Below are 1,013,579 nucleotides of genomic sequence, written 5' to 3' on the forward strand. Positions count from 1 at the left end.
TCCATTCAAATAAAGTTCAAATTGCTTCATGTTTTATTTAATCTTAAAAAAATAAATACATATGCCTAGTTGTATGAAACCACTATATATGGTACTCTCTCTATATAAATTATTATGACTTTATCAAAGAACTTTTTAAAATGCAGATAATAAATCAACAGGCATCCAGCAGTCAAACCCTCTGATGACAGTTGATGACTCTGTCATCAGCAACTACTAGATTTTACATGAGACTCTACATGAAAGCCAGCTAAGCTACATTGATTTGACTGGGCCTGAGTGCTCCACTGTGAGGCAAGCTCTAATGGGATCTTAGTATTACCCTTCAGACTGAGGCTGTAACTGGACCAGATTTCATCTCAATTTTGTTGTCCACAGTAAGGCTTTCCAGCTCTTTTGACTGTTTAGCTGCGTTAGATGCTACACCCTTTGGTATCTCCATGTAAGTGCCAGAACAGCATGTGGAGATGTGCAGGATATTTAATACATGGATATTTCCTTCCCTGTACATCTGGATTTATTTTTTTTATTTTAATTGTTTAATACTTTTGTTTACTTCTGCCAATTACTGACCACAGATCAGTGTGTTTTATCTGATAGCATTAGTTTGTAGCAAGGGAGTTGGTTATGTCACATTCAAACAGAGACATATTTGTCCTTCACATGGTAAATGCCTCCTGGCATTAGCAACATGTCCCACATTGTCCTACACAAACATACTCTTCCCACAATTAGTTTGCTGACATCTGGTCACCCTATGCATAGTCGTCCCCAAAGAGAAACCCTTTTCAGAAAGCATGAAATGAAAGTCCTCCACAAGTTAATATCTATAATGCCAAAGATGGCTACAAAGGCTGGGATTGCTACAAATGGTTTATTATTTCAAGTGAAAATCATTATTTCTAACCTTGATAGCATCGTGGCTGCATTCCCTACATTCACTGCAATGCATTTGATGAATACCAGTTCTCTTCAAATGTTCTGGGTGACCCCAAACCTTTAAGTTGAAATGTACATGTACATATGTCATTTATACTGTAAACAAAATAATAATAATAACAATAATAATAATAATAACAACAACAACAACAACAATAATAATAATAATAATAATAATAATAATAATAATAATAATAATAATAATAATTATATATATATATATATATATTAGGGGTGGGACTCGATTAAAAAAAATAATCGAATTAATTACAAGCTTTGTAATTAATTAATCGAAATAATCGCATTTTAATCGCATTTCAATATTTAACATGATAAATATTAATTTAAGTTTAGTTGATGAATAAATCAATATACATAAGCTTAAACTTCAAAATGTAGTTTATTTTCCCACCAGTCTACTACACAAACCAATGAAGGGTGGAAGTGCTCCTGTGATAAGCAAACTCCTGAAATTAAAGTTAAGCATCGTAACTGGATAGTTTTATTCAACATTAATGTCTCACTTGTTATAATGGAAATTAATCATTCTCTCAGCTGTATTCCTTGATGTTGAAATGTGTTATGCTTGTTTTAACAGCTTATTTTGAATTAAAGACTTAAAATTAAACCACAAAAAGGAGAAAAAGTTCGTTCTCCGTTTAACCAGCTGCTTTTACACAGCTGTGCTTCGCACTCACGGTTGCTAGGCGACATGAGCTACGCAGAGGTGACGACAGCTGATATGAAGGCTAGCTGCTCACTTCCGGCCTTTGTGGGCTGCGAAAGACGTGGGCCGGGTCCTTAGCAGGATGCGGCCCCTAATTTGGACATTGTGCGTTGATATAATCTGTATGCCGGGAACTCGCGCACTGAGAAACGTTCCACGGTGTAAAGTGCGATTAAAATGCGTTAAAATTTTTAACGCGTTAATTTCCCTGTAATTAATTAATCGAAATTAACGCGTTAAAGTCCCACCCCTAATATATATATATATATATATATATATATATATATAGTTGTACATAGTGCTCCTGAACATTTTACACCACATGTAACATGTGCTGTATAATTAAAAAAAATATATTTGACTAATGTTTTCCCTATTACTTAAAGAACTGTAGTTGTGTAAATTTATAGAATTTCTGATCCTTTCGGTGCAAATACTGAGTGAAAATGCAGAGTTATACTAAGCTTTCTGGGAAATTACAGAGTGACATGTTAACTGTTGCCTCTTAGGCAGGCATTTCTGATAGAGTCCCTGAAGTATCAAAACGATTATGAGAGCCATGGGCTGCCACTGGAAACAAACTCACTGACACGCTGATAAAATCCTTGCCCCGTGTTTATATGCCATTTTGCAAAGAAATCAGAAAAGGTAATCATGTATGGAAGCTGAGGTTAAGAAGCAATGTAACAGTCTATTAAGTTTAATATAGATATGTAGAATGAAGCATATGTAGGGAGGACATTAGCATAAATCTTGGTTACACACGAATGGTGCAGTGCACGCTATTCTCCCTGCAGTCGGGTCTAATGACAAATACTGTGAATGAGCCATGCCAGCCTGCTGACTGCTCACTTGAGCTCTCAATTAGCTCCCCAGTCTTATATACCAGTCTATTCAAAGTTGCAGCAATATTCAGAGTTTTTAAAATGACTGTAACTAAAATTATTTAAACAACACTGATGAATAACTTTTCAATACTACTTTAAATAATCTTTACAAAAGGCTCCTGTTAAAAATAGTTTCCTGGTCTTTAACTATAAACATTAAGAAATGTTGGCCCAAAGCTTTTAATTTATATTTTTTTGGTGGAAGCTGTTATTCAGTGACAAATAATTATTATGTACATGCGCTTGTTCAAGGATGCACCAAATTTCTCACTTCCACAGGTCTGAAAAAAATTGCAGAGTGGCAAAATTTTAATTGTCTTTATCATTAAACAGATTTTTTCTTTTTTTTTTCTTGCTTGGCAAATGATGCTCCTTTTCATGAGCGATGCATATCAAGCACAGAAATGCTAAAAAATACAAACATTTAGCTCAGTAAAATAATGCTCATGTGCACACACAAGCATATTTGCTTCATAGAAGTTCCACCTAAATGCAAAAGACTGTAATGCTAATGTCCAAGCTATATTATGTCATCAGTTTCATATGGTTTTGATATGGTAACATGGTAACACGGTAACTTGATAAAAAAATGTAGCAATATGTTATCAGATAATATCTAATATTTAAATATCCAAGAAAAAAAAGTTCTTTTTTTTTTTTGGTCATAAATGAGTTGAGGGGGAAAAAAGTGTAATAAGGAGTAATGAAGCTGTTTTCATTCATAAGAAACTCCATAATATAGCTTGTCACCATGACTTTTTGTTTTTTTTTTTTTATCCTGGTTTATTCTGCCCCCCAAACATAACATTATCCTTTTTCTGTTTCTTTGACACAGTAATTATAAATCATCTTTTCTCAGTGTCAACATTAACAACCAATGGCAAACTGCTTTAACTGTTATTGTAAAAGTGATGTATCACACAATAGAAACCACATATTCAAGCAAGGTGGTGCTTAGTATGGTGCCCTCAGGGGCTAATTGGATTGGTGTTTAGCAAGACCTGCAGATGAAGCACAGATTACCTTCATGCATAAAACTGTCTTTGTTTTTCTCTGTTGTCTTGTCTCTCCCTTCCTTCCTTGGCTGCTTTTCCCACTGCCTCCCCCATCTGCACAGGCCATCGAAGGAGTCATGTAAGCATACCTTTGTCCCTGCATGGGAGGAAGAAGAAATGATCTGGTATTAAATTTCAATAACACGTTTTCCCAGGTCCTCCAGAGTACAAGCAATCAAGGGTTAAATTGGATCTGTAACGTATGCTCGGTGACCCACAAATCGCTTACCCATCAAACAGACTCATTACGAGCCGGCAAGCAGATGAGTGTTTGTGAGCCTTGCCTCTGAGCGGTGGGGATTGTGTGTATTACCGCTAACACGGCTGAGGTATTTAAATTTTGATTTTTTCGTAATGGGTTTTGACATGTTTCATTTCCTCTGGGGGAAGCGCTCAAGACCTCCGAAAGTAAATGTTGCTAAAAAGTCATCAAGGCAGAATATTAAAATGCCATCAAATAAGAATTTCACTAATGCGATGGGGCTTGGGCTTCAGGTACGCAGGGCCGGGGTCAGAGGGGCTTGGTTCTGGGAGAAACACTATTTGTTCCCCTTGGCTGCTTTCTTTCCCTCTTAAATAAATTATTAAACTACTTCACCCCCCCCTCCTCCCTCCCTACCTCCTTCTCCTTCTCAGGCCGTCCACCTCTTGTGCCTCATAGCTTAGCCCTTGCTTTTGAATTGAAAGGCCAGCAAGAGGAGGAACTGTTAGAGTACCAAAATAGAACACCTTTGGTTAAAATGAGATTAGCTGAATATATTTACATTTTCACAGGGCCCAGCATTCAGTCATTGTTGCTCTAATGTCATGCATTAAAAAACAGCAATAATACAGATTGATAGTATTAGTCAACATTGTGTTGTACATCTTATAGTTTTGGAAATGGAGATCCATGGACATGAGTCTCTGTATAACTAGCTCTCTGTTTTGACTGTTATTGCCAAGGTTTAATCCATTGCATCACTGGTGGTTTTTGTATTCCATGGGTACTCCTTTTGAGGCCATTACCAAGCTGACAACCCACCAGCTGTCACTAATTGCACACTAATGGGGTTTGGTGGTCTGATGGTTTGTCTGTGAGGGGCGTTCCAGTTCGACACGGAGGTCCTTCTGACTTGCCAAATCAAAGGGGACACATTTAAAAAAGCATGTCATGTTATTCTGTTATATTACCTCTAACTGCACCTCTACAATAACGACTAATTTACAGGGCAATAAACTTGGAAACAAAGATTTCTTGTGTGTATAATTAATCATGGATTATTTCATATTCACCTGACATCACCTTGTATTGTTTAAAAAATGGGAAAGATTGCTTTGTTGGAGGCAACAGCCATTATCATGATATTTTCTATTCCTTGTCATTGAAATCTTTGCAGGAGACAAGAAGGGCTCGTCTCTACCCTCCGTGTCAGCCAGCCCGCTAATAGATGTGAGAAGGTCATCTGGCATTAGTGGCAGAAGTACGTTAGCATTTGTGCTGAGCGTCTCTTGCCAGACTGTGTGCATGTTTGAAGGCGCTTGGACAAGCAGGCCCTTTCATGGTGATGAATGGCTTTTTTCAAGCGTTCTGCTCCCTAGTTATGAGAAGGTGACCTGGTCATTGGACGACTTTATGAAGCTATAAAAAATGTATGTCAGTCTGCAGTCTCTAATGCCATCCCTAAACGGGAGAAGGGGGTGCAGGGGTAGCTGGAATGGTAAAAAGGCCATTTACCGTCACTCTAAATAGCTCTCTGACTGCCCTTCTCCACTTATCTGACAATGTCCTTGTCGTCAAGACAATTTTTTATTCTCTTTTTTATTTTTCCCCATTTTTTATAGGTTACATTTGAATCAAGCCTAGACAAGCCAGCATTTCCACCCAGTATTTTACAGTTCAATAAGTCAACCAAGTTGTAATTAACGTGTTCATATAGCAATCTCAGGTAATGTAGTGTGTTCCCCAAATTATGGCTTATGTACTTTATTAAACTTTATCCTACTGACATTAAGCAATATATTATTTATCTGTATTGTGTAAAGCTGCACAAGGGGTCCCAAGGGTGCATAATGCAGCTTAACCAGTAATTCACACTAGTTTGGTTACTCATACATGAGTCGCATTTTTTTCCCCAGTCCACATGTGACATGGTTGGATGCCATTAATCACAAATGTCTCCTGTTTTAATAAATATGCAAATTTATATTAGTCAAATGGTGTTACAGCTTTTGTGTCATTAATAAATAATGAGCTTCTTTATTGGATAGCTAAGGTATCTATACACAAATTCTTTACAAGGATGCGCACCAAGTGACTATTTCAGTTTTACATTAAAGGTTATGCTGCACACATGCGAGGACATCTTGAGTTTTATGAAAGCTAAGCACTAAGCTTAACCTTGTTCATAGACAGCATTTACTGCTGACAGAGCCCTTAGTCTGAATTTAGCATTTAGTAAAAAGTAATTATGAGTAGTATTTGGTGTATAATATATATTTTCTCCACCCATCCATTCTCTTCCACTTATCCAATTCGAGGTCGGGGGTGGGGGAATTCTAATCCAGCTGCCATAGGGTACACCTTGGACAGGTTACTAAAATGTCGCAGGAATGATACAGAGAGACAGACAACCATTCGTACTTACCTATGGGCACTTTAGATCATCATCAGCATTGTTTGCACATCAATTAACCTAACCTCACTAACTGCACGTTTTTGGACTGTGGGAGGGAGCACCTGGAGAGAAACATGCAACCTCCTCACAGAAAGGCCCTGGCCAGATGGTGGATTCAAACCCAAGACCTTCTTGCTATGAGGCAACGGTGCTAACCACCACACAACCTATATATTTTCTATGTCACACAAATAAAAATAATTGCAGATAATACAGCTGATCTTATGTATATTGTACAGTGATGTTGGTGCCCCTGGTGAGAGTAATGCGCTCACATTATGTCTCAATTTGTTGTCAGAGAATCTTATCATATCCTGCCTCTTACAGCACTTTTTTCAATAAAATTAAATTACTATTAGTTTACTTCACAGAATTGCAGCTACTGGTGTATTGAGATAGCTAAGTATTTAAGTGGGTCCTCTGGTATCCAATTATAACAGAATCCAAGAAGATTAAAAATAAAAGAATGTTTCCATTATCAGAGTAGAGAGGCTAAAGTGAGATGTGGGGGGCTGAACTGCCTGACTCTGTCTCTTGGTGAGCAATCAATCATGGGCCTCTCTGCAGTCTCTTTGATCTGAAAACAGCTGTAATCTGTGGTCATTGTTGCTGGAGTAGATTGTTTGCCAAACTATTACCATAACTGTCAGCCCAAATCAGAGAAATAATCTCATGGTTCTGGACAGATGTGGTTCCTCTGCATTATTGATATGGTCATCTGAGAGAGAGGTGGAATTATAAAACATAGTTCTATTTACAAAGGGAGATTGGCTTGGTCCTTGAGAGTGAGTGAGTGGGACAGGCACCTCTAGAAAGTGAGATATAGCCAAGTTCAGGAGCGAAAAAACAAATTTCCTAGCTCTTTTAGGGTCAGCTCACCCCATGGGTCTACTTCCTCTAAAAATGAGTCACCAGAATACACAATGGACTGATTTCTGAGAAACGCTTATGCCCATACGCCTGTATAAGGACATTAAAATATGTATGTATATATAAATATATATATATATTTTTTGTTACTTTGTTGCTTTATATAAGGTTTCATGACCCTTGTGACAAGTCAGGGCATGTATTTACTCAAGCATTCATTGTTTAGCATAAGCGTTTACCTCCATTTGGTTTGCGTATGCAGGCATTTTTGTCTATCTAAATGCAATTCAGGACTGTGACAAAGAAAAAAAAAAGACAGCCTTTGGCACAACATTGAATGTTTCCATTAGAGCACATGGCTGTGCCTCGTGGAAAGGTTGTGAACCTGAGCAAGCAATGCATCTTTATTTAGCAGCCCTGCAAACTCAGTGAGGAAGGCTAAGTTTCAGTAAGTTAATGTGTCCAATGATAAAAATCCCACTTCTTTAAATTGCAGTGCCTTAAATAAGGTAAACAGAAGGACAAGTGGGGTTGTTTGTGTCAGCAGTCACACACAAAATTCCCTAAGTTGGATGGGTGTCTACTACATGCAAAGTGATAGAAAGAAATCAAAACAAAAATGTTATTGTGTACATCTCCAATGTATTGTATTTCCTGTGATTTTAACCTATGCACAATGCAAACAACTCTGAATGAAAAAAAGAAAAAAGCACAGAGAAAGTAACGTGAAACAATGATATGCTCGCGTTAACATGGGTGGTAACGTGATTTTTTTTATGCTGAAGCCAAATTACAAAATCATCCTTGCCACTTGCCAGACTTTCCTTTGTGGAAACATGTGGCCCTTGTTGGCAAAGGGCAAAATTTGGCAGGATCCCGAGAAAACGATTACAAGTACTGGCATATGGAAGAACAAATAGTTCCTCATTCAGTGCATCAGGTCTGTGCCATCTTCATGGACTAAAAAAGAGACATGATGGATGCCTAGCAGTGCACACTGGGCTGGGGCCAGGTACTGTTGATGTGCAGCAAGAGTACAGTATGACCCTTCTGTCTGTAGTAAAAGCAAACAAAACCTACTTACTGCATACTTACATTGTCTTCGAGGATTATTTAAAAAAAAAAATCTTCATTCAAGATTATAGTAAAAAAAAAAATTCTAAAAAAAGGTCGTGTTTTTTTCAAATTGCTAAATTGAACAGTGTACATTATAGGTGCCCCACAGAAAACAGGTTTGAAAACCAACCTACAGTAACCATTTGCAATATTACTACTGAGCAGTGGGAACCTTCTTGTAATAATATCAAATCAGTGTTTCATGTCTATGTTGTAGCAAGACTTACATTATTTTGATAGTAATATGGTATAATATAATTACAATCCTAAAACATCCTGGTCAGTATACAGAAACATAAAACACGGGCATATATCAGACATATAACATCATTAAAAGTGACTGTGCTACTGCTTTATTTCTGTGTACGTACAGCGATTAGGTTATGATGGGTCAACTACTATTTCGTGCCCTTAGAATTATAAGTTTCTATCTGCATTCTAACCCAGAGATATTAAATAATAGACCCTTATAATACCAAGTTAAAGCTTGATTTTGCAGATAGAACCTTTTTGTTTTGTGAATAAAATGGCCAAAGTTGTATATAATTTAAAAAAAAATCTCTTACATATTGTTGATTAGCAGTCAATGAACAAGAATATGACAATAAGTCAACTTTGTCAAAAATGTCAGATAGCACCTTATAATTCTAAGGGGACAATGTTGCAAACCCTGATTAGGTTTTTAAAAATATCACACCTCCTGCCATCAGACCTTTTTGCCACTGTGTAAAAACGCAAAGCTGCACTCAGAAACAGTTTCAGTCAGTGTTGTGTTTGAGTTTGCATTTCATTATGAACTAAGTGTTGATATTGCACCTTAGAAAAATTAAGATTATATACAGGAACACCATTTTCCAATTTTTGCTGTGGTTAACATTTACACATTTTATTACTTATCTTTAATTGCCAACTACAGTTTGTACAGCTGAGAAATGAAGCAACTAAAAGACCTAACTCATCATTATTATTAGTCTTCCCCATTGTGGACTGGAGGAATACCACACTGTAAGGTCAGCTTCTGTCTAAATAGATGTTCATGTTCATATGCAAAAGTTTACATACATCCATGTAGCATTTATTTATAATTCATCCAAAACAAAGAAAAATAGTTTGTATCTGGCCCTGCTTTCCTAAAAAAATCAGTCTTCAGCGTGGAATCATCCTTATTATCCTTGCTGCTGTTATTTATTTCTTCATCGCTGCAAAAAATATAATCACCAGTCAGTGACAGAGGTACTGTGACCTCCTTCGATCCATAAATTACACCTGTTAGTTAACTCCCCCGTCATTTGTGAGTATACTCGGGCTTAAAGGTTAACAAAAGAGAAACAGGGCAAGCTCTGCTGCTGCTACAACAGATCAATGTCAAGTAAATAACCTTTTCTACCTTATTTCCTGACTCATATTGATCTGTCTCTCCTTTCTCTGTCTCCCTTCTGCACCCTGTTCCTTCACACGCCACCTCAGACTCCCCTTCATGTCTTTTACACCCTTTCATATTTTAAGAGTTTAATATGTTTTTACACTGAAAAGCAGCACTTTGTCAGCTTTGTCTTCTTCCAAATACTCTTTTGGACACAAAGAATAGAGCTCTCGTGCTGCTTTTGTTCTGTGGTAGGGAGTGGTTTAAAAGAGTAGCTATCTTTATTTTGATTCTATTTTATCAATTAGTAATTTTTTTATTTTATTTTATGTTTTGAGTAGAATGGTTCGTAAAATTTCAAGAGGCCTGTCCAGAAATAAAAACATGCAGCATTTAAGAATTTATTCAAATTTATATTTTACACACAGTGTGTCAGCATATACATGTTTGGATATGTGATTTTTTCACTGGCACCTTACAGCCATAAAATAGCCACATATTTATAATTTGGTTATAGGGCATATTTTTTTCACCAAATTAATAGTTAAAATTGTAAGCTGTAAGCCGATGCTTTTGGGTTCGAGCATTTATTCTGTTTATTTGTTGTTCAAACTGATTAAAAAGCTACATTTGGAATCAAGGAATACTTTCAGAAAAGAACCAAAGAGACATAGCTGATTGCAGCTTTTCAAATGGGAAAGATTTGCAGCTTTAGAGTAAATTAAAAACCTTTGGATTTTTCACCAAATATTATTGAACCAGTGCCATTATTAGGATCCCATTGTTATTTGGGCAAACAGCAGCTGAGTCAGGAGTGGTGTGTAGTTTAAGGATTAGCAAGACTAGAAGCCTAAAACCGCTCTAGCTGACAGCGGTGTTCATTACACCTCGCAAAACAAAAGTGTTCGACTGAATGGCGTACTGACAATTTTGCTGTTCTTAGCGCTAAGCTTTGCTAAAAAGAAAAGGTCATAGGGTCATCAAAATGAAATGAGTTAGTCCTTGTGGGATCATATATTAGCTTCAAATGTCTCCCACCGTGGTCAGTTTTTCCAAGTGCATCAAAAACCTGTGTTCACATTACAATAATACATTTCTTCTGCAAAAGACTCCAGATATGTATTATCCACCTTCTTGAGACCATGAACATAAGGCAAATTCATGTGAGATTTTACTTTCATATTTGAGTGTTGGTAAAGAGAATTTTTTTTTCAATATTCATTCCAAATTAGACTGACATATTCTAACTCCATGTTGAAATGACTTTCTACGGCCACTAGCAGTGCAACAATATGTAGTTAAACAGTTGTCCAGTTTAGTGGTTTTTCACTGTACCACCACCATTTTTATTGCCATTCTTTACTGTAAAAAATTTAGAAATTAATATGTCACCTTGCCAGGTAAATGTGATTGGACAACTTTTATGCTGCAGCTAACATTATTATATATATATATATATATATATATATATATATATATATCTCTCTCTCTCTCTCTCTCTCTCTATCTCTCTCTCTCTGTCTCTCTCCTGCCCCCCCCCCCTTTCGTGTTTTTTCCCTTGTCTTCCCCCCCTTTCTTTACATGTCCACTATTGGTTATCCCAGTGATGCTCTCCCCTCCCCTCAGCTGTACTTGTAAACACAGTTACGTACAACTTCACGCCATTGATTTTTGTTTTTTACCATGCAGCGGCAGGGGAACAAGAAAGTGCTGAGGCAGGCTGAACAACAGCATGCATGTCCATGCACTTGTGCTACAAGAACTCTTGGTAGCCATTTGTTCTCAAATGGGTGACTTTGTTGTTCAGATCACTGAGTCTATTTTGGAGCTGTGTAGACAATGCTACTGTTAATCATATCTTTCTTTCTTAGGAATAAAAGCAGAATATGGATTCAGTCTTTACAAATTCAAATATTTATCAGATATAACTGAAAAAAAAAAAAAAACTCCTAGTAGTTACTCAGAAGATTTAGCATAAAGGACCAAAAATAAAGAGCACCTGCTAGTGTCACACAAGGAACAGCGTATTACTGCTTTTGAGTTGTTTAAAATTACTTTAGTGATGCTATGTGATCCTTGTGACATAATATATCACAAAGACCACCAGTGTTGCCATTCTTTACAGTGAAACGTAAGATGCCTCTGTTATTCTGCAATGCTCAAGATCTGCTATCAAAACATATCAGTGACTATGACTCAGTAGTGTTTGAAAATGTCTAGATAGGAACTTTTTTTTACATAAAATTTTTGGTATGCATATTTCCTAAGAATTTCTTGAGTAGGAAAATCATGTTTATGTGAGCTTTTTAAACTTAGACTCATGCATGTCTAGATGCTATAGCAGTTCTCTTTCCAGAAGATTATTTGTTCTCCAAAAAACAACCAAACAAAAAAGGCATAGTTTTTAACAGGCAGTTTCTCCCTTTATGTTTCAGAAACATGTTGGTTTACTGTACAGGGGCATGGGCAAAAAGCACTACTGAAATATAAAGGATAGCAAGTGTTCATTTATCTAAACTGTAATCTCCTAATCAGAAAATGCATCTGTGAGGAATTTCAATATTTGGATATTCTGATCTAAAAGAATTACTCAACTTCATTATATTCTTTAAAGATTTCTTGATTTATATCAAAGTTGTTTACATTTTTAATGTAGCTATATACTTTTATATTGATATTGCTTAGCATCATACAGGAATATTCATATTTTATTTCCCTATACAAGTTCCAAAAAAAAAAGCACCTCAAATGATAGCATTCATAACAATTTTTCAACACAACTGTTTTGGCAAATCTGACCATATTGTAGAACTCCATTTATTGATACTCATTTTGCAGTGTTTCATACACTTGGCGAAGTATTTGTTGTTCACCAGTTTCAGCTGAAGAAGCTCTCTGCTAAGTGAAACCAGGCCCTCGGGTTTAAAAAAAAAAAAAGATTTAAAAAGAAAAAGAAGTTCTCTGTGGTCCAAGGTCAGTGACCTGCTCTGTAGCTGTCTCTATTCCACCTCAGGGCACCTGCTAATGTCAGCCCTCTTTTATATTCCCCAAATCGTGGCTTGCCACTGGTTATTTTCAGCCGCGATAAGTGATCCCAGTGACCCCAGAGGTCTGACACATTGCTTTTTTTTAGCTAGAAGTCAAATGCCATAGCATTGCCTCCGGATCAAAGCCTTCAAAGTCAAACTCTACTTAGGCATCCATTGAAATAAGAGCTCCAAGCCCAGTTAAGTGTGCAGAGCCAGACCAAGCTCATGGCTTGACTTTCACTCACGCTACAGCCAAGTGGTGGGCAATAATATGCACATGTGCATACACAGATTTTCTTTTTCCTGCATTTTTTTTTCTTTTTAATACCCACTCAGTCTTTTGCACTGGCTACAGACTGGTGAAAAATTAAAGGACAAACCTGAACCCATGACCCCACGGTGAGGGGTCTAGTGGCTCTGATACACTGTTGGGTGCATTTTCACTTATTGTTTGGGTCAAATTGTTCCTTTAGAGCCAAGGGTCACTGTAAATCAATTTGAAAATACTTTCAGTGATCACCTTTATCCCATGACAGAACACTGATGTCCTTTATGCAAGTGGTCCCTGAACCTATCAGCTAGCCTGCTGACTTGGCTACTGGAGGCAACTGCCAAATTTTAGAGACGTTTGGTATAGCCAGTGAGTGTCCAATCTAGGATTTTTTTAATATCCATCCGTCATTGTTCACAAATGCAGATAAATTTAAAATAAAGCTAACAAAAAGCTAAACCATCACCAAATGAAAGTCTGTTGTTACAATACATCCAAATGCCATCCACCATTTGCTTCCACAGAGACTCTTTACCTGCGTGGAACCAAAACCTGCTCAAATATGAGTGATCAAAAGCTCTAGAACCAAAGCAACTGCTAACAAAAACCAGAATGCCTCCAGCACACATCTTGCCCATTGCCTATAAATTCTACATATTTAAATAGAGAATCATCTTATAAAGACTACATTCAGGTTGAAAGTGCCCCCATCCACACTGCATGAGATCATTAAATGATTTGATGATGACCTTCTGTTGTGGGCTTCACACTCACCAGACCTCAAACCAACAGAAAACCTGTGGTAGATTTTGCACCAGAGTGTTCCAATAGCACTCTCCACCACCCTCATAACGCCAAATAAGGAACTACCTTATGGTGCTTTATAGTAGATTTAAAATAAAAGTAAAGACAATTTTAGAAAAAAAGCCAAAGTGCATTGAGGCTATTCTGGCTGGTTGTCAAGTAACTTACTGAGACACTTTTGTTGCTTTGTCCTTCTTTGGTATCATTTAAAATTTTTTTTTTTATGTTGAAACTGTTAACATTCAACCCGATATATTTAATTTGAAGTTCCTGATGTTTCTAACCTGGTGTTCTGATGTTTTAATATTCTGATACTGCAACAAAGGTTTTTCTTCATACTTAAATAGACAATTGTTATAAATTACGGAAAGCAGCGGAGATAGATATTGTAAGCTAGTCTGTTCCTTCCATTCTCTCATCTAATACCAGTCATGTCCACTTCCTTTTCCTGTTCCCGACATTACTGCGCAACCCTTCCACAACCTGACAGGAAGCGGAGTCTGGCCTCTCAACAGATAATGTGACGCACACGTGTGCTAGCGGAAGATGTGGCCATGAGCCACAAAGGTCCACTCTGGGTCCCAGATTATGATAACACCAGGAAGCGCAGAAAGGAAGAGGTGTCTGCAGGAAGTTGGGAGGCCTGCAAAGGCCTTAGAGAGAATTATGGTTATCTTTCTGAGATGCCTGGGTGTCAGCTTGACTCGAGCATGATGATCATGGAAAACGGGTGACACATTGTTTTTAATGGTGCAGTTTTGTGTGGAAGTGTGTGGAGGTGGGGATGCTGGTTCAGGGTTGCTGCTTCTTTTTACTGTTTTTTTTTTTTTTTTTAAATTCTAAAACATAACCCTTTTTATTAATTGCTGACATAAAATGCATAAAGCAGAGACAACATAAAGTGAGCCACTTGTAGTGCAATAATACTGAAGAAAATTCTGTCCTTAAAAGCATATTCTCGGTGGAGGAAGCTCAAAATAAATGTTAGGGTTGGATAGTCCAGATGGTCTTTAAGAGCGTATTCCCCCGCCATAAGCACTCTTGATTTATGAGATTCTCTAATGGTATCTCTGTTCAGATCTGGCTTTCTTTCACCCCGCTCTCCTCTGAAGCTTTAGACTCATCAGGTTCTCTCAGCCCTGTCGTTAATCCTGAAGTACAAAGGAAGGTATGGCTGTAGAAAATTGGGGATTTTTCCTCCTCCCTTTTTTTTTTTTCTATACACAGACTCCTGCTGTCTGATGAATGATAAACTGATGAGCTGACTTAATCCAGGAGAACTGCCCCCTGCCGCTTCACTTTACATTCCCCAAACATATGTAGTCCTGGTGGAAATTTGCCATGAAATTGGGAGGTGGTTGTGAAGAATTCCTCACATGGCTATGAGCGTGTACACTTGACCCTCCGGCCTGCAAGTGACATTTGTAGTTTTTGTTATGGTGTGAGAGTGTGTCGGCAACTGAAGCATTAATTAAGGTTTCTTATTGTTTTGAGGCCCTCATATCACTTAGATAAGGTTAGAAAAAAAGGTTTTGCCTTGCTTGGACACTGAAAGTTGCCTTCAAGTACAAGAAATGACATGCTGAAACTGCCATCTCTCTGTTCTTAACCATAGTGCTTTTCTTACCTAGGCTTACCTACAAACTCTCCTGTTTTGCAGGCTATAACCACCTTCAACCTGTTGCTTCTACCACTAAATCATAAATATACGATAACACTGTAGGAATGGATCAAAATGTTGCTTCATTGCAGTATATCTCAGACAGCAAATACAGTACCCCCTAAAATGCTTCAGTAAGAAATTCACGTATAAATATGCAAGTTGTTCAACACAAGGTTGCATTGTCACAGCCTGGACACATCAACATTTATACATAAAAAAAACTGTATATAATAAACTAAATGTGAGCAGAGAGTATAGCCCTGTACACTTCAGAATTCATCCTGCTGCTTCCGTCAGGAATCACATCATCAGTCAATATTAGTGTCCTGGTTCCACTGGCAGCCATACCATGCCCACACCATAAACATTACTTCCAATGTTCATAATCATGAGCTGTTTCTCTCCTTTTCAATATTTTTTTTTCTTTCCATTATTCTCGTACGAGCTAATCTTGGTTTCAGCTGTCCAAAGCATTTTTTCCAGAACTGTGCCGGCTCTCTTAGATGTTTTCTAATGTGGGCTTCCTGTTTGTGAGTGTAACCAGTGGTTTGCACCTTATTGTATACCTTCTGTATGTATCTTCATGAAAGTACCTCTTGATTGTAAACTTTGACAATGATATGCCCAGCTCCTCAAGAGTTTTCTTGACTTGGTTAGATGCTGTGAAGGTATTTTTATAACCATGGAAATAATTCTGTCATCATGCACTTCAGTTGTCTTCTGTGGCCTTTCAGGCCTTTTGGTGTTGCTCAGCTGGACAGTGCATTATTCTTTTTTTTAAACAATGGACCTGATTGCTGATTTGGCCACTCGTAAAGTTTTTTTTTTTTTTTTTTGCCATCTAGGTTTATTTTGTTTTGTCAGCCTGATGATGACCTCCCCCACTTGTATCTACACCTCTTTGGGCATATTTAAAATGACAATGGAAAGCTGTAAAAGACAAATTGACAACTTTGAAATCAACTTCAGAGTTTATGTGTGCTTCATATGTCAGGAAATAACAATGGAACAGGCCTCACATAGTCATGAAACTGCTTGGCAATCAGTTGTCCACTTAGTTTTGAGCCTCTGAAAATGGGGCACTGTCTATAAAAATGGGTGTAATTTCTAAACAGTCAGTGAAATTATTTTGTAAAACCCACTGAATGAAAGCCGAAAGTCTGCCCTTTAAATTAGTTGTTTGATTTAAAATCAACTGTGGTGGTGTACAGAGGCAAAACCTTTGGACAAAGTTGTGTCTTTGTCCAACAATTATGTCCTACCTGTGTAACTTGGAGAAACAAAATAATATAAACACATGTGATATACAGTATACTAATCTCTGTGTACAGCTTCCCAGAGTGTCTAATCCTTGGGCGCTGATATTTTTGGGGGAAAAAAATTCCCTCTTATCTTCAGGATTGTGTGTTCACAGTACAGAAACCCTCTAAAGTGTGGCATCACTTAGCATTTCAGTCTTCCTGTGGTCTCAGCACCAGCATAGAACTTTAGCCCCTGGCGGTACAGATGACAGTTTATTATGATCTCTCTGACAGGGTTTGCACGCTTGGGGACTAGGAGCTCATACTCTCATGAACAACCATACTTCTGCATCGCCTGTCATTCATGCATGCTTTTCTCCCTCAAATATAGCTCACTCTTCATGTAATTCTCAAAGAAAGGAAATACTGTTCCCTTTTGGTCCTCTGTCTTCCTCTTGATGCAATCTTCTTAGACAAAACAACACTCACACAGGTTTGTTGTATAATGTCATTTAGAGCTTGGTGGAGCTTTTGTCTCTCTTAGTCACTGTTGCGTATTTTGCAAACTAATGTTTCACAAATAAGATTCTAATAAAAAGACACACTGAAGATTATTAAGCTTCCAGCCATTTTTGTACAGTTGAGAAAAGTATTGTGTTTGTTCCTTAATACATATTCCTTTGTGTGTCTGCTCATTGCCCTCTACACAACAGTTCAAAATAGACTGAAGAATTCCAGAGTGTTTGTAGATCATCAGTTAACACACTGACTTAACCTAGAGAGGTCATGGTGTTGTAGGGTCAGCCGAATATTACTGCTCTGTAATTATGGAGATAGTTCACTGCCTTTGTCTGCCTTTCCTCCATTTTTTTTCTTTTTACAATAACAGACCTTTGAAACCATTGTGGAACTACTGTGTTTAAAATCATGTCTAATTTGATTCAATGCAAGATACACGCCTAACTACAGAACCAAAAAGAAGCACCCCAGTCCAATATGCCACTGGAGTCACTGGAACATGAAACTAGAGCTAATAATACAAGGGGGATAAAATGGATTAATCCCAGCACCGTTAACTTTTACAACTTTTTTCCAGTAACAGATGAAGGGCATGCATTAGCATGATTGGCAGTTTGGTTTGATGGTTTTCTGACAACAGTTAGTTCAGTTCATTACTGTGAAAAAGCAACTGACAGTTCAAAAATATCAATGAGAGATATACAGAGCGTAACAAATTTATTAGACCACACAGTGTAAGGTTTATTCAACAGCTGCCCTAAATTAACGGTATTGGTAATTACCAAAATCATTTTTCTTATCTTTGTGTAATGGTTAATCCACCAGTATGAGCAAGGTCTTTAATTGAAATTATTTTTTAATGCTAAAATATGATCATTGCTGTTGTCCACAAATTTCCATGTACTATCTTATAGAAAAGACTTGTAAAGCACATTATTGTTTTTAGATCAAGGTGCCAAATTACAGTTTTTTTTGCATTCCTGAACAGAAAAAATTACTTTTAGTGGTTAAATGCAAATATGCAAAAAACAGCAATCTCTGAGGTAGTGACCTATACATAGAAAACTGCAAATTTTGACAAAGATGTGGATTGTGCAAGCAGGTTTGCTTGTTTTTTCTTTTTTCTTTTTTTGGTTTGTTTCTTTGTTGGTTTGCTTTTTGTGAATTCACCACATCACTGACAATGCTCACTTCCCCATGTGTAACATAACAAGCTGCCCCTGAGATAGTGGTACAGGGTGTCATCGCTGCACCCTGGGCTGAGCGTTGCCCAGGATGATTGTGAATGATTAAACAAGATACAAACATGATACAAACAAGCTACAGAACCATTATGGACACCAAGACCACAGACAGACACAGTGCTATGGAAACAGATTTTTCTTTATGAGACTACACTAAATGTGGCCGATGTCTATTCAACACGAATGGGTATCAGCTCAAAAAACTTTTTTTTTAAGTAGAATCCTCAGAATTCTCACTATTCGATATTGATCCTTGGTGTCACGATTCTTGATAAATTTAAGAAATACGCTATTTATTCCGGTGTGCCAGCCCGTGCCTACCTTTTGCCCTTCTGAGCTGCCAAAGAAATCCAACTGAAAGTTAAGAAACCTAGAATAAACCATTTGTCTTAAGTGACGTATAGAAATTCACTTAAAGGCCAATTTATAAACACTATAGGAGTTATTTTCTCCTACCACCCAGTGTTTGTTTTTTTACACACTCTAAAGTGTGTTGGACAGCAAGACCCGGTCATTAGTTCTTGGTTAAATGTTCTGTTCAACTCAGTGTGGTTAATATGTCAGTAATGGGGTACAAAGTATTCACAAAATAGTTCACTTCACTCACTCTCGCAGAGCTACTTATTAAACTGCCGCATTAAAAATGTGCCCAAACACTTTCCAGTTTGAAAATGAACTACAAGGTAAGTCCAATATCTGTGCTCTGGACAATGTTCGGGTTGAGAGAATTCCAGTTTCTTTTCATTTTCAGCTCATTATATCTCATAGTTTTTTCAGTTAGTACTAGAGGAGAAACAATATTGGAAGCATCATTACTTGCAGAACTTTGCAATGGTCAACTGTCAGATAGCTTGAATAAAAAGAAAACCTTCCAGATTAGGATTCAGGATGACTGAGCTCGACAACCATTTACTAATACTGCTGACATAAGACTTTAATACTTATGCCATAAAATTGTTATGTCCCCCATGTTCAGAATTTCTGAATGTACTCTTATTACCCATAATATTTTAAACTGCAGTTTATTGCATTATAGATGGGATTATTTCACTGCACTATGTCTCTAGCACAGTCTGTAGTGCTCATGTTCTGCATGACTGAAGTTCATATCAGTCTTTACTGACCGTGATGTCACATTGTGTTACTCACAAAAAGATTTTACACTACTGCATGTGTCAAGAAGAGAGAGTGCTGATTTTTTTTTTTCTGGAAGAAAACAATGGAAAAGGACATATTGTTTGTTTGTGATACCATTGATTTTTTTTTTTTTATTAAAATAATAAAAAATAATAAAAGTATTTCTACAGCCCCCTACACAGAGGGGTCCTCATCACAAAAACAAACAAACAAACAACAACAAAAAAAAAACAATTCTGCACAACACCTATTAGTCTACACCACAGGTGCAGTGCACAAGACAAGGAACCCATAAAGATGCTAAATTGCACTTTTATTTAGTGAGCAGATTCTAGTGGTCTGTCACCTTTTGCTCCTCTATCTCTCTAACATCCTTTGGGGTTTTGTTCACCTTTCATACTTTGCTGTCATTGTCTTGATGTTTTTGTCAGCTTGAGCCTGGAGGGCATCAGAGCAGCAGGTTTGTCCTGAGCCTCTCAGCTCTGAGCTTTTCATTACAACGGTATCTGGCTCACTATTTCAGGCAGGGAGACACAGAGACTAGCATGGAGGCAGAAATGGTTGTAAAAGTCAGTACTGGTAACCTTGTCCGCCCATGGTCATGGGTCATTTGGCAAGTGCACGTTGGAATTTGCCTCAGTAGGAAACCCCTTTCCAAGGGTAGTAGAGTGAATGAGAGGAGCTGGGCAGGGAGAGACACAGAGGTGAAAGAGAGAGACAAAGCATACTGTCAAAACAATGTTACAAAGGAAACTGTCTGAAGGGTTTGTATGTTTTAAAGATTTTGATGGTATATCCCCATGCTGACATCTATACTCTTGTTTTTACTGACACTGCCGGTTTGTGCCTAGAAAAGAAATCAAACACCAATGTATGAAGCTGAAGCCACTAGATGAGTAGTCAGTTTTTTGACAACTATTTTCGTAGCTGATCAATGATGCACTATTCAAACAGAAACGTCATGATTACTGGTTCCTGCTGCTCAGATGTGAGGATTTTAAATCTTTATCAGACGTGCTTGATGGTGACTTGAACATGTTTGAGTTATGGGGTATTGGTAAGACAAAAAGAAGCAATAGATGTCCACAGTAGCTCTGGGTTGTAAATTGTAATTTCCATTTCCCTACAATAGCATTAGTTACAGCTGTTTACTGCATTATTGTTTTGCTTATTTTGATGTTGCATACTTTTTTTTTTCTTTTTTGTGATTCTTGTTATCTACACAATTGAAAAGACAGCAAGAGTATCTTTGAAAACTCTTGCTGTAACTTTAACATTCTTAAATTCATCTAAAATGTTTAAAACTTATTACAGACAAGATACTGTAAAGTTATGTAAGATCCTCAGCTCATGGAACTTGGAGACAGACAATAGCTTTTTGTATTTACTCTCATTTCCTTCCCTAATTGAGTCACAGACTAAAGTGAAGCAACACAAAGGATTTTTTGTTAGAAACACCTATCCAAACAGATTGTGCAAGGGCATGCTGGAGCAATTAATAACTCTCTGAGGCCAGCTAGTTGTGGACTCCAAGTGTAGTCAGTTTGAGCCAGGAGGTCACTCTAGCCTGAAACACCTAATACATTTTTGATTAATGTGGACTGTAATTACAAACATATTTTTGTTATTTCACCTCTCAGAAGAAAGTTAAATCAATCACGTTCATGTCTGGAAATAGTCAAATATGAAATTGTGTGTGCAATCGTATGCGTCTCATTTCAACAATTAGACATAAATACATACAAAATCATATATCCTTTATAGCCAGAAATAAGCAGAGTATTAGAGGCTTATATTATGTTACATTAACCTTGTCACCAGAAAATATAATGTTCCAAACTCCCCAGTGTCAACAACTAATGTAAGTGAAAGAATCCCACTCAGTTATTCAGTCCCATATGAGCATACTTAAAGACATCTCCTCTGACACATTCATGAGAAATGGCAGTTCTGTTGGCAGGTAGCTTGATTAACTGCTGCAGTCCTGAATGTGTTATGAAATGATATAGTTTTCCTTTCTACAGAGTTGATCTGTTGGTTCTGTAGGTGTTAGTTATTTCCCTATGTTTTCTACAGCTTCTACCCATTAACACGTAACACTTAGGAGATCGCCCGGTAAATGATCGACTCACATGACAGTTATGGGTCTCTGGCTGCAGATGACGGGGTGCTTTAAAGGTGCAGTAAATTATTTTGAAAGTAAAAGCAAAGCCGGGCGGGTGCAGGGAGTAAGCATGCCATTAACATTCTCTCTATTAGGATATACACACCACACATTTCATTTAGTTGACATTTGTGTAGGCTTCTACAATTAAGGTAATATGAGGCTTTGCACCACGCATTGCAACTCATGCTTGCAGGAGCTATTTGAGGGCTTGAAAACAAGGTTTAAAATGGTTAATTGGAGCACTGAGGGTTTTATTGAGGAGCTGTCTTTTGTTGCATGCTTTCCCAACCCTTTGACCCACAGGCATACACCTGGTATTGGGTCAAGTTACAGCCAGGCTCCAAGGCTTGCAGGTCAAGACCTAGTGCGTCACAGACCTCTAATCCCTTGCATGGCAACATATTTGACTGAAGGGCTAGAACTACACACTCCCAGACTTAAGTCTTGAAAAAGTACAGTACTCTCTAGTTTGCTCTCTTGCCCCTTTTCCTGTCTCTTCTTACGCTCTTTCCACAAAGTGATGATTTAACACTTAAAGGATGCTAAAGAGGTTTTGTGGAGTCTTAACCTGCTCTGATTTATGAGCTTACTGAATTATGAAAAGCACTTTTTGTCTTTACATGGGCCTGTGTATGTGTGGGCTTGTATAGTATATGTGTGTAGCTGTGTGGGAAGCAGAGGGAGCGAGAGGAGAGAGAGTTTATCCATGCTCCCCCCCTCCCCCCCCCACCCCCACCCCCACCCACACACACACACACTTTCTGAAGTTCTGACAGAAAGATAAATTTTAATTTTTCAACTTCAAGGTTTAACGCTCATGGATTAGAAAGTAGCTTACGGGACAATATCGTAACACTTTGACTGTGATATCAAATGTTTTAATTGAGCAGGTTATGTTATGCTATTTGAAGAATTTATTTTTTATTTTTTATTCAGTGAAGTGATTGAATACAGCACAATATTTTCTGGCTGCCAGGAGAGGTGAATGAAAGGCTGCAGAGCTGGCACATTATGTGAAAATGCACTCCTACCAAGTTTGTATTTTGACCTGAGGGTGCATACTAATTACACCACAGATTATTCTCCCAGGCAGTGCAGTGATAAGCACACCAGGGGGAGCAGTTATACTGTTATTTTGAACTAGAATCAGGGAAAAGAGAGGCTTGGAGTTCCCATCTTAGATGCTTTCACATGCAATAGAATAGATATTTCTTGCATGATTACATAAATAAGCACATTTCTACTGGAGACCTGTTTCACAGTCTGCCCAATTGCCCTGCCTCAAGTGGCCCCCGCTGCTCCTGGTTCAGAGGATTTCAGAGCATAATCCTGCCTGACTCTTGAACAACATGCACGTTCATACACTCTCCCAGCTTGCACTGTTATGAAACTGTGCTCCGTGTTTATGGCTACAATCAAAAATGATGGCGATATACTCGTGGGACATACACAATGCAAAGAAGTTCATTTACCTCCCTTTTATGTTGGTTAATTCTGCTTCTATGTACAAAATAATTAGTAAGCTGCCATGCATAATATGCTCTTTCTACTACAGATGTAGTGTTGACTGGTTGTAAATATTTTTATTCCACTTTTTAGCAGTCTTTGCTAGCGGCTGGATACCCTTATGCTGTTTATTACAGTCAGATTACTCAGCACTTCTGCGCTGCCTGTCAAGAAAAAGAAAGAAGCATAATGAGTTAAGCTACAGTGTGTGTTCACCTCCCCGCATCAGCAGTCCTTAACAGTTTCAGTAACACAAGTCAGTGTGCAGAGTTGATTTGTGTGTGACAAGAACAGCCACCACAATGACAACAACAGTAACAAGACAAAACACAACATGAACTACAAAACATTTCACACACTGGTAATATGTCGAGACAGGCATTTATGCCAGTGGTTAAAGATGCAAAGTCTCATGCTATGTTTAACACACATAGTGCTTTACTGTATATTAATATTTGATTGATATTTTTGTAACCAGTACAATATAATTTCTATTTATTCCTTCTAGTTTCTTTTAAGCACGGCACCTTCATCACAATGAAAAAAAAAAAAGTAGCCTCAAGTAGATTCAATTTCTTCTATATTTAATGTGACACACTATACAGTCTGTTGTGTTACTGTGCTGTCAAAAAAAAAAAAATACAAATTCCAACGGTGTTATAACATACTTAGACACATGGTAATGTGGAAGTTTGAGTTGCAGCACATGGTCAGTACAAACACCTTCAGGCACCCATCTCACAGCAGGAAGCCACAAAATACAACATCCTGAGTCAAATAACAGTTAAGACAATTTCACCAGTAATAAAGAAAAAATTGCTTAATTTGCACTGCAGCATTCTGTATTCATGTTTTTGTATTGTACTCTACCAAACGTCACATAGAATAATAATCTCATTTTAACACAATTTTAACAAGAAAAAAAAAATCATTTGTTAAAACCCCACTGCTTGTGTGTGTGTGTGTGTGTGTGTGTGTTTATGTAAGTGCATGTGTGGCTTTTGGGGGCCAAGTCCTCCCTCTTCTTTTTTCAGGATCAGGTAAATGGCTCTATTACCACACTTCTTTAAGTTGGTTATTGCTCCATATAACTGACATACGGCACAGCCTCCATTTTTGTCCCAGACAGTTATGGGTCTGTGGTGATCATGTGAGGAATTTCTCTGGTGCCCTTGGTTTAATAGGATGTGTGTCTTACATCTCTGATAAATACACCCATTTGAGGAAAGTAGCTGGGAACGTTAGCAGCCTATACCATTTTATCCTGGTCCTTTTAGCGTGCAATATAACAACTACACAGAGATCTCTGTACAAGTGTTTTAGGACATGACAACAGAACTACCATTTGTACCTCTGGCAGATGCTTTATCTGACTCAGTTATCAGGGAGAAGATAGCATTTTAGCATCACTTGTAAGGCAGAAATGCTGAGAGGCTGTAACAAGCCAGAGACACGCTGCCCTTTTTCAAAAGTGATTGCTGAACTCTGACTTTCAGATTCCTTCTCCTCACCCCTGACTTCCTGTCTTAACACAGCAGAGGACTCTGCTGAAAGTCTCATTGCCATTCCTCTGCTCTTGGCCTTTCCCTTCCTGCGGGAATTACCCTGAGTTGTGTTGCAGTGAAGCAACTGTTTATTAAGTTTCCACTCTGTTAATTTTCCACTTTGTTGTGCTTCTCTAAACCTCAGACACTCAGGCGAACCATGTCAGTTTCCTCCCCGGACTCAGTGACATGAAATACGTTATGGGCATTAGGAGGGTTTTACAGTTGAAAGCTGTTTGCTGTAGTGTTGCATATGTTAATGTGATTAGGAATACACATTTTTAGAATAGCCTCGTACCTGACCTGGTGGTTTCTGAAGTGTAAATTAAGTTTATGCCTAGAATTTCAGCTTTCCTTGTCTGTGTATATTTGTGTTTTTTTTTTTTTTTTTTTTTTTTTTTTTTTTTTTGCAGTTTCACTTCCTGGACATGCTTTTGATTACAAGAAAGCTATTTATTGCCTGCAACCTTATTGAATAGTTAGGAACACCACGTATTTTTCCCCTGTCTCAATGTAAATTTTATAGAAAATATAGAAAATTTCATGAGAGTAGTTTTACAGACCAAAAGAGATCAGTCTACTCAGTGTCATTTATATGAACATCAGGTAAATGATATGGCATGAAATATTTTAAAATGAGAATCTTCGCCAAAGATATCATTTTGTGTGTGCAGAGTGTATGCAAGTTTTTCATATATCAATTAAGGTGCTGTTATACACTTTGACATGTTAACTCATTTTAACTCGAAGGTAAATTTAAATAGCCATGTTCAAAAGATGTGTTTTTCATGTGAACAGAATTAGATTCTCCACATTACTAACAAATATATAAAATATTAAAATTACATGAACTAGGATATTCAATTAATATCTTTTTAATAACAAAAGAAGAAAACTGCAGCGATTATGTGAAAAAGAGAAGTATGAAGCATAATTTTATCTCACATTATTTGCTGATGTGGTTGTTTCTTTTTTCCTTTTATACTTATTGTTGCAGCACATGCAGGTCCACACACATACAAACATACTGGAAAAACAAAACAAAAAAACCCTGTGATTTAAAAATGCCTGTGAACATTTCTAAGGATGGAGGTGGGGCACCAAGCCATTTACACTTCTAATTTAAGGGTTCTTTATTCCCAAATGTTAAATACTAATGATTAGCCCCCATTTTGAGCTCAACCCCCACTGGAGGCCTGTTCAGGATCTCCACTGAGGCATTTGTGTGTGTCTACCCTGCTCCTTTCTTCTACTTTTAGCCACACAGGCTCAACTTCACAGGACAGTCGACAGCCCGTGGACAGCAGATGAAAAACTAAGGCAGCATATCCTGCGCCTGTTAAGTCCTCAACTAATTAGCAAAAATGGTGTCCTTTCTTTTCTTTTTAAGCATTTAGTCTCGGGGGGTGGTAGAGAGAGAATAAGACAGAGAGGAGGAGACGGCGGAAGGGGGGAGATAGGGAGTGCGGGAGAAAAGAGAGATGGAGCAATGCTGAGAGCAAGGCTGGAGCGAGGGAGTGACTGAGAAGGAGGAGAGGCATCTGAGCTCTCAGCTGGGCTGTTTTGAAAACACACTCTTGAAAGCCTCTCGGTTAATTCATGGCTTTTGTTTTTAGATCTTTTGTGTTTGCCAGTTTGACCATATAACATCATACATCTGGTCTATAGATTTTTGGGGGCTTTCTCGCTCAGGGACCCATAGTGTCCCCCTGGGCTCAGATTCGAGTGGTCGTGTAACATAAAAGCACCTCAAGTGTGGGCTGAGGGAGAAACATAGAAATGGGGATAGATGGCAGGGATGCATGCTGAACGTCAAGGGATAAGAGGTGAAAATGGTTTTACTCTCCTCCTCTTTGGTTTGTTGTTGTCTTAGACTATCTGGTGAGGTATTGCATGTGACTGTTTGGAAAAGCAACTCACCATTTATAAACATTTCTGTCAGTATTTGAAGAAGCGGTGTTTTAAATGTTAACTTTAGCATGTACTTTAGCATGTAAAGAATTACAAAACTTAATATTTTATGTTAAATCAAATATTTTTGGTTTGATAATAGTAACCAGATTCTGTGCCAACCAATCCGTGCTGAAAAACCATATTTCAACTTTGATTAGTGGCAATACAAATATAAAACTGCATTTTTCATTAATTGCAATCTTTTTCATAATGTTATCCTACACTGTCTTTCTTAGGGCTTTTTCTCTTGTTGCCATATAATTCAAAGTACTCGAAAATAGGAGAGTACAAAGACATTACGCAGCACGGTGCACAGTGGTTAGCACTGTTGCCTCACAGCAAGAAGGTCTTGGGTTTCGGGACTACTGTATTTGGGGATTTGGGGCCTTTCTGTGTGGAGTTTGCATGTTCTTCCCTTGTCTGCGTGGGTTTTCTACAGGTACTCAGGCTTTTGCCCACAGTCCAAAGACATGCAGTTTTTGGGATTAGGTTAATTGGTGATTCTAAATTGCCCATAGGTGTGAATGTGCCTCTCACCCTATGGCAGCTGGGATAGCCCCAATTAGGAAAAGAATTGCAGTGTGGATGTCAGTGAAATACAGCGACTTGCAGTAATGGAAAGCACCTACCAATGGGAGCAAATGATACTACTGATGGACATATTACAGGATGTTAAATGTACAAGGCAGTTGCCTATTCAAACAACACATTAATAACATAACATTATGCTACTTTGTCTGATGCCACCTGCATCATGCTATCACATACAAGGTGTGGTTTGGCAGAGGGACCTGATGTTCCAGCTGTGGCAATATTGGCTGGCAAGAGATAATATTCCCATTTTAGAGACCTACAAGGTCCACATAAGAGGTGGCAGGATGTCGGTGGAGTAACTCACTGTTTTTCACCAAGGAGACTGTAATTTGCATCCTGTGGGACCTTTGTGTTCTGTGTTTTGTGCTTGGCTTTTGATTTCTTGTTCCTTTTTACTTTTGTTTTCACTTGATGGTTAGGTTTAGGAATAAACTGCTTTGTTAGATTTAGGAAGAAAAATAGTGGTTAGGGCAAAATATCAGCGGTTCACTGCTGTAATCCTAAATGTTGAAAATGACAAGTTACAACTAAGATACCTGTCTCACTAATAAAGGGATCCAGTGTGTTAGGATGCATTGCCAGGGTACACCTTGTTTGCAAAAAAGCCACACTAGTGGTTTTGACACACGGCCATATTCTGAAATATCAGTAGCTGAAATTTCAGGTTACCTCCCATCTCTGCAACGTGATGGGATGTAGTCTTCATGCAAAGCGATGAAACTCGCTGTATGATGTTTTTCGAAGAAACTACTTCAGACTAGATTCTGCAAAATATAAAATGTATTCAGAAAGCCTCTAAACCCAAAGAGAGCTCCTAAGTTGAGAAACTGTTAAGATTAGTGAGGAGGACTTTTAGGAATCTTAAGAATTTCTTGAGGTAGAAAATGGGAGAACAGCATTAAGGTTGGAGAAATGGCAGTGAGTTAATCAAATTCTACAGATAAGATCTTGCATTGATTATGTTAGTTGTGATTCTCAAAACAAATTCACTTAAATCTCCCATCCAACGCCATGATACTGTACGGTAATTCCATCACTATGACTTCTAGCAATTTTAAAAGGAAAAAAACTGCAGCAGTGATGACTTGTGTCTGTAGAATGTTGCATATGTAGAAAACAATTTTGTTTTGCAGCATTTTATTTTATTACAGAAACTGTTGCCATGCCATCTTTCACTTTAAGTCAATAAATATAACAACTATTAGCAGGTTAGTAAGGTGCAGCAAAGGCAGGCCTATGTTTTCAACATCTTCACACTGTTAAATGTTGACAGTTGACAGTGACAGCTGAAGTGATTAACATTGATTAGCTCACTGCAATGCAATGTTCTGCTGAGAAACCTTGGGTTTTGGGATTTGTGTAAATGTTACTTTGACATGTGCCACCCACCTAAACATTGTTGCAGACCAAGCACCTCGAGTGGCAACAGTCCTCCCTGACAGTAGCACCCGCACCTAGAACAGCGTCAGATCAGCCATTAGTGGAATGCACCTGAACAAGCCCAATCTATGGAGACAACATGCCACCACTGGCAGGACCAACATGAGCAGTGCTTACATTTTTTTTTAACAGAGATGGACACTACAAAATTAGTGTTTATAACGACACATTGATAAGATTAGGCCTATCAGTTTTGGTATCCATTGTATGCCAGAGTCAAACAGGAGTACAAAGCAATAAATTATTTTGGGTGGGGCATGTCACTTCTTCAGTCAGATCGACCTCTTGTACATCAAAGTGGCAGTGGCAAAAAAAAAAAAAAAGTTCAGTTTTCATTGGGACTTAACTTCACATTGGGACATCATTAACCAAAGAATGATGTGAAAGCAGCCACATCCATCTTTTATAAGTAGTCTGTGGCCATACCTAGAAATAAGGTCAACGACAGTTCCTGAATGAGGGAAAGTTTCAGTCTCTTCCTTTCCTTGAATTACTATGAAGGTTTCCTATATTTTCCTTGAATCACTCGGTAGAAATGAGACATTTTTACTGACTTATGAACTTTCTGAGCATATTCTTAGAATTTTACAGAATTGTACCATAAACACACATGATTAATGCATTTGATTGGCCAGCACAGCATGCTGCTGAAGCCCTACTGCTTTGGCATCTCCACTGTGCTGATCACTGATGTCAAAACACATTAATTTCAGTATAGTTGTAGTTAATATCAATATATTTTTGCTTTATGCAAGAGGGAAGATTATAACATATTTCCTACCCATGAAATGCAGAGTACAGATGTGAGTTATTCACATTTTTACCACTGTCACTGTACAACCCCTGAGTTGATTCCTGAGTTGATATTATGAATGTATATATTAGTATTTTGTTCTGCTTTGCCAGGCACTTACGTACGTACTTTTTTTTGCCAAGTTTAATATCCCATAACCTTCAGAAAAATAAGTGGAATTACGCAGTCTTTATTATGACTCAGAAGCTGACCTGATTGGTATTCAGAACAGAAACTACACATTACATGAGCATGCCATATCATAATAGATTACACTGCTTTATGACATAATAACAGCTACATTTTAATACATGAATCCAGACCACCTTCTGCACACTTCCTGGACAGTTAGCGGAGCACTTTGTTTAACATCTGTTTCAGCTCCGCTGCCACAAGGACAGATATCGAAAAAACTTTCCTTTTTGTATCAGAGTTAGGTTTTGATTCTATTTTATTGAGGTTCTTTTGTGTTATTTCATACCTTTCTTTACTATTTTTGCTTTGTGATTATTTATGTTAGTGTATTTATTTCATCTTTTTTTTTTTCTTTTTCTTTTTTTTACTTTGTCAGGATAATGCTGTATTGTGCAAGACCAATGGACCTTAATATGTGTGTCTAGTATATCCTGTATGTTTTGTGGAGTCTCTAAATGGATGTTTTCTTATATATAAAATTGGTTTGTAGGAATTCATAGTAAGCTGTAACTTTTCACGATATGGTCTTCATATTGCCCAGAGCCAAGTATATAAGGGTTAGTGGACTACACCCAATAAATCAATATGAGATATAATAAGCAAAAAAAAAAAGAAAAATGGTGTCTGTATTTGCATGATACATGGACTGCATAGACAGGCACACGAGCTATACTAGCATGTACACATATGTACATGTGGATGTACATATATATGAAGATACAAAAAGATCACTGCCCCCACCCCAACAATGGGAGGAAAGGAAAGAAGAAATCCCAAACATATCCTTGGGTTATAAATTAGGAGCTGTCAGTATTACAATGTATATTAATAGTCACACCTCTTTTTAATGAGTTTGGCATTGGCAGCTGAGAGGAAATACAAGTCATCATAGCACAGCTCATGCGCACCCCGATGAAAGAACCTATAATAAATCTTGTGAGAGCAGGGCTCACCATAAATATGTATCGCATAAGGCATCTGTTTTACATTCTGCATATAAATCAGCCAGAGTGCTGAATAGCAATGAATCAGACACTCGACGGTTGATTTGATAACAAATCGACTCTGAACTTGGGAGGGGAGAATTTAAAGCCTTCAACAAAAGTGGGGAGTGGTGGGGTCAGTTAAGACCTGTGATGCTCTGACACGTGTCTCTTCTAACAGATAATGCTACAGTTTTTCCCCCGGGTCAGGTGTGGGACTAATCTTCTTTGAGTTATCTTTTTGTACACCATACGCTTTGACATGTCACAAACGATGGCAGTACCTGCACCTGAAGCGGTCACAGCGTGAGGCTAAGGCATAGCTACTGTATAAAGGACATTGCCAGTGATTCTGTTGTCATAAAGGAAACCACGTAGAACAGTGCTGTCATACTGCCAGTTTTACTTCATCATCATCATGATCAAAAATGTTTATAATATTGTTGTAATATTAACAGAAAAGCTGAAAAAGAAAGAATGACCAAATTTGAGCACAATGGTGCAATGGTTAGCACCATCACCTCACAGGAAGAAGGTCCTGGCTTTGTATTCACCACCCAGCAGGGGCCTTTCTGTTTGGACTTGCATGTTTTCCCTGTGTCTTCAGCTTCCTTCCACAGCCCAGAGACGTGCATGTTAGGTTAACTCTCGATTCTAGATTGGCCGTAGATGTGAATTTGGGCATGGATGGTTGTCTGTCTTTTTGTGTGTTAGCCCTATGACCAGGGCTGTAACTGGGGTATAGAAATTATGAGGTCCAGAATCATGTATCATTTAAGGTGGAGCACTTAGAGCTTTGGTCTTAGAATTGCAATACAATCAAAACCAGAAATTCTGAAGACTATAAAAGACTTCATTTTGTACAGCTTCCCTCTTTTGCAGGATGAACTGTGTACAGAAATATGGAAATTGTGTGTTGTGTGTATAAAACAAATTTTCCTTCATTTGAAATTAAAACAGCACAAGAGAAAAAGTTACTTACTTGATGCTCTGGCCATTCCTCAACCCCATCAGAGGCACTTTATGGTGGACCGTAACGTCATAGAATTCCTGTCTTTCCAAAATAAAAGCCATTGAGAGAAAAAAAAAATTATACTGAATTCCAGACCTCAGTGACCTCATGACTGGTGATGACCATGCCAGTGACAGTTTGATGACTTGGCCATTGTGTATCCAGCTCTTTACTTTATCTCAGCACTGTGGACCAGTGGTTAGACCTGTTGCCTCACAGCGAGAGAGTCATGGAATCAGACCCAGGTCGGACCCATCTGTGTGCAGTTTGTATGTTCTTGTGTTTGTGTAGCTTTTCTGTGGGAAGCTTTCTCCTGCCTAGTAGCGTTAACAGGCCAAGTTAATGGTGGCTGTGTCAGCCCAGGACACTATTGAAAAGAGATTCTTAATCTCAAGAGTTCCATTCCCTGTTTAATTAACGATTAAAAAACAGTGCATTGTAAGAAATCTAAGTCTTATGCTTTCCTGCATGCACACAAACAGTGTCTGTAGATAATGTTACAGTTATTGTAGCTTTAGGGAGGAAGTTACAACCTTTATCAAGTTCTAAACATGACAAGATCAATAAAATGCTGTTGCTTTTGATGCCTGTGGGAGTATCAGTTTAACTTCAGTGTTGACATAGATAGGACAAGGTCACTGAAAAATCATGAAGGCATGAAAATTAAAGCCTTTTCTTTCTTTTCCCCTTCTCTTTACTTTTAGACCAGTACTTAATTTATAAGAGATATAGTTGCCTGTCAAATATACATAGCTACATACAAAATAAAAATACAGCATGTTTAAATTTTTGAGAGCAGAAAAATCCCGGTTGAATTATGTGATGGTACATCTGTTACAAATTTGCCTACAGAACAAACCTACAGCACCATTAACATTTCTGTATTACAATCTCTCTTCTGTGTGCATTAGTGCTAAAATATCTGTGTGAGGCTTTTTTTTTTTTTACCTACTTTTTGGTCTACCTCTGCACAATGCAATGCAATGCAAAAAAATCTTAAGTGCAAGAAAAATAACAATAATGTATGTTGTGTGTATTTACAGTAGACAGTATATACGTACACAATGGGGCACTGGGTTGGGGGAGACTGTAAAATATACTTAACAATGAAGCTGGCTGATTCAGAAAAAGAAGACATAACCATCAACAGAGCCAAATGGGAGCGCTCTCCACAAACATACAAATTATCTTGTGATAGCAGCTGGGGTCTAACATCTGCCTTGGAAATCAAATATCCAGGGAGCAGATGTTCATACAACCAATGGTGTTATTTTCTGTTCTTTCAATTGCCCTTGGCTGTAGGGGCAGTGCTCAAACAAAGGTGTGTCACTTGCTTAACTTGGTCCAAAAACTATGCTGGGCATTCCCTTAGTTCATTTTTTAAAAAGAAAGTATTTATAAAAGTTAATCACTTAGGAACTTTTATGTACAAAATGTAGAAAATGCATTTAGACACTATGTTTGGACAGCTGATATATCATTGCATCAACAAGTCAGACCTCCCAGAGGCCTGTGGATGCGGTATCTCCAAAGACAGGATGCCAGAAGGAACGTTAAAGGGAAAAGAATCAGAAGCCAAAGCAAGCTATCTGGAGAGCGTACACCTCAGCATGTTCTTTTCCCTTGTTGTTCAGAACAAGCAGATGGTTTGCCGTAAAATTCAACAGTCTCCTCTTGCTCCAGGGGTATGAAGACAATTGGGAGTCAGTTTCTCCTGATAAGAATGAGACAAATTTACTATCTGCTTTGCTGACATTTGAAGGCTGCAGACCACTTTAAGTTTTGCATTTTCACTTTTGCTATTTTACATATTGGTGATGTTCTATGCAATAATTACAGAGGAAGTACTTGATTACCAAAAGACTACCAGAAATGTGCACTGTTTGTCATCTACTCATTTCAGTATTAAATATTGTGCAGAAGTGGGCTGCTCAGAGAATTGTTACTTGGCTCTGCAGCTCTGTGTAGGTTTTTTTTTTTTAGCTTTTAAGCTCATCGTTATTGTGTATTGTCCCCACAGATATCATATAATGTCCCTTCACTCTCAAATGAGCCTCCACCAGCAGTAAGCAGACCGTCCTCAGGTAAACTCATTCTGTGCTACATGTTAAAAATCAAGCAACAGACAGGTAACTCAATAGTGACTGTAAATATGACAGTAATAATTCTGCTGTATTATGCTGTTAATGTACAGTATAAATAAGAAAAAGTGGACATTGCCACCCTGACATCACCCATTGGTCCATGAAATGCATTTTGTATGCCTCAACTTAGGAATTTTCCTGCCCTCATCTTTCTTTTTTTGAAGCCTAAGTGACCATATTTGGATGAGAGAGTAGAACTGGAGAATAGCAAAGGGTAGAGCAGACAGATCAGACATCATTGTAAGGTAGCCTTGTCTATCTATCATCTTTACTCTAAATGGCCTAATAATTTACTAAAGGGACTACACTGTTTTGAATATCTGAAACTATCAATTGGTGCCATAGCATTTTAAGTAAATGTTACTGAGATAATGTGGCCTGGACTCCATGAACGGGTAAATGTAAGCAAGGCCAACCAAAGATCACTTAGAGGTGGACATTCACTAAAGATCTGAACCATTGCTGGCATCACTTAGGATGATGCTGAACTAGCTGTGAATGACTAAGTCACTGGAGATTATTAGCTACCCTATGTACACTAGGCAACTTCCACTTACTTAATACAGCCTCTTGTGTCAGGGTTGTTTGGATTAAAGCTTGTTTTTGGGTCCTGATGTCACCTACTTTAGTGGCCAAACTTAAACTGGTATAATTGATGACTTTTTGAAAACATTATGCCTTTTTCAGGTTCTTTTCTTTCTTTTTAATATCTGTCTTAATCGTCACAAAAACTGGCACAGAAGAACTTCAAGCCAAGCCTCATATATGTTATGAGGATTTTGACTTTCATCACAGTCATCAGAGTGAGTCCATCCAACAGGAAGTCAGGTCATAGCTCATTAACTCTTTGATTGCTCAAAACTTGGTGGACCTACTTGAAGGAAGCACAGAATATGCAACACGGGCAAGCAAGTGAGATAATATCTCAGCACCTGACCTACGTAATGAAACCAAAGTTGGCAAATGGACTTGTTACCCCCTTCTGAAGTTTTTCCCCAAAAAATGCATTCTTTGATCACTGGGAGAAACTCCAAAAAGCAAAAAACACATTTTTCCTAGCATTGCTCATAACCACCCTTTTAAGACGATCAAATCAAGTTGCCATGGCGACAGCCCTGCTGAACTACTCGGCCACTTCATCCCATCTTACTTCTCTATATGAGAATGATCTGTGCACTAAAAAAAAATATCTCTCATTCAAAAAAAAAAAAAAACAGGACAGGACAGGAAAAAGCATTAGATATGATTTCTGTTCTATACAGACATAGTTATGACAAACAAAAAAGATTGAGGAAGAGACTGGCTCTTAAGTTTTTTCTTGCAGCTTGATTCACACCTGCACACCCTCTGTGGCAGCGTGTTCTGCAAGGGTCGTCTGTTGCACGGCGGGAGTATTTGGGGATGATTAATTGCTCTGTCTTGTCAATGGTGTGCTCAAAACAGCGGGATCCTCTGCATATGTAAATACAAGCAGTCTCAGCACAGCAATCTAGAGCAGGATTAACACAGGTATGCTTCAAAACGCAGACCTACTCACCAATCTTTTCTGCTTGTCTCTGCTATCCAACCTGTGTTGGAGGAACAAAACATCCATTTCTCTTCTGATCCAAGAAAAATACACATTGGTTGTAACAAAACTGGTAAAATACAGGAAAGATGTAATGAATTTGTCTTGCATTTTGTTAGTAAACGCTGAATTATTGTTGTAATGGGTTAATGTTATGGGTTAATGACACACAAATAGCATTTTTTAACCATTTCCTCAATGTGAATATAGTGAATATATGCTATACAACTCGTTTATTTTGTTGTTTCATTACACAATATTTGGTGAAATGAAGTCCTGTATTGCTAAAGAGACTAAAATAGAGAAATTCACTCAAAACAAGCCAGTCATAAAAGGCTTCATGACATCTTTGATAATTAAGTGTCTATCAAGTGTCTTACACACCCAGCAACACCACCTTTTTTTCTCCTCAGTATGTTTCATCCCTTAATATCATTGGCTATTACATGTGAACTCACTGCCTCATGGCAGGTAAGGAATTTATTGGCGCTCCATTATTACGGGATGGCAGAGAAAGAAGTGCAAATCGCTACGGTTTTCTGAAGATGTTATGACCTCCTCCCAGATTATGCCTTCTGACAGGTTTGTCATCCCTGTGCACTGATGTGCTCTATAGAGTGCTCTGATATCATTAGCTTCATTGCTTCTAATGTGTCCGAACCCCTCAGCAGGAGGACAGGTCATATATTGTGGACAAAAGCCAAAAGCAAGATTATTGAATGAATGCATTCTTACTGGGTAAAATCAGCCTGATCAGAAGTAGACATAATATGAACCCAAAACATTTTTGTAGCCAGTTTAGTTGGTGATCTATCATTTTAGATGATAAAATTTTAAGCACAAAAAAATATATCATTCTATTTCATTGGCAATACTAAGTAATATACTTTTATTGCAGGCTGTGTCGTAGCAGAGGGGTAAGCTCATAGCTCCCTTAAAGGATTAACAACAGTCCTGCAAAAGCAAAGTGTCTCTTTTGCAGAGGCCATCGAGGTCAGGCAGCAACAATAATAGGAGTGGTGGGACGTGAAGGACACCCCTGACTTTTAGATTATGAGTCTTTGGAGCATGGACAAGTTGTTCTATATCAGAAATGCACATAAAGCAAGATACAGCTTTGCACAAGTGAAATTACTTAAAATTGCTTTGAGAAAATGTAAAGAACTGGGAATCCCTTGCAGTTTGTTGACTATCTATCTATCTATCTATCTATCTATCTATCTATCTATCTATCTATCTATCTATCTATCTATCTATCTATCTATCTATCTATCTATCTATCTATCTATCTATCTATCTATCTATCTATCTATCTACATATTAATTTATTTGCTTGTTTTTCTTAATTCCACTACCTAAAGGGGCATGTAACTTATTTTTAGTCAAAATCTTTTCATTCTAAAATTGGGCGACCTGAAAATCCTGGTTCCACAGACAATGCGTCTCTGTTGCTGGAAGGCACATTCATGTCATCTGGCCTGTATTAGCGTCCACATGTAGGCAAAAATCTCTGAAATCAGTCATTTGAAAAATCATTCACTTTGTTTTATCTCAGTGTTTTAGTGGCCCTAAACAATGCCTAATATAGTCAATGAATTACATTCTGTTTTTATTTTTATTTTTTTTTGGGGGGGGGGGGGGGGGGGGGGGGGGGGGGGGGGGGGGGGGGCGTAGAAGAAAAGTTTTTTTTCTATAAAGTGTACTCAATGCTGTTGACGCTATCATGTTGCACTCTAGGTCCAGTCGGTTTGGTTGGTGGAAAGACTCTAATCCACTGAAGCTAGGGGGAAAAGAAAAAAAAAAAACACAAAAAACAGCTGAAATTTGGTGTGGGGATTTACACCAATTGAGGAAATTCCTATTTTTCTGCGACCAACAAGTGCTGCAGGGCAAAGAAAGGTTGTATATTTTTGTTAGGATGGAGAGGGGAGTGAATATTGCTGAACGAGCGTCGCTCACATTCAGATACAGACAAAAGGTGGAAATGAAATAACTTCCTTTCTTCACAAAAACACAGCAGCTCTTGACAGAATAATAGCAGCTGAGTAGATGGAGAAGGTCTGGTACTACAAGGTTTCAAACACAGGAAACTGTTATGTTGCCTGCCTGCTTATTAAAAGTGAACAGACACACTTAAAACAAAAATCATCGTTACATGCAAGCGGTTCGAATCACTGATGAGATCTTACCTTACATTTACTGCTATGTCTTCTGCTGATCATGACATATGACATACATTTATTTCTTTGAACATTTTCAAAGCTGAGACAGTACTAATAACTGCATTCAATGAAAGCCTTAGAAAGAGCTGAAGTCTATGTGTGCCACAGTACTGTGTGTTATGTTTTGTTGAACTGTAAAAGTCAAGAGCATGGAAACGCTCCACTTAAAATACATCAGCAATCTGTACTTGAAGAACTTCTTTCAGTTTTGGGTCTCAAACTTTAATAATCCAACTTTTCAAATTAAAGCTAAATGCAAAAAGATCTTTCAGTAATGATTTTTATTTGGTAAATTCTTTTTTCTCAAAGACCTCTCATACAGTTCAGAGACCTGTCTGAGGTGCAGAAACAAAGAATTCTGTGCTGGTTTGAGTGAACTCAGCTCAGTAATAAATAAATGAATACATCAGTCTATCGGTTCTTTATTTTTTCTTTATGCAACATCATTTGATGGAAATGAAAATTATCAATCTACAGAGGGCCGAATTTAAAGACACCCCGAAAATTAAAGTGAAAAAATTATGTGGCAGGCTAGTCCATTTAAACAAAATTTTATTGCACTAACTCAAAATGGTACTCAGTAGTTTCTATGACTCTTACGTGATTGTATGCATTCCTGACAACACCAGGGCATGGTAAATAATGAGACTCCTAACAAGATGATGGATGGTGTCTTGGGGGATCTCCTCCCAGGTCTGGAATAGGGCATAGCTGCGCTCCTGGACAGTCTGAGGTGCAACGTGGTGTGTTGGATGGACTGAAAAATGTCCTAAAAGTGTTCTATTGGATTTAGGTCACATGAGTGTGTGGGCTGGTCAATGGTATCAGTTCCTTCATCCTCCAGGAACATACTCTCACCACATGAGGCTGGGAATTGTCATGCACAAGGAGGAACCCAGAAGCCACTGCACCAGTGTATGGTCTGACAGTGGGTCCAAGGATTTCATTCCAATACATTATGACAGTCAGGGCGCCATTGCCTAGCTGGTATATATCTGTACATCTCTCCATAGAGATGACTCCCCAGACCATCACTGACCCACCACCAAACCGGTCAAGCTGAACAATGTTAAAGGCTGCATAACATTCTTCATGGCTTCTTCAGACCCTTTCACATATGTCACATGGGCTTAGTGTGAACCTGCTCTCATCTGTAAAAATCACCAATGGTGCCTGCCAATTCTGGTATTCTATGGCAAATGCCAATTGGACTCCATGGTGCCAGGCAGTGAGCATAGAGCCCATTAGAGAATATCTGGCCCTCAGGCCTCCCTCATGAAGTCTGTTTCTGATTGTTTGGTCAGAGACATTTACACCAGTGGCCATTTTGCAGGGCTCTGGCAGTGCTCATCTTGTTCCTTCTTGCACAAAGGAGTAGATACTGGTCCTTCTACAGTTCTGTCCAGCTCTCCTAGAGTAGCCACCTTTCTCCTGAAATCTCCTCTATACTCTTGAGACTTTGCTGGGAGACACAGCAAAGCTTCTGTCAATGGCACTTATAGATGTGCCATCCTGGAGGAGCTGGAATACCTGTGCAACCTCTGTAGAGTCCAGGTATCAGTGCATGCTACCAGTAGTGACACTGACCCAAGCCAAATCCAAAACTAATGAAAAAACAGTCAAAAAAGATGAGGAGGGAAATAAATGTCAGTGGATTACACCTATAAAACCATTCCCGTTTTGGGGGTTGTCTCATTGTTGTCTCTCTAGTACACCTGTTGTTAATTTCATTAACATCAAAGCAGCGGAAACTGATTAACAACTGCCTCTGCTACTTAACTGACCAGATCAATATCCCAGAAGTTTAATTGACTTGATGCTATAATCTGATTAAAAGTGTTCCTTCTGTTTTTTTGAGCCATGTATGTGTAATAGTTCATACAAACTAGTAAAAGAAAAAACAAACAAACAAACAAACAAGCAAACAAACAAGAAAACAGACTAGAGTTGTTTTTAAATTAGTTAGTGGTTTTCAGCTAAGAGTATGAAGACAATCTGACTGACAGAATACCAATTTCGGGAAGAGTCTATAAATTTAACTGGAATAAACAGGGTCACTGCATATATTTGATTAAGCTTATTTAAATATTACTTTATTTGTAAAAATGTTACAGAGACATTGGAATATTCTCTTTAAATCTACCTTTATACACTCACACCAGTGACTGTTTGATTTTTGTCATATTTCAAGCTGTGTTGTGACTCTTTCATAGACGGTAGTTTGTAGGTCATTCATGATGAAAACTGTAAGACCCCATTCTGTGTTGCTAGACCTCTTGACTATTTAAAAGTTATGTCCAATCAAGCAAATGATTCCTCTCATGCAATATGGTAATGAGTGTGTGTGTGTGTGTGTGTGTGTGTGTCTGTGTCTGTGTGTGAGTGAGTGAATGTGCAACAAACATGCGTGTGTTCAGGAGGGGTTGGGGGTGTTAATATATTATATTAGTGTAGTAAAAGCTAATTACCATATGTTTGTGAGTCCTATAAGTTGATGTACTTGATGTTTATAACTTTGATTAATAAAATGTCTCCACTCAATTACTTGAGACTCTGTTCTCTTAGCAGATCAACATTTGGCCTGCTTGACTTGCTTTCAATCTGAAAAATCTGCCAGTGGTAGTAGTGTCTCTTAAAGGTGCAAAGAAAGCAAACCTTTTAAACAAAGCTAAGATTCTGAATAAAGAGACAATGGATGTTGCGTACGGCATTTAAGAGTTTGTTACTATGGCCCTGAGAGGTCAAATGGACTACATTGTAAGAAAACACCAACAAATAGAAAAATGCTGCAAAGCACACAAAACATAACAGAAATGAAAACACAATGGGAGCAGGAAAAAAATCAAACAAATTCTCACAACACAACAGAAGTTGTTTGGGGAGACATTAACACGATGGAAAAGCTGTGGAAGTGACAGAAACCAAAATATGCAAAGGAATGCACTCAGACAAGCTTAAAAGAAGCAAACCTTTCATTGGTGTTGTGAGAAAGAAAAGATGCATGGTAATATGTATTTTGATCGCATTAATTCAATTCAATTCAATTTTATTTATATAGTGCCAAATTACAACAAACAGTCACTTCCAGGTGCTTTATGTTATAAGTTAAAGACACTACAATAGTTACAAAGACAACGCAACAATCTAAACAACCCCCACGAGCAAGCACTTGGTGACAGTGGGAAGGAAAAACTCTGTTAACAGGAAGAAACCTCCAGCAGAACCAGGTTCTGCATAACAGCATTTGACTACTTTTTAATGAAGAGTTTACATGTGCTCTCCTTTGGATCAGAGTTCTTCCATTGATCCTTCACTTGGGAAACTTAACTGCTTTTAAACCATTTGCCAATTTTGGCCAGATGCAACAATTCAGTTCAGTTCAGGTTTATTTATATAATGCCAAATCACAACAACAGCTGCTTCAAGGCACCTTACACTGTAAGGAAAAGACACTACAGTATTTGGAAGAAAACATTTTGTTATGGTGGGAAGGAAAAAGAAACCTCCAGCAGAACCGATCTCAGAGCGACCCTGTTGGGGGGGTGGCAGGAAAGAGAAAGAAGAAAGAGAAAAGAAAAAGTGACCATGGGAAGACAGGACAAAACACAGACTAGGGGAGAGAGAAGATAAAAAATTTTATGAATGTTGCAGTGGTACATAAACATGGAGAATTAAAAGAGGTGAGTGGAGAAGACGTGCTCAGTGTATCACAGTGTATCACATAAAGTCCCACAGCAATCTTAGCCCATCCATCCATCCATCCATCCATCCATCCATCCATCCATCCGTCCATTTCCTTCTGCTTATCCGGGGCTGGATCACCGTGGTAGAAGCCTAAGTAGAGAAACCCAGACCTCCCTCTCCCCAGCCACCTCCTCCATGCTTTCTCAGGCCTGCCAAAAGATATAATCTCTACATCATGTTCTGGGTCTTCCCCGGGCCCTCCTCTTGGTAGGACATGCCTGCCAATACCCCACTCATGAGGCACCAAGGAGGCATCCTAGTCAGATGCCTGAACCACCTCAACTGGTTCCTTTTGATGTGGAGGAGTAGCAGTCAAATGCCTTCTCCAAATAAAAAAAAAAAAAAAAAACACATGTTGACTGGATGGGCAAACTCCCAAGCACACTTGAATATCCTTGAGAGTATAAAAAGCTGGTCCAGCGTTCTGCAACCAGGCCACGATCTTCTTCTTGAATTCAAGGTTTGACTAACCAACAAACTCTCTGAGGAGGCTGAGGAGTGTGATCCCCTGATAGCTGAAGCACACCCTCCGGTCCCCCTTCTTGAAGACAGAAACCCCCCCTGTCACGATGAGGGGCTGTGTGCGGAGGGAGAGGACCCAAGTGCAGGACATACGCAGACGTAAAGTAAAAACGACTTTATTTCAAAAATACAAAAATCTAAATCTCCACCAGGGCAGGAACAAACTAGAAGCCTGGGAGAAACCAAAAACCAAAAACCAAAACACACAGCTAGGAGGGGAACACTAGGGGGAAACAATGACGACGACGCAACAATGAACAAAGGAAGACTCAGGGCTTAAATACACACAAGGGGATTAGGGCAAGTGGAAACAACTGGGGAAGACAGGTGAACCAAATGAACCTAATGACAAAGGGGAAGCAAAACTAAACACCAAACATAGGGAACACGAGACTGTCTAAATAAAACAGGAACTGACTACACATAACAGACGTAGACCTAACACTGAAAACTTGACAAAGAGAACATGCACAAAACAACAAGGGAAACTAAACCTCATACTCAAACAATATAACTATAAGAAACATAACCTAAAAAGTATAACAAAGAAAGCTACACAAAAGAAACTCAAAACACTGGGCCACCGGTCCAGGACCATGACACCCCCAGTCTGTCAGTCCTGTGGAACCGCTCCAGATCTCAATGCGACGTGATGGGCAAGCCACCCCCTCATCCCCAGACTCTACTTCGTCTACAGAAGGCATGTTAGTGGGATTAAGCGGTCCTCGATTTATTCCTTCCACTGCCTGGCTATATCCCACTTTATACACCGTGTGAGTGGGGCACCGTTTTCCCCTCCTGAGTTGCCTGATGGTTTGCCAGAATCGAGTCTTTTTTTCATGGCCTCACCGAACTCGTCCCACAGACATGTTTTTACTTTAGCCACCACCTACGCCACGTTCCATAATAGTCCAGCCTCGGAGTAATAAATTCGTTTTTCAGCATCACTCTGTGACAGGATTTTTGTAATTTTAGAAATATTGCACATATTAAAAACAAAACAAAACAAAAAAAAAACCAAGTCATACATTATTTTTTTAATGGACACAGTGAAGATCAAATCAAATCAAGATCAAAAATAACTACCAGGGTACTTGCTGTGTTATTGGAGGCCAAGGTAATACCATCCAGAAGAATTATGTGCTTAGAGACCATGGTTCTAATATTTTTAGGGCCGAATATAATCTCAGTTTTGTCTGAATTTAAGAGATGAAAATAATGGGATATCCATTTATGCCTATAGTTTAACTAATTGGTTTGTATCATCTGGTGTCATGGATAGATAAAGCCGGGTATCATCTGCATAGCAATGAAAATGTATGCAGTGTTTTCTATATTATTATTATTATTATTATTATTATTATTATTATTATTATTATTATTATATATTGCATGTATAATGCAAAAAGTATTAGTTCCAGCATAGAACCCTGTCAAACTCTGTAGCTAACTTTCATGTGTGAAGAAGACTCCAATTTACATGCATAATTTGGAATCTGGAGCTACAATTCAAACCACATTTCCTTTAATACCAGGCGTGTGTTATAATCTCTGTAGTAAAATATTGTGATCAACAATATTGAATGCTGCACTGAGGTCTAACACGACAAGCACAGAGGTGAGTCTACTATCATAAGAAGACAATTAATAACCTTCACTGGTGCTGGTTCAGGGCTATTATGAATTCTGAAACCTGATATTTGTAAAGAAATTCATGAAGTCATTGCTAGTTAAAGATAAAGGAATATTTGGCTCAATCGAGCTCTGACTCTTTGTCAGACTGGTTATAGTTCTGAAAGTAAATCTTGGGTTCTTCCTGTTTTCCTCTATCAATGATGAATAGTAACATATTATGCTCATCAGCTGATTTATGTTTGTTGGCATTGTTAATAGCAGCTTTACAGTATTTCCTGGCAGAAAGTGGGTGTAAAAGCAGAGTACAGGTTTCTGGTATAACTTTACATACATCCAATGTGCATCAGGGAAAGAAACTGCAGCAACATTAGTAATATAAAGAACAAGTTTATTGTCAGCTTGTGGCCTTTGTCAGAGTTATTCCATCAAAAAATTGGTGCACGTTAGATTTTGTTCCATAAGTTTCCTGAGTATGCTTGCGTGCCTTAAGCAAGGAGGGTGAGAACCACTGATAAGGTACAAATTCATCATTCTGAAAGCAATGTATTTATAAAAAAAACCCTCAAAGTGCATTCAATAGTGTATTTCTTTTTTTTTATTTTAGTCTAAACTAAACTAACATAAACACTACTTTTTCACTTGGCATAGCAGATAATGATAATCGCCTCTGATGTTGATACTTGACCTGTACAGGTTATCATGTCTGTATACCTGGTTTCCCTCTTCCCCTGAATCAATTGTCTTTTAATCTCTTGCTCTAGGTTACAATTGTGAGAAAATTTAGCTACAGCAGAGTTAGTCCTTTAATGGCTTGACCTTGAGTGGCTTTTTCTCATGCAGACAAAAGCGTAGTAAGGAAATCGAAGAGGAGTGCATGCTGAGAACTCTCTGGTGCAGTGCCTTGTAAAAAGCCACACTTCCACTGTTTTCCATTTGTGGAATTTATGGAATAAAGTCTGGATAGCTGTCAAATTACATATTTGTTTTCTACAGCAATTTAATAATGCATTAGTAATACCAATAAAATTGTGCAAGTAAATGCATTTAGGCTTTATAGCCATGTCTTTATATAGTATCAATTAAGTACATCCCAGCTTACTCTCCCTTGCTTATATATATTTATATTGATGCTGTTTGTTCTGTTCTCTGTCAAGATGATACCACACTGCTTCAATAATGAGATCAGTTTGGGGAGGCCAATCCATGATTTATAGCAGGGATCCTCAAATCCTGGCCTCAAGGTCCGGTGTCCTGCAGGTTTTAAATGTGTTCCTGATCCAACACACCTGAATCAAATGGCTGAATTACCTCCTCAGTATGCAGTCAAGTTCTCCAGAGTCCTAATGACTTCTATATTTGACTCAGGTGTGTTGAAGAAGAGACACATCTAAAAGGTGGCCTGGATTTGAGGATCCCTGATTTATAGTATTCCATTGTGTGTTAAGGGGGCAGATCTCTCGGGTTCTTTGCCTGGTCTTTGTTGGATTTTTTTCTATTTCTTAAGCACATGACTTTCAGATACTGTTCATCTGCTTTAGTTTCTTAGGCCTGTCACTTCTCTTGTCGTTCACTTGTCCAGTTTCCTCAAATATTTTAAGGACACAGTGCACACCATGCCAAGATATGTCAAGGTTTTGGTTAAGAGCTCTTTGGGAATCATGTTCTTGGTGCAAAAATACTATTTTATGCTTGTCAAACTGTATTGTCTTTGGCATTTTTTATAGATTCAACTAAATTCAATTCAATTCAATTTTATTTATTTAGCGCCAAATCACAACAAACATTCGCCTCAAGGCGCTTTGTATTGTGGGTAAAGACCCTACAATAATACAGAGAAAACCCAACAGTCAAAACGACCCCCTATGAGCAAGCACTTGGCGACAGTGGGAAGGAAAAACTCCCTTTTAGCAGGAAGAAACCTCCAGCAGAACCAGGCTCAGGGAGGGGCAGTCATCTGCCGCAACCGGTTGGGCTGAGGGGAGGGAAAAAAAAGACATGCTGTGGAAGAGAGCCAGATATTAATAACAATTAATGATTAAATGCAGAGTGGAGTATAAACAAAGTAAATAAGGTGAATGAAAAGAAACAGTGCATTATGGGAACCCCCCAGCAGCCTAGGCCTATAGCAGCATAACTAAGGGCTGGTTCAGGGTCATCTGATCCAGCCTTAACTGTAAGCTTGCTCAAAAAGAAAAGTCTTAAGCCTAATCTTAAAAATAGAGAGGGTGTCTGTCTCCCGAATCCAAGCTGGGAGCTGCTTCCACAGAAGAGGGGCCTGAAAGCTGAAGGCTCTGCCTCCCATTCTACTCTTAAATATCCTAGGAACCACAAGTAAGCCAGCAGTCTAAGAGCTCTCTCTTTCTAGTCCCTGTCAGTACTCTAGCTGCAGCACTTTGGATCAGCTGAAGGCTTCTCAGGGAGCTTTTAGGACAGCCTGATAATAATGAATTACAATAGTCCAGCCTAGAAGTAATAAATGCATGAATTAGCTTTTCAGCATCAGTCTGAGAAAGGTTGTTTCTAATTTTAGAAATATTGGACAGATGCAAAAAAACAGTCCCATATATTTGTTTAATATGTGCATTGAAGGACAAATCCTGCTCAAAAATGACTCCAAGATTTCTCACAGTGTTACTGGACGTCAAAGTAATGCCATCTAGAGTAAGTATCTGGTTTGACACCATGTTTCAAGTACAAGAATTACAGTTTTATCTGAATTTAGAAGCAGGAAATCAGAGGTCATCCAGGCCTTAATGTCTTTAAGACATTCCTGCAGTTTAATTACCGTATTTTCCGGAGTATAAGTCGCACTTTTTTTCATAGTTTGGCTGGGGGTGCGACCTATACTCCGGAGCGACGTATATGTGACATTTATAACACATGAACCAAAATACTCCAGCCACTTGACATCTCCGTGAACTGCAGCTTTAAGGCAGTCTTGCGTAACCTGTGGGCGCAGTGGATGATGGATGGAGAGCACAGCTTAACGGCAACTGGGAGAATGCGCCACCCAACTTTCCTGGAAGTCATTGGATGGATCAAGAAAACATGGGCTTCAGTGACAAACCATCCTGTTGGGATTCAGAAAGGCTGGAATAATTGGAACTGCAGCTGACGACGAGTCTGACTAACGCGACACAGAAGAGGAAGCGGCGCTTCGTCTACGGAGTGTACGGAGTTGTTTAGAAGTGACACCGAGGATGAAGAATTCAATGGATTGATGGTTTGGTTAACTTGTTAGTATGTTCTTTATGCTATGGTTATCTGAATAACTTAATGTTACGTTAACATACTGTAGCGATTCTCTTAGTTAGAGAGCGTGTTGATGTTGTGGGATTTCGGACTGTTCGGGAGGTTCGTGAAGGCAGCATGGAGAGAGAGAAAAAGACCGAGAGCTTGCCTGTGTGTGTGTTGCTGTTCCGCTGTTGTAGTTGTGGTTGGTGTGGCTGTGGCCTACAGCAGCCGTTTTTCTGTTAATAAAGACGACCTTTGTTGTGAATATCGCCGACTTTGGAAGTGTGTTTACAACGTTACAATACCGAACACGTGTTCGTTGTGCGTCATGTAGCTGAATTTGCTACGTTAGCATAACGTAGGTGTAACCGTGTTCGTCCTGTTCTTTAATCCATTATTATTTTAAATTGCCGTTCAAGATGGAATTTCTGCTCTGAGTCTCGGCTTCTATCAACCCCCCCCCCCCCCCCCCCCAAAAAAAGTGCTACTTATAGTCCAGTGCGACCTATATATGTTTTTTCTTCTTTATTATGCATTTTTTGGCTGGTGCGACCTATACTCCGGAGCGACGTATAGTCCGAAAAATACGGTAATTGATGTGCGTCATCTGGCTTCATTGATAGGTAAAGCTGAGTATCATCTGCATAACAATGAAAATTGATGCAGTGCTTTCTAATAATTCTGCCTAAGGGAAGCATGTATAATGTAAATAGAATTGGTCCTAGAATGGAACCCTGTGGAACTCCATAATTAACCTTAGTGTGTGAAGAAGACTCCCCAGTTACATGAACAAATTGGAGTCTATTAGATAAATACGATTCAAACCACTGCAGTGCAGTAGCTTTACTACCTATGGCATGCTCTAATCTCTGTAATAAAATGTTATGGTCAACAGTATCAAAAGCTGCACTGAAGACCAACAGGACAAGGACAGAGATGAGTCCACTGTCAGAAGCTGTAAGAAGATCATTTGTAACCTTCACTAATGCTGTTTCTGTACTGTGATGAGTTCTGAAACCTGACTGAAACTCTTCAAATAAACCGTTCCTCTGCAGATGATCAGTTAGCTGTTTTTCAGCGTTGATCCAATGGTGTACACGATAGCATTGTTTTTATCAGAATTGTTTTGTAAAAAAATGGGAGGAAAAAAAGATGTACTTTTGCATTATGCGGGTAGTAACAAAGTGCCTAAAGATACAAAATTGGTTCTTTGCTAAGTTGTCTTTTATATGTAGACACAACATTGGTTCATCTTATGAGTTAGGTTTTCTGTGCTTGAATGATCCATAGGAGAATGTCCAGTGGCAAAAAAATAAATAAATAAAATAAAAAATAAATCTCTACAAATGGTCAGCTAAAAGGACTGGACTGAAATGAGTAAAAAAATCAGCCAGTGTCCAAAGAAAAAAATTGACTCCTTGGAAGTAAAATATAAAGAAATAGAAATGAAGTAATTCAAGACTTTTGTACAGTACTGTATCGCCATCTCCCCTCACTTTTATACAGAGGAAGGACAAGTGAGAAAAAGAGAGATTATTACTGTCCCAGTCTCCTACATTAGGGATTTCAGGGCTAGAAGCAGTAAAAGCCAATAGTGGTAATCTATCATTTGCAGAAAGCTGATGTTGGACATGTGTTTACTCATTGAATCTGAACATTTACTGTAGACAACCAAACAACGGTTGCAAATAGCACATCATCACAATGACCTGGGCTAATTGATTTATTGTGAACAAAACTACTTAGTTCTTAGGTAGCTTATAGGAAGACGCCACTCAGTATCAGTGTTCTAGTGTCAAAGATTCATCCCCTTAAAGCCTGAAAGTTGAAAATGGAAGGCAAACAATTACAGACGATACTGTGGATGTTCTTTATCAAGCTAAGAAATAACTGTTGTACATTCCCTTAACATAAGAGTTTACCTCCAAAATGGACATAAAGTTATGTTATACCATATTGTTTTGTGCTCTGACACCTCTTTCAGCGGGACAATATTGCTGTTCGTGATATAACAATGTATGTTGTGGCTGGCCTAATGGAGAACTGCCATACAGATTTAAGCTGTCTTTAACTGCCTATTTTCAGTGTTGATCCAATGGTGTACACGGTAGCATTGTTTTTATCAGTATTGTTTTGTCCACTGATTAATATGTAAGAAATTGTATCCTCTTTCTAGCCTCAAATGTGATGAAAGAAAACGCTTGGTCTTTTTTTCCCTCCTCCTCCTCTCTCGCGCTCTCTTTGTAGTTTAACTTAATTTATAATATTAACAAGTACCCTACTTTAGTCATAGAATAATAAAGCAATATGAGCTAAATTCATGAATTCAGCTACCTTCAAAACTCTGTGTCTCAGATGAGATAATGAGATTGAGGACAGGGGTGGTTGTTGCACTTACAAATATAATGGGAAGACATGACGTGGTCAAAAAGTCATTGACATTGACATACGCAGTAGTAATTAACCTGAATGTGAAACTAAAAAATGTTATCAACGCTAATTTAACATATTATTTTTGTTCTGTGGTAGCACTGATGCTCTGTGATGTTTATTCCTCAAAGGCAGATAATTAGTTCTCATAGAGACTTTTGACTCAGCGAGCTCCCTGCCTTAACTGATTGACATCATGGCCACATAACTGATCTTTCAGCTTCATTTAATATAACTGGGCTGTCTATTTCTTTTGACTTGAGGGTGAATCAGGAGTAGCGGTGTAGTCCTCTTACTGTGATATTAATCAAATAGACATTGTCGCTCTTCTTTTTTTTTTTTTTTCCATTTTAAACACAGATATATAATTTTAATGAAATCTTTTTTGATGTTTCTGAGTGATAAATTATGAACTGGTTGACGTGTTTCACCCTGAGGGGAGATGTTTTTCACCATTTAGACACTATTTACAGCAATTTTGTTAGTTACTTATTGTGAATATAATATCATTTATTCCAGGAATTTAAGGAGACATCATGGGTGGAATACATTTGTACCACTAAGGCCATAGACTTTAAACCTAACCTGAACTCAAATTACCATAATCTGTATATTAAGAAAGAAAAAAAAACATTCTTTTTGCATAACTAAAGAGTTAGGAGTTAAGCTGAATTTCAGTTGTTATGAGACTTGAATGAATGTTTAGCATCTGGATTTACCCTTCCCCACTCATCTTTATTTTTTTGTCTGCTCTCACTGAGACAAATCCCCATACCTAGCCCAGTGCTTTTATTAAATTCGCCTCAATAAAAAAGCTCAGACAGGATTTATTAGGTACTCAGCATGGACGTTTAGTATTTCCCTCCGTTATTAACTGAAAATCAATAGAAAGCAAAGAAAATGGAAGTCATACAAGTGTTGTCGCCTTTATATTATGTCGGCTGTCGGGTTAGATTCATGACGGAGCTCCAGCGTCTGCAAGGTGGATTTTCTGCTTACATTGCAAGACCTAAAGTGGAAGTTATTCATTATAGTAAGCCAGCGGTCAGATACATTTCCAGGCCCTTTCACACATCTGTCTTGGTAAGACTCTTATAGAGTGAGAAAGGATACTGATATACCCCGATAGAGATGTCAGATGCAACACACAGCTTGCTGGATTTATGGTTATTTTCTTGTGAAGACCTTTTTTAACACCATCATAGAGCCTGTACCCTTGGAATGTAAACTGGAATAGCATTACGCTTAACCTTGTTCCCACTCCAATACATATCTTTCATTATTTCATCTTTCAATTCATTTTATAACTTCTGCAGTTGCCAGTTGCACCTTGCAAAGAGGGGCTACCTACAATGACAATAGCTCTTTTACCTTATGCCATTCAGTTATGAGGTTTAGCAAATGAGCCTTTGCTGGTGTGTTTGAATTCTTAGACAACATCAAAAACGTCAACATAAAAGAAATTATGCTTACAGAAGCTCCATGCTGTCTTATATCTTGAGGAATGTCTTAATAGATTTATTGAAGCATATTTTGCACTGGCAAAGGTTTGAGCTACTATACACATTCAAGTTCAAAAGAGTAAAGGTGGCATACACTTAATATGCTATAAAATAACAGTCATTCACTATGCCTGCATGCCGTGGCTGAACTGCAAAGCAATTCCATCATGAGGAAAAGTGGCTTTGTCCACATATTAGTCTTTTCTTTCACAAAAGGCCAGAAAAAATGTGGGAATAAAGAGCTTATCCACCTCACTAATTTAATTACTCTTAGGACCTCCATGACAGTAATGTAAATATTCCATCATGAGGACCCGAGATACACAGAGTAATTACTTAAGGCTTTCCTTCACATCTCTCAAGACTTTTTTTATTACCCAAAAGCTTTTTAACATTAGCACTCTCTTCCTGACAAATTAAATGAAATTTCATTACTCTAGCCATCCTAATGGCATGAAACTATCAGCTGTTGTATGCCTGGTCTCTCTTCCCTGGCTGCCCCACCAGATTAATCAAATAGTCAGCTTCAGAGTCAAACTGAGGGGAGCATCGATCCGCAAGTCTGTGTTTGTCTACGGCTCATTCGTGTTGCTGATCTGAACCTTGAGTGAGAGGCTTGCATATTGATCTCCATATGTTAAACATGTACAGTCTATCACAAAACCATTACTCAGAGCAGAGGCAAATGGCTCTTTCTGCAAATAATAGACTACATAGAAGCTGCATGTTTGAGATTGATCAAAATATAATAAATAGTGTTAATATAAATTTAATGTGCTTCAATTATTCTTGTTTAAACACAAATTGTATCTAATTAACAATGGAGTGTGTTTTATTTATTTATTTAATATAGCCCTCTTAATTCAAAATCTGCTTTATGTGGTACTAAATAATATGGAGGGGCATACATCCATCACCTATTATAGACCTTATATTTAACACCTTCGTTTTTGTAAGGGTTAAGCTGCTTGGCCTTTGATCTCTCAGGGGTAAGGTCTTGGCAAAGTGCCCCTCCACCACCTGAAGCCCTTAAGGGACTTTCAATTCAATTGCTGGCTAAGAGTGGATGCAGATCTCAAGGTTACACCTGAGTGTTCAAGGGCAGGTCCAAGTGTAATCGGCACTTAGATCATAGATTAATCTTATTTGCTATCTATTAGGCTTGATTCTTGCTTCCTTCTCTCCCCACCCAAAGCCAGGATTACTGTGATAGTTTAAGATAATGGATTCTTATGGAAGAGGAGGTCAAGAACCATTCTTGTTTCAGAACCTGCAGATAATATGATTAATCTAAAAGCCTCTTTCAAAAGGGGTCCCACCTTCAAAGGCCTAATTGGCAAAGAGGTATAGAATAATTCTCAGATGTTGGCTCTTAGGTGTTTTATTAATAACAATTTTATTCTCTCACCAAGCGTAGGTGATTGGAAATAAAATTTGTATCTACTTTAGTCTCTAATTCACAAAAAGAAACAGATCAGTTGTATTTTTTCATCAACCAAATCAGCAGGGCTTTACAGATGGCTTTTATTAAATATGATTTTGGTAATCTCATTCCCTAGTGGTCAACCTTTTGGTTCTTACGCATGTATTTGATTGATATATAATGTATTACATTGACGTTGATGACACTGTTTTGTATGGGATAATTGACATTTCCTTAATACAAATAAGCTAGACATTTTAGTGAGATGAACACTGATTACTACTTTTAAGCCATTTACAAAATGCTCTATTAACATTTAAAAGCAAATGAAAATGTAGCATCATTGTCCATGCATTACACAAAAGGTTACATAGAAAAATATATTGATTTCACTAAGTACAATCTCATTTTGATTCAAAATCTAGCCTGTTTTGATTTCTGTGGTGGCCACTAGCTAAATAGATAACAGATAAACTGATAAAATATATCCAAATGTGGCAGCCTCCCCGATAACCTCTGAAGACACGTTGGTTATCTTGTTCAGTCATCGCCAACTGAATATTTATCACAAAGAGCAGACTTGTGTTCCCCCCTGCATGTTTACCAGTTTATACAAGTTAGAGGTCTTTTTCTCAACAAATATCAACAAATATATGTTAAAGCATTTTGGTCTATTGAACGCTGTTCTTTTGGGGGGATTGGGGGTAACGATTCTACTATTCAGTTTACTAGCCAAACGTATTCTATGCTGATGCTGACACTTTCTTATTGTTGTGGTATAAGGTAGAGTTTATATGACACCTTCACCTACACATTAGAGCATGCAGCTCTGGATAGAGTCTATACTGCAGTGAGTTCAGCAGCACATGTGTCAAATAGCTTCTGGGATATGAAACAGTGATAGGCTTAAAGTGTTTACCCTAATAACTCATAATTCAGTCATACCTTTAAAAACACTTTTTAAGCATTCAAGAATGAATATAAATAAGTGAAAAAGATTTTAAGAAACTGAAAGAGAGATGAAGATGATGATTTTTCCACTCAACATGTGTACATTTTGGGGCAGAAAAATCAGAAATCACTTACATTTCAAAATACTATCTGGTTGTTTGTTCTCATGAAACAGGGACATAACCTTTACAAAGATATGCTGAGGCCTGACTTCCTTTCTCACCTAATACTGTTGCAATGCTGCACTCATTAAAACTTGTCTGTCAACCTGCTGTCTCACAAACAGCCCACCCCCCCCCCTTTTTTTTAAAAAACATTTCCCATTGCCAGCATTGTCATTAGAATTAGAACATCTTTAAATGACTGCCAGTGCAATTAATAATTTATTTAATCATTATAATTGTTCACAATTTGTGAGAGTGAAACAGTATGCTGTATTATTTCATTAGTGATCCATCAGTCGTGAAAAAGAATGACACTCAAAAATACTGAGCTGCTGTACTGTTTATTTTATAGATTCCACATGGTGTAGTGTCCTATGTTTTCCTGTTTCTCAGCTTATTGCAGCATTTACAAACTAATGAAAACACAAAAGAACAAAAAAATTACACACCTGGGTTTGTACAACAATTTCTCCTCCAATAGAGGCTTAAGACATTAAAGTGCTAATGAACGCAAAGAAAAAAACATAAGACACATTTTTAAAGTTGCCTGCACAGAAGGTGATGTTCGTGTGTAGAACAAAACCAAGACCTGACCTGCTTTACATCAGGGGTGGGTGGGTGGTTCATAGAGGCAGTGGAGGCGGCTACTCCTCTAAATTTTGAGGGAGATCAAAATATACATAAACAAAAGAAGATCAAATTAAATCATTACCAGGTCGCAGTATTATTTTTTGTTTTTCTTGGAAAGATTCTATTATTTGAATTGTAAATCTAAATGTCTCATTGCCAATATCTGAAGGTAAGAGAGGATAGGGCATTCTGTGGGGGATTACTTTTAAATGACACTGTAGCATGCTACTGGCATTAGCCAATACAACTCTTAACTGCACTGGCTAATGATGAGAATGTACTGGATCTGGGGGTTGTGGCCTCACTGCCTCAGTTGTCCTAATTGGACAGAGAACTGCAGCACAGGCTATAGCAGAGAGAATATTTTTCATTGTGCTGATACAGTATGTCACAGACGGAACATCACCTGGCCTTATAGGTTCCAAAGAAGAGAGAGTTTTTACTTCTGTTCTGCTCTTAGAACATTAGAAACATGACTCACCACAGCTATGATGATAATGTCTGAATATGTAAAGTTATTTTAACTGTCTCACAGATAGAACAACTCATTAACACCATTTTAAAACATTTTAGGTAATGCGAAGGGTTTCGAACTTATGCTTGGGAGTTGCGTATGTGTATGTCCACAGAACAACGTGTCAACTTTATTAATTATTCATAATTGTCATTTAATCACAACAGAGACAGGATCAGTCAGGAGTACCATAGACAGCTAAGGTGTCACGTACAGTATCACAGTGTTTTCAGTTTTTAAAAAAAAAAATTTTTCAAAACAGTGGCCATCTTCAGATTGAGGGTTTGCTAGAGTTTATTAACATCAAATATAAATTTGTTGTTTTATGTTCAATTCAAAGTTAATATTGCCATAGTGTTTATTATGTCACATGTGACCCGATCTGGCAAAAGGACTCGGAAGTCGCAGGGTTAATTCTTAGGCAAATAACATGAATCAGCGCTGTATTGAGGGTCATTTCCAGGTTCACAGGTTGTTCTTAGTAGCAAGGGAGAGACTGCTTACATGTTTTGAGTGCTATTATCGGCTAGCAGTGATATCATCATCAAAATTATATTGCATATCTAATATGCATGTCTAATATGCAAAGTAAGTGGGATTTGGCAGTTGGGGGAACTGTGAGATTGGGTGTAGAGGTGCAGTGTGGGGAAAATTTGAATTTCTTCAGTTACATTTTATTTATGTAGTGCCAAATCACAAGGAACAGTTGCCTTAAGTTGCATTATGTTGTAAGTTAGAGATACAGTAATTACATTAAAAACCCAATAGTTGAAACGACCCCCTATGACCAAGCACTTGGTGACAGTAGGAAGGAAAAACATTTTAACAGGAAGAAACCTCCAGCAGAACCAGGCTCAGGGAGGGGCAGTCATCTGCCGCGACGGGTTGGGGCTGAAGAGAGGGAGACGGGACACAAGACATGTTGTGGAAAAGAGCCAGAGGTTAATAATAACTAATTATTAAATGCAGAGTGGTGTATGAACAGAGTAAAAAGAGGTGAATGAAAAGAACTACTCAGTGCATTATGGGAACCCCCAGCAGCCTAGACATACAGCAGCATAGTGTAACTAAAGGATGGTTCAGGGTCATCTGATCCACCTGATCCAGCTCTAACTATACGCATGATCAAAACGGTAAGTTTTAAACCTAATCCTAAAAATATAAAAATATAAAATTCTAAATTAAATTAAATTCTGGATTTAACAGGGAACCAATGAAGAGAAGCCAATATGGGAGAAATATGCTCTCTCTTTCTAGTCCCTGTTAGTACTCTCACTGCAGCATTTTGGATCAGCTGAAGGCTTTTCAAGGAACTTTTAGGACAGCCTGATAATAATGAATTACAATAGTCCAGCCTAGAAGTAATAGACAAAATTACTATGTTACAGCAGCAAGAAAATAGTACAATCTACAATAAATAACAAGTGAGGGTAGATGTACCACAGGCACAGAATGCAAAACTATGCATGTACAACAGTGATAAAAAATAAATAAAATAAAATAAATAAATGTAGGTAAAGAAGAGTAATAGTAAGACTGACATTGTGTATTAATAATTTGCATTAATAAATAATGTGTACACTAGGAATCTGAATATGTACACTAGGAATCTGAAAGACAGCTGCAAGAAGATATAATACAGAAATATGTGTGTGGGATCTTATATCCTGACAGGTGTGTTCACCTGTCACAGAAAGAAGAGTTATAATACAGTTTTATAGAGAATGGTAGGAATGATTTCCTGAAGCATTCTTTATGGCAGTGGGGTTGAATCAGTCTGAGAGAGAACGCGCTCTGCTGCCTCAGTAGTGTGGAGTGGAGTGGGTGAAATGGGTTGTCCATGATGGAGAGCAGTTTGTTCAGTGACCTCCTGTCCTTCACTGACTCAAACGCCTGCAAATTCTGACCAATGATGGTCTCTGGCACTGATTCTGCCCACAGCCAGTAGACAACAACAAAGTAAATGGCACTTGCTATCACAGACTGGTAGAAGAGCTTCAACATCTTGCTGCACACATTAAAGGATCTGAGTTTCCTTAGAAAGTCGAGTCTACTCATCCCCTTCCTATACACAGCATCATGGTTGGTCCTCCAGTCCAGTTTGCCATTCATGTGAGCATCCAGGTACCTGTAGCTGTCCACTGTTTCCACTTCTTCTCCTATGACGTTACTGGGCTTAGTCGCAGTTTTATTCCTCTGGAAGTCAACCACCATCTCTTTTGTCTTGCTGACATTCAGAAGTGATTTCTGCTGGAGCACTCCACAAAGCTCCTCCCCAGCTCCCTGTGCTCTGACTCCTTAATACACCCAACCACTGCAGTGTCATCAGAGAACTTCTGCAGGTGGCATGTTTCACTGTTGTACTGGAAATCTGATGTGTACAAGGTAAACAGGAATGGAGATAGGACTGTCCGCTGTGGTGCCCCAGTATTGCTAACCACTACATCACACAGGGTAAGCCCCCAGCTGTACAAACTTAGGCCTCTCTGGCAGATAGTCAGAAATCCAGGAGACAGCAGAAGTGGTGATGCCCATCCTGAGCAGCTTCTCACCTCAGGTGCCGTTTACACGAAGCCGTTTTCACTGGAAACGGTGTTGTTTTGATGCGTTTCAGCCTTTCGTTTACACGATGGCGTTTCAGAAACGATCCGCGTTTACACGAGGACATGTGAAACGATGAAAACGATGTAGTTCTCATGCCAGGCCACAAGTTGGCGTTGGTTTTCTCTTTGCAAAGTTTGTTTATGCAAGACGCGCATGCGTGGAGTGACACAGTAGGTAGTGCGGCAAATTGTTCATTACTTACAAAACGGCCAATGTGAGAGGTTTTGTGTGGACCGATGATGAGGTTGGATCGCTGCTGCACACAACGCTGAATTACAAAACGGTAAAAACACAGGAAAAGCATAAGAAGCACTCGTGAATCCGCGAGTACTGTTTATCAGTTTGTGCGTGCGCGAAAAACTGTGGCCGTCGCAACCATAGTGCGCATGTGCGAGTCGAGCGTTTTCAAATCATCCCGGTTTCAAGTGTTTACACGAAAACGCAAGCCGGTGCGTTTCTGAAACGCTCCACTCTGGACCCCGTTTCTGAAACACATCGTTTTCACTCTGTTGTCGTGTAAACGCAAGGCCGAAACGCATCAAAACGACACCGTTTCAAAATGAAAACGGTCTCGTGTAAACGGCACATGAGCAGAGGTGGTTGGATGGTATTAAAGGCACTGGCAAATTCAAAAAACCTGATTCTCACCATGCCACCAGTACCATCCAGGTGAGAGTGAGCACTCTGCAACAGGTAAGTAACTGCATCATCCACCCCCACACGAGGCTGGTAAGCAAACTGAAGAGGGTCTAGAGCATGTTTTACCTGGAAGTTAAGCCAGGCCAGAACCAGTCTCTCCATTACCTTCATTAAAGGGCATGTTTATCTGAATGACCAGAGCTGCTGTTCGCTTTCTTTCTGAATTATTTTATTTTTTTATGTTTAAGCTGGTATAAATATGTCTTGGGTAGGCCAGTGTCAGCCAGTATTATTCATATTACTGGTCGTATTCCATATATCAGTCAGCCTTGGTTGACTTAACTGACAAACATCTATTAATTCAATACTCGTAGAAGGGCAGAACCTGTAAGGACACTCATGGTTGTCATTTTGATCAAACTAATTCATGTTTTTTTTTTTTTTTTTTATTATTCATTCTACAGTAAGTCTAATAAGACATCCTGCACTCAATAGCAACAACTGTCAGAAAATTCATGACATAGTATTACTCATACAAGCCCCTTGGAAACATAATTTAATAATTTTTAATAAAAACAAAACTATTTGTTTTCTTTTTACTTCTGCAGAATTGTTCACCAGATATTTTTCCTCCTTAGCTGCTCTCATCGACTGTAATTTTCCTCCATATAAGGTTTATATTTTGTGGCGCATAATCATTGCATCAAAATGAAGTAGAATATGCTAATGACTCTAATTGGACTACTAATAGAGAGTGTTTCCCCAGCTTTAAGCTTTTGGGGGGTCTGTGTAATCAGTGTAGACAGTCGTTAAGGGAATGGAGAGGCAACTAGCAATGTCAGGAGAGGGCCCAGGCGGTTCCGGCTGACACTACCCCAATCTTCCAGGACCCATTAAATGGCAGTTTCAACACATTACCAACCATAACATCCTTGAATATCACTGATTTTATTTGCAGTATCAAACATTTCATTTCACGCACCATTAATGGAAAAGTGCTGAGGTTCTAATGCTGCCAAACATTTAGTAACTACCTGGACTCAGAGAACCAATTAACTCCAGTGACAACATGGCCAATTAAACACACAAATAGGTGAGTCCAGCACTGGTTACTGCCCTACTAATTTACTTTTGAATAAACCCAAGCAAAAATAGAAAGTCAGTCATGGAATGACCAGTTAAAGCAGAAGGAATAATATGCGATTGAAAGGCTGAAATGAAGATAATGTACAGCACCTAAAATTTAATAGATACAGTATAGGGAAAAACATAATTATACAAATAAAAATAACAGGAATAGAAAAAAAAATTAACAGGGTAAGAATGAGTAGGTTATCTTTAATTCAATTTGATATGAGTAAATAAACTCCTATTTAAGTGGAACTAGTTGGAAACAGTGATGAAACACACGGGACAGAAGAATAAGATTACAGGTGAGATGGTGTGGTGTTTCACTATAATATAATGAGCCAACTGAATAAACTGTTAATTTATGAACACATCTGTTTGTTATTTGAATATCTATTGCAGTCCTCACATTAGCATTCAATATACATTTTATCATCAGGTGTACATTGTGTGTGTGTTGCCCTTTAATTATCTCTTTCATTGCCAGTTTTCTATCCCACAACCTATAGGTGATATAAGCCGAGATTTGTTGCTCATGTGTTCATACCAGAGTAACCTTACAACCTCATCTAAACTAGGTAATATTTTTTGTATTGATTTTCCACCTTTCTTGCAGTGATGCTTTCATTGGAAGCCAAAACATGTCAATACACACCTGACAAACTCATATCACAGAGGGAAGCAAAGAAAGGATAAGTTGTGGATGTTATTTATGTGAGGTATGTCATATCATAGCTTGATAATAGGCTACCAAAGCCATTTCATCTGTATGGGTTAGTGTAGTGTGAAGACAACCTCAGTTCATACTGACTCAGTTGCCTTTGGGGTTAAGCTCATTAGCAGCATTACAGAATCACTGCTGCATGGGATTTCTTTGAAATTTTATTTAAAACACAATATAATAATATACTGCATTGCAATATTCATGATGAAATATTCTTTAATTAAATTCAACATTTTTGTTGTTTTATTTTTAGAGCATGTTAAACTGACAAAGAGCAAACTCTAAGCAGAATACTGACAAAGTAACACAATACCTGCACACATGTTAGTGGTTTCCAACATATCCAGCAGATACTGAGCCAGTACAGCTTTTACTCTCCCTTTATCTTGTTTTTTGGCTCATTTACATCTAAATATCTGATTTTAAAGCAGCTAATATATGCTAACTTTACCTTATTATGGGGTTTATGCTGAATCAAGGCAGTTGAAGAAAACTGCAGAGTAGGGTTATACATTTCTGTGCAGTGAATTCTTTCATATGAGAGAAGTGTACTTTTGTAGCTAATGGTTCAGTCACAGAGTAAAAAATAAGAGTAAAAACAAGATGGCAGCTTCCTTGCAACTTGAAAAAAATCAGATGTTGCCTGGTGATTGCTTGGGATTTTTTTGCATTCAGCAACCGATTGCAAGTAGTTGCAGAGGTCAACTGGTCACCCAGAGGTTGAGGATGTTGGACACTTTTGATTGCAAGGCAATTACACAGGTGGCCTGGTGGAAGGCAAACTGTCTCCTAAGAAATGCAGTGTGACTCACACTGACTGCCATCACTCTTAGACAGATTGGCAAACGTTTGCATATAATTGCTAACACAATGTAAATTTTTGTGCATGTAGATGGCAACAGATTTGCAACAGATGCCAACAGATTTGTGATTTTCACAGATTTAACAGTTAATTGACCTATTATCACAAACAGATTCCATTTAATTGACAACTTGGCCCGATTCAATTGCAAATTGATAGCAGACTGATATGAATATGATATTTATTATTGCCATTTTGTTGCCATCTTTATATACCAAAGCTGCTTTGAAGACAGCAACTGACTACAAGTGGCCACAGACCTGTTTCCTGTCTTTGAAGTAACCATTTCACAGGCAACAAAACTTGCATTGTATATGGATGCAGTAATTTTGATTGTGCCATGGTCTCCAACCACTGTTTTCCCTTAGTGTGACTGTAGCATAAGATACTGTTATTCTTCACTTAAGCTCCTTTGTCAGGCAAGCTATAAACAAGCCATAAACAGCCCTAGAGGGTCTTCTGTCATTAAGACCTAATCATTATCACTTTGCACGTTCTTTGGACATTAATATAAAAAAAAAAAAACAAGAAAAAAGAAAGACAGTGGTATTAATCAGTTTAATCAATGACAACTGTATGATGCTAATAAGGAATGTAATCATATTACAGATAAAATAAAACACAGCCCAAAAATAGAGGCATGCAAGGCTCTAAGAACTCCCTGGTCATTTGTGAATGCATTCATGCAGTACTGGGAGTGCTCCAGCTGTCTGTGAGTAGACAGTATTATTACAGAATTGTTCATAATACCACAAATGGTTTCTTTAGACCTACACTGTTCAAAAGTCATTAAGTTTCTATGTATTAGTTGGTACCTATCAAGATGCAGCTAAGATTGCCATCTCTTGTTAATGTTAACTTTTACAGTTGCCCAAACTAAATTTTTGTTATTACTGCAGTTACCTTAGTCTAATGTTTTCTGGACATATTAATCACTGCTGTGTGGTATTACCAAATTCCTCTGTATTTTGTTAACGACTCTCATTCAGTGACTGATTTATCCAAAAATCACAATCTTACACATGTATAGTGGTGTGTTAAGAGTGGTAGTGCAGCTGAATTGCTGTATTGTAGGGACAGATCAGGACTGTACCTGATAATGATTAGAAAAGACAAAGCAATGAGATCTTTGGCTGCATATTTCAGAGCATATTGTACAAGGAGCTTATGGGTCAAATCACCCTTCACCAAGCCTGGCCTAGATTTGTTCTGTGTTTTTGGATAAAATTTACCTTATTGGTTTATTTATTGATTTTTATTTGGCGATTGAGCCTGGATTATATTGGAAAATGTGCTTTCATCCTGTTATGCATGCTTGAAATGCATGATAAACACTGGGATGTGCATCATTTACCCTTGAACAGTTTCTCTGTTCCTGTGATTCTCTGCTCATTCAGTTAATTAGATCTACAATTATCTGTACAATGGCAGCATATTGTTATTCTGAATACTGTGAAATGCACGTTGTGTGGACAAGTGAAATGTTCGGATTGCAAAAACACTTCAGTGTGTGTAACACTGATGAGAAGTGCTCATGATGATGACAGCCTCACAGTTAGACAGACCCTCTTCACAGACCACAACAGTGTGACATGAAGTATGTTTCTCTGTGCTTGTCACTGAAACTCACGTATGGCAATTTAAGAAATCACCCCCCACTCCCAAAAATAAATAAATGAATAAAAATAAATAAAAAATCGAAATTTTTTTTCCTGCTTGGTTATGAAAAATGTGCAAATAGCTGATTGAAACAATTTTTTCAAATACATGACAGCCCTGTATCAGGTGCTTCAGCCTCTCCTTGTTTACCGCTGCTTGTTTTACTGGTGTTCTGCAGATGTACAATCAGTGAACTATATTCATGACAACCACTATTTCATGTCTTCTCTTTCCCAAAACAGCAATACATCATGTCATGTGGAGAGAAATTAACAGGCACACAGTTGCCATAACATCATATGTGCTATATGGATTATATGTTTCTTTTGTTTTCGCATATTGGTCAAAATTTTTCCCGTGCTTGAATTCAAAGCTATTTTTGGTGCAAAAACTTAAACATTCCCATTCCCATGATAAATGACAACTTGTAGCAATCATACCTTTTAAAGACTATTTCTCTGCACCACCCAACACTCTCCCCTTCTGTCTCTTTACACACAGTTTTCATTCTACTCTTCACCTAGACATCTAGTAGTATTACTGTTTCTGTTTAGGAGCCACAGGGTAGCCAAAAGCCAGGTAACTTGGATTTGACTGGTGTTTTCTCTTGTCCCATGGGACATACGATACAAATCAAGTTGCTTTGACCCCACTGTCCTTTCCACACTCCTAGTCCCCTAAAGGCAGTACAGTGGTATGGGATCCTTTCTTCCCTTTATTTATTTTCCCCCTTGTATGGCTTCTGTTAAAGGCACAAGGTACATACATTTCCTTGGGTAAACCACTCGACATTTAGGCCTAATGTCAGCTCACATTTTGATTTTAAAAAGTGTTTGCCTATCCTGATAGCTCAATAATCAGATGGATAGGTTCTTGGGTTGAATCTCCATATTAATAAACACATATTTTTGATATATAACCAGAAATATTTTTTCCAAGGCTTTTCTCTTTAACAGTCTTTTAAAGGAATAGTTACTGTCTTGAGCTTAGATAATACCTGTACACCATTTAAGGTGAGTGACTTATAAGTGTACCCAAATTCCTCAGCAATCTAGTAGCTTTCTCACAGTTATGTTTGGTTTAATCTCATCACAGCAGCTGAATCTCTTTTCGATGCCATGCTGGCCTTTCTATGTCTTAATGAAATCAGTCTTGACTTAAAGAAACAAATAAGCACATTTTCACTCTGTGTTTGACAGCAGATCATGCCAGTAACCTATGACATTAATTTTCTATCCAAACATATATTCATAGGTGGCACCCTGTCTTTTCTTGATGGAAAGTGTCACAGGTGTTGGACTCTGATTAAAAATATGATAATGTCAGTATCCTTCTTCAAAAGTCCTTTTACAATGCAATGAAATGGAAAAATAGAATCCTAACAGAATCAAAAATCTTTACGAGCTATTTTATGAGCCTATTTCAGTCAAATGCAATTATCTTCTCACTATTAACCCTCTGTATGTCACATATATTATGTATTTTATTATATATGAAGTTGTTTATGATATTCATTTACAGCTTAAGGTTATAACAATATGAAATGTGATCAAAATTGGTAAAAGATATTTGGCTCAAAAAATGTATGTGTACAGAGACACACAAACACACAAACGAACATACATATATCCCCACAGTGTTACACCACCTGCACGAACCTGCCGTGTTGATACACAACAAGATGGAGCCAGCCTTTCATGGATCACTCGGTGTGGTCTTCTGCTGCTGTAGTCAATCTGCTTCAAGGTTCAACATGGTTTGCAATCTGAGGCACTATACTGCAAACTTTCCTGTTCATATCACCGGATATTTTTTTTTTTGGGACCATTTTCAGTACCCCTGGAAATGGTTGTGTGAGAAAATCTCAGTAGATCAGCAGTTTCTGAAATACTCAGACCAACCTGTCTGGCACTGACCACTATGCCAATTCAAAGTGAGTTAAATCACCTTTCTTTCCCATTTTGATGCTCAGTTTGAACTTCAGCAGGTCATCTTGACCACATCTGCATCCTGAAATTGAGTTGCTGCCATATGATTGACTACGCACCTGAAAAGGTGTACCTTACAAAGTGGCCAGTGAGTGGATTTTGCCACTTTGTTTGTCAGTCCAGTGGGTGGAACACAACAACCTAATTTCTTTCAGATGTGTTCCCTTAGTGTGGCCCAACATACTGACGCCTTTGTTTTATTGTGATTATTGATCTTAATCTAATCAGAATGAGTGACACCTTTTTCCTCCTTAAAATTTTTTACTTAAAATCCTTGGTGGGCAACACAGTTCTGTTAAAACAGCTGTGTTTTTGTGCAGTGGTGAATGTGCCCCACTGCACTGCTTGGCCCCCTCATCATTGCTGCACTCATTTGTATTTTTTTAAATGTAACAATATTTTTTTTCTTTCCCAACATATAGACAGTCATTTTTTTTCCATTGATTTCTGTACTACAAGTAAAGTATTGCAGTGGCTTAAAACTTGCTTTAAGTATCTAATCTATCATCTTGATCATAATTTTTATTAATGCCAAAATTACATAATAGTAATATAGTAGTTCACTTGGTTAATTAATAATTTTCTACCTGGAAGCAATTCGTTACTCCTTTTGTAAGTTTAGAGCATGTTTTTGAGCTTTCTGTTTATAAAAGGGGGATTAATCATTGTTCTCAGTGAGATGCCTCTTTAGACCAAATAAGGTAAGTTAGGAGCTGCAACAGGATATATGCCTTTCTAAACAGATATATTATCTATAAAAGTGTGTTTTGGGTATATTCAGTGGAGTAGATCTGCTTACCTTTTAATTGTCAGAGCTGTCTACATGAACACCAATTACCCCTTATTTGTAAATTGGAGCTGCTTAGTGCAGGACTGAAGCTGCTCCACTGCTGTCAATCATTCTGTAGCTCATTGATAGCAATTGAAAACTGCTGAAATACAGATAACATCTGGGCCTAAGTACAACTCAGTGTCTCAAGTAATTCTTGAATGTGAACTTTTGGTTCATTAAAATTTTTACCAAAATATAGTTTTTCGGTAGAACAAACACTGACTTCCAGGTCCTCCTCCTTTCCTCACCATTAGGTTGATGGCCATTAATTAAGGCATGAGCCTGCATGAAAAAGTTGTGGTGTATTGCAATTTAATTTTTCTACAGTCTACGCAAAATTTTTGTGAGTTCTGAATGTTAATGTATAGGAAATTTTAGCTGCACATAGTTCGATGCATTATGGAAGTAGTTAAAGCTGCTTCTCTATTTCCAGTGAGTTAAGGAACAGAGAAAATAGAATAGCATACATGAAATATCACACAGATAATTATAATATCTGCCCAAAATCATTGTGTTGAGGAAACAGTATTCAGGTTGGACACCTGATTCTTGTCAGACGAGGTGAACACGAGGCAGTACAGCCCTTTACCCCACCCTCCACCACCATCCTTATCAGCACATTTCCTACAAAGGGTTAATTCAATCATGTCAAGGTTCTCTGCTCTGTTGCTTGCCTCTGCCATCATACTTTAGGCGCAGTGGAGCGTCTCTTCATTGATGGCACCTTTGGCTTCACAATAGAAGCTAATTTGTTAGAATCTTTCACAGGTCAGAGGCTGCTTAAAGGCGAGGAGGGCGCCTTGGCCACCGGAAAAATAAAGCCATCCACTGAGTTGGAGGGGGCAAATTAAATGCCTGGTCATTTTATGATGGTAGACATACAAAACATAAATATCCATTTCCTTTACTTCAATACAGTCCATGAGATCTTGCAAGCCATCCCAGTTAACACAGGTTAATAGATTGATTCCAGTGACATGGATCATAATGAACAGTAAATTGTTTTATCTCTTAAGTCTTATTTGGTCAGCCAGGAAAACATATGAGGTAATATGGCTGAGGCTAAATGGAGCGTATAATAGATCTCTCACTAAGGCATAAGGATAGGTTGATGGCAGGGCTATGATTAATGAAAATAATAATGCTCTTGAAATTGAAATTTTTCTCTCTCTTTTTTGGCCTTTTCAACTCTTTCCTGCTATGGTCATGCACAGAGTGACTGATGTGGGGTTGCTATTGTCTTTATTTATGTTTATTAGGTCATTTTCACAGAAAAGTCTGGCCATGATAAAGACTCCAGCTTACTGTGAACTCTTAACAGCCAGATATATGAGGCTCTAACAGGGTGGACTTTTTAATAATTCAGTTTCCATGTTAAAGTACTGGCAGAAAGTTAATGATGAGGCTACTTTTTTTTAATATGTTGCACAACACTGATAAAGCTGACATTGCACTTATTTTACACAGTATATTAAAAAAAAGAAACAGAATTCACTCTTTCCTCTCAGTTTTTCAATCTTACCTTGCATTTACTCATTTAAAGACATCCGTTCAGTACTACAGCTCCTGCTACCTTCTATTCACCAGAGGCAAAAAAAAAAAAAAAACAACAAAAAAACTTGCAAAAAATCAATGACTTTTAATTCTGCACTATTGATATGCTTAGATAATGCAGCAATTGAACTGTGCCTCTGCCAGTGGTGATGAGGAGCAGTAGATGAAGAGTAATTGGGCCCTGACCCTTGTGTGCCTTGGCCACCATATCACCCAAGCTTTCCCCAGCACATTCTCTTCTACAAGCAGGAGGGCTCATTTTGCAAACCCTCAGTGGTGGCAAGGTGATAAATTACAGTTCTTAACTATCATTGATTACTCAGTGTTTCTCCACTTTCTGTGACAACTGTTCAGTCACTCTGAATGGCTCTTAATGGCACATTAGAGAGAAGAAAGCATATAGTTTCCCTAGCATTGATTAAACTTGCTTGTTGCTTAATAAAGACAAACTGACACGCTGGAAGCCTGTGACCAAGTTAAGACATAAGACCCATATCATGTACAGCAATGGGATAACACTTGGGCTGCCCCCCAAAAGTCGAAGCATCAGTCAAAGATCCCTGATTGAGCATTTGTTTGTCCATTTGACAGCATGCGCTGTGCTTATTGTTAACTGATGAAAGAAGAAGACAGAAGACTGAGGGGCAGTGATTCTCTTGTTTCCAGCTAAGACTTTACCTTTAAGGAACATGGCCTTGTGGGTAATTTGTGTGTGACATAGGTCCCATATTGTGAAGGGTGAAGGTTACTAGTTAATACACCAGGTTGAAAATAGAGCAGCTATTTGAATAATAACCATGGCAAACTACTTGAAGCCAGCTTCTGGGGCTGAAAAATGAAGCCAACACAGAGGTCCCTGGTACAAAAAGCTGTTTTCCTATCTATGGAGAGTTTCCACTACTTCATAAAAACTGTATGGTGGGTGATTTTCTTAACTCTTCTGTTTGGATATTGTCAAGGCCTAAGTGAGGTGTGTGGTCTTTGACTACTGTTGATAGCCAGTGCCAAGTGGAGGATTTTTAATGGGCTTATCTGACAAATAATATGATCTGCTGTGTGTTACATCCCATACAAGAAGTTTGTGCAACAGATTTGGTAAGTAAACTTCTGATATTTTAATAGTCTGTTACTTAGTAGATGCATATGACTTTCAGTTGGATGTGGTTTACTAATCAAGCTTGATAGTGACAGCTCACTCCAAATTAGAAAAAAAAACAAAAAACAAAGTGGCTTCAAAATGCATTATTTTGGTTGACAGACAGTTGCCAAGTTTCCCAAGGTCAGAGAAGCTGCAAAAAAAATACAAGAGCTACAACTCTACAGGCCTCAGTTAGGATGTTCAATGTCAGAAACTGCAAGAGAAGAACAATGTCCTTCTGACAGACAAAACCAAAGTGGAGAAGTCTGGTCATAATTCACAGTGCCACATTTGGTGAAAACCAAACACAGTATATTTGCACAAACAACCTACACCAGTACATAAAAAACAGCAGTGGAGGGGTGAAAATTTGGGCTTGTTTCATATAACCTGGGCATCTTTCAGTTACTGAGTCAACCATGAATTCCACTGTATATCAAAGTATTTGAGAGTCAAATGCAAGGCCATCTATCAATTGGGTCATGCAAAAGGACAATGATTCCAACCATAGCAGCAAATCTGCAACTATATTTTACAACTACTACAGTTGTATCTATATTTTTATGTCCTCCAAGCTTGGGTCCTCTACCAGAGGCCTGGGAGCTTAAGAGCCCTAGGCAGTATCTTAGCTGTTCCTAGGACTGTGCTCTTCTGGACAGAGATCTCGGATATCATTCCTGGAATCTGCTGGAGCCACTCTCCCAGTTGGGGGTCACTGACCCGAGTGTTCCACTGGGACCATGGTTACCTTCACCTTCCGCATCCTCTCTAGCTCTTCTCTCAGCCCTTGATGTTTATCAAGCTTCTTGTGTTCCTTCATCTTGATGTTATCTGCTTGTCCACCACTACTATGTCCAGTTGGTTAGCCATCACCAGTTTGTCTGTCTGTATCTGGAAGTCCCACAAAACCTTAGTTCAGCCATTCTCTACCACCTATGATAGAGAATGGCTTCCAGGTCATACTCAGCACAGATGTTCCTGTATACTATGCCAGCCACTTGGTTATGGTGTTCTATGTATGCCCTGCCTGCTAGCATCTTGCACCCTGCTGTTATGTGCTGGATTGTCTCAGGGGTATGCACAGCCTGCTCCTGGGGTCTTGCCTTGTGTGTTAGACCCCAGCCTCTATCGATCTTGTGCTTAGAGCTTGTTCCTGTGCTGCCTCTGTGCTATCTTTCAGTCCAGCTTTGTCCAGCCATTGGTAGGATTTTTCAATATCAGCCACTTCTTCTATCTGCCAGTGGTACATGCCATGCAGAGGCCTGTCCTTCCATGATGGCTCCTGTTCTTTCCCCTCTTCTTCCTCAGGTTTCTGCTGCCTGAGGTACTCACTAAGCACATGATCATTTGTGGCCATCTTCCTGATGTACTCATGGATCTTTGTTTTATCCACAATAGTGGTTCTGACATTCACTAGTCCTCAGCCTCTTTCCTTCTGCTTAGTGTACAATCTTAGGGTGTTGGATTTGGGGTGAAACCCTCAATGCATGCTAAAGAGCTTTCTTATCTTGAAGTCAGTGGCTTGTATCTCCTCCCTTGGCCAGCTTATTATCCCAGCAGGGTATCTGATGACTGGCAGGGCATAGGTGTTGATTGCCTATTCAACTGACTCCTCAGGACTTGCCTTACTCTTTGGAGGTACTTAGCGGTTGTAGCTTTCCTAGCGGCCTCTTCTGCTACTTTCCCACCGCCGAGGACCCGGTTCGCGTGCCAGTGCTCGTGCTGTTCCTATGAACCGGCGAAACACTTAAGAACGGGCCCCCGTTCCCACCGCGTTTCTGTGAACTGCTTCTTTACGTATGAGTGTGGGCGGGTCCTCGTCTGGACACGGAAGCCGAAGCGCACAAACGTGGGAGAACACGCTCCCCTTTGTTGTGCTGCAAATACGTTTTACGGTCCAAACCAAACTACTGCAGCATCTGTGTGCAGCACAGAGGTAAACACAGACAGCAATTAGAGCAAGACAACAAGTACGCACTTTATGTCCTTTTATCTGTGATATGAACTGTTACAAAGCAGCAAGTTCAGCCTTAGAGCCCAACCTAATTCACAGCCGTGAAAATTGCTTCTCTTTTCTCATGTAATACACATGTATTATGGTAGAAAACTTGATGTTGAGACGGCCGAGTCCCGCCCTTCTGCTGCTTTCGTCATGCGTTCGTGGTTCGAGACCAGCTAGCTTGCGGGGCCGGAATTGAACCCGTTTTTCAGCCTGTGGGATTCCAAGCTACTTGTAGCTGTCCTCAATGTCTGTTATCTTCTGGTAGTGCAATCCCCTCAGTTCTGACTACCTTCCCTCTCTTTGTCACCATTTGACTACACTTCTCCACTCCGAATGACAGTCTAGTGTCATTGCTGTAGATCCTAGTGGTGTGGATCAGTGAATCAATACCTTGTACACTCTTGGCATACAGCATGTAGTGAAGGTGGCTGAGGGTTACTCCATTCCATAGTCAGTATCCATAGCCAGTCTTGTTAATGATCTGGCTGAGGGGGTTCAGGCCTATGCAGAACCGCAGTGGGGACAGAGGATTTCTTTGGTAAATCCCGCACTTGATGGTAACTTGTGCAATTGGCTCGAAATTGGCCTCTGGTGTTTTTCACAGCTCCATTGAGGTCTTGATGAAGGCTCTTGGAGTCCTGTTGATCTTGTACAGGTCTAGGTATTCCAGGATCCATGTGTGAGGCATCAAGTCATGGGCTTTCTTGTAATCAATCCAGACAGTGTACAGGTTGGTCAGTCTGGTCTTACAGTCTCGAGTGTCTGTTCTATCTACCAGTAGCTGGTGTTTTGCTCCGCTGGTATCTCTGCCAATTCCTTTCTGCACCCTGCTCATGTATTGAGCCATGTGCCTACTCAGCTTAGCTGCTGTGATGTCTGGCAGGAATTTCCATGTTGTACTTGATCCTTCAGGATCAGGACTGTCCGTCCTTAAGTCAGCCATTCCGGGTTTGTCTTAACCATTAGAAACTGGTTCATTTGTGCTGCCAGGCACTGATGGTGTGCAGTCAACTTCTTTAGCCAGTAGGTGTGTTTCATGTCAGCGTCTGGTGCTGTCCAATTCTTCATACTTGAGACTCTTTCCTGGATATCTGCCACTATGATGGTTACTGGAGCCTGTTCAGGGAGGTTGCTGTGGTTTGCTCTTAGATCCACTAGCTACTGAGCATTGGTGTTGTATGTTGCATCATTCTCCCATATGCTCTTCCTGTATTGCTCCATTTCCAGCCTTGTTGGGGGGCTGTTCTTATATTGTTCTCCTGCCACTGAGACTACCCCTTGGATGGTTCAGTTGAGAAGATCTGGTTTATTCTCCTGGCTTCTATCTCTCTGGTATACCTCTTCAGGCTGTTACTCAAGGCTGTGAGTCGCTTGGCAGTTTCTAAGGTCTCAGATATGGGCATCTTGCTGTACTTCTTGGGCACCCCTTCCTTCATCACACCTTTCTGCAGCTCTGATAGCTGGCTAACTTCCCTCTGTGATGCCTTGATCTTAGCCTCTAGTTGTCTTTTCCACCGAGGGTTCTGCTCCTTGTGACTGTTCATCTTATAGCCAAGCATCTCAAGTAAATTGAATTGAACTGAATTGAAGTGTAGCTTATCAAATACTGTACCAAGACTTTATTCAGAAGGTCATACCTTGCCTGTCTATAGGCAGATCGTGCACCTCTTATCAAGGAAATTAAATAGTTTAATTTAATTTAATTTCTAATCAGCAACATTTCCTGCTCCTTTGAATTATCTGAAATAACAGTTAAAAGAATTCTTATTTGTTTTAACTGCACAGGGTTTATGAAAAGTATATTTTAAATGATATAACATTGAAATGTTACTCTTGTCTTTGGCTTGCAGGAATGGCACAAGGCTTTAAAAGAACAGCATGAATGAGTAAAGCTGCATCTGTCTCTAATGTGAAGACATCTATGATAAAACAATCTCAAGATCCTGTGGTGAGATAACGACAAGAGCCCGAGGTCTACATACCTAAATCCAAGCTAAGAAGATAGACTGTGAGGGCTTTTGCTAGCAGAGATAGGCTTTACCATTGTGACATTCTTCATGCTGGCAGATGTGATGCTAAAATGGCTTGTAAGTGGTTCGCTGTATTCCCAAGCACAACAAGCTGAAAAACTAACAAAACCAAATCATCATCCCTGTAAAGCCCCACTGAAGACAGACATTAGCGCTTGAAACTGTAAAAACATTGTTGTTTCAAAGCACTAAATAAGATAAGGCGCACAAGAAGTTAAGAGAAAGAACTGTGTCAACATTATATAAATGTATCCACAGCTAAGGGTAGGACCTCCCGTGATGGATGAATGCTTATTGACCTAACGGGTGTGACGGTAGTGACTTCCTGTTGGGCTTATGAGGTTTCCACATCCTCTGAGATGAATTTGTACTAGACCGACTGAAAGAAAACAAGATAGTAATCCTTGGCTTAGACTATTAGACAAAGGGAAGGACAGTGTTCATCTATTTCTGGTGTATTTTCTTTTTATTTAGTCACAGCTTTTACAAATCTAAGTAATGTTTTCAGTAACCATGTCATCTATGAGATAAAAAGTTTGTATATTAGAATTATGCCTAGGAAATATAACCTAAATAGAAAGCCATATTGAATATGAGTATTTCAGTCACTCATCTGTCTCTCAGATTAAGCAAACAGGCATGCTGTGTGTTTATTTCTGAAAAGGCAAGAAAACCAGGTTTGACTTTTTTGTCAGCTTGTGACCCACTGCTCATCAGACTGACCCAGTCCATCAACAAAATGTCACCAAAGACAAATAAAAAAACAAAAGCAATGAACCCTCATTTGAATAAGGATAATATCATAATAGTGGAAGGCTGAGTAGTCTATAAGATTCTGTTGGAGAGATTTCTATTGTATCTGAACCTGATGTCAAAATGCCATGAGAGGTGTCCCCCTGCCAGGTCAGTATGCTTCTGAGGTCGGGGCTTTTGCCCTGGCCTGGGCTGCAGGCCACACTGATTCTAGAGTGGGCCTGGCAATGCTGTCAACTGCACATCATGTGAAACTGCAGAGCTGAACCAGTATAACAGGGTTAAACTGATTAGCAATGCACTTGTGTTCAGTGGGTCACAGTTTGAAGAACAAAAGTGACATTAAAGGATCTATATTTCTCTCTTGGTTCCCTAATGCCATCACATCTCTTATCATACAAAAGTCTGCTCGGCACCCCTGACAGATAGGTGCCATTTTTCTATTCAGTTTAGCCTTTTCTTTCCCTTCTCTGTGAATATCACAAATCCCCTGCACCCTGAGCCCAGTCCTCAAATTCTTAACCTCATGTCTTCCCCCTGTCAATACATGGACTCTTCTTTTCACTTTTAACTCTCGCTTTTTGGCTTGTACTCAAACTTCTGCTCTGTCTTTCAGTTTCCTTCTCACTTTCACCCACACTCATCCCTGGGAAATGTAGATCTTTTCCTGACAAGTTCCTCGAGAAGCAAAGCCTCTGGAGATCATCAGCAGAGCTCTGCCAAAAAAATGCGTGGGAATAGCCGGGATGGGAAGGGGAAGGGACTTTTAATTGTTTTTCTTTTTTTTTCTTCTTCTTCTTCTTCTTCTTTTGGAATTAGTCACTGGGAAAAAAAAATCTGTGATTGTTCTTTATTTACTTTACAGTGAGTAAGGATTCAAACTGTGGGTGGCAGTGACTGCTTAAATGGGAGACTCAATAAAATAATATTCAAGGTAACTCTAGCACTAATGTTTGGAAATTTTCTCCATGTGATACAAATTGTGCATATTAATTCTGTTTTGTATGATATAAATCAAGTGACTTTGAAGAGTGAAAATTATGTACGGCCTTGTTTATGCACTCAGTAACCTCCCGGTATCAACAGCTGGAATAACAAGTGCTGTATTTTCATGTTCATTAAGAGCTCACTCAGATGATTTCCTGACTGGAGGCATTTGGAAGTTCAGCTCTGGGGGTTGAGGGCAGAAAGTACTAAAAAAAGGAGCACATGCATTATAAACCAGGATGCCAAATTTTTTATCCAGATAAGAATAAAATATTATCTATTATTCTCTACAGCGCATTGAAGTCAGTGTTTGTAGACAATATAGTATTTAATATAACATTCATATTAAATTGCAAAGTAAGTGGTCAGTGAACTAATTTTAATTAGATTAGTGCATGTATTTTAATCTGCTCTTGTCTACTGTGCTGGTTTTGGTTCATTTTAGTTAAATGTTAACTCCTATAATGTCTAGGGGTGAAGAACTGATGCATATCTGCAAAGAAAAGACTGCACACTATCGACATGATTAGTGCTTACAAAACTGGAGGAAGCTGGGGTCACGTGGTGAAATCGAGACCAAAAGAAAATGTATGTCTTAGCTAAATTTGTTTGTGGGCTGAAAATAAAATGTGGATTTGAGCCTTTGTTGCTTCAATGGCATCACTTGGGTTACACAAAAATAAAAACTATTAATTATAGTCAGACTTTAAGTTTAGAAATTGGGCTTGTTTGTGAAGAAATCACAAATGCTGTTTCTCTCTGATAGAAGATGATCTCAAATCTGCAAAGACTTTGTAAATTGTTTGCTGAGCTGTTGCACAATGTCAGTTACCATCTTTCTCTCATTGATGGACATAAGAATGCTTCCATTGTTCAGGCACAATAAGCCTCCATTCTTAAAGCAGATAAGCATAACAAAGTAAAAGTAGGGGGCCGTCAAACATCCAATACTAGAAGTGTCCAAGTGACACTATTTGCATATTAGCCATTCTCATACAGGGGACAGCTGAATAAGTTGTAGTGATTAAAGTAGCTTCTGACAGTTACTTGCATTTACCCTTTTGTGATGCTGTATTATTCCCAATTAAAATAATAATAATAAAATAATAATAGTAATGGAACTGCTTAGCAATGGAAGCAAGAATTGAAATGTTTGGACTGAAGTGTTCATCTACTTATTTTGCAATGAAGTATAAATTACCACGTCAGGATTTGCTCCTTGTTGGTAGAGCTCTACGTTTCCATCAGGACTATTTATGTTTCAATAAATCACAAGCAAATCAGGGAGGTGCAACATTTGCCTCATTAGTTACTCACTTTATTGTCTTACATTGCATGAGGAGTTGCAATTGGCTGGATTGGGTATTCTATTACTGAAACGCTACAGGGGGCTGATTACCAAACAGTACTCCAAAACTAACAGTGGCTAATGTAAAACAAAGTAAGTGATGTAAACCACACAACTAGATATCCTTACAGTATTTTCATTTATACATGGAGGAGGACTGGGGTGGGATGGGGTGGAGTCCACATGTGGATGGTGGCATGCTGCAGGCTGCAGACGTCTAAACTAGTGCCTGGGATATGAATTGCTGCTCCACAGGAAGCAGGCCGGCTGGTTTGTTTAGCTGGATGTGATTTCGAGTGGCAGGAGGGGGTGTTGCCTGATCATATGAAACACAATGGGGCATACTTTCTGAACACGACCATTAGGCAATAATGACGTGGCTCAAGTCCAAGCCATTGCTGTCCGTGTCTGCAGATTAAGATATGCCCCTCCATGTATTAATCAAATAGTGGCCTCTGTGTGAGGGCAGTACATGTTTCTGAAGATATTTTTCTTGCTTTTAACCAGAGAGGAAAATTTTGCAACTGAAAGACATTAGCAGCAAATTGTTCCTGTTAATGATTACCTTGGTTCAGGTTTGTTTTCCCCTTTTATTTTACCATTAAAAAGAAGTCCTGATTCATTTTTGCTGAAGCAACCACTGCCCTCAGCCTAACTTGTACCATAATAATGTCCCTCGTGTGCAGTCCTATAAACATTTTACTAAATACTCTATTAACATATTGAACAAACAGAAAAAAAGACAAAGAAACCCAGGAGTATCCTATTGCAGGAAATAACTAGTCTCATTTCTCTGTAACTGATTCCAGGAAAGGAGTTACATGAGAGAAAGAAGTCAAGCAGTGGGATTTAGAACACTGAACAAAGATGGATTCTTCCAATTCTAATTGGAGAACAGTTGATTTAATTGGTATCCATTGGCTGACAAAAGAAAGCAAGAGTAGTGGGCAGGAAGGATGCCTCTGGGGCCGATGTGAACATGAAGTGGCTCTGCTCAACGCTCAGGGACGGATCACTTCCAAAGACAAACCGTGGGAGCTGGCAGGACAGATTGCAGTGGGAGGGAAGGAGGGACAGAGGGAGGTGGGGGGGGCCAAATTCATGGTAGAGTGAGGAGCTTTCAATGGAGAGGCATCTTTATTTGGAGAGGGAGGCATTTTAGACACAAAACTGAACTCCCACTATGGGTAGTAATGTGTAATGTGACACTCATCCTGAGATGAGAGAAGTGGATGTGGTTCAGGGGGTCTTGTAAATGCAGGCTTTGGTGACAGACACATCTTTTTTTTTTTTTTAATTCTGTTTATTAGATTTTATAACAAATTACAGAAAACCAGAAGACATCAGGATTCAAGAGATAACAAATATATGAAAAGACAGTCATCTGTGACCAAAACCCCTACTCATCCCCTCCTCACCATATCACCAGGAGAAAGCTGAGGTGACAGACATATCTAAATTACAGAGACCAAAACAAACTGTTTGATTCTCACACTTCACAAAGAACATGAAAATATTTGTATCACAAATTAATTTGATATAGATAAAAGAATGTAAATGATTTCTAAAAGTTTAGATTAAATCCTGTAGCCTTGTGGTGTTCAAATTAAATCCATCAATAACATCATATTTCTGGAATGTTTGAAGGTCAGTCAATAATAATCTCTTTACAGATGTTGTAATGGCAGTCATTATAGGATAGGGTTGGCCTTCACAATAACCTATCAGAAACGAGGTTTTGTTTTTATGTCAAGAGCTAATCATTAAGCTCTCTTTCTTTGTGTGTGAGCTTGTGTTGTCTGGAGAGAGAGAGAGAGGAGGGAAAAAAAAAAAAAGAAGTCCGAGGTGTGTTGTACTGTAGCTTGCACAGAGCAGAGGGGGAACCCAGGTGTTGGAGTGTTTTTACTGCCTCTGTAGAGAGGAAGGGTGGGAGAGCAAGGGCAGATGACCTGGAGGGGGTTCAGAGGCAGGGGCTGTGCTTAGGAGACCTTCACAGCCTGCCTCAGGGGGATACAGCCACTGCTTATCTCTTCCTACACTTTTACTTCTTTTTTATCCTCTTCCACAGTACTGCTTTCATTTCCCTTTCCTCTCAGTTTAGGAGGACGGGTACACCGGCATTATTTCCTACCAACGCCAGCCATTGTATTATCTGCTGACAAGCATTTTTGTAAGGGTGGAAATGCTCCTTTCTTCTCTTCTGCAGCAAATATTTGAACCTGGCTTGATTATAAATCTAGTTGTGAAGTACTCCGGGATTAGCATGTCTTTAATCATTTATTGAGCATTGGCCAATTTGGAGCACAATACACACTATACACACAGAGACAAGACACCTCTACAAAGACATAGTATATCATGATGACATTAATGGTTCTATACAAGACTTCTTTTCTTGTATTTAGTTTGAAAGCCTGGTTACAGTGGCCCTTTCCCCGTTGTGACTACAGTATGTTTTAATCCTCCTACAGTATATGACAGGCTTGCCCTCACCTTGCCCAGCACTTAAAGAAGCAATCTTTCAAAAAGTCCCCTTAAAGCCTATGTGAATGTGCGTCCGTTCAGAGGAGAGTGCAGTATGCTGATGGAGAATGGGCCCATTCCTGATGTAAATGAAGAGATGCATATCAGTGTTAATCCATTGCTTTGTAGTCACGGCCATACCCAAAGTCTGTCTAATTTCCCTCACACTCCCTTTTGCAGCCAGAAGTGTATCGATCGGCAGTAATTGAAGTGTACTTGATAATCCGTAAGGCAACAGGGGAGAGGGAGACCCTCAACTCTCACATCGATGCACACAGAATGGGGCTGTGGGGTTGTGTGTATTTGAGTGTGAGTGTGTGGTGCAAGGGGGGCTCTCTAATGTATGGGCGGGTAAGGCAACACCCCCCTCACGGCTTCTTCTCAGCTGATTAAACTCATTGAGAGCCAGACAAGTGGAACAAATAGATATAAAGGTTTGCCTGGCAGCTTACAGCCATTCAGATTTCTTCATTGAAACGGCAAGCACCACATCTACATGGCCTGCTTTATGCTAACATTAAGGCAACTGGAAGAGCCTGTTTTTGAATGAACCCTACATTACGGACCGCACTCACTAAGACATCTCAGGTGGAACTTTAAGAACATGAATAGACACATTTACTTTTTGGGCCAATTAAAAGCGTAGAACACAATCAACTATAATGTTGATGATTTCTCTTTTAAAAGAACAACAGGCTGGAAGCACAGTTTATCTACTGCAGCATTAGCCAGTAAGCTTTTCTCTTAGAATCTTGATTTGTTTTAACTGGACCAGATCAACACTGCTGATTTCAATTGGTGGCTTTTTGCAATCACTTGGCAAGACTATTAGGGAAAAAAGATGTATGTATATCTTGCTTAACCATCACAAAATTTGTTGACCTTACAATGTATCGTGTTATTTATCGTGCTTATTTGAATACTTGAAGTGTTCCTTGAAAGGACAAGTATGCAAGATAGATTGTTTTTATATGTTATGAAACATTTAAAGAAATTATAAAATCAAGACAAGAAACAATGTTTTCTTGTAATGTTCAGAAAAATTTTGAAAGGTAGATTCAGGCCCATTTTGTTTTAAAGTTCCGATCTAACTTGTCATATTAAGCTTTTGAAAGAAGTGCAAATATAACCATGAAACTATGCAATTTTTCACTATGCATAATTGTGTGGCTTAAATCCACACATATGATGCAAAAATGTTAATGCTTTGAAATAAGATTATTTTCATTCGGAGATGCAAGTTTAACAGAACTCAAGCAGCCCTTGACACCAAGAAAAACAGTCCCAGCATCTCAAGTCTGAGACTGAGGGGTGATTATGGTCTCTGTGTGGCTGGGAAATGCTAGATGGCTGGTGGCACAATAAAGGCATGTAGATTAAAGATGATTAAGAAAATGTGTCATCTGTAATGTATGAGATGATTCTGAGATATTGAGGTTGTTATATTTTTACAGTGATGATTATGACTGGATGTCTGGTTGCATAATGATGGTTTTCCTCTCTATAATTACCTAATTGAGGCTACAGGAAAATACAGTATATGTGGAAAAATGCTAGGTTTACAGAGAGTTTGATATACAGTTCCTAAAGAAGTGCACTAATTGTATCCTAAAAATTATGCAAAATAGCACATATTGATTGCTTTGAGCCTGGTGTTGGGGTGAGGTAAAAGAAAAAGGCTGGAGCTTTCTTTTTCAAGCTTGTTTATGACTTGTCTGAGGCACCTGTTCAGTCCCACAAGAATGTTTCCCATAATGGCTCTGCTATTTAGTTTTCAGAATTTGTTACCATTTTATTTTATTTATGGGACAGAAAATACCCATTGGAATCATAAAACAGAAATAAAGAATACTGAACTAGTCTCATGATAAAAAAATATAATTGTAATCCCCCAATCATCTATTTAATATCATTTAAAAATTGCAAGATACAGACTTACTTGTAACTAAGTCTGCATGAAAATGTAAATTGTCAGTTACATTCTATCTTTAGCATTATAGTAATGATTCTTTTGTGTTTGACAGTCATAGTTCGGACATTAAGTATTAATGAAAGAATGTATCTAGACCTAACCTTTCTGAGGCTAGGGTTATACTTTCTCCATTTGTATGCAATGGTCCACTAGGGTCCGAGTGACTTGAATTCCTCACCAGAGGGTATACACGAGGCTCTGTGCAATGTCCTTGTACCTCTAATTTACTTTTGACCTGCCAGACTTGTGTGTGGCCCACTACACTGCATACGCACAATTGTGCATACGCCAGAACACCAAAATGGTCATGGACTTTGAAGAGAGGCTGCTATCCATATCTGTACAATTAATCTTTAAAATCATATAAAATGATAATTAAATGTGCAACAATTGGGGAACAGAATTAGGTCAGACTTGGGGAAAAGGACAACTCATCTTCCTATAGTCACTAATGCACCATTCATGCTCTCAATGCGCGCTCCCAGTGAGCTAGAAAAAGTAGTAAGATAATAACAACTACATTGTCTATAGTGTCCTCACCTGTCTGTGGCCTTTGTGTGTGTCTGCAAGGAAGTAAAATCCGGGCCGAATCCTTTACAACCCAAACCCTCACACAACGAACCTGCATGACATACACACACCTGCATGCACACATGCACATACACACAGAGGGAGAGGAAGAGAAATGTTTCACCGAGTGTCTCACCCTGCAGAGAAAATAAGAAATAACCATAACTCCTTCCACTGCCAACCTGCCCTGCATGACCCCTGTTTTAAGTGGGTAGCAGGTAATTGCTGAGGCGGTGTTACCCATCAGCCTACAAGTCCATGTGTGCCTTATGTGTCATCTCTATTTATTATATTCTGCACGCTCCCTGGGCCTTGGTAATCAATTTCACAAGGATACAGGGCTGATATCAGCTGCCGTGCACATTATGAGGCGAGCCCTCCTCTTATCAAGTGCAGAATTGCCGGCTAGAGGTCATGAACAGATAAACAGGGATGTAACACAACTCCCCCACTCACCTGCCCCCCAGTGAACACGAAGGTGGGAAGGTGATGTTGTGAGGGGGGTACAAAGAACAAAACACCCAGCAAGGAAGAGGTTGTGACCCTTGTAAGGTGCCTCTTGTTACGCCCGACCTTCAGAATTTCATCATCAGTGCTTCTGTCTGCTTAATAATTCGGAAGCTCCCGTCTCATCTCTCTCTTGAGTCAGCGTATGTGGGTGTGTGCATGTTTGTGTGCGGTAGGGTTATGAAGCCCGCAGACACCCTCTCTCTGATTATCTCCAAGCACTCTTTCCAGACCTTTATAGACCAACCACAACTCCATCAATCGTTTGCCCTGCCGTCTTACTCTTCAGCCTGACCCATGTCCCACCTCACCACTGCTGGGCTAATATTATCTAAAGCTGAGCCTGTAGTGGTATGCACCAAAAAAATAAATAATAATAATACTCCCAAAACTTTGGGATTTAAAATATACAGATGCTCACAAGGCAAGGAATCAGATGCAGTCAAATGGAATTTAGTGTTGCGTTAAGTTCTTTATCTTTCATCAAGTCAAACTGGCTGTTGAAAAATTAGGCAGCCACAGTTGGTGAGAGAATTAAGAATCTATGTTTAAACATGCTTTCAGCTCTAAAGGAGAGATGTCAGACTAAGAAATTGTTTATAGAGATCATTTGTGGTCAGTGGACAAGTCGTGCAGCAGTAGAAATGTCATGCAGTTGCATCAGCCTTAGTAAACATTAATTATGAGTCCATCTTTGTTTACTCATCCCCACACCCCACACTGGCAGCTGTGCGTATTTGCCAAGAGGATTGGATCTCCATGTCACTATTTTGGTCATATGCCTTTACTATCGACCTTGTGCATTTGAAAAAAAAAAGATGTTATTATTAATCGCTAAACGGGTCAGCACTGTGATTGAGGACTGACATAGTAAGTAAGGGAAACTTGATCCAAAAATATTTTATTGTTCACTCTTGTGTTTTCCATAACAAAGTTGCACTCTGGTCACCTGCCTTTTGTTGTAGACATGTGTCTGGTTCCCTCAACCTGCCCCCGCTGCACAGCTGACCTTGTGCAGCCTTTCCAGGCCAAAGACTTGATGAGTGTTTTTTTTAGCCCATCCCCCAACATCCCTCGGCATGTGCGCTGCACATCCGCTCTGTCATTAAACCCTCCACCCGTGGCTTTAGGACCCAACCATATGGTGCAGCTAGTGGAGTGTTGCAAGAAAGGCTTGGCTTTGGTCATAATCTGATGAATCTTCCACAGAAAAGAGGTTTTCTATGATGACATCACAACCAATCGCCTGGATAGCTATCTGTCCTGCAGAGAGTGTGTGTGTGTGTGTGTGTGTGTGTGTGATGTGGTGTGTGTGTGCGTGCGTGTCAAAATGTTTATGCACATGTGTGCATCTTGCATACTATGTGTGCTGTGCACTTTCACCACAAAAAGTGTGATGAGTGACAGAATTGTTCAAGTTACAACGAATATATATATATATATATATATATATTTGTTGTAACTTTAAAGACTTCAAAACATACTAGATAGTTTAAGAGTTCTGGTACCTTGTGGAAGATGAAAGGTTGCCCTTGGAGTCGATAGAGGCATGTTCAATAGTAGCACGAACAATAGTTGCCAGTTTCACAGTTAAGACATGACCAGTTGTCTGGCAACATGTTTAGTATGCAGAAAGCAGAGCGTTTCACACACAAAGATGGAAGCGATTTTCTGTGGTTCACACAATCCAAAACAAGCTATCAATTCCTTGACATAAGAGTGAATGGATATCGCTGATGTTCAGGCGATGTTATCGGCGCGCACATACTAAATCCATGAGGGAAGGAAGACAGTGAGGTTTCTGCTCGTCTAGCCTTAGAGAAAACTGTGTAAATGAAAATCGTGCTTGTTATCAAGTTATATATCAGGAATGTGTATATGTGTCTGAAACAGGGAGGAAAAGTGAGAGGTGTTTGTTATATAATGCTTCTAGTTTGGGGAAGGTCACATAGTGACAACCCTAAACTGACAGATGTGCATGTTGGAAAAAAAAAAAAGCCTGCTCAAATTTAGTAAATCTGGTATTTTATAGGCCATAGTCCTGTGTTATCCAGTTGATGCCAGGTCATGTCAGTTATTATCTGGGCGGTGTTTTCTCGTTATTATTACTGTTTATAGCGACCTACTGACCCAAAAAGGCAGAAAACCAAATGTGGTCACAAAGCATAAGCTCATTTCCCCTCGGAAATTTGAATGAGTGTAATATCAGAGGAAGCTTAAGGACAGAAAAATGTTCCCTCGTAATTTGAAAGTGTACAATTAATCCGAATTCCATCATGCTGAAATATTAAGCTATGAAAATATATGTGGTTCACCATTTCCTAAGCATTGCTAATGATTTCGTGTGTTGTAGTTTCAAGGCTGTCTCTCACAAAGTTCACAGAGTCCATCCACACATTAAAAAAAAAAAAAAAATACTAGCATTTAGTCTAATAGGCCTAGAGACCTCTTGGCTTTCTCATTTAGCTGTTTTGTGTATGTCAAAGTAAGGGGCAAAGGGGTAACATGGGGCCTTAAGCAGTAATTTCACCAGCCTGAAGTGTAATGCAGATGGGAATTATTAATTTGTATCTGCTTTGCTTCACTTCTACCACTTACTGAAGAGGGGAAAAGTGTCATTCTATTCAATTTTTTGTGTTTTTGAAGTCTCTGGTCTCAAGCAAAGCCTGGTCCAGGGTCGTGAGTGTTAAATGTCAAGCCTTGTAGTGAGCTGTCAAAGAACAGAATAGGGCTGGGATGATTGATGACTGGAGAGTCTGAAACCAAAACCTCCCAATTGCAAATGCTACCTTGCGTCAGTCTTCTTACCCCCCGTTTTCTCACTCCTAATAGTTGCTCACTACAGGGCCAGGTCAGCTCCCACATGCACACACAGTCACATAGCAAAAGTATCGTCTCTGTACACAGCCAGGAATTGCTTTGTAAGTATGCGGGTACGTCTCTTGCCAAGTCTCTAAATGTTTAATCTCGCAAAAGAAAAGTAAACCATAGTTTTCCTTTCGGCAGGTTTTCTTTTTTTTTTTTTTTTTTTAACTCAGACTGTGACATTTGTAGCAATGGGAAGTTGGCAGAATTCAGAGGTATGGGAAGTAAGTTAGACAAAAACTGAATGTACTGGAGAACTGTGATGACAAGATTATTAATGGCTCAGGCCGCACCATATTTAGCCCCATGCATATTCAGTGGAACCATACAGCTGGGCTTCTGGCTGTGAAAAGTTTTCTGATGTCTGCTATAGGTCAAACAGTCTACACTTGGAACATCTCTCACTCTCCTTCTAGTTAACTGCACAGTGATATACATGCTGCAGATAAGCCAAATTAGCACACATTTAAGATAATAAGAATCTAACTTGTTACTATGATTAATATAACAAATTATTCTCCTAATGTGTCATTTAAATTGAAATTATATTTAAATACCCATTCGCGGGATCTTAGAGAGCTCAATAAAATGAAATCTAATCAAATAGAAAGACAAATCATGTGCTTAAATGTCGATCATTGCCTGAGGATGCTCATATGTTCAGTGTAATTATTGTATATTGATAGCCCATGGAATCTAATCCAAATATTTATGCCTGCTAGTGTGTGACAGCTTTAACAAGGAGCAGTTCTGATGAAGATATCTCCCTGAACACAGAAATGATCAAAGGCTGTCATAGCATTACAATAGTTCCATTTGTCTGCTTTGGCAGGGACATACATCCTGCTTACCGGATGGTTAATCAGAGACTCTCTCTATCATCTTCATCAGGATTGCCTGTGGTTTCGGACAATGTGTAAAAAATGCTCACATTTCTTAATCTGCCACTCTCCCACTGCCACTCACTTGTCCCCCAGATGCTATCTCTTCTCAAAGCGCTGCCTATTATTTAGCACATCAACAAATTATCTTTTTCCAAACCTCAGCACACTAATTACAACAAGCTTTCTTCTTCTTTTTTTTTTTTTCTTTGGGGGGGGGGGGGGGGGGGGGGGGGGGGTGGGGGGGGGGGGGGGGGGGGGGGGGGGGGTGGGGGGGGGGGGGGGGGGGGTTTTTTTATTTTTTTTTTTTGTCTTTTTTTTTTTTTTGTGTGGGGGGTGGTTCTAACCAATGCTTCTGATGTGGTCACTTGTTTTGTCTCATCTGCTGCTCCTACAAACCTGCCAGTCTGAAGTCCCCTATTATAGCAAGCATCATTTCACTCACCTGAAGCACAGAGCAAAGAGGCTGTGAAATCACAGCATCAGAAGAGCTCAGCACCTGCCAGTCTGACCCGCAGTGACAGGCCACGCTCCTCTTGCCCACATTAATAACACAGATAAACATAAAGCTAAATACCAGGCCATGCTCTGTTAACTTTTATGTGGTTAAGAATGATTGGCTTTTTGCTTCACTACACCGGAGGGATCAAAGTACCCTGGAAGGATATCAGAGCGTTAGTCTCCCAGTAGAAATCCAGCTCTGTTCCTTTTACCTTCCATGCATATATAATTGTCAGTGTTCCAGCTCAGCACTGCCTACAACCTCTGTGGACATGTCACACACAATATTGTGTGATATGTACTTAGCTAGCTTGGCAGGGCTCTGCAGTGGGACTGTTTGACTAAGCATGCAGCACATATATAAATGAGTTCTAGGTGTAGAACTACTATAGCTTTGCAATATATAATCAATACTTGCCCTTTTAATGACAAATGCTGCAATAACTTTTCACAGCAGCTGAGCTAGATTTGAAATAACTCTCTTATATTATTGTGCAGTTATTGAATCTTTCATATTATTTCAGTCTCCCATATGATTAAATCATTTATATATTTTGTTTTCAAAATTACAATTGTTTTGTAGAAAGTTAAACTCTTCGCTCTTTAATATTAATTACATTTTGGTTGAAAACATAATTCAATAATAAGTGTTTTGGTATCATCTCAGATTTTTGTCTGTTCAGTTAATGCAGCATGATTTTTTTTTTTTTTTACTAATAGCTCCACCAAATAACCATATTTCACAGCTTGACATTTAAAAGGGTGGAATTGGAGGTCGTTAAGAGGCAGGGGATGCGGGCAGACGTCTGCAGCTGTTTGTTTACCATACCGCTCATTGGTGTCGGACTTCCTGACATTCTTGTACCTTATCTTCAGTATTCTGAAGTCTGCAAACTGGTGCCAGTGAACATGGGGGATGTGTGTGGGGTCTGCTTCCGTGGCACTGCATTGCACTCGCAAAGGGAATGAATCCAAAAGAGCCAGGCTTGTGCTTTTGAGGAGTCAGGGTCAGGAAAGGTTAACCCATGTGATCTGGCAGGGCTAGGAGAAATCTGACTTGAGTTTGGAGCAGAGGTGCTGCAGAGGGCAGTGCAGGCCGGAACAGGTTCAGCCCTCGCTTGCTTATCTCTGGGCCCCACTGTCGACAAAACTCCCTTGGTCAAAGAGTGCTGAGAGTGGTGTAAAAAACGTGTTTACATTTCGAAGAGGTCAAGGACTTGAGGACAGATAGCTATTAACAGCATAATTCCACAGTCATTCAGAAGGCTGCATGGATGCTGCAGTCCGAGCAAATTCAGTGAAGCCGAGCTACAGAGAAGATCTATTAAAAAGTGAAACTTAGACAAAAAGCAATTTAAATGCCAGATTATGAGCAACAGAAATGCACAATATATTTTGATAGTGGGAGCATGCTCTTTCAATGTCTGTGAAGTGTGCTTAGGCTGCTGGTACTCATGTATACTTTTTTTAATGTCAGCTCATTATTTGACTTTTTTATATAGGTATAGACATTAAACATGTGTGTGTAGTATGGTCATCTTAAGGTATTCTTCTTATTTCACATGTAAATGAAGATTCATTACACAAGCCTGAATAAACAGTTGCCAAAATCAAAATCAACAAAGCTACCTCACCTATAGATCGACTGATCGGCAATGAGGTTGTCAGTTACTATGATCAATATTGCCAAACTTTTTTGAAGTCTTTGTCTTAAGTTCCTGAGATCCTGCGTCCTCACATGGGGACAATAAAGGCTTTTCTTCACATTCTGCTCACTATTGTTAAACAATGGTGTCTTTATTGTGTCATGCTTTATATATGATTTAAAAAAAAGCTGTATTTAACAACTATATAATGAAGTAATGACAGACCTATATGGGAATCATCCCAAATAAGTAGAAAAAGTTAAAAATGCATCCAAAACAAGAGCTCTGGTCTCAGGAGGATATTCACGACCTCTGATTAGAGGCTTATTGCTGTATTTCTGTGCAGGTAACATCAGTCACAGGTTGTCTGCCCTCCTGTAGTGAATCGCATCGCTGTAACAAATTCACCAAGGAATTTAACAGGAGTCAAGGGAGGAAACTGTCATTTCTTCAGATCTTTTTTTTTTTTTTTTTTTTTAATAATAACCTGCGGGATTAGAGCACAGTAAAACTGCAGTAGATGTCAGCGAGAACTAACATTATTTCACAGTGTTTCCAGTGGCTGACAGCTAGGACTGACATCTTGCCTAAAGATTTGGTGACCTCCATTCTTGCCCAAACCTGTCTAAACATACTATCTTCACATTGTTTCAGGGGTTAGCAATGTGAAGCAGCTGTTTCCCTGTATATGTGTTCAGTCTGAGCTTCTCCCTACAATAACCCCCACTCCCCTTTTTCCTCACTCTTTCTCCCTCTTACACACACACACACACACACACACACACACACACACACACACACACACACACACACACACACACACACACACACGAACACATGCACACTTCCTCTTTTCAATCAGAAGGCTTTGTTTGCTGACGTATGGCCACTAGAGAAAAATTGTTTCAGTCAGCTGTAATTATGGCCTGATATTTGAAGAGTCTTGATAAATATAAAAGAGTAAAATGTAGACATTGGGAACTGATATTTTAAGATAAATCCCATATTTTAAAAGATAGTTATGGTTTATATATCAATTTACTATATCAAAATATAACCATATAGTTATGGATGTAACAATAACTATAATAATACCTCTTATAGTGGATAAGTAATCCCATCTTTTTTCAAGAAGTCCCGTATGTTTTTATTCTAAATATGTTTAACATATGTGCAAAATTGTGTTTCACACAGTGTGGATTTTCTTTTCTGTCACAATCCAGCATGAATTCATATTAAATGTGACTGCATCCATCAGCACCTCTCTGGCAGCGCAGTTGTCTGGCTCTCGATATTTAATCTATTAAAGTGCACCCTTGCCTTTTTCTTCCCTGACATTGAGAATCTGAAACTGGCTTTGAGCGGACATCATGTTTGAGCATCAGACTTCCACTGACACGGGCATATTCATATAATCTTGTCTTATTGATGGCATGACTTTACAGTTATTGAGCTGTTGTTGCTATTTGGTTGCAGTCATATTTTTTTAATCTCTTTCTACTAAAATAACACTGGTGCTGTTGACTATTGTGAGGTACCAGTGAGAGGTACCAGATGATAAGCTTATATGCATTGCAAACAGTAATCAAAGTAGAGAAAAAATGGCTGTCAATATTCTGCAAATGTTTGCCAAGACAATCATGTATTGTATTTTATCAGTTATATTGTTAAAATAGTTGCTGATCCATTGGTGGTAAATGCAGTCAGAAAATCACATAGTTCTCACATGGATTCATACCACTGTAGATGATCAAGCTAATATTAATAATAATAGAATACTTCTCCTGTAGCTAGGGCATATTATACAACACACGGTGAGCTTGTACTGAACTCAGAAAAAGATTATTTTCTGTTATTCAAAGTGATTAATGTGAGAACATCTGGCTTCCTCAGAAACACCTTGTGTTATCTCATAATAATGATATTGTAATGGTGATGATGATGACTTTTTATCACCAAATTTCTAAAAAAGAAAGAAAAAAAAAACCTTTTTCCAGATTGTCTCTTTAGTAACCGGTTAATCTATAATTGCAAAACAGGAAAAGTGAAACTGAAAACTCTCCTGATTCCTCTTTGCCTTATGCTACTTTTGAACTCTTTCTGTCTTGAGTAAGAAGGAACAACTGCAAGTGACGTGATTAGCCTCAGCAATGCTGTAACAAGAAGTGAAAAGAAAGCGGCAGTAGCTGGTACTTTAAAGTGTCAGAGTCTTTGTAGCAATGACTAGTTTATGATGCTGATGTCAAGCATCACACTCAATGAGGCCTTTGTCCTAGGCTGAGACCAGGGCAGTGGGAAAACTGCCCACTCTTAGTCGGCAGGCCCATCCATCTTTCCATGAGGCCTTGCCGTCCCCTTTGCACCAAAACTCTTGTGTATTAAAGATCTCTTGGGTTAATGCGCTGGAAAATTGGCTTGCATTTTTATTGGTGGAGTCCAGCTAAATGGAAGAAAAACAACTCATGGAGGGTAGAAAAGGACGAGAAAAATATCTAGAGGTATCATTGTAGAGGGCAGGCCCTCAAGACTTGTTTCCTGTGACTTCGATAAAAGAGAACCTTGTGTCTGACATGCCAGAGATCATATTGTACTCGAGCTGAGTATAGCTCCATCCATTTATCATTACCGTCATAACCAGGGTTGTTACTGCTGAAGTATTGACCTGGGCCCAGTGTCTGTAATAGGTCATTAGAGATAAATCTGAAGAGAACACCAGTGATGACAGAAACTGTACAAGAACTGTACCACCCACTTCCAAATACTGAGATCCTGTGTATAATGTAAACAAAACATTTTATTTAATTGAAAGGCAATCAAAAGTTTGGACACAGTGTATATATTATATATATATTATATATATATATATGTGTGTGTGTGTGTGTGTGTGTGTGGTGTTGTAAATTTAATGCCAGCACATGGTGGGAGACTGGATAACACAAGTCTGGAAAATCTGTGTAATCTTAAATCATCTGTAGAACATTTGACAACTATTATCTATTAGGTTATTTTCATAGTATGACTGGGTAACAAAAGAGCATTGCAAAAAGGCTTTGTCTTTCAAAACTAAAGTAGTGGTTCACCGCTTACTGATGTGCAGAAATCTTTGTATGCAAAACACAAAGACCCTCATACAGACACAATTCCACAGTGGAAATCAGTGAATAGGCTCAGGACCACTTTCAAAAGCCATTCACAGTTAACAGTGTTTCACTGCATCCACAAATGCAAGTTAAAACTTAATGATGCAAAGAAATACTGTCCTGTGGTTTGATGAATGAAAATTTCATAATCTTCCTGGAAATCATATATGTGTCGCCCTCGAGGATAAAAACGATTGGGACCATTCAAGCAGTTATCAGCACACGAAAACCAGTGGCGCAATAGTTCATAAGGCACTTGCACACTTGTGAAGGCATTAATAATGCTGAATGATGTATGCAGGTTTTGAAGCGGCATATGCTGCATCCAGCAAAAGTCTTTTTGGTCTGGTCTTTCTGCTCTTAGTGAGCACTTGAAGCACTTTTACACTTTTTTATGTATTCACACAGCACTTTATACACTTAAAGTACTTTGTTCTGTTATCACACACTCACGTGCCAATGGGTGCATCCGGGGGGGGGGGGTGTTCAGCATCTTGTCCAAGGACATGCAGACCGGGGCTGGGAATTGAACCACTGACAACCTGCTCGACCTCCTGAGCACTGGCTGTATTTTTTTAAGAGAAGGCTTTGCTTATTTCAGCAAGACAATACCCAACAACATTCTGCACATATTCAAACTTCATGGCTCAGAAGAACAGGCAAAGTGTTAATCTTGTCTTCTTGTCACCCACTGGAAATATTGGGTGCATTATGAAATGAAAAGCACAATAAAAGTGGACTGCAACTGTTGCACAGCTGAAATCCTTTATTAAGAATGGGGGAAAAAAATGGTTCTTTTCAAAAAACTTACAGCAATTGATTGCTGTCATTTTTAATTGATTACAGAGATGCAACAAAAATGACAACTTTTGTTCTAACCTTATCAAATTCCACACAAATTAAAAACAGACACAATTCCAAAGTGTATATATACATGTATATATATAAATATATATATATATATATATATATATATATATATATAATTTTTTTTTTGGGGGGGGGGGGGGCAACCCAATAACGTTTTCTCTTATAACATCTTTTTTACCCTAGTAACAAGTTTACCTCTGTGGGTTTTACTGACACATCCAGGCTGCCTGTGTCACCCACTCATTCTTTTTGATGACAGAGCTTAAGTTAAACCTCAGCATGGAACACATCAGTGCGATCAATGAGTGTGGAGTGACTGACCTACTGGACACGTTTATGGGTGTGGGAGGCTAATTAGGAACCACTTCCCAGGCTTGGAAAGACAAGCCCTCAGAACAGCTGCTGGTCAGCACTGGACTCCTGTTCCTGGGTCAAGTAGGTGGCAGCTCATCACGGACAGTGACACAGCTATAGGTCTAGAGAGGCCAATTTACTTAATGGCTAGCCTTGGGGCTGGGGACTCCTAGTATTTCTTTTACTTGGACACTTGTAGATGACAGTGCAGGAGCCAAAATGATCCATTTTATCACAGCTGGTCTCTTAGGGGAAGCATGACCAGAGCCAGTAGTGGAGGATCTTTTGTCTTTAAAAATAAATTTAATGAAGTTGTCTATTTAAAGGTGGTAAGTTATTCAGCAATTGTTTACTTTCATTTAATGATCATTAACCATTTTAATGTATAAATGCACTTCAATAATCCAAGGTAAAATGTATTTTAAACACGATCACTGACATCAGCAATAATAACTTTAGCATTTCTTTTTCCAGATTACATCCCTAGGGGTCAAAATACTTTAGTCCACACAGATGTTACAGTAACACAGGCAGGAAATCATGCCTAAACATCACCTTTGACCCCACATGTCAGCTGATCTACCATCACCTCTTTTGAAATAGACTCTCAACTTCTATAAATTACCAGATTTTCCCACCAAGTCCCTCCATTCATTTTGTCTGGCTCCAGTCATTTTCTGCTACAGACCCTGCGGTCAACTAATAGTGATTGCACAGTTGCTGAAAATCTGTCCCCTTGGGTTCACAGAGGTCAGAGGGCTCACACCAGGGTCAGAGCCTGTCTTTATGTCTCGTCCCACCAAAGGCTTTGTGATGAATAGAGAGCCCCAGGAAACAAAAGCTTTCAGCAAAGACAAGCAACTTTGCTCAATACATCAGCACCTCCACTCACTGCTGCCTCCCTGGTAAAAATACACTTTCTAACTGAGATAATATGAGATTGAGGAGGAGCAAAATCCACAGAGACATTTAAAGCAAGCAAAGATGAAAAGTGGAGACTGAAGAAAATGGATCATTTGATATTCAGTCCACATTTGGCATTGAAACAGTGAGAAAATAAAATGCAGGCCTGCAACAGAAATTGCTCTGAACATATAAAACTTCAAGCTTGCAGATGTAGAGGTGCACTTTATCATTTCCATAACCACCTTTTGTGCATTAACTTATCATTCCAGCTAAATAAAAGATGGACTGTTTTCCCATGTTGGAAAGAAAAGTTTCCTTATGGAGCCATATTTCCCACAGCTCCATAAGGAAACTAAGAAGCTAAGGTAACTATGCCTCTAAAACACCTTTTCTTTGTCAGCTTGTTTACCCTATGTTTCCATTTGACCCCTGTAAACTGAATCAGCCAACTAATAACCAAGCTGGTTTCAAAGCTTCTGCTTTGTTCCATTCTCCTCTTATAATGTGTTGCAGATTCCAGAGGTTGAAACTGGCAGCAAGATTTTAAGCAAATGGCATCTGGTTAAAGGTCAGATTTTGGGTGGGGGTGGGGAGGTGGGGTAGGTGAAAGGTTGAATAACTCAGAGGAAGGTAGTGGCCAAACCTTTTGGGAGATGTTTTAGACCTTGTTCCAGGCAAGTACCACAGCTGCCTTATCTTAAATAAAAAACATTTTGTACTATAATTGTTAAAAGCAACTTCAAATGCTATCACTGTCAGAACCTTTAGTATTTAAATAGCTGCTTGAAATATTTATTAGTAAAATATTTGTTCAGTTGAGTTGAGATGTTTTTATGGGCTATGGATGACTACAGATATATGGGCTTACGTCGTGTTAGTTTACAGTTATTACCCACTTTTTAACAATAAGTGCCGGTTAAAGTTTGCAGAAAGTATCCCAGCCTCGAGTTCAAACTGCAGGTGTGTAAAATGGAACATGCACTTTTCTTCTAAATTAGGCATTGAAGGGCTTGGAGAGAGCAGTAGGGAAATTAGTGGAATAACTGGTTGATTCTAACCAGATGATTGCTTCAGTTGGACACCAGAGAGTTTTCATTAGGTCTCTAATTTACAAGCCTCCCTCTGCATTCCAGCACATGGATCAACTGCCCCAGGTCTTAAAGACCTCCTGTAGCCTTTGGCCCTTGCAAAACTTTGTTGCCGGAGCAATGGACTCTGAAATGTACAAATTGCATCACAGCCAAGTTAAACTAAAGTTTGAAAAGAATCTGCATTTTAATATTATCTTCATTTAGCTGTAATATGCATAATGAATGTTGTCAGCTAGTAAAGACATCGTCATCAGTCAACTCTGCATGTAACCATTATAAACTACAGTATATAAGGCAAAGTCATTAAACCTCTGCTTTTGGACTTTACTGCAGAGGTCTCTTTTTAAAAACAAGAAACAAAACTAAAACAAAACTTTGACCCTTTTGATCACTTGTTCTTCTTGTTTTTACATAAATCTAAGCATCTTTGTGTCTTTTATCCAAATAATCCTGACTTAAAAAAACAAGGTGTAGATCATAATTGATAAAACCTTTATGATAACCTCTCAGTGCAATGCAGAGCCCACACCTGCCACCAATGTACTGTACATTACATATGTTATATTTATTTATAGACTGAAATATGTGTACCCACTGTCAGCTTTTTCCAAGGGCACACACACTATTCCTCTAACTTGAGCATCACCCTGGGTCGCTCTAATAGCTGATGACATATAAGCCTTCAGCTGCTGTTCAGGATGTTTTTCCCCTTAAAAGTTCACTTTGATAAATGAACCTGAGAATGTACCCCACTGACACTGTGGTGCAGGCCTGAGCTTTACAGTGGGATCTTGTACAAAAACAAATTATATGAATTTCAAATTCATCCTAAGCAACTCTTTAAAATAAACGACCATTTTTCCTGCAATTATGGTGTTTGTAAACACTGGGATGGATGCAGACAGACCATGTGCTTGCGTTAATGATGTTGTAGGAAGGGAGGGAACGCTATGGGAGGCCCCATGCTGCTGCTTAACTCTCTCTTAGCTGGCAGGTCATGTGTGATTAAGAGGTTTGTGTTACCTGGAGCCCTGCTGAGGAACTTTTCCCTGGAGGGAAGTTTGTCCCATCCACGTAATCCGAAGAGGCCACGAGTGAATATAGCACCATTTACCAGTAGTTTTATCACTCTTTTCCTCGGGGGAGCTCTCTCAGGCATCATATTCAATTTAGTAACCAGACAGGAGCTTACTCACCATTGCAGATTGAATATTAGTTTGACTTTTATTGTTTGTTTGAAGCAATAGCCACTAATGCTTTGTGTTGTTACAAGCACACATTTTGCTGACATGAAAAATTATAGTTGCATTTAAATCAACACAGTATGAAGAACTGTAAAATATCTTCATCCAGAAAGAATTTAATTAATTAGAATGTAAACACACACAAAGACTGTACATGTTCAGTAATTACTATGTCAATGATCATCTATAACCCTGCCAATGGGCCTCAAATGAACATCCAGAAATGCTTGCCCTCTGTTTTTTATTGACCAAGGATAATAAATAGTCTTCAAATTGTCCCTGAAATTGTGTCCAACAGTGATTACAGCTGGCATCATGCTGTGTCTGTGTGCAGTGGAGCAGGGGTGGAGATGAGCGGGGGTGACGGAGGGGGATAGAGCTGTGACAGTAGTGGGTCAGGAGGTGGCATGCAGGACAAAGGAAAAGTATCAGAGAGAGAGACATATAAGCATGACCACGCTCCTGTCCTGGTTTGTAAAGTACTGAATGAGAGGACGATGCCATGTTAGAGGTGATGTTTGATAGCTGAAGAAATAGAGCAACAACAGTCCCACCACCAAAATCTGCAACAACAGCAATGAAACCCACCGTTGCTTTCAGACTTGTTGCTGTAACCATTTGTTAGTACGTTTTGCAAGCGCAGCCGTAAAACAAGCATGTGTTTCCAATCATAGCAAGCTGAGCACACATAATAAAGGGCACAGACTTTTGTATTATTAATGTTTGTTATATACCTAGGCTTGTATTTAAGTGATCTGAAATCTATTGAAATACATGTCCTCACTTAACTTCACTGATAAAGTGAATCATGTTCAAGAAAGAAGATCACCTGTAGAAACCCAACTAAACAGTTGTTAATGTGTTTGTAAGCACACTGGTAAAATGGACAGATTTTTCCACTCGCACTCCCCTCACAGTGAGGGGAACAGTGAGGCCAATCCCTTTATTTTTGCTGTAGATTGAAAACATTTGGATTTGACATAAAAATAAATAAATAAATCTAAAAAAAAAAAGGTCAACATCTCAACTTTTATTTCCTGGTATTTACATCTGGATCTGATACACAGTTCAGAAGACAGCACCTTTTGTCTGAAGCCACCCATTTTTCTTGTGAGCAACAGTATTGGCACAAATAAACTTAAAATAGATTAAAGTGAATAAGACTTAATATGTGGTTGCAAATCCTTTGCCTGCAATAACTGCATCAAGCCTTTTATGTAGACTTTAGAGTTCATTGTACTGCTGCTATCATGCAAGACATCATCAGTGAAGATTAATGAGCCCAACCCGAAGAAGTCATGCAAGCCCAAGCCACCACATTACCGCCACTGTGTTTCACAGACGAGTTTGGGAACATGAGCAGATCCTTTCTTTCTCCAAACGTTAGCCTTTCCATCACCTTGGTAAAGGTTCATCTTTGTCTCATTAGTCTATAAAACTTTGTCCCAGATTTTTTGAGGCTTGTCTCTGTACTTCTTGGCACATTCCAACCTGGCCTTCCTATGCTTCTGGAGGTTGGTGCTGATGTCACTAACAGTTGTTTACGAGCATTCTTTCAGCACTTACAATGTTTCTGTCATCTGCTGTTGTTTTCTACCTGTTCACCAACTGTTACTTAGTACACAAGTGATGACTTTCCCCTCAGCCCCAACTGGTCCCTCCCTGAGCCTGGTTCTGCTTCCTGTCCAAAGGGAGTTTTTCCTTCCCACTGTCACCAAATGCTTGCTTGACTGCTGGGTTTTCTCTGTAATTATTGTAGGGTCTTTACCTTACAATGTAAAGCGCATTGAGGCAACTGCTTGTTGTGATTTGGCACCATATAAATAAAACTGAATTACGGGCAAAATTGAATTGAATTTCTTCTTCCAAACAGTTGTACTGGCTATGGCCAGTGTTTGTGCAATGGCTCTGATTGATTTTCCATCTTCTCTCAGCTTCACAATTGCTTGTTTTTCACACATAGACAGCTTTCTCTGGTTTTCATGTTGGTTACGCCTCTAACTATAAATGCACAGTCTGCACAAGCAAAACCCAAATCTGAAAATGAGCGTAGACCTTCAGCGCCTATTATTGCTTGAATAATCAATGTAGCAGGACACACCTGGGCAACAAAATACACCTGTCAGTCACATGTTCCAAGCCTCACAAGAAAAATGGGTGGCTTCAGACAAAAGGCGCTATCTTCTGAACTGTGTATCAGATCCAGATGTAAATACCTGGAAATAACAGCTGAGAAAAGTGGCCTAACTGTTTCAGTACTTTTGGAGGGGAGTGTAAATCCATCTGACAAATACAAAACGATATTAAAAAAAAAAAAAAAAACTGTTAAAAATAATGTATGAATATGTAGGTTTTTTTTGTAATTAAAGAGAGTGCCTTTAAAATCCAGTACCATCACATGCTTGACTTAACTTCATTAAATTTATGGTTTCCAATTAGCATACACTTATTAACTGTACACACACTTATTTCTCATTTTTTCTTTTAAAGTCATGCATTTGTAGCTTTCTCTCTCTCTTTTTTTTTTTTTTTTGTAGGTTTAATGCTGAGTAATGAATTAGTTCAGTTTAACAATGTCAAGGGAATAAAATTTAATGAACTCCAGACCTCCTCTGTTAATACTAAAGTTGTTGTTGTTCACATAGAGAGGACAGAGGAGACAACTGATATTGTCAGCATGTTGAGTCCTTGCAGTGTTTTGAGTGGGAGAGGGAGAACCAGGGGAGCCCCAAACAGGACAGGGCGGCGAGTTCCGCCAGCTGCACCCTGTCTTTGAGGAGGGGATGAAGAGCTTCTCATTGAGGTTGGCAAACGCTGGCTCGTAAACTTTCCCCTGTCTCTCCCTTTGATTTTCCTTGGACATCTGCCTGGCCCTCCCATCAGGAATGTGCAGCAGCTGTTTGCTGCAAGTGTCTTCGCCGTGTGAACTCGGGTTTGTGCACGGGTCCGGGCTTAATGAATTGAGCCAATTCAAACTGGGTCGCTTGGGACACATGGGCCTGGTGCATAACTCTGCTCCTGGGATGACAAGCAAGCTCAGAGAAGGAGGCTGGGAAATGTATATTATGGAGGTTAACCATTTGCCCTCATACTGTAATTGGCTTAGATTGTCTAGCAACCGGATTTGCAAGGGCAGAACCTGCACCATTCTGCAGTGCAAAAGTTCAGCTGCAGTCGGCAAGATTGTGTGATCTTCGTGTGTGTGTGTGTGTGTGTGTGTGTGTGTGTGTGTGTGTGTGTGTGTGTTGTGTGTGTGAGAGAGTGAGAGAGTGAGAGTGAAAGTGAGTGAGAGCGAGAGGGAGAGGGAGAGACAGACAATGTGTAAACATAAGTCAAACTCATGGACAAACAGCAGATATGTAGTAACACATCAAAATGTGAGACTGATTCAGGTTGTTTGACACTGTGCTGTAGAAATACCTACAGCAATAAAAACAGTGACAACAAGACAATGTAATTTTTAAAGGCTACAACTACGCGATTGTATCAATGTGTAATCCAGCGAAGCATTATAAGTGATTTATTATGAGTCAGTTATTATCGATGGCCACAGATGCATGTTTTTTTTTTTTCTTTTTTTCTGCAAACCAATGAACTTTGCGCAGGATTACGTTCCACCTTGCAAAAAGAAATTCCCCTATTTTTTTTCCGAGCCGTAGAAGGGTCCAGACTTTACTCACAGTCTTCTTTAGACTTTGAACCAAGCGAGACAAGAGGATTACTGATAATGTGGACAGCCTTCATTCAAAAAGAACTGGCAAACATGACTGAGCTGACTGATTGGGAGAAGAATCCGATGCTGCTTGTTTGTTTGAAGGATAAGATTAAGGAAAGTGAGAACACAAAATTCAGTGAGATAAATACCACTCAGACCTGTTTGTCAAGCCCATGAGGCCCGGTCTTCAGAACTAGTTGCACCATTTGCCATATTGTAACTATAAAAGCCTTTTCTTAACATTAGCTAAAAACTCTGCTGCCAGCTTGTTTTAAAAAACAAACAAAGAAAACATGTAGTTTACATTTCCTCAAAAAAAAGTCTGAATAATGATGAGCTCTCTATGTTTATTTGTTTTTAGTCTTGCCATTATGTGTTTAGTTTTTTTTTTTTTTCTTGTGTATTTCTGTGTGACTGCCCTCACGGCACAGTGAGGGGAACTCTATGAGCCATGATGAGTTGTTTAAAATCTAATCAAAAACTAACAAGTCCCTGGTTATTTGTTTCTGCCTCAATACTTGAGAGTTCCCAGATGTTGTGGAAGGTGGGGAGTCGATTGTTTATACAGCGGCGAATCTCTTCCAAACACACACATTCTATCAGCCTTCATGGCTATCTATCAAGGGAGGCACAAGTTACAGTTTTTCTGGAGTCAGGCAGGCACAAAAGCCCTTCAGCAGCAAATTACAACTCCCACCCCACCTGCTGAAGCCAGCGTGCTGGCGGCGCAATGTTCAGACGGTAACCTGCCTCCGATCGATCGGTTGTTGTTGCAGCTGTGCTCTGGTTGATGGTTTATTTAAGCGGCTCCACATGCTTGTTGAGGGGAAGGCAGCTGAATACATAAAACAGCTCTCAGAACCACTTTGTGGTCCAGCTAAGAGTAAATGGAATAATAAAAACCAAATGGTTTCATCCCGTGTTGTAGGCTCATAAATCCAGGAAGTTGCTTCTTACCTTTATGATCTAACACGTGTAACATGTTAGTTTTTTTGTGGGATGGGCACTGGGATGACTTAAAAGTAGTAAGCTATTTGAACAACCTAATATAGATTTAGATAATAATTGCTGTTTCATCTGTCTCAGCATGCAGTGCATTACATTTAAACAGAGAATCCAAACTAATATGTATCAGCTACGAAAGCTTAAAAATAATGTACAATTTTAGCAAACATTACACTCCTGATATAAGCAGTCTGTATGTAGTTTTTTTTTTTACTTCTATAAAAAATAATTATTACAATAACAAACAGGTCAAAAGAGAACTTTAGTGGAGATATCTGTGTTCAGCCAGAGTAATTTAAGTCCTCTGTTTAGTCAGCTAGACTTCAAGGTCAAGCCTTGACTCGCTTCAGAGAGGTCAGTGACATCTCCTGTCCATTCACACTGTTTCCTTCCCTTCAGCCAGAGGGGAGGATGTATCCCTAACTTCCTGCTGCCATACACACAGACAGGAAATTAGTAATTTGCTGTGCTATGCCTGACATTTCAAATGTTCAAAGTTACATGCTGCAGGACTGTAAGTGTTTCTCAGCTTTACTGCTGATTGTCTATACAGAGTATATTTTTTTTTTGTCTTCATTTCCCAAAGCATAACTAATGAGAAAATCCAAATAAAAGGAGAATTTTTTAGTTACACTGCTGATCATTAGAGATCAATGGAACTTAAAAAAAATCTTTCCAATATCATGGTGTAAAATACAATTAAACCAACAAAAACTGATATTGCAGATACAATTGATGTGAAGTATTGATGCAGTACTAATCAACCTGCCAAAGGCTTTGTCCACAGTAGATAGCATTCTGTTCCTACCAATGTAAACACATCTGTCTCATTAGGCCCATCATCTGGATATCAGCTAATCAGCAGAGATTAGTTTATTTGTCTTTTTTTACACATATTTGGGAGTAAAACTTTGTGTTACTTGAAAACAATAGTGTTGCAAGATTAGAAGAGTTACAGTATACCAGTTATGGTAGGGTTTGGATTTTTTTTATTTATTTCTTTTAACGTAGCATAACCAACTGTTCTTGCTTTTATAAGACATGGATGGACAGAAGACAACCTGAGCTGAATCCTTAGTTCACAACAGGAGAAAGCTCTGGTGAAAAGAAATGGGATAACTGGGAAAAGTTGAGAGTAAAAAAAGTTCGAGTACAGTGCTGTAAAGTAACTCTGCTATAAATCTCCAAAAAGGCATTGCTGTAAAAACACTGTGAGGAGTGAAGAGGCTCGAGGGTGCTTGGGGATTATTTTTTTTTTCCCTTTTGACTTACCAAACTGACCAGAAAACTTTTCATTTGTCATGAAATGTTGAAATATGTAAAACTCCAGAAACCTGTTGTAAATTGTTCCGATAACTACTGTAAATAAATTGAGACCACACAGGAAAATCTAATTTATTTTTTATGGACCCTTAAATTAAATAAAACCACACCGCATGCTTGTTCATCTCATTCTAAAAGGTACAATCCACAATTTTAGTAAAGCATTTCACTGATCAGAATCGGTTATGTATTTAATTCCTCAAACCTTTTGTCTTTCATGTAAGGTATTGTGTGAGAGGCAGCTTTATTGTGACTATAAGGAAGATTTAAAGCTTTAAGTAAATGCCATTTATTCTGTGACATTTGACATCTGCTTTTACATGTGTGTACTTGTGGTTAATTACGGTGAAATGTAGTTTGAAAGCAGGTCATGATTTTACCTTGAAGTAAGTATGAAATACTGTGCATTTTTAAAAAAAAAAAAAAAAAAGTGGTAAAATTGCAAAGTGCTGCCAGTTCCACAATCATGTGGCTATGAGGGCTTTAATACCATTTGTTGTCACATGTCAAGCAGCGCCAGTTCACTCTCGAGGCCTTTGGAAACAACAAAGGTGATGCTCAGAAAAAGCCAGCCTCTCTGATATTGTGGATATTTCTGTAAACTCCCAGGGGTCCAGACTTGTCCTAGAAATGGCTGAGGACTGAAAAATGTGGTCGGAGCAATACTGTTTATGCAGAGCACAAGCTCATTTTTAGGGGAGAGGGAATGTTCGGAAAACCGTTTGGCCCTCTTACTTCAAGATATTTTGGCTCATGCTTCCCTGAGAATGACCTGAAAAACAGTAACCTAGATTCTCATATCCAATTAAAACAATTTGAGAAAACAAGCCCAAGAAAATGATAGCTGCCGTCATGTTTCAACTATGAATCATGCTACATACATGTTTATTTACTTGTTAAAATTTGGATTAAACTCAAACATGCGCAGAGTACATTCAAGTACTTTTGTTCTTTTAGTGCATGTTTTTTTTACATTTCTTTTTTTAAGTTGAAAGTGCATTACACTGTGATAAATCACAGACTGGTCCATTATAAAATGTCCATAAAGTTGAGTTATAAGATCATTAGCTGTAACATAACGTAAGGAATATATCTCAGAAGAACTTTCAACCCATCATTCCCTGTTCAGGTTCACAGAGAAAGTGCTCCATGGAGGCTCACATATAAAAACAAGCCTGACTTCCTCTTTTCAAAAGGTTTTTATCATGTTGTCTTCATAATGTTGAAAAGGTTTTTATCATGTTGTCTTCATAATTGAAATGCCATTTTGTTATCACGCATGTCCCTGTACATGTTCAAATCAAACATTGTTTTACTGCAAAGTATAAAGGCAAATCATTTTCAATATATCATTAAGGTAATCAGAAGAGAAGGTCTGTGTTGTTTATAGTATATGCATTTGATATTTGCACATGTTTCATTTTCTGATGCATGATAAATCTTCAGCATCTGGCACAGAGTCTACTAACACATCTGGCATTGGGAAACATTCTTAAACAGCAAGTAACCAGTAATTAAACTTATAAAGACGGTGTAATCACCTGTTCAGCTCTTTGAGGAATTCCTTGCAGTGCCCCTGAGAAAACTTGGGCCATCATGTATAGGATTGGTAGTTTTTGTTCCCTCTACCTGAACAAACAGCAGATTTCTATTTGTGACAGGTTATCTAATTATCCAAGCTATTTATGGTGCACTAACCATCTGCTACTGATTCCTTCATTAGCTTGAAGACAATAACAATGACTGGGGCCTTGTTGGAGAGAGCCATACTTTTGCTGAGGTTGGGCACTTGTCATCAGAAATTATTTATTAAAAGTCAGAAAGCACTATTAAAATGGAATGAAATCACTTTGTTGCTAAAATCTTTTTAGTGAGACAGATGCCCCATTTAAGGATCTCACTTCTATCCTTTACAGAGTGACCCAGATGCTTTAAGATAGGGTCCTAAATGAGACTCTTAGATATAGTAGGATATAGGTGTACCTTGCTTTGCATAGCAACCTTGAACATGGTGCTGTAAAATTAATAATTTGTATTAATTGACTGTTTAAATGACCAGTTAACAACTGGCTAAATCTAAATTTCCTGTTGCTGTATATATATTGCAAACACTGTATCAAAATTAAGTCTCATGTACTCTGGACATCACATGCTTCAAGAGCTCATTTGCAGAAGTTTGAATTGGAAAAGAAAAAGTGGTCACGAAATGAAAATTTGGGAATACGTTATTTGCACATAATTGATAAGGTTGGATGCCAGTTTTTGATTGGCACTGGCAACTGGCACAGGAACAACACACCTTATGTCTTTTAAATGCAAGGTTTTGAGGAAGGACCATAATCCCTTATTCAAATGAGAACCAACATGTACAATGCAAAAATATCCCAAAAGTCAGAGAAACAACAGCAACAGTTAATTGGTTTTATTAAGCATTTTTGAATAGTATTTGCAGAAGACAGAAACAAAAACATAATTTGCTGGATACTGTATGGCAAAAATTGTTGAGAGGCAGGTTGGAGTGGATTATTGCAAGTACCAAGTGCATAACTTTGACCTTTGAGGGTGTAGTTTGCCTCTTCCTGCTAGCCATATGATTTTTTATTCAGTGCGCAATCAATATACAGCATTTCTATATGTTTGCCTGTTTGTCCTTGTATATGTGGAAGAACTTTCCTGACCTTTGCTTATACGTATGCTATACAGTAGTCACAGCTTTGGCCTGCACTACCAATAACTCATTTGCATGTCATACTGAGAGACAAACAACACAGGCCTCTGACTGTGTCCAAATATGATCTGCTCAATTATCTTGACATGTTTAAGACCAAATATAAACAGGCCACAAATATCAGAAGAGGTCACACTGACACTACAGTAAGTACATTGTTACTCAAATGGAAATTCAAAAGGACACTCATGAAATCACTGGAAAACATGACCACCCATCAAACACTGATATGAACGCTCCTGTCAGCTCTCTTTAATGTTTGAGTGCTGTATGCTTTTGAAAAGCCCTTCACCATTTTTAATTTAGTCTGCAATGAAGAATGTTTGACAGTTGTTTTTGTGATTCTTACTGGATATAAACAGCATGTTTGGTCTTTTTCCCAGAGAGGCTATTAGCCATAATTTTACTGTCCTCTCTGGGTGTTATTGTCAGTATTCACATTTGATTAAATCCCTGTGGCATAACTGACCAGTGCCATTGATTTGCTATCCTCCTTGTTGCATTGACTTGCCAGGCCACAAGAGGCTTTTTGAAGGCTGCTGATCCCCAATATATATTTGTAACACATTTGTTTTAATTAAGTGTTCACACAGCATGGAAATTGGATACTTGACTAAATGACTGGAACCAACAGTAATACGACTAATTGCGGTTACTGTTGCAGCCATTGTGCCTCACAGATCAATATTTAGAGTAGCTTTGTATTGAATTCTTAAAAGTAAAAAGAGTGATCAAATAACGTGGTGAAAATTAGTGGTGCATTGTTTTCCACAGTAACATGTAAGGAGACTTGTAAGAACTTTTTAATGCTTTCTTTTTTTTTACTGAGGTAAAATGAGTCTTTGTGCACTTTTACAGTTTGAATGAAACTAAAAACATATAAAAATGCTTTTTGTCTCACAAAAGCATATATATAGTCTAACAAACACTGCAGTTTTAGATGTCTTGTAGTCAAGCCAAAAGCATGTGCACAGTCCAAAGCAGTGTTTTTAAACTACAAAACCAAATGAAATAAAACACTCAAAGGATTAGAACAATTTAGAAAGCAGACCCCCTTCTTTTCTATTGTGCCTCTACCATGCTGTGGCTATTTCTCTATGCCCAGCATGGGCTCCACTTTGTGGCTTTTAATAACCTACCCCTTCAAGCTTCTACCCCCTGAGACACATTTTTCCCTACTTTATTTGTGCCGCTCTGTTTCTACCTACCAGCAGCTGCAGCGAGGAGCAAGCAGTAGAGGCAGCAGCAGCAAATTTCTTCCAGTTGCTCAACACGCTAATACTCCCCTTTTCTTTGCAGCTCAAGCATTATATTGCACTTTCATTGACTGGGAGGTGTTGTGTTGCAGTGGAATCAATAGCTGAGGGGATCCCAGCCCAACGATTAGCTTGTCAGTCAGGCCTCTGTGGTTGAAAGGAGGGGAGGCCGCGTAAATCCCAGAATACCAGGGGCCACCAGCATGGAAAAGCTGGAATGCTGGGAGCCGCCGATGGTGCTGCACCACCTGTTGTAAGAGGCAACATGTGCTGAGTGTATTAACCTTTCTGCTACTGTGGTTTAACTGCTTACTGCTTCCACTGGCCCCTTTGTACAGTGCTGAAGCCTTTAACCACAGCATAAGAAATGCTGCTGTTATCTAATCAAATTAGCTTGAACTGTTTTCTTACAAACTGTGAGCTCGTGTTTGGGTTAATGGGAAATACATTTGAACACTCTATCTACAGATGGGTGGAAAATGAAAGTAAAAACCTGAATCCTTAATCCATGCAGCAAAGGGATTCAGTGGCTCCGTTATGCTGCGGAAGGTGTTAGTGGCTCAACACCTTAGTAATGTACTTTACAATGGGTTTTTCTCTAGTTTGTCACACATCTGAGTTTTTATACAACAACTTTTTGGTTGATTCTTGATTCATAGTCAGCTGATGCAGGATCTGGAAAATGAAGAATGTTTGTGGTTTTGGATACATAGTAGCAAAGATCTCAAGTGTTTGTGTTCAGTGGAGAGGTCAGTGGAAAGGGAATTTGAGATTTCCATAAAACATTCTCAGCCAGCAAATTCTAGTGAACACAAAACTCCGCCTGCTGCTGTGAAAGTGCTTTCCAGTGTAAGCATTCAGTCAAATCCAGGTTAAGGGTATGTCAAAATGATGCAACACTAATGCAATACTAACACAAGTAGGTAGTTTGTTAATAGCTTATATTTCCATATTCTGGCTAAAAAATGAGTGTTAGCATCTCTTCTTCGTGTATTCCATGAATCAAATACCGTATCATTCCCCAGGGTCACTACCACTGACAGTAGGCAATGATTCATTTTTCATTTCCTCAAGCACTGGCACAAAGCAGTTGTAAACTGTTTGTTTATGAGTCACATTTAGAGAAAATTTAGACAAAGTAAATCTTTGACCTTTTTAGAATTATTGGGCTTTGGTCCCAGGGGTTGCCACACAGTTCACCATCAATAGAATGCTATATGATAATAACAGAAGGCAACATACTGTTTTGTGATGCTCCTTTAGTGATTATTCCCCATACATTTTCCTGTGACCTTTTACTATCATATCCTTACCCATGATTTAATCTGAAACCTGGCAATGATTATGAGTGCAACTGTACATCTACTATTCTATGGCTATTTTTACAGAACCTGCTTTTTAGTGTTTATCTTAAAAAATATTTGATTTTGTGCTCGATCCAACATGGGTTATGTCATTGTTTAAATAGTATAAACACTTTCAATATTTACAGTGTGTTATATATGCAGCCAACGGTGATCAAAATCCTGACTGCAGAGAGTGCAATCAAATAACTTTGTTTTTAAATGAGGAAAGACCAAGTGTAGCTACTTGCTACCTGAGAGCACCAGAAAGTATATAAAACTGTGGCGTACACTAATGTGCACTTTTCTCAACCCTGCCTCTCACCAAGTATCAGCTGGTTAACCACAACCCAGCTGTAAAAATATTGAGAGGATGGATGGATGGATGGATGGATGGATGGATGGATGGATGGATGGATGGATGGATGGATGGATGGATGGATGGATGGATGGATCTTTCTTTCTTCATACTAGTCAAAAGCCAACTTAAACTTGTGTCTTGAAGAGTAAGTGTTCACCAGAGGTCCCCCCATGAGAAACCTGTATCACTGACATGTAACGCCAGAAGAGAAGTTAAGAGCAGTCTATAACTGTTTGTCTTAAAGAGGATGTGAAGGGATAAGGGTCACTGCAAGAGGACTGAGGCCCCATTAGCAGTGTTTAACATACTCCTGTTAACTTAACTTCTAGCTTAAAGAGCAATTTTCTGTTGAGCTTACTGACTTTTGGCTTTTGAGCATGCTAAAACATGATTCATGTCTTCTTATGTGCTTACTGTATGGATGAAGAAGGATGAGGGCAGGACATTTTATTTTATTTTTATTTATTTATTTTTTTTTGTTGGGGGGGTTCCACACCTCCAAAAAAAAATACTTTTGCATGAAATGATCCAATAATGGGATTGAGGCCCTGACCCTACCACAACATACAACATACTGTATAGCAGAAGGCAGCATTGACTCTGGTCAGTTGATTTTTATTTTTTGCCACTTTCAGTTTAAACTTTACAGATTTTTGACAGCATGAAAAGTTTTTTTTCGTAGACAAAGACTCAAGCAAACGATGAAGAACATGTGCTGTACTTCACATCCTTCTGTTAAGGGTGTAATAAACGTGTATTTATCCCTAACAGATGCTTCTGTTTTGTATACCTCGTGATCTGGTTACTTTCAAAACAGTATTTTTTTTATCATGTAAACTCACATCCATAGTATTATTAGCCTTCAAAATTGGGCACACGCTGTGAATTTTGTTCACCTTGCACAATGTGTTAATTAATGCTACATACTTTAACCGACTTCTCTATTGTTAAGTCCAGTTTGGTAAATCTGCACCCATTTTGAGTGTGCAATATACTCCAGTGAATGGTATCCAGTTACTAATTTGTTTTTGTTTACACAGTGAAATTTAAATTATTACTTTTCAGACAATTTTAGCCAGCACTTTAATATGATCCTCTCTTTAGTCAAAGAAAAAAGTGTTTTAGGTCATTAGCAAAATATCATTTATTGAGTATTTCCTCAATTAAGAAAGTTATATTTATTATGCTACCCACTGAACCAAAAAAGCTATATCACAAAATGTCATACATATTTAAAGAGAGGAAGAGGTGGGTTTTTTTTTGTTTCTTCCTCCATTTTGAAATGCAGGATATATTTAGAGCTTAGATGAAATCATACAGTGTGTGTCTAACTCACTTAAGCTTTATGCTGTTTAATCCTTATAATTATGAGTTGTTTTCTGTGGCACACACCGAGAGTGTTAATGTGTGTCTGTGAGAGAGCGAGACACAGAGGCAGATAAAGAGAGGGAAAGTCTTTGTAAAGAATTTGGCAAGCTCAATAAAATCCCTCAAGAGTCCTTACCAAAGGATCTGGGAGAATGTTCTAAGTTCCAAGGAGAAAGACCCCTCAAGAGTGAAAACACACTAGCGTTAAGTTATTAGCTCCACTTTGAGCTGTGTATGTGAAACAAGCTCTCACAAGAGCTGGTGAGAATCCCTCAACTCACATTACTCCTCCCCCTGGCTTTGTCTCTTTTTCAGAATCAGACTAGGAGGGTTATTCTCTCCATGTGGATAGGTCCTCGGGCCCAATTATCTGGCTACAATGCTCAATTAGCCATAATCCCTCTTTTGAGGTGATAATAAAGGGGTTTAAGTTTTTCCTTCTAGAAAAAGAGCCACATTTAGTGAGATGAAATATGAAATACATAATTCTTATATTTTAATAAAAGGTTTTTTTTTTTGTTTTGTTTAGTTAGAGATTCTTGCTTATATGGGGTTTTAAGATTATAATTGCTGCCCAGTAAATAAAATTTGACTAATACAGCAAATTCTTATGCATTAGGATTGTTCTCCTAACCTTTGGCCAAATGGAGTAGTTTAGGTAAGTGTCACCATGAGCAAGGTCATATTCTGTCACCAGGTGCTCAATTAAAAAGAGCATTATCCTTGTTTACAAAATACAAGAGCAATACAGAGTGGGGCAGTAAATTTATTGTCATTAAACAGTAGGAGGCCGCTTTCTCTTGGCTGCTTGCCTATGAGCCACATGAGCTGGGCTGGTTAGCACACACACACACACGCGTGCGCACACATGTACACACTGCATTTAAGCCAACACAAGGACTACATCTGGGGCACCCCTCTTCCACGGCCAACTAATGACAAATGTTTTTGCTTTACTTTGGCTTGCATCTTAACAAATGAGTTCAAGCATTCTTGAAAAGCAGATTTAGGAGCAAGAGGTGCCAGAAGTAGGGGAAAATGTCTGCCTCAGCTTTATGATGTGGTAACTAAAGGCACTGGATAAGGTGACTGCAAACTAAGCCTAGACATAAAAAAGTGAAACTCTGGCACCCAAAATGTCACTGTGCTGCTCCTTACGAGGCTACCACTCAGCCCTGCTTTGTTTACTTACGTGCCAGAAAGTACACACGAGAAAAGCCTCTTTTCGAGGTAGAGCAGTCTTGACTCTTAATTTTTACAAGTTGCTTTAGAGGGTATTTGGCAGGAGACACAACCTGCACAGGGCTTTAGATTTCCAAAAAAAAAAGGGGGGGGTATTTGAATTGTATGTGAAATAGACCAGACTATCAAGAAAGGTGTTGGGCCTGGCATCCAGAACAGTTCCTTTTTGTAACCAAATGAATAAAAAATTTAAATGAAATATTAAAAAAAAGAGAGAGTTTAGTGTTCAAGCAGATCTGGATATGCTGATAGTTAACATAGTTGTTTTTTTCGTTGTTTTTTTTGCTGTTTCCTTCCCCGAAACCCACCAAACAATAATCTACTCAGTATCCAAGGAGAATGAGCACTCCTGATCCCTACCCCTGCTTTTCTGTAACAATACCTGATTTCATGCCAAATTTGATACCAAGTGTTACTCCTAAGCTCTGTCACAGGTTCCTGCCAATCTAGGTATTACAGCTGTCTCTGTTATTCTTGGAGGAGTGGCTCTCAGTTAACCTCAAATCAAGGGCTGTAATTTGTGGTTGATGGCACACTTTGAGATCTGTCTGATCTTTGTGCCTCAGGCTTCGAGGCACAGGACTTGATTAGAGACAGTTACATGTGGGAACTACTGCGCTAACCACAACTCGGAGCGATAGTTCAGCCACATGCATGTCACATGTCTTTTGCGAAGATATATTGAGGTGAGATTTGCAGTTAAAAAAAAAAAAAAAAGGCAGTATCTTTGTAGTTACAGCTACAAAGGTAAGATTGTCTCATTTGGCTTTGTCTTGCTCTTCTTTTCAGGATTTTGGAGCTGAGATTTAAAGATTCAAATCCTTTTCAAATCAGTTTTTAGGAACCAATGAATTTATATATATATATATATATAATATCGTTTTCTCATTATACAGTCACAAGCTCTTAAAGTTAAATTAAAAATAATTAATCTGTAAAATCTCATCGAACTTTATAGCTCTGAAATAAGAACTTAATTTTTTCAATTTCTGAACACAGCTAGAAAAGTTTTTTTTTTTTTTTTTTTATTAATAATCCTACAACTCAGCATTCCTGGATGATTACAACAATTTTTTTCATTAACGCTTGCTCTGTCTGTCACACATACACACACGCATACACGCACACACATACAGATTCAAACAACTTCATTTTGGGGTCATGGCCATTGCTGCACCACCACCCACCCCCTCACCCCACCCCGCACTTCACACTGCACAGGAATAGATGCTGAAAGGGTGAAAAGAAAGAGTTAGGCACAAGGAGAATAAAACACAGCCACACCTTTCAGCGCCTGTGCTCTTGAGGAATTGATGAGCGACAAAAGCAGTGAACAACTATTTACGCTGTAGCAGAGCCATGGCGTTGCCTATGGATTCATTATCCTCTTTGCCCCCCTCTTTGGTCCCCACCAGCTCTCTCTCTATTTCTCTCTTTCTTTCTCTCTCTCTCTCTCTAACGCCCTCAAACGCCTCACTCTTTGCCTTCTTTCTTTCTTTGCTGTCTATAAGAGGTTTTTAAGCCTGGCCAGTGTTTGTAATTAGCTCCCAATGCTGGAATGGAACATGTTGAGGTGGGTGTTAATGGGCTGGCCAGGCCCTTACTCGCACAGCAGGCTGAGAGCAGAAACAGAAAACACTCTTTGTTCCTTGGATAGGGAGAAGACAAAACGTGAGCATTAAACGTGTGTTGAAGGACCTCTGGAAAATATTAACTGGCATTCATATTTAAAAGAACACTTGGACCTAAGCACAAGGCCCTATAATGACTGTCACTTCTCTATATGTGCTCAGCTGGAAACTCTTTGGCAACTCACAACTTCAAGACTCATTATTCTTCTTTTGAAATATCTTCCAAGAGTTCACATAGTATTGTTTTAAAAATGTTGTTTTTTATGCTGTTTTCATTTATTTGAAATTGGTTACTGCTGTGCAAATTTTTCAAAATGTAAATATGAAACAGATCATATATATCAGCAACAGAACAATTGAAAAACACTCTTAACGTAGATGGGACAACAACGCGTTGCTGTACAGTCGCTTTCAAAGGAGAGCAAGCAAAAGTTGTATCTTTGTGTGTTCAGTCTTTCAGGTCAGAGTTCAAATGCACTGGGAAAGCAGTGGGCGTTTATTCTGAAATCTTTCAAGATCTTCCCTTTTCCCTTTTTTTTTTCTGGCATCTCCACTTTAAGCTGTGTGGTTGCTGGAGCAAGCCATTACTGTGTCAAAGTTCTTGTTCTTCTCTGGCCTGGAAGCATAGTGAAACAGCTTGTTTTCATTTCGGTAGGGGAAAGGCAGGACTGTGTTTCAAGTCCCCTGCTCCTCCAGATGCGCCTTGATCAAGGGAAGTTGACTATGTGCTTTGTGTTCTTTAAGACACTAATGTGATTATGTCACATATTTTCAGCTGATTCCCATTGCTATTAGTCTTGGTGTGGGTCTGCATTTCAATGGACTCTATCAAGATGGGAGTAGGAGGGATTTTTCTTTCAGCAAAGTCTGATTCCTAGCCAACCAGAGAACACTGGGGAATGTGTGTGTGTGTGTGTGTGTGTGTGTGTGTGTGTGTGTGTGTGTGTGTGTGTGTGTGTGTGTGTGTGTGTGTGTGTGTTGTGTGTGGTGTGTGTGTAAATCTCTTCTTGTGCAGTATAGTATAATAAGGATAATATTTAAGTTCTTCCAATACACTCTAGTAATTCACTTGGCTTTCTTGCAAAAGTGAATACGTTACCGTTTCATTTCTTTCCTTCTTGTGAGGAATGTTTCATTGTCTTTAGTTGTTGTTTGGTTTGTCACATTATTGGTGAGAACCACATGATGTGTTATTTTGGGCTTATTGTCTTTACACTACATACACCCATAATCATCTTGTCTATCTTACACAACTGAAAAAGCCAAGAAGAAGCAGCATTTACGACACAAAAACTTAAATAAATAGGAAATTTCAGTTGAAGTGACGCAACGGATTTCTTTCAGAGACAAAGTAAATTCTCTTTTATTGTCTAAACTAACTTTGTTAAAGCATCTACCAAATAAAAACACAAAACAAAATGTAAAGAGATTCCAAATGGCTGGGACCAAGACCTACAAAGCTGAAGTAAATGGTTAAAATGTTTATAACAAACAGATGTGTCTGCTAAGGGGGGGTCACTGTCTCCAACAGGAGTCACTTTACTTTGTGGGCAGCTTGAAAACATGTAAAAAATTTTACTAGGGTGGGTCTGGGTCAGAAGGCACAACACTTTCTTACAACACTATGGCTCATCAGTCTGAGACTATAGAGTCAAAAGGGGGTTTCTGCAAACAGCAGATAGGGTAAGCAGCCAGTATGTGCCTCTGCTTCTTGTAAACTGTCCATTAACATGTCTGCATGCTGCTAAAGAGCCCGCCTTATGGCAGTGGGTGGGAACATCCCAGCTAACATTACATTTATCAGCTCATCCACTTTCTGTATGTCAGGATGACTGCATATTATCTAGAGTAGCAGCATAGCTATGTTGCAGTGCTAGATTAGAAGCCAGCTGGGAAGACAGCTCCATCATCTGCGAATCCAAATGGTGGACCCCACTTTCCTTTAAGCTGCCAGCCTGGGTAAAAACAGGATTATGCCTCCTGCTCACTGCCTGGGTCTAGATTTGGTCTCTGATGGCTGCCAAACAATTTTGTGACAGGCCACCTCTATGCTTTAAACCTAAAATTGGGAATAGGGCCTTTAACCACAAGTTTTATCCCCGCTTATTACACAAAGAGATCTCCCAGAGTCAGCTTAGACACTGTAGCTACTCTGGCTACTAGAGCCACAAGGTGGGGGGCGGGAAGTGGCAGGAAATTGGAGCTTCAAATCTAATGCAATACTATGATGCATGCAGCATGGGACAGTTAGAGCCCCACTTGGCCATATTTTCATTACAGTAAAGCTCCATGGACAGCATCATACTCAACACTGAAGCACTGCCATAGAGAATCAACTGTCTCACCAAGCTCAGGTAGGAATAGCAGGGTTTTGCGCACTCCCCTGATTGAGCTATTATTTGCAACATTGATATTAGCGGTTGATTGACAGCCATTATTGATAATTCACTCTTATTCTGAACTGTTTAAAAAAAATAAACAGTGATTTTTCACCAAACACAAAATTCTACAGTGATTTTTGTTAACTGGGTTGCACTAACTTGATGCAATCATTCAACATTTCAATTTAAATGTTTTTACTTTTTTGTTCTAAATGGCCTGTTAACACAGTGTAACTAAAGTAACTAATGTTAGCCCATCTGTGAACCAGCAGTGTTTCAACTAAGCTTGCATTAACTACCACTGAGGTACTAAAAATAACACCCACACTTCCTGCCCGGAGGATTCTGAAATCAGCCGTAAGCTGTAAGCATACCACCTCCAGGGTTCACCAATGCCATGAATGTATGGATGTCTGTGATACTTAAACATTAATTAATAGTGTTTGGATTGATTAAAAAGTAGAGTTCATAAATCGTTTTTCACAGAATGAGGCATGTATGAAGTAAAGCAGATGGATGGGTGCCTGCATTTAATTGATTGTCCACTCCTTTGATATATTTATTTTTTATCAACCATACTTATGCTTCTAGCTAAGTAGACCCAGGGGTTCCTTCCTGAAACATGATCATGATCAGGGGTATTAACCAATAGCAGTTGTTTTTTTGTTTGTTTGTTTGTTTTTTGTTTAGTTTTTGTCTTTTTGTTTTTTGTGCATGGTGATTGGTCTATTTTATTCCAGCAAAAGCAAAATAACTTCTGAGCTATAAACCAAGTAATTATCGAGTATAACACCTGAATCTATTTTATGCTTCTGTCTGTAGGTTCAAGGTCGAGAAGGCGACAAATTTGATTTTTACCTTTCAAGAGCTCTTTGTCTCTTTTCAAAAATAAGAACCTACTTTGACCTCAACCAGCTGACTCTGTGTGTTTCATCAACATTCATGTTCATGGTCTGTTTAATCAACAGACCATGAACATGACTCAGTATGTCAATCAAATATTCAAGGTTTTAATCAGATGAGGAGTTTTAAAAATATGGGATGGTTGAGTTATGTCTTTATGCATGCTAACACATTTCAAGAAAAAAAAAAACGCAGATTAACCCTTATGTCGCCATTTTTTTTTTTTCTATATTTAATGTTCCTGGCTCCTCTGAATTGTGATTGTGTCTTGATAGAGACACAAGATGCTAAATCTAAAACAGAAGAAATTTGTTTGCAGTAAGCTGTTTTTGTTTCTTTCTCTATTTTTATGTGAGCATTTGAAGATCAGTTTGGGAAAAAAAAAAAAAAAAGATCATCTCAAGTTCATCTACAACATTGCAATGTCAGCAGATGTGATATCAATTAAAATGCTTCTCAGGGAAGATCCCTTAAAAAATCTATATTTAATTCTGTTGTTGTGTACACACAGGAGAACTCCCACTCTTTCTGTACAGTATTAACAAAAATTGTTCAGTTGGTATTTATTTTAGTGTTAATGAAAGCAAGATAACATTTGAGGTTGGAAGATGCACTGATTGTTTTTTTAAAATGCAAAACTTTCAGTGATAACAGTGGAAAAAGTGTTAGCATACTGCTGCTCACTTAAACTGTTTGCACCTGGGAGAGAAATGAATTATCGAGAAAGAAATCATACGTACCTTTGTGCGCTGCTCCTTCATTTACCAGTTTTCTAAGCAGTAACACCAGAAAAAAAAAAAAGAAGACTTGAGATAGGTGAGTGTTGTACATTCCTATAAATGTTAGGCATTTTATTATGAAGACTGATATTATGGACAGCAATAATCTTTTAAGCTATAAATGATGTTTTGCATTAGTTTGAGTCAACGTTTGCTTACTTAAATTAGCTTTTTTTTTAACAAGCAAAAAAATGAAAGCATACAGCAGTATATGCACTTAGTTTCTGACGTTTGCATTGCCTCAAACTGGATAATCCGGCTGTCAACAGTTTGTACAACGCAAGAGCCACTGTCTGGGTTCATCATTGTTTGGAACAGATTAGCAGAGGGTAGTGGATCTCATATGGCCTGGTCAGAGGCCATCAATGAAGGGCTTAACGGATTAATGTAGCCTCCCGCTCTCACTCATTCTCTCCAATATTCAATCAAATTCTGTGCTGTGTGAACTCATACAGTGCACTTTGTACAAACATGTCATATCACTGTAGTTTAACAATACACAGCTATTTGTTGAACTCTGTTCAAGCACATATTTTATATTTCTGCCAGATGGCTTGCTTAAGGATTTTCCTGACTCCTGTTTAGCACTCAGACATACCAGTACTACAGCATTTGTTGAAGTACTGTGTAAAGCTATCTGTGGCAACTGAGTCATGATGTAGTAGTGTCCATGTGCTTGAGGAGAATGGGTCAAAGGCTAAATCCCTGCTTAAAGACACCGTAGTGAGCCTTTTCTATCAACAGACAGGCCATTTCAGTATGTGTTGGATAAGATGTAATTTCCCATCTGCTTTATGGCTATTTCTGATCCCTGGGCTCTTGTCAGCAAACTCCTCAGGACAGATATCATCAGTAATATAAGGAGGACTCTGGCAATACTTAGGGCCTTAAAAGGCCCTTCACTTCCCTCAGTCATGTGGTTGGCTTAAGGGGTTTGAGAGTGCAGGTCACAAGTAAACGTTTCACAAACACTATCAAATAGCACAGATTTAAGTGGCTTAGGACAGTTTTTTCCTTCACAGAATGTTGTTGTTGTTAGTGTGTGTGTGTATGTGTGTGTGTGTGTGTGTGTGTGTTGCTGGCTGGAGCTGGCAGGTGGTGGTTCAGCTAAACTCTTGTGAAACTGAAATCTATTATTGAATTTAGTTAATTTACTCAGGGAATTATATGAGAAATATTATGTAATTAGTCAACTTCAGCTCAGAGAATGTGTAAATATTGTGCTCTTGTGAATAATACATTATATTCTTTAGCAGCTTTAGCTGCAGAGTTTACAAAGTGCAACTCTATTTTCGCAAATTTCTGTAATTTGTTTTCCTGAGTGGGTATGGGAGTTTCACTGCTTTCATTAGGTTCTGGCAATAGGAACCACTTTTGCTGATATCTTGGTCAAATATTACTATTGTGTGAGAAAATGTGAGTGGATCTATAGGCAGCAATCACTAGTAAGTTTTTGTTCAGGAAAATATTTGGGTGTTCAAGTGAGAATGAAAAAAAGGTGATGCAAAGTTCAGAACACAGATTTAGGCTGTCCATATTTAAAAGTATGGACATGAAAACAGTGTATGTGATATAATATCTGATGAAAGAGTCATAAAAATGCATAATCTAATGGTTGTGTGGTTCTGTAACAACAAAAACAACAGTACAGATTGATTAGTAATGGAAACAGAAAGCAAGGCACTTAGCATAGAGAGCTACGGACTAGGAATGTTTACATAAGTACAAAAAATAAACAAAAATAGCAAGCCCAGTGGTTTGGCCAAAAGCACCAAGGTTGGCTCTTGACTCCAGTAAATCTTTGCAACAAGCTGAGCCACTTTCTTCCCTCTTGTGATCTCATCCTTGGGATTGGTTACAGAGTCAATAAAGTGCCAGGCTACAGGGTCAGATACTTTTTATATCTTTGCAACTCTGACCCCCCCCCCTCTAAATTCAGAGGCTGACTGGAGCCAGTTACTGTCTGTCCTGTACACCACCAGGTTCAAAAGCAATTGTGCTCCCCTCAGAGCTTTGCACAGTTCCCACCAGGGGATTGAGAGTTGCTTATTGGGTGCAACTGATGATCTACCTCCTCGGTGAAGGAAGCTAGGTGGGCTTGCCCTTCACCTTCATCAGTGCACACCTCTGTAGTCCTATCTCTGGCAGTGAAGCTGTCATCTAAGTGAACTAGAGTACTCTGCTCTCTGACCAAAACTCTGCAGGCCATTGATAATGGAAATATTGCTATGGTGCCTTAGTTCCCTGAACTTCTCTTCCCACTTCCTTGTTATAAAGAGGAGCACCTGATGTTCATAGATTGTGGGTTTGTCATGTTTTGTCACAAGAAACAAAGATTCCAGCAGATGGACGAGTTGAAATATGTTACCTGAATCACAGAAGGACTCCCAGCAGGCAAACTAACAATGAAACAATGTAAGAATATCCAACTCGCTTTTCTGTGGACATACACATTGTTCGTCAGATGTAACCAAGGTCAGAGGTAAGTGAGCTCCTGCTGTCTTCTGTACAGTATTTACACTGCTGTGCTTGCAGACACAAGAGGTGTGGACACACTTAACTCACAGACCATGACTTTTCTTTTTTTTTAACAAATACAGTAAACACATGGTTTCTGTGCTCCTTGCTTAACGCTAACCTTAGCATGCTAACAATATAGATGTTTAGCAGGTGTAATATTCACTATTCTTACCATCCTGTTTTAGCATGCTAACGTTTTTCAATTCTCAATGAACACAAAGAATAACTGGCTCATTAAAGTTCTAATAAGTTTTTAAGACAGTAGAATCCATGATTGGAATTCAGAAGAATCCATCATATTTACTGTATACATAATATGATACGTAATGGGCAGGTGACAGAGCTGAGTTAGAACTGTATATTCTTACAAGTAAGTCAGTACAATCCGCTGACTTAGCATGTACTGTATAGAGTAGGTAATCAGGTAATGGAGACACCATAAACAGGAATGATTTTTTCAGATTGCATGGTCAAAAGGCAACTACAAGCTGGTCATAAATGATAGTGAGCAAAAATGCTCATTAGAGGGAAATTTTAGTGAAACACTAGTTCACCGTTCAGCAAAGCTCTGCTGTAAAATGGAATTCCCTTTTTTCTGTCTCATTATAGGCAAACAGAATCTTGGCATGTGAAATGAGTTATGAACACACTCTTGAGAGGAATACAAAACAGCATGTGCCTTAGTCTGGCCAGGAGTGCTGTAGTTATAATATAAAACATTTACTTGGCTCCACTGCATCATCCAAGCACATGTTAGTGGGGCTGCCAAATGCCAAATTTGAGTTGAAATAATTGTCAGACAAGTTGATAACATATGCTTAAATCCCATGTAATTTTGAGGTATATGCTGTTAGAGAGAGGTGATTTAATTTTCTCTAGACTAATTTATGTTACTCATATTCTTACCACATAATACTTCTGAACTTAGGCTGTCAGGGATGACATATTTCCTCTAAATGAGCTGTTGCTGATTGTTTCACAAGCTGAGAGATCACAGTTTACAAAAGGAAAACAACTGTCTAATACTTTTTCTACCAGCATCTTTAAGATAAGTTGCATTCCTTTTCTTTGCACTCCTAATTCTTCTATCCTTCATTTACCACCCCTGGACTACTGTTTTATCCTCCACTCCCACCACAGTACCACTGAGATATGCCTTTGTGACCCAACCACCAACCACACTCTTTTAAAAATCCAGCTGTTTCCCCTTTGCCACTTTAACTCCCTCTACTTCATTCATGAGTCTGTATTCTCCTCGCTTTGAGAAAACTGTTTGTGGGTGGATAGTATTTAAGACAATGAATTGTTTTCTCAGACTCACTCAATGCACAGGACCCATATCCAGCTGTGTTTCCTCAAGCATGATACACTTCACTTGTTTAACAAGGTCATTAGTTAGTCAACACTTCTTGGGCTGCCTGGCAAGGAATTAGTGATGACAGTCTCTCCTTCATGCTCCCTCCCACACTGCCAGAGCCTCCCACCCTGAGTTTTCTCAGTCCTCTGTCTCCTCTGTTCATGGGAAAGTCCCAGTCCTGGTAGTGTTATGACCAGGGTGAATGATTATGAAGGAACAGAAAAATTTTGTTGCAGTGTTTCATATTCACATAACTCAGACGGAGTTTCCTAACTGAAATCTCTAAATTGGCTATCATTCTTTGCTGTTCGCTGAAGATGCAACTACAAATGTACGTATTTATTTTCATTTTCAGATAACATTGTAATACTCCTTCCTGAAAAACATTGCCATTCCACTGCAGTTCTCACCCACTGTTTTTCCAAAGTGTTGCTTATGGCAGGAAAATTCTGATCAGGATTTGGAAATATAATAAACTGCTCAAACCCCTGTCAAGCACACTTTTGTTTTACAGTCTGTTCTGTGGACATGAAAATCAGATGTGGAGTGCTGTGATCCCAGAAGGGGAGTGTCCTTCCTTGTGGCATTGAGACAACCCAGGACTCCATAGATCAAACATGGCCTGCCTAAAATAAGCCATGTGTAGGTGACCCCCCTCCAACATTTATTTTAGCATGCAAAGCTTAGGACTTGCTATTATCAAATGACTTCCAATTTCTCGAGTCGATCATTTCATTTAAATGCACTGTGATAAATGTTGAAACCTACCAGGAGCTGTTGTCACTTGGTAACAGTTGTTTGACTTCATTAGAGTTGCACAAAGTAAATCTAGTCCTCTCTGAGTGTCGTTTGATGAAGTAATATGATACAGACTACTGTATAGCTGCTAGGAAGAAAAATATCCACTCTCTGTCTCCCTTTCTCCCACACGCGAACACACGTCACATGTACATGCACTGCACACATTTTATTTAAAGTCACTGAAGCTCAGTACGCAGCAGTGTTTCTCCTTGGAGTTTCATTTCAGGAATGCAAATGCCTTGGGCCCAGACACTCTGTGATTTATCTCCTCATTTATCTTTCCACACATCTGCCTGTGCCCTTGTGTCTGCCTGTTGCTCATTCCTCCTTTCTTTCAGCCAGTGTGTCTCCCATGGGACCTGGGACTCCCCCACTTGCCCTGCTCTGCCCCTCACACACATGCACGCTCGTGTGCATATATATATGTATTATACATATACACACACACACACATATATATATATATATATATATATATATATACACACACACACACACACACACACACACACACACACACACACACACACACACACACACACACAAGTACATGCAGCATGAGAATATTCAACTGCACTCACTGTTGCATTGCTTGATGCTCCTCTCACCTTGCTGCTGTCAGCTTTACAGGGGCCCCAATAATCCAGTCTGTTCACGGCCAAGCACAGAGGTCTCTGCACTTAGAGCATCAACAATCTGCACGCTGTCTCTGTTGGATTCAGAACACTGTGGTGGTGCATTACTGGAAGCCATAGAAAGTGACCTGATACCCACACTTGCTTTCTGTCAACAAAGATTACACTCAGACGAGCGCAGTGGGAATCCCGGGCAGACCAACCTGCTGCTTTATGTCTCGTGTGGACAAATAGAGAATGTGCAGGACAAGTTGGAGCTTTGTTTTTCTTGTCAGAAACAGGTATGAATAACAGCAGGGCCTGCCACAACACCCCTGAGTGTTTCATATCTTCACAGCATTGCCATAAAATAAACACCAGTAGTGCAATTGTACTATGTTTCTTGACATGTCTTGCTGGTCATTCAGACGTCCCCTGTCCTCTTGTGCTATGCCCTACACCTTCCTCCAAAAGTGCCCTACATCCTACCTCGATTTCACATTTCCTCGTGCAAGTCTGTCTCGGGCCCTGCAGAAAAACCACCTCCTGGTGTGAGGTCAGGTGTTATTTATCACAGCCGTCTGTGCAGGGAGTTGACATTCGCACAGGCGTTCTGGTCTGCCATTGTAATTGACTCTCCTTGTCTTCTCGAGGACACCAACAGATATAACTATGTCAGTACACCTTTCAGCTATATATTACCCATCTCACTGAGGAAGACAACTGGTGAGTTATCATTCTGCATCAGCTAAACACAAGATGGACAACGCCGCTGGTCACAGGAAAATGGCAGGATTTCACAAAGCCAATATAATTCTCAGCCAGATCTTTCTTTCTTTCTTTCTTTCTTTCTTTCTTTCTTTCTTTCTTTCTTTCTTTCTTTCTTTATTTCTTTCTTTCTTTCTTTCTTTCTTTCTTTCTTTCTTTCCATACACTTGCTTCTCAAATTGTCAGGTACTGTAAGTACAGACACGATACGGACCAACTTCTCCGATAGGGCTAAAACTTGTGAGCCAAAGGGGACAAGCACATTTCTGAGGTCATCGTTAAGTAAACACTTATTAATGGTTACCTCCACGACAATCTGATAAACAGGTCACGGTAATGATTAAGCCAAGGTTGGCAAGGTTATAGGCCATGTGTACACAAAAGCATGTTCAAAAAGCAGGTTCAAACAGGTGCTAAGGAGTAAATGTAATTGTTTTAGGACAGTGATCTTTGACCTGGTATGTGTGAATGCACTTAAAAAACCTCTGAATCACTTTTGTCAACCAGCAGAAGCACACAGATGCCTGATGAAAACTACATTACACCCCTGAGACATAAATAGTTGAAAACTATCCAAATTGTTATGCAGGTATTGTATAGTTAGGTGCTGACTGAGGGAAATGAAAAGAGAAAAGGAGAAGCATAAAAAAAAAAAAAACATTCAACCTCACTTAAGTTCACAGGGTCATTTCCAGCTCAGGGATTAAGTAAACTAAACAAAACTACACAAGCTGCAACTTATCAGACTGCTTGCATGCCAGGACTTTATTTTATCTCCCCCTCATGTTTGTGAGTGCGACAGAGAGGGCTCACAGTCCTCAGCAGCCTCAAACATGGGAAAGACCTTCAGTCTGCAAAGATTTCTGTTCTTTTCAAATAAAAAAAATAATAATAAATATGATAACTTTGGATTAAATAGATTGTGGCAAAACTGCACAAGTCAGAGCAGTGGCAAGAATTTTTTTTTTTACTTAATCAGTGATTAATTATCTACTTGATTGTGTTGAACTCCACTTGGTTATTCAGTTTGAAAATCAGTAACAGTGAACAGCTTTGGTCATGCAGGAAATGGCTCTTTAATTCTCTTTCTCAACAGAACATCATTGAAGCTTTCATGAGGATTATTTTGTTTATTTTGATGAAATGCAGAAAACTATTTTTATTGCTTTCTCACATCCCTCAGCTAACCAAGAGCAGCAGAGTACTTGTGGAGAACTTATTTTCCCGTGAATCACTTCATCATGTGATCACGCAAATCCGCCAGGGCACATGAAACATGTATCCTGAATATTTTGCAGCTTTTTAAAATACAGAAAGTCAGTGGTTGTTTGACCTTTAGACTTCTTCTTGACATGTTTATTTATGAAATCCTTTGACTCCTTTGAAATTTCTCAGTAAGCACTGGTTCCAGAACAACTTTTCAAACTTCATAATGGTGGTTGCTGAATAAAATGTTTCGAGGAGTAGTTTAAATTATCTATCATAAATAAATAATCTAGCATGTATTTTTTTTTAAAAAAAAGATAATATAGTACTGCATAATTGATGGAATACAGTTCCAGGAATCTGTGGTTTGTTTTGATATATTTGCCCTTGGATTATCATTTTATGTTATTCTTATAACAACTGTGAAAATGTAACTTTGACAACTATGGAAAATTGTGCATGCATTTTTAGATAGGCAATGAAACAACATAAATTCAATAACTTTTAACTATGTTATACTTTGTGACTCTTTATGCATAATTGGGTGACATTAAGGAATGTAAGTATCTGTCATCGACGCATTTCTCTAGTTCTCACACAATTTCCAAAATAGCTCATCCAAAACCAAATGTTGTAGATAAGGAATTGCTCACTTCTTCGACTCTAACATAAGGCCTGACTGGGAACAAAATTACCAGATTGGAAATTATGTGTAAAAACAAGGGAAGTAAACTTGTTTAAGCAAGTAAGTTGTAATCAAATGTTCCTCAGTTCTTAAACCCCGTAATCTTGGCAGGAGATATTTATTTGTACATTCTTAACTTGTGAAGATTAATGTTTTAAAGTTTTACAAATGCTTCTTATGGTCATATTTAACAATTCATATGTCACAATATCCAGATAATATGGATCTGTGACTTGTCTTGAGTTCTTAATTAATGCATAAAAAAAGATTTTGATTAGTACAGGATCCTTATAGTATGTGATCTGTTGTACATCTGAGCTGATATGTATGCTTTGTTTCAAGGTTTACACAGTGTCAAAATCACAGGCAAAAGCCAAAATAGCTCAGATGAAATGAAGTTGCCAAAAACCCTGGCATAAATTACATAAGTGAAAGACTATTCTGAGTCAGTATCACCTCAAGAAAAACTTCAGCGCTAAAAAGGGAGGGGAAAAAAAAAAGAAAGGTCATCTGGTTTCCATTAAGAAGATAAAATGGTTCACTCTGAGCCTTTTACTGGCTGCTTTGTTACTGGGAGGCGTCCACATTGCTCTCTCCATCATCATCCAGTTGACACAACATTAAAGGCTTCAAACAGCCGCACAGGGTTCCTTAATCAAAAACTAATTGTAATAGATATTGAGGAGTGCTAACACTCTGACCGCTTGGCTGGTATCAGTGGTCCAAGGCTGGAGATACTATTAAACACAACAAAGGCATGATAGCTGAGACAGGGCAATGCAAGTGTGAAATACAACATGTGGCTGAAAAGGCACAGATACACTGATACTATAAAGCACTGGTCTAAGGCGAGCCTGTCAGGTCTGGTTATTTAGAAACAAAACAATGGATCTGGAAAATTCCTGAAAGTGGATACAGCAGAGAGATTTAAAATCACTAACAGCTAAGGAAAGGATAGTGTGGCATGGTGCCATGCTTAGAAAATTAGGAACATGTCAGACCTGATGACATTTTGACTGTGCTTGTGTGTTTTGTGTGTGTGTGTGTGTGTGTGGGGTGTGGGTGACACAATATTTAATTTAGCAGATTAATTCTCATTAATTAGATTAGCTATTATCATTACCAATAACTCATCAAAGGCCTTTATTCCTATATATTAACCTTTCAGACACTCTCCCACTTAGCATATTAAACATTAGAGTCCAAACTCATGAACAAGGTGAGTGGAGCTTCTGTCTCAGAATGATACATGGTGCAGTAGTCATCTTCTTGGATCGGCAACACATAGACTTGTCTCTTTCATCATGCCAGTCCTTTTGACAAGTCTCATTCTTTTTCTGTTGGTGAAGAAGGTGTTTGATAAACCTGTCCTGAAATGAATCTTAACAGACCTATAGAGGTCAGCAGTGTAACAATGGACAGAGTGCAAACAGAACCAACTTTTTAAAGCCATCAAAACTGCTTTCTGGGGGTTTAGAAAGTGGTCTGAAATTAGCTCTATATTATCTGTCTACCTATCTATTGTCCTGGATGGTTTCACACCTGACGAGATACAATCAGTGCTTGTTTTTGTGTGGTACTTGCGCATATAGCATGTCTGACTCTCATGCAGGTGACGAAAGTTTGAGTATGAGACATGAACTCAAACACCTGCAAATCATGTTCACCTTTTCACCTCATTATTCACCACATTATTCCCTAAATTTAATTGAACTGTAATCATGCCATAATAAGGATTTAAATACCATAACCATCATTTTTTTCCTTAAATCTAAACTTGACTGTCGTGAAAAGAAACATTGGAAGTAAACTAAGAAAACCAAAAACTGTATCAATCTTATTCTGAAGCCTCACAGAGTTGTGGATCCTAACACAGTATTGATGACTTGATGTAAAATTAAAGTAACAGTTTCACTGTGACTGTGTGTGAATACTTTTTAGGGAACATATATGCACAGGCACACTTATAGATCCTACACAGGTGTGTGTGTGTGTGTGTGTGTGTGTGTGTGTGTGTGTGTGTGTGTGTGTGTGTGTGTGTGTGTGTGTGTGTGTGTGTGTGTGTGTGTGTGTGTGTGTCAGTTTTACTCCTCCTCTGTTGGTAATAGAGTGAAGGATATTCAAACTCTATGTTGTATGTCACTTTGGCTTTAGCAGAGTCAGTTTTCTCTGACCATAAATGTATGCCTATGCACGGTAATTGTGTGGAAAATGCATGCAGCCTCCACCTAGCATAACCACCCCTGCTGCACTCCCCTGTGGATAACAAATGGCCCTTTTCTCTGGGAATTGAGGCTAAACGATGGTTTCACTTAGAGAGCAAAGTGACTGTCCATCTTCATAACAGTGCTCTCCATCAGAGAGCAATGAATCCCATCCCGTCCCACTGGCTCTGATTAAACACAGGCAATGGATATCCCCTTTATGAAGGCCTCCAAAGCTGGCCCTCATGTCAGCCTTGCACCTGCAACTATCAGCTTCTCCTTCTTTAAAAAGAAAAAGCCCCACACATCTGGGCAGGGGAGGAGTGTACTTCCCCAGCAGGCCTGTTCAACAGAGACTGTTTGAAAGTGACACACCTTAGCTTGATTTGAATTACCTAAGGCATTTCTTATTGGTGGGGTCACATGGAAAGCCATAAAGGTCACAAAGTTCACTGGCTGAGGGACTTTCACTTGTGTTTGCGCTTCGAGCGCTTCCCCCGGTCTGTTTTTTTCCTAATTTCTGTTCAATAATATTATGTTATAGCAGTACTCTGTCTCATTCAAATAAAGTTATAATGTGTAATTGCTCTCATGTTTGAATGTTTTCACTGGGAAAAAAAAATGGTTCTTGATGTCTTGCTGTAGCCATGAGCTGTAATTACTTCTTATAGAGATCTAAGGCTCTTTGCTATTAGGCAGCTGAATAACTCATTCTGCCCAAAAGGTGTTAATATTTTCAGTCATATGCATTTTGAATTCAAGTGTAGCATCTTGAAAACTGTGGGGAGAAATCTACAATAAAGTGTACATACATGCATATTTCTGTAGACACTTTACTGTGTGAGAGTTGCACACAGTGCAATAAATGCCACCACTGGCTCATATAGTCTGTCCATGGTGGGAAGCTGTCACATCGAATCTTGTGTTCGACCCCTCGCCACTTACGCCTTCCAAGGTATTCAGTATGTCACGGGAGAGCAACATCTTGAAGTTATTTAGGCTTATTGTGGAGAGAAAACATTCAGTTTTACTTGGAGATCCAGAAAACTGGAGGTGAAACAGCTTCCAGCATTTGATTAGTCTCGCCATTGTCAGGTTGACCTTTAGTTACAGGTTACAGTGTTAAAACACTTGTGCATCAAGTATGACTTACTAATAGCACATACTGTACGTGATGAGAATCACTTGATGTGATGAGCACATTTAAGAGAGTCACAGTAGATCGTGGATTCCTCAGCCACGGACACAGTGCAGAAGACAAGCAAGTTTGGATTATTTATTTATTCTGTTGGGGGGGGTGTGGAGCTGGAAAGCTCATGAAAGCTTTTACTTGACCAGGTGGGGACAAAGAATTCAAAGTAAATGGTTGAATCTAGAACAAAAGTGCTTGTGTGTGTGTCTCTGTGAGAAACCAGAATGCACACAGAGGTATTCTATTGTTCATACATTAGCTAATGCCATTATCTTGTCTGTGAAGTCAAAAGAGCTAATCTCATGTTATAGGATTTGCAGCCACCTAGACTGATCTCATTGGGTAAACGTTTGGCACAGTGACAAAAGAACAGGATGAACATCCAAGTTCAGTAAGTAGAATCCATAAACCAGCAGCAACCTGACCCTGTGACTGGTAGGAGTGGAGCCAATGCAGATATGGCCAGCTTTTGCTTTACACTTCACGCTGGAGCTTGAACTGGGAAAACTTTGACACAAGTGCTTTAATTTGATTGTTTGTTTGTCTTCCTGGGCTTTGTGGGCGTGCTTGTTGGGACACATTTGATATGCTTGATAAAAATGTGACATCATAATTTGAACATCATTCGCTGTTATCCAGAGGTTAAATATAAATTTCAAAGCCAACTCTTTGCAATGGGAAAAAAGTCTTATCTGAGAATAGCTGCCAAATGGGTCCAGACACCAGGCTCATAAATTATAAGGAGCTAGATGGATCGTACAAATTGAAAGCTGTATGAAATGATCTCAAACCCTTCGGAGCAGTGCTAGACTTGAGTTTGGCAAAGTATTATCAGTACTTGAGCTCATATTGATGACTTCTTTCATGGCCTGATGTCATTTCCAGCAGTGACCATGATCAATACATTCGATTAAAAAGCTGTGATGTGGTCTTGTTAATTTAGTGCGCTGTATTAATATGTGCACTGAAATCAAATTCAGTCAAGTTAATTCTGCTTATATAGTCCCATTTCAAAAGTCCAGAAAAATGTCTTCAAGTTACCTTAGACATACCCTCTCCTCTAAAAGCCTTGATTTTTTTTAATGAGAGGGAAGCAAAACAGGAAAAAAAATTCAGGAAAATCAGTTGAGGAGGCTGATATTCAGTGTAGTTATTACATAAAACCAAACCCAAACAAAAAAGTTATAATACCCTATTCTTGCTAACTAAAAAAAGAGAGCTCTTAATGGAGTGTATCTAATATTCAGAGCATTTAATAGTAGTAAACAGAGCACATCTTTAAATACTAATAATATTAGCTATCAAGGTTATGTGACCCTTCCATTTCACACTTGTCCCTTTCTCACCTTTCAAAACTGTGGGAAAGTGAGGTCATAATAGTTGAGAATACTTCTTTAAACGAGTCTTCAGATGTGTATCTTTCTTGGCAATCCTTAGGTGCATCCAGCTATTATGTTGATCTGTCCCCAGAGCTTCTTTTGAATTCATTATTCCTACAATGCCCATTTGCCATATTTGTTAACATGCTGGGTCACCTGTCTCACAGCTGCCCATGTTGACTAGATCTGCCTTTTCATCAATGAGAGCTACCTGCCATAATGACCCTGTAATAAAGTGTCATTATCTATCCACCCAGTCTAGTGTAGCATGCACAAAGCCACTGGAGGAATCCAGGCCCTGTCTAATTCATTTCTGCTGGGTATAAATGTCAGCGTCCTTTTGTGAGGATTACAGACATTCCCACATTAGGGCCGGACTGATTGTTCTATATGGAACGGTGGGAGTGGAATAGAGCGTTTGATTTCAGATAATGTAGTACGAGACAAATGTCACTGGACCGGATAGGTTTTTTGTCTAAACCTGGCTGCAGAATTGAATCTGAGACTATGACTGTGTCAGGGAGAGCTTGAAGAGATGAGAATGGCAGTGGTGTGGATTACACAGTCTGTTATTACAATTTGTCAGGTTTTATGATGTCAGTGATGGCTGGAATTTATCTCTTCAACCTTTTATATTCCACCTCATTGTGACATCCAAAGCCATCTGAGATACTAATTTGTATGTCATTAGTTGTGTTGAGAGGCCCTGTGTAATCAGAGAGTTTGATCACAAAAAGTTGGTTTTTAGCATAAAACCACTGGAGTGGCGTTTTAATTTTTTGTCTTTGAAGCTGTCATTTTGAAACTTGCCAATACGATACAGTATGATTTACACAAAACTTTTTTTTTTAATTCTTGAAGTTTACATCATTGCCTTACAGTTTAGATCATTGCTTTACAGAACATGTTTAATATCTTGTTCAGTAATTGCTATATTGATTGCTAATGTCATCATGATTCAGTAGAGAAGCAGTCATGTGGCAGCTTCAACAATTCAAGGGCCTCTTTGTCCATTCATCAGCACCCCTGATTGGGCCCATGTCATGGTTAGCTGCAGGCCCACCAGATAAAGATCAGTGGATGATTGGGCACACACATTCTTAACATGGCTGACCCGTGACATCTCAGGGGCAGGCAGGGAGCCTGTCATTATATGTACAATGCAGCGCTTTCTTCCCTCTTATCTTTGCTGATGACATTGAGAGTTTTTGTATTAACTCATTAATGAAAAGACTCATCATTAAAGGCATCACGGGGCATGGTGCGGCGGTGGTGACACTGCACTGCCACTGCCAGCAGGAATGTGTCCGAGACTCTACAGTAGCATGCTGACAGCATGAGAACTTCTTGTGCTTTTGTTGTAGATGTAAAGCTATAATATCAAGTTTCCTTTGTTGCCTTCACTACAGCCTACACTTGCCTGCACTACATTTAAATGATGTATTTAACATGATATGTTGCACCTCAGTCCCCCTTTCTGATAAGGAACCTTTCATAACATGTTTAGAAATAGCAGGTAATTGTTTTCTCACTGTTGTTTAATAATTCATTCAACAGCGTCTGTTGTAAGACAATGAGAGCAATGTTTGGGTTGCCAGGCTGGGGAAAAAGTTTGCAGAGTCAGTTTTGGATTTATAACTGTAGCCTGAATATTTTACTAAACTTTGTGAAGGTATTCTTTTATGAATTGGGTAAATATTGACTAGCAGGATTTTTTCACAACCTCGCAACACCAAACTTCTAATAATTCTTATCCTTATAACTTTATAAGCAGTTGTTATTAATGTCATTAATAAAAATACAAATAATTTATAAATATTTCCTTATTATAAAGTGGTACCAAGATTTTGTTTAATGTATCCAAATTTCCCCAAACTATAAATCTGACATTCGACATCTCTGATATTCATGTGCATCGGTGTCCACTTTATGCACTGACTGCACCTTGGTGTGTGTGTGTGTGTGTGTGTGTGTGTGTGTGTGTGGTGAGCAGTTGTGCTTATGTGCAGCTCATGTGTTAATGCTGTTGTTTCCACAGATCAGTCACAGCAGCATTTTCTCTGTTGTTTATGATTATGTCACCACAATTACAACAGAGAAAGGGGGGCAGAAATAAAGTGTCTGTGAAAGATTGATAGCTTTGGTCTTTAGTTCAATTGTAAATTAGAATAGCAAGTCCCTCTGGGATACAAGGGCTCTATTTATGATTAAGAAAGAGCTTCCATAATAGAGTGGTGGTTGAAAAGTTTGCTCCTGCTCACAAACAGGCAATTAGCTTGATGAAACAATCCTTACTTTTTTTTTCTTTCTTTTTTTTTCACAGCCTGGCTATGTGAACCTATATTATCATGGGCAGCCTTATAGTTTATGGTATTATTTTCACCTTTCACTGCAAACAATATGGTATTTAAATAAACTGGCATTTTTCTTGTACACTACTGTTTCATCACTACAGATGAATATGGGAAAAGCAAGTTCAGAAGCAAAGCGAGGTGTTTATATCATGTGTATCATGTGATAAAGGTGACAAATATCACACCATAGTTTTAATACTGGCTGAGAATCTGCAAAGAGAGTGTAAATAACATGGGTGGAGGCATATATATATATATATATATATATATTTTTTTTTTTTTTTTTTTTTTTTTTTTTTTAAACTTGTAGTATATACAGTGGATATACCGGATGGAGAGTTTCTCCACAAAAATTAACTGATGTGTTAATTGTCTATACCTGTTTCTATGAAGACCAAAGAAATTTTGCTTTTGTGATGAGCTCTCTTAAGTGATACAAACGTAAGCCAATGTACAGAATGATTTCATTTTGCTTTGGAGTTTTTCTTTTAAAGGATCTAATCCTTGCATTGTGGGCTCATTGCCATGCCAGTTATTCAACCTGACTGTACAGATTTGTCCCCTACTGTATGTTTCCTGGAAGAGATCAGTCACACTCTTTTTTTTAACAAGCTAAGCTTTACTACTGTTTCATTCATGCAGGGAAATCTGGATCAAAAAAGGAGCCAAGAGTTAGTATTAGTTAACACTGCAGAGCACACTGTCTGAGAAGCTATAAATCCTCTGTGTAAAAGATTATTACTAAAACCATTATAGTTAATGGCATTATTGCTAAAAAGACTGCACAGGAGACTGCAAACTGTTGAAGCATCAGAATATCCCTGATTGTGTTGCAGCGAGTGAACAAGTAAATATGAGAGGCAGTATGTGCCAAAGGGCACATAGCAAGCATTATGAGATGTACAATTGTCTGTTGGGGGGGGTTTATCTGTTAAGGATTGGATAAAAAAACAAGCATATAAAACCATGCTTCATAGTAGACACCTGTTCAAAAAGTGAATGAAGGTAAGTTATTGTGTTAATTGAATGCTGCTGCAAGCTTGTTCAATTGAAGAAACATTTTTCAAAAATAAGTTATTATACTAACCAAGGCCAAACAGCCAGGAAGACTGTTACTGCAAGGCACAGGGCTAAAGCGCTAATGTAGAGTACCAAGCTGAACTGCCATTAACTACACAATATAGAGAAACTATTATGGTTGCCTCGTCTTTTCATCTGCTTCGCTAATGAGGTAAATCCACGTAAAATTCAAAAATTCCTCGTGAAATCACAGAAGCTGGAGCATTTTTTTTTGGTAACATGACAAATAGACTTCAAAGATTAAATTTTAAGCTGTGAGATGACAAAATTGTAGATTTAAAAAAAAAAGAAGGGTGCAGTTCAGTATTGTGATGATTTTCTACTGCTAACTACAGATGTAAGTTACCACCTCAGTACCAGTACAGCACTGCCCTAAGCCTTTCTTTACTCAATTAGTAATTTAATGGGCACCGAGGTTTTTGTTGTTGGCTGTAAGACATACTTTTTTTTTCCTGCTGATACTTCTCCTTTGCAAACCAGATGAGGCTTCTCCACTTCACACAACACAAGATGTGTGGCCACCGTTTTTTTGTTTTTTTGCTTTTTTTTTTGGGGGGGGGTTGACAATTTTGCCTGAGGACACGTACTCCTGTGCCAGCTGTTGTCATGGAAATTACACCAGTTTATAGCATTTGTTTTTGGTATAAAGACAGTGGTGATCATGCAGTAGCTCTAGTCTTTTTGGTATTTACACTTAGCTAATAAGTTCATTTTTGCTCTCTGTTTGCTTTAATGCCTCCCAGTTTCTGTGTGCCAGATGTTATGGCTGCACAGACTTCCTCTGCAGCCACCATTGTTGTTTACAGCTCTGTTACGCCTGTCGATTGATCCACAAACAGATATATCTCTGACTGTGATTCACCAAAGCTGATTAAGTCACAAGTGTTTTGTGTGGGCTCACCAGCAACCTGGTTTTCAGAGCAGCCTTTTATGTGTGTAATTTTTTTTCCTGTACCTGTTGAATATTAAATTCCTTGTAGTCACGTTACATGTCAGACTGTAAAATACACTGAGGTCTTATTGTCATATATCTGTGCTGGATACTTGTTTATTTGTTGTTGTTGTTTTTGTCCCTGCAACAAAATACATCATTGCTTCAATGTAAGATTGTCAAATAAGCTGTGAATGTATAAAGTATAAAGATGCAGTAATACTGTGTGAATAAACTCTAAATAATAAAACACAGGACTGTCTTAGCCTAAGGATATGAAATAATCAATGTTTCACAGTGGCATTTATCTAAATGATTCTCTCATAAATCATTATAATTTAGAGGGATGCTGCTGAAGCAACGCTATTGTCTGTGGTGCAGCTTAATTTGAGGGTCTGATAATTAGGGTAGCCTAGATACCATGATATAACCAATAGCTGTCGTGGTAAAAAAAAAAAAAATATTATTATCTTACATTTTTCTAAAAGATACAACTGTGAGACTGAGGGATGTAACAGAGGGCGCTGTCATGTATCAGCATCAGGTGTTTAATTTTGTCACACTAAAACATGCCAGGAAGCAATGATGGTTACACCTCCTGTGCATGTTCTTATACTTTTACGTACAAAAGAACAGATTAGTCAGTGACAATAAAAAACAGAAGCTATAAAGCTCTAATCTGTGATATCGTCTAAAATTTTGAGCATTTATGTTGAAGTTTGCTTAATATTACAGTGGTGTGCCATTTTGTTTTTACAATTCACATTTAGAAGATGTAACTTTACCTTTGGACAATCATCCAAAAGGTAATGGTACATCTGAATACCGTATGTAGCATAACATACTGCATACTGTATTTATTTACTCTTACTGACTTTTTTTGACTTCTGGTCTGGTGATATGTTCAACCCCAACCCCCTTTCCACAGTGGATAAGAAAAATATAATTGCTACATAGTCAGCTGTTTAAAACTTTTGCATTAATGATTAGCTGATCGTACATATTTGAGACCACAATAAGGCATGACTTTTTTTTTTTTACCTCTGGCCGCTGTCAATGTCCATAACTCCCTTCTCAATCTATCGTAAGTAAAACAAGTCTAACATTCCACTCTGACGACATTGTGCAGTAAGTGTTGAGGCTCATGTTCTAAAATAAAGCTAAAAGAAACTCCTGTATTTCCTCCTATAAAGATAAAGTAACTGAGGTAAATAAGTAAATGTGTAATTTTTTTTACCCCTGAGATCATCAAAATTTCTTCTTTTTATGCCAAACTATTACTGATGCGGAGGTCTTTCCATTCACATTCCATCTTGCTTTTATTCCCTCTCTCAGTTTGCATAGACCATTGGTCAAATGTGGATCAAATGTGACTTTGAAAAAAATGAAATTGCATTATTTGCTATTATACAACATATTCTGTTAACAAATGCTGCATAAGTGTCTCTGGAGATATAGTAAAAATGGCCAGTATTCATGTTCTGCTGGTTTTGGTCATAGTTACAGTATTAACATCTGCAGTGCTTTCACAGTGACATGCATTTTTATGACAGAACATTTAATGTGGATTGATTTCTCAGCCTGCGTTCCTTGGGTTCACATGTGGTCCAATTTATGTTGCGGTGCTTTAGCTTAAGTGTGACCGTATTAAACTCACTTGAGTCACACAAATCTCACAACTGTCAAATTCTTCTAAATCCTGAAACCTGAAGGTAAAACAACAGGGGCTATTGTATAATTAAAAGTTTCCTTAATTTTTACATGACCCATAATCATTAAATTCCAAGAGAATCCAGTGTTCTATGTAGATGTGTATAGGATATTCTAATTTTTAACATTAACACCAGAGGAATACCATTCAAATATAAAATGAGTAGGATTTTATGATGTATAATTTCAGTGAGCGGCATTAGCAGCTTAAAAGCTCCTCAAAATCAAACATTACAACACTACAAAATTAGTGGAGTCAAACACTGAAAAAGGAATAACCTTATATATTTAAAGCAAATTACAGTAAAACCGGAAAAACTCATTCTTAAAATGTAAAATGTATAGAGAAAAGCAGTCAAAACACAGCTCATATCTTAAAACTTTATTAGTGGCAAACGTAACACTGCAAATTGATATTGTACACAGTGCTATTTAATTAGCTACTTGAGTAACACATGAAACATTAAAGCGTAACTGGTTATCTCATAACTGTATTTACTATATGTCACATAAAAACTGTGTATTTCCAAAATGTCCATGAGCTTCAAGCAAGAATCAGCTATATTTCTGGCGGTCTCACAAATGCGAGACCTCATGCTACAAACAATTAAGTCATTTAGTAAAGAAGAGACATATGAAAATCATTAAACCTGGAGATACAAGGCTTTTACAACAGTGGCACTTTGAAATGAGTGGCTAAACTAATAATGGCTGATTATCATTGCTGAAAGTAAGCTGCTGTTATAGCTATAAATGACTGTAAATGACCTTTGAGAACATAAACAACACACTTTAACACTGAATAGCTGTAATCGTAAGCTGAAGCCGAAGTAAGCCTCCACTACATCCGTTTGTGTAGTTTTTACATATCCCCCGGTGCTACCACATTACACCTTGAGTTACAGTAATTCAATACACTGTCTGCTGCCTTTGGGGCCACATGTGAGCCACGTCTGGCTCAAGACTGAATGCTGCCACGGCTTTCTCTCTTCTGTCTTCTCCCAAACTTTTTCTCTCTGAGTGCATGAAGAAAAAAAAAAAAGAGTGTGAAGCAAGTGGACTGCCCACTCTTCTCTTTTAAAAAGAAAAGTAAGGGGCTCAAAGAGACGCATATCACAAGTGCCTGGTACAACTGCAGTGTTGTACTGATGGTCACTGTGCAGCTCCACTGGGACAGATGGGATTTAAGCTGCTTTGCCGATGGGCACTTCAGCAGCAGTTTCTGGGGGTTAGAGAGCACTTATCACACAATTCCCCTACCCAGACTTTCCCAGCGAGTCCTTAGAGTTAGACCATTGACCCTCTGGTCATTGCTGCTACAATACTGCTGCCTGAAGTAATCATCATGCATGCTCCATCTATGCAGTCTTTAGCAGCCAAAACAACATGTCGCTTATACCACTCATCTTTCTCTCTCTACAGTTTTGATCACTTTAAACCTAACAGCAATGATTCAAACCAAAAGCATTTACAAATACATTAAGAGCACGCTGGCAGTCAGCCTAAAGAATTCATTGAGACAAATTGATCCCTATCTGTTTAAACTGGCACTATAATCTGTCATTGGCAAATTGAACATAGTGAGCTATCTGGGATCTATTGCCTTTTTAGATAGTGGCCCTTGGGGCAAGCAGACAGAGAGAAAGTGATCCACACCGCTGAACGAACTCTATGTAAGGTTTTCAGTTGAAACATGCATGTCTGCTTATACGAACACGCTTTAAAATACACCTTTTTCCTCACACTCCACAAAGCTACATGCGTTTATACAACCTGGGCGCGTATGCCGTCAGATTGCTTGCACACACACCACATTTACAATAAAGGACTGCTAGTGGAGGTAGTAGAATGCAATTTCTTGTAATGGTGTGTTATTTACATCAGAAAGACAAACATGATAAACATAAACAGAAGGATCGGTCATAATTTTGTCATTAAACGATGTAAAATCCCTGTTTCAGAGCAATGTAACCAATAAGAAAGTTAAATAAAAATAGAGAACAGTGTAAGTTTTGTCAGGATGAAAGTCATTGTAAAAATAAAATGAAAAAGGCTTTCGATGTTGATGCAGTGATTAAGTTTATCATTTAAACCTTAAAATACCCCTACATTATATTATTTTGTATATTATGTCTTTTTGTTCATCTTTCATCCTGTAATGAGTTAAAAAAAAACAAAAAAAGAGAATATTTGGTCTAGTTTTTTCCCCTCCCTATAATATTGCGAAGAAGAACCGCTATAAAGAGACAAGATATAAACCCTTTATTGAAGGTAAAAGGAGGTAAAAGGTACTGATTGATATTATCCAATGCAACAGATGAAAGAGCCATGAAATATGGGGCACATCCACTATCAATCACATGAAGGGCGAACAATTTCTGGGTGTTAAAGGGTTTTTTGATACTGATAGTGTGTTCAACTTGTTAAATTTTGTATCTGCTCCCTTTAACAGGAAAATAATCAGATAATAAGTGATTGCACTTCTTAGCTTATAATAAGTTGATTTAAATTATGTCAGTTGGCAAAAATGACCAATATTTTTCTCTTCAGTGTTTTTTTTTTTTTTTTTAAGTGGGACAGTTTAGTTTCTGTCCTGATTCCACAGTCATCTAATTCAATCAGACTCGAAGTTGATTAGCCTGGTTAACCTTTGCTCCTGCTCGGGTCTGGAAGGGTTAATCAGGCCGGGAACTTGGAGACCTCCGGGTCAGCATCCCTCTATCTGCATGAAGGACTTGGTGGTGGAAGAAGATTAAAGTCAACTTTTTCCAGTTTAGACTTTTAGCAGAAGTGTGAGAGGGCTCTTTGGCCGTCAGCAGAGCAATTGCCTTTTTATATTCCTAATCTCGGTGCGTTTTTAAACGCATATTTGCGGGAATTAAATTATTTTAACTGAATTCAGTTGTTTACTATTTGTCTAAAATGCGCTTTTTTTTTCTTTTTTCTTTTTTTTTGCTGAATATAAACTCACCGGAGCGCACTTGCCAGTTTAACCTGATACAGGAGGGAAAGATTTTCCTTTGCACGCCCGTAAATCTCAAAAATTGTCTATCTCGCTATCGATTAATTTAACTGCAATCATTCCAATCAGCACATCTCCACTCCCGTGTTCCAGAGAGTGTGCTTTGTTTTACTAACAATAATAAAGTGATTTAGTCCTTTCTCCCTGCCAGAGCATGGGAAATCGTTAAAGATCCAGCTATTTGTCTGTGATCAGTAAATATTTAGTGCCGGCGACATCCTCTGTCTCCTTTTAATCGATACTGATCCCGTTGGGCAGCGCAATTGTTATGTGCATGCAGGCTTGCTGAGCATATAGTGCTTTTATCCTCTGCTTGAAAGGAGAACCAGTACAAATCACACAGGAAACTTTTAAATCCGGGAATTAAGAAAAAACTGCAGCACAGGAGTTTGGGGCGGGTGGTGGGGGGAGGGGGTAATAGTAAATCAGTTGTGCTGGTGTTAAAAATGGTGCGCAAATTTCTATATTGACTTACGCGTGGTTAATTGGGCTGTCATAATTTCATATATAGGCCTTCTCACTCTCTGCATAATGCATACTTGCTAGAGGAGTATCTGTTAAAAGATTAATTATTCTCTTATGTCATTATTGATTCTAGCAACACCTCATAATAATAATAATAATAATTCATGCATTGACATTTTGAAGGATATAGTTAGATGTAAGTATTTATACAAAATTACATTTTTAGTTTTTAATAAGAGCTGAGCTCATATTGCATCTTTGCATGCTGTAGCCATATATTTTCTAATATGCGGAATCTCATGAAGCTTGCTTGCCATACTTAAAGACAGGTGTCTGTTCTGACTTCACCCCCTCCCTCTCTCCTCAGTAGCCCACACAAAGCAGCGGCGTACGAGCGCGTTTTGGCCATATTACTGTAGGAGAGAAAAGGCGCACAGGATCTCTCTGCTTGCTGTAAAGCTTACTTATCATTTCCAGAGGCAGTCAAATGATATTCTGCTCGGACGACACGCCAACTTATATTTCCAATCTCTCGCTTAACAACACATGACGTGAATCAGTTGTTTGTTTTGGCTCTCCAAAGTTTTTGCATGATCAGACATTGCAATTTTCCAATAAACAGCGTGCTTTTTGTGTTTGATCCCGTCTGTTGGAGAGGAAGCTTTGCCAGTTTCATTCTGAGCACTGTGTCGAAAAAGAGAAGACTAAATATATTCTGAATAAGAGAGAAGATGCATCCCGCTACGGACGAATCAGCAACATATGCATTTGGTAGGTTTGTTACTATAAGAATACAGCCTCCAGCCTCACTATCACTATCGAATAACTTTATGAATGGGTGTTTGCAAACTAGTTGGGCTTGATGCGATTCATCATATAAATTAACGCTGTGATAATAGGTGGAGATGACTGACGGCGTCGTCCGTAGTCGATGCGCATTGTAGAAACAGCGTATATGTACGTATTGGTCTGTCTGCAGCACACGTCTTTTATTTCAAGAGATCACCCTGCGCGTCTATTTAATATGATATTTATTTCCGAGCAGAGGAATAAAGCATCGCAACATTGCTGATTTATCATAATAAAGTATACAAATTGCATACTTACCATTTGAAGCAAAACTAGTTCCTCGGTAAGTCATTACCTTGCGGAGCATTTTATTTACAGACTTTCCATGTTCACTGGATCTGTAAATAAAACCGACAAAATAGTAATGCAGACAAAATATAATCGGCTAATTTGTTTTAGAATAAAGACACAATTGGTCTATATACCACCGCTGGGACTGCCTGAAGTGGCAAAAAGTAAATCCAACTTTGGCAACTCTCAAAGGTTTGCCGTCCAAGTCATGTAAAACAGAATTTAAACAAACAGTCATCAGTTTAAAATGGTGCTCGTTAGTTTGGTCGATGCGAGAGAGCAGACTGAATCAGTTTCCGTGTCCGACGGCTCCTCTAAATTGAATCTTGTTTGAAGCAAAAAAAAATCATACGCTAGGGGGCACCCATATACTGTAATAGATCCTGGGACAATGCATGCTGCTGCTGCTGCTGCTGCTCTCTACAGGCTAACACACTGACCGGGCTGTAGGTTCATCAAGAGGGCTCTGTGAAGTTTTACCTGCAGTTCAAGTTTGATAGCCTTAGGCCATGGAAAAAGTAAATCAGCCCTGTTTAAATACATAGATATTATTATTATTATTATTATTATTATTATTATTATTATTATTATTATTATTATTATTATTATTATTATGCTGGAACAAACCAATCCTCTCTTATTACAAACACGGCATGATTTACTTTGTTTCTTATCATGATGAACTGAAGATATTTATTTATTTTGGTGAGCAAAATCCGACAAGTATTAAAGTATCGTTTTGTCTTGTGTGTCAATAAGGGACTCTACTTTCACCCCAGCCTTAAAGTGAAGGGCATGGCCTTTGACCTCGAGTGACATTTTAATTGTAGTTCCCATTTAAAGCTATAGTCATTTCAAGCTCTGTCCACATACAGACAAAGCTCTGTCTTTGGAGAAATCATGATTTGGACCTTCTGACCACGCGGATGATTAATATTTGTAGGTAGTAGGATTTGTAGACAACAGCGAGTGCGAGAGGATTTCAGTACGCGATCATAATGATTTCATGAGAGAGGTGGATTGTGATGAGTAGCACCTGGTGCGGTTAGAAACACTAATGTGTATTATCAACTAGTTCAAAAATACACGAGCTGATTCAAAAAATGAAAATTAAAGAAATGCAGGTGGCGTTTTCTTCTTTCCTTGTTCATATAGGAGCGACCTTATTCGTTGTCTGGTTTTGCAGTGTACACGGGAAGAGAAATTGAAGCCTACACTTGTTTTATGTACAGTTATCATGAATAATCGTCAATATGTTCGGTCTGTATTTGTCACACAGTCCGAAAACCTTTTTTGTTTCTTTTCTGTTTTTCATTCAGAAGTGTAGTCTGTCTTTATAACCACATACCTAAAGGATCAAGATTGTAATGAACACAGATCATGCCATCTGTGTCTCAGGGATAAAATCTTCTTGTATGTTACGGCTTGTTATAGGGTTACAGGATATACTGTAGCGCGACATGTATATATATATATATATATATATATATATATATATATATATATATATATATATATATATATATATATTCCCCTTGAAATTACTAAAGCTTTACCAGGCTGCATGTGAGTATACCTTATAGTCTGGGTGATTTGAGTGACTATCAGTGAATACTCTTTCCGAAAAGCGTCTCTTTTTAGGACCAAGCGGCCCTCTCGACCTCCATGCTGGCTCTGGCAAGGTACCAAGTAGCACAAGTGCCGACTAGCCAATGGGGTTCAGGGGGAGGTCCCTGAGCTCTGACCAGTCAAACACACTCTCCTTCCTTATATGGCAGCAGATCTCCATGGTAACGTGTGCTAAGTTGCAGCAGTCGTGTCAAAGTTCACTATATAGAGAGCTCAGTGAGCTGATCAGAGAGAAAGCATTCTGCCAGCCCGGCTCCTACCAATCGCAAATCACTTCCTAACCTCCGCCTTTTTAACATATTTGATCACTTTGATTCTCTACTCCTTTTCCTATTATTTTTCAGTGCTCGGAGGAGGTTTGTAGGTTGTGATCTTTGTTTTTTTGTTTTAGTGCTTTCGCTTTTTGGGGGAGAGTTGTCTTCATATTCCAAGCTCTCAAAACATTGGCTTCAGCTGCGCGCTTGCTGGCGCTACCTCACAAGGAGAAAAGGAAGAAGACGCAGTTTTTTTTTACCCAGTTGGTGATTTTCTCCAAGACTTGTGCTGGAACTTGATAGTAGCTGCTACAGTGTGCTCACTAATTGTTTTATGCTGCTGCGGGCACGGTCTTATCAGCCTGCTCCATCATCCACTGAATAGTCCATGCTACCTCGGTTGGTTATTTTTGAGTATTTAACCCACCTTTCCCATTGATGGGTGTACTGGATGGCTGACTGTAAGCGCCCCTGGACTTGGCCTTTAAGCGCAAGGCAGCGACTCAGCTCGCCATCGCATCAGTTTTGAAAACGTGCTTCGCAACGTCTCCAACAGCAATAAATCGACAGTTTTCGGGAGATTCAGACTGGATTCAGCGTAGGCTAGATCTGACATTTTGTGTGTCCGACTGTTAATCACAGTTTACCGCGTTTCCTTGAGACATTATTCACCGCGACACCAAAACGGCAGACAAAAAGTTTCTTTACGTTGACTGATAGATATGGCAATGGTAGTGTGGAGAGGCTCCCAGGACGATGTGGCTGACACCCAAGGCACCCTTTCCTCGCAAACCCAAGGAGGACTATCTCTTCCCACACCTCAAGCAGGCCAGTTGAATCTGACAGCCTCTCAGGTCGCCCCTCCGACCCCTCAGACTCCGGTCCAAGGACCCCCGAACAACACACAGTCCACGCCGACGAACCAGACGTCGCAGCAGTCGGAGAAACAGCCACAGCACATTGAATGTGTGGTCTGTGGGGATAAATCTAGCGGTAAACACTATGGCCAGTTTACTTGCGAGGGGTGCAAGAGCTTCTTCAAACGGAGCGTACGACGGAACCTCACTTACACATGCCGTGCCAACAGGAATTGTCCAATCGACCAACACCACCGCAATCAGTGTCAGTACTGCCGCCTCAAAAAATGCCTTAAAGTCGGCATGAGACGGGAAGGTATTGGGATTTTTTGTTCTCTTATCCATGTGTGTGTTTGTGCGTTTGTAGGTTTTAGACATCAAACCATATTATGTCGCCCCCACGGCATGTTCCCTCTCCCGACTATTCCCTCCAAGGTTGTGCGGCTGGAGCACGCAATGAAGCCGCTCTCTGCTGTGGTCGAGACGGGGCTCTCCGGATCTTCCTTTCAGCCATGCATTACAGTGTCTAGCGCCAGTGCGTTACAGCTCTGCATTTTACAAATATGATCCTACCCACGGCCAAACTAAGGCTGTCGAATTTGTATTTAGATACGCTTATTGCTCTAGAGATACATCTGTACTGAATTTATGATACAATAGCCCTCTGCGCTATTATGGCGAGTGGCGAATTAAGAGATAGCGTGTTCTGGCTACATCTCCACATCTTGCCGCTTGCCTTGTTCTCTGTGTCTTAAGCTGGACATTAGCTTGACACTGTGCATAAAAAACACCTCCGCATAACCCCGAGAATTTATTTAGAATTTTCGTCTAAAATAGGCCTGCATGTATGTGGTAAAACGAGATGAATTGCTAAGTAGGTTAAGGGTTAAACATGCAAGGTCTCCCTTGCCCTCTTTGTGTTCCTTCACAGCCAGCTCATGTTGCTGTTGCTGAATAACATTTTAAAGCTAGACATGTGCGAGGCTTCTGTTAATTGGGTTTAAAGCGCATCTCTGTTTTTTCAGTATATGATTTCTCAATCTAAAGCCTTATTATTATCAAGGCAGAGTGTTTTTTTTTTAAAAAAAAAAAGAAAACTCCTATGCTATAATGTGTATGTGTGTATGTTTTGATCTTGTACAGGCTAGTAAACATTGACAGCCTTGCATTCAGATTTCAGTTTTCTGCACTTTTAAATTTTATACTGTATAACAGACACCTTGATTATCAAAATCACTGTAATAATTTGTAGAATTCAGGCTTCAATATCTGCAGTTTCTCTTTTTACTGCAGCCGTGCAAAGGGGACGGGTGCCACCCACACAGCCACACCACGGCCAGTTCGCCTTGACAAATGGAGACCCACTCCACTGCCATTCCTACTTATCCGGATATATCTCTCTTCTGTTGAGAGCGGAGCCCTACCCGACGTCCCGGTATGGCAGTCAGTGCATGCAACCCAACAACATAATGGGTATCGAGAACATTTGTGAACTAGCAGCCAGGATGCTCTTCAGTGCCGTGGAGTGGGCCAGGAATATTCCCTTCTTTCCAGACCTTCAGATCACAGACCAGGTGGCTCTGCTGAGGTTGACGTGGAGTGAGTTATTTGTGCTCAACGCCGCGCAGTGCTCCATGCCCCTGCATGTGGCTCCACTCCTAGCGGCGGCTGGCCTTCACGCCTCCCCCATGTCTGCGGACAGAGTGGTGGCCTTTATGGACCACATTAGGATCTTCCAAGAACAAGTGGAAAAGCTCAAAGCTTTGCACGTTGACTCTGCTGAATATAGCTGCTTAAAGGCAATTGTGCTCTTCACTACAGGTAAGACAATAGACTGCACACTCAAGTTCAGTGTGTGTGAATGTCACTAACCTGCACACTGACATCAGCTAAATCAACGCTGACCTAAATATATCAGCACTGGCCAGAGGCTGTTGCTTGTATTAAATGAACGTTGTACTTAAATGTTCACCTATGCTGCCTTCATGGCCAAGGGCTTTTAGACAGGCCTTAGGCTACTCAATTATATAATCACTTGATTAATCAACTGATCTATCAGACACATACGCAAGGATAAAATGAAAATTGTGTGTGTGTTTTGTTTTTTTTAATGAACAGCGAAGGAGAGGAAAGTGCACCCAGCAAAAAAAAAAAGAAAAAAAAAAAAAAAAGGCTCGAGTTAAATAAAACTGATAACTCCGCAATAATTGCTTCAGGCATCATAAATCTAGATATTAGAACACTTTTGGAGACACAAATAGCCTGCAGCTGAATTTCTACACTTGGGCTTTTTCAGCCATTTATCATTGTGTGTATACCCCACGTCTTGTTTGTAGGAAATGACAGATATAAATGATGTCAGGCTACGAGGGGGAGGGGAATAGAAAAAGAAAGACAAGCCTAATGTCCCATTTGCACACAGTAAAAGCAATGCCCAGGTTTCAACGCTTCCTTGTCATTTAGGGGACATACATGTGCTGCAGAAAGCTTGTAGAACCCATGGACACCCTGTATTTGCAAATATAAGAGTGTCTAACAGTATTGTGTGAAACTGAACAGTGACAGGAGGGGCGGCTTTAATTTTTATTTGCAGAAATATTCTCTCCGCCTTGTAAGATTCAAGGCGTCTCTGGACTCGCTCCAGAACTGGGTCATGACCTAAACTTCCCGGCTATTTAGTTACATTAGCTAGACCGTTAAATATTTTATTAAAAATAATAATCAAATAAAATAAAGAAGAGATTTGCAAGGTTTCACCGACGAGTGAATGCATGCCTTGATAATGATACCATACCTGCAAGCCATCAGCCTTTGCACTTCATTTACCTGTCGCAATCTTCAAGTGTTCTCATGGTGGCTTGTTGGTCCTTTCTGAAATAAAATCCCATTTCAGGTCGTTGAATTTTATTATCAAGCCTTTGTATGTCTACGATGACTTAATTTGTCTCCTCCATACCTGAGTCCCGAAGGCTTAAACATGAGCTGTGTGTTGTAGCCTGAATGACACGCCTTTGCTACTTTGGTGGTTTGGTTGTTGTCATGCATCAACTTTACAAACTTACCCAATGTGCGTACAAGCGTTTTTGGCACATTATCAGCTGCCGCCCACATGCAGCAGCATAGATAGTGATTCTGCGTCTCCGATGGTATAGTATGACGGCAGCTCCGTAGGCTATGGGCCCTTTTTTTCCCGAGCTAAATCTCTGCTCACTAAAGGTCAGTAGGTCTCCCTGTCTTTCCCTCTCTCCCTCCTCCCCTCTCTCCCTCGCACTGCCTCTTACTGTGAAAGATACAGGCCCATTTGAAACACACTCTTTAACTATGAATATGCTTAATTATTTAGTTCATTTTTAAGTGGTTTTATCGGGAATTATAACCGAGTTAATACTAGCGATGAAAGGAGGAACACAGAATTAAGATGGCGAGGAAGCAAAGCTCTCATTTTTATCTGCCCCTTTAAGATGGCAAGTTTTTTTTTCCTTCATAAATTAAACAAAGACATAGAAATATGAAATGCAATAGTAAAAACAATATAAACTGGCATAAGTGTGGAAGCATATTTTTGGTTAATGGTGTGCTATTAATTTGTCTAGCGTAATGCTATGGTGATTAAATTATTCTCATACAATAATTTATTTAATATAATCGATATTTATGAAATAAAGCCTTGAGACCATTCAACTACACTTTTACATTTAGTGTTGAGAACAATTTCTTCAAATAATTGAATTTTAAAAAATTATGACAGGCTATCAATTTTCGCTGTGGCATATCACCACTGTGGGAAAAAGCTCCTAGTGTGAGAAACACTTTAGGTTACACTTTATTAATGTTTATTTGCTTTCCCCCCCTCTCAGATGCTTGTGGCCTCTCAGATGTGGCCCATGTGGAAAGTTTGCAGGAGAAGTCCCAGTGCGCCCTGGAGGAATATGTCCGGAGCCAGTATCCCAACCAGCCAACACGGTTTGGGAAGTTGTTACTCCGCTTGCCTTCCCTCCGCACAGTCTCTTCCTCGGTCATAGAACAATTATTTTTCGTCCGATTGGTAGGTAAAACCCCAATTGAAACTCTCATCAGGGATATGTTGCTTTCGGGGAGCAGTTTTAACTGGCCTTACATGCCAATTCAGTAAACCAAGACGGAGACGAATAAACAAAAGGTGGGGTTGGGGGGCTACGAGACTACAATGATTATAGCTGCTTTTGTGGAAGGAATAAAAAACCAACCGGCTGTTACACGGGGCTGGCTTTCATGAAGAAAGACATTGACGTAAATGACTGTGAATTACCCCCTACTCCAAAAAAAAAAAAAAAAAAAAAAAAAATTAAAAAAAAATTGAGACATCCACTGAACTTTCAAAATGGCAGATACAAGCTCCCACTGTTCATGCAGAACAACCTGCTTCGATCCTTTTTTTTAATGAAAGAAGAAAATGAGGAAAAAAAATGAAAAGGGATTCTGTTGATCCTCATAAGGAAATTTTAAGTATTAAGTGCATTTAAAAATGAAAATTTGGGTAAAAAGAGAAACTGGAGAAAGGGAAAATAGGAAACGTGAATTTTCTTTTCTCAAATGACTTGTCCTGTGTCCATGTATAGCTGTGTTTTGTACTTTCTTTGTTCCTCCTTTCTGGTTCCAAACCGGCCTATGTGATTTCTGTAGTACAGGTGGTGTTATTTTCTAAGACAATGGTTTATTTTGAAAAGGTGAAATAATGTTAAAAAAAGGAAAAAAAAGTTCTAAAAAAGAATTAAAACCACAGCAATAGGAGAATAGGCTTATGATCTAGGCTTAATGCTGCAAGCGCACTTATATTGTTAGAATGACCAATCTGAATAAAGGGAGTTTTTCTTCTTTTTTTCTTTTTCTTTTCTTTTCTTTTTTTTTTTTTTTTTGGAGTTCATGTTAAACTTTATGACCCAGCGGAAACACTTCGCTCTTTAATACTATGAAGTTACAGGATCCACTTTTGTTTTCCACTCCTGCTTTTAACTAAAGCTGCATAAGCTCTCTTAAATTTTAAATTAATTAGTTTGACGCTGACAGATATGAGGGCTTTACACGATTTTAATTATTTGGCAAATAACCTTCCCAATTTCATTCTGCTCTTAATATTTGGCTTCAGTCCCCCAATTGGATACACTTAAAAAAAAAAAAAAAGAAAGAAATTTCTACAAGTTGCCTAGACCTGCTGTTATAAAAGGTATGTGAGCTAGATTGCTCTAAATGCGGTACATGCGCATTTAAGGGTTTTTGTAGAAGCTCAGAACTGCACTGAAAGCATAGCTGACTTGCTAAGGGAAAAAAAAAGAGTTGGAGAGGTCAAGGGTCATAAAAGTTTGAAGCCTAGCCAGAGTAGTGTTTAATAGCAGTATTATTACAGCGTCCCTGAAAATGTCACCCTTTATTCACTTCAAGCATTAAGTGCCTGACAAGCATGATGTGATTTCTTATCAAAACGTTGTTAAAGTAGGCCTACAACATTTTGGGGGAACACAATTAGTTATGAAACTTCAGTCATGTATTTCACTTGAAAAACTGATTAGAGGCAGTATTCTTGTAAATATAGGTCAATTCATTTGAACGAGTTTTTCCTTCATACAAAGTATATGTGATTAAGAAAAATCTGTGGTTGCCATTTTTTTTTCTTCTCGGTAATACGACGTCTTCAAAATTGAGTGGCAGACTTAGCTAGTAGCACTGAAAGTTATGTTTTTAATGTATATACATATTACTACAAATGTTTTCTTTTTCATGTATATTTAGACTGTGAATGCATGGCCACAGGTCGCTAACCTATTTTATCTTTGATATATAAATGTAAATGTTTTCTCTCTCTTTCTTTCTCTCTTTTTTTTTTAATTTTAATTTTTATTTTGACTGTATAGATATAATCTGTGCATTCAGTACACTAGCCCTTGTATTTAAAGAAACAGAAAAAGAAAAAAGAAAAGAAACGACGTTCATTATTAGGCTACAGACTTAAACAGGGTGAGCAGGTTTGAAAAAAAAAAAAGGAGCTGATATTTTAACTTTAGTGTTATGGCTCCTTTTGGTCTCTGACAGGTGCCGTGGTGTGGGTGCGTGCGTGTGTGCGAGAATGCGCGCGTGTGTGCGTGCGTGCGTGTGTGTGCGCGCTTGGAAGCTAGCAATTTTGTCCTTGTTTTGAGGCTTTTCTTCAACACACACAAAAAAACACCATGTTGTGGTTGAATTAAAAGGGATCACTGATTGAACACTGATCTTTGGCTGTTCGTAGCCACATATGGACCAGAGAATGATACATGATTGTAATTATGAACAGTTTAAACTGACCCACGTTTTTATATAAATATATAAAAATATATGACTGCAGGGTATTGATAACGTATAGATACTTTTTTTATCATTATTATTATTATTATTATTATTATTATTATTATTATTATTAATTGCAAGTGATATATGTGAGTGTGTGTGAAAGTTTATAGTTGAACACAATTCTTGTTTGTTTGTGTTAGCTTATTGTAAACAAGCATTCTGCTGTAAATTTGTTCTTGGTATTAAATTATAATTTATGAATTTGAAAACACCAGTTTTTCATGGTTTCTTTTTTGAACCTCCCAAACTTTATGTGTGAACTTGTCCTTGTATGGGTGTGCGTGCGTGTGGTGTGTGTGGTCGGTTGGAGGGGGTGGTGGTGGGGACTGGAGTCAATTTGCTGTAGCAGGATGTTGCCCTTTTGCCCTTTGAAAGTGATTAATGAATTACAAAATAATTAATCAATCAGGCAACAGGCCCGCTCAGTGCACCCCCCCCCTTTTTTTTTTCCCGAGGTTTTATTTCCTAAATACCGATCTCTAATTTACTAAACTGTTTGGAAAATTATGGATTCAAGGTTGCTGTCTGTGAAACCCCAGAAATAGGATACCACTTGTAATAAGGCGCAGTGCCTCAACAGATAATAACATTTCATAACAGCAGCCCTCCCTCACTCGGGACAGCGACCATATAGTGCAGGAAATACCAAGCCCTGCCTTCCTATCGCTTTATTTGCGGAATAAAGTTTCACCTTTGTACTCTCACATAAATATTAATGGGCGGAATTTATACGGTAGCCTGTACATCATGACTAGTATCAAAATAATAAGTGTATTGAAAGGAAAACGCTTTAAATGATTTCATGAATATAGAAATGTTTTCTATAACTGGTCGTCCTTTAGGTTATTATGGGCTACTTTTTTATTTGAAACCGATTCACTGAGCTTCATCAACACTACTGGAACTTTCTGAACTATATGCAGTATAATGCATATCATCATTATTATTGTTGTTATATGTGTGAGAAACTCAAGAAGTGGATGCAAAGGTTTTCAGTGCCAGCTATTTACACGCGCGCTACTGTGACGCTGAAAACGTTTGTCCTATCATTATTATTAGTATTGGCTTAGTTGGAAGTTAGGCCTGAAGTAGAATTAGCCTTGTTGTGCAGAGGCTTTATCAGGATCGCTATGAAAGCCAGCTTTACCACATTTTTTCCCCTGCCGCTGCTGCTGGTGTGCGTGCGTGTGTGTGTGTGTGTGTGTGTGTGCGAGTGCGACTGTGTGGTTATGTTGCTGTTTATAATGAAGAAAATGATGATTATAATGTGGTGCTGATGGTCTTTTATCACTGGCTTCTTGTTGAAAGCGCTATTTATCCATACAGTGGTGCCTTCCCCTGTTTGTCCAACCAAACTGTCCCTGAGGTATAGCCCACACTGAGGCCAAACTAAGCCCATATTGATAATTAAAGGTGGACATCTCGCTACATGCAATCAGCAGTTAATTGGACAGAGTGTTTAAAGTAGAGCACTCCCAGCCACTCCAAAAAGAAAAAGAAAAAAAAAAAAAGAGAGAAAAAGAGAAAGAAAAAACTTTCACCATTCAAAGTATTAGCAGGGGGCGAACCCTTTGAGGGATGCAGGATTCACCCACATATGTCAAGTAAAGCTTTAGAGTGGGTTTTGATGGGTTGGATTTCGACATTGACCGGACTGATTTTAGCTGACAAAATTTTATGATTTATTAGATTTATGCTGGACTCCGTAATGTGCACTACTATTCATTTATTAGCAGAAGAAAAAAAAAAACTAACGAGGTGTAACTTGCTGAGACGTCACTTTTATTTATGTCTGCGTGACGTGACAACTTTTTGACACCCGAGCTGGTTTGCCTTTAAGCAAAAGTTTAAAAAAAAAAAAAAAGGACAGAAAGAAAGAAATCCTACAGACTGCGGAGGATGCTGCGGGGCTGTTGCATGTATACAGAGTCTTCACTGCTTGGTTAGTTTGTTGGGGTTTTACACACAAGCTTAGAACTTATTTAGGGCTCACGGGCTATTAGTGGAGCTATTTGTTTAATAAGATAAGGATATGGTTTGCATTCCCTTGCTTTTCCGCTGTTTCACACGCAAACACACCAGTACATGTCTGCGCAGTTAAGCCACAAATGCACATATGCACATTATTTACACCTTGGCACTATCACTATGACAAATTATCCCATACAGCATGCGCTTTATTGCATATAGGTTCAGGCATCGCAGCTCATTTACAATGCAGCCTACAAGTCAAAGGCTTAGCAAGTTGGGGCACCTGCTCCTTATGTTAACGCACGGGCTTAAAAAAAAAAAAAAAAAAAAGGAAAAAAGGAGGGGATGATGATTATCATCATCCTAATTATTATTATTATTACAGACTGACTATAAAGTGGTGATAAAAGCTGCATCCAAGAGTGTTAGTTTTTTTTTTTTTCATTCTGTAATTGTCCTTATTTAAAATGTTTTGTTTTATTTTGTGATCATTTCTCCACCTTGTCTCTTGCCATTAAAATAAATTGCCTTTCACTTCTCCTTAGAGCAAAAGCCTTCCCTGCACTCTGTCCATAAATGTAAGAAAATTGTGCCATCTACCCGCTGTCCCTGGAACTGTAGCTTCCCAAGACCTCGGAGACCTCAGCTCACTTGAACACAAACGGAAAAGCGGTCAGTGCTGCACATGCAGGCGCCTCCTCGCGCGTCCATGACAGCAGCTGCCGGCTGCTATTAGGCTGTAACTTTACAAGTAATGTGTGTTTTAAGCACCTGTCATCCACTCTGTATCCCACTGCGTGTGTCTGTGTGAATGGAGAAGATAGCATACGGCCACTAGGCATCTCTGTGCCGGACAGTCCAAACTCACATGATCATGAGTGGGGTTAAAACACAATCTATTTGGGGGTTTGGTTTGAATGGTTTGAAGGTAAAATAACGTGGTGGTGGATAAGTTGGTTTTTGTTTAGTTTTTTCGAAAATTGTTGCTCATAAAATGAGACCCACGGCTGTAATTTACGCCTGTAAAGAAACTCATGCTGCTGACAACATCAGCGCGTTTTGTTACCAGTTATTTAGTCTGTATGGAACATATTATAGAACATACAGAACACATCAAACTGGACAACTTTTGCCCTCCCGAGTTTATTTAGCTTATGAAAATTTCTTTGCAGCACGCCGTGAAAACTAGTCATCATATTATCTGTTTTTTAAGTAAAAATATTATAGCACCGTGTTGGTTCTACTTAAGCAGAGCGGTTCCTTTCATGGTGTTTTCATATGTGCTTAGACCGAAAAGAGAAAGCAAGGGAACCGGCGGAAAGAATGGCCAGGCAACACCACCAAGACAAAGTTCACTTGGGAAAAAAAGAGAGAGTGAGAAGGGAAAAAAACTGCTAGACTTTCAAAAGGGGTGCAGCGCTTTGTTGCCGTTAAATAGGGGAGGTAAAGACAATTGCAGCTGATGTAGTCCAGGAGTATGAATATACCCCGTGCTGAATTTACGCCCATTTTGAGAAGGCTATTTGAGTTTTCTTTTAGCCCAAACGAGCTCACAGCTAGCTCATCTCAATGCCAATGAAACATTCCCTGCGGTAGTTTGAATATTTGCATGCCAAATGGATGCAAGCTGATATTTGGCCATTGAGTTTAGCATGGAGCCCGTTTACAATATTAAAATGTATTTACGACAGAGAGAGAACAAAACTTTTTTTTTTTTTTTTTTTTTTTTTTTAGAGAGGCAGGCCAGTGGGTTTGTATCACAATACCGTGTAGCCGATACTACAAAGCAGGGAGACGGCACCTTTTAAAAGCGCACGTTGTAATTTGTCTTAATATACACGATCACACACAGAGGGGAGGACTAAGAAGAGCGGTGAGCCAGAGGGATGATTTGAAGAGACCGCAAACACTCTGCTGGATATTAGACAGCCTCCTCAGCCTCCCCAAACCCTAACGCATTACTTCATCAGGGGTACTTCATAGGTATTGATCGATATGGGCCTACATCTTGCATTGATTTGTTACTTGGGGTACGTAGATACTTTATTAAGATTCCCATTAGGTGCACCGCAGCGGTTGTCAGTCTTCCAGGGGTCGCAGCATTAATGTTACAGACTCGTCACTCTGAAGTAGTTTGGCCCGGGATCCTGAATGTGCCCACAGCCCACATGTTAACTTAGGGTTCACGTGCGTGCGTTTGGAGGTTCCCGACCGTGCGCGTGCTTGTGTGTGTTTCTACAAAGTGGCTGATTAGGTCAACGTAACTGGCAATGTCAGGTAACCAGGTCTGTTGACTTAAACCGCATTCCTTATTGCGCTCACACTGCTTGAGCGCGCGTGCGATTTAAGCCAAAAGATGATGATGAGGAAGATGATGAGGATTGCTCCGGTGATTACGGTGTATGGAAGACGCTGAATGTAAAATTTGGCATAAATTTCTCAGATAGAAGCTAAGTGTTTAATCAGTTCTGCATTAATTTGACGGACAGGCCTGCCACGTCTTGCTTGTGTCACTCCACGCACAGCTCTGCCTTACCCGTCGGTGTTGGGGATGTTTTCTGTTTTCCTCCCGGTAAACCCCCTTACCAGAGAACACAGTGTCTGTGTGTGTGTGTGTGTGTGTGTGTGTGTGTGTGTGTGTGTGTGTGTGTGTGTGTGTGTGTGTGTGTGTGTGAGCGTCTACCCCTCTGTGTGTGGGTGCGTGTGTTTGCCGAAACTTCAAACGCGCACTTGGCAAAGCTCTCTCAAACTGTGAAATTAATTTGGCGTAATTCTGGTCGATGCTGGTGGTAGACTGAAGGTGCTTTAACAATAAATCTCACACCCTGGGCGTTATCTCTTGTCCAGCCTTCATCCTCATCATCGTCATCATTATCACTGTTATTATCATCACCATTTCCACCACCAACACAGTGATCAGCAGCCTACACGTTCACAAATTCCACAGGTGAAAAATAAGCCAAACAAAATCCTCCAAAAATGTAAATTTACGGACTCACCTCTACTGTAGAAATCCTTGAGAACTTCTAACTTCAGTAACGCGAATTCTCCTCTTTTCTACTGTTTTAAGCAAAAACAGACTAGTAAAAATTCTTTATTTTTTGAATTGTCTTTTTCTTTCCTTGTCAAGGCTATAGGTTGCTCTGCTCCTCTGTGCAAACAGCCACACGAAACCGTTCATTTAAAGTGCATTTTTCTGTAGGACGGACTTTCTTGCGCACTTAAACTTGTATTTAAACAAACACATAAAAATTACAAATGAAATAATAGAATAAACACAAAGCTCTATAAGGCCAAACATTTGCTCATATAATACACAGAATGTCCCGCAGCGTTATTCAGCAGCATTTATTTGACCTGTGGGCCAAAATAGCGGGAAATGTTGGAAGCTTTCTTATTCAGGGCTTGCTTAAAACACAAAAGAAACAAACAAAACAAAAACAATATAGAAAATAAACAAATCTAAAATAAATGGATAAACAAATAAATAAATAAATAATTTTATATTTACGTCCACATACTGATTGTTTGCTCGGAATCTGTAGATCTTCGGGAATGCTGGACTTTGTGACTCCTTCCTTTTTATCATATATATATATATATATATATATATATATATATATATATATATATATATATATATATATATATATATATATACGTGTGTGTTCGTGTGTGTAGCTCTTCCCTTTATTCTCGAGATACCCAAAAAATGTGATATAAACAGAATACGTGTATGAACAAGTCTTCTCTTGCTGTAAGGTTCGGGCTCTTTCGCTACCAATTCATGGGCTCCCACACCTTTTCATGTCAAGAACACCCGACGCAGTTACGACTTACAGCCCCCGGATCCCCGCTTGATAAGATGTTGTCACGGGGACCCACGTCTGACATTTTCTGAGGCTTGATAGGATTTTTTTTTTACACAGTCTCCATGTGCTGCAGACTGGCAGATAGCAGCAGGGAAGCTGAAATCCAGGATCAACATCCACGCAGGATGTATACATACATCCTGTAAATGTGCAACTAGAAGCTGAACGTGACTCACCAGAGAAATTAAATTATTTCTCTGATTTCCGCGGACCCCATTTTATCTCCCTCAGCGAACCAGTATAGCTCCCGGGACCTCAGTTTGGGAACCAGTGTATATGTCAGACTGTGATCATTTTGTTGAATTAGATTACAGTGCAATGACAGCACTTCTCAGATTGCTGAGGACGCCTTCACCCCCCCACCCACCCCCACCCCCCTTCGGTGACCCCCGCCGGTCCCGGGACGCGCTCCGGGACCCCCTGCACTAATGAACAGCGATAACAGTATAACTGGTGGCCGCCAAAAGACAGCAGCATGCAGGCTGTTGTCATAGCTGGCTATGCACACAGCATCGTCAACCTTATGAGAGGACAAATCTTCACCGAGGGTCTCCGCAGAAGGGGGAAAAATGTAAAGGAATATCTGGCTGCAACAGCGAGATGGCGCTATTCTGCATGTTTAACAGCTGCGCTCCAGTGCTCCTGCCTGTGAAATGTTACGGGTCTACCTGGACACCTTTGATTTTTCTGCAAAACACGCTGATTAAAACTAAATAGAAATATTATAAACCGCTGTTGGACAGGTTAAGCTGGGAATTCCACATGTTTTGTTCACATTTACACTGAAATTGTGCAGAGACTGATGAAGAAAAATACTTCTCACCAATTGAATGTCTAATTTTAAAAAAGGGGAAAAAAATGTTTTATATAGGGAATATAATGCATACCAAATATTACCACATACAGTTTTGTCATTAAAAAACAAAAAGAAAAAGAGATTAGGTTCTCATAGTGTTGCTCTGTGAACTGAAAAGACTTCATACCTACAGGCTCCAAAGCCGTTATTATCGGTGATATTTCGATATTTCGTTTTTGTTTTTGACATCAATTTTATTTTTATATTTAATATGTATTATTAATTATGTGTCTCGTCAATCGAACATTGTTTTGCACGTCAAATAGACCTGCTTTTAAGTGCATAGAACACATTTAATGATCCCTGAAAATAATATTTCCCAATATATTATCAATACCTGACCTTTTATCCCCACACTAGATTTTCATGTTTTTACACCTTTTTTCAGTTGGAACTTAAGACGCGCTCCAGGCCTGCTGGCACCGCTCTCTTATATCTCGCTCTGTCGTTCATTTGCTTTTAAATTTTAATCGCATTTCTATGAGAAAATCTTGATTATGATTTTATTGTAATTCTGATTGGGTTTTTTCCGAAGGGGGGTGCTGGCACCGGCCTGTAAACGACGGGCATTCCCTGATAGAGCAACGTGTAAAATAATACCGTTATAATTAATTCGTAATAGTGATTTAATTTCTATTCTAATGTATCCATTATAGTTTAATCACTGAAAATAAGATCGAGTTATTCAGATGTATTTTCGGTTTCATCTTTCCTTTTTATTGCAGCTTTTACTCCTCTGCACTTCAGTTTTATAAAATTTTGTGTTTTAGCTTCTTCCTTTTAAATTTTTTTTAATTTATTTAATTATACTTGAAAATCGTGAATTGGTTCATTAACGTGATAACGGTAAACTCAACTTAAATGTCAACACACTGACATGAAAGATAGTGAAACAAATGCCCCTTGCAGCCTCGAGCCGTCTTAATAATGAATAACAGTATTAGGTCTAAGTTCTGCAGCCACTGTCTTGTATATACGCAGACGATTTGTGTGTAATTGACTTCAAATTAGATACAGTTAACAGAAATCGTGCGATGAACTTCTTCAAGTCCTTTAAAAAAATCGTTTTTTTCTGAATATAAGTTCCACATTGAAGGCGATATCCAAAGGACTTAAATTGAGTCATTTCTGATGCTCACGTTGTGAACTCAGCTCCCTGAAGCTTTGGCCAGTCCTCTGAACTCTACAACTATATGTAAACAAGGTGTCAGTTTGGGAATAATCTTCTCTCCTTTTTATTGGACTGAAAATTCAATCTCCCAAGCTTAGATTAGGCAGTTTTTTTCCCCTCTCACTCTCACTCTCTTCTTCTTCTTCTTCTGCTTCTTCTTCTTTTCGTCCCTTGTCATTGGTGGGGCTGGACTTTGGTGGACAATAATGCGGGAATTGTTGATGCTTTGTGACCCATAAAATTTGAGGGTGGCTATTCTGGCTTTGGTATGTAATTATGCAAAACACTTTGCATAAAGACTTGCTATCCGATCTAATGATAGAGCCTGCAGTCTCATTTCCAGCGAGGGAGACACCAGCAAACCCTGCACTTCGAGTGACGGTGGAAAAGCTGCCATAATAAAACCAAGACAAGTGCACATAAGAACACATGTTATTGTTCAGGTAATTTTGTTTTGGTATGGATATTTATAATCTACCAAAATAGAAGACTGTATTTCAATGCAACTGCCACTTACAGCATGTGTTTCTTTCACATTTTTCACTTTTTAATCATGTTATTTGGCTTTTGTTTCTTTTTTCATACTGTTGTGTGTGTGTGTGTGTGTGTGTGTGTGTTTTAATGGAACTGGGGGATATTTTTGTGTGAAATTTTTTGCTTTTGACTTTAAAATGATTTTAAAAGAGAGAATAAAGAAAAGCAAACAAGTCAAAGCCTTTACAGAATGTGGCAGCACTGAAGAGCAGGTTCGTTGTGGTATTAAGGAAACATCTTTCATGGGGTCTGGGAAAAACATAAATACACTTATGTTTATAGAATCTGTATTTCTATAAACAAATCATGGCAACAGTTATTCACTTTGTTGGAACAAGAACCAATTTTGAAGATTTTTTTCCCCAATAAATGTGATAAAAATATAATATACATGCATATACTTTTTTTGTCTGAATTTTTTTAGTCTGTTTATTAAAAGACTGCAGACTGCCTGCCTTTGAGGTGTGCAGTATATGGGATATTCTGTGTGTATGCACATAATAAACACTTGTGCTGCCTGACAGAGGTGTGAATCTGAGAGCTTTTCTACCAAATGAAGTGCCAGCAGAGAGAGAAATAAAGAGATCTGCAGCTGTCAGGGGTCAGTCAGGCAGAGATTGCTTCTAGAGATCTTTTGAAAAAATCACACGTTTGAAGGCTTAGTACTTTGCTGTCTTCGCATTTCAAGCTCAGATCAGTGGAATCAGAAAAAAAAGGAAGAACATGGGTTGGAGAATTCTGATGTTGGGATGGACATCGGGCGAGTGCTTTTTTGGAAGGCAGGAGACAAGCCTTTTACCTGATCCTTTAGAGAGAAGAGGAGAACCCACATTTTTTTTTCTTTTTTGTTCTAACATTAAGACATGCATTACTCAGTTAAAGCAACAGCGTCTCTAATGTCTCTCTCTCTCTCTCTGTGTGTGTGTGTGTGTGTGTGTAAAGGAAATGTACAAAACGTGCTCTACACACTCCTCTAATTTGCTGTGTGTGTGTCGACAAAGAAGGAGTGACGGCAAACAACTCTGAACTCTGAAGTGTTTTATGATTCACTCACATATTCAGTTTGTTGCTGCTGGAGAACCTTTATAGTTAAAATGTGGAGCCCCTCTTTCAATGTAGATGTTTTTTGGCACTGTTCAGGAACAAGAAACCAAATAAATTATACTAAGATTGTTTCACACATCATTATTCATTATTTCAAGGATATAACTTGCCATATTTACTGTTACTTTGTTGTGCTTTTAAGCAACTTTTCTAATGCCTGAGCCAAACAGGAGCTTTTTTTTTTTTTTTTGCTTTTCCCTGGCTGATATTTTGTAGCGATCACTTACTAATTTTAGGTCTTTCTTGAATGATCAAACATTTTATTTTTCAACAAGATTTCAGACGATTCCACAGACACTGAGGCGGTACGGCCACACAAAACACATTTTGAAGAGAAGAAGTTAAGCACTTGAGGAAAGAAGGTGAGTTTTTATGATATTAAGAAGTCATAAAAACAGAAAATGACAATTTTACATTTATTTGTTAATTTCTGACATGCGTAGGAAACAGTGGGGGTGCAGCAATGGCTCAACAACTGCGAAGCCAAGAAAGTGTAACTGAATACATACAATTTAATTTAAGGACTGCGAGGTCCATGTTCTAAATAAGATTTAAAAGAAGATATGTGAAAAGGTTATTGATTATAAATTTTAACCTACTTATATCAGCAGTTATCTTTTCATATAAGTCACTTACACCTCTCTCCGCCTCTCATAAGCACACACACATACACACAAAGCGTGCTCTGCATCAGTGTGCTCCTGAGCAAACCCCCAGCAGGCAGTTGTAGTAAATTTTTTGCCAAAGTGTTGAGTCAAGCTATTTCAGCCAATCACTGCTCTCACTACAAAATACAGCAGTGTGAATTTTCTTGTCACTTCAGATTCCTGCACAGAACCATGTTCTTAAATAAGGGCAAAGCTTTGATTTAAAACATAACCTCTGACATCCCATTAAAAAATGCTGACTTTTTATATGGTTTTGTTTAGAGTCCACATTTAGAAAAACTCTAAACTAGCATGATTTGATTTCTCTCTTTCAAGGGTTCTGGTTTCTTCCTCTATATGATACAATGCTAATATTATGCTTAATGCTAGCATAAAAAAAAAAAAATCTGACAAATATGCCAACATGTTCTTTAAACACATAATAAACTCACCATCACAATCTTTAAATTCCTTACATAGCAGAGAAGACAAGATTTAGCACTTTGATTCTTATATGGTATGACACTGCTCCCTAAGCAAGGACTAACATTATTTGACGGCGAAGTTTTAAGTGTATTTTGAGGCTGGTAAAGCACTTTTTTTTTTTTCGCTCTCTTTTTTTGACACAGAATAAAGTAATTCTGTTTAAAGACGAAATAAGAGAGAAGGGAACCAGAGGGAAACTGCTATAACAAAAGAGAAAAGGAACAAAGTTCAAGTAAGCACATTATGACTGATTATTTGATTAATAATCTTCTTGACTTTGAGTCTTTCAGACACAAGAGTTTAAAAACTCTTCTTGAAGAAGATTTTCCCTTGAAGTCCTCACATTTTCAATCACGAGTGAGTTCTGGAGGAACATGTCTGTCATAATGTGAACTCTAACTCCTAACTGTGTTTTGTAACCACTTCTTTATATATATATATATATATATATATATATATGCCATGTGATTTCTTTTGCCTACTTCTTGAGGGAGGCAAAATATGCAAATCCCATCAGATTTATACCACTCGGCGCCTTTCAGTTGTATGTGCTTCTGCTGTGGTGTATTATTATTTTCAAGGGTTCTCAGCAGGACATAAAAGGATCATAAGTTTTTCTTCCACCTGACAAAAATATTTCCTTCTCCCTCTGTTTCAAAGATGGACCCAAGTAAATGTGATAATGACGTGATTTATTATCATCTGAATGGGTGACAGTGAGCTGATTGCTTTCGACGGAGCTTCATGCAATGCTGCATATGGAACAAAATATAAATTGACGGGGAATGATTCCAATGAAGTAAAAAGTCTTTCATGTGACAGCATAGAATGCTCATTAAATCATTTGCAAAACAGTGGATACAAACATTTTTATTCAGCGACCAAAGGAACAGCCCTCTGAAAGTGGGCTGAAACTGGAAATGAGAGCAGAGTCCTGCTGTCTGACAGAAAAGCCCTTCAGTGAACCCTGAAGTTTGCTTTTCTCACACATAGTATTCCTGAAGTTTTTTTTTTTTTTAACTAACAATCACTTTCTAATTAATAAGTTTTGTTAAATTAATCTCTAATGCGATTTTTCATTCATGTGCACGTTCTATTTGAACAGTTGTCATGGTAGTGCTTCTTTTTCCTCTTTCTTGAAAGCTGTCCCGGATTGGGATCCAGTGGTTTTGACTAAAAGACCTCTGATTGGCCTGGTGTTAAAGAGCTCTGATCTGGGCCATGACAGCTTAGTCCAATCAGCCTGTTCAACATGCTGGTTTGACTGTCACTTTCAATTTTCACATGACCCCCTGGTCCTAGAATGGGGGATAAGTGGCAGAAAGTACGACTGAAAGCTCATATTATTGGTCTGACAGCTTCACTCATCTGAAAGTAATGCAAAACGCAGTTCATATTTATTCTCTGACCTTATGCTCAAACAGGGAATCTGTATACTACTGTATCTGCATGTTGGATATTGAGACAGAGGATAAAATGGCAAAAAAAAAAAAAAAAAAAATGTCAAAATGCATATTATTTCCCGACTAACTATCCTGCGAAAAGAACATGATAGCACTTGTGGTTTTGCTAAAACAAAACAAGAAGGGTACCTCTTGGGCTAAAGAGCAGAACTGCATGTTTATACTTCATGTATTAGGAGAACAGCAGGTGCATGAGTCCATATTAGTCCATATCCCCCCCCTCACTTAACACAATGGAAACAAAAAACATGAAAAACACACTGTCTGCTGCTGCACGTTCACGGCTGATAATATTCTCAATATTCTTCCTGAAATGTTTTTATCTGAGCTATATTTATGCTCATGTAGGTCATAATAGAAGAGCGCTATCAGTGTTGCTGGATGTGGTCATTATCAGACATGGTGCTAGACAGAAGGGAGGGGTTCATTGTTCACTGTGTGCTGCCTGCCCAATGACTGAATAAGGTGTGTTCATTGTTCATTCTCTCTGTGCGATAGCCACAGGCTCCAGTTTTACTCCACTGTTGTTACTGTGCTTAACTATCACACAGCAAATAATCTGGTGACTATAAAATACTATAATTTTTTTTTTTTAAAGGAGAAGTAAATGACATCACCTCCCACCGTGAAAACATTCACAATATTTTGTCATTTACTGAAAGGCTGTAAATGAATGATGGTGTTTGGTTTAAAAACATGCTCCGTTATCAAACTGAGGGCACTATGCATATCAAATATTTCCCTGAAGAAAGAAACATTAAAGGTGCACATCGAAGGTGTCTTTCCTCTTTTTTGTACACTAGTGTCATCTTATTTTGTGGTATCTCTTGTCATAACTCCAGCAGTAAACATGTAGAGTTGGGTGGTGTAGCAGTAAAGGTTGTTGTCTTTTCTGTATAATCCTCACTTCTTGTCCCCTGCCTGCCCTCCTAATCCCTTGGCATGTGCTGGTGACATCACATGGCTACTGGCTCCAAATTCCCCCTGCAACTGTCATTAACTCTGTGAACAAATGAATAATGACTGGGAGACTTGCTGGCTCCCACCACTGACCTTGGGTATTATTAGAGTGACCTCTCTTTGGCTTGACCAAAAAAAAAAAAAAAAAAAAACCTTTTTGATATCATTGCTGGAAGTACACTAGGAATGATGGCCTATCTGCCAGGGGGGGTGGGGGTGCAGTCAACAACCACCACTGTCGTGTAAACCTATACTTTCCTCCCACTGCTGTTTCATGAATACTTAATTAGAGCGCACGGCCTGAAATACCCGACTTGCAAGTTGTCTGACCTCTCTTTACCAACAATGCACAATATTTGGGTTTAGCTGGGTGACATGGTCAGATGACATGTTTCACTGTAAAGGAGGGCCTTTTGGGAATCTTGTGGCAGTTAGCTGTGTGATATCATCTGTGCAGACAGTCAGGTGTGGCTGTGGGTGGAAGCATCTCCATATGTCACAGAGCTGGTTCTCATAAGAACATGCTGGAAATCGCATGCTGATAATGATCACAGCCTGCAGAGAGATGAGTGAGGTTTTATTGTCAGCTGTAGTGGTGTAAAGTAACTCAGCGCGTTTAGTCAGTTGCTGTATTTGAGTATTGTACTTGAGTATTTTACTTGCTACTGTACAGTTTATTTTTATAGCTATAGATTAAGATTTGACATAGAAATGTTGCATTTTTATAGCTTTAATGAATGAAAAATTAAAAGAAACATAATGTTATCACTTGCTTCAACTTTTCCTTTGTTTATTGTGTCTTTTGTCTCTGTTTTTGGCCAAATATATTACACTTGAAATGCCAGTGTAAAGAGGGGGAGCGATGTTTAGTAACCATAGCTGTACAAAAGCATAAAAAATTAAAATAACTTTATTATTAATGAATTAACATGGAATTATTACTATTTTTACATGTCAGTTACTGTGAAAACCAAAATGCCTTGGCAACTCTAGTGTCAGTGTATGACAATGTTATTATTTTGTTTGGTAACAGTAAAAGGCAGTTTCCTGCATAAGGAGTACTTTTACTTCATGAACATTTAGATATTAATACTTTCATGTTCTTCTTCACTGTATGTACAATACTTAGGTACATGAAAGCAGTACTTCCATTCCATACTACTTTACACTTATTATTATTAGATATAGTATATATTATTACACTTATATTATTTGCTTTACAGATTTGGATATTATGTATGCAGCAGTTCATATTTTCAGGATCATAGATTAAAATACCCAAGAAAAAAAAATGCACCCACCTGTAATAATGTTATAATGATACTGCATACAGTAATAAAACATTGTAGGGGGCTTCTTTATTATTATTGTTGTTATTATTATTTCATTCATTTTTTTTATTTAAGTGAATAGAGACTGGAAGGCTTTGAAGTAGCTTTACACAGACAAATTTGCTTAACACCATCCATCCACTTTCTTCCGCTTAGAATAACTGTGTTTTAAGGCAGAATGCGAACTCATCTAATAAGCTCATCTACATCTTAAAGCCAACTTCATCCTAATCAAGCACTGAGATCCGCAAATGAAAGAATAAATGGATGAAATGAAGCTGGCATGTTGTTAATCTTAGCGGTAGTAATGGAGAAGGAGTCCCTATATGGACAATGACAAATACATATAGAAGCTGTAGCTATTTAGGGTTCGCACAGAACGAATAAATACCTGAGATGAAAGGTAGACACAGAGACTGGCTGATGTAATCAGTGCTGCCACAACGAGGGCTCTCCATCATTGCAATCTGTAGATTGCAATAAAAGTTCCCAGAATTGCACTGAGCAACCCAATCTAAACCAATGGACAATCACAGCCTCTGATCTCAGTCCCAATTGAGACATATCCCAGCTGAATGTCCCAGAAATTAGACCTACTTGGTGTGTTCATGATCCCGAGATGGACAGATAGAGCAGGTGTTTTCCTCTCTCTCTCTCTTTCACACACACACACACACACACACACACACACACACGGGCGCGCGCGCGTCAGTCGCTAAGCTTCAGAAAGGGTTCGTTATTTACATCACTTTATGTTGGTACAATTTTTCACGGCACTGCAAAAGCCAGAAGGGCCAAAGTGAATCGCAATTAAAGGGTGACAATTAGTCGTTTGGTTATGCTGAAGTCACTAAAGCCGTACGACAGAGCAGCACGACCTCTGGCAGCGGAAAACAGCAGAGTGGGGAATGAAGGGGCGAGAGAGAGGAGAGCCCCGCTTGTTCACTTGGGATGCTGATGTTGTCGACTACAGAGCGTCAAAGCACTGAGCTCATGACACACAGTGCTGGTTACCAAAAAAAAAAAAAAAACGTGCCCCATGAGTTTTGTGACCGACACTCCAAATTATTATTTTTTAAAGACTTTTAAAGCACGTTCTGTCGATTTTTCATCGTGTGATATATATACGAATAATCCAAATATACAAAACAATCTGAAAGATTAAATGCGTTTAGACAAAGCAGCATTTATTTCTCTGTTTTCAACAATCCCTCATCTAGCTCTCAGTACTTATTTACTTGATAATTTAATTTTGGATGCGTCACGTTTAGCGCTATGATGAGCTTGAGCACAAGATCACATAAACAATTTACGCAGGTTTATCAACTCCATGTAATAAATAATTCTTCACGTTTAAAAATATGCAGACTAAATTTAATAATAATAATAATAATAAAAATAATACAATTGATCTAGTTTTACATTTTTATTTATTTTTTTTTTTACATAAGATAACTGAAAATGGCCGGGAGCTGAAATAATTCCCAGCGCACAGAGATATTTCCTCAGGCGGTTCTTCCACGGAGCCAGATTCTGTCTGGAAACGAGTCTTGAAACGCGGCGTACTTGGAAGCAGAAAACAGCAGGTTTAATGTCCGCCCAGCACCTGTCATGACTTGGATGTTGTTGACGAGCAGGAGGTGGAACAAGAAGAAGATCTGAGTGACAAAAAAAAAAAAAAAAAAAAAAGGGACGAGGAGGCTGTGAAAGAGTGAGAGATAAATGTGTATGAATCCGACCTTTCACAGAAAGTTTAAATGTGCTGGGCCAAGACCACATGTGACCAAGGTGGCCGAGATGATAGAAATCATCATCAGAGCGGTAATTATAGTATAGTTTATGGCTGGCTGCCTTTGCCAAAAACAGTAATTGGAGCACACCTCTTCTTTTAAACGGAGAAAGCGTTCAGCTTGGAGGATGGAGGCAGTTGTGAAAGCAATGACGGATACTATTGTCCAAAATTTGACCCTCTATTAACATCTCTTGGCAGAATCTGGATTCTGTCACCATGGAAGAAGACAAAAGTCATTTTCTCAACATACCAAATCCCCTCTTTTTAAATGCCTCCCCCACCAATAAACTGGTGGAGGCCAGCCCAGAAGCTCTTCCTTTAACACACTCCACGCTACCACCTCTCCATCCTCCCCTTTGTTTTGCAGGTGTCTCCAATTACCTGCTAATTTGCCACTAATCTTGGCACAATTCTTAATAAACATGTTTATCCCCCCTATAAAACAAAAGTTGCTGAAAATCTGAGTGCACACATAGCACTGACATTCTCCTCCGCCTTGTCATTAAACAATGTGGCGATTTATTAATTTCAGTCTAAAACTATTGCAGCCCAAGAGGGAAGTGAAGAGTGTCGGTGTTAGAGATAGATGCAGGTTGTCGGGTGGCATTTCATTATGAATTTCCTTGGTGAAAGATGAGTGCCAGGGAGCAGTCAATTCAACACAGGCACGAAGAGAGAAAGAGTGTTGCTAAGAGACAGGGATGCTGCACAACTTCCATCAGGAGCTTGACTCTGACCTTATATGCAAATTAGCTTCTGCCAAATCTTTTGTGTGAAAGCAACCGCGGTGTCACAGCTACCTGGCCTAAAAATGCTTTAATATCTAGACTCCTCTTAGAATGCAAAATGCACTTTGGAAAGTGGAGCAGTGCAACAAATAAAGACCCAGGCACACTTGTTGGGGTTTTAATGGGGTCTAAATGAAGTGTACAAAAGAAGGCTGAGGGCTGCTATGAACCTTTACTTGAATTGCTCTGTGTAGAATCAAAGGGTTTCTTCCCCTTAGAAATAATGCTTTGGGAAGGGATATTCAAGAGCGAACATGTTTTCCAAAATTGCCTAGTGTATTAAATTTCAACTACATCTACTTTATATTAAATGTAATGTACCTTCCTTTAAACATTTATTTACTTTTCTGCCTAAATCTACTTGATGAACCAGGAGATGTTGCAGGTGGTGTCTTGCAGCCACATGGATTATTCACACGTGACACACCAATAAAGCACAGTTTTCTTGACCTGTAAGTCATTTAACACAAGAATGATAATGATGCTTTGGGGGGTGGGCGGGGCGGGGGTGGTGGTGGTGGTGGCTGGTGAGGGCGAATAGGTTGTGACCTGCAAAAAGGGGCTGTATCAGGTTGGAGCATTTTATCTGAAGTGGACACTGATAATGGCCTTTTAGACATGCCAGGTTTGATCTTTCACCACTCAGAAGAGAGAGTTAATCAATAATCGGAGTGAGCAGTGATATGAGGTTACTGTATGAGCAGCTAGTAAGCAGACAACAGCATCTGCACATGGCTTAATTGGTTGGACATTTAATGGGGTCGACGTGAGAAAGAAATAAAGATTCACTTATCAATAGGAAAATGTTTTGGGGGTTACGTCGTGCAGCGTTTCCATTGCACATTAATTATACGTTATAATGTTTGGTCTTTATGCGCAGAATAAACACATTTGGAAATTCAGAAATTATGATCACAGCCAGCTCTTCACAGATTAACTTGTGGGAGCAATAAACACAACTTCAAGGCACAAGCATAAAATAGCCATTTTAATCAAAGCTAAGTGAAATATAGATCCTCTCCTCCTGGGGTTCTTCACATTATGCAGAGATACAGACAGAAAGAGAGTGGGAGGGAGAGAGAGTAGGGAAAAAAAGAGAGGAAACGGAGAGAGAGAGAAAGTCCAATACACTACTGTGTTCAAAGCCAACCTTGTCAATAGTACTCACAGTGGGCTAGGGGAGTGTAATAGCACTTCCCTGATTCTACATTGATATCATATAATCCAGTGTGCCCTGTTTCAGTATCATATTTATCTAACCTGCTGGGGGACAGGGTAAGGGGGACAGTGTCCCTGCTGCTAGGAGCAGACACATTACACACTGCCTCGTGTATTCTTATTGATTACTCCCAACCCACAGCCCAGGGACCATAATTTAACTCAGCAGGCACTACAGTTAATACTGGAATTCAAACATTCCATCTACACTTCAAGAGACAAAAACAATTGACACTTTAAAAATGTGCAGGGCCTCTCTAAATGGGATCTGAAGGGAATGGATCTCCATTTTCTGGTCTGTTTTTTTTTTCTTCCTCTATCCTACTTCAGTCTCCTGCCTGCGGAGCTACCATATTGTTTCTGAGAAAAACTGTGGGTAAAGAGGTTTAAATGAATTGCAGTGAGTCAAGGAATCTGGTAATCAAGGACATAAAAAGATAGATACATTCTTTTTTTTCTTTTTTTTTACAAAAATGCTCTTTTAACACGTCAAATATGTGGAAACGCTGAAAAACACATTGATAATAAAAGGCAAAAGAACCCACTTTCCAACTTTAATTAAAAAAAAAAAAAATCTAATTTCTCCATAAAAGTTTAAACATTGACACATAAGACAGGAGCTGCATAACATAAAAAACTATTAACGTGTATTTTGTGTAAAGGTGGTGTGCCTCGCTCAGGTGATCACAGGTACCAGCAGTGGCAGGAAAACAAAGACATCTAGTTCAGTACTTCCAAATTAAGAGTGTCTGAAATGTAAGCAAGACCACAAAATTGAAGTTAGAATAATATCCTCCTGTGAAAAAAGCAAGTAAAAGCAAGAGACCAGAAATGAACATCTCACAACTTGCGCAGGATCCTTTCTGTGAAAAGCTGATGCCATGATGACTGAGCTGGTTAAAGTGGCATCCACTGACACTAATGAACAGCGGGGAACATCGAGACATAAAGCTGGTCAGTTTCAGTTGGGGAGATGTAGACTAAATTTATGCTGTGGCAATTTTTATAGCATACCAGTAAAAGACTGAGCCAGGAATGAACACCATTCCCTCATTTGCTGTTTTGCTGATGGTGGCGGAGAGAAATTCCTAACTCGCTGCTCCTATAGGTGTTCAGTTAAGTTGCGATCTGGTCACTATGAAGGCCATATGAGTCACATCATTTTCATACTCATCAAACCATTCAGTGACCCCAAATGCCCCATGGATGGGTGCATTGTTATACCAGAAGACACCCGTCCCCGTCATGATAGAAATGTTTCATCATAGCGTAAAGGCGATCACTCAGGACACCTTTGTATTGATTTCCAGTGACCGCCCTTTCTACGGGGGCAAGTGGACCAAAATCATGCCAGCAAAAGGCCCCCAGCAGCATATCAGAGCCACCAGATCTCCTCAGTGTAGGGGGTCAACGGTTTAGACGTATGAAAAATTATTTGTTGTCCTTTTTTACCATCTATTGAAACCAACTAATAAGAAAAAAAGCGCAACAAAAAGAACTTTACAGAATTATTGGTAATCCTGTAATAAAGCTTATCCCATCAATAACAATTTAATAAATGAATTTACAAATTCAGAAAAAACCCACATTTTTTCAAACTGAGGTCTCATGTTGATTCAGAAAACGATCAAGCCTTAGAAACAGACAAATCTAACATAGACTCTGACACACTTTTTTTTTAAAGCTAAAATGAGCATCACAGGGGATTAATATGCATTAATTAAATTGACTCTGTTTCCTTTAATGAGAGGGAAAGGATTTGATGTTAATGCTGTTGATCTCACAGAGGCTTCAATCCACCTAATTAACCAGTATTTCTGTAACACAGTGAAATAATCAATAATAAAAAAAAGAAATTTCATCACTACCATGGATACAGATACCTGAAACACATGAAATGCTACCTCACCTTGTCAAAAATAGGCTTTTCAATTTGGAAACGTTTCTTTAATTTCTTTTCTATTCTTTTTTTTTCTGGTGGAATAATTAAAATGACTGCTTTATCTCAGGTTTTAGTCATAGTGTGGCAGCACTCACTGTTGCATCTGTGTGCTGTGCTGAGATAGAGAGTCTGTGGAGGGCCAGGGAGCAGACTCCAGAGATCCATCCATCTCAATCTGAGGCTACAGCTGACACCTTACAAAGAGGTACAATTAATAAGGGCATTATCCAGCAGTAGGCAACAATAGAGTCCTAACGCAGAGACACCAACCTCAGGAGGCCCATGGAGGAGAGAAAGGGAGAGTGTGTGTTTATGGGTGGGGGAAGGGAAAGCCAAAGTGCTTCAAAATGGGATGCATTACAAGCGATGTCTTCAGAACCTGAATTACAATCTATTAAAACTGAGCTTTATGATGGATGGTACAGGCGATTTTGTGTGCTAAATGGGTCACATTAATTTTACAGCTCTAAAATTTTTAATTTATATGATGAAAATAATTTATATTTTCAACACGTCAAGTTGCTTAAGCTGCCAAATTTCAGATCGGCAGAGCTGAATCTAAGAAAACCCCAAAACAAAAGAGAAACAACTTAAAAAAAAATATTGATTGCTGTTTAATTTATGAAATAATCATAAGAAGGAAATCTGAGATATCAAATGCACCATAACAGATAATGGAGCTCTCATGAAAGTGTCCTGTTAGTGCAGGTTGAGTGCAGCTCTGTGGTTCACAGGGGAGAGGGCGGGGACACCGCTGCACTGACATTTACAGCAATCCAGGAGTTGTTTGTGGTCATTGGACTGGAGACAAACGCTGAACCCCAAAGGTCAGAGGTTGGGGCTAAATTTCATCCACCGTGGAGGTCCCACTGTTGGAAAAGACAAACAGAGAAAACAGCTAAGGTGTGAAGTGTTCCTAGTGTCAGAGGAAATCAATCAGTCATCATGTATAAACACATAAAAGGAATACCAAAGGAATACACACCTGCCTAAATGTTGGTACGGAAAAGTGTTTCGTGTTGTAAAAAAGAACAATAAACACATGCAGATCAATACAAAATAAACTGACAAGTGAAATTATATTCTGAGAGCGTATTCTTAAATAACTCTTAAGGCTGTTCCAGTTTTTAAAAGGAGTCAAGAGTTCCCCATAGTGATCTTTTTATATTTTCCTGCTCATTCCATGGGGAAAGGATGAGCTTGGTTATGGATTAACGCTGTGATCAATAACAAGATAGGAGCCCGGCTCTCTAAGCTCAAGAAAATTAATTCGAAATGCAGTCAAACTCTTATCGACCCACAGCCAGGGGTTGCTTTCATTGCAGGTAGTTGATAATCCACCAATATTGTGATGAGCAGCTAATCTCTCATTTGAAATATGACCTCCACTGCACATAATAAAAGTTAAGACTGGCCATCCATTTGTTGTCTGTATAGCACGGTCCCCTGGCTTTTTGTCAGCACTGAGATTTTGTGATATATTCCAGCAGTTTGAGTTAATCTTCACTTCAGAGTTTGAGTCAATTAAACAACTTAAAATATCTTGATTAGTAGTTGCTCTGAATTAATTATATGTAAATGGTGTATAACGCTTTGTGAAAATTATTTCAACATGTATGAGTTCTTTCTTGACATAATAAAAATCATTACTCGGAAGCTTTAAAAAGCTTTAAATAAAAGCTTGGCATGAGGACATGCTTATGAAAAAGATCGTGTAAACTTTTTCATTCTTTTCCTTTTTAATTAAAAAGGACCAAACAAATGAAGGGTTTGCTAAACATTCAGCATTAGAGGTCTGAAAACATCTCCCACAAATATTAAATAAGAAACAAATTTAATCAACGCTCATAAATGTAACATTTACACGTTTAAATTCTCTCTAAACATTTCATAAAGGCAGTGCAAATCCTCAATTTGTAATAATGTCCTAAATTTCATCAAACATCAATTTACTGGAGTGGCAAAAATGTGCAGGCAGAAAAGAAATCCGTCTGGTTTTCCAGTTTTACTTCAAATTCCGATTTTCTTTCATTGTCTCTGGGAAACAACAGGAATAGCGGAAAATGGTGATGAAGATGAAGGATATTTAAATGTTGTGTTAATTATTATGCATCAAAGACAACTAATATTCAGTCTTCCTTTTCAATCAACTAATCAAAAGTTATCCCTCCATGACACAGGGCAGCACTTGTGATGTATCTTGGTCACCTCCAGCCAACATTATGCGCAAACCTTAATCAGTGAAGAGCCTGAGGAAAAGTGGCGTTATGCAAGTTTCAAATCAGAAGCAAAACAAAGCAGGTTAATTGATGATCAACATAGTCTGACTTTAATGAGGCCACGTTGCCCATGGCCAGGCCCAGTCCAGGGTATACGGGACTTTCTCTTGACTGCTCCACTTTCTTTGATCTTGTTTGCTTTTTCCACTGCTGGGACTGTCATTGTTGGTTTTAATTACTTCACCACCAAATGGTACAGATAAAAGATAGGTGTCTGTAATTAATAAAATTTCCATAAATTTGAATCACTAACCAGTCTCATTAGCTTCTGCCTTTTGTTTTGACTGAAGTTCTCATGTCATCTTTTTCCAGCTCTAACTATACAGAATAATATTACTTAGTCCAGGAAATCACTTGATATGCACCATATTTTCTGATAATCAAATTCACTGTAGGTAATTAAATGCAGCACATACTGTAGTCCTCCTCCAATGATTGAGGTCAACCTGAAGGAAATGGCAATTGTTGTATTAAACCAATATAACACTCAAAAGTCTTTTCAATTAGTCATTTCTGAGGAACAATGGATCTTGATTTTATTCAAGCTCAAAAACATAATCAAATTGTTGAAGAACTCATCTTTGATCATGTGTAATCAGGATCAGGGCTGTGCGATGCATCTCTGGGCCACAAACTAAATGAGTTGCAATGCTGCTGGCACTTACTGTTTTGGATGGCACTCAGCTTGGCAGTCACAGAGCTGCAGTGTATTCACATGATAAAAAAAGCACAGTTACACAGAGGGGCATTTTGAGGGGAAAACACCTGTTGTTTTGATGACTTTGAATATGTTTGCATTCTGATCGGATATGTGTTTTTAATGCAATTTTCTTTTTCTTTTTTCTTTTACACAACTTTAACAACAATCCCTCTGCAAAACAAAACAAAACAAAACAAAAAACTTTATCCTTGAAGAGTTTAACAAGTTTGAAACAATTTTGAAGGTAAAAATGTGAATACATGCATCATTTTTCAGGCTCGCACCATTAAAACAGACTTTATATTCAGTCATTCGGTCCATATTAATAATTCATTGCATTACACTATAAAAGCATCTGTATTTTAAATATAATAAAGACATCCTTCCATCAACATACTTTCTCTGTTTACCCGCAGAGTAAAAATAAAGATATTCTCAATTATAGCACACCAGGTCAGACACAGGGAAGCAAGTCTTTGTTGCTTTGTGACAGTGCTCTATAATCTTGTAGAGAACAGCCTATCATTACCAGGCAGTGTGGTAATAGACTGACATGGATGCTATGGGGAGCAATTGATTCCACACATCAATCAGTAGGGAAACTCGCCTTAACGATTGCAGAGAAGTGGCTTGTTTGTCCTCAACATCACGATAAATGCTAACACGAAGCGGTTCACAATACCTGCAGCTGAAAGAAGGGGTAGTTACTCATCATCAGAAATTCATTAGTCTTCCTCTACTTTTCCCACGTCTTTCTTCTGATATTTCCAAGCAACGTTTAATACCTGCAAATGTGACAAAATGCTAAAAAGTGACTGCCAGCAACAAAGGAGTGACCTCAATTTTAATTTTAGGCCATTAATCATTCATATCAATATTTTTTTAAAAGCCTACAACACTGAATTTAGTAATCCTTGCTAGTAAATTTCATTTCGAGTGTATTATTGATGATAAAAGAAACTACTGAAGAGATTTTATTTGCTGAAATTATTATTTTTTTTATGTTGAATTTTATTATTATTTTATTATTAACCACAGATTTCTTTTTTTAGACCTCACATGATTTTCCCTTTTTTTTTTTCTACAAATAAACAAAAGTGTTGCTTCTTTTATTTAAAAGAAAAAAAAAATCTTTATGCCTTTATCGGTGGCAGTTAGTATAAAAGTCACAGCCAGATGAAGAATATAGTATCTTCTACTCTAAAAGAGAAGGGTCCCACCTGATTAGGAAGGGCAGGGGAAAGACTTTGGCAGGCCAATGGGAGAGGTCAAGGATAGACCAACCAGCTTCACTCCCCCACCACATCATTTTTGTATGACAGCACCACCCTAAGGTTGAAGTTCACCGAGACTTTTCATGAACAGAGCGCTTAACGTCAAACACAAGATTAAAGCGGGGGTGTCGCATCTTGGCAGGACCAAATGAAAATATCAACTGCTAAGCCCCCCTCTGAAAAGCCAAGGGACAGGTATCTAATATTAGAGAGTAAGCCTAGTTAGCAAAGGCGGCCTGCTGCTTTCCACATTCTCAGTGGTGGTCAAAAGGCCAGCCTGGCTTTGGAATTGCTTTATTGGTGAAATATATTACAGTAGAGGCCTGCAGAACTACCTTATTAAGAAGGCAGAGAAGAGATGCCCTTGTGACATACAACAGGAACTGAGGACATTTCCATATTACAAGTTAAGAAAAAAAATTTGCACAGAAAAAAAAAAAAAAAAAAACCCAAAACAAACCGACTCTGCAGTCCATAATTTAGAAAAAATTCAAATATGACCAAGAAGGATTATTTCACTAAAATACAAACAGTCTGAAACCTCAAAATAAGAGTCTGACATCAAATACTGGAAAAAAAAAATTAAATAAGCCACTAAGTATAATAACATTACACTCTAAATTTAACATTTTTAAATGTTAATGTTTCATGAAATTGCTGCGAGTGTGCTGTGAAGCTCAATTTTTAGAAAACATTTTAAAGTGGAAACTCATATTGCATATTCAGGGTTTGAAGGAACACGTTTTAGTGAGAAGCCATTTTGCTGTACACAAATGACTTGTTTTCTTCCCTCACAGAGTAGCAACAGAAGCTGGTGCTTCAGCTCTTTAAGTGGCTTGGAAGCATAAAAGAGGCTTATCTGCCCCTCTCATTTCTTCTGCCACACAATCAGATGACCTGAGGAGATCTAAAGAGAAACAAAGCCAGTCAACAGTCTATCTATCTATCTATCTATCTATCTATCTATCTATCTATCTATCTATCTATCTATCTATCTATCTATCTATCTATCTATCTATCTATAGACAGACTGATTTGTAAATAAGAATATTTTCAAAATATCAAAAAGTTTCAATTTCTTTTTGGATTTCATTTCAAAGAACAAAAGTGTCAAAAAGAAACCTCACACTGATATAATGATAAGGCAAAGATCATGACCAAAGTTCACCCATCCTGGAGTGAAGGCATACATAAATACATAGAAGTCTGACAACTTTGTACCTGTGTGACGATAATGGTAGAAATAAATTCACTTATATTTAAATATATGAATTATTTAATTTACACTCTAACACCACATCTTTGCTATTAAAAGTACTTATTACTACTCTTATTTTGGTACTTCCGATAAACACATTGTAAAAAATGGATGGCTAGATGAGATTAAAGAAAATAACATTAGTTTTAAATGAAATTTAGAAAAAAATGTGTCCCTAATACCAATCCTTCTTTTTTGACATTGTAGGTAAATAAATAGCTTAAAGATATTTTTCTCCATATGATCCTTGCCAACGCCTATTTTTTTTCTTTCTGTAACATAGCACTATTAATAATCAGAAACTCTAGTAAGACATGAAGCTGATCTCGAGGCTTTTCTATAATCCCTCCCCTGGAAGTGGTCTTTACTGGAAGGCTAGTTTGTGATGGGCTCACCCAGCAGCACAATGTTGCATTGGGATACAGCATTCAGCTTAAGCCAACTTATCAACTACATTCAAAGCACATCCATTGAGCTATGTGGGGAGACTTTTTGCCGATCTATTAAAAATACTCTTATCTGTATTTAGCATATGCTGTGTATGTCAGTGCTGGCAGCTTTAGACGGATTTACACTCAAAACACCTCAAGGTATTCTTGAGCTGAAACTACTGATAACATTCTGAAAGTTCTGCAGACAAGCAGGTTTTACAAATAGATAAATTCATTCAGCACACTGGTATATCATATATTTACTTATTGTTATTTTTTTTTTTTGTTGCATAGTAACTGTTTTTAAATACCATTTTGCCCTTTATTTCTGCAGTGTTTGTTTTTCCTTTTTTCCCCCCTTCCACCTGCATATAAATAAAAGCTGCTTTAAATATTTAGTCATTGCTTGATCACACAAATAACACAACTTACAAAGTAAGCAGAACATGGAAGGTACTTTTTGTGAGACATTATTTATTTATTTTTTTGCTGTTGATGAGGAGAAATAACAGTTGACTAAATATATTTTTAAAGTTTATCTTTATTTTGTTGTGTGAAGTGAGTCAAGAGGAAAATTGTTTCTTGTAGAGAAAACAAACAGTCACACAAGGCGGTCAGTATAAAAGAATTGCTGTTGCTAGTTAACAAGAACTTTTTGGAATCCAGCAGCAAATAATGTGGAAATAATCCACGCATCAGGCTTTCAGTGCATTTCAGTGGGAAGTCCTTCAGAGGAAACGCTGGGGCTGCAGAAAGCCTCACATTCTCTCTTTCTTTCACTTTTCTTTCTTTGCAACAGACAAGGCTTATTTGTTCTGCGGGATAATTACTATTAGACATAGGCAAGCTCATGTTTACTTTAACTAAGATGTAATTACGGCAAAAATTTGCTGAAATTTTGAAAATACACAAACTGATTTAGGGGTTTGTCGAGTAGTAAGAAGAAAAAGAGCAGGGAATTCTCCAAATCTAAACATATGGGAGGAGAGTGTATTTATTTACAGAATTATCATGGCTTAACTTGCTGTTATGATATTTCTACATACATTTTTATTGCTCTGAAATATGTTTAAAATCTTTATATATGTATATATATCTATATGTATATCTATCTATCTATCTATATATATATATTTTTTTTTTTTTCAATTGCAAGCAAACCTTTATTTAACTCTGCTCTCTGGGCAGCAGAGGTTTGGCCTTTGAAGCGATTGAGAAAGAGCACCGTTATTCATGCTGCATTCAGTGCTGAGAACTGAGACTCCAAAAACAGCAGTATCCTCTCATACCTGTTGAGAACACTTTCATCCTTAATGGGCTCATTAGCCACATTGTTAATTGAGTGCTATTCAGGCCAACATCAAAGCTAATAATAATTGTTTACTTACTTACTTACTTCACGAAAATGGACCCAACTGTAGCATAATGCTGCTCTCTTGGAGGCTATATGTTCATAAAGGGACATATATTTATGAATAAACTAAAAAAAAAAAACACTCATCATTTAAAGTCTCACTTCACACTTCACAGACACACAGAGTGCTGAGTCTTTTGTGGAGGTTTTATACAACAAAGCAACTAAAAGAAAAGAAAGAAAAACTTGTCACGCACGAAAAAAGTGCATTTAAAATTTACAGCTTTTGCATTTGAAACTCATCATTGCTTTAAACGTTTTTAATAGTTCCTTTAAAAAAAAAAAAAAAAAAAATATATATATAAATATATATATATATATATGTGTATTTTTTATATAAAAAAAAAACCCAGAAGGCATTATTCTTATGAAAAAAAATAATGATACAAAGAAAAAATGCTTGTTCAGTGCAATTTTACAGCAACACTGGTACTAACAATATTATAACGACTACAAATAATAATTATTTTTTATTTATATATAAAAACATATATTTTATTTTCTAGTTCTTGTCCTGTAAGTTTTCTCCTCCCACACGCTGATGCCATATTAGTGGATAATGGGATCTGAAAATGGAAGCTAACTCATTGGAATTAAATTTATCAGCATGTGCTCAGAGGTAATAAGCTGTCAGTTATAAAATGAAGATTTGTATTTAGATATATGATAGGAAGAAAAATGAATAGGCAAAATAAATGAAGCTGCTTTACAACTAAATTACTTATTTGGAGCCAACAGACCACGAAGAGAATTATGATGATGACAATGATTATTGCAGATAATATTTTCCCTATGGAGGTGAAGATAGCAAATATGAAAAAAAAAAAGAAAAATGTCATGCAGGTCCACAAAGAGTTAACAGGAGGGAATGTTTGCAGAAATGTTTTGATAGATGGGACCAAACCTCGAGGCATTATCAAACATTATAATGGAGGGAATCTAATTAGTACTAAGAAGGGATGTTGCTGTTCAAAAACAGACTTGCTAAAGTGCTGACTGACTCACAAACTGTTAATGTTTATATACAGAGATATAATAAGCAGCAAACATCACTAATTTTAAAGATTCTGACAATCACACATAGTGCTAATTACATACATTTGTGGAAATGCTTGTAAAACAGCCTCACTTTAAATACGATTACAGCCCAGTGGGGAGGCTGAATATCCATTTCAAACTGAAATTTTCATCATAGCAGGATTTCTATTTTTAAAAGGCTGAGCTGATGAAAGCTGGTCTAAGCTACACCTAGGCTTGGGGCTAAGGCAGCTGCATTTCAATTGATTAGGTAGCCATGCATGATGAAAGTTTTAATAAATGACACCATAGTCAAAACATTTCAAAGAAAACAATCCCTGCTGTATGCCAGCATACTGCAAACATGCCAGAAACCACATGAGAGAATTAGATGAGAGGAAAATGAACACAACTGGGTAACACATAGGCAAATTCAAACACACTGAATTTAACAATATATGACAGTAAGTGTCTTATTATTGCTTATTTTTGTCTACTTCCCCACAAACTAATTTGTAGTTTGTGTAAGCTGTCATTTTGTTATTTTTAAGTGACTTGACAGCTGTGAATTGTTATTATTTACCTGTTTCATGCATTAAAGAAACTATTTTTACAGGAACAAAGACTTTTGGGGAATTATAGGTAAGATTTATAAATATGTTTATGAAAAGAAACAAGCAACTTGGCTGAGGTTTTCAAATTTCTCTACAAAAACAAAATGTGCTGGAAGCTATAGAATTTAAAATGTTCACTGCTTTGACAACAGAAATACCTTTTTGTGTGTGTGTGTGTGTGTGTGTAGCCATGGTGCAAAGTTGATACTATCTGAAAGCTGCTGTAGGTTTTAATATATATATATCACTTACTGAGAGAGAAAGATGTGATAGATATGTTTTTTCATCTGAGCAGCTTGGTGAAAACAAGCAAGGAAAAGTGTATTAAAAATGCCGTGTCTATAGGGCTCATGTCTGGTGTCTGTCAAATCATTAAAAAGGAGAGACACTGTTATCGAATGCTTGGGATCAGCAATAGTGGTGGCACATCACTGAGATGAGGTATGTCTTCCATGGGGGCAACTTGAGGGCCTTTTGTGAATTTATAGAGTACGATAAAATCAGCTTCATATTTCTCTGCGAAATCGGCTGATGAAAGAAGCCTGGGAGAGAATTACATGGCAAGAGTCACCAGACTCATAGGCTTTATGGGCTGGGAATTGAAAAGGTAATGAGAAAAGCCATGCTGCAGTTTGGCTGTGTTTAATAAGTCATCATGCCTCTATCTATTGTTAGTCGCACGGACCCCACCAAGATTGTGTTTTCACCATACTTAATACTCTGCAGCAGGCTAGAGTATAGCAGGCATTTCAATGGATATAATACATCCAGCGCAGCGGAGCAGGCTAGCAGCTTATAGCACAGACACCATTACACAGAGTCGTGTGATAACAGTGAACAAAGAACAAAGTCTAAAAAATGAGACTGTTCTCCAGTTGCGTCTCTTCTTGAAGAATATGTGATTGCAATTAAGATAGATAGCTTTACAAAAAAAAAAAAAGAGCCAATTCTGGGATGGGCTAATTATATGCAGAACTTACAAGTATAATTCTCCCTTTCTGCACAGTGCAGTTTGTGTCTGTGCATGTGTGCAAACACACAGAATTCGGGCTGCAGTTGACAGCAAGATAAAGAGTGACGTAAACGCTGTCCTCAGGATCCTGTGGATGATACTTGGCAGATGTATTTTTCTCCTTTTTAAAATTTGATCATCTCATAACTCATCAAACAAATTTTCACCATCCCAGTGATCTCTTTTATTCTCCTCACAGATTTTCTGTCTCTTAGTAAACTCGGCACACAGGAGGAAAAAAAGAAAAGAAAAAAAAAAAAAAAGCAGCCTGAAGGAAAATGAATTTAAATGTGAGCTGATGATGAATGGATGAACTGATTTTCTGGCAAGAATTAAAGCTTTGTAACGACACTTGACACAGACTAGATAAAAGGAAGAGTAAGACTGAAAAAAAAAATGATAGGACTACTTTTTACAGTTTGTGTAATTACTGTATGACATATAATGGGCCATATTTTCCATTTTGACAGCACACTCTACAACCATCTTTTGTCTTTATGTCACTGCCTCTGGGCATGCATGAAAACAAGGCTATTACTACACTCAAACCTGGCCAGACTGTTTGTTGTACAGTTGTAAACTGCCATTTACTTACATGAGCGGACTTGTTTTAAGAGACAGGCTTGTCATATACTCTGATCAACGCGAGTCAGTGTGAGAGATTTGCAGAGTTTTTAACATGGAAATTGACTTTGAACCCCATCTGCACAGGTCGGCACATCTTTGGGCAACGCTCAGCTACTGCTGACAGGGAAAATGAACCATCAATTCCTTATAATGTGGCCTGACTATTATCCTACTTACCCCCCTGCAAATTTAAACTTCGCAAATTTGTGCACCCTGTAAAATCTGTAAACTCAGAGACAGGGAAGGTATTATGCCTTTTTTTTTTTTTTCTTTCCTTTTTTTAAAAAAATAAAATAAAATTGAAGCACCATCAACACTGCAATTCCAAACTGCAATAATCTCATCAACTAACCACTTTTAGAAAAGTGTCTGGTGGTTTTACTAACACACTTGAACACATTTTTCCAGTATATGAAATTCCATCATATCTGTCTGGAAAGAATGCACCTCTACATCTGAGATAAACTATTTGAGATAATTAAAGGTTTTTTTTATATATATAGGTTGAGTTCAAGGTTCAACACATAAGTTTAACATAAAATTCTGGCACTATGAAATGATTAAAAGCATCCTACCTGTGTAGAAATGTTGATTTCAGACCCCCAAATCAAATGAAAACCAGAGGAAATAATAATAAAGGTTTATATATTAGGTTCTTAACAAGTGAAATGGGACTCTGACTGTGACATGTGATACAAACCAGAGCAAAGTTTGAATGAAGCGTGTTCAGCAACTTTGGGAAGGGATCTGTCAACGGCCAATCTGAGATGTCTTTATTTGACACGATTGGTTTTGTTAGGTCTCTTGCGCCAGTCCAGCCTGCCGGTGTCCCTTTCACCCCTAAAAGCAGCTGGGCCCTGACCCCTGCAGCACTGGCCCTCAAAGCCGAGCTCTTTTCAGCTCGGGCATATAGGGAACCTCCCCATTCCCTCCCACAAGCAACATCCCATTCAGCTGCAGAGATAACTTTATTCATCTTGTGCATCATTGTATCCAGTTGAATGCAGATACTATGCAGACACTTGAGTGAATTGAACTAGCAAGCGTGCATGTGTTAAGGACAGGAAAGAAGGGGAGGTGTTATGTCTTAATTTCTTCATTTTGACAGAAAATTCATGCGTGGGTTCACTTTGAAAAGCCACCTTCAGTCGTTTCATTTTAGTGTGAGTGCTTGAAGCATACCTGAGGTATCAAATTTTTAGGAAGATGTGTTAAGATGACATTTTAGCTGTTAAAATATGCAATCATGCCAAGAAATTTAAATACATTTTGGCAGTTACACCAACGTCTGCAGATGATTTCTCTCTGTTACTGGTGCTAATTTACATAAAAGTGCTAAACAGCTATTTTTTCTCTCTTTTTTTAAATTAGTAAACTCTGGACGGACAGCTGGCAGGGACAGTTGAGCTTATGTTCACCTGCCTTACACCAAAACAGCACCAGGACCACCCTGCTTTTCTCTCATCATTCATATTCAAGCCAGGGCCTCTTGACAAGTCTGCTGATCTCACTCAATGTTTTGTGATTTGGACAATACGTTTTTCACTGTGTGGGCAAAAATGCTGAGGCCATCACACTTCTTGAAGCCAATCTTGTGAGACTCAACTGAGGCAGAAGGTCTCAATTCTTCCTCCTCTGTGAGAGTTATCTCTGTCTAACGCTGTGGTCAGATAGAGCATGGGATTCTCTGCTTCCATACTAATGTAGTCATAAAACAATTTACGTATAGCTCCTGTCATTGAACCTAAAGGTTCTGAGAAACAACCAACTTTAAAAATTTTCATTTAAGCAAGATGTTAATAGTTTTGTTTGTTTTGTTTTTAATAGAATTTCATAGAATTTCAGCAAAAGGTCTAAATACATAATCTCCCCTGTAAAGTTTTACATAATTCTATAATAGAAATTGGTAATAAAATACAGCATTGAGTGAACAATTATTTAAAAAATGGAACACTTGGGTGCCCAAATGGACAGCCATTTCACCTTATAGTATAAGATATTAGACATAGTCTTTCAAATGCTTAATCACTTGTTTACATTTTAAGTCAACAAATATAAATGTAATACTAATAATAAAAACTTCTGCCCCAAACTTCAAACTTTCTGCACCACTTTCAATCTGTGATGTAAAAAGTTTAGTGACACTCAAAAAATATGATTCTCCATAAAAAGCGTGAATATTTGTGATGTAGCCAGTGGTAAAAATCCTTTTGGGGATTTCGATATCTAAAAGAGAGAGGTTTATACATTAGCGCTGTAGTTGCAAAACACTGTTGATATTCAAATGATTATTGTGCAAAATCTGGGATAAGCTTCTGTGTGAGAGCTCTTCTAAGTGCCTACAACTATTGCTAATTCCCCTCACCATTGTGGGCCGGACAAAGGCCTTAATCCCATTTCACTTTTGCAGAAGGCTGGGGCTATTTTCCCTCTCATAAACCAACAACACTCCCCCAAGCCAGAGCTGAGAGGTTCTGAGAAAGGGGCCAGTGTGTGCATACTTCAAGGCTTTTTTGTCCAGCTTGGCTAGTGCTCTGCATAAACTTTTAAGTGGTCCCAGTAGGCCTCAAACACCTTTTGGCAGAAAAAATAAGCTACCACAAACTGTAAAAAGGAAACCAAACACTCTCTTAACCTGGACAATACAAAAGAAAATATATGAAGTCTTTTATAACTCAGATTGGGTCTGGGCTGCAAAGAGTTAACACGCTTTTTTTCAGGCACTATAGTAAAGGAACTTTCATTCTTCTGAAAGCAGCTCTCTTTCTCTGCATTGTAAATCCTTTAATACATTATTTATAACATGGTGGTCCACTATCAAAGAAATTGGAGTAGAACAGGATTCAGTTCTTGTACTTTGTAGTATAGCTTTAGTTCGCAGTGGAAAATAAATCCACTTCTCTGACTTTGACATAATATTTTCTCTTTGTTACTGAACCTTTAATTCTACCTTTTAAATTGATGATTTAATTAAACAGAGACGCTTTAAGGGATTTTTTTCCATTTAGTTATAATTTCATCACAGAACCTAACTGCAAATATGAAAAAAAAAATCAAGAAATATAATAACTTTGATTTTTATAGAACTCTGCAGTATGTCATTTACATTGATGTCACATTTAATGAATAATACCTCTGATTACGGAAACAGATTTTAAATCTAACACATATGAAAAGATAACATTTAAAAGCTGTACGTTTTCTATTTAATCACATTTTTAAAAAAACTATAATAGGGGCAGAACATGTGCAAGTATGAGTTCTTGAATATATGCACGATTGGCAAAGCTCCCTGGAACTGAGAGTAATGCCACTAGCCCAGTTGTTTAGTAAGTAAGTGATAGCTTTATTCAGCTGCTGTGTCATGCAGTGCATGTGAACCAGCATGCAGACCAGCATGTGGCCTGTGTTGGCTCATGTTAGGTGTGTAGTTGGAGGGTTTACTCGCACTTAAAAAGGAGGGGCAGAGCAAATACAAATCAGCCAGGAATTTTCTTCGACAGCCAGACAAACCATTCTCCTTTAATCTTAATCAATTAGACACCCATGAAGTGCAAACAAATCACAAACCTGTCAGCGTACACAATACAGTGTAAAGAATCTGCAAATTACATGCAGTGTAGACAAGCTGTACCCCTTCCTACAAAGCTGCTGGGTTGAGTTCCCTAAAAAGCTTCACATCACCCAGCTTATATTTGTGCCATTGACTTACAGTATAATAAAGAGGCTCTCTTTGCTAAGATGCCCACTGGAGTCCAGAACTGTTAGCTTAATATCCACTGGGATCCACTGGGGTGAGTGTAGCCTTTCACATACAATACTCAGTCCTGAAAAGTGATACGTCTTTGCTTGATGTTAATGGTTTATAACATCCCATGATAGCTAAATTTATCTCTGGAAAACCTGGCCTAATGATATTTCCCTTGCTCAAGTTGACAGAGAAAAAATCCATGGTTAAAATATTATTGAATTTTCACACCTGCATACAGGGAGTCATGTATCACATTGTATCAACTCTTATCTGCACAAAAGTCCACCTGAGAGTTTTCTTACTGCTTGGGGGGGGGTGGAGTGTTGGGGGTCAGGAAAACCCACCTAACCTTTTTTTTTTTTTTTTTTTGAGTAACATTTACATTGGTTGACAAATAAACAGAAACAAAAAGCTTGTACATTTGTCAAAGCCATATATAAGATAATATCCTTTCCTTAATTTAAGTGTTAATTAAAATAATTTAGCTTATGACATGTTAATTGTACCCTTGTTGGATTAAAAAATGTGAAAAACTGGTTGTTAGAATCACAATATATAGTATAGTGATAAGCAACATTGTTGCTTATTAATATATTGACTTAATTTCAAGGACTAGCTGTTGCATTGATATCCTAACATGACAAACTGCTGCTCAAAACATACCACCAGTAAACTGTGAGCATTTAAAGAGGAAGATGACTACTGGTAACATGAGAAAAATCAAATTCAAAACTAGTATATTGTGTTTCAAATGTCACTAAGTGTAAATTGTACATTAAATTCTTAATTCCACCCTCTATGCAGGCAATTTTGGTGGGTTGCTGAGAGGGAATAGTTTGTTAACCTCTACCACATGTTTTAACTGACTAACATTATCCATGCAGTTATTTTTCGAGCTCTTCCTCTCCATAGCCTAAACCAAGTAGCTTCAGTTGTCTAAACCTAACCAAACCTTAACCATACTGTACTTGTCATGAGCAGATGTTGTAGGAATAATCAAGTGGAAAATGTTGGCAGTAAATGCTCAAAAATGTTGTCACAAGTGTAATCTGGGTTTCCTAGAAATCATCCAATATCAGCGGCCTGTCTGGTGAGTGGGTTGTGTAAAAATGATCTTTGCAACCAACATGTTGTGAGTTTCCCCACAGTAAATGTCCTGGCAGCAGGATCTGGCAGCAGAATCATTTACAGGGTGTCCTGATTCAGTTACTAATATCCATTCAGATGAATGCTGTCTGTGGTTGCAAAATCAAATCTAACCCATTTATCCAGCTTTGAATGCAATGATTACAGAATCCACTCACATACTTAAAAAGACTGCACGTATGCTTTTGGTGGACTTTGCATTTAACCACTTTTGATTCTGTTCTGGCTACAGGTCTTTCTTCAAGGAGTTTCAAAGTGCATTTTGGCACCTGTCATAAAAATGTGAAATTAGAAAAAAATTTGCTTTTAATATCAGTTTCTTGCTTATAATAGCTTCTTTAGAATGATACATTCTCTGAAGTAAAAAAGAAATATAAATTTAGAAAGCAAAAATAATTTTTTCAAAACCTGTTCAGAACCTGTAAAAGTTGTGTTACAGTAACACAATAATATTTGCTTAAGATTTGTTAGACTTAAGACTTATCTACCCAATGCTCTAGACTGTATTATGCACTGTAATGCTAAAAATGAGTACTTGTTTATGTACAAAAAATTATTCTTGCAAAGTTATAATTAATGTGCATATTTTGTAAAATAAAAAAGGAAAAAAATTCTTTAATACAACTTGCAACTTTTCTCCAAAGTATGATCTACATTATTACTTAAAAGCTTACTTACCATCCTTTGAATCCGGTATCACTTATTTTTCAGTAATTTCAAGTAAACATTATTTTTGTTGGATATATATGATGAAAGTAACTAGGGTCAATAACTGAAAAATAACTGAACATGCAGTAAACACCAGCCAGTTCAAAGTAATCTCTCCAGCATGTCCTGGGTCTGCCCCAGGGCCTCTTCCCTGTAGGTCATAATCAAAACACCTCTTTTAGGCCTGAATTCTGCTTCTGTGTTTGGTCTTTGCAGGGCCTACATACATACGTAACTGGAAATGCCCTCTGCGGTAACCTACAACATAACCTGATGCGCACCTCTCGAGAAATGTAACTACATGTTGGGTCAACGTAGCCCGCAAGGATTGTAATTAGCATGTGGGGTTCAAAGGGGATTTATGTAGCTGCAAAGACTTGATGCAGAAGTCTAAACCAGGCCTTAGGCAGCACCCTGGAGCCATTCTGGTCAGATGCCCAACTCATCTTGCTCTGTTCATTGAAGAAGACACCCTGAAAGACCAAGCTCCTCACCTTATCTCTAAGGCTGATTCCAGACAATTTGAAGGAAACTCATTTCTAGTGCTTGTATCCACAGTCTCATTCTTTCAGTCACTATTCACAGGTCTTGACCTTAGGTGAGGGTAGGAACAAAGATCAAGCTGTAAATTATGCTCAACTCCCTCTTCACCACGACTGACCGGTACACCACCTCACTTGTGAACAAGAGCTTGAGATGCTTGAAATCCTCCACTTATGGCAGCAACTCATGCCTGATACTCCACCCTTTTCCACCTGAGAACCATGGCCTCAGATTTGGAGGTGCTTATTCTCAGCTCAGCACACTCTGCAGCAAACCACTCCAGTGCAATATGGAGGTCAATGCCTCATGGAACCAAGAGAACCACATCATCTGCAAAAAAACACAGATACAGTCCTGAGTCCATTGAATCTAACACACTCCCTTGGCTGCAGAGGCGATTGCTCTAAGACTGCAAGGGAAGCTCAGCTTCCCCTGAAATGTCAAAAAATAAGTGATCAAACATATACTGTTGTGTGTACATGTCATTGACTAAATGTGCGCTACAACGCGCTCAACTTTTGTTCAGTATCAGCTTCTTATCACTGGTAACGACGTGGCTTTCCTCTCACTCATTCCCGCAGCTTCCCAGTGCTTTAAACAGTGTGGACGCTGAGCGTCTACAGAGTTCAATAGCGAACCAAACAGTGCAGCGAAACGAGACGAGTCATTGGATAAATGCTGGGCTTTGTCGCGCCCATCGGACGCTCAGCGTCTCTGGGGGTCTATGGGGCAGTGGGCTGGCCTCGGCTGGCCCGGACGCTCAGCTTCTGCATGATGATTGGATGATCTGTCTGAGGCTGAATCCCTTTTTGATTGACAGCGAAATGAGCGAATCAGCGATCTTTTGGTGTAAACATCCGTGGGAGCATTTTTAAATTTTCATTCTGTTCTGAGTTGAACCGGAGACTTTGGAGACTGACTTCTATCACTCTTTCTGACTTCTATCGCAGTTTCTGTCCAGCGGGTGCTGCTGTATAAATAAATCGACACATTTTATGATGTAGGCCGAAATTGAGCTTCCCCTCCTTGAAAGACCAGCATCCGCCACTGCTTGGCTGTGCTTAGAAATTCTTTACATAAAGTTATGAACAGACTCTTTGACAAATGGCAGCTCTGGCAGAGACTAACACCCACCAGGAAAGAGTCTGACTTATTCCTGGCAATGTGAACTAAGTTCTCACTATAATTGCACAGGGACTGTACTAAACCCAACTGAAGCTTAATACACACTACAGGCAGTTATAGTACAAAAATTTGTACTGCTATGCTATGCTCAGGGCATGCTAGCTATGATAGGACAAGCAAACAGTTGCTATCTTCATGTCTGTATTTTGGGAGCAAAGATAACACCTTTTTCAAGTAGATTTTCCAGGAAGCATTGGACAGTCACAGGTGGAGTTTTGCTCACTCCTAGGAGGATCCCTGCTGCTTAGAAATTAGCAATCAAAACTGTGGACATACCCACCCAGGTGAGTCCAGAGTCAAGATGTTCTTGACTTGCCAAGTAAGGGAAATCTTGTGGAGATATTTATCTGTTCTAAAAGACTGTCCAGGACGTCTGTGCTATAGGTTTGTTGAAGTTCTAGTATTTTATTTATTTTTAACTAAAAAATAAATTAATAAAATGGAAAAAAAAAGATGGCAATAGTAATTATGCTTAAATTAAAATGTGAAAACAGAATGTCAAATCAATAAGTACTGGTAACTACATCCATTTATATAAACACAGTCATCTGACAACAAGGAGTCTGTCCAAGAATGCATTTGCATGCATTGTATTTGCTTTTTCCAGACCTCAACACCAGAGTTCCTCAAAGTGGAAGGCGTACAGACAAGGGTGGCAGCTCCTATTTATTTATTTATTTTTTACAAAGGAGACTGGCAGGTATATCCTGCATGATCTTTGTGAATTTGGAGAAGGCTTATGACTGGGTCCAAAAGGGGCACCTGCCGAGTGGGCTGTGAGAAATTTGGGTTCCAGGTGTTGGACTCTGCCAGGAATGCACCTTGTTTTCAATTCTGTTTGTGACTTTAACCTTATAACCCCAAAGGTGTTGGCCATGGCACAATGTACTTCAAAAGTGCCGCCGTTCGTGGACTTCCGGCAACAAATACCAGAATACCCCTAGATTGGCTGTGAAGTGCAATTTCTGGGCTTTCAGGAACCATTTGAATTTTTCCGATAGGAGAAACAGTCACAGAGTTACGGTAAAAAGCCAGCTGTTCAAAGTTCCTTCCAACTTGGCGGTGATATGCTACGTCTTAACCAGCTGTCCGCGGCTTGTAAGGGCTTCAACAGCAATTGCCTGGAATTAAAGGGTTAATGTACAGGATCTCTAGATATAGCCAGGATAAAGAGGATGTTCATTTTGGGAACCTCAGAATAGCATCCCTGTTTTTTGCAGATGATGTGGTTCTGTCATCTTTATTGCACTTTATCGCATGACTACAATAAAGTGGTTTGTGGCCGAGTGTGAAACAGCTAGGATGAGAGTCAGCACCTCCAAGTCTGAGGCCATAGTTCAGTGGAATGAATGCTCCCTCTGGGTTTGGGGAAAGAGGCTGCCCCAAGTGAGGGAGTCCAAGTATCCTGGAATCTTATTCATGAGTAATGAGAAGGTATAGTTGTACCAGTGGATTAGTGCAGCATCAACAGTAATGCAGTGTATTGCATCATACCCTCACCTATGATTATGAGACCTGAGTAACAACTGAAAGAGTAAGGCTGTGAATACAAGTGGCCAAAATGAGATTCTTCTGTAGGGTGGCTGGCTCAGCATTAGAGACAGGGTAGTGATCTTGGACATCCGAAGGGCTCTTGGAGTAGAGTCTTTGCCATTTCAAAAGGAGCCAGATGAGGTGGTTAGGGCGTCTGGTAAGGATGCCTCCTGGGTACCTCCCTGTGGAGGTTTTGTCTATAGATCCAACTGGGAAGAGACTCCATTGTAGACCCATGACCCATTGGAGAAATTATGTATCTCACCTAGCCTGGAAAAGCCTTGGGATCTGCAAGGAGGAACTGGAAAGTGTTTCTGGGGAGAAGGACATCTGGAACATCGTGCGTCGCCTGCTACCACTGTAACCCAACTTTGGATAAAGTGGCATATTATGGAAACAGAGGAAAGTTTCCTATGTCATGGATGTAAAGAACTGTGTATGAGCAATATTATTTAAAAACAAAAATGTGAACAGAAAAATGCTGAGAGACTTATTTTTAATCAACTGTCAGCAAAGCACTGACCATTTAAAACAGAATTGCAGGAAACTGGTGGTCCAGCTGCAGCCAGTGCTAGGAATTGAATGCCACTGACCTCTGGATTACTGAAGTCACTCTCCAGACATTGAAAAGTGGTCACTGTTAACTATGGTACCCATATACACTATATTGCCCAAAGCATTCACTGGTTTACCTTCACATGCATATGAACTTCAGTGACATCCCACTCTTAATCTATAGAGTTTAATATGATGTTGCTCACTCTTTGCAGCTATAACAGCTTCAACTCTGGGAAGACTTTGCACAAAATTTGGGAGTGTGTTTATGGGAAATTTTGACCTTTCTTCCATAAGTGCATTTGCGAGGTCAGGCACTGATGTTAGATGAAAACCCCTGGCTTCCAGTCTCTGCTCTAATTCATCCCAAAGGTGTTCTGTCGGGTTGAGGTCAGGACTGAGGTCAGGACTCTTTGCAGCCCAGTCAAGTTCTTCTACATCAAACTCACTCATCCATCCATTGCTCATATGGCCCTTGCTCTGTGCACTGGTGTGCAGTCATGTTGGAAAGTACAGTGGCCATTCCTAAACTGTTCCCACAAAGTTGGGAGCATAAAACTATCCAAAGTGTATGCTGAAGTGTTAAGAGTTCCTTTCAATTGAATTAAGTGTCAATCAGAGTGCCAGACGAAGTAGCATGATTTGTCACCGCACAGAACACATCTCCACTGTTTCCAGTTTCCAGTGGCACCGTGCTTTACACCACTGCATCCGATGCTTTGCATTGCACTGGGTGATGTCAGAATTGGATGCAGCTGCTCGGTCATGGAAACCCATTCCATGAAGCTCTCAGAAGGCCACGTGAAGTTTGGAGCACTGTAGCAACTGACTCTGCAGAATGTTGGTGACCTCTTTGCACTATGCACCTCGCCATCTGGTGACCATACTCTATGATTTTATGTGGCCTACCACTTAGTGGCTGAGTTGCTGTCATTCCCATCACTTCCACTTTGTTATAATACCACTGACAGCTGACAGTGAAACATTTAATAGCAAAACAATGGCATCCTATCATGGCATCATGCTGGAATTCACCAAGATCCTGAGAGCGACCCATTCTTTCACAAATGTTTGTCAAAGCAGTCTGGATGCCAAGGTTTTATACACCTGTGGCAATGGGAATGATTGGAACACCTGAATTCAATAATTTAGATGGGTAACTGAGTACTTTTGACAATATAGTGTACTTTGTATATAAAACATGATATTTATAATAGTGTTGGTCAGTGATATGCTGTTAATAACTTCCAGACAAGAGCTAAGTCTCACTTTAAACATTTATTAAGATCAGTTCTAAAGTACTAAATAAAAAGATCAAACTTTTTATTAAGATCAGTTCATTATTGATTTTGTTCATTTTATGGAACACAAATCACACCAAAATTCAAAGTTATGAATTGAAATCACAGGCTGGTCCAACTCGCTTATATCTTTTCTTTTCTTTATCTTCAAAGATTGGTGGGGCAAGTAGTCTAGCAACATCTGTTATCATCAGTGGTCATATGCAGCCTCACTAACCATTTTCATTTTTCCTTTCTTGCCAAAATGCATTTACGACACAGAAGGCCAAACATGCAGTGGCTAAACTGTATACTGTTCTTTCTTTAAGTGGATGACTTATGTGTATGATTTGTTATTATTTAGTTGGATTCAACTGATTAAAGGCTTAAGTGAATCAATTTTGTTCTACAGTGTTTTGCTCAACAAATAGCACAAATATGTTCCATGATACAGTAAACTATTGAAAGCTTTGAGTAACATTTTTAAAGAAGTGAACATAACATGAGGTGACAAATAACTTGTGACTGGTGGAAATTACTCACATTGTAGTTATGAACATATTAAAATGCTTTTAACTTGTGAAAGCAATCCACATCCACTCAACACTCAAATACTGGCAGATAATTAATGAAAAGACAAAACAGACAAAAGTTCAGTTATCCCCACAAGGTGACATTGCACATCAAAAACAGAGCGTCTGGAAACTCACATCACTAAAATCAACTGTGTAACTAGGAGATTCTGTTAGTGACAAAGGTTTGGGGTGTCAAATGACACCTTTAATGGTTTTCAGTAAAGATGTCAGCACATTGATTCACAAGTTTAAAAAAAAAAATGCAATTTTAACTATGGCATCTCCAAAATTACTGTAAGCTACTGTAAGGCGCTACTTTTGTAAAAGTCACAGCTTGTAAAGCCTGTTAAAATACTTTCTGCACTTGAATTTCATCTGCTATTCTTGCAGATAACTTTGTAGGGTCTCACAGCATTACTACACAAATTTTTACGGATGTCTGTTTTTAGTTTCAGCTTCTTGACTGACTGATAACTTAACTGACAAGGCCTTTCCTTGATTTTTTGGCATCAGTTAGCTTCATTTTCGGCTCAATCGTTTAGAGGAACAGAATGGTTGTTGAGTGTTACCACAACATTTGAGTAGTACTTTAGAGTACAATTCATGAGTTCTAGAATTTTTGGTAATTTTTCAACTAGCTAGTATGTCTGTCGCTGTATGTATCAATGCGGTAACATGTGGTCTTGGTGACACAATGTAACAAGAACTGCCACAGTGCAAGATGCAATCATGAAACTTGAGTGTACCAATTGTGATCCAACAAGTTTGCAATTTTTACTGCTGTGCATGATAGCCACAACAAGATGGTGTGGGGATCTGTGTGCAAGAGGCACCAGTGGAAACTTTGTAAGTCAGGATTCTGCGTAGTGGGGGTGCAATCAAGATCAGAACCTGTGCCAAGGTCTGGGAGGATCTCAGTCAGCAGGCCCTAAGTGATCTTCATGTCTAGGATAATCATTGGTGATGTGAATTGGGGCTGTAGCTACTAACCCAAACAGCAGTTTTTGTGGTGGAAGAGCTGACAGTCTACAACACTGAAAGGGTATGTCAGGTCAGGAGCGGAGCTAGGAGAGAGCCCATTCGCTGTCATTCATTGGGGTTGTGCGCTGTAAATTTGTCCCCTACTCTGTCAAGTTCTACTTTAACGTCCCCTGAGGTGCCTGAGAAGGAACATGACCTACACTGCAGTGCAGTGGCAGTGGCTTCCCACTTACCCTAAATGCCTGCTCAGCTCCAGGAACAGGATATCATGGGTTTTTAAATGCAGCACATTTTATATGCCATGTGTAGAAATTTTAAGCATTCTGTATGTCATTTTATGATGTTTAATAACGTGAAAAACAAAGAATGTGTAGTCATACAGTGCAAAATATGTTAGCATTTTATCTGTACCCCAGCTTATCACCCGAAGCCGCCTCCTAAAATGTCTTCCTCTTCCCCAGAATGAAATTCAAGTTGAAGGGTTGCTGTTTTTGACAGAGCCAGTCCAGCACATTTTGCAGATGGTGTTTGATACACTTTCTAAAAGGAACTTTCCAGGGAGAGTTCCAAGCTTGGCAGGAGTGCTGGGAATGCTATATCAGTGCACAACTTTACTACTTCATTGGGTTAGTAGTCAAATTTAAATCAGGTACATTTTTTTGACTTTCTTAAACTAAATCTCTGAACTTGTTGATTGCATCATGAAACCAGTGTTAATTTCGTTGATGAAATATTTTCGTCATAGTTTTCGCCAACGACCCTTTATTCCATGACGAAAACGAGACGATAACTAAATTAAAACCACCTGAAAGGATAAAAACGATAATGAAATTAACTGACACTTTCGTCTTGACAAAAGTGTTAATTAATTTCGCAAGAAGATTAATTTAGACTTTCGGAAATGATTTCGTCTTGACGAATCGTCATTGTTTTTATCCTTTTAGGTGGTTTTAATTTAGTAATCGCCTCGTTTTTGTTGTGAAAAAAAGGGTCGTTGACGAAAACTATGACGAAAATATTTCGTCAACGAAATTAACATTGCATGAAACCAACATAGAGGTTATCTCAAGACGTTTTCATGAAGTGAAAAGTAACATCCAAACAATGTTTTAACCCTTTCAGTCTTGTTACAGGAATGAAAACAAATCCTCTGCCCACATAATAGTTTTAGGTAGGAGATGTCAGAAAATGAATATTACAGTACAGTAAATAACTACAGAAAGTGATGTACACAATTGTGCCCAAGGGTTAAAAAAATATTTTTAACATTTGTCTTTTATATTTAATTTAAAATATAGAAAATGTGATCATTTGTATAAAGCAAACCCTGTCTTTTGCATAAAACTATATTTGCCTTTGGAAATGCAAATAAAGCATAAAAATACAAATGTTTCTATTTCACATTTATTTATATTATATATTAAAAAGTTCAACTTTTTTTACCTGAAATACTGAAAGTACTGCATTCATGGTTTTAACATCGTTAGTACTTCGGGTAGATAATACTATGTATTATAAAATAAACTTAATGTAAGGAAATTTGTGTTTGGTCAAATATTACCTTGTCTTAACAATGCTTCTTGGCAATAGATCTTATGCTGTTGGAAACCCCCCATTTTTTGTTTTTTAAATTTCCTCTTAGATGGTACCACATTTGTAAGGAAAATGCATTTGTGGGTCAAGCAGCAGAGTTTAGTATGTGGGTTACACCCAAGAAATACTTGCCAAATCTTCTCTGCCAAACAACTCATTCTGCTATTGACTCTTGTTTGGTGTCATTTATTGGATTGGATGATTGAAGCTTGAAGAAATAAAAACATATTGGCAATTTAACAATTTATTCATTTAACAAACAGGTGCCTCAGTATCATGTGGAAGAACCATACGCAGCCACAATAGCCTGGAACCTCCTCCTCATGCTACTTTAATTCGGTCAATGTGGTTGTGTTGGTCACCCTAGCATGGACAGCACGCCCTCTACACGCTACACCTCGACAAAGATTTATCAGAATTCATTAAAAACTTTTTGAGCTATTGTGTTTACAGACAGAACAACACTCATGCACGCACACATGCATGTATGCATGCAAATGCTACCAAAAGGCAAAGGTAATGAGATAAAAGCCTAAAGAGTAAGTTGCACTGGCGTCTTTAAAACTATGGGGTGATTCAAATGAGCAGTATGTCACCACCTTGTCTTCAACAAGTCAGTCTTCATCTTCTTTTCCTTTCCTCCTTTTTCCTGCTATATTTAGGAACCCCTCCCAACAACTCAACTTAAGGAGACACTCTCAGTAACACGCACGAGACAAAGCAAGAGGGTGTAGTCATCCTGTGTAGACAGCAATAGTACTTAAAGAGAGGCTACTTTTGGAAAGCGATGATAAGATCTTGTGGTGTAGTAGTTACTACTTAGATAAGGATAAGAAGCTTAAAAAGTAGCAGACAAGACACAAACAGTAAGTAGACCATGAGTGCCCTTACTACTACCTGAAGTCCACTCTTCTTTTTGTACTTTTGTTTTGCCCTTAGAAATGTTGGCTGTAGCTGTATTTGTTAGCGCTTAACTACATTTAATTTCTGTTTTCTACCAATACTGCAAATGGTGTCATGCAATTTCATCTGGAAATGGCACAAGGCCAAGAAACTCAACCACTGAACTCTACTTATTTTGTAGAGTATTTATTTATACAAAAAAAAAAAAATGCACATTTAGAAATGTGCAGACATTCACTATGATTTCCTGTAAATATCTCTGAGGCATATTGTAGATATAGTGCAATATGCTAATCATATAATCTATGTCTATAAATAGATTATGTTTTTATCTTTTTTTTTTTTTTAGAGATTGAGGCAGTAGCAAAACAGATATATAAAATAAATCAATCTTTGTCTTAAATAATATTGCATAATTGTTTCAGAATTGTGTTCCAATACTAAAGAAGCATTTAGTCCCAGTTGCTTTTTGGTTTTATTAAGGTCTTAGTTGTAACAACCAGGTGATCATTAAATAAAATCTCTTATCAGGCGCTCACTTGTAGAGGAATTAAGCAGTACTTCGGTAAAGAACATTTTCACCTCAGAGTTTAATTAATATTAAAGAAGTGGCAAAACAATAGCCCCACTGCATTTGAAATCTTAACCCCAGGTCCCCTCATTTGGAGCGCCTAGCATATCTCCATGCTGCACCAGTCTAATCTATGGCATGTCAGCGTGACCAGGTGAAAAGTGGCGTTAATTCTATATTGGAGCTGGGCATGTGTTGAGAGCAGCAGAGACAGGTAGAGCATGCCATGGGAGCCAGCGTGTGACCTGACAGGGATTGGTAGGCAGAGTGTTAATTGGATAGGTGCGCCAGCCCATTTGTGTTGGCCATCCCATTGCAGAAGACACTGTACCTAGTTCTTGACTCCCAAGACAAGCTGTTGTTCTCTTCTTAGGCATGCTGTGAATATAGCCAATGAAATTATTTGTTTCATGACTGTCATGTGAGTTTGCTCCAAGACAAGGGGATGGGAAAGACAATACATCACTCAGTAGAACCTGAGAACTGGAATTATTTGGTAAGAGTGTGCGTGTGCAATTATTCCTGTACAGAAGTAAGAAGTAAATTATAGAAGCATTTAAAAAGTGCTGGCTTTGTCTTCTGTACACAAGTTTGTGAGACTATAGTCAACAACATTTGTGAGACACTAATTTCTAATTAGTTGGTCAATAAATGTATTTGTGCTGTCAGTAATTAGAACCTTATTAGATCTGAAGGTAATCAGCGAAAATGGGAAGATATATTGCAGTGCCCTTCAGCTGTTTTGCAATCATGATTCACTTATGTACTAGACAAAAGCCTCGCTACTTTGCCAGTTGTTAACAGCAAGTTGTATTATATTTGACAATGCAATAAAAAATATGTGGTGTTTTAACATAAGCTCATGAAATAACTGATGTTAGCTCTTTTTTAAAATTACTATGCTTTTCATGCTAAAAACCAATAGCAGCAGGAAAGAAACACATGACGTGATTAAGCAGTACTCAGGCTTACAGAAGTTCAGCAAAACATTTGCTATGTATTTTTGTCTTTTTATATTTTGTTTGGCATATTTTATCTTGAGAGAAAATGTTAAAAAGAATGTCTACATCACTTTCTTCATATATGCGCTAAACTGCTTTGTAATAAACAGGAATATATACTGGAAATGAGAGTGGTTTAGTCTATTCAAGATACTTTTTGTTTGTAATCACTCTGTTTGATGTTGTTTTCTGATGATTAGGCTATTGGCCTTGATGTAAATAAATAAGTAAATAAGTACTTGACAACTTGTCATCATTACTCAAATCCTCTATACTCTAGCATGGCATGAAGCTGAGCTAAATTACAAAAGTGTCCCTATCACAACTTAACAATTGGCTTATGCTTGACACCAAAGACCAGCAATTACATTTTCTTTCATTTTCTGATACAGCAGTATTCCATAAGATGGGTAAATGCCTGCAAAAGTTGATTCCAAATCCTGCTCTCTGTAGTGCACAGTGAAACTACTACAACTAAAAGTATGATGTCCATTAGAGTCACAGACATTGGGATATACTGCTTGTGACAACCAGATGCTGAAAAGCTCTTTGTACTAGAATACTAAGTATTTTGTCAGCTATGCTTGGGAAATGATTTAGTACTTTTCTTTAAAGCCCTTATTTTCCCATTTAAAAAAAAAAGAAAAGAAAAATAAGATGCAAAACACAAGAGGTGAAACAAATGTTTGATCCTCAATTTTGTTTTGTACATCAATAAACAAACACTGGTTAACATGCCAAAAACACGCCTGAGTTATCACAGTAAATAGTTGTGGACTGTATATTTGTTCATCATGATTAATGTTGACTGATTCCTAAATTTCTACGAAATTATGCATGGAAATTAAACTGGATTTAAAATAAAAATTTTAAATTAATTTGGAATTTAAATTGCACCTTTTTGCTAGCTAGCATGTGTACAATTAGGTAAACAAAACAAAATCAAGTCTTATTTATTGTTCAGATATCTGCAGCCCCTGGTTGCAGAAACAAACTTGTTGATGATGAAGCAGTGGCTCAAAAAAGAGGCTCAACCTTTTCCATTGATTTACAACTTCCTCAACATTCAGGAAACACCAAAGAAATACATTAAAATAACTTAAGCAATACTTCATTCATGTAGTTGTATAGCATTAAATACTTTAGTATTGTGACTAAGAAATATATGAACTAGATAGGAACAAATTGTAGATCATACTTAAACAAAAAATGAGCAGTTGCAAAAAGAAACATTTGCAAAGAATTTTTTTTTTTTTTTTAACATCAGAAACTAACTGCATTGCGTTTTTGGTTTGTCAGTGCAACTGCGAGATTTCACATTGCGATGCTGTATGAATCAGTGCCTTCAGTCTGCTTTTATTTGAATATGAATGCTTCTAATACAGCAAAGGGTATACACAACCCTCAATTTAACCTTAGCCATTGTGTTCGATGCAGACAGGCCTTACTATTGTTAAAGATGCTGCATCTTATTTTTTTTTTAATAAGGAAAAGGATTAAATTAAAACCCATGCAATCCAAATGAAATAGGGATTTTTGGATGCATTCATACAAAATGTGTCTGGAAAAGATAATTCCACTTAATGGAAGCATTTAAAGAAGTTGGCATGCCTCTGCTGAAACTTGGATTGTATTGTGTGTCTGGTTTTTTTTTCCTTTCTTTGTGCTGTCCTAAATTATATTAAGGGCAAAAACTCAACATTAACATAAATGTTTACTATGATTTCTGCTTTGTTATTATTAATTATTTTTATTAGTATTACAATAAGTATTATATGGTATTAGTACATTCTTTGTCACTTATACATCTTTTTATTTATCTTGTTTAGGGCTTTTCTTTACTATCCCCTGTCACTATATAGATTTAGCTCACTCTGCGATAGGGGTTGGTGTTAACTGTCAGATTTCCTGGTGATATCTCAATTAAGAAGAAGAAAAAAAAAAAGAAGGAAAGTCTATTGTTTGGTGGGGGCTGAGCGGATATTTCCATGCTGCAGGCTTTAAAATGGGAACAAGAATGTGTTCGGTCAGCTTGAACAGCGCAGGATGATTTTGGGGAGGACTCCTCCTTTGTGGCACATGCTGCATAGACATAATGAATTATATTATAATTACAAAGCACAGTCTGTAGAAGTGGACAATATAGATATTTGGCCAGGGGGTGGAGTGTGCTGCTCCATAGAGACTGAGCCACTCCAGACTGCATTTCTATTCAGATCACTTTAACTTAGACAAATCTCAATATCAATGAATGGGGCTTTGTTCAGGAAATAAAAACATTTGAACAAGGACGCCTCATCTTCTCATACACTGGTGGGATGTGAATAATTTTAAACATCTCTGAAACAAAAAAAAAACACAAAATCTTTAAAATACTCACTTTGTCTTTACATATAAATAATCCTGAATGACACACAGAAATACAAACATATATAGCACTCATTTAATAAATAAAGGTTAGCAGGAACATCAGAGAAGATTAGTTTGTATGGTTTGATGGTGAAGGTACTATATATTGTGGAGAAACTGGGCAAAGCAGAGCAAGTAGAAAAGCAGAGGGGAGGAAAGCTGGCAGTGACTGAGAAGATGAGGATTTGACGGCAAGGTGACAAAGAGTTCAAACAAAATGAGGCTTGTAGATTAGCAGCACTCCCCTCAGTGACAGGTGTCATCTCTTGGGGCAGTCTGTCACTCTGCCTGCTGCCACTTTTTATATAATATCAGGAGGGAGAGAAGGAAAGAGAGGAGGAGAGGCAACAACACTTGCACCTCAAAAGGCATGGCCTAGCCTGCTCTACCTGCCAGTAACCAAGATTAAAGTCTAAGTGGCAAAGGGAGAGAGTAATGAAATGAACAAAATAAGCAAATGTTTATTTACCCCACTGCTGATTTTGCTTTAATGATTTCATCATGAAAAGCCTCTGAAACCTGTCACTGAAAGTCCATGTGAAACAGTCACATCTATCTATCTATATCTATATCTATGTATATATATATATTTTTTTTTTTCTTTTTTCTTTCAGAAAACATATTCACATCCTGTTTTTATTCATGAATGCTTTCTAAACACACAGCAACATTAAACTGTATACTAAATATAACATACTTCCACTGCCAAAGAGAGAGGGGTTGAGGGCAGTACTTACCAGTAAATATTTACTACCACCCAGAACAGCAACACAGGGAGAGAGTGCGAAACACAGAGAGACAGAGTATTGTTCTTTTGTAAAGAGTCAGTTGAGTTTCGCCCAAACCCTTAACAAGTCTGTCATACAGGAAGGTATTAACTAAAGCTCAGAGGGAGCCAGCTCTCGTCATCCTGGTGACATGTAGACTGAGACCTGCTGCTCTCTGCCCAGGACTCCAGCCATCTGCTCCACAGATTGCACTGAAACACACACAGCAAGTGCTGCTGCCTCCCCTCTGGGTGAGAGAGTCACCAGAGGGTCAGCTACTTCTCCAGGACTTTCTCCCTCATATGTTTTGACTGCTCTTACGCGCATATGTTGATTAGAGTCATCGAGCAGCCTCAGTAATAATAGAATCTGTGTGACTGACAAACTGAAAATCTACAGTAAGTCTAGCAGGCAGCGACGTTACACAAAAAGAGGAAATGAGAAAAGGGGAAAAAAAGCAGGAGACATATTCTGATGTTTGTTTTTGACAGATGAGGGATGCCCCCTATTGACTTTGTCAGGAAGGATAGAAACAGGGGTAGAGAGAGTAAAACCAGCGAGCAGCAGTGACTGCAAAATGTGAAAAGAAAACAAGAAATAGAGAGCAGGAAAAGGGCCCTTAAGATATCATGTATGGACAAAGGAAAGACTAAGACGACCAATATACATTAAGGTTTTAAAATATTCATTACATAGGGCTGGAAGGGATAGAAGGTTATGTGAGTATTTGGCACCCTCCCAAATGGAAAATTCTCTCAGAATAACAATCATCAGTTTATATAGAATCATACGTATAATGAAAATAAAGACGAGCGATTGCTGGTTATAGCGACACAGAGCAATTTTCTAAAGCCTTGAGAAAAGACTCAACAATAAGTTTATCAAACCAGTAATTATGACTTTTAAGGCACAACATAAACCTTGAAAAAATGTTAAACTCATATTCTGAAGTCCCCCCTTTTTCTTTTTTTTTTTTGGATTCTCTGTTTTATGTTTAGCTTAAATTAATTTCCTGATACAATAATTTCACACACTTGCAGCATGACGGCATCTGTGCCCTGTGCATTGAAAAACAAGTCAATGCCTCACAGTGCCTCTCTGGTCTGTGAACCGGTGTCCGTTGGGGAAATCGACCACCCTGGGCACAGTTGTGCTGGAGTGAGTAATGAGGCAAGCTTTCCATGATGGCTGATACAGCCTCCCATTAACAGCCATGCTTCAGGGTATTCTCTGTCTCTGTGTTGTGGAATGGAAATGAGATCTGATAGAACCATGTATAATTTGTTGTCACATCAAAGTGACACTTATTAGCTTTATTTCCTTATCATTGTTACATCTACAGTACCTCTGGGTAAATATTTCTGAAGAGCAGACTGCTGCTAGCTTGCTTTTGTTACGTGCTGTTATGTGCCTCTAAGTATAGCACTAGTCACTAACTTTCATTGAGTAGATCTTTAACAGCTGATTGTAGAAATGTTTGTCTTCCATTGATGTGCTTTCAAATTGGATACAATGAACAATGGACTTTAGACCACAAATAGATTTTCTGAAAGCGTACATCCACTTCTGCTGGATCTTAAGGAATAGTTTGGGCATCTCTTTTCTTATGGGAGAGAAAACACTGATGTCAGTTTCATTATTCCCATGCATGTCATTTCATTCCATCGCCAAGGTTGATAATCTTATTAGCAACATCATTGTACAGTATATAAAAGCAATTTTTTTTTTGCTGCCTTTTTTAAATATATATTTTATTCATCATCCATCACTCTCACACAGACACACAAATTGGAAAACACACACACACACACACACACACACACACACACACACACACACACACACACACACACACACACACACACACACACACACACACACACACACACAATTTTCCATTAATCTCCCAGCCATCCTGAAGTGGATTATTTTGAATTCACCCAACATCCCTCTTCATATCTTTGTGACTTTGAATTGGGATATTGCTGGATCGACCACTATCAGAGGAGAATTATTTCCCCCAAGTCCAACAGAGAGCTGAGCATTGAAGGGCCATATTTTAACCATTGCATCTATAGTTCCACAGCATTATAACTCATGAGTGGCACCTCATTTCACACAGCCTAATGGCTTGACACAGAGCACACTGGGGATCCAGGCAGGGGAGCTTCCCCTCATTTTTTGGTCCAAGTTTTATGAGAGACAAGGATTAGGGTTGATTGAAAGTCAGAGTGAGCTGTATAGGACTGCACTGCTAGCAGGCTTTTCATAAAAAATTTGCTTCACTGATGATTGAATTATTTAATTTCTCTCTGAATTATGTTTCAAACAAATTCTACAGGCTCAACTTGCTGTTCGGAAAAAACAAAAAAAAAACTAGCAGGTCAAAGATGAGTTCAGGTGTGTGTCCCTCCCTCCCTCCAAAGGAAAAAAAAAAAAAAATATGATGCAGCAGCCTTGAGATATTTAACTGATTTAGATAGAGAAACGCAAACACTGAGGCACAGTCTACTCTTCAGTGAACTTATCTTACACGCCTGGATGTGACAGACAGTGTAGCCCTCCAGCTTAGTTGTCATACACCGGCAACCAGTCAGAGCTCGTCAGGTTGGATGATTGTATAATTGTGTTGTGACACCTTGAACCCGCCAGTGGTATATAACCATGTTAATTTTCTGATAGCACACCGTGGGCCGGTAAAAATCAGAGTTATGATGGGTGTAATTTGTGCCTCCAATGGCAGACTGAAAGGAGCGGGTCATCAGCAGGATAAATACAAATTAAAATTGATGCAGGTCTCATTTCTGCTTGACCAGTTTGTGTTGGGAGGCTGCAGAGAGCTAGGAATGGTGCACTTGCCATTTGTGCCATTTGGTCTTCCATTTCAATTCAGGGCCTGAAGGCAAAAAATAAAATGTACCTGCCTAAAAGATGTGCTGCAGCATCACAGACGTGATAATAAAACTCCGAAGGCTGGAAATATGGCAGATTTCAGATCTCACAAGCTTGAGTTTTACAAGGAGTTATAAAACATATTAAGTTTCTAATAAAAAGGAGAAAAAACAGAAACAGAGACATAAATATGCTGGATATTTTTTTCACTACGAATAGAGAGACTGGACATTGTTCACTTTAACTAAACGGCTAATGAGCTGCAAAACAATCAAGACGTGATGACTTTGTTTTGATTCCCGCGTTAGCTGTTTGCCCTGAGTGAACGTGCGCCTGAGCACGTGTGCGTACAGGTGTATGTGTGTAATATGTCCAGCAAAAGCAAAGTGGCATCCTCCTGAACTCCTGTCACAGCTTCTCTGACTGAGAGTTCAAGAGCTCTTCATTACAGTCTCTGCGCATCTGAGAGAAAGAGAAACAATGCTCAGAGCCCACTGCACATAACCTTTCCATTCAATCAGCAGTTCAAACTGTGTCCCGCAACTGCAAATCATTCTGTTTCTACCGAGTCAAGTGTAGCACTGAGTCAAAATGCCTCCCATCAAAACTGGATAAAAATATCTTTGTATTGTGTTGCCCGACATGCAGAAACCTATAGCACAATTCTGATCTACTGTGCATGGTTCTATCAGAATAACCTTTATCAACACTACACTCAGATATCCATGTGATTGGGTATATGTGATCATAAGGAAATGTAGAAACTAATCATCATATTTAAAACCATACCTATGCATTAGCCATCACCAGCTGTGGAATATGTATATTTATGAAAACAAGCGGTGAAACTACCCTGACAGTACAACGCCAACGTCAAACAAAGGCTCGTCAGTAATGTTTTATACAAATCCACTGATATAATAATTATACTATCCCCAGTCCTTAGTGGAGGTTGATTGTTCTTGCTGTGAGCTAACACACTTAATTGTAGTATGCAAATGAGAGCAATTACAAAGCTTTTAGGTGAAGAGATGACAGCTGAGGTTGGTTTTATTGGGGGCCTCACCCAAACAGTTGTCATGGAAACTACATAGAATAACTGTCAAATGGATATAATCTCATGATATGTCCAGAAATTGCCTCCTCTCTACTTTGTGTTCATGAACCGCTCCATATGAAAGGGAGATTCTTTGATTACTGAACAAATTGTCAATTTGTGTTGTGCAAAGGAAAAGAGGGCTCATTTGAGAAAAAGAAAATGCTGGATTGGGTTCAATTTCCAAACTGACGCTTCATAAAAATGTAAAATATGCTCACACACAGTCCAAAACGCTTTGAGGTTTTGTCTAGTGTCAGTAATTAGTCACATGTATCAAAAAGTAATTCCTGAAAATTATATTTACAGTCATCATTCACCACATATATCAGTTCATACTGTGAAGTGTGTAGCTTGAACAAACAGGCCTTCACTTAACATCTGTAAGCAACAGAGCATATATATATATATGCTATTGATTTGTGATAATTATATTTACTGTAGATCAATCAGACTTACAGTCCACACTCAAGCAAAATTGAACAGGATTTATTCAGGCAAGTACTTATTGTCAGTGGAACCGCCCAGAGTCACCTTTTCATACATGACATGCCTAATAATGGCACTGATTATTATCATTGTCTGTGATACGAAATAAGATGCTACCTTTCCAGTTAAAATTATCGTTGAAATTATCATTAAAATTAAAATTGTCATTATCTCACAATATCTAATTATTTAAAGCATGCACATCATACTGTTTGATAAAGTTGTGCATATTTTTAAATCTGTACTTTTAATTGTAATTTTTTATTTTTTATTTTTGCAGGCCTGAATGAGGCATTTACTGTTCCTTCATTGTTTATCACGTGTCACAATCACTCCTGCTATCATGCAAAGTTGTGGTCAAAATTTGATCACATTTTCTGTTACAAACTATGCTAGTACAACTGCTCTTGTGGAGGCTTTCATGAATTAAATATGAGTTGTGCCTGAGAATGAGATGTTATAGAGGTAAATGACAAAAGGCAGCCCGTAATTGAGGTGGTGGCAACACAGGCCCGCTGAACTAATCCCTGACTCAGTCATGTGACTGGGTGTTCACCAATAGTGGGAGTTCTTTTCACCACAAAGCCAAGGCAGCTGGGAAAATTGATTTCTCATCTGAGCTGTATTTGATAGCTTTCGAAATCAAAAATTGAAATGAACTAACCTACGCCCCATCATTACAAAAGAGCAAATTAAACTGTGCCACGGTGGTTCCTTCCGAGCACTAGAAGCCTGTGAAGGGGACAAATTTAAAGATCCAAGCTCTTCTCGGCCCTTGACTTTGTCTTGTGTCGTGTCCAGCAGCGTATTGAAAACAACAACAACAAAATAATTGTATTTTCCTTCTGTTTTTTTTAAGTAGTTAACAATGACACATTTTGAAAATATAATTCCCAAAACACTATATTAATAATTTGCTTGAGTGTAAAGAATTAGCATTTAATTAAAATAAAATATTGCTTTGTAGTTTGATTTTAATACGCCCGTTTGATTAAAACATCTGCAAAAATTAATAATGTTTCCAAAAGTAGGTTGCAAAATAGCAGAATAATCAAGAATGCCTTTGCATAAATTTATCAATAAAGTCTATATAAATTACAAACTAATTTGGAATTAAATATAGACACTTGTTTATTTGCCAAGCTGTAATGAGTGTCTCGGTTACTGTTATTATTACAACAATGTAAACAACAATTTAGCAAGCATCTAGGAGTAGTATTGCTTTGTGAAAGTGAGTGAAAGTGGACAAGATGCGACGTGAAACAAAGTAGCGGGGTGTGTTGACAAGCGACATGCTGAAACAGATGTTCCTGCAGGTGGACGTGAAGATCAATAGGCGGTGGAGAGCAGCTAGATAGTTACCTGAGCTGCTGGAACTTGTAGCAGATGTTAAACAGACTGATGCCCTGGAAGGCTGATCAATGGACAGGAGGCAGATGGAGGAGAACATGGAGGAGTGCTGGGAGGCGCTGCTAGTAGAGAGGAACATAAAATAATAGAGGAGTCACATTTGATATGCAGATGGGCGCCTGTCCACAACATTAACCCATCAACGCAAAAATAATAAGCTTCAACTTTGGGGGAAACTTCAACTTCATCCAAAACTCTCCCTCCAATCGGCTCCTGTGTCATGCTAATTACTGGCAAATTTACCTCTTCAAAGTCAGAATCCTGATAAAGTGATTATTTGTCCCATATAATAATTCTAACCATGTAGGTTAGGGCAGGATGATGACCAATGTCGGACGTGAGAAATGAGATTCAGCAGTTTTGCTGGACTAAAAACTTGCCTAATTAGAAGTAGTGAGAGACAGTGTCAGGCTGCAGTCAAACAGACTTTCACCTTTACCTCCCATTAGTCAATTAAATACACAATGAAAATCCTAAAGTAACTTGTGGCCATCACTAGTGTGTATAACTACCACATTATCCATCTTATTTTTTTTCTACTTGTTTTTTCATATTTGCTAAATTAAAGTGGAACATATTTTTCAGCGATTTTATAAACACAGGAAACAAGAAACAGAATTCAAACTCGTCATTTGACAGCTTGGACAAATCACATCATTCACATTGAATTTATGACAAGGTTTTTTTTTTTTCCTGCAGTGGAACATTACTTTCTCTCGGCTTTGATCACAAAAATTCAAGTCAAGCTACTAACAAGTGCAGCGTCTTTCCGAGCTCTTTCCTCCAGCACTGTACACCTGTGTGAGCACTTACACAGACCCACAAAAACACATGCTTACTGTACACACACAGAAGACACACACACACACACACACACACACAGATCTTCTGACATCCAGTGTCCCAGTGGCCTTGCTGTCCGAGAAGCAACTTGAACTAGGCGATAACCTGATAGACTTTATCTTGTCTTTCCTGGATTTCAGTGAAGCCTGAAGAAGACACTTCAACTGCGCAGCATCCCCCCAGAGTCTTAACCTTCCCCTCATCTCTCCTCGCCGGCACCGGTGCCTGAGAGCTGTCAGCGGCCTGTTGCTTATTGATGTTTCTGCATGTTTTATGTCTTTCTGCGATATGACGGCCCTGACACAGTGCTGATTTCAATCAGCTTGCCACATACCGCAGAGAGTGACAGCTAGGGAAAGTAAGAAGGACAAAAAAAAGAAAGGAAAAAAAAAAAAAGAATTGGTAGGGATGTCATTGGCTTAGATCAGCTCCGGCCTTGTCTCTGACCGAGGATTCTCCTCCCTTCTAATGAAAATGTTTCATTCACATCTCACATCTCATCCCTCCCTTGCTGATGAATTCAATAGGAGAAAAAAGAGGAACGAATAGTGAGGGAAAGAAATTCAGCTTTTGTCAGATGGAGGAGGCAAGAAGAGAGGATGACCCCTGAGCCAAAGGTTTTGACACTGCATCAATCCCTTTAGGGGTGAGGCCTGCTGGACTAGCTCTGGCTGAAGATTACTTCAGCACATCTGAGGGATGGCTGCTCTATCTATTTCACACATTCTATGCAGAAGAGAGCCTTGTATACTTTGGATCCTGAGCTGCCCTGTAAATTAGGTCTGAGATCATTCCGTGGAATGAAGGGAGCTATCCAAGGCAATTCAACTCCAAACCATTGACAGAGAGCTTACCGAATCCCTGAAAAAAAGGAGACACACATCTACTCCCTCTTTCCCTTTATGATACCAAACAGAACGTACCGTGGGTAATCCCAATAAGGCTCTTTACTTGCAAATTCAAGTATATGCACACATGTACCGATAAGACGCTCCCACACTGCTTTCTCACATACGTGGTATTGAAAAGCATGTCAATTCTATTCAGCTATTTGGTGCTTTGTGCCAAAGTGAAGCAATATATTTGATTTATTAGATGGTGCAAAGCTAAAATATAAAATATTGTAAATTGTCATTAGGATTTTACATAGAAAAGGAAAATATTTTTGGCATGAGTTACTAGTTTTAACATTGTAGTGTTATGCATTATAATACATTTTTTTCTTTGTTCACAGAGACACACACACTCAATTATATATATATATATATATATATATATATATATATATATATATATATATATATATATATATATATATATATATATATATATATATATATTAATATATATATATATATTACAATTAAATGTACTGTGTTTAATAATGATGTGTTTTCCTATGTGCATTTCTGCCTAAATTTTAATCTAATCTTAAAGAAGAAACAAAAATCTCAAAAATCTCACAGTCTTTTCAAGCTTATCTTCGTCTCAATCAGATAAAGCACAATTTATGCACTTCTGTTTTCACTGAGAGATATCAAATTAATAGCCGCAGTCCAGGTGCTTTAAGCATGCAGCGATATTTCACATTCAGTTTTTGTATAGAACACAATTACTGCGGCCATAATGAGATTCAAAACAAAGACTAAATTAGCTGTCATTAAATTATTTCAATTTCCTTACTCTAATAGAAGATTGTGACAGGTGTCATAGTTGCCGTTATGTTTGGCATCGCAACATGTTATAACGGATAATTGATCCATCAAAAAACATCAAGCCAAAGCAATAACTGGCTTGAGACTGGCGTACTGAACATGCAGAAAATCGAATTTAACCCCATGTTGACTAAGACACTCCCTTGCTCTGTCGATCAAGCATGTCTCTCCTTGACAGCTCTGTTCGCATGTTGTTAAATAATCTAAAGGGAAAAAAGAAACATGAAAGAAAAAGCAGTCTCAGAGGAGCTGTCACAGAGAAAGGAAAATGCCATGGGGGGTGAGGAATGCCTTCAGTCGCACAGCTTTTCACATTTTAATTTCAGTCTGCGGGACTGACTCATGGTAGCGCCTGAGTGAGTGGGTCCTGGGAGTCAGGGCTCACACTGACCCCAGAGCATAGACTAGCCCAGAGAGATGTCAGCTGAGAGCTCCTGAGGATCACCAGGCTGCCAAGCGCTTTGAAAGCTGCTGCCAATTCAGCCTAAGTTTCAGCTGAATGGTCGCTACAGAGAAGGGGAGCGACAGCAATAAAAACAGGTTGCAAAAGGAAGAGAATTTGCTTTCAAAATGTATTTGGCCTTTGACCTTGCATCCAACCCTGTGGCCTGTGTCTTTGAAGCTGAGCATATTTTTTGAGAGACACTGAAAGAGGGGAGGGTTTTAGGGGTGGACTTGGGGCCTGTCAGTATAAATATATTAATAATCTGACAGCTTCATCTGCTTTTGAGGGTTAGACTTGACAGCTCCACAATGGCCCGCGCTGTAGTCCTTCTCGTACATGTCTAGCTTTCCTGTCTGAACAACACAGAGAGTTTATTAAGACATCACACTCCTGTGAAGTATTGATTTTACACCGGTCTCTGTCACTTACTGTATTAGACAATGCAGAAGCTCCAAAATAAGCTATGACAGCTGCATGTAACCTGCTGAATATGTTTGCGAGAACTGCTCAGTTCAGGCAAAATTGCACTTTAGTTTGTTGTACATCTTTAATCTAATATCTCCTGGCCAAGTTCCGTGATCAAACATAAACACACAACAGAAAAATGCTTTGATTTTCTTTTTAAAGGGAATTACAATTTTTTTTTGACAGTGACATAAAAAAAAAGGAGAAATGCATTAGAGGGGAAAAAAAAAATGTTGCAATTAAGTTTCTGCATTTCAGGAAAAGGAGCAATTGCTATGTTGAACAAAGGAGGGGGATGTGCATCTGCCTGTGGAAATGTGCCCCGCCTCTCAGACAGTGGGTCTGTCCGTAGAGAGACAGAGGGAGAGAGGGGTCAGGGGGAGCACAGGTAATTGAGGTGTCCCCTCCCCTCCCCTTTTTTCAGGGTTTCTCACCCCATCCTTTCACCCCCCACCCTATCCACACAGCGGGCACAATTACGTTCCCCATCACCCCACCAGCTGGCCCCCGTGATCCCACACTTCTTACTAAACGCGACTCCATTGGCCCTTTCCCTCTTAACCTCTCAGCACCCGCTCCAGGGGAATGGTAAGGCTGCACACAAAACTGGGAAAAACTCGGACACTTCTACTACTTTTAACACTTAAAAAAAAAAAAAGAAAAAGAAAAATGTGGAGAAGTTGAGTTAACTGGAGGTTGTGCATTGAGAATTGAATGAGGTTTATGACAAGTGTGCAGAGACTGACATCTCAGTCTACAGTCTGCAGCTCTGAAGAATAATTTAACTGCTTGAGTGACTGGATTGAAATTAAGTGCCAATATGACACTGTAAGACATTACTGTATAGGTATAAGAACACTGCCGATGTTGTGATATTTATTTTGCATTTTAAATGAGAACAACATTCATACAGATTTGAATAAAACTCATCAATTCCACTTTCAATGAGGAATAGCCTGTCCAACATCAAGTATGTTAACAATTTTAATCAAACTGTAATAGCTATCAACATGAATGTTAATTGAGTGGCTTGAAATAGATTTCAACATCCGAGTGTCAGTCTGATCATATTTCTCGAACACGCTCTGAGTGTCTCTTGATAGACAGTGTTTTCACTCCATCCCTTCACATTAATGAGTGGGAAGTCTCTCCTGTGCATTATTACCTGAAATAATACCATATGGTAATATGTAAACAACATCTGCATATTCATGTCATAACTTCATCTGTTTAATTAGTTCCAGCAAAGCAGTTTACCCTCCGAGGCCCTCCCTGTCAGAGCAGTGATGGTAGAGCCGTGCCCCGCTGTCGGTCCTGACAGTCCTCCATTGTTCAGTTGATGCTGGTGCCCTGTCTGTTTAATGCCAGGTGCATCTTTACAGGCCACAGATCAGGTGAAGAGAGTTAGGGAGCTTCATTCACTCTGATGCCAAACCTGACACATCCCTCTTTAGCGTGGCGACCTACCAGTTATTTGAGGACGTTCTTTTACTTGTGAGCACAGTTTGGTTAAAAGCCAAACTTTCGTGAAAAGACACAATATCTGATATGCATTGCCCACTGCAAGAATGCTGTCATCAACGTGGCAATATGTGCGGTTAAGCGCATCTGTTGTCACTCTAAATTAGAGCATTGTTAAACAGAATGTGATATACAGAGCTCAGGTCAATCACATGCATAAAATTATACCAGATACTGTTTTTTTTTTTTTTGTTTTGTGTTTTATTTTTTTTTCAATTTACACCCTGGCAAAGATCTGACCTATAGAAAACTGCCGAGAAATGTAATTCACGCAGACATATGCCTCATGAATAGGTGGTCTTTGGTATGTAACACTGCTTCACAGTGTTTGTAGGCATGTTTCATTTGGCAATCACTATTTTTGTATGTAATGAAAACCACGTCAGTGCCAAAAAAACTCACAATATTTTGAAATATGCTTCCTTCCTTTCAATGAAATATCCCCCACACAAATAAATAATAAGAAAAAAAAAATGCAGAGCAATGTGGTATGAAAAGCTTGAGTGGGTATTCTCTAATTAAATTCTCCTTCATCAGGCGCTCGTTTGTGCACAAGCATTAATACTTTTGACCCCATGTAGCCTGAACACTAACATGCCTGAGGAAGGAAAAAGAGGAGGGAAATGAAAGCGAAAAACATGAGGGAATATCTTATTAGGGAAGTCAGGCATGTTTTGGCCCTCGTTTCTTGATGGCTGCTCTTGGTGTCGCGACCTACTGGCGTCTAGCTAATACGGCAGTGTACGCCATGCCATTGTTCTCAATCAATAACTAATTATCAAAGTACTGGCTCCGACTTGTATTGTCCTCTTTGCTTGGAGCCCCTTGTTGCGGACTGAAAGACAGAAAGGGGAAAAAAGGGGAAAGGAGGGTGGCTTTTGGCTGCACAGTGATGCTGCCGCCACAACATCCTCGCATGCCTTTCAAGATATACTGTGCTGTCAGTTTGAATTACCATTCCCTACTAATTGATATGAATTCGAACAGAAGAATTATTGTTGCTGCTGAATGTCATAATGATATCCTCAAAGTAATCATGTGAGACAAAAAGAGAACAGCACAAAACACACAAGCAGACCAAATATGAAAAGACAAATTAAGCTGACTCCTGCTAGGGACTTTGCAAACGAGGCTTTAGACAATGGAGAAAGAAAATTAGACTGCTACCAATCTGTATGTTTCATTATTTCAATCTTGTTTGCAACTATGAACCATGATTTACACTAACCAGAATGGATTCCTTTTTCCAGAAATACTACATGGAGTTGTGCTTTATTTGTGAGCCGTATCTTAACTATCAACAGGTTCAAATGCAGCACCCTCACCACTGATACAATGTCCTTTTATCACCTTGTCATTGTTAGCTATTTTTTACAAATGAGCTGACAGAAATAGAGGAACTCTGTAATTTGTAGTTGGCAACATAGAGCGGATTGTGTGGTGGTGCCTGCTTGTCTCTGAGCTTCCTATTAGAGTAGATGTCCTGTCATCCCACGTGGCAGCACAGTTCACTTCTCTGCAGCACTGTTGGTCCTACTGGCACCAGGTCTGGGGGGCTGAAGCCCCCAGGAACCCAAGAGGCGGCTGGTGCCCCAGTGGCGGGCAGGGGTCAGCTCAGTAAAAGTGCCACCCTCAGGACAGTGAGTCTAATCCCACAGCAAGAGCATGGCAGCTGTAACAGCCCATCCGTTCAGCCTGTGTAATGATATCACTTGCACTGGATCTGATGTCTGACCTCATTACCAGAGTTTAATTGTGTTGCTCACAGAGTTTCAGTTCTTCCTTTCTCTGCCCTCTTTTTGTTTTGGACAGCTCCCCGAAATAATTTTTGTGTTGCTTACAAAATAAAATGACTGTTTAGGCTGTTGACCACAAAAAAAAAAAACAAAAAAACAAAAAAACAAAGAAAACTACACATAAAATATTCTTAAAAGACTATAATCAGCTATAAGAATATTGTAAAAAAATTATATATATATATATATATATATATATATATATATATATATATATATATATATATATATATATATATATATATATATAACAAAATCTAACAAAATTAGAATAAATATAGTAAGTTTTTTACATATTTAAAAATTTTTTTTACAATATATAAATTTTTAATTTAACAAACACAGTTACTCTAGCACCATTTTAATTTAAAACATCACTAATTTAAACATTCTTTGCATTGCTTATTATTTTGTTTTTGTTTTTTTTAAGATGACAGGTGGTTATTGATTGGGTAATAATATCAAATGTATTAAAGCATCAGTTCATTAACACCTTTTTAAATATACCTGGTCCTTATCACATTGTGTTTATTACAGATGAGTGTGAAAAAGCTTCACCGCATATGTGAATGCCATTGCTGTTGTTCACACTTTTAATTAGGAAATTTGTTTTTATCACTACACAGCTACAGGCAATGTTTTAAAAAGTGAAAATTTTACGTGTATATTTTTATATTGAGGTTTTAACTATTCTGATTGATGTTAACCTACATGTTCTGGATAACTCCTGGGGACCCAGCATTATATCTCAGGGGAAATATTTCTTTTCTATCCCTGTTGGCTGTTTTGATGCATAAATCCAGAAAAAAAACACCCCTGACCCAACTTGTTATGAGCCATCCAACCTGAGAGCTAGCCATAACCTGCCCTCATCCATGAAGGAAATAACTCTCTTTCATGCCATGATACCACATGAAATATGAATAATGAAAACAGACAGAGTTGCGGTGTTAATAGGAAGTGTAACTGTGTCTTTGAGTTGCAGATAGTGGCTCTGTTGCTTTTCTATCAGCATCTTTTTCCCTCCCACACAGCTCAAGAGGTAGTGTCATCTTAGTTTCCTTCTCAGTGTCCAAACTGCAGCCCTCCATAACCCGTACACCACTAGGAAGCTACCACTAGGTCATGGGGAACGGGCCACCACTGTTAACAGGGTTGCTCTCTGAAAACATCACAACACAAGTAAACAGGGCACTCCATTGTGTATTAAGTGCAGTGAAAGTTTGACTAAAAGAATCATGATGGGTAAAGGTTACAGGCAGAAGCTATGTTTGTGCAAACAGCAGTGTGTGTACAGGGGCAATGCAAAAGTTGCTGTGCTGTATTGAAAATGTCTCATTACTCCCCTTCCCATTTTCCTAGGTTCATATAGTGTAGCTATGTGCCCTTGAAAACAGTCCCCAATTAATTCTTTGCAATGTGCATGGGGATAGATTTTCCCAATATTCTCATCATGAAAGAGCAATTATAATTCCATGATTCATATGCACAATCCATTTGAAACAGCTAGCTTGCCCATTGTCAGTTGTCAGAGAAGAGGATAAACCATGAAAAGGCCTAATCCTACTATGGGCAGCAGGCTTTAATGAGCAGCCTGTCTCAGGCAGAGCCATGTGATACCCTGGCTGGGGCCAGACCAGTGCAACGTGGAGGTCAGCTCCTAATGGAGGGCTCCGTGGCTTCCCCTCTGAAGAAGGGTGGAGCCCACTTATGTTGACCTGTTAAGTCAAGTTGCTCTCCTCTGACCTACCAAAAGATGCCTGGATGTGGGAGATTGTCAGTGAAGCTACAGCGCAAACAGCCATGCTGCATGCAGGCAGTGAGGTTCATAGAAATGAAAGAAGAGAAAGAAAATGCCAACTCAGAACAGGAGACTGGAGCCTGTGAAAGATGTAAATTCAAAGCAAAAGCAGTAGAACTTTAACCTATGGGCTATTATGTGGCAAGTGAAATAGAGCTGCCGCTTGGAATTAAGGGACAATAGGGAGTTCAGGCCAGGGGCATTTAACCAATGGACATCTAGTGTATCAGATCCCAATCTTAATGACATCAGTGACCGAAGCTTTGCAGAAACTCTGATCTCTGGTGGCATAAAGAAAGGGTCATGGCCAGAGGGGATTAGAGAAATATATGGAAAAACTGAAAAAAAAATGTAAAAAGAAAGGATAATGAAAAGAGGTTATGAAAAACCGGAGGAATATTATTGCTGGACTTCTCTGAGATGCAGAGGGGAAGAAAAAGCTGTGCAAATAGTCATGGGGATTGCAAAGTCAATAATACGTGCAATCTTCACAGGCAGAAAGCTATAATCAACAAGAATCCATATTGAGGGTGAATGCCAGAGTTTTTCAAAATGTCAGTGGAGTGTGTTTGCAGAAGGGCAGGAATGACAGATGAAGAGCAGGGAGGTGAGTGGCAGGGACACAAGGACAGGCAGACTCTGTGCTGATGAGGTCCTGGACACAGAGACCAGGCAAAGTGCATCACCAGGCCAACAGAGCATTCTGCCTCAGCCTGCTCCCTACGGAAAAAGCCAAGAGGAGTCAGCAGTGCTACTGGTATCTAATGGGAACCATCCACTTAAAATTCACAGGTTAACAAGACAGTAGGCACCCTGGATTGCAAAAATGGCAGCAGGAGTGATTTGTGGAAACACTTTAAATTGACAATTTTAGCAATGATAAAATTACTTTTTCATTCTTAGTGCAGTCCTATAAAACACAATGCTTTGTAATACCAGGGAAAACACAGCAACTGAAAACTGAGTGATTGCAGAGGATGTGCAGTTTTTGTGAACATAAGCACTTAAAGTTGAGTCATTTTATGGATATAGATATTTTCCATTTTCAACTCTGGCAAAAATGCAGTGAAATAGGGTGGCCATTTTTTCTTTTCGATTTCTGTCTCGCAAATCCTTTTCAAACGCAATTCCCATTCTTCTTTTGAGGTCTTTTGAGTCATTATAAATGTTTTCTCTCTCCCTCCATTTCTATCTGTCTGTCTCCCTCTCTCCCTCTCCCTAGCTTTAGTTTTCTTGAATAAAATAAGTGCAGATTTGCTGGAAATCAGTGGCTTTTGTGTGTGGCTGCAGGAGCATGGTGAAATGTTTGGACACTAATACCCATTCATTTCGGTAGCGCCATAAATAAAAGCTGCCAGCTATGCGGCTGCCGTGAAGTGGTATTCTTTGGTGCCCAGCGGGATGTCCTGTTCACATTAGCACAGCAGGGAAAACTGGCCGGAACAGCCAGACAACTAAATCAAGACATTGTCAACTTCTGACAAAATTGCTATGGGGGGAGAACCAGTTTTAAGAGTGGTTGTGCATGTCTGGTTGTATGCATGTTGCAATGTATGTGTGTGTGTCTGTGTGTTTTCAAGACACAGAGAAAAACAGAGAGGGAGCGCAAAAGAATGAAAGAACAGGAGAGGCACGGGGGAGAGACGGCTTTTCGAAATTTAGTATATCCTGAAAAATAATTCCTGACTGAGCAACACCATGGTGCTGACATGAATGAGGACGTGTCGCTAAAATGGAGATGACAAGGCTTAGCTTTAGAAATAAAACCTAAACCTCCACAAACACTCATCTCCTGTTGTGTTTTTTTTTTTTTTCTTAATCCACAGAAGAGCATTTGTCAGTATCAGTTTTTCAATGTGGCTGAATGTTGTGCAAACCATCAACTTGTGATTGTGATATAACAGAAACTACTACAGAAAAAAAAAACAAAAAAACATGTGCAATGTGTTCTCACTACTGAGTTTGAATAAAGAAAGAGGGTTTTGAATTCTCCGTCTGTGCATGCAAACTTTAATAATCAAAAGTCAGAGGGCCAGGTTGGGGCAAACAGCACACATGTAGCAGAATGTCATAAAGCACGCTCCTTTAAGCAGTCCCAGCCCTGGGCTAGATTTGTAGGTGGTCGATTGCCTAGTCTTCACAGAGGTTAACTCTTTGGGTGTGCTAAAAGCTGCAGGTTTGAAATTGAGTCCTATCATCAGCGGAGGCCTTAGTGCCAACAAGACTCAGATAATGGCAACTTTGACCTCAGTTAAGTACAAGCACAGCAAGAGCGCTTGGATGTGCTGCCCAAAACATTGTACAGGGAGAAGAGAAATACTGCGCCAGGGCCACAGCTGGGACATACCATGCCCGTGGGCCTGCCATTTTGATTAGGGGTAAGTAAGCCTTTTAACGTGGTTAGATTGAAAAGAAAAAAAAAAAAAGACAGGGTGGAGTTTCTATTCATATCCTTTTTCCTTTTAAAGCCTGGTTGACAACACAGTGCTTCAACACTTCCCTAAAATGGTGAAATGAACCATTGCTCTGCATGTCAGGGGCCTTATGTGTACTCCACATTATTATTAGGAAAAGAATGAAATGAGGTTTGGCAGTGCCACCATGAGGTTATGGCTGGATTTTGTGTATCTCGAGGCAACCTGGAGCCCATCCAGACTGCCCCTCTTTTGGAGTTCTGTGAACTGGAGATGAGAGGAGTGCTCCCTCTTCCTGCAGGCTCTAAGTTAGAGTCCTTGCTATAGGGTTCAGTGGACCTTGAGAAAACACCACTGAATCCGTCACCATCATCTCTCCTGGGACAAAGCTGGCTGGCCACTTCTGAAGCTCCAGTGACCCAAGGCTTGAACCCTGCTGCTCTCCATTCCCTGCCTTACGCAGCCACTGGGAATCTATGACCTCAAGTTCATCGGGAATCACACACTTGCGTGGCAGCTTCAAAAGCAATGACTGGCTCTGTCATGTTTTTTAAACTGTGCTGTGCCCTCCACGGGCTCTGTGCAAATTCTCAAAACAAAATATTGATAAGTGCATTTTCTCTGTTTAACAATTGTTCATTTTCAAGGAAACAGAGCTATTGTCCAAGGAGCGACTTGTTTTTAAATATTATGGAATCTCCACATCAAAAACATATCTTGGCAAATAAAAACAGTTATGATATTGTAATAGCTTTCTTACAGCATGCGAGCCCAGATGGCTCTTAATTGGTTGGCAAAGGGAGCAAGAGGTCTTTTTTTGAGGGATGAGTGTGTGATTGTTGCTGCTGAATTGTCGCTGTGAAAGGCTGGCTGCGTGATGTGGAGATGGAACAGTGTGAGCAGAGGTCACACAAAGGAGCCACCAACCTTGCACGTGGGGGATAGCTGGGGGTGTATAAGTGTGTGACAGTTGGGGGAGGAAAATGAAAGACAACTTAAGACAGAAAAGTGTAGACATGTAAGATGGGAAGATATACGGAAAATCTACTCAGATGACTCAAGTCATCAAGACTTTTTTCAATGACACGTCCATCATACTATAACGCTGCTCAGGCATGATGTATTTACCTGTTCATTTCATCCGGGAGAATGTGCCTGAAATAAAAAAAAAAAGAAAAAAATTTCTTCATGCAATTCACTTTGGTTGATAAGATAGCATACCTGTTTCAAAAAATAGTTAAGTGCTATGATTTGCAAACCATTTAAAGCTGATATTCAACTGAAAATGAAGAAAGAAAGATATATACTTAAATTTGATGCCAAAAGCGCATTTAAAAAAATGGTGCAAAGAGATCAAAACAGGTCAAAAAGTAAATAATAATAATAAAAATACACCAGGTAGAATATCTTACAAGTAATTAGGTTAACTGGCAACAGGTCAATGCAACAGTCGTATCTAAAAAGAGCATACAAGAAAGGCGTCTTTTAGAAGTAAAGAGGAGAAGGTGGTTTCCACTCTGTGAAAAAGTATGTGGGCAATAGTTCAACCACATAATTCAGAGAAGTCACTGAATTAAAAAAAAGTCCAGAGAAATATCTGCACACAATGGACAAAATCAAAAGCCAGTAATAAATGGCAGTGATCTTGAGGGCCTCAGTTGGCACTGACTTAAAAAACACATACGATTCATTACAGGAAATCTCTGCAGAAACATTTCCACAAATCGCTGCCAGTGAACGCAGTTTGTCTCATCATCCACAAAGCAAGCTAGAACACTACCAAGGAGGAAAAAAAAAAAAAAAAGCATAAACAAATTCATTACCACTGCTCTTTTATCTGGGCTCAAGTTCATTTTACATGTGGAAAAATGGCTGACCAACCAAAATCTAAAATAATTTTTGGAACTCATGGACTCTGTGTCCTCTGTGCTAAAGCTATCTGTGAAGGCACCATTACAGCTAAATGATATAGACAGATTTTTGAGCAACATATCTGACATTTAGACGGTCTTTTTCCAAGAACATTTTGTTTCTCTTAGCAGTAAGATGCCAAAATACATTCTGCAAGCATTAAACCTGCAATGAGACAATTATTAATATATTCGCTACAGCTTACAGTACATACCTAGCATAGCACAAAAGTCTCCGGTGTAATTAAAATTCCTCTTTAAAAGCATTCAGACTTTCCAGTATTTTCTAAAAAATATTAAGAGGAATGGATAGTGGCTCAGCAAAAAAGACTTTGTACTGAAAAAAACTTTATCCTTTGTTTTGTTTTGTTTTTCCCACTGTGCCAAAACAAAGAAAGTAATGTATATATTATACATGATTTTGCATACTTTTACAGACAGTCCTGCTGCCTAGGGTAATCAAAGAACTTCTCCTACTTCATACATTCTTGCATTATTAAATTCATTCCTCGTAGATAAAATACATTTGCCTGAGCCGTCTTTGCTTAAATAAAATACTGCTAGGTCTTAAGGCTCTGAGAGACGAGACATAACCATGAAAGATAAAGACCTAACACTTGTGCAACACCTTCCAGCAGGATGTCTTTATGAGCAAGGGGCAAAATTAAACTGTGTCAAAATGGCAGGCCACGGAAGAGGTTGCTGCAGACATCAAATCAACAGCAGTCCAATACAGGATCCCATTATCAATGACACTATATGGTTGCCCCCAGCCAAAAGTCTCCTACACTGAAGAAGTTAAGGTGTTGCTTGATTCATTAGTGCCTGTGTCTGAGCTGAGGTGATGGCTCCCTCATTGTCCTGAGAGGGGTGAAAACTGGAATGTCTTTTCTTCCTGTCAGCACTGTGTCACTTTAATTTCTTTTTCTGACGCCCAGTCTTGACACCTGGAAAGGTTTGACCGAGCATGGTAGCAAGGGATCATAGGAGACTCCTATTTAAAGGGAGTGGTTGACACTGTTGACATTTCATTCTTGTTCTTCCTTGCCGCCTCACCTTTTCTTGTAAGAATAGAGAAATGCATTGCGTGAAAGGTAGATAAGTTGTTCATTGTTTGAAAGCCCAGATAATGATCAGTCATAACTCAGATGTTCTTTAAAAATTTGGCCAGACACCGACACTATCATCTGCATGTTTGAAAATGATCACAGATGGCCAGGGGAGGGATTTTAGATATTAAAATAACTGCAGCAATTTAAATTAAAGATGCAATCTCATCCACAGTATTATTAACACAACTCATAAGGAGACTTCAGACAATCTAACTGATTGAAATATACTACATTTCAACTGAACAAAATTGTTAAAGGAATGATTGCGATGCCCATTATTGTCTGGTATTTTTTGTGTTGAAGTATTTACAGTATGAAGTCACCCATAATACACTGTTAGAATATAATAGCTCTCGATGGATACACAGTGCTAATAATGTAATGTGCCCCTCCCTGAGGGAGCTGATCTCCTCATCTGGGTCATGGTGAGTATTAAAAGGGTTAAGGGTGCACAGTAAATTTATTGTGGGTCTACCAGTACCAATGGGCTAGAGCACTAATGGATGACCTTGGGGTTTGGCTGTTCCAGACTTGAGGAGATCATGTCTCACCACCACCCTACCACCAGGGTGACCCTGGTCCTCTCTGCCCCTGGCCTCAACCTTTAACTCACTGATCTTTGACCAAATTATTAAGCAGACACCTGCTTTCCGGTGTATGGTCAGAGTGGGGGAAGAACTCATTCTGGGTACTCTAATTTGATGTAGATGTGTGGTGCGACAGTATAAATCTCCCTAAAGATAATCCCATCTGTTAGACTTCCCTGCAGTGTGACTTCCACTGATGCCTGTGGACAGTGTAATCATTTTACTATTTACACCGGTTAATATCACTTAAAATATTAATTAGCCCTCATAATCTGTTTTAAATCTAGCATTGTTGTTGGAAATCATGAAAACACTATTGATTTAAAGCCATATTATCACAAAACAATACTGCATATAATTTATCAAGACAACTTCCAGAGTGACAGGACAAGTATTTGGGGAGATAAACACGGCTCCTACTGTAGTTGGCTCCAGTAAAATGACTTCATATTCACATGATATATGTACAAATGGACAACAACTTCAAGGTTTGCTTCCCAGAATGGATTTTTTTCTGAAGTTATTTAATCAATGCTCTTTAAGGTAAGCTAAAGATATAATTTGCATATTAAAAAAAATATTAAAACATTTAAAAACATTTTAAAAAAACATAATTGGCATTATTAATATTTCATTTCATTACAAATATTTATTTCTATGGCCAGCAAACTAACACGGTTACATATCAGTACTACACATGCACACACATTATGCCTGAAAGTGGAGGACGGACAGAATATTTTGTGAATAAATCAACTATAGAATATTGTTCTCTGTCAAGGGCACAGAGGTACGGGGACCAGCCCCAAAGACTGCTATGGACCTGTGGGACTAGTATGTGTCAAATATGAGGGGGAAAAAAGAAAAGAAAAAAATGCTGCCATTAAGGTATAGCTTGGAAATGACTCTGACCTGGGTCTGCCATCTTGCATTGTCCCACCATCTGCACAAATGTGAACTTTGCCTTTAAATCCTGGCTTCTCAATTAACATGTCCAGCTGGGTGGAGAATTCCGTCAGCTCCCTAATATCATTACTGCCACACCAGACTGTGATATAAATATTAAAAAAGTGCCCAGAGCTCTTTGCTTGCTATGCGAGAGCTTCTGCTTTTTTGGGTTATAATGAAGTGCAGCCACGCAGCAGGGTAACTGTAGAATGCATGGTCTTATTAGGGCTTCTGTAGACCGTAAGATAGAACGTATAATGTCTTAGACTATCTTTCTTTGTTCTTACTCTACTCTCTACTCACAGGGTATCTTAGACACAAGGCAACACCTACATGGCAAAATAACACATCCTACAATCCTCTAAAATGGTAGAGACTCAAGCCTCTTTGAGATATTTCAGTGGTCACAAAGAGCGTTTGAAAGCATCAAGTCTTCTTCCAAAATGCAAGCTGTGTGGTCTTTGTGATAGCCCCATTACACCATGAAGGACTCTTACTTTAGGCTGTATATCTGTGTGTCTCTGTCTGTGTTTTCTTGTATGGGTAACTGTACTTTCTAGGAAAAAAAGATCTTAAGAGGAAGTCTTTGGATGTAGGACACTGGCGCTGTAGCGGTTAATCTTCCCCCACGGCTTTACAGACGGCTGTGGATTTAGGAGTTGGCATCATAACTGACCAGTGCTGTTTGATTAGATAACAGGGGATCTACTGCAGGCATCAATGGTCCACTGTGCTGAAATGAAACAGTGTGCCCATTCGCCCGTTCCTGCTTAGAACACGATGGGGGTAATTCTTCAGCAGTCTGATGCCACAAGCTGCCAAACAGCGTCCACCACAGCGAAACCACGATCATGGTGATACTATGGATAACACCGCCTTGTACCAGATGTTGGGAATTGGCTGTCACCGTAGCTGTTATGGGTTGTGCCCTGCAGCTCTCCTTGAGACTCACTGTGCAGGACTGCGGGTGTTGATGAGTTGCCAAAAGAGGCATGAAAAGATACTTAGGTTTAACAGAAAGGGTAACTATACTGAAACGACTCAGCCTGAATTCTGCAGTGACCATGTTTTTAAGGCAGTCACAGTGTGACCAAAGACACAGAGCGGTACATATGCTATGTGACGACATAAAAACTATTTTGTCTGCATTTGAAACTAAATCCTGCTTCTAATAGATGTGGACTCAATATTAGACAATGTGAATTCATATTTGTTGTGGTGCAAATGCTGCAAATACATTTCTATGTATTTGAGGTTTATAAACACTCTGTGTTTATAAACCTCAATGCATTTATTCATAAGTTATTATTAATCTCTGGCTCTCATCCACAGCATGTCTTTAGTGCTGTCTCTCTCCCTTCACCCCCAAGTGGTCGCAGAAGACAATTGCCCCTCCCTGAGCCTGGTTCTGCTGAAGGTTTCTTCCTGTTAAAAGGGAGTTTTTCCTTCCCTCTGTTGCCAAGTGCTTCCTCATACAGTCATTTTAATTGCTTGGTTTTCTCTGGAATTATTGTAAGGTCTTTACCTTACAATAGCCTTGAGACAACTGTTGTGATTTGGTGCTATATAAATAAAATTGAATTTATTTGAATTCCATTATCTCTCAAAAATGGTGTAGATAAACCCGAAGGGCATAACATTTCTGTTGTATGTTTTATGTTTTCGCCATTGTAATTGTTATTGGGAAAAAAAAAAATCTTATCTTATGGACCGAAATAAACTCTTTGTATTAGTAAGTGAGAAGAATTTCATCCTGCTAGAAATAGAAATTTTTATGATGATTCAAATGATTTAAATTGTATGTATTATGTGCAAGCTATACTGTTTAAATGCAACTAATGCATGGGATACATTTGATTGCATTGATATTTTTTATTTAATCAAAGTTCTCCTTATGCTTTAAGGCCAGCAGCAGGACTGACTGGTTAAGCTCAGCCCTTCCTGTGCTGTGGCAGAGGGCCTTTGTCCCCTAAAACTAAATATACTCTGAGTGCATGTGGGTGGATGTCACTTCAGATACAGATGCATTTGGGGTCTGCAAGGGGGGAAATAATGTGCAACAATGATATCTTTGATCATTGCTAGAACTCCCCAACACAGGAACTGTGTCGAGTGTGGTTATCATCAGCCCATTTCTATTCCCCCAGCACAAATCATTTCATGGCTCCTTCATCCCATGTGCCAGAACTGGGTTTCAAAAGCAATTTCAGCTGAAAAATAAGGTGCTTTTCTTCAATTTTCAAGCCATTTGTATCAGGGTTAGTGTTGTTTACCTAGCTAGTACACTGGTATTTACATACCTCTTTAAAGAAAAAAATAGCCTGGTATGATTTATGGACTGCAGCAAGAGCACAATTTTCTGTCGTACACCTAATCTGAGAGGGTATGGAGAAAGGTCACATTGGCCATACAAATACCATGGCCCTTCCACAGAGAGTGGGTGGATATTCATTCTTTTTAAAAAAAAATGTCAGTTAGGTCTGATTTATGATATGCAGAGCATACCAGGCTCCACAACACCTTTGGTTTCAGCCTTACGTCCAGGTCGATGCGATATAGAGAATAAGAAAATTGAATAATTTGTCCTAAACTACTGTCTTTGATAACACGTTGGGTATACAGTACATCTAACAATAATGTAGCATTTCTTGCCTCCTGTTTTCCTTGTGATTTTTCTTTTTCTTTGTATTGCAATGAAAATAAGACTACCAAAAGCAGTAAATGGCACCGTTATAATTACAAAGAACTAAACAAAATGAGAAACAAAGAGAGATGCTGTCAGGTGTTAGGATCAATGCCATGTTTCAGAGCTGTAACCTTTACCCTCCCCCTTGACTTCTGTGTGATATGATACCATGAGACTGATAGAGGTAGAAAATACATTTTCACGTACTTAGCGAACATGATACCACTGTGAGGGCTTCTTTTTTCCCCCTAATTTCCCAAACACATCCTCCCTTTATCTTGTCTAGTGTGAATTTGATCTGGATAACAGAAAAGAATAAACCCTTTCAATCTCTCTTGTGATTTATCAAAAAGTATTTTTTTTTACAAAAATGAAATTCTGCATTGAGTGATGTCTGCTGCATTTAATCCTTTAAAGTATCCATTAAAACCTGACACTGTCAGGTGTATCTTCATTAATATTAATATGAACTTTGTATGCAATGGTATAGCATGGCAGGGATGACTGTTTTGTCTGGAGAGAATAACAGGAGGATTCCCACAAAGGTCAGCCAATTCACAGAAATGCTGAAATACTAAGCAAAATAATAAAGGGCATCGCAATCAACATATCATTCTGGGACAAGCCAGTGAGTTGAAATGACTACACCCAAAGCAAATGTATGGCTGACAGTTGAGGTGCATTTCAGGCTGCTGCAAGTGCTTGCTGGGAAAAGAGACAAGAAGAATAACTGCTGTGCAGTTGGGTGGGAGGGTGAGATCACTTGTTCCACTATGAAACATGCTGAATTTTTGTGCCACATGTGCCTGTGGGTTTATAGAACTACTATGTCCCCATGACACATTTTTCTGGGCCCAAATGGATCTATGTAATATAAAAAAGGAAAAGTATAGAGTGTCAGTTTTGAGATTCCATTTCATGTTCTGCATTATACGCTCATTATTTACAGTGTGCTCCCTTCTTGCATGGATAGACCAATTTAAGGGGAAGCAGAGGATCAAGTTCAGTCCTAATGACAACCTTTCACTGACCTCTCCAGAGAAAACAAATGGAGCCCCAAGGTGATGTTTCAATATCACTAACTACTTGGGTGTCCTAGGGAAAAGAACAGATGTAGCCCTGAGGATGAGGAAGGGGTGAGGTGCAGGTCAAGGTCACCATACGCCAAGGTTAGGGTCAGATAAGCATGGCTGGCTTGGGGTCTTCACATGCCCACAGGCCATAAAAGGGAGGCGTGGACAAAGACTCAAGAGCTATGGATCAAGTGTTATTCCACTGAGGGCCGGAGGGGTGGGTGAGGGCAGAAGAACTGTGGTTCAGCTCGGTCATATGCGAGGATGATACAGTTGCACTGTCTCTTTCTCGCCTGCTTTGGACCGTTGCTGGGAAGCACTTGCTAAACTACAGCCTGGGAAAAAAAAATGACAGAGCTCTGCATGACCAATGCAAATGAGTGATATGAAGTTTTGTGATAACTATTTTAGCATATTATAAAATTAGACTAGACTTCTGCCTGATGTTTTGATGCGATTTTCAGTGAAACAATTTTATGTAAGGTAAGAAAGTTCCTAATTAAGACATCTCTAGTAGGACTTCAAAAGAAAATGCAACAAAACCGACTGCATAACTTACAATGCAAATTTATATGTATGTATACTCTCTTGCAACCACAACGAAATTATCTCTAATTGGAAAAATCTAAATGAATTACTTCAGGTTATTTGTTAAGACTATGAAATGTCAGACTATGCCATTAGTTGCAGTGGGAGATCCCATGGTATTTAGACGGAATAAATTAGCTCTAGCACATTTATTTTGACTTAATTAATAAGATAACCTAAGTGATTTATTTGATTCCCCAGACTGTATGGCACAATAATAACCTACAGTACGAGGTAAATTTGCTAAATGTGTTCAACTAGAGAAGGACAACAGGAACAGAGTGAGACTGCAATTACCGTCATGTTCATGGGGAGGAGGATGCTAATAGGAAGATTTTCTGCTCCAGATCAGATCAAATGAAACTGTATCCTGGTGGGTTGTGCTTTCTTTAATTAGAAGTGCAAGTAGTTTGATAAACTCTTAAAGATTGTGGTTCCTCTGGTTGTCAGCTAATTATATGCCTGCTCATTCTGCTGCAACACTATGCAGTTCATATCTCTTTTCCATATGTTATAATACGATGCAATAACAATAGTGTGCAGTGTAGTTATAATATGAATAAAGACGTTCAATCTTAATTTATCAGAAATAATTCAAATAAGAACTCATAAGTAATGAAGAGTGCTGATCATCTATTCATTTATTATTCAGTTTTCAGGTGAAAAACAAGGTCTGACCTTTCGTATAATGAAGAGATTAAACAGGAGGAAACTAAACAACAATGACACGCAAACGCTTTTGGAAAAGTTTAAGACATTTCAGATGAAAGAGAACTGTTATACTTTTGCATCATTAGCTATGCAAAGAAAACAATGCTTTTTAAAAATAATGAAGGCTGTTATTATTCAGTAATACATAAATACTTCTCTTGATGCTGTCGCTGCACAAAAAATTGGAGAATTTTCCTCTGAAAATGAGAACCTGAGTAGATAGTATGTCATCAAAACAGTAAGTGTGGTGATTTTTAACAAGTATGTTTTCTCTGTTTGTTTTCTAAGAAATATAAGTATTATCTAAGTATGATGGGAATTTGAGAAAGTAAACTGAAAGACAGGCTGACTGTTACAGATGACAGTACAGGCCATCGAATAAATAACAAAGGTAAACCTGAGTTTCACAAGGCTCTCACAGAGAAGGGATTCTCTCTCTAAATGACCGTAATTTGAAATCTTTTTTAATACTAAAAGGTATTTACACATTATCTGTTCTTTCAAATGCTTGACTTATTTCTTTTCAAAAGTAGCGCTACTTCTTTTTTTAACCAAATGTTATATCTATATTATATCTAAAAGTTGTGTTAGCTGCTTTTAGCATACATACAGAAAAGTAGTCTGATACTGTAAATACCAGAGAAAGAGTAAGTAAATTTTATTGATGGCAAATGTAATGTCAAAATATTAGACACCTATATAAATTATAATCAAAATTAAGGTGGATTAAGCCATACTTTCAGCTGATTACCTTTATTAACTGGACTGGATGACAGTTTGCCATGGTGCAAAGAGCCACTGTATTACTGAGATACCATCATATATACAACATGTTAAGTAAAGGTGGTGTTACTCAGCTCATTATTGTTTTCTCATACTGTATGTGCTTTGTCAGTGTTGTATATGCCTTCTTTATTATAGGCTGGTGTTAATGAGAGCATCAGAAAAGTTTTGACAGTGAGTATATTAACGTCAAGCATGTCAACCAACTGCCGTCGCACAATGTGATAGCCCAGTGTTGGCTAAGTTAGTCGACATATAGCCTGCATAACAAGGACTCAAGTAGAAATAAGAAAAAGATGACACCATGAGAGAGAGAGAGGAGAGAGAGAGAGAGAGAGAGAGAGAGAGAGAGAGGAGAGAGAGGAGAGAGAGAGAGGAGAGAGAGGAGAGGAGAGAGGAGTGAGAGAGAGAGAGAGAGAGAGAGAGAAGAGGAGAGAGAGAAGAGAGAGAGAGAGAGAGAGAGATGGACTTAACAGGGAGAAAAAGCAATGACTCCACAAAGGTCACTCCTTTTTTGTAGTCAATAATTGACATTTAAACACACATTTCAAACGTCACTGATAAAATTACGCAAGATAATGGAGAGCGAGCTGCTTACACTGGCATGCAATTATAACCATAATGAGATGCAAAAATGCTAATGTCTTTGTGCATGCTACAGCTTCCTTTTGTGGGGTGCTGCGGCGTCTGTGGTGGATGATAGATGCCACACTGGTGGTGGTAGACAGAATGGTGACATGTGGGAGTGGGAGCAAGCAGAGAACAGAACTGGGGCAAATATGCCACACACCCTCACAAGAGTAAATCCCACACCCGCCCTTGCTAATGCTTCCCTGAATGTTCTCCAGATCCATACAGTTAATTAACTGTTTCAGCTATTTTTCTGTTAATGGGGAAAAAAGGTTATGGGTGTTTTGAAATGCGAGAATATTGATATCAACTTTATGTTAGATGTAAGAGTGAAATAAACATTCTTATGGCATTATATAAACATCAACTGGAGATAAAGTACATATTCTTAATCTTTAGCCCACATTTTTGTCCCAAAAAATGAAACCTTTAATTGCCGTCTCTGGTCAAAATATCTAGTTTAATGAACACATGAACATATAAATTCCAGCTGAGCTTTTTTCCTATTTCAGGTCACCGTATGGACAGCTGAACACGCTGTAGATTTTTTAACATGTTTTTTAAAGTTTCAAATGTCAAAATTTGTATTGCTTCTCCACTACAAACTTATGAGCCTCATTCAGATGCAGCAATTGAGATCATTATATAGTCTAAATAAAACATACCAATGCCTGGACACTTTGCTCATGGATAGCTTTAAATAAATTGTGAATACTATGTAAAGTCAGTAAATACTAAGCACATATTCCTGTAAGCTACCTCCCTCATTTTAAGGTTCATCCTTTCCAGACCTATCGCCCACCCCTCTGCCTCTGGAGGCTGATAAGAATGGGACACAAAACATGCTAGCAGTCATGCTGTTTGTTAGAAGCAATTAATTTCTCCAAGGCCTTCATTCCATTCAGGGTAAGCTTTTGTGCTCTAAATCCTACTATTCTGAGCTTCTCTTGTGCCACGTAGGAGGGTATGAGAGAGTGGAGGATCGGAAAAGAGAGGGAGAGCCCGAGACAGAAGCTTTGGATGACAGATTATCTTGGGCCAGTTAAGCATGTAATTGCTCAAATGAGTTAAAATCCCTTCAAATATCTGTCTCTGCACCTCATCACACCACTTCATACACTCAAATATTTGACAATTCACAAAGATAAACCTAAAAGGAGTCTTCAAAAGCCAGTTGCCAAGATATTTTTCAGCTAAAGGAATATTATTCAATAGATGTGTTGGGAATAGAAAAAAGACTGTCATGCAGTCTTTCAAATTTGACTGACTTTCCACAAACTTTATTTCTCTGGGCTAACCAGTGCAAAACAGTGAAAGACCTTCTATCACCTTATACAGCAATGTCAAGATTGGAATGGAGCTTTGCCATCAGTGATACTATGCCATCTCTGAACAATAATATTAAAGATCAAGTGGCAGACTGGATGTATCTTACATGAAAAGACAGAGGGATTGTTATACAGAGTAGCACACATTTAGATCTGGAGAATGTGGTGCTTCTTCTTGCCAAGCCTTTTTCACATGGCTACTGAAGCTCCCTCTAGGGCATGGATGTGAACTGGACTGTTCTCTTGTGCTTTCTTTTATTTTTTTTAAAATTTAATCATTAGTCTAAAAGCAGCTTAACAAAAAGTTTCTGCATCATTTCACATTATACACATTAAAAAGGTACAGTACTGTCTACAGGATTTAAATGCAATTTGACAGTATTGACTTGCAATTACTTGTTATTTTGCTATAAAAAAAATAAAGGTGTATCTGATTATTATATCGAGTATTCAATTTTATTTATGTTTGGGGTAAAACAAAGACTGTTTTTGTGTGCATAATGGAAAAATAAATGTAATGAGCATGATGGGTTAGGGAAAGATGGAGACTTTTTGCCAGGTGTATTTGGCCCTTGCCAAATGCCACCCTCAGAGCAGAGAGGGTGTCCTGCATTGCTTCCCCGAATGAATGCTAATGAGGGCGTGTGTGTATGTCTGAATGTTATTCACACCACATCAAACTGGGCCTGCAAAGAGGTGCAAAACTGGAGCTGGCAGCCTCCCAAACCAAAACAACCTGGAAGAATGTCAGACATTACATGTGCCTAGGATATAGTACATGCATGGATTATTGTAGAGAAAGACATTATAAAGCCTATATTAACAGAGGCTCAGCTGTCATAAAAAAGGTGGCGCTGTCTCCAGGAAAACTGTTAATGTTCATAGAAAGCCTAGCCTATACTTTGCAAAGCTAAATATCACCCAAAATACTAAATGAAAATATGAAAATGTAGTCCAAATTAAAGTATTAATTAGGATTTCCACAAAAGAATTAAAACCCAGTCAAATGTGTCATGGTTTTGATATGCATTCAACATTAAGAGTTTCAATAAAACTTTTACCATGCACAATGCAGAAGAATCAAAGTTAGATTGTGAAACCAATTACAATCATTCAGGATGGTCTAGTTTGCTAAGGTGAGACACCCTCTGGATTGGCTTTCACATTTGCTGAGAGCTGATGGGCAGACAAGGTCACTGGATGTACAAGCTCTCATTTAAAACATAGACACGAGAGCAGAACTGGGGTTAGTTGGGTCTATCAGAGCTGTCAATCAATTAATGACAATTATTGAGCAAGGACGCCTGTGGGAGGTGGGAGAGGGAATGAGTATGACCATGGGGGAACAGCACGGGGAAAGGGACGAATTATGGAGATTGGAAAATAATGACCGAAACTGAATGATATTACCAGCCCACACATGCAGATCGCTTACTTCTCCAACAAGTGGAAAGTGTATCAACTGAGCACCATGACAAGGATTTGGACCTTCTTTTACTAATCAAACTGCCAGAGATGAAGATATTCAATTACATTTTAGAATTCCTAAAAGAATCTGTGATTTTATGAGCCTAACTTAATTATGTGTGTCAAAAGAAGATATGTATTATTTCATTTGAAAAAAAATAAAAGTGGATTAGGAATATGGCTGTTTTCACTACGCATACAGGAAGCTAACAAACCAGTGTATAAAATCAGAGATAAACTTACATGTCCCACACTAGGAAGGGGCTGGTGCCACTGTTGTGCTCATACAAATGAGTACAGGACAGAGTCATGCTCAGTCTAAACTGAGAGAGAAAAAGGAGGGAGGGAAAGCATTTTGTAATTCTCCAGCTGGCAGGCTTTAATTTTCCACCATTCTAATTAAAATGCAAATTAAATTTATAATTAGCAACCACAGTATCCGAGAAACCACCTTGTGTGCAGCCCAAACATATGGGGCAACCAGCGGTGGGCAGCACTATCTCTAGGAGACAACAGAGGTGGGTGGCAGGACCAGGGAGTATTTGTTGAGGACGAAACTACTGATCACGGGCTCGGCTGATGACACAAGAGTGGTGCAGTGTTATAACCTGCTCCTCTCAGCTGGGAGCCCTCTAAGCTCTTCAAGTACAGTGAGGCAGGGGAGCACAACCCAGTTTACTCTGCTGTCACTGCCCATGTCACAGGTCATTGCATGTGTCACCTCAACTAGGCACAAGTGCAATGACCAGCACTGCTGGGATCAGCTCCTCTGAATCGAAAGGTGTCTGACCAAAATTAACCTTTGCTGACTCTCAGATAATTAATTTTTCAGTGATGGCAACTCTTTGTAAACACAACACCCTGACATTTTTTTTTTTACACAGTATTGCTCAGCCACTGTAACTTTACTCAGTGCAGCGGTTGTTCTAGAAATATGGTACAAAAATCATATCAGCCTTACTATTTGTTATTACAGTGTGAGATGGTTTTAAAAAAATATATACACCATACATTACAAGATGGCAAAGAGTAAACTACATGTAGAAATGTAAAACCCCCTTTTTGACAGATTTCTTTGATCTTGATGAAAACAAAGAAGTTTCTTAACAATTATCAGGAGCAGAAAGTACAATGGGGACAAAAGTGTAAAAAAAATGTCACTGACTGTCTTTTGTCATCCTAGTTAAGTTAAGGCCAGGTCACTGTGGGTCAAAGTAATGCTTTCTAAGAGGTGCCTTGCTTTTCTCCTGACACAGCTGAAACAGTACCATCAATCATCCATCAGTTGTCACAGCCTGAAGCTAAGGTCAAAAGAAATCCATGTCAACACAAAAGGCCATATCTTACCATGCGCTTTTGCTCAGCTGGACAGTCTGCTGGTGACACTATGTCAAGAGACTGCTATCCTACTCTATAGTCCTTCTCTGTGACTGACTTAGTCAATGAGAAGGTTTCATATGACCTCTTCAACACCCCTATCCCTTTTGTCACCTGAGTTGGACCACCAACTTCCATTACGCAGTTAAGTGTCTTGACTGCAAGACAGATTTATCTAGGAAGCTGTCAGCTGAGTTAACTCGCAAAGCTTTGGGTAGACAATTGGACTTGGCCCTGTGTCACGAATGACACTGTTCTCTCTTACACGCTGCTCTGTAAATGACACTTTTTGCTGTGCGGAGTCAAGCATTAGCACAATGTCATCTGTAATCTCGCGCTGTGGGAGCCATTAAGAGATGCAATGCTGATATCTATGTATATATCCCTGAGGTCCTTGTTTTAAAGGCACCAAAACAACCTAGTGCAGATTCTTCTGGTGAATTTTCAGCGTTCTATATTTTAGACTTTCCTAGTGGGATACAAAATCTGGACCAAACATGTGCTAAGTTGATAGTCAGAGCACTGGATAAGCATTTTAATTCACCACATTGTGGGGACATGACATATCTTCATGTGTCTGACTGGGCTGACAAGATTGACACAAAGGAAACCTTTCTGTGAAAATATCCCAACTGCAGTGGTAGACAAAAAAGTCAAAATGATATATGGCTTAACCAAATTGACAGTCACTGTTGGACAAAACATAGTTTCTAAATATATTCCTCCATTGTTTTCTCTTCTTTAAGAAATGTTCTTGCTAGCTGTTTAGTTGTGCCACCTGTTGTCTTGTTAATCATGCTGTGAAGATACTCATAAATCATAACATTCTTCAATTAATCAAACTGTCAGCCTCTAGGTGAGGGGTCATGCATGGAAGAGACAGAGGTCATCGGTGCGGTGTGAAAGGGTCATGGTTGTGTGGCATCTCTTATTCTTGGGAAGTGTCAGTAGAGGAGCCAGCGGAACAAAGGAGAAATCAAAGTCCAAGGGACACGAGAAAAGGGAGTGGGGGAAGCGGCAGGGGAACCCAACCACGTCCAGAGAAAAGAACCGGGGAGCAAAACATAAAGCCAGTCAAATTGACCTGTCATTACATCAAGAGAGCCGTGCCAAGCCGCTACATTATCACGCTCGCCATACCCTTTTAGATGACAGAGTTCCTGCAACTTACCAGGTTCCTCCAGCACTCTATTTGCATAATTAACAAGTCATTCATGTGTCATTCATGTGACTTCTATTCATTTGTAAGCGACTTCAGATTAAATAGCATGCTCTGCATCTGGTAATTTCAACCGAGTGTCACGATTATTACTTTAAAAAACATAAATTAGTCTATATTAGTCAAACAGCTCTTTCACTGGTGTGTATTTCCATTTCAGGATAAAGGATTAAAACACATGCAGACAACTGCTCATAACCTTGTATTCTTTGGTTATTTGCATTTCTGTTTCTGGGAGGTGTATCTTTGGAAATACCTTTATACAAACATGGGAATTCCTGATGAATGTGGTGGTATGGTGGCTTTCAAAATGCCCACTGGCAGAAGGGGCACTGTCACATATAGAAATTTATGGTTATGGAGAGCAGAGTTAAGGAAGATTGTGTGGATGTGACCTCTCGCTGGTACACAATGGTGGACAAAGTACTCGGATCTGTTTTTTTTAAACACCAATATGACACAGAAATAACTAAAAGATATTGCATTCACGCTGGTACTTAAAGTTAGGAAAGGTGCACATTATGGAAGTGCAATGAGTGTCAGCTTAATATTTCTGATATGATGGCTGACATGGAGCTATTTTAACTACTTTATCTAACATACGATGGAGCTCACCTGACATTTTGCATAAAAAACCCTGGAAGTAACCTGTACCTACAGTTATAAAATAAATGCAGCGTAGTAAAAAGTACAATATTTAGCTCCTGCTGATCGCTTTCCTTGACTTTTTTATTTCATTTTATAGAACACGTGTGTTAGGTTCAAGTCCAGGAATTATGCTGCATGATTTACAAGAGCTATTTTGTTTCAAGGATATCCCTATAATACAGTCTTGCCATACATCTTACAGTCAACTATAGTGCTTTACCTATTTCACATTGCTGTAGGCCATTACGGAAAAAGCTCCAACAAGGCACATGAAGCATAGTACATGCAGGTTTGAGGTCTATAAATAAGCAAAGTGTTATACAACAGTTGCATTTATTTCTGTTTGAATTGCAAGTACAGCACTACCTTTGGTCAGCAATAGTGCATTCATTTATACACAGTAAATCTGAATGATTATTTCCAAGCAGGAAAACAATTAGCAGAACAAACGTGCCCTCTTCCCAAGTCTCTCGCTCATAAAGGTGAATGAAAAGCTAAATTTATTCTGACTGGAAATTATTCTTAACATTACTTTCTCACAATTGTCGCCATTTAATTTTAATAAAAGCATGCCATTTGCAGATACATGCCAATCTTTTCTTGTGGTACACATCTTAAAGCACAGAACAAGTACTTTAACCTAACACCATTTAGCACATGAGGTCACTCATTGCTGATAATTACAACATCTGTAATTTCCTGTCTCGATGTGCTATACATCAAGCTTGAACTTTACAGAGCTTGACGTGTCAATCTGCTCTATGTATTTCCCTTTGCATTAGTGAATTTGAATGACATTAAGTCTCAAAAATGTTGCTACCAGCCTGTACTGCCCACTCATCCACCGCCTTAGAATTTTCTCTTGATTTTAGTCATCGATTACTAAGTGGAAGCCTACTGCAAGTATACTCGGCATATTTTAAAAAATCTTTAATGAGTTCATGTTACCACTTAAGTCAATTACTGCTCTTTTTTCTTTTTTTTAATGGGAAGAATTGTGTCACAATTTGAGCAAGCCACAATTCCCAAAATGCTTATGCTCTGATTTGTGATTTATGTAAAAAATGCTTCTTTTTCACCTCAAAAATAACTCATTTAAATGTTTCAGATCAGCACTCCTGTGCAATTTGCAAGGGAAAAAAAAGTTATATAGTGCTCTATACATTCAAGCAATGCACAACATTTATGCACTATTGCCAATTGTGCTTTTTTAACCGTTTGATTAAATGCTTTAATCAATCACGATCCCAGCCTCTGTATTAATCACTTCATCAAGCAGTTGATGCATTAGGTTTTTAATGGACTCCATTTATTTTGATTTCTGCTCTCTTCATCTTATCGAAAGGGCACTCCCAATCTGGACAGATAAAAACGGGGGATGTTAGAATGGCTGCCTATAGCTGCAAGAGCTCAGACAAGCCAGTCTCTTAACTTCATTACAATCACTCTGTTCGGGTTTAACCAATTTATTAGTGGCAATATGCGTCCTGAGCAATGGCTAGGTAAACCACATAGCTTAGCTTAGATAAACAGGAACCCATTCATTTGTCTCCTCACCTGACACCATGGTGATGTATGATCCTAATAAGATTAATATCCCCTGGATTTATCCCTCTTAGTGCCTCTGGGCATCCTTTAATGTTCCTCCTAAATTATCTAAGATGGGCTTTTTTTTTAACTTCTATGTTGAGAGAATTGACACTAGAAATATAACTGTTTGGGTAAATACTTCAATTCATGCTGATTGTAACACTTCAGATATAAATGATGGCGCTAACAACAGTTTATCACACAGAGACAAGGTAGTCTATTCTTACACTTGAGCTGTGAATGAACATTCTTCCCTCCAGTGGAAGAGCTGCAAACAAATTTCTAAAACAGAACCTTCTCTCGCAATTACATTTCAAGTTTCTGTTGTATTCAATAACGCATTAAAGTAGTCATTGAACCATCGTGTTCTGGTCAGAAATGACCACAATTAGCAAACAATCCATCTCCTTTTAAGCCCCCTCCCAGCCAACCCCGCCATCACCCAACCACTGCTGCCTTTAGTTTGGATTCACGCACAGACTTTCTGTCTCATCCATATCTCCCCCCTGTCTGCCCTTCAGCTTCTCCTCTTCTCTCCATTGTGCGCTAAAAAGCTATTGTCTGCATCACCTGAAACTCTGTTCGCTGTTACGAGGCAGCGGTGAAAAACATGAGAGTGCACAGGTTTGGAACGCTGAATAGAAAATTGTACTTAAGTGGTCTTCTCTTGCCCATCACCTCTAGCCTCTACCCTCCTCCACATGAGAAGGGCTGCTGGGGTGGGCTGGAAGGGGAAGCCAGCAGGGCAATAGCAAACTTGAAAGCAGCCAACATTTGCAGCACTCTTGAAAACAAGCATTTCACACCTGAAGCCTTTCATGCAGGGCCTCGAGGCATCCCCTTCAAGGCATTTAATTGGCTATTGCTTCAGAGCTTGTTCAGTGTGCCCATTATGGGGAGGCGACAGGCAGCCAAGTATGTCGAATGAAAAGGGTCCTTCTCCCAGATGGGCCTAGCGGTATTAAAAACTACCCGATCACTTCTTGTTGACTGGCAGAGGTAATTCAGATGTATGCATATCTACAAATACATACAATGAAAAGAGTAGACTGGATAATAATAAAAAAAAAAAAAAGACTGGCCTTCATGATTCCTTCTAAATGCAGTCACAAAGACTGTAAGATGCAGAGATCATGCCATGATGCTGATGAACATATGATATAAAGGACTGCACGTATAACAGATAACAGATGGTGACACGACACCAACTTTAGTTCTACCGTTTATCAATAATGACATTTGAACCAACTGTGAAACATTTTCTTGGTTACTGTAAACTGGTTAAAAAATGTAAAAAAAAAAAAAAAATTACCCTGCAGCATGCCTCTACACATCAGACACTTTGATCATTTAAAGTTCCAGTTGAAAAGAAGATATTTGTGGCTCCTCTAAACATATATTTCATGCTTTAATCTCAGCCCTGGGACACAAAGCTCTAGGATATATAATGTTCCACTTTTGTTTGGCAGTTCTAACTTAAAAATATAGTCTTCTTCATTCCTTGTGCCATCTGCCATCTGAAGTTTCACCCATATCAGCCTGAGGCATTGGAGCCCTCCGTGGAAATGTTTTTGAGGGCACCCTGACTCCCCACGGATGGACAGCCTTGGGGGAACCAGATAAAGTAGGTGTTTAGTCTCTGGGCTGCTGATGAGGAAGGGATTGGCTTTTAGCTAGGTTGGGGCTCATGGGAAATCTGGCGTGCAAACTAATTACGTTGTGCTGCCAAACTGCCTGTGATTACAAAATGGAGAGGCGGCGAAGGTGGAGCTTAGACTTTATCAATTGCCCTACTATTTCTTTTTAAAAGAAAACAGCTAAAGCTAATGAGATTATTTAACAAGATGTTTTGTGGAATCATTTGTTTTCTTTTTAAAATATAACAATTGTAACAGATACATGAAAAGATGTTCAATAAATGAATGAATGAATGAATGACAATAAAACTACTCCAGTGTCAAAATCTTTGGACGTGAAAGTTGTATAATCTGAAAAATCTGAATTCTCAGGATGGTTCAGTACCGGCAAATATCTAATTACTTCTTCCATGTTTCCCCACCTGCCAGTCACACTTTTGGAGAAAGCCACTTAAAAACAGGTTAGCTCACAAATTATCTGCTATATTTGTATTAACGCCTCAGCTGGTGGCATAGACAGCCCCCGAAGATATGCACCAGGCAAATCATTAAAGGTACTAGTTCACCTCCCTCATCATGGACCAAACCGAAATTCAAGCTCAGTATCTGAGCTCAGCAGACCTCTAATCAGTAAGTTACGTTAAACTGAAGTTTTTGTTGCTGAAATATTTGTCAACTTCTTACAGAAGTAAGCAAACAATATGCAGTAAGGTTCAATATGCAGCACTTGCCATGCTCTAAGAAACTGCCACATGGGAATGCTCACTGCAGTGTATAGGTAGATGCTAATTTGGGAAACATTAGGCATCAAAACCATGTCAAAGTATAGATTTTATTTTATTTTTTACAGTGTGTGTGTGTGTACACCTTTCATACTATGGATAAAAAAAGCTAAAATCCCTGTGTTGTCAGTTGGAAGGTTGCAATAAAACAAAGCAAGTTTGCCTATAATGGCAAATAAATCTTCCGTGCTCCTGCCATTATTTTTATTACATTATGTTTCATTACATATGAATGTGCTTAGCAGATGTCTCAAAGCATTGTGACTTACATAACTTATATTCTAGCTCATAACCCACTTATACAGTGGGACATGTCACCAGCTCAGATAAAGAACATTTGTCAAGGATGGAAAGACAGCACACGTTGAAGCAATAACATCCTTCACGTTTTCTCACCCCCCCCCCCCCCCCCCCCCCACTCACTCACTTGCTCGCCATTTTCCCTCCGACAAAGGATTTGGCATCTTGTGGGTTAAAATAAAAAGGTTGATTTTATAAGAGAACAGTAGGCACAGTCATGGATCTAATCATTTGGGGGTGGTGGGGGGGGGGTGGTACGGAGGTAACATCAGTCAGTGACATGGAGCAACATGATATCAGACGCAGAATAGATCACTGTCTGTGTGGTATACATAGCACCACTCTTCCTGAGACCTCATCCTTCAAAGGGGCAAACTGGTTGTGGTTAGGGAACTGAACTTGGGACAAGAGGGCTACAGGTTCAATATCTCCAGTCAGACACTGAGCAAGATACTTAACCTGAGCTGCCTCAATGAACAGCCCGACTAATAAATAGATGGCATATAAAATGTCAGCACAGCACTGACAGATAGTAGCACTGCAATAATAACAACAATACAGAGGTCCTATACAGGAGAAAAATTTTCCTTAAACACAGCAATAGGCACTGGTATTAATAAAAGCATTTTATTATTTGGCAATTTAGTGTTTTATCTTTAATTGTATGTTAAGTTTTATATTTCACCATTAATCTTAATTAGTTTTATTTGTAAACAGACTTTGATCAGATTTTTTATGTTATTTTATTTGTGATATTTTGGGGTGCCTGTCTTATATGATTCTGTGAAGCACTCTGAGTTGTCTTTAAAAAGTACTCTATAAATGCACTGAATCATTTTCAGCTATTGCTATTATCATGCAAACTACCTGCCTGATGGTTAAAGTCTTAAGTAAGGTGTAGTCTCTTTTCTAACACGGCTCTCAAGTATCTGTCCAATGCTCACAGAGCAAGGTAGAAAAATCAATAAACCAACAGGACAGCTAGTCTCAGAGGAATTCACTTTGGATTAAGAATAGAGGAAAAAAAGAGAACAGAATGCAGTACTGAAATTGCATTATGACATTATCAAAATCCTCATTGATTACTGATGTGTGAAAATAAAAGGTAATCCTACAAGTAGTAATTGAAACGAAATCCAGAAGCTCACTGTTCGACTGGGAATGATAGCCAATGACATGACATTAAGCAACGTGAGACAAGGGGCAGTGGTTTAAGTGATCTGGCAGGCAGTACGATGCCCTCCTGTCAGGATCGATCAGTCCTGCTGAAATTTAGAGCAACACTCTAAATTGGTCTTAATGGTGTGTTTCATCCTCCAGTCTCCTCCACACATTGACTAGGAGCCAGTGTCCTTCATCACGCCAGGTTCCTGCCCTCCCTTTCAATCTGGGCATACCACTGATCTCTGCTCTCTGTGGAGAAGGAGCAAATCAGGCCCAGAGCACCCACAGCATCGTGTGGCTTACATCCCACCTCCAATAGTCAGGGAGTTTCCCCTTTCAAGGCAATAAGAAAAAAGAAAAAAAGGCTTCAAAACAAACCCCAAGCCCCTACCGGGTGCCAAGCAATTTTCTGATCTGATCAAAATCCACTTCTTGAGTATGTGAATTATCAAATGGCAGAAAACAGCATATACAGACTCACCAGTGTGAACTAACTGCATGGTATAGGGGGTGGCTTCTGCCTCAGCCTTTATGGGGCAGACCCATTAAGGGGCACAAGAAAAAAGAAAACAGAAAAAACCCTCTATGCCCCTTTTTCCACTCTCTCGGAAAGTAATCTGCTTACATCATTAGGCTAAGCTTGCTGAAACAAATTACCAGATGTTGTGTTCTTTTTTCCTCTCGTCTTTTTGTCAGCATTTAAAATACTCTCCTCTGTTTTTCCTCACTAGCGCCCCCACCTCTCCAACACCTCTACACAATAAGGCCATTTGCAAATAACAACAATTGGAAAAAGAAAAGTCCCTCCCGCTATTCACAACCCCTATCTGGTTCTGTTCACGTTCTTCCATTTTCGGGCGATCCAGTCATGTAGCGGCTAATGACCTGAGAGCAGTGAAGAAGAAGAATGAACCGCAGCAACTGAGGTCCCCACCCGCAGTTGCACTTGGTAGGATTTTGAGGGTCTAGTTTAGCTTATCACATTAAAACCCATTCAGAGATAAAGACATGTCCCAGTACTTATTATAACTGTGTAGCATGCTGAGCGTGCAAACACATATTTCAATCCGCTTTTCTTTTAGATATTTCTAAGAGCAAATGTAACATTAACTCCAAAGTCAATAGAGAAGAATTAGGCTATGTGTACAATGCCCTTGAAACATTTTAAATTACAGTTTTGAAGGCTTCTTATAATTTTGTAAATTATATATATATATATATATATATATATATATATATATATATATATATATATATATATATATATATATATATATATATATGATTACAATTTGGGCTAAACATTCTAAATATTATTTTCATAAAAATATATCTAGCTTTCTTAATTATTCAATAATTTAAAAAAGCATTATTAATATTATTTTTATTATTGCTATTATTATTATTATTATTACTATTATTACTGTGTTATTATTGTTGTTATATGGACATCAAGATTAGAATGTTCTGCTTAGATTTAATTTGGTATTACTTCACATCTTTCTGCAATTCCTAAATTTAATTTAAGCTTGTTATTTAGTCTAAACATCTGCCTTTTCAGGGCGCTGGCAATGATAGTAAACTGGAAAATTCAGTGTCGCCAATACAACCTCGCCTTAGATTGACCGCGTCAGACTTTTAGAGAAAACAGTGCGCAACAAAGCAGACATACTGTCCATCTGGCCCTGACATTATTTTCTTGACACATAAAAGAATACATAAACAGATATATAGTTTAAAATCAAATTGCTTGTGTATTTACCTCTTATCAACAGCCAGGCAGCAATTGTGATTCATAGCAGTCATTTAAGTGATAATGCACTCATTCACTACACTAACAAACACATAGCTCCTGCTTATCAGTGTGTCAGCGTCGTTGTAATGCTAGTCGCCAAACAGGAGGCAGAAAACTCAAGATGGCGTTGATTGATAAATTGACAGGTTAATTTTCGGAGGGATAATGAGACCCTGAAAGGTGGTTGAGAGAAGTCTCGGGCCCTTTGCTCTACCTTGCATGCAGTGCCATCTATCTATTAATGCTAGAACCGCAACTGAGAGCAGGTGTCTCAGGCCCTGCCAAATCTGGGTATCTTCTGGGTTAAATGCTTTATATCTTAATTTTTCTTTTTATAAACACTCAGGGAAAAATAGGAGTAATTTCACATCAAATTAGGACATATTTCAACTGCGGCGTTTAAATATTTAAAAAGTTTATACTATTATGTATAAGACTTCAAACATTTCAACATTTCAACATCTGATTCTGCATACAAGTATAATCCAAAACTAATCTGTATTTTCTCTACAGCTGATTTTGTTATTAAACCTAATTTTAGAAAAAAGCTCTTTTGTGAGTTTTACATGTTTCAAACACTTGCAAAACAGAAGTTGTTTTTTGTTGTTGTTGTTGTTTTTCATTAATCCATAGCTGATCATTTCTGGAGCTATTTTGTGACATATATTGGACAATAACATACATTATGATTTTGGAAAATACTCTTTTTTTACAATTGCAATTAGCAACATTGTGAATAGTTCTGAAGAAATAACTAGACAGTCCAACTTGGAGCTTAATTAGAGGGCAAACTGTTAGAGCAGTAGCGAAGGTTTAACTAGAGGTTAGAAAGGTTTCTATATCTTATACACATTACTACCGCTTGTCACTGCAGTGTCCAACTCAGCAAGCACTCTAATTAAGTCTTCACCAAAGTTACACTGTAGCTGCTCCCCATGAATCAGCACACAATGTAATGCAAATCAAATGGCACTATTTTACTATGAGCCCTAATGCTCATTAATTCTATCTTGTCTGATGTACTTATTTGTCAATTTGCGTGCATCTTTATTTAATAAAGTGGAGATGTGTGGAAGCAATTTCATATTGTGAGATTAGGAAAATCATTTACCAACATGTCAGGATGACAGTGACAGGAAAGAATTACTAAACATGTACCAAAAGAAAAAATGCATAAAAATTACAAATCCTTGATAAAATGTATAAAACAGCTTGGTTAACTTCAAATAAATAGTCACTATGGTGGCTAAATATAATTATTTGTTCATTGTTTCTATAGTGTCATATAAGAAGAAAGGAATATGGCTTTTTTTATTGCTTCTTCTCTGTACTAGGGTTCAAGGGACCTCTTTTCTCTTTTTTTAGATATGCCTTGTATGGATCTTCTGGAAACACATTCTCCTTGCCAATAGCAAAAACTTTAAAATTTGTCATCCATAAATTAATCTAAAAAGATAACTCTTTCACCTTTCAAACGACACAAATGAGGTGATTTACTATCTGCATGACATACTGCATTATGACAAATCTTTCCTACCAAAATATGATGTTTCCTATTTTTTTTTCTTCCCAAAATAAATGTTATGTTCTGTCCTCAAAATGCACATGTGAGGAAGAACAATTCATAAAGCACAGTAACAAAGTCTTGGTCTCTGTGTGAGTGGCCGGGTAAACCATCTGCGTTTAGTGCACGGTTTGATGATGTGGCCACAGCCATTAAAGAGGACATCACTCTGTGCTGCAGTATTCAATAGATATAAGCATAATACCTATTCCTAAATAACAATAATGACAATATGAAAATAAATATATTGTCCTAACTCAGTTATACTGCAGACTTGTTACATTAAAGCATGAAAAAATGATGGTGCTATACTCTCATGAAAACTCACACTCACAAATTTGTAATGCATGGGTCAATGCAATAACGCCAAAAAAAGTATGAAAAGCTCCAAACGAACTGCAGAACAATTAAAAAAAATCTGGTATGCACGTCTACAATACAGTTCCACAACCATTTTCTTAATGCGCGTTTTTTTTCTTGTATCATTGAAATCGAGCGCAATTGTGATGAAAAGAATTATGGCTTAGGGACTCATTGTATTGCTGTAAATGCTGTTGATTACCAATAACCACATGGTCACAACTAAGGGTGCCTCACTCCGCCCATTCATTTGAACAGTGTTCTGAGCTCTGACAGACACCGCAAGAACGAAAGGAAGGGTGCAGAGGACACATCTTGGGGGATTCACCCCATCTGAGACTCCAAAGCGCCCAACAGCTTGATCCTGTGTCACTCTGAGGGCACGGCTTGGCTCTCCCTTGATTTGCTTTTGAAATCTAAACGTTTAATTGTGGTCAATGAAAAGGGTTCAAGCAAATGAATGGTTGAAGAATATGAGCGGAGGGAGGGGCTATTTCTGAGTGTCAGGCTGTAAAATGAGTATACATAAAAAGCAGGAGGGAGAGAAAAAAAAATCAAGAGGGAATAATGAAATTAGGGATGGGGCGCGAGAAAAAGAGAAAGCAAGGGCTGGAGAACTTGAGGCACTGACCCCTATCGTTCATGGTGAAAAGCAAGAGATTAGAAAGTGTTTCATGCTAATTTCCATGGAGATTTCTGTAATTTCTCAAAAATTACTTCTTCCTGCTTTGATTTGTCCATACTGCCGGGCCCCCTGCTAGCGGTGTCGGGGTGGTCTACTCTATCATGACTCTGCTCTCGTGGGCCCCTCGATGGCCCCTCGCTGCGGCCAGCCGTCTTGAGATTACTGAAGCAGCATTGACGTCTCTATCAGCTCACGCCACTGTCATGCCCTCTCCCAACCCCCCACCATCAACCGATCCCTTTCCCTCAGCCTCGCTTCCTTCTGCCCACCCACAACCAACCTGCCCTTAGTGCAAACTCTCACAGATCTGTCAGATGATGGCTTCATTGGTTCGCACGGCTCTCTGCAAACTCATACCGGGCTTTTTACACTCCCTCTTCCCTTCCTCTCAACCCTCCAAGAAACCTGCACCTCAAGAAACCCCCCCCCCTCCCATTGTACACTGTTTCACCTATTGCTATCCCTCAGCCTTCTTTCTCTCTGCCTCATCCTGGTTTATGCTTCTGTCTGCCACATCAAAGGAGAACCAGGGGTCACAGAGCCACAGGCATGGAATATAAATGCAGCCAACTGCGTGGCAGTATGGGAAATCAATCCTCTAAAGATAGCTCCATACACTTCATGAACCCATCATCAGTCTCTGATACATATAGTAACATATAGGAATTTGTGTGGCCTTTTGTGCACTGTATACCGCACAGTATGTGTGTCTTAAAACACCTACTGCTTGCTGTTATGTACTGTTTCGGCTCATATTTTCTGGAAAACTTTAGTTTTCTTTATTTTTAACATAACCTACAATATGCAATGCAATATATAATGAAGTATATGAATGAATTTCAAGTAAAAATATTTCCCTTAAAAATGTGTTTATGAGGTGCTGATACAATTTGCAGATTTTACATTCACTGCTAACACAAGTTTGAATCTTCCTTTGTACGAGTCTGCATGTGTGAGGGGGTTGGTGAAGAAAAAAATGGCCAAGAATAACATGGCAGCAGAAATATGTAAACAACTTTAGTTGGAGGCCCTGAGCTGGAGATTCAAGCCAGCATTCACAGGTAATGTTTTCTGCAATACCAGATATTTGTTTTAAGCACCCGTGATGCAGTCGGGCTGTCTAGTGGGTGATGGTAAGATATCTGGCTGAACGATAAAAAAAAAAAAAAAAAAAAAAAACATGACACAGAGGAGCGGCAACATCATTGTTATGAATTCAAAGAGTCTTGAGGGATGAATGGGAAAACTAGTATGATTGCCAGACGCTGAGGACTGCAGCAGGGTTGGATGGCTCCGTGTGGGGGTGACTGGCTCTGGTTGCTTAGCATTAGTATTAGATAAACACTCTGTCGGAAGATGTCAACGTCTCCATTAATGCCAGAGCTGCCACACAGGCTGTGCTTGAGTGACACAGTGTTTTGTGGACTGTGACAGGGGTTGTAAAAGCGAACTCTCTCTGGCTACATCTTCGAGCCTGGTGGAGCCAAATCTCGGCGACATCTGGGAGCGCAAAAGGCGCTACACTTTCGACACTCTGAGTAAACCATATTTTTGTCCTCTCATTCTCACCTAGGGAAGAGCACTAGGAAAACCATTACAATTAAATGAGAGTGAAATAACAACTGCAAAGTCTTTTTAACTGCAATGGCAAATATGAATGTTTATTTAGTTCTGTTTTAATATTTCTATTTTGAATTTGAGGCTTATTCTGCATTATAAGTCAGAGAGAAAACGGCTTAAAAACAAACTTTGCTCACTTATCACTCTGTACGAACCACAAACAGATTAGCCTCATGTGGACGTGTGGCTACCCCAAAAGGCTTTTCCAAAGTCTTTACAAACCACAATATGGAAGCTGTGTATTCAGCACAAGTCTAATGCACTTAAAGCCTGCCACAAGTACACATATTCACCCACACAATGCACAGGATATGGGTTTTTCCATGCTTTCACAAAGTGGGCCAAGGCATTTTCCAGTTAGTAATTATACACACGCACAACACTATTCCAGTCAAAAATATTGCATGATTTTTGCTGTAAAAGTTGTAAAACTAACGAGGAGCAGCTTTACTTACACAAACAAAAAAATTAGGAGAGCCATAAAACATACAATTTTTTTTTACAACTGCGCATAGAGCAGGCATCCAAATGACCGTACGAGTATGAACACGCAAGTCAGTGTGAAAGTATTCAGCCAAAGACTCCAACGGATTCTCTTAACATCACAAACACAAAAGAAGTTACTGTGACAAAAAAGTGGAAGCAAAACAATATGAACCAAATGTAAGTTGGATGTCACGTTCATAGTATATTTCATAGTTTTCTCCAATGTATTTAGCAACTGGATGAATATGTTGAGCCTCACAAACAGTATGGCGAGTTAAACTGCCTTGAGCTCAATAATTCTGGCCATGTAGGCGCTGCTGAGTTGTTCTGCAGGCTGGAGGGCTGGACAGTGTAGCGTACTCTTCCCCCTAATGCCCTGTCCATTGATCTTTCCCGTAAATACAGCTCCCCACAGAAACCCACACAATCTGTGCAGAGGAGTGCTCCTAGGCACCCCCCACTTCAAAAGGTGCATATTTACTCTTAGAAATTTAGAGAAAGTGCAGCTGTGGATGCATCCTCCAACCTCAATCAATGATAGGGCTGGTCCTCCTGACCCCCCCCACCCCCACCCCCCGCTGGCTAATAAAGTGCTTCTTAGGCTTGGTGGTTTCCCTGGAAGCCTTATGGGGTTGGTTCAAACTAGCACTTAGGTTTGTTTCCATCGTCTCTTCTCGAAAATTGATTTTTAGAGAAATACTTATCTTGTTGCTCAACAAAGTTCCAGAGTGAATTAATGCAGACAGTTTTTTTTTTCCCTGTCCCCAATTTATTTTTCTTTCAATTTAATAACTGAATTAAACAAATAAGTATATGAGACATTTCTCCAGGGCCAAATTGCAGAAGAAAGTTGGACTGCACGACGCTTTGAAAACACTCATGTCATTCTAATGCAATCTACACTTTTTTAAGAGCAGAAAACTTGAAACACTTTGGATGTGGATCAAAAAGTACTTTTGGTTTTCTTAAGGAACCTGTCACACTACGCTCAAACACATCTATAGTGTCCTGAAAATAATCCTTGAACAAAATTCCTTAATGTTTTAATTATATATATTTAAAAAATGAGAATAGATTTTTCAAGCGTCTTTAATTAGCATTTTTCAGAGTCCACATGCATTATGTGGACTTAACATGTCCTGTTTTTCTGTCTTTGACAAAGATATTTCATGCTGGGATGCACATTATCATAATTGTCATTTCCAGTCTTCAAACACAAATGTGTATTAAGACAGTGGCTAAAATAGGCCTTCTGCTGAAAATCAGACAATCAAAATCTTTTGTAATTAGCAAAGCAATATTATAATTACCAATGATTCAAGCTACTCCATGCTGCTTCTGCCCCCCAACCTTCTGCAACAATTAGAAAAATATATGTCAGCTGTGATTTTTTTTTTCCCTTTATTTCACTTAAATGTGAGACTCCAAAGTGGCGCAGTGGGGGATTTATTCAAAAACAATGACATTTACAACTCTTCTTTGGAAGAACTGCATTTATTCTCCACTCAGCAGGAAAGCCAAAGTTTTAAGTGACGGGACTAAAGGTCTAAAGCATTTTGCATATCTGCACAACACCCCAAAAACTCACTGACAATGTAGCATTCATTGTGTAGAAATTATAATTGTTAAAGTTTAAAAAAAAAAAAAAAAAAGTAAAGGTTTACATGAGAAATAATTTCTCCTAAATTTGAATTTGTGACTGCATTTGTATGATGAGCTGCAGTAGCCTGAAAAAATGGTGACCTTATGACTACACTGTCTGACATTCATCATTTGATCATCACCCTGTAGGTAAATGCCTGCCTAACCCAGCTTTTCTTTATGGTGTTGATTGCATTCTTCAAGTCTGCCACAACAGTGTTAGCTCTGAAAAAAGTGAAAAAAAAAAACTTGTTTCAATGTCATTAATCCTAACTTGTTTGGACTACTCACATTGACTCTCCCACACATCTTTTTTTCCTCCCTTTTTTTTTTTCTCTGTCTGCACATACTCCTGCTCTCACTCTCTCTGCCTCGCTAACATGTTGACAGCAGTTTGTTAGTAGGTATCAGTTTTCAGCGAGCAGGCTGAGAGGGAGAGAGGGATGTGGTAATCATCTCTATCTCCGGCTGCTTGGCAGCGTTCCCCTCGGCATGCTGGCAGACACTTGCCATTGAGCGGCTGTCAGGCAGAAAGGGTGTGGGATGTGGGCTCAAGCTACACAGGTCACGGTCATTTCTTTCCAAAAGCCACTGAAGCTAAAACCTTAAGTGGCATTTGAGCTACCTGCACTGTCAGTTCTGACACTCGCAACACTAACAAGGAGACCACCGGTAGAGAGTCAAACTCGATTATGCCTCCCTGGTGGTTTTCCTTAATATAGCTAAGCTACTGCCAGACTTGTTTTCCTAACAGAACAACATTAAGGGGTTGTTCTGCAGCTGTGTGAGGTATAATTTATCGCTTCATCTAAAAAGCATAACAAATAGATCTTTCCCATGAATTAAAATAACTGGTATGAAAAAAGTATGTAAACTCTCTATATAAATATGTAATGAAAAAAAGTAATTTTACATTTTTATATATTCTCTAATTGCTAAATTTTTAGTTGTTAAATTTCTCCTTTCTACCTAGTTAGCAATTTGGGTTGATTTTGTATTTATTTTAAGGGACAGCTTCAGTTTATGTAGTTACCTTCAACGCATGGCTTTTGAATTCAGCTGCATGTAGTGCATAATTAAAGTAAAAAGCAGTGGACTGTTTCATTGCCAGAGTAATAAAAAGTAAAATAAAAAATGATTTTCAATTACGCTTCAAAAATCTATCTTTTGTTCCTTCAGGATCCACTTTTCATACACAACAGAATTATGCTCATTTTCCTCCCTGTAATAGTTACTCTGCTTTAATTCAAGACGGTCTTTAGGTCACAAACCCAAGCTCCATATTTTTAGGCTGAATTATTTGGAAGCATTACTAATCAGCAAAAGAACCCCCTTCAAGTTCCACAGAAAGGTTAAAACTTTAAACAAAACTGCGTGGAAAAGTATCCTGACTTCCACAGCAGCAAAATGAATTGTGCTTGACAAGTTGCAGTCTCTAAGAACCTGAACCTGTGATCTTTAGAGTGATACCCTCAAGTTCATAGCAACAAATACCCTCAATCACTCAGGGAGAGCCTAAGTCTCTCTGTTGGCCAATTACTGCTTTTCAAAAGCCTGCGGCACCCAGGAAACTTTGACTCCTGGAAATAAAGACCAATCTGAGAGAGAAACATTGCAGCTATTAAAATCTTTATAATTCTGTAAATCACAAGTGATTTGTTTTGCCCCATGGCTTGTTCCGATACATCCTTGCTGCTATTGCAAAGGGCATGGGGTGACTGCAATTGAGGAGAGCAAGCTTATTTTTACAACTAAGCTTAGAAAAAAAGCATGCCTTTTTTCTTTTTCTTTTGGAGAGCAGAAGGCAAAGATCTCCTCTGTGTCATAATTGCCTGAAGTTAGAGAGTAAAGGCTCTGGACTCCTGATGTTAGTGTGGGCCTTTCATCAGGGGGGTTGGAGTCAGAGGTGCTTTAAAAAGATCAGGCACTCTGGAGAATCAGACTGTGTTTTTATTTATGTAATAAAGGCATTTTAAAGAGAGAAAGAGAGAAATTATCATCACTTATCTGTCGATGCCTTATCCCGGAGTGGTGCTGTCATTGTTTAGGATACTGTTTTTGTTGATGATTAAGGATCCCATTATTCAAAGCAGATTTACATTTTCTCAATTATTTCATTTGTGAACTTCAATATTAAGCATGCTATACTGATTAATTTTGAGGATGGATTCTGAAATTAGCCTGCTTATTCAAACAAAGTGGAAGCCAAAAGTGGTAGAGAGGATCATGCAATTATGAGTAAAATCACTCCAATTAAACAGTGCCATGTTAACTTTTAGAGAGCGCACACTCGACATAATATAATTACAAATTGGGATGGAAAAATGGAAAAGAAAACACCAACATTATGGAATGAAGCATTTACAGTTGATGGATTCTCAAAAGGCTCTTCTATCCTCTGGTGCTCTGGGTTAAGAATGGCACTCCTCTGCTGCTGCAACGCTCTCCCTCCCAACCGCCACACTCCCCATTCAGCAGCGCAAGGCCCCTCTGGTACTAGACAAGGGCCCTGACTGAGGACGCTTTGATACTTCAGCCTTTAATCACCAGAGTATCCTTATAGCACCAAGCTGATGGAAGAATGGGTCATAGGAAGGATGTCCCAACCATAAATCAGACTACAGGGGTGACAGCACACAAAATAGGTGAATTGTCCTTGGGTTCCCAATGCTGGCGGCATCCCTTGTGTCCCCAAGTCACACAACCCTTTTTATTATTTGGGAGCAAGTCAAACGGATGCCCTACCAGCCAGTCTGCCCTCCCCCTTGTGTTTTCCCCCTAGTCTTCGAGGCTGGACCCTGCTATGAACTGTTTCCAGAGTCAGTTACTGGTGTAATTGAAAGTGCTTTGTCATCGCTTTGAGCCAAACACTGATGGATGTGAAGTTGAATGAGGTTTGGGTTTTAGTTATACGAGTGAGCCTGTGTAAGATTTATCACCAAAGGCTTAAGAGGCTACAAGGGACCATTAAAGCACCACCACCATCTACATCACAGTGAACTGTTCATTATTATTCATTAAAACAGAATACCTTTAATATGTCTGGTTTCCCATGTGGAAATAAATACACACATACATGCTGGAGAACAGAAAATACTCAGCTGCCCAGGTTTTACAGTAAACTAAGACTGCTGCGTTTCAATAGAGATTTTAAAAAGTGATGGTAAAATATTATAAAAAAAAATATCCTTGGAATTTATAAACATTGAAACCAAATCAAAGTAAAAAAAAAAAAAACACTTTTTTTTGTCTTCATGTATTAATCATTGTCCTTATTTTTGCACTTTTAAAACTCAGAATAGAGAACTGAATAATACATATTTTCTTAAATTAGACTGTTTAATAATACACTTAAAATATACATCTGCTAAACCCACCAGTGGTTTTCATATCTTTTCGTAATTAGGCTGGCCTATGGAAAACCTATGAAACCATTTAATTTCAATTCTGAGTCGACATCCACATGCAAAGCGTGGGAGGTGTGCTAGTTCTCATTGTCTCCCACTTATTATAGGCTGCCCCCAGCTGCCTGGGCTGTGAGGGCCTGGATTCTGGCTCACATCCAGCATTGCTCTGATCTGGGCCTCTTTGTGATTTGAGGAGTATAGAGCTTTGCTGGGCTGCTGTCCTAGAGCCATGTTGGAATGCAAGAGCAGTGTTGGAGGTGCAGAGGGAAGTGACCTCACTGTGTGATGCGAGCAAGAGTATGGGGCAAAAGTTACACATTGAGGTTGGTTGGATTATAAATAAAGTAGTGTGTGGATTCTGTGCTGCAGCCGGGAAACAGGAAAGGTGAATACAAGTGCTCACAGCACAGTTGTAAATGGTGCCCTAGCCGAACATTGGCTCAAGGCTGCCTAGACAGCATGGCCAAATAAAGTAGATTTCATAAAATGATATTGTTATATTTAAGGTTTTTGCTTTTCAATTGTTTATGTATGAGTTTTCTAAGTGCTCTATTGTAGGATTGTGTTTGTGATCATTACTGTCTGCTATCTCAAACATTATTCCTTATTTCTTAGCAATGGTTACACTAGTAAGAAACTGGATGTTTATTTTTCTATGTTGTTCTTGTGCTGATGAGCCTGTGAGTTCACGTTCATGGCGTTTGCATCTTTTCTTTTTTGCATTTAAAAATAATGTTTAAAAATACAATATTGATTTAAAACATATGCAAAACATAAATTACTGAATGCAATTATTAGGCTTTTTTTTTTTTTTATTAAATGTGTTAATGTGCCTACTTTGTACAAGACTAATCATGCAAACTGCTGACTACATGTTAGGCGATACTCATGACTGACCTCTGAGGGGCCTGTGTTCACATGGGCCACCTTGTGGAGCTGAAGAGGAGCAAAGCGAAACAAAAGACCAAGACCCTGCCAAAGGCATAAATACCTGGGAGGAGAGACAAAGACAGCTTCACTTCAACAGGATTCACAGTGTCCAGGATAAACAGTGCATACCTGCATGAATGCACCACCAGTGAGTGAAACTTAACATGACCCTCAGGACATCCCAGTGCAGTTTAAAATGTAAATGGGATGCTTTTGTACTTGTGTGCTTGTTTTGGACCATTTGTATAAGCTTATCAGCACCAGATGGATTCTTTTTCCTGCGTTTTTAGTTGCACTGATGGCTTAAAATTTTCTATCTTAGAAACAAAATGAAACATACTCACACTTGCAATGTAGACACTTAAAAAGTGCAATTTTCTAAATTAAGTATTTTATAATGCTAAGTGTAGACAAATCTTGTAAGAAGTAATCAATAGATATGCGGTTGCTTCTGGAAAAATTAGCATGGTAAATGAACATTAACTCGCAGATGGCTGGATATGGGGCATCGCTGGTGCTCCAAACAAACAATTGATTAACTTGTAAAATCCCATTGCCCAGCTGTTATTCAGGCTGTTTATCATAAATAAAAGAGGGGGAGTTGAGAAAAGATCCAGATGCTTTGATTGTAGCAGAAAGGCAATCTGTCATTGTTCTCAACTAACACTGATGGATGCTGCTTTAAATGGGCATTGGTTTTACTTAAACATGACAAAGTGAGGGATGACACGCCATTGGTCAAAAAGGTCTGGAGGTCCAGCAACGCCTCAGTGGTTCCTTTTTTTTCAGCCAAGACAACCTCTTGTTCATGTATCAGCTGCCAATGAAGGGAAGATGTTGTTAGGAAAGGCATTCAAGTTTGTTTGTTTTGCTGTGTGTTCATGCTGATGTTGAGAAATGGAAAAATGATCACAACAGCCTACAGAAAGAGGGCAACCAGTACCAGTCCATGAGCTACTTTCTTTTACTCATTCTCAGATATTTACATATTTTTATAAAGGAGCTGTGACTCCATTTTGGCTACTCTTGCTCACATTTAACAAATAAGAACTCACAATGTCCGACAAGACCCTTTAATCAGAGATGTTGACTTTGGTAAAATTACAACTCATTACAAAGTTATTACTGACTGTCAAACCCGCTGCATATTGTAAACATTCCTATGCATTCTAACTTGTGTATATTTAACAAATAAAGATAAAACCATAGAAAAATATGCAGAATCATTCAGCAATAGAGTATTATTCACTGTGTTTTTGAAAATACTCATATAAAGTGGCAGAAAAACAAATGAAAGTCTGGAGATCAGGTAAAACCATTAAATGCAGACATATAAGTTTAGTCAAATAGCATGTCTTAAAAATGTGAAAAACTTGGTGTGCTTTTAAATATTGCTGTCAATGGACAGATGTACCTCAACCTGACTTCAGTGTGATGTCAGATGGTAAATGGTCCAGTAAAACCTGCTTTTCACTGGTATATAAAATGCATACGAGCTGGTCTGCCAGCTGTAGAAGATCACATACAGGTTTTCAGTACAGGGTGACATCAGAGAATTGGAAGGAAAGACAAGCCTCTCTTTGCATGGTAAACTTGGATATTAGACTTTAGAAGTCATCCAGTTTCCCAGATGCAGGGAGGTGAAGGAGGCCGACAAAGCAAGCCTCTGGGACAGTTTAAGTACAGACTTCTGCACAACTAATCATCCACTGTCAAATATGTCTGAGATACCATTCACACTGACGTTTTTAGGTCAACCGTTCACATTGGATGTAATTTTAATATGATCTGGTATTTATATGCACCAATACATTTCATAACAATAGCGTGACATGCGCAAAAGTGATAAACATGTAATGCAGTTGTCTTCCTCAATGCTTATTTCATCTCTTCAGCACATGTTTGATCAGCTCCTCAAAGATGGATATCTATCATCATTTCAGTGCAGTATCTGCGTTGCTCTTAATTCTTTAACAGGTTGTATTACAAAGAAGCTCTCTGCAGAGGACTAGAAGGGTGTAAGCAAGATTAATTATTTAAGGAGGTAAGTAGAGTCTAGCAGAGTTTTCAGTGTTACTCTCTTTTAACCTGGATAGTAATTTATGAGGAACATGTACACTACTGTGAAAAAATCTTGAGTCAATCCTCATTTTTGACAGAATCTCCACTATGTTTTACAGATGCCTGTGGACACTCACTGTTGTATGCCTCTCCTGTCCTCCTTCATAAAAAAGTAAACCAAAAATTTCACATTTAGATTATGAGTCTATAAAACCTGTTGCCACCCATTTTCAGTCCAGTGCTTGTGTAATATGGCATACCTAAGCCTTTTCTCCCTGTTTCGCTTCCATAAGAATGGAACTGAGACCATATCTGGTGAGGCTTCACCAAATAAGAGATGGATCAACTGAAGGCCCAGATGCATCTCTCAGGTCCTGTGTCAGGTCTTTGTTGGATTTTTTTCCTGTTTCTTAAGAACATGATTTTCAGATGCTGTTCATCTGCTGAAGATAATTTTTAGGTGTGCCAGTTCTTTTGTTCTCCACTTGTCCAGTTTCCTCAAATTGTTAAAGGACACACTGCACACCATGCTGTGATATGCCTAGTTTTCAGCTAATGCAGTTCTTTGGGAATAACCTTGTTGGTGCAAAAATATTATTTTGTGCCTGCCAAACTCCGTTATCTTTGGTATTTTTCATAGATTCAAGAATTCAAGAAATAGAAAGAAATTATATGTTTTTGTGGCAGGCTGCTAGTAACAAAGAGCTTAAAGATACAATTTAAAATTGGCTCTTTGCTAAGTTGTCTGTTATGTGTCGACACCACATATATTTGTCCGTTAAGTGAGGTGCCTTTTTTTTAATAACTGAATGACTCTTCTTAAATGGCTTAATAAACAAAAAGCATTCCTCTGAAAGTGGTCATACTACAAGGACTGAGCTGAAAATGAGTGAAAAAGCCTTCAAAAAGCCACAGAAAAAATGCACAAGACCACTGCAAGATGTCACAAGAAAGTCTGGATACTTGGAAGCAAAATATAAAGAAATGAGGGGTGACTCAAGACTTTTGCACAGTTCTGTTCCTTTTCCCAGTGCAAGTCATTTTCAGTTTATCTGGAATTGACATATTTTCACTCATTCTTTTCCCAACTACATGCTCCAATAGCGGTCTAGGCTGTCTGCTAAAGGTTCCATGTGAAACAGGTTACACAACATATCAGACACACTAATACCACTGAGAGGAAGTCTTGTTACCATAGAACAAACTGTCTGCACTACATTGTCACAGGAATTTCCATGCTTTCAGTTGCTGATACCAAAAAATGCAAAAAGAATATGTTTTAGTCTTCTATGTCAGCACACGCAAAGCTTGAAGCAGAAAGCCTGGGTTAAAAAAAAAAAAAAAAGCTTATCGCCACCACTGTGATGTCCATTATCTGTGATGTCCCTAACATGGTAATGCAATTCTTCTTCTTCAAATAGTTAGGTTCCAGGTAAATGTAGCCACTGGCATTTGACAACTTTAATTTAACATTTAAATTACATTTAAAAAGCATCACTTTCCAAAAGGAAAACAATAAATTATATCAATTAGGTTTTTCATCAACTGTAACCTTAGCTTCCCATGTTGGAAAATCCAAACCTGATATGTCATTTTTTTTGTTAAAACCCTATGGGGTCACTATTCCAAAGAAAATGCCCCATTTTATAAATCACGTGACAGTAATAAAGTAAGTAAGTGATACAGGTTTCATATTTTTTTCCTAGAAACTTCATTATGTAATGTCAAAAAAAAGAAAAAATGCATAACTATTATCTGAAAATTTTTGAAGCAAACAGCTCAGAGTTTCAATTAGTACACAGGCACAAGCAAGAGATTCTGGCTGATGGACACCAACTTGAAGTTACTTTGGAACTCAATACTAAAAACTTGGAGAATGGTAGTTTGGGATCATGCAAATATTTTAAGAGCAGCAACACCATATTGATACTATCACACTGCCTTTATAGGCAGCAAACTGTAGTTTATGCTTACTACTACTACTACTACTACTACTACTAGTACTACTACTACTACTACTACCCGAGATTGTTATTCTGTTATAATTTGCGAATTCTTTTTGTGTTTTCAACTGTATTCAACATTAAATGTTAAAAATAAATGTTTTAATCCTTGTATGTGTACATAATGCTGAATAAGTGAAAACAAGCTCAGCTGTGTTCAATGGAAAATCGGCCTTAACTGGAGAATCTGCTTTGTATCTCAAAGCAACTGGATAGCTAGACTTAGCTAAATATAATGACAATGTTAAAGACAATCTGTCAACAAACAAAAACTAAGACTGAGTATGGTTCATACGTAAAGTAAAAGAGAGTTCTACAGTAAGAGGCAACCATTAAGTATGTGCAGAGCAAAAAAAACAATTATTGTCTTGGGGTTGTACACTTTCTCAGTTGTCTTCTCTAGATATATAGCAGTTTACTGCTATAATGTGTATCTATATACATACTGCATCTGTATATAAATAAATATATATATATACAGTGGCTTGCAAAAGTATTCATACCCCTTGAACTTTTCCATATTTTGTCACATTACAACCACAAACATAAATATATTTCACTGGAATTTAATGTGAAATACCAACACAAAGTGGTATACAATTGTGAAGTGGAACAAAAATTATACATGATTCAAAACATTTCTTACAAATAAAAAACTGAAAAGTGCGGTGTGCAAAAGTATTCAGCCCCCTTTTCTCTGAGTGCAACCAGTTGCATTCAGAAGTTGCCTGATGACTGCTAATGACTAAAAAGAGTCCACCTGTGTGTGTCTAATCTCAGTACAAATACAGCTGCTCTGTGACGGCCTCAGAGGTTGGTTAAGAGAATATTGGGGAGTAAACAGCATCATGAAGTCCAAAGAACACACCAGACAGGTCAGGAATAAGGTTGTGGAGAAGTTTAAAGCAGGCTTTGGTTATAAAAAGATTTCCCAAGCTTTGAACATCTCACGGAGCACTGTTCAATCCATTATCCGGAAATGGAAAGAGTATGGTACAACTGTAAACCTACCAAGACAAGGCCGTCCACCTAAACTTACAGGCCGAACAAGGAGAGCACTGATCAGAGATGCAGCCAAGAGGCCCATGGTGACTCTGGACCAAATGCAGAGATCCACAGGTCAGGTGGGGGAATCTGTCCACAGGACAACTATTAGTCGTGCACTGCACAAATGTGGTCTTTATGGAAGGGTGGCAAGAAGAAAGCCATTGTTAAAAGAAAACCATAAAAAGTCCCGTTTGTAGTTTGCCAGAAGCCATGTTGGGGACACAGCAAACATGCGGAACAAGGTGCTTTGGTCAGATGAGACCAAAATTGAACTTTTTGGCCAAAATGCAGAATGCTATGTGTGGCGGAGAATTAACACTGCACATCACTCTGAACACACCATCCCCACTGTCAAATATGGTGGTGGCAGCATCATGCTCTGGGGCTGCTTCTCTTCAGCAGGGACAGGGAAGTTGGTCAGAGTTGATGGAAAGATGGATGGAGCCAAATACAGGGCAACCTTGGAAGAAAACCTATTGGAGTCTGAAAAAGACTTGAGACTGGGGCGGAGGTTCACCTTCCAGCAGGACAACGACCGTAAACATAAAGCCAGGGCTACAATGGAATGGTTTCAAACCAAACATATTCATGTGTTAGAACGGCCAATGACAATAGACAACATTCTATGTAGTATGTAAAGAAACAAAAAAAATTCTAAAATAGTTCATGTGTTCAAGATCTGTACAATCACTACATCCAACCAAATGTGAAAGGTGTTACAGACTCTGCTTCTGAGAACCCTTTTTTGGGGGTGACCTCTGACCTTTTGGATAGAGCACATCATCATTTTCATTTATCATTCTTTATTTTTTCTATTAGAAAAATTGTGATGAAATTCCAATTCACTCATCCATGAGCCTAAGTGGACATTTGTAGCCAAATTTAAAGAGATTCTCTCATTCCGAGCATTCCTGAGATATTGCACTCACTAGAATGGGACAGACAGTCCAAAATCATAATGCTTCTGGCCTTAGCAGTCACCAGTGAAGGGGTAGGGATGGAATAGGTGGAAATCAAGATTCAATTCTAGCTAAAAACCATTACCAAATTGTGTCTAAATTCTTTAATGAATGCTGAATTGTTCTTCTAACAGTTGTGCATTGGAGCTTTTGCAAATCTAAATAAATTGCATGCATTTTTTCTGTTTCTACAGTGTTCGGATTTCAGAAAATGAAACAGTCATGCTGACACTGAAAATGTGTAGACTTATTTTAAGAAAATCGATAAAGAACTGGACCCATAACCAAAATCAAAGGCACTGGCATCAATAATATGCCATAATAATATGTTATCAATCAATATGGGCAGGCATAACAAACTATTACCTAAAAAAAACTAATAATGAAGGGACCCATCAAATTAGATGATGATTTTCTGTGGGTTATTTTCACATCATATCAATTTAATTTGATTTAAGTTTACTGTTTACATGGAAAACATCAAAACAAAGGGGAACCTATGATTTGAAAGACAAAATTTGGCATTGCATTTCAAAATGATGTTTCTTGCTACACAAAAGTGCAGGACACACGAAAGTGTCCAAAAATGCTCTTCTAGGGAACAAATTTAAAAAAAAAAAAAAAAAAAAAAAAAAGAAATCAAAATCAATCAAAATCTAATTATGACCTGTCAAAGAATTTACAGATTTATTAATGTTCCTTTCATGAGAGCCCAGTTGCTGCGATGTGTAGCGTTTGAAAGCTTTTGTAGGTTTTCTTTGGAAGCGCCAGTTTCTCCTGCCACTGAATAACATGGCTAGTTAATGCTGCCATCAACTGAACATTTTATGATTAAACATTGTCCCAAATCTTTTGACAAGTATTTATAGACCAGTTTGTAATAACGTCTGATGGAGTTTGTGTGATTGATGTTGAATCTGAAAAAAAAAATGCATTTAATGGCATCCAAGGGAAGACAAAGAACAAAAATGATACTGTATATAGGGATAAAATTTGTATAATTATTTACTTTTATGTATTTCCTTTGGGCTTTTACATGTTAAATTTAAAATGTGTAAAATCTTCCAGGAAGAAATAACACAATAAAATATAGCTACTTATTGTAAGAAAATGTCCTGTTACAGACAGGTTTTAAATGTGGTGATCCAATATGATTCCAGTCAGTGAGACAGTATGTCAGATCAGCATGTTTTTTGTGATGTTGCTTTTACTTCTCTAATGTGAATCCATGCGGCCAGACTGCTCGCAGACTTGGCCACTGGCTGAAGCCAATTTTCTGAGTTAGGCAGCAGAACACAAGACTCCCCACTTGGAAAAAAAGAGAAAAAAAACAGTGGAGGAGTTTTAGCAGTCAGCCCTCAGACAGGAAGACTCTAGAGGAAACACCAGAAAGCCATTAACTAACCACAGAATTATGGTGATCTATTTGCTGGAATGGGCTACAGACAGCTAATGAACAAGCCTCAGCCCCCCCCCCCCCCCCCCCCCCCCCCCCCCCACACACACACACACACACACAGCCATCACACACACACATACACACACTGCATATACACACTGAGAAGCAATGCTGAGAGAGCTCTTACTTGTACAAAACAGCATGACAGATCAATGCCTGATTCCTAAATCAAGGGAAAAGGTTATTTTCTGTCTCACTGGGATTCCACTTACTATCCCCCTATATCTAAGACACTCCCATACCCATTTAAACCAAACAAGTCCACCCCCAAACAACACACGCACACACACATCTCCTAATTAAGAGCGAGGCGGTGCAGCTTTTTTGTGTCTGTGGTTATGCTTGCAATGTTAGTGTCTGGAGTGTGAAAACAGATCTGATGGACTGGTGCCCTCAGTTCTCCCTGATCAGGCTCCAGCAGGTATCCCCCATGATTGACAGCTCACAGGTCATCCGCCCATCTCTCAGTCTGTTAGAGGGTGGGCGGTAAAGAGATTTGGAATGCCTGGGACCCTGATTGCTTTATTGCTCGCCTGTCAGAACCATTGTACAGCTCTGTATTATTAGGGCTTGCCATCTCTCACCGTCTGGTAGGTGTCGCGTCTCAGCTCTGCATAAAGAATCACCACTCCATTCAAAACCCTCTTTCTTTTTGGCTGAAAGGAAGAAAGCACAGATTTTTCCACAGAATCTCCTGTACTGGTTTGTCAGATAATACAACACAAGTGTCTCCAGGGAATGGTTTGGATGGCGCCGCTTTACACTCAAATGAAGAAGATTTGAGATTCCATTTGGCAATAATTTATCACAGTGATACCAGCAATAGTCTATAACACTACACTGAAATTACTCTGATGTTCCTGATTATGTATCTAATCATGCTGAATTTTTTACTACTGGCGTGTGCACATCCCTGACACAGAAGATAGCAAGTTTCAGCTTTTGTGATGTTTTATTCTATAAGCTCCCCAAAAAACGCTCCAAAAATATTTTTCTTAAACAGACTTGCAAAAGTTTAAAAAAAAGACAAGTATTGCACAACAAGGCTCATTTTATAGGCAAAAAGCTGTATTTGGTCATTTTAGCTATTTTTAAATAAATAATAGCTAAAATTACCAAATCCAGCTTTTTAAATATGAATGTAAAGAATTTGCATTTTTAAATTTCATTTTAATTAGCATATTATTGCGTTATCTGACCAAAAAAAAGAATTCTAGAAAATGGTGATTGACATTTTTCACTATTTTTTTCACTTTTTAACCAGTGAATCAACAAGATGATCAGATTTTGAATCAATAATGAAGATGAAGCTCTATTTCCATTAAGAAACATCAATTAATCTTGCACATTTTGAGACTGCCCTAGTATTTTGATGATAATAGTGCGCAGATTTTACACAATAAAAATGTTGCAGACTTAAGGGTTGGGGTATGTCCAGTCACTCTGCTGGAATCTGTATAATATTGCAATTTAAATACAAATAATATGCTCCCATTCTTGATTTTTCCACGCAAATATTTCATTTTAATTCACCAAAAATGTAAGTTTAATAAAAGTTGAAAAAATAAAATAATGGTGTCTAAAAATCTATCCTATTTCTTTGATATACAAAGATAACACGGGGAAAGGAACTGCAGTAAAAAGTATACTTCACTAGTTTTGATTCCCATTGGAACAAAGAGCCTCCTCCAAATCTACAATGGCCCAGTGAACAATGTCTCTATACAAATCCCTAGCTGATTTTTTTTTTTTTTTTCACGTTATTCCCCAGGCCGTGATGACAGACTGGCAGGTTGTTGAAGGTCATCAAAGCTATGCCTCCTGGCCCCCCAAAGCCCAGGTGATGGCCAGGCTACATCCCCAAGTGATCTTGCTGCTCCAGGCCACAGCAGAGACAAGCCCACTGGGGTGCCACGTCACTGTTTCCATGGAGATGAGGCGACAGGCTGGCCGCAGCGCAGGCTCACACCTTTATGGTCAGCGACTCAGCGTCTCTGAGGAGACTTCCCTGTCTAACAGCAGTTGCACACAAGTTGCGGTTGCCCCCACTCCCACCCCAAACCCATTCATTCTCTCTTTTTGTTGTCTTCTTTAAAGCCAGTGCATGCACAACATGGGACACCCCTCCTCTAACAGTCCAACCCTCCTTGCCCTGGCAGTGCTACCCTTGTGAGGCCTGCTGGGAACAGTGGTGAGATGTTAGATTAGACCTGCAAGTCTGGGCAGGGCCTAAGAGGGGATGCAACGTGAAGGGACTGCCCATTCTGTCTATGGCTCATGCTCGATTATGGTTTTATATGGGGGTGTGAAAATATCATTCCCCAGTGCTGTCTCCTTTAAGAGCCTCTCACAATTGGCTGCTGACGAAAACTGGCTTGACTAGCTCAGTTCAGTATCCCTGTTGATCTATGTTATCACGTCTCATTACGCCGACTATATCTGACAGACAGTTGAATAGCAGATGCATACTTTCAAATCTATCCATCACTGACAAGCAGCTTTCATGCCAGTGATCATATTGATTTTTAAAGCGAGACTGTTCTTCATTGTGTATGTGTGTCCTAATCTGAGAAATGAATGATAACCTCTTCATCACTCTACCCCCTGAGTGTTCTTACTGGAAGCCATATTGATTTTGTTAGTCTGAGAGTCCTTGCATTGCATGGCCTTTACCTCAGGGACAAATCTAATTGTTTATCTCTGGACAGACTTCTGCCTTTACTCCCTTCTGTCTCATTATGTGCCAAGATTTGTCAAGTCAAGTCTCTCCACACTCTCAAATCGCGCTTTACAACATGTCGTTCGGCAGAACACTACAGATGGCTTACTTATCAACAGACCCTCCCACATGGAATGCCACAAACATGACAGCACAACACACTTGCAAAAATATACACAAACTGACATACAATGTAATCACACTCTGGAGACGTGATTACACATACTGACACACAAAACATGAGTCACATTTTTTTAAGAAACACTGATTTTTTTTAGAACATTGTGTAAGCTTTCTTGAGAAAATTGTAGAGAATTATTCATAGTTTGAGATACACTGAACAATAATTGTATTAATAGTTCTGAATCTTTATTTTATCTTGAATTTCCTCATTTCTAATGAATCTTTTCAGAGGTGGCTTATAGCATAATAAACCACTAATCAAAATATAAAGCTTCAATAACTTATTTGCAAATGGTATTTTTACCAGTTGGGTCAGGTCAGTGAAAAAAATCTGAATTACTACAGCATTCCTCTGCTTTAATATAGCAAACACAGCCCTTTGCAAATCAAGTTCTTTTTCAAAGGAGTGTAAGTCAGTGCATTATGCCTGACTACTTCAGGTACACTTACAAATGAATGAATGAATCACCAAAACTACCGATTTGAAAATCTGAATTCTGCTCAATATATTCACTGTAAAATTCCTGTCAACGATGTGTATGAGTTACCTAGAACAAGAGAATTACAAATGTCTACTACTACTGCGCCAAAACCATTGCTAGAGTCAGCACAGTGCCTACAGAAGGTGGATTTCACCACTTGACTGGACATTTAGATAATGCATTCTCATCAAAACAATCATGTACAAAATGTAAATAGTGAGCAGGTGAAGAAAATAGTTTTGGTTTCTATATATACAGTATAATTAAAAAATATATATAGATCAATAATCTTTATTTGGTTACTTCAATTTGCAACTTCAACTGAAACAACTGAAACTGAAACTTTATCTAGCTCAAAGTCCCAAAATCATGCAAAATTTTAAGATTCTAGTTGGTTTTACAACACTCTCCAAAATCAGCCACCCTAACACTTCCATAAGAACTATAACATGGTAGGTTAATCAAATTTGATAAGGGTTAATATCTTAAGATGAGTGACTATACTGCTTCATTTTATCTTGTGGTTAAGCTGCCAACGGTTAAAAGCCTCATTGCATAGAAAGACAATAATTCATTACAACTGTCAAATCTTGAATCTGTACCATTAACAAACCAACTTGAATGAATATTAAGACACAACATTTTTGTAAATATAAAGACTTTTCTCTCTGATGACCTTTCTCACCAGCTCTCCAAACTCTTTTAGGCCATTGGAAGCCCTTGGTCAGGTTTTATCAGTGAGTTAACTCCAACGAAGTAGGCTAGATCAATAAGCCCACTCTCAGAAAGGAGCCAGAGCAGAGAGTTAGAGGCGCGGGGGAGAGAGATAGATGCAAGAGGCAGGGAGCAATCAGAGAGCTATGGATGTGTGCCTTCAGGAGTGGATCGATGCACTGACAGGAGCCCTGCTTTGTTCTCGCACAGTGCTCAGATGTTAGGCATGCTTAACATGATTGCTTAAAGGTTTTTGTTTGCTTACTTGTGTTTTTGTTTGTCATTTGTCTACTTATAGTATATCCTGCTGTCCCTTTTGCAAGGCAGACATGTCGTTAGGCTTGTTCTCTCATGTCTCATTGTTTTGTTTTGTTTTTCACAAAGTACCTCAAAATATGATTTTTCAGCAGGGGGTTTTACAAGCATTTTAGTCTTTTACATTTCTTCAAATTTCTACAAATCTTTTGACATGCTTAACAGCAAGTCTGCAAGTAAGAAATAAATTCTAAACATTCTAAATATGCTTCTGAATTTACAAATATAGTACAGAAGCACATAATTAGACAAAATGTTGACATCCATAATTCTTAACTATGAGAACTATTTCCATTTGGCAAATCCGTCATTGACAATCTTTGTCATTTCTCTAGATTGAAGGAATTTTTTTATTAGTACTAAATTGCATTTTTTTATCCTTACACCACATGGTCACCCAAAGCAGACTGATCATTTTGTCATGCTAAATGCTTTGCCAAGAATTACTTCTAACAAAAACTTGGGTGTGCCTGCTTCGTCACAGAAAGGTGTTAACCGCAAAGGACAAGTAGGTGTCAATAGATCTGCTCTCAGAGCCCACGGGCCGTTGAAACGCATGAGCTCTTTTCCAAGGCTTAATAAGATAGCACAGATGTGCCCTTGTCTCAGCACAGCCCTACGTCTCATTGTACTTTGGCCTTCCAACCCTGCCATTGCAAGACCTCTATAGCACTGGCTGCATGAGAGGGTCTCATTAGGACAGACAAACGAAAACCGAGGGTCAAGGTATATAAAGGTAGCCACAGTTAAGGATCCTGCCTCTAAGATTAGATGGACGCTTCACCACGTCCTAGGGCCACCCTGCAGACCTCTGGCCCTCCCAATCATGACCTCCAATATCCACTATTATTTGATGAAGCAGAGCTTGATAATTATTTTGCGTGGATGAAGAAGAGGGCACAATGTGAAAGGAGTGTCTCATTCTAAAGGGAAGGATAGTAGGGGATGACAGAAAAAAAAAACTAACAAAAAAAAAAAAGATCAAAAGCAGGCCTTTCGCTTTTCATGCCTCAGAGGCTCCAAAGAGGATAAAGAACAATTGGGTCCTGGGTATCCTGTCCTCTCTGGCAATTAGACTCAGCTGATGAAGTGAAAGGGATGAATGGCAGGGTTCAAGGCCTTCTCTAGGATTCACACAACAGGATGTGTTTTTACCTTCTTCTCCTTTATCTTCAGCTCCCTTTAGAGTGGCAGAAATGCAGCTGAAATATTTCTAGATGAAGACAATGTAATTCAAGGTGCTAAATCTTAATCATAGGGACTGTTGAGACTGAAGAGGTGTGAGAGGAGTGAAAGGGCCAAGAGAGATGTAATCGTATGTTCATATGGACATTTTTTTAAGTGCACAAAGATCATCCTCTGTAGCAGCGAACAAAAAGAAATCTGCACAATGAACAATTATTGTGTTTTTATTTTGCTTCGGTATAATGGTGAAGTGAGAGGAGCCATGAGTTCCAAAAAATATTTTGACTGAAATGCTAAAGCTTTTAATCACAAGGAAGGGTTACAGGAACTGTGGAGTTTGTATTGTTGTGTCCCATGTGGGCATGTCAGTGCACCTTATAAACTGTTGTGCCTAATGTGTCGTGCTAAATTCTTCATGTAGGTTCCATCATGTTTACAGTTTAGTTTCTTATGGTGTGCTGTATTTACATTCCGATTAGATTAGTGAAGCTGTGACACTATGAGTGCAGTGGGTTGCTTGATTGATGATACAAACTGCTAAAAGACGATTGAAACTTCAAGTTTGGCATTTTGGCCATCACCTTCTTGGTCTTTGAAGCCGGATGTGATGAGTAGGAATGGGACCATAATTTACATATTCACATAATTTATATATTCGCATATTCACATATTGCCATGTATTAAAGAATACCTATCTACACAGTCTGACTTTTGGACTTTAGAACTCATCCCTGCCTTTTATATGCTTTCCATACACAGATTTTAATGACAAGCCCTGTGTTAGCATACACACCTCTGCTCATCGTTAAAATCCAGAGTTATGCCAAGAAGTCCCCTCGCTGATTTTTATCAAGACTCAGTCATCACCATAAGAAGGCTTTGTAGCAGCCTAGGACTACTGGTAATATAAGAAACACTCAGTTGCTATTAGAAAATGTGAGCGAATGTAACATGTCTCTAGCACTTTTGGAAAAAACACAGTATGTTCCCATTTTTAGTGAGTTGTGAATTTTAAAAATTAATTGAATATAGACAATGTTACTAGATGACACACTAAAAAAATGACCAGAGAAATGCTAAATTTGAAGTTGATTTGCAAATAAAAAACTGCTAAACAAACGCCTTCATAAAAAATATTATATTGTTAATAAAACAATATGAAATTCAAATTTTAAATTAGAGAAAGAATCGCTTGGAAAAAAAAGTACTAACATCTAGGCTGCTGAGAGGGAAAACAACATTATACACTGCATCCAGAAACAAAAGTAAATTCTAAATTTACAAATCACTTTGGAAAAAATCAATCAGCTTGATTTAAAACACTAGGTCCCATTCATATCTTATAGTATATTCTATGAATATGTAGTGGAACCTTTCAAAAGGTCCATGTCAGTTTCTTGACAGTGATAAAGAAATTATATATTAGACTTATGTACCATGTTGTCATTAAAATCCAAGCAAAGTTCTCTGATGTGTAGTAGAAGGTTTAAACCTGATATACAATGTATGCCAAATGATAAATTTTGTGTTAATATAGGGCAAAATTGTATTAGTGAATCTGTTTTCAATATACTGAACATTTTGGTTGTGGAGATAGAAGATGAAATGGGAAGTATGCAAGTAAACACTCTATGTGATTTGGCTAAGGGCAAAGTTCTAGTGCTACTGAAACAGTTTCAGAGGAAAGTAAGTGAAATTAAGAAAAAAAAAATCTGCACCATGTGTTAAGATGCTACTTGGAGGATCCTCGGCAGATAGTCATGCCCCGTGATATTTATATGCTATATTTTCCACAAACCCACACTGGTACTTTAATCTAAATACATAAACTTACAAACTACTTGCTTCCATTAACTTGTCATAGATTCCATTGGAAATTCCTTACAGTGCCCACGCCAGTAAATGGGCCCCCGTCTCTTTAACTATACTGCTACACTGCACTAAAACCTTAAGATGATTAGTGATATTCTTAAAACCTAGCCCACTGATAATGTGTTTAAAGAAGCGATACGGCTTTTCCAAGCTTTGAGTTCAAAGTCTGAGAAGCATGGGGTCAGAGTGCCAATGGGCTAAACAAAGAGTAGCCAAAATGGGCTTTGGGGGATTTGAAACTCAGGCCCCTGAACCCCTTTGATCAAAACATAGCTACAGCTATAGACATACTAAGTATCAAGTGCTTGGGACGATGCTGCTGCCAAAGAATCATGAGTTTGGCTTGTTGAATAAAATGGTACAAAGTATATGTTGGATATGTATATTATTATAACAGGAAGTTAAGAAGTACGAAAATACTATTTCTATATGTAGGGCTCTAGGTAGATTTTCAAACTAGGTTCTATTCTGCCATTTCTATATTGAGTCCAGAGTACCAAAGCTGCTGTATTTTAAAACAGGAAAGATGCGAGGGATGCCATGTAGCGTAGTATATTTGTTTAGATGTTTTATATTTCACTTTTATTATCAGTCATCATTTTCAGCTCAAAAGTCATTTCAAAATTCTATATAAAACTAATTATATATAAAGATTAATCAGGTGGTAAACACATTTTTATTCTCCACCTGCTTAAAGGGTGGTATGAGCTAACTCACAAATATTCAACAGGCTAATTAGTTCTACTTTGACTCTCGGTGAATGCCAGTGTACTTAATGAAATAAACAAGAATAAAAATGATTGAAACTCAAACTTGGAACAGATTTTCCCATCTTAAAAAGCCCTGACCAATTAAGCAGGCATGTTTCCTTCTTATTCTGATATTAAATCAATTACACTCAAGAGAATGTGGCTGTGTCACTTATCATGAAACTGTCAATAAGGCTAACAATATAACATTAACCAATGTGCAGTGAAATTGATGTCTTTTTCCTTCATTTAAGGAAAAGAATGTCATGATGGAAATGTATCCTGCATGTAAGATACCTTAAGCTGTTAAATGAAAAAAGAGCATATAATGTCAAATTACATGTAATAAAAAAAAAAAAAAAAGAAAAGTTAATTTTGTGTGATTATTAGCATCCTTTAGTGCAACACCTCTGGGCATCAACAACAACTGATTAGTGCAGGAGACAGCCATATTGGCAAATGGAATATATGATGGAGAAGATAATTGAATTGCGAGAATTTCAATTAGCCTATGTAAGTCTTTGGATATTTCCTCATGGCACTGGTGGTTAGCTCAAATTTAAACAGTTATCACAGTGTTTCCAGCCCATTACAAGTGCTTTCAAAAGGTCCACAGTGAATAATGCAGTTTCTAGTACTTTGAGATAAAACGTGCACTACTCCAACTTAAGAGCATACAACTGCAGTATATGCCACAACATATGTTGTCCATCTGAGCATGCAAAGTAGCAGTTATGGTTGATTATACCCAGACCACTGTACAGTATGTACAAATTTTATCAAAAAGATTCAAATCATTCAACAAATGAATCTTTGTCTTATTTTTTTTTCTATTCTAGCTAAGGATTACATCAAATTACAAGGACTCTGACTGGCATGTAACTCTATATAGCAATGATATCAAAGTGGTTTTCATGAACTTCAGTACTTACCTTAAATGCCATTTACAGTTTATTCTGCCTTTTTGACCGTGTTGCTATCAAGTACCTCCAGCAATGCTCAGGTTGAAAAATTCAGAAAGGCTAAGACGAAACAACCAATTTTGTTTTTCCCTAACAAACGGTGCAAAACCAGAAGTTCAATTTAGTATAAGAAAAAGAAAGCAACATAGTTAGCATAATGGTGCTGTTAAACTCATCTGTTTTTGGCACTATAACTTGAAAATAATTTAATTAACTAATCATGGCCATGTCATAAGAAAAAAACGCATTTCATTTTGTATTAATATCCATGAAACTCAAACATAAGCAAGGTTACCCTAAGTATAAAACAATGGGAAATGGTTTTAAAGATTATGATGAATATCATTAAACTTGACATCCTGGGTTTAAGTCAGACTTGGACAAGGTTAGTGCTTTCTAAACAGAAATCTTCACTGTTTCATTTTTGGAAGCTGACTCATACAATACAATATAGCCAAATAAAAGTATAGTGACAGTAAAAAAAAAAAAAAAAAAGACAAATTTACTACTATATTTTTTTCTATCTGACAACCCAAGCCTCCCACTGTCTGTACTAATAGATTATTTTTCAGCATGAAAGATATCTTCCTTAATATACATAATGAACAAAATTTCATTCTATTATTTCATCTATTAGCACTGGCTGATGCCTCCTGATGACACAAATAGATGGGATGCACAAAAATGTAATAGGCATCTTGTTTTAATTGTTCACATTTTCTCTCTTTCTTTTTTTTTAAGGTGACAGGGCCATTACTCCAAAGTCACTACTTATCAGCAGTATCACTGAGGATTAATGGTTTCACTTCTGCTTGTAAGAAATGTTTAAGTTGTCCTGATTATCAGTGCAAGAAAAAGAATAATGGTTATTTGTCATTGTGTTAAGCAGTGGGAGAGACTAATCTAACAAAACACTGAGTTAAGAACACCATTAACCCTTTCTGGTGAAGCTGAGTGGGATGCGAGTTGGACTGTGCCCAGCAGTGAAGCCCTACATCTAAAATAAATGCTTGTCTTCATGAGAGCTGTGTCAGTCTGATTCAGAGCTGCATTATCCATGAACAGCTTGTGCTATAGTGTAACACTCTCTACATTATTCACTTTATTTTGGTGTATGATCAGACTTTGCTTGGGTAAGAGACACGGACCCACAGGTAAACAGAGGGAAAAGGTTTCTTCTTTGCATATTGCATAAGAAGAAATTATCGACAGTTTAAAAATATATATAGTAGCACAATAAATAAAATAAAGCTTTTCAAGTCCCTTAAAGTTAATAGCAGCCATACAAAAACAAAAAAGAAAAGTTCAAAATGTTACACTAAATATTACATTACTAACTCCATTGCCCAGCACAAAATAAATATGACAATAAGTGAAAGATGACATAATGGTAAATGTTTAGAAATTTCATTTAGATTGGGACTTATAGTTTGTTTGCACCAAGAACAATTACCACCGCAAGTAGCTGGCATACTACCCATTTAACACATTTGTCTCGTAAAGGATTTTTTTTTTCCCAGTGGTAGAGTCCCTGAAGCTTTTGTACTGGTGGTGCTGCTCCAGTAATCGCCTACATTATTTTCCTTGTCTGTCACCTTTATAGTATCTATTAGCCACTCTCTACTATCTGTTTGTGGGGCATTTTCTCTTCCTTTTTCCCATGAATGTTTTATATATTGGAGGGAGAATGATTGTTCTTTGCAATGAGGCCAGCGCGTGGCCTCAGTAAGACAAATTGCTCCAGAACGTCTAAATGGCAGTCAATGATAACTCATTGTAAGGAGAGTAAGTGACTTCCAATGGAGTGGATAGGGGACAGAGAATAATGGCAGAGCACAGGTGAAAAATAGATGTTTGGCTCAGTGTAATTACTCCATTAGGGGGCTCTCTGTTAATCTACCAAGCCACAGCAAGTGTTTTTACAGCGATGAGGAGGTGACAGGCGAAAATGACTGCAACTGGACAGAGAGGAGCCGCACTACCTCCCCAGTCACAACACACTCTATGAAGTGTTTACTAATGGACAAATGTACTCTCAGTCTGTGCTCGATGCAGCATGCCATATCAGCTACTCCAGTCAGAAGTTCATATGGTGATAGATGTATTGACGAAGTTCCTCATTGAGCTGACATATTAATTACCTGCAGTATGGTCCCATGCATGCCGAGTGCTTTAGCCTTCACTGTCTCAATTTTTGTGCTGAAGAATGGATCAGCTGTGAGCCTGTTAAATATGAAAATCTGGGTTAGAACAAAAAAAGGTACAAAGGAAAAACCCACCCGCTGGAAATCAACACCCCCATTCTGCTGATTTTCCAGACAAACATAATGATAACAATTTTTTGACCATTTGGTGTCTGCTGCTTCCGCCTGTGGCAATCTAGACAAAAGAATCCTGGGGAAAAAAAAAAATGGTCCAATATGGTCTTAAGAGTTTATTCTGACCATGCAATCTGTTTTCTTAAGTCAACTTTTAAAACACTGCTACGAGCAGTGCCCGCAGCATTATCAGTGAAGCTCAGATTGACCTGGTATTCACCTTTATACCACTTCCCATCTGTTTAGGTTCCACCCTAGAATTCATCCCAGTTGGCTGTAGGCCCACTTTGCATTGGGCTTTCTCAGTGAACCCCTGAACAAAACCCTGTAGGAGCTAGATTTTCTGTTCGGCCTATTTCAGAGAGAATTCAGCTTGAATCCCAGTATTTCAGCACCTGACTTTTTCCAAGTTGTTTCCAATGTGAAGCATAAAGAAGCAAGTAAACAATTTAGTCTTGTTGTAGCGCAACTTTAAATTTGACTTAAATCGGTCCAATATTCCTGCCCATCAACAGCAGTTACTATGAGTTTACAAACCCGTAGGAAGGCGAACAATGCATAGCGAGGAAAACACCCCAAAACGAGCTGGCTACATTTGCCGATGGCAGGTTTATTCGAATTTCTTTAAATGCATCTACTTTCATTCAACTTACATTAGAGGCTACATCCTTGGTTAGAGCTGTTGCCCCTCACTGCGGCTCATTAGAAGGGAATGACCTTCAACTTGATGAGAAAAAATAAAATAAAATAAAGCTATCAGCAGGCAGGAATGGCTCAAAACACACACAAAGGCACCAATACAAGGCGTCCAGCTGGACAATTTTCTCTGCCCCAAAAGCTACAGGTTGCGGTTAGGGGACTTCAAATGGTAAGGACAGTGAGAGGTGCCATTATCACTCAGTGATGAAAACGAGCACGGTGACCCGATTAAAGCGAGAATTTCTGGGTCATGGTCTTGTTTTTCAATGCTTAATTTGTCTATCGATAGTGACACGGTCCGTGGCTTGCACCTACCTGTAATATTATCTTTCTAAAAGTCGTGGTTCAGACAGGGCCCTTGTCACTGTAACCCAACACGGAGTGAGTGAGCGGATTAGCCCGCAGCGTGTAGCAGGGGGGGAAATGCAGGCTGCCTGGCTCTGCTGTAGAAGTTGCGGGCTGCGGCGCCACTCAGTGGACGCTCCGGTTTCAAGAGCTCCAGCTTCACCGTGGGGTCTCAGTCACTGCAGCCTGCTGTGCATGAACGATGCAAAGTACTTCTCAAGTTTTTAAAGTGTTAATTAAAAGTGCATCGTTTGTAGTACAATGTGGATGATGATAGATAGATAGATAGATAGATAGATAGATAGATAGATAGATAGATAGATAGATAGATAGATAGATAGATAGATAGATAGATAGATAGATAGATAGATAGATAGATAGATAGATAGATAGATAGATAGGCTTTGCAAAACCGTGGTCAATGTTGCTAATGAATACAAGTGATCCCAACTGGATCTACATACATATACATGAATGACATATGTGTGCCAAATTCAAGCACTGCTTTTTGTCTTACATTATATTGTATTCCATAGAACAAGAGTATTGGGAATACCATGGACCTACACTTTAGCCTTCACCTGAGCCGAAACTGGGTGGCTTGTTTAGGTGGCCTTTGGTGTATGGCAACAAATAACAGTTCACAGTGTCTGTGGTCTAGCCTTCTCAGGGCTTCCTTTGCATCAGACACACTCTCCTTCATCTCATGCTAATGTAGTGCAAAAAAGATATCCAGCTTTAAAGACATGGCAGTCAGTTTAAAAAAAGGCTGTGCTTAGTGTTTGAAGTCATAAATGTGACAGAAGACTTCAAGAGAAAAGACCCAAGACTGGCAGTCTAAAGATGAGTGAGAGGCGGACGGGGAACATGTTTTTTTTCCATCCAGAGGGATATTCTGTGGCCAAGCTTGATTATTAGAGATGAAGGACAAGCTGAGAGGATGTGGGATTGTTAAATTCTTGAATCCTTTCACTAAAGCCCCCTCCTATAACATTCTTATGCACTCCATTTCTGTGCATTTATGGCACACCCTTGATTTTGCTCCCTTTTCTTTTTAAGGCCGAATGAAATTCAGATTCCTTGATGATATGCAAAAAGCAGAAGAGAAATATGGAAATATAATTTGAGGCTCCACTGTATGAAAACTTGGGCCTCTGAAAAAAAATAAAACTGTGATGTACATTTACACTGTTTATATTCAAAAACCAAATAAAACTGCTACAACATAACTGAATTTCCAGTGTTGGCAAGAAATTATAGGCTCATCCCCCCAATAATTAATCACTACACTGTATATGTTGAGAGCACTTCAGCTATCTATGGCGTTATGTGAAACCCTGGCTGTGGATTCAAAACCTCCTTTCCCCTTTCTGTGAGAGGCTGTGCTTCATTTGATGCCCTGTCCATTATTGCCAGCATATTTGAAAAGTGCTAAGCCTTGAAACGAGTCCCATATTATTTCAGGCCGGACTGAATATTTCACGGCAGGAGGCAGAAAATGAGACCTTCCCTCAAGAGACTGCCTGCAGTGCATTCTACTTGGTGCAGCAATCGGAAGGTCTCATACTGTGCAAAACACACTTGAACAAACAATTATATATTTATCCACCACACTTGTGAGATTTTTATTTCTTTATTTTTTTATCCACTTGGTTGTACAGAAAATTGTGTGTGTGTGTGTGTGTATGTGTGTGTGTGTGTGTGGGGGGGGGGGGGGGGGGGGGGGGGGGGCTGTATATATGGAGTTTCCTTTAGTTTTGTGCTTGCAGCAATTCGTATCAGCACCCACACCAGGGACAGTGAGTATTCACCGACCCATAACACAAGGTGTTTTATCACCACCTCAGGAGCAGAAGCACATTCTAGGCAAAGAAGAGCTCCCTTTGCGTTACATCCAGAGTAAACAGCAGCAGGCTGAAAAAAAAAAAAAAAAAGGAAGCTAACCAGATTGATACCCGAATCACCTCTTCCTTCTTTAAATCATATCCAGGTCTTGTGAGATTAATCTGTCTTCTGGCGCATGTTTGTGTAACAGACTCTACTGTTGGCAGTTGTCTCTTAAAAATGCTGTCTTTTGACTGATTCACAAGAGTTAGATAGCACCATAGCACTCTGAATTGCTTGCTGACAGAATATTCATGAGTTAGGAGTGGCACAATGAGGAAAGTTCCTGAGAAAGCTGTAACACTTACTAGTAAAAAGGAACTCAAGAACATATGTAGGTGTGTTATAGTCACCCACTCAATTTGCCCTCTGCACATTTATACATTATTAGTGTTTGAGTCATTTCTAGATTATTCTACTTGGCAAGCACCAATAATGCGCTATATGTAGATACGCATTAGGGCATTATGGTTAAAGAACAAAAAAAAAAATAAAAAAGCAGTTTCTGTGGAAATGATGATGTGTTCTTCTATCTGGTAAAAAATATTTTCCCCATTGGCATTTGATTTTATCATCTACCGTCAAATTATAAAATTGTGGTCACCCACAAATGACATCTATTCAAATTTAAAGTTGACATATAAAATATGCTTCAATTTTATAGCATAATACTGAACAAGCTGCTCAATTTGCACCTAAAAGTAGATTTGCTACAGGAAAAAAGTCAGACAACAAAGCTTTGCTTAATCATTGAAACTTCAGCTGGCAGTGACCTTTGGGAAGGATCCATATCTCTGTTCCTGGAAGAAATGATGTGAATGGCAAGCAGTTGTGTCCTTTGTGTTTTGGGAAGATATTGAATGTTTGAAGTGTTAACCCTGACACTGCGCCTTTGGGGCGAGCAGGCGAAGGAAACATGTCACACAATAGGATGGGACTTGGATCTTTGCTTCCCCTTCCCTAACCTCTGACCATTACTGGGTTTAAGGGTTGCTGCAACCTCAGCTCCTTAGGGGCAGTGTCTGCCTGGATCATAATCAACCCAATGTGTAGAAATAGTATTACTTGGCTAATAATTTGTTCTCATATAAAATATTATGACTGGTGTTTTAATTATTTCTTTTTGTCCAAAATATTTACATCTATCATAAATTCTATATGTTGGTGTGATGTGAGGTTTTGGATAAAGTATTTTATGTTACCATTGTTATTTAATGTGATTTGTGTGCTTATTGCTGTTAACAAAGCACTGAATGGTTGTATAATTATTTATACAAACCTGTAAGACTGCAACATTACAGTTTCGATCTCCTAAGGCTTTTTTGTTCAGGCTATTTATATCCTCATGGTGGCTTCAAATGTCTTGGCTATTTATTAGGTATTTGCTGTCATGGTAATGACCTTTGCTAATGAATCTTTGAATTTTGGTTGACAATGTTTTTGTGTGATCTCTGCATGTTATATGCCTCCAGTAGCTTCGCTGACATAATCCACTGGGGCCACACATAAAACAGTGTGCCATCTGCACCTGGAGCATGGCTATCAGCTTTTTTCCCCCCCCTCACACTGCCTTTGCTTGAGCTTTCTCCTGCCTGTGTGTAGCCTGACCCTGCTCTTCCCATTCCAGGCTACAGAAGCCAAACCAAAGGCAGCTTTCAAGGGGGACTGTCTGCTCAAATCAAGTCAGAGGCCTTTTTAGAATTGGTTCAGAGATCATAGCAAGTAGAAGTCAGGGAAGAGGATGACCCTCTCCTCGAGGCTTGATCGGATCTTGGCCCAGTCAAACCCAGCAGGGCTCAGTCTCTGGACAGCTTCGTCTCTGCAGGCTTTGACTCTGTGATAGTGCGAATGAAAGAGGGCACCAAGAGAGCAGCAGTTCTGATGTGTCAGGCTCAATGTCCTGGCCGTCTCGCAGAGCAAAGTGGGCAAAGCAAAGAACACAGCCAGCAGGCACGGGGCCAGAAGAAGACCCCTATATTGTGTGACATGTCATCTAATGGCTGTCTTTCTGTTTTAAATCTATGCATCTGAGATAAGTTGGGACCAGTGATAAAGGTCATAATGTACAAGACAAATAAGTAAATGTAAGAAGGCTATTTAACAGCCCAAACAAGCATAATGTTTAATATTTAATAGTCAAAAATTAACAATAAAATTCCACATTGTTAACAGATAGAAATATGATTACTTTCCCTTGTTAATATCTATTAGCAACTGTTAATTTTTCATAAAAAATCCATCATCTTCATCAGTAATTTGATTGTTTTTATAGTCTACATAATGCCTGCTGTTCTGCAACACCTTCTTAGATGAAAAAGTAAATTCTGAGATTTTTTTTTTTTTTTCTGCAGTCACTTGCTTGGTTTATTGTAGAACAACAAAGTCAGATGTCAGAAAACGTTTGAATTCTGCTCACTGTAAACACGGCTACACATTGGGATGGAGAGAGATAGTTGTGTCTTGTTGACACAGGATTATTCACCCTGTGTTTCTGACCCTTCTCTACTTGACTTGGGCTCCCCTCACTCCCACCTCCACAGATCTCAGCATTCATTAAGATTACGTATTTACTTTAAGCCTGCCGCCTCTTTGCATAATGGCAAGCAGGTTCCCTGGCTGGCACAGTGTGTTTCAAGTGCTTGGTGAGGATACGACTGAATTTTAAACACGATGTGTCTTGCTTCGAAGTTGACCTTGCACAAAAAGCCCAGTGATCTCATTCTTCGCTTCAGTTGAAAGCTGCTGATTCTCTCTGTTACAGTGTTGCTCCTGTAAGAAAGGAACCCTGTATGGCCCGCATATCACTGCAGGCTACTTCTGCATACTCCCTCCACTTTCTCTTTTCAGCAAAATGGGAGGGCAGGGAAAATGGCTCAATTCATAATTCTTTGATATGGAAATCTAGGTTAATTTCTCCCTCCAAAGGGAGTAATTTACCAACAGAGAATAATGTCCAGCTAAATGCAGGAAAGGAGATCAGCCATTTTAAACTTCAGCAGGGAACAACTTATCTGAAGTTATTATTGTACAAAGATTAAAAACACGATAAAGCTATCATTTACATTTGGAGCCTGATGATCATGTATCTCGCAGCATATAGTGTTAGACGTCATGGTTGCTTGTGTCAACCACAGTCATTTCCCACAAGGCGATGGCAGTAAGAGGATACCCAGCTCCCACTAGATGTAACTTTATCTCAGACTTACTTAAGGTCAGTGAACTTTTAGGTCAGCAGAGGTCACAGAGGAAACCCCTATACACTCAGTACACACGATTCTGTCCAAATGGATTATTGAGCTTCGGTGTAGCCCTTAACAGTTTGACTTATCTATGACAACAGAGAGGAAATGCAGCCTATGACACAAAAGTTGGCAACTGTTTGTATGTATTTTTAGACTATCTTTACTGGCAACCTGTCCGGGGTGCACCACACCTCTACATGAGTAACAACAAGTCGGAAGCGGTTAAGGAAATTGTATGTATGTATGGATATAACATCCTTACTGAGAGACATTTCATTTTACATTTGTGTTGTCCAGCCAAAGCCTCAGTAATGAGGATAAGACTTTTATGAGGAGCTCTTCAAGCTCCTATCGTCACACTGGTGCCATTTCATCCATAGCTTTATGTGACTGAAAGCATTTATTATACTGACACCAAACAGTTACTTTGATACTGTGCCTGTCAGTCAGAGGCATTGCCAAGCTGTCCTGTGCGACTTGGGGTTATGAAGGTTAATATTGGCTAGTACTCAAAATTCAAATCATGACAGGATGGGTTCATTGATGAATGACTGATAGTTGACCCCATATTTCACTTGTCACTGTGTCCACTAAAGCCTTCTCGGACAAGGTTTGTCAGAAGAGGCTTGCAGCTTAACCCTCAGTTGTCTTCGTCTTTCTTCACCCTCCACAGCTGATGACTCAGTTACTTATCATGACTCACCATCAGATCTGATTAAAACTGGATTTTCTCTACATCGCTCCAGAACTCAGGGACTTTTGTTAAAGCATATGTAAGTGTATGTCTGTGTGCTTTAAAAAAAGGGTATTGTTTATACAAATACAGCATTATATGCAATCATATAAGCCCACACATTTTCACTCAATAATTAAGCAAGACAAACAATGAGAGCAATTGAAAGGCTCAATAATCCAATCAAACCTTTGTCTGTTGTTTCAGTATCTTTTTTTAAATTTAAGATACTAACAATTTTGAATAAGTGTTAAGCTATTCTTTACTTGTGCACATAAAATACTTTTACTTTGCACGAGCATATCCAAATTTAAGATTGTTTAACTGTTAATTATGACATTTATAAATTCAGTGTTTTATTGGTTCTTTATAGCACCTGTAACCTGTTGAGTTATCAACAATGGAATGCCGTTTTATTTATGAACCCAGAGTACATTACCATCCAAAGCTGCTCTCTCCCCCTATTTGAGGCTTCTGGGTCACTCTTGTCTCTCTGTTTGCATTATTTGTTTCAGCTGTTTTAGCAAATCAACTCTGAAACTCTATCCTACAGAGGAAAGTTTGTTTTCTGTCATGAGGGTTGTACTATGAAGACAGAGCAACAGATTAGTGAGGTGGATTGAGCCATTGTTTACAACATCAAAAAGGTAGTTTTTATTTCAGGTTATGCACATGCTCACATAAAAGGAGGCATTTGATGCATCAGTTGACGACTCTTCACAAAATGGACCAATCACATACCACCCACGTCTGACAGGAGGAACGGGTCTTCTGGCGACATGAAAACAATAAAAAACAGCAAGAAAAGTGCCACTGCAAGCACGTAGCTATGCCTTAAAAAAATGCTAAAAATTATATAAATTCATATATTTATTCTGTCACACGACATAAACATAATACTAACAATTTCTGTAATAAATATTTTCTGTAATAAATAACAGACTAATCAGTGTTCTAATCTGTGCTGTTTTATCTGTAGTATCAGCACTATAACACAGCAATTCAGGACCAAGCTTTAAAAAAAACATTGTTATGCATCTTCTGCATCACCAGCATTTAAATTCATCTGGCACAGTCTGTGTTACTGTAACTATAGGGTGCTGCATTGCTTCATTATGTGGTACTACAAATGTATAGCTCAGCATATGTGAAATGGATTCCCTGAGCTCAGTTACTGTATCATACTTATAGCTTGTTAACAGGAAAAAAAATCTGTCACAAATGTGGGCCTTACAGACAGTTTTAACTACAACACTGAGCATAACCTGCTCCAGACTAGATCATGTGTTCAGCATAAATGGCTATAGTGATCAAGATTAAATGCCTGATGTTGTCATTGGAATTTCCATGCATTCAATTGGAGATTTAAAAAATCAATGAATGCTTTTGTATAAGATGGTTTTCTGCCAAATCTGTCTTACAATCCAACTTATCATAGATTTTATTTATTTTTGTTTCCCAAATTGCAGCAAAAGTCTTGCATTTTACTTAACCTTTTTTTTTTTTTTAAACTTTCCATATGTCTCCATGACTGCTTCCTCTTGACTGAAGAATGCAGCACACAATTAGTCCATTTTGTGTGGAAGATGAGTCAAATGATGCGTCAAATGCCTGCTTTTATGGGAGCACACACAGAGCTTGAGGAAGAAAGCCTGGGTCAGCAAAGAAAGTTGATAATCACTGTTTTGATATCTCTGTTTTAAGTTTTGTCAAGACAGTTTGGACAAGAAAAACCTAGCTATGTTGAGCTTTTTTTGTGGTACACCCCTCAGATGTTGAATACACTGAAGCCCGTACCACCTAATTGCTAAATACATATTTCCTACAGGATAGTGGTCTCCAAACACAACATTAAAAGGACAGTAAATATTAAATTCCACTAAAATGAATTCATTTGTGACTAGAAATCAAATAGAAAAATCAAAAGTAATGTTGACTCATACCTACAGGATGTGCAAATAGTAACTGTTTATAAGACAAGCTTACCAAATCAACAACATTTGTGATATGTCAATGTCACAGTCAGATGTTTCAAACTGATAAAATCTGTATTTAAAAACACCAAAATTGAAACTATTGGTATGATGTCTTGTGTCCACATAATGACCTATGGAGAAAGACACTTTTAGGCTACAATATGCGCATTACCTTTTTACTGTCAAATGCTATATATGCCATATGGTTTTAAAATAGTAATTTCATCTGGCCATGGTTGGCCCATTGCTTTTCAGAAGTCTTGCATTGGGTTGTGCTCTTTCTGAATTTCAGCTGGGGGGCACATTGGTGAAACCTTGTGATGATGAGGGCAATACATCAGTCAGAAGCACTTTAAGTCATAGCATTGCTAAATGAAAGGAAAGACTTACATCAGCTGCAGTTCAACAGTCATGGAGTCAAAGGACAAAGGGTAAAAAACACAGTCTAATCTGAAAAGGTCAACTCAATCAAGCTTAATCGGATATACAGGTGCTTATGTAGAAATGTTATTTTTACTTCAACTCCAAAAGACAAAAACATGACTTGCAAAGTTCTTCATTGCGTCTCCCGACTTTGATTAAGTCAAATGAACCTACAAAATGAGCAGTTATGAAGAAGTATTTACTTGCCTCAAAGTCTTTCAAAACATGAATTTTATTCCTTAAACGTTGTTTGGAAAACTGTGTTTTGTTTTACTTTATAATTATTTAATTTCCAACAAATAATATTCAATAATACAGGTTGGTGTGAAAAACTGCAAACGTTACTCCAAATGTTTCTCACATTTGGACCTAAGTTATGGCTTAAAATAAATAGATAATAATAATTGAAATTACCATGGTAACCTGAATCCACCACAGTGAATTTCATAATTTTAAGCAAAACCTCATTCCTTTACCGGGGCCTACTGGAGCAGGCAGGATGCCCCTGTTAGGTCTCCCTCCTGCCTAGACTCGGCTCATCTGCACCGTACAGCCATTAACCACCATTACCGGGCAGGGCCATTTCATGGTCAAAGAGCATTTTAGTGTTTGCTCTCCCTGGGGCAACAAAATCATCCATGTGAGTTTCAGTCCTGCTTGGCTACATATGCTATGTTTTCCATCTACCCTTTTTTTAAGGTTTTTTTCCTCCCAATTAATATCTCCCTGTTATGCACTTTGACTCAGCAAGTGTGACTTGGCATAGACTGAACTGTGTGAATTTTATGGACAATAATAATTGTATTGGACATACTCAACGCCTCGTGCAGTAATGAATGGGACCATGACTTAAGATAGAAAACATTCAGAGAATTTTCTTTAAACCTTGCCACCAAAGAAAGAAAACCTTTACTGTATCGTTCTATGCGCAGAGACAAATGTGTTGTAGTGTTTCAAAATAAAATCAAGCAGTATCCATTGATCCATTATTAACTATATTTTTATGATTATTGGCTGAGACCACTAATTGGCTGAAACCACTAATGGGGCTCTACAGACTTACTCCTCTTTGCATCATAGCATATTAAAATTGTCAGGCTCTCAGTGTCAGGATGAACCTTTTCAACCCTGTTCAACTTTTTATCCACTATGTATTCAGCAATGGGTGGAGCGATAGCTCATTAGAGGGCTGTGATTGCTGAGTTAGAACGTTAGAAGGTTACTCTCTGCAAAATGCCTGACTGTCAGGATTTGAGGGTTGGCTAATTTAAAACAGTAACAAACAGTGTTTTGGATGCCAAAGCCCCATCGTGGCCCAGTCCTTGTTGCTAATGTCTCTTGCAAGTCATCCAAATTAAATGACAAAATACACAGATTGTGTGTGCCCTCCTGGACACCACACAGAAGCATTTTCTCAGACCTGTTGGCAGGACAACATAATCTGCCTGCGCTTTTCAAAGCAGTTACAAATGATTGTCACAAAACAGATGAGGCAACATCATCATTTAGGTTTAGCCAGGTTTATGTACACAGCATTGCAGTTTGGGTTTAAATGAAAGCTTTGTTAAAGTTAGGGGAGCTTCTTTAGCATGATAACAACTGATCATTTAAAATGTGGGGAAAATTGTGGTCATGTTTTATAATATGCCAACAATTAGTTAGAAACATGTTAAATTTCAGCATATTCACCCATCCATTCAGAGAGTCATTTAATGCAGACACCTGACTTGTGCTTTTTTATCTAATCATATTTACTATAAACCAGGCATGCAATTCACTTTGTGTAACAGTCCCTCTGTGCAGCCAAGCTGGTCACTGGACTCTTTAGACCTCAGTAGCTCAGCCAAGGATTTCCCAAATACAGAACATTTTAACTTAGCTAGGGCAGAGGAAGAGCACCAGGGGGAAGACATGTCTCAGTTGGCCTCATTCTTAACTGAGACAGTGGAGGACTAAGGAGCTCTTCAGTCCCATGGGTGTCTGTCCTACTGACAGAAATTGGCTAGGTAGCCAAGTACGTTTGACTTCTACTGTGTCTAGACCACAGACTGCATGTATAAGATGGGCATAGCTTTGGGGTGTTAAAGGTGCTTTAAACTTACTTTGTAAGCATCATGTGTGACTCTTCAGGTTGCAAAAAGAATTCCAAGGGTAGAGGTCTTTTGGAAAATGACCCTACTCCTATTGAAGTTGTGTCCTTAATTTGCATTTTTAAGTTTCATTCAGTATGAAATGATTTTGTAAGTTAAGCTACCAGATAGAGAAAAACAGACAGTAAAGAAGGGTATGCTTCAGGGTGTGACTGCTTTGAGGCTGACAAGTCACTGCTCTATGAGTGTGCAGTGTGTGTGTGTGTATGTGTGTGTGTGTGTGTGTGTGGGTGGGGGGGGTTGTTAAAAAGCCTTGATCATAGTAGCCAAAATACTTGAGTCTAAATACTTCAAAACAGTACTGTACAAGCCAGTGGATGATGTCATTGTGGTTACATACAGTACCAATCAAAACTGTGGACACACTCACCAATTTATATGAATTGGTGAGTGTGTCCAAACTTTTGACATCTTTAATAGTATGTATAGTATATAATAAACACCATAAAGAATTCCCTCAGAGGGTTTGTTCATCTGTCTTCAATGCAGCTTTGAGGAGTCAAGGAGACAATCCGCGTGCGCCCCATCCTCCACGTACCAAATCTTAACATAAATCAATTCAAGCTGTCCATCACGCTCAGTGACAACACAACTCTTACATCCATCCCGACTGGTGGTGGTCGTGTTTCAGCATATTTAAAACCACGACCTATCCCAGTATAATGAGTTGAAATTTTGAGTACAGATGTAATTAGCATTATCAGTCATTTTGTTTAGTGAGCAGATTCACACCACAGTCTACTGTATGCTGTGAATATGATGATCCACAATGTAAAGGATTCTATTGTGTAAAATAATGATTCTGAGCTCTGGCAGTCAGAATTGTTGTGGTCTGGACAAACTTATGAGTGATTATTTAGTGCTAGAAACTAATTGATACAAAATACATCTGCAAATAAATATCTAATGTAGCACTCAGTCTATGTTTACTCTACCTTGACAACACATGATTCCAAATGTTGCATTTCAATCTACCTGAGTTGAGACTCAAACATCTGTATTCCATCAGAAAAGAAGTAATCAACGTTGACATCAAGCTGGTCCATAAAGTTTGCAATCTGGCTCAATGTTGGTATGACTGTAAAGAAGCTTTTTTATTAAGAAATTATGATATGTAGTTATCTAGAGCAGTGGAACATAGTATGCAGCTGTTGCTGGCAGACCCCACTTAAAAGGGGTAGGCACGGACTGTTGCTACCATCTGGCTATTTATTACCCATGAATATGAGGTGATCTAAAATGTAAACATTAAGATTCATCCATACCTCAACTAAAAAACTACAATATACTCGACACTTTAAAGGCATATTCTAATTTTTGAGGCACATATTTGTTGAATAGAGTTCAACAAGTTTTCCAGACAGTCACTGAGATGACACATATGTGCAGAGAAAGCCTTTTCGCCTTGTGCTTCAAAAGAAACTTGCTGATTGACATTGGCAAAACACAACAACAGCACCGGGCAATTCTTGGGATGAAAACGAGAGACACCACCCACTGTCATGTTGTACAGCAGCTCAATAGTCCACCGAGCACTGACAGTCACTACAGCTGTACATTTTACGCTACCTGAAGCCCAATAATTAGCATTGCTTTTTGAGGAAAAAAAACAAACAGAACTTACACCCCAAGATTTGTATAAACAACTATGCACACACATAAACATTCAACCGTACATGCACATCAGTTACGTGCGCTCAACACATTCAGTGAAACTCCTGCTTAACTTAATTGTTCCTTTTTTTTTTTTTTTTTTTGCAAATTGCAGCTCAGGGTGAAATTATTTGTGTTGTTAGTTTTTTGTATTAATTTGTGTCAGTGTTACACTTGTCAGCTTGAAGTTGACAAGAGAGCCATATTCTTGTTGTACAGTGGGAATCCAAACATGCTGGTTCTGCCTCATGGCGCTGGTGGATGACACTCAGGGAGAGATCATCTTGCTCAGTAGGCAGTTTCCTCTCAGTTGAACTAGACAGCTGTTTGTTTCTCAAAACTTGGCTATTTGACATATGTTGTATCCATGTTGTCAAAAATCACTCCAATAACAAATTAGTTTCCCCAAACTGCAAACTACTCTTGTAAAATACTGTTTTTTTTTGTACTTTAATTAATATTTTGAACCACTAAAAGGGTATTATTAATACCTGCATGTGTTTTCTTTCAGTTAGAATGACTTTATTATAACATATTTAATGTACATTTTCAGCATTTAACCAGTTTAGAAAATTATATGGTGCATAGGGTATTGCTGGAGGAAAAGGCTGCCTGTTTTGTGTATTTTGTCCTAGAGGCATACATCGCAGGACAAATCAGCAGGTCTCAGGACAAACCATTCTGTCACAAGAGATGGAGAGCCTGGCCAACTGTGTTGACTGATTGTTAGCATTAGTGGCTGTGAGTGTGATTAATATCCCTTCCCCTCACATAGCTCTCTAGAAAAAGAGAGGTGTAGCTTAAAACTGAAAAGGGGAGGCCACATTGCACATTTTTAAAGAAGATAATGCATAACCTGAGTGTGGCCGGCTGTATATAGCAGGATGGATGGCTCTCAGAGTCCAGGTGCTGTTGCATTAATTCCTCCACCCTAAATCAGAGGGAGGATGTGCTGGCCTAATGAGCTTGTTGTGTGGGATGCTGTGCGTGCTGCTGAGATGCTGTTAGAACACACTGTGCTCCAGCTTAGTGAATTTGAGGCAACCATAATTGCTCTGTTGTGAAGGGGATCTTCTTCTTCTGCATCTGAAGCAGCCCCTTAGCACCTGCCTGTTTGCCTGGGCCTCCTGTCTGCCGCGGTCATGGCACTCCCTTCGCTTCTGCACACTGGGACTTTGGCACTCACCAGTCAATTTGGCTGTAATTTGAGAAGATTAGGTCCCCATACAGTTAAGTCAAACATTGCATCATTGGCTTTCTGTTGTGAAGCAAAAAAAGTTCTTGCTCTGCTCTGCCGCTGTTGACAAAAGCCTGTGAACACCTGGGCATGTGAACATGTAGTTTCCTCAGTGGAAAGGTATGTACTGTAAAAGCAAGTGTACCCCTTGGTTTATGTTAGATAAGTATTTCACATGAAGGAGTGCATACAATACTTGCACTGTAATTAGTAAACAGTACCTGTAGAAGAAAAAATAGGCTTCCTTCTATTTTTAAAGCATTCATCACCTCAGTAGCTTCTGGGACTCATTGGCTTTGCATGATTGTTATGCATTAGGATTTGAAAACCCAGTCAAGAATTGTCATAATGATTTGTCAGCTGCTGATGATTCAGAGCTGCTGAATTGTTTTACTCTTCAAACCACCACAGCCATAGCCTCCTGTTAGCATCTGACAGAGGATCAGAAAATTAAGCCAGTTGACTTTTACAAAGCAGATTCTTCTACCACGTAGTTTCCATTACCAATCTGTGGAAGTAAAGACGTGTTCTAAAAGAGAAGAAAACTTTTACATAAAACTTCACATCTGCAGAACAGACAGCCCCAAACACACTGTAACACTGTGTAGCAGTGGTGTATAAATAGGGTCTGCATTAAAGAGTTATTAGGAAAAATTACCTTCAACCTCATTTTAAGCCAGACTCTCAAGTCAACAACATGTGGGTTTGGAAACAAGGGCTGTGGACAGCGTTTGATGGAAAGAAAAGATTGCAAACTCTCCATTGTGGTGGTCAAAATATTCAGTGGCACAGAAAACTGCAAAGGGAAGAACAGAGTCCATTAGATGAAGAAACATCAGGACAGATAACTTAAAACTTAAAGTGATCTGTAGGGGAGGGTAGGTGAGTACTAAGCCCATGAAACCCTTTTCAGGTGCAACAATTACTGTTTACTCCATGATTTAAAAAAATAAATAAATAAATAAAACCAATTTGTACGTATATATATGAAAAATAACTTATTATTTATGTGTGTTTGTTGCCAATGGTGATGTTTACTTTTTTCAATGCAAAAATGTCTAAAACAGATTTTTCCCATGAATGCCTGAACCTTTGAATACTGAGGTCAAAATTTGTGGTATTGAAATGATGCTTTTAGAGCAATCTTTAAAAGGTGCCCACATTCTTGTCTTTCTACTTCTAAGTGTTTTTTCTTTTTCTTTTCTTTTCACAGTAAGTAAGATGCTGTTTAGAATACTAAAGCAAAAAACATACATCATGTCCCGTCAGGCTCTCATTGAGTTGTAGACATGACATGATAAAATGCCACCTTCAGTTTTCCATTTTTGTACATGTGTGAAGGCCATGAGAAGGCTAAGCTATTAACCACGCTGCTCATTCAACATCTGCATGAGGTTCATCTGTGCAGCAGAGAGCCATGGCTGTGGCACTCCCTCTGTGCCCCTATGGAAAAAGAGGGCTGCCAGAATGAGGAATGATGGCTAAGGCCCTGATTATTAGGATTAATTGTCTCTTAGTCATGCATTGGAGCAGGAGTGCCAGGGTAAAAGCAAGGTGGAAATAAAGAGGGCCAGCCAGCAGTCGTCATGTTTTCTTTACAAGCACCTTTCACATAACAGTTCCTCTCAGGTACTTCACTCTATCAACACCATTTAGACTGGTGATAAGCATGAAGTCATAATAAAATGTGAAATGCTTTTGAATGGAGGTTTTTCTGCTTATAAACTGTGCAGGAAAAAAAAAAAAACTTGTTTTAAATAAAGTACTGCTCTGGTAATAATACCGGTGCTGTGTAGACTATGAAAACACACCTGCCAGGTTAGAGGTTTCTTACACAATCTGCTTCGCATTCATTTTGGCCCTAGAAATCTTAAGTATTGATCTTTGACATACTCTCTGTTAGCATGTTTATAGATTTTACCAGGGGGGAAAAAAATGTTTTATTATTTTATTTTTATTTATTTATTTGCCAAAAAAAGTAAGACAGAAAGTCTGGTGCATGTTTGCAATTCTGTCAGTATTTAAAGAGTTTAGATACAGATATTTTTAACTAAGACTTTGGTCAAAATTTTGGTGAGAATGGTCACATTATTTTCAGAATACCAGATCTGACATAGTTATAAAAGACAGATCCCTCTAATTAATTTTTTTTTTTCATACTTGGCTCTAAATCCTCAAACTCTTTGGAAATGTTTTTGCTCTTTAGCTTAAGGTTAAATACTGAAATTCTTCCTGCTTCCTTTTTAAAACAGACAAAACCCTGAAGTTGCTTCTCGTCCTCAAAGTGAACTAGAAAAGATTTTCTGGAAAGTTACAAATAGTTTCCTTTTGACCAACAAAACATCCAAACAGCTGTCACTTGCCGGCGTATTCATTCATCATTATTAGATAATAAGTGGGGAATAGCCCCTGAAAACCTCTATTACCTTTATGTACTCTACAGAAGTGTGCCACAGATAACAGATGAGGCTGGACTTGATGTAAAATTAAATTACTTGTTTCATATTGGGCGCAATTAACGGGCTTTAGTAGCAGTGAGGCTCAGTGCATTTAGAGATGTGTCCTATCAACTCATCCTGCGGATTAACCTATCTACTTTGCATTGGCCTCTGACTGCATGCAAGCAATGCTAATCTGTGCACAGCCAGACAAGCTCCCTTCAATAACTTTCAAAAACTTCTGCATTGATGATGGAATATCTGTCAGCTGGATGTCATTAATTTTGCACATGATTAAGTGTGCATTTAGGACACTTGTCAAGTGGATGTTTTGAGCTGTAGCAGCTTTGAGCACGTGCAACATATTTTTTGCAGTCTTACGGCGCCTCTGTCTTGGCCACTGCCTCGTGTAGCAAAACCGAGGCGGGTTAAAGTAATTATAAAGTCAAAAATATTAAATTGTTCATAAGTGAATCTGCATTAGTGTATCAGTAAGAATCCCGTCATTCCCTAAGATTTATTATAATTAAGTATCACAGTTTTAACTATTACTCATTCTCTTCATGGTTTATATTTCAGCTCTTACAAATGCTCTGGCTCAGAAAGTCAATACATTTTTATTTATTTATTTGCTTTTGTATAACCACATTTCTTCTGTATGTCTTAAAGTACCACTTGCTTCCCTGTGGCCTTGACTGTGACAGCACAGCACCTGAATAAAAGTCATGGGAGAAATGCCTTTGAAATTTTGTATAGCCTTCGGTAAAAACACGGAACAACAATTCAGATGTACAGTACAGCACAATGGAGGCACTCAACATGAACTAATCAGTGTTTAGGGAATATGTAAGTCTCTTTGACTTTCATGCAGTCAAGGGAGAAAAAGAGTCTCCAAGTTGTTTGTCATCTAAATAAATCTTCCCTGCAGCATTTCTTCAGACTTCCAATAATAGTGACTGGTTCAAATGCCAAATTATGCTTTGCTCTGACATATTGCCCACACCATGTGGTATATGTGCTTGTGTATATGTTTCTGTGTGTATGTGTGTCACACTGATTGTGTCTGTAAGAGTCTGTGTGTATGTGTGCCCGCTGTTTGTATGCATTACTGTATGTGTTAGTGGAGGTGGCTGGTGGCGGTGTACCAACTAGTCACGGACCTGGAGGATTAGATTTACCATTTCAAAGATGCCTGTGTTTCTAAAGTTTACACACATACATGCGCACACACGCACACACTCTCATACAATCACCCACCCACACACTGCTTCCCCAGCTTGTCAACGTGCAACGTGGGCTGTGGAGGCTTGTGCGAACAGATGGGAGGAACCAGCATAAAATAAAGTTAAACTAGAACAGAATGACTATGCAAGTGGCGTGGCCGCCCTTTGTTTGCAAGGAAGGTGATCCTCAGCAGCTGGGGATGATGGAACGCATGATTAAAATTACCAGAGGGAATGATTAATATCTCCTTAAAGCACACACTTCCAGCATATCAATCATCTCATTACACTGGAAATGTTAATTGTGTGAGGGGAGGGTTGGGGCCCCTGAACCATGAAAAAGTAGCCCACCCCTCGACATGTTTACTTACACAACAGAACGGACCTAACAACTCCATGTGTTCTGTACTGTGTTTGGAGAGTTTCGACTGTAACCACTAAAGCAGGTCCCACTCAGCAGGGGACACTGTACTTAACAGTAGCTGGACTCTTTACTTACTGGCAAAACTTTGTTTAGGAGCCATCAGAAGGTGTATGCTGACACAGGAGCGGTACTATATGATGCCAAACAATACTAAATTCACTTTTTCTTTTATCTTTTTTTGTTGGGGAGGTGGGGGGGGGGGGGTATTTAAAGATGTACAGTGTGAGCTGTAGTAGTTCAGCACATTCAGCTCTCACCCCTGTGCACACTCGTGTTAATAACACTCATGGAAATGGTTGAGTGTCATGTGTTAGTGGGATATTTTGTTATATTCCAGAACTCATAAATGACAAGGTCATAAAGTGTTGGGCTATTTAATTGAATTGAGATTAATTTCCTCATAGCCTAGATTTCCTGTAAGATTTGTATACTTAAAGGACGCAGGCTTCAACTTTTATGGGGCAACACAGAAACAATGAGCAAGCAGGGTGTGCAGAAAGTAAATGGACAGAGTTCTTTTTTTTTAAAGTTCTAAAAGATCATGAAAAAAGGAAACTAAAGCTGCATACATTTTGAGAGGAGGAGAGGAGGAAGAGGTCCCAGTGCCTATGGTGGCCCAGATTGCCCTTGCCTTGCCTTCCTTTCCCCTAGTTGCCAGCGTGTCCTACTCTTTGCCCTCTCTGCTCCGCTGCGCTCGCTCCCGTTCCCCCTCCCACCTTTCCCTGCGTGCCTACGCTGCCTGAGCCAGCTGCTCCCACTTCATCTTCAGCAGCGTCACCAGGCGGGGTATTAATCATGTTTTTCGAGGGGGACACTCTGCTATTTATCTCTCTGACACTTCCAGCATTCAGAGGCCCATTGCTGGGCACAGCCCATTGAGTAGTAAGATTACACATTACATCGCTCCATTGCTTCTCCCTGCCCTCTCCATTGACTAGCTGTTCAACGGTGGCATCAAGCTTGCACGATCGGACATAATTTATGCCCTACATGAATAAAAACACTATCCTGTGTCTACATTTTCACCTTCTATACTTCACTTTTGCAAACGTGCATGTATACGTGAAATAGCAATCTTCTATTGATTTCCACTTATAAGAAACACAGGACCAATATTATGAAGAACAGCAGAACTGTAAAACCAATTTAATGTGTAACCTATTTGCAGTGAGGGTACAAATCTGAGGAAAGGTTAATGATTAAGCCTGTTTTCTTTATATTTGACAAATGTTTAAATAGGATACAAAAGGGTGTTTACCGTACAAGAGGGTGTTTGCTGATCTGGTTTTCAAATAGACAGTCAGAGGAAATGTTTTATCAGTGAAGTCTAATTTCCAATGCTGACCCTTTGCTTTTTCAGTCACCCCGCACACTGAGGTACTTCTGCAAGAACTCCAGTGTAGTTAGTGCCATAGATTCAAATCGCAATCCAATCTTCATGCTTTTGAGTAGACAATGAGATGCGGGAATGAATGCACCACTCCTCTGATATTTGGTTCAGTTTCAGTTTGTTAAATGTATGAGAATCCTCAGGCTATAGTAATCTGCTACCTCTTCCCGTCGGAACTTTCCAAAACAACTGAATTAAAGTAAGAATGAAAAAGGTGTCTTAGAGAAACAGGAAGCAGTTATGTTGGCTGATGGCCAGTCTAATGGGCTGATGGGAACGCTGAATGAATGAGTGATTCTCCAGGGATCCCCTCAGCTTTTGGTGGAGTTCTGAATTGAGAGTGTCAGCTAACTCCTCCTCTGTTGAAAATGGAGGCTAAAAGTGCATTGAAATCCTGCCAAATAGTAAATCAAATATGTGTTCAAAAAGGAAGTGAACATTTTTAGAACAGTAGAGTTAAGTACACCCTCAACCCCGTCCTCCCTCTCTCTCTCGTTCTCTCGCTTTCTCCCTCTCTCTTTCACTCACCATTTTTCATGCACATATTGAAAGAATTTGTGTTGAGGTCTAGATAATAATAATAAGTGCTGTTGCAGAGAGCAGCCTAATGCGGAGAAGAAGGGAACCAACTCAGGGTGTTGCTACCACAGCCTTTGATTTATGCATTCCTACACAGAAGTTCGGAGGGCAGCAGGAGGTTTTAAATAGCTTGTTTGCTATTTCTTTAACCTGACTCCCATTCTTCCAAGGTGAGGAGGAATTTAAAATATAATCCTAATCCTTCTGTCAGCTGAATGATATGAGCTTAATTATTTCAGAGGCAGCAGAGATGTGACCCACATGTCATAACACTAATATGCTTTTTTATTTAGCACGTCTGACTCAAAGGCCCCGGTCTCTTCGGCATCCAAAACAACTGTCAGACAATATTTAGTTAAAGTTATGATAAGTTATAGACAGTGGTGTGAATTTAAGGTTACAGTCTGGTCACAACACTTTCTAATAAAGCTATTAATTAGACCAAAAATGCTTGATTTCACTGGAACTGCTGCACTTCAGTTTTACAGAGTTCATGTTTGACTTGTGCTTGACTGAGTAATTGCACAGTTTTCTGACATGAAGCTAACACGTTAACCAGCCGGTCTTATTTAACCCTCTGTCAGGGTATCTCTTTCAGTCCATAAAAGAAATTTAGCATGGTTTTTAGTTCTTTGACAGAAGCTAGTGGTCCGCACATTTGATGACTCCACTTACTTTATGGTTAGCGACAGAGAACTCACTGAGTCACTGGATTTGACCAGATTATTAATCGTTTTCTTTCATATTCTCTACAAATGCAAGACTTTAATCACAAATACTTTATTTGCTTGCATTACTTTACTTGAATGCAGTATATTTTGTTTATTTAGATGTAATAAAGCAGAGCTGACTTTCTAATTAAAAAAACACAAAATAATGAAACAAATTAATGGTATTTATCTCATGTTGCTACCACACATCTTATACATTCAGAAGTATTCACTGGAAAATATGTTGGATAATTTAATATATATTAAATTTAATATACACTTAGTATCTATTTTATCAGGTACACCTTGCTAGTACCTGGTTGGACCCCCTTTTTGCCTTCAGAATTCCAGTATTGACATGATAACATCACACATTTGCTGCAGATTTGTCTGCTGTACATCCGTGATGCGACTCTTGCAAGCCACCACATGCCAAAGGTGCTTTATTGGATTGAGATCTGGTGACTCTGAAGGCCATCTGAGCACAGTGAATTCATTGACATGTTCAAGAATCCAGTTTGAGATGATCTGAGCTTTGTGATATGGCACATTATCCTGCGGGAAGCAGCCATCAGAAGATGGGCACACTGTGGTCATAAAGGGATGGACATGGACAGCAGCAATACTCATTTAGGCTGTGGCATTTAAACAATGGTCAAGTGGTGCTAAGCGGCCCAAAGTGTACCAAGAAAATATTCCCCATGTCATTACACCATCACCACTACCATCCTGAACTGCTGATATAATGCAGGATGGATCCATGTTTTCATGTTGTCTATGTCAAAATAACCTACCAACAGAAATCAAGACTCACCAGACCAGGCAACATTTTTTTCAATCTTCTATTGCCCAATTTTGGTGAGTGTGTGTAAATTGTAGCCTCAGTTTTGTGATCTTTTGCTGCTGTATCCCATCTGCTTCAAAATTCAATGTGTTGTGCATTGAGAGATGTACTTCTGCATACCTTGGTTATAACGAGTGGTTATTTGAATTACGGTTGCCTTCCTATCAGTTCAAAGCAGTCTGGCCATTCTCCTCTGACCTCTGACATCAACAAGACATTTTCCCACAGAGAATTACAGCTCACTGTAAGCCCTAGAGATGGTTGTGTGGGAAAATCCCAGTAGATCAACAGTTTCAGAAATACTCAGACCAGCCCATCTGGCACCAACACCCATGCCACGTATAAACCACCTTTCTTCTCTATTCTGATGCTCAGTTTTAACTTAATCAGCTCATCGTGACCATGTCTACTTGCTTGAATGCACTGAGTTGCTGCCATGCGATAGGTTGATGTGGTTGATATTTGCGTTAATGAGTAAGTAATGAAATGGCCATTAAGTGTACATAGGCTATGTATACAACTGAATGCATATGATCTGAATTACTGTAACATAAAAAAAAAGATCACTTCAGTCATTTAAGATAAATTTACACTATTTGTTCATTTTTAATTTATCTTTGTATTTTTCACAAAAACTATGTCACTCATAAAGCATTGTTAGCTGTTACATTGTTCCTTCTATGCTTTGTCTAAATGTAGGACACTGAAAAGTGATCCTTAGTACAAGACAAAAACATATTTGAGCAAAAAACTCACTTCCACGCCTCAGATGTTTTATCACCCCATCCAAGTCTGTGGTGCTCAAACTCCAAGCTGCTGTTAATATGAGACAGGAAATGGCACCAACCAGGCGTAATGGCTAATGTCTATCTACTCTGTCTGTAAGTGGTTCTCCACAGAGCTACAAGGAGTGGGAGTTAGTACAGGGAAGCGAGGGGAGCTGTTGGTTGAGGTGTGCTGTAGGGGGGGCAGAAACACTTAATAAAGTGTTGATATATGACATCTTAAAGCTAAATATATGTAAAGATCAAGGGAAGGGGTAGTCAGATTTCCATTAGTCTTCATGTTTCTGTGAGAGTGAGCATGTACATTCTTATGTCTTTGTCTGTGTCCGAGTGCCTGTGTGTGGTATCCGCTCACCTGGTATTTCAGTTCTACCTGTCATGTAATAATATAAGGCGAGGGTTTTAAAATGTTAACCATCAGTCAGTATGTCACTGGTTCTAAGACTGTTGGCTTCTGTATAGAGGATGACTCTCAGATGAAAGCCCTGGACTCCCCTCAAAAACCTTGGAAATGGAGCACAGTATATAGCTAGCACTGATAACAAGAATTTGGCTTCAAACAGGGAGAACATCAAATAACAGTGTGTGTGTGTGTGTGTGTGTGTGTGTGTGTGTGTGTGTGTGTGTGTGTGTGTGTGTGTGTGTGTCTGTGTGTGTGTGTGTGTGCGTGTGCGTGTGATGTCTGCCAGACGTGTTCTTGTGCATGCAGGTGTGTGACAACACGCTTGTAACTCTATATGTGCTGTACATTTCTGTGTTTTTCTCCACAATTATGGTACACTTGAGTGGGTGTGTGTACCCGTGTGCGCATGGGTGCATGTGCACGTGTATGTGTGTGTGTGTGTGTGTGTGTGTGTGTGTTTGTAGCAAAACCCTCCCATTTTAGCTCTAATGACACAGTATGCTGTGGCTGAGGCCACAAGATTTGGACATATGTTCACCTTTCTTTTGATGAACAGAAATTGAGACTAGAAGAAAGGGGACAACATTTGGACCGGAGATCCACCAAAGGGAGCAAGATGAAAAGGGAAAGACTAGATGGCTAGTGAAACCCTGTCAAGACCAGCAGAGTGGCCCATTCATCTGCTCTAATTCAGGGCATTAGTGCCTCACAGGATCAACATTGTCAAAGCCACAAACAAGAATTGTTACAGACTTCACTGCTGTAGTTTCTTTTATGTGTCTCGCAGCATTCTTTTATGCAGCAAATTTCATAACAGTGTGTGATAGTAGGGTCATTGCGGTGGCATCAAAGCAAAGAGCAACACAGAAAAATGATACGGCACTATTTTAGTATACACATTTTACACTGATATTCTAATATGTGTTTTCCAGCATGCTGAGAAATTGTCATGCACACATGCTATGACCTTAAGAGCAACATGAGTAATAATAAAGGGTTATCATGATTTATGACCCTATCTGCCACTGATTCCTAGAGGATTGTTGATATTCTATCTCCAAATTTTGTATTGATTCTGATCGGACTGCGTAAAGTTGTGGCATGACCTTTCTTTACAATTCCCTTGCTTGGGTCTCTTTCAGCATCTGTGTCTCCCAGCACTAAAAAGGCTCATTAAGGGTTTTGCAGGTGCCTTTATTGCTATGTCCCATCTTTGGACCTATGATTGATTGTTGGTATACAGTGAAATTGGAAATGTTCTCTGCTGTGATTGTTTTGTTAAACACCCGCACAGTATTTATTATAAAGGTCACATCACCTTGGTTTCCTCATCTAAGAATATATGACACCAATCTACCACAGAAACAGTTTTATTTAGACATACAGGCAGGTGACAAATTAAAGGAAAACACGAACCTTTGACCTCCTGCAGTGGGGATTCTGGTGGCTCTGTTAATTTCAGGGGGCATTTTGCCTTGGCCTTGTCCTCTTAAATGTAGGGATCACTGCAAAAAACAAAACAAAACAACAAAACCAAGAAAAATCAAAGTTGTGCTATCACACAGAGACTTCATGTTGGTCTTTCCTTTAATTTGTCACCTATCAGTACCTTCACATGTTGCTGCTACCATCAGACACTTTATTTACTGTGTTATAATTTGCAGTACTCAGCTTAAAAAAAAAAGTCAGTGTATCTTTTTGTTTCCATCAGCACTGATATTCAGATGTCTGTCTCTATCAATAGCTTAATGTCATTTCACTTTGTAATCAGCACACTAAATCTAATTAAGCTGTCGTATTTCATATTTTGCATATCCTTTTTAATAATGCCATCATTTGATTATTTGTCTTTTATAGTCAAATTTGTATGGGTAGGCTCAGGAGCAGATCATCAGCGATAGGAAATGTGTGTCACAGCTTATAAGCATTCAGCAGGAGTTCTGTGAAAGCTCTGTGAACAATTTATGTTCTCATTTCTATGGTCAGACCTTCAGAGTGTTGTTTTTGATCAGATATCTATCTAAATCACAACACTTGTTTGGCAGTACTTAACAAGAACAAGTTTGAAAATGTAAGAATGAAACAGTCATGTTCAAATATGAAAAAAAAACGTAAGACATTGGTTTTAGGTTTAAGAGTAATAGTGGAATATAAGCTTAAACCACTTCCTTACAGGATTCTATGAGCCCCTAATTAATTAAATTATTAAAAGTAAGTACATCTGCTGTAGTAATCAGTGTAATTGAAGCGTTGTATGCTTAATGAGTTGTTCATTGAGGCTTCTGAAATAGAATTTTGTATTTTTATAGTTGTATCTTTAATTGGTTTCCGCTTACCTTAATTATACCAAAATGAGATTTAAAATATCCATCGTTATATTCTGATAGGTTCAAACAATTCTATCTCATTTATTATGTATTGACTAAATTAAAGTGTGATGCCCCACTTGTCTCTCATTTCGTTGCAGTAAACAATTCATTTTTACGTTGCACAGATTTTCAGCTTTCTAAGTAACTTTTTTTTTTTTCTTTTAAAATATATTTAAGTACTGTAGCATTCGTGGTACAGATTGAAGGCTATTCATTTGAACTTCACAGTTGAAACAGGACATATGCAAAAAGAGGAAACTCATCGATCCTTTAATGCCGCCCCGAAGGGTCCGCTGGGTGGGGCAGAATAAAGAATTCCTTAAACTGTGCAATTGCCAATAATGAGCTATCATTACTCAAATTACAGCAAGCACTGATTGGATTTAAAGTAATGAAGAAAACAACACGATCAATCATCATCAAGGCCTGGTGTTGTCATGTCAGTGCTTGGGCCTTGCCGCTGCGAGTGTGCTCTACAGAGGCCAGGATGGGGCCATGTCCTTGGGGCAACCATCCATCCTCCAACATCAACATCTCAGAAGCAGCAGCACCTGAAGTATTAGCTTTGATTTGAAAATACTTCCATGACCCTCAATGAATAATAAAATCAGAACTGCATCAACCAGATGATAGGACAGATGTTTTTATCAGAATATAATTGCTGGTACACTATATGATTATATTGGTGTATATCCAGTGTATGCTCATTATCCACGGAGACTGCTGGCCAGATGCTGACTTTTGTCTGTCTTTTGGCTTTCATTTCCACCATGAAATTTGTGAAGAACTGAATATAATAGTTACTTTTCATAATCTCTGTGATAGCTGGCTTGTCAAGCACCCACACTCTCTATTATCATTTTAATACCCTGCATGGACTTATTCTGCCAAGGTGCTGACAGAATGATTTCTGAGAGTAAGACATCTTATGGAAAGGAAAATAGTTTTCCCCCGGTTCACCACAGATAGCTGAGTTAAGATAAGAAGGAACAAATCTAAGTCGGAGGAATATGCAAATGGTGAAGAAAAACTCCAGGCAGCACGGAGCATTATTTGTCTAATAATCATATTGCTATTATTCTTTGCAACAGTAAAAATAGTCAGCCCATTCAATACATCAAAGCACTGTAGTAAGTCTTCAGTACTGTATGCAGTTTATTGTCATTCTGTGTGTGCACTCTGTCAACTCATCTTCTCCCACTTATTTGCCATTCAACAGTTCAACCAGCCAGCCTGCCCTCAATCTCAAGCAGGAGATGCAGGAGGCACAGAGCAAAGTTTTATTGCTGATCCAATCCCTGTTTAGATTCAGCGTGCATGAAAGCTCCTAAAGTTGCCTACCATCAATAATGAGGTCTCATTTACACAAATTACTCCGAACGCTGATTAGGTATTATCTAACAGCAAGGGCCACCTCGATCAATCATCATCAGCCTGTGTAGCGTCAATGGACATCGAAAGGTTAACCCAGATCTTGGAGGCCCTGCCAGTGTCAGCAGAATCAGAGTGGGAGGCCTCTATGCTGTCGATAGAGCAGCGAGACAATTAGGTAATGATTAAAATAACGGCACCTGGGACTCAATAAGAAAATGAGCCATCCCGGCATAATTTGAGAATGATTTGTTTACAAATCCATATAGCTGTAGAAGAAAGTCACTGACGTGCAATGTATTAAATGTACTAAGTCCTTTCTCTCCCACTGCAAACTTTCTTAAGCAGTGGATGGACCACTGTGACACGGTTAATAAAGGTAAAACCAGCTAAAGAGACAAATAACCTACATGTATAAGCACATTTTTGTTGTTTGCCACCTACATAGCCTATTAGTAAAACCCATTACCCATGGAAGAGAATCATGGCCTCAGACTTGCTGATACCGCCCTTCATCCTGACTAAGTTACCCTCAAATGCAATGTTTTTGCAAACAGTGGACCTCACTGTTCTATGATGTCAAAGGATGGCATATATAAGGATGGTCAGACCTTTTTACAGAAGAAATTTAAGCACATTACAATAGCAAGAGCCCAGGTGTACAAATTAGTTGGGCTATATGATGACCTAATTTCATCTAACTGCTTCAGTTTTATATTCTTGGTCATGTGCACGATAGTTCACCATCACATGCCTCTTTGAATCAAGCCTATAAAAATGTTCAAGTAGATCCTTTATTTAGTGTCACGGCGAGTTAAGAGGACAAATGAAAGACACTAAAGCTTGAAGCAACAAATGTCTTCTAGGGATGTACAATGTATTTACATATTCTTAGAACTTCAGTGAAAACCATTAAAACCGTTAATGCTAGATGTAGCATGCTGTGGCACATTAGATGGACAGGACTGCCTCATTAAATGTAATTTACTCATCTTTTTACTTGTTGTACTTAAAAATTTTAGCTGGAAAACTAAACTGTTCGGTGTAGATGCATACTTACTGTAAGTACTTTCTTAAAAACACATGACAAAGGTCAGACAAGAATCCCAAAAGTTTAAATAAAGTTTGAGGGGATTTAAAGGGCCCACTCATTGCTGCAGGGCTTACGCTCATACAATCCATAAAGTGATATGAGTATGTTAGTTGACAGTGACTCTTTTAAAGTTGTGGTTTTCAGAGAAAAAAAAATGCAGTATGCTATGATTATGATAATTACAAATTCTGCCTTGACAGAATGCATATGTGAGATGGAAGTTAACAGTTTTAAGAAAAGCTCTTTTCCTCATAGACTGTGAATGCTGGAACAGAAAGATTTAAAACAGTAGTGTCAGGATGAATGTGTGGTTGACAGTAAGGATGGATCAACTGCTTGTGATCTAGGAATATGCATTAAAAATGTCAGTTAGACTTTCAACACTGGGAAATTTGCATTCCAAGCACCCGAGATTATTCACGCACAAAATAGCCCGTATATAGACCACGGGCATAATTTCTGCTCATACGCAAGCTTCGAAGCATTACCGTATCCTCTCAAGCCGTGTTGACCTGGCTTGTGCACTTCAGCTGAGCAGGAGCCACAGCTACATTCAGACCTTTGGTGACACTCTTTTCTGTGCTGAGATATCTGCTCCTCCACATGAAAATAACCCCCCTCAAGGCACAAGTGAAAACATAGTAGGTACTGTACACATGAAGGCTAATTGACCTCCAAGGTAGTGGCATTATATCTGTGGTTGATTCTCTTCATTATTGAGCAATTTCCTCTTGACATTTGCTCAAGAGATTCAGTCTTCTCACTGTGAATATAGTTGGGCACCACATCATGGACTCTGAATAAATGCTTACTTTAAGACAGCAACTGTTTTAACAAAGGTGTTGGGTATTTATACTGCATATGCACATGTTCTTAGTATTGTTAGTAGTGATCGCTCCTTGTGACAGAAGACGAGGAAGAACAGCTTTGTCAAGTATACTGCAGCGTTCTGATTTGAATAATGAAATTAAATCTCACATTTCTGCCTTTGTTCCACATTATTTGAATAGAATTAGTCTGGAAGAGAAAATGATGGTAATAATTGGAATAATTTAACCTCTAATTTTAGGAGTATTTGTACTGCATTTCAAAGGAACAGATGGCAAATGAGAGAAATTATCACGGGAGTGGTACCTTGAATAAAAAAAATATTATTCAACTCGTTTATATACTACAGTGTATACATAATATAGTAATATTTTACAAACATTGTGAACTGGTTGATAAATGTCTGGATTCTGTGTTTGCATGATTTATTTTCAGCAAATATCGCGTGTTTTTCTGGAAATATTACTGTGTTTAACATTATCTGCACAAGCACTGTAGGATTTATGATGACACAAAGCCAAAATCTAATACCAGATAACTCATCACATACTTCTTATTCAGCATCACTTGGAAGCTACCTCAAGCCAAATATTTGCTCTTTGAAAAACCTTGTTACCCAAATCAGCTGGTGGCCCTCAGTATACGTCCATCCCATAAGGAGTGAGTGCCAGAACATGCTGTGTGCATCCACTAATACAAATGAACTTTTTCAGATAGGTCCAACACTTACGGCAGTGAACAAACACTGCAGCCTCTTTGTGTAATGGGTAGCAGTGGGGCACAGCAAAGAAATGATGAGACATGAAGGGCCATTGCTTCTGAATAGAGGTGAGTGCTGTCGGGCTGTTCGGATTAACACATGTCCCCCACAGCCGAGTCACATGCGTTCGCTGCTCTCCACCAAACAAGCAGGGTTACAAGTGTTATTACTCTCACCTTTCAGAGGGGGTTTTGGATAGAGAGATCATTAAATTAACCGCAGGGCACTGCATTTGTGACCAGAAGTGCATAAGCCACTCAAGGGTGGTGGCCTACACTCTGTGTTTTTTGAGATGCATGTATAGCTGTCCTCAGAGAGCAGGTATGACACTGAGGTGAGTCTGGGTCTGTAATGTGTTAGCCTTTTGATCATTATGGGCTTAACACAGTACATCTTCATTATTGAGCCTATTTTCAGTGAATTCACTTAGCTGAACATTATTTTTCTGTGACCCAGTTCAATATCTGCTACTTCACATTGACTTGACTGGGAGCTCTTTCCTCTTAGAGGATGGTGAAAGGTAATGAACGAGTGCCTCAAAGAATTTTTCAGCCATCACTCCATAGCCTTTCAAAGACGAGGTGATTGACAACATCCTATCAGTGTAAGTGTGTGGTGTATTATCATAGTTGTCCATCCTGTCTAACAGGAGAGGATGTCCCTGTCTTCAGACGATGCTTTTTCTGAAGTGGTTCTGCCCGATCATTGTCAATAAATAAATCTGATAATTGTCAGTGCAGACAGCTGTTTGTGACAGCTTTGTTGTCTTGACTCACTGCATCCTGTCATTCTCACAGAGAGAAAAGTGAGTTTTATATACTCTGACTGCCATCAGGGGAGCAGAGACATTTGCACATGAATCAATTGTCAGCATCACTGTACTCTGACAACTCGGTGACAGCTCAAATATACTCAATGTTGTTGTGCACATTTTCTAGGTGGCATCCAAAGTTTGTGCAGATATTTTTCTCAGTCATGTGATTCAAGGAATCTGGAATATCAAGGTTATATCTATCATTATAAAAACAGAAGTGCAGAAATCTTCAGAATTATGGACTCGAGCAGAACAGGAAGGTAGATGAAACATCTTTTTTTTTTTTTTTTAAATATCTTCTCTTTCAACAGCTACTTGAAAGTGAGCCTCTCCGATTATGATTGTGGCTCTTGTTGCTCAAGATAACTGCTTGACATTTGCTAAATCAGTCAGTGTCAGTCTTGCATACTCAATTTCCCTCCACTTGAAAGCTCTCTCCAACTTTGGCATTTTGCAATGCACTGTCACTCAAACAGAATTTGCTATGTGTATTGATAAACAAAAAGTCTGACAGCACAGCAAACAAAAACCTGCTTTTTTTTTTTATTACAGAAATAACTCACAGTGGCTTCCACTGGACCTATAAACTGATAGGTGTAGCAAAGTGTAGTAAAAGCTTCAACATATAGCATTTTAGATCCAGCTTGCAATAATGTACCTCTGACCAGGGTGAAATAGGCTTTAAAAGGGATCTTACTGTGAGGATGACAGCTGTGGAAATCCTCCCTTATTCAGTATTTTTATCTCCTGCCTTGCAATAAGTTAGGAGATGGGAGTTCAGCATCTTAGCAATGCCACACAGGAGGGTGATGGGGAACTGTACATTTTATGTGCTGTAGGGACAGAACTAGTGACCACAATGCAACAGGATTGATTATTGTAACATTCGAAGCTCAGTCCAAAGTAGGCATCAAAACTCATGAGTTAATATGTTTAGGAAAATGAGGATGACCTCATGTTAACAACAAGGCACTTACACTAGTAGACCATGGCACATTGATCCACGTTGGTGAGAGGAACACTCTCCAGCTGCACTTCATCCTGGACATTTCTTAAATGTTTTGCCAGTGTCAGTGCACTCTGAGTGCTCCCAGTGAAAAGATAATCACTGCGATCAGTGTTCTTTAAGGCTTGACCAGCCACAATAATCAGTTCACATCAACGATTGTGCACTCACTTGTGCCTAATGGCTCTTAAGTTCCCCTGCCCTACAGCTCTTCTGCACCCTCTGACTCACAGCCTACAAGCTACAGGGTTGATCAATTGAAACAACTTGAACATTTAAAGGTCCGTCAATAAACAGTCCCGTGTGACGCAACGCTATCTGTGGATGTGTGTGGATTTGGCTCATGTACAGAGTCACTTGTATCCAGTCAATGCAGTGTTAATGTCATAAACAAAGCTAATTATAAGGTACCACATTAGCAACCACATTGCATTCTGAGCCTGCAATATGTAGGATGTAAAAGCATCACATTATTGTAGTTTCTATAGCTGTGAAAAATTATAAATGAGTAATTAAAACATGTCGCTTTAGTAGAAATTGTGTTAATGTGGTTTTTTTGTTTGTTTGTTTGTTTTGCTGGCATGTATAGTATTCCCACTGATAAATACAACAACTTGAAAGGTAAATATAATGGCTCATGGTTACAGGGGGTGTAATAATGTAATCCAATAACCTACATAGGTAATATGTGTCAAAAAATGTACCAATGTGACCTCATTTATAAAGGACAAAGAGAAAGAAAAGAATGTATGTACAGTAGTACTATAATGATGCCATGGTGAGTTATAGTATATTTCTATGCACATTCTATGGTTAAAAACCTGAGACAACAAATTCTAAACAAATGGTTGAAAATCTGAAAAGTCTATAAATAGCACCGCGTTAGAGTTCAGGAAAAAATAAATAAATTTTGCATTTGCATGAGGAGCACAAGCTGTAGTCACCTCTCTGTTGTTACAGATGAGATTGAAGTTGATGCTATAAATGGGCTGGGTAACTCCCTTAAGGGAGCCTCAGTTGACATGTGTTACTAAATCTTATGCAGTTGCCATCTGCTGCTGTGTTAACTGTTGGGAATGTTGACCTCTGCAGACACTGAAGTCATCCAAAACTCATCACATCTGGAAATGCAGACAGACCTTAAACTTAAAAACCTTTGTTGTATCTGTTAATGTATAATTAGCCAGAAAAAACAAAAAACAAAAAGGCAGCTTATACACATTTTTGTAATGAAAAGCCAAAGTTATTTGCAAGAAACTCTTGACATACTTTTTCAGATTGCGTATATAAGTTATATGTTTACTTTGCTGAGTGGCCAAAAGTAGAAGTGTTGGACTGAATGTGGTGAATAAGTCCAGACTGTATAACGGACACTATGGAGTTGGATGTGGGTGTATACACTTGCCTGGAGCATAGGGTCATGGCATAAACGTACCAGGCTCCCTCTTCTTACCAGTGAGTGACAGGAAGAGGCAGTGTGTTGTTGCCTTTCACGTGGGAATCACAGCTTGCAGCAATATTGAAACAAAAACATCTGCAAGACTTTGTGGGAAAATTCAATTGTGAGTTTTTGGTCCCTTAATGTTTCTCTTAAAGTAAACTGCTGCCCAAAGTTTATTAGTTCAGATAACATTTTTGTCCAAAGAAAGGAGCAGCTGTGTTTTCAGACCCGCCCACAAGGTCACTCAATAGACAAGGACTAAAAATAATTCCTTCTAAAATTTTTTGATGCAGTAATTGTTGTAGTTTCAGATACCGAGATGGTTCTCATTTCATTTGTGGTTATTTATTATCAAAAATACGAGTCTCTTTTTACCCAGAAGAATGTTTAACTATCGAAGCTAATTTACTGAGCGGGTTCTTGATTTATTCTCACTACTGGATAGGACAGAAACAGCATTTTAGTAGTGGCATTTGGCCAAAAGGAATGCTTCAAAGTACAATCTTCTTTGCAATGTTTGACAGTGAAGGCATCAGTAGTGTCAGAGTAGCTGCTTTGCCGTCTTGAACCGATGTGCAGCGCTAATCAGTTTGTGAGCATTTGGAACTTCTCCTGACTACTGAGCCATACAATCTGCACACCTCAAAGACACCTTTCCTATGGAACAGCAGGGGGCTGCTCGCTTTACAGTTTGTAAGTTCTTCACTGAGTCTTGTGTAGAAGTTTGCAGGCTTATTACTCAAGGGGGGGTCTTCACTGTTTTCCTTGCATGTCCCATGGGTGTCTTTTTCAGCTGTAATGAGGCCTCCTGGACCAGAAAGCTCTCTTTAAAACAGGGAGTAATGAGTCCTTGTTGGCAGAGAGAATGGGGATTTGCACTACTCGGTGGAAAGGGAAGGTCACTGAGAGGAGTTTTATTTTGGGAAACTGTCTTGTTTCTGAACCAAACAAAGCTTAAAGGGAAACACTACAAAGTCCTAGTCCAGAAATTGAGTATCGTGGTCTAAAAGCAATTCAACACCTGCAAAGTTCTAACATAGAACTGACAGCTTGTGTCCCATATCCTTGCCCCGAATGGCAAGAATTATTATAGCTGGCAATATCATTTATCAGTAGCATTTTCATACAGAGCACTGCATATTACAAACAGATACATTAAACTAGATATTGGTAACTGACTGACTACTTAGAGACCAATGTTGCATACTGTTATATATATGGTTTCATACATGTTACTACGGAGCTTTTATTATTAACTCTTCCATAAGGAACATTTCTACTGTGGTGCAGCTCAAAAGTGATATAATTTCATTCAAAATGGTAAACTTTTTGGCTTATAGCTCATGAAAAGCAAAAAAACAGGATCTCAAATGATTAGAATATTTCATTTCATGTTTGGTAAATTAGTATTAAAATAGTATGTATATTGTTTATCTCTCAGTCTATATCAATGCACACAACCACAATCATAGTGAAGTCTGCTGCTTTGACAGTTGTCCAGATGACTTTCATCAACACCTCAGTGAGGAAATAAATAAGCCCCAGAAGGTCAGCATTGAAAAAGCTGTTTTGTTGCACAGTTTTGTATTGAAGCATATTAATCAAAAGTTGGCTAGAAGAGAAATGTGTGGTAAGAAATGGTGTATGAGCAACAGGGATGACCAAAGCCTTGAGAGGATTGTCAAGAAAAGTCAAGTCAAGAACTTGGGAGATTTTCACAAGGAGTGGACTGATGCTGGCATCTCTGCATCAAGAGCCTCCACACACAGACATATTTAGGGGGCTGTACATTCCTAATTCCAAGCCAGTCTTCACTGGGCTAATGAGAAAAAGAACTGGACTCTTGTTCAGTGGCCCAAAGTCCTCTTTTCAAATAAATGTAAATTTTGCATATTAATCAAAAATCAAGGTCCCAGAGTCAGGAGAAAGACTGGAGAGGCACAAGGTTCAAGGTGTTAGAAGTCCAGTGTTTCTGGAGTCTGTGATGATTTGGCATGCCATGTCATTTGTTGGTGTTGTTGGTGGTTGATCTACTATTTTTTATCCAAAGTCAACACAGCTGTCTATCAGGAGATCTTAGATCATGCTGTCAAGCTTCACAGAGATCCTAATTTCCTTTTGCAGCCAAACTCACCTGCCCAGCATGCAAAAACTACTACCAAATGCTTTACTGAAAATGTTATTACTGTGGTTCACTGGCCAGCCAACTCACCTGACCTGAACCCCCATAGACCCCCATAGAGAATCTGTTGAGTATTGTCAAGAGGAAGATGAGAAACAGAATTTCTGTATTATAAAGCCTTTTTTAATTGACCTTAGGATAGTTTGAGACACCTGATTTCTGATTTTCACGAGTTATGAGCAATAATATCTCTTGATCACATTGATTATACTAGATTATAATATTGTTATAATATTTCTATTTTCATTTTAGAGAGTTTGATTTTCTGTTACATGGCACTGAACAGGAGTGGCCCTCCAATCTCATTGTACATCCTGTATAATGACAATAAAGGCATTCTATTCTATTCTATTCTATTCTATAATGATAAAAACTGAAACAAAAAAAAAATGAAAAAAAAGAAACTTTTTCACAATATTCAATTTTTGGGGGCTACGCTAATATTTATGCATTTTCAGCTCAGTTGAGATGTGAATCTACATAAAATTATTAAAATATTTTTATTAAAATATTTTAAAATATTTTTAGATTTTTAAAAAAAATTCATACTGACTTTGCAAGCATGGCCATAAACAGTGAATACATCAAATATCAGTTATTACAGTTGTCAATAATTCACTTCCTTTGCGAGACCAACCCATGCTAACGTTAACCTGAAAATGGGTTCTCGGCCTACATCGACCTACAGTAGGGAAAATTGAGTGCAGCACCTGTGGACCCGGGGTGGGGTAGAGAGGCCAGCCAGCTTGCAACTGCCTCACGTCATCCTTCTGCACCAGTAATAGCAGTCGAACAGCCTGCCACCATGACACATCCACGCATAATTGGCCCTGACAAGAGGGCAAATCATCAACACAGTGCTGATAAGCATTACAGCCAGATGACAGCGTACAGAAGTGTATTAGCAACAGTGTGACATATCATATTACCACCATGAATACAATAAAGGAGATAGTAAAGACTATGGCAGCTTCAGTGACCATCTCTTTCTTAATTCTTCTATGGGGCTAATGCACCCCATTTTCTGTGTCTAATTTTTTTTTTCACATGGCAGACACTTTTGACACAGAGAATGCATGTTACCAATCAGGTGATGTTGTAGATATGCACTTCAAGCCGCACAGGAACCATAGTCTAGGATTGATTTAATAATTAATTTTAAAGAAATGAAGCCTTTCACAACTTGTTATAAATGCGAGTATGTACTGCAAGTGTTGAAGGATGCAAACAGATGGCGCAAGTTCCAAATCTGTATGAAAACATGAGTTCTTCGCTCCGATTACCAGGGTGCAGGAAAGGCTTAGGCTCCAAAAGAAATAGGTTTTTACGAGTTGTTGTATCACTCGCTTTAAATGTACTTACTTTGATTAGAGCTTTTATGACAGACTTGGGAAGCTGATTTCTGACATGCAGACAGTGGAAAATCCATTTCCCTTAATTGTTTTACCACTCGTATAAAAGGCAGTGCCATGTGTAACAGGAGCCTTCAGATACTGGGACAGGTCTTGAACCTGATAACTTGTACATGTTTTATAGCTGTTACATTATAAATTATTTCCACAGACTCAGGCCTTGAGGGATCATATTCTCTCAGCTTCAGTTACTGGTAACATCTTTTAATGATATTAACAAATTTGCCGCTCTAGTGTTTCAGCTTTATCTAGGAAATCTTAAACGGCTCCATGGTAAATACTTGGTTATGATATTATCAGGCACAGCCCATTGTGTGCTGGGTGGATCATATGGCTATTAAAAGTGGGCCGGCAGTGGTAATAACTAAGCTCATAAAGGCCTGTGTTGCTGCCTAACGGCCTGTCTGCATTTCCTGTTATAGCAGTGAGACATTGGCTGGAAAAGCAGAAAAGAATGGCCATTTTAATGGTCGTCGAGGCAGATTTTACACAATGTTTTTTATGGCTTCTCATTGACCTTGTTTTTGAATTATTCTCCCATATATGATAAAGATAAGAAATCTATTTTTGATAGCGTATTGCATTTTCTACACAGCCTCAACAGTGTCATAGCTAGAGAAAAACATGCCCAAACGCACTTGCTTTAGGGTATGCATTTCCTTTAGCCTTTAAACCTATAGATCCCTTCAGCAAATTAAGTTCATCTGTTATTGGCTGTGTATTTACCTTGCCATATCCTCTTTGTAGAACATCTGTCAAACTGTGGCGTTATTTTCAGGGGGTAAAGCATTTTTATGGGCTAATACTACAAATCAAACCAAAGTGAATGTGTTACACGTTCGTTTAATCTAATAAAGTCCTAGCATTGGTTTTATCAAAAATATTATCTTGCATACGAAACACAAAAACAAAAAACTATTGGTGTGATAAGACGATGGTAAATGAAAAGTTTTTTCCCACAGTTCATTTAATTTAGTTACAGATGCTATATTTAAATTTATTTGACATTGCAATGTGAAAAAAATAAAAATTTAGATCATTCTTATCTGTTTTCCATCTGATATAGATGAAAATGTGCATGAAATAATAACCTGCCAGATATCATCCTAAGCTATGAAGCCTTACTCTACCTCTGTGGCCACACAAGACATGACAACTTTTAATCTCAGCATGGAACTATGCCAAAGCCCATTTTATCCCTAAGACAGGGAGAGGGATTTGCTTCCACTAATGGAGTTCAAAGATTGCAGCATGTCAGATAAGGAGTCATGGGAAGTGAGTGACAGTGCTGGATATGAAGTGAGGAAAGGTTTGAGCATAGCTATGTGAGTACTAGTGTGTTGTTTAAAAGGATTTTTGCTCCATCGCTCGTCAGCCACTGTCACTCGCTCTCTCTCTTTTTCTTTTGCAACAATTCTTACTTCTAACTGACAAACTGAGGAGAATGAGGAAATGTTGCACCAAAGAATCTCTGAATCAGAGTTAGAGGGGCACAGGCAGCATCAAACCAGACAGCTATTTATAGGAGATGACAGTTTGCAAATATCTCAATCTGGGGAAAGGCACTCGGGGTGACAATGAGGAGTGCCATGAAATTGGAGGAGTCAGCAGCCAGCATTTATTTCATCAGGCTTTTTCCAATGAGGTGCAATTGCCTGACAGCATGAGGTTATTGGTGGATATGTCATAAGGCCCTACAAAACCATTCTGCATGGATATGTTTTTATAAGAAACATATAATTCAAAGAGACAAAGAAAAGGGAGAGCAAATAAGAAACTTTCACTTTGGGGGAAAACACACACACTCACACACACACACACACACACACATTATATATATATATATATATATATATATATATATATATATATATATATATAAGTTAATTTTACAGCTCTGGAATTAATTATTTGCTGCTTTACATGCAGTTTGATGGGGTTTCATATCAGTTTGGTCTCTTTGTTGTCCAGTATACACTATATGTTAACTTGCTGTAGTGACAAGAAGTTGTTGTCTTTGTTCTAAATAAATATTATGCTCATAAGTATATTTGACATTGACTGTAAATATCTTTAAGCTGTATTATGGTTGCTTCTTGAATCACAGTGTGTTTTCTGTTTTTGCGTGTGTACAGAAATCAATGCATGGAGATAGGGAGGATGTTAAATTTTGCTTCTTTGGTGAGTCTGAGCAACCAATATGAAGTAGCTAATAATATAAATAATATTGATAATTACCATTGCTTTTGAATAAGTGTGAAAGCAATATGATAACTTTTTCATTTTAGTGAATATTTACCTATTCAGGAACTGAGCACATTTTTGCTGTGCCCAGCAAAAACATGAATAACTTAAGTTAACTTGAAGTCCAAAATCTGGTCTTATAGAATTTGCATATGAAACTGAATTATGCTAACCATTAAACCACTGTTTTATGTGACTGCACAGTTCCACTTACATGCAAAACTTTGAAATGTGGTGTAGTAATAATTGCATTTATCTTAGCTACTGTTTACTCGACATACAACCATCTTCAAATTCCACTGCATCCTCGGAGTGAGGCAGGAATCAGTCGTACTTTTTGGATCAAAGTTGTGCCACAGCCAATGACTTCCATGAGGTACTGGATTAGAGGAGATGGTAAAACAGTTTGCCATCAGGTATGTGCAGCTGGGTATTACAGCTGTACAAACAATATTAAACAAACAGGGAAAGTATTTTCTAAAGGAAGCCAGTAATTCACCCAAAAATCAAGGGTAAGGTGGGGATGAAGGCACAAAAACTAAACTGCTTGCAACTGAAGCCCCATCCTGTGACCCAAATGATTTCCAGCATGCTTTCATAATTTTAAGCACAGCCATTTGGTGCTTTGGACTATATTCAAGTGACTCTCCCAAAAGTAAATATGAACTAAAAGCCACCTTCAAAATGTAATCATGTTAAGTGCAGGCATATGTTGAATCACCAGCCTATGCTATGTAAATTGTCATTTCAGTCAACTCTGACCTTTAAATGAGGCCTGGAACCAACTGATTTCATCAGCAACAGCTGCATTTTTTCATGACTCCTAAAATGCTTGCATTCCTAAGAAGATCAAATTTCTGTCCACTTACACAAGTCAAGGCCTTTCTTATTACTTTTAGTTTCAACTGGTGTTGTGTTGACCCGAATTTTATTGAGCATGGCAGTGTGGCGCGATGCACACGCACGTTAAGACGTCTGATGTCATGGTGCTCGACAGCATTTGGGTTTCAGCTGCGATTACAATAACTATGGGTAACCCCACAAAAGACAACTTTAGGATCTGCACCAGTGCCAGTGAATGTAACCTATTAAATGTGACCCATCTGCATTTATAGACTTTATTCTCACAGGTCTGCGTTTCCCAGTCCTCTTCTCAACCTACTTATTTGAGGTGAAAACAGAAGTAAAGATAACCTTGCACAGACAAAAAGTCACAGTATAGTTATGTGCATGGCAAAATAGCACAACTTTACATTTGTACAATAAACTAAAAAATTTTGGATTTGTTTTCAAAACAAATTGCAGTTTTTCCAAGTTGGAACAATTGCATCTTCCTTTAATAATTCTAGTGTTATGTGGTTTAATGTGCTTCATTCTATAATTGAAAAGCATAGTGATACCATGACAGCTGAAAATGATGACAGAATGCATAAATAATGGATGCATGCTAATCAAAACGTGGCTTCAAGCTTTATGTGTTTTCTTTACTCAAATCAAAAGTAAGCTTTTTAATCTATTCATGTCACAGATGCAGTTTAAAGTGAGGTCAAACATGTAGTCCTGTACATGTTTTCCAGACAGTGAGAGAAAAGCTAATGTAAAACATACCATTGAGGAGGGGCTGTTTGTGAGGTGATACTTTTTAATTGCTTCAGACAAATTTGTTTTGAGCCAAGCGTCAAATTCAGAACATTAAAGCAGATTTCAGCGAATGAGCACGTAAAAGGCGTGTCCTTGGGGAGCACTGCGATGTGCTGGTAATGAGTGGAGGTAATGAAAGACTTCACATAGACAGATGTATCCATTTAAAATAGTAATAACTACAGTTAACATGGCAAAGTGCAAATTACACATAACTTTCACTAAAGCACATGTTTATTCAGACTCTGCAGGGACATGCCATTTTTACTGTGTCCCTGGGATGGTGAGGGAGCTCCTGATGACGCTCATTGCCCCTCAAACAAGGTCAAAACTGTGATAGAGCTAGTATGACTGAAGCACTACTGGGTACTGTACCTCTGAGACCAGAACAGGCTCACTGCATCAAGCACAATAAATAAGCTGTTGTGTAGCAAATGTGCATGAAGATAAAATTCATTTTGTGATTATTTTAGACATAGTCACTCTGTAAGTGACTTAATAGAACTTTATCACTGTCCACTGAAGAGGTATTTTATTAATTTAATAAATTTAATTGCAGTGAAAGATCCTTTCTATGCAAAGCTATAAGACGACAAACAAAAGGACAGAGCATGTATGACCTAGAAAGGATGCTTGTCCATCCATATGGATGGGGGATCTTTGGAGTGACATGGCAAATGACACTTTATAGAGCTGTGTCACTCAACAGGCTGCATGTACATGCTGGTTTGGAGGCTATGCTTAAACCCTTCACCTTGTGTCCGTTGTTTCAGGTACGGCCTGTTAGAGGTCAATAGACTGAAATGACAGAGCTGAACACTTATTCTTTCTGCACTGATGGAGAGCAGAGAGCAAGTTAAAGACAATACCGTTGTTCGACAGCAACGGGCTCCTTACCCGAGAAATCATTTGTGCCATTTAATTCCCCTGGCACTGTGTCACGGAGGTGCTTCCATGACAGCTATGTGTTTTTTAAGCCTTTGTTGTGGAGTCACGTGAAGTGATGGATGGTGCACTATTGAATGAAGATCAACCTCTTCCTGTGCATGGAAAGGTGTCTGCATTATGTGTGTTTGTGCGCTCAGCAGTGCCACTTCTGCCTTGTCTTCTCCTGGAGGGTCCCGCCATTTATCCTGATTTAGTCTGGAGTGGTAACATCAGTACTACCCCTTTGTGTTGGACAGAGACTGATATTCAGCCTCTTAAAGCATGAGCTATTGCTCCAAATCTGTGGTGTAAAACTCTGAAGAATGGTGTTTGTTTAAAACTCCAAAGAGTGGAGTGGCATGTGCGTGTGTGTGTGTGTGTGTGTGTGCATGTGTGTGGTGGGGGTGTGTACACATGAGCGTCTTTGTGAAAACTGTTCACAGTCAGTATGCACAGAGCTTGCCTGTGCCAAAGCAGTGCTTCCCACGCAGCTAATGGTGGGGATGTGGAAATGACTGGCTGGGCATGGTGGTGGAGGCTGGGGATGTGTTAATTGAAAGTTAGGATCACTTTGTGGCCATTACAAGGAAACCTGAGACATGTTAACGCAACAGAGTTAGGCAGCACCTGCTGTCGCTAGCTAATTGTGTTGGGTTTGGTCATGTCTGTCAAGAGCGGGTTCTCATCACATTCTGCTTCCAGTTACAGCTGTATTACTGCCAGAGTTGACATTACGGAAGCAACCACAGGGGAAATGGAGCCAACCTGCAACCTCACTGGAATGGCTTGGGCTGATGGATCCTCAAAAGCCAATATAATCTCAGCCGTGTTATTCGTTGTCATTTGCCATTTAATTGCTTTTTATTAATGTGTTTTAGATTGTGTTTATTCAGTCTAAGGTAGGTGCATAGTATTGCTTTTTTTTTAAAGCAGACTTTAACATAATCATTAAAATGAGTCTTTTTTTCTCAGATTTGTTGTATTAATTGACTGAAAGGGTGTCTGGTAGGCTAAGAAAAAAAAAAATGAGCTGTGTCTTTCCAATTCATCCTCACTTACATATGCATCAGTCACAGACCAGGGTGCTGTGCAGATGACTCGCTGAGGAGGCATACTGTGCTTTTGAGGACCTGCTAGGGGCAGCAATGTATAATCTGATTTAGACTAGAGCAACCTCCTATTTATTTTTAATTGTCCCACTTTAGCATTTAAGAGCTATTGATCCCCGGAAAAGCATTAAGTGACAGAATCACTATTACTGTTAGTGCTCCCTGCTTGGGGAAGGCACATCAAAGGACATTTTAATGTCACTGACTTTCTGAGGGAATTTGAAGCCTGGTTTTGAACGGTCCAGCCTATGAACGGAAAGGACACACAATAGACAAATGCAGAAACAAATGTGAGGGCAATTTGCAGCTAATCAAAGAAAAGCTGGGAATTGATTTCACTGGGTGAATGTTTGTAGAACATGGATTTCATAAAACAGCAGCCTTTAATAGATAGATAGATAGATAGATAGATAGATAGATAGATAGATAGATAGATAGATAGATAGATAGATAGATAGATAGATAGATAGATAGATAGATAGACTTGTTACATTGACTCCACTCACAAAATGTACCCTTTTCAAGTGAGACCTACCCCCCCTCTTCTGCCACCATCCCCAGATGTTTTGATTAGCAGCAACTCGTATGCTGGTCAGATCTCGGGATTAATGATGGATAATTTGCCTAAGGTTGGCATAGCACACCGCCACGCTGCCAGCCTTTGGATGCCATATGGGCAGAAGCAGCTGTTTTCATTACTCTCCCTTGCCCAGATGTGTCAAACAGGATGCCGACTTCAATCCGCAGTCTTGCTGGCACTTGGTGGGGGGTGCTTTCTACTAGCTTGGCAGCTAATTACTTTAATGTAGCCGAGTACAGAGTCCCTGCATGTTTTTTAAAGGCCTTTTATAAACAGCTGAATGCCAGCTGTCACCTCTGTGCACAATGAGGGAAGATGGATAGGTAGAAGCTGAGTGTATGATGAGGTTGGCTGCGGGCACAGACCCAGCCCAGCCCAGGGGCAGAGCAGTCCTGCTCACGAACAATAGGAAGGTCATCCCAAATACATGCCAGTGAGCCACGTGGCCACAGCGCCACAGTGATACCTCACACTTTACTAAACTGCACTTTCAGATCTGACCTTGCCCATGCCATTCATGTCTCTGCTTTTGCCCTCTCTCCACCCAAAAAAAAGCCACTGCGTTGAATGAAATGAATGTGAATGTGGTAATCTGAGCCGTGAAGGTACAGTGCCAAGTCACAGCAAAGACCACACACAGGATAAGCTGGCACAGGAGCAGAGAACGGCAAGTGAAAACAGAAAGGAGGATGCTGCCAGAATGTCAGCTGGGTCTTTACATGAGATTGCACACACCATGGAACATGTGTTCAATGTGTCCCATTTCCTGCTGAGCAGCTCTGTTTTATTGTTCAGTGATAAATCCTGAGATTTGTCACAACTGCCACATTTTTCATTGTTCAGACTTCTATGCCACTGCTGTCTTCAAACTGTGTGCAGTGTGCTTTAAAGTGATTGACACCAGTCAGATAAAACCTTCCTTTTATTCTGATGCATTGACACATGTCAAACTACCTGAATAGTACAAATAATAGCTCCATGCAGTCAGTCAGTTTCATCACTGCGGCAGCACAGGGCATCAATAAGTTTTCATTATGTTGAGATGCCATGTCTATATTATGACTTAAACAGTGCCCAGCAGCAAGTGCTGAGTGTTGACATCATGAAAGGGTCAACGGCGCCTGTCTATGGCTTTGATATTTCCGTCAATAAGACTTCATGTTTCCACACCTGTATGTCCTCTCTCCTGTAATGATCAACAAGGGGTTGCCATCAGTCAATAGAGCATTATAGTTTCTTCCCAGGGCAAGAGATGATGAAAGCATTATCTTCATCCAGCGCCTCCAGTCATCAAGGTGCTGTAACACGTCCAATGACCCAATGTTTTTAATGTATTGTTTTTTTTTTTTGCTTTTTGCTTTTCCTTGAGAAAGGTTCAATTCAAACATTTGAAATTTGAGGCATCGTTCGTCTTATTGACAGGCCTAAGAACGTGAGTGATGTGGGGATAGTAACAGCAGTAGTGCTTCCTTGCAGCTTGATCCAGCAAAGTCACAAGGGTGTTGTTTTGTTGTTGTTGTTTTTGTTAAGTATTGATCTTAATGTTGTGCTTCATGTTCAGCTTCCATTGGGGAAAAGATGAGTAAAGAGTGCATTTAGTAAATCAAAAGATCTCTTTTTTAAGCAAGGGTATCAAAATCCTTTCTTCTCCTTTTCCCTTTCTTTGTATTTTGAGTGTCATTTTGTTCAAATTATTGACACTGCCTTAGGGAAGGTAATGCCGAACCTTTAAACTGTTATTATCGTGTATACAAGTGCTGCTTTAAATCCTGAGTGTAGTTCATAATTCAAAGTGGTGTTTGTTCATCGTGGCTCCTTCTACACTTTACCGTGTAGTGTGCATCCCCTTCACAGCACTTTTATAGTCATACTCACTTTTGGGCCTCAGCCTCTTCTCCCATAGGAGCCTATTATCCTTCTTAACATATGCAAAAGCTTGCTGGATTGTGCATCACACTCACTTAGGGACTTGACACACTCGTATTATGAGGCTCATAGTTTGTGCAGGCTGCTCAGCATTATTGCAGGGGTGCTTCTCATTTAGAAAGCTCTCCTCATTCTGAGGGCTTTCACAAAGAAAGTCATTATAAGTTTTGAGCGAACATGAAGGGTCATACATCACAGAGAGGACATTATTATATCTTGGTATGAGTTTGAGCATCCTGTAAAATTTACAGCTTAATGACAAGATCGGACACTGGATATATCTATTAATTTTTATTCCTTTTCCATTGTTTATCCATTTTTCCAGTTCAAAGGTATAAAGTATAACCTTGCATTCTTTTTTTCTAGGATTGAAAATTTTTGGTATTTTATTCACCTACAGACCACTGCATTCTTTTTTTGGAGAAGCAGAATGTTGTAAATATTTTAATTAGATTTGAGGACACAGGAAAAACTAGCAGTTTTTCTCATCATCACATCTGTTCTAAAAGCATACACTCAATAGAGACGGGGGCACCTCAGCAACGCTTTGATTTCAGCTATGAAATTTTAATTTGAAAAAAGAAAGGAGGGAACATATTGCTTTCATTCAAATCTAACTTTGTTCCCTCAAACTGGAAGATTGGATTTTCTTAATTAAATTATCCCCCTTGTTCACATACTCAAGGGGGCCATTGGCTCAAGGCAGTGAGAAAAATGTGTCTGGATTTTGGATGCATGGCTGGCATAATGCTGGTTTGTGAAGAGAATGAAATGTTTTGTTCTGCTTGGACTCCTTTTTTCCATTCCATTTGGACTCCTTTTTTCTAACTGGCCGTCCCTGCTTTCTTCTGTGCTCCTCTGTGTTGTGCCAGCATCAGCCCTGAGCCTCTCACCGAGAGAACGCTTGATGTGTCCCCACTGTGCCGCCGCCCCCCTGTGCCCTGATTGGTGGATAGCAGGCGGGGCTGGCGGGGCAATGTGGGAGTGGATGGGGGATGAAAGCAAGCGGGGCAGCGAGGGGGCACCTGCACACAGAGCCTTGCCTGTGTGTCTGCTACATCTTCAACTGCTTCCCTTGACCGCAGTCTGAACTCCCGTGTCAGCGACCATCACACGGTCGCTATGACCTCCCTCTCCCTTTCTCTCCCTCTCTCCCTCCCTCTCTCGATGTATTTCCTCTCTCTCTCCCTCCATATCCTCCTCTTTTCTTTTCCTCCCTTTTGTCTGTCTCTATATAAATGTGTTATGAGAGAGTAGCAGATGACAGGTGAATCTTTCTGGGTGTGGAGTATTAATCAGAATGTGAATCAAATGAAATTCCTTCTCTATTCAGACTGATTTACCAAAGCAGGAATAAATTCTCACTTTAGAAAGCACGAGGTATAGCTTTAATACTTCAGTGTGGTCTTAATAATACTGACTGGAGATTTTAATAAATGTGACAAAAATACAAAATACAAAAAAAAAAAGCTTCTCTGCTAATCACTCAGTGTGAAGTGAATGAACAATATCCAGCTACATCTGTCAACTCTAAAGCAGCTCCCTGAGTCTCTGTTCTTTGGCAATATGATTAACCATAAAACGGTACATTATGTAATTTCTATTTATGCCTTTTAGAGCTGCCAGAAGGTCAGAGCAAAAGGATGGCCCTCGCCCCACCACCCTTTTTTTTTTCTTTTTTTTTTTTTTAAACTTTTATTGAGACGTCTCAGCAATAAGGGTACTGTTTCACCACAGCTGTATGCCAAGGCTGGTCAGTGAGAAACAATGAGTGTCTCTGTGCCATCACATTTCAGGCCTTGCTGTATGTAGAAGAACAGAGGTTACAGTTCATGGCTGAAACACGGTTAGCGTATATTACTGATTAAAACATATTTACATATTGTTTTGTTTTCGTGTGTTCGTAGCATGATGTTCAATTTTCAAATCAGAGTAACAGCAATGTCTGTTTTGTTAGAGTAACAACATGATTAAAATACAACTTCATCACACAGTGTGCAGTTGCTTTCATCAAGGTTGAATCTGCGTTTGAGAAACCGTGTAAGGTGATGTAACGCTGGGCTGGGTGTTACTGTTGTAAAGCAGACATGCGACTTGGGTTCCCCTTCACTGTGTTCTTCTAAATGTTCTTACCATTTAGAAGAACACAACAATTAGCACAAAGCTTTTATTTATAGCAACATCTTTGACCCAGAAGGTCAAAGCTTAAAATAATATTCCTTTCAGTAAGTGTGATGATAATTGACTTCAGGTTTGTGTCCACATGTATGGTGTAAAATTTGGTGTGTGCTGTTTTAAGGGGTGAAGGTATTCATTCCTCTTCACTTGCAGGCCCAGTTGCGACCCCCTCTTATGCTGCAGATGTATAGTCATGTCCGCACTGTTAGGAAACACTATATGATTAAGGTCCATCCTCTTTTTAGAGCTGTTTGCTGTACAGGGATCTTAGCTGACCCTGTGTAAATGTAGTTGTTGCAGAGGCCACCTGCTTATAAATGAGGGTCAAGGTTCAGGTGTTAGAGGTCACATGAGTTGGCCCTCTCTGTGCATAAGGGCACCTTAGTGGCTGCCATCGCTTCGACCCCCAAATGCTGAACGTGCATTTGATTGTGTTAGGACCAATAACGCATAGAGCTCCAAGGGAACAGAGAGGTCACCTCTGGGCCCATTGAGATGTGAAAGGTGACAGGCACCAGGATCTAAGCCAATAGAACTCAAAGAGCATCTGTCAGATGTCGCAGACAGAAGTGTTTGCTCAGCAGATATGCAGCTTTCTTTTAAAGAGACACTTTGTGGATGGAGTATGTTCTTTAATGTTATATGATCAGTTGGAGTGCCTAAAAATTTATTTTTTTGTGAGGCTAATTATTTGAAAGTGATAAAACAGCATCCTCCAATCAATCTTCCATCGATTTTTTTTTTTTTTTTTTGCCCTGTTTTCACTCACGTAGAAGACTAAGAGAAATTCCACGGGATTGTTAAAGAAGTGTAAAATACTTTCAAGGCTGCCTATGCTCAAGAATTTCAGAGCTAAGCATCACAACGTACAGCACTTAGGCCAAATCCCAAAGGCCGTGACTGGCGCAGCATGTCCCACATTAGCTCAACCACAGCTCGCTGAAATGGACTCGCCTGAGTGGAATGAAACCCTTAAGGCACCATGCACACCACGCCAGCGGCTTTATCAGACAAAGATCAATGGACGGCAGCATTCACTCTGAGCACCCAAGCTGCAAGGACAAATACAGTATCTTGGGGGGCTGTGAGAGTCATTGATAGGCTTAGGCTGTGTATGTGTATGTCTCACCCCCTTTAATCAGGTTTCCCAACAGCAAACACTGGGCGTCAAGTGATGCGTTTCAGGCAGTGAGGCCTTCAGGCTGGACAAAAGGTGGAAGAAGCTGTTGGGACTCAGGGCCCAGCCCTCTCATTCGGTGAATGTCTCTCAGTTTTCCAGTGGCGCTCAAAAGGCCTTTGCCCTTCCAGCTGTAAAATTGGCAGACAGGGAGCCTCTAAAATCACCTACTACCTGCGAGTCACACAAAACTACAGCATTTACTCGGAAGGAGCTAACCAGGCTGCAGCACAGCCCAAATCAAGCTCATTTTGCACATTTTTATGTAGGACAGTAGTAAAAGTAAAAAAATGTTGTGTTGTGTTGTATTCTGTTTTTGCCACAACAAAATGATTTAAAATGAAATATGGCATGTTTAAACAAACCTTATTACATTACTGAAAGAGTTTCGTACTGTACTTCATTGTTAGAGCCAAATGGGGGGGGGACTTTACAATTTTACAGATATTATATATATATATATATATATATATATAATATATATATATATATATATATATATATATATGATATATATATATAGATATAAGTGATATATATAGTAATATATATATATATATATATATATATATATATGCATTATCAATCTCAACCTACTGCTGAAATATCCTACAAGAAAATAGTATTACATGTTTCTGAATGATACATGTGATACCATGAATGTGTATAGAGCCCTTTTGATTTTTAAGCAATTGTGCTTACACTCACTTTAATGCTTTATGCTCACTTTAATTCTAGAACATTGATTCTGCATGGTGATCCTCATGTTTGTCCCCCTATAAATTAGAGCACTAAGTGAAAGAGCTGGAGGTCTGTGTTCATCATTATTGCATCACAAGCTGGTGAACTGAACAAGATGGGAGCCACAAGCCCCTCAGTAAGAATATCATTTATTTATGAAGTGGCCCGTGACTTAAGAGGCCTCATGGATCTTATGAGGGATTTATAGTGCATAGCATCAAATGCTGATGTGCATTTAAACAAAGTAACAGAGGTCACCATTACCAAGCTGGTTATAGAGGCTTCAGAAATCCTTCTAGGTTCTCTGTGTTAATAAGTAACACAAATTTTAAGCATATGTATCAACATAAATTCAAAAACTTTAACAACACTTCAAACCGGAGCTTGAAAAGTTATTTAGAACTACAAGGGGGGGAAAAAAAGCTTTTCCTGTGCTAATGCTAAGATATTGCTCATGAACAGTTCTGATGCATTTTACAGTAATTACAGGGTCCTACATAACAACAATCTTCTTTACAAAAATTAAAAATTACATCAAATACTATTTGGCAGTTTAACTGCTAATGATTGCTTTAGCCTGTGTTGGTGACTCTGTGCTTCTGTCTGCAGGAATCACATCATCTGTGGCAACATAGATCTAATGCTTTTGTATCTCAAAGAATCTTAGTACCTGAGCAAAAAACTGTAAATATGTGTTCACCTTTTTGCCCTTTCTATATCAGATATTGATCAAAACACATATCAAAGCAGCTTTTTAAACTGATAATATGAAGAAAAATTACAGAAAGTCTAAACTAATTATAATAGTCTGTAGTCTTTCCCAACCTTTTTGCAAATTTCTGAAATTGGCTAACGACAAGGTTACAACATGGGGCACTAGGACACTTTGAAGGAAGGCAGTAAAGGATATGTGCAGTTGACATAGCTCGAGTCTGGCCATGTTGTTTACATGATTCATAGACTTGCTGCTCATCACGGCCTGTGGCACTCTGTCAGGAAAGGAGAGAAAGGATTGTAACTTTGGCCCTATTGTTTAACAGCTCCACAAGACGGAGGGACACAGAAATTATTCTGAAGAGCAGGAGGCACACGGTTGGAAAATGACCTTTAACTGCACTTCCTTAGCTGAATCTCATCCAATTAGAGCACTGTTATTTTCCCTAATAGCAGCTGATGAGGCAGGGCGTATGAGTGAGCACGCCCGACCGGCGTTGCTATGCAGCGAGATGGCTGCTTAGCACCAGAGGAGCGCTAGGGAATAGTGAGCAGAGAGCTTTAATTGGATAGGGTTAGAATCCTGCAGGCTCCAGGGTCGTGGGTCACCAGGAGCTCGTCTCACACTGAATATGAAGAATCAGAAGTAAATTGCTTACATCTGCTTGCCAGTGGCTGTGAAGGCTGTGATGGCTCCCAGAGGTGTGCACTATCTAACACAAGCAGTGGATGGGGGCCTTGGCGCAAAGAAGGCTTGTAATTGGAGTAATTCTGCATTAATAGATGTTTAAAAATCCTCCAAGCAGCTGGTTTGAAAAGCAATGCTTTCATGAAATGCAGCAGGATCAGGAGAGGCGTTTCTACTTTTTCTTCTTCTTCTTTTTTTTTTTTTAATCTTCTATTTTAAATGTCTGCACTACAGTGAAAACCCCACAGTCATCTATGAGTGCTCTGGTTCCCCAGTGAAGGCAGTGGTGGACAGGGGAGCAGATAAATAAGGTAAACAAAAGTGCCATGTGAAAATTACTATCCATCAACATTGTCCACAGGCTGGAATGAAAGGAAATAGCATGTAATATTACTGTCCAATGAATAATACCATATCAGGTCAAAGCTTCAGATGCCATATTGCATTTTTCCATGTTCCCATCTATGGATTCTATACCAGCGACTGGTTTGTTTGTCTTGTGTCTGCTGTGTTTGCTTCTGAGCTATTTCTCGGCTATTTCCATGCCTTCAAATATTTATTATGATTTTTTCTCTTGTCAGTGTGACACTGTCTAGTTGTTCATGTTACTCATCACAGTCCCTTACTTTGGGACTGTGTCCAACAGAAAATGGGACAGGCTGTGAATTATCACAAATGCTCTGGCAAATGACACTTCATTGGAAGGTCTTTGTCACCAATTATGTGTCCTATTAAGAAACAGTCAATCAGTCAATGTGCAAATAGCTAACCCTCCAAGGGCTCAGCTATTGACAGGATGCTGTCAATAGTCCATCTGATATGATTAGCTGTGGAAGAACTGTTGTGCTCACTATAGAGGCTTGAAAAGCCTGCTGTATGTTTGGAGGCTAACATCTACTCTCCCTAGTTTATTGACCAACAATTATTTTAATGAGCCTTTTTAATGGAAATGTATTATTCACAGAAAAGGAAGCTGAGCCGCTTGCTGTGTGTGTTTGAACCTTTTTGATTACAAGGTCTTTGGTACATCAAGCATAGGTCATTCCTTTTCTTAGCAAAATAAAGTTTCCATTTCACAGCAAGAGCTGCACATATTTGTGTTATGTAACGCAAATGAGCCACTTTCCTCTTGTCTTGTGGCCTCCAGCATATTAAGCAGCGGGCTACATTTTGACTTAACCAAAACGCAAATTGGATGTCTGGCAGACTAATTTGATTTCCCAAAAACCCTGAAACTGAAACCCTGTTAGTTACCTCAAATGATGGACACTAATATTGTGTTTTCAGCATGTAACTGCAGCTCGGCATGGTGTCCCATCCCAATCAAAACAGTTGCTTCCCAAATGTTATTACATTATGTTGCCATTTTCAGATAAATGACTGTAAAACGGCTCTGCATCACCATTGATGTCCATGCACAAACACATTAGATTTACTGGCTTACTCTGGTTTCATAGAGTCTCAATGTCTCATTTTAGTAAACTTATATACTTGAGATAATGTGCTACTGAACATTACCATGAGTGAAAAACAGCTCTTAACTACATACAGTACTAGCATGGAGGTAAACATTTTTTGATATCTAAAGCCTGGATGCAAAATCCCCGAATCCCCTTCCTACTACAGTCAAGCTAAGTTAATTTTTCAGTGTTTCAGTGGCATCATGCTGCTCTGAAAGCTGTCGCCAGACATGCAGAAATAAGAAGAAAACAAGCATAGCTGTTTCATATGGGTGCTGGGAGATGTTGACTGCTGCTTTCAGACACTCTTCTTGTCAAACACTGACTGGATTGTCAGTTAGCAAATTATAAAATGAATGACAATTCGGTGACAATACCCAGTCAGCTGGTTGCAGTAGTATTCACATTTAGACACAGCCTGATGGATAATCAAACATGAAGCAGAACGTGGCCACAGAGCACACGCTAATACACTGATGCCTCACATAGTTATTCCTTGCCATACAATGCATGTGATTTGCCTCAGCTATTGCCATTACGTAGATAAGTGCATCTTTTCAACCCCCCCCCCCCCCCCCCCCCTTCCCCGACACACACACACACACACACACAGGCACACAGGAGACTCTTTATGTTCAGGATAGATCAGACTGGCAGTGAGAGAGCTAAGGACCTGATAGTCCTCAACTATCCACCATAATTACCATGACAGACTCACTTAAGCTTCTCCTCCATCTAGCACTGTTACCGGCACACATTTCAGAATTCTTGCTCTGCATAATGGTCATAAACCTCTAGAAAAAAAAAAGTAGAGAGGTTATTGCATCTATAGCTTAGAGCTAATCATTTTTTTTTTTAAAAAGAAATATCACAGGAACAGGTGGACTGCATATTTCCCATTGGGATGTTGTTTAAAGACTGACAGGGATTAGATTAATTAGTTACAGAGTGTATAAGGAGTCAAGCATGTTGTATTTTTCCTTTTTACTGACTGCTTGCACAGAAGCAGATTTTAGAAATTTTACCAACTGGGAAACTAACTTCAAAATAAACCTTTTACAAAATCACCATCCTTAGGAGAATTTTGAAATTTTCTCTTTGCTCGTCTTTATTTTTAGATCTAATTTTCCTCATCAAGAAGAAGATTCAAATTATGCGATTGCTTTGATTTCTTTCTCTCTTTCTCTTTCTCTTTTTTTTTTTTGGCACATTTGAATAATAATTCCTTGTTTCTGACTGATTTGTGAGGAGTGGAGAATAAACAGATAATCATTAAAAGCAGAGCAGTCTTCTGTTCACAAATCAGTTGTGGGTATTCCAGCTGAGGTAGCTCAATAAGATTCCCTTAAACATTGGCCCATGGTAATGGGAATATCTGAGGGTCAATCGGGGTTAGGCAGTCTTCCTCAACAGGAAATGAGCTTTTGGTGGGCTGTGTTCCCAAGGTAATGAGCAATGTGTATGTGTTTAATCTTAGCTAATATTGTTTAATAACTGGATAAATTATTAAAAACAATCAGATGGTAACATTCCAAAGACCACCAGTAGAACTTGATTTTTGGGGGGTTAATTTACCACTTTTAACAGAGCAGTGCAGCTTCATTTTCCAAGTATTTTCAGCATGTTAACTTCCTTCACTGTCTGAATGTGAATCTTTGCAGCTAAATGTGGAGAGTGTTGGGGTACACACTAGCTGTAAACTACAGTTTCTTTGGTCAAGTCATGACTCTGCCTAACTACACTACCTTTACAATTTTTTTTTTTAACTCTTTGCACATTCATTTTACTCCCACCAGTGAGCCATCAAATTTTTGTTCTTTTCATCTGCTGTAAAGTCATTGTTGCCTCAAATCTGCAGCAGTGATGGGGTTATGTAAATCACGTCCTAATATGCAAATTAATTCATGAATGCTCCATATTGTATAACCACATGCATCTGGCATGATTGGGCAATGTGGGACAAATAGTCCTTAGCCAAGGCATTTTGCTACTCAGCAAAAGCTAATGTTGAGGTTGGACTCGTGTTCACAATTACCATGATAAAGGTCAGCAGGCAGAGGAAGAATAAACTGTGGAAAGAGAAACTTCTGTGCCCTATATGAATACAATACATACTTAGTCCTGAAATCGCAGAACAAATGCATCAAATAAATACTTTATTCATGTGGAGCTAATTTCACCCCTCCATTTTGATCACGTCATTCCCCCTGGAAAATTGCAATTAAGTTTGGAGAGATAAAACATGCCAACTACTCTGCATTTCAAGGCTTGATTGGCCTATCAGCTAGTCAGTATGCTGCCATGGTTTTCATCACTGTTAATTGATCCTTTCTTTAATTAATCTGGAAAGGAAAGCCCATATCTCTATCCTGTCTGATCGTCCCCTCTGTCTGTCATAACACAATAAAGGCCCTATCCTACTGCTAGTAACTCTGCCTTAGCTTCTCCCTCTGGCTCTCGGCCAAATGGACTATTTATGGTGCACCTATCTAACGACAAGCCTGCTGTATGGAGTTCAATGGCTGGGTTCATTAACAGTGTTTTACCCAGCTATGTCTAATTTGCATGCAGTGACACCTTGCTTTTAATATAGATGTGAAGGTTAGCGGTAGGCCACGCCACTTTCTCAACTACCGATAGTGTAAATGTTGTTCTTCCAGCTCCTTGTACCCCCACTGTCACTAACATTGCCACATTTCCCTTCTGATTCAATTATACTCTATCAGTTTTTGGTATGCTTTTTTTTCCTTTGCTTGCATTTCTCACATATGTTACCATGCATTATGCTAGCACACCCAACTATCATATCAAATTAAAATCAAGGCTTTTTTCCCGCCCTTTAAAAAAAAAAAAATCAGTAAAGTAACGCATGTTCCCAACATTTTCATGAGGTAAACCATTTGAAATAAGTATGATCAAATATTTCTTTCTTTTTTAAAATCTATTTTTTTTAAAAGTCATCCTTCAAATTTGCCCAGAAGTCTTTGTTTGGGCACCATGGGTGTGGTCTTCATCCAGGAGGATACCTCAAGACTTTTTGAAAAATACTTTCTTTGTCCATGGGAAAGTCTTTGCCCTCTCTTTTGTGTATTTTAACAGTTGGCCTGTGATTCTGACAGCTCTACCTGCTGTAATGGTTGCCTCTAGGAAGTGTGAAACAAGGTCTTAACACTTGGCTTTTCACTATGAATGTGTGGTTCTTTCTGTGCTCACAGTTAAAGTTACAATTGGACCATAAAGCGTTTTTCCCCAAACAGACTGTAAAGAGGAATGGATGGGAGGCAGCTGAGAAATGAACATGTGAGTATCTGTTTCTGTCTAATTAAATCCACAGAACAGCCTCAAGCCTTCCTCTGCCAAGACTGGATTCAGACAACTTGAGGATACTGTAGCTGCCTTCTGTGGTAGCACACTGCCACCTATTGTTCAAGGCACTCCTCTCTGCCTCTGAAACCTTTGTCTGCCTCCCTCTCTTGATGTGCTGAAAAGACAAGTAGGTGGTAACAGATAACTGATGATAGTGACATCAGTCATCTGCCGGCAATAAAACACTCTTTTAAGATCACATATCTCTTTTGAAGGCTTCTTTATTACTATTTGTAACACATAGGCTACCCCTAATGGCACAAATCATCAGAGCAGGAGAGTAATGCAACCCCAGCTCTTATGTGTTATCATTGTGAAATGTGTTTCTTAGTGCGGGATTCTGCAAAGGCCCATTTGTTGTTGTTGCTCTCGAGAACAAAGCAAAAGAAGAAGTGGCAGCTGGAGGAGCAATTTTTGTCCATCAAGGGCTATTGAGAGTTCAATTATTTATCTTGTGAAGTGTTCCAAGGATGTGGTCAGCTCATCAGGGTTATAATGCATGGAGTGAGAGGACATGTGCATGGAGCATAGGGAGAAGGATGTTGTTGTAGTCTGAAAAAAGTCAGCTAAAGCTTGTTTCCAGATACCAGCACTCCCACGCTCTCTGCAGCTAATGAGGAAGTCTTTAGAAACGGACATCGTTCACATCTCTTCTGGTGAGGAGGACAAAACTCGCGATGTCAAACACCTGACAAACTTAACCTGACAATAACCAGCAGGGACAACAAAGAATTAATTCATTTCTTGTTTAATAATATTTCTTTGCTGAAGTGCACAAAGTAAAACACCATGTCAAACCTTCTAGTTAAACACTGCAACAGTTTTGTTCTTGAGAAAGCTAGGAGTCCTGATGACATTCAAAATGAAAGACAAACAGCAAATATATTTGTAGTTCTCCATGTAAAAGCTTGTAAAATAATTTATTTAGTATTAGAAACTAAAATATATTAATCTTTATTTGGTTTATTATTAATTAATGCTCAGCTGCCAGTATCAGGGGAGTTTCCTCACGTCCAAAGTAGATCTATGAATGGAACCACCATACTTTATTTAGACCTTTATTTAGTGTCACATGTATGATATGTATAAAAAAAAAATAATATATATATGATAAATAGACTACAGTTACATAGCATTTTTTGATCTTACTGACTACTATATGCCACCTTTACCTGTACATTCATGCAGGACTTTCACTGTCAAATGAACTCCAATGACATAAGGAAAGTTTTAGGGGTTCTGTATTTTGCCTCCAGGTGCATGTGGACTGGAAGAGCTCAGGATCCAATCAACAACCTTCTGGTTAGTGGACAACCAGTTCTAATTCCTGAGCCACATTGCATGCAATACTATTAATAAGAGTAAGTAAGAAAAACACATATTCCCGTGAACTGCCTCGCATAATGCTCTAATTTTCGACAGTAGTTTGGGGAATAGTGGATGGCTGGACAATGTGGACACAGCACAGCAGAAAATTCCTTCAAGTAGCCCCTTACAGGCCATCTGCACAAGATCCTCTGGACATTACTATAGGAGACCAAAGGGTTTTAAACCAGCCAACAAATACTCCCATTCACTGGAAAGCAGGGCTTTGGCCCTGCTTAACCCAAGGTAAGCAGAGTGGCAGAGGAAAGTGCTGTACTGATTAGAGGAAAATTTATCATCTGCATTTTAAGCCAAGAAGCCTTGGGCCATAATTTTTCCAGCAAGGATGCATAACAACTGTTAATGCAGAGCATGGCAGCAGAAAATGTATTACATGCATAAACAACATGAAAGTCCTGGATGACTTCATGGATTATTTTAGGGTCCATACTGCTACACAGCAGGTAGAAAATATATAATACATAGTACAAAAATATATACAATGTTTAAACAGAACACACAGTTGCACCAGATCTTTGGACATTTGCATCATTTGATCCTTTTTGTGAAATATCAGAACTTAAGTGGCAACTTTAAAAAAAAATCCAAATCTAACTTGAATGCATTTGAAGAAAGACAAAGCAGACGTGCGATCCAATAAATCTCCAGCAACTGTTAAAACTGTGCTCAAGGAGAGATCCATCACCAGTTTATTCAAAAAGATGAACCACTTTCAGCATTCCTGCTAATGTCCATCCATTTCTCCTAGTCAAATGGACTCTGGAGAAGTGACTGATTTTACACTGAACTCAATAATCCACAGCCTGTGCAGTGCAAGTCGGGGAGTTCCACTGTGCGCATGTTAACACCATTAAATCACCTCAAATGTCTACATGATTCAATTTTTTTCACAGTGGCCGAGAACCGAATTGAATTTCTCCAAAGTGGCTGTCCATTTCCTGTCTCTGTGTGACGAGTGGCTATCGTTGGTGGGGAATGCAGAACCATTCTCCCATTTGCTTAACTTCCAGATCACATTTTTGTACAGAGTGTGTTGCTACCCATATTTCAAAAAGAAAAAGAAAAAAAAAAGTTAAATGAGAATGAGAGAATGAGTCAAACACAGTTTAAACGCAGTGACTTTAAGCTTAAATTCAATAATGTTTTTTTTTTTTTTCTAATCAACTGTGTGAGGTTATGTGAGATAGATAGGGTTATTCTTTGTTGTGTGTGTAAAGCTGTATCCACAGTAAACCATATTCAGTGTCTAAATTTTGGCATTGCAGCCTGATGAGACCCTGGCCTTGTACAAGCCTGTCACTGGCATTCTATAGCACAGCAGCTCTTAGTGGCCGCGACTCCATGACCTGCTTTCCCGCTCATCATGAATAGCTGCTGGCACCTCTCTCCAGCCTGTCTACTAGATGAGGAGCAAGTTTAAAGAGATACACCATTTTTTCAGTACCATTACATTTTTGCCTTGATTATGTTATTATACTATATGCTGTGTCCACATGGTTCTGCACAGTTTGACAATGCCCTCCAGGTCAGGTATAAGAATAACAAAAAGGAGTCTCCTTCTGTGTTCCTCAAGACTCTTTGTACTACTCTCCATGTAAATGCTCAGCTGCAAGGAGCAACATTACTTGGCGCTCTCTCTTAATGGGTAAAGGCTTGGAAAATAAAAGAAATGTGCTGTTATATGACATCATTGTTTCCAGCTGGATTTACGAAGACATGAAAATTTTACGCCACAGATTGGAATTCTGTTATAACAATTTTCTCTAAAGAATATGAGCTGTCTAATCAATTCTAAGACAGAAACCTTTCACTATGAGTGCAGCTGTGGATGGGCTGAGAAAGACAATGTTCACGTAGGCTGGGGAACACTGATTCCCTCTGACAGACTGGGCCTGTTTGCTACCTGCCTAATCCTCAGCATTTTAAAACAGTGTTTGGAATAAACGGACTAAAGGGAATAGAGTACCTAAGAGCTCAAGAAATTGAGAGCTCCACAGGCTTGATTGGCAGGTCTTGTCAGTGAGTGTCTTCCTGTAAGAGGCACCTGCCTCTGCTCTAGTGGGATCCCTGCTCTAAAGTGAAGCGCAAAGGCATTGTCTTAATTATTCCCCAACCCCACGCCCCCACACCAACGCATCTCAACAAGAAGAGGGGAAAAAAAAAAAAAAAAAAACACAATTAACGGTAAGCATTTAGAGGAGAGAGATTATTTACTGGGGCCCATCTAGTGGAGGCAGACGCTCAGTGGTCCTGAGAGACAAACATGTCCATCAGCCTGGGGAAGCCTTGCAATCCAATTAAAGTAGAAGTCTTTCAGGCGGTCAGTGATGACTGATGGTGTTCATCATCCACCGATGACATTGCTTGAATAATTTTTCATTTTAGTCTGTTATTGGTAAAACATTTCTTTTCCTAATAATAAATGCAAACTATTCAGCAACACGAGATGTTTGTATCAAGAACAGAAGCACAGCCCCCAGCAGACCACAACACATAGATCAAACTCACTTATTCATAAAGTGTTGCACAAATAGTTATCTTTGGAGCCCAACAGACTGGAGTCAGAAGGAAGGTATCTCCAGTCATTAGCCATCTATATGGAAAAATGAACAAGTGTCAGGGTTAGTACAATGAGCAAGGGAATTCTTATAAAGACAACAAAAGGATTGCAAGCGTGTGACAGCAGGAAGATTCCTGTGCGCAGTATAGTATGTGTACTTCACTCCAGACCCTCCAGGCTGAGGAAGAAAAGAGAGGGGGGGGGGGGATTGGTGCAATTCAAAGACCATGACTTTACTTGGAGAGGCAAACCAAATGAGAGTCTGGGCCTTGGGTCCCCAGGTCAGCTAGCAGGTGGGAATGAGGTGAACCAGAGCAGGAAAAAAAACAGGATGGCAGAGCAGGGACATCACATCTGGGGTGAATTAGGAAAATAATACGGCGGGCCCAGGAAAGTGTTTGAGGATCGGGGAGGCAGATCTCCTTTCCTTAAGAACAGCAGGTTAGTATGTCAGCGGGGAGTCCAGATGAGAACGATTAGAGGTGGCCTTTGAGGAGCAGGTGCCTCTTCTACCTCTGCTGCTTAGCACTGAATGGGCAGTCATTAATCTTACATTGTCATAACGCATTTAAGCAGATGATACTTTATGAGCTTGTCAAATTCCACCTTGTATGTGGTTTGTTTTAAATGCATAATTTTTTATGCATGGACCATTACGGAGCAGCGCTTCGTTGCTATCAACAAGCTCTGGAATTAAAACTAGAATCTTCTGCTGCGGTGTAATGGAAGAAAGAAGAAAACGGGGCACCTTAATCATTCTAAGTGGATTACCTCACCTAACATTACATCATAGCTGATTTTGTGAACACATTATTTGACAATATCACAATTTAAAATCAAGTGCTAACAGATTCACTGCTGCATGACCAGTTGCTGCCAACTGCTGTATTAAAATGGAGATACAGCCACTGGCAAAATCCTGTAAGAAGCCAAGAGTAACAACAGTGTCTCCTTAATAGTCTCATAATTTCCCCTATGGCTCTATCATACTCACTGTCTCACTCTGCTCCACCACCCCGCCTGCTCTGTATACCAGGGAGAGACACATTTGAGAATTGATTCAGCGCTACATTAAGTAATCTAGTAATCATTTACAGCACCAGTTTGTTTTTTGGTTTTGGTTTGCTTTTTGTATTTGTTTTTCGAGAAACAGAAGCATATTAAACAGGCACTGATGTCACTATGAGGAGAATGGAGTGGTTTGGGTGCAAAGCGAGCGCTATCTGACTTGGACGGCCCACGTTCGGGTTTTGCTCTCGGTTACAACCTCAAGCTGTACAATGAAGTGGAAGAGTTTCTTTTTCATGGTACAATTTCCACCCCATTTCTTTGCATTTCATTGTTATCCCAATCTCCAAAACAATTCAGTCATGCGGCTCTATGCAAAAGAGCAAAGCCTGCATCTGCTCACAGGCAAGTGGAAAGAGCAGCTGTAGACCGCAGCGTGAGAACGACAGTGTGGCTGTGTTTGTCAACATGAAAGGCTCCAGACAAAAAAATACCTGTTTTACAGTTTTAGATCAGCAGAGGGATATTACTTTGTTATTCATTTCATGATTGTGGGCATTTTTTTTTTTTGTACATTCATGCCCGGTTAAGCATTGTGATAGTGATATGAGTAGTGATGTTGGGCGCCGGATTAGCAGGTTGTCATAGTTTGCCATAAAACATTTTTTTGTTTCTCTTTCTTCAAAAAGGGATTTTAAAACGCACCTTTCTGTAGTGCTCATGAAACCTGAACTGCTTTAATAGGAGTTCTATGGTCTGTAGCTGTGAGCGATCTGAAACGTGGACAAAGACAGGGAGATGGAAAAGAAATCTAAGCCAGAGGCGGTCTAGTTTGAACAGCTTTGCAGACTCGCCTCAAGTACACCGGGCAGATTTTGGGGTGTAAAAGAATGAAAGTGGTTACGCTCACCTTGCAATGGCTTTCTGTTAAAAAAAAAAAGAGAGAGAGAGAGAAAAAAAGGTTGTGTGTTTTTGCAGAAAAATTAAGCAAGTTGTTGTTATTCTACTGGAAGCAGTTGTTAGCAAAATATTTTTACAACACAGAAACACAAAGAGAATAATAAAGGCAAATTATGAATAAACAGTACTTTCAACCATAATTGAAATACTGTAATACCATTCATATTTGGAAAGCAGCCCACAGTTATTGTTATTGTTGTTGATGTTGTTCAGAACCTTTTTCACAGAAGAAAAGAAAAGAAGTTTTAAAAGCAGTTTTTCATCCGCTTCGGCTTCAACTTTTTGCCTCACTGAAGTGCAGGCTCCTCTTGGCGAGTAGGTTTCAGATGGAGGTGTGGGTGGCTGCAGATCAGTAATGATTTACAAATAATAAGTGGTGGAATGAACAAATCAATAAATCAGTAGATCTCTGGATATTTGTGAGGCAACCTTATTTTTATATTTATCTGGGTCTTTTATTTGTTTTCAGCTCTCCAAGGCAGGAGCAGGAATCCCAAATTATCCAGGGGGTTAGGGGGCGCAGTGCCCCTGAGCCCCGAGCCCCATAGCAGAGGTAACGTATTCAATGGCCTGGGGCGAGTGGAGGAGAGGAGCGGCCCTGCTGCATACTGATGGCAGGGAGAGAAGCCAGTAATTGGAGCTGCAGAGGAGAGGGAGAGGGGGGCAAGCACTGGGAGATGATGGCTTTGTTTTCTCTCTTCCTGTCTGTGCTGCTCAAACTCCTCCTCCCAGACCTCGCTCTCCCTCACTCTCACTAAGTAGAGATATGGAGAAATTGAATAGAGATACTTGCTAATTGGTCTCTTGCTGCTTGCTTAAAGGACCATAGACATTCTTTTCATTTGCCTATTGAAACTAATAAACTACATCTGTCTCTCTGTGTGTGTGTGTGTGTGTGTGTGTGTGTGTGTGTGTGTGTGTGTGTGTGTGTGTGTGTGTGTGTGTGTGTGTGTGTGTGTGTGTGTGTGTGTGGTTATTCAAGGATTACATGAAGCACTGTGTTGTTCTAACAGAGAAAAGAAGAAAATGTGAGGCATTGCCAATACAGTAGATTTAAGAATGGTTGTTATTGTTATTAAGACTGAAAGGAGAAGCTGAGCTCACCAAAATGAGTATGTTCTATAAAAAAAAAAAACTGAGACCAACCTGTAATACCCTATCAAAGCTTGACGAGATCATTTACTGCTTTATTTCACTCTCCTGCCGTAAAACATATGCATTACGTTCATGAAAGCCAATTTAAACCCTGTGCTGCCTGATATGATGTAAATTGGTAAATACTATCCTAATCAGAGCACATCACAGTTAATTAAGAAAATTACTTTGACAAACGGTTTGAGGCTGGTGTAGGAGCTCAAGCCAGCATTGCAATCAGGCTTATTCCTTATGGTGGTGCTCCCTCATGTGGGTAGGGAACAGTGAGAGTGCTGTTACATACATTGTCGAACATCGCTATCAAATGGGCCGGGAGAGAAGCGAATGCTTTTGGCACGGTAATTCCCACAGCACCGTCTGTTGACTTTGTGAAATTATACGATATATACAGGCAAATGAGCTAAAAAAAAACAAAAAAAAAAAACTGAACAAACAAAACAAAAGAAACCTGGAGAAGAAGGTTGTTGTGGTGGCATGTTCGAGTCGGCCCTGCTGACCAGTTGGCTCTTAACAGGTTGAAGCCCACAGGTCACAAGAAGGACATGAGCAAGCGGAGCTCTCATTTCCTGTCAAAGCAGTGCAGACAGATCCTTTCCAAGGCATCAGTCGCAGGCTAATTGGGCCCCGGTGGGTGACACTGCAGCATCATAAATAAAACAAACACAGTTGTGGTGTTTCTGCCACTGGACTCTTTAAACCTTCATCACAGAATAAGCGGTTCTGATGAAACACCCAGCCTAATTACTCTGGTACAGGGCTGTTATCTTTTCTGCCTCATGTAATTGATCCTCTTTTTTTTTTTTCCTGAATGCATTTATGTTTTTAATCAGAAATGAGAGCATGCATTGCCTGAGAGCTTGAAGACATTGTAGGAGCCGATAATTAGCTGCTGTGGTTAATGGGCCTAACTGTGCTTGTGTGCTACATGACTCTATGGTGTCATAATGTGGCAGAGCTTGGAGGAGACAGTGCTCAGGGGTGATGCACGTGTGATTAGTCTCCTCACTTCACCAAAGCCCTCTTCACACCTTCACTTTGCAGTCAGCACCACGAACCTCTGGTGTAGAAAATTACATATCTTTAACTGCACTCACTAATCAAATCTGCTCTGTGCGAACCTCTGACTGATCCATGACCAGAGTTGGGTTTTAATAGTTTTTTTTAAATTCTCTGAAAAGGGACTAAAATACTTAAACACACAAGTATTGTACTTTCAAAGTGTTAGGACTAAGTACAGCAGAATGTAATGTGGTCCCTTTAATATGTGTGCTGCGTTTATGTGTTTGTATGGCAGCATGTGTGCTAATTTAGATAAATATACAACTTGCCCTGGGCCATGAATTATAAAGCAGGCTAATATTGATACACTTTGAATCTCTTGCTTCTTTTAAATTCACATTGAATCAAAATACATCAGCTCTCCACCTGGCATGTTGTGTATTGTTCATTCTGCTGGGCATCCCAACGATTTCACTTTGTTATTCAGCCAGTGGCTCCTTCCTTGGGACCGTATATCCATATTCATTCCAAACCTATAGGATGTGTCAAATAGAGGTGTCCTAATTGTGTCCTTGATGAAAGGCTATTCATATTGAACATTTTCACATTCACCCATGTGCCAGCACTGAGGAAATGTGTTTTCCCCTTCTTTCACCGAGACAAAAAGCAGATCTGTTCATATCTCTAATGATACCTGATTCCCCAGGGGTTAGCGGCGAGACTAGCGGTGGCTTGAGCAGATTCATCAAACAAAATATGGTGCTTTTTCCTCAGGAGGCTGAGAGTCACATTGCGTTATATCACTGTTAATTAGAATGAAATATGCAGTTCAATTATTCTTTGTATTGTTTCCTGACGCATGGGCTCGTGCTAACTATAGAGCACTGATGTAACACCAAATGTTAGAAAGCTTAACACATATTTCTGCTCTTTTTTTTTTTTTTTTAAAAACTGCAGTGCTGATTTATTTTTTCCTCTCGCACACTTCCATTCCATTTTTCAACATAACAAAGTGACCCCATAACTATTCCAAGCAGTGACTATAAAAACAAAGCGTTTCATGGTGTGAAAATTCTTCTGGTTCTCATAAGCAGTGCTGTCATGATACTGGCAGCAATTGGCCTGATTGGCCGGGTGGCCGGGTGGCCCATTTGACATTGTTTTTGAGGCAGGCAGTATCTGTCCTGTGACCAGTGTCAGTATAGCACAACCTCTGATCCAAGAACAGCAACTGTCAGGCCCGCACCTGTACCGCACTGAGACCTCGTGTCCCCCTCCACGTCCACAACGCAAGGTTGTGCTTAGACATGCTTTGCATCTCATCGGCACTCATTGGCCCGAGCAATACTCTCGAGACTGGCCATGATCCCAGCTGTTGTCTTCATTTTAATGCACTCTGAATAATATTAAAGCAGAATCAGTTGAATTTATTAATGCAGTTTGCCCCTTAGAGAGATGCTTTTAAAGGCCAATGATTTAATTTCAGCTCTTAAAGGCCATCTTCAGTTCTTGATGCTATAAAGAATTATAGCTTTTGCCATCTCTTAACACCAGTGTGTACTGTGGGCCACAAAATGAATTATTAGTAAACTGGAGCTAGTGCAAACAGCTACTATTACGCGACCATTTTTCTCTCTGTTGTTATCTCACTTACATTCCCGCCCCTATTCCCAGAGACAACATCAGTCCTGGTTGCTATAATTTATGTCTTTCATCAGGAGAGACTAAAGAAATGTGCCAGCTAGTTAAAGCACAATCTGGAAGAAGACAGCTCAAGGTGGCTGCAGCATCATTTTAAAAACTCCCAATGCAGCCTCGTGTAAACTGCTAATATGTAAAGGGCAAAACAATTGCTAACTGTAGCTACCTCAGTATGTTCTGTATTTTTTTTTTTTTACAACAGATCTGATGCACAACAGGTCGTATTCCATTTGGTGTATTGGCGTGTTCTGTTTAGAGGCAAACCGTAACCTCTGCCTCAATAATTTAGGCCAGTTGGGAATTGCAGAGGAACCACTGGTCTCCACTGATGACCTGCTTCTCCGGTGGTACAAAGAGACCAAATCACACACGAACAAGAGCTTTAACACATGTAAGTCAACTAAGGGTGGTGGTTTTGTTAGTTTTTCCTCCTATGTGCGTTATGTCTGTCAGAGAGCAGGTCAGAGAACCTTAACAGCATGGTAACAATAACAATTACTAAGGATTTGTTGAGAACACTGGCTTATTTAAATAGGTTTTTTTTTTTTTTTGTTTTTTTTGTTTGTTGTTTTTCTGTCTTTTCTTTTTTTTTTTTTTTTGTTTGCTATGCATCTCCTTGTAAAGCAACACAGAACTGCGACAAAGGGTGCACTGTTCTCTCTCCCTCTCTGCACTTGGTAGTTTGACGCCCGCTCCAGGGCTGAACATCAGAGGAGCGGCTGCTGAAAAAACAGGTTGTATGGGTCCTTGCACACAGCCTGCCTGTGGTGCTGCCTGAAGGACTGCCATGGAAACAAGGAGTGTGACAGGCTCTGGGGGGATCCGCCACAGCTGCAGGCACTTCCTTTTTGACAGCCTGATGAAGACATCACTGCCACACCATGCACAACAACAACAACTACTGGAGAAAGAATATGATCAGACAATGTTAACTGCTGTGTGGCTGAAATGTTCATTAGCAGGCTTGTAAAACATCCAGGGATTTTCCCCACCGCATTCAGGGACCATATTGCACAGTGACTTCCTCTGCAAATATCTGCAACTGTCCCAGGAGAAAATATACTGATAAATAATTCCTTAAATATGATTACAACACTTTGAAGAGGGGCTTATGTGTGTTTGCGTGTGCGTACCATATGTGCGTATAAGTAGATAGCGTAAGTGTGCACCGGTGCATGCAAAGTAGAATCAACAACTGTTGAAACCCTGTCAGACTGTTCTGTATGATCCATTGAATATGAATGATACAGGGTACATCCAAGTCCACAACCTCAGTGCCACAGATTCAAAGATTTGACAGCTTGGAGACAGGCAACCATAGTCCCATAGGACCTCCCACAATGTCACTGGAAAAATGTATCTTGATAATTGTATAGTTATATATATGTCACATGACACATCATTTCAACTAATTGTTATTTACCAAAGTGATTATGTTAGATAAATTGTTCTGTATTTGGTCCTGTGTCTGCCAGGTTATTATTTTCACTTGTTGTGTCAGATATTTAGATGAAATCTGGTTGTTTGCTGTAATGTCTCTTAAAAGTACCCTGGGAGTGTTGCTTAATTGGTTTCACCTCTTGGGGACATTTCATCGGGTTTTGCATTGGATCTGCTTGTACCCCACACACACCTCCCTGCAATGCCCTCCTCAGCAGCAACCACCCCCCCCCCCCCCCCCCCCCCCCCCCCCAAGCCCCAATGGAGCCAAGAATGTAGGAGGGTTTCAGCCAGTGTGTGGGATTTAGCTCGTCAGAAGCTCAGGGTCACCTCCACACCCTCTCACTTTGAAATGGACCCCTGGTGGCAGCTCCTGGGAGAGCCCAGTGATGTCTCTATCAGCCTGTCAAAAGAGATAGCCCGGGGCTCCACCAGGTCCCCCTGAGCCAATCAAACTCTTCACAAAGCACAGATGGATGCTCTTTCACCAGTGTGCTACTCCTGAGGAGGGGGGCACCGAGCTCAGTCCCCCGATCAGTTAGAACAAACTCCCATTGCTGGAGTCCATTCCTCAGTTCAACTCAACTTCAATTACAACTATGTATATTTTAAAGAGAGAGTACCTGCCATTTATCTAAAGGCACAAGTGGGTAAAGGAGGAAACACATACTACTGCTACTAGTAGTTTTAATTGCCTCTTATGTATGCTAGGTCATATATTGTACAGTATGTAATACAGTTTTGAAGGACTTTTCTTCTCTGTCACTCTGTGGTACATTTATGTGAGCAACATGAATAGTAACAAATGGCTGTTTCTTGCATTGTTTTGCAACATCAAAAATGATCAAAAAAGCCAATCAATCACTTTGTGTATCTAAACTTAATACGCACGGGAACACTGATATGGTATCTCTCTTGACTTTGAAAAACTATTGCGGGAATACAGATGGAAAAACAGAGCACGTGTGAGTGTGTGTAACCATTAGATAGGCCAGGTGATTTTAGTGGAAATATAAAGCACTAAGTGCTGGGGATGGAGAGAGTACTCTCTGTGAGATGAGCTCTTTCTCTCTCATCTGGACCCTGTTATTGTGAGAAGGCAACAAAGCAATACATTAGGAAGCACACTGGAGCCACACAGCTTTGATGTGAGCTTGGTAACCAAGGCGCAGCAGTGGCCGGTGTGTGAGCTCCGTTTCAATGGCTGTGTTGTGTAATCAGATGTGTTTACTGTGTATTCAAGTAAAGAAGTGGTGTAATCCATCCTCACAAGAGTGCAGTTATTGAAAAAAACAGGCAAAAAAAAACAAGAACTCAAACTGATCAAGATTCTTTATTCAGGATTCTTGCAAACTCTCTATTTGATGATGCTGGCATGGTGTGAAGGAATAAATCTTTCACATGAATTTAACATGCAACACGAAAAATTTACTGAAAACAAGTGAGCTGGAAATAATGCACATACACTACATGACTATGTATTTGTTTCCAAGATAAATTTAGGAAGGCTGAGCTTATATGTAGCAAATCTGTATCACAAAAAAACAAAAAACAATCAGAACTCTGTCCTTAATATTTTTAAATATAAAACAAAAGTTATTATTTCACTGTGATTATTTTTAAAATATATATGACCTTTAATTATACTAACACATAAAATTAAATAAAAAACATTGCAATGGTTTGTTAAGCTTGTATTTTCTTTTCCTTAAGGCAAATTTCTCAGTTTCACCAAAGAAAAAAAAAAAAAAAAACAAGACAAGGTCTTAGGCAGGCCAGTCCCGATGCTTTTCATTCCTTTTCTAAATTATATCCAAAGATGAAGGCTGAGCCTTGCAATGCTCTCTTTTCTTTACCTCCAAGCTTGTGATTGACAGCGCCATGTGCTGCCCTCCTAGCGGCTGCAGTTCACAGCCCCTGTCAGGGGGGTGGCAAACACACAAGCCAGAGAGCGACTAGCTGCCCCTCAGCAGCAGGGAGCAGAGTTAGGGTGGTACAGTGGGGTGCACAGGGTCAGGGGCTCTGCTGGCACTGGAGCATTGTTGTCAGGTGGATTGCATCATACCACATTTAGAAAGAGAGCAGCCTTTCATCCAGCGTGTCCGCGGAGCTTACCTTTTCCTCCGCGGCTGGTTCTGGCTGGTGGGCGCTCTCAGTGCACTGTACTGCACCTGTAAAAACAAACAGGAGTTTGGTCAGAGGCAGGTAATCCGAGCTCAGTGGAGCGCACGGTAATGGCTCCCCTGAGGAGGGCTGGTGCAGGGGAAAGCGAGGCAGGCTCGGCTGTAATGAATCATTTTTTAAACACGGGAGCAGAGGGGATTAATCACAGGGAGGAAGGATTTGAAGAGTCAAGGGTTCTCTACCAGTGTACGCCCCCCTCATTCTGCACCACAATCACAATATTAGAAACAGACATCAACTGCTGAGATGACCTGCCAGCCAGGCCAGTGAGGGAGTTGCAAACTGCATAATCACTCACTGTAAGTTATGTCCCCTAAAGAAAACTTTGTTAGTGTTTAGTGTTGTTTAAGCTGAGAGCTACCAACACAAGTTGATGTATGAGTTTCTTTATGACTTTGCAGACCTTGGTGTGACTTTAATATCTCCAGGCTAAAACTGGGCCTGAAATGTGATATTTGAACTTAAGACCTTACTCTTTCCACTAGATACATATGTAGACTTAAACTCAAGAAACACAACTCATGTTACACATTTTTTCTTCCGCAAATTCCCACATGTTCAAATGCATTGGCAAAAATAAGAATCATGTTTATTTTGACACTAATTTACGGTATATTAATTTTTTTTTCTTTCAAAATTACCACCAAAATCGCCATCATATTCCAAAGAGGACTGATCATAGGGTAAGCTGAAAAGACAAGTTGGAATTTGAAAACTTGCTTTGAAGCTTGCTCGCTGAGCTCAAACAATACGGTGAATCTGTTGAATAAAGGTAAGAACTCTATGCTAATTAGCTGGTCTCCATTATTAGAATGGGAGATGGAATGTGGGAACAAAGTGACTGCCTCCTGCATCAGAACATGAAACTGTCCTCAGAACTGACAGATGCTTCTTATTTCAAGACAGACACAGTGTTGTCAGAAGTCCCCGTTTGAGGCAGACTTTGTAGATGTGCACAAGCTCTAATTGCCAAGTCACATTTGCAAGAAAGACAGGAGTCAATTTTCCTCCTTTGTGGTGTTTTGTGTCCACACCTATCTGAGGATTGAAGTTCTAAGTCAACAAAAACAAAATATGTGGTTTATTGTTTTTGGGTCTCCTGTGTATATGATGTTAAGGTTATTTTTCACAGCACATAATGAAACGTACTTATGATTAATCTTAAGAGTGTTTTGTTTCTTTTTTTTATGACTGGAGCTATTTTCAAGATGTAGTTCCTCTTTTAATCCAGGCTAAAAAAAAAAAAAAAAAAAAAAGTATTGTTTCCATGGGATTTGAAAATGAGTCAGTTTCAAAGCTCAAATAGTGTATCCCAATGGGGGAAAAGACTACAAAGGATTCTGAATCAAAATGTATTCACCACCTTGTTTTGCCAACTCAGTCAGCCAAATCTCAAACAACACAGGCTCCTTCCAACATCACAGAGAAGTCAGCAATGGCTTGCTGCAGAAGGACATCAAGGGTGCAGCTGAGAAACAGACTAGGGTGAGAGTGTCTTGCCAGATCCAGACTGTCAGGATTTCTCACTGCATTCTGTCTGGTGAGTTACCTGCGAGATAAAGGCATTGTGTGGCACTTCATTTCCTGGCTAAGCAAAATTCTCAGTCAGAGAGCGGCGAGCACCCAGCACCACTTATAACACCCTGACAGCTCCTCTCAGCTCTGTGATGTAAATGCAAATGACATATCAGCCACGGCTAATATGTAATCACATATGGCACCCAGCAAGACGACTGGGGCTCACAACCACATTAATTGACTCTACCACCCTGAAGTGACTGAGGCCACATCAGAGTTTCTCTGCTGACACAACAGCCAGACACGTCAGGAGCCCTCTGCCGGCATGCAGCCAATCACCAGCTTTTATGTCACAGCGCTTCAATCAACCACACAAAATTGCTAATAATGGACAAGGCCTCAGCAATATGGCTGAGGAGAGATCTGAGCATCTCCTTATTCAGGCACTACAGTGGCTACATGGAGTTGCACTGAGAAATAATTGAGCCAGGCTTGCTTTAAAGGCGAGAGTCCATTAATAATCAAACAAAGCCAGAGGATATATCTCTGCAACACTTGGGAATTCTAGTACAGCAAATAATGCAGACATCTTTAGGGAATTCCCTCCAAATATGTATGTAAAATTAAACCTTACCTTTTGCACATCTGAAGGCACCCTCTTGAGGAAATCCAGTATTTCATTGTGGTCAATAGTATATGGGTTGCGCAGCTTCTTGGTAAATTTGTTAATGCCTGTGAAAACAAGAACACATTATTAAATAAAGATGTCATATAGGACAGTAGTTTACATAGTTTTATGCAGTTTTGTATAATACAATAATAAAAACTGTTGTGCAACCCTATTAATATTTCCCCCACCTTGTTTCAGTAACACATTATGCGATGCTATTTTAATAGATCCCTTTCAACCAAAATTCATTTCATCCAGGACAAAAAAAGTGAAGACAAGTAAAGATACAACATGATCAATTTGTTAACTGGGGACACTAACAAGGACCATTGTTAATAAAGGCCAATTATTACATTATTACATCATAAAACCACTGTTGCCCAGATTGTAATGTTTTATATACAATATTAGGTTGTGTTGTTGCCGTAAGTATTGTGGTGATTTTCTTTTTCTCATTTATCAATTCTATCTTTCTCATATCCAGTCCAGTTTATTTACGGTGCAGTCAGCAGTGACTTTTTTGTTCAGAAATGTGTTTGAATATGATTGATGAAATCAGCTGCACAAGTAAGTACTCATTTTCAGGTGCAATGAAAAAGTCTAGAGACTCCGCCTCTAAAAACCCAAACCACAGCTCATTTAAATGTAGAGCTTTCTCCTTCAAGGTTCTCTTCTTTTTCACCTCAGAGCAGACTGGTGCTACTTTCAGATAGCTGCCTGGAAGTCCTTTTCTGACCTCTGACCATATTTGCTATGTGTGCTGCATCCCCTACATCACATCAGCCAAACGGTGAGCATAGCGGGTGGTGTGCAAAGGTTTTTAGTACACTCTAAGGGCTAGTTTGAAGACACAAGCCACTTTTCAGATTCTTAGCACTGAATGGTCCCCCTCATAAATCTTAGGACGTTATAGAAGAACTCTCAGAAACAAATGACAAGCATGTTCCTGGCTGACTTGATGTGATGCCATTGTGACTGGGCACTGTGGACTTTTCCAGAAAAGATGAAAATGGTCTATGGGCTACAGCATGAAACCCAACTCAACAACAGTGTTAATCCATGACAATTAAGTCAGGTGAATTAGATTTAGAAGTTGTTGTTTGTTCTCTGTGCAAGTCTGTGATGGCTTCACATATGTGCATGTCAGAACAGCATGTCCAGGAAGTAAACTGTAAATAGCAGGAAGTGTCAAAATTTTGTGTGAAGTGTTAAAGTTTTTTTTTTTTTTAATCACACTCGCAGGGTGACATATGACGCATTAATAAGCCACTTACAAATTATTATAGAGATCTGCTATAAGTTTAAAATAACTAGTCAAGTGAGGTTTATATATGCTTTATAAACCCTTTACTAATCAGTTGTAAAGTTTTATAAACATTTCTTGCAACATCACAATAAAGATGGTTTATTAACAATTAGCAAAGTAATAACTTCTAGTTTTATTATGTTTGTAAGTCATTTGAAAACAATTTTATATTTCACAAATTAAAGATTGAGAAACAATCTCAGCATTACTAATAATTAGAAAACAATCTCAGCGAACCTCAGTTAACAGTAAAATAACTCAATTAAAACCTACAAATGTATCATTCATTAATAGTTATACAGTGTTAGCTGTTGCTTTAATTCAAACTATAGACACACAGTTATAACAACTTTTTTTCCCACTTTTGTTTGCTTCAATCTGATCATTTTGTGCACATCTATATTTACTTTGCACATGGTTCCATACCACAGAGAAAGAAAAATCTCTGGGGTCTTGTAATGGGACCATTATATTCACAGCTCAGTACTGCCTTTACCTCAGCATGCAGACAAAGAACCTAAGGACTTAAATATGTGCAAGAAACTTGAAAGGCTTGCCTTGCAACCACAGAGATGGGGGTTAACTGGGGAGGCAGAGGAGTGTCTCAGACTGTGTGTTTTTTGTTTGATATGGTGGTTTTTTGGTATTGATTGTGTTGAAGGCAGTGTGGAAGTACAGTGGTTGTGGGCTTACAGCTGGAGGAGGATAGCCTGTTAAGGGCAGCATATCTCCCTGACCACTGAGATGACGGTCTATTCTCTATGACTACCGCAGATAATGAGAGGCTAGACCAGGAGCCTACAGACTGCCCAAGGACATCATGTATTATATACAGCTTGCTACTCTACCTCTGCTTTGTTTTCACACAAACCCTTGGTCAAGCCTCTGCTGGGCTCTGCTACATCAGCCCACACTGGGCAGAGCAAACCTCTGCAGCTGTCTGATCTCTGTGCATTTGCAGAGGTGTTAGGATGGCAGAGTTCTTAAATTAGTGTACTTCATTAAATCATAGATATGCAGTTAGGAAGACTGAATAAAAGTTATGTTGGCAAAGATGATATAGGCGTTCATTTTTTTATACTATTAGTATGAATGTTTTGGGCTATATATACAGATGGATCATGCAAGAAACAGTATTAAGTTCATCTATACACATGATACTTACCCCATATCAGTACAATGTATCGCAGTGGGATAAAATACAATAGTGCTGCTGCCACAAAGAGCACCAAGCAGGCCAAGAATGACAAGAACGGGACAGACCAGTTGAATATGCTGTAAAAAGAATAACTGTTAAGTTATATTTCTTTTTTTTTTTTAAATTGTAATTCAAATGTAATATTTATAATAAAATCCAGATATTTGGCAGGTTAAATATTAAATAGTCATATTACTTCTTAATTCGCTCTCCAATGTTTGCAATCTCCCCCAACACGTTCTGGACAGCCAGTACTACTTCCTGCACCATATGTATCTTATCCATAAAGCCCTTTTTTCCAGGTTCCTAAAATGAAACAAAAAAAATGCACAGACACTGATGAGGTGCACGGTATGTCAATTGTTGGGCAGAGTAGACAAAGACCAGTTTATCTCTGCTGTGCTATTATGTGTGATTTATCTATTGAATGGCCCGTAATGAGCAAACACTGTACATCTTCAGACTATGCTTTTGAAGATGAGACAGACTCAGCCATCCACATAACAGCTTCAGAGCACTGAGAGATTTCAGCTTTTGTCCGCCATACACAATGGAGCTGTTGCACAAGTGCAGCACAATCAAGACTCTCTGGTAGATGAAAAGTACAGAAAATGGCCATCTGCAATCAGGCAGACTAGACGACCTAGACAAGAAGTGCAGGGGCCTCACAACTTAGGAGAGATTTCATTCCAGGAACCTGCACGAGGCAGGTTTGAACACATTTTTGCAAGCCAGACCCAGCTTTCCAGCCTATCTTAACATTCTCTCTGTATGAAAAAAAAAACAAAAAAACACTTCCACCTGCTTAGAACACCACACACGAATATTATCATAACCATCGCTACACATAGCGTATTATTTGCTTTTATGCACTGAGATAATAAACAAGCTGGGAAAGCAATAAGTCAGTATGAGAGACGGTTGGACTGTTTGTCTTGAAATGAAGCAAATATGATTGCATCAAACTTGGAAATAATGGCAACTGTGAAGCCTTCCAGGGCAGAGGAGTAGACTAGAGATAACACGGGTAAAACAAGCTAAAGAGGGCTGAGAAGCCTCACATCAAAAGGAGGAAATAATGACAGGAATGATGACAGAGAGAAGTGTGTGGGAGAGGGGAGTGAGAAGGGGGATGAGAGTGTTGGGGGGAGGGTGCTCTAATGGACCCTAACAGGAGGCTTGAGGATGTCTATATGTTTGTGTTACAAGTCAGCTGAAGCCACAGCCTGTGTGCATTGACAGGGCGCAGACAGAATGCCTTTATCAGAGCTTCATGAGGCAGCCCCTGGGAACACACTGTCTGCCAGCACAGAGAGACTCCCCACTGCTGGGCCCACTCTCCTCCACGAAAGGCGCAGGAAGAGAGCAATTCCCACACTAGCAGAGCCTCCCCCACTGGGCTCCGATCTGGACAGACACTGAAGGCTTAGCACTGTCCAAAAAAGGAAAAACTATCACAAATATGCTTTCTGTGAGATTAACATCTCACGGTCTCATTACGGGGAAAGACGACTATCTGTGTACATGCATCATTTTACTCTACACTCCACTGCAGGAGGCGGCCAAGGGAACCAGAGGAAACCATCCTGTGTGTCTTTTACTCCACATCAGGTGTTAGTTGAGCTAGCTGGGGAGGCTTTCAAGTTTATTTTGAAAGCGCGGAACATCGTCAGAGTTTGCTCAGAGCCATTACGATCTGTGTTGGTAAGCTCCTGCTCTACCTAGACAGCCACACATCTAATGATAGCTCGTTTGATACAGAGCCTCATCAGTTAGGCATTCCTTTTCTTATCTCCATTTAAACTTCTTTAAGCTGCTCAATTACCTGATTTAGAATTCAAATAAATTATGAGATACTGTATGAGGCATTATTTGACTACAATGGATACACATGCATGGTAAATCTAGTCTGAAGTACAGCTCCCAAAAGAAAAAAAGAGAGAAAACCATATTGGCTTTCATTTCTAAAAGGAAAAAACAGACAAATAGATACACTCTGAAGTATGCATCAAGAGGCAGTGATTATCATTATTCATCTGCTTTAAGATTTCTGAAATCCTCCATCTCCTTAGCGACCAAAACTGAAGTCCTTCCTACATTAATCATGTGATGATATTCTTTGTTCATTTCTCTTTTAAGCATGTACTTGAGTGCAGAGAAAACACAAATAAATAAAAGATCTCCCTCTTAAATGGGAAAGGATGGGTGAACTGGGAATGGACTAAACAAGCCCTAAATGTCTGCTGATTAGAAAACCTGAGTGAAATCATATTCTCATTTCAGATAAAATTGTAAAAGCTTCCTTTTAAGGTGCAGTAATGGAGAACCAATTTGATCTCCCACACAAAGGTAAACATACTCTCACAGCATGTGTGGTTATCAAAAGCTGAAAAAAAAAAAAAAAAAAGCTCATTTCGAATCATTTTAATTAGAATAAACGGTGCCAAATTTGAATTCTCAGACTGAATCTCTTTTCTTTTTTTTTTCCTGACATGGATACAAAATCTCTCTAAACAAAAAACACCTGTGCTCCTGAAACAAGCTAACAAACAATTTGCTGAGATAAGGTTTTTAATGTGTTGTTGGGTCCACATGCAGTACGCAGTGCACATCACAGATCACGACATGGGCAGTCTGTCTGACTGCTGTGCTCAAGGAGACCCAGCGGTGAATGTGGACTATCGGGTGAGTGATGGAGTAACCCCGCAGCCCAGTCTAGCACCCCACAACCACCTCTTCACCCTTCCCCCTAACTCCCCATGGGCTGGGCTCTGTGAGCAAGTCAACCGCAGACCCGGGGGGGTGTAAAGGCTGTTTCATCTTCCCTGTTCGTTTCTGTTGGAGATCTATGGACTTGTTTTGCCTTTCTGTTTCTTTATGTTATGATTAAATATTGTCTATCTGCTCAATTGATACCTAAGGCCAAAGGGAAGTCACTTTGGCCGCACATAATTTGTAAGCCATCTCCTTCCCTGAGGACAGATTTGTTCACAGGCAGAGAATCTGTTCTGTATTATCCTGCTGTAACGCTGCCGTGCCTTTCTTCTCTGTTTAACGTCATGCCTTCACATTCTTGCCGCTCTGACTGAGGTTTACATATTTCCTTCCTCAAGGGGGGAAAAAAAAAAGGGGGGGGATAAAAACATATTTGAGTGGTAATCATAACCTTCTCAGAGGGAAAAGAGACTGTGGGGAAAAAGTAGAGCTTTGAAGTCATCAAATTTAACACTGATCACTCTTTAACCCCAAATATTTTTAAAGAAGACTTTGATAGGGTGTGTAAAGCTACACTGCTTGATCTAACTGCACGATATCGCATTCGAGTGACAGCAAGACCATAACAAGACTTTCAAATAAGCCACTTTAAATTAAAGCTGACAGCTTAAAACAAACATGGGTGACTGCTTAATTAGTAAATGAAAGGAGATATTTCATTTCCTCTGAGTGTGAAAGGGCTTAGAAGGCTCGTGGAAAACCTTTCAAAAAGCTTTAAGAGGCGAAGGCTGAGTTTGCAAACACATGGTGTCTATAGAGAATCATGAACCAAAGCCATTTTTCATGAAAAAAAAAAAAATGAAATATTTCTCACTTATATATTGAACTTTCAAGGTGAAAGCAAAACTGATTTTTCTGACCTTGTAATGTAGTAATGATTTTGTAAATTCAGCATGTTAAGGTAATCACTCCCAGTTTGATGCTGGCAGAACCACCGGATTCTCTGTGTCACTCCTGTTGTTTAAGCCCCAGTTTGCCTTGTTTGCAGCTACGATAGGAAGTGTGGTTTTCCACTTTGTATGTGCAGACATATCATGCGAGTTTCATCTGTGAATTAGCCCGTCCTTTCAGACAGGATTTGGAGGATGTGCCTGTGTTTTTAAACAAAGCTGGCTTTTTTGTAGCCCCTGGTCATCACAACAGAATATATTGAGCGCATTATGGATATGAATCCCGGGCCTAGACAGGCAGCACAAGGGTCATTGCTTGGAGGCTTTGCGTTAGTTCCACACTTCATTGCCATAAAGCAATAATACACATCCCTGTTAACTTTTTTCCTTCTGTACAAAAAAACCAGCGGGTTGAGCATAATTGAATATTATGTGCTGTGGGAAGTATAATTTTCAGGCTACTTAAAGATTTCCTGTTGTTCTGTTTTTCAAGAGACACTAGAGATGTAATAACAAAGATTATTATTATGATTTCTCACAAAGAAACAAGTCAAATAAGTGATAACCTTTGGGGTAAGTTTGTTACTGTATCCTGAGCTGATCTAGTTCTAAAAGATCACCCTCCGTGTAACTTTTCCCTTTAGAAAAGGATGTTACAAGAAAAATCTACTGATCTTTTTTTTTTTTTTTCTTTTCCGGAAAAGCTGATTCAAAATCTATCTAATGATGCAGTTTGGATTTGTAGATTTTCAAAGTGCTGCAGAATGTCTGTGCAGTGCATTCAGGATTGATACTGAACACCCAGAGGAACAGAACAAAGAGCGTCACGCTACAACTGCTTCACAGATTTCTGAACACATGAAAATACGGACAAGCGCTTCAGAGAACTAACTGTCATTGTGACTATGCTAAAAAGCTGACTAGGACCTGTGTGTCTTTTTTTTTTTTTTTTTTTTTTTTTTGCTGGAATATTTTCTGAGAAGAAATTTGTAAAGGAATTACAGCTATTTGGTGAGCCAGGTTTGTCTCTGCCACAAGCATGCACACATCACCGCGTTTGAGTTAACCTTAGTTATTCAGAAAGAAATATTTAAAGTATTTTTCTCAAGCCATCACATAACCACAGTTAAAACCAGTATTAAAATAAGTATTTACATTCACAGTGAAACTGAGAAGAGATAATGCTCAACCAAAACATGTTATCCCTTAGAATGCAAGAAGGAGACAAGATAAAATACCTTCTCGTCTTCCTCCTCGTCGTCACCTATGGTCATGCTCACCTAAGAGAAAATAAAGGGTAGAGGGTGAGTTCCAACGAATGGGACATGTGGGCACTGGAGCATTTTTAACAAACACCTAGTAATGAAATTTTCTTTGAGTACATTCACCCCTATTGGGAGAGGCTTGTTTCCATAGAGACTGCATCACAGGGGTGACCTCACACAAAGCAGAGGTGAAAAAGGGCCTTCCTCACAAGAGCACTGTCACACCAAAGCAATCTCTTTTCTTCACAACATAAGCACACAGAAAAACAGAAAGAGGAAAGAAAAAAAAAAAACACATTTAATTTGGATGTTGTTGCCTAGATCACTTTATATCAAGTCATCCCTGACCCCTCTGTGGTGCACACTGTGGCATTGCCTGGGCATAGAGTTGTGTCATTGCCGGCCAGAGGCTCACATGGGGGGGTGACAGAGGCTCCACACTGGATATGAGGTTGATCCTGGGCTTTAACATTGCCCAGGGATGGCATCTTGAGCCAGCAGCCATAAACACAATGACTGGGACAGAGCGTTTTGCTTTGGGGAGGGTGTGTGAGGAGGCCAGGCCCCTGGCTGGCCAGTGAGAAAGCTTACAACACAGTGAAATTGGGGGGCAGTCAGAAGTGTGAACAGCATTAACCTTCACAAGCATGTGTAGGGTGAGCATAATTTCCATAACAGTAGATAGAGAGGAGATAACGCTGTAGAAAGACCTATGGTCTTGCAGCCGCTGATGTGGAGAAACAATATCAACAGACCATAAGTTACACAGCATGTTCATAGTAATTTTACTTAAGTGGCTTATTAATGTTTGATGTTTTATTAGGTATTTGGAGACATGCAGAAATTAGTCTTACCAGCTATGAGCCACATACAGATGCAAGCTGCCACTACTGAGTGTAGTGTGGGGTTTATTTTTTGGAACAGCTCAAAAAGTGAAAGAGCAATGATTTACAGTACACTGCTATAAAACTGCATATTTGCCCCATATGTACCAAAAGGAATTCATTCCATTCTGCTTAAACCAGAATTTAGTTAAAGGGACAATTCACCCCAAAATCAAATTTACATAATCTTCTCTGACCTGTAGTACATTTTTACTCATCTAGATTATTTTTGTGATATTCAGTCTTAGAGATGTCTGCCTTCTCCTGAGTATAATGGAACCAGATGGCACTTACAGTATCTCAAGTTGCTAAAATAAAATAAAATAAAACAAAGAACTAAGCAGAAATGTGTCTTTCCACATATCAAGACCTGGTTACACACACACACAAAAAAAAATCCACAAACCTTGTTCCTAGCTTAATGAAGAACTATTTTTCTCTCTTACCAAACTACACACACCAACCATATCGCTCTGCATGAGAAAGTCCATCTACTCCTGGCGAGTTGCTTGTGCTGGTGACAGAATGACAGGATGTAAACACATGCAGTGTCCCCTCCCATCACATGTAATTTTAGCCTTAGCTGTTTGATTCATTTGGTTGGCAGATGTAGATAGTTGACAGAATATAGGTCCCACTTTAAACCTGCTTACAACAAGGTTTGTGAATCTTCTTTGAGTAACCGGGTCACACATTTTGTGGTGCCTTGAGCATCACATGCTAAAAAGAACAACAGATTATCTCCAAAATGTGGTAATTCACACCTAAACAATCTACACTGGTGAGCAGCATCACAGGACAGGGAGAAAAATAACATGTGACTTTGAGCGGAACTGTCTATTTAACTAAGGTAAAGTTGTTGCACTGTGAAAGCATGCATTTGATGATGTGTATGGATAACTACTGAAGTTGGGAGTCCTCATCACTCACCAAGTCTTGGCTGTTGTTGGCCTTTCCTGTTGTGAGCTGGAAGTAGTTCCAGCCTATGAGGAGAAGCAGGAAGAGGGGAAGCATGAAGAGCTCCCAGTGCCACACTGTCACAAGGAAGATCTGAGGAGACAGAACATGACAGCATAACGCAAAGCACATCACACTGCAGCACCCTCGCCCAGCTTTGAAATCTCAGCAAACCTTTTCACAAAACAAAATATATAATGGATTTAATCATGTCCTAAATTTCATGAAGACAACTACAGTACTAAGCTTCTAAGAGTTACAGCCAGTGGCAACAGATTTTACTCCTGGCAGTTTGAAAGCAATAGACATTCAACTTTTAATATCGTGAAATCCTATTTGCAGTATACACACAAATAGCACTGTGCTGGCAGAGTGCCTTACTGCTGAACAGAAAGTCTGACATGGATAGGCATGATATGCTGCCTTTTAACATGCACATCAAATCCTCTTAGATTCAGAGACAGGAATGCTTTCTGACGAAGCACATATGGCAGCTAGAGAAGCATTTGCAACATTTACCCCCTCCGTGGCAATGATACTGAGAAAAGCCAAGACCCCTGGTAGAAATAAGATGGATCACACTGAATGAGTAATCCCTCATAATTCTGTAAAGGAGTGGTGCTAAGCACGTTGCACAACACCCACTGCATTTCACAGCAGAGCACTAATTGGACGGCTGCATTTAAACCCATTTAGTGACAGCCTAATGAGTCTGCCTCCAACTGAAATGATCGGGAATGTGTGAGAAGGATCACACCAGCAGGTTGACACGGATGAAATAAAAATGTCCCCCACACACTATATTAGATGTCCTAAAATCTAATATAGTGTGAATAAGTGTCAATGCACCCAGCATATGGTCCACTTTTATTTACCACAGACATCTTGCATGCTATAAATTTTCTCTATTTTATATGCATTTTCTGTAATTAATGCATCCTTTGCAAAAGTTACATTAGTTCTACTTTCACATCCATTTCCAACATGGACTATACTGCAACTGCAATGTTGAACCCACATGATGGTCACAGCATGCAGTCTAGGCTCAAAGAGCTGGAGGCTGCTTAGAGTATGAACAATATGTTCGAGTTAAGCTCGAGACAGGATGTGAAGCACTGAGGCCTTCAGGCCCCAATAGCAGGCCTGTAAACAGCAGACTGCTCCTGTCATAGCAACTATGCAGAGTCTGTGCAAGTTGCTCTGGGGGCCGCTCTACCTATTGCCACACCAGGCCTAGGTTCAAACAGCCACCAGGGAAACGTGTACCATGACTAATGCCGCCAACACTGTGGCCCAAGAGCCCTAGGCTTCACTACTGTACTGCTTATTATCCCACTATGCAACCTGGGAGGGGTGGGTGGGCCAAAGTACCATGCAAGCAGTAAGATGACCAAGATGCAAGAAAATGGAACAATATAAGTGATATGTTATTGTTGCAACTCATTTGAATTACATACACAGACACAAACTAGAGCTGGTAAGTGATAAAGAAAAAAAGGTAAACAATGAATATGCATGATGCGCAGATATAGCTGCAGTACATTTCCTCTCTGTTATGAATAACTTACGTCATATGTTGTCACCTCAGTTCCCATGAGGCAATCTAAAGCGAAGCTCCCCTCACCCCAGAGGAATTCTGCTGGCTGGTGGACAGGTAGCTTGTCATATTCCCAGTATTTTCATTTAAAAAAAGGAAAAAGAAAAAAAAGGGGTGGGGGGTGCGCCTGGAAACTGACACAAGCCCAGCAGGAATGTTGAACCTCCTTGCCCTCCCTGCAAAAGCTTCTACATTAACCACTAAAGTCTAATTGCTTGGTCTCTGTCTTCCTGTGCAAGTCAACAGAGGGAGCCAATTCATTTCCACCCAGGGAGCCAGCAGAGAGAATCTGTCACAGGTATTCATAATCGCCCACTAATGCAAATTTCTTCTCACAGCGTTCTGGCTCAGTGGACAAGATAAAAGCCTACAGAAATACAATGCCTTGTGTCTAAACTGAGTGCTTAAATGAGGGTATAAACCAAAACTGTCAGAAATATCTTCTCAATTCCTCCCTCATGGTATGTCAACCCATGTGTTCAGGATTTACATGCTTTTTTAACACTAATATAAACGATGGAGAGAAACATCTGGGAGAGGCGCTCAGATTCCTTCACTCAGGTGCACAGACTGAGACTTTGCCGTCAGATATTCTGCAGTAATGAGAGGAGGCAGGAGTATTCCTTCCCCTTGTCTCCTCGCATTCTACAGAGTTTCTGTGAAATGGAGACAGAGCTAATTCCCCACTAAGTGGTTTATGTTTTATTAGCAAGCAGCTGAGTGATTAAAGGACATGTTGGACAAAGTGCAGCCTTTCAAAAGTAAGTGTAAATTTGTAGGAAAATAATCCCTTTTTTAATTGCATTCAACTCAATTTCAAAACCCAACTGTATATTTTATCATCTTTTTGTCAACATGGCATTGTTAATATGTTGCAAAAATACTTAAACAATGATTTATTTCTACAGAAAAGGACACAAAGCTACAAATGAAAGCAATAGCGGTAATAATTAATGATATACCTGGGCATTTTGGTTTACCCACAGCAGAATTGGATAACGAGCGACTTGTAATTGAACAAGTGTTGGTATGTATGTCTGGAAGGAGTGCCTCTAATGTAGGAAGCCTCCCTTGACAAACACCATTTAGCTGAAAAATGTCTGTATGATTATGCGTATGGTGCCTAGGGAGAAGAAAAAGAATGAATTAATAAAACTATTAGCACATGGTGGAGTAGATGATGGAGATGCACTCTCCTTAGCCACCTGTAAGCGTTCGGAGAAGGGGGCAACCCTGGGAAGAGCAATTCTGCCAGGGTTAAGAACAGCCTGACAGATTTGTTTTATAGTGCCATTAATATGATTCCACTAAATGCATTCTGCGCCTTCTCATGCAGATCCCCTGGCCAGCAGAATCCAGCACCTAATAATAAAGCACTCAGCGATTAAAAGTGTGAATAAAATAACTTAAAGCTGAGCAAGCATGGTAGCTTCCACCACCCACATGCTCCCTGGAGAGGGAGAAGGGACTGTAGCAGGAACAAAGGGACAAAGACACCTTCTATATAAGTTTACTACCGCTCTGTAAATTGATTAACAGGGGGTAGCCCGATCTACCAACCTAAACCACTGACTGGCAGATAATACTGCCAGACTGCCAGGCTGCCAAATGCTTTCTTCATACATTACACCATACAACAGATTATAAATATAGGCATGACATCAGTATAAGATGAATAAAACTGTTGCTAATCCAAATAAGTGTAATGTCATAGGACAAGGGCCTATACAAAATCATTATTGGTCCTGTTTAAGCTAAAAAATGAAAAACTAAAAAAACTAAAAACTTTCAGATATTTTTTTTTCCCAATGTGGTACATTTCAAAAAATACCCTTATTTTTAAACTATGCACCAATCAAAACCACGAAAGATATCATCTTGGCTCTATCTTCACTATTTCTCTTCAGTTGCACTCCACTTGGAAAGCTAAACAAAGCGAGAAGCCAGCATTATGAGGGTCAGTCATGGGGGCTGTGGACGGATGCCAGATTACGTGAACATACACTGAAAGAGTTTAAGACCGACTATAGGCTGCAGGGTTTGTGTCTGCATTTGTGTGGTAGTCTGTGTGTGTGTGTGTGTGTGTGTGTGTGTGTGTGTGTGGTGTGTGTGTGTGTGTGTTGTGTGTGTGTGTGTGGTGTGTGTGGTCCGCGCGCGCCGCCCCGGCTCGCCTTCGTTGTGTGGCTTCCCCCGCCCCCTCTCGGTGCTGCCCCTCCCCTTCCCTCTTCTTTCCCTCTCTTCCTCTTCCCTCGGACAAAGATTTTCCTTTCTGAGTGGAACTGAGGGCAGTAAAAAAAAGAATCTGAATTACTTAAATTAAAGTAAAAAAAACAAACAAACAAATGAAAGATTAATAATGAATCAAAGATGTAAGTATCAACTCAGCTCACGCAAGTCTGTCTTTTTTTTTGTTTTCAGCTGAGCTGAAACAGAGTCTGGATGAGAGGGCTTATGTGGGGGACAGGAGCGGCAGGCTTTAAAGTAGCTGTAAACGCAGAGCAATGAGACATGTAATTTGTGTTGAGCTCGGGCCAGTGTGGGGACAGGCTTTCAGGGGGTGTCGGAGGCAGAGGAAGCACAGATAAGATTTCTCTTCAGGGCAGGTAGAGTGTGTGGGCAGCCATAGTGCTCTGAGCTAACGCCGAATAAATATTTCACATACCCTAAGCTCAAGTCTTATCGACTGAGGGGAGAGAAAGAGAGAGACAGTGAGAGGAAAAGGGGGTAAAAGAGAGAGGGCTACCTTTGAAAGAGGGAGCGATACAGTGGGAAAGAAAAATCACGTCATTCTCAAGGAGAGAGAAATTAGTTGTGGCAGTTATGAAATGTGACACAATTAATCACTCAAGTTATGAATAAGGATATACCAACATCATTTTATGTAGCAAAAGAAACACAGCAGGGTGAGCGGGTTTGCATTTTGTTCAAAATTATTATAGATTTTTCTTCAGGATAGTGTATTAATAGTATTAAAAAAAAACAAAAGTACCAATTTTAATGACAAATATATAGGTAAATAAAAACAATAAATTCTCAGGCTCAAAACCTGTAAGAGACCATAACATTGGCCTTATATAGTGTTACTGACGTCAAATCAGTGTTCACTACTATTTCAAAGTTGTAAAAGAAAGGTTAACGTTGGCAAAATGATAAGCTTGTAAGTACACCTGCATGGCACAGTGATAGCTCTTTATCAAAGCACTTATGAAAAGCAGTTATGCAAGGCAAGGCATTAGCATTTGCGCACAGGGAGATCTCTGGCCGTTGTCTCCCTGCCTGTCTGACACATGCCAGGGCCAGAGTAGTGCCAGTACAGGCTGGAGCGGGGCAGTCAGTGGGGGCCCTGTGGTGCCTGTCAGTGGTGGCTACACTGACCCCGCACTCCGGCACTGGCCACTAGTGTTTAATCCGTGTCGGGAGCGTTAACACTGAGCGACCTCCTGGGTGACAGATCTGCCATGCGAGCCTTCTCCCCTGAGGAGGTTGGGGGGGGAGTGGTATGGACTCTTTCTCCCTGTCAGTTCAGCTCACGTCGGGGCCAAGACCGGCTCCGAAACAGCCACACAGGTCGCTACCTCAGCTGCACAGAGAGAGGTGTCCTCTGTGAGCGGGAAGGTGGCGATGATACTGCACGGACAACGGGGTCAAATGCAGAGCATTCTTCAACTAGGCTGAAAACATGCATAATATAAAACAACAAAGCGCAACAGATGCACTGATAAAATCTCGTCCGCTCATAAGTCAGTAACTACTTATTAAAACGTAAGAGTTAATTTATGCTGTTTTACAATGGAAAATTATAATCGTGAGCAATAGTTTAAATTAATTCACGTGTACACAACTTTGTGTGTCCTAAAACATAAAACATCAAGAATTTCACAGCCCTAATGACGTGAACATTAGCACAGAAAGCTTATTAATCCCACAAATAAAGTGACATGTTCCAAGGTTACACGCTGAATTCAGCCAGCCTCAAGAGCTGTCAGCAGAAACACTGCTATCTGAGGGCAGATAAATAATAATAGTGTGTTAAATCAGGAGGCACTGCTGAGCAGTTTGCAAGTAGTCACAGACTATCATTTAATAATTAATAGATCTCAGACTAAAACACCATGAACACACACCGCCATCACTGCCATCAATTTATTTTTTTTTTTCCTTTCTAGACACATTCCCACTGCACAGCCTGTGAGAACTCCCACAGCCATGGAGATGGAGAGTGTAACCCTCATGAGACTGAAAAAACCCACTCCTTTAAGGCCTCCAACTTTTTCAAACAGAGAGAAAACAGATGTAAAGCAGAAACAAGGAGACAATTCACAGGCACACACGGCCCTCTTGCTTTTCTCACAAAAAGCGGAGACACACTGCAATGCAGTAAACCACAAAAGAGCACATCCAAGACTCACAAAGCATCTCATATTCAGGGACGGTGTTAACAAGAACAATTATGACAACTCTGATTATGGCCTTCATCTTGGCCAGCCTGGTGTTCTGGTTAATGGCTCTGACTGCTGTTGCTCTACACAGGTGGTCTCCTGAGACCTCTGGAGCCAGATCTGACCCTGTCCTGCCCTCATCTGGGACGACGATGATTCTATCAGCCCGCAAAAAAGCACCCGTTGCAGCTGCCAAGTGTGTTTACAGCTGCACCGCATCAAACATTCATCAAATGCCATCTTTACAGTGTGTGATGTGAGGCAATCAGCATTTCACAGGCTGTCAAATGATGTCTAAAGCAGTTGTTACCTGGCAATGCGGAAAAGAAAATGGTTCAAATACTCACGCAAGGTTTACAGGTTTCTTTATAGTCTAAGTCCTGACAGATGAGGTACCTCGTATGTTAAAATATTAATTCTACTTAAATACTTAAAACGGTCTAATGACAGCAAAGCTCCAAATAAGCTTTCAAGTGTAAATGATCCTTTTTTTTCTTTTTTTTTCTTTTTTTTTTATACCTTTCAACAGTTTCATCTAAATCAAAATTGTTCTCAACTTTAAACTCCAGATTAATTTTGCTGGTTAATACATGTTCATTTACTTCTTGTTATTTATAAATGTATTTATTTTGCAGAAGAAACTTGTGTCTTTTGGTTTAATGCACAGAATGGAGGATTTCACTCCAAGTTGTTCCCACGAATGGCTCCTGTTGGGAAAAGTTAGTGATCTGAGCTCTCCGGTGCCTCCGTTGATGTTTCTAGCAGTGCTGTAGCTCCATCTACAGGTGGTATCCTTGCGTGCAGCAAAGAACTCTGGGTGACCCCTCTCGAGTCACTGCTGATGTATAGCACATTCATCTCGCTCAGTCTTAGTGAAAAGCACATCTAAAGGCACTTATTTTATGAAGATTTTAGCTGTCAAATTTTCCTCTCTCTCAGAGAAAGGAACATGCTGTTGTCAAAAGCCCAGATCCTCAGCTCATTACTGTAGCATAACAAGAAGAAGGGGAAAAAATCCAAATTTCATGTTTGTATTTCCACTTACTGATGAGAATGTTTATGAGGATTTGCCAAAACTTTGTTTAAATCACGACAAAAATTTTTTTCCCCTTTTTTCTTGTTTTTCTTTCCTTCTTTTTTTTTTTTTTTTTAAATTACATTACCTAATTAGAGACACTATTTTAAAACTGCAACCCATTGGTAGAAAGCTGAAGGTAACTTCAAACGGTGTGTACTCTGCTGATGAGTTTGCACAGTCAAAACACGCAACCTCCTGCATTCACAAACTGTAACAATGCTGCAAGTCTTTCCATTCCTTACAGTCGCCTCTCATGCAAAAACACTTGTTAGTAGCCCAAGCAAATAAGTCAAATGTGCACCATATATATATATATATATATATATATATATATATATATATATATATATATATATATATATAATCTATATATATATATATATATATATATATAAATCAACTCAGTTATTCTTTCCACTCGTTTAATGTGAACTAGAGCAGTGATCTCTCATGCAAATTTGAATACCTTGCACACCCTAGACCAACAAACCTCTTCATAATGCAGATATAAAATCTACATAAACAGGATAGCAGCGTAGACTACGTGCTGTGTAGAGGTCAGAAATTGGCCTGTGGGACTGAGTGATTATAATGGCTTAAGTATTCCTGGTAAAGCACTACGTGAGCATCCCGCAGTCCCAGTAAAAAACCACAGCTGTGGTAATGCATTACAGGATGTATATAGTGTAAAAGGGTAGGACTGGTCTGCCTGCAATGATAAATAATGTATTGTAATGTATATTATAGCTAGACCCACCGCTGCAGTGTTTCCAACTGCTATACCCTGAGAAGCCTTGCTCTGCCTGCCACTGTGGAAAAGAGCAGACACTAGTGGTATAATTATGCACATCTGAGAGGCAAGCAGAGGCCATCTGTCAATGTCTGAATCAGTTACCTTATTACCACTGCCTAAAGATATAAAGATAGGAGTGGGAGCTGCTTTCATTAAGCACATGGTGGCATGCTGCTTTAGACAGCTCCAAAACAGTAACTTAATTGGAAACGATGACTTGGAGGAGGGGAAGTGACTGTACGGTGGACGCCCTTGGAGTGGGCAGGGGCACAAGACAGGGATGGTGGCATGGCACCAGGCTTGTAATGACAGTCAGTCAAGACCTTGTGGTTGGCCTCATTGACAGTGAGGCAGTATCAGAAAGAGTTTTTTCCTGTTGCAGTATTACATGTGATTTGCATGTTTCACTGTGCTTGTTGAGGCTGTAATAAATCACTGAAAAAAAAAGAGCTTTTCACTCGCTGTTACTCTCGGTCTGCTGATGAGTGGGTGATGAATAACAATGCCAGTTTCCCTCTCTTTGGGCAATTCTCACTGTGCACCTTTGACACTTAGACTATTTGAAGCACACCTCTTCACGGGCACAGGCGTACTCTGACTACTCCGTTACTGTCTGCTTTTAAACATATCAACCAGCATGCTGGTATTAGTGTCTGAAAACACAACAGTTGTTTCAAATAAAAGGATAAGCTGTTATATTCGATGTTGCAAGAATTATCATTTTCACTGACAGCAAACGGATTATACACAGCTGACCAAAAAAAAAAGAAAAAGGGAAGCGCTACACTGCTGCAACAATGACAATCACCACGAGAAAAGTGAACGCGAGTCGTCTTCCACAATTCTAAAATCTGCTGAACTCTTAAACAGCAGGTGTAGTAGAAGTGGAAATGAAAGATTAGAGTGTACCACCTCACACTCCCATTGCCTGCGGAGGATCTAATTATAGGTGGAAGAAGATGCCCCCATCCCGCTGACCTGTCACCTGTCAGCCTGCCTATCCTCCTGCTCTCCTGCCCATATCCATGCCTGTCTGTCTGCCTCCAAGTCTCTCACTATCTTGCCCGCACTCTTACTGAACTGTTTTCTTCTTCTTTCTGTGCTCCAACTTTCTTTCCCAGATAGTAGCCTGCCTCCCACTCTCCTTATACAATTGCCTGCATTGTTCTCTGCCTTCCTGTCTGTGTGTCCGCCTGTCTGTCTGTGTGCTGTGCTGTTCTAAAGGCTGTGATACACTGAGCCTGGCCATTGCCTGGGGGGATTTGCACCTCAGGATCAGTGAGAAGGGCTTATAGAATACACCAGGTATGAATTGCATGTCATCCTGAGACAGAGCAGACAGAAGAAAGGCAGTGAAAGGAGAGTTCTTCACACACCCTGTCTGTGACCGCTTCCTCACCCTGACACAGCGCTGGCAGGGCTTTCATGGTAAGTGTGCACTCTTAATCATGACATTACATGTGCTGTACTGCAGGGGATTCACTGGGTGCTTTAAGATTATTTAAGCTTAGGACCTAAGATCACATACCCTCATTAAAAACAGCTAAACAGAGACATTTAAACAAGGTTCAAATCTCAGAGGCAGACTGTCACTACTCCACCCAAGGAAGCTGAGACTGTGATCCTCCTTACACCATCCCCAGGGTTAGGAGGCTTTACCGAGAAGTCAGATGTACAAACGCCCAAACCCCACACCTTCAAATACACTCTAATGTCATCAGAACTGAAGGAAAGCCAAGTGGGGTTTGATTTAAAGGATAAATCACATCCATCACATACACATGGGATAAAAACAGAAGGCAGTCATTGTTTTTTCATGGGAAAAAGACCAGCAGGGAGAGAAAATGGCTAAACCAAAGATTCTCTTCAACATCTAATTCACATAAAATGAAAGAGTTAAAACTGGGCTGCAGTGAAATGGGACAAAACTTGTTCGCCCCTAGGCTTAAAGAGAGTTCATTAACATGAAGCAATGACTTACCAGAAAGGCTATTAGACTCCGTTGCGTGCTCTCCCACTGAAAACAGCTTTTAATGTACTGTAACGTGGACAGAACTGCTGTGCTGATTTTGCGGACCCGATATATACTCTGGGCAAGAACCTAATGGGAAATAATTGGAAGAAAACAAGAGTTAGTATCATTTGATACTGGATGAAATGTTGATGGCTTTGCAATGAGGTTGAATTGGCTTTACAATCCCTTACTTGCCACTATGAAGCTAGACCCAATAAAACTAATTAGGTTAATTAGAACAATCTAAACTCTGACCATGTGTAGATTTTTAGCGGTCACTTTATTAGTGAGTTGCGATGGGAACCTTATGGTAAGTTTTTAAGTTCCTTCTGCAACACTCTGCTAAAACCATCAACCGAGATCACCTTTTTGTTGAACTTCAGGTTTTCCTCCGTTAATTTTGCCTCCTTTGGCTGGAAGCATTTGACACCAGCTCCTATCTGAGGCAAACAAAGAAACCAAATGAATGCTGCAAGACTTTATTCACAGTATATAGTGAATATACTGCAGCCTATTATCAACATTAACAATCTTGACCACATTCGGTTTGATCTTTACTTTGTTGTAGATAATCTCCAGCTCGAGTGTGATGGTTCCTTTAGCTGCACTTCCCAATTTTTCTTTCTTCAGTAGCAGGGTGATCTGCTGGCCATTTTTAACCTTTTAGAAATTCAAAATGCACACATAGATACATATATAAAAGACTGATTTGCAGCTTGTATGCCTGACATTAATTGTTAAGACATTTATCAACTCATCACACTTACAGTAAGTAAAGGAATGACCACCTTCCCCAAAAAGTTTGGGGTTTTGTCTCCATTTTCATCAAAGACAGTCAACTCTACCACTTCGGTGATGTCCTTAATTGGGCTGCAAATGAGTAATGCAAATGTTATTAGTGTCAAAGTATAAATTACAAAATAAATAAGATGATTTGCTTCTTTTTTTCCCCACTTGTCTTACTTACAATGTAAAGGCTTTGCTCCACTCTGGATTAACAGTCTTATGGACTGTGTGAGTTTGAAGTTTACAGTTCCCCAGCTCAACGACACACAGGGGGTTGCTTTTTCCTGCAAAAAGGCAAAGATGTGTTATTATTTAATATAAAGAAATGGCTTTGAAAATAGAAAAGATGAAAAGGAATAGCTTAATACCATTAAGGTCTGTTGCGGGGAGATCATTTGCCTTGATTACGCTGACCTGAAGGAGGCCAATATCTCTCATACAGTTGTGAGAGTTTTTTAAACTCTGAAAAAGATTACATTTAAAAATATTACACAAACAAAGATGGCATAATTATTAAATGTAGTACTGCTCTACATATAACAGAATTATATTAATCTTAGAAAAAGCTATTCCATATTATATTTGAATTTGTTACTGAATCACTGGGTGTAAAGTTCATGACTACTATCTTGCTGTTTCACATAAAAAAATGATGTTCCTACAAAATGAAAAACATACAAATTTCTCCACCACTGCGTCTTTCTCATCATTTTTTTTAAAGTAGCGCCATCAATGTCAGTGATGGAAACTCCCCAGCAGGATCTCAGGGTAATCAGAAACACCACCCTGCCTTTTCCTGGGTTCAGCATCTGACTGTAGAATTGCCCCTCATTAAGAGGAAGTCTCGATACGTCGACCTCAAGCCTGACACACAAAAGGAGAATCGCTCAATTGAAACAACTTGTAAGGTGTGTAAGTTCCTGAGAGGAGCCGGTGTGAACAAATTTAACTTTACAAACCAGGGAATACTCACATCCCCCATGATTCTTCACTCTTCCTCCCTTTCTTTGAGCACATCTCCACCTGTAGAGGTTCCTGGTTATCTTCAAACTGATTGAAGTCAAACTGCTCTCTCCACTGGGGATTTTCCTGAATGCAAAGGTTCTAAGGGCAGAAAAGATGCGGCTTCAGCACATACAGTAACGCACACACACACACAAACACTTTGACGCAATGTCAGGTTTAATGCATTATCAGACTGAGCAGCTCCTGCATGACAGGTGGATTAAGTCTTCACTCAGTACTACCAGAAAGAGGCAGGAGAGGAGAAAGAGAGGTATGTTGTGCGTATGTGTATCTATTTGTGTGTGCTTGTATGTGTACACCTCAGTAGCCACTGTGGGATTGTAAACACTGACAGCTTCCAATTAGAATCAGCTTTGTTCAACAAACAAACAAGCAGAGAGGAAAGCAGAGAGGTTTACAAAGAAATGACACGACAACATGAGACAAGTGCACCATAGAATCATCGGGGGGGAGGCCAACAAGTACAGGTAGATGAACAGGGCATGCTGGGTATGCAAATGAAGGCAATGAAGCCCGGCACTCGAAGCACAGTTAGAAGTGAGTGGCAGCCTTGCCCAGTCTAATGAGCTGCCTCTGCCATGGCCCAGTGAGCCAAGGTGGAGGTGAGTCACTGGCAGGCGCCTGCTGGGAGAGAAAAGCGGGGAAGTAAGAGATAGGGGCTAGGAAGAAAGTTAAAGTCTAAAGAGCAGATATTAAAAAGACAGAGGAGCATGAGTAAAGGGAGTATAGGAGAACTGCAAAAGAAGAAAGACTTTTAATAAGAGCGGTCCAACCTTGCTTTTGTACTTCTGATCACCAAGGCGAAAGCGGACGTAAATGTCACCATGGCCCTGCCGTGGCATGTTCTGTCCCTCCACCAAGGTGACACCCAGCACTCCAGTCCACATCTGGTTCTTCAGCTGATTCTTCTGTGTTTCAGAGCGCTGAGCTGGTGTGGCCTGGTTTTGCAGCGGGTCAAAGATGCACACAGACAGTTACATCTTTTTTTTAACGTAACATGCATGCAAGCTTTTTGAGCTCCCTTCCTTTTACCTGCTCCCGCCTCACCCTGGCATCTCATCATGTTTGCTGAGTGCATGAAACTAGGACAAAGGTTTACATTATACAGTGCATCTCTGTTGGTGCACATTAGCACATCTCTACTGACAGGCAAACCACACCATGGCGGCTCCTGGAAAGAGAGGAAGAGAGGGACGTCAGCGAGCAGCCAGATGTCCCTGGCTGTGACAGTCCCACTCATCACTGGCTTCCAGACTGAGTGTGGGGAGGCAGGACACTTGGCATACTGCACCAGAGACAGCAGGCAGCAGTGAGTAATGATGCAAACCACACAGCTCTCTCATCAGCAAATTATGCATACATGCAGCATGTATGGCCAGCATCAGAGTTTGCTGCATGTTAGCAAATTTATCCAGTTTTAATACAACCAGCAAAGAAACAAATGTTTTCTGCCAAGGTGAAGCTATAAAACTGACCAGGGCATCGTGCTTTCGAGAACTCTTCGAGAGCAGCAAATAATCCACTTCTCCTGCCGTGTGTCACAGAGCAAGTGTGTGAGAGAGAGAAAGAGAGACCTTGATATGTTTCCATGTTAGAGTTCCCGTGAGGCTGTGCGGTGATAGGCCAGGGCTGTAAAAACAAACAGCACAGAGGTTGTGTAGGGCTGACTGTAATTAAAGCGAAGGAGCGTAATCTGCTCTGGCTTCTTTGATTGCCCAGCTCCTTCGGCTGCCCCAGCGACGCTGCTTCAAACAGCCCCACTGCAACTCCCCTGCCACTCCGGCCCCTCCTCATAGCTACAGGGTCGCAACCCACATTGCCACCCAATCCGGAGGGGATCAAAGCACATCTCAGGGACCTGAATTAACATGGAATACCACAGGCACAGCCCTATAAATATCAGCCCCTTCAAAAGAAGAGGAACAGAGGGAGTGGAGGAGCGATATAAAACAGGCCTCAGCCAAGTCATCCCAAGTGTTTATCTTGGACACATTTCTATCTCAGCGGCCAATAAAACAATTCCACTTAACTGTAAGTGGCCCCTAAAGAGAATCTATTCCTGGTCTTAAAAGGGCTGTGCGATTGCTTCCATATGGTGGGACAGCATGGGGACAAGCATGATGAGCTCAGACCCAGGTCCATTTGGCTGGTATCTCAGCACTGTCCATCCACAGCTGTGATATTACATCCTAACATCTGGGTTATTGCCCGCTATGCCTGGGAATTATCAGCCTTGCCGATCTTAGTCATCCCACACTGGCAGCATGCCTCCAACAGCCAAGCCCCCCCCTTCCGCTTCTCCCATACGCCCCCTCCTGTTTGAAACACTGTCACACAGCAGACTTTTACTTAGGCACTTGCAATTCCCTGTCTCTGTCGTGGTAACACAGAGGGAGAAAACGATGTTCTGACAGAGGGGGAGTAGAGCTGCAAGAGCTGGGTATTCAGCACTTCCAGGATAGGTGTTAAATGCAATAAGATATTGTACGTTTGTCAAAAATGAAATGGGGGGAAAAAATGTCATTGTTACATTGTTAAATTAGCACTGTGATTTAGGCAGCAGAACATCGCGCAAAGTCCCACCACACATTTCCGTCTCCCTTTGAGTATATTTAACCATCTGTAGTGGATAACCTACAATGTGTATGAAAATGGCATTCATTCCTTTGTCATCTAATTTCAAATTGAGACTGCCTACTGGACCATCAAGAGACTGAACAGTGGCAGATGTAGTGACAGCATAGGTGTGAAAATAAACCCAATCGCTGCAGTGTGAGTCCCAAACAGCAACCCTCCTATTTCACTCTGAATCTAATTACTGCTGCAATATATTGAAAACCACTTGAGAGGAAGACGGAACTTTGTTTACCACAAAACCAAATACTGCTCTATAATACTCATCAAAAGGCTCTTTCATGACAGCATATTCAGCGAATATTATTACTTCGGTTTTGATCAGAATGTGATATTGTATCATACTTTCCTTACACAAAATGATTCCACTGAATATGGTATGCATTGCTAAAAAGGTTAACTATAAACCAGAAAAGAAATAGGCTGTGCTGATAACAAGGTTACACACAAAAGCCTGAGCTCTGAATATATGCCTTGTTCTTTGTTGCACCATTGTGTAGTGAGCTACTGCCCCCTAGTGAGTTAGATCAGCCTAACCATAAGCGCTAATGAGGAAATAAAAAAAGATGATGGATACAGCTACAAATTCAAGCTTAAAGGCAAATGTGGAAATTTTAAAATCCATACCTTATTCTTTTTGTTTCCAAATCTCTAGAAATGGGGAAAAAAAAAATTGCATGAATCATTTTGCACACATGAATTTTGTACACGCACTCACACAAACAGTCGTCACATCTAAAATATGCTTACCGGGCCCTTTTTTATGGTGGCATCTCTATACATTAGGCAGACGTCAACAATGATGACTCCCATGTCATCTTCTTTACTTTTTGGATCTTCAAGACACAACTCCATTTCTTGGGTTCTGTGAGGAGAAGGGCAAGAAGCTTCAAACTGAAGACCACCTGTGCATAATATAATGTCTAAAATATAAAATATATATATGTTGCTCACTTGTTCAATTCTAGATCTTTCACAGAAATAAAGCTGGAGCCCATGAAATCATCAGAGGTCCGATTTTTATCATAGACCTGCAACATTATTACACAAATTGCATAAAATAAATTAAACATCTCGTGGCCTTGCATTTAAACTGAAATTGCGTGTTCTGGCACAAGACCGGTGTTGCTTGAAAATGCCCTACCCGAACTTCCACGTTGTGCTCTCTGTCTCGTAATGGGTGAGAGAAGGACTCGTTCCAGTGTGGATTCAGGTTTTTATAAACCACTTTGCTTTTATAGAACTGCTTCCCTTCAAGCTTGAACTTCACATAAGGATCACTGGTGCCTAAATTAAACACAATGAAGAACAAATCAGCAAGCTAGTATTGTGTAACACAAGTGGGGGGCCATCTTAAATGTTAAATTATTAATAACTGCAATGGTACAAATGCTGATTCCACAACAGCACACAGAGGAACTGGAAATACTAAATGAAAACTAAATTATGTTAGCGTCTTGTCGCTTTATTCATGTACACTGTGCATGAAAACGCACATTCATATATACACCCTTCCCCCATGCTGGTTGTGCGAGAGACTGAAATATGTATGGAGGAGTTGCACCCCACACATGGCAAAAACAGAAGAATGTAGCTGTTTAATTGTCACAGGGTAGAAACACTCGCCAGCATGAGGCTACCAGAAACCAAAATCTAGAAGCAACCAGTGTTAATCCTCCAAGCTTGTTAAGAAAGTCTGTCTGTGAGTGGGGTGGGGGTATGGGACTTCTTTGTTTCTGCAATTGCATGCAGATTGGCCAAAAAATGAAAGCCAGCCCCATGCCTTCATTTGTATAGGGGAATAAAGGGGTGCTTGAGAGAGCCTGCAGGGAGGCTTGAATCACATGACAAAGGCCCTGTGGGGATGGGCTGTCAGGCCTGTCAGCTCCCTACTCCAAATGAACATCTCGCAAAGGCAGGCAGGACCCACAGCAGCTCCACCCTGCCAGCCTGTGACAGGGAAACCTCCAGGCAGCTTGACAGGAGGAGAATGTGGCAGCTAGCAAGGAGAAAAGCTCTGGCATGACTGAGAATGGTGACGATGGAAATTAATGGGAAAAAAAAAAAGGGGGAGAACAAAAAACAAGGAACGGGGGCTGGTGATGTGGGTCCTTTCAGAATATGTAATGACAATGTATGCCATTGGTAAGCTTTTGGCACTGTGTTGATTGTTGGGCAAACAGTTAGAGAGATAGGAGGCGTGTGAGGATTGCATCATCATGGTGCCAGCTCGTCAGGGAAAGTAAGGTCTCAACTAGCTTGAAAGCCTTAAGAACCTTGTGCCACAAAACGAAATCATTTGAAGAAGAAACTTCCACCGTATCGCTTTTAGATGATTCCCCCAAAGTAAGGGAGGCACAGCAAAGTTTAGGATTGGGTGAAAAGAAAAGCCCAGAGGTGTCAATTTTTTTCCAAATCTAAAATACAAAAACAAGGAAAAGAAAAGAAAAGAAAAAAAGCCCAGAATATCTCTTTAAATTTGAATTCTTGATCAGGCCTCACAATTTTTTTCATATGGTGTAATTCAACTTATGACCACTTGGGGGTGATAATTTCCCATTGACCGAGGCCTCAGGGGAAAGGAAACGGAATCTTTTCTCTCTCAGAGATTAATACCTGATTCAAGGTTATAAGGATTCTGAATGAAAATAAAACAACTTTCAAATTGGTTGTATACATGACTGTGACAATTAATAAATGCAACCAAAACACGGCTCTGCCATTTTAGGATGTTTACTAAAACTATTAAACCAAAAGACACCAATAAAATAATTAAAGAGAAAGGCAGCTTTGACTTAAAATGTTTAGATTACTGAGAATTTGAGAGGTAAGGAAAATCTATGGACAACAGCTGTTTATATAAGCTGCAATACCAGTAGTTCCATGTGTAACTGAATGTTCTTCTTCATATTATCAGTCTTTTGTCAGACCCGTTTGACTGCATACTTGCTGGTTTGTGCTTGTCCGTGCATAACTTCACAAGATGTCAATCTCACCAGTAAATAAGAGCTTGAACTGAACTGAAGGATAGCGCACTTTCCATCCACGTCACAATAAAAGATCTATAAGCAGTTCATGTGGATTCAACATTTTATCAAAGATTTCCTGTTTAGCTGCAGCTACAAGAACAGGATTTGATGTTAGCTTATTCAAATTTCTAAGATCTAGGTGAGGCCTTTAACTTAATTTCACAGGTTGTAAAAGGTCAGGACCTTATTTTATGGATCACCTGTGGGTTTCTGACCTACCTGAGCGCTTGTCTCTGATGACCAGACTTGTACCCCGCTTTAGGTTGATGTTCAAGAGGTACCTCTGGAATGGGCCGGGTGCAGAAGCATCCTGTGGAGAATCATCTACATTTATATGCATTTGTCATACCAGATTTTTGTTTACTTAAACAAAGACAACTCAATGAGTACTTACAGAAGGATTTTCATCATAGAAGTTGCCTGATTCACTGGCCATCTAAGTGTATACATATAAAAAAAAATGTGGCATTTGATAAAACATAATGAAAACTGCACATTCAATCATTTCTAGGAGATAACCTGTTACTTCTCCAGGCTCTCTGATATATGAGCAGGGAACTGGATTCGTTTCCTTGTCTGTGTCAATTGTTGTGGTAAAAGGAAATCACTGATGTGACGTACAAATCCATAAAAATCCAAAACACTACCTACAGACTTCAAGTAGCAGCAAGGATCCTCAGACCAAACATATGCCTAAATACATAATAATAAAAATAATACTGACCTCTCCAGTTTCTTCCTCCTCCTCTTCCTCCTCCTCCTCTTCCTCCCCCTGGGTTTCCTGTAGCAGACCTACATCTATCTCTTGCATCAGCAGAGGAGTATCGGGGTATCTGTCCCATTCATCTGCATCTGTTGTCCAGGGCATTTTGACTTTCTCCTCACTAGGAGTGTCACAAGCTGAGTCCAGAGAGTTGCCTTCTCCACTCTCCATAGTGTCCATCATCATCCAACCTTTGGAAGCATTTTGTCTGATTGCTGGTGGAGTTTCTTTTTCAGATGATGTCTTTTTCTGCTCTAATGATATCTTTTGCCTGTAAGGGTTCGTTTGCTCCCCCAGAGAGTGTGCTCTTGCCAGTGCTGCAGCAACACTGTGTGAACGCCCTCTCTCTGCTGGGGCATCTTCACTAAGAAGATTCCCTCTCTCTGGAAGGTCTGGGCTTGGTGAAAGGTCTTGTGCACTCTCATACACATGCTTTGTTGTAGGGGTTGGTTCCAAAGCAAACTTTAATAAACCCCCTTTGCCTTTTTTGTCTACCTTAGCATACATATCTTGTAAGTTCTGTTTGTTCTCTAAAGCTGAATTATTCATGTCCCTAATTTCTTCATAAACAATCCGTGTCTCCGCTGGTTCATTTGCTCTGTTCAAAACTGGATTTGGAAGAAATCTGAGTTTAGTTTCTGGAGCTCGATCACTTAGTATGTCTGTAAAAAAATGCCCATCAAAGTTTGAACTTGCAATGGAATCAGTATCACTCAGACCGGGCGAGATGCCAGTGGCAGCAGGCGGCAAGGCACTCTCAGCGAAAGATGCTTCACCTGGCTCACATAGGTTGGGTACTGAAATACTTCGTCGATTGGCCAAATTCCTCCCCAGCTTCTTAGGGGTTTTCTTTATTCTGGGAAGCTTCAGAAGCCTGAAATGCTTTTTCTTGGTGTCCATTTTGAGTGAAACCCTTCAAATTAAAATAATCAACAACAGTGAAATGGAGTTACTTTGCTGCGCATGTTTGCTGGCCTAAAGCATTTCTGCAGAAGCTACATGATGACAAAAACTACATTTGAGCTGGCGTGAAACACACTGGCATTTTTAAGGGCAACATTCAAAAAGATTTTACTATATACACACCACCAGGTCCCAGCTCTACTGAACAGCCATCTGATTTAGTGTAGCAGCTTTCTGTATAACTGAATAATCTTACCATTGGTGTTGAAATTAAATTTAAAAAAATAACTTGACACACAATATTCTGAATGAAACTGGATTTTCCCAGACTAATTCAGACAAAGAAGAAACTGTGCCATACCTGTTCAGTCAACTTCTGTTTTGAAGCCAGGCAAACTTACACACTGAGTTAGTTTCCACCGAGAGCAGATGAAAAATGTGCGACAGACAAGTCAGCTGCCCCAACTATGACGAAAAAGAGTAAGTATTTAAGGCAACACATCATTCAAGGTCCCAGAAACGTGATTGGTGGAGAACCCAAACTAGATAAAACTAGCCATACCAGTCAAACGAGGTGAGTTTCAGTGACTATGGGAATGCCTTTCAACTATTAAGACCTACCCAAGTTGTCTGCGATGGATGGAGCCACACACACAGTACAGTGCGACTCCAGTTGTGTGAGCTCAGGAAAAAAATCTGACAACAAATATGGAGTAAATTAAGACAATGTAGCGAGAGATTAAACTGACACTGGAGCACTGAAACTATAAAACAGTTGCTCACAGTACAGCAGCCTGTTTTGCCAGTCTGTTGATTGTTGATTTGTATATTTGGCAGTTTATTTGCATTTGTATGTTTCATGACTTGCATTCTCTAACATGGGTTCTATTATAGGTCCAAGTATTTGAAAATATACTTAATGCCTTAATCTAGCCTAATTATACAATACAACTGTCTTTCTTATGTGTCCAAAACAGTCCCAAAAATGCTGCTGATGGATTCTGCAACATGGCTGAGGCATATGAAATGTCAGGGAGGATCTGGCACTCAGTAGCTGCTTCACCACACCAAACTCCATTACTTTCATACACCCCCATATTTGTTTACAGTAGAATGCGGTTTAGCCTAAGCTAGTTAAAAAGGAGCATTTGTGTTTACAAAGTATAAACTATAGCTTTCTGTCTACAGATAGACGCTAATGCAACAGACACATTGGTGTTCCCTCTCTCTCTCTCTCTCCTTGTCTGAGCCTAACAGTTGAGACTATATGACAACAGATGTGTTTGAGTCTGGACTGTCTTGTTCAATATTTGCTGATGTCTTTAGGAGATCAAGCCCACATGAAAGGCCCTCTACTTGGCTTCCTGTTGAAAGGCAGGGCTGGGCATCAGAACAGGGCAAGCCCCTATGGCAGGTGGCCTGTCGCCCTCCTTCTCACACAACTCAAACAACCCAAAACCCTGCTTGGTTACTCTACCCATGCACAGTGGACATCTTCCAGCCTAAATCACAGCTGGTCTCAGGAAGGAAAGCCAAGAACATGCACTTGGGGACAAATCTACTGAGTTATGCACATACAAGCCTACAAACTGAATGCAGCCATTAATGAGCGAGCCTGTGGACTGCAGCTGACCTAAAACCTCCATTTGTCTCTGCATTTTATGTTTGATAAATGTAGTTTAAGTTTTTATTTGTATGTAAAAGAAGCAATAATGTACTGGAGAACTTGTCCAAAATACCCAAGTAATGTTAAGACTAAAATAAAACTAAGGCAAATGTACCCATAGTAACTGACCTAGCTGCTAGCGGTTAGGTTTAACTATCTGACGCTCAACTGTATTACAACAGGCCCAAAAGTTACTTGGATTATTGACAAGCTTTAAGAGATATGCTCAAAATGCATGCACCACCATGATGTTTGCATAGCATGTTGAGATAAAGGCTGCAATATGTCAGTAACTCCTTCACAGGTCAGAACAGCAATCTTGTTCAGCTGGATACCAAAGAGGTCATGAATGGAAGAGCAACAAAACAACTACAATGATTATTGGTTGGCTTGAACATTTGGCAGAGAGTGCATTTTAGTTTATCTGAAAATGAAGATATTAGGGATTATTTTTTTGCTTGTTTTTTGTTTGTTTCTTTTGTTTTGTTTTTTTTCTTTTCTTTTGCTAGACATGAAATCTGGACATCGAAGAGCTGAGTTAATGAATGAAGGCAGACCTGTTTGTTTGTCTAGGAACTGGTTGCCCCTTTAGATTATCACAATTCAGGGTTGATGCAAAGAAAATCAAGATGGTAACATGATTTTTCCATATTCTTGTGCAACATTTGGTGTACAAGGTGCCCCAAATTTTGAGAATTGGCTCCAAAAAAAATTTTTTAAAAATCAAAAAAATCTTACCTGATTTCTCCCTTTTAGGGTCAGTCTCTGGGGCATTTTCAGAGGTCAGTTATCAGATTGCTCCCAGAGCACTTGCACTCTGCATATTACTGTTTCACTTTTGACCCAAATCTTGTGCAGAGAGAGATAGCAGCTAGCTTTCTTTTTCCAACTGACTGAATTTTGTGTGCAGGAGTTATGAGAGTTGGGTCTCCAGATATTTTCAGCAGATTTACATTTCAGGTCATCCATTTATCCAGTTCAGAGTCCAGGTGGTGCTGGGCATGTCAACAGTTTATCACACAACCATTCACGCTCACATCACCAGCACCAGTTCCCACAAAAAAAGTCACCAAGAGAAGCTTTTATGTGCTGTTGAGTCATAATATCTTGGAGCTAAACACAGAATTTAGCCTAGACATTATTATACCCTAATCAGACCAATACTATGCAGGTACTCCTACTAAACTATAGCCTACTGAAGATTCAAAACAATATTTGCTTTGCTGAAATATTTGTATTGATAAGTTATTGGTCTTTATATAATTTTGACATACCTGTTAAGAACCCACGGTGACACCGGTGTCACAGTTTCGCATGTCAAGGAAATTTCCTTTAATAAGTTCGTAGTTTAAAAGTTTTTTGATATTCTGTATAAATTTTCCTCAAAAGAGAAATGTGTGTGGGCTCTAAAAGCACTACAAAAACAAGCCAACAGAAAAACAATGTTGAGATTTTTATTTTTATGTATATCTTTGTATAATGAAACCTGTCCAGCATGGTAACCCAGGTCCAGTCCCCAGCGCTGAAAATGGAGTCAAGTCAGAAAGTGTCAAAAGCTGCAGTTCCTCTAGGTCAGGGGTCCTCAAATCCAGGCCTCGAGGTCCGGTGTCCTGCAGGTTTTAGATGTGTCCCTGATCCAACACACCTGAATCAAATGGCTGAATTACCTCCTCAGTATGCAGTCAAGTTCTCCAGAGTCCTGCTAACGACTTCTGAAGCAGAGACACATCTAAAACCTCCAGGACACCGGACCTCGAGGCCTGGATTTGAGGATCCCTGCTCTAGGTGCTACTGTACTTGAGGCTGGTTCCAGAAAGGATTCAGTCCTTGCAGACTATCATATTAAAATGCCCAACTGTACAAGATTAAAAAGCATATTTACAGCCTGGTACCAAAAAAAGAAAAAAAAGGGTTTGGCCTCTATGGATCATTTTCTCCTATAAAACAGCTCTGAGTGGGGAGAATATTGCATGATTGAGTTAGGGGCGTGACCACATTGATTGACAGGTGCCATACCCTGTTATATTAGGCCTCACGTCCAATACTGAGTCATGTGCGCGCGCGTGTGTGTGTGTGTGCGTTGTTGTAGCCTTTCTAACTGACTAATGTTTTGACTTTCTGTGTGGTACAGACAGTGCCAGAAGTGTATGCTTCAGTTCTGGTGATTGGAATTCTAGTTTCATTAATCTTATTTTTAGCACTAATTAGACTATTTGTGTCTCTCTGTTTTGCGCCCATACAGTTTATGAATGCAACTTGCTAACCAATCTAGATAGCCTAGCTGAGAAATTAGCACTCTACCCTCTCATCTATAAAAGATCATTTCTGGCTTCAAAAAAAACCAACATGACAGTGACCAAAATAGTAACACAGAGGCTTAAAAATACAGAGTGCAAAACCAGTGGATGACATCATGGTGGCTATGTCTTTTATACTTTTAAAATGTATTAAGCAATTAATTTAACAAGCATTTGTGTTTTTTGACATGTCCCACATTTCTGTGATAACAGCTCACCTGGTTCTGTTTCTAATTCTGCCTTGATGGTATTATTCACAGATGGGACTTTACTGTATTTTGCAATGCATTATTTAAATGTTGCTTTTCACAGTATAATGCCTCAGATTACCCTACAATGTTTGGACTGTAGTGAAGTCTACCCCCACACCCCAAATACACACACATCCCACCTTCCCTACTCAAACTTTAAATACACCCATTTTTGTTTACCTGTGCTTTTAGGAAGTGCAGCATTTTGCCGTTTCCCTCCCAGGTAATCCAAATGTCTGCTTTGAGATTACAGTGTAGCAACACATCTGTAGATAAATGGATGATACACCACCACCTTCCATTCACATTTCCTGTGAATGTCAAGTTTAATTCAGATACAGAAAGATTTGGCCCACATGTTTAAAATCCACCAGGTAACAGTGAGACCTGCCATCCCCATGAGGACAAAACTTTATTCTATACTTCGAGCATTGGAGAGTAAAGCAGTAAATGTTCAGCCCGATGGCAATTTTTCAAAACAATACTCTGATACAGAAGTGGTGCGCTGAACTGTGTTCCCAGTGTTCCTGCTCATCCAGCATGAAGCTTCCTCCACAGATCCATTGGCATCTTTACAGGCTACACTGGCATGACCTAATAAACTCTGTGTCTGCGCTTAATGCAGGCTCATTTCTACACCAGTCTGAAGTTATGTCTCTACTCAAACCAAAAATGGTCATCACAGGAGTGAATGTTTCTCTGTGGAGGACTGCGTCCCCGCACAGTCGTCATACCTGTTTCCAAGGAGACGTTTGTCTCAGGACTCGAATTTCATGTTCAAAGTGTGAAAAACCACAAGATTCAAAGGTCTGTCTTTCACTGATACAAGTAATATCAGTCAATTCTACACTACCTGCATGTTTTTGCTTGTTTGTTTGTTTTTTAACCTAAATAATGGGACTTTAGTCAATGGCTGGGCAATAAAATGCTAATGCTAGAACTGCACTTAATATATTGTTGGGCAGATAATTACTTTTGAGCTTCGGCTTTTACTCTTACTTTACCTCACCAAGTAACCAGTACCTGAAGTTAGCAGATGAATGTGGTAAAAAGTACAATATTGCCTTCTGAATAGACCTTCCCACTAATAGACACTTTGACTTGCCATAACAGGAAAGGCATAGGTGTATTAAAAATGTCTGCATTCCATTTATGGGATGTTCTGCTATTGTGTATGCTGGTACTGTGTCACAGTTTTCTGGGACAGTGAATGGAAGTGAGTCACAAGTTATTAACATCACTAACACTACCTGTGCTTTTTTCATGCTGTCAAAATGCCTGCTGCCAGGAAGAAAGGTCTATTGCAGAAACACTTGCAATCCAAAACAGGAGGGCCACAAATTAAACTTGCTGCAGTGAGCGTTTTCATGTAACCCTCTTTCCAAGCAAGCTGAGATGCTGTTTATATAAAGGTATGCCAGAAGCAGACATTTCAAAGTATCTGATGTCAAAAAAGTCTTTTCAAAGGGGAGTATTGTATATTTTGTCTTACTACATTCATACATACAGTCAGGTGAAAAAGAACATTTTCACAGGACTCTATGCGTTCCTGTAAAAAAAGTCCATCCTTATTGCTTCGGTGAGAATTAAGAGGGTAAGTTGCAGCCAGGTGCTGCTAATCAAATGCAATTGGTTAACTGGGGATCAGCGACCGCTATAAAAGCAGAGTTTTGGGCAGTTTTCTGGTCTGGAGCATTCACGTGTGTGTTAACACAATGCTACTACTCTCCTCGAATGGAGGTCCCAGCAAATTCACCCCAAAGTCAGACATTGCAGTGTTGAGAGAACTTGCAAAAACTTGCAAAAAAAAAAACCCAAGGGCTAAACTTCAGACTCTACTGGCTTCAGTTAGCATGTTAAATATTAAAGTTCATGGCAGTACAATTAGAAAAATACTGAATACATGTTGCTTGTCTGGAAGGGTTGCCAGGAGAAACCCTCTTCATGGCAGCATGACTTAGATTTGCAAAATGCATATGAACAAAGCACAAGGCTTCTGGATCAATGACCTTTGGACAGATGAGACCAAAGTGGAGACGTTTGATCATGATGCACAGCACCGCATTTGGTGAAAACCAAACTCAGCATATCAGCACAAACACTTTGTACCAACTGTCAAACATGGTGGTGGAGGAGTGATGATTTGGGCTTCTTTTGTAGCCACGTGACCCGGGAACCTTGCAGTCATTGAGTTGACCATGAACTCTTCTGCTAAAGTTTGCTAAAGCTAAGATACAGCTAAAGTTTGGCTGAAACTGGTTCCTGCAACAGGACAATGATTCCAAGCACAACATTAAATCAACAACAGAACGGCTGAAAAGAAAAAGAATCAAAGTGCTGCAATAGCCCAGTCAAAGTCCAGACCTCAAAGCGATTGAAATGCTGTGGCAGGACCATAAAAGGGCTGTGCATAAACAAATGCCCGCAAACCTCAATGAACTGAAGCAATGCTGAAAAAAAAAATTCCAAAATTCCTCCATGATGTGAGACACTGAGCCACACAGGAAACAATTACTTCAACTTAATGCTGTGAAAGGTGTTTCTACAAGTTTCTGAATCATGGGGGTGTGGATAGTTTTCCCCAGGACTATACATGTGTGTGTGTGTGCATGTGTGTGCACCTCTTTGATGTAAAGATGGGGAGTGGTTTACTACTTTATGAAAATTTGCAACTAGTTAAAAAACAACATAATACATCAGTTCATTAATATATTATTTTAAGAATCCAGATAAACATCTGTAAGCAAGGAACAACACTGAAAATGTTGAACTGACAACAATTCATATTTCACTAACTCACTTTTTTTGGATGCAGCAGCGTTTCTGGAGCCCATCTATGTATAAAATAGTATATATAAAGTCTGTCATTTGTAAATCGGCAGACAGTACAGCAAAAACTACTCTTGATCATCCATGCACTTATACTAGCCTTAAATTTTCTAGCCTTTCTAGTTTCTAGAACTTCTGTTAATATATAATCAAGCAATCTATTGATTTTCTTTTTCCTTACTTTCTGATGTGGCCATTTACTCTTATATTCATATATTTTATTGATGGTTCTCACATTGTCTCTCATCTCCCCTCTTTCACATGTACATTCATACAGTAGACATGAAGTTAATATAGAGCTCTTGATCAGATGCTTTAATAATGCTTAGTGACAGTAAATCAAGAGAGACTGAATAAATTGATCTTGCTTTGTACTACAGTCCCTGCTTTACCAACCGGCCAGCAAACAATTGACTAACTTATTTATTGTACTGCAGTGCCTCCTGCAGGCAATGCTATGCAAATACGCTGTTCTCTGCTGATGTCTGTAAAAAGGGTTCTACTATGTCGTTTGCAGCTGCGCTAACGATACTGTTCTTGTATTAACTTGACAGCATTTAGAGATTCTTCATTGAAACAGATGGAACTGACTGATCATCTTTCACTGTAGTAAATATTGACGCCAACACAGATTCAACATATAAAGTAAAAGCTGTGTAGAGGGTAATGCATAGGTACAATATTACTTTAATATTACACATGGTCTTTCTTTAAGTTTAATTGATTTTTTCCCAGTGTGGTAGCATTATTTTTTCATTGGAAATAATTATAATCACTACATCTGGTATTACATTTTTAAATACACATTTTGAAAATCCAAATGTAAACATTTCTTGGATAAATTCAGGGGATTTTCAGGTTTTTAGCAGTGGTTTGCTGCCAGCTTGGATCAAAATGACAATGGGAGTGGCCCCAGTGCACCGACTAAATTTAGTACACTGATGTAAAAAAATAAAAAATAAAAAAGTATTTTGAAGCATCATTCAAAGATAAATAGACAGTGAGATCAGACTGAGCATACACTGAGGTGTTTAATAAAGTTGACAGTTTCTACTGTTTGGGACTTCACAGGAGAACAAATTCTATGAAAGAGTTGTTTACTTCATTTTATACAGAATAAGAGAGATAACCTAAATTACACATTAAAAGCCAATATTTGTACTTTTGTGAAGAATACAAATTTTGTACAACATCTAGCATAGTATCTTAATTGTTTAATAAAAAGTTCACTTGAATATTTATGATGAAAATAAAGTAACAACATTGAAGGGAAATAAAATGTCGATTAACTTCAAATCTATTTTGATTCTGAAACAAATAATGTCATTATTGGCAACAAAGTCCAGCTTGTGCCGCCAAACGGTCTGAGCATTCAAACCGAAAACAGCTTCTTTAGTTAAGTGAACTATCAACTACAAACACTTACCAAACACGTAGTTCTGTTTATAAAAGCAGTGAAGCAAAGCAGTGTACTCTTGCACAGCAAAGTGAAGAAAGTCCTCGACAGAGGTTCATTGATTACCCTTTCCTTTCACATTCATCAGTTGTGCACAACTTGGACATAGACCAAAAGAGCAGTGTTAACCACAGAGCATTCACCATGCGTTTTCTTGTGTGCGTCCTATCTGAGAAGAGGCAGGTCTGGTCATGTTTGAGTGATATCTGCATTGTCTATGTCTAACTGAGAGAACGTAAAAGTGGTGTCATTTCTCTTTGGGATAAGGCATTTTCCTAACTGTGCATATAGACAGAGCAACTACAAAATTCCCTGATATGTTATCGAGTGCTAAAATATGTGCTCAACTTCGAGGTGATGCTGCCAAGACGGGCAGTTTTCATTGTAGTCTTTTATTATTGCTATTCTCACCTGCTGTGTTAAACTACATTACATTATGGATTACTATACACCATGTAAGTATGTCTTCCAATATATAAGAACATGTGGAAATTGACATAGGGTATCCAAATAAATAATTTAATGAAATGAATTATACTTAACTCCAGTAACTCCCTTCTGTGACACTTTAAGAGGCTAACAGTCTTTGACACTCATCCTCCTAATGCAGACTAAACATGACCTGTAATGACATCATATTCTGTACGTTTCATGTGAATCGGGGGTTAACTGCATAGATCATTACAGACGTGAGCAACCATGGAGCTGTTGATGGGGGCAGCATAGGTCAGAAACCTCAGAAACACACACAAGAAAAGCCACGGTGAATACAGAGCAACACCTGTCTTGTACAGCAAACTTCTCATACAAATGTGTGCCTTTCAGCAGTGAGATTGAAGTCAGTCAGTGTGTCTTATTATGATTTAGCTGCTGAATGATTTGTTTCCATGAGGATGAAGAAGAAACCAGGTCACAGCCCCTCCCCTTCCCCCTGCACCTTCAGCTTCAGACTTTCACCTTTCCTCTGGCTGCACTACACTTACTAATGGGGAATGGCGATAAGATGACGTCTCTGGAGCCGTTTAATGAAGCGCATGGGTGTTTTTTTGTACGCAATTATGACCGACATTTCAAATAGACTTACATATTTACAACTACGTGTTGGAACAGGCATGATTGGTTTTGTATGAAGGTCAGCAGCCACTTTTACCATGTCTATGCATTTTGCTTTAATTGCATGAACCAATAGCACAATAGTGGAAATGGCTTGAGAGATGGCATGCCTTTCAGTCGAGCTCCACGCAATAACAATAGATTATTCCTCGGTGTGGGGCCTGGACCTTGGATTTGAATGGTGGCAGTGTATTCAGCAGCTGCTAACACAGGCCAGCACAATAGGTGAGAAGAAATCCTATTTCCCCTAGCCTTGTGATTATCCTTAAGAAATATGAAAATAGTGGAACTTCAACCTCACAGCATTGTTATTACAATGTCATCAGGACAAACAATCACCACTAAACCACTAAAAAGAGAGACAAAACAAATTGACCATCTGGAACTAAACACACGGGAGTTCATGTTGGCGATTCAGTTTCGAAGAGACTAACATAATAGTAAATATTGACCAGTGAATGATCTACTTTTTTTTTTTTTTTAGGGTGTACTCTTGTAAACTTGGCTGTAAACCACAAAAATATACTTTCCTTGAAAACGGTGATCATACAGTACATTCAGTATGTACTCACACCCTGGTAATATATATTAAAGTTGCTATTTACACAACAAAAGACAATGTTTGGCTCAAATTTTCAATTACACAAACAGAACAGCAAATGTTCATGGCTTTAGATATCGATTCAAGATCCGGTTTACATGACTTTAAACTATAATAAAAGCACAAAAAATAATAACTATGATGAAAGAAATGGTGCATTTGAGTGAATTGTTAGAGAAATCATTGCAACTGTACAAAACAACACAAAAGAATAGCTTTGGCTTATATTACTGATGAACTGTTACACAAACGTGAACATGCTGACTTTCTCACCAGCTCAACTGGGCATAATCTTAATTGCACATTTACATACCCTAAAATTTTAAATTATAAAATGAATAGTTATTGTCATTATTGCAATAAATTCTGCTGCTATCTCGTTTTTACCTCCAACATTAATGTTTCATGTATTCGCTAAAGTAGTCTCAACTGTTGATTTACTGTGTGATCAAAATTCCTCTATAACATCAATAAAAAGGACCAGTGTGTTGGATTTATGGGGATCTATTGGCAGAAATGTATTAAAGCATTCATAAATGTGTTTGAATTGGTGTATAATTCATTATACACTAGAATTAGCCTTTCAGTTGTACATCAGGACTGGATCTTCTTTCATGGAGTCTGTCATGTTTGCCAAACATGGACAAAACTTTCACACGTCTGCATTGATGGGATGGATCTGTTTGCAACTAAACTCTACACAATCCCACACACTGGTCCTTTAACTTCATGTGTGCCTGATCAACCAAGTCAATAAATTAGAAGAGGCCACTTAATATAAAGAACTTGTGTGGTTACAGCATGATTTTAAAGACAGTTCTCGCAGTGAGCATCATATGCATGGGTCCTCAGCCTGAAAGCAACACAACTTTCTTTGATTGTTTGCAACTTGCAAGCACAACAGCAAAACAGCAACTACATGTAAGTGTCTGACTAGACCAGTGACTAAAGTAATCTACCGCCTATGGTTTAACAATTTTCTTTGAACTTCTTTCTTCTGCAGCGTCTCCTGAATTGCACCAAGTACCTGATACCACCTGCTTGTGCATATAATTCAGTCCACCTTGCTGAGTTTTTAATCTTATTGTATCAGTCTGAGAATTAACTTTAGATATGTCCTGACATGTCGTATTACATTACATCACATCTCAGTCATACAAACTGAAGTGGAGTTGAATAATAGCATGACAATGATAGCTGTAAGGACCCTTGCTCTCTCTCTCTCTCTCTCTCTCTCTCTCTCTCTCTCTCTTATCTCCATGTCTAACCCTCCCTCTCTCTGACCGGCTGGTGACTGGAGGCTTGATCAGGGCTCTTTATGTCACCCATGTGTCCATGCGCAAGCGCTTGACCGACGGGCTCTCCCTGTCCTCTGAGCCAGCAGGAGGTCTGCCCAGCCCCAGCGGGGAGTGGAAGTCTGGCCGGTGGTCCTCACGATCACTGCCATCATATGAGCTACAGGACGAGCTCAGGCTGTCGGCAGGTGAACGTCCCAGAACTTCCTGTCGGCTGGACCCTTGCTGCGGCTGCTGTGGGGGGAACCCAGATGGGGTGACACGCTCCCGTGGTGGTGAGATAGGCTCAGACTTGATGTTTATGCTCTGGCTGGTGCTGATAGATAGGTTGGAACCCTGAGGTAGGTGACCTCCACCACTGCAGCAAAGATAAGCAGGACATTTTGTTGTTGGTCAAAAACAATGAGAACAAATATGAATTGCAATAATGTGAAAAGCCAGGACTGTAGATGTGTGATTCAGTATGATATCACAGAGCACAGTGGGTGTTGCTTTTATGTGAGGGCGTCTGGAGAGTGTGCTTTTGTTTGTAAGTGTGTTACTCACACCAAAGAATTAAGAGCTGCTTGGCCCAGTTGATGCTGTTGCCATGCCGACATGGAGCCCAGTGAGAGCCCAGGAGAGCTGAAGCCCTGCAGGGAAGAGATCTCTGCACTGCTCAGGGAGTACTCTGTAAAAACAAACGCAACCACACACACTGAGAACTCACTCACATTTCAGTTACAACACTATGTGCCACTGAGAAAAGAGCAGGAACCAACAGCGTGTTGTGCAAATAATCTCGGCCAAAAAGGTTGTTATCAGTCTGGGGGGTAGAGCGAGTCCAGACTCACCAGCAGGATTGTAGGAGGTGGTCATGCCTGAGTAGACCAGGCCCTGTGGGGGTAAGCTGGGGGTGGTGACAGACACTACTGGAGTAGCCAGCGGCTGGGTGGACTGGGAACTGCTTATCCTCTGAGTGTTCTGCAAAAAAACAAAAACAACAAAGAAAATACATTAGCTCAAAATATGGCACTCTGAAAATATCACACTTGGATGCTAAACAATGCAAGTACTATCATTTAAAACACTTCATTTAGAGCAGTGTTACTCAACTTACAGGCTGCATGCCAAATCAGCCATATAATGCCAGGGGCCGGCCTCACTAAATAAGGCTGATGAGTTTTCATCTCTGCTAATGTTTTCAAAATGTAACCAAAAATTTTTAAGTTAAATGAAGCCACAGTTACTGAATGAAGCACAATCCTTTCTTTAATGTAATTAATGAGTCAGCTAATCTAAAAAAAGAGCCAAACAAATAATTTCAAAAGGTAGGTGAGCTTTGGGCCTTTTAATATTTATTATTTTATCTGATAAATATTGCAGGTTCAATCATTTTGCTCAAGTAGATCTTGGGCAAAGATGAGGATCAATTTAAAGGCCACAAAAGACTATTTTTTTCAAAGTGTTCTATATACTGTACTATACTGTGAGGTTGTCAGGAATGTGCACATAACATTAAAAGCTGCCACAAGGTGGTGGTGTAGCTTCATGGCTGTAAATATTGAGCGCTTTCTTGTTCACTGTATGGCTTAAAAAGATTGCCAAAATAGATTAAAAAAAGGACACAAACAGTGAAGTGATATCTTCATATACAGTAGATATACAGAAGAAACTAGAGATAACCTTGGAAAAAATTTAAGTGGAGTTGGAAAGCTGACATCAGTGCAGAATTGCTGATATCCGATTATTACCACAACAAATACAATTTGTTACAGTGTTATTAATGAGTTTAAATTAGGGGCACCCTTTTTAGGCGAGCCCACATCAACAGCGTCCTTCTCAAGCACATTCAGGATACATTAAACAGACATTAAAGTGAGTCTAGAGATCAGTTTTTATACCCAAACAACTCCAAACCGAGAAGATGCAAGAGGATAATACAAATGACACGCTTCAGTTCTTGGAGTGACATACAGCAGAGCTCCAGTAGTTTTTAGTGCAGTGACTGGCATGCAGTCTGCAAAAGCACAGCCTGGTGTGGTCATGCAGTAAAACTCTTCTGTGCGTTACAGATCCACTAATGAAACACAGCAAAAGTTTAGAACAATACTACAAAAATCCCCGATGGTTAACGTAACAAACATATGTGCAGCTGCCAGCAGCTACGTTTGAAGCAGTATTGCATCACGAGCTACAGTTGATGGCTTCCTCGCATTGTTCCAACACTCTCGAGCCAGATGACTTCACCGAGTATCTCACAGAGTGATATCATTTAAGATGATGTAATCCTCTCTGGCTTAAAAAAAATATAAATGATTTATTATTTGCTCATCACTCTTCGAGTTGTAAAACGTAAAACTATGGGTAATTTTTTTTTTAAAATTAAGCATTGATTTGCTCTCTTTCCCCCTCTCTCTCTCTCTCTCTCTCCCCCTCTCTCTCCCTCACACACACAAACACACACACACACGTTCACACAGAAACTCTGGTGGTATATGACTAACACTGACGTGTTGGGAATAGAGGAGCCAATTTAACAGGCCGAGGCAATTTTCACAGGCCAAACCCAAAGCATGCAGTGATAATGTTTTTGTGGGTTCTTTTTTTCTTTCTTTTTTTCTAATTTCTTGTTTCTTATCACTGGGAGATCTGAGAGCCAGTCTCCAGTGTGCGCAGTGCCTTCAGTCTAGCATCAGTGATCACCGGAAGCGTGTTCACATTTCAGCCATTTGCTCAGGCATTTCTCGAAACTCACCAAATCCATTTCCTCCTCCTCAGACTGCCCTCAACAGAAGAAAAGAAGAGAGTTACAGAAAAGCAGTAGAGCGGCTGTAAATCGCTCAGGGGAAAAGGTGACAGCTATGGGACTTCACAGTAAAACAGACAATAAACATAAAACTGCTGACGACCTCAGCAATCATTCGTAAATCTCACTTTCTTTGCACAAAGCATTTAGATTTGTTTTTTTTTTGTTTTGTTTTGTTTTTAAATTTGCTGCAAATTAATCGGGTCAATCTTTGAACGAAGTGTGAATACGAAACACTTAACCTATAGTTTGTTCCAATCTTGTAAATAATGAAGAAGAAGCAGTCAGACTTGGACAAACATCATTGAAGCTAAAAACTAACTTAGACAAATTAGAGTTGACAAACAATTTGATTGTGAATGTGACACTTAGATCAAATCATAATCAACAGAAATTCCAAATAAAAATTTCTTCACTGGTACCAACAATGGCTGCGTGGTACTGTGCACTTAAAATCCCCCCTGTGCTGGAAGGAAGAGCGAGAAGCCCATTTTCTATCTTTACTGTGCTGTGGGACATACTGTGTCCACGCCGGGGCTCTTAATACCCACACTCAATCAATAGCGGTAGGAAGACACGACAAGGGCGACAAGATATTATCTGGCTCACACCCTGGGCCCCTGATTAAGTCTTCATCTACACTCTGTCACACTGAGATGTGATTAATTTAATACCATTATGGCCTAATGACAGGCTGTCTGCAGACCTGCCACAGCCCACGCCCTCAACAGCCTCTACCAGTCGGAAATGCTTCGTAGGCTCAGACAGAACAGAACCGACCTCCCACCCTGCGCCTAAGCTGTTTCAGACCTCTTGCAACATAACCTGTCCTACTCCTACGTATTCCACATGTAGACACAGTATCACACAGTTGTTTAAACACTGCTCCAGGCCAGCTGAGGCTCAGCAAAGGAGGAGCAGCCACAGTAACCAGAGGTTTATTTACAAAACACATCGTTTTGCTGGAAAGGCTCCTGTTACTGACACCACAAACAACACACAGAGGTGAATCTGTGTATTTGCTGGCCACTGCCTTTAAATCCCCCACTTGCAGTTTTTTGAATGTTGATTTATGACTTGGAGGGTCTGCTCAAGCCTCGGGTGTCTGCTATGGTCAGGGCACCCTGCAACTTTAGTATTTTTTTAAGCCTCAGATTAAATGTGAATAAATGAGGGAGGCTGCGGATTCTTGGTTTCGGTCCACATTTAAATTGAGGTGAACGCAGCTCGGATGAAACCTGCACACTACCACTACCACACTGAGCCCCAGCTTCTCAGATAAATAAAGTCCTTAGTGAGGTGGAAACCTAAGTTGAACACCACGTTACATTTTGTGATAACATCAAAAACATGTTTAGGCAAAATCCGGGCAAAATGTTCTGCTGTGAAAGTCTTGATAAAGACACCAAACAAAGCTCGGCTCTGCCCTGCAGCAGAGATATTTAAAGGTTCTTCAGCTGGTGATACTCGTGTGCAGTGGTGTGCTCTGTACTCACCAGTGGGGGCATCATCCCTTTGCTTGATGGAGGGATAACAACCCTCAGGTCTGGCTTGCGGCTTCCCATTCCCATGTTCCCTCCAGGGGGTGGCGGAGACTTGGTGGGCATGACTTTACCCAGGCCATTGCCACTGGGTGTGCTGAGGAGGCCCGGAGAGCCCCTGGAGTTAACAAAACCATTTCCTGCAGATGTACACAGCAACAGAAACACATCATCAAACCATGCACTGTGACTGACAACACTCCCAGTCATCAACCAAACCTCTTGCACTGTGTTGTTTTCCAGCTTGCTGCAGCATGCAGCGTTAAGTGTTTCCAACCCTCTGGGAAGTTTTAATAGACTGGGATAATTATCCTGCACATTTACAAAAATAAAATGTCCATTTCAAAATTGATGAGCCCTTTATTTTTACTGTGAATGATTACATCAAAGCCAATTCTTTGCATCTTGGGACGAGGAGCAGTTCACTGACAAATGTACTGTGACTGCTTAAAAGAAATAGCTGAGGCCATTACAATTGAATAAGAACAATAAAATGTTGTTCTTTGTTGTTTTTCACTGTGCACACAAACAGCAGCAATGTGCTAGACTCTCCCCACCACATTCACACCTAGGCATGATCATTAGTCATTTCCTTTTCTAAAGAACAATCCAACTTATTTTAGGAACTTATTTTCTTGAGTCCCAACAACTTATTTTAGGAACTCCCGCTCCCTCTTCGCTCTGGACAACAATCTCTTGAAAAGGATGAATATATTCACTGGGTGTGGACAGATTAACAAATATTAAATGTAAATGTTATCAACAATTGTTAAGGCATCTGTTTAATCAGATAAAAACATTAAAAAAATAACTTTTTTCCTTGTTTTAAGAAATGAGTTTTTGGTAGCTTGTCAATCAAAATAAATCATTCCAAAATAAAACTGAAACCTTCACAAATTTCCTAGATCATCATAAGCCATCTGTCTCTATTAAGTATTTTTCTAAAAAAAAAAAAAATAATAATACATGTTTCATACAAAGATGTGTTCTTCCCATTTCTGTCGAGCTACAGTACCTTATTTTGAACTGCAAGACACTGTATGACTCATGTGCACAAGATCTGCAGTGAGATTCTGCCGATTCCACACAAAAGCGCTCTGATAAAAACAGAGCGCTGGATTCTTATGAAAACAATAACCAAACAAAAGTAATATTTCAAGTGCACTCGAAGCTTAACCTAGATTTATTTTACATAAGTCTGAATAAAAACAACGCTTAAAGCAAAACACACGCAGAAATCCTGAAAACAACGGGGAAGAAAGAATTAATGGTATCTAGCACTGCATCAACAGATCAGTAACACTTCAACAAGTTGCTGATTTCGCTATTGTGTTCAGTTTATCCCAGTGAAACACAAAGTGTGTGTTCAACGAGTAGGCTCTTGCATAGGAACATAATGGAACAATAGTCCGTCTGAGCACAGATAAGGGCAGCAACAATTCAAGGTCAAATAAACAGTTATGAAGTGCACAATAGTATCTCACCACTGAATCAACAGTACAGTATATGCAAGCAGCTACTGCCATCAGCTCTGGCTTTGATCATACAAGACTATGCTGCTGCAAGACAACACTGTTTACAGAATTAGCAGATTAAATGTCCAAAGCCCTAAAAATAGCAAGCCTGATTACAAGCATGGAAGGAGTCATTCAGTGGGAATAAGGGGTAAGTGTAAATAGAATTTCATGCAAAGGAATGGATTTCAATTTGGCAATTTGGCAAATAGACATTTCTGATAGCGATCAATAAGCTTTTGCCCCGACAGAAGTCTGCATCCTAAAGCTGAGAAAAACAACACAGCAGCAACGACAAAGGCCTTTTTCACTACAGAGATTTGTCTTGTAGCATTTGAGGGCAACCTTCGCAGCCAAAATTGGCTGACATAACACTGTTTTCTAATAATGCTTTGTAATAAAATATCTAAATGTAATCTTTGTTATTGTTTAGTTTGATTTAATTCTCATATCATCTCAAAAATATGACTTAAAACACAAGATTAAAAGTATATACATCTTCTGGTAATGCATTTATTATTAAATGATGTGCCTCAGTTTAACATAAAATAACATATTTTAACACAAAATTGAATAAACTGTGCACCAAAAAATATGACATACCACATGCCTGGAGTTTATTCTTAAGTAAATAGCTAACTTATAGTGAATGTTTCATATATGAACAGGCCTTTTTCTGTGCCCCATTGACACTATTACTAACTAGTCTGGTTACCCTCTTTTATAGGTGTTACCTGTAAATGTGGGCAAACCGATGTCATGAAAGGTGTGTACTGAATTTTTTGTGGGTCAAATTGCCCTCCGTGCTTAATATTCTCATTACGTCTTTGTTGTGCTGACTTTATTTTGTTCACCGGCTTTTCTCTGTAAAAAAAAATAAATAAATAAACTTCTGGCACGCTTCTGCTTTGCTAAAACTCTAAGAAGGGTCATTCAGAGATGTAAACTTGATGTTTGTTTCATACTTGCATGCTATTTAATATACAACCTGTATATACTTAGCACGTGTAGCTATACTAGCACTGAGGTTCTGTTAGTGGCAATGCTGGTTTATTTATCAGTGGAAAATCTCCACAGCTGTTGGAAGGATGAATTCACTTCATTTATAGTAGCAAACTACCTAGTTTGGTCAGTCTGTGGTACGCTGTGCGTGTGTCCATTTCACAGCTTCACACACACACCCCCCAAAAAAAGCAAAGGAAAGGAGAAATTATCACGAAACCCTTCTCACACTGAAATGAAATGAGTGCACATACCGTACACAACATGAGCCGTCAGCTTGACGAACAGCCAATGCCACTACCAGTGCTTTTGTTCTAGTTTCTTTATTATATTTTTGTTGTTATATATTTCCTCTTTTTGCAAGGGAAACAAATAAGCCTTCATTAATTAAAAACAACCAGTTTAAAAGTGTTTAAAAATATATGCAGGGCAAAACAGACAGATGGTAGGTGATCTTTTTTACTAATAGGCTGAGGTAGTCTTTAAAAAGAAGCGCCTACATGATCTTACATTTCTTCTCTCTGAATTTCTTGCCTGATTTGCTTATCTGTGTAATGTGAGTTTGATTATAATTTCAGCTGTCTGATGACAAGCAAACGAAATAAGCCTTGAAAATAAATATAAAGACGGAAACACACGTCTGAACAAACACACCACAAAGTTCATTCTGATCCAAGATAATAGGCACAAGTTAAGACCAAGCCTTCAGCGGGGGGGTATGTCACTGGGCCTTTCTGCCCTCATTCTATATTCAGACTTTTCTAACAGATTGGTTGTGCCAGTAAATCCTCTCTGACTGAAACCTGTGCACGTTGAAAGCTGTTCGGTTTTTGTTCATTGTTCTGAATTATTAAAATGGCCTGGTAAGGGGCATTACATAAAGCCCTGTGTTTACAAGTTACACATTCAATTTTCATTTTAAGTTTGGGGAGAGAAAACACTGTGACTTATTGTGTCCAACATCCCACATGCGCCAGGCTCAAGCAAAGAGGGAAAAAAAAAAATGTCCTGATGAATGAGAAGAAATGATAGAAGTGAATCAAGGGCCTCCAAATGCAGTCTTCCAATAATAGCTAGATGCCATGTAGCCTACGGTCCTTTTGTTGTGTCTCAGCAAACTAATTTGAGACAGGATGTTCCAAGTGCAGCTGGTAAGACTGAAGTCAGATGGAATAACTGTTCACGCCCCATACCATTTTACTAAAAATTGTAGACTGCAGAAAATCGTAAACATGCATTTGAGAGTGGAAAGAATCCCTCATCATACAGCAATTACTGACAATACATCACAATCAAGTAACCTAAGATTAATAAAGTAAAGTAAAACTACAACAAACAGAAATAACTTTCTGAAAATAAACTTCATGCAACTCCAGCACCATTGAGTCCATTACTTGATGAGATCTGCTGAGCATGCAAACATACTTTGTAAAATGTGTTTCAAGAGCTTGTAATCATCCAATATTAATGAACGTATACAGCTTACAGCCATACTGCATACCAGAGAGCCCTCTCTTAAATCTTTCGTTTTCACCACAACTTTCTCACCAGTCAAGAACTAGAGCTTGTAATTAGGTGTTACTGCAAGAGTTGTTGCAAGAAGCGATGCACTGTCACTCACTGGAGTATACACACTGCCCAATGACATAAAATGAGGCTTAAAGATAAGTAGTTTGGTGTGTGGAGGTGTATTAGCTTGCAAGTCATTATCTGAATGAGAAACTAGACAAGAACAACAGATGGCTTATTTCAGAGAGAACAACTGACGTTTATCTGCCAGAAAATGTTGCCAGTAATGTTCATTGTGGCATCGTGCATGTACATACAGTACGTGTGCCTGTAAGACAGGAAATTGTCCATCACACATCCAGTAGTTGAATGGAATAAAAAGTTTCTTCCTCCAAGTTTGCTTAACTCAAAAAAAAAAAAGGTTCTGTACTTTACAGTACTTGACAGTATTAAACAGGAGAGAAGATATCACAAGATATCACACATCTTCCATCTGGCCACTTTGAAAGGCCTCTACTGTGGTCATTGCGGCTACTTGGGAAAATCATAAGTATTTCAGGAATGGTCATCTGACATCAGGGCTGGAGAAGTTAGTCCTCCTTGTATCCTATGCTCTTCTACACACTTGGTGCAAACAACAGCTGCAGCATGCTCACACAGTGCCAAATGCTGACGCCCCCTGGCAGAGGCTCCTGACTTTACCCTGACCTGGTGCCACACCCAAACTTAAAACTAACCAAGCACTCTTTTTAAAATGCTGACTGGAAGCCAATCAGTTAAACCTTGCAACCAAAGCCCAATCAAAAATCCCTTAAAGCTTGTATTCTTATGTTCTTCAGATTGTTATTATCTTTGACTGTCATACAGTTTCACAACAGCATTTTGGTAGACATACTATATGGAGCACAACAAACTAAGGAAAGGGTTAAATTACACCTGCCTCCACGTCTCACACAGCACATTTCAGCCATGACAGGCTGTCCGGTCATTGTGTACTGAGGACTTAGTGGGATGACATGGCCTGAATACCTACAGGGTTATGCTGGTCTAGGCATCTTACAGACCCTCTCCAGCCTTATAAGGGCTGCCAGAGTAGTCAGGGGGAACAGATGCACCTGTCAATAGACGTGAGGGAAACAGGAGAAGGGGGAACTACATAGAGGTGACAAGTTTAAAGGAAACACTGCGTTTATTTACCTGCCGATGTCAGCTGGACAGCTAATTGACCTGCTTGGTTATCATTTTCAAGCACAAACAACACACAGTGTGAATACTGTGGAGTCATTTTCCATCTTTCAAACATGCATTTAACAAGCATATTATGCATGCTCTCAGTTAAGAGGACACGTGCGCCCTTTGCATGCAATGGAAAGACAGTCAGACCAATCAGTCAATGATAGTGACGACTGTCTTGAGCCAATCACAAATAGATATGCTACTATCCAGCTCATTTACTAAGCAGGAAGCCTGTTGGGCAGAGCTACAGAGAGCTAATGAATCTCTCCAGGAGGACTTACCCGCTGGGCTGGAGCCCGCACCACTTGGCACTGAAAGGTCTGTGGTATCCAGCATGCCACCTAATAAGATGCACAGAGTGATATGATTAACCATCTGCATCTTTCTGCAAGCTAGCAGAGCATGTGATGGAGATGCCAGACCAGACATGAAAATGTCATGTAGCTCTATCTTCACAGTGCACGAAAGAGTAGAATGTGCTCTGCCAGCGTCCTCGTGGTGAGGGAATTTTCAATATGTGATTAAATAGAGCAACTCATTTGTTTTCAGCATGTTTATAAAGTCGGAGATGGTGAATGCAACATTCCACTATGAGAATGCACCTTCAGCAAGCGGTTACTTATTCTGTATTTGAGCATCTTGGAATTATGTTCCACACACACTTTTAATCACTTAGGTCAAAGGGTAAAATGCCAGCATGCCACCAGAACCCGAACATGCCTTTAGATTTTGAAATTCAATAAGAATCATCAAAAATAAGAAAAACAATAGAAACTTTGCACCAACTAATCACAAGAGATTAGTTATTTTGAAGAACAACCATTTAGTAAACCCTATGAATAGGTAGATGTAACTGCTGATATGTGGTTAAATGTGAATGAGGCATTTCACACCTCGCTGCATGTACTTCCATTATAGGCAGTGTAGATAAAGCTTGCGAAAACCATCTGAACTGACTTAGTCACACCAGTCATCCAAGTACCAGCGTCACTGACGTCATTTTTCCACAATGCAGACACAGTAAAAGGTGTAATGATAAGAATCTTAAGACTATGTGAGAAAGTATAGCACACAAACATCAGATAAAAGGTGTTTGATGACAACTTGGCATTAGGTCACTTACACTGGAGACCATTTTGGCCAAAAAGTTTAAAACTGTTTGTGACAGAGACTGCTCAAAGGTTTCCTGCAGATAATGAGATGAGACAAACCTTTTTCCAAATAAGAAGCTAGAGAGCTAACACCTAGTCGGACTCTGTCAAATTTTCATTTCTATCTACTCACACCTCACAATAACTTTTTAAGACATGGAATACGTAACATTACTGGCTTCATCAATCTGTCGAGTGCCTGCCTTCTGTCATTCAGATACAGGTCATATTTATCGCTTTTCTGTATCCTTGAGGTTTCGGCGGCACTGGAGCTGGTGTGGTGGTGGATCTGGGTGGCAGGGTAAAAAGAGACATCCAGTTCAAAACTTCTCCGAGTCTCCCATATTTCCATCCGTGTGTGCCTCATTCCTGCCTCTCATATTCCCTTGCCTCTCTATGCACCCTGTCCTCATATTCCCCCCTTCTCCTGCATTGTGCAGCCTCTCATTCACTTAAGTCTCTGTTACTCAAAAACATGTGCAGGTCCTCACAAGTCTGCTAATACCAGATTTTTTTTCCCTCTGCTGTTTCTGTTGCAGGTGGGTCTTAATAGTGATCATGCCAATCCCATAATGTTACCATGTGCATTTATGTGCTTTGGTGAAAATGATACGTAAATGTTGCTGGGTGTAACCAGATACGATTAACATCGTGAGTTTCGAAGAAAAGTGATCAGCATGTCCATTATACATAAAGTCAACCTGTTTTGATGATGTCCAATTAATTTGCGTGTCCATTTTACACCACTTTTTTTTTTTTGACTTGGACACTTGAGAGAACTTGTTACCCATCATTTCCAGCTGTTATGCTAAGCTGGGTTAAGTGATTAAGTGACAAATGATCTTTTCAACTAATTCTGATAAGTCAATAACAACTTCCAAAAATGTTGAGCTTCTCTTTTCAAACTATTGCACATAAAACTCATTTCTGATTTTGGGGAGACCCATTCAAGTAACGAAAAAAAATGCTAATGAACTGTCTTAACTACCATTAATACTTCATCCACTACTTTAAAAGAAAAAAAAATCATGCAAGATTGTTGTCCACTGACCTGCACTGCCTGCACTGGTGGGCCTCTGGGATCCTCCACCAGAGCCAACATTCCTATGCAGAGAGGCCTGTGGAGGGGACAGCATCCCACTCTCACTCAGAGAAGCGGTGGCGGCTGCCAAGCCCTGGCTGCCCAGAGTCCCTCCTGCCTGGTACATGGCATTAGGATTGGATACAGGCACTGCCACATGCATGGAGAAGTTCTGCTGAGGCAATGCTGTGGGCTAGAAGAGGGAGACAAACACAAATATTTACACAGATTACACTAAAAATCCAAGCTCTGATGAGTCTGATGAGTCACTGGTTGTCATGGCATCATTAACAGTGAGCTCCACTTGAAGGTTAGCTTTAATAAACAAATTCACAAAATAGGCAGGCAGGCCAGATTGAAGTACTGCAAAAAAAAAAGAGATCTACTACATTGTAAGCTTGATTTTCCTTATATGCTTTACAGTATACACAAAATAATATTTATATAGCAATTTATATTATTTTAATAAACATTCACAACCATCAAAAAAATTTATTAACATTATACATACAGAATACACACAAATCTTCAAGTAGTACCACAAGATACAAAAATAATAACTCACATGAACCAAAATACAAAAACATGCCATCAGGTGATCACTGTGGCATTGCAGCAGTCAGCACTAGACACATACTTTTGCCTTTTGAAACACAATTGTGTAATGTGTTTCTCTGCAAAACAGAGTGGTGGTGGGAACTTACAACCCCGACAACTACAAGAATCACAACTCATTTGCATTTACCCACAAAGTGCTGACTGCGCAAAGCGTTAAGTGAGAATGACAGGTGGCAGTGAGAACATTTCATTATAGCATTATCCAGTGAGCCAGTTGGGTGTTATCATTAGTTTGTTAATGGCAAAGTGATGCTCTTCATGTCAGGAACATAGAGAAAACAACCGCTTCTTAGTAAGCACTATGTTCTTGCACAAGTATAATATTGTCACGCATGATAAGATCACAAAAGATCTGTGATATTTTGAAAGACAGAGCCAGTGTGGTACTTGAAAAGGTGAATGGGAAGCTGGAAATATTAGTGGAGTGTAACTGGAAGGACATCATTTGAATAAAAGAATGAAAGTACTGGATTATGAAAAATCCTATGGAGATAAAAAAGTTTTTTTTTTTTTTAATTTTGCCAAATCAGGTTTGAGATGGCAAAAAAAAACAAAACAAAAAAGACACCCTTAAATTAAAGGATCTGTAACTGTTTACAATAAACACTCACATTACTTTTAGAGTATTTACTGTAAATCCATTGTGTTTAAATATTGAGTGCAGTTTGATTTGTGACAACATGACCATGATACTAGGGTGTAATCTTTCTAGCAGAACCATGTAACATTTCATCTGTAAATGAAATGTGATCTTATCAGGGTGCGCCAAAGTATCAGCTGAAAAAACAACTCAACGCAAGAAACAAATGCACACCCTGTAGAGGGGGCATTAATCTTTAGTGTAGGTCTGAAAGAAGTTAACAGAGGTTTTTGGAGGGACAACAAAAAGAGGAAAGAGTTAAATGGAAAAAAAAAAAAAAAAGAGCCAAAAATCCGTTGTGCCACAAAGCCAAGCAAGAACATTGCATTTACAGTACTTACGATTTTATGATTTCTCATCATATTATCAAACTCCTCATTAATTTTTTTATACTTTTCTTCTGTGTGAGGAGTGAGGACATATGAGGCATCGGGGTCCGGGCTATCACAACCTCTGTGTTCTTTCTTGTTTAGCGCCTGTAGTGAACATCAACATAAAGACAGGAATCAACACAAAACAGCAGGGGACAAAGGAAGTACTTACACCACAGCGCTTGTATATTAAATCACTGTCTTCGCTTAGTTTGCCGAAATGGTCATCCATGAGGGGGCTGTGCCCAAAACAGTCATCAGGATCAGGACTAGCACAGTCATTATGGCCTTTGTTTCTCAATTTCTGAAATGAAATTGCACAGTTGAAAAGAAACAATGTACAAGAAGTGGCTCTGTGTTTTTGCTGCTTGTCATCTATTATATACAGTATCAGAAGTGTAGTTTTGTCTTTTTTTTAACCACTGCACATCAGGAGGGATCTGATCTGTCGCAAAATAATTCTGTAGCATAACAGACACAGTTAGTCATAAATATATGTCTTCAATGACGAGAAAAACAACAGGTCTGTAACAGATGGTATGGCCCCCATACAACATCACTGCGTCAGTCTAGGATCAAATGAAAAGACAGAAAACACCATAGACTGTATTTATAAAAAACCAAATGTGATGTCACCCATTGGTTTGTGAACTCTCATTTTGAAGCCTCAGGCTGAGCATTTTGGCCACTGCCATCTTACAGAGAGGTGAATATGGCTAATAAAGCGTCACGTGTCATAAAGTAACCATTCCCAAAAGCATACCCTGCTTTATTGTCTATTGTACTCTAACTAGAATTTATGAAATAAACCATCACATTATGGTAAATAAGGCCTGAATCTAGTGATCGAGACCATAAACACTCAGGAAAAGCGCTTACTAAGGAAATAAATAAAGTGAGCAGTAGGATAACTTAATAACAGACTTCATTGCAATAAGATTTTTTTTTTTTTTTTGCAACCAGATGAGTCACCCCCTGCTTGCTATTAGAAAGAACAAAGGTTTAAAGCACTATCACGGCCATTTTTTATATATAGTGTACAGCAAACACTGAGCTAGTCCAATTTTGGAAAAACTGTGTTATGTTCCTCAAGATGCCTGAAATAATCTCCCTGCCAAATACCTTGATAAATTCTATGCAAGGGTAGGTCATAATAGACTTACTCCGGTACGGTCTAACTAGCTGGTTTGGAAATCTAACAGTCAAATCCAAAACGCAAATCCATAATCTAATAAGAACAGCGGGCAAAATTCTGGGTCACCCCCCCCCCAACCTTCAGGAACTCTTTGACCGAGCACTTATTGCACAGGCAAATAGCATCTTGACTGATAGCTCCCATGTTCTGCACACAGAGTATGTGCTGCTGAATTCAGGTAGGAGGTACAGGGTTCCTCTATGTAAATACAACAGGTACAAACATTCATTTATACCCCTATCAATTAAGGCAATCAATGAGCTAACATGATGAAGAAGTACACATAGCAAATTGTATAGGTTCTTAAATTGTATATTGATTAAAATGTATATTGGTTTTATATTTACAGTTCTATTTTTTCTATGTAAATTATTCTGTTTTTTGTATTTATCAGATTGAGTGGTTGGTTTTGTTCTGTTGTGCAGGGGTACCCTCTTCTTCTTCTTTTTAAACCAAGATAAATTTCTCCCAAGGGAGACAAATGAAGAATTTTGACTTTGACTTTTCTGTTTTCTGTACTTTGCATTAAGGTAAATTTTCATAAATGTACCTGAAACCTTTGAAAAGTACTGTACTTTAAACCAAATTACATTTGAAAATATCATCTACTGTACCATTTTGGTTTTTGGTTTGTTTGGTTTTTTTGGGGGGGGGGGGGGGGGGGTTCCTTTTGTCAGTAAAACAATTAGAACACTTACAAACACAGTGAGATAAGATGTAGAAGATTAGACTCTGGAACAAGGATAAACTGAAAAAGTCACTTTGTATCCCTTTCATCCATCACCAGAGAAGCTCCCTTTTCCTTTCTTTCTCTCTTCTTCATGATCTCACCCCTTCTATTCATCCCTGTCCTCACATCCTACTCTGTGCATGTTCATATTTTTCATTATATTTCAGCTAGGGTGAGCCACGCATCTAGCAGAATGCCCTGCACAAAACAACTCTACAGCAGAGTACATCCAGTCTGCAAATTAGTATGGTTGGCACTTGTGTACTCTTATTAAAGTTAATGCATGTGGAGAATAAAATGGATTATCAAAATCTGGTTAAATGTGCTTATTTAACCATGTAACTGAGAAATTATAGCTACATAAGATGGTCTGTTGTGATGTTATAAAGAGCCTATTCTAACTTTAGGGGGAAGAAACATACAACTAAATAAATAAATGCAACACTGCTCTATTGCTCACTTTCATACAGGCTATTCTCTGCTCCTCATTACAGCTCTGAAAAGCAGTGTTAACAAGACTTGCTGACAGCATGTGACAGTTTGTGATATCTAGGCAGTGTACATCAAAACATGATTTATGTGTGGCTCTCAAGACTCCTCTATCAGGCTGCTGCAGGTCCACAGCAGCACCCTGCCCTGTCTTGGAGACCTCGTGTCTACAGGAAGGTCACTGACTCCTGTGGATGTAGGGGTCAGAGTGCACACCAGAGGAGAGGAATCTACACACACTAATGAGACCTTACTCTCTGTTTCTGGTCTTCATCACCCAGCAAAGTGGAAAATGTGTGCCTGTGTGTGTGAGAGAGAGACAGAGAAAAACAGAAACTATGTGAGTAGGAGTGTGTGGTGCATATGTGCAATGTCTGTACGTTGTGTGTGTATATGTGGTGAGGGGATGGGGGGAGGGGGGGTTTCTACAGCTGCTACATCCTCTGACAGCGATGTGACAGCACGTTTAGGTCTGTGCAGACAATGTGGCTAACCCAGCACTGCTCACCACAACCTCAGTGTAAGTCACATTTCCTAAAACCTGGGCTGTATGAGACTCCTGCATAATGTAATTTGTCATTAAAACTAGACAATTTTAAACCCCCAACTCTCCCTCTATTTTCACGTGTCGACAATTCAGGTACATTTTATTTTTGAGGAATGTATATTTTAAAACGAAAGAACAACGTTAATGTGCAATGTGCGATGAGAAACATGATGCTGTGCATAGTTGAGACAGAAACAAGGAAGTTCAGAAAAAACACCCACATCTCTTCAAACGTTAAGTGTCCACAATGCCCAAAGGAGTGCAAGAGAGAGAAGTTCTCTGGATAATGAATGACCAGTACTATACCACAGATGCATTACTGTTTGGTGTGGTACAGAGTGGAGGCATTCTTCTCATTCTAAGAAAACGCCTTGCTGGTTCATTTCCTGTTTACTGAACGAACCCCCTTTAGTTAGTGTCCTGAAAGGCCTGTGTTTACTGGGGTTAAGCTATGCACTTTCTCCACCAACGAGCCAAAGATCTGATCTCAACCTGCTAATTTAAGTTCCAACCTGCTCATTATGGGAATATCTTGGTCAGATTGGTCGGGCATGGCTGTGCGAGATGGGCAGGGTTGCTCCACTTTCACAACAAGCCTGGCCAGCCTTCAGTACACCACACCCACTGGGCCCAAGCCATTTCGGGAGGGGTAGTAGAAGCATAGTGGGCGAGCAGGAACCAAAGAGCAGTCAAGGGCAGGCTGAGATCTGTTCTATGATACATGAAACAAGTCACTACAGTACATATTATCTTCAAAAATATGCATTGGAAGGTGTTGTGTTGTGCAAGAGTTAATCTCTGCAGTGTTCTACTCAATGCAACATTGAAGACCAAGGAAAGCATGGCTGTAATTCTTCTTTTAAATTACTTGGCATGTTTTGGGTGCCCCCCCACAGACACTGCCTACAGCTCCCAGTAAATGGATCACTAAATGAGCACATGGCCAAACAGGTGCCCCTCTTCCAAACACCTGTCAAGACCTGGCTCCCCATGCCAGCCAATCAGAGGCAGACCCACAGAGACATAGCCATAGCAGGGACTACATGTATCCCTGAAGGCCACCCAACCACAAACCACCACACACTGCTCCAGACACTACAGAGTTCTGACATGGAAAGGGAGAAATGCATGATTAGGAAGGATAAAAAGCAGCTTTCTTTTCTTTTTTTGCATTATGAACAGTTTGTTCAAAGCAGCTTTAAAATGTCTCTCAAATGTTGAATAAAGCTGTGGGGTTTGTACTTTTTGGAAAGTTGGCTAGACGTGAATACAACTGAGGCTGAGATTTTCAGTAGCATGTCTGATGAAAGATATGGGCTGTTTGTTGCGGGAGAAGGTTACAAAGGGTATAGACAAGGGAACTTGTGTAATCTATTCACGAGGCCCTGAGAGCCTCACAAAGATGAGTGGGAACAAGGCCAGCTGCTATTTTCTCACAGTGGTCCAAACCTGTATTGATAGAAATTTGGCTCCTAAAATAAAAATGAGGCTGAGTGGCTGATGACAAAATCTACTGGGCCCTATTGTCTGAATGTGCATCTATAGTTAAGTGTGTCCATCAGTTTGCTTTTGTGATACTTCTCTTAAAAATATTTTCCATTGCAGGAGGCCTTGAAGCTTCCTTGTCCTGAAGAAAACATTTATCCATCATTTCCATCTGAGCCCTGACTATTAACCTAGCTGTTACCATGGGAAGCATTCAGCACAGTAATTGCCTCCTTAGGTCGGCAGTATATGTTCAGTGCAGGAAGCAGCAGAACGGTGAGAGCTCATCTTGCATTCCAGTTTGATCTGATATCAATATAAATTCTGTTTTTAATGTGATTCTGCACAATGACATGGACTGGTACTAAAATATATGAACTTTGGACAGTTTATGTGTGTCACTGGGAATGACAACTCATCATTTTTACATCACTGTGCTCAATTCTGGCCCTTCGGTCTACTTTTTAGCAGGATATTCACATTCAATGGGTTAAAAATAAAACCCAAACTATTGCATAAGCCACCTACATCACCTGTTTCTTGAGAAGTACTTTTAGTGAAATGGGTCCAAGCAATTTACTCTGCTGCTGTGAGTCTTGGAAAACCATTTCTTTCTGATGTTCTCCTTCTCTTGTGTCAAGAGAGCTTTCTGCACTTAACTTATTCATGTACTGTACTCTACTGTACATGAATAGAAGGGAGGGTGAAAGGAGAAAGATAGTGGTTAGGTATAAAAGCTAAACTTCAAAAATGTGGGGGAGATGGCTGAAAGGAGGGCATGAAGAGGCTGTTTCTGCAGTCTCTTCTATTGTGCCTGAATCACAGCAAAAGGCTATACTTAAAGTAGCTTTCACTATTGGAAGAGCACCACCTGACCTATGACTGGTTTACCACAGCTCCAATTCAGACCCCTCTGTGGAAAGACAGTCTGTAGTGTTATAAACTGGAGTAGATCATGAATGTTTAATCCATGTGGTGTTTGTTCAAGCCTCCCCTAAAGTGCACAGAAGCTATATTTTAACGGGTTGTTGTGCCTGCGGCCTCCCCTCACCTCATTCGAGCCTGGACTCTTTGCCCCTCTTGCCCTGCAGTGTTGTGAATTAGCCTTTGTGCCTACCGCTACACTAAGCAAGGTAGCGTGCTAATCCTCATGACATCACTATTGTGTCCAGGCCGTTCCATCTAATGTGCTTATCAAAGGGCTTCTTTGAGTGTGAACATACTAGGAAATCAGCATGGGGAGGTGGCTGATAGGAAGGCTTTTATCTACTGAGGGATATTTCTGCTCTTATATAACATCTTAACACTCTTTCAGTACCACCATGTTCCCTTTCCTCTGTGGTGCTGTAGTCTTCACTTGAGGGGAATAAAAGCGTCTATAGGTTGGTCTTTACACACCGTTTGCCAGTGTCCAGCACTGGGTTACTAGGAATCCATCTTTCTCCATTTCCTACCACATACTGTGAGACTAGAGCAAGGAGATTTTAGATAAGGAGATCTCTGTAATTCCCAGACATATCTTGTTTAATCTCATGACCATTACTCATTACAGAGTACAGTGATATCAGGATATGAGACTGGATTCATGTCCTTCCTTTAGCACAGTCCATTGTCTAGTTACTCGGACAGGAAGCAGGAGCAGGAGGGGGCAACTTGACATTACATTTTGACATTGTTCTCTTGCAGCTGTTAGAAAAACAACATAAATAGTGAGATTCAATCCCACCTGAAGCTACAGTGACAATGGAAGACAACAATGAACTAAGGCATTAAAGTCAGCGGACCATAAATTTAAAGTGGCTATATTTGCTAAATAAAAATGTGACAGGTAGACATGAGGCAAATCTGATATTTTATATCATATACTGCAAATGATTACCTGTGTTTGGTTGGCTAGATTCCCAATTTAATATAGCCCATTGATTTTACTGAATGAGGAGTAATTGCTGTGCAGTGAGCAGTCCCTTCAAAGCTTTCTGCTCTGAGACTGTGGTGAATGACTGATGTGACAAAGCCATTAGCTGCCACAGTCAGAGAGAACAGTCTCAATCAGCGGACTGCATATTCTCAGTGTAGACAAGAGGGAATTAAACTACAAATTGAGGATAAAGGCAAACCAATGTCATCATTATCTACGGATTAAAAAGAATGAGAACAAGCACCCCGTGCCCACGTGAAAGTGGTGGCACACATAAAAACTAATAAAACTCTAACAAACAGAAAATCCTTCAAACCATTTTACTCTCAGTCTCTTCATCTCCCTCTTTCTCTGGTCATTGAGTGGATCATTAGCTGTCAGAGCCATTGAAACCATACCCCCAACCCTGAACTCCCATTCCTGCTCGCCTCTAAAATATTCATAAGGACAATTAGGAGTTCCGATAAGGCGAGTACGAAGGGCTGGGGGGCGTGCGGCAAAGAGGGCAGGATGTGCCAGCAGGACGTCTGTTCTGCAACACTCTATACCCAGACCACAGACCTGTCCTCATCAATCTGAGATACAGCAGCCTCCCTCTTTGCTCCCAGTCAGACCAGGCAGTCGGGGGGGGGGGGAGGTGGCACAGTGCCCGCTAACCCCTAGCACCCCCCCCCCCCCAACCCCCCCAATCCCAGCAGGCTGGCTCTGTCCTCGCCCCTGGGCAGGAGGGGTTGGCCGCACAGCATGCACAATAGGAGGAGGGGGGCACAAGGGCAAGCTGATTGTTGCACAAACTAACTCACAGAAGCTGCTGTGAACAAAAGCAAGGTCACTGAAGAACATAGTCAGTGGACTCATGGCTTGTGGTTCTACTAATCTTTAGCATAACTAGCATTGCTGTTGATCTGTAACTAGATCAAACCAAATTAGGTCAGCTTAGTGTATGACCCATTTCATGTGGTTCCTACCACAGTTTATGACAGGTGTGTGGTTTGAGCCCAGTTTGAGGCGATATGCATAATATGCTGTTATATGCAATATGCAATATGCAATAATGTCATATCGTTACCACAAATTTTATAAGAAACAATTTAAGCGTAAAAAAAAGAAAAGAAAAAGGTCCACTTTCCTGCTGGTCAGAAATGACTAAATAACCTGTATGCTAGGTAGGAGCAGTTTTTCAGGGCATTTAAAAAATAGATGAAAATAAAATTTTTAGGCACTTTGTCATAAACAGCCTGTTGCAAAAACACATAATTTATTCTCATTACTTTAGTTCAAGCTAAAAAAAACATTACCAAAGATAACAGCTTGACAGGCATAAAATTGTATTTTTGCACCAACATGGTGATTCTCAAAGAGCTATTATCCAAAAACCTGGCATATCTTCTCAGCATGATGTGCCCTTAAAAAAATCTGAGGAAACTGGACATGTGAAGGACAAAAGTAGAAGTGGCAGGCCTAGAAACCTATCCACTGTAGATGAAGTGTATCTGAAATTGCCTGATCTTGCCTTATATACAATGTATGCTTAAAGCTTTCAATAAACTGTGCACCTACTTCCCATTTTCCTAACAAAACATAAAGAAATTAGTGATGACTCAATACTTTTGCACAGTTCAATTAAAAAAAAAAAACTTTTACAAGAACAATATATTAATTAGTTTAAAATATAACTCTCTCCTTAGTAAATAACTAAAGTGTGCTCAGTTATCTATTTTAAACCTTTGAGTACTAGTAAGCTCACTGGAAAAGTGTCACTGGAAAGTAGTCTTTCAAAGATACCATGTCTTGTGGTCTTTGTTGTTATATTTTTTTTTCATTAGCTGCTCACTAAAAGACCCTCCATTTGAAATGAGACATATGCGACGTAGTTGAGGGTGGAAAAAGGGCTCTGACGTCAATGAAGCACGACATGTGCCAAAAGCAAAAATCTCTTAGCAGTAACCTGGTAACAGGAATCACATACACACACAGCCGAGTCATAATAAAACAACGAGATGTAGTACATGATGGACTTAAAATACACAGAAAAACAGTGCTTGATTATTGAGTTAAGCCATTCAGCAATTCAAAAGGTAACTATAGCCCCATAAGACAAAATCCCACATACAGAAAGGGATACTGCTGATTATTTCAATAATCAAACTACATTTCAAGGTGCCATCGGGTAACAATTAAAGGTAACAATTAGCTCCACAGCAGAGCACACATTACCCCCACATCTATAGCTATAACATATATCTGCATGAACATTACAACATCTGTTTCATTACACTCAGAAAACTACAAAAGAAGACTGCTGACCTTTTTTCACTAAAAGCCCAGAGGAAAAGGAGTCCTTGTCCTATAAAAAGGGGCACTTTTGAAACACAGCATGTTGCTCGCAACAGAACCATTAATACTGCTCGCTGTGGCAAAAGAAGGCCTTTCAGAAAACTTTCATCAAAGTTCTCCATGAGAGATAATGAAGACATAAAATGGAATACGAGAAGTAATTATTAAAAATGAAACTTTACTTTTTCACTTTGTCTCACATTAAATATTTCTCTACTCTAAACATAAGACTGACTGAAACTATACAATTGAAACCCCGTGTTACAACTATAAAAGTAACACAGAAGTATTCTAGCCGTCAAAAATAACTCATCTGTTTTTAGTATGAAATGTTTTATTTTTATCTCATCCCACTGCACTAATCCGAAAATAGCGGCTTATGTTGTATGAACAGTCAGTATGTCTGTATGTCTGTTCTGACAGGCAACAAAAGTTGACTGCAGAGCTGACCTGACCTGAAATACCAAAGGTTAAATGCCTGCTCTCAGGTACAAAAAAACAGTCTGTGCATACAGGCAACAGAAAGAAGTGCATCTGCACAACACTGTGTGTTTATATGTACACCAAATGAAGAGGCGATAATGGGATTTCAGAAACACTAATTAATGGCTGCCTCTGTTGCTACATTATCACCCTCTCCAGAGACAACAGACTGACTGACAGGTTTCATATTTATGTGGCAACAAAGAGAAGACTCTAAAAATCTTCATTATTACAATGCAGTATCACAGAAAACTTCCATTAACTCAAAACAAAAACTTCCAAAATGTGATATCATCATATTTAAGTTGGTGTGCAGTACTGTATGTGACCTACAGTTATTAAGTATAAAAAATAATTTTAATATCACTTCAATAAGTCATAGAAGCCCCAAACTACATGTATTTCTTTCTGTAATATTAAAAATGGGCTGGCTGAAAATTTCACATATATTGAAAAGCCTTGAAAAATCAACATCAACCCAATAAATCTATGTCAACAGCAATGACATTTGATTTAGCTTAAAAGGGATATTTCATCACTGCTGCTGTGAGGTCTGTGGCGAAAAACCAAAAAAAAGGATGATCATAGTGCAGATAAAGGGTAAAGTAGAAAGATACAGGCGAAAAACGGAGGTGGGCATGAAGCTTTATGGAGAACTAAGAATGAAGTCATCTCACCTTTCTATATATTTATTCCTTTAAATAGCACCCACTGCAGAGAACACGTCAACTTTAGCTTCGGACAATAGAAAAATTTAGTTAAAATCAAACACTTTCACCGTGATATTATATAAATTAGAAATGCAATGTGATTTTTTTTCTCATGAATGTAAACACACCGGAAAATTATAGATACTAACAGAACTTACATACAAGAAAGAGAAAGATTTAGTCGGCAAATAGATTAGGTAGCGTTGCCCATCGACGTCGATACAGAGAAAAACATTCTGTTGAAAAGGACGTAATGTTTTCTATGTTTCTCACGACAGCAATGCAAAGGCAGCAAATAGAGAACAGCATAAAAAAAAAGAAAAGTAAAAAAAAAAGAAAACTTACTGTCAGCAGACCTGGAACAAAGACAAAAAAAAAAGCTGCAGAAATGCACAAAACTTTTCACTGGGTGTCACGTACGTGTAATTATCCAAATTCCCATAGAAACTCAACATCTGTAACACTAGTCAAATCATGTATTTGTTCTGTATCCAGTAGTACTGAATGGTAACCCACTCACTTCTTACAGCCACCTAACACTACATTTTGGAAAATTCACTACTGATTAAATCTGAACTGATGCTACATTTAGGTATGTAATAAGTAGAAGAATTTATGTTAATGCTCTCAAACTTATATATATTATACTATTCAAAATACCACAACCTGTTTTCCTAACCTGGCAAATTCTCCCACTTGCTACAGTATATGGAGGGAAAAGTATGTGAACTGTTATGTATGTTAACCTTTCATGAAAAAAGACTCTTTTTTTCATTGGTATGAATAACTCTGATAATGTGTATATGTGTGTGGGCAGCACATATCTATTACTATATTACTTATGTGACCAATAAATGAACAGTGCAATAACTGCAGCATCCACCAAACATGTTTTGTAGCCTATGAGATAATACCTGAGAGATAAAGAAACAAGCAAGTGTAGTAGGACTAAAGCAAAAGTAAGAATAGAAAAAAATAATAATAATTTGTGCTCCTAAAAATTGTTTGGATATGTAACTTTTGGATGTCTAGAAAGAAATTTATATTATTATGTTTTTGTATATAAATGCTATGAAATAAAACATACAAATCAATTTTTGTCTCACAGTTGGGTTTTCATTCAATTTCAATTTCCCTAAACCAACTAGAATTGTCATCTCTTTGTTGTATGTCTCCACCAGTTAACCAGGTTGGCATTTACATTGATCTCTCCCTTTATTTTTTTAGGTTAGTTAGGTGAATGATAGGTCATGTCCTTAATGTAGCACAGGGCAGGCAATCTTGTTTAAGGCAAAGGATGAATTAAACTGAAGGGTAAATAAGGAGCATTTTCAACTGTGACTAATGTAAAGCCAGAATAAAAATATGGAGACAGAAATGAGCATAATGGGTCTTTAAATTATTACCCAAAATGTTTTTAGTGAGGTCACATGTCATTGACCTTGAACTACTATTTCTAGTATTTCAGTTTCTAATCTCTCAGTCCAAGTGGATGTTTGTGCTAAATGTGATACAATCCATCCAGCTGATCCTGATTATTTGCTTTACCAAGACTAAGACTCGCATTAATCCAGTGAGCTTGACTTTTGACCACTAAAATTATAGATTTTCATCCTTAACTCCAGGTGAGGGTGCACACTTACATAGAAATAGTCTAATTTTTATGGTAGTTTCATTTTAATGGAAAGAGACAGAATATCAACCAAAAATCCAGAATAAACACATTACATAAAAGTTATAAATTGATTTACAGGTCATTGAGAGAAATATATGAACTTCTACAATCCAGCAAGAATTCTGGCTCCAACAGATTGGCCGTGTGCCCAGATTACAATCAATCAATCAATCAATCAATCGCTCGATCGATTGATCACAGATGCCCCTGATCTTGACTCATTATGTGTATAAAGCACACCTGTCCACAGAATCAGCTGATTCCATTTCAACCTCTACACCACCATTAGAAAGACCAAAGAGTAGTCATCAAGGACATCAGGGGCAAGATTGTAGACCAATAAAAGGTTGGAATTGGCTACAAAACCATCAGCAAAAAACTTGGTGAGAATTATTTGGTGGTGGTATATGGTGGTGCAATTATTTAGTAATGGAAGAAATATAAAATGACCATCAATCACCCTCGGTCTGGAGCTCCATGCAAGATCTTGCCTCATGGGGTGAGGATAATCATGAGAAAGGTGGGTGATCAACTCAAAACTACAAGTGAGGAGCTTGTTATTTACCTGAAGGCAGCTGGGACCACAGTCACCAAGAACACCAATGGTAACACATTACGCCCTAATGGACTGAAATCTTGCAATGCCCACATGGTCCCCCTGCTCAAAAAGGCACATGTCCAGGCCAGTCTTACGTTTGCCAGTGAACATCTAAATGATTCAGAGAAGGCTTGGGAGAAAGTGCTGTGGTCAGATGAAAGCAAAATTGAGCTCTCTGGCATCAACTTGACCTGCTACATTTGGAGGAAGAGAAATGCTGAGTATGGCCAAAAGAACACCATCCCCACAGTCAAGCATGGAAGTGGAAACATTATGCTTTAAGGCTGTTTTTCTGCTAAGGGTACAGGATGACTTCACCACATAGAGGGTCCAACAGACAGGGCCATGTACCATAAAATTTGGACAAGAACCTCCTTCTCTCAGCCAGAACACTGAAGATAGCTCATGATGGGCCTTCCAGCATGGCCGTGACCCAAAACAGTGTGGCTAAAGAAGGGTCATGGAGTGGCCTAGTCAGTCTCCAAAAAACCTAAAGGATTTCTTCTGTAAAGAGGAGGGGGCAAAATGCCGTTTGAGATGTGTGCAAACCTGGTGACCAACTACAAGAAACATCTTTCCACTGTGTTTGTCCACAAGGGTTTCTCCACCAAGTACTAAGTCATGTTTTGCTTGGCGATCAAATACTCACTCAATGACATGCAAATTAATCCATAACTTTTGCGTCATGTGTTGTTTTTTTCTGTATTTTTGGATGATATTCTATCTTTCTTGATTAAAATGAAACTACCCTACCATTAAAAAATAGAGACTGTTCATTTCTTTGAAGTGAGCAAATGTACAAATTCAGCAGGGGATCAAATAATTATTTCCCCCACTCTATGCCATGCTTTGCTGCTAAGCATTTTCTAAAGTATGATGTAAGGTTTCAGTTTTATTAACTAACAATCATTTCAAAATCAATATATCAATAATCAACAGTGTATGTAAAACTCGCTCAGCATCAATCTACATGAAACACATTTGGCAAGACACAATCTAGAGTAAACAATGTGCCGCTAATAGTAATGGATGCCACAATTATAAATGCACACTCAGGACAAGCTACCTCTGATACTTGGAGTGGTTTCACCAGTGCGCTTTGATATTCAAGTGTTTGTTCTTGCTGTTAAAACCAACACAAATAATCTGCACACCACAATATCCTAGACAGCCTTCGGAGTTGACTGAGTACTGATCTATTAAATATTTGCAGGGCTAAAGCTCTTTTCTCTCATAAATATTTGATCAGTAAATCTGGTGATGAAGGGTGAGGAAAAAATTAAAATGCAATTTGCGTGTGGTTTTTATTTTCATGTTAAAAAAAAAGTACTAAAGCAAGCCAGAGCCTGACTTTGTTAACACGTTTGGTGAAATAATATAATTTTTCAATTTTAATCTGACCATCTGATTTGATCTCTCTGATGACTGATCAACTCTTTCAAGCACCTGAAAATGCTTAATTCAGTCAAAACATTAGACATTCAAAGATAAAATTACAGCTTTTTCAAGTGTAGTTTAAAGTGTTAATTTTAAGCAGTGTCTGTAGAAGTGGAAGCCGTCTTTGAGTAAAATGAAACTTCACTATTCTTCCAGTCTCATAAAGTAGAAAATAAGAAATCACATTCACTGAGTGCAAGCAGGTTTCTGCATGCTTTTTTAAAAATTTTTTCTCATGTTCTTTCATCTCTTTTTCTTGACCCCCCTCCCCCCACCATCCATACACCTCCAGCCCATTCCCTAGCCTCCATTTCCAATGAGCCACCAGCAGGAGGATAATTGATCAATCATGCTAATTGAAGAGTCTGGACAGCTAGACCACCATAGCAGATGTGCCAATTTGCATTCATTAGGACAGAAATGAGCCTTAATCACTGCTCAGCCTTTGATTGACGAACATAAATATCTCCTATCTGAAACTCCCAGCGCCCATTCAGCCCAAAGCTTTTTAAAGCATTCATTCCATAACTGGTAATAACATTTATTTTTCTTTGAGCTGTAAGTCACTGGAAAAAAAAAAAAAAAACACTTGTGAAGCACAGCATATCATTTAATGCAATGATTGTCTCCATTATTTGAAGTATAACACAGATTGCGGGACATGAGGACAAACTGAACCCTGAGTTGTGATTGCATGCATGGCTTTTGTCACTGTGAAACCTACAGCACACAATGTGTGACATTCAGTAATGGTCAACATTTACATACCTCATTAATACAGCTCAGTTCATAACAAAAGTTGATGGTGATCATGAAATAAAGCCTAATGGAAATTACCTGATAATTCTGTGCTCATTTCCTCTCACAGTAGTGGTCTTGCGAGACTGGGACTGCTCGTTCATAAATAAAGAAGGAATTGTCCCTTCTTCTCGAGTCACAATAACAATGGCCACCTCTCTTTATTATGAGTAAGATAAGCAGAATTTCCCTATGAATGACCCCACGCTGTTTATTCTCAGAAATCATCAGGGTAAAAGACATGAAAGGGAGCACTCAAAAGTCACTTCTTTGTATATAGTACTGTACGGTTATTTAAAAGGTATTAGTATTTTACCTAGAGTCCATTCCATAGCCTATTCACAACCTTGAGTTCAGGAGATTACAATTAAATGTTGATTTATATACTTTATATACTATATACCTTAATTGCACTGAATTGCTTAAAGAGGGAATAGATTGACACTAAAATTATGCCTGTGAAGTTAATACCTCATTTTAAGGTTTCTCCTGGAGACACAGGGATCTTTCTGTGTGCAGTAACACAGCATGAGGTTATAGTGGAGCACAAGCAAAATTTCATTAGCTCCACAAGCGGAGACGGGAGTAAGACTAAATATTATTAGATTAATCTAACGACTAACAGCAGCATTTTCATTTGTGGAATAAACAGAATTCAATAAGTAACACAATAGAAACAACACCATGAAAACTTCATTCATGAATACTCAGTCTACTGTTACATTAAATAACACTAATGTATTCTGAATATTTTGTATGAAAGCCAGAACATAAAAATGCTTGTAATTCTTACTAGAGATAGACTATTTTCTTTATTCACAGTAAGAGACATTGCTTGTATTCACTCAGGTAAAGCCACAGCTACATTATCTTTTTCCTATGACTGTGACAAAAACAAAAAATTTAACTAAACTAAGAGGATGTATAAAAACTATTTACTCCTGTCTTTTTTCTTTTGTAAAAATGAAGAAAGGTTTGTTTGACACACATAGGTGAATTCATAAAAAGAGAGGTTTTACACCACTGCTCACCCTCGCCTAGTGTTGGTAACGTTAAAACACATGCAGACAAGACCTACCAAAACACAAACACACACACACACACACACACACACACACACACACACACACACACACACACACACACACACGGTAGAAAAACCTAAGCCTACTGCTCTGCTTTGGACTGCGAGCCAAGTTTGAGACAAAGTCCATAGCCCTCCACTGGGTTATCAAACTGTGGCCAAGGCATGCATCCATCTGTGGAAAACATGGAGACTGTTCTCCCACACTGCACAGCCCAGCCTTTATCTACAGATGGTACTACTGAGCAGGAATGTGACCTTTGATTTAGTTTCTCACATGGAAAGGTCTTACCAATGAAAAGTGGATGACGGTTTTTCTTTCCTGCAAAACTGGACAAGTGAGCACATGGCTGTTTTTGTGGCAAAGATTTGTTTAACACAATTTAAAAATTTAGATAAGTGTCCTGTGTAAGTGACCTCATGTGAGGCCTATTTCAGTAGATAAATGAGGAAGGGGTGGATTCTTCCCATTATTATAAATGCATCAGCTCTTCAGTGTAGGGTACAAGGATTTGTACAGCTGTGGAGAAGCACAAAAGCTAGGGAAGTCCTCACTGGTAGAGAGGGTCAGAAAAGCAGCTGAAATTTGGCTTTCTCTTAGAATATGATCAGATTCAAGCAGGAACTTCAGGGAAAAATGAAGCCAGAATAGAAATGCAAAACAGCTGCAGTTCCTCAAGTGTCCACTTTTATAGTTTTGGCCTTGATAGCTTATTTACCCCTTCACAACAACTGAAACTGCGGCATCACCCTGTGACAGTTAGAATAGGTTCCAGCCCCCATGACCATGGACAAGCAGTTAAGAAAATGGACGGACAACAACTGTTAGAATTTATGTATTATTAGTGGCTAACAGGTGGGTGCCACCAAGGCATCAGAACGAGTCAGCAAAATGGACCTCTCCACTGCATAACAAATAGCCCTGTGCTAACAGGCAACCCAACATTTCAGGTCCAGTTTTGCTAGCATTAGCTAATAACTTAGCAAGCCATCAAATATGGTCATTTCTAGCTGATGATGATAATGAAGGTGGTGATGGCCATAATGCTAAAATTGCCACTCCAAAATGGGAGTTCACAGGGGATGTCACGGTGGCTACATCTATCTTTTATATACAGTCTATGATTAGATCATAGCCTCCAAACATTATCAGGCACCTCACACACAGCTCTCTTATCAAGTGAATGGTGAGACGGTGTGTTAATGCTGTGAAGTGGACTGGGTTGGTTGCTTCAGCTGTTTCACTTCTGAACCCTGACCACACAGCTAGCAGGCAGAGGGGCATTTGTTATAAACTGCAAAGATGCTGACCGAGTGAGCTGGGACAACAGTGGCTTGTTCTCGCCTTTTATACAGCGGGGCAGCTTGATGGGGACAGTCAGCAGTACTAAGTGAGAAAACCAGTAGGGGAGCACTGGTGCAACAAAATGTACATTCCAATTACACCATGCTGTTCACATAAACATACATCTGCAGACCACAGATATTTGTATGGTGTGGACTGACCAGGCTGATACGCAGTAAAAAAATCCCATGACTCTCAGTGTAAGGTGTTTGCAGCAAGTCTTTTTTGTAATAAGACAGCCTCCAGAGTCACAGCAAAAGCAAAATTGTGGTCACTGTTATGTAAGGAAAGTATTTATGTATTTTTTATGCAGGTGAGCCCTTGCTATGCTCTGAGGGCCCCTGATGGAGGAGTGACTGCATGAGTCGACTGGATGCCAGAACACTCTTGTGCAGCTCTGCCAAGCAGGTAATTCACAAGCAGCAGCAGCATAAATAAAAAATAATGGGCCACAGCTGACTCCTTTATGCTGCATGTAATTTCACTAATTCCTCCAAGTGAAAGTCTTTTTAAAGCTAGCATTCTTGATTTTTTTTTTTCCATTCTCACCCATTTTAAACTCTTAATGTCTCTTAATAGTGCAGGAGTAATAAAAATGCTATATGTTTTAGTGGGCAGGTGGCAGTAAAAACAGAGGATTGGGATGTAGCAGTTTACATGGTCTATTAAAAAGTGTCTTGCTGCAGAAAATCATCATCTAAGTCTATTTCAAATAATAGCAATAAAGATTAATGGGCAACTTCACACTGAGTGTGTGTATTCCATCAATAGGCATTAACATACATTGTGTGTGCTTTCATCTAGTCAGAATGAAGATACCGGCCTCTTAAAGCAGATCTTGAATAAGCTGAGAAACCACACATGTGCCAGTGCAAGATGTTTGGAACAGGATGTATCCCTAATTATTCTCATTTACTTTGGCTTTTACGCTTTTGGCTGACAGTTTTGTATGCTGGCATAACAAGTGGCTTACTCTTCCGCTAGTTGCTGGGCATGCAGGAACTGCCAGGAAACCCAAGTGCTTGTTGAGTTTTACAGAGCTGTATAGAACGTACAAAACACTGTATTTTCTCTGAAAAAAATACTGCAGCAATGGGCAAACTAACTGTGTGTACTAAGGAGTAGCCAGAGAACTGTGCCCTACAGGTACAATATCTATGGGAAACAAGGTCAGCAATGGTGGTCAGCAGCTAATGTGTGCAGAGATAGGTTTTTCCATGTCAGTTGATGGGCCTAAGAGAAGCTGAACTTATCAGAGAGCACAGACCTCCTGTGCCCTATCTGAATGGTGACTAGAAGGAAACTGCTACTTCTTCCTGACAGCACTTACAAACTAAGCCAACAGCCATCACAGAATAAATATGTCTTTTAAAGTCTGTGTGAAGCAATAAAAAAATAAAATAACTTACCCTACATAAACCTGGACATGTGTTTTATATAGCAAACCATGAACAAGGGAAAGCACATGCTCACTCTAAGTTTTTCATCACAAATTAAGAAAGCCGCACTTGCTCACCTCTACAATGTCAGAGTTGGTTCTGCTCTCATGGGGCTCGTTGTACTCTGTGTATTTCAGCAGCACTTTGTCCATGTCTGTGCTGGCGTACTGGAACAGTTTGTTAGAGCTGTTGAAAATGATGAGGGCGATCTCACAGTCACATAGTACGCTCAGCTCATAGGCCTTTTTCATCAAGCCAAACTTCCTCTTTGTGAAGGTAACCTGAGCAAACACAGAAAGTGAACAAAAGAGAGAATTTGTATTTCTGCATGCAGTTTAGTTTAGTTTGCACTTCAGCATTCTCATTACAATGTAAAGCTGCAGTCTACCAATTATTAGTGGTAGAATGGGTACACATATTTTTCAAGCAAAAATGTATCTACCCCTTAAATATCAGATATTTCAGTATAAGAGTAACACTTGGAGAGAAGTGCAGCAGAAATGTGTAGCAGAATAACACTGGAAATACACAAGTATGGTAACATAAGATAACCAGAGCAACAACGCTGCTGTAAACAAGGTGACAGATAACAAATTCATTTCTGCTTTAGGAACAACTGAAATGACATAGTGCATGTCTGAAATGTCTAGTTATCAGGCCAGAGGTCAGGGTTAGAGGCACGAGTCAGCGAGCTGAGTCAGAGCTTTGGCAACAACAGGGGTCCATACATTACTGTAGCCCCTGAATCCATATACGGAAAGCTATCTCTGTAGTGCAGCATAAGCCTTGTAACACGAGCCCTCAGATGGGACTCTGGGTCATACATCACTCCAATGGTAACGCAACCCTCTGCAAAGTGACTTTCTGTCCTGTACCTCCGCAGCTCTGTCTCTGTGGTCACTCACACCAATTCACATGTGTCATTATGTTACACCCCCTCTTTGCAGTAAGCTATACTCATTTTTCTCAAGCTAAAAACATTATTCACGAGGAGAACAGACAGAAATACAACTGCTTTCTCCTTTGTGTTTGCACTTTTTGTTTTCAGAAATCAGCTTTGAAAATGCATTTTTGAAATCAGATTTTCAGAGCACATGTCTTTGCAAATGTGTATTATATGATGTGGCGTGTGAATGTGCTAGTAAAAGCTGCTCTTAGAGCTTTCCGTCTTACAAAGGAGTGCATTGGATCTGTATCCTCCATCAGTTTTACTGACCTACTAAGAGAGGAGTTGAGCAGATGAGCTTGCTTTGTTCAACTTTAATTGGTCACAGCTCGCGGCTATACCCTCATTTTAACTGGTATAATGCAGTATAATCTTATGTGTTGCATAGTGTATGTGTAACCACTCAGGCAGCAGGGTCACTCCAGCTGTGATAAATGAATTTCAAATCTTCCACGCTACAGGTAATTACACTGGATCATTATTCATGTTGTAGACACACAGGAGCCTGTCCTCCTGTCATTTTCTTGTCAGTGCACAAATGTTATTAAGGCTCACATAGCAAACCAAATTTTAACATGAAATTTCTTGAAATGACAAGGTTTAAGTACAGGAGAAGCTGAACCAAATAACATGTTTCCTTACAAATCATAATAGCATGAAGCTTTTGAGTAAATTTTGCTCAACAGAAAAAAGCACTGTGCATTTTATTGATTTTCTCAAGGTGGACCCGCAGCAGGGAGTCAAGCTGGGACCAGCCTCTTTCAACCTAGTTGGAGTCCTAACCACCTGATTCTAGTCTCTTCTGATTAAACACCAGCGTTGCCCACTCACTCATTTACCTGCTTACGTATTTGTTTGCCCACCCAACTGGAAAGCAGTGACTGTCATGTGGGAAAACGATTAACAAATTGTATGCTTTTTAGCAGATGAATGTGGCTGTTAAGCCATGGAGATGTCACCTTTCAGCAGGAAGCCCAGGATGAGATGCTGAGCGAAGACTTTGTTCCACCTGGATGCATGGCTGTGCTGAGTGCAGAGCTGCTGACCCAGGCATCGCTTCATTTCAACCTCAGCAGCAGTATTGAGACCTGGTCCTTGCCCCAGCCACAGACAGAGTACCTCTACAAGAGCCAGCTACTGCTCACACTTCCATTAAAGGTGACAAGCATATTACTCTTCTGTACTTACACAGTTAGGTTATTTGTAACCGTTTGCCCTATTCTCATTCTTTTGTTAGAACATGTAAGAAGTCCATCTTAATTTGATGGGTCACAACCCAAAAAAGCTTGGGGCATGCAGAGCAGCATCCACAAATTCACAAACCTCAATCCACCCCCATCTTTTCTGGGGTAACTGGTGCGACAGTGGAAAACCACAGACATCCTTGAGGTCAAGTGGGAGGTTCAATGGCAAAGCTTTCCTATGTTTCATCGAGTCAGAGACACCCACAAACACACTCAATGTGGTTTTCAAATTTTTCGCTCCTACAGTAAGATGTGGTGCGCATTTAGTCGAACTCCCTGATTAATTCATGTAATTTGCAATGACAGGATTAGCCTTAGTATTGTAAAACTCTTCTCTACACTGTACCATTGCACCTTACAGCTGTTCACAAAAACCATATGCCAGGGCAGAAAAAGGAGGCCACATTAAAACTTCCAATACATTTAAGTGATCCCAGCTTTTTGTGCTTTTGATAAGGTCATTGTAACAGCTCATACCCAGTAGATCGGTGACTATACCAGCATTTCAGCATTTCTGTGCCAGGCTGAAAACTCTGATCGTTTAAGAAGCTCTCGCAATGTCAAGATAACATAATTCCACTCTCAATTTACATTTTCTGCATTTCTACCATCATAACCTGTACTTATAGAGCTTTAATTGAGCTTGGTAATTTAGTTTTTATATGCATTTTTATACCAGATATGAGTTTCTCATATCAAACTAAATACTACTGCAGTTATATCTTTCCCTAAAAAGAGCAGGTTCAGCTGATTTGCTGAAAAATGTAGACAATGATGGGCTAACTTTATTTGGAACTGACAAAATCATACTCGAGGGGTAAATCTAGAAAACTGTATATCAACAGCAGCACGTAAATTCACCATTCACCAACTGGGCTCATCAGTTATAAAATAATCACAGCCCCACTTGGCTGGTGTGTAAACCTATAGCACAAACATACAAGTATGAGCCTGTCATATATGCTTTTACTAATATATTCACTTTATGTGTTATTGTTTTCAACATTCACAAGACAGGCTCTGCCACAGAAAACTGTGTAGCATATAATAACATATGCTACAACAAACTCCAATACACACATTCACACAGAGCTGACGTGTCAATCAAATGGTCTATCAATGTCTGTCCGCGGGCAGAGGTGCCAAGATGACAAACAAGACATCTGGGACTGAGAGTGCAGCTGTGACTGGAGCATGGCAGGAGATGCCTGAGTCACTAACACCTTCAGAGGGGTGAGGAGCTAGCGGCCTTATTAGAACCTCATGTCACCTCTGACAGCCCCCATGGCAGACATGAGAGCGGGCTTCAGAGACAGTGAAGTCTGGCACCAGCTGGCAGAGTGACCCAGGCCCTGTGGCTGCTGCCCTGGCTCCGCAGTGCCAGAGTGTGTGGGCTTAGGAGATGAGCCAGAGCCACTGCGACTGTCTGCCTGGATCATCTCTCTCTGAGAGAGAGGACAGCCCGAGGAACCCCATGTGGACATTCGAAGGCGCAATGGGCTAATCCAGTGGGTGGGATTGACCTTGAAACCTACAGTAGCTGTGACGGATCCTGTTTAGTGGAGGAGGATGACATGCAAGGTAGCAAAATGTAAGTAGGTTTCCTGGAAATATCTCTAATCAATAACAAGAATGATGCCGTTAATGGATAATTAATTTGTTCAGTTTATTGAAAACTGTAACTGAGACAGTGTGCTGTGGTCATTATATTCTAAGTAAGCATGTTGTACCATCTAAAACTGAGAATCTTAGAAGAGATAAGATAATTAATGAAGACAAACACTATTTTCACTTTCTTTTTGGAGTTTTCACACACCAAACAATAAAGAGATGATGCAATAAATACAGTAACACATTCATCTCAAAGTACAACTGTCTCTAACACTTTGTGCTACTTTATGCTGCTCTACCACAGTTTTATTAATTCTACATATCATCTTAAGCAATGCTAATAGTGCAGATGCACTGGATGTCAAATTTAACAATTTTCTTCTGTTCTTGTCTATCAACGAGCTCTTTAGCTGTCAAAAAAATGTATAATAATGACTGCTCAGAACTTCAGGAGTGAGTGAACACTGAAAAAGAGGAGCTATGTGCTGTGTTGCTCCCTGGAGAGTAAGTGAGAGAGAGCCACTGCTTGCCTACAGGCATTTGACGTGCCAGAGCAAAATCCAAAATGAGCCACAGCAAGGGCAGGCAACCCTCCACCCAGCAGCAAAATCATCAAACTTTTAATGACTTGGACAATTACCCCCAGTGAGCCTGCTTAATGGCATCCAGAGGACGTCACCAGTTACCACTCACTAGGCTTCACCAACATGTACACTAACTTACAAGATTGATGCATACCTTGGCTTCTTCACTACTGCTCCTCCCATAGTTCCACAGAATCGCAGCTGATCTGGGAAGAAGGTGATACACACTGAACTGGCTCAGCGCTATTGGCTAAATTTTACTGGTTGGTCCAGTCTTCTAGAAACTCTAAGAGACTGATGCAGATGCAGGAATATATAAGGATCTTTTAGTCTGTGCATGATGCGTGTACCTGTCTGCGTCTCAAAAGATAATAATTGCTGTGAATACAGCAAATCAGAATCCTGCAGGTTGTTATCTTGCATTCATTTGCAATCAGCAAAGTCAGCCTGGCTGATGACTCTGCTGCTGTGATATACAGCCATCATTTATGGAGGCATTGAACAGGAACTGGCTCTTTGCAGTCGTACAGTATGCATTACGGGACTTTTCCTCCATGTCTCATTCAGTGCATCGCTGCAAGGCCAAACAACAAAAAGATGCAGAAAAATGCTCTATCTTGCACATGATGTATGCCACAATGGTTGCATACATCATGTACCTACTTGTCATATGTGCACAACACACTTCATTACAATATAAACCTACCTGCTAAGTTCACAGTCTGCACTACACTGCAATTACTTACCTTCTCCGCCTGTATCTCACACACACAGTGTTATAAATCCTGAAGGGTTAACAACCCTCCTAAAACACTTGCTGAGACAATGCAAGGGAGCCCTTATTGTCCTTACACAACATCCTCTATAGAAATGCTGTCTAATTAGTCCACTTAAGGACCTCTTTCATTTGAATGTTACACTATGGAAAGCTAACAGCAACGATTTAAACTGTCTCCTGACAATGGGGAACATATGCTAATGGCTATTCCCCCTTGGTTAGGAGCACGCCCAAGGGAGATGGCACTGTGCGCTTCATGGCCCACGGAAAAAAAAAGAGAGGAAAAAAAGATACACACGCATACATCACCTTATAACCAAAGCTTTATTTTAGCACAGCAGCCTATTGTCACAGCAGATTCTCTGCTGAGCCAGCTAAAACCAACTGAAAGCTAAATGCAAGCTGAAATGCCTGCATGCTGCTGATAAACTTTCTCACAAATTATCCAGTGAGACATTTAAAATCTGATGCAAACACTAGACTTTGGAAGACACATTAATAATAAGCTCCTCAGCTTTACTTTTCTCTGAAACAACACTGCAAAATGTCTCCCCTCACTGCCTTATATATGCAGTGCAAAGAATGGATCTTCTGAAGGTTTGACCTGCTCACCTAACAATCAGATAACAACCTGTTTTCATGTAATTTTCTGTTTCTTTTTTCCTTCATGTCACAGGTCACTGCATAGAGCTTAGATACAACCAATGAGCTGGACCGATTCCACCCCACCCCCACCCCTTCCCTCCCCAATTTGGATCCCACCCAGAGCCAGGTGTTATGCTGATAATTGGCCCACACTGTGGATTTTTGTTTCGCACTTGAGTGAACTGCTAGCCTCACAGACAGAAACATAGTCTGAGTACCAACTGGTTATTACCGCATAATTAATCATGTTTAGGCCGTGTTAACCAGATGTGTGCTATCAGGATACAGGAAACCTATGTATCTGCATTAATTGGTATAATTTGTCAAAAACATTGCGCATGCTTCCTTAACTTAGCTCTTAAATCAAAGCGAGCGTAGCTAAATAAGAAATTGACCTAGCCTTTCTGCTATAGATATCTGCACCTGTTATTCATGTTTCAAACAGACCCAGGCTGTTTTTTTTTAGTGTTTTGCTGTTTAGGAGTTTATATTTAACATGAGCAGACAGAATGAATTCCAGCTCTTTCCCGCTTTGTGGCTAGTTAGGACCAGTGAGGCCAAGGCAAAGAAGGGTGCTGTGTGTCCTTCTGACCCACCCTACAAATGAGAGGGTGCTGTGGTGCAGTGGCTGCTCCTAATTACTACCAAACAGCTGCAAACACACAGGGCTATAGCAAAGGGCCCCGGCTATACTGCCAGGACAGGGGACAAGCCCTACAGTGTGGGAAGGCCACAGGCAGCCCACTGCACTTCTTGCAACACTCAGTTCACTCCCACACCACGCGGCCCCCGCTGCGGCCCAGAGCTGCTGCTGCCTCATCAAGTTCTCTGGTTGAAATTGCAGGGTGGCAGGGGAATCATGTCTGTAAATGCGACCGCACTGACAAAGAAATGTCATGGTCCCTGTTCAGTTGGCTGGGACTTTGGGGAGGGAGGTATGTCTGTTCAGATCCATGCAGACCATGACAGCTGCAGAACTTTCGTCCAAGAAGGAAAACAGAGGAAAAACTGTAGCCTTCGATAGATACAGAGCAGCATATAAAGAAACCAAAGCATCTTTTAAAACAAGTTTAGACATAGACAAACAGACATATAGACAAACTGGTATCTAGTTAGATATTTTCCCACTCACCTGTCTGTTCCTTTCATCCATGATCCTCGTGATCTGTATCTTCTTTCGCCCCATGGCTGTCTCCTTTCCTGGTTCTCTGACACCTCAACAATATCAGAAAAACAACACTCTTTCTTCCCCCACTCTCCTAGCACATTGTGCAACAGTCTCTCTTCTTATATACACTCACTCTTCTCAAGACACTCGTTGTTCTTCAGCAGACCACACCACAATCTGAAAGAGGACCAAAAGAGAAAGGGAAAAAGAAAAAGTTAACTTGACACCCAGCAACGTCTCCTAAAGTACCAGAGGGCTCTGCATTTTGTCTTCAAGCACATTCAGAAAGTATGAGACCTACATAGCATGCCGTTATTTTGTCCACTGCCTGAACTGCTCCACAGCTGAAATCACTGAAAGACAGGTTCACACGTAATGGGCAGGAGCTACAGTATCCAAGTCTGCTCAACTAGTTTTTTTTTTTTCCAATTAGAAACTTATCTCTTAAAAGAACAGTTTTACATTTTGTTAGGTTTTATATCTTTCTGGCAAAGTTAAATTTGATACCAAAGCCATTGGTGTTTTAAATTGGTAAAAAGGATGGACACGTCTGTCCAAAGGTAACAAAATACACCCCCAGAACCTCTGAAGCTCACCAATTAGCAAGCAATCTCTGCTCAGTCTATAAAAAGTTAAGAGTAGAGAATAAAAAACAATTCAAAATCTTATTAAAGGTTATTTGCTTGGTTATTTCTTGGCTGAGAGCAGTACCTTCCTGGGGTCTCGGGTGGTTGCCTGGCAACTGGTTTCAACTGGTGTAAGGGAGCTCTGAACTTGTGGACAAATTTAGTTCCTTTCAGGGAGATTCACGTTAATCATTTTCTCCATTTCTAGGCTTTGTGCTAAGTTAAGCTAAACTAAGCTGAGCTAAGCTAATCTAACTAGCAACTGGCTGTTCATTTGACTTTTCAGGCAAAAGACTGGTATAAATTCTTCCAAAAAAGTCATGGAAAGAAAGTGAAGAAGTGTGTTTCCTTAAGTATATTTACCTACTTTAAGTAAGTATTTGTCTTGGTATTATTACTACATTTAATACGGTTTTTAAAAAAGTTGGAATACTATGTAGAAAATAATTAAGGAGATAATGCATGTTTTGCAAAGCATTTAAAAATGGTACAAAAGCAAAATGTGAAATGTGAAAATTAGAAATGTTTTAGTTTGTTGACAGCAACCTGCTTGGTACGTGGAGGAATATATACTGTATATATGTACTAAATATTGCTAGGTAGAATAGGTACATACATTCATGGCTCTTAGCAGGTCTTAAAATTAGGTAATACAACCACAGGTGAACTACAAAACATGACATATTTCACCATGTCTTTATTTATTTAATGAAAACAAAGCCAAAATGCAGACGCACTGTGTGAACGATCTAAGTCCATTTTTAATGTTTCCATAGCAATTAACCCTATGAAGCCTGAACCATTAAATCATTACCAGAAAATTCAAATTTTTAAAACTGGAGTATTTATTGAACTTTCTGACAAATTAAAAAATAAATAAAAGATAAAATTTCAATTTAAATATGTTTTCATTTTTGCTACATTGAGCAATTATGTGCAATTTATTGCTCACAGTAGCACTGCTTGTATCTGATTGCATACATCAGGTTTTTCAGGGAAAAAAAAAAATCATACTGATGACGTCAAGGTCTCAAATATTCATGTATCAAATATATTACACTTGGCATTACATCGTTAAGAAGGTAAGTAGCAGCCAGCTGTTGCTAATCAAATGCACTTGATTAACTGATAATCAGCAAGTGTGAGCACCTCTATAGAAGCGGAACATTTGGCAGTATGTAGATTTGAAGCATCCAGGTGTGTGTTAACACAATGCCAAAGAGGACAGACATTGGCAAAGAAGTTTGCAGATCATCATTCTACAGTGAGAAAGATTATTCACAAGTGGAAAACATATAAGACAGTTGCCAATCTTTCCAGGACTGGATGTCCCAGCAAATTCATCCCACAGACCATGTAATGCTCAACGAAACTTCAAAAAACCTAAAAGCTACATTTCAGACTCTGTACGCATCAGTTAGCATGATAAATGTTAAACTTCATGACAGCACAATTAGAGAAAGACTGAACAAGTATGGCTTGTTTGGAAGGGTTTCCAGGAGAAAGGGTCTTCTCTTTAAAAAGAACATGGCAGCATGGTTTAGGTTTGTAAAGTTGCATCTGAACAAAACACAGTACTTTGGGAACAATGTGATTTGGACAGACAAGACCACAGTGGAGAAGTTTGGCCATAATACACAGATCCATGGAAGTCAAACACAGCATATCAGCACAAACATCTCATACTAACTGTCAACCATGTTGGTGGACGGGGATAATTTAGGCTTGTTTTGCAGCCACGGGACCTGGGCACCTTACAGTCACTGACAACCATGAACTCTTCCACATACCGAAGTATTCTAGAGTCAAATGTGGAGCCATCTTTCTGACAGACAAAGCTTGGCCACAAACCGATTGAAATGCTTTGGTGGGACCTTTTGAGAGCCATGCATAAAAAATGCCCACAAAACCCAATGAAGCGAAGCAACGCTGTAATATACTACTTCTGCATTTTGGCCTAGTTGTTGTTAAATAGAAATAACACAGTGTGATGTATCATATTTTGTTGTTCATCTGAGGTTGTATAAAGATTTATTCACATTTTTTCTTGATATCAACGTCAAAAATTGTTTTAGAAGCCCTCCCTATGCAAATAACAAATTAGTCTGTCATGTTACCGTTTAAGTTTCTCTAATCAGCCTCTTTCCCCAACTGTGAACATAACCAGTTTCCAAAAGACAGAAAGAAGATCATCCTGTCCTGAGAAGGCAAATTATGGACACTGTGTCCTCTGAGGAGAAGGGCCATCTGGATTGTTACCCGTACACGGTTTAAAAGCGAGCATACATGATGGTATGAGGAGTAGGCTGCCTTTGATGGCTATAACATAGAAGTTGAAATCTATGCACAACACTCCCTTTATCTCATTCTGTGTTTATAGAATTAAATGAACTGTACATCAATGAAATGTAAAGTAGTTCATTCTTTTTTTATCGTGCTTATGGACCATATAATGTTTACCAAGGCATGCCGATGGCCCACGCGTGACACAAGCTAGGATTAAATAATGTGCAGTACATTTTACACAAATGCCTAACTTTTTTGAAATCTAGTTTGTAATTTATTATAGTTTAATCACATCATGTTTTGATAGCATTTTACAAAGGTTTTCTTGAAAGATCCAGATTTTAACAGAAAAAGTGTGCCTTACTCAGCCACTGACATTTCTTTGCACTTCCTGAACTTGGTTAAACTGATGCCAGCTTTACTCTTAAGATGATAAAGAGGGAGAGCCCAATTTGGTGTTGACAATAGGCTGGTTGAAATCTCCTGGGTTTCAGGAGAAGCCAGAGGGATAGAAAGAATTGGGAATATATTCCCACATGAGCTTGTAACCTGGCCAGTGGTTCAGACCACAGTGTTCCCCAGGGAACATCTAACTCTGTCCTCTCTCTACTTCTCTGGAAGAAGAGATATAGCCCCCTCCCTGGAGGCGCATCCATCACTTACACCCAGCAAATAGAAAATGTCCAAACAACTGCATTCCCCCTATGAGTACAAATGTAGAAAGGTTAACAACTCAGGCCATTAGATGCAGTCAGCAGTTGCGAGGTGAGGAAGCCAGGGGCCGATTTGGCAGTGAAAACGAAAATGACCAGTTGCAGTGGCACACAGTCATTATGGGTTACAGATGGACTGGCATTATGGTGTCTGGCTGTCTGAATCGGGGCTCCAATGTAGGCAAACTTGACTGAGATCACCTTGCTAACTTCCCACGCGTGGCTGTCTGAGCCAGGAAAGAAACTGTCTGAACCCCCACAAAGAATTTCCCCAAACCACATCACAACAGGCCAGGGAGAATGACGGTGCTCTTGTTCATTCAGCATTTTATACACAAACTAATGTTTGAATTAAAGGGAGCCCTGTGCAAAGGGTATCTGCTCCACTAAAGAAATACACTGGCCACCGTGTAGTGACAATAAAACTGTAGTTTTCTGTGTTTAATTTATGCATGTGCATGTGAATGTGGTCTAACTTTTGAGGTATTTATCTAATCATTTGTCAAGGTTAGTCTGAATTGACCACTGGAATTCTGTTATTTGAGTGTGTGCGTATGTGAATAGGTTTAGTGTAATATGAGTATAAACGGCGTGTACATATTCTTTCCTCTCAATTTGCAGAGGAGCTGTCACCGGAGGACAGTTCAAGTCTTGAGGCATAATAGACTGTGTCATGACATTTTATCTTGCACAAATACAAAATGACAAGCTGAGAGAGCCTTCAGACTGCAGGTGTGCCACACTCCCAACTTAGTGTCCATATTCATCACAAGTTAGTCAAAATCTAAAACAGCTAGCTGACAAAACATTATTTCCGGGATCTGAGCAACAACAATCACTGATATTTTACTGTGGTAGACTGTATCGCAACATACTTCAGTGTAAAATAAATAATGCAATTTCAACCTCCTGAAGTAAGGGGGATAATTCAGCTGGTCTCACTAACCGGATAAACATGTCAGAAGATGTTCAGATTACAAAGTAGAACAATGTCTGCACTGTAGAGGAGTGTGTGTTTCTGCGTGACACTCTAACTTCTCTTGAGTGTTGGAATGGGACAGAGTATCCGTTTATGGCCTAAATCATGTGGTCTTTGTACAAGTGAGTGTGCATGTGCGTAGGAAACAGAGACACAGACAATAAACATAAAAGGAGAAAAGCAATGAACCAGGACCAGGACACCATATGAGGTTATAAGACCATCTTAGTAAAAATGTGCAGTACAGCCACATAGCTGACATCTGTTAACTCGATGTGAATCTATTGGCAGAAAAGGACTTTTTGTTTTTATTTGCGTAAAAATCATCCTAAAATGATAACTGGGTTTTTGTTAGTGAGAGGCCACTAAATAGTACACAGTGCTCCTTTAACTACTGCAAAGGTTCCATTCAATAAATTATAAACCATTCTGTGGCTAGTGGCAAATTAGATATTGGCACTGACAGTGACCAAGCCGAGGGGATTACTATCACAGTTCCATATTAAATACAGTTTTCTATTCCAATTTATTTATTTACAGCTGTGAGATCGCATGTTTAAAGCTACCACTGATTCTTCTCTGCCTTCCACATGTGCCGCAACGATAATTTGATTGGAAGATTGTAGAAAGCGTCTTCTGTAAAACTGTAAATGACTCATGCAGCTCACTAATGTTAGCTTTAGTGTTAGCTATTTCAGCATTACACTTTCTGCTCTTTTCTATTATTATGAAGTTGATACACTGTAATGTTGCAATTTCATAGACTTTCAAGACAATACAGGAAATATTTTTGCACAATATTTACTGTGAACCCGACATTATCGAAAGCATTTTCAAGAAAAGCTACACGGATATTAAATGATTTAAGAGGACACAAAGTCACACCAATGCAGCTGTAGTTTGTGCATACAAAGCAGCACACTGTACAACAGCATTACATTAAGAAGACCTTGATGTGATACACCTGGTCCACTTTGATATAAACCAATCCAGCACTTCTGAAAGATGCTTACCAAACATTTGTAACACATAAATCAATGTGCAGAGAATATGTCACTGTAGAAACGGCCACAGCTTGACATAAAGTCAATATGGCATGCCTTACTATACCCACTGTTAAACAAAGATGCAGTTTTAGAATATGCTGTACCTATATGAGTGACTGAGCATTGCAGTTGTTTATGAACAGAGCCACAGTGATCCTCTGTGACGAGGTGCAACACTGGTCAAGTGACAGGAATGCTAGTCTGCTTCCTCCTCCCTTAAGACGGACCACTGAGACACTGGGAGGCTTGGTGACAGGTCTAGCTCTTTCACAATCAATAAAACATGCTCAATTCCCAGTGTAATTACTGGATCCAGCCTCCTCCCTCTTTCCTCGGAAGCCTGTGTTCGCTCCACAGAAAGTTGAAGCATTACTCTCTCATCTGCTGCCCTATATAAAAGGTAACATAAAATTACATTTCTGTTGTGAGACTTACCTAATGAGCACAAAATTAGGCCAGTGCCATGTAGTAAGTCTGTAATATAACTGAAGCTCATAAACTAAGAGTACACCTCCATTTTTTTCAGTCAACATCTCAATTGTCAAAATGTAATAAAAATGTATCAAAGATGATTCTGAAAATTCATTCAATGTGACTTGTGTTAAAGACGCACCCACCATATGTAGCTATATGCAACAAGCGTGCTTCCACTTCTTTGAAGGTGATGGACAGCAGCCAAAGTCTTGAGCACAGCCGTGACAGTTGCACTTCCTGAGCAAAGCAGAGTTAGCCTCAGTATCCTACCACAGGCCGTGGGCAGACAAGACTTAACTTCCTGCCCCTCCACTTCCTGTTATTCAGGACCTTTCTACGTGCGGGGAGATAGAGGGACGGGTGAGGTAGTGGGGAGGAAGAAAGGGAGGGACCACCTTGGGGATACCCTTCCCCTCTGATCCTTCCCCTTATTACCATCCTGAATGTAAGTCTAAGACTAAACAGAGGCTCATCTCTTGTGGCTTTGCCCTGTGTGCTTACTGTGTTTACTGTAAGGATCATTACTCGTGCTGGACGACGTGCACAGGATGCTTTCGGTCACTCACTTTACAATTAGCAGGCAGAGGCCTTTTCTAGTTATTCAAACACTCCAATGGTTACATAAGAATGAATCACAGCTCTCACAACTCAAGTTAATATACACTGAAACAACACGATTATGACAGAAGTACATTCCCGAGCATGCAACGGCCTCACACAGTAATCTGATGTGCATTGGCACGGGGATTCTGTGAAGTAATCCATGACAACGTTCTTAAGTGTATCAAACTCAAAGTGTCAACATTGTGGCTCAGTTATGATTAGCTTCTGGCAGATTGAAGACATAAAGCGAAGCGGCCTAAATCCACAGTTTTACCAATTTGTTTCAATGGCGCCTTGACACCAGCGCAGTAGGAAATGAACATCCACCTCTTTGTTCTTGCTTTAATCAGGAGGTGCTGTACCTGTAAATGGGGCTGTTGGCCTGAGGGGAGTGGAGGCAAGCCAGCCCTCTCACACTCACTCCCTCTTCCCTTTTGTGAGAGTGCGCTTATCTCCCTCTCCAGCAGTGAAAGGCAGTATTGTGGCCCCAGCAGCATCACTAGTGTTAATGTCTCCTGATGCTAATCTGACACACGGCTGATCCTTTAACAACCACTTTCTCTATCCCCTTTTTTTTTAGCCCTCCCCCTTCTTTCTTTTTTCATTCTTTCATGCTATTTCTCATGATTTATTTTTTCTTTTTTTATTTCTCCCTTTCTTTGAACTCATGTTATACATTCCCTCACCTCAGTTTCCAAGGCAACTAATGAGACATAATTAACATGAGCTATTGCAAGGGCATGAACAAAAAAGTGAAAAAGGAGGTTTTGAGAAATGTAGAGAGAGGTGGGGCAGTCTGCAAAACATGGACTTTCTGCAGCACTTCCCCTTCCTCTGTAAAGCATAGCTTGGGGTGACATTTCTCACACAGGAGAGATTTGAATATCATTTCAAGGAAAGGCTAAAATGCTTATGATATGAACACCTTGTGCGTGTTAAAAACAAAATTCATACAGTTTGCACTAAAGAAGACCCTGCAGGTCAAAATATCGAGAATATAAAATTAGGACTGGCAAGTCTTTCATGGGTTGCTTACAGATTTAAACACTCTAAGAATGTTTCGTCTTATTTCATTAGGCAATATGTTTCCCTGCATATTAAATCAGTCTGAACCTAATTCAATGAAGAAAGTATGAAAATGCATTGTTCAAAAGGAAACATTGACCTGCATGTAGGGACAGTCACAAAGCCAGCAGTGAGTGCCTGCACTGAAATGGCAGCCAAGCAGACAGCGAGTGGTTAATCTGCCCTGATGACTGGAAGCTCAGTCCAACTCTCCAATGACCCAGCTGTAATCCCACAATGGATCAATGCAAGTTCAAACAATCCTCCATGCTGCTAGCACCTTGCTTTGGTTGGGGGGATGGTGGTGTAAGACAGGGACCAGGAGACAGAAAGCTACTTATCACCTGCAAAATGACATCAAAAGGAAAGAAAGCCCCACAGGATGAACTTGTTCTCACTGAGAATGCGCTTCACCGTGGGCTACATTGTACTGTATAGACGGCTGAATGGAAATGTTGCCGCTTTTCAGATAAATATGAGACATGTAGCCAATCTGCAAAATATGAATGACGATGAGTGGATATAACAACTCATAACTGAAGGACATCATATGCTGACAGCCTTAGCAGACAGACATCCTCCATCTCACTCTCGCAGTAGTGTCAGGGGATGAGAGGACTATGCAAGGTGACTTTGACTAAGTGCCTAGGGGTTTCGTGAGAAAACGCCATTGACATTACATTAATTTCATGTCTCTTTTTTAACTGACTTAGTGCCACGGAGGCCTGGAGAGCAGAAAAAAAATGAAACAGACATTTTGCTTTAGCTTCAAGGCACAGGCAGTGGGGATCTAGAGGCCAGGAAGACAACAGTGACAAATAGGTGACATGATGTGATACCAACTTTTTCCTCATTATACGAGTAATTTAACAGAAGGATGAGACATTCAGTCAGCAGATCAGGATAAATGTTAGTCAGAAACTTTCCACTGCACTTCACGTGTGTTTGGGTTTGACAGCAGTTTTGCCTATGAAAGAGAGACAGAAAGAAAACAACAGAGAGAGAGAAAGAGAAGGGGAGTGGGAGAGAGAAGACAGTATGACTGTGTTAACTATGTGGAAAGATGTAAGGGAAACAAGACTAAAAGAAGCACCCCGCACCCATCCCATCCCACCTCTGTGGTAGTGTGGCAGTGTGCGGCAGCTGCGTTGTAACATAATTACTGCTGGGACACTTCTATTCCCAATGATCCATTTGCGTCAGTCAGGTTTTCAAGCCCAGCCAATGAATGGATTCTCAGTTTCTCAAGGATAAAGAGATGACCCTCACCTAACAGTTATATCCATTTCATGTAGAAAAGCTACTCTCCTCCTCAAGGTAAATCCCTTGATGCATATTTGAGTCAAACTTTCATGAACAAAGAAAATCACGATAACTTCCTCAATGCAAGGGCAGGGTGATGAATTATGTCTCATTAAAAATGAATGTGCTTGATGACATAGATATACAGTTGAGTTGCTATAGTGTCCTGCTAGCATGAGTATTTGCCACTAAAGTATTACCATTACTATTAAATTACAGATTTGACATTTTATTTTTGAAATAAATAAGTTCCAGGCAATCTTGGGGCAATCCAGAAGGTTATTTAATAACATTTACATTTACATAACAGTGGTTACGGGCAGCACGGTGGCGTAGTGGTTAGCACTGCGGCCTCACAGTTAGAATACCATCTGGAAGGCCTGGGTTCGATTCCACCTTGGCCCAGGCCTCTCCCTCTCTCTGTGTGGAGTTTGCATGTTCTCCCCGTGCTTGCGTGGGTTTCCTCCGCGTACTCCGGTTTCCTCCCACATTCCAAAGACATGCACTTACTGGGGTTAGGTTAATTGGCTAATCTAAATTGCCCATAGGTGTGAATGAGAGCATGAATGTGAGTGTGAAAGGTCGTCTGTCCCTCTGTGTTGGCCCTGCAACAGGCTGGCGACCTGTTCAGGGTGTACCCTGCCTCTCGCCCTATGACAGCTGGGATAGGCTCCAGCCCCCCCGCGACCCTTAACAGGATGTGCGGAAGCGAATGGATGGATGGATGGATGGATAACAGTGGTTACCAAATTTAATAGACCACCACTCACAATTCAAGGTTTAGTCCCAGTTGCTCTAAATTTACAGTATTGGTAATTACCAATTTTTTTTTTTTATGTTTTCATAATGGTTAATGCACCAGTATTCTAGCCGAGTTTAATTGAAATATTTTGAATGCTAAAATATATTTATTGTTAACCTTGAATTTTAAAAATTTACAGTTTTATGAAAATGCAGGAAAAATTGTAAAGCACATATATTTTTTTTTAATTAAGATGCCAAATTACAGTTACTTAGTTGCATTCCTGAACAGAAACATTAGTTTTCGTGGTCGGACATTTTGCTTGATTAATTCCTGACTTCTCAGAGAAGTCCAGGGTGCTTGTTCAAATTTTGGTATTAGAAATGTGAATTCAGTTCAGTAAATTCAGCAGTTTTTAGTTTTAAACAGGTTTTTGATAGATTTCTAAAATATTTGTATTTTCTAGCTTTTCTGACTAATAAATTGGTTAAGCTGTGTATGGTATTACCAACTTGAGAAACCGATGAAAAATGTTACCCTACAAACATAAAGTTTTTTGCAAAGAATTTTTAAAAAATATCAAACCTGCAAATTTTTTTTTTAACTTGTTTAAAGTTACTCAGTTAACCTAAAATGACCTTTTTCGGTTGCCATGGTAATGTGCCTCAAGCTGAATCAGCAGCTGGCGTGGGAAAATTAAGCAACCAGTAGCGCCAAAATGTATTCTTACGGAGAACTAATTAGGTGGTATTTATCTCTGACCACAGAGACTATGGATGTAGCTTGCAAAACAAGCCTGCTAACATAAGCTGAAGATTTAGCACATCCCCCTATCATCTGCATATCTTCACTTTTAGCTCCGTTAACTTTAGACAATATAAATGATGTATGTAGCTTCCAGGTCTTAAAAGTGAAGCCAATCCGGAATGGCCTCCAGCGGGTGATACCTGTAGCTGCCTAAAGATTTCTGGTCTTACAGAAGTCTATGAAGCAACGTCTCTCTGGAACTTTCCTGCTCAGTTCATGGTCTCAGTCATTCATTTTTGGTCATACTAAATAAAAATGTAGTCGATTTTGTAAAATTTGGTCCTACTATGTTTCATGCTATCTGGGGTATGCTAATTACTTGTGATTGACAAGTCATTAGCCAATGAGTGTGCGATTTCACAGTAATACCCGCCACTTTCTCATCACATCACGTTTCAAAACACCAAGATGGCGACAGCGAAAACGCTCATTTCAAAATGGGACTAAACAAACCAGCGGGCGCCATCACTGTAGCTATGTCCATCTTTTATGCTGTCTACGATGCTAACTTTAGTTGAAGTTTAATAATTGGAGTCCAGAAACTAATGGGTTACATCCGTCTTTTGTGTGCAGTCAGTTCTCCAACCAACAACGCTGCTCTGTTGAAGTGACACGTTATGGACTAAGTAGTGCTTCTGAAGATACGGATTTCTGTTAGTCACACAAAAGTATGTTAAATAGTAGTACACATATTGGCTATGGTGCATAGTATGAGTTTTTATAACATTATTTTACTTTGCATTTGGCTTTGCAAGGGCCAAGTGTGCAACTAGATTTTTGAATTTCCTTAGGCAACAGCCTATCCCATAGTATCATACCATAAAGTTTCATTGTGACTTAAGAAACTTCCCAATTAAACTCATTTATAAATTATTTCTAATCAGCCAGTTTAAATTATATGCTTAAAACACCAATGACATATTAATATCTTACTGATCGCCTCATATTAACCCTGTTGGTTAACAAATTATGTCTCCAAGCAAAAGCCCTTCATCACCAATATTCCCTGTGACAATGTGTCAGTTTCACAAGTCATTGTCTTAATATAACACAACATGAGCATTGAGTACACTATATAAACAAATACTTCCTGTGTTACCCCTTTGCTCTGTTAAAGTATTTTCAGTATTTCCCTATTTTTACTATTTAATTTTTTTTTTGTTGTTGTTGCTGAATATTCCGTTTCACTGCCAGTTACACACAGACACACAAACACACATGGAGTAATAAAAACTAATGCATGCATGCTCCGAGAGGTTTATAAATTTGCATAGAATTACAGTGTGGCTCTGTGGTCTGATTTGGTATGATGGCATGTGTCCATTTGCACGGTTGTCCTTCATAAGACGGACTTCTCACCAGGGAACAATAATAATGCCAAACCAATAGGGAGCAACAGTCCCCCCCACCCTTGAAGTAAGCCTGTGAGCTGTGTTAAGTGTCATGGCAGCTTTTGATGTTGCACAGACCGCAACTCAGAAATGGTAAACAGCAAAGATGAACCAAGATCTTCCTCCAGGGGGAATCCACAGTGTAAGGATATTAGGGACGTTATGCATAATGTGTCTCAGCAGCAGCGCATTATTCAATCCCAACATGTCTTTTTTAAACACTGGGAACCCAGATTAGATACAGAACTTCTAGATATTCAATTCTCCACAGCATTTGAAAATCAGCAGGAAGATTTCACTAAACAAATAGCATGTTCTGGAAGACATACATGGAGTCCATATTGTTTAGGAGTATAGTGACTGGGTGTCTTCAGAAAATGTCTGCTCTTAATGGAAAAAAAAAAAGTTAAAAAGCTCAGAATAAATATTTGATTTTCTCTTCCCATTTTTATCTTCCACTCGATGCCTCTTTCCCACAGTGTTCCATTACATAAAAGGTTTATGCAATCTGAGCAGTGAGGATGGCCATGAGTCATAACAACAATGAAAGGGGCTAGCTAAAGTAGCACTGATTTTTTTCTTATATATATATATATATATATATATATATATATATATATATATATATATATATATATATATATATATATATATATATATATATATATATAAATTGGTCTTTTAACACTGCATTTCATATCATTTTTATTACCTTTCAAATAATGAAACTGCTCACTCATCTCTGAGTACCATGTGACTGAGAGATGCTGGAAGTGTCTGGAAAAAGTAGAAAATCTGGGTTTGTAAATTATTTGTCATGGTGCTTTATGTTGTTAAGGTTCTTTCAGGTCACAGTGGGTGACAGTTTTCATTTTTAATAATCACTCACGTTATCACTTTGCTTCATGAATGACAGTAAATATCAGTTTTAAAGTGGCTTTTCCTGAAAATGTGCATGGCAGATCTGCCCGCCTTAGTCTGATATGTATTGACATGAATGGTCATCATTCACCGTGCAAATAATCAAATGGGTATTTCAGTAGCTATAGCCCAGAGTTTCTCCCAGATCAGATGATATGTGTTAGCTGTCACATGAACACTGTGTGCAAACACAGAGAGAGAGAGAGCGGGGAGACAGACAGGGAGGGGGAAGACAGAAAGACCCCCAAAGGCTTTGGTGAAACTTGTCTCTCCAGGAAACAGAAAGATTCCTGGAGAGGCTCTGGTCCTGTGTCCCAGCTTCAGATAGCTAATTGCCTCTGGTCCTCTATCCCAGGGCCAGCGGCTCATGATGAATCCCCACCTCCCTAATCGCAATACCCGCTGTGAACACCTCTGTTAGTTGGACCAATGACATAGGTTCAGGGGAGGATTGAAACAAAGTAAAGAACAACCCAGTCTGACATGAATCCAGGATGGCAACAGCCAGTGGAAACACTACACTATTTTCACCTAGATCTGCAGCCCACAGCACACAGATGGAAAGTGGACTGGGAGAAAGGAAGAGGACAGACGGGCAGACGCACAAACAGCGGGTAGACTCAACACCTCACTCACAATCACAGTCACACTATGAAGAGCTGGGATTTGGAGACTGGAGATGCAAAGACAATCATTTCTGAATGCCCTGGACTTAAAGTGACAAGTTTTAACTGAATTAACACACAAAAAATGACAAATAAGGCCTGCCAGAGTACAAATAAAGAGAGTCATATTTACTCTTCTGGATGACGTTTTAAGTAAAATGAGATCATGGCCAGTAACTATTAAACTCACCCAGGCTTACACTTCCATTTAAGTGGCCAACATCAAAAAAACAATCTCATCATCCTGAATCTACACACAAAACATGCTCAGCACATTGTACAACGGTTTGAAAACTCAAACACCAACTACAAAGAACATGCATAACTCACTGCAGTGTTCATGGTGCTATAGCTCTGCTCAAACAGTAGAGAGGAAGACAACTTTGAACTGTAAGTCAGAGCCCTGCGGTGAACCGGAGCAGCTTCCACAGAGCAGAGGGGGCTGGGTCACTTCCTTTCCCTGTTCATATGGCTGATGTGTGCTGGAGAATAATAGGAGGAATCACATCCCCCCAGCTGTCCTGGTTCACAAGGCTTCTCAGACAGACAGAAAAACAAGGATATTACAGACAAGGCCTCCTTCCTGCAGCTGAATTGGCCACAAGGCCGGTCCAGCTGCAGGAGATCCAACTGTTCCTTCCCAGCAGCTACTGAACTTTTAATCAATGAGCTCTGTGTATGAGCTATGACACCTAAGACTCACAGATGTAATTAATACACCAGCCATTGATAAACACTTTTTAATGTATTCTGCTTCTTGCTATTTTTGGTAACCTAAGGGAAGGCTACATTAAGTGGCTGTAACTGATGATTCAAAGAGCCTATATTAGCACTCTCTAACAACATAGTAAACACCTTCATCACTCAGACCTTACCAGACTTTGAAGAAAGTTTACTTTGCACACAGTTCAACTGTTCGTCTGTTGATGAGGCTTCTACTTAATCGACTCTATACAAAGACAGAGAAGTTAAATCTCAAGCGAGCGATGCTTTTTAAGATCTACAGTAGAGCATGAGTAATTCAATACAGTGGGGTATATTAGCAATCATGGGAGATCTTTTGATCTAGTAAATTATATTATAATATATTCCTTTGATTTATGTGTTTTTCACAGTCTCATTAAGATGCGGCTAAAATGCAACGCAGCAAAGAGATGTCTTTCTTAACTTCATCTTAGTTTTATACATGATATTGTGTAGCAGCATCATTCACTAATATTAGGTCTGCATGCAGGCAAACGACAACAAGAAAACAAAGTGAAAAATACTGACTGAAAGCACAGCACGCACGTGCTTTGACCGTATGTCCTTTGAGTGTAGCTAACTCGCTTCAGAAATGAAGCACAGTGTGATTCTGTGGTTTTTCTTGCAGTCCAGAAAACCAAAGACACGGGAGGAGGCATCTTAAAGGTGCTAAATGACTCGGCTTGTCAAAGTCACCACCTTTGCTCCGCCGCATGCTTCCACAGCCTACCCTCCCAAACCACACCAAGTGCGCATTGGCCAATCAAAACGTAACCCAACAGCCACCACCTGAGCAACCAAGAAACTCCGAATGGCAATTTACCAATTACAGAAAAAAAAAGTGATTGCATAATAATAAAATATAAAATATAACCCCATCACTGTCTTGTTTCTTCACCATGACAGTCTGCTATGTGAATAGATTGACGGACTACAGTGGCAAAAGCAGGCTGAGAGCAAAATTACAGTGTGACTCTGTGTGAGGATCTTCCTGCTGAGTCTCCTGTGTGGTCCAGGTTGAAGAGGTGAAGAGACCTCCAGCCAGGCCTTGTTTGAAAGAGCAGGAGAGACAGGAAAAGACGGTACGGCCTTAAGCTGCTCTGCCCTGCTCAGCAGCACATGTGCTGAGTGAGCCAAAAGGGTGGCTTACCACCAGAGGTCCCAGTCAAGGGCAGGACAGTTGAAAGGTCACTGCTAGCTGTCTTGCTATACAAACAGTACCTCGGTGAGTAATGCCTTCAACCTCTGAGCTTACATCAGGCTGTTAAAAGGAATTTTAAAAAAATACTGGAGATTAGGAAAAGAGTTTCAATCATTCATTCAGTTAGAGAGCTATGCATTTTTTTCTTAATTATTTTAGATTGTTTTACAACACATAATAACCTTAGCATGAGTTTTGCCAGTGGGTTTTGTGATAGCTCAATTACATTTCAATTTAGTCCGTATATTTTAATGAGTCAGATACTTCATACAAGTTGCTGTTGTCAGTCACCCACTGCTAGTTCATGCCCATACCAGTGGCTCAAGATCACAACACATGAATGTCCTGTCTAACAGAAGAGGCTAGGCAAATGCTAAAGAGAACAGCAGCCAGGAACTCAATACTGAAGTAAGTGACCAGCACTAACCAAAGACCCAAAGTGACTCCCACAGTCCAGAATTTATCAGACACATGAGTGACCTGATTAGCATTAACCAAAGAAAAAAAAAAACTTGTAACTTAACATGACTAATTATATGTTTATATTAATAATAGTACTTAATAGTCTATGGGGAGCAGTCTACAGTTAACTGCAGCCTAAAACATTATCTCCCAGGCTCAAGATTCTGCATCCAACCTCCAGGTCTCACAGAGGAACGCTGGAATCTCCATACTGATGATACAGCTCCAATACGGAGCGCCAACAAACAATGAATCATGCTAAGATGTTTTAGTTAGGAAGACTGATTATTGTTATGAATCTGACTCTTAATTCAAGTTCATGCAAAAAAAAAAAATTAAAGGAAAGATAACAAAGAAGAAAAAAGAGCAAAGACAACTGTACGTTAGTGTCGCCTGAAGTTAACTGCCGTCAGTGAACACAGACTCAGTATCTAGCAGCAAGTTTAACGGACCAAACCAATTCAAACAGCTGGAGCTGTGGGGGATTTGCCAGAGAGCACAACTCCACTTAAATCTACTTGCCAAATGTAGAGTATAAAGTTAATAACTAGCCGAGTATAGATGCAAATTCAGGGATACACAAAATAAACCTAGGGATTCAAAACACAGATAGATAAATAATCATGCAAAAGATTTAAAAAGCTTTAAAATAAATATAACAATCAAATTACAGCGTATAATACTGCAATATCCCTAAGTGCTTTTTTTTTTTTTTAAAGAAATCTGCAGTATAAAAGAACAGCTTGGCTTACCAAACAACCAGAGAAACACTATCCTCTTTATTGGGCCAAGAATGTTCAGCTTCTATCTCTTATTTTTCATTCAATGCATCCTTGGCTTTCAGCTCTCTGCTGTTTTGTCCTCCTTGAAAAAAATGTCCTGGGAGGAGGAGAGTGGAGGAGAAAAGACTTTCACTCAGTGATTCAGAGGCATCGTGTAAACGCCAGCATTCTCCTTCTGACAACCGGCGTTAATTGCAGATCCGACTCGCCCACACACTCCACATTTCTCCTGGAAGGAGAAGCTGAGACACTGAGATTGAAGTGGGATGAGGAGTGCAGTAAAAGATGCTGCAGCTGCCCATTCCTCGCACCGTCACCACCTCTCATTTCTCCCTTTCCACTGAGAACTTGTGCTAAGACGCAAACAAGCACTTACACACATTTACACAGGCATGCAGGGGCACACAAACATCACATATAACAAGGCTAAAACATTTAATAAACAGTGGTAGTCATTGCGCAATATCAGCCCTCATGATTAAATAAATACAGGACAAAATTTCATACTCATAATATTAAAGCTCTCTGTGTGCTTGTCTAATGGAATCTATAGAACGTTTGAGGTCTCTGAGGTTAGTGCAACAGTTCACAGCATGCGTGAGAAAGACATTTATGGTGGCCCTATCTGCGCCTTCATATTCATTCCTTTGACTAATATATGACATAAATTGTTAAAACGATATTCATTTCAGCACGATGAAAGAATCCCTCATCTGCCCATTAGACATAGGAGCTCACGTGATGTAGATCATGAGCAACAAGGCCCATTACTGGTGAGGCCTGGGGCAGCACAGAAGCTAATGACTGCAGATTGGAGGGTGCTTTAATGCTTTGCTTTAGAAATCACTGGCAACCAGCTGGTACGGTAACATGCATGCCGCCAGAGTAACGGTAGCACAAAAAAGGGCAGTGAGAAAATGCAAGTATGCTTTAATACTGGTATAACAACTCGTGCCCCTGAAAAACTGCTTCTTTACAGTGCAATTTGTCATTGGTTCAACCTGATAAGGGGGTGATTTACTGTAAGCAGTAAAAGATTTACACCTGTGGTAAAGACAGTCATATTTTATATATCTAAAATGCAAAGCTTTTTAACATGTTGAAACATAAGTTTGATTTTGCTAGGTTTTATCTACACAAAAAAACACAATTTACAAGTTAAAATGTGTCATACAACCAAATGTTTTCCAGAGTACATTCACTCATGAATCAACTTATAAAAACAAGGGCAATCTCAAGTCTTATTTTCTGTTCCAACTGAATAAAAACTACTCCTTCTGTGCAATATTAATGAGCTATGCAGGGTGTAGCATATACTAAAAACATTTGAGAAGGTCAGGTTACCGTTGGCCATTTCCCACTCTGGCCAGGGGTTAAGGTCACCAGAGTGCCAGAGATTCAAAGCAACACCAAGCAGCAGAGACTCTCTTTCACGAGCTCCGCTTCCCAAAGACCCATATACAGCTTAACTTAAAGGTGTGGTGCGCTGTCAGTTTGCCTGTCACTTAAATTCATAAAATGTGGCATCTTCAAGTGATCTTTTTAACCAGGGAGAAGTCTTAAAGGACAAAGATTATCTAAAATAGCTCACATTAATTCACTTGATTGGGCACATTTTGGCTAAGCTTATTTCAGTTTTAACCAGTCATTTAACCCATCATCTCTTTCAACTAATTATGAAAATATACAGTCACATACGGTATATGCACCTGCCTCATGCAACTTCCTCTGGTAAGAGAAAAAAAGGCCAAAAAATTCTTTATTTATTTTTATTAAAGGAGGTTACGTGTTTTTAGAAAACATACAATTTGCAGCAAACTCACACCAAGCAACTTTTGTTACCGCTGTCACCGTGTGAGCTCGCCTGATGTCACCGTGATGGCTCAACAGTGTTATTATATACACACTGATTACTATTTTCCTCAAACGACTCGCCTGTTTTACAAAGTACAGCTAATCATTTCACACTTTGGACAACAAGTCAAACTCTTTTTTGTTTTAACAATTCACAAAATGACCATCTACCAGAGCCTACAGTACAACTTATTACCGGCTTAAGATGAGTCCTACAAAAGTTTCTAACAATTGACAGATATCAACAGCGCGCGCGTCTGGCGACACCCCTAAACCCGGCACTTGGGTATTTTACGACATAGAAAGCGACTAAATATCCAGTGTGACTTATGTTAAATATCGCAACTTTTACGGTGTCTTGTCAAAAATGCTGCTTGTTATCGGGAGAAGACAGATAGCTGTCTCCTAATGTCTCCCAAATCCACTCTACGTCTCCCTCTTGCGCTTTTCTACTCTCACTCTCACTGTAGCTACAGTATCGCTGCCACACTCCGCAACATTGTTTCTATTTCCGTTACTCACCTTTACTCCCAAGTCAGTCGCTGTATATAGACACTCTATATCGGTGACTCCAGTGGATAAACGTAATTTCAGTTCACATTTACACGCTGACGCGCTATTTTAGGGGGAGCTGACAAACTCAGAAAAGCCAGTCTCCCTCTTGTCAGTAAGACTCCTCCCCTCATCTGACGAACTGCCTCTGCCCCCCCAACTCCCTCCTTTCGCTCTCTCTCTCTGTCTCTCTCCCACTCTCACATACACATACTCACACACACACATACTCTCTCTCTCTCACTCTGTCACACACACACGTACACACACACACAAACACACACACACTCACAAAGTCAAAACATGTAGGCTACAAACTGTCTGAACAGTGTTTTTTTTCGAAAACCTGAACATGTGAGCTTGAACAAATGTGAAGTAAAAATTGCCGATTTTGAGGCAACTGCCCCCCATCTCCGAAAAAAAAAAGTATTACATGTAACAAAACGATTATTGAGATATGGCCTACATTCTCCTTCCTTTAAGGCGGAGTTCATGTTTGAAAAGCTACTTTTCCAAACTCACTGGCCTCAGCCTCATTACAAACTACTTTTGACGTCATATCTCTAAGACAACAGCGATGGAATTCGGTTTGAAGGGCAGTTCTTACAGCCAATGAAAACTTGCAGCGCCCCGTGAGCAGCTAATCACGGGAAGCAGGCGGGACCTGTGTGACTCCCATATGGACATGTCACGTGTATTTGCGGGGTCATCGTCACAGGAGGCGTGGCTAGCAGCTTCTGTAGTGCCGAGTGGCCCCGCCCCGCTGTTTATGCTGGCGTTTGGAGGCAGGTGTCATTTTCTCTTGCAATTAGGCGTTTATTATGGATTTTATAGACTTGATTCTGGAGCAAATTTGCAAATGGGCTGCTATTACGATTAAATCTGGCATTTTAGAAGCCAACAGGGCTTTCTGATTTTAAATGAAGCCTAAATAAAAGGGTATTTTTTCTTTCACTTTAAATGTGAACTTAGACTGTATTTATGAAGAAACTATTGTAGCTTCATTTCCCTCCATATTATATATAATGTATTTCTTTATATCTTACTACCTAACGGCAGATTAATATAACATTTGTCTTAACAAGTTACATCAACTTATGCCTCACAAGGATGCATCATTAATTTTAAGATAGTCTGCACATTTTGTTTGCCTCTATAATGTGTTAGACATTTGAGATTTCAAATATGAATGAATGACATATACATTGTGCTTCTGCTGCTTTAATAAGGTAAAGGATCTACTTACATTACCGGTCAAAAGTTTGGACACACTTACCCATGTGTCCAAGCTTTTGACTGGTACTGTATATAAGTGCAAAGTAGCTTAACTTCGTCTTGGGTGGAGCACACACAGTTTTGTTGTATCATGTACAATGACAATAAAGGTCTGTTCTATTCTATTCTATCCTGAATGCACAGTTTTGAGACCCAGGAGTTATAGATGTTTCACAAAAGTTTCACATATTAGGCTACTTGTTAACTAGAAGTAATGGCATCTAAAAAGAATCACTGCTTCAAATACAGTAGCACTATCATTTTGTAACATAATAGTAATTATATACAGCTGATAAAATCAATTTTAGGCCACAAAGAGTAACCACACTTTTGATATCTGAATGTATTTACTTCCTCTAAATGCTTTAGACATTGCAATCAAGGCAATTTCGTATTACTGCCCAGTGAGAGTATGGTTTGATGGTACTAAAGTGAGACACTGTATGCTTATTTAGGAATACTCCTCTAATGCCATTATGTTTTATTATACTGCATGCTCTAACAACTAATGAAGGACACGGTTTTGCACAAAGTAGATTTGTGTTTGTCTAGTCCCCAGCGCATTGTGCTATCTCTCTCACCAGTTACTCCCAGTCCTAAAAGGAAAGGCCGTGTCTGCTGTTCCTGGTCACTCCTGATTCCTTGTAGGTTTAGGCCAAGAAGTCAACCCCCCCCCCCCACACACACACACACACACACACACACACACACACCCCGACATCCACCCACTCAGTGGCAGCTGAGATAGAAGCTAAGAAAATGAAGGATGCTTAGATGGATGGTGAATTTGTTTGCTCTACACTTTGCCTCTCAAGTCTTAAGGCATATTACACATGAATTAAAATGACCAAATAAAACTGTCAAACAAATACAAAAGGGCAGTGGTATTGTTCCAGTTCTAGCCACGACTATTGATTTATACTGTCCTTCCTTTTAATTTCCACAATTATGCTTGCATTTCATATTGTAGCATCATATTGTGGGGCAACATACATTTTTGTTGTTTGATTGTGGGCTGTCATTTAATTCTTACTTGTAATTTGTGTGTTTTTCAAATTTATGTATTCGTAAGCGCCATATGAGAACTTTATTTATTTTATTTTTTTTACTTACAACAATATTGCATCTCCTAATCAAAACAAAAAAGTGAAGTCTTGGTTGTTGTGATCCTTTACGAGTTCCAGCTGATGCCAGCTGACAGTAATGTGGATCCAAGTTCCTCACAGTATCTCCTTAGCAGCACATTTGTGTTAACATACACCCCTCCCATCTTCTCAAACTGAGACCAGCAAAAACAGAAGAAAAAAAACAACCACAAAAAATTTTGCTATCAATAATACAACAAACACCAAGGCGGTGAGCTGCATTAGCTCGTTAAGTTTAATGCAATATAAAGCAGTGGACTAAAATCTGAAAAAGGATGCGTGGTAAGGTTATTTCCTGAATCCACATTATCAAGGATGAAGAGAGAATCTAAATAAAACCTGGCATTAGCGTCACATTTCATCTCACATCATGTGTAAGGCGTAAAAACCTTTTGTGACACCTGTGTCTTACCTGTTGTTCTACAAACGCCTTCACAGAACCTGCTGTTCCGATCTCCACCTTTCCTTCTGCGAGCATTGACTTTTCTTATTTCTTCTTTATGTTCTGCCTTCTGCCTACAACTCTTCTTTCTGCTGCTTTTGTGTCACTCTACCCACTGATTTACCTCAAAGCCAGACCAGCTGGCTTTGGATGCTTCCCTCCGAGCCCTAAGAGGCCCGTCTTCACACCCTGTTCTTTCTCTTGTCCTTTGGTCTCTCTACCGGCAGAGAGCAAGGGGCAGTGGTTTGAAGGGTAGGACCCCAGATGGACATAGACATGTTGGGCATGCATTATGCGATGGGGCTTGGCTCACGGCTCTCTAGACCAGCCACAGCTGTCAGTCATAACTCCGCTTACTAAGATGTTGAGGACTTTTTTCCCCCCCTTCTCTATCAGAAGGATGACAAGGATAAAAAACAAATTTTCTCTAACCAACAGCTTTTGAGAGAATGCCGATTTAGTTTATGTCTGAGTCTTACAGGTAGTTTGTTTTTTGGTGAAACAAGTCAGTGCAAATTATTTTTTCATTCAGACAAATAAACATCTGCATTTTTTTTTTACTATTTTATCAAATGACTGTTTGCTTTTTTACATATATGACACAGTAAGTGATGCATTTCAACCAGCTGAATAGGCATGCCAAATAATGGTTTGTTCCAACAGGGCTTTGATGCCGACAGCTGGCATTTCCAACTTACATTGCGCCAGACCACAAATAGACCCAGACACTCTCCAATTAAAAAATGCATGCAGCTCGCTTTATTAAGCCATAAGAGTCACGTCTGATCTATCTTATGATCGCGAGGAAAGAAATAGATGCTTATATTGTAAATGAGAAAAACACAAACAGCACTCAGAGTCACACAGTTTCCCGAGACAGCAGTCTGACTACAAGAATCTAAAATAACATTTCATTATCTGAGGCTCATTAAAACAACATTTCTAAAAAGTCCTCAACACTCCTCACCAATCCCCTGTCCTCCACTCGCTGCACATTACACCTTAGTCATGGGACATAGACTTCTAATAAATGCCACACTGAATATCAGTTACTTTTCTTACAATGACCCTGAAATATAGTCAGCCATTAGAAATACAGTAGTACAGCATCTTACATAATCACCAAATAGGTTTATGAATTAAATGTGGAAGTAACAGAGTCCTGTAAGATGAAAACACTAAAGTATTTAAATCTAGAAGAGATTTAACAGCATCATATTTAGAAAAGTGTTGATTGATTGAAATGATATTTTCAAAGTGCGACAGCTTTTCTTCCAGGCTGATTTTTTTGGTGATATTGATGGTACAGAAAGTCCTCCAACAAAGTCGTATCTGAGTCGACCACAGCAACGTGTTAGATAATCAAGATCGAGATCTAAAAATACTCCTTGTCTCACAGTTTGAAAGTCTTCTCTCATTACCCACTGTAATTAAAAGTAACTACGGCATTCAAGCTCCAAATAGCAGGCAACTGTTATTGTGAAGAAGTGACACTTGAAATGAAATTCCTTAAGATATAAGTTTGAAGAGGAAAGTGGAGTAGATAACAATATATGTGCGCTGCAGTGAATGTGGGTCAGGAGGAAGGTGTCCACTTGGGTTGAATGGTCAACTACAACCAAATGTTTTCGGTGCAAATCAAGACACTGCAGTTTTTGGTTCATTTGCTGTATAGAAATAATGACAGGTATAACTTTGCAAGAGTTCTGTGATGTTTGTCTCTTGTTATATCTCACTTCTGTACAACTTTGACACTCTGCAGTAGTTTTGTTGAGCTGTTCCTGAGGCAGAGAACGACAGCATACAAAGGTCCTTATGATGAGCTGATGATCCCTCTTGAGATTATCAGTCTCCTGGGTTTCTTAATGTATTCGTCTCTGTTTATCACACTACTGAATGCTTATCAACTGCAAGGGGGGAGTAGCTCAAACATCCATTCGGTCTTGTTTGCATGAAAGGCCCTCCATTTTCCAGGAGATGTGCAGAGATCCCGATAATAACACAAGTTCTTTAATTATCTGCAATATTCACATGAGTCTATAGTTCCATTTCTAAAATTCAGTCTCAATTGTACTGAGCTCATTAAAAATTAAACAAGGTCAGGAATGAATCTGCTCTTGCCATTATTCATTTTGTCCCTAATATCAATTTAATTAATCACCTGGAATGACTCAAATCATTAACAGTGCCGTGGGTTGCTCATTGATTTCACAAACATACAGTTATTTTTTCTTTTCCTTCCTTCAGCGTAAGTTCCAGCTGAAGACTTCTGTGGTTGCATGTATTAGAAGAACAAAACATTCAAAAGTACTTTCAGGGTTTTTTTTTTTAGAAGATAAAGCTTTAATCTAAATGAGTGCAAATGATGATTTTGTACTTGGGCAGTTGACTGTTGGCAAATTTCACAGTCTTTCTGACTTGATGATTGCATCATAAATAAAAACGTGTGCGAGCGTGTCTGTGTACGTGTGAGTTTCTGACATTGCCAAAGCCAGTGAGCAGGTGCCATCACTTCTCATTCCCACCATTTCCAGCGAAAAGACATGTTGAGAACGAGACGGATCAAGGGGGTCTGCGTAAGGGAATGTGTGGGAGAAACCACTTTAATTCCTGCCTTTCAGCCAGTTCTCCTTGGCATTTTAGTTACGATTGCACATCAAGCTAATGCTACTGTAATTGAATTTGTCAGATTGTATAGCGGGAAAGCCAAAAGATATCTAAATCTACCCTCAGTGTACTGTACCTCTAGGGAGCATTTAAAGAAGACAGTGTCCTCCATTCTGCTCCAAATGCTGTTTTTTAACAGTAGACTCTAATTCAGCATATCATTTAAAACACCATTACTAACTTGTTTTTACTGTTGTGTTTAACCATCACATTTTGCATATTTTGCTGCTAAACTGCTTTCTTTTACGGGGAGCACAATTACATATTCCTTCACAATGTGCTATTATTGCACAGTTGATTACTAAAAAGCTACCCTAACATGCAGTTGTAGGTAGTAGGTGCCCAATTCTCACTAAGCATTATGACTCACACCAGACATACAGCCGCTATCCAACTCTAATCCACAAGAGATAATTTGGTATTCATGTTCTACAAATGTGCTTGAGAAAAATCCCTAAATCTTTTTGGCAAGTGCAGTCGAGAAAGTCGTACAAGCATGTCATCCACCGTGAAAAGGCAGCCGCGATGGTTGAGTAAAGCAAGGTTTTGGCTCCTGAATTCAGCCCGAAAGACACCGCCATCATCATCTTCCTTTGTTGCGGACTTTGTCTTTCCAGTATTTTACTGGTTTCACAAAGGTAAATAGAGGCCTGACTCAGTGGGACATATGCAGTTTTCCTACAACAGGTAATAAATTTGCGTGTCAGGCCTGCGCGTCACAGATTAAACATGCTTTGTTTAGGATGATTTATGAGTGCAATGTCGTGCTGGGTGCACTTGGCTGTGAGAAGCTGAGGGTTTGATGGTGGCGAGGGGGTAGCAGGTGGGGCGGTGGGTTGGTGAGTGTCAGATTTGTCTTACAGGAAGACTGATCTGTAGCTGCTCCGAGGGTGCCCACTGCAACACACACCTCTGTCATTAATCACACACAGCCTCAGAGTACAGAGTGCTTTGTCTTCTCCTCCTCACACACCAGTGCTGCAAGCTGTCACCGTCCCGAGAAAAGCTTACTTCAGAACAACTATCAAGAAGTAAGAGGAACTGCCTGTGCCCCCTGAAAACTGCAGAATACATACAAACTGCAGAAAACGGTACAAAGTTGCAACACTAAAACAGGACCCCCTAACTATTCATGCAGTGTGTTAGCTCTTGCAAGACCATAAACTGCACTATTCTTGCACTCGTCCTCCTGCAGAGAAGGTTACCTGGACATACAGGATTAAGATCATTCACTGTCCTTATGCAGAAACAGCTGATTCAGCGGGTAGTGCAAACCATGTTGACTTATAATCCAAATACAGCTGACTGCTGATGCCCCACTTTCCACTGATCATGCACACTGACTCCTTCCATTCTGTGGCTGAATTTGAGGTAATTAATCACAGTGGTAGCTGAAAGGTATTACACCCAGAGTCTTCTCTGAGTTTCCCTCCATCCATCCATTTTCTTCCGCTTGCTTTAGTTTAAATCATCATACCATAAGTGCCATTCAGCCTACATAGGACAAGAGTGAGATGTCATGGAATGCTAGACTTGCATTAGTTGTGAGTGTTATGTAATACTTTGTGCAGTTTTATGTTTGATCTACCTAAACCTGACGCAAAAATGTCTCATCAGTATTTTATCGCAGTTTCACGGACATAAGAGGAATAATAGGCAATACTGTGGGGGAGGAAGGGCATTTATATAAAGGGAGAGATTAAAGTTAAACCAAGATGATAAAACATGTTCAAGTTGGTATGAATAACATACAGGCCTTAACTGCTATTGCCCAGTTTGTTCAGTAAAGGTGAGCAAAATGAAAGAACACAAATAATAAATAACTGTAAAGTCATAAAAGGCAGAAGAAAGGTCCGTGTATGAGTCTGAGACTGAAATTAAAGTCTCAAAAATGTGTATTTAGAAAAGAGATCAAAAGGTCTGACTTGGTTCAGTTAGTTTTACTTCTGCACTTTGATTATTTTTTTTCTGCTAGCTTTCTTCACTTGCCAAATAGTCCTCTTTTCAGATTGCCTTTGTATATATCACAGTCAAACATTCCAGTGTTCTTAATGTTTACCCTGAGTCCCTCTTTTATGATTTCTGCCTGTACCATGGTGGCTGCCTTAGCTAGTATCTTGCAAAAATCTTTATGCACTGTGTGTTTTTGGAACGTTGGAATGTTTTTTGTACCTGACTGCTTCAGTTACTACGTATACTGCGTCCATGTGCATGCCCTCTGCCGTGTTCATTAAAACTTTGGACTTTAGTCTGTGCTCTCACTGGTCTGTGTTAAAATCTGCCTTTGGTTCTAGACCACTGCATTGGTTATTCAGCGCATACAGTCATGAGAAAAAGAAGGTACACAAACTAAGCACAGGGTACATTAAATAGCTTGTAGAACCACCTTTAGCAACAATAGCTAGTAGTAATTATTTTCTGTATGACTTTATCAGTCTCTCACATCACTGTGGAGGAATTTTGGCCCACTCCTCTTTACAACGTTGCTTGAATTACTTGAGGTTTATGGGCATTCGCTAATGCACAGCTCTTTTAAGGTCCTCCCACAGTAGTTCAGTTGGGCTGAGGTTGACTGGGCCATTGCAACACTCTGATTCTTTTTGCAGCCATTCTGTTGTCGATTTGCTGCTGTGCTTCAGATTACTGTCCTGTTGCATGACCCAGTTTTAGCTGTTGGGCAGGGCCTCACATTTGACTCTAGAGCACTTTGACACACTGATCTGAACCTGTGGCAGGTAATTTCAATACAGTTTTTCTAAATGCTCAACAAATATCAACAAACTCACAAACTGTCTGCACTTTGTCACACAGTGTGTCTGCTAGCTAAAAGGTCCAGCTGCTGCATTTCCAGGGAGAGAAAAGACAGACAGAGGTTCACTCAGAGATGGAGAAAGATGTAACAAAGGGGAGAAGAGAGGAAGAAGAGAGGTTAGATTTAAAGGTAAGGACTGCTCAGTGGCATGTGATAAACGTGAAATTTAAAGCTTACTTTTTAAAAACAGATATGGGATCTGTGAATAATGTGAAGTTGTGTTTTTTTCATATTGTGAAACATCCTGCAAATCAAACTGAGGTAGACTAACTTTGTGTTACTCAAAGGTTGCATGAAAATACTGCAGTTTAGTGCAGATGAAAGGGTTAGTTTGTTGTACTGTGGTGAACTTACAGTAAAGCTCTGTGTTGGACTGGTGCACAGTCTGAGTTTGGTTACATCAAGTGTAGCAGAGATGATTTTGAATTAAGCTGATGATGCTTAGATTCATTCACTGGATATATATTTATACCAGCTTTATACTGTCAGTAAAAAGACAGTATAAACAGCATAATATCAGTGTAGGGGATGGAAATGAGCCAAGATAACTCATGAAATACTGGGTTACATCTTGTTGAATTCAATTGTGTAAACCTCAGAACAGCAGCAGCTGATCACAGCCTGCACACAAAGAAAATCTAATGGAGCTGGGATTCTTTTCCCCACATTGAGCCACTACCACCAATCTTAGGCTCTGAATCCCACTGTATCCCCTGACTGAAATAACTTTTCTGTTTAGGTGTTGAGGCAGAGTCACCCCCTACAATGTAGGTAACAACAAAGAGAGCTTTTCTTTTTTTTAAATTCTCTTTTTCTCTGCTCATGTTCTGCATAACAGTGTTCCAGATGAGTGCATTCAGTAGAATTAGAATTTAGATTGAAATAAATTTTGCATTCTTATGAGATAATGTCATTTTATTATTACATTAATATAGCACGAGGTTTGGCTATGCACAAAAATAGCTGGTAGAAAGGCCCTCCAAAGAGTTACGTTTACTTTTCTGCTTTGGGTACAAATCAGAGCCTGTACTTTTTCACTTTTACTTGAGTAAAGAAGTTGAATCAGTACTTCAGCTTTTACCAGAGTATTTTTTTAACACAAGTATCTGTACTTCTACTTAAATACAAAATGCCTGTATTTGGTGTTCAGGTCCACTGGCCACAAAAAAAGTCCAAATCATCACCCCTCTACCACTGTGCATGGTAATTGGTATGAGGTGTTGTGTACTGTGGCCAAACATCACTTGATATTGTCTGTCTAAAGGACACTGTCTCAGAAGTCTTGTGGTTTGTTCAGATGCAACTTTGAAACCCTAAGCTGTGCTGCCATGTTCTTTTGAGAGAGAAGAACCTTTCTCCTGGCAACCCTTCCAAACAAGCCATATTTGTTCAGTCTTTTTCTAATTGTACTGTCATGATCTTTAATATTTAACATGCCAACTAAGGTCTGAGAGCTCTTGGGTTCTTTGCAGTGAGCATCGTGTTGTCTGACCTTTGGGTGAATTTGCTGTGACATCCACTTCAGGGAAGATTGTGGCATTGTGTTAATGCACGCGTCTGTGTTCCAGACCAGCAAACTGCCAAAACATTATAGATGCGATCACACTTGCTGATTAACAAATAATCAAGTGCATTTGATTAACCTGGCTGTTACCTACCCTCATATTTCCTATGGAAGCAGTACTTTTTCACAGTACTGTACAGAGTCCTGTGAAAACTTCCTTTTTCACATGACTGTACTCTGTCTAAGGCACCTAAGATTTGCATGAAGTTGGGGCTTGTTTCTCTGTGCATTTTGATGTGTTTCTTATTCTCAACTGTGAAAATTTAATGCCAAAATGTTTGTTTTCCTTGCACTGAAATACAGGTTAAAATTTGCAACCTACCCTGGGCATCTCATAAACAGTTAATTTCTAAATGTGACCCTAGGTGGTCAGGAAGGGGAATAACGATGTGTCAAAATAGAGCTCACGTCCACAAAGCATGCTTTCAGTCTGGAGAACCAGATATGTGAAGTATATAATTGCATGCACTGTTTAACATTTATTACATTCAGTACACCATTGCGGTTTGTTTATCGTAACATACCAGGCAAACAGAGTTAATGTGCCTAAGCAAATATTTGCAGCACTATATCAAATTCAGCTACCAAATTAAGGATATCAGAGAGGCCAAATAGGGTCGCATGTGAAATAACAGAGTTGTTAGGCCATTCACTGTTCCATACACAGATTGCCCTATCACACGAGTGGTTGAAGTGTTTGCACACAGAGCTTTGCCGCCTGCAGGCTTATATATCACACTGTGTCTTATTAAGCGCTTTTACAAAATCTGGCTTTCACTAGCCCCCCTTAGTCACCACTCTGAGGGTAGCAGACTTCAGGACCTTGGTTTGTACACAGCCCTGACTAAACGCTTAGTCCCCTTGAAAAGATTGGGGGCAATGTATGTGCATGATAGATAAAAGCAGAGAATGGAGATATTATAGCTTTTCTGTATGGACTCATAGGAAAACTGGTTTAAAGTGATATCCTTTAAAGAGATCAGACATATTCAGCTTCACTGGATGTCATGGCTTGAGGTGATTAAATTTACTGTCTATTTAGATGTGCACTACAACAACCCTCACAACATTTCAATAAAATACAGAAGGTGACCAATACTGAAAACATTTCTGCCCTTTCAAAATGTCATTTATAACAAGATTGTGCAGTAACAGGTTGCGATAACCATGACAACAGTACAGTATTAGCCTCGTGATGCAGCTGTCAGAAAGGCGAGCCATTTGCTTTTTCGCAAAAGTTATGAGCAGTGACCATTGACTCATAAATTAATTATCTCCAGCTGCACGCTGATCCACAGAAATTACTTCACTGTAATCGCTGAAAGTTATAAAAAAAAAAAAATTCTGGGTGTAGCCTAATTATGTCCTATTCCTATAGTCACCAAAATAGAGGACTCCATTTTATTATAGAATGCTGGGAATTCCCCACCATTTCCTCTTGCTATTGACCTCCCACCCTCCATTGTATGTGCAAGGAGAAGGTCTGAGGCCGGAGAAGAGCGTGCAGCTTCTGCCAGGCTGACAGATCGGCACGCCGTGCCCTCGCTGCTCCGTCTGCGCTGCGGCTCCATTGTTCTGCCCTCTCAGGTCGAGCCCCCGGGCAACTCCTCAACATTGTGTCGGACAGACCTGCAACCTGATACCATAGCAGCAGGCGCCTGCCTACATCCCATGGAACACTGATGCTTCACACACTGTAAATGTGCATGTGGTTGTGTTTGAGTATGTGCATTATGCTTTAAGACTTAGAGAGGAGAGCATTTTCAGGTATAAAACTTTTGTGGATATATATTAAAAAACAACTTTTTTTATTATTATTTTTGTCGTAACTGTTGTAGATGGGAGCAATCGCCACTGCGGAAGCAGATTACTAATATGTTCATCACACGGGAAAAAAATGTTTACATATTTCTGGAGCCACAGGAACAGGGACAAACCGTAGACTCCACTGCAGTTGTATGTATATCTACACAGGCTTGATGCTCTTGTTTAGTAGCAAACTATACTTGCCGCAGTCGCATCTTTACAGCAACAAGAGGAAGACTGACATCTTATCTCACCTCCACGAGAAATGGAAAAAACTGAGTCTGAAGAAAGCCTATAGCAGACACAACACAACAGCCTATACACATCAAGCAAACCCCAACCAAGCTGAGCATGCCGTTGTGTGTCACTGAGGAATAGTCCTCTTTTTAGTAACACAACAGATGATTAAAGAGTTCAACACAGCAAGCAGACTAATGACTCCACTGGGTTGCAGGGGAACTCAGGAGAGAAGAAGGCAGGGCCTCTGGAGAATACGTGCTGAAACGGGGATAGGTTCTAAAATATACAAATTTATTCATCAGAAAGCAGTCTTTTTATGCCATCGAAGTGTGCATATGCAAGTGTGTGCAGGTGGCAGAGAGTGAATGTGAGCAAGGAAGGCGGAGGGGGAGAGAGGGAGGGAGATGAGAGAGAAAAGAGATAGCAAGTCTGATACTATCAGCCTTCTGTGAGCTATAAAACATCAAGCAACCGGTAACAAACACCATGACAAAAAAAAAACTGCGACTCTGCCATAATGTCAGTTCCACTTTCTGCAGCTCTGTTTTTTCTCTAATAGTATAATGGATATTTTAAAAATCATTAATAAGTCATCTTGCACCATTTAACAGGTCTAAGTCAAGAGATTTGCTTTTGCTTCCTCAGTTATCACACATAGTAATAGGAGCTGGAGTGTATGAATTAAGGCTACAGGATCCGTTTTATTCCAGTGGTTAATGGTGAAAGTTTGGGACTTATGATCAGTCATAGCAGGAGGGATTCATGACACAACCTGAGTGTGATTAGAAAAAAAAAGTATGGCTAATATATTAGTAAAAACACCCAGAAATGCTTTCACGCAGCTGATTATAATGCCTTCGAATCATACAATAAACACTTTGCCTACTCTTGATATGATTTATCATCAGTCATATTCATGTATTGTCTTTACATGGGTGTTTTTTGTATTACTGTACTGGTGTTAATTCCAAACACACACACACACACACACACACACACACACACACACACACACACACACACACACACACGTACACACACACATACATACATACATACATACATATATATATGCTCTTTCTCAACAGAGCATAACGTACTGGACAGATTCAAGTTTTATCATTAACTTTGTACTTCATTTGCCAGTTTGTTGTATCAGGGGATGGCAGGTTTCATTAGCCCTGTGCAGTCCGTACATGTTTGTGTTTTGTTTTAATCACGCAGCCATGTGAATAGAGATGTTTTAAAATTACAACAAAGCAGTGCATCATGAATTTTGGGGAGATTCCATTCCCGCTCTCGTTCACGTAAGTCTGAGGTTTTTCGTAACCCATTGTGCTCTGAGAGGAAACATATTCCATCCTTAGATTGAGGTGCTATTTTTACATAAACAGGTAGCCAACAGAGTGGCAGAATGAGTCAGCGGTATAAAGTTACATCATTCTGTAAATATATACACTTCCTGGCCACCTTTTTATGGATATCTTGTTAATACCAGGTTGGACCCCCTTTTGTCTTCAGAACTGCTATAATTTTTCATGGCATTGATTCACGAGGTGCTGGAAAGAGTCCTCTGAGACTGTGGTCCATATTAATACAATTTGTTTGATTCATTGACAGATTTGTCATCATGACACCATTTTCACCAAATCCTATTGGATTGAGATCTGGTGACTGTGAAGGCCAGTCTGCCACCAACAAACACGTTCCATTCAGAGTCACATCTTTCTTCCCCATTCTGATGCTCGCTTTGAGCTTCAGCAGGTCATCTTGACCATGTCTACTGGCCTAAATGCATGCCATGTGATTCGGCTGGTTAGATACTTGCATTAGCATGCAGTTGAACAGGTGTACCTGATGAAGAGTCCTTTAAATGTAACCATGAAACATTTATTGCTTTAATTCTGTCATTATAATCTTACATTGTCCACATACAGTATATTGTCAAATACCCATTTCTCTAATTAGAATATCACAATTTTGAAAATGAAAACCAGTTTCTTCTTTTTACTCAAGGCTATTTGAGATCTGATTTGATCCTGTTTAATTTGAACCTTTTTCAATGGAATCCAGGAATTATTTTTAACATTATATCCTTGGGAGCTTTGCTATCCCTTCTCTTTGGGTCAAGACTTCTTTTAGATAAAGAACACAATACTCCAAACATACATGTTTTGGAGGTAGGAATTATTATCCCTGGGCATGGCATTGAAATAGTAAATACAATCGAGCAGGGATGACAACATAAACAATAGCATGGAAAGTTGTTCAAACCAGCTGCACAGTGCTATTGTTGGGATTAGACGGGTAATCTCAGGGCTGGAAAATCTCACACTACAGACACCTGATTGGCCGGGTGGATAAGTACTTGTTCCTTTTTCATTTTGCATTTATTGCATCCTCGACATTTTTACCTCCCTTTATGGAATATCTTTATTATTTTACACTATGCAGTATATATTTGTGCAACCTGTGCTATAAGGCTGGCTAAACTTTGCCATTTTTACCATTTTTAGCATGACATATTTCTGATGATGAAATGAACATTCACTGTGATACTGTGTTACAGATAAAGTAAAAACTAGTGCATATAATACGCACGTAGCATATGAGTATTACACATGAAACAATGTAGAGGAGGACTGAGACGAGGCCAAGAGATGAAGGAATGAAAATAGAAAGGAAGAGAAAACAGAGCAAAATGCAGAGCTTGTGTTTGTCTGTATGGGCAGAAGGCCTGCAGAGCTTGGCAGGAGTCCCGCTTCTGACAGCAGCTGCGGCCTCAGTTTTATATCTTAAGGTGGTGCCTTGACTCCACACCAGTCCTTCAATCTCCAGCTCTCATGTTTTCAATCAGAGGGAACCATAAATTATTGTCAGCAGTAATCACAGCTGTTCATGATGGGCCTGCTGAGGGGTCCCAGCCTGTCCTGGTGCATTAAGTCACACTGGATAGTGACACCTCTGATATTGGCAGTGGGTTGGACCTGCAAGCGGACTGAGACACATCACAAAAGTTAAGAAGAGGTGTTGAGAAGAACCTGAAGCAAATGGAAATGAACTGCTTTGTTGAGACTATCTCACTCTGACTTAAAATTTTTGATTACTTGCACATGGTGACCAGTCAAAACACACGAAGAACTGTAGCTATGCTGCTAAGCTTCATCTTTTTCTTTTTTTTTTTTTGCAAGTGGGCTATTTGATATCCCTTCAATTTACATTTTTTGTTCTAACTTCAGGGGAATTTCAGGGACAAAGACTTGAAGTTATTAATGAATATTTAAATTTGAAGGAGCCCTTTATTCTGTAACATTGGAAAATGAGACTGTACATCTGTGATCAAACGTGATCATTAGCTGTTGCAGTCTTTAAAAAAAAAAAAAGATGTGACTTAATCTATTTGTAGCCCTGGAGAAAATTACAGAAACGCCTGTTAGATTTCCACTAAATGCTGGCACAGCTTTCCTCCCTCAAGTTGTAAAGCAGAAAAAGTGGGTTTCCCCTCTTTCTTCTGTCCGCAAAATTCATCTGGCTCCCCTGGCAAGCTGCCCGGGTAGTTGTGGCATGGTCTGTGTTTTTTCACGACAGCACTGTTATTTTGCTGTGAAAACTCAGCATGGGGTGGCACACCCACCTCTGGCAAGACACTGCTGTCAGAGCTGATCAGCAGAGAGCAGCCTTCCCTTTCAATTAGCCTTGTCTGTCTAAGAACAGGGCCAGGAGCACCAGCATACAACCACACAGGCGCCCAGTGAAGGAACAGCAAGAAGAGCAGGTGGGAGAAGAGGAGAGAGCTGGAGAAGTAAGCCCCAAAACTCCAGACGGGGACTGAAATACCCTCCACTGCTGTGCACTAAGTCCCTCTGTACCAGAAAGGGCCCTGCCATGGCACGTCACAGTAAACACAGGCAGGCTCCATGGAAACATGGCCATTTGGCACAAAGGCATGGGCTGAGATATGACACCAATGAGGCAGATAATTCCCCGAATAACTCTATCTTCCCTCTCATGTGCTATCACAGTGAATAAGAGTGTAGCGCACGTGTGTGTGAAAGGCAAGGAAAAAGAGAGCATGCAGGAAACAGCCGTCTCACATATTACCAATAGACTTACTCGGGATAAGCACAGTTTATAAGCCAGTGATCAAGAGACAAATTAAAGGCTGTTTGGGAGCCTATAAACAGTATTGAAGGATCTTCAGGAAGAGCACTGGGAGTGAAAAGAAGGGGTGGCAGACATGCCCCTAGGTTGTTTATTACAAATGCCACATCCAGGTGGGATTTGCAGAATTGCACCCTAGCCAGCATCTTTCTCTCAGTGGAAAGAGCCTGAGGTGGAGGGTGGTAAACATGGGCAGCTGTAGCACAAGCACAAATCCACCCATATGCTTGACTGGGAGTTTAGGAAAACTAAGAGGAGTGAATGTATCAATAACTTTATTAATTCTGTGGATATTCTTAGCCTTCAGAATACTGCTTGCAGATTTTATCATCTACACAGCCTGTCTACTAAACTCTTAAATAGTTTAAGTTTAAACAGAGCGCCTTAATAACTTATTCAGCTTTTCTTTTTTTTTTTTCTTTTTTTTGTCTAGTCCACCATTTGTAATAATAAAACCAGGCAATATGAAGTGACAGAGAAGAAAAGGACTGTGATATCCTCTTCCAAATTTCTGTGCTCCGTTCTCCCTAGATGCCCTACTGTAATGAGTATCATGTGTTTAAAACCGCTGTAGAGAGCCTTTGTACCTATAAAACAGCAGCTGTGTCATGAGTGGACTGAAACCTTGAAAACCCATCACTGACTGAACCTTAAGTGTAAGTACAGGTAAATATGATAAACAGACAAAATCAGCGTGGACTTTTCCAAAGCTGTCATTATTCTAATGCAATCTGCCATCTAATTGAAGGAAATGCTGCTGTTGTTGACAAAGTAATGTCCCTACAAGGACAAGAAGTAGTTGTTCTGGGAATTTAAGTAACATCACACGGTCATCATTGGCAGATTGAATTTGTCTAGTCGTCATGCAATGGCAGATGCTTGAATGTTTTTCTGGGCATTTTTAACACTGACAGGAATAACATAAAAATGTAAAGGTAATCATCTGTAGGCAACTGGCAAAAACCCAACCTGCTGATTGTGATGCCCATGCAATATGACTGAAAGGTCTAGAACGTAGTTAGTCATCTTCTGTTTTCTGGGTCAGTGTTTTCCACTGCATGAGACCCTTTAGTTGAATGAGAGATGGCTGTTACACTAGCAAGGGCTCTAAAATACTAGTTTGTTTACTTTAATACTATTTAATACTTGCATTGCATTAAGTCAAGTATAAAGTCATCTGGGCGCCTGGGTGGCTTAGTGGTGAAGCCGGCGATCACATACACACGCCGCGTTGCGGTGCGCGTCCCGGCCCGGCCCGTCGCCGATTTGCCCGCGTGTCTTCCCCTGTATCTTTCCCCCATTTCCTGTCTCTCTCCACTGTCAGGAAAAGCCACTGTGGCCAAAAATGCAAAAAAAAAAGTATAAAGTCATCTGTTTTGGACATATTGCTCTGCCTGTTTGTACAGTTTTGTCTCTCATGTCATAACAACTGCAGGGAACATGACATGTCATTGTTGGGTTTTATACAGATGAGGATACAAGATTTTGAAAAGCATGTAAGGCTGTTAACACTATGAAAGCAGTTCTATTAGCAGTGCGATATAATGTTACTGAGCACATCTAGTAATAAATTTGTTATTATGCTTGTTAAGCGGCATGGTTGACTCTGTGTGCTCTTTTTTCATTACGTGGTATACTCAGTACCTCAGCGGGCTTTCAAGTAATGCCAAACTCCAAAATCCTGCTGGTCTCTCATTCCTGTAGTCCCATATGCATCCTGTTCAATCCATATGTAAGTGAGGATATGATTCTGCCTCTTTGTTCTTTTGCCATTCACAAACTATCAAGATAACATTTGGTGTATAATTTATTTCATCCTTTTCTGACTAGACTTATCATGTGGCCTTTTTCATTTTTTCTTTTTAATTGCTGAAACACGCCATGCACTCAAATACAAATTGAGCTTCAAATATTAGTGGGCATGGTGATACAGTGGTAATAATAAAACAAAAAAAAAAAAAAAACGCTAAAGAAAATTATAAGAATTTTGTAAAAGTACAGAGGGAAGGACAGCATCCTCTCTTGCCTTTCCAGCTGATGTGTGGGATGAGGGCCCCTTTGGTGAGCGTTGTTGTCAGCCGAGACAAACTGCAGCTCCTGGGAGTGCCCCAGATCTGACAGAAACCTCCCCCTCCATCAGTCACGTCATCTGAGTCAGTGAAGGAGTCTGTGCCCTGCTCGCGGTCACACTAACCAGGAGACACAAGCTGTTCCTCTCCAGGTGCTCATTAATGCACTTGTCCTTGATACCTCCACCATACAACAACACAAAGACAAACACATGCCTGCCGTGTTCTAATTACACTTACGCGCACACACTCATAAGGATGTGCATCATACATTTCACTAAGAGACTTGTAAATGTCAAACAATGGCAGATGCCCCTTTACTCCCCCCCTTCTGCTGTTGTTCTTGTGTTTTTCATCTTTTCTTGTTTGTGTTGGGTGGGGTTGGGGAGAACTGTTGTTGCAATGCAGGAAGAGATGGAGTGAATGTAATGCTATGTAAAGATGGTTCAAGCCTTTGAAGTGGGGGACGTTGGGGACAGCTGACAGCAGAGCCAGCACCAGAGTGGAGAGCTAGGCTGGAAGAATTCATCAAGCTTCGCCAGCAATTAGCATATGGGTCTAATTATCATATGAAACCAATCCTCCATAACCAGCTTCTGCCTCCAATATGGCTTTCTATTCCTCTAAATTATCACCCATCTCACTGAAAAATGGTGAGCATGGATGACCCCTGTATTGTCTTATACCTCTCCTCTCCGAGGCCTGCTTGAATAACTACCATACCTCCAATGTTCGTTTTTCCATTATGCAGTTAAGCCAGACAGTTAATTATCCAGGAGCAAGGGAGGCCAGGTCTCTTTGCTGGCTGCGATAACGATATGCTTTGCTGGGCAGAGAATGAAGAGGGCCAGCCCATAGGGAACCGTGCTGATGTCAGGCAATCTTTCAAAAAAGGCCCAGGCAATTAGATGCACCAGTGCTACCAGGGATGACTAGTGTTATTGAGGATACTGGCTAGCTTCTCTAATGGGGGTATTTAGGGCAATTATGATAAAGATGTCAGGGCGACCTCCCTCCAACTGCTGCTTTTACAAGGGGTGCCTCTAAGTGCAAGATCACAGAGCAGAAATAAGGAGTGACTAAAGATGTGGCCAGTCCCGTGTGGAAGTCTGGCCACCAGCAGAACTGCACTTAAGACTCGTCTCATGTGGAAAACACTGTCAAGAGGTGCTAAATGGGATAATCTGCCCTCAGAGTTGAGTTTTATGGGAATTTTGGAGTCTATTATGATAGTCTCAAGAAAGTAAACACTCAGTGCTCAATTAAAGAGTAAAGCCCAGCTGATTTGTTTCCATTTCGCATCATAGCCGTTCAGCACATCTGGCCCAGGGAGACATAGAGTACTGTTATTATTTAATGGACGAGGGAAGCTGACCATCTGTAAGGTAGCAGAGCCCCACAAAGGGGCCTTTCATGTGGCTACTGTTGAACACTACTTGCAACTGAAGTGAATTGTTTCCATACACATGCTCACCTTAGCCATCACCTTTCCACCACTGGCATCCTTCACCTCACATCAAAGGTACAGTTCAAGGACATAACTGAGAGCTACTGGTCACCACACACACTTACACCCAGCCCGCCAATTTACAGTGTTAACATATGCCATCCACATGGCTGGCATGACACTAAACACACACTGACTAATGTCTGAAGTAGGTTCAAAGAGGTAACAGCAGAGGAAAAGTGCAACGTGGATGCAGCGTGTATCCTCTTTCCTCCTTTAAAACAGTCAAACAGCTGGTCATGTTCTTACAAAGTGCTCAGTACATTTCCATGATTGTTTTTACACCGTGTCTGTGGATAATGCACCATGATATCCCTCTCTCTGTAATAACCTCTCAGGGTAGACATTAGACAATCAGGAAACAGCAATCCCACTATCTAGATAAAGTAAAGCTCTTCAGTGAAGCACATTCCCGAAGTAAGTGTTTCTTTTGGTTGCAGTTGATGGAACAGAGCCATACGCTACTTCAGAGAGACTAGGGAGATTAAATATAAAGTTTAATGCAATAAACCCTCAAAGTACACTGAGCCTCTCATTGTAACGTTTTAATAAAGGGGTACTGCTCAAGAAAATTAAAAAGGCAAGGGAGATTTAGCTTAATAAACCAAACATTTTGGTATTCAACCATAGTGACATGGCTTCGTGCAGCACTCTTGAGCTGTCTGTGTGTTTGGCTGGTCAATTCAGAGATGGTATATATGTTAAATATTCCAACTGGCAATAATATTTGGATAATATTTGCTCTTAAAGGATCAAGGTGCATAACCTTTAGCAGGAGGTGATGATGGACACTACCCTAGCATGGGCTTGCTAGCTCAGAAATGGAGAGTTCCACACTGGTGCTTTGCTCTACAGTTGACTGCCAGATCTTCATGTGTGACTAACTGCTAATCATACATCAGTGTCCTTGTACAACTGTCAAATATGAAGTCTATAGAAAAGATGCTCATTGCTAGCGACTTGTTAGACAATGAGCATAAGTCTGAGGGTCGTTTTCCCTCAAGCCAGCCTCAGTTGGCCGTTAGAGGAGGTGCAGTTTTACAGTGATATTTCTGCAATTTCATTCATTAATTTTTAACTAATTTAATTTTATTTAACAAATTTAATCCTCAAGGTGCACCAATAACCTAGCCAAATAAAGCATCAAACATCAAACTAAGGTGGATGAACATGGTAAACGTTAAACATCACCAGACAGTGCCCAAAGTTTAGCATTAGAATTTCCACACTGCTGTGTTAAATGCAGCCTTTTTGAGTTGCATGGTTGTAGCATGGTTGTAGACTATGTTGTACAGTTTGATGTGAGTGATATTGATACAGGTGCTTTCGGATGTCTTTTTAAAATATTTTTGTTGCTAGTATATAAGTAATTTACCATGTATCAGTGAAGTACAAAAAGTCCTTAAAAATACAGAATTTAGCTAAAAGTGTTGTTTGTTTTTACTGGTAAATAAAATACCAGCATAATAAGCATTTGAGTCATTCTACAAAATGCTACAAAGTATTCCAGCTTTATAAGCAAATGGGAATACAGGCAATCAATCAGGTCAGGTTTGCCCTTCTGGAGAAACAAGCCACCATTCTACCCCACCATCAGTCATGCACCACCTCTGGTTGTCCTCTTGCCTATTTTCACACCATCTCTTTCACTCCACACCTAACACAGTGACTTATTATGTTATCCAACTTGATTCCCCTTGATGTTGTTCTCTTGTGCTCCCTTGCTGCTCATGAGTTACAATCCCATCTCCACATGTTTGGCATGTGTGTCACGAAAGTAGGGGAAAAAAAATCTTTTTAATATCTACGGCCATGATGATATCTTGAGTTAGTGAGTTTAAAGTTCTGTTTTGCGCAAGGTCACTTAAAAAGTGCAGGATGTTAAAAGGCTTCCCATGACAAATTACTTCTTGTAAAAATAAAATTTATAATACCAGAGCCATGCGGATGTGTATTGTCTTCTTGGGAGTAAGGCTTCATGCCAGTGTAATGAAAAAATGAAACAAAAGTCAAAGCTTTTCCCAAAAGGGTGCAACATATGCCTGTACTGTATAAGGTCACCTTTAAGACTGCTGTGGTGCACTATGCACGCAGCTAAGAGGTACATTTAAAACACCAGGCAAGCATCAACTCACAACTTTACAGCTTTGGCGATTACAAGTGTATCACTTCCTATAGATTGGTTGTAGTGGGTGAAAGGAGCTTATCCATGCACAAGATTTTGTCACATAACCTAAACTGTGAGCAAAACATCAAGAAAACTGCAGAAAAAGTCAAAATAGGCAAAGTCATCAATTGTAGTCATCAGGAGTTACTCACTCCCAGCAGAAAGATGTGTTTCTCTTAACGCAAATAGATAATCAAAGGCTCTGCATCAGGTCTGAACAAAGGGCCAGCATGACCTGCTGTGTCTACATAAACCCCAGCTGTAATGATGGATGGCTACTTGGCAGAGTGTTGTTCTATGGTGCGGTGGAAAAAAGAATCCCACTGTGACTCCCATCCACCATCACACACACAAACATATTAAAACGCCACATGTATCATTGTCTAAAGATTTTGAGATGAGGATGTGTGACCACTGATTCAAGGTGTGTACTGAAATTAAAAAAAAAAAAAAAAGCTTATGCATATGTGTGTTTGTGTGTATTGCACACACATAGCAGTTCACTTGGTCTGGTTACATCAAAGACGCAACAGGAGTAAAAATTGGTTGCTTTTACTAAACCAGTTCTACTTCTCTACTGTTTTCTACTCCTTTTTTCATCAACAGGAGAATAACAAAAGGGGAAAAAAGCAGACAAAGAGAGTGAGAACAAGACCCACCATCCTTTCAGAAAAGACCCTGCAGGGTTTGGGGCCCTGGAAAAATAAGGCTAATTTGAAGGTCATTTAAAGAGCGCCAAGCGGTGCAGCTCAGGAGAAGGGCCTCAGAACAAGTGCAAGGGGAGCAGCTAGGTTTGCACCGCTGTGAGGTAGTCGCTCCGACACTCCCTGGTGCTCTTCATCAATCTCTCCCATCCCCCAAGAGCCTCCTCTGACCCACATACCAGCCAGGGGGAGGGGGGTTGCCTTTCTTCCATTATTGATATCACTGCATCACACAACCTGAACTCATATGAACCAAGTCAGCACAGGAGCCACAAAAGGTCAGAGAACCACAGGCAGACATTTAGCCTCTCATTCACATTCACAGTCAAAGGTAGATGACATAACCCCCCTTTTTTGATATCCCTACTGTAAACTAAACACTCAGTTTGGAAGTGTATTCTTGAGCATGAAGTCAAGTCATGCTAAAGGTGCACCAACTGCAGTACTGTGCACATTGTTAGCTCGGCTGTTTCGAAGAAAAAGTTGACCTATTGTCTTATCCTTGGCATTGGCACCAAAAAGTTTACTATTGGCCATAACTCAAGGACAATGTGACCTTGACCTAAAGGTAAAGGTCAGAGGTCAAGTTTTCTCGAACTACTAAAAATCTGGGATGAGTTTGAATCTTAGTGACCTTGACGTGAAGGTAAAGGTCAGAGATCAAGTTCCACAAAAGACAGCTGCTGTATTTCCCAGAATGAAAGAGAAGTTCACTCAGAGCTGGAGAAAGATGGAAGAAAGAGGACAGGAGAAGAAGAAGAGGGGTTAGATTTAAAGGTAAAAAAAACTGTTCAGTGACATTTTCTACACTGTTAATTTAAAGCTTTCATGTCATCTCCTAATTTTTAAATCAGATATTGGCTCTATATATCATATGAAGTTATATATTTTTTTATATTGTGAAATGTCCTGCAAAACAAACTGAGGTACACTAATTTTGTGTCATTCAAAGGTTGCATGAAAATACTGCAGTTTAGTGCAGGATGAGCAGGTTAGCTTGCTGTAGTGTATTTACAGTAAAGCTCTGTGTTGGACTGGTGCACAGTGGCTGTGCTCATGGTCAGAGTTAGGTTACAGTGTAGCAGAGATGAATGTGAAATTAAGCTGATGATACTTAGATTCATTCACTGGATTCAACCTTTAACTGTCAGTATAACAACAGTATAAACAGTATACTGTCAGTGTAGGGGATGGAAATCAGCCAAGATAGCCCGTAAACTAGTGGGTTACATCTTGTTGAATTCAGTTCATCCACAAAGAGCAGTAAACCTCAGAGCAGCATCACAGGTCAGCTGATCACCTGTATGCAAAGAATATTGACTGGAACTCACAACAGAAAGTTGATTTTTTTTTTTCCCCATGCAAAGCCACTACAATCAATTTTAGGGTTCCCCAACCCGCTCAATCCCACTTTAACCCCTGATTATACTCATTTTTGTGTTTAGGTGTGGAGGCAGCCACTCTTCTAAAATATAGGGAACAGAAAATAGAATATGTTTTTTTTAATACCCTTTCACTGCCTGTGCCCTACATAACAGAGTCAAGCTGAGTGCATTCATTAGAATTTAGATTGGGATAACAGAGAGATTAACCAAATTTGAAAAATTTGGTTCAAATCATTGTCAGCATGAAGGAGGTCAGGAAAGAGGTACAACAGTGACTGCCTGCAGCCATCTGTGAAACATGACGGAAGCTCTGTCATGGTTTGTGGCCAGTAGTGTTGGGGATCTTGTCAAAGTTACAATGATTTATGAATGCAGAAAAGTACCATCAGATTTTGCTCCACAATGCCATACTGCTTGGAAAGCATCTGATTGGCAAAGGCTTCCTTTTTCAACATGACAATGATCCCAAACACACTGCCAATGCAATAAAGCATACCTGGGAAGAAAAATGCAGAGTGGAGCACTATCAATCATGGATTGGCCTCCACAGAGCCTGGACCTCAAGATTATTGAAGAAGTGTAGGATCATGTTGACAGAGAACAGAACAAAAGGCAGTCAACATCCAAAGAAGCCTTAATGTCCTTCAAGAAGCCTGGAGAACAATTGCTGAAGACTACTTAAATTACAAGAAAGCTTGTCTAAGAGAGTTCAGGCTGTCATACCAAATACTGACTTTCAAGCTTGTTGGTCAAATACATATATTTTTGATTATTGGATTATTGATTTTGAGGGACACCCTTGGCAGTTCTACCTCTGTGTGTGTGTGTGTGTGTGTGTGTGTGTGTGTGTGTGTGTGTGTGTGTGTGTGTGTGTGTGTGTGTGTGTGTGTGTGTGTGTGTGTGTGTGTGTGCGCGTATGTGACCGGGAAAGTCCTTTACATTATTTTGGAAATGTCTTGAGAATGGTTACTGATCTGTGTTTCAGCACCTAAAGCTCGAACACTGGCGGTGGACTGAGCCTGTCACAATGCTGCTAAAACTGTGTTTATGAAGGAATATACATACTGTCAGCACACAAAACGGTTAGCCTATTGGTTTAGTCCTCTATTGTCTAAATAAAGAATGGCAGAATCAACTCCAAAGCGCCATAATCTTTGATTTTGACACTGAATAGAAAAGAAAGAATAAGCTTTAGTGAAGAAACAATAGTAGATTTGTTTTCTGCATATGCTTCAAATTAGGCCATGGTTTAGGTAAGGATAAACACAAGTTTAAGCCATTCCAAGTGTTTGCCATAGCAGAGAATTGTATATATCTGAATAAAAAAACAAAAAAAAACTATTGTTTAACAAAATATAGGATTGGAAGGATGCGGCCGGATGGGGAGAGAGCTTATTGCAGTGTAACTATCATGTCTTTGCTATGGATGGCTTTAGTCAGTTCAAAGGAAGGGGTGCCTGGCTTAAGTGTTCGCTTTTGTTTCTACTTCTTCACAATGGCATTACTTTCCCAAATACTTTGATTATGGCACAGAAACACATTCCTGCAAAAACCTAGCTTTATCTAAAGTGTAGCAGCTGTGAAGGCATTTGCATATTTGCTGTGAGCCAGAATATGATACCTTTGTTACAGGGGTAAACCACTTGTGCAATTTAACAGTTAGAATTATGATTTGCCGAATCGTGCCCTTAAATTCAGACTGTTCAAACGTAATGAACAATTGTGTTGTCAAAGCTAAAACCGGAATATAAAATCTCCTTTAACATTTTTTAATGATTTAAGGCATTCCTGAAAGATATGTCACATTAAATGTTGTCTGTTTATTTGGCCCCATGCTAAAAACCATCTCTGACAACAGGGACTCATGTTTATCGCTGAGGGGTGGGTGTCTGTGGGTAAACTAACACAGGAAGTGGGGACAGCTGTCTAAAAGACAGGTTCTACTTTGTGGCTTCGACAAATAACTGTGACATCTCTGACAAGCACAAGCACAATATGATTGATGACTCTTGCTGATTGAATATGACTGCAATAAGAGCTGAGTTTATAGGCTTCATTTATCTGTGAATTGGACCTATAAATTGTTTTCTTGTTATGCAGGACTGGCACATTCCTGTGTGGAATGTTGAAAGCTGGGTAGAGATGTACTCTGCTGTGGGAATAATAAAACAACAAAATATATTTTGCATTAAACTGCTTGTAACAGTTTCACAAAAAAAAAAGATAATTTGAAAAATGTATGATACAATTTTATTGAGCAGAATGACTTCTATCAAACTAAAACTCAAGACCTTAAACCTACTAATAATTCATCCAGAAAACCCCGCCAATATTAACTTTACATTCATTTTCCCTTTTGATTCAACTCACTGTGGAGTATAATGCCACCAGTTGTATTTCTGCATGTTCATAACACCATCCCTGCACAAGCTGGGGACAGTGTGGTTTGTTACTTTGCCTGTCTGTGACCGCAAAGTTGTGTGGTAAAAGTTCACCTTACAAGTGCAGGGAATTCACCCAAGCTTTCTGTGCAACTACATGCAAGACACGGGTTTTCTGACTAATTATGCAACCTTTTAAAATCCCAAGGTTGGTTTCTGTGAACAGAAACGGTGGAAATCTAAATTAGTAGTACACCGATCAGCAGTTATCCTGCCTGCCTGCAAGTTTGATTTTTTTTCTGCTGCAGAAAAGTCCAACAGATAAGGAGGTTTTCAGTTTTCATCTAAAGCTTTGGCTTTACTAGTGATGTTGACAAGGTTGCCATGAGCCCCTTGAACTGTGAACAGAAGGGCAAGTGCTATAGTGCTTGAAGGCAGCTTTCTATGGCCAAGTGCCTTGACAGATGAAAATGGAGTAACTGCAAGCTGAACCCAGGTAGGGGTATGTCCTAAGTAAATAAAATACTGAATACAAGTATTACTTCATTATTTTGATAACTAATATGTATGATTTCAAAGCAGCATTTAAGAAAGAAAGCATTCACGATCAATAATTTACCATCTTTAAATCGTTACAAGAAAGCTTTTTTTTTTGTACAGTACCAGTCAAAGGTTTGGACACACTTACCCATTCATTGCTTCTCCTTTATCTGTCAAAGAAACAGCGTAAAAAAATAAAGTTATTCACCACTAATGTTTTTGGAATGGCTCCATGGAAAATTAGGAACACGGAAAGTCAGAGGTGTATAGGGTAAACATACATTAAAAAACTGTTTTTCTTCCGCTGCCTGTATGAGCTGTAGCTGGCAAAGATCTGGCCTGGAAGCTCTGAAGCGTTATCCTATAGCCTCTGAGTCTGCATGCCGTGCAGCATCCCAAAACACTAAACGTTCAGTGAGGTATCATAGTTTTTAAGTATCATAGCTGATATTTGGATTGAGAACTAGATGCTGTGCAGTTCTTGTTGCAAGCAGCTGAACACTACTAAAGATGCCACTCTTGGGACAAACCATTTTGCTGAGGACAAAAACGCTGCTCAAGATCTTAAAATTACTTATTTTGATAGTTAGAAATGCTCAGTTTTTAATACATCATCTCTGTACATGAAGCTAAAATGTCCAAATGAGTAAAAACTCAGCAATGCAAGCACCCAAATAAATGGTATTCTACTGATAACTAATATTAATGCATTAACTTTTTATTAACAAGAGTTGCAGACGTGAGAGTCTATTTGAAATCTAATCCTGCAGTAAAACAAAAAGAAACTCAAATAACGACTAAAGAAGAAAAGGCTCCTCTTTTAGTAATTCTTTCCTTTTGCACTGTGTCCACTTTGTCCCATACGTTTGTGCACGGTGTAGTAAGAATAAAACAGAAGAATGTGCGTTTGAATGGCGTTTGGCAATGGTGAGCAATTTTAAGTACTCACTCTCCACCTCTCATCATCCACCCCCGCACACTCTCTTGAATGTCTACACATGCACACAAACACACAGATGTCAGAGAAGCCTGAGTGACTCTACCCTTGTCACTGGGTGCCTACTGTGAACCCCCACCCCCACTCCCACCGCACAAGCCCCCCCCCCCCCCCCCCCCCCCCCCCTTCTCTGGACGCCAGCCTGACATACCAGACCTTGTTCGTTAGCGCATATTTTTACCCACCGTTACTAAATTAGGAAGCCAGAGGGAGCAAATGGTGTGTAGCTGCCAAGGCAGAAGAAGAAGGGTCTGATCAGGCCTGGGTTTGTTGAGGGCCCATGCCAACCCTACCAGCTTCATTAAGAGCCACTTGGGTTTCAGAAATAGAAGCCCAACAGGGACTGGGGCCAAACAGAGCCCTGAATGGCCAGCCAAAAACTCACGGGACAAACAAACAAATAAACGAGTTGTCTCATGGCCTGCCAGAATCAACCGGCAGCAACCATCCTAAGGAGCCATTAGAAGTTATCTTAGGAAGTCTTGCACACAAAATGTGCCCTGCCCCGAGTTTAAAAGTGGTGACAGTATACACACACTCCCAGCCTGATACAGAATAAATTAACCTAGAAAGCTGTCTCTCGAGACCAATTTCTCAAAGCAGCCACAGAGACGTTACTTCTTGTTTATTTGACATGAATATTGGGTACTGATGTAAGAAAGTATATTTTCACAAGGAAATGTACATTTCCTCCTCTTGATATGGGTATATAGCTTTTATATTACAGCACAGAGTGATGGAAAATATAGGTATGCAGGTATCGGTATTTTATTTTTTACAACCAGATTTTAATTCTTAAAAGGCTTTTTAGCTCTTCAAATACATCTGTACTTATAATTTATGTCCATACAACTGCAAATTCATACTCTTTATAGAATCAGAAGAACACTGCACAGCACTGAAACAGACTGTAAACCCACTGACAAATAAAATATTAACTTAATCAAGGGGAAAGCATGTTGCTGTGTAGAACACTGAATCACATTTATTTGCATGAGATTTGGACAAAAGACAGAGCTTGTGTGCAAACAGCATTCTTTAATCTCTGGATGTGTAACTTCAGAGAAGTACAAACAATTAGAGAACACAGAAAAAAAATTTGCTCTTTTAAGCAGTAAAATTAGAAGCCATGGAGGAATGTCTTTCAGGTTCATTGTTTACCATCTCATCAAAGTGGCACCTTTCAACCTGCACACCACTGTGACTTCAGCCCATTTAACACCCACCCATTAAAACTAATGAGCTACAGATGACTTTGAACAACTTAAAGGTCAATGTTCTTTTTTTTCTTTTTAATTATGTGGTCTATGCAGTTTGTTGTTGTCATAAAATAAGTTGGTGGCATTGTGAAGTCTTTACCATTTGTGTGACTGCTGAAATATTTTAGATGACTAAATAGTGGTTTATAAATTATAAGTATCTTCCTAAGAGCTTTAAGAAAACATGAAATAAATGCAGAGGATGAAGTCTGGATGACACTGGGATAAAAAAAAAAAAAGAAAAAGAAAGGCCCTGAGCTATACATATTTGCACTTTACTTTGAAGTGTGCATACCCTTAGGGATGGCCAAAACCTCAGCCATCACTTCTTAAAACAGCAGCACAACAATATTATAATACTCCCTTGAGCACAACCCTAAATCCTACAGTATATCTGAGTCCACTGCTCTTGTGTTACTATACTGACACCTTGTGGCCTTATTAAGATGGGGGAAAAAAAGAACTCTGACTATAAGTGACAGTTCCTTTGTCATTTATTGTCTTGACCCCCTCACCTGCCTAGAGTCATAGGGAATGAAAGGCAGGGTGCATGTTGGACAGGTCACCAGTGCATCATAGTGCTATCACAAAAACACAGACAATGACAAACTCACACATTTGCACCTATAAACTTAACAAGCATGTCTTCGGTGTGTGAGTGGGAGATCAAAGCACCTGGGGTTAACCCAAGCAGGGACAAGGAGAACACTGAGATTCCTCACAGAAAGCCCCCAGCTGACCAGGAGGTTTGACCCAAGAACTTTGTTGCTGTGAGGACCTAAGTGGACCGAAACTAGCACTCAAACCATCATTTTAGAAGAACCTCAGGGGATATTGCTCTATTTAAACTAGCCGACCTGTGCTTAATATTCTGTGTGCGTGTGCGTGCGTGCGTGCGTGTGTGTGTGTGTGTGTGTGTGTGTGTGTTCATAAAAAATATAGTAACTGTAAATTTATTGTGGAGCTGGTGTTTAACCTATTACATTTATGTACACGTAAATAAGTATGTGGTTAAATAAAATTTTAAAAAAAAGAAAAAAAAAAAGAAAAACACTGAAAAATAAGCAGTAAAAGACAGCCACAGGTAACCTACAATTAGAAAGCATGGCAGCACCTTTCGCGGCTTTCTTCATAGCCAAGGGGCTGAATCACCTTTGGCAGCACTGAGATGTTTCCCGGTGGCTTGAGGGTTCTTTTTTGCCTGCCATAAGCAGTCAACTTGATCATTTAATTTCGGACCGCCAAGCCAACCGTCTTAATGACCAAAAAAAACAAACAAACAAACAAAAAAAACCCTTCAGTAACATGATGGGAGCCATGCTGTGATTGAATGAGTGGGGCTAGTTCAAAATCCGCACGGGATTTGCAGAGAGCGTTAAAAAGAAAAATTAAAACATGCGTATACAGTTTAAGCATTAACGAATATCACCGGTTTTACGCAGTTAATTAAAACAGTAAGGCATATTTACGGTGTTTGTCGCCGTAGAAAAACTTGTCATGCAGGACATGTTAAAAACGACGTGTTTCTCCACGAACAGTGTGGATCTTGAATGCGCCCTGCTCCGTAATAGGCCCGTGTGTGTACCTCCAGGAAGCGCTTCAGCGGTGAATATTCTCCAGCAGCGCACTTTAACATCTCTGAAGAGAGCCTGGCTTTGGTTCAAGTTGTGAGGTAATGTTTTCGGATATTATATGCCCGAACACTAAATTCTCCCGGTGGAATAAAGTGGAGGAGCATCCATTGTTGGTCACACTAGCTATAGCTACTGTAGCATGAGCAGTGTGTAACCAAGGAAACCATTCTGCTGATGCGGCCGCAGACTTTTTATAGTGGTTAAAGTCTCACATGCATTTAAATATATTAAAAATATATATACATATATCGATTTTGATGACGACCTGATTCACTAGAGTCATCAACTGAGTAAGTATCCCTTATGTGTATTATTTTTGTTTAACTCGTGGATCTGTACTCCAGCCAGATGTTGATATTTGTACTTACCGCATCGACAATTAGATAAAAATAAAAAAAACATAGTATCGTATAGCTTAACTGTATTAATTACCATAACGGAGCACTGAGTAGCGTTTTATGTGTTTCCTCTAAAGTGTCCCTAGCATTTACATAATTTTCCTTCTAGAAAAATGTTTTGACATAACTTGTTTCATTAAACCCACAGACCCCACCCCGAAAACATGGCAAGCAGAAACAGGGGTGCGTGTCTATTTCCTGACTGTGGCTCACAAACAAGCAGCGCTAAGAAGAATTTTCTAATGATGCCTCCTGAAAAAAAGCTCCAGTACTTTGAGAGTCAGGCTCAAGCCCATGAGGACAATCAAGAGGTGAGTATAGTATAGGCTGTAGTGACAAATATGATATATTAAATACATACTGCACCATGTGTAACACTGGAGGTAAGAGAGAGAGAGTGGTTGACTACTTAGGGCCATATATACCTGCAGATGAGGAATCAACTCAGATGTCAAACATTAACTTTTGTGTCCTCTTATTGGGACAAAACACAAAGTTACTGAGTTTGGAATAATATAGAATAAATCCTAACTAAGATAAATAAATCTATAAAGATAGGTAAGGTGAATGACTGAAGTGTTTAAGGTCTTAAAGATTGATAAGACAAGTTCTCATGCATTATTGATATTTACTGGAAGGTGTGTATTATTTGTTGACCCTTGCTACATGGTACAGTGTTCTTTGAAGAAAGGTGATGCTGACTGACTTTTGCTGTATTTGTTCAGTTTGATGCTTGCATCCAGGACCTGGTGCATTGCGTGGCTCTGACAGTGCTAGCATACGGGGAGCAACACCTGAAACTGGCAGAGGCCCACACCAGACTTGCTAAAGCATATTTCCAGTTCAAAGGTAATTTTTAAAAGATGCTTTGAGTGAGGTGTGAATCTCAATTTGAATTTGTAGTTGTCTTATGTTAACCTTGATCTTTACGTACTTCAACTCAGTATTAACACTCTACTATATTTATCTGCCCGTCCTTCACAGTAATGTAGCTATGTCAGTAATAAGCCATTTTTCATATGTAACTTTTTTTTCATCTTACAAAAAGCAGATAATGAAAAGGTTCATTTTTGGAAATGGTTTAAGGAGAATGTGCAGATTCAGAAGTATTGCATTAGTTTTAAACTCAACAATACACGCAATGTTTTTTGTTCCTCTAGGCTGGGGACTGCAGGCCCAGAAGCACTCGACTCTGGCCAGAGAAATGCTGAGTTTCCTGTCCACCTCCTCCAATAGAGGTGAAAAGATTCTCATATGTCTTCTAAATGTGAACCTCACACAAGGTGGTGCTTTTCTTCTCACAGACAAATATCCTTGCCACGGTAGCTCGTATAATGTTGTATACAGTAATCAGTTCAACTTAACTAAACTGAAAAGGTCCTTGACTTGTGAACTTTGCTGGAGGCAGAATTCTATTTCCTGGAGGCAGAACAAATCCTAAAGGAGCTTCATGAGTGCAGTGTTATCACTCAGGAAGAAAAGATAAAGACTCAGCTGGAAATCTCCTCTGGTCTATACAGGTATGTCAGTGAACAGATACGTAGCCAAAATAGAAATGCTGTAAACATACAGCAGACTTTATTTCAGAATTTGCAGCCATTAGTGTGCAATATCATCTGCTACTCAGTTTTCTGGCAATCTGGTAGTTTTCCCCTATTTCCTGGTAATATCATGTTCAGTCCAAATAACTTAATCATTTGCATTAAAGGATAATACTTTATGTTTTAAGATTGGCCACAAGATGGCAACAGATTCCTGCAGATTTGCACTAACCACCTTTTAGGATGTTTTTTTGGAAAGGGGAATTTTTGCTGACCTCTTGTAAACAATAACCTTTCAAACCAGGATTTCCCCTATTACTGTCCAGTCTGCTCAGCAGTAATCGGGGTGTTTTGTAATGGTGTTTATAGACGTGGAGGGTAGGACTGGCTGCATGGCAACTCAGTTAATTATTAACGAAGCAGAGGCACAGATGGGAAAGAAGCATATCGTATCTTTTTATTTATTTCTCTGTTTTCACAAAACTTTCCGCTTTTTTTCTTCTTTTTCTTTTTTTTTTTTTTTGGTTTGGTTAGCTTTGTCTTCCTCCCTGGCTCACAGAGATGGTGTAAAACTTGTAGCTACTCTATTAAATGACACTTGCTTTCTTTGTTTAAACAGACTGCCATTTTTACACAATCGGTTTGTTTACACCACTTTAGAAAACACATTACCACCATATGGTCGCACGGACAGCAGAGGTCCCAAAGGTGCTACTGCAGGCTCAGAAAAAGATTAAGGAATTAAAGGATCACGGTGACGACACCTTCCACCGATATCATGTCCTGTATACACTGATAGTCTGTTACGGGAACTGTGTGGCATGGCAACATAAAAAAATAGCAGGCGCTTGTCATAGTTTAAATCATGGGGTGAAATTAGAAACACAACTGGGACAGAAAATATAGTGTTGCCTGGGTTTAGGCCAACACATGAATGCCTTTATATTTATTTTTGATCCTGTTTCGTGCTTTTCAGTGCATGCATCTTAAATCACTTAAAACTGAGAGCACTGAGGGAAGCTGATGTAGACTCGCAGGAATTTGTAAATGATGCAATCTTGATCTGTTTCAGAGAGTCGGAGTTTGTTGACATGATGTGTGTAATTGAAAAAATGTGCAGACTCTGGCTGGTGTGTAAGCTTGCTAAATCTCCTTTGTTAGGTGATGAGCAAGATTTTGGCATGCTTCTAAAGCTCTGTCAGTCACCACTGTTGTGATGGAGGGGAATGTTCCCACCAAAGCCTGGAACAATAAACTCAGCTCTAGCTATGGATCCTGGTCCAAATGTTCAGCTCCGTTTTATATTCACACTCAAGGTGTGCACTAACAATATGATCAGTTAGAGGAGGTATTTCTGTGAGGGCAGCAAAGGCTTTATTGCCAGATTTCAATTTGCTGTGTTCTTATATTTTTAGGCCATGACCAAATAAGATGACATGTTTTGGGGGTTTTTTGTTTTTCCTGTTCTTTATCTCTAGTATCACAAATCCAGAGATTTTGACAGACTTTATTAAATTAAATATTTTGATATTGTATTTCAAAACTTATCTCTAATTAGATAATGAATTCATACCCTATGAGTCATACATATTCTCTCCAACCTTAATTTACAACTCCTGTTTATGCTTCATATTAATTGACATGTAGTCTCTGTGTACCAGCTTTGTGCAGAAAGTTTCCAAAAGTCTGAACTGCGACACTGTGCAGCTGTCCTTATTGCATTTGTAGGCTATCGATTGTCTAGTTTTTGCAGTGTAGGTACTATAGGCCAAATATGAGTGGTTTTCTCTGCTTATGATAAAGTTCTTTTTTTTTTTCAAAAGGGTTGCTTATTTTAATCATTATTTTAATCGACTCCTTTATGTCAGATTAGTTTCATTTGCTGAAGTAAACCAAGCAGTGGTTTGTTATAGATGGCCATAGTTGAGAATTAATACCCAATATAAAATAAACATTAGTTTGTCTGTGATACTGAGGCACTAAAAAGTCTCATCAGCCTGAATGCTATCAGCTTGAAGCCCCATACAGATATGCTGGATCAAGCAGTTGTGTTTTAGGCTCTCCGTTTTTACTTTGGTTTGGTCTCACTGTAATTTCCAAATGAAGGCCCAACAACCTTGCGTCAACCATTTTCTGGAAACGTTTACAGTAGAGAACTGTGTGGCTTGCTTGGCAACACATCTACAAATCCCTAATTATATTAATTTTCCTGCCCTGTGGGCTTTTGGTGTATTTCAGTGGGATGTGACATATTATCGTTCTGCCAGGATGTGTGTAAGGAGGTAGGGTGAATTAAAAGGATAGAGAGGCATTGTATCTGGCTGTCCATGCAGGCAAAATGGTGAGACTCGAGCCATGCTGGAATGTAGCACTGCTTCAGCAGTGACTGCTGCCCTAAAAGGGTCTAATGTGCCTGAACATTTATGGGTGGGGCCATCAAAATCTGTTAGGATAATCTTAGATTCATGGGAAAATTCAAAGAAATGAGCCTTCACACTGTTTTTATAACCTGTACTGCTGGTACATAACCAGTGAGCCATAAATACCAAAATCCAAGCAGTGCAGAGATGTGAACATAACACTGTTAGGCTTAGACTTTGGTTTCCCATACACTCTGCTCCTAGTAAAACAACAACAAAAAAGCACCTTTGATAGAGTGCTAATACAAAGGCACCTTGAATAAAGCTTTTAATTAAATGAAAAATTTTAAAGGTTTTAAATAGTGTTCATAGCAAGAGATTGTATAGAAGTGAGCATTTGCCCTCTTAGAAAGGCCAGGACTTTGACTGGAGAGCTGAATTAAATTTAGAGTCCATTAGTGGTTTGAAGCTGTTGGCGCAGTAGCCTGATGGATCCAGTGTCCTCACAGTGGATAATGCAGCCATCATATCAGGCTCTCTCTTCCCTCTCCCACTCCCTAGTTCTGTATTAGTCAGAGCAACTCAGTATGACAGGAAATGACATACAGTTGTGGTCAGAGGTTTGCATACGCTCATCATGAATGACATAGTAATTTGGGGCTTTTAATGATTTCTTTAACCTGTTCTTTTTTACAGGACAGAATGATAGAGCTTTAGTGACTTTAAAAACAAGAATTGGGTGCACAATTTGGAATTTATTTTGGAATTTCTCTAATCCACACAGGGTCAAAAGTATACATAGACTCCCACCAATATTTAGTTAAATGGCCCTTAGCAAGTTGCCCCTTGACAAGAAACATGTGGTGGCCATCAACAAGCTCCTGGCATAATTCTGTCTGGATATTTGAGCATTTTTCTTGGCAGAATTGGTAGAGTTCATTTAAGGGCTCATGTCGGGATCACTGAGTTTGGAATCGCTGTCCTATTGGAACACTCAGTTGTGTCCAAGTTTCAACCATCTAATTGTTGATTTGAGGTGAAGTTGAAGAATTTGGTGGTAGTCCTCCTTCCTCATTATTCTATCCACTTTGTGCAGTATACCAGTATCACTGGCACCAAAACATCCCCAGAGCATGATACTACCACCACCATGCTTGACAGTTGGTAGTGTTCTTAGGTTTAAAAGCCTCACCTTTACTCCTCCAAACATACCTCTTGTCATTGTGGCTAAATTGTGGCTCAATCTTTATTTCGTTTGACAATAAAAAAAAAATAAATAAAAAAAAATCTCCACAAAGTATTTGGCTTGTTTACGTAGGCAGCTGAAAATTTCAGTAGCCAGATTTCAGTCAAGCTTGAAGGTGTCGATTTAGAAGCGGGGGCTTCTTTCTTGGTCGGCACCCACTCAGTCCATGGCGATGTAAAACCCGCTTCACTGTGGGCAGCGAAGGGTAACTCATTTGTAAATAAACATTTACAGATGGGTTACAAGTTGTTATATAAGCACAGTAAACCTCTGAGCTGTTTCATCAATACTGAGATTGTAGTTTCCACTGAGGCTACAAGAAAATCCACTTATTTAGACATCCTGAGATGAGAGTTTAATTAGCAGTGCTACCAACAGTGTAGCATTTAGTCTGGAGGAATTTGTTAAACTTGTGAATAGATGCAACAAAAAAAAAGAGTCAGGAAGGGAACTTTCCCTATTACAGTCTGCACTGCACCAAGCCTCAACTGCAACCATCAGCCAAACCTCTGTTTCTCTCTGCAAGGCCTCAACTGGGCTAGACAACCAGTAGGTACTTTAGTGTTAGAAAACAGGCTCATAGTATTGAAGCAACAAGTTTGCGATTATAGAGTATATTACACACTAATGTTATGACAGTATAATAATTGTGCTATTGCTGAATAATCTTATGCTTTGTTGATCTCCTAGATGGAAATCGAAGTTTAATGCCAGCCATAGAATACACAGATACAAAAATGGAATGGTTTCAGCATATCCCCATCACCTTCAGACTTGTGTACCAGACTAGAGTGGTCATTGTCAAGTTATTTTGTTTATTTAAATAGTACATTATCACAGATTAGTCTATGGGGTGTACACCATCCACGTGCTTCAGCCTTATAGCCTCACTGTAGATAAGGAAAAGACTTCTGCAAATAAACTTAACAGGGAAAAAAATGGAACCTCAGGAAGAACAACAGAGAAAGGATCATTGTTCTATAATGAATGGACATAACATGATGTATTGTGTAGTAAATTTATGGTATGGCCAATCAAAATGACTAAAGACTAAAGAATGAAGTCGACAGAGGAGAACACTGAGTAACTTCCTTTCAGTCTGTGTATTTGCATATCTTTCTCTGTAGGGTCTATAAGAGACAGAATAAACCAAAGAAGGCCTTAAGCCAGTGTGTGAAGTCCCTGCAATTGCTGATGGACTGTGGTAATCCAGAGAGGACTTGCTCCATCTATAGGGATATGGCCACTATTGAACAGGACCAAGGTCATTTGGAACAGGCCATAGAGCATCTCTCCAAGGCAAGAGGATTAATGCTTACACAACTTGCACATCATATACAACTCACTGCGCAACATATACAAACACGAGACCTTCCTAAGATGGTGATAAGCTATGTTTTTTGTCAATCTTACTTCACCTCTTGCTTGTTGGTATGCGTTTTCTCATTTTTCACGAGGATGTTTCTGTTAGGCTCATGCCATAGCTATGAGTCATGGCCTAGAGGAGCTGGAGGGGGCTCAGATCTCCCACAGCCTGGCCCTCATCTTTTCTGCTGCAGCAGAGTCCCATCACAATGGTAAGTCTATTCAAAGACACGGGCTAGGCCAGAGCAGTTAATTAGGACTTAAATATCCCACTGTCTTCCTGTATGTCAAAATTCTTTCAGATGGTGTAATACAGAAACCAGCTCTATAGTAGCCTTTTGGAAGACATGCTCAAAATGTCAACAACCTCAATGCAAATGTATTCTCCATTGTAGCTAAGTAAAGCATAACATCTGGAAACTGGTTGAAAAAAACAAAACTATAGCTCTTACCATTACTGTTCTCATACTGAATGTATTAGCTAGCACTGTAAGTTTTCAGAATCTATTATTCTCTAATGTGTGTGTGCTTTGTGTGTGTTTCCTTTGCTGTTTTAGACTCTGCAGGTCACTACTTTGAACAAAGTTTAAAAGCATACAGGAACTCTGTAGGTCCACAGGATCCAGCTTTTCTTGCTGCCCAGGATGACTTCTGTCACTTTCTCCTTAATAATGGGCAAAAACAAGTTACGTCCACTCACAAACTGACATTTCTAGAAGACGGTCAGGCCTCAAAAATTTTTAGGCACAGAATAGCATAGAAGTCTTAAACAAGATGAATCCTACCCTTAAATTTTCATTATTTACATGCTTTATCTGGAGATAAAGGAGGAAATAAGACATTATTTACCTGTTGTACCACTACAGAAATGTATAGAGATCCAGAGAGCCTCTCTTGATTTTAAAAGATCTGCATTCGGTGAGCTGAGTGCTGAGGTAGCCGATACCCTTCAGCTGATAGGAAGTGTGGAGTTGACCGAGGGAAGAATGACCCAGGCTCATAGGACACTGACAAAGGTAATCATATGTTACAGAGCACATAATTTTTGTCTTGTTTAACACCCGCATATGCATAATGCCGGACAGAGTACTAGTTACTGTCATTAAACATGATATTACTGAGATTTAATAAAAGGTCAGTAGGTGTGGTCACCTCTGCCAGTGAGAACGCGAGAGGCCATTTCAGAATATAGTGTCATTTTGAGATGAGCTATTTCCACCATCCCTCTAGAGCTCAATGTTATCAGAGTTGCATGCTAATCTTGGAAGGGTGCAGTGTGCTGAGCCACCCTCTCCGGTGTAAAATATCACACAGAGTGTCTTTGTGCTTCTTTAGTTTGGATGGAGTCTGACAGATGGGTAACAGACTTCTGGGAAGAAAATGACAGTTCGGTAACTGCTGTCAATTAAATAGATGCTGACCCCAATTAGTGTGGTATGCCATTATGTCCTTTGAAACAAAAGTGGCATTTCTGTGTCATTTACCATACAAGTACTCAATAAACAGCAGCCCTTTGGTTAATTTAGTTGCATTCATCCTTGTATAGCTGTTACTGCTTTTCTTTATTCCTTATATAATGATTTTTAATTTTTTTTTTTAACACATGCTGTATGACTGTTTATTTGCCACAGGAGCTCAGTCCTACCAGTAACAAAACACTGGTACTAAAATATACCAGGAAAGGGGGATTGCTCCATAGTAGTAATGACATAAGTGAAGGAGCCTGGTTGCTATGTTGCTGTGTTATTGCTGTTAAAGTGCAGAGGGAAGGTCCAAGTATGACAGGGTACACCAGCGCCCACTCTTCTGTGTTCGACATTCATGCGGTAACCTTTCTGAAGTGCCGTGACAGCGAGCAGGTATACCCATAGTGTTTATTTTCGCTGCTGTCCTCATGACATCACTTGCACTCAAAATGAGTAACTTTTTCTTTTCCGAGGCAAAATTGGCTCATACAGTAGATGCAGTGCACAAGAAGTTTTGAAAACAAAGAGAACAATGGTGCACACACAGATAGGCTTTTGACATTTTCCCCCCTTCCTCTGAAGTGCTGTTGAAAAAACGGCCTTCCATTACATCAACCTTAGCAACAGTGAAAACATTCAAGAGGCCAGATGGATCTGTTCCAGATTAGCAGTGTTTTACTTTCCCTGGTGAGGAGGGAAACTTTTCACTCCCCTTTTCCCTGCTTTAATAAAGTCCTCTTCAACTCTTACTTATGGGGATTCCAGAAATGGCAGGCAGCCATTTATCATGTCTGTTGTCACCGTGTGTGGGCGCATTGTGTAATCATATATGCGTTTACTGGTGATTTTTTTTTTTTGTTGTTGTTATGTAAGTTTGTTATAAAGTTGCTCATTTCTCTCTCTTAATTACACTATATATAGAACAAAAAAAAAAAAAAAAAGACTCAGACTGAATCTTGACTTTACCTCAGATTCCTGGAGGGCTTTCGTAATAAATCTAGCAAATCCTGCTTGTTGACTTGACACTCCGAGCGGTCAGCACAGGTGTTATCTAAACCTTGGATAGCTACAGTGGTTATTTTGGTATGTTTAGTGCGTTCACATGTTGCTAGGAAGTGTTGCTTCCCCTCTGAGTATGAGTTTCATCCCTTATCTTCCACTGACCACTCTCTCTGGAATCTTTTTTTTTTTTTTTTTTTTTTTTGTAGTGCCTGAAGATCCAGAGTTTGTTGTATGGTCGTCAGCATGAGAAGACCAAAGCTGTACAAAGAACTGTGGACATGCTGGCTAGGTAAATCTGCAAAATAATGATTTTTTTATTTATTTATTTTTTTGTACTATGAACGCATTACGGTAAAACTATCAGACGCGTATAAGAATGCAGCCCATGTTTTAGTAAAGCAACTCTGCCCTCTGTTTCTCAGGGCACCAGAGGTGGCTGAGAAGATCCGGGGTAAAAGGAAAACAAAACCACACACTTTTCCACTTGTACCAGCCAGTGGTAATAATTAAAACTTCATGTCAAACTGGACTTTTTTTTTTTTTTTTTTTTAAATATGGTCAACAGTTTACAGTTTTGGCCATATTCTGTCATATTCTGTCATGACTGTGTGGGCAACTACCACACCCAGATGGTTTTGTCAGCTGGCAGTAATTGATTTTGTGTCATTTTGCACTTGAGGTGAAAAAAGTTAGCTTTGAAGAAATACTCAAACAAAACATGCCCATAGTATATTTTAATAATGGTGATATGAGGCAGTTTTCATCGAAGGGCTGGAATCAATGTCATCATAAGCAATAGTCTCAAAAGAATTCAGGTCAATAAAATCAATCATTTCAGTCCATCCATTCCACCTTTATTAAACACTGTATCAGTCACTCATTCTCTACTGAAGATAACCTAATGAATATTAATTACCAGACACTTTAAGTGTACTGATATAATAGTATTTGTGTTTATGGAGAAACTCAAACAAATACTTGAAATGAAATTTTGTAGATTTCTAATTGATTATATTTGTAAAACCATGGCATTCATGCTAAATATTGTATTTCTGCATTGTTTTACCATCATACCAAAAAAGCTAATGTGCAAAGACTTCTCAGTAGTTACAATGGGTAAATCATAAAGCTGTTTTGAGAAAATGCACAACACATATATACACCCAGACTGTAACCATACTGTTTCATTTCTATCTCTGTAACAAGTACACAACACAACAAACTCTAGTGAACACTCAATGCTAAGCTGATGATCCAAAAATAGGTGCGGTTATAAACACACTTGTAGGTCAGAGCAAAGTTGAATCCCTAAAGCCAACACTGGTAGCCTACAACCGTGGACAAGCAAAGTGCCATACATGACATAGATCAAACCCATGTGTGATCATATTTTCATCGCTGCTACATTCCTTTTTTTTGTACAAAAAATTTTGCTGCTACTTTCCATTATTTCATCAGACCACTGTGTTTCAACTTGATGGCTGTGTTTGGAATTCTAAATGGCACAATCAACAAGTTGAGTTGCCAAATTACCCCCAGTTACATGCTCAAAACAAAATTTTTACTATTTGTAGTATAGAAATGTTTGGCACAGGTTAAGACTTTTTTTTTTTTTTGAAACATCAATCAAAATATGTAATGTGCCATAAGTTGTAAGGTTAAATAATTCAGAAATACCAAACTTTGTTACGCCTTTAACAACCATTTAAGTTTTACACATATTTAACTCTGTTAAGACAAATTCCAAAGCAAAAGCATCTTTTTTTTTTAAACCCCCCACTATATTATCCTCAGCTACAAGGTTAACGGTCTTCTGTACATGTTAGCGATGACTTCTTAATATGAACCACTGTGTTCCAGCATCTATGTACTAACATCATTCCATTTTGTAGAGGTGCTCAAGACACATGAAAAATTAAAGCCCTACTCTGCAAACAGTACGCAGCACCTTGTAACTCCAAAAGCAAGAAGACTTAACATGGCAAGTACAGCCATGACATGATGGATGGGTGGATTATGCGCTGTAAACTGTAGAATTAGCTGTTTAAGCTGTAAAGTATAGGTTAGTATAAAATAAAGCACTATAAAGAGAATAATCAAGGATATCCAAAAAGCACCTCATGAAAAGCTGAACATATTGCCTACCATTTAAATATGGCTACAATATGTAGATGTTTCAAACCTAACACAGTCTAGCCCACAGTAGGTAGTAATGAATGATGTCTATGCTGCAGTCAATACCAAAAAGAAAAAATAATATATGAAAATCTGATACTATGAACTAAATAACTATACTTTGTTCCAATAGTACTCTGTTTTAGGTAAGCCTCTCTAAGCACTGTAAAATTGTATATTAGTTTGCTGGAAAGATGGCATAAGTACAGTGTCTGCAATCACTGTTAGTATAAGCTCTGTATGTTTACCTAAACATACCATAATGCATCAGCAGTTATTAAATTTGAAAAAGAAAAATATGATTCAGTTCTTTCTCAGTCATCAGTGGGGCTTTCAAGGTAAACCGTTGCGATTCTTTTCTCATGTGAAATCTTCACTGGGGTCTCCACGATTTGAGACTGCAGCTCTTGGTCTGAGGTAGCCTCAGATTGGCTGCCGTGTACATCCATCTGGAGGGTAAATGACTTCTCTGATGGCCCCAGTTTAACATGTTTCTCAGTGATTTCAGAAGAAGATTCTCCTGTGCTACTGAAGTCTCCATAATCTGCACTATGAGCAACATCATTTTCTCTGGAAACTGTAATGCTGTACCCTCCTTCTGCACCGCTGTGGAACACTTTCCCAATCCCTATGTTGGAAGATTTTAGGGCTGCCATTATCTGATCTTCAGACAGATCATCTCCTTCCAGCAGACCAGAGTCTTCCAGGGTTTGAGAGACATTTAGCTCTGCAACTATAGTCATGGTTCCGTTGTCACTGGACTGCTGCACTTTTTTGACATCGATGGCAACATTCTCTGGACTTTCACTACTCACTTTAGTGAGGAAAGCCAACTCCTCCTTCAGTGGGCCTGACACTGAACTTTGTAGCTTCTCAAGAGCTCCCTTCAGCTGCTCTTTGGGCTCTAAAGAGTCTTCTCTCAGGTATTCAAGAACTGACTCTTGCACTATAGGTGAGACACGAACCTCTTCTTCTATTATGCACTCTGGAAAACTCTCTTTGGCAAACAAGCGGTCACCTGACATGAACTCATATTCATCACTTTCTTTTACAGTCACTTTTTTCTGGGGAAGGCTTTCATCTTGATAATACCTCTCATCCGACAGGTCATCTACAATTCCATAATGGCCATATGAAGTTATCCCACCACCCTCCTCTGATTCAGAAAGGTTGTCATCTGGTGTAGAGACAAAATACTCATGAGACTCTTGATCTTGGGAGAAATGTGGAGACTCACTCTCTCTAGAGACCTCTTGGACTTGTAGAGATCCAAACTTTGACTCATCTGTGCCAAATTTTGTGGCATTATCATCGCTCCTCTGATCTTGAGTGCTATGAGGGACATTTTCTGGCTCCTCAACTTGGAAATATGCTGAAGGCTCATGAAAAGTAGATCTGGACCTCTGTTCAGCCTCAAATTCTTCATCACTGTAAGTCTCCACTGGTTCCTCAATGATTTCCACATTGACTGACTTCCTTTGTAGGTCCTCTCCTCCCTGCAAGCCACTAAGCAGATTCTTGACCATACTTCCTGTTGCTGTATCCTTGATGTCCTCCAGTGACACTTTCTTCACACCTTGTTTCAGTAGTTCTTCCAGAGCAGAGTCCTGAGAAAAATCCAGCTCTTCCTCTACTTTGGACTCCAGCACAATCTGTGTTTTAGTCGTGCCATCGTCCTGCTCAGTTTTCTCCACATGATATCTGACCTTTGACTCTCCTGATGAGCAGACCTTTGCGTCTAAACCTGCTGGTTTTATCACTTTCTCAATGATGTCTTCTACAGACACAGAGTCTAATATCTTTTTCCCAGTTGGGCCCATTGTAGACGCTGTTCTTCCCATTTCTTCAAGCTCACCATCATCACCGATGTCTTTTTCATCTGACACATACTTTTTGCTTTCTGTCTCAGTTTCTGTGGCAAGGCTCATCACTGGTTTTGACACCAGTCTTGTTAATTTCGTCTCAGGAGTAGAAGACTTGTCAGAACTCATCTGGCCCTCTACTTGAGGGAGCCAAATGAGTTTTACAGTTTTCTCCTCTGTCATTCTTTTTGGTGCACTCTGACTGATTTGGTTTTCACTCTGGGCTGCTCGCTTATCTTTGGTAGTGGTGGTGGTAGTAGTAGAAGGGGTAGAAGCAGCTGCCCGAGCTTTGTTAAATGAGATCATATCCCTTCTGGATGCCGGACTCTGATGGCGAGTTCTTCCTGCAACTGAAATAGGAATGACCCTAGAGGGACTTATGGACCCAGAGGAAGGCATGGGGGATCTTCTCAGGTTTGAGGTTGGTGGCATATACCTGATACCCATGTGCTGTTTGGTGTTTAAGGTGGAAGCTCTTGGAGCGTACCGTTGGGCAGGCATCTTGATATCTGAGGCAAAGAAATGATTAGCATAAATAATTATTTGATGTACTTACATTTTCTATTGAGTGTTGCTTAATAAATGGGTATATGATGATTTATCAAAGTAGTGATTGGTTCTACAGTGTCTATTGATCATCATATCAATAAAAATGAACTGGGAAACACACCTATAATTCGTTCTCTTTGATGTTGATTCACTCTCCTATGAGCATCTTGCAGATCCATTTTCTCACCTTCCAGAAGAGCCCTGAACAGAGACAAGGTAACTTTACATATGAAGACAAGGGCAAGTAAGTTATAAGTGAAGTTTCAAAGTTTTTCTTCCCAAGTACTTTCAAAACATCAAAGACAAATACCTCACAAGATCATGTACATCCTTCAGCTCTGCCATTTCAACCCTCTCAAACTAAACTCAACAGGTTTATGAGGAGGCATGAATCCTGGACCTGACCATATAGGGTAGCAATAATAAAAATTAAAACAAGCTACTGTCGTTAAATAAAGATGCATCACTAGTATTTAAAAGGGCTCACCTTTCCTTGGCCATGGTTCAACAAACATACACCAGCAAACGAAACGAGCAACCACTCTGGACAGTGCCTTCCGAAAGACTGACCTAAAAATAACAGCCACAATGCACGGCTGTCTACGCTTCCCTATGAATCCCAGAGCAAGAGCTGAGTCGTGACACATACAAGAACAAATGCCACTGCCACGTCTCAGAGAAAGTATTTTGTGTATTCCAAATGTTCAAAACAAACCAAATGTGCCTGTGGAGAGCCTGCCATATAGAGACAAACTGGAGTAGATAATCTTCTAAGGTGTTTCGTTGTTAAATGCTGCTATCCCTCACAAAATGTTAGACTGCTTAAATGTGCTGCAATATCAGGCAAAAGGTTGTGATATATCAAGGATATATGTACACTGTTTAATCAACTGCTTTCTAAAGAGTTCTACCATACAGATTAAATAATGTCCTAGTATGTCAACTTGTGTCATCAGGTTGTGTTATGAACATGAAGGCAAGAGACTGAGTGCTGTTGCAAGATATCGCTGATAAAATCTGCCCTCCTTCACACAGAATGTTTTAACAATTTTACTTAAGAATTATGTATGAGTAGTATTTTTGAGACAGTAAGTGTCAGCTACTACTTTTCAGTGGTTCACAAATATATATATATATATATATATATATATCTGTGTGTGTGTGTGTGTGTGTGTGTGTGTCGTTTTAATATGTACTCATTCATTACCAAGACAAACATCATTCAGGGCTGTTAAAGAAGAGCAACCATCAGGAATACCTTTGCTGGAAGTGAGCAACTGCTTTTTTTCCCCCCATGCATCAAGCATGACTGCGTGTTTTTCTTTTCTATTAGACTTTCTGACATCTCACAGTAGGGGCAACATTGGTGTACATACTACTGCTGTGGTTCTAGTGTCCAGGTATGGTCCACATCACATAGCAGAGGCTTACTGGGACAGGTGAATGTACAACATTAGTGGCACCGGTGCTTTTCATACTAAGACAGGTAAAAATGTTTTCTGGGAAGAAGATTTATACTCAACATGACACTGTAAAAAATGTCTTTAATTTATTGTGACTGGAAAATAACCAACTAAATGGGATCATCACCTGTAAGCAGCCACCTCCATGCCCAGATCCATCTTCACCTGGAGAAGCTGCTGATGCTCTCTCATCTTTTGTGCTATAACGTCAGCCATCATATTCCTCTCATGCTCCAGCTGCTCAATGGTCATCTAATGGGGATGAAAAACAAAAATGGGAAACCACAATTTAATATCCTGTAGTGCCGTTAACAGATTTTATGTTTTTGCATCCCAAATTGTAATCAACTAATGGAGAAAGGTGGCAGCTCGAGCAGTTGCTGCTTCTCTGCATTGTGCATAAACCTTTTCCAGCAAATGTTAGCATTCGGCCATCTTTACCTGCAGCTAAACAGAGAAACGTGTTTGGTGTAACCTCAATGAAGAAAGCCCTGCAGTGGATGGAAAGAGAAGTGATTTGTAACTGACTGGCCTGCTTTAGACTGCATCTTCAAGAGGCTAAAAAGGATTTGTCAGTCTGACAACTAATTGGTTTAAGTAGCTGGAGTAATCTAGCAGTTAGAAGGTACCAGGGCGGAAGTATGTTGTTAAGCTAATGGTGCTATTCAGTCCTTGTATACTGAGGTCAAATGTTGAACACTATCCCTATTTTTGCAGTTCTGGGAACATTAACTTGACAGGCCCCACTTACTGCTGAATAATCCCTCCTTATTTATTGTGGCGTGTTTTGATACAGAAGCCAGAATGATACAGCATATACATGTAGCCACACATTTCACACAGTGGAGCGTGTTCATATAACCTGAAAGCTCGAAAACAACGCATTTGTAGCAGCCACTGACAGCTGCAGCTGCATGAGTACCTTTAAGGACAGTGGGTGTGGCAGGGCAACGAGGGACTGGCCTCTCCCTCTCCAAAATTAGATTATTTTGCTGGAATTTTCTAAAATTGGTGTTTTGGAGTTTTAAGACAACAAAACAAATCGAACACCACCTTAAAGTTTATTTCTTCCACTGTATCACAATAAACTTGTCCTCACCTGAGACTGACTGAAGTCCACGCGGAATTGTTCCTGCATGTGCATCAGTTGCTCTTCAAGACGCATTTGAATCTGCCCTTGTTTTTCTGCCTCTGCGCGTAATTTGTCCAGCTCGGACGCATACAGCACCTTTTCCCTCTGCAGGTCGTTCAGCATTGTCTGGTCCGCTTTAATCGACTGCTCCATGTCTTCTACCGTCTTCTGGTACATTTCAAAGGTCTGAATCCAGCCTTCGGACATACCGCGGGCATACTCCTGCACCTCTTCCACGGAGACCACCGGAGGCCCACGATAAGTTTGAGTGATGATAGGTACCACTCGGGAGTCCACCTGACGGCAGAGACGGTCCATCTCCTGCCTGTGTGCATCCTCTAAACATTTATACTCATTCTCTAGTTGCAGCAGCCGCTGGTGGAGTTCACTGTTGGTTTTGTGAGCATGTTGGAGCTCCTTCTCGCAGTTTTTTAGTTCGCCGCTGACGTCCCGGCACACCTCAGTCTGTTCGCTGCACAGACACTGGACCATCTGCAACTCCCGCCATAGCTTCTCCCTCTCCATCTCAGCCTGGGACTTTTCAAACGACAGCTGCCCCACCATTCTGCGCAGGTCCTGCATCTCAGCGTTATACTTAGTTTCCCATCCAGCAGTCCTCACTTGTCTGAATTTATTTATTTCAGCAATAAGACACGCATTTTCTTGCTCCAGCTGCTTCGTTCTGGATAGATACTGGGCAAGCCTGCTGTTGAGCTCCTGCAGCTGCTGCTTTTCGCTCTCAAAAGTTCTCTTGAAAGGAAGCATTGTAGCATCTAATTATCTCTATGAAGGTTAGCTGGGAAAATGTTCTATAGGTTTGTTTATTATTTAGCAGACGGGTGCGTCAATTTTCGTGTGCGTCCGTAGGCGCGACTGTGATGTAATTTGTGATCGGTGGCCTTTGACAAGTGCAGGAGGAGGAGGGCGGGTCCTTTGCTGCATCACGGGAGCGTCCCGACAGCGTCCGTCAGTCCCTGGCCGGTGTTATGTTGCGTTTGAGTACTCTCTAAAATTGTAAGCTCACCATAACTAAACCGTATAAATATAAGAAAGAGCAAACTAAAGGAAAGAGAGATTAAAAAAAAAAGTCGTGCGCTAGATTGAAATAATGAGACATCATTGTTTAATAGTTGATATTACATATAGATTTAATTAGAGTTTATTGACTTAGTCTATATTTACTACCCCCATGTAAGAATCAGGCTATATTTAATTGCAGCTATAGCTGAATGTAAATGTATGCATTACTTGCATACTTGTTCTACAAAAATGTTGTTGGGGTTAAAGTGTGCCGGAAATAGCGCAGATGTCAGTGTGGTCGCGGTACTTCAGCAGCTAGCACTAGAGAAGAGGAGCGAGCGTAAATGGAGCAAGGTGTTGTGGCAGGTAATTTCAAATGCAACGTTTCCATCAGCCCAACAAATATCAGCAAACACACAAACTGTTTGTGTGCAGTTTGTCACACAGTGTGTCTGCTAGCTAAAGGTACATCTGCTGTTTCCCAGATTGAGAGATAACTTCACTCAGAGATATTAAGATGTAAGGAGAGAAAGGAGAGGGGTAAGGACTGCTCAGTGGCGTTTGATAACCTGGAAATTTAAAATCATGGAAATCATTTTTAAATCAGATATATGATATGAAGTTATGTTTTTTTTCATATTGTGAAACATCCTGCAAAACAAACTGAGGTACACTAACTTTGTGTTATTCAAAGGTTGCATGAAAATACTGCAGTTTAGTGCAGGATGAACGGGTGAGTTTGCTGCACTGTGGTGAATTTACAGTAAAGTTCTGTGTTGGATTGGTGCACAGCAGCTGTGGTACTCATGGTCACACTTAGGTTACATCAAGAGTGACAGAGATGAGTTTGAATTTAAGCTGATGATGCTTAGATTTGTTTACTGGATTCCACACTTACACAAACTGTATACTGTCCAGTACAAACAGTATACTGTCAGTGTAGGGGATGGAAATCAGCCAAGATATCTTGTTGAATTCATTTCATCCACAAAGAGCAGTAAACCTCAGAGCAGCAGCACATGTCAGCTGGTCACAGCCTTTACTGGAACTCACAATAGAAAGTTGTGATTCTTTCCCCATGTGGAGCCACTACAACCAATTTTGGGGTTCCCCTCTCAATCCCACTGTTTTAATTCTCTTTCACTGCTTGTGTCCTACATAACAGATTCAAGCAGAGTACATTCTATACAATTAGAATTTAGATTGGAATAACATTTGTATTCTCATGTAATAATATAATTTTATTATTATATTAATATAGTACATGGTTCAGTTAGCTTTGCAAAAAAAATAGAAAGAAATATCCTCCAGAGAGCTACTTTTACTTTCTTACTGTGAGTACATTTCAGAGCTTGTACTTTTTCACTTTTATTTGCCTTTGTTATTTGCTTGTTGTCATAAAGAACTCTGTTTGCAGGTAACTAATATTGTGAGTAGGCCATATGAGTAAAAGTGGATGGCATAACTTCCTTGAGACGCCTGAATGCATCACTTCCACAGGGGCTTCACATTTAACAGAGGAGCGCGCCCCCAAGCGGACAGTAAATGAGTAGCTACAGCTAAAATATCTCTACATGAAATACGTCAACTGTCTTCCGTCGCAGGGGGTGCAAACTTGGCTTCATTATGAATAAAAGCGAAACTGTGGTCGTTACAGGTAAATTGTAAATGCTCATAACCTCCACGATCGCTCCAGACCGGCCTTTATTTTGAACTGCAATTTTCGATCTATTTATAAGGTTTCGGACCTTTCCGACAGTTCTTGACGAACCCCAGCTGGGAAGCCGCCCAGGTACTGTTTGAAACCCACCAAACGATCAGTGCCACTGGCTGACTTCGAGGCGCTGCGGCTGAAAATAACTAACTTTTAAAATGATTGCAGGGGTTGAAGTTGATTGGACTTGGAGAGAAAGTTGCTGTTCACGTGAAGGAGGTGCCAGTGAGTTATTTGAAAACCCAGCAAATTGTTGGTGAACTCTGGCGCACTCTTAACCCAAAGGTAAAAATAAACTGAGATGCGCCTGGTCACTTGTAGTCAACTATTAATTTAGAATTTAGTCAACAGATTTCCAAAATGTTTATTCAGTTTCTTACAACTATGAAAAATGAATAATAAATAAATCCCATTAAAAAAAAAAAAAAAAACGTGCCACATAAGACAAGGTGAATAACTCACTCTGCATTTATGTGTGTTTACTTCAGTTTGCTGTACATCTGGGTTTGGCCAGAGGCTCCAGCGTGGTGATTTTGGAGCAAACAGGGAAGAACAGTGACTACAGAGACCGAGATGTCTGCGGCTTCTGTCCAGAGAGTCACAGCTGCATCGAAGGAGGGCCACAGAAGCTGGACTCGGTCATTAACATGAGAGCAGTCTCCAAGCACTTCAGACGAGCGGGGATGGATGTGATTTATTCAAGAGATGCTGGCAGGTAGGCGCACGTTCCTGCACCACCAAGAGACACTCAAGAACATGAGATAATGGTTTGTGTTGTCTTGTAGGTACCTGTGTGATTTTGCATATTACTGCTCACTGTATCATGGTCAAGGGAGAGCAGCCCTCATCCATGTACCTTCATCTGGCAGCCTGGCCTCAGCTGACAGACTGGTGCCCCTGCTACAGGCCCTTATTCAGGCCATGCTGGAACAGCTGGAGGAGCCTTCAAAAACAAGAGAGCCCCCTTTTCACTGAGGTAGATCTTCATCTAGTAGATATTTAAAACCACACACATATCTGAATGGTGTGAATGGGGAATGAAATACAGTCAGCATTCATAGTTCTCATTCATTTATTTATTCAAAATTTCAGCAAAAAAAAAAAAAAAAAAAAGAAAATACAAGAAATTTTCAGATACATATTTGAAGAAGGTGTTTTAAAAAATACACCACCTCAGCTATAGGTTTGAAAAACTTTGAGGCCTCAGATACAGAGCTTGAAAGAAGACAGTCTAGTGATTTTTTTTTTGATTATTTCTTTCCCCAATCAAGTAATGAACACACAGATTTCGTGAAAGCATCATAATAAAGTAATAGTAGTAGACCAAGGCCCCCTTAGAAGGTATAGGAATGCAAATCATTAAAAACAGAGGTGCGATGATGGTGAACCTCAAACTTATTATTGCAGTTTGAATGCACTGGTGCATCATCCATAAACCTGACATTTGCATGAAGAACATTCTGAAGAATTGAAATGATGAAAATGATTAAACTGTAGTGTATATTTATGCTGTTAACCCTAAGGTAATGCAAAAACTAGAGCATGAAGCTGTAAACTATCATCTTTTTCTAACCATGATTACTCTTCACCGTGACTACCCGTAATCTACGCAACATCCCTGTCCTAAATATGTCCACGTGTTTATCGTAAATGCTGTAGCTTTGACAGGTTTGTGATCTAACTGTAACTAGTTATTCAATAGCTATTTGCCTCAGAACAGGTCAGTGTCTACTCCCAGAACTGGAAAGTTGACATATATTATGATACAGCCAAACCAAAAAAAAAAAAAGAAAAAAAGAAAAGAAACATAAATGCATAGATATGTTAAGTAACTACCTAAGTTGTTTGCTTGTCAGTGGTGATTTTTATGCCATTGTGATATTAAGCAGCGATCAGACTGTTTTCTTTTTATGTTACCTTAAATCACACATGAATATGGTTTAGAAGAACTTTAACTGAGCACCCAAATTTCACATTAGAAGTTACCTGGTTGCCTATTCGTGATCCCATTTTTTATTGCTTTTGGATATCTGAATGAACAAATGAATGCAAATGATCTAATACTCCCAGCCCACAAGCCCTTGCACTGAGATAACGCTTGCCGAGTAGCCACCATGAGTAAAAAGTAGCACTGAGGTTTTTAATGAGACGCTTTGAGATGTAAAAGCTACTTTGCCACCATTCGCATTTGTTCTCTCCTTCTTTCTTTTCTTTTTTTTTGGTGACAAAATAAGATCCACTGAGGTGACTTGAACCAGCAGCATTATTTTAAGTAGCAGTACAACAGGCCAGAATAAGGCGTGCAGATTTGACTGAAAATGACCGAAAATGGTCATTGAGGGAGTCACACCAATAACGGTAGTGGAAATGAACATTAAGAGCCAGAATGTCATGGCATTCAGCAGGTAGACTTGGATGGGGAGGAAATGACATTCACGTAACAACAAAGAGTTTACAAGGGTACAGAATGACACTGTTTTACTGCTCCTTTGATTCCAACATTGAAATCATTCATTTAGGAGCTCCTACAGTAGTTAGAAATGTGTAGGAGGTGGAGTCGCTGCTTTCTCCATCTTGTAGAAAATACAGAACTATCCCTGTTACATTCACAGTATTGATCTATCTACTGAATGTAGTTTTTTTGTTTGTTTTTTTGAAAAAGCGAATGCCATCTGTTTGTTTGGAATAAAGTGAGAAGTGGAGTTGCGCCGTATACTTGCAGCATCGCAGGCCGCAGGTCAAATCATTTTGTTGGAGGTGAAGAAAACGGTTCCCTTTTTAAATATTTCCCATGTTATATATATATTTTTTAGACTTTTATATAAATGCATTTTAGAAGAGAAAATTAAAGTTTTTGTCTTTTGAGGATTTGAGGTTGTGACATTAGGTTTGGAGATGGAATGTGTGGTGTTGAGCCCTGGCCTCCTGTCTTATCACTTACTGCACCTGCCTCATAACACTGATAACTACCTGGTTAAAATACAGTGTAGGTCGATGTCCTCACATAAATACCCATTTACATTTAACACTGAGACTAAAACCACACTGCACTAATGGCTGCTATTCAATTTTCAGCGACACACGGCCCTTTTCTTTCTATAGGTATATCCCGCTGGGCTGAGCTAACGTAACAACACTTGCATTCCATCTCGTGCGTTTTGTCCACTTTGTGAGGTTTATCTAGATCCCTGTGGGTTTTATCCAGGTGAGGTTTCTGTAAAAACCAATGAGAAAGAGTGAGATGTATTTGTTTTCCATACGCATACATATATTTAAAAAGAGTGAGGTAGATATATGCTTAAAGGGGAAAAAAAAAAAAAAAAAAGTTTTAAGTCCCCCAGTCATGACACCAAAGAAAATGCATACAAAAAAAAGTCAACTTTATAATGAATCATGGGGCATTTATACAGTGATTTAAACTGATATCACAAAAGGAAAATAAAAAAATAAATAAATAACACTCCTACAGAGAAAAAATTAAAATAAAATAAAAGAAGGGGGGGGGGGGGGGGGGGATCACTAGGCAACATGAGGAGAAATCCTTCAGAACACTTTCAGTATTCAGCCTTTTTAAGACCTTTTTCCATTCATGACATTGAAACGTGTTCCCTTCCCTGGACTTTAACCCATCCTTTATTTGGTTTTAAGAAGCAGTCGTTATGATGATAAACAATAAGTCAGAAGAAGTAGCACTGTGCTTGGGGGGGAGGGGAGTAGATGTTAAAAGGTTCAAAGATGGTTGGCATAATTAAGGCAAACAAGACAACCTAATTAGCCCTCTTTATTCAAAAACGAGGCAGGAAGCGGATGGGTTAAAAATACCAGATCTGGTAACTGTCTTGTACATTGGAACTTATCCTGACTTTAAACAGAGGCACCGGGGGGGGGGGGGGGGGGTGAACGGATACAGTTTTGCTTTAGAAGAAAGGGAGGGGCCAGAGGGGAAGGAGAGAGGGCACTATTTAACTTTACAAAACGTGATCAGGGCAGGAAAGGAGGGTGATCAGGTGAGGCAAGTACAGGATGATTATGAGAATGTGTGGAGAAAGCAAAGCCTTTACTTTGACCTGAGATTGAGTCGCACCTAGTGGGCATTGCCAGGTGCAGTGCTAGACAACAAGTACAAAAAAAAAGGGTGCAGAAAGTACACACTCCGCTCTCGCATTGAGCTAAGGTGTCAATTACAAATAATAATAATATTATTATTATTAATAATAATAATAATAATAATAACAATAATAATAATAATAATAATAATAATAACAATAATAATAATATAGACATCCACAAATACAGAAGGAAACATTCCATAAAAAGAAAAGGCAATTAACAAAATGTAGTGTTACAGAAAACCTTTCGGGATAACTTTTTGTTGTTTTATTTAAAATTTTTCTAAACAGACTTTGAGGGTATTAGAAATGGACTGTAGTGGAGACCATAAAATACCAAACCTGAAGGATTTCTTTATATATAACATCCAAAAGAGAAAAAGAATAAAATAGCAGCTTTGTTCTGTACAGACATAGAGGCAAACATTTTTAACCGTAAAAAGGTTTAAAAAAGTGACAAAACCAATGAGTGTATAAAAACGATCCTGCAGTCAAAAATACAACTGTAAGACCTTTATATGTGTTTTGAAATGTAGATAAACTATTTACTATTCTAAAAGAGACCACCTGTGACTTAAAAGTTGTCTCTAGGCTACAAAAATCTGATCCAAGAGCTTCTCAATTTCTGTCTCAGGTCTGCTGCGTTGTATTTGGTGCCATTTAATTTAAACGCTGAATGACGTTCACCTCCTGCTTGTACCATGAAATGCACGATTGAAAATGTCAGAAAAAAAGTTTGAAGAAGTCAAAGTGGAGCCAGAGTTGTATTCCTAGAGTATAAAGTTCAGTGATTTGCTGATTTGCAGTGTGACCTTCTGATACTTTAAATTAAAAAAAAAAAGATAGGCCGAGGCTGTGAGTCAGAGTTAGCTGTGCTTCACTCAATTGCATAATTCCTTCAGATGTTTGAAAGCTGAATTTGATGAAGGGTGCACCACCAGCATGATGGCTTTTCAAATGTTATTATATGAAAGAATTGATTGGGCTACAATTAATGTTTTGGGGGGGGTTGGTCATTTTCTATTAATCTGCCAGTTGTTTGTAATGTACTTGAACTCCTTTCTAGTCTTACTGACCACTCAAAGCACTTTAGACTACAAGTCACATATTAAAACAGGCTCTTTGGTGATTTAGAATCACCAGTTAACCTAACATGCATGTCTTTGGACTCTGGGAAGAAGCCAGAATACACGGAGAGAACCCACACAGGCACAGAGAGATCATGCAAACTCCACACAGAAGGTCTGCATTTGAACACAGAACCTTCTCTCTGTGAGGCGACAGCGTTAGTCACTCCACCACTGTGCCATCCTATGATTGGTGTGCACAGAATATTGAAGAACTTTATTACATAGCCCAAGAACAAGTAAGCCAATCGCCAGTTTTGAACTGGAATCAGTAAATTCTGGTATATTTGCTTTAAACATAAGAAATAATTGCTAACCAATTGGGAAGGCAGCAAACTCCTACACACAACTGCTCCAGGAGCAGTTAAAGATAAGCATGAAGACTGAAAACAGCCAAAGAATCTTGGTATTATTGTCCACACAGACATAACTCTGAACCGCAACCTTCAGCAAGAAGGGACACCTTTAAGGAACTGCAGAGAAAACATGGTTTGGCAATAGTCTGGCAGAAACTAGACCCTCCTCTACCATTTTGACCTACACAGGATAATATCCCATAGAAACATCAATAGTTAAAAATTTAAAAAATGATCTTAGTCCAACCTTTCTAATCCTCACACAACACGAGCCAGTCCGCTCATGTAAATATATCATGTCATTTTGATGGAAATTAATTTTAGAAATGCAGCTATACCATTTTATGGAGAGAATCATGTGTTTGTATAAATACACACTCAAGTATCCATCACATCATCTCTGAAATCATCAGGAAAAAGTGCTCTTCTGTTGGTTTTGCTGGCAGATATGCTAAAAAAAATTATTATTTTTTTAAAGTTCATGTGTAAATCTGTAAGTCAGGATACACGCCTGTATTCTTTTCCTTCTTGAAGGACTTGTACGTAACAAAGACTCAGATACAGGCTGCGCAGGATGGAGTTCCCCAGTGTTGAGCTTGAGCCACCAAACTCCAATTGCTCTGTGCTATTTTTCAGTTTTGCAAGTTTATGCTTGACCTTAAGAGTGGAGAGACCATCTACTGGCACACAGTAGAAGAAAGTAATTTCTTACCTCATCCATCCCTCCTTAAGAGATAGATGAGAGGTCTGTGTTACCCTGTGTAAAAGGGGAAGGAGGAGGGGCTGGGTCTGATATCAGCAGGCTGATGACTGGGGCAGTGGTAACGCCCGTTCATTCTTTCTGCCCCCATTCATGTGTGCATAGGGTTGTATCTCATCGAAACTGGGCCGCAGCACCACCACAGGCCCATTGGCCGAAACATGTCCTGAGTGCTTGTTCGAGGCTTGTCCTGGAGATGCCAAGGCTGAGGCAACTGGGGAGTTAGACACAGGTCCCAGTAATGGAGTGCTCGGTCCTTGCATGGGGGATAACTGCTGGGTAGAAGGAGGGGAGATGCCTCCTGTACACCCAGACGAGGAAATGACAGCAGCCGATGGCTGCCTTGCGGATGAAGGGTCCAGTGGAATGTTCTCCATGTTTTCTACCTCCATGTCCAGCTCCTCTGTGTCCGGCGGCTTGTTTTCCTCGCTGTAGAAGAAGCTCGCTTCCCTGAAGGGAGGATCCAGTTCATCTTTGATGCTGTTGATGATCTCCAGGAAGGACGGACGCATCTTAGGGTTATACTGCCAGCACATTCTCATCAGTTCAAACCTGAAAGATAAATTATAAAAGACTTAATTAAAAGTATATAATTGTTGCATAAACATTTCCTACATACCAGCTTGAACTGACAAATTGAAACTTCTTAAACTAAACAGAAGTATGGATTTTGTTCATTATCTCTGAATATAAGCAAACTTTATAACCAGTATGGACAGGAGGGATGAACGCAGCATGTGGCCCTGTACATCTTGTTTATGTCCAGCAGGTGGCAGGAGAAACTGAAATTCAAGTCCCTTTATGACTTTCTGGCACTAAAATTCGGTTCATTACACTGATTATGAAGAAAGAACAGAGATCGTGATATCAACATAGGAAAAGTGAAATCCAACATAAAGCATAAAGGTGCATAACTTTTATGTTTCACGTTTTCTTCTAAAAAAAAAAAAAAGATGTATTCAATCATTATAAACACCTGTCCTTATTGCTTGTACTTGCTCATTAATTTTAAGCAGGTTTGTTTGCAGGTAATCTTCATGAGCACGCCTTATTTTTTTTAATACTGTCCCATAAAATTATGCAATTAAAACTGTGGCCAAAAGACTAAATATATGTACATGCTTTCCAAAGTTGCTGCAAGCTACATGGCTTTCAGTGGCAATAATATAGTGAGTAAATCCGCAAACTATTTTTATGCCAGTTCAATTGTTTTGAAATTTGGATGTTTTATTTTATTTTTACGACACATACAGTAAGATCAGAAATGTAGCATGTACTCAGCAGAACAGTAAATCATACTTAAGGTTACTGTGCCAGGCCAGCAACCAAGCTTTGGGAATGTCAAAACAACATCATAAACGGGAGAATTATTACAGTTTTGTGTGGTGCTAGACCGCACACCACAACTCCAATTATACACAAACAAGCTCAGAATACTCTCTAAGGCCCGCTGACATAAACACCTCGGCCATCTCTGCTCCGTTCTTGCTGTTCCCTCTCTCTTGTTTTTCCTAGTGGTCTCTTTGCCGTCTAGAATAACCTCTGCAGCTGGGTGCCAGCTCCTCTCCTCACAGAGGAATTATGGGTAGAGCTTTCTTGAGCACGTGCCTCGCTTCATGCTCTGAAGCAGCAGGGGGGGGTGGCGCAGACTTGTTTTGCACAAGTGCAGGAAGTGTCAGGCAGCAGAGACCTCCCGTGAAAAGACACGCAATGCTTGGAGTTGGGCCGACGCACCAGAGTAACCTGTCTGCTGAAAACGTCCGACACCAACCTTTGCCGTGCACAAGCTTGGCAAAAACAAACACTGTAAATCCTGACTTCTTGTCAGCATCCTGCCAATCGTGACACACATGCCACATGCTTTTGCTAAACTGACTTATATTTGACCTGTCAATAACACAAAACAGATTACATGAGCTTAATATGTATTGAATTAAAACTCTGCTTGCTTTAAAATCAAGCCCTCAGCTTTGTTTCACTTTTTTTAATGTGGTGCCCCGTGTGTTTTTTATACATTTTTGAATCACTTCACATTCAAATTTGAGTGTACCAAATATGCTGTGTAAATACAGCTTCACCAAGTGAGCAGTAACTATTGAGTTATTGAGATGGTGCCTCGATTAGTTGCCTTAGCTGTCTGTTTTTTTTTTTTAATTTTCTTTATTTGTTCTGGCTGGTTTGATATCTTTGCTTAGCTGTATGTCTGTGTCTGTATTATCCTGTGAATTTGACATCTGCATAGCCCCAAAGTATAATAAAATTAGTATAATAAACTAATGGGTGTTAACGTACTTGGCCAATAAAGAGAATCTGACTTTCCCTGACCAATCTATGATGAGGGTTACAAGCAAATATGTAGCAGTGAGTGAGAGAATTACAAGAAAATCTTCACTAGTCTGGATAAAGCCAAAAATTCACAGAAGAGATGGGGCCAACAAAGCTTGGTAAAATCAGAAACAGACACAATTTCAGGCCAAGTGTGAGTGTGGAGCAGTCTCCAAACATCTATGCTAAATCCTTAATAAACCTGAACAGGAATCCCTGCCAGAACAACAAAAAGACTTCACACATGCAATGTCCCCGATGTGGTAAAACCTTGATACATAATAGCATATAAGTGATATTCCACAGAAAGATAATTATGTTTAATATAATCACATTTATTTCCAGCCAATCCTGAAAGAGAGCACTTTTATCTCTGGGAAACTCTGGATAGAAACATGGGAAATCCAATCAGTGAGCTGCAGCTACCTGAGAAACAAAGGAAACACAGTACGGGGACAAGGCATTCAAAGCTCTCCAAATATGACTCATCCCTCTTTGTGTTAACCTGCCCACTTCCACTTCTTGTATCTTTCTATTCAGTCTTTGTATGAACTCTCTGGCTTCACTACACTTGGGCAGTCTTCTGGAAATCTCCATTAAGTCACTACAGCAGAGGCGACCATCGGCAGCGGCCTGACTTCCATGTGTGCTGCTCACAGACCGGGAGGCTAAGCCCCAACTCCACCACCTCCGTAACACAATCCACACACTCCTGTAATCAGGACAAAAGAGTCACGCTGCCATAGAAACGCAAGGTTTGTGTCTGCATAACACTTGATCTGCTTCTTTTTTTTTCTACTCGCACTCTTTCTAAGGTGAGGTCAGCCGTGAAGAGTGGGAGGGGAGACAACAGAATGCCTTCTTATTGAGGTCAGAGAGGAGAAGAGAAGTGCATGTATGCAGCACTGCATGCTGACAGGCAGGCTGTACTCTGGCTTTCTTTTCTCTCTAACAGCCAAAGTGATTGATCAGTTGATTGATAAATTAATTACAAGTTAATTAATGATGAGTTTCTATCTTTCTCATTCACCACGGTGATAGACAGGCCCTGCCTGACTCCTCTGTAACAGGAATGAGGGGCATCTTTCACACACTGGTTGTGGCATCCCTTCTATGGGCCGGTGCTGAAGGGTGAGCAGGCTTCTCACTGCCAGCTGACCACCAAAGCCATGTCGTCAACGGACCACATTTATCCTGTGACGTTAATGTCAGCCCTCATTTTGGCTCTAACTTAACTTATACACACGATATCCTTCACACTCAGAACCACAACTCAAAATAAAACAGGGCAAAATATTAATAGGACAGAAGACGTGTGTGGCTGTAACAGTAGGATAAAACATCCTTCAAGGTGCTGTAACATAAACCCAGAGGATTGAAATTCATGATGTTACTTAATTTTGTTCTTATTGATCACAGATAAAAAAAAAAAAAAAAAAAAAAAAGACTTACAGCATGTCAGGGCAGTTGTCAGGTTTGTCCAAAAGTCCTCCCTCCATGACAAAGCGCAGCACTTGTTCATTGGACATGCCCTGGTAAGGCTGTTCAGCTAAGGTGGCGATTTCCCACAACACGACACCAAATGACCTGCAGCAAGAGATTAGAAAACACATTCATGTAATATAGTTTGGTCTTTCATCTGATGGTTTTTCCAGTGTTGTCAGCGTAACTTCAGAAAATGTTTAAAACTGTTGTTTTTTATCATCAATCAAGCACACAATCATTTATTGCTTAGGAATAAAATTTACCTCAAGCAGCCTATCCTACAGCATCATCAATTTGAATTGTGTTCATTGTGTATGGAATTATATTTAGGTCGCAAGAAAAAACAAGTGCAGGTATTCAGAAAATTGCCAGAAAATTGATAAGGTATAAAGTCAGTGTCTCCCACATATGCATTCCTGCATTGCACGCTTATGTGCTTGTTTTAGAGCTGTGGTGCTTGAGATGTGCACAAATGTCCAGCTTACATAGAGAAGAATGTTCTAGAGGGGCTAAATGTCAAACAACCTGACTGACTGCTACAACTCCAGACAAACTCGAGAGTCTGTCAGTGCAGTATAAAGTAAAATTATTTAAGTGAAATATTTAGCTTACTTCTGTCCACGAGTTGCTGCAAAAGTTGAAGGTTGCTTTAAATAGTAGAACTTTAAATTCCTAAATAATCTGGACTAGAATTCAAATGAGGCAATGATGTTGGAGAACTGGTACTGAGCATTTATTGTGCTTCTTATTTTAACTTCGTGACGTGTGGCACGGTATGTTGTAACACAGCTCACATGATTGTGTGCTTTCATTACTCCAGGACAAACCTCAGTATAAAGTATTTCTTCAGTTTAACTTCAGACTGCCTTGCAATAACCACAATATTCGTTTACTCTGCTACTTCTGCTCGCCAAATTTTCAAATAGTATGCTCAAAAGACTTTTAAAAAAAAGCCCTATTACAATACTGCACACCAGGGTCTCAAACAGTTTTGTGCAGAAAAACAACTTTTTTTTTTTTTAACCAACTAAACAAAAGTCACCTACTCATGATGACATCAGGGTTATCTTACACTAAACTTCTTTACAACATCAAAGTGGAGGATACAGTACACAAAATGTGGAGGTGGGTTTGTGCTGGCACTGCAACCTCTCATTTAAAGACATCTGGAGCAGTTTAAGCCCACTCTTAGGGACTAACCCGTGACACTTGGGGAAACAAACATGCAGAGGACCTAGTAAACAGTAGTAAAAAAAAAAAAAAAATGTGGCAGAACTGTATGCTGGGAATCTACCAAACAGTGGAATAATAGAGTTGTCAGTAAATAAAAAAAAGAAAAAAGAAGAACACTCCTGGCCTATAATGTTTTGCCAGAAATTTCTAAAGAACCAGCCAGAAAACCAAAGCTTTGGATCATTTTGGAAACAGTAGTCATGACAGGAAAAAAAATCAAACTGTGAAGTAGAAAATTATCATAAGAATACAATCTCTAGGTTTTTACACTTATAATGCCATAGCATGAGCTGTTTTAGAGTATACACATGGACGAAGGCAAAAGAAATAATCGAGGGGGGGGTTCTGGAAAACTTTGCAGCTGACTGGATTAGAGGGGGGTTCATACATGTCTAATGCAGGCCTGTGTATATGTAAGAGTGATTTGTAGCCGTACCAGACATCAGACATTGTAGTAAACACGCCATCTTTCAGTGACTCTGGAGACATCCAGCGGACAGGCAGCAGACCCTTCCCTCCTTTTCGGTAGTAGTCCGTCTCATAAATATCTCTGGTCATGCCAAAATCTGAAGAAAAAAGAAAGCAGAGGTTGAGGAAGCCACTAAGTATCGCTCATTATGTGTGGGAGAGGGAGCTCCAGAGAGCTCATCTATTCCTCTCACCTCCTCCCTCCCTCTGTCCATCTACATTAAGACTCCATTGCTTAGGTCCCTCACTGAAAACCAAACAATCTTTTTCAAGGCTGACACAGTGGGGGAGGCAGAAGGCAGTATATTAACTTGACTTACCTCCAATCTTCACAGTGAAGTCCTCTGCTACCATGCAGTTCCTTGCTGCCAGATCTCTGTGGACAAATTTGTTGGCGTTTAGGTACGCCATACCGTCTGCAATTTCTCCAGCCATCTGGATCATCTTTTTGAGTGGGGGTAAGACCTGGCTGGTGGCGTTCTATGGTAGAGCAAGAGGCGATGAGAAGATAAAGCGCATGAACAACACTATTCAGTCAATCATCACATTACACCTTTCTGCTTTAATCAGTTGAGCAAAACAAAGTGAAGAGTGGACGCTGTGTAAGTGTGGCAGGAGAAATTGTGAAAATTAGAAATCGTGTATGAAACAGAGCAGAGGCATGTGTGCACGAGGACGAGCTGCTTACTTCTTTGCGCAGGGAGCGCAGGTGGCTCTTGAGATCTCCGCGAGTCATCAGCTCCATAATCACCAAAGTTGGCTGCCCCTGAGAGACCACGCCAAGCAGCCGCACCTACATTGATCACAACAACACAGAGGGGTCAACTCTCATAAGTCAAAATTGTGTCTAAGATATATACTACACGTAATTTCAAAGTTGTTTTTGTTCACATAAGAAAATATAGAATATACCCAAAATTTTAAGCTCTAAAAAAAAAGGGGAAAAAGAGCATAGAGTTACTTCAGGCAGGCCACAAGTCAAGTTCAGCTGTGATCCAAGCAGACTACTGATGCCCACTATTAAAGCTCCTTTAGCTTGCCTACTGCAAGCCACTTTACAACCTACTTTCATCCCAGCTCCTCCTTTTCATGCTGTCTGACTGATGGCTGCTCTGTTCTTTGCCTGATCTTGCTGCTGTTCTCCCTAACTCATGCTTTCTTTGTATGCATGTGGAAGGCCAAGAGTACCCCCAGAATAGAGCCATGCCACCAAATGCAAATTATGGCAGATGGGAGGAATAATCTCCTTTCGATTATAGTGGTCCTGATTGAAATCACTTTGTATTTGCTGTTGACTGAAAAGTTTCACAAGACCTTCTCACTGTTAAGTTTTGTATAATTTCTTGTTAGAATAAAATGTTTGGTTTCTAGTAAATCTAACTATAAAGACCAGCACACAGTATATTCAATATTAATAAATTACTAGGTAGTAAGGTCTCTATCTAACTTGCAAACTCAAAAAGCACACTAGGTTACAAGCAGAAAGACCTTCTTCATTTAAATTGTCAAAACTGAATTTAATAATCGAGCATTTGTGGTTTTAACACTGACTAATAAAAAGGTTGTAACAACAACCTTGCAGCCTTGCAAAGGGAAACCATTAACACATCCACTGAATGCAGTTAAAGAGGCTGCGATCACACTAAAGAGAGAATATACACTATCTCCTGAAGTCTGAACGCCGTCTCATGCTGCAGCTGCCAGAATAAAGACAACTACAGCGTACTTGACTCTACATCTATGCGGATTAATTTTGTCTAATTTTGTCATCTTACCACATGGTGACAGTTGAACTCCTTCATGACAGAGGCCTCGTTCAAAAATTCAATTCGTTCCCTCATGCTGGCTGACTCATTGACCGTCTTGATGGCCACTCTTGTCTCAGGTTCGTCCTTCACTACTCCTTTTGCAATGCCTTCGTACACCATGCCGAAGGAGCCCTGGCCCAGTTCTCTATGCATAGTGATCTTCTCCCTTGCCACCTCCCACTCATCCGGGACATACACTGTTGCGGCACAAGAGACAGCAGGTCAACATCAGAGGTAAGCACCCCACCCAAAAACTAAACAAACAAAGAAAAAAAAAAAAAAAAGAAGGAAAATAGAGCAAATATGTGACATTCTTACTCTCAGCAGCACTGATGTACTTTGGATTGACTGATGCATAAAGAACTCCATTCCCCAGTCTGTCACTATTCCTGTTAACACAGACTCTGCTCAGTTAGTCTGCAGGCAAAGTCTTATTGCGGATGATGTAGACAATTTTCAAGAGGAAGTCTAGTCTTTACCACAGGGGAATGTTAATGAAAACAACACCTATTAGTGCTAATTAACATTACACTGATCATTAAGCTTCATGAGCATAGCAAGGCAGAACAGCTTAATCAAGGAACTTTGTCAGGCAGTGTTAAAAGCACGTCTGCAAAGATACTTGCCTCTTTTTGTTAACATAGAAGAGGACGGTGATGAGACTGGCGATGAGAATTGTCACAATGATGGGAATTATGATGACCACATAAAATGTAACACCATCATCTCCTGCCAGACCAAAGAGAGAAAAAAAAGTAATCAGCAATGATTGATGGTGTCAAGTCATATGTACTTTTAATTTCTCCGTATTGCATGTAATTAGGGAAAAGTGTATTACGTTTAGGTGGAGGCACATAGAAGGAAACACTTTCTGTCCAGGAGCCGTTTCCTGCTAGAGATGTCGCGCGCACACGGGCAGAGTAGTTCCCCGAACCCAGGTTGGTTAGTCGAGCTCCTTTGTGCTCGCGGTACTGCTGCCGCGACACACACCTGTGTTTCTCAGGCTGGAAGAAAACGAGCATATGGTGGTTACTGCTTGAAGAAAACATACCATCAGGACCGTTAATGTTCTCGTCTAATCAAAAATATGCTTTCTTGTTTGTTATTTCAGGTGAATAAGGTTTGATAGCCTTCAATTAACTTTCTAAGGTGTGGAATTTGGTGGAGTTTTTTGTTTTTTTTACATTAATCTGCTTAAAAGGTCTTAAGTCGTGCATGAGCATGATATGATATGCTAGTTTGGAGCTAATCTAAAAGTGCAGTGCACACTTTAAACACACAAATCCTCCACTGCACATACACAGAGACTTTTCAGTAGGGTAGGACAAATTCTGTTTAGTCATAGATTATGGGCTTTTCAATAGCCCTGAAAAAGCAGATGTCAAAATACAAATACAGATATCAAATACAAATGACCTATGATAATAACCTATAATTATCCCCAGTCCAGCTCACCTCATTACCCAAACGGAACTTGATCTCATACATCAAGATGAGTCCATTGGGCATAACAGGCTCTGGCCAGTGCAGCACCACGCACCCCTCAACTTTGTCACTCCTCTCAAAAATCACCTTTCCGGGGATGTCATCTGCTTTGACTGGGGAACAGGCACATTTTAGAAAAGGTGCTAGAAAACACAGGAGCCACACTTCAATTTCCATCACACAACCATGTTACCAAAAAAAAAAAAAAAAAAAAAAGCAGGGATGCTGTGAAAAATGCAAAGAAAAACAGAACATAATCTTTTGCAATCATTTTAAACCATAAATTTGGTTGAAAACTGACAGATATTGTCTGTCAACGATGACGACTCTTTGAATTTATGCTGAGAAGTGAACAGTTTGCTCATGCAGTCTTTTGCAGAGTGGTGAACCCGCTCCATCTTTATTTCAGAAAGGCTTAGCCCGAAACATGCTGCTTGCATCAAAATCACAATAAAAAAAAAAAAATCACAATATGCATTTTCATGAATCACAAACATTTGTCATTTTGTATCTGTGCCTTATTCAGTTAAATACAGGCTAAAATGACTAACCAAATAGTGCACTTTCCTTGTATGTACCAACTTTACTGGAAACAGGTAGGTGAATGCAGGCAGGTTATTGCTTTTCTAACCTGCAGGTCTGGTCCTGGAGAAGACGAAAGCTCCAGCGCTGCACTTTCCCACCTCTTCATTACATGCATGGATATCAATACGGTAGACGGTGAAGGGCCGCAGATTGGGGATCTCTAAATACTCTGTTGTGCTCTTGTCTTCTGAAAAGGGGTACTCTTTGATAGGAGGAATGCCATCTGTACTGTTATCCCCTGGGCTGAGAGTGATATTCCCTCTACCGCCCTCATGAAACAGAGTATTGTTTGCTATGCCAAAAACATCTCTCCGTCGACGGTCTGGAGGTCTGAAATACAGAGACACAACTGAATAAAAAAAACCTGTAGCACAGATAATTTAAGTCCATTGAGCACTACTGGGAAAGCAAAAGACAAAAGGTATATTGTATGTCCTGGAAATCTTACTGTAACATGTCATTATTGGTTTATAACTCCTGAAAAAAATGTTTGAACAAAACAAAAGATCTTTCCTGGAAAGTATAGCGTGATTACTGCTCCCAGTTGTGCTCTGCAGATTAGGTCATTAGATCAGTGAAGGGCAGACTGACAGAGAAATGCAAAAAACAGACATTAACGCTTTTGTCCAGCATACTCCAGTAAAACAGCCTGTGGTTCCAAACCAAAACTTAAACCCTGATAACTAATGTTTAGGCTCCAGACACAGCATTGGAAGTGAATGGACACTCAAAGTTCATATGATAATGGGTGGAGCTGCCAAGACCTGGACATCATCATAACTGAGAGGAAAGAGGCGATGACAGCCATGAAGTTAGCAGCAGGAGATGCCACAGGACATCTTGTCTACCTGTGAAAGATGCAGGGTGGTCAGTAAGACAGACAGATAAAGGAAAAAGCCCTCGCTGTGACTGAGAAGATGAAAGCTGTAGGGTTTTTTGTTTTGTTTTTTTTAGGAGTTATCGGCAAACAGTGAAGCAACAAGTGATTGAGTTTTAATTTTAGCTTATACAGCTTAGCTCAGAAAAACTAGTAACTTCAACTAAATGATTCACTGAGTGTGCTGAGAATTAGAGCGGCCACTAAGAGCTACTTTCATTAATAAGCTGTTGTTTTAATACTTAATTAATAGATTAATTGTTTGGTCTACAACACCATTAAAATGTTTTTGTTTTCAATCTGATAATAGTTCAAAATCTTAAGATAAACTTTTTTCTATTTTTTTCCTCCCACAAGATGAATAGAAACCCCAAATCCACAGAAGCTTGAGAATGTCATCTACTTGTTATCTACAATACTGCACAAAAGTCTTTATTTGCTTCCAAGGGGCCAGATTTTCTGCTAATCTTTAAGAGTGGTCTTGAGCAATAGTTCTCCAGACTTCCTGAAGGTCTTTCAGTTTTTCTTTGGTATTTCATTCTTTTCCTGACCATTTTCAGAGGAATTTTATGAATCATTCAATTGGAAAAAAGGCACCTAACTCAAGAGATGAACCAGTGCTGTATCTACACACAGCAGACAGCTTAGCAAAGACCTGATTCTTTGGTTGAATCTACAAAAACAGCACAGTTTGACAGGCATAAAATGGTATTTTTGCACCAACAAGGGGATTCCCAGTGAGCTATTAGCCATGAACCTGAACTGGATTTAAAGTCAGTGGCAAGAGGTCTTATGTAGTGAGGGTTAGGGTTTCCAAATTTGAAATTTTTAGTTCAGGTGGTCAACATGTACAGAGGAGGTTAGGAGAGAGGTACAGTGAGTGTCCACAGCCATCTGTAAAATATGGTGGAGGCTCTGTCATGGTTTGGGGCTGCATATCAGCCAGTGGTGTTGTGAATCTTGTCACAATTGATGGAATTATGAATGCGGAAAAGTCTGATTTTGAGCCACCATGCAATACCATCTGGAAAGTTTAAGGATGGCAAAAGCTTTAGTTTTTCAAGATGGATGGATGGATGGATGGATGGATGGATGGATGGATGGATAGATAGATAGATAGATAGATAGATAGATAGATAGATAGATAGATAGCTTTATTGTGATCATGGATCAATGAAGTATGACAGTGATCCCAGGATAGAAAAACACACAATGAAACACTATCAGTCATGGATTGGCCTCCCCAGACTCCACACCTCGGCATCATCTTGAGAGAAAGAACGGAACAAAAGCTGCACCCATTTCCATTTTTCCTCGCAAAATGTAAAGAAATGCACAGTACTGTAGAGCACCATTTGAGACTAAGGAGCTAACTAAGCAAAGCTACAGCCATACATGTTTTATGTTTAAGCAGACCTGCAGGAAGAGGAGTGTACAAAGACCAATACGTGGGGAAAGACAGTCTCACTGGCATGTCGACATTCCTCTCTGACGGCTAAAACTGCTGCAGTCCAGCAAACCAAAGCCCAGCCTTTTAGTTATTACTGACTGTATCACACATACGTGAAAACTGACAGCACGGTAGAGGGTACAGACAAAAGATGCATGACTCTCATTCACTCTGACTAGTAGTAGCCTTTCATTGAAGCCGACAAGAAGAAGAGAAATGAGCAGGCGAAAGACATTTTATGGGTTCAATTTGCTATATGGGCAATAATGGCATTAGAATAATCGGGGCAGGCCTAACACTGAAAGAAATCATCAGCTAGCTGTCAAATGCTTTGTAGCTACTAAGTGACTAAAGTGCCCTGACCTCACCTGTTTAAAAAAGATCTACCTTTAAGCAATGGAATCCAGAGAGGAAAGCTGGGACTACACATTCATTCTGTGGTGAGCAGGGCACATTGTAAGCACTTGGCAACTCATACAATACAACAGGATCATGGATAATGGTGAAACATCTGACAGAAGAAGAGGTAACTTCAGGGAGTCCTTTTCACTTTGTCTGTACGTATTCACTGTGAGGCAGCCCCTTCCTTTCCCCCCATAAATCAGTCTGCTTTCCTTATTTTCTACTTGTCTTCTAGCACTGATGGGGCTCTTCCCTCATTCATTTAGTTTCCAGATGGATTCACTGTACATTTCCTGGCAGCTGCCTCACTACAGAAAAAAAAGAAGAAAAAAAAAGTCTCGGACAAAGAGAGCATGCAAGGGGAGGAGTAGCGTGAAGTGCCGAGTTGAGGAGGACAGAATGGAAAACATTTCCTTTTCTTTCTGTTTCTGTTTTCATGCACCCTCTTTTCCTTCACCCTTGGTCTAAACTCTGAACTTTTGAAAAAGGAAAAAAGAAAAAAAGGCTCCCTGATTTTCAAGGCCTTTCCCTAGAGTGGTTTGTAATAATGCTGGCTGTGTTACAGTGGTGAGTCTGTGCATACACTGGCTGAGCTCCTCACTGCAGGCCGGGGACCTGCCACCCGCCAGTTTCCTAGACACTTCTACTAGAACAAATCAACACAGTCAGAGAGAAGAGGAGGTGTAGATAGATAACAGTCCAATTACAACAAAAAGCCTTTTTTTTTTTTTAAATCAGTTTTACACCAAAGACATATTGATCCAATTCCATGGCAACACCATGAAGGGAAAAGGTCACTCCAATGCTGTTCAATCAAAAAAAAAAAAACCTTATCATTTTAACATATGAATATCTATCAATCTATCTGTCTATCTGAGAAGTGTGGGAGAAAAACACTGAAACCCTGAAACATACATAGCCACGAGCAAGTTAAAAGATAACACAACACAGATGTCAGTCCTGTTGCGGGGAACAAAAGCATAAGCAGCTAGTGTGTAGCCAAACTAGGCCCTTCAGACTCTTTAATCTCATCTCTCTCCTGGGTTTGTTTGTTTTGCCCAAATTGCTGCCTGGTAGACCCCATCAACCCTTGTGCCACCGTTGCCACGGCAATAAAAAAGCCACACGAGTTCTGAGGAGGCTTTGGATCCTACTCAGCATGTCTCCTTCATCTGCTCCACCCAACAAAAGGGCCAGGCCCAGCGGGCCAACTCAGCGTCCATCAGGTCCATCCACACCCACCATGCTCAGATCTTGTTAGCTCCACAGAGGAGCCATTAAAACCGCTCCACTACCTCTGTCTTCACATTGACCCAACAAGGCAATTAAGTTCAGTGCTTTAATTGCTGTCTACACTTGAAAAAATGGTCAGAGCTTGCAAACAGTATAAGGAGTTCACTGATGTGACATACCTTGGCAGAAAGATGGCATTGTGGAGAAAATTCTCAAAAACTTTAAAGAAGATGCGGTTGTCCCTGTCCCGGTCCTTCTCTTCTTGTGTCTTCTGGCAAGTACAGCACAGGGCCTTGTCTGCCCCTGTCAGGTCTGACTTGGTGGGCTTGGTGTTCTCTTCCATGTCTGTGAGCTCTGACGGTGGGATCCAGATTGGGATCTTCAAGTCTGTTGGAGACAACAAACCAAAAGCCAGGACAAAAGTGTATTTAGTGAAGGGCAGAATTCCACTTTACGTTATGGTGACCAGCTTTTTCTTTTTTTGGCAAGCTAAAGTTCTTCCAGGAAATTACGATGCAAGAAAGACTGAGCAGCCTAGCCTAGCACCAACATTGCATTTGTGTTGTGCTTGTAATATGTTGGATCCTCACTATAGCAGCTTCATAGCATTCTTTCACTTGATCCACTGGCACTACACCTGTTCTTTAAATGACTGGAAAGGTTGGAAAGGTTGGAAAGGTCAGACACTTAAGACACGTTGATTGTTTTGTTGAATTAGGAGTGCAGACCTTTGGAGCAGTAGTTATGTTGGTAGAGCTCTCTATCCTCAGGTTGCTGCTGCCAGCGGACCAGGTAGTAAGTAAGATTGCCGTTGGGGAAAAGTGGAGGTGACCACTTCACCACCAGCTTTGTTGAGGAATTAACATATGCACGGGCATCTTTAGGCACAGACGGCACTGTAACAGGGACAAAGTTGTGACATTATTTTTTATGCTATTCATGTGTTTACATAGTTGCACATCACTAATAATTTAAAACAGAACCCAAAACCAAAAGTAATTGTCAGACTTACATGATGGGTGCGTGCGAATGTAAATAATATCACTCTTTGCCCCAGTGGTGTGTTTATCCCTCTCTTGCAAGGTGATAGCTTTCACAAAAATAGCATACTGAGTCCAGGGCTTGAGGTGCTGAAGACTAACATTTGGGTCATTGTTGTTATCCTTTGGAAGATCCACATCCACCATGTGCCAGCTATTTGAGCCACAGCCATCCTGACCATCAAACTCAGTGATGTTCTGGAAAGGACTGGAAAAAATACACAAATAATGGACTTCACTTAAAAAAGAAATCAAAACACACTTAGAAGAAACTTATCTTTAGCCATCATTCTTCTTCAAAATATGACTGTATGCTCAGAGGCTAATAGTTTGTTTGTATCCATGAGTACTCACGACTCCTTGTAGTAAACTATGAAGCTGATAAGGGTTCCATTTTCCGGGGGCTGGTAGCGCTCCCATGTAAGATTGATTGCATGGCTTGATGTGATGTTGGACTTGAATTTCAAGATATGGCTTTCACCTGTTGTTACAGAGCAGGGCCCCCAGTGAGACATATGGATAAAGTTAAAATTACATTTTATACTGTTCATGCGAACATAAGCTGAATGACTAAACGTTGACCAATCTGTTAAATTCACACAAGTATACTCACAACTGGCTCTTTCGCCATTGTTGCGGAAATCCCCCTCCTCTGGCATTACAGCTATGCCGGTTTTATCCCACATCATGTGGATTTCAGACATGCAGAGTTTAGGGTTCTGACGGAAGAAGAGACGTCCGTCGCCAATAGTCAGGTTATGCTGAGCCCAGTCCCACAAGTACTGCAGATTCTGATTGTTGATGGCGGAGAACGAATACATGCTGAAAAAAAAGATCAAAAGATTGTTAGAAACATCTCATGTATGTTCAAGAAAAAAAAAAAAAAAAGTATTTCAAGTGTTTCACAGTCAAGTGTTTCCCAGAATCTGAAGTTGCCCTAAATGTTGTTAAAGGAGCTTTTTTTGCCACCTGGTGGTTCCACTAAGCACTAACAGACGTGGATAACGTGGGCTCAGATTTGTGTGTCTGTCTGACAACGGGCCTGTGCTGGTATGGAGGAAGACATAAAACAGAAACAGTGTCAGACTAGCACACTTAGCTCTAGCAGTCCAAGTAACACAGAAGAACACCTCCAGAGGGAAAGGAATGCCCGCCATCCTCAACAGCATTCCGCAGTGAAACTTAACCCTGGGAGAAATGATAACAAGAAGGGCGACAGGCTTTCCCACGACCCCTTTGGCCATCACCAAAAAAAACTTTCACTCCTATCTTGGACTGCTGTTGATATCACAGTGAAGACACTAATGGACTGCACACTAAACTTAGTTTCTTATTGAAAATTTACAAACATTATTATTAGTATTATTGTTATTGGTGTTATGATTAATAACAATAATAACAACAGCAATAAATAACTAAATAATAACAATTATGTTATACTGAGAAGTTTTATCTCCTTTCCCTTTAAGCCAACTTTTGTTTGATTGGCTCTCCTCATAAAAACAAGGTCGAACAACAGGTGGGCGGAGCTTCTGTGCTCATGGCCAGAGCTGTGTGCCTGAGATGACCATATTAGGAACAGCTTCTCCCTTTTACATCATACATATCCAAGAGCAGAAAAAAAAAAACTCTCTGAAAAAGAACCTGAGCTTTTGGCTTTCAGCCATACATTTGTACATATGTCTTACTCATACTTTGTGTTCTTAAGTTTCCTTTGTCTATAAAATATGCTTTGCCTTTGTAGCCAGTCACTTATCTAGCCTTTGTGCGTGACTGTGTGCGTCATTTTATAAGGATACTGCAATATCTGTGAAAAGTGTTGCAAAAAGTGTTCTTATCAACAAGAGGTCAGTTTGACATCTATGGATCTAAAACAATATGCTTGCTGCTTGGCTGCGATCTGCTCATGTCCTCTAATTCCCTCTTGCTACACACATGCGTGCATTCTCAGACTAAAAGTACAGACAAGCCGTACTTGTCGATGAGTTCCTGCCCCTTGATGTAACGTAGGCTCTTGAGGAAGGACAGCGAGCCAAGTGCGTGGGAGTGTCGAATCTTAACATAGCCCGTCACTGTCTGGATCAATCCCATGAATCTCTCCAGCTCAGAAGCTATATTATCTGAGGACAAAAGATTAAAAAAAATAAATATATATATACACAATTGATCACACATAAACACAAAATTGATATATATAAATAAACAAATAAAAATCCAGCAATCTACAGCTACTGTGATACCCAGATTAGCTCTTAATACAAATCTGGCAATTAACACAATTGTTTAATCAGAGATTGACAGAGATTCACTTTTGAGTAAATAGCACAACAGCATAATGTGATAATTGGGTTAGAGTACAAAAAACATGTAATATTGGTCCACCAGCCCCTTCTGCTTTCACTATACCTCTAAACACAATAACTGCAGGGCAGTCAAGTGCAACACACTGCAGTATAGTTACAGTAAAGGCTTACTGCTGTGTACTGTATAGCAGAGTGTAGCCAAGTTAAATATTCTACTGGCTAGTGCTCACCATTTTAAGTGTAGATAACCATTAAAATCTATACTCTGCTTAGTTACAGCTGAAGTAGAGTAGTCCACTGCAAAATTCAAAGTATCTTTGGTTTTAAGAGGAATGTCCTTCTGCAAAGCTGCACTCACTTCCACGGCGAATATTGATGTCCAGATTGCCATCTATGACGGTGCAGTCCTTCAGGGACTGAGCAGCATCCACAGAGTCGATGACAGGGGATCTGCAGACCTTATCGCACGGGCCGTTACAAGCACTGCATAGCATACTGTATACAGCAGAAGCAAACAAAGGGGTGAATGAGAAAGAAGAAATATAGAAGAAAAAAAAAACTTTTGTGAAATTTTCTACCTCGCCCTGAAAAATTGTGTTCACTCCCCAGCTCCCAAGCATTCCAGAGAATTCATGCAAATAACTTCAGTACATGATACAAGGTCACCTCTCACACGGAGAGTTTAATCTTTCATGGGCCCTCAACTGAACTCTGTTTCGTGAGAGAGTGACTCATTGTGTTGACCTCAGAGACAAAACAGCAGCCGTATGGCCAAAAAAATATCCAGCAGCAGAAAGGCTGCATGGAAACTTTCGACATAGACAAATCAGACAGTGACAAAAGGTTTTTGCTTATGTATACAGTACCAGTGAGTGTGTCCAAACTTTTGACTGGTACTGTGTGTGTAATTATATATATATATATATATATATATATATATATATATATATATATATATATATATATATACATACACACACACACACACACACACACACACACACACACACACACACATACTGCTCAAAAAAATAAAGGGGACACTCAAATAATACATCCTAGATCTGAGTGAATGAAATATTCTCATTGAATACTTTGTTCTGTACAAAGTTGAATGTGCTGACAACAAAATCACACAAAAATCATCAATGGAAATCAAATTTATTAACCAATGGAGGCCTGTATTTGGAGTCACACACAAAACTAAAGTGGAAAAACACACTACAGGCTGATCCAACTTTGATGTAATGTCCTTAAAACAAGTCAAAATGAGGCTCAGTATTGTGTGTGGCCTCCATGTGCCTGTATGACCTCCCTACAACGCCTGGGCATGCTCCTGATGAGGTGGCGGATGGTCTCCTAAGGGATCTCCTCCCAGACCCGGACTAAAGCATCCGCCAACTCCTGGACAGTCTGTGGTGCAATGGAGTTAGTGGCTGGAGCGAGACATGATGTCCCAGATGTGCTCAATTGGATTCAGGTCCGGGGAACAGGCGGGCCAGTTGATAGCTTCAATGCCTTCATCTTGCAGGAACTGCTGACACACCTCAGCCACATGAGGTCTAGCATTGTCCTGCGTTAGGAGGAACCCAGGGCCAACTGCACCAGCATATGGTCTCACAAGGGGTCTGAGGATCTCATCTCGGTACCTAATGGCAGTCATGCTACCTCTGGCGAGCACATGGAGGGCTGTGCAGCCCTCCAAAGAAATACCACCCCACACCATTACTGACCCACTGCCAAACCGGTCATGCTGAAGGATGTTGCAGGCAGCAGATCGCTCTCCACGGTGTCTCCAGACTCTGTCACGTCTGTCACATGTGCTCAGTGTGAACCTGCTTTCATCTGTGAAGAGCACAGGGCACCAGTGGCGAATTTGCCAATCCTGGTGTTCTCTGCAAATGCCAAGCGTCCTGCACGGTGTTGGGCTGTGAGCACAACCCCCATCTGTGGACGTCGGGCCCTCATACCATCCTCATGGAGTCGGTTTCTAACCGCTTGTGCAGACACTTGTGCATTTGTGGCCTGCTGGAGGTAATTTTGCAGGGCTCTGGCAGTGCTCCTCCTGTTCCTCTTCGCACAAAGGCTGAGGTAGCGGTCCTGCTGCTGGGTTGTTGCCCTCCTACGGCCTCCTCCACGTCTCCTGGTGTACTGGCCTGTCTCCTGGTAGCGCCTCCAGCCTCTGGACACTACGCTGACAGACACAGCAAACCTTCTTGCCACAGCTCGCATTGATGTGCCATCCTGGACGAGCTGCACTACCTGAGCCAATTGTGTGGGTTGTAGATTCCGTCTCATGCTACCATGAGTGTGAAAGCACCACCAACATTCAAAAGTGACCAAAACATCAGCCAGAAAGCATAGGTACTGAGAAGTGGTCTGTGGTCCCCACCTGCAGAACCACTCCTTTATTGAGTGTGTCTTGCTAATTGCCAATAATTTCCACCTGTTGTCTATTCCATTTGCACAACAGCATGTGAAATTGATTGTCAATCAGTGTTGCTTCCTAAGTGGACAGTTTGATTTCACAGAAGTTTGATTTACTTGGAGTTATATTGTGTTGTTTAAGTGTTCCCTTTATTTTTTTGAGCAGTGTATATATCCTAGGCTACCATCTAACATTGGAGATATTACAATACTTATGAGCTAGTCTGTAAAATTAACCAGTGGGTGGCAAGTTTTGAGCACATTTTACTCTTTTTAAACAGTCTGGGAAAAACCTTGAATCATTAATATTTCAGCATGCTCTAAAACCCCTAGTACTTCCAGTTTTGTAGACCTACTTTAAGAAATAAAGTTATTGAAGAGCCGAAGTCAGGTAAAGTTCAGCTCAAGTATACTTCATGGAAATAAATTCATTATGCCTAAGTGCACAGTTCTTTAGTGTATGTGAGTACTGTAGAATCTAAATCTATTCTGGAAACAATACCGAGACCCGTGGTTCTCCCCATGACAGCAGTCAGGTTCTAACCCTTAGAAATTCAAATTCAGAATATTAAATAAGATAGGTAACAGCCTGGAAAAACCTTGGACAAAATGTGAATGTATTTATTTTAGCACACATATATATTATATTCAGTGTGTTACGTGACATTTCCAAGTAATCAGGACCTAAATTAAGAGTGAAGGATGCATATTTACCGATCAGTCTTGTTACGTGTGAAGCCAGACGGACAGTCCGGCATACACTCTCCATCATGGATGACAAAGTGAACCTCACTGGGCAGGTGGACTTGAGAGCACAGGTCCATGGTAATGCAGCGCCAGCCCTCAAACTTGTAAGTCCCCAGGGGACAGTCTGGTACACACCGACCCTCGTGGTAGTAATGGAGGCAAGCGGAGCAGGCCGTGTCGTTGTTCGGTTCCGTGCAGCTACCCAGGCACTGGCTGTGGCAACACTCCCCCTTGTCTGTACAAGCGAGCCTACAGTTCTTTGGGCAAACTGACAGAGACAGAGAAAGACATGGAAATTTTAAGAGTCTGCCCTAGTGCACCCCCCCCAAATAAAAAAAAAAATACCGGAATGATGAAAGTCAATAAACACAAACAGCTTGCAATTGCCATACATGTAGAATAGCTTCAGAACACGCTAAACAAAGAAAGTAGGCAAGGATAATGATGTTGCATATAAACAGGTTAAAGAGAAGTACAGAGTCAGGGTGCGATCTTTGCATGTCAGCACAGAGCTTGAGAGTACCTTAGAGTTTGAAATTCAAGGACAGCCATTATAGTAAAACTGCAGAGCTCACTTCATGCAATGTAATTGCACCTAAAGTCATCACACGTAAAGCATCATCGCCTTCATCACCTGAGAGAGCACACAGCCGTGCCCCCTATAACACTGATAGAGTCAGACACATTAAAAGGAGGAGATAAAGTGTAGGTAGGGTGAAAAGTGGCCTGCAAAGGTGAAGATAAAGCATTTTCTTTAAAAATCACGTGCCCTACATGAGATGTGCTGAATGGATGTGTAGAAGGGTTTTAGCTGTGCCATCAGCTCTGGGCTTGCACTGAGATCAGCTCAGCTGTTAAGATTGTAGCTGAGCTTGATTTCTTGAGCCTGCTGTGCTCGATTTTAGGCGAGAACAATGCATTCTTTTACTTTTAAATATTCTGTCACGGTGGAAGAAAATCACACCCCTTCTATTACGGTTTCTAACAAAGAATCACTTCCCACAGCAAATGATTGTGCAGGGTGTTTCGAATTAAGCTTGAGCACCATGAATAATAGTCACTGTTTTCTGGGCATCACTGAGAAACCAAACAGAAAACAATATGTTATCAATAATGCGCAGCCTTTTCCGATTGCTTGGATAGACAGACAGTTAGTCAGATTTATCCGACTGAGCTTGAAACAGGACCATTAATATATGAGGCGTCATCACTAGAGAATAAGTCTTTCCAAGTCCAAACTTTGATGGAGAAAAGACTAAAGTTATAAGAAAGTATTCATTCAAGTAAGAAGACATTACAAAACCAGATCTTCGCTTGTACAAAATCTTCCTAACTACTTATGTCAATCCCATCTGTCTTACTCTTAAATTAACAGCGACAGATGAAAATAGCAAAAGGGAAACGTCTGTTTTTAATGTTCGAAGGCATTTTTCACTGAAGCCTATTCACAGAAAATCTCTTCAGGAAAAACAGATGTAAAGAGAAGAAAGCAAACATTTCCCACTGCAAGCAATCATGAGACACAGGGATGCCCTAGTTTTAGATGAGTCTGCTCCATAGACAAAACACCTGGGCTGTGTGTGTCTCTGTGAGCGTCAACCTATATCCAGGATTGTTAAAGGCCTGGTGACACTGTATTTTATTTTAATTGTTGCTGAGGAGTCGCTTGGCAAAAAAGCTGCTCTCTGTAGCAGATAATAAATCTATTATTTTTTGTTATCTATTTGTTATTTATTACTGTTTTTTAAATCTCTTTATTTACATAGAAACAATGTGCAAACAGCAAAGCCCTTTGTGGTCTCCACAGCCGCGTGTTGTTTAGATTTTTGAGAAACACTTATGTGTTTACTATTTATTGTTGTGCCTTTGTTATGGCTGCAAGACAAATTCCTTGACATAAAGAAAATTAAACCCTGGTGTTGGACTAATGGACGGGTATTTCCTCTTGCTTTACAAAAACATCTGTGCAGGTTAAAACGTTACAGTACAGATCAGCACCGCTGCTGACTAAATGCATACTCCCACAGCAAAAACTCCAGTTTTGCTTCACAAGGGAAGGATACTGATGACTGTCACTTCTGGATGTTTCTCTGAAATAATCATCCCCTGGTAAGCAATAGATTGTGTAGTTGTCCCTGTGCTCAGCTATTCTAGTCTGGTTAGAGACACTTTTCACTGTTCTGTGAAGGAGGTAATGAAATCTTCACGCATGTAACGGCCTTCATCTTGCAGAAAATGAATAATGGGATGAGTTTCAGAAGAAAGTTATTTTTTCTTTGAGACACTCAAAAAGCCCTATTTATAGTTTCTTTAATCAACCTTCAGGTCTTTAGCTGTGACTGGAAAGAGGTTTTCTGATATCAGTGATTCTTTAAAGATGAACTTGCTTTAGGGAACACAATGTGCAGGTAAAAGTATGTATGGCTATGTAGATATTTCATAAAAAGACATCATTAATGATTAATTACATTTAATATTTTATGTTAATTACAATAAATGAACATATGTGTTTTTCTTTTTAATAAGGAAAACTTTTACATTTCAAAGTCCATTCTCATGTTTCTTTTCAAATATATTTTCCTATTATGATCCAAATATTTGTTGTTTCAGTAATTAACTATGAAATGAAGAAAAAAAAAGTATTTAAACTGCATGAATCACTAAGAAAATATAAATCCTGTTGTACGATCATACAATTGCATAATTTATTTAAAATATTAGTTTAATTACATGCCAATATCATAATTTGTATTCATAATTACAGCTTAATGCTCCAGTACCCCGAATATTTTCATGATCACATAAGTGAGTATAACACTTAGCTACAGTATATGGCCTTTCCCATGCTATGTATATCTTCACTCTACGCACATGCTCTGTGACATCAGGAGTCGAGTGGCTCCTTCACAAATAGTGTACTTTGACAAATAGCCTAACTAAATGTTTTTGATCTGCTCCAATACAAATACCAAAGCTCTTCTTTTGTTTTTTTTTTTTGTGTTTTTTTACACTACAGCATCAAATGCCAGCACATGCATACACCCACAACGTGCTGCACATTTAGTGCGAAAAAGAAACTCAAGTGTGTCTTCATTTTCTTGGAATCCTACCAAAAGGGGGCAGCCAAAGCAAACTCTAATGAGCCTTATTGGAGGAGGTCTTCTTCTTTCTGCATCATTTTAAACGATTCCTCAATGAAGAAAAATCCCAAACATGCATACCTTCCACCAGAGGAAAGCAGAGGGAGGGAGGGGGACTAACTGCCTTAAATCCATATAAGTCGACCCGGTTTCACTGCGTGACCAAACAACCCATGGTATCAAGGATACAATCCCCTATTTATAGATGCTCCTAATGCAGCCCTATTTCCACGCTGCTGCTCTCTACACATAGCTATGCAGGGTATTGTAGGTTTCCACTACTTCAAAGGAAAGGGACTACCTAACAAGGGGCTCCTCTTAAGATAAGTCGTCATCATCCTTGTAGTCCCCCGGGTAAATGTTTAATACGAGCAGGAGCATATCAGGAGTGTCAGCAGGTCTGGATTTGACCCTCTTTATTAAGTCACCATTTTGAAACTAACTTGCACAACTCCTCCGAAAAATAACTTTGACTATAATGTGAGGCTGCAACCTAAAAAAAAAAAAAAAAAAAAAGAAGAAAGTCAAATTGCTGATTGTTGATTTGGGGAACTTTATAATGTTGTTCCTCTCTCACTTACTTACACAACCCTCCTCCCTCCTGCTGTTTCTCTGAGCAAACACGGTCTGGTCAGACATCGTAACCAACCACCAGCCTACCCCTGCTGTTCACCAGACCTCTGCGACGCAAGGAGTGGCCAGGTTCATTTCATTAGTAGTTAACGACACAACAATCAGCACAGAGGAATCTCCTTCTCAGTAGCTGGTGAGGCCTTGGCTATAGCCACCATTAAATACAGCAGCAGGGGGAGGAAGCATCATTAATAGGGAGACAGGCTGACAAGTTTAGTTTTTGTTCTAAAGGTATTATCCAGCTGCTGGGCTATGAGAAGAATCTGCAGAATGTTCCAGGCCACAGAAAATTCAACAAGGAGAATGTTAATCCCTACTAACAACTTCTACAACTAGCTACAAACATAATTACAGAGGAGTGAAAGGGGAGTGTATGGGTGAAAATGTAACAAACATGCAAAAATGCATATAGACTATGAGACAATGTAGGCATATGATGGATTTTATATGAAATGCATTTGTCTCGCGCTGGCACGCAATGAGGATTGAGGGTCATACTGCCCATAGCCCTTCACCCACAGTTCAGTCCTCCCCTTAAGTCTGTACTGATAAAAAAAACAAAAGAAAACCCAACAAAAATAACAGTTTCAATATGATAACAAGATGGTTCGATTTCAATACTGTCTGCTTTCAAGAGGATGCGTTTGCATATTTAAGTGTCTGTGTGTGTGAAACAGGATGATGGGTGAGAGGGTTAAATGTTAACTTCTCAAACTGGTGCATTACTTAAGAGGAAGAGGATTGCTGTGCAGCTATGCTCCTCATCTGAATGCGAGTCGTGTCTTGTTTGCCAGAGAGCACACTGTGCAAGTAGACTACTACACTGTTTACATTGGAAGGCTGGCGACACGTTTACTGCCAGCCGGCCACTGCCACCTCTGAAGTTGAAGTATGGCATGAAAATATCAGTAAAACGATACGCTAATACCAAACCAATCAGGTGTGGTCATACTGAAGAATGCAACATTAAAATTATCTTATGAACAATGCTTCATTCTTCAGAACACATCAAAGCGCAATATGTCTTCCCAGAGTCATTTAGGATAAGTAGGAAGCCCGACAGACAGCTAGGAAATCATTCATTATTCACAGTGGGGCTCAGGGGAGGAAGAGGGGGTGTCGAATAGTGGTGGGTAGGGTTTACACTGGTAGCTATCTGCTGAACCAATAGCAGCTGGGTAGGGGAGGTTCTTTTCTAGATGACTGACATGTTATTGAGTCTGGAGCAGAGATGGTAAACAAGTCCTCTCTTGAGCAGGCGTTGGGAGGGGGAGACGTAACCATAGTGATTAAGCATGACCTTTCCACAGATTCAGAGAAACCATAAGTTAAAGAAAATCCTGAACAGACCCTTTAGTGGAACATTCAGTACATAACAAACCTCACAGGGCTATACGTAAGGTGGGACAACATTTTAGAACAGTAAAGGATAATGTTGCAACTGACAGTAATTTTAAAGATGCTTCAGTTTGATGTAAGACTATAAGCATAGATTATAATTAACATAACATGTGCACTTTAAAAAACATTGCAGATGAATGAAAAGAACATAAACACCACATACTTTGCTGTGACTTTGACTAGGATAGAAGCTGCACATCAAGTCTCAATCACACTGCCTGTCCTGCTTCACATTATAAATGGGGCCATAGCTTCATTAGGACGTAATTAAATTTATCTCTATATCACCTCCATTTGTGAAAGCATTCACTCTGCTGCACTCTATAGTAATCCACTGTACTGTGGGGATGCACAGTCTCTCGCTCTGTACACAGTCAAGGCTACTGAGCTCAGGTTACCAGCTCTGAGAGCAGACTGTAAGGTAGCTCAACAGTACAGTAGCAAACAGCAGACCTATCAGGGCCTGCTGCAGTCCAGATCCCAGGCTGACCCTCCCATCTCCCTGAGTTCCATCAGGCCACATCCTCATCCGGCAACCTGATCCTCCCTGGGAGCCCCCAGTGGATCACTCCAGACACTTGTTTAAACCACATCAGCCCGGGCGGCTGGAGAGAGGATGCTTCCTCTGCTCACAGCCAGAGGCAAACCGCATCAGAGATTCCAGTGCGGTCTCACTGCTACAGCGATAGAGTCTTAAGTGCTGGGACGATCTAATCTAAAGATGTGCTTTTTTGTGGACCGACTGCATCTGGCTGTGCGTGTTCTGCAAGATCGACCGTTCTGCCAATCAGACGGGGTTTTGTTTGGAAGGGGAACGCTGCACGGCATCATGATGCGATTTTCTCGTGCAGACAGCTGGCTCCGATGAGCTTCCCTAAATCTCTGTTCGGGCCTGTGCACAAAGGTGTGTGTGAGCCCATTCCTCCCTGTCCCACTGATTCTGGGTGTTTTCCACTCCCATGCCCTCTAAAGAACAGCAATGTGTTTTTCACACAACTATGTGCTGGTCTGTGTGTTCAGGCATGCGTGGCATTTCCCCTCACTCGCGTTCAGTCACAACAACAACACACAGACAAGCACGCACCACACACACACACACACACACATGCACACACACCTTCCTTCAGCCTTCGGGCCTTGGCCCGATCTGCAGCTGTTGTTGTTGTTGTTGCACTGTTGTTGATTGACTGCACTCACTAAAAAGACACAGGTATGCAGCACCATGTGTAAGAACTTTGTTTTTATCACTGCAGAGACAGGGGATGGTCTGAAAGCTATTAAAGTGGTAAAACAATGGAAAAAGTGAGTAAGAATATCTATTGAAAGATATTTTAGCAGCACAGAAATTAATATATTGTACATGGATATTCGGATATTGTAAGGCACAGTTCATTCTAACTGATGATTAAGTAAAGGCAGGAATAAGGCCACACATTTGTTTAATCGAGGATTTTCTATGAAAGATAAAGATGCACTAACATTAAATATTTAGGTGTTTCAACACCGTATACCTCTTCTATCTTGTAATTCCATCTTGAGGCAATTAATGCATGGTTGAGAGGACTGGTCACTTATTCAATTAGATGAGTGACTTAATTAATTACATTAATTGCCAACTTTTACAATAACAATTAGTAGTTTAAGTAATCTCCCAAGTTTCATTAAAAACAAATATCAGAGAGAATTCAAATAGTAGAGCCAAACACCATAGCTGTGCCTGGATCCAAGTTGACCTTCTGAATCCCTGTGGGCCTAACGTCTAGTCGACTAATAGTCCCAGAGTCCCAGCTCATTGCTCCTGGAGTATGTTTTTGTAGCATGAAGACGAGCCTCTGCAGCAGCTCTCCAACTGATTTTCAAGATTCACATCTAGTGGTTGTCATGGCTGGGAATGGGAGTACAAATTAACAGCACATTACTTTAGCTCCACTGACAACTCTAAATCAAGGATTATTACAGAAATTGACTCTGTGACTATTACCTAATAGTTGGCAAGTAGGTGCTTCACCTGACATGTCTGAAGTTGATCTGGTCACAAAGAGTTCACAGAGATTTGCAGAAATGTGTCAACTGCAGGCACTGAACATGAAAATTTAAATAAGGTGCTTAGACAGACATTAAGCATGGAAAAGGAAACTTTGGAGAGAACTTGGGCATTTTTTTTCACAGATTCTGAGCTTTTTCCTCTTACTAAAGGTGCTTTCTAAAAATACTTGACTTCCCAGATCTGCTTCATTAAATACAGTGTGTTTCCTGGCAGTGCTGTGTTGACTGGTTGTTTTGCTAGCCGTGTGACTGGTTAGGGCAAGTGAGAACCTTCTACACGCTGCACTCTAATCCCTCCAGTTAACAGTCATGAAGACAATCACTTAAATCAAATCCTGGGTAAAAGGAATCTATTAAAGACAGGATTTTACTACACAACACTGGAGAAAAAAAAGCATAGCTGGTCACAAAAAATGAACAACTTAATGCTTCTTTTGGCTCAGGTGCTGGATGTTTACAGTCAAGGTTTAAAACCTGGCTGTGTACCCACCTGCCCCAAGACAGGCAGCAGCACAGAGAGAACTTCCAGCCATATGGACCAATGTTGGTTCTCACCATATTCAAACTGACTCCAATATAAATTTCAATAAACACCTTTTTAAAAAAAAAAAAAAAAAAAAAAAAAAAAAAAACCTTGAATTTTAGTGCTGCTTAAACAAAGTGCAATCAAGCAAATATGTAACATTTTTAGTCCACAGATAAATCTGTCGTCATCAGAACATCGGAACAGTAATTTCTCTCATACCAAAGCCTATTTCTGTAAATGACCATTGACAACGCTGTGACACACAGTGCCCAGACTTCATCCTGGTGCACCATCCGGCATACATTATCCCTGCTTGCATGACGTCTGGATTCAACATGACAAATCTTCATTTCACGTTGACTTCAAAGAGGCCCTAATCCTGATTAAGCATGGCAACATTTGCCTTGAGCTAAAAAGCTGATGGGGATAAGTTTGTGCTCATTGCGGGCACTCCTACCAGGTTAAAATGGAGATCTCTGCAAGCACCGAGGAGGCCATTAGTTGATTACTGCACTGTGATAGTGAGAGGATAATAAATCCTAAAATTGCTTGCGGTAACATTAAATAAAAACATTTTATATGTTTGAAAAAATTGTGATGGGGATGGTATCACATACACAGCCTACATTGAAGCCTCTGTCTGCCTGCAGTTTCTGGTTGTTGGCACACACAGGCAGACTGCAGTGTTGATACTCTGCCCATCTCTTCAGTGCATCTCCCTCTTTTCTTTGGGACATACACCTCAGTATTTGGCACCTTAATGGAGCCAGCTTTGTGTAGTCCCACTAGTAACTTCATGAATAACATCTGGATTTAGGATTTTTCCTCCCTTTGATTTTGTTGTAGGAGGAAGATTCTTGAGGGTTCATGCACAGAAAAAAAAGGACAGGCACCAGAGTTAGGATGAGACACACATTATTCTCTTCATCTGGAGAGCCTGCACTGAGACTTTAGGCTAGTTCTTTCAAGTGTAATGGCCTGATAAGATACCACAGTCCCACACGATGTCACAGTAAAACAGTATTGTATTGATTCAGTAGGAGACAAAGATTAATTTGACATGAAAGAGGAGTGCCTGGAGGGTCAAGCTTGGAAACACGCAAACCTGGTGCTTGTTTTGAACATTTCTTTTCAGCACAAGGAGTTAAAAGCTTGCAGCTTGCTTCATAAACAGCTGAACAACACAGAAGAATGGAGGACCTCGCTGCTGATATGCACACTGATAAGGCCAAAGAGGATCACTGATGGGAAATGTTTGGCAGCATTCAGCAATTAGCTCATTTTCACTTGATCCTTTCACATCAAAGGGTGTGACTGGATATCATAAATAAGGGCTGCATTACCTTAAACGACCCAAGTGGCTTAAAACAACAATTCTCAAGAGTGTGGCTTACCATTTAAATGTAAAGCCACAAACAAGAATAAAGGACCGTTACAATGCCGTAAACAATGAACTTGTAAAAGTTTATCCCTATTAGTAATTGGGTAACAGCAACACCCGACATTGTGCCAGTTGCACAAAGCCTTGCAGTGGACTGAAAAAAAAAAAAAAAAAATCTTTACTATTCACAAGTCTCAGAACAAATTGTGAGTTACGTCACCTTCAGCAAGTTTCTCTCACAGGCTCAAGGCAGACATAGCTCCTCATTTGTAACCTAAGTTTCAGTGTTAATCAGATTTTACCATGACGCAAGTCCCCCCATTCACTTCTGGACTCAAACACAAACAGTAGTCATGATAAAGAGTGTGTGGAAACAATACAAATGACAAACTGCAGCTCTCCACCTAATCTGTACTATATTTGGTTTTGGGACAGAGTTCAACCAGAGGATTAAGTAAGACCTCGCTTTAGGAGTTTTATATGCCACACATAGCATGGAATCAAAGGTCATAGGCTAGAGGCCAGTGACCAGAGATGGGGCAGAGTATGGATAAAGCTGTGCCTGACCTCTCACTGCACCAACAGCAAAAGAGGACAGTCTATGTGGATGGAGCAGGACAGCTGACAGGCCTTAAACAGTCCCCAGCCCACACTTCCTATTGGCTGTCTGTGACATCATGCTTCTATCCCCATTTTTTCGCCTCCTCTTTTCAGGGTGGGTGGAGAGTTCAGTTCTTCCTCCTCCTCCCCCCTTTCTTTCCCCCCATCACACATACAAATACACTCAGCTTTCTTTGCCCCTTTTAGGGACCTCAGCAGCTTCAGGAGGGAGGAAGAGAGAGGGAAGGACAGAGCAAGAAAATGAAAGAAAGATAAAAAAAAACTATTAAAGCTTGACTAATTCCAACTATACTTCTATATAGAGGTGTGTGTATGTGCGTATGTGAGAGCTTCCTTTTTTTTCCCCCATTTGTGTGGCAAATACATGCCTTGTATGACACTCATAGAAAGTGCCATGCACACAAGAGCCCCGCTGCCACATCACAATTATTTATCGTTAAAGTGCTCCCCGATGGGTCAGTGTGTGGTCTGTTAGCATGAAGCAGAATGTGACGCACATAGCCATGCAATAGCACACGCATAAGCGCACTGCATATGAACCATAATGTTTTTAGTTTTGTTTTTGTTTTTTCTAGACTCCAGGACTTGAGCCAGTCTTTCCTAATTAACACACACCAAATGAGGAGTTTTGTCTGGCGCAATCATGCTTCATGATATGCTATTGTAAAAGTCTGGGTTTGACATTTTCACTAGAGGATCATTACAATACCAGCTGGGCTTTCTCCAGTAATGAAACCAAAGGATTATCAAAGCAAAAAAAAAGAGACTGACAAAGAGAGAGACCCTAAGAGGAGGCATATTGGGAAATAATTGCTTAATATAAAAAAATGCACTGTAAAAAAAGAAGAGTCAGACTATTTATCTATTGTATTAAAACAGACATGCAGCAGAAGGATGTGGTGTTTTAGGGAGATTTAAAATATAAAAAATCTTTCCCTATGTATGATCAAGACGTGTGTTCTCTGTGTGATGAGGGGCAGTGATGACAGTGCATGTAAGTCAGTAGGCTGAGTTTCCTCTGCTCTGTGATAATCAGATGCAGTGTTCAGTGCCGGATCAGGTCCTTCCACGATATATTAGCTCTTAGTCGGATTAAGTAGGAATCAGTGCATACAGGAGAGGTGAAATGTCATCATAGCACTGCAGGAGGAATCAAAGACACTGCAGTGGTTAGCAAGCATGAGGCAGGAGGGTTTGTTGGGGACTAATGGGAACATGGAGGATCCTGGAGGGGGGGCTGCACAAAGCACAAAGACTATGTTTGAAACCACTTTCAGCCCATATAGCTTGTCCTGCTATGACACTAAAAGTTGCAGTCTAATCAAAAGAAAAACTCCACAGGTGTGAACACACTGTAAATCAGAGGATTCAAAAATTGACACAGAGGGCAGAGAGGACAGATGCCAGAGGAGAGGCTGGGAAGTGGGCACAGAGAACAAGACTGCTTCCAGCTACAGGAAGCATGCTAAGCCCCCACCATGTTAAACATAAGACTTCCAGAAATGATTGAAACAAAATGCCCACGCTTTTCTCCCCCAAGACAAACAATGGTCCCCATTGTAAAAGTCTGTGGATACTAACAGCCAGGGAAGAACAGCAGGTATGTTCCCCCCCTCTTTTTTGAGACTGCAGACAACTCTCTCCTTCAGTTGGGACAGACTGGGACATAAATGCGGGGCACACAACAGTGTGGCCCACTTAGGCGCCCCCTGCTCGGAAAAAAATGCTTTTGTTTTCCTGTTGTTACAGGCCTCAAACAACTCAAGGAACAAAGCTGCAACAGTAGTAGAGCACCAGCAGGGGGTGAGAGCCATGGAATAGAGGCACGCTACACAGCAGACATGCTACACACATTCATTGAGAATGTAAACACAAGCCTGGGGAACCTGTTTTCTTTTTTCTTTCCTTGTTGTGACCTAAAATCTTTTGTATTTCATCAATGGTTCAGTGAGATTCTTCTCCATTTGCTCAGTACAGTATATCTACCACAATCTTTTCCCACTGTCTGACCTCTGATATTTCAAATTTATTATCATTCCTTCAGCTCAGTTTTAATCAGCCTGAGGGTTTCCCTAAATGGCTCACTTTACACAAGTTTTCTGTCATCCCTAAAAGATCACTCTGCTCCTCTGACATACATGTGCTAACCTGCATAAAGAGGACACTGCACCAACTGCCAGCACGGGATGAGCCGATTCTATATTTACCCGAGAACTGCTGTATCCCCGCTGTCCCCAGATGCAGTAATTCATTAGTTATTTCATAAATGTCTTGTTAACTCTTATGCTGCTAAACGGAACATCATAAACTGTAATAAATGGAAGTCCTGAGGCTATATTTTCTCTTCAACAGAAGCACTGCTGCAGCTCTGGACTTACTTGAGAAAAATCATATGCTTCCTAACAGAGAACACATGACTGCAGTGTTTAACTGCACTAAGAAGCATGCAGATGATAAGCTTCTTTTATTCTATTTTAATTATGTGTTAAATATTAAGCGTCAATAATAAAGGATGTTCCTAACTGAGTAACATCAACTGGTGTTAAAATACTGCCTGAGCCCTGATTAAGACCATAATAAGATGCCATGGGAGAGTAGAAATCACACCTGCTAGATCAGTGATTTCCGCCGGAATGCGCTTATTCAAACATGCATGTGCACACACACTCGCATACTTTCAAACAGCTGGTGCTGGGCTGGCTGGCTACATACAGCCAGGGGACAGATAGCTGGCTGAGAGAGGGAATGGGAGCATGCTGCTCAATCAATGAGCCATCAATCACACGCACGCATGCACACACACTCACACACACAGAGAGAGAGAGAGAGAGAGAGAGAGAGAGAGAGAGAGAGAGAGCAAGAAGGAGCAAAGGCATGAAACAGGAGAGCATATCCTTTAACTACCACTCAAAAAAAGCCATCAAAGTGCTGGCTCTGGCTCCAGGCCTTTTTCCATGGCCAAATTTCCAGTCACTGCTTTGTCTTGTGGTGGTTTCATTAGAGCTACTACTAGACTCCTCCGTGTGTGTGTGTGTGTGTGTGTGTGTGTGTGTGTGTGTGTGTGTGTGTGTGTGTGTGTGTGTGTGTGTGTGTGTGTTGCACCACAGTGGTTATCTGCTATCCTAACTAGCTCACTGCTGCGGGGTTTCTTTGCTGCACTCTGCTGAGCTCCCAGACAGCAAGAGGTTGTGAAAAGGCTGGCAAGGAGGCGGCAGCAATCGTACACTAAGTAGCACACTTCTATTGTCTCTTTGGTTCTTGTAGGAAAGATGGTGAGTGAGGAAGTAAACACAGCACTTCAGGGAAGGGATTCAGCTAGTGATTACTGTTATTTATAGGTATTCTTTTCATTCTTTGGCAACACCTCTACAACGGGTACATCATTTCCAATTCATTTCCCAAGAATTTTTTACAAAATTGTCTAGAAGGGGCAATAACTTCCACAACAATTTACAGGAACAAATAAGACTGCATAGTGCATAGCAATAGCAGTTAGTTATTTGTAATAGAGTCTTTGTGTCTAAGCACACAGGTTTATTTAAAAACGAACAACCTCCACACAAAAGCCTATAATTTTACAAACAAGGAGAATAAAGTTTTCCATGATAAATGAGGATATCCCAGTTATTAAATCGATATTAAAACCTACCAAAGCACACTGTCATTTCCAGAACACCCATAAAAATCAAGTGTTGCCATGATTTTATTTTGTCCGTTGATTGATTTAATGTGTATGTTTCATTGTTTATGTAGAGGTAGGAATATGTATCAAACCTCCAGCAGGAGAGAATAATGTACACTGAAAGTTCAGGTCAAAGTCTTCAAATTGTTTTAATTAGCCAAAACACGAATTATAGCAAGTAATCATTAGCAATGTTACATTATCAGTGACTCAAATGGTTTATGGATTATCTAAGTTAGAGAGAAGAGAAAGCAGGAAAAGGTGAGCGGCGCTGCCGACAGGATCGGTAGAGTTAATGTACACAGTGAGGAGTAAACAACACCAGAGGACGTCCTCATGTCCCTGAGCCACAGTGACAGCATGTCCTCCTGTCTGCACTGTCACTCTGTGTCAGCTCTCATTACCTACAGCACTGCACGAGCAGCACTGACTGACTGGCTAATGGCACCTGCTACCTACTGCTTTATGGATGACAGTAGGGGTCTGGGATCACCATGACAACAGAGCGATTGCACTATCCCTGACCTCGATCACGAGGAATAACCTGTTTGTTTAAACATTATTATTAATTTATAATACACAAGAAACCAATTTCAGTTTATTTCTCATGTGTTAAATATCTATAATTTACATAGTAGAAATGGGTTAGCACGAAAGCAACCACTAAATTACTGCCTACATCGGACCGAGCTAAACCGAGTTCACATGGTGGGGAATTTGTTTAGACTTACCGCCTGAACCAGGGCTCATTCACCTGCAGCCATATTTTTGTGATAGCCTATATAGGAGAATCAAAAATGCAACAACTAGAAGGGCAGTCAGTAGAGCGCACACCTCGCCCACCCCAAATTTTCTATGTGCTGATACTACGCTCCATCATGAATTACTAGAACACAAAGACTAGAAATTTATTTTACTGGCTTTTAAAAACTGTAAAATGTGATTTTATTTTTTTAATTATATCCAAATGAACAGATAATGGCAGATATAGACTGGATATATTTTATTCAGTTTATGTACCCTAATAGCATCCTCTAAAAAAAAAAAAACTAATGACAAAGAGAAAAATAAACATTTGCCGAGATATGAATTGTATATGTGTATGTGATTTTTGTGTAAGGTTTGTAGTCCACTTTGCACTATTGTGAGCATTTTCATTTAAAATAGAAAAAGACAATGAATTATCAGCAGTAAGTGTTTATACCCAAGCACCAAATTTCATCACAATAGATGAAAAATTCAGTAAGACATGAATTTTAAAATTTCGCCAATGATAAGGAATTTTTTTATATTTTTTAAAAATGATTGGTAGCCTTGACCTTTGACCTTGAACCTTGAAAATGAAAGCACGTGTTCTCGGGCCCCTAAGGAATATTAGCACAAAGTTTCACCAATTTTGGTTCAAAGCTTTTTGAGTTATATTGCTAACAGACAGACAAACAAACAGGGCTGGAAACATAACCTCCCTCCACCTATCGGTGGGTGAGGTAATAAGCTCCATCACAAGACTCCCCTTGGACTGTCATGCTTCCACTGATGGATGATGGGACACGCAATAGATGCCACTAACTCACGGATTGCTGCGCCATCATTGTATCAGGGGTATAAGGGTCAACGCAAGTCGGCTGGGTACAAAGGATCAGTATGCCTCATGTTAACAGCATCCACACACTTCCTCTGTAAAAGAGAAGACACAGTCTCAGAGACCCCAAACTCTGCTGTGTTTTCTTGGACAACGTTTTTTTTTGAAGATTTCAAGAATTTCTGCCAATGATATTAACTAAAGAAAAGAGATTTGTTGTGGTTCAATATGCAATGAATACTATCTCTGCTACCAGAAGAAATAAGGTCTCTCCAACTATTTTGAAAATATTTCCCAACTACCTGCAAGGAAAAGAAACTATTTCAGCTGGAAAGAGAAAATGAAACAATGCAAATAGTAAACTTGTGTGGTGAACAAAGGGGTAGATTTCACCGTGAGACAACAGGAGAGCACAAAAATCATGTTTATAGGCATCCACACCTCACAGATAAACAAGTGCAAAATCAAGACATCTCTCCTCACTGTAGCTGGCAAAGTTTACAAAATGTTGAGGTGCGCCTGCTACTCCTGAATCTGATAACTGATCTGCGGTGGCTGCTCAGCGAGCAGTTTCAGGCGGAAGCACAGCCCAAATTGGGCCTTTGTTCCAGACTGCGCAGTGTCTCAGCAGAGGCATGAGCAAAACACAAACACACACGAAGGCTGAACAGTCACACACACACACACATAACTAACTCCACCACAAGCGCCTCTGAGCCGCGTCTCACCCACCCACACACATATACTAAACACAACCTGACCCGCCTCCCCTCTCTCTCTTGTGCCTTACTCCTCTCTCCTCCTCACCCTCATTCATAAAATGGCCGCTTCACAACTCCAATTCCTGGCATGGAATTTATGGATAAGGGGTCAGGGGCAGCAACGGGCCAGGAGGGACTTGTTAGTTGCATTTTCCCCCTCCCTTCCATCTTTTTTGTGCACCCCCCCTTCCTATCTGCATAACCAACCTACACCGATGCGATTTGTCCACCTAATTTTCCTCCTCACACATGCCAGCCTTCCTCTTCTCTGCCACCCCCCCCTCCCCACCACCACCACCACCACCCCCCCCCCCCCCCCCCCCCCCCCCCCTCCAAAACAAACCTGATTCCGTTGTAGCCTAGGAGGGAAACTAAAGCTATGCATCTGGCAGAGAAAGGCAGGCAAAAAGTGGAGAAGGGGCAGGAGAAAGTGCTGGTGGCTCCTCCTAAGAGGCCAGCAAGAGGGGAACAGGGACATTCTCAAGTTCCATCCCTGGAACACAACCTCCATGTTTCTGCAGTTTTACCACATCATACGGACACACATGCAGACTCCTAAGGCATGCGTTCAAAGCAACAGGAGATTGATTGCTATAGCATTTGCACCCCCCCCCCCCCCAACATGTGCTCCTAACACACAAATACAAACTGCAATCTCTGTTAAAGAAGCAACAAAATGGGGCAACCTGTGTGCCTGAGGAGCTCATCCCAACCTGCCACAGAGTTATACAAACTTACCAGACAGGAGAGAAAACAAAGACTATAGGGCCAAAACCATTCAGGCAACACAAATGGGCAATAAGAACTGTCACTGTGTGTGTATTGGTATGTGCAACAACGGTGTGTGCATCTAGGCGAATTTGGGCTTGAGCACTATTGCATCTGTTTCCCCCACTACACCACACTGCGATAAAGCTCATAAATTAAAACTCATTCAATAGCCACCCCTCCTCACTGCACACACACCCTAACAGTACCTCTCCTCCTTCCCCCTTCTCCCCTCTGCTGCTGCTGTAACCCCTAACGGGCGAGGGGACGAGCATGGAAGGGTCGAGCCAAACAGTCCCACCTCTTGCTGGAATGAGCCTTAATTTGATAGGGTGGGGCTGGGCCACTTCTGTGGTAAGACATGCACATGTGCCCCACACACAAAAGGAGGCATGTGTTAAGGCAGTGGCATGCATACACATATGGGAGACACAATGAGGAAGGTCAATCTTAGGATACCAGGATATTAAAAAACAAAACAAAAAAAAAAAACAAGTCAACCATATGTTTAAGTTGTTGCTGCACGTCTCCTGATACATCAACGTGAGGACGCTGGATGTAAATACACATATACCTGCTGCAAAATGACACTGCCACAGTTACATAATCTCTGTACTAGTAATGTAGATGTTACTGTGCTTTGTATCTCATAAGCAGCAAATTTAGTTGCTCAGCTATAACCAGAATACTGCGTCCCCCCTCCTCAGCCCACAGGTTTCAGCCCACGCAGGCCATCATCAGCCCACCCATCCTCTGCTTGCCTATCGGTCCTGGCCCTGTTCCATTCAAACTTTCCACAGATGGGAACAGAATTGTGTTGATCTGCATTTCATATCTAGTGTACATGTATCAGTCACACCATAGACCAGGGAACAGAGGATCAGAGGTGGACCTGAGGGACCTGGGGTTGGGCACATGCAGAGGTACATGAATATAGGATGCCATATCTGAGTTAGTAGTGCAAAACAGGGCAGCAGTAATCAAATGAACTAACATTCAGGCTGTATTGCATGGTGTGGTTATGGTTGCCTGGCTATTTATACGTGTTCCTCCTTCAGAGAAGGAAGCCGCTCCTATTGGATCCAGATGTGAGAAGAAGGACAGACAACAGCTCAACTGAAAGGTAACAGCCTGGATCCAGTGGCAGTTCTACTATTGCACAGCTACCGTGCTGTCATTTAGGAAACAGCCACTTTTATCCTCTATGACAAGGACAAAGGCAAGATTGCATTCATCTATGAAGTGTATCATTGATAATTAGTTGCCATGATACAAAGTGAATTGATGTGAATTTAAAAAACGCATGTAAATAAGTTCAAATTCACACATTTTCATGGTTCTGACAGGCGAAGGTCACCGCTCACCTGAGGCTTCAAGGGTTAAACTACGCTCTGAGCCAGCCAACCAACATAACCCAACACTGCTCTCCTCCTCCCTCTGTTAGACCATAGCACTTGAATGTCAGCAAGTGCCTGTGAAACAGGGCTAAATGTGTTGTGACCGCTGATGATGAATTGCTAGTAGCCAACCCCCAGTGGGCTATGAGCCAATTGATTTACTAGTAGATCCCATGACACATGATCAATTCTTAGGCCAGTCTCCCAAGAGATGGAGTCTACAGCCATTTTCACATGACCTCTGGACTGGGTCAGGACAATCAGGACAGAACCCTGTTAGAAATTGTCCTTTCTTACATCTAGCACACAACAGGAAACAATCTGCTGCAGCTGCATTCTCACTATTATATAGGATAGAGTACAAAAACTCTGCTTGGTTTAGGTGAAGGTTCTGCCCGGGTACAGGGTGCAGGACCCAACACACATAATGGCCACTGGGTCAGTTCTCAATTCTCCAGACAGTTATGTCCACTATTTACACATACACAGGTATAATTGGACATTACAGAGACTTTATACTAGGGTGCTGGCAGGTTAAAGACAGTTCAACTGTCTTCTCAGTATAGCTCCACCTGATAATTTCAAATAAAGTTGAGGTGAGAGAAGAAAGGAAATGATGTCCTAAATATTTTTGTACAGAATAAGCTGTAATGATGGAATAACTTGTCCATCTGTCCAGTTTACAGTTCCTTTCTTTTCTTGTTCTTCTGTCTTCTTACAGCCGGACATGATGTGGCAGACAATAGAGGCCGTGGACAGCTGTTAAACTAGTAACATCTGGCTCTGTCAACCCACACTTTTCTCTCCCGGAGTGAATGGATACGGACTATTCTCAGAAATGACATAGTGATCCCTTGATCCACTGTTGCATCAGATATGTCTGGCATTAGATAGCCGAAGCTAGCACAGACACGCACGCACGCACACACAGACACACACACATAAGCATCATTTGTGGTTATGGGGCATGGGACGTGAGGTCTGAACAGGAGCCATTGTAGACTGTGCTACCAGGCAGCAACGCTGACTGGGGCCCATTCGCCCCTCTGATATGGCTCGAGTCTGAACACCTACGTCAGCCCACAAGCAGCCCGTGTGACGTCAAGCACATGTGTGCTTTGACCAGAAGCCTGCACGAGTTGGTTTCACGCAGAGACTGAAAAAGAGGATGGAAAGGGAGGCGAGCACGATCTGGATGTCACAACCATTTGTAAACCCCCTAAAACAGAAATTGAGATCAGCTTTGATTAGCGCAAGCAAAATAAAACACTAGTATTTCACAGCGAGCATCACTGTCAGTCTAATGGTATAATTATATGTCTGCTCTCAAATAACTCTGAGGCATTCCTGGTGCCCACAGTAGGGCCAATGTTCAAATAAAATAGCACTCTCTGGTTGACCAGCAGCTGCTGGCTTATATATAAAGAGAAGTGATACAGATGCCAAAGGAGACAGCAATATAAGTAAATCATTTCACCAGCCGGGGTACATCATGTCACATTGAATAGGCAGGTTTCTTGGAATTAAAAAAAAAAAAAAAAGTCAGACCTTTGTGTGTAAGTCAATATTCTCCTTTGTTCTTTGTGCTTCTTGTGTAATACAGTGTTGTTTTCTGTTTTCTCTGTCCAATGCAGGGTAACAGACACAGTCATGGCTGGTGTTGTATTACATTAGCTAATAAATGACATCCTGATGCCGAGCTAACTTCGTCTGTTTGGCTGGATGAAAAGTGCCAGAAGGAATGTCTCAAAGGCAAAAAAAAAAAAAACAAAAAAGGCAGGTTTGCCCATGAAATTAAATCTTGATCTTTCTGTATCACTGACACAGACACAAAAACACCAACTCAAGAGCACATTACACTGATCCCTGTGTCGCCCCTGCGCCCTCCTGGTACCCATTCTGCTGGCTCCAACCGCCGAGGCCACCCGCCACGAGGGAAGCAGCAGAACGGTCAGGCATTCCACAAGCCTACGTGCTGCACAACACAACCACATAACTGCATACATGGAGGGGCAGGGTAGGGGGGCCCTACCCTCACAGTACACCCCATCACACTCAATCACAACAACGCACACACAACCTTTGGGACAGTGTAGAACATGAACCAATAATGCTTTCTTAATAATTTTTGCCACCAACAAAGAACATATCCTCACTGGTCCACAGTATTCACGCATCAATACATTACAAAACAGTTTTTAACTTGATGCTGTTGACCAATGAGGAGTAAAGACTAATGGGCTTAAGTCAGAGACCAGACTGCCCACTGCTCTCGTAAGCCTGTTTGACCAGCTGTCTATCTTCCTAAAGACAGACTGGAGAGCACTTTGCGTACACACACCCACCCACTTGAGGGAGGGAGCACCAAAGGCACTCCAACCTCCAGACATCCCTCCCATCTGCTCCACCAACCGCCAAAATCAAATCACAACAACAGCAGAGGACCTGCGCTTCGGTCCCCTCATTAAACCTCAAAGAATTAACCCTCTGAGGTCTAAATTGTCATCTGTGATGACCCCAAGCCTAACCCTAGCCCTAATTCTAACTGTAGGAAATCAGAATATGTCATTTGTATTTTTATTAAATTGTTGGCCATCAGGGAACAAAGAAAATAATCTATCTAATTTGTATAACAAAAAAGTACATTTTGGCCTTCAAAATATAGGGGTAGGGTTAGGACTATCACCTAAGATGACTTAGACCTCAGAGGGTTAAAACATGCACATGTATCCTCATAACACATCAAATGTACAAGTTTACAAGTGCTAAAAAGGCTCTGAGTCAACAATCAAATCTAATGTGTATGTACACTCACCAGCCACTTCATTACCTACACCTGTTCAAGTGTTCATTAATGTAAAACTCTAATCAGCCAGTCACATGGCAGCAACCCAATGCATTTAGGCATGTAAATATGATCAAGACAACCTGCAAGTTCAAACCGAGCATTGGAATGGAGGGGAAAAAAAGGTGATTTAAGTGACTTTGAACATAGCACGATTTTTTGGTGCCAGATTGGTTGGTCTGAGTATTTCAAAAATTGCTCATCTACTAGGATTTTCCCACACAATCAACTCTAAGGTTTATAGAGAATGGTCTAAAAATGAGAAGATACCCAGTGAGCAGCAGTTCTCTGGCCAAAAATGCTTTGCGGATATCAGAGATCAAAGAGAATGGCTACACTGCTTTGAGCTGGTAGGCAGGCAACAGTAACTACTAACCACTTGTTGCAACCATGGTACAGAAGAACAGAACATGTAAAACCTTGACGCAGATGGGCTGCAGCAGCAGAAGAGCACACCGGGTGTCACTCCTGTCAATTAAGAACAGGAAACTAAGGGTACAATTTAGACAGGGGCATGAAGAGTGGAAAAACATTGCCTGGTCTAATGAGTCTCAATTTCAGTCAATGTGGAACAAAGTCTGAAGGGAATGTTTCCTGTACTTTGTTCGATCTGTGGGAATGTATAGTTGTTCAACTTTAATAGAGAATTTGAAATATTAATATATATATATATATATATATATATATATATATATATATATATATATATATATATATATATATATATATATATATATATATTTTGTCTATCTTGATTATAAAATATTGTGTTATCCTTTGTATTCAACACACACACACACTTTAAACACTATCCATGCCTTAGGTGCAAAAGGCAGGGGCTATAAGTGAAGAGTAGGTGTGAGGACTCCCTGCAAAGAGTGTGTTTCAGCCTCAGGACTGCATTTTCCACAACACTCTTGTAATTTAGAGCTGCCGAAGAACATGTTCACTCATTAGTGCAGAGTTCGTTAGACCTTTCTCATCAATGTACCTACACTCTGCTCTCTATCCTCCCACGTTTACTCTGTTGTTAACCAGACAGCGTTAGAGATAGATAAATGACTACATTAATTGTCTTTGATAGTTCAGGGATTTTCCTTGTGCACTGGCAGGAACGGTATATTGTACATGTGATGGTCAGGGCCATTTTGTAAAACTGTGTACGTGTCTGTCCTCGTGTGCAAATGTGTGTGGAGACTGAAAGCAGTTGAGTTTGGATCACTGCTTGATAGATAATTTGTCCCTGTGTGTTCAGTGTCTCTGCTGTAAATGAAACACATAATGGGACATGGCAGGAGGCTCTTAACCCCACTTTGTCCGATGGCTGTGTTTGCTCTTGCACTCTCCCTCTTGCTTCAGAGGTGAGCCTCGCATTCTCAGATTGCTGCAGCTGTCAGGGAAGACCCAAAGGACTCTGGCTGTTTCCTCAGTTCACTGAGGAGTTACTACTGTCTGACTTTTTCATTCTCTCTCTTGCAAAACCACATTTTCCCTGTATCCTCTTCCTTCCTTGGGGGTAGGCTATGAATGGTAATAGTGTAAGCATGAGAGTAAGCAGGAGAGCACGGCATTGAATACCTGTGTCAAAACAGCCACAGGTGTCCAGCAGTGATCCATATTGCTGTTGTTGTTTTTTGTTGTTCCAACACATCTGGGAGATCTTACAGTTCTGTCACCCAAAGCATCAGTTTGCAGAGTTTTTGAGAGCAATGCAGGCAGGGTTTGTTGTGCAGTAATGTTGTATTATTATAGCACCTTTCTCCAGAGGGTACCTCTAATCCAGTTACAGATTTAAACAAGGGAAATGGTTCCAAGGCATCCATCCCACTTATCCTCGGATCACAGGGAGAGCAGAAAAGCTTCTTGTCAATCCTGCAGGGACTTCAAAGGGTTCAGCAGTCTAAACATTTGTAGAAATTTGTGGAATTCAACATACTTAATTGCACCTGAACTGCAATAACACCTAAATTCCAGCTCATTAATTAAATCCTGTGATGAAACCGACAAAACACTAAAACCTGGTTTGTGTGAGGCACGTTGAGACTGAAGCCTACCTCTATTAATTCTTATTTGAAAAGGAAAAAAACAACCTGAAAAGTGCAAAATAAAATATTTCACTATAATCACTTATTAGCAATAGCAATAATAAGAAGGACAACAAGAATATTGACAAAGGTGGAAAATGCATAAATCCAATCCCTAGATTGAGAAGGATCTCTGTATCCATGTTAGCTTTTGATATTTTCTTAATAAAATAAAGACAGTGACTCCAAATTGTAGCCTTTACATTTCCATTATCTGTCATGAAAATATGATGCAAAATGTCCAATTTTGCACTATGTCATAATGGGGGAAAAATGAATGCAGGTAATCATGTTAAATTGGGACAAATCTATAACGTTTTGAGTAATACTGCTAAAAAACAACAAAAAAATGACATTAATGGGGAAAATAAGTAAATTAATTTAAAAAATAATAATAAAATGATGAAATAAATGGAACAATCCCACAGCCTCATTGGCAGAAGGCAAAAAAAAAAAAAAATTATAACATGATGTTCTTCCTGATGTTCAAGAAAAACACTGATGAACAAACCCAGAGCCACAACAGAAACATGGCTGGACCATTCCATGCATAGAAACCATCAACACTCCATACAGCTTTAAGCCAAGTCCACACACACAGTGTTTGATGTGCAGAATTAGAACCAGTTGAGACATAGGGCCATTTGACACCACGGGTCAATATGAGTGAAGAAAACTTTTAATTTAGAGGAAAAGTGGCACCAATAAAAAAAAGCACACCCACACTGATTGTGTCGAGCCTGTGTGTCCACCTGATGTGGCGTTTTTCCAATACAGCTCTGTATCCCAAGATGATGAAATTAATAGATGTGTCGTCACCCGCTAATCACCATTAAGAAGAATAAGAAGTGGGATTGTCTAAAAATAAATTCATTTGTTGGGGTCTTAGAGGCTGAACACCACATTCTAGCAAAGCTGAGCTCAGTGCAAGTGACGTGCCAGCGGATCACTTACCGTCATGCATTCTTTATTTGAGCTGTATCCCTCTAGAGGGCCTTAGGTAACCTCACAAATGCATGCTGAGAAATATGGGTTAAAGTGTAAACACATCTCTAAATAAGGATTACTGGGAGGTGTTAGATATGGGAAAAGCTTTTTTTTTTTTTTTTTTTTTAAATTTAGACTATTGTTAGTCTGGTGTATGCAGCCTTACAAAGCAAGTAGTGTATGCAAATAAAGCTCAACTTGACAACCTCGAAGACGTCGTCCATATTTTCCATGTGATTGCAAACTACAGTAGCAACAACAAGGAAAAAGATGCAGATTTATTTTCTTTAATGATACTGGCCTGATGAATTTAGGTTCCAAGTGCAATTTTCATACATGCACTGCAGCTCTGAACTTTTTTCCAAATTCACCCAACAGGGGTGTATGTCTGACACAGTTGGTCTGGACATTAACCAGTCTTTAACCTTCCAGCTTCCAAGTACAAATTCCATATGATGCTGAAATGCACTGGTGTACAACTACCGCAGTTAACATTAAGGTGCATTCATCAATAGTGAGTTGACGTCATGTGTGGTGTCTCCTGTAGCTCCCTTGCTTAAACCATGCAGAGTACTTCCAGGAGTGCAAATGCATCTGAAAACAGCCTATTTTCTCTTGCACATTATGTGAGAAAGGACAACTGTGGAAAATATCTCAATCTGATTCTTCTGAAATTGTCCGAAGCTCCTGTGTGAAAACAGCTACAGAAACACGGGTGAATGATTCACCACAGGCATGAACAGGATGAGAGGTAGGGAGAAATGACGTTTTTAGAGGATAGAAGTTACGACCTCTTTCTGTTTGTGACATTATGTAAAGACACCAATGTTATCCTTTTTTAACAGTGGAAATCAACTGTACTGACAGCAAAGACACTAGTCTTTTATGTAATCCCTGCCCAGAGTAAGGCATTTAAATCTGGAGTGATGCCCCAGGTTAGCAGCTATTGGGGTGACGATCAGCAGAAGGATGAGGAAGAAAAAAGTGTAGTGGGAGAAGACTTGATGATGGAGGGTTAGCAGCCTTCAGCTACAGAGTTGGTCAAAGTTTATCAGACAAAGCAAGCAATAAGGAAACAAAAAGTATTCTTTCACAACTCCCCGTGATGGTTACACAGTGAAAACAACAGCCCCCTACATGCTGTGTCCTGCAAAAGCACCTAAAGCAAGCACCGTCCTGAACACGCCTTAACGAAGGCATATTTCAGGCACACATGACATCACCCAGGGAATAATACCAACACTGTGACAATTAGATGATAAGTTGCAGTAAGCCTGACTCAATACCAGTTGCCTCATTTGACTGAATCTGTCCATTGTTTGCCCTCTGTGACATCTCCCATTCCTCATTATCATTGTATCTCCTCTCCTTATCTCTCTCATAGACAGAAGAATCTTCAGTATGCGACAAGAATGCCAACAGGGAAGCCAGCCACAGGACTGAACTTAAGTAACCCTGTAAAAGGGGTAAAATGTTACAGAACAGACAAAACATAAATATGGCAAAGCTCAAGAGAAATCTAGAATTTCAGGAAGGAGAAATTCATGTTGATTTTAGGTTCAGTTCAAAAAACTGTTACGAATTATAAAATACAACTGTAAAAAGAGATGTCTCAGAGATTACAGACCGCAGCGCATCAAAAACCACTAATGACCAATCACGGATCAGGATACATTTTCTAGGTGGAAAGAAATTAACGCAGTGAAATCAAAGAATGGTGTTTTCTTTTCGGTAACATCCCCATGCTTTTGTTTATTCCATTTGAGATGTTTTCTTCTGGGAGTTTAATGGAGAGCACATTTGGAAACTAAGTTAGCAGATTTGTGGTCATTCAGACAGTAGTGACAGGTATAAATACAGAGAAGCTCGCAAGATATGCAAAAAAAAAAACCCTCTGTATCCAATACACAGGGGCCATGCACCTATTATCTCCAAGAGATCAATTCAGAAGGGATATCAGGCACGACTGCCAATACTCAGATTAAATAAACACATCTGAGCCAAAAAATCAAACACAGAAATCAAATTATTCTCGCACTGTAATTCCAATTCCACCGACAATTAGCAGCAAGTGCAAGTCTGTAATCCCCTGCTCTGCCTAATAGTGCTTGTGATTTAACTTAAATAGAGTCCAAACTAAACTAACAGAACATTAATGGCTATTTGTAAGAGGCAGACAAAGGCTAATTCATTCCTGCTGAAGAGAGCAGTTTAGTTAGAACAATGACACTGGGCAATGAGGGTATGAGGCCACACTTGAACTGGCTTATGATCTTCACAGTAAATCAAAGCCATTGGGGCATGGGGAGGTAGAGAGAGGAGAAAGTGAATAGCAGAGAAGCCCAATGGTTAATCCTAACCGCAGTCTTCACTCTCTGAAGATGCCCATGACAGACCTAAGATGGGGAAGGATGCCAAGCAATTAACTGGAAAACGCACTGGTTGAACAGTCACGGTCTGGAAACGTTTTAATAAGCTGGAAACAGTTTCCAAAATGGTTTACAGTTCCGATGCCGACCGGAGACAAAGGCCTGCATTGTAAAGGCAGAGTGTGTATTTTTTCTGATCAAGTTTACTGCCAAGAAGCTGGGAACAGGCGACATACTCAAGAGCAGTCGCCGTTGTTTCTTTAGGCCCAGCCTCCCCCCACCCCCTACTCCACCTCCTAAAACACACACACACACACACACTCACACACACACAAACACAGCCTCAGAAAAAATGTCAGAAAACATGCCACGCTGCAGACCATCCCCACAGTGGCCCGTCACCAATATCTTGAATCAATCTTCAGCATGATAGCCCTAATTTGGGCCATTCAAAGGGTACGTTTACATAAGAAAGTTGAAGTCGGTAAAAACCAGCAGAGATTCCTGGAATGGGTGTGTCAGAGGCAGGAAAAAAAAAAAAAAATGAAAGGAGGGTAGGAGAAATAATGTCGCAGACAAACACACTTCCAAGCACAATGCTTCTGTGTGTCGCCCTGACATCACAGCCCTTTCCCACAGTTCAGCCAAACACTAATATACATATACACAAACACAACCTATAGATATACACAAAAAAACATTATGACATTTTCTAGTTACATTTTCAAATTTTCACTGCCAAATATTTTAGCAGCCTAAGCTGATGGTGATTAGTTAATGAGAAGCCTGGTCAGAGATCAGAGTTTTGGGGGTATTTCTGGGACCATGGGAGTCACAAACATATTTAATCTTAACTTGGGTTTGTACAGATGTCTGTCTGGGAGTGATGCGACTGCTGGGTGGACATGCGTGAACCTCCACCTCGCTTGCTTCTTCTCAGTCCTTTTCTGCTCTCGACTTTTTTCCCCTCCCCTTCTTTTTCTCAAGTAGCCAGCCTCTCTGGCAGGACATGACCCGCCCAGCTCATACTCCATAAATCAAGAGCGACATCTCCGTTGTTGCACTTAAAAAGAGGCGACGGCGCGAGCTTTCTTTGCTGTGCCCCGAGAGGCCGCTTCCTCCCACTGCACCGGAGCCAAGAGCTTAAACACAAGCTTGTGTGCAGCACTTTCTGACACCCGCAGGCACTAAGTGACGCGCCAAATGCAGATGTGTCTGTCTCCATGGCGGCACCGAATTACACACTGGGCAGAGCACGTACTTACATGCTAGGAAATAACAACCCCCTCTGATATTTACATACACTCCAATGCAAAATAACACTGGGCTAGTGTCTGCTGCCATGTGGCTTGAATAGAAATACACACTTACCCAATTTTAATATACAATGTTAAAATCTGTTGAGAGCACACACACAGATTGAGTTTTCGGGGTTAACACTGTTTTACTGCTTTTTTTGTGTGTATCTACGCACAATAATTAAAAAGTTACAAATTCATATAAAGATAGCAAAGAACATTTAAATTGAAAATTGTTAATTCCTAATTCCAAGACCTTAAATTAATCCTGCAGTGACTAGAAAAGGTCAGATTCTCACGGGTATCCCTGCCGGTCTTAAATATTATGTTTACTTAGGCAAACATGCCTGTACACCAGCCACTTTCACGTAATTAAAACTCAGTGCACAGAAAGGTGTATAAACAAACCATTCCTTCATTTGAGATTCTATATGTCAGCTTCTCACCAGGCTGAGGTGTGCAGGACCTCTGCAGAGATACAGAATACTAAAAATACCACAGCTGCACAGAGCAGGCCAGGGACTGGCATATCTGACCCTGCGTCTGTTTGCCAGTAAAGCCACTGATGCCAACACAGTGGCTCACAATGTGAGCCATTCACAAAGTCTGTGCACCCACTGTTCTTAAACACAAAGAGGAGTCCTGCTTCATCACACAAATCCATAATGTTTTAAAGAGGCACTCTCATTGACCTCACCACTCTCATCAGTGTACACCTAAGTGATCAAATTAAGTGTCTTTCCCCACTGCACTCTCCTGTTCCAGGCAGGAATAGTGCACTTTTATTCCTCTTGGCTGTTACAAAAGGTTTTGTTTTGGTTTTTTTGTTTGTTTTTTTTTTGCTCTTATCCACAGTGTGGACAAACATACCCCAATCGACCTCTGTGTAAAAAGTAAAAATCAGAGCCAGCACAGTGGAATGCATGATGCTTAGATGCCACAGCCCTCTGACACCAGCATGCTATGTAAGAATCACACACTGCAGCAGCAAACACGGTGGACTGGTGTTCAGTTTCAATAAGAAGACAAATGAAGGAGAAGAATAGTTACTTTATTGTCATTAAGAACATACACCAGTTAGTGCACATTTATAAGTGCATATAAATAAACAACATCCTTCTAAGTAAAAATTCCTCCAAGATATATAAATTTATACTGTACCAGAGAAGCATCAAATGGGCATTTGAGAGTCAGCTTATTTAATCTGAGTAGACTGTGCAGAATGCTTCAAATGAAAACTGAATTTGGCATTCAGTCACAAATGAAACAGCAAAATTTAGGACAAAAAGAGACGTTCAGCAGATTTTTGTAAAGCTCTAGTGTAACCTGAAACAGGTCAATGTCAGCCGAGTGACTGAAAGGCTAAAAATAAAACCTAATTATTAAAATGCAGCATAATGTATTGGAAAAAAAATCAAAGACAAAGTTATTTACAATTTTCAAATAACAACATACATTAGCTTCATGTTGATTTTATTTGGTGTTATGAAAACTGGAAAAGTTATTTATGTTTATAAAATTAATCACTTGAGTTATGAGTTGAGCACCTCATGATGTACCCATGGGCAAGCCAGGACACTCACCAACCACAAAGGAAAATTTTACTGTGGGTGTTGTTCTCTGTTAAGCCTAAGCCCTGTCACTGGATGCCCTTCTTCTAGCTTTCACCATGCTGGATCTTCACTGCAGTTTATGAAACTCCGGTCTAAACTCAGGCAGTGACCGAAACCAGTAGCACAGAATGAGTCAACACACTGGATTCATATCGGATTCAAATGCTGCTTTCCTAGGGAAGAACTCTACTCTGTGGAATTTTTTTGCTCTTTATACTACTTTCACCGACTCATCTGATTTTGTCTGAAAATACATGTAATTGACCAAAGTCTTTTGTCACAGACTAGATTTCCTAAAGCCTGAAAACAGAGAGAAGAGGCGGTACGGGAGTTTAGTTCCTTCTCAGAACGCTTCAGTTAGAATACCCTGAAAGGCTATTGTTTGTTTTTTTCCATGATGCTAAAAACATGTTGCCTACCCCAGCTTTAATGGCTATGATGTAAACAAAATGAACCACTCATCTGGGGGAAAAAAAAAAGCCATGAACCAGAAGAAAGGGGAGCAAAACCTCTACATGCATAGATTTAAGCCTGAGGAAACTGTTCCTTAGTGCGGATGAATGACTCACATATGCAAAGCAAAAAACATGCACGTCATACAGCTAATTAAACAAAGGCTATTTTTGTCTGAGCACGCAAGCATATACATATATACAGTACATACAGTAGGTACAGTACATGCTGAGAGGGAGTGTCACACATCCCTTCTCATGCACCTTTGGTCCCTGGTTTATTTTCAGGATGACACACATCTGGAGGTGGGGTTTGACATTTACTTTAAACACTAAGCTAAGTATTATGAGTTACTCTTAGCCCTTGGAAAAGCTGCTGTTGACTGAGGGATGTGCTGTTATGGGAAAAACCACTTTTTTGTTTTTGAGCTCCCAAACAGAGAAAAAAAAGTGTTAAAAGCCTGCAAGTATTTTAAAAACACACTAAAATTCAGCTGTTATAATATTCCAAAACAGGAAGTCAGTTTGCAGTTTTGAAAAAGAGACAAAGGAAAAAAAAACACTCTGAAATCTTTACTGTAAATAAAACATGCAGTAGAAACAACAGCAATTGAAGGCGCTGATTTCTCAGAACAATCATGAACAAAACAGCAGGAACAAAAGGCTTCCTAGTTTTGTTAATCATAACCAAAGAAAAAACAAGAGCACTGTTGAGCGGGTGCCAACGCTCGGCTGTTTTGGATTCATAAAGGGGGGAAGGAGGGGTTGAAAGTGCTGTTATGGTAAAGTCAGTGAACAAGTGCATGAAGTTTGATAGGTCTATCTTGAACAGTATGCATCTATGGTGTGAAGTTGAGGATCCTAGGTGAGATCAGAAACGAAGTGAAAACTTAAATTACACATCAGACCTTGATAATGAAAGCATTCAAGGTGAACGGCTTTACTGACATACAGTACGTTGTGTCATTTGCTGCGAATAAAATGACACAACAGTATGTCGTGGAACCCAAAATTATCAATCCTTTGAAGGTTGGATTCAAAGTCATACCAAAAGTCAACATTTAAAAATTGTTCAAATGTTCCCAATATAGTTCGTGTGTTCCCATAATTATTTTTTTTTTTTGAGCAGTATTTTATTTTAAAGGAAACTAAAGCAAGACAATGTTTGAGGTGTTTTCCTGACAACAAGCATCAGTGTCATTACTTCATACAGGCAGACCAAGGGAGACACAAAGAAAAGGGCTTGAAGTTAATACCATATATTATCCAGGGAGGTAAGTTGGAATGCAACAACAAGCTTCTTACAAGCAAGTACATGCCTGGTCTGGAAAAGTGCTAACAGCACATATAGGACAGACCTACACCTGGGAAGGGCTGAGAAACAGACCACAACTCAGTAAATACACCTGTATTTTTTTTCCACCTGGGGTGAAAACGTGGACTTTGACTTACTCATCCAAAGTAAGTCAGGCACTTTTAAACAGATCATACATTAAAGGAGAGGTGCAACAGAACAAAAGCTAAAGCTTGGAATGACAGAGGAGCGCCTACGCTGACTAAACGAGCATGAGTAATAAAATATGAATGACAATGGGTGATGTTTACATGGAGACTGTAGGCTAGTGTCTAACATGTTTATCAGACAGCCACAGAAAGGAGCCATTCCTGGTTCACACTCAAGTGCAAACAAGGCCTGCAAGCCTTCTTTCTGTAATTGACGCACTAATGGGAGTGGGGGGGTGGGGGTGGGGGGAGCGTTGGACTGAAGGGGAGGAGTCCCGACTGGGACTTCAAAGGAACGCTCAACGCTTATCAGCCACTGTGCTCTGGTCAGACACAAGAGGATGGAACAGATGAAAGGAGTGCTAATGCACCACCCCCTTTACCCCCCCCCCCCCCCCCCCCCCCCCCCCCCCCCAAACAGGCTCTACTTACTGCTCTATCAGCAGACCTCGTGAGCCAGGCTGTTACAGGCGGATGCGCAAACGCACACAGACCAAAACACATACTCAGGGGGTCAGTAAGCAAACTTGTTGTTGAATTAGCAAAGCCATCACTCACTATGTGCTTAACTTTTAGGTCAATAAACACAATAAATCTGTAAGTGCTATGGATGATATCATGACAGGTACTGACCTCAGTGTGTTGTCAGATGGCACTTTGTGGTAGTTTTGGGAAGATCAGGGGAAAGGTAATATGTTGGCAAAACTTAGAAAATATCATTAAAAAATAGATTTTTAAAGCATTTAACTCTAGCTCCAGTCCGTTTCCAAATGACAAATCTCTCTGGTGATCTTATGGGTCAGCACTTTGTTGTTATGCAGGCTGCCTTGTGGGGTTACGGGACAGCAATGACAAAACTGTCCTGTCACCTCACCTTACCCTATCTATCCCCACAGATTCACAATAATCTTTAATGTCCTGCAAATCTAAAGCCAATTTAGTGAGGATGAATGAGGATAGTGGCATCTCCCAGGTGACGCGGCCTTTCCCTTCCTTTAAGCAGCGAGCAGAGACAGAGCTGCAGTGCAGAGCTCTAGAGACCTCTATATTTATCTGACACAGTAACAAGCTGCTGTCTGACTGCTGCATAGTGCAATACAGCTGCAGAGCTGTCTTTCAGCCAACAACCCCCCCACGCACTCACTGACACACACCACCCCCCCACTCTCTGCATCCCCTGTCGGACATTGCTCCACTGTGGCCAGTGAGTGGGGAATTAGCGATGACCTAGCAACATGTCATCACTTTGAGAGTTTTTATGAACGAAGCTGCATTTGTATCCACGCCTGTCGGAGGAAGAAATACAATGAATTCTGATCAGTACTTCACACGCTGCTGGATTTCAGAAGCAGCCATATTTCAAAGTTGAGAGCCATAATTCATCTTGGGGCCACCCCCGATGCTAACAAAGCACCAACTGCTGATTACTGCTTTGGAGTGGCCCATTGAGGCGAATGGCCAAGGAGCTGCTGGTCTGCCAAGAGAACCATGCCAAGAGGCCCAGCCACCTGTGCCCATTAGGATGCGTGTTGACAACTGCACTGGACTCTGGGGATCCCACCCAAACAAGAAGAAGAGAGGGGAGGGGAGGCACCAGATATGGTCAAGGTCATTTTAAGCCACTGACAGAAAGCAGGCTAATGACATTAGACAAGTTAGACTCCTTTATCGATTGCTGACACTGAAAGTCACATGGGGGGAGAGCCAACCTGATCCAAACTTTGTTTCAAACTACTATAATATAAATCCTCATGCTGATAAATAGGGAACTTGAAAAAAGGGGCGTAAAGGGAAGTGTGTGGTTGTCAGAGGCATTTCATCTAGCTGTGTAATTCATGAGGTTTCCTTTGTAATTTTATTATGTCCTTTCATCTCCTCATTGTGCACATGCTCCGAAAAAGAACAGACGGCAAAACACCGCTGGCACGCTGAGGCCTGCTCGATATCTCTTTTATAGATAGTGTGCACACAAAAGAGACACGTACAAACACAACCATAAGATCCATGATTCATCGTTAGTTAAGCAGCTGCAGGACACAAAACTGCTCTTTAGTAATTATATGTTTTGTTTTTTGTTTTGTTTTATTCAAAGTTGATAGAAGTAATGCAAGAAAACAAACAGAAGCCAACGGTTTTTAAAGAAGCATACATTTCAGCCATGTGTGGAGGGGAAGGTAGACAGAGTAGCTCAGATCCCCCCCCCTTTGGTCTCCTTACCACACATTTAAAGGGAAGAGAATAGAGGACCAGTGTTTCTGTGACCTGAGTGAACCTAACTAACTATTCTGGCAAAAAAAAAAAAAAAAAAAAAGGATACTCTCCTCTCGCTGCGGCATGCCAGCGTACATCCTCACCTCTGCAGGAGAGATTTGTCAGCAGGAGATTTCTTTTTTCCGCTGTGGAATTAACCCATGCTCTCAGAGCTTACTTGCAGGCATGGCACATTATCTCTCAGGAGCCACAGCCAAGCCAGCCTAGCAATGAGTAAATGGCTGCTGTAGCCTGAGTTATATTGAGGCATAAAGCTGAGGCAGGCAGGCAGACAGAGGCACAGTTAAGGCGCCAAGGGCAGGCACAGGCAGCAGACACGGGCACTCATCTCTCGCACCTCTCTGAGAGGCGTCACTAAGAGGTGGCGATAGCCCTCATCCTTCCTGCCATTTAAAGCAGGACTGAGGGGAACCTACCACAGAGCTCGGGGCGCCCGACGGAAGTTATAGTATTCACGCAGATTTATGAATGAGTGGTGAGAGCAAAGGATGAGTCACAGCTTCCGAGCTGCGCAGCCAGAAGGCAGCAGGCAGCCTAACACTAGAGGAACTGGGTGGCTCAAATAGGCATCAAACAGGCTGGAAACACATTACACACTGGGCTGACACTTATACACATGAACACAGCAGGCACAGTCACAGTGGGCACAAGTTGAGGAAAATTTGTCAAAAGCGATGGCACGTGAGAGAAGACAGCATATGTCTGTGTGAGTGGCTGTATGTTTGGATGTGAATGCAAGTGTGTCAGTCAGTCTCTTTGGAGGCTGGCAGCAAGACACACAGGTCCTATTTTGGTCAATCAAGTCCATGAGAGCAATCCTAGGAAGAGAGGCTAATCTGTCAGTGCTTTGAGAGGAGACCTTTGTAGGCCGCAGAGGACAGGAGTCGGATAAACTCACAGAGTCAGGCATCAATGGACAATAAGCCTTGCTGTTCATACATGGACAATAACACACTTTATAAGCATGTCATCATGACTTGGTGAAACTTTGCAAACTGGCAATCAATTCGAAATAACCAAGAAAGACACTGTTGTTGACATTAAAAGTTAGTAACAGCAGTCAACACGTGTCTGTGGCTTTTCACCACTCTTGGCCCAAACAGCAAAGTGAAATAATATATGTTTCAATTTTGTCTTTGCATGAAACTCAAAACACATTAAAGTCTGAGGAAAAATGAATTCCTTTCTGACCAATCACACCACGGGCCCCTCAAAAGTCCAAAGGCAACCAATAAAACCAATTGAGCAGAACAACTATTTGTAACCAAACTGAGTTTTACTTTAAGAGGGCTCAGGTTCTGGGTACTCAGTGAAGAAGGTCTCTGCTTGGGCAAATGTACCAGCATCATGTGCAAATGGGTCCCGAGTATGACATTTATGAATGTAACCTAGATGGAGGAAAATGTGGCAAAGGCCAGGAGAAGGAAAGAGAAGAAGGGAGGGTGGGTGATGAGATTTAGATGGAATGATGCTGATAGACAACAACAACTGGTTGTAATTAATATTAATTAAATTAGAAAATTCAGTCAGAACAACTAAATTATGACTTCTTATAAAAAATTCAAATATGATTTATATACTGTAGCTGTACAGTATAGCATGCAATAATTAAACACATTAAACACTCCTCAAACGTGCGGGTGCTACAGTAAATAAACTGTCTCAAGGAAAGCAAACCATATTACTAAACTATTCTTTTATAAAAGGCTAATGTAAATAATGTCTGTGAAACGTGCTGGAAGAAGTAAAATTTGCTAGCCTATCAGAGCGAAATGTGAAGACAATATTGTGAAAAATCAATACCTGATAAAAAAAAAAAACAAAATAAATTCAGAGGTATAAAAGTTTTTCACCGCACCTGAAGCAGACGAAGACAAGAGAAGACAGTATCTCTCTCACTCTCTCTCACACACACACACACACACATACACACCAAAACCAATTAATGGCTGGTTTTTTGCTTTTCTTGCCCTTGGTTTGGAGAGACATCTGAAAACTCAAAGAAAACAAAGGGCTGCTGTGTAGGGAGCTTTGTTTGCTTTCTAATGTATTTATTTCAGTGACAACACGGAGTTGTAACACTGTGAATCAATAGTATCCCGCTCTCATGGGAAATAATAGAGGCAAGACACGGAGTGTCAGCAGGGCCGGAGCATGTTGACTACATCCTCTTGTAGTTCAAATACTTGGTAGTAACCACACACAGGCACACTCACTCCTTTTGGAGCTGTGATGATACAGTGATATAGTGAACATGGCACGAAACACCATGACAGATGTGCTTTTTCCATGGTCAGTCTGGTGGTTTTATTGATGGTAGAAGTGAATGAGTCCGATCACTTTGGCACCAACACTGCCACACTGCCTAAGGTTTGTACAAACTGGAGCAGGGTGCAGACAAGTAGTTTATGCCCAGTAGAAACAGCGGATGTATGGGAACTTAGTCATGGTGCTGAGTGTGTCCCCAGGAAAGCACTGGATTCTCAAGACTGGTACTTGAGCCCACTGTTTCCTGTGCCTGTAACCACAGGACTTTGATAAGCTCCAGAAGCCATTAAATATTCAAAAGCTTTGTTGTATCCACTGCTGGATGTTGGTTAAACAAAAAAAGGGGCAGGCACGATCATATGAACTTGGCCCACCATATTACACAACACTGCCTGCATACACAAAACAGACCACACACACAAATCAGTTTAACTCTTTCTTATTCAAAATAACACATAAAATAGTCTCTCCATGGCCTTGCACGCGTAGTCTGCACACAACCTCTGCTGTGTACCCCCCCCCCCCCCAATCCTCTCGTAACTGCAATGACTAAGCCAGCAGGAATTTCTACCTTATATACTTAAAGTGGCAGACCCATTTCTTCCAACTCCATGTTATGAGAAGTATAAATATCAATAAATCTAGCTCTCAGAGAGCAAAAGGGGAGCATAACCTCTCCTCAGTCTACCAAAAGTAAAACTGGATTTTAAAAAAATCCTTGGGGCAACAGTTAGTCAGTATGTAACCATACTGTGTCAAAACACAAGCTATAAGCAATTTTGGGAAGAGGGTAGTTTAACCCCTGCCAAAATTGAGATGATAAATAATCATTGTTTGGACATCCAATCAAGACATACCATCAACTCCAAAATGAAGTTATGCCAGCTTCTGAGACATTTTCTTAGCCATCTGCTGGATTTCCATGGAGCAATAAGAAAGATGGTGCAAGCACTGATAAAACCTGCCACCGTGACATTATCATCACTGCCTCTTAATTTACCAAACAAAACATCTATTACTCAAAGACTCAAACACTGCACACCACAGAGTTATAATTATTGGGGAAGAGATGATCATTATATACTGTGGAGAGACCAGAGACCCACACAAACATCAAGAAAAGAACCATAAATGCAGCACCCCCCCCCCCCCCCACACTCTCCTCCAAATACCCGAAGACCTAACACCATTTGTAGCACAGACTTTGAGACACTGTAAATTTTCCTTAGTGAAAAAAAAAAGTTTACTCATTTTTAACAACTACAGTACCCAGTTGTATAAGATAACACCTTTGCCTTATTTTTAAGTGCCACTGTTTGTGACACATTCAGTTAAGACCGGTTGAATGCCACAAACAGCCTACAGAAGTCAGAATGACTCGTGACACAAGCAAATTTTGGACTTTCTATTGTATTTGGGGTAAGTGAGAAAATTTAACATCATTGCCGCTATTCTTTATCAACAGGAAGAATCCTAGATTGGGTCTGCCTGTGAGAACTTGCTATACAGTTTTAAAAAAAAAAAAAAAAAAAGCCCACTTCTGTTGTGAAGTGGATTCAGGTCAGAGCACTCAGGCCAGAGATATCAAGTAGGTCTTTTGCAAAGAGAGAGCAAACATATTACCAAATGCAAAGTAATGCAAAGTCTCCCAGACTGGTGGAGAGCTCTCCCATCTGCCAGGGCTCCAGCTTCACCTTATCTTAGAGCTCAGAGTCTAAAATGCAAATTGACACCAAACAACCTTCTGCCCCATTACAATTTCATTTTGCTTAAAAAGAAAAAAATCCAAAACAGTTTTGGTATGCATGTATTACAATGTGCACTTTAAGTAATATAAAAATAAAGCATCGCAGACATGCTCCTTTAAATTAGACAGGGTAAGAAACCAAACCGGAGTGCCTGCAAGGCTGAGCATACCATAAATAAATATTCTATTGCATAAAGATGTGAGCTATGTGAGAACTGGCGAGTAAGAGAGTGTGTGCCTCCCAGTGGAGCTATGAAGACTAACCAGCCCTAAGACCAGGCATGAATACAGCGGCATGCTTACTGCTCATCTGCCTAATTGCAACTGCCTCTTGTCTATCTGCATTTGGCTCAGGTCCAGTAAAAGGCAGGCCTGCCTGCAGCACACGCAGAGACCTGAGGAGGCTATCTGAAGCAGGCCACACTGCTTTTAGTCACAGGATCCCCCCATAACTGAAAGTGCAAAAGGATCCTGGGCCTCGCCAAACAAGCTTGCTGTCTGACCATTGTGTGTGTGTGTGTGTGTGTGTGTGTGTGTGTGTGTGTGTGTGTGTGTGTGTGTGTGTGTGTGTGTGTGTGTGTGCGCGCGGGTGACTGAGTGTCTTTCGACAAGTAAACAATGGAGAGATATCTGACAGTCGGAGCTGTTAACAGCCCCTGATAGGCCCTGCAGAAAAGAGTTAGGTGAAAATGGAAAAAGAAACACCAGCAGAAAAACTGACAAGGACAATCAGAGATGAGGCTGAGGCTAAGTGAAGTGGAGAGCGGCAGTGAGGAAGAAAAGAACAGACAAAGCGTACAAAGAGGGGGAAGTAACAGCAAGAAAAACGGGGTGGATATACGGGGAAGCACGGGGGTTACAGATGGAGGAGGAATAAAAAAAAAAAAAAACAGGGGGAATGGGGCCTTTTTCAACACTCTGTGCACTGCCCTTCAGCGAGAGGTTGCCGTTGAGCTTGTATGCTTGACATTTGTCTGACATTTCCCCTCCATGCCCCTCCTCCTGCGTGCAGCTTCTCAGTAAGGGCCTCTCTATGCATCTCTGCCTGCCACTAAAATGCACCCAGAATTTCTGCTCGAATCTGCACTTCCCTGCTCAGTCACTCCCACTCACTTCTATCCTGTCGTAAATTTAGATTTAATGCAACATATTAAAGCTCACTTCTGAGAAGCCTGTCTAATTCGCCCCAACCTGGTGTGAGAAACAGTATCTGGTGAGTGGACAAACATTTGGAAAGGCCCAGAGGCTAAAGTAGTGAGCAAGGCAGACATCCCTCCCTCTTCATGTTGTGTAATTAAAGAGGAGACCAGGCTGTATTGACTAGAATACCACTGCATGCCCTTGAAGGAACATCTGTACTGGAGAAAAACAAGGCAATTATACAAAGGGGCGGAGGGAGGAGAGAGGAATCTTAAGCTGGGAGGAGAGACACATCAAACCTTTATAAAAACAAAGACAGGCACAAAGCCTGGAATATTACAAGACATCACAGATCTGCTCTAGCTTCACTGTCTTATTTTTGCCTCAGTAACTCCTCCTTTTTTACCACTATGTAGCTAAACCCAGACCCTTTATCTGCAGCCTTGAGACCTCAAGGCCCTCTAGATGAATGCTTTTACCCTGACCTCGCCTGGGCCTCTGAGAGAAGTGAACTGGTTCAAACAATGCTCCGGCTCTGCTTCTCAAGTCCGCTTTGTGAGAACAACAGAGGGTTTCACCAGAAAACACCACATAGCAGCTAGTGTGGGAAGAACAGACGTGACTAAAAAGTCATCACGGGCGATTTGCACCTTTTACAATGTATTGTATTTATAAAATATGCCCATTTGAGATTTTTTTTTAAACAAAGGCAATCATTCAAAACCTTGATAAATTTCATTGTATATTGATCAAGTGACTGATAACATACACGGAGCACCAACAGGTCACAGAATCCAAACAGTAAACACCATTGCTTTTCTATAGAGATCAGCTTGGTCAATAGAAAAAAGGCAGCAAGCTTGATTTCCACTGTTTATTCTGAGGTTCCCTGAGAGGAGAGGGGCATTTGCAACTCCAAATTGAGCCTAGTAACTGCACACGGGTTCTCAAAAGTGGGCTGGAGAAACATATAAAGAAGAGAGAGCATCATGTGCTATTTTTAGTTGCACTTGGTTAAAATACTGGAACAGCTGATACATACCTAGATGGGCCTTTTTTAAAAAAAAAAAACATGGACCTGACTCCAAGTTTGAAATGAATTTTCTTGACCCAAAGTGAAGTTCAAACAGGAGACAATGTTGGACCACATCAGTCTTCAAGCGAGGCCTTCATGTTGCTCCATCTAATGTTTCAGGACTATGTTTTGTATAGTTGTGACACCTGACAAAGTAGATCCTGTTACAATAGGTGTCTTCAGTATCAAACTTTACCATCGTCATAGACCCAGACCCAAAAAAGCTGAAAACAATATCGCAAATGGTAGCAAACAGCAACAGAGACAAGAACATGTATTTAAAATCATAAAAAATAGTGGCTGAATTATGCCAGACAACAACATAAAATTTCATCATCTTCAAAAGCTCATCTTTGGCCTATAAAGACTTGAAGTGCTTTATAGAGTTGTTTTGAAGAGGCATGAGACAGCAGATCTAGCTGTCCCACTTTCTGGTCTGAAAGCACAAACTGTCTCACACTCTCAAAACTGTGAAAAAGATAGTGAAGATAAGTAATGTCGCCACAGGGTGCTACACCTGCCTGCTGTACGAATGACAAATCATCAATTATGCATAAATGAATTCATCCAACCCGACAGAATGGAAGGAATTTAAATGTAATACATAAAAAATATGACCCTCCCCTGAACTGTTTTAAAAAATGCATGACCCTACCGCAAGGCCAAAGTTAAACAAGAATGACCCTCCCCCTGATTTTTCAATATACCCCTTTTCATAAATTGCAAAATGTCCCTCAGGCAAATATTTAGCTGACATGGTCCAGACAGGTAGACTACCTCATTTCTTGGCAGAGCAACTTTAACCTCAACTGAGTATGCCTTTCTAATACCTGGTGCTCTATATTGCAGCCATCCTTCATCCACAAATAGCCTGATCTAAAGACAAGGTCTCTGTAATGAACAGAGAGGAAATGTTTGCACTGGCCCATGGACAATCCGGGTGCCTGACGGAAATGAAGGAAAAACACTGCATAGATTCATGGGATTTGTTCACTAGTGAAGAAATGTACAATTTCAAAATGTTTTTTGATGCTGGAAACCACCGAGCTAGATCAAAGCCATGTCTGCATTTACTCTGCTGTAGCACAAAATATCCCACAAACATTGCCATGATGAAATTGAATGTATCACATTAAAAGCATTGTCTGCTGGGCTAAAGAATGAAAAAAAAAAATACTGCAGAGTTCAGGGTTACCTTTCTGGCAACGGTTAGAGGTCCAGCAGCGGTAGTCATGATTGTCATTGAAGGTCGTCTGATGACAAAGAGAGCTGTCCTCCATGATCCCCAGGCAGACATTGTCACACTCCTTTGCTTTCTTGTTCCCGTTGATAATATTGTTGACCTCTGCATCCATGATAAGAGACCAGTCCACTGAGTCCAGGTAGCAGAGCTCAGGGTTCTTTTCAATCCGCATGGCCCCTCGGGTGATGTTCCTCAGGTTGTAAAGGCCAATATCTTTTAAGCTGGTCATCTCATAGATCACTAGGGCATAGTTGTAGAAGAGATTGTGCCCGCGAATGACACTCAGGTTGGGGAAGAGCACACTGAGGCTATCCAGGCCAGAGACACGGAACATAAGCAGGTAGTCGGTGATGACGGTCAGCTTTGGGAAACTGAGGGAGCGGAAGTCGTCCTGGTGGCTGTTGTTGCTGGTCTTGTCGTTGATGAGAAGGATCTGCAGGTAGCCCTCCACCACCGTGCAGTTCTCAAGCCGCTTAAATTCATGAATGTCGTTTCGGATGTCGATACTCGGGCCACAGACTGGAAGAAACAGAGGACACGTCACATGGAGATTCGGTGCTATCTTCTTTATCAAGAAACATATAAACCAAAAACAAGGATTACAGTGTTAAATTTGCATCATATAAAGAGTTTCACCAGTGTTTGGAATACAGCGTGTAGATTGTGTATGCCAAAAGGTTTTTATTAAAATAATCTTCTTGAAGCATATGATCCTGTTAGTATGGTAAAGTTGGTATTTTGCTGGCAGTTTGTCATATGGGAAAATAATACAAAGCTCTGAGAGTGAAAAAAAAAACCCCACTGTGTGTAGGTCTGTTACACCAAGTTACATGCTACACCACATAAAATAAGTTCATTTGTTCTCACCATCCTCCCAGGAAGGGAGTTTTTACTGTAACAAGGGAGGGAGAGATTCGCACCAAGGTCAGCTGAGGTGAACACATTTTGAAAGAGGTGACGGGAGAGACAGCCACTTAGTTTCCCATTGAAATGCAAGAGTTAACATGTTGATACACTTTCTGCATCATACCAGATACAAACCCTGCATTTCTCTGGAAGATATTTGGTCCTTCACCTCAGATAACCCCGGCATTTAAATAAGCTATTTCTCTGTTCTCAGAAAACAACACTTGAAACCACAAGGCCTGGAGCATCCCTTCACACCACACGCACACACCCATATGCAGGCACATACGCATGCAATAAAGACACCGTTTATTATTGATGATGATCAGCTCTCCTATCCATCATGCGTATTACCTACTACACCAAGTGAAACCCTATCACAGGGAAACATACAATTACACGCACACTCTATGTAGTTTCAGATGTGCCAAATTAGTCATGTGTGTCCCCAGGCAACAAGGTGTCAACAGGTTTTGTCATAAAAGCAAAGAAACATACTTCCATCGAGCACTGGAAGCGGTGAGTCACTTTGTAAGCTAACAGCCATCAATCAGCATAAAATAAAATAACACCTGGTCCAACAATGATGTGAAAGAAATACATAACGCAAACCCTGGATATATAAACAGACTCAGAGATGGCATTTGCTCTGCTTGACTATTCGTGTAACTTCCTGCACTGGCTTCACGGCTTTGTGCATGAACTATGTTTTTTTCTTTTTTTTGTTTGTGGGCACATTTTAATATCCCAGTGTAAGAAGGGTAAAGGCAACAAAGTACATTATTGTTTCTGCTACACACAAAAAAGAAAGCCACACAGTCTCACTTCGACAGCACTTTTAGCAAACCTTTTCAAGCCTCTGTTGATTACGTTTAAGAGTTCCAACAATTCATCAATGTGTTCACCAGTTCTAGCCTTTTCTCTATTTATCCATCATCTCAAGCTTTTTCAACTGTTTTTATGCTTAACTAATTAATCCATTTATCTATTACTTTTAGTTATTTTAACAGTTTACTTCAGTGATTTCATTCAATCATCCACAGCCCCTATTTCACCCGTTTCCCCTATTTCATTTCATTTGGTGATCAATTTTAGCTGACTATTAATCATAATTCTGTCTTTACAAATCAGTTGAGTCACTCCACAGTCTTTTCACATTCCTTCACACAGCAGCATGAGTACCCTCTGGGGTAAAAATACCATTGGTTGGGAGTCAGTTATTAGTCACAAACCTAAAAAAAAAAAACAAATCTTCTGTTGATTTCAGACAAAAGCATCCATTGTTCCACTTTTATGAAAACAGAATAAGTGAAGCGTTACCTACTGGTTACATAGATATATTTGTAAAACGGTCTAAAAGAAGGTTCAACAATCAGCTCAGGAAATGCCATGACATACAAGCTTTTAGGTTAAACCTGTTATGTTCTTAAAGGCGCTTAGGGCGCCGTCATAATGAGCAACACTGTGACGGTGTCCATCCAATGAGACAAAGAGACATGTTTTCGTGGTCTTGTCAAAACACCGTCTAATCGGAGCTACAGGATAAAGCAAAGAGCTAAACTGTTTCCACTCCCAGCACAAACACTTTGCCTCCAGACTGTTTTTCTAGACTACCGGAAGATGACGCAGAAATCATACGAGGAATCACAGGATGTGTTTATACGTTCACAAAATGTTCCTTCTAGTATATTAACTTCACTTCAGTCAGGATTTATTTTTAAAATAAAAACCCATGTTTGATGTGCTCTGTTAAAATGATTCTACCAAAAATAGAAATTGCAGTGTTTATGGTGTGAATGGGCCATATTTGTTCCTGTAGGGATGTTTCGCATCTCCAAATTTAGAACGGAAACAATTACTCCAGCAGAAAATAGTATTTGCTTTCCCCAATCAACACCAATGCCCCTGGGCTCCACTCGTGAGCCATCGAGCTGCATGTCTTCTTTGTTTCATTGAGAATTTTCTTCCAGCTTCTCCAGCAGCCGGGGAAAGAGGGAGGAGGGGTGGAGCCACTCAAATACAAAGACTAATTTGTTTGTTAGTAAAGAGAAACTCTAGGCTCCACTTCCTGATGGGGGCATTAATAAAATCAGGAGGCGTCTGGCCAGGGAAAGATAAGATTTCTGCCAAGCATAGCTATCGGGGGCCATCCTGGTGTAAAACGGCAGCAAACAGAAACCCCTTTGCAGCAAATGTACTTCTGAGTGCCGTCAATGCGAAGCAGATTTACACACAAAAAAGCCGGGCCAGAAAGAATAAAATGAAAGGAATTACACAAACCTCCTCTTTGTGATTCCCTTGTTCTACTCATTAGGCATGTTACGTACCAGGAATTCCAATCATTTCCTCGCAAAAAGACCAAGAAAGACGTTGCCTCCAACTAAGCCTCCAGGCTTCTCTGATTCTTGCCAGTCAGCACATTTGTTGCAAAGACTGTGATACTTAAATAAGATTAAGATACCAAATCATTATTACATACACCAGATATATTTCAGCATCAGGGTCCACATAGCACGATAACCCCACATAACACGGGTCTCCTTCTCCCTCCCGTGTCTCTTTGCTCTTCACACTGTTGAGTAAACACACATATCTCCACAGCATGATGGGATCCATTGACTCATGTTTATGACTGATAAACCTTGCCCTGGCTCTCTGTGAAAATGTCATCATACAAACACACGCACACCTGCACAGTCAAATGTGACCCAGTGCAAGTTCCCCGTCAAATGAAATCAAGGCAAGTGGCCACTGTTTATCTTAACTTCACATAAAATCTGATTCGGATCCAGTAAACATACCTCACACGTAAATAAACGCCATCTCAGTTGTGGCTGACAGAAAAAATGAGATTGCAATCTGGACCACATGCCGTGCTGTTTATCAAAGGGCCACAAACTGAGCATTCTGGGAAAGCACTTGTATTGCGGCTGTATCCTTTATCAGACATCCAGCTGAAAACTCCAGGAAGGTTATTAGGGAAGACTCCTCTTTCCTAAGGGTTCCGAAAATTCTGTGACCCCCCCCCCCCCCCGTGACTCTGCGACCCCTTTATAAAGTTGTTGGTGTGCTGTGTGCAAAGTGCAAGCAGGGTTGCAAAGAACTGTTTCCGTTCTGAATTAATCATTAACTGTAACACAAAAAAGAAGAACAAGGAAAAAAGTCTTAAACTGGATTGTAAAATCTGAGCATGTGCTGCAGGAAGAAATGTGAGCAGACTTTAACAGACAACTTAAAATACTCGTCAATTCCTTTTCTGCTGAGTTTCATTGATTATTTTGCACTCTTTTTTTTTAAACTATAGTATTAATTGAATTCCAAAAATGAGATAATCATTTTGGTTTAATACCACTCTAATTTAAGGGCAATCACAAAAAGTCTGGCTTTATTTGCAAACGGTATCTATGAACAAAAGCATAGCAAAGGATCACCTTCCTGAAATTACATTTTTTGGAAATTATATGAATTCTCATGCATTCTCATCCCTATTATTCCTAATAAAATCTTCCTAAAAAATAAAAATTCAGTTTTGGTTCAAACTGTGAGAAAGTTGGTCACTGTGCAGTCATACCCCCCCCACACACACACACACACCTGCCACATCTTAATCCGCAGCATACTGGAAGTCATCTGACTAGCAGTGTAGTGGGCCGTGTCCACTCAGCGGACCTTACTTCAAACACTGTGGCTCAGATATCACCAAAACCCCGAATGGTAACATTACCCATCATAACAACTCTCACACAGGCACTCCCCCCCCTCACCCAAAATGAGGAAAGAGGGCAAGAGGTAACAGGCTGTGTTTACATGCACACTGTAACCATACCGATAACAGCAATGTGGTTTGCAGTGACTTGATTTGTATCATTCAATTTATTTAACAATTAGTTAGCGATCAGAAGACAATGTGAGAAGGATTTTGTTTTATTCACAGTCTATAAAAGATGACTGTAGATAATGTAATGTCACCTTTGGTTAGTAAAGCCCTGTGATGGTGTCTAGTGCTACGCATATTGGCCAACGCCACCTTGAAACCAAATGTGACAAACACAGGATGGATCTGACTAAAAAAAAACCAAGGGACACTGCACACTTATTCAGTAATGATTAGTCAATTACAGCTGTTTTTGTATTAAAATACAATGTTCTATGAGGTTCACTCAAAGTCCTAATATATAAGCAAATCTCACCACTTGGCAGTAATCTTAAAATGCCTCTGGGCACATTTTTGAACATTTATTTTTGAAGCATAATCTAAATTAATAATAATTTCAATTCCCCTGACTTTGCCCCAAAAGAAGGTTTTAAAAGCTTTTTCCTTCAGAAAGTTATACTTCTACCACCCATGTGTGCTGTTATGGAATTTTCCTTATTCTGTGTTTTTTGAGTGCCAAGTTCACTGTTTGGCCTTTCTGGCCTACTGTATGCATAAATAAATAAGTAACATCCCTAAAACAATAGAAAGTAAATAATCACACACAAATTAAAGTGTTGTGCTGCGCTGAATGTGAACTTGTGTGTTTAAACATTAAAAAGATTAACATGAAGTAAGAAAAAGGTTTCTTGTTGAGATTCTGGGATCCTTCTCATTCGGGATGGATCAGCACTCTTTTAAACAAACAGCTTTCAACTGATAACGCGAGTGCCGTCCATTAGAAGAGCTAACATTTGCAATCATCATCTCGCAAATTGTAAAATACTCCACGGACCATTAAACCAGCAGCCAATGATGATGTATGTGCAGTCGGACGGAGACTGCATTTGAGCAAATCCAATGACATGCCACTTGAAATAAAGTGTTTAATTAAGCATTGTAAACCTCAGCTGGCAGCCTGGAGGAGCTGTAGGCCAACATTTGACTGCACTCTCACAAACTAGCCCAGTGACACAGTTTCACATCCTTACTCAGGGGCACGCCACTGACTCAGGCTGTCACACTGAGTCCTGCTGCAGTACACACAGGATACTGCACAATAGACTTGCATGTACGCACGCACAAACACACATTACAGGGCTGCGAACGCTTGTCAAACTCTTTTGCCCATGGTATTCCTGCATCCAGTCCAGGAAGACCTAAAGGAAGGGGGGGGGGGGGGGGGGGGGGGGGGGGGGGGGGGGGGGGACCTTTATGTAACCATGTAGCCCTAGTCACAAAGCAGAGTGAGGCGCCTCGGAGCAGAATGACAGCAATCATATCTGAGCCACTTACACTGTCATGACATAGAGCGCTGATCTTCAAATATGGCATACCCTAAAGGGAAAGGTAAGAGGGGTGCCTGTCAAACATAATGCTCACTGATGCTTGATTATTTATTCCGTCATTCAGGTTTTCCGAAGCAACATGTTCTTTCATAAATAACTGAACAGGAACATTGGTGTACCCGCACAGATCAGGACAGCGGGTGCCTGTACTTGCACGACCCGAGTTTTGCCAGTGACATATCTATTTATAACTCTAATAGCAGTGGTGCCAAGTGATGAATTTAAGCGCATCAGTCTATATAAGCAACCCCTCCGCACGAACAGCAGAAGCCAATAAAACAGTTCACAAATTTACTACTATTCCAATCAACAAAACCAAGTCTGTTTCTCTTTCAAGAGTATTTTTGCACAATCTATTTCCAAACACAGAGTCTCTATCTCCCTCACACTCTCCTTCCCTTTCAGAGACTTGTTTTCTGCATATTTTGAAGCCATGGCATGGAAAGTTTACTGTGGTGAGAGTTAAAAAGTAGCTTAATTGCATTTTATTGCTGTAGACAGATTACAGAAATGAACAGAGCAAAGAAGGTTTTCTATCCCTAATGGAGTTCTTGGATATCTGTGATTTTCCACTAAATGATAATACATGCTGGAAATTCGGGCCCTCTCATCCACAAGTGATACATTTGTGTCTCAAATATTCTCCACAGTCCTTTTTACTAAATTCTTTGTTCCAAAAGGTCTGATGTATCACACAACACAGAGAGCCAAGATCTGAGGACAGCTACTTGCCTTCCAACCCTCTGATGTGCTTGCGGCCTTCAGAGGGGTTCAAAGAACATGACTGTGGTAGGACTACTGCATTACATTCTTTTTCTTCCATTTCCATGTAAATAGAGGTCAGACTATCTGTTTCTTTGCATACCGAGATGTGTTCAATCTATTCTCAGGAAATAGCAAAACAAATGCAACATAGAGGACAAACATACTCAACTCAAGCACATTCTATGGGCTCACAGCAGAAAGATGCAATTAATGAGAGGTGGGCAAAAGAGCAACTTATGGTGATGGGTGTGTCAAAGAGATTAAATGTTCCTACTAACAGCAGACCATGACTATGGATTATACTGAAAGTAGTTTACAATTATGATTAGTGGCATAAACACAACCAAAGAAACAAAGAGAATGACATTTAACTACATTATTATCACTGGTTAAACTGGGAAACTTAATGTGACTTGTCACAAAAAAGCTTTCCTTTAATGGTTGGATGGATCTCTATAATCCAGATGCTTAAGTTTTTCTTTAAAAAAAACAAAGAAACCAAAATAAATAAATAAATAAGAAACCAGATTAGGCATTTCTCTTCCTCGGGGCATAATAAGGAAGCTTTCACTGAAAACTAACACAGTAAGCAGTTACATATAAATATCATATGCTGTATCATAGCCATTGAATGGAGAGGGAACCCTCTTTGACCCGCATTGATCAGCTGTTCTATTTTAACATTGGCAAAAAGCAGCCTTGACTGTGGCAGCTCTCAGTGCATTACACAACACTAGATTCCATTAAAGACAAAACAAAAACCAGCTTGTGTTTGATATGATTTATCATCCTATTCTAAATTGAAACCATAAAACCAAACTTTCACACCAATGCCAACAAAAGTGAGCAGACTCCTGTGACATTTCGCATGATTATAAAACTAAATACTTTGAATACATTTTAAATCATTCCAATGAGGAAACTGTTGACACAGACTATGTTGATTTCTTACACTTCAGAAATGAATTTCTGTTGTTACATTTGTATTAGTTTCACATCACGTCAAAGAAAAGCGTTATTTATATGGTTCATATAATACACTAGGTGCCATCATACATTTATTGCGTTTCATAAAACATGTTATTAAGGCTGGATTGTGAGTATGTGTCTGGTGCTGCTGTTAATTAACACCACACAGACGTACACATCGGTGTTTGACTTTTTTTTATATTTGTGTATCGTAGTTGGCTGTTTAGGCACTATTTGAGTATTTTACATTGAAGTAAGGGATCACAAGATTTTTTTTTTTTTCGGCTGTTCGTGCGTAGCGACGCCACACTACGAAATGTAAAATGGCCACATGGTCGTAGTAACCTTCAGCTCTGCTCCCTGGCTTCATTCTGTACTTTCTGGATGTTTTTAAATCAAAATCACACCGGCGTCTCCTTAGTATATTTACGTGATTCTAAGTGATCGAGACCGTTCCATTAAATAAGATGATATTACGCACAACAGTGACCGTATTTGGTTCACCCACTGACGGCAGATATACCACATGGTCCTCTTCAGATAGCCTGAGTAACGGGCACAGGTCGGTTTTGCCCAACTACAGGTACAGACGCTGATTATGTTGTAAATAAATACAATAATTTCGACGCATATCCTCCATTAGTCGGGAAAAAAACGGCGTTTATGCAAGAAGTTAAATTGGGTTGCAAAAGCAAATTGTGCGTTTAGGCCTATCCCTGCTTAAGCAACATCTTTTACAAATATATTATTTAGTCCTAAATACTTACTCTCGCCATATGTGGACCATATGCAGATAGTGGAGACAGACAGCATCAGACTCCAAAACAAGGTCGGGCCACCCATCGGTGCTTCTGATCTCACGTTCCTGAACATTATTTTCCTCTCCAGAAAAAAAAAAAAACAAGAACATAAAACGGGCAAAAAAAAAAAGAATAAAATGTTTAGGTTGTGTACGTCAGCTCATAAAATTAGAGCCTTTGCAAAAAAGAAAAAGACAAAAACAAGTGTCTGTAGCCCAAAAGCTGCTCTGATGTCCTGATGCGTGGTGGCTTATCCGCCTGGATTTCCTCTAAACATATAAATAAATGTGTACAAATAATTAAAACGGGGGGGGGGGGGGGGGGGGGGGGGGTACTAAAACACTATGCTATTTTTGCCAGTCACAGGATGCTTTGACGTTGGCTGGTATGGCACACAAGCCAGTGATTTTACTGAATAAATGATGGCAATCCCCATCTTCATTCTCCATCTCTTAAAAACAGCATGCGCGTAGCCTACAGTGCGATCAGGCCCGTTAATACAAAAAAAAATAAAAAATCGGACTAAATCTTAGTAGCCTTCACCACCATAATAAATTAAAGTCAGTGTCGCTCACAAGAATCCGCCGTGTGAATAACTGTTTATAAGGAGGAGGTGGTGGGCTGAAAACACGTACAGATCCACAGGGGTGGTGGCTGGGAGGTTGAAAAATGAATGAAAAACCTTTTTTCCCTATGCCATTCAAAGAGCACGGGCTCTCGATCCCCACCGAGCAGTCCTGGCTCGCAATGAGAAGTTGTTTTTTTTAAAACAAAATTTCAGCCCGTAGGCTCTGACTTATCTCTGCCGTCAGTCGGGATTTGCAGCTGAAAGAAAATACCAGACTTGTGCCACGCAAGAGAATGGGTCTCCAGCTCTCCAGCTAGACGACCTCGGACCTCGGAGGGAGAATATGTCCAAGGAGTTGCTCTAGAAGAGTGTTTCTTGTTTTTGCCTTTAGAGAAGAGAAAAGCTCTCGTCGCGTGTGTATCCAGAGCCTGAAATCCTACGGTTCACCCTCGGTTAAAGCAGACTACGGATTTCCACCACTCCTCCGTGGAATCGCTGCTGTAAACAAGAGTCGGCTTCTCTCACACAGAAACATAGTGCTACGGATAAGGTGGCCGGGAGCTGGATAGAAAAACCGGAGTGGATTCAGGACCCAGCAATTCTCCAGGGACGGGACAACGCAAACAAGACGCCCCCCCCCCCCCCCCCCCCCCCCCCAAGCTGGGTGTGTCTGGGAAGAGGTTCTGCCGGCAAAGCTTTTAACTTTATGCCATTATAAAAAAAAAACAGTGGCTCCCATCCTATTTAATCCACTCTGCCCCAACTTAGGCTACTATTTCAATCATACATCAGCAACTTTTTAATTACTCCTTAATATGGATTTCATCTCACTTAGTGGCCTGTTTCAAATGCTAATCCATCATGTTTAGTTAACGCTTTCGTTTCTATTGTTAGTCAACAACTTAAGCAGTTTGTGCAGGTTAATTATTTAAAACTGAACTACTGCCCATAACTTTAGTTTACATTTTTTTTTTTTTTACAATATTTTAATCATCATTTAATCATGGCCCCTCTGCTTGGGCTGCCTGCTTTCTACTGCTTTTACATTACTTTGATTCATTCTTAACTTCTCTGCAGCTGTCTTCAGGTCTTGCAGTTCTGGGGGGCCCTGGGTGGGAATCTCATGAGTATCTGTCAAACCTGCAGGCAAATTTGTTGTTGAGTCTTACAAATTGGGCACATTGTGTGTGAGGCAATAACTGAAAGGGTAAGGATCATATGGTGGTTTGTTTTTAAACAGCAATTAGATGTCTTTTTTTTTAAATAAATTGAAGGTTAATCAAGTGTAAGAACTTGGCTTTTATGACTTGAGAAACCTCCACATGCACAAAACAATTTTTTGCCATTTCATGCACCCTTTGTTTAACAGAGCTTTGAAACATTTGTCTCAGTCAAGGTTAAAGAAGTTTTAAATCCGGTCCTTCTAAAACTAGCCAGGGCAAAACATAACATTGTTGGCACACAAATCAGCTGCGTCCAGTTCATGTTATCAGAGCTGGATGACTTCAAAGACTGTTCACTGTTGACTGAATAACTTTGTGTGCCAGAGCGAGTTAAAAGATTACAATGTTTACAGTTAATGTGAGAGTTTATCCCTGAAGAATTTTGCCTTTGCTTTGTCACACCTTATTTTTTCTTTTCAGTTAAATTTTTATTTATTATATCACAAGGTAGCAAGACAACATGCGTTACCCTCAAATATTCAAAATTTGTTTCAAGTCAGACAAAAACATCATACACTGGGAGGAAAATGCATGTTCTATAAACTGGCTGTAAGAACCAATAGTGATATAATAGTGATGTCACAGCATTACAGTCGAGAAATGAAAACCTGTTTGTCACTAAGTTCAAACAACTGTATAAGAACAAAACTATGTGAATATGAGGAAGAATTGTCTCAGTAAATAAGTCATAACTCACTCTGGTCATTAACATTGTCTATTACTATAATTCTGTGCACACATTTATAGCTATGGGAATGTCAGCAGCCTATATAAAATTTAGTTTGTATTTTTGATTGTTTTTACACAAGTCTTGATAAATGTTAAACTTCTACTCTCTTTTGGACTTAAAACATTTATTTACACCATCATGAGTTTGTGGATCCTGATAATAAGCTCAATGGTGCATCTTGTTTTTGTACTTTATTATTTTTAATTATCTATCTATATATCATTGTTCACAATAAATGTGAAAATGCTTCAAATGAGTTAATCATTAAATATTTGTGATTAATGCACTGAATAAAGACAATTTTCTTAACTGTTGAAGAAGTGAATTATTGTAAAGTGCACAACAGTTACCCATCATGGTTCTGAGTGTGCCCAGGTGGTTACAGTTGTTATTTACAGCCTAATAGTTATCCTTAATCATAGTTGGATTTCATTTGTAACAGCACGTACTGACAGATGATGAAATTCATTTTGAATTCTCATATGCAGTTCCTACATATACTGCTATGTAATATGTATTTTTGCTGGGGTAACAGCAAGGTCAGCAGCTCTGCTTACTGAAGTGAAATGTTAATTTTTAATGGCTTTTAAACTTGCATAATGTCTTGTTGCAGATCACTGCAGGTTTATCTAAGATTAAGAAATCATTTGTGATTTTGTAGATTAAAATGTTCTACATATGGTTGAGGGTAGAAATATTTTTACATTGTTCTGTTCATTTAACCGTTTAATTTAACAGACTTATTTTTTAAAGATTTTCGGGAGTTCGTGCCGCTGGAATAAACAGGACGATTTGTAATGCCATTTAGTCTATTTACTGCTCTGGAGCTGCACCATAGGTTACACTGCACACTACCGTCACAGGTACAAAGTAAAACCTGACATGGAGGTTTATTGGACAGGGGACTTCAGTTATGCCTTTATCTTTCATTCATCCCATACACACAGCAGAGACGGCGCGCTGTGCGGGGAGCGTCGTTATTGATCCATCCTGATGACTGTTTATACTGCCGCTTTTAAAATCACCGCGCATATAGGCGCGCTTACCACGGAGCATCCCTAACTGTGGACCTTTGAGCCAAAATAAAATGAACTAATTAGACGTGTAATTTCTTTTCATTTCAAATGAGAGTGGCCTGTCTTTTAACCTTTGGTTATATATGGTTTTTTAGCCCAATCGGGAAATCAACATTAGAATGCTGTTACAATAAAAAATATTCCAAATCTTAAGTATTCCATCATCTTAATGAGACCAGTTACTCAGTGAACAGTCACCAACATTACCTTATGAACTGCAAAGCAGCAGTTCATTAGTGATCTTAAAGGGGGAAAGGAACTGCTGACTTATGCTTGCTTCTCATAGTACTTTCATTACTAATAGATTGCATGCATTATAACAACTGGGGTCTTTTAGTTGCATAGGTCTGTGATATTTGAGGTATTGCTGATATGAAAATTAAAATAAGTGATTAAAAAAGACTAATAAAAAGAAACTCACAAATGCTTGAGCTTCGAAAAACTCCGGACGTGCGCTGCAATATTTTCTGAGAACTAATGCTGTTTATGGTTGTAGAAAAACTAATGTCCTTCCTTCCAGTGTTTAGGTGTCGCCCTCTGCTGCAGCATAGTACGTATTACACTTAAACTGTTGCGGGGAAGCAACACACACTCATCGTCCACTTTCAAGTATACATTATAATTGCTAGCTAACACAGATCAATCAGTCATATGGCATCAACTTACGGTGTGCAGACATGGTCAAGACGACCTGCTGAAGTTCAAACCAAGCATCAAAATGGGGAAGAAAGGTGATTTAAATTACTTTGAATATTTCTTGGTAGTTGGTGACAGACTGCCAGTCTGTATTTCAGGAATTGCTGGGATTTTCCTGCACAGCCATAACTAGAGTTTACAGAGAATAGTCAATTTATATTGCTAAGGTAGGGTTCAGGGTCACCTGATCTAGCACTAACTATAACTTGATCAAAAATGAAAGAGGGTGTCTGTCTCCTGAACCCAAACTAGGAGCTAGTTCCACAGAACAGAGGCCTGAAAGCTGAAGGCTCTGCCTCCCATTCTACTCTTAAGTATCTTAGGAACCACAAGTAAGCCAGCAGTCTGAGAGTGAAGGGCTCTGTTTGGGTGATAGAGTACTATGAGGTCTTTAAGATAATGTGGAGCCTGATTATTCAAGAAGAAGGACTTTATATTCAATTCTGGATTTAACAGTTAGCCAGTGAAGGGAGCCAATATGGGAGAACTCTTTTACTAGACCCTTTCAGTACTCTCACTCAAGCATTTTGGATCCGCTGAAGACATTTCAGAGAGCTTTTAGGATGGCCTCATAATAATGAATTACAATAGTCCAGCCTAGAAGTAATAAATGCATGAATTAGCTTTTTAGGATCACACTGAGACAGGATGTTTCTAATTTTAGAGATATTGCACAAATGCAAGAGAGCAGTCCAACATGCTTGTTTTTTTATGTGCACTGAAAGACATATCCTGGTCAAAAATGACTCTGGGTAGACACTGTGTTTCTAAGATTTGTAGGGTCGAGTGCAATAATTTCAGTTTTATCAAAATTTAGAAGCAGGAAATTAGAGGTCATCCAGGTCTTTATTTCTTTCAGGCATCCCTGCAGTTTAATGGTTTTTAAACCATGGCTTCATGGATAGATAAAGCTGGGTATCATCTGCATAACAATGAAAATGTATTTAAAATTGAACATTAATTAATGGTGAACAGTCTTGTAGGAATGGGGTCTAATAGAAACGGTGGTTTGGAGGAAGTAACTACTGAAGTTAAATCAGAAAGTTCAATTGAAAAGAAAGAGTCTAAATAAATATCAGCAGTACTGAAAATAGCTGTACGCAAAGATATCAAAGGTAAACATCAATGGATTCTCATAATAAAAACTGTCCCAGAAGCAACAAAGCAGGTGACCTTAGCCCGAGTGTTCTCCTAATGCCTGCAACAAACACATCCATACACAACACATGAATGTGTCAAAAAGGTTACAATGTTGTCAAATATTGTTCAAGCATAGATTCATCTGTTAGCATGAATAATGTCTGTACTGCATTAAGATGAGCAGCTACTGCTCACTTCTAACCTTTTTTCTCATTTGACAAGTCAAAATGTCCTATTTTACAGATGTGATTTTGACATGTCTCAGTAGGAGCACATCCAGTTTCCAAGATCCAGATAGTGTATACTGGTTTAGTGTTACATTGTGAAATTTTACTGGGACACTTGAAAGAACAGACATCGTTAAGGTTTGATTTTTAAAATACCTTTTAACTGGAGGCACAAAGTCCAGAATTTTAATAAGATGAGGTTCAACATTAACTTGTACCCAACCAGATCTGTAAGAAATCCAACAGATACAAAGATGTCAAAGGACAACATTACATTACATATCATTACAAGCTGTATAGAGAAGGCTGTGTGGTAACCCATAATGCACTGCACATATTGCTATAACTGTCATGAGGTGGTAGTGAGGCAGGCAGGATGTGGACTTAAAGATGGATGTGAACTCAAAACACAGCTTTTATTGCTGGCAAAAAGCAGGGAATAAATAAAACACAAAGAACTTTGCTCCTCAGACAAACTGGAAGCAGAGCTGGGAAACTCACTAGTATGACAGACAACATGACAATGAACTGAGGACAACTGAGGGCTTAAATACACACAGGAGAATTAGGGAAACAGGCTATAACTGGGGAGAACAGGTGAACTGAAACAACCTAATGAGACAAGGGAAGCAAAACTGAACATAATGCACATGAGACACCCCCACCACAAGCTGAGAATCAAAGAGACATAATATAACAAAATTAGAAATCCCACAAAACTGAAAATGCTGGGTGAGCGACCCAGGATCATGACAATAACATAAGCTGTAGCATTTTAGTCACAGCATTGCATACACAGTGCCACAAAATGAACATAAAAATCTTAGCCAATAACAGCATGTCGTCAGCCCATTTTCCTGCATCCTCCAATTTCAGTTCTGTCGCCTTTGGTTGGAGCTAGTTGTTTGTGAGAGGTCAGTAACTACAGGACTGAGCAGCAAAAAAGGAACACAGAGCCACTAAAAATGAAAAAAAAAAAAGAAACAAACAGCAATGTAGCAAAAGAGCAAACATGTGAAGCTGTAACATTTGGGGGGGGGATAAAATATCTATCAACCTGAAGTTGATAGTCCCTCACAGTTGATAGAACCTTCATGTTTCCCATCTATGGAAAGAGTAAATTTCTATATAATGTCAATCTGAATTAAGAAGAAAATGATGACATTTCATTGTCAATGATTATTTCAGATGGCTATTATTTATTTTGAAATCCAAAATCAGACTGACTTGATATTGAATGGGTAATACTGTGAGGCTATATTCTAGGGTCTAGAAGGGGTAAAAGTGTTATTACCTCAACCACCGATAGGTGGAGACGTTTGTCTATGTGTTTTCAAGGATTCTTTAACATTGCCAGAAAAGGAAAATATGTCCATATTTGCACTATCTCAAAAAGTGTTGAACCCAAATTCTTGAAACTTTGGCTTTATTGAGTAGGTCTTCCTTCTTCTTGAGGTTATTTTTCAATTTCTCAAACCAGAGATTTTCTTTAAAAAAAAAAAAAAACTGCTTTGCTTTTGTGTTTTTCATTTTTTCTTGTTTGTTTCAGAATGCTGTTTTTGTTGCAGTTTTGGTTAAATGTAAAGTTTAAACAATTTGCAAATCATTGCAGTCTGGTTTTTTGCTTTACATTTATTATAAAGTCACAGCTACTCTGGAGATGGGGGCTGTACCTTTATACATTCCTGAATTTGTAGGCTACGTAATTTCCTACTAACTTTACTACTCAACTAAGGCTTCAGCAACAAAGCATGTTTCTTTCTTGTTAATGATTTCAGAGAATGACCAGCCTATCAGTTACATACTACCTACCTGAGGAATGTCTGAGCAGATCCATGACGCACAAAGATTTGATGATCATTTGATCTGGTGCATAGAGTATAAGAGACTGGATGTAAGCCCTAGGTCCATACAGTGCATGTCTAAAATATCCCAAATATCCCAGGTTCAGAGTCTTATGATTAATCCCACCAACAAGTATTACAAGCAAGTATTTATTAACCTTTTACCATATTTTATAAACATCAGCTGTAACTTTATCGCAGCTTTCCAGATAATGTTCACAGATGGCTTACAAACCAGTTATTAATCATTAATAAACCTTAATGTCAAATTATTACTCATTACTAATAGTAAACCACAGTGAATAGTTATTTATTAATGCTGGTTATTGAGTTTGCCTTAGAGTCTCCCAACATTAGAAGAAATGACCTAAATAGAAATGGTGTTTCAGCACAGGAATAGGTAGTGTTAGACGGTAGGGTTTGCCTCTTTGAGCTCCTCGAGCTCTGTGTTGTTAGCCACCGACTGTGGGTGTTTAAAAAGTACAAGTCCGTCCCCAGCTGGGTCAGAGGTGCACAGTATCCAGTGATTGTTGTCCTGTTCAGCTTTATGGGAATCCAAGAAGGTGTGAGCCGTCACCTCATACTCTTTGCCATATGTGGTCCTGCAGGGACACAACTGTTATACTCAGCAAAAGCATAGCTGGCATGTGAGCAACCTATAATGACTTTTAGCTGCCATACTGCAGACAACAGAAGTGAATTCACTTCTTGGTTTTAATTATGTTATAAGGATACAATAGATGGCTGGTTTCATGTGCTCCCAAGCTACAATTTATGGCTGTTTTGGAGGTGATTAGCTGATTGGAGCTGAGTAACAGTGGCACAAATCTGTGCTCTCTACTCTCTCTTTTTGTATCTTACATACAGTATTGCTTGTTATTTGTGCTAATGTGTTAGCAGACCTCCAAGCTGACATCAGAAATAAAAGCAATGCCAAATTGATTTGGGGTCATATTTGAAAGAGAACTGAAAAATACCAGAGGATTCGATCACCCAGAACGGCAAGAGCCTGGTTCGTTTTGCAGTGTATTATCAGCACCTTTATATTAGCCTGTAAAAAAAGAAGAAGAAGAAAAAGAAAAACTTACTGATAATTTGAAGAAAAATTTTGAATACAGTAGAAGTGAAGGGAAGATAAAGTCTTTGGTATGCGTTTAGTTGCAGACTGACTCAACATAAATACTGATGTTGCAGCAGGTGTAATGTTTAACCAGGAAGGCACTTACAGCAACGGGGAGACCTTCATATTCAAATCTTTCCTGGGGGTCAAAGTGCACTATCTTCCACCATGACAGAAAGGAATTGCTGTCTTCCAGGTTTACTTCTTGGAGGCGAGACTTCTTTGCACACTTTAAATTAAGTCAAGATGTTATGATAATAGCAGAAATTCAAATGAAGTGATACTTTAATTCAGGGTGTGTCATCCTGCATTAAAGTATAAACATACAGCTTCTACATTTATGTTTTGTTAAATCTCTTGTCACAGTTAGTTTTGCAGTATAATGTATTCTTGATACTATTCTATGAATAATGTAATTTACCTTTTGAAAACTTTGCAGGTCACTTGTCAAGTAAAGCTGAGGGAAGAAAGGAACAGAAAACATGTAAACAAGAAGCGACCTTTCACCAAGCCCTCTTATGGTCTTTGATTTATGTTGTAACATTAGTTTCAGCACTTCCACAGCTTGAAATGATTTTTCATCTTCTGGGATAAAGAAAAGAGGCACCATTTCAACTATTTTCCCCTTTAAAAGCTAGAATCCATGATGGTATGAGAGTCCATGTATGCACATGACATGTGGGGTGTCCAGGTATCTTTTCAACTCCTGAAAGGCATCCGAATATGTTGAAATATTTATTTCAGCATGATAATTCCAAACCACGTTCACATGTAATGCAATAGCTACATAGTGGCTACGTAGTGACCTTAAAGCAGTGGTTCTCAAATCCAGGCCTCGTGGCCCTGTGTCCTGCAGCTTTTAGATGTGTCTCTGCTTCAACACACCTGAGTCAAATACAGAAGTCATTAGCAGGACTCTGGAGAACTTGACTACATACTGAGGAGGTAATTCAGCCATTTGATTCAGGTGTGTTGGATCAGGGACACATCTAAAACCTGCAGGACACCGGACCCCGAGGCCTGGATTTGAGAACCACTGCCTTAAAGTGTCCAGGTGCTAAACTGGCCTGCCTGTCCAGACCTTTCACTTAATGACAAGATGGGCTACACTGTGTGATGCAAAGAAAAAAAAAAAAAAGAAGGCATTGTAGCATTAATTACTACACTGCTGTGCTCCCACGAGCAGATAGAAAACTAAACACACATCACCACATTGTTTTGTTCTCCAAAGGAGGCACACTTTAAACTTTGAGCCCGATTCTCCTGTTTCTCAGGAGGGTTTAATTTAACCTTCCAGTAGGTGGCGCATTGGCAACATCAGGTTTTAAAGCTAAAACACATATAAATGTACTAAAAATCTAAACTGTTCATAGATATAGGCACATTTTTAGTCTTCTTCTCTGGTATTATACTTTGAACTTCAACGGTGCATCTGTTACCAGTAATAAACCTGTTAATTAATCCTCTAACCTCCAAACATGTAGTTTGGATCTTAGAGTTAATATTACAGAACAGTTTTCTCAGGTCAGGTTGTGCTCCTCGTAACACACTAAGGGATTTTATGTGTAAAATCAGTGGAATGTCCATTTAGCACTTAGTCTTTGCATACAATATTTAATTAAAATGTGTGTGTGTGTGTGTGTGTGTGTGTTTTCACTTACTCCCCTGGCAAAGCCACTTGTTGTTTTTAAGGCAAAACTTTGCTCAAAGTGAACAGCGGATCCCTCAGGACTGCCATCTACACTGATGTCAGACAAGCAGATATTGCAGGTCTAAATCAAAGAGCATTGCTGCATGTATTAATGAAGATGTTGATGTAATTTTGTGCGTGTTTACCTGGTAATGATGAAAGCAGTGCGTGTGCAGGGCTGGATAGTCCTCTCTGCGCTGACTGCACACGGGGCTTGAATGCCGGGCGAAGGAATCTTTGTCAAGCTGTTAACATCGGCGTTAATGCTCACTGCGCTGCACTCCCTATTTCCTCTTCCCATGTTCACTAACATCACAACATCACCAAAATGCAGTGTACCGTCATTTGTCACAGAGAGTTTCACCTACGCCAACAAACACTGTAATTAGAATGATGCCATTGCGTGATTGTTAATAATTTCAACAGATACTTCAATAGGTTAAAACTCATTTTACCGGTCTTAAAATGTTCTCTTTGAGGAAGTCCACTTTCTGGCCAGCAAGCTCACCTCGCTCTTTTTTCTCCAGGTATTCTTTTACTTCATCCTGAAGAACAGCAACACGCCCAATAAGAACTCTCTAGTACTTCTTGACAGTCGCACTGCTGCTAGTTTAACAGTAGCATTAAATAATTATTACAATAATTATTTTTAATCTACTAAATACAGTAGTTCAGCTTTATAATGAGGACAGGCATGGAAGAATACATATTAATCTGTGTGACATTTGTGTCTCTGTTTCAGTTTGTCTCTGTACAGTAGCTCAGTTGTATAAATCTGCATGTTAGCCCTGAAAACCTTTTGGTTCTGGATGAGAGGTGAAACGTCTTCAAAAAAACAAAAAGTAGTCCAGTCACCCTTTTTTCAAGCTCCAGAGACTATGACCTGGATGACTGAGAACCTGCACAGACATTTAGCCCTCAAAAATGCAAAAGTTACTAAAACTTTTTGTGGTAGAAGCCATTTTGCTTTATTTAAACCGCCAATACTCCAATAGACAAATCAGTGTAATTAATTGTTGCCCACAAACTTAAAACTTTTATGGACTGAATACTTTCTTCTGGAGAAAATCTTTAATGAAAACTTCAAACAATTCAATAAACAGTAAATTGTAAATTATACTTGCAGATTCAATTCAATTTTATTTATTTATTTTATTTGTAAAATATTCGTAACATTATAAGATTAAATTCACTTCCTGAAAATTTATATTAACAGAATTACTATCAGTGTTATTTCCAATCCATGCTAAGTCGTTAGACTATCCAATGGGTATGCAAAATAATAAAAAAAAATAGATAAACTGTAAATCATCTTAAATCAGTGACCTGCAGTCAGGGGAGGCAGGTGAGACAGTGCCTCCCCTGTCATCACAAGTAAAATACTAACAATGATAAGAGAAAATACATTTGACCACTTGACTGTTCAATGTAAGTGTTTTATAAAACTGTTTTCTGAATTATTTCAACACTTTAATGGTCTAAATCGCGGAATTTACGCATCGCCTGTTCAAACACCTGGAAGAAACGCGGGGTGAGCCAGAGCAGTGCTGTGGCTCACCTCTGGTGGCGCTGTGTCACATAAACCAAATGGAGCAAGCGGCTGGCGCATGCCCATTGCTGTCTCTGTTTATATCGCCAATATACATGTTTGATTACACATGTGCTACACATGCTCATGTTCCACAGTCTATCTAATATAATGAATGAATATGTGTGACATGTTTATTCTTTGTAATTCTCTGTATTATTGTAGGGTCTTTACCCACAATACAAAGCGCCTTGAGGCGACAGTTTGTTGTGATTTGGCGCTATATAAATAAAATTGAATTGAATTGAATCGGTCATAAATGCACGGTGAAAATAAGCTGCCCCATAGGGAGAAGGATAGGCGCATGGACTTCATCTTTAAATAAAGTTAAGATAATACATGTTTTTTTTTTATTTATTTAAAAAGAGGGGACACCCCCCCAAAAAAAATACATAAAATATTTTGCTTTTCTTGCCAGCATTGTAGAACAGCATGGAGTTGATTAAAGCCTAATTAATCATTAGCATAATTAAAATTGAAATATAAGCTTCTATTTTGGGTTCATATATGTGAACATCCGACTCGAGACGAGTCATTGCCTCATCCGTCACAAACCTCACCGCACGTCACTGTCTTAAATGTTCCAAAAATATTTTTTACACAAACCTCTTTTAAGTGCAGATCTTCAATCCAGTTTCCCATTTTCACAGGTGTGCGGTAAGTTCTAACATGGGCCATGTTTACATGCACTTGCAGGTAACTTTAACGAGTTCAGCTGCTTTTAGCATGGCCTCAGCATGGTTTGTGTGGTAGTCTCTATGGTAACAGTGTTCTCCTCAGTTCTCGCTGATTGTCGCGAGAGGGAACGCTTGTACAGCTGAGTAAAGCCCTCATTGAGGCTGTATATATATATATATATATATATATATATATATATATATATATATATATATATATATATATATATATATATATATATATATATATTATACAATTAATTATTTTACAATAATAAATTTTTAGCAATTGTATTGATCTCTTTACATGGCATTCTATTTTATGTTTATTTTTGTGATTTAACTGACCCTGTTTATTGTGCATTTATGTTTGGCTGTTTGTGTTTGGCTGTTGTAATTTTGTAATATAGTATATCTTATTTTAAAAGGGTCATGGATTATATTTTATCTTATATTAAATAGAAGAACCCACAGGTGTGCAACCATGTGTCCTATTTGTCAGTCTTCTTCTTCAAGTTGCTTCTTTTGGGGGTCTTCACAGCAAATCATCTGCTTCCAGCTCACTCTATTCCCACCATCCTCTTTTGTCACAGAGCTATCCCTCTGACATACTCTCACATTTGTCGCTATTGTTACTAATCATTCCCACCAACATGCAAAAGCACAAAAACAATATATGTAAAAGGTTTTCTGCATTTCATTTAGGAATAGAATAAGACAACATGGAGTCAGTGAGTTCCAGAAAGCACGTAGCTTCGTATAAGTTTATTATCCTTCACAGTTACCTAAACAATAATATTCTTTGTGTTATTTTTACATAGAGTTAAACTCGAAACGTTTTATTCCAAACAAAAAAACAAAAACTTGTCCATATATCTGTTGTTACTCTTTTATTCTGTTTCTGTCTGTATGTTTCAGTGGCCATTGGCCCTGCCTCTGGCACCAGAGCCATTCATGTGACTCAACTTGCTGTTTCTTTCCTTCGGTGGGTCACTGTCATCTTCCTCTTCATCACTCCTATCATCACCTTCCAGCTGCAGGATGAAAATAAGCAAAGAGGATAAATTAAACAAAATATTCCACACACATCCCACACGCATGAACACAGAGGCATCTGTAAACACACCTGGCTAAAAATAAACTTGTAAACCATTCTTGATATTAGAACAGCCCAGTATAGGTGGAGCAACTGTAGAACCAACAACATGATGTTGAAGAAATAGTAGCCAAAGAAGGGAGGAAACAACTCCAGTGGGTACACCCATGTACAGTGAATCAGCCTGTGGGAGATACACCCATAATATTTTAATACATCACACTAAGATCATAATGATGCATTCTGTTGCAAGCCTTATTTTCACACACTTACCAGAAAGGAAAAATGATAAGTCTTGTTACCATAAAGACAGCTGTAAACACCACAAAGATGCCGTTAGCAGTCCGGTGATACTTGGCGTAGTTTAATACCTTTGCTCCCTGTAAGATGAAAACAGGGTGTGTAATACGTGGTAAGATGCACTAAGGAATATATGTATAGATATTTAGTTGCATTAATCTGTAACACATAAATAAAACTGGCAGTCTAGGGTGTTGATGATTCAACAATATATTGAGGAGCTCTGCAGATAGTTTCAAATGTATCAGTAGTGACACTGCCTTGGTTGCCTTCAGCAGGAAGTCGTATACACCTTTGTACAGTATCAGCTGCACATGTGAGCAGCATCAAGCATGAAGCAAAAGAAGCAAATATCAAGAAATGTAAGTTTGGACAAGCTAACACATAGTGCTGTGAAATATTAAAGTCATCTCAATGTTGCGTTCAATCCAGTGCTCATGGATAAAGGTGAGACAGTACTAGCAAGGGGGAGGGAACAGGATAAGGGGAGAAATGAGTAAACACAGCTTATCTATTTTGCCATCAAATGTACCTACAGTGACATCTTTTCTGACTGTCTTTTCACTAGTTTTGCATTTGGCTAGGGTCAGTGTCACTACTGGTAGCATGAGGTGATAACTGGACCCTACAGAGGTTGCACAGGTAGTCCAACTCTCCCAGGATGGCGCATCAACACATGCCATTGCCAGAAGGTTTGCTGTGTCTCCCAGCATAGTCTCAGAAGCATGGAAGGAATTCCAGGAGACAGGGAGTTATCTGTTCCTTTGTGCAAGGAGGAACAGGATGAACACTGCCAGAGCCCTACAGAATGACCTCCAGCGGGCCACTGGTGTTAATTTCTCTGAACAAATGATCAGAAGCAGACTTTACAAGGGTGGCCCGAGGGCCTGATATCCTCTAATGGGCCCTGTGCTCACTGCCTGGCACTGTGGAGCCCAATTGGCATTTTCCTTAGACTACCTGAATCGGCAGGTCCACCACTGGTGCCCTGTGCTTTTCACAAATTAAAATAGGTTCACCCTAAGCACATGTGACCAGTGTAAAAGGATCTGGAGAAACCATGGAAAACATTATGCTGCCTGTAACATTGTTTGGCATGACTGATTTGGTAGTGGGTCAGTGATGGTCTGGAGAGGCATATCCATGGAGGGACCTGGAGGGCACAGACCTCTACAGGATAGGCAATGGCACCCTGACTGCTTTAAGTATTGGGATGAAATCCTTGGACTCTTGTCAGACCCAACGCTGGTCTGAGGACCCACTACACTGGTGCAGTGGGTCCTGGGTTCCTTTTGGTGCCAAGCTTCATGTGATAAGAGTCTGCAGACAGTTCCTATAGGATGAAGACATTGATACTATTGACTGGCCCTCATACTGACCTAAATCCAACAGAATATAGTTTTGGTCCATCCAACGCAACCAGGGTGCATCTCAGACTGTCCGGGAGCTCAATGATGCCATGGTCAAGATTTGGGCGAAGATCCCACTGGAACTCCATCCATCTTCTCATTTGGATTTGGATACAGACTACTGAGTACCATTTTGAGTTGGTACAATCAAATTTCAGCAAAAAGGACTAGCCTGCCACATCATTTTTTTTTTTTTCACTTTGATTTTCAGGGTGTCTTTGTCAGCACTCTGTAGGTTGATAATTTTCACTCCCTTCAAATGATGTGGCATCCTTTCATTCCTAACACACTACCCAATCCATGTCAATATAGATGTTTAATATGACCCCTCCAGTTGAGATCTGATCTATTTTCAGTGTTCCTCTAATTTTTTTTGAGCAATGTATATCATGAAATACCATATTCATGGGCTAATACAGGGGTCGGCAACCTGTAATCCGGAAAGAGCCATTTAAACCCGGTTTCCACGGAAAACAAAACAGTGAGAGCCGCAAATACTAGCGGAAGCCGGTAGCGGCTACTGCGAGTGACACATATACTGAGAAACGAAAATAGATAAATAAAATGATTTTATTTTAATAGTTCAAGATCACAATAATGTTCCAATTTAAAACTACAACAAAAACCGAACTGACAAAAATAAAATGCACTTCAATTGGATACTTATAATTTACTTCCGCGAGCCACACAGAGCTGCAGATTAGGCCTGAATGAGCCGCATGCAGCTCTGGAGCCGCGGGTTGCTGACCCCTGGGCTAATATGACTACACCACTGACCTCAAGCAGGATGTCAGAAGAATCATGAATGACCATCACAAGGGTTCCAATACGGATGTAGTTTGAAATCCAGGAGAAACTTAAAAGTGTCAATGTGGCCATATGATGAATCACCTGCTCCTTAAAGTCCTAAAGGTAAACATGACTAATGAGACACAAAGATCACATAATACAACAACAGGCTTTGTTCCAAAAACTGCATTTTGAAAGTAGCAATATGAGGGAAATATGAAATAACTCATATTTTGTGAATATTAAATCATTAAGGGTTCAAAATGCAAGTTTAAAATAAATGAAACTACTTCATTGTAACTTCACACATCTGCACACTTACTTTCCGCTTCACATCAAATGTGAGACTGAAGACCAAAGAAAGATAGAAACCCATTTCACTGAGGTAAAACCAGTACTGTGATGGCAGCAGGGACTGTATGGGGATGAACAGATGTATTTTTTTCATCCTGCATGCTGTGCTGTGCAATCCATCACAAATACCAAAGGGAAAAGGCACTTACCTGTTTAGGAAAACCTGCCCAAACCTCCCTAAGATCATAAACCCAAGGTTTCTAAATTCAAGAAAAATACAGGCGAGAGTGTGAGGCAAATATTGGTGATAGAAAAAATCAGCAAAACTAAATGTTCACCAGTTCTTTTGTAAGAACAGTCCCAATACTCACATCATAGAGAGCTAGGATTCCACCAACAAAGGCAAAAAAATAAAATGCACATCTCCAACTGTTGACAGACAAAAACAATAACATCACATATTTGCACAGAGATTCCTGCTTTTACATCAGTGCATTTTCTGGTCACACAAACATACACCCACCTGGCTTCACTGAACCTCTTTCGAAGCCCCGGTCGCTCCTGGTTCCTTCTCCTCTTGAACCACACTTCAACTCTCCTTTCTGGCCAACCAGTCTTCTTGCAAAGAGACCTCACGTCATCCTGAGACACAAGGCGTACATTTCAATGTTTATATCCTTTCCAAATTAGGACGCACACTATCTGAAGTTACACAAACATTAAGTTTTAGCCTTAGATTAATGTTTACAGACACACCAACAGTGCATCAGTTTTTATGTTTAAAAGCAGTGTGATTATATTAAAAAAACAATCCAGATTTATTTTTGTTGGAAAAATTAGTTAACCATTTTTGTATAACAAATATGCTTATGTTGACTGTGTACGTGAGGGAGTTTTTCTATAACCTTATGACCTTTGTACAGAATGTGTTTCTTTGTGATAATGAAGCATAGGACAGAAGTGTGGAGATTCATGTCTGGTGACCTTCCTTCGATCTGAGTTTCATGTCCGTACAGTAGAACCAAGAAGGCTGATAGAAGTGAGAGGTTATATTAATGTCATGTGTTTAATTATAATTATAGTAAGGTGCAAAATCAACTTTCCATTTGACTCGGAGACCTTTAGAGCCTGCACAAACCGGAACACTGAAAGACATCAGTGTTTCTGTTACTTCCTTTTCTGTACATCTTCCTTTTTCCTGTTCATGTGCTCAAGTGTGCATAAGAATGGCTGAAAGCAGAGGACAAACTGAACTTGTACTGAAGTACATGCTCCTTTCATTTTTCTTCCTGCTCTCGATGGAGACGGTCGCACTTTCTCTCTCTCCTGCCCTCCCCTTCAAACCTGCTCTACTGCTGCTTTGCTGTAAGTGCCTCTCTTACACATTGATCAAATAAAAAACAACATGGATCTGGCAAACTGGGCCCTAAACACCATGGATCTTATTTTCTCCACTATGAGATCAGGGAAAGGGCAGCCTGCATGTCCTAGTGGAACAGACCCGGTCGGATACGTCCTGGATTCGTGGAGCATGTGGAGACCTGTGTGTCTTTCACTGCTATCGGTTGAGGACGTGGAAGACGTATACATATTCGACTTTTTGGTAACAGGATCTCTTCTGTGTGGGCTTGGAGGATACCTGATTTACCGGGAAATTTAAAAAATCTAGGCAGCAGTTCGGCGTCTGCCGAGTCAGCAGAACCAGATGGATGGGCTATGCAGAGCTGTTCAGACTCAGACTCAGAGCCTGTTGGACCTGAGCCGCAAGCTGGATGTGTAGTCCAGCTGTGAACATGCTCGCAGGCGAAAGGGATAAGATCTGGAGATAAAGTTCGGTCCTGCATAGCGAAGACGGTAATTGCAATTTGGACTATTGGATTTACTGAATGGGTTCCTCCAGTGAAACTGAAGGCTGTTGAAAAAATAACAAGCAGGCTGTTCCAAAACAATATCTGCATTATCAGGAATTCGGATCCCTAGCCGGCCTTGAGGCTGGTAATCATCTCTTTCTGGGTCAATGTGTACCAGACGCCCTTCTCCCCCAGCCCTATTTTTATTTGTGAGAGCTGGATCTGGCATTATGGAGCCAGAATCTGGCTCCATAATGCTCTGACCCTCTCGTCTCAGTTGGCACCCAGTTTGTTTCTGAATTTATCCAACAATTTTCCTTTTTTAAAGTTTCAGTCATTCACACCTTGTCATAAAATGTACAGTGTGGTTAAAAAGTATTTGCCCTCTTCCTGATTTCTTTTAACAAAAATTTTTTTTGCATATTTGTCACACAATTCTAATCATATAACAAATATTATTAGACAAACATAACAAAATCCAATGTACAGTTTTTTAAATGATGCTTTCATTTATTAAGGGAAAAAACTATTCAAACCCATTCTGCACTATGTGAAAATGTTGAATCATGAATTAACTGTGATTAACCAGATTATTTGAAAATCTGAGTTCAATTTCACTAGCCACTACCATGCCTGATTACAATTAGACCTGTTGAATCAAGAAATCACTTAAATAGAAACTGTCTGACAAAGTGAAGCAAGCTAAAAAATCTTAAAAACCAACACATCATGCCACAATCTAAAGAAACAACTGAGATAAAGTCAGTGACATCTATCTGAGTTACAAAGCCATTTCTAAGGCTTTGGGACTCTAGCGAACCATGGTGAGAGCACATAATACAAAATTGGAGAAAACTTGGAACAGTGGTAAACCTTCCCAGGAGTGGCTGGCTGACCAAAATTAGTCCAAGAGCCCACTGATGACTCATCCAAGAAGTCACAAAAAAAACCCAGAACAGCATCTAAAGCAGGCCTCATTTGTCTCAGTTATGATCAGTGTTCATGAGTCAACATTAAGAAAGAGACTGGGCAATAATGGGATCCATGGGAGAGTTCCAAGGCAAAAACCACTGCTGACCAAAAAGAACACCAAGGCTAGTCACAGATTTGCCAAAAAATATCTTTTTGATCCCAAAGACTTTTGAGAAAATATTCTGTGACCCGACAAGGCAAAAATTTAACTTTTTGGAAGGTCTGAGTCCTGCTTTGCTGCTTTGGGACCTGGACGACATGCCGTACTAGATGGAACCATGAATTCTGTGCTCTACCAGAAAATCCATTAGCAGAATGTCCAGCCATCAGTTTGTGCCCTGAAACTCAAGCACACTTGGGTTATGCAGCAGGTCAATGATCTGAAACACACCAGCATGTCCACCTCTGAATGGCAAAAAACAACAAAATTAAAGTTTTGGAGTGGCCTAGTTAGAGTCCTGGCTTAAATCCAATTGAATTGACCTTAAACAGGTCATTCATGCTCAAAAACCCTCCACTGTGGCAGAGTTAAAACAATTTTAACGTGGGCCAAAGAGTGGGCCAAAATTGCTCTACAGCAGGGGTGGGCAACTCGAGGCCTCGAGGGCCAGTGTCCTGCATGTTTTAGATGTGTCCCTGATCCAACACACCTGAATCAAATGGCTGAATTACCTCCTCAGTATGCAGTCAAGTTCTCCCGAGTCCTGCTAATGACTTCTATATGTGATTCAGGTGTGTTGGATCAGGGACACATCTAAAACATGCAGGACACCGGCCCTCGAGGCCTCGAGTTGCCCACCCCTTCTCCACAGTGATGTGAAAGACTCATTGCCAGTCGTTGTAAACAGCCGATTGCAGTTCTTGCTGCCAAGGGTGGAACAACTAGTTATTAGGTTTAGGGGGCAATTACTTTTTCATACAGGTCCAGGTAGGTGTAGATAGTTTTTTTTTTTCCCTTAACAAATGAAATCATCATTTTAAAAACGGCATTTGTCATGTCGGGCGGTGTGACGGGCAGAGATGGACCCAGATGCAGGTCTCCGGATAATGACATTACTTAAAAGGTGTTTATTGGGAGAGATAAGAAACAAAACAAATTCCTCCTGGGAGTAAGACAAAGAACTGAACACAAGGAAGACAGAAACACACAGGCACAGCACCATCAACAACATGACAAGAAGCAGAGAAAACACAGGACTTAAATACATCACGGGATAACAAGGGAAAGTGGAAACAGCAGGTAACACAGCTGAACACAGCTGAACACAATGACACTGATGAGACAAGGGAAAGCAAAACCAAATACACTACACAAGAAACAAGACATACCAAAATAAAACAGGAAGTGGGACAAGGGCACAGAGATGAAGACTTGACACCAAACATAACTAGAAATGAACCACAGACCAAAAACAAAAGAACAAAAAACACTGGGCCAGGACCATGACAGCATTTTGTATTTACTTGGATTATTTTTGTGTAATATTAAAATTTGTTTGATAATTTGAAACATTTAAGTTTGACAAATGTGCAAAAAAAAAAAAAGAAAAAGAAAAAGAAAGCAAGAACTCGAGAAGGGGGCAAATACTGTTTCACTTTTTACTTGTCCACAGGATAACTTACCTGGGTAGGAATTCGTGTTTGGCCACAGAAGTATTTTTCTAGAATGGGGTTTTGTTCTGCTGGGAGACGTATCCTGTCCCTGATCCCCCAAATATTAGCCAGTGGTGTGGCAAGGTACCTGAAAGAGCACACAAAGCTTTGTTCCTTCTTTCTACACACAAAAAAGTCCTGGTTCTTTGGGCGTACATATGAATCCTTCTAGCTTGTGCAACATAATCCCAGGATTCTAAAACAAGATGAATGCATTACTAATCTCCTTGACACACAGGCACAATTGCTCAAGTACTTTGTTTTCTCACCTTTCAAACAGGTATCTGATTACAAGCAAGCATAGAGCACAGGGTAGAGTAGCGTAAAGCTGAGAGGCTTTTGCGTAGACACGACCTTCCTTGTCCTCTAAATCAGACCAAGACACGCTGACTGGCAGCCACAAACGCTCCCACCAGATCCACTCACCAACTGTCTGTAACATGACGCTGGAAAATGTAAAATATACAAAATTATTACATTTGACTATTGGGGGGAGTCTAAGTCATATTTCTCAAATATAAGATCCTGAAAATTAAATTGAGATTTGTTATGTAATCTTAAATCACTCAAGTAACTTAAGATATCATTTCTTAAAAATCTTTGTTCCAATTTCAAACAAATGGTGCCGGGCACAACAAACCCTGCCCCCGGCAGACATTTTAGCTTATTTGAATGCTGCCCGTCTCACAAACATGTCACTCTCCAAACACGAAATTACCAAGACAACACATAGGTCCTATTGTCCATGCCCATAATTTTCCAAGGTTTAAAAGATGGAACTAAAATAACTTTAATTTTATGGTCATTTTCATTTTTTAAAAAGATTTATCCTTTATAATGAGAAAACACACAATTTGTCTGGTAGACAATAATAGGGGACTGGAGTGATCGGCTTGATAGAGTCAAAAGTTATAAGTGATATTGTCAGGAATTTCCCAACTTTAGGACAAATAAAAGAATTTTTTTCTTTTATAGTGTTACTTTTTCCTACTTTCTTTTTTATTATGAAGATTTCCTGACCAAAGTAGTGTGATGCCCCTGAAGGAGCAACATACATAAAAAAAATAATAAAATAAACTCAACAGTGGTCACTAGTTGGTATCAAGACACAGCTGCCACTATGATCCAAGTAGATTTACAGTCAGAAATATAGCTGCAAGCAGCAATGCGACAGTTGCTATGAAACAAGTTGTAAGAATAGCAAGAAAAAGGAGTTGTATGGTAAAACACTCTTTTATAAATTACAGTGCCCCCAGAATGTGTCATGAACCCAAATTCCTTGTGCGTCCTTGGGGAGGGGTCCAAAAGCCTACTGTGAAGTTTCGTCTTGATAGGCTAAAGCTTTGAAGAGATCTACGCTCATTTCTTTTTTGGCAACTTTGCCATCAAATGCGATTAACTGCTGCAGGCAAATGCTACTGCAAAACATAATTAAATGTGATTACTTTTGTGAAGCTTGCTCTGATATATACCAAGTTTCATGAAAATCTGGCAAAATTTGTGACCTGTAAAAACTTTTATATAATCCAATATGGTGGCTCAATCAATTTAGTCAACATCAAAACTTTTCACTTAACAGGCTTCAGACCTCTGACAGCATTAGCAGGTACTCAGATTTCATTGTAAATCCAAACACATTTACACATTAAAGCCAAAAACCACTTCCAATTTTCTTCCTTACAAGTCTGAAGACAAGGTAAACAAAGAGTGAAGCCCTCTAGTGGAATTGAGTGGAAAGGAATGAAACAAACACTAGAGGCTGCCAAAGGAACAAAGTTGTTGCTGTTAATGATGATGATGATGATAATATAATAAGAAAACCTAGAATCACTATAGATGCCCACAGTGTCGTTGCTTGGCCTGCCAAAAATATGCCAATTTTGTCTTCAATCTACCATATAGTGCCAACTTTCCACCACTGCAGCAATGTTTAACTTGACTTTCCACTATCTCCAACTGGCCTTGGATAAAATCAATCCTCTGTGTTCCTCTGTAAAGGAAGTGAGTAATTTCAGATGGCGAACTACTTAGATATCAAAGGGCACGAAAGATAAAGACAAGTAAGGAGCAATTCATAAAGGTGATTAAGGAGAAGCAAAGTCCTTCCTCTCATGGACTCTGCTCATAACTGTAGATAAACATGTGCTATTTGATCAATGATAAAAGTACTTTAAAAATTAAATCCAAATTGTATTGTAATTAGTTTATATAATCAAGTAAAATGTTTGTACTAAATTTATTCAATGTGATAGAATAAGTCATATCAGTGTGTCCCTGAACCTCAAAGGTAGTTAATAATAAATCAGCACAGGAAAAGGCATACGTGCCCACAAGCAGTGTTTTCTTTATAAGTTCCAACAGAGGAGCGGGAAGCTGAATCAGACAGAGAGAGTGTATATGTGTGAGCGACAAAGACCAATGAAACTCGAGAAGAAGCTAAATATTGTGTGAATTTCAGCCCTCCGCTTGATTAAAGTTATTACATCCATTAATTTAAGTAATACATAAATGGAAGTAAATGTATTGGAATGTCTACCAAAAAACATACTCACCTTCAAGCCAGTGTGAACAGTGCTGGGTGTTTTCCTCTGTCAGTCTGTTACTCATACAGCTCAGTTATATTGCTCTTATCCACATCAGATAACAGCACTGTCCTGGGATCCTATACATTCCTCTTACTGCTATTGTGAAGCCATTCTTCATAGCTGAAGAAAGCAAATATGAGCTCGCAATCTGCTGCCTTGCTTAATCTGAACAATGCTTCTCATTGTGGGGGACTAGACTCCAGTGATCATGTTAGTTTTTAGACATGCGTGTGGTCACTCACCTGGCTAGAAAGAATGGGATCCTTCCCTCCCACTCTGTCTGCTCCTTTGATCACACCCTTGCAGTTGTTGCAAGTCGTTTGAAATAGCAAAGCTGAGCACTGGAAATACCATGGAGCATTTTGCATGAGTTGTAAAAAGTAAGCTGTACCAGTCAGAGTGTAGGATTATTTGTGTACCCTCACCTGAAAGAATTCCCTTGGAATGCCAGGAAACCCCCACAAAGGCCCCATTCATTGGTGATGGCAGAGGAGGAGGAGCCAGGGCAGAAAGGGAACTAACACACAAAGAAAGTGAAACATCACTCTGTATAACTACCTAACCAGGTTGATAACAAATGTATTAATACAAATGACATGACCTTGGACTTAGTTATCTTTCACAGAAAGTTTTTTCCTTTTTCAATTTTCTGTGGGGAAAAAAAATTAAGGAATTTATTAAAGCTTTCTAGTGATCATTTTGAGCAATATCAAGCTTCAAAGGGTTTTGTAAAATAAAAGCAATTCATTACTAAAGCATCCATGTCCACCTATCCATTTTCTTCCACTTATCCAATTGAGGGTTCTTGGGAGGGAGGGTGAATAATTTTGTTTCACCATGCAACAGAGGGGGGCGACAGAGACAACATAATGCATGTATCAAGTAAAGTTAGACACTGTTAACGTCTATTGTTAAGATACTGTATATAAGAGAAGTGCTATAAATGTTGACATTTTTGCTCAGTTTGCCTTCTCTAAGAAGGAGCTGCTTTTGGCTGCTCCCTTATTCACAAGGGGTTGCCTATTGCCACAGGTAGCTCTGCATGTTTGATTTGGCAGATTTTTAAAATTTGTATTTATTTATCGCTTTACTTTGCTCTTCCTGACACAACCCCAAAGGAATTTGTGTCGCCTCCCAGGAATAAACTGGGAATATTGTTAGATGAACGTGTAAACCACATACATACAGTACAGCACTGTGCAAAAGTCTTGAACCACCCCTCACTTCTTTGCATTTTGTTTCCCAGCAGCCAGATTTTTCTTATATTTCTTTAAAGTGGTCTTTGTCAGTAGTTCTCCAGGATTTCTTTCATTTTCAGTCCAGTTCTTGTACCTGATCTTTTTCAGAAGTTTTTTTTTTTTGTTGTTGTTGTTAAGCGGTTAGCTACTTAACACTGACCTATGGTTGATACAAGCATAAAAAAGCATGTAACTCAAGGGATGAACCAGTGTTGTGTTGACACATAACACTGAACCAGTTTTAACGTGTATCTTTAGGCACTTTGTTACGAGCAGCCTGTCATAAAACACATCATTTGTTCCCATTTCTTTAGTTGAATCTACAAAAAAGCCAAAGCTAATACAGCAGCATTATACATCAGTTTTTCCACTCAATAATCAAAGCCCTTGCAGCTGCAAGACTTTAAAATGAAGAACAATTAAACACATTAGAACATTAAAACGGAACATTAAAAACAGGTGGTTCTTTTATTATAAGTTTATGTCTTTATATATCAAAACTCCTAAAGCTAAATGCAAATCTACAAGCATATCTGCTGATTCTAATTGCATTGTATACATTTTCATCTTCTGCTGGTCTACAAGGCAGCACTGCTGCATGTGTTGGGATGAAAATAACAGATAAGCATTGGCTACTGAGATGTGACTGCAGGCAAAAACAAAACAAAACAAAAAAAAAATAACCGCTCCAAAAACAAAAAAAAAAAGAAATTTAAAAAAAAAAGGAAAAGAAAGAAAGAAAAGAAAATAATTTCCAGTGGTGTTTTCACAGGTCAAGGAGAGTTTCAGAGCAGTCTTTCTCTGAATTATCCAGCACTCCCATTGTCAGGTTTTGCCCTGAACCACTGAGCAGTTTAATGAAGAGTAACACAATAAAAAGGAGGTTCAGCTGATGGTCTCTTTTTAGACACAGGTATATGCAGGGAGGACAGAAGGGGTGTGTGTGTATCCAGACACAGACAGAAGAAGCTTATCTGGATAGTCCTCCCTTTCCCTCTGCCACACTCCTTCTTTTACCCTTTGCCTTGCAGCTCTCCTCATACTGGTGTGTTGCGCTTCAGTTCACTGGGGGAAGGCGGGATACGGTCTTCCAGCTTTGTAAAGCTGGTGGAATGGCTAGGCTTTTGAGAGTGCTCCTCAGGACCCGGTGCTCTTTGTCTTGGAGGAAGGGTTGAGCACCGGGCTTTGCCCCTGGAGCGTGGCTGTTGGGGTGGAGGGCCTTTCAGCACAAACAGTTCACTTGAGTCTTTGCGCTGTTGGGCAAGTACAGGCTGTGTAGATGATGGGGATACCAGTGTGTGTGTGGCAGATAATGGGCTAGGTGAAGCCGATGATGAAGGGTCCAGCGGAATCAGGGGAATAAGTGTAGACTTCTGCTGAAACCTCGTGAGGCTGGTGGAGTGGCTGGGCCGTGGCAGGCTGTAACAAGCCTCAGCCCCTCTGTGGCGAGAAGGCAGGGTGGAGCATCGGGCCTTGGCCCTTGAGCCTGGCTCTCTGGGAGGAGGTGCAATTAATGACAAAGTCTTAGTTTCAACATCTGTTGTTGTAAACCCTTCCTTGGAGATATTCAGACTCTGGGATGATCCTCTTTTAGACGATGGATGTGACAGAGGTTCTGCATCTTTCTGGCATTCTTGTTTAGAGTCTGAGCGGGGAATCTCAGTATCTTTTACTGTGCTTGATGAGGGCTCTTCATCTATAAAAGAAAAAATCAAAAATGAATCGAAAGAAACACACAAGAATCATATATTTCATTGACAAGATGAACAGAGAACTTGTGTTGTAGAATTTAGTTTCCTCTTACCTAAGAGGCCCAGCTCGCTCATGAAGGAGTCCAGATCTACAGTAAAATTTTCACTCTCAACTGCCTGTGCTTCATCTTCATTTGTTCTCTGTCCTTCTTTCTCTTTTTCTTCACCTTCCTCTTTCTCAATCAATTCCTTTCCATCTTCTTCCTTTCCATCCTCCCCCTTAACTTCTCCATCTTTTTCTTCTTCTTTCTCTTTGACCTCTCTGTTCTCCTCGTCACCTCCTCGCTCTTCCAGTCTACTTTCTCCACCTTCTTCAAATGCCTTCCCAATCTCTGGATCACTGTCACTATTCTGTTTGGTTGCATCCAAATTCATCTCAACCCCCACTAGTTCCTCCTCCTCCACTTGCACTTGAGACTCCTCTTGATCTTCTGGTGGTGCCTCCACCACAATGTCTATGGTGGGGAAGCAGGGGGGTGAGTGTTTTGGGGAGCGAGCTTTGGCACGTGCTTCTTGGTCTTGATTCAGTAGAAACTCCATCAGCAACATGTTCTCTTTCTTCAACTGTTCCCGCAGAGATCGTGGTACATCTGGGATCATCCAGGCAACTAACATGCTGAGGAACATGGCGAGGTTCTGACGGAAAAACGACAAGGAGCTTTTTTGTTTTTCTTCTTCTTAAAGAGGGGTAACTATAGTTTTGAATGCCTTTGTTAACTGGAAGTTGTGTATGTAGTTTCTTATTTCAATCTATAAGAAAGCACTGTTCTTCTGGATTGGCACTGGATGCTATTAGGTAGGCTACACACCCAATGAGATTCTCTATGTCAGTGTCAAATATCAAGTAAACAAATGTGGTCACATTGAAGTATAAGAAGTATAAATATCAGTATTAATATCCAGCTTAATGTCAAAGACAACACTGCTGTCAGAGAGCATGTGTCAGCAGAGATCCGGAGAGGAAAAGTTGGACTGGTACATCTCTACTTCTGTATATATTATATTAACATGCTTTCAGAAAGCCAGACACAGAGCTGTAATCAAAGAAAGCTGCATATCAACTGGATACAAAGGTATTAGGTTAAGTAAGAAAGACCTGGAGATTGGATACCCTTTCAGACTGACTTTGGCATATCTACTACTAGTTAAGTTATTTTGATACCTGGAAGAAAATTACGAAGGCCAGTTTTGCAGCCAGGACAGACCAGTACTGTTTAGAGAACGTGTACGCATCTGGTGCCCATGGTGGATCTCTGTAGTCCTTATACCTGAAAGGGACACAGTGAGTATTATCACAGAGGAACATGTAGTAGCATGAATAAATACAGAAAAAAAAATGTTTTGGAAAGATTTGCTTCAGTAACTCTCTGCTATCCAAACTTTTTTCTTTTTTTGTTTACCTCTTCTGAATCTACATGCAAAACTCCACAATTATAAAGTAAAGATAAGTTTTATGAATGTTTTGCAAATGTATTAAAAACAAAAGCCTGAAACATCCCATTTTACATACAGTAAGTATTCAGACATTCCTCTCAGGACTTGGTTAAATTATCTTCGGTCACAATGAGAGCCTCGGCCTTCTTTGGGAAGGATCTTACAAGCTTGGCACGTGTTTGTTTTGGAAGCTTCACTCATTCCTCTTGGCAGAACTGCTTAATGTCATTGCACAGCCACTTTCAGGTGTCTCAGTTCTGGCCTCTGGCTGGGTCACTCTAGAACCTTCACAGAGGCCATTTCTGTGTTTTCTTGTTTTGGGTGGAAATTAACAAAAACAAAAGAACATCCTCAAATCATGACGCTTCCACGAGTGATTTGGTCTGTACAGATGGTATAAACTGAGTTGGCACAGTTTCCTCTAAACAGAACTGGAAACCGTGCCTTTTAATGAGGAATTGCTCCCAACTTGCTACTCTACCATGAGGACCATGATTGGTGTAGTACTTGTCCTTCTGTTAGGTTTTCCCAGCTCCACAAAAGGATCTCATTCATGGTGACCACTGGATTTTTTGTTAACTGTCCCTTTGTCCATATGAGCCAGACAGACATGTTCTCACTATGCCGATGTGGTTTTTCTCTTAGGGGCTCAATTTCCAAGCACAGCCCAAAGACATGCATGTTAGGTTAACTGGTTATTCTAATTTGGCCACAGGTACTAACGGTTGTCTGTTTTTACCTGTTGGCCATGTGATGGACTGGCAATCTATCCAGGATATACTCTGACTCTCCCTGTCATTTGGGTTAGACTATGTTTTCAGTCTGACATACACCAATTCAATTTTACTGATTGCGCCAAATCACAAAAAACCCCCAAAACAAAACAGTTGCTTCAATGCACTTTATATTGTAAGGTAAAGACCCTACAATAATACAGAGAAAACACCAACAATCAAACGATCTACTATGAGCAAGCATTTGGCGACAGTGGGCAGGAAAATCCAGAACCAGGCTTAGGGAGGGGCAGTCATCTGCTGCCGGTTTGGGTTGAGGGGAGGGAGACAGGACAAAAGTCATGCTATGGATGAGAGCCAGAGATTATACTGACAGGTGTGTGTGCCTTTTCATATAGGCCAACTCCAGTCAAGTTGCAGAAGCATCTCAAGGTCAATAGAAACAGGATGCACCAGAGCTCAATTATAGCCCTGAAAGGTCTGAATACTGATGCAAATGTTAACTGAAATCTTTAAATTTAACAAAACCTTCAAAAATGTTTGCTTTGTCATTATTGAGTATCTATGAAAAGTGATGAATCACATGACAAAATGTGAAAACCTTGAGCATGTCTGAAACCGTTCTGTATGTATTCCAGGTAAAGAGTTAAGCTGTTGAACTAAAGGGTTTAAGAAAGTTCCAGGTAGGTCAAGGTTAATTGAGTCAGTCTGACCTGCACATGGATACTCCAGTGATAAGGGTGGTGTTTGGCGCTGTGCCAGAAGGGAAGTTGCTAACATTGAAGTAGGACAGTGAGTGCTCCGTATATCCGTTCATGGTGCCATTAACACTGTACATGTATTGGTAAACCATTCGTGGAACAAACTCGGACGTGAAGGAGATGACAAATGCCTAAAAAGACAAACAGGTGGGTGAAAGTTACAATTATACATCACTGTTTACTGTTGGCACATCTGTTGATTAGCAATATGTAATATCTAACTTTATGGTCTCAAAATTTCCATAATAAAAAATGGACATTAGTAATACTGCCTATCTATAACACATTCATTCTATTGGAATATGTTTTTGTCCCTGGCAGAAATATTACACTTGAAAAACATGTTTGTTTTACAATTTATTTCTATGTTAATATATATATATATATATATATATATTTGAGCAACTACACCTTAGCCATCAATTTGACATTATATTAGTCAATATTTGCATCGGGAAGGGCACCCAGTGTAAAGCAAACGTGAGGACCTACCCACTGTTGTGACCCCTTGTGAATGAGGAAAGTAGCTTATATGGAAGTGCAAGCACCACAGAAGTGCACGTCCCCATCATCAAGCAGAGTGGGTAAGAGCCGTGTTTTGAGATCAAAAATATGTTTTTTTGTTTTACTATTTAAAATGTGATAATGTCTATATAATGATCAATATACAATAAGCATTACACAACAAAACAAAATGTAAAATAAATATTATATAATAAATAAAATAATACATTAAGAATGTAGTGGTCCCCTGGAGCTGTGCCACTGGAGTTACTGTGTAGTGTGTCATGTTAACATTATATTATATCTTTTAAAAGTAACCTTTGGTATTTTGTACAAATTTTCCAGCATATGTTCCAAGTGTTCAGATGACCACAAGTCACTGCCACAGCATAGAATTACAGCAAACCAGTATCAAGGTTAAAGCAAGAAGGTTTTAAATACACTTTACAGTGAAGAATTCAAGAACTTAATCCTAAGGACTTGGCTAAAATGCCTAAAACTTATTCAAGCTCCCACAAGAACAGCAGTAAATTGCCAGTAAAGTGTACTTCACTTCAGTATAAACGTCTCTGCAGGAGGTCAGAGTTTATAGATAAACAGACACACACACTTACATTGGTGATGACAGAGAACTTGCTGATTCCACAAAGGATGTTATACCAAATCCCTGGAGACAGCATGTGCGTGAAAAGAAACAAAGAGGGAAAGAGAAGTGTGTTCGTCCATATCAGTCAGTGTGTGCGTGTGTGATTGCATGCGTGCGTGTGCGTATTCATGTAAAAGAAAGGAATGTAAAGAAAAAGAGTATGATTAGAAATTTTGGGACAGCTTTTTTTCACATTCACACAGAGGTTGACAGAGTGGACATGAGCTCGTGTAAGAGCTGTACCTATGTCTTTACACCTCACGGCATCAGGCCGCTGGATTTCAGTGACAAACTTTGCAGCGTCGAGGCGGATCTCAATGACGTTGTTGAGCAGAGCGAATGCTGGTGCCAGCGGGAAGGAGGCCACAAACAGAGTCACAAACCCGTACTGGATTACTGTATATATTAAGACATGCACAGAGATTCAGGTTAATATAGGTTCATTTTGCGATTGCAGTAGTGGGTGATTTTGTGAATAAAATATTCGAGAGACCAGAAGAGACTTACTCATTTCCATGTACTCTGGACTGACACCTTCAAAGGGCTCAAGGGTGAAATCTTTGTCAAATTGCTGCTTTGGTCTCCTCTCTTCTGTTTCATCCTCCTCATCTTCTGCTCCTCTGTTCATTCCTTTTTGTTCCTGTATTGTTCTGTACATCTTTTTCAGCTTACTGTAAAACAGAGAAGATATAATTACAGAGTCAGAGAAGAGAAGAAGAAATTAGTTAAATGATGCAGTATATGTTCAGAAACACTTACGGTATGAGTATCTCAAACACATTGTTTTGGATGAGTTGTTTTCCAAGCATGATCATGCTGAGCTGGATGCACAGCTCAATGAGGCAGCCAGGAGGAGCACACTATAGATGGACAAACGCATTTACATAAAATACAGATGCACCTTCTTTACCTTAGATATACAAACACAAATCAATAATCCCTGATGTGTACAGTGTGACAAACCTCCTCCATGCGATAGTCTCCAAAGACATAAACATAATCGCCAGGCCGCCCAGCAAACCTGTATGAAGAGAGGACCAAGTCACATGATAAAGGAACAAAAGCAGACAGTGCCGAGTGAGTAGGCTGAACAGATCTCAACAAACCAAAAAAGAAAGTTTCAGTTTGTTCTTAATGTCTTCACATCATATTCTCCACTGAGCAAAAAAAAAAAACAAAAAAAAGAAAAAGAAAAAACAGCAAAGATGGCCCATCAGCAGCTTCCTAGTCTCTGCATTTCCCTTTTCTTTGAACACTGCTCAAAACAATTTGGGGAACACCTAAATCGCACAACAGGTCTTGATGAATGAATCTGACATAAATTATAAAATTTGTTGAGAACAGATGATATAACAATGGTCAGTGAAAACCAAAACCACCAACCCTTTGAGAGCTGGATTCAAAATCAGATGAAAACTCTAGCTTAAGATTATTCAAGTGTTCCCTTAAAGTTTTAAGCAGTACAGTTTCCATCATATTCTGTCACAATATATGTGGCATTAAAATGAAAATGCACCATTTTCGGAACACACCCTGATATGAAGGAGATGACAAAAGCCTGAAAAGACCAACAAGGAGTGAAAGTGACAGTACTGCAATATGACTTTGCAGTCACTCGCAGTTTTCCCCATTGGGTGCAGCGTAGGCAGCAAAACACAGTGACAGGTTAACACAAGTGTCTGTCCTGCAGTGTTGACTTTTGAAAACCAGTGCCAATCAAAATGTGTAAGTATTTCCACATTGTGGGATGATGGACAAAGGATAAAAATGCTGTGCTGTCCCACATAAAGTGGGACCCCTGGTCACTTTATGAGTGAGTGAAAAAAGAAAGAAACACGTACCTGCCCTTGAAGAAGGCCACATAGAATATAGGTGCAAAGGCGTTCATGGATTTGAGAAAGAAGGACTTGAATATTAGTCTCTCTTCAAACTCCTCCGTTGTCTTAGGAAGTTCTGTTGAGACATAACTTAATTATATTATATACAATTACAACTATAAAGATATCACCAGATTCTTTTTAATTGTTATGTTTCATTAGCAATATTAGCAAGACTCCCTACATCTGTAACATGCCCTATTATACTCAAATACAGTGCTGAAGTTTATCTAATCACGTTAGATGACATGATACAGTTATGTGAAAATTAAAACTCAAGAGGCACAGCAGAAGACTTAAAGACAGTTCTTGGAAAACAGAGTGACTATTTTAGAGACGCTTAAAGCTACAGAATTAATGGAAATGTTTCAGAGGAATAATGCAGTGATGAAATAATGAAATATGTTTGCCTGTCAGAGCCCAGAGCCCTCCAACATGTTACTGCATTCAGTCTCCAATCTAGACAATTTCCGCAAATAAACTTTCTAATAGCATTAAATAAAGTACCGAGCTCAGTTAGCCACACAGCAATCGCTCCATAGACCTCTTCCAACACCAGAACGACCAGCATGTTGAGGATGATGCCTGTGGTTGTGACTGTCATCCTAACACTGGCCTTGGCCTCTGGATCAGGATTCATGGACCACACGCTCAACATGCAGATACGGTAAACCGCCACACTGAACACCGCTGAGAAGGTTACAAATATCTGAACACACAAAAGGTACACATTAAAAAAATAAATGACAGGCTCAATTGATCAATATCTGTAAATATCTACTTAAATTATTTAACAGTATTTTTAAGTTTATATATATATATATATATATATATATATATATATATATATATATATATAAACTTATATATAAGTTTTAAGTTATATATAAGTTTATATATATATATATATATAAAATCTCATTTTTATTTTTGTTTAACACCGTTTTACTAAAATAATTTGGCTGCTTCTAGTAATTATTCATTGTTGGTGCCACAGATTGATGTGAGATGAATGGACAAGAAAAAAACCTTCTGATTTCTGTTTAATACAAGCAATAAAAATGATCCATGATCCTCACCTAAAATATCATGATTCAACAAAGAGACAGATAGAAAAGTGAGAATAAGAAGAAAGCATGGATGCAGTACCAGCAGTAGTAAGGTGGATATGTTGATGAGATAACCCGACATGTGATCCTCTACATCCAGTGACTCTGGCTCTTGCTGTCAAGAAAAAAACATGCATATTACTTGGGTTCTCAGAAGCATCTGCCTATGATGTAGCACTTTATATTTTTTGAAGTGCAGTAATGCAGAACTCGTGTTCTGCACACATGTTTTTCCTGTGTGGCAGGTCCACGTTTGCCATCTCAAAGGACAGACATTCCCTCCCCTTCTTCCTCTGCTCGCTTTTCCCTCTCCAGCAGTAATCTGGGCTAATCTCAGGCAGGTAAGCTGCTTTGGACTCAACCACCCACAGTAGGTGAAGGGGGTTTATTATGAACCAACATAAAGTCATACACACACGGTCTGTATTAACTTCAGAACACATGAAAAACTCGGATGAACTGTAAAAATTTGATTTTATAGCAAAAAATCAAATTGAGGGTACTGAGGGTAAAGGTAAATCAGGGAGAAGCACTGTCTGCTAGCAATAATGAGGGAAGTTTAAATACAGCCCTGCCCTCTGCCCCCAGCAGCTCTGTCCACAAAATGTCCTGTCTCTCAGGGCAGCGCAGTCATACCTGGGAGGAAAGCATCTGGTCTGTTTCTCCATCTGTACCATCCCCAGACTGAGTCATCTGGAACAGAGGAAAACCCACAGAGTGAGTTAAATCTGTGAATTTTGTGTGACAAGTTATAAAACCAAATTTGAAGCACAGTATACAATCCACACTATACCTTTTTTGCAGACTGTGCTTTCAGCTTGGTTTTTTTCTCTTGCAGCGCTTCTTCATATTCAGGTCTCATCTCCTCCTGCAGTGCACCCACCCACCCACACACCCACACACACACACACACACACACACACACACACACACAAATGCACACACAAAAGTTAAAATACATGAACCATGAAGTAAGGAATCACATCTGCCACTACAAAAACTACATTTTTGTGTGAGCCATTCACAGTTTTACATTAAAACAGTCTGCAACTGTGGCTATGAACAGAACTTCATTTTCAGTTTTCAGTTGATTTTTAGAATTAAAATTCTCAACTGTATATAAATAGCCCACTAAATACCAATACATTAAAATAATATTAATAAATTCTTTTCACACTACATAAAATGGGTAGAGAAAGTTGCCCACCTGGACTCGCTCCTTTAGGCAGCAGAGACAGAGACAAATGAAAGAGACGGACACACACATGCACACTTAGTTAGAGGTTAGAGTGAGTATAAGAAAAATCTGTTGTTTTCACAAATGTATTCTGTACATTAACTCAACACAGTTGATGATTCTCTGCATTATGTATATATATTATATATATAGTCTCACAACTGAAAATACTGGATAAGAATTTGGTTAAAAAATGGATAGATTGCATCCCACAGTTGCAGCAGATTCATCAGCTGCACAACTATGATGTGATCCTCCCATTCCACCACATCTTAAAAGTTCTCTATTAGATTGAGATTTGGTGACTGTGGGGGCCATTTGAGTACGATGAACTCACTGTCATGTTCAACGAACCAGTTTCAGAAGATTTGAGCTTTAAGGCATAGCATGTTATGCTGCTGGAAGCAGCCATCGTAAATTGGGCAAATTGTGGTCACAAAGGAATGGGCATGGTCAGCAACAATGCTCAGGTGGGCTGTGGTGTTAAAATGATGCTCAGTTGGCAACATTTTTCCAATATTCTATGTGAACTGTAGCCTCAGTTTCTTGTTTATAGTTGTCAGGAGTGGCACACAGCAACTGTAGGCTATCTGCTCCAAGGTTTGATGTGTTGTGCATTCAGAGATGCTCGTCTGCATACCTCGGTTGAAACGAGTGGTTATTTAAGTTATTGTTGCCTTCCTATCAGCCTGAAGCAGTTTGACCATTCTTCTCTGACCTCTGGCATTTTCACTTAGAGAAGTGTCGAGCTCACATATAGATCTGCTGAATAATCTCAAGCAAAGTTCAAACAGCTATATTTGTTCTGTGTATGTTATGGTCCTGCTTTGTCATACTATGCAGCAAATACCCGTTAAGAACCAGACAATCCCATTACCGCACTTAACACCCAGGACGGTCTTGTTAATACATGTATACATGGGTGCCTATAGGTATGTGTGTGTTAGGGGAAGGTCAGCGTTCTGAGTAAAATGATAATCTTCAAAGTAAACTACATCTGATCCCTGTCGTCATGGGCCAAGAGGTTAAAACTCTAGACTTGACTCACTTGGGTTATAAAAATAGAAAGTGAAAAAAAAATTATGCAATAATCAGTAAATAAACTGTGTTGGTGAATACTTTCAGGTAATGCATGTGTTTTCATTGCACAGTATGTTGAATCTTTGAATACCTCCTCATCCTCCAGGCTCGTCAGGTCCCACGAGTGTTTCAGATACATCTGCCGCCTTTTCCAGTGCTCAAGAAACCATGCAGCTACAAGAAAAATGAAAACAATGATTTGTTAGAAATCACTAGAATTCAAAAGAATTATAAAACTATATGGCTGTTTGCATTCCACAGGGTAAAAAAAAAAAAAAAATGGGGGGCAGGAACCCTCAGTAATACTGATGGATACATGGTTTTTCTTTAGCCTGCATTAAGTTTTGAAACCAAGTTTTATATAAGTTATGTATACTCATGCACCTGAGTCCTCTGCCTAAGCTTGTGTCTTTCAGAGAGTTAAGCAATCATCTCTCCATCATTATAGTAACAAAATATCCATGTCCCATAAACAAGGTCATAACAACTAGATCAGCTTCATCTGATTTCAGACTGAAACATTTTTTTCAGCTGTTGAGTTATGGCCCGTCAAATAAGAAGTAGCTTCCCATTTTAACATCCACATCTGGGTTAACTGAAAGATGGATTAAAAATATCAAAGCGTTCTATCAGTGTACTGTAGCTGTTGCGCCAAAATATATTGTATATTCTATAACAGAAATTTGCATTAGAGTATATAGTTACCCCACAGAGACATGAAAATAGCAAAGAGGACAGTGGCTCCATTGTCAAACAGGTATGAAGCTCGGGCCAATGAGCACACCGAACTCAAATGCCAATAGTCACACACGCCATCGCAGAGTGGACACATGGTGATGTTCAAGGTGTCATTACATGTCTCCTGACTGAAACACGTGTAAAAAAAACACATGCGTAATAGTATTAATACTGTGTGGCAGTAATGCACTTTGATAAGCATTAATAGATTTGAAGAGTTATTATCCGCCCACCTTGGCACATTGGTATCCACAGTGAGTATGCCATACAGGAAGACAATGATGCCCAGTACTGAAGGAGGGATGAGGAGCTGAGTATAAACACCCAGCCATGCAAAATACAGCCCAATCTGCTCTCCAAAGTATTTCCTGTAAAGGAACAAGGTATTAACTGCTTGGCTGTGCAGGCTATATATTCTTGTCAGATGGAAATATGCAGAGCCAAGGAGATGCGTCATTTTAGACTCAACGACTTTCAATTTAAAAACTCAGTTATTAAGCTTACACACAAGAAATGATTAATCTAATAAGGCAAACATTTGAAACCTTGACATTTACTTAGCACATTCATGAACCTGAGAGAATTACTACTTTGAATTTAATAAACCCATGGCATTGCATCTATTATAATAATAATGACAAGCTTTAAAGACTACTGCACCACTACTATCTCTTGAAGATCAGTACTGTCATGAACACTGCAGTCACAAGCTAAAGCTATAGCTAGAAATTTACTGCTCAGTACCTGATCAGGTCCACAGGCTGGTATTTATGCATGACACCATAGTTAGCCCATTCTTCATGGAGGAGCTGAAGAACACATAAGCACATGACAGAACAGTAAATACCCAGTTTATAACAGTTAATAAATGAGGGATGTATGGACACCACCCTCAATATTAATAACGAATAACCAAAGTGTATTATGAATTTGAAAGAGCTTAAACTACTGGGTTTCATATAGATTTGTTCAGTTTACTACAAAAAAATGTCAGTGCCTAAAAAGTCTGAAGCTCAGTGACAGCAGATTTTAATTCCCAAATAATTAGGTATATCAAGATGATCAACTGGAGAGAGCAAATGGTTTCAGCTCCACTGACTTCATCAAATATGTTTCAGAGGAAAACATTTTGTCAACACATTTTTCTCATAATCCAGTTAGACAACTGACCTGTCTATCATTTCTCTGATCTTTCCGTCCTCTCCTTGTGAACGACCCCTAAAACAGAACAAGTGATCAACTCTTATTAAAGCATGCAGTGGCTTACATTATGTCATATTTTATGCACAGCCACAAGTGGAGATTTTTTTTGGATTTGTACTTGTTTATGTGAAGTAGCTGTATTATTAAAAGTTGTGTAGATGAGCAAAAGTTCATCCACGGGTGTACAAGTAAACAGGATATTTCTGTTTTACTTACGTCATGCAGAGGAAAAGCAGCGACATAGACACCCCGAGCTAATAATGAGTTTATGCCTTATGACACAAAAAGTGCAACACAAAGAGAGTTTAGTGACCACCGGCAGCATGAGTTTGAATAATATGAAAAACAAAAAAAAAACAGATCTTACCGGTGGTTTGACAGGTCTGTCTGCAGGTAGTACGTGAAATAATCTCAGCTACCTAGAAGCACACATAACACGGTAAACAAATGTCGTGTGGAGTCACATGCATTGACATTTTACACATTAATACATTTCTCATAACAAAAAAAATTGAAGTGAATTATACTTGGACGCACTATTCTGCTCCGTGTTGCATTGTCAAACACAGTCTCTGTTGACTTGATGTCATACCTGTAGTCATAAAATAAAGCAGAATTAAAAAAAAAAAACTTTTCAAAGTTTTGCTAATAGCAAGTTCGTTTTTTGTGTGCATTTTAGTAGCAAAAAGACTTTTAAATTAGCATTTGATCAGGCAGCAATCAAAGTTTGATTTATGTGATAAATACACACCATCCTTCCTCCCTACCACTTGATTTAGATAAGATTTTGGTATCTAAATCACCAATAAGCTTGAACTTCACCATATGTGTGTGCCCAGCCAAGACTAAAGTACTTTCACCAGAGGAGCACATAAGTGAGCATGACTATCTGTTTACTCACAGATGGAGTTTGTCTCTGATAAAGGGGTGTTTGAGAGTTTTAAAATGGACACGTGACTCTGAGTCTCTCTGGATGTCAAAATCGGGGACGTCCGGCTGAAATGGTGTGTTGAGTTTGGTGGCAACAGAATCCCACATCCCAGCAATGCCCGTCCGTTTCCGCAATTCACATTTCTGCTCAAAGAAAACACACAGCAAAACCATACCGATCAAAGCAACTTTCTGACATGCAAGTCCCCAGCGCAAATTAAACTCCTGAAAATGCTTAAAATATGCCAAAACCCCCCCTGAAATTTCAGTGACCACGATATGTTATTGACTGCATGAAGCTGCTGACCTTTTTTACAGCAACTTTGATCTTCTGCAGCTCTGCTTCTCGGCTGAGTATTGACCACGGGATGTGCAGTCGAATAAACCCCACACCGTTTGACCTCTGCACATCAACACACATATTACCACAAACAGTCATTAGAAATATGAACGCACAAACAAAAAAATTACATGCGTGCAGTACTCATAACTCATAACGTTTAAACATGTAAGCTTGTATCGAGGCAGATGAGTCGTCACTAAACCTGACAATTTCTGTTATAATGAGGCTGTTTTATAAAATATTCCATTATCACAAACCGAGGACCACTCAATCCTGTAAAGTATAAAAAATTGGAGATAGTTGTTGGGATGCTTGCCTGCAAGTCAGAATAATGTAGCCAGTTATCATAGTATCATAGTATTATGATAGTAGGAAATGTGGTCAGTTACCCAATTTCTAGACTTCCTGTCTGCCAAAGCAATCGCTGCAGTGACCACAGCGCTCGGCAGGTACAACATCCAACTCAAACATCACCTCGCAGATATAACGTTGCATTTACAGCAAAGCCCCAGTTATCAATTCATAACACCCTCTTCACATGTATCCTGGCCCTCAATGGGACAAGTAATGAATATTATGAAACATAATAATGTTAATGCTATCTACAATAACAATAGTCTCTTTGATGTTATCTCTTCAACATGATTAAGCACACTATCTCAATATTTATTTTACACCCAATATTCAAAGTATCTCAAATACACACGTGCACACGGTATGCCGTAAGCACTGTGTACATCTCTCTAGCCATAAATACAGATGAGACCTACTATTCACAGCCAAATACATGTATGTGCCGCCCTTCATATTATTAGATCACTGTTTAATAAGGTCCTATAATCTGGCTTTTGGCTTCACCCTTACAATCAATGCTCTTAATCCTCGTGTAAAAGAGTGGCCAATTTAGCCTCCAAACCCTGCACAGAGACAAAAAAAAAATACCCACATGGACACACAATAATGTATGTACGTACAAAGACACCAGTAGGATAAAAATAAACCTTTTGGTAATAATGATGTATTTATAATTTATTATCCACAAATACGCCACTGAAAGTAACCATTTTATCATGCAGACGAGGCTTCTAGCTTCAGCAGACAGGCTTAAGCTTTACCTGATGGGCAGCTGTCCAATCACAGGATTAGTGGTAAACAACAATATTCACTGTGAAAGCGCCGTAAAAGCATATACACACCTCCTTATCGCGCTCAATCTGTAGCCCAGCCTCCAGCAGACCCGCTTCAAACTCCTCCCTCATTAAAGCCTTTTCCTCCTCAGTAAGCTTTGACTCCTCTGCGTCTCCTGCAGGCGCTCCTGCCTCCCCGGACTCTGCTTCTGTTTCCCATTGACCTTGTACTGGTATTGGCATTGGGATCGGTATTGGAAGACTCCCGTTAGATGAAATGGAAAAGCGTGGCTTAGATGTTCGCCTTTTTTTGTATTTGTAGCAAAGCACATAGTCCACTTTCCTCTTGCCATCAGCAAAAAAAAGCCCAGGGCCCAGCTCAATACCAGACTCCTAATAACAAACCAAAGAACACATATTATAATTTGGCTGATTGATGAGTTAAAGATTGTGATCTTAGGGGGACACTGTACAGACAATGTAGCAAAATTCAACATCTGACATCTCCAGGATAAAAAAAAAAAGCAGAGCTGAGGACAAGATGAACTATAGATGCAGGATGTTAAAGCCATAAGATGTGGATATTTGTATTCAGAGACAACCATACCGGAGGCGGAGGCTCATCATTGTCAGCTGGGTTGACAGGGCCTCCATTGGCGGCGTCCAGTCCGAGCCCAGACAGCGATCGGGCCAATGAAACAAGCTTCTGTGAGTGAAAGGACGATGACTCACTCATTGCTGTGGTTAAGGGCATGCACTCGTTTCCGTTTCATCCCTCTGTGGGAATATGAAAGAGAAAACAAGAGTTAAGCGCCGGCAAAGGTCCGCCAGCTAAGGTCGTAACTACCTCCTAGCTGAGTTATAATATTCAACACAATGCAGCTGTTTTGTACTGTCCTTCCTGAAAGTAAAGCTTACAAGTATAACAATTAAACGGTCAAGGGTTATAGGCTTTATTTTATTTTAACTTGTATTATTATTACATATTTGTTATTGTAATTTTTTAAAAAGGTCATTAAAAAAAAGGGGGCAAAAACTGACTTCTCTGCCTCTGTGTGGCAGAAATAAAATTTTTGATTGATAGATAGATTGATAGATTGAAAAAAACAGTAGTGGCTCTTTCAGACTGACAGATAAACCCAAAGCCAAAATTAAGCTGTCTTGTCTCTTTTTTTTACCCAATTGAAGCTGTAGGCTCAGATTAAGCCCACACTGCAATCCAAGCAGCACAGCTTACAATCTGTTGGGACAATTTGGTCACTGAGCTCAGAGTTTGAAGCTAAAGAATGAAGTGGTATCGCGAATGGCTGTGACTCACACTTTTGTAAGTGCTATAAATCCCTTGAATTCACAGAAATAAAATATGGAGCAAGCTCAAACTGGGACAGGAAGTCACTTTTTGGCTTCTTTGGGAATAACCATTCAGAATAATGTAAACAATGTAGTCTAAGAGAAAAACACATTCCCCGAGCTCTGTTTTGAGGCTTTAAAAAAAATGCCCACAGTCTTGTCACAGCTCTTTTTAGACTAGATCAGGTGAGGTAGTACAGAGAGCAACAAAGTCAGCTGTAAGAGTGGGGGCACGGTGGCTGAACGTGACAGAGGAAATCACCCAGAAGGTGAAGGTTAGCCTTTTGTGAAACCAAAGGGCTAACCTTACTTTTACTTTGAATGTTTTATTCTGTAGTAATGCATGAGCATTAATCAAGATCAGAGCTTGGAAGACAAAATATTTCAGTCTGGGAATTCAAAGTATTATTTTGTCTTTGAGCTTCAGTTATTCAAAAGTTACGTCAGTCCATTCATACCATGCAAGGAGAGCAGCGCGATCCTCTCATCTCGGCCTCAGCATTTAATGTGTAGTGCTTTGTATTTTCATTCCTCTCCTATGTCCCCGATACTAATTATAGACACACTTTGCACAATGCAATTTTACTTGGAGGTGTCATTTTTTTAAAATCACCCCCACCGTAGTAAGAAATTTAAAATAAAAGGTGTTATTACATGCAACAGTGTTATTATGATAAACTTACTATGTGGCCTTGCTTTTGTTGGAAAAACTCAACAGTGTTTATTATCATCATTTATTATTGCTGATCATTTAAGTAATATAAGATCAAAGAACCTGCAATCCATTCTAAAGAATTATAAAACATTTTATCATCATCTCTATCTACAGTGGTGTTTGTGTTTCTGCACCTAACAAGAAGTTAAAACTGATAAGAGCTTTCTTAGGAAGGGGGCTTTGTATCCTCTCACCAAAATGTCTCAATATGTACAATACCAGTCAAAAGTCTGGACACACTCACCCATCATATGAACGGGAGAGTGTGTCCAAACCTCTTCTATGCTTTATTGTGAGTGACTTTTTTTCAGCAATAATTCATTCTCAATGATGTTCTGAACTTTTAGTGTTTTTTTCTGTGTGATCTATGTTGAATATTTTCTTTAACACGATTTATATAGTATATATTTTTCATTGCAAATTTTCCAGTGTAATTTGCTCAGTTAGGTCTATAATTGATATATTATATGTGTATACAGATAAAAAAAAAAAAAAAATTTCCACAGACCACTGATTCATTCTGCGCCAACATTGTCTTTTGGGGCATCTATTCTACTTTTTTCTGGAGTTGTGGCTGCCAACTTATGATATTTTGTTATTATTCCCATCATCTGTTGACTAACTAGAGCTTCTGAAAAAGATGTCAGCTCTTTCTTCTCCTTGAAAAACTACCCGAGGAAGATTGAGTCCAACAAATACAAATTTTGCTCTTATATTTACTTTTTTTTTCACATTTTACAATTGTTATTACTTTTTTTTATATTAATTGTATTTATTAATGTTACTATTTATAGATTAAAATTACTATTTGAAGCCAAATAGTGTATAGACCATTCCCCGTTTTTGAATCATGATTGCACTTTGCATATTGGTAGAGTTATACACAGTTTACAGTTTGACACACTTTGCCAAGACACTGCAGGCAAAACAAAAGGTTTTGAAACCTTGAGCAATTTTTACTTCCTTCTGCTCTTCTAGTGCAAACTTTTAATTAGGTAATATCTCATTTCTCTATTAAGTGTAAATTTTACACAAAAAAGACATCATTTGGAGGGACAGGATTATAGCTGTGTTTCAGTTACATCTCCATGAATTTTGCATTACTTGTACTTTGTCCTGTCTTTGGAGAAACAAAAGCAGGTCTGAATTTATTATTTTATTTTCATATGCAGGGCATGTCCCATGTGTTGAGCACTAGTCATTTAGCATATTAGTTGTGGTGTCTTTTCTTCATTGTCTGAGATTTCTAAAATTTTTTATATTGTTGATACATAACAATATTTATGCACACTTTGCAGGCACCTGAATTAATCATCTCCCAGGATCACACCACAGAGGTCCATCATTAATCTGCTGGAAATATTAAACCTGAAGCTTGCGAGCAGGACCACATCTCACTCCTTCCTGTCCGACATCTAAAATTTATTCACACAGTTCTCCTTTTTTCCTGTAGCTCCCCAAGCCTTCCCACACTTCAATCATCATGTAAAGCCACCATTGCCATCAGGCAGGCCCTCCCACAAGGCTTACAGTTTTCTGTCTGTTGCCAATTATGAGGTCACAGAGGTTCAGAGCTCAACATGGAAATAAAATTTTAGCCAAATACAACTGGATTGAAACGAAAAAGTTGAAAAGTTCTCCATTAAGGCAAGAGCTTTCTTAATGCGTTTTATACTTGTTAGTGTACTGTGTGATGTCCCCCAGGAGATCTTACTTTGATTTCTTTGTTTTGTTTTGTTTTTATTAATCGATAAATCTGCATCTCATTGATAGCGTGATCATCACCCATGAGTACTACCATTCTCCTCATATTTTATTTATTTCATTATTTTTTATTGATTTGTGTGTGTGTGTGTGTGTGTGTGTGTGTGTGTGTGTGTGTGTGTGTGTGTGTGTGTGTGTGTGTGTGTGTGTGTGTGTGTGTGGTGTATTTATCCTCCTTTCCTGTTAATTTTAAAGCAGGCAGTAGTAACAACTGAATTGCGTGTGTCTCAGCATGGGGCTTATAGGCCTGTAAGCTTGCTGACAGCTCAACTGGAGACGCCGGAGGGTCAGGCGTACCTGTACACAAACATTAACGGGGCACCGAGCAGCTCTGAAGCTCTTTCCCGAAGCACCGACCCCGCGCTGATTTTCAGCGCCGCAACAGAGAGCACAACTCAAACAAACGGAGAAACTGAAGTGAAGTCTCAAACTGACCTCCACCAAACTTTCACTCAAGCCTACACACCTCCCTACAAGATTATCTTTTCAACCTAAATCTAAACCAGAATAAAACATCGACTACACCAAATTATTTCTATTTTGACACATGAATCCCTGGGTAGTTGATACGACCTGATTTGGTGATTCGATAAATATTTAATGAATGCTCATTTGTGCAACAGTTGTGCGCACGCAGACGGTGGTTTGGAAAAAACAGCCTCAGCACCCTGAGACACACCACTGCATCCACCGGGGGGATTTCAATAATAACAGTAGCTCAAGTCATGGGTATTGCACACACTACCAAGTGTAATTCAAAGAAATGAGTGGTAAAGTCCAAAACGACTCTGCTCAATCATACACCATGGGATTTAAATGCATATCCCTGGGTGCTGGACAATCAAATGATGTGCGCCTGTTTTTAATTTACACTTCAGATGAAAGAAAAGTGAAAAGAGGACTCACCAGTGCTTACGGAGGATCAAGTCTTTGCCAGGGAGATGATTGACAAGACGTGCGATTTGCAAAGCCTGAGGGGCTGAGATGGTGGACAATCCGCGCGCGCTCCCGCAACCCCTGGCTTATTGCGCGCGCACAAGACGGCTAATTCCCTGACCGTTCCATACGGGACGGAAGGAAGGTGTGAAGCATATTACCGGATGTAAGAGGTGTGTGTGTGCGTGCGTGCGTGCGTGTTTGTAGGCCAAGAGTAAAAAGGTTTACAGCTGACCCTTGAAACTGGACCTCGGCTATATCTATAGGCTCTAAGATGACAATGAAAAAAGTAAAAAAAAAAAAAAAAAATGATTCCGTATGTGGCAGCAGACAATCATTTTCTGTTTCTATTTAAATGCATATATGAGTGTGTGTGTGTGTGTGTGTGTGTGTGTGTGTGTGTGTGTGTGTGTGTGTGTGTGTGTGTGTGTGTGTGTGTGTGTGTGTGTGTGTGTTAATGTGAAGCAGCATCCAAAAGCTCAATACTGATGATATGAAATGAAGAACTTTTCCTAGCAGTTCCAGCTGCAGCCACCCAATGATGAGCATTTCTCAGTGGTAGAGGAAAAGCCAAAAAAACCAAATTAACCCTAAACATATAAAAATACATATTTATTTTTCCTGTTATTGAATGCAAAATTTAAAACTGTCTCCCCTGAGTATAATACATTGTATTTTCAGTATTCTTGGAGTACTGATATCCTGAGTGACTGGGGGTAATTGTATGTATCATATGCATTTTGGGGGTAGTATAAAGAGCACTTGAAGAGCAGCATAATAAGCTATTTCTTTATTGTATGTGAAAGTGTAACCTGTCAGTTAGCTAGTGAGTAAAGGTAACTCAACCCATGTTACTCATTAAAGATACAGTAGCACTGAATAAAATCAAATACAGCAAACACCCAAGTGTATTAGTTGTATTTTTTGAGCATCTACCTCTAATGTTTTAGACTTCACACCTGATTAAAATGCATTAAACAACAACCCTGGGAAAGACTATATCAGACAAACCAGACATTTAAACAAAGCAGGAATGATCAAATTACAACAAAACACAAAACATGATGCTTACAGAAACTGGTAAGTTTGTTTTATTGCTATTTTTCAAAGTAGAGGTTTTATACAGGTACATTTGCTTGGATACAACAAAAAAGCATCAACTTTTTTTTATCTCTGTGTTCCTCTCACTCTCTAAGTGCAGTGTCTGGAGAGACAGTCACATTTGGTGACAGACAGAATGGTGTGGTGGCTATGAGTGCCATTGGCACACACGACAGGAACACTGAGAGGCTCTGTCTCTACTGCAGCGCAGCATACACACTCCTGCTCCACAGCAGCCTTCTGCAGGGAGTACATGGACTTACTGCGACATTTGCCCTGATAGACAGAAAGATAGACGGATGGAAGGATAGCAGGGAGACAGAAAGGACAGAAAGTATGAGTGACAGTGTTATGATTTCATTTAAATTTGGAGGCTAATCCTATTGGGGGGGGGGGATTTAATCATTCTTAAATGTGTGTATGTGTGTGTCTTACCTCACAGTAGTGCAGGTCTATCTGGTTCTCTGACTGGCAGTCATCCACCTTGATGTAGTCAAGCCTTCCCACTGTCCTTCGGCACTCTGGCTCCGTACCTTCACACACACGTCCAGACACACACAAACAATTATTAAAATCCAAACTTCTACATTACAATAAAAGTACTAGTCTTGCAAAGAGCACAGCTCAACTCACACATCTCACAGCAGGTTGTTCCAATCTGGCTGACTTTTCCCTGGAAAAGATGCAACAGGAGAGAGAATGTTATATAGATTCCTGGCAGATAGAAAAATATATATATATATATATATATATATATATATATATATATATATATATATATATATATATATATATATATATATATATATATATATATATATATATATATATATATATATATATATATATATATAAGGGAATACTGCGAGATAGCTGAGAGTTTTACCCCCTGGTTCAAGCAAGCTTGGCGATTAAAAGGAGGGCAGGCAGTCACTCTAGTCTGCAGCACAAGACTTCCTTTATCATTTACTCCACATGTATACAACGTGCAACCATCCTCACTAGTCGTATTGACCTGAAGGAACATGATACACACACACACGCACTTACAGTATGTAGATGCAAATACTGCAACTTGCACAGAATAGTATAATAAAGTATGGTATGGCATCATCTAGTGTGCAAAGCACTTACGTTCACACTGATGAGTTTTCCATTTGGTTGTTGAACAAAGCAGGCAGTGGGAACACAGCGACCACAGCAAGCACCTTCCTCCTCCTCAAGAGTGTATCCCTAAAAATATGGAGGGTACTTGTGGGTATTCATTTAGCTAGGAAGATATTAGGAGGTCACTACTGTAAATACAAAAACATGAGCTTGCCTGGACAAAATAAATAATTTCTTATTTACTTTTGTGAATAAAGGGAATCGTGGAAAGATGATGTGGCTACAGTTTAATGATGAGCAGGGAAGGAATGTGGACAGACAATTAAAGAATCTGGATTTTTTTTTTAATGTATTAATTAGTTATGATGAGGATGAGAAATGACAGTGGTTACAACATATAAAATAACCTGATGATGGTTACCATGGGGCAAGAGGAACAGCTCATTTTCCTACAGGACAGTTCGTATTTCCTCACTGGGCCATCCACCACCCTGCACTGACAGTGTGTACATGCATCGACCATCAGCTGCTCCCCTGCCTGTACAAATACACATACAGTATAAAACACAAAACATTTCCAAAATCTCTTTCTTATATGAGAGCAGTTGCTACTTCTCTGAATGACTTACCCCTATCACAGTGTGGTTGAGAACACAGGCATTCATAGGAGCTGTAGAGAGAAAATAATTTCCATAGTCATGTTAAACAACAACAATCTCCAGTTTGTTTAAGGTCAGATCAGGATACCATCTATGGGATGACACCAGAGTCATCTGTTGGACATGCACTGCAACTACAACTTGCTATGAAAACACTGTGTGTATGATTTGACTAAAGGCAAAGTTAGATGAGTGCAAGCTTGATGATTCATGCATCATTTGCTAGTCGAAGGGCAGTTTTCTAACCTGGAGCACCAGATTTTCTATGTGCCTCCTGCGTAAGTCTGTGTGTGTGTGTGTGTGTGTGTGTGTGTGTGTGTGTGTGTGTGTGTGTGTGTGTGTGTGTGTGTGTGTGTGTGTGTGTGTGTATTTGTGTTTACCACAGTGGCAGCTGGGACAGCAGTCCTCAGTGTCACAGCGTAACTCAGTCCCCAGTGGGCAGGATGGAGTATCCATAACCGAGCAGTTGACATTTGCAGCAGAGATGAACACCTCATTCCTGACTTTTATACAGTGATGCAAGACACATTTATTATCTGGGGATTGCCAAACCTCACCCACCTGAAGACAACATAGAGATGAGAGTAAAATAAACTGAAAGAAGAGAACCTGCAGCATTAACAACATAAGTTTTTGGTGTTTTTCATAGACAGACAGACAGACAGACTTCCTGAAGCATTCTTTATGGCAGCAGGATTGAATGAGCTCTGCTGTCTCTGTAGTGTGGAATGGAGAGAGTGCAATGGGTTGTCCATGATGGGGAGCAATTTGCTCAGTGACTTTCTGTCCTTCACTGATTCAAACGCCTCTAGGTTGATAATTACTCAGCACTAATTATTTGCACATACAGTTCAGGCATGTCTGAACTCTACACACACATACTTGTCTGAGCTTTCCACTGATGAGTGTGTCCCCTCGCATCTCTCCCCCTGACTCCACACAGCTGCTTGGTATGCACTTTCCACAGCACTCTCCTTCTAATGAAGTGTATGTTGAGCCCTGAAATACATAATAAATATATAGGAGCGTATCAATATAGACGAATAAATCAAATGTGCATCTTTGCTGTGTGTTAATCTCACCAGAGGACAAGTCTGATCGCAAACAGGTGGTTTACACTGAGCAGTGTGGAGTGATGTGTCTTTGTCCTGCTGTTCAGTGCACGTGCACTTCTTACACCCTTCCTCCCATTCACTCCCCACTGTGTGAACCACTCCTCCAACCACACACACCTGGAGACATAGTGGACATAAATCTAAGCAGACAAACAACAAACTTATTGCACTGAGATTTGAATCCAAAAATATACTCACATTATCTGGCAGGCAGTTGGTTTCTGTGCAGCCACAATCATTGGTAGTGGAGGACACAGTGAACCCAATGGGACAGGTGTGGGTGGAGTTCTGGCAGTTGCAAGCACATTCAAACACATCGCAGCACTTTGTCTTTCTGACCGACAGTTGGCGATGTGGTGGACAGTGGGGAGGAGCTTGAAGAAGACATTCTTCCTTTTTGCACACTGAGACAAAAAAAAAAAAAAAAAAAAAAAGAGAGATGAATAGAGTTGTGTCAAAGTGTGCTCTGTTTCATGTGTGCATTTGCCAGAGTATAGCAGATCCGGAGCATCACAGAGAATGTCTAAATGACCTACCACACTCGTGTATAGGCTGACATTCCCCAGGGTTTTTCAGGACCACAGATTGACCATCCTCACAACGAGGAACCTCAGGTAGGTCACAGTTCACTAGATCACAAACTGGAAAGTGATAGTGTGAATCAGTGGCACACATACTATAAATTTGGTAACAATATACATTTGGTATACAAAAATAAGGGTAGATACTGAGGAATGAATGAGGCGTAACTGTGGAATTTTCACTACGTCAGAGTTGATCATTTGGATCATAATAATTTAATAACTACTGAGTAAGTATTGCGTAATTATTCAGTAACTGCCCACACCATCTCGTAAAATTGCTCTTCATTGCAAATAGAAAAAAATTGACCTTTTTCTCTTTTTTTTACCCATTAGCCTGAAAATGAAAACACTATTAATGATGCTGTTTTTTTTGTTGTTGTTGTTTGTTTGTTTTTAAACATACCACACTCATACTCTGGGCAGCACCTGGATTCTCTGTTTCTTCTTAGGACTTCACAAGGTCCGCACACTGGATCTACAAACAGATACTGGTGATTAGTTTTTTTTTCTTCTTCTTTAGCAACACTACAAAAAAAATAGCAAAATAAGGAGTGACAGAAGCGGTTCTAACTTGTGACATCATTGCACGGCCGGGCAGTGCAGTTGATCCGTTGTTTATCCAGACACATGCAAATCAAACATGGGTTCTCATCTGGTACCCAACTCTGCATATACTGTACAAACAGAGACAAACCAGGCTCATTTCATCATGGTGCACTTGGTTATATTAGAAATCAACACTAGAGGGCATTCAAATCATGTTTTATTCTCTAACCCTTAAATGTTTGCCTGATAATATTCCAATAGAACGTCTTGTAAACTAAGGACTTGATTTTGCATGAATGCCTCTTCGTGCATTAAATCACATTTTTCTTGTTCTGTGTCTCACCATATATGAGTGTCCATGATGATCTACACACTGTCCACATGCTTCTGGTGGTACACATTGCCCATGATGCAAAACTGTGCCTCCAGCACAGAAACAGCCTTCAGTAGGTGTGTCCATACAGGATGACTCGTTACTCCTAGCAACCGACCAGTCGCCTGGCAACGTCTGTATGTTACCACAGTCCTCCACACACCCTGTCCGACATGCATCATACTCCATGGAACTCGGACACTGCATTGCTGCAACACAGGACAGAGTTAAGTTTAGATCTAGACTCAGGTGTCAAAATGCTGCCACTGGACTGGAAGGTACACTCATCTGCAAATCAAAATATTACTTACGGCAGAGGTGAGGGCTTCTCCAGTCCACGCACACACCTCTTTGTCTACAGAGGCGTGCATAGGTAGAAATTAACTCACACACATCTGACTCCTCACATGCCTGCTCCTCACACTTGGTGAGGAAAACCTGGACAGGAATATATGCATGGCATGGTTCGAACACCTCAGAACGTAGAGCTTGACATCCCATTGCTGCTCTGGACACGCACACCGCCCTTCGTCTTGGCAGGCACACACCGTGATCTACAGCCACAGTCCAGTCTAAGATGAAAGCTGGTTGGTCGTTGGTTGAGCTTCCATTACGTAAAGAAAGGACATTCACCTTCTCCTCCCCACAGCCACCTGACAATGATATTTGGGGCAATTATCAGAATAAAAAGGAATCAGAAAGCCACAGGGATTTTACATGCTGACTTTTTTCATAGCTTTGAAGTGGGTTCTATATTCCTGTTACCACAGAGTCCAGCAGTGTGCCCGTTGGTAGTGGAGCTGAGCAACGTGATGGTAAACTCATTGCTCTGAGGAGTGAAAGTCAGGACGTAGCCATGATCTGATTTCAGCTGCAGCATCACTCCTCCATAACGCACCAGCTCCAGACCGGCGTGCCGCCACGGCAGTGTAAGCTCTTCCTGTTCAATCATGGCCTGCTCAAATAAACATATACACAGGGAATAAACAAATCTTTATATACCTTTATTGCAGACATCCTAAACAAGACATATAGACAACTTACCATCATGTCATCCTTCAGCAGCACCTTATTTGGTCCATGGATCACCTCCATGGCTTTCATGCAGACTTGGTTGTAATTTGATGAGTCTTGACAAGGTCCAGTGTGGAGTTTGACCTCTGACCCTTCACTGATGCCTCTGCTGACAGTGAGAAGTGTATAGGAGCACAAACCCTCCCCATCCAGCCTAAGTGCCAGGCCGTCAAACCTGACTACATGGTTGGTAGAGCTGCCCATACACATGCCTATCAATACACACAAGGCAGGAGGAAAAGAGTGTTTGTACTGGAGCCAGAAACATGTGATCTGTTAACAGTCAGTATAAATAGAAAGAAATGTTAGCTCCCGGCATTCAATGTTAGCAGCAAGTACACAAATGGTGTGAACTTTATATAGATAGTCTAGATCTAAGAAGCTTTTGGATCCTTTGTTTGTACGTACAAGGGCATTCCCAGTGGCAGCTGCAGGCCTCCTGGACTTTAACAGGTGGCATGTTGTTTCTGCAGGCTGGCGGCTCCAATCTGTCACAGCTGACTTTGTGATTCTGTACTGTCACTGACCCACTGGGGTGGCACAAGACAGAGTGACAGCCATCCTCCAGCAGCCATGACTCACCAGGCTGAGGCACATAGACAGAGAGATACCCAATTTGCTTCAAATAAATCTTGCAAAAGGTTACACTAATGCTGTACCTTGCCTTTAACTCCAGCGGACATTATTCACCTTTCTCTCATTTCCATTATCATCAACACACACTCCTGGTGGACCAGCTAAATTAAAAAAAAAAAAAATCAATAAGACAGCACATAACATTTCCATTAGTGTCAACTTTTATCATCACTATATAATGAAGATTTACTGTATGTGTCTCTGTCTGTAAGCACCTCTGCAGATTCTCTCTGTGTAACTCCTGTCCAGAGTTAGCAACATCAGCAACTGATCAATGCTCCTCAGATGGAGAGTGTTTTCTTGGTTGCCCTGGTGACCAAGCACACTAAGTTCACTCTCGTTATAGTTTGGTCCAATCCCAATCGGGAACACTGACACACCTGAAGGAAGAGACTCTTATCAGTCAAGCTACACCACAGGTGTGAGAGAGAAAAATGAAGGGTGGAAACATGAACTGAACTTTTTACTGAGGTATCAAATGTCTTAACGATGATTTACTTACCTGCTGCCAGTGCCTCATTAGCTGCTTCCCTAACATCATCAGCTGATTTGTCCATCACCAGCATCACCACAGCCTTAGCTACACCAGCTCTTCCACCACTAATTGGTGAGATGGATGTCTGCACAGCAAATCTCAGGGCAGACCCTGCAAACAGTGAGAACAGTCAGTGCATGTGATTGTGCATCTGTCTAAATGTATGCACATATTAGTTTAAGAATCCCTTTACCTAGTGCAGGGGCTGCAGGTGTCCTTGTAGGAATGCTCTCCACCTGTCTCAGGAGGTTTGATTTACTCTGTTGATCATTCCATGTGAATTCTGCTGTGATGCGGTCTCCATACTGAACAACACTCACAAGAGTGCCATTTGGCCCTGCACACATACAAACACGGAGCTGACTGTAGAAAGCTGTTTCTTTAATAAGCATCAGTAACATATACTGCACATACCTCTGTTTTTTTTGTTTGTTTGTTTGTTTGTTTTTTGTGCATGTACTATTTTCAGCATCAAATCTTGTAAGGGAAATATTTAACAAAGTTCTTTTTTACACTGATGCAAAACAAAGTTAAATATGCAGAACATAAAGATCAAATGATGATTAATTGTCCAAATGTGAGCACACAGCTGTTAGTAATTTTCCACTCTGCTGTTGAACTCAAAGACATTGTCCTTTGAAGTTGAATATAATGGCAAAAATATTTTGACCTAAAAGGAATAAACTTAACATGTAAAACCATCATATCTTCAGTAATTGTATTGTTCTCATGGAAATGTAGTAATTACTGAAATTTGCAAAAAGGTGTTTTTCTTAGAGCCTATTTGACCCTTAAACATCTTGTTTTGTTTTTTTTTTAATAACCTGCTAAAGAGAGATTCATTAAAAACAGAAAGAATGTATAATAATAATGAAAAAGAGCTACATTCAGGGGCTTCATCACACCTACCTATGTCAGCATTATTGATAAAAGTTTTAACAAATGTCTTCATGTCCTCAAGCTGCTCTCCAGCCTTTAAGAGGAACAGCACATCCACAGGTTTGTTACACGGCACTGTAAAAAGATAAGATTCCAAATTAATATTGGCTAAGACTTCCCTGTGGACTGTTTGATGAAAATAAGTGAGTCTGTCATTGTACCTGAGAGTGGCAGGCTGGCATGTGTTGGGACAACTAGGGGTGGCAGTGTAGGTGAGCGGGGCCTGACTGTGGAGCGTGTGATATTGACTATACGGTGGACCACACTTGTTAGATGGTTGTAGTCCTCCACCATGACTGGGCGCTGAGGAAAACTGAATTGTAGCAAGTCAGTTTCATGTATCTTTGGTCCAATACCAATAGGATACACATGTGTCTGGACGCTGGTAGATGGTGGGCGTGTTACTGTGTCAGTGGGTGGGTTTTCTGTCACGAGGAAAACCAGCTGAGGTGGGGCAGGATGAAGTGAAGGCTGGACTGTAGCCATTTCTTGAAAAGTAGAGATAGCTGCTCCAGTGTTTGTCTTACTACCACCCCTCCAACGAATCTCCCTCAGGCGTTGCAGCAGGACGGTTTTCTGCTGCCTTAGCTCCCACCGACTGATCTCCACAGTGACTGTCACTGAGTATTGGATCACCGTGATGCGAATCAACTCCTCCTCCACCAGCTTTGAGATAACTTCTTCCATGAAGAGGAGTGACTTGTTAAAGTTTACTTCACCAACAGCATCAGAGCCTTCTATGATAAATGTTATATCTTTGGCTGGCAAAAGAAAAGATGGCGATGTGGTAGTGGGAGACAGGCCAGACAATGCTGTTGCTGAAGGAGTGTTGGGGAGGTGCTGTATGGGTTGTAGAAAAACTGGGGAAGTAGTGGTTGTGGCCCTGTGAGGTTTACCCACTGTGGTCTTTGGTGCTGGAGGTTTTGCCACCTCAGGCTCCATCCCCAAAGTGCAGAGGTAATCTGTCAGCTCTAGCAGGCGCTCAGGCAGCTCACCTGTGCTACTCAGCACATAAGCCCTGTTATCAGGATTGGCCTTGGTGATTTCAGTAATTTGTCCCATGTCTACCCCAGGACCTAGTGCCAGTGTCAGGGTGGTGATGGCCTTCTTGCGGAGCATCTTTACAATGGAACGGATAGGGCGAGGGTTGGCACTGGCCGCCAAGATAATGGCAACGCGCCCAGCATTCTCACGCTTGTTCTTGTCATAGATGTTGATAGCCAGATATTTGACAGCCTCATCCATGAAGGCAGCATCTCCTCCTGTGTAATGAAGCTCACGCACAGTCTTCTTAAATATCCACTTCTGAACCTACAGGCATGAAAAAGCAAGGTAAAATAGTAGATCAACATGTAGTCCTTGAATCAGTTTTAGTGAGTCAACAAAGCAGTTTTTTTTTAAGCAACATTCGATCACTCATTATTATTTAAGCCATGCTGAATCCACTTGCTTTCTTTTACATTTTAGTGTCCACTATTGTGGTGAATTTTTATAGTTGTTTGCATACATTTATTTTTTCTAGTATATTAAGTCGGTCTGGATTGACTACAGCAGAAATGACACATTATAATCTGTTATAAAAAGTGAATTACTGCAAGTTAGTATGCCTTACACAAACCTATGTGTTACAACTTGTGTCTTCCTAAAGAGGTGAACACACCAAAACTTTGCCCCTTGATAGAGACAGTTTTTGTTAGGATTGGGAGAGGAATTTTGCATATTGCACCTTTATAGAATACTGCGCATTTTTGCACAAAATACACATTTGCTGAGTCACATGTGTGCATTATGTGTTTAGCTACCTGCAGATCATAGGTTTTGACTCCAGAGTGGTAAAGCAGCACTGTGGCTCGAGTGTGAGCCGAGCCCATGCGGAATCGTTCAACCACCCCTAGTATGAACTGTTTGGTAGCTTCAAATTCATCTTCACTCAGAGCTTCGGAACCATCCAATAAGAATGCCAGATCCATGGCACGGTCACATGTGCCCTCAGGCATCAAGGTGGTGAAGGGAAGCGTTGTGAAGGTGCCATAAGTGGGTGTTGGTGTGGGAGTTGAGAACATGGAAAAGGAGCTACAAGCTTCACAGCTTAAAGTGTTGTTGTCACAATGACTATAGTAAAGAAAAACAAAACATCATAAAATCAAATTAGAAAGCATTCATTACCAAATGTTTGGTTACCAGGATAACCTCGGTTCTCTGAAAATCAAGTAAGGCATCGCACTATGAGAAGCAGAGAACCAAAAAATTCAAACTCATCAGGGAGTATTCTGATTGGGTATTACCATATTTTGCAGTGGTCGGGGTCATTGTGATTCAGGATGACCTTGTTCCCGTGGGAGATTCTTTGACCCTCATGCATACACACCTGACACTGAGAGGGATCTACACATCGCATGGCTACCTCATCCAGGAGTTGTCCTAAGAGCATCAAGGTAAATGTTAAACTCACCCAGAAAATTTGCATTTTTGTATAAGAATGTTTCCTCCTATATTTGCACAGTATGTAGATATTGAATGTATTTGTGCCAGTTGTATATACGGTTATTTGTTGATACCTGGAGGACAGTAGGCATGACAGCCTTCCACACATGTGAGCGAGCAGTGGAGGGGATCTGGATGCTGGCAGGTGATTGGACAGGCAGGACCACAGGTATTATACCTCCACTGGCATAACTCCTCCCCTACACCTGGGATCCTAGGGTTCAGCTCCTCACAGCTCAAGGCTAGGGAACCAGAACACACAGTCATTTCACTTGGCTAGAATAAAAAAATGATTCTGCATTTGATAAGTTTATAGTAATTTTGATTTTAGACTGCTGCTAAAAATGTTATCTGTAATTCGACATTCTCAGTAAAATCATGACTTTTATCACAAAAAAATGCAAACGCCACTTGAATGACAATATGTATGTGTTTTCTTTGCTTGATGAAGAAAATTCTGATATTTCATATGGAGTTCTTTCATTTGTATTTTTTGTTAGCTTGGTCAGGCAGTTATGACTTATTTTATACTCACGGCAAAGATCATTTGATCTCCAGCTGATGAATACACCTCCCTCTGAGCAAGCCTGCGCATAGGCCGCAATAACATCGCAGAAACACTGACAGTCACCCACTGATGGACAGGAGCATGCTGCCTCCACACACATCTCTACATAAGGCTCTGCATCCACCTACAGACACACAGGCAGTGGCAGAGGGAAAAGAGCATAAACCTATCAATCCATGTAGTTTCATCAGACAGAGACATGCCTGTAATTGCACTCACCTGGCTGTTGCATTCCTTAAAGAGGGAACCGGTGAGGATACGGCATGACTGCTCCACTGTTACCAATTTGACAATGTTGTCACTGCAAGGAGCGGATATCTATGCATACAAAAAAAAAAACAAGCAAATTGTGTGATAGTGTTTATCTCTTTTTCAAAGTACTGTAAAATGTCTCTATCTATTCTGTACCAGTGCAGTATTGCAATATATACAATGTACTGTATGTATCAACATACTTGATTTAATTGTAATAATATTTAAATGCATGTGAATGATTTATTTTAGTCCTTACACCACTGTGAGCTTTAGGCTGCAGAGATTTTCATATAGATCAATAAACCCACTCTGATCTCAATACTTTTCTAATGTTCCTCTGTGGGATACAATGAATAACAAATTACTATAACATGAAAAAATGTCAGTGAAAATTTCTTGGATACATCACAGTGTGACAACTGTTTGGATTAAAGAGTTTAGCTAATCAAGTGTAACAAGTCTGGAAGAAACGCTGATGTTGAAAGAAATCAAATTATCAGTGCTGCAAGCACCACAGTCATGGTGAAGTATAACTCTAAGAGATACATCTAAATATTAGAGCCCAAAAGACATAGGATTGTAAGGATGATACTGATATTTAATGATTAAAAAATCTGATATACAGCCCAATATTTTCTTATTTTAGACACTCAAAACATTAACAGATTTCCCTAAAATTCAGTTATTCGGGAGTCCTTTTAAGATGATATGACAATGCAGTTTAAAAATATACTGGTTTTACTGTCACAGCAAGTAATAGATTACTCCTTTACACTCTGCCTTACTCTGCTGAGATCAGCTGGTTGTGTTTGTAGCATTTCAAAAACGTGTTGCCAACAGGGAGTTGCAGAACGCCCTCTGGTGGACAAATTGTGCACCATCAACACTCATAACATGGTTGAAGGGCGCTGGTAAATTATTATTTACCAGCGGTTATAAATGCTGATACCGATATATTGACAAATAGCTGATATTGGCTGATTATAATGGTTGGGCTCTGCTAAATATTAAAAATAATAATTAAAAATAAAGCTAGAGAGAAAGTGTTACTTTGTCCCTTTAGCAAGCTGACCCTTTGAGACTAGACTTTACCTTTGTTATATCGGCACAGCTAGGAATGACCTTCCAGGAGTTCCCAAAGTGTGAAGCATCCACCTCCAGCTGGTGGTTACTGCTCATCAAGTCATTGTTCACATTCCCATCAAAGTTACCACACAAGCCGCACACCCGGCCCTATACACAATAATAGTTTATATTTTTTATTGTGAATAAAATGAACAAGGTTCATGCCGTTAGAATTAGTTGTAATACAACAGTACCCTGTAATCAGATGAGATGTGAACCAGGAGGCGGGTTCCCTTATCCCAGCTGAGGGAAATGTGTTTTCCCAGCAGCAAAGTGTAAAAGTGACCAGATTGGATAATCTCCACCTGTGAGCCCTGTGGCACTGGCCTCTTCATCTTCACCTGAAAAACAGAAAGATGATCATTAGTGGTGCATCTGACATACTGAGTGTGTCAAGTCTGAAAAGCTTACAGTTTGACTAAGTCCATTCTCAGAGTATCCAAGTAAAGCAGAGCACAAGTTATGAATGTACCAAACAGAGACAAAAATATTTTAGTTGTATCGGATTGGATTGTTAAGCGAAAGATACTAGGCAGTTTGTTGTCATCAACACAGAGTACATGCAAACCTAGCATATATTTGCCCACAGGTGACAAACTGTACTGCTGATATGTCTAAATTATGAATATAATGTTTCAAGACCACTAGAATGCATTTTGTGAAGCAAAATTTAGCTGCAATTTTGAATGTCTGTCTTCACAGATTTATTCAGGTACATTAGATAGCCTCTACAAACAGTAGAGAGCTTAACTGTTAGACTTGTTCACCTCGTAATCATAATTCATAAATCACAAGTCTGACAACTTTTTCACCTCTGCAGTGACATCGTGTTTTTAAGTTCATGTGGACTTGGCACTGATTCAATAAATCACTTAATTAGCTTCATGTGTAGCCATGAGTCAGAGTAGATGTTTGTGTGTTACCTCTCCATGCTGCATTATTATTAACCCTCCCTGGTAGAAGATTGTGACAGCTTTTGCACAGCGGTGTCCCACCATTCCACAGGCCTCATTCTCCACCAACACCCTGAAGGAACCCTCTTCTCCATTACACATGTCCTATTGATAGTGAAAGTAGAAAAAAGATAGGACAAGAATAGATTTAATAAAACCAGTGCATGTACTCTATAGTCTGCAGTTCACTTTGAAGCCCTTTTTGGATCTCTCAGTCTCTTACCTGGGCTAGGACATACTGGCAGAGGCCAGGGAAGGAGTACTTGAAGCCATCAAAAGTGATGTAGTGCCCTTCCCCCACAGTGTGGCACACACCATCACACACTTTCTCTGTGCAGTGCCACTTCCTGTTCTTGCACACACTGCAAAACAGGACGCCTGCTAAGCAAACACAGTGCAGGTATTCCTTTTAATGAACAAATGTATTAACAGTCATTTTACCAAGTGTTGCAGTCCACAGAGATGGTCTGTCCTGTTGCATATGGCCGGTTGTTATGGTAACAGGGACACTGCTCCGGTGTAATGCACTCTCTTCGGTGACGCACCTGAAATCAATTTGATAATCAATCAGAATGTTTTACTTTAAACGTTGGCTCATTTATCTACAGCACGCACACAATATAGCAAACCACCTACAGTGCCGGGTGGACAGAGGCAGCCAGGGATGCAGGCAGGACTGACACAAGGCAGATCCAGATTTTGGCAGGTTCTAGCACACTCCAGACCTTTTTCTCCGGCATCACATTCTGCACGTACAAGTGGAGGAGGGCACTGAGCTGACCGTCGCGCTGCATACAGGAAATAAATGAATAAGTAAATAAATAAACATGCATTTCAAGGTTTGTGACAAATAACAAACATAAGACCAAAGAGACACTGACCAAATTGTTCAGGGTTCAGTAAATAATCAAATGAGAAATATGACACTGGCTGGGAATGTTTGAAGCCCTGATCCTGAAAAAGATTTGGGGGCTCCTCTAAAACACTCAGTTATACCTCTGGACGGTGCTGAGTCGTCATCATAGAAGAGGTCAGAGAGCGATGAAGTCGTTTCAGTGGAGCTACACCGCATGGAGCCCTTCTCACAGTAGCTACAGTCACAAGCAAAGACAAGAAGGCAAAAAAATTTAACAAAAGATAAAATAGTAAACCCAACAATTGTTTAAAGTTTAAGGTTGTTCATAAGCATGCATAGTCACTGACCAAATACTGTTGTGATCTGCATAGACATCATTAGGCTGGTAAAGCTGTCCATCATGCAGGCAGGTACACTGGTCAGCTGTAACACATTCGCCTGAGGAACTCAGGTATTTCCCAGCAGGACAGAAACAGCCCTCCTCACACACCCTCTCCCCCTTGCAGCCAGCCTCAGCCCCAGACAGAGAACGGCATGTGCGGTCACACATGCTCCCACAGGCCTCATACACCTGCCCTCCAGTGCACTCCAGCGCTGTGAACAGCATATCAGGAGAGGATTGGTGATTTATTCCCATTAAACATTACATTAGGGATATTGCACTATTGTGCTTTCCAGCACTGATGCACAAACAGGGTCTACATGGAAGCATTATCAAAAAATAAACGGCACTCTCACGTAATCTATAAATATACAAAACACCTGGATAAGAGTGCTTGTAGAATTAGAAGCTGTGGAAAAATAAAATTCAGCTTTAGCTCTTTGGTCACAATCACAAAAGTATTTTAGGAGAAAAAAAAATGGCACCATGCAAGGAAAGAAAAATCTTGCCAACATGGAGGTGGAAACATTCTGCTTAGTATAGAAGACAGTGGCACAGGAAACACTGCACAGGAAAAGGGAAGAATAGTTTCCAGTAAAATTCTGCAAATTCAATCAAGTAACTGCAATAAGGCAATAATCCAAAGCAGTCCTCAAATTCAGAAAAGACTCAAGCTTTTAGAGTTATGATTAGTCTCTGATCTAAACATCACTGAAAACCATAGCTCTTGCAGAAGATATGCATATAAAATTATCTGTCTAAAAATATTGCAGAAAATGAAGTGATCAATAAAAAAAATGCATACAAATTCCTAAATAAGTCACAAAAAGAGGCTACTGAGTTCACAGTGTATGATTCTTCGCCATGTGTTTTGCATGTGTGTGTGTGTGTGTGTGTGTGTGTGTGTGTGTGTGTGTGTGTGTGTGTGCGTGCGTGCGTGCGTGCGTGCGTGTGATCAACTGTAAATGAGTTCAGTGTAAAGGTTACCACAGAGCGCGGGGGACCTCCAGTTGAGCAGCACTCCTCTTGCCGAGCAGGCAGCTGCATAGGCAGACAGAGCTGAGCACAGGCACTCCTCGCCGTCCTCACACGCACACACATCATAACGACAGAACTGCTGGAACGGAGCCGGATTCACCAGAAAGTGGCACGGACTGAACACGTCTGACATCATCACTGCACATGCCTCTTCTGCAAAACGCACTGAAAGGTATCGTAGGATTGGTGTTGTGTGATTATTGGGGTTATGTCTACGTCTATGTCTATGTTGGTGTGTATACCTCTTTTTGGGTTGACGGCGCATGGATCCGTTTCATGTTTGTGAAGGGGTTCACAGTCTCCGTTGATCCTCCAAGCCTGGCCAAAAGCCTGAGGACCGGCCTCAACTAGTCCAGAACCGGTCAAAAAATCATCACCTTGGTTACCATTGTAGTTACCACACAGCCCACACGTCCTTCCTGCCCATTGTGGGCCCAGCTATGGAAGTAGACAAAATTCAGCACAGTTGTTTCTTCATCCATTCACACAGGGATCATTGCAAAGAAACATCTTTAAGATATAAAACTTCTTCAACCTTTAAAAGCACACGGCCTCGCCCATCCCAGTCCAGACGAAGGTCCTCGCCAAACTTTACACGTACAGAAGACTGAACAGATCTCTGGATGTGCAAATGGCCTGTAAAATGGCACACATGGAAAAATGGCTGGTTTCAATTTAAGCAAGTACTTAACAAATTTGTGCTGACAGAAATTATTACAAAACAATAACAAGAAATTGTGTTGATAAAGACATTATGATTTATCTTTTAATGATAATTAGATGCTTTCTTCTCTATAGTGTCACAATAAATGTTTTGCTATATAGGTTGGGAGTGAATGTGTTGTCACTGTCATAATGAAATATGACAGATATGCAGCCTTCTTGTAGGTATATTTCCTTATCTAATATGCATAGAGGGTCTCTGAAATGCAGTCCAAAGTAGCATACCATGACGCATTGGGGTCTGGATGTCCATGCTGTTGACAGAAACAATTCCTCCATGCTTCAACTTGACTGTCATGTCTTCCAGAGAGGGCAGACTGAGTGTCACTGAGCGTGTGCACACAGCATCTTGATCATCAGCACACTGAAACATAAAAAGCAACCAGAATGCTATAAATGATGAACAGCTGGCGACATGGGAGTGAAAGAATATCAACTGGGTATTCTTTGTGTAATTGTTGTCTAATAAGTATAAGAACAAATTTCAATTTTTTTACCTGTACATTCTCAATTATGATAGAAAACTCATTTTGTGGGCAGTCCTTTGCCAACAGATACTGACACTGGCCAATGAAGGTAAAGAACTTGTTGTCAAAGGTCTTGAAGTGAGACTGGCCAACAACCAAGCATTCACCTACACACAGACAACAAGAATACGATGCCAGAAATGAGGCCTTTATTTCCCAGATGAACATATTAGTGAGTGTGTCGAGTATTGCTGCATATCTCTCTCACCGGGGCAGCCTTCATTGGTACATTCCCATGAACCGTGACGACACACACTGCAGAATAGAGACATTTGTTTGAAGGATGCATATATCATATGCAGCTATTTCTGTGTCTCCATATTTGTGCCTGCATTGTCCTCTCACCAGATGTTGCAGTCCTGAGAGATTGTGGATCCTGGTGGGAAATGCCGTCCCATGTGTGCACAGGAACACTGGGATACCTCAACACAGCGATTACCATCCAAAACCTTGCCAACTGAAACACACACGCATGCTATGTAACTACTAAAAACAGCAAGGCAGAGATAACAGTTAGATATAGTGAGCGAGGGGTTACCAGGGCACGTGCAGCCATCCACACACTCTTCCTTGCAGACCTCCTGGATGTTGAGGCTATGGCAGGTTGTAGAACAAGACTTGGTGCATTCACTGTACTGCATGCCAATTGGACATTTGGGGACTTTACAAGCACACACACAAAAAAAAAACACATATAAATAATTAATGTCATGTTATAACCTGCTATTATTTTTCAGGAATTGTCAAACTTACAGCACTGGCTTTCCTGCGGCCAGCCGTGAAGAAGTATCCCATGAGCATGGCATGCACGAGCATACTCCAGCAGGATTGGACAATAGCAGTCTTCTGCCCCCTTTTGATCACAGTGGCAGGCCTCCTTCTGACACAGCAACAGGAATGGCTCGGGAGAGACCAAGTGGGCACAGTGGAGAAACACACTAGAGGTCTGCAACATATTGCAGCTGGACAAAATCTACAAGCAGGCAAACAGGCACAAAATAAGTTCTTTAGCCTTTAATCTGTGAAGTTAGATAAATGGTAAATAAAATTAACAAATTAAGCAACCTCATGAAAAAGGAAGAAAAAGGAAGAGTGGATTAACAGCTGGCGAGTTAAAGCTGAAAATGGCCATAATATCATAATGATAGAAACAGGATTTTGGAATAAAAGTAAATATCCTTCTCTATAATCAGTTACAGAGAGAATATATATTAGTCTTGCAATTGCTGAAGGAGATGCTGATGGCATCCTATGGTTTCACACTAACATGAAATTTGTACAGTTTTCTCACATGTGGGTGTTTGTGATGAACAAAATGTTCTTTTTGAAATCTAACGGATTTTTTTCATATCTGCCCGCCAACAAAGAATACACCCGCTACAGAGCTGCAGTCACACCTGTCAGATCTGTCTGCTCACCAGCTGTTTGTTTTTTAAAGAGACTGGGCTCTCTTCCCATTTGGAGCATATTGAACCTTAATACTGTATATGGAGGGCAAATCGCTCTATGAAAAAGGACAGGTATATTAAAAATGCCAAGTCTTTCTCAACTTTTTAGCCAAAGATCTGACATAATGTAAAATTTTTAAGTCCATTTCATACCTTCATAATGAAAGTTAAATGTAGGGACAGAAATGGGCGGGTAATAATATGGAAAGAGTTTGCAAAGGAAATTATTTATATTCTAACTTTAAGCAGACATTCATTTGACATTTCACACAATTTATGTATATGCAAAACTGACTGCATAGTAACAAAAGTAACCAAATCAAATTATTGTACAATAGACACAAATAAATACCGGGTGCTGTTGGAGACACAGGTGCTTCATCAGGAAGTAAACTATTGTGAACTATCTTTTTTTATGATTTTTATCTACAGTAATGAATGCTTACTATGTAGACGTGTGCATGTGTACGTTAACTGTCTTCTCACCATGGAAGTTTCTTTTGTTGCGTTACAGGATTGGGAGGGATTTAGGACATGCTGACACGTCTGATCAGCTCCCTTCACTGCCCATGAATTTGCAAAGTCATAAGTGTCCTCTGTTAGAAATCCTGAAAAAGACACAGACACACACAAAGAGACACAAACAAGTTGACAGATTTGTTCTTAATCTCATCCTACCACAACTGTGCCTTTTGCTTTCTTTTACTTTGTTATCTTTTCCTGTGCTCAGTTGTTACTCTTCCTGCTTTTGAGTGCTGGTGACTCAAACCATTTCCGCTATTCCAGTAATAATGAACTCTCCCTAGATTCCCTCTCGCACATCTTGTGGACCCTATAGCGTGCACGTACCTTCCTGAGCAGTATATTCATCAGCCGTCATAGAGTTGAAGTTGCCACAGAGGCCGCAGGTGCGGTTTGTATGCTGTTTGGTCAGTGTCAATGCAATGTTGGCTGCATTGTCAATGGTAACAGTGAAGCCAAACTCCTCACTCCAGACCTTGTAAAAGCCCAGCTCTGAGCCCACAAACACAGAGTGAGATGCATAGGGCAGTGACAGTCTAGGAAAAAAAAAGAGAAGACACACATCAAACTTCCGCAGAATCAAACTAGTGAGGAACTTTCATTATTTATGCACACATACTTAATGTTGAATGACAACTCTATTATGCTACCTTTTTTCTCCTTGTGAGAGCCGACCATCTACAGACAGGCGCAACTCAAAGACATCCCCCAGAAACAGTGTGACTCCAGTTCTTTTGCCATTTTGAAAGTCGCCTGCAGATTCAAAGCACATTTTGAACACGCTGTTACTACTTTGTGACACTGCTATGGCACACTTAGGCAAACAAGACTCTAGTTTATTCTGCATAAAATTAAAAGTGAGGATGAATTAGTAAACAAGTTCCAAAATCCAATATATTGCTACAAATATACATATCAAAGTGGCAACACATAGCACACTAAAATACAGAAGATAAGCCTTGCACACCATTAGAATTCAAATCTTTTTGAATCTCTTTATTGAATTTGAGCGTGACTCACCAAGCAGCGTGAAGGAATGATGGCTGCAGTCCCCAGCCAGAAGGTAGCTGCAGTCGCCAGGAAACTCATACAAAACCCCATCGAATGTGTGAAAGTGATGTCGTCCAAACAGACTGCATCTCCCGGTCATACTTGCCACGCAAGCTGGACAAACACACACACAGAATACAACAATATGCAAATGTGTGTAGAGGTAGAATTATAAGAGATTTCACATGAAACATGTCACACAGTCTATAAGGATGTGTCACTTTTGGGTGTAAGGCTAAAAATGAATCTGGATGTTCTCTAATATAATACTCACAAATCAGCTGCAGAAAGACACAAATTCCTCCAAAATGTCTCTTCATATACACCTGAAACACATATATACATATATATCTTCTGACTTTCATCATGGCTTATACTGATACCATTATCGTCTGATGTGTGAAGATTATTTAATTATTTTGTGTGCAATATTAGGCCTGTTTCAAAACCCCCTTTCTTCTAAACTCCAGGTAGTCCTACCTCCATGGCTCCAGACTCCAGAAACAGCAGGCACAATCCTAAATCACCACGCAGTCAGGACATTATAAAGTAATGTGATGGTCAAGGATCGGCTATACTAAGAGGACCTTCAGCCCCACTGGAAGCTCTATTTTATAGCAAAGACTACACCCAACCCAACTTTCATTGGCTTTCTCTAAAGACCACTCCCATTGCCAGGTTGTGTCAAGAGGGGAAGAATGCCTTTCTGTCCACAGCTTGGTGCCTGCAGACTGACACCATCAAACACATTCAACAGGACAATGCCAGGATATGCCTACTGATCGCCTGGATGAGTGATTAGTCTACACATTCGTATCTGTATCGGTGCCAACCCAAACAATTATTGTGGAAAAAAACACTTACTAGAGCAATCTCACGCAATAACACTGCTTTGGTAGTGCCTCGTGCAAAAACACACACATCTTAATGGTGCCAAAATTACAGACACATAGACACACAAACACATAATGGGAACATGTGCTGATCAGCACTCTCAGGTGGAAATTTGTATTATCTCTGGAAAAAGGACAAAGCCGAGGAAAGAGAAGAACATTTTTACATTTTCTGATTTGAAACCTGTGTCACAGTGTCACAATCTCACTCTTTTCATGTATGTTGGCTAATTGCGTGATGTTAGGATCAGGGTCTGTGAGGACCATACTAACTGACTGATCTGTTTGATGTGTAACAACGTAAACATCCAAAGCACCTAAAACATTTGTACAATATGTACAAATGCACATACTGTCCCGAGTATGTCCCGAGTTGAGATGAAATTCACCTCTGGAGGTAGCCAAAGCATGTGGAGGCACTTCACAGGCTCTTAACACCCATAACAAACCCACACAGACTTTCATATTCCACCTGATAGACGATGTCTAGAAAAAACAACAAACAAACAAAAAATAAACATGCAAAAGAATTTTGGTGGCTTTTTAAAAAAAAAAATCTTAAGTCTCTAAGAGAGCTACTATGCACCATCAACTAGATCTAGATACTGGAGTTTTGGAATAGTTGTTTTTAATATTCAGCTACCCCTGCATTTATCCTGATATGACAAATGAAGAAATTAGATTTCAAAACAATCTATGTCAGCACACTGAAACTGATGCAACAAAATGAAACTGAGCCATAAGCAACATCTGCAAATGTGCTCTCTGATGTGCCTGAATGTCTTCTGTATAGCACAGCTCTGATCTGATAAAATAACCTAACTGAATGGTCATGCAGCACCTTAAATAGGTACTGATATGTCTGCATGTTTAAGGCACTTTTGGGAATGTTGGTTATCCAGCAGAATTCATGGGGTCTCTCACATTCTAATAAGTTGTCAAGTCTACAGGAGTACAGTTTAAAATGTTGATAAAGTCACCAGTAAAGTGGGTTTTTTACTTACTAATAAACCACCAGCAAAATGAGTCAGTCCAACCATGGAAATGAAGACTGACATTATTAAAATCTAAATGTAGATAAATGGGGCAGCACGGTGGCGCAGTGGTTAGCGCTGTTGCCTCACAGATAGAATACCATCTGGAAGGCCTGGGTTCGATTCCACCTTGGCCCAGGCCTCTCCCTCTCTCTGTGTGGAGTTTGCATGTTCTCCCCGTGCTTGCGTGGGTTTCCTCCGGGTACTCCGGTTTCCTCCCACATTCCAAAGACATGCACTTACTGGGGTTAGGTTAATTGGCTATTCTAAATTGCCCATAGGTGTGAATGTGAGTGTGAAAGGTTGTTTGTCTCTCTGTGTTGGCCCTGTGACAGGCTGGCGACCTGTTCAGGGTGTACCCTGCCTCTCGCCCTATGACAGCTGGGATAGGCTCCAGCCCCCCCGCGACCCTGACCAGGATAAGCGGAAGCGAATGGATGGATGGATGGATGTAGATAAATGGCATCATACCTTAGGATTTTTATTGATGTTTCTAATTAATAACATTTAGCTCTTTCACAGTTGTCAGTTTATTTATTAACCCTATAAAGACACTGAGTACAGTTAATAAAACATCTATAAATGGTAGTTAATGCATGGCCCTATAAAAAATTGTTTTAAATTTTAGATCTAAATGTGATATACCGCGCAGGACTGTTAATAAATCTTGATGCAGACAACAAAATGCACAATCTGCATGCATCGCAAATGCTATGCGATATATTTAATTGTAAAACTGCCGGTTTCCAATTGCTTGTAGAAGTAAGAGCATGTAGTTTATAGTCTGTGAGATATACATCGCTCGCGACTAGACAGCCTGCTCGTGCACCGTGTTCATTCATGTACAGTATATTTAATCCGTGAACGCGCTTTTCTTATTCTGGGAGAATTACGTCACCGCACTGCCCAGAGTCCTGCAGGAACTTGGTACCAAAAGCCCACGGCAGGGTGCCGTTCAGTGCATTGTTCTTACCATTGTATATAGAAAAGGTTCACGCCGAGGTTATACAAAGACAGGTGCAGGCTGCAGTTTTGAAAATCGAAAATGGTATGGAAATGTCAGCATTGCAACAGCTACAAATCCCACAAAATACCTGAACAGAACTACAGGAATAGTAGCTAGCTTGTTTTGGTCAAATAATTAAGCAAGGAACCAACTGTAAACTAAAGTTTTAAGAAATAAAGACAGAAAGGAAAAGAGCGACAGGAGTCTGTGTAGCCGTGAGGGGGCGGACCACTACAGGCGCGCTCCGCACGACGCGCGTCAGCGCCGGCGCCTCGGCAAATAACCTCGTTCTGCATACGGACTGTTATTTAGTAGCTCTTCTCTTGAATTTGAGATAGCCGTAGAAGTGTGACCCACCACCATGGCAGCACTGTCGGGGGGAGAGACGTGCATCAAATACCTGATGTTTGCCTTCAACCTGGTGTTCTGGGTGAGTCTGAAGCAAGAAAATGTTTTATTCTCCTGTGCATCCTGCCTGGGTCTTTGTACGTGTGTTTGTGTGTGTGTGTGTACGAATGTGTGTGTGCTTTGCGTAGGTACGTGCGCATTCGTGAGAGCGCAGGTTACTAGTGAATAAAATTACGGCGTGTATAAGTCCCAGATGCAGAATGGTTCCGAGCGTTCACGGTGTGTATTGGTTACTTATCCCAGGATATTCTGAGCGGCCGCATGAATGAATTATGGCTCTGGCTACCACTAAACACAAAGTGTCCCAATGTTTGCGAAGACCGAGCGGGCTGGAGAATAATCCCCAGTGGCCAAGTGACCCAGTTCCACAGCGCAGACTAGCTACACTCTGGAGTTTGCGCGCATGGCATTTTAATACTTGCAATGAGAGAGCGGGGGTTGCCTTATTGTGGCAGAGATGTAGTACAGAAATTATTGCGACTTCTGGCCCTAAAAGAGTTGTTCGCGAAAGTCTGTGTCTATGCCGGTGGGCGCGCGTGCGCGTGTTCGTGCGTGCGCACGTGCTTGTGCGTGCATCCTGGATATCCCATGTAGGTTATGTGTGTCCTGCTAACCCCGCAGGGTGTGTCTTGCTGTGCGTGTTCGAGTGTGGTGTGTGCGTGTGGTTTCAAATGGATGTTTTGGCCTTTTATGCCTTTCTAATCTGTGCCGCTATACACAGAGCTAAGTATAGCATTAATTATAGGACAGACAGGAATATCCCACTGCACGTGAAGGCTATGTGTGAGAGAGAAATAAAAAGTGAGTGTTTGGAAGATTAAAGAAAATAGAATCAGTTCATTAATCATTTTATTAAATGCAAAAATGCTTCAGTGATGAACGATCTTTAGGAAAACAATAAATTACAGTGTAACAAGTGTACAGTGTAATCAATCAGCAGAATCTGTCAATACAGTTTAGCTTGCGCATTTAAGTACAGAAAGGAGCTGTGATCCTGGATCACAGCTGAGAGCCCATGTGCAAAGAGCAAAGTTCATATCCTTGCTTAGATTGGATTAAAACAGCTTCTGGGTGCTGCAGAAGCTGTAGGTGTCATGGGAAGTAAGCTCAGACACCAGAGCATTAATTGTGCTGTCAAGCAGGTATTTTAGGGAATGTCTACATGCCTGGACACAACCCTCTGTCTACCAGATCATAACAACCTGTATTCATGCACCTACACACACAAACTGCACATGGAAGGAAAGAGAAGAACACAGTCGCTCTTGCCACTCCCTGCCTCTGTAATCAGGTGACTCTGTACAGGCGTGGTATTGAGAACACTCTCCCTTACCACTACCTTTGCTTTTGCTTCTTCCTGGGAAATTAGTTGTCATAGTGGACTGTGTAAAGTGAATCAGCATGGCTGTCGTTGGGGGAATCAAGTGTGTGAAATATCTCATGTTTATCTTCAACTTTTTCTTCTGGGTAGGTGTACTTTATTTCTTTATATATCCTGTGGTGTTTGTATATATGCGTGTGTGAGAGAGACAGATAAAGAAAAAGGGAACTTCCTTAACTGGCATTACAGGTCTGTAACAGTTATCTAATGGCTGACATGTTTTAAAGTATACAGGAAGATCGCAGTAATGCAACATAAAGTATACACAACAAAAAGAATGAGAAGAAAAAGCACAGTGACACTCACAGACTTTGACTAAAACTGAGTGCCACCTTTCCACTCAAAGTTAAACATTCACTAGCCTATCTTTGCAGGAGGCTTGTAAGTGGCCGTGTACACACATTATTTAAAGTCCAGAAAACTAGGTTTTGGAATACATTGTTCACATATGTAAAATGAGATATGTTGTGTTTCAATGTGTGTGAACTGTGATCATGTAGTCTCTCTCCTCTGTTATCTGCCTCAAAACTGAAAATCAAAAGTGTAATATTCAGGTCTTTTTTTTCTTTTTTTTTTTGGAAAGGCGGAGCTGCGTGGGTAATGAATTGTAATGTGTGTAGATGTTGTTTGATTGATTTACATATAGCTGAATAAAAGTAATCACTGTGAAAGAGGAGTTTCCTCAATGAGGCGCAATGAGACAAACCATTAAATCATATTTAAAACCTTTCCTGCTCTCCAAAGAAAAAGTGCAAGGATAAAACCAGGAAAAACAGCTGTTCAGTGCAGATTTAAAATGACAACTGGAAGCAGCTCCGAGGTATTTTAGATTCAGAAGCATAATTGTTAACTGATGCTTGGTGATTTAGTATGGCAAGTGGGGAATGTGCATGAAGAGGACAGATGTATGAAGACTTTTCTTCCTTGAACTTTTAGTGAGCAAACAGCATGTAGATTACATGGTACTGTTTGCAGTACTGTATGTGACAACAGATATTTCTGTGTGTTGCAGCTTGCTGGCACTGCAGTATTAGCTATAGGCCTGTGGCTAAGATTAGACCAGAAGACCAAAGGCTTGTTTGAAGGACCAGAATCTCCATATGTGTTTTACACAGGTAAGATATTTTCAGTCCTTGAGCAGGCATGTAATCATCATCATTTAAGCAAAGTTTGGATCATATGAGCTATTTATTCTTCTTTGTATATTGCATTATATACTATGTGTGTGTGTGTGTGTGTGTGTGTGTGTGTGTGTGTGTGTGTGTGTGTGTGTGTGTGTGTGTGTGTGTGTGTGTGTGTGTGTGTGTGTGTGTGTGTAGGTGTATATATCCTGATAGGAGCTGGAGCACTGATGATGGTGGTGGGCTTTCTGGGATGTTGTGGTGCCATCCGGGAGTCCCCCTGTATGCTGGGACTGGTTTGTACTGCTTATTATTCTTCATAGCTATGACTATTAACTTATTTTGTCCTAACTAATATAAAATGTAAACAGTCACTGAGCTGCACTTGGACTCTGTTATCTCACTGTGACGAGTGTGACTTGTGAACTAACCTTGGGCTTATTAAAAAGATATAAGATGTCTGCCTTCATCATTGTTTACTGAACTGTGTGAAAGCCACAGAAGAATCTCTTAGATTTCTCTGTACTAGCGCCCTCCATCCTGCCTCATCTGGCTATAATCTTCTTGTATTAAATCTCTCAGGAGGAGGAGTAAATGAAAACTGGGTTCAGCTACCCTCGGCTGACCTTATGTGATCATACATGGGCGCAAAAGACATGCGCACAAGCATGCCTGGAAGCAAACAGTCAGCTGAGTTTAATTTTGTCTTTTCTTTCTGCAGTTCTTCTTCTTCCTGCTAATCATATTTGCCATCGAGGTAGCTGCTGGAATCTGGGGATTTTCTAACCAAAGCAAGGTAACACTTTAACAAATTACAGCACACAGTGCTCAGGTTAAAAACACTTTATACAGACCTAGAGGCAGCACTGTAAGAAAACACTGCCGGCTCAGAAAAATATGAGCCAAAAATTCAGAAAAAAATCATTAAACAAACAAGCTGAGTGAAAGAATTGCATAATTAAAATTGTTTAATGGCTTAGTGACATTTTTTTTTTCTTGGTTTACTGCTGTGTTGCAGGTGGTGAATGATATCACCACATTTTACATACAGACGTACAACAACTACAAGTCAACTAGAGACGAGCGCCTCAAAGAGACACTGCGGGTGATTCAAACTGAGGTGAGCCTCTTCCTTATTCAGTGCAGTCAGAAAAATGTCATTTATTATTCCTATGTGGACCTGTTTTTGTGACCGAGCGAGACTTTCAAAGCTCACTAAAAAAAGCACTTTTCTAGAAGTGAGTAAAGACTTTTCATATTATCATTCTTCATGAAAATCGGATAAGAGCCTGAAACTGTGAGTCAGTTACACAAGGAAGCAAATAGAGGGAAAACCAATACATGCCTACCACTTCCTCTAAACTTCACATATCACCATGTTGCATCGCTTGCTTAATATCTGCACTAACTTTTAGGCTTTTTTTGATGATTGTTGTTTAATGATAGTTGTTGCCAACCAAACTGTGGGAACTAAAAACTGAGACTAAATGTTTATTTAGAAACAGAGAAAAGCACTTTTTTTTTTTTTTATCTGCAGGTCTTCTTGTTCATTTATGACATTGTGTATTTTTACAGTTGAACTGTTGTGGTCCAAGTGGGAAGGTAGAGGAAACAGACAGAGAAACTTGTCCAAAGGGAGAGCCACTGGAGGAGTTCATTATTAAGGTAAAACTGTCCTACACGTGTATATGGACTAGATGCTGCAAGAAGAGGCTGAGAATGAAAAATTATTATTTCAATATGAGACACCATTCAAAAGATCTATGAGACATGATGACACACTTCATCTCTCTGGGAGCTGTGGCAATTACTGTAAATCAAATGCACAATCATGGTCTGATGTGTGTCATAAGTCTGTCAGACTTCACTTTGCAGAGTAATTCCCTCAGCCTCTTTGCAGCGTTACTATGGCAACAATGGTTTACAGGAGCCCACATGCTCTCAGGCTGTCTTATGTGTGCCATACCACAAGTCAAGCTCAGCAAGGCTGTGAAGAAAACTCAAAGAAATCATGACTATCTGTTGCAGAGCTGTCCCGATGCCATTGATGAGGTGTTTGACTCCAAGTTGCACATCATAGGAGGCGTAGGCATCACCATTGGGGTCATTATGGTGAGTGTAAAACTGGTTCAACTCATCAAATTTAAATGGTGCTGTGCAGGATGAACACAGTCCAGATATGTGCTCCAACACTGGCACCCCTCTCTCTCTTACAGGTGTTTGGGATGATCTTTAGCATGCTCCTGTGCTGCGCCATCAGGAGGTCTCGGGAGGTGGTGTGACACCCGCCTGAAGTCCCCGTTAATGTTGCATGATGTCATTCCTAGAGTCACATGACTCTCCACTGCCAGTAGAAACACTGCTTGTTAAAGGGGGATAACCTAAGCTAGGCTGGGTGCAGATATTTCTGATTACATTATACATCAGTTCTATTTGTGCTGCTGATGCTTAGGCCCACCTTCCTGGACTAGATAGCTGTGATGTGGTTATAAGGCCCAACTATAAAATGGGTGTCATCTGTTACTCAGTGGCAGTGTAGTAAAGAAATGTGTACTTTTGTGGTGATTTGATTGAAATTAGTGTGTGAACAGCTAATTATCTAAACAAAAAGATCACACTATTGTATCCTGATAACATTTCTATTGCTGTCACTTGGGGTCATTTACTAGCAAGAACATGGTCCAGACAATTAAAAAAAAAAACACTTCAGCACAATACAGCAGCAGCCAATGCTTACAATTTTTTTTCATGCAACTCTTAAGTGAAATTAAGGTGAGAGTAGCCAGCTGAATACTGAGCTGTGAACTGTGGTTTTAACCAACTAGAGTAGCATACCGGTTCCTTTATTTTTGATTCCTCTGTTTTTATCCTGATTTGTGTTTGTAAATGTTTTCCTTTTGTGTCTGTGAGATTTCTAATGTTAGATGTTGATATTTTACATGCAGTTTGATGATGCATTTTGTAATGTCCTCTTCATTTTACAGAGATTGGATTGATTTATACCATATGCACTATATTTCACAGAGACAAAATTTAATAAGCGCCAAATAAACTAAAGTGTACTGAGTCAACTGTGAGGTTCTATTTATATTTATATAGCATTTTTTTTTTTACCTTGTGTTTCACAGTTATTCATACAAGCAACAAAACAATCATGAATTCATAACGGCGCAAGATGACACTAAAATAGAAATAATACAAAATAAAATAACTTGCCAGCAAGGCTGCATCATTTAAACAGAGAAATAAAGGTGGCTCAATAAAATAACATGGCCTGCAATTACTCACATACACTCACTGCAAAAATAAATGAGCTGCAGAGCATTTAACTGCACCTCTTCTCAGGTCATTTGGAAATATTCATAACTACGTAGTCAAAACCTTGTGGTCAATTTGATTACTCAGCCTAATTTGCACGTTAGTTTAGCTGTACATGATACAGCAGGCATGCAACTGTTAGATGTGTAGGTGACAGCTACAGTCAAGCTTGTTTTCCTTTACGCAGTGGGGAAAAAAAAGAGCACTGGAAAACTCCCCCCAGCTTCCCCTTTGATGTGCAGCCATCAACCGACTCTCTTGAAGCACAAACAAAGCCAAGATGTGTCTTTGTTTCTTAATTGTCCTGTTACAAATATTTTATGGAAAATTTGTGTTCAAAACTAATGACTCAGTGTTTATAGCAAACAGTATGACTAGTTAATGTCTAAATGACTCACCACTTCCACCTAAAAAGATGCGAGTATCAAAGTAAATAGAGTTGATTACAGCACAAGGAAGCTCACTATGATTTGGTTGTTGACAGCCGGGTGTTGCCCTTCTAAATGCTTCCATCGTTTTTTTTTGGAGATAACACTGATTATAAAACAGGGGTGTATTTTTTTTTTTTTAGGTGATGTGTGTTTATGCCATTTATGTAAGAGGAAAACTGGCCAGGGAATAAGGCAAGAAAATGGAAGAGGGTTTTTTGGGAAAATATTTGAATATAAATAATCAAGAGAAGGCAGGCCAACATCAACACTTACTCACTTGGTATTAGCACAGGGTCGCAAGAGACTAAAATATTTAACAACTGCACATTCTGTACTATAAGTGTTTTATCTTTTCTTTTTTACTGCCAAGCCTTGCCTTGATTCAGGAGAGGATGCTACAGGACCACCTTAACATTTTATTGCCCAATAAACTGCAACCAACCACAATACAGTTATGAAATTAAATGTACCATTGCTGACTTGCATTAAAAATATATTTCAGTGGAACAAAAAAAGAAATAATACTGTAGATATAGAAAAATTGCCATAGAAAAAATGCATTAAAGTGCAAAGTATTTACTCCTTCTAACACGAGTGAGCACTGAGAAAAAATACGTTCATCGCTTTTATCTTAACATACAACACAATCTCAGTCCTCAGCCTCGTCCTCTGTGTCCTCCCAGGATGTGCTGGCAGGTCTGCTTGATTGTGTGTGTAAAGCAATGTGTGTAGGCAGGACGGTGTCCACCTTAAGGAGACTTCTGACACACTGCAGTACGGCAAGAAGTAGCTGGTATTTACAGGAGACCGATTCAAGGCCTAGGTCCAACTCAGAATCTTTTGATGATTTGTCACCTTTTCTACAACAATGCAAGCTTAGTTTACCATCCCCCTGAGGTCTTTCAGTCTGTATGGGGCTTATACTACTTTTTTGTTTATATAAAAGGCTAACAGGGTGGGAATGATTAGGAATAAAACTTATGACCTTACTTTGAGTCTCCAGGAAATGCCGTGGACTGTGAGCGTAAATCTTTTGAGGCACACTCAGTAGGGCATTTGCCAAGAGCTGGGAAACAGAGGTATCTATATTTAGGTCATGAGAAACTGAGCAACTATGGCCATGTTGTAGGAGGGCATAGTGTAAGAGAAGCTCAAATGACCCACCAGCAGATATCACACAGCCTGGCTCTAACACACACTTATGGATGGGCTGTATGGCAGAGGATCTGTATGTGGTTCTGTCGGTCAGATTATCTGTATGTAAAGATGAGCTTTTATGTGACTGCAGGGTTCTCTTTGATGTTGTGGTCACAGCTGCGTGCATAGGTTCCCAAGTTCTAAGTAGCATGCGAACGGCATCTTGTAAAGCACATGCATACTGTTCAGTCTGTCCTTCTCCTGGGGCACAGATGACCAGACTGCAAGGTTTGACAGTGATTCTTTCTTCTGAGTCCTGGAAAGCCACATGGACATACCTGTGGAAGAGACAAAGCCCATACATTAAAAAAAAAAATCTAATCAAACAGCATTAATCTCCATCTTGCAGATTAGAGGTAATACTAAACTTTCTATGTCTATCTTTAACTTTATACACTGCATGAGTAAAGACGAGGTGTGTTTTTATACCTGTGGCCCCCAAGCTGTATTGGCCGGCAGAAAGTCAGTGTAACTACATGCTCTGGTTCAATCATCGAGCAATCCCAGATCGGGGTAGTCCCACTTAGCCGGACAAATAGAGAAAGTTCATCTTCACTGACACACTCCACAACACACATCTCTGCCTGTGTGGCTAATGCCAGGACAGCAGCAGACTGTTTCACTGCAGACAGAAGCACACAAACACCCAAAGTCCGCAGGTTCGCAATAATGCCCTGTAGTGACCTTTCCATCCAGGCGCTAAAGTGCACAATACTTCTCTCCTCCATCATTCGGCCTCCACATCCCACCTCAAGCACGTCCCCTGTGTTGAGCAATGTTGGCTGCAGGGACCTGGTGAGAACTACAGCTTTAACTGGCTGGTGGTCAGTCTTAAGGGGTGGCGTGGCAAAGTCCCTGTGGATAACCTGCCCATCGATTAAACGTGAAGAGCAAACAGGAAAGCCCGACACAGGTGTATGCAGGGCAGGGAAGTTGTCACTTACAAATTGCAGAGAGAATGAAGGCAGTTCATTTTTAAACTTCCAGTAACTGAGCAGTTCACATGCAAGGTGACTAATGAAGTCACAGTGCGTGTAGCCAAAACGTGTGTGAAAAAATGATCTTAGCAGCTTTTGAACACAGAGATTGTTTGCGAGAGACGGTGATTGTGCTGTTGCAGTGAAATCTTCCCACGAAATGCGGCCTCCATAAGGGACCACTCCCGTAGCAATGAGCTCATCCAACTCCTTCAACGCAAATGCTAGCAGTTTGTCAGCCAAGTGTCTGGCAGTGGCAGCCTCTGCTGCTTTTGTTGAGTTATAAGAGTGAGACACATTAGGCTCCTTGCTGGCTGCTGCATGAATCAACCGTAGTAATGATGCCAGCAGCAGGATAAAGGTTTTGGATCCATCGCCTGTTGCAGTGCTATGCTTCCAGACACACTCCACCACCATCCTAAAATAAGGAACACACAAACACATCACAAAAGAACTGACCCTAGAAAAACCTGTATAATCATTACAGTAAATGTCTGTCAGCTAACCTGGCCAGCGGATGCTCCAGTTGTAGTGCTGTGAGAATGCGTGTCCCACTGCGGCTCAACATTGCCTGTCCCGTGTCCCGTGTGAATAGCACCTGCCCTCCTTCAGGGCCAAAACTGCGAAGGATGACCGCCTCCAGGACGCCGACAGTCTGCAGGACATTTTTCATGTGGAGGTGCTCCAGTGGTGGCATCCTCACTCCCAGGAATGTGTGCAGGCTGAAGTTTGAAGAGGTAAGAGCTTAAAATGTCAACTGCAATAAATAAATAATTTTATATATATCCAGGATTTTTATTTTTTAAAACATGAGTGCTCTTAACAAATCACTCTTTGGATTTAGCATACATAAAGTGCCCAGATAAAATATTCTGGTTTAGCATAAAGTGGTATATACATCAGTGTAGGAAAGGTGTCAGGATAAATCTACCATGGCCTTCCATGTGCCAAAGACTCTTAAAAGCCTTTCAGAGGATATAGAGACAATTGACTACTGTACAGGTCTCGACTGCCAAATCAGATATATGGTCGGTAGGCTTGGGATGGCTGGCAGGCCATGATTTAATTAAGGGATCTGGGACTTCTTGGGCTGGAAGTTGACCTGACTGCTTAGATAAGCAATGAGAGGGCATGACTGTAGACAAGGTTAGAGTCAGCCTAAGCGAGACAGCAGTAATGATGATGAAGAATGTTAACTACGTCTGATTCAGAGGCTTGGCTGTTTGGTTTTTTCATATATACATAGAAAGAGAAGCCACACAGGTTTAGAGAAAGTTCAAAGCAAATAGAGGTCTGACTAAGTTTATGTAGTAACAACAAAAAAGTTATCAAGGAAAATTAATGCAGTTGAGAGTTTGACATCTCAAAGAGAATCGAAATCCAGCGTTTCTGAAGAGCACAAAAATCTTGGCAATGTGATGGATTCTTATAAGAAAAGTAAGAAATTAATTTATAAAATCAAAATTACAATGGATTATGTAGGCTAGAGTAGAGAAATGTTATTTTGCTTTACAGATCTATTGCTTTGCACACTAGGAAACCATTTGCCCAAAAGCTACTGAGGGAGAACTAGATCTATACACATAATTCTACGTGTATGTTTTTCCATTAAGCAATATTAATTATTACAGTATGGCAGCAAATACATAGTATGCAGACTTTAGGGTTTTACTAGGAGAGAAAAACTTTTCTATGCAAACCTTTTTATTTGACTTAAACATAAACAAATAACAGTAAAATGCATAGATTTTTGTCTAACAAGTAAAACAGACCCATGCCTTCAGTGTATGTGAACTGATTGTATTTACATGTCATCATGGCCCAAAAACCCACTGAGCCTGGAAAAACCCACAGTTGTACAATAGGTGAAAATAAAAAGTAGATTCAGCAGGTACTTGTTTAAAATAAACCAAATACTTCTGCAAACTGTTTAAGAAATTTCAATATATATAATGTGGACAATGCCACTGTAATTAATATTACTCAGTCAAAAGTAGTTTTTTGTATCCTGATACACTGTAATCTAGATGTTGGCAATGTGGGCTATGAATATGGTTAAAATGAGCAGAAATCTCCTCCTTGACCAACCATAAACGCCTCCGCTCTTACGCCCCCTCCAGGACCTCCACTGCAGCACAACACTTTCAGAAAGCGCTTTAAGAGAAGAATAAAAGGCAGGCACGCCAGGAGCAAATTTACGGATATGCAAAGATAGGAAAAAATGCCAGTTCCTGTAGTAGGAAAACGTGCATCTTGCGGAGTGCCCCCAAAGCCGAGCACAATTCAAACAAATGCATTTTTCTGTATTCTGCTTCGGACTTGCACTGCTGTTCTCTAGTTTTTTTTTTTTTTAAAGTAAAATATCAAAGTCTTTTTTTATGGCTTATTATAGTGGGCTTATAGGTAAAACCCGATACTGTCAAAACGCATAAGGCAAAATGCAAGTATGAAAATACGGAGGTTTTTTTGAGCTTTACTGATTAGAGCAGAGTAGGTAGAGCAGTCGCTGTAAATGTAATCGTCTGAGGGTCTTTTTTCACCTGCTGTTCTCTTCATCTATCAAGACCAAAACTATGATAAATAAAAGTATCTCAGCACGAATCACTAACTTTACTTTACTTATTTAAAGGAGTATTCAACAACCTCTATCACGGTTACTATGGTTACTATGCTAACTACGGAGCTAGCCTTAGAAAATCACTCAAGCCATCAGCGGTTCTCCCGAGCTTTTTTTATTAGGAAGTCTTAGAAAAAAGGTACGTTTCAAAAAGTCCTAAAACATACCTTCTCTGATTTCTGAAAGAAGAAAAAACAACTAAATCCGTTTAAAATTCAAATACGTCTTGATATAAAAAGACTATGCTCACCGTCAATGACACAGGAACGCTCCCCTGTGTGCGGCTTCTTCTTTGGGAGCGGTACCTCCGATCAGAAACCACTGCTGCCACCTAGCGTATGGACCCAACTATACGTGATTGTTTTATGTATATTTTGCCCTTGCAGTTTAAATGCACATTGAATCAGGCTACTGTGATGTGAGTATGTGCGTCATGCAATAAGTGTGTGACAGTTTGGATGTCTGTATGAATAGTTTGCCCATGGACTCCCCCTCTGTTATTAAGACCTAGTGTATAAAATGCAACACAGTAGGTCTTATTAAATTTGCTGTTACAGTAAGGTTTTAGTGTAAATAATTTATGTTTTTCTTTTTTTCAGACTTACTGGGCAAATTTTCTGTTTTGCTCACATGGTCTCGCTGTCTTTTATTTTTTTTCTTTGTGATGTCCAGAATTCAGTTGTTACTTGTTTCATTTTTCTGGCATGACAAGTGATGGTTGTGACAAATGTATGGTTAAAAATGGCTTGTGGCCCATTATTTACACAGTTTGTTATGTAATATGTTGTTGTCTTCTGCAAGTTCAGTTTGGGTTGCAAACCAGGACACCAAAATCTGACACTAGATTTTGATTTTTGATCATCAACTTGCAGGAGTAGTTTACTAAAGAGTTTCAATAAATTCTTATAGCATAAACTAAATAGACAAAAAAATAGACAAAATGTGCTCCTGGGGGGTTAAGCCATACACAGATGAGCACACCTAACCCTCAGGGGCCCTTACTTTTATAGGTCCACTAAGCCCACTTTTTCAGCAAATTTCCACTCTTGATTTCCTCTCTGGCAGGTGTTCAGTTCAGAAACTCTGGTATTTTCCAGTTCCCTTGTTTACCACAATTAGCAGGACACTCTGACCCATAAGACTCCAGTATCTCACTCCCCACCAAGCCAGTTAGCCATCAGAAGGGTGCAGGTACTGTCTGTCTTCCACTCTGCATAATATCCAAACACAGTGCACATGAGACACACAGAGTACAGTACTTGATTTAGCTGGATACTAATATATTGATTACTCATACTCAGATCACCCTACATGTTGTGAGATATATGCAATACTCCCAAAATATGCGAGACATTATATGAGAACTGAGCAGCACAGTGGCATGGTGATTAGCAGTGTTGCCTCACAGCGCCAGGGTTTGGGTTCGAATCCGCCTGGGCCTTTCTGTGTGGAGTTCGCATGTTCTGCTGGTGTTTGTGTGGGTTTTCTCCAGGTTCTCCTCCCACAGCCCAAAGACATGCAGTTAGTGGGGTTATGTTAAATGGTGATTCTTAATTGCCCATAGGTGTGAATGTCTGTGTTAGCCCTACGACAGGCTAGAGACCTGTACAGGGTGTACCCTGCCTCTCACCCTATGATAGCTGGGATAGGCTCCAGCCCCCCCATAATGAAGTGTCATGTAGTGCCAGTCTAAGTGATGTTCCAGTGTTTGATCATGTTTACTCTCAACTTGAGATAATGTTACACACTTCAGTATTAATTACTTTTTTGTTTTTGTTTTTCTTTAATGTAAATTAGGTGTGATCAAAAACAAATTCACTGATTAATTAATGACTGTTGAGTAAATATTCATTATACTCTTCACACATGTTTTCAACCTGAAATAGGTCAACGGTCAAAGTGGTGATACTCCTGAAAAACACAGTAGCATGTGATGACTGTTGTGTATTTGTAGCTTGTTATTACGTGTCTCCTGTAAAAGTTGTCTTTTATGTCTCCTTGTTCTAAAATAAAGGTTACTATACAAAATAAGGCCAATAAAAGTGATTTTTCACCAGTTAGCTCAGGAATTAATAATACAGATCTGGCCTTCAAACTGTCAGTAAAAAAATCACTCAAATTTTTCTAAAATGTTTGTAGTGAGCAAATACACAGTATAACTATTTCTACATGATCTTACATTGATCTCCACCTTCCCCCGCCCATCCCCCAACCCCTCTCTCCCTCTGTCTCATCCCTCCTTCTGTACAGTATCTCTGGGACCTCAAGGTGAATGAGGCGGGGCAGGAACCTGATCTCAGTGTTGCTGCAGAAACCTCATCCTAAGTTTCTAAATCAGGCAACATCATCTATACATAGACAATATGAGACAGTTCTGCACCAACTGCCAGATGTACAGATGCACCCACGCACGCGAACACACACGCATGCGGAGCTGTCCACGCTGAATGTAAATGTCCTCTATTGCTGAACTCTCAGTATGCTAACGAGCTGTTAAAATGCCATGTCACTGCACTAATGAATATACATTAGTGGCCCAGTGGGGGGTGACCTGTAGGGATGGGACAGAGGTCACAAGAGGTGGGGTGGCAGAAATAAGGACCGGTGCTCCCATGAGACCTGAATACACAGAACAAATTCACCCAAACTCATAAAAAATATGCGTGCGCGCAGACACACACACACACACACACACACACACACACACACACACACACACACACACACACACCCATACATACATAGAGGGAAGCAACACAAGATGACTGAGCTGCCATTTCACCTATACCCACCCCACCCTTTCTCTCGTTCTGGCTCCTGATCCAGCTTTCACACACCTGCGCTGTTCTTCTTCACATCTAAGAACGCACAAGACAGTAAAACAAAAGGGCAACGTGCTGGCAGTTTCCTCAGTGTTTCCCTCCGCGTCTCATATTCTGTCATCTTTTATCCTCCTCCTGCATTTCTGTGTAAGGAATAGAAGTACCCGTGTGTCTGAATATTGCTGCTGGGACGTTCAAGCAAAGGTATGTCTCTAGTTCCTGTTACTTTTTACCCATTGTTTCATCAGTTAAAACAGACCTTTGTATCCTTACTGTAATAATTCCAATACAATAATATAATAATAACAGTGTGAAAACTCATGAATACACAATAATAAATATTTAACAGGTCTGAAAAGGTAATTTTATTGTTTACTGGATGCAGTCGTGGTCATTTAATAATTGGTAATTCCTGTTTAAGTGATTATCTTCTCCTTTTAGAGTAACAAAACTCCAAAAGTAACAAAACTATATATATATATATATATATATATATATATATATATATATATATATAAATTAGTCCAATTTATTATATATTGCCTTTCTCTTTTGGAACACAGTTGTACACCAAGATTGAGTGCCTTGCATCAAATTAGTCCCTTTTTTCTACATGTTGTAGAAACTGTCAAGAGACATGCACAGCTGATGATTTTTTTTTTCATGTATTATAAAATACATGATAAAATCATCAGCATCAGAGCTCTGCAACATCGCAGATATGCCGTTTTGCAGCACTGCCAATTCCTTTGGGTGCACCCAGAACTTTGTTTGCTCCTGCAGCTTTTAGCATCAGCGGTGTATCTTTTCAGACAAAACTGGTGTATAATCCTGAAAATGCAGACATAAAATGAGATCAGTATCTGCTTGGGTGTGTGATCCCCTCTGCTGATTCAGCCTCAGATGCTCAATACCTGTGATGTCTGCAGAATAGAAAATAACATACCAAAACATTTTTGCGCTTGGGAGCCAACTTTCAGCAAATGAACTTCCTCTCGCTTAGTTTGTTTGCCTGCACTAAACATCACCTTGGCACATGATTTTCACCTCTGGCAGCTCATTGTGGAACAGCAGAGGTCCACGATGGCGCTTCAACCCCCCATCTCGCCAAACACCTCCATGTCAGCAGGTTTGGGAAAGAGAGAGCAGCTTTCACATCCTGTTTTCAAGTGTTTTTGCCAGGCCAGCAGAAACAAGAGAAGTCATTTCACACTGATGGTACAGCATCTATAAGCGCATCATTGATTGATCACAAATATGGAAACTCTGCTTTGTGTGTATGTGTGTTTGTATTGTTTGTTTAGATGGTTCTTCACAAAGTTTGCAATGATTTCTAAATTTGCACAAAAAGTAAGGAAATTTGGGTTTGTTTGATTATTACTTTGTTGTAATAATGCGTCTTGGCAATACAGTTTATATTGAAAGTTTGTTTGTTTCCCCTTAAATGCCACATTTGTAAGGAAAATGTATTTGTGGGTTGAGCAGCAAAGTTGAAGATGTGGGCGCAACCCAGATACTCAACTCTGCTGCTCAACCCACAAATTCATTTTGTTTAAGATTTATTGCCATGAAGCATTGTTACAACAAAGAAATAATCAAACAAACCCAAATTTCCTTACTTTTTATTTTATTGAAGTGTAGTATTCTTTATATTACATGCGTTGTCATGTTTTTAGGGCTGAGAAATCTTTTTTTCTTCTCTGTTTCTCTGCCAGTTTCTGCCGTCACTCTTCCAATAATGACTGGGAGCCGTGGAGCTGCGCCGAGCACCTCATCTACTCCTACCTATCTGCCAAATGCAACAACCACCCCAGGCCAAAAGCAATCTGAAGGCCACAGTCCTAACAAGTTCATGAGTGAACTGCACAGCATCCACAGTGAGTTTGAAAAATTACTTAATGATTAAATGCATGGATTAACAATTGTAATCAGGAAACATAGTTTAATGAAGGTGAGGGTGTTAAATGTTATCTTATACTACACAGTTATTTGGGGAGGTGTAGAAACTCAGAAACTTGTGCACTATTAAGAAATTTGAATGTCTAGATATTTAATATTGTATCTCTATTTCTTATTAGTATTATATGTGTTTTCCTAATCAGTTGGAGGACTGGGACCAGATAGATGCAATAATTTGATCAGATCTTATCCCATGAAAGCAAGCAATACTGGAAGTGTTGTTTTTTCAGCAACATACAAAGGACAAAGGACCAAACAACACTTTCATTGGATAAATATTCCACATTAGATCAAATTAATTTGAAAACAATCTCCCTGGTAGTAGTGATTACAATTTTGTGTGAAAATCATAGTGGAAATAATTCTTTTCATATTTCTGTGTTTGTACTTCAGACTAACTAGAGTTATAAATGTTCATTCCTTGGATGAACATATGCATGCACAGTGTAAAGGAAAATTAAAATTGCATGCCATGAAAAAAATGTATTCTTGGGCCTCACTATCCCCCTTTCATTGGCACATCAGAGCAAGCAAAAGAATGGCATGGACAAAAGATAACACTGCAATTTATTGCAATCTGGACTAAACATAACCCCAAACTGTGCTCTAAAATGACCATGGATTGGTCTGTCCTCATAGCTAACACTGTAGAGCTACACAGGTGCTGCACAATGAATGCAAAATGCCCCCCCCCCCCCCCCCCCCCCCCAAATGCTTTGCACTGGTTCCCTGTGATATTAAATACTCTGCTCACTTTGTGTACCGGTATATATAATTCAGATAATACAGACATTTGTTTTATTTTACTTCTTAAATTACAACTATTTTTAAGAGAAAATCAGAACACTCAGCTTAAGTGACTAAAAGTTTTGCCAAATATTTATGTAGTGTGTGTGTGTGTGTGTGTGTGTGTGTGTGTGTGTGTGTTTATGGATTTGCAGTGCCATCATGGGCTGTTGCTGCCCTTTGTATCGTGAGCTTGTGCATGGTGCTGTCGTGTGCTGTATGTGTGTGGAAGAAGTTCCTGAAAAAGAAGGACAAGGGCAAGGAAAAGGAAAAGGACAAGAAAAAGGGGAAAGAGAAGAGTAAGGGCGACTTTGACACTGAAATGGATGGAGGTTACAATGAGGTAAGCTGCAACACTGCCACACCCCCACCCCACCCCCCGCAGACACATTGGCCTTGCAATGTATCACAGTCCTGACATCCAGGTCATCCAGGACTACTAAAACTGTCAGTGTGTGTTAAGACAAATGGATGTTTTGTACTCCTTCGTGTTATAATAAAAGGTGAACTAGTGTGTGAGATAACTTGTTTTGGACTTTAATCAAGGCCATCTGTCACACACTGATTATGCATTCTCTTTTTTCTGTCTGGTTGTGTAACACTGTACAATATACAGTAGGAACATCATCACAAGTTGTAGGACAGGTTGTGTGTTGTGATGCATGTCTGTTTGCATGCAGTCCCTGAAAGATGAACGTAACAAAGAAACTGAGCTGTCAGACAATGAGCCCAAGGAAGACGAGAAGCTGGGCAGACTACATTTCACATTAGACTACAATTTCACAGATAATACGGTGAGTTCAAGCTATTCAGTATGATGTGTTTTGCCCACCATCTGCCAGCTCTCAAAATGTCACATTTGAATACTTTTCTTCTCCCTGTCAATTAGCCAGACTCTCTTTTCTCTCCATTACATTCCCCTGTTATCATGTTCCAGCTTGTGGTAGGCATCTTGCAGGCTGCAGAGCTTCCTGCGATGGATGTGGGAGGAAGTTCTGACCCTTATGTTAAACTCTATCTGCTCCCAGACAAAAAAAAAAAGTTTGAAACCAAAGTTCATAGAAAGACTTTGGAACCCAACTTCAATGAGACTTTCACATTTAAGGTAAGTGTAATATACAAACAATTAAGAAAAGGTTATTTACCCTGACTTGCAGCACTGTCAATATGACTGTCTTTGTTCTGCTCTATAGGTACCATACACTGAGCTGGGTGGGAAGACCCTTGTGATGACTGTGTATGACTTTGACCGTTTCTCAAAACACGATGCTATTGGAGCGGTGAAAATACCCATGAGTGGTGTGGACTTCAGCCAATCTCTGCAAGAGTGGAGGGATCTGCAGAAGGCAGAGAAGGAGGAGGTAGGAGCATACTGTGAGAGAGGGGAAAAAAATCAATCACATTTTTCCTGTTAAACTTTTATTTGAAATACTGCACAAAGCATAGCAGTCTCAAAGACTGCAACCTCTTTTTTTTTCAATTAATAATTTTTATGAATAACTCCTCCAATGAGATACTCACTACTTTTTGTGTGTATTAGAGTGAACGGCTTGGAGACATATGTTTGTCCTTGAGGTATGTACCCACAGCAGGGAAGCTGACAGTGGTTATTCTGGAGGCTAAAAACCTGAAGAAAATGGATGTCGGTGGACTATCAGGTGAATTAAGTCGCAAAAACTCAATTTAAGGCATGTACCAATAACCTAGTTGGGTTTTTTTAGAACATATCTCTCTCTGTAATTTATCATTTCAGCAAGTTCACTCTTGAAACTCCAGATTTGTTAGCTCCGGCTGAGTTTTAAGGCCTTCTAATTGCCTTTTTAGTGGCGTGCCCACTTTCAAGCAGCTTCTGTTAAAAGAAACCGAGGACAATAGATGTTGTGTTTCATTGATGGAGTTACTGCATCAATGCCAGGCTGTTGGTCTGCTGGTCTGACATAAAAAACTCCCTGTTCTCACTTCCAGACCCTTATGTGAAGATCCACTTAATGCAGAATGGGAAAAGACTCAAGAAAAAGAAAACAACAATTAAGAAAAACACTTTGAACCCTTACTACAATGAGTCCTTCAGCTTCGAAGTACCTTGTGAACAGATAGAGGTACACATATTTGTATGTGCACATACAAGCACACAAATGCAATCATCTGAGCTCACATTTTTGTGTCTGCATTTTCATTTATAGAAGGTGCAGGTAGCAGTGACTGTACTGGACTATGATAAGATTGGGAAGAATGACGCTATTGGGAAGATGCTGCTGGGCGGAAACAGCACTGGGACTGAGCAACGCCATTGGTCAGACATGTTGGCCAACCCCCGGCGGCCAATAGCCCAGTGGCATAGCCTCCAGCCAGAAGATGAAGTCAACGCACTAATTTCCAGCAAGAAATGAAACCCAGCATTTACCTCAAATATATCTAATTTATGTTCCTTTAAAATGTTAAGCGACTTAACTGAGTAATTCTACCCAATGATACCTTGCTTTACCCTTGACACTATCAAAGCCTCTACTATAGACTGTAAGCTCTCCTGCTTTTGCCTTAAAGAGATGCATCACTATGTACAGAGTTATAAAACCAGATTTGATTTTTTTACTTGTGTCATCTCTTCTATGATGTCCACCATTTGCACTACACTTGCACAGTACACAAACCAGAGAGATGAAAATATACTTGTGCGACTGCTATTAAGTCTCTGCTTTCAATAAGATGTGACTGTAATTCATTCTTTTGAAAGTAATTTAGGTGCATTAAATTTCAGTTGTATCCCACTGTGTCATAGTACAAGAAAAATAATATCATTTGAGGTTAATATAGTGCCCTATGATTGAGAAGCCAAGAACGAAAAGCCAAGATACTGTCTAGACAGCATTTATGGACTGGTTCCTTTGCTGCAGCCAAAGTGGAGAGCGGGAACAGACCCAAATCTAAACAGGAATCATTTTTTCCTGTCTTGATGTAATTTTGAAATGGGAATTTGTCACAGCTGCCATATTTTTTTCTCACCATAAAGGTAAATCATAGGCAACCATAACACTGACTAATCATTAACAATGACTTTGTTTACATCATGTTATTTTATATTATTGGCCTGCTTATCTCCATGGGCCATGGGCCGTGGAAGGGAATGAGGCATATTACTGAAGACTAACAGCTTAAGTTATATATATATTTAGATTTAGATTTTTCAGAAAACACAAAAAAACTGAAATATTGAAAAAATGATGATTTAGACCAAAAATAAATAAATTGTCAGAAGGTGAGGTATGCAACTTTGGTCATTTGGATAAATTGACCCTTTAAACAGCCCAGAGGGAGAGACCTCTGTGTATACTGTAAAACCTAAAGGCTCACAGCACAATAATAATACCTCAAATAATTAACTAAGGCTTCATGTTGCTGTGTTCAGAGTGGTCACATTTATTAAGGTAAACAAGCATGCACAATAATGATACTACTGTAGTTACTGACTTCAGGGGAAAAACAGGGCACATACAAGACCTTGCAAGAAATCCATTTTGGGTTTAGGATAGGGATCTGACTTTTAAAATAACAAATATTCAGACCACCTTGATAAGACAGCCTGTGTGTAACAAATGACACCTCGGTTTTACCATGTGCACAACCCGGAGTGTGTTGCTTGAAATATTCAAACATGAAGTGTGTTATGAGTTCTTCTCTCTGTGGGAGAGTCACATTCACTACATCATCTTAACAACTGTAATGAGTGTCATGCAGCCAGTGTTTTAAGAGCAAGTGTTGTTTAGATTCTGTAAGGCCACAAGACATCTAGTCAGTAACTGAAAAACACCAAAGCATCCTCCATGCTACAGCATGAAGCAGTCCATTGCCCATGCCAGGATCCAGTGCCAGTAGGCAGTGAGGCCTGCAGCTGTGCCAGCAGAGCAGAGCTTCCCATCCTGTCCACAGCATGGCTGCATCACTGCTTAACCCCCTCACCCGCCCAGTCTCTCCTGGTTTAACAGTCCTTCAGGGCGGCTACAACAACCATCAGCATGAAAAAAACTGAAGTGCATTAAATTAATGTGAGAGATCCCATCCTGAGGTGGTGAGACTCATGTCCTCCTTTCTGCCCTCACACTCACACTGACTGCCCTGCTCCAATCTAGACTCTAGATGTCGCTGTTGTGGGATTTTGATCAGAAATTCGATCATACCTCTGGCGTTTTTCATAAATTTAACTAAAGTAATAGTAACAAATTATATGTTTTGCGATTAACAAAGTGCCTAAAGATACAATTTAAAGCTGGTTCTTTGCTAAGTTGTCTGTTATATGCAGACACAACACTGGTTCATTTCTGAGTTAGGTGTCCTTTCATGCTTGATTGACTCATAGGTCAGTCTTAAATGGCTTAAAAGATTAAAAAAAAAAAAAACTTGAACGGTCAGGAAATGGACTGGACAGGAAACGAGTGAATAAGCAGCAAGTTCACCTCTGAATGGCTCCAAAATAAATAAATAAAATGAAGGTTTTGCAGAGGCCTAGTCAAATTTCGGACTTAAATCCGATTGAGATGCTTTGGCATGACCTTAAACATGTTCAAACCCTCCAGTGTGGCTGAATTAAAACAATTATGCAAAGAAGAGTGCCCAAAAATTCCTCCACAAGGATGTGAAAGACTCACTGCCAATTATCACATCCGTTCTTGCTGCCGAGGGTGGCACAACCAGTTATTAGGTTTAATGGGCAATTACTTTTTTACACAGGGCCAGGTAGGTTTGGTTAACGTTTCTTCTTTTAATAAATGAAAGAATCATTTAAAAAACGCATTTTGCGTTTACTCGGGTTATGGCGTCACTTTTTTTAGCTAGCTAACCTGATTATCTATTGCCTGTGTGTGTGTGTGTGTGTGTGTGTGTGTGTGGTGTGTGTGTTGGGGGGGGGGGGGGGGGGGGGTATTTGCCTTTAGGGCTTTCTTCCAGTTAGTCATTTTCTTGCTATTGTTGTATTTTAGACTTTCGTTACTTTATTGGTATTGATTTAGAGTCCATTTGGTTTTATTTAATTATGTCAGGATGCTTTTTGCTTTTTGTTATTTTGTTTCGGTTAATAATCTGTATGCAAAAGTTTTTTTTTTTGTTTTGTTTTGTTTTTTTGGGTAACTTGGACTCTAATTCTAAGCTCTCCAATTCAGTTTCTTCCCAGTTTGTCTCTCTACTTGTGTGTCTGTCAAGTGTCCCACCCCAGTCATGTGACAGCGAGAGATTTGACGGTAACATTCAGGTGAAAACCTCCGTTATGGAGGGGGCAAATTTGTAAGCTCACACAAAGAAACCACGGACGCAAATGACCAAGCCAAAGCCAGTCTGCAGGTTGAAGATGCAGTGACAAAGAGCAAAGCAGCAGGCTTACCTGCGCAACAGGTGTAGGCTACTCGTCAGCTGGTCAGAGGGGGGCTGTCGCCACAAGGTAGGTTTTAGAGGTACGACCAGGCATCGTGCCGGTTCAAGAGACACCCTACATCCTTTCCTCTCGGGACAGTTGAGATGCACCGTTAACGTTTCGGCGGGACTTCCTTTCGGACTCTGAGATGAACTTAAAGTGGACAGTGAAACGATTTCTCCTTGTGTCGTTTTCAGTCTCCCACTTGCTGTTACTTGAGGGTGAGTCAGACCGTTTCACACATCCAGAGCTCTGTAGATGTGAATGTAAACTATAATGGCACAATCTGTTACAGGTATTAGATGTTTAGATGTATTAGATTAAATGTTTATATAATTAAGCCACAGCATCCTTGAGAGATTACAAATTATTTTAGACTCAGCTATCCTGTCAGAGTTAATAAACATTTACAACCTTCTGTCTAACACAGATATTAAAAAAAATATTTTTGATTTATACCTATAAAGGCACCTTTGTCTGAGATAATTAAGGTTGACACCTTGCTGATTTTCTAACTTTGCATTTAGGAGTTCAGAGTCGACTTTCAGTGGCAGAAGGAAGACCACAGAGGTAAATGAAAGAACATTATCTTTACCCATAATATGAATACCTAATATAATATAATATACCTAATTAGGTAATACAAATGAAAAGTACTTTGTTTCCCCGCATGTCATTCTCACACAGTGTTCTAGGGTGAACATGATAAATCCATTCACACTTTCAGTTTATGTCTAGTGTATATGACAGAGACAGTGTATGAGTGTGTGTTTGCCAGCACTTGTGCACGCAAGAGTTCAGTACAGAGAGGTTTCGAGTCTGAATTCAAGTGGTGTAAAGTGCACTTAAGTCTCCCCTCTGACTGTTTCTTCCCGCTAATGTGCATGTTTGTGTGTGTGTGCAGAAGAGCTAATGCACTCCGGAGGAAACGGGATCTCCTCGGGGAGGAGGTTTGTACACTACACCTAAGAGAACCAGAGGAGGTCAGGGCACCCACATGCGCACAACACCCTAACCGGCACAAAGCTGTCTTTGTAGAAAATGAGACACACTCACTAACTCATACACTTTCTCCCACTCAACTTGACGCAACTTTTGTCTTACAGCACCAGTTAGAGCAGCGGTACAGTAATGTCTGTGTCAGTGATGCTCTTAAAACTTAGGAATTATTTAAGGAGCTACTCTAAGTGTCTGTTGTTTACTGTTTTCCAAGACATACAGACCATTGCTGTCAGAGGACACTCTGTCACGCAGCATTTTGCACAACTACACAGCCAGAGATTCCTCTTCAGGTAAATACTCTGCCTGTGAAGTGATTCCAAACGCATTCACGGAAAGTTAACACTTGTTACCTAGGCAGACTGGGATGATTACACTTGATTTTGTCTTTCCCAGAATACTGCGGCTGCCTCAATGGTGGCTGGTGTCAGGAGGGTGGTGTGTGTGACTGTGCTCAGTTCCAGGCATTGGGAGACCGCTGCCAGATCAGTGAGTAATACACACTCTCATACACCCATCTACATGTCTTCCTTCAGATAACTGCACATTCTTGGTATGCAATAGACCAGCTGGCTAGCATGTTTGGTAACAATATCCTTTTTTAATAAAATAACACAGTCAATTATACAAGAATGCACTCGACAATCATTCAACAAATGTTAATTAGCTGCACACACTCCAGTATTAATTATCAGATTTCCCTAGATCTCTCTCTCTCTCTCTCTCTCTCTCTCTCTCTCTCTCTCTTTGTTGATATAAACCCACCAACCTCCATCTCTACTCAAACCACCCACCCATACACACACATACACACACACACACAAAGACATTAGTCCCTAGAGGAGCCGATATAAAGTCACTTGAACTTAGGTAATAGAGTCAGGGCTGAGTGATGGAGTTTCTGGTTTCTATATTGTGAACAGGCTCCTTATACAGCATATCAGGAGATCTGAGGTCACAGTGATTGTAAAGACATTTTTTCATTTCATCGAACTAATTTAGTGTTGACACATGTTAGAAGGCAATATAGTTCTTTAGAGACCACCTGTGACTCAGCTGAGACTTGAGGAGAAACCCTGAAATGACACTGACAAGATAAAGAATAGGAATTTTAAAAATCGAACACCACTAAAGAAAGATAATATGAAAGCATGTCATGAGTGCCAGTTTGCTGTGAAGCTAATAAAAGCTTCACACAAGAAAAAAAAATATCAAGCGTTCCTGCCGTAACAGATTTTAATAGTCAGGGCAACTGAGCTGCTCTTCAAAATGTTTTGAATAACATTGGGAAATTGTATTACTAAAAACATAAATGTCTTAAAATTAAGATATCTAAAATGAGTCAGTCATGTCAGAATATTCAAATCAGAAGATGTGACTCACTGTGTGACCACAACCCACCTCCTCAGATCTTTGGGAAGTGTCCTCGGCCGCATCTTGGCATGGCCTGCTATGGGGATTTCCTCTAACAAAGAGCTTTTTAGAAAATTCAGGTGTTCATTTTCCTCTGATAAGTGCAATGAAATAGAAGATGATGAAAGGTATAAAGATGATAAAGGAGATGGTATGTATAGCATGTCCTTTCAGTTTCATAAAGTGTCATTTTATTTGTGTCACCACATGAAATTGAGCCACTTCATCGTTACAAGAATCTTGCCTGACCGAATTGCTCATTTTCCTCTCAGTACCTAACCAGGGCCAGGATAGAGACGGGATCTGCAGGTCATGGGGTCAGCACCACTATGAAACATTTGATGGAATATATTTCTACTTCCCTGGAACGTGCTCTTACATTTTGGCCCAGGATTGTCACTCAGCTACACCACAGTACACGGTGTGGGTAAGGCCAGTATTCAACCTTCATTCTGTATTTATACAGTAGCTTCTCACTACACTGCTGTGTTTGCTGTTAGCATAAAACAATACACACTTCCCTTAAAAAAAAGCTAAACTGCAGTGGTGTTTGACTGCTTGCACTGAAGAAAATAACAGGAAATAGGAGCTCTATAAAGGGTATAACAGTCATATTCCTTTGGCAAGGTTTTAAAGTGTCTGTGTTTAACATACATTATTAACAAGTATTTGGCTTTCAGCATAAGCCTGATGTAGCATATTTCTCTGTGCCATTGTTTTAAAAAAAAAAAAAAAAAAAAAAAGTATCTGAGGCCATGTCACTTGGGACAAAAAATGTTTTTAATTATGATTAAGCTTTTTCAAAAAAGGTGCCAAAGTCATTCTAATTATGTCTCCATCCTTGCAGTAATGCAATATTTGATAAAGATAGCCTGTGTAATTGGAGTTGTTGCCTCAATTCACATGAGCTCTTGTTAATAAATCAGCACTGGTTTTCCCTCAGTGACTCTTATTCCACTTCTATCATCTTATTTGTGTTCTCAGATTCACAACAGCAGAGTGTGTGATGGGAGTGTGTATTCATGTCCAAGAGCTCTCAGTCTGTTCTTCCCAAATGAAGAGGAGATCCACATCTCTGGATATCGCGTCCACCAGGGAGGCCGCAGGTGCATATGAGTGTGTGTGTGTGTGTGTGTGTGTGTGTGTGTAGTCAATGCGCGCACGCACACACACTCTCACACACACACAAATAAACAGAATAAGAACATCTTAGGACAAAAAAATTATAAGAACTAAAAAGGAGAATCAGTTGCTCGCATTCAATCTACACCCACTGTAAAGACACGATAGAGAATTACAAGGGAGGTTTTCAAAGACCTGACTTCATCCATCACTCTCATTATGTCTCTGTCTCTGTGAAATGTCAGGCTAAGTTTGCCTCAGACTGTGGGCGGTGTTTTTATTGAGCGACTGGCCGATTACCTGCTTGTGAAGAGCGTGTTTGGCTTCTCTTTGGCCTGGGATGGAGGATCAGGTGTGTACTTGAAGATGAGTGAGGAGCACCAAGGTACCCCTTGTGGCTTGTGCGGGAACTTCAACCATGTTGCTGGCGATGACCTCACCACTGCTCGTGGTAAGACCGGCCTGACTGGCCCCTCATCCTCTTATCCCTTCTCTCAGCACCCACTCATCACAATTATTGTAATTATACACTCAACACTGATTCTGGCCAATTATAGTAGCAGTGGGACCTGGAGAGACTTGAGTGGAAGGATAGGGGAGAACTGCTAGTTTTGATTTGAATAGCTGGAAGAAGCAGGGACCTTTCCTCATATGACCAGTAACATGAACTATGGTCCCCTGCTTGTTTGGGCAGAGATGACCAGTAGAGTGGGGATGAGCCCAAGGAAAGAGAACAGACAAAAAGGAGCTGCCTGTAGAGCTTTTATGACTACAGTGCATTTATAAACACATATTTCCTCTTAATGTCCTTATAATCCAACCTCTTCTCTGTGTTTCATTTTATTGTGTTTAATGAATGAAATAAATCATTGTGTGCATGTTTGAGTGGAAAATCGCTATTTTTGCTGTGTGTATATGTTTTTATGCATTTTCATCTTGTAATGTTTGCCTGTGCATGCACCATGCTTGGTGTACCGCATACGTCTGTACACGTGTGTTGACTTTAGGCATTCGGACAGATGAACCTGCACTGTTTGCTAACAGCTGGGCAGTAGACCTGCCTCATGAACGAGCCTGTCCCTCAGTGGATCTGGACTTCAGTGGGCCCTGCCAGTCTGAGTCAGATATGGATGTAAGAACCACAGGAGCAATATTTCTACTTACTACATGAATTGGGCCCACTACAGTGCAAAATAATAAAAAAAAACATTATTGCACTACGTGTGCAGCAGTCCAAAATTTTCTTTACTTTTCTGTTTGTACATTATGTTGCATGTATTCATTCCATGCTTTATTTGTATGTAGGATGCCATAGAGAAATGCAGTGCACTTCTCTTTTTCCCATTTTTGTCCTGTCATGAAAACATCGATCCCAATCCCTTTGTTGCCAGCTGTGTCTCTGACCTCTGTGTGTAAGTGGAAGCAGGCACACTGCTGAGTAGATACATTTACGAGTAGATACATTTTTGCTCAAATTGAGACTTTTTGTATAGAAACCAATTCCCCCCAAAAAATTAATGCACTTTTTCAGCTCTGATGATGAGGAAACTTTTTGTCGAGCCTTGGTTGAGTACACCAGAGCTTGCTCCCATGTTGGATATCCTGTAAGAGAGTGGAGAGACAGCTTCCCTTCTTGTAGTAAGTAATGGCTGCACCTCTACAATTTCAGTGAAAACACTAGTTCAGTTCATTCAAGTTCATGCAAGTTCAGTTAAACATGAAAACTTATACTGTATTCAGTCCATGCTTATATTCTGCTCCATTGTTAAGTCAGTTGTTTGTGTTTATACTTAGACGACGGCTGCGAGGAGAGTTTTGTGTATAGAGACTGTATCAGTTGCTGTCCACCCACCTGTACATTTGAGAAAGAATGCCTGGGAACCAATCTGCATTGTCTGGATGGCTGCTACTGTCCTGATGGTATTCAGAGAAACAAACAAAAAAAAAAATCCTTAAAATGTCTTTTAAGTTGTGTTGAGTGATCTCAGATAATTATCCATCCACGCAGGTCTTATTCTGCAGAATGGAACGTGTATCGCTGCTTCTCAGTGTCCGTGTGTTTACCATGGAGTATCGTACGTACAAGGACAGGTGCTACAACAGGGCTGCAGTGTTTGGTGAGTGCAGTTCTGTGTTACTGTGTGGGAATATAGCACAGCCAGTGTGTTGCTAACTTTCTTAGTTTTTCTTTTACAGTGTGTGCATGGGTGGTATGTGGAACTGCACTGAGAATAACTGCACAGGTGAGAATCCCGTTTAAGACAGCCAAAGCAGTGCATACAGATTAAAAAGCTTCTTTTTGTCTCTTCTTAGTTGAGTGTTCGGTGGTCGGGGACGTGTTTGTGACAACATTTGATGGAAGGATGTTTCTCCAGCCGGGGGCGTGTCAGTATGTCCTGGCAAAGAGCCGCAGCAGCAGCAGATTCACTGTCACACTACAGTATACTACTTGTGCAGAGGTAGCACGTGTGCACACACTTAACAATCCTGCAATGTTCCTTTAATGCAGATAAAACTGGCCTTTCTGTATAAATGTGTGTCAACAGCAGCAGGTGTGTATTCAGTCGGTGACAGTAGTGTTGGATGAAGATGTAAGTCGCCAAATCACTTTGACAAGAGAGGGAGAGGTGATAATCGGTGTCAACCCAGCGCCTGCCCTGCCATATGTCGATGGTAGGAATCACACAGTACACACAAAAATACATCAAAGGCTTTTATTACATGTAGACACATTACACTGAAATAATTTCTGTTATGAAACTTAAGAAATATTTTGTTGGCAATTTTAAAACTCATTTTGATTTTTCTTCTCAATGTACAGATGCAGTCAATGTGCAGAAGCTGACTTCTGTGTTCACGCAGCTGAAGACTGGGATTGGTTTCAGGCTGCATTATGATGGCCGAGGAGGGAGGGTCTATGTGCAGCTTGACAGTCAGTGGCGTGGACAAACACTGGGACTTTGTGGGACCTACAATGGAAATCTGCGAGACGATTTCCTGTGAGCATCTACTTCCCACTTACACATCAGTGTTGAAAATGTGACTTTAGCTGACTACATTTGTGTTGGGGGGGCAGGTCTCCAGCAGGTATGATAGAGGGCACTCCTCAGCTTCATGCCAATGCCTGGAAGGTGTCATCTGCCTGTGTTGCTCCAGTTAACCTACCTATTACAGACCCATGTGAGATGAACCAGCACAACGGTAATAGTTTTAAAAATTTTGGATTTGCTCATTCTTTTTTTCTTTACAAAGAAAGAATAGGATTAAGTGTGCCATGCCTCACAGGAGGCTAAACTTGAGGGGTTTAAATCCCAGACTGTACTATGTGTTTTAACATTACTGCTTTCTGGTTTGGGCTATGAATTGTACAAGTTTTAGCTGCAGGCAATCAGTCTTGTCAAAGGAAATATGAGGATGTTTTAAGTTCTGTGCATGCTTATATATATTGTAGCATTCTACGCATCCCAGTGTGAGGTGCTTTTGGGAAGTGTGTTTGCGCCATGTCATGGATACATCAGTCCAAACATCTACCAGCAGCAGTGCCGCTATCAGGCCTGTCGCTGTGGGAGCAGCTGTTTGTGCACTGCACTGGCTCACTACGCTTACCTCTGCTCCAAACATGGAGTCAGCATTAATTTCAGATCGCAAGTCTCCGAGTGTGGTAAGTTTCTATTTTTTTTTTTTCACATTAATTTGTGCCTTTCTGCCTTTTTTCTACTTGTTCATGCCCACAAAATCTGGACATTGCAAAGGAACACAGCATAAATAATTTCCTACGAAAAATAGATTGCACTATTCCTTCTGTGCAATATATAGGAGTGGTGTGTCTTGGTGGAATGCTGTACCACTCATGTGTGTCGTCCTGTGGCCGGTCCTGTCGGACATTGTCCAGCACTGAAACGTGTAGCCCTGATGACTGTGCTGAGGGGTGCGGCTGTCCAGACGGCAGTTATTATGATGATGTGCGCCAGCGCTGTGTGCAACTGTAAGCCTTAAGCACCTCGTACATCATCCTTACAATGAGTATCAGTTGCCATTTGGCCAGAAAGGACATACACAGGCACACAGCATGTGAACACAGAAAGCACCATCATTAATAAATGTAATTAAAATAATCTCATGACTTTCTCCTCAGGTCGCAGTGTCACTGTTATTCTATGGGTGGCGTGTCACAGCCAGGAGAGGTGACCTTCAGTGCCTCTGGGCCCTGGTGAGTCACAGCTGGCCATAACCTGCACTGAAAATTGAAAACTCACTTTGCCTGCTCTTCGAACTACACACTTGCGCACACTGCGATTCATTTGAGAAAGCAGTATAAGCTTGAGTGATTGTCAAATGAGACGTAGAGCACTTAAACTAACCTTGTGTTTGATAACATTAATCTCTTTCACAAACACTCGCCCCTTTTTCTCTCCCTTCCTGTCTCAACCATCAGCCTGTGCAGAAATGGGAAGATGGAGTGTGTGCCAGAGGAAAAAGGTAACCTCGCTGCAATTGCCCCCCTCTCCCACCCCAGTTCCTGCTCTCGTCCGTTCCAGTAACAAAGTGGCGTTTCAAGGCTATGTCCCTCTTGCTGAAATCAAGAGCCTTATGTCTGTAGTTCTAGCTTGTTTCCCATGACTGGATCCCACTTTGGATGGAGCAGCTCTCATTTCTAGAAATCTGGCAAAATTTATTAAATCCTCCAAAATGTGACAATCCAGTGTTGAGACCAGGAAGCAGAGTTGCAGTCTTACATACCTCTCTGCAGCTTCTCTCCTGTCATCCTCCTAAAAACTCCAGATCACCAAAAAAACAAACCAAAATTCAGCAAAAGACAATTTAAGCAGAAAAATTCACAAAGTAGGAACAATATAGCATTCTCAACTGCACTAAAGAGTAAAACAATGTATTATTAAACATTAGGTCTCTCTCTTCTAAGTCACTGTTAGAAGACCTTCATTTAGCCTGGAAAAATAATTTTATAATAATCTTTAAAAAGGCTTTCCATGAAGCTAGGACATCTTACTTTTCATCACTGATTGAAGGAAATAAGAACAGTCACAGTTCTGTTCAACTGAGAATTCCTTTAACCTTAACTGGTAATGACTTCATGAATTTCTTCACAAATAAACCATTTAACCACTGGTGAAAAAATATTCATAACCGTCTCATAGACATATAATTAAAGACAGCTACTTGCAATACTACTGACATTTATTTAGACTCTTTCCATTTGAGTTTTCTGAGTTAACTTCAATAGTTACTTCCTCCAGGCCATCAATGTGTCTTTTAGATCCCATTCCTACAAAACTGCACAAAGAAGTCCTACCATTAGTTAATGTATAATCCCATTTTACATATGATCAATTTATCTTTATTAATGGGCTACATACCACAGGACTTTAAGGTGGCTGTAATTAAACCATTAATTAAAAAGTCATCACTCGACCCAGCTGTCTTAGCTAATTATAGGACAATCTCCAACCTTCCTTTTCTCTCAAAAATTCTTGAAAGAGTGGCTCCCAGGTGGCTCAGTGGTAGAGCAGGCGACCACATGGATATGCCGCGTTGCGGCATGGGTTTGAGTCCCGGCCTGTCACCAATTTGCCTGCATATCTTGCCCCCATTTCCTGTCTCCCTCTACTGCCAATTAAAGCCGCTGTGGCCAAAAATGCACAAAAAAAAATTCTTGAAAGAGTAGCTGTAAAACAGCTAACTGATCGTTTGCAGAAGAATGGTTCATTTTAAGTTTCAGTCAGGATTCAGAATTCATCACAGTACAGAAACAGCATTAGTGAAGGTTACAAATCATCTTATGGCCTCTGACACTGGACTCATCTCTGTGCTTGTCCTGCTAGATCTCAGTGTAGCATTCAATACCGCTGACCATAATATTTTATTACAGAAATTAGAGTATGCCATAGGTATTAAAGGCACTGTGCTTCAGTGGTTCGTTTTTATTGCTATGCAGGTGATACCCAGCTTTATCTATCCATGAAGCCAGATGACACACCAATTAGTTAAACTTCAGAAATTGTCCTGCAACAGGCTTGCAACCTGTCCAGGATGTACTCTGCCTCTCACCGTATGGTAGCTGTGATAGGCTCCAGCTCTCCTGTGACCCTGAGATGGATGGGTGGATGGATGGATGGATGGATGGATGTCTTAAAGACATAAAGGCCTGGACGACCTCTAATTTCCTGCTTCTAAATCCAGATAAAACTGAGGTTACTGTACTTGGTGCTACAAATCTTAGAAACATCGTGCCTAACCAGATATTTACTCTGGATGGCGTTACCTTGGCCTCCAGTAACATCGTGAAGAATCTTGGAGTATAATTTTAAACTAATATGTAAAACTGCTTACATTTACACAATATGTCTAAAACTAGAAATTTCCCATCTCAGGGTGATGCTGAAAAGCCAATTTTTGCATTTATTACTTCTAGGTTGAACTGTTGTAATTCATTATTATCAGGTTGTCCTAAAAGCTCCCTGAAAAGCCTTCAGCTGTTCCAAAAATGTTGCCGCGACAGTACTGACAGGGACTAGAAAGAGAGAGCATATTCTCCCACATTAGCTTCAATTCACTGGCTCCCCACTGAATCTAGAACTGAATTTAAAATCCTTCTTCTTACATACAAGGTCAGGCCCCATCTTATCTTAAAGACACTCTCTGACTGCTGGCATAATTGTGTTTCCTAGGGTATTTAAAAGTAGAATGGGAGTTAGAGAATTCAGCTTTCAGGCTCCTCTATTGTTGAACCAGCTCCCTCCCAGTTTGGAATCAGTAGGCAGACACCCTCTCTACTTTTAAAATTAGGCTTATAGTTAAAGCTTATTGTTAGGGTTGAATCAGGTGTCCCTGAACCCTCACTTAGTTATGCTGCAATAGGCCTAGGCTTCTGGAGGGGGGGTTCCTATGATGTGTTTATTCTTCACTCACCTCTTTTCACTCTCTGTGGTTGTACACTACTTTGCATTAATCATTAGTTATTAGTTATTTCTTTCCACAGTGTCTTTTGTCCTGTCTCCCTCCCCCTCACCCCCAGCCCCAGTGGGGTTTTTCCCTCCCACTGTTGCCAAGTGCTCATAGGGGGTTGTCTAATTGGGGTTTTGTGTGTGTGTGTGTGTGTGTGTGTGTGTGTGTGTGTGTGTGTGTGTGTGTGTGTGTGTGTGTGTGTGGATATTGTAGAACCAGATAGTATAGAGGTTGGGGAGTGTCCAGAGGGGAAAGTGTATCACAGCTGCACCGAGCAGAGAGGAGGAGTGGCCTGTGCACCAACCTGCCGCAACCTGATGTTGAACCTCACCTGCCCACCTACTACGCCATGCATACCTGGCTGCGTCTGCCCTCCTGGGTAATGCAAAGACTTAGTGCCTTCAAACTGTTTTCAAAATACCATGAGATTATGTATTTACTTATTTGTATGTTTTGAATAGCTTCCTACATGTCAGTAAACCACTTCTTTGTGTTAATTTTTGAGTAACTACTTGCTGATATTCTTAAGGATGCATCCATTCAGTTCTTCATTGGACAAACCATTTCTTTTCCTGTAGTCACTGCTATACCATGTTATGATAATGATATTGAAACACAAAAAAGTGGCAACTTAAGAAAACCAACTTATAGTTAAAATGAATTAACATCCGCTGTCTTACAATAATAAAAACTAAATGAATTTTCCTTTCAATGTTAAACAAGCTCAAACAGAAAACTTATCTTTAGATTATGGAGATATACTGTATACTCATGCTGCCACAAGCTTTCAAGCACTGATTTCAGTCTACCACAGGACCATTTACAATTGGCAGGGATTACTCTCACCACTGTGAGCTGTATGAAAAGAACCATCTTGCAGGAATTAGCATATATGTGTCTTAATTTAAGCCTTGCTTTTTAAGCTTCCGAGCTCTTTAGCCGATATTCAATAACCAGAGCACAAGGCACTCTGAAAATTCCTCATGTTTAGGGAAAGACTAGTTTTATGTACTGTCACCATACTACTGGAAAAAAACAAAAAAACCAAACTGCAACACAGCTTTAATTCAGGAACACTAATTTCTCTTAGTCTTAGTCTGTTTCACGTGAGTGTTTGAACTGTTGAAACTTGTGTTTATTTATTTCCTCCTCAGCTCTCTCACAAAAAAAAAAGAGTTGATCTCAGTGCCTAAAAGCTAGTGTTCATCATTTAGTTGCAATGCAAAGGCAAATCAACAGGTATGGGTTTTGAGTATTAACGTGTTTGCATGCTTTGCACATCCTACCTTCGTTGTACCCATGAAGGCTAGTGCTGCACCAGGGGGAATGTTACTATCCAGAAAACTGTCCTTGTTCCTGGCTGGGACTTGAATACCTGCCTGGAGAAACTGTGGAAACACCATGCTACAAATGGTAAATACCTTTACTATCTGTATATCATTTACAAAGTAAAGGCTTTCATGTAAGATTGCTAATCATCTACAAACAAGTGAATCTCAAAGCAATTTGAAAAGCAAACTTGTTGTCTCTGATTGTCAAAAGAGTGCATGTGTGGCATAAATTAGCACTTTTGTCCCACTATTTTTGCTCTTCTCTTATGTTTCCACCTGTCCATCCCTTTAGTGTGTGTCACCGTGGCTATTTTAACTGCAGCTACTCTCCGTGTCCAGCTGTGTGTACTGTTTACAGCGACAGGCACTACCACACCTTTGATGGCCTCGAGTACGACTACCACTCTGACTGTCAGGTTTACTTGCTCAAAGTGAGTAGAGTCTGTCTGTGTGCTTTCTGGTGTGCACAAGAAGAACAAATAAAGGTGTGAAATAATATAATTTGCTTCCAGTGAAAAACGTGTGGATTCATTACTGGCACTGCTATGCCAATCAGGTTATCTGAAAGAGATTGTGCTAGACTGTGCCAGAGAAGTTTGTGTCATTAATTGCATGAGTGTAAGGGCAAAGGAGGCGCATCCTTAACATTTCCCAGCCAGCACTGATTTGGATCTGGGAAAGAAGATCCAAGCTGGTTTCTAATCTTGGAGTTTGGGTTTTAATTAGAGCCGATTAAGGCGTGTATGTGTGTGTTTGTGTCGGCGGGTTGGGACCGCTGTAACGCTAGCAGATGTTGTGCAAAGCTGTAGTGACACAAAGAGACCAGTGTTCACTGCAAACCCCAGGGCTCCAGCGCTCCCAGGGATATAGAATTAGAATTAGCAGAACAGACATTCAGACCCTGCAGACCGCCTGCCACCATGCAGACCCAAAAAGAATGGGGAAGCTGATCAGAACTGTGCCTTAATAGCCTAGAGTTGCTTCCTCCTTTTGTCACCTCTCATGTATGATGATGTTTCCTGAAAACAAAGAATAGGATGTCAAATTTGAATCTAGCATGTAGCATTTAGATATTTAATTTGTGGCTGCTGTGGCTTTAGTAAGGGAAATTTTGAATAAACAAATGTACAAAAAATTATTTGCTTGCTGAACAAACGCAACTTTCCTCACAGTTGTAATGTTTTGTCTTCCCCTCTAATCAGACTGCAGGAGAAACCGAGGTGTCCATTGTTGCCCAAAACAAAGACTGCTATGAGAGCGGCATTGTGTGCATGAAAATGCTGGTCATTCATGTGGGACTTACCAAGATCTACTTCACTGACAATTCTGGCAACCCTGTATGGATAACACAAACACAGTAACACACTCTATATAACTTTTACGTTTTTTACCTATGTCTGTTTCCCTCTATAAATTATTTTAATGAAATATGTCAGTAAAATCCAGTGAATCCTGCTGATACTGCTCTACCTGGTTTATCTTGTGTTAGAGCCCTTCCACTGTTGTTGGTCGAGGGTCAGAGTTTGAGCTGTGGAAAGCTGGCTACTACACTGTCATCCACTTCTCAAATCAGGACCTGACCATCCTTTGGGACCGCAAGACAACTGTACACATCAGAGCTGGACCTCAGTGGAAGGTCTATACTAGCAGTACATCTGAAAATGAAATCATTATGAAAAGTATCCAAAAATATGACATGTTGTCTTTTCTTTCCCTCCAGGGTCTTCTCAGTGGGTTATGCGGAAATTTTGACAGCGTGACAGCAAATGATATGACCACCTCCAGCCACATGGAAGTCAGTAATGCACAGACATTTGGAGATAGCTGGGCCCTGGGACAGGTATGAGTCAGCTTATCTCCTCTTCTCTCCTCCATTGATTCTCCTTTTGTCCTCTTTTCTCTTTCTGTCTTTGTCTATCACCCTCAAACTCACTCCTCTCTACCTCCCTGCTGCCTGTTCCTGTATCCCTAGAGTCCACTGTGATATTTAAGAGTAATCAGATACTTGATCGCTTTCTGTGTGTGTGTTTTCTGTATTTTAGTGTGAAAGCGACTACGTACTTGAGCGACCGTGTGAAGGGGACTTAGGGAGACAGCCGTACGCCAAAAGAGAATGTGCTATCCTCTACAGTGATGTCTTTGCACCTTGTCACAACGTTGTGAGTGCCATTCCAGTGACACAAACACACACACAAACACACAAATATGTGTACTGCAGCTGCAAAGAAATTGTATTACTTGAAACAGGGAACTACATGGATTAGTAAGTGCTTATGGGAACAACTCTTAACTAATCCTAGTAAATACACTCTTCTTTAAAGAGAAACACACGTTTGCTACTCAAATTCATGGACACACCTCAATGTTTTATTCCAGAATGTTATTTCTATCTATGGCCAGTAGATGGAGCCATGTTTTTATGTACAGTCTTTCGGCCATTGCTATCAACCACCAGGAGTGGAGAGTCCATTTCTCTTCATTGCTTCAATTATTTACAATTAACTAGCAGGTTCAGTAGAGATTATCATAATAGGCATGCAAAAACGAATCCTTGAACATTCCTATGTTTCTGTTAGTTCCTCCTTTCGTATATGCTTTGTAAAAAGGTCCTTCTTGGGAATTCCTTTTTCTTATCAAACCCAAATATGCCCTCTTTGATTTGATCTACTTTACATTCTTGCCATGTCCTGTTTGGAGAGTAGCCATAGTTGGAGAGTAGCCACAGTTGTCCAGTGAAGACACAAAAGGTTCCTCTTGAAGGAACCTTTTACAGGAACATCATTTAACATCATTTAACAGTTATCTGAAATATCCTTTCAGATATTTCTGTATTTCTTATATTATTTACCTTCAAGACTCAGTGTCTGTTTTCTTTTGGGCTATAACTGCAATTTTAATTTTTTTTTTTTTACAGTACATTTAAGTAAGAAAACAGCAATTCAAATGTATTTTGGTGACCTCATGTGGAAGTGGGAAACAGAGATCTTAGTCCATACTTTCAATTCCTGTGTTTCATTCACCAGTCAACCCCAGGAATGCAGCGTTGTTAACATTAACAACCCACAAACAGGAACAGTGATCATTGCCACAGTAGTCTCAGTCATGGTGGCCCATTGTTAACCACACTCAACACCAGACAAACACACTAGAAAACACTTCAATTCACATCACAAATTAACAATGAGAGACCAAGACAACATAACTGCAACAACTATTATAACACATGAACATTAGCATAAAGAGTCCTGTGAGTCTTTACACCAGTGGCCCCTCCCTTTGGGCTGCTACAGTATTAATCATAGCTGAACAAAATTAAAAATACATATCAGAAGGAAGGTAAATGCTCAACAGAAAACCAATGGTGCTTGCAGACAGCAGACTAAGTACTTCTACAAAATAATAATTAAAATAGACATCAACCAAAATACACACACTCACAAACCTTTGTGTACCAAACCAAAGACTTTGTACTGCAAGGACTAAGATTCATTTTAAACTAGAATAATAGGAAATAGTGTCAATTTGAAAATTCAGGAAACACAAATTCAAAGGAGCAAATACAATCTAAGGCTCAAATGTATAAGCTAAGAATCAAAAACAAGAACCCAAGACAGGAGAAATACAGCCCAGGTGCCATGACATAGGAAACTTTATAGGAAAGCTAGATTTTTAAGGTTGCTCAGTTTAAGTGACCCATAAAATTTAATGTCATGTGCACAGCAGTGTTAAGCAACAATCTTAAACTGGCTATATGAAAACTAGCAATAAACTTCATTCATCTTGTTTTCATAGCAGTATTGATGAAAGTAACATTTTTAAAAATATCAGTAATATGTAATTGTAGATTTTTTTTCTTCTACAGCCTAATGATGGGGAAGGAAATCAGATGGAATCCATGACTATATATTTCCGCTTACAAAGCTCATCCTCCTAAAGAAAAATTCAATTTAATAAAAATTAGGATATAATTGGCATTCCACAAACGACAGTAAGACAACTCTGAAACTCTGTTTCTGTCTGCACTCTCTGTCTGATAGTGTGACAGATGTGTACAAATTATAGGACAAAATTCGCACCTGACAAGTGCTAGCATAAAAAAAAAACACTTAGTGTTATTACTGTTGTTGAAAAGAACATTTTATAGAAGGAGCAATGACAAGGTTCACCAGGTGCATAGAAAGGGCTTATTAAATGTGTTACATAATTATGCAATGATATCTCTGAGTAACATTTTAGTAAAATGCTGAAATTTGAATATTGATAGCAACCTTTTTGCTCCAACCAGGATGCAGCACATATGTCTGTCCCTGTTAAATCTTCTAAAATGATAGCAATATAGAACAGTATTGCTTGCTCCTGTTTATGTACATCATAGTAGCCAGTGTCAAAGATGGAGGCCTAGTTAACCTTGCCTTTGGGCAAACCAACTCATTGCTGATGCTTTTTGTTTTTTTGTCATAGAGTTCATCTGATACCTTCTGCACCAGAGGTTGACCCACATTTCTTTGTCCCGATATCATCGCTCTTTCCTGTCTGAATTATTTAAAACTACTCACCCCCCCTCCCCCAAATAAGACCTCCCCCAGTTTCTCCCGGCAAGATTTGGCCTCGTTCATTTCGTGATTGCTTGTGTGTATATGTGTTTCTGTGTGTACCCTTTCAGGTTGATGTGGCCTGGTTCTACAGGAACTGCCTAACAGATACATGCAATTGTAACCGTGGGGGAGACTGTGAGTGTCTCTGTACATCCATTGCTGCATATGCATACAAATGCTGTCAACAGGGGGTCACAATTCACTGGAGATCACCTTCTGTCTGTCGTGAGTACACGCTGACAGACAAATACAATAAACTCTTCTACTGTGTGGGTCAGGGATGTGACCTTTGCTTACCTCTTTGACCCACTTTCTTCAGTCACTCTTAGCAGCAGTCAATATTCTGCCATTTTTCACAAGATCACTTTTTATTCTTTGTTATCTTACATCTTACTTTTCTGGACTGTCTTTCAGCATATGATTGTGAGTACTATAATCAAGGTATGTATCACTGGAATCTTCTATTAGATTTTTAAACCTTACTCGTATTCCCTGCTAGCTTGTCACTCATTTCCTCCTTTGCTTTCTCGCTTCCCCACAGAGCTAGGCGATGGCCCATTTTCCTTGCTGAGTTCTGTCTATAAAGACACCATGTTTGGAGTGAATCGTACCAGCAGCTCTGTTTTCCCCCTGGTAAGAGAGAGACCAGGGCAGTTGCCTGCCCCAGGCCTACTGTTCAATTTCATGATCACAGCAGGACTGCAGAAGGACAGAACGTCACGTGAGCATTCACATTCAGACAATTATACATTGCTATGGTTTTTTTTTTTTTTCCTGGATAAATTAATCTGACTGTGATTACGACTATTCTTAGGTGTTCCATTGGTGTCACTGGAGTCTGCAGAGAGACCCAACTACTTCCTTGTCGTGTCAGGGCGCAGCCGTCTTCAGTTGGAGCAGTGGAGTCGAGGAGTGGAGTTCAGTCGTAGAGCAACCTTTATCCAGCACCAGGGGCTGTTTCTCCCAGGTCACACTTCATTTGAGCTTGTGGCCCAGCCCGGAGTCTTTTTGACACTCACACGCACTGCTGCACGAGCCCAGAGATACGACACCTCAGAGGGCTTCAAAACCAGCAGCAGCTTCACACTGGAGGGTCAGAAACACAAGCATGTGCCTAATACACATACAATGGCCCCAAAAACATATCAGTGTAATTTGGTTACTTTGATATAATATCAGATGAACTAGTATTTAATCTGTAAAAACACATTTAGGTCAGTTTAAGGGGAAAGTCATCTATTGAAAGAAAGAAAGAAATCACGAGGAGGGAGAAAGCATGAACACAGTGCTTGTAATTGCAACAAACTGGACAGGTTCTGATTGTCAAACTTAGTGGAGCATGGCCATTGTTAATATGATGAGCTCAACTCCACCCTTGGTTGCACTTCTAGAGGCACATATTTGAACTGATGGGCAAATGACTTAATACATTCATCACATTTCAAAATTACCTTGAAACTTGTTGGGTAAACAGAAATTAAGATGCGAATAAAAATTCAGAAATCATTTGCTTGCACAAGGGAACACTCCTTGCTCCAAATTGGGTAACGTGACTGAGAAGTGAAGGCGCGAAGGCAGACAGAGGAACACCAGCTACAGAATGGACCGCATAACTGTGTAAAATCAAGTCAGAAACAAAAAGCAGATTGTTTCAGATATCAGCTCTGCTTACAGATCATTTGATATGCAAGAGAAGCCATTCATAAGCTCAAAAAAAATAAGACAGGTGTAGCTGAACTTGCCTGAGCATGTAATATAATGTAAATCCATATTTTCTGTATGAATATAGCATGACTTTTTACATGTCCAAATAATTTTTGGGGCCAGTGTATACCTTTATATGTGCACACTGGACACACAAATGCTAACTACTGAGGTATTTTTCCTCTCTTCTTGCAGAGAGTACTTTTGTAATACCTTACCGTATGATGTGCGAGTGGCGCTACCAGTCCTGCGCAAGTCCTTGCGTACCTACGTGCAGTGACCCAGATGCTTCACGCTGCCTGTTTCTGCCTCCGTAAGAGGCTTGGCTCATTAAATAATATAATCAATGTAATATGTACTCACCTTAAGTACTAAAATAGTTTCTGTATGTTACAGTGTAGAAGGCTGCTTCCCAAGATGTCCAAAGAACATGGTCCTCGATGAAGTCACTAGAAGATGTGTCTACACGGAGGACTGTGAGTCCACCCAGTTTTATGTTAAGATGCTCAAAAAATATATGATTTTGGTCTGTGTATGACTTCAGTTTTAATTTTGTTTGATAGAAAATATTTGCTTAGGATAATAAACGTCTTCTCCAGGTGTGTCTCTTCCCCCAACTCCAACCCCGTTTGCATATGTGACGCGGTCCAACAGGACTACTACAGCACCATCACCAGTAACTACAACTACAACAACTACTACTACTACTACTACTACCACCACCACAAGACCAACAACAACAACCACTACCACCACCACCACCACAACTAGAGCCACCACTACCACCTCCACTACTGTCAGGTCCACAACAACCACAGCCACCACCACCACCACTCCTACTACACCCAGTACAACATTAACCACTGAGCTTGTCACCACTCTGCTCACCCCAACTTCATCCATGTCTCCACCTGCTACTCCCACCACTGTTGTTTCAACTACTCTCAGTCCCTCAACCCCGCCAGAAAGAACCACTCTCAGCACAACTGAATTGACCCCCCCTCAAACGCTAACTACAAAGGTGACTATGATAGCTACCTCTGCAACACCATCCACTGGACCCACTGAAGCCACTACAGCCCCCACCTCTACTTCTCCTCCCCCCCATACCTCACCCTCAACTCCCACCTCCACTACCATTACCTCACCATCAACATCCCCACCTCTTTTAACATCCCCCACCTTACCACCTACCCCAGTTGTTACAGTTGCTCCCACCTCAACCACTTCTCCACCTGAAACCACTACGCAATCCACAACCACTCCTCAATCTACACCAGCAGCCACGACTGTCACCATAGAGACCACCCCCCCAACAGACACTCCAACAACTAGAACAGCAGCTCCTACAACCATCGAACCCACCACTGAGCCTGTAACTACAGAGATAGTCACAAGTCCTGCCACCCTTCCTACAACAGAGGGTACATCAACCACACATCCTTTCCTCTTGCCCACTATTCCCTGCACAGTAAGTCTTTTTTCCAGCCATAGTTTATTTAATTGACGCTTGTGGTACTTTTCTGTTATGTGTCAAAGCAAATGATATTATTTCAAATGAATAAATTCTTTCAAGGTTTTTCCTGGCTCACAGTGAGCCTTTGAGAGGTGATTTCAGATAAGCTCAATCTGTCCATCTACAAAAAAGGGAACAAGTCTGTGTAACCTTGTTCAAGGATTCGTTATTGCAGGAAGAACCCTGGCCTCATCTGCAAGTGGCTTTGGTGGTATAAAGATGCAATGTAACATTTTAGATTTAATTGAAATCTACTATTAGTATGCAGAAGAATGCATAATTAGTCCATTCCTGCATGCACATACTATGTGCTATCTAGTAATGGGTTGAAACACAGACTAAAAAAAACAGATAAATTAAATATGTGTTTGATGATGAGAATCCAAAAATTTTCGTCCAGTTCTTCTTTTAAAAACAATATTTGTACATTTGCATCGACAGCCCCCATTCTCCTATCGTCTTGATGAGTGTGCTGAGCTCATTTGTTTCAATGGAGAGCTGCTGCTTCACAACTCTTCTCTCCACTGCCGCCACAACACCACCCAGCCTCAGTGCAGTCTGCTGGGCCTGCCTATCCTCATCAACACAGACCCGTGCTGTCCACAGTGGCAGTGCCCATGTAAGTTTTGCTGTATGCCCTAATAACTCATTAAAAAAAAATGTTATGAATGTTATCTTTTGCATTGATAATCTGTTTGGCTTTACTAGGTCGCTGCACTATAATGTCAGACCTGCGTGTGATCACATTTGATGGTAACAATGTAGCCTTATACGACAATGGCTCCTACATCTTGGTTAACCTGCCCAGAGAGACTATTATTGGTACTGTGGAGAAATGTCCAACTAGTCAGGTAAAATATAAAGTAAATATAATTAATTTTAAAATGCTAAAAAGAAGCTGGTAATTGCTTTAATTGATGTGATTTCGTTCCAGAGCGTGAATTCCATCAGACGAACCGTGAGTATAGCTTTACCTCTTCCATGTTATTCCCTACAATTGTCCTTGCATCAGAGTCCAAAGCTGTTGGATTGTCTTATAATAACTATGCTATAATGTTTCATACAGAGTCCTACAGGTGGAACATCAGGACTTTGCTTTAAGAAGCTGAACATTACTACCTCTTCCTACAGAATCATAATCAACCGACTTGATCGCAAGGTGACCATCTTGATTCAAACATGCATTGCTCAAAAAAAAACAATAATAAAGGAACACTTATTAATCAGAGTTTAGCATCAAGTCAGTTAAACTTCTGAGATATTGATCTGGTGAGTTAAGTAGCAGAGGAGGTTGTTAATCAGTTTCAGCTGCTTTGGTGTTAATCAAATTAACAACAGGAGCACTAGAGGGGCAACAATGAGACAACCCCCAACATAGAAATGGTTTTACAGGTGGAGGCCATTGACATTTTTTCCCTCCTCATTTTTTCTGACTTTTTTTTTGTTGTTTTTTTAACTAATTTTGCATTTGGCTAGGGTCAGTGTCACTGCTGGTAGCATTGACCTGGACCCTACAGAGTAGTCCAACTCCTCCAGGATGGCACATCAATATGTGCCATTGCCAGAAGGTTTGCTGTGTCTCCCAGCACAGTCCCAAGAGCATGGAGGACGTTCCAGGACACAGACAGTTACTCTTGGATAGCTGGACAGGGCCATAGAAGGTCCATAACCCATCAACAGAACCAGGGTCTTCTCCTTTATGCAAAGAGGAACAGGCTGAATGCTGCCAGAGCCCTACAAAATGACCTCCAGCAGGCCATTGGTGTGAATGTCATTTTTTCACTTTGATTTTCGGGCTGTCTTTGAATTCAGCCCTCTGTAGGTTGATCATTTTCATTTCCATCAAATGATGTGGCATCCTTTCATTCCTAACACATTATCCAGTCCAAATCAGTAAAGATATCCAACATGATTTTTTCACACTGAGGTCTGATGTGTTAGTGTTCCTTTAATTATTCTTTGAGCAGTGTACTAACAAATATTCAGCTTACCCTATATAAATAATATGGTTTTCTTTTTTTATCTGTCCCTAGGTTACAGTAAATTACAGACCTGCTAGACTTCCATTCTCGCGTCAGTCCTTTTACGTTGAAGACACAGGCAGCATGTACCTGATCCACACACCTGGTGGGATCAGTATACAGTGGTATCATAGCACAGGCATCATGGTGCTACAGTACATTGCTCCTAATAATACATCTATGCCCACTCGAGGCCTGTGTGGTGAGCCGTCATACACGTGCACCCATACACACACATACTCATTGGCTTTGACTACATCAGCACCAGCCTCAGCCTCATTTATCTAAGTGCCATCTTTAAGCCCTTAAAGGTTTAATGTCTAAACTGCAGCATCACTTTGACTTGAATCATTATGGGATATGACAATTTGAGATGTTAAGAGCCATTTGGTTTAATTAGGCAGACGTTAGTTCACTTGACATTTTTATTGCTCACTCACTAGGCAGCAATTTAACACACACACACATACACACACACACACACAAACCTGTCTGTCCACTATCCCAGGTTGCTGTGATGGGAACCCAGAAGATGACCTGAAACTGCCCAATGGCACGGTGGTCAGAGAGGTGGGAGACATGATGCTCTTCCTGCAGGCATGGAGAGTCCACACCACTGATGAGACCGAACACACGCGCAGGGTTGGAGACAACTGCACCACTGGGGACTGCTCCACCTGTCTCTCAATGCTTCACCAAAGAGCTTTCACACCATGCCACAACAAGGTAGCCACTAGTGCTTTCACAACCTTGATTGTAGGGTGTGTGCTGAGTTATTTTGTCATTTGCCTTTGAATTCAGGGCTAAAAACAGTGGAAGTGGATTAATTGATTTGTCAGGCAAAGGAAAATCTAAAACAATTTTCAAATTAGTTTGTCATCTAAGGTATTTATCAGACAAAAATATCAAAATATGTCAGGATATGTGGTTTGTTGATAAAAATAATGGGAGCTGAAGCCATCCACAGCCTGGTTGTGTGTTTTCAGGTGCCTCCGGAACAGTTCTGCGACATCATGTGGGCAGGTGACCTTCATTACAAGGATCACCAATGTGATTTCTTGGCAGCCTATGTGGCAGTCTGCTACACACATCAAGTCTGCATCAACTGGAGACGGCACAACTTCTGCCGTAAGGAGACACGGGAAAAGAAATGACATACTCAGGTGAACTCACTCGTGCTTTTTGTTTGCTCATGCGTTGTCATCTTGCAGCACTCCGATGTCCCCTTGGTAAAGAGTATCAGCCATGCGTGAGCACCTGCACCAGCCGCACTTGTTTAAACAGAGAGTACTATGAGGAGACTACCTGCTCCTTTATCAGAGAAGAGTGTGTGTGCCGCAGTGGAACTATCCTTCACCGTGCCGATTCCCCTTACTGTGTAACTGAGGACCGCTGCGGTGAGTCATTGGTCTTGGCCTTGGATGAATACTACAATATCTGAGATCCTGCACAAGTTTGTTATTGTTTTTATTTGGTCCTCCTTTATCCAGTTTGTACAGATAATGAGGGTAACCCCCGGGCCCCGGGAGAGGTGTGGAATGGCTCTGCTCGTAGCTGTTGTTTATACAAGTGTGAGGAGAATGGCTCAGTGGTGGCCGTGGAACCAGACTGCAGTTCTGTGCCTACGCCACTGTGTGAGAGAGAGGGAGAGTATGTGTTAGATGTGGTGGAAGAAGGAGCTTGCTGCCCAAAGAAGATCTGTGGTGAGTTTTAAATGTAACACCTCTTGCACGTACATGAAAAAGCATACGTCATGTGGCTTCCCAGACATATAGCTTTGACTGCGAGCACAGCAGCTCCCTCCTAGTGTTCATACCTTCTGGTTATGAGTGGCTGCCAATTACAAGTAAGTTGGCTTAAAGGGAGGGTGACCTCAAAGAAAGGAGAACAGCTTATTTCAGACAACTGAACAGAGGGGCTGCACCCAGTATATACAAGTTAAATAAAGATCATTTTGAGATAAAGTTTGAACAGGCAAAATTACTCCAGTAGAGTCCATGAATTAAAATGTGTACTTGGGAAAATATTGTAGGTCCCCTTTTATCTTCACCTTCAGTCTGTCTTTAGATTTTACCTTATTTATTTTTTTAAACCAATAACTAGTACATGTCCATGCTACAGTATTGTTTGTTCTGTTTGTGCTGTTGGCAAACAGATAAACTTAATCACAAAAAAGAAAAGTAGGGATGGTAGATGTTGTTTACGTGCTAAAAATAGGTCATTTTAGCCTGTTGCTAGGAGGTTGCTAAGCGTGTATAATTCAGCTTTTGTGGCTATAAATGAGTTGTTATTGTTGATAGGATAGGATGCTTTCATCCTTGCTTTATGCACCTACAACATTAGGTGCACAAAGGCTAAAAACAGGTAATTTTGGCCTAGGGGATTGCTAAGCAACTTGATGGTGTCATAATATATCATAAATAATTCTACTTTTGTAGATGTTATTGTTGGAAAATAAAAATGACATGTTTTTAGAAGGTGTTATAGGTGCATGAATAAAATAAATAAGCAAATAAAAACCATATCATTTTAGGCCATTGCTAGGCAACATGATGACAACAAAATAACTGCTATAGAGAAAAAAAAAGCACTCAGCGGTCTAAGATATACCTCTGTGCTCAACTCCTGATGGTCTAGGAGGACTTCCCAGACAAAGAAACAAGCAAATTGCTGAAATTACTGATGAAAATGCTGATGAGGTTTCACCATTTCTGTAGCTAAAAGTGTGTCCTTAAATAGTTCACTACGTATACTACACTAATTTACTAATTCAGAGACCAAAAATAATTAAATGATCTTTCCTTCACTACTTAGAGTGCAACATGACCATCTGTGACAGTGAAGCGCCACCTTGTGATAATGGAAACAGGCTAGTGATTGGTTACAGCGCTCTTTCTTGCTGTCCAGAGTACCGCTGTGGTAAGAACAAACTTTCAGTGTTACATTTTATAAACTTTCTGTTAGATATAACATTTGGATTAAATTGTTTTGTTCACTAAATGGTCTTTCTCAGAGTGTGACCCCATGGCATGCCCTCCTGTGTCCACCCCAGAGTGCAGGGAAGATCAGTTTCTCGTTGAGGTCAGGGGGCAAAAGTCCTGCTGTTACTCTTACCTGTGTGGTAAGTTTATATTGCTGTGCACAGGTCTGCCTGGGCTGACGACCCTTCCATTACAGCAGTAAATCTGTGAATTTTCTTGTTTGTTTTCTGTCTGAGCAGTGTGTGAGTCATGCATTGAGCCCATTCCAACTTGCTCACATGGAGAAATTCTGGCTGTGGATCTGAACACCACCAACAGCTGCTGTCCACAGTACCACTGTGGTAAACTACATGTGCTGGCTTTTGTGTGCATCTGTTTGTATCTGTCTTTAGAGTAATATGAATATTCTCTCAATTGCATTGTAGTCTGTGATGTTAATCTGTGTCCTGAATCGTCTGTGAGCTGTGCACCTGGTCTCTCTCTGGTCCAAACTGCTGTTCCTGGGCATTGCTGCCCCCAGCATCACTGCGGTACACACTCAGCAGCGCACGCATACATTCATTCATGTGCACACCCACATATGCACCCTCATCTTAATTACTTGTCAGTTCACTGCCATGTTGATTACTGCAGTAAACTCAAAAGTTGCTAAGCCTGTCACACACTTTGCATAAAGCTCACGCTACCTCTCTCTTCCACTTTTTTTTTTAACGTCCAGAATGCCAATGTGAGGACAGTTCTCTCCCCATCTGTCAGGTGGTAAGTCAGCAAAAAGCTGAATCAGAAGTCACTGTCTAATCAAGTTTTTACAAGTAGGAGGAAAAAGTGAGCAAATTCAGTTAAGTCAGCAATCTGTTTTCTCTCAGGGGGAGGTGCTGGTGGAGGTTCCAGACAGCAACGCCAACTGCGGCTGTCCTCAGCATACATGCCGTATGTGTAACTCACGCTTGAAAGCACACAGACACCTGATAATAGTGTGACAGCAGACTAAACTGCAGAAATCCATTTCATTTAATTCTACTCCACATTTCCACATTGCTCAACAGCTTAAATCTTTACCATATTACATACAGCATAATTATTTCTCCCATGTTTGTGTGTGTGCAGAGAAGGCAGAGGTTTGTCTTTTCCAAGGGGTGACAGTGCTGGGCCCAGGCCAGTCTCTGGTTCAGTACTTTGAGGGAGAACTGTGCTACACTGTCCAGTGCCTGCATCATAAAGATCCAGACACGGGTTATTATGCCATGGAAATCACCTCTGTCAACTGCTCCCAAAAATGTGGACCAGTATGTATCCAATAGGGATCAGGTTTGAATGGTCAGTTGATTGCCCAGTGTTCGCTCATCCAATCACGCTTTCATTGATTGGACAATCACTTGTGTTACTTTCATAAGGAGAAAAGTGCTACATCAACAGCCTTTAGGGATTGATTTGGCAGTGGTAGTAACAGACTACATGTGGAAAAAAACCCCTCATTTTCTCAACTGTGAACTCACCCTAACCAAATGCTGATTGCTACCATAAATAACCTTTACATTTACTATACTTTTACTCATAGTCAGCTCCAAAATAATTAACAGTATGTCAAAGAAGTGTGACTTCATTTCGGTAAAACAGATGACAAAAAAGTTATGTGAAAACTTTGCAGCAGTTTGCATATCACGGCTCAACAACTGCCATTTAAAAACAGTGGGTTAATATGTCTGTGCTAGGATGATTCATGTTTGAGTTAGGCTTTCATTTCCCTCCCAATCCCCAACCTATAAACTGGTTGAAGAGTACGTAACCACGCTTTTTGTTTGATTACAGCCTTTGTACTCAATACATTTCTATAGCTTACATAAATGTGAGTAGTATTCTGACAATTTTATTTACACCGCATCTCATCCTCTTATATTTTCTTTTCTGTTGGGCCTCCTCTCCTTTAACTTCAACAGCACCAGGTGTATGTACCATCTACAGACCCTCAGGTGTGCTGTGGTTCGTGTAAAAATATCTCCTGCACTTTCACAAATGAAAATGGGACAACAGAGCTTTTCACCGTAAGAACAAGCAGCTCCACATCCACGTGTACTCAAAGCAACATTTTTTTCAGCAGCGCTAATTCTGACTGTGTGTGCAGGCAGGGAGTTCCTGGGTGGAGAACTGCACACGTTACGACTGCATGGAAACTGCAGTGGGAGCGGTGATACTTGCCTCTGGGGTGGTTTGCCCACCTTTCAATGATACAGAATGTATTCAGGTCAGGACCACTACTTATACTCTGTGTCTGACTATAAGTTTACTGAGGCCTCATTTTTTTTGGATGTTTTTGCTTTCATGTCTTATCTCTCTTGCAGAATGGCGGTGTTGTTCAGAGCTATGTGGATGGCTGCTGCAGGACATGTGAGTCTCCAAATTTATTCGGGGCTTCTGGTGTTGCTTTGAGCAGTCAATTAGAGGGGTGAGCGTCTTGTTGCTTGGCAGTGGATGGGCTTATTGGCTGAATGGTTGGGGGTGTGGCCTTTTTGTAGAGGGTGAAGATAAAGCCTACTGGGCTATGAGTACATTTCAGAGTCCCTGGCTTTCCGTGGTGTCCCCAAAACCTTCTGTTCACATATTCAAGAGCTACTGCAGCATAGACTGAAGAAATACTTGTTGGAAACCTTAAGGAAATAAAAACAAATAAATCCAAAGATATTTCTCTACACTCATAAGTTCCTGAGTTTGTACTTTAGAGGTGAACATCTGTGAACTATTCTTCATGTTTACTTTGCAAAAAAAAAAATTGTGCAATAGTATTTTCTGAGGTATGTGGATGAAATCCTTTATAAACATGCAGTGGTGAGATTTTCTCTCTCTTTGGATTCAGCATTGCAGCCTTGCCCGCTTGCCTGCTTTAGCAGTGTTCTTGCTGTTTGGCAAACTGAGGTGTTCCACTGTGATCGTTTTACCACCGAAGATGTGAGATGGTGCAGGGGTTATAGAGTTTGCCCTGTTGAGCTTTGTAGTACATCAAATGACTGTGTTCCTTGGCTGGCTGCCCGGAGTGACCCAAAAAAAAAAAAAAGGGATATCCATGTGCATGCCGGCTGCACTGATTCCATCCGCTGTGTGTTTGTGTGTGGCATTAAATTGTGTTGTCTGATCAAAACATAACCTTGTGTTCTCATGACGTTCTTTGAACCGGATGGCTGCGGTCCCAACGATGCTCCCAGGTTCTGGAGTGGGTGTTTTACCATTTACCGTTAAACCTGTAACGCCTACTGGTAGTACAAACTGTGACACAGGTACCACCATCTTGCACTATTCCGACTTGCAATGATTCTTTGCCATCCTTACTCTCAGTGACTCATTCACTTGCATTTTCAGATTCTGAATGTGTGTGTTTTTGCGTCTATTTCAGTGTTTGTGTGCCTTGACTTTTCATTTCCTCTCTCCATTTTTGGTCAAATCCTTAAAACACAGTATAACCTGCAAAACATTTTAAGTTATTTGGAATAGAACAGGCTTGATGAAATGAAAATGACACTTGTTGTGAAACAATATAAGCTTCAGTATTGCCCAGACATCTATTAAGAGGAAGCAGAGATCCTCTATTTTTTTTCATGCATTGCACAAAATTCCTTTGACTAACTTTGATTGGTTTAAAAGTAAGGTTAAATTAAGGTCAGTAGCCATTCAGTGGAACTCTGCTGTGAGACCTGTGTCCCCGCTCTCCCACCCATCACCAAACTGTCAATCAAAGTAAGCTCCTACTGCTGAGCAACAAAGAGCCTGACTCAATAGGCATTTCAGGGTGTATGTGAGGTCTCTGTATCACAATGATTAAAGTGTGTTTGAAAGTGAGAATATTATAGTCGCTGTATATTTGAACTTGAATCTTCTCATATGTTATAAAAAAAAAATCTAAAAAAGGTATGGTGGGTTAGGGATGTATTGTTACTCTGAGATTGCTTATAGTTCTTCCTGAGAGTTACTCTGGAAGAAATATAGTGTGGGTGTTTTATTTATGTGTGAAAACCTTGTAGGTAAAGAGGATGGCAGGACATGTAAGCGTGTGGCCATTCGGACTACCATTAGAAAGGACGACTGCAGGAGCAACGCACCGGTGAGGGAGAAAAGAGATATTCAAGTGTGAAAATGAGGAGGCAGAGTCTGTGCAAATAGAATTTTAAATAAATTTGACTAATTCCGATTATGTGTTGTTTAGTAAAGGCCCCCCCTGTCAATATGCTTTTCCTCTTACAGGTTACAGTGTATTCCTGTGATGGGAAATGCCCGTCGGCCACCATATTCAACTTTAACATCAACAGTCATGCCAGATTCTGTAAATGCTGCCGGGAGAGTGGACTGCAAACCCGCTCCGTCACACTCTACTGCTCTCGCAATGCCACGGTCGTGGAGTACAACTTCCAAGAGCCTCTGGACTGTTCGTGCCAGTGGAACTAAAAACAACTGAATGAGAGCGAGACAAGAGAATGTATAAATAACTGGGTGGGGTTGAGGGATATCTGAATATTATTTTACTAATGGACAAGCATGAAAAGCAGCCATGTTTTTTTTGTTTTTTTTTTGTCTTGAATATACTTTGCAACACTGACTTTGAGTCATAGTTGTAACTAAAATATATGAAAATAACTGAATTAAGTGGGAGCTTGCTTTAAAAATAGCTTTCTTGCACTTTAGTCTGATTTTCTTTAAGTCCTGCAGTCCCAGCCCATTCAGCTTCTAGTGCTTTCAGCTGATGGTACCATAAGCCTTTTATCCTATAGTATATGAACTTATTTCCACGTTTAAAAAAAAAATAGATGTTGTGTTCAAACACTGTATATGAATTTTGGTTTGTCTTAGAAGATTCATTAAGCCTTTTTGCTTAGCTTTCTTAGAAATGCTGAATTTCTTTTTAAAATGTGATTTTTGCCCTCTTTTTTGTTCTTACAGTAAAGTAGTTTAATAAAAGATTTAACAGTGCTGTTGTCTAAATGATTGCAAGACTGACTGTCCTCATGACCTACAATGTTTTTATACTCCCTTCCACGTTCTCTCATTAAACCTTTATTACACACACACAAACATCCAGGTTCAGCATTAATAGTGCTGACATATATTTATGTTTCACTTTTTAGAGGTTATTGCTGAGTGGGAGTCACCTCTTCACAACAGAACCCCTTAGTAGTCTCAGCTCTTTGCCTGTCAATCATTTCTCCCTTTCACATTCCTGTCATTCCACATGGGCCAGTGCTCCCACCACACCCGGCTTCAGAGCCAAACCATTCTCACCACTGCAATGCTCGGAGCAATTTGCAGCACATGCTTATTTTAGAGGTTAAATAAAGTCATGAAAACAGCCATGAACTGTCTGCTCTGACTGAGTGGCTGGCCGTTACTCCAGAGGCGTGAAGTATGGCCGCTTTGCCCTGTGAAGACGTCTCAATTGCTCATAAAACCCCACCACATCTTCTTCGCCTCAGTATGCCCCACATCTCCATCGCCCCACTTCTCCTCTCCTCAGGAGCCCAGCGCTGGAGTGGCCATGTGCCCAGGGTTGTCATGGTAAAGTGCTCTTATCCCGACAAAGGGGCAGAACAAATTGGGTTGAATTAATACACCCACAATCTCTCTCTCCCTCGCTCTCTCTCTCCCTCGCTCTCTCTCTCTCTCTCCCTCGCCACCCCCCCCAACCCACACGCACACACGCACAGGAAGACTGCCTCCTTCACTTAAAGCTTGCTTCTCGAGGAAACTTTGGCTTTGAGTGCGCGCTAAATTCAAAGTCTTGGCTCTGCGTAAACGTGAAGTAAACCTATAGAGATTCCCCTAGGCCTTAACATGTCGAGGCAGCTGTAACCGAACTGAGTAAAACTTTGAAAGTTTCACAAAAGAAATTCCAAAACGTTTCAACCCGTTAACTTTTCTTGTTCTTCAGTTTTGCGTCAGCGACCAAAATAGTTTGGGACTTTCCACAACTGATGTTTACGCACAGCTGTCTTGGATTTTCTTTTTGTGCAACCAATGGCTGAAGAGAGGAAGGATCTGTTGCGTCTGGCCGTGGAAGTGACTGCATGTATCCATGTGAATCAGTGACGGACTCCTGGAAGGTGTGCTAAATGAGATGGATTGACATCCCCAATGGCTCAAACACAGCGTCTGTGGTTACTAGCAAGTTTATGTCAGGTAAGATATACCTGCACATTGTCAGTTCATCTGTAAAGAAGTTAATACTACTTTCTGTGTCTTTTAGGTTCAGTTATTTTTCAACCTGCATCAATAATATTTAATTTACATGGTACATAGCAATTTCGGACACACTTTTTAGTGCTAATTATTCAGCAAACATTCACTCTCACTCCTTTTTCCACAGGTGGTCTTGCTGACCTGTGAAAAACATTCAAACCCCGTTGAGGTTGAAGTTGTATTTCAGGCCTCCAGTCAAGCTCCAGACAGCTACACAGTCACCTGCAGACCTGCGAGTAACCATCTGGTAAGAACAGTGGTAATGATAAAAAAACGGCAGTAAAAATCGTATTAAGTTTTGTTTGTTTTCATAACGTTTACTCTGTTCTCGTTTTCTGTCACATCTTTGCAGGTGTACGTGGAGCTCTTCAATCATTCAGTATGCTCCCATCACTGCAAGATATCATTGAAAATGGCTGAGGATCAAAAGGGGTATAACATCACACTGAGAGCCAGCAGGAGTGACGCCTTGCTCGAGACAAAGACCTTTCACTTCCGTGAGTGTCTATGAAGTCTGAGTCCATACACCACATATTACATTTCAGTCATGTTTGATAATGTTAACAGTTCATCCCTTGTTGTGTCTCAACAGGTCCCGTGTCCCTGTCCTCTTTTAATGTATACAGCACAACCACTACCGCCCTCCTGACATGGAAATTTCACAGGCAGCAGAGCCTGTCCACCATAAGCCTGTACAATACACGCACAGAATCTGTCATGCACATCTTCAACATAAACTCCTCAGAAATACAATCCCAGTATACAATGAAAGGTCTACAGCCGGGCACACGCTTCAAGGCCAAAGTCACGGTGACAACATACTTCAAACAGTTTAATATGACCTTGAAGCAGAGAGTCAGAATTCTTCTGGAAACAGGTATTGTAGACATTAGTAATCCTGTGATTGTGTGACCACAGCTCACTTATTAACCTTTTAAAGTGACTGCAGATGGGAATTTGTGTTCTTGGTTGATTGAAATGTCTGTTTCCAGCTCAGTGCATACCTAGCTGGATGGCTTTTGGGAGAAGCTGCTACACTGTGAGAAGAACAGGCTTGACCTGGAGTGGTGCACAGCGTAGCTGCTCAGACCTGGCAGTTGGAAGTCACCTGGCTAACCTTAAGATCCTGGAAGATGTGTTTTTCATATCTTCTTACCTACTGTCCCAGAACAACCTGCTGCTGCTATGGACTGGACTTAATGACCAGCAGGTAGCCTTATTACAGATGAACTTTTTATTTATCTTATCTTTTTTTTTAAAGCATGTTAATTCTATCAGGGTGAGCCCTGATGAATAGCAGCATTTATTATTGCTTTATTTTTTGTTGTTGTCTTATTAGAACAGTGACCAACGATCACATTTGAGAATTGTCATGAGTTTCTAAGCACATAGTACTTTAGAGAGGACTGTCTAAAAAACATTTTGATTAAATACATTGAAAATCATAACTTTCATATCCTCAAGGGTTAAGTGGTTGTTTAATGTGCTGCAGGACATTAAATTTAAACATGTCCTGCTGTATAATTAAACTTTCCTGAATAACAGATTTCTGCATTTTAAATTAAACTCTGAGAAGAAAAAAAAAAACCAAAGTTTTTGCATTTAAGTAATTATGAATATGCTTTTATGAAGAAAAAAATCCTAGCCAATATGTAAATTTATTTGAAATATACTTAGCAAGTGAGGCATAATGAAAATATTCCTGGTAGGATTTTTCTAAAGTTTTGTTAAAATAATTTAGTTAGAAAACTTCTGCAAGCCACCATTAAGAAGTTGGATATAATAAAATAAAAAGTTGTTCACTTTGACAAAGTGTCTCTGCAGCAGTTGCTCTTCAGAGGGAAAGCTTGTTTTTCATGCTTAAACTGCATGTGGCTGGTGATGTCTGCCTCTTTCTTGCCCTACAGGAGGAGGGCCGGCTTCTCTGGTCTGATGGCTCATCATATAACCGAACAAACACTATGAAGTCTCTGCTGCCAGCCAACCAGACAGACTGCTTTGCCTTTCAGAGGAATGCCACAGGGCTGGGATACTTTTTCACTCCATTCTTCTGTAACATCCCCTTACCTTACATCTGCCAGTATCAAAGTAAATAACGTGTGCACTACAGCTTTATTAATAAATAACTTGTAGGTAATTATATAATTCGGAAACGTCACAACATTTCACTTGTGATGTTGTACAGCACTTACAGATTCAAACCATGTAATCTGTGGGTGCTTCTGTCACTCATTTTTCTTTTCAGGTTTTTAAGATATTGTTTCTTTCTCTTTTACAGCACCTTTAGCTCCTGCCTCATTCTCATTTGACTTGGTTCAGGTGACAGAAGACCAGGTAGAGCTTCGTTGGAGTGATCTCTCACTCTATAACTCACCCGCTCTTTCATCATTTGAGGCATTCCTGCAGTACCGAGAGGAGGAATATGGAGAGTGGGATCAAGGTGAAAAAGATAGGCACATGAAGCAAGATGACAAAATCGGGACAAAGAGCCGGAACAGTGTTAAAAAAATTGTCAGGGTCCCCATTTCAATTTCCTCTAGAGGTGTAACTTTAGCAGGTTTATCTCCAGGAAGCATTTACTCTTTTACCCTTCAAGCCTCTCACCCTGCTGGCTTCACCTGGAGCTTGGGACAAACACAAATTGCATACACTAGTGAGTCAGCTGACAACCCACCACATACAGTACATAAGTCACAGAAGGTTATACTAATCGAGGCTGACTTTGAATATTTACACTGTCTTTCTTACAGGACCTCATCCTGCTCAAAATATCACTGTTGGCCCCATTACAGCCAGTCATATTCACATTCACTGGATGCTGCCTGATGCACAGTATGTGGCTGGATGGACTTTTGTTGTACGATATGAGGACATGTCTTCAAGACAGGATGGTGTAGTTGGCATGACCAACATTTCCAAGTCATCCGGGTTACAGTCTTACACTGCGGTAATTGGAGGGCTGGAATCTCACAGGAAATACAGGATTGAAGTGTACACAGTTGCCCAGCATGGGATAGGGAGCTGTGGACCGGCGACTCTAATTGTACAGACTGGTAAGCATGTATAGATTTGATTCTGTTTTTAAAGAAAGTTTCTAAAAGCTTGTACTACAGTATGTACTCCCATGCACCATGCTCAAACTAAGTTTGCATTCTAGCAGTGGTCTTGTAATATTTTACTGTAGAGTTTATTTGTGATTGCTGCAAATACTGCAAAAATAAGGCAAAATGAGCATATGGAGACTTAATAATCAGAAAATAGTTATACTATGTATTGCTTGCTCATGTACGTAGCCTTTAAATTTGTCCAATTTACTTAAATTTTGTTGTGAAGTGGAAGACACTTGGTGGTGTGAATGCCACATGATGTGTAACTCTTTAACCACTGTTTTTCAAATAATGCCTATTTGTACCTCTTAGCGGTGAAGGCTCCCAGTGGCCTGGTGGTGCTGAGCACTAGGAACAGAAATCTGACTGTCTGCTGCAACAATCCACCCAGTGATCCTCCAGATGGTTACTTTATCACATCCCACCCTCTCAACAGTCCCACGGCTACTTTGTTGTGGCTAAACCAGACCAGCTCAGATGCATTCTGGGTAAACGGATCCATGTGTTTTAACTTGGGCACATTTACTCCTGGTCAGACTTATGAAATTGGAGTTGTTGCTGTGAGCGGAAATGACAGGAGCGAGAGGTCTAGCGTCATACACACCACAGGTAAGAGAAACAATAAAAGTGTCCAATGAGATGTATTGCAGTTTATTTTTTTTATTATTGTTTACCTGGCTATTGCTCTGTCTTTGTCTCTTTTTGTCTATCTTTGTGTATATAGCTCCAATGCCAGTGCAGATAGCAGTGCCTGTCTCAGTGGGTACAAGCTATGCACAACTGTACATCCAGCATCCACAGCTTGGTCTGATGGATGGGGTAAAAATATGTGCATGTCCTGGAGAGTGGGACACTGTTTGCAAGGGATTGTGCAGCTCTGTGTGTGACTGGTACTCCCTCCCTGCTCACGTTCATCTTGTAAACTTTAGCAACCTCACTCCAGGATCACAGTACCAGCTCAGTGTGCACAGCATGAGCCAAAAGCAGATGGGACCGCCGTACTACAGCCGCCTCTTTACAACACGTGAGTCATCGCTGTCAGTACTAGCATATACTAATGCATGCACTACTCAGAGTGCCAGTAACAAGAACTGCATTTAAACTGCTTCTATCTTGGAGGTGTCAGAATGATATGAGCAGCTCCACTATGCTATCTTAATAAAAGTGGCCTTAAAACACCAGTATTTATGCTATTTCACATAACTAAGAACACATTAGTCACATACAGTCCAGATGGTAGGCAGGTATACGTGTTTTTGTTCTTCAGGTGCTATGCTTTAGCAAATTCAATTTGAATCAAATAATGGATAAGGCCTATAAAATGTCATCACAGCTTTAATTTGAGTAAGCTTACTCAAGCATAGAAAGAACTCTTAAGAGCTACAATATATCACTTTTGATTAAAAGTGCCTATTTTGCGGTGGTAGTTGAAACTGCAACATTAAGAGTTGATGTGCAAAATAGGCGAGGACTGATTGAGAGAGCTGCCCTTCAGACTGAGGCAAAGTAGTCTGTAAATATGATGAATAAAGAGATAATTATCCAAATGATGAAGAGAGTAATGAGGCTTAAAGAAAGAAAAAAAATCTATCAGAAAGATGTCGGAGTTGTTATTCTTCCTAAAAATGTACATAAAACTGGAAAATGGCACATAGCCCGTATGACTCTACAAACAAGTGTTTTGGATGATCTAAAAATCATTTACAGTACATAGTGAAGAAATTCAAAAAGAACCTTTATGTCTGTGCAGAAAGTCAGGAATGCTAATACCTTTGTCAAAGATTAAGAGAAGACCTCAGGGTCAGACCCTCAGAACATAAAACGAGAGGTAAAGCACTGTTAAGCCTGAAAGACAGAAAGGCCACGTTGCACTTAAAATGTCATGGTGGGCGGTGTGGTAGGCAGAGTTTGGACCCAAATGCAGCACTCGGCAGACAGACGTTAACTTGAAGAGGCTTTACTGCTTAAATCCCAGACTGCCTACAAAAACCTCCATGGGGCACAGGCTGAACAAGGAACAGACAAACACACCACCATGACGGGTGCTGCTGACAATGACACGACAAAGAACTGATGAAAACACAGACAATATATACCCAAGGGCTAACGGGAGGAGAGTGGATACAGCTGGGGAGAACAGGTGGACAGAATCACACTAACAAGACCAGGGGAAGCACAACTGAACACACTGTACACGGGACAAGACGCTATCAACATGAGACAGGAAGTGGCAAACACAGAGACGAAGACTAAGACACGTGAGCTTGGCACAAAAGTAAACCAACACGGAGGCACAAAGAAGAACATAGTAATCAAATGAGAATAAACTATGACCAAGCACATAATTCAGACTAAGGAGGCCTGAAAATGCCACCTCAGGCAACACTACAAAAAGGTGCATAACTGAAAACTGCAAACCCATAATGGCCTAAGAAACAAACAGATATATAATAACAGAATTTAAAAGTCCGAAAGAACTATGAGATAAGAAAGGCAAACAAAAAGAAAACTGTAGAATTTATGGTCTGAAGAAACCAAAAAATAATGGATGTCTGCTGATAGATTGCAGAGGTATGCATTGTGTATCAGATCTATAACAAATGTATCAAAATAATCAATTATGCAGTACGAACACAAGTGTAAACATGCAGCCAGTGTAACCAAAGGAGTGAATAGGTTGAATACCCTTAAGTAGCTAAGTCAGTCTCCTGGCTTCTATGCATTTACTGTAACTGTACCAATTCTTCCAGATGGATTGTATGAATCCAGTCATGTGAAACACCAAGCCACTCTTGCTGTGTACCTCACTCAGTAATAAATTGTTGATGGGCCCATGATTGCGATTAGCCAGCCAGAAATTCCTGAGAAGGTACCAAATGTAGTTCTGTGGCTGAAGTTCATTTCCAAATATAAATCTCTTTTTCTGTTTACTGTTTGTGGATGCTGGATGCTTCACCATAATATGGAGAGGGATTTTTTTTTTTTTGCAGTCCTCATTTGGCTTTACTTAAAAGCTGGTTGTACATTTTCATCATCTCATGCAGATTTCAGTAATTCGATTTAAAATTTAATCCATTCTAATCTTGACACGATTTCACTGCTTCTTTTTTTTTTTTGAGATTTTTAGTTATAACATTTAATGATCATAAAACTATGCATCACTGAGGTCATGCTCAAAACTGTAAAGACATTATTATATTGTGTGATAGATATTGTATTGTGATCCCTTTGTGGCAAACCCCATGTCAGGCTATAACACACATTTCCTGAAGAGTTTAGGTTTACTGAATTAATAAAATCTTTAAATCTATTTCTAAAACAAACTTATAATTCATCCTGTGTTTACATAAATTATTAGAACTTTTAATGAGGGTTAAATGTGGCCACTGCTTTCAGTATGGTAGATCAAATGTCATTTAATAGGTTGTAACATATGCTTTGTAACTTCAGGTCTGGCTCCTCCTATAAGAGTGAGGGAAGGTGTGGTGACAGATACATCTGTCGAGTTGCTTTGGGATCCTGCACCAGGACAGGATCACAGCTATGAGGTCATGTGCCTCAACTGTGAACACTCACAGAAGGTAAAAAACAAAACAAAACAAACCTCTTGAAAATGCAGTATGTGAATCTTTTCACCTGTTTAGGAAGCGTATCTACTGAAGCCTGTATTTGATTTCCCAGACGACTTTTCAGTGTCTGGCTGGATAATTAAATCTGAAGTTTTCACACCCACTGAAATAAATTGCCTTCAGTATGGCACTAGTCAGAAGTAGCTTCAGGGGAGACTTATGGTAAACAGTAATGTTTTTATTTATCCAATATTAATGTATGCACTTCTGAAAGAATTATAATTATAAGGGTCTTGGTAAACTTTGTTGCTTATCTGAATTGTGTGCTGCAGGTGCAGAAGGTATTGCATCAGAGCGCAGTGTTTTCAGGTCTTACTCCAGGCTCACTCTACCAATTTGAAGTGCGGACAGAGAAGGAGTCCTTTACCGACAGCTCACCAGTTACCATTAATATTACTGCAGGTAAATACATACATACACACAATCATTTCTTTGTCTTTCTTTTCTGTTAACTATTACTTTTTGGTGTGTCAGCTCCCAGCACAGTGGAGATCTCTCTTGTCAATAAAACAACATCATCAATATGCATTAGTTGGAGTATGATGAGGGGAATGGTGACTGCACTCATCCTGTCGATCAAAAACAGAACCAACACTCAAGAGCTGTCCACATCTTATCAGAAGCCTGGGTCAGTTTCCTTTATTCTTAGCCAGTACACAAATTACTGCAATCATCAGATTGAAGCTTCTCCTTAAAAACACTGATTGCTAAAGCAGTGTATGTGTGTGTGTGTGTGTGTGTGTGTGTGTGTGTGTGTGTGTGTGTGTGTGTGTGTGTGTGTGTGTGTGTGTGTGTGTGTGCGCGCGCGCACAGATTATTCTGCTTCAAGTGCCTTGCTTCTGGGAGCCAATACACAGTTGAAGTTATTACCATCAGTGGGGACAGAAGAAGTAAACCCGCTACTATGACCCTCCATACTAGTAAGTAACATATGTAGTACACACTGCGGTACACACATGTGCATGTGTATAAAAAAAGGAAAGAAAGAAAATAATTTTGAGAGAAATTCAAACTTTTACTTACTGGACTTTTACTTTTAAAAGACCATTTTTATACTGCAGTATTGCTACTTCTAATAAAGAGTCTGAATACATCCTCACTTTGAACCTGTTGGTTCAAAGTGAACTGAACCAGTAAAGCACAAAGGAAGTTTATTTTGCTAGGTGTCAGTATGTGGTGTCAAATGCTAATAAGCATCTTGTCTCAAGCTCCCGAGGTGCCACGAGAAGTCACTCTTTCAGAAGAGGTAGTGACATCTGTGTCTGTCACCTGGAAACCGCCACCAGGACAGGTGATGCAGTACAAGGTGAGACATGCACAGAACTGTATATGTCCAGATGTCATCATGTAGTGCTGTGTTTTTGTCATGTGATTTACAAACACATACCTCAAAATATTGATTGATATGATTGATGGGTAAAAGTATGTCACTTTGGTCAAGTTCTACATTCACCTGTTTGTTACTAAGCGACTGTTGTTGGCACTCCACGGATTTGGTTACTTCAGAGAAATATGACCCCACAGAGCCGCGGCCAGGAAGAATGACCAAGCACATTACAGACACACACAGCAAAAATCCATAATGAGTTATTATTTAAAGTAGAAAAAAAATGAACAATGTTTAAAATATGATAGAAAAAATGGAAATATAATCTGTCATGTTTTTTGCTGTCATTCGTTGAAATGTGATTTTAATAACGGATTTTGTTTTTTCTCAGCTTCTTTTTGGCCTGCTGTCTGCGAACAGGGAGTCATGGATCGAGGTGCTTGTCCAGGGCACAAGTTATGAGTTCAAGGATTTGATCCCCGGATCAGACTATGGGGTCAGCATTCAGAGCGTGCTGGGTTCAGACACCAGTCAGGTGGTCGACAGAGAGTTCAGCACACGTGAGTGATGCAAAAACATCTAGAAACAAACACACGCAGAGTCTGGTGCTTCTTCCCAAACAGGAGACAAAAATTCTAAATTGTGTTTCAGGCCCAGCAGGATTACACAGTCTTTATCTGGATCATGTGACCTCTTCTTCTGCGTCTGTGAGCTGGGACAGTGCACATGGAGAGTTTGATTTCCACAGAGTGAATGTGACCAACACTTCAGTCATGACCACACTCACCATACCCAAGGAGAAGCAGGTTGCTGTGGTTACAGGGTTGCTGGGTGGCTGCAGCTACAACGTGAGCGTTGAAAGAGTGAAAGGAGTGGCGGCAGGCCGCCCTGCTTTTCTGACTGTAACTACAGGTAAATGATATTATAGAGGCTAACTGGTCAACACCTCGACACCATACATGCACTGATGGTGTCTTCATAAATATCAGAAACTTTCTCCACCTCTCTGCTGACACTATTTTTCCCTTTTATGTTCTTCTTGAGTGCCAGCCCCTGTACAAGGATTACGTATCTTGAACATATCTGCATGTGCCTTCTCGTTGCGTTGGGAACAGGCAGTGGGGTGTGTGGATCACTACAAAGTAAATCTGCTACCAAACCAGGGAAAAATCACCATGCAGCCTGCACATGATGGATTCATTCAGGTACACACACATACTAAGTGAAACATGTGCTGCTTAAATGTTAAATTAAGTTAAGAAATGTACCATAACTACAGACACTGGGACAGCAAGACTGTGCAGTTTAACTATTTAGCATCAAAGCATTTCTCATCTCATCAAAGCAGTGTTATGGGTTTGAGTGAAAGTTGCAGTAGAGTTACAGTGTTGAAGAGAAAAAAACTACACAGATAGATCTCTTGTCCAGTCACATACCAGTTCTTACCAGCAGCCAGGTGTCAGTTACTACCACCCCACCCCACCCCACCCCCAAATGTAACCTTACACATCACACCGCACATAGACAGCACACGGAGTTGAGTAATAGAGCTCATTATTTATTAAGTTGCCCTCTTGAGCTCAACCCTGAATCATTCATTTGCTTAAGCAGCTCTCCCAGAGGGAGAGACCAGTGAGAGACTGTTAGCCTTGTGCTAATGAAAGGATCCACTGCCCTTCCTTGTGAAATGCAAAAATTTTGGAATACCTCAAGCGCAAGATCCGTCAGTATTTAATGCCTGGACGACTAACCCTGTAACCTTCGTTAATGCCATGAACCAGCTTCTAGACTCGGAGTCATCCCTGTTCAGCTCGCTGGATTACCTGTAGCCCACTGCTAGCGTTTGTGCACTAATACTGGAAGCAGCTATACTGGTGAGGCCTCTAACCTGCTGTGACTAAACTAAAGCTAACTCGAATACCCAGCATGGCCTTCTTCCCAGACATCCTACTGCTCACGCTCTGCCTGGGCCAGATGCACTCACAGGTAAGAATTGAACACTGGTTATGTGGCTTTTATAAACTTAGTGTACATGTACCTAACAATAACACACTAACCATTCAGACTCACAGTTTAGCTTTGTAAATGAATGCACATACAGTAAGAAAAATTTTAAAGCACCCTTTCTGTTCGTGGCATAATGCTTAATCATTTTGTTGAAAGGTAACATGAGGTATGAGTGTAGCAGCGTGCCATCCAACAGCCTGATGTCACAGATGCTACAACACGCACTGAAGCAAAAAGGCAGCAATGCAGGAAGCTCATCTGTCTCACAGACATGAAAATACAAACAAACGCAACTGCAAGCTGTCATCCTTTCACTAAAACCCACCTTCAAATTGATTCCGCTAAATGAGTAAAGTTATGGTAATTCAGTCACAGGCAGTATAATAGAGTAAAATAATAGAAATGTTTAAGGTTATGGTAGTAGTAACGTGCATGTATTTAGGCTTTTGGATGAATATTACTGCAAAAAATTGAAGAGAAATTGAAAATGTGAGATCAAAGTAAGTTTAAACCTAAACTTACGCAAGCCTAAACAGACAATACAAGGTTTATTATATGTTGCCTAAAAATGTTTCAACAATTGTTAACAATTTTATATTTTTTAGATGTTTTTATAAATCGTGATGTTGCGTAAACTCCCATTTAATTAGGGTGAAGGAGAAACTTCATCAAAGAGAAATAATTGGGAAACAGTGTGTTACATTGCTGATGAGTTTAATATGGTGCAAAGTAGGTTTTCTTTTTTTTTCTTTTTTCTTTTTTTTTTTCGGCTTCCACAGGTTAATGTGGTAAATGTCAGCCCGGGGACACAATACACTGTAACAGTCACAGCAGCCTCCTCTTCCAATATCAGCCCTGGAGTCAGCCGCATGATCAACATGAATGGGAGTGGTAAGACGCACACATACTCTCACAGTTTGTTGTTGTTTGTGTAGGTTTTGTTTTTTTGGGTGTTAAAGTACTCGTCTTGTATTTGGTCACTGTATATACATTACACACACACAGACACACACACACACAGAGGAAAAGGATTTGGCACAGTAGTGGTGTGTGTGCATGTTTGTGTGTACCTACTTTGCTGTTTAATTCCTTTTAGGTAACTTAAGCCTGGGCTTTTGAACCACAGGATGAATGGGTCTGCAGTGAATGTCAGTGAAATGCCACTGCTGTGTAAAGCCTTATTCATCAGGGTTCAGCCTAAAACAGCCTTCAAGCAGGCTCAACACACACACACACAGATACACAAACACTAAGAGGATCAGTCTACAATAGACAACACCATTCTTCAAATGACACTGTCATTTACAGAATACAAAAGTTATTAAACAAAAGATGTGTACTGAGCTCATCTTATTGGTGATATTTTACACAGGAGAAATAAAGGGATTAGATAAGACAGAGATTATATACTTGAGCCCACTGAGGCACCAGTGGGCTCAAGTACCAATAATTAACACACATACAGTATAATATACAGCGATTTGTATAATTTCAGATATTTCTGCTGCTTGTATTTATATCATGTTCTCTCCTTCTTCATTAGTTCCTCGCACCCCTTTAAGCCTGTTGGGAGACCCTGTCGGCTCTAATGGCATCCTGCTCTCCTGGACGATGCCGTCCGATGCCAAAAATATCGAAGGATATGTCATCAGGTAGTTCTCAGATACACACACATATATATCTATATATATATATATCTATAGATATATATATAGATATATAGATATATAGATAGATAGATAGATAGATAGATAGATAGATAGATAGATAGATAGATAGATAGATAGATATAGAGTGTTATAAAATACAACTTAAACTCAAAGTTTTGGAAACTGTTGTTAGTGGTTCTGTCTGTGCTTGGTTTGTATATAGTTGTTTTATTATACACACACAAGTTTCCAGAAATATCCAGTTTTCATTTTGAATCTCATGTAGAAGTGCAGATTATCAGCAACATGTACCAAACAAATATGTTATGCTCAGCTGTCCAGTGTGATATACAGATTATCACAGGATTAGAATCCAATTAATGTAGGATTTTTAAGCCCAGTACTGATCCCGATAATTGATGATTTAAAAATCCAATATGTCAGCTGATATTTATTTTTTCTTTTAGATGCACGAATCATAAACAGATTTCCTTAAATTTGTTATGTTTGGTTATTAATTAGTCCTTATTAAGATAATATGACTATACTGTTTTAAAACAATTGAGTTTTATTGTTGTAACAAGTCGTTTACACTCATTTGTACTTGTGTTGGCTGAGTCCCTTCCAGTGGACAAACTATGCAGCATCAAAACTCCTAACATAGCTGAACAGGGTCTCTTCTTCACTTTTTAAATTCTCATTTATAGGCCGTTATAAATACAGATACCAATATATCAACTGCACCAATATGTCAGTCACACTCTGCACAGGATCATTATCACTAATACATCCTGTATTTATATGTAGCATCTTTTATGGATAGTCAAGGTAGGAACATTTATCTGCAGTTTTTTTATTTGTTTTTTTATGAAGCGCTGTGGTTCAGTCTCCAGAAACTGTGGTATTCAAGTAATATTTATAAGTTTTCAATATCAGATAACTTGGGCCTTTTTTTTTTTAAAAAAAATGCTTTGAAAGACTTTTCTTAAGGCTTGTTTTGTAATGAAACTAAAACGTTAAAAATTCAAATATCAGCACATCCTGCACAGAGCTAGTTACTAGCTTTAAAGACAAATGTAGTGGACTATAAAGTAAAATATTCTCTGCCACATTATCATGAAGCAGGTGTACAAAATAACATTATGTAAGCTACAAGTGTAGCTATAGCTATAAGTGTAGTTAAGTGGAATACAACAATTTTGTACCTGAATACAAATTGCATTTTCATTCATCTGCATAATTTACATAAGTGTGAAATGTTGGGAGTTGCGATATCATGATCTTAAATAATGATTTTTTTTTCTTCTTCTTGCAGATACAAGGAGGTGTGTCCTTACCCTGATCCCTCTTTTATGCAGGTGACCAAGTACATAGATATACCAGAGATTCTGATCACAGGCTTCACTTCAGGATCTACATACCACATTCAGGTAGAATATGATATTCAGAATTCAAAATTCAAGACTTTGCCATTATTGTTGTGTTTACAGTTAGTTGAATTGGTGAATTCACCAAATCGGTAAAACTAAAAAGATTCATGTGGGGGTGCTTCTGTAGCTCACCTGGGTGAGCTGCAAACCCATTAACTGACTGTGTTGCATGGGGTCTCGGTTCAAGTCGGCCCCACACCACTTCCTTTATGTCATTTCCCACTTTGCTGTCTATGCTCTGAACTCTTATTAAATAAAGGTTGAACTGGCCAAACTAAACAAAGTGCCATATTGAATCAGTTAACTCCATCAAAACAGAACAAGCTGTCCTGTAGTGGTTTTGAATATTACTTTTTAGGATGTTAAATATTTATATTAAATATTTATATTATATTAAATAAATAGATATACTTCCTGGAAACTATGATTGTTGTTAACAAACATCCCTTTCTCGTCATGTGAGTATAACTATGTGGCAAAGGATCTGATTATTCTGTTGATCTGGCTGAATACTGGTAATTGATCCCGATTGTATTACTAAGCGTGTAAACAGATCTATGGATGAGCCTTGGGTCTTTCCACTGTCTGTTGTCAGTGAGCTTGAATGTGATCATGCTTATTAGTTTTCAGAATTCATTAACCCGCAATGACCTTCATCCAAATGAACTTGACACACATACAGATTATAGCTGCACAAAGTGTATTTGCCTGTGTGTGTGCATGTATCATGTTACTGCATCTTATCTTTGACTGCGTTGGATCGCTAAACCATATGCACAGCTGAGCTCATGAGGAAATTCCTCAGCTATGCTGTGATAGAACATACCTGTTCTCGCTTGTGACTAAGTGTTACGCTCATGCAGCAAATTGTGTATAAGATGTATTATTTCCCCACAGATTTCTCAGTGAACCGATAGAAATGCATTTGTGCCACAGATTACCTTTTTAATTAAAGCTCTGTTGTTACATTGTATTTTTGTAAGAAGGGCAGAAATCTCTCCTGCTCTGTCTTTTTCAACAATAATTCCTCAAAGCAAAGCCCTTTGAGAGTCTTTCTTTAAAGCTGAACATGAGATAAATTTTAACTTAATTTACTTATTTTTGATGTGAAGCTGAAAATGTTCAGTTCAGAGAGGCACTGATAACAAACATCCCTGTCTCATCGTGTGAATATAGCTACCCTGTTGTAAATTTTCTGCTTGTTTTTTTTCTTAAGTGTGATATTGCTTTTCTTTGTTTTGTAAATTGTATATTACCAAGCTTACCCTCTCCATTATATTCTTCTGTAAGCTGACAAGTTTCTTCTGTTATTGACATTTACAAATAGCCTGAATTTTACACTATACAACTAAAGCTATTTGTCATGTTTTGCACAAAGAGACCGGCTGACAGACCCTAGTAAAGATGTGCAGGCAGGCATAAACAATTTAAGTGGTATATTAGAGAACAATTTTGCAAGTAGGCAAGTGGAAAACAGAATAAAAAAGGGGGGGGAAGCAGAACAACAACAACAGGAACCAATTTGTTCTGTAAGGAACTGACTGAGAACACTAGCATGAGGCCAAATATAAATAAACTAGGAAGTTTGAGTAGGAACAGGTGAAGTGGGTGTGATAGTTAGGTGACAGGAAACAATAAGGAAGTCTGAGGACATCAGAGTTATGTTTACCTCACCTGTACTGTTGTGTTGCACCTGTATCAGCTGATCCATTATGCACAATGCTTGTTTAACACGGTGGGGCTTATACTGTACTTCGCTGTTGATTAGATAACACTGATAATACCCACCAAATGAGAGAAAATCTGCAGCATCCCGCTCCGAACCATTTCATGGAAACAAGGTGAAAGCAAGCAGCCGAACAGCGCACACTGTTTTCTGATCTCAGGCAGGAACTAAAGAAAAATTTTTTTCTTTTTCTTTTTTTTAGATAATATGGTATTTCTCATAGTACTCCAGTATAAAACTAAAATCCTTTTAGGTGAATCCACAGTTGACTGTGTTGAGATCTGTTCACATGTATGGTATATGATGGTATATATTTGTTGATTATGTATTTCTGGGATCACTGAATAAACTCTGCTACAGCAGCTTGTTCTAGCTGCCTGAGATTAGCACATGACTGGGAAATGATAACTGACAGGAACATGAATTAATCATTATGCCTACCAACACTCGCGTTCTCTGTCTCTCTGTCTCTCTTTAGGTAGCAGCTATATCTCCATCTGGAATAGGAGCATTCAGCAAATCTTTATACATAAAGACAGCAGAGTCCCGTGGGTATTCAAACACGAGCACACAGCCTTGCAATCTGATCCAAGCATCTCTGCATTATAAAAGAAAATTACTTGTGCATGTATATTAGTTTGAATTTGCATGTGTGTTCGAATCCTGCAGCCCCTGGCCTGGTGACCAATCTGACAGCATATGCTCAGAACCACACCTTCGTCGTGCTTACCTGGTTCTTGCCACACCGCATCAATGGTCTCATCACAAACTTTGCTGTCAAGGTCAGATTGGTTCGTACTGGGCAGATTGTCCGTATGTTGGAGGTCAATGCGGAGGACATCATGACTGGAGCGCTGCCTCACTGCAATGTACTCTATTTTTCCTTCACCCTCTTTCTAAACTGTACTGTTGTTGTGAAGTGTTCTCTTTATGTACTACTTTCCTGTCAAGATGATAGATAGTACAAATGCACAATGCCAAGCATCTGTACAACACAAGGCTAGATTTGTTTTTTCTTAAATACTTTCTCTCTTTTTTTATCCTACATGTTTTTATGTATCTAGGATGCAGCTGAAATCCTGTCTAGTGCGACTCTTCGTCCTTTTGAGATAACAGCATCATCTCCACCCATTACCCTCTCTGCTGTGCCCCCTGCAGCCTCTTGGAATGTTCCCATATCAGTAGGAGTTGATCAGCTACGACCTTACATTGCCTATCTATTTGAGGTGTCTGCTTTCACCTCTGAAGGCGAGGGACAGATAGCCTCCACTATGGTCCGCATGCCAGAATCAGGTGTGGAAAAAGAAACAAGAAAAAGCTGTTGGATTATATGAGCATTAGAATCTTAATATTCTTATACTACTTAATATTTGCCTGAGATTGATTTCATGTTAGCACTACTTTATGAAAACAAATATTCCTGTTCCAGCTCCAGAAGATCCGCCACAAAACTTATCTGTTTTCAGTATGACGTCTCGATCACTCTCTGTGTCCTGGAGCCCTCCCAGCATCACCACAGGAAAGTTCTCCTATGTGCTCTACCTTTATGGGCCCACAGGTTAATACATAATGACTCAGCACAAACACAAATGCATGCCCATGTAATGCTCACAGAAATAAACACAGTTTTAAAATTTGCTCTATTTTTACAGGTTTTATGTTTGAGAACAGCACAGGAAATATGCGTTTTGCATTTACTGGTTTGAAGCCCTACACAAGGTACAGAGTAGCTGTCCGAGCAAAAGCAGCTGGAGAGGTGGGTCCCGCAGCAGAGGAAGACATCATTACACCTGCTGAAGGTGAGACAGTCATAAACCAATGTCTTGATAATTATAATTATTGTTTTTGATGTTTATTTGACAAAATTAGAACATTAAACATTTTGTGCTTGTGTGTGTGTGTGTGTGTGTGTGTGTGTGTGTGTGTGTGTGTGTGTGTGTGTGTGTGTGTGTGTGTGTGAGGGTAGCACCAGGTGCAGTGCAGGGTCTGATGGCAGTAGCTGAGGATTCGGTCTCAGTTCGTGTAAGTTGGAGAAGCCCTGCCCAGCCCAATGGTCCCATAATCCAGTATAGACTCCTGGTCCTGGTTGAGAAAACTCTGCTACAAGACATCACCCTCACAGCTGTAAGCCAGATGATTTTGTCTCCGCAGCTTTATGCAGCCAGCTTTAAAAAAAAATTGGTATCACAGCTCTGAAAATTCAGTCCTGTCTGTTGAAAATGCTCAGCCAAATCGGACTTTCCTGGACAAGATAAAGATATGTGATATGCTGCTATGTCATGAATACTTGTACAGTGCATTACATCTGAAAAAAAAGAGACACTCTGAAAGTGTGCTGTAAAATCATGACAAAGATCAGTATGGTTCAGCAAAACTCTACAACAGTCTGCAGTTGATTATACCGTTTGAAAGGGTAGCATTTTTGACCCACTCGTATCATGGATTCCAATGGACTCTGTGGTGCTGTATCCAGTCCACCTCTAGACAAATATTTACTACTTGGAATTCTCTCATTAGAATCTATTTTTGAGAGCTTTAACCAATGAGCACTTTCCACTGATGCTCAGAGATTTGATTTGAAATTGATTTAGGAGCAGATGAGCCACGTATTCATATATAAACGTTATTCTTTTTGTCTTCCTTCAGAATACAACTGGTTTTTATGAGAATGAAACTCGTCCACCTGATGTCCAGGGAGACACAAAAGGACTGCTGAGGCACAAAAGGACTGCTGAGTTTGGTCTGATCACATCTCCACCGACGTTTACAGCTACTATTTCTGACCGCACGCTGCCCACCGGTGCTACTGGTTCCAGCTTCACACATTCTGGCTTTAGAAGCATTGATCACATGACTAACACTGATGCTCAACCAACCACCGTACCCATGGCCACCAACGGGCCCAGCCTTGGTTATGACACCGCCTCAAACTCTGACAACCAAAATATGCAGTCCTCTGACTCTGCAGTCTCTGGGACTTCTTCACTTTCTCTTACCTCTGTGCCACCTGCTACACTTCCACCCTGGCTTACAAAGCAATTACATGCTGAGGATGTGACCTCAGACTCTGCCCCCTTGGCCCTGACCCCAGGCCAGCTTCGCTTGTCTACACTTGATGCTTCAATTACAGAACACTTTTCAACACGTAGTGCGGCTGTGTCTGGTACCACAGGTGGGAGCGCTAACAGTAAACACCGCCTTTCTTAACTTTGCTTTGCTTCACTTTAACCAGGTTTATAAAAAAAAAAAACCTTGACTGTTCATAAATTCTGTGTTTGCATATTTCTGCATGAATGCTGCAGGAGTAACAGTGAGACAGGAGGTGATGAGCGTTTTGTCTGAGGAGTTGTCCTACTTGGTGTCAGATCTAATTCCCTTCACTGAGTATACGTTCAGGGTCACTGCTTCCACCACTGTAGGAGAGGGCCCTGCTACAGATATCACTGAGAAGACCAGGGAGCAGGGTGGGTGCTCACGGTACATTTTTAATAATTATAATAAATATAAACAAGAAGAAGAAAATCTTACTAGAGCTGTTAAATGTGTCCAATCCTAAGTTCTTGTGCTGTCTGTATCTTTTAGTCCCTAGCTCTGTGCTTGAGGTGTCCTATCAAAATATTAGTTCAACCTCCATTTTAGTGAGCTGGACTCCACCCCTCAATCCCAATGGACGGATAACACATTACACTGTTTATGGTCTCAAATTGCACAGTAATCAAGGCCTGAAATGGGTTACTAACACTACCAGCATATTGATAACAGGTAGAGTCTTCATCCTCTTCAGCTGACATTTTCTTAAGCCATTAAGGATAACTGTCATTATAATGTAGTGTCATTTTCTCTCTTATTATTTATAGATTTGGACAAGTACACTCCTTATAAGCTTCGTGTAGCTGCTTCAACAGTTGTGGGAGAGAGCTCTCTTTCTGAGGATGATGACATTTTTGTTTTCACTTTAGAGGACGGTACGTTCTGGACTCTTGAATACATGCATACACAAATACGAGATGCCATCATAAACATCTGTAACTTTGCCCATAACATTCAAAAACCTGACCTGAATAAAATCCTCTGTTTTTTTCTCCCTCTCAGAGCCCGACTCCCCTCCTGTAAATCTCACTGTTGTAGACACTAGCCCATCTACTGCCACAATAGCCTGGTCTGCACCAGAGAAAGCTAATGGGGTGATCCAACAGTATGAGATCCTGTATGAAAATGAATCCTACTCGGCGTTGGTGAACACACCTTCTAACAGAGTCACCTTGACCAATCTGAAACCATTCTCCTATTACAATGTGTCCGTGAGAGCATACACACGTTACGGACATGGCAATCAGACATCAGACACTTTATACCTGCTCTCTGGAGAAGATGGTGTGTTAAAGGATGTGCCCACCTCACAGATACATACATAAGAAATGCTAGGATCAATACCAATTGTTTCAACCACGTTTTCTGGTGTTTATTCTTTCTTCAGTCCCAGGCAGTCCTCCATATGGCCTCTCCTATGAATCAGTCAGCTCCAGTGAGGTGAACGTGACGTGGCTGCCTCCTCTGGTGCCTAACGGCGTCATTATTCACTACAGCTTAGAGCTTTGGAACTCCAGTCACTACCTGAACCTCACCTCCCTGACAAACTACATCCACATCAGGCATCTGAGGAAGTACGCACACTACCGCGTCGTAGTTCAAGCACACACAAGAGTCGGACCAGGAAACTACAGCAGCGAGCCACTCAACATCACTACACTTGAGGATGGTGAGAGGGGCGGGTGTGACAAGAGAAAAAAGGGGGAGGGTGGGGTTTTTTTTCAGTTCCAGGACCCTTCACAATTACATTCTCACTGACTGACAAGTTCAAAAGGGTATCTGATTAAATCTGACTCTCCTCCAGTCTTTTCCTCCTCACTTGCATCTCTGTTTCAGCTCATGCTAATGATCTTACATCACAGGTATCTGATCCCACGTGACCCTCGTGTTTTCCATCAGGATTGAGAAGCACAAACAACAGATTCGTTACCACTAATCTTTTTTTTTTTTCTTTTTAGAGCAACGTTCTATTCTTTTCTGGCACCGTCCTGTGGGTCTTCTGAGTTCCTGATTTGCACAATGATAAATATTTTAGAAGTTAATTCATTGTTACTTGTAAGTTCACCACACTTGCCTGTTTGTGTTATGTTACTGGAAAGTCTTTCTCGTGCATCTCAGCTCCGGGCACACCACCTCAGTTCCTTCATGCCAGGAAGTTGTCAGACTATGAGGTAGAGTTATCATGGCAGCCACCACTTGAGGCCAATTCAGACATACTCTACTATATTGTCAGAGTTTGGTAAGGTTTAGAAATCTACTTCAGTCTGAAAATTTAAAAAGAAAACACAAAAAATGCAGCATCAGTGGTTGCTCCATTTGTCAGGAATGAAACGACTGACCTGTGGCAGAACGTGACAGGGACTTCAGTGGTTATTAATGTGGACTCAGAGAGTCGCTACAATGCCTCTGTCTCCAGCTGGACCAGACTGGGAGATGGAGGAGTGCTGATCTACATTAGCTTTACCACAGCTTACGCAGGTACTGGTGACAAATTATGCAATCTTTGAACATAATCTTATCATCCTCACATATAAAATGTTTTATCTTAAATGATGTTTTTTCCCACTTCCTGAGTTTTTGTCCTTTTTAACCTTCTTCTTCTAGAGCCATTTGACCCCCCACAGAATGTGACTTTTGTTAATGTGACCACCTCCTCTGTTACCTTGATGTGGTACCCACCCACTGAACCCAATGGGATTATTGTACACTACACTATTTACTACTCATCTAACAACACTGTGACTGAGGAGGTGAGCCACATATGTTGCAGACAGGGTAAACCATTCGACGAGTTAGTTGAATGAAGTTATCACTCAAGTCTGCAGATTCCTTTTTCTGATTTTAGCATTTTTAATATTTTCTTAATTAATTTTATATTATTTTTTAGGCTGTCTGTCCATCCACAGAGTAAATCCATCTGGCTCCTTCTCATAAACACAATATCTCTAAGTTCATCTTTAACGTGCTAAGTTTTTGGTCAAAGGTGGCCCTTAGATCTGTAACCAGTCATGTCACTGTGATATGTCAGAGGGATTTTTATTACATCTGGCACAAACTTCCACTTGCATTTAAGGAGAAACTGACTAGACATTGGTATTAAAAGTAAGCAAGTAAAGTTTATTTATATAGCGCTTTTCACATACAAAAAGTCACAAAGCATTGTACAATAATTAAAACACAATATCAAAAAACAGATAAAACACCATGTTAAAAAACATATTAACATTGCCAGAAAATAATGAAGTCATGACATCTTTTCAAAATGCAAGGATAACATTTGGGAAGATTTTGGTGTAAAGTGTGGTTGACTTGTTGGTGGACACATAATTCCACTTCCAGCTTGTAGAGCACCTTTCTAGATAAGATCAGTGCTTCACAACTATCAAAGAAAAAATAGTAATACACACAAACCACTAGTTAAAAGCAAGCCTATACAAATACGTCTTGAGCTGCTCTTTGAAGGATTCAATAGTCTGCAGATCTCAGATGTAATGGTTGAGCATTCCAAAGTCTAGGAGGTGCAACCTCGAAAGCACAGTCTCCTCTAGTTTTCAGTGTAGAAAGAGGAACCACCAACAGATTTTGGTCAGAAGACCTCAATGGTCTGTATGGTATGTATGAGTGTAAAAGTTCGCTAATGTACGCAGGCATTTGACCCTGCAGAGCACTAAAAGTGATCACCAAGATGTTAAACTGAAGTCTGAGCTTTATGGGGAGCCAGTGCAAAGATGACATAATAGGTGTCACATGGGACCACTTAGGGGATCTATTAAGTAGCCTCGCAGCTGCATTTTGGACCATCTCCAGGCAAGCCAAAGATGACTTACTGAGACCAGTGTACACTGACTTAAAATAGTTCAGTAATGAGGAGACAAAAACATGAAGCTGTTAATGCTACTGTCTCCAAACCATACATCAGCAGGTCTCACTACCATCTTATAAAACCTTTCACTCCTGCTTCTATCCTTTCATCACAAATCACCCCTGACACTCGTCTCCCTCCGCTCCACCCTGCCTGCGCTCTCTTCGTCACCTCTGTTGTGCACTTTGGATGGTATTTAAACTCATCTGCCATCACTACCTCTACTCCTCGCATCACCTGTCTTGTCATGCACACACATGCGTTCTGTGTTGCTTCCTCTTCTCTCCAGAGCATACATCCACCTCTCCAGACTCTCTTCCACCTGCTCCCTACCCTCACTACAGATCCCAAACATCACAGTTCATACAACATGAGGCAGTAATTTTAGTACTAACCACAAACTTTGCTGTTTTGGTTAATGTCACTGACTCTTGTAGTCTCAGGATGTTTTGGGACACTGTCAAAGTCACAGTACAAGATAGGGTACAATAAAAATTTAATAACACTCTAATGGGGAAAAAAATGAACAAATACAGGAGGAAACGCGACAAAAGCAGACGATTCTCTATGGAATGTGTTGCACCTGACTCAGACACTTAATGTTAGATTTTGCTTTTATGTGTAACAGCATACATTTTGCTCTTGCTGAAATGCATTTTTCAGGATGTGAAATTAAGCCTAACAATTTTTTTTCCTCCACAGAGAGTTCCCGTTTCAGACTTATCTTCCTATACCTCTCCTAATTCAGCTCTCTCCTACACTCTGACTCGGCTGATTGGGGGCAATAACTACACCTTCTGGATGACATCCAGCACTGTGCAGGGTGATGGAGGGGTCCATTCTAAGCCCTTAACCCTGTTATTACCAACGAACGGTCAGTCAGACACACACACATGTAATATAAACAAGAATAAAGTGAATACACATACACATAAAATACTACTTGTGAAGCTAGATAATAATTGCATGCCATGATTCAGAGTCTCACTGGAGGGCAGGTCTGCACTCTTTTTTTCAGAGCTTTTCAACTTGAAAAAAATTACATAAAAACTCTGTGATTGAAAATAGCTTTCAGTCTGTCAGTGTACGGAGATAATAAAAAAAAAAAAAAAAAAATGACCACCTGTGACACTGTGCTTTGAAGACAGCCAGTCTTGACAGCATGATGAAAAATGTTAGGGATTATAAAAAGAGAGAAACACTTAAAATTTGTTGGCACAGAGATACAGCTAAGCTCGATGAGCTTTGAGGCAGTTCATACTAGTTTCTGCTACAATCCTTGAATTTGCATTTATGCATATGCAAATATTTTTGTTGTATTTTAGTATGCTCAGTGAAAGTATTATAAAGCCCTTTGTTTTTATGTGATTTTGGGAAAAAAATCGGTGCAGATAGCCACCTCAGACTTTGTCACAAACTAACTGCATATTTGTACTTTGTTTTTTTTGTTGTTGGTAAAATTTTTGCTTGTAATGTATTCTTTGCCTCTGAATGGTCACTGCTCACACTGATTCTGTATCTCTGCCTGTGCTCTAGTTGCTCCACTCTCAGCCAAGCACCGGACCTCCAGGGCACCTTGTCTCTCCCGCACAGCTAAACCCAGCAGGGGCTCACTCCCCTGGGCTCAGACCCACACACACATCCGGCCCCTAACATCCACTCATTCATCTTGCGGATCTCTCAGTTTTTATATTCTCTTTCTCCTTCATCTCTCCCCCTTTTTTTTCCCTGCTCTTTCTAGAATAGCTGAGACAGTAAGCAAGCTGAGTATCTCACAACATCTTTCTCCCTTTCTGTCCCTAATTTTCAGTTTGCAAATTTCTGTCCTAAGTGACTCCGTACTTCAGAACGAGTTCTTGTTAATCGGGTATTGTTTTGTATCTGTTTACTGTTTGATTTTACTTTGCTGTGTTCCTGTGTTGGTAAATTAATGTCATGCTGTATTGTTCTTCTTGATGTGCTTTTTTTTCCTTTTTTGCTAATTACAATCACACTGACAGATGATGATGATGATGATTATTATGACTGCTACACTGTTCATTTTCAAGTCTCAGGGCATGTATCGTTGATTGATGCCCAATTTGATTCCTCACTCAAAAGTAAACTCACATTAAGGGCATAGAGTCTAAATCAGTCTTGCCAGTGGTGATTAATAATAGTAACACTATTCTTCTCATCTCATTCTTCAGTACCAAGTGACTCGGTCCAAAATTTGACAGCACAGATCTTCAGCTCCACAATAATCATAGTGAGCTGGGACCCTCCTCTGGAGCCAAACGGTCGCCCCTACTACGTGGTCACCTTACAGGAGGCAGGCATCGTTCCAGATATTTCCAACCATGGGACTCGAGCTGTCAACAAGACCATAACGGACACCACAACTGACAACATCTTTCTGTTCACCAAGCTCAGGAAATATTTCCCTTATGTGTTCACTGTTACCCCAGCAACTAGTGCTGGCCCTGCCTACAACCATACCAGAACAATGTACCTGAGAACAGATGATGACAGTGAGTTTATTTGCAAAAATATTCAGTCATGAAATATGTTTTTGGCATTTATTGTGGCTCTGACATGTGTATGGGTGTGTTTCCCTTTAGTTCCTAGTTCTCCTCCGTTGCTGGTGTCCACCAGGAACCAGTCTTCGTCCTCCATCGCTGTGGTCTGGCAACCCCCTCTAGAGGCCAATGGGGAAATAACAGAATATACCCTCACTCTAGTTGGGCCAGAGGGCTCCAACACAACACAAACCGCCAACACCTCGTTCGTCCTCACTAACCTACTTCCATACACAGCTTACAATCTCACGATTACGGCCGCAACACGTAAAGGCTCAGGGCCTAGTCTGCAGCTGCAGCTACACACAGATGAAGGCGGTTCGTTTGAAAGCAGATTTTAAATGACTATAATGAGATGGTAGAAATTTCTCAAACTCTTGGTGTATCTTATGTCTGCCTGATATTCTCGTCTCCATTTGTCCAACTTTGTGATCTAGACCCCACTTCACCTCCCCGTAATCTGACTATATATAACCACACAGCGGTCTCTGTGTGGCTGAGCTGGGAGCCTCCTCTGGAGCCCAATGGAGTGGTGATAAAGTACGGCTTCCAGATCCAAGACCTCACCACACAAACCGTCACACATCAGGTACTGTTAATTTCACACACTGAAAGCAGCTTCACAACAACAATAACACACCTACACATACTCCAAAGACCCACTCAGTGAGTGTACACATGGGCGGTAGCTAATTTCACACTCCAAATACTACAGAGCAGTAACATCATACTTAAACTCATGATCACTTATGAGCTGGTATACATATATTTTTCACTCAAATAGTCAGATTTAATATTGTATGTATTTTTGTTTGTTTGTGTTGTTTGTTTATGTGGGAACAGAATTCCTCTGGTTCATCAGCTACAAAGTATCTCTCAGGCTTCAAGCCGTATAACTCCTATGAGATCAGTGTGTACAGTTACACCAGGGTGGGCCATGGGAATCAGTTCAGCAGCCCTGTGTCCTTCACAACCAATGAGTCAGGTAAAATGCACACTGTCTAAAAACAAAAGACACAGAGTAACACAGATTTAAGTTTCTTTTCTCAATTTGAGTTTTGAAATTTGTCTGGAATGATAAGATTTTTACTGGCAAGCCAACCCAAGTGTGACTATAACAGAAGCAGAAGCAAAACCTTGGGCGTCAGAGGAGTTTGGTGTGGCCATGGAGCAAGACATTTGGTTTGCCTCCAGGCAATTTGGGCAAACCAACAGGCAACATGGGAAGGAGAAGTGGCTCACACTGTATACAGTGAGGGTGGAGTGCTGCTGACTTTGGCTGAGGATATAGTCGGGCAGTGGAAAGAATACTTCAAGGACCTTGTCAATCCCACTGACACACTTTCTGTAGTGGAAGCAAAGTCTTGGGACAAGGGAGGATGACTCACCCATAATTGTGGGTGAGGTTACCAAAGTAGTCAAAAAGCTGTCTGGTGGCTATGTTCCTTGGGTGGCTGAGATTCGCCTCAGATGTTGTTGGGCTGTCTTGGTTGACATATATCTGCAACATCATGTGGAAATCAGGTGCCGTGCCTCTGGATTGGCAGGCCAGAGTGGTAGTCTCCCTTTTCAAGAAGGGGGACCGGAGGGTCTGCTGCAGTTTCAGAGGGATTAGACTTCTCAGTCAGGGTGCTGGAGAGGAGAGTCTATCCATTAGTTGAACCTCAGATCCAGGAGGAGCAGTGCAGTTTATGACCTAGACCAGGTCTATTCAATTCAATTCAATTTTTATTTATATAGCGCCAAATCACAACAAACTGTCGCCTCAAGGCGCTTTGTATTGTAGGTAAAAACCCTACAATAATACAGAGAAAACCCAACAGTCAAAATGACCCCCTATGAGCAAGCACTTGGCGACAGTGGAAAGGAAAAACTCCCTTTTAACAGGAAGAAACCTCCAGCAGAACCAGGCTCAGGGAGGGGCAGTCATCTGCGGTGACCGGTTGGGCTGAGGGAAGAGAAAGACATGCTGTGGAAGAGAGCCAGAGATTAATAACAATTAATGATTAAATGCAGAGTGGAGTATAAACAAAGTAAATAAGGTGAATGAGAAGAAACAGTGCATTATGTGAACCCCCCAGCAGCCTAGGCCTATAGCAGCATAACTAAGGGATGGTTCAGGGTCACCTGATCCAGCCCTAACTATAAGCTTTATCATAAAGGAAAGTTTTAAGCCTAATCTTAAAAATAGAGAGGGTGTCTGTCTCCCGAATCCAAGCTGGAAGCTGGTTCCACAGAAGAGGCACCTGAAAGCTGAAGGCTCTGCCTCCCATTCTACTCTTAAGTATCCTAGGAACCACAAGTAAGCCAGCAGTCTGAGAGCGAAGTGCTCTGTTGGGGTGATATGGTACTATGAGGTCTTTGAGATAAGATGGTGCCTGATTATTCAAGACCTTGTATGTGAGGAGAAGAATTTTAAATTCTATTCTAGATTTAACAGGGAGCCAATGAAGAGAAGCCAATATGGGAGAAATATGCTCTCTCTTTCTAGTCCCTGTCAGTACTCTAGCTGCAGCATTTTGGATCAGCTGAAGGCTTTTCAGAAAGCTTTTAGGACAGCCTGATAATAATGAATTACAATAGTCCAGCCTAGAAGTAATAAATGCATGAATGAGCTTTTCAGCATCACTCTGAGAAAGGATGTTTCTAATTTTAGAAATATTGCGCAAATGCAAAAAAGCGGTCCTACATATTTGTTTAATATGTGCATTGAAGGACATATCCTGGTCAAAAATGACTCCAAGATTTCTCACAGTGTTACTGGAGGCCAAAGTAATGCCATCCAGAGTAAGCATCTGGTTAGACACCATGTTTCTAAGATTTGTGGGGCCGAGAACAAGAATTTCAGTTTTATCTGAATTTAGAAGCAGGAAATTAGAGGTCATCCAGGCCTTAATGTCTTTAAGACATTCCTGCAGTTTAATTAATTGATGTGTGTCATCTGGCTTCATTGATAGGTAAAGCTGAGTATCATCTGCATAACAATGAAAATTGATGCAGTGCTTTCTAATAATACTGCCTAAGGGAAGCATGTATAATGTAAATAAAATTGGTCCTAGCACAGAACCCTGTGGAACTCCATAATTAACCTTAGTGTGTGAAGAAGACTCCCCATTTACATGAACAAATTGGAGTCTATGAGATAAATATGATTCAATGTTCTATGTTCTTGAGGTTGTGTGAAGGTGCATAGGAGTTTGTTCCACTGGGGGGGGGGGGGGGGGGGGTGTCAAGCGGGAGATTGACAGACAGATTGGTCTGCAGTGATGCAGATGCTGTACAGGTCTGTTGTGGTAAAGAGAGAACTGAGCATAAACGTGAAGCTGTAGATTTACTGGTTGATCTATGTTCCTGGCTTCACCTATTGCCATGAGTTCTGGGAAGTGACAAAAAGAATGAAATTATGGATACAGATGGCAGAAATGAGTTCCTTCTGAAGGGTGGCTGGGATCTTCCTTAGAGATAGGGTGAGGCACTCAAACATTCGTAGGGGCTCGAACTTTGAAAGGAGCCATTTGAGGTGCTTCTGACATCTGACTATGATGCCTCCTAGCTGAGGTGTTCAAGCATGTCCTACTGGGAGAAGGCTCCAGGGTAGACCCAGGACATCGTGGAGGATGAATGGTATTCAAATATAATAGCAGTGGAAATACGCAAATATTAAATTACAATAAAGACAAATTTCAAAAGACAAAACATAGCGGAGTAAAGACTCTAAAGAAAAGGAAGCAAAAACATTTTTTTGACCCCATAGCTGAACAACAATGTCCAATCCAACACCATAAAGAGACATTATGTCAAAATATACTAAAGTTTGAATGGACTCCTGCTTCTGCATCACAACTTTGTATATTTAAAAAATAAATGAAATCTATTACAGATTTTACAGATAATTGCAGATATTCCTGTTGGTATGATGGCATCCTAAAAACAGTTCTGGTCCTTTAAATCTGTGATTTTCTAACTTTTTGGGGGGCAGGGACCACTTACAGGGAAAAATCCCCAAGCCACCCCTCATAATCCTAACACCCATCTAGCTGGTTTGGGGTTAGCATCACTTGGCAGTATATACTATCTCAAATATTTGCTTGCCAGCTAGATTTCTGGATAATGAGAAAACTATGCTACAAGGAAGAAATAAATTATTTTGTGATAGACTGAAGTGATCTGCCATAATCATTTATGTTGCTAAGAATGTGAAAGGGAGTAATAGAGACAATTTTCATATTTTCGTATTTCACTGGAGTGAATGGTCTCCATATGTATAGATGCACTTTTTGTGATCTAATTTTATGATTTAGAGCAAATAATTTTGAAGGCTCTTGGCTATAGGTCTATTAGGGTCTCCAAACCACACTTAAAAAAAAGTGTTGATTTTTTTTGTGCTTTTTTTTGCCATAAATATGTCCCCAGGTCTGAATAAAAAAGGTGCAGTTTGTCCATGAGGACAAGAACATGAGGTTCTTTAATAAGGAATTCAACCTAAAACTAAGGCTACTGTTAACAACAACACTGTCTCATCTCTCTCGCGCTCTCTGTCTGCAGTGTCGGATCCTGTAAGGAACCTGTTTTGCTCAGGAGTGAGCTGGGATTCAATTCGGTTGTCTTGGGACGTTCCAGCCAATCCTAATGGGCACATCCTTTTTTATGAGATTCAAGTGGAGGGAGACCTGCAGGCCTCTAGCCAGGAGGCCCACACACAACAGTTCACAGTGACTGAACTGTCACCAGACCAGGAGTATGCAATTTCTGTAGCTGCTGTAAACTCTGCAGGTCCAGGAGAAGTAATAAACTGTACAGCTTTCACCCTTTCGGAATCAGGTAGTCAGTCTTCTTGTACAGCATTTTGCATAACCTGGCACCACAAGTGAATAATTAACTAAACTTTGTTGTCTCGTGACAGTTCCGGCTGCCCCTCGATTCCTCACCATCACTCAGGTCACACCTAACAATGTGACACTTAAGTGGGATCCACCACAATCTGTTCCAGGCCTACTTAAAGAGTACCACATCATTACACAGCTAATTTCAGCCGACTGTGATCCAAGCATATCAGTTACAGCTCAGCAAACCCCGGAGGACGACCTGGCCCCGCATTGCATCGAATATAATGCGACAGTGTCTGTAAATGCTTCAGATGCAGGAGAGGAACAAAGTTTCACAATCCACTCCGTGGCTAAATACAGATACTACCGCTTCAAAGTTGCTGCTGTGACAAACGCTGGAGTTGGAAACCATACGGAGTGGAAATATGAACGCACCATGGCAGGAAGTAGGAATAACAATGATGACATGGCTTTGTGTGTTGCCAGACAGCCAGAGAGAGTAATATTTGACACATAAACACTTGTTTTTCCAGATATACTAGCAAAATTACACAGCTTGTCTGATGTTTCATTATCAACCTGAGCAAACACAGGCATGGTCAGTTGCTTTATTCTGAAAGTTCCTTATGGCTTTAGATGTGATATCATTACAACTTAGTAATGAGTAATTAAATAATAATCCACTCCCTGTTTCTCTGCCTTTTATTTTTACTAAGGCTGCTGATACCACTATTATTACACACATGTCTAGCAAATTAATGATAAAATAGTAATAATAGATTAAATAGAAGATGAGTAGGAAATTATAGTGACTGTAACTTTGGTAAAGACTATATAGAGATGAAAGAGGCGCAGTAGCAAGCTGTCATATGTACCACCAGCTACAGGTTGAGATGTCTGTCACCTGGTATACTTCTGATATATCATTAGCCTTTTTTGTTGTTGTTGTTTGCGCATTTGTGAAGACGTGCATGTGATCTTCCCCAGGATCCAATCTGCAATATCCATGTCCCTCCAAAAGCAGCAAAATGCACCACAATGAAACCCAGCAACCAAACACTTAAACAAGGATAAAGAAAAAGCAGAAACAATCAGAAGAAAAATCAGGCAGTGTGGTGACTTACATTGTGAGGACACCCCCACCCCAGTCCAAACATCATAACTCAGAGCAGTGATGAGAACCCACATGATCCCAGAAAGGGCTCATGTGCTTTCACGTTGTGTGGGATGTTCACTTGGTCCACATTTAAAGTGAGGTGGACCAAGTTATTCCTACTAATAACATAGAAAGCATCAATTAACATTAATGTAACTTTTTATCAAATATAAACATGTTGAAATTTAGCATTTAAAGCATTAAAATTGTTATTTAATACGACACACCTCCACTTCCTAGTATAACTAATGTATTCAAGGAAATCATTAGTTCATTAATTATTTAGGAAAAATAAGATTAATTAACTTTTCTTGTTTAGTCTTGTGTGATTCATATAACTTGCCGTAACTTGAGCCACTAAATTTCAGTTAGTGATACATCTTTATTTTTTTCTCGCATCTCCTTCCTCAGACCCTGATGCTCCTCCCCGTGACCTAAAAGTGACTTCCACCTCCAACAGCTTTCACATTGCGTGGGATGCTCCAGCTGTTCTCTCTGGACCGACTTCTTATCTTGTGCAGGTCATCTCATTAGGTTACATTTGTCACAAATATGAGCATGTCAGCAATGAACTGTAAAACACAGTTAGCTATTTTTAGAATAGGTCAACAGGGTATTATGTTGTTCAGGCTTTTTCAAAAAGCAGTAGCAATTTAAGGAGAAGAGTATAAAAATAATCCAATATAAAGTAATAATTTTTCTATAAACTCTCCTGTTATGCTAGGTGAATGGTCCTGGGGTGAATATCTCAATAGTCAGAGCTCCAGGGGAGTTGATGACTGTTGTTGTCACCAACTTAACGGCTTTCAGTCATTACTCTGTGACTGTCACTGCCTTCACTGGTGACTTGGAGCACGCTGGCAGGGATGGGAAAGCCATTGGGCCTATTTACTTTCAGACACAGGAGGAGGGTACGTCTGCACCCTGTAGTAGCTGCTGCCCACCTGTAGAGATGGCTAAATTAATACTGTTCTCTTGTATTTGACCCCAGAACCTAAAGACCCTCCCAAGAATGTGACAGTTTCAGTTATCCCAGAGGAAGTACGCTCCCTGAAGGTGGCCTTCAATCCCCCAGAGGAGCCCAATGGAAACATCACAGAATACATTGTATACATCTACGAGAAAGACCGGCTGGTCAAAAATATTAGCCTTAATGTCACCCGAAGAGATGATAACACGGTGGATGCTGTCATAGAAGGACTAAAGGGAGGACGAACTTACAGTTTACAGGTAAAAGACACAGATAGATAAAGTGAATTCCTTTATTGTCATTGTAAACGGTACGTTGAGATTCAGTGTGTAAGTTCTCCATATGATCCATATAAAATAATCTGTCCAAAAAATTATTTTAAAAAAATACAAATTAATATACAATATAAAAATATAAATACAATATGAATACAGTCTAAATGGCAGGGTTACAGTTGTAGTGCAAATTTGAAATGATGTAGTTGTAATTGTGAGTACAGACAATTCTACTGGGGGGCTTGATTAAGTGCGTTTATATGCATGAGAGGAGCTGGATGGAAGAAGTTCATATAGACTGTGACATGGGTATGCAGGGTCCATACAAATGATGGTGGATTTCCTGAGGCAGCAGCACAAAAACTAATTAAAAAAACTGCCATCAAGGTATTCTTCTATTTTTAGAATATTTTCAGGAATTCTTGCCATCTGCCCATGTGCATCTGTGTGTGCGCGCTGGACCCCCCCTCCACTGTGACAAACTAGTAGAGTTGGTGTTGAGCAAAAAAAACAGTGGCTTTTTATTCTCTTGTATTCAGTCTCATGATGGCATGCACCATAGTTCCAGAGACACCAAATGTTTTCCCTCACATTTCTAAAGAAAATAGAATACAACTGCCAAATTCACAGTGGACAAATCTTGAAACCTTGAAATATTTAAAAAGGTGGGCTCCTGGCCAGGTTTCATCTCTGATTCGTAGCTAGAGACCAAGCTCCCAGCACCAGTGATAATCTTCATCCAGAGGTTCAGATCAGTTTGACACAGAAGTTGGTTCCTGCTCTGTGAGCAGGTTTGAGGTCTCTGGTGAAATTGTAGATGCACTGGTGGTCAGAACGGGACTTCCATGGAGGCTTTGTTAGAAGCAGCCCAAAGGTGCGCTAGGAGACAATACTGAAGGGGGAAACTTGTTATATTGAAATCATGCATGCTTTTTATTTTTATGGACAGAGTTATAGAATTTTATGATCTCATCTCATATTATATAACACCAACACACGCACTTCGATCACATACCTGGCGCTATACCAGGCAACACTGAGGCCTCCTGGCCCTCCAAAACCTTGGACTTGTTAAACTTTTCACTGTTTTAATACCTTGCTGTACTGGTCTCTCTTACTTTTGTATTCTCTGAATCTCTTGTGCTTGTCTGGTGGCAGATTTCAGCAAAGAACGGTGCTGGCAAGAGCCCACTCAGCTCACGTGTCCTGATTACTACAGGGATCAAAGGTACAAGCCCCTCTGTCTTGTCTGCACTCTGCAATGCTCAAGAGTGTTTCTCTCTTTCTTGATGCAGCAGTGCAGCATAGTGTGAGACAGAAAACTACCACTGCATAGTATTACTGCTCAGTATGCAGGACTGCTTTGATATAGCAAATGCAACTTGACAATATTATTAGATGGGTGCTGATTATGTAGCAATTTTACTCTTATTCCAGCCTGTTTGTCATGTTATATATGTAAATGTGGCAGATTAAAAGCACATCTTCTCATACACACCTTGTATTCACACAACTTCTACACACTCACGTGTGTGTGTGTGTGTGTGTGTGTGTGTGTGTGTGTGTGTGTGTGTGTGTGTGTGTGTGTGTGTGTGCGTGCGTGCGTTCGTGCGCACGTGTGTGTTCCAGCCCCATCCAAGCCAACCCAAAAACCCCAGGCAATGCTGAGTTATGGAGGGGTTGCTATGGTAACCCACAGGAGTATCACCATCCACATCCCTGCATGTTTCTATAGTGACGACAATGGACCAATCACAAAAATTCAGGTCATCGTGGCCGAGTCAGGGGGTATGATCCTTAAAAAACATTGACAGCCATCACTTTTAGTTGGATACACTTGGATGTTGGGCTTTTTGCGTGTGTGTTTTAAACCTCCAGTTGAATCGCATGTTACAGTATGTCACTTTAGCCCTACCTCAAAGACAAGTTCAAGTAAAAGCTTAAACTGCTGCAATTTGGCTCAGTCTCTCTGTACTTCTTCTCCTCTCTTACATCCATCCTGCCACAGTGAAGGACATCGAGAATGTCACCAACTGGAAGAGTGCAAATTTTGATCATCCCGCTCCTTACCTTACTGACACAGGGTTCCCCAACCCCCCGTGCAATGACTCAGATATGAATGCACTCGTCAGAGGTGGTCACAGCGTGTCTGGAGATGCTTGGTCACTGAGGCTCAACCACACTACAGCAGAGAAATATGTGATCGGAGAGAGTGATGACTGTGCGGAGAACAACACTGAGCATTTCTGCAACGGACCTCTGAAGCCTAACTCTGTCTATGTGTGAGTGCGTCACATACACAGTCAAATTTGAAAACTTTTTCATGCATAAAAAAAGTAATGCCAAGTCTTGTCTGTTATTTTATATATTCCAGGTTTAAGTTAAGAGCCACTAACGTTATTGGGCAATACACGGACTCTGAATACTCGGCGCATATCAAAACAGGTACTGCTGTACTACAGGTACTGTTTTGGGGGATGACATTATATAAAGCTACATCAAAAAGTTGTAACCTGTATGGCAAAGCCCTTTTCTTTTTTAATTAATGTTGTTCATTCTGTGTATTCCTCTCTGTTATGGAGAATGTGGAAATTTACTAATGCATAATTTTATTGTACAATTAATTAATGCGTGGAATGCTTTATTACATTTCCATGATCCTCCAGCTCCGTGCAATGGGTTGTTGACCAGAGAAGAGCAGATAATTCTGGGCGTTCTGCTGTCCTTCTTCTTGGCTGTGTTACTCATCATCATCATCTGTGGCTCAGTCAAGTAAGATAGCAAAAGGCACTCACTCGTTTGCAGACATTAATACATTTACACCATGTACTAAATATGGCTAGTTCAGCATTGCATCATTTGAAACAAAACTGTTTCCTTCTTCACTCATTTTAGACCTGTGTTTGCATCATTATTTACCAATTTATTTTACTGACATGTCAGGATCCATCAGCGTAAAAAGGAAGGTGGGACGTATTCACCCAGAGAGGCAGAGATCATAGAGACTAAGTGTAAGCTGGATCAGCTGATTGCTGTAGCAGATATGGAGCTGAAACAAGAAAAACTCAACCAGTAAGTTTGTGTTCATTTTAATCTAAAAGCATCACTTTGCCAAATATTGCATACACGTCTGGGAACTGAATGAGGTTTCACACTACATGACTTCAAGCTTTATTTAGCCTCTCCAGACACAATCTTAAATCTCAGTCAACAAGGCTTTGCTGCGGCCAACTTGATGTGTGCTTCTGTCAGCACAAAATCTTTTAGTGTTGTAGAGTTTGTGCAGAAAATAGAAGCAGCAGCAGCACAGAGACTCAATGCAGCACTAAAGTGGCTTTATAATTTATCTTCAGTTCTCTGCAGAACAGACAAGTCTTCCTTTCGCCAACCATCCTCTCAGACAAATTTAGTATCTAGATGTGCTGTTTTTCCTTCTCTGGCACAAACAAGTGCGCAGACACTAACTGGTGCAAGTTGCCCTCCCTTCACAAGCTACAATTTTGAATCTGGTGAGAATCAAACTCAGGTTTAGTGGTGTTTATGATTTATCAGTCTCACTGATGGTTCAGGTATGGCACTAAACTACAGGAAAAATAATACGAGCGGTATAACTAAGCACGTGGCTCAATACGTGAGCCCAGAAAGGAATTGGCAGAGATACCAGGGGAGCAAAACACCAGCTACTGATAGAGCAGTCACTTGAGACTGTAAGACCAGACTGACCGACCTGTGCACCACCTGGATTGATTACACGAAAGCCTATGACTCCATGCCGCACACATGGATCCTGGAATGCCTAGAATTGTACAAGATCAACAGGACCCTAAGAGCCTTCATCAAGAATTCAGTGGGAATGTGGAGAACAACACTAGAGGCCAACTTTAAGCTAATTGCACAAATCACCATGAAGTGCAGGATTTACAAGGAGATGCTCTGTCCCCACTGCTGTTCTGCATAGGCCTGAATCCACTCAGCCAGATCATTAACAAGATTGGCTATGGATACCGACTACGAAATGGAGCAACCATCAGCCACCTTCTGAACATGGATGACATCAATCTGTATGCCAGGAGTGAACGAGACATCAATTCACTGATCCACACCACTAGGATCTACAGCAGTGACAATGGAATGTCATTCAGACTGGAAAAGTGTAGTCAGATGGTAACAAAGAGAGGGAAGGTACAAGTACCTGCAGAGAGTAAGACAAGTCCTGAAGAGTCAGCAGAATGGGAAGAACAATAATCCAGGCAATCAACACCTACGCCCTGCCAGTTGTTAGATACTCTGCTGGGATAATAAGCTGGCCAAGGAGGTAATAGAAGCCACTGATGTCAAGACAAGAAAGCTCCTTACCATACATGGAGGGTTTCACCCCAAATCCAGCCGAGGACTAGTGAGTGTCAGAACCACTATCCCAGATGAAACAACAAAGATCCATGAATATATCAGGAAGATTACCACAAAGGATCATGTGCTTAGTGAGTACCTCAGGCAGCAGAAACCTGAGAAAGAAGAGGAGCAAGAACAGGAACCATCATGGAAGGACAGGCCTCTGCATGCCATGTACCACCAAAGAAGTGGCTGATATAGAAAAATCCTATCAATGGCTGGACAAACCTGGACTGACAGACCGCACAGAGGCACTAATGATGGCAGCACAAGAACAAGCTCTGAGCACAAGATCAGTAGAGGCTGGGGTCTAAAAGGTGCAGGCTGTGCAGAGATGCCCCTGAGACAATCCAATGCATAACAGCAGGGTCCAAGATGCTAGCAGGCAGGGCATACATGGAACCCCATAACCAAGTGGCTGGCATAGTATACAGAAATATCTGTGCTAAGTATGACCTGGAAGTTCCGAGGTCAAAATGGGATATGCCCCCAAGGGTAGTCCAGAATAACAGAGCTAAGATCCTGTGGGACTTCCAGATATAGACAGACAAACTTGTGATGGCTAACCAACCGGACATCGTGGTGGTGAGCAAACAAAGGAACAAAGCTGAAGTGATAGATGTTGCAATACCAAGTGACGGCAACATCAAGAAGAAAGAGCATGAGAAGCTCGATAAATACCAAGGGCTCAGAGAAGACCTAGAAAGGATGTGGAAGGTGAATGTAACAGTTGTACCTGTGGTAACTGGAACACTTGGTGCAGTGAACCCCAATCTGGGAGAATGGCTCCAGCAGATTCCAGGAACGACATCCAAGATCTCTGTCCAGAAGCATGCAGTCCTGGGAACAGCTAAGATACTGCGCAGGACCCTCAAGCTCCCAGGCCTCTGGTAGAGGACCAGAGCTTGGAGGAGAACTGCACACACACACATATATATATATATATATATATATATATATGTGTGTGTGTGTGTGTGTGTGTGTGTGTGTGTGTGTGTGTGTGTGTGTGTGTTTGCATGCATACGCACGTGTATAAAAGTTTATGAATGCCAATACAAGCACTGGTTTATAATCTGGTTCATTAGTCAATAGAGAGAGCAGGTTGTCCACTAATCTGAAATTTACCACGTATCCTGCATTGCAATAACCACTAAGTGTATAAAACTTCCTGAACCCCTTCTTCCACAACATTTGAAGAACACTGTCACCCACATACCGACAAAAGAAAAAAAGAAACCAAAAATAGAGGGGTCCATGTAGGTGGAAAATGTGGCTGTCTTCAGGAAAAATTGAATGTGCTCAAGCACACAGAACCCAATTAAAAGAAGATAAATACGAGTTCTTCCCTCTGGAGAATAACTGTTACTTATCTCTCCTAATTAAGCAATTGATAAAGAATGCAGTTCCTGAGGACAGTTTGTCAACCACTCTCTTTAAATTTTAAACAAGCAAACATGTGAACCTAAATATCCATATCCAGTTCAAATTGCGGTCATTAGGACAGTATCTTTTCACTGCTTTGTTGTGACCAGACTCTCTTGCTAAGTTTGATAATGAGATAAGGTCTGTATAAGCACTACCTTTCCATCTTTTCCTTCTTTCGGCTTCTCATTTTAAGAGTCGTCGCAGAGGATCATCTGCCTCCGTGTCATCCTATCCCTAGCATCCTCCTCTGTCACACCAACCTTCTGCATGTCCTCCTTCACTACATGCATGAACCTCCCCTGTGATCTTCCTTTTTTCTTCCTGCCTGGCAGCTCCATATTCAAAATCATTTGCTGTTTTCATCTGTAGCAATTTATATTTGAGAATACGGTTTTATTCTGCGACCTCCATGCCCTTGCAACAGCAAGACTCCCCATAACAGAACAGGCAAAGTCATAACAGACTTGATATTGATAAACATTAAAGACAAAATGTACTGGAGGTGGGTTGCAAAGGGAGCTGCAGGTGCAGCATCAACAGGAGACAAGTTAAAGTAACTTAAAGATGATATTTGCCAGTAAGATACATAAAAGGGTAAGTCCTTAGCAGATTTGTCCTTGCACCGAGGTCAGCTGTTTTCAGCTAATCTGATGGGAATAAAGGCTGAGCTTGACTTCATGGTCTGGCTGAACTAATGCTTTGCTCAATTTTATATTCAGATAACACACATTCCTCTGTATCTAGTCAGATTTATTCAGCACAAACACCTGCATTTGCTTGCTTTGGCTTTGTTTTTCTCTCACTGAGCACTTCTCTCCCACCAGGTATTCTTCATTCTTCTTTAGACGGAAAGAGATTTATGTGATCCAGTAAGTTGGGCTTTTAGCGTGTGTGTGTGTGTGTGTGTGTGTCACATTTTGTTGTGTGGATTTGTTTGCATGTTGTAGTCAGCTTTTCATTTGTTCTTAGTGTGTGTGTGTGTGTGTGTGTGTGTGTGTGTGTGTGTGTGTGTGTGTGTGTGTGTGTGTGTGTAAGTGATCATAGTGTTACCCATTAAGGCTTTCATTAAATCATCCATCTGTGCTGTTTATTAAGCCTTCAGTGGAGATCAAAAGTTGAACGAATTAGTGACATCGACGTATTACCTACAAACTGCTCCCTTTCCTCCATCACTGTCAGGGAATCCAGAGCGTTGCTGACAGGCCTCTGCTTAAGACCATTGTAATTTGTTTACTAGCTCACTATCTCAAAATTGCTTGGAAGGCTTAGCTGTCTTGGAGGGTGCTAGTGTGAAGCTTTATCGATAGCCGAGGATCTGCGTAGCTGCATGTCACAGTACTGCAACAAGAGAGCTTCCTCAGGGGAATAGCTGCATTCTGCTGATGCTACTAATGTTCACATATTCCTTTAGAATGAAACATCAAAGTCTGTGTCAATGTTTAACCAAAGTGATTAGAAAATGGTTAAACCTCCCTTCAGCACATTGGCATGTTCTTTGTAAAGTGAGGATCAGTTCAGCTGTCATGGACAGAAATACTGCAGTGTGCGATGTTGTTGTTGAGTTAATTTGTTTATATTGGTTGATTTTTGCTGTCTGTTTTTATCCAGGCTACTCAGCTACAGGAAATCACTCAAGTAAGTCATCCTGTATAAATATTGCCAATATGCACACAGTGCAGCATAAAAGAGCCTGCCCTGTATGCCGTAGTATTGCTTGTAAACATGAATATAAAGAAAATTACATATTTTTCATAGAATTATTGTGCATCCTTTTCTGTTTTTTACATTCAGTGCATTTCTCCTCTGTCCCCAATGACAGGCCTGTCAACAAGAAGTCATTTCTGCAGCATGTAGAGGATCTGTGTGCCAATGACAATGCCAAGTTCCAGGAGGAATTTGCTGTGAGTCTTTGCTTACAACCCTCCCCTTTGCTTACAAACCAAAAAATAAAGTATAACTAAAAAAACAGCAAGTTAATAAATAAATTAGTATATCATTAAATGTATCCAAACACATATTAAAAATAAATGTTGGCACTATTTTATAAAATGTGACCTAATTTGATATTTTTAATTTGCATTGTGTGTTTTTATCTTTCTGTTTATTTCTGTTCCCATTTAAATGCCCTTACTTATTTCATATCTTTTTGAAAAACTATTTGTTTATGTCACATTTAATAAATTAGCTAAGGTCAATATTTTCTAGTATTTTGACCTTAGAAGTCTTAGTCCTGTATAATGGTTATGTAAAAATACAGTGTTCTACCATTTACATATAGAGTAGGTAATATTTTTAAGGTCAAAAGAAATGTGACTTATATTGTTGAGTTTGCCAGTATGAGACAAGTGAATAATGACATGTTTCTTTTATCTTTCACTTGTGGCCCTTAATTTTACTTTGAGCGGTTAAAAATGGTGGTTTTGACCTTAGTGCGTTTCTGTGAACACTGATGTGTCAAATTTTGTCCCTGCAGGAGCTCCCAAAGTTGTTGCAGGATCTGGCCACTACAGACGCTGACCTACCATGGAACAAATCCAAAAATCGCTTCCCAAACATCAAACCTTGTATGTTACCAAACTGAGATGATTTTTTTCAGGGCCATCACACTTGCAGTGTACCAAAATTGCTTCTGTGTTGTATTGCTGTTTGTATCACTGTGGTTGCACTTTGTATATTTAAATTAACTGCACTATTATCACTCTACTGTTTTTAGACAATAACAACCGAGTGAAACTGCTGTCTGAACCTGGCACTGCAGGCTCAGACTACATCAACGCCAGTTTTGTCTCAGTGAGTGCTAGTTAGTCGTGATTCTGATGGACGTCTATATACATATATATAAACCTCCCATCTCCTTTTTTCTGTCCATAGGGTTATTTGTGTCCTAATGAGTTCATAGCCACCCAGGGCCCTCTGCCCGGCACTGTGGCTGATTTTTGGAGGATGATCTGGGAAACGGGAACCCGCACCATCGCCATGCTCACACAGTGTTATGAGAAAGGCAGAGTGCGTAATGAGCATTTTGACACCGTTAGAAAAAACCTCACCAGTATTAGCATTCAGAATACAAGCCAGTGTTTTGGGCTTCATTCCCTACATCGTGATATCTGCTCTAAAGAGCTGATGTATGTTTCTTTGTGTGTGGGTGTGTGCATCTATGTGTTTGACATTTCAGATTCGGTGTCACAAGTATTGGCCTGAAGACAACAAGCCGATGTCAGTGTTTAGTGACATTCTCATCTCAAAGGTGTCAGAGGAAGTCTTTCCTGACTGGACTATCAGAAACCTAAAAGTAGAAAAGGTGTGGAGCTAATAGCCTCTGTCAAATGGACATTCACATGCTTTTACACACGCATGCACACTTGCAATGCACACATGACTTGAACTAATATGTGCATGCATTAGTAATATTAGTATATGCCCATATGCCAATATACTTAAATAAATAGCCCATTTTTGTGGGTCTTCTGCTTTGCTCAGGTCCTGCTCTACTATATAAATGCTATTTTAATCTGTTGTTGCCAGGCAACATGATGGCATTATAATATATTATGCATAATTCAAGTTTTGTGGATAGAAATGAGATATTATTGTCATGAAGGTAAAAGTGTACCATGTTTTTCTAACTGGGTCATTTTAGCCACTGATAGGTGATTAATAGGCAAAATGATGACATGATATATGATAAGCACCTTTCAGAGCTGTGTAGGAGGAGTACATTAATAGACAGACAGAGGTTTTGCGCATTATAGTAAGATACATTTTGTCCTACTTTATTTTATTTTACTGAACTGCGTTACCATTTGACTTATTTAAACTTATTGTTTTATATTTAATTTAAAATTACCTGCGGTAACAAAGGCATTTCTTAATTTTTTGATAAATAAAGTATATATTATCTTAGTTAATTATAGATAATGTAATGATTAACATAAGCCAACAATTTTGTTTGTTTGTTTACATTTTTTTTCACAAGTAAACCACTTGGAGAATAATTTTATACAATATATTTCTTTTTTCAAAAATAACTGATAAGATTTTTTTAAGAGAAAAACAAAAAACATCTGCTAATAGTCCCCAACCCCTTTAATGAACAAATCCTTGAAAATGTTTATTGTAAAAATGCACAAAATATAGCTTTGTTTATTCAAATGGGCTGAACCCTTTGAATTTTTGGCAGACTAACTAAAGCAGAGGTGTGCTGGTTTGGTATTCCTGAGGGAATAATTGGGAAAAAATTCATCATCATCATCATCATCATGTTTTTATGTTCTGGCACTTTGTTGTGAAGCACTTTGTGATATTTTGTCTTGAACGGTGCAACACAAATAAAACTGTATAAATAATTAGTGTATAAAAAAATGTACTTATTTACATAAAAGTAACAGCTTTTCAGTAAGTCTCACTATGGTTCCAAACAGAAATGAAGGATTATGGTTAATGTACTGGCTTAGCAGGAAACAGAACGTGCTTGTAATTCCACAAACACTCCAATGCCATGAGAGGACGAAAGCTTTCAGTGTTGCTTCACGCCTCTTTTGCATTTCAGAACTACTCCTTGGATGCCATTAGTAAACCAGGGTGTAGACCTCTTTAACTCTCTTGTTTTGGTAGTAAGATGTGCAGCTGTATCGAGGACACTCACACAGCTTCTTAATTTGGGCTGCTAATGCATATTAAAACAATTGAAATACATTTGTGATTATTTTTAGGATTTTTTTTTCCATTTCCTCACCAGTGGTGATGTGATTTGAGACTGACTATACAGAAAAGTTTACAATTTATTATCTGGCTTATTTTTTAAGAATTGTGCTGCCGTAAACAGAGATATGAGACTTGACTTCTTGTTCTGTGTATTCCCGTCTGCAGCATGGGCACTACATTTTGGTCCGCCACTTCAATTACACATCATGGCCTGAGCACGGTGTTCCAGAGTCTTGCAGTACCCTCATTAAGTTTGTCAAAGCTGTCCGAATGCACAGGCAGGACAATAGCACTATTGTTGTCCACTGCAGGTATGGCGTCACTTTGGTGGAAGGGGTGTTAACATTGCATGAACTATAGCAAAATCTCTAAATGTGAGATCACTTTATTTCTCTTTTTGCTCATTAAATGGAGTTTGATATCAACAAATAATGAATAAATACTTCACTGTCAATTATTAAATGTCCTCTTTTGTGCTGCGCCTACAAAGAAGACACAAGTATATCCTTTTGTGTGGTATAACAGGGCAGGAGTTAGTATAATGACATTTGTTCTCATATTTTCTTCAGCGCTGGTGTGGGAAGAACAGGTGTGTTTATTGCTCTTGATCATCTAATTCAGCACGTCAGAGATCATGACTTTGTCGATATTTATGGGCTGGTGGCTGAACTGCGCAGCGAGAGGATGTGTATGGTACAGAATCTGGTAAGTTTACCATAAGTGCAGCAGCATGTTTTCCTTTTGCACCTAAACTTCATAACCTAGAGAGAATAAATAAAACACTTTTTTTTTTTTATCTTAAGTTGTTCCAATACACTTAAGAATCATCAAAGACTCACAAATGGCAATGTAGCTGTCCTACTTTTTACTTTGTACCCTGCTGTGATCTTATCCCCATCAGAAGATACTTGGAAAATTTTAGTATTGACAAAGGGAATGATCTGGCAGTGAATTAAAAGCAAGCACTGAGCAGGATTCCCCCTTTTGAAACAGCTTGAACCTATACTATTTTTACCCCAGCGTTTACTTGAGGACTGCTGGTATGTTTGTCACTGCCTGGGTAGACTGTCTGCCTAGTGTAGTCGCTGTGCTTCTTCCCAGTGTAATTGTTTCACTGTTTCTAGACTTTCTTCACTTGTCTTTGTGTCCATGATCTGGCTGTGGAATTTCAGCCAGCAGTGTCTGCAGCTGCAAGAGCTGTGCTTGCTGAAAGCATGATGGGCTCGACACACGGGGAGCGACAAACGACAGCGACGAATGGGTCGCATCGCCACTGGGGTGAAACCGAACACACGGGACGCGATAGCGACGGCAGCTTTGCGAATCGCGCTCTTACGTCACTCGTCTCCAAGAAATGTGATTGGTTATGAAACTGGAGGGATTTAGACATTTTCAAAGCAGTCCATGTCAGACACGGCAATAAAGATGAGGAGTCTGAAGATTTTATTGGAACTGACAGAAATCTTGCTGTTAAGTCTCCTCTACAAAAGAAAAAGACAACCTCGCGTTCATCCTATATTAGCACAAAAGTCCTCTCTATCCGTCTGTTTAACGTTAGTCTTGCACCAACACGTTCTCATATGGCTGCCTTTTATGTTTAACTCGATAATCACTGCGTGAAGTGTCATATAATATAGGAAAGTCAAACACAGCTAAAACGATGCTTTCCTTCCTGCTGAAAGTGGTTGCAGACTGCAGTGTGTAGCATACTCTTCGCTCATTGGTCAGTCAATGAAACCCTCGCTGATTGGTTTAGTGCCACGCGACAGCGACAAAAGTAGAACATTTTCCAACTTTGTTGTGTCGCGTCGCCTGGTCGCGTGTGCACGTCTACGTGTACGAGCTCGAAATTTCACATGCACGAATGTCGCCGGTCGCTTAGCTGGAGGAGGGCAAGCGATTGTCGCCTCATCGCACAAGCTCCATAGGAAATGAATGGAGAGCGAGCGACGTCGCTCCCCGTGTGTCGAGCCCCTGAGTCTTTGAGACTGCAGTGTTCAGTGTGCCAGGCTAGCTATTAGTTTAATGCCGGAGGCCATCATTCGCATTGATTATTTTGCAAACTCATAAATGCCCTAGTTGAGATACTGGAGCTGAATGGCTTTTTCATACAGCTTTAAAATTTCAGTTCAATTTTATTTGACTATAAACTTCAGCAAAAAGGAAAGTTTTAAGCCGAATCGTAAAAGTAGAGAGTGTCTGTCTCCTGAATCTTAACTGGGAGCTGGTTCCACAGTAGAGGGGCCAAAAAACTGAAGGTTCTGCTTCCCATTTTACTTTTGAAAATTCTGGAAACCACAAGCAGTCTGACAGTGCTTTGTTAGGATAATAAGGATGTATGTGAGCAGAAGGATTTTAAATTCAGTTCTGAATTTAACAGGGAAATAATGCTCTTTCTTTCTAATCCTGGATAGTACTCTCATTGCAGTGTTCTGGATCAGCTGAAAGCTTTTCAGGGAGCTTTTAGAAGAACCTTATAATAATTAATTACAGTAGTCTAGCCTAAAAGTAATAAATGCATGAACTAGTTTTTCAGTATCACTATGAGACAGCAGTTTTCTCATTTTAGAGATACAGTAATGTGCAAATGCAAGAAAGCAGTCCTACATATTTGTTTGATATGTGCATTGAAGGGCATATCCAGCACAAAAATGACTCCGAGATTCCTCACAGTGTTACTGGAAGCCAAGGTAATGCCATCTAGAGTGAGTATATGGTTAGACACCAAAATTTTTAGGGTCAAGTACAAGCAGTATAAGCAGGAAATTAGAGGTCATCCAGGCCTTTATGTCTTTAAGACATTCTTACAGTTTAACTAAGTGGTGTGGCATCTGGCTTCATTGATAGATAAAGTTGGGTGTCATCTGCATAGCAATGAAATATCCTATGCCTTCTAATAATATTGCCTAAAGGAAGCATGTATAAGGTAAATAGAATTGGTCCCAGGACAGAATCCTGAGGAACTCCTTGACTAACTTCTGTCTTTGTTTGTTTTACATAGTTACATGTGTTTTCTGTGAAGAAGACTCCTCGTTTACATGTACAAATTGGAGTCTGTTACATAGATATTATTCAAACCACTGTACATAGCTACAGTTGCAATCTGTATTAAAATATGGTCAACAGTATCAAACACTGCACTGAAGTCTAGCAGGAAAAGCACAGAGATGAGTCCACTGTCATTAGTAACCTTCACTAATTCTGTTTCTGTACTGTGATGCTTCAAATAAACCATTCCTCTGCAGAATTTACAACAGTTTTAAGAATTTTTGAAATAAAAGGAAGGCGGAGACAGCTTTAAGTGATGGTTTAATTACTGGTATCTTAAAAGTCTGTGGTTCAGGGCACCTGGGTGGTTTAGTGGTGAAGCCGGTGACCACATACATATGCCGCGTTGCGGTGCAGGTGGCGCGGATTCGCGTCCCGGCCTGTCGCCAATTTGCCCGCGTGTCTTCCCCTGTATCTTTCCCCCATTTTCTGTCTCTCTCCACTACTAACAAAAAGCTGCTGTGGCCAAAAAAAACGCAAAAAAAAAAAGTCTGTGGTTCATAGCCTGTTAATTAAGCTTATGTATATTGATTTATTCATCAACCAAACTTAAATTAATATTTATCATGTTAAATATTGAAATGCGATTAAAATGCGATTAATTTCGATTAATTAATTACAAAGCTTGTAATTAATTTGATTAATTTTTTTAATCGAGTCCCACCCCTAATATATATATAAAATATAAATAAAACTTTATAATATATGTACGGTATGGTACAAATGGTATGTATTTATGGTTTGGTTTGTACAAAATCTGCCATACATACGGTATGTATCGTATGGAATGTACAGTACATACAGGTCCATACAGTCTCTACGGTATGTTCGGTACATACGGTATGATATGGTAGGTGTGTAATGGAATGTACGGTATGGTACGTTTGGTATATTTTAATATATTTATATATATATATATTTATTAATGTATAAATGTATGAAAAATAAAAAATAAATAAATATATAAAAATTAAAAATGTGAATTGTAAATATATATTTTTAATGTATATTTTATATTTATATAAATATAAAAAGAAAAAGAAATATAAAAATATGAATAAAAATTTATAATATATGTATGGTATGTATGTACGGTATGGTACATACTGTACGTACATATGGTATGTATGTTGTGGACTGTATGTATGTACGGAAGGTATGGTGTGGTTTGTACGGTATGTGCCATACATACGGTATGTGTGGTATGGAATGTACGGTACATACGGTAGGTACAGTATGGTATGTACGGTATGTATATTTATATTTACATATATGTATAAAAATATAAAAAATAAATCTAAAAAATGTATATAAATATATATGTATATATAAAATATAAATAAAACTTTATAATATATGTACGGTATGGTACAAATGGTATTTATGGTTGTATCGTATACGGTATGTATCGTATGGAATGTACAGTACATACAGGTCCATACAGTCTCTACGGTATGTTCGGTACATACGGTATTATACGGTAGGTGTGTAATGGAATGTACGGTATGTACGGTATGGTATGTACGGTATATTTTAATATATTTATATATATATTTATTAATGTATAAATATATGAAAAATAAAATATAAATAAATATATAAAAATTAAAAATATAAATTGTAAACATATATTTTTTAATGTATATTTTATATTTATATAAATATAAAAATAAAAAGATAAATATAAACATATAAATAAAATTAAAAATGTATAATATATGTATGGTATGTATGTACGGTATGGTACATAGTGTATGGTACATACTGTTGTGGAATGTACGGTACATAGGGTAGGCACAGTACAGTATGTACGGTAAGATACGTACGTATGTACGGTATTGTATGTAAGGTACGGTATGAATATTTATATTTACATATATGTATTAAAATATAAAAAATAAATCTAAAAAATTTATATATGTATATAAAATGTAACTAAAAATTTATAATATATGTACGGTATGGTACGAATGGTATGTACGGAAGGTACGTATGTTTATATTTTAATATATTTATTAATATAAAAATAGAAGAAAAATAAAAATATAAAAAATATATAAAAATTAAAAATATAAATTATAAATATATTATTTTTAAAGTATATTTATATATTTTCTATATTTTTATACATAAAAAAATATAAATATAAATAAAAATTTATAATATATGTATGGTATGGTATGTACGATATGGTACATACTGTACGTACATACTGTATGTATGGTGTGGAACATACGGTATGTACGGAAGGTATGGCATGGTTTGTACAAAATGTGCCATACATACGGTATGTGTCGTATGGAATGTACGGTACATACAGGTCCATACAGTATCTACGGTATGTTCGGTACAGACGGTATTATACGGTAGGTACGGTATGTGTGTAATGGAATGTACGGTGCGTACAGCAGGTACAGTATGGTATGTATGGTAAGATACGTACAGTACATAAGGTATATATATATATATATATATATATATATATATACAGGGGTTGGACAATGAAACTGAAACACCTGGTTTTATACAAGTTCTGCACAGTGGACACAGGGATTTTAAGCCATTCTTCTTGCAGGATAGTGGCCAGGTCACGATGTGATGCTGGTGGAGGAAAACGTTTCCTGACTCGCTCCTCCAGAACACCCCAAAGTGGCTCAATAATATTTAGAAAATATTGGTGACTGTGCAGGCCATGGGAGATGTTCAACTTCACTTTCATGTTCATCAAACAATCTTTCACCAGTCTTGCTGTGTGTATTGGTGCACTGTCATCCTGATACACGGCACCGTCTTCAGGATACAATGTTTGAACCATTGGATGCACATGGTCCTCCAGAATGGTTCGGTAGTCCTTGGCAGTGACGCGCCCATCTAGCACAGGTATTGGGCCAAGGGAATGCCATGATATGGCAGCCCAAACCATCACTGATCCACCCCCATACTTCACTCTGGGCATGCAACAATCTGGGTGGTACGCTTCTTTGGGGCTTCTCCACACTGTAACTCTCCCGGATGTGGGGAAAACAGCAAAGGTGGACTCATCAGAGAACAATACATGTTTCACATTGTCCACAGCCCAAGATTTGCGCTCCTTGCACCACTGAAACTGACGTTTGGCATTGGCACGAGTGACCAAAGGTTTGGCTATAGCAGCCTGGCCGTGTATATTGACCCTGTGGAGCTCCCGACGGACAGTTTTGGTGGAAACAGGAGAGCTGAGGTGCACATTTTTCTGCCATGATTTGGGCAGCCGTGGTTTTATGTTTTTTGGATACAATCCGGGTTAGCACCCGAACATCCCTTTCAGACAGCTTCCTCTTGCGTCCACAGTTAATCCTGTTGGATGTGATTCATCCTTCTTGGTGGTATGCTGACATTACCCAGGATACCGTGGCTCTTGATACATCACAAAGACTTGCTGTCTTGGTCACAGATGCGCCAGCAAGACGGGCACCAACAATTTGTCCTCTTTTGAACTCTGGTATGTCACCCATAATGTTGTGTGCATTGCAATATTTTGAGCAAAACTGTGCTCTTACCCTGCTAATTGAACCTTCACACTCTGCTCTTACTGGTGCAATGTGCAATTAATGAAGACTGGCCACCAGGCTGGTCCAATTTAGCCATGAAACCTCCCACACTAAAATGACAGGTGTTTCAGTTTCATTGTCCAGCCCCTGTATATATATATAAATAAAATATAAAAATATAAATATCTAAAAATTTGTAATATATGTAAGGTATGGTACGTACGGTGTGTATGGTAAGATACGTACAGTACATACGGTATGTATATTTATATATATTGTTAGATGCCACAGGTATTTACCTCTGTGACAGCTACTCCGTTTCATAGGGTCCAGATCACTTTCATCAGTGGGGTATTACCCTCTCCTGCAACTCAGTGACACTACTTAAGCTGTGACGGGGTGACTCATCTGGCTTCTAACCACTAATAATCCTAACCTCTGCCCCGCTTCCTCTATACTCCAATGCCGCTGATCAGGAAGGCTTCCACAGTCGACCCCGAAATATAGTCCGAATTAGTTGTAGTGGCTCATCCCTTGATCAGTGCACTTGTTACTGGCCAGATTATTTTATCGGCTCAGACAGTGAGCCCAAGGGACATAAGTAAAGTTGAAGTGGATTACTAACGACTAGTGTGTCCAAACAGAACCAGATGTTGTAGCTTGACTTGCCTAGAGTTTTACTGTTGCATGGATGTAGATGTACCGTTAATGGGGAAAATAATTCTCAAGAGAATTATACTGACTTTTTAGAGTCAAATTTTATTATGCAGGTTTCAGCTCAAGCAGTTTGCATTTAGCTCAAAATCAATTCTTAATCAATTCTCCAAATTCAACAATCAACTTAGAATTTAAGTTTCAGAATCAAAATGAATCAATCACAGAGCATATCTTTCAGAATTACTAGATCTGAATCAGGATGGTATACTTAAGAGCTGGGTTGTTGAGGAAGGGGCTTGAAAATATCCAATTGGTTAACATCCTATTTTGGGAAGAAAGGACTTCAAGTGAGTCACTCGGCCAAAGCGACCACACCCGATGTCCAGTCCGTTGCTGCCGCAGTGACGTGGGGAAAAAGGAGAAGTCCAAAAAGAAAGATGTTGGTTTTCTTCTGTCAACTGTCCTCTTTTATAGTCCTTACTGTTATGCAGAAATCCTCCCTGAAATCCAACAGCCTAGGTACTTCCAATCTTCAACTGAAAATACAGGGAGAATGCACTCAAAACCATTCCAAGTCAATTAGTTGTCCACAGCTGGGTTGGCCCTGTCCATTCTGCAGATCAGTCCTGGTGCTGGGAAGGGCTCCCAAGATTCTCTTACTTCTGTGCATCGCCTTTTATATTTTAAATCTAAGACACATCCTAGTTTTAAAACATCATCATGACAAATTATCACTCCAATGCCCAGCTTCCAATTATGGTATTTGACTTAACCATTACTTCATTTCTCGTAATACAAGGCCTGTTAGGTACTTTCCATCTAAAGCTATTTTCAGCTTGTTTTTCCCCCTCGGTTCCTACTGATTCCTAGGCAACAGGTTTCAGTTCCTCATCTTACCCTGCTCAGTGATTCTCCAAGATTTCACAATTTCCTTAACTTGTTGTGCTTTAAAATCATTTCTGTGTTATACACATTCTTATCAACTTAGAAATCATACAGATTATTTGTTACATTCCATAAATCAATTTTCATTTTATATAACTCAGAATTATGATTGTCCATATAGCACCAGGCATAGGCCATCGAATAACCAAGGTCTCAACCTCAACTGATTTCATATATATATATATATATATATATATATATATATATATATGTATAAATATAAAAAATATAAATATCTAAACATTTATAATATATGTAAGGTATGGTACGTACGGTATGGTTTGTACGGTATGGTACGTACGGTATGTTTTAATATATTTCTATATATATTTATTAATGTATAAATATATGAAAAATAAAATATAAATAAATATATAAAAATTAAAAATATTAATTGTAAATATATATTTTTAATGTATATTTTATATTTATATAAATATAAAAATATGAATAAAAATACAGTATATACCATACTGTATTTTTAATATTTTTGTACGGTATGGTACATACTGTACGTACATATGGTATGTATGTTGTGGACTGTACGTATGTACGGAAGGTATGGTGTGGTTTGTACGGTATGTGCCATACATACGGTATGTGTGGTATGGAATGTACGGTAGGTACAGTATGGTATGTACGGTAAGATATGTACAGTATTGTATGTAAGGTATGGTATGTATATTTATATTTACATATATGTATAAAAATATAAAAAATAAATCTAAAAAATTTATATATATATATATATATATATATATATATATATATATATATATATATATATATAAAATATAAATATCTAAACATTTATAATATATGTAAGGTATGGTACGTACGGTATGGTTTGTACGGTATGGTACATACGTTATGTATGGTATGGAATGTACGGTACGTACGGTAGGTACAGTATGGTATGTACAGTAAGATACGTGCGGTCTGTACGGTATTGTATGTGAGGTACGTATAGTACATACGGTATGTATATTTATATTTCTACGTATTTATTAAAATATAAAATATAAAAAATATAAATATCTAAAAATTTATATGTAAGGTATGGTACGTACGGTATGTGTGTACGGTATGGTACGTACGGTATGTTTTAATATATTTCTATATATATTTATTAATGTATAAATATATGAAAAATAAAATATAAATAAATATATAAAAATTAAAATTAATTGTAAATATATATTTTTAATGTATATTTTATATTTATATAAATATAAAAATATGAATAAAAATACAGTATATACCATACTGTATTTTTATTCATATTTCTGTACGGTATGGTACATACTGTACGTACATATGGTATGTATGTTGTGGACTGTACGTATGTACGGAAGGTATGGTGTGGTTTGTACGGTATGTGCCATACATACGGTATGTGTGGTATGGAATGTACGGTACATACGGTAGGTACAGTATGGTATGTACGGTAAGATATGTACGGTATGTACGGTATTGTATGTATATTTATATTTACATATAAGTATAAAAATATAAAAAATAAATCTAAAAAATTTATATAAATATATATATATATATATATATATATATATATATATATATATTAGGGGTGGGACTTTAACGCGTTAATTTCGATTAATTAATTACGGGGAAATTAACGCGTTAAAAATTTTAACGCATTTTAATCGCACTTTGCACCGTGGAACGTTTCTCAGTGCGCGAGTTCCCGGCATACAGATTATATCGACGCACAATGTCCAAATTAGGGGCCGCATCCTGCGAAGGACCCGGCCCACGTCTTTCACAGCCCACGAACACCACAAAGGCCGGAAGTGAGCAGCTAGCCTTCATATCAGCGTCACCTGCCATCACCTCTGTGTAGCTCATGTCGCCTAGCAACCGTGAGTGCGAAGCACAGCTGTGTAAAAACAGCTGGTTAAACGGAGAACGAACTTTTTCTCCTTTTTGTGGTTTAATTTTAAATCTTTAATTCAAAATAAGCTGTTAAAACAAGCGTAACACATTTCAACATCAAGGAATACAGCTGAGCTAATGATTAATTTCCAACTATAACAAGTGAGACATTAATGTTGAATAAAACTATCCAGTTATGAAGCTTAACTTTAATTTCAGGAGTTTGCTTATCACAGGAGCACTTCCACCCTTCGTTGGTCTGTGTAGCAGACTGGTGGGAAAATAAACAAGATTTTGAAGTTTAAGCTTATGTATATTGATTTATTCATCAACCAAACTTAAATTAATATTTATCATGTTAAATATTGAAATGCGATTAAAATGCGATTAATTTCGATTAATTAATTACAAAGCTTGTAATTAATTCGATTAATTTTTTTAATCGAGTCCCACCCCTAATATATATATAAAATATAAATAAAACTTTATAATATATGTACGGTATGGTACAAATGGTATGTATTTATGGTTTGGTTTGTACAAAATCTGCCATACATATGGTATGTATCGTATGGAATGTACAGTACATACAGGTCCATACAGTCTCTACGGTATGTTCGGTACATACGGTATGATATGGTAGGTGTGTAATGGAATGTACGGTACGTACGGTATGGTACGTTTGGTATATTTTAATATATTTATATATATATATATTTATTAATGTATAAATGTATGAAAAATAAAATATAAATAAATATATAAAAATTAAAACTGTGAATTGTAAATATATATTTTTAATGTATATTTTATATTTATATAAATATAAAAAGAAAGAAATATAAAAATATGAATAAAAATTTATAATATATGTATGGTATGTATGTACGGTATGGTACATACTGTACGTACATATGGTATGTATGTTGTGGACTGTATGTATGTACGGAAGGTATGGTGTGGTTTGTACGGTATGTGCCATACATACGGTATGTGTGGTATGGAATGTACGGTACATACGGTAGGTACAGTATGGTATGTACGGTAAGATATGTACGGTATTGTATGTAAGGTATGGTATGTATATTTATATTTACATATATGTATAAAAATATAAAAAATAAATCTAAAAAATTTATATATATATATATATATATATATATATATATATATATATATATATATATAAATATAAATATCTAAACATTTATAATATATGTAAGGTATGGTACGTACGGTATGGTTTGTACGGTATGGTACATACGGTATGTATGGTATGGAATGTACGGTACGTACGGTAGGTACAGTATGGTATGTACGGTAAGATACGTGCGGTCTGTACGGTATTGTATGTGAGGTACGTATAGTACATACGGTATGTATATTTATATTTCTATGTATCTATTAAAATATAAAATATAAAAAATATAAATATCTAAAAATTTATATGTAAGGTATGGTACGTACGGTATGTGTGTACGGTATGGTACGTACGGTATGTTTTAATATATTTCTATATATATTTATTAATGTATAAATATATGAAAAATAAAATATAAATAAATATATAAAAATTAAAAATATTAATTGTAAATATATATTTTTAATGTATATTTTATATTTATATAAATATAAAAATATGAATAAAAATACAGTATATACCATACTGTATTTTTAATAATATTTTTGTACGGTATGGTACATACTGTACGTACATATGGTATGTATGTTGTGGACTGTACGTATGTACGGAAGGTATGGTGTGGTTTGTACGGTATGTGCCATACATACGGTATGTGTGGTATGGAATGTACGGTACATACGGTAGGTACAGTATGGTATGTACGGTAAGATATGTACGGTATGTACGGTATTGTATGTATATTTATATTTACATATAAGTATAAAAATATAAAAAATAAATCTAAAAAATTTATATAAATATATATATATATATATATATATATATATATATATATATATATATATATATATATTAGGGGTGGGACTTTAACGCGTTAATTTCGATTAATTAATTACGGGGAAATTAACGCGTTAAAAATTTTAACGCATTTTAATCGCACTTTGCACCGTGGAACGTTTCTCAGTGTGCGAGTTCCCGGCATACAGATTATATCGACGCACAATGTCCAAATTAGGGGCCGCATCCTGCGAAGGACCCGGCCCACGTCTTTCACAGCCCACGAACACCACAAAGGCCGGAAGTGAGCAGCTAGCCTATCAGCGTCACCTGCCATCACCTCTGTGTAGCTCATGTCGCCTAGCAACCGTGAGTGCGAAGCACAGCTGTGTAAAAACAGCTGGTTAAACGGAGAACGAACTTTTTCTCCTTTTTGTGGTTTAATTTTAAATCTTTAATTCAAAATAAGCTGTTAAAACAAGCGTAACACATTTCAACATCAAGGAATACAGCTGAGCTAATGATTAATTTCCAACTATAACAAGTGAGACATTAATGTTGAATAAAACTATCCAGTTATGAAGCTTAACTTTAATTTCAGGAGTTTGCTTATCACAGGAGCACTTCCACCCTTCGTTGGTCTGTGTAGCAGACTGGTGGGAAAATAAACAAGATTTTGAAGTTTAAGCTTATGTATATTGATTTATTCATCAACCAAACTTAAATTAATATTTATCATGTTAAATATTGAAATGCGATTAAAATGCGATTAATTTCGATTAATTAATTACAAAGCTTGTAATTAATTCGATTAATTTTTTTAATCGAGTCCCACCCCTAATATATATATAAAATATAAATAAAACTTTATAATATATGTACGGTATGGTACAAATGGTATGTATTTATGGTTTGGTTTGTACAAAATCTGCCATACATATGGTATGTATCGTATGGAATGTACAGTACATACAGGTCCATACAGTCTCTACGGTATGTTCGGTACATACGGTATGATATGGTAGGTGTGTAATGGAATGTACGGTACGTACGGTATGGTATGTACGGTATGGTACGTTTGGTATATTTTAATATATTTATATATATATATATTTATTAATGTATAAATGTATGAAAAATAAAATATAAATAAATATATAAAAATTAAAAATGTGAATTGTAAATATATATTTTTAATGTATATTTTATATTTATATAAATATAAAAAGAAAGAAATATAAAAATATGAATAAAAATTTATAATATATGTATGGTATGTATGTACGGTATGGTACATACTGTACGTACATATGGTATGTATGTTGTGGACTGTATGTATGTATGGAAGGTATGGTGTGGTTTGTACGGTATGTGCCATACATACGGTATGTGTGGTATGGAATGTACGGTACATACGGTAGGTACAGTATGGTATGTACGGTAAGATATGTACGGTATTGTATGTAAGGTATGGTATGTATATTTATATTTACATATATGTATAAAAATATAAAAAATAAATCTAAAAAATTTATATATATATATATATATATATATATATATATATATATATATAAAAATATAAATATCTAAACATTTATAATATATGTAAGGTATGGTACGTACGGTATGGTTTGTACGGTATGGTACATACGGTATGTATGGTATGGAATGTACGGTACGTACGGTAGGTACAGTATGGTATGTACGGTAAGATACGTGCGGTCTGTACGGTATTGTATGTGAGGTACGTATAGTACATACGGTATGTATATTTATATTTCTATGTATCTATTAAAATATAAAATATAAAAAATATAAATATCTAAAAATTTATATGTAAGGTATGGTACGTACGGTATGTGTGTACGGTATGGTACGTACGGTATGTTTTAATATATTTCTATATATATTTATTAATGTATAAATATATGAAAAATAAAATATAAATAAATATATAAAAATTAAAAATATTAATTGTAAATATATATTTTTAATGTATATTTTATATTTATATAAATATAAAAATATGAATAAAAATACAGTATATACCATACTGTATTTTTAATAATATTTTTGTACGGTATGGTACATACTGTACGTACATATGGTATGTATGTTGTGGACTGTACGTATGTACGGAAGGTATGGTGTGGTTTGTACGGTATGTGCCATACATACGGTATGTGTGGTATGGAATGTACGGTACATACGGTAGGTACAGTATGGTATGTACGGTAAGATATGTACGGTATGTACGGTATTGTATGTATATTTATATTTACATATAAGTATAAAAATATAAAAAATAAATCTAAAAAATTTATATAAATATATATATATATATATATATATATATATATATATTAGGGGTGGGACTTTAACGCGTTAATTTCGATTAATTAATTACGGGGAAATTAACGCGTTAAAAATTTTAAAGCATTTTAATCGCACTTTGCACCGTGGAACGTTTCTCAGTGCGCGAGTTCCCGGCATACAGATTATATCGACGCACAATGTCCAAATTAGGGGCCGCATCCTGCGAAGGACCCGGCCCACGTCTTTCACAGCCCACGAACACCACAAAGGCCGGAAGTGAGCAGCTAGCCTTCATATCAGCGTCACCTGCCATCACCTCTGTGTAGCTCATGTCGCCTAGCAACCGTGAGTGCGAAGCACAGCTGTGTAAAAACAGCTGGTTAAACGGAGAACGAACTTTTTCTCCTTTTGTGGTTTAATTTTAAATCTTTAATTCAAAATAAGCTGTTAAAACAAGCGTAACACATTTCAACATCAAGGAATACAGCTGAGCTAATGATTAATTTCCAACTATAACAAGTGAGACATTAATGTTGAATAAAACTATCCAGTTATGAAGCTTAACTTTAATTTCAGGAGTTTGCTTATCACAGGAGCACTTCCACCCTTCGTTGGTCTGTGTAGCAGACTGGTGGGAAAATAAACAAGATTTTGAAGTTTAAGCTTATGTATATTGATTTATTCATCAACCAAACTTAAATTAATATTTATCATGTTAAATATTGAAATGCGATTAAAATGCGATTAATTTCGATTAATTAATTACAAAGCTTGTAATTAATTCGATTAATTTTTTTAATCGAGTCCCACCCCTAATATATATATAAAATATAAATAAAACTTTATAATATATGTACGGTATGGTACAAATGGTATGTATTTATGGTTTGGTTTGTACAAAATCTGCCATACATATGGTATGTATCGTATGGAATGTACAGTACATACAGGTCCATACAGTCTCTACAGTATGTTCGGTACATATGGTATGATATGGTAGGTGTGTAATGGAATGTACGGTACGTACGGTATGGTATGTACGGTATGGTACGTTTGGTATATTTTAATATATTTATATATATATATATTTATTAATGTATAAATGTATGAAAAATAAAATATAAATAAATATATAAAAATTAAAAATGTGAATTGTAAATATATATTTTTAATGTATATTTTATATTTATATAAATATAAAAAGAAAGAAATATAAAAATATGAATAAAAATTTATAATATATGTATGGTATGTATGTACGGTATGGTACATACTGTACGTACATATGGTATGTATGTTGTGGACTGTATGTATGTACGGAAGGTATGGTGTGGTTTGTACGGTAAGATATGTACGGTATTGTATGTAAGGTATGGTATGTATATTTATATTTACATATATGTATAAAAATATAAAAAATAAATCTAAAAAATTTATATATATATATATATATATATATATATATATATATATATATATATATATATATATATATAAAAATATAAATATCTAAACATTTATAATATATGTAAGGTATGGTACGTACGGTATGGTTTGTACGGTATGGTACATACGGTATGTATGGTATGGAATGTACGGTACGTACGGTAGGTACAGTATGGTATGTACGGTAAGATACGTGCGGTCTGTACGGTATTGTATGTGAGGTACGTATAGTACATACGGTATGTATATTTATATTTCTATGTATCTATTAAAATATAAAATATAAAAAATATAAATATCTAAAAATTTATATGTAAGGTATGGTACGTACGGTATGGTTTGTACGGTATGGTACGTACGGTATGTTTTAATATATTTCTATATATATTTATTAATGTATAAATATATGAAAAATAAAATATAAATAAATATATAAAAATTAAAAATATTAATTGTAAATATATATTTTTAATGTATATTTTATATTTATATAAATATAAAAATATGAATAAAAATACAGTATATACCATACTGTATTTTTAATAATATTTTTGTACGGTATGGTACATACTGTACGTACATATGGTATGTATGTTGTGGACTGTACGTATGTACGGAAGGTATGGTGTGGTTTGTACGGTATGTGCCATACATACGGTATGTGTGGTATGGAATGTACGGTACATACGGTAGGTACAGTATGGTATGTACGGTAAGATATGTACGGTATTGTATGTAAGGTATGGTATGTATATTTATATTTACATATATGTATAAAAATATAAAAAATAAATCTAAAAAATGTATATATATATATATATATATATATATATATATATATATATATATATATATATATATATATATATATATATATAAATATAAAAAATATAAATATCTAAACATTTATAATATATGTAAGGTATGGTACGTACGGTATGGTTTGTACGGTATGGTACATACGGTATGTATGGTATGGAATGTACGGTACGTACGGTAGGTACAGTATGGTATGTACGGTAAGATACGTGCGGTCTGTACAGTATTGTATGTGAGGTACGTATAGTACATACGGTATGTATATTTATATTTCTACGTATTTATTAAAATATAAAATATAAAAAATATAAATATCTAAAAATTTATATGTAAGGTATGGTACGTACGGTATGTTTTAATATATTTCTATATATATTTATTAATGTATAAATATATGAAAAATAAAATATAAATAAATATATAAAAACTAAAAATATTAATTGTAAATATATATTTTTAATGTATATTTTATATTTATATAAATATAAAAATATGAATAAAAATACAGTATATACCATACTGTATTTTTATTCATATTTCTGTACGGTATGGTACATACTGTACGTACATATGGTATGTATGTTGTGGACTGTACGTATGTACGGAAGGTATGGTGTGGTTTGTACGGTATGTGCCATACATACGGTATGTGTGGTATGGAATGTACGGTACATACGGTAGGTACAGTATGGTATGTACGGTAAGATATGTACGGTATGTACGGTATTGTATGTAAGGTATGGTATGTATATTTATATTTACATATAAGTATAAAAATATAAAAAATAAATCTAAAAAATTTATATAAACATATATATATATATATATATATATATATATATATATATATATATATATTAGGGGTGGGACTTTAACGCGTTAATTTCGATTAATTAATTACGGGGAAATTAACGCGTTAAAAATTTTAACGCATTTTAATCGCACTTTGCACCGTGGAACGTTTCTCAGTGCGCGAGTTCCCGGCATACAGATTATATCGACGCACAATGTCCAAATTAGGGGCCGTATCCTGCGAAGGACCCGGCCCACGTCTTTCACAGCCCACGAACACCACAAAGGCCGGAAGTGAGCAGCTAGCCTTCATATCAGCGTCACCTGCCATCACCTCTGTGTAGCTCATGTCGCCTAGCAACCGTGAGTGCGAAGCACAGCTGTGTAAAAACAGCTGGTTAAACGGAGAACGAACTTTTTCTCCTTTTTGTGGTTTAATTTTAAATCTTTAATTCAAAATAAGCTGTTAAAACAAGCGTAACACATTTCAACATCAAGGAATACAGCTGAGCTAATGATTAATTTCCAACTATAACAAGTGAGACATTAATGTTGAATAAAACTATCCAGTTATGAAGCTTAACTTTAATTTCAGGAGTTTGCTTATCACAGGAGCACTTCCACCCTTCGTTGGTCTGTGTAGCAGACTGGTGGGAAAATAAACAAGATTTTGAAGTTTAACAAAGATAGATTGGTCATATTTAAAGCTGAAGCATTAATTAATAGTTGGACTTCTTTGAGTAGTCTTGTGGTCTAAGACACAGTGATTTGGAGGAAGTAACTATTGAAGTTAACTCAGAAGGATCAATTGTAGAGAAAGAGTTTAAATAAATATCAGCAGTTTTTAAATTTACTGTACATAATGATATATCTGTGGAATGATCTGAATTTTTTTTCTCTAATGGTTATATTTTTAATTGTGAAGAAATCAACAAAGTCATTACTAGTTAAAGTTAGAGGAATACTCGGCTCAACAGAGCTCTGACTGTTTGTCAGCCTGGCTGCAGTGCTGAAAAGAAACCTGAGGTTGATCTTTTTTCTTCAGTCACTGAATAGTAAGATATCCTAGCGTTACAGAGGGCATTTTTATAAAGCAACAAACTATTTTTCCAAGCCAAACGAAGAACTTCTAAATTAGTGAAATGTCATTTTCTCCCCAGCTCACAGGTTATCTGCTTTAACTTGTACATTTGTGAATTATACCAGGGGGTCAAGCACCACTGATTTGAAGATTTCTTTTGCTATTAAATATTTAGTTTCTATGCCATACGTCAGGAAAATATCCAGAGTGTGATCAAAGCAATCGATGGGCTCATTTACATTTTGAGAAAAGCCAGTTGAGTCTAATAATAAGTTAAATGTAATGTTGACGCTGTTGTTTTAAGCATGACATGAATGTCATGTCTATGAATGTTAAAATCACCCACTGTAATCATTTTATCTGAACTGAGCACTAAATCACGTAAAACGTGCTAGAATTCAGATAGAAAGTTAAACACAATGTTTCTAAGATTTTTAGGACTGAGAGCAATAAGATTCGTCTGAATTTAAAAGTAGTAAATTAGAGGTCATCAGGGCCTTTGTCAACAGCCTGCAACAAAAAACGCAAAGAGAAAGACAAACCTTCCAGTCCAGCCGCCAAGAGGTGTGATTGTCACAGGCAGTTACTGCATTAAGATATATATTTTGCACATCACCGTTTATCCATTCATTAATTTAATCACTTAACCACCAACTAAAGTAACAGAGATTCTGGAGGCTGGCACTGTGCAAGAGGGCAGGTCAGCAGTTCATCACATGGCTAACTCAGAGGCACAGCCATTCACGCACACATCTACACCTACAGCCAATTTATAATCACCTAACAAGCATGTCTCTGGCTTTAAATCAGCTTGGTTAAGTTTGTAGTCTGAAAAATAAATCAAGTGATATAATCTTTGTGCCACTGCAGTTCACACTTGATCTGCTTTTCTCCCTGTTTTGTTAGGAGTATATCATTGTTCATATCAACATCTGTTCTGTGTGTGATTAATGCAAAATAACATATGGTCTGAATCAGCAAAAATCTGTCTATGCCTGTGTGTGTGTGTGTGTGTGTGTGTGTGTGTGTGTGTGTGTGTGTGTGTGTGTGTGTGTGTGTGTGTGTGTGTGTGTGTGTGTCTTGTCAGGCCCAGTATATCTTCCTGCACCAAAGTACACTGGAACTTCTGAACAACAAAGGCAACAGCCAGTCCATCTGGTTTGTTAGCTACTCTGCTCTGGATAAGATGGACTCCTTGGATGCCATGGAAGGTAAACATATAAGTTCATACTTAAAGGAACATACTTCCACAGCACAGTGCCCACCTCACACATTTGTATTGCTCTTCAGGTGATGTTGAACTGGAATGGGAGGAGACCACTATGTAAAAAAAAAAAATAACTAAGGGACATCTGTGAGAATGTTTTGGGCGTAGCTGACATGTGACCTGTGGACAGATCCTGGAGATGTCCACCAACCAAAGTCAGAGGTGAATATCACAATCTGAACTCAGCGATCTGACTGAAGAGCTTTGTCACTTCACTTCAAAACCTATTCCCAGCATAGTCCTCTTTTTATTGAGCCTCTTTTAAACTTGTTTCCAAAGACACTGAGGGAAAAATAAGAGAAGGGCAGGGACAAAGAAGTTCAGAAATGGAATAAAAGAGAAATTGTGAGCTGAATGTGAGAGCTCTAGCACGTGTAAGCCTACAGGTATTTGCACAAATCAATTTCACTGTGTATTATAATGTATTATGTTCATATCATCTGTGTTTTTTTTTAAAGATAATTTATTCAGCCAAAGTGATATTGGGTGTTTTTCAGTCTCTTTGTAACTGTGTTGAGATGTTGTTTATCTTTTCTCAAGAGTGATTTGAAAAATAAAAGAAACACTTGAGACTTTCCCCACTTGACTCTCCTTCATCATACGTAAGCACTTTGGCATCACAGTAGTTACAAGTAACAAATTACCACCTTTCTAGTCTTTATGTTTAGAGAATAAAGGAAGTTCACAGTAGCCTAATACTTAACACAACCATTACATTCATGGCTGTGGTTATATACTTATCGGCCACTTTGTTAGGCACACCTGTTCAGCTGCACGTTAACATACATCTATTCAGCCAATCACATTGCAGCAGCTCAGTGCATTTAGGCATGAAGACATGGCATACATGCCTAATGCTGATAGCAAGACAATTCAAATGACCATTCGTTACAATCAAAGTTTGCAGAAGAGCATCTTTGAATGCGCCACACGTCAAATCTTGAAGCAGATGGGCCACACCAGGTGCCACTCCAGTCAGCTAAGAAGTGAAAACTGAGGCTACGATTCTCACAGGCTCACTAAGACTGGATATAATAGAAGACTGGAAGAATGTTACCTGGTTTGATGAGTCTCCATTTCTGCTGTGACATTCAGACGGGAGGGTCACAATTTGGCATAAACAACTTGAAAACATGAATCCATCCTTGCATCAACAGTTCAAGCTGGTGGTGTGTAATGGTGTGGGGGATATTTTCTTGTCACACTTGAGCCCCAATGGTCTTGAGCCCCAATGGCCTCCCCGGTCACCGGACCTCAATCTGATAGAGTGCCTTTGGGATTTGGTGGAAGGGGTGATTCTCATTATCAATGTGAAACTGACAAATCTGCAGCAGCTGCGTGATGATATCATGTCGTTATGGACCATATAGTGTCTGAGAAATGGAAGATGTATTCTTTAAATGATGAGTTATGATGATGATGAGTTAGCTCGCATGCAATGAAAGCCTCTTCAAATGTGATTGGTCAATAAAACATGCCTACAGACCTGCACATATGTTTTTAAGAGATTACTACTGGCCTAAAGATAATGCAGGATGGCATAATGAACACAGTATCCTTGTTTGTTGCCATAAATGGTCCCCATCTGTAGATATGTGCTTTTTATTACTATAGCACAATTGTATCATTTAGAGCAAATTATATTGTGGACTATTTTGTGCATATGGATCAGGGACCTCTGAAGGTCCTCATAATCCACTTTGAGAACCAATACAAGACAAATGTGACATCCAGACAAGTCAGATTTTGTGTTACTTTGGCCTCTAATGAATGAGTTCACACCAGGTGTGCTGGAATGACTCCGAAACACTGGTCACACCGATTTCCCATAAGTTCCTCATTCCACCATCCTCCTTGCACACCTGCTGCAAATTCATTCATTAGAAAGGCAGAGAGTGCTTCATACACAGACACTATGGAGACAGTATTGATAGTGACGCACACAAGGCTGAGAGTAAAAACTACTTTATTCTTTCATTCTCTTCAAACAGAAAAATTAGAAATTCTTTTAGTAAACATGTTGATCTTTAAGAAATCTCCTTTATAGAAATATTGTGACGGTGCAGAGATTAATGAGAGTGCTCCACAGTGAGGATGCAGATTGGTGCATCTCCATGACGACCATGGAGAAGGCATGGGGTAAGGGTAGGAAAGAGAAAGGGGAGAGGGAGTAGAGCGAGAGAGAGAGAGAGAGAAAGGAGAAAGGAGAAAATGACACCAACAAAGCAAACATGCCCTGACAAATATAACAAAAACGCAGACTCAAATGCCTTCTGTGTACTGTAAATGAAAAAAAAAAAAAAAAAAAGCCAAAAAGAAATATCATGCGGTATAGTACAAGTCAGTCAGAGTTAACAGTAAACAAAGTGGGGTTACTGACTTGAGAAATCAAGCAGTTTCAAAGGTAAATCTAAGCTTAAATTTGTTGTTGCTTTGGCAGCCGTGTGCATGTTTGCGTGTGGTTATGTAATCACATGTGCAGTTGTTTGTATACTAGTGCGCGCGTGTGTGTGTGTGTGCAAGCGTGCGTGTGTGTGTGTGTGTGTGTGTGGCATGACTTGTGGTGTATTGTACGTATTCACCAATACAACATAGCCCTTTGCATACCTTTACAGATGACACAGCCATCTCTTAATAATCCTGTAATAACATGACATGGTAATTTAATGATGAGTGCAGATCTGTAATAATGTCATGTATTCTATAAAAGCTGCCTGTTTTCTGTCTCTTATCACATATAGGACTCCCCCCCGATATTAAATGTGAATAATATTAACTATAATAACTATAATATCCTTTTTTTCTTTTAAACTATATTTTCTCTGTACAAATACATACGTAGATACACACACTGGGCAAAGCAATCACTTTTTCAGAATAAATCTATATTATCTATTTACAATATATCCAGTATATTCTGTGGTGCAAAAGGTACAAGACGTGTTTGGTATGTCTCAGTTGGATGATTTGTGATGTGCTGTACAAACTGGCTCGAAACCATCAACAGTGGACAGACGACACGTGAGGAAATCAGTTATTATTTCATGGACATCTTCAGTTTTCCACCTGATTTAACATTCAGTACACATATGCATCTCTGCTTATATAATATTTTCATTGCGTAAGCAGAATATAAATAGGTGAGAGGGGAGACATGGTTCTGTGAAGTGACCTGGGTCGACCCTGTGTAGAGTATTTTACTTCATTTTTTTAAAAATGTTTTGGAGACGTAGCTGTAGAAAATCAAGCCTTCTCTTGAATATGATGGTGCCAGATGGCACTTGTCTTGTGGTGCTCAAGGCAACAAAAAATACACATCAGAAATTCAGCATCAATGATCATGATCCAAGTACTCAACAAGATGGAATGGCTACTTGTCCAGGGTGTGCTCTGCCTCTCAACCTATGACAGCTGGAATAGGCTCCTGCATTCCCACCCTTGACCCTGAATTGGCTAAATGGTTAAGATAATGGAAGGATGGATGGATGTCTACAACCCAAATTCCAGAAAATATGGGATGCTGTGTAAAATGTAAATAAAAACAGAATGTAATGATTTGCAAATTTCATAGAACCATATTTTTTACACGATAGAACACATCTCAGTTTAAAGACATGTTTAAACAGATATTTTATTATTTTATGAAAAACATTTTGCTCATTTTGAATTTGATGGCAGCAACACAGCTTTTCTCAGGGTAGTCCCATAGGTGTGAATGTGACTGTGAATGGTTGTCTGTTTCTCTGTGTTAGCCCTGCTACAGGCTGGTGACCTGTCCGTGGTATACCCTGCCTCTCGCCCTATGACAGCTGGGATAGGCTCCCAAAAAAAAAAAAAAAAGAGCCTTTTAGAGAGGCAGAGGTTTTTAAAAGTAAAGATGGGCAGAGATTCACCAACCTGCAAAAATATATATCTACAAATTATGGAACAATTTCTGAATAATGTTCCTCAATGTAAAATGAAAAAAAAAAAGCTATCATGAAACATGGTTGCCACATCCTCTGGACTAAAGAGGAAAGGGACTGTCCAGCTTGTTATCAGCATTCAGTTCAAAAGCCTACATGGAATTGGCAACTTGCACATCTGGCAAGGCACCATCAATGCTGAAAGGGATATACAGATTTTGAAGCAACATATGCTTCCATCCAAATGACTGTGTTTTCAGGAAAGGTCTTGCATATTTCAGCAAGACAATGTTAAACCACATACTGCATCTTCACCATACAACAGCATGGCTTTGCAGTAGAAGAGTCCAGGTGCCGAATTGGCCTGCAGGCCAGATGTTTCACCAGCTGAAAACATTTAGAGCCGGTGAAACAAAAATACAACAAACAACACCCAGGACTGTTCAGCAGCTATAATCCTATATCAGGCAAGAATGGAACAACATTCCACTCACAAAAGTCCAGAAGCTGGTCTCCTTAGTCCCCAGATGTTTATGAACTGTTGTTAAAAGAAGAGGGGATGCACGTACATTATGATAAACGCCCTGTCACAACTTTTTTGAGACAGATTGCTGCCATCAAATTCCTTACCTTTTCTTTCTTTCTTAAAATGGTACATTTTCACAGTTTAAGCATTTGATATGTTTTCTATGTTCTTTTGTGAGTAAAATAATGGGATTATGAGATCTGCAAACCATGGAATTGAGGTTGAACATCCAACCAAAAGAAGTGTTTAGGCATATAATATTACAGCTCAGCAGCAGGACACAGTATTTGCATCCTGGCACTCCTCTTGTCGAGGCTAGATAGATGCTTCCTTCTTCAGACTGCTTTGTTTTGAGTAACTGCGTCATGATTGCCGAGCTTTTCAAATGTATTTTTTTCCACAAGGCAGTGCTATCTACAGTAGATCTATTACATTCAAAAGAAGGCAGACATGTCTGCAACTGAGCAACTCAAACCAAAACAATCTAGACATATAAACAGCAGTACAAACCATAAGAAAAGCAAGTATATTTGAGTTTTCTTTTTAGGTTTCCCTAAATCCAAAGGTAACATCCATATGCACAAGGCAATCTATTTGGAGTAAATAGACAGGAGGAAAAAAGGCTTCTTTTAGCCTTGGTTTGGATAAATTACCAGCCTGACTCCCTGTTGCCCATGGGTAAGCAGGCTGAACAAACAGTACACAAGCACTCTCCCCTCATTACAACTCAGAGGTGCAGATAAGGTGTTACATGTTGCAATGCAGCAGCCTCTTTCCTGAGCTCTGTGAGAGCACAACTCAAAATCACAGCAGCAACACACTACTGTGAGGATATCTGCTAACACAAGTTTAGCAAATCACGCAACAGTGATGCACCGAATCATGATTGTCATCAGGATATTAATTTAGGCTAGTTTAGTGAGTACCAACAACCTTGCTTACTACACTACGCTGTAGGTGGTAGAGACGGTCGAGCCATTAATCTTTTTCTTTGCCTGTTTCACGCACACTGATTATGTGTTCCCTAGAAAATGGAGAAACAAATAAGCTGGTGCTCTTGTTTCTTCACATTATGCAGAGATGGAGGAAAATTATTATGGCATAAAGAAGTTAGATTAGCTGTAGTAAAAGGATCCCTCACCGACCGTGGGAGTACTGAAAACAGGGACGTGTTGTAAACGTCAATATCCTCAAAGAAAACAGATTTTTGTCCTTGTTTAAAGCCTTTCGGAGTGGCTTTTCTGATACTCAGTTTCACGGTCGACGATCACATACATTTGTTGGACAGGCGACATTTGAAAATGCTAAGTCACCATATACCCAACAGCGTGAAATCTAGACAGACAACAACAGCTGCTACCAGGTGACAGGCTGAAGAGAAAAGAAAGAAGAAAAGTCTCTCAGAAATATCATCAGAGCTACTCCATGTTCAAAAAGCACACAGCCAAGTCAAGACTATAAATAGATTCGTGGTTTGCATTTTCTTTGCACCCCTCCATTTAAGTCACACAATATAATCTACTTTTTTTTTTTTTGCACTTCTTTTGTCTTGCAATTCAAAGTGAGTTGACTTGTGCTCCAGCATGTGTTTGTTGTGTGTGAGTGTGAGGGTCTTGTCTGGCCCAGACAGTTCGTTAAGCAGCTAATGACTTAAACAATGCTGCGGGAGCCGCTGGAGTTGCGCCTGCGGGTGAGAGGCATGGTGTGGTGAAGTGGCATGGGTGAGTCGGGTGGACAGAACTGGTGGGGATGGTTGTAAGGTGGAGGAGGTGGTGGCAAAGGGGGTTGAGGGCCATCTCCCTCTCTCACACGCACAGGTGTTGACAGGGCCGACTGGATGAGCTGATGGGTGGCCGGGCCCTGGCTGAGGAAGGCCTCCATTCGTCCTCGCCCACTCTGGTCCATAACAATCACCTTGACGATCTGCTGGCACTGGATGAGTGTTTCTGGGCGGAGATCTCCAGCCTGGACGGGGCTGAGCAGGGCTGGTGGCGCAGCCAGAGCCAGAGGCGTTGACTCAATGCTGGGCTGGCTCAGCTGATAGGTCTGCAGCCTGTTGTGAATTGACACCTAGTTTAGGAACAGTCAGAGAACGCATGAGGAGTTACCAGCCTGAACGCAGCCTCTACGCAGCCCTCTGGTGTGTTACGCACATGGGCATGCAGGCATGCAGGTAGGTAGTATGTAGAGCGAGCGCATGCAAAACACACACTCTCATTTCCTCTTGGTCATCTCTTAAGATGATTTAAACTTGATTTCACTCACATTTTTATGCACACCAGCCCAGGAATAAAAAAGGGTTGCTGGGTAGGACGAGATTTTAATAAGAAATTATGGTGGGAACACTTTGAATTTTATGAATGTCACAATTGCTAACATGGTCATTGAGCGGCAGACTAAGAGGCTTAAAGATAAGGGAGTGTCAGGAGAGGAGAGAGGTGACACCGAGGGCGTGGTGTCTCCCTAACACAGTAATTTACAATTCTAAGGGGCTGACTAAAAGGAAGGAGAAGGGGAGAATTACAGGTAAAGGAATAAAACCGAGGAAACAGCTTATTTAACTATGCCTAGTTCAAGGAAGGGCTGGTTGTACAGACATGCATCCACCCCACCACCCCCCACTTCACCCCACACACACACACATACATCCACAAACACACACACAATCACTGTGAACAGACTGTTAACAGTATCAAGCTTATCTGGCTCTGTAGATGTATTCTAGGAGCCAGCCAGGCTTATGGTGGCTTGCGATGGCTTATACAGTAAGCAGTAGCTGATGAGAGAAGGGATGCTGTATAGCGAGTAGAGTGGCTGCTCATCTACTCATGAGGCACAGTGAGAGGCTGCTTGTAGCACCATTACAGAAGAGTCCTCTCAGCACCCTTTGTATCTATGGCTGCATACTCAGGATGTGCCTCAGGTGGAGCTCTTTTAAAGCAAAGCATAAAGCACACTTTCTTGTCAGGATGAGGCACAGCCCTTGTCCAACCACACACGCGCGCACACACACACACACACACACATACACACACACACTCACACACACACACGTGAACACATATAAAAAACACTCCCATGAAGTGCAGACGCAGACACTTACCTGAGGGAGACAAGAGTAGCTTTAGCACTCACCTCTACTGTGTTGTTGTTGCCGGTTTTATCATACACATCCTGGCCTGTGGGGAGAAACAGGCAGATTTCAGCTTCACATTCAGAATTTCAAAAATGTCAGAAACAGACTCTCATACAGGGAATCGTTATTCAGTTAAAGAATAGTTCAGGGATAATGTTTGGGGTTTTTTTTCAGTCTCGCACAGAATCAAATGAAGATGTCATATTTGTACAGTGAATAACTTTTTAAAACTACAAGCAATTTTCATGTGCTTTTAAATAGGCTACTGCTTTTATAAGTAGAAAATTGGAAGGTGCATAAGACAAAAATCTGAATATGTTTAACACCTGCGCTCAAAGTGTTAACCATGTAAATTGAGAGGTTATTTGAAGCTACATGCAGGAGCTATTTCTTGCTTTAATACTTTAGAAGTGACAGTGACAGCGAATGTAATCATTTAAGCTCTCTGACTAGCAACTTTTTCATTTCCTTTTTTTCACCATGGGCTTTTTCATGCACCTTTTTTTCCAAGAACTTGTTCTATTTTCTACATTCCCTTGAGCAGTGTATGCATTATTATGAGTAATGTATACTGTGTTCTGCTGCATAAGCAAAACCAGCACCTGAGGGAGAGCCGTGTCCTGCGTGTGTGTCCATTTGCCCGCCGTTAGTGTGCAAGCCATGGGGCTGGATGCCTTGCTGCCTCTCCAACTCCCCTACAGCACGAGAAAGAGAGATTTCCGTGAGCCATATGCAGGTTGGTAGGTGTTTGTTTACATTTGCAGATGTTGAGGATGGTGAAGAATTATTTTTTTTTTCCCCTTACACTGAATGTGAATCTGTTCCATCTCGTTGACCTCTGCAATAGACTCTCGGAGCTCTTCTGCAAACTTCCTGAGCTCCTCTCCGCTCGGAGAGCAGAAACTCACCAGCTGCTTCTTCTCTGAGGTAAACGGGCTCATCATGGTGATACCGTGAGCATAGTCTGATGAGAAACCCCAACACAGAGAAAAAGAACTGCTTTTGCCATAACTGTGAAACATTTTGTGATTCCTACATCACCAAAGAAATGCTGCTAATCTTAAACTGTCCAAAAAACTCAATTTAAAATAAATCAGTAATCCAATAATCTATACCTAATACGGATAACCTCAGGCTTTCTTTCTTCCTTCCAGTAACCCATGATCTCCCTGAGCTCACACACACACCCTCTTTTCTTGTTACCTGGACTGTGGTGTTACCTGTTCCTGCCTCGCCTGATGGATTTACTGAACTGCTCCTGTTCATAGACTCCCAGAGTTTCATCATGAAGGCTCACAAGCCTTATCTGATGATGCACTGAGAACTCAAATGTTGACACAAGACTGCACTGCACTGAACTCTAGGATGTGTTTTGAAAGCTTGTACAGATTTGGCACTTCATATGTCTACTTCACGGTCTGCATACCTCTACCACACATGCTTTATTTATCTGGTGTTTAAAAAAAATAGCAAATGTGTTCACATAGTCGGGTAGTAACAGATATACAGCACACATAAATAACAATCTTGTAGAACACAGACAACATCTTGATGAATGAATAACTACAATAATCTTTAAGATCTTAAATTTGTGAAAGCAGGAGACTTTCCTTCAGGATATCTGCTGTAACACTGACAACAGTGTGTTAACACTGTTATACTTGTGAGTGCTTGGCAGTTCCTTAAAGTATGGATCCTGACACTGAATTGACAGACAACAGTGCTCTGGATGGCTCAGCATTTTTCAGCACAAGGGTGAAACTACACTGAGAATAAATTGCTGCAGTGTAAAATGGCAGCTTACATTCATTGCTGAAGAGGTGAAACTGCATTCCTAGGAGACCCATAGCTTTACAGAAGGTGTATGAAGCAGAGCTTTTCTTCTTGGGACATAGCTTCAGGATCTAGAGACATACAACACGGAAATATGGTCGGCTGCATTTAGCCACATACTGTATGTTTTGAAATGGTTTCATCTGCTTTCAAGCCTTACCAGCAGCAGGTCATTGAAAAGGAAGACCTCTCTCTGGAGCTGAGACAGTTTCTGTTTGTGAGGTTTGTTGGCATCAGGCACCTCAAACAGGCGACAGCAGCACACTAGACGTCTGTGGGGCACGGCAAGGATCTAGACAAGGTTAAAGAGATGGCAATGACAGCTAGCACAGAGCAGAGGATGGGCTGCAGTAAAATAATCCATGATATAAGAGAATGAACACTGTACAAAAAATGTGCAGACAGCTCCCTCAAAAGAAAAAAAAATGCAGGACTTGCACAAAAACACGGACATTACTCACAGTTTTTAGCCCCAGGATTGACTGCTCTACACGGCTCACATAGGTGACATGGTCTTCATTTGAACGCAGCTCTCTCTGCTGGATACGTTCATAAATACCTGCAACCATCTCTCTGGGGATGTCTGCTCCATCATCCACACCTAAGAGAATTGAAGGGTTCATATGCTGCATGAGTGGCCACCATACACATTTTGACAGATGTGCTTTAAACCCCCACCCCCACCCCTTTGTGAGCAACAGAGATTGGAACAGCATCAAATCTGACTTAATTATTACCGATTAACTGTCTTTCCTTGTGCTTTGGATTATGTGATAGCTGGAAACAAAGCATTTAATGTGTTTGGGCCATGTTTTTTACTTTTTTTTTTTGGTTCTGAACAGCCTTAAGCACATTTTGTACAGCTGTCAGGACCTCATCGCTCCATCCTTCTCCTCTGTCGCATGTTGCAGAGCAGCACACTGTGTAATGTGATGTCATATGTAGGATGCTGATATCTAACCACCACTGCAACAGTCACTGTCTTAAAGATAGGCTCTAGTGAAATGAAAGGAAAGTCTTTCTTTGTACTGTGCATGCAGCAGTGCACATTTCATATCCTTTATTTATCCAGGTAAAAGTCTCATTGAGATTAAAATCTCTTTTTCAAGAGAGACCTGACCAAGGGGGCAGCAAAAGTTACAAAAAACACACCACATAACAATATGACAAGTAAAGAAACAAGTACAACTGATAGTACAGATAAGTGAACACAAACATGCAAAACACATTCAATAACATTGCTTTGGACGAAAGCACCTACTGCATAAATGCATGCATTATGACTATACATGAATATAAATATACTATCCAGTCCTGTGTCATGTCTTTTTGATTAATAGTTGTTGGTAAGAAATGTGCCACCACAAGCAACAATGAGGTAGCTTAAGCAAGGTGGCAAATTAAAGGGGAAAAAAATGACATTAGGTGGAGGAAAAGAATATCCTTTTTTTTTTCCAAAAATAGTCCATAATTAGGTGTTTTGATGATAGTGGTGGAAAATGCTCTCTAAGCACATCAGTACAAAATATCCCATAGATTGGTTGACATCTGATGGCTGCATAGCATAGGACACACATTATTTCTTCCTTATCAAACCATTCAGTGACCCCTCGTGGAGGGCATGCCTGGGAAATATCACTGCCATCAGGGTGGAAATATTTCATCGCAGGATAAAGGTGATCATTCCCTCTAAGAGACCAAGTTAACCCAAATCATGCCAACTAAATGCCCCCATAGCACAACAAAGAGTTAAGATTTTTTCCCCCTTTTAATTTCTCTCCTGTTTGCAGCAAATCTGAACAAAACATAGTTTAAAACAATATATATATACAACCCTTGTTTATTCCCGAGAAACTCCACATTCTCTTTGGTCAATGTGACAAAATAAATGACATTAGGAAGGTGACATCACCAACGAGGAGATATCCGCAAATGGTCCGAGAGGCGATAACACAGGAACATTATCAAGGGCAGAGAAAAGGTCAAAGAAGTTTTAAAAGGAAAAAGCAGAATCCCATTTGTGATGTTTGAATCGATTTCAAACACTAAATTCAGCGCCTCAAACCCAGAGAACAGACAGTTCTTTCGGCTGCAAATTAAATAATGCAGATTTGAAAAACCATGGTATCATCATCCATTGAGATCCATCTTTTCAAAAGTTATAATTACTCACAGATTTGATTGTGAGTCATTTTACTGTGGAGATTAATGAAAGGATTAGAAAAAAAACACAGTGGAAGTTAATGGGTGTCTTGATTTTAACTGTAAGCTTAATAATCTGAATTTCTAACTGTGTGGTCGTATCATTTTTACCCAACATTTTAATGCCAAATTAGTTTTATTCCTTTCTAGGGTCTGCAGCTGTGAAATCAGAAAATGTGCTGTTATCTCAGTATGTGTGCTGACATTGTATCCTAGTAGTTCTTCCATTATCACTGTGGAGCAGCACACTCAGTTGTAGAAAATTATATGAAAAAAAGATAATGACAGAGAAATGGATTTATCTGTTACTGTAACTATCGGCACAAATAAAACTTAAAAGCTTTGCCTTGTGCTATGATTGCCATTAATGTTTGTATCTGCTGAACCTCTGGATGGAGACAACATTCAGAGCTTTGGGAAGCTCAGCAGGGGCGACGAGTTGCGTCTGGAAAACCAAGCTCATATCATTAAATCTCACGCTAAGTGAGCCTCAATTAAATGGGCCGTTGCCACAGCCTCTGGGGTAGCGCTCTGAGTCAAGGATATCAGGAATCTCTTCCCGCACTGCTGATGGTTTCCTTGATGGTAGTAAGCAGAAGCAGGCAACCACAGCCTCTTTGAGTAATTTACTTCAGTTCAAGAAGCTGTCACTCACAGGACTGATAGTGAGGTTGAAGTGAGGTTGATAAGAGAGTGCTTGCTGTAAAACTTTGACTTCCCCCGCCATCTGCTCTCTTTTTCATCTTCACTATCATTCTTTCTACCATCCCAATCCACTGTGAGTGATCTACAGTAGAGGTGTGCATACTTATAAACATGTTTACTATTTCTAACCAGTGCTCAGACTCTGCTCATAAAACTACTTGCTATAAATGCTGAAACATGTCTGCAATTCATTATGCCAGCTCTGCCCACAGGGACACTCGGCTCTCGTACACCACATAGTGTAGAGCCTGTAAACAAATACTCGATCTCCCAGTTTGAGCACATTCTTACCTCTTAGGTTGCGTATGAAGTCATCCAGGCCCATTTTTCGCTGGGGTTTGATGTTGGGCGAGTACATGTCAGTATTTAGGAGGACGACAGCAAAGGCCAGAATGAAGATGGTGTCTGGATTGTGAAACTGCTGCACCACATCAGGGTTACACATGCAGTACCTCTGACTGTGGAGGACAAATAGGAGAACACAGTTATATATCTTTTTGGGGGGAGGTCACACATTTCTTTGTCATTTTTTGAAAGCAGCAGACATCAAGTTTCTGGAAACACACAAATACGCAGTACTACTCATTAGTCAGGTAGTATCCTGAGGAGTATTATTTCTTCTGACAAGATATGTGGAGGTGACATTTTTTTTCTCACGAAAAGACAAGGCACCACAATTTTGTTGTGATAACAGAAACATCACAGAAGTTAATGCCAGATGTTAATACCGGGGTTCAGTGCATATAGAAAAGTGTGTTACAATGTCCCAGCAGCACAGAAATAAAATGGAGAAACTAAGTGAGAAAACAAGATTCAGGAAAATGCAGGACTTTACTGCTTTGATGACGTCAAATCAATTGCCAGTTTATTAAATACACCTAGATAAAACTCATAAAGCATAACAAGAAAGTCCTGTTATGGTTATTTTTAACTTGAATTCATGCACTCCAAAACATTTTTCTAATATTTAGCCAGTCTACTGGGTAACCAACAAGAGTAGAATCAATATAAAAAATAATATAAGAAATACAGTGCTGTGCAAAGGTCCTGAGACACCACTCAATTCTTCATCTTCTGCCAGGAAAATGGGAAACAGGCAGAGTTTCTAACAAGCTTGAAAGTGAATATTTAGGATAATGACCTTTATTCTTCAACACAGCCGAAACTCTCTCAGCAAGCTTTCTTGTAATTTCATTTTCAGGAATAGTTCTCCAGGCTTCTTGAAGGACATTCAAAGCTCTTCTTTAGATGCTGGCTGCTTTTTGTTCTGTTCTCTATCAAGATGATCCCATACTGTTTCAATAATGTTGAGGTCCAGGTTTTGTGGAGGCCAATCCATAACTAATAGTATTCCACTGTGTGTTTTTCTCTACCCAGTGTGTCCAAACCTTTGACTGGTACCATATTTTTACGGCATTGGCAGTAAGTTTGGGATGCTAATATAAATGAAGCTGTTACCAATCACACACTTTCCGGATGGTGTTGCATTATAGGTAAAAATTTGATGGTACTTATCATATAATTACAGAAATTTTGACAAGATTTCAAAAACCACTAGGCTGAAATGCAGCATGATAGCACCTCCACCATGTTTTACAGATGGCTGTAGACTCTATTGTACCACTCACCTGACCGCCTCCATACATATTGAAGATAATTTGAAACAGACATTTCAAATTTCAAAATTTCAGACCTGTTGCCGCTGATTTTCAGTCAAGCTCTTGTGTAATTTTGCATACCTCAGCCTTTCATACCTGTTTTTCTTCCTTAAAAATGGCTTCTTGACAACCACCCTTCCACCGAGACATTTCTGATGAGGTTTCAGCAAACAGCGGATAGATGAACTGAAGGGCCAGATACATTTCTCAGGTCCTGTGTCAGTTCTTTTCTGAATTTCTTTCTATTTCCTGGGGATATGAGTTTCAGATACTCTTCATCTGCTGGAAATTGGTTCTTTGCTAAGTTATCTGTTACCTGTAGACACAATATTGATTCATCTGTTGAGTTTTGTCCTTGAGGTACATTTTTATGCCTTAATGATTGAAAATGAAAATGGTCAAGTACAAGAACTGGACTGAAAATAAGTAAAAAAAGCAATGCCCATGTCCAAAGGAAAACTTTGAAAGACCTTCAGAAAGCCTGGAGAACTATTGACTTGCTCAAGACCACTTTAAAAAATTAAAAGGAAGTCTGGCTCCTTGGAAGCAAAATATAAAGAAGCAAGGGGTGGTTTAAGACTTTTGCAGTTATTTTACACACACACACACACACACACACACACACACACACACACACACACACACACACACACACACACACACACACACACACACACACACACAGATACACACACACACACACACACACACACAGCACTCTCTCAGAGAATATAATAACTATATTTCTATTAAGAGATGAATACAGACTGATCAAGTTATAAGGGCAATGGCTTTCTACTGTAATTTTAAGGCATTTTAATTCTCTCTCTAATCTGAGTAATTAATTTCAACTCAGATGTGAGAAGCAGTCACTCCATCATAAATGAATAACAGGACAGAGGAGACATTTGACAATACAAAGCAGCTCTTCCATTGGTAAGGAAATTGTGCCCAATCTGTCCAGGAACCAGAGATGCTGCATTTGGACTTGCTTTGACCCACTGCTGCCCACAGCCTTCACAAACTCTCATTTCTACCCCTCCTTCCCCCCACAGCTCTTTCCCTATCTTTCTTACTGTCACTTACACTTACACAGTGGACCATTTCAGTGGTGGGAGGCTTTTATCTTTGCAGTCAGGCATGATACAGACGTGGAGAGGGGCTGCTCTGCTCCAGAGGACTATGCACTTGGCAGAGTGTATTCAATCGAGAGGTCACATCTGAGACCAGTTCAACCAGAAAGCCATTTCCCACATTCCATACAAGAACTGAGGCCAGAGAACTCAGAGAGTATCAATCAACCAATACAGCTCAGAAGGAATGCCTTTGTTTGGGGAGACTAGATCCTGCTTGTCACAAACTCTCTTGCTGATATAATAGGCACATACACATACATACAAAACACAGACTCACAGAAACCTGTTCCAGCTGACTTGCCAACTTCTGCGAAAAATTCATCAAAGACTGAATTCAAAGCAAGAGCCGCTGTATCTGTGAGCGTATGCATATGAATGGGCATGTGCATGGATGTGAAAGTGCATATGTGTGCATGTTTTTACAGTGAATGAAGAAACAGTTGACTAAATATGCACTGGTAAGTGTATGCGTGTATTTCTGTTCCATTCACACATTTTCAACCACAGATCTCTGTCTTATGTAACCAGTTTATTTAAACACTAGTTCTGATCTCTTATCTTCATATCTGCATATAAAACTTGCATGCCAGCTGGCACCAATACCACTTCGTATAAAAGAACCGCTTTCGACAAGAGTACAACACGCTTCAAACAGATGACATAACAACTGTTACATAACAGATATGGTAGTGGATGTCTGGCAGTCCCGATAAAGCCCGCTCATTTCTGACCTAGACTCACAGCTCCAGAAAGTGTGGTCTCAGATCACTGATGACTTTATAATCTGCACCCAGAGGCTCAGCATGTATGATTGAGTGTTTCTGTGATTAACTGATGACCGCAGTGGGTGTTCTGATTGGCCCTCAAATCAAAATCAGAGAGGGGAAGTGTCATGACTGCTCCCTTCCCTCTTTTCCCTCACCACCTCTTGTTTGGAATAAGAACCCTTTTCTTAATGGATAGGCCAGTGATTCTTTACTTTAAATTATCTAAAGTAAATACCCCCCCCCCCCCCCCCCCCCCCAAAAAAAAAACAACCAAACAAAAAAAGCAAACATAGCTCTTTAGTCAGTGCCACAGACATGTATTGTTTCCCTATAAATACTAAAGACATACACTTTGATCAAGTCAGACTTTTGCACTGAATTACATGTTCCTTCACTGACAAGCATTAATTCAACAGTGAATCATTTTATATTAACTATTCTATTTTTTCTGCTTACAATATAACATTAGTCGCTGAAGTGCAGGGTGATAATTTATATGAATAATTAAAGACAAACAGAAAAGATGGAGTACATTTAAAATGCAGACTGAAAAATGCAATCAAAAAAAGTTATTACTCATCTCATTTCCAGGCTAACCAAATAACATGGTTATAAATCAACCTGCAAAAATCCCACAATGTTCTCAGCTTTGGCTTTGGCTGTGTCTCATGCAACATGAGGCTTGATGTTTGGAGCCACTATTAGAACTGTTACCTCACAGCAAAGCATCCAGGTGGAGTCTCTTTCAAAGAATATTCAAAATCTCAGGGGTTTCACGTCCTCATTAAATGAAGATTAAAGATCATCGAGATCATCCGTATGTTACTGAACATGAACCAGAACACAACAGCGCCACATTTAGGTGGTATAGAGCCATGCTACCAATATCAGAAGACTCAGTGGACATCTATAAAAAAGTGACCCAGATGCCCAGAGAGTGCAAAGGACATTGCATGAAGACAACATAGGAACGGTGTCAAATAACAAAACCACTGGGCTGCAACATGGCACAAAACTGCAAAACTGAGAAAATACTTTAATTTAATTGTGGCACAAGAAAACCAAATAAACAAATTTGTTAGGATTAGATGAGATCGTGCATCCTTTGCACCAACAGGGCAACAAATATCACAGTGACTGAAGAGTGCCAACAGTGAAACATGGATGTAGGCGTGGGCTGATATGGGAATGCATGAGTGCACAAGCTTGTAGGGGAGATGACATTTACAGATGGCTCTATAAATGCATCTTTGTATACGCAAAGGCTGACAGAAAAGATGACTTGCAGTCTTAAAAAGCTAGGCAGGAGAGAAAAACAAGAGTTTTTTAAAAAAAAAGAAGTGAATGCATGGATGTATGCATATTTCCCTAACTTGAATCCAGAGTAACTCCTTTGGAGTATTTTTAAGAGAATGGCAGCACAGCAAAATCCCTCTAGCAAAGAGCAGCTGAAAAAAAACTTGTGAGAAATGGCAGAGAACATTTCTCTACAGATTTGGGACAGAATGGTCTCCTCCATGTCCAGGAGGAATGAATCTTTCAACACAAATGTTATGCAACAGACAGATATAAACTATCTTTAAAAAAATAAAAATAAATCTCGCTAATTAAAGTTATACTGACATGTTTTTGCACTGAAATGCACACTGTATTTCTGGCATGCTTTCATTAGCCATGTAACATGTACATCAACAACTTTTAGGAAACCTGTCCACACATTTAAACTGTAATGCCACTGATGATCCCCTGACCAAACTTGTAGTGCTGTCAGTCAACATTTTAATCTGTCCATTATTTTTGTTTATACTCAAATACCTGCAAAACTAATGGCATTCCTGCCATCTGTGCTTCCATCTGCTGTTTGCCTTGCATGCTAATTAGCAATGCAAACTAATATGATAAACATTATGATCATTACCTGCTAAACACCATGGTTTTGTGAACATGTTTGAATGTTGATAATAGCGTTCGGCTTAAAGCAGCGGGGCTGTGGGCTCTTCAAGGTCTTCGGTGGGACAAACTGCCCTTGGGGCTGAGTGTCACGGAAGAAGGAGGAAACTGTAAAAGTATTAACAGTCATAAGATTTGTTGAAGCTACACACCAAACACACTAAATTCATTAGACTCCCAGAGACTGAGGATGCAGTTGGCCTGCTGGCAAGAAGAACATTTGTTGTGGTGTGAACAGTAAAAAGGACAGCTCGGTTAATGAGTTCAAAAGGAGGAAGACTCAAGTTATGTCATGCTGCTGACGGGGCAGATGTTCCTGAGGGAATGAGCAGCACATCAAGGGAGGGACATTAAATGTATAGAACAGTAGCTCTGTAATAGAAAACAATGATGGGCATTTTTATTGCATTTTTAGTCCTGAAGGCACGCTTTGGATATCACCAGGACTTATCAAGGACATGGCCAGCCAGGGGACCAAGCACCAGTTGCAGCTTTTATTTGTCTGGTTGCTTCTATCGGTTTTTGCCTTGGTTAAAGGTTAAACAGCATGATTAAAAAAAAAATGTTTCCATCCAGGTATTTGTTAGAAGCAAAGCTAGACAGTTTGTAGAAAGGTGTAAAGGGAGTTTGCAAACTGCAGCAGGTCTCTCAAGTTCCACTTGGTATTTCAAGACCTTTATCACCAGCATACATTAGCATGACTTTGGGCCTGGAGTCAGCACAAAATGAGGACAAATCCAACTGAGGCTAAATCAAGGTAAGTAATAAACTTCTACATATTCATATGATATTGAATGGAATGGACATGCAACTATCCAGCACGCACCAAAAGCCTAAAAAGAGAAAAAGATTTGGCCTGGGAAGTGTCATCTGAAAGAAAGCTGCGAAACAAAGCATTTATTTTTTGCCCTGATGGAACAAACACTGATTATTGTGAGTGGCTGATGATCAAACACTGCTGAGTTTAGTCAAAGGTTACAAGGAATCAGTGTAATTTATTATTGATGCAGCGCTTTGCTGTCATCAGAGCCTGTCGCAGCAAGCCAGCAAAAACAGTTGATCCTTCTATGTCTATACAGTGAACTGATTAGTATGCCATCTTGGATGCATTCTGCTACCCCCCAAGGCTGCAAGATCAGAAAACACTTTTTTGCTTCTATTTTATTCCAAAATGTGTGAGCTTGGTTGTGTGCCATTGTTTTTCTGTTTTGCATTGGTGGCCACAAGCAAAAGACTAATTCCTGTTCAAATCTTCAGAATGCACTAACCAGCCCTGCTCGGTCATGTGATGGACTGTTTTTGTATTGCACTGTGTTGAAAATCAAAGCCAGAGCCTGTTAGTCAGTGAGGCCTGGTTGTGATGGAGCTGACAGTCTCACCTAAAGGCTTCGATGAGTCTCTCCACTTTCTGTGCTTCTCCCTGAACACGGACATGAGCCTGGAACTTTCTCAGGGCTTCGTCAAGCTCCATGCCTGAAAAATCCATCTCGTCCACAACACAGCTATGAAGAGACAGAAAGGGGGGAAAAAAGAGTGAAAAGGAAAAGTGAGGGTGGGTTTAGTTTTAGTACATCACTGTAATGAGAAGGTAACCGAGTGAGTGTGCAAAAAATGTGTATGCGGGTGAACGTGCAACAAACTATGTGTACCCAAGTGCTGACGGCAAATCTCGCTCTTACAGTCATACTTCCATTACAGAGCCACTGACCTGAAATATGCACAAGACAACACGTTTGCACCCACCCACACACACACACACACACACACACACACACACACACACCCATGTGCTGTGCAAATATCAGTGGAGACAAAAGGGTCTGACAACAGTAGGAGATAAGATGGAAGGAAGAAGACAGATGAGATGGCAAAAAAAAAAAAAAAATGAAAGCAAAGAGTCATGGGGAAAAAGAGAGGTGCATGAAAGGCTGATGACAGGCTGTGGTAATGGTACATACAGGATTGCGCATTTAGGTGCATGGGTGTATTTGTGTCCATGCAAGTGTCTCAGTTAACGAAAGTGAGGGTGTGTGCTTAAGTGTGTGTTCAGTGCAGTGACCTATTTCTACAGTCTCTACAACATCAGCAGAAATCCTCTCTACGCTGATCTCACTGTGCAGCCTACATAGGCAGGATACAAAAGGGGTGAGTATCAAAGCATTAAGCAAAAGCATGTTTTCATGGATGTCTTCCATTTTTGCCTATAGGTGCCTTGTGACCCAATCTGGCAAAATGAGTCATAAGTAGCAGGGGCTAATTCTTAGCCAAATAACATATGAATCAGCGCTGTACTGCGGGTCATTTCCGGGTTCATGGGATGTTCTTAGCAAGAAGGGAGAGATTATTTACCTGTTTGGAGCGACTGCTTTTGCCAGATCAGGTCACTTATATCAAGTGAATTTTTGCATGTGTGCTTATGCGCATATGAGGGAATCCCTTTCAAAAACCAGTTCAATTTGAGATATTTTTTTAAATAAATGAAGTCCTTAGAAGTATAAAGCAACAGTACCTTGGTAAGATATGATTGAAACTCTACTAAAAGACCTAAATGGGAATATTAGAAAGATTGGGTTTCAGGGAATTCATATATATATATATGTGTGTGTGTATATATATATATATATATATATATATATATATATATATATATATATATATATATGAAGCAAGGAGAAGAGAGGTCAGCACACACTTCACATCATCATTAAAATTGATCTTTTACAGAAATTTCTCAAATAAGGTAACACAGTGAGCTTCTGCAATATTAACAAGCAGCCAGTCTGTCCTTGAGGCCTCTGGAGGCAGAAAAGAAAAAAACCACAAAGAAGATGTCAGGTCTCTACACTCAAAGCTTGACTCTTTCAGTTCCCCCTCCAAAATAGAGGCACCCCACCAAATAGAGGGGTCAACTTCACTATACATGTGAATGAGTTTGGTTGTTTTCAGGGTCAACAAACTCCAACTTTGAAGTGAGAAATGAGAAATGAGAAGACGTGAAGGGACTGAAAATTTAAACATGTACAGTTTTAAAGCAATCTAAATCTGGTGAAGTGGACTGTGTAATAAGGTTTACATTTTTAGAATGAATACTCAGTTAAGACTGTTAAGTTAAATCCAGAGAGACTTTTAGGCATATATCAAATAATATTTTTCACTTTATAAGGAGTAAACAATGTAGTTATACATGTTATTATATCTGTATAAATTATTAACAGTCCAGATTCTGGACTGTAGCTCAGTGTTAAGGGGCTTGACAAAAGATAAGAAAAAGTGTCAGTGCAAATGGGAAAATGTTTTATGATCGGAAACTCAACTAACTTCACCAGTTATGAATGTTATGTTATAAGTGCCATCAGTCAGTTGCTGTGGGGAGTACCGCTGTCAAATCTGACAAAATAACCCCAAAATGTCATGATGGTCATCCAAGCTTGTGCACTGAAACTATAATTTGGGAGAAGCCTGTATCTCTAACTGGAAGTACAAAGTTTGAATGAAATGATCAGGATATATCTGAAGAGTGCATTAGTATTATTACAAAATCAGTTATGTCTTTTGTTAATAAAATAAATCTAAATGATGACTGAGCAAACTGTTTCTACTGAAGGCTGCAAACTGCTGTTGAAAGCTGCAGAAAAAGGCTGAACTTAAGATCACTTTGTTCATATTTTAATGTGAAATTCAAATGGTCTAATAAGCAGATTTGTTACTGGACTATCATTTATTGCTATAAAAGCTGAACCCTATATTTCTGTGTATGTGTGTTTATGTGTGAAACAAAGATCTAGAATTAAAGAAATGGCATGAACTCACTCAAGGACATCTCTGTTGAACTGCAGTTTGCTGTTCCCCAGAAACTCCCCAATCATCTGCCGGCTTAGGCCCTTCCTCTGAAGCAGAAAGTGAGCCACTCCGATGGCAGTGTCCGGGACAAAACCACGCGTAATCAGGAAGTGGACGCCTCTCTCTGGGTTCCTGTCCACATAAAACAAACAGAGAAAAGCACATAGAGAGAACGGTGCGTGTAAGAAGTTTTTGTGCATTCATGCAGATAGGTGTGTTGGGCTGAGTGTGAAAGCAAATGTCTTGCATTATATTTAAGAGAAAGGGTGCCTAATGTGTGTGCATGTCTGTGTTGTGTGTAAGAGGAGGCACAAGGAGAAAGAGGGAAAAGAGAGGCGCATCCATGCGCAAAAGCTGTTAGCTCTGGACTTTAGAAACAGACCAAGTGTCACTGATGCATATGAGTTAATTTACATTAATTTGTATTAACTAATAATAAGTGCAGGCCAACCGTGGACACTATTTTTAGAAACTCCGTGGCTCTCGCATTGTTCATGACCTCCTTGACTGCCTCTAATGTTCCACTGCATTTATTCTCTTTGCAGCTCTCTCTCTTTCTCCATCCCTGCCTTCCTCTTGATGTCCTTTTTTTTCATGGACATCAGACCATCAGAAAATAGCATTGAACAGGCAGCTCCTCCCAGCAATCACAAACGCTAATGAGCAGCTGTCTAAAGCGGTTTTGCATGGCTGAGATTTGTTAGACACAAACAGCAATAAGAGTACTTTGAACCCTGAGCCAGAGGGTGCAGAAATATTTATTATATATTTTCTGAGAGTGTGTGTGTGTGTGTGTGTGTGTGTGTGTGTGTGTGTGTGTGTGTGTGTGTGTGTGTGTGTGTGTGTGTGTGTGTGTGTGTGTGTGTGTGATAAAGTGTACTCACACATTGAAGAGGTTGAGCCCTATACGGTAGAGGCGTTTGCGGTGTGTGTCAGTAGACAGGGTGGGTGAACGGCAAGAGGCTGGATCCTGGCAGCGATCCCTAGGAAGAGAGACAACCAGAGCCTGCAGGGCCTCGGGGCTTGGCCCCCCAGAGATCTGCTGAGGATGAGTGTAGTGATACTGCTGATACTGGGTGTAAATCTGGGCAGGCTGTTGGTTAGTCTGGGCAGAGGTGGAAGTGGAAGTGGAAGTAGAGGTAGAAGTGGAGGTGGATCCCAGTCTGTCTGTGCTGTTCTCCCCTTCCATTCCTCCTCCCCCTGCGGCTGGCACTGCTGAACCCCTCCTGGATCCTAGATCAGCCATTTCCAGCTCTTCACTAGGTGGAGGTGCAGGAAACTCTGGCTCCTCCACTGACTGGCTGTCTCCTCCCCCAGTCATCCCACTCACAGAAGTCTTCCTGCTGCCTGGTTGTACCCCACCTGCATTGCCCAGGGAGGTGGTGGTTGTGGTGGTGGCAGAGGAGATGGTATAGGAGCTATTGCTGTCGATATGAACAGTAACATCCCTGAATGCCATAAGCAGTGAGCTGGCGCTGCGTGGCAGACAAGCACTCTCAGCAGCTGCACGAAGTGCCCCAGGATCCATCAGTAGTCCCTTCCCCTCTCCGCTCTCAGACAAGCTCCAGCCACGAAGGGCCTCATCAATTGACTGTGCCAAGGAGTGCAGCTGCAAATATGATCACAAAAAAAAATACACATCACAACCAGTGATTTAATCAGGTCAAGGGCCATGATTTTTGTATGTAAAAGCTTATGATAGTAGCAGGGTTGCAAATTAGTGGCTATTAGTAAGACTTGTGGAATTAAATTAACAATGACAGCAGCTGGACTACTGAGTGGGCCACTGGCATTCAGATGAAACTCACTTCTATCAAGTCACTGGAGCCAGTCAGTGTAGTTTAGCTAAAGAAGATAAAGTGTAGCTATAAGGCCAGGGAGGGTCAGCTCTGCTCTTGGGTAAGCAGTGCAAAATTCAAAGACAATTTGGAGGTAAGTTCAGTCGGAGTCTAACATCATGGAGATAAATAGATTTATGATGGCACAGCCTGATACTGATGGTTTGTCTCACAAATATGGAAAAATATAATGTAACATGTCTACACGGTCATAAGGCTCCTTGGCTTCAGCAGACACTGTATAACAGTAATGGTATAATGCCATGCAAACATTTGCTGATTTGCATTAAAATACAAAGTAAATCAGAATAATAGGAATGTCGTTAGTTTTGCAGATGTTTTGTCATAAACTGCAAGTCTTGATTGTGTGTATTTAATAGTAATATATTCTGTAGCTGTTGGAACACTTGACTAGAGGGGTTTAAGAAGTCAATGGAACTCATTCTAATGAAACAATGAATGTCTGTATGATAAATTTGTGATAATTAATCCAGTAGTTTTGCTTCAATTTTCCATCTGAAACCCCAAGTTTATAAAAAAGATTTGAAAAACAACTCACTTGTTCAGAGAAGCAGTCTTCCAGTTGTGTGAGTGAGGGTCCTGGGGTTTGAGGTGGAGGTGGGGCTAGGCCAGGGCCTGGGCCTGGCCCTGGGCCTGGGCCTGGACCTGGACCTGGGCCCGGGGCAGGAGTGGGGGCAGGTGCTGGGGCTGACGCAGGAGAAGATGGGGGCAGAGATGTGGAGCGGCAGGGAGGTGGAGGGGGAGTTTTAGAGCGTAAAGGTATTTGTCCTCCTCCGGGATGCAGAGTATAACTGTGTCTCTGGGCTGCATTCCGGTTTCGGCCTGAAGGGCTGGGATGGCGTAGAGAGATCCGACGAGGCAGCTTACTTTCTGACAGTGAGTTGCGGATCTTCTGGAAGTTTTTGCTGAGCTGGTACTGACGGAAGGCTGTCTGGATACGACGGGCTGCTCGCCTTGCTATGAGATGGCCTCCATACTTCTGCTCCAACTCTTCTATCTGGGAAAATGGAGAGAGTGAGTAGATCAAATTTGTTTATAAGGCTCTGAGACTTTGAGACATTGCAAGAGTAATACTGCAAAGCACACAGAATCTAATGAAAGATACTTATTCATCCATCAGTAAGCAAACATGTTGAGATTTTGTGCCAATGTCTGCAAAAGATCAAAAGAGCTGAGTTGAATCATGAAATTCTCACTCACACCCTTCTTAAGCCTTGATTATATTTTCTACGAGTCCACGAGTCTGCTATCCGGCTCAGGTCTTACTTATCAGTCCACTCTTTTAAAACTGCTGGCTGTTTATGGTATTAGAGCCAAAGTAAACATCATCTATCATCATTCAGCTGCTAATACTGGCTGAAGGGGCATGAAAAAGAGGATGGATGGGCTGTGACAAAGGTGCTGTTGAGAAAATGAATAGAAAAGTAAACACCCGCACAAGCCTATTTCTGTTCCATTTGTTGGCAGAGCGGCTCAGCTTAAAATCTCACTGTCCTCCACAATTTTTGCCCTCTTATATTTTCAGTGAGAGGGAATCGAAGGAACCCAAGTGGGAGGCAGGGGGAGAAGAGACAGAAAGGGAGGGAAAAAAGGAGGACAGCCGCACATTTGTGTGTGTGCGTGTGTGTGTGTGTGTGTGTGTGTGTGTGTGTGTGTGTGTGTGTGTGTGTGTGTGTGTGTGTGGAGCTGATCATACCAAAAGTACACACAGACACGCTCATATAAGTACGCTACCCATGCAGCAGCAGCAGTAGCAGTAACAGCAGACCCTTCAGCAGTTTCCTATGAGGAATAAAGACATCTCCAGCCGCCAGAAGCAGTTATTAGTTGTTACCATGACAACCTAGCATCTTTCATGCTCTGTCTCTGTGGCAGTGGTATCCTGGGTGCTCTTTTTTTCATGTCAACATGTCGACAGAAATAGATCTGAATGGAAATCTTTTCTTTTTTTTTTTGTCGTGCAACTCTCACTGTCAAATGAGCATCCTTCACATGCACACCTCCTCGTGCTAAGGCAGGTAGAGCAACGAACTCTAACTCAGCACTCACCGTGCGCTCATGAACCCACATACACCTGACAAAAGACATACCTGTTTGTTTTTATTCTCCAGGGTACTCTCGTACTCACTGGGTCCCTCCCTTTTGGTCCCCTCTGTTTCCTGTCTGTCCCCAGAGGACGTGCCATCCTCCAGGCTCAGCATCTGTCCACTGACACAGAAATAAGAACAGAAAGAAATCAGCCCTCCCGACGGAGTAAAACTCTGATGTCATTGTTTGGTCATCAAGTATGTGAAGTGTGAAGAGACTCATAAGGGAAGCAGGATGCAGACAGTGATGTGTAGCTGTTGCAGCCCAGAGTGAGGTTGACTGACTTCATGTGCCCAGTCCTATTTGGTCAATTTTGCTGCTCTACTGCAAGTTGCAAGTGTTCCACTCTGAATATATAAGCAGGATGACTACTGAGGGCTGGCATTGCACACTGTGTAAAAAATGATCTTCCCTATCTCTTTTTTGCTATTTCCTACTTAAAACTAGGGCTTTTGATTTTTCCATTGTAGAGCAACAGCACAGTTGTTTGTCAATCTGATGAAAAATGTTTTTAAAAAATCTGAATTTCTTAGACCCCAAGCTGACTAATTAAATGAAAAATACACAACCCAAAATATTAATTTCTATTTTCTATCACAATAATATGAAAGAGAGAAAGTGAGCAAATCCTCACAGTATGACAAATAGCAAATGTTTAGCTTTTTATTTTTCCATTTATAGTCAAAATAACCTAAATGATTATTCAGTTGCTTCTGATTAATTTCCCTTTGATCTGTTCCCAGCCCTTTTTTGCTTGTGAGCCGGTAATTTTAATCAATATCTTCTTGTGATCCATCATCACAGGATGCACGTCTATAAACTGTGAGCAGTCAAAGACTGATTAATTCGTCTTTCTTAAGGAGGTAAAAATCAGCTGTATAAGGAAGTGAACTTTTTCTTATATTCTTTGAGGTGATTAGCTCGTAACCCCTTAGATTAATCACTGGCTGAAGTAATTGATTTATCAATAAACTTTTCCTGCCATTCACTCAATAAATTAAGATGTTATATACTGATAAATGCTGATAAATTATGATTATTTTGTGGTTAATTGACAAGTGCAGTGTTATAAATCAAAGCAGGAGTTTAGACATGCAGCCACCCTCACATTTGCCCACCTTATATATCTTTTTGCTGACCATCTGACAAAATTTAGAGTGCATTCAGTATTTCTCAGCTGATGCTTATTTTTTTTACCAAACATCTGTCTGCTTTAAGAAATTTAAACCCTCCATCTCTCCAGGCTCCTTCTATATTTACCATGACTGTGTGAAAAGTTTGAATGTTTCCTTTTATTTGCTGATGTTCATTACATGTTGTGTACTGAGATCTGAGGGATAGACTGTGTCAAGTTTGCTCAGATTTGTTTCAGGGCATTGCATGAGCAGAGACAAACTACCACTTCACTTCCTTTTTTGCTTCAGAATTGCCTTAATTCTTTATGGCATAGGTTCAACAAGATGATGGAAACATTCCTCAGAGAATTTGGTCCATATTGACAGAATAGCATCACACACTTCCTGCAGATATGCAGGAAGTGTGTGATGCGTACAATTAACTCATTGTCAGGTTCAAGAAACCAGTTTGAGGTGATTGGGTACACTTTGGTCATAAAGGGTCGGGCAGGGTCAGCAACAGTACTCTGTGTGTGGTGGGCTGTGACATGCTCAAGTGGTACTAAGCGGCTCAAAGTGTACCAAGAAAATATCCCCCACTCAATTACACCACTACCACCAACTTGAACTGTTGATATGTACAGTGCAGGATGGATCCATGCTGTCCAATTGCTTACACCAAATTTTGATCCTACCATGCAAATATCACATCAGAAATTGATACTGATCAGACCAGGCAATGTTTTTCCACAATTCTGTAGTCCAATTTTATTGTGCATGTGTGAATTACAGCCTCAGTTTCCTGTGCTTAACTGAGAGGAGTAGCACTCGGTGTGGTCGTCTCTTGCTGTAGCCCATCTGCTTCAAGGTTTGACGTGTTCAACGAGATGCTCTTATGCATACCTTGGCTGTAACAAGTAATTGTGTTACTGTTGCCTTTCTATTAACTCAAAGCAGTCTAGCAATTCTCCTCTGACCTCTGGCCTCAACAAGGCATTTTTTCCCAGAGAATTTCTGCTCACTGGATATTTTCTCTTTTTCAGACCATTCTCTGTTTCTGACCTAAACAGACCTGGTACCATCAACCATACCACATTCAAAACACTTAAATTACCCTTCTTCCCCCATTCTGATGCCCGGGTCGTCTTGACCATGTTCACATGCCTAAATGCACTGAGTTGCTACTATGTGTTTAGTTGATTGGATATTAATGAACATTAACGAGCATTTGAAACTAATTAAGTAGCCATCATATATACAGTCTTATGAGAAACTATAATTGAAGGTATGTTTTTTTCATACTGTGGTCATTTTTGAAATTCTGGGCTGGTAAAATAAAGGTTATATTAAGTAATTGATTAATTAATTTTTCGCACAGTCAAATCAGAAATCTCCTTGAATGTGTGCGCATGATGTAGTGTGCTTGTGCAATCTTTCTTCCATCCAGATAATGCTTACTCTGATCATTTTTACACTAAGAGGTACAGTGCTAAACGGGACCAGGGAGAATAAAAAGCCCGCTCATGGTTAAATAATGAGTGCATCACTAAATTTCCTCTTTGTTTTCTTTGATTGCTGTGAAAGCAACTATTCGGAGTCCCCAGCTAAAAGTCAGAGATGGGGCCAGAGACGCATGCTTATATCTTTAAATGAGATAACATTTGAGAAAATAGACAGAAAAGGGGGAGAGAGTGGAGCCAGAGGAATGACTGTGATAGGAAAATAGAGAGGAAACAGGAAGGTTGAGAGTGTTTGTTGGTGTGCGCATGCTGGAGGCTGTCTATATCAGAAACTCTATTAAAACACTGCCATGCCCCAGTGCTGCATCAGAATACATTAGAGTACATTAGAATACATTAGAGGATTTAAAAGCAAGAGTCGGCTATTAATGCATCTGGACAGCAAAAGCCTTCGTAATGATATGGGCACTATACACCTTCTCTTCCTCTAATGCTCTCTCATGCTGTCTCTCGTACATGTTCACAAACATAAACTCCTGCCTTGCCTTTTGCGTGACATGGTGTAAGCGATATGAACATTTGTCAAAATGCAGCATTCACAGTCCCACAGAGACCTAAAGTACTGTACAGCCAGGGGAGAACTCCCTCACACACAAAAAGGCTGAGTAAAGAAGAAAAAAACACAGCAGTTTAAGCTAGAGGCAGATCTCATGACATCTCTTGGGAGGTGTGATGTGTGTTCTGATGGATTCGGTGAATGTCAGCATGTAGACGTGGGTGCAGGTTGGCAGCCACCAAGAGCACAAAACTTTGTGTAATGATGATAATAATGAGCCACAGTGTAACACATCTCCGCTATGTCTCATCATCATCTCAGCTGGCTGTCCACTGCCGCTGTGCCATTAGCCCATCCAATCAGGAATATGTGGGTGTAGGAGTAAAGTCATCCGATCAGAGAGAAGAGAGGGATTCCAGACAGACAGATGGTGATATTAATAAAAGCAGAATAAGTGAGAGACTTGATAAGGAGGGATGAGATAGAAATAATTGCAGTGAGATGATTAGAAAAGTCTTCCAACAGACAGATAAATAATGAGAAGAAATAAACAACACGGGAGATAAAGATGGTGTAGCAGATGAAGGGACTGGGATAAAAAATAGACCGGGAAAGACTGGATTTAGAAATAGAGCACAGAGGATTAGAAGACGGGAGACATTTGGGAGGAGGGAGAAAAAACAGTAATCATTGAGAAACATGACAAAATCAGCTTTTCACAGTTTTAACAGCTCATTCAAAAATCCAAGTGAAATGTCATGCATTCACACACACCCCCATACACAATACTTTATACATACTCATAAACAACTCACACCACAAACAGACAGTGCTACCCACACACAGACAGGCAGTAAAAGTCACTACAGTAGATTCTCCAGTTACTATGGTAGTGGTAGGCGTTGAGTCAGAGTTGCTATAGGCGCTTTTATAGTGGGAATATCAGTTCATTTACCCACACCTCCCATTTGTATGTCTTATGTACTGTGTACGTGAGTTACCCTTGAGACTGTCAGAGCTATAGTTTTGTTACAGAACATTTAACTATCTTGATGAAACTCATGCACCGTAGGTCCATAAATGCACCAATTCACACTCATACACGGTTCAGTACAGTGCAATCAGGCTATCGGGCATGTTTAAAGGCCTGGGTTTTGACGTGGCTCAGTTGGCACCAATGTACAGATTGTGTGTGTGCAGACTGAATGCTTTACACTGTTGAAAGAGCACACTGTATAAGAGAGAGAGAGAGAAAAGAAAAATATTGAAGCGTCTTTGACTACTGGTTGGTCTTACCTAGATGAGCCTGTGGTGTCAGCCTCTGGATGTTCAGGGGCGGGGCAGCAAAACTGATGCAGCACAGTCTCACTCCTACAGCAGAAGAGACAACAAGAAGACAGGTGAGTAAGGGGGGGGGGGGGGGGGGGGGGGGGGGGGGGGTAGATTTGGAGGGAGAGTAGGCCTTTCAGTTGTTATTGCTTGTTGTCAGATTGCCTTCTTTAGGTCCATTCCCAACATTACAAAAGATCCTGAGGAAGTGCTTCTTAGATACTGGATTATTGTAACACTGCATTACACAACTTGCCACTGATCCCAGGGTAAATACCCTATGTAGGTCAATTCAAGGCTGAGAAAGCTTAGATAGAGTGGGAGCACTTATGTGTTTGTGTATCCGGATGTGCTTGCCCTCTCCCCTCCTCTCCAATTCAGCAGATCAGTGGTGATTTAGCAGAATTCCCCTAACCCAATCTGGACAGATGGCTATTCCAGCTCTGCTTCCTGCTTTTTCTTAAGTTCTCGCTTTCATTTCTCTCTCATACATTTTGCATTTACATTCATATTTTAGGCATTTTGCTAGTGCTCTTATCTGGGCCAGATTACAACTGAGGAGAACAACGGACAGAAAAATCACATGTATCACGTGGAAACCGTTGTGGTTCGACCTTTTCACCTTCTGAATGCTGGACACCTTCCACCACCAGAGGCATGAAAATTAGCATGCTCATCACTGTCCTTCCAGCTAAATTTTTGTGAGGTGTTGGTGTAGTATTGGTCTTTTCATGCTGAGCTGAAAGGATTCAGCTGACAGTGAATTTCTTGGCTACGCTACAGCAAGTCTTCTGACCTGGGTGCAGCATATTGCTCATGACACAGACCCACAGTGACAAGCAGTCAGAGTCAGTGCAAGACTAGGAATGACAGTCCGAGCTATAAAAAGCTATCGTTTCACAGCAACTTCAACAGACTTAAAGGGACGCTGTTTTTCTCTCTTTTTTTTTTAAATATCCATGGCCAAAATTCTTCACATTTGGTTTGTATGAATAACACGCCTTCATCTATTGTAACATCTACACCCCCACCCCACCCCCACCAGTGACATCTCTGACACAAAGAACTGCTTTATGTGGCATTTATAGACTCATTAATATACCTGGATTCATCTTCTTGGGTTTTGCTGTGCAGTAATTTTCACACTCTTCTGTTAACAGCTTGTTCCCAGGGGGTTCAAAAATTTCCAAAGCAATCGTGTTAGATCTGAATATTAATTTTTTTCATTGCAGTCATCTTTGTTGTGCCGTTGTTTCGCTTTAAACATCAGGTAAACCAGGGCAAAAAAAAAAAAAAATCAAGTTAAGAGCACTACCTGAAATCACTGGAGCTAAAAACATTAAGTGTTTTGTCGTACATCTGAAACAAATTCTTTTCAACCATCCTTGCCAAAGAATATTTCATTTTTTTTTGAGTACACAGATAGATGTATAATAAACAGTAACACAGTCCCCCTCTAGGTTTCCTGAAGGTTAAAACAAGTCTACTCATTTGAACAAATCTTACTTTTTTTACCTCCTTGATCTGCTATACAGTATATAACCACAAACCTTTCTTTATTGTGAGATATTTCCAATTTTTTTTTTATTCATTTAAATAGCTTTTTATTAATTTCAACTATTTTCCTTATGATGAGGTTTTCATGGTGCAAATTACTCCAAGACAGCAAATGGACTGGACTGGCATTTAAATAGCACATTTCTAGTCTTAGTAAGCACTCAAAGTGCTTTGCACTACAAACCAAATTCACACCTGTTCATAGAGTGCATTATTCTGCAGATACAATGTTTTATCCGTTACAGATGCATCTTGGGCTACGTGGGATTCAGTGTCTTGCTCGAGGACCCTTCAATGTGTGAACCGGAGAAGCCAGGAATCAGTCATTGACCTACCAGCTGAACGAGTTTAAAGGTCCCTCTGAACCTGTACAGTTCATGTGCTGTGCTGTTCACCATCTATATTGGTTTTGGGTGTTTCAACTACATTTTATGTGAGATGCATCTCGCTGACAGATGAGCAGGAAAATGAAGTCATGTGACAGTTCTGAATTTATGGAAGACACAGTTCAGTCATGGATCTTTGTCAGACATCAAATATGAATACTAAATTACAGGGTGAAGTTATTTCTAACTCTGCTACATAAAGCCAGAAGCTGGAACAGCTGATAAAAATGGAGAGCCATGTCACTGATACTGTTATGACTTCAGTAATTGATAAAAAAGAAAAAAGAAAAAAAAAAAACATGGAATATTTTGACATTTTGGAAAATAAACAAATTCTCTTTCATCAAGTTTAGAAGAGAAGATGCACAGTACGAAGCCACATCTAGAAAAGTGTTTAAAGTTGAGACTGGATTGTGGAGAGGATGCTTGTCATAGTATTTTTATGTCCAAGACTACTTGCTTTGAGTCCAATGAATTAATGAATCTGGCAAAGAAATACTTCAGCATAGCTCCTTAAAAATATAACTTTTCTTGCTTATACTTTGTTTTTTGTACAGGTTAAATGAAGAGATAAAACATTTAAATTTGGGAGCTTTAAAAATGTGCTGGTAGAGGGATTTAGCATTTTCACTTTCTTCTACTCCAGCTAGGCTCTAATTAAGAAAGCAAATACAAAATATCCTTTTTTTTTAACCAATACTGGCATAAATAGGAGTTGACTGATCAGACAGTTAGTGTAAGGCCTTAACTCCCAAAGTCAACACTTGTTTACCCGTCAGGATGAGTCGGGTATTTTTGTCAGGCTAATATAAAACAATTCAGTTTTGCTCAGTTTTGTTTGGTCATACAGTGAAGAAGAGGCCAGCCTGTGCATGCATACATACTCATACACACAAACACACACACACGCACTCAGCGGGTCCATCTGTCGGTACAAGGCACACACATAGCGGCCATTCGTCTGCAGCAACACTTACAAAGAGAACAGGTGAATATTTTAACAGGACATGCCTCCTGCTGTTGGCCTATGTTCTCTCCGTCTCTCTCTGTTTCTCTCTGTGCACTCTGTCCTCTCCTACACCTCCCCTCTCCTCTTTCCTGTTTTGTAAGAGCACTTAAAACGCAATGCCTTTCATCAGCCAGTACCCAGTACAAAGTGTAAGAAGAGAGGAGCGATGGAGGAGGGTTGGCATGCAACAAGATCAGCTCCATTTGGACTCAAAAACATTACCAGTTCTTTGTATGCACATTCCACTCTGCCACAGGATACCAAAGTGAGGTTGCTTGGCCTATGTATTTGTTTGCCAGGCGGCTAGAGTGAGTGGACAGTTACCCCAAATACACTCTTTTTTTCTCTCTCACTCTTTTCTTTCTGTGCTTTACTTTCTCCTGGTACCTGTCTCACTCTCTGAACACTGAATGCCCTCCTGCTCCCTCTTTTGTTCCCTCCTCCCCCCATCTCTCAACTCCCCTCTCCTTCAGTGGTCCACTCAGTGTCAGCCTCAAGCTCCTTCCTCTAGACACCTCCAAGGGCTCCATCAAAGACAACGACTGAACATGCATCTCTCTCTTTCTCTTTATATCTCTCTGCTTTTCTGCCTCCTGAGAATAGCTGATTACTGTTCGCTCCATGGGCTAAGTGGGGCAGATAGGAGGCTCAGCTGGAGAGAAAGACTGAGAATGAGTGGAGGAAAGGATCCTGCCTCTCCCCCATAGGCATATCCATGGGTATTTCCAACAATGACAATGCAAACACAAATACACTCATAGCCAACTCAAAACAGGACTCTAGTCCATATGTATCTGTTGGTCCAAAAAAAAGAGTCTATACAGAGTTAAAGTAAATATTCAAATTAATGGATCCAGTAGGATGTGTGAAAGAAGGCAGGCATGCTCCTAGCACATGCTCCTACACAGACATATGCACAAAGACACACACTTAACTCTCAATTAACTGGCAACGGGAGTAACAGAAGGGAGATCTGATCTCCAGTCAGATGCAGACAGGACGGAACAGGGAATGACAGGGATGAGAAAGCTTTTCTCCCCCTCTTTGCTTGGCTTGCCAGAAGCAAAAGTAGACATTAGGTGGTAGACTACTGGTTTAATCCAAAAGACTTATAATCACTGAGAGAGCAGGGGTGTAAGGTTGCATTCAAGGACATATTTCAATACCCAAAGGAGCAGGAGGGCTATTTAACAAACTGGTCTGCCGCCAGCTCATCTGGGGGATGTTCTGCTTCTTCTAGCCCCAAGCTCTTTTACTGACAATAAATTATTGTTATTGTAATTTCTTCCTATCCTGTTAATTGCGATCATAATTATAATTGAGAATCTTGAGTAATAAATAGTCATTGTAGAGTAAAATCTTCAGGAACAACTGAGGGTCAAAGAAGTACAACAGGGTCCTGAGGAGCAACAGGGACTCTACACATATATACTCATGCACATGGAGCAGGGACTGTAAGGTGCGACAGATAATCATTTGTACTTTAGGATTAATATCACTAATATCATTATGCACTCCTCTGAGCCCCTCATCTCAACTTCATTCTGTGTTGCTCCCCTCAGTGGAGGTGGAGTCCCAGAGAGACCAATCAGGGCTCCTGCTGATATACAACTTATGAACAGAAAGAACACCACACACACACTGGAAAAGAGAGAAACGTGGGTCTTCCCTCATTAGGAGATATGCTGATATACCACGAAGCTCTGGTGACAAGCAGGAGGTGTTTGAGTGTGTGTGTGTAGCTGTGTCAATGCGTGTCTCATCTACCAGGGGAACATCAGAGGCCTTCAGATCCCGTGGGAGCGCATAGATCCCTAGTGGTAATTAACTCGGAAAACTAGCACCGCGGACAGCGGCTCGAGGTGTGTCATCATCACACGTGAAGCTTCTTCTGACTCAAACAGACTCTGACCGTCGCGCTGAGTACGTTTCGCGCGCGCGCGCACACGTATAGGCCTCCAGCTGTTTGTTATGTAATGATCCAGTGATCGTGATCCAGTTTCTCATTTAAATAATCCACCTCTTCCTCTTCTGGCACAGTCTTTGGTCGACACACACACACGCAGAGCTGAAAATTGGAAATTTGAAAGCGCCTTCTTCATTAATTAAACGCCTCTCAATCTGCAGTGCACGCGCACGCACGCGTGGATGCGCCTAATTACACAGTTTAAGACGAATGCTGCACAAACGCTAAGGCTTCAACATCAGGCTAGCCTACAAGATGGAAGGTATGAAATTTGTTTTGGGCCATAAGTTGATACATCAGAACAATTCAGGTGCACTAGAAGTTTGAAATTATGGGTTATGGGGTTACTTTCTGAGAAGCCACTACATGTAGGCAACTGGACTATTTTGGGACACACACATACATGCAAAGAATCGCAGGCGGTATTATTCTCTACTCACTCGGATTTCCTGGCCAGGGCCAGGGACCGACAAAGGGTTGTTGGGGTCATCGGAACCAAAGAGCGGCAGCTGGGGCAACTTCCGCCGTTTTCTGACTCACTTTCAACCGGTGAAATTGTGGATGGGTCGGCTGGGACCAGCTGCATGTCTCCTGGGTCCATATGTTGGGAGGGCGAGGATTGGACAGCGGGAGCCGCCTCGACTTGTGCTGGTGCAGCCGCATCTGGCAGAGACCCCGGACTAGTCTTGAGCTGGGGCTCCTGAGGATGGTGGTGGCGGTGATGAAGGCAGCTGGGGTCGGGGTGTTGATGATGGTGATGGTGGTGGTGGTAGGGGTGCTGTTGTTGAATCCTGACGTCCCGCAGGTGTCTGTTCTCGCCGATCAGCTCGTCTACCCTCCGGTCCAGCTCTTCTATCCGTGCGCGCTGGGTCTGGATAAGACTCTGCTGATTCTGGACGATGGTGGTAAGCTCCCGCAGGTACAGAATCGCCTGCACCGGGTTTTCTAGCAGGCTGGAGCTCATCATAGGCTACCCAAGCAAGAGGAGGGAAGAGAAAGAGAGAGAGGGAAAAAAAAGAAGCTGAACTCGCGGATGGAGGATAGAAGAGATGCAAAACAGCCTATTTGTGAGTGCGGATGAGAAGGTGGCGTGGGATGTCCTTCCGCTCTCCTCTCCTTGATTCTGCTCGGTTGTGGATGAGGCTGCGCCGACCGAGCTAGTCTCCACTTCTCCAGTCGATTCCTCCCACCCTCACTCTCTCACTCTCGCTCTCTCTCAAACACACACATACACTGCGCTGAGTGGTCCTGATGAGAGGAGCCAGCTCCAGATGTGACAGGAGGGAGGAGGGGAGGGGAGGTGCTGGAGGATGGATGCGTCACTACGCGCACAGACACGAGCACGGTCCTAGCATGCTCCCTATAGGTAGCTACAAGGAGATGTACTGAGCTGCTTTTGTTTAGAAACCTGATTTATTGCACTCACAGACAGGTTTGCGCGTGCGTGTGTGTTTGTTTTGTTGTTTGTTTGTTTGTTTTAATCTAAGAATGTGTTTTTGTTAAACATTGTAGGGTGTGCATCTTGTGTTTTGGTTTCCGAGCTTAATATATATTTTAGAGGCCCACGTACGGACGGGCACTGCAAACTAAGTTAGGCTATAAATAGGGCAGTGCGTGTGGCATTAATTCATTCAGCATTATTTCTATTCAAATAAACAATACGGAACAAGCAAAATATCAATAATTTGTTATTAGCGACAATAAAGTTAGTGACAATTGAACGTCTCGTGATGCCTTGCAACTAATGACACAGAAGTCAGTAACCCAAGAATACTTACGTTTTGGCTGCTTAATGTCCTGTTATTCTCGTTTTATCAGACTTTTACATTATTTTTGCTTGTGCATGTTTGCTTTTCCTTGCTTTTACTTTTGTTCTTAGCCAATACTTAAGTTCACTGACGTCTTTCAGGCGTAGGGTGTGATCAACTAACACGACTAAAGCAGAGATTTCAGAGCGTTCGTGAATGCAACACCATCTGAGTCGTCACGTGCTACACGGATGCGGAAGTTCGGAATCGTTGTTTTGCTAAACCAGTAGCTCCGTAGCTATCATCGACAGTCTGGTTTTGTGTTTTTTGTTTTGTTTTGTTTTTTATGGTCGTTAATAAGTAAACAACACTCATGGTCAGGTAAGACTGTGTTTCTAGTAAAACGGTATGGTTGTGCTCACGGATATTATGTATGTAGCATTGACAGATGTCAGGTTATTTACCATTACAGGGGTCAGCTGTTTTGGATATATAATTTCCTAAACATTTGCAGCAGTTTGGCTACAGATTTATTTGCTGTGTGAGTTGTTAGTTTTAGAAACGCTGATCAGCTGAAGTGAAACAGGAAAAAACCCACATTCTACTATATTTATATATATATATATAAAAAATGACCTAAGTTCCAGCGCCGTCATGTGAGAGTCATATGTGAAGTAAGTGTGTGTGTGTGTGTGTGTGTGTGTGTGTGTGTGTGTGTGTGTGTGTGTGTGTGTGTGTGTGTGTGTCAGTCAGTCAGTCAGTCAGTCAGAGTGTATCAGAGAGAGAGTGTCCTGAGCCCTAATAAATTTAATACTGAGCATGGTATTCTTGGCAATATTAAAGATCAGGAATGTCCAGAGTATGCCTTTACAACACAGTTTTTCAATTTGATTCAATTTTGTTGCTCTGTTGTTTTGTAGGATGACACAGAAGCACTGCCTGGAGGGCCAGGTGTACTCAGTGCCTCTCATCCAGCCAGACCTGAGGAGAGAGGAGGCTGTTCACCAGATAGCAGATGCATTGATGTACTTGGAGACAATTTCTACAGACATCTTCAGAAGGCAAGCCCACCACACACACACACACACACACACACACACACACAGCTTTTATGCATCGTTTCACTTCATTTGCACACAACAACAAAGTAGAAGATTTCCTTCACTGTTAGGTAAATTATCAGTTTACAACTTAGTCTTCATAGTGTTTGGCTCTAGATTGTAAAAAGAATCACTCAGTGTCCAGTGTTTGCCTTTATGTGTAACATTTTGATGAATGCAAACATATTGAGATGAATTAAATATTAAATTAACAGGAAAATCACAAACGTATTATTATTATTTTATTCCTTCAGCTTTTACCACCACATCTTGTTCAGAGAAGCACTGAGCCTGAGGTTATTGCAGGTTCTTTTTAGTTTGCTGCAAGGCTGCTTTCATTTTCATTCATTTGTCATTTTTTGAAGGTTACTTTGTTCAATTTTAGCTTATCAGATTTCCAAAATGGCAAAAAGTTTTCAAACTACGGAGTGATTTTTTTTTTTCCCCCTTGGGGGGGGGGGGTATTCCTCACCACTAGTGTTTGCATTTGCTCAGACCAGATAGCAAAAAGTAATTAACTACAAAATAGCAGTTACAAAAGGTTTTAATAATGCACCGAATGGATTGTTAGCAGACATCACAGCAGCTGTTGCAAGTATGCTGATGGGCCAAAAAGCTTTGTCATATTTAATAGATTGCATTGTTAACAAACAGCAGCTGTTTTAGGACAGATGGTCCTGTCTGGCACCCTGAAAATTGAGGAGGTGCTACCTGTGACATCATGGAAACATTAACATTTATGGGCAGAACAGTTTTGGCCATATGACCTTTTGAAAAATGAGCTATTTGTAATTAGATCACTGATAAAACATGAGAATGGGATTTGATACTTATACAACACCTTTATGAAATGTGAGAGTCTTCAGTTGCTTTATCAATTTATTTGGGGGATTCAGGACACTGCAGAATATATAATAACCATGGAACAAGGTGTCTCAAGTTTCTTACTCCTTTATATTGGATTATGAAGTATCCTTGACATGCTATTATCCGGTGTGTGTAGATGTGCATATTTAAGCTGTTGTTGCTTCCAGGGTGTCTGACAGTGTCGAGAAAAACCGTCACCAACTGAAGAGCATCACTGACCGGATCAGACTAGCTCAGGCCCGTGTTGACAAGATTAAAGGCAGCAAGAAGGCCACTAAGGTAACACCAAACCTTCACTTTGCTTTATATGTTCTGATACACAATATAGGAAAAAAAAAAGTAGAAATTTTATTTTTTTTTATGTGTATAGGTTTTCTCCAGTGCCAAGTACCCAGCCCCGGATCGACTCCAGGACTACTCCTCTATCTTTGCTGGGGCTACAGACCCCTCTTTACAAACCCGGTCCCGACACAGGATACAGAATAAACTGCGGCCCTTTGATGAAAAGGCTTTACAGGTGAGATAAACACATTAAAATGTAGAAAAAAAGAGCTCAGATTTTTACAGGCCATCCATCCGTTTTCATTTGCTTGTCCAATTCAGAGTCACCCGGGGGGGGGGGGGGGGGGGGGGGGGGGGGGGGGCTTCTTGCTGTGAGGCACTGTTCTAACAGGCTGCCCATTTTTACAGGCACTTTCCAAGCTTCTGCAACAATAAAATTGTGATTTGTAATTAAAATTGTGAGAGCCACATTGCTAGGTTATTTTATATGTTTAAAAATACTGCAAAGCAGAGCACAGCAACCAATTTTATGTACACTTTGTCACTTTTTACTCTCAATTTAGTACTTACTCTGGAGGTAAAATGGAGGTGAAAACAACATAGACTTGTAGAAGAATGTTAAGTGTGTCAATCACTGAAAGCCACAGCAGGCACATCCTGTCCTTTCAGTAGATTTAACTAAACACAAGTCACATTCACAGCTGAATTTGTCATACTGTATGTGTTGTAGATGAGATATCAGAGCCCGGTTGTATGTCTCGCTGCACAGAGAAATAGATTGTGTGTACTGTTTTTTGTTTTGTTCTGTTTTTCCTCTCCAAGTGGTGTGTGTGTGTGTGTGTGTGTGTGTGTGTGTGCCTGCTCCACACAAGTTCCTGCATTATTTATAGCAAACCCCACTGTTTTTCTTTCACCGTCATAGGAAACTTAACAGGAAAAAAATATATAAAAAGAATATTTTCTCCTGCCTGTGCTTGCAAGTGTTTGTGTATCTGTGTGGATTTGTCTGACTAGGTGAGAAAAATAAATGAAAATAGTGCCAGCAGTTTTAATGCAGAAATGCATTATTCAGTACACACACACACCCCCAAGAAGCAATGTCCCCGAACATATAATTCGGTATTGTCGTTTTTGTGCGTGTGCACCTGTGCGCTGGAGCACTTTGATGACATTTACAATATCAAAATTTAGTTGACATTTTCCCGTTCTCCCCTCTCACTCCAAGTCTGGTTTTCTTCCTTTCAGGAGAAGTTAATGTATTTGCCAGTGTGCGTGAGAAATAAGAAGAAGACTGAGGATGAGACAGAAGAAGGATTGGGCAGTCTGCCGCGTAACATCTCATCTGTCAGCTCTCTTTTACTCTTTAATACCACAGAAAATCTGTGAGTCTGCACACACAAGCACAGACGCAGATGCTTATTGTAAATACCGACTGATTTAAATCTTTTCTCATATGTTTTCATTTGTGTCTTTTTAAAAAAAAAAAAAAAGATATAAGAAGTATGTGTTTCTTGATCCTTTGGCGGGAGCAGTGACAAAAACACACACAACACTAGAGACAGAAAAAGAAGATAAACCATTTGATGCTCCTCTGTCCATTACAAAAAGAGAGCAACTGGAGAGACAGGTACCTTCTGACTTTAACTTTTTTCTATAAAGGATCCAAAGTCATACATTTAATATGTTTGGGTTTTTTTTCCCCCTCTCTCTCTCTTAACAGATAGCAGAGAGTTATTTCTATGTGCCAGACCTGGGTCAAGTGCCTGAGATAGATGTGCCGTCCTACCTGCCAGACCTGCCAGGTATTGCAGACGACCTGTCTTACAGTGCAGACCTTGGGCCTGGATTCGCCCCCTCGGGACCCACACACAACATCCCAGAGCTGCCCTCCTTCTCTGAGGAGAGCAATGCACCAGGTACATATTTTTCATTGTGGAGAGTCTCTTTAGATGAGCCTGACAAGCGTTTGTTTGTTTTTTTTTATCTCAATCATTTTGTGTCTCTTTATCCTTTTCCTGTGAAGCATTTTGTGTCTGATCTCAAAAGATGCTACATAAATATATTTTTTTCCATGGTGTTATATTGCAATCTGTCATATTTCATATTTGTTTCAGGAACTCAGCTCCAAACTGATGGCACACCGCCTCCACCACCTCCCCCTCCCCCTCCTCCCCCTGAGCCTTCCCTTCCTCCCGCAGCTTCTGTATCAGCTCCACCTCCACCACCACCCCCACCCCCTCCTCCTGCAGACAGCTCCACCGAAAAGTCCCAAGTACCAAGTTCAGGTTTGCCACATCTATGTATGTCAGTAATCTTGTACAGGCCATACACTGCTGACTTGGAGTGAACCTTAAAGTGGTTTCTTAAAGTGGTAAAAACCTGTTCCCTCAGTTATGCATACACACAAGGGAACACACACAGACTAAATGACATTTACTTTCTTAAATTAGATTGACCCCAGACCGCACTGACTGACTGTCTCCTCTAAATACAGGTCCTGTGGCTGGTGCACCCAGCGAGGTGGTCCAGCCGTCAGATGGCCGTGCCAGCCTGCTGGAGTCTATCCGCAATGCTGGGGGCATCGGCAAGGCCAAGTTACGCAATGTTAAGGAACGCAAGCTGGAGAAGAAGAAACAAAAGGAGCAAGAGCAAGGTGTCAGATAGTTTCAGCTGGGATGTGGTTCTGCTCATGTTTTATTAATGACTACACAGCACAGCTTTGACAATGATGAGAAAGTCACGCAATCAAGGCAGAGCGTGACCAGCCCCTAATTAGTATTCAACCAGGAGTTTATACAGTGTGTCGCACTGCATTTTAGGATGAGAGTTTGTGATCATCACACATGCTTAATCAATGGCTGCTTGGCTTCAGTTTTATCCCAGCCTCATTATCACATTATCAGGCATACTGGGTACAGTTATATTTAAAAACTATATGACCTAACATTAGACAGCATATCTCTACCCTTTAGTCGTTCGATCACCAGGTTGTGACCTAACATTTTTTTCTTCTTTAAGAGAGCTGCCTTGAATGAATAACTAGATTAAAAAAAGTCTTGTAATTATACGTTTCACTTTGAAGAGCACCACTGGGGAATTAGTGAGACCATAATCTCTTCCAATTACAAATTTAAAAAATACTGGTTGCATGATTACTCATTTACTCCCTGTCTTTTTTTTCTGTTTAAAACAGTAGTCGGAGTGGCTGCCAGTGGTGGAGACTTTATGTCTGATCTCTTCAATAAACTCGCCATGCGACGAAAAGGTTAGAGGACCCTTTTATATCAAATTAGATTTAATATACTGATGGTAGTGATTGGATTTGCATAATGCCCTCTGTCCTCTGTCCAGGCATATCTGGTAAGGGTCCAGTGGGCGGAGAGTCAGGCGATGCTCCTACTGGTCCTTCTGGCGCATTTGCCAGGATGTCAGATGTCATCCCCCCACTTCCTGCGCCACAGTCAACAGACGATGACGACTGGGAAGCGTAATGGACAGTGAACACAGCATTTGGTACCCTTTGATATGGTTGTTTAAAATGACTTAATTTCCCTCCAACACAGAAATACTATAAAAAGTGATTGTAAAATGGGAAATGCAAATAATCAAACAATTTATTGGTGTTGAATTTTAGGAGAACATGCTAAACAATTAACAACCAAAACACTGATGATGGAACTGTTCTGCAGGCTTTGTATTACATAACACTTTGCTTTGAATTCTATGAATATTTAAAATTTCAGGAGTAAATCAGTCACATATTGCTATGCCAGTGCTGTGCCTGATATGTCTAGTGGCTGTTTCAATAATGCATTTTTAACAAGCTAAATTTAAAAATAGATGAGAAGTCATTTTCTTCTTTTTTTTTTTTTTTACATCTAGACTGATAACCCTGAGTAAAACTGTTAATTGCCCCTTTAGCCTGTGTTTGCATTGTGCATCATTCTTCACTCATTAGACATGTTGCTGGGCCAAAACAGAACAAAATATAGAGTATATAAAAAGTGAAATATAAAATAAATATGAAAATTGAAAAACTGCCTGCTTTTTTTTCTTTAAACCAGTAGCACTCACAAGAGTAGAACGTGTGGTGTGATACTGAAGTTTTTACATGTCTTTCTTTTTTCTTTTTCTCTGTGGTTCCACATCATATTCTTAAATCATCCTAGCACAGATCTCCATGAACATTTGGGAGATGTTAGTTGAGTCCTTTGGGAGAGAAACTACACTTGTTTCTGCTTCTTCTCCAGGAAGAACTAGAGAAAAAAAAAGAATATATATATATATTAAAAAAAAAAGCATATTTAAAGTGTCAATCATGATGGTGATGTTTTTAATATTAATGTTTCTCACCTTTCGTAACGCAGCAAAAGCAGGGCCAAACGTTGTGTATGTGGTAGTGCGATCTTTGATCCACGTGGGAAGTTTAGAGAGCGTGGCAGGCCGAGAGTAACGTCTGTCGCACAGCACAATGGAGGAATAGTCCCCACGATGACGAATCGCTCTTCCTTTGGGCAGAGGACAGCTCATGCACATTGTTAAAACTGTATTTTTAAATTCTATCTGCTGTCAGTAATGTTACTTCATTATAAATACCTATAGATTGATTGACGGCCTTCATGCAGAGGTTTTCTATTAGTGCTTGTCCTGGGCTCCTCCCCTGACTGTGAGGCTGAAATAGAAGATGATGATTTGACAGTGAGCTGCATGTCGCCTTCCCTCTAATCTTACATTTCCAATGAAATCACAGTAGAAGCTGTTAGTAAAGAGTCTGACCAGATGTTTGTCAAGATATGACATTTTTTCTTGCAGCTCTGGGGATTTGATGTTGGGATACGGCATTCCCACCATCACTACACACCTGTTATCAAAATGCACACAGATTAGTGTGGTATACTTTTACACAGTACATAACTGCTGGTTTGGGCGCGCTTGAATTACCTGCCCAAGTCATCAGAAAAATTGATTCCCTCACTCATCTTTCCTCCAACCACAGAGAACAACAGCGCTCCTGTAAGCCCACTGCAGTCCACAGAACACCTCTGAAATGAAAGAGAAAATCATCACCTGGCAATGATAAAACACAATCCTGATGACCACATTCATCAGTTTAGTTATGAGATCGGCTGTGTCAGCAGTGTAGTTTTACCTGGATACAACGGGAAAACTCTTTCAGCACCTGCTCTACCTGGTTGGCCTTCTTCGGCTCCTGGAAGATCTGAGGAGGTGTTTGTGATGGTTAAGAGACTGCAGGACAAGTCTTTTTTCACTAACTGGGGATTTCTACTGTGTCACTACTAACATGAGGCACAGTATTCACTTAGTAGTTTTCAGTAATAGCTGATGTACCTTCTTCTTATTAGCCAATCGAGTAAGCGTGCCGCTGGCCTCCCAGTGAGAAATGATCCTCCTCGAATATTCATAAGAAGGGAAGAAGCACACCACCCCACCGGGAACCACGTTGCAAATGTTGGAGAGAATGCGCCCCGTTTCATCCATCTGTATGCAAACAAATACAAATCTGCATCAGGCAAACAATACTACTGTAGCCAATGAAGAACTTAATTCAACAGTATATATGCATGAGTTACCATACGAGGAGAGTCTCTGTTTTGGAAAGTAAAATCAAGCTCCTGACCAGATGGACCGCTGCACAATACGAGGGGAAGGATGTTCTCTGGAGGAATTATGTGACCTAGGGGCAAAAATCTCAGTTTATTATGTTAAATACAATAATACAATAAAATAAAAACATTATTCCTCATGCTAATATATTTCTGTCAAAATACACACCTTATGCAACACACCTAAAACTTGCATGTGTTTAAATAGTGAATTAAGATCATTTAGGTGATGTTCAAATGTCACAAAGTGAGTCCCAGAGCATATAAGTACATGTTTTATATGCAGGGCTGAAGTTTGTGTACAGTTCATGGACTATTTATGCTTTAGTTCACAAGATCTTGGAGTTCCCCCTCAGCTCGGCTTGTTAAAATTTCCAAGGCCATGCCCACACATCTTACAATAAGTCTATAAGTGGACAAGTCTGTCACAATAATTATGTAAGTATTCTAAATAAGTCAATAATAACATAATTATTGTGATGGATTTAATCCCATCTTGGTGCGAGGCCTGTGCTACGAAGCAGGATTTGTGCTTGTCCAGGTAACTTCAGGGTTAACACTGGCTTTTTGATATTACAAAGGTGCTTTGCTTCTTACTGGGGTACTTCTCCATGGTAACTTAGGCTGCAGATCTAACCTGCTCCAGAGCAGGTTATGTTCGAGATAAGAGATCAAAAGGTACAAAAAAAAAAAAAAAATCGCTGCCTACTGATCAGTCAGTTCTCTGGAAGATAAAGTCACCATTCCCTCAGACGTCTGAGAGCAGGTAGTAAGGGGGTGTGAAGGTTTTTGAAAGCATCTGAAGTTTTTGTCTTTTCCTAATGATCATCAGTATTAAATATAGATTCCTCGACACGTCTTTCCTTATTTTATTTTATTTTTTTATTTTTGGCTGCAAACGATTTATTGTTTTATAAGCATTAATATGATCCTCAAACAGGGTACCTATTTGTATCAAATTTGCACATATACTAAACCTACATTCAAATCCTGTTTTTATATTTAATCTTAATGTGCTCTCAGACCATAAAACACCACAGAGGGTGCAACTGAAATAATAAATACAAAAACTGTCTTACACACATCTAAATATTCATTTAATGGTATAGCAATAAAAAAATAATCTGTCAGAACCTCCTGTATTTTAATAGCAGAGCTCTGGTTTTGCATTTTTGCTGGCTTTCCCTCCAAGCTTCAAATAGGCTAAACTTTATTAATATAGTAGATATTTTCCAGGCTGAACAGTGCTTAATGCGTGCACAGATTCACACAGCACTTTTCCTGTTAGAGACTGAGACCACTGATTCATCTGCAGCAGCTGTGTTGCTTTCAGACTCTATTATGTGTGTAACCTCTTCATAATTTTCCCATAGTGTAGTTTTATCTTCCTTTGTAATAGCAGTCACTCTGCTGTGATTGGTTATATGCTGTCACCCCCTTCAAGCGAGCCTGAACGAGCTTGTATCTAGATTGGGAAACCCGGTGTTAACAGCGGGCTGACAGCCACTTTCATGTGACCATTTACCCTGCTTGCTGACATCAGGGCAAGTGAAGCCAGATATCCTGTGCACACTGAACTTGCTTTGTAGTGCAGGACAGATCTTGCGTCAACTGGGCCAGGTGCCTGTTCGGGTCAGGATTCCTATATCTAAATCAGTCTGCATAACTCTACTGGAAAATGAGCACTCAACCTAAAAGGCTGTCATTATTTGAGTCAAGCATTCTATTTATTCCATTTATCAAAATTTCCCATAAACAGAAATATTGATAATCTGTCTCTAGGAGACCGTGCATTATAAAAACACAAAAGGAGGAGCTCCACAAAAGTGCTGTTGTGTTATAAAATGGGCCACTCACCACAGGAAAACTCAGTGATTCGCTCCTCTCCCACCCCAGCAGAAAACAGAAGCTCTTGTTTGAAGTCTGAAACCTACATATAACATCCTTTAGAGTGGAAAGATAAAAAGATACACAGCAACAGCTCAGTTTATTTTTAGAGGATTTAACATGACTCACAGGCTGCATGGTTCCTCCTGCAATTATGACTGCTCTGCATTCCTTCAGCACCTGGGCAAAGTGGACTGCCGGATTCAGTAGAAGGAACTTGACGCTGCTCTCTGACAAACAACCTGGAAAATAAACCAACAGGATTATTTCACACTGTTGATATAAGAACTGTTTTTTTTTTGTATTTGTTCTGTGTGTTTCAAACAGCACCTTGCTTGTGCACCACCACTCTGCCATCAGCATTGCTGTTAGTGAGAGCCATGAAGAAACCCTCCACCTGCATCATTGGAGATGCAGACAGCACTTTTTCTGCCTCTACAGACTCCTGGTGGTCTGCAGAAGGAACAGCACACAGAGAACAAGAATTTAAAAAAAAAATGAATTATTGAGAACATAAAAATCTTGAGATGAAATCACACCAGCTGCAACGCCAATGGCACTTAACTAATCAGCTTTTATTTTGACATTAAGTACACACCTAACTATAATGTGTCGCCACATAATGTGACTTCATCCTGCACTTTTGTATTATTGCACTGACTGACAAAATCTGTCTGTAGGCACAGAGATCTATACACACCTGCTAAGGTAACTCAAAGCCCTCTTTGTGGTAGGTCCTGCTATAGCAGGTTTCCCCTATGATGCATATACAGACTCATAAGTTAAAAACACCACTCGGCTGTCTTGGCTGGTAAAGCTCACTAAAATCAGAAATACTGTTTTGTCTGCTGTTTCATGTTGGGCCAGATTCCACAGTTTGGTTGCATGCTGTCAGAGACAAAAACAAAAAAAAAATGTCTACCTATGCAACTTAAGTGCAGTTTAACAAAGAATTCATGCTTTAAATTATGTAGTAGACTGAAATAAAATATAAGCATCAAGTGTGCATCTGAATGTTGTGATCCTTTCTGATATCATCTACTGCAGCTCTTCTTGGTCTCAAGTCTGACAATCTTAAATTAATCAGGTGACTTTATAAACAGGCCAACTGAACAAGCTCCTTAAAAGTCTGAAAACATGTGATGATACAAAAAAATACTTTAAGAAATTAGTGCTGTCAGCAGTATTCAGAAGCATTGTTATCAGGTTTTATATTATTAATTGATGGGATGTATTCGTGTATTTGTTTGTGGGGTGTGAGTGGGGATGCTGGGTTATCTTAAAAGGTACTTTTATGACAGTTTAATTCATTCGGTACAGTGGGTTGTCCTCCACTGAACAAAGCTCAGTTTCTTTCAGCACATACTATGCCTCAAATGAAGATGTTATTCTTCAAAATATTAATTTTGCTGGTGGCAAGATACACGTGACATCTGACCTAGTGCGGGCCTCTGGTTGCTCTGTAGGGTCTGAAGGTAGCGGTTTAACCCTTCTGTGCGCCGGTTCTCCTTGTTGACGCTGTTCTGTGTGTGCAGTGTCACACCTGAGCCTGCGTACTTCTCCGCAAAACCTGCCAGCTGCAGAAAGAAAACAGGGATTAGTATATATTTGATTCTACAGAAGGTAACTCAGAAATATACGTTTTTTTTAGACATTTGGCCTAAATCACACTTACCTTCCTGCTGATCAAGCTCTTCTCAAAGTATCTTTGTAGCTAAAGCAAGAATGACAAGTTTGTAGTTTAGATGAGGTGCGCAGGTAACATGATTGTGATATTTAACAGAAATATCAGCTACCTTAAACAAGTTTATATTGTCAATCTGAGCCTTGAAGAGAAAGTTGTTGATGGTGAGCATCTCTGTTCCTAGAAAAAAAATAAAGGTTATCACTTTCTGCCTTGAAGTGTGTTTTTACAGTTGTGGTCAGAAGTTTACATATACTCTTCATGAGTGGAAATACCAAGGTATTTTTAGGCTTTTAATGATTCATTTAAACTTTGAGCAGGGTGGAATGATTGTACAGCATACATCTTTAATAAATAATAATAAAAAAAACAAAAACAAGAATTGGTGTACAATTTATTTTGAATGCAGGGTCAAGTGTACATTACAGCCTCAAATACACACATACACCTCCACTAATATTTGGTTAAATGTCCTTTAGCAAGTTGCACCTAGACCAGATGTTTTAGGCAGCCATCAAAAAGCTTCTGGCATAACTCTGGCTGGATATTTGAGCACTCTTCTTGGAAGAATTGGTATAGTTCAATGGTAAATTGGTTGGTCTCCTGGCAGAGACCCAGCTTTTAAGGGAAGGGTTGAGGTCAGGGCTTTTGGAAGGCCATTCCAGAAGCTTAATTTTAGTCTGCTGCCGTTCCAAAACCAGTTTTGATGTGTGTTTGCGATCACGGTCGTCTAGCTGTTGATTTGATGTGAAGTTGAAGAATTTGCAGGGAACTCTGCTTTTTTCATTATTCCATCCCCTTGGTGCAATGTACCAGCACCACTGGCAGCAAAACAATTCCAGAGCATGATACTACCACCACCATGCTTGACAGGTGGCACAGTGTTCTTAAGCTTGAAAGCCTCACCTTTACTCCTCCAAACATACCTTCTGTCACTGAGGCCAGATAGTTCAATATTTGTCAAGACATTTGGCTTGTTCTTGAACATCTGAACCAATTTCCTCTCATCTGAGGGTGACAAGAGACTTTCCCAGCTTGTGTAAATCTACAATTCTCATTCTTAGATCTTCACTGAGTTCCTCGGATTTTCCCATCATTCTGAGTATTTGTCAACCCAATGAGTGCAAACCTCAAATCCTTTTTATGCTGGCAACTACCAGTTGTAGTCAATCAAAAATCACTAACAAGAAGTTAATAGGCCTTGGCCTTGTCAAATTAAAAGAATCATCATCATCACCACTTATTAAAAGATTTGAGTGTATGTATATATTTGTAATGTGTGTATATTATTCTGATACTCTGTCGATCAAAATTACATACACGGGCAATTTAAATTCAAACTTGTGTACCCAATTCATGTTTTTAAAGTCATTAAAGATGCGTGCTGTATAATCATCCTACCCTGGAAAAACAGCTCAAACAAATCATTAAAAGCCCATAATGAGTAAACCTCTGACCACAACTGTATATGTGTTTATAATTGACTGACCTGATTGTGTAGTCTGGCTCTGTGGACTCTGCCCCACCTTACCTGGAAGAATAACAGCAAGCGATACCGAGATCAGGTGCATCACAAAAATCTGATTTCACTGTCCCGCTATTACCCTCGCTAAGCTCGTTAGAGACACTCACCTCCAAGCACCCGAACAAGCCCCTCAATCACAAACAGAATCTGCTTGATGTACATCAGGTTCTTTGCCTTCAGTCTGCTCCTGATGTTAAAGAAACATGCACATCAAATAGAAGGAAAGTGAGACAACATTTACTGACTGAGCAAGTGCTTTTTTATAAGACTCACTTATAGCGGTCAGCATACTGGCTGAGCTGGGAGTGGGCACGGCAAAGCTGCAGAAAATTGAAATGTCAGAATATCACATATCATCATAGAAATCTGTATTTTGTGCATGCTATAGAAGAATATGTTTACCTGTGCTCCACTAAGCTCTGCACTGTGTATACACGACAGTGTGTCACTAAGGTTGTGAGCTTCATCTATGATCAACACCTGTAACAGATACCCCAACACTTCCCTTATCGTACAGTCACATGTTCAGATTTTTCCTCAAACAGTACGATTGAAAAGAAAAAAAAAAAGACCTTTTTTTAAATACTACCAAGATATTTTAAACATTTATTTTTTGTATTTTAAGGCAGGAAGAAGATATGTAATTGCACCTGTCCCTTCAGCTGGATCCCTGCTGCTCTTCTTGTAGCTTCATGAAGCACCATTTGATAGGGCAGCACCACCAACTACACCAATACAAACAAACACAAACCACATACTCAATTCAAATCTACTGCGACACATACTATAAGCAAGTGCCTTGTTTTTTGGTTTTTTTTGTCAAGTCCACCGGCGACTCAGTTACCTGTGCAGGGGGAATAGCGAGACGTGTAGCGTAATAAGGGCAGGCCTGTTTTTCCCTGCCCAGCTTCAGAAGCTGCTCTATGTCATGAACAGTCCCCAGAACTTCATCTCTCATCAGCTGCAGTGCTGAAGCTTTATTATAGGGACACACACTCTTTGCTGGGCCTCGCATACGTTTTACACCCTCTTCATGATCACGCTTCTCTACAAAATGGCAGAACAGATGACAATGGCTTTCACGAAAAAAAAAATAAATAAAAATCAATAAAGCCCGAGGGTAAAATCATTTCTGTAACATGTACAATTCTTCTATAAAATGGCTCTCACCGTGCTTGTTTTTCTGCATCTCCAAGCAGCGGTCATTTATGCGCTGGATGCTGCCCAGGCGTCGCACCTCTTCATTGACGCACAGATTCTGCAGAATTTTATAACAGGATAGTGTCTGATGTCACTGTCAAAAATCATGGTTTTATTGATTGAATACAAATAACAGTTTTTGTGAAATGCCAAGTAATGTATCAAGTATAGTGTATTTGAATACTGTGTATTTCATATAGAAAATCACCTTCTTCTATATGGAAACAAACTGGATTGTTCCAGACTATTCTAGGTGCCTGTAGCAAAGAACAGAGTGCCATTTATTTTGCAGCTGTTAGCAGCACTTTGTTCATTTTTCTATCATGTAGAGGATTTAAGTGGCCAATCTTTCCACTGCTGCCTGTCATTAGGTGCTACTTGAGAGTTCTGTCTGAAAGCATTTCTACCAGAATTAGACAGTTTCATAACTGTTGCCTGGTATATTGCATTTTGTTCTGCATCTTTTTGGTTTTATTATCCTCTGAAAACTAATATCAGAATCCTAGGTTAGAATGAGCGTTTAATGGACTGACTGCACACATAACAGTTATCAGTCTGCAGACATTAAAAGCAATTTCTCTGTATTATTTTAGGGTCTTTATCTTACAATACAAAGCACCATGAGGTGACTGGTGTTGTGATTTGGAGCTATGTAAATAAAATTCGGGTTATCTTCTGACCATTTGATAAACAAATATATGTATATGTGTAAATGAGACCGCAATGAACAAAATTAGTTTATTTTATTTTTTAGTATGCTGGCGATATTCCTTTAGCTATACCTAAAACCTCTTTAGGAGGGGCCCCAAAATTTCTTCTATGAAGGAAAAACTGCAAATATGTACTAAATACAAATACTTTGCTTTTTTTAGTGGTGTTGGACACTTTTAAATGTCAGCTATGAACACCAAAAAAAAAAAAAGAAGTGACTTTGAGGAATTAAATTGACAGAAAGCTCTCAAGTATTCTGGAGTCTGAACCATCTTCAAGAAAAGCACAGCATAATCACATAATAAGTGAACAGGATGAAGAGATCCATGTAAAAAATGATCAGCACATGTACATATATTGTTTGTATTCCTTACTTAAGATCCTTATGTAAATATTCACAGTAGATTCAACCATATATACCATTTGCATTTGTGTGTGTGTGTGTGTGTGTGTGTGTGTGTGTGTGTATACCTGCCGTGAACCGAGTGTGACCACACTGATGTCCTTGCTAAAGGGGCTCTTTTGCACCTCATGGACAAACTGGGCCAGCTGGGAGTGAGTGCGGCTGCAGTAGTAAATCTACAAACAGGTGTAAGCACACAGGCCTACATCAGGGTGATGTCTGATGCTCATTATATTCAGGATTTACATGAGTGGACACCAACTCTTAGAGCTACAATGTAAAAATTTCTCACACCTTAGCAACATGTTCTTCAACCAGCTCATCATCCTCATCTTCCTCAGCTCCAAAGAATCTGAGGAAAGAAATAATTTATCAATTTCAGATTCTCGTTTGGATTTCTTATTACCAGCATTATGCCAGCATTATTTTGAGTGAACTGCCATCATAAAGTGTTGTTTGTATTGTAATATATTATAATAAATTCCTAAATTTTACCCTGAGACTAAACTGAATTGCAACCCAAGATGAAATTAAAGCATAAACTAATCAGAAAACACAAAGCCACAATAAGTGATCTTCCTCACCTGCTCTTGCTCTTCGACTCATCATCGCTCTCATATTCTGCAATGATAAGCTCCTCATCTTCTTGATCTCCTGTTGCCTCCACCTGTTCCTCTTTACTGAGCTGAAGCAACTTGAATGCCTCATCCTCTTCACAGCTCTACAGACATGTACATGAAGTATTTCATTCAGTGACTTGAAGTCATCTTAATATCTAAATAAAGTTCCATTAAATGCTGCTGTGCAAGATAGCTCACCTTTCTTTTAACCGCATACTTTAGCTGGACATTGTTTCTGATCATTTCTAACCGTTCTTCTCTCTTCTTCCTTTTTAATTCTTCCTCCTGACATGAAACCAATCAACAATAATCAAAGATTGAACAGGTTAAATATCCCAGTTTCCCCACACATTTCATATTTAAGTTTACTTACTGACTCACCTTCAACTTTGACACTAAATCTCGTTCTGCCTTTTTCTGAACAAAGTCAGTGATCCAGTCCGGCTCTGCTGAGGAGCTGGCTGCGGAGGACTGAGCGACAGAAGTGGAAAGAGCTGCTTCTCCTTCCTGCAACAGAGCAGCTGCCTCCTGTCTCTTTCTTTCCCCATAATCTGTGAGCCAGCTCAGTGCTCCACATATCAGACTCAGTGACTTGCCCTAGATTAACACAAACGGACAAAAACAATTATGCAAAAACAATTATGCACCAGCTTCTGCACAGATACGTTTTTCTCTTATGCACTAGTACGCACCGTTCCCGTGGGACTTTCAAAGACGCCCACTTTGCCTTGGTCAAGTGCACTGTACAGGGCTTGCATGAACTGCTCCTGGATGTTATAGGGCTGGAAGGGAAATGGAAACTGGGCCCTGCTATTTTCCATGCTCCTAAACCTTCCTGAAAGTTAATATAAAGGTTTGTTTAAACATTTCATTCCAAATATCTCATTTAGACCTGCCTGTTTGAACTCCTGATTAAATCAGTTAGTTCCTTATTCAGCGTCCCTCATTTTACTCCGATAACTAACTTGCCATTTCCTAAAGATCTTACCAGTTAACATCAAACAGCTAACATTTGATCTTTAAGGCATCACCGAGAGCTGTTTAGCTAATCTCTGAAGTAAAGCGTTACGCTAGCTAGCCGATTTACAACCTCTGTCCTTATTATCGAGTCATTTACCGACTGTCAATCTTATGACATCTTATGTATCTTATCAAATATTATTGCAGTCACTTACCGTAGAGATCATGTAAAATTATGTTTTGCTTGGTGTTTTTACTTGTCAAGTCCCGGCTATTCAACAACCGCGCCAACGAACGGAAGTGGCCACAGAATCTATCCAATAGGAAATAAGCTAAATTAAGGAGTGCACGTTTTACTTCACAGTAATGTTTGTGCGGACGGGGCTGTGTGTGTATGCAACATTTTGGTACTTACCGTAACACTATTTGATTGTAAAGAATTTCAAATGTAGCGATGATATTACGAAATAATGTACAGACATAAAATATTGGTAAAACAGGAATGGGTATTGGTCGTTGGATTTGCACCGCCTTCTAGGTATCTGCTTTAAAGTATATCTAACGCCTTCTTCGCGGGTTCATCCCCCTGGTACCTCCTAGACTGTCTAGAAAGTTCTCTGCCCTTCTTTAAGCGTCTGTGAGATGCCAGATTGCAGGACAACGTGGACTGGAGGCAACACTGCACAAATCTTACATTATTAGCTGATAGAAGCGTAACTGGTGCACAAGGATAGAAAAGATCCAGCGTATCTAGTTGGAAGCTGTGTGTTATTCTCGAGAAAGTTAAGCTAGCTAGTATTGACGTTAGTCAGGTTGTTGCTTGCAGCAGTTGGTCTGAGGAGTAGTAAGGGCTTAAGCCACCATATCTATTAGCCAGTGTTAGTTTGGATTGTGGTGCAAGTCAGGGAAGAAGGGGCAGATCCGCTTCATGACGATGACCGCAGAGGAGCAGACAAGTGAAGTACAACACACAGTCCCACTGGAGGGAGAGGATATCACACCAAAGAAAGATGGGGGTGTTTTAAAGGTGAAGTATGGTGCTTTCCTTCGTACTCTGCATCTAGCTAGCTGAGTGGTTAGCTGACAGCTTGTTTACTATTCGGCTAGGCTAACGTTAGCTGTTGATAGCTAGGCTGCCACACGTACTGTTTAAAAATAATATAATGAAAGTTAACTTTAATGCTGGTGACACCTTTTATCGTAATTCCCGTCACAGAGTCGATAGTTAACTCCCTGCCAGAATTTCGGGAACCTGACTTAATTGTCCACGAAACCGTCTGCATTTCTAGAAGGATCTGGAGACTTGGAGAAATGACTTGTCATTTTATTGATGCGGACGTTTAATATTTCATTGCAGAAAGAAAGAAACACTCATGGCTTTAAATGTATAGGTCGCCTTCATTCACTATAAATAAATTTGCAGTTTAGTCTTTAATGGTGCAAAATGTAGGGTGCGTGTACAAGGCACTGCATACATGCATGTTGAAGAAGCTGCCTGCTGAGTTTTGATACATTTATACCATTATAACACAGTTAACATATTGCCTATTTTTGCAGGTGGTTAAAAGGGAAGGCACGGGCACAGAACAGCCCATGACTGGCGACAAAGTGTTTGTGCATTATGTGGGCACACTTCTGGACGGGACTCATTTTGACTCCAGTAGAGACCGAGGAGAGAAGTTTTCCTTCGAGTTGGGCAAAGGTTGGTTGCGTATCTCAAAGCCTTACAGATATTCACCTGTTATCGCTGCACAGCCAGTGTAGGCTTTTCTCTGCTTTACAAAAATGGCTTTTACCAAAGGAAATGAACTAGAACTGTGACTAAAAATATTTTAATCCTTTTTTTTTTTTTTTGTAGGATTTACTTTTTTTCAGTTTATTTATCAGATAGTCTCAAATAAAAGTAAAACTTGAGTAAGGTAACATTGGCTCTTTGCCCTAACTATATGTGGACTAGTCAAGCTTGCATGCACATTTAACCCCACCCCCAACAAAGGATAGCTTAAGACAGGAAAAACCTTAGTCTGATTTTAATCCGTACTGTTTTTTTTTTTTTTTAGGACAAGTAATAAAAGCATGGGACGTTGGTGTAGCCACAATGAAAATTGGGGAGTTGTGCCAGCTCATCTGTAAGCCGGAGTATGCTTATGGATCTGCAGGCAGCCCACCCAAGATACCCCCCAATGCCACTCTTGTTTTTGAGGTAAGTGTCAAGGATGTCAGTGTATTTTCATTGACCGTTCTGTACTTTTAACTGTGTTCTTGGCAGGGTTATTATAGTTAACGAAAACGAACGCAATAACGAAAACTGAAATAACATTGTCGTTAACTGAAATAAATAAAAACTGTAATTAAAAGGGAAAAACGATAACTAAAACTGGATTGTGAGTTTAAAAAACTAACTAAAACTAACTGAAATAATAGATAAACTCACTTTTATTTTCTTGTCATTTTTTTTTTAAAGCCTTGTGGCTTGATATGAAATCATTTTTTCCGCTCTCCGAGTTTAAGCTGGGAGCACCATCAGGCAACTGTGTGCGTCCGTGCGTGTGTTCACCACGCTGGTCCGAAAAGTAATGGCAGCAGTCTGCCGAGAAAGCAGCAGAGTCCCATATGGGAGTACGATAGCACAGATAGAAGCAAGTGTCTTGTTGTGGATGATGAAAAATGTGCGGGGCACTTCTCAGTTAGGGAAAAAAACACCAACATCAAAATCCACCTGAGAAGCGCACACAAGGCAGCTACGGAGGTAACCTGATGTCCACCTCTAGAGAAACGTGGCTACTTGTCGGGTCCACGCAGCCCACAACATTGTGATTAACCTATTTAGTCCTTGTGCGTTTCCAGCTACTTTTTGCCAGCTACTTTATTAGTTCGAGAATAACAAGCAGGACTAATAATCAAAGCATCAATATAAGGACTCACAAATGTCAGCAAATTCCTGGAGGGAGACTTCTGAAACTATCGAAATGGACGTGAGGGAATGAAGAAAGTGGAAAAACAGGGACAAATATGTTTGCAGCCAAAAAACTGAGCAGAGCGAGGACCAAAAAAATAAAAGTCCCAGCCGGCACCGCATATAAAACACCAGTGTGACCACAAGGTAAGTAGCACGCACAATCCAGCTACACAAGCATAAATGCAGACATGAGATCAGCCACTTCATAGGTTGTGTATAGTGGCGGCAAAGACCCTCCAAGTCTAATTAGCGAGCATCTAACCAAGCTAGCTCCGAAACAGAAGCAGCATCAGGTGGTGGAGAACATCAGGATGCAGCTGGATTTGAGCTTTGACTCCTTCAAAGAGTTTGTTTTTGTCAAACACCACATGTAGGTGTTGTTAATCTACTGCATTGACGCTGTTTATTGGGAGATTATTGTAGAATTTATTGAGTTTTAGAGTTCATATTTTCTTTTTTCCTCCCTGTTGATGTTCATGTGTGTGCTTAATATTACACACATTTAGCACTAAGTGCTAAATGTGTGTAATATTAAGCACATAGTGCTGCTGTCTTGTGAACAGTTGGTTGTTGAATATATTTCTTTAAAGGGTATCTTTTGTCGAGTTTTTCATTACACAATAGTCACTTGTGCGCCTTGAATCTTGCACCTGATTAAGCATGAAAATACTAAAACTAAAACTAAGCACAAAACCAAAATTAAAAACTAATAAAAATGAGCAAAACCACTCTGAAAACTAACTAAAACTAACTGAATTAGAGAAAAAAAAAGTAAAAACAAACTAAAACTATACTATAATGTAAAATCCAAAACTATTATAACCCTGGTTCTTGGGCTTTTTTTTTTTTTTTTTTTGGAGACACATTATATTGCCGCGTTTGCACATGGAATGGAAATTGAGGTTCCAATTTAACGAGTACAAAATACTTTGCCTCCAAGTTTATAAATTACCTTTACAGTTCAGGTTACACATTGCAAAGCAGTGAGGTCTGGCTTGCTGCAGCGAATCCTTGTAAAGTTCAAGTGCAGCCAGCCTTATTTCAGTCAGTCTATTTCAGTTATCTTGCAGTTAATTTAAGCAGTGGCTCATAAAATACATTTGCTTAAATTTAACATTTAGGATAACTGAATCAGTTTTATTGCTACTGCTTATCTCTTAAGCGCTGTTTCAGTGGCCACATTTGCAAAGAAGCAAATCATGATTAGCAGTTTCAAAATTTGAATCTCCTCTACGCTTATTGTTGTGGCGGGTTAACCTGACCCTGGCTTTATTGCTTATGATGCTGTTAAAATTGTTGTGTAGCTTTCTGTTTTCAAATTCAGTTAATTTAGAAATTTTATGCACTCTGTGTGTGTGTGTGTGTGTGGGGGGGGGGGGGGGGGGGGTTGTTTTGTTTGTTTTTTTTCTCCTGGCTCTTTGGTTAACATTCTGACTCCATTAAAATTAAACTACCATAAAAATTAGACACTGTTCACTTCTTTGTAAGGAAAAGCTTCTTTGTGACTAAAAATTGAGGGAACTTTGGAAATGTGGCTTGTTTTATTTTTAATTCTTTTTTTGCAATGAAAAGATATTAAATTGTTGTGTCTCACATGTCTGCACACTTGTAGGTGGAACTGTTTGAATTTCAAGGGGAGGACATAACTGAAGATGAGGATGGAGGAATCATCCGACGCATTATCACTAAAGGAGAGGGATATTCCAAACCTAATGAAGGAGCTGCTGTTGAAGGTAATGAATCCAGACACAGTTGTTTCTTTCCCAGTGTTGAAGACGTTGACCGTGTTAGAATGGTATGAAATTTTTTATTTAGGTTCCTTTTTCTTAAGTGAGAATATGTCAAGATTAACAGAAATCATTCATATGAAGTTTAAAGATAATTTGTATTCTGTGCATTTAGTTTCATGTTGTGTATTTTCGTCCTTGGAAAGTAGAGTTTGTGTTTTTAATGGCATTTTAATAAAAAGCCTGTTTAGGCTAATAAGCTTTTTCAAATTAAGGGATCCCACAAGGTTGGTGGTTTAACCAACATATTGAACACCTCAATACCTGATAGGTTTATTTTACCAGTAGTGAATTTACAGATATAAAGAAGAAGCTACTTTGGGTCGCCACAGCAGGTAGCTTTGCATGTTTGATTTAGCAGAGTTTTATGTCAGGGATTTGTGTCTCCAGCTGGAATTGAGCCAGCAGACCAGGTGCTAGACTTCAGTCAAATAAATGAATGAGTACTGATGTCAGGGGTCTAGCCAGCGGTTGATCGCCCAGCGCTGTGCTGGGCTGAGCATTTCAGCAGTTCGCTATTGGAACTGATTGCTATCAGCAAAAGTAGCAAGTGAGCTCAGCTATTTGCACTAACAAGTGGTGATCCGATGCCCAACGGGACACCCCCACCCCACCCCATCGTCCAATCAAAGTGTACCGCCAAACAGTAAAATTTTTTTTTTTTTTTTTTTTTCCGGCTAGAACCCTGATTGTGACTGTAAATGCTCATAAGGTGGCTGTCAAATCTTCTTACAGAAATGGAGGTTGGAGTCAGCTTGTTATGCAAATGTCATTACATTGAGTTCTTAAAGCTCCTAAAGGTGATAACAAATTATGAAAAATAATTTTTCTGACAGTTTGGAAATGGTTAGCTGTGCAATACTGGCAGTATGTCAATATGTTCACACTGATGATCTAACCTTAACATTTTCTTACTCCTTCCAGTAACTGTGCAGGGTACCTGCAATGAACGTGTATTTGACGAGAGAGAGTTGAAGTTTGAGATTGGAGATGGTGAGAGTTTTAATTTGCCAGCTGGAGTGGAGAAGGCTATCATGGCTATGGAACAGGGAGAGGAGGCGCTCTTCACCATTAAGCCTAAGTATGTCCACATATGCAAATTATTACTATTTCATTGTAGTGACATCCTGTACAAAGTCAGTCCAATGTTAGACTGTTGAATTGCTTTTTCAGTATCTGTAAGCAACCATTTACCATTTAGAACATTGCCACTGTTTAAAGAAGCCACATTAATGGTAAATAAGCATTAATTCCCCTGCAGGATTAAGCTGTAATGATTTTTTTCTTTCTTTTTTTTAATCTTAATACCTTGTAGTTAAATTGTGTTTAAGTTGTACTGCAGCAAGTATTTTGTGCACTTATGACTAATGATAATGATATGTGTCTTTGATTGGTAGATATGGTTTCGGGAGTGCAGGAAATGTGCAGTTCAACATTCCTGGTGGAGCAACACTGCAGTACAAGATCAAACTAGCAGCCTTTGAGAAGGTAAGGCAGGACTGTGGCTGAACTTTAGTTGCTCATTTACAATATTTACATCTTTTTTTTTGTTTTGTTTTTTTTTTCTTTTTTTAAAACAATTTATGTGTTTTTTACTTTCTCCTTTTTAGGCAAAGGAATCATGGGAAATGAACACAACAGAAAAGCTGGAGCAGAGCAGCATTGTCAAAGAAAAGGGAACACAGTATTTTAAGGTATGCCTTTTTTTATTAATATTTAAAAACTGGTCATGGCTCAGATGTCTGTCAGGTATTGTGATGCGGTGGTTTCATATGCTTCAGGAGGGAAGATACAAGCATGCGTCTGTGCAGTACAAAAGGATTGTGTCATGGCTGGAACATGAATCTGGTTTGTCAGAAGAGGATGAAAAGAAAGCAAAAGCACTGCAGCTAGCTGCACACCTGAACTTGGCCATGTGCTACCTTAAACTACAGGAGCCAAATAAAGCCCTAGAACACTGTGACAAGGTATCTGGATCCTGTTCTTTGTCTTAAAGTGGCACATGAATTTGATTTCTCAATGTTTTGCCTTGCTTTTTGTTTAAATACTGAAAACACTTAATTATATTCATGATAGGCTCTGGAGTTGGACGCATCCAGTGAGAAGGCGTTGTTCCGAAGGGGAGAGGCGCTGTTCGGAATGAACGAGTTTGAGAGGGCAAGAGATGATTTCCAAAAAGTCGTTCAGCTGTATCCTGCCAACAAGGCTGCCAAGAACCAGGTACAACACTCTTAATGCATGATTCAAACAGCTTTGAACTTAGAACTTTTTTTTTTCTCCTAGATTTGTTACAATTGTTACAATTCCAGTATGTTAATGTGTGTCTACTTTTATTGCACTGCCATCCAAAATAAGGCAGGTGAATGTTTGTTTGTTTTTTTTGTTTTTTGTTTTTTTTCCTGGTATTAAGTTCAAAGTTTATATTGCATTCATTTAGTAGTCAGGCAGGATGGGTGAGCAAATATGATTTTTTATTTATTTTTTTTCCTTCTGTGAAAGCTCAGATTGAAAATATTAATTGTTGTAGGTCACTGGTCATAAAACTACTGTTCTGCATGTCCAGAGTTGGGTGTTGCTGTACCTGTGGCTTATCTGGAAATGCAGCATGCTGACATCTACATTATTTCTTTCCAGGTGCTGCTTTGTCAGAAACGTATAAAGGAGCAGCACGAGAAGGACAAACGCATCTATGCCAACATGTTCCAGAAGTTTGCAGAGAGGGATTCAAAGGTGAAGGATTGTCTTTACTACAACAGCCACAAGAGGGTGTGATGAGCATGTTTTTTAGATTGACAGAGGTTGAGTGAATGTGTACTGATTTGGTTTTTGTCTCCTCACGAACAGAAAAAAACAGAGAAGAAGAGTGAGAGCATGGAAAACGGCGAAGATGCAATGGAGGTTGAGAACGCAGAAAAGGAAGCTGTAGGTGAAGCAAAAGCATAGATAAAGATGCAGCTTTTTTTTTTTTTTTTTTTTTTTTTCTCTCCCCCCTGCTCTGCAGTTTATCTGTACTTCAGACTTTTGTAACTCTGGCAATTTGTGTTTTAAGGTGTGATTGTGTATGTGTGAGAATGATTATGTCATCGAGAGCACTGACCTCGGGTACGCCCTTGCTGGCTTTCTTTATGTTGGGGCTTTTTGCTGTGGCAGCTAGCCAAGTGTGGGGTGAGGCATCCTTCGCTGATAGCACTGTGGGACGTGGATTTAAGTGACTTGTATGCCACAGTCCTCCCTCCCCCTCCCGTGAACCCCTTCACCCCCTCAACTTTGACCTGTGCATGGTTTCACAACAGTTTGGGTAGGAAAAAAGTGCGTCCCAAAGTGTTAAGTGCAGTTTCAAAACCTTCACCCATCAAGGGCTAGACCATCCCCACCTTGCACTACCTTCTGTCTAACCCACCCCATGTTTTTGCTACCCATCCAAGCCTCTTCATGGGCCTACTGATCAATTACTGGTGTGTTGGCTTTTTGCATAAACCCAATGTGTTTTCAATGTTAGTGCCTATGTCCCAAAGTATGTATGTAGCAGCACTGTCGATAGGTGGAATAATAAGATGTTGGCGTGAAATAGCTGTCAGACTTGGAGCTTTTCTTTCAATTTTAAACGGCGCTCACTTATAACCCCTAGGGTACAGGACTGTTCACTTTTGCTTTGGAAAGGACTTTGTAATTTTATTTTATTTTTTTCCTAGTGTTGTTCTTGTGATTTCTGTATTGTTCTCAAACTACAAATACAACAGTTTACTTAACTGGAATATGTGCATTTTAAAGCAGCTACAGTAGAAAGGACCTGAATTAGCTTCTCATGGACACTCAAGTATTAAGCAGTTACATCTTAGTCTTACCGTAATTTACTGTAAAAATAAATAAAAGTAATTGTATGAAAGTGTACATATAAAACTTATCAGATACAGGTTCAGATTGTGCACCTGAGGATGAGTGAACTCCTTTTCATTTTAGTCAGAAAGGGGTTGGAAAAACCAAATGAGAGGGGCGTTTTGAAACATGGCTGTGGGTTGCATGCAGAGCTTATGTGTCGGGGAAAGTTACTGCTTGTTCTGTCCTGACAGAAGGATTTAATAAACAATGGATACAACTCAACTGTGTGTGATATTTTTGATTTGTACATGCTTTTCGCACAGTTTTCAGTGATCACATGAGGAACACTGAGAACTGGTAAAGTTTGCATTGACACTGTGCAAAATAAGGAATCTGCTGACAGTGTTGTCACGGCTGAGGAGGAGGAGGACTGAGCTGGGCTGGTGCTTTATGATGTGGAACTTGTTTATACTTATTAAAAGAAATTCATGTCATTTTAAATTCTTGAACGTCTTTAAAAGCTTTAATGTTGAGTCTTGCTTCAGTTGATGAACTGGCCATTTAAGCTGTAACGAGGTTGATTTGTAATATTTGCTATTTGTATTGCACATTAAATGAACTTGGGGTTTGCACTGTTTGTCAAAGTAAGCTAGTGCAAAACAATGTGTGGTGTGGAACTGTAAATGAAATGCTTTTATTATTTCATATTGTGTTTTAATGAAACAACGTTGAGTAAGAGCTGGATGTGTTTTCTCTCCATGGGAGAAATATTAAATTCACTGTCCAAAATACCAGCACTGTTGTTTGTGTATTTTTAATATTAAAATTACCAAGCATGCACCTGGGATAGCCATGAGGCGTTTTCCTGAGGATGAACTGACGTTCCCTCAGGAAAACAAAGCTCCATCCCGGGTGATGTTGTCACTTTATGTATGTGTTTCTCTCCCTCTGGGGTGGTTATGACCCAAGTCAGTATATTTACTTTTCTTTGGGGTGTTTTGACTTGTTTTTTGACGTTTCCTCTGAGAATGTTTTCCCTTTTGTGAGTCAGTTTTGTAAAAGCATACAGGTGTGGGGATAGCGCTTACTTGAGAGTGTCTGATTTCTTTTGTGTTTCCTGTGCCATGAGCTCTTTGTTCTTTTATTTGCTGCTCTTGACAATAGACATACAGAATTACAGTGGTAATAAAATCCATATATCCTGCTGCATTTTTGATCAAGTCCATGTTTATGACTGTGGGTATAACACTGGGTATAAATAAAATGAATTCAAATCAACAACTTTTATTTAACGGAAGAAACGGTTTTACTGTTTATTTGGTAACACAATCATCATTCCTTAATGACCCCATAGATCCTATAATTTAGGATTAATTATAGTGCCTGGTAAAGCATTCTTAGTAATTAACTATATTTTCTTAGTCGTGTTTACTGTTCAAAAAAATAACACCTATCCTCAAAAGGTCATAGAGATATTTTTTTTTTTTTTGAAATTTGGTGACACAATTCACGTGGCATACCTTTATTAAATGGCGCAATAATTAAATAATAAGGTAAGAGTCCAGTTGACGACGTAATAAATGGTAAAACATGAGAATGTTTAAAGCCTAGGAGGTATTTCAAAGGGAACAAGCTCCATCCAGGAAGTATTTGTTGCTGTACCTGTCACAGGTAAATCTAAAGGTAGAGGGAGTGTGGCGACGCCCGTGTTTTCTCCTCATCTCGAGAGTGTCATGTCGAGCTCGCCACAACCCAAAGAGTGTTTCCAGTTTCCAATTTCAAAATAAACCACAAGTGAGGGAAAACGTGACGTCTTGCTATAATGTGGCAAATAATACATAAACTTCTATATTATATTGATAACACGCGGCGCGCTGAAGTAATTTTACCACAAATGGGTGAGTATTCACCGATCATTTATTTATTTTCTTTCACCGTGAAAATCATGCTTTTACGTTGAAGAGAATGCTGTCCGCTTTCTGGCTCCTTCCATCTGTCTTAATTAAGTTGTGTGAGTGTTTTGGGGAGAGAGGCTGGCGTGAGATCTCACTAGTCGTTACGTTCTTTGTGCTTCTCGGCGTGTGCTTCTTGCGGGACGAGCAGGAGCAGAGGTCAGGTCGCAAGCGGACCGCACAAGGAGCAACAGGAATCCTGTTAAAACTTTTAGATGATCGAAAGTGCCCAGTGTAGGTCCGCGGCTGGCCCGGGATAAGGTGAGATTTTTCGCCGGGCGAGAGCCACCGGGGGACCCGGGCGCAGGGTACCGGTGGTAGTGCGCACCCATCGGGGGTAGCGGTGGGCGGCAGGCGGACGTGCTCAGGGCGCTTTCCTCCTCCTCCTCATGACAAAGCGGGTGATCCGACCGATGAGCAACTCGGGAGCAAGTTTCCCCCGGGATTCAAAATGATCACATTGTTTCTCCCCTTGAAGAAACTGCGGCGAAATGTCAAATATGTCCTGTTTGGGGCAATACTGCTCGTGGGGTTGGTGGCAGTTTACCAAGAGATGCTTGCTGCAAAAGCATGGAGCAGTAATCTCGGTAAGTTTGTGGTTACTCAAAAAAAAGTGTCACCGAAACTTTTGCTGGTGTAATGCGCCATTAAGACTGAGTTTCTATTTATCATAATTATGTAGTAGCAGTGGTAATTGAGTATGTGGGAGGAAAAAAAAATGGACAAAAATTTGTGCTGGAGGGAAATTTTTACAAGAAAGCGCGCAGACTATAACGCGTATAAGCGTGCACAATATGACATTACTTTGGATATTTGTCACATAAATACATTTCAGTGACACAGTTTTGAAGCTGTGCCCATACAGTGGTGTGGAACTGAAAATATAGTCCACATCATTTACAAATACAGGGAAACATTCTTTAAATAGCATTTTTCTCACTGTAGAAATGAATCATTTCAGCGCAAATAACAAGGTCTCACCTGTTTGGTGACATTTTAGCTTATGTATCCTTATAACACATAAACCTAAATAGGTAAAGTACTGTATATTTGCAAGAAAAGTTTTATTGCATATGCACGTATTTTACGGAGGTTTCTATTTTCTGCTTATTTAGTGCTTTTATAATATATCTTACATCAGCTTTAGCTTTAATGATGTTGGATGTATTTGCTCAGGAAACATGAGTTTGGAGCAGGTGAAACAACAGGTTGATTTAGGGAAAGAAAGACATTAAGAAGGGGGTTGGGTAGGTCAGGAGGTCACGTTGTAGGTTTAAACGCAGACGGAAATCTAGTCTCACACTTGCTAACCAGACTTCCTGCTCTCTACCCAGACAACAGTAGAATCAAAGAGATGGAAAGAAACAATAGTGAGAGAATAGAAACATATGAAACACTCAGTTTTGAGCATAGGCTCAGCATGTAAACACATGCCTGGGTCTACATTACAGGGCTCGCCTGTATGTACACACATTGTTGGGCTGAAGCCCTCCGGCCACAGTGGGACTTCACTTGAGGGAGGGGCTCCCTGTAGCTCTTCAAGCAGACCTGGATTGAAACCTCAACATGGATAAATTATTGACAAGTGCCGTTAAACACATGATTTGTCTTTCAGGTGTTTGTGGTGAAAGGCATTTATTAAGTGTAAAAGCCAGCTCAGTGTCACAGTAATCTTGTTTCTGCACAGTTCATCAAACCAAGCTTGTTTATAACTTGATTATTACAACCTGCAGTTGCATTACCTTGATTGAAAAAAGCTGTTGTGACTGACATAAAAAAAATGTCACACACATATACAATTCAAGTGAGTCTATTAAATGCTAACCAGAGGAAGAGCTGATGGTAAAATTGGCGGGGGGTTTTTTTTGTTTTTCATTAAGAGTTTTTAAAACCTTGTGTTGAAATCCAAAACTCACTATGGGGAAGTTGTGCCTACTGTTGATGCTATGTGGCTCCTATTGCACAGAATGCATGTTGAGTGATTTGCAGGGCTTGCCAGCAGCTTGGATTACTGTTTTGCACCAATGTGGAAACTTCTTCTTCTTCTTCTTTATATATATATATATATATATATATATATATATATATATATATATATATATATATATATATATATCTTCACAGATACACTTGGTATTAAGAACTACTTGTCATGAGTGCATCATCTTCTCACCCTAAATGCTGGTTTTACTACTCACCCACTTACTACTCCTCATTTCCCCCATTTTAAGGAATGTGTGAATAATCTGATCTCCCTCTTCTCATCCATCACCACTGCATTCATAAAATTTGTGTTGTGTAGTTTTTGTTTTAGTGATCACCTTGGTGGAGAAATGAGCATTGAGGAAAATTAAAGGAAGTACATTACTTAATGTCATCAGAAAACTACACTATAAATTATATTAAGATATTAAGATTGTCAACACAGTCTGCGACAGGAGCATTTAAGGACTTGACATGTGGGATTTTAAGGGATGGACTCCTTTTGTTAGATCATATGGGCACTACAGCTAACAACGTAGATTATGTTTGCTGCAGTGCACCAGTTAATAAGTGTCCCAGTGGAATAAAGATTGCCATTGTGTGCATGACTTATATGTCATGATTCTCTGTATTGGGTACTTGTCCTACATTTTTAAGAATCCTTTTTTTTTTTTTAACTTAAATTTTTATTAACTTATTAACAGAGTGGTTACACAGCAGCATCAGCAACAATTAACATACATGTTAATAATGTAGAATCTTTCAACAATTAAACATCTCAGCATAACATTTAACAGTTTTATGTGGGTTCAGCATCATCATACAATGCTAGAAAGAAAGGGAAGGAGGAAAAATAAAAGGGAGGAGGGAAATAAGAAAAGAAAACAAGAATAGGCAACGTAAACCAAAACCCCATCTCACTGGACCTTTACATGAGTAGGGCTTCTGCTGGACCCCACCGTAGGCTAAAAACAGATTTTTGAAGTCTTAATAAATATGTTATCTTTTCCATTTGGTATAATTCCCTTACTTTTTGAACCCAGCTTGCCCGCGTGTCTTCCCCTGTATCTTCCCCCCATTTCCTGTCTCTCTCCACTGCCCATAAAAGCCTCTGTGGCCAAAAATGCAAAAAAAAAAAAAGATATGATTTAGCTTGTCCTTGCACACCTGCAGGTATAATACCAAGTAATGCGACATTCTTTGGTATAACCTCCTGAAAACTCTGGTTTATGGCCTTATATACCTCATCCCAAAACTTTCGCAGTTTAGGGCATGACCAAAAAAATGTGTGTATGATTGGGCACCGCAGAGCCGCAATTTCTCCAGCACAAACTTGGTGTGTTAGGATCTATCTTAGCAACCACATCCGGGTTCCTGAAATATTCAATTCAATTTTATTTATATAGCGCCAAATCACAACAAACAGTCGCCTCAAGGCGCTTTGTATTGTGGGTAAAGACCCTACAATAATACAGAGAAAACCCAACAGTCAAAACGACCCCCTATGAGCAAGCACTTGGCGACAGTGGAAAGGAAAAACTCCCTTTTAACAGGAAGAAACCTCCAGCAGAACCAGGCTCAGGGAGGGGCAGTCATCTGCCGTGACCGGTTGGGCTGAGGGGAGAGAAAAGACATGCTGTGGAAGAGAGCCAGAGATTAATATCAATTAATGATTAAATGCAGAGTGGAGTATAAACAAAGTAAATAAGGTGAATGAGAAGAAACAGTGCATTATGTGAACCCCCCAGCAGCCTAGGCCTATAGCAGCATAACTAAGGGATGGTTCAGGGTCACCTGATCCAGCCCTAACTATAAGCTTTATCATAAAGGAAAGTTTTAAGCCTAATCTTAAAAATAGAGAGGGTGTCTGTCTCCCGAATCCAAGCTGGGAGCTGCTTCCACAGAAGAGGCGCCTGAAAGCTGAAGGCTCTGCCTCCCATTCTACTCTTAAGTATCCTAGGAACCACAAGTAAGCCAGCAGTCTGAGAGCGAAGTGCTCTGTTGGGGTGATCTGGTACTATGAGGTCTTTGAGATAAGATGGTGCCTGATTATTCAAGACCTTGTATGTGAGGAGAAGAATTTTAAATTCTATTCTAGATTTAACAGGGAGCCAATGAAGAGAAGCCAATATGGGAGAAATATGCTCTCTCTTTCTAGTCCCTGTCAGTACTCTAGCTGCAGCATTTTGGATCAGCTGAAGGCTTTACAGGGAGCTTTTAGGACAGCATGATAATAATGAATTACAATAGTCCACCCTAAAAGTAATAAATGCATGAATTAGCTTTTCAGCATCACTCTGAGAAAGGATGTTTCTAATTTTAGAAATATTGCGCAAATGCAAAAAAGCGGTCCTACATATTTGTTTAATATGTGCATTGAAGGACATATCCTGGTCAAAAATGACTCCAAGATTTCTCACAGTGTTACTGGAGGCCAAAGTAATGCCATCCAGAGTAAGTATCTGGTTAGACACCATGTTTCTAAGATTTGTGGGGCCGAGAACAAGAATTTCAGTTTTATCTGAATTTAGAAGCAGGAAATTAGAGGTCATCCAGGCCTTAATGTCTTTAAGACATTCCTGCAGTTTAAGATAAGATAAGATAAAACTTTAATGATCCCACGATGGGGAAATTTGTGCATTACAGCAGCTCAATACAGAGAAAAAATGAAAAGGATGAGTAAGAATAAATAACTAAACTAAAAACTAAAATAGAATAGAATAAAATAAAATAGCAAAAAACTATACACATATAAATAAGCACTATATACATAAATATATATATCAGTGTCAATACCCACATTTACATATACACACATATACACACACGTCAAAACACTATATACAGATATCAAAATATTATATACATTTGTAGCCGGTAAGGTACACAGCATACACAGTATGCATTATATGAGTGAGTGTAATAAATAAAATAAAATGTATCTGACTGTATGGATAAAGTGATGGCAGAGGAGGTAAAGTGTCCAAGTGACTCAAGACATTAGAATAGAATAGAATAGAATAGAATGCCTTTATTGTCATTATACAGGATGTACAATGAGATTGGAGGGCCACTCCTGTTCAGTGTCATGTAACAGAAAATCAAATTCTCTAAAATAAAAATGTTATAAAAATATTATAATCTAGTATGATCAATATAATCAAGAGATAGATCAATATAATCAAGAGATAGATCAATATAATCAAGAGATAGATCAATATAATCAAGAGATAATGTGTTATACAGTCTAACTGCTGTGTGACCTGCGAAAGTATCATCTGCATAACAATGAAAATTGATGCAGTGCTTTCTAATAATACTGCCTAAGGGAAGCATGTACAATGTAAATAAAATTGGTCCTAGCACAGAACCCTGTGGAACTCCATAATTAACCTTAGTGTGTAAAGAAGACTCCCCATTTACATGAACAAATTGGAGTCTATGAGATAAATATGATTCAAACCACTGCAGTGCAGTACCTTTAATACCTATAGCAAGCTCTAATCTCTGTAATAAAATGTTATGGTCAACAGTATCAAAAGCTGCACTGAGGTCCAACAGGACAAGAACAGAGATGAGTCCACTGTCAGAGGCTCTAAGAAGATCATTTGTAACCTTCACTAATGCTGTTTCTGTACTGTGATGAATTCAGAAACCTGACTGAAACTCTTCAAATAAACCGTTCCTCTGCAGATGATCAGTTAGCTGTTTTACAACTACTCTTTCAAGAATCTTTGAGAGAAAAGGAAGGTTGGAGATTGGCCTATAATTAGCTAAGACAGCTGGGTCAAGTGATGGCTTTTTAAGTAGAGGTTTAATTACAGCCACCTTGAAGGTCTGTGGTACATAGCCAACTAATAAAGACTGATTGATCATTTTTAAGATTGAAGCATCAATAATTGGAAAGACTTCTTTGAACAGTCTAGTAGGAATGGGATCTAACAAACATGTTGCTGGTTTGGAGGAAGTAACTATTGAAGTTAACTCAGAAAGATCAACTGGAGCAAAAGAGTCTAAACAAATACCAGCAGTGCTGAAAGCAGCCGAACATGAAGATAAATCTTTGAGATGTTTATGAATAATTTTTTCTCTAATGTCTAAAATTTTATTTGTAAAGAAATCCATGAAGTCACTACTAGTTAACGTGAAAGGAATACTTGGCTCTACAGAGCTCTGACTCTTTGTCAGCCTGGCTACAGTGCTGAAAAGAAACCTGGGGTTGTTCTTATTTTCTTCAATTAATGATGAATAGTAAGATGTCCTAGCTTTACGGAGGGCTTTTTTATAGAGCAACAAACTCTTTTTCCAGGCTAAATGAGCATCTTCTAATTTAGTGAGACGCCATTCCCTCTCCAGCTTTCGGGTTATCTGCTTTAAGCTGTACATTTTATGAATTATACCACGGAGTCAGGCACTTCTGATTTGAAGCTTTCCTTTTCAGAGGAGCCACAGTATCCAAAGTTATATGCAGTGAGGATGTAAAACTATTGACGAGATAATCGACCTCACTGGGAGCAGAGTTTAGGTAGCTGCTCTGTACTGTGTTGGCACATGGCACTGAAGAGCATAACAATGAAGGAATTAGATCCTTAAACTTAGTTACAGCACTTTCAGAAAGACTTCTACTGTAATAAAACTTATTCCCCACTGCTGTGTAATTCATTAAAGTAAATGTAAATGTTACTAAGAAATGATCAGACAGGAGGGGGCTTTCAGGGAATACTGTTAAGTCTTCAGTTTCTATGCCATATGTTAGGACAAGATCCAGAGTATGACTAAAGTGGTGGGTGGGCTCCTTTACATTTTGAGAGAAGCCAATTGAATCTAACAATAGATTAAATGCAGTGTTGAGGCTGTCATTCTCAGCATCTACATGGATGTTAAAATCACCCACTATAATTATTTTATCTGAACTGAGCACTAAATCAGATAAAAAGTCTGAGAAATCAGACAGAAACTCTGAGTAAGGACCAGGTGGATGAGAGATAATAACAAATAAAACATGTTTTTGATTTTCCCAATTAGGATGGACAAGACTAAGAGTCAGGCTTTCAAAAGAATGAAAACTTTGTCTGGGTCTTTGATTAATTAATAAGCTGGAATTGGAGATTGCAGCTAATCCTCCTCCTCGACCTGTGCTTCGAGCATTCTGACAGTTACTGTGACTCGGGGGTGTTGATTCATTTAAACTAACATATTCATCCTGCTGTAACCAGGTTTCTGTAAGGCAGAATAAATCAATACGTTGATCAATTATTAAATCATTTACTAATAGGGACTTGGAAGAGAGAGACCTAATGTTTAACAATCCACATTTAATTGTTTTATTTTTTGGTGCAGTTGATGAAGCTGTATTATTTATTGTTTTTGAATTTTTATGCTTAAATAGCTTTTTGCTGATTTTAGCTTTGTTTTTTGGTGGTCTGGGAGCAGGCACCGACTCTATGGGGATGGGGTTTTGGGGGGATGGCAGGAGGAGAGAAGCTGCAGAGAGGCGTGTAAGACTGCAACTCTGCTTCCTGGTCTCAACCCTGGGTAGTCAGGTTTTAGGACGGTTAATAAATTTGGCCAGATTTCTAGAAATGAGAGCTGCTCCATCCAAAGTGGGATGGATGCCGTCTCTCCTAACAAGACCAGGTTTTCCCCAGAAACTTTGCCAATTATCTATGAAGCCCACGTCATTTTTTGGACACCACTCAGACAGCCAGCGATTCAAGGAGAACATGCGGCTAAACATGTCGCTCCTGGTCTGATTGGGGAGGGGCCCAGAGAAAACTACAGAGTCCGACATTGTTTTTGCAAAGTTACACACCGAGTCAATATTAATTTTAGTGACCTCCGATTGGCGTAACCGGGTGTCATTACTGCCGACGTGAATAACGATCTTACCAAATCTACGATTAGCCTTAGCCAGCAGTTTCAAATTTCCATGAATGTCGCCTGCTCTGGCCCCTGGAAGACATTTGACTATGGTCGCCGGTGTCTCTAGCTTCACGTTTCTCAAAACAGAGTCACCAATAACCAAAGTTTGTTCTACGGCGGGTGTGTCGCAGAGTGGAGAAAAACGGTTAGAGACGTGAACAGGTTGGTGGTGTACCCGGGGCTTCTGCTTAGGACTACGCTTCCTGCTCACTGTCACCCAGCCGGCCTGTTTTCCCTGCTGCTGGGGGGGAGCTAACGGCGGCTAAGCTACCATGGTCTGCACCTGCTACAGGGGCCTGGCTAGATACAGGATTTTCCAGGGTGCGGAGCCGAGTCTCCAATTCAGAAAGCCTGGCCTCCAGAGCTACAAACAGACTACATTTATTACAAGTACCGTTACTGCTAAAGGAGGCCGAGGAGTAACTAAACATGTGACACCCAGAGCAGGAAAGTGCAGGAGAGACAGGAGAAGAAGCCATGTTGGTAGTGAGTCGGCTAAGGGCTAAGCTACTAGCTGCGCTAAGCTAGCGAATTTCTAAAAACAAATAAAGTGAGTAATGTGAATACAGGTGATACCTGCTAATAATTTTACATTTATATTCCCACCATCTATTTGAGTTTCTGGCCCGATGTGCCTCAGTCCAGACTCCCTCCCATATTTCATCAGAAATAATTGTGGCCGTCTCTGCCTCCCATCTTTGTTTTGTCCAAATGGGCCTATCAAGAGTCATTGACTGAAACACCTTATACAACTTTATTATGAATTTCTTAACCCGTTCACCTTTTTGGATTTGAATTAGAATAGTCTCTATGTGTAGTCAGAAAAAAAACCCATAATTTTAAGAATCCTTTGATAAAAGGCCAAAAGTTGTAGCTAAACTATAAATAAGACTGGGTTGATAGGTTGATATTTCCTTATTATAATTTTTGTGAGGCTTAATCATCTGTGCCAAGTTTGATGAAGACTGGAGAAATGTTATCTAAAAAAACAAAAAAACAAACAAAACATCTTTGTCATAAAATTCAAGATGTCAGACACTGCCTGATCAAAGGCATTCAGTGATATCTCCTCTGTGAAAATTGTGCATGTGCTTCAAAACTTTGATGCTTAAATATACCTTCCAACTTCAGCCCACTGGAAAAATTGAATTGGGTCCTCTCCATTCATTTTCATATTAAAAACATAACGTTCGGGGGTCACGTGGTAATGGCTGCCTAAGGACGTGTTTTCGCTGAGCTCCCGCTCCTACACAATAACTGTCAGCATACCCGAAGAATAAGGTACCCTTCTATGCATAACTTTCAAATACAGTATCTGTTGATCTAGTGACAAGAAGGAAAGTGACGTCTTTGACAAATAATGTCGAAAAAGACCAAAATTCAATCACGGAGATGGGCTAGCATTGCAGCTGCTAATGTTAGCAAACCAACAGACTCTCCGTCACCAAGTAAGGAGCTCCCAGAGACTATGGACACTGCGGCTCTAATTCAGGAGGTAACTCAGAACTTCAGCGACATTGTAGAAGGAAAACTTTCTAAGATTTCCGAGACTCTGGAAAAATTTCCACAACCTTAGAGGGCCAGTCTAAACGCATCACCGAGGCAGAACAGAGAGTCTCGGATGTCGAGGATTATATGGCTGGCCTGGAAACCAGACTGGTCGAAACAGAAAAGAAAGTGAAGCAAATGGCTGATGTTATGGACAATTTGGAGAACCGCTGCAGACGGGACAACATTCGCGTCCTCAATCTGGAAGAAGGCACGGAGGGAAAAAATCCTATTCAGTTTTTTGAATCATGGCTACCCACTGTGCTTGGGTTAGAGGGGAACCCTGGAACTAAAAGTCACATTAAAATCGACCGGGCACACCGTAGCCTGGGACCGCGGGGAGCACACCCACGGCTGGTGATAATTAGACTTCATAACTCCAGGGATAAACCGAGGATACTTGCAGCGATGCGGGCGAAGCCTAACCTGTAATATGAAGGAAGGCGGATCTTTATCCATCAGGATCTGTCCTCCGCGGTTCGAGAGAGGCGTAGAGCCTTTAACAACGTTTGCAAAGCCCTGATAGACAAGAGGATCCGATTCAACATGCGCTACCTGGCTGTCCTCGGCATAAACCTCAACGGCACGGAGCATCGGTTCCAAACACAGAGTGAGGCAGAAGATTTTCTGAAAACGCTTGAATAGAGGTACTAGACAACACTGGACTGAGATCTCCGATCATTGCGGGTCTTGATGGCCACACTTCACTGAGGACTGAGTAAGTTTCACCCAGGGTACTTCAGAGACAACAAGTTCAAATAGTTCCTGTAAAACGTAAAACTTATAAAAAAAAAAAAAAATCAGAGCTGAATCGTTACATTTCGGGTATCTTATGCACAATGATGCAACTACTTTGTGTTTGACATTTTAATATGGTGAATCTGCAGTTGAGAGATGTCATTATTGATCACCTATATACTACAGGTAGTTCAACTGTTAAATTTAAATGACATGCTTACTAATGACCTTTATGATGTGGGAGCGGGGGTGGGATATGGAAGGCATCCTGACCCTCCAGAAGCGACTACTCCCTTGGGGGACACGCACCCCTGTAACACCAACCTCTGGGTTGCTTTTTTATGTTTTGTTTTTGTTTGTTTTTTTCAGACTCATTCTACTTTCATATTTGCACTGTTCTCTGAGCATGGAAAAGTTCTTTGTTCTTCCATCTGTTGGAGATGGCTTTGTTTATTTCAGCACAGCTTTTTTTTTTTTCATTATGACTATGAGTTGCACTTTTCCTTTTGGGAAGCATATCTGGTCTCTCTTACTGATAACATGAGAGGTAACTTATTTTATGAGTAACACAAAAATCACTACTTTGAACTTCAAAGGTATCAACCACATAGTGAAGAGGCGTAAAATACTCTCCATGCTCAAAAAGGATAAAACACAAGTTGCATTACTGCAAGAGACACATCTCACTGATCTGGAACACTTAAAACTAAAGCGTGACTGGGTGGGCCAAATATACTTTTCCTCATTTAACTCAAAAAGCAGGGGAGTAGCTATACTCATCCATAAACATCTGTCATTCACACTTGACAAAGTCATACAGGATAAGGAGGGAAGGTTTGTAATCATTACGGGGCATCTATATGGTGAACGTATTCTTTTAGGAAGTGTCTATGCCCCCAACACTTCTGACAGCACTTTTTATCCTAAGTTACTGGCTTTTATCTCTTCCAGCTGTCCTCCACTAGTAATAATCGGAGGGGACTTCAACTGTGTTTGGGTTCCAGAAATAGATCAGAATCCACCCAAAACTACTCCTCCTTCTAAAATGGCCAAAGCTACAATAGAGCTATGTTCAGACCTAGGCCTATATGATGCTTGGAGGACTATAAATCCACAAGAGAAGGACTTTACATTTTTCTCACACCCCCACCAGTCCTTTTCAAGAATTGATTACATCTTTGTTTCAAGAATGATTTTAGACAGGACCAAAACTTGCTCTATTAACACATATGCTCTCTCAGATCACTCATCAGTCAGTGTGGAACTCCTACCACCTTACTATGACCCCTTATGTAGACACTGGCGTATAAATCTATCTCTTCTCAGCAACCCTTCATTTTTAGCGTACATAGAATCGCAATGGAAACATTTCATCTCCACAAATGACACACCCGATGTCACTGCATCAACTTTATGGGAAACGGGGAAAGCCTTCCTGAGGGGCGCTATAATTTCGTACACCGTTGCACAAAGAAAAAATATGTTAGCCAAACAATTAGAACTTGAACAGCAAATCACAATTTTGGACAGAGATTTTAAAGCCAATTCCTCAACACTTACTTATAAAAGATTAGAGGCGGCCCGATCTGCTTTAGATCAGTTGTTAACTCAAAGAGCAGAATCAGCAATATTTTTTGCCAAACAGAGATTATTTGAATCTGGTAATAAACCCGGTAGGCTCCTTGCTCGCTTAGCCAAGGGTCGTACAGGATCTTGCACAATAGCATCACTAATGGACAGCTCTGGTACACAACACTTTGAAACTAAATCTATATGTAAAATAATAAAGGATTTCTATCAGAAATTATACTCATCAGAATGCCAGAATACATTAGAGCACAGGAAAAAATTTCTGGATAGAATACACCTTCCCACATTAGCTGCAGAATGCAGAAATGATTTGTGTAAACCAATTACTGCACAGGAAGTCCTGGAGACAATAAAATCTTTACAGGGTGGGAAAGCTCCCGGCCCGGATGGGTTTGGCCCTGAATTTTATAAAAAAATGGCCAAATTAGTGGTGGGACCTCTGACTAATATGTTTGTTGAGTCTTTCGAAAAAGGTATGCTTCCACCAACTTTAAACCTGGCCCACATCTCTCTGATCTTGAAGAAAGGTAAACCCTCTGACCACTGCTCATCTTACAGAACAATAAGCTTGCTTGGAGTGGACTGTAAGATACTGTCAAAGCTCCTGGCACGGAGATTGGAGGAGGTGCTACCTACCCTAGTCAGGCCAGATCAAACAGGCTTTATCAAGAACAGATACTCTCACTCCAATGTTTGCAGGCTCCTGAATGTTATTCAGTTTGCACACAGTACAAAGACAAAGGCCCTTGCAGTATCTTTAGATGCTGAAAAGGCATTTGACCGAGTAGAATGGGAGTTTCTTTTTGATGTTCTCAACAGGTTTGGTTTGGGCTCAGTATTTATTGAATGGGTCAAGCTTTTATACAGATCCCCCACTGCCAGAGTTCTGGTAAACAGCTCAGTATCTGATGCTTTCCCATTGAGCAGAGGTACACGTCAAGGATGCCCCCTCTCACCATTATTATTTACACTTGCAATTGAACCATTAGCCGAGACTATTAGAAGCCACCAGAATCTCACTTTATGCTGATGATGTCCTGCTGTTCATTACCAACCCAGAGAGCTCGGTACCCATTTTAGCATCTATTATTAATGAGTTTGGTCAGATTTCCGGTTACAAAGTTAATTATAACAAATCAGAGGCTCTCCCATTGGGAGATTCTGGGGATTGGACAAGTTCTATCAATCTCCCTTTCAGATGCTCGCCCTCAGGCTTCACCTATTTGGGAATCAGAGTATCCGCAAATATTAAGGACTTGTACAAATTAAATTTCATACCTACTCTGGTGGCAGTTAAAAATGATCTTAATCGTTGGTTCGATCTCCCCCTATCATGGCTGGGCAGGATCAGTCTGGTAAAGATGAATGTGCTCCCTAGAATACTATACCCAATGCAGATGCTGCCACTTATAATTAATAAGAGAACTATTTCTGACATCGAAAGATCTCTTTCAATTTTTATATGGCATGGAAAGAAAGCTAGATTGAAAATGAAGACACTACAGCTGCCAATAAGTGAGGGCGGTCAGGACTTCCCTAACCTTCTTTATTATAATTGGGCCTGCCATGCCCGGATAATATCAGATTGGCTGAAACAATTTTTACATCAGGAGGAGCTCCCCATGGATGCTTGGTGTTGTGCCCCTTTCTCCCCTCTCAGTTTTATCTCAACCAAAATAAGTGAACTTCCTGCTGGGATAAAAAAATAATATCATGGTTAACACATTTAAGATCTGGCGCAATATAACCAGGCATGCTAGCCAGGGAAGGTTTTCAACAGTGCTACAGCCTCTAACTCAAAATAAAGCCTTCTCTCCAGGTGTAGAATTGGGTATATTCAAGGAATGGCACTCAAAGAATTTAAGATTTGTAGCTGATTTATTCAAGGATGGTAATTTTATGTCATTTACACAGCTTCAAACAAAATACAGATTACCAAATAACCACTTTTTTGGTTTTCTCCAGGTGAGACACTTTGTAAAATCGAATTTTACAGCGCCAACAGATCTACCAATAGAAGGCCCACTTGACAGCTTCCTTCTCAAATTTAATACAGCTGCTCAGAATAGCAAGAACTTCATCTCCCGGTTCTATGCTGAATTACACTCTATCTGCCCTGCTGCTGTTAACAGGAATATAGAACTATGGAATAGAGACCTGGAAACTGAACTTGATATCAGTGTATGGTCAAGGGCTTTTGGATCTGTTAAAAAAATGAGTACTTGCAACAGACTCGGAGAGAGTCAGTACAGAATACTACAGCGCACCCCTTACTTTCTAAACAAAATCAACCCCCAAATTTCTCCTCTCTGTGTGAAGTGTAAAAAGGAGGTGGCAACCTTCTTTGACTGCATCTGGCAGTGCCCGTTAATATCCAGATATTGGAAAAATATTACTAGAGAGCTCAGCTCAATTTTCCACAAAAAGCTAAAGGCAGAACCAGTTTTATTTCTTCTAAACGTGCCCACGGGTCAGCTCTCATTATCTGCGGGACAGTTGTCTCTAATGGGCAAACTTCTCCTTCTGGCACGGCGATGTGTTCTGTTCCAATGGATCAGAGAGAAACCCCCTTCAGTAACTCAGTGGTATAGAGAGACATTCAAGGTGTTTCCAATGGAACGTATCAGCGCCACACTAAAGGGCAATGATGATATATTCTATTCTATCTGGCAGCCTTATTTGGCATACCTTCCTTGTGATCTTGCAGACTTCTTGCAAAAGGGGCGACCGCATTTAGTTTTCACAAATAAATCATAGTAATGTAACTTCTTTCCCTGGTAGAGTACCAGTGCAATTTGTGTATGTATGTGCAATTCATGTAATGCATATATTTAGTTATTTTTTTTACTTGTTTCATTCACTTTTGACTGTCTTAACCTGTGCTGAAGGTTTTGTTTTCTTGTTTGTTATTGCAAAAACCAATAAAAAACATATTTTTAAAAAAAAAAAAAAAACATAACGTTCTTTGAGGTAAATACACTATTAGGACAAAAATACTCAGCCACCCACATATTACTCCTAAAAGTGTTGCTCGGCGATGTAAACCCCCACGAAGCTCCCAGCCCACAGTTTTGTTTTTTTGTGTGCTGATATTAATGCCAGAGGAGTTTTGAAACTGCAGTCACTGAGTCAGCAGAGCATTGGTGACTTTTCTGCACTACCCACCTCAACACTCAGCGACTGCGCTCTGTAAGCTTATGTGCTTTGCCATTTAATGGCTGAGTTGCTGTGGTTCCTAAACACCTACGCTTTGCAGTAATAACTGTAATAACTTCAGCTACATACAACTAATCATTTATAATCTGTCTCTCTGCCAAAGCATGCCTTTTGTCCTGTCTCTTGGCTGGTCTTCTTGGAGGTTTCTTCCTGTTAACGAGGAGTTTTTTTCTTCCCACTGTTGTCAAGTGCTTGCTCACAGGCAGTTGTTTGATTATTGGGGTTTTCTCTGTACTATTGTGGGGTCTTTACCTTACAATATAAAGCACCTTGAGCGACGCTATGTAAATAAAATTGAATTGAATTGCAATTACAGGAGTACACTTGAATTTGCTGAGCTCTTTTGAACGACCCATTGTTTCACAAATGTTTCTAAAGACAGACTGCGTGGCTAGGTGCCAGAGGTGTGACACCAAGTTTTTGTCTGTATCGTGTATGTTTAATGATTTGTGAAAACTTGCTCAGTCCATAGTGATCGGCAGATACTTTTTGCCTTCCTTGGTGAGACTCTCCCAGGCTTTTGATGCAGCTACCTGGAGGGTGGTTTGCAGCAAGTGGACTGCACACCAAGCTTGATTGAGATCAGGCGATAGATTGGGCCACTTTGCAGCGCTTCACAGAAACTCTTTGGCTGCTTTCTCTTCCTCAGTAGAAATTTTCATATAATCTGCATGCAGTGCTTCTGTCAGCAAGCAAAACATCTAACGTGCAAAGCTGCTAGCTTCCCTAATACCATAAATACCACAGTGGTTCTGTCACCATATTTGGCATAAGGAATTCCAGTTTTCTTGTTTGTTTGTTTGTTTTGTTCAACAGCCAGCAGAACATATTCTCACAGCTCTGCTCGTTTGGATGTTTTTGTGAACTATAAGCAGTCTGCCCGGTTTTTGGAGGCTTACCAGTGGTTTGTCTCTTGTGGTGAGTTGTCTGAGTTGTGGTAGTGAAGCTTTCATTTTCAACGCAAAGAGATGCACATCTACATCCTGGCAGACTCATTTTTTCCCCCCTTCGCCTTGCAAAGAATTTACCAGTCATCCTTTTACCTCTCATTTTGAGAGACACCTCCACTTCAATTAAAATGCTAACTTTTAACTGCCTGTCAGCTCTTAAACTTTGTGTGAGAGTTTTAGTGTGTGAATTAAAGCTAACATAACACAGAAGCTCAAGACACATTAAGTATCCATTTGACCCGTTACTTTAAAATCTCGCTGGGCACAGTGTATTAAAATTGGCTGGGTAAAGGAGAGCAGCAGTGCTAAGCCAGTAAAAGTGTCCAAAGTAAACAGAATAAACAAAAACACCAAACAGTGACAATGAAGAGACATTTCAAAAATCCCTTCTTTTTTTTTCTGCCATGTATGGAAGCAGCAAACAAGTGAAACCCTGCTGCAATGTCAGCTGCAACACTGAATTTCACAAAACTTTGCACAAAAAGTGGCAGGAAAGAGTTAGTAGGAAGAGCGGATGAGTGCACATGGAGATGAAAAATACTCCTCTCTTGCTTTCCTTATCCACCGCTCTAGAATTACTTGTGCTGCTAAAATTGGCATCCATGTCTCAAGGATGTGTGTTTAGAGATCTCCACCCTGGTGATAATGACAGACCATCACAGGCATCACAGCCGTAACCCCAGTTCATTGCTGACACCACATGCTCTTAAAAAAACACACACACACAAACACCGAGGTTCTGTTTTAAAATACACAGTACCCTGTAATTTGAAAGATGGTGGAAGAAGAAGGAATAATATTTCAACCTATTTCTTGATACTTTCACAAGTTACAAGAAACTGCCCTGCACAGCTCTGACTGTTTTCACCTGTTTTCTCAGATGTAATTTCTAATGCTGACCGCATCAGCTGGAAGAGAGACCTATATGAAGAAAGGGTAAGTATAGTGCATGGAACAAGATGATGTGATGGTGATGGGAGGCTGTGTGCTTTTGCAAAGAGAAAACCAAAGTTAAACCAAGCTTAATATTTGTTTTTACAGTTGAGAAGGGACCATCAGCCACACACTGTCGGTGATACCACTGCTTGGGCTTCCAGTTATGCTCCACAACCCTGGAAACCAGAGGTGTGTGTGTGTGTGTGTGTGTGTGTGTGCAGACAGTGTCTATCCATGTTGATATATCCAGTCTTACCTCTTTTAAACTAATAACCTGCCTGGGCCTGCCCAGTGGTCTCCACCCTCTGTGAATTTTCCTCTGTTTACAGTAAGTTTCCTGTATCAGACTCCACTTCAGAAGCTTCACTGCATTGTGTTGCTGTTCCACATATTTCATGTCAGGTGGAACCGGTTGCTGTTTTGAACAGTGTTGCCTAATTCAACATCAGTATTGCACCAATAAACAGACTGACCTGGCCAAGAGTACAACAGCAATTGTAAATATTATATACATAACCAGTCACACAAATGCAACTGCATGAGCACAGCTTCCAAATTTAGCAGGCAATTCTTGAAAAATATAGCAGGTGAGTTTGAGCAGTAGCAAAAAAATTGAGCTTTACAGCAAAGGAGCCCCTTAAACTCACAGTCACGCAGCCTTTGATCATGGACAAGAATCTACAGCTTTTTTTTGTGAACTTCTTAGCTCCGGTCATGCTAACATTTAACAAACTATCTTGACCGCTACTGAAATCTGATGAGCTACCTGGCTACATTTGGCTGCAGCCTGCAGTGTTCTATCCCTGCACTGCAATCAGCATATGTACACACACACACACATGCAGAGAGATCAGATAACACGGCCTCTTTGGCAGATATCGCGGAGGTTTATGTTTACAGGACATCTGTGCATGTAGTGAGACCCGGCTGCTTCTTCATTTACGTGTTCACGTTCCAGTGTTTCTTATTGACTTTCACTGAGCTGATTTAAAGTGGAAAAAAGAAAACTAACTTATATTGTTGCTCCAATTTTTGTCCTTGGGCGTGTAAATACAGTGTATTTACAGTAAGCGCATATTTGTTCCTCCAGATTGTACAGAAAATATATTTCCTCATCAGAAGAAAAAAAGAACAAAATGCTCTCTGTATGCTTCTAGACTATTGAACTTAAAGGAGAAAATATGTTTTGTAATTTCTGCAATCTGAATCTCTGAATAACACATTAATAGCAGGAAGAAGTGTGGATTACTGTCAAGTGGTATCTAAGGAAGTGTATTTGTTGATTTAAGTTTGTTAGAAGCCAGATTCTTGATTATCTAACTGCTGAATTGCTGCAGCACACCCAACCACACATACACACACACACACATACACCCACACACACACACTGCTGTGTTAACATCATTGTCAACTCTCTCGTGCCTCCCTGCAGTATATGGGACAGGCCAATCTGCATGTGTTTGAGGACTGGTGTGGCAGCTCTACGGCTGATCTTCGCAAAAATCTGCATTACCCGCTTTACCCCCATGTGAGTCAAAATGCCTAACGTCAGGAGGAGCATTCACAAGACTACAAGCAGCATTTAAAAATGACAGAAAAACACAATACACAAAGAATCATTAAACATTTTGGCAAGAATCATAAAAAAATTTGGGGGCAGTTTGGAGTTAATTTCATTTGAATGGCTCATAGGGCATAAATGCAGATTAGTGTAATATTTAAAGTTAAGTATTTACTGGATTGTGAGTTGTAAAAAGGGGAGAGAGAGGTAGTTGTTCATTAATCTTGCTTAACTGATAATTTACATATTTAGCCACTGTGGCCCGTGTGTGACCAAATATATGCAGACCAAATGGCATTCCCACCTGGCTCAAATGTACCTAGAGATAATTAGGAAATGTTAGGATGCCAACACACCATATGTATGTAAAGCGGCACAGGTGAGCATTGTAAACATTATACCTGCTGTACATAATTATTTTAGCACTGATTCCTTTAGTCGTTCTGTGGCACTTTCTAACAATCTAATTGTGCTGGTTTAGCTTTTATATGTAAAAATATTAACATACTTTGTTTTAACAGGATACAATACAAAGGATACAAATATACGTTTTTTTTTCCTTTTAAGTTTCACGTGTAGAATTACAGAAAAGTTAAGGTGTGAATAAATTAAGATACATTTTATTTTGGATTTAAGGAATGGGTTTCTGAGTTGAGGCAGAAATTCTTTTAGTTTTTGCACAAGAGCACACCATCACCACTGCATGACCCAGAGGTATCACCTCCTGTTGCATGTAATGCTCCAGTATGTCTCCATACTGAATGGTGGCTGGGTGTGAAGGAAGTGCACTTGTGCAAACGCACTCACACATACACATTGTTTTTACTCAGTGGATTCTACATCCTCACGCCAGATCCTCATGTTCCTGAGCTCAAGATGTTTGCTCACTTTGAGTCACTGTCCTGGCTGATTCTCTTTGTCTTTCATTACTCCTTTAGTCCAGAATCACGGTGCGGAAGTTGGCCGTCTCTCCTCAGTGGACCAACTATGGGCTCAGGATATTTGGTTATCTTCATCCATATGCTGATGGTACTTTTTCGTTTTGTTCATTTTCTATAGTCCATGCGTGTTATACTGTACAGACTCATCCTGTCTCACTTTGTTTGCTTTCTTCTTCCTTTGTCTCAGGAGATTTTGTGTTTGCTGTGAGCTCTGATGATAACTCTGAATTCTGGCTCAGCACAGATGACTCTCCCCTTAATTTGCAGTTACAGGCATGGGTTGGAAGGGTATGCATTTTAGCATCTTCTCATGTGATGCAGGGTAAATTTCTCCTGCTAGTCTCTGTAACATTTCTTTGAATGTTTCATTTTAATTTCCTAGACAGGAAAAGAATGGTCTGCCCCGGGTGAGTTTGAGAAGTATGCCAGTCAGAACTCCAGACCAGTTCGGTGAGCTGAAACCAACAACTGAGACCAACAGTGGGCCTCATTCACAAACAGTGTATACAAACATCTGTACCTAACCTGTGCATATGAACATTACATGCACAAATCTGTGTTTCATTGATATTTTAGACGTGCACAGACTAAATGTACAAACAAATGGTGAAGGCCTGGCTGTTTTCGAAAACGTAAACACACATCCTTAAACTTAATTACAAGTTGTACTACTGATAATAATAACAGTAATAGCATAGTAGTAGTAGTATAGTTTATATATTTTTATTTTTAATAGAAAAATAGCAACATATGCAGCCATGTTCAACATGCACAGGGTAAGAACATTTCTTACCCTTGTTAGTGAATGAGGCCCAGTGTGAGTGATGTAATACTGCACTGTGTGTGTAGATAGGCTGCAAATTCCATTTACTTAAATTGGACGGTTTGAAATCTTACATTCACAGCCAACCCAACACCAACACCTGTCATGAGACATTAATATTAATCAACGATAACCTGAGTAAATACAAAATACAGTTTTTAATTGATTACTTCAGTTATTAAGGGACAGAAAGCTATCCAAATTACCTGGCCCTATGTGGAAAAAGTAACTGCTCCCAAAACTTAGTAACTGATTGTGCCACCCTTGGTAGCAAGCATTGTAGATATAATGTGCTGGATTCTGGACAAATTGTCCTGTCATGGTTTAGCTAATCCTATAATTACAGCATTGAGTTGTCTAAGGTGTTTGATATGAATGGATGCACCAAGCTCAGTTAATTTGGGACCACTCTGTGTACAGATGTATTTGTGCGTACTAAATCCAGCATAAACAATGTTTTTTTTTCCAATAAAAATCTTTCAAATTTACAACGTTGAGGAACTAAAATGAGGTTTTAGTTGTTTAGTCAATACCAGAAATAAAGACTGAAACTCTTTAATATTGTAGCTTGAGCATTTATCTGAAGAGGAAGGGAAAAAAAAGGTATATGCCTTGTTTCATGTCTAGAGCAGTGAGTTCACAGAAAATTTAAAGATCAGGAATTAAGATCAGCACATTTTTTTGCACATGACTGGGTTGTGTGAATATTTTTTATCTAAAATGTGTGTGGCATCTATGCTAGTGCCAGGATATACAGAATTACCCTAAATCCACAATAATGTAAATATTTAAAGAATGTTAATGTCTACACAAAGGCTTTGTTTTGAGATACTCAAGGAGAATCCATCTATAGGAGAGAGGCCTTTACAGTCAGGTCATACCAGGTCATAAAATAAGTTAAATTTCAACCTGAGATGAATATCCTATATCTGTATTAAAGTCCTCAGTCCGTATTAGTTCTTTGTTGCATCCTTGTCATTGTAGAGGTCATCGTTGTCATTGATTATTCTCCTGCCTTTAGTTTATGTTATGTTCATATTTCATGTCACGTCATAGTTTGTGTTACAAGTTCTTAGTCTGTGCTGCTGGCTCCTAACCAACCCTTGTTGTTGCTCACCAAATAAAGCCAAATCTTGAATTCAGCTCTCACCTCTGAGTCCTGCATTGGGGTCCTCTGCCTTGCCTGTCACAGCAGTACATGACAGTTGCTCCCTTCAGTCTCTTTTTTAGCAGATAAAATGCATGCTCTGTAGGTTTTAAGCCAGGAAACTGACTAGACCAGTCTAAACCCTTCCACTTCCTGTCACTAACTCACTGGTGAAACCCTTTGTAGGTTTGCCAGTGTGTGATGGGTTATTATCTTGCTGCAAGATCTCCCAACCAGTTTGGTTGCATCTTTAAATTGATAGCCAATTTTCCAGTAAAACCTCTGCACTTTTTTTAAGTCTTCTGCCAACAGTAGATTGTTGCTGATGTTACTAACAGTTGTTTTAGTGTTTTTCTTCACAACACTTACAACTGCTGTTGTTTTTCCTTAGTCTACTTTGTTCAACACCTGTGACACCAGTGACAACTTTGTTCTTCAGGACATTCCAAATGGTTGTACTGGCTATGGCCAATGTTTGTTCAGTGGCTCTGATTGAGTTTCCATCTTCTGTCAGTTTCACAGTTGCTTGTTTTTCATCCATAAACAGCTCTCCTTGGTTTTGATGTTAGTTACTCCTCTAACTGATCTTTTGTCTCTTATTCATCTTTTAATGTCAAACCCAAATGTTTTCAGTCTACAGGAGGGGAGTGTAGCTCTTACAGGGTGTATCAAAATAGCTAAAGAGGACCACATAGGAAAGAAAAGGAGAAACTGTTTTAAAATGAGCAACTACATAAGAGCGCATTTTATTTCCTAACATTAATAAACTGTTAAGCACAGAAACTGGGAAGAGGGCAATATTTTTAAAACAATCCTTTTATGAAGTAGGGCCGGGAGTCAGAAGATTCCTAACTAAATGACTTAAAAAAAACAAAACAGCATGCTAAATAGGAAATTTATAAGATAAGAACTAAGAACCTATGACCCTAAAGAGATTGAAATTTCATTTCATTTCCAAAACTATTTTAGAAATCTGTAAAGCCACCCTCTGTCAGCTGATGCTGACCAAATGAGAGACACTGGATTTACCAGCAATTGGGAGGAACCAGAATGATATCCTGACTTAACCCATTACAAAAACAGAAATAGAGAAAGCAGTCAGTAGATTAAAAACAAATAAATCTCTCGTTAGAGTCGTACAAAACCACTTAGACCATTACTCAAATCGTCATTTACTGCTGGGAAGATTGTGGTGTTGTGCTAACACACACCTGAATGCTCCAGAGCAGCAAAGTGCCAAAATGTCTGCTTTCATTGAGGTGGACACACCTGCTTATGACTAATTAATCAAGTACTTCTGCATTTTGGTTTCATTTCTGTTAAATAAATAATGAGCATGTAAAACATGTAATGTTTTGTATTTCCTCTGAGGTTGTGTTTACTATGTCCTGATATGTAAAACCTTAGAATTTGAAGAGGGTTTCTATTTACCATGACTTTATGTGGAGATGCAGAAATAAAAACTTGATCGGTAAAGGTAAACCAAAACAAGCAAGGAGAATTTGAGTATCCAGGTGTGTTACCAGTAGAACTCCCAGCACCTTTTGCAACTCAGTTTCTTGCTTTTTAGAATTAAATCATTGCATGGCCTGGCTCAGTCCAGATGAAAAAGGAAAAAAAAAAATCTTCTTTTATCACTTCATTTTAGGTTTTATTACAAGCATTTTATCTCTGTTGTTTGGTTCCAAGAATCCAATACTCTAAAGGAGATTAAATGTGCTTTATAAATTAAAAAAAAATAATAATAATAATAGAAAAAGAAACTGCTTGTTGAGCCATTGTGGAGTGAGAGATTTCTATCTGACCAAAAGAGTTGCAGTAGCATTTTGGGACTTGTGTACATTCAGCACTTAAAGGTTTGAGATTGTCTTTGGATAAAGAGTTTATATTGTCTTTTGTTATGACTATAACGTGGTACCTTTGCTGTTTGACAGGCTGTCTGCTCAGATGAGATACTTTTTTGAAGTTATTCACAAGCAAAACGACAGAGGGACTGACCACGTGGAGGTGGCGGTAAGTAGTTAGATTCAGCAGTCCCAGAAAATGTCCTCTTATGCTCTCTCATCTCATTTCATTATTTCCAACTCTCGCGCCAAGTATGTGCTCTTTTTCATGTTCAGTGTGGGTAAAAAACTTTTGGTTTTTGTTGTCACAGTGGCTCCACTTGGACCAAGACAGTTCATTTATGATTATTGAATCCAAGTACATCTCCCTTTATACTGGTAAGTATACATATCATTCCTGGTGCCTCAAAACACATCACTCAGAATGAATCTTTATGAGTCTTGAAGATTCATTCTTCAAAGGTGCTCAAAAGTCTCTTTTTTGTATTTTTTTGGTGCAGTTAATACTTCTAATGCTCTGTCTTTAGATGAGTCAGCCCTGTTGATGAATGATGTTTCCCACATACCACAAACAGCTGCAAGCCACTGGCACACCCCCACAAAACAGCGCAGCGCTGAGGCAGATATGCTAATTGAAGATCGGCGAGATTCATTCTACAAAGGTTAGCCACGTCTCTCGGTTGCTTCACCACACAGCAGATTCATCAGCTGTCTGTTTCCTAGCATCCCGGATGCAAGTACTGTGCAAGTTATTTCCTTTTACTGAATGCACAAAGTAATCATGCCTCTTATCTCTGTGTTGTTTTTTGGTTTTTTTCTCTCTCTCTAGTGCATATGTTAAACAGCAAGTTCCTACAAGGTGTTCTTCCTGATTGCACATACAAACCCTCTTACACAATCAAAGACTTGCCTTTGCATCGTTATCAAGGACTCCAGTTTGTATGTATTTGTTGTGTTGATAGTTTGTTTATCTCACTTCCTTTTCTGCTATATAAGCACCATATACCATTATTGTAGAAAGGTTACAGATTTATTTCTGAAAGTTTTTGTTTGTGCAAGAGACAAAGAAAGGCCTCCCAGTGAGGAACATTGGGAATATAAGAAGCTTTTTCCATATTGTATGACATTCTCGTACTTTACATTTAATGTATCCCTGTTATGCTGAGTTATGTTGTCTATTTGGGGCCTCTAAATTGCACATGCATACTTAATGTCTCCTGTGGACCCATATAAAAGAAACGAAAGCTAACTGCTGATTCTAATTTTTCTCCTATTGATTTTATTACTATTGCCGAAATCTAGTTATTTGCAGTGACGTCCTGGAGTTCCTGATGGTTGCCTCCAGGATTGTACACTGTCATTTACTGGCCAAGTAATACAGCCTGTCATTTCATTTCATATCCTCAGGTCCACTTGTCCTACATCTACCCAAATGACTACACTCGACTAACACACATGGAGATGCAGACCAGCTGCTTCTACTCTGAGAGCTCTTACTACCTGAAAATGTGAGAAAAAACATGTCAAATATTATTACTGTAAAACTGTGCAATAACTTCAAATTCTCACAGCAGGTCAGAGTTGAACTAGATGTAGTTTAACAGTATAACCAAGTGAGGGGGCTATATCATTCATCCTTTTGTTTTGTTTTTTTAAGTCATCTCTAAAACATAACACAAAGTAAATTGGCTTCTATCATGTCAAGGTTCGGCTTCTCCAGATACATGAAACTTGACCGTCCAAAAGAAAGAGAACGTTTAAACAGAGGTATGTTTTACTTTTGTTTGTTTTTTCATATAAGCAAATTAAAGCTGCTTACATTGTCAGTCCATTTAACTCTCCTTTTCTTTATCTGGTGTATGTTAGATTTCAATTTCCAGGGATGGAAACGGATCCAAGATAAGGTGCATTTCCACAATGAGACCTATGAAAAAAAAAAGGAAGTCAAGTTAGATGATGTGGATAATGGCCATTTAAGAGACTATGGAGATGAATATAATTATGTTCAAAACGGCAGGCGCAAGCTCTTCTCCTTGGTTGTCCAAAAATCTAACAACACATTGGGTAACTCTTCATATACAAGACTGCGCAGAGACATGTTGGAGAAGAGGGAAAATAATGGAAATTTGTCTCAGTCTCAGTCAGCGCTAAAGCAAGGCTTAGCACATAACCTGCAACAAAATCATACAGAGTTACAAAAAGAGGGCCCAGTTAAAAAACCAGAACAGATTCAACCAAAGCTACAGTTGAAACAAGTAGAAAGACAAAAGGTAAAATCACCTCTGAGACCAGAACAAGCTAATCCGCTGATACTGGATAACAAAAAACAGCTTAAAGAAAAGTCAGTTGTCCAATCAGAGCAACTTGACTCTAAACAGCATCGGATCCAGAAAACGAACCATTCCCAAATCCAGCGAGTCAAATCCTCACAGCTTCAGAACCTACAGAGGAATAATCCACATCCTGAAAAACCCATCCTGGCCAAGCAGCGGAGGTTTGTAACCAGAGAGAAGGAATTTGTACTGCCCAACAACAAACGTTTTACCCCTAGCAAAAGAAATTTCAGCCGCCCGCTTGTGAGATCAAATCAAAGGGACTCGAATGTCAGAAAAAGGCTCACAGATAAGGAGATAGAGCTGAATATGCCTCTACAGCAAGATTTAGAAAATAGCATCCCTAGAGCTAAGAAAAGTGCTAAAGCGAAAATGGACAAAAAGTGGATGGATAAGAAAAAAGAGAGGGCCCAAGGGAGGGAGGAAGATGAGGTCTACAACAGGGCTAAGAGAAGGAGAAACACCACAGAGGATGAGAGAGACTACCTATGGAGAAGACAAGGAGAGTTTGACAATGCTGATGATGAGGATCTTGCACCTGCACCAGTTGTTGACATTCAGGTCAACTGGAACCAAACCTTCCAGGCCAGCCCCCTGGACCTTCAGGCACAGCGTTCAGATTGGATCAACCTACAATGCAACATCTCTGGAAACCTGCTGCTCCACTCCAATGATGCTTTGGACATAGTCAAGACGTTCATGGATAAATTGAATGCAAAGCATCATGGGTAAGTTGTATGTCTAGGGATCTGTTTGTGGCAAATGTTAGTCTCATTAGATTTAGGGTTGGACATGGTCAGCAACCACAGTGTGACATATACACAATGCTCAGTTGGTACTGAGTGGCCCAAATTGTGCCAAGAAAATATCCCCTGCACCATTACACCAGCAGCAGCCTGAACCGTTACTTCAAGTCAGGATGGACCCATGGATTCATGTCGTTTACGCCAAACTGTGACCCAACCATCTAAATGTCACAGGAGAAACTGAGACTCATGAAACTAGACAATGTTTTTACATTCTTCTATTGTCCAATTTTGGTGAGCCCAAATGAATTCTAGCCTCAGGTTTCCTGTTCTTAGTTGACATGAACAGAACCTAGTGTGGTCTTCTGTTGCTGTAGCCCATCTGCTTCAAGGTTTGATGTGCTGCACATTCTTGGATGCTCTTCTGCATACCTTGGTTGCAATGAGTGGTTATTTGAGCTACTGTTGCCTTACTATCAGAATGAAGCACTCTGGCTATTCTGACCTCGAGCAACAGCAAGGCATTTTCTCACAGGGACCTGCTGCTCACTGGATATTTTCTCTCACTAAATTCTAGAGATTGTTGTGTGGGAAAATCCCAGTAGATCAGCAGTTTCTGAAATACTCAGACCAGACTGTCTGGCACCAACAACCACACCATGTTCAAAGTCATTTAACTTGAACTTCAGCCAGCTGCCTTGGCCATGTCTACTTGCCTGAACACATTGAGTCTCTTCCATGTGATTGGTTGATTAGATATATTTGCATTAATGAGCAGTCGAGCACGTATACCTAATAAAGTGGCTGTTAAGTGTAAGTATGCAAAAATATTACACTGACAAGAGCCAGTTTGTAGCATCATGAGAACATTTACTTTTGTTGCTTTTTTAGTATTGTTTACATATGTGATTGAATAAATTGTGTAGTTTCAGGATTAAGTCTAAATATCCTGTAAGTCTGTGCCTGTAAGGTCATACCATTTTGAATCAGCTGATAAAATTGTATAAAACTTTTGTGCACTTCCTTTACAGCATGTTCTACTTTGGTTTTGTTGCTCTGATTGATCTTGCAGGCAGTTTAAGTTGGTAAGAGTGGTTAACGTGGTGAAGCGTGCGGATAGGTTCCAGGGCAGCCGCTACCTTCTGGAGCTGGAGCTCAAAGATGTGAATGGCCAGCTGCTGCGTTTATCACAGTACATCTATGCTCTGGTTCACCATGGTGGGCTGCGCAACAGGGACTTTAGCTTCAAGCAGTCACAACGTGAGGTGTTGCTCTGCAACCCGGTGGGCTTCCACTGGAATCCTGTTGCCACGGTCCACTTCGTAGTACCAGGTACTGTATACTGACTTTAAGTGGGTGATTCCATATAATCAGTAATGTGTTAATATAGCAGAGCTTTTCTTTATTAATGCAGTGAACTTGGCCAGCATGGCAAGCCTGTTAAAGTCAAGATTTGTCAATGCGTTTGCTGTCGAATACACTTCTACACTACTGTTATCGTACTGCTCATGGTAACAATCTATGTTTTCTTTGAGAATGAACAGCTTTAATCAACAGTAAAGGTCAAAACATGTCTGCCAAATGAAAGCCCTGATTGCGGTTCTGGCTGATTATGGCAGAGTTTTCTCTGTATGTACGTTCATATAAGCCATCCAGTCACTATTCTGCGATGTCATTTGTCTGTATGCCTTTTTCAGTAAAAAACCAGGCTAAATGGGTGCAGCAGCTGATTACTGACATGGAGGAACTGTTCAGAAAATCTAGAGATGCTAACTTCAACCTCATAATCACTGACTACAACAGCACTGACATGGATGTGAGGAAAGCTCTTCAGAAGTCCTCACTTCCCAGGTGTGTCTCTGTGTGTTTTTGAGTCCATTTTATAGGCAATACAAGCCTATCACAAAGTATTCATGATCTGACTGAGCTGTATCTATGATTGTGAAAATTATCAGCTACCAGTATGTGAAGCTGAGTGGAAACTTTGAGCGCTCTGCTGGTCTGCAAGCAGGTATCGATCTGATAACTGTGAGTACTGCAGCATCTCTTGGCAATGAAGCATTAAGCATAGATGTCAGTAGTAAATTTCTTGAATTTGATCTTTCCAATCTCACTCTGCCTTAGGATGATCACAGCATTGTGTTTCTTTGTGACCTCCACATCCAATTTCCTCCCTCAATCATTGATACCATCAGAAAGCACTGTGTGGAAGGATACATGGCCTTTGCGCCCATTGTCATGAGACTGGACTGCGGTGCTACACCTTTAGAAGCCAGAGGTGGGAACTGGGAACAGATAGCCCCCCCCCCCCCCTTTTTTTTTTTATACTATGAAAATGATTTTTGTATGTGACTTTCTGTCTATATTGTAGGTTACTGGGAGGTCAATGGTTTTGGCCTGCTGGGGATCTATAAGTCAGATCTGGACAAAGTGGGAGGAATGAACACCAAGGATTTTACTGAGCGCTGGGGAGGAGAGGACTGGGAGCTTCTCGACAGGTTTCTAACGTTTCTAAATGGATGGATTTGTTTTAAAGTTTTTGCATCTACTTCATCTATTGAGAGAAATTAGACAAAGCAATGCACCTTCAAAGTAAGAAGCAAACTGGTTAAACGGTTGTTGGTAAAGACGAAGAACAGATGGACACACATACAAACCTTTCTTGATTTACAACAGCAATGTTTCTTCAACCATACAGGTGTAAGCAATGCCAACAAAAGATGTTGCTTCTTTCAACTGGCCAAAAATCTTTTCCTTCCAGTTTGAGCTGCTTTTATTCTTGAATGCAATCATGCAGCAAACTTTAGGAACACACGTTTTGAGGCACATACTCAAATATTTTTTTATGCTTCTAACTACAAAACTGGTGATATCTGTTTTAACTGGGATTCAACCTGTTATTTTACTTACCTACATATTTGAAGCTACAAGCTTTGAAAGCTTGTAGTCCAGGTTGAGTGAACACTCTCTATTCTGTTTTCCTCCCTAGGATCTTACAGGCAGGTCTGGAAGTGGAAAGGATCTACTTGAGAAACTTTTTCCACCACTATCACTCCAAACGTGGCATGTGGAACCGGCGAATGTCAACAAGCCCCAGGTGACCCTATCACCTGCATCTGCACAGTGACATCGCCACGGATACAACCATGGCAACCGGAGCACTTTAAGGCCAGAGCGTGATTCATGTTATTTAACGGTAATACCTGCTGACTGTTACAGAGAGGAGCATAGGATCCGGTGCTGTCTTTGTTCACTCAAGCTTTGTGAAGCAGGTGGCAGCGCTGAAGGTCATTGCTTAGGAGATACTACTGATATGTTCAGAGTTTATTTAATTGGATATACTGTGGACTACAAACAGGGTACTGGCTAATGAGTTCCAATGACTGTACAATTCAATACATGAGGATACTGCTGTGCACAGTGTTGCTGACCAAGACCATGATCTGCACTATGGGCTGTAAGAAAATGCCCTAATCTGAAGACAAAACTGGATTCCATGGATGTAAGCTCACAAGTGACCCTTATCATAAGCATCACTATTGCACATGGGTCTTAACTTGGGGGGGGGGGGGGTATTTTCTTTGTGACAAAAAAAAGAATTTTACTGTAGATTGTGTGTATGGTGAAAGACAGCCTTTATTTGCAATGTTGTAAATTACAGAAAACTTTCTATTTATTGAATAGATGTGGTGTTTTTCCCCATTGTGTTTAATTAAACAGACACATACCTCAGTTTACCTTCAAAGTGCCCTCCCCTCATTGTGCTCATCATATTTAAGTGTGCGTTCTTCTCTGCTGTGACTGTTACTTGGGTACTGAGGACCTTTTTACAGACAAATCCGAAAATGCCTTAAACTGAAAAAAAGTACATTTTTAAGTGATTTTTAATGATTGTCATTTAGTTGTTTTTAAGGAAAATTGTTTTAAAACTGTCTTTAATTCGGACAGATTTGTGCCTTTTTTGCCCAATGCACAGACCTTAAATAATTGCATCATATCAACACGCATTAGTGTGAGAGTATGTTTTCCATTTCTGCCCATTCTCCTTACACTGCCACTTACCAAAAATAACAAAACTACGTTTTGAATTCTGTCTTTTTTCATGCTCGTATTATTTCCTTTAGATATATTTGCTGTACTTTATAGTTTTCCATCAATGAGTCAAACTTGGGGTTGTTTTCTTTTTTTTTTTTGCTCCCTTCCTAAAGTTTTCATTTCTGTCAGCACAGTAATTTCACAAGTGTAATTACTGAGTGAAATTATTGTGTCTCTTTGTCATGCTGTTACATTGTTACTTACATTGTTTGACTAATGGCAGTGTTTTCTCATTTTTCACATTCCAGTTCAGCAAATTAGTTGTGCTCCTTTTATCATATTCTGGGAAAATAACTAATAAGTGGTGAACTATTGGACATTTAAGGTAATGAAGACAGTTCAAATGTGACTTTGATATGGTTTTGATTTCATAACACTGCTAAGAGTGGTACGGTGTGTTTGTGTTTTGTTTCCTTTTACGAGAGTTGAATCTTTTGAAATTTGCTTTGTGGTTTTGCTGGAGTGGTGCATACTTTCCCCTTTCCTTCTTTACACTCCTTCACAGCTGACTGTTTTAAAATACCTCATCCCTGTCTTTATGCTGGAAATAGGTTCTCCATTAATGTACTGCTCTGGAGCATTTTCTCTCAGGGACAGGTGTTTCCATATTACACTACCTTGACAAATTTGACAATTAAATGTCTCTAAAATGTGTTGGTTTTGATTACTGTGTGGTTTGTAATAGCTGTAATACAGTGTGATAAAATGGACTGGAACTTTATTTTTTATATACAGCACCTACTGTATCTACTCAGTTGAGCACTCAAAGCACTTTGTGCTAATAATTCACCCAAACACATTCATACAGCACTTTATCTATACCTAAATGTTTTTCTAACATTCACACACACTCACATAGAGCCCATCAGGGAAGACTCTGGAGCCAGGGATCAAACCACCAACCTTTCAACTAGAAAATAACCTGCTCTACTTCTTGAGCCACAGCAGCTTTAGCAAGTAAGTAATGAACTGAGACAACTTCTAAATGAAAAAAAAAGGAGTATTCTGGCTGCTAATTGAATTACCTTTGGACTGAAACAGCGCTTCCTGTGCACGTGGTTTCACATTACGCTTGATGGGTTTCAATGTACAGTTAGTAAAGTTATCGTAACTTTGATCTCATTGGTATGTCTCAATATACACTCATCAGCCACTTTATTAAGTGTACATTTTCAACTAATTCTAAATCTATCCAGCCATCTGTTGTCTGTCTATCTGCTGATCTACTGGGTTTTTAATGCAGCCTTATTCTTGTAAAGGTAGAAATACAAACTAGCAGACTAGTTTCTGTGGTTTGTTTAGTCCTGAGACTGGACACTGTGGTGCTTCTGGGTCACAGTCAATTATCTCAGAGCTTTTATGCATAGGGACCACTGTGATACTGAATAAAGAACATTACACAGTAAAAGTAGCATTGTCAGTCTTACAAAAATGCTTTCCATCACCCTTAGATACTTAAGTCTGCTGACTCCATCAGCACACTTTTTTTAAAGGTTGTCCTGTCTGGCAGCTTTTGCAATGAGAATAATGATCTGAATGCAATGTTGTGCCCAACATATTAGCTTTTACAGGAAGAGCTCTATAAATTCTCTATAGGCTCCCCTTGCTAAAGTTTTTCTTTTATTTATTTATTTATTCATTTCTGTTATTATTTACACAATTGCATGTGTAATGTGATATTGCCAGGTCAGGCAGGCAGGAAAAAAGGAGCAACAATGAGAAAAGAAAAAGGGAGAAAATAGGAGAAATAATGGCACAGGGCAATGGAATGGTTGCAATGGTTTGCCAACTGCTGTACATATACATACAAAATACACACAGCACCAGAAAGAAAAAAAAACCCCAACACAGATACATAACCAATCATGTTGTGTTGTAGTGTGTGTATATTTGTCTTTGTTTTTGTCATGAAATGTACTTAATCATGAGGGTGAGAAACTGCAACAATGCCCCCCCCCACCCCCCCTCGGGGTCAGAGGCAGACAGAGAAAGGCTGTCTGCCGCTGTCCACAAGCCCCCCCCCCCCCCAGGAACTCAGAAAGCCAGAGGCCACACATCCCAATGGCAACACCCCAGAAGAGGAAGGAGGGAGAGGGAAGCCCTAGATGGAGTCCTCATGGCCAAAGGGCAAGAGCCCCAGAGAGCCAGAGGCAACAAGCAGCCCACCCTGCTGGAGGCCAGCCTCCCCAGCACAAGCTGAGAACACAGCCCTGAGTCCCCAGGCACCCGAGAACCTTGCTGGGGGCTTGCTAGGCCAAGGCTCAGCAAGCCCCAGGCTCAGCTGTACACACACACACACACACACACAAACATATAGGCCACTCACACACACACCCATATGCCAATACATAGACACATCCATCCTCATTCCATCAGCAGACTTTAAGGAATCTAACCTCCAGTCTTTGATGTGAGGTTCAAGGACAAGTGCCAGTGTGTGTGACAATATTTGCTGTTTTTAACTGGAGAGGAATCCATTCCATGCAAGAAGAAAGGCTAAGTATATCCTTGCTCCAAATATATCGGATGACACTCTAAGTCATATTTTAAATCTTCATACAGTACTTTCTATATGTTGTCAACGCACACCACACTTGTGAATCATAGTTTCTAAGAAATATGGGGTTTTTTTGTAAATTTCTGAGCAACAAATCATTGAGTTGACCTTGAACACCTTGTTGGATGTAAGCCAAATGTTAATGGACTGTTAACATGGTCCCACTCACTTTTATCAGGATTTATCTAAAACTTCGAGCACTCAAACGCTACCAAAAACATAACCTCCATAACCAGTTGAAATGTCGAGAAACACCTGGCTATAGGACTGCTCTGTGCACCACCATCACAGCTGAGGCTAAATTTATTTTATGTAGGTTGAATATTTCAAACATTTCAAATCTAGAGTCAGTATGTAAAAGTAACACAAAATGTCAGGCTATATTTACAAATTTATTGTTTTTTTTTACACATCACAGCATTCGCAGGCAGTAGTACATGGGGTTATTTTATAAATATCTTCAACACACCAAACTGACACAATTTCAATTTTTTTTTAAGGTTAACATTTTCTGTTTTTACACTATCCCATTTTATTTTGGTTTAATCTTATTACTATTCCGTTCTATTTGGTTCATTTTCTTCAGTTTCAGTTAAAATGTGTTAACTAAACTTCCCGCCATTACATCCTGCTGTGTTAGCACTCTAAAAGAATTTTTTCACTGGACGCCACCAGCAGCATCAAACATCTTCTTCCTGCCCTTCATACCAGACATGGCCTCTACGTTTTTACGCCAATCACCCACCTCCATCGTCAGCTCCTAAAGTATCGAAAGCCACATTCAGACCATCAGGTTCTGTAGTTTTATTTAACTTCTTATTCAAAAATAACTAGATACCAACTATGTATGTTGTTGCAGCAAACCTTCTCTTGTTTGATGTCTTCTTTCTTTACAGACTTGAGATTGGCCCTTAAATCCATGGAGCCCTTAGTTTTGGATCCAAACAGAGCTCTCAGCATCTCATCCGCTGACACTCTCACCTTCCTTAGAGCTGGTTTCTTAAACTTTCCTCCAAGATCCTGGACCTTTAGCTTCAACTCGTTGATCTAGAGGTGGTAAAAAGCTTTAGGTGGCTTATTGTTCAAAGGGGAAAAAGGATGTCAACATGTTTTAGTCTAATATGGTGTGTCATGATGTGTGTTGAGCTCATACATCTCTGTAGTTCTTGATGACTTTGGCCTCGCAGTCGTACCGCTCCTCATCCACCACACTGATCTTTTCATGAATCTCTTTACAGAGTTTCTATGCAAAAAAAAAAAAAAATAATAATACATGTCATTTGATTTGCTTTAAAAACATAATAAACCCCATATGCTTATTCCTACTGTCATAACCTCTGACAGTTTGCATTTGACTCGCACCTGCAGATCACTGACGTTTAAACCACTGAGCTGTAATGGTGGAAGCTTCTCTCCCAGGTATCGAACCTTCTCTTCCTCGTTTGCAGCCTTCTCTGTCTCCAGGTCTTCCATTGCACGAGTCAGCAGAAGGATCTGGACAAGTCAAAGAGCCTTTGATTTGTGTCACCTAGTCATTGCTTAGAATTTTAAAGTTGGTTGTTACAGGAAAAAACTCCTCTTATGATCACTTTTTTTTTTTATTATTATGCTCATGAGCTAATGCCTCGTGCATGTTTACCATTATATAAGGCATTTACCTTTAGCGATAGCTTGCGTGATGCTGAAATCTTGCATTTGGGCTGGAAATAATATAAAATATAACATATTATAGCTGACTTGACATGTCACATTCTCCAACTAAGTGTGGAATTTCTTAAAAAAAAAAAAAAAGAGCTGCTGTTTAAAAAAATAAGTATTATTGCAGTTTAATCACATGCTGCCACTATATATTAAAAGGGTGTTTGTTAGAAATGCAAAAATTTCTATCTATAATTATTCATATGAGTCTAAATAAAACACCACTATTGAACTGTAATTTCCAAAATTTCAGTTAAAGAAAAATTGTAATGTACACTTCACAAACACAATAGCATGTGTGGCATTGTGGCATCAATAATGAGCTCATTCACCTTTTAAACAATTAATTTGTTTTCTATGTTGAGAAAGTAAATGCCAAATCAGACATAAGACATATAATAAGATGGGATGCAGGGTTTGAAAAGGATTGCACATTATTATTTCAAATAATACTTACATAAATATATGATAATGGCACTGAAATTATTTGGTTTCCGAGCTACAGTAAAGTATACAGTCATGCAAATATAAATACACATTCTTGGTTAGCAACATAAGACCTAAACTCAAATGGCAAGATGAAATATCACTACCTTTGCCTCTACCTTGGGAGCCATGGATGAAGTGTACTGAGGATAAAGGGATGCACAAGGACTTTAAAATACGTTAAACACACAGTTGTATCATTGTTTATCTCAGAAAGTATGGTGATACATGCAGGCTGTAACTTACACCACTGTGATGGACGTGTGGAATTAATTGGAGAGCAGGAATCAACGACGCACAAGCGAACAAGAGGCATGAGGTTATTATTCCGATATGAAAGGGTATCCCGCTTCAAAAAAACAACAACAAAAAACTATTATGTATTACGTAACCACAACTTACACTGTCCCTGCTCTGAGAAACACACAATTTAGATATTGTTAGATAAAAGAAAGAAAGAAAGAAAGAAAGAAAGAAAGAAAGAAAGAAAGAAAAGAAAAACTCGACAGAAAATTTCACCTCTAACAGCAAGAATGTGTCACTTTTCAAGCGCGAAACATCAGCAGCTGCGTTTTATAAATCAGACTTGACGGGCCAAAGATCGTCTATTACGACGCTGACTCCTCCCCTTCCCCGACCCCCCCCCCCCACTGCGTATTCAGGTTTCTCATCAAGATACAAATTCAACACTTGATTTTAGCCATTGTACTAAACAAGTGAAGGTCTTGCTCTCTATTTAAAAAAATAAAACTGTCCGCGTGTGCGTGGTTCCCAGGAATATGGACACAGTGAGATGGCTTTGTTTTCCCTGCTACTCTAACAGCTGAGCTCGTGACAACCCCCAGGGCCCTCAGTGAGAACGCATCCTGCCACTGAGATTAACTCAAAAGCTTTCACTGTTGGATATTAGTCAGATTAATGAACCTATACTCTGGGTAACATTCATGACTCCCTGTGCAGTCTCAAGTTTAAATAGGCTTTATGGTTGTGCACAGTAAATGATGCCCCTTGTCTATGGTCAACAGCAGATGGCCGTTGCTAGCCTATTCAATGACCTCTCCAACTATTTCAGCCATCCACACAATGTGGTGCACCCACTCAGATATTACCAAACAAGTGGTCAGATTAACCCATTGTTGGCTCATGGGTTCATAGAAATGGTGAATTAAAAAGTTTTATGCCTCAACATTTCAAGTCCTTCTGTTTGTTTAATCTTTGAGGGCATTTCTTCAAATTTGTGACAAATGATGGATCGATTATTTTTTTAAGTGATCAAAGGTCAAAATCACTGTTACTAAAGGTTTTTGTCCTCAACAAAAAAAAAAAATTCATACAGCAATCAGCGTAAAATTCCAAACAAATGTCAAATAGGATAAAATGATAAAGTGGTGAGATTGTATTAATAAAAGGGATATAGGTCATAAAGCAGATTTCTGGCTAATATTCAACCCAGAAGTCAAAAACAGAAAGAGAGATGTGACCTTATCACATCTGGTAATTGCTGACGCTAATCTTTATTAAAATCCTCAGTATGTTATTACTCCTTACTATATATTCCTTACTACATATGTTATGTAAGTCTAGACAGACATAGAAGAAGAAACCTGATTGCATATAACTGCAAGGCAGTAATTCATGTTTGCGTTGCAGCTGGTTTGACATAATTTTCATCATCAATATGTGTGCACTATATAAATGAAATAATTAAATTAAAGGTTTAAAACTATAATTTGAAACCTTGCTCTTCCACAACACGTGACTTATAATAACAGATGTTGAGACATTTCACTAAAAACCACAAATACCCACTTTGTTGTGTTAAAGCAATAATAAGTGTGCCACCACAGCCTGCAGGATTTTTCATCTCAAAGCCATGAATGCCAATGGGCTAACCAACAGACCTACATTATCATTAGCATGTGAGATATAGTTACTTTGAACCTAGTGAACCTATAGCTCCTGACTTCTGGTGCCCTGGGGTGGTTTTCCAGGTTGGGTTGAACTCCTCCCTTGTTAAGTCATTTTGCTGTCCTAGAATGTCCTGTGATTGTTTCATGTATTGTGATTAAGATGTAACAGGGTACGAGAGATTTAACTTAACCTTGGTCCGAAAATATAGGTGGTCATACATGTGTAACTAAATCCCTCTTCATGTGACAGGTGTTTGCCTTCATACACATCATACTGACCAAAAATACCAGAGTATTTCACATCCCTCATGAGACAAAGGTGACAAACTGTGACTTGTGTGTTTAATTTAGACAAATCCACCTGGTACAAGAGCTAGGAGTGACATGACACACTGGCCTCATATATTTAAAAAGTACATCCCAAAATGTTTTCTTGGTTTCTTTTTTTGTTTTGTTTTGAAGAACATTTTTTATAGTTTATACGCAAAACATATTTTTATAAAGACAAAGGCTATCAGGTGCAAGCTCGATGAAAATGTGGACAATGTTAATCTTTAAAAAAAGAAAAACACAAACAAACGCAATACACAATATATAATTTAATTTTTAAAAGGGGGCACAACTTCTCTGAAATTGATGGGGGCTGTAGTTTTGTAGCAAATAATACTCAAGCTTGAGCAAATGGGAAATATGCTGGGGATTATTTTCAGCCAGTATTTAAGCAATATGAGTGAAAAGCTAGACAACAGCAGGATAAACCAAAAAAACTTTGCATTTATTTGAATTCTGGGGGTATTCTTCCTAGTATTGTCACATGGAAGTCAACCAAGTTGTCAAAGTTGCGCATGTTCAAATTAAATCTCTAAGCTGCCTTCAAGGAATATAGTTTTAACGGGGAAACAGAATTCTGCTTTTGATATAGGTAAAATTCAACGAAACTGACAAAAAATTGTAGACTTACTAGACATGTACATGTAGATTCAATACTTTGAACCCATACAGAGACATTTTAATAGTTTAATCTTACCAGTGGGAGTAGTTATTATCTTTGTTTTTATGATTTTGATTTTTTTAAATCAGGGGCGCCTCGGTCCAACTTTCGCATGGTAACGATTAACTTTACGAGGTATGCTTGAACGCAGCACACGACAACCCCTGAAAATTCATTCATCACGGGCTTCATGCTGTCAAGCTAGCCGTTTTCTTTACGCGGGACATGTGTAGTAAATGATAAGTGGATAGTAATGCCATTCGTAGATCTGCTCCGTAGATCTGTAAAGCCGTAATATCTGCGGTTGGATGACACTTTCCTGTCTGGTGTGCAGGGAACTCTCGTCTCGTGTTATGGGAGAGACACGGAGGTCAGACGAACGGTGGACTGTCAACGATAATGTCCGAGTAAAACGAGACTGTTGCAGCGTGGCCAGCTGTATCTATCAGTTGTTCTAGCATTGGTAAGGATGATAGAGTCTGCACCAAAGACAACAAGCTCATTTTGCTGTCGCATGTGTGGCGGCTTTGCTGTATGATTGTAAAAACATGGCCGATCAGGTAACTAGAGCTAAAGAGATTCTGACTGCAATGCAGTTAACCTAAGTGGCTTTTCGTGTTAGCCTCGCTTTGCTAACTTAGTCTAGCTTAGTGATAGTTATTTTCGTGTTGGTAAACAGCAGTTCATTAGAAAAATTCGAACCGAGTGGATTTTTTTAGTTTTTGAAAATGTGCAACAAATTCTAGTTTAGCTGTTAGCTAATTAGCCAGTGAGCTTGTAAACAGAGGAAGGGGGTCTGCATGCTATCAACAACATATGCTTAGTGACCCCTCAGTCTTTACTGTTTATTAGGGACAGTGTTCACAATTTTAATTATATGTTCGCAGATCAGATTAAAAAAAATTGAATCATGCCTGGGAAACTGAAGGCCAAAATTGTGGCTGGGCGCCACTTGCCTGTGATGGACAGAGCCAGTGACCTTACTGATGCTTTTGTAGAGGTAAGAGAAGATGTTTGAACAGCAGTGCCTTTTAAAGCAAACAATGCACATCTTCATCACATCGTATATTTTCATTAATTAATATGCTTAATTCGTCCATAACACTAGCTGTGCATGAAGTGTTTGTCCTAATGTGCATAGTCATCTCCCCTATAAAGGCCCGTTCTGAGTCAGGGAAAGCAATTAGGCATTTAAAAAATTGCTTGTTTGTTTCTCTCTCTCCCCCCCCTCAGGTAAAGTTTGGAAACACAACCTTCAAAACAGATGTCTGTCCCAAATCCCTCAATCCACAGTGGAACTCAGAATGGTTCAAATTTGAGGTAAAATGCCTCTCTTTAAATTGCACTTTTTGCATTCAGATTCTGTATTTCTAAACACTCCTTTTTACTGTTTGGTGTTCCTCGACTTGCCTTGCTGTCTATAGGTTGACGATGAGGATTTGCAGGACGAGCCATTGCAGATCACAGTACTGGACCATGACACTTACAGTGCTAATGATGCCATAGGGAAAGTTTACATTGATATTGATCCACTGCTTTACTGTGAGGCTGCTTCTGTCATCTCTGGCTGGTTTCCCATCTATGATACCATCCATGGTATAAGAATCAGCTAATTTATGCACAATAGTCACAACTTTTATGTTATGTACCTTATTGCCTTATCTATTTCTCTACTGTTTGTCATTAGGAATCCGAGGGGAGATCAATGTTATTGTCAAAGTTGAGCTCTTCAATGATTTGAACCGTTTCAGACAGTCCTCCTGCGGGGTCAAGTTTTTCTGCAGTATGTCTGATTGTATTTTTGGTTCTAAATGCAGCATAAGACACAATTTGCAGATTTATTTGAGGAGGGGGAAAGGCAATTAAATGACCTTATGATCGTGATTTTTTTTTTCTTATAATAATCTTACAACAACAAAAGGGGTAATTTCTCAGATCAGCAAAATTATAAGCTGCATCAGTGCCATCAATAAATCTGTAAACAGGGAAATGCCCAAATTATGTGCCAAATATAGAATATCAACTTGAAGGAACTTTTCTCATGAAATCTAAGCTCCTTTTACTATATTTTTGTATGGCAGCCACATCCATTCCACAGTGCTACAGGGCAACGATGGTGCATGGGTTTGTGGAGGAACTAGTGGTAAATGAAGATCCAGAGTACCAGTGGATTGACCGCATTAGAACTCCCAGGGCCTCTAATGAAGCTCGACAGAGGCTCATCTCTCTTATGTCTGGTATATATGTATATATTTATGTGTTCAGGTGTGGAGGAATAGTAGTTTGGTCCTCCCTGTTCTCCCTTCTTATTAATGTGGCAATGTGTTATTGTCTTGTCCAGGAGAGCTACAGAGGAAAATAGGGCTCAAGGTGCTGGAGATGGGTGGGAATGCAGTGGTGGGCTATTTGCAGTGTTTTGACCTGGAAGGAGAGTCGGGCCTTGTGGTCCGGGCCATAGGTACCGCCTGCACACTGGACAAACTAAGCTCTGGAAGCGCGCCCAACACCAACACACACACGCACCCAAACACAGCTCCTGCTTCCAATGCCTGCAATTCCCCCTCTAAAGAAGGAAAGGAGTGAGTATGAACGAACAACACAAGCATGGACGCTACTACCTCTTTTATGTGCAAGTTTGTGAGTTTTGGGAAAGATGATTGTATGTGCATGGGAGGGAGCGCGTGTGGATTAAATGTACTGTATATAAGTTTGTGTACAGTCTAGCACTTACCCCTGTGTGTGTCTCAGTATCTCTGATTCCCCTTGCAGTTTGTGTGTCTGTTGCGTCACGTGTAATGCATCATAAAACTAACAGCACACGACATAACCTGAGACACACACATGTACAGTACACACACAGCCATCCTCAACCCCTCCTCCTCCCTTGTCCTTGTCTGCTCTTTTAGACCGCTCTTGCATGGCTTTCTGCTCTGCCTCTGCATGTTCTAGTGCTACATCTTTTAGTGAGTATCTAGTACACACATTCTGCTGATCCTCTTAACTATGTGGTTACTCACTTTGTTCTGTTTTTCCCATCATAAGTGATTTGCTTTGTGACTTACATCCAGTTACTGTAAGCTTAATGACACTCGAGTGCTTGTGTGCCCCTTATTCTCTTTAAACTGTACATCTGTACTGTACATGTACATGTACTGTCAGTGTGTGTGAGATTATGTGTATCAGGGATGTAAATGTCTGTTGGTGATGAGATGAAATGTGAATTTTATTAGAAAACTATTTTTGGTAACGAGTAGTTATGAATGTCTACTAAAAATAGGACAATGCTGAGTCAGAGGAAAGAGACCGAGCATACTTGTACTTTGTAGTTCAGCTTTCTCTGCTCTGCTATGACTCCCTTTCTTCACCTTTCCTTTAGGAGTTGCCTACAGTTTGCCCGTACTTATGATTAAGGAAGTTTGTTAAAAAAAAAAAAAAAAATTTCTGAAAATAAATTATACAGATTTATTTAACTGTTTATTCAGTGAACTAAAGCTGCCATGACTCAGGATTTTAGTCATTTTAAAGGCTTTGGGCCTTCTCTACTTATTTTTCTTAGTAAAGGTTAGAATTTCAATAAAGGAAACAAAATGGTGCCAGAGGGGAAACAAGGTCATCGTTGTGCTGTAGGGTTGACATTTTACAGTACTATAAAACAGAGGACCTATTTTGATCATTTTGCTTAAATATTGATATCCACAGTTACTCCGTGTATTAAAATTATTGCTGCTTATTTTCTGTCACTTGTTAATACTTCATGGAGAGTTTTCACAGGGATTTTATAATTATTTCTTTCCAGGCTAGCTTATTTTTGGATAGCTATCTGTAATGTGTAGGACCTTTATCTTTTCTTTTCTTGTGTTTACATCCCTGCTCTGTATTTCTGTGTGAGACTGAGATTCCAAGCTGAGAGCTGCGCATTGTCTTCCTGCTGCTTTCACATGACTTTAAATTGAATAACAGGGCAAAAAGTGGGAGTTTAAAAAAGCCCTCTTTTTGCTGTTCTTTTCCTTTAAGTCTCCTTTTTTTTTCACTCTTCTGCAATGTTGTGTTGTGTTGGTTCTTGTGTGCATCTCTTTCTTCCTCTCTGCCAACATTCGGATTCGGACGTTTCTCACCGCTCGTGCCCATATCGGCCCTGCGTCTTTCTCTTTCTCTCTCTCTCTCTCTCTCTCTGCTGATTGGCCCAGGTCTCCCCTTGCCCACGGATGCCGCTCCACCCACAACAGCCCTGTGCATTCGGTCTGCAGCTCCCAGAGACTGTCCCAGAACTTCTCAGTCTCTGTTCCCACACTCATCTTCACTGGTACGCAGAGGCAGGAAAGGAAATAGATGCAGGAGGAAGACAGGAAATCTGAAATGCAGTGTAGCAATAAGCTATAAGATAGAGGCATCAGGGCAACGAAGTAAGGGAGACCCTTATGTCGTTAAATTATTTTAGTCTCAAATCCCTCCACTTCCCATTTTCTGATTATTGCGGGGTGGGCAGTCAGGTGTGCAGTTGCATCATTTCTGAGGAAGGGCCTGTGATCTCCCCACAGTCACCTGATCTTTGCTTCACTCTACTGGGACACATGCTTCAGCTTGTCATCCTCTGTTGAATCTGACTTTTTTTGTGTTTTGCCATATTGCTTTCTTTAGTTTCATTTGTGTGTATGTGTGCGTGTCCTGTTCTTTGCTTTTCATGCTTGCTTTTCTTTTGTTGGTTTTCTTTTGTTTTCCAGCCATGCGTAGCACCTCACCACACACCTTGCCTAAAGCCACTTAACAACCTCATTCACCCACGCTCACACATATGCACACACATGCAAACATTTAGAGGGGTGTAGCGGTGACTGACGTGTGTGTGTGTGTGTGTGTGTGTGTGTGTGTGTGTGTCATGTTCTCCTGGCAGGCCGGTATTTGGTGAGGATCTGCCCTCGTCCTCCGGCCCGCCAACCCCTTTCAGAGCCCTTCCCACCTCCTCCTCCTCTCCTCCCCCCTTCTCTCCCTCCAAGCCATGCAGCCGCCAGTCCTCATCATCAGACACAGACCTCAGTTTGACGCCCAAGACGGGTAAGAATACTTGGCCCCGTCCCTCTTTCCCATTCTCATCCCTCCCTTCTCCCACACCTCAAATTGGTGCTACTATGGTGTTTTTGTTTTTAAAATTTGGTTTATTCAGGTTTTTTTTTTTTTTTAAATATTTAATTATTTTATCATTATTTTCTGCTTTTATTGTAAATATTTATTAAGTCATGCCTTGTCTCCCACCTGTCCTTAGTGGCCTGGTGTGTCTTCTTGTTTCACATAAAAAAAACCAAAAACAAAAAAGTTATATAAAACATGTGCTTCATAGTGTGAAGGCACACCAGATCTCTGTATTTGTTCCATCCCCTTGTTGTTGTAGTTTTAGAAGCACTGTGTCTCATGGGGGCTGTTCTTGATTGAAGGTCACTTCTGCATTAACAGTAATTATGGTTAATCATTGAGGAAAAGAGAGGTTTGGTAGAACTCTGCCCTAAGGACAATTTAAGCACATTTTAACACAGGCCAGCAATAAATACCACAAAAACTGAAGAACTTTTTACCACAGCTGCCCTCCAGAGCCCTCAGGATTGGACCAGCAGTCCCTGTATCCATATCCCCTTCCTTTCTTTTCACCCCTTTATCTTTCTTGCTCATGTTTCCTCTGCTGTGTCACCTTCATTTTCTCTTAAGCCATTTTCACACATTCATTGCAGGACTTACCCCAAGGTAAGCTGCACGTTTGAACACAAATGTCAGATGTATTCAGATTGGTTAAGTCACTTAAACCAAACAAAGTGTAGTGCATTACATACATTTTCAGAGGCCTGTTTCCTTGTGTTTTCATGTCAAATGAAGCAGATAAAAGATCTAGAGCTGATTCCAGGTGTAGAGCTGGAAGTCTCACTATGAGGTCCAAAGAGGTGTAAATACAAGTAAAGGAGGCCATCGTTTGTCTGAAAAACCAATATAAACCTGTCAGAGAGCAAGCAACAACTTTAGGAGTGGCCAAGCCAATGATCTGGTGTATTTTTTTTTTAAAAGAATGAATGTGCTGGCCAGCCAAGAACACTAAAAGGCTCAAATGACCACAGAAGACAGCGAAAGTGTATGATAAAAGATTTGTTTCCATGGTTAAAACCAACTTCATATCTTCAAGAGTGTCTTCATTTGAAGACACTCTTGAAGAGGTAAGAGTGTCTTTGCCACAAGTCTACAATCAAACCTCTAAAACAGAAGGTTTCAGGGGGTTTCAAACAAAGTGCAAACTAATGGTTACACTCAATAATAACTGGGAAGGCCAGATTAGACATTGCCAGGATACATCTAAAAGAGCCTGCGCAGTTCTGGAAACAATCGAAGTATGGAGAGGGAGAGAAAAAGCTCACGATCAAAAGCATAACAAATCATCTTTAAAATTTGACAGAGGCAATCTTATAGCATGGTCATGTATGGCTGCCATTGGAGGCAGCTCCAGTGTTTTTTTTGTTTTTGTTTTTTTTTAGGGGTGGGGAAAAAATTGATATTGCATAGTATCACGATATTTTGCATGGCGATATTGTATCAATACAGGGACACCAAATATTTATATTTTATTAAATAAATTAAAATACTCTGGGAATACTATGAACAAAAGGGCTCATCTCATTGCAAATGTGTTGCCATCAGTCTGAATGAGTCTTTGTTAATGAGCACAACTTGAAAGTATCGTATCGTGGGGTGTCTGGTGTTTCCCACCTCTAGAGTTTATTCATAATGTGATTGCTGGTAGATGTAGCAGGATGAATTGAGTGTACAGGGCTATACTGTCTGCTCAGATTCAGCCAAATGCTGCAGAACTGATGAAATGGTGCTTCACAGTACAAGTGGATAATGACCCAAAAATAACTCGAGCTTTTCAAGGGAAAGAAAAAGGGATGTTCTTCAGTGGCAAAGGCAAGTCACCTAATCTCACCTCGAGCATGCCTTTCAGTTAATGAAGACAAAACTGAAGTCAGAAAGACCCACAACAAGCAGCACCTGAAGGTTTTAGATCTCATTAAATTGCTGGCAGAGCAGCTTAAGGGAGGAAACATGGCATTTGGTGATATCTATGGCTTTTAGGCTTCAGGCAGTCATTGACGAGAGAATATTCAAATTTACATATTAAAAACCAATTCGTATGTGTAAAATTATGTTAGTTTGTTACTATTGTAGATCTGTTTTTCCATTAGTAAGAACTGCTGTGTCCTGTGGCCCATGCCCTCATTGACTACCCCGGCATTGTCTGGAAATGTGTGTGAAAATGGCTTTTGCCTCCTGTCTTTTTTTTTCTGCCTCTTTGTTGTTACTGGAAACTTGCCTCCCTGCATCTTTCCTATTCTTTTCCTTTTTTCTCTCCTTTCTATCATTATATCCAATAGCCATTTGCTACATGTCATCTTTTTCTCACAAAATGAAATTATTTGAATTATTTTTATGTAAGATATTTTGTGGGTTCTGTGACACTGAAAGTCATCAGTCTGCAGTTTGAATACTAATATAATTAATAAAGCGTGGATCAGTCATGTAATGGTTGATAACTGATCGGCTCAGCAAGGTCAGTATCAGCAATTCCATTTCAGTCCATTGCCCTACTTACTACAACATACCTTTCTTTTGCATTCTTCCTGTCTCTGCTTGTGTCCACTTTCTTCCTCATCATGCTCTTGTCCATCTTCTCAGTTGTTGTGCTTCTGCCTACTCTCTTCATTGCTCTCTGCCTATCCATTCTCAATGTATCTGTTTTTCTTTATGCACCCTCCATCTGTTTCTCTGCTGTTGGATAGAGGAGCCCCATTCAGTGAGATGCAGGCCTGGGATCTTCCTCTGCCCCAGCTCCCCCATCCTTTCCACAGACACTCTGTCCCTTCCTGGTTCTGGCTCAGTGGGCTGTGGTTATGGCTCTAACCCCAGAGCAACCACCCCACCCCCTCTCTCCTCCATCCAGTCAGACTCTGCCTTGCTGAGAAAGAGCGTGTCCTTCACTGAGGACCTGCTGCTGGCAGCCTCCGGTATAGTAGGCTTGCTGTGTGTCACGAGTACCAGAATCTTATAACAGTGAAGTGTTGGCATCTCACTTGTATAATGGATCAACAGCAGGACTGTTCACACCCAGATTGCCATAACTGGTTTCATCAGAAATATTAACTACTCACAGTCGATGTGCGTCAACACTACTGTAAAAGTCCTATTCTGGATTCTTTTATCCCCAGCATGTGGTTTGATGTGTTTGCTAGTGCACTTGGAAAAATGACCAGAAGTTAGTCTAAAGTTGATGAGGATCAGGTTAATTTATTGTTCTTAGGTTTTGTGTGGAGGTTCAGCTTTCTCTTGATTTGTCTTAATATGAATGCTGCAGTGTAATAATCAACTGACAGTTTAATTGGCTCTCTAGTCCACTCACCTTTTGTGTTTAAAATGCCAAAACTGAAGCGAGGCTCTCTTCTGTGATCAGGAATGGGCAGTGGCGGCAGCGCTGGGAAGGAGGCAGGGCCCCTGAGAAGCCTTCTCAGACAACAGACGCAGACAGCTCTTGAGCAGAGGGTACGGTGACACTGGTGGCACTCATCTTCCACACTTACATACATTAAATTACTGGCTCGCCATGTGTGCAGACATTTGAGACTGAAATGCACTGTAACAGGTAGCGAGCCACACATGGCATTTTGGACAGTTGAGGCATTGACACCAGTGTTCGCACTGCATATCAGCCTCTGATCTCTGTGCAAATGGTCACTTTTAACACAGGTGGATTCTTAGTAACAAATTTATAATTGAGATTGGTGAGGTATTTAATGGGGATAGGTCTGTGTAAGACCAAGTAACATTCCCTTTTTTTTTTTTTTTTTTTTTTTTTTTTCTCCTTTTTCCTTCTTGACCATTTATGCTACTCAGGGAGCGTCTTCCTCTGGGTTATTGTTAAACGCCAGGGTATGTCCGATCAGTGTGACACTTCCTCACTCTCCACCTTTCCCTAACACCCTGACTAAGCGGATGGCCACCACCCAGTCTGAGTCAACTCCTAACCTGATGCTTCTCTGTTTGTAGATCTCAGAGGGCAAGTGAGAGGGTTGAGCAGTATAGCAGTGGGACCCTGTATTTTTTTTTTGGGGGGGGGGGGGGGGGGCTCTACACCCTTCAAACCCTAAAGGATTCACAGACCTATAAGACAGAGTGCCAGAGGTTAGGAGTTGTGCTCCCTTCTTGTCTGAAGGGGTGTGTTTGAGACTGTTTGTGTTTCATCTGGATACTGATGTTGAGTGCCTCCCTCCTTTCTGAAAATTTTCCTGAGTCTGATTTTTGGTTTCCTGTATCAAAAACAGGAATGAGCACACTCATTTCATCAGCTCATTCCTGCAACCTGGCTCACAGTGGGAGGAGCTGTCAGACAAATTAGTCGGCATCTTCTGGCTTTTGAGTAGTGGATAAGAATGAAATTTGTGGCATTCCCACTTGATTTCTGATCACTGAAGCCTTCCATCACATACTGGTCCTGCATGGTTGGAAATCACAGCGTCCCTCTGTTTTTCTGTAAAAGTTGTCATCTCTTCAACTAAGAATGAATACCAACAGGCTTTATTTCCTGTTCCTCGTGTGAGTGAATGCATGGATTTGCATCATATTATTTGACTGAAGACAGAAGACCAGCTATCCTCTTAGTGAACAGAGCCAAGCATGTTAACCAGAGTACTGAGCAACAGCTGCGAACTACTCTGTTTGTCCTTCACTTTTAGCTCCAGACCTAATGAATGCATATGTATACGGTAGATTTGAAACGATTGAATCACTACATCAGTGACTTAAGATACCTAGGCTTTCAAAGATGGTATCGCAGTCATTTCCAGATGTATTTGAAATGCTTTTGAGTTTTGTTTCTACATGGGTATACTAAAGTGGATCGCGTTGGGAATCTCTGGAGATAAAACCTGCATGGGGGACTCCATCACACTCAGTCCTTGCTGCATGTTTCCACTTATCCTAAAACTGCTATAACTTCAGTCTACTCACATCAGTTATTATATACATGCTTGGGGCTTTAAAAGCAGTTGTGTTCAGTAATCAACTTCTTTGGTACATTCTGGGGGAGAAAACAAAATCTAAAGTTTGATATCTGGTTTGGGTTGCTTTTTGTTCAGGGATCTGTGGTTACAGTCTTTAAAAATGTGGGCTCCTCTCTATGCCAAATAATTAATAATTAGATTTTTGTTTGTTTGTTTGTTTTGCAACATACAGTTCTTATAAGTATAGTGCTATGCAAAAGTCTTGAGCCACCCCAGTTTCTTTATATGTTGCAGAACCTTGTATTTTTTTCTAAGTGGTCTTGAGCAATAGTTCTCCAGGCTTTCTGAAGGTCTTGCAAAGTTTTTCTTTGCACATCGGCTGTTTTTCATTCATTTTTAGTCCAGTTCTTATGCCTGACTATTTTTCTGATTTTTTAAATTTTTTTTTTAAAGCCACTTAATACTGACCTATAAATCATTCAAGCATAAAAAGGCACCGAACGTAAGGGATGAACCAGTGTTACATCTACACATAACAGTCAACTTGGTAAAGAACAAATTTTAAATTGTATCTTGAGGCACTTTGTTACTAGAATCCTGTTACAAAAAACACATAATTTGTTCCCATTTCTTTAGTTGAATCTATGAAAAATGCCAAAGATAACACAGAAATTGTTTTTCTGCACCAACAAGGTGATTCCCAGAGAGCTACTAGCAGAGCTCTGCAGCAGATGAACAGTATCTGAAATTCATGTCTTTAAAATAGGGGGGGAAAAAATCCAGCAAATATCTGACACAGGACCAGGCAGTGGCTTCATTTTCCAGCATGACAATGATCCCAAACACACTACCAAGGCAGTAAAAGCATACCTGGATAGAAAAACACATCAGTCATGGTTGGCCTCCTCAGAGCCTGGATGTCAACATTACTGAAGCAGTGTGGGAGCACATTAAATGAGATGGAACAAAAGGGAGCCAACATCCAAAGAAGAGCTTTGAATGTCCCTCAAGAAGCCTGGAGAACTATTCCTGAAGACTTAAAGAAATTACAAGAAAGCTTGCACAAGAGAGTTCAGGCTATGTTGAAGAATAACCGTGTTCATACCAAATACTTTCAAGCTTGTTAGAATTGTACAAACTCTGTTTTTGCTCTATATAGTGTAGATCCATTTATGTTTGCACGTTTCAATAAATTGCTGCACCTAGTTCCCATTTTCTTGGTAAAATATTAAGAAATGAGGGGTGGCTCATGATTTTTGCCCAGTACTGGTAGGTCTTATATCTTTACATCTATCTCAACATATCTTAGTGCTGTTTTCACCATCTACCTAAAAACAGAACAAATTAGCCTTGAAATGGTCAACAGGAAATAACATTTGAACTCAGTCTCGAAAATTCTTAAATACCATAAAATGAGAAACAATCAAAAAATGTAATATTCATACATGTGTCAGTAAATATGACCAGCAAAAATACAGGAAAAGGCATGTTTCCCCTTTCTGTAAGTGATCAGTGTTTTCCGTCTGTAGGAGTTCCCCTTCTTCACCTTGACGGCTTTCCCACCTGGTTTTCTGCTTCATGTTGGTGGAGTGGTCAGCGCTCGGTCCGTCAAATTACTGGATCGAATACACAACCCTGGTGAGTTCAGCACACGTAAGCACACGAGTTCCTAATGAAGCTCGTCCGTTGTCCTGTGAAAAGATAAGCGTGAGCTTTTCCATTGACCTGTAGTGTTGTGTGTGTTTGATCTTGTTGCAACTGGCTGTTACTCAGTGCTACCCATTATCCTCTTGTGTTGCAAAAGTTTTCCAGTCTATGGTCCAACTCCCAATTTGTTTGTTTGGAAAAAAAAAATGTTAACAGACTTCTATTATCTACAAGTCCTAAAGCAGGTGAAAGCTGTTCCTGGTCACGCTGATAGGCTGTGTATGCAGTAGTTTTTTCCTAACTTTAGGATGGGCTATCATCACATGTCAAACATTTTTATGGATAGGGGCAACTTTCACCTTGTGGTTTGACTGACTGGCTTTATGTAATTATAGTCTGTGCTAGTCATGTGGTGGATGTGTGTGTGTGTGTGCGCGCGCACTGTGGTAGCTGTGTTGTTGGTGGTGAGGTGCAATTGTGGTGCATGGCTCCATTGTGTTGCCTGCTGCTTCTGTTGTGTGTTGTTTGCTGCAGGTGGGGATATAGTGAGGTGTTGTATCTTATAGAAGCCCTGCCACCCTGTTTTTTTTTTTTGTTTTTTTTTTCCCAAATCTGTGTTGAACTCAATGTGTTGAATATTAATCTGTTCTTGTATGAAGAATGAATTTTAAATATATATATATCTTATGAGATTTATATCCTCCTGAGACCTTATGTCCTCATGTCCTCTGTAGTGGTCACAAAAACTGTTAAATTGAAACATACACATTTTTCCTTGGTTCTCAGGAGGATATTGATGCCAGACATTTGCTATTCAGGGGATCACCTGCCTGTTAACAGTGTTGGAATAGCTGAGTCCAGTTTGTAGCCTTAGTAATTTTATCTTTTGGCTCAGTTTACTACTAGCCTACCAATGTGAATCAAGGATGTGTGAGACTCTAACGAAAGGGGAGTGCTGATGAATGTGGGCTGGGTTAGGATAAGCAGGGCTCTTGTCAGAAGTGGACAGGGGAACTAAAATAAGCAACCCAGAAATGATTTTACAGTCTTTAAACTGATCTAGTCATGCAGTTATTAAATCTGTAGTATTCTTGTCTAAATAAGAATCTGTGACCCCCCCCATCAAAACTTCAGGCTTAACTTGGACAGCAGTCTGAAAAGAGCCCTGTTCACTGTTGCTATACCTTTCTACTACAGAGCAACATCAAAGGTACCCTGTGGAGTTTTTCATCAAAAGTAGGACCAGGGAGCAATATTCTTACACGTGTGTTGCTTTTTAGCTTGTGTTGTGTGTGCAATACATACTCTGACAGTAAAAGCAATAACTTAACAGTGTGTGTATTAGCTCTGTTCAACTCAGGCTGTGTTTTGGTTATTACAGCAAAACACATGCAGAGCACACTGTAAAGTAATTTTATATATTAGCATATGCATATAAAATCCCTTTATATGATATATAACTTCATTGCTGTCCAAGGGCAATGTTGTCACTGCAGCTAAATGTTGGCAACCCACATTACTTCTGTCACTCACTCAAATTGAATGCCTGCTATCGGTCTGTTCCAAACTGGCACCATTTGATCGGCTGCTGCACTAGTGGGGAAAAAAAAAAGAGCTTTGCAGATCATTTATGAGGAGGATGTGCTAAACATTTAAGAATACACACAGCATTATGGTGAGACACATTGATTTTTTTGTTTCCAGAAAACTCCACAGTGTGCCTACATGTAGTTAGACTGTTGCTGCATGGTCCTTGTGTTATTGAGCCTCTCTTCTCCTCAAGTTAAAAAAAACTAAAAAATTTAGCCTGCTTTTACTCATCTCTGTTCTCCTCTCTTCCTCATCAGTCTTTCTTCTCTTTGAGATTGTTTTCGTAGGGCTAAACTTAGTTTGTCTTTGCATTAGTGACTGTGAAGTGGTGTCTGTCTTTGCATAGTGATTGTGAAGTGCTGCTGTTGTGCTGTGTTGGTTTGTTAGATTGTCTCTTCTTTTCTTTTTCTCTCTTTTCTGTACTAACGGTGTGTTCTGGCCCAGCCTTGGGTAACACGCGCTCATACAAACTGCTAGACTGGAATAGTGTCACTGCAGGTATTTCCCCCCTTTTACTGCTCTCACCCACAGGAATGATGGCAGCTCAGTGAAATTAAACTCAGGTCTGCTTAGTGCTAAAATATAACCCCCATAGAAAAATAACCTAAATAGTCACAAATGAATTCAACATAGCCTTATATTGCTGAAAACTGCTGACTTCAGTGAGCTGCCATCTTCCTCTCTCTAATCTGTGTGTGTGTGTGTATGTATGTGTGTGTGTGTGCGTGTGTGTGTGTATGTGAGTGAGTGCTGAGCTGAGCTGAGCATGCCCTGTGTCCCCACCCCACCCCATCCAGCCTGGCCTGGCTACCCCACACCCAGCTCATCCTGCTGCACAGAAGAGCTGCTGCTTTTCACTAACGTTGTCCCAGCGCTGTTTCTAACGCTTCCCGAATGAACATTGTGGTCAAACCTGTCTAGACCAGAGGAGGTTTAGGAGGTTTACTTTGTCACAAAGAGCCACTGAGGCATGTGCATCCTTAACTCACTGGGCCGTATTCATACTGAGAGAGAGAGAGAGAGAGAGAGAGAGATGAATACTGAGAGAGAGAGATGAATGGATGCATGGAAAGCAGATGTTGGGGTGGGTGGCAGTTGAGGAAAATTAACCGGATCTGGGACTTATGGTGGGGATGGAGGGAAAGGGGTGAGCTCACTTGAATAATGGACTAGATTTGATGGACTCTGGTGAATGAATATGGCCCTTCTCTGCCCATGACCACGCACATGGTCATGAGCGTGCACGTTGGTGAGCCTGTGCCTGTATGACATAACTGCTTCTGGTTTAAAGAAACCCATCTTGTGGGCCTGATGCCTGACCATCAGTCATTTTTTTTCTTCATCTTTTCAGTTTGACTGCCCATTCTTTCCATCTCCTCATTCCCTCAGTCATTCCTCTCCCCTGTCTCACCTACCAGTTGAGTTTCTCTCTCTCTTTATTTTTTAAGGCTCTGTCAGCATGTAGCCCTCCCAGGGAGTCATGGGGTGCAGCTCAATACTCTAATGTAGCTTATTTCATGTCCTCTTTGTTTAGCAACCTAAAACAACCATATGAGTCAGGTTAAGCTCTCAATTTACAATGATTTGGCTTTTTAAAAAAAAAAAAAAAAAAAGGATGTTTGGAACAAAGCTTCATGAGACTATTGAAACACACCCATGGTTTAGCCTAAGTATGATGAAGGCTTGATTGTTTTGAAATGAATAGCTGTGTTCCCAGGATAGGAAGACATGTTTACAACCAGGCAAAGTAGCTTCTCTATGCTAGTGCAGCCAGAACACACATAATGGCTGGTGGCTGTGTCCTTTATGTAAGTGCAGCTAACTGAAGGGAGACAAAGAGAAGGGAGACATGAACATTTTAGATGACATGCACTTATGAAATAATGCAACTAATTTTATCTAACCATTGACTTTGCCTTCATCATCATTCTCAAATTCTCACAAATCATTCTCAATGTCACATTGTTTTACAAAATCACAGTTGGTTTTGGCCTGCTTTGACACATAATCTAACCCATAAAACATCAGAAAATACAAACTGTAATTTTGGCTGTTTGTTTATTTTCTGGTAAGTCAAAGCAGTCAGATTAGGCACCAGATTATTTATGTCTAATTTCCTGTTAGTGTTGTTTGGACTTGTGAGGGTACTGTATTTTTAACCTACATTTAGTTAGGTGAAGTTCGAAATACCTTGTGAAGGCGGTTTGATTCAGAATTGTGTGTTTTTTGCAGATGAGCCGGAGACTCGCGATGCCTGGTGGGAGGAGATTCGCCAGGAGATCAAATCTCACGCCAGAGCTCTCGGTTGCCATGCGGTTGTAGGGTACAGTGAGAGCACGAGCATCTGGTATGTAATAAGTAAACACATAGAAAAGTGCTGCACTTTAATCCTGAGTTTGGTACGAAACACTTTGCTCCTTATGATTTCTCTCTTTGTCTTTGCGTTCTCATTCTTGCTCATTTCTTTTTTTTTTTTTTTTATATTTCTCTTTCTCTTCTCGTCATCACAGTGAGGAGGTGTGTATTCTATCTGCATCAGGCACAGCAGCCATCTTGAATCCTCGGTACATGCGTGAAGGCTGCCTGGACATTGGTTGCACTGACCACAGGTTGGTTGTTTTTTTGTGTTCGCTTCAAAGTCTCAGGCAGTCTAGAGGTCAGTCATCGCACATGTGCAGTTTATGACGGTACACATTTTTTGGTTTTTGTTATTTTCCAGGTTTGAGGAACCGTCTCCACCAAGCTGTGGCTTCTGTCACATCCCGTACGATGAGCTTAACATGCCATTTCCTGCCCAGCTCACGTATTGTTACCACTGTAGAAGGCAAAAGGTATCAAATACAATTAATTTTTTTGGTCTAAATCAAAGGCTTCTGCTCATTAAAAGTAGTAATTAACTGCTTTTTTTTTTTTTAAGGTTCCAGATGTGCTCTTCACAACAATTGACTTGCCAGCAGAAGCAGCTGTTACAGGAAAGGGCTGCCTTATCCAGGCCAGGTATGACACCTCACAAACCCTTCTTGATGTTGGCAGTAATTTTAAAAGGGCTCAAAGGCTTTTAACAATTAATTAGGGGAAAAAAACACACCCAAATGAAATCTGTTCAAAAGTAAAGCATATTACAAGTGTTTAGCTGTAAAATATAACTACGTATATTTCAAGGAACGTCATTTATAAAGCTCAATAGTGCAGCCCATTATTTTTGAGTGGTAGCATGTGGGCCAAACTTTTCATCTCAGAAAATGCACCTTTACACCAAAGGAATCGATCAAAATTGAGTTAAAGGTTCCAATGAATGTTTTAGACCTCCGGTGGGTGCGATGTAGTGGATCCCTGTTCTGCTACTGTATTTAGGCATACAGTGTACAGACCTACCACTCTACCTATAATGCAAGCTAGTAAACATGAATATAAAAATATAAGGAGACAGATACATTGGACTTACGTGTCTCAGTTTGGTGAGTCACTCTGCATGTGAACATCACTTTTGCTTATTAACAACAGTATTAATTTCGTTGACGAAATATTTTTGTCAACGACCCTTTTTTTCATGACGAAAACGAGACGATAACTAAATTAAAACTACCTAAATGGATAAAAACAGTGAAGAAATTAATTGACACTTTCGTCAACAAATGAAAATGAGATGAAAATGCTTCGCGACATCCAATCAGAACTGATCTAATTTTGTGACAGGCCGGGACAAGTTAGGAAAACATCCAATCAAACGCACAGTTGCACAAATTTTCTCTAAACCCGGGAAGGCCATACTAGCCTGTGATTTGTCTTTACTTCTGATAGAACTAAGTTATGTAAACAATGCCAGCAGGGAGAAAGAGAAGAGCCGATGTATGGACACGTTTGTCCTTTGACGTTGTGACAAACAAAACGATGTGTAAACATGTAAATCTAAAAACATGACAAATCTTAAATGACATCTGCAAACCAGTCACCCAGATCTCCATGCAAAGGTAAGCAATTTAATGTCATGCAGGGTAAAGGGTTTTTCCCAGTTTAGCGTTTGTGTTTAGAGAAAATCTCCACACCGCGGTAGATTAGCGTTTCCTAATCTTAGTCCTGAACACTGCCCTGTACCTTTCAGAGCCTGTCCTGCTGTAAAACGCTGTAAAACATTAATGATCAGGTGTGTGGGAAGCAGGTGAAACGCAGTGATGGTATAGTTACCTTGAAAAAGTAGTCCGACTACTGATTACTGATTACTCCTTTAAAAAGTAACTTAGTTACTTTACTGATTACTTAATTTTAGAAGTAACTAAGTTAGATTACTAGTTACTTTATTAGTTACTTTCAACAGCTGCCGGTCTTGTGCCAAAAGTGATCGTCTGTCATAAAGTGATTCAGATGTTTCTGTGTGCTTTTATGTGTAATGTCTTTGCTTATATTGCTAAACTGAGTGCAGTCAACATGATTTATAAGTGGCTTGGCCACTTCAAATATCTTTATATAACTGTGATGTTATATTTGTTGTGATTTCTGCAGCCTCTGAGCCAGATTTCTGTTTAAAAAGATATTTTTAACGTCAGACAGTTTTTACCTTGGAAAAAAAACAAAAAACGAATATATAGAAATCACTTTGCCAAAAACTGAGTGGAGCATCTACCACTCAGTTTGAGTGGTCATGAAGCACCTGATATCATTCACGAGAGATGTGTTTGATATATACTTCACAGATTATAGGTCAACAAGTCATTTACAGCCGTTTAAATACAGGCAATTATTTTTTTTTATTTTTTTTTTTTGGCAAATACTGAAAATTGCTGTTTGGCAGACGATCACTTTTTGGCACAATACCAGCCTCTACTACATACTATAGTAGAGGGCTTTTCAACTTCTTCAGCTCTCCCCCACTTGGGTGCTGGGGGGCTCCTGCATTAACCGCAGCTCTGCTTCGCCACTGTTGCGACTCGCTCTGTAAGTTTGACTGCGCCGTGACTCCAGATGTCACTTCATGTCTGACGTAGTGTTTTTGAAGCTAGATAGCACTTTGTCGCCAGCACAAAGTGCACAGCTAACCTTGATGTTGTCATCTTTAGCTGACACAGACTCACTATAGTGTCTGTATTTCAGCTGGAAAACGCGCATCTCTCTCCTCCCTCCATTGTTTACGTTTGTGTCGCTGTGCTGTTATTGTCCTCATGCTGAAAATGGGATTTAACTGACGCATCTGCCAGACGTCATTACCCGAGATGCAAGAAGAAAGCAAAAATATATCTTTGTACTGAGGAAAATGCAAAAAAGTAACGCACAGTGACTTGGATAAGTAACTTTAATCTGATTACTGGACTGCAAATAGTAACGCGTTAGATTACTCGTTACCGAGAAAAAGTAGTCAGATTAGAGTAACGCGTTACTAAGTAGCGCGTTACTGACATCACTGGTGAAACGCTTAATATTATTAATAATATTCCATAACTTTTAATACATTTTTAATTTTGTGTAAGTGTGTATAATGACCAATTCAAGGGAACTGAAGAAAAAGCATTTACATTTTAAGTCGACTGTAGATTTAGTCAACTATATTCTTATGATAATTCATTGACTAAAACTAGACTAAAACTAAAACTATTCAGATGACTAAATTATGACTAAAACTAAATTACATTTTTGTCAAAAGTCTACGACTAAAACTAAATCAAAATTTGCTGTCAAAATTAACACTGATTAACAAGGCATCTCCACTATGTAAATGGACTGGTTCTTATATAGCACTTTTCTACTCAACATGAGTACTCAAAGCGCTGTATACAGCATGTCTTATTCACCCAAATTCACACACATTCATAGAAGAACTTTCTACAAGTAAGTGTTTTCTATCTAACATTCACACACTCCAGTGAACGCATCTTGCACAAGGATACTTCGGCATGCAGACTGGTGCAGCCAGGGATCGAACCACCAACCTTCTGATTAGTGGATGACTTATTCTACCTCCTGGGCTACAGCCACCCAAATGTGCCTTTTAATGCCAGTGCATCTTGTCTTTCAGGCTGTGTCGTCTAAAGAAGAAAGCCCAGGGAGAAGTGAATGCAACAGCCATCTCTAACCTGCTGCCTTTCATGGAATATGAGCTACACACTCAGCTGATGAATAAACTGAAACTGCGGAGCATGAATGCTTTGTTTGGCCTACACATACAGATCAGTGTTGGCGAGAACATGCTCCTGGGTCTAGCTGTAGGTCAACATTTTATGCTATCAAGTGATTACGCCACTATGTTTGGTGCATCTTAGTCCATTAAATATCTGTGTGTTCAGTCTGCTACAGGTGTGTACCTGACAGCTCTGCCTGCCCCAGGGGGTATCCAGATTGCAGGGAAGACTCCAGGAGACCTGAACAATGAGCACCATATATTGTCCATTCAGAAAAGGATTAATGACACCATAGCCCTGAACAAAGAACTCTACCAAATAAACCCTCCGGTGAGATACTCGGCACTTGTTATTATAGTACATGAATTTATGGAAGCTGAACTTCGTGAATAAGCCTGCAAAGTTTCCCCTTTCATGCCAGGTTTGTGGCAAAGCAGGTCTGTTTCCACACTGTAATAGCTGAGGTGCCTTTTTAGGAAAATCTGGCTTCTGTTAACGTGAAGCACGAGACATAGCCCGTATGAAACCTTTCAATACAAGAGAAAATACTGTAAATAGAAGAATATGTGAACCTGTTTAAAGTTTAAAATTATGGTGTTCACACACGTTAAAAACTTACCCTGATAAATTTGCAAAAACATATCTATCTTTGGCAGTTTTTATACAGCAACAAATTGGGAAGATTTTCGATTTTTTTCTGCTTTGAAAAAAAATCTACCATCTGTGGCTATGAATATTAAAACTAGTGTATGTGTGACATCTAGTGTCAGAATAGGTTTTGTATCGTATGGACAGTAATAGTTTTTTCCATAATTTTGGTGTTATTTTACAGTGTTAAAAATATGTTTCGAAACATTATATACAGTCCAGACTATAGCTATTTGGACAGTTACCTTTTTTCTTTCTCCAGTCTTTGTTGATTGGATACAACATTAAAGGGTCATGGTTTACAAAGATTTCAAAGTACCTGGACACCTGGAAACTTATGTTTCTTGGGTGGCTGTATGTCATGTCTCAGAGCTGATGCTAATGATATGTCGTTAAGTGAGAAGTAAAGAATTGACCATGAAAGTGTTTGTGTTCCAAAACAAAAAAACAACATTACAAAAGTGTGTGCAGAAAAGTTGGAAAGATGCAAATGACATGTACGTGACTCCTTGTCATGTATCAAAGAAAGAATTCATGACCAGCACAAGAATAGAAAGGCCAAGTTGTAGGTCAGAAAAACATAAAAAGAAACAATAAGTTGTCAAAAAGGGTCATTTTACTGATAAAAACCAACCTCTGTAAAATGAAATGATTATGGTAAAAAAATAATAATAATAATAATTTGACTTAAAGCCTGCCAATCCAACCAAGCATCAGGATGAGTGTGCACATGTACACTGTAGGTGCATTTTTTTATACATGTCATCGTCAGCATGTCCTCATTCAGCAGGACGACAATCTGACATATGGCCGAAGCACCCAAAGAGCCTTTCAGGGTGAAGAGAACTATCCCCGAACGGCTGTGTTAATCACTCGAGCCAAATCTATAAGACGCATTCAACTTAGTGAAGATCTGATTAAAGAAAGAGCCCCTAAACTTTGTCTACTGTGCATCAAAAGAACTCAGTTACCCCACACACAGTCCTTTTCCATACTGATTTACAGCCTTCTCAAGTGAAAGACTTGACATGTTAATGTATTATCTTTTATCCTATTTAAATTCTATGCTAAAGTTGAGCAACATTTAACTGTCCATATATGCCTGGGTGTATATTCTGTTCTTTGTGAATCATGATAAACTTACCCCTCTTGTCTCTCTCTGATCATTAAAGAAATTATTTGCCCTGGACCCTGAGGTGTTCTGCGGTATAAACATGGTACTGAGCATGCCAACCTTTAGCTGTGCGACACAGCAAAGCATGACAAGTGTTTCACTCTATTAATCACAGTACTACACCACCTTTTACTTTAACTTTATTGCAGCTCTTAACCAGGAACTTTTTTTGTGGGACAATTTGTACCCCACAGCTGTAGTGTTATTTTATAAGTCATTAATGTACTTTTATTATGGCCATCTACCGTGCCCAATCACACGCTCATCTGCGTATATATTTGGGGTGTGTGTGTATGTATTTTTCCCCCACTCCTTATTTTTCCCAATTCATACTTGAATTAACACCAGCCATGAGTGTGTATCAGTAAAGCTGACCGAGTGAGTGAGAGCATGTGGATTGTTACTAACATAGTCATTCTACTAGTTGTACATCAGGGCAGATGTTGGAGACAGATGTGATCTGTTGTGGTGGTTTGGTTTTTACTCAGACACCCCGTCTGCTCAGATGCTGTGTCTTCTTGCTTGCAGGAGCTGGCAGAAGAAGGGGTGGGCTCTCCAATCCCTGAGCCAAGGCAGCGATCAAGACTTTTGCGCTCCCACTCAGAAAGCTCAGACGAACTGTCAGAACTGGATCTGTCCCACGGCAAAAAGGATGCCTTCGTCCTGGAGGTGTTCTGTCTGTACAAATCTGTACAATACATCAACATAATGGCAGTTTAAATGGTAACTATATTTGCTCCCTTCTGTAGATCGATGACACCGATGCTGTGGAGGACATCCACTCCCTCCTTACTGATGCACCTCCCCCCGCAGGTACGTGCTGCACACTCACTCTAGTGCAGTTACAACAGATCATTATGCACTGCACATGCTCAGGAGGTTAATCCAGAAAGTGTGAAAGCTCTAGCAAATGCTGTGTTTTCTCTGTTCCATTATATCTGCTTCAATGTTTTCAGGTTTCTACAGCTGCAACACTGAAAACATGCCTGGGATTTGTAACTGGACTTCAGGAGTACAGGTACAGTTTGAACGTAGTTGTAGCAGTGGTACCAATTAATGCAGATCAGTATAAATAATTTTAGGAATTGATACATTTAAGCCTTAATTTAGATCTGTGTAAATCTGTGTAATTCTTTACTGTTACAGATGTTTACATCAGTGAGGGTCTTGAGGTTGAGCAATGCTAATCTTACTAACCAAGGTTTAAACAAGACCTTCACTGACCTCTGTGAGAACCTGCTGAAGGTAAGAAACCATCATTGAGCAGGTTTCACACAGCTGCTATTTTTTTGGGGGGGGGGCTAATGATACTTACTGTGGTTGTTTTTGGAATTAGGTGTTACAAGTCTATAATTTATAATGTTTGTTTCAGAGTTTCTACTTTAAGCTGCGCTCTATGATCCCCTGCTGTCTTTGTCATCTCAACTTCACCGTAGCAGTGCCAGAAGAAGAGCTCATACAGGTGACTCCTCAGACCATCTCTCATTTGTCAAATTGCATGTGTGATGAATGGAATTGGGAGAAATTTTTATATCCACTGCTGTTCCTCTTCTACTTATCTCCCTGCACAGGTCACGGTGACAGCCGTTGCCATGACCTTTGACAAGGAACAGACTCAGGAGAAGACAACTGAGAAGCCCATCACCAAAGGTTGATCTCTCTTTAAAAAAAAAAAAAAAATTATTTTTTGTTCTGGCCAGATTTTCACTTTTACTACTTGCCAACACTTTTAGCTTTCATGTGAGTGTATGCATTTTACTTCAGTTGCAGCTCTGCTCAGATGAAGGAATGCTTTGACAGCACCCAGTATAATACTCTCAATACTCATCAGTCAAGTATTAAGTGATTTTTTTTTTTTTTTTTTAAAGGTTTTCTATATGTGCAGTACATGAGAAATGTTAGTTGCATTAATAGCTTGACATGTGCAAAATGTAATGATGGAGCAAAATGGAGCAAAGCTGAGAATTAGTGAAGTATTACTGAAGAAGGAAAATAGAAATATCCTTTTAGGATCATTATAAACAGTGTAATCCTTAAGAAACATCACTGCTGCTGTGTGTTGTGTATCGTGTGGAATGTAGCATGTATGTGTATCTTTCTAGGGAGCATTGATGCTGAAGAGCAGCTGCAGTTTCCCCTGGAGTTGTGTGCAGACTCGTCCTCTTCCACTCAGACAGCATCCAGAGTCTCAGGTATCTTTAACCTTTTCTTTTCTAACCTCCCTTACCTCATCCGTTACTCTGCTTCACTAACGGGTATTACACATCTCCTCCTCTAAAACATCATATACAGTCTCTTTATTCACCCCAGCTGCAAAACTCTGCCAAAACCAGCTGGTTATAGTACGATCAGCAGGTAAATGAAAAGCAGTGTGTAGTAGACAAGTGTGATTTTTGTTTTGCTGTGAATTTAGATGACAGTCTGTGACGTTGTCTAAATTAGACTTTGTGTTCATAAAGCCTTGTGGATTACACAGTAATGGGATAACAAGGACTGGAATGATGGTCAAAGCTAAATAACACATGCTGTGTTAGCCTTGTGGTAGTAATCGCTTGTTGCCGAAGTCTTCCTGCCTTCTCAGAGGGACAAAGTTAGACTATGGTGTGTGTGTGTGTGTGTGTGTGTGTGCGTGTGTGTGCGTGTGTGTGCGTGTGTGTGCGTGTGTGTGTGAGACAGGTGTTGCAGAAAGTACGAACATCTCACCCAGAGGTAAGCTGCCTTCTTGCCCTCTATTCCCCCCCGCCCCTTCTCCCTGCTACCAAAACTACTACACTGCCCTGTTTTGACTTTTCATCCTATAGTCTCAGATGGAGTTATCCTGCATCGCTCCCAACCCTCATCCAGTTTTGTTCTTTTCTGTTCGTTTGTTTTCTGTGTTCTGTCTTTTTGTTTTCTTTTCTTGTTGTTGTTGTTGCTGTTGCGTTTGTGTATGTATGGGTGTGTGTGTGTGCGTGCGTGCGTGTGTGTGTGTGTGTGTATTCTCTCCAGCTGCCTCCGTTGATTACGGTTCCTTTGCAGACAGATGCAGCACCTGGCTAGAGCTGCTTAGGCTGAAAGCTCACACCATAAGACGAGGATCAGTTAAGACAAGTAGGAGGACACAGTCTCTAGCACACTCTGGTGATCTTACCCACAAATACAGAACACGGTTCACAAGCAGTCACACATACACACAGACACCCCTCCATGCATGCCGCTGGGGGGGAGCGGAGCATTGTAAATCAAGCACTGGCTTTTTTTTTTTTTTTTTTTTTAACTAGAGTGTGAAAGTTGATGCCCCACCTCTCAGACGGAGCCACAATTTGCATCTTGCTGAAAAAACGTCAATTTTAGAAAGTTGTTTTTGCTTTTTTTGCATTTTGTGTGCAGCATTTTTCTCAAGTAGCTTGTGGGTTGCAGCAAGTTGATGAGAACCTCCAGAGGAATCCTTTTATTTTTCCCTGCTTTTGCATCAGTGATTCTACTTAAGCTTAGAAAATATGAGGTTATTTGAGAAGATACTGTGTGAATGCTAAAGGATTTCATGTCTGAATTGTTTTGGAACACACTGATGATCATGGTGGGGCAGGGGTCAAAGCTTTTCTGCAAGAGCTAGTATGATTTTCAGACCTGTGCACGTTAAGTAAACGACAGTCTAATGTGTGGCTCTGAAGGTTCCTGGTTTGATGGATGTGAGCCACGTCAGGTAAATTTGCAGTAATACATCGAAGCATCTTTCACACTCTGGCTTGTGTACATGTGCCCAGCTTCAGCTCACAGCTGTTTCTGTCTGTCTTCATGTCTCAAGCCTTTCTCACAGATGCCAACAGATAGAAAAATTCTCTCATGTACTTCACTGTAAACACTGTATTCACACTTGTAAACAGCTGTGCCCAGGTCTGTCTGTCTGTCTGCAGACGTGTAATTGTCTGTTTGCCTCAGCTGCATGATATGCACGCCGGCGCACATGCTCCAAGTGATTGTCTTGTTTATTCTCACTGCTGCATGTAAATCTAACATACATACAGACACACATACACACACACACACACACACACCTAAGCACATAAGTGCACACATTTTACTGTTGCTGTGCAAACACTAATAATTGCATTTCTGCATGCTCATTCCACTTTGACATTTCTTTCTGCTTTTAAGGCTCATATCTGCTTATAAGCATTCCAGTCGTTCTGAGTTTTTTCTGGTATCTCCATTCCCGTTTTGTCTTTTCTTTTTATCCCCCCGTCCTCTCTTCTTATTTTCTCTTCACGTCTCCCACTTGCTTCTGCCTGCACACTCTCTGAACCTGCAGTCTCATCTTTGGAGCGCTGCAGTCCGCTGCAAGATGGACGTTCCCGCTCGCTGCGCTCCAGCCGCTCGTTTGGAGGCAGTTCGGTGACGGTGGTGAAGATGACACCGCTCTCCTTCCTCTCTGGGACTCGCATCATTAAATACCTTGGGATCATCAACATGTTTTTTATCAGAGAGACAACATCGTTACGGGAGGTGTGAGCAACATCAGCATAAAATCCCAGGTCCCGGGATCATCTTGTGCAATTGTAGACATTTCGTGTGTTTTGTCCTCTACAGGAAGGCGGTGTCAGTGGCTTCCTTCACTCATTCATTGCAGAGGTGTTTGCGATGGTTCGAGCTCATGTAGGAGCCCTCGGCGGCAATGCAGTTGTGTCTTTCAGCATGAAAGAATGTGTGTTTATGGAAAATCCAAATAAAAATCAGGTACATAAGCTACACATTACTAACAGGCAGCTTACCTTAAAACATAGAGATTTTGATTTTCAGATCTGGCAGTACTGAGTGTCTATGTGTTGTAATTTTGTGTATTTATTCCTCTTTTAGGCTCAGTGTCTCATAAATGTAAGTGGCGATGCAGTTATCTGCATCAGCGAAACAGACCAGGAGTCCACAGCATCAACGGCAAATACTGGACAGACCTGTAGTAGTGGAACAGATGGGACTACGTGACAATGAAATGGTCCCTGATTCTGACACCAGGAAACACAATCTGAGTCAAAACACTCTGAGTCTAGCCATCCAAATCTGACTGACTTATATTTGCCTTAAAACTCTATAAAAGATCCAAAGGCTTGGATACAGGTAATAAAGATCCATTGCTCAAGCATGCAAACCATGCAATTTGTATTAATATAGGAGTGCAGGATGTTTCTCTTTGTTTTTCATGTGTTTAATGAGAACATTTTTGCAGGATATTATGGAATTTCAAAGTATTTCAAAGCATTTTATTTCAAACTAGCCAAATGACCCATTACTCCGAACCTTTCCTTCGTATTACAGCCGTCCATGCTGGGTTCGCTCACAGCCACAGTATATTGGCCATCCAGTTATCCATTTGAGTGGGGCAGCTATGACTAATTTGTCCATCCACGGACCACAGATGTCACTCAATGACTGAAATAAAAGGGAAATAATCTAATGATTTAAATGCAGTCAAATTCTTAATTGGTGTTAGGCTTTGTTTCAGGGAGTTTGCAGATTAAAGGCCCATCTGTTGAGCACCAAGTGAACAGATTATGTATCAGGCAAGGCAGGTATTTAAATTTCAGCTGAGTGGTGCTCTTGCTTAAAATTTAGAAAAATTATCCTGAAATGGAAAATTTTGAAGCTGATTCCAAAGAATCCAAGCAGACCTGCAATCCTTTTGTTGTCCAGTTTTAATGTTTTATGTCTAAACTGGACTTTTGTTGAATTTGTTCAAGAATCTTCCTAATTGCTGTCAAAGTATTTCTCAGAGAAAGTCCAAAATTGCTCTGCAAGTGTCAAACAATGGTGTCACAGCTTGGTATGTATTTCTGGGAGTAACTCATGTTACATGCATTTAGATAACACAGGCCAAAACTACAGGTGTTATATGCACATACTTTTGTAGAGCAATAACTCTCCCATTAAAATAGCTATTACTATTTATTCAGTATAAAACTATTAGATTCTATTGCTTTATCCTAAATTCAAGTGACATGGTAGGTATGCATTTCATTCACATGCCTCTGGAGTGAGTGGGCACATGTCAGGGAGAGGTGTGATGTCAGCTAACAAAACAGATAAGTGATAAAATGGGCCTTTGGGGTGTCGTAACAGGTATCTTTCATAGAATATAAAGTCTTTAAGGTTGTTTTGAAGCATTTAAACCTTGAGTTCTGGGTTATCAAAGCAACTCCTCATCTTGTTGCATCTCGCTGTGTCAAATTTCACAAAGCTTCACCAAGCTTAATTGCTGTTTCTTGGGCACTCGTGTTCATGTTAAGAGTCTTGCTGCTGATCTGTCCATCGTGGTGGAAAAAGCAGCTAAAGGTGTCTGTGCCACCTGAAAACAGACTATGTAAATGTTCTCTAAAATCAGATTTTTAGTATTTTTGTAACTTAAAGAGTCCTACTACTTACTTCGGCTGTGCAATGAGTTTCATGATGTTTTGAGTCACTGTGTCAGAGAATTAGTGGTACTCTGTTTATGTGATCAGCAGTTTGTGATTAGTTTCATATGTTTGTGTCTAAAACTTGAATGTAAATACTTGGATGCTTTGGCTTTTTGACTAGCAGCATGCAGACCCACTTTTTATTGCCATGACTCTGTATGCTTGCCTGGTAAGTCTTGCACAATAAATCTGAATCAAAGTGAAATGGATCCGTTTCTCATTTTTATTACTTTTTTTTTTTTTTTGTCAAATGAGTGATTAGTCAGACAAAAATTAAACAATTTTGTTTAATTGTGGAGTAGAGCTAAAAGACTGCACTTGGTTAATAAATGTTTTGTATGGAAGCTTAACTGGAGAAAAAACATTTTGACACCCATAAGTCAAAATTTGCCTCTCGCCCTATGACCGCTCCAGGCTCCAGGATGAGCGGAATAGAATGAATGGATGGATTGATCTGTTCAGAAATAAGCTGACCCTTAAATCGGAGCCAGTTACCACATACCTTGAATGCATCACACTGTTCAAACGACCTAGAGCGACACCTCGAGGACATTTGGGTGAATTTAGCGTATACAGCTCATTTCTACGTGTCCCCCAGCTACGTTAAATCCCGCTCCCAGTTTCCACAGGAATTACAGCGATAGGTGAACAGGAGGGGGAAAAACGTATAGCCAAAGTCGGTTAAACATGGGGGAAATTGTCCTCCCACGGCGCATGTTCCTCTGGTGCATGGCGGTCATCTACATGACTGCTTTTGTTTCCCTCTACGTGCAGATGCCAGGTGAGACTCGCAACTCTGCAGCTCATGAAGCGGCTAGCTCACTTAACTTAATGGCATGTGTTAGCCTGTTAGCTGAGAACTTGGCGCTTCCTGTGTGTCTCTGTTCCTCCGCTTTTCGCGGCGTTTGACGTGGTGAAGAACCGCCTGGAAGTTTCTTCGTTCCGGACATGGTCGGCCAACACTGCGCTAAATTTACAAGCAGAGCGACAAAGCAACCTGTTATAAAAATAGACGTGTGGTAGGATTTTGTGCCACAGCACATCCAAACTGTTTATTTTTATTGGTGGAGTATGAGCTATCTTTGTAACCCAGCAGAAGTGCAAGAAAAAAGAAAAAGTGTCCTCCGCCCATGTTTTAAAGGAAATGTGTTTGGACATTACTTTTATTTAGTCGCAAAGGCAACATGACTTTCCATTGCAAGTATTTCTACTGTGCGTTCTCGTTAAGTTTAGTAAATGTATTTACAGCATTTATCGTTTTTTGTTTTTTTTTTTATAAAAACTTGCAGTCTGTAACTGTTAATGAATTGACTTTAAATAAAATGAGGTTTTCCGATTATTTTCTTTCATTTTACCTATAAAAGTACATCACCTTAATGTATGGCCAGTATTATTATTTTTCTATATTGATCCAGATTATAATCTAGGCTACAGCACTGAGAAGTAAAATTCATCAGAGTAACATAATGGATGCACTGCTCACCACCAACATATCAAAACACCAGTTATGTCCTACAGTTCTCCAGCAGATTGCATTGTTTCTTTCCATATTGGCAGGTCTGTATGGAAATGAAGGGCTGCTGCCTGCCCGCTGGCAGCTGCGATACAGCGGGAAGCCTCTGGTGGAGCAGCTGCTTTCCTCTCCCACGCTGTTGTGGCTGGGACCTCGGTTTGGCCTGGACACTCACACTGCCATGGAGCTGCTGTGTCTCATTGGGGCTGCGCTGAGCCTCGCCGCCACGCTGGTGGAGGCTTTCCGAGACAGCATGGTGTTCCTCTGCCTCTGGGTCTTGTACCTGTCTATGTACCAGGTGAGTTTGTGTGATGGTAGCGTGCTTTTTTTTTTTTGTTTTTCTACTGTCACAATATTTCCTCTCTAAACATTTTTGTCTGTTACAGGTAGGCCAGGTTTTCCTCTACTTTCAGTGGTGAGTTTTATGCAGTGATTTTCTCATTAACACAGCTGTTTAGAGGATCATTTTGGCAGTGTGCTGAAAGGTCCACTATTAATGTTTATGGTTGCTGCTGAGCAGCAACACTGTAAGTGCCCTTCTTCTTGCCTTGATTGCTTCCTGTTTACTTTTCAGGGACAACTTGCTTCTAGAGACAGGGTTCCTCTGTATCCTTGTTGCTCCCCTGACTTTAATCAGAGGGTCACGAGGAGTCAGAGAGCATGATCGTGTCACTTTCTGGCTTATTCGCTGGCTGCTCTTTAGACTGATGTTTGCATCCGGGGTGGTGAAACTAACCTCTCGTTGTCCCACCTGGTGGGGCCTCACAGGTATGTATGAGTGTCTTTATGGAGGCGAAAAGTACGTACGCCATTCACTGTCTTTACACAACCAGACAGTGCTGTCATTTGTTCTGTTCATTTCATTCTGTCAAAGAGTTCCCAAATATCCTCATTTTCCTCTTTCTGATTGCTCTCTCTTCACTGTGTGCTGAGCAGCCCTAACATATCACTATGAGACTCAGTGTATCCCAACCCCACTGGCCTGGTTTGCCCACCAGCTGCCAGTGTGGTGGCAGAAGTTGAGTGTGGTGGGAGCCTTCGTTATTGAGATTGCTGTACCATTACTGTTCTTCAGTCCACTGCGGAGGCTGCGACTTGGAGCTTTTTACTTGCAGGTGACAAGAAATTAGTGTTTCTGCTTTAGTTTAAACTGCAGTACCTTAATTTTGGTGATGTTTTGTAGCTTTTCTTGATCGGCCACTTCAAGGTTGGTTCTAAAATGCAGATTGACGTTGGCATTTTTTAGGTACTTGTTATTTTTTTTGTGTGTAAAGTTGCTTTCTCTCCTTGAGTAGGTGCTGCTTCAAGTTTTAATCATTTTGTCTGGCAACTACAACTTCTTCAACCTGCTGACTGTGGCCCTCTGTCTGTCACTTCTGGATGATCGCCATGTACATTTCTGGCTGCGCAAGGCAGACAAGACCAATAACAGGAATGATGGTATGAAACTGGACATTGTCAGGGTTTCTACACCAGGTTTTACAAATAAAATCTATAAATTTTAACAGGTCTTATATTTTAAATATCCCCCATTACACATACCTTTATATTGAGTTTGCACAGCTATAGCCCAGGTGATGTTTCATAGGTTAAGGTGTAGCTATTTGTCATGAAGAATGCACATTTTATTTTAGACTAAAAGAAATGTAAAGCACAAACCTGCTTTTACTGTCTTTTCTCTCGCTCTGTTGTGTTTAGATTCCAAGCTGTGGTCGTGGCTGTGTTACCTGCTGGAGCTGTCGGTCTGGGCTATGGTGATTGTTGGAACAATTGTCTGCTTTGACCTGCAGCTGGATACGACTAAGAAAGGCATCTCCTCCCGGACCGGTAAGCATGTTTTCTCGCATGTGCATCTTGCATATAACCAAGTGCACTTTTCTTTGTTTATGTTTTTTTTTTTTAATTTCCTTTGCAGCATTTACATACCACCAGTTTAACCAGTTTCTGAAGACCGTCACTATTCCCTGCATCTGGATCGGTGTCCTCTCACTCACTTGGGAGATGGTTACATCTCTGTTCAGGTAAGATTTAACTCTAAATGGATGTATGATTATGCAATCTGCTGTACAGATCTACTCCTTGTGGAGTTCCCTTTTAGATGTTGCATAAGCATACAGCTAACTGTTACTATTAATTATTAGATATGCGTGCATCTCTGGATTCCTGAAGAGGTTTTGGGGAACAGTTCAGTGGACGGTGTTTGCTGGGGCTGCAGCTTCAATGTTTGCCGTCAGTCTAGTGAGTTCTGTTGGAGATACAGTAATTGGTAAATCTGATGGGCCTCGTAAATGATCAGCTGTAAATTCCCTATTTCTTATTCAGGTGCCGTTTACCTTCATCGAGTATGACTCCAACTCCAGGTTATGGCCAGGAGTGCGCCAAGCCTATGAGATTGTGGATCGCTACCAGGTGGTCAACTCATACGGCTTGTTCAGAAGGATGACCGGAGTTGGTGGGCGCCCAGAGGTCGTCATTGAGGGGAGCAGTGATGGCGTCACGTGGACGGTGAGATCTTTAAGCAAGATCTAAATCGGTTTTTATCATTTAGCTATAAATTTTGGAAACTGGGAAAAGTGTGCATATTTTATAACCGACTGTCCTGTTACTCTGCATTGTTACTTTTATCTCTGTTTTCTTTTTTTTTTCCTAGGAGATTGAGTTCATGTATAAACCAGGGAATCTAAGTGCATCTCCTCCTGTGCTGACACCCCATCAGCCCAGGCTGGACTGGCAAATGTGGTTTGCTGCTCTTGGGCCCAATACACAATCTCCATGGTTCACCAGCCTGATGTACAGACTGCTGCAAGGCAAAAGAGACGGTATGAACACACAGAGAAGAGAGAGCATTTACAGAGTTGCAGTTTCCTTGTTCAGCTATCTAATGAGCAGCTCAGTTTTTAATCAAATAAGGGAGGAAACCATTGCTGTACTTCTGTTTTTTTTTTTTTTTTTTAAATAAACTTTTAATTAATTAGATCTTTTGAAAAGTTTTGCTCTGTAATGACTAATTAGACTGTGATAAATTATGAATCTAGCGCTGTGCCTCAACCACTTACAGTATAGATATTTTTTCACAGTTTAGCAGATGGCAAGTAAAAAACCATCAGAGATCCATGTTACTTTAATGTTTTAATATGCTGAGAAGAGAACAAGTATTCTACCTGAAATGTTGAATTACTGTATTGTACAGTGTTGTATTACCTTGATTGAGAACAAACGGTCCTACTTAAGGTTTGTTTTGTGCCCTGCAGTTATTGAGCTGATCCAGACGGATGTATCCCAGTATCCATTCCATCAGCAGCCGCCTGCCTACCTGCGAGCTCACCGCTACAGATACTGGTTTACTGAACCAAAGGCTGACGGGTCAGTGCTTTCGCTGTGTTTGCATGCACGAAAGAAAGCGGGCTTTGGAAACATTCAGCAGCTTGATTTATTTTGTATTTTATTTTTCTGGTGTTTTGGTGTTGAAAATAAGTAACTTTAGGCATGCATGGTAAATTTATGTGTTTTGTGCATGTAATTTCACATTTTTACACTTATTTCATTGCTATCCATTGTGTCCAGTCATCCTGCTTGTCATCTTCCCCCTTTCAAACTAATGAAACACAATTTTTTTTTCTTAATGGAATTTTTTTTTTTTTTTTAAGTAGACACATGTATGCAAACAACAGGATTTTTACTGCTTGACTCTTTGATTCCAGCTCTTACCCAGAGCGCTGGTGGAGGAGGGTCTATGATGAGGAGTTCTACCCTGTAGTGCACCTAGGAAACAGTTTCCTGGAGGGCATGCTCAACCAGTACGGACTTAAGGTAACTCTTATTAATGTTTTCCTGTATTCATAAAGATTAAATTTGACTCCTGATAAGATCCAAACATCTGGAGAGTCTGAACGAAAGAATCAGATTTGTATTTATTTGAAACCCTCCCTGGGATCAAGGAGCAGATCAGACAGAAGAGGCGATCTTATGGTCTGGATCATACTGAACCATCGTACTTCTGCCTTTTCAGATGAGTTATAGAAAGTATTACCAGCTGTCAGAAATGGGGAAGAAAGTAAAAATGAGATGAAGCAGTGCTATTTTCTCCATTGATTAAAATGATGATAGAAGGCTTACATGCCTGCATCAGATGCATGCCTGTATAGGAAGCAATCAGTGAAATGGGGGTGATGTCAGGTCGTAGGTATGTCATGTGAGGTTCAGTGCAGTTGCATAATTGCAGCGTGACGCTAAAAGCAACCCAATCAAATGTATGTAATGTAACAAAAACATGAAGCTTGGTTTTCAAGTGCAAAAGATCCTGCGTTGAGCCAGTACTGATTTTTGTTTGTCTGCAGGACAAGTCGTCTCCACGCCGGATGTCCAACACCACTGTTGCCCAGGTGGTGAGGTGGGTGCGCTCTCAGGTCAGAGGTGTTCCCGCCCACACACTAATTTGGACTCTCGTTGCCTGCAGTGCCACCTTCTGTTTACTTCAGGGATTGCGAAATAAGAACAAAGCTGCAGAAAGGCCCTCAGAGGCTCACAAAGCCGCTACTACTGATCACACAGAAAATGTGGTTGAAGACTTCTCTTCAGACCATCATGGGAAGACAGAACAGCAGGCAGATGAAGAGGAAGACAAAGAAGCAGACAGTGAAGATGAGGTGGAAGAGGGCGAAGAAGAGCAGAATGAAGTTAATGAAGAGGATGAGGAAGAAGACAGGATAGAAAAAAGATGAGGTCCTCGAAAGGCAAGAGTTTTGAAAAGATGCAGGTAATCCTTCACAGACTGTTATCATGGCTGCCTTTATAAAACGTTATCAAGATGACCAAAGAAGTTGTTTTTCTATATTTTGTTTCCTGATCAGCCACTCATTAACAATATTATGTCTTTATGTCTGCCTTGTTTGAGCTACACTTTACTGCACCACACTGTACCCATCTGTGTATCTCTGCTTGATCACTTTGGAGCACTTTTAATAACATTTTAAAGTTGGGTCAGTTCTGACACGTACTGAACACTTGGAGAAACCCAGCCCACACACACACACACACACACACACACACACAAACAAAACAATCATTTTCAATGAAACCAGATAAGATATTGTGGGTTCTGGTTTGTGTAGTGTTGATGTTACTGTGCCGCCGGTTGTCTCCTGCCTGTGTTGTTTGCCTATTGCTGTATGTACAGAACTAAATCAAATAAGCACTTTTCCCTTTTTCTACAAACATCCTCTGTTTTGTTTTGTTTTTAAGATTTCAAATAAAACACATAGTTCAAAAACATTACAGTGTTCTGTGTTTACATATATATATTATAGCACCAAGGAGAAATTTGTCTGTCAGTGCTTTATGGTATAAAACGGATAACAATTATAAGTTATATTGTGTACTGTATGAGTGTTATTGTAATGAACAGTATGCAAAAGTTAAAATTCTGTTATCCAGGGTATATTTTGAGTATTCAGTAATAACTAAACTGTGTATACAGGAGACAGTAAGTCCAACTATAATCTTATGGTAAAGCAATACTTAATTATAATTATGAGTTGTTTTCTAACAGTGTTTCTGTAAATTTTCTTTTTTTTCTTCTTCTTTTTGGACTTTACCACTTCAGAATTCCAGGACAGTACTTGTCAATCAGAGACTGGTAGTACACCTTCAGCTTGCTGATGTCAGGCAGATCAGTGGTTTTTGTGTACAGGTCAAATTTGCTGTAGACAGAGTTGAAAGTTAAATCGTGGGGTGAAGACTTGACTAATCATATTTTATGTCTATTGAAGATACTCACTTGAACTCTTTGACCCAGGTCAGCATGTGCAAGTCTTTATCATTGCACAGGTGCGTGTAATCTCCATGGGAGTGCCAGGGGTAGAAAGAATGGAAGCGAATCATATACAAACCCTGAAGGGAGTCAAAATTCAAAGGAGTCTGTAATCAGTGTGCACATGGAAAGAAATAGTCTTTATATTTCCTGCTGTGCCCAGCATTTATACACTAATTTTTTCTACCTCTGTGGTGCTGGTGCCTAATCTTAGACCGTGTTCCATGCCTTTCCTCCACAAAGTTGCTGGGGTCATGTTAAAGTTGTAATCAGTTTATAAGAGGATTTCTTTAGCCTGTTGAAATCTAGCCTGATTCTCAAAAAAGCATTGAGCAGAACTGGCACCATGTCAGAGGAAAAGAGGAATTAATGTTTGAGCTGCTCATTCACAGCAGAGACGTTCCTGGTGCGTATCCTTTTTGTGCCAACTGTGAACCTAATTGTCCTGCAAAAAAACTAATTTAAGGTAATAATTTACTCACCTCCTCTGGGATGGGACACTTATTGAACTTCATAACTCTGTAGAGATACTCTGAAGACAGGAATGCAAGAGTTTAGATCACACTATAATAGATAAATGCACTTCAGTAGCACTACATTTCTTCATATTTTTAATCATGTATGGCTGAATTTGCCTCTTACCATCATGGCCCCAGGACATGAGGACATTGTCAAGGCCACAGTTTGGTTCATAGATTCCATGTTCAGTGCTAAAGAGAAAAATACAACAATATAAACTCCCTGTACTTTTAATAATTAGGCTGTAATTTGTTGACAATGGTTGTAAATCTACGAGAAGCAGACTTTTAATAGGATTAAATGCAAATATAAAGCTATTTTTGGTCATTTCATTAGCACAGACTATGGACTGAACATAGAAGTCTGATTGGGAATGACTGCAACTGCACAAAGTGGTAGGCCATGTAAACAGAGTGGGGTCAACTTTCTGCAATCACTACAATTGACCATTGAGATCTGTGTAATTGGTGAAATTTACAAAGTTGACATGAGAGTACCAACTTGTATTTGGGATTTTTGTCATCTGGATTTTTCAGGAAGGTGTTGTCTCTGAACACAATGGAGTTTTGAAATTTGCAACCCACAGGAAAAGTGTCGCCCACCACAGCCCACTGCAGAACACACACCGAGACACAGTTGCCTTAGACTGCTGTTAAAATTAAATATATATTACTGTAATCATACAAAATGAAGGAAATAAATTCATCTAGTAATAATAATAATAATAATAATAATGAAAAGAACACAAAACACATTCAAAATCTCAATTTGAGATAAAGTAACGCTGAAAAACTTTGTGAATGATGAAGCTCGGACCTGTCTCTTACCTGCGGTTCATCCCAGAGAGCCATGATTTTTCCAACATCATGGATTAGACCCACCAGCTGGAACCATTCTGAGAGGGATAGTAAATACAAGATATTTACTAGTCTATAATATGAGCTTGTCCACAATCTTGGTGCATTTCTGTTTCTCTCCCTGTATGGTACCCTTGTCTGGGTGTGCTTGGCGGATGCCTTCAGCAGTCTGGAAGGCGTGGAAAGAGTTGGGGAAGTCCACATCTGGATCAGACTCATCCACAAGCTGGTCTAGAGACATGATTGCATCCATCATCCCCATCTGTGTGTGGTTACAGCCGGTCCATTTAGAGTGCTGCAGAACGGTAAGAGAGGTCGATAATGCCAAATGGTGTGTGGAAAAAAAAAAAAAACACGTAAAAAAACATTTACTTCTGGTGAGTTGTTGTGTATAGAGGCTACAGCTTTGCAGTTAATTTGATGATTACCCAAATAAGTACCCAAATGAGCTCCACAGGCTGTATTTTTTATACATATAATCAATTGAGTCTGTTGAACAGAAAATAAGTGGCGTTAATCACCAGTTAACACTAATATTCTGTCTATTACACTAAAGCAAACGGACATCATGTCAAATATTAATATTTTTCAGCATCCCAAAAAAGCCTGAAAGAGGCTGAGAGAAAATAACCAGCCGGGTCTCCTCCACTTCATACAGAGTGGAGACTTTTTCCTCCCACAGCAAACGTTGTGAGGAATTTTAGGTTAGTTAAACAATGCTTAGGCCAGATATGACTCTTTGATTTTGACCTCTTTTGCCCCCCCTCCCAAAAAAAGGACTGTATAACATTTGTTTGCTCAGTCTCAGTCATGTTTGCTCATCCAGAGGCAAACGAGGTTGCACAAGGTCAGTGGGATTTAGTGAAAGCTGCCATTCATAAAATTGTGTGACTAATAATCTGACAGAGTTCATTTTAATGTTCAAGTCACTTTTTAAATGTATTTTCTCTTTGAACAAGTTTGTGGTCAGAATTTCACTTGCTGGTTTTTTTCTTTCTTTCTGGCTGATTTGCTCACCTTTTGTTTTACAAGCTCCACTGTTTGGTAGGTGTGCATCAGGCTGTAAGTGTTGAAGACACGGTCGAATAGACTTCCACTCTGAAAACACAGAAATGTGTTCACCAACAGATTCACAACAGCCCTGGTTAGGGCAATGAATGAATGAATGCAGCATTATATAAGCGGTTGTTTTTGAATGACCTCAAAGTTTCTGTAGTCTTCCTTCTCTTTGGTCTTACTCGTCTCTAAATTTGGCCGATATGCCAGAGATGGGTCTGGACCCTTTGAAAAATCAGTGAAGGACACATTTTCAGGTTTTGAAAAGACGCGCAACGTCTCTGCTTTCAAAAGAAGCATGTGAATGAGCAAAAATGATACTTACGATACTGATGATCCTCATGGTTGACAGATCAAGTTTCAGCCGTTGCTGTGTTGGGTTGTGATGCGTTGATCCTCTGGTGATGACTGCCTGCCTCCCTGCCCATATATATATCCTCCTGGTTGAAACTGTAATCTTTTTGACCTGCATTGTGGGCTAAGTTTACACCAATGTCCAGTCAGACTTTAACCAAATTTTATGTAATGGGGTACCCTGTGTCATTGGCCTTGTTTGTGTCTTTTTGTGTGTGAGAGTGTGTGTCCATTCCCGGAAGACCTTTTCAGATGACCTCTTTGGACTTAAAGAAAATGGCTCAGTGCTTCTTTTTCACAGTTTAGTTTTTTATGATTATTAAAACAAAAAAATATATATATCTATTCACACATATGTAGGTCTATTTTTAATATTATGCATACATTCTGTGCAATACATTTGTCATATTTACCTGTATGAAGATCTACACATTACAACAAAATCACACTCGAGTTAATAAAAAAAAAAAAAAAAATTCTCCTTTCTTCTATTTAATTCATGGGTACTTAATTTATGCACAGACTCTGACTGAGGAATTCTCAGTATCAAAGTATCTGTCTTCTGAGTATCAGCTGGTTCAAACGCATACACGCAGAGGGAAAGTTGACAAAGATGTCCAAACAAACGTCATTCAGTGACCCAGTGCTTCAGTTTTTTTCATTGATTCCGCTTTGCCTCGCTTACCAAATGACCTGTTTTTGCATCAGTATGAGCAGGTCAACAGGTGAACATGGCAAAGACTGAACAGATGAGAGGAAATTCTTCATATTTATTTGGTTTGATATGATGTGATAACTGGATTTGACTTTTGATTTACAGCTCTTACCTTCCCTTAGAGAGGACACATAGTACAAACACAGCAACAAATGTTTGAATTGTGTTTTATATGTTAATAATATTGTACAATATATATAAAAAGAAATAGTCTACAGAGTTGTTGGACACCATTTTCGACACAAACCAAATAACCTGTCAGAAAAGCTTAAACATTTCTAGCTCAGATTTGTGTTTAAGGGGTGTATCTGGGGGTGGTGGACGTTTGGCCAACTCTCAAATCTAATTGGTCACATTAAACACCTCCCAAAACCTTAGAGAAACAACAGCACGTAGTCACTTTTTTCTTTTAAACTGGGGGTTTACAGTGTACAGAATTTACAGATTTGATGTAAATGTTGAAAATCTTGGGGTGTATTATACATGTGTGAAATAAGTTGTATATGTAAAGCTGTTTGTAGCTCTAGAAGGAGCTGGGTCAAGTCTGGCAGGCTCTCCCTTCTGTTTGAAGGCTGTGCTTTAAGGCTTTATCAGCCACTGATTCTGCTCTTTGATGTGTATCGTTTGTGAATGTGACTCTTAAAAATGTGTGTTTATATTTGAACTCTACTTGTTTTGTTCTGCACAGTGGAGAAAATGCATAGAAAATACAAAAATGAATGCTGAATATGTCGTACTTACCTTTTAGGAAGGGGCGTAAAGTGTTTCATATTGGAAACTTGAAGCATGCAGTCATAAAACAGAACATGCACGCAACATGGATATTTAACGATAAACTGACAGCTGTGACTTTCCAAATTCTGAGGCACTGGTTTGGAATTTTACTTCATTATATAATAATTATCAATAATACAATGTGAAGCACATTTTCCAGTCATAAACTCTATGAGCATTAGAATAAAAAAGTTCACACTCACACCTCAGACTGCTGTTGACAGAGGAAATAACTGTAAAGGTTTTATTACACATCGCTGCTACTGTAAAACCAAAAAATTAAAAGAAAACAGCACGGATGGTTAACAAAAGGACACGTGTCTTTAAAGGGAGCGGATATTAAAACCAAGATTTAGTAAAGTGTGATATTCACAGCAAAACTGACCCATTAATTTAAAGTTAAATAACTCACTTTTGAAATTCAAGTAAAAAAAAAAAATGTAAAGGATGATAAAGTGCTTTCATGCATTCCTATTAATAGCTAACCTGTGAGAACTATCGACACTGGGGTTATACTGAACTGACAGAGAGAGAAATGAACAAAACTATAAAGCTAAAAGATGATAGTCAAAATTCAATGTCATGCTTAATCTGCACAGGCGAAAAGCAAAATGCTCTAAGCATACTGAAGGATCAATTAAGGCTCAAACTGATGCACTGTATAGCATACAGGTACAGAAAATATGCAGTGTAGCTGTTCTCCCTCTGGTTTAACAAAGCAGAAACATGGCATGGTGTCTGTCAGTGCACAGACAGACAGATTACGGATTAGGGTTAGTGGTTATTTTTGCTGATTGTATGCACTGTGGGTTTTTGGGTGAAGGGTTAATTGGGTGTGATTGGAGGTTATTCTTGGGTTTTGTGTGCACTGAAGCAAAGCTTCTTGTTAGCCAAGAGGGATAAATGTGCTTTCAAGACACTTGGCAGATTAACACTGAGCTCAGGTAAGTTCAGAGGAGGAGGATAACCATTCATCAGTAGATATTAGTCAGGCAGACCAGGCTGAGAGAGGCTTCACTGGTTACAAAGATAGTGGTGAAATGGTTGGTAAATGCCAAAACATATCGGACTCTAGTGCTGCAGCCCACACTTCTGTGAAACTACAATCAATAATCCTAGAGAAGTTATTTTTACAGATTTGACAATTGTATTTAAAGGTTACAACAGCAATGTACTCATCAGAATAATTGATGAAATTGGTCTCAAATTGATGATAATGAGTTGAGGCAGGAAATTGCCTTGGGAGAGACTCTTGAGGGACCAAAACTGCTTTCAAAACAAAGGTCCCTTCATCATGTATAATTAATTATCTCATAGAGTAAGTTGACAAGCTTGTAAAGCCACCAAAGAACACTCTACTGTTTTCAGTCAAGTTGCCCTGACCTTTCCAAATGGCCCCTTAGTTTTTGTTGTCTTTTTAGTGATGTTGCCTCATTCACAGATTTCAGCAATTTGCTAGATGAGTGTCATGTTCTTGTTACTGGTGACAGTTTTAGTCAAAACTATAAAAATAAGAGCCAAGCTGTAAAAAAAAAAGCATGACTGCTCTGTTAAGGAATGACAGCACTAGCAATATTTTTGGCTTAAATGTACCATTAGTGGACCCGGGTAATTAGCCAGCAGGTGTTGATAAAGTTGTCTTGAGTGTGGATGGGTGTGGTCTTAGCCATAGCTGTGAGGACTGCGGGGGTTAATGGGGGAGGAGTCTTCCCTCCCGCTCTGTCCAATCAACTGGTAGAGACGGTGGCTGAGGTTCTGAACCTGACAGGTGCCTAGGACGCACCCCACCCTCATCAGGTGGCCTTGGCCCCTCCCTCTACCAGCATGGCGACGACCCCGTGACCCACGCTGCCAGACTGGCGCCTCCGGTAGCACGTTGTGGCCTTGGTCTACCAACGGGTCAGGCAGCATTGGTGGGGGCTCTTTGTGCAGGAGCAGGGCCCTCCAGATGATATGTCTGTCTTCCTCAGTAATTTGGTTGTCAGCAGCAACAGAGAGATCAGACATAGTAGGCAGGATGCTGGGGTAAGAAGACTTTTGGTATTTAGAGGTTCTGGGAAAACTCAACCTGAGAAAAAGAGAAAAAGATAGATGCAATGCAGGGAATCACATGCACACAAACAGATATAGTCAGATAACCATGACTTTAGGGTAAGAAAGCTACTTTAAGCTGCCTCCCTTATTCACAAAGGGTCACCACAATGGGTTTGCCACATGTTTGATTTGGCAGATTCCCTTCCTGACGCAAACCCAAAGGAATGTGTATCTCCTCCCAGGATCAAACTGGGGATCTTGTTAGTAAATGCACAGGCCACTACACCATGACTATAGGGTTAATTAATGTGGATTCATTTCCTGAAGACTTAGTGCAACTTCTGGTATAACTGCAATTAACCTCATCCCAGCCTTAAAGCAGCAATTTAAAATTTAACATTATGTAGACATTACAGTGTGACCGTTCGTCTGTTTTTTTTTTTTAATGTAACAAATAGCGGGTCGACTGAAAAAATGAGAAGTGAAATAGAAGAGGGAGAATGGTGGCCAGGTGGTCTGTTTGTAGCTCCTACCTAACATCACCATCTGTGTGTGTTGTTTGACTACTAGAGCTTACCCCCCATTAATCTTCAAAACACAGTTAAGAGTGATAAGTTCATTTTAGTTAATAATTTAATAAAATGCAGTCAGGTGGTCTAAAAGTTATGTTAATGACACCTAAATGCTGCTTTATTTCCATCTCCCAAATGATTTTAAACCATACAGTCAAGATCCAATAGACACTCACATCTGCTTAGTCTCCAGCACAGGTATATTATATATATATATATATATATATATATATATATATATATATATATATATATATATGGTTAATCAATAACAGTATGCAGGTTGGCAAATTTCACAACAGGAAGTAATGCAGATTGGTGGTGAGGGGCTCCTACAGCTCCTCCGTGCCTCTTGAGTAGGTTTTAAGTACTTTATTTCTCTCCTTCCTGCTGTCTGGACAGCTTTTTTTCCCCACATCATCAGAATACCTTTTCTATTTTTTTAAAATTCATTCCCACTCTCTCCCAGACATTCAAGAGTTCAAGTGTAGCGAGAGGGGGTGCTTTAGTCATGTAGGCAGTCAGAAATGATGTAATACTGTAGTATATAAGTAAATTAAAGGCTGTAGAGTCTAAATTTGCAATAAAGCAATTGCCTGTTTACTCAAGCCCTTTTACACTGCTGACAGAAACAAATAATCAAAGTCAACTAAGTGTAATACATGACTGATAAATAATTTTAGACCGTTATTGTCCCTGATTTTCCTTCAGAGTTTCATAGTTTGGATGTAAAAACAACAACAGCATTGCTTTACACATGACTTACAATTTCTGTACTGCAAATAAAACAAAAGTGTTGGATATTCGGTACATAAGAAACAAAGAATAAAGGCAGAAGGACGGATGAAGTAAGATAATGTTTGTTTGTTTGTTGTGAAAAGTGGGCCAGATTACCATATTATCCTGTAACTAATCCTGACTGGTATTCTGATCACTCTTCTGGCTGGACACCTTTGGCTTTCAGTGCCAACACACGCTGGAACACACACTCACACTTTCGTACATTCATTCACATTCACACACACTCTATGTGTGTTTTACCAGAGACTTTAAGCTAAGTGAACCGAACTGGTTTTAATGGATGGTGAATGAAGTGTGCACACTTCATTCACACAGACACACACACACACACACACACACACACACACACACACACACACACACACACACACACACACACACACACACACACACAGTGGCATGATATTGCAGAGAATTAGTGGGAACACGTGATTGTGACACATGACTGCGTGGCAACAATCAAGACTGTGTATTGTATACATGCTTGATTTTTGCATGCATAAAGTACACAGTACAAGCAAACTCTTGGCTATAATCTATGGTGTACATGTGCACCCTCACATCTGCAGTTGTCTGCCTTTTTGTCTTTCTACACACAAAAACACATACGCACATTTACTCACACACACACACACACACACACACACACACACACACACACACACACACGGTTAAATGGTCTCCTGTGGTGAGGTTTAAAATCAACTGCCACTGAAGGGAAAGGCACTTGGCACCACACTGCCTCCCAGCAAGGGGAAATGTGGGCCACTAAAGCTTGGTGGTCTCTAACAGAACCAATACAGGTATATTGGTTCATTGCATACAGCAATGAACCAATATAATAAATTTTATAAATATTAAATATATCTGCTTTATCAGATTTAAATAGATTAAGATTTGCAGTAATTTATTACTTTAGTGACTGCATTTTCATTGTCATAAAGACTTTAATTGAAGATTTAACAGTTTGTTTGTTTTGATAATACCAAGTGGGTGGGGTAAAAATGTTCTGCTTATCCACTGTAGGGGTGGCACCTCGCTTGTGCATTATCCATTGCTTTGGATGGTTGACACCAGGTATTTAAACTCGTCCACCATCTCTACCTTTACTCCTTGCATCTTCACGTTTCTACCTGCCTCTCTTGTTCACACACACACACATATATGCTGTCTTGCTTCTATTGACTTTTATTCCTCTCTTCTCCAAGCTCTCCTCCACCTGCCCCCTACTGTCATGACAGATCACAATGTCGTCTGTGAACAATATAGTCCTCATCTTTTAACCTGCCCATCACCACTGCAAACAAGAAGGGGCTCAGAGTCAATCCCCTCCCTGATGTAATCCCACCTATAACTCCTACTGCACACCTCACCATTGTCTCACTGTTCTCATACATGTCCCGCACCACCGTCACATACTTCTCTGCCACTCCCGACTGCCGCACTTCTTCTCTCAGCATCTGATCTTATGCTTTCACTAGATCAGCAATGACACAGTCTCCATCAGCAGTCTCAGAACAAGCATCCCATGTGCAGTTCACTTTCTCGGCATGAAGCCATACTGCTGCTTTCTGATTGTCACCTCTCTTCTCAGCCTAGCTTCAACAACTCCTTCTTTCTCCATGGTATGTTTCATCAGCTTTGTCCCTCTGAATATCACCCTTGTTCTTAAAAATCGGTACCTTCTCATCATACTTCCTTTTCTCGTTAGTACATTTCTATAATCAACATTCTGTTTTTTTGTTTAGCAGTGAGTATAGGGGATGGGCCAGAGTGCAGTGAGAAACCAGCTTGGTGTCTTTGAATACTGTAGATCCTTATGCTTCAGTGACCGCTGAGTATATCTATAGCTGTGTACATGAATTCAGTGCAGCCCTGAGCTGTTCTAGACTAGACATTACCCACCAGAGGTGCATGCGAGCACACAGATGTCAGATGCAGTTAGATGGGACATTAGATGATCTTTACCTAGGCAGGAAGTCCCTAAATAGCCTGCTAAATTCAATGAGAGTGAGAGGAAGGACCTCATGCGTCTTGCCTCCTGTATTTAGGCACCATCCTCCCCTGCTACTTCCAGAAGTGAGAATACACCTGGTGTGTGCTTCCTCCACAAAGGATAACTTCAGACAGTATCCCACCCTGGCATTGTTACAGCCAGTTACACTAAATAATGATAAGGCGTGATCAGATGATAGTGATATCCATTTCATGGCCACAGTTTTCTCAGTACAGCTGGTCTGTTTTGTGCTCTGTACTAGCTGGAGAGCTGCTGAAGTCAAGGAAACTTACTGCAAAGTCTTTTTTTTTTTTTTTTTTTTTTGCAACTGAGGTGCTTTATATTGAAATTTGGTCATAATCATATTTGTCACAGGAAAGAAAATGAAAGTGACTGGTGCCTAAATGGTTTAATAGCAATTAATGCCCCATCATACCATTATGTAGTTGAACCCCCTTTTGTGTTTTTCTTTCTATTGCCCCCCGCCTGCGCGCCTCTCGTGTGTGATTCAGGATGTGAACCTGCAGAGAGACTGAGAGACCAAAAGGAGCTTCTCCAACATTCTTCCCCAGTTAGAGCTCAGCATGGGGTTGTTCACAGAGAAACTGAACACACATACTGGCACATACGTGTACACACACACACACACACACACACACACACACACACACACACACACACACACACACACACACACACACACACACACACACACACACACACACACCTACCTTCCTGTTGTAACTCCTCCAACTACTTTTGTGCAGAGAAGACTTTTTGTCCCTATCAGATCCCCACAGCTACCAATTCAACCCCCTCCCTCTTTTTGGCTCTCTGTCTTTTTTAAATTACAGCAGGATGCTTTAATTTTTCTTTCTCTCCTGTTTATTTCATTAGACTCATTTCATTGAGTGCCAGCGGCAGTATTACACTTACATCTATCAGCCGTGAATCACACTGAGATGTTTGAGATGGGGTTTTTCCCCCCCCCGTCATTAGCCAAAAATTATTTGGTTTATAATACAGCACAGCTTAACTGAATTTTTAATTCTTACTGATATTGTCAATAAAATTGTCTATAAAATGAACAAATAGAAATAGTTTTGGGAAAAATGACACCGCGTGACATGTTTACAGAGGCAAATGTATTATCTTGATGCCTCTTTATCTTACACTGTTATTACACTAATTTAGCACTTGAACAATAGACAAGGTGTATTCACACTAATATGGGATTAAAGATTTATAAAAGCTGTGAACAAGGGAGAAATCCCTCTTATATAACTTAGACTCAGTGACCATAACCCCTCTCTCTCACTTTCTCGCACACACAAAACACAGTGCGGGAGTTTTTTGTTTTTGTTTTTTGGTTTTTTTGACTAGATCTAAAAAACTAGCAGAAAATAAAGTGATGATGTGTGGGTTTGCATGTGATGGTTATTGGTGCTTGAGGCACTCACATCATAAGATGTTCTTAAGAAACCTACAAGCTGCTGTTGTGTTGCTGCTTGTTTGCCTCTCGGCCCCTCAGTATGCACATGTATCCTTGCCCCAAATCCCACTAAATCACCTTCACCTCTGTCTCACCTCCTGCTGCTGCTGCTGCTGCAAGGAATTGCCTTACTGTGTGCGTGTGTGTTTGTGTGTGTGTGTGGGGGGTAAAAACAAATACTACAAGTTCTCGCTGTCTCTTGCTTTGTGCAACCAGCAGTCCAAAAGGTAAAGATAGTAACCCACTCACAATCACAGAAAACAAACAAAAGCAGCAAACCTTCTCATTACAGATGTTGAAACAAAGAAAATGTTGTGCTTTTGATTTGTTTGGGACTTGAATGTATAACTGATAATCGAATGCTTGTTAGCTATTCTGTCACTATTAACTTTTTAAGATCTCCCCTGGAGAGTTTAAAGGGTGTTATGTGCTTCAGATTTATGCAACATAATGATATTTGACTTTATTTATTTTTACTAATAATCTCTTAACGCTATCTTGTACTTTATCCTATATATATATAAAAAAAGAAAAAATATATATGACATGTAATAAAATGTGTCAGGTTATCATGAACCAAAATAAAACATCGAAATTAAAATCGTTTTCCATTGGGGATATTGATTAAGAAAATATCCTGAATCAAACAATTCAAAAAGAAAAAAAGACCCCCCAACCCCCCTTAAAAGTTTGGGGTTTCAGAATTTTAGCCACAAATTAGCGGTTCAGTGCGTTCAGGCCGGTGTGGCAGCGGTACCTGTGTCTGTGAGTTCTCTGCAGAGTCAGAGTCTGGGACTGGATCTCCAGAGGCAGGAGGCCGAGCAGCAAGCACACCCACGCCGGGCGGAGTGCGCACATGGCAGCGTAGCGCAAGCACACTGTCCGGGAGCAGGAAACCAAAATATTATCGATATTACAGGAATTAAAAAAAAAAAAAAAATCAAATAGACAAGATCCAAGAATAATAGATGGATGGAAACTGAACACCGCTGCGGGACTGTCGTAAGTTATTGCTAACATGTAAAATGTCCCGTGTGCATGAGCGACATGGTCAGCATCATCCCTGTTTCCTGCATCTCCGTCACATTAACCTCCGCGCTGTTATCCAGTGCGAACACACAGATGCTCACTGGGGCGCACACCAGGAGCGAACGGAGCGTTGTGGTTTATAGAGCCTGAAGGAGGAGGAGGAGGAGCAGGAGGGAGGAGGAGGAGGAGGTTTATTGTGTGTCCTGCTCACCAACCTCACCTCCAATGAACCTCACAACCTAATTAAACCTCAAGAGCTCCAGTCTTCTCATCTAAATCCTGGGTATAAAGTACACCTGCCATATTAGTTTTGGGCGAATTTGTGATTTATGTAAGATGACTTATATTTTTGGATTTCATTTCCCATTACACAGTGAACTTATGGTCAGTGAGCCTGACCAACTAAGAAGTAATTGCTGAACAGACTATTATTAACACAGTGAAGCCATATTAAACCACCTGGACTGCAATGAACATTTTATTTTTAGTAACATTACCTCACTTATATCACAGTCAGGATTTTTCCACACAGTACTCACTATATGTCTGAAAACCATTAAACATTTTTATTCAATTAAAGTGATTTTATAAAAATATTTCTCTGACATAAACTCTCTACACAAAATCACTTTTACTTTGAAAATATATTCCATTTTAGTAGTCTTATGCTATATTCTGTGCATAAATCTTCTTTGGACTGCTCCCTTTAGGGGTCGCCGCAGCAGATCATCTGCCTCCATCTTACCCATGCTCCTCTGTCGCACCAACCCTCTGCACGTCCTCCTTCGCTACATCCATGAACCTTTTCTATGGTCTTCCTCTTTTCATCCTGCCTGGCAGCTCCGTCTTCAACATCCTTTGTCCAATATATCCACTATCCCTCCGCTGCACATGTCCAAACCATCTCAGCCTTGCCTCTCTAACATTTTTCTAAGCCACTCAATCTGAACTGTCCATCATTTTTAATCTTGTCCATTGTGGTCACTCCCAATGGAAATCTTAACATCTGCAGCTCTGCCACCTCCAGCTCCACCTTGTGTCTTTTTCTCAGTGCCACCGTTTCTCTCTACCATCTTGTAAATCTTCCCTTCCACTGTTGCTTCTATCCTTATGCCCCAAATGACCCCTGACACTCTTCTCCACCTGCTCCACCCTGCCTGCACTCTCTCCTATTGCCTTATGGTAACATTTTGAAGAATTTAGTGGTACATTATTTACAGTTTGACACAAAAATTGTTTTGGTTATGAATAATTTCCCCTTAACAGCTACTCTGAATAGGGTGTTTTTTGTTTGTTTGCTTGTTTTTGTTTTAATAACTCATCTACCTGGATCATTGAGTTAGGGGCATGGTCACATTGGTTGACAGGTGTCCATTGCTGTGGTTTCTGCTAGGCATCACCCACTACCTCGAGTCATTAAACTGGAGCTTTTTACTGTGTGTGCACAGTTGGAACATTTTTGAGCATTTTTAATAGACTGACTAATATTATGGCCTGCTGTACTTGTTCGTGCTTTGGTTTTGGTGAGTAAAGTTTTTGTGGTTTTCTAGTCTGTTGCTTAGATCTGATTAGCTGACATGCGTGTCTCTGCGTTGCACTCATACGGTTTATGAATGCAGCTCACTAACCAATCTAGCTAGCATTACCTGAAAATTAGCACTCCACTCTTTTGTCCATATAATGTAATTAAAAAGGTACTCTGGCTTCCTTTAAGGGACTGAATGTGGCATGGTTGTTGGTGCCAGACGGGTTGGTCTGAGTACTTCAGAAACTGCTGACCTACTGGGATTGTCCCACACAGCCATTTCTAGGATTTACTGAGAATGGTCTGAAAAACATAAGATATCCAGTGAGTGGCAGGTCTCTGGCTGAAAATGCCTTGCTGTTGCCAGAGGTCAAAGGAGAATGGCCAGACTGCTTCAAGCTGACAGGCAACAGTAATTCAAATAACCACTTGTTACAACTAAGGTTTGCAGAAGAGCACATTATGTTGAACCCTGAATAAGAAGATGGGCTGCAGCAGCAGAAGACCACACCAGGTGCCATTCCTGTCAGCTAAGAACAGGAAACTGAGACAATCATTTGTACGGGCTCACCAAAATTAGACAACAGAAGGCTGTAAAAACATTGTCCGGTCTGATAAGTCTTGATTTCAGCTGGAACATTCAGATGGTAGGGTCAGAATTTGGCATAAACAATATGAAAGAATGGATCCATCCTGCCTTTTATCAGTGGTTCAGGCTGCCAGTAGTGTAATGGCACATTTTGGGCCCCTTAATACCAACTGAGCATTCATTTTTTAAATGCCACAGCCTACCTGTGTATTGTTGATGACCCTGTCCATTCCTTTATGACCACATTATATGACCCATCTTCTGGTTATTTCCATAAGGATGGCATGCCATGTCACAAATCTCAAATCATGTCAAACTGGTTCTTGAACATGACAATGAGATTACTGTACTCAAATGGCCTCCACAGTCATCAGATCTCAGTCCAGCAGAGATTCTTTGGGATGTGGTGGAACGAGAGATTTTCATCATGGGCGTGGAGTCAACATATCTGCAGCAACAGTGTGATGCTATCATGTCAACATGGACCAAAATCTCAGACAGATGTTTCCAGCACCTTGCTGAATCTATGTCATGAAGAAGTGAGGCAGGTCTGAAAGCAAAAGAGGGTCCAACCATGTACTAGTAAGGCATACCTAATAAAGTGGTTGGTGAGTATATTTATACCAACATGCCATTTTAAATCATTCTCCCTACAGTGTAGGACAGGTTATTGTGACATTTATAAAGTTATCAGGAAAAAGTGACATTTATCTTTACAACTGAACGTCGTCCAATATAAGGGGAAAAAAAAATTCTCTGAAAAATGACACCACCTCCATTAAAGATGGTTTTTGTGAGAGAAAACTGAGAACAGCAGCAGTATATGAATTCATGTTGTACCCTAGTATATGCCTTTATGGCTGTTGATATTTCTGAGCTGTAAACAAATGACATTGTACAAATTGTACCTACGTTTCCCACATGGGGAGTGAAGACTCTTTCATGGAGTTAAGCTTAACAGCTCTGACATGATGCATGGGTCAGTGAAAAAAATGAAGAAAAAGTAGTGAGAGAGAGATGGTTTCTGCATTCACCAGAAACTGTTAGTTACTGTTCCCTTCAGTTTTCTTGTAAAAGTACAATTCTTATTTGCTGTGAAGGAGGACTCAGATGAGCAGCTCAGAATCTGAACCTGATTAAAAGAATGCTCTGTATGTGGAGGTGGCTTCGGGTCTTAATTAAAGCGCCACGGCTGTGCATGTCTGTGACTCAGCAGTTTGCGGTATTACCTTCTAAGCTCAGTTTCCAACACGGTGAGCCTTCCTTCAGTCCAACATGTGCATTAACACATCTCCTATCTACCTGAAGAACAGACCTTTGTGTGTGCATGTGAGAGAGGGTGCATGGCTACAGTAACCAGACTTATCCCTTTTCCTCTTTGAAAAGTTTCAATTTCAGTCGTTTGTGTCTGCTGAACACCTCAGGCTGAAATCTGAGAGGAAACCAGACATCTGGCTACAGTCATGAGCTGTAATCCAACATAAATCAGTCACAAATCAAACTACACACGATACACAACTTCCCATTTTGTGTTGAACTCTTCTTACCACAAAATCACAATTGGCAAAATGTTCCTAGCATGTTCATTATAGCAAAAATCATGGCAGAAACTACCACAAAGGCTTTGGTGACTATATTTGCAGGTGTTTATGTTTGTCTCTATATATATATTATATATTTATAATTATGCAAGATTAAATCACAAAACTTGATCTGGTCTAAAGCTTGAGTACCTGGGGTTTCAGAAGTATGGCGGCTAAGGGGCCTGTGTCTCCATGCCAGTTTACATCCCAGTAACTCAGTCTTAATGTATCTGCAGAAGGCCATATTAAGTGTGTTTATGTGGTGAATGAACATAATTTTAAGGGTTGGTGTGGTGAAAGAATTGCACTGTGCTCGGTGGGATCACAAGATGGGCTGCAGTAATATATTGGCTTACTTTGTGAAGATGAAAAGGTGCTGTTAAATCTGATGAGTCCAGTTATGTTGCACAGACAGAACACATTGTGATTGTTGTAAAAGCAATGGAATTTTTACTATTAGGTGCAATGAGTGCAGCAGAAGTGTGTGGAGAAGCAGCAGTGAACAGAATTTGCAGTTAAATGTGACAGTATTTTAGTAGACCAATCATTCATGCACTTGTGCTGTTTCAATAATGAATTGCATTCCATTTAAGGTTTAGCTATGGTTGTATTTCTGGTGACATTTTTTAAAGCCTTTCATTAAAATGTACTGCTTTTTACTGCCTCTCTGTCGTGAAATATGGGGCTCCATGCTCACATTGGGGGGAAAAATTTATATAAATTAAAATAAATAAACAAATGAATAACAGCCACACAATACATAGACACGATTTTTTGTGTGCTCAGGCTTTTAAAGTTATTATTTGAACAAATCTATCTATTCACTTGTTCACTTCTTAAACCACAAGGTGGAGAGACCCCGTGGCGGTTGTCCCTGGAGGTGGTTGTGCCTCACTATTGTTCACATGCGCCAAAGTGTGAAAGAAGGCGTGGGTCACCACAATCACTGTTTTCAGGTGAAACCAATTTCTGACTCCGCCCCATTCTATCAAGTGACCTGTTGAGATCACCTGAAGAAAGGTGTGTATGGAGGTGGAGAGAGCTCAGGACAGCATTGCAGAAGGGGGGGAAATTTGGTGATGTAGTCCCACCTCCTCTGTTCAGTGATGGTCATTCACAGTGGACATAGATGGCTTCTTTTACCCCTCTTTTAAAACATCTCCGTGGTCTAAAATGTGAACATTGGCATCCTCGAAAGAGCAACCTTTATCCTTAAGTGGAAACTGTACAGCTGAGTCTTGTCCTGTCGATGTGGCTCTTCTATGTTGTACCATTCGTTTGTGAAGAGCCTGTTTGGTTTCTCCAGCTTAGAGGTCCAAACATGCTTCACTGCTCTGGACAGCATAGAGGGATGTCCTCTAGAGTCTGTGATGGTGGTGGGTGAGAGGAGGATGTTGGCAAAGCTGACATCCATCATGAACAACCCCCATCACCCTCATATTTTACATATTTTATGTATATAGTGCTTATGTATATGTGTATAGTTTTTTTGCTATTTTATTTTATTTTATTCTATTCTAATTTAGTTTTAGTTTAGTTATTTGTTCTTACTCGTCCTTTTCATTTTTTCTCTGTACTGAGCTGCTGTAATGCGCAAATTTCCCCGTCGTGGGATCATTAAAGTTTTATCTTATCTTATCTTATCTTATACACTATGTTGCTTATCTTGTGTTTGGGAGTTTTGTCCTTGGGATGGACCAGTTTTTGCCTTAGAGCAGGGGTGTCAAACTCACAGAACGGGCCAAAATTGAAACACAGTCCAAGGCGCGGGCCAAACGGGATTAACCTTTATTGAACAGTGAAAAAATGAAAATATTTTAATTAGCAATATGAATTTGAATGGCCATTATGTAGCAACTTTTTCCTAAACACATTAAATAAAATACAATATTTTTCTTCAAAAAGAGCATCAGGGAAAATGAAACTATTTCAAGCTGATGAAAATTTGCAATTTCTTTTTTGATGTGATATCAGAAAAAAGTCCAGAAACAAGAAACAAAAAGTTATTTAGTTTCTCTCTTATTCCATTTCTTTCTTACTTTCCATGAACTGACAAATTTCCTCAGGCAGCTCATTGCACCTGTGTGATAATACCAAATTCAGAAGGTATTTTCTCCAGAAAAGACTGCGACTGCCGGTGATTTAAACCTTTGCCTCTTATAAAGTTCACTGTCTGTGTTACGGTGTTTATGACACATTCTGTCTTCAGGACTTTGCTGTGCAGCGTTTCCTGGTATATGATGCAGTGTCAGCTCACCTGTGTGTCTCCCTCTGCATATTCTCCCACGTCCATCCCACAATTTTACTCTTTTCCCCACACATCATAGGCAGGGATAAAAAGACACATGGTTTACCTCTGATGGCAGCGAACAGGTCCTCTGCCTCCCACCTGTTTTCAAAGTCCACATTTCGTTTGGCCATTTTTGGAGGTCAGGCTAGCTTAAATGTCACCGTAAAAAGTGCTGACCGATGTTTTTGTCCGCTGACCGCTGATCAATGTGTCATTGGCAATGCAGGAAAACGGGTTAGTGCACAGATCTTGACCTGCACAGCATCTGTTGCAGTGCATAGTGGGATCTGTAGTATAAGTGGTGGGAGCGCTTTTTAATGGCGTGCCATTAATCATAGCCATATTAAATTATCTCACGGGCCAAATATAATTGTATCGCGGGCTAGATCTGGCCCTTCTCTTCTATTTTCCTAGGAGAATATAAAGAATGAAGGGTGGCTCATCACTTTTGGATGAGTGTACACTAACCATCATCTGCTGATTAGCTCATCAAGGTTTACATCTGGGTTATAAACCAATATATCATGAGTACAATGGCTGTCTAGGACAATGTTTTATTGTTATTCCTAAAAATAAATAATTTGATACAAAGCCTAGATGACATCTAGAAATCTAATGCATTTTCACATTTACTCAAATGGGGCCCTCTTATAGCCATTAGGCCTCTAATCAGTGGAGAATTGTTCAATGAGATTCAAGGTTGTCAAATACCAGCATATGCCTTAGCCTCATAGTGTAATTTTACAGTTAAAAAAATTCCCATATAGCTTTTGTATTTTTACCATTGACCAGTTATGCAAACAATAATTAACTGCTCAAAACTGAACTTTCTACACTATTATGTCTGCACTTTATTCGATACACCTGAAATTTAATACAGGGAAACTCATTTGTCCCTGCATTGATTAGGCTTTCAAATGATTTGTTGGGATTTTATTTATGTTGTCATGTTATACTTGTTTGTGTTGTATTTTTTACTACTGGCTATGGAACAAATTGCTCTTAGGGGATAATCAAGATTCTTGATTGATTGACTGAAGTTGAAGACTTTGTTGCAAACCTCGTTCGCGATTATAGCTAAAGCCAACGAAAGAGTTGCAATGAAAATCAAGACTTCCGATGCGCCTTTAAACTTCCCCAGGTACTCTTGCGTTCTTAACAGCGAGGAGCTAGCTCTGCGATGCGGGCTTGGATTGACTTGACGATTGATGTTTTCACTATGGCTGCCACCTTTCAAAAAAAGAAAATAAGAGGCACTCCCTGGCCACGGCTTCTCAGGACCATGACCAACATGGGTCGCCTAATTCAAATTTTATGTTGTGTTTTTTGTAAAGGGGTGATCAAGAAAGCAATTAGTCATACATAAAATTAAATACTTTTTTAGCAATGAAGACTTTATTGGGAAAGATTGTTGCACATAAAGTGCTGTTAAATAAGGCTACATTACATGCAAATATATAACAAAGTGCAATGAAACACAACTTCTGCACAAGTTCTTGCACAATTAACCTAGTAAATGATATACTGTATGATCTACCACATGACAGTAGCACTAGCACCTAATCTGATCTGTTTGTGTAGAGTGCACTAATGAACTAAATAAGGTGAGAACTTAATGTAACTCTTAAAGCTGCAGTATGTAACTTTTATAAAAAATATGTTTGCTTGTTACATATTTGTTAAAATTGTCACCATGTTGTGACATGGTGACCATTTCATTGTCTGCTGAGCCTAACCATTATTAATGCTGAAAGGTTGAAGTTGAATATACATTTTTTGGGATGCATTGCTGTTTCAGTCTCAGCCCACTGAAAAACAATGTATTTCTATATGATACACATTGTAAAGCTATACCACAAAATTACGTGGTGGGACTCAGAGACCATGAACAAGGTATAAAAGTGAGATCTACTAGTCTATCCATGCAATCTGATCACAGCATGAAAACAACAAAACACTGTCACCACAGGAACAGTGAGTTAACCAATCAGATTAAATCACTACACCTTACAAATGCACAGTTATGTCTGAACATGCATGAATAAAGCCAAGATGTGCCCAGCTAGAATGTCCCATCCACTGAACCTTGCAAATATTCAACAACCTTGACATATAAGTGTCACAATTTTGCAGTGTAGCAGGCAGGATAAAGACCCAAACACTGTAAGAGAAAAAAATATATAACAATAATATTTTATAACTAACTTTTACTCAGTCTATGATGATGACAGAGTGGATCAGGCTGATTAAAGTGACTCGTCATACTCCACACTGACACGTGCGATCCTCCATCCATCAGATTAAAATGGAGGCTCCACTCTTTATTTAGCCGTTGCCATGGTGAATCCTGGTATCAGAGCTCCATTGGTGATGGCGTTCTTTCTTTACTCAACCACGATTAATTCAGGGTGATAATACTTGTTGATTGAACAAACTCTGATCAGCTGTTCTGGAACGGGAAACTCAACAGCAGGGGTAGTGCAGTGGGTAGAGTTTCCACTCTACCCACTCAAAAAATAAAGAAATTGCTCCAAACAGAAACAAAAATGAGGATTTCTGAGGACTGTTTTGTGTCTGTGCTTATAATTTGGTTTCTAAGGGAATAAGGATTCTGACATGTATTGTGGACTCAGTGGGGGCCCACCGACTGTTTTCTGAAGTCCCTGAAGACGTTGATTTAGCCATGATGAAGATTCTGGACGAGGAACTGCTGGAAACAGGCAAGAGTGGAATGGAATTTTTAGAAATGATGTCACAATGTAGCTCCTCTGCAGTGTTCTATAGAACCTGAGACATCACAGACATCTGTCTTCAATGTCTCTGGTTTAGAATGAAATGATTCACTTCATGGACAAACTTCACTGTGTGAACACCTGCTTTTCAGAGCTCCAAAAACATTTTACAGCATAGAACAAATCCATCTCTGATTATCATTGGTAAGTACTCACATGGATCTTTTTAAGGTTATTTAGGTTTATACAATGGAACTTCTCAATAATACACTTTTAAGCCACAATTTGTGTTTCTACATAAATATTTTCCCTAAGTCTTGTGGCTGGCTCCTTGCTGTGTCCTTGAACTTGAACAGAAAATGTCTTAATTTCAGTTTGAATTATTGAGATGTGTGATTGAGCACTGAATGAAGTCATCTGCATCATTTTAAGAAATAAAAAATACACAAGAATTGAATTTAATATAGAACAAAATGATCAGAAACATATACGTAAAGCAGCAGCTTATGTCACACAGTACACTGTTGGTACAAATGTTCTCACACTGTGGTCTCCTACATATTACTGACCTCTGTGAGCCTCAGCAGAAACATTCAGGCATATTAAGGTTATTCACCTGTATATTATTTTCATCTCACAGATGTAGCATGTTCAGTTTCAGTGTTTTGGTCTAAAAGAGAGGGTAAATTCTGCCACTTGGTGGATAGATGACACTATTGCAGCTTGTGTGACCACCTGTTCTGTGGTTTTTGTGTTTCCAGTGTAGCAATGTGCTCAGGACTCCTGATAGCACGACGCAGAACCTGCATCCTGTTGGAGTACTGTAAGTAAAACACGCAAGTCAACACAGCTGCTGAACATCTGTATCTTCAACAACTCTTTCTGTATCTGTGTAGGAACAGTGCGTTGATGTGTGATTTTGCCTCTTCTGCTCCTCCATTCAACACACCCCCTCCAAAGTAAGTTTGCTCCGCTGCTTTTAGACTTTTTTTTGAGTGGGACTGCATTGTGATGTGCAGGTATCCGTCATTTAGCTGTAGATGCCTGCATGAATTATTGTACTCAGCCTCCATTAATGAAGCTTTGAACCATGTTTTTAAAATACTTACCTCACACCTGCACACAGTGGTAACATGCGCTCTTATTTTGTGTTTTACTCCTGTAGCAAGGAGAAGCGTCATGAGAAGCGGGATGAGAAGCGGCCATACATCAGGTAGCCACCAAATGCCTTCATGCTCTTTTTGAAGGAGCAGAGGGCAAAGGTGAAGGAAGAAATTAAATTTAAATGGGAGTTTTGACTGTTGGGTTTTAACTTTTTCACTTTCAACGTTTATTTGAACTTTTCCACTTCCAGCCTCAACTGGTCATGGCAGATGAACGCCCCTCCTTGAGCCCGGTTGTACTGGACGTTTCTTCCTGTTAAAAGGGAGTTTTTCCTTCCCACTGTCACCACGTGCTTGCTCATTGGGGGTCGTTTTGACTGTTGGGTTTTAACTTTTTCACTTTCAAACTCTGAATTTTTTCCACTTCCAGCCCCAATCGGTCATGGCAGATGACCGCCCCTCCTTGAGCCTGGTTCTACTGGAACTTTCTTCCTGTTAAAAGGGAGTTTTTCCTTCCCACTGTTGCCATGTGCTTGCTCATAGTGGCTTGTTTTGACTTTTTCACTTTCAACGTTTATTTGAACTTTTAAACTTCCAGCCCCAACTGGTCATGGCAGATGACCGCCCCTCCTTGAGCCTGGTTCTGCCGGAGGTTTCTTCCTGTTTAAAAGGGAGTTTTTCCTTCCCACTGTCGCCACGTGCTTGCTCATAGGGGGTCGTTTTGACTGTTGGGTTTTAACTTTTTCACTTTCAAACTTTGAATTTTTTCCACTTCCAGCCCTAACCAGTCGCGGCAGATGACCGCCCCTCCTTGAGCCTGGTTCTGCCGGAGGTTTCTTCCTGTTTAAAAGGGAGTTTTTCCTTCCCATTGTTGCTATGTGGTTGCTCATAGGGGGGCAGTTTTGACTGTTGGGTTTTAACTTTTTCACTTTCAAAGTTTATTTGAACTTTGTTTTAACTGAGTCTTTTAGCACTACAATATATAAAGTAGTGCAGTTGAACTGTATTGTTATTTTTGTCTTTTTCATATGCATAAATAAATGGAAACTAAACAAAAGAGGTTTCTGTCAGTTTGCACATTAGAATGAGATGGTATAGAAAGAATTAACTTGTGTTTTTGCTTGTCTGACCTCGTTGCCACATGAATTTGATAAACTCATTTTATGTTTAGTATTTTTATCCCAGTATTTTACTGATCCCATGAAGTCTCCCCACAAAAATTGTCGTAAAATTGCATTTTTTTTTAACATTGCAGACTTTCAAACATTCATCATTTGCCACCAATTTTCTCTCAGTCTGAACTAGGTGTGAGGGAAAGGCATATAAAACCACTCAGGTATGTGGGGACATGTGCTCATCAGGTTTACATATAGTTATCAAAATTGGCCATTCTATAATCAAAATATGCATGATTGTATTAAATGGCTGATTACATGCTGAACATTCAACTTGTCTACGGAGTTGTTAGCCTAACTTACACAACTGTGGAATCCATACAGGGCTGGACCAAGCCTTGAAGGGGCCTTAAGCAAAATGTGATTTGGGTGCCCCCCTCATACCACTTCATTGTCCCCTGAGCCTAACCATTATTAATGCCGAAAGGTTGAAGTTGGATATACATTTTCTGGGATGCATCGCTATTTCAGTCTCAGCCCATTGAAAAACAATGTATTTCAATACGATACACATGGTAAAACTATGTCCATGACATAGTTGAATGCATTCCATATCCAATATAGAGGGCACAGACTTTTTAGGAAATATGTGATATAGGGTGTCTGACCTGCTTTTGGAACAAAATAACTACACACAAGAGGAGGACTCAAAGATAGCACAAGGAACAGAGACCAGGGCTAAAATCCACCTAACAGGAGAACAAACCAGAAACAATGAAACACCAAACATGGGAAGCCTAAGAACTGAAACAGGATTAAACAGAAACTGAACAACAGCCAAGAACAGCACTTAGAAAACTAAGAAGCCTGGGGATGTAAACAGTGAAACGAACCAGGAATTAGCAGAAAAAGACAAAAATTCAAAACTGCAAAAACACAATAAACTAGGAATCAAACCGTGACATTAACAATCTAAATTGAAAAATGAAAGACCTAAAATTATAAACGCTGGGTCAAAAACCCACGACCATGATGATAAAATCCAAACAAAATGTATATTAACTAGTAACACACTGAGGACGGTGACACAGGCTGACAGGTTGTTTCTGACAGAGACACAGCGACATGATAAATATCATACTTAGCCAGCTTGCGATAGCTAAGTATGTTTGGAGTTGGTTACAAACAAAACGCGTTATTCTTGCTCATGGAAACAAACCTTTGTCTTCTTTTGGCCTCTAATCTTCTCCTTTCCCCCCTCTCTGCCTCGGAGGGACAGATCCTTTCTGTCACATGATTTCTGTTTCGTAGCTTCATCCACAAATGACCGAAACTAACGGAGCACTGCCGATGCAGCCTGCCCAAACTACCTGAATTCACGCTGACACATGCAGTCAGTCAGCAAGAGGCTTACTCCTTAAACTAGTGTTGTTACAATTGTACAAATATGAAGAGGTGGAATAGTTTTTTCTTTCTTTTAGGACACTGGCATGTTAAAAAAAGAACAAAGTTTCATCACAAATGTAGGTGAGCTTTCATCGAATAACAGAGAAAAAACTGAAAACATGATTTCAGTCAGGCTATGTAGTGAGGAGGACATTGTCTGTAAAAATTTCTAATTAAAGTTGTGAGCATTATTCATTGGACACAATTATACAGTAAATGAAGTCACATGTAAGCTGTGTAAATCATAGTAAACCTAGATTCTTGCTTTCAGTTAGACAATTCACATTTGAAAGGCGTCATTACAACAAAACAATATGGTTGGAGTTTGAACACAGAAGTTGGGGAGTGATGAGTCTACAGAGTGGGGGAGTTGAAATAAGAGATACGTTAGAGGGCACACCCTGTACCTGTTTGCAACACCTTAGACTGTCAAACTGGGAGGGTGTTTTTGGTGAAGAGAGTAAAGCCTTTTAGGCTTATATGATGCAGCATAGCTTGAGTTGCCTGACTGAACCAGTTCCCTGCATATATTCAACTTGTGATTTTTTTTTTTCTTGATTGAATATACCAATCCAGAAGGTGATCTGATTGACTTGAAGGTATTCTGTATGTCGTTGGCACTTTAATCATACTAAAAACAAGAACTTGAGGATGTAGCAGGGGCAAGACATTTGCATTTTCAAGAGGAAGATTTTTTTTACACACCTTTACATTAAAGATGCAAATTATCACTTTACTCTCATAAGTCAGTTTAATCATAAATCCAATATGTAAACAAACATTTACAGATGTTGCAGCTAAAATGTGATGCACACTAGATTCCATTGCTCACAACAGGTGGTGCTGATGATAAACCAAAGACCTGAAAACATGCTAATAAACCGCACCAACAGTTACCTCAGGATCAAACACAAAGTCCCGCCTGCCTTTAACTGTTTCCCAAATTCTTGTATTCAGTAATTTCTCAAAAAAATGTATTCATATTTTTTAGTTCCACCATGCAGGCAAAATCTCACAAATATTTAAGACAAAGTACTGTATAATACATGGAGATACAGATGCAGCATTGGCAACAATTTTTGCACTATGTACAAAATATAATGATGGCACTACCTGGATTTGTTTGGCTAATGGGATCTGTCTTTTTACTATGAGGAAAACATGGATGACCTTGAAGATCTTGACCTCATCAAAATAAAATGCACCATTATGTTAAAAAACACAAACATGCAATAGTCATACAATTCAATGATTACAGCTATACACAACAGGAGCAGGATGCTCTTTGTCAGTATTTTGTTTGTCTTGTTCTCCTTACAGAGCTTTCTTTAAAAATCTATACTGGGGGAATAATTTAGGTTTGGCCCGGAGTGGTGAGAGACAATCAGCTGTAAGAAATAAATAAGCGTGTAATAATGTGATTATACAATATCTGTGGTTGCCCTTTAAGTTCTGCCTTGCTGTCCCAAAGCTGTGATAAGGTCCTGCAGTGGCTCAGTGTCTTCTGGATCCAGCAGCGCATGCTGCCGGCAGAAGAGTGTGAGGTGCATGAAAAGTGTGTTGAGGTGTGGGTGCAGGCCGAGCAGGAGGGTCTCACTGTAGTGAGACCAATAAATGTGAGCCAGAGTCCTGAACAGCAACAGAAACACCTTCTGGACTAGAAACACGAAGCCTGTTGGAAACGCTGCACCTGAATGAGGAAGAAGTGACGGTTTAAAGCTGAAACTGGAACAACCTGCCGTACAATAAGGTAATGTACTGTATGATGTAAATGCACTTTACCTGCTTTTGTGGGGAAGACGTCTTCATCAGTCAGCAAGTCCTGAATGTATGACATGGCGTAGTCAAAGTAAAGTGGAGCAGAGCACTTCAGCTTCCTGCCATGGTCGTCAGTCCAAACATAAACCCTGGAAATAATAGGATCTATGTTTGATATTTTTCAAAAGGGTAAATGCAGTGATAGCACTCTTGGGCCAACTAAACCTGATCTGCTGATAAAGACTTTGTGATGGAGCTGAGAGCTCAGCTTTAAGCCTGATTATAATATATTTCACTGTTTGTTTATCAGGTCAGCCTCATGCAAGTTGCCCTAATGCAGTTAGCAAAATGGCCATTCCTGGCAGGTATGTTGGAAAGTTAAAAAAGAAACATTTAAAATAATTCACAAACAATTTTTACAAGACTAAAAGGAGCCTGCACATTCTACTTCAGCATGTGTTGTTTACCCCAGTGGCTACAACACAAGTAGAGAGAACAATATTAGCAGGACCCATAGACAAATTTACTGAGAAATATGCCAGGTCAGCTTAACATGGAATTGTGTTTGCAATGTCAAAAATAAGCTAAGTTGTGACTCGTGTTTAGCTTTCGTTTGAACAGGAAATATTCAGCAGTTATCCACTTCTGGTCAACTGTTAGATCAGAAGATCTTTAAGAAGGTATTTCCTCCAGCTTTCCTGTCTTTCACACTTACAGACCCATCTCTGCATTTTAAACACACTTTGGGGTAGTTCACCAAAAATCACAAAAAAATACAAAAAGAACTTTAGATCTTGAAGATCTCTCAGTGACTGAATCTATTCTTATAATATGCATTAAAAACAGCTTTTGGATCCACATAACAAGGTACATTGGCATGAGTAACTTACGCGTTGCCTGGTCCACAGGCAGTTGGGCAAGTACTGGGAGTGCAGAACTCTGATAGCGCACTGGAGAACAGGTTTATATGCTTGAAAAATGCCACAGCTGATGAAAACAAACAAACAAAAACACCAACATTACATTTTGCACACATTGCTGGTCTCTTTCCTTCTTTTTTTTCTTTTCAGAGTGTGTGTGTGGTGGAGGTTAAAGAGCTACAGAAAAAGTGGTCCAAACAGAAATCTGTTACTACTTACTGTTGCTGGCAAGCCACTCTGCCTTGTCGACACCAGGCGGCAGCGCTGTGAGGGCATACATGTCTGCATGTGTGATCTGCTGACACACATACTGCTGCAGCAGATATGGACGCCCTTCCTGATTATTGTTGTTAATTCCCCTAGGGAAGACAGTGCAGAGTTAACGAAGCAGCAACAGAAAGAGAGACTGGGATACAGAAAATATTGCTGTGTTTAACAACCAATAGGTCAGTGGACTAATGACTCACGCTGCACTCAGTAGATAAGACATTTTAAGCTCTCTCATTTGTCTTGCCCTGTGTTGGCTGACATACACACATTCAAACATTCAGGCACTGCTGTAACTGCAGATCTAAACATCCAAGTTAATGTAATAAAGGCAGTCAATTCAGAGCCAGGGTAATTACTGTTAATGAAGCAGACTGCTGCAGTGGTCTGTGCTGCAAAGCAAATAAATGAGCAAGATTGTGCAAGATAATGTAGAGCTGAGTGCTGAGGAAAACATCTCTTTCCTATATCAATTTATATGCACCACCTACTGATAAGCTACAGACAGGGCTTATTAATCAGGAAGGTGTGAGAACTATAGATAGCAAGTGCTGGGAATGGATGATGTTTACAGTGTGCTGGAGAGTCAAACCTGGCAGCAGAATTTGACTTTATTCAAAGCAGGGAAGCAAGGTTGTCTGCTCTGATGAGGAGTAGCTACTCAGACTTTTAGTCAAGAGTTTGCAATATTAAAATGAAGTGGATTAGGCAGCTGTCATGCTCAGCTTTCAGACATCTACACACACACGCACATGGGCAACAGCTGAGGGTTTACTCAGTGTGACCTTGCCCGATGTGATAAGGAAAACACTGTACTCTCCATGAGGTTTCACCCCCCGCCCCCCCTGTGTAAATGTGTTAAGTGTTTGTGAGAGTGCCTGCCGGGGGAGAATTTGTGGTTTCAACAGGAGGTCTTTTGTTTAATGTAAAGGTCAGAATAGTCAGAAAGGGAGGAAGACTGTCAGAAATAAAGGTAAACATTAGCTGTGCAAAGGTACAGTAGAGCAAATCCTTGCCAAGCCATGACAAACTTTCCTAATGTCCACAGGAACTTCTGTTGCTCACATCCTGTTCTGTTACAGCTCACTGACATTAATGCAGTTACCTCCTCTCTTGGCTACAGGTTGTCAGTACACAATGAACCCGAAGCTACTGGTCATGTTGTGTTTTTTGTGTAAACACTCTCCTCTTTGACTCTTTGACATGGCCATCTGTCCTCCTCTACTTTGTCCGTAAGAGTGAATTAAACAGCTCTCTTCAGTGCAACCAGCTGGCTGTAAAGATTTAACCTGGGGCAAACATTTGCCTAGTAACTCAGATAAAACACATTTTCTCAGCATCCTTCCTTATATTGGTTTTAACTGCTGCTTATAATATGTTCCCGCTGTTAGAGGAATCCACCCTCACTGATGGCATCAGGCAAATATGTAACACACATACACAGATACGCACACACTCTTATCTGGAGAACATTCCTCAGTAAACCATGTGCAGCCAGCTTTCTAGTCACATTTCTTACACACCATTAACTGATATAGCCTCAAACACACACACACTTTTTTAAACATTACTTTATGTTCTTTCAAACACATTAGTAAAAGGGTAACACAGAAAACACAGGGTAACACAGAAAAGTATTTCAAGAAAAAAAACAAGACAGAGGAATAAAATACAACTTACAGTTTTTGATTGCTGATGTCAGAAGGCTGAAGCGCCTTCCTGTCTGCTTCTCTAGCCGAGGGGTAACTATGGCACCCCCCCATGGCGTGAAGCTAAGAGCAGAAATGTTGATTGTGCCAGCCCCACTTTTCCATCCCAAACAGACACACACTTCTACACACTTTGGGCAACATATGGCCACCACTGCTCCAAAACAAACATCTCTCAGTTCACAAACCAATCCATACAAACACACCGAAATCCCCTTTTTAAAAGTTTTTCCCAGAATACAGCAAAAGTAGTCCAAGAATTAGGGATCGTCTCCCTCTCTTTTTTGCTCCAGTGATCCAGTGTCAGCGTGTTTATGTCTCCTTTGTCTGAAGTCCCACACCCCACAGGCTCCTCCTCTCCCAGCTCCAAGCAGACAGGCAGGTTTCTCCACAACCCATTAAAAGTACAAAAACACAACTCCGCCTTCTTCCCCTTTCCACCCACTGCATACACACTATCCTTCATGCACTCATGCACAGAGAGCAGGCAGGTGTAGATCAAAAACTAAAAGGTGTTTTTTCCAGTGCAAAAATAAGAAAAGGGGGAGAAGGCAGGGAGAAGAGTAGAAAAGACACTTAACTAGAAGTATCTGTGCTCCAGGATTGCTATGACAAACATCTAAGCCCAAGAATGAAACCATACACCCATGGGTAAAAGGGCGGTTACATACAGAGAGGACCACAGGCTGAAAAACTGTAAAGAATATGAGAAGTGAATGAGCACAAAAGAAGGGTCTTCAGTTCCTTCTCAGCTGTTATGGGAAGCAACTTTACTTCATGCCAGCAGCACAGTGAGATCTATGTGACAGGCAGGCTTATGTTTGAAGTGGGGGGAGACAGTGTGAGGGTGTAGCATTGAGGACACACAGTATGGACGGGGAAGCAATATAAGCCACCTGTTCACCTGCCCCTAAGGTAAACATGTTCCAAAGACCATGTCCTGTTGGCTCTCTTTGTGCTCGGTGTGTTTTACAGTAGGCTGTGAGTGTCAGACAAACAGAGGCATATTTATCTTTGACATATTTATTAGGTTCATATCTGAATGTACAAGCTAAACTGACAACAGGTAACAGACACATTACTCTAAATGAAAAAAAAAAAAAAAAAAAAAAAAAAAAAACCCCAGCATCAGTCCGCTTTACAAAAAAGGCATTTAACCACACGCCTGTTTTTCCCACCACTCCCCCACACATCTGCACACATGTGTCCAAATATAATAATAAGATAATGTGAGAAAAGTTTTCCTTTGAAATGGTCTCAGTGTAAGTAACAAGCAACTGCTAAGTAACAACTTAACACCCATTATTTCTCAAATAAAATTTTGGGCACACACTGTACAATACAGCAGATACCCAAAGAGGTGAACAAGGCTAATGTGCAAACTTAATGGCACTAAGAGATGAATGTGATGTACCATTATGCATAACATGACAACATACCCGTAGCTATACTGCACACAAAACACTCTCAAAATGAAGGGACACACACACACGGCATCAGTCAAAAGCACTGCTTAGGTTTGGTGACAGATGGGATGACATATTCTGACCACGTGCACAACCCTGACAAAGACAACCCTATTTTTCTCTTTTAACCCTGACAATGAAGCAGTGCTAGCTCTGTGCAGTTCCACTTCAAACAGCTCAAAGCGCTGAACAGATAAGTTTAAAAAAAAAAAAAGGGAGGGGAGAGGGGGCTGTGATCTAAGACGAATCTTCAAAGTCTTTCTTCGACTTGTGGCATCCTCTCCTACAGCTAATTACTCCATCACATGATTCACAAAAGAAAAGCAAAAAGAGCAAGGGATCAAACAAAGGGTGCTTTAGACAAATCTAGACCTGTAAGACCACTGCAAGAACGGAGGCTACTTCACAGATATGAAACCCAGTTGTACACTGGTGGGAAGACACACTTTGGCAAAAAGCATTGAAGAAAAAAAATATCCTACATGATTCGTTCAAGCCAAACATTCCCGCCACTCTGAGGGAGGGAATTACATAGGGGCACTTAGTGCCACCAAATTAAAAAAACAAAACAAAAGTGCTTGTTGAAAAAGTGCATTTAAAATAATTACAACAATCTCAGAGAATCTTTCCTTAGGCATAAATGCAATTAAAGTCGACTCCTGCCCTGAGAAAGAGAGAGACGAGGAGAAAGATGAAAGTAAAGCATGACTGGCACACACAGATTTAAAAGGATAATTCAGGTATGTCACAACTTGGGTCATATTTTCTTACGTATTGTATTGTTTAATACAATCTGATTATGATTAGACTCGATTAAAGCAGTTAACAGTTTATAACAAGTTCAAATTTGATGGAGCGGGAAAGATGAGACAGCCAACTTAATGACATGCAACCCAAATGAGTGCTGATGGTGGCAATGCAACTAATGTTGAATTTCATTATTTTCAAGTTTTCCTCTGGAGTTCTTGGCCTCAAGCAGTCCTGTTGCACCTTTTCCTCTGTCTGTCCATTTCTTATACACATGCAGGAATGTGAGTAACGTTACACATTCCTGCCAGAGGCTGCAGACACTACACTACACCGATCAACAGGAAGAACAAGACTGCTAACAATGCAAGCAATGAGGATTTCAAATATCTAAAAATGAATCTGCATTGTAAACGCCGTACAGTAAAAGGAAATGCATTCAGCGCATTTCTTACAGCACAGTGTGTTTTGATGAATAACAATGAATATAAACCTAATATTCCCTTTACACAAAAACTCTTAGCTTTTTGTCTAACCAGTCATTTAAATTAGACAGTGTTGATTTATAAAAAAAATCAGAGCCTAATATGCTTCTGTTGATTTATTATTGCTCTAATATGTGTACACAAACGATATGATAAAAAGGTCAAAAATCGGCAGTTTAGGGATTATTTTATCGTTCGCTATTATTTTCTTCCCATAATTTGACTATTCAAATTATGTGAAAAGAGTTCAAAACTGATAAATGAGGATAAGGCCCAAGTTGCCATTAACATGAATTATCCTCAAAGTAAACAATATGGAAGACATAATGCAGACAACCAACTCGTATTCACAGCATGTGCACTGTTAAACTGCCACGTGGGAAGCATGTAGCAAAGAAACAAGAACTGATGCTGGCCTATTAACCAAAACACAGACATCATTATTGCCTCATTTTGACAGTACAACACACATACGATACACACGTTGCAATCTGCAAAACAACCGTCTTTCCATACACTGGATTTATTCCAAAAATAGATATGATGTTTATATATATACTGTTTACATTTATTTTACGTTTACAGATTACCAAGAATAGCCACAACCTAATACAGGTTCAAATTTCACAATATTACATTTAAACAGCTCTGAGGGTGGTATGACCTTGTATGTGCGCTGTCTTTTTTTTTTTTTTTTTGCATGTAGATATGGTTGTGTGCACATGTGTGTATGGCACTGTGTGTCTGCATGTGTGTTACACAGGTGTGCTTTCTTTGCATCAACATACCTCTCCTTTGACCTGAGAATGCACTCTGTACCTCAGACAGAGCTCAAACACACACGCCGGCACACACGTCTATACACATGGACACAACAGCACACACATACACACACCTCTAAACTACTTGAATCTGTCAGGAGGAAGTGATACACGAGTCTCCCAAATCAGTTGCTCCAAACTAACAAATAGAGAGCATTTAAGTGTCATGTGATCCAAGTAGATAAAAACTTACTTAACTGAGAAATGATCAGATAAAGTCACATATTTGCAATAATGACGTCTGCCTGGCACAAAGACTGAAGTGCTAAAGACAAAATGGCGGCTAGCTAGCTTTGCAAGCATCTTGGCGTTTGTAATCTTTGCTGAGTATATGAAGATTTCTTGCTCTCCTAGAAAAATCCACTGGGCTGTATTCATACCCAGACAGCAGACAGACTCAAATATTCTGAAATCCTGATGTTCAATTTAATAAAATGTCAAATTTCAGACGTGGGTGTTTTCTTAACATTAAAGTGCAGCTGGAATCTCTGCACATCCAAACTGATAAAGGGGTTTACATTTCCAAGTTTAATGGGAAGAAAATTCATCCTGAAAAAGTTCGTATGTAGCACAGTTTGGCTTTGGGGTGCCTGGCACAATGAAATGTTTTATAAAACACACATTTCTTTTTGAAGTGGTTCATTTGCAATGATGAAGGCGCATTACAGACATCAATAGTACCCAGAAAAAAAAAAAAAAAAAAAAATAGTACCCATGTGGAGATTTCTGGTATCCATTATAAATACGGTTTGAGCTCTGCACTAAGGATCTTCCATTCACTTACATGTCTTTCAGACAAAAACAAGGGCATTAAAGGACTGCTAACAGGAAGCAAAGGTGGCGTGGCTGTGTGTTGAATGATCAGGTACGAAGTGTGTTCCTGTACCACTTCCGTTAGGCCGGTCCATTAGCGGAGGACTGCATCTCTCTGTTAGGTAAAAATAAAAAGAGACAGAATTTAGATTTTAGTTTTATTTTCCACCACACACTGAGCGCTGACAGTGCCAAATATAATGGATGTGAGCTGACCTTTTGTTAAGTCCCGCCCCTCATGGTTACTGTTGCTGTGCATGTCACACTATAGCTAAGCCAATACACCTGCCCATTCATATTTGCTAATCAAGCTTGTTAGTTTGATTGTTAGTCCAAATATGGTAAATTCACCCCCCCCCCCCCCCCCCCCCCCCAAAAAAAAAAAATAAATAAATAAATAAATTCTGAGGGTTTAAAACAAAGTCCAAAACCAGGTCAGGCGAGTTTGCTGGCCTATTAAGAACAGGGAAACCATGGTCCTTAAAGCAGGTACTGGTAGCTTTGGCACTGTGTGCAGGCGCCAAGTCCTGTTGGGAAATGAAATATGCATCTCTATAACGTTGGTCAGCAGCAGGAAGCATGAAGTGCTCTAAAACTTCCTGGTAGACGGCTGTGTTGACCTTGGACCTCAGAAACCACAGTGGACCAACACCAGCAGATGACATGGTACCACAAACCATCACTGACTGGAAACTTTACACTGGACCTTAAGCAACCTGGATTCTGTGCCTCTCCTCTCTTCCTCCAGACTCTGGGACCTTGATTTCCAAAGGAAATGCAATATTTACTTTCATCAGAGAACATAACTTTGGAGCACTCAGCAGCAGTCCAGTCCTTTTTGTCTTTAGCCCAGGAGAGACACTTCTGACGCAGTCTCTTGTTCAAGAGTGGCTTGACACAAGGACTGCGACAGCTGAAACCCATGTCTGCATACGTCTGTGCGTGGTGGTTTTTGAAGCACTGACTCCAGCTGCAGTCCACTCTTTGTGAATCTCCCCCACATTTTCGAATGGGTTTTGTTTCACAATCCTCTCCAGGGTGTGGTTATCCCTATTGCTTGTACACTTTTTTATAAGACATCTTTTCCTTCTCTTTGCCTCTCTATTAATGTGCTTGGACACAGAATGGCTTGTTCTCTGTGTCCAATATGGCATTAAAAAAGTAACACTGTTGCTGCAAATAAGATTTGAGAGCAATGCTGCAGAAAAATGTTAATCTTGCGAATTCCTGACCATCACAAGTGCACCATTCCTTGGCCTCTACAGTATGTGCTACTGTTTATTTATAGAATGGCAGCTGAACATTAGAGCTCTAAAAGTTTAAACTTAAATATAATTCTAATACTGTTCCTTGTGTCCTTTATTAGGTTATGGCCATCCCTTTAGTTTGTTGCCAGATCAAAGTGAAACAAAATTTATCAATTGAATAGATATTCTTGGTGATCAACAGCCTTCAAATTAAATAAACTGTATTTGATTTGCTGCACTGTAAAGGAGACTTGAAAGAAGATTAGAGCCAAGTACAAAACATTTATAAATTTTCTGCATCACCTACATGTAAATTCCTGTGACAATGTTATGCAGTTTGTTCTAACTTTACAGAGGAGATTCATTTGGTGCCTTTAGGAATGTACAGGTCAACAGGTTGCATGTATAAAACATATATATATTTTGCACTTCTGTCATTTGTGTCTAAGAAAACAAATACATGCCATATACATACTTTAATTTGTTGTAACTATAATTTGGTTCCAGTAAAATCAATTTCATTTCAAAATTATTTATCTACTTAAATAAGACAGGTTATGGCCTATGCAATGCTACTGCATGTTCAGATGACAGAAACTAAATTAGCAACAAAATCTACCATTTCTGCAACTGTAAATCACAACAATCCTGTGAGTAATGAAATGGTTGATCCACAGATACAGCATTTTTCAGAGGTTGTTAGTCAGGTTTTATGACCCTTCAAAGCTTCTAACCACACCAAAAAGAAATACAGCCAATTAGAAATGACAGGTCACACCTGTGTTCTTGAGGACAGAAATGTGAGCAGGTGACTTGTCAAAGAACTCCTATTTAAAACAATGCTTTTAACAGGGATGAATCACTAATGTAATGTTTGGTGATCCTAGCCCTCCTCTATTCATCTGCATACAAAACACACAGATGCAAACTTACTGTGTGACAGCAGCTGACGGATTAGCTGAATCAGTGGTAACTGGGCTGGAACTGTTTCCATGTTTCTTTCCTTTTTCACCTTTGTCACTTTCTTTCTCATAAGTGAGCCCTTCTGCTGGCATATCACTGAAAAACAAAATCAAATAAGAATTATAGCTTTACCTAGGAAAACAGCCAGGTGATTGTCAACTGAACTGAATATTGTAGATGGTTCTTTCTGCTGCTGGCTTAACGTTTCCATCTGCTGTGGCCTCTGTCCCCACCGGCCATCGTGTTCAGAACAGGACTGATTTAACTTCAGCATGCTCATTGGTGCACTGTTAGTAACTTGCTAATGTACTGGTTTGTTAGGATGCTGCTAAATTGGACTGGTGGCAACTTTTGTTCATAGCATGCTGTCTGACAGACTGTTAATGGTGAGAACTCTTGGGGGGGAAGGGGGGGGTCATTAACTTGAGAAATAATGTTATGACTGAAGAAAAAAAAAAAAAGAATTATCACATAACCACAATCAGCAGTAATACACTACTCTCATCTCATCATTATACTGAATTAAACAAGTAAGGTAACAAATATTCAACATCCTTTTTATTTCTAAAACGTACAATGAACTTTTGTGAGGTTTAGGAATATCAGTCATATTGAGAATACAGAGACTCTACAAGTCACCAGTACTGGGTTAGTGCATTTTCTTGTTTTATGAATAAAACCTGGCCTGAATTGTGTCATAAGGGGTTATTACTCCTCAACCTATTAAAAGCAACAAGCAAAACACATCCTAAATCCTTAACACAACTCCAGGAAGCATTCCACACTTCAGAACACAGGACCTCAAGCACAACATACCGTCTGACTGCAGGTCTGAATACTCTGGAGTCAAGTGGAGATGAGAAAGGAAGGAACAGACAGGAGGAGGAGGATTATCAGAAAAAAAAAAAGCAGAGAAGGGGGAAGTAAAATTGTACAGGGGGGCAAAGGGAAAGAAGGGCTTTATCAAAGTACTTGAAACTACAATAGGAGGGGGGGACGCACTGCACCAAACAGAGCAGGAGCTCCTTATTTGCGTGTAAGAATTTGCACCTGGTGAAGACTGCCCTCTCATTTTTGGCGTCAACGGTGAGCCGGATGGTCTCCTTGCCAGCACCTGTGGTGATGGTCTCTGTGGTGACCGTCTCACTGGATGTAGACTGTGTCTTGCCTTCTTCCTCATCGCTATCAGAACTGCTGGAGGAGGAGCTGTCTGATGCCACTAGTGGTGCTTTTCTTGCCACGCAAACACTCCATACACACGCTGTCGAGATTGAGAAAAAAGAGACAGTCTGTAACTTTGACGCATTGTTATCTGAAAAGTTTACCTGTCACAAAGGTAAGCAATTGACTAATAGTGATATTATGGGCCTTCTGCCACATTATATGCCATGTTTGTGATGTTGCCTATGCAGCTGAAAGTAAATGACCTGCCTGTGGACATTGGAGACTAGAGGTCTTTCTAAGGTGTTGTCATTTTTGCCATTTCCATAATTTATATTATCAGTTTGAGTTAAGCGTTACTAAATATTTATATTGTCTATTATGAGTGAATAATTATGAAGCTACTTACGGTTTTGGTTTGGTTTGGGGATGTCTGATCCACTGAGCTCTGAGTCCACAGGAGAGCTGCATCTTGGGCCTGTTTCAGAGCTGCTAGACATAAGTCATACAGATAAGAATACATACAGAGTGACTGTGAAACTAATGACAGATGCATTAATGTTAGCTAATTAAGGGATATTAGCATCACCTTTGTTTTGACGGTAAAGAATATCTTGTCTCCTTCACCTCCCAAAGAATCAACTCATCCAGCTCAAAAATCCATAGAACAGTAACATATTCTCCAGGAGATACACTATACTGCCAAAATTATTCACTCACCCATCCAATCATTGAATCCAATCACTTCCATGGCCACAGGTGTATAAACCAAGCACCCTAGGCATGCAAACTGCTTCTACAAACATTTGTGAAAGAATGGGTCACTCTCAGGAGCTCAGTGAATTCCAGCGTGGTACTGTGATAGGATGCCATCCGCGCAACAAGTCCAGTTGTGAAATTTCCTCGCTACTAAATACTGTATTATGCAGTCAGCTGTTAGTGGTATTGTTACAGAGTGAAAGGGATTGGGAATGACAGCAACTCAGCCACAAAGTGGGAGGCCACATCAAATCACAAAGCGGGGTCAGCAGATGCTGAGGCGCATAATGTGCAAAGGTCACCAATTTTCTGCAGTCAATTGCTACAGACCCAAATTTTACAGGCCGGCGTGATCATATGACTTGGGGGTGTGGGTGTCTCAGTATTGAACGTATGACTGGGGGTGGGGGTCAAAGTGCATAAAGCAAGGTCCATAAAGACATGGATAAGTGAGTTTAATGTGGAAGAACTTGACAGACTTTACATTTTTATTCTGGGTTTTATGTACTTTTCCAGTGAAAATTACTTATGCCTTTTTAATTGTAGGAAAAAAGACAATTAGGCTAAATTATAGTTTCCTTTAAATAAAGTATTTATTTATTTGTTTTTTGCATTTTTTGGCCACAGCGGCTTTTTAGGAGCAGTGGAGGGAGACAGGAAATGGGGGAAAGATACAGGGGAAGACACACGGGCAAATTGGCAACAGGTCGGGACACGAACCTGGGCCGCCCGCACCGAAACGCGGCATATGTATGTGGTCGCCGGCTTCACCACTAAGCCACCCAGGGGGCCCAAGTAGTTTTTTCAACCATCATCAAATATATAATTACTATAATTGCCAGAGTTAAAAATTGTTAAAGGGGCACTCCAAAATGATCATTTGTATAATATAATAACAGTTTTTATCAAAAAGATTTCAGATTCTCTTAAACAAATTCTTAAATTAGGTCTCCATAAATATAAAGAGCCCAAACTCACCAACAGAAAGGCTGGAAGTCAGTGAACTTGGCCCATCCCTTCTCCTCAGCCTCTGTTGCAGCTGGTTGAGAAACTGGAGCGTCCCAAGTTGAGAAGCCCGCGCCTGCTGCAGGAGCCTTTGAATTTACCTCTCCAAAATCTGCTACCCAGCCTGCACCTAAAAAAAAAGAAAAAAAGAAAAAGAAAAGCGCAATACATATGCAACATGTGACACTTTGTCAAAACATGCTTTAGTCCTAAAATACAACTAGGGCAAAACAATTATGCATGATTACACGATATATCATATCTCACTCGTAGTTGCCTCAGTCTGGTCCTGACTTGCAAAAGGGTCCAGCTCATCTTTAGGGTCTTCACCGTCATCAGAGTCTGAGTCTGCTGTTCTGCTGGAGCTCTCAGAAGCTGCTGTCATGTCACAGCTCTTACTGGATGCTTGGCTTTGGGAGGACTGTGACCCACCAAACCTCAAAATATATGAAATTTGCATTGAGTACAAAACTTTATTCATCATTTTGAAACAAAATTGTAAAAATAAAGATACTGAAAAAATCTTTTTTCAAAACTATGTGCTTACCTGTTACGGGACTTGACTTGTGTTGCATAGTTAATCTCCTTCTCCTCCCAGATGTCCTCCTCCTCATCATCAAAGGGCTGAATCCTCTCTTTGGAACAAGCCTCAAACACAGCTGTGTTAGCCTGCAAAATACAAAACCCTTAGCTCTTCTTGCACCCCAACTCAACCATTTTTTCCTGACCCTTTTGTGGCTATGTAGAAAAATAGACTATCTTTAAGAAAGAAATAAACCTGACAATACGTACCAAAAAAAAAACAAAAAAACCCTTTAAATCAACTCACACTGTCATGGCCAGCATCAATATTGATATTAATCTCTGCTATCCGATCAAAGGTTGCCCTGCAAAAAGAAGCAGGATTCACACCCTCAGCATACACAACTGAAATGATACACCACTGGAGAAAAATGTCAGCTAATTTACCCAATGCTGTCATCATGATCAGTGAACTCCTCATCATTGAAGCCAAACTGATCCACAAAGTTAGCTGTCATCTGCTGGATCTGGTAGTCTGAAAAGGCCTAAAAGCAGATCATAATAAATATAATTGCAACAACAGCTCATAAGAGGAGCCACAAATATTTTAAATGTGTGCTTATGTTTAATACCTGCTGTACTGTCAGTTCTTTGGGGAAGGGACTCTCCATATCATCCTCTGAGGAAGGACGAGGGTTTCCAGTGCCAACCTTAACATTGAAACACCAAGACTAGTGCAATACTTAAAGTCTGAATGTGTGTGTAATGAAAAACAGCCTCTTAATACTGCAGTGCACGAGTTAGGATTTACCAAGTCTATGGTGTTCTTCCTGTTAGTCTCAGATAGTGTTTGGTCCACAAAGGTTTCCCACCGCCCTCTGTAGTCTTCTGGCAGCTCTACATGCAAACACGTAACAGCAGCATTATGAAAGCAATACTCTAGTTTGATGTAAATTGTGATAATTACTGCTTTCTTGCACACAGGAATGAATCCATGTGTCCACACACACACACACACACACACACACACACACACACACACACACACACACACACACACACACACACACACACACACACACACACACACACACACACACACACACACCGGCGATGAGGCTACTGATCTGGGTGTGAACCGGGCCTTTCTCCAGATTGTGAACCACTGTGTTGGCAATCCTGGTCAGATGCCCCATGTAACCTCGTCTCATACCACCATCTGACCTGAACAAATAGGTATCACACTTAGAGAAACTCAGATTTCTGCCGATTACCAGAACATCATGTAAAGATCTCATAGTTCCTTACTGAATTTTATCATTTTCTTCCCAAGCCTCCAGAATCCTCTGGACAAGGTGGCAGTGCTGAAACAACTTGGAAGACACAACCATAGTCGTTCAGGTGTTTGTTTTTATGCCCAAAGAGATGCCACATTGGCTATTCCAGTAGATCAATTAATGTAATTTGTCTTTTTATGTAAACTGACCCCAGGAAGAATAGCTGATGCAGCATGCTGCTGATGCTAATGGGGATGTCAATAAACATAAACATAAACCCTTTACTTATACAGCAGAGACACTCACATGAGTCACCATTAAGTTATGTGCAGAGTTTTCAGATGTGTCTGATGGTTCAGAAGTCGGGGTCTCAGTCAAATCCTGCTCTTGTGATGTATCTTGATTAGGCTTGAATTTTTCCTGGGTACCCAAGCCAGGCTGAAGTCTCATTTCATGGGCACAGGGCCGGACAATAGCAGCAACGCAAAGCTCCACTTGGAGATGCAGAAAGTTATTCCAGGTGTACTTGAAGAACAAGTCCTGAAAAGGGCATGTATTTCCCAAAGGGGCATTTAACATGTTTGAAACACATATGATTTTAGCAGCATAAATACTCTGGAACTGTCAAAAATACAGCTCATTGTCTCACCAGAAGGAGGTTCAGTGTATTGAGTCTGCAGAGTTCTTGTGCTACGACTGCGTGGCTAGCAGAGCTGGTGTAAAGTAGAGAGGCCACTAGTCTTGCTACGTGCAAACGTGTATTCCCCAGTGGTTCCTCTAGCACACCCAAAGTGGTCAGCATAGGCTCTCGCTAAAAAATACACAGATAAAGGTCTGAAAAATTTTGGGAAACATGGTCTTTGCTTTGTTATACAGATCCAACTACTGTATGTAAGACCCTGTCACACTGACGCAAAGAGTCCTGCAAGAAGACTGTGAATGAGCGACCGCAAGCAATCCACAGAAACTTACAGCGGATGGGAAATGTAAATGATCGATATTGTGCACATTGTGTGCACTGCGCGCGCATCGCGTGACCTGATGCTGTGTGACACATGTGGAACATGTGCAAATTACGGAAAATTCTGTGAAGAGGTGGAGGACATGCATGTGCAGATGGCAGACGTTTGCAGAGCACTGATATGCTTAACGTGTGCTGTGGCTGAGAGTGGATCACTGTGTTGGTAGAAAGTACTGACGGTGGATGTGGCGGAGTGAACATGGCATCCGCTGCTCGTCAGCACCAAAAATCATCACGGATGTTCACGGAAGGGCTATAAAAAGGGCTGAACTATACAGGGAATTTATGGATTTTCCATAAAAAATAAAATCCATTCATTAATCAGTGTAGTATGCTATCCCACTATCTTAAGCTAGAACAGGTTTTGTCCTGTAGAAATGTTTTTTGAGAAACAGCAAGAAAAACAGAATTATGTCAAAAAAGGTGACACCGACTGCCTTTACTGTAAGTAGACCAACTGAGTTTGTTATCTGACTTCCTGAAGGTCCATTCTAAGCCATGAAAAATCCCATACAACAATCATAAAGACCTGCAAGTGACTATATAATCATACATCACATGTAACTTTATGTACCTTGGGCGGCTCCAGAAGTAGCTGGTGGAAGTGTATCAGGTGTGGCTGGATGGCCAACAAAATACTGCTGTTAACAGTGTAGCTTCTCTCAAATCCCTGAGCATCCATTACACCATCCACCCTGTCATAAAGACAGGAAGAACAAAACAAAAACAAACAGAAATTGGAGGTTTGGAGGTTTAATAACTAGGGATATAAAATAAACTTCACTTAAGGCTTAGAAAACAATAAAAGCCCACTAGCTAAATGAAAAAGGTCATTAGTGATATTTGTAAAGAAAAACTTAACCAGATTAGTTTCACACTGTTAAAAATTGTTCGCTGTTTCTCACTTACACAGGCCTCCTGATTTCCAGTAAAGTCAGAAGAACCTGAATCCCGTTGACAATACAGCTCTCAGTTCTCTCTCCTGAGAACATATTCTGCAATAGCTGCTCCACACACTCCTGTCTGTACAAACAAAACAGAGTTTGTTAGTCCCTTCGCATCCTGTTACGAGAGTGTAAACACATGTATGTGCAGCTCTCTGGCTTACGATTCAAGCACAGCCAGCAGTGGGTCAGGCTGTGAAATCTCTTGGAGCTGACTGGCCTGGTCTCTGCTCAGACGAATGATGTCGCACAAAGTCTGCGATGCATTGGACTGCCTCTGTGTAAAACAAACCAACAACAATCACATCTGGACATTCAGCATTGTAAACAGCTTAGAGTTTGTGAGCAGCAGTGATTTTAAATTTGAAAAAAATAAATTAATAAAATGATACTGGTTAATTTAAAAACAATAAAATTCTCCAGTACCTCATCATCTCTCTCAGGGTGAATGAGCTCTATGAGCCTCTGGGCCAGTTTCTGTTCATTGAGCCACTGTTGAGAAAAATATTAAATTATAGTTACACAGAAAATCACCATGAAAAAAAGTGCAAAAAAACAAAAGAACAAAACACATTTATGTAAAATTCTGAATCTGGGTGTATTTGTCTCATACAGTTAGAGTTTCAAGTCGTAGCGGTGGTGGCTCCACACAGCTGATAAGGCGTAGAAGCACATCCATCATGGCAGATGTGTCAATATGCTTCAGGACCAAGGAAAGGAATCCATCCTTCTTTTGCAGGAAACTAATCACCTAAACAGTACAGAAAGCAGGGAAAATCACTATTAAATAAAACAGAAAACTGAAGAATGGGACAAGGACCTTAATGTCAACAAGTTATATTATTTCTTAGATTGACTCATGATGGATACGCATGACATTATTTCACAAAAGACACATTGCCATTCAGCTTTTGAATTTGCCAGGGCATTGAGCAATACAACTTGAATTGCATTCCACTCCAAAATTGTGGGTGATAGAACGTAGTACAAAGGCAGATATTTCAAAACCTGCCCACAAGCAAATACAAATTATTGTACAACACAAATGTTTCTACTACACCATCATCACTGCGCAATACTAGTTCAGCTTCAAGCTGACAACAACAATAACTGCTAGTCAATTCATTATAAGCAGCTATATCAAGTGTCTGTCCCTCATGAGATAGGTGTCCTTAGAGATGCCTTACTGAAAGTCTCAAAAAAGCCACTTAGCAAACAAGTGTGAGAAGTGAGCTTCTGTCCACACACACACAAAAAAATATATATGAAATGTTGGAGTAAGAAAAACTTGATTTCCTTATGTTTTAGTTGGCTTAGTATCAATGTTGGTCTGAAATGGATGACAATATCATCTGCAAAAACCAGTCCAGGCATTAATTTATGAGTTAAATTGTCTGTTATTTCAGGGGGGACCTCTGAAATAATTTTACCTCTGAAACAAGAACAGCAATACTAAATGTCTCAACAGGACCATTTTTGTTAAATAAACAGGCAATCTTGCATTGAAATCATCAGCTCTGACGTTAAACAGGTAAAACCTAAACCACGCAGATGGCTTTGCATATTGGCACTTCAAGAGAAACAGAATTTTAGAACAATCTTGGGTGAAAGGATATTTTTGGAGTATTTTCCATTAACTTGCCTCAGACTTAAATTAAATCATAACATCACAAAAATGTAGCTGTCATCTTTAGTAAGCATGCCCTTTTGATGTAGCAGTGTGTGCATTTGTGTGTGCACGCGCGTGTGTATTACCTGTTCAGTCTTCCGTGTGATGAGGTTCCCAATTGTTTTGCTAAAGAAAGATGCCAGGAGGGGGTTAAGTGGGGATGGCTGCTCCAGGAAGGCATACAAACTATCCAGCAGTGGCTCCTCATTACCCAGCTTATCATTGATCACTCCCACATCACTTGTCAGCAGCTCACATGCTATATTTGGATACCTGTCATAAATGACATGAAAATATATTGCAGTAAAATGGTGGAGGAACAAAATTATTAACACATTTTTAACTTTAAGGAAAAGTAAAACAAGCTAAAAATGATCTGGACAGGTCTTTCACTGGTTGGCTGTAAAGGAGGCAATTAAGTAGTTTTGTTACCATATTTTTCAGACTATAAGGTGCACTTAAAATCCTTAAATTTTCTCAAAAATCGGCAGTGCGCTTTATAATCCGGTGCGCCTTATGTATGAATTCTTGTTGTGCTTACTGACCTCGAACCAATTTTATGTGGTACACTGCGCTCAACAATCTTTCAAAATGTTTTAGTGTAACTTTGGTAAGGGACGCTTCAGAAATATCGACATTTTCCAGAGCGTACAAAGCATACGACAGGGGGGTAACACCCAGCGTACGCTTTTCAAATAGTTGAGCGCTGCCGTCTGATTGCCAATGGCCGAGGCATCCACACCACTGCACCATTGCATGGTCTGCAGCGATATGGTCTCAGGTCTGGCGGATCAGTTCAAAGGCCTCATTGAATTCTCTAAAATAGTCCATCATAGATTCACAAAATGACTCTACTGATGATATTAGACAGGAACAAGCTGAGTGCGGCGCAGCAGGTGTGTAAACCGTACGGAGTGAACTGCAGAAAACGATGATGGATTTGGCCTATTTTCATCTATACTGGTTCGTATATTTGTGCGTAATCTGGCGATTGGCGGCCGGCACGGTTGCCAACTTTCGTGCAACAAAACTCACTGTTGGCTGTCTCAAAAATCGCTAGAAGTCGCTAAAGGATGAATCGAGGTCTGGGGGTATATGTGCTGTCCCCCTCAGTGCCAAAGAGAGGTCCAGGCGACACCACAGTGTATGAAGGGATGCAGTACAAGCGCTGTATGTACACAAAACATGGTGACAGAGGAGTTTTCAGGTTTCTGGTGTTGTGCCTTTTTTTTTTTTTTTTTTTGCTTATATCGGTAAATATACTGGTGCACAGGATTTGTGAAGGGCTTATATATAAAATGAAGAAATGACTTGTTCTTACCCTCATTAAAAAAGAATATATTGCAGCGTCTGTTAAGACGTTGAAGAAGATGGCAAGAGATTGCCAGCAAAAGTGCCCTTTTATTAACAATTAAATTGGTGCCATGTGCCACAACCAAAACAAAACAGTAACAACAATGAGACTGACTCAGACAATGACGAGAGGGAACCTGGCATGCTTGATGCCGAAATCGCCCAACTGTTCAAGTCAGACACTGAAGATGAGGAATTTGATAGATTTGTGGAAGATGAATGATTTAAAGTGTGAGTGTGAGTGTATTTTTCTGTATTCTGAGTTATTGTGAATGAGTTGAATAAAGTTCAACTTACCTGATGCTTTTGTTTCGCTCTAAACATGTTTTATCATGCGCCTTATGTATGAAAGTAGACCCGTTCATTGATAGTGCGCCTTATAATGCGGTGCGCCTTATGGTCCGCAAAATATGGTAATTTAAAGAAATGATCTGAAAGGTTTTTTTTTTTTTTTGTGGAATCAAGAATTTTTTTTAACAAATCTAAATCCTCTTAAACTTCAGGCTCTACTACAAAGCGGCAGGTAACAGACATAATGTAATGCAGCACCAGCAATATATTTTTCCCCTGAATACAATGCACTACATCAGAATATTCTACACAACAGCACCTACTTGAAGCGCTTTGTCTCCTCTACGCCAGTAGGAGGCTCTGTGGTTATCAATCGAACCAGCTCCTGCATGCTCTGGTCCTGGCACAAGAACATGAGAAGCCTACAAGCCCACCACCATGACATAAGAAGCAAAATTTAGTAAACGCATTACACCAAAAGTGATTGAATACATGAAATGTGATAACAATTTTAGTCTGCTGGTGCAGATACACCAAATCAAACATTAAACATACCTCCTGTTTTGGGCCTTGCACTCCTGCAGCACATCCTCCTCATCCATGAGCTCAGTGAGGGTGACATCCTCCTTGTCCAGTAAAGCCTCCAGATGAGAAGATGTGTGTAAATCAAACTTCCAAAACATGGCTGACGTCACCGTAACATACACTCTGCTGTGAAGCAAAAGAGGATGTGGCACAGAGATCACAGGATGATGTAGCAAGCATGCAAGTTAATTTTAGATACAGTTATGCATTTATGAATGCTCTTACATTTGGACAAGGAGACGTATACTTAGTTGGATCTTGCTAAAGAGCCATTTGCCTGCGTGACCTGCACATCAGAGAAGACCTTCAGATTATTATAGTGAAGATGGAAACACACCCACTTTACTCATTCTAACACCAAACACCCAAACCCAGCAGAGACTGCCTTCAACCTGATAAGAAATAAATAAACAATAAATCTTAGAGAATCATTTATGAGAATATCTCATCTGCCTTCTTTAGAGCCAGATGAATGGCTGAAAGCAGGCTAAGTGCTGAGAAGAGTCTTGCTCTCCTCTCTGGAAAAAACAGGAAGCAATGCATTTGTAACTGAATTACTGCTGTTCATCTGCGTATTACCATTAACCAGTTTGCTTTGGGAACGGACTCACACATGCACTTGCATCAACAAATAATGACTACACATAAGAAAGATGCACACCGACACTCTGGTGACAGAAATGCCTGAGTATGGGGGTCTTATTAGCTGGCGAACTTGCTGTGTTACTGTTAATGGCCAATGGTGTTAAGGGTTTTAATGTTCACCTTTAGTGTACCCCCGCCCCAAACAAACCAAATCAGACCACACTCTGGACAAAGGCTCCATCACGAGTCCATTATCTATTAGATGAAACATGTTTGCACACAAAGTCTCGTCAACACGAAAAAACAAGAGGGGTTTTATATCGTTTTATAGAACGATATATGGCTGGAAATAACTCACTCATATCTAGGCACCATCAAAACTAATTGCATAATATTAGCGATCTCTGAGTACGCCACCTTTGTGTACACATCCCTAGAACAAACACGCTGGGGCTAAACAGGTGTCTCGGGAACCTGGTTTTACAGATTCGTCATTGCTATTTGTGGAGTTTTAAATTTAATACAACAGCACAACCACGACAGGCCTGTCAGACGTCCTAAGAGCAGCTGTAGACGGTTACTGTTAGCTATTAGCGGATTTTAGTTATAACAGGGTAACAGTCATATCAGTGTGCACCCGTGTTAGATAGCTTGTCCAATGCATTTAACTTTATCTCCTTTATCGCTGTCTCCAGTCCTTAACCACTTTCACTTACCTCGCCAGCAGATCGTAAACCAGCCAGCTAGCAAAACAATGCCCCTCTCACGTTGCTAACATCCCCCAAACTGTTTCTTACCGGTGCGGCATTTAGATTAAAGCTAATATAGGTCAGTAATTTATCGCCGTTGAGGGACTAGGTGGTCGGACGACGCTGCTCCTGATTCAGACCTAGCTTGAAGTTACCGTCTTCCGACCGCTTGACAGCGTGACAGTCAGCAAGGCTTTACGTTAGGCTACACATTTGCCTCTCAAAAGACATTCCAGCGTTACCTTTGAGCCATTACTTTATCTGTCTACATTTGCATGCTGAACGGCAACTCGGCGACTTTGGCTGTCAGGTCACCCGGAGGCCCATTGCAGTCTATGCGGGGCTGCGCTGTTAGCTTAACGATACTACCCTTTCCCGGTTGCAATGTCATTTACACAGCCGTGTAACTCAGTGGCTAGTCCTGCTGGGGAGCTGTGTTGACACGGTGTAAATTATTATTCAGGAGTCAAGGACCAAATGAAAAAAAAAGAAAAAATAGTCAGGTTTCGAAATCAAAATGGCGACTACCTAAAACCTAAACGTAATCAAAAAGTTCGTGCTGTCCATCAACTGTGTAAACATACAGTAAGTCCATATTTATCTGCAGTTATCAAGCACTGCAGTAACATTTAACATTCACAGCCATACTCTCAAACATTTTATTTTTCTTTATGAAAACAAACAAACGCCACGCTAAAGTTTTAAACTGCGGAAAATAACGCACACATGCACATTTATTTACTACTGCAGGGAATTGTACTCGCACAGTAGAGCACTGTCAAGTGTAGGGACTGTCCTTATGTTTCTGGCTAGATTTTTACGCAAAGTCACATCTGAACATATCAATAACCCCCTGCTGTACCCGAACATGATTTCCTACTGTGCAAGGTTACAGAGATTATGTTGTAGGTCTGCAAATTCATTAATTATATTTTAACTCCACCTGCAATGTTAGTACAGCTGTGTATCACAGGGTGGAGCCACTATTTATATTTTTTTCCTGTGTGTTTGCTCGTTTCAGTTTAGGTTTTATTGGTGAAAAATATTTAATTTAGCTTTAGTCACTGTAGGTACATTGATCTTTAATTTATTATAATAATAATGAGGCCTCATACATATACTTAAACAGACTGAATTGCAAATAAAGACCTCCCTCTAAAAAGAGCCTGCTATATTTTGCTGTTTAAGTAAGAAAAAACCGCAACTGCACACTGATCAGTCTATGCTGCAGTGCAGGGCAGCAAATGTAGAAACTCAAATGGGCAGTTGCTTTTATATTTACCATACCACTGCACGGACTGGCTTATGCATGGCTATAGAATGAGATAAATATACAGTAGAAAGGGGGGGTTCTGCATTGTGTCAGCTAAAAGACTAAGCGGTCAGCTTGCGGTTTCCTTCTTGTTATGCAGGCATTCATTCCTGTACCAAAGCTCATGTTTTCAGTTCCTTTGTGCAGTGTACACCAGAAGTTCTTTTTTGCTTGCCATTTCTTGTGTATGTTTATTTCTTTGCTTCTGTTGCTCCTGTGCAACAGTGAAAGCATTGATTTCTGTTGCAAATATTAAACATCTTTTAAAGAAATAAATAAATCTTTATGGGGGCTTACACCCAAGATTTAAGACTAGTAAAAGCAGGTCTGGACCAACTGTGTTCATCATGCCCAAGTTATATTAAAGTACTAGGCGTATGCTCAGCTTCAATAAAGACTGCAACATAAAGCTGTTGAACATGGTGATATTAAGGTATACTCAAATTAAAATACCAGATGCTTCAAAGTTATACTTGAGTTTTTAAGATTTACCTAGTCCAGAAAACTTCTCTTCAGGGGGCAGGGACACATTTTTAACAAGATTACTAATTGGTAATATTGTGAATTTCATACTTTACTAACACAGTCCCTAACATATTCTCTAGCAATATATAAATACAATTTCGGGTGGTCAAGTAACTATATATATATATATATATATATATATATATATATATATATATATATATATATATATATATATATATATATAGACACACACACAACATTGAATAGATGGAGAAATGTGGTTAAAAACATATACAAAATGCTCATTAATTACACATATATCATAAGAATTAAAAGAAAATGGACTTGGTTTTGGAATAATGAGTTTGTAGTGTTTCGGCATCTGTTTGTGAGGGGGGTTGTTTGTTTATGCTGTATCTGGCAAAAGCCCGGACAGTCCTAGCCGGTGGATCATCGGATCGTCGCACAGCTGAACCTCCTCCGGAGAAGGTCTTTCTGTGGTCGCCGGTTAGCATCATGTCGGGCGTTGCGGATACTAAATTATACGACATCCTCGGAGTTTCACCCTCTGCATCTGAAAATGAACTTAAAAAGGTATGTACCTGCTACAGCGAAATTCATGTATTGGAGTTGGAACAAAATAAAAACAGGAAGCGAGGTCACCAGTGCAAATGTGGCCTAGAAACAAGCTAATGGATGCTGAGCTAACTTAGCTAGTAAAATGAACTGGATAGCAGTGGGATACATCTCGGCACTTTTATAGATTATTCAAGCTACAAATTGGCTGTGGCTAAATACTTCTAATTAAAAAAATAAAATAAGGATGGAGTTAGTCTCCCTGAAAACCGAGATACATTGCTGAACACGAGAATGATAGCTTGCGGGCTACTGATGCTAAATTCCAGCAACTAGTCGTCATCAACTCATTAACGAAACAACGCCGGCTAAACGAGTCATTTAGCTTATTGCACTGAGAGAGAAAGTATAACACTTATACGTATTGGTGTGAGGTAACGCTATAAACCTGTGTGATAGTTAAAGGTCAAAATTAATGTCACAATTTGTGTAGCTACATTAGCCAACAAACACGCGTTATGCCCTTTAAAATCCATTCAAACATCAGGCAGTTGCTAATTTCTCATTTCTGACAACTGCTGCGTTCCCTGCAAAACACCACCTAACACAACTTGTACGGTATGGGTTTTCATCTCATTTTTGACTCAAAATATAGAGCTTTTATTGACGTTTTGGGAGGATTGAAAACAAATTGACACAGCAATTACTTGCTGGCGATGCAGAAGCTGTAGCTATTTGGAATGAGTGTTGTTGAGTGTCTGAGATGTCACAGGCAGCCGTGCTCTTGCCTATGTCCTGATGTGTTTGACAGCAGGCTAGTAAGGACAGTTGGCTCACTTAAGTGATTTGCTACACGCACCCTGAGCCCAGGTCTGTCTTAACTCTGATTATTATTTTGATTATCTTCAAGAAACAAAAAGAAGTCCAGTCGCCTTTTTCAAGCTCCAGAGACTCTGATTATTTTGGTTTATTACAGGCCTACCGCAAATTGGCCAAAGAATACCATCCTGACAAGAATCCCGAAGCTGGAGATAAGGTATGATGCACCAAAACATATCAGTACTGTTAACAACAGCACCAAAGGATGCTCAGCTGATCAACAATTGGGGATCCAGAAATGATGTCGTCTTCATTTATTATGATCACACAGTCCAACTCTTTGAGGATTGATGCTAGGCGCAGATCAGAGTACATAATGTGACACAGGGTTTCCACTAGAGAAACACGCTTTTCTTTTGGATGTTTACTGCTCTATGACGTAAATCTACTGATTTGAAACAATCAAGCCTCTTTGAGGTTCTTTGTGAAAGGTAGTCGTTGTTGTGGTGTGCTGAATTTCTTGGACTCACGCATCATTTCAGCCTGTCTGATTGTTCTTCATTCATTTTCCAGTTTAAAGAGATAAGTTTCGCATATGAGGTATTGACAAACCCAGAGAAAAAAGAGCTTTATGATCGCTATGGAGAGCAAGGGCTACGGGAGGGAGGAGGAGGAGGGCCTGGCATGGAAGATATCTTCTCTCACATTTTTGGTGGAGGACTGTTTGGGTTCATGGGGGGACAAGGAAGAGGACGCAATGGAGGCAGGAGGAGAGGAGATGATATGGTACACCCTCTGAAGTAAGTGCTGTTCTTTGATGTGTGCTTCAGTGGATGTGCATATGTAATGCACTATGTGTTCTTAACAACTTGTGGTGTTACAGGGTTTCTCTTGAAGACTTGTACAATGGAAAAACCACAAAACTGCAACTCAGTAAGAATGTGCTGTGTAGTGCCTGTAATGGGTGAGTTTCTTTTTTACTGTTTCCTTTTTGGTAATAAAATTATTAATTTGTAGTTTTAAAGCTTTCTGATGAATGTTTTGCAGTTGCCCGAAATAGATAGCAATACTAATATTTTACTGTTGGCTTCTAGTCAGGGTGGTAAGGCAGGAGCAGTGCAGAAATGCGTGGCATGCAGAGGACGAGGCATGAGAATCATGATTAGACAGCTGGCTCCAGGAATGGTTCAGCAGATGCAGTCAGTGTGCACAGACTGCAATGGGGAGGGTAATACATCCCTACACACCTGCAAACTGACACTAAACACATGGGTAATGTACAGATAACAGCAAAACAGCTCTCTGAGGTCCTCTAATATGTGTGTTTGGTTGTCCAGGTGAAGTAATAAATGAGAAGGATCGCTGCAGAAAGTGCGAGGGCCATAAAGTGTGTAAGGAGACTAAGCTTCTGGAAGTTCATGTGGACAAGGGAATGAGACATGGACAGAAGATCACATTTGCTGGAGAAGCTGACCAAGCCCCAGGCATGGAACCAGGAGATATAGTTCTGGTGCTGCAAGAGAAGGAACACGAGGTATGCCAAAACAGATGGCCCCTGTTATTGATTGTAAAGCTGTTTTTAATAATGGAATAACTTGCTTAAGAAAGAGTCTACATTTATGTGAGAGACATATTGTAATAAACCTAAGCAATAAACATGGAATTTCAATCTGAAATAGGATTTCCGTCGTGATGGCAGTGATCTTCACATGGTCCATCGTATCGGCTTGGTTGAGGCTCTCTGCGGCTTCCTGTTTACAGTCACACACCTGGATGGACGTCAGTTGCTTGTTAAATATCCAGCTGGAAAGGTCATTGAGCCAGGTAAACGTCTTCCTTCCACTTTAATTTATTTTCTCTTTCATAACATTCTGGGCGGGCAGAAGGAGTTTTGATAGATGAACACTTCTGGTTGGTTTCCTGCAAGTGTTTGTGCCAGCATTTATTTTTAGGATAGCGTGTTTGGGGAAGAAAAAAGTTTTTAGAAAGCAAATCGACACTAAAACTAGTGAGGGTGTAGGCTGATCAACTTAAACATGATGTAACTGTGGAAATGTTGGTTGTGTAATACCACAGAACAGTGATGATTAAACATCTACTGTGAACCAAATTGTACAATTTTTGAGCTGGCAGACTGTTTGGTTGTTGTGCTTGTTTTGAAATTTGCCGTGCGTTGTTTTAACAAGTCACCTCGCTGTTGTAAAAGTTCCTGGTTTCACTGTCAGATTAATCTCTCTCTCTTCGTATGTTTTCATACACCTGTAACTGTGATGATGCTCAGCTTGATGCTTCAAGATGATATCACTGTGGCTACATCCATCTTTTATAAAAAGTCTGTTGGAGAACTCATAGAGTTCACACTGTCACATATGATTGTTACATCCAGGCCTGGATTAAGGTGGGTCTGGGCCTCGGGGCAAGGAGATTGCAAGGGCCCCCCCTCCCCCCCTCCCGCTCCGAGCCCATACCAACCCCCCCCCCCCCCCCCCCCCCCCCGACACACACTTCCCTACAAAAGTCTCTTTCTGCTCTTCCTTCGTGCAAAATCATCTACCAACTCATCAAAGTTCAGCTGTTGCACAAACTGTGATTCAATTGCAAGAAGTGAGAGGGAGTTCAGACGATTTTGGGTCATTTTCATCCTGAGCTCATTTTTTATTCGAGCCATTCTGGAGAATGACCGTTCCCCTTCACAGTTCGTAATTGGCAGAGTCAAGAACAGTCGAAGTTGCCATATCCTGTAGCCCAGGGGCCCTTTGATTGCTGTCCCCCTAGGCGCTCTAGTCGCCGTACCGCATAGCCCAGGGGCCCTTTGATTGCCGTTTCCTGTGGCACAGGGGCCCTATGGTTGCCATATCCCGTGGCTCAGGGGCCCTTTGATAGCCGTCCCCCGTGGCCCAGGGGCCCTCTGATTGCCGTCCCCCGTGGCCCAGGGGCCCTCTGGTTGCCATATCCCGTGGCCCAGGGGCCCTCTGGTTGCCATATCCCGTGGTTCAGGGGCCCTTTGCCATCCCCCGTGGCCCATGGGCCCTCTGATTGCCGTCCTCCGTGGCCTAGGGGCCCTCTGGTTGCTGTACGACATGGCCCAGGGGCCCTCTGGTTCCTATGTCCTGTGGCCGAGGGCCCTCTGACTGCTGTCACTCCCCCCAGGCCATTTCAGTTAACCCTTATAGACTAAAGAAGTACAACTAAAGAAGATCCTAGAATAGAGGGCTCTATCGCAATCAGCATCGACATCGGTATCTGGATTGTTGTTGGGCCCCCCCCTGGGCCCCCTGGATCCATGGGCCCCGGGGCGCCAGCCCCACTCGCCCGGTCGGTAATACGGCCCTGGTTACATCTATGTGTGTCTTTTCTCCTTTGTGTGTTTGTGGTAGGCTGCATTCGAGTGGTGAAAGGAGAGGGAATGCCACAGTACAGAAATCCATTTGAGAAGGGAGATCTTTACATCAAGTTTGATGTCCAGTTCCCTGAAAACAACTGGATTAACCCTGAAAAACTGAATGTGAGTTGTGGTTGGAAGGGAAAAAAAATCCAGATTTGAAAAATGTTAAGCTGAATGATTGTGATGTCCTGGTGGATTTTTGTCATCTTTCAGGAACTTGAGTGCTTGCTGCCTGCTCGTGCCGAGACTCCCGTCATTGCAGCAGATGCAGAGGAAGTTGACCTAACAGATTTTGACAGGAGTCAAGGTTCAGGAAGTGGAGCCAGAAGAGAGGCCTACAATGACAGTTCTGATGAGGAAGGGGGCCATCATGGCCCAGGAGTGCAGTGCGCACATCAATAGAAAGACTACAGACTTGCACACACATAGAAGTGTAAAAAAAACAAACATCCCTTAAGTCCCATTGCTAAGACCATTCAAGATTTGCTGCACATACATTTTTCTCCTTTCATGAGTCACATGAAAAAGAAAAAAAAAAAATTACACACAAATCACCCCCACCCCCCGAGCTCCATGGTGCCCATAAGTCAGAGAGATCCTGGATATGTAATGACCGCTTTATGTTTATGAACAATAGTGTTCTTCAAAGCCAGCAGCAAGAAGGTGGTCCCACCTTTCAGAGCTTTACTGAGTGAACTTGACTCGGATCCCTTTGTTTTCATCCTAAATGTTTACCCTTCACTACGGGAAAGACTAGTCTAACGTATAAAATGAAAAAAAATTTTTTTGACCGTCTTGTCAAAGATGTAGTTTAAAGTCAGTTACACACAAGCGCATGCTGCTGTTTGCTTAAGAGCTTGACCAGGTAGATCTGGGGTTCAGACACTACAGAAAAATCTGGCACCACAACCGTTTAAATTTCAGTGCGTCACTGCTATCAAAGTGCCCTGCTCCCATCAGTGCTAACCTGATTATATCTTAAAAGGAGACCCTGGCATATTTTGAAAATGGGATTTGCTTGTTGTGTTCATTTCCTAGCTGCCACACTTACATTAAAGGCCTCACTAAAGCACCTGCCTGCCAGGTACATGTTGTTTTTGTTTTTAAAGTCTGAAGTATAAGCTGTTTCTGTCCATTTTAGTGTGTATGATACGCCCCTTTTCAGACATTCGGACATGGCAGAAATGACATTGCTGGCTTCACTAAAGTGGTGAAATTCTATCATTATAGACATGGAGCACCTTTAATTTCCTTAATTCAGACCTAGCCTTGACTGTGACAGAGTAAATTTTTGAATGTTTAGTTCTCTCCATCAGTGTAACATGGGGCAGGTTGTGATTGTGTGTGTACTGCATGGTGCTGCTGAGAGAACTGTACCGTGCCTGTAACACATGCACCCAGGGACAGAAATTTCTCTTCTGGATTAGGAATAGCAAAACTGCGTCACTGACAAAATCAAGTTGTTGAGGAAAAATGTCATGTTACAGTTATGACTCCCACAGATGCATGCACACACGTTCAGTCTTTGTCATTCCTGAAGAGTGAAGATTGTTCAGACATGAAGCTGACATTTTTAGTTGCAGACAGATTAATTGAAATGATTGCATGTCTGAAAGGGGGGGGGGGGGGGGGGTTCAGTGTGTTTGAGACCTCTGAACTTGAAGTTTTGTGTTTATTTGAGTTGAGGTCACACTTGTATACTTCTTGTATGTGTGTAATGCAGCGGCTCAGTGGGAGCTGCTGTTGAATGTTCTGGCTTATTAGGGTGGTAGGTATTCCTGCTTTGTATTGGACTGCAGTGTGAGTGGGTATTAAATAAATTTAGGGAAGGGGGGGAAAAAAAAAGAATGTTATTTTCTGAGAATCTTCCCCACATGGACAGACATTTTTCTTCTACTCACCAGGACTGAGAAGTCCTGGCTTGCAGGAAAACCACTGAGCCTGCACCAAACCAAACCCTCTATATTATACATATCTCCTTATTGTAGAGTTGTTAGCCAAACCTATGTCCCTTAACATGTTATAAGACGCCCATCCCCATATACCTGTAAATAAATACAGTCCTATTCCACAGGTGCATTCAGAGTCTACAGCAGTGTTTTTCATTAGCCACAACTTTTTCTTAAGTAAGCAAGTAATGCTAATGTTATGTTTAGATCAAGAAAAGCTATTGGAGCCACTGTAGACTTTCATCATGCACCTCTGTGACTCATTGTGTATTTAATTTAGGCCACGGGATAATGTGTACACAATTTAAGGAGGGTCATTGGTAAATTACATTATTGTTGCTTATGGTTGTCGAGATCATAATTAAACTGTAAAATAAATGACTGCAAGTTCATTGCTCGGTTCTGTTTTTATATGTACAACCTGTACTGACTTCTGAACATTCTGTATGATATGCTTTGTTGTAACCACAAACAGAAAGAAACACCACCACTGATCTAAAATCTCCATCATTAAAACTAAACACATTTGACAGTTGGTGCCTCAGTATATTTTAAATGAGAAGGAAATCATATATTTGGTGGTATTTTTGTGATTTTTCTTTTTTTCCTCAGCCAGACAAGAATTTGAGGAGCTGTTGTGGCTCAGTCTTCTCCATCCTCTGTCTCTCTGCTCTGGAGGGCAACTGGACCCAGAAGTTCTTTAAATCCTGTGGTATTTCTAAAGGATTATAAAGTGTTAAAATAAATGCTGTCAAAATGAGTTTAGTGATATCTGCCAGAATCAAGAGAGTGACATTTACCTGTCTCTTTTAGACTGCATGACATAAGAACGCTCTCTCCTGAGTTGCTCCAGTCGCTCTTTTACAACAGTCTTCTGCTGGTTCTTGTCTTCCTAAAAAAAAGTAGGCCATGTGGTGATAAGATAACATACTAAGTTAAAAAAAATCATAAATGTCCTCCATATGTAATTACCAGTGGTAGATCTTCCGTGAGCTGCTTTATCCTGTCTGTGTGTTTCAGGCCAAGCAGGTCTTCCTCTGCCTTTCTGTTCTGGATGATTGACAGGCGCTCCTGAACCTGAAAGACATGTTAACAATGTCACAGCACTTCTGCTTTCACTTCTGAGTTGTGAACATGCAGCGTCCCTCTCTCCACCTTTGTCTCACCCTCAGCAGTTGCCTTTCTCTGTCCCTCTGCTGCCTTTGTTCAACCTTTCTTTGCATGTCCACTAGGTTGCGCATTGTCTTCTCTCTCTCTATTGCAGACACCAGTTCTCTCACTTGTTCTCTCTCCATTGGAGCAGGTTCCTTCTTTGCCTTACACTCTGACAGTCTACAGTCTACCTGGTACATAGGGGGGAAAAAAACAGCTGGTTGGAAGTTTTAAATGAGAATAATGAGAAATTAATCAGAAAATAACACTGCTTTTACTGTTGCTTCTGAAGAATATTTCTGGTCCTCATAGTGAGCAGGTTCAGGGCAAGTCAGGTTCCACTGCTTGGACTCTGTTTCTGCCTCAGTCATATCACTGCCAGCATTTGTAATGCCATTACATGATCTAGCGCATGGGACGTCCACATGTGGGTTAGTCTCAGAGTACTCAGCTATAAGATCTGGCTGTGTGACCTCCTGGCTCTCTGCGATGAAAGCACGCATTTGCAAGTCGCGTTCAAATACAGCTTCTCCTTCATTTGGTTGATCAGCTGCTGGACTGCTTCTGGATGTCAACTAATAAGAATTCAAAAAGTGAGCACATCAATGACAGTCACAGTGAATTATGGTCTGCTACACTCTTATGTAGTACCTGTTCTACTGTGCTGCACTGCTGGTTTACAGACTGTGTGTCACAGTGATCTGAAGAAACAGACTGTAACACAGTGGGTTTAAGATCTTCTCCACCTCGTTCTCGAACTAACACATCACATTGTGTGGGCTGTGCTTGCGTCTTCAGGCTGCTCGCACCATGCTGAATCTGTTCTGTACACCCATCTGCAGCATCTGCTGCATTGTCTGTGTCACTCTCTGGTGGTTTGCTCCAGGCGAGGGTGATTAAAGAGCCCTGTTTCTCACAGTTCTGAGGGCTCTTTAATTCCCTGCCCTGTCCATCCTCTTGGACTTCTCCCTCTGCAGCAAGACCCTCATGAGCATCTGACACACACAAGATCTCCAAGTAGGGCAGGTCCTCCATCACTGCTCCGCAACCTGAGTGATTTTAAAGCATATTATACCTACAGCGATGGTAATGTTATTTATTTATTGAAATGTTTGAAATACCTGAACAGACATCCTGTTTGTAAGTCCCATCTGCAGTTTGGACTTCACTGATTATGCTGTTGCGTCTTTTGTTTGAAGTGGCCGTCTCAGCTTCAGCTGATCTATCACAAATGTTTTGGACCTCAACTTGTCCATTGTAAGAGGACTGAACTAAGATTTGCTCGCTGCTGTTTTCAATACAATTTGGATACGGATTTAACACAGAGACTGGAGCAAGGGGGGCATCTGACATCAGGAGGTGGAGCAAGTTGGTGAAGCACTTAGCTTGAATTTCAGATTCATATTTATCCCGCAGAGCCTGGAGAAGTTTTGCATTCTAACAAACACACAAGATGTACTACTGTTACTTTTACAAGCTTTTTTTTGTGTGTATGTGTTCTCTTGCTTTGACTTGTGTGTTGTGATATCTTGACTCACCTCATCCATCATTGCTTGCAGTAAAGCAGAAGCTTGGACTTCCTGAAGCTCCATTAGATGGGTTAGAAGTAGTAGTGCACAGCTTTCCAGCAGAAATTGGGACCATTCTCCATGGGGCTTCACTTGGGGCTGGGATTCGGGTTGTGGTTTTTTAGGGTTTGTTTGTTCTAAGGGGATCTGAGTCCCATTGTGTGTCTGCAACCAAACATGGAGTTGATGCAGTCTTTTTATACAGCCATTCCTTAAAGGATCTTGATGATGATTGTCTGTAGTGGAAGCAAAGCAGACAATGAATTGCGTAAATGTTTTGTAAATAAAAAAGAACTTCTAACAAATTCTGCTAGGAAAAAAATTGTTATTTACCATCTTTTGTAGGCACTGTGCATACCGGCACCTGCAAATCCTGTATGGAGATTCCATGTATTAATGTGACAAGGTGCTTCCTCTCCTGTTCCTGAGTCAGCACCAGCAGCTGCAGCACTGACTGCTTGAAGTGGACCAAAGTTTTTGTTCTGTTACTGATAAAAAATACTGTAAACCCACAAAAAGGCCATGTATATAATTTGAGAATAATATTAGAAACGTGGATTTGTTGTCCTCAGTCAGATTTACAATACCTGCTCTACTGTCTCAAAGTCATCCTCTTTCTCTTCCTCTTCACCATGTAACCACAAGGAGGCCTGCTCCACTCTACATGGGCTATTAACATGCGGCCTGAACAGACAGTATACAAAGGGAGAATGATGTAGGTCACAGACCTAGATTTGATGATTGTAAATACAAGCTATTGTATACTCTCAGTGGTTTTTTTTTTGTTTTTTTTTTTTGGCTCACCATGTCTCCCAGGACTGCCGAGCAGCCAGAAGAGCACTGTAGGACATTTTTTCTCTCTGAGCTCTAATAGTTGCCAACTTGATGCATAGACACAACAGTTTCAGGCTCTCCCCATGCAGCCTGAAAGGTAAAATATTAATGAATCAGCTCATTTCCTCTGAGGGTGTCTTGGTGGTATTTTCCAAAGATTTTTAAGTCAGCCGTATGAATATATTCCTAACAAGTTTAAAGGTGTGTGCATTTACCTCTCACCCAGGACTGTAAGTGAATCCTGTTCTTGTAGATGAAATGTGTGCAACATATTCAGAAGAGAAACGGCGGACCAGGACTGCTCCATGGAATCAGGACGGCTTCTAAAAGATGCACCCAGATAGGCCCAGCTTTTGCTGAATGTCAAGCTAAATGTTATTTCTTTTAATGTTTGCTTAATTTTTAATTAAGAAAAACTTTTTTTTTTATTTTTATTTTTTTTACACAAGTTGGTTTTCTAGTTGCCAACCTGAAAGCTTGGAATCATGCTGCAGATTTCCTTGTGATTAAGTGAAAGCAAGAAACATTACTGTCATATTGTTTTGTTGTTTATGATATCACTTCAATGTTGCTCGTTTCAAATGTTGGCTGTCAGACTAGTTTTAATGTCTTGTCTCAAATCTCTTCCTATGCCGGGCAGTTTATCTAAGCCCAACACCACTCCGCACTCTTCATGATGGCCAGCAGACTTTTTTTTTTTCCAGACGTTTTTAAAAATTGTTTTTAATTGATTTTAAAATGGATTTTTTGCTAATCTGTATTTTGTTTTCTTTGTTGCTGGCTGCTGTTGTTTTTGAAGCTGGTACACTCACAAAGCCTGAAACACAATTTTGGTATTTTTGCAGAACAGAAGGAGACCCCTGTGGGTCAGAGGTCCCCTGTGACAAACTGACCACTCTATGACTAAAGTGCTTTGCAACTTTATGTATCAGTACATTAATGCTAAGTATGTGTGGATGTGAGTGTGAATGATTGGCCCTGTACTGAACTGGTGATCTGTCCAGAGTGTACCCTGCCTCTTGCCTTATGGTTTCTACTCATCCTTTACTTTGTTAGTCTTTTGATAGCACAAAGTCATTGTATCCTCAACCAGTGGCACTGTAGCAAAGTTCAAACATTCAAGCAAAGTAGCAAAAACCTTCTCTACTATAATGGAGATTTAAATGTACAAACTTGGCCTATGTGTGTTACTTGTATATCCTGAAAACTCCTGGCAGCTCAGCCAAGCTGAGCATATCGACACATGCAAAAGCTTCTTCGACACGATCCCCCAAGTCCTCTACTTCCTGATGTTGTTGCCATGGCAGCATTGTCACCCAGACACTCTTAGCTGTGGATTACCAAAAAAACAAGTAATGAGACAAACATGAAGCATCCGAACCAAACTCTTTAATGCTGCATAAGGCATATTTAGGTTACAATTTAGAGGAACCTTTCCTTACTGTGGGCCTCCTGAAGCATTTCTGTATAAAGCAACTGGGTGACCACGTCATACTTGACATCCAGCAAGAGGAGGACGTCTGACAAGGAGACACAGCCCCAGGCCGGGCCTCTAATTCTTTGACTGTGGCCCTGCCATTTAGAGGGCAATATGCTTCTCACACCCTCTGATGCCAGCCTAAGGAGAAACAGAACCATTAATAACAAAATCACTGCAAGACACTTAATTATAAAGGGGTGACTTGGATTGTTCCAAATAATTGAAATACTCAGTTTCTCCTTAATACTCAGTTTAAGTGATACTGAATAACCTTTGAAAGACAAAGCATTCTTTCAAAGTTGTGTTAATTGTTGCACACATAGTACACGCTGCTGTGCTGCAGTCACTTATTTTGTAATTGTTCGACTTTTCTGCTACGGTTAAAACATGCAACCCATGTTTTCATATTTTTCAATAAATAACACATTTGTTACACAAATGCCAGCTAACGTGATGCCTTTTAGGTTCTTTAATCTTTGGCTTTTCACACATGCAACACAGTAATCATGATGGTGGGTGATGTGGCTGTAGGTCTGACACTTGTTTATATTGTTTACTAAATGTTTCATATATACACACACAATCCATGTACTAACAAAGTTAAATAGTAAGGAAAACTCTGTTTGCCTATGAATGGAGTAACTTCTCACCCTTAATAAAACATGCTCACCTGGCCCAGCGCTGCCTGGCTGCTTTCTTGAGCCTCTTCACACTTGTCTTTTCCCCATTGAGCTCTGTTCTCAGTACCCATCTCTCCATCTGCATGTATAAAGTAAAAGAGGGCAAATAATGAATTGCATTAATGCAGGAGAGAATCTACAACTTTGCAAGTTCATACTTGTACCTACCTGCTGTAGGGTTAATGACTCTGAGGTGTAAGCCTTTTGGGAAGCATTAAGGTCTATGTTGAGCAGGGAATCCATTGTGTGATGAAAAGTGTTGGGATTTCCAGTATTTAGCAGCAGGAGGTCCCAGTACAGCTGAAGATAACAGCATTTAGTCTTACTAGTAAGAATAATATTTTGATTACTGAGTTTCTAAGATATTTTCATAATAAAAGAAAAAAAAAACATCATACCATTTCCTTCTTTTCCCTTTCCCTTTCCATTTCTAAGAGAACATCCAAAACATTTTCACCAATGCAGGCCCAGCTACTGTCTCCTCCGGCAATCTGAAGCACAACCAGCCCCAAAGTAGTATTCCATTACTATAACTTAGGATTTGATGACTGCAGTGAAAATGATGTTTGGGACTAAATATCTCTGAGCTTTTACCTTCTTCATAGCTGTGTGTGCTTCAGTGGTGTTGGAAGGGAAATGAAACATTTTGCTGTAGAGGAGACTCACATCTTCAGCAGAAAACTTTGCTCCAACACACATCCCAAAGGACTGGTAAAGACCGGCAATGTAATCCTGAAGCAAAGCACGAGGTTGTTATAACATTTATTTTCAGTTCATTCAATTCGAGTTTGCATATACAAATGGAAAGCAAATGCATTTCTCATACAGCGAGATCAAAACATCCTACCTGCTCCATGTTTTCACCGCTGCAGGTTGATAAATTATACAGCGTATTACTATGGTTACAGCAGTCCTCTGGAAAACAGCTGGATCAGCTTACCAAGCAAGAAAAGTGAGAGTGGATCTGTCAGAGACACAGAGGAGTGAAAGGTGATACATGATCATGTGACGTATTACACCTGCTCTGTAACATTCAACATGTAGTGAAAGCCTGTGGCTCCTAGCTTCTAAGTGTTGTGTTGCCTGCATTTTGCATGGAACAATATTTAAGTGTCACTCTATTCAGATACTGAGCCCCAGTTTATGCGATTTAGGTTTTTGGTCTCTATAGCTAATTTGCTCCCTTTGAAACAACTGTATGGTAGATAAAGGTTTTTTTTGTTTTTTTTTGATAACTCACACTTGGATTTTATTAAGGCTTAAACATAGGGATATGGGTGCTTTGACAGATGTACTGTAGCCTAGGTCTCACCTCATTTGAGCCACTGAACTGGACTTGGTGATTATGTTCATGGTATTGGTGCCTTGTGACTAGTAATTTTTGCACATCAACTCACGTTAATATTTGCTGTGGAAAACTGGCAGTGGTTTTATGTGTGTGTGTGTTTGTCACTATTGCTGTGAGCGCAATGGCTGTGCTTGGGTTTGGTGAATTGAAGGCAGGTGTATCTGATTGGGGTTCTACTCTACTTATAATCCACACTGTTGTTACATTTTCCTTTTTTTTTTTCTTCTTTTTTTAAGTTAATTTGTGCAGGTAAATTAGCTATCCAACACTGGAAAAAAAAAGGGTCTGTCCGGAAAGATCCGGAATGATCCATGGCAGATCCAACTTTATGGATCTGCCACATATCCATAATGTTTCCAGAGGGAATACAGGAAGATCTGATGTTTAAATGGATATTATCCGGATATGTAACGGATGTTCATTCAAAGTTTGGATTTTTCAGGGTCCAATCTTGTCTGTTTACGGAGAAAACTCCAAAACGTATCCGTCAAAGATTTCCCTTGAATTTAGTGTTTTGTCTAATAAATTGTATTTCAAAATTCGACGATTTCTCAGCTCTAGAATCTGTGTATTACAACACTGTGCTCCAGTTCTTGTGTTTTATTTGTATGATACTATTATACTAATTTGTATGATTATCACTAATTAAAAGGAATGTTTCCATGTGCCAAACCCATACAATTTATAGATCCATCTTAAGAAGCATACTCATTAGCTGATAAGTTAGCACTTAACCATTTCACCCAGAATTGGTAATAAAAATGCACGGCTGTGACTAAAACACCAATTTTGATACTTCAAACTACGGAGTCCAGAAAACAAAGGGTGACGTCACGATGGCTGCTGTAAAGTAGATCTATTTCTTCATCCCACTGTAGAAACGAGAGAGCGAGAGCGAGAGAGAGAGAGAGAGAGAATGGCTGCTATCTTGGGCAGGTAAGCCTTGTAAAAGAGACCTCAGTGGGACTTCCTGGTTTAATAAAGATATTAATCAGGGCATTCTTGTGGTTAGATTGATAAGCAAGTGATGAATGGAACTGATGGAATAAATTTATTATTGAATGCTGCTTTCTGTATACATTGAATTGTAAGGCTATTTCACATGTTCAGCTAACCTGATGAGTACTCACTAAAATACACCCCAGCAGTTAAATAATATGAATGCAGAAATGATAGCATTGACAAGGGGTAATGAAATATTACCAATACATTTGTCACTGAACAGAACAAATAAAGCAGAAATATTAATGAAACTTTTATTTGTAAAATGGAGAAAGAAAAGAGTACCTGAGATTATGTGGCTTTCTGTATGCTTTCTGCACAGCCAGACACTGCACACAGTGCTAAAAATTTAACCTGCACAGTAAACACATTTTGATAATTGATACTATTAAAAAAATATAAAGGCCACAACATTTCAATAAATGTATTTAAGTATGGAAAAAATAAACGTAGAATTAAATGACAACTCTTTATGTACTATAAATATTCAGTGTTACATTAAACAACATTTATTAAAACACTTCAGTCAGTTTGCAGAGTCCATAGATCATGGCGATTCATCTGGAAATATTCTCATTTCAGACACAGGTATACAGTAACACAAGGCCGATGCAGAGATGACGCTGCATTGTGTGAGCTTACAAGTGAGTGTCCACTTGTTTAGTGAGTGGGGAGTTTGAGGGACTGCCATGAATGATCTTAGGGCACTTTTCTGGTGGTATGCAGTAGTTGTTGTGTAGGACCAGACCAGCGGGACACTGACAGCCTGGAACACAGGGCTTGAAGCAGTGGCTTTCTATCACTCCCAGAGGTACATCGACATTAAAGCAGGTTACAGGACAAGGGGGCCCGCACTCGTCAAACACGAAACCCCTCTCCACTGGGCAGCCCACAGCTGTGGAAGACAGGAGCAAAGAAAAAAAAAAATAGTGATACACTGTGACCACTATAGCCTCAAGGAGATAACATATTTTGACCTTTCAGCAGAAATTTTCAGGTTGCTGACAACAGTGAGGCCTCTGGCTGTTTATTTTTGCTTCAGATTGAATTGTGTTGCATTACTTCCTTATAACACTAAACTATTTAAAGTTAGGGTAGTTAAGCTGCCTCCATACAGGAAGCAATTTGCTTGTTGCACATGACTTTGAAGCTGACAGTTGGTCTCCAGCAGACATGCCAGTCTTAGGATGCCCAGGTAACAAGCACAGACCTCTGTTTGTGGAAGTCAGGTAGCCAATCAGATCAAAGAGGGCTATAACAAGTTGTTTCAGACCAACAAATCAGGATATTTTTTTAAACTGTCAGTCAAAGCTGCTTCAGTGGAGTCTTCGGATAAAAAATGTGGAGACTGAACTGAGCAACTTATTCAGTCAGAAACAACTGAGGTTAATTATGACAAATAATACATAATTTGATGAATTTCACTTGCTGATAGGTGCTGTTCAAAGTCACTCCTATTTCTGTTTAGTGCAGTATAATTTTGCTTTATTATTTGCGCAATGACAATAAAGGCATTCTATCCTAGAGTATATTTGCCACTCTCTGTGCTTCACTCACCGCACAGAGATGCACTCCTCCACTGCAGGATGACTCCTGCTGCTCTGCACTGACTGGCATAGGCTTCCAGTGTGTCACAAAGACAGTCATCCGTATTGGCACCACAAGCGCAGAGGTCATACACACAAGCTCCGTACCACTGTTCAGGAGGCACCACGTGATGACAGGGCTTAAAGACAGCAGACTTCAGGATTTTACAGCGAGTATTGGCCCCCTTCTTGGCCTGGAAGCCTGCATCCTTACAAGGGTCAACATCCTCACCAGGATGACAAGATGATTGGAAATTGCTACCATTTCTGACCTTAAATGACAGAAAGTTATTTAATTTGCACACAGTCAAAATTAGCAACAATTTATGTTTTTTTTTTTTTATTGAGCCTCTCTGTTCATGCTGTGCATTGATTTTACCCTCCAGCTGTTGCCAAAGTCAGACTCTGACAGGCTGATTTGTCCATTTGGCATCCGGAGGTCATCCTGGTAGTAGTTGTTGAAATTTCCACAAAGACCACAGGTATGGCCCTTGTAGGAACCTGGCACACTTACTTCCACGTGTGAACGAGGACTCCACAGCACCTAAGATGGACGAGTGGATGAACTGATGTGTTACAAAACTGGGAGTGACCAAAACTGCAACAAGGTAAAGAGACAAAAAAAAAAAAAAGCGAGAATACTATACCTTTAGACCAATGTTAGTGTTAAGTAAGATTGTGTTGGTTTGTTGTTCAATATAAATGTATGGTTCCCTGAGGAATGGCAAAGTCACAACCTCATCATTCACCTGGATAGCAGAAGATGGATGAGAGAATGCACAAAGCATAAAACTCCCTGTATAAAACCCTTTAAAGCCTATTTACATACAAACCTTCACAACCCAGTCCTGCAGTAACTGCACTGTGACATCACCTAAGAACACAGTGACCTCTTTAGTCCAAGACACTCCTTTACGTCCACGATCATCATTTGTAGCATAAATACTGTAAAAAAAAATGATTTGTTTGAACAAAAATAATTCTTCTTTTTATACAATCAATTCTTTTAGGAATTGCTTGGGAAACCTCACCTGAAGTCTCCACTCTCACAATCTTGTGCCAGGACATATGTGCATGTTCCCTGAAAATGCAGCATTCGGCCATCGAAGGTACGGTAATGAGGATCGCCAAAGGCAATGCAGGTAGCTGGACGAGGAAGGCAATGAGGACAACACAAACCTGGAACAACTGCGGGCATCTCATCCTGACAAATAAAACAACAACAACAACCAAAAAAAAAATACTGGCTGTGTGAGAATATAATGAACCTAAAAAATTAAAAAAATGTCTGCAGTGACAAAATTAGCTCTGAAACCAGCCAGTGCACAAACACAAATGAAAAATATCAGATTATTACTGATTCTCTGCAAACGATGGGGTTTGCAGATGAAATACCAAGAAAGTGTGTGTGTGTGTGTGTGTGTGTGTGTGTGTGTTTAAATGCTCACATTTGCACAGGTGAGGAGAGGGCATCGTTCACTGTGACAGTGTACATCTCCAGACACACACGTACAGCTGGTGCACTCGTCCACCTCCCAGTGTTCATTGGAGTGATACACTGTCCCCTGGTACAAACACGACACCTCTGAGTCTACAACGCATACACACACGAAAATTTAATCTTTGAAAAGAATACATCCATCTTAATATCTGTGGTGCTAAAACAAAGTCACACCCTTCCAATGTTGAAAACCCCAAAGAGAAAAGGTAGCAGTTTTTTGTTTTGTTATACCTTGACATTCATAGCAGCATTTCCCAGGAAGTTTCACTTGCTTTTGGCCTTCCAGGCAAATATCAGGTAAACACTCTTCAATGCTGCACTCAATGTGGCCCCACTGAGGATGCAACCAGAAATAGATTTCATAAGAAAATAATCCCAAAAGTTTAAAAAACAAAAACAAAAAACCCCAACACGGTCTAGTTTAGAGAATCTATTTTGTAATATAACATCTAAGGGCATCATGTTGGTGCAAATCCAGGGTTTGGCCTTTCTGTGCAGTGGTTTAATGTTCTCTACATGGGTTCTCTCTGAGTACTCTGCCTAACTCCCACAGTCCAAACACATACATGGAGTTACACCCATGACCTTGAATTGGATAACCAGAAGAAAATGTATATATGTATGTATGGATGTAACATCTTATTAATATTAGACCTTCAATTAGGTGTACTGTGTTTTCATTAGCTTAGTGATCAGAATCAAGTCCTCAGTATAATACTGCTTGAGAGCACTGGACCTTTCTTTTAGTGTCTTACATGAAGTACTTCATGACAGTTGTCTGGATTTCTGATGACTTACAATACAGGTACATGTCACACAGTCATCGTTGCTGTCTTTCCAGCTGGTCCCGTTCAGTACGTGCCTGTTCTGATCCTCGATTATACAATCTGCAAGGAACATAGAAAAGCCAGCATAGATAGAGATGTTTTAATACCAAGAATCAAAATTTTAAGATTGCTGCTATTCTATCACATTATAGGGTCAAATTTGACTGCTTATGACATGAGCTCTTACCTTTACACACAGGGCAGCATGAGTCTGGGGAGGTGAACTGTTCATTTAGTGGGCAGGTGAGTGGTGGGCAGACTTTGTGTAAGCAAGTCCATGTCAGGTCCTACACAGGAGATGAAGACAGTCGCACTGTGGTCAAAAAATACCAACAACTCAACTGAAATATCGTTATTCTAAGATTTTTTTTTTTTTTTTTTATTTCTTATCTACAATAGAATTCAAACATCACTCATTGGTCTTAAAAATATCACTGACATCTCTGTCGAGTGTCAGAAAAAAAATGTCATTGTCTTACCTTACACTGGCACGTAAAACAGGGGTCATCTGTTGCCAACACCTCGTTGCCAATCAGTGCAGTGGTACAGTTACTGAGAGGCTCTAAACATACACACAAATGTTACAGACCTCAGCAATACTATAGAGATAATATGTAGTCTAATTTATCTATTAATTGCTAATTTTTTATTACTGACGTGCACAGACAGGACAGCAAGAGTCTGGTCCAGAGAACAAGATGTTGCTCTTTGGACAGTCAACTAGACTGGGACACTGCTTTCGGTAACACTTCAAGTGCTGTTCTCCATCTGGCATCACCTGTGATACAGACAAAGTGGATTTTAACTACTACCAATTCTGCTATTACTATTTCTATTCTATTCACATGTTTTTAATCACACTGTGTGGACCCAAATAGAGGACGTGGGAGGCAGACTGAATAAAAGGTGAGCCATTCATTTAGGCTGCAGTGCAGACACACAGGAGAACAGAAAGGGAAACACACTGGGAACAATAACAGATGCTGCAACAGAGACTGAGGAGAAGATAGAATTTATACATAAAGGGTAACTGAGGAAGTGGGAACTGGAGAGAATGAGAAACAGCTGAACATAATCAAGTTAATCAACAAACAGGAAATAAAACCAAGACAAGGCACCAACGAGATGCTAACAGGAAATGACCCAGAAGATAACCAAACAGAGACAGAAAACCCCAGAAGAGAAACTCAAACTCAGAATTACTATTAACAAAGTATTCCACAAAAGAAGGCTCATATCTATCTATCTACATATACATATATATATATATATATATATATATATATATATATATATATATATATATATATATATATATATATATATATATATATATATATATATATATATATATATATCCTGTAATATTTAAGCCAAAAATATCTGATGAAATAATGAAATGAATGCAATGAAACTCTAATATTGTGACAGCCCTGTTTTACACATATTCAGTATAATCAGTAAGTTATATTAAACAAATAACCTAAACCAAAATTTCATAAGCACATTCAGGTATCTTTTTTACTTGGTTCATACCTCACATGTGCAGATCTGACAGGGATCATGGGCTGGATGGAAACTGTCCCCTGGGCCGTATACTCTGTCCTCAAATACACAGTCTACTCAAAAATAATGACACATTATTACAACACATATATTGTAATAATTTTATTTATCAAACTTATAGCTTATAGCTTTCACTACTGGGAGAGACTGTTGATAAACAGCACCTAAAGCAAATCTCATGTGAATTGCTTACCAGCACACACTGGGCAGCACTCCCCAGGCACCCTGATGAAGTTGACACATGGAGACAGACAGTGTACTTCAGAACAGGTGGTCACACCGTCCACGCACATACATGTCAGACATGGAGTGGAGTCTGCAAACCAGCTGCTGCCCTCTGCATGCTTCTCTCCCTCATAAACACAACCTGAGATGGAAAATTGAGTCACTGGCAAGCCAATTCTCTTATGCTTATAGATTTCATTGTTCTATTTACCTCTGCAACGAGGACAGCAGGCTCCTGGATCAGTCACCTGATGCATACAGGGGAGCTTAGGGCACTCAGGAATTGCACAATACACCTCACCTGCCTGCAAGAATATCACAGATCAGCACTTCTATACAATAAAGGTGGCAAATATGGAGAAGAATAAAACATAGATCTACAAAAATTTACAAAGCCAGACCTTGCAGGTGCAGGTGGAGCAGTGGTTTGAACTCAGGGTCCATGTCTGCCCATCGCTGAACTCCTGTCCATTCAGAATACACTCTGAGACACAAGACCAAGAGTAGAAGAGGAAGAAAACATTGAAGAAGTCAGTCAGAGTTGGTTGCGATGGTGTGTATATTGACTATTCTAGTACACAGAGGGATTACCAACCCAAAGATTAGGCCTGAGAAGATAAGCAGACCCTGAAACACTGACAAATGTGACATTAATACTGATGAGCAAGAGAACTGAAGGGAAAAACAATCAGTGAGTGAGGTATGGTTTAAAGGTAAATGTTAAACCGTGACAAAACATAGAAGATTAAGGGTGTAAAAGAAAAAACAATCAAGTTGTAGTGGAGGATATAATATCGGTTCTGTCAGAATTACCTTAGATAACATTATTCCAATTTTTTTCCACAGCTGCAGCAATTTAAATTTAGACATAATGTTGGATATTATGGGACCTCCCCATTATTCCACATTGAAAGCCTAAAGACAGGGACGTTAACACCAGGAGTCCTGACAGAACAGAGGAGGCATCAGTGACCGTAATCAAACTAATTAAGAGAGGAATAGCATTAATAGCACAAAATGGAAAATGTGGATGTGCAAAGGAGCTTGTGGGGTAACAGTAGCTGTATGCAGGGTGAAGCAGCTTAAGTAGCACATCCCATATGAGATTTGACCAGAAGAATGTGCAGAAGGGTATCAGCTGAGCCGTCACCTGATGTTGGCTGTAATTGAGATCTTCCAGGTTTTTAATAACACTGCAGGCAAAGTCATCGTTGGGATGAAGCCACACACATTGCAGCCTGCCAGGGAATGGTGCAAAGTGGTGGCATGTCCTGGATGCTGATCATGGTCTCTTTCTTTGCTGCCCAGTGGAAGGTCATATACGTGCAACTTCCTCTTTTCAGCTTGCTCTTCAGCCAGACGTAGGGTTTCTAAAGCTTTTTCTGCATTCTTGTACAACATTGTCTGGGACTTGTGGGATTCTGATGCCAGTGTCACTTCTCTGCAGATGGTGGACTCCACTGTCTGCATTGCTCTCATGTAGATGAGAGTATGTTCAATATTATGTGGTACCAAAGGTGATAAGAAAGGGGAGTCATGTGTTGAAGAGACCTCCTGTTGATCTCTGTTGCATGGTGGTTATACACAGAATTCCCTCTTGGGAATCCAAAAGGGCAAAAGTGCTATGGGCCCCACAGAAAATGCAGGTGGGGCTTTTTTTTTTAATGTTCAAACCAATAGAATTTGCACATAAGGTTGAAAGTATGCTTATATGCAAGTATGCTTGCTTCCCATTTCTATTAATGGTTAAATTTAGTTATTTTTGTTAATTTAACTGGTGGATCACATTTTTTATTTTTCATTTTGATTACTGTCCTACAGGTTATGCTGGGCGAACTGATGGATTTTCCATCCAGTTGCTTCATGAAGGTGCCACAGGCAGGGTTAGCTTAGATTATATCAGCAGTTTGTTACCTATTTATTTTACCTATTTATTTATTTTACACAATTGTTGTATTATCCATTAGACAACCAATAGACAACCATTAAATTCACTCACACATTTCATGTTGTAAGTACATGAAATGTGCAATCAAGCTTAGGCTGTTTTGCAGATCCCGGCAGAATCACAGTAATATGTTCTTTGGTTGTTCTTGTACAACTTTGAAAGACGAAAAAAGAAAACATTAAAGGACATTTTACAAAAGACAGACATGTTCTGACAAACAAAAGAAAGTATGAAATGATGTCACAACAAAGTAAAACATATATCGAAATGATCTCTAACATCTTTTCTTTTTGGCTGCTCCCTTTAGCGGCTGCTACAGCAGATCAACTGCCTTCATTTCATTCTATCCCTAGCATCTTCCTCTGTCACACTAACCCTCTGCACACCCTCCGTGCTACATCCATGAACCTTTTCTCTGGTCTCTCTCTTTTCCTTTTGCCTGGCAGCTCCATCTTCAGCATCCTTTGTCCCATATATTCACTATCCCGCATTTGCACATGTCCAAACCATCTCAGCCTTGCCTCTCTAACTTTATCTCCAAACTGCTCAACCTGAGGACTCTCTCCTTCACCTCTCTTGTGCACAGTCCATTGCTTTGGATGGTTGAACTTGTCCAACATCACTACCTCTGCTCCTTGTATTTTTACTGTTACACCTGCCTCCCTCTCATTCACACACATGTATTCTGTATTGCTTCTACTTTCGATCCTTTTCTCTCCAGAGCATACCTCCACCTCTCCAGGCTCTCTTCCACCTGCTCCCTACTCTCACTTCACATCCCAGTGTTGTCTGCAAACATCATAGACCACAGAGACTCCTGTCTGACCTCATCTGTTAACCTGTCCGTCACCAATGCAAACAAGGAGGGGCTCAGAGTCGATCCCTGATGTAATCCCACCCCCACCTTGAACTTATCTGTCACTCCTGCCTCACTCCTCACCCCTGTCATACATGTCCTGGACCACCCTCACATATTTCTCTGCAGACATCCTAATGCAGTATCACAGTTCCTCTCTTGGCACCCTATAATATGCTTTCTCTGGATCCACAATAACACAATGCAACTCCTTCTGAACTTCTCTGTACTTCCCCATCAGCACACTCAAAGCAAGCATCACATCTGCAGAGCTCTTTCTCAGCACGAAACCATACTGCTGCTCACTGATCATCACCTCTCTTCTTAAACTAGCTTCAACAGCTCTTTCTCATAGCTTCATCATATGGCTCCTCACCTTTCTTCATTCATTATCATTGAAATAATCTCTAAAAAATAAAAATTAAATATAAATACACAGTACCAGTCAGAAGTTTGGACACACTTTCCCATAGATATAAATGGGGGAACATGCCCAAACGTTTGACTGGACCTGTATAATGCTAGCGTATAATATTCAACAAGACTAGTAAGCTTATCCTTCAGTTTGCAGATTTCTTCATTAGATCTATCTGAAATCTAAAGGACTGGTCACTGGTCACTGGACATTCTCTCAGCCCAATTTCTCATCGGCTGTATTTACGCAGCTCTAAACTTAACTGCATTTGGGCTTTCTCTGTTGTTTTTTTTTTACATTTTTATTTCCCTTTAAAACTTTTAAAACTGGTCTATTTCTCAGAGATCATTTTCTTTATTCTTCCTTTTTCAAATTGCCAGCTAACTAAAATGTCAAACCCTTAAAATATTAAGTTAAATCCTAAGACTGCACAGTTCCACAGACCTTTGACAGCACAGCAACAGTAATTGGGTTTTCAAATGGATCCCTGATCTCTTAGTATAATTTGAATTTGTCAGTAGCTTGTGTGTCCTTGATATGGGAAAAGGGATCATGGGACCAAAGTGTTGAGAAATCACCCAAAGTCCTGTATTCCCAGAGTTTGCTGCTGTGGTGTTTTCTTTTTTGTTTGTTTGTTTTTATTGAGTATTTTAGTACCAATCCAGAGAAAGCTGAGCCAGCCCTGACCCACTGACAAAACATAACATTTACACAAGAGGATGGGAAGGGACAGCAATCAGCGGGTGGTGTATGGTTGACAGGTGTTAAACAGTGACAAAAGGTATAAGGTCAGGTGTCTGGAAGACAATAACTGTGTGAGTTTCAAGCATGTTCAAGGACTAAACAAAGACTTATGAAGGTAAAATAAAGTCGTGACAGGACTGAAAGGTCAAACACTCCAGGGGTAGGCAACTGCCTTCTTGTTAAGGGGAGTGTAACCAGGAACAACAAATCAGAGATTCAGAGTTTTGATAAGTGAGTCTGTCTTAATATTCTTCATCCAAAGTAAGCAGATTTCCAAATTAGTCGATAAAAGATGAAAATGTCTTTTGGGTCTGTAATTTTTGTGATCAGGTGCTTGGATTCAAACTGTATTTATACTCTTTGTACTTCTGGGAATTTCTGTTTAACAGCGTACAAATAAATGCTTGAAAATACTACAGATTACATACTAATGCAGGTTAACTGTTCAGTAAAGCCCTTGTTAGATATAAAAGGTGAATACATATGGAGCTCTGTCTTTCCTTATAATAAATTGTCAGCTGATGTGTTTATAATTTCAGGATGTACCTGAGCACGGTCCTGAGTGGGAAACATGTTGAGCACATGGTGTTTGTTGGCAGTCATTGGGCTCACATTCAACAGTGCCCCTGACACAGGTGCAGCGCTGGCAGTGGCTGGATGAGGGCCTGAAGATGTCACCATTGGAGTAAACAGTATCCCCATAGAGACAGGAGTCACAGGCGGGGCAGCAATCCCCAGGACGTGTCACTGGATGACTACAGGTGATGCTTGGACAAGACTCACGCTCACATACCACATCACCATTCTACACACACAATCACACACAAAAACACAAGTGCAAATTATTGCCCATTAAAAAGTCAGTTATAATCTGGTACAACTGGAGATGTAAAAAAAAAAGGAGTGGTAGGAAATAAAATAAATCATCCAAATTTTAATGACTGATGGGGCTAGGGTGGTGATAATAGTAACAATAATGATAATAATAGTAGTAATGATAGAAATAATTATTCTTGAGTAAGACATACTATTCAGGTTCTTTACAGCTGACTATAAAAAGTTTGTAGCTTGCTTCTTTCAAGCGCCCATAGTTTGTCTACAAGAGGTTTCTCCACTGGAACTATTTTTTTTTTTTTTTAGCAATTTGAAGGCACATGTATGCTTACCGGCCACTTCATTAGTTACACCTTGCTATTGCCAGGGTGGGTCCCTGTTTCCCTTCATTATTTGTGGCATAGATTCTCTGAGGAAAGATTCATCAGAGATTTTGCTCCATATTGTCACGATACAGTAGCATCACATAGTTGCTGCAAATTTGTCAGCCGCCCATTTATGATGTCAATCTCCTGTTCCACCACATCCCAAAGGTGCTCTATTAGATTGAGGTCTGTTGACAGTGGGGGTTATTTGAATACAGTGAACTCATTGCCACGCTCAAGAAACCAGTTTAAGATGATCTGAGCTTTGTTACATGGTGCGTTATCCTGCTGGAAGCAACCATCAGAAGATGGGTACACTGTGGCCATAAAGGGATGGATATTGGTCAGCAATGATGCTCAGGTAGGCTGCACTGTTTAAACAATGCTTAGTTGGCACTAAAGGGTTGAAAGTCTATAAAGAAAGTATCCCCCACTCCACTACACCAGCAGCAGCCTGAACTGTTATTACAAGGCAGGATATTGTTTATGCTCAATTTTGACCCTACCATCTGAATGTTGCAGCCGAAATCAAGACTCATTAGATCAGGCAATATTTTTCTAATCATCTATTATCCAATTTTGATGAACTTGTGTAAATTATTGCCTCAGTTTCCTGGTCTTGGCTGACAGAAGTGGCACCTGGGTGGTCTTCTGCTGCTGTAGCCCATCTACTTCAAGGTTAAATATGCTGTGCGTTCAGAGATGGTCTTTTGCATACATACGAGTGGATATTTGAGTTACCGTTGCCTTCTTATCAAAACCAGTCTGGCCATTCTCCTCTGATCTCTGATATCAACAAGGCATTTTTGCCAAAAGAACTGATGCTCACAGTTTTCTCTTTTTCTAACTCCTAGAGATGGTTGTGTGGGAAAATCCCATTAGATCAGCAGTTTCTGAAACACTCAGACCAGCCCCTGTCTGGCACCAACAACCATGACACTTTCAAAGCCACGTGAATCACCTTTCTTCCCCCATTTTGATGCTCGGTTTGAACTTGAACAGGTTGTTTTGACTATTTCTACATACCTAGATGTGCTGAATTGCTGCCGTGTGATTGGCTGATTAGATATTTGTGTTAACAAGCAGTTGAGCAAGTGTGCCTAACAAAGTGGCCTGCGAGTGTATATTGGTACAGATAGTATTCAAAGTTCAAAAAGTGGAATGTGGTGCAGGGATGACGTTGATGCATTTATACTTTTTGAAAGATTTTATTTTTTGGTTTGATTACAGGAGTTCACTGGAATCATTTGTAACTGGTGCATATCAAATTACAGTTGCCATCCACAAGCTACAAACTTTCAGAGCATACAGGATCCGAAATACCAGATCCTGGACTGGTTCGTTAATATAAACCTGTAATCTCTAAAGTTTCTGATTTATTTGCTATCTTGCTGTATTTTCCACATGCTCTTTCCCACAACTTTAACATTATTGATGTCCAATCTACAGTTGATACAGTTGATAATTATGCACGGCAGTACCTGACAGGAGCAGCGCTGACAGCTCTCTGTAGGGTGTGGAAACTGTTCTCCACTCAAACAGTCACGCCCATAGAAGTTGCATCCGTCACACACTTCACATGCACAGCTGTTGAGAGTTGGGTGTGGGCATGACACAATGGGGCACCTTCTCTGCTCACACACTACCTCACCTCTCTAAGGCACAAGAAACAGCAGCTGTGAGCGTGAACGGAATAAGTGGTTTAAATGATGTGCTTCTCTCACTCACTGAACATCTGCAGTCCTGGCACCTTTGTTGTTGTTCAGGGAGAATCTGTCCGTCAGCATAAGTCACACCTTCCAATTGACAACCTGCACACAAAGTGAAGCCTCACTTACCTACTTATTCCACTTAAGATGAGCTATGACATGTTGTTCGCTGGATACCATTACAGACGGGGCAGCCACAAGCATTTGCGACTGGATGAGCACAGAGGGTTTCAGGACACTGCTTCCTCCTGCATTGCACAGAACCTCTCTGTAAGAGAAATAACAATGACAATGGTGTCTAACGCAAGAAAGAATGTCTGTGTGGGTGTTTTGATGCTACCTCACAAACGCATTCAGAGCAAGGGTTTCCTGGGTCAGGGATGGACTGTCCATTGGGGATGACCACACCAATATAGGAACAGCCTGACAAATAAACACAGGTTTATTTTGTCATACTGTAATGATAGGAGTTTAGAACAAAAATCTGAGTGTGGGAAGAGTTAGCATTTAACCAAACATACGTTCACATTCTCCGCAGCATTGTCCGGGTGGTTTGTAAGGGTGGCTGCACTCTTCATTACAGGGTATCTTGGTGCAAGTGACATCCCCTCGGTAACACTGACACACAGCACAGGGGTCTCTGCCATCACTGAACTCAGACCCTTCAAGATATTCTCTACCATTGAACATGCAGCCTGCAAAAAACATGTACAGTTTGGTGCATTTAAAAACAGATATAAATGATTTCAACTGAGGCCAATGAGTGGGACAGTGTCTCAGTTACTCACCATCGCAGGACATGCAGCACTGTCTCTGGACTGGGTGGTTACAGTTGGAGGCTGGACAGCGTTTCCTGCGACATTGCACAGAGCCGTCACGGCAGACACACTCAACACATGGGTCTGATCTATCATCCCAGGTCTCCCCATTAGCTCGCTCCAGATTCTCATGTGAGCAGCCTGAGAGAGAAAGAGAGATACAGAGATCATTGAGACTAAATACACAGTGAATGACTGTATCAAATAGTAGCCGTTTGTCTTTATTTAAGAACATATCAGCTTGTACCTTCACAGGTCCGGCAGCAATCTTGTATGATGGGGTGAGAGCAGTGAGCGAAGGGGCAGCGCTTTCGCTTACAGTGAACTTTCCCGTTGGTGCAGATACATGATCGACAGCTGTGAGTCGGGTCGTCGAAACGCTCCATGTGTCTATAGGATCTTTGTTCATACGCACAGCCTGACAGAGGAGCTGAGGAACCACCAGAGAAATTACTTATAAAATGAACAATAACTCATAAAATCTTCCAATACTCAACTTCATAGACCATGGTGTAACTGATAATTTGCTATGCACAAACAACTAGTATTCCTCCTCCATTGCCACAGCAAATCATGTGCCTGTCACCGGGAGCTGTGTGGCAGGTGAGGTTGGACCCAGAAGGACTCATCGGGCACAACGTAACTTAAACATGGTTTATTAGAAGAGGGACAAGAAATAATAAACATAACTAAACTGGGCCTGGACGGGTGCTAGAACCAAACATAAAACTGTGGAGTGGGGGTGACACACAGCAAGGTACACACTGACGATGACACGACAAAGGACTAAGGGACAATATATACACAGGAGATAACGAGGGAACAGGCAACAGGTGGGGAGCACAGCTGTGGGAAATCGTAACAGGTGAGACCAGGAAGTAAAACTAAATAGAACATTAGATATGGACAAAGTAAAACAGAAAACAATGGAGTACTGAGACAGAGACGCAGATGTGACACAACACCAGGAATAAAACTAAATACAAAACACACAAGGCAAGGGATATGACACAGAGGAACAAACCTGGTACTGGAACACAGATGAGGGGAACAAAGGGAACCAGGAATGCAATAAAGGTAACTATAACTAATAACAGGACTCAGAAAACTAATAAATTAACAATCAAAAGCATAAAAACACAGTAGAATATCAATGAAAACAGATCCTAAGAGAACAAAACACAAAACGAAGGACCATGGCACTGTCTCCACTGCTCCCTATCTGTAGCATCCTCTTCTCTCACACCAATCTTCTACATGTCCTCCTTCACCACGTCCATGAATATCTATGGTCTTTCTCTTTTCCTCCTGCCTGGCATCTCCATCTTCAATACCCTTTGTCCAATATATCCACTATCTCTCCTCTGCCCATGGCCAAACCATTTCAAGTTTGCCCTCCCTATCTTCATTTCCAAACTACTCAACCCGAACTGTCCCTCTGAAATACTCATTTCTAATCTTGTCATATCTGGTCACTTCCAACAAAAAGGATGTCTCCACTCCTCCCAGAACTCCTTCCTCTGCTTAATTTCTAAAGTAAACCACCATCTGATGTTGCTTGGATACATTCTTCCATTGCAGTCTCTTATCTCTTTTACATTGCACCTTCTGATGTAGTCCACCTGTTTACACCTTCCGCCACTCTTATACATCAACCTATGTCCCTCCCTCTTCTTGAAGTATATGTTCACCACAGTTAATTTAATCCTTTTAGCAAAATCCACTACCATCTGTCCTTCCGCATTTCTCTCTTAACACCATACCTACTCTGCATCTCCTCACCATTTCTGTTCCCTTTACCTACATGGTACCTACATGAAGTTTGCTCCAATCATCGATCTCTTCCCCCTGAGAACACTTCTTACCTCTTCATCCAGCTTACTCCAGAATTTCCTTTGATTTTCCATTGATTGATTTCCAGCTTCAAATTCATGATCTTGTCTCGGACTCACTTTACGTCCACTGTTCACATACACTTTCTTCATGATTAACGCTCCTCCATTATTCTTCCAATCTGTACCATGGTAAAACAGTTTGAATCCACCTCCTCCTGGCCTTGCTTCCCTTCCAGCTGGTCTTTTGTACACACAATATACCTACGTTCTTTCTCTCCATCGTATCAGCCAGCCAGCTCTCTTTTACCAGTCATAGTCCCTACATTTAAACTCACCCCCAAACTGCTGCCTTTCCTTCTCTCTGCTGCCTCTGAACACACCTTCCCCTTCTCGCACAAACGACTATCACTGGATAACTTAAAATGCTTTTTAAAACCCTATTTTGTGGCAAAACCAGCAAATTTGACTGGTGATTCTCTCATTCACTTTTTATCATCCAGTGACCACTGAAATGAAAATGAATTTAGGTAATGTTTTAAATAAGCTGCCCAAAACACTTCCCAGAAACTGGCCTAGAAAGACTTTGTTCTGGAATGTTCTTACCAGGACACTGGGGACAGCAGTCTCTCTGTGTGACAAGAGCGTTGGAGCAGGTCAGTGTTGGACACCTCTTCTTCAGACATTGGACATTTCCATTCTATGACAAACACAGATAGAAATCAAATCCAGCTTCAAGAGGGCAGCAGGTAATCGAATTCGATTTCTTACTCATTATTCTTACAGTGCAGCTGCATGTCCGGCATAGGTCAGTAGGATGGGGAAATTCCTGTCCATTGGGATATTCATTCCCTGCATAGCTGCAGCCTGCAGCAGTATAATGAGCAATATTGTAATTGTGAGATTCTAATTTCTCTGAATTATTTGCTTTCTAATTGCAAATGTAATCATTCTCACCATTGCAGTTGTTCCGGCAGCATGTCCCAGGCAGAGGTGCATTACAGCGAGGCTCAGGACATTGTGCTTGATGGCAGTCAATCCTTCCACTCACACATGTGCACTCCTCACACGCACTCACAGGGTTGCGAAAAACTTCTCCATTGACAAACACACGGTTGTCATAGGAGCAGTCTGGCAGGAATGATAACCACACATTATACTCTCCTCACTCAGAACAGAATAAGATTACCTATGACATGAATCACAGTCTGGGTTTAGATACCTCGACATTTTGGGCAGCACTCTCCAGGTGGGGTGTATGAGTCTCTGCAGTTAAGTGGGGGGCAAGGTTGTGTCTCACACACAACAGTGCCACGCTGTGCAGAAGATGAAAGAAGATGTTAATGGGTACAAAAGATGAAAAGTGCTGTGCAGTATGAATGCAAGCACTCTTACCAGACAAGTGCAGGTGTAGCAGGGTTGGTCTGGGGTTGTAAACCTCTGGCCGTTGTCATAGATACGATTGTTATAATTGCAGCTATCACACACTGGACAACAGGATCCTGATGAAATGGAAGAGACAAAATACTCAGTTTACTAGTGCTTCTCAAAAAAATTGGGAAAAAGTTATTTTTTTAATAATTTAATCCAAAAAGATAAACTTCAATATATTATATATTCATTACATATGAAGTGAAATATTTAAATAATTTTCTAGTTCTAGTTTTAAATCTGATGATTATGGCTTACAGCTCATGAAAACCACAAATCCAGTATCTCAAATTATTAAGGCATAATCTTCAAAATGAAACAAAAACCTTGGAATGCTTAATATATGAAAGTTTACCTTTTTGAATGAAATTACCAAAAAAAAAAAACCCAGAAATTTTTCACAAAGAACTTTGTCTTATTTTTTGAGACACACTAGAACACTCATCTGAAACAAAGCTAATTCTCTCTCACGCTCAGACACACATGCACGCACACGCACACCCATACCCATACACATATACATACACACAGTTTTACCAGTAATCCTGGTGGGATGCTGACAGTTAGTGGGGGGACACTGTGTGCGTGTACATAAGGCCTCTCCATTCACACAGGTGCAGCTGGAACACGGACCCTCAGGCTGCCAGTTGGAGCCCGCTTCATATTCGATTCCCTCCAATACGCATGCTACAATGAGAAGAGAAAGTTTTTATACAGGACACTCACTAATGAGTTGCACCTGCACTGTAAATGTGTGTGAGTCAGAAATTACTTTTGCAGACTGGACAACAACGGTTTGGGTCTCTAACAGGGTTGGAGCAGTGGACAGGAGGGCACTTTTCTTCATTGCAAAGTACATTCCCACCCTAAACAGAGATGCAGCAAAAGAACTGTCAAAGATATTGAGCAAGAAAAGTGTAGACTGAAACTGTGCTATAATCCAGAAGAGAGAAAAATGTGAAACAAATGTAGAATTATGCTTCCTTTTATGAGAAAAGCCATTAAACACACCTTGCCTGATTATTCTTTTGGACTAGATACTGTACAATCCTTTTTTTGCTGTATAGTGCGCAAACTTGCCTTACACCTGCACTGCAGGCAGGGTCCACTTCCAGGAGGGGTGAACGATGTCCCATCAGTATACACCCTTCGTTCATACTCACAGTCTGGGGAACAAACACAAAAGATTGATTGAATGTTTCTGTAAAAACTGAAATGTATGAGGAAACCGGATACATATTTATCAGACTCACCACTGCATGTGGGGCAACATTGTCCTCTGTGCTTAGCTGGATGGCTACAGTGTGGTGTAGGACATGATGCAGCCATGTGTTCACATGACACTTCACCTGCCTAAAAGACAGAAACAGGAAGAAATTGAATGTGTATCTCTAATTTTATTTTCAGGAATTAAAACACAGCCTACTTGTCACAAACATCATGGCTACTCTGAAATGTAAAGAGATTTTGACAAGTTTCAGTCACATGAACCAAAAAACTTTGCCAGAATAAACTCACAGAGCAGTGGCATTGGAGGCAGGGGTGTCTCCTGGATGTGAACGTCTCTCCATTCTCATATATTTTGGACTCAAATTGACATTGCTCACATCTACAGGTTTACAAAAACATTAATTAAACATATTTAAAATCAAAAGAAACAAAATGTGCAATAGTACAGGCTTAAAAGTGATATTGATGTATTAGGCAGGTTTGTTACCGTGGACAACACTCTCCAGCATGATGCACTGGGTTGCGACAAGATAACGCAGGACAGCGAACAGGTGAACATACCATATTTCCATCCTTTGAGAGAAAGAACACAGATGAAGTTATCCTTTATTGATTAATACATATTCAAACAACAAAACCCCCAAAACAAAACAGGTGGGCACAACAAACTGTGCCCCTGGCAGACATTTTAGCTAATTTGAAAGTTGTTCATCTCACAAACATGTCACTCTCCACACATTCAATTACTGAGATAACACATAGGTCCTATTGTCCATACCCACAATTTTCCATAGGTTTAAAAAGTTGAACTAAAATAACTTTGTTATTTTTTGTGTTTATGAAAGTAAAGTTTCTCATGTTAAAATTAAGTATCCTGCAAATCCAGAATTTTGATTGGATCAGTTTCAATTTAAATCAAATTTAAGCATAAACAGATGCTTGTAATGACTGAACAAAAATACTGTCAGCTACCAGCGCTGCCCTCAGCCTCCTGGCAGTAGAAATTTTAGGTGGTCCAAATCCCCTTGAACACATAATTAGCAGGTCTCAGTAGACTTTACTTTTTTTGACATTTCACTTAACCTCTTAATTGGAGGGGAAGGCGAAATGTCAAAGACGTAACTTAAAGGGCCAAATTGTATGTTATTTTTGACATCAATTCGCAGACCGGAAGTGCACGGGGCCGGGAGCGGCCCGCAGGCTGCAAGTTTGGACACCCCTGCTATAGACATACCACACATCTACACTCTTGACAGGGGTCTCCAACAGGGATCACAGCTCCATTAGGGAAGTCATGCCCATTCACACCACAGCCTACAAGACACTGTCTCTACTGTCTAACACACATGCACATGCTGTTAACCAAAGCAATGAAACCCACCATTGCAGACTGGACAGCAGCAATTGGGAGGAGGAGCAGCAGGATTTTTGCAGGCAGTGTTACACTGCTCCCTCTCACAGTGAACTTGACCCTCCTGATAGAGAACAGAATTATTAGAGATGAGAGACTAGATGAGAGCATAAGCAAATAGTTGGTTTCACACTCACCGAACAGGAGCAGATATCACAAGGATTCTCCACTGACCTCCATGAGTCTCCATGATTATAACTTTCACCAGAATGGGTGCAACCTACAAACACATACCTCAGATTATTTCAGTATTCCTGTTTTGTAGGTATGAAGTCATTAAAATTTCAGTGAAGAAAGAAAATCAACTCTATCTGTACAATAAACATGTTTCCACTCCAGTTTAACAGTTTTTAGCCACCATAACCCTTTCTGCAAGAAAGGTGTTTTGTGTATAACTAGTTTATGACAACCTAAAACCAACAAGAGGGCACATTAACTATATTTTCTTTCCAGATTTGTCAAGTTGTGTCAATTTTTGTGACATTCACAAATGAAAGTGTGATTACATGTGATGAAACCAGCATGAACTGTTTCTTAAAGAGATAATAATAATAATAATAATAATAATAATAATAATAATTAGGGTTACGTATTTTGTACAATGGTGATCTAATAAATAGCATGGATGTGTTGAAGCAGGACATGCAGAGGGTTGGTGTGAAAAAAGAGGATGCAAGGAATAGGGTGAGACTGGAGGAAGATGATCCACTGTGGCGAAGAACAAGTGATATAACGAATAGTCCAGACAGCGTTACCGGTGTGCATAAAATGAATTTGTATTTAAGTGACCGAATAAGGACTGCTGAATGTTTTTTTTAGTTTCTGGCAAATGCATTTTTCAGTAGACTTTTTTTCTCTTTCCTTACTTGTGGTTTGCTGTTCACAGCCTTCAGGTACATTCTCTTCTGAACAGGTAAGACACTCCCTGTTACCCCCCTATTCAAATGAAAAGAAACAAAAATGAGAGAAACGGTGAACAGAAAACAGGAACAGAGGACTTCTTTAAGCTAATTAGGTATTACTGATTGTCATTTATTGTGGCTGAAAATAAATGACTGTGGTTGAAAATCAAATACTCACCTCACATGAACGTCTTTGACAGTCAGGTACATTCTCCTCTTTGCAGTTCTGAATAGGGCACGCCTGGGGAGGGCATTCCTGGGGAGGACGTGGCTGTGGAGGACACGGCTGTTGAGGACGCGGCTGGGGAGGACACGGTTGTTGAGGGCACTCCCTGTTGACCTCCTTTTCAAATGAAAAAACAAAAAAAAACATGAGTGAAACAGTGAACAGGAAGCAGGACCAAAGGATTCTTTAAACTCATTAAGTATTACTGATTGTTGTTTATTGTGGCTGAAAATCAAATACTCACAACACATGTATGTCTTTCACAGTCCTCTTTGCAGACTTGAGTAGGGCAAGGCTGGGACGGGCACGGCTGGGGAGGACACGGCTGGGACGGGCACGACTGGGACGGGCATTCCTGGGAAGGGCACGGCTGGGAAGGGCATTCATGGGAAGGGCACGGCTGGGAAGGGCATGGCTGGGACGGGCGTTCCTGGGAAGGGCACGGCTGGGACGGGCAATCATGGGAAGGGCACGGCTGGGAAGGGCATGGCTGGGACGGGCATTCCTGGGACGGGCACGGCTGGGGAGGACACGGCTGGGAAGGGCACGGCTGGGACGGGCGTTCCTGGGAAGGGCACGGCTGGGACGGGCATTCATGGGAAGGGCACGGCTGGGAAGGGCATGGCTGGGACGGCCATTCCTGGGACGGGCACGGCTGGGACGGGCACGGCTGGGAAGAGCACCCCGTGTTAACCCCATATTCAAATGAAGAGAAACAAAATGAGAAAACGAGTTAACAGAAAAACAGGAGATGGCTTTAAGCCAATTAAATATTATTGATTGTCATTTATTGTGGTTAAACAGAACATCCAATACTCACATTGCATGAACTTGCCTGAGAGAAGCAATCTTCCACTAAATTGGGCGCATTGTGAACAGGATAATCTGACTGAGTCCCTGGAATTGAAACAAAATCTTTAGCACGTACATTTTTTTTCTGCTTCTGCAAGTGTATGTTAGACTTTGGGGCAGGTGTGTCTGTTTTCTTTCAGTTTGTCTCTTGCTCTTTACTCGAAGGTGGAGAGATGGGGGGATTACCTGTGCCCTCTCCCAGTGAGAGAGCTGCCCTCTCCCAGGCTTGCGCTCTCGCATCTGGAAACTCACCTGCCTGCCCACTCTCCACTGAGCAAGCTTCTTTATTTCCGAGCCCCAGCCTGCCCCACCTTAGACCCAAACACACACACAGCTCAAGACTTAAAGCTTGAATTTGCTGAACACTTGCATCCTTCACCTCATTGCCGGCCTATGTTAACTACCTCACTTCATCTTTGCAGATCCTACCTGAACACTTCTATTGAAGTTAGCTGTCGCCCCAACAGTCACCTATTAGTTACTCATCCACTTCTTGTTTTTAAATAAACCTTTAAAATTTTTCAGCAGTTGTCTGAGTCTGCTCTTTGGGTCCAGTCTCTGGAAAACCATGACAGTGTATTTGCGCATCCTACATACTGGAGTGTATAATGTAGATAAGAAAATATAAATTAGGACATTTTTCTGGTATCACTCTTTGCTCTCTCTAGTGCCACAGGTTTTCTTTACCTTTTCTCACAGAGTCACTGAGGAACATCTGCAATCTTTCCAGTAATGATAGAACAGCATGGCATGCACACACATGCACACACAGACACATACACACATTTTATGGACTGTAACCATAACCAGGAGTGTCTTCAGACTTCCAGACATTAAGTCGTACAAGTCTATTAACACTGTAGGAGATTTACTGTGGGAGAAACAGAGCAAAGAAATCTGGACAGGATGTTAGTTTTCTGGGATTCCTCACCAAACAGATCAAATCATGGCCCTAATAACTTCCTCCATTATGTCTGCTCTGTTTAAAAGATTACGTCAGTATTTACAATCCACATTGAATATCATTTTTCTGACCTTGGACATTTCAGCTTTTAATCATTTTAATGACTCCAAAAGATTAAAACAATATGTTTTTGTGCAAGATAGGGCACTAATCACAGAGTAAGCAAGAGACTAGTGAGGCTACCTACTGTGCCAAAAGGTATTTCCTTTAGCAAGGGAAGCATGCATTTGATCAAAGTGTGAGGCAACATGAGTCCACTAGTGTGTGTCAGCTCAAGTGCCATTGCAGTCCTCTGGCTTCTGCAGAAGTGGCCTAAGTAAAAATGAATGAAGTGGCAGAAACAAGTGGCAAAGGAAAGTCAGTAGGGAGTAAGATGGGGGACAGTGGGCTGAATGTTGCATGATTCATGGGAAAATAAAGCAGAGTCCAACATCAGCAACAACCCCACACATTTGTTTCAAATGACAAGTGGTTTTGCATAACTAGAACATTTACACCTTAATTTCAGTGCAACAACACATCATTGGCAAATTATCCAGTTGCTTATATGTTTATGATTAGAGGCTGAAACATCTGAACCTTTGCACACGGGTGTATATTCTATTTTGTATAATGAGCTGAGCGTGTTATTTCCCTTTGCTCACAAAGGAGATGTTGTCTTGATTGTAAATGTAATGCAGTGTGATGGTGGGAAGACCCTGCCTTGGTATGCTGATGCAGCATGGTCCTAACAAGCACCAGTCCCTACAGGCAGTAAAAGAGGGGAAATTACTGGTGTTTCCCGTGCAGAAAAGGAAGTCTTCCTAGAGATCAGAAGTAGGATTTAAAGCTTAGTGGCAATGAAATACAACATACTCCTTAACAGTTGTTCTCTGGAGACATGAAATTCCTACAAGTGTGGAGATGGGAGACATCTTAATCTCAAATACTAGTTTTAAACCCCACTGACACGCCCATAGCCAGAAATCATAAATGCAAAGCAAAGCACTGCTTTTGGGCTCACTCAGTGCAGCAGACAAAGAAATATTCTACAGATAATCTAATCAATCAACCAATGAACTAAGAAAAAACTACAGCTTATAGGTGGGCAATTATTATAGGTGGGTTATTATTTGCAGCTATTCAGCTCAGAGGAGGGTTTTTAGCTACAGGCATAAAATGTAAGTAGCCTTACCTGAGAAAGGGTGAGAAAATCCACTGACAAGCATTTATAAGACTGAAATTAATTTTTGGTAATTTATTTCATAAAAATCCCCCAAAATATCTAACTGTACTTTTACAATCACCTTTTTAGCAGCACTGAGTCTTCTGTAACTAACAAAGCAAAAGCAGATGACAATGACAAGAAAATACTTCATATATTATAAGAAACTAACGGCAAATTATAGTAACACAAAACTCAACAGAAGGTGATTTCTAAGCATATCACTAATCATTTGTATTTGTGACCAACCTCAAGAAGTTCCTGAGCTCTGCCATGTAACTAAACACAAAGAAATAGCCAAAAGTGAAACAATATAACAACCAGAGTAGATGCAGCTGGGAAAGCACACGAGGACAAACATCACAGCATACAGACACCCCAGCAGCTCTTTGCAGCTCTGCTTTAACAAGCATTTAGAGCAACAGTGAAGTATCAGATAAACGTAAGCAAAAAGGAAAAGTTCAGGAATTCCTGAAGTCATCCTCTAGGAATCATGAATTTCATGCTAATCTATTCACCAACATCTCTTATAACAGTGTCACTAATACTGCCAAAAGGCCCTGAATACATTTTCACAACACAGAGGTTGGACAGCAGTGCGCTTCATAAGCATTATATGAAGCTACTCTAGTTGACTTCAGTGTGGTTCAAATATACCTATCTATGTTTGTGACACCCTGATCCCCTGGGGCAACAGAAACTGTGAAAGCCAGCAGGGTCAGAGGTCAAGACAAAACATGTGCTTCCATTTTGACCGAGGTTAGGCAGAGGCATGTGTGTTAATGTTGCTGACAGTAGATATGCAGATAAAGATAGATTTGTATGATTCTTTCATAAGTGCAACCAGTTTAAAGTTTGAAAGAAATAAAAACAAACACTGATAATGATAGCTCTCACAAACAGACAAAAGCTGAGTCACCTTGGCATTGTTCCTTCAGACATAACTCCAGGAAGCTCACACGATTCTGTAGTTCTTCATTCTGTTATAAAATAAAGAAAAGAATCCCAGCATGTCCTGTAATGTTTCACCATGTTATTTTCCATGAGAACTCACACACTAAGCACAATCGCTACCTTATTGTTGACTCTGTCCAGCATATGCGTCAGCTCCGTCATCCTCCTCTCTAGCTTCCTCAGTCTGTCATCTCTCTCTACCTGAGAAGCAGATGTTACACCTTGAGGAGATCCTCTAGGCTCCACTACCGCAGCTCTCTGCATCTGATCACTCTGGATGTCCGGAGGATGATGGCTGGTTTGCTCCTGTGATCTGTGTTTTGCTTGATGTTTACTGTGAGGGTGACTAGATTCAGTCCAGGAATCTGGGTTGTGTGTGTCTGAAGGAGCCGCCTCATCTAAAAGAAAAAAAGTTCTCACCACATGGCAACCCCCACAGCATGTCATCAAAAGTACAGGACCACTTACACATTAAGCATGCAAGAGCTGCTCAGTCCTGCAAACACATGCCATGAAGCAGCTGGCCCATAGTGTTTGTGCTATTGTTAATGCCAGAGGAGGTTTGCTACTATGCAATTATTGAGTCAGCAAGGCACTGGTGACTTTTACACTAGCCTCAGCATTTTGCAACCCTGTCTCAGTAACTTTATGTGGTCTGCAACTTCATGGATGAGTTGCTGTGGTTCCCAAATGCTTCCACTTTAAAATAATACCACTTTAAGTTGATTGTGAAAGCTCTAGGAAGGAAGAAGTTTGGCAAACTGACTTGTTGCAGTGTTGGCATCCTGTTACAGACCATGCTCAAACTCAGTGAACTCTTAAAAACGACCTATTCTTCCACAAATGTTTGCAAAGGCAGACAGTATTGCTGTGTGTTTGATTTTATACACCTGTGGTAATGGGACAGAAAACACCTGAATTCAAAGACTGACAGGTGTGACCCAATCCTTTTTGTTCCTATAGCATATATGTACCAGCGACATGTAGAGGCAACATATCAGTCATATATGCAATATGCATACAGCAGGTGTGAATGTGAGTGTGAATGGCTGTTTGTTTCTATGTGTTATCTCTGTGATAGACTGGCAACCTGTTCAGGGTGTGCCCAACCTTTCTTTTAATGAAAGCGGTGAGAAGCTCCAGCCTCCTTCATGAGTCTGATGAGCTGATTGAATCTTCTCTTACCTGTAAGATTGTTGCAGATCCACGGACGCCTTGGATATGCTTTCAGTGAAAGTTCAGCTGTTTTCAGATATCCCTGAATAAAAAAAAAAATCAATCAGTGCAGAAAATATACAATGTAGTTTTGTTATGCAGAATAATGGAAGACATTTTGGGTATACTATATTTAACTTTCAACAGCAGTTAAGTGGTTGTATTTTTTGTGTTCTCTCTGATGTGTTATTCAATATGTATTTATGCACATAGTACATCTAAGTGACTTTATTTCCTGATAGTGTGTTCAGCAAGAAACCTGTAATTACAAAGTATATAGGATGATATCTAATGTTGCCCAAAATAATAACATAGTACTATAAATCAAGATGTTTAAATTACATCTTTTTGTTCTCTCTCTGTGTGTGAGCATGCACATATATGCAGTTTGCACAGGAAACTCACGCTAAATTTACTGTTTCTCTTTCCTAATGTGCTGCCAAGAGTGATGAGAACATCTTGAGGAAGCTCCAGGTTGATCTTGTTCTCACTTTCTATCGGTAAAACTGCAGCTTCTTGGCAGTCCACAAAAAATGCCAGTCTGTCAGGCTCCAGGCTCACAGCCAGCCATACCCATGATTCACTGGAGAAAGGGTTTGTCCCTGGAAAATGAAAGCTGGCAAAACTGTGTGGTCTTCCTTCAGCCTGGTAGTCCAAACGCAGGGTGTTATCGAGGGTGGAGGAGATGATCTGGAGAATAGGCAAAGATGCAGACGCAGAGGAAAGAGAAAAAACAGTGCCAGTGGATCGAGGTGCCTGGCGTGCCACTACATGAACACCCATGCTACCCTGAAGGTTGGAGTACAGGAAGTGAGAATATTCAGCAGGGAGCGTCAGGTGGGGTGCTCTGGGACGTAGTTTATATATCATGCTGCTGGTCATAGTTTTTCGGTGAGGGATGTTTAGGGCTTCCACAAGGTCAATCACTAGGAAAGAGATAAGAGACATACTGTGACATACACATCCATACAGCATGAGGATGGCAGGAGGATGACACTGTGGTTTCTGGATTGCGATGACTGTGAGGCTTTGTGAGAGAGATAATTACAATGAAATCATTCACCTGCTGATCACACACTGCTGCCTCACTGACATTAACCCAAGATGATACAGTCAGTCTGATCTGTCTCAAGTTACGACACTATTTAAATCTGGAGATAGCTCTTCAGAGCTAAAATCAGAAACTGCAAATTACAATAACAGCTTGTTTTGGTTCATAGATCTATTTATATAGTGTCTAATTATTGTGAAGTAGATGTACACGTATGCAAGGTGAACTGCACTGCTGGTGGCATTTCCAAATTTTGGTAGGAAATATTGAACTTTTTCCTACAATTACAACCACAGTTTCTTTGAAAATTAATACTCTTAATATAAACATAAGCGAGAAAGGATAAAAAAAAAAAGCAATAAAATGCTGCTTCTTCATTAAAAATCAGTAATTCATAATGTAATTAAAAACTGTAATATATAGCATTAATTAAATGGTGACTTTACTATTTTGACTTTTAATTCTTTTGGACAGCTTTACTTTAAATTGCTCTTAGGGACTTAAACAGTGTAGCAGACTATTGGCCAAAGTAAAATACCCTTTATGTACGATTCCTGGAGATTAATTCCGCAGATTAATTTACACATATGACTTAAAATGATCATTTAAGAAAGTTCAACCAAAACAGCAAACTAACCAATCCGTGACCCCTGTGACCCTTCGTTATCTTACCATTCTCATGATTTGCACTAGATTGTCCGTCCGCGAAGAACGCAGAGACGCAGAGCAAATGTATCTGCAGCAGCACAACCGCTCTCAGTTTTCTCTCCATTCTCATCAAGCAAAAGGAAAAAAGCTGCAATCAAAATCCAAACACTTTACACAAAAAGAACAGCGTTTATCGTCATTTCAGCCATGGACCATAGAATTTAACGTTCAATATGTCACTGCTTCGTAAGCAGACGTCTCCAAAAAGCGCTCAGGAAACATGAAACATCTGGATGCCAGTGTTGCCAGATACTGCAGATGGTTTTAAGTCCAAAGGTTACTAAAAAAATATTTAAATAGATATTATACTGCATGCATACTATACTGCAAGATATTCAAGCTCAATGGACAGAACCACCCGACTACACACAACAAAATATAAGGGGGGGGGGGGGTGTGGCATTATCACCTAAAAGCAACCCAAAGGATAATCCATGCATCTGTGCTCCAATCAGGCGCGAGCAAACGTAAACCTCTAGAATATAAATTTTAACTTTTACATGTTTATATTATTTACATACCGAATGAATGACTGTACTTGGAATAAGCTTTATTCACTGTGAAAGTCTTAACTGCAAGCACGCACCACCGTGTGTGTGTGTGTGTGTGTGTGTGTGTGTGTGTGTGTACTCATGGGCTTTGTTTCAAATGAACCTAAAAATGGAAATTAAAAACAAAACAAAATAAAACTGTAAATCTGATCCCAAAGGCTGAAATTTTGTTCACCTACCCAACATAATTTAATCCGCACGATTAACCTTTAAAAATGGCCAAATGGGCGGAAACCCACCCGATCTGGCAACACTGCTGGGTCGCTGCTCTGCAGACACAGTCATTCCCCCCGGGGCAGTGATCAAAAGGCAGATAGTAGTGAAAGGTTTTTTATTAATTCGAAAACATTTACAACTTTTGTCAAGCTTGAACACTTTTCAGATGAAAAGGGGGAGACCTCAAATATTCACGCAAGATGAAATCTTAAGGTGTGCAACGCCGATAGGTCGTATAGTTTCTTATCCCAAAAGGATATGCGTGATTGCCTTTTCTTGCCTTGTTTTCCTTGTTTTTTTTTTTTTGTTTTTTTTTTTTTTTGGGGGGGGGGGGGGGGGGGGGTTGTTTTTCTTTTTTTTCTTGAAAAAATATCCCCACCCTGCGGTAATTACTCCCAAAGAACAATGTTCTGGTAATCAGCTAAAACCTGGTCTGGAGACTGGAAGGGAGCGATGCTACAGCCGCCAAAAATGGTTGTGAGTCATAAGTGCGTTCAGAGAGAGAGAGAGAGAGAGGGGGGGGGTGGGGGGAGATAGCTTAATGTCTTACTTCTGTGGAAACAACCCCAGTTTTCACCCCACTGTGCTCATCTTGTATTTTCCTCCTGTTTATCAGTGCAATGACTATTATTCTAGACCCTTTCTCATACAATCTCATAACCCTTTCTTGTAACTTACAAAACAAAGCAAACGTACTGTTTTGATTAAAACACCCAAATGATTCTTAATAGATAGAGTCCCTTATCACGCCAGATTGTTTCACATCAATTAACTACACAATTACAGCAGATCTGAATGAAGACCCACCCTCTGACCACATTCCAGACAAAAAAAAAACCCAACAACAACAACAAAATAATGCGATTAGATGTTTTAATCACAGTTTAAAGTTCTCCATCCACCCCACCCCAAAGGATTTCCTCACTTTACTTCTAGAGGGTTGATTGAAAACTTAAATGCACGAAGTATTTCACTTGGTTTTACAGTGAGATATCAAACTTGAATTTTGTCCTGTTCCCAGTGGGTCTTTTCTTGTAGAAAGAAAACTAGTTGACTAGTGTCACAGTCAAGCAGCAAATCTAGCAACTCATAACAAGAGAACAAAGGACTATTCTTAACCGAATCCACAGCAAAAAGATTCATCCTCAGTTTTTAATGACTGCTAATTTGAGTAAAACTGTCATCCTTTCTGAAAAAAAAGCAGATGTTCACACTGTCAAGGTTACACTACAATGATGCAATCGTGAGATGCAGCTGGAGCAAGTTAACAGAGTAATGAAGGAATTTTCAACAAAATCACAGCAACAAGGAATTTATGTAGAAATCTCTCCTGGGACCAGAACATGAACTCCAGGTTAAGTAGAATACTATTTCAAAATAGATAAGTACATGACGAGGTTGTGTAAGACAGGAAAACACAAAAACTCGATAAGGTTTAATGTGGAGCCTGAATTATTGACCACACAGTAACACAATAAAGAGCAACAATCCAGTGCCAAAAAGTGAGATGTTTTTATTTTTTATTTTTAATTCTGGTAAATAGGCTTGTAGTCAACAGGATTTGTGAAGGGGTTATACATAAAAATAAAGAAAAGATCTGTTTTGCAAGTGTAAGTGGACAACTAATGTTGTGATACGCAGGTCTATACATGTTGAATATTTTTGATATTGTTCTGTTAAATATTGATGGATATAAGAGACCTCACCATTCATTTAATTAATTTGATCACATGTAAATGTCAGCGATCAGTTAATAATTTAAGATGTATCAGTTGCCCATTTTTTTCCAGTCACCAGTGTTCATAAGTAATTTATAAGTGGCCTCTAAGCTGCAGTGCATTTGGATGTGTACTGGACAGTTTCTGCAACAAGATGGTGCTATTTAGTAAGTCAGGCAAGTTGTTCGTGTAAAAGTTGTAGAAGGAAAAAAAGCTTCTGTTGTTGTTGATGCAATATTTTGAAAAGACGAGCGAGGTTCTTTGGGCTCCAGAGGACGTTTTTGGCAGACTGTGAGTCACTTACGGTGAATTATGCACTGAAGAAGCCCGCAAAATAAAGGAAGCGCCACATCCACAGTACTACAACACAAGTATCCTTATGACTGCATCATGATAGTCAGTTGTACATTATAATAATTTCAGTCCCCTTTTGCCACTTAAATTGTTTTCTCAAAAGTGTTGTATTTGTTGAATTTTTTTGTGCTGAACTATTGCCCATCTCTTTGGAAAATGAGATGTTTAATGTCAGTCAGACTTTTTAAAGGATATATTGCAGCTTCTATCTTGCGTTCTTTCTATCTCAAACAGCCTGATACCATTCATAAGTGATATAATTGACATAATATAAGCTAGAAAGTCATTTAAAACGGCTTAAATACCGGCAATCACTTATTGGTACAACAGCCGTGACGAAAGGAGAGAATGAATAGTGCAATCATGAACCCTCCTGTGGCCACGCCCACTCCTGAAATTAGGTCAGAGCTCATACACATTCACACTATTGGAAGGGAAAGATAGAATAATAAAAAGGAGAGCGAGATGGAGGGCTGGTTTGCACCTGTGGATGGGGGATCATGACGCAAATGATGAGACTGTAAAAGTTCACTCTTTTTCTATCACTTACCTCCTGTTTTTAAAGTCGCATCTCTGCTGACATCCAGTGGCTATTTCTAATCACAGCAGTTAAAATACAGTAATCATATTACTTACCATCCAATTTACAAGTTGGGTGCTAAATATTCTAACTATAATTTAGGAAAACACAATGATATCTTAGAAGGTTTATATGATTAGAGTTGTATACACAAGATACACACTACACAATTGGATGCCTCCAATTTCTCTTTCTCTGTGGCTGTCACCAAAGCTTACTGGCTTTCATCACAGGAGCCTAAAAATATTTTTGTTTGTTTTTTCATATATCTGTTTCCTTTGTATGTGTGTGCTACTGGGACAAGTGTGTAAAAGGATGTGGGTTAATGTTTAGAAGAAGAACAGCTGAGGAGGGTGTTTAGAAGTGTAAACACCAGGAAAGTGGCTGGATCAGACGGTATTAGCGGACGTGTCCTTAAGACCTGTGGTGACCAGCTGGCACCTGTGTTTACAGTGATATTCAACCTCTCACTGAAACTGTGTGTGATTCCCACCTGCTTCAAAAAGTCCATTATAGTCCCTGTCCCAAAGAAACCACACCCCAGCAGCCCTGATGACTTCAGGCCCATAGCACTCACCTCTGTGGTGATGAAATGTTTTGAGAGACTCATCAAGACATTCATCACCTCCTCACTGCCCACCACCCTCGACCCACTACAGTTAGCATACCGGCCAGACAGATCCACAGATGACGCCATATCCTTCCTCCTCCACAAGACCCTTTCACACATAGACACCGGTAAGGGGAACTATGTGAGAGTGCTGTTTGTAGATTACAGCTCAGCATTCAACACCATAGTTCCCTCCAGGCTGGTCTCTAAGCTGTTGGACCTGGGCCTGGGCCCATCCCTGTGCAGGTGGGTTCACAGCTTCCTGACCAGCAGACCACAGGTGGTACGAGTGGGTCACTCACCTCATCCTCCCTCACCCTCAACACCTGATCCCCCCCAGGGCTGTGTGCTCAGCCCTCTGCTGTACTCACTGTACACCCATGACTGCGAGGCCACGTCAGAGTCCAACGTCATCATCAAGTTTGCTGACGACACTGCTGTTGTGGGACTAATCTCTCACAATGAGGAGACAGCCTACAGGAGAGAGGTCTCCCGCCTGGAGAACTGGTGCCAGGAGAACCACCTCCTGCTCAACGTCAGCAAAACGAAGGAACTGATTGTGGACTTCAGCAGGAAGCAGCAGAGGGACTACCATCCACTTCTCATCAGTGGTGCTGAGGTGGAAAGAGTGGACACTTTCAAATACCTGGGAGTGACCATCTCACAGGACCTGTCCTGGACTCATCACATTAACATCACTGTGAAGAAGGCCAGACAGCGTCTCTACCTCCTTAGGCGGCTGAGAGACTTCAAGCTCCCACTCAAGGTGCTCAGGAACTTTTACACCTGCACCATCGAAAGCATCATGTGTGGGAGCATCACCACCTGGATGGGAAACTGCACTAAGCAGGACTTCATGGCCCTAAAAAGGGTGGTTCGCTCAGCTGAACGGACCATCAGAACCATCCTCCCCAACCTGCAGGACATTTACACCAAGCAGTGCAGGCTGAGGGCCATGAAGATCCTAAAACAGTCCAGCCACCCCGGACACTCTCTTCTCCCTGCTCACATCAGGCCAGCATTACCGCTGCCTGAGGACTAAGACTGAAAGGTTGAAGAAGAGTTTTTACCCACAAGCCATCCGTCTGCTCAACTCTGAGCCCTAAACTGGACTATTATTACACAATGTAAATATTATAATATTCTATAACTCCATGTAAAGTGTGTATAGTGTATAGTGTGACTTACTTATTTTTATTCTTCTTATTTATATGTGTGTGTATATATGGTTGCAGGTACAAAATACATTTCACTGTGCATTGTACTCTCTATCTGAAATCACCTTTGGAGGAGCCCCAAAGTCCATAATGCAAAACAACAAAAGCCAAAGACACACGAGAACAAAAAAGGAAACACATTGTCAAGGATAACAGACTCTACAACAGAGACTGAGGAGAAGATGGGATTTATACATAAAGGGTAATTGGGGAAGTGGGAACAGGAGGGAATGAGAAAGAGCCGAACATAATCAAGTTAATCAAATCAAACAGGAAGTAAACCCAAGACAACACACCAACGAGATGCTAACTGTCAATGCAAAACAGGAAATGACCCAGAAGATAACCAAGCACAGAGACACACAGAGACAGGAAACCCCAAAGAGAAACTCAAACTCAAAAAAGGCTCATATCTGGGAATAGTGTCAATTTTATTCTAAGGATGTCACAAAATATCACAAAAACAAACATTGATTTGTTTAAAATACACATAATATGTTGTCAGTACACTTAATGTAAATGTAGAATGTCACTGATTTTTTTGACCACAATATCTGTGTAATAAAACCCTTAATACTGTGACATTCCTTTTAAAAAAAAAAATTTTTATATATATTTAGTAAAACCAATAAGAAATAACCTAAAAAAATAAATAAATAAAAACTGCATTTTATACCTCGCACATGCAGAACTGTAAGAGGTCATTAGCTGGATTGAAACCATCCCCTGAGCCATATACTCTGTCCTCTCATATATTCTCTACTAAAAATAATGACGCAACAAAAGAAAAGAGTATGCACACATATATCTTCTATTAAACTTAAAGCTTTCACTACTGGGAGAGACTGCAGAGAAACAGCACCTAAAGAAATGTCATACAGATTTGTTTACTGGCAGACACTGGGCAACACTCCCCAGGCACAATGGTGAAGCTGACACATGGTGACAGGCAGTGTACTTCAGAACAGGTGGTCACTCCAGTCTCACGGATTATAGAGTTCATTCTTCTATTTACCTCCACAACGAGGACAGCAGACTCCTGGATCAGTCATCTGATGCATATAAAGGAGCTTAGGACACTTGGGAGTTGCACACTGCACTTCACCTGACTGTGAGAAAATTGCAGATCTTAACTTCATTTGAAAAAAGGGAGGAAATATGGAGAAAAGAAAAAGAAGAAACATAGATCATTGATTATTTGATTAAGGTGGCCTTGGTGCATTGCCCCTTTCCTTTGCATTTTTGCTGATGAAGGGAACCCCCTCTCAGATGATAAGACATAGGTATGATCATTCATATCTTGAGTCTGAAAGTGCAAGCACTAATTTAAATATCCCTCCACAGCACACAAAGCACCTACACTGCCTTTGGCATACTACATATGAGGCCGCTCTCTAGCCACATACGTAAAAAGTGATTAGTCTGAAGGGAGATGTCCTGATTGGGCACTGTACTCCAGGGTAACATGGCAGAGCGAGTCCACCATTCTGTGACCAGGACAAGAACCACAGTATTCCTCCTGAATCTGAGGTTCAAGTAATGGAGAAACTCTCTTTCCCAGCACCGTGGCATAGACCTGCTAGTTGGAGCACACCCTCCAGTCCATCTTCTTGAAGATGGGAACCACCACCCTAGTCTGCCAATCTAAAAGCACTGCACCCCAGTTTTCCACATGACCTTGCAGTGGTCTGAGTTTTTGCTTCAGCGACCACCCAAGCCATGTTCTGTTTGGCCTACCAGTACCCTTCAACTGCCTCTGAAGTCCCACAGGCTAACCAAGCATAATAGGACTCTTCTCAATGGCTCCCTTCAACTCTGATATCCACCACCTGATTTGGGGATTACCACATGACAGGCACCAACAACCTTCCAGCCACATCTCTGTGCGGCAGCCTCAACAATGGAGGTGTGGAACATGGTCCATTCAGACTCAATGTCCTCAGCCTCTGTCGGAATGCTGTTAAAATTCTGTTGGAGGAGGGAGATGAAGATCTCACTGATTGAGGCCTCTGCCAGGCATTCCCAGAGCATCCTCACAATACATTTTGGTGCACCTCCAAGAAGGCTGGGTGCTCTGAACTGTTGTTTGGCGCATAAGCACAAATGACAATCAGGACCCTTTTCCTGGCCTGAAGCTGATGGGAAACATCAGGTATAGGTTGTCCTATAATTGCTCAGTGAGGAAGGATCTAAGTTATTTCTCTTCAGAACTCCAGTCTGAAGCAAATAGGATAGGATGGTCAGTAGTGGAGAAGGGGATTTTGGGATTATTATGGTCATTTTGAATTTGTTTAGCAAAGTGACCACCGGGTCATCACATAGCTAAAGTCAACTTAATGATGCATGGGTCAAAATTGACAAAATGCCGCAAAACCTGATTCTTACAAGTGGGCGTGTATTGTCAACATGTAGAAACGTGTAGAAAGTACCATATAAAAATTTTAAATATGTCACATTTGACCTCTGACCTCTCATTCAAATCAAAGTGATAGTAATTGTAATTCATTATTATCAGGCTGTCCTAAAAGCTCCCTGAAACACAGACCCTCAGGGTGCCAGTTGGAGCCCTCTTCATATTCGATTCCATCTGATACTCATGCTACAATGAGAAAGGAAAGTTTTTATACAGGACACTCACTAATGAGCTGCACCTGCACTGTAAATGTGTGTGAGTCAGAAATTACTTTTGCAGACTGGACAACAATGATGTGGGTCTCTAACAGGGTTGGAGCAGTGGACTGGAGGACACTGCTTTTCTTGGCAAAGTACATTCCCAGCCTAAACAGAGACACAGCAAAAGAACTGTCAAAGATATTAATGGGCATGAAAAGTGTGGACTCAAACTGTGCTATAATCCAGAAGAGAGAAAAATGTTAAACAAATGTAGAATTATACTTCCTTTTATGAGAAAAGCCATTAAACACACCTTGCCTGATTTTTTGTACTAGATAAAATACTTTTTTGTGTGTATACTGCACAAACTTGCCTTACACCTGCACTGCAGGCAGGGTCCACTCCCAGCAGGGGTGAACACTGTCCCATCTACATAAACCTGCTGTTCATACTCACACACTGGGGAACAAACACAAAATATTGATTGAATGTTTCTGTAAAAGCTGAAACGTATGAGGAAACTGGATACATATTTATGACACTGACCACTGCATGTGGGGCAACATTGTCCTCGTTGCTTAGCTGGATGACTACAGTGTGGTGTAGGACATGATGCAGCCATGTGTTCACATGACACTTCACCTGCCTAAAAGACAGAAACAGGAAGAAATTGAATGTGCATCTGCAATTTTATTTTCAGGAATTAAAACACAGCCTAGTTGTCACAAACATCATGGCTACTCTGAAATGTAAAGAGGTTTTGACAAGTTTCAGTCACATGAACCAAAAAACTTTGCCAGAATAAACTCACAGAGCAGTGGCATTGGAGGCAGGGGTGTCTCCTGGATGTGAACGTCTCTCCATTCTCATATACTTTGGACTGAAATTGACACTGCTCACATCTACAGGTTTACATAAACATTAATCAAACATATTTAAAATCAAAAGAAACAAAATGTGCAATAGTACAGGTTTAAAAGTGATATTGATGGTGTTAGGCAGATTTGTTACCGTGGACAACACTCTCCAGCATGATGCACTGGGTTGTGACAAGACAACGCAGGACAGCGAACAGGTGAACATGCCATATTTCCATCCTTTGAGAGAAAGAACACAGATAAAATGATCCTCAGTTGATTAATACATATTCATAAAACAAAAGTAATATAAGCTATAGACATACCACACATCTACACTTTTGACAGGGGTCTCCAACAGGGATCACAGTTTCATTAAGGAAGTCATGTCCATTCACACCACAGCCTACAAGAAACAAATAGACACAATGTCTATAAAGTCTAACACACATGCACATGCTGTTACACAAAGCAGTGAAACACACCATCACAGACTGGACAGCAGCTATCGGGAGGAGGAGCAGCAGGATTTCTGCAGGCAGTGTTACACTGCTCCCTCTCACAGCGAACTGTCATGGCCGGGGAGGAAACGGACGAGGAAGGACTCACATGAAGGACTCCAGAAGCAAACATAACTAAAAAGGGGATTTATTCCAACGGGGGAAACACAAATACAAAAACCTTGGAAGGGAGGCACAGGGAGACGAAGGGCAGGCACAGGGAACACAGGAACATGCGGGCACAAAACATCAACGACGCGACAACAGGCATGGAAAACACAGGACTTAAATACACAAGGGGCTAATGAGGGAAGAGGAAACAGGTGGGAACACAGGTGAGGCAAATGAAACTAATCACACGGGGGGGAAGCAAAACTAGACACGAAGCACAGGGAAATCATACTGACAGAATAAAACAGGAAGTGATAAACCAAGGAACACGCAGACGAGTCACAACACTGGGAACATGACAACATACTGGGGAGGACACACTCAGGAAATAAATTAACACAAAACGCTGGGCCAACGGCCCAGGACATGACAGTACCCCCCCCTCAAAGGCCGGCTCCCGACGGCCAAAACCAGAAACAAAACCAGACAAGGGCGGGAGGCGGGGGACCAGGAGGGAGGGCCCGAAACAAAAACAAAGACAGGGAGCAAAACAGAAATCACAGGGCGTGAACAAAACAAAGCAAACCCGGACAGGAAGAAAACAAAAACACAGGACCAGAACAAAAGGCGACGGCACAAGGCCGGAGACAGTCCAACAGGGGGCATCAAAATGAGGCAGAGCAGAGGCAACACAGTCCAAACAAGAACAAAAACACGGGGACGAGAAGCAAAAAAAAAAAACAACCGGATGAAACAAAAAGCGACGGCACAAGGCCGGAGAGCTCCAACGTCCAAAACAGGGGGCCGAAACAAGGAACAGTCCAGGAGCTATGACAAAACAAAAAACAGCAGGGGAAAAAACAGTCCACAGTTCAGGGGAGTCAGTGGGAAATCCAAAAACAAAAAACACACAGTTCAGGAGGCCGCAGAGGCCAAGGGGCCACAAAGCAAAATCCCAACGAGGGAGGCCGACCGCGCTCCCAGCGGCGGCGGCGACGAGGACGAGAAGGAGTCACTGGAGGCCGACCGCGCTCCCAGCGGCGGCGGCGACGACGAGGAGGAGTCACTGGAGGCCGACCGCGCTCCCAGCGGCGGCGGCGACGACGAGGAGGAGTCACTGGAGGCCGACCGCGCTCCCAGCGGCGGCGGCGACGACGAGGAGGAGTCACTGGAGGCCGACCGCGCTCCCAGCGGCGGCGGCGACGACGAGGAGGAGTCACTGGAGGCCGACCGCGCTCCCAGCGGCGGCGGCGACGACGAGGAGGAGTCACTGGAGGCCGACCGCGCTCCCAGCGGCGGCGGCGACGACGAGGAGGAGTCACTGGAGGCCGACCGCGCTCCCAGCGGCGGCGGCGACGACGAGGAGGAGTCACTGGAGGCCGACCGCGCTCCCAGCGGCGGCGGCGACGACGAGGAGGAGTCACTGGAGGCCGACCGCGGGGCGTGCGGCGGCGGCGACGAGGAGCAGACACTGGAGGCCGACCGCGGGGCGTGCGGCGGCGGAGAAGGGCGACCCCGGGCTCTGGTGGGGAACCCTCGGGTGACGTGGAGCGCTCGGACTGAGCGGAGACCCCCATCGGCTCGGACTGAGCGGGACCCTCGTGCGCGGAGCGCTCGGACTGAGCGGAGACCCCCATCGGCTCGGACTGAGCGGGACCCTCTGGCGCGGAGCGCTCGGACTGAGCGGGACCCCCTGGCTCGGACTGAGCGGGACCCTCTGGCGCGGAGCGCTCGGACTGAGCGGAGACCCCCATCGGCTCGGACTGAGCGGAGACCCCCATCGGCTTGGAGTGAGCTGAGCCCATGGGCTGAACGGGGCCTACATAGTGAGGCACCGGATGCGTAGGCTGGGACCGCGGAACAGGGCACACTGCTGCTTTATTGAGCAGCAGGGGCTGCTCGAGGAATAGCCGAGGTGCAGGGGACTGCGTGGAAGCAGGCCGGGAGACGACTGGCTGCGTGGAAGCAGGCCGGGAGACGACTGGCTGCGTGGAAGCAGGCCGGGAGACGACTGGCTGCGTGGAAGCAGGCCGGGAGACGACTGGCTGCGTGGAAGCAGGCCGGGAGACGACTGGCTGCGTGGAAGCAGGCCGGGAGACGACTGGCTGCGTGGAAGCAGGCCGGGAGACGACTGGCTGCGTGGAAGCAGGCCGGGAGACGACTGGCTGCGTGGAAGCAGGCCGGGAGACGACTGGCTGCGTGGAAGCAGGCCGGGAGACGACTGGCTGCGTGGAAGCAGGCCGGGAGACGACTGGCTGCGTGGAAGCAGGCCGGGAGACGACTGGCTGCGTGGAAGCAGGCCGAGAGCTAGGGAGATCTGGCTGCGTGGAAACAGACCGAGAGCTAGGGAGATCTGGCTGCGTGGAAACAGACCGAGAGCTAGGGAGATCTGGCTGCGTGGAAGCAGACCGAGAGCTAGGGAGATCTGGCTGCGTGGAAACAGACCGAGGAGCTAGGGAGATCTGGCTGCGTGGAAACAGACCGAGAGCTAGGGAGATCTGGCTGCGTGGAAACAGACCGAGAGCTAGGGAGATCTGGCTGCGTGGAAACAGACCGAGAGCTAGGGAGATCTGGCTGCGTGGAAACAGACCGAGAGCTAGGGAGATCTGGCTGCGTGGAAGCAGGCCGGGAGCTAGGGAGATCTGGCTGCGTGGAAACAGACCGAGAGCTAGGGAGATCTGGCTGCGTGGAAACAGACCGAGAGCTAGCTGACACTGGGGCCTGAGAGGGAGCTGACACTACTGGAGCTACAGAAGGAGCAGGAGCTGAGGGAACTGGGACCAAAACCGAAGGAACTAAGACAGGGGCTGAGGGAACTGACTGAGAGGGCACTGAAACAGCTGACACTGGGGACCGAGGAAGAGTTACTGGAGCTGACTGAAGGCGAGGGAGAGCGACTGGAGCTAGAGCTGACTGAGACCCTGCTGCTGCAGCTAACACAGAAAACCGATGCGAAGGCTTGGACCTGGTTGCCCCCACCCGCGGAACAGGAACGGGTGCAGAGGTCAGCCCGTCCGTGGCTGCCCCCACCCGCGGAACAGGAACGGGTGCAGAGGTCAGCCCGTCCGTGGCTGCCCCCACCCGCGGAACAGGTACGGGTGCAGAGGTCAGCCCGTCCGTGGCTGCCCCCACCCGCGGAACAGGTACGGGTGCAGGGGGAGCTGGAGCCAAGGGAGCGGGAGCAGGGTGAGCAGAGAGAGCTGGAGCTAACTGAGGGGTCTGAGACTGCGACTGAGGAGGAGCTGGAGCTACAGCTGACAGGGAACACTGCGACCGAGGAGGAGCTGGAGCTACAGCTGACTGGGAACACTGCGACCGAGGAGGAGCTGGAGCTACAGCTGACTGGGAACACTGCGACCGAGGAGGAGCTGGAGCTACAGCTGACTGGGAACACTGCGACCGAGGAGGAGCTGGAGCTACAGCTGACTGGGAACACTGCGACCGAGGAGGAGCTGGAGCTACAGCTGACTGGGAACACTGCGACCGAGGAGGAGCTGGAGCTACAGCTGACTGGGAACACTGCGACCGAGGAGGAGCTGGAGCTACAGCTGACTGGGAACACTGCGACCGAGGAGGAGCTGGAGCTACAGCTGACTGGGAACACTGCGACCGAGGAGGAGCTGGAGCTACAGCTGACTGGGAACACTGCGACCGAGGAGGAGCTGGAGCTACAGCTGACTGGGAACACTGCGACCGAGGAGGAGCTGGAGCTACAGCTGACTGGGAACACTGCGACCGAGGAGGAGCTGGAGCTACAGCTGACTGGGAACACTGCGACCGAGGAGGAGCTGGAGCTACAGCTGACTGGGAACACTGCGACCGAGGAGGAGCTGGAGCTACAGCTGACTGGGAACACTGCGACCGAGGAGGAGCTGGAGCTACAGCTGACTGGGAACACTGCGACCGAGGAGGAGCTGGAGCTACAGCTGACTGGGAACACTGCGACCGAGGAGGAGCTGGAGCTACAGCTGACTGGGAACACTGCGACCGAGGAGGAGCTGGAGCTACAGCTGACTGGGAACACTGCGACCGAGGAGGAGCTGGAGCTACAGCTGACTGGGAACACTGCGACCGAGGAGGAGCTGGAGCTACAGCTGACTGGGAACACTGCGACCGAGAGCTACAGCTGACTGGGAACACTGCGACCGAGGAGGAGCTGGAGCTACAGCTGACTGGGAACACTGCGACCGAGGAGGAGCTGGAGCTACAGCTGACTGGGAACACTGCGACCGAGGAGGAGCTGGAGCTACAGCTGACTGGGAACACTGCGACCGAGGAGGAGCTGGAGCTACAGCTGACTGGGAACACTGCGACCGAGGAGGAGCTGGAGCTACAGCTGACTGGGAACACTGCGACTGAGGAGGAACTGACACTGGAGGAACTGACACTGGAGGAACTGACACTGGAGGAACTGACACTGGAGGAACTGACACTGGAGGAACTGACACTGGAGGAACTGACAGAGTGCTAGGGTGAACAGACATTAGGGAAACCGACTGAAGGCTAGAGGGGCCTGAGTACGTCAAAACTGGCCGCGTGGAAGCAGGCCGGGAGACAGAAAGAGCAGACTGCGAGCTAGAGAGAGCAGACTGCGAGCTAGAGAGAGCAGGAGCTAAGGGCGTTAGAGCTAACTGCGAGCTAGGGGAGACTGACTGCGAGGAGACTGACTGCGAGGAGACTGACTGCGAGGAGACTGACTGCGAGGAGACTGACTGCGAGGAGACTGACTGCGAGGAGACTGACTGCGAGGAGACTGACTGCGAGGAGACTGACTGCGAGGAGACTGACTGCGAGGAGACTGACTGCGAGCTAGGGAGAGGAGCTGACTGCGTGGAAGCAGCCTGAGGCACAGCTGACTGGGGAGACTGAGACACAGCTGACACCGGGCACTGAGAATGCGCTGACACTGGGGACTGAGAATGAGCTGACACTGGGGACTGAGAATGAGCTGACACTGGGGACTGAGAATGAGCTGACACTGGGGACTGCTGTAGGTGAAGGGTGGAGGTTAAGAAATCCTGCACTAACCCATGCAGAGAGCCAAATAACCAAGGGTAATCATCGACTAGCCCTTGCAGCTGGGCCGTGAGCTGTTGCTGTTCCTGCTCACATGGGTCAGCCAGAAGGTCCATAACCAGTGAATCCACCCAACGGATAATGGTCTGCTTTGCCACCTCAGGGAGGGGAAAGGCAGGGGGGTGACGGGAATAATTGTCCGCAGGCATAGTAGCGTTGAAGCCAGTGTTACTCACGGAAACGGAGGATTGGGTGTGAAATGGTGAAGCGGTCCGCGGCGTTATACCGCTCGGGTCTCGGGGTGCCTTCCGCCGTTGCTGCCGGGAACTCCCTCTCCTCCGCGGCTGCCGAGGAAGGGAGGGATCAGCGAAAGGGGAGGCAGGTGAGTGACGATGACGGGGACTGTTCAAAGACGCCGGGCCCCCCAGCGCTAGACGAGTGCCGTCGAAAAAATTGGAGCCGGAGGGGGTTTTGTAATGGTCGCGTCGTTCTGTCATGGCCGGGGAGGAAACGGACGAGGAAGGACTCACATGAAGGACTCCAGAAGCAAACATAACTAAAAAGGGGATTTATTCCAACGGGGGAAACACAAATACAAAAACCTTGGAAGGGAGGCACAGGGAGACGAAGGGCAGGCACAGGGAACACAGGAACATGCGGGCACAAAACATCAACGACGCGACAACAGGCATGGAAAACACAGGACTTAAATACACAAGGGGCTAATGAGGGAAGAGGAAACAGGTGGGAACACAGGTGAGGCAAATGAAACTAATCACACGGGGGGGGAAGCAAAACTAGACACGAAGCACAGGGAAATCATACTGACAGAATAAAACAGGAAGTGATAAACCAAGGAACACGCAGACGAGTCACAACACTGGGAACATGACAACATACTGGGGAGGACACACTCAGGAAATAAATTAACACAAAACGCTGGGCCAACGGCCCAGGACATGACACGAACATGACCCTCCTGATAGAGAACAGCATTATTAGAGATGAGAGACTAGATGAGAGCATAAGTAGATAGCTGGTATCAAACCCACCAAACAAGAGCAGATATCACAAGGATTCTCCACCGACCTCCACGAGTCTCCCTGATAATAACTGACACCAAAATGGGTGCAACCTACAAAACACATACCTCAGATTATTTTACTATGCCTGCTTTTAGGTATGAAGTCATTAAAATTACAAATTATAAGTAAACATGTTTCCACTCCACTCTAACAGTTTTTAGCCACCCTAACCTTTTCTGCAAGAAAGGTGTTTAGGATTTAATTAATTTATAACAACCTAAAACCTACAAGAGGACACATTATTTACATTTTTGTCTGGATTTGTCAAGTTCTGTCAGTTTTTGTGTCATTCACAACTGAAAGTTTGATTACATGTGATGAGAACATCATGAACTGTTTCTTAAAATAAAGAGTAGCTTAGGCTTACATATTGTGCTCCATGGTTATATCATAAATAAAAAAGATGTGGTGAAGCAGGACATGCAGACGGTTGGTGTGAAAGAAGAGGATGCAAGGAATAGGGTGAGATGGAAGGAGATAATCCACTGTGGCGACTGATAAACAGACAGTGTTACCAGTGTGCAGAAAATGAATTCACATTTAAGTGACCAAAAAAAATGCATGTTTAATATTTTGTTTTAGTTTCTGTCATAACCATGTTCAGTATAGTTTTTTCCCCCTCTGTTTTTAGTTGTATTTTGCTGGTCGCAGCCTTCAGGTACATTTTCTTCTGTGCAATTTTGAGGAGGACACAGCTGGGGGTTGCACAGCTGGAGAGCTCCTGCCTGGGGAGGGCTCCCCTATTCAAATGAAGAGAAACAAAAATGAGAGAACGAATTAACAGAAAACAGGAGAAAAAGATTTTTTTAAGCTCATTAAATATTTTTGATTGTTGTTCTAATGCTCACATTACACGCAGGTGTTTGACAGCAATCTTCAGTGCCGCAGGAAACATTGTGACCGGGATAATCCCGTGGAGATGAAAGAAAATATTTAGTGCATAACAATATTCAGTTTCTGCAAGTTTTTTTTGCATATCTCAGTTCCTGGAGTGTATACTGACACACACACGCACACTTTATGTACTGCAATTTTAAACAAATGTGTCTTCCAGATAGGGTTGCAATGATTTCTTGAGTAACTTGAATAATACGGTTACAATTTTTTTTTTTGCTTTGATGCATTTAATGCACCACTGTGTAAAGGTCATCATGTAAGCGTGAGCATTTCAGCCACATTTGAATCTAATAGTAGACGTGCAATAGGAACTTTGATTAATAGAAATATAAACAATTAAACTGTATTAATATTTTAAAATATAAAAATTAAACATTTCTTTTCTTTGTCAGGCCAGCTCCTGCTTTGGACTACTTTTGATAGATAATGGACACTGTAGACCAGGGAACTCCACAAGCGCTGCAGTTTTGGAGATGCTATGACCCAGTTATCTAGCTATCACAATTTGGCCCTTGTCAAACTTATATTGTAAATATATTGTATCATATTGTATAAATGTTCACTTGCTCGCTGATAGATCAAAGCTTCTAATAGGTGCCATGATGGAGATAATCAGTGTTATCCAATTCACCAGTCAGTGGTCAGTGTACATGGGCCAGTAAAAGTACCAACTCTTTTTGGCTTCTACTAATGTATGAAAGCCTGCCACAAAGGTAAAGGCTATTTTATTTTACAGTATACTTTCTTTTAGGTTGTATGTATTCCTTATTTATTTTTGCATTTAAAAATGTGTTCTCTTCAGAAAATCTGATGTTAATATGGCATGTGAACACCATGAAAGTGTTTATATCTTTTGGGGGGCTATTGTACAGAGTTATGGAGTTGTGAGCTCCAGTAGATGGCCTGTACTGCTGCTGCTCTGAGGTTTACTGTGTTTGGTGGATGAACTGAATTCAACAAGATGTAACCCAGTATTTCATGTGCTATTTTAGCTGATTCCATCCCCTATACTGACAGTATACTGTTTATATGCTGTCTCTGTGCTGACAGTATACCGTTGGTATACATGTGGAATTAAATGAATGAGTCCAAACATCATCAGCTTAAATTCAAATTAATAATGCATCAAAAGTGTACTGATGCTTGAAACAGAAGAAGCCAAACAGAAAAACAACAGCACCACTGCAAAATATAATAACATCAGCACCTTTTGAAATGAGTGCCATTGATTATCTCCTGAGAGAAGCAAGGACTGTGTGGATCACTGTATATTGTCATTGTAGACCACTTCACAAAGTTTTTGCAGGCTTATGCGAAGCCTGGCAAGAGAGCTGAATTTGAAAATAACCTTGTTGGAAGTTACAAAGTTACAGTGGGATACTGCATTCAATCACATCACCATATTGTCCCCAGTCAAACCCAGCAGAGCATTTTAACAGGACACTGTTAAGCATGCTACAGACACTGGGAGAGATAGAACTCTGACTGGAAAGTCTATTTAAACAAGGTACTGAACACATACAACTCCACCATACACAAATCCACAAGTTTTTCGATTTTCGAGTACACTGTTCAAATGAAGGAGACAGCACGGCAGGAGCAGCAGATGAGTCAGGATTTCAATTCTGAAGTCCAAGAAACAAGAACTGAGAATGACTGAAGAAGATGCAGTGTCTTCTGAGGATGGGAATGAAGCTGGGAGAGTCAAACATTCTCTCAGAATACGCCAACAAGATGAATACATATGATGAACAAGGAGAACCTATTATCACAATGTAGAAAGTAGAGACTATGATTAAATAGCTGTTTGAATTTATAGCCAGTAACACAGCTAATGTTAATTCAAACCAATGTTTGATGAATACTGGTTAGTATAATAGTTACAGTAATGTAGAGGTCATGCGTCAGAAATGTGTTTCTTGAGGTGACAAAAATGAGGGACTACACATCTGCAATTGCCTAAGAGGAGGAGGCAAATACAGATTTTAGAGTGTAACAGAGAAAAGGGGTCACACATTAAGTTCTGTAATAATTTGTACAACACATTAAGGCGTGTACAGCATTTACCCACACCATTAAGTGTTGGAGTGGTACGCTGCTATGTGATGTCATGGACAAGGGAGGCCTACGAATGCACTGTTCGTAAATCAGCACAACCAGACAGGAAAACTGTATCAAATATTTGTCCTGTATTCATGCTGTGGTAGTCAGATGTGTAAGAATTTATATGTGTGTGGTCATACTATGCTGATTATACTATATTGTATAATAAACAGGATTCGTGATGTTCAAAATTGTTATTTTGATGTTAGATTAATTAATAACTGGTTATATAAAAATGTTTTGCCAACATTTTATTTTTCAGTAGGGGACGGTGTAGCAGACTGAATTTATACTCTTTTTGTGCTGATCTGTTCCTTATTGTAGTATGTGCGCATTTAGGAGGACACGTGTGAATACAAAGTATTACAACATTAAGCGCATGCATCCCCAGTTTTTCCACAATAACACAACAGCAGCAGGTGTTTTATGTGCAGTCTTTCTGCACACACGCAGCAGTCACAAAGAGGTGGAGCCAATATTGAGACCATGAGCTCAGGTGGAGCAAAAGAAAACGTTTTTTCTAGCGCCCAAAGCCGCAGTGATTTTCCTGTAACCACCATTAAAACCTTTCCTGGGAAAAAACTGAGAAGAGAAGAGAAGAGAAGAGAAGAGAAGAGAAGAGAAGAGAAGAGAAGAGAAGAGAAGAGAAGAGAAGAGAAGAGAAGAGAAGAGAAGAGAAGAGAAGAGAAAAGAAGAGAACTTTGCAGCTGCTCCATCCACCGCTGTTTGTTTCACACAGAAAAAACTGCAGTAAAGCTATGGCAGTTAAAATATGCAGAAGAATTGTTCATAATACAGACTATTTTCAGAAAAGGCTGTAACTAAGCAGCTTACAGCCACTTTGGACAAATACAATATTCTTGATAAATTTTAATCTGGCTTTTGTGGGGCTCCTTCTACTGAAACAGCTCTTCTTAGAGTGTCTGATGAAATTTTAATGCAAAGTGATGCAGAAGAATGTTCTGTTTTGCTCATGCTGGACCTTACTTCTGCTTTTGATACTTTTTTTAAAAAGCCTGTCATGTCTGGCAGTTTTCGCAAAAAGAATCATGATCCAAATGCATTGTTGTACCAAACATATTTGATTTTACAAGTTCTCTATAGGCTACCGTACTCTTGTTAAAGTTTGCCTTTTCCTTTTATTTGTTCATTTTGATTGATCACACAATTTGACTGGCAGGTCTGACAGGCAGGAAGGAAAGAGTAATACCGTTGATCGTTGCCTTGATATGCCCACCCAGTAACTTAGCCTATCTGGGTCTGCTTTGGAGTGGTTTGCATCATATCTATCTGAACACTGCTCTGTGGCTGATTCTAAGTACAGGTCCTCTCCCATTTCTCTTACCTATGACGTGCCGCATGGTTCTGTTTTGGGGCCCTTGTTGTTTCTTTTATATCTGCTCCCTCTTCAGCACATTTTGAACACCTTGAAATGTATTTGTTATCAATGCTATGCTGATGATAGTCAGTTATATCCCTCTTTTAAGCCTCAATGTGTTTCTGAGCTTCAGATCCTGAATAGGTACTTAGACTCTATTAAAAAAAAACTTTCTCCAACTTCATGAAGAAAAAAATGCAAGTCCTTGTTGGTGCCTAAGGTAATGGAAACTTTTGGTTCCATTTCCACATTTGCTAAATCTTCTATCAGGAACTCTGAATTCTCTTTGAATTTTCACTCTGAATGTTCATGCCAAATCTCTGGCTCACTCATGCTTTTATCACTTAAAGGCCCATTATGTCATGTTCTGAACTCGAGATTGTTGTTCATGCGTTTATTTCATCATGTTTAGATTACCGTAATTAATTGTCACTTGTCTAAGCTAAAATTCCTTGGAACATCTGCAGGTTGTTCAGAAGGCTGATGCGAGTCTTCTGACTAAGTCTTCCAAGTACTCTTATGTCACACCACTGATGACACCATTGCACTGGCTCCCCATTGAATTCAGAGTCCATTTTAAGATTTTGATTTTGAATTTTAGAGGTCTTCATTGACAAGCACCAGCTTACATCAGTGAACTTTTACATCCATACATCTCCGTCAGGCCCGTCATGTCATGTGATCAGGGCCTACTAGCTGTGTATCATACGAGACTGAAAACTAAACGAGACAAAGTTTTTGTAAAAATGCTGTCCAGACTCTGGAACTGTCTCCCTCTGAGCTTGAGAGCTCTTTAGACTTGTATTTGGTTAAGGCTTTTTTTTTTTTTTTTTCAATGCTCTGGTATTTTGTTGTGAAACACTGTGATGTTTATCTTGAAAGGTGCTATAGAAATAAAAATTCACTCACTAAAATAAATGATAGCTGCAGCACTATTCTGGATATTTGTTGTACAAGTCTATTAACACTGTAGGATAATTACTGCGTGAGAGCAAAGAAATCTGGACAGGTTGTTAGGTTTTTGGTAAATTTCCTACCAAACAGATCGAATCATGCTCATAATAACTCCCTCCATAATGTCTTTCCTCTTTCCTAGCTATTATGTTTTTTTTTGTTTAAAAAAAAAAAAATCATATTTACAGTATACCTATCATTGAATAGCAAAGTCACTTTTTTTAATGAAAAGAATTTTAAATCTTCATTGAATATCATTTTTCTGACCTTGGGCATTTCAGCCTTTAATTACTGTAATGACTCCAACAGACTCAAACCATAACTTTTGAAGTCATTTTAGAGAGGGCACTAATTACAGAGTAAACATGCCAGTGAGGCTGCAAACTCTGCCAAAGGCATTTCCTTTAGCAAGCCAAGCATCCATTTGATGAAAGTGTGAGGGAATGTTTCATGTTAGTGCTATTGCATCCTTTTGGTCTACGTTCAGAAGTGATTAAAGTAAAAATAAATGAAATGTCAAAGGGAAGTCAGTGGGGTATAAGAAGGGGTACAGTGGCGACCCTGCCTTGGCTTGTCAATGCAGCATGCTCCTAAAATACATCAGTCCATACAGGCAGTAAATGAGAGGAAATGATTATCGTTTCCAGTGCAAAAGATGACGTCTTCCCAAAAGTGGGATTAAAGGCCTAGCGGACCTTAACAGTTTATTTCTGGAGATCTAACATGCATAGAAGTGTGGGGAGGGGACACGTGGCCTCTTAACCTTAAACGTCTGGTCTAACTAAACATAAGGAAAACATCAAAAGCAAGGGAAATAGAAACTGTGAAAGCCAGCAGGGTCAGAGGTCAAGATAAAACATGTTCTTCCGCTTAATTTGAGGTTAGACAGACATGGTTCAGGCATAAGGACAGCCATCAGTAAAGAGCAGCTGAGCATGTGCGTTAATATTGTTAGTAGCAGATATGCAGATAGAGACATATTTTAATGTTTGCTTTTTATGAGTGTAACTAGTTTAAAGATTGAAAGAAATAAAAACAAACACTGATAAGGATAGATGCGATAAACAGCAGAATATGAGTCACCTTTTTTGCATTGCTCCTTCAGATATGACTTCAGGGAGTTTACATCTTTCCTTAGTTTTTCATTCTGTTAGAGAACAAACAAAAATACCAGGATGTCCTGTAATGTTTCATCATGTCATTTTTCATGAAAACTCATACACCAAGTACAATCTGTACCTCATCTTTGACCATTTTCAGCACTTGAGTCAGCTCCACTGCTGTATTCTTCTGTTTTTGCAGTTTATCATCTGTCTGTAGTTTGTCATTCGGTGATTACACAAACAATAAATAGATGAGTAATTTTTAAAAAAAAATCTCAGTATGTCCTGTAATGTTACATCATGTCACTTTTCATGAAAATTCATACAGTAAGTGGGGTCTGTACCTCATCTTTGATTATGTCCAACACATGAGCCAGCTCCCTCATCCTCTGTTCTAGGTTCTGCAGTTTATCACCTTTCTGTAGTTTCTCATTCTGTGAATAAAAAAATCCAAGTACGTCCTGTAATATTTCATCATGCCTTTTCTCAGGAAAACTCATACATTAACTGCAATCTGTACCTCATCTCTGACCATGTCCAGCACATGAGTCAGCTCCCTTGTTGTATCCTGCTGATGTTGCAGTCTATCATCTGTCTGTAGTTTGTCATTTGGTTATTATACAAACAAAAAAAACAAATAAATCAAAATATCCCAGTATGTCCTGTAATGTATCATCATGCCATTTTTCATGAAAACTCATACACAAAGGGAAATCTGTACCTCATCTTTCACTATGTCCAGCACACGAGCCACCTCCCCTATCCTCTTCTCTAGCTTCTGGAGTCTATCATCTTTCTGTAGTTTGTCAATCTATGAATAAATAAATCCAGTATGTCCTGTAATGTTTCATCATGGCATTTTTAATGAGAACTTATTAATTGAGTGCAATTTCTACCTCATTTTTGACCATATCCAGCGCACGAGCCACCTCTCCCACCCTCTTCTCTAGCTTCTTCAGTCCATCATTTTCCTCTACCTGAGAAGCAGATTTTACAGCTCGAGGAGATCTTTTAGGCTTCTGTACCACAGCTCTCTGATCATTCTGGATGTCCTGAAGATGATGGTAAGTTTGGTCCAGTGATCTGTGGTTTGCTTGATGTTTACTGGGTAAAGCATTGTGAGGGCGATTAGGTTCAGTCCAGGAATCTGGGTGTGTGTTTGGAGGAGCGAAATCATCTAAAAGAAGAATCGGACATTTCATGGAACTCATGATTCTGGAATAGCTTTTCAATTAATATATATATATTTTTTTAAAAAAGCATTCTTGACTATTATTGAGGCAGCGTGGTAGCACAGTGGTTAGCACTGTGGCATCACAACAAATGAGGTCCCCCTGATGAGCCTGAACTGAGTAAGTAAGCAGGTAATAAAATCATGAACAGATGGAATCTTCTCTTACCTGTAAGATTGTTGCAGATCCACGGACGCTTTGGATATGATTTCAGCAAAAGTTCAGCTGTCTTCAAATATCCCTGCATTAAAAAAATGTAGAAATGTAGCAGAATAATGACATGCATTATGGGTATACCCTATGTAACTTCCAACAACTAAGTTTCTGTATTTTTTGTGTGATCTTTCTGATGTGTTATTCAATTTGTGATTATGTACATGACAAATAGAAGTGACTTTATTTCCTGATAATGTTTTCAGTAAGAGGCAGAGACCAGTGAGTACATGGTTTACAGTGTATCACAAAAGTGAGTACACCCCTCACATGTCTGCATATATTTAAGTATATCTTTTCATGGGACAATACTGACAAAATGACAATTTGACACAATGAAAAGTAGTCTGTGTGCAGCTTATATAACAGTCTTCATGTAGTGCAACAATTTGTCTTTTAAGATCCTCAGAGAGTTCTTTGCCATGAGGTGCCATGTTGGAACTTTCGGTGACCAGTATGAGAGAGTGTGAGATCTTTGTGAGATCTACAAAATTGAACACACCTGCTCCCTATGCACACCTGAGACCTAGTAACACTAATGAGTCACATGACATTTTGGAGGGGAAATGACAAGCAGTGCTCAATTTGGACATTTACGGGTGTAGTCTCTTAGGGGTGTACTCGCTTTTGTTGCCACTGGTTTAGACATTAATGGCTGTATATTGAATTATTTTGAGGGAAGAATAAATTTACACTGTTATATAAGCTGCACACAGATGAATTTTCATTGTATCAAGTGTCATTTTGTCAGTGTTGTCCCATGAAAAGATACACTTAAATATCTGAAAAAATGTGAGGGGTGTATTCACTTTTGTGATACACTGTAGATATCATTAGTATGATATCTAATGTTGCCCACCAAACTAAAACATAGTACTGCCCATCAAGATGTTTAGGTGATGTCATGTGGTTTTCTGTGTGTGTGAGCATGCACATATATGCAGTTTGCACAGGAAACTCACAATAAATTTACTGTCTCTCTTTCCTAATGTGCTGCCAAGAGTGATGAGAACATCTTGAGGAAGTTCCAGGTTGATCTTGTTCTCACTTTCTATCAGTAAAACTGCAGCTTCTTGACAGTCCACAAAAAATGCCAGTCTGTCAGGCTCCAAGCTCACAGCCAGCTGTACCCATGTTTCACTGGAGAAAGGGTTTGTCCCCGGAAAATGAAAGCTGGCAAAGATGTGCGGTCTTCCTTCAGCCTGGTAGTCCAAACGCAGGGTGTTATCGAGGGTGGAGGAGATGATCTGGAGAATGGTTGAAGATGCAGAGGAAAGAGAAAAAACAGTGCCAATGGATCGAGGTGCCTGGTGCGCCAACACATGGACACCCATGCTGCCCTGAAGGTTGGAATACAGGAAGCGAGAATATTCAGCAGGGAGCGTCAGGTGGGGTGCTCTGGGATGTAGTTTATAGATCATGCTGCTGGTCACGCTTTTTTGGTGAGGGATGTTTAGGGCTTCTACAAGGTCAATCACTAGGAAAGAGATAAGAGACATACTGTGACATACACATCCATACAGATTGTAATGACTGTGAGGCTTCCATCCATCCATTCTCTTCCGCTTATCCGGGCCCGGGTCGCGGGGGCAGGAGCCTAAGCAGAGAAGCCCAGGCTTCCCTCTCCCCAGCCACCTCCTCCAGCTCATCTGGAGAGACCCCAAGGCGTTCCCAGGCCAGCCGAGAGAATAATCTCTCCAGCGTGTCCTGGGTCTACCACGGGGCCTAATCCCGGTCGGACATGCCCGGAACACCTCACCCAAGAGGCGGCCAGGAGGCATCCTAATCAGATGCCCGAGGCACCTCAACTGGCTCCTTTCGATGCGGAGGAGCAGCGGCTCTACTCTGAGCCCCTCCCGGGTGGCCGCACTCCTCACCTTATCTCTAAGGGAGAGGCCAGCCACCCTTCGAAGGAAACTCATTTCTGCCGCTTGTATTCGCGATCTTATTCTTTTGGTCACTACCCAAAGCTCGTGAACATAGGTGAGGGTAGGAACGTAGATCGACCGGTAAATTGAGAGCTTCGCTTTTACACTAAGCTCCCTCTTCACCACGATAGACCGGTGCAGCGTCCGCATCACTGCAGAAGCAGCCCCGATCCGTCTGTCAATCTCCCACTCCCCTCTCCCATCACTCGTGAACAAGACCCCGAGATACTTGAACTCCTCCACTTGGGGAAAGAACTCGTTCCTGAGCCGGAGAGGGCACTCCACCCTTTTCCGGCTGAGGACCTTAGCCTCAGACTTAGAGGCGCTGATTCTCATGCCGGCCGCTTCACACTCGGCTGCGAACCGTTCCACTGCGAGCTGGAGGCCACCCCCTGATGAAGCCAACAGGACCACATCATCTGCAAAGAGCAGAGATGAGACTCTTCTGTCCATAAAAATTATGAACAGAATTGGTGACAAAGGGCAGCCCTGACAGAGTCCAACACCCACAGGAAACGAATCCGACTTATTACCGGCTATACGGACCAAGCTCTCACTGCGGTTGTACAGAGATTGAATGGCCCGCAACAACGGGCCAGACACCCCATACTCCTGCAGGAGTATGAGGCTGTGAGGCTTTGTGTGAAAGATAATAACAATGAAATCATTTACCTGTTGGTCACACATTGCTGCCTCACTGACTTTAACTCAAGATGATATAGACAGCCTGATCTGTCTGACATCTCAAGTTATGAAACTATTTACATCTGAAGATAGCTCTTCAGTGCTAAAATCAGAAACTGCAACTTACAATAACAGCTCGTTTTAGTTTATAGATCTATTTATTTAGTGGCATTTTGACATTTCCAAATGTTGGTGGGAAATATTGGAGTATTTTCTAACAACTACAACTATAGTTTCTTTAAAAATTAACATTCTTAACATAAACACATGTAGGATAGGGCAAAAAAAGCAACAAAATACTTCTTGCACATAAAAAAATCAGTAATTGTAATTTAATGCTGTAATATACATTGGCTGGCCAAAAAAAAGTCACCAACTGGATTTAACTAAGCAAATAGGTACGAGCCTCCTATTGGATAATTACTGAATGGGTGAGTATCTTTCAGCTGGCAACAAGTTATTTAACCCCAACTGGTGCAATGAGTTGCTTCTCATTTCTTAAACAACCATGTCCAAAGACCCATTGTGTGGTTGTGGAAAAGATGTCAGTCTGTTTGAGAAGGGTCAAATCATTGGCATGCATCAAGCAGAGAAAACAAGGAAATTGGCGAAACTACTAAAATTGGGTTAAGAACTGTCCAACACATTATTAAAAACTGGAAGGATAGTGGGGACCCATCGTCTTTGAGGAAGAAATGTGGCTGAAAAAAAAATGCTGAATGATCGGTGATTACTTAAACGCCTGGTGAAATCAAGTCGAATAAAAACAACAGTAGGACTCGGGGCTATGTTTAATAGTGAAAGTAAGAGCATTTCCACACGCACAACGCGATGGGAACTCAAGGGATTGGGACTGAACAGCCTTAAGAAAATCACTAATCAGTGAGGCTACCCAGAAAAAAAGGCTTCAGTTAGCTAGGGAGCATAAAGATTGGACACTGGAGCAATGGAAGAAGGTCATGTGGTCTGATGAGTCCAGATTTACCTCTTACCACATCAGGGTAAGAAGAGAGGCAGGTGAAGTGATGCACCCAACATGTCTAGTGCCTACTGTACAAGCCTGTGGGAGCAGTGCTATGATCTGGGGTTGCTGCAGTTGGTCAGGTCTAGGTTCAGCAACATTATGTGCCCAAAGAATGAGGTCAGCTGACTACCTGAATATACTGAATGACCAGGTTATTCCATCAATGGATTTTTTCTTTCCTGATGGCACGGGCATATTCCAAGATGGCAATGCCAGGATTCATGGGGCTTGAATTGTGAAAGAGTGGCTCTGGGAGCATGAGACATCATTTTCACACATGGATTGGCCACCACAGAGTCCAGACCTCAACCCCATTGATAATCTTTGGGATGTGTTGGAGAAGGCTTTGCGCAGTGGTCAGAATCTGCCACCATCACTGCAAGATCTTGGTGAAAAATTAATGCAACACTGGATGGAAATAAATCTTGTGACACTGCAGAAGCTTATTGAAACAATGCCACAGCGAATGCATGCCATAATCAAAGCTAAAGGTGGTCCAACGAAATATTAGTGTGGTGACCTTTTTTTTGGTGATGACTTTTTTTGGCCAGGTAGTGTATAACATTAACTAAATAATAAGTCTACAGCAAAAACAAAGGGATTGGCCTCAGTGTTCCAAAACTTTTGGATTGGACTACATAATTTAAAATATCATTTAAGAAAGTTAAAACATTAAACTAAACAATTCATGACCCCTGTGACCTGAACAGCCTTTTGTTATCTTACCGTTCTCCTGATTTGCACTAGATTGTCCTTGCATGAAGAACACAAAGACCCAGAGCAAATGTATCTCCAGCAGCACAACCGCTCTCAGTTTTCTCTCCATTTTTATCAGTGAAAAGAAAAAAGTTGCGATAAAAAAATCCAAAAATCCACCTTACACAAAAAGCATAGGATTTATGGTCATTTCAGTCACGCTTTAACATTGACTGAGTTTAATATTCAGTATGTTAACTGACTGCACACAAAGTCTAAAAGAGGAATGAGAGAGTGTGAGAGAGCAAGAGAGGGAAAGAGAGGGAGGGTGGGGGGACATCATCGCCAGTGATGATAGGCGGAAGCTCACCTGATCTGGCAACACTGCTGGGTCGCTGCTCTGAAGAGACAATCTTACATTTTCCCCTGGGGCAGTAATCAAAGGGTAAATAGTAGTGAAAGCTTGTTTATTCATTTGAAAACATAATTTTTGTTAAGCTATAACACTTTTCAGATGAAAGGGAGAGACCACAAATATTCACACAATATGAAAAGTAGTTTCTATTCCTAAAAGGATATGACTGACTGCCTTTTCTTGCCTTGTTTCCTTGTTTTTTGTTTGAAAAATATCTCCACCCTGTGGTGGACCCCAGTTCTGGTATTCAGCTACCCAAAGCAAGAGAATAAAGGTCTATTGTGACCTGAATTCACAGCAACAAAATTCATCCCCAGTTTTTAATGAGTGCAAATTCAAGTAAGACTGAAAAAAAACCGAAATGTTCACATTGTGAAGCTTATATTAGGGAAGACTCAATGATGAGACACAGCAACATAGAACCACAGAATTTATGGCAAAACCACTTTAGGGATCAGAACATGTGCCAAATACCCTCAACACACACACACACACACACACACACACACACACACACACACACACACACACACACACACACACACACACACACACACACACACACACATTCCTGATTCCAATTCCGTCCGCATAGTTTTGCATCCAAAGGGTGGGTTGTGACAGAGAGAGAGAGGTACAAAAGTGAGTTGCCCAAGTGAATGCAGTATCAGGGTATTCTGCTAGATAATAGGAAATAGCCAGATAAGTACTGTGAGACAGGTCAATTTTTCATTTATATTCAATTTTATTTATACACAAATCACAACAGTCACCTCAAGGCACTTTATGTTTTAAGGTAAAGACCCCCTTTAAGCAAGCACTTGGTGACAGTGGGAAAGAAAAACTCCCTTTCAACAGGAAGAAACCTCCAGCAGAACCAGGCTCAGGGAGGGTGAGCCATCTGCTGCAACTGGAAGGGAGACAAATCAAAAGACATGCTGTGGATGCGAGCCAGAGACTAATAATAACAAATGATTAAATGCACAGTGGGGTATAAACACAGGAACAGTGAAACAAGGTGAGAGAAAAAGGAACACTATATGCATCCATATCCTTAACACTTACTAACCTCTGTAAAAAAAGTTATGGTCAACAGTATTGAATGCTGGGCTGAGATCTAGCAGGACAATGAGTCCACTGTCAGAGGCCATAAGAAGATAATTTTTAACCTTTACTAATGCTGTTTCTGTACTGTGATGAATTCTGAAACCTGACAGAAACTGTTCACATAAACCATTCCTCTGCAGATGATCAGTTAGCTGTTTTACAACTCCTCTTTCAAGAGGTTTTGAAACAAAAGGAAGGTGGGAGATTGGCCTATAAACTAAGACAGCTGGTCGAGTGTTGACTTTTTAAGCAATGTTTAATTACTGCCACCTTTAGTCAACAGGATTTGAGAAGGGGTTATTCATAAAATAAAGAAATGATCTGTTGTGCAAGTGTAAGGGGACAACTAATATTGTGATACACAGGTCTTGTTGGATACAAGAGACCTCACCATTCATTTTGATCACATGCAAATCAGTTAATGATTTAAGATGTATCAGTTGCCCGTGTTTTTCCAGTCACCTGTGTTCATAAATAATGCATATGTAGTCTCTAAGCTGCAGTGCATTTGCCTGTGTACTGGACAGTTTCTGCAACAAGGTGGTGCTATTTACTAAGTCAGGGAAGTTGTTTGTGTAAAAGCTGTATAAGAAAAAAACTATTCTTTTGTTGCTGATGTAAAATACTGAAAGGATGAGCGAGGTTTTCTAAGCACCAGAGGTCATTTTTGTCAGAGTGTGAGTCAACAACAGTGAATCATGCACTAAAGTAAAGCCTCCAAAATACAGGTATAGTTGCAATGTGAGTGGTGGTGAGTACTGCTGCTTCACAGCAAGGTCTTTTTGGTTCGTCCCGTGTTTGCGTGGGTTTTCTCCAGGTACTCAGGTTTCCTCTCACAGTCCACAGACACTCAATTAATGGGGTTAGATTAATTAGTGATTCTAAATTGCCCTTAGTGTGAATGTGAATGATTGTTTGTCTCTCTGTGTAAACTCTGCGACAGAATGGCGACCTCTGAATCGGCTCCTGTGACCCTGAAAAGGATAAATGGAAGAAAATGGATACGTACACAGTACTACAACACAAGTATTCCTGCGACTACATTAGACATACTCAGTTGTACATTGTAAGTTCAGTCCTTTTTGCTACTTAAAAACATCTTTTATAAAAAGTGTTTTATTAGTTGAATTTTTTACTACTAATTTTACTATTACAACTTCCATCCTTCCATCTATCTGCATTGATTTCACTATGAAATCTTACTGAGATTCAATCTCATTCAAAAGGGACACACTTGCATTATGTCTATGTTATTTCTATGTCTACTTTTACCGCTTCTACCAATTTTCCTAAGTCAAGCTGCATTTTAACTAACTTTGGAATCATTATTCATCACTCTATTGATCACTGAAACTTGTGCTGTCCATTCTTCACCATATTTGAATGCTTTAATTACACAGTGGGGACCCAAATAGAGGATGTGGGAGACAGACTGAACAGAATGTGAGCCATTTATTTAGGCTACAGTGAAAAACAGTCCCAAACAAACTCCATGAAGCAAAACAACACAAACTAAAGACACGCAGGAGACCAAAAAGGGAAACACACTGGGAACGATAAGAGACACTGCAACAGAGACTGAGGAAAAGATAGGATTTATACATTAGAGGTAACTGGGGATATAGGAAGAGGAGGGAATGAAAAAGAGCTGAACATAATCAAGTTAATCAACAAACAGGAAGTAAACCCAAGACAACACACCAACAAGATACTAACTGTCAATGCAAAACAGGAAATGACAAAGAAGATAACCAAGCACAGAGACACACAGAGACAGCAAACCCCAGAGAAACTCAAACTCAAAAAAGGCTCATATCTGGGAATAGTGTCAATTTTATTCTAAGGATGTCACAAAATATCACAAAAACAAATATTGATTTGTTTATAAAAGAGAAACTGTTGTATTTACAATGCAGATCATAAAACAAGGCTCATATCTGGGAATAGTGACAATTTCATTCTTAGAGCATCACAAAGCAAGCATCTCTGCACGAGACTAGAGCCCAGGCCATGGGTTGAGGTTGAAAACAAGTTTATCTAAATTTTTGTTTAAAAAAAGGTAGATTGGATATTGGCCTATAATTGCTCAGTGAGGAAGGATCTAAGTTATTTCTCTTCAGAACTTAAGAACTTACAAGTGGGTGTGTATTGTTAACGTGTATAGAGTACCATATAAAATTTTTAAATATGTCACTTTTGACCTTTGACCTCATCTTCAAGGTCAATAGATTGGGCTGAAAGTCAAAATGATAATAATGCTATATACAACTAATTAAAACTGTTTCTTAGTGCAATTGTTAGTATTAACATATAGTCATATAAGGAATGATAAATGGGGATTCTAAATATCACATTTTTTTGACCTCTGACCACTTCTTTAAATAACGTCAAACTTTCTCTAGAAAAACCTTGCATTAAATGTCTGTGTTTAAAACTATGTTATGAGGCAAGCCAAGCAGTTGCACCTTTTTTCCCACTTAAGCCTAATTTTTTTTAGATAATACCTGTGCCTTTTGATCACCGTTGGTTCCTTATGACTTAATTTTGTGAAGCAATGCCTAAGACCAAAGAAAAAGAGATGCCACCTCCTATGGCTGCTGCTAAAGCTAACACCAGCTTAACAATGGAAGAACATCTCCTCACTCCTGGCTAAGCATAAGGAGGATCTTGCAGCAGAATTCAAGTCATCGTTCAAATCTTTAACCCCCAGACTAAACCATATCAACGCTACTATCTGCAATCACAGGGTCCGTATCACGTCATTGGAAGCGGAGGCTACTACAACGATCAACGCCTCACGGATATGGAGGGGAAGTGCAATGCTTTGCCAAAACAGAATGATTTGCTTAAAGACAAATTAGCAGATCTCAAAGGGTGTAGATGCCACAATATTTGAATTATAGGCCTACCTGAAAACTTTGGTGATTTTTACTCCTCTCTATATACTACTGAAAGGTTATCGGATGAAAGCTTTTATAAAGACTCTTTTAATTGCTTTGCAATCCCCACAATTAAACCAGATGTTGCTGCTGAGTCAGATAGGCCATTTACAACAGTTGAAATTAAAAATGCTGTGATGTCCATGCACAGTGGAAAGAGTCCAGGACCGGATGGTTTTCACTAAGAAACGTTTTCATTGACAAACTTTCTCCCCTAATGCTTAGCATGTTTAAAGAGGCTTGTGAGTCTGGTATTCTGCCGCCCACCCTACGACATGCTACAATGTATTTTATTAAAAAAAATGATAAGGATCCTCATCAGTGCAGCAATTACCATCCTATTTCACTGCAGATGTTAAAGTGATGGGAAAAATATTGGCAAAATGATTAGAACCCATAATGTCTACAATAATCAGCCCTGATCAGAGGGGATTTATTAAGAACAGACATTTGTACTACAATGTCAGATGTGTATTGAATATCTTATATTCACCCTCATCAGGTGCCACCCCAGAAATGATCATCTCCACGGACACCGAAAAGGCTTTTGCGCGAGTCAAGTGGCCCTATCTATGCTATACACTGAAGCATTTCGGTTTTGGTTGTGCATTTATGTCTTGGGTCAAATTGTTAAATTCCTCTCCCCTGGCACGGGTCTGCACAAACAACAATTATTCTAAATATTTCTCCTTAGGCCATGTGAGCCAGCAAGGCTGCCCCCTTTCCCCCCTTTTATTTGCAATAGCTATAGAGCTGCTGGCAGCAGCTCTCAGAGCTAGCAGTATGTGGGGCATCACAAGGGGTGGCTCAGTTCAGGAGGTGTCTTTATACGCAGATGATCTGTTGCTCTTTGTTTCAGAGCTAGATAACTCCATGCCTTCAGTTTTATCTTTGCTGAAGGATTTTGAGCAGATATTGGGTTATAAACTTAATTTTAACAAAAGTGAATTTATCCCTGTTAATCCCTCTGCCGCAACCACTAATCACTAATCTTCCTTTTAAAGCTGCTCTGCAAGGTTTTAAATACTTGGGGATTCATGTAACCAAAGAACATTCAAAGCTATTTGAATTCAATTTTAACCCTCTGCTCGCCCAGGATATTCATCGTTGGTCTACCCTGCCTCTCTCTCTTGCAGGCAGAATGAGTTGTATCAAAATATACATACTCCCCAAATTTTTATGTTTTCCAATGCATTCTGGTTTTTAATTCAAAAAGCTTTTTTCAGTCACTTGACAGCTCAATTTCACAATTTTTATGGAATAAGAAACCCCCCAGAATAGGAAAGAAGCTTTTACAAAAAAACAAGGACTCTGGGGGCCTTGCTCTACCAAATTTCTTATACTATTATTGATCCGTAAATATCTGCACAATATTATTTTGGCTCAGTACTAATGACAATAAGCCAAACTGGCTGCCGATGGAGGAGGCTTCATGTGGCTCAGCTGCTCTGTTTTCTCTTTTATGCCTTCCCTTAAATTTGTCTTTAATGTCATATTCAAATAATGTCATAGTTAAAAGTTTGTTAAAAATTTGGACTCAAGTGAAGTGGCATTTAGAGTTTCAGGGAATACCTCTTAACTTACCATTTGATTTAAATCCTTTATTTCCTCCTTCATTAATCAACAGAACCTTTGCAACGTGGAGGAGCTGAAGACTTGTTTCTCTGAAGGATTTTTTCACTGATGGCATTCTGGCCTCATTTATACATCGTCAAATTTTAATCTACCCAGCACACATTTTTTTCAGGTACTTGCAGGCTAGAAACTTTATCAGTAGGCATTTCCCTGATTCTCCCAATGTTCCCTGTGTTTCCCCTCTGTCACCCCTCTGTAGGATTTTTGTATTCATTCTCCTCCCAACCTTAATAAACCTCTTTTAAGTTATGTCTGTCTCTGGAGTCCTCCGTTTTGGCCCTTCTCTGCCCGTCTCAGCACCGGCCGTGACAGTATTTCCCTCTCAATCTTTCCTTTTCTCCTCCCCTCTTCTCTCTTGGTCTAGCAATATCCTCTATGACTATGCCCTAATACAGTGTACGCACAGATTACGTATAAATAATGATTACAGTATCACCCCACCCCTTTTTCTTTTATCTTTCTGTTCTTTTTACTTTTTTCTCTTCTATCAATGGCCCTTTTATATATATATATATATATATATATGTGTGTGTGTGTGTGTGTGTGTGTGTGTGTACCAAGGGAGTATGATGATACCTGCTGAAGTTAAAATGTACTCGAATGCCCCGGTGCTTTATGTTGTTGCTTTTTCCAACTTGTAAAAATTAATAAATAACTCATATATAAATTTTTAAACAAAACAATGTTCATAATTCTACTGCCTATGTAGGAATTGATACTGCTATATGGGGTTTGTAATTATCACGTTATATTTTGCATTTGTCACAACCTGGTTCGTAAGGCCACGACAAAAAAGGGGACACACCGTCTGCCAATTTGGACAAATTATTTATTAAACAAATTTAAACCACTGAAATAGAAATTGATGAGGTGATTTAATCAATAGGATCAATGGTGTAAGGTGTGCATGTGCGTGGAAATGTATATATAAGTGTTAGAAAAGCAGTAAGTAACAAAAAAACAAACAAACAAACAAAAAAACCAAGCAGGTTGGTGTGTATCAGCAAGGAAGAACAGAGTGCCAGCCCCAGACTTATAGTCTGGGAACACGGGGTGACCCACCCACCAAAGACCTAAAACACATGAAGAAAAGGTTGAAAACAAGGGGAAGGGGTCATCACACCTCTGATCTCACTTTTACATTTCATATCTGGCTTTCCCATCCCAAACTGTGTTATATCTTTGAAAAAAGTATGGTCCAGAGAAAGTGAATGAGCTGCCTCGTTAGTTAGAAATATAATGTAGTAAAATATTATAAAGGTGTGAATGTGAGGGTGAATGGTTGTCTGTCTCTCTGTGTCTCTCTCTTTATTTTTTCTCCAGCTCCCTTTGGTTATAAAATGTTTCCTCTTTCATTTTTTATGCCTTTGTGTCTCCATGGTGTTGGGTTAGTTACTACTCTTTTGGTTTTCAATGGGGCCACTATATCAAGAGGTAATTGCATTTTACTGTTAAAACTGAGTTTAGTGTGGAAGAACTTGACTGTCTGCACAGAGTCCTGACTTTAACCCAACTGAACAACTTATGGATGAATTAAAGCGGAGACTGTGAGCCAGGCATTCTCGTTCAACATCAGTGCCAGACCTCACAAATGTGCTTCAGGAAGAATGGTCAAAAATTCCCCAAAACACATTTCTAAACCTTTTGGAAAGCCTTCCCAGAAGAATTGAAGCTGTTATAGCTGTTTTTCAAGGTCATATGTGTGTGAAGGCAGATGAGAAAATACTCTTGGCAATATAATGTACATACTGTAGATAGCTGTTATAGTAAGTGCTGTTAGGTCTTGTGACCTGTAGAAGGGTTGGTTGTCATTAGCTCTATATACAGGGAGCAGTGATTAGAAAATTGCAGAGCATCTTAGGGCCAGGATTTTTGATGTACACAATCAAACCTCCTCCCCACTCTGCAGCATTAGATCCTATAGATGGTTTTGTGAAACTCCATGCTGGTGTCCTTCTTTCCATATTGGTGTCCTCCTGTCCTGTGTGCTTGCACGGGAAACTTATTGATCTGTTGAACAATTTTACTATTAAAATTGAACACACCTTAAATAAACACACAAGTGGTATTTCAAATTATGTTACTTTCTACACACACACACACAGGCACACACACACACACACACACACACACACACACACACACACACACACACACACACACACACACACACACACACTTTCATATTCGATTAAATCTGATACACATGCTACAATGAGAAAGGAAAGTTTTTATACAGGACACTCACTAATGAGTTGCACCTGCACTGTAAATGTGTGTGAGTCAGAAATTACTTTTGCAGACTGGACAACAACGGTTTGGGTCTCTAACAGGGTTGGAGCAGTGGACAGGAGGGCACTTTTCTTCATTGCAAAGTACATTCCCACCCTAAACAGAGATGCAGCAAAAGAACTGTCAAAGATATTGAGCAAGAAAAGTGTAGACTGAAACTGTGCTATAATCCAGAAGAGAGAAAAATGTGAAACAAATGTAGAATTATGCTTCCTTTTATGAGAAAAGCCATTAAACACACCTTGCCTGATTATTCTTTTGGACTAGATACTGTACAATCCTTTTTTTGCTGTATAGTGCGCAAACTTGCCTTACACCTGCACTGCAGGCAAGGTCCACTTCCAGGAGGGGTGAACGATGTCCCATCAGTATACACCCTTCGTTCATACTCACAGTCTGGGGAACAAACACAAAAGATTGATTGAATGTTTCTGTAAAAACTGAAATGTATGAGGAAACCGGATACATATTTATCAGACTCACCACTGCATGTGGGGCAACATTGTCCTCTGTGCTTAGCTGGATGGCTACAGTGTGGTGTAGGACATGATGCAGCCATGTGTTCACATGACACTTCACCTGCCTAAAAGACAGAAACAGGAAGAAATTGAATGTGTATCTCTAATTTTATTTTCAGGAATTAAAACACAGCCTACTTGTCACAAACATCATGGCTACTCTGAAATGTAAAGAGATTTTGACAAGTTTCAGTCACATGAACCAAAAAACTTTGCCAGAATAAACTCACAGAGCAGTGGCATTGGAGGCAGGGGTGTCTCCTGGATGTGAACGTCTCTCCATTCTCATATATTTTGGACTCAAATTGACATTGCTCACATCTACAGGTTTACAAAAACATTAATTAAACATATTTAAAATCAAAAGAAACAAAATGTGCAATAGTACAGGCTTAAAAGTGATATTGATGGTGTTAGGCAGGTTTGTTACCGTGGACAACACTCTCCAGCATGATACACTGGGTTGCGACAAGATAACGCTGGACAGCGAACAGGTGAACATACTATATTTCCATCCTTTGAGAGAAAGAACACAGATAAAATGATCCTCAATTGATTGATAATATACAAAAAACAAAAGTAATATAAGCTGTAGGCCAGGGGTGTCCAAACTTGCAGCCCGCAGGCCGCTTCTGGCCCCACCCGCTTCCAGCCCACGAATTGATGTCAAAAGAACATACAATTTGGCCCTTTACTTTACTTTTTTGACATTTCACTTAACCCTCTTAATTGGAGGGGAAGGCGAAATGTCAAAGAAGTAACTTAAAGGGCCAAATTGTATGTTATTTTTGACATCAATTCGCAGACCGGAAGTGCACGGGGCCGGGAGCGGCCCGCAGGCTGCAAGTTTGGACACCCCTGCTATAGACATACCACACATCTACACTCTTGACAGGGGTCTCCAGCAGGCATCACAGCTCCATTAGGGAAGTCATACCCATTCACACCACAGCCTACAAGACACACAAATAGACATACCGTCTCTACTGTCTAACACACATGCACATGCTGTTACACAAAGCAGTGAAACACACCATCACAGACTGGACAGCAGCTATTGGGAGGAGGAGCAGCAGGATTTCTGCAGCCAGTGTTACACTGCTCCCTCTCACAGTGAACTTGACCCTCCTGATAGAGAACAGAATTATTAGAGATGAGAGACTAGATGAGAGCATAAGCAAATAGTTGGTTTCACACTCACCGAACAGGAGCAGATATCACAAGGATTCTCCACTGACCTCCATGAGTCTCCATGATTATAACTTTCACCAGAATGGGTGCAACCTACAAACACATACCTCAGATTATTTCAGTATTCCTGTTTTTGTAGGTATGAAGTCATTAAAATTTCAGTGAAGAAAGAAAATCAACTCTATCTGTACAATAAACATGTTTCCACTCCAGTTTAACAGTTTTTAGCCACCCTAACCCTTTCTGCAAGAAAGGTGTTTTGTGTATAACTAGTTTATGACAACCTAAAACCAACAAGAGGGCACATTAACTATATTTTCTTTCCAGATTTGTCAAGTTGTGTCAATTTTTGTGACATTCACAAATGAAAGTGTGATTACATGTGATGAAACCAGCATGAACTGTTTCTTAAAGAGATAATAATAATAATAATAATAATAATAATAATAATAATTAGGGTTACGTATTTTGTACAATGGTGATCTAATAAATAGCATGGATGTGTTGAAGCAGGACATGCAGAGGGTTGGTGTGAAAAAAGAGGATGCAAGGAATAGGGTGAGACGGAGGAAGATGATCCACTGTGGCGAAGAACAAGTGATATAACGAATAGTCCAGACAGCGTTACCGGTGTGCATAAAATGAATTTGTATTTAAGTGACCGAATAAGGACTGCTGAATGTTTTTTTTAGTTTCTGGCAAATGCATTTTTCAGTAGACTTTTTTTCTCTTTCCTTACTTGTGGTTTGCTGTTCACAGCCTTCAGGTACATTCTCTTCTGAACAGGTAAGACACTCCCTGTTACCCCCCTATTCAAATGAAAAGAAACAAAAATGAGAGAAACGGTGAACAGAAAACAGGAACAGAGGACTTCTTTAAGCTAATTAGGTATTACTGATTGTCATTTATTGTGGCTGAAAATAAATGACTGTGGTTGAAAATCAAATACTCACCTCACATGAACGTCTTTGACAGTCAGGTACATTCTCCTCTTTGCAGTTCTGAATAGGGCACGCCTGGGGAGGGCATTCCTGGGGAGGACGTGGCTGTGGAGGACACGGCTGTTGAGGACGCGGCTGGGGAGGACACGGTTGTTGAGGGCACTCCCTGTTGACCTCCTTTTCAAATGAAAAAACAAAAAAAAACATGAGTGAAACAGTGAACAGGAAGCAGGACCAAAGGATTCTTTAAACTCATTAAGTATTACTGATTGTTGTTTATTGTGGCTGAAAATCAAATACTCACAACACATGTATGTCTTTCACAGTCCTCTTTGCAGACTTGAGTAGGGCAAGGCTGGGACGGGCACGGCTGGGGAGGACACGGCTGGGACGGGCACGACTGGGACGGGCATTCCTGGGAAGGGCACGGCTGGGACGGGCATTCATGGGAAGGGCACGGCTGGGAAGGGCATGGCTGGGACGGGCTTTCCTGGGAAGGGCACGGCTGGGACGGGCATTCATGGGAAGGGCACGGCTGGGAAGGGCATGGCTGGGACGGGCATTCCTGGGACGGGCACGGCTGGGGAGGACACGGCTGGGAAGGGCACGGCTGGGACGGGCGTTCCTGGGAAGGGCACGGCTGGGACGGGCATTCATGGGAAGGGCACGGCTGGGAAGGGCATGGCTGGGACGGCCATTCCTGGGACGGGCACGGCTGGGACGGGCACGGCTGGG

At 40.0% G+C, this 1,013,579-nt stretch overlaps 31 protein-coding genes and 1 long non-coding RNA gene across 72 annotated transcripts in view; 13 read left to right on the forward strand and 19 right to left on the reverse strand.

Annotated features, from left to right (window-relative positions):
* Positions 1–132,939: 132,939 nt before the first annotated feature.
* Positions 132,940–137,449, reverse strand: LOC115781918 (uncharacterized). The gene is made up of 3 exons (XR_004020103.1): positions 137,307–137,449; positions 137,140–137,219; positions 132,940–133,561 (listed from the first exon to the last, which is right to left on the reverse strand). It is a non-coding gene; the product is annotated as an uncharacterized LOC115781918 (long non-coding RNA).
* A 1,555-nt stretch (positions 137,450–139,004) lies between these two features.
* nr2f2 (nuclear receptor subfamily 2, group F, member 2) lies at positions 139,005–144,268 on the forward strand. 2 transcript variants are annotated; one of them, XM_030731284.1, is made up of 3 exons: positions 139,005–140,228; positions 141,188–141,733; positions 143,770–144,268. In XM_030731284.1, the coding sequence occupies exons 1-3, from the start codon at positions 139,778–139,780 to the stop codon at positions 144,042–144,044; spliced, it is 1,272 nt and encodes a 423-aa protein (XP_030587144.1). In that variant the 5' UTR covers positions 139,005–139,777; the 3' UTR covers positions 144,045–144,268. The 2 variants fall into 2 exon arrangements, with proteins under 2 accessions (XP_030587144.1, XP_030587145.1); XM_030731285.1 differs by having other exon boundaries at positions 139,006–140,228; positions 141,206–141,733.
* A 191,310-nt stretch (positions 144,269–335,578) lies between these two features.
* LOC115781809 (multiple C2 and transmembrane domain-containing protein 2) lies at positions 335,579–367,041 on the reverse strand. The gene is given in 24 exon segments (XM_075074376.1): positions 335,579–336,022; positions 338,188–338,285; positions 340,695–340,804; positions 340,924–341,033; positions 345,631–345,672; positions 347,472–347,591; positions 357,387–357,506; positions 357,785–357,859; positions 357,978–358,079; positions 358,187–358,289; positions 358,387–358,489; positions 358,574–358,667; positions 358,884–358,927; positions 358,930–359,069; positions 359,179–359,309; positions 360,005–360,169; positions 362,493–362,516; positions 362,616–362,730; positions 362,820–362,896; positions 363,010–363,152; positions 365,114–365,204; positions 365,289–365,330; positions 365,619–366,570; positions 366,922–367,041. Coding segments are annotated over 23 exon segments (3,048 nt in total). The 5' UTR covers positions 366,558–366,570; positions 366,922–367,041; the 3' UTR covers positions 335,579–335,962.
* Positions 367,042–374,615: 7,574 nt separating this feature from the next.
* On the reverse strand, positions 374,616–436,103 carry mef2aa (myocyte enhancer factor 2aa). 6 transcript variants are annotated; one of them, XM_030730714.1, is made up of 11 exons: positions 435,951–436,103; positions 433,545–433,671; positions 416,730–416,942; positions 409,867–410,070; positions 391,490–391,624; positions 389,861–390,083; positions 382,353–382,537; positions 380,806–380,829; positions 378,902–379,031; positions 378,615–378,738; positions 374,616–378,426 (listed from the first exon to the last, which is right to left on the reverse strand). In XM_030730714.1, the coding sequence occupies exons 3-11, from the start codon at positions 416,781–416,783 to the stop codon at positions 378,090–378,092; spliced, it is 1,416 nt and encodes a 471-aa protein (XP_030586574.1). In that variant the 5' UTR covers positions 416,784–416,942; positions 433,545–433,671; positions 435,951–436,103; the 3' UTR covers positions 374,616–378,089. The 6 variants fall into 6 exon arrangements, with proteins under 6 accessions (XP_030586574.1, XP_030586573.1, XP_030586576.1 ...); XM_030730713.1 differs by lacking the exon at positions 433,545–433,671; XM_030730716.1 differs by lacking the exons at positions 391,490–391,624; positions 433,545–433,671 and adding an exon at positions 391,692–391,823.
* A 30,545-nt stretch (positions 436,104–466,648) lies between these two features.
* On the forward strand, positions 466,649–476,642 carry ttc23 (tetratricopeptide repeat domain 23). Of its 2 annotated transcripts, none has more exons than XM_030732359.1 (11): positions 466,649–466,773; positions 467,282–467,444; positions 467,859–467,982; positions 468,294–468,441; positions 468,528–468,653; positions 473,408–473,579; positions 473,752–473,857; positions 474,203–474,330; positions 474,512–474,661; positions 476,320–476,402; positions 476,536–476,642. In XM_030732359.1, the coding sequence occupies exons 2-11, from the start codon at positions 467,298–467,300 to the stop codon at positions 476,621–476,623; spliced, it is 1,272 nt and encodes a 423-aa protein (XP_030588219.1). In that variant the 5' UTR covers positions 466,649–466,773; positions 467,282–467,297; the 3' UTR covers positions 476,624–476,642. The 2 variants fall into 2 exon arrangements, with proteins under 2 accessions (XP_030588219.1, XP_030588220.1); XM_030732360.1 differs by lacking the exon at positions 466,649–466,773 and adding an exon at positions 466,791–467,025.
* A 1,073-nt stretch (positions 476,643–477,715) lies between these two features.
* Positions 477,716–484,182, reverse strand: synm (synemin, intermediate filament protein). Its single transcript, XM_030731304.1, has 4 exons — positions 483,262–484,182; positions 482,290–482,414; positions 480,821–480,900; positions 477,716–480,659 (listed from the first exon to the last, which is right to left on the reverse strand). The coding sequence occupies exons 1-4, from the start codon at positions 484,057–484,059 to the stop codon at positions 478,603–478,605; spliced, it is 3,060 nt and encodes a 1,019-aa protein (XP_030587164.1). The 5' UTR covers positions 484,060–484,182; the 3' UTR covers positions 477,716–478,602.
* A 1,758-nt stretch (positions 484,183–485,940) lies between these two features.
* On the forward strand, positions 485,941–495,342 carry LOC115782380 (pyroglutamyl-peptidase 1). Its single transcript, XM_075074380.1, is given in 8 exon segments — positions 485,941–485,971; positions 486,054–486,106; positions 486,197–486,313; positions 486,517–486,743; positions 486,814–487,019; positions 491,428–491,440; positions 492,041–492,049; positions 495,246–495,342. Coding segments are annotated over 8 exon segments (753 nt in total).
* Positions 487,163–562,091, reverse strand: igf1ra (insulin-like growth factor 1a receptor). Its single transcript, XM_030732557.1, has 21 exons — positions 561,751–562,091; positions 553,034–553,600; positions 512,216–512,516; positions 509,433–509,569; positions 508,747–508,891; positions 507,385–507,593; positions 507,126–507,252; positions 506,744–506,979; positions 506,460–506,627; positions 505,911–506,118; positions 501,816–502,099; positions 501,155–501,297; positions 500,538–500,703; positions 500,326–500,428; positions 500,018–500,088; positions 499,667–499,896; positions 498,580–498,684; positions 498,212–498,371; positions 497,860–497,989; positions 496,158–496,292; positions 487,163–492,932 (listed from the first exon to the last, which is right to left on the reverse strand). Exons 1-21 carry the CDS (start codon positions 561,854–561,856, stop codon positions 492,416–492,418), a joined length of 4,248 nt encoding a protein of 1,415 aa, XP_030588417.1. The 5' UTR covers positions 561,857–562,091; the 3' UTR covers positions 487,163–492,415.
* Positions 562,092–567,648: 5,557 nt separating this feature from the next.
* cfap161 (cilia and flagella associated protein 161) lies at positions 567,649–574,447 on the reverse strand. 3 transcript variants are annotated; one of them, XR_004020070.1, is made up of 9 exons: positions 574,292–574,447; positions 572,606–572,642; positions 572,244–572,403; positions 572,069–572,150; positions 570,829–570,864; positions 570,514–570,636; positions 570,265–570,338; positions 569,256–569,889; positions 567,649–568,402 (listed from the first exon to the last, which is right to left on the reverse strand). XR_004020070.1 is itself a non-coding variant. In XM_030730806.1 (8 exons), the coding sequence occupies exons 1-8, from the start codon at positions 574,361–574,363 to the stop codon at positions 569,694–569,696; spliced, it is 891 nt and encodes a 296-aa protein (XP_030586666.1). In that variant the 5' UTR covers positions 574,364–574,447; the 3' UTR covers positions 568,576–569,693. The 3 variants fall into 3 exon arrangements, 1 of the variants encoding a protein (XP_030586666.1); XR_004020069.1 differs by having other exon boundaries at positions 572,244–572,461; positions 572,553–572,642; XM_030730806.1 differs by lacking the exon at positions 567,649–568,402 and having other exon boundaries at positions 568,576–569,889; positions 572,244–572,461; positions 572,553–572,642.
* A 651-nt stretch (positions 574,448–575,098) lies between these two features.
* cers3b (ceramide synthase 3b) lies at positions 575,099–586,855 on the reverse strand. 3 transcript variants are annotated; one of them, XM_030730803.1, is made up of 13 exons: positions 585,736–586,855; positions 585,553–585,651; positions 585,278–585,430; positions 582,995–583,171; positions 582,696–582,813; positions 578,774–578,892; positions 578,622–578,679; positions 578,460–578,510; positions 578,279–578,371; positions 577,945–578,073; positions 575,732–575,838; positions 575,489–575,642; positions 575,099–575,396 (listed from the first exon to the last, which is right to left on the reverse strand). In XM_030730803.1, the coding sequence occupies exons 4-13, from the start codon at positions 583,165–583,167 to the stop codon at positions 575,277–575,279; spliced, it is 1,122 nt and encodes a 373-aa protein (XP_030586663.1). In that variant the 5' UTR covers positions 583,168–583,171; positions 585,278–585,430; positions 585,553–585,651; positions 585,736–586,855; the 3' UTR covers positions 575,099–575,276. The 3 variants fall into 3 exon arrangements, with proteins under 3 accessions (XP_030586663.1, XP_030586664.1, XP_030586665.1); XM_030730804.1 differs by lacking the exon at positions 585,278–585,430; XM_030730805.1 differs by lacking the exons at positions 585,278–585,430; positions 585,736–586,855 and having other exon boundaries at positions 585,553–585,710.
* A 142-nt stretch (positions 586,856–586,997) lies between these two features.
* Positions 586,998–606,872, reverse strand: ano2a (anoctamin 2a). Of its 2 annotated transcripts, XM_030730802.1 has the most exons (28): positions 606,758–606,872; positions 602,630–602,799; positions 602,092–602,415; positions 600,860–600,955; positions 600,524–600,696; positions 600,160–600,214; positions 599,990–600,041; positions 599,839–599,894; positions 599,590–599,637; positions 599,164–599,228; positions 598,653–598,787; positions 598,387–598,547; positions 597,773–597,855; positions 596,572–596,583; positions 596,158–596,232; positions 596,001–596,057; positions 595,405–595,479; positions 594,763–594,964; positions 594,220–594,331; positions 593,342–593,399; positions 593,138–593,238; positions 592,886–593,049; positions 592,622–592,774; positions 592,347–592,399; positions 591,181–591,359; positions 589,462–589,567; positions 588,353–588,935; positions 587,586–588,244 (listed from the first exon to the last, which is right to left on the reverse strand). In XM_030730802.1, exons 2-28 carry the CDS (start codon positions 602,774–602,776, stop codon positions 587,586–587,588), a joined length of 3,984 nt encoding a protein of 1,327 aa, XP_030586662.1. In that variant the 5' UTR covers positions 602,777–602,799; positions 606,758–606,872. The 2 variants fall into 2 exon arrangements, with proteins under 2 accessions (XP_030586661.1, XP_030586662.1); XM_030730801.1 differs by lacking the exon at positions 606,758–606,872 and having other exon boundaries at positions 586,998–588,244; positions 602,630–602,776.
* A 1,010-nt stretch (positions 606,873–607,882) lies between these two features.
* Positions 607,883–627,975, reverse strand: vwf (von Willebrand factor). The gene is made up of 53 exons (XM_030731278.1): positions 627,868–627,975; positions 627,662–627,713; positions 627,358–627,501; positions 626,988–627,090; positions 626,665–626,873; positions 626,302–626,423; positions 625,121–625,340; positions 624,906–625,028; positions 624,713–624,824; positions 624,576–624,622; positions 624,338–624,474; positions 624,066–624,204; positions 623,653–623,753; positions 623,360–623,555; positions 623,067–623,282; positions 622,045–622,291; positions 621,838–621,932; positions 621,478–621,629; positions 621,283–621,386; positions 621,065–621,203; positions 620,812–620,946; positions 620,083–620,229; positions 619,856–619,996; positions 618,728–618,826; positions 618,476–618,632; positions 618,015–618,182; positions 617,742–617,877; positions 617,259–617,568; positions 615,618–616,767; positions 615,427–615,531; positions 614,711–614,854; positions 614,485–614,628; positions 614,198–614,362; positions 614,037–614,083; positions 613,755–613,932; positions 613,317–613,558; positions 613,038–613,227; positions 612,584–612,925; positions 612,243–612,481; positions 611,925–612,027; positions 611,757–611,828; positions 611,306–611,410; positions 610,968–611,173; positions 610,737–610,886; positions 610,537–610,653; positions 610,035–610,215; positions 609,625–609,665; positions 609,417–609,533; positions 609,023–609,121; positions 608,775–608,903; positions 608,522–608,561; positions 608,324–608,421; positions 607,883–608,164 (listed from the first exon to the last, which is right to left on the reverse strand). The coding sequence occupies exons 1-53, from the start codon at positions 627,871–627,873 to the stop codon at positions 607,979–607,981; spliced, it is 8,547 nt and encodes a 2,848-aa protein (XP_030587138.1). The 5' UTR covers positions 627,874–627,975; the 3' UTR covers positions 607,883–607,978.
* Positions 627,976–630,567: 2,592 nt separating this feature from the next.
* Positions 630,568–636,301, forward strand: cd9a (CD9 molecule a). 2 transcript variants are annotated; one of them, XM_030732327.1, is made up of 8 exons: positions 630,568–630,750; positions 633,122–633,224; positions 633,429–633,526; positions 633,952–634,026; positions 634,249–634,350; positions 634,806–634,895; positions 635,259–635,342; positions 635,447–636,301. In XM_030732327.1, exons 1-8 carry the CDS (start codon positions 630,682–630,684, stop codon positions 635,510–635,512), a joined length of 687 nt encoding a protein of 228 aa, XP_030588187.1. In that variant the 5' UTR covers positions 630,568–630,681; the 3' UTR covers positions 635,513–636,301. The 2 variants fall into 2 exon arrangements, with proteins under 2 accessions (XP_030588187.1, XP_030588188.1); XM_030732328.1 differs by lacking the exon at positions 630,568–630,750 and adding an exon at positions 632,007–632,195.
* An 884-nt stretch (positions 636,302–637,185) lies between these two features.
* bbs10 (Bardet-Biedl syndrome 10) lies at positions 637,186–652,848 on the reverse strand. Of its 2 annotated transcripts, none has more exons than XM_030731499.1 (4): positions 652,709–652,848; positions 639,660–639,875; positions 638,606–639,571; positions 637,186–638,454 (listed from the first exon to the last, which is right to left on the reverse strand). In XM_030731499.1, the coding sequence occupies exons 2-4, from the start codon at positions 639,848–639,850 to the stop codon at positions 637,629–637,631; spliced, it is 1,983 nt and encodes a 660-aa protein (XP_030587359.1). In that variant the 5' UTR covers positions 639,851–639,875; positions 652,709–652,848; the 3' UTR covers positions 637,186–637,628. The 2 variants fall into 2 exon arrangements, with proteins under 2 accessions (XP_030587359.1, XP_030587358.1); XM_030731498.1 differs by lacking the exon at positions 652,709–652,848 and adding an exon at positions 642,021–642,168 and having other exon boundaries at positions 637,187–638,454.
* On the forward strand, positions 640,492–649,808 carry syt1b (synaptotagmin Ib). 2 transcript variants are annotated; one of them, XM_030731502.1, is made up of 9 exons: positions 640,492–640,590; positions 646,308–646,469; positions 647,493–647,680; positions 648,018–648,131; positions 648,275–648,442; positions 648,531–648,698; positions 648,878–648,995; positions 649,303–649,436; positions 649,521–649,808. In XM_030731502.1, exons 1-9 carry the CDS (start codon positions 640,572–640,574, stop codon positions 649,725–649,727), a joined length of 1,278 nt encoding a protein of 425 aa, XP_030587362.1. In that variant the 5' UTR covers positions 640,492–640,571; the 3' UTR covers positions 649,728–649,808. The 2 variants fall into 2 exon arrangements, with proteins under 2 accessions (XP_030587362.1, XP_030587363.1); XM_030731503.1 differs by lacking the exon at positions 640,492–640,590 and adding an exon at positions 641,839–641,909.
* otogl (otogelin-like) lies at positions 652,594–682,139 on the forward strand. The gene is made up of 57 exons (XM_030731504.1): positions 652,594–652,959; positions 653,266–653,308; positions 653,643–653,688; positions 653,952–654,030; positions 654,134–654,226; positions 655,423–655,577; positions 656,135–656,256; positions 656,518–656,723; positions 657,280–657,404; positions 657,578–657,684; positions 657,804–657,910; positions 658,067–658,192; positions 658,281–658,389; positions 658,469–658,515; positions 658,586–658,731; positions 658,819–658,945; positions 659,094–659,271; positions 659,349–659,473; positions 659,724–659,933; positions 660,089–660,257; positions 660,408–660,482; positions 660,708–660,751; positions 663,449–663,614; positions 664,541–664,648; positions 664,859–664,997; positions 665,769–665,903; positions 666,056–666,202; positions 666,287–666,406; positions 666,609–666,725; positions 669,230–669,386; positions 669,576–669,602; positions 669,703–669,882; positions 669,976–670,254; positions 671,061–671,178; positions 671,262–671,341; positions 671,465–672,336; positions 672,823–673,000; positions 673,090–673,232; positions 673,316–673,339; positions 673,448–673,540; positions 674,415–674,604; positions 674,911–675,128; positions 675,389–675,530; positions 675,614–675,799; positions 675,893–676,105; positions 677,217–677,321; positions 677,416–677,523; positions 677,623–677,724; positions 677,809–677,913; positions 678,102–678,142; positions 678,250–678,313; positions 678,491–678,669; positions 679,321–679,425; positions 679,506–679,625; positions 679,723–679,768; positions 681,394–681,473; positions 681,614–682,139. The coding sequence occupies exons 1-57, from the start codon at positions 652,887–652,889 to the stop codon at positions 681,812–681,814; spliced, it is 7,800 nt and encodes a 2,599-aa protein (XP_030587364.1). The 5' UTR covers positions 652,594–652,886; the 3' UTR covers positions 681,815–682,139.
* A 994-nt stretch (positions 682,140–683,133) lies between these two features.
* ptprq (protein tyrosine phosphatase receptor type Q) lies at positions 683,134–745,930 on the forward strand. 2 transcript variants are annotated; one of them, XM_030730562.1, is made up of 63 exons: positions 683,134–683,539; positions 683,727–683,846; positions 683,952–684,096; positions 684,192–684,476; positions 684,592–684,809; positions 685,507–685,687; positions 685,878–686,252; positions 686,350–686,652; positions 687,019–687,315; positions 687,431–687,730; positions 690,157–690,287; positions 690,608–690,737; positions 690,810–690,963; positions 691,149–691,255; positions 691,544–691,641; positions 692,054–692,222; positions 692,314–692,574; positions 692,707–692,867; positions 694,449–694,560; positions 695,213–695,321; positions 696,634–696,748; positions 698,953–699,022; positions 699,144–699,343; positions 699,539–699,767; positions 699,904–700,032; positions 700,127–700,273; positions 700,441–700,598; positions 701,121–701,646; positions 701,777–701,938; positions 702,057–702,236; positions 702,332–702,439; positions 702,567–702,848; positions 702,952–703,233; positions 703,683–703,803; positions 703,888–704,042; positions 704,169–704,314; positions 706,129–706,300; positions 707,616–707,936; positions 708,027–708,302; positions 708,422–708,573; positions 708,828–708,969; positions 712,530–712,805; positions 712,888–713,256; positions 714,378–714,487; positions 714,691–714,877; positions 714,958–715,196; positions 716,370–716,439; positions 716,841–716,999; positions 717,220–717,493; positions 717,586–717,656; positions 717,878–717,983; positions 718,155–718,283; positions 721,853–721,897; positions 722,637–722,663; positions 722,848–722,929; positions 723,502–723,592; positions 723,742–723,818; positions 723,900–724,034; positions 724,204–724,329; positions 725,898–726,043; positions 726,302–726,437; positions 745,271–745,394; positions 745,474–745,930. In XM_030730562.1, exons 1-63 carry the CDS (start codon positions 683,495–683,497, stop codon positions 745,509–745,511), a joined length of 10,791 nt encoding a protein of 3,596 aa, XP_030586422.1. In that variant the 5' UTR covers positions 683,134–683,494; the 3' UTR covers positions 745,512–745,930. The 2 variants fall into 2 exon arrangements, with proteins under 2 accessions (XP_030586422.1, XP_030586423.1); XM_030730563.1 differs by lacking the exons at positions 683,134–683,539; positions 683,727–683,846; positions 683,952–684,096; ... (6 more) ...; positions 687,431–687,730; positions 690,157–690,287 and adding an exon at positions 690,466–690,497.
* A 1,469-nt stretch (positions 745,931–747,399) lies between these two features.
* On the reverse strand, positions 747,400–781,518 carry iqsec3b (IQ motif and Sec7 domain ArfGEF 3b). 3 transcript variants are annotated; one of them, XM_030731258.1, is made up of 15 exons: positions 780,874–781,518; positions 775,483–775,557; positions 771,058–771,175; positions 769,506–769,964; positions 767,993–768,717; positions 767,079–767,240; positions 764,648–764,770; positions 758,049–758,215; positions 755,312–755,451; positions 755,011–755,142; positions 754,822–754,921; positions 753,823–753,981; positions 753,620–753,712; positions 752,945–753,060; positions 747,400–749,050 (listed from the first exon to the last, which is right to left on the reverse strand). In XM_030731258.1, the coding sequence occupies exons 1-14, from the start codon at positions 781,398–781,400 to the stop codon at positions 752,981–752,983; spliced, it is 3,060 nt and encodes a 1,019-aa protein (XP_030587118.1). In that variant the 5' UTR covers positions 781,401–781,518; the 3' UTR covers positions 747,400–749,050; positions 752,945–752,980. The 3 variants fall into 3 exon arrangements, with proteins under 3 accessions (XP_030587118.1, XP_030587117.1, XP_030587119.1); XM_030731257.1 differs by lacking the exon at positions 747,400–749,050 and adding an exon at positions 749,405–751,951 and having other exon boundaries at positions 753,017–753,060; XM_030731259.1 differs by lacking the exon at positions 747,400–749,050 and adding an exon at positions 751,797–751,934 and having other exon boundaries at positions 753,017–753,060.
* On the forward strand, positions 780,568–788,467 carry wash1 (WAS protein family homolog 1). Of its 2 annotated transcripts, none has more exons than XM_030731268.1 (11): positions 780,568–780,695; positions 783,102–783,242; positions 784,316–784,427; positions 784,519–784,665; positions 785,676–785,812; positions 785,922–786,057; positions 786,151–786,346; positions 786,545–786,715; positions 786,925–787,083; positions 787,624–787,695; positions 787,782–788,467. In XM_030731268.1, the coding sequence occupies exons 1-11, from the start codon at positions 780,616–780,618 to the stop codon at positions 787,919–787,921; spliced, it is 1,491 nt and encodes a 496-aa protein (XP_030587128.1). In that variant the 5' UTR covers positions 780,568–780,615; the 3' UTR covers positions 787,922–788,467. The 2 variants fall into 2 exon arrangements, with proteins under 2 accessions (XP_030587128.1, XP_030587129.1); XM_030731269.1 differs by lacking the exon at positions 780,568–780,695 and adding an exon at positions 782,428–782,562.
* On the reverse strand, positions 788,461–799,576 carry ddx11 (DEAD/H (Asp-Glu-Ala-Asp/His) box helicase 11). Of its 3 annotated transcripts, none has more exons than XM_030731265.1 (29): positions 799,460–799,576; positions 799,260–799,357; positions 798,777–798,919; positions 798,466–798,681; positions 798,283–798,369; positions 798,049–798,185; positions 797,759–797,816; positions 797,533–797,640; positions 796,321–796,408; positions 795,995–796,197; positions 795,801–795,875; positions 795,553–795,630; positions 795,424–795,470; positions 795,258–795,337; positions 795,115–795,156; positions 793,738–793,805; positions 793,617–793,655; positions 793,380–793,518; positions 792,272–792,394; positions 792,071–792,183; positions 791,912–791,984; positions 790,022–790,125; positions 789,780–789,929; positions 789,580–789,648; positions 789,372–789,472; positions 789,207–789,291; positions 789,027–789,102; positions 788,784–788,938; positions 788,461–788,686 (listed from the first exon to the last, which is right to left on the reverse strand). In XM_030731265.1, the coding sequence occupies exons 3-29, from the start codon at positions 798,903–798,905 to the stop codon at positions 788,654–788,656; spliced, it is 2,676 nt and encodes an 891-aa protein (XP_030587125.1). In that variant the 5' UTR covers positions 798,906–798,919; positions 799,260–799,357; positions 799,460–799,576; the 3' UTR covers positions 788,461–788,653. The 3 variants fall into 3 exon arrangements, with proteins under 3 accessions (XP_030587125.1, XP_030587124.1, XP_030587126.1); XM_030731264.1 differs by having other exon boundaries at positions 792,272–792,397; XM_030731266.1 differs by lacking the exon at positions 795,115–795,156 and having other exon boundaries at positions 792,272–792,397.
* Positions 799,577–799,610: 34 nt separating this feature from the next.
* fkbp4 (FKBP prolyl isomerase 4) lies at positions 799,611–808,403 on the forward strand. The gene is made up of 11 exons (XM_030731270.1): positions 799,611–800,071; positions 800,602–800,746; positions 801,105–801,247; positions 803,616–803,736; positions 804,715–804,871; positions 805,188–805,278; positions 805,401–805,484; positions 805,572–805,757; positions 805,867–806,010; positions 806,425–806,520; positions 806,635–808,403. The coding sequence occupies exons 1-11, from the start codon at positions 799,973–799,975 to the stop codon at positions 806,731–806,733; spliced, it is 1,365 nt and encodes a 454-aa protein (XP_030587130.1). The 5' UTR covers positions 799,611–799,972; the 3' UTR covers positions 806,734–808,403.
* Positions 808,404–809,653: 1,250 nt separating this feature from the next.
* On the forward strand, positions 809,654–840,587 carry b4galnt3b (beta-1,4-N-acetyl-galactosaminyl transferase 3b). Of its 4 annotated transcripts, none has more exons than XM_030731260.1 (20): positions 809,654–810,148; positions 826,389–826,444; positions 826,550–826,633; positions 827,877–827,972; positions 828,944–829,034; positions 829,134–829,234; positions 829,329–829,396; positions 832,851–832,929; positions 833,072–833,138; positions 833,288–833,422; positions 833,590–833,699; positions 834,168–834,268; positions 834,466–834,527; positions 834,627–835,821; positions 836,912–837,171; positions 837,537–837,690; positions 837,795–837,867; positions 837,964–838,117; positions 838,211–838,337; positions 838,829–840,587. In XM_030731260.1, the coding sequence occupies exons 1-20, from the start codon at positions 810,013–810,015 to the stop codon at positions 838,938–838,940; spliced, it is 3,261 nt and encodes a 1,086-aa protein (XP_030587120.1). In that variant the 5' UTR covers positions 809,654–810,012; the 3' UTR covers positions 838,941–840,587. The 4 variants fall into 4 exon arrangements, with proteins under 4 accessions (XP_030587120.1, XP_030587121.1, XP_030587122.1 ...); XM_030731261.1 differs by having other exon boundaries at positions 809,654–809,822; XM_030731262.1 differs by lacking the exon at positions 809,654–810,148 and adding an exon at positions 819,620–819,661.
* A 2,317-nt stretch (positions 840,588–842,904) lies between these two features.
* Positions 842,905–845,297, reverse strand: tnni1c (troponin I, skeletal, slow c). 3 transcript variants are annotated; one of them, XM_030731440.1, is made up of 8 exons: positions 845,195–845,297; positions 844,922–845,024; positions 844,795–844,818; positions 844,150–844,191; positions 843,854–843,985; positions 843,645–843,734; positions 843,356–843,538; positions 842,905–843,251 (listed from the first exon to the last, which is right to left on the reverse strand). In XM_030731440.1, exons 3-8 carry the CDS (start codon positions 844,804–844,806, stop codon positions 843,150–843,152), a joined length of 561 nt encoding a protein of 186 aa, XP_030587300.1. In that variant the 5' UTR covers positions 844,807–844,818; positions 844,922–845,024; positions 845,195–845,297; the 3' UTR covers positions 842,905–843,149. The 3 variants fall into 3 exon arrangements, with proteins under 3 accessions (XP_030587300.1, XP_030587297.1, XP_030587299.1); XM_030731437.1 differs by having other exon boundaries at positions 844,783–844,818; XM_030731439.1 differs by lacking the exon at positions 845,195–845,297 and adding an exon at positions 845,078–845,142 and having other exon boundaries at positions 844,783–844,818; positions 844,922–844,925.
* A 2,438-nt stretch (positions 845,298–847,735) lies between these two features.
* Positions 847,736–875,403, forward strand: c2cd5 (C2 calcium dependent domain containing 5). Of its 11 annotated transcripts, none has more exons than XM_030730871.1 (30): positions 847,736–848,039; positions 848,464–848,576; positions 848,810–848,896; positions 849,001–849,172; positions 849,264–849,359; positions 849,658–849,813; positions 849,918–850,155; positions 852,468–852,628; positions 856,056–856,144; positions 856,496–856,531; positions 859,131–859,239; positions 863,071–863,185; positions 863,349–863,447; positions 863,558–863,669; positions 863,756–863,835; positions 866,846–867,032; positions 867,114–867,278; positions 868,769–868,813; positions 869,299–869,439; positions 869,520–869,583; positions 869,727–869,788; positions 869,917–870,015; positions 870,143–870,232; positions 870,342–870,420; positions 870,873–870,962; positions 871,447–871,479; positions 871,759–871,890; positions 873,062–873,255; positions 873,340–873,486; positions 873,607–875,403. In XM_030730871.1, the coding sequence occupies exons 2-30, from the start codon at positions 848,487–848,489 to the stop codon at positions 873,730–873,732; spliced, it is 3,294 nt and encodes a 1,097-aa protein (XP_030586731.1). In that variant the 5' UTR covers positions 847,736–848,039; positions 848,464–848,486; the 3' UTR covers positions 873,733–875,403. The 11 variants fall into 11 exon arrangements, with proteins under 11 accessions (XP_030586731.1, XP_030586733.1, XP_030586732.1 ...); XM_030730873.1 differs by having other exon boundaries at positions 871,759–871,860; XM_030730872.1 differs by having other exon boundaries at positions 871,789–871,890.
* Positions 875,404–875,784: 381 nt separating this feature from the next.
* On the forward strand, positions 875,785–881,770 carry lmf2a (lipase maturation factor 2a). The gene is made up of 14 exons (XM_030731425.1): positions 875,785–875,979; positions 876,756–877,009; positions 877,098–877,126; positions 877,286–877,479; positions 877,648–877,826; positions 878,007–878,151; positions 878,410–878,538; positions 878,627–878,732; positions 878,853–878,949; positions 879,034–879,216; positions 879,362–879,530; positions 879,963–880,074; positions 880,413–880,521; positions 881,049–881,770. Exons 1-14 carry the CDS (start codon positions 875,886–875,888, stop codon positions 881,430–881,432), a joined length of 2,184 nt encoding a protein of 727 aa, XP_030587285.1. The 5' UTR covers positions 875,785–875,885; the 3' UTR covers positions 881,433–881,770.
* A 369-nt stretch (positions 881,771–882,139) lies between these two features.
* miox (myo-inositol oxygenase) lies at positions 882,140–885,377 on the reverse strand. The gene is made up of 10 exons (XM_030731426.1): positions 885,278–885,377; positions 885,097–885,177; positions 884,914–884,994; positions 884,029–884,191; positions 883,867–883,934; positions 883,541–883,650; positions 883,163–883,230; positions 883,003–883,052; positions 882,488–882,600; positions 882,140–882,410 (listed from the first exon to the last, which is right to left on the reverse strand). Exons 1-10 carry the CDS (start codon positions 885,293–885,295, stop codon positions 882,302–882,304), a joined length of 861 nt encoding a protein of 286 aa, XP_030587286.1. The 5' UTR covers positions 885,296–885,377; the 3' UTR covers positions 882,140–882,301.
* A 1,525-nt stretch (positions 885,378–886,902) lies between these two features.
* adm2b (adrenomedullin 2b) lies at positions 886,903–894,766 on the reverse strand. The gene is made up of 3 exons (XM_030732038.1): positions 894,709–894,766; positions 894,448–894,568; positions 886,903–888,863 (listed from the first exon to the last, which is right to left on the reverse strand). Exons 1-3 carry the CDS (start codon positions 894,764–894,766, stop codon positions 888,458–888,460), a joined length of 585 nt encoding a protein of 194 aa, XP_030587898.1. The 3' UTR covers positions 886,903–888,457.
* A 12,184-nt stretch (positions 894,767–906,950) lies between these two features.
* LOC115781170 (MOB kinase activator 2) lies at positions 906,951–912,111 on the reverse strand. The gene is made up of 5 exons (XM_030730662.1): positions 911,728–912,111; positions 910,000–910,139; positions 909,751–909,847; positions 908,885–909,009; positions 906,951–908,792 (listed from the first exon to the last, which is right to left on the reverse strand). The coding sequence occupies exons 1-5, from the start codon at positions 911,808–911,810 to the stop codon at positions 908,548–908,550; spliced, it is 690 nt and encodes a 229-aa protein (XP_030586522.1). The 5' UTR covers positions 911,811–912,111; the 3' UTR covers positions 906,951–908,547.
* A 2,878-nt stretch (positions 912,112–914,989) lies between these two features.
* ppp6r2b (protein phosphatase 6, regulatory subunit 2b) lies at positions 914,990–930,743 on the reverse strand. Of its 5 annotated transcripts, XM_030730660.1 has the most exons (26): positions 930,462–930,743; positions 929,111–929,171; positions 928,856–929,011; positions 928,624–928,722; positions 926,743–926,929; positions 925,601–925,738; positions 925,414–925,479; positions 925,152–925,264; positions 924,953–925,066; positions 924,618–924,738; positions 923,672–923,833; positions 923,329–923,562; positions 923,054–923,118; positions 922,854–922,969; positions 922,557–922,642; positions 922,378–922,455; positions 922,193–922,290; positions 922,053–922,110; positions 921,771–921,892; positions 921,491–921,660; positions 921,197–921,353; positions 919,869–919,951; positions 919,349–919,559; positions 918,269–918,394; positions 916,130–916,203; positions 914,990–915,590 (listed from the first exon to the last, which is right to left on the reverse strand). In XM_030730660.1, exons 3-25 carry the CDS (start codon positions 928,981–928,983, stop codon positions 916,170–916,172), a joined length of 2,766 nt encoding a protein of 921 aa, XP_030586520.1. In that variant the 5' UTR covers positions 928,984–929,011; positions 929,111–929,171; positions 930,462–930,743; the 3' UTR covers positions 914,990–915,590; positions 916,130–916,169. The 5 variants fall into 5 exon arrangements, with proteins under 5 accessions (XP_030586520.1, XP_030586517.1, XP_030586521.1 ...); XM_030730657.1 differs by having other exon boundaries at positions 914,990–916,203; positions 928,856–929,008; positions 930,462–930,742; XM_030730661.1 differs by having other exon boundaries at positions 914,990–916,203; positions 919,869–919,948; positions 930,462–930,742.
* Positions 930,744–932,445: 1,702 nt separating this feature from the next.
* Positions 932,446–939,258, forward strand: LOC115781785 (dnaJ homolog subfamily A member 2-like). Its single transcript, XM_030731640.1, has 9 exons — positions 932,446–932,593; positions 933,552–933,611; positions 933,968–934,194; positions 934,278–934,358; positions 934,489–934,622; positions 934,732–934,928; positions 935,074–935,218; positions 936,772–936,899; positions 936,993–939,258. Exons 1-9 carry the CDS (start codon positions 932,516–932,518, stop codon positions 937,179–937,181), a joined length of 1,239 nt encoding a protein of 412 aa, XP_030587500.1. The 5' UTR covers positions 932,446–932,515; the 3' UTR covers positions 937,182–939,258.
* Positions 939,259–947,065: 7,807 nt separating this feature from the next.
* LOC115781196 (kielin/chordin-like protein) lies at positions 947,066–974,232 on the reverse strand. Its single transcript, XM_030730706.1, has 47 exons — positions 974,131–974,232; positions 972,813–973,333; positions 972,378–972,450; positions 971,313–971,590; positions 971,158–971,218; positions 968,039–968,115; positions 967,463–967,888; positions 967,171–967,335; positions 966,957–967,026; positions 966,228–966,310; positions 966,061–966,154; positions 965,914–965,993; positions 965,167–965,252; positions 964,968–965,058; positions 964,703–964,802; positions 964,530–964,615; positions 964,222–964,315; positions 963,987–964,136; positions 963,414–963,520; positions 963,241–963,334; positions 962,976–963,149; positions 962,803–962,885; positions 962,625–962,718; positions 960,434–960,616; positions 960,157–960,327; positions 959,890–960,063; positions 959,709–959,791; positions 959,546–959,636; positions 959,388–959,470; positions 959,141–959,314; positions 957,007–957,265; positions 952,899–952,981; positions 952,709–952,802; positions 952,466–952,639; positions 952,243–952,325; positions 951,364–951,484; positions 951,186–951,268; positions 950,894–950,993; positions 950,678–950,766; positions 950,111–950,213; positions 949,827–949,969; positions 949,410–949,582; positions 949,212–949,323; positions 949,026–949,127; positions 948,758–948,922; positions 948,350–948,650; positions 947,066–947,687 (listed from the first exon to the last, which is right to left on the reverse strand). Exons 1-47 carry the CDS (start codon positions 974,228–974,230, stop codon positions 947,431–947,433), a joined length of 6,588 nt encoding a protein of 2,195 aa, XP_030586566.1. The 5' UTR covers positions 974,231–974,232; the 3' UTR covers positions 947,066–947,430.
* A 34,539-nt stretch (positions 974,233–1,008,771) lies between these two features.
* The window catches only part of LOC115781432 (kielin/chordin-like protein), a 5,952-nt gene continuing 1,144 nt past the window's right edge, over positions 1,008,772–1,013,579 (reverse strand). Inside the window, exons 2-13 of the mRNA XM_030731072.1 lie at positions 1,013,149–1,013,574; positions 1,012,857–1,013,021; positions 1,012,643–1,012,712; positions 1,011,914–1,011,996; positions 1,011,747–1,011,840; positions 1,011,586–1,011,665; positions 1,011,143–1,011,228; positions 1,010,943–1,011,033; positions 1,010,678–1,010,777; positions 1,010,505–1,010,590; positions 1,010,197–1,010,290; positions 1,008,772–1,009,912 (exon numbers count right to left, since the gene is read on the reverse strand). Coding sequence (XP_030586932.1) covers positions 1,009,905–1,009,912; positions 1,010,197–1,010,290; positions 1,010,505–1,010,590; positions 1,010,678–1,010,777; positions 1,010,943–1,011,033; positions 1,011,143–1,011,228; positions 1,011,586–1,011,665; positions 1,011,747–1,011,840; positions 1,011,914–1,011,996; positions 1,012,643–1,012,712; positions 1,012,857–1,013,021; positions 1,013,149–1,013,574 — 1,383 coding nt within the window. The 3' untranslated portion in view covers positions 1,008,772–1,009,904. The remainder of the gene's footprint in view (positions 1,009,913–1,010,196; positions 1,010,291–1,010,504; positions 1,010,591–1,010,677; positions 1,010,778–1,010,942; positions 1,011,034–1,011,142; positions 1,011,229–1,011,585; positions 1,011,666–1,011,746; positions 1,011,841–1,011,913; positions 1,011,997–1,012,642; positions 1,012,713–1,012,856; positions 1,013,022–1,013,148; positions 1,013,575–1,013,579) is intronic.

Source organism: Archocentrus centrarchus, chromosome 6 (assembly GCF_007364275.1).
Source record: "Archocentrus centrarchus isolate MPI-CPG fArcCen1 chromosome 6, fArcCen1, whole genome shotgun sequence".
Lineage (NCBI taxonomy): Eukaryota > Metazoa > Chordata > Actinopteri > Cichliformes > Cichlidae > Archocentrus > Archocentrus centrarchus.

Bases quoted from the DNA above. Each gene is read 5' to 3' on its own strand.
- nr2f2 (XM_030731284.1), top strand. From the start codon at position 139,778: ATGGCAATGGTAGTGTGGAGAGGCTCCCAGGACGATGTGGCTGACACC. The intron at 140,229-141,187 runs GTATTGGGATTT...CAATATCTGCAG, and splicing joins AGTCGGCATGAGACGGGAAG to TTTCTCTTTTTACTGCAGCC. The intron at 141,734-143,769 runs GTAAGACAATAG...CCCCCCTCTCAG, and splicing joins AATTGTGCTCTTCACTACAG to ATGCTTGTGGCCTCTCAGAT.
- mef2aa (XM_030730713.1), bottom strand. From the start codon at position 416,783: ATGGGGCGAAAGAAGATACAGATCACGAGGATCATGGATGAAAGGAAC. The intron at 382,538-389,860 runs GTCAGTGGACAA...GTACATCTGCAG, and splicing joins CACCAGTGCAGGCAGTGCAG to GAAATGGTTTTGTTAACTCC. The intron at 378,427-378,614 runs GTGAGTAACACA...TCTTTGCTGCAG, and splicing joins GCAGCTCTTAATTCTTTGGT to TGGTGGAGGTCACCTACCTC.
- ttc23 (XM_030732359.1), top strand. From the start codon at position 467,298: ATGGCAAGCAGAAACAGGGGTGCGTGTCTATTTCCTGACTGTGGCTCA. The intron at 473,858-474,202 runs GTAAGTCTATTC...TTGCTGTTTTAG, and splicing joins AGCAGAGTCCCATCACAATG to ACTCTGCAGGTCACTACTTT. The intron at 474,331-474,511 runs GTTACGTCCACT...GTACCACTACAG, and splicing joins TTAATAATGGGCAAAAACAA to AAATGTATAGAGATCCAGAG.
- synm (XM_030731304.1), bottom strand. From the start codon at position 484,059: ATGCTTCCTTTCAAGAGAACTTTTGAGAGCGAAAAGCAGCAGCTGCAG. The intron at 480,901-482,289 runs GTGATGATCCCA...GTCTCTGTTCAG, and splicing joins ATGGAGGTGGCTGCTTACAG to GGCTCTTCTGGAAGGTGAGA. The intron at 480,660-480,820 runs GTGTGTTTCCCA...TCTTTGCCTCAG, and splicing joins TCAAAGAGAACGAATTATAG to ATATCAAGATGCCTGCCCAA.
- igf1ra (XM_030732557.1), bottom strand. From the start codon at position 561,856: ATGTTCAGGAACGTGAGATCAGAAGCACCGATGGGTGGCCCGACCTTG. The intron at 512,517-553,033 runs GTAACCCTGAAC...TGTCTCTGTCAG, and splicing joins CTCTAACCGTTGCCAGAAAG to TTTGCCCAAAGAACTGTAGG. The intron at 506,628-506,743 runs GTAAGTCTGACA...TCCCTGTTACAG, and splicing joins CATTCGCACGCACCCATCAT to TGCCGTCTGTGCCTAAAGAT.
- cfap161 (XM_030730806.1), bottom strand. From the start codon at position 574,363: ATGGCCCATGTTAGAACTTACCGCACACCTGTGAAAATGGGAAACTGG. The intron at 570,339-570,513 runs GTAAGTGCCTTC...CTTTTTTTACAG, and splicing joins ATGAAGGTCTCCCCGTTGCT to GCTAATATAAAGGTGCTGAT. The intron at 569,890-570,264 runs GTATTTTTCAGT...GTGTCCCTGCAG, and splicing joins CTGGGTGATCGAATCCTCTG to GACCACATATGGCAAAGAGT.
- cers3b (XM_030730804.1), bottom strand. From the start codon at position 583,167: ATGTTACAGACAGTTGGTGAGTGGATCTGGTGGGAGCGTTTGTGGCTG. The intron at 578,511-578,621 runs GTGAGTATTGGG...TCTTGAATTTAG, and splicing joins GAATCCTAGCTCTCTATGAT to AAACCTTGGGTTTATGATCT. The intron at 578,372-578,459 runs GTAAGTGCCTTT...ATCCCCATACAG, and splicing joins GGGCAGGTTTTCCTAAACAG to TCCCTGCTGCCATCACAGTA.
- ano2a (XM_030730801.1), bottom strand. From the start codon at position 602,776: ATGCCCTTAACCACAGCAATGAGTGAGTCATCGTCCTTTCACTCACAG. The intron at 595,480-596,000 runs GTATGACTGCGC...TTTTCTTGACAG, and splicing joins ACCAGATGCTTTCCTCCCAG to CAAGAGCCAGAGTCACTGGA. The intron at 594,332-594,762 runs GTACTTTATTTA...ATGTCTCAACAG, and splicing joins TGTGTGGCTAACTGAGCTCG to AACTTCCTAAGACAACGGAG.
- vwf (XM_030731278.1), bottom strand. The intron at 621,933-622,044 runs GTCAGTGACTAT...TTGTGACTGTAG, and splicing joins GCAGATCACAACAGTATTTG to CTACTGTGAGAAGGGCTCCA. The intron at 609,534-609,624 runs GTAAGTCATTCA...GTATTTGTACAG, and splicing joins TCAACCACACTGTGATAGGG to GCAGGGGAGCAGCTGATGGT.
- cd9a (XM_030732327.1), top strand. From the start codon at position 630,682: ATGGCAGCACTGTCGGGGGGAGAGACGTGCATCAAATACCTGATGTTT. The intron at 634,351-634,805 runs GTGAGCCTCTTC...GTATTTTTACAG, and splicing joins TGCGGGTGATTCAAACTGAG to TTGAACTGTTGTGGTCCAAG. The intron at 635,343-635,446 runs GTGAGTGTAAAA...TCTCTCTTACAG, and splicing joins TCACCATTGGGGTCATTATG to GTGTTTGGGATGATCTTTAG.
- bbs10 (XM_030731499.1), bottom strand. From the start codon at position 639,850: ATGCCACCACTGGAGCACCTCCACATGAAAAATGTCCTGCAGACTGTC. The intron at 639,572-639,659 runs GTTAGCTGACAG...TCCTTATTTTAG, and splicing joins CTGGAGCATCCGCTGGCCAG to GATGGTGGTGGAGTGTGTCT. The intron at 638,455-638,605 runs GTATAAAAACAC...TCTCTTCCACAG, and splicing joins ATACAGCTTGGGGGCCACAG to GTATGTCCATGTGGCTTTCC.
- syt1b (XM_030731502.1), top strand. The intron at 648,699-648,877 runs GTAGGAGCATAC...TGTGTGTATTAG, and splicing joins AGAAGGCAGAGAAGGAGGAG to AGTGAACGGCTTGGAGACAT. The intron at 649,437-649,520 runs GTACACATATTT...TTTCATTTATAG, and splicing joins TACCTTGTGAACAGATAGAG to AAGGTGCAGGTAGCAGTGAC.
- otogl (XM_030731504.1), top strand. From the start codon at position 652,887: ATGAACTTAAAGTGGACAGTGAAACGATTTCTCCTTGTGTCGTTTTCA. The intron at 654,031-654,133 runs GTAAATACTCTG...TGTCTTTCCCAG, and splicing joins AGCCAGAGATTCCTCTTCAG to AATACTGCGGCTGCCTCAAT. The intron at 675,800-675,892 runs GTGAGTCATTGG...TCCTTTATCCAG, and splicing joins TGTAACTGAGGACCGCTGCG to TTTGTACAGATAATGAGGGT.
- ptprq (XM_030730562.1), top strand. From the start codon at position 683,495: ATGGCTCAAACACAGCGTCTGTGGTTACTAGCAAGTTTATGTCAG. The intron at 699,023-699,143 runs GTGGGTATTCAA...CGAATCCTGCAG, and splicing joins CATAAAGACAGCAGAGTCCC to CCCCTGGCCTGGTGACCAAT. The intron at 703,804-703,887 runs GTAAGGTTTAGA...TCCATTTGTCAG, and splicing joins TACTATATTGTCAGAGTTTG to GAATGAAACGACTGACCTGT.
- wash1 (XM_030731268.1), top strand. From the start codon at position 780,616: ATGCGCCTAATTACACAGTTTAAGACGAATGCTGCACAAACGCTAAGG. The intron at 780,696-783,101 runs GTATGAAATTTG...GTTGTTTTGTAG, and splicing joins GCTAGCCTACAAGATGGAAG to GATGACACAGAAGCACTGCC. The intron at 786,347-786,544 runs GTACATATTTTT...TATTTGTTTCAG, and splicing joins TGAGGAGAGCAATGCACCAG to GAACTCAGCTCCAAACTGAT.
- iqsec3b (XM_030731257.1), bottom strand. From the start codon at position 781,400: ATGATGAGCTCCAGCCTGCTAGAAAACCCGGTGCAGGCGATTCTGTAC. The intron at 775,558-780,873 runs GTGAGTAGAGAA...CTTCTGCTGTAG, and splicing joins GCCCTGGCCAGGAAATCCGA to GAGTGAGACTGTGCTGCATC. The intron at 758,216-764,647 runs GTGAGACTGTCA...TGTCCTCCACAG, and splicing joins AGACTCATCGAAGCCTTTAG to TCAGAGGTACTGCATGTGTA.
- ddx11 (XM_030731264.1), bottom strand. From the start codon at position 798,905: ATGGAAAATAGCAGGGCCCAGTTTCCATTTCCCTTCCAGCCCTATAAC. The intron at 795,471-795,552 runs GTAAACATATTC...AATTTTCTGCAG, and splicing joins CAGAGCTTAGTGGAGCACAG to CTTTGCCGTGCCCACTCCCA. The intron at 792,184-792,271 runs GTGCTGTTTGAA...TTTATTTTCCAG, and splicing joins AGTGGTGGTGCACAAGCAAG to GTTGTTTGTCAGAGAGCAGC.
- fkbp4 (XM_030731270.1), top strand. From the start codon at position 799,973: ATGACGATGACCGCAGAGGAGCAGACAAGTGAAGTACAACACACAGTC. The intron at 804,872-805,187 runs GTATGTCCACAT...TTTGATTGGTAG, and splicing joins CTCTTCACCATTAAGCCTAA to ATATGGTTTCGGGAGTGCAG. The intron at 806,521-806,634 runs GTGAAGGATTGT...CCTCACGAACAG, and splicing joins TTGCAGAGAGGGATTCAAAG to AAAAAAACAGAGAAGAAGAG.
- b4galnt3b (XM_030731260.1), top strand. From the start codon at position 810,013: ATGATCACATTGTTTCTCCCCTTGAAGAAACTGCGGCGAAATGTCAAA. The intron at 829,035-829,133 runs GTACTTTTTCGT...CCTTTGTCTCAG, and splicing joins TCTTCATCCATATGCTGATG to GAGATTTTGTGTTTGCTGTG. The intron at 829,235-829,328 runs GTATGCATTTTA...TTAATTTCCTAG, and splicing joins TACAGGCATGGGTTGGAAGG to ACAGGAAAAGAATGGTCTGC.
- tnni1c (XM_030731437.1), bottom strand. From the start codon at position 844,806: ATGGCTCCCAAGGTAGAGGCAAAG. The intron at 844,192-844,782 runs GTAGTGATATTT...TATTATTTCCAG, and splicing joins CTCCCAAGGTAGAGGCAAAG to CCCAAATGCAAGATTTCAGC. The intron at 843,252-843,355 runs GTTTGCTGCAAC...TCGATACTTTAG, and splicing joins AAGACATCAAACAAGAGAAG to GAGCTGACGATGGAGGTGGG.
- c2cd5 (XM_030730871.1), top strand. From the start codon at position 848,487: ATGCCTGGGAAACTGAAGGCCAAAATTGTGGCTGGGCGCCACTTGCCT. The intron at 849,814-849,917 runs GTATATATGTAT...TGTCTTGTCCAG, and splicing joins GCTCATCTCTCTTATGTCTG to GAGAGCTACAGAGGAAAATA. The intron at 869,789-869,916 runs GTACAGTTTGAA...TTACTGTTACAG, and splicing joins ACTGGACTTCAGGAGTACAG to ATGTTTACATCAGTGAGGGT.
- lmf2a (XM_030731425.1), top strand. From the start codon at position 875,886: ATGGGGGAAATTGTCCTCCCACGGCGCATGTTCCTCTGGTGCATGGCG. The intron at 875,980-876,755 runs GTGAGACTCGCA...CCATATTGGCAG, and splicing joins CCTCTACGTGCAGATGCCAG to GTCTGTATGGAAATGAAGGG. The intron at 877,010-877,097 runs GTGAGTTTGTGT...TGTCTGTTACAG, and splicing joins TGTACCTGTCTATGTACCAG to GTAGGCCAGGTTTTCCTCTA.
- miox (XM_030731426.1), bottom strand. The intron at 883,651-883,866 runs GTAAGAGACAGG...TGTGTTCTGCAG, and splicing joins CTCTCTGGGATGAACCGCAG to TGGGCTGTGGTGGGCGACAC. The intron at 883,053-883,162 runs GTAAGAGGCAAA...TCCTGTCTTCAG, and splicing joins CATGTCCTGGGGCCATGATG to AGTATCTCTACAGAGTTATG.
- adm2b (XM_030732038.1), bottom strand. From the start codon at position 894,766: ATGCAGGAAACAGGGATGATGCTGACCATGTCGCTCATGCACACGGGA. The intron at 894,569-894,708 runs GTTAGCAATAAC...GCTCCCGGACAG, and splicing joins GCACACGGGACATTTTACAT to TGTGCTTGCGCTACGCTGCC. The intron at 888,864-894,447 runs GTACCGCTGCCA...TCTTTTTCTCAG, and splicing joins CAGAGAACTCACAGACACAG to GTTGAGTTTTCCCAGAACCT.
- LOC115781170 (XM_030730662.1), bottom strand. From the start codon at position 911,810: ATGGGGGGGTGCCATAGTTACCCCTCGGCTAGAGAAGCAGACAGGAAG. The intron at 909,010-909,750 runs GTAAGTTACTCA...TATTATTTCCAG, and splicing joins GCCTGTGGACCAGGCAACGC to GGTTTATGTTTGGACTGACG. The intron at 908,793-908,884 runs GTAAAGTGCATT...TTCCTCATTCAG, and splicing joins CGTCTTCCCCACAAAAGCAG to GTGCAGCGTTTCCAACAGGC.
- ppp6r2b (XM_030730660.1), bottom strand. From the start codon at position 928,983: ATGTTTTGGAAGTTTGATTTACACACATCTTCTCATCTGGAGGCTTTA. The intron at 928,723-928,855 runs GTATGTTTAATG...GTGGGCTTGTAG, and splicing joins TGCAAGGCCCAAAACAGGAG to GCTTCTCATGTTCTTGTGCC. The intron at 925,265-925,413 runs GTACTGGAGAAT...TGTTTTACACAG, and splicing joins ACCCTGAGAGAGATGATGAG to AGGCAGTCCAATGCATCGCA.
- LOC115781785 (XM_030731640.1), top strand. From the start codon at position 932,516: ATGTCGGGCGTTGCGGATACTAAATTATACGACATCCTCGGAGTTTCA. The intron at 934,195-934,277 runs GTAAGTGCTGTT...GTGGTGTTACAG, and splicing joins GATATGGTACACCCTCTGAA to GGTTTCTCTTGAAGACTTGT. The intron at 934,623-934,731 runs GTAATACATCCC...TTGGTTGTCCAG, and splicing joins CACAGACTGCAATGGGGAGG to GTGAAGTAATAAATGAGAAG.
- LOC115781196 (XM_030730706.1), bottom strand. From the start codon at position 974,230: ATGGAGAGAAAACTGAGAGCGGTTGTGCTGCTGCAGATACATTTGCTC. The intron at 967,027-967,170 runs GTGAGTATTTGA...TCATTTGAATAG, and splicing joins GTCAAAGACGTTCATGTGAG to GGGGGTAACAGGGAGTGTCT. The intron at 949,128-949,211 runs GTTTGTATGTAA...TCTGCTATCCAG, and splicing joins TGCAGGACTGGGTTGTGAAG to GTGAATGATGAGGTTGTGAC.